Source organism: Serinus canaria, chromosome 19 (assembly GCF_022539315.1).
Source record: "Serinus canaria isolate serCan28SL12 chromosome 19, serCan2020, whole genome shotgun sequence".
Lineage (NCBI taxonomy): Eukaryota > Metazoa > Chordata > Aves > Passeriformes > Fringillidae > Serinus > Serinus canaria.
In genome coordinates, this window is record NC_066332.1 from 5,600,425 (window position 1) to 6,644,926 (window position 1,044,502).

General features: G+C 48.0%; 31 protein-coding genes, 1 long non-coding RNA gene and 1 other non-coding gene across 77 annotated transcripts; 17 read left to right on the plus strand and 16 right to left on the minus strand.

The window, feature by feature from the left end:
* The first annotated feature begins 69,384 nt into the window (after window positions 1-69,384).
* LIG3 (DNA ligase 3) lies at window positions 69,385-83,469 on the plus strand. Of its 4 annotated transcripts, none has more exons than XM_050981691.1 (20): window positions 69,385-69,517; window positions 69,793-70,340; window positions 70,821-70,937; window positions 71,764-71,961; window positions 72,333-72,484; window positions 73,385-73,551; window positions 74,166-74,243; window positions 74,340-74,508; window positions 75,167-75,322; window positions 75,754-75,885; window positions 76,620-76,699; window positions 77,105-77,192; window positions 78,072-78,149; window positions 78,400-78,523; window positions 78,786-78,928; window positions 79,667-79,741; window positions 80,534-80,680; window positions 81,612-81,786; window positions 82,448-82,572; window positions 82,948-83,469. In XM_050981691.1, the coding sequence occupies exons 2-20, from the start codon at window positions 69,812-69,814 to the stop codon at window positions 83,182-83,184; spliced, it is 2,970 nt and encodes a 989-aa protein (XP_050837648.1). In that variant the 5' UTR covers window positions 69,385-69,517; window positions 69,793-69,811; the 3' UTR covers window positions 83,185-83,469. The 4 variants fall into 4 exon arrangements, with proteins under 4 accessions (XP_050837648.1, XP_050837650.1, XP_050837649.1 ...); XM_050981693.1 differs by having other exon boundaries at window positions 82,951-83,469; XM_050981692.1 differs by having other exon boundaries at window positions 69,393-69,517; window positions 69,796-70,340.
* A 242-nt stretch (window positions 83,470-83,711) lies between these two features.
* Window positions 83,712-112,967, minus strand: RFFL (ring finger and FYVE like domain containing E3 ubiquitin protein ligase). 8 transcript variants are annotated; one of them, XM_050981696.1, is made up of 9 exons: window positions 112,877-112,967; window positions 109,432-109,515; window positions 95,818-95,877; window positions 94,900-95,084; window positions 90,085-90,489; window positions 88,494-88,580; window positions 87,950-88,157; window positions 86,757-86,780; window positions 83,712-86,237 (listed from the first exon to the last, which is right to left on the minus strand). In XM_050981696.1, exons 4-9 carry the CDS (start codon window positions 95,077-95,079, stop codon window positions 86,056-86,058), a joined length of 1,086 nt encoding a protein of 361 aa, XP_050837653.1. In that variant the 5' UTR covers window positions 95,080-95,084; window positions 95,818-95,877; window positions 109,432-109,515; window positions 112,877-112,967; the 3' UTR covers window positions 83,712-86,055. The 8 variants fall into 8 exon arrangements, with proteins under 8 accessions (XP_050837653.1, XP_050837652.1, XP_018774884.1 ...); XM_050981695.1 differs by having other exon boundaries at window positions 95,818-95,880; XM_018919339.3 differs by lacking the exon at window positions 95,818-95,877.
* A 1,768-nt stretch (window positions 112,968-114,735) lies between these two features.
* Window positions 114,736-122,294, minus strand: RAD51D (RAD51 paralog D). Of its 4 annotated transcripts, none has more exons than XM_018919336.3 (11): window positions 122,095-122,294; window positions 121,304-121,413; window positions 120,588-120,649; window positions 120,306-120,424; window positions 120,009-120,090; window positions 119,776-119,910; window positions 119,066-119,161; window positions 118,792-118,882; window positions 118,057-118,127; window positions 116,761-116,928; window positions 114,736-115,926 (listed from the first exon to the last, which is right to left on the minus strand). In XM_018919336.3, exons 1-11 carry the CDS (start codon window positions 122,145-122,147, stop codon window positions 115,843-115,845), a joined length of 1,071 nt encoding a protein of 356 aa, XP_018774881.2. In that variant the 5' UTR covers window positions 122,148-122,294; the 3' UTR covers window positions 114,736-115,842. The 4 variants fall into 4 exon arrangements, 3 of the variants coding, with proteins under 3 accessions (XP_018774881.2, XP_018774880.2, XP_018774879.3); XM_018919335.3 differs by having other exon boundaries at window positions 122,089-122,294; XM_018919334.3 differs by lacking the exon at window positions 122,095-122,294 and adding an exon at window positions 121,739-122,074 and having other exon boundaries at window positions 114,737-115,926.
* A 1,384-nt stretch (window positions 122,295-123,678) lies between these two features.
* On the plus strand, window positions 123,679-133,832 carry UNC45B (unc-45 myosin chaperone B). Of its 2 annotated transcripts, XM_050981816.1 has the most exons (20): window positions 123,679-123,931; window positions 124,056-124,225; window positions 124,485-124,521; window positions 124,806-124,981; window positions 125,535-125,624; window positions 126,063-126,230; window positions 126,460-126,628; window positions 126,900-127,070; window positions 127,900-128,071; window positions 128,305-128,605; window positions 128,776-128,870; window positions 129,537-129,678; window positions 130,112-130,252; window positions 130,436-130,563; window positions 130,981-131,047; window positions 131,345-131,458; window positions 131,542-131,657; window positions 131,985-132,102; window positions 132,205-132,360; window positions 133,052-133,832. In XM_050981816.1, the coding sequence occupies exons 2-20, from the start codon at window positions 124,064-124,066 to the stop codon at window positions 133,316-133,318; spliced, it is 2,790 nt and encodes a 929-aa protein (XP_050837773.1). In that variant the 5' UTR covers window positions 123,679-123,931; window positions 124,056-124,063; the 3' UTR covers window positions 133,319-133,832. The 2 variants fall into 2 exon arrangements, with proteins under 2 accessions (XP_050837773.1, XP_050837774.1); XM_050981817.1 differs by lacking the exon at window positions 123,679-123,931 and having other exon boundaries at window positions 124,011-124,225.
* Window positions 133,833-135,675: 1,843 nt separating this feature from the next.
* Window positions 135,676-135,773, plus strand: LOC115484707 (Z30 small nucleolar RNA). Its single transcript, XR_003945414.1, has one exon. It is a non-coding gene; the product is annotated as a Z30 small nucleolar RNA (small nucleolar RNA).
* A 1,717-nt stretch (window positions 135,774-137,490) lies between these two features.
* Window positions 137,491-141,132, minus strand: PEX12 (peroxisomal biogenesis factor 12). Its single transcript, XM_009094914.4, has 3 exons — window positions 140,993-141,132; window positions 140,095-140,639; window positions 137,491-139,272 (listed from the first exon to the last, which is right to left on the minus strand). The coding sequence occupies exons 1-3, from the start codon at window positions 141,116-141,118 to the stop codon at window positions 138,873-138,875; spliced, it is 1,071 nt and encodes a 356-aa protein (XP_009093162.3). The 5' UTR covers window positions 141,119-141,132; the 3' UTR covers window positions 137,491-138,872.
* An 83-nt stretch (window positions 141,133-141,215) lies between these two features.
* On the plus strand, window positions 141,216-217,271 carry AP2B1 (adaptor related protein complex 2 subunit beta 1). Of its 3 annotated transcripts, none has more exons than XM_030230846.2 (22): window positions 141,216-141,338; window positions 145,462-145,519; window positions 147,449-147,554; window positions 149,423-149,558; window positions 151,685-151,930; window positions 163,988-164,178; window positions 166,080-166,301; window positions 167,283-167,403; window positions 169,478-169,573; window positions 173,998-174,113; window positions 175,119-175,284; window positions 175,716-175,814; window positions 178,571-178,830; window positions 182,695-182,887; window positions 192,144-192,185; window positions 193,895-194,038; window positions 195,260-195,405; window positions 197,885-198,014; window positions 206,068-206,152; window positions 206,906-206,992; window positions 215,004-215,158; window positions 216,753-217,271. In XM_030230846.2, exons 2-22 carry the CDS (start codon window positions 145,483-145,485, stop codon window positions 216,825-216,827), a joined length of 2,853 nt encoding a protein of 950 aa, XP_030086706.1. In that variant the 5' UTR covers window positions 141,216-141,338; window positions 145,462-145,482; the 3' UTR covers window positions 216,828-217,271. The 3 variants fall into 3 exon arrangements, with proteins under 3 accessions (XP_030086706.1, XP_030086709.1, XP_030086707.1); XM_030230847.2 differs by having other exon boundaries at window positions 141,274-141,347; XM_030230849.2 differs by lacking the exon at window positions 192,144-192,185 and having other exon boundaries at window positions 141,217-141,338.
* A 4,725-nt stretch (window positions 217,272-221,996) lies between these two features.
* Window positions 221,997-230,483, plus strand: RASL10B (RAS like family 10 member B). The gene is made up of 4 exons (XM_030230033.2): window positions 221,997-222,036; window positions 224,041-224,373; window positions 226,800-226,924; window positions 227,621-230,483. Exons 2-4 carry the CDS (start codon window positions 224,158-224,160, stop codon window positions 227,889-227,891), a joined length of 612 nt encoding a protein of 203 aa, XP_030085893.2. The 5' UTR covers window positions 221,997-222,036; window positions 224,041-224,157; the 3' UTR covers window positions 227,892-230,483.
* Window positions 230,484-231,313: 830 nt separating this feature from the next.
* Window positions 231,314-235,484, minus strand: GAS2L2 (growth arrest specific 2 like 2). The gene is given in 7 exon segments (XM_050981962.1): window positions 231,314-231,645; window positions 231,648-232,543; window positions 232,710-232,968; window positions 233,306-233,402; window positions 233,898-234,005; window positions 234,267-234,505; window positions 235,127-235,484. Coding segments are annotated over 7 exon segments (2,289 nt in total).
* Window positions 235,485-237,172: 1,688 nt separating this feature from the next.
* On the minus strand, window positions 237,173-254,556 carry MMP28 (matrix metallopeptidase 28). The gene is made up of 8 exons (XM_030233291.2): window positions 254,467-254,556; window positions 246,701-246,780; window positions 245,695-245,849; window positions 243,387-243,608; window positions 241,407-241,652; window positions 240,895-241,044; window positions 240,296-240,463; window positions 237,173-239,217 (listed from the first exon to the last, which is right to left on the minus strand). Exons 1-8 carry the CDS (start codon window positions 254,554-254,556, stop codon window positions 238,823-238,825), a joined length of 1,506 nt encoding a protein of 501 aa, XP_030089151.2. The 3' UTR covers window positions 237,173-238,822.
* Window positions 254,557-260,324: 5,768 nt separating this feature from the next.
* Window positions 260,325-281,239, minus strand: TAF15 (TATA-box binding protein associated factor 15). The gene is made up of 16 exons (XM_030231373.2): window positions 281,120-281,239; window positions 277,506-277,542; window positions 276,631-276,679; window positions 276,356-276,446; window positions 276,160-276,277; window positions 273,303-273,586; window positions 272,183-272,297; window positions 265,752-265,786; window positions 265,101-265,133; window positions 264,462-264,571; window positions 263,799-263,928; window positions 262,439-262,528; window positions 261,340-261,424; window positions 261,170-261,255; window positions 260,972-261,074; window positions 260,325-260,695 (listed from the first exon to the last, which is right to left on the minus strand). The coding sequence occupies exons 1-16, from the start codon at window positions 281,127-281,129 to the stop codon at window positions 260,656-260,658; spliced, it is 1,416 nt and encodes a 471-aa protein (XP_030087233.1). The 5' UTR covers window positions 281,130-281,239; the 3' UTR covers window positions 260,325-260,655.
* Window positions 281,240-284,714: 3,475 nt separating this feature from the next.
* On the plus strand, window positions 284,715-291,551 carry RHBDD2 (rhomboid domain containing 2). Of its 2 annotated transcripts, none has more exons than XM_030232760.2 (4): window positions 284,715-284,878; window positions 286,097-286,498; window positions 286,920-287,070; window positions 289,223-291,551. In XM_030232760.2, exons 1-4 carry the CDS (start codon window positions 284,734-284,736, stop codon window positions 289,611-289,613), a joined length of 1,089 nt encoding a protein of 362 aa, XP_030088620.1. In that variant the 5' UTR covers window positions 284,715-284,733; the 3' UTR covers window positions 289,614-291,551. The 2 variants fall into 2 exon arrangements, with proteins under 2 accessions (XP_030088620.1, XP_050837836.1); XM_050981879.1 differs by having other exon boundaries at window positions 290,944-291,551.
* LOC127060275 (uncharacterized) lies at window positions 290,419-294,676 on the minus strand. The gene is made up of 2 exons (XR_007779153.1): window positions 294,628-294,676; window positions 290,419-292,568 (listed from the first exon to the last, which is right to left on the minus strand). It is a non-coding gene; the product is annotated as an uncharacterized LOC127060275 (long non-coding RNA).
* Window positions 294,677-294,759: 83 nt separating this feature from the next.
* Window positions 294,760-324,766, plus strand: LOC103820078 (NADPH--cytochrome P450 reductase). Of its 7 annotated transcripts, none has more exons than XM_030232916.2 (17): window positions 294,760-294,854; window positions 297,031-297,166; window positions 307,274-307,463; window positions 313,468-313,516; window positions 314,343-314,471; window positions 314,877-315,026; window positions 315,870-315,994; window positions 316,857-316,946; window positions 317,413-317,511; window positions 318,154-318,270; window positions 318,989-319,107; window positions 320,173-320,354; window positions 321,069-321,218; window positions 321,979-322,246; window positions 323,129-323,274; window positions 323,461-323,546; window positions 323,753-324,766. In XM_030232916.2, the coding sequence occupies exons 3-17, from the start codon at window positions 307,288-307,290 to the stop codon at window positions 323,895-323,897; spliced, it is 2,031 nt and encodes a 676-aa protein (XP_030088776.2). In that variant the 5' UTR covers window positions 294,760-294,854; window positions 297,031-297,166; window positions 307,274-307,287; the 3' UTR covers window positions 323,898-324,766. The 7 variants fall into 7 exon arrangements, with proteins under 7 accessions (XP_030088776.2, XP_030088775.2, XP_050837743.1 ...); XM_030232915.2 differs by having other exon boundaries at window positions 294,776-294,854; window positions 297,026-297,166; XM_050981786.1 differs by having other exon boundaries at window positions 294,836-294,898.
* Window positions 324,767-325,523: 757 nt separating this feature from the next.
* On the minus strand, window positions 325,524-332,903 carry TMEM120A (transmembrane protein 120A). Its single transcript, XM_030232919.2, has 12 exons — window positions 332,745-332,903; window positions 330,613-330,731; window positions 330,048-330,164; window positions 329,590-329,649; window positions 328,820-328,915; window positions 328,500-328,589; window positions 328,082-328,147; window positions 327,910-327,971; window positions 327,623-327,715; window positions 326,973-327,037; window positions 326,348-326,416; window positions 325,524-326,266 (listed from the first exon to the last, which is right to left on the minus strand). Exons 1-12 carry the CDS (start codon window positions 332,817-332,819, stop codon window positions 326,153-326,155), a joined length of 1,026 nt encoding a protein of 341 aa, XP_030088779.1. The 5' UTR covers window positions 332,820-332,903; the 3' UTR covers window positions 325,524-326,152.
* Window positions 332,904-333,177: 274 nt separating this feature from the next.
* STYXL1 (serine/threonine/tyrosine interacting like 1) lies at window positions 333,178-343,689 on the minus strand. Of its 2 annotated transcripts, none has more exons than XM_018919326.3 (9): window positions 343,494-343,689; window positions 342,329-342,390; window positions 341,716-341,857; window positions 341,341-341,397; window positions 340,292-340,446; window positions 338,814-338,959; window positions 337,699-337,793; window positions 335,971-336,080; window positions 333,178-333,947 (listed from the first exon to the last, which is right to left on the minus strand). In XM_018919326.3, the coding sequence occupies exons 1-9, from the start codon at window positions 343,594-343,596 to the stop codon at window positions 333,816-333,818; spliced, it is 1,002 nt and encodes a 333-aa protein (XP_018774871.2). In that variant the 5' UTR covers window positions 343,597-343,689; the 3' UTR covers window positions 333,178-333,815. The 2 variants fall into 2 exon arrangements, with proteins under 2 accessions (XP_018774871.2, XP_009092938.2); XM_009094690.4 differs by having other exon boundaries at window positions 340,292-340,437; window positions 343,494-343,688.
* A 75-nt stretch (window positions 343,690-343,764) lies between these two features.
* On the plus strand, window positions 343,765-352,439 carry MDH2 (malate dehydrogenase 2). Its single transcript, XM_030232914.2, has 9 exons — window positions 343,765-343,908; window positions 345,963-346,131; window positions 346,878-346,961; window positions 347,914-348,023; window positions 348,531-348,656; window positions 349,294-349,371; window positions 350,495-350,594; window positions 351,023-351,174; window positions 352,139-352,439. Exons 1-9 carry the CDS (start codon window positions 343,849-343,851, stop codon window positions 352,268-352,270), a joined length of 1,011 nt encoding a protein of 336 aa, XP_030088774.1. The 5' UTR covers window positions 343,765-343,848; the 3' UTR covers window positions 352,271-352,439.
* Window positions 352,440-368,123: 15,684 nt separating this feature from the next.
* Window positions 368,124-387,261, plus strand: SRRM3 (serine/arginine repetitive matrix 3). Its single transcript, XM_050981878.1, has 14 exons — window positions 368,124-368,347; window positions 371,335-371,436; window positions 374,988-375,122; window positions 375,233-375,313; window positions 375,695-375,724; window positions 376,131-376,199; window positions 376,496-376,531; window positions 377,150-377,200; window positions 377,302-377,403; window positions 377,902-378,073; window positions 383,647-383,975; window positions 384,508-384,735; window positions 384,980-385,117; window positions 387,045-387,261. The coding sequence occupies exons 1-14, from the start codon at window positions 368,124-368,126 to the stop codon at window positions 387,259-387,261; spliced, it is 1,914 nt and encodes a 637-aa protein (XP_050837835.1).
* A 3,423-nt stretch (window positions 387,262-390,684) lies between these two features.
* On the plus strand, window positions 390,685-392,557 carry HSPB1 (heat shock protein family B (small) member 1). The gene is made up of 3 exons (XM_009094688.3): window positions 390,685-391,190; window positions 391,931-391,994; window positions 392,211-392,557. Exons 1-3 carry the CDS (start codon window positions 390,830-390,832, stop codon window positions 392,368-392,370), a joined length of 585 nt encoding a protein of 194 aa, XP_009092936.1. The 5' UTR covers window positions 390,685-390,829; the 3' UTR covers window positions 392,371-392,557.
* Window positions 392,558-394,332: 1,775 nt separating this feature from the next.
* On the minus strand, window positions 394,333-415,293 carry YWHAG (tyrosine 3-monooxygenase/tryptophan 5-monooxygenase activation protein gamma). Its single transcript, XM_009094686.3, has 2 exons — window positions 415,028-415,293; window positions 394,333-397,798 (listed from the first exon to the last, which is right to left on the minus strand). Exons 1-2 carry the CDS (start codon window positions 415,112-415,114, stop codon window positions 397,142-397,144), a joined length of 744 nt encoding a protein of 247 aa, XP_009092934.1. The 5' UTR covers window positions 415,115-415,293; the 3' UTR covers window positions 394,333-397,141.
* An 11,043-nt stretch (window positions 415,294-426,336) lies between these two features.
* On the minus strand, window positions 426,337-435,667 carry SSC4D (scavenger receptor cysteine rich family member with 4 domains). The gene is made up of 10 exons (XM_050981882.1): window positions 435,550-435,667; window positions 432,684-432,719; window positions 431,223-431,528; window positions 430,231-430,302; window positions 429,622-429,936; window positions 428,803-428,883; window positions 428,483-428,560; window positions 427,458-427,769; window positions 427,067-427,144; window positions 426,337-426,653 (listed from the first exon to the last, which is right to left on the minus strand). Exons 1-10 carry the CDS (start codon window positions 435,665-435,667, stop codon window positions 426,337-426,339), a joined length of 1,713 nt encoding a protein of 570 aa, XP_050837839.1.
* Window positions 435,668-446,874: 11,207 nt separating this feature from the next.
* DTX2 (deltex E3 ubiquitin ligase 2) lies at window positions 446,875-481,409 on the plus strand. Of its 3 annotated transcripts, XM_030230880.2 has the most exons (11): window positions 446,875-446,960; window positions 451,741-452,124; window positions 456,458-457,043; window positions 465,003-465,061; window positions 469,215-469,238; window positions 471,687-471,818; window positions 478,899-478,969; window positions 479,545-479,703; window positions 479,784-479,945; window positions 480,565-480,654; window positions 480,763-481,409. In XM_030230880.2, exons 2-11 carry the CDS (start codon window positions 451,818-451,820, stop codon window positions 480,985-480,987), a joined length of 1,815 nt encoding a protein of 604 aa, XP_030086740.2. In that variant the 5' UTR covers window positions 446,875-446,960; window positions 451,741-451,817; the 3' UTR covers window positions 480,988-481,409. The 3 variants fall into 3 exon arrangements, with proteins under 3 accessions (XP_030086740.2, XP_030086741.2, XP_030086743.2); XM_030230881.2 differs by lacking the exon at window positions 469,215-469,238; XM_030230883.2 differs by lacking the exons at window positions 469,215-469,238; window positions 471,687-471,818.
* Window positions 481,410-484,213: 2,804 nt separating this feature from the next.
* UPK3B (uroplakin 3B) lies at window positions 484,214-485,886 on the plus strand. Its single transcript, XM_050981963.1, has 6 exons — window positions 484,214-484,271; window positions 484,483-484,632; window positions 484,697-484,943; window positions 485,036-485,112; window positions 485,271-485,391; window positions 485,622-485,886. Exons 1-6 carry the CDS (start codon window positions 484,214-484,216, stop codon window positions 485,884-485,886), a joined length of 918 nt encoding a protein of 305 aa, XP_050837920.1.
* A 70-nt stretch (window positions 485,887-485,956) lies between these two features.
* On the plus strand, window positions 485,957-488,236 carry LOC103820256 (uroplakin-3b-like protein 1). Its single transcript, XM_030232896.2, has 6 exons — window positions 485,957-486,370; window positions 486,946-487,089; window positions 487,179-487,410; window positions 487,500-487,576; window positions 487,882-488,011; window positions 488,134-488,236. The coding sequence occupies exons 1-6, from the start codon at window positions 486,235-486,237 to the stop codon at window positions 488,234-488,236; spliced, it is 822 nt and encodes a 273-aa protein (XP_030088756.2). The 5' UTR covers window positions 485,957-486,234.
* Window positions 488,237-490,541: 2,305 nt separating this feature from the next.
* Window positions 490,542-500,146, plus strand: LOC103820255 (ras GTPase-activating protein 4-like). 2 transcript variants are annotated; one of them, XM_050981808.1, is made up of 20 exons: window positions 490,542-490,664; window positions 494,793-494,849; window positions 495,254-495,367; window positions 495,661-495,722; window positions 495,837-495,966; window positions 496,248-496,329; window positions 496,487-496,618; window positions 496,697-496,788; window positions 497,028-497,151; window positions 497,246-497,399; window positions 497,725-497,789; window positions 497,977-498,089; window positions 498,159-498,345; window positions 498,537-498,674; window positions 498,778-499,092; window positions 499,178-499,315; window positions 499,399-499,534; window positions 499,602-499,722; window positions 499,805-499,869; window positions 500,025-500,146. In XM_050981808.1, the coding sequence occupies exons 1-20, from the start codon at window positions 490,600-490,602 to the stop codon at window positions 500,144-500,146; spliced, it is 2,412 nt and encodes an 803-aa protein (XP_050837765.1). In that variant the 5' UTR covers window positions 490,542-490,599. The 2 variants fall into 2 exon arrangements, with proteins under 2 accessions (XP_050837765.1, XP_050837764.1); XM_050981807.1 differs by having other exon boundaries at window positions 499,805-500,081.
* A 566-nt stretch (window positions 500,147-500,712) lies between these two features.
* On the plus strand, window positions 500,713-502,300 carry LOC103820072 (RNA polymerase II subunit J). The gene is made up of 4 exons (XM_009094683.4): window positions 500,713-500,847; window positions 501,006-501,095; window positions 501,185-501,359; window positions 501,794-502,300. Exons 1-4 carry the CDS (start codon window positions 500,795-500,797, stop codon window positions 501,827-501,829), a joined length of 354 nt encoding a protein of 117 aa, XP_009092931.1. The 5' UTR covers window positions 500,713-500,794; the 3' UTR covers window positions 501,830-502,300.
* On the minus strand, window positions 502,205-518,595 carry LRWD1 (leucine rich repeats and WD repeat domain containing 1). 2 transcript variants are annotated; one of them, XM_050981838.1, is made up of 16 exons: window positions 518,471-518,595; window positions 516,503-516,645; window positions 513,924-514,158; window positions 512,602-512,721; window positions 511,182-511,334; window positions 510,375-510,515; window positions 509,388-509,729; window positions 508,638-508,764; window positions 508,282-508,391; window positions 507,610-507,817; window positions 506,059-506,131; window positions 505,825-505,965; window positions 505,075-505,169; window positions 504,340-504,501; window positions 503,580-503,704; window positions 502,205-502,593 (listed from the first exon to the last, which is right to left on the minus strand). In XM_050981838.1, exons 2-16 carry the CDS (start codon window positions 516,580-516,582, stop codon window positions 502,453-502,455), a joined length of 2,253 nt encoding a protein of 750 aa, XP_050837795.1. In that variant the 5' UTR covers window positions 516,583-516,645; window positions 518,471-518,595; the 3' UTR covers window positions 502,205-502,452. The 2 variants fall into 2 exon arrangements, with proteins under 2 accessions (XP_050837795.1, XP_050837794.1); XM_050981837.1 differs by lacking the exon at window positions 518,471-518,595 and adding an exon at window positions 517,917-517,938.
* ALKBH4 (alkB homolog 4, lysine demethylase) lies at window positions 518,539-668,804 on the plus strand. 2 transcript variants are annotated; one of them, XR_007779145.1, is made up of 4 exons: window positions 518,539-518,671; window positions 519,333-519,530; window positions 519,969-520,666; window positions 668,791-668,804. XR_007779145.1 is itself a non-coding variant. In XM_050981839.1 (3 exons), exons 1-3 carry the CDS (start codon window positions 518,576-518,578, stop codon window positions 520,593-520,595), a joined length of 921 nt encoding a protein of 306 aa, XP_050837796.1. In that variant the 5' UTR covers window positions 518,539-518,575; the 3' UTR covers window positions 520,596-520,728. The 2 variants fall into 2 exon arrangements, 1 of the variants encoding a protein (XP_050837796.1); XM_050981839.1 differs by lacking the exon at window positions 668,791-668,804 and having other exon boundaries at window positions 519,969-520,728.
* On the minus strand, window positions 527,019-541,563 carry ORAI2 (ORAI calcium release-activated calcium modulator 2). Of its 4 annotated transcripts, none has more exons than XM_009094682.4 (4): window positions 539,576-541,563; window positions 537,113-537,158; window positions 534,065-534,305; window positions 527,019-528,710 (listed from the first exon to the last, which is right to left on the minus strand). In XM_009094682.4, the coding sequence occupies exons 3-4, from the start codon at window positions 534,290-534,292 to the stop codon at window positions 528,165-528,167; spliced, it is 774 nt and encodes a 257-aa protein (XP_009092930.1). In that variant the 5' UTR covers window positions 534,293-534,305; window positions 537,113-537,158; window positions 539,576-541,563; the 3' UTR covers window positions 527,019-528,164. The 4 variants fall into 4 exon arrangements, with proteins under 4 accessions (XP_009092930.1, XP_030086858.1, XP_050837798.1 ...); XM_030230998.2 differs by lacking the exon at window positions 539,576-541,563 and adding an exon at window positions 538,922-539,065; XM_050981841.1 differs by lacking the exons at window positions 537,113-537,158; window positions 539,576-541,563 and adding an exon at window positions 536,613-537,059.
* Window positions 541,709-550,151, minus strand: PRKRIP1 (PRKR interacting protein 1). The gene is made up of 6 exons (XM_009094681.4): window positions 550,009-550,151; window positions 548,832-548,910; window positions 547,292-547,392; window positions 546,463-546,548; window positions 544,735-544,802; window positions 541,709-542,451 (listed from the first exon to the last, which is right to left on the minus strand). Exons 1-6 carry the CDS (start codon window positions 550,126-550,128, stop codon window positions 542,336-542,338), a joined length of 570 nt encoding a protein of 189 aa, XP_009092929.2. The 5' UTR covers window positions 550,129-550,151; the 3' UTR covers window positions 541,709-542,335.
* Window positions 555,096-578,780, minus strand: SH2B2 (SH2B adaptor protein 2). Of its 5 annotated transcripts, none has more exons than XM_030232801.2 (10): window positions 578,718-578,780; window positions 577,762-577,892; window positions 567,722-568,609; window positions 565,355-565,456; window positions 561,620-561,711; window positions 559,431-559,525; window positions 559,067-559,249; window positions 558,745-558,938; window positions 557,870-558,041; window positions 555,096-557,479 (listed from the first exon to the last, which is right to left on the minus strand). In XM_030232801.2, exons 3-10 carry the CDS (start codon window positions 568,580-568,582, stop codon window positions 557,166-557,168), a joined length of 2,013 nt encoding a protein of 670 aa, XP_030088661.1. In that variant the 5' UTR covers window positions 568,583-568,609; window positions 577,762-577,892; window positions 578,718-578,780; the 3' UTR covers window positions 555,096-557,165. The 5 variants fall into 5 exon arrangements, with proteins under 5 accessions (XP_030088661.1, XP_050837793.1, XP_030088663.1 ...); XM_050981836.1 differs by having other exon boundaries at window positions 578,677-578,761; XM_030232803.2 differs by lacking the exon at window positions 578,718-578,780 and adding an exon at window positions 578,483-578,538.
* CUX1 (cut like homeobox 1) lies at window positions 588,948-857,363 on the minus strand. Of its 8 annotated transcripts, none has more exons than XM_030232439.2 (24): window positions 857,221-857,363; window positions 806,788-806,898; window positions 752,727-752,774; window positions 739,035-739,113; window positions 724,729-724,866; window positions 721,252-721,375; window positions 719,299-719,375; window positions 718,512-718,578; window positions 688,707-688,755; window positions 676,598-676,702; window positions 673,987-674,175; window positions 668,418-668,476; window positions 663,392-663,440; window positions 662,313-662,409; window positions 660,557-660,922; window positions 659,549-659,614; window positions 658,067-658,168; window positions 655,053-655,879; window positions 653,488-653,653; window positions 652,773-652,829; window positions 635,716-636,018; window positions 631,275-631,463; window positions 625,954-626,218; window positions 608,920-620,405 (listed from the first exon to the last, which is right to left on the minus strand). In XM_030232439.2, exons 1-24 carry the CDS (start codon window positions 857,281-857,283, stop codon window positions 619,703-619,705), a joined length of 4,299 nt encoding a protein of 1,432 aa, XP_030088299.2. In that variant the 5' UTR covers window positions 857,284-857,363; the 3' UTR covers window positions 608,920-619,702. The 8 variants fall into 8 exon arrangements, with proteins under 8 accessions (XP_050837792.1, XP_030088299.2, XP_030088296.2 ...); XM_030232436.2 differs by having other exon boundaries at window positions 660,557-661,228; XM_018919314.3 differs by lacking the exon at window positions 857,221-857,363 and adding an exon at window positions 855,823-855,975 and having other exon boundaries at window positions 660,557-661,228.
* A 107,242-nt stretch (window positions 857,364-964,605) lies between these two features.
* Window positions 964,606-987,306, plus strand: MYL10 (myosin light chain 10). Of its 2 annotated transcripts, none has more exons than XM_009094679.4 (7): window positions 964,606-964,655; window positions 973,615-973,701; window positions 976,394-976,469; window positions 977,821-977,925; window positions 981,339-981,417; window positions 986,310-986,358; window positions 987,076-987,306. In XM_009094679.4, exons 1-7 carry the CDS (start codon window positions 964,653-964,655, stop codon window positions 987,172-987,174), a joined length of 498 nt encoding a protein of 165 aa, XP_009092927.1. In that variant the 5' UTR covers window positions 964,606-964,652; the 3' UTR covers window positions 987,175-987,306. The 2 variants fall into 2 exon arrangements, with proteins under 2 accessions (XP_009092927.1, XP_050837790.1); XM_050981833.1 differs by lacking the exon at window positions 964,606-964,655 and adding an exon at window positions 972,745-972,868.
* The last annotated feature ends 57,196 nt before the right edge of the window (window positions 987,307-1,044,502 follow it).

The window sequence follows — 1,044,502 nt, forward strand, 5'->3', positions numbered from 1 at the left end:
TGCAGAGTGAACATCCCTGATCCTGCTGGAACATCCTGTGTGGACTGAATTATCTGGGCAGAGGCCACTGGCACAGGTTGGGAAATGGGGCAGCAAACCAAGGAGACAAGGTTAAAAATGGGAGTAATAGAAGAGCACAGAAGTGGAAAAAAAAAATCATCCAGCCCCATGATTGCTGCAGAACAAACAGAAATATTTAGAGAAGTACTCCCTGGAGGGAGAGGAGTGGTTGTGTCTCAGAAAGGACCAAGGTCTGGTGGGCTGCTTGTGAGAGGTTTGAGCTGCTCAGGCTGAGGAGGCAGAGTGGGGCAGGAACTCGTGGGTGGAATTTGGGCATATTCACTGTGAGAAATGGTGGGAAATGTTCCCTGTCAGGCACTGCTGCTGTTCCCTGCAGCCATTAAACCAAGGCTGAGCACCCTGGGGGAAGAGAGACCAGCTCAGCAGCCCCCCAGGGGGACACAGCACCAGGGAAGCCCCTCCTGCCCACCCAATTCCCAGCTGGAAGAGCTGCAAGCCCACATTAAACAGCAGCAATCAAACACCTCTGACCACACTTTCACAGCCAGCCTGGCCACTGTCCTCAGAACTGTAAGCCCAAGCCCCTGCTCAGGGATTCAGCTGCTCAGCTGCAGTTTATCTGCAAAAAGCCCCAGCAGAGGAGCCCAGGGGCTGGGGCAGGGCTGTGAGCTCTGGGTCCTGCTCTCAAACCCCGGCAGAGGATGGATGGCAGTGCTTAACTCTGCATTAGAGAGGGTAAGTGCTGCACAGAAAAAGGGTCTGATCTTACATCCAAAGCCTGCAGGGATAGGGCAGGAATTTAACTGAGGAGAAAGAGCAGTGCTCACCCACCTTTCATCCTCCTCTAATATGCTCTGTCTTTCCAGACAACTAATTCTGTTCTCCCAGGGATAAGCCAACATCTTACTGGGCTATTTTTAATCCTCCTCAGCTACCCAGGTGGACAACTGTATTTGTGGAGAGCTCCCCAGGCGGGCTCAAACACTCTCAATTACTGAATCCTCAGGTCCTGGGCTCCAGCTCCTGCTTCTCCAGAGGTAAATGTGTCACTGCCTCCTCAGGGCCTCTGCCCTGACACACATTCCTCCTTCCTGGAGCTCACTTCATTAACCACCAGTGCCTACCTCTGACTTTATTGCTTCTTTGGCTTGCAGGGTGTCTGAGTTAAGGGTTTATCAAAGCAGATCGTCCACAGCTGGCTCAGTGCTGCAGCAAAACGCTCACTAATGGCCCAGCTGGAATTCAGCTCTTGCTCTCACACCTGCCCAGGTGTCTCTGCACTGACTCAGTGCCTCGGTGTCCTTGCACTGACACTGGCCCCAGCTCTGTCCTCTGTGGATGGAACAAAGGTGCTCATTTGCAAGAGCAACCACCCACCGTGCCAGGCCAAACATTGTCCTCGTTTCCATCCGAAGATTAATTAGTGCTTGGAAAGAAAAGATTAAAGCCAGTTGTCTTCACTGCCCAGATGGAGCAGGGAGAAAATTGCTTTTGCTGTGTCTTCATCCCCTCCATGGCCACTGCTGAGCCAGTAACTCAGGGAGCTTGGACGCAAACAGGACACCCTGGGATAACAAACAGTCCCAGATGGTTTGTGGCTGCAGTATAGCTCATGTCACACCTCGATGGATTGGCTTCCACCCAGATTTATCTCCCCAAAGCAAAATGGCTAAAAGGTAATATTCTGGGGCTTCTTTTTTTTCATTAAAAAATAAAAAAAGAGGTGATTTATGTTAGGGGGGAAAAGCCTGGAAGGGCACCAGTTTCTTTTTGCTGTTGCACACCCAAAGACCTGATCAGGAGCTGGTGTTGCTTAAGGCATTGTGGCATCTCATCCAGCACTACAAAAATTGTAAAGCCTCTACATCTTTTCCTAGTGAGGAAAAAAAAAAAAAAAAACCAGGTGATCTGTGCATTTCTTTTAAATCCAAGATAATTTCTGGTAGGTGTAACTGCTGAGATCCAAGAGACACTCCCACCATCAGCCAAGGCAGAGAGGTTTGCATTAATCTTTTGCTCACGGGGGAGTTCATCATAAATCCCACCTTGTGGCATGAGCTACAAGAAGTTTCACCCCGAGGCCAGCCCTGGGTGTGATCCTGTGACCCTTGGCTTTAACCTGCCTACCAACACATCCCACCTGTCTTTGGGAAAAGCTGCTGAGCAGCCAGGGAGCTGCTGTACAGCAAGACTCAGACATGCACTGCTGTGACCGGCTGTGCATTCCAATAATGACACCATCAGGGCTGCCACCCGCCCACCCTGCCCCAGGGAAGAGGTGAAATTGCTGAAATTCTCTCTGCTGAGCCTCACTGATCCCCTGGGGTGACTGCACAGCAAAAGCAGAGCAGTGTGGGTGTCACGTCTCTCTTGCAGCCCGCCCAGGGAACGCCAAATCTCGGGGTCTCTCTCTCTAGCTGGTCACAGTCACCCCGAGAAAAGTTCCAAAGTCTCTTTTCCCAGCCTGGCCCTTGAAGAAGGAGTCAGGGCTCTCCATTTCTCAGCCTCAAGGTTGTTTATTTATCTTATCTATAAAATTGTCTCCCTGTCCAGCTGAGGTCCATCCAGCAGGGCAGTCAGAGGCACTCTGCCTGCCCCCAGGGCGGGGTTACCTTTATATACTAAAGATAAGTATATATATCTTTATATACTACAAACTACCTGTACAATATTTACAATTACTTTCCAATACCTATCATCTACATCAGACAGTGAGCTTCTACTCTAAACCAATCCAAAAGTGCCAACATCACCACTGAAGATGGAGATAGAGAAGAAGAAAGGCTAGACACACCCAGATCCCTCCATCTTGTCCCCAAAAACCCCTATACCAAAAACCCTAAAACCTGCATTTGCACTCTGTGATTACTTTATTCTCTCTCTATTTAAACTGCCGTGGCTTTTGTCTCCTCATGGAAAGAGTCAGGAGTTTTCATTGTTATTTTTTAGCATTCTGTAAATATCCTTCCTGTAGTCTTTAGTACAGTATAGCATCCTTTAATAGAATATATCATAATAAAGCAATAAATTAGCTCTCTGAGAGCATGGAGTCAGATCCATCATCCCTGCCTTTCTCAGGCATTCCCTACCAACACAACAATCCCCAGGGCACGAGGACTCCAGTGCCACCAGTGCTGTCCCCCTGCCATGTGCCTCCCCAGCACAGGCCAAGGGAGCTCAGCAAACCCTGAGCCACAGGGGGCTGCAAAGTGCCCTGCAAATCTCCAGCTGCTGGGGCAGGGAGTTCCCTGTAAATGTCTCTTCAGAAATTGGTTTAACGAGGGAAAGCTCACTCAGCACTCGCAGGCTCTGGTGGTTTTGTGTTATTGGTTCCTATTTCATCTATTATTTACAGAAAAAAATCTATTTGGGGGAAAAAAAGAGAAGAGTTCTCTTGTGAACTCTTTCCAGGACTGAGTCAGCAACTTAATTTTTATGCTGGCTACTTTCTTGCTTCTCTTCTCTTTCGTGGTAATATTTTTAATTTTCCACTTAAAATCCTTATTTGCATGATAGGTCTGTCCAGCCTTGAGGAGATTTTTCTTGTCTTTCACTTTTATCTCATTTTCTCTTCACTTTTTTTTTATTATTTTTTAATTAAAAACCAGCTTTGAATTAGCTCACTGAAGCATTCCCTTCCCCATCTCCCTCTTGCCCCAGAGAGCTCCTCCCAGCCTGCTCCTGCTGGATCCTTGTGTGATCTCAGCACTTTGGCACCACAGGAGAAAACTTCCAGCTGGGAACGGTGAAGATTCACCCTGGAAAGTGAAGATTCACCCCTGGAGGTCAAGTGCTGATAAATTCCCAAGCACTTCCCAGCACAGGTGCCCTGAAAAAGCTCAGCTTTGGCTCTGGCTCTGAGCCAGGGCTGGCAGGGAATTGTGCAGCTCAGTAAATCCCTCCAGGATGCAATAAACCAAAAAACCATAACCTTAAATCAACCTTCATGCAACCCTAGACCTAACCCTAATTCCAAACCTAACCCCAATCCCAACCCTAACAAAAAACCCTTACAGTTCAGCACAAAACAAACCCTAAAACCTAAACCAAAACCCAACCCTAACATAACCCAGCCTAAACCCAACTCTAACCCTAACCCCAAATCTAGACCTAAACCCAACCCTAATACTAATGAAACCCAACCCACAAACTGAAGTACTAAAACCAAAAATAGTTTAAAACAAAACCACGCTAAACTAAATAAAAAGAAGTTTAAAGTTTTAAGGTTTAAAGTATAAAATAATTAAGTATTCACAAAAAAAAATTAAATATCTTACTATAAGTTTATATATCATAACATAATTAAATAAAGAAAACTTACACTATAACATAAGGCCATAAAACAAAATATTTAAAAATTAAGTAAAAAACATAAATATCCTTATTAACCATGTTTTATTAATCAGTAACTCCTGGAAAAATCTTATAGCTAAAGGCCTAGTGACCTTCTAAACCATACTATAACACTGTAAACCAAACCCACCCTTCCTACCCCTATAAAAAAATTAAAAAAATATAAACTACATCATCAAAAATCACCTCAAAAATCCCATCTCCGATTCCTTCCCAAATTCCCCACCAATAAATTATCACAGGCATTGATCTGGGTGAGTGGCTCCCTGCTCACATTAGAGTGAGGCAGATCACAATATGACTTCAAATTTGCCAGGGAGTCACCAAAAAATACTGAGATTGCTTTTTTCTTTTTTGGTTATTGTGGAATTGTGGACCTGCCAGGCCTTGGGGAAGGAGGGAGCAAAGGGTTCTGTGCCAGCTGAACCATCTGTGGTGCTCCTTCCCTTGTTCCCACTCTGGAAATAGCTGCTGCTGAGCAGAAACACAGATATTTTTCAGCTCCATTTAATGCCAGCAGGATCATGCCTGCATTGAGGTCACCCAAGTGACTGCAGTGTTTTGGAGAGGGAGATCTGTGCTGGCTTTCCTTGTCCTGTCAGGAGTGCCTGGATCATCCCAGCTGCCCCAGCAGGGGAAGCCTCACAGGCTAAAATTCAGCTGGTTTTTCCCAAAGAGCTCTGGAATCCCACTGCTGCCCCAGGGAGGCTGTTACCACCAGAACACAGCACCAGGAAAACACACAAGGATAAGGAGCAGCCCAAACATCTGGGTAGCTCTCCCTGACAGCAGCCAAAAAGAGATTTCTGGGAACAGCAAGAGAATTAACAGCCAATACACCATTTCCCCCCAAACAGCCTCTCAGATTCCAACTTCTGTGTCTCATTCAGAGTCAGGCAGTGCTTTCATGTCTGTGGTATCTCTCAGCAGCTTTCCCTGCCATTAATCAGTGGGACATTGCCTGGTTTTGTATGAACCATCCTGCAGCGAGGAGTTCCTCAGCTGAACTATCAGTGCCAGCACCAACCTTCTTTCATTTCTTTTGATGCTCTCTCCTACAAGGGGAGGCTTCCCCTGGTGCTTTCTAGTTCTTGGGCTGGAAATCCAGTGCCTGCCCACCCTCCAGAGCCCTTCCTCACACACCCCTGCCATCAGAACTGCTCAGGTGCAGCAGTCAGAGCATCCCCTCGCACAGAATTCGGAGTTTCTCCCTGTTATCCTGGATCCTTTTTGGACTGGGATGCCCAGACCTGCACAGGGCAGGAGGTCTGGCAGAATGAACATGAACTGAGCTGGCAGCAGCTCCCACATCCCTGCTCCTCACTGGGATCCCTCCTGACACAGCTCTGCTGGGAAGAGAAGGGATCCAAGTGGGAGATGTAGCTGAGCTCTGCCAGTTGCTGCCATTCAGAAAAAGGGGCTGGATCAGATCTTCCTAAACAAAAGCTGAAAAAAATCAGTGTCCCAGACCCAAAACAAACCCCCACAATCCTGGCCCCAGCCCCAGCCTCCATTATTTTGGGGCAGGAGAGCAGGAGAGAGACAGAAAAGGATTAGCCACGCTGGGCTGAATGACTGGTGATCCAATGAAGGCCTGTTCTAGGAACATGGACACAGCTCAGGGGAGCTGAAGCCAACCAAATCCTGTCCCTGCCCTCCTTTCACCGTGGATGCCAGGTCTGGACTCCTCAGCACAGCTGTCCATCACTCAGCTCCCCAGCAGGCACAACCAGGCGTGGAATCCTGGCTGGCAGAACAGGCAGCACAACCACCCACCACGGGCCACCAGCAGCCAGAAGCAGATGGAGAAGCCAAACCTTTCCCCCAGCCCCTTTTCCAGGAGCAGCAATCATTGGATTTGCAGGGAGGAATGGTGAATCTGACCCCATGTTCTCAGAAGGCTAATTTATTCTTTTATGATACTATATTATATTAAGAAATACTAAACTAAACTATAATAAAGAATACAGGAAGGATATTTACAGAAGGCTAAAAAGATAACAATGAAAACTTGTGACTCCCCCCAGAGCCCTGACACAGCCTGGCCCTGGTTGGCCGGAGAGTGAAAACAACTCACACAGAATGCAAAGGCACAATCACCTGTGGGTGAACAATCTCCAAACACATCCCAAAGCAGCACAACACAGGAGAAGCAAACGAGATAAGAGTGGTTTCCCTTTTCTCTGAGGCCTCTCAGCTTCCCAGGAGAAAAACCCTGGGCGAAGGGATTTTTTTTCAGAGGATGTGAATGCCCCAAGCAGTGGCACACAGGCAGCCTGGCAGTGCCAGCACAGAGCTGGCCCTTCATTCCCCATCTCCTGGCCAGCCCTTTGCTCCACTCCCTGCTCCTGCTGCTGCTTGGCCAAGCACCAGAGGCTCTCTGAAGAGCATCAGCCACGATGCCACTATCAGCTGGCATCTGCAGCCTTATCTGGTGTCTTTGGGAAGCTCCTCAGCTCGGGGCAGCCTCCACCTTTTTAATTTCCAAAAGGCTGATGCTAAGTAATTGTTTAATATCTCCCCAGCATTTGCTCCCCTTTATCTCGGGATCCCTGCTGCAATTCATTGAAGGAGCTGTCTTTTCTCTCTCTCTATTCCACCGTGGATGTATTAGAAAAAGCTTTCATTGTAGGCAGAGATACTTGCTGCTAATTGATGCTTATTATTCCTTTTAAGCCTGTAATTGCTTTCTCTTGTCTAAATTTTCTCCTCTCTCCTCCCCACCCCCTGACTCTTCCTCAAATTGCTTTGGTTTTTCTCTCCTAATCAGCTCAAATCCTGGCCTTCCAAAGATTTTCTGAAGGGCTGCCAAAGGTTTTGCTGTGGCTTTGACACGCTGGCTTTTCACATCTGGGGAGTTTACCTCAGCTCCCTGAATATTTACAGGCGAATTGGGTGGCCTGCAACTGGTAATCTCTCAACTGCCTTAATGAGGGCAGATCTGAGGTGTCAGCTTCCGTGCAGACTTTTGATTAAAAGGCTACAAAGGGCCCTCAGAATTATCTCTTACACAACACAGGATTTCTGAGTCAATGCTCTCGGCGGATAATGAAGCAAAAGGAACGAGTGGAAGGAAATGCAGTTTTGTTTGGAACTCAGAGAGAACCTGGTTTTTTCTGATAAGCTCTGTTAATTTTTCCCCCAGACTTTTAGTGGACTGACCCAAAGGAGTTTCCAGCCCATCACTCCCTGGAAGACCAGACTGCCCCTCACTGAAGCTTTCCCAGCCATACTTATCCTGATTTACTTCTTTAAAGTTTTCCAAAGCCTGTGGAGGTCTCTGACTCTGTTCCTTATCTTAATTTTCATGCTGTATCCACCTGATCCTCAGGGCTGAGCTCAGCAGCTGCTCTGAGCCACACAAGTCCTTCCCAGGCAGTTCCATTCCAGCAGCCAGCCTGGCAGGACACAAAGCAGAGCTTTCCATGCAGAGTCTCTGCTCTTCATCCAGGATTGTCTCCAGGAGCTGAAACGATGGGAGGGGATGCAGCAGGAACAGTGAGGATGATGAGCACAGGGAATCTTCCCACTGGGAGGGCAGGAATGTGTGTGATGGATGAGCAATGTGATGGGTGACTCCCACAGTTAAAAGGCAAATATCATGTTTATATGTTAAGAGAAGTTTTATAGATTTACAGTTGTGTTTTACCCCCCTGGTGTTGTTATCAGGGGTGCCCTGGGTTTGGGACATTTGGGATGGTCACTCATTACCATGGCAGCACCTGAGCTCCAATCAGGATTTAAGGAATGATCTCCACCCCTGGATAGTGAAGAAGGAGTTGATGGACAGAACTTTGGGAGGGTTAAAAGGTGAAACCTCCGTGGTGGGGAAAATCCTCTGCTCCTGGCCCTGTAATATTTTCTCTATTCAGTCTTCTGTTGTATTTTTGTTGAGGTTTTAATAAACCTTTTAAATTCTTGGAAGTGAGCACCGTTTCTCCCAAGTGAGCCCCAGACACCCCTCACTGGGAGGTGGGGACATGGCTGAGCTCAGACCCACCCAGCAGCACCAGGTTTGCTCCCAGAATGGCTTCAGGGGCTGCTTTAAATCCTTTAAATCCTCAGACACTGCAATCCGAGGGCCAGGGCAGCACAGCCCACCCATCCCTCCGTGGGGAACAACCCCCAGCCTCCTGCAGTGCCTGGTGAGCAGCTGAGCCTGAGCCAGGAGCAGACACCACATAAATATCCCCTGCATCCCAAAGCACCACGCTGGAACACGCAGCAACAAGAACAATTACTATCACACAGCAACATTTACTGTTGGGAGTTTGCTGCATTTCATTTTAAACAAGTTGCTTTTACAGCTCTAGTGACCTGAGGAGCCAGAAATATGAACATTAACAAAGGAAACAAATAAATAACCTATTCCAATTACAGCTTTAATAAGATGCAATGTGCTAGGAGTCCGTGTGGATGCAACAGTAGTTTCTAATTAAAAACACGCAATTAATTATTAACCTAAAAAAAGTTCTAGTGTCATTCCAGCGTGCTCAAATCAGAGTGTGCTCTCTGAGTGAATTCAGGATTATGGTGGTTAATGCTTGGGGTGCTCTCTTGGCTTGTTTCTCACCTTACCAAGGGAAAAGGTAATTTTCAGCCAGCAGAGCTGCACAGCTGATTGGAGGCCATCAGGAGCTGCTCAGCTCCATCCCCTCACCCTGCTTTAGAGGACTGCACCTCTGCTGGCTTCTTTCACCCCACTCAGGCACCTCTGGGAGCTGCTCCACAGATCCAGAGGGAGGGAGCCCCTGAGGCATCCATGGAACATTCCAGGACACAAAGGGCAGCTCGAGCTCTTCCCTGCAGCAAAGTGGGACTGGAGAGATCATCCAGCCTGAGCTCCACCAGACTGGGAGTCCACCAGAAGGGAGACTGCCCGGGGCACCAGGGATCTGCTGTGCATCTCCAAGAGGTTCTTTTCTTCAGGAATTAGTAAGGAAATTTGTGGGCATTCACCACTGGGCCCATGCCCAGCGTGGTTGATGCCAAGTGAGAAATTGCCTTTCCACGGTGCCAACAAATTCAAACCAACCCCAATCCCAAAAGATCCAAGCAGTTAGATAAGGAAGGTGATTTGGCATGTAACTGGCAAATAAATCCGTGATTGAGGCACTTCCATGAAGCCCTCTCCTTCCATGGAGCCCAAAAGTAATTAGGATGTTTGCCCTTGAAGCTGAGAGCAGAGTGGATTCCTCTGGCTGGTAATAAATGTGTGCAAAAAAAAAAAAAAAAATCACAAACCAGTGGCTCTGGGCTGCTGGAATAGAGGCACCCTCAGGAGAGGCCTGAGGCACTGAAAGTTTGGAGTCAGACATCAATAGCCTCAGATTTTAGAGCAGATTCAGCCCTGGTGGAAGTGAGCAGTTTCAAACTACCAGGCAGCGTCGCCTGGATGGATCAAAGATTGGACTGAGGCTTAGGAGAGCAAAGCTGATTTTTGAGCCCTCCCAAGTAATCTGGCTGCTCTGAGTGCCTTTGCTTCAAGCTCAGTGAACAACAGAGTCCCTCCCTGAGCCCAGAGCAGAGCTCTGTGTCCTGCCCCAGCACAGAGACCCTGACAGAGGAGCTGCACCCCGGGGTTCAGCTCCCTGCTTTGGATGCAGGTGAGAGGAGCTGAGCTCTGGATCCAGCTGACGATGGCCAGAGCTCCTGGCTGGGGCACAGAGTGATGCCAACCATGCCTGCAGAGATCTCCTGCCAGCTGAAGGGCTCTCCTGCAGGACAGAGGGCAGGTCTGGGGGCAGAGGGAGCCTGAAGGGGAAGGGAGGGTGTGAAAAAGCTGGAGGAGCAGCTGGGGGCTCTGCCCTCCCCTGGGGCACCTGCCAAAGGCAAGCACGGAGCCACTCACAAACCTGCTGGGACCTGGCTGCTCGGAATTCCTGAGTTTCTCTGCTGCCAGGCACTGACCCCCAAGAGAAAACTGCACTTCACCCGAGGCTGTGCAGAGAGCTTCCAAACTTGAATGATAGAACTGGGATTATAAGTGTGTAACTTCAATAAAAATGTGCAATATCACATGGTAGAAACTCAGTGTTTAAAGATTTAAAATATAATAATATTTATAAAACAAGATAAATGTGTAAATATAAATATTTATTATATATTTAAGGATAAATAAAATATAATAATATATATAACAAGATAAGCATTTAAATATAAATATTATATATTTAAATATAAATAAAATGTAATAATATATAAAACAAGATAAAAGCTTAAATATAAATATTTATTATATATTTAAGGATAAATATAATAATATATATAGCAAGATAAACGTTTAAATATAAATATTATATATTTAAATATAAATAAGATATAATAATATATATAACAAGATAAAAGATTAAATATAAATATTTATTCTATTTAGAAGTATAAATAAAATAGAATAATATATATAAAACAAGATAAAAGTTTAAATATAAATATTATATATTTAAATATAAATAAGATATAATAATAGATATAACAAGATAAGTGTTTAAATATAAATATTATATATTTAAATATAAATAAAATATAATAATATATGTAAAACAAATAAAAGTTTAAACATTAATATTTATTATATATTTAAGGATAAATAAAATATATAAATATAGATAAATCAAGATAAAAGTTTAAATATAAATATTTATTCTATCTGGAAGGATAAATAAATAAATAAATAAATATTTATTATATATTTAAGTATAAATAAAATATAATAATATATAAAACAAGATAAAAGTTTAAACATTAATATTTATTATATATTTAAGGATAAATAAAATATATTAATATATATAAAACAAGATAAAATTTTAAATACAAATATTTATTCTATATTTAAGGATAAATAAAGTATAATAATATGTATATTAACATAAAAGTTTAAGTATAAATATTATTTATTTAAGTATAAATAAAATATAATAATATACATAAAACAAGATAAAAGTTTTAGAGCAGAAGCTCTTTGCTTTGGGATGGAAGCTTTTTATGGGTTGGGGATGGAAAGCTGGATTTGGATTTAGGAAGGTGAGTTTGAGTGCTGCTGTCCACTTGGGAACTTCCCTGAGTGCCCTGTGCAGGGCACCAGAGATTCTCCCCACACTCGATGGAAACAGACACTTCTAGAGGCAAAGTTACACAAGAAAGTTCCTTTTTTGAGTCTTTCTTGCCACTTTCCCCAAGACAATAACCAGCAGAGCAGCACAAACTCTGCAGCATCTCCAGAGCATCCTCCCTCCCCACCCAGTGCTCTCCATCATGACCCATTTTCTGGCTTTTCTTTTTCCTTCCCCTTTCTCTTGTTCCAAGCCAAAGCATTCTGACACCCTGCCCTTTGTGAACATGGTGTGTCAGGAGATGTGCAGGGATGGCAAATCTTGTTTGCTTCTGTCTAATCTGGGCAGGCAGCTGGGCCACTTCCATCTGTGACTGGGTGCCTCTGGGGCAGGGCCACTGTCACAGCTGCACTGCTGGGCACCCCTGGACTGCAGCAAAGCCAGCCCAAAAAATAGACAGAGGAGGCAGAGGAGCTGACCTGGACCTCAGTGTTCTTACACCCAAAAATTGGAAGAGTCTCACCCTGATTTTTGAAGTTTTTCTAAGCCTTCTGATGTTTATATTCTTGTATAAGAATGGATGGACTTTCTTACACACTTATGTGAATAACTCATTGTTTTGCATTCTTTTGTGGAGGAGGAGAAATCTGATGGACTGTTGGTTTGTCCAGTGTCATTGGAGAGGTGGCACTGTCACCCTCCAACCCACTGTCACTTTTGGAAATCTGTAAAGGTTGGAAAATAAACTTCCTTTTTTCCACCTTGGGAACCGCCGGGCGTGCGCTCGTGTTGTTCCGTGTCCTACAGATCAACCTGCAGTTGAATTGAGGAGCAGGAGAGTGAAAAAAAGTCCTTTTTTTTTAATTTTGGAAGGCAGTGAGTGAAACTGAGGCTGTGTCACAAAGCCAGGCTTACTCCAGCAGACAGCTGGTGACAGTGTCTGCACCACAGCCATCTGTGTTTACAGCAGGGCCACCTTTGGCTTGGAAATGGCACTTAAATAGCAACTGGTTTGTTCTCCTTGTTTGCTTTAAACCTGTCTGTAATCACCTCCACGGCTGCTGCCTGCCATTCTCAGCTGGTAAATGAGACAGATCCAGATGTCTCAGCTTGTAAAAAAAGGGAGCACATAAAGCAAACCAGCTTCGGTAAATACCTCCCTTAGATGTTTCAGATTTGCTCCCTTTTTTTTGGGGTTGTGTTTTTCCCCTTCAAAAAACAAAAGTTCCTCCTCGCTGTTTTCTCAAAAACACGAGGGGAAGGAAGGCAGCTTTGTTTAACACAAGCCAAACAAGCATTTGCATTTGGCAGCTCCCTTTGTGGGATCTCAGAGGGAAGGGGGGGTCTGTCAGGTAGGCAGGAGCTCCGAGCAGCACTAACGTGCTCTGACACCCTCACTGCTGCTCCCCGTGCAGCAGCCTTGTTGTACACTGATTTTTCAGTGCAGAAGGATCCAGGGCTGCAGGGTTTTTCAGGCTGCTGTGGGGAGGCAGCTCAGCACAGCCAGGATATTTGGGATCACCCTCCTCTGCCCAGGAGCTCAGCCCACCTGGGGGTGCAAACCAGGAGAGGTGCTCCAAGGAGGAAAGGATGGGGAGAAAGGCAAGAAGGGCAGATTTCCACTCTGCTTTAGCCCTCAGAATCTGCTTGTTCTCCTTGGCTTTGTTCCTAAGGCTGGGCACCTTTGAAGGAAGAAGAAAGTGACCAAGCCCAGAGGCACCAGAGTGAGAGGAACTCCCAAGTCCAGCACAACTTCTTTGTAATAACCCATCTCACACAGCAGAGCTCCTTATTGCAAGTGCTACAAACACATGAAATAAAAACCTCCCTTCATACCTGCAGGCTTCCCCCTGCCAACAATCCCTCTTTTTCTGAGCACAGTGTTCTTAAGTCACTTTAAACCCTTGTTATTTGTTATGCACCATGATAATCCTCTCCTATCTCTGCATTATTGGCAGGGATTTGGAGTCTGAACACGCAGCACAGGCTTTGATGCCTTGCTGAGACATCTTGTTACTCACTGTGTAAAGAGAGAGGAGCAGCCCTGGCTGTGAGGAGAGGCAGGGCAGGACATGGGAGAGCTGGGCTCACACCTGGATCTCCAGGTAGATGGAGCCAGCTTGGAAAACAGTGTGAGCCCACCTTTAAAAAAAAAAAAATCCTGTTTAGTTATAGTTAAAAATGATAAATATTTTCTGAGGAAAGATGGAAAAGTCTCAGGAAGAAAGCTGTTCTTCTTTACCAAAAAAAAAACCCCAAATAAAATAACAACAACTTAGCTAAACCCAAGAAAAATGTGGCAGTAAAAAGAAAAAGAAGGGCAGCTTGTGAAATCCTAAAAATGCAGAGACAGATGTGAAAGGACAGAAATTCTTCAACAAGGATATTTTTACAGAAATCTGTGAGGCTCCTACACACGAGAGCCTGCTCCACTTCAGTCACCCAATAGGAGCAAAAATCACTGAAGGGTTAAAACCCCACTGAAGAGGGGCAAAGAGGACAAATTTCTCACTGCAGTGAGGAATGCGGGGAAGGAGAAGGAAGGGAGGGATCAGCAAGCCACAGCCCTGAAAATTTGAAATACCTGAGATGGCCACTAAAAAAAAAAAAAAAAAAAAAAAAAAAAAAAAAAAAAAAAAAAAAAAAAAACCACCACCAAAAAAACCCCCACAAAATAAAAACCACCCAAAACAAACAAAAATCTGGGGTAAATTGGGGTTCATTCCATGGAGAATCCTGGTGCATCCCAAGAAATGGAGGCAGGAACCAGCCCTGAAGCTGCTGAGGAGCCTGGCTGGGCAGAGCTGAGCCCTGGACACTGCTCCAGCCAGGGGCTCTCAGCTGCTGGGATTTTGTCCTGCTGAGGAGGAGCAGGTGCTGAGGAAAGGTTTTTAAAGGCCAAATGCTTGGAGTCCCAGCTCCTTCCCTGCCCACACAAGTGTTGGTTTATTTCCATTTTCTGAAGAGGGCAGGCAGAGCCCCAGCTGTGGCCATGGCAGGGGAGCTGTGCAGCCCTGCAGAGCTGGGGCCACCCCACACTTCTGAGAGAAATGTCCCAGAGCAGCCTCAGGGGACAAGAGAGGGGCTGGAGGCACCTCCAAGGGGTGTCTGGGGCTGCCCTCCAGATGCTGTGGGGCAAAATCCTTCTTTGGCCAGTGAATTGTAGAGATGTCAGAGAGTGTGGGAGAAGGGGATGGAGGTTCCCTGTCCCCTGTCACTGCTTGGGTCTGCAGGGGTGTCTGAACTGTCAAAATGAAGCAGCAAAGGGTCAGTCAGCAGCTGCACCAGGGTTTAGAAACACTCAGGTTCCTGGGGGTCTCAGCAGGGAAAAGACTCTGGTGGTGGGTGGATGGGCAGTGAGGTCACCCATCCCATCCCATCCCATCCCATCCCATCCCATCCCATCCCATCCCATCCCATCCCATCCCATCCCATCCCATCCCAAAGAAATCCACCACAAATCCACGAGCACACCCACACAGTGGTGTGGAGCCCATCTTCAAGGTAAAACACCTCCAGTTTTAGCCTGAAGATGGGCTCCAAACTACCAAGCTCAGGGCGAGATGCAGATCCCAGCAAGGAGTTTGAACCCTGAACAAACACAAAAGGCATCTCTGCGGGTTCCTGATTTGATTTGGAAACTCACCCAAGCCATTAAGGGACAAAGAGCAGCCCTGAGCCTAGCTGTGCAAGCAGATAGCACCTGCCAGAGTTAGGAAAACAACGTGTTGCTTCATTTAATTGCCTGCTTTTGTTCTTTTAATGGAAGCAAATTGTCAGCACGCACCAGGCAGTTCCCTCTGCAAACAGCCGAGCTCTGTGAGCTCTCAGAACTCCTGAGAACTGTGAGACTCACCTGCTGACAAAGATGTTGGAGAAGGAGTTTCCCAAGAAGCTGGGTTTGATTTTGCATGCATGAGCTGTACTCAGATTGTCTCCATGCTTTGTTAGGGAGAAGGGATTTGACCAACAAGGCACAGATCTCTCCTCGTTATCCCAGCCCTGTGATATGAATGGATCTGACTTTGTAATCTCAGCACTGTTAATACTGATTAAAACCAAATTATTGCATATTTGTATCAACCCTGGCAGCAGAGTCTCCCTTGTCCTTCAGCATTAGCAAGGGGAGCTCTGAAGCAGCTGAAGCCCAGGAGAGCAGAGGATGTCCCTGGAGAAGGGCAAGGGAAGCAGCCCCTGAGAAGGGAGGGACAGCAGCTCCTGCAGCCCGTGGTGCTCCAGGGTGGCAGTGCCAGCACTGAGCAGAGCTTCTCTGTGCCTGTTGCTCACTCCTCTCTGGATGTTCTCCCCTTTTGGATGCTGGATCCAGCACACACAGAATCACAGAATTCACAGAATGACCACGTTGGAAGAGACCTCCAAGATCATCGAGTCCAACCCAGCCCCAACACCTCAACTAAACCCTGGCACCCAGTGCCACATCCAGGCTCTGTTAAACACACCCAGGGATGGGGACTCCACCACCTCCCCGGGCAGCCATTCCAGAACTTTATCACTCTTTCTGTGAAAAACTTTTCCCTGATATCCCTTGGTGCAGCCTGAGGCTGTGTGCTCTGGTTCTGTCAGTTCCTGGAGACAGAGCCCAGCCCCAGCTGAGCACAGGCACCTCTCAGGGAGTTATGGAGTGATGGGGTCACCCCTGAGTCTCCTTTTCTCCAGGCTGAGCACCCCCAGCTCCCTCAGTGCTTCCTCTCAGGGTTTGTGTTCCCAGCCCCTCTCCAGCCTCATTGCCCCCTCTGGACGTGCTCAGTGTCCCAATGTCCTTCCCAACCTGAGGGGCCAGAGCTGGGCACAGCACTCCAGGTGTGCCCTCCCCTGTGCCCAGTGCAGGAGCAGAATGAGCTCCCTGCTCCTGCTGGCTGCACCATTCCTGATCCAGGCCAGGAGCCACTGGCCTTCTTGGCCACCAGGGCACTCTGCTGGCTCATGGTCAGTCAGTACCCCCAGGTCCCTTTGTGCCTGGGCACTGTCCAGCCACACCATCCCAGCCCATGGCATTGCAGGGGTTACTGTGGTCAAAATGCAGGACTGGGCACTTGGACTCATTAAACTTCATCCTATTGGACTCTGCCCATCCCTCCAACCATTCCAGGTCTCCCTGCAGAGCCCTCCCGCCTTCCAAGGGATGGACACAGCTCCCAGCTCAGTGTCTGTGGCTTTCACATCCTCTGGAAAAATCCCTTTCACCCAGGGCTTTTCTCCTGGGAAGCTGAGCAGCCTCAGAGAAAAGGAAAACAATTTTTATCTCATTTCCCTCTCCTGTGCTGTGCTGATGTGGAATGTGTTTGGGGATTGTTCACCCACAGGTGATTGTTCCATTGCATTCTGCTGGGAGCTGTTTTGACTGGTAATCAGGGCCAAGCTGTGTCAGGGCTCTGGGAGGAGTCAGGAGTTCTCATTATTATCTTTTTTAGCCTTCTGTAAGTGTCCTTCCTGTATTCTTTAGAATAGTACAGTATTCTTTAATATAAATAATAAAGTAATAAATTAGCCCTCTGAGAGCATGGAGTCAGATCCATCATTCCTTCCTTCATCAGGGCTGCCATGATTTACAAGTGTCATTTGCAGATTGACTGATGAAATGCTCAGGGCATTGCAGTAGTGGCACCCCTGGCCCCTTGCTGGGCAGGTGGCAGTGCCCAGGGATGCCCACAGCCAGCTCAGTGTGCAGGGCACAGTGATTGCTGCCTGCAGAGCTCCCACCACCAGCTGAAGCTGCTCCACAGGCTGGGGATTATCTCCTGCCACCCAAACCCAGCACAGCCTGCTCAAACCTTCCCTTCTCAGAAGATCCTGGGCTGTTTGTGTTATATTTGTGTAATTCCAGACTAGGTTAAATAAGGATTTTTCCAGTGGTGCCCTGGCCTTGATCACAGCCCTGCTGGTGCTGTGAAAATGTGGAGTGAGACACTCCTTGCTCAGTGACACTGATGTCTCTCAGGCCTTCTAAATCCCCCTTTGATGAGACACCACACAGCTCCACAGGAATTCCTGCAAAGTATTTTATTGCTGAGGGAACCCTGCTAAATTGTTTTGTTGAACTGATGTAAGATTTTTCAAGTTTACAAAAGAAACCCCATTTTCAAAGGGTAGAACTGTTGGGAGGTGATTTAATTGTTATTTTTCCACCACAAAAGAGTCCCTGAAGGCCTCCAGTGAAATGGATTCCTACAGTAAAGGGTCATTTCTGATGAACTGCCATTTCTCTCCATTGTGAAATTCAACATTCCTTGAGAATCACTATCTCCATCCTTCATGGTTGAGATAAGAAGACTCAGAGTTAACTGAAAAGCAAGAACTGTGTTTTCAAAAGAGCTCCCCTTTCTTCCACCGAAATTTTCGATTTTAAAAGATTTCACACATACCAGAGGTGGGAACAGCTCTAATAACTTCTCCCCTACTCTGTTTTTTAAGTGGATAAATCTTCAGGCCAGTGACTCTTATAGCCTCTGTATGGACTTCAGCTCAACAGAACCCCAATCTCCAGCTGTGAATTAATGATCTGGGAGTCATTAGAAAAATCCTTGTTTTTTTAAAGCTCTGATTTAAGACTGGATGGTGCTAGAGATGTTTGAACTCCATCCGAGGAGGAGGAGGAGGAGGAGGAGAAGAAGAAGAAGGAGAAGAAGAAGGAGAAGAAGAGAGAAGAAGAAGAAGAAGGAGAAGAAGAAGAAGGAGGAGAAGAAGGAGGAGAAGAATGAGGAGAAGAAGGAGAAGGAGAAGAAGAAGGAGGAAGAAGAAGGAGAAGAAGAAGAGAAGAAGAAGAAGGAGAAGAAGAAGAAGAAGAAGAAGGAGAAGAAGAAGAAGAAGGAGAAGAAGAGAGGAGAAGAAGGAGAAGAAGAAGGAGAAGAAGAAGGAGAAGAAACTCTGGGTATTATTCCTCAAAAAAAAAACCCAAAAAAAAAAAACCCACCAAAATTCCACTTTTTTCCCAGCAGGCAGCACTCAGAGCCAGTCACAGCCTCAGAAGAAGGTGAGTTGAGAGCAAGGGAAAGGACAGGGAAGTGGAGCAGAAATGAAGAGGTCTGAGGAGGGCAGCACTATGAAGTGCCCTGGCTCCCTCTGCAGACAGAGCAGCCTTTGCCATCTGATCTTTGGGCACCTGGGCTCAGCTGACAAATGATTCTCTCTGATTCTTGGAAGGGAAGAAAAATAACAACCCCCCCCTCCATCCCCTGTGGGTCGTGCCACCCCATCCAACTTGGAGAAATCATTTATCATTGATCTGATGGCTTAAGCACATCTGCATAATCAGTGGCACACGCCCAGAGAGGCTCTCTGTGTTTCCCAAATCCTCAGCAGTGCATTTTTTAATAGAAAACATCAATCCCGAGCAGCCTGAAGGAATGAACCCTCTTTAATCATCCACCACTGCTGAGGACTAATTTCAGACAAAGGCTCAGTGCTCCTCAGTCACCTGGAGCATGGAAGAGCTCAGATGATTCCTGAATTCACAGGGAAAGGTTCAGTCTCCTTTTTCAAAGCTGGATTGCAGATCCTGTGTTAATTACTACGGGAAATTACAGCTCCAGTAATACTCAGCAAGGCTTTACAATAAATGCTGTCTGATCTATTCCTGCTCAGCCCTGAACTCTTGGTGGAATATTTGTAAATGTAATGGGTGCTTCATTTCCACCGCTGCTGCTGAATAATTCATACAGTGGAAGATCCTTGCGTGGTTCCTTGAATTGAGAGACTTGGGGTGTTTTGTTCTCCATAGTTAATGGATTAAAGCAGGTATTTTTCAGCTATGAAACCGGGTAATTTATCACCACAAACCTGAGTGTGGTTCATACATCATTGGCTCAACTGAGAAACACATCTGTGAGTCTGGATATCAGAACAGAACAACCAACAATTTTAAATCATCCAGTGCTGTCCGAAAAGCCAACAGAGTTGCAAAATAAAATGCTGAGAAACTGCCTTGGATCAGTCAAAATATTTTATTTCCCTTTTTTTTTTTTTCCAGGCCTTCAATTCAACCATTTTGTTCCCCCACAAAACAGCACATTTTGAAACATCACTTTGAGAAGAGGAAAAGAAATAAATCAAAACTCCTTTCCATTCAGAAAATGTCATAACTGGGAGCTCCAGCACTTTCAAGATATCCCTCCCCAGCTCCCATCAAGGCAGAATTGTCAAAATTGGTAAGATTTCTTCAGCAATTTGTGTTTCATCAAAATGACATCTTTCCAGACAAAACTGTTGTGACAAAAAAAAAAGTCAAAACCAAAACTCAAGAAAACTGAAGATCTCTGATCCAATTGTCTTTGACAAAAAGAGAATTGTCTCAAAGATGCAAAACCTCTCCCTGGGTGAGTCCCAGAATATCAGTCTGACACATCCAGGTTGAAGATGCAAGTTCCTCTTAGGTAGCAACAGAAGACAAATGAATCAGCCTGAACCTCAGGGGCCAGAGGTACCTTCAGATGTGTTCAGAGCCCAGTGGAGACTTCCTCAACTGCAATTCTTACAGCACCTCCACTGTTTAAAAGAGGGAATTCCCCCTTAAAATGTGAGGACAAGATCACAAGGCTCAGTCTCTGAGGTGAGCACGGAGCTCTGGGCTCTGCAGCCAGGCAGGATTTGCTGCTGGAGCTCCTTCCGTGGGTTTTGGTGCAATTTCACTTCAAGTGTGTCCTCCTGTCTGCCCCCACCAGGCTCCAACCCTCAGCTCCCACCTGATCCCTTCAGCTGCAGGTGAGATGTGCCCAGCCAGGGGCTGCCTTGTCCCTATCAAAGTCATTCCATCCAGGAGAATCCCAGCTGCCACACAGGGCTGCAGCTCCCAAAGCTGTTTGCAGAGCTCTTCTGGGGGCACCACCTCCACTTTCTCACTGTCAGCACCAAACCTGCTCCACTCACCTGCCAGAATGACTCCTCCAGCCCCTGTGCCAGGAGAAGATGCCCAGGAACGAGCTCAGGGAGGACAAATCATTTTGGCTTTGGCTCAGCCATCATCACCAGCTGGAAGAAGATTCCCAGGACCTCATGCTGCTCCTGTCAGACACATCCCCAAGCCCTTTCCTGTCACCAGCATGTTTTATGGAAAACCCTTTCCTTGGGATTTTTCCCTCCTGAGGAGCTGAGAGGCCCCAGGAACAAACTGCAAACAATGATTCTGCTGCTGTGGGATGCAGCAGGTGGGTCTGGGATTGGTCTCTGTGGTTGTTTCTCATTCATGGCCAATCCCAGCCCAGCTGTCCAGACTGTCTGGGTCAGTCCCAAACCTTTGTTGTTCATTCCTTTTCTATTCTGAGCTTCCTTCTGATCAAATCCTTTCTTCCATTCTTTTAGCACAGTTTTAATATAATATAGATCATAAAATAATAAACCAAACCTTCTGAACATGGAGTCAACTTTCTCATCTCTTCCCTCATCCTTCCACATCACTTTCCTGTGGAAGGACTGCCCAGCTGGATGGAGCTCAAGGAGGAGCAGAGGGAAGTTCCTCATCCCACTGCTTTTCCAGGCAGAGAGGGTGGAATTGCTCCCCAGAGCTGAGCTGACCCTGCAAACACTGAGAATCACCTCTGGTTTTTGTCCTTAGCTCAGGTGGGTCACTGTGTGCTGGCAGGGAAGGAAGGGTCACTCCACACAGTCACCCTGCTGACCCTCAGCTCTGGTTTGGGGTTTAAAGCCCTGCAGGAGGGGCCTGAGCAGTGGTCCCGTGCAGGGATGGAGATGGGAAAAGGCACAGCACAGCTCAGGGCTGTCCAGCCAAAAGGTGCAGGGGATTTTCAAAGGACAGCAATTTTTCAAAGGACAGCAATTTTCCCACTCTGAGCAGAGGAGGTGAGTGGCCCTGCAGGTGCCTGTGATGGAGCAGGACAGATGCCTCTTTCCTGAATCCACAGGGCTGGGATTTCCCTTCTAGCCAAATTCCAAGCCCTTATCTTGGCCAGGAAAAAAAAAAAAAATAGCCTGCACAGTCTTGCAGGATTCAGGGGCAGAGAAGGCCTAATGTAGGGTCAAACCTCATTTCTCTCCATCCACATTTTTCTCCCTGAGCCCTGCAAAAACCCTCCCTGGATGGATGCAGCACATCCTCAGCCCACAGCAGCCAGCCTGAGCAACCTTGGTGGGTGTGAGCAGCTCTGCCTAGGAAAAGGCAAATTTCCCTGCAAATCACCCAAGGAAAAATTCCCTGCACATCACCCAAGGAAAAATTCCCTGCAAATCACCCAAGGAAAAATTCCCTGCACATCACCAAGCCTGAGGAAGAGTCACCAGACTTTGCCAGTGATTATTAAGATAATGCCTGCCCAGCAGAGGGAAGGGACTTGCTGAGATGGATAGCTCAGCAAAGTGGAGTGGTTTGCTCCAATTTAATTAAAAAGGTATTTGGGAAAATGACAAATGCACCACGGAGCTCAGCTCTGTCTGGGATGGACCTGGAGCTCTGGAGCTTTGAAAAGCAATTAAGGCAAGACAAGAATCACCATTAACCCTGGGGAAAGAACACCCACAAGGCATTTTTAGCCCAAGGCAAGGAAAACAAAGGGGAAATGCTTCCTCTGAGCCCTCCAGAGCACAGGAGCAAGGTTTGGCTCTGTCTGACCAAGCTCAGCTCAGGCTGGGACAGAACCATGATTTATTTATTCACACAGATTTGAAATTCTGGGGCCTCAAATGACTGAATGCAGAGAGGAGGTTGCAAGGACCAGGTAAGCAAGCAGCAGGGCATCCTTCCTCTGCCAGCCCCACTGGATGGCTCCAGTTCCTGATTCTCCTACCTGGAGATGTGCTCTGCCCTGGCCCTGTTGCTACATCTGGCTGAACATCCACATCTGCTTCCATAACCAACAAGAAATGGAAAAGCTCTGGAGAGGAATTCCAAGAATTCGCTTTGGAAGCATTTGGTTGGTTCCTCATTTCTGATAATTATCCAAAAAAAAAGCCAAGATCTAAATAAAAATATGGGAAATGTGTTGTTTCCTTATTGCAAGATAAAGTAAAAATTATAAATGTCTCACTCAAATCAAAATGAAAGCGTTTGTTTTGACACATTCCAGTTTAAAGTGATGCTGGGAGAGACATGTTTCCATTCAATGTTTTGATTTTGACAAAAACTGTTTCCAAAAAAAAAAAAAAAAAAAACTTTAAAAAAAAAAAAAAAGTTTTGCTGCAGTTTTTTCTGCCAGCTCCCCGAGGGATCAGTCAAAGCTTGCTGAAGCTCAGAGTCATTAGCAAGCTGTCACAGAACTGAGACCCTAAAATGCATCTGACACATCAGATCACAGTTCCATCAGGCCTGGAGAGCGTGCCAGAGCTGGGATCTCACATCTGACTCTTGGATCTGACTCCTTCAGGATTCACTCTCTTCTCAGACAGAGCAAGGGAAAGAAATCAGCCTTGGGAACGAGCCCCCTCCTTGTCACAGCCCCAGGTTCAGCTGCTGGGCACAAAGAGGAGCTCAGGGGTGACCTGCTGGCACTGCCAGTGCCCAAAAAGACAAAGAGCCACAGGCAGAGCTCCTCTCCTTCCAGGGGAGGGGAGGGCAACAGCACCAGGGCTTCAAGAAAAGTGTCAAGCTTGAAAAGAGTCTGAAGCTGTGCCAAGGAAATACAGGTTGGAGGTTAGGAAGAAGTTTTTCGCAGAAAGAGTGATGAAGTTCTAGAATGTTCTGCCCAGGGAGGTGGTGGAGTCCCCATCCATGGGTGTGTTTAACAAAGCCTGGATGTGGCACTGGGTGCCAGGGTAAAGCAGGGGAGAAAGGATGCACCTGACTCCATGGCTATCAGCAGGCTAATTAATTACTTCATTATACAATATTAGTCTGTACTATATTACACTACATCTGAACTGAATCTGCCAAGCCCCAACTGCACAGCCCTGCACAGCATCTCCTGACTGCCAGGGACAGTCCCCACACACAGCTGGATTCAGCTGGTCAGGGAATCAAAACTCACACCAGAACCCAATTCCCAATTCCCTCCAGGTGAACAATCTCCCACAGTGCACCCCCCTTGTGAACAGCACAGGAGCAGGGAATGAGATAAGAATTGTTTTTTAATTCTCTGAGATCAGAGAATGTGGATCCCAGAAATGTTCTTGGGAAGTTGTGCCTTGCTTTTCTCCGTGGAGAGAAATGCAGGTGAGGGGTGCCAGGGTTTAGCTGAGGGGTTGGGGCTGGGTTGGACTTGATGATCTTTAAGGTCTCTTCCAACCCAGTGATTCTGTGAATTCAGTGAATTCTGTGAATTCAGTGAAAAGAGCAGGAGAAAACAAACCCTGCTGTAACTCCCAGCAGGAGGCTCCAGAGGATTCAGCCCCTGGGATGGGGTGGGCACACACCTAAAGGGGCTCTGCCACAGCCTGGAGATCCCCTGGAAAAGCTGCAAAGTGCAAACCCTGCTGGCCTTGGCAGAGCAGAAGGTTGGAGCTGCCCCATCTGGCAGCTGAGCTGGCTCTTCCTGCAGAGCTGAGCTGTTCTGGCTGCCCAGACCACAAAGCTGCATGGAGATAATGACTTCCTGGGAAAGAGATTGCTCCTGCTCCACTGAGCACACCGGGGCATCCACAGCACCAGCCCACACTCAGGCTCCTTGTGCAGCTGAACCAAACATATGCTCAGGCAGCCCTGGCTCAGTCCCTGTCCAGGTGGCCTCCCAGAGCTGTTGGAGCAGGCAGATGTCCCCTCTCAGACAGTTCTGGGACACAGCTCCTTCCCCTTTTCCAGGCAGCCAGTCCCACCAGAGCTTTGTGGGGATCTCTGGCAGGCCAGTGGCACAACTCTGTCACCCTGGTTTTTTAAGGTTTTCTAAGCCTTCTGATGTTTACATTCTTGTAACAAACTTTCTCACACACTTTTGATAAATAACTGATTGTTTGGCATTCTTTTGTAGAGAAAGAGACATTTGATGGGCTGTTTGTCCAGTGTCATGGGAGAGGTGGCACTGTCACCCTCCAATCCACTGTCACTTTTGGGAATCTATAATGTCAGAGTCAAAAAAACACATTTCCCTTTTTTACCTCGAAAAAAGCAGCGAGTTCACACCGTGCTGTTTTGTGTCCTGTAGCAGCACGAAACATCTCTGGGGAACATCTCCATGCTCAGGAGCACGGGGAGTGCAGCTGAATCCCAGGTGAAATCTTGTCTTGTCACCACTGTGCTCCTCCCAGAAGAGAGATCAGGTTCTCCTTGGACAGGAGGGACACAGTGTCCTGTGCCTGGGACATCAGGCTGGGAGATCAGAGCTGGCCCTGCCCTCAGGGAACTGCAGAAATTGGGGTGTGGATTTCTGCATCTCCTTGGGAATGTCCCACCTTCCTCTGTCCCACACTCAATGAGATGTTGTATTGATAAATGAAATTATCTCACCCCAGATAAACTCTCTATTTCCATGCAAGGACATTGACTGCTTCCTTTCCCCAGCATGAACCTGTTCTCTGAGGAAGGAGAAGATGGAGCAATGAGGAATTGACATTCCCCAGCAATGCTAAACCATCCCCTTGGATCCCCCAGCCCCTCAGGAGGATCATTAGCTCTCAGGGTGTTTCAGTCAGGTCTGCAAGATGCTTTCTATCAGCCAGGAGAGACTTTCTAATCAACTGGCACAGTTTAAAGCATTTTGGATGGGGAGGCAGGCACGTCAGAACGTGAGCCTGAGCACAGATGTGTAAAATTGCAGGTGATCAAAGGTACTGCATCCAAGGCAGGATTAAAAGACGTTTAATACAGCTTTTTCCAATAAGCCTGAGAGATGAAAGAACTGCCACAAGGCCTTGCTGGAGGCTTAGAAATTGCTCTGTGAAATCAGCTGCAATTGGTAATTAAATGGAAACCTTGGGGGTGTTCTGAAGACTTTTTTTTTCATGGCCTGACAGAAGGGAACTCATCTTTAAATGACGTAGGTTTTACCTTTGACAGAGGTGAAGGTAAAACTCCATCCTGCTGCTCCTGCATGCCCTCAGTCAGAGCAGCTGAGATGTGGCTCCTCAGCCTCTGTGTGCCAGCACCAGGGCACCCAGTCCTGAACATTCCTGCTTTCCCAGTGCCTGCCCTCAGCTGCCAGCCAGGGAATTGTGCCCCTGCCTCGTGCCACACAAAACCAGCCACACTCTGAAGTCTCCCAGCAGCTCCCAGAGCATCTTCTCCTTCTTGGAAGTGCACAAAGCTCCTCCAAAGGGCTCCCAGCTCAGCCTTTGATCTGCTCCAGACACAGCCCCAGGCAGGCAGGAGATCTCCTGGCTGACTGGGATGTGGGGGGAGAAAGGAAAGTGCTGGTCCTGATGGGAGCCAGCAGAGTGACAGTGGGGTTTTTAAGTGATTGTGGTGGCCTGGGAGTTCTGAGTGTGCACTCCTGGAAGGGAAACCAGAGCAGAGCAGAAAGCCCAGCCTTGTGGGCAGAGCACCCAAACAGGAGGTTTTGGTTGGACCCTCAGCTGTGCCAGCACTGTGCTCAGGGCAGGCTGAGCCCTTCTCAGGGCCCATTTCCCTTCTCTTGGCAATAAAAGGGGTCGGTCCTTTTCGCTAGAATGGGCTGCTCATTGTTTGCTTGAAGGGCTATAAACAAAGCAGACCTGCTCCCCTGGATTGCAGTTCAACAGCGTTTAGAATCCTGTTTGATGCAAAGTGCTTTGGTTCCTGTTGTAGCCTTTCATTTCTAGATGGCACAACACTCTCACTCCGAGGCAAAGTACTCCTTCAGACAAAGCTGAATCTGCTGAAAGTAGCACTGGAAATCCTTTTTTTTTTCAGCAGAACAACAGCAGGTGAGGACAGCTCAGCTGCAGACAGCTCACCAGCTGCTGAAAAACAAACTATGACAAAAAAGCATTTGAAAAAGAATTAAAAGCAGGTTCAGTAAAAGAAATAAAAATTAAAAAAGGTGCTCAATCTGCCCTGAATACAATGCAGGTAGCCAAAAATAGCTGCCAGAGAGAGAGAGAGAGAGATCGACAGCTGATATAAATAGTAGTGACTCATGGTGTAATGGGGATCCAGTTCAGGGGAACAAATCCCTATCAGTGGCTCAGACAAAGCCTCCTACAGCAAGCACCTCCAAGGAGCAGGCCTAAATACCTCCAGGGATTTGGAAACACGGAGCTCAGGGTAATTCCTCTGAGGCAGGGAGCCCTTTGTGCCAGTGCCCTGTCCTGGAAGCATCCAGAGCTGTGGATGGCTCTGCTCTGTGGCCCAGGAGAGATGGATTTATGCAGAGCATAAGGAGACTCTCTCAGACAGATGTCAGAAAAAATCTCCATGCATCAACTGTGCTGCTGCTGCAACCTGTCTGCCAAGAGTTCCTCCTCCAGGGCCTGGGGAACAGAAAAATGTGCTTGAATTTCCTGAGGACTCTGTGCTTTCCTAGCTTGCCTTTCCACCCTTGGTTTGCAGAAGGAGCCTGTCCTACACCTGCTGGCAGTGGCACACAACCAGCTCACCTCTGGCACTCAGCCTCCACAGGATTTTTGCCAGCTCTGTTTGGCTCTGCAGTCCCATGCCAGGTTCTCCAAACCCATGCCAGGCTCTCCAAACCCATGCCAGGTTCTCCAAACCCATGTCAGGCTCTCCAAACCCATGTCAAGTTCTCCAAACCCATGTCAGGTTCTCCAAACCCATGTCAAGTTCTCCAAACCCATGCCAGGCTCTCCAAACCCATGCCAGGCTCTCCAAACCCATGTCAGGTTCTCCAAACCCATGCCAGGCTCTCCAAACCCATGCCAGGCTCTCCAAACCCATGTCAAGTTCTCCAAACCCATGTCAGGCTCTCCAAACCCATGCCAGGCTCTCCAAACCCATGTCAGGCTCTCCAAACCCATGCCAGGTTCTCCAAACCCATGCCAGGCTCTCCAAACCCATGCCAGGCTCTCCAAACCCATGTCAGGTTCTCCAAACCCATGCCAGGCTCTCCAAACCCATGCCAGGCTCTCCAAACCCATGCCAGGCTCTCCAAACCCATGCCAGGCTCTCCAAACCCATGCCAGGCTCTCCAGCACATCCTGCAGAGCCACCAGTGCCCAAACCAACCCCTCCCAGAGGACACAGCCCCTCATGAGGGGCAGAGCCATGAAACCAGAGAGAGATTTTGGAGAGGTGGAGCTGTTCCCCCTGAGCAGAACCCTTCACACCCCTGGGCTGCCAGGGGCACTGGTGACTCTCCTTCCCCTCCTTCTTCCCCCAGGATCCCTGGAGGAAGAAGGAGCTGGATTGCAGTTCACTGGAGCTGTCACTGGAGGAGATGCTCTCTGCATCCAGCATTTCCAGCCTCTGAAATTGCTTCCTGCCCCTGTGCTGATGAGGAAGTCAATCCCAGAGGCAGAGCAAGCCTGAGAAATAAAGAAGTCTGACCCAGAACAGGCAGGTCAGCAGCTGGATATTGCACACAAATGGCAGTCTCTCCAACACAGGGATGCTGTTCTTTCAACTGCTGCTAATTTTTTTTTTCTTTTGCCCCTCCATATAATTCTCTAATAATCACCCTATTAACAATGTTCCATTTGCCACACAACTTGGGATATTAATCCTATTAGTTGGTACTAATCCTCTGCAAAACAAAATGGAAATATTCATTCTGTCATTTTCAAAAAAAAAAGGAGAGGAAGAGGTGGGGAGAAGAGAAGACAAAGATGCTTTCAGAGGTTTGCTGTTTTGTGAGTTAATTGAATGGAACTGGGTCTCCTGTGGTCTCCACACAGAATTCCATTATCGTGGAATGGGGAGTCACACCAGCCTGTTGATAAGAGACAGCCTGTCAGATTAAGCATTAACTATCACATGTGGAAATCGTGCAGTTTTCTACCCATTGGGGCATCCAAACACAATATCCCATTTCCCTTTCCTTCCCCCAACACCTTCTCCTTTACTGCACACTAATTAAAGAACAAGGGGAGGGGGAGACTGGTCCATGTGCTGAGCCCGAGATAAACTTTGCTGAGTAGGGAGGAAGAAATGAAGTGAGCATCCCAGAGAGCAGAGCTCTTTCCTATAGGCTTTCATTTCTCCACCCACCCCTTCTTGTGCTGTATTTTTTCATCTTTCTGTGAAGAATTACTGGCAGTTTCCATCCTCCCCTGCTCCACAAGGTGAGACTGGCACCTACTGGAATGATCCTGGAAAGGCTGAGACTGAGAAGAAAAAAAAAAATTAAACCTTTTCTCGGCTTAGTTTCATCTCCAGCTTCACATTATTTTTCCCCTTCATCAGGCAAACAAACAGCTCTGCAGACACAGTGACAGCACAGGCTGGATTTGACACAGCTCCATTTTTAAGCTGTTCTGTGGTAATTGGGGGAACTCTCATGAGACCCTTCCTTTCTGTCAGCCCAGGGAAGCACAGGCACAGGTCCTGACAGGGCTGCCAAGGTGGGTCTGTGAGGCTGCTCCCCTTCCCTCATGGCTCAGCACCCAAAGCAAGCAGGAGCAAACATCCCTGCAGGTGCAGCACCCACCTCCAGCAGTTTCATCCCCCCTTCCCTCAGGTGCATTTTCCTCCTTACAGGATCTGTCCACCCTCTGGGATTTAGTCTTAGACCCCCAAATGCTGTTCTCCTCTAATCCTAAACTTATTCTTTGATGTCCCCCTCCAAAACCCAACCAAGCAGCACCTTGGCTTCTCCCTGCCCCTGTCCTTGCTGGCCCCACTCTCCAGCCTTGTTCCCACTCCAAGCTGGCTCCCACAGACCTCCAGCCAAGCCCAGCACCACTGCTGGTCTCCTGTGAGCCCTGGGGAGCACATCTGGATCATTCACTGTCTGATCACCCACCAGAGCTGCTCTTGCTCAGGGGTTCCCTCCCAGTTTTGCTCTGTGTATTTTATCACTAACTTCCCTCCCTGGAGCAAAGAGCCTCCCAGCTCAGAGACTGTCACACCAAAAGTCCCAAAACAGGCACCACAGGTTAAGCCAAGGCACAGGGAAGTGAAATGTCTGCCTGGCACAGCATGATTTGGGCAGAACAAGGGAGAATCAGAGGAGGAAAGAGAGGAGGACAGAGCCAATCCTGCAGACTTGTAGCTGAACAAAGTGCAGCTGGAGGCTGGGAGCATCTCATGAGCTGGTGCTGCCTGCCTGAGAGGGATGGAGCATTATAGGAGTGAGTCCTGTCTGTCTGTCCTGCCTGCCCCAAGGCTGCTCACCTGAGCAGGAAGGACTCACTCACAGAGCCCTGAGCCACCCCAGCACGGGCAGCAGAGCTGCAAGTCTGACATCCTCCCTCTCCAAACCTCTCCATCAGGGAGCTCTGGGCTTGAGAAGGAGCAGCTTTGAGCACCAAGAGCCAGGGCTGCCAGACCCAGCTCTGGCTGGGGACGATTCAAGCAGGGCTCTGTCCTGACAAACACAGAGTTCAGCACGTCCTAATTACTCCGGGCTACACAAACAAACAAACAGCCCTTTGTTTGCACAGCAGCTCTCAGGAGAGGCCTCCCAGAGGGGTGGGCTGGGATGTTTGGAGGGCTCCCAGCTGGAGGAACAAGGGGAAGGTGGTGTGGGGATGCTCAGCAGGCTGCCCGCGGTCTGCGTGGCTGGGGCTGCCTGAAGGACATCCAAATTCCTCCTTCCAGCAGAGCTCCGGGATGCCCTGCTGCTCTCAGGAGCATTCTGAATAAGGACCAGGAGTGGCAGAGAAAAAGGAGCTCCCGAGGCAAGCATGGGAGGGTTGTTAGAGTGAAATTCCTCTGGATTTGCACGGGGGTGAGACAGTCGATTCTGCACTCAGCTGGAGTGACTGACAGCCTCTGATGGGAACTGGGACAATGACAGGGATCAGGTCCAGGGGAGGATGTAAGGGTTCAGCCACCAGCCAGCTCATTGCCTGGCAGCAATCCATAGCCTGGTTCTGAAATCAATGCAGGCTGGGAGCTCTCAGCAGCCAGGCTAAGCCAGGTCTGTCATTTACTGTAATTCTGAGCTGCTAGATTACTTTCTCCGGGTTTTCCAAGAGGAGCAGTTAGTCACAGCGGTGAGTTACTCCCCTTTGTAGGCTCTGTTTTGTATTTTTCCCCTTCCTAATTGTCACCCCAACTTCCTTTCCACTCCTGGAGAGCAGAGGGTGTGCTGTTCCAGCCCCGCCTCAGAGCCTCTGCTGCCTCAGCGCTGCCAGTCTGTGACAAGAGAGAAGGTTTTGCTGGGTTCTGGGGTAAAACTTCCTCTCCAGCTTCATGGATGTCCTGCCCCTTTCTGAGGAGGAGTCAGCTCTCCTGATGCTCCCAGGAACAGCTGTATCCCAACCACCAGCAGGCTTTTTGCAGGATCCACAGCCCGTGGATGCAGCCAGAGAGGATCAGATGCTTTGAGCATTCCGTGCCTTGGATCATCTCCTCCCTGCGCTGGGCAGCACACACAGGAGACACCTGTGGGCAGCACGTGCAAAGAGCTGCTCTGGAGAGAGCTGAGATAGACTGGATGGGACAGTGACACTCCCTTCCATGGGACAGTGACACCCCCTGTCATGTGACAGTGACACCCCCTTTATGGGACAGTGACACCCCCTGTCATGGCACAGTGACACTCCCTTCCATGGGACAGTGACACTCCCTTCCATGGCACAGTGACACCCCCTTCCATGTCACAGTGACACCCCCTTCCATGGCACAGTGACACTCCCTTCCATGGGACAGTGACATTCCCTTCCATGGCACAGTGACACCCCTTTATGTGACAGTGACACCCCTGCCATGGTCCCATTAGGGATTTGTGGCTCCCAGTGCCAGCTCAAGGCAGGAGATGTTTTATCCTCCTCCTCCCACCCAGCTGCCGGTGCTGAGCTGTGGCTCTCGCTGCTCTGAGGCCACCACTTGGTGCAGCTGGCTCTCTCAGGAGGGACAGTCACCCAGCCAGGCAGCTCTCCCTGTGTTCCTCACTGCCAGAAGTGCCTTGGGGAAGAAATCATTGACCTCTTTCTTCCTGACTGGGTCAAGGGAGCCGTGGCTGTGCTGATGGGTGGCTGGCTGTGATTCCTGCTGCTCCTTTAGTCGTGCTCCGAGAGAGAGCAGGGCTGGGAATCCCTGCTGGGAAGGGGACAGGGCACTGAGAGTTCCCATCCCAGCCAAGGGGCTTTTCCTCGGGTGAGAAGCTGAAATCCATCCTGCTGGCTGTGCCACTGCAGAGGCTGCAGCCCCCAGAGCCACGGAAGGCACGGCATGTGCTGCATCCTGCCTGCTGCAAATGGAGAGGGGCACTCAGGCATGCAGGGGAAAGGAGGGGTCCAGCCCTTCCCAAAGCTGCTTTTGCACTCTCACAACATGAAAGCCAAATAAATCTGCTCTTAAGGGAGCCTCCCATCCATCAACAGCTACACACAGACAGAGCTCAAGGCCAGAATAGAGCACAGGGTTTGATCTCCTGCCTCAAAGAGGGTGGCCAGGAAAATGTCTCTGTTTCCTCACTCCTAAAAACAACAGCACCCAAACTCTGCCCCTCAGCTCAGCACCACCTAGAATTTCCAAATCAAAATATTGTGGTGGGGAGGGGGGTCTCCACAACATCCCTGCAGCTGACACCAACCTCAGCCTTCCCAGTGGGCTCAAATTCCCCAAATTGCACATTACAGAGGGTTGTGTAGCCATGGGGGTGAAACCAGGAGAGGCTCTCCAGCGTTTTTGGGCCCCTGCATCAAAAGCAAGGCAGATGTGAGGCTGCTGGAGCAGGGGAGCAGCAGGAGCGGGCACGGGCAGTGCTGGCAGGGAGCAGAGAGGGGAAGGATGCAGTGTGAGGCAGGTCCAGCCCGGCATGGCCATGGTTGGTGTAGCAGGAGTACCCTCTAGTGGGAGAAGAGCCTGGAGAAAGCCTCCCAAAGCATCACACACACACACACAAATGCAGGGGTTTTGGAGCTAAAGAACTGCATTGAGAGGAGCCATAAAAACGGGCTTGAAAACAGAGGGGAAACGGAATATCTTGGGGAAATAAAGTCATAAAGCCTGATTATCACTTGCAGTGCTATTTTTTACTTTTCCAAAAAAGCCATTTAAGAGCTGCTTTTTCAAGTCTATCTGTGCAGGGCTGGGAAGCAGACAGGAGTCTGCTCACATTGATGAAGCCAGGCCAAGACTGTTTAAATACCCAAAGGTCACAGCAAAGCCTAGGGCTGCCTGTCTTAATCCTGCTCACTGCCTGAAAGCTTCTGGCTGTGCAAGGAGGCTCTGCACTCATGGCAGAGGCCCAGCACATTTCCCCAGGACATCAGAGCTGGTGAAGTCGTTTTGCTTTGGCTCATGGATGAAAGATTTTGCTGTTAGTGGAGGGGGGGAGGCTGGGCAAGGACTGCTGTGTTGGACATAAAGGATGCAGAGGATGCTGTGCTCTGTATCCAGATGGGATCAATATTCTCTCCCCAGTGCCCTGCTCTGAGATCACACTGACACTGCCTTGACAGGTGCAGCATTAGGACCTCAATAGAGTGGAATTATGTGGTTCCTTCAGGGCTCTTCCCATGCAGAAGCCTATCTAACCTGAATGTTTTATATATACATATATTCCTTCATCCACTATTGAAATGCACCCACCCCTAGGGAGACCTTTGAGGTGTTTAAGGCTCCAACCCTTCTGATTTGGGCAGAGATAAATACAGTAGGAGAGCCTGAGCCCTTTCTTTTTTTCTTTATTTCTCTTTTTCTTCCAGATTAAATATCTGAGCATTGTTTCCTGCAAAGCAGCAGTTGTAAAGGAGTGAGTGGATTTAAAGAAACACAGCCCACTTTTACAGTCAGGGGGAGGGAGGGAAATAAAAACATCCATGCCAGACTCAAGGTGGTTGTTCCTGCAGAGACAATCCAAATTCAGCATCTCACAGGAATCTGTGTGGTGTTCACACAATGAGGGTGAACCAGGAGGCAGAGCTGGCATGGGAATGTGTCACAGATCAGGCTGGAAATGCTGGGAGGGGTGACAGGCACAGGGAAGGGGTGGGTTAAGCCCAGCACCCCTCCTGGGAGATGGCACAGCCATCCCTCTGCATGATGTGTCATGCACAACCCACAGGTTGCCTCCTTCCTTCAAGCTCCAGTTACTGCCAGCAGATTTGGCTGGGGACTGAGTCCTGATTTCTGGCTCTAGGTGACCAAATTCCCCTTTGATCCCACCCTCCTCTCTCAGGGACTCCCCAAAGAGGGAAAGCAGAGCTCAGCACCCTGGGCAGACCCAGCACCCAGTGGGCTGCTCCAGACTGCCCAGCAAGGCACAGCCTGAAAATCAGAGAGCACAGAGAGATTCCAGTCCCTGATCCCACCCTGGATCCTGCTCATTTCACTGGGAAACCTCCTGGAAAAGATATTTACTCACCCTGGAGGAGGGAGGAGCCTGGCCCAAGGTGACTGGGCTGCAGGGCTGGAGCAGAGCCCAGAGGTGTCCCAGGGGTTTTCTGGGAGGCAGAGGAGAGGGAGGGTTTGGCTCTTTGGAGGGTTGCTCTGCCTTCCAGAGCAGAAGGCTGTGAATTCCCATTCCCACATGGCATGCTCAGTTAAAGTGACAGATGACTGGATGTGTGCACCAGCCTCCATCACTGGAGAAAGGGGAGTGCAGAGGATTTCTTGGAAAGAAGGGATTAAAAAAAGAGAGAGTAATTTGGAGTAAATGAGGGGGAAAAGGGGAAGAGATTCTCTTGATACAGAATGTGCCACTGCAGAACCAGGAACATGCCGAGGGAAAATTTTTAAAAAAGTTTTTAGAAAAAAGCAAAGCTAAAAAAGAAAAAGTATCCTATTAAGATTAATGCTTTCTGGCTTTCCATCTCCCTCCAGCATGGCTCTTCCATTTCCATAAACCCATTATCCTCACTGCTGTTTCACTTAATTGGAAAATGTCTATTGCAACCTAGCATGTTCCAAGACAAACCTTGGATGTATATATAACAGGCACTTAAAAGCTTTCAAATATTTCAAATTTGCTCAACACAATTACGTGAACAAAAACCCTGTGGGATTTTTTTCTTTCTAGAAAACAAAAACCACCAAAAACAAAAAAACCCCAAACCCCACAATAGTCATAAAGCATGTGTTCACAGGGCTAGAAACACCATTACATTTATCCTGATTAGCATTCCCTAAGCTTTTATGTGCACACAGTTATTGCCAGAGTAGGGAAGAGGGAGAGTAGGAAATGCCAGTCAATGATTTGGCTGCTGAAGGTCAGGGAACCAAAACAAGGGGATTTGTTTCACTGCAGTGACAGCCATCAAACAGGGACAGAGTGTGCCAGGAGCTGCATCCTCCTGGGAAAGCCCTGGGAGGGAGGAGGGCAGCGGGCAGTGCTCCCAGGTGGAGCTGCCTGAGAAGAATTGGGATTTCCTGGTGGTTTCTGGCAGTTCATAGACTCACAGAATTCAAAGAATCGCAGAATCACAGAATTCACAGACTCACAGAATTCCCAGAATCACTGGGTTGGAAGAGACCTCCAAGATCATGGAGTCCAACCCAGCCCCAGCACCTCAGCTAAACCCTGGCACCCAGTGCCACATCCAGGTTTTGTTAAACACACCCAGGGATGGGGACTCCACCACTGTTGTATTTTTGGGGACCCTTGTGGCAGGGAGGAATGATGTATCTGACTCCATGCTCTCAGAAGGCTAATTTATTATTTTATGATGCTATATTATATTAAAGAATACTATACTAACTAATTAAAGAATATAGGAAGGATCCTTACTGAATGCTAAAAGATGATAATGAAAACTGGTGACTCCTCCCTGACACAGCCTGGCCCTGACTGGCCAAAGAGTGAAAACAACTCCCAGCAGAATGCAATGGAACAATCACCTGTTGGTGAACAATCCCCAAACACATTCCACATCAGCACAGCACAGGAGAAGCAAATGAGATAAGAATTGTTTTCCTTTTCTCTGAGGCCTCTCAGCTTCCCAGGAGAAAAACCCTGGGCAGAGGGATTCTTCAGGAAATGTGAATGCCACACACCACCTCCCTGGGCAGCCATTCCAGAACTCCATCAGTCTTTTTCCATTCTACAAGTGCTAAGGAGCAGGTGAGCTCCTTCCTTCCACTCCTCCTGCTGTCCTTCCCCTGCCCCACTGACCTCTCCCAGAGCACAGGGACACATGATGTGGATAGGGACATTCAGATGTGGGAGCTGGCACACCAGGACCTGGAATTTATCACCAGCTGGCCACAGGACAGCAGCTGTGGAAAGCAAGGCAGGAATAAAACAAAGTTCTCTCCCCTGATGAGTGATGGTTCTACTGATTTATAGCTGGAAAGGATCTGAGCCCTTGTGTGCACCCAAGCATGCACCAAGTTTACAGGCTCCTTTAGAAAATACTGGCTGATTTTTTAATTTTCACATATCCCAGCTCTTCTCCTCCTGGCTGGATTAGTTTGACAATGAAAAAAGTTGAACCCTGCAGTACTCAAGGTAAGTGCCAGCCCTGGCCCTGAGAGGCTGTGTCAGAGAACAACTCTCTCAAATATTTGCTCTGCTCTCCTTTCCAGCACATCTCAGCTGCTGTCCACACACACTGCTGTCCCTCTGACCTGCCCATTGTGTACTGACATCACACCACTCCAAAAGAGGAGATTTCCTCTGGCTGGCTGTGCAGCTGGCTCTGCCCAGCCATGCCTGTGAAGAGAATGCCAGAAGCATGGCCCATCTGCAAGAAATGCAGGAAATCCCTTGATGGTGCCTCTGAATGCATCAAGGGACCTGCCCAGGGGTGCTCATGGCCCTTCATCCTGTCTGTTATGGAAAGAGCTGAACATGCAGGATTTTATCAAGCCAAACCTTCTCCATCCTCATCCTCATCACCAACAGCTTTCCTTGGAGCTGCCTTTGCCTTTCTGGGGCATTCCTGGGAGCTCAGGATCCCCAGCAGGGGCTGAAGGCAGAGCTGAACCTTCCCCACAGCAGGAGCTGAGCTGTGCCCTGCTGGGCTGGGCTCTGTGGACATTCCCTGGGGTGGGTGGCTGAGGCTGCTCCTCTCCCAGCCTGGAGAAAGTGCCCAGAATAGGCTTTGAAATCCATGAGGAAGCTGCACTGGGGCAAGTGGAGGTGGTGGTGGATTGCAGAGAAGCCTCCAAACAGCTGCTGGCCTTGGGAGGGGGCTGCTGCTGGGTTTGGGAGTGGAGCAGCCACACCTCAGGCTGGTGCCATTGCAGTTGTGTGGCACCCACACCAGGCTGACCTGAGGATCACCCTGCTGCAAGGGAACAAGGATGGCAGGGCTCTCCCTTGGACACAGCAGCAGCCAAAATCCAGCTTTGTGTGGCACATCTGGCTGCCAGAGCCTCAAACATCTGTGCTGAAGGCCAGGTAGGAGGGGATGTGCAGCCCTGAAGCAGCTGTGGAGCATTAGCAAGGGCTGAGCAGCAAAGGGGAGAGCCAGGGAGAAAGTGAAATGTAGATTCCTGCCAGCCAGGCAAGGGAGAGCCAGCTCAGAGAGCTCCTCACAAACCAAGGAATGATGGCACAGTGGGAGAGAAATTCAGCTTGTTTTCCTGACAAGCACAATTGGACTCCAATGGCTCCTCCCCAGTTCTGCCTCCTCCACAAAGACATTAATTCAACTGGAGAAGCTGCTTTTGGAAGTACCAGTGTGAGGCCATTGTCCAAGCTGCTGAGTGCCTGAGATGCAAGTGGTACTGATAACTTATCTGTAAAGGGAACAAGGCTCCTGGAAGACACTCACTTCTGCTGTGGAATAAGAACAAAAGGCAATAAGGACACAGGAAAAAGTCCCTTTTATTTTATTGGTAATTCATGCAGGGAAGAAGAGGCCAGGCTGTCTCAATGACTATCCAAAAGAGCAGCAAATCAGGAGGATACAAACAGAAATATCTCCTCACAATTTGCTATTTCCTTCCCTCTGCAGTGAAGCTCTGCTTGACCAAGAGACAGATTTATAGTGCAGCACAAATGTCCAGGCAGTGCAATTGATGTTTCAAGACAGAGGCCAGGGATAAAAGGTCACAGTGCCAAACAAAAGGGCATGGTCTGGTCATGCTGGGAGCATGAGGAGTGAGCAGGAACAAACTGCAATTTTGGAGCACAATCAAAGAAAGCAGCAATTTAACTGACATCTGATTTTGCAGGGCAACTAATTTCCTCATGTAGCTCTCTCTTAGTCATATCTTCACTTCTGCTAGTTTCAAAATCGCTGCTGGCCCATCTAAGTGGCTTTCAAATATCTGCTATAAAGGTTTTTTTTCAAGGCCAGCACTACATTTATTTGAGGAAGAGGTCATGTCATGTCCCCAGAGCAGCTGGGAGTTCTGTCCAGGCAGAGCACACTGATCTGGGCATGTGTGTGACCAAAGGCAGTGGTGTTATCTCAGAGGTTTGGCTCTGAACCCAACCAAGGATTGAGGACACAGTGGGAGAGAAATTCAGCTTGTTTTCCTGACAAGCACAACTGGACTCCAATGGCTCCTCCACCAATGGCCCATCACCCTGACAGAAGAACAGTCCTCTCTTCCCAAGCCCTCCTCTGCACCCAAACACCATTTCCCACCACGATTTCCTCCTTCCCCATCTTCACAGGAAGAAATAAAAGCCTCTTTGCTTTCTCCTGAGGTGGAGGCTGCCCAGAGTTATTATGGGAATGACTGCTACCAGCAACTGGGCATTTCCCAGTAATGAGGGCAGGGACAGGGAGAGGGAACTCATCACAACCCACACTCCAGATGGGCTCTTCCAGAGGCATTTTTCTCCCCAAGCACCTGTGAAGGACACTGGCTTTCAGCAGGAACACTTTTTGTAATGAAGTCAAACCCACAGAGCACGGGGGGACAATTTGTTCCTGCTCCCAGGCAGGAGGGGAGGAAGGCACTGTTCTCACAGGAATTTCCTGGCACTGAAGGAATTCTGCAGGGTTGGCTCATTTCTCTACCTGCTCCCATCACAAGCAGAGGTTGATCCAGTCTCCCCAAGCTTGTCCAGCTTTTCTCAGCTACAGACTGACAAGGAAGGGGACAGGGGGCAGATGGAAAAGCTCGAGGCAGCCACAGAGCAGGGAGAAGGTGTCCCCAGCCCTCTCACGGTGACATTCACTGCTGCGCTCAAATCTCACCGTGCCTGAGGCTCTGCAGTGCTGGAACACAGCTTTGGATGGGACACAGCTGTGCTGCACTTCACAGAGCCCAAAGAGTGCCAAACACAGCCTGTTGGACTAGGGTCCCCCTGGAAGGAAGGATTCCAGGAAGGAAAGAATCTGACTCCATATTCTCAGAAGGCTAATTTATTTATTATTTTTATGATAGTATATAATATTAAAGAATACTAAACTATGCTAAAGAATACAGGAAGGACACTTACAGAAGGCTACAAAGATAATAATGAAAACTCCTGACTCTCTCCAGAGTCTGACACAGCCTGGCCCTGAATGGCCTGTGAGACAAAACAACTCCCAGCAGAATGCAATGGAACAATCACCTGTGGATAAACAATCTCCAAACACATTCCAAAGCAGCAAAACACAGGAGAAGCAAATCAGGTAATTATTGTTTTCCTTTTCTCTGAGGCTTCTCAGCTCCCCAGGAGAATAATCCAATATTTGTGCTGCAAACTCTCCCCTCACCCCAACCTGTTTGAAAACCATCTCATGGGAAATAGGTGCTCTTTAAAAAACCCAGGAAATCCCAGCTATCCCTAGATTAATATACATTAAATTATAATATTTAAAATAATAAAATTATAATTATAAATTCTAATAATAAATTATTAAATAAATAATTAAAATACAGCTATCCCTGTATGAATTAGGCAGCCGAAAATCGTGGGGAAAACCTGAGGCATTTGGCTTTGCAGGACAGCAAAAATCCCACCCAGCTGTGCTTGTGCTGAGAGGAAGAGGAGGAGCTGAGGCCACAGGGGTGTCAGCAACACACCAGAGCACCTGAGGATTGGTTTTGGGGATGTCAGAACACACCTGAGCACCGGAGGATTGGTTTTGGGGATGTCAGAACACACCAGAGCACCAGAGGATTGGTTTTGGGGATGTCAGAACACACCTGAGCACCAGAGGATTGGTTTTGGGGATGTCAGAACACACCTGAGCACCTGAGGATTGGTTTGGGGGATGTCAGAACACACCAGAGCACCTGAGGATTGGTTTTGGGGATGTCAGACACACCTGAGCACCTGAGGATTGGTTTTGGGGATGTCAGAACACACCAGAGCACCAGAGGATTGGTTTTGGGGATGTCAGAACACACCAGAGCACCAGAGGATTGGTTTTGGGGATGTCAGAACACACCAGAGCACCAGAGGATTGGTTTGGGGGATGTCAGAACACACCAGAGCACCAGAGGATTGGTTTTGGGGATGTCAGCAACACACCAGAGCACACCAGAGCTCAGCTTGTTTTCTTCTCCACGGTGATAAAGTAGCAGGAGCTCCTTGAGCAGAAAATGCTGGAATCAGCTTTACCTTTATTTAAAAGGGAATTCAAGGTGAGGCTTGGGAAAAGGTTGGTGCTTGCTCTGTTTATTTGTATCCCCTTTCTGGTCCTGTTTGCTTTCTAGTCAAGAGCTCTGCTTCTTCAGTGTGCATTCAATATTAAATTGCCTCTTAATGTACTAACAGCCAGGCTTCTCTTGAAGAATATCCTCCAGCATACAGAATCTGCAGCATTTGTCAAGGAGAAAAGGATTAAGTGAACAGGGATTCCAGCCAACTTTCCTTGAATATTTTTTTTTCTTCCAGGTACTGGTAGATTAAAAAAAAATTACAAAATTTCCTGGATCACTTATTAATTTATTTTTTTCCTATGCCTATGTAATCACTTTTTGTTGACAAAAACATTTCAAACTCACATCTCAGCCACCTCCATTATGATCAGGGCTTAGCCAAGGTCATAGAGCCACTGGCAGGGCAGGGAATCAGCCTCCATCTCCCGGATTTTATAAATCTGGCACCAGGAATTTCCCAAAATCCCTCCCTCAGATCTGATCTGGAAAAAGACTGAAGCACCACCTTGATGTTCAGAAAGGGCTCTGACCCTGGAATTTGGTTACCAGCACATTCCGCAGGGAAAGCTTGTTCCCAAGGAGGCTGGAACGTGATGATGGGTGCAAAGCCATTTCTCAGCAGGGAGGAAAAGATCCACCCCAGGATTTGGGAAGAGAAACATCCTCTGTGGCATCGTGTTTTTAAAGATTTGTCATTATTATTTGTGTTAGTTGTTTTGTGTTAAGAAAATGGCTTGGTCCTTAGTTCCCCCCATGTTCTCCCCTCACGATGGTTTGTCCCAGGTTGTCTGTTACTTTCCTTTCCCGCCACTTGCCTGCCCATCAAACCCAGTGATCCTTCCCTCCTCCCTCCCTGCCCTTATCAGTCCTCTCCCCCTCCCAGTGGTGCCACCTACTCCCCTTGTCACTCACTGTAACCACCCCCCCCTTTTGTTCCAGATTTTTCCATGTCAGTCACCCTTACTGTGCTGTATGATTTGCCCCTGGGGCTTTTCCCCTCCCATGTATGATCTTTATTGGTTCAACTGTTTTGTGTTAAGAAAATGGTTCGGTCCTTAGTTCCCCCCATGTTCTCCCCTCACGATGGTTTGTCCCAGGTTGTCACTTTCCCGCCACTCGCCTCCCTGCCCTTATTAGTCCTCTCCCCTCCCAGCGGTGCCACCTACTCCCCTTGTCACTCACTGTAACCACCCCCCCTTTTGTTCCAGATTTTTCCATGTCAATCACCCTTACTGTGCTGTATGATTTGCCCCTGGGGCTTTTCCCCTCCCATGTTTGATCTTTATTGGTTCAGATATGTTGTTCGCTCCTCCCCTACCCTATCCTTATTGGTTACTTTGAGTCTCCCCCTTCCACACCCACTCCCTGTATCAGCCCCCCCCCCCCCCCCACCCCCCCCCCCGCCAGCTTGCCTCTGGAACCCTTAAGGAATAAAGTCTTCTTGACGGCCACGCAAGTGTCCTCTCTTTTTCCTGTGCCTTGGACTCCTCGTGGTCTCCTCCTCGCCTGTGCCACCCACGCCACAGACGGCACCACCACCTGGGGTCCTCTAAGGGAACCTGGGGCTGGCAAATCTTGTGGCTTCCTCCAGCCAAGCTTGGGGAGCAGCTAGCCAGGACTGCATTGCTCCCGTGGCTGCAGGGAAGAGCCACAATCCTCTCCATCCACAGGGAAGTGATGAAATTACCTGCAGGGCTGGAGCGCTCCAAGAAGATGCAGAAATCTGCAGAGGGAGGAGAGCTGGTTTAGGAAGACAAAATTCCTGTTTGAAGCCTCTCTGAACTTGGTGCTTCTTTTTTATCTGGGGAGTGCTGCCCTCTCTGAGGGGAGAAGAGTCAATTTGGAAATCCTAAAGCTGCCACTGGAGAAGTCCAGCTCTGTTTATCCTCGCCCAGGCCATGAGGCTGGCCCTGAGCAGGATAACAGCTAATCCTGAGCATGGAAACCCCTTCCCACTGATCAAACAGCGTGGCAAAAACCCTCCCCTTCCTATTCTCCAGTATGAAAAGCTCTAATCCTGTTTAAAAAGCCTTCAAGGCAGCCTGGCTTCCCACCCAGCTTTTCCAGCAGCGAGGCAAATCCCCAGTGCCTTTAACTCCATTGCACTGTAAACATGTGAGCACTGAGCAGTGCTCAGGAGTACATTTCTGAGTGAGCCTTAGGGAACCTGGGCAGAGTAAATAACGTGGCAGGAAGCCTTTTCAGAGGTTTCATAGCCTCTAATTCCCTCACCCAAGGGTCACAAGTACAGCAGCTGTCACTTAAGGCTCTCAGCAATTCACACATTCCAGCCCAGCTCTTGCTGTTGGGTGTTTGAGAAACACTCAAAGCCATCTCCTCCAATTGTCCCCAGAGTAAATAAAGTTCGAGGCAGTAGGAGGAGAAAATTAGAGGCTGTGAAGTCGTGAGGAGCAGCTGTAAGGTAAACTGCCCTGCCTGGAGCAAGGTGCATTAACTTGCAGCTCCCTGCCTGGCGTTTGTGCTCAGGAGAGATCTGGGATGGTACAGAAGTCACCCAGCTGTACATGGATGTGGGATTGTGTCCCCAGCTGTCTGTGACCCTGACAGCTGGGGACACAAAGGACACAGCACTCAGGTGCCTTAGTAGAATTTCTGCAGCCCAGAGAGAAGGAAAGCAGAGGTGGCTCAAAGAGGAGGGCTGGAATGGAGGTCTGGAGCTGTGGGATCTCCAGGATGGGGCTGGAATGGAGGTCTGGAGCTGTGGGATCTCCAGGATGGGGCTGGAATGGAGGTCTGGAGCTGTGGGATCTCCAGGATGGGGCTGGAATGGAGGTCTGGAGCTGTGGGATCTCCAGGATGGGGCTGGAATGGAGGTCTGGAGCTGTGGGATCTCCAGGATGGGGCTGGAATGGAGGTCTGGAAAAGTGGGAGCTCCAGGAAGGAGCTGGAATGGAGGTCTGGAGCTGTGGGAGCTCCAGGATGGGCCTGGAATGAAGGTCTGGAGCTGTGGGATATTTCTGGGTAAGAGCACCAGATTTCTGTGATGGTGGGCCTGGGGCAGGGAGTGAAATTTGCCTTTCAGGAGATGTGAGCACCTGTTCAGTGAAGAGGTTTGACAGATTTGCAGTTGTTCCCCCAGCACAGAGCCCCCAGCTCCTCTGCTCTCCTCCCAGCCAGCCTGGCTGAACACACCTCCCCAGCAAATGGCCAAGAATTCCAGCTTGTTGTGACCTTGGCTAAAGAGATCTGCCTTTAGTCATGAGCTCCTGGGCTCCTTCCCTAATGCAGAGACAAAGCAGAATAAAAATTGCAGCCTAAAAGTTGTGCTTTTAGAGAACAACTTTTCTCTTTTTTTTTTAGAGAAAAAAGCTTTCTGTGCTACATACATCATTACCCAACAATACAGAGTAGCTACTTAGAGTATCTCTACGTTCATTTAAAGACCTGATTTTAAAAGGCAGCAGCTTTACCCATGGTATAATGTGTCAAGTGCAAGCTGAATTGACACTTATGCAAGTCAAAGCAAATGTTTTTAAGATGTGACAGCAGAGCCATTACCAGCTTCATATATTTCATTCTACTTTTGTGCACACAACCAAGCATATTATTGGCTTTTTATTTCTCTCCTTGTTTGCTTCAGGATTCTGATTAAAGCAAGGAGATATTTCATGAGCTGCCAGGTTATGCTTAGACCATTAGGCCCATCTATGAGGAATATTTATTGGTTTAGGAAATGGGGGGAAAAGGAAAGCTGCAGCACTGGTGATACATCTCATCCGCTCTGAAAACAGAGCAAAAGCCTCTCAGACTCTTGTTAGCCAAAGAGATAGGATGAAATTGGCTCAGTATCAAAAGCTGTAATGGCCAGATGATCCAGAGCCCTGATCTGGTCTAAAGCTCCTGGGTCTGATCAGCTTTGGACTGAGAACGTTAATGATGATAAAATCATCATGACATGATGACATGCTCGGTCCATGTCTTGTAATAAAACCCCCCAGGTCTCTTTCAGGTCCTTTCTCCACCCTTCCCTCTCCTGCTGCTGCCTGAGGTCACTGTAGGTGACTGCACAGCCCCCTTAGCCTAAGACTGAAGCTCTGAGTGTCCTTTGTCTGGAGCCAGGGGTGTTTTACTGCCAGCTAATGCTTGCTGTGCCTGCCCTGCGATGACAGGAAGGCAAGCACAGCCCAGGAGTCACAAGCAGGGCAGCCAGGCCTGGGGAAGCTGTGAAATTCCCACCTGGAAAAGCCATCCTGCAGCCAGCCCAGCTGAGGGGGGGCTTATGCACATTCTGTCATTAGCAGAGAGGAAAGAAGGCACAGAAGGGAGGCACTTGGCTTCCAGACCTGCCAGGGAGAACAAGACACTCAAAGAATAATCAGGATACTTCTCCAGCCATTCTGGAATGAGGAGCTGCACAGTTTCACTGATCTGAAAGCTGGATGCAGTCTGAAACCTGAACAGCCACAAGGAGCAGAAGGGCAGAAAAACCCTAACCTCCACTATGGGTACACATTTGTCACTGTCACATTTTCTGAAAAATCCCAGGATTTCTTCTCCTGGGGAGCTGAGAAGCCTCAGAGAAAAAGGAAACAATATTATCTCATTTGCTTCTCCTGTGTTTGCTGCTTTGGACTGTGGTTTGGAGATTGTTTATCCAACAGGTGCGGGTTTGATTGGTTTCCTGTGAATTGTTTTAACTTAATGACCACTCATGGTCAGGCTGTGTCAGGGCTCTGGAGAGAGTCATGAGATTCATTAGCATCTTGTTAAGCCTTCTCTCTAGATCCTTTCTCTATGCTTTAGTAGAGTTTTAGTATAGCATTCTTTTAATATCATATCATAAAATAATAAATCAACCTTCTAAGAACATGGAGTCAGATCCATCATTCCCCCTCTCACAGGGGACCCCGAAAATACCACACACATTATCTTCCCTTTTCATTCTGCAGGAGCTGCTCTGCAGATTGCAGAGCTGGGAGACAGCAGCTCCTGCAGGTTCTGCTGCTGGAGCTCACCCAGAGGAGAGGAGAGGAGAGGGTCACAGCAGAGGTGACAGCACTCAGAGCCCCGTCTGCACCTCCAGGGCAGGGACAGAGCTGAGTGAGGGATGGGCAGGGGTGAGAAGGAGAGGTGATTTATTTAAGAGGCTTCTAAATCAGTTCCCTGAGATGGCTGACCTGCTGGCAGTGACTTAATCAGCACAAAACATTTCCTTGATTTGTCACCAGGGAACGGCAAAATATTCTCGGAAGAGCTTCATCTTTTATCTTAAGAGCTATTTACATCAAGGAGGTTAAGACACAGCTTTAACCACACAGACAGCACAAACCTTTGGATCTGCTGTTCTTAAACACCACCAGGGAACAGGGTCCTTCTTGTCTTGACTTGCATCTGAAGAAGAAGCTCTGTGCTGCATCATTTTTATTCATGAAGATAAAACCGTTGTGTGTTTTTCTAATGATCTCTCAAGTCTGCAATTTGCACCATTTTACAGCAGTGAAAGTTAGAGATGCAGCAAGCCATGTATTTCAGGCTGGTAACTTAATGGGAAAGGCATTAACTACCATTTCAGATTTTCAGTTCTCTTCCCCTCCCCATCCTTGGTAATTATCTTGTTACTTACCAGCAGCATCAGCAATTTTATTGATGTGCTTTTAGCACAGGCCACTACCAGAGGACAAGAGTGCTGGAGCATGTTACAGACTCCAGGGTAAACTTTATCTCCTGCTCTTCTTTGAACAGGATCAGAACATTACCCACCTCTCCTCCACCCTCCAAAATCTGCAAGCATCAGCAAGGCCTTCTTCCTGGGAAGTTGAAGGCTTTTAACAGATAAGAAATCACTTCAGGCCCCCAAGTGACAACTCGTGTTATCCCAAGAGATGATATCCTCTGATAAGCTTGGCTTTTTTAATTTCTCTTGCAGCATTTTTGTGGTAAGGGGATAGGGGGGAATCTCTGCAACCCCATTATGATCAAGTGTAATTCATGATGGAAATGAAGAGGCAACCAGAAATCTCATTTTTTGTGATCCTGCAGTTATTCCTGATGAGGGAGGTACTGGCCTGGCAGCCTTTCAGTGCCTCCTGCCCCTCACTCCTGCTCCCCTGGATCCCCCCCATGGCCAAGCCTCTTCCCAAGGAGACCCCATGCCCACAAGAGCCAGCTGGCATTGCCCTCTGCCAGCACTCCTGCCTTGCTAATCCACCTTCCCACCCTCCTGAGGCCACCTATGAACCAAATAATTCCACATTTGGCAGTGTTCAACAAGCATCTGAATTACTGCATTTTCTGTACATGCCCACAGCTCCTGGGGAGAGAGAACAAGCACTGCCCTGGATCAGCTTTTTTATGGCTGGCAGTGGATTTGGGGAGTTGTATCAGCCTCATTGTGCACATTGGCCTGCACAGATGCAGCAGGAGAAGACAAAAGGTCTAGCACAGAGCTTATCAGCACATGGCAGGCGTTTTAAACCACCTTGCAAAGGAAAAAAAAAAAAAAACCATGTTGTGCATGTAAGAGAAGGAAATCCCTAATTGGAAACACAATTGTCTCTTAAAAAGGGCTCCAAAATCAACAGCCACTCCAATTTATGTGGTGTTTTATCAAGCCAAATAGCCCCCAAGGGCTTTGCAAGACCAGCCTCTAATAAGGTTGATAAAGCCAGCCCTGTCTAGCAGAGGCTGGGCAGGGAGGGGGAGTAAAAGGCCTTTTAGCATGTGAGTTGTGACAGCAAGGTCAGCCTGCCAGAGCTCCAGCAGGCTCCAGGAGCTCCCAGGGCACCTGCAGGAGTTTCCAGTGCACAGGGTCATGGAGAACAGGTGGGGCAGCCAGGGTGGGCTGGGGTGGGGGAGCAGCAGCACCCTCAGCCTTGACATCCCCCTCTCGGGGGCTCACCACACCTGCAGGACACACTCAGCCCACAGCTCTGCTGGATCAGCTCAGGACACTCCTGTGGTTATTAATTGCTGTGGTGTTGTGGGTCCCAAGGACGAGGGAAGAATCTTGACTCCATGTTTCAGAAGGCTGATTTATATTATATTATATTATATTATATTATATTATATTATATTATATTATATTATATTATATTATATTATATTATATTAATTATATTATATTATATTATATTATATTATATTATATTATATTATATTATATTATATTATATTATATTATATGGCATTATATGGCATTATATGGCATTATATGGCATTATATGGCATTATATGGCATTATATGGCATTATAGCATATTGTAATTATAGCATATTATATTGTAAATGTATTGTAATTATATTATATTATATATTATAGTAAATTATAGTATATTATAATATATTGTAATTATATTATATTATATCATATCATATCATATTATAGCATAATTATAGCATATTGTAATTATAGCATATTATATTGTAAATATATTGTATTGTAATTATATTATATTATATTATATTATATATATTACATACTATATTATAGTAAATTATAGTATATTATATTGTAATTATATTATATTATATTATATTATCTTATATTATATTATATTATATTATATTATCTTATATTATATTATATTATCTTATATTATATTATTTCTATTATATTCTATTATATTATATTATATTATATTATATTATATTATATTATATTCTAAGCCACACTAAAGAAAGAGCAAGGAGACATCAGAAGGCTAGAAAGGAATGATAACAAAAACCTCATGACAGACTCAGACAGCCTGGCACTGCTGGCTGTGATAGGTCATCAAGTAAAAACAATCCACATGAGACCAGCCAAAGATGCACCCCTTGGTAAACCCTCTCCAGACCACATTCCACAGCCATCAGATAATTGTTGTTTACATTTCGTTCCTGAGGTCTCTCAGTTTAGGAGGAAAATCCTGGCAAAGGTATTTTTCAGGAAGTATGTCAGTGACAGATGCCCCCAGGTGAGGTGGGAAGCTCTCCTGTCACACCAACCCCACCCTTCCCCATGGTTTCTAAAACGAAGCTGTGCCTCCATCCTGCCCATGGAGACGCTGCACAGAAGAATGCAATTTTAAAATGATTTCATTTTGTCTTTTCCCCCTTCGCTGACAGGAGAGGAGAGAGCCTGAAGGAAAACCAGAGGGGACATTTTCATACCAGCCTTTATGGCGTGTCTGCAAGGCCATGCTGCAGCAATGAGTGTGTGACAAGAAACACGAGCAGGAGGAGGAGTGTGGCTGTAAAATGTGCCTTAACATGCCCTGCAGGAGCACATCCTCCGAGCACCACCCCTCCATCATCCCTGTCCTGCCCGAGTGATGATACACGAGGCAGGGAAAGCAAACCCAGCCAGCACAGGTCACACTTCACTGCACAGGTTTGCAAACCACACTAAGAAACCCTCCGAGGAAAGAACCAACTCGTTTCAAGCCTGTTTTGAGCTGCACAGTGGGGTTGTAAATACCTTGTTTCTGGCAGTTCTACAGTGGTTAAAAAATATATCAAGGAGTCATGGGACACCCGAGACATAAATTTGTTGCAGAAAGAAAGGTCTCTTTTCTTCTGCAACAAAGACAACAAGTGCTTTAATTTGGTCTCCTTTTTCTGGCTGAGGCTGTTTTGTGAGCAAGAGATGATTCCAGAAGGATGAGCCCTGCCCTGCTGGGAAGGTGCAAGGCTGCACATAGCCTGGCTTTAACCAGCACACACACAGCTGGCAGATCAAGGCTTTCACTACTCTTAATGCCTTTATGGTAATTTTGCTGAAATCTGGGGGGAAAGATCTGTTTTGCCATTTTCTTACACTTACAAATAACTGATATGTGAAAATCACAGCAGTTCCACGAGTACAAAGCCTGCCCATCCATGGGGAAAATGTGTCATTTAGGAGCCACACACCAGGGCCCTGAGTGAATCAAAGACCTTGCAATGTTCCCCACACAGGAGCCTTTAGGATTCCTGCACAGCTCCACGCAGATTTCTGTCACCCTGATATTTTCTGAAAAACCCCCTTGCCCAGGATTTTCTCTTGGGAAGCTGAGAAGCCTCAGTGTTTCTGCTGTGTTCGGAATGCAATATGGAGATTGTTTAGCCAGCATGTGAATTGTTTTAACTTAATGGCCAATCACATCCAGCTGTGTGGACTCTCTGAGTCAGTTTTTATTATTCATTCTTGTTAAGCCTTCTGATGTATCCTTGCTGTACTCTTTAGTATAGTTTAGTATAGCATGAATATAATATAATGTAATATAATGTAATGTAATGTAATATAATATAACACAATACAATACAACACAATATAATACAACACAATATAATATAATATAATACAACACAATATAATACAATACAATATAATATAATACAATTCAACACAATATAATACAACACAATATAATATAATAGATATAAACCACTGCCAAAATTTTCTGCCAGAATTCAACTGCTGGCCCCTCGTTTATCTCTTCTTCACCTCAGTTTCCACACTGACAGCCTTGGTAGAACTCCTTTCAGGGGCAAAGGCAAATCTCATCAGCTTCTCCTCTTCAGCTCCCTCTTTCTGCCTCCCACACCAGCTGTGAGTCCCTTCCACACCCCCAGACCTGCCCTGGCACTTGGAGAGTGATTTCAGGCCCTGGTCCAGCTCCCACTGGAGCTGCTCTGCTCTTCTTGCTGGGGGTTGCTGTGGCTCTGGAGCACTCACAGCCAGGTCACCTGTCACAGGCACATCTTATGAAAAATCCTTTTGGTAGGATCTTTTCCCCTGAGAAGCTGAGAGGCCTCACAAACAAAATGTAAACAATAATTATCTGATGCTGTGGAATGCAACAGGTGGATCTGTGATTGGTCTCTTGTGGTTGTTTTAATTAATGGCCAATCACAGTCCAGCTGTCTCAGACTCTGGTCACTCACAAGATTTTATTATCATTCTTTTCTTTTCTATTTCTTTCAAGCCTTCTGATGAAATTCTTTCTTTTATTATTTTAGTATAGTTTCAGTATATCCTTTTCTTTTAATATAATATAGATAAAAAATAATAAATCAGCCTTCTGAACATGGAGTCAAGATTCTCATCTCTTCCCTGGTCCTGGGACCCCTGTGAACAGCACCACAGTGACAGCTGTGCTTGTCCTGCTGCCAGTGTCACCTCCCTGCTGTGCTCTGCAGTTCTGCCTGAGTCAGGACCCCCAGAGCTCCAGAGGAGCAGAGAGCCAGGCAGGCTGAAGAGGAGAGCAGCTCCCTGTGAAAAACACAGCCTCAGGTATGACTAATGTGCCAGAGAGCTCATGGCTCAAGTAATCCCCTGCTCAAGACTTTATCAATAATGCACAATTGGATTGTGCAATACAAAACCCCTGGAACTTAATAAAAGGACTGGCTTAAGCACTGAGCTAACATCATGGGGACTGATGAGTGAGGACAGTTTCAAACAAATTACACCTTGCAGCCAGATAAGACCTCTCTTCAGGAGACTGGATGAAAGACAAGCAGCTCAGCATAGCTGTTCACCTGCCCAAAGTGAAGAGGTTCTGAGTGGAAAAATGGCTTTAGGAATTAAACACATTTCCCAGGCAGACTCTTCAGGGATGAACACTCATAAATTGAAGGGGAGGTTTGTTTAATGCTATTTTAAACACTCCAGTAGTTGGTAAAAATTTGTGCAAACGTGGGAGTTGGGGCCAACAAATGTGACTTATACCCAACCCAGTTTTCCCTGGCATGTGAGGATGCCTGTGCTAAAGCCTTTGTGCCCAAATGTCCCTGGTCTGTCCCAGCACCAGGATGTGCTCAGGGTTGTCCTGGAGCAGCAGGGTCAGCCCCAGCCCAGCACTCTGACCCCAAACAGATGTATCTTGGCCCTGGAACAGGAGAAATCTCTACAGAAAACAGATTCTGAGGGGAATGGGACAAAATCAGCACAGAAAAGAAACCTCAGAGACAGCAGACATGGGCTGAGAGAGCAGGGAACAGACACTGGGTATGGGACAGAGTGGAGCCAGGGCTTCTGGAGGGAATGGATCAAACTGCAGAATGCGCAGAAAGAAGGGAAGAAAAGTTAGAGACAAACCTATGGAAAGGGGAGGTTCTTCAATGAACACACACAATTAATTTGTGAGCTGCAGAGGCAAAGCATGCCCAAGACCTGCCAACCAAAATCCCAGCTTCTCAGGTTTATAGGTGGAGCCTGACCCATCCATATCCCAGACCCTGGCTGGATTCAGGCTGCTCTGAACTCACTGCCACCATGTCTGTGAGATATCTCCAGTGAACACCCCCTCCCTGGCTGGCTGATGACCAGAGCTGGGCTTTGGGTTGCATGTCCCTTTAGGATCCACCCTTTCCACTCCCAGAGGCTCTTTGGGGGATGTACAAACTCCCTGAGGTGTCCTCAGCAGCCAGAGCAGGATCAGCACTTCACTGATCCCCCTGCACTCAGCACCCCCAGCCCACCCACAGCACATCCAGCAGAGCCCTGGGAGCCTGACAGGAGGGATCAGTCCCACATGACTCCCTCAGCATCAGCACAAGCTACAGAACAGCATGGGAAGCCCAGCAATTCCCAGGAAGACTTCATTTATTGCAATCCAGGCTAAGAACAGCTCCTCTGGAGCCAGGCTCCAGCCCAACTCTGATTGCCAGCTATGGGGAGATAGCTGAAATTACAGTAATGCAATTTCAATACCCTCATGGAGGTAAATGCACTCAGTTGCCTCAAGGCCTCTGTAAACATTAATTATTAACTCAATGTCTGGCTTCCCTGAGGTATCCATTATCCTGTGTATTAATGGCCCTTCCAAGAAGGCAGGGAGCAAACAGCCTGCAGATTACCTGATAGTGTCAGTGAGAGTTTGCAAATTGATTTGGTTGGATTGGAAAGTGCTTGGCAGTTAACTGATCACTGAATCTGGAGAAAGAGCAGAGCACAATAAAGGATGTTTTCTTTCCTCACAGCTTTATCTGCTCAGAAAAGAAGAGGAGCCAAGCATGGCAGTGCTGGCTGTTCTTTTGGATGCTTCTTTCCTGTCTCCCATCCAAAGTGTAATGAAGGAAAGCCTCGGGCAGGGAGCTCAGTTGTAGCAAGAGGTAACATTAATGCTGTTCTAAATGCATCTTATTCCTAACACCCAGCTCTTCACTGTCTGGGGATTTTCACATCCTTATGGGATAGGCTTGAGGGGTCAGATTGACAAAAGGATTTCAGGGAAGAACCTCCAGTCCAGCCCAGTCCATCACTGGGATCCTCAGAGCTGCCTAATCCTTTAAAAACCCCCAGATCCACACACACAGCAGGTCAGGGTGACAGGCTGAGCATGCAGACATGTACCATTTGCACTTCCTCCTTGCACAAAGCACTGCTCAGCTCATTTTCTCCTCCCTGAAAGCTGCTTTTACAAGCCTCTGAAACACCTCATTTAACTGCAGAAGTATTTGTTCATTAGCACTCCTTGCAGCAGGAAGCACATGTCAGCGTGGGAGTTCAATCCCCCAGGATGTGACAGGAGAATTCATTCCTCAGCCCAGGGACTCTGCAGACACTCCTGAGGCTGTAGCTCTGCTCTCATCCCAGTTCCACCCTGCTCAAAGCACCACAGGCAGGACAAACACCCTGCTCACATCCACAACCAGGACAAACACCCTGCTCAAAGCACCACAACCAGGGCAAACACCCTGCTCACATCACAGGCAGGACAAACACCCTGCTCAAAGCACCACAGGCAGGACAAACACCCTGCTCAAAGCACCACAACCAGGGCAAACACCCTGCTCACATCACAGGCAGGACAAACACCCTGCTCAAAGCACCACAGGCAGGACAACCACATCCACAGGCTGCTAAGGATAAGACCAGCCAATATTAAAAGCCAGCATCTTCCCCTTGGAAAGATAAGGCAAACCTGGCAGATTGTCATCTCGATTTCTCATCCAGAATGCCACATTCTTTGAGCAGCCACACAAAAAACAAGCAACAGTCACGTTTCCAATCTGGTGTGTGCTTTGCTGGGCCTCTCGTGCTTGGAGAGAAATCTGTATTCTCTGATTCTATCTGGATGTCAGGGAGTGATTTAAATGGAGACCAAGTAACAGTCCTTGATAGATTTTTGGTTGTGTTGCAGCTTGTTGTGTAGTCAGGTAACTTGTGTTCTTCAAGCAGAAACAAGATATTGCTCTTTCATGTAAATTTATGGAAGAAGTTATGATTTTATCCTATATCCTAATAAGGATTCAGCCTTAGCTTTTAAAAGGAGAGCCTTGTTTGTGCTGGAGTTTTGTGCCTGTTATTTTATCATAATTTAAAATCAAACTAGTCAGACACTAAATTATTTCCTGCTGAGAAATGTGCAAAAGCTCCCTTTATTCCTATATCCTCTTCACCGCTGGCATCTTGTATTTATAGAGTGTAGATGGAGAACTTAACATCCATGTTTTCTCCTTTAAAGTCTCTCCTTTGATCTAGTTATCCATCCAGGAGATTGCTTTGATCCTTGCAATTTTGCTAATTCCAAATACTCAATTATGCTTATCTAGTCCTGGAGGATCCAAATGTTTCAAGCTGTCCCTCATCCACTGCTGGTTTACCAACACAGCCCAGCTTTAATCAAAAGGAACTTCTTCTTGCCCAGAGCACTGCAGGCTGCAGACTCATCTGCCAGCCTCACCGACCCAGGAGAGCCTGTTTTCCCTTCCTGGCCACATCCCAGGGAAGCAGGAGAGAGAACAGGCTGTGGGAAAAAGGCATCTCATGTGCTGAGCAGTCAGATCAGGGAGCAAGAAGTCCAGGAAGGAATGGTCCCAGAGAGGAACAGAGCTCAGGGCTCTCACACTCCACACTCACACAGGCTCTCTCCCTGCTCCTGGGGTTGGGAGCCTGTCAGAGCACCCAGTCATGCTGCTCTTCTCTCTCTTCCTCCACATTTCAGAAGCCAGGAACCAAGGGGATGGGAGGAACTGGGCATCACAGGCCTTGAGGGAGCTGAACTGAGTAGGGAAAGCAGCAGAAATGGGGAGCAGCTCTCCAAAAACAGAACCATCTTCCCCATCCATCAATACAAGGAGAGTGAACTGAGCCTGATCCCAGGCCTGCCTGCTGCTTGTTTTAAAAATCTTCTCCCTTACAATATCATTGTGCCATGTGGATGGAGGTTATCTAAATCCTGCATGATCTCTCCCCCAGGGAGCAGGGAGGGAGGCAGAAGAGAAAAATGCCATTATTTCATGATGGGATCTGAAGTAGTAGGGGATTTCCTTTCAGCTTCCAGAGGATTGAAACAAATTGAGATACATCCTCCTAATGCTTCACTGCTTGGTATTTTGACACCACATTACTGCTCAGCACCTGAAACTCATCTGATGAAAGATGTGACCACAGCCCTGCTTTCCTCTCTGCTACCAACTCCTTCTGTGCCATCCCTCATCCTCAGACCAATAAAGAAATTAAAATCTTCTTGAACATGTTAAAGAGTGATAGGGCAAAAAAATACAAAATACATGTTAAAGAGTGATAGGGCACCTGAAACTCATCTGATGAAAGATGAGACCACAGCCCTGCTATCCTCTCTGCTACCAACTCCTTCTGTGCCATCCCTCATTCTCAGACTAATAAAGAAATTAAAATCTTCTTTAACACGTTAAAGAGATAGGGGAAAAAATACAAAAGGAAGATAAAATCTGAAGAGGCAGCAAGTGGCCACAACTGAAGTACAGCACTGAGATAATTACCTTGTTATAAGAGCCCAGGCAAGGCTGCTGGAAGGGTAAATTTCTCCCATCAGAAGGTCAGTGCAGGTTCCCTTCCCTCCTCATAGAAAGGTTTTTATATGCCCTATATAAAGGCATTTCTGTTCTTGCAAATTGAAGGCTCAAGTGGCAGATTCTTGCAAAAGCTTTTCCTACCACCAGCACAAGGAAGAAATAATGCCTGAGAATAATGGTTTAGCACCACTCTGGCACTTCCAGCAGCTTTCCAAGAGGCAGGTTACACATGGAAGGCAGGAGACAAGCTGCTGAATTGTCCTTTCCTACCCTGCACCCCCTCAGCAGCAAAGCAAAGAACCATTTTTCATGTTTTGCTTCAAACAAGAGTGACAACACCAGGGCAGCCCCAACAACACGATGTCTATAAGGCAGCTGAAAGATGAGAGAGGATTTTATTTTGCCCTAAGGAGAACTTTGCAGGAGCTCTCAGCAGTTCAGACAAGGGGGTGACTGAGGTCTGCTCTCACACAGTGCCAAAATGGGGTGCAAAAAAAGCCCTGCAGTGGGAAAAGAGCCCTGATAGTGCTGCTGTGGGCACAACCCTGTCACACTGCTCCCCTGGAAACCCTGCCAGGAAAGCTGCAGCAGTGGAAAGGAGAGTAGGTGGCAAGTGGAGGAGCTTTTCTGAAGCTGGCTTCTCTGCCACACTGCAAAGCTCTCGTGCAGACAGAGTTTGATCCCTTCAGTGGCCACCAGTAGCTGAAGTTTCAGGCAGGGTCACTGAAATTGCCAGCAGAGCTGTGTTTGGCACACTGACTCTCTGCTTTAAAGCTGCAGCCTTCTGAACCAGCTTTTCCAAGCTGAATTATTCACCTGACATTTGATAAATCTCCTTGAACTCCTTTTTGTTGTGAGGGAGAACCTGTAAAATTCATTCTTCTTCCTATTACAGAAATTCCCATTGAGCCCTTCTCTGGAAAAGCTGAGCACTGTGTTTATGCTGCAAGAGGGCAGCACAAACAGGGCACCTCCCTGCCCTGACAGATTTTAGACCTAAATCTGAGATCTGCCTGTTGCATGTTTCTCAGCTTTACCTAACAGTGCTGTGCCTGATAGAGATTAATCAAAAGATTCTTTCTAAACTCAGCATGGTGTGAGCTTAAGCTCCCAAAATCATTAAGCACTTAGAAAAGAGGTTTTTATAACATTTTAAGTAACAGGCCTGATCACAAAGTTACATTTTTTGTGACTGACTCGCAGTGAACAACTCCCACTTTGTCTCAGCACTTCAGTTTCCAAAATTTCTCTCTGGCCCCACTAGGTGAGCCAGACACATTCCAGATTGTTCACTAAAAATTCATTTTAATCTGAAGAAAGACATCTCAGTAAGTGATTCTCCAGACATGGCACGGAATTCCATTTAAAATTGTGAATTACAGCACCTCACTTTTCTGTCCTTGAAACATTTGTCTGCACAGGTGGTGCACCTTTGGTGGAAGGGGGTGAAAACAGAGGGAAAATGGAATTGTACAGAGGTCATGCATCTTGGAAAGAAAAAAGGGAGGAAAAGAAGGAATTGGGAAAAGGTATCATGGAAATACAAATGGTTCAAATCTCATTTCTTTGCATAGAATATAAGCACCAGACAAGTAACATATGTGGTCTGAACCAAATGCAAACACCCAACACGCTCCATCTGCACAAGCAAACAATCCAAGCATATTTGGGATGATAGATGCAGGACTGGCAGGTATTTATCACAGAACTGTCTGGAGACTTGACTAGCAGCTAAACAGGAGCACTGCTAAAAATCACCTGCCTCAGAGCACAGAAATTTAGCAGCTCACACTCAGGAAACTGCCCAGATTCAAAAGCTGCTGCATCTGATTTTCACGTCTGTTTTACCATGACTTAAAAGACAGCCAGTTCCAAGCCACTTGACATTTGCTGTGAGAAGCCTGAGCAAACAGCCAAGGCTGGAGCAGGGTGTCTCTAACACAGAAATGGACAAACATGTCAAGCCAAAAGCCAGAAGCTCTGGGAAGTGCATTGGGAGAGGTTGCAGGTGTTAAGAGATGGAGGGAGAGAGGCTGTGAGGGTTTCAGTGCAGCACAGCCCTGGCAGAGGGCTCCTTATCGTGGCAGGCAGCTTGGGTCGTTGTTTAAGGCACCTCCCATATGGGAAGGATGGCTCAGCAGGAAAAAAAACCTGCAGAAAATTGGAAATTTGGCTGTCCAGAGCATCTAGCACTCCTATGAAGATGTGATGTGCACAGCTGCCACTGCACATCCTCCCAAAGCTGCAGCCTCCCAGCTGGATCAGGCTGTGGAGATGGAGAGAGTGGGGTTTATATTACAGAGCAGAAACTCCTCACAGCCCTGTTAGAAATGCAGCCTGACCTCTGTTTTAAAGCACTTTAGGGAATCTTTGTCCCAGAGCTTGAGGAAAAGGTAGAGCTATAAATTAAAATTGCATTAGGAGTTTCTTTGGTGGTCTGCAGAGCAGGCACAAGAGGGAGCTGGGAAATTTTCTTTGCATTTACAAGAGTTGTATCTCCAAATTATATCCAATGTCTTAGCATGGAAACAACACAGATCCACTAAAAAAATTTAAAATCATGTTTAAACACTGTATTGCTCAACAGAGAAGAAATGCAATTACTGAAAGACCTGGTGCATTAATTGCTCTTTCTAGCACTCTTGGAATCCTCTTTGATATCTGCATAAAAGCATAAACCCCTCCTTCCTTCTGAAATAATTCTTTCAATGCTGTTTCAGATACAAATGAAATGTACAAAATTTGGGCACTTTTCCTTGTAGTTCCACGATTTCCAGGTGATTTCTTGTTCATGCTCAGAGAGCTTTGATCTACTTTTAGTTTAAAATCAAGTTATATTCCAGACATTGGTTTTATGCTGAGAGGGTAGTCAGAAATTAATCCATAGACACACTATTTTACTGCTTTTGCACTGTATTTCCAGTTTTAATGCTAGATTGTTTTGATGGAAGGCAGCAATCATTTAAACATTAAGAACAGTCATCTTGGGGACACAGTTGTCAGATTTAAGGATCAGAAATTATATAGGCAGCTGTAAAAGGATAGGAAGTGAATAGATCAATATTATGAGGACCAGTAATTCTTTGAAGTCTTAAAGTGAAATGGGGGAACAGTTTGCAAGAACAACTTGATGATTTCAGTTATGCAGCAGCTCCAGGGACAGGTGAGAAGCAGGCAGCAACCTCTGTAGGGTCCTAAAAGGGTAAAGGACACCTTGATCCAACAGGTTTTTGCCCTGAAGCAAGGACAGGCTGAGGAGGACTTGCAGAAGGATCCCATGGGGGCTGGAAAGCAGAACAGCCCTGGCAACTACTCCATCTGCAGGAGAGTCCCAGCATTTGTAGGGAAAGATCCCTGACATCACCCAAGCCTTTGGAGGGTCCTGGCAGCACCCTCCACATCTCTATTTACATGCAGGCAGCGAGCAATCCATCAGAGAATGAATCCTCCATTTCCAGCACACAGCTCAGCATGTTGATGAGCAAAGCCCTGAGCCCACAGTGACATTCTGCTCCACACCAGTCCTGAGAGAGCCTGGCACTGCTTGGAAGCATTTGGTCAATGGCTTTTCAGGGCTCACTCTGCATGCAGAGGAGGAGGGAGCAGCCCAACACAGTAACTACAGCATGGGAGAGAGAGAAATGGAGCCAGAAACAAGTGTCAAAGGATGGCCTTGCAAATCAGACTGGATACTTTGGGGACATAGAACTCTGAAAGATGCATTGGAGTGGGACCCAGAGGGGCAATTTTAGGTGATTGGCTTTAAGGCATGGCACAGCATGGTGTGGCAAAAGCTGATAGGCCAAGAAATGCTTATAACATATTGTAATTAAAAAAATAGTTGCCTTCTGATTGTGATGGTGTGAATTATAGCACCTGTATTGTCTCACCCTTCTCATGAGACTGAACATGGAATAAAAGTTTTTAAACCACCTCTCGGTTGCCCCATCTGTGGGTCAGAAAAGGGCTTAATCTGACATGTGGATATCTGAAAGCAAGCCCAAGATGCCACAGCACCACCAGCTTGGAGATCTACTGGGAATTCAAATTAATTCAGAAGGAAGACAGCTCACAGAGAAATGCAGAGAGTCAGAGCAGACCAAAGCTCAGCTAAAAAAAGTTTTCTTTTCTGCTTTTCCAAAGTTTCCTATTCCACTCTGAATTCCAATCACAGACATGAGAGTGTCATTTGCTGGGTGGGAAGAGTGATCCAATCATTTCATTATTCATCCCAGCCAACTTTAAGCTCGCAGTACAGGTGAGTTAAATTCTTAATCTAAGCTGACTTTATGCATTTCACTGAGATTTCAAAATCCAGCCTGTAGACCTCAGCATTCCAAATGGCTCCAAAAAGAATTACTTGCTTTAGTGATTTCTCTAGGACACAGACATTCAAGTATGCAGCATTAAAGTTTAGAATCTTTAATCATTTTGTGGTTCTCTGAACATGACAAAGCAGCTCCCCCTCACTGTGGAAGTCCAAACCAACAATTCCAGATTTCTCTCCTAGTCCCACTTGAGGATAAACTTGGCTAGGCACACTTTTTATCTATCTCTGGAAAGAAACTTCCTATCAGAAAAAAAAAAATCTAGTAAGATTATTTAATGAATTAATAGAACTGCTTTTGTTTGATTTTCTGGGTTCTATTATTTCCCAACCAAGTCTTTGTTGACAGCCCATAGCAGGGTCTGCAAAAGCCCTGGATCCTGAATCCAAAGAAAATTTCAGTTCAGAAAACTCCTAAAAGAGATGGGAGTTCCCAAAGGTGGTTCAGTGATACCAGGTAATGGAGAGTACACTGGGAGGTGGAGATCACTTTAGGAACACAGACCTAGGGAAACAGCCATGCTGGTTATCCCAGAGAGGTACAAAGGCAGGATCATTCACCTCACGTGTTTAGGCACTGCCTTCTGGTGCTCCAGAGCCTTGGGCACATCTGAAATTCAAATGGGAAGCCTCTGATTTGAAAGGGTTGTTGTCAGAGCCTCGGTGTGGCTCTCAGCAGTGCCTTAGTCCTGACCACATTTAAGGCAGCATTTGTAATTCAAAGCATCTCAAGGCAACGACATAATCCTTACAGGGAGTGGAAACCTTCCTCTCCTACATTTCCTAGCAGAAAATGGTATCCTAAATTAGCAAAACCAAGGCAAAGAGTGGAAGGTCCCCGTGGGAGAGAGGTTACCCCACTTGTTTCAGGTTTCAGCTGAGAGGTTCCAGCACCAGGCAACCTCAGCTCTTGTGCTTTCTGTGGAGTGAGCACAGCAGCTCCACAGCTGCTTCCAGCCATGATAACTCTCCTCACTTTGCATAATGAGGTCCCATCTATAGCCCCAGAAGTTGTTTAACCCCCAACAGTGACTTATTCCAGGCTATCAGCCAAGTGAATGCTTAAGTGGAATATATGTACAATGATCATCACAGGCTGGCATTCATCCTGTCTCAGAAATTGTTTAGGGCAGAGAGGTTAAGAAGAATAGAGTGCAGGCTTAAAAAAGATTTGTTTCTCAGAGACATTTCACTGGATTCATCCAATTTAGTGAAGAAACTAAGGTTAGGGGAGTGCCTTTTAGGAACTATTGTCTCTCTGTAATTTAACACATAGGTTTTCAAAAGAGGACAGCAGTAAAGCAAAGTTGCAGTTCAGTCAGAAAAGAAACTCTCATTAGTGTGGAATAGATCCAAGCACCTCAGAAGAGCTGTCAGCCCCTTCACAAGGCAGATCCCATCCCCCTTCCCTCTAAACTGTCCAAACCTACAGATTTTCTGGGGTCCTGGCATAGCACTGACTTACCAATCAGTCTAAAAATACCCATGGAAGTGAGGAGGAAAAGATCCTACTCTAGATAAGACAATTAGAGCTGGCTTAGAGAAAATCAGACAGGCGTGGATCCACACCAGCACCACTCAGCACTCCCATCCTGAGGGGTAAATGTCTTCAGGAACAGAACTCCCAGTTCTGACCCTGAGCACAACCACACCCCTCTCTCCTGGCAATGAACCAGGTGTTTAGAACAGCACGAGGCCGTTAATTGGGTTAATTGGGTTTCACCTGCAGCAGGTGGGTCAGGCAGGAAATGTGACCCTGTGTGTGGAGGGGATGGTGTTCATCGAGTGGTCTCCCCAAAACACCAACAGCAGATGCCAACCAAGGCACAAAAGCTCTTTAAAAAGGTGTTTTGAATGTATTTGTTTCAATGTGCTGCTGTTTTCACTCCTCTGCATTGCAATGGGGAAGGGAAGGGAAGGGAAGGGAAGGGAAGGGAGGGACGGGAAGGGAGGGAAGGGAAGGGAAGGGAAGGGAATGGGAAGGGAGAGGGAAGGGGAAGGGAAGGGGAGGGGAAGGGGAAGGGGGAAGGGAAGGGAGGGGAGGGGAAGGGAGAGGGAAGGGAGGAGGGGAAGGGAAGGGAAGGGAAGGGAAGGAAGGGAAGGGAAGGGAAGGGAAGGGGAAGGGAAGGGAAGGGAGGGAAGGGAAGGGAAGGGAAGGGAAGGAAGGGATAGGGAAGGGAAGGGAAGGGAAGGGAAGGGAGACAGGGAAGGGAAGGGAAGGGAAGGGAAGGGAAGGAAAGGGAAGGGAAGGGAAGGGAAGGGAAGGGAAGGGAAGGGAAGGGAAGGGAAGGGAAGGGAAGGGAAGGGAAGGGAAGGGAAGGGAAGGGAAGGGAAGGGAAGGGAAGCCTGGGCTTTGCCAAGGGGCTCAGTTCTCTGGAGAAAGGGGCCAGCAGGAACCTCCTGAGTTCAGCAAACCCGCTCTACTTGGAACTGCTGCACCCCGTGGACAGGGACAGGCTGGGCCCTGATTTTTCCCCCTGCAGGAAGGGACCTGATGGTCCTGACAGCAACAGAGTGAATGTGCAGTTATTTGGCTGGGAACACAGAAGCTGAGTGGCAGCTCCTCAGTTCATCCCCAAAACCCTTCAGAAAGAAAGAGGAGCACCATTTCACTGAAAGGTCAGGGATGAGATAACCCAGGCAGCAATAAATCAGCCTCCCCCAGCCTGCTCTGAGGAATTACAGAAACAAACAGCCCCAGAAGAAACCTTTGCAGATAGGTCAGAGGTTCTGCATTCACTTTGGCTTTGTTTATATCCCATTTCCCATGCCCTGGGGTGACACGAGAGAGACAGAGGCCATGTGACACCCCCTGCACCCTCCAGAGTGGGAAAGGCAGCACTTGGCCATCATTAGGACTGGCTCCTGCAGGAACCCAAAGCCCTGGTTCCAGCACTGGCATATCTTTGAGCAGAAGCAACAGCAAATAGCCCATCCCAGGGGAGCTATTCCCTGCATAAATAGCTGCATCAACAGCTCTGCAGTGGCACTCACAGGCTGGCTCTGGAGACTTTTATGTCTCCAGTTTCTAATGAGGACCGGTTTAATTTTTTTTTTAACATCCAGTCTCCCCAATAAAAGTCATCTCCAATGTGGAATTGGCTCAGAGAATTGCAGTTCCTTGATCATAAGTGCTTTCAAGTGATGTGGCAGGGTGATCAACGTGAAGGTTGGATTAAGGTTTAGTCTGCAGCTTTTGGGAGTCGCACAAGTCACTAATTACACATCCAGCCCTCAGTGCAGCAATGGGGAACATCACAGAACTACTTCAGGGAAGAGTCAAAGAGAAATAACACAGTTTAGCACTAAAGCAAGAAAGGTCCTATGACATTAAAAAGCAGAATTTCCCTCCAAGCAGAGTTTTGTCTGTGCCTCCTGAGCTCTGTTAAAACCCAGAGATGACAACTCCTGAATGTGCTGAAGAGCCCAGGCCAAGAGCAGGGGACTGCCAAAGTCACCTTGTAACTGAATTTTTGCCTTCCAAAACGTGGTCTTGGGCTGTGGAAAGCCCAAGAAGTGCTAATATTTAATTCAGCTAATATTTCATTTAGCTAAAAAGATCCCTCAGCTTCCCTGGGCAGGACCAAATGGAGCAGTGTCATTATTGCTGCTCAGGTATCAGGGTGAGATTAGATCTGCAATCAGGCACAGCTCAGCCCCACACTGCAGGCAGCAGGGCACAACCAATATTGGATTTGTGCAGGAGTTTCTTTCATTTCACTTTGGATGTGTGACACCAGGCCAGAGCAGCTGTGGGGTGCAGATATGACAGATGTGGCTTGAAAGAATCTGGGGAAAGTGCACAGCAGGCTGGGACTGCTTTGTACTGAAGAACAGAGGTTCTCTGGGACACAAAAAGAAGTTAAAGCTGCTTGGCCCTGTCTGTTCTCCAGGCATACCCAGCTGCCACTTAGAACAAGGAACAAACAGAGAAGAGAAATTGGGAATTTGAAGCCTGCAAAGTTCCTGGCTGTTAAGAAAATATACAGTGAGTTGGAGCCCACAGCCAAGCCCAGATCCAAGGGGACAATGCAAGGTAGGCACCAGTTAATTGCATCCTTTTCTTCCTGGTCATAAGTGATCCTTTGCAGGACTGAAAGTGTTTTAATAAAATGCTGTTTGCATTTTAAAATAGCCTTGAAGACTTTCCAAAATAAAAACAAAAAACCTTTTATAGTCTGTCTTGAAAACATTGATGATTTTCTGAAATTATTTCAGATGTGTCAAAGAATGGTATCACAATGATTTCTGGTTTTAGCAACACTCACTGCCTGACAAGGTCACTTAAAAAAAAATTAACTGTGGTTTCAATTTCATTCTAAAGTATTCACAACTAAAATTTTCAATTAAAATTTTGAAAAAAAATCCTCTCCCGGCAAGCAGAAATGACAAATTAATTTGGGAAGTGCTCTTAAACAAACACCCCCCAAAAAAATATCTGCCAAGCTTTTATTTTAAATTTCCTTTGTTTTCCAAAATTAGGTGTCATCTTTCAATCAGCACCACCCCAGAGGATAAGATTTATGTTCACTACCCTGGCATGTGTAATGATGCCAGGATAATTCGCAGCAGATGTACATTTGGGGAGAAATTATTTTCCTGAGAATCTATTTGTGTGGGAGGATGAAGTATGGTTATAATGAAGGTGCTGTGGGAGCTGAATGACTTTGCATCTCAAGTACAGGTGCACTTGGGTGTAACTTAAACATAGTTTGCAATCTCTCTAAATGGAGCATTTATAGCCAATTACACTTGTCATTCACCTTGCAAATACCTCTATCTAATTTAACAGCATATGCAGCAAGCAGAAAAATAAAGGATATTCTATTAGGTGCCAGCAGAATAGAGGTGGAGGTACCAGCTCTGTGTCTAACACACGTTTGGCAGATTTCTGAACTGAAATAGAATGGATTCAGAGCGTGGCCTCCTATGCCCTTCTTCTCCCTGCATCAGAAGCCTCCTGTCAAATGTAATTTCCTCCAGGAAGACATGTATCTAGCTGAGATTTTCCAAAACCTGTCCAAGTGATTTGGACACTCACTTCTCATTAGTATTAATAGCAAGTGAGCATGAGCATCTCCTCAGTGCCTTTGGAAATATCTGACACATTTTTATTTTGGTGGCTGTTAAATGACTCTTTGGGCAATCTGCACTAGAAATGACAAATTTCCCATTTGTTTTTCTGCACTCTGATATTCCTAATGTCCATATAGCAAATGTCAAAATTTTCCCTCAAAAAGACAGCTGAGATGTGGTGAGAGGGAGGGCAGAGACAGACTTTTGCCATGTTTGGATTAAAGGACAAAGTTCACATTCCAAAACTGTCTCCTCCACAGAGGGCTGCACAGACCAATTTTAGGATAACACCACATTCATTGTCATCTTTTTGTCACTGCCCTAGGCAGGGATGTCACTGCAATGGGAGCAGGGATGCAGAGGAGCTCCACGGCTCTGTGTCACAGGCGCTGAATCAGGGCAAGCCCTGGAGAACAGAACAGGAGGGAAGGAAAGGTGAATCTCTTTGGGAACACCTGGTCCATGCCCTGCAGCAGAGAACAGCTGTTCCTCTGAGATTTCCTCAGATTTTCACTGTTACACCTCAGATCACATCCAGTCCCTCTTATTGTTCCCAGAGCTGGGACCTGAAGAACAGCAAATTATTTTTTAAACTGACAACAGGTTATATTCTCGCCTTTCCCCACCAGTCTGAGGGAGCAGAAAGAGGCTTGTAAGAGATTTAACTCCTGTTTTACCCAGCTCCAACTCTTCACCCCCACACAAGGCAGAAGGAAGCCTTGCAAGCCACTTCTCCAACCAAAACAATGCAATTCCCTTCAGACTGGACCATGGAGCTTTTCCTTTCCAAGCCCTTCCTAAAGTCAGACTTACCAACGAACATAAATGCAAATAAGTGACTAATACTGAGCTCTACAAATCCATTTTACATGACTTCTTGATCTGTTATTTAACTGACATGCCTTCCCTTTTTGCCAAATGTATTTTGTGTATATATGTCTGTTTCCTATAATCTTTTCCATTTCTCTTATCGCTTGTATTTTAATAAAACCACATGTACAGATTCAGTATCTTCTTTAGCAGCCAGAGAAGGAGATATATTTGTTCATTGGGGTTATTAAAATTCTAAATATCTCCCTCCTTTTATTTGATTTTAGTGAGATTCCAGACATTTTCTCAATACCAAGAAGATTGGATTCATTGGAATATAACTCTGACAGAAGTCTTGCAAGGAAACTTTAATTTTAGTTTAAATTCCATTAATTTAAGACATCTCTAGAAGATGTGGACAAGGTGAACTTTTTTTTTATGAACTATTTCCAACTCTTGTTTAAGATGAAGCTACATTTGGTTTTTTGCTTCTTAACACTGAGGGAAAATCCTCAAAGCAAAACTTGAGACCATTATTTTGATTTCATATATATCTTAATTCCTGACAGAACTCCTGATGGCTGCTTGGCTTAAGCAAGGACAGACTTAAACATTTATATCTGACTTTTTGGGCATTATCTTCTTGGTATTAGTGGAATAAACTACTTAAAACACAGTTCTGCTTTCCTGGGGGCTCTCTGCTGCTCTGTCACTGCTGCCTTTTCCATAGAGAGCACATCATGTTTTAGAGGCTCAGCTCAGCAATTCCAGTATTTCCTACCAAGGGAGACTCCAGCAGTGATTTCTCCCTGATTCTTTGCAAAGCAGCAAGGATTTGTCTCCTGGTTTTCCCTCAGTGAACTCAGTGTCCTGTGGTTTTGTGGATATATTCACTGGATATATTGTTCTACTCACAGCTGTTGGAAGGTACATCTGGCCAAAGGGGGAGTTGGAGGAGTTTGTTTCAACAAGACTCTAAAACCCAAAGTAATTTTAATTATTCCCCTTGCAAACCTTCTCACCCACAATAAGAACAGCGGATTCACATTGCAGTTTCAGGGGAAGAAAGTGCTTGCAGAGAACATTTACGACAATGACCAAAATCAGGGCTTGATAGGCCACTTGAAACTTTCTTGTTACTTCTTAATGCCATCTCAGAGCTGTTAGCCACAAAAAAGATGGCAAGATCAAACTGAAAGAGGGTAGATTTACAGCAGATATTGGGAAGAAATTGTTCCCTGTGAGGGTGGGGAGGCCCTGGCACAGGGTGCCCACAGAAGCTGTGGCTGCCCCATCCCTGGAAGCGTTCCAGGCTGGGTTGGAGAGGGCTTGGAGCAACCTGGGATGGTGGAAGGTGTCCCTGCACATGGCAGGGGGTGGAACTGCATGAGCTTTAAGGTCCTTTCCAACCCAAACCATTCTGTGATTCTATGAAGAAGCAAGGTTCAATTTTCCACCAATTCCTTTGGAGCCACATGAGAAAATCAGCAGAATTAATGCTCTGGGCTGAAGTCTTCATCTCCTGCTCAAGAGGAGGAGAGCTGGCATTAAGAGTGCACTCTGCTGCTGCGGTTCCCAGGCCTCTCCAAAACAACCAAACAGCAGTTGTGTGTGTTTCTCAGAGAGGAAATTTATCTAAAACTCCCAGTTTCTCGTGGCAGCCTTCTGCCACCTGCCTGTGCTCGCTGCATCTCTCACTGCCGGGCCATCCATCTCCAGTCCCTGCTCCACTCTGCAGAGGGGCAGCCTCCTACTCCCCTGCTGTCCCTGCTGCCATCCAAAACCCCTGCAGGCTGAAAAGAGCCAGGAGCAATTCATCTCACCCTCACTGAGGCCTCTGGAACGTTTCTCTGCTGACTGAAGGCTCTGCCTTTAGTCCTCTGCTAAAATGAGTTTAGCTCATTTAGCTGATTTTTAGAGTTAGGGCAGCAGATCCCGCCACTGCCAGGTTGCTCAGCTGCCTTATTTATTATATATAATTATTTCTATTATTATTTATTATATATTATTATTTATTATATCTTATTTAAACCTGATCGTGGTGTGCTGCAGTGTCAGCCTTTGCCTTTCCATCTCTTTCACCAGGCTCACAATGAATGGGAGATCTCACCATGGTGCCATGAACTCTGTGCCCCCAGCAAGCTCTCTCTGGACACTTCACATCACAGCATCTTACACCTCATCTTTACCTGGGTTTTGTTTTCTTCCCCTCTAAAAATCCCAGTGTTCATACAAACTCTTGCACCCAGTCGCTGCTGGTTCTGTAAATAATTTCTCAAAGTGATATGAACTACTAAAAATCAAATCACATTAAAATTTTAATCTGACTCAGCCAAAGCATGGTCTTGGAGCTGAGTGCACTCAGCCAAAAATCTGGAGTGTGGTGGTGGTCTGGGTGCCTTCCACATAGCAGGAAGATCTCTCTGAATCCTTCTGCAATTCCTCTTCTGTGACTCAAAGCTCCCAGCTGGATTTGGTTGAGGGAGCTTGTTTCTTCTCTTTAGTTTTGGGGTTTCCTCCACTTCTGGGCCATGAGGGACAGGAAGGTGCATTTCCATCCTGAGATCATGGATTGAATGAATGCATTGTCTGTGAGTAAATATTGCAATGCAAAATATTGCAAATTATTGCAGGCTGTCTGTTCACAGCCAGATCCCAGTGATCAGAAATGCCCATGTCAGTTTTCATCCCAGTTTTGTGACCAGACACAATTGTTACGCTCACTCCCAGCTCCAAACAGTGTGGTTTGTTTGATGTGCTGGGAAGAAGAGAAGACTGCCTGTGGCTTGCTTTGCAACCAGCTGGAGGCCAACAAAAAGACAGATATGTGGCTGGGGAAGCAAACTCTGTACCTTATTTCTCATACTCTGCCTTTGAGGTACAGCAAAGCAGGTCAGAGACTTGGCCATGTCAACCCACCCAGCATCCTTTCCATGGCTGAAGGCAGGAATCCAGTGGAGCTGTGTGCTGCATCCATTCCAGCCTCCTCAGCAGCCTCCTGGCACAGCACAACAGCACTTCCATCAGAAGAACAGGGCTGGCTGCCACCAGCAGAGAGAAAACAGCTGGACTGCAGGTGTGTGTTACCTGTACTGGGATGAAGGGCTGTTCTCAGGAGACTGAGGTGGTGAAGCAGCACCTCAAATCCACACAAACACAGTGCAAAGGACAATTTCAGGAGGTTATAGGGCAGCACTGCAGGTACTGAGGGCCCAGGTGACATGGCAGTATGGAATTTTCAGGGAACCCTGACAAGGAGAGAGAGAATGATGTATCTGACTCCACTGATATCAGAAGGCTAATTAATTACTTTATTTTTCTATACATCTAAACTGAATCTGCCAAGCTCTCAACCCTGCACACAACTGCTCTGAATCTTATGACTGTCAGCCAAGTCCTGACACACACACACACACACACACACACACACACACACACACACTTGGCCCTGATAGGCCAAGGAAACAAAACACCATCACTTTGGGTAAACAATCTCCATATTGCATTCTGCCTTTGCACAAACACAGGCACAGAAAATGGTAAGAATTGTGTCTTCTTTCTCTGAGGTTCAGAGAATGTGAATCCCAGAAATATTCTTGGGAAGAACTGTGCCTTGCTTTTCTCTGTGAAGAGAAATGTGGGGCTACATGGCAGCATCTCAAACCTGCACTAACATGGCACAGCACTCCTGAAGGGACAGCTTCATGAAACTGGGGGTAAGGCAGCGGCTCAGTGCACAAATACAGTGTTAGAACTCTTGGAGGGACCATTTCTATGGCCAGGTGATCCAACAGCACCTCAAAGCTGTTGGTGAGCACTCTTGGTGATCCAGCATGGTTCAGCCAGGAGCAGGGCACCCCTCACACCTCCCTCAGCCTGGTGCAGTGCTCTTGGAAAAGCCAGCTTTGGGAGGTGGGGAATACATCATACATCATCAGCTCAGGGCAGGGCACACTGCTGCAGGGGAGTCTGCCCTGTGGTGGGGACCAGCCATAACCTCAGGGCACGGGCCTGGGACCGCCTGAGGGCAGAGACCCTGCATTGCCTCAGGGTGCAGAACCCCCATGGCACAGACCAGGGGCTACCGCAGGGTACACACCCTTCATCGCCCCAGGCGCTGTCCCTGTGTCAGCTCAGGGCAGTCCCTCCATCATCTCATGGAGGGGGAACTCTCCATTGTCCCAGGACAAGGACCCGGTGCCACCTCTGGTCCCGGTCCCAGTCCCGCCCCAGGGCACGGATCCTCCACAGCCTCAGGGCACGGACCCGGCGCCAACCCTCCCTGGCCTCAGGCGCTGTCCCAGTGCCGCCTCAGGGTACGAACCCGCCCTGGCCCCGGGCGCGCTCCCGGTGCCGCCTCAGGGCACGAACCCGCCCTGGCCCCGGGCGCGCTCCCGGTGCCGCCTCAGGGCACGGACCCGCCCTGGCCCCGGGCGCGCTCCCGGTGCCGCCTCAGGGCACGAACCCGCCCTGGCCCCGGGCGCGCTCCCGGTGCCGCCTCAGCCGCTGCCGAGGCGGGAAAACGCTCCCGGCGTGTGCTGGGGGCGGGGCTAGACGGCCCGAGGGGCGTGGCCTGAGCGTGCCCGCCCCCCCCGGCCTTAGTTCGGGCAGGAAGGGGCGGGGCCCGGTGCGCCGCACGCGCGCGCGTGGCCCTACGGAAGCCGGGCTGGCGCGCTCGGGTCCCGGCGGCGGCTGAGGCGGCGGCCCCGGCCTAAGGGGCTGGGGTGGGGGGGAGCTCCCGGGCGTCCGGACGGGGCTGGGAACGGGACGGGATGGCGGCACCGTGAGGAGCTCGGTGAGCGGAGGAGGGGCGGCCTGGGGCCTGCGGCGGCGGGGGGAGCTGGCGGTCGGGCCGGGGCGGGCAAGGCGGGAAAGCGGCCTCAGGGCGAGGCTGGGGCAGGAGAGGCCCTGGGAGTGAGGAGGGGGCCGTGAGGGCTCGGGGTGTGGGGCAGCGGAGCGGGGGCGGTGGAGGCCGCTGCAGAGCGGGTGCCGGGGGGAGGCTGAGGGCTGCGGCCGGTGAGGGGGTCCCGGCGGGCAGAGGGTGCTCAGTGTTCCCTGTGTCGCTCGCAGCAGCCTCAGCACGGACTGGATGCGCACGGGCGGCAGGACGCTGTCACACGCTGCCCGCGCTCTCTGCAGGGGCACAGCGCAGTTCTGCCCTCGCCCACAGCTCCCCTTGCCCAGACTGTTGTCCCGCTGTGCCGGAGCCAGCCGCGGGTGCTGGTGCCAGCTGCTGTTCCAGCCTGTCGCTGTGCCATCCCCGCAGCAGGCGTTTCCCCTGTCCCTGCTGTTGGGCAGCTGGCTGCGCTCGGCCTGCGCGGCTGCGGGGGACATGGCGGAGCAGCGGTACTGCGTGGACTATGCCAAGCGAGGCACCGCGGGCTGCAAGAAGTGCAAGGAGAAGATCGTGAAGGGGATGGTGCGCATTGGGAAGATTGTTCCCAATCCTTTCACCGAGTCCGGAGGGGACATGAAGGAATGGTACCACGTTAAGTGCATCTTTGAGAAGCTGGATAAGGCCCGGGCCACCACTAAGAAAATTGAAGACATCACAGACTTGGAGGGGTGGGAAGAGCTGCAGGATGAGGAGAAAGAAACAATCAACAAGTACATCTCAGGTGAGGCATGAGGCAGTGCCAGGGTCACTTTTCTTATTATTTTCAAGTTGTGCCAGAGGTTGTCACCCAGCTTTGCCTTTGCCATGAAATCCTAATGGATTTATTTGTGTGGCTTAGGAACAAAGTGTGTGGTGCTGCTCCAATCCTTGTCTCAGCCCTGTAGGAAAGGGAAGAAGTGGTCACTTCGACAGTGACACTCCTTGATTCATTTGTCACAGCTGATTGTGGACAAGGCCTAGGTGATTTAATTCATGGGCAAGTAAAACCCATGTGGAAGCACCGGTTATTTTCCATTTCCACCTTTGTGTGATCCTCAATAAATTACATATTATCTAACTTTTGTCATCTGATAAACATCCAGGTTTTTTTCTCCTCCAGTTCCCATTTCTTTTAAGGCTTACTGCTTTGTAAGCTACATAATATGGTGAGGGATGGATGGAATTGTTCCTGACTGCCTCTTTGAACCTTTCTGCTTTCCAGAAGCCAATTCCAAGACTGGAGGTACCCCAAAGAAAAAGGTGATAGTGCAGGCAAAACTCACTGCCACAGGACAGCTGACCACAAAAGATCCACCAAAGAAATTCTCTGGATTCTCTGGTAAGAATTAAGAAACTGGTTCTGGGAAATCAGTTTTTTTTCATCTCAACATCAAGAAGTGTTTTAGCTTGGCTCAGATTGGTAGGTTTTTATCTGTAGGGGTTTTGAATTCTGGTTTGTCAAAAGCTGTCAGTGATTGAAAGAACATCTTGAAAGATGTTTGAATTTCCAGTTTTCCCAAGGAGACAAAGGTTCTGCCATGACCCAGATTGTCAGGCTGACTCCATCCCTACGTCCATTGGCTCATTACAGCCAAACTGAAGGTGTAGGGTAAAGTCATCCCATGTGGAGATCAAAATCTGGAAAAAACTGCTGAGGGATTCTCAGTTGTTTTGGAGAGGAAAACTTGTCCTGAGGGGCAGCTGCCAGCAGAACAGTCCGTCTGTGAGCTCTGATTGGCCTGACACACACCTGGAGCTCCAGAATGCCCAGAGCCACAACACAGCCAAAGACATCAGCTCCTGTAGGGGATTGGTGTTAGGAGACAAAAGGGGATGGGGATGTATTCCCCAATTTTAGAAATATCTTGCTTTGAAGGGCAAAAGTCTATAAAGTAGGAAAAAAAATATAAAACACAGGCATCTGGAAGGAGAAATTAATTTTCACCATGGTTTAGTCATAATTTGCTGGTAGAATTAAGATCTGGTGTAAAATTCTGGTGTAATATGAAGGGTAAAAATAGTTGGAAGGTTTTTAGAAAAGTCATAAATTTTAGCTCTGAGGCTTTGCCAGCACACTGGGATTGTTCCCAGCTTGCCAGGCAGAGGTAACTTCAACGTTAGCTCCATGTTGTTAAAAAAACCAACTTGTGCTGTGTTTGATGCAGCCAAGCCAAAGAATGCAGAAGATTCTCCTGCCAAGGGTGCCCAGCAGCCCAGCCTGTCTGCAGCCAGGTGTGACCCCCAGCACAAGGACTGCCTGCTGCGCGAGTTCCGCAAGCTCTGCGCCATGGTGGCTGAGAAACCAAGCTACAATGTCAAAACCCAGATCATCCAGGACTTCCTCAGGAAGGGATCTGCAGGAGGTATGGCTCCAGCTGGGAATTCTCAGCTCTCTCAGAAGCACCTTCAAATGCTGGTCTCAAAAGGAAAGGGGATTTCAAATCTGGTTGTTGTGTGTGGTCCCAGCCTTGTGCTGTGGTGGTTTCTGAGCTATGGAGGTAATCTTTGAAAAGTGAACTCTACAAATAGCAAATTCAGACAAAAGTGTCTCACTCAGGTGTTGTGGATGCCCAATTTAGAGGCAAATTGTGGCTGTTTTCCCTATGAATTCCAAGCCCCATCTGTAGGTTTTATCCCCAGGATTATGCAAATGGACACAACCAACCAGAACCTGGACATGAAAATAAATCCTTACTGTTATAATGTGCTTTTTTTGTTTGTTTGTTTTCTCCAGATGGTTTTCATGGTGATGTATACCTGACCATTAAGATGCTGTTACCAGGTGTCATTAAAATAGTTTACAACTTGAATGATAAGCAGATTGTGAAGCTGTTCAGCAGGATTTTTAACTGCAACCAGGAAGAAATGGTCCGGGACCTGGAGCAGGTGAGTGCAGACAGCAGCTCTCTTAATTTCTGCTGTTCAGCTCTTTGCTTATGCAAATTCTATAATGGTTTAGGTTTTTTACTCCTTAGCTTGACTGTTAGAATGAGAGCTGGTGATTTATTTTGGTTTTCCTTGGCTTTAGCAGTTTTCATAGCATTTTCTGCCATCTGGAACCTGTAGAAAATCATGTTTGAATGGAAAGCAGGATAAGAATTCACCTGGCAAAGCATTAGAAAGCAAGACTAAAATTATCTAGGCGAGGTGAGCTGCATCTGTTTGTCTAAACTCCTTTTTCTGGCACATTGCTACAGGACTGAGTTATATTACTCTTTTTGTACCATCACACATCAAAACCTGGGATTCAATTAACAGACCTGTCACTGGCAGCTGCAGTTGGTTGTTACAATTAAGCTGCTACAATTGCAGGTGCTCAGTTGTGCACTGAGTCCTTGTGCACAGGAGCTGGTGATTGACTGTGCACCCTCTGATTCACTGCAAGGTGCAGAAAAGGGGTGAATTTGATAATCAAGGTAATTTTTCCATCTCTGTTCATTGCCTTGCTATGTACTGCCTTCTAGTGACATCACTAGCCTGTCCCACGTCCTTGGATTTGCAAGTGGATTCATCCTGAGGAAATAAAGGGTCTGTGCTGCTGCAGCAGTGAAAAATAGAGCCATGAGATGATGCTGGTACTCTTAATTACCTTTCTTGGCAAATTAAACAGCTGAGCAGCTTTACGTGTCGTGGCAGCTTCCTTAAGTGTTTGATTCCAGTTTCTTCATGCAATCCCAGCATCACTCCTGTCCTTTATCCTCACTGGAACCATGCAGAATCCCCAGTGGCACTCCCATTCTCTGGCCATGCCTCTCATCCACACCCTGGTTTTGTTTTTGGAGACAGGGAGATGTTTCTGAGACCATACGGATCTTCTTTGAGCAGAGCAAGACCTGTCCTCCAGCAGCCAAGAGCCTCCTGACCATCCAGGAGGTGGATGAGTTCCTCATCCAGCTGTCCAAGCTCACCAAGGAGGATGACCAGCAGACTGTCCTGCAGCAGATCAGTCGCAGGTGAGGGAAGGAATCAGCCTCTGAAGGTTTGCCCAAACACTGGAGTGGTTCTCTACAAGCTGGAGTAGCTGAAAAATTAATCATGAGCCACTGAGAGTGAACTTAATTAGCATCTGTAAGCTGCTGTTAGTGGTGTGATTGAGACACCTTGACAGCAATGGAGAGCTTTTATGGCTCTTGTTCATGCTAGAGAACTTTGTCCCTGCCTGTCAGGACACCTCAATCAAGTGACTTGCAATAACGCCCTAATGGTGCTTAGCTGTTAATTAAGTTGCTGTTCTTAAACATGTTGGGAAAAGCCTTCAAGTAATACAGACAAAGATTTTTGGTCTGGTTCAGTTTGTGTTGATCTGAGGCTGAGGATTTTCCAATCAGTTATTCTTGATGCATTAATTAAGTAAATTTTGGAAGGTACATCAACACTGAGGCAGAGTTAATGTTAGCATAAGGATGCTGGAGAGCTTTTTGGATATTCCTTTGTGTCTCTGAGGTGTCACTATTAACATGATTGGTTAAACCCTCTGCAAAGGGGGGGCTTTTTTAAAGAGACCTGGATGATTTTCTTTCAGCTGGAAAGTTCAGTTCACACCTTTGCTGAATCTTCTCTTCTTCAGGTGTACGGGCAATGACCTGAAGTGCATCATCAGGCTAATTAAGCATGACTTGAAAATGAATGCTGGAGCAAAGCACGTGTAAGTGACAGGAACCCAGAAGTGCTCATTTCCTGAGGCAGCAGCAGCAGCAGCCCTGAGGCTGAGCCCTGTTCCCCCTCCCTCCATGCCTTGCAGGTTGGATGCTTTGGATCCCAACGCTTACGAGGCGTTCAAGGCCTCCCGGAACCTGCAGGACGTGGTGGAGAGGGTGCTGCAGAACCAGCAGGAGGCAGAGAAGGTGCCAGGGCTCAAGAAAACCCTGAGTGTGCAGGCCTCACTCATGACCCCAGTGCAACCCATGCTGGTAGGTTGGGCCCCTCCTGGCAGCCAGGCATGGCACAGAGACCCCCACCTGGGAGGCTCAGGAGCCAGGGCAGTGGCTGTGCAGTGTGGGCTGGCTCTGCAGGGCTCAGGGTTGTTTAACCCCCACCTGGGAGGCTCAGGAGCCAGGGCAGTGTGGGCTGGCTCTGTGCAGGGCTCAGGGTTGTTTATTGCCAGTTTAGAAAGCATCTCCTACCACCAGGCCAAGTATTCAATATAGTCAGGAACTGCCAAGCTAAAACCTTGCCTTGCTCTCAGTCTTTGGTATTTGTTTGCTGTCATTGCAGAAGTTGATCCTCTCTCTGGAAAGAGTGTAAGCTTTCCAGTGGATTAGAGATTCAAATAAGTCTTTTTGTGTGAACAAAGCAGAGTTAAATATTTACTTGTGGGCTGAGCACACTCCTACAGAAGGCACAGTGCACATTTTAAAGCATTTGGAGGGGATAAGCACTGAAAAGCTGTAATTATCTGGGCATATGCAGATGTTAGTAAGGGAATAATTAAGGAAAACTTGGACTCGCTAACAGAGGTTCTGGACAAAAAGCTCCACAAGAGGATTCATTGTAGCTCATTCATGAACTTGGGTAAGAGTAGCTCTATTTTCCATGTGTCACCTGGGGTTTGGCCCCTCTGTCCCCCAGGCTGAGGCCTGCAAGTCCATCGAGTATGCCATGAAGAAGTGTCCCAACGGGATGTACGCAGAGATCAAGTACGACGGCGAGCGCGTGCAGGTGCACAAGAACGGGGATCACTTCAGCTACTTCAGCAGGAGCCTCAAGCCTGTGCTCCCCCACAAAGTAAGCACCTGGGCACTGCCTCACCCCTTGTGCCAGCTCCTCTGCATTCCCAATAGTTTCCCTCTATAGGCAAGGAGGATTTCCTTCTCATTCCTGGTTTATAGAGGTATGTAGAATGTGGAAAAGCAGCACTTAAAACTAATAATTTAATTCTGGTGCACATTAAGAGCTTGGAATTAAATTTCATCTGTCTGCTGTAGAATCCTCTCTTTGCACTGCATTTTTGGAGCCTTGCTGCCAGTTGGGTGACTTGGTTCTGTTTATTAAAGCCTCATTTTTCTATTTGTAGACTGCTGTGGGTACCATAGAAGTGCAGATGTGCCACATGTGCCTCATATACTTGTGGGGAAAACCCCTGCATTGGAGTGAATCCCTCTCTTCAGCCAGTTATTTTTCTTTTTTTTTTCTTTTTTTTTTTTTCTTTTCCCAAGGTAGCCCATTTTAAGGATTTCATCCCCCAGGCTTTCCCTGGTGGGCAAAGCATGATTCTGGATTCAGAAGTTCTCCTGATTGACAATAAAACTGGCAAGCCACTTCCTTTTGGGACTCTTGGTGTGCACAAGGTAAAAACAAAATTAAATTAAAATGTTTTTTGTGTTAGGTGGCTGTTACACTGCTGACTTAAACACAATCTGTTATCACAGGACAATTTCAGAGCTCTGGTGCTTGTTAGAGCATCTGGGAAAAAAAAAAAAGATTATTGAGAAGGCTGATATTGAAAAGCTACTGCTCTAATACAGTAGATTTGATATTAACCTGATCCCTGGCAGGACATTAACACAACTTAATTTCAATAATACTAAAAAAATATTTGGGAAGTCTTGCAATTCTGTCATTGTTTCTCATGGCTTGAGCAATGTATGGCAGCCTGGGGGAGCACAGGGATGCAGTGATTATTCCATGCAAATGTTATGTAGTGCTTGTGTCTGGGCTGAATGGGGGTGAGGAAAAGGACAGGAAAATGAAAATTAAACTATAAGTGCTTAAGTTAAAAGTAGCCATTAATCTGCTGCCTGTAGAAATGTGGTGGGTTTTTTGCAGCAGTAGTGACAGATGTTGCATTGCCCAAACCCATTAATATTTTTAGCATTATTTTCCATTCCTGGGAAATGAACATTCATTATGTTCTCAGCTGTGTTTGGACTCATTCAGTGTAAATCTGAATTCTCAAAATGCTTCTTTTAGAAGAGGCATAAGCTTATAATACCTAAAATATTACAGAGATAAAAATCCATCCTTATATTACTTTGCTAAAACTGTTTGCTGTGACTGCAGAATCCTGTTAATTGTATTTCAGAAAGCTGCTTTCCAGGATGCCAACGTTTGCCTCTTTGTGTTTGACTGCATCTACTTCAATGACATCAGCCTCATGGACAGGTGTGGCTGCCAGGGGGAGGGTGGCTGGGCTGGTTTCCTGGGATCAACTGGGAAACCTGGGCTGGAAAACCCCACTAATGCAGACAGACCAGTTCACCTGGGCTGTCAGACTGGTCACTCACTGGGAAATCAGGGCAGCATGGGAGGGACCTTGCTGTGCCAAGGAGTTTTTCTGTGGAGCTCCTCTTGCTCTCCAAAACATTGGGATTGGCTGCATCTCAGCTGCTCATCTGGCATCCTCTAAACACACTGTTAACATTGGAATTTCCATCCTGTCACTTCCTGGAGGAAAGTAAGAACTAGTCCTCTCTGGAACTCTCTAGGATGATTTAATGACTTTAGCAGCTTTTTTCAGTGTTCTCTTGGGGTTGCTGCTTGTCCCTCACTGTCCATGCCCTGCTCTAGGCCCCTGTGTGAACGGCGCAAGTTCCTCCACGACAACATGGTGGAGATCCCCAACAGGATCCTCTTCTCAGAGATGAAACATGTCACAGTGAGTCCAGAGTGCCCCTACAACCCTGACCCTGCTCCTCCAGCTCTTGGCTTTTTTTTATGATTAGCTCTGCAAATTCACCCTGGCAAAATGGTTCTCCTTCTGCTCTGTGTGCAAGACTTCTTGAGCCAGCATGGTATTCCCAGCTTCTCCTGGCCCCGGTCCCTTCAGTATAATGTTAACTTGCATCAGTATAATCTTAACTTGCATACCTCAGGTTTCCTGGCTTGTTAATGATTTTGTAGCCATTGTCACCCTGACCCTGTTAGGAGTTAAATCCTGCTGTCACTCAGTGTGTGCTGTGCAGTGCTGAGCTGTAACTGCAGCCTGATTGAAGGGAGCCAGACTGCCACTTCCCAAACTGGCACAGCCTTGAGACATCCTGGCTGCTAAAATCTGCATTTAGGCAGCAGCATGCTGGGATTTTCCTTTGATCATGCACAAGCCTGATGTCCCATTGTTTTTCTCCATTGCTGCTGAATTCTGTGGCACCTTGGCTTTGGTGGAGAATGCTTGGACACTCTGGGCAGAAGAAGGTTCATAGGTCCCAAGGCAGTTGGATGGAGAAGGAAGCAGGCACTGCTGGCTGAGCAAATCTGACTTGTGACATCCTGGGACACAGCCAGTGGGGCAGCCACATCTCTGAGGGGTATCTTTTAACCAGACAAACCTTCTCCTTTTGGGACATACTCCCAGCTTAATCACTGGCTGTGCAGCAAAGAGAACATGTACAGGATCCTCTTTGGAAAATGGGTCAAAGTACCTATTCCTCTCTCTGCAGCTGCTTTGGGTTTAGTGCACCACTGCTCCAAACACAAAGCCTGTAGAGCTCAGCCCTTTTTAGAGTCCTGAGCTAACCATGGTCCCTCTCCTTTGCAGAAAGCTTCAGATCTGGCAGACATGATCACCCGGGTTATCCGGGAGGGGCTGGAAGGGCTGGTGCTGAAGGATCTAAAGGCAAGTTCCCCTTCACTCTGTACTGTGTGTCAGCTGGGAATTTGGGAATGACAGCAGTCAGCTCTGGGACAGAATCACACACTGAGCATTCCAGAAACATCTCTGGGTTTCTCTCAGTGCTGACACCCAGTCCAAGCTGCTCCTCCTGCTGTGCTCAGGAGCTGCTGAGCTGGGTAAAGGCCAGGGCTGCCTGAGGAGCTGCTGCCCACCAGGGGATCTCTCTGAGGGGGCTCTGCCTTCCTTTGCACAGGGTAGTTATGAGCCAGGGAAACGCCACTGGCTGAAGGTGAAGAAGGATTATCTCAACGAGGGGGCAATGGCTGACACTGCTGACCTGGTGGTGCTGGGGGCTTTCTATGGGCAAGGCAGTAAAGGTAGGTCTGGAGTTGGCTAAAGTCAGAGCTCTGCTCAAGGAACTCCCAAGGTTTTCCTGTTCCAGGCCTCCAGAATGAGGGTGGCTGGAGCAGTGGTTACCTGCTGCAGCCCATCATGTCCTTGCTGTGGCTTTGCTGGTTAGCACAGCAGAGCTGGAGGTGTTGGGCTGGGCTCTTGCACAGTGCAGGGGCTCTGCTCAGCTTTGTGAGTGGCCCTGCAAGCATCATAAGCTCAGGCCCCATTGTGCCTTGTCCCATGCAGGTGGGATGATGTCCATCTTCCTCATGGGCTGCTACGACCCCAAGAGTGAGAAGTGGTGCACGGTGACCAAATGCTCTGGTGGCCACGATGATGCCACCCTGGCACGTCTGCAGACAGAGCTGGACATGGTGAAGATCAGCAAGGTGAGAGGGGAGCCAGGGCTTGCTCAGCTGCCCTGGAGGTGCTGCTGCACTGCAGGGTGGGAGTGCCCTGCCAGGAATGAATCAGAGTTAAAGCTCATCAGCCACTTGACACAAGTGAGGTGTCAGAGCAGCCGGCTCCTGGAGGAGGCACTGCCTGGGATCTGTACCCAGACTCTGAGTGGGAAGCCAGGCACCATCTGTTTCCTGCTAGGACAAGGTTTTGTTGGGAAGATCCCAATTTTTTTATCTGGATTTTTGGGCATGTTGTGATGGGCAAAGGCAGTCACTAGATGGGGCTGTGGGAGGGAAGTGCTCAGTCAGGCTCTGCTCTGGTGGCTCCATAACCTGGGGTTGGAGTTAAGATTTCTGTCAGTGATTTATCTTGCTTTTCAACTCTGGACAAATAAACAGCTGAATTTTAATATTGCCTTGACATCCTGAAGGCCATTTGCATCAAAGTTGTAGAATCTTAAAAAAAAAAAAAAGTTAGTTTACATGAATCACAACTGGAGCAACTGTTCTTGTTTCACTCACAAAATTGAGGGCTGTGTTTCAGGCAATATTTGTGATTTTCCAGATGAGGCTGCTGCTCAGTGCAAGTTCCATCCATGCCAAGGCAATATAATACCTCTGTGCTCATCTATTTCTAGGTTGTGTTTCAGCAGCTTCTGTTGTAGAATTAGGTTTATATATGATGATAAGTGTCAATAACTTGAATTTTGTGCTTTTAATTAATAGGATCCTAGTAAAATTCCAAGGTGGCTAAAAATTAACAAAATCTACTACCCAGACTTCATTGTCCCAGATCCAAAGGTAAGTGCTCTCATAATCATTTCACATTTAACACTTCCCAGCCCTTATTCTACAGTCTTCTCTAAATCCTTTAGAAGGACAACCTAGAAAGTTGTCTGTGTTACAAAATAAATATTCATAGTTGGAATGGGAAATTAAGCACAAGTTTTTATCTCTCAATCTTGCAGGTGCATTTGAGGCTAAGAGCTTCATGAAGAAATCACACCTGCAGCAGTTTTGGGAAATATTCTTGTGCATTAAATCCCTTCCAGAAGTGAGCTTGCTTTAAATTTGAGATATGAGAAATCTGACTTTAAAGGGTTGAAACACAACTGCAAACCAAAAGTTGCTGTTGCTGTAGGGAATGTGTCAGTGTGCTCTGTATGCCTGAAGGAGAAGGTGTGCTTAGAAATTGGCATTTTGTGTTAGTGAAGGGTCTCTGGCTTAGAGAAAAAGCAGTTTAACAATGAAGGTGACCAGGAAGGTCACTTTGTGTACATGGAGCTGTGCTGGGGTGGGGAGTGAGGGGGTGAGGCACTCTCAGCTGGCCCCTGAGGGAGCCCAGGGGTGTGCCATGGCTCTCAGCTGGCCCCTGAGGGAGCCCAGGGGTGTGCCATGGCTCTCAGCTGGCTCCTGAGGGAGCCCAGGGGTGTGCCATGGCTCTCTCAGCTGGCTCCTGAGGGAGCCCAGGGGTGTGCCATGGCTCTCTCAGCTGGCTCCTGAGGGAGCCCAGGGGTGTGCCATGGCTCTCAGCTGGCTCCTGAGGGAGCCCAGGGGTGTGACCTGGTTTCCTCCCTCCCTCCCTGTGTCCAGAAAGCCCCGGTGTGGGAGATCACGGGGGCCGAGTTCTCCAGGGCCGAGGCGCACACGGCTGACGGGATCTCCATCCGCTTCCCGCGCTGCACCCGCATCCGCGATGACAAGGACTGGCAGACAGCCACCAACCTGCAGCAGCTCAAGGTGGGGCAGCAGGGGCTCCTGGCACCAGGCTGAGCATGCCCTGAAGGCACCTGCTGCCTGTCGTGGCACCTTCTGTTTTCCCTTCCCACCGCGCTGGGGTTGGGTTGTTCTGCTGGAGGCCTCTCAGGTCCCTTGAGCTGTTGTGTTGCTGTGCCCTCTCAGAGAAGTCCTACAGGCAGTTGGTTCCATCAGCTCGTGTGGCAGGTGGCACCTCTGCCTTCCTCAGAGGTGACCACAGAATGAACTCTGTTGGAAAAGGCCTTTTGAATCATCAGGTCCAACCTATGACCTAACACCTCCTCAGCAGCTAAAGCATGGCACTGAGTGCCTCGTCCAGGCTTTTGTTAAACACGTCCAAGGACAGGGGCTCCACCACCTCCTTGGGCAGACCTTTGTTCTCTCCATGCTCACTCAGTTTCCCATCACCTGCTGAGGCTGGGAGAGGCATTTGGGAAGTGCCTGTGGGTACCCTGGGGCACAGGGGCCAAGTGGCACTGGCCAGGAACCCCTGGGCTGCAGCCATCCCAGTGCCAGCCTTGGGGGAGCTCTGTGCTCCAGTTTGGGGCTGCCAGGGCTGCTGTGCCATGGGAAGCAGGAGTGCTGCAGCCCCCAGGGCCTGCCAGGATCCCCGTGGGGAGGAGAGAGGAACAAAGCCCTCTGCAGATGGGCCTTTCCTACAGTGAGCACTGGGCACTGCTCATCCTTCAGCCTCTTGCTCTGTTGCAGATGATGTGGATGTGGCTTTTGATTCTCCCTGTGTGGAGAGGGGTGGAATGCAGGGAGCTGGGACAGAGGTGACAGGAAAATGACTGCAGAGGGGTGCAGGAAGAGGCTTTTGAGCAAACACTTCAGGGGGAAGAGCACCAGAGCTTCTGTGCCTCACAGCTCATCTCCAGTGTCAGACGTGTTTCTGTGCTGTTTCTCTGGGCAGGAGCTGTACCAGCTCTCCAAGGAGAAGGCTGATTTCAGTGTTACAGCTGGGGAGGAGGATGAGTCCACAGCTGGCAGCAGTGGAGAGAATGATGGGAATTCCAGGTCTTCCACTCCTCACAGCAGTATTAAGAGTCCCCCAAGCAAGTCACCTGCAAAAGCCCAGAAGGCAGAAGGTAAGGAAGGGGATGGTGTTTCAGGAGGGAGCCTGGGCTGTGTCCTCTGTGCTTGGGGCAGGCTGGCTCTGGGCCCTTGCCCTCTGTCAGAGACTTGATCCCACCTTTCCCATGGATCTCAGGGATAATGGGCAAAGCTGTTCAGATCCTTGCTTTGGCCCTCTATGAATTGAGTAGCCACAGCTCTGAGATGTCCTTGGATTGGGAAGAGAGGGATGGAAACAGCTCTGATGATACTGTTCAGGTTGGTGTTCCCTGCTCCCATTTGTGCAGGTCACGGCTCTTTGGTGTGAGATTGTTGGCCATGAGCCAGTGTTTAATTTGACTTGGATGGAATTCATGTGTATAAAGGGACACGTGGCTGGAGGTGATTTCCTGGTGAATTGAGCTGGAACATGAAGCAGATTGCTGAGCAGTTTCACAGAGGACAGAGTGGTGACAGCATGGAGGGCAGGTGGCAGCAGCAGCCTGGGAATGGGGCAGGAGGCTGCCCCACACCATTTCCAGTAGAAAAATGGGTCTCACTAGTGACAGGAATTGATGGATTTTCCAGAAAGAGGGGAGGAAACTTCCCCCTTCTGCTCTTTACTCTTTCCTACAACATTAATACACAACCAGGATCTGGACAGAGCACATGCACAAATCAAATTTTTGCTTTTAGACAGCAAAGAAGTCATTGGATCCCCTCAAAAATCTTCTATCAAAAGTCACTTCTTACCTCAAAAATCCGAGGAGAAACGAGGGGAGAAGAGAAAAGCATCTGAGATGGAGGACAATGGAAAAAAGGTACAGACAGCACCCATGGCTGGGTGGGGGGAGGCTGGGCAGTTGGGATCTGTCCATGTCCATTCCAAGGAATGCCTGTGTTCATTTCCATTCCAAGGAATGCCTGTCCACTTCCATTCCAAGGAATGCCTGTGTTCATTTCCATTCCAAGGAATGCCTGTCCACTTCCATTCCAAGGAATGCCTGTGTTCATTTCCATTCCAAGGAATGCCTGTCCACTTCCATTCCAAGGAATGCCTGTTCACTTCCATTCCAAGGAATGCCTGTCCACTTCCATTCCAAGGAATGCCTGTGTTCATTTCCATTCCAAGGAATGCCTGTCCACTTCCATTCCAAGGAATGCTTTGCCCAAGCTGTGTTTCCCTCCCCCCTCAGCAGCCCCTGCTGGACATTTTCACGGGGGTGAAGCTGTACCTGGCGCCCTCAGTGCCGGACTTCACCCGGATCCGCCGCTACTTCATCGCCTTCGACGGGGATCTGGTGGAGGAGTTTGACACGGCCTCGGCCACCCACGTGCTCGGGGACATCGATGACAACCCCGGGGCACAGCGGGTGACTCCCAGGTGGATCTGGGAGTGCATCCGGAAGCGCAGGCTGGTGGCGCCGTGCTAGCACAGGGGGCAGTGCTGGCATGGACAGCTGGAATGGGGAGTGGAGGGAACGGGAGATCCCTCCCTGGAGGTGTGCAGAGACAGGAAGTGCCCTCAGGTAGCTCCAGAGATCCAGAGCAGCCCTATGGAATGAATTTAAAAAGGTCTCTGAAGAAATGTCACTGCTGAATCCCATTTTCCTGCCCATACTGTAGAACCACCACCCTTATCCAGGTGCTGGTTTAATCTCCTTGGGTTTTTAAAGTTTGGGTATTTTTATAGATAAATAAAACTGAAGCAGCTTCTCCTTTGCTGTCAGGACTTATTTTCCAAAGGTTCTTCTCTTCCTGTTCAGGAGAACAGAGCAGCAGCTCCATGGGACTCTTGGCTATGGTGCCAAGGTCATTTGTGTTGTCAGGTAATTTTTTTTTTCCCCTCCAGCTCTTCTGTACCGCCCCCAACAGCATTTCAGCACCTGGGATCCCAATTTCGGGCTGAGGTTCAGCAGTAGCTGTTGGATCTCTGCTTGTAACAGATTCAGAAACAAAGTTAACTAAATCACAATTCAACTTTATTATAAAATTATAAACCAAACTTCTGTACCAAAACTAGTAAGTTGAACCATCATAGTACCAGAGGATTTAATAGTGAATAACATGCCCTTTCAAGTAGAATATTAAGTTTTAAAATCTTTAAACAATGTACAGTGTACATAAAGCACATAAATATTTCCATTTACTTTATTAGTTCAGAACATTATATTCCTTTGGATCATTAATCAGTTTCCTCCAGGTTTTGATTTTCCTTTAAAAACAACTCACTCATATCCGTAAGTAGAGAATCCATTTTTACAAGGGAAACAAGAAGAGTCCTCCCTTCACAAAGCACATTTTGGAGTCACAGGGTGGGTGGATCTTCTCATCCCTAAAATTTCAGGCATTGATCTGCAGCTTGATTTGACTGCTGTAGACAATAAGCCTACCCTGTACAAGGAAAAGTACATCTATCCATAGGGGAATCATCTTCTTCCTGCTAAATTCCCCCAGCCCTGAGTTTATTGAACAATATGACAACATGAATTTTCACAGTGGATTTCCTAAATGAGGCTGTTCAGCTCGTTGTGTATTCCTGCAGCTCCTCAAGGTCCCTGTGCTCTCTGCAGAGCAAACAGAGTCACTTCGTGCCTGCCCTTTTCTCTGTCAGGGTGCACTGACTTGGTCACTTTGTTCTCCTGCTGGATCTGTTAACAACCTTACATCTGATTAGAGAACAGCCTGACCAGGGACAGAGGGAGGACTCAGAATGCTGAGTTCAGTCAAGGCAGCAGCTGCTGCAGTTTTGTGGAGTTCTGAGACCCCCTCAGTGAGACACCCCTGGCTCTCTCCTGCTGCCTCCTGAGCCATGGATCTCTCATCCCAGGTGCTGCTGTGCCAGCAGTGCCCAGAGCTAAGGCCCGGCACTCAGCTGCTGCTGGAAGTGGCCCTGTGCAGAGCACACCAGGTGCTGCTGCCATCACTGCCACTGCCCAGGAGCTCTGCTGCTCTGCCTGCAGCTGCACTTCAGTGGCCCAGGAGCTGAGGGGAGTCACTGCAGAGCCCCTCTGGCTCTGTGCTGTTCTCTGCTGGCAGCCAGGCTGGAACACAGAGCCATCCCCTGTCCCAGGGCAGCCAGGACAGCTCTGCAGGGAGGGCACAGTGCCATGCTGAGGGACATTGAGGGCAGCACTGAAGCCCTGGTTGCCTGCAGGCCATGAGGGCAGAATACACCAGTTCCAGTCACCTCCAGCCTCCAGAACTCCAGTCTGGCAGTAACCAGACTCCTCCAGCATGTCCCTTCCAGCTGAACACACTGCCCAGGAGAGCTGTCAGGGATCAGGACACAGCCTCTCTCCCCACCCTCACCTGCAGAAAGGACAAAATTGCTTTTGGTAAGCAGTGGAAGGTAACAGACCTGTCAAACTGAGCCCTGGGGAGGATGGGGAAGTTGATCTGCAGAGGAGATTGCTCATGGATCCAAGGGAGACAAAGGCTTTCTTCCATGATTCCCTTCTAAAAAAAGAAAAAGTCACCTGTACTTAAATATGATTGTGTAGCAGTGGAGCCCTCACTACTCTGCAGCTCTGTGGTTTCCTCACTAAACCCTGGGGAAGACTCAAGCCTTGGATTTGTAGCTCCCTCAGCAAGGGGGGGCAGTTCAGTTTGAGCCCCACCTCTGGCACATGCTGTGAAATCAAAGTTAAAACCAAACCAGAAACCTCCCTCTGGCACAGAAACAAAAACCCAGCACACAGGGCAAGGCTGAGCCTTCCCAGCCTCCCTCCCAAGTTTTCAATAATACAAAGACAACCTTGATAGAAAATTACACATTTTTCCACAATTGCACTAGGCTGGAATTAGGGAAAGCAGGGATGGTCTGCCTGTCCTGCAAGCACAACAATTTTACATTAAATTAAAAATAAAAGTAAAATTAACAAGCACAGTGACATTTTCATCTTCAAAAATCAAGTTGTTGCTGGGCAGAGCCTGAGCAGCAAAACAAAGGACACTTTTAGAGACCCCAGCTCACTTTTATTATTCAGAGGAAAATACAAAGCCTCTGGAGCTGATCTTCCTGGTGGAAAGCTGGGCATCCATCTGTCCTCAAATTACCCTAGGATGGAGGTGGTTAATGACTGCTGGCAATGAGCTCCAAGGAGTCCAGGCACTGTGGTGTAAAGCACGATGGTGGGATGAGCAGAGTAGGGCATGGCTTGAGCAGAGCACTTTCCCAGGCTTCCTCCTTCCCTCTCTCGCAGCAGGGTCCATGCTGATCTCCAAGGCTGGCAGGGATGTTGGCCCTTTCCCGAAGAGCACTGAGGCTGTAAGGCACAGCAGCCCTGAGCCCAGAGCCCCCTCTATGTCCTGAAGACGTGCACGGCCCGGATCACGTACTGCCGGCAGATGGGGCACTCGCTCATGCGCTTCCCGCACTTGGTGCACGTCACCATGTGCCCGCACTCCAGCAGCACGCAGTCGATGGCAGCGTCCATGCAGATCCTGCACAGGTTGTCCTCGGCGCTGGGGGGCCCAGCAGCACCTGAGGGGACAGCAGAGCACCGAGGGGTCAGACAAAGGGAGGTGGGATGGGTTTGTGCAATCCCACTTGGCTCTGCTGGAGGGATTCCCTAAGGGACACGGCCTGCAAAGGAACTGCCCTTGTGGCTGCTCCATCAGCTGGCAAGGAGCAGAGGTTTTAGCTCTTACACAGTAATTTCTGTGAGATGGAAACAAATACCACTGAGATTCTCAGTGAAGAGGCAAATGAAGCAACAGGGGTCTCTCTTCCCAAGTAACAGCACAAGAGGAAATGACCTCAAGTTGTACCACAGAGGTTTAGATAGAAATTTTTCCTGATCTCCATTTTCAAAAAGGTTGTCAAGCTCTGGAACAGGCTGCTCAGGGCAGTGGTGGCATAAAAAACCCTGGGGGGAGTTAAAAGCCATGTAGATGTGGCATTTGGGGACATGGTTTAGGGGTGGCCTTGGCAGTGCTGGTTGGACTGGATCTTGGAGGGGTTTTCCCAATAAACAACTACATGATTAAGGATCTCACTCACCAGTTTGATCGTCAGTGTCCAAAACTGCAACAGAAGGAGAGAGGAATTTGGTGAGAATCTGAAAAGCTGGGAGAGAAGTGGTAGCAGGCCCAGGGGCTGAAAACCTTGAGGGAGTTGCTGAACCAAAACTGCTTTTTGCTGTTCACCATGGGAGGGTCAGGCTGGGCTCTGATCAGGACAGGTTCAACAACTGACAAGAACCTTCTGTGATACTGAGCTCACAGAACAGTTAAAGCTTCCCAGAGAAAAGGGATCCAAAGGGATGTCTCAATTTTTAAGACAGCCTTGGAATGTGTGCAGAGCTTGGCTTCTCAGCACTGGACCTGCAGCAGCCCCTTGTGCCAGCTCCTCTGCTGTTACACAATCACCAAGTGATTGAACAGACACAGAGTGAGTGAAAGAAAAGGACACATTGCATCAAAAGCACAAGGTAATGAAAGAATGCAACCCCAAAACTGCTGTCTTAAATCTTGAATCATCCATAGAAGACAAAGCCTAGAGAGACATGTTTAAGAAAACAACACTACTCTGGACAGCACTGAAAAACCAATGTATGAAATCAAACTGTTAAAGTTTCTCTTGTAAGTAATTTACAAATACATGGTTTTTTTCAGAAATCCCCTGGAAGTACAAACTGGCACCTGGAAAATCAGGCCAGATATATTCTCTACACACCTGTGTCCCCTCACAGCCACCTGTGCAGGCCCAGGAACACTCTGGTGGTAAGAGAGTGAAGCCCCAGCTACCCACAGCTGGGCAGCCCTGGGAGCCACTGCACTGAGCACATCCTGAATCTCCCAGCTGCTCTTTAGTGGCAGTTTCCTGCCTGGGCAGGGCATTTCCCTGCTGGCTTTGCCAGGTACCACGAGCCAAGAGATAAGAGCTCAGCATATCCAGTCATGTACAACCACCCAGCTGTTGTGAGGGTGAGGCAGTGCCCAGTGGGATCTGTTGGGGGCATGCACAACACCAAGAGTGAAGGACGCTGCTGCTGCAAGGCTCCCAGAACTCTCCTCAAACAACAACAAGGAGTGGTGAGCAGAGCTCAGCTTCTTTCACTCTGTACAAAACACTCCCTCCTTCCTCCTCACTCTGCTGCACCAGAAATGTCAGCTAAGCTCCATTTCCTTCTACAGCTGCCCATAAAAAGGCTAAACCTGGAGAAACAGGCCCATGTTGGCCAAGTCTCTCACCTAGATGCTGAAGGTCCTTCTCTCTGTAGAGGCGAGTGACCCTCTCCAGCAGCTCCCACTTCTCACAGCAGCCTTTGTAGTTGACGAAGTTGCGGGCGAGGATTTCCTTCAGCTGCCGCACCGAGAGCGCGTTGATGTCCCCGACGCTGCTCAGGTCAGACAGGGAGGCCTTCCTGCCCAGCACCAGGTTATCCTCAGAGTCACTGGACTGGGGGGAGCACACAGGGAATCATTCATGCCCTCAACACCTTGAACTAGGATTTTAATCAACTTCCAGCATGTGTGTTAGCAGGAATTTAGGTCTGGATGTACAGAGAAGTGGCTACTCTGAATTAATCTACCAGAAACACAGATCTTGAGATAGAACAATAATTTCTGTCATGGTGTCCAAGTGACACCAGCTCTTTCTGTATGTGGAGGACAAGATGATGCCACAGAAAGGGTTGATTTGGTTTGGTCAGCCTCAGTTACTGTTCATGTCTGGTAGCAAATCCAGCCCAGGAAACCTGGTATTCCCTGCCATCCAATTCCAGGACACACAAACCTGTATCTCATCCTCTGCTGCTGCTTCTTCTGCTGCATTCTCAGCTGCTGTTCCACAGGCTGGGCTCGGAGGCACATGACCATTGGCCTGGAAGAGGAAATGAAGCTTTCACCAGCTGTAGGTTTCTGGAGGGAAATCAACTCCAGGACAGTGTCACTGGAGTCCCTGACCTCTGGAAGGACACAGGCAGGACAAGGCCCAAGCCAGGCACACTCACAGAGGGTTTTCCCTGTGCAGCACTCACACAGAGTAACACTTGCTGAAGCTTTAAAGCCCCAGTACAGAACTCCAGGCTGGATCAGGAGGAGACCAAATTTATACACCAAATTTGTAATTGTGTATGTGCAGTCCTTCCCTGAAGGTCACACTGTGCTCTGGTGTGGTGTCAGAGTTCTCAGTGCAGAGCCCTCTCTGACAGCTCAGATCTCACAATAACCAGGCAAACACCTCCTCAGGTGGGGTCTGGAGTGGGCAGAGACAGTGAGGGAGCAGCAGTGACAGAGCTGGAGGAGAAAAGCTGGGCAGCTGCTTTGAACACTTGATCAAACGAGCAGTGTAATTTCAGCTGACTCACCCCCAGCAGCCACTGCTCCCTCTGGTTTCCTACTGACAAAGAGACTGTAATGTTACCATCTCACTTATCCAAGTGGGGACTTGTTAATATTTACAGAGCCCAAGAATAACAATCAGGATCAAAGAGCCTGAACTGCAGCACCATGTCATGCAAGTCAGGACAAGAAGCTGAAATGTATCATGGGGCAGTGAGAAAAGAGAGCAAAGCTGGTAAAAACTGGAATGGCAATATCCAGAAAAGCAGGGAATGAAATGCCTTTCAATGATTTGTAAAAAACATTCTCACGGGAGAACTCTTCTGTTGAACTAGATAAATCTGCTGAGGAAGCAGAAGGTACACACATTTTCACAGCTCTGGCCCACAGGGAACTGAATACACCCATTAACTTTGTAACAGGACAAGGAGCAGATGTCAAACACTGAGTAAACTTTCCTTAGCAGAGAGCAGAAAAACAAACAAAGCAAGGTCAATAAAAAATAATTAAACTCAAATGCCCCTGCCGAGGTTCATCAGAACTGCAGGTTCATCATAAACCAAGACTTGGCAACAGGCTCAGGGGTTGTCTTCTATTGATCTTAGTGCAGGAGACACCAAAAACCTCACCCAGCCCCCATCACCTCTGATCAGTTCCAGCTCCAAAACTGCATTAGGCTGTCCTTGTTATCTGGCACAGGAATTAAAGAACAGTACCAACAATTTAATTACACCTACAAAAACGTGCCAGAAGCCATCAGCAAATACCAAAGGAAGCAGTTACAGAAGCACCTTGTGGCAATGGAAGTGGGGACCAGAGCACCAGAGAAAACACATCCCAGAGCAGTGATGATGTTCTGAGAGTGAATGCTCGAGATACTCAGCACTGCCCACCAAATTCAACTCCATAATGAACAGCACATCAAAGTTAGTGACAGCAAGTCACAGCTTTACACAGCAAAACCACAATGCAGCATCCTAGTAGTTAATCCGAAAATGGAGATGAATAAGTTTGCAAAAGATTGTTCTGGCCAGAGATTGTACCTGTTGGTGTTCCTGAGCTTCTGAACTTGAGATGGGATCTGCAGACACTGAGGACTCATCGTGTGAGGTAGGAGAGGCCAGGTTGGTTGGGGGGTGACTCACAAAGTCTTGCTGTTCACGAGCACTGGTATTAAATGTGCTTGTTCTTATCTGATCTTCCTGGGTAATTGCAGGCTGCTGGCCAAGGATCAGGAATACCAGGTCCTCCTTTTCACGACAGAACTCTGTAGAAATCTCATGGAGGGCCAAGTAATCTCGCAGATCCTTCACCTTCATCTTGATCAGCTCCTCCCGCTGAAAAGCCGTGGCTCGGAAGCGCTGGCAGAGGTGGCAGAGCAGGGGCCCACCCTCGGGCTGGTTTGAGCAGGACGTGCAAAAGTTCTTCTTACAGTCCAAGCAGATGTGCTGGGAGAGAGAGGGGAAGAGTCAGAGCCAGCCCCTGCCCTGTGCCAGCAGCACACAGGGCAGGCAGCGCAGCCGAAGGAAGCAGCAGCTGCTCCTAAAGCACAATCCAAACCCTCCAATCCATGACAAAGTGCCAAGTGCTCACCCATGCTCCTAGAGGAGGAAAAGGACTGATCCCTGAGCAATCACTGAGCCTTGGAGAAGCCCCATGCCCACTCCATTTACCCAGAATGAAATGTGATATCCTGACAAGATTCCCTCACACGACAGGAATTTTCTGCACCTGCTCATGCAGTTTAAGCCAGAGGAAATTGAGATTGAGGCAGCAGACTTTGAGTAAATTCCAGCTAGTTGTGCACATTGCTCTGTGCACTAAGAAGTTCAACATTGAAGGAACGACGTAAAAACATTCCTCTTTCAGAAATACCTGCTATGAATGATGTTCCTCCCTCCTTTTTTCCCCTCTCCAATTCGCTGCAATCACGGAATGAACCTCGGTTTCACCATAAGAGGGACAGGGAACAGCAAGGTCTCACAAACATCAAAGAATCTGACATTTGTCTATACAAAAATAGCTTATTTTGAAAACAATATGCACACTTTGTACCAGTTAGTGCTGGACAGAAAGTGTTGGAAGTTTTGGAAATGTTATGCCCCAGACAGTTAAAAACTTTACACACTGAATTCTGTTGTTAAAAGTTTATATTTGATACTGGTTCTGATCTTGTCACTCAGGGCTTGATTTTCAAAGTTCCAAGCACTCACAGTCCATGCTGACTTCTGCAGAAACTTGACTGCTCAATCCTTTGGAAAGACAAATTCTGCGTTTTCCAATAGGAACAGCAGCAGAACAGCCACATTATGTGCCTGTTAAAAAGTCCTGGGGGAAGAGAGAAGTGGTTTCAGTGCTGTTAAAAATGCCAATTCACAGTCTCAGAGGAGCCAAGCACCTCTGTGGAATCCTGACACGCTGATCCTTCAGAGCTGTGCAAGGAAAAACACACAGGTGGAGTTGGAGAAGTAATAAATACAAACTCCAAGACAAAACACTGGTTTATGAACTGCTCTAGTGATTGAAGAACATCCCAGTTCTTCAATGTTTTACAGCTGTAAATACACTACTTGCTTACAAAAGCTCTTTCTGATGCCCTTTTCAGCCTGAAACCCTCCCTGCTCCCCAGTTAACACCTCCAGACCTCTCATTTAGAGCCTGTACTACACTCACAGTGACACTTACTGGGAAGAATCCCAATTTCCTGCTCAAGCATTTTAAGACATTCCTATTTCTACCACAGAGAAAAACTCTTGAAACCTTATCTCAAAACTGCTGTTTGGGGGCCTGCCAAGGAAAAGCAACTTTCACCAAACACAAAGCAAGGCAGGAAGGGCAATTTCCACAGAAGATCCAATTTGGAGGAGTTTTCCCTAACTTCATCACCATAAAAAAATTAATATGCAATTGACTTTTTGTGACCCTGTGATTGCAAGAGCAATCCTGCTCCTTGGGGAATTTTTAGGGCAGAGACAGGAACTGATGGCCGTGTGTGCCTAGAGCAGGGGAACAAAACAAATCCACAAAGGCACAGAAGTGGAAAATAACTCTGTTGGTAACACATGCCCTCTGAATCCCCCATCTCTGACATGGGAGCAAGCAGATGAACTGAGATTTAAAAACCCCAACCACACAAAAACTGCACAAAACAACCCAAAACCCTGAAGCAGCCCCACTTTTCTCTGGCAGGGGAAGCCTCCCCATGGCCTGCAGGTTGCCAAACTGGCTGCAAAGGGAACCCCTGTATTGCCAAGGACCTTCCACCAGCCAGAAAACCCCACCTTGAGCACTCCCACTTTGAGGTATCACAAAGCAAACACAGCACAAGGACTCTTCTATCAAACATGTTCTTGCAATTAACAGTAATCCTGCCTCAGTTATCAAAGGATACATTTGGGAAGTGAAAATAAACCCAGGCATGTATCTGACTTAGCAGCTCAGCACTAGGATTTATCTTCAGAGAAAAAAAAAACCTTCCTCAGACTGTATCTGAGCAGCAAGTGTTTGAACATGGATATTTTGGCTACATCTCAGCATCAAGCAGCTCTTACACTTCACTGAACTCTGACTGAAAGAGCATTAATTCAAGACAGTGTGTTCTTCAGAAGGATTAGTTTCAAATGTTGTTGCACATTAAAACTTTCCTAAAAGGTCAGGCCACATCTGACTGCTGCTCACTGACAGCACAGTCAGTGTGGTCAGACAGCCCTGAAATGCTTTATGGGGGGGGATTGTTGGTTTGTTGGGTTGGGGCTTTTTTAAAGCAATCTAGGCTATCCTTATGGTCAGCAGTGCAGAAGGAATTAATTTTGATCCCCTGTATTTCAGAATAAACATTAACTGGACACTGCAGTTCAAAGGTGCTGCCTCTCCCAGGAGAGAATGCAGTTTTCCATGCTGTCCTTGCAGCACTGTGAGATTTCATACAGTGCTCCCTCCATAGCAACAGCACTGAGGAATTCCCATGGCTCACAAACACACCAGTGTGTTCTAAGGGATGTTTTCTCTCCCTCAGAGACCTCAGGGGTGAGCTCTGGCAGCCCCTCCTGCAGCTGTTCCAGCATTCCCACCTGCAGCACAGGGCTCCAGTCACCCCCAGAGATCCGTGCTCAGGAGTGGGCAGCAGGAAGGAGGGAGGAGGTTTGGGAGCCCCCTTTGGAGTACAGAACATAAACTTCAATTTCCCCGACAGCCTGGAGCAGGAGCAGCTGGACATGAGCACAGGTACAGACAGCAGATCCTACAGAAAAAGGGGGAAGCTGCTGAGGGCAGGAATGTTTCCAACAGCTTTAGCAGATCCTCTATAATCTGTGCACCAGAGCATTCCCTCTCCTGTCAGAGCTCAGCTGGAGGCACTGATGGCTCTGACAAGACACTGCTCTAAGGGCAGCTCATACAGAACAGCTCTTTAGGGGATACTGGGGAAAACAGGGCTGTGCTTCTGCTGCTGAGCTCACAGCTGCCTAAATGCTTTCATTTCAGAACTGTCTCCATCCACTATTTGCAGCCATGGCCAACAGCAAGTGCTGAGTGCAGGGTAACTCTCCACAAGTATTTGTGAGGGCATGTGGCTGAATGAGGACAATGTCAAAGGCAACATGACAGAGTCATGAGCAGGGAGGGCCCCACTGGAGCTGACCCAGCACCAGGAGCAGGCTCAGCACACTCACACACCCCACAATACATCACCAGAGTCTGATTGCTGAAGCAACTGCACTCCTCAGTGCAAAAATGCATCAACATCCCTGCTGCCCTGGGAGTAGAAAGCAGCAGCTCTGCCCAGACCCACCATTCCTCAGATGAGTGTCCTCATGCATAAATATAAAAAAGTGCAAGAAAAACCAATTTATGAACGTTCCCAGATAATGTGAAAGGGCTGTGGCCAGAATTGACCATTATTTTTAAATTCTCACATACTTAAGTTCAGTAACTATAGATCAGACACTTCTTAAGCCACAGAGTGTGGACACAGAACAATTTTCCTCACTGGAACATTTTCAAGCAGCATTAAAGGACCCACCATGTCCAAATAATGCTCCAGGCAGGGTTTGCTGTCAAATTAAGTCTTGTGGTACCAATTATTTTGGCATTTATACACCACAAATCAAGTTTACAAGTAAGATAAAATTGATCTGGGTTTGGTCTGGGGCTATTTTTGCTCAGCAGTTCTACACACACCCTCAAAAAACTTCACTGGCTTTTAGCTTGAGCAACAATAGTTTGGAAAACAGGAAGATCTTCCTTTCCTGAAAGCACAAACATTATTAAACTTCTTGCCACAATATTTCTTTTTAAAGAACATTAGTGCTTTTAAATAAGAAATGTAATAACTTATGCTCAAGTTAATGCTTCTTTAAGTGACTATCAGCAGTTTGGCTTTCTCATTGAGGAAATCTGCTGAAGGATTTCCAGTCACATTTGTTGTTCCAGGACACAAAATAAAACAAGGTGGACACTGGACTCTCCAAGGTAAAAAGAGGGAAAGTTAAATTCTGACTCCAACATTTATAGATTTCCAAAAGTGACAGTGGATTGGAGGGTGACAGTGCCACCTCTCCAATGACAGTGGACAAACCAACAGTCCATCAAATTTCTCCCCCTCAGTAAAAGAATGCAAAACAGTAAGTTATTTACCTAAAGTGTCTGAGAAAGTTCATTACAAGAATGTAAACATCAAGAAGGCTTAAAAAATCTTAAAAAACCAGGGCAACACACACTAATTGTGACAGAATGACTGAAGACCCAGAGCCAAGATGAGCTGTCTTCTCCCATACGGGACGTGCAGATCTGAGGATCAGTGTACAAAATGTGTGTCTGTAACTAAGTGAAGGAGCTGGCAGGGCAGGCTCAGGACTCACCTTGCTGGAGGAGCTGTCGAAGTGCATCCCACAGGCTTTGCAGCTCTGCTCAGAGGCAGTGGGAGAGGGGAAGGAGCTGTAGCCAGGGTTGGAGTAGGCCTGGGCTCGGGCTGCCGGCGGCGGCTGCATCTCCTCAGGGGAGCCATCCACACAGAACCAGTTACAGCAGCTTGCCCACATAGTACCTGCCAGGGAAACACCTGTCAGAGGGGCAGGGACACAGCCTGGCAGCTCAGGTGACAACACAGCAGGAAATGCAGCTCAGTGCCCACCCCTGGTTCATTTTTAACAGCATGTTTGATCCTTCCTCTGACAAGTGCACACAAAGCCCACACACTCAGTCCAGCATGATGCAGCTTTGGTGAAAAGGGACAAATTAAGACCAAAAGAACTTTATTACTGAAACTTCAGAGTTAAGAGACTACAATGAAGATAAGATAAATTTTATGTTCCACTTGGCTATATCAGATTGTGAGTTTGCTCTAACAGGCTGTTTCTATTTCATATAAGCTGCAATACTTATCAGGATGTAATAATGCACCAGGAAAAGAACACAAAAGCTCAAATTATATAGCACAGAACAGTTAAATAAAATCAGCAGCAGGAACATAGATGGCCATTCTTCAGCTTTATCTTAAATCCCTCCACAGATTTACAGCTACAAATCCAAAACGATAAAATAAAAGCAAGGACAGCGGAGCCACTGATTTCACACACTGCAGTTCTAGGCTGAATTTACAGCATTACAAGGCTGAGCCATCACACAGCAGGTCAATGTCAGTAATGTAAGAAAATCAAATACTGGCTTTGGTAACTTGCTTGGGAAAACAACTGCAGCTAAGACACAAAATCATTTGTTTATTTTTTCAAGTCAAATTTTTTATGTATACAGACATATACACACATACACACACTTACCAAAAATCCTAACACAGTCCAGTGCAAAATGCTCAGTTCCACAGTCTTCTCAGACCACCTCTGCTGCAATATTCCAGAAATACACTGCTATAAACTTGCTTTTGGGAGTTTACAAAGAAATCTGAATTCATCTGGGCATTCAGTTTCTGGAGCACACACCATGTGTCATCACTTACGGGTAAACTGAATACAAATTGCCTCCTCTGCATTTCTGCTCTCACATGGGAGTTCCTGAACTGTTTCTTTTATGTCTTAAAAATCAGCTCCCTCACTGATAGCATTCAGCAACTGCTTGATTTTATAAACTTCTGGAAATAAAACATCTCTCAGCTGCACAGCCAATTCATTGCTTGTTACTCAGTAAGTAGTGCCACTGTGAAACTCCAGATTCCCAAGGGAACAGGGCTAGGAAAGGAATCCTAAAGGTTATTTGGTAAAATAATTAATTTTTTTTTAGGCTGTGCTGAATCTTTGGGGCTGATGTACTTTAACTGGGAAGCTTTTGCACTCTGGTGCTGTTCCAGTATCTGTTGCTTTAGAGGCATCTTTGATCCTTTCAGAACCTGGCTGAATTTGGCTGGTCAGAGTCCCTGCTGTCCTGCACAGACGCTTTTCAAAGCTCACATTGTGAGCTCAGCCAGGAGCCCTCCCTGCAGGCTCAGCACATTGCAGAGTTTAAATACAAATCTACACATTCACACCATGGATTCGTGGTGGAGCTGATGTGCTCATTGCTGCACTGGAAATGACACTTGGGCTGGCACCCAGATCTCAATAAATAGTGTGGATTGCACTTGGGCTGGCAAGGAGATCCCAATAAATACACAGAGGAAAGCACTGCACCAACAGAAATAATCTATCATCCATCTCTATTAGCTTTGCCCTGCAATCAAACACGCACTTCAGATGGCACAGATAAAAGAAACAATTACCCTTTTTCTCTCTGCATGTTAATTTTCAAGCTCTCTCTCTTACTCAGAAGTTAACAGAGTCTTTCTTTTGCAAAAATACAGAATTTCTACTTGAAATCACATTCTTTGGGAGGTTTAGTTTGTTCCTGGGAATCACAAATCTAAACAACATGAAAGCTGCGCAGTCCAACAAGCATTCAGAGCCTCCACAGCAGTGGAAAACTGCATCCAGAGTTCAGCTCCCTTCCTGTTTCAAGGACCCCTGCAAGCTGAAGGCCACCCACGATAACAGAATACACAAATGCTACTGCCTGCCCCCAAAAACTTTGTTTTCCTAGAAAAAGACAGCCTACTAATTCACTCTGGAACATTGCAACATGTCAAACACTGGGAAGAAAAACACAAGGCAGTGCACAAACTGGGATAAAATAAGACAGAGCTCAGCATTCAGCTGGGGCTGTAGCTCTGTGATTGCCAGGAATTAAAAGGCCAACAAAAAGCTCAGCTGCTTTATAAGAACCTTAATCCTGCTCAACTACAAAAGCATAGAAGGGAATTGCCCATAAACAAACAACAACCAGGACTGTCCTCTGATCCATTTTTCCAAGGGTATAAAAAGGAGTACACATATGAAACACCTCTGTAGCTGCCTACAGCTGCACTAAACATAAGCAAGAAATACAGGTAGGATTCAGCAGCTGATTTTCCATTGTTCTGGAGGGGATCAGCTCTAGAGCCAAGGAAATGAGCACTGCCAGTGATAGAGGACACCAAGTTACAGGCAGAATGCCTCAGTGGAATTTCAGGATGATCATTTCCTTGATATCTCTACAATGTTTGCTACAGGAAAATGATTCTCTTTTTTATTCTCTTACCTATCTGGAGGTACGTGGTCAGCACAGCCCAGGAACTGCTCATTTCCCCAAGGGATGGACGTTACAGATGTGGCAGTCTGAGGTCAGAACCAGAGAGTCCTGCCCTAAATCCTGTCAATTCCCTGCAAAGGAGCTGCTGTTCTACACCCAAGGAGTTCCACATCTACACCAAAGTGACAAACTAATGCCCAGATAAAAGAACACCCAGTGGAAAAAGCTACTTCTGTGTTGTGCTCCAGGGTTGGGAAAATACTTACAGTAACTTGGCTAATAACAGTGTGACAGCTTGGAAAACTTAATGACAGCATGGATTTCAGGAACATCTTGAATAAAAGATGTGGACTTACTGGCATAGCTGATATTACAGGCACTACTGATAGCAGCATTATCCTTGGACAAGGTGCCTCTAGTGCCTCATGGAGCCACAGAAACAACTGCTTGAGCCATGCAGCTGAGCTGGGCTTGGCAAACTGGAAGCTCCATGGCAGGCACCCAACAGTGACTGCTGGCAGCCAAAAACCACCTGCCCTAAATGCTAAGTGCACATTGTGCTTGGAGCATCTGCCAGGGCAAAGGGAGAGGGAGTTTCATCAAGGGTGGGGACACAAGATCAAACAGTCTATCCTGGACCTGCAAACACATCCACCCACGTGGCAATCAGCACCCTGGGAAGGGGCTGTTTCATCTTCTTTCTTCAGTTGCTTTAAGGAAAGCCAGAAGAAATCCAACAAATGACAGGGAGGTGCTTCCCATGGACAAAGTGGTGCCAACACTCCACATGCTCTGCTGAACTGCTTTTATTGATTTGATTATTTATTTTTCCAGTATGAAGTTGTGCATGCCATGACTCTCTTGACTGGATTTAAACAGGAAAGTGAAATTCATTTCATCATCAGTTCATTAACACGTTCTACACAATGCCAAGAGTTCTGTATAAATTTAATTCTGAAGGAAATACCAGTGATGTCAAAGTTTTCCTCCCATTCATAGTTGAAGACAAAATTCATAATGCAGGCCTGGATTCTTATACTTACCATCTTCATTTAAAAAAGTGTTTGAACTCAGGTTCTTACTCCAGATGCAATATCACTGCCATAACCTTGCTAGCTGGAGTATCAGGGATCACAGCCTCCACACAGGATTTATTACACATGCATGTGTAATAAATGGATTTCATCAAAGGCTAGGCTGTGGCTACAGAGGGAAACTGTGGTTTATGTTTGAATATAAAATCTGCCTTTATTTTCCTAAGGGTACAAACAACAAGGGACTAGAGCAAGCCAAGGAACATCTCAAATCAATGAGCTTCCAGCTTTGTATAATAAAGCTCTCAAGGACTGGGTCTGGCTCCTTTTTGTGACGGCTCAGGAATGCAGCAGCTGGAATGCAGCAGCAGCAAGGAGACACTTGAATCAAGGGATCAAAAGGAACTGAGCTCCCAGGAGCAGCCGATTCGACTCCCACACGAGAAGAAACCACAGCAGCAAGTAGTTCTGCTCCTGAGAGGCCTTTAACCACTGGAACAGCAGGGCTGATGACCCTTGAGGCTACTGGAGATGGATCTGGGTGCCAAAAAGGAAGGGAGATGCAAGAGAGCAGCTCTGCCAGGGCCAGCTCCCCTGCAGGGCTGTTTGCTCAGCAGCCCCAACAGCTGCCTCACACCTCCCCTGCTCACCACAATGAGCTGCTGCTCCACCAGCTCCCTGAAGCACCCAGCTCCTCTCTGCTCCTCATCCATTGAGAGACACCCTCCTCTCCTTCCCATCCAGAACCTTCCTACTGCCTTCAGGACCTGCAGTGAGCAGCTACAGATGCTCTACACCAACACAGACTCTGTGTCCTCCACAATACCAGTGAGACAACTTTCAACAAAACACACCAACCCTGGGATAATGCTGAGCACAAAATCATTCGTTCCTGACACTTCTACTAGCTTGAAGATCCAGGAAATTGCTCAGGAGGCCAGAAAATGGCAGTGTGGCTTTAAAATACTCATGTATTGATAGGTCTCTTAAAATTATTATTTTTGTTATTAATCCATGCTGTAGCCCCTGCAAAATGGATCAGATCTCACTTTGATGAATGCTGTTTGAAATGGCTGAAGTATTTAATGAGTTAACCACCTTGGTGCCCCATTAATAGTGCTGCACAATTGCTCATTGTTACAATTTGCTACTTTTTTTTTATTTCAACAAACCTGCACTGATAAGAAATGCCTTGCTAAAATTAGTTTCACGAATGACCTACCACTTCCAAAGTGAATTCATAGTAAGGTCAAAAAAACAGCATTTGCTTGATAACAGAGCAATAGAATAATCTGCTCAAATGCCACTTATGCACAAAGCATTATTTTTATCAGCCTTTGTTCCAGGCACAGACCTGAATTATGATAAATGGGAGCAGCCATATGTTGGGACAGCTGGAAAAGTCAGCAAATGAGCCACTTGCAGAAGGGACAAAGGAAGGAAGCAGGCTGCCAGTCTGAGCATGACATTTGCAGACACGGTGTCTTAACCAATACAGAGCAGGAGCAAAGGAAGAGATGGGACACAAATCTGTCACGAGGAATGTACATCTAATTTACTGTATAAAATAACTGGGCTGTCAGATTTTTATGTAGGGATAGGAAAAAAAATGTTTATGAGTAAAGGTACTACTTCATCTGCCCAAGGTGACAGCATGCCCACCTTGAAAAAATAAGTAAATAAATATCAGCACTGGATCACAGCTAGAAACAGGAGTGTTCAGTTGGGGGAGACACAAGAAATTGTGTTACGGAAGGAGGAAACACTTTTCCATTTTGTGCAGTGCCTTATGAAAGCCTGGAGACATTTCCCTTCTCTAATCATCTAACATCATGCAACAAAGACAAATATTTAATTGCTCACCAGTCTGATCAGCAACTTTGATGTCAGTTTAAAACTCTTCAGGTGAGACCTTGGTCAGCTACAAAGGCAGAGAGGTCAGTCCACACAGAGCAGGGTGTCCAGGACTTCTGTGTCCCTTTGGTTGTGATCCTGTGCATCCAGGAGTGCCTGTACTGCCGGGCACATCAGGGGATGCCCTTGAACAGAACCCACATCCTCATGTCCAGAGGCTGGCCAGAGCAGGCTGGCACTGGCACCCCATTGCAGACACTGCCTACGCCTTCCCCACGGGACGCGCGCAGTCCCTGGCTGGAAGCGCAGCCCGTGCCCAGCAGCAATAATCCATCTTCAGCCCCTCCTCAACACAGCTGCACCTGTGCTTCTCCACCCTGGAGATGCCTCCCAAAGCCTCCTCTGTGTGTGGGCTCAGCAGATCCCAACAATCCAGGCAGGAGCAGATCCCAGAGCGTGGCACACAGCTGGATTCGGCAGCGCCGCCGCTGCTCTGAGCCCAAAGGAAGGGACCTGGCCACGCACCAGCATTTTAATGAAGGAAGTGACATCCATTTACCAGAGAGCAGAGAGTAAACAGGGCAGCCCGCTGGGGCAGGGTGCAAGGCAGAGCAGGAAAAAGCTGGAACGGGGCCACAAGCGTTCAGCACAGCCACACACAGCCCTGCTGAAACGCCAGTGCCTTCAGCTGCTGCTGAGCCCAGAGAAGCACCAAAAATCACCTCCCACTTGCATGGTACAGAGGAAACCATGGTGCAGACAAAGCCTCCTTTATGCTGCTATAACCTGGTTTACATTGAGCTGGACCATTTGCCAGGTAAGCCCTTGGAAAATTGGCTTAGCTGAGAGGAAAATTAAAAATTCTTATATACGTGACAAAAATCCAGCAGGTATTCCAAGAGCATTTTGCAGCTGTACCAGTGCTTATCAGTACTGCCAGCAACACCTGATGATGTTCAGGAGGTTTACAGACAGATCTCCACCTGAAATCCCACCAGCACTGTTACAAGCACAAAGGATCTCAGCTTCAAGCACCTCTTTGAAACTAGAGAGCTGCAATTCCCATTTGAAATGGAGAAAAGAGTTTTAGAAAGCTGTGGGATTTATAGAGAGAAAGCTAATTCCAAAACAGACACCTTCTCACTTGACTCCCAGCTTTGCACCTGGAATTGCAAACTCAACTCTTGCCCACTTTCCCTCTCCTCTGTAGCACACCACCAAATTTCCCCCATTTTAACATGAGAAGCTTGGAAATCCTGTTTTGTAAGGAACTGAATACCTAGGATGAGTATTATTTTAATATAAACTGTTTATTTTGACCCAAAGTTGCATTTTTTATATTGAAAAATATTTAGATAAAACGTTCTTTTTGCTATTAACTGTAATTAGGTTTCAAGACATCTGCCAAGATGGAAAGTCAACTGCCTTTTTCTTTTGCAAGTCAGTGACATTCTCCTAGCAAGTTAACTGAAACCAAAACAAAGTGATTAATTAAATAATGTGATTTTAGAAAATTATTTTTCTTACCCAGTCTACCTCAGCTCCTTAGTCCCATACCTGTTCCCAAGGGACATACTGTGACCTTGGCCTTATCTCCCTTCCGCTCTCCTCTTATGCTGAACAACAACTCAAAAAGCTGCTGTGCTCTTTCACACTGGTTTGATATTCATCAGCAAGGCTGAATTAAGTCAGTTGTAATTATAGCATGAACCAAGTCAGGAGAAGAAAGAACACTCTGGAGAAGCAAGATTCCAGAGTGCTGTTTTGTTACCATTCCCAGCATCCTGCATGGCTGGATGTGTCTCTCCTTAGTCTCACACCCAAAAGTGTCATTGAAAGTGGAAGCTCTCCACCAAAATGTCAGCAAGGAGCAGTCCAGGAATCCTAGACTATCCCCTCCCAACTCAACCAGTCCTTTTCATGATGGAGAAAAACCTCCATGCTGAATTTTTCTCTTCATTCATTCCTATCCTCACAGGTTTTCTTGGATTCAGCTGCATGGGTCACTGCTAAAACTGTAATTCCAATAGACAGCAATAAATTCTCAGTGAGAATCTGAACATTTAACTGTGCAGCTCCCCTAACCAGCCCTACTCCAGGAAGGGTCCATCCCATTCAGATTTCATCTCAAAACCCACCTCAACCACTCTTCCATGACAGCCACGTGGCCACAGCTCAAGAGGTTTCCTGGATCTGTGCCCACCTGGAAGTCAGAAAGAGGCTCCAAAGGCACAGCAGGAGCTTTTCAGGGAGTCTTCCTCCTCCTCCTCTCCACACAACAAATACCTCCCTCTCTCAGCACATTTTACAGTGCCCAGAATAGAACCTTGCTGAAAATAAGTTTCTGCTGTGCTGCAAAACACTGCTGTGGACCCAGTGACTTCAGAGTTTGGGTATTGCAAACAAACAGGAGCAGATCCACAGTTTAACCAGGGAACAGCTTGGAATCCCCTCTGCTGGAAGGTGATTTCACCATGGGAGAAGGCAACCACTGGCAGATGGTTTAATGATACCCTTCTCCTAAATGGGGGAATTCAGGGAGCTGGAGAAAAAAGGGGAGGAGAAATGATATAAATTTGTATTTTCATCACATCTCAAGTTCCTTACTCCAGGTAAAAAAGAGATCAAGCTATTTCCATTGGAATCCCTGGCACAATTGCACATCTTGTTTCATTATGACAACTGCATAAATTACACATTCACCAACAGTTCTGCTTTGGAATGAAGCACAAGAATATGGGGGCATTTGTAAGGAGAAGAGAGAGGTGCATTATCCCAGATACAGCTCCTCAAACTTGGGGTTGGACAAGACTAGCCAGAATTACATTAAATTTCTCTGAAACTGCGATTACAATTGGCCCTAAAGCTCCACAGACTCTGGACTATCACTGTGTCTCAGGCACCCAGAATTGAGAGTGTTTGCTGATAAATTACAACATCAGTTGGAAATCCTGGAAATTACTCGTCCCGCCAAGCGATGGGTTTATTTTTAACCAGTAAACTTCTAAATTTCACCCCTCTAAAATCAAAATATAGTCTCCAAATTCCTCACATGCCAAACCTTCTCTCCTCCTCACCCTCTTCCAGGAGCCTCTGGTAGAAAATGAACCTAAAGCCCATGGAATTTATACAAGTGGAAAAGTGTACGTGCAGTAGGACTGGATGCACCACAGCTCTGTGCAGACTGGCAGGCAACCTCTAACCTATTTAACTGGAGCCTGAAAAAAGATAATTTTTATTTGGCTGGACTGAAACAGATCTGGATGTATATAACTGAGGGCACATCATAACAAGTACAAACACTGCAGACTCATTTCATAGCTATGCCTATTCCAAATGAATCTGAATTCAAATCCAAACTAGGTGCTGAAATAGAATAAAATGCAGCTGCAGATCTTCTCCTTTAGCACACACGTACACAGACCAGCTCACACATCATATCTGACACAGTGTGGGAAGTTCTGCCCTCCCAGGCTGCAGAAATACTTAGAAATTAGTCAGCAGTTAAAAAAAGGTTCAGGATGTTTAGTACAAACCTGAGGACTGGTTTTGTTCCTGAAATAACAATAGACAGCACAATAAAAAAGTGAGTTTGTTTATGGTTTAGTCACCTTATCTGTGGACAAGGGAAAATACTCCACTCTCATCTGAAGGAAGTTATTACAGGTGGAACTTTGAGAGGGACTCTGAAGTTGTACTCTTAAAGAATTTCCATAAATATTATTCCTGTGCCAATCTCCATTTAGCATGGAAGCATTTTAAGTTCAGAATTGCTTACATGCAGCCCAGGAGAAAAGCTTGAAAACCTCAGCACCCAGTGTGCTAGCAGGACATGGGACAGATGTTGTGGAAAAGCCAATTTCCAACCATCTGCAGTGTTTGTTTCTAGGGCTGGAAAGTTCTACAAGGGTTCCTTCACCCCCATCCTTGTTCAACTGCTGTGCCTCTCTCCCTCCAGCCTCAATCTCTGCAGGAACATTAAGGACTGAGAAATCCAAACCAAAGCAGCCTGAAATCTGGCCTTTATTCAAACAGAAACATGAACAAACCCAACAGCCATCTGATCCCGTGGGTTTGGTTGCTGAGTTGAGGGGGCACATCAAGGAGATTGTAGAAGAGCTCACACACCATTCAAGTAAACATTTATCTCTAGGAACTAAAGCCATGATCCAAAAAAGGCAATTCTCCTTTATTGCCACATCTCTATACATCAGTTATGGCAGAACATTTTAAGTTCTTTGTCCAGCCTTTTAATCACCTGTGTGCAGCACCAAGAGAGGCAGGAGGGGCATCCTCCCCTAAACTCACCCAATTCATGGAATCAAAGTGCTGAACATGGAACCCCAGTGGGATCCAACGCAGAGAATGTATTTTCACAGAAGACTGAGAGCACAGCAGGTAAGGAAAGCTTCAGCCAGGGACCCGCATCTCCTGGATTCCCCACCTTTGTCACACAGGGGAAATTTCCCATATATGGCCCAAGCCACCAGGGTCACATTTCAGTGCAGGCTTCTGGCAAGCCCAGACATTCAGACATCATGAGTCAGTGCTCCAGAAATCACTGGAGTTTAGAAACCAATAAATCTACTTAGTTCTAGTTGGGTTTTTTAATTCACCTTCTATTGGGGTGTTTTCTTCAACCTTTGCAGTACACAGGCACCATCACATTTTCAGTTTGCTTCTCTGTAACTGGCAGGGGCATTTCTTACCATTCTGGGGATTTTTTGCTTTGTAAAATGACAAGACAAGATTTTCATATTAGACTAAATCCTGGTGTTGGGGCATGAAGAATAAAACCAGACCAACTATCATGGAGGCTGGGAACATACTAAGCAGTCTTGTACTTTCACACAGCCCTCTAACAACAAAGAATACTTATTGTTTAAATAACACCTCAAAACATCTTCACTTCTGTCCTCAGATCCCAAGCAAACAACATCTTATCTGACATTTCAGCACAGCCAGACAGGACTGCTGCCAGTAAGAAGTTCCCTATGACACAATCTTTTCCACCACTGACCTGATAACATCAGCATGACCTTTCTTCTCTTTTAAACTCCACTCTTCCCAGTTCAATAGTTCAGCAGAAACTGACCCATTTTTGATTACACAAACAAAATCAGATACCAAACATTCCTATTAAAAAAAATTAAACTCCAAATTTCAAAAAATGTCATTAGTAAGTTATTTTCAGAATAGTAATGAAATAAATAATGTGGGACAATTCAGGGTGAGGAGTTTTAGTTTTGGTTTCCAGCTCTGTGAGTCTGAGCTACTTCAGTTCTCTGTGCTTGAATTTTCCATAAGCAAAATACAGATAATGCCCCTTCAGGGAATGGAATCAATATTTCATTTCTTTAAAGCAGTACTGTATTCATAATGGAATTAAATACTTTCAGAGAACTGCAGAGCTCATAGAAGCGAGGCACTTAAGGGAAGAAACGTGAGAGAACAACCTCCTTGCAATTCTGCAGAGCATTGTAACAGTTTTACAACACAGAATATTAAAATAAACCAGGACAAAACAAGATGATTTTGAGGCCAAATTCATGTTTGACACAAGTGCAAAAGACAATGCAAGTCCTGTTCATTTCTTGTGGCTCTTTTTTTTTGTTTGTTTGAACTCTTTCCCAGTTCACAATGAAAATTATGGTCAACATGCACAATAAAAAAAGCTTGTTTTTACTTAAAGGGGCTTTTCAACTTAAAAGTTTTACTTACAAATGTGGCCTTTTATAAAAAACACTACAAAACAAAAAAGACAAACATTCTTGGGACTTAAGATGTGAAGGAGGCAGCATGCTGTCAAACTGCAGGCTAGGAAAACATCAAGGATTTTAGATCTCAAATCTTTTGTACATGTTGTAAAAAAATGTTTTCCTCAGAAGTTTAGAAGGTTCTGTCAATATATTTAGATTGTTTTGTCCAATATCAAGGATTAAGGCTGATCAGTCAAGCACACAGGGACACTAACAGTTTATACCCTTTTCTTCACATTTTCTCTCATTAGGGGAATTTTTAGGAAATACCACCATGTATTTGATTCAATAGATTTAATGACAAGCCTGCATCTCTTATTCCTGCCAGAACAGTGAAAGCTTTAGCTCATGTTATTAAGAGCCACATCCAGAAGTAAAAAAAGCAAGCTCAGGCCTCCAGAACAATGTCTTACCAAGTGAGTTTGGCTTTGGGCAGAGCAGCACTGAGGGAGACAGGCCTCATTCCAAGAATGATCATCTTACTTCCCTCAGACAAAGTAAAGCCTTTCATGACCCAGGCTGGGCTCTGGCCTACATTCTGTTGGATGAAAAGGCTTCATTATATGCAGTTGAACACATTGTTTGAAAACCTGATAGAAATGGCCTTTACCACAGCAAGAGCTGAACAAACTGAAATCATGCAATGCTAAGGGTTCCAAGGGACCAAAATGGCAAAATTCTATTCCATGTGTTGTGTGTTCTCTCTAAAACCCTGAAATGGGCTTTGACCCATGGCAGAGTTCAGAGATGGTACCAGGGTGATCAGATAAGATTTTTTGCAGATTTAAGGTGCCTCTGAAGGCAGATAAAAAGAAATGCTGCAAGTGTTTTGTTTCTAAGTGTGTTATTTTGCCATACACAAGCAGTCATTTACAGGTGCTTTGAATTCCAGCTGCACTCTCCCTGCACACCTTGTAGGCATTCCAAGTTACTCCTGAAGCCTGCCAGTGAGCTGAACAACATATTTCAATTCTTTCCAGGAATTCCTTCACTCAGAATGAAGAATGAATTCTTTAGCTATTTCCATTGCAGAAATCTGTCTGTGATCTGTATTCAGATCAAAGGAGCAAGTAACAAGTAGTATAAATAACAGCAAGAATAGAAAAGTAGTTTGCCAAAAGGACTGATGGTTTGGGCTTTATTTTTATTAAATTCATGTTTCAACTCCCTCTTGTTTCTCTTCTGCACAAGAGACAAAATCTTGTTCCTCCCACCCCAGAGCCCTCTGCACAAGAAGATGCACAGTGACAGATCAGGTCTGACAGAGCTGACAAGGAATTCCATGATCCCCTGCAACAACTGATCAGCCTTTCCACCTGAGAGACACAAGGCAAGAATTACAGAATCTCAGACTCTGACTGGCAGGAACCTGGGTCCTGAGCTCCAAGAGCATGAAACAGCCCCTACATAAAAACCAGCTGAGATTTTTACTCTTTGGATTATACAGTCAAAGGGGACTTGGAAATCTACATTTTACTTGGAATCTGAAAAATAAACTGTTTCCAAACTCTCCTGCAATGCTTGTGCAAGGGCCTCAGGACAGGCAGGGATCTGGCCAGCTGTGCCACCAGCCACAGAAGCTGCATTTTAGAACTCGCCCTTCTCTGGAACAATTGGAACTTTCTCCAGGCTGAAGTCTGCACACAGAGCTCAGTGTTTCCCTGCAAGCACACAACAGCTCCATTATTGTTTAACTACCAAAAACCAGCTCCAACAATCTATCAAGCTTGACATTCTATCCATCTCTGCTGCTAGACCAGACTGCTGGGCATATATATAGGAAGAGGTTCATGGATTCAGTAAGAAAAAAGTTATTTTTTTAATCTAAACTGAGATTTCCCTTCTTTTAACCATTAATTTGTCATTTTAAATACCATTCTGGAACAGAGGCCTGTTTTTCCTCAGATTATCAAATTCAAGTGTCTATAAAGAAATCTATTCCAGCAGATGAATAAAAGCTCCTTTTTAAAATATATATAAAACAAATTCAAAGGCAATCCCACAGAGAAGGAGTTGCTCACTGCCTCAGAGCTGCAGCACCAGTTGTGCTTCCAGCCTGGCCATGATTATTTAACACCACAGCAGAGCATGAAGCTGCTGCTTATCACCCTCCATGCCCAGGGACAGCACTGCTGGGCAGCTTTCCAAGTAATCCTGGCCCAGGCAAAGTCTGAGAAGCACCAACACTTCCATGGAAGCAAACTTGTTAATGCAATCTCTTGGAGGATGACCTCCAACACAGGAATTTGCTCATCTGAGTGATGTCAGCAAGCCAAGTCTCTGGGGGAAGGACACCTGGCTGCCATCCTCTGGTGCCAGCAATCATTTTGCTCTGAGCAAGGTATTTTGACATCAACAAAAAGCAGCATCACATCAGTTTCAGTCTGGAATTCTGTGGGATGCAGTTCCTGACTCATTTGGGGAAAAGCCAAAGCAATAAAAGCTCAAGTGGTGTGGATTCAGTGATGCCACTTGTGACACTGCAATTTGAAATCACCCCTGTGTATATATAGAATATAAAATGCCCAAAGGAACCATCCTTCTTGCAGCAGAGGTTACCACACAACAACTTACTCCCAAAATGAGAGTATTTTAAATTTAAATTACATTTAATGAGTTTCAAATCTCACTTAACATCAGCCTAAACTAAAAGATTCAAAGCATATGCTCCTTAAGTATATTCTTATAAGCACATCTCACAACCTTCTGAATATAAACAAAAAGGTGGCAGCATTAAAAAAAGCTGATGTTTAATGAATATTTCAGTCTCCACCGAAATAAAATGTGGAAATTCCTACTCCAACACTGTTTGGCAGAGGAGCCCAAGGGCATTAGAGAAAGAAGCCTGGTTAATATTTTTGAGTAAACTGAAAACCTCAAGAGCTATTAATGTGAAGAAATTGTAGATTTTACAGACACTGAGAAGAATTAACAGCATCTCAGAACAACAATTCTTTCTAAAGAAAGTCCCTTGTGGGAGCATAAATGGAACCAGCCAAAAAGGCCTTTCAGAGGTTGGAATGAGCCATCTCAGTTCAGAGAAAAACCAGCTGAGAAAGAAAGAAAATCCTGATACAAAATCTCAGTTCTTGATTTGACTGTCATACTCTTGGTTTCTTAAAGAAGAGGGTAATTTTTCAACCTTGCAATGTTGTTTGAACTCTAAATAATCAACTTTAGAGGCACCTACCAGCAGGGGGTTAGAAACCTTTGCATGCAGGTGAGTCCTGGTCCTGACATCAGCCCAGCAGTGACAGGACTGGATTGTCCCCACCTGTGAAACAGAGATTCCACTCACTCACCCCAAAAAAGCATTCCCTGAATGCCAGTTCAGGGAAGTTCACACTCCCAACCCCTGGCTTTGGTAAGGACAGTCCCTGGGAAGGGGAGGGAAGCAGGATGGGAAAGAACAGAGAGGGATTGTCCAGGGTAATGACTGGAATCACTCTGGGGAGCAGGAGCCAGGCTGGGGTTTCACAATGGCATTCAGGGCAGGGCTGGGGGAACATCTGCACCAGGTAAATCCATGGAAGTGCAGAGCACAAGGAACAGGCAGTGAACAGCAGCACCAGAGACCTCAGTAGGGCTCTGGCTGCAGTACCTCCAGAGCTCAGACTCCAGTATCCACACTGCCAGCGACATCCAGGCACAGCTGGGTTATGTCTGCAGTCAGAGCTGGGACTGGAGAGAAGAACCAATTTCTCTGAACTGCCAGGTACCCAGAGGTCCCCTCTCCCTGCCCAGCAGCAGGTCACACACAACTGTGTCCAAAAAAGGGCCACATGCACGCACTTTTCTGCAGTTCTCATTATGCTGCTGCCCACAGTGTGTTTCATTAGGCACAAGTACTTGGTTCAATGTACTTTGATTTGTTATCTTCAGATCAGGACTGGTCAGAAAGTTTAGAGAAGAGTTGGAGCCAGGGGATCTTTAATTAGGTGATCCTTAAGGTCCTTCCAAGCCAGTCCACTCTGTGATTCCATATCCTATGAAAACCCACCAGAAGGGAGAGGAAAGTAGCCTAACTCTAATTACACACCATTTTCCCTACAGTGACACCAACACAGCCTAGGTGAGGAGAGCATTTTACCCAGGCAGACCTGAGGACACAAACTGCAGTGCTGGGTCAGACACAGCCTGCCCAGCTCCACTGCCCCTCTGAGCAGGCACACAGAGCAGACACACCATGGAACTCTGCTTCCACCCCTCCAGGCAAAACTGGTTCAAAGTCCAAACTGCAGGTTTAATAACAGCACTGGCAGCTCAGCTCAGCTCATGCTCCAGCCTAATTGAAGAGTTTACAATCTCAGTTGTTACTAACAACAAACTGTGGTGCAAAGTTGCACAAGAAGTGAAAATTACACCATTTAACAAATAAAACAACAACACAAACCCACACTGAAGTCAACAACAGTAAACAGAAAACTGAAGATGTGAAGAAGACAGATTTCAGACATGAACCCAACCAGTGACCACTAACCTCCCAAAAACTCACATGTATGATTCCTTTGTACTCTCAGTGCAGAGCAGTGCGTTCAGCTCTCATTTTAGGAGCCAAATCACATGGTACCTGCCAGTGAGAAAGACTGAGCCTCACTGGAAGCCATCCTACTTTTTCTACCCTACAATTAAACACAAAACTATCCCAATTCAGCAAAAACTTGAGGAATTAAGCATTAACCCATGAGCACCACTGTCAAGGCAATCAGCCTTTAATTAAAAGCTCAGTGGCTACAGCTGGGTGGATGTGCAGGCCCAGGGTGCTGCAGCTGGGTAAGCCTGCTCCAGGATTCCCAGCCCCCAGTGGGAAACACAACAGCCAAAGGTGATTGTGTTGGTTCATTAGACCCAACTGTGCCACCAAAACCAACTGTGATTACAGAGAAGGACTATAAGATCCCCCTCTCCATCACTGTGGGCACAAAAGAGTTAAGGAAATTCAGTATTTGATGGGTGGAGGTAGGTAAACCAAGGATCTGGAATTGTAGGAAATATTTAAAGCCCATCACAGCTTTCTGTTCCATTCTGGAAAAATGAGGGAACAGTGGGAAAACAAAGGATTAAAACTCTTTTTGTGTATGCAATCATGTGCATGCCTTAATGATCATTTACCTTAAAATATGAGCTTGGAAGTGTTGAAACACAACCCACCAGAGTGTAAACACAATAAAATACCAACTTAAAATGCACCCATCATCTCCCACCCTAATAACATGGAGAGCTAGAAAAGCTCCTTGGAGATCTACCAAGCTCTTCACCAACTCCACAGGGAGGTTAGAAAGGACTGAAAAGTGCCACAGGTCCCTGCACTGCTGTGGAGCAGCTCTCCCAAACCAACATCTGAGCTGGCATCCTGTGCTCCCCACAGAAGACATGCTGTGTGTCAGAGAGGAGGAAGTGAGCTCAACTGAAACACACAAATAAACCCCTTCTGTCTCAGCCAATTAAACATTACCCTGAGCACAGCTTAATGCAAGAAGCAGAAAATTAAACCCTTCCTATCTGCCTTTAATGCTGCACTTGACTAAGCACACCCAGCTGTCCTTGCAGTGCTGGAAAACACCTGAGTTTTTTCTGGAGTGCAACTGCTTCTTTATGACAGGGTCGAACACTGAGCCATCCTCAGCCTTTTCACCTGAGGAGATTCAGGCAGGACTCTGCTGTCACTGCAGAGCTGACATTTATTAACCTGCAGACACCAAAATACTGCTAAGAAACCCGAGGATGAGTCAATACTTTCCCCACAGGAAACACCTTGACCTGCTTACAGGAACAAACTGCTCAGAAGGACACTCGAGGACTTTTATTTTCTCAACAACTTTTGCTTTCTGCAGCAAAGGAAGGACTTGCTCAGCTTTCACTTTGCAGCACGCCCCCAGTTTTGAGCAGGGAAGGAAATTTTTTAGGTCCTTAACACCTAATTACACTTTGGACGTGCTAAAACGCAGAGAGACAATAATTTAAGCAGAGAGCTCTACAGAAGGCTGGTGCTTATCCAGAATTCCTCAGCTCTCATAGCAATTTGAGCAGAATAACCTTCTAAACCCCAGAGGCCCTTTGGGAACAGAACTCAGAAAGGGAAGAGTTACTCATCACCACTCTTAAACATGAAAAAAGAGGCTGCACCAGAGTCCCACTCCCCCTCATTAGGGAAACCCTGTGAGGGAGCCCTTAGACCCCATCTCCCCTAAACAAAACCCAGGTGCTGCAGCAGCCCCATTCCCCCTGCCCTGTGCCCCCCAAGTCCTGGCAGCCCCTGTACCCTCTGTCCCCTACCCTTGCCAACACCCCAATTCAGAGCCATTACAGCTCCTGGCTAACCCTCAGTGACAACTCCAAGGCCTCACGGACCCCACGTCCACCCTCCTCTACCCTGGCAGCCCCCATTGCCCCACACCCCCGAACCCTCACACACTCCCCCAACCCCAGCAGCGTCCTCACTGCCCCTCACCCCAAAACCCTCAAACCCTCCCCCAAAGCCCCACACACGCCCCCAGACCGGCCAGCCCCCTCTGCACCCCAGTGCTCCACATCCCCGAACCTGCCAGCCCGCCAGCCCCGCCGAGGCCTCACAGCCCCACACCCCCCTCACAGCTGGCAGCCCCCCGACCCCAGCAGAGCCCCAGCCGCCTCACCTTCCCCCTGAGGAGCCGCGTCCCGGGTGGCGGCGGGGCCGTCCCAGTGCCGGCGCTCGGCGGCGGCGGCGCTATGGCAACTACCCGCGGGGCCCGGCGGCCGGAGCGGCCCCAGGGCAGCCGGGCGGGGCAGCAGCGCCCCCTGGCGGCCGGGAGGACTCTACGGTCCGAGAACCGCGGGTTCGAGACCCGCCCCGGCAGGTGGGAGGAGGAGGAGGAGGAAGAAGAAGAAGAAGAGGGGACACTGCGGGGTTCCTGTGCGCTGGGGGAGTCCCTTGGGTGCGCATACACCGAGAGATCACAGGTCAATCGGCATGGAAAATATTCCACCAGCCAGCCATCCAGTCTCTCCCCGAACACCCCACTGGTGGTGACTCCACTGCCCTGGGCAGCCCATTCCGATGTTTATTCACCTTTTCTTCCTTCTAATGCCCAACCTGAACCTCCACCGGCACAGCTTGAGTCTCCTGTCCTCTCATCCTGAGATACAGACTCACAGAGACAAGGACACACATCCCATATATGTGCACACAATTCATGTAAACACACATTTATATGTGTATTTTATAGACAAATATATATATATATATCTTTTTATATGTGTAAAAATATGTACAAAAGGACAAATAACCCCTTGGTGCCAAAAGGCATCCCTGCTGCTCGAAGTGAGAGGTGCCCTGCCTGCCCTGGGATGGGATTCCCTGCCCTGCTCCAAGCTTTTCCAGAGGTTTTCCAGCTGTTTTGGGCATTGGGAAGAGGCAGGGAAAAAGAACATCTCATGCTCTGCATTACAGAGCTGCAGGAGAGCCTGTCTGAGCATGGAGGGGAAAGGCTGAATGAGGATATTTAGGTCAGAAACTCCTTTAAGCCTGATTTTACTATGCAAATTTAGGGCAAATCAGCTTAAGCAGGAAGTCAAGTTTTTCCAGCTGGGGTAAGAGATTCCCTGAATTCTCCTGCCGTCCCCACACAGTGAAACAGCCAGCAGCCACAGTGACACCTCCCCTGCAGCCTCACAGCCAGAAATTCAGCACAGCCCTGTGACCTCAGAGCACACCTGGGAGCTGAAGAGCTCTCACACAAAACCCAGCCAGGCCCCAAATGTTTCCCAAAAGGGGAAAAAACTCCCACAGCTGCAATTAGCTGAATGCCAAGGAGAGAAAATCCCCCCCAGGCAGGATTATGCCAATGAAAGCTGGGGTGGGCAGCTCTGAAGGAGCCCAGAGCTCAGCCCATCACCTCTCCTGACAGACTGGCACTGTCCCTGTTGAGTCACCACCCCGTGACTCCCTGGTGACTGAGGGCAAGGCTGGAATTTCTCCTGTCATTTCTCAGGGATCACAGGGAAGATGCACGCATGGTTGGTCTCATGCTGACACTAATGAGGGTTCAGAGCATTTTGTTCCTCTTCTCATCCTGCTGGTTAGGGGAAGGAAACATCTGGAAAGCCCTCTTGGTTCAAATATAACCCCAGAGGTTTCTATTTGGCTCTTCCCTGCTCCACACTCCCCCACAAGAGCTTTGCTTCCCCTGCAAAAGCTCAGGCAGAGAGATAAATTAGGAATTAAAATGTGTGTGCACCACCCCTTTATCCACAGCTCCAAGAGAAGAGCTAGCAAGGAATTAACCAACAAGAAATTAGCTAATAAGGTAAATTTCTGCTTCTAAGTTCCAGCCACGTCAGCACAGGTCTGCAGCAGAGAGGAAAACCATCCTCTTCCTCCTCACCCCAACAACCAGGCTGTAACCCCTAGAGCCACACCTCCCCTCCCGAGCCTGGAGAGCCCAGAAATGCAAATAAATACACAACTTTTAAAAGTTTTCAGAAAAAAAAATGTATTTAATGTGCCAAGCACAGCCTCAGAGGGCTCCAGCAGCTGTGGTGCTGTGTGATTAGTCTAACGATTAGTCTACACAACTTTTAAAAGTTTTCAGAAAAAAATATGTATTTAATGTGCCAAGCACAGCCTTAGAGGGCTCCAGCAGCTGTGGTGCTGTGTGATTAGTCTAACGAGCATGCCCTAATTAGTCCCAGCCCCAAGTTCTCCATCAGCTGCCTTGAAGTGCAAGCCATGGCTCAGCTCACCTGCCAAGGAGGTCTCAAACTGAGGGCATCTGAGACATCTGGGATCAAGAGTAAACTCCACATCCAAGCCTCCCCTCTCCTCAGGAGGTTGCCAAGAGCATGCAAGAGCAGCTGGAAAGCACTGGAGCACGAGAAGATTATTTTAAACATCACCACATGCAATTGAATAGGTCCTTGAGCATCCAGCAGGGCCAGCTGGTGCCAGGCAGGACCCATCTGCCTCAGCTGATCCAGATCAGAACCTCCATCAGTTATCAGGAAGCCTTTACACAGTCCAGCTGTGCCCCAAAAACACCAGCAGGTCCCCACAGGGCCTGGTGTTCCTCTGGGGAGAAGGGAAGATCAAGCATCTCATTATGTCCCTGCTCATCATCACCAGGCCTGCTCAACATTTTAATTAAGTTCAGAGCAGCTGTCATTAATTGAATTCCAGCTCTCAACAACCACAGCAATGTGCAACAGCTTTTTTTTTTCTTTTTTCTTTTATTTCTGAACCCACTGTGGGCCCAAGGATGATCAGAACTCAGGAAGGCAGAGAGCCAGGGGGGAACAGAACCAGCACAGGGACTTGTGGGGTTGTGCAGGGACAAGGCAGCTGATCCCAAACACCACCTGAGCATAGGGCTGGCTTCTGGGGGGACGAAGCCTGCAGCAGAGGACAGGACCTGGCTGTCCTGCTGCCCTCCCAGCCCAGCCACTGCAGGCACAGAGGTCTCCAGGAACCCCACACTCAGTTTTTCCACAGGGCAGAAGAACAAGAGATTTTTCTTGTTGGTCCTTCCCAGGGCTGCAGGACTCTCAGCCAGTTTGTAAAACCTTCAGTGCTTGCCTGCTTTTGTGCAGCTCTCTTGAACCTTGTGACATTTGCTGTTCCAGGCCATCAGAGCCCCTGGGTGGGTGTCACCAGGCTTGGTTCCAACACATCACCATTCCCAATGTCCAGCTCCACCTGGATCCCTGTTGGCTGCAAGGAGGAACAGAGCAAAGCTTATCCTCCCACTGGACTCTCCATCACTCCATCTCCTGTCTCAGAGCCAGAAGTCCCAGTTAAACCCCCTGAGGATTTCCTGCTGCTGGTGCCCCTGTTTTAACTGGGTCTGCTGACTGCAGAGATACAAACAGACAATGCAATTTAGCACAGAAAGAACATCTTGCTCTGACATCCCCAGACACACCAACATTCAGCACACCCAGGATGCATTTCACTGCCTAGCACACCACCATACCCAAATCTGTCTGGATCAAGCAGCAGAGCAGGAGGCTCAGGCAGTGCTGATGTAGCAATGTGCCCTCTGTTGACAGAGTGACCAAATTATCCTTTGTCTCCTTAAAAAGGAAAAAAGCCCAGAAGTTTCTCTCCTCACTTAGGCAAAAAGACACCTCACAGGACCTTGGGGATTTCACCTCAAACTTAAGGATGGCCAATTGGACAAGCCAAAAGGTCCCACCTAAGCAATTCACTAGAAAAAGAGAACAAAGGAACTGATCTCTTTTGTGGGTGTTTTACCAGGAGCAAGAACCCCTTTGACCCTGGCTCAGGTTTTCTCTGTAAAGAGCTTTGTTATTTTGCCTTTTAATAAAACTTTTCTGTTTCCAACACTTCCACAGGAGCCATGGAGTCAGATTCACCATTCCTGCCTTTGTCAGGACATTCCCTGCAAATACAATAGTGCCACTCATTCATCCTGCCTAGAAACACCAGCCCAGGCTGCTGGGAACAGATGCTCTGTGATGGATGGATGGATGATGGATGGATGGATGGATGGATGGATGGATGGATGGATGGATGCAGCCTCACCTGCCGGGGTGACTTTGCCAGGGAAGCTGCACGTTGTGTGCTGGATCTCTCCCAGGGACCTTCTTTGCTCTCCAGCAGCACCCGGGTGCTGGGCACGAAACTCCAGGAGCGGCCGAGGGCTGGCCTGAGTGGGCCACTGCTGCTGTCCCTTGTCACCTGGTTGGTCACCTGCAGCACAAACATGTAGGAAAGACATTTTTTGCTGTTCTTGTGAGCCAGCAAAGGCTTCCTGAAGAAAAGGAAAGCCTGGTATCTCTCTCAAGGAAGGTACCAAGGCTATCACCATGACAACGTGAAGAAAGAGAGAAAATAAAGAGATGGACTTTGGTTGGCTCATAGAGTGATGTGGCTCCTATTCACCTATTGAGAGCTCTGTTTCTTTTTCATGACCAATGGACAGTGTATGTGTTTGCTGAGCAAATGTAAATATCCTGTAAAACTATAAAGGCAAGATGTTGCTTCAATAAATGAGCCTATACAGGGTTCTGATGGAGTCCTGGTACTTGTGCCATGTCACTCTCTACAAACACACTTAGCAGTGCCACTCGGTGTAGTGACACACTGGAGGTCACCAGGAAATCCTGGCCAGGCTGCTTCTTCTAGGAAGGTTTTTCCTTCTCCTTCAGCTCCTCTGCCACCCCCTCTGAGCAGAGCCCAGCTCAGGGAGTTCTCTGATTCCTGCAAGCTGCATCACTCCTGGTGCTGAAGTCCCCACAAAGTTTAACCTGGGACCTTCAAGTGTCCTTCCAGACACACTGTCCTTGTCACTTTATCAGATTGAAAGGCAGGACTGTCTTGACACCTTCCAGTGCCAGGCTCAGCAGATCACCATCTCCTGATGTGGCCTTCCCTGCTCAGACACATTAATTGTGGTCTCACCCACCTGTCTGGTGCACTGGCCAAGAGCTGGGCAAGGCTAGAGCAGGGCCCTTGGCAGCTCCTGTGGGATGATGCAATGCCCTGTAGCTCCTGCAAGGTGACCAAGAAGTTACCCAGGAAGTTGGCCAGCCCTTTAAATGACTGGTGTTGTATCAAAAATAAACACAACCAGCCTTTCAACCTGCCTGGACTTAACTCTGCCTGGCTCAACCCAGTGAATGGCTGAGGACAGCAAGAGCAGGAGGCAGCACATCAGCCCAGGTCCTGCCCCATGCTTGGAACAAGACATCTGCAGGCAGCAGAGTTGTCAGGGAGCAGGGCACTGGGGGGTTCAGGCCTCTGGCTCCCTCTCCAGAGCCTCCCCGTGGCTCCTTGCCACACACCAGCACAGGAAGGACAAAGCACAGCAACACTCACCACAACAGCAAGGCTGAACTCCCTGGCCAGGGTCTTCAGCTCCCTGGAGAGCTGCATCATGAGGGCCAAGCCTGGAGCAGGACAAAGCATTTGGCTGTCAGAGATCAGCCCCCAAAGTACACCCTGAAGCAGCTGACATCTGGATTTGCATGAGCACTGGATTCAAGGCCAGCACTCATATTCATGCACACCTTCACTGGAGCACTCCCCATCCTTTCCTATCTTAGAAGGCCCAAGGTCAAAAAAATCCTACAAAAGCACCAGGAGCTCCAAAGTTGGCCAGGTTGATTTAGCAGGCACAGGATCCATCTCTCCAGCTCACAGCTGCATTTACTACAGCCCACAGCTGTGAGGGGACCTCCTGTGACAGCACTGGCTGCCACACAGCTGTGCAAGACCCTCTGGAAGGTGTTTGAGAGGCTCCTTGGCATCTTCACAAAGGATTTATGGTCCTTTCTGGCAGAAAGAGCCTCAGAGGAGCTCTGCAAACTGTGCCCTGATGTATTTCTGACACTGTAAGAGAAGTTTTCATTTATGGGCAAAAAGTCCAGTGCCTCCCCTGGATGGGTTTCAGACCACTGCCATGAGCATGCATGGCCACAGCCAGCTGGAGTTTGGTGCTGCTAACACTCCCCTTTTATCCAGTCCCAAGGGAAAAGCTGGGAGCAGCAACATCCCCATCTGTCCTGCCCCGGTCTCCATTTCAAAAACAGCTCACCCAGTGCCCCAGCTCACCCTCTGACTGCCTGCCACCCAGCAGAGGGTAAATCACAGCTGACACTGAGTCCAGCACCACCACCTTGAGAGGTCCCATGGAGCTCACCACCTGCAAGGAGGCACCAGGTGCAATGTGGAGTCACAAATCCAGCAGTTCTGGAGGCTGTGAACTGCACAGAGGCTCCAGCATCCCCAGGATGAGGCAATCTGGAGTCTCCTGTCAGGCACACAAGCCCTGCTGCCCTCCCTGCAGCTCTGGGGAGGGGAGAGGGGCCTCAAGGCTCACTCCTACCTGCTGGGAGAGGCGATCCCGCAGCTCCTGCAAGGCTCTCAGCACCTCGTAGATGTTGAACACACGTTCTACCTGCACTCGCTGCAGAGCCTCCAGCTGCAGCACAAAAACAGCCTCAGTCTCCCCAGGACTTGGCCTTTTCCTCCTGCCCCAGGATTTCTCCTACTCCTCCTGCCCCATGATTTATCCTATTCCTCCTGTCCCATGATTTATCCTACTCCTCCTGCCCCAGGATTTATCCTTTTCCTCCTGCCCCAGGATTTCTCCTACTCCTCCTTCCCCAGGATTTGTCCTTTTCCTCCTGCCCCAGGATTTCTCCTATTCCTCCTGCAACAGGATTTCTCCTACTCTTCCTGCACCAGGTGCCACCAGCTCTCTGCACTCATACCATGCCACAGACCCTTACTCTTCCACATTTGCCTCCACCCCATTAACAACATTGCCCCTATGGCACTGATGGAAAAGCAACATGGATTGAGCTTAGGGAGCAAAGTTCTGCAAGTCTTGAAGTCCCTCCCTTCTCCCAAGAAAAAATAACAAAGAGCAGAGTCTGTCCTGAGCACCCACCGGGCCATGGAAGGAAAGGTTTGGACTCAAAAAAAACCCATGAGGACAAAGGCAGAGCTGGAAAGACAAATCATCTCTGGGGTTTCTTGAAGGCAAGAGCAGAGTTTCAGAGCAAGCTGAGGGACCAGATCCAGGGAACTTGCCTGCTCTTCCTCATCCTCTGTCTGGGCTTGGAGCATCTGGTAGAGACGGGCGGCAGTGAAACCCCCCGTGGAGTCAAGAAACAGGATGTGCTGCTTGAGCCCCAGGGACACACTGGCTGCAATGCCCAGGCACACCTGGGGGACAGGGACAGGGTGTCAGCCAGCCCTCACATGTCCCTCTGTGGGACATCTTCACCCTACATGTCCTCTCCCCTGTCCTCCACCTCACTCACCTGTGTCTTCCCAGCACCTGGTGCTCCCATGAGCTCTGTCACTTCCCCCGTGTACAGCCCTGAGTCCAGCAGCTGGTCCAGGCTGTGGGATGGACACAAGGTCATCACACCCCTTCAGCCAGAATGGCAGGAGCACCAGGAGGCAGCAGTCCCCGGATATTTGTCCTTAAAGTCCCCTTCCCAAATGCACACAAGTGCATGGTTTGGAAAATGAAATTCACAGCTTGTGCTGGCAACCACAGCCTTGTGCAGCAAACCCAGCCCCAGGTAGAGCTGGTGGGTGGGTGAGGTCCCCACCTTGGGCTGCCAGTGGGCAGGATGGCAGTGGAGCTCTTGAGCTCCTCGTAGAGGTCAGCTCCATTGGCAGGGAAGGCAGAGAACTGTGCCAGGAGCACACGTCTGACTGCAACCAGCGCCTGGGGACAGAGGCATGTCTGGAAATGGGACTGCTCAACAGCCAGCAGCTGCTGCACAAGGGCTCCCCAAACCTTCCCAGGACCAAGCCCATCCCTGTCCATGAGCCAAACAGCTCTGGGCTCCCTGGTTAATGCACCAGGAGTTAGGAGTAGAACCTTCTACCTTGTAAGACAGGGAACACTTTTGGGCAACATCCTCCAGGTCTGACGACACAAAGTCCACCACTGCAAATAACATGAGGGACAAGAGGTTGGAAGCCAAACATGGTCAGACCACAAATACCAGAAGACAACAAGCTTACACAAAACCTGCACCAATAAGCAAAGTGGCTGTGCCACTGGGGAGTTGTGGGATTGTGCAGGGACAAGGCAGCTCATCCCAAAAAGCTGATCCTCTGTCAACACTGTGAGTGGAGGAGTTTGTCCTCTGAGATGGCCCTATCACTCATCACAGTCAAATTGTTTCTTGCAAAACAGAGCAGAGAGAAAAGCTGGTAAAAATTTTCCCTGTTTTGCCCAGCACCTTTTCCTTCCCCTCTAAGGGCAAGAGGTGCCCAGGGTGCAGCATTCCAGGAAGTTGGGTGATTTTCAGAGGGAAAACTGTACAAACCCTCCTGAAATACCATAAAAAAGCCAGAATTGACCAATCTTCAATGAGCCTCTGCAGGGATCTCTTACAACATCCTTACACTCTCCTGCTCCTTTAGAGAAGTCCTTACTCACAATATCCACCCAGGAGGACCCAGAAGAAATCCAGCAAAGAGGACACAGAAGGATATTCCATCACCACCACCCTCCCAGGATGTGGGATGACACAGGTCCCCGAAATCCACGGGGGATGATGTTCCCCAAGCCGAGACCCTGATGCCACCCTGTTACCTGTCCTGATGCCATTGGCCCTGAGAAGCTGGATCATGTCTTCAGTGAGACCAGGGCAGAGCCCAGCCCGCAGGACCACCATCTCCGCGGGGAAGGGGAAGAGCAGAGACCTGCGGAGGAGACAGGAGAGTGGAACTCATAGAATCATTAAGGCTGGAAATGACATCCAAGATCATCAGCTCCAACCCTGCCAGGTCCAACACTGAGCCACGGATGGCGCCTGCCCCTGAAGCCCGGGACAAGCCACACAAGCTGTGTTTGGGACGGGTGGTTACGGTGGGTAATTAATTCTTTGGGACCAAACAGCCCAAAATCCTGGACGGGGGCATCGCTGCACTGGGGATGGGAGAGCACAGGGCGGGGGGGACTCCCTCCCGGGGCAAAGGGACCCTCCATCCCGAGCCCCTCCATTAGAGCCCCACGATGGGTACCCACCGCCCGGGCTCCCCGCAGCCCTGCCCGCTCCCTTCCTGCTTCCTGCCGCCGGCGGAAGGGCCGGGGCCGCTCCTCTTCCCTGGCCCGGCTGTCCCATCCCGCTGGGGTTCCCATCCCCGGCCCGGCTGTCCCATCCCGCTGGGGTTTCCCATCCCCGTCCCGGCTGTCCCATCCCCGTCCCGGCTGCCCCATCCCGCTCCAGTTCCCTCTTTCCCATCCCGGCTGTCCCATCCCGCTGGGGGTTTCCTTTCCCCGGCCCGGCTGCCCCATCCCCGTCCCGGCTGTCCCATCCCGGTTCCCCTTCCCCAGCCTCTCTCCAGGATCAGCAGAGCGCTAAGGTCCCTTCCCACCCAAACCATGCTGGATCTGTGACACTCCCAGGACTGGCTTTGTCCCGTCTCTGTCTCATCAGCCAGTGCTGCCCGCTGGGAAATGAAAGCGCACGAAGGGTTGGGAGCTTTTGCTCCCCTACAGGTGTTGGGAGCTGTGTGTCCCTCTCTCGCTGCCTTGGAGGTTTGAATTTCCTCCTGGAAAATATTTGTTAATATTACGGTTTTCGTTCCAGCCGAGGCCTGAAGAGGGCTCTCGGCACTCGCCGCTGAGCCTGCCCTGCACTCCGCTCTCAGCAGCAGTACCCAACACCTTTGATTTTGGATCTCAGTTTACCTGCAGTGCTGCCGCTTGAGACAATGGAGCTGTACTCTGGCTGACGTGAGAAAGGCAGTGCTGTAGCCCACGAGTACTGATATTTCAGCCAGCTGAGCCTTGCTCAGTACCTAAAGCCGTGTTGGAAGGAGTTTCTGGTGTGTTAATCCAAATGAATGCTGGAAAAGCCGCTGCACTGAGTCTGTCCAAGGCAGGGATAGCATCTTGCACTTTCCACAGCTGTTGTCCTTGTACCTGGGACCTATTCCCCAACAGGTATAGATTGGGAGCTGCTCTTGGTGAGGCTGCCTGCAGCTGTGGTGTTGATGTGCTGTGAAGGGATTTACAAATGGATTTGGAATTGCCTCCTGCCTGGATACCAGGGACCAGGCAGTGCTGCTGGTGGTGGGTGAATAAACCAGGAGGCCTGGACAGGGAATTCCTGTGCTCATTCTTGTTGCATAAGAGCCACGAGCCACAACACATATCACACAATTAAAGACAATGATAGTTTTGCTCCTGGCAGTGTCTTGGTCAGCTCATGCTCTCCTCAGTCATTTCCCCATCCTGCCAGCCCCTGCTTTGCTTTATAGCTGGGATGCTGGTAGGTACACTGGGGAAGGCAAGGCCTGTGTTTGGGGGGAGATAAATCAAAAAGCAGAGTTCCTGATTGTGACTGCTGTGTTGAAAGGCTCAGATCTCTTGGAGCTCAGTGCTGCTCTGTCTCCTGGTGCCACTGAAATTGAGCCACTCATCACAGCACTTCCAGTAAGTTCCAGCCCAGACCTCTGGGTTAGCCCCTGTCAGTGTGTTGCTGAATAACCATGTGTGGGGTGGGTGGCAGCACCAGACTAGGGTGGGATTTCAGTGGGATGGGCTCGCAAATGCCCTGCAAAGAGGAGGAGGCAGCGCTGGGTGTCAGTCAGCTTCCCATCCCAGGGAATTCTGGAAGGTGCTGGGCACTGCTGCAGCTGCTGGCCTGAGGCCACTTGTCCCCGAGGCTCAGCTGTCTCATGCTTCCCTAAATAGAAAGGGAAAAGGGTTTGAGCACTGTGACAGGGGTCAGCCATCCCAGCCGTGGGCTTTTTTGGCATGAACCTCCCCCTTCCTGCTCCCCACACCCTTTGCAGCTCTGAAGGCAGAGGGGAGCTGGGATTTGCCCTGCCAAGTGGGAGAGGATTCCCTCTTGCTGCAGAGGGGGACTGCCTGCCTGCAGCCAGGTGCCCCCTGAGCTGGCCCTGGTTCCCAGCCCTCCCCAGGCCTATAAAGCAGGAGGGGACAAGGAGGGGACAGGCTGTGGTGACAGGTGACGCTGACAGGCAGCAGGAGCTGCCAGGTCCTGCCCAAACTTGGAGTGAGCTCTTTCCTGAGCCGCACGGACTCTCTGTAGTGCTGGCAGATTTCTTTAACTCCTTTTTTTTGTTGTTGTTGTTTTTCTTTTTTCTTTATAAATTTACTCCTAAGGATCTACATTGGTGGGAAAAGCTTCTGGGAAGTCACAGCCTTGAAGAGCATTTTAGGTCTTCATTTTCAAAACTCTTCATCCTGGTAAGCTGCTTTTATTAATGTGTGTTAATTATATGTCAGTCTCATGGTGGAGCTCAGCTTGGGGGAGTAGGCAGGCGACCCAGGCAGTTGAAAATGGGACACAAATTGATGTTTTTTCTTCAAGCTCTCTAGATGGAAGATCCCATCCAGCTGAAAGAGGAAGGCAATAAATATTTTCAGGCCAGTGACTATGAGAAAGCCCTTCAAAGCTACACTCAAGCCATAAAGCTCAACAAGGACAAGGCGCTGCAGGCAGTGCTGTACAGGAACAGGGCAGCCTGTTTCCTCAAAAAGGTGAGAACAGCTCCCCTCACCTGGGCAGTGCTCAAGGGGAGAGGAGCAGGAGGGGAGCCAGGGGCACTCACTGGCTATGGACTGGGTGGTTTGTCCATTTTTGAATAGGGTGTTTCCAGCTGGTGTGAAATGAAATGTTCTGGGCTTGTGCTGGAACTTCACTGGGGAAATGGGAGCAGAGAGATCCCAATGTCCATCAGCAATGGGAACATGCCCTGCTATTCCATGGCTAACAAATCTCTCCTTTCTGGTTTAACAGGAGGAATATGCCAAGGCAGCCTCGGATGCATCTAGAGGTAAGGAGGGGGCTGTTATGAGGAGAGCTGGATACAGTTGCTCAGCCTGCTCTCACATCTGCTTTTGGGACACTGTGGCCTCATTCCTTGATGTCCACTAACACCGGAGTGCTGAGGCCACAAGGGAATTCCAGGAAATTCAAGTGATGTTCCAATTTGGTGTGCTGGTGCGATCAGTGCTAATCAAGCACTGCTTGATGCTAATAACAAAGCAAATCACAGTTTGCAAAGGCCACTTCCAAGCAGCAAGCTCTAATACCTTGTGTTTTGGATCCCTTTCCCAGCTATTGACATCAATGCTTCGGATATCAAAGCCTTGTACCGACGCAGCCAAGCCCTGGAAAAACTGGGCAAGTTAGACCAAGCATTCAAAGATGCTCAGAAATGTGCCACCCTCGAACCCCGCAACAAAAACTTCCAGGAGACCCTGAGGAGACTGGGGGCCAACATCCAGGAGAAGGTAAATGCCAGGGGAACAGTGCTGGATTCACAGACCAGGGGTGGGAAATCCTTGCTCTGGGTTGCATCAATGGATTGTTGCTCATACTGGAAACTCGTGGCAATACAGGGAGATAAATAGGCTCCATGGACTGGAAGTTCACACCTGAGGTGTAAATCTGAGGGTTGGGTTGAATGGTTAAATTTAAAAGTGTGGCAGCTCCCTCCTGAGGCTGGCCTGGTCCTGAGTGTCCTGGAAAGGTCTTGTCAAGGGTCTGGCAAGCTTTGAGCTGGGTATGGTAGTTGCCACATTGCTACAGTTATCTTTAGAGGGGTGCTGTGAGGAAATCCTTGCACCACTACCTCCTATGAAGTCTCAGAAATCAAGGTTTAGGGCTGGGTCTGCCTGTGCCCATGAGATTGGTAATGGATACTGATTGCTGAGAAATTTTATCTCCTGTTATTCAGCTTAAATTGCCTGTGGTTTGAGGGGAGGGAGTATTCTTGAAGTGAAAAAGGAAAGCTGCTCCTCAATTTTCTCCCCCTGATGCTCTGTGCTCTCTCTCTTGGCACAGCTGCGCATTCAGTTCTCCACAGACTCCAGGGTGCAGAAGATGTTTGAGATCCTGCTGGATGAGAACAGTGACAAAGAAAAGCGAGAAAAGGTGAGGACTGCCCTGGACTTGGAAAAATGGCTGATGTCAGAGGCTGCTCCAGGGAGCAGAGCCCTTCCCTTCCCCACCTCCCCTGGATGGAGGATGAGGGAAGGAGCGGGAAGGTGAACTGCACTCAGAGAGAAGAAAAATCACCCCTGTGACAAGGGAAAGTGGCCCAGCCTTCCAAAATACTGCAGGTGGGGTCAGCCTGGACTTCTGCTCAGGTCCTGCCATCTGCCAGATGTTCCTTCCAAGCAGTGACCCACTCTTCTTGGGCAGAGCAGAGCTGATCCCTAAATGCACCTGGATCAACTGTCTGGTGGGATCTGAGCTGATCTGCTGCATCTGTCAGGAGATGGTTCCCACCAGGATCTCCCAGAGCTGAGCAGAGATGTTCTGGTGGCTGGACTGTGCCACTGACCCCTGGTTCTTCTGCCTCCCACCTAGGCTGCAAACAACCTCATAGTCCTGGGGCGGGAGGAAGCAGGTGCTGAGAGGATTTTCCAGAATAATGGGGTCAACTTGCTGCTGCAGCTGATAGAAACCAAAAATCCTGAGCTGATCCTGGCAGCCGTGAGGACTCTTTCAGGAATGTGCACAGGACATAAGGCTCGGGTAAGGACAGGGTGCTTGGACCTTCACTGCTATTGCCTTTTGCACCTGGGGAGGGGGAAATTGAAATAGTTTGTGTTGTTTGTGAGCAGCGGGAGAAGATCAAAACTCTGACTCGTACTGATTCAGGATTCACTGAGGAAAATAGTTTCTTTGTCCTAGCTGAGCCTAGAGGACACAGGGAGGAAAGGTCTTTGCTAACACTATCCTGCTCTCTCCTTCCTGGGACCAGGCCACTGCCATTCTCCATTACCTGGGCATTGACAGCATTTGCATGTGGATGTCAGTGGACAATGAAGAAATCTCCCTGGCTGTCTGCAACCTCCTGCAGACCATCACCGACTGCCTGCTGGACCAGGGGAAGGAGGGGCACCACGGCAAGGAGGAGGCTCTAGTGCTAGGTAACAGCACATCACCTGCCCTTCATTCCCTCTGGGCCCAACAGGGAGGGCTCTGCTCCTGGGATTCCACCTTGTTCCTTGTTCTTTGCTGAAGTGGAGACTTTACCCATCAGCTGTACAGGAAGACAACCTGCTCACAGCTCTTATGCTCATGGACAGCTTAAATACTTCTGTTCCAGCCACACAATGGCTTTGAATGGTTTTGTCTGAGCTCACCTGCTTGCAGAGGTAACTTTTTGTAACCTGCTGTTACTGTTTTGCTTCTGTGTAGACACCAAGAAGGATTTGAGGATGATCACGATGCGTTTGCTGGATATGCTGGTCAGTAAGAAAGTGTCTGGGCAAGGGCGAGACCGAGCCCTCAACCTCCTCAACAAGAACATACCAAGGAAGGACCTGAAAGACCACGACAACAGCAGGAGCATCTTTGTCATCGACAATGGTGAGTCCTTGCCCTCCCTCCTCTTCTGATTTGGGAGATGTGGAGCTGGGTGTTCTTGCCTGAATACCTGTAGAACTGGTCCTTCCTATAAAATAAATCCTCTCTGGGATTTTTTGGTGCATGCAAGCCTCGAGCAAAGTTAGACTTATTAGCAGGGAACAGTACTAAGAGAAAATCAACTGTGGATGAGAACAAGAATTTCTGAGTTTCTGAAGGACTGCCTAATATCTCTGGTTAGTTTCTCCAATGTATTTGCTAATGTTAGGAGGATTTGGCTTGGATAAATTGTCTGCTTTAGACGGGATAAGATTAGCACTTGCTGAGCTTGGTGGACCCATAAATTGATCAATTGTAAAGCTGGGTGAGGGTGAGGAAAATGTGTGCTGTGTGTTTTTATAGTAACTCAAATGCATGTGTGTTTTACCATTTTGATGGAAGTTATTTAATAATAATTCAGCAAAAGGAGAGTTAAGTCATCCAGAATCACTTGAAAGTGGTTGGGTTTTTCTCAGTCAGAGCCTCCAGCCTTGGAGGTCAATAGGTCCTGGCAAAAATAACAGATCCAGCCAGGGGCCTAATGCAGTTCTGCTTATCTCACTCTGAGAACTGGAAAAAAGCCTGATGCTGCAAACCTGTAATCTCACCAGCAGAAGCTCCTCCCCAGTAAATATCTGAGTGTCTTTTTTGTTTAAGACTTATGTGATTAGGCTGCAAAATAATTGAAAACCATCCAAGTTGGCTATTCCACAGCAAGAAAGTAACAAATGGTCTCTTGAATTTTGCACAGACCCTCTCCCCTCTGACAGCCATATCACTCTATCGTTTCCAGGCTTAAAAAAGATATTGAAAGTGGTGGGCCAGATTCCTGAGATGCCTGACTGCCTGCCACTGACAGAGAACACCCAGCTGACTGCCTCTGTCCTCCTAAATAAGCTCTACGATGACCTGCGCTGCGACCCGGAGCGGGACAACTACCGGCTGATCTGTGAGGAGTACATCAAGTGAGTCGGCTGGCCCAGAGGGCAGGAGCAGGGCTTCTTGAGGGTGAGATCAGGCTCTTGAAATCTGCTTGTGTTCAAAACTGGGCTTCTGGGAGATTATGTGAGGTCCTGCTGGATCACAGCATTGCAGGAATTTGCATGCCCAAATATCCAATGTGATTCAGCAGCACGGCTGAGAGAGAACATCCCCTCCCCACCACTGTACAATACTCTACTCTCTCTGGCCCATGCAGGAGCAAAATTGACCCACAAGACATGGATAAGACACTCCATGCTGTCCAGATTGTGTCTGGTGTTCTGCAAGGGCCCTTTGACTTGGGCAACAAGCTGCTTGGCATGAAGGGAGTGATGGAGATGATGGTTGCCCTGTGTGGCTCCGAGAGGGAGATTGACCAGCTGGTGGCTGTGGAAGCTCTCATCCACGCTTCCACCAAGCTGAGCCGAGCCACCTTCATCATCACCAACGGGGTGACGCTCCTGAAGGAGATCTACAAGAAGACCAAGAACGAGAAGATCAAAATCCGAGCTCTGGTGGTAAGGATGCAGCCCTGCCTCTATTGCCTGCCACGCTCAGCAGCCTAATCCCTGATCTGGGAGAGGAGGGAGGCTCTGGGGATGAGAGATGGGCTTAGGCTGTTTTGGGGCAGCAACACAAGAGGATTAATGAGCCTCTCTCACTGGTACATCCTTTTTGTCCTCCTCAGGGTCTCTGCAAGCTGGGCTCAGCAGGAGGCACAGACTATGGCCTGCGGCAGTTTGCTGAGGGCTCCACTGAGAAGTTAGCCAAGCAGTGCCGAAAGTGAGTGACTTCGCTTCTTCCTTCAGTTATTCCAATCTTTGCAAAGCACAGTATGTTCCTCTCTCACGAGATCCTGCCCACACATTGCCTTCATTTCCTGTGCTGCCTGCCAGCTGAGAGTGCCCCCAGAGCCATTGCACTGGGATGTGGAGCTCCTCTGTGTCTGTCCCCATGTGTTCCTCCTGCCTCAATATCCAGGGGAGCCTTCTCCCTCCCTCACTGACCATGGAAGACACCATACCTGGTGCCTCCCTCTTTGCCAGAGTGGCACAGCCTGATTAATGCTTACTTTGAATATGCACAAGTCCCCTCTGAAGGTGAATTTGCCAGGTGGAGTAACAAAGGAGGTGAGATCAAGTTAGGAAGTGACTGAATGGGTGGTCATTCCTGCAGGCATCTTGTGTTTCATGTGATGGAAAAGGCAAAGCAGTGCTGAGTAGCTGTCCTGGTATGTCATTCCCTGCAGCATTTAGATCCCACAAGTTGGGCCATGGGGAGGAAGGTCATGTCTCAAGGGGAAGCATCCCCAGTATGAAGAGCTGCAGCAGAACCTGAGGACATATTTGGGCCTGAATCAGCCTCAGTATCTGTTTTTCCTCCCTCTTTTCCCAGATGAGTTAGTTCTGGTTTCCAAGATAGAAATGTGAGTGTTTTTCTGTCTTGCAGGTGGTTGTGCAACACCAGCATTGATGCCCGCACTAGGAAATGGGCTGTGGAAGGGCTCTCATACCTCACCCTCGATGCAGATGTGAAAGATGACTTTGTTGAAGATGAGCCAGCCCTGAAAGCTATGTTTGATTTAGCCAAGGTCCATCTCCTTTCCTTGTTCCCTCATTGCTCTGGTAGCATTAAGTTCTCCCAGCTCTCCAGCCCTACACTGTGCCCCAGTCAGAAGGAGCTGTGATCCTGACCCCTCACCTCTGGTTCAGCAGAACTTCAGTTTTGCCTGTGCCCCAGAGACATCTCAGGGCTGCCACCATCCTGCTCTTCTCCCTGGGCTGAGGAAGGTTGCTCCTACCTTCACTGTCAGCAACTGCATGAAAACCAAAGGCACCAAGGTGTTGACAGCCTCTGATGATGTCCAACACCTTGTTTGATCATGAAAACTTTGATGGGCTATGAAGATGGGGATAAAGCTAAGAACATTTCCACTTGTGAAAACAACATTCTGGCAGTCTAAAGGGACCTGTTTCCCTGCTGTGCCCTCCTCACCCTCACACAAGCTTTATTTTCCTGTGCAGGCAAGTGACAAAACAATCTTATATTCTGTGGCTTCTGCACTGGTGAACTGTACCAACAGCTACGACACCAAGGAGCTGGTCCCAGAGCTGGTGCAGCTGGCAAAATTCTCCAAGCAGCACGTGCCTGAGGAGCATCCAAAGGTGGGTTGTGTCCAGCTGGAGATGCTGTTCAGACTTTCTTTGGTGTATCTATTGTCACAGACTTCAGGTCTCTTGCCTCCAGACTGAAGTTGTTTGCTCTCCAAGCAGGCTTGGCTGTTGGGTGGCTGGGTGGCAGAATGGCAGCTGCTAAGGGCTCATTCTTTCCCAATGTTTCCTCCTCAGGACAAGAAGGATTTTGTGGTGAAGCGGGTGAAGCGGTTGCTGAAGGCTGGGGTTGTCTCTGCCTTGGCCTGCATGGTGAAGGCTGACAGTGCCATTTTGACTGACCAGAGCAAGGAGCTCATTGCCAGGTGCCTTCACTGCAGTCCTGGGAGCTGGGAGTGCTGGGCAGCCCCTGTGCCATGGGATGGACACCTGGGGTGGGGCACTCTGCCTGTGGGGGAGCATGTGAAGCAAAGATTTAAAGCCAAAACTTTTGCTCAGAGGTGTCATAAAAATCCACGTTCTGACCTTCAAGCTGCCTTGCTGGAATGCATTTTTGAGTTCTCTGTATTGGTTCTGGCTGGAAAAGAATTCATTTTACAGACTTGGAAACTTCTTCCTCTGCCATTTGTTGCTTCCTCATAGAGTGCTGTGTGCATGGGGTTAAGTACCTGCAATTTACCTGGTGGCTCTGGCACGCCTGCAAAACCTCAGCCCTGTTCCATGAGAGCTGTTGGCTGTTGCTGTCCCCGTGGCTGTTTCACTGAGTGTTCTGTGCCCCGCAGGGTGTTTCTTGCCTTGTGTGAAGACCCCAAGGACCGCGGGACCATTGTCGCTCAAGGTGGTGGGAAGGTGATTACTTTCATGTTCACAGTTCCTGATATGCTGTTAATGTCTGCTGGGAGCCTGGGGTGTGTCTCCGGTGAGGGACAGTGACAGAAGAGCACAAGTTGTCCCCCCCGGGGCCATACTGACACTGCAGTCCCTCCTCTGCAAGGCTCCAAAGAAGTGATGTTCTTGGAGTGACTATTTGAGAACAAAAGCAAGACATCACAGAGGGCTATGGATATTTTTAACTTGCTTTAGTCTGTTAGGGTGGTTTTGTAAATCTTCTTAGAACGCTGAATGCTTTTTCCTGTGTGTCTCCAGGCCCTAATACCTCTGGCTGTGGAAGGCACAGATGTTGGCAAAATAAAGGCTTCTCATGCTCTGGCAAAAATTGCTGCTATCTCCAATCCAGACATTGCATTCCCAGGGGAGAGGGTAAGCTTAAAAAATAATAAAAATAAAAGCATTGACACTTTCTTTAGCAAATGAAAATTGCTAATGTAGGCCTTCTCTTCCAGGTGTACGAGGTGGTAAGGCCCCTTGTCAGCCTGCTGAACACAGAGAGAGATGGCCTCCAGAATTACGAGGCTCTGTTGGGTCTCACAAACTTTTCAGGAAGAAGTGATAAACTTAGGTGAGCTTTACTGCTTTTTAACCTTCCTCCTTCCCCAGGAGTGAATGTGAGTTACTTGGTGGACTATGAAGACTGGTCAGTTTGAGCTGCCTTTGGCAGAGCTGCAAAGGTCTCAGAGCTAAAAGATTGATGAGATAGGAAAAGGAGAGTGGGTTATTTTCCTCTAGAAACATTTAAGACATGAACTTCGTCTGCATTAGACAGGGAATGAACCACATCATGAGCTCCAGACACTGATTTGTTTCAAGGCCTTCCTTGCAGTTAATATTTGATAAGTTGGTTACTGCTTGACCTATAATATGGGGTTTTTACTGCTCTTTGCCACAGGCTGAAGATAGTCAAAGAGAAGGCCCTGCCAGATATCGAAAACTACATGTTTGAGAACCATGACCAACTTCGACAGGCAGCCACTGAGTGCATGTGCAATTTGGTGGTCAACAAGGAGGTAAAATCCCCCCTGGGCATGCCCAACCTGAGTGCATGCCCCTGGCCCTGTGAGGAGCTGTCCCTAACTGTGATACCTCTGGGCATCTCTGGGGTTTTTTAGGTCCAGGAGCGGTTTGTGGCTGATGGCAATGACCGGCTGAAGTTGGTGGTGTTGCTGTGTGGTGAGGATGATGAGAAGGTGCAGGTTGCAGCAGCAGGAGCCCTGGCCATGCTTACAGCAGCACAAAAGAGACTCTGCTCGAAGATGACTCAAGTGGTGAGGCCACAACTCTGGTTGTGGGATGTACGCTGGGTCAGATGTGAAGAAGTCTCTCCAAAGGAATATGCAATTTACTAGTTCAGTACTGAGGAACCTAGAGAAGCTGGGACTTGGGTGTGCATGCTTTGATAAATAACCTGAAACCCCAACCTTGTTCCACCCAGAAATGAGAAGAGCTTGACTGATAACCTGCTGAGCTTTAGAGATCCCAAAAGATGTCCCTTCCCTGCACAGATCTGTAGACCCTGAGAACACAGAGCCTGCATGGCTGAGTGTCTGAAGAGCTGTGGTTGAGAACTCCTGAACCCTATCTTGTTGCACACATGATTGGACTCTGGAGCTCGTTAAAATAAAAATGATTAATCAAGCCAACAGAGAAGCTCAAGAAGGTTGGGGTGGGGAAGTATCTTGGTCATCTCAGCTGTGTCAAGACTCTGGTCAGATTCTTTTCACAGAGATGATGCAGCAGCCTGAATATGGAACGTGTTCCATGTTGTCCCAGTGCTGTGGAAGATTCTGACTTAGGTGTAAAAAAACTGGGTTAAAATGTTTGGAGTCCGGTTTCCTTCGTTAAAAATACCATAAACGACATGAGTACTGCTCTTCCTTCTGCTGAAAGAAGCAAAAGTCATGTTTCTGGTTGAGATATTCTTCATATCAGTACTAATGAACTCTCCTTCCCTTGCAGACCACCCAGTGGCTTGAAATCCTGCAGAGGCTCTGCTTGCATGACAACTTGGAGGTCCAGCACCGAGGACTGGTCATTGCCTTCAACTTAATCAGCTCTGACAAAGAGCTGGCAAAGAAGCTGGTGGAGTCAGAGCTCCTGGAGATCCTGACCTACGTGGGGAAGCAGGAGGATCACCCCAAGAAGCAGCACGTCATAAATGTGGCACGCGATTGCCTCACCAAGTGCATGGATTACGAGCTGATCAAACCTCTCTCTCAGGCGTGAGGGAATGAAAAGCACCAAAAAAAGGCTGAGTGTGGGGGGGAAAATGGAGAAATATGGAAAAGTGAGAGCCATGAGGGGAGTCTAGTGCCGTTGTCAAGGCACTGAATATTTTGGGGACAGCACTGGAGGATCATAAGCTGTATGAGGAAAAGAAGGGAATTTTCCTGGGAAATCTGGGTCTTGTCCATCTGAGTAATTCCCAGGTGTAAATCTTTTCTCTGCCCCCATTCAGCTGATAATATGAAAGCTTCAAGGCCCAGCTGTAAAAGAGTTGGTTGTGTTGGGGATGTGTCAGGAGGAAACTCAACAAAGCTGAAATAGGTTCTGCCACCACTTCCAGCTCCTGGCACTTCTGGAATTCCCAGCAATGGTGGAACAGGGAGGGTTAAGTGCCTTCTGTTCTGTAGTCAGAAAATAGGATTTTAGCTGTGTGCTTTTTTTTGTTCATTTATTGGAAGCTGTGTGCCAAAGTGTGAGGATGGTGGGTGAACTCTTAATAAATTCACTGCTTTGTTCCATGTGGAATTCCTGTTCTGATTTTATTAAGCTAAAGGTGAATTTTGAAGCAAGTCTTGCATCACATCTGGAAAAATGAAGTAATTGGTAACATAACTTGAATTTTCACTCCTTGCAAACCAGTGCTCCCAAATGCAGCAGAGTCACCACAAAGGTGTCCCGCCAAGGCACAGGGAATGTTGAAAATATCCCATTTATGAAAAAACAGGATGAGAAGAAATCCTCCAGTCATCATCACATTAAACTTCATTACATAAATATTTTCATTCAAGCGCAGATTCTTAATGCAGGCTGTGGACAACACAAAAACCACAGAGTGTTGTTTTAGTTCCTGGGGGAAAGTCCATAAACATGTAAAAAATATAATCTTACTCAATAATAATTTAAATATTCATTAAAACACATTAAAATATTTATGATTATACTAAATATTAGTGATGTTCACAATAGGCACAGCATGATGAAATGTTGAGGTTTTGGGTTATCAAAGGAACCATGATGATAGTCTTTTCTTGCATGTTAAGGAAAAAAAAAATAAAGAAAAGTGTCTCTAGTGTCCTGAATTTTGAAAAGATTGAAAATTTTAATCTAACAGGTTTGATAAGCTTAAGGCAGATTTATTTGGAGGGTGATTCTAGCTGTATTTAATCAATATAATCAGGTTCAGTTAAATCGCTGGTGCTTTATAATCACAGCTGGGGGATATCAGGCTCTTCTTCCAAACCGAGGGAGTCACATTCTGTGATGGGAAATATGGTTTGTTTTCTGCCAGCTTTCAATTTTGGATACCCATTTTAAGGGGTTTGAATCTGGCTTTCGAAAGTACTTTACCTCTATACAGGTTTACCTAACCAGCATCTCGGACAAAATGCCGTTGGTATTGAAGGGCAAAGTTTCCCTTCTCTTGCTAAAGCTTCTCTTTGGAGCAACTGCAGAAACTGAGGAAGACAGGTCACAAACTGTTGCTGAAGTTGAATGGGGAAATAGCTTCCGTAAAAGTCATTTATTGGCATTTCTTTTAGCTAAACACGGACGGAAAACCCGTTTTACACGAACAGAGACCACCCGCTCCCTCAGCCCCCCTCAGGCTTCCTCAGGGCGGGAAACGCTCCCACCGCCCCCAACTCCTCTAACACGCTTTCCTATTGGCTCCTACCTGCAGAGCCGCGCGCTGTGATTGGCTGTTACCAGCGGACGGGCGGGGCAAAGAGGGCGGCTCCGCCCCGGCGTGGCCGGGCCTGCGGCAGCGGAGCAGCGTGAGGGGCACTGGGGACACGGGGCACTGGGGGTTGCGGGACCGCGGTGGGGCAGCTGAGGGCTCGGAGTGTGCAAGATGGGGACAGGGAGGGTGAGGGGACGCGGAAGTTGCTCTGGGGGCTGGTTGAGGAGCGTGAAGCCGGCCGAGGCATGTGGGGTTTACTGAGCTGCGAGAGGATGTGGGGGAGCTCAGGGGATCTAGGATGGGTACGGGCAGAGGAAGTGGGGACTGAAGAGCTGCAGGGACCTGGTGGGGAGGTGCAGGGAAGGAGATGGGAAGAGAGTGTAAACGTCTGGCGTGAGGGAAGGGAGGGACCCAAACAGGCCTCTGGAGTTTTGGAGAGACGCTGACTGCAGCAGCATTTATAGGTATGACACGTTTTTCCTCTTGGGTTTGCCTGCTAGTGCTCTGCTGACCTCGGCATGCCAGTCTGTGACCTGTCTTCTTCATCTTCTGCTTGGCTGTAGAAGGAATGTCACCTCTGTCCCCTGCTCCATGTGCTTCATCCTCCTAGGGAGGAGGAAACCTCCCAGGGCCTGGCTTGGGAGCCAGCTCCTTGTTGAAGGCAAATAGATTTGCCCAGAAGCAATGATGAGCGAAGTATAGTCTGAACTGGTATTGCAGAGACTCCGTGTCTCTGCTCTGACCAGGGCATGATCACCTAATCTTCTCTCTGAGCTACTTCAGGCTAAGCTCGTCTGCAGGGAACAGCTTTGCTGTTCTTGAAACTTTGATGCCCCCTAAAAAAGATAGTAAGAGTTTTTAGGAATTTAACGGCAGGAAAAGCCTTGATTTGAAAAGTAACCCAAACACTCATTGCTGCAGCATCGTGTGAGCTTGCAGTGAGGGGGGGATGTGGGTTTATCTCCTGTGTGTGCCACAAACTCCAGATCCTCTGCCACTGTGCGTCCTCTGTAAGTGCAGTGCAGACTGAGCTGTCTGTCCTGTAGAAAGCTCATTAGAGTTCATTCAGCTGTATTCTCATTTAGTGCTTGCCAGCAGGGAGCCAGGAGTATTTTTGGAATACTATCCATGAAGTGCAACCCCTTTGGTGTTGAGAAGGACCTAGGAAAAGAGATGGGGCTATTCTCTAATTCAGTTTTTTGTTCTTTTCCAGGTGCTGATGACATTTTTATATTCATTTCTCTCTTCCTGTGAAGAAAGAAGCATTTATGGGGAATATACACCTAGGAGAATGTTTTAGTGGTTTTCCCTTAACAGGAGAAGCTATTTTGTTTCTGTTAAGGAAGTAGCAAAAACTAAGTTGCATCATGCTCTAATTTTTGAACACTGCCTAGATGAGCTGTGAATATGCCTTAGATTCACCAAAGGATTTTTAAGACTTGCAAAGTCAGGTCCTGGCAGTGGGATATTTAACAACTCCAGTGCTGCTGTTAATGTTGATGAAATTGTATGGAGCAACACCAAAGCATCCTGAGGGTGTATGTAGTACATGACTCTGTAGAAATCACAAGTGAATATGTAAGTCCAAAGGTTGGTTTAATAAAGTTGGTGCTCCCTGAAATAACTTCTCTTGTCAATCTTTAGCCTATCATGGTTTTAAGAACACAGTTAAAAAACAGATAAATGGGAATTTTTCTATAACCCCGATTTGTTTTGTAGCTTAGTTTTAGAGCAAGAAACCTGACAATGAGTATTAACTGGCTGCTAAGGACAGGAGCTTTCAAAGGAGTCAAATCCAAGTTGGCATCCTGCAGTCATCTTCAGGATCACACAAAATCTGCCAGGTAACTGCTGAGCCTGTCACCATGGTGGGGCTGATGCTTGTCACTCAGCTAAGCTTTAAAGGACAATTTATTGTGTAAAAGAGTAATTACAGCAGCTCAGAACTGGGAGGCTTCGATGTGGGTGGTTCTGTGCAGGTCCTGGAGTTGGCCAAACCCAAGTTTGGCAGGGACAGGGTGTTGTGCAGGAATGGAAAGCAACCAGAGCCTGGCAGGTGGGCATGTGGTGGGCATTTTGGGGAGAGGAAGAGGCATTAATCCTGGGAGAAGGAGCTGCAGAGGCCCTGCAGCAGTGTGGGGTAATGTGTGTTAGTGAATCCTGCATTAGAGGGAGGATGAAGCTCCCCAAGAGCCCTGCAGTGCTGGGAGTGAGTTTTCTACACCTGCCCAGCTTCTCCCTGAGCAGCAGATAAGTAACTGGGAAAGTACAGGAAGGGTAAAAGGAAAAAAACCTATCCTGAAAAGCAATCATCAGTGAAGTGCTTATTGAAATGAGCTGTTGCACTGGAGTCACCAGGACATAAACAAAGGAAAAAGTGATTTGGAATCTCAGAAAATCTCCCACTTTGATGTGATTTGTTTTCCAGTAAGACATGTGTGTTCTTACTGGCTCTCTGAAGGAAGAGGAGTATCTTCATGGACCCCACTGCTACTGGAGAAGAGAGAAATGAGACAGTTTTTATTATTATTCCACAGTGGCACAGGTAGAAGGGTCAGGGAGGTGTACAGAGATAATAAAGCATCAGGAACAAATCTCATTTATTAGGGGTTTGGGTAAGATTCAAATTACTACATTTTCCCACATTATTCAATAACCTTACTCTCTTGCTTACAGGTGAAGGAGGATATTGGGGATTTTTATCTTCTGAAGCAGAGCTAAAGTGGAGGGAAAATAAGATGCCTGGTTCAGTGGATTAAATGTTAGAAGATATCTCTTAATCTGGAAAGACCAGAGTGGGGTCTGGACTTTGTGCAGAAACTTAGCTCTTGTATTCTCTAAGCACTGTCATTGTGATACCTGGAGCACTGCTGCTCCCTAGAGTCAGGAAAACAGCCTTCCATCTGAAAAATCAGGTGTCAAGCAAGAGTCAGCCATGTCACACAGGTTTTCTTTTCCTCCTGTGTTCAGTGGAAGGATGTTTTGTTCTCATATGAATGTGCTACATGGCTGGGACTGGAAAAATTGCAATGTAATGCTCAGACATTAAAGATTCTCAGCCTACAAAATGCTAATCTTACATCCACTACAATCACATGGAAAGATGAAAGCAGCTTTAGTCCTGTCTCTCTTATGTAAATAGAGCCCCCAGAGGAGCAAAATGTTTTTCCAATAACCAGAAAAGAATTAAATTAGGTTCTCAATCAAAAAAGAATTTTGCTTTATAAAAGCAGATAATAATTAATGCAAAGACTTATTTAACAATAAACCATTCTCAGCAGTTGGGAGTTTGTGCAGAAAATGTCACATTCCTCTTGTCCATCTTGTTCCTTTAAAGAGTTAAAAGTCATAATTTCAAACCGTTGATGGGAGTTAGGAGGGTGATGTTCTCAATTCTAAGGTGAAGAGCCTGAAAATGCAGGAGGCTGAAAAGCAGAGGTTTAAGCCCGTCTCCACCTCTGACAAAGCCAGAGCTCACCCTGGGCAGCACAAGGGCCTGGGAAGCTGCCCAGGGAAGAAAAACCTGCCTGGAGAATTTCCCTACCTCTTTATTTTCTGGCTCGTGCCCTCCAGCAGCACCAGTTCTGGTCTTTGATCCTCACATCTGCATTCCTCTTACCCAAATCAATGTTTCCTCCCTTTCAGCTGGTCTTTTAAGGCATTTCTGTGCTGGCTGACAGGCTGGGGCTGTGTGATAAATCTGCATCTGCCAGGATGTTTGAACAGCTTATCAACAAAGGGCAGAGCATCGCCAGAACATACAAAGGCAGCAAAGCTGATAAACCATCGAGCGCTGCAGAGCTCACCGAGGAGCTGCAGCACTCTGAACCCTTCCATGGGATGTACAAAGAGGTGCTGGAGGCTCCTGGGAGCCCTTCAGCTCTCAGGGGAGTAGAGTTTGACCAGGTGCTGCAGCTCTGTGGCATAGCCCGTGACTGGGCAGCGCTGGTGAGCCTTCACGTAGCCGTGGGCACAGCGGTAGCAGAACACGAAGCCGGACGTGGCCAGGGCCGTGGCGTTGACGCGCACCTTGCGGCACAGAGGGCACACGCTCTTCAGGCTGGGCAGGACAGCTGAGCTGGGCTCGTGCTCCAGGTGAACGGGGGGTGGAGGCGTGGGGAGGGCTGTCAGGGACTTGATGGTCTCCTGGTTTTCTGAGGAGTACCACCAGTCCAGGAACTGGAGGAAGAAGACGCTGACGGACAGGCCGGTGGAAAGGGAGAAGGCAATGGCACCCAGAGCTCTCCTCAGGGCTGACTGCACTCGTGAGGTGAAGCTGCAGCAGAGAGAAGCAGGGAGAGATGGTTACTACTGCACATTCATCCATCTAGAAACCATGGGGAAGAGCACCTGGGGAGTGACAGCTTCACACAGCTCCTTAATGCTAAATTAGTTGGTCACTGTGTCCCATGTTTGCACTTATTAGGATGATTCAGATTCTTTTTTTATTTTAAGGAAGATCCAAGATGGTTACTACTGCACATTCATCCATCTAGAAACCATGGGGAAGAGCACCTGGGGAGTGATAGCTTCACACAGCTCCTTAATCCCAAATTAGTTGGTCACTGTGTCCCATATTTGCACTTATTAGGATATTTCAGATTCTTTTTTTATTTTAAGGAAGATCCAAATCCTGTTTTTTCAGAAGTCTAAATCAGAAGAATCTGAATTAAAGGCTCTTGGACCACAGAGTGTTTCACTCCAGGTCACCATTTCACAGGGTATTGAGTGTGCCCATGACTAACTGCTGCTTAGGAAAATCAAATAAGTTTCAATCCTTTCAGCAACATTGCTGCAACTGCTGCCCCTCCTTTGCTGGATAAGTGCCAGGGAAGACTGAACAGAATGAAGGTTTGCATGCCCAAAAACACCCCCAAACTCTGAAATTTTATTACCACAAAACCACTTCAAGCTAATCCCTGCTACTGGTTTTCCTTATTTTCACTCACAATACATCCTTCTGGAGCACATTTTGTCAGCGTGAAATTTCATCTTGAATTTTTGGAGAACAAGGCACTTTTACTTGCAGCATCACCTCTAAATGTACACACCAATGGAACACCCTAGAGGGCAACACCTGAGCCAGGCTCTGCCATACCTGTGTGTTTGACTTGAGGTACTTTCAGCCCATTTCTTCTCCAGGGCCTGGAGATCCTCTGCAGTCAGCCTGACCAGGCGGACACCAGCCAGCCTCAGCATGGGGGAATGATGCTCAGCCTTGCCCAGGATGTAGCACAGCTGCTGGATAAGAAACCAGCCCTCCCAGGTCATGTTTACATAGGGGTAAGCAGCTAGAAAGGCTCTGTAGAAGCGCTTCCAGGATGATGAGGGAGGGTGGATGGAGTACTCATCCTCTTCCCTCAGGCTGGACACCAGTTTCTCCAGCTTTCCTTTCAGATAAGGAACAAGAACCAGCAGGAGCAGAGATTTCCAGTGGTGTCTCTTTGGCAGGCCAGCTGTGGCCAGAGGTTGCTGTCTGCCACCTCCCATGGGGATCCTCTTCATGCTATAGAAGTTCTCAGAGAAGGAGGCGCTGCACCTGGCCAGGTAGTGCTGCTGGAGCAGCAAATCCAGAAGGACGTAGATCTCATCAAACCACTGCCAGAGGAAACCACACCGGGCAGGATTAGACTCAGCAAGCACCTGTTGCAAAAGGGACACAAAACAAGAAGAATCAGAGCGGTTTGGGTTGGAAGGAGCATTAAAGATCATCTGGTTCCAGCCAGACGCTATTTTACTATCCCTGTGTTCCAAGCCCCAACCAATTTGGGTTTGAACACTCAGGGATGGGGCAGCCACAGCTTCTCTGGGCCAGGGCCTCCCCAAACTCACAGAGAAGGAGCTGAAAGCGGAGTAAAGTGCTAAATTATAAATCACAGCAGCTATAAGCGACGCCTCTAATTCTCAACACAAGCCAGGTGGCTCACAACTGTCCCGCTGCCTGCGAGTGCGGCCGGAGTTACAGGCCGGCCCCCCTCCTCACCCTTCACCCTCACCTTGACCAGGTGCTGCAGGGCGGGTTTCACGGCGGCCATCAGGCTGTCCTGGGCCACCGCCTCGAACACGGACGGCCGCTCCTCGCCGGCCGGGGCGGCCGTGAGGTGAGCGCCCACCCCCGCCATGACACCGCCGCGCCGCCCCGCCGCCAGGGGGCGCCGCGGCCCCGCCCCGCCGAGCGCCGCGGCCCCGCCCCCCCGGAAGCGCGGCCCTCCAGCGCTCCGCCCGCTGCCGCCGCTCTATGGTGGCGGGGCGCGGCCGCTCTGGGCGGGGGAGGGTTTCATCTCGTTGCTCGCGAGTCCGCCCGGCCCCTCCGCTTCCGGTTCCGCCGCCGCCCCCGCAGCGGTGAGTCCGGTCCGTGAGTGGGGCCGGGGCCGAGGGCACGGGGAGGGACACGGGGGGCGGTGGGAGGGGAGCGGGAGGGGCGAGGATCAGCGGCGGGGCACTGCGACAGGGCGGGTAGGGGCACTGCTGGGGAACTAGGAGGGGCTGAGGGGGCGCTGCGAGGGGATGTTGGGAGAGGTGAGGGCAGTGCTATGGTGCCGGTGTAGGGTGGGGAGGGTGCTGGGAGGGGATGCCGGGAGGAGGTGTGAGGTACTGGGGGGAACTGGGACAGGGAGGGGAGAGAAACTGCTCGGGGAGGGGCTGGGGGACGGTGGGAGGGCGCTGGGAGGGGAGACGAGGGGTGGGGGGATTGGTGTAGGTGGGATGGGGTACTGGGAAGGACATCTGGGATAGGGTGGGAGGGGGCACTGGGAGAGGTGAGGGGCACTGGGACGGGGAACTGGGGGGGGCATTGGGAGGGAGTACTGGGAGGGGGAACTGGAATGGGGTGGGAGAGTCGCAGGTGAGGCCCTGGGAGTGGCTCTGGTGATGTACTGGAAGAGGATGGGAGGCCACTGGGAGGACTGGGCCGGTGGTTGCAGAGGAGATGGAGGGGTGAGGGTGAGGAGTGGGGTCAATGGGTCCTGGAAGGAGACACTGGTCTGGGGTAAGGGATTGGACTGGGATGGGCCTTGGTGGGTTGGGAATGAGAGTAGCAAGGTACTGGGATACTGGTGGGAGCAGGCTGGGATAAGGGCTGGGTGCTGCTGGGACTGGGAGTGCTGGGGAGGCCACTGGGGTTTGTGGGGAATGCTCCTGTGACTGGGGGATACTGGGAGAGATCTGGGGAATGGTGCTGAGGAGGAAGGGCTGGTGGGCAGGGAGCTTGAGGGGAGTACTGGGATTGCAGTCTGGAGGGTGGGTGGGTGCTGGGAGTCCTGCTGGAGGTATGGGAAGGGCTGGCAGCCAAGCTGGGATGGGGTTTCCAGGAAATGGGGACCACCAAGGAGGTGTTTGGTCTCCGGGATGGAAACAAAATCCTTGTGCCAGCACAAGTTCAAGGCTGCAGGCACAGCTCTCCCTCTGCCATCAATGTTCCATTGTTCTGTTTATCTTCCTGGCTCTCCAGTGGCCCTGGGCCATGCTTGGGCTGTCACACTGCTCCTTGAGAGGCTTTCCAGGAAAAATGGGTGGCACCACTTCCACTGGACTTAAACCAGGGATCACTTGAGAGATTTAGGGATTGATGGTTTCCATGTCCAGGAGCTTGCCTTAATCCCAAGGCCCTTAAACCTGCCCCCCTCCTGTGGGGGATCAGTGCTGGGGAGCAGGTCAAGCTGGCTGGAGTCATGTGTGGGGTCCAGAAGATGTTGATCAGACACAGGGTCAAGTTTTCTGTGTGGGTTTGGGCTGAGGAGGCTTATCCTGCTTTGGTTCAGTCTGCATTGAAATGTCAAGCCACTGTTGGTAGTATTGAGCATTGCTGGAGCTTTGTGGAGCCATTCCTCCCTCTCTTCTCATTTGCTGTGGTTGGATCAGGAGGAGCCTTTTGCTGTCAGCTTTGAGCACCTCTTGCCTGTTTCCATCTCAGCAAGTGCTGGGCACAGAACCATAGTGAGGAGGGGGCAGTCTAAAGTAGATTTCTCTTCTGAAAATACAAGGCTGTTCATGATGTTCTAATGTACCTTGGCTCTCCTGGGTTTTGGATTTACAAGGAGCTGACATTTTCTGCAGTCACACAAACAGCAGTGTTTTAAATATCTGGTTCCATTTGCTGTAAAGCGTGCTGAGATTGTTAGTGATGAGATAATACCCAGTGCTGCTGGCAGGCTGTCTCTGAACAGTGTGCAAAGCAAGCTCTGACACACATGAAGCAGCAATCTGTGTGCTTGTGAGAAAAGGAGCTTTATCCTGTGCTGCACGTGGAGTAGGGCAGGTTGGTTATTCACCTGAGGCAGCTCTCATTTACATCCATCAAAGGAGGTTGGAAAGGCATGAGCTGTGCTTGGCCCTTTCTGAGTGTTTCTAGGATTTTTCATGTTTCCAAGTATATGAAAGGAGAAAACAATATCTGAAAGGAGAAAAACAACAAAATGTGCTGCCCTTGGGGTTTAATGACCATCTCTGAAATCCAGCAGGGTTCCTTCCTCTCTGTGTGTAGCTTTATTTAAGTGGGCTGATGTTTATGGTGTTTGGGTTGTGTTTTTTCCTCCCCTCCTTCCATTTTCTCTCTAATCTGCTGCTCTGGCCCCAGTTAAAGCTGTATTAGAGTAGCTCAGCTGAGATGTGACCCTGGATGACAAATCCCCACATAATGCAAACAAAGAACATCGAGGCCACGTTCAGTGCTTTTTGCCTGGCACTGTGCCAAATACTCTGGCAGAGAAAAACATTTTAAGTCTTCCTTTTAAGCTGAGCTCAAACCCGAAGGACTCTGTCAGCAATAATGTTGCAGCTGAACACAGACTCTGATTTTAATCACAAAACAAGCTCCACAGCAGCCTCTGCTTCCAGGGGAGGCTGTGAGATTTTCCGCTGGAAGAATTGCACTCATTGTGGCTTTCCCAACCCAGCCTCTGTTTTGGAAGGAGGTTAAACCTCCTCTGCACGAGGAATGTGTTTCCAGAGCTGTCTCCAGGCTTGGCAGGAGTAGAAAGGGAGAGAAATCAAAGCAAACCCAGTCATTCAGCCTGATTGGATGAGGTGGAAACCAAGCAGGCACAGGGCAGGCAGCAGCTCCAGGAAACTGGGAAAAGCAACAGGTTGATCCTCATCCAGATGTTTAGCAACTGGACAGGATGATCCCGTGAAAAAAGGGTGGAAATTTGGGCACTGGCCCTCAGCAGCTGCTGGGAATTCAACTGCTGGGGTGTTCAGCTGATCCAGGTGGATGGGGGAAAGTGGAATGGTGAAGGGATGAGGGAGGAAAGGGTTAAGGAAGAACAATCTGATTGCACTGCTGGGCAGTCCTGGAGTTCAGAGCTGTGCTGGCCCTTTTGCTGCTGAGCCAGCAAGACCTGCAGGGTTTAGAGGCAAGACAGGCAGCATTTAGGGAACAGATGATTTACTGCTTTCCTGGCAGCCTTTAAGGTCATGGAAGGATGTGTAAGAAAAGGGGAATTGGGGCCAAAAAGATAGAGAAAGGAGGAAAGAAATGATAAAATCCTTTTTGAGATGGTTTTAGGGTCATAGCTCCTAGCATTGATACAGACTTTCATCAAAAGCAGTAAAAGTGCCCACTCCTCTGCTTGTTTTGAAAATTGCTTCATATTTGTCACAGAGCCTAGCAATTGTAAGAATAAAATGATGGATATCCACATATGTTTGGGAAATCCCTGTATTCCAAGCATTAATGTAGTTCTGTGGAGCAAGAGAAGTACTGGTGAGACGACTCTTGTGGCTCTGCAGAGCATTTGCTGCTCCAACAGCATTTTCCCATCCTCTCCACAAAAAAATAAAAAAAAGCAGAGCAGCACTGAAATAATGAGCCTTGTGTGTGTCTCAGAGGTGGGATGTCAGATCTTGGCAGAGAAATATTTCAATTTCAAGCTTGAGAAAACTGAAAAGTAATGGCTTCTCTTTTCAAAAAAAACCACTGTTTTGCATCTGCTGGGAACAAAAGGAGGGAAAGGAATGAAAGGCCTGGGGGTGGGTGTTGCAAGTGGGGTTAATTGTGCCTTCCATCAGATGCAAGCACAGGCAGATATCGTTAGGGGGAGATGAGATGACAGTTTCCTTTGTCTGAAACATGGACTTCTCCCTGCCAGGCGAGACACTGGATGTGCTTTTCCTTGGAAAAGGAATCTGTGTACCCAGGAAAGACAGCTGCAGAGCACACCAGCATCTACTGGTTATAAGGAGTTCAAAAAATGCCTTTTGCCTGCTGAGACTGAGAATTTAGGAAGCTGGGCTGAGCACCACTGCTGTGTTTTTACCAAGCCATTTAAATCCTTGGCTTTGCCAAGTAAAACCAGCAGCAGGTGCAGGATGAAGATTGGGGAACTCGTGCTTGTGGATGTGAAGCTTTTGCTTCCTCCTTCACTCACCAACCGTCCTTGCTCGAGTTCCTGCCTCTCAAACTGGCTGTTGCCACCAAACAGCATTTGGAGCTGACTTGTTCTTTTTTTATTCTTCATATTCTCAGGTGTTTTAAGGAACTGGAACCATGACGGACTCCAAATACTTCACGACCAATAAAAAAGGTTGGTGTTGAGCTGGTGCAGTGGATTGGAGGTGGTGGGTGGTTATTTTTACACAGCTTTTTTAACTGTATGCAGGAGAACTTGTGCTTTTCTGCTAGCTCTGTCCCTGTTTCTCTTCTTAATCATCCAGGGAGAAACTTCCAAAGTAGGTCACATGGTGACAAAAGACAAAATTGGGGTATTACACGTTTTTGTGATCCACAAAATGACCCAAATTGCTGCTCTTTCAAGGATCAGAAAGCAAAGCAGTGGGATTTGAGTGCAGATCTGGCCAGAGACAAAGTTTTAGTTATGGGCTAAGAAGTGCCAGACTAGGGATGGTTGTTAATTTGGGCATCACAGGATTAAGTTGATGTGAGGAATTTAATCTTTTGGATATATACATTAAACATAATGGGTTTTCCTGCTGCCATTTTCTCCAAAGCTGCAGGTGCACTGTTTGACTTTCCTCTGCCTTTACTACAGGTGTGGTGGTTACCTCACCTCAGGACAACCTGCTGCCCTTAAAATGGGAATCCTGGAAAGGCTTTTTGGGATCACTTTACTCATTCAGCTGTTTCAGGGCAGGACTTGTTCTGCTGAGACTGTCCCAGGCAGATTTTCTAACCTGTTCTCGAACAAAACTCTGTTGCTGAGTGCAATTTAAGCCTGATCATTCTCCAGCAGATGTGGGAAATTGTTTGCATTAACCTCTCCTTTGGCTGAGTGCTCCCTCTGAATGCCTGCCAGTGAAAAAACCCACACTTTTGATGTATTTATGTGTCATTAAGCTTCACCATGAGCTCATAAATGAACCTAATGCAGTTGATATCTTTCAGAGAAGCAGCTCTGAAAGTCCAGAGCTGAAGGCAGGTTTTTGTGGGCTGGGTGAGAGCTGGAGCTGTCTCAGCTCTGCTCCAGGGCAGGAGCTCTGGGTGAGTAATGCCAGGCTCTTCCTCAGGCAGGAGGGATGACGAGTGGTCTCTGCACTGCAGCAGCTTCTCTTCTTTTTTGGAGTCCCTGGCAGTCTCTCTGTGTCAGATTTTAATTAGTGCTGCTGCTCTGAGCAAGTGTAGGAATGGAAAGTTGGTGCTAGAACTTGTCAGGGATATTTGGACATTTGTAACACGTACTCAGGCTGTGGCTCCCAGTGGGAATGCTGCTGGCTGTCCTTCCTGAGGAAAGCTGTCTGTCTGTCTGTTGGGAGTATTATCCTTCTCATACCACTGGCTCTGTCTGGAACAGGCCTGATAAACAGCTTTTTGCACATGTTGTTTTATTTTATAAATTGATTGCCACTTTGGTGACCCAGCCTGAACTGGCTTTCTACACAGTCATATCTGAGGGAATTAATGCTGTGGAAAAAGCTGCTTTGGGAGCCTTGGAATCCAGACAGGCTGTGTTACATGCAGCTTTTTTTAGTGCTAGCTCTGTCTTTTTAGCTTTTTTCCACTGGACTAAACACATGCTGTCCTGTGTCAGGAACCACAGCATTTGGGCTCCACTCCAGCTTTCTGAGGAAGCTTTCAATGATGAGCAAAACTTTAAAAAGTCTGGGCAAATTTCCTAGCTTAGTTTGTTTCTTGCAGGCACGAATCTGGCATCTCCAAGTATCTTTTCATGCTGGTTATGTAATGGTTGCCTCAGAGAAACAGATGCTCCAGGGATGTGATTTGGTGTCCTGGAGGTGGGAGAGCTGCCACACGCAGCATGGTTCTTGTTTGTGGCATTTTCCTCTGCAAGGTGGAGTCATATCAGTCCCTTGAGTGTTGCAGCTTTGCTTCTCAGTGAACCATGTTCTGCACAAGGTCTGACAGCTTCCAAATGCAGCTGGGCCAGTTTTACGGAAATAAAGGCCCAGAAAGCAAAAATTCACTCTTGAATTACCCCTAAAACAAGACCCTTTTCTTCTCCTGAGAGGTTTAATCTGGGCTTTTTGTCTTCTGCCAGGAGAGATTTTTGAATTGAAGGCTGAACTCAACAATGAAAAGAAAGAGAAGAGGAAAGAAGCTGTAAAGAAGGTTATTGCAGCCATGACTGTGGGGAAGGATGTCAGGTAAAAGCAGTTTGTACCTCTGGCAGCTCAGGTTATCCTGGGACTCAGGTGTGGTGACACATGTCCATGGAACAGCTGAGGATGGCTGTGTCCCTGCCTGTGCTGTGTCTCAAACTCCTTGCTGTCACTCAAGAGAAACTGTTTTCAGTATGGGTTTAGCTCAGTGCCAAGAGCCCTTTTTTATTTAAAGCATACCCAGAATCCAGCCATTTTGTATGTCATTTCAGTGATGTTTTCTTGCTGCTTGCTGTCCTGGGTTTTAGTGTTACAAAGATAATTCCAACTTTTTCTTAGCCTTATCTGGCACAGCATAAATTTAAGCTGCATTTTAAAATGGCTGATGTTAAAATTGAACCTGTGTCTTACTGCAGCTGAAGGACACTGGCATTTACTGTTCCCTATACTGTTTTTTGAGAGAACCAGAAAAACCTGTTGGGATGAATGTTTTCTCCCTTCTCCCTCCTGTTCCTGGAGCCCAGCAGAGTCAGTAATTCTGAATTCACAGCAGCCTGGTCTGTTGCCACGGAAATCAATATAAGCTTGCAAATTCAGCATCATGACTTCCTCATAGAAGGAAGAAACATATAAACTGAAAGGGAAAAAACCTTAATCTTTTCTGCCAGCAGCATTTACCCATCACCTTTAGATCCCCACAGCAAACCTGGGAGCTGCAGAATCCTTGTGTAACTTCCTGTGTTATTCTGCAGTGCTGTTTACAGATGGCTGCTTGACATTTGAGTGAAACCCAGCTTGTCAGTGTTGAAGCTTCTAATCACTCTGGACTTTGCTAGTCTGGAATTTGGTTCTTCATAAGTGTCCTGCATGACCAAAACATTTTAAAGCAATGTTTTTCCTCTCGTGGGTTCATTTCCAGGCCAAGCATGGTAGAATTTCCTTGTTTGGTGAACTCCCCAGTTAAAACACATTTAGGAAATGGCATTAGTTTTCACCTCCTCCTATGTTAAAGCTGTAGAGGAGATTAGATTATTATTCTAAAAGCCATTGCAAACTGCTTTGAAAGGGAAGGTGACCTTTCATTAAACAGCAGGGTGCTCTAAGTGGAGCTCCTGTTCTTCTGGCTTCCTTGATATTGTTGCTACCCCCCTTGCATGCCATGAAACCTCTTTTATTTTTTTATTTTGTGGGTGGGAGTGTGGATCTGCTGGAGGGCAGGAATGCTCTGCAGGGGGATCTGAGCAGGCTGAGTCCATGGGCTGAGGCCAGAGGTGTGAGGTCAGGTCACAACAACCCATGGAACACTCCAGGCATGGGGAAGAGCAGCTGGAAAGATGGAAAAGGACCAGGAGTGCTGGTCAGCTGTGGCTGAACATGAGCTGCTGTGTGCCCAGCTGGCCAAAAGAGCCAATGGCACCTGGTCTGGATCAGGAGCAGTGTGGCCAGCAGGAGGAGGGCAGTGATTGTCCCTCTGTGCTGGGCACTGGTGAGGCCACACCTCAAATCCTGGGGTCACTTTGGGGCTTCTCATGACAAGTAGAACATTGAGAGGCTGGGCTGGAGCACAGGTCTGATGGGGAGAGCTGGGGGGGCTCAGTCTGGAGAAAAGGAGGCTCAAGGAGGATGTTCTCACTCTCTCAGCTCCCTGACAGGAGGGTGGCAGCTGGGGTCAGTCCCTTCTCCCAGGCGACAAGTTACAGGATGAGAGGAAATAACCTCCAGTTGTGCCAGGGAGGTTCAGATGGGATTGAAACAGGCAGTGGTGGGGTCACCATCCCTGGGAGAGTTTTAGAAAGTGTTTAGATGTGGCACTTGGGGACGTGGTGGTGGCAGTGCTGGGGGAACTGCTGGCATTTCCTAACCTAAACCATTCTCTGATTCCATCCTTGCTTATCCTTGTGTTTTGTGTCCAGCTCTCTGTTCCCTGATGTTGTCAACTGCATGCAGACTGACAACCTGGAGCTGAAGAAGCTGGTCTACCTGTACCTGATGAACTATGCCAAAAGCCAGCCAGACATGGCCATCATGGCTGTCAACAGCTTTGTGAAGGTAACCTGCTCCCCTGGCACATCAGGAAAGGGTCCAGCACAGTGGCTGCCAGCACATCTTTGTCCATCAGCCTTTGGGAGCTTTATCTCTGTTTTGGGGCTTGGCTCATAGAGGAGGGTGCTGAATCCACTAGATATGGGTGCCTTCTCTCAATTGTTAAGTTCTGGTTACTGCAGAGGAGATGACTTCAGCAGCCCTGTCAGTGGCTGTGTGAGAGCCTGCCCCAGGGAAAGCTGTTTCTGTTGTTTTACCAACTTCTGGTACTGGAAAACAGATTTTATCTCTTTCATCTTCCAGCCTTTGTAGTATCTGAGACATGGGTATCAAACTTCCTGTTTGAGTGTTCCAGCTGTGCTCTGTGTGGAAAACCTTTATCTCTGGTGAAACTGAGAGACAGTTCACTGGAAAAACAACAGCCTGATTGCTGGGTTCCCTTTAGTTCTGTTGTCAGGTTGCCTCTCCTTATCTAGGAAATGTTGTTCCAGTCCCATGTTGTGCAAGATAAAACCCAGTGCTTAGAAGTTTGAGACTCCTTGCAGAGTGTTATAAAATATGAGACACTTGGGAATGGGATTGACTTCCAAGTTTCTTTTGTGATTCTTGAGGCAGAAGGAGGTGAGAAGACCTAAGCTGAGAGGTCTGCTCTTCTGGTCAGAGAGGATGTCCCTGTCTTACGCTCTGGAAAGAATATTGTCTGTCTTTAAAGTGCAATTCTGTTAGAGTGGACTAACAAAATGATATTTTCTATCTCTTCCATCTCACACCCTGCAGATGAAAGCCTGGTGTCCCTTTTGGTAGTTTGAGGGACAGGTGTTAGTGAAGAGCAGGTGTTGACACTGGTCTGCACTAACTCAGCACCCAGTTCAAGGTGGGGAAGGCACTGGTAGGATGTGTCACTTCTCCTGCAGACTTTCAATTAGTTTTTCAGCTGCAGGAGGTTTGAACACTGAAAGGTAAATGCTTCTGTAGGTCCTTCTGTAGCCATCCTTTTACAGACTGATTTGGGGGAGCTGTAAATGGATTGGATGCATGGAAAACTCTGTAGGCTTGGATTAGGAAATGTTGTATTCCTGACTTTTTCCTCTTTAGAAAAGCACCTGTAGAGTAGCCTTTGCTTAGTGCTCCGTGTATTGTAACTTAAGGGATGTGTTTGGCCTTTAAGAAATAGGCCTTGATGACTGTTGCATTGTGCTTAGTTGTTGATTTTTCCTGTTTTATTTCTTCCTCCTTTAAACCAGGAAGGTTGGAAATCAGTAAATTACTTTTTCTGTGGTGAGATTTTGGGTGCTGAGAGCTGCCTCTCCAGCTTAGCTGTTGGATCATGTTGAAAGCAGCTTTGCTGGGAGAATGAAGGGACAGGAAACATCTCGAGACAGTGTAAAATATTTCTGCAAAACAACATCACCTTTTTACCCCTGATCTGAAACAATTGCCTGGCTCTAGCTCTCAGAATTTCTGCTGGTCAGAGTGACCCTGAGATGTGTTAGAAAGTCTCTTTTCCCAGCCTGGCAGTCAAAGAACTCTTCAGTTCTCGTTCTCAAGTTAGTTTGTTGTTTCTTATCTATAAAATTCTTTCTCTGACCCGCTGAGGTCTGTCTGGCAGGTCAGTCAGAGGCACACTGGCCGCCTGTGTTATCTTTTTATACTCAAAACTACATGTACACTATTTACAATAGCTTCCCAATACCTGTCACCTATGTTAGACAGTGAGTTTCTACTGTAAACCAATCTAAAAATGCCACCATCACGCAGAAGATGTAGGCTAGGAGGAAGGAAAAAGGACAAGGCACACCCAAATTCCTCCATCTTGGGACCCCAAGCCCCCATTCTAAAAAGCCCAAAAATCTACTTTTCACCCTGTGACAAACTAACTGTTATTCTACTTAAACTTTCTCGACTTGTAATTCTTCATATAAAGGTTGGTAATTGTTTTTTCCAAGGGCTAAATCAAAGGCACGGGGGTCTAGATCTCTGAGCCCCTTGGCAGGGTCTCCAGTCCTCCAGGGCAGCCAGAGGAATTTCCTGGGTTCTGACACTTAGCATGCAATCAGAGAGATGGTGTTTAAGTAAGGGCAGCCTGGCTGCAGGGAATCTGCTGCTGCAGCTGTGTTTGTGTCGTGGTGCAGGACTGCGAGGACCCGAACCCCCTGATCCGCGCGCTGGCCGTGCGCACCATGGGCTGCATCCGCGTGGACAAAATCACCGAGTACCTGTGCGAGCCCCTGCGCAAGTGCCTGAAGGATGAGGACCCCTACGTGAGGAAAACTGCAGCTGTCTGTGTGGCCAAGCTCCATGACATCAATGCCCAGATGGTGGAGGACCAAGGGTTCCTGGATTCCCTGCGGGATCTGATTGCAGACTCCAATCCCATGGTGAGGTGTTCCCACCACGTTGCTTTATTGTAAATTCCCTTGGCAGGGAGGAACGATGCATCTGACTCCATGTTCTCAGATGTATCTGACTCCATGCTGTCAGAAGGCTAATTAATTACTTTATTATACTATATTATATTAAAGAATACTACACTATCCTAAAGAATACAGAAAAGATATTTACTGAGTGCTAAAAAGATAATAATGAAAACTCGTGACTCTTTCCAGAGTCCTGACACAGCTTGGCCCCAATTGGCCAACGAGTTAAAACAACTCACACCAGAATCCAATGGAACAATTACCTGTGGGTAAACAGTCTCCAAGCACATTCCACATGAGCACAACACAAACAGATAAGAATTGTTTTTCTTTTCTCTGAGGTCTCTCTCTGCCTTTCAGCTTCCCAGGAGAAAAATCCTGGACGAAGGAATCATGTTCAGAGAATGTGAATGCCACATGCTTGAGTTTGTGTTGTTTGGAAATCACAAATGTGAGAGGTTCTGGGATGATTTTGGTTAGGGAACACTTGTTGCCTCAGAAAACAGAGAGTATCTTCTGTTGTTTGATCTGTTTTGGCCTTTTGCCTGTTCTGAATGCTGCAGAAGTGTAACTTCCTGGCCAGGTGAGTCAGAAAAGCAAGAAATATGTGATGCTGCTGCCTTGGTGACAACTTGCAGCTCTTGCTTTCCTGCAGGCTTTGGCTCTTCTTGAAATAAGAGTTTGGATGAATTAATTTGCTAATGCAGATGAATTCACTGGCTTGTAATGAGTGGAGAAAATCAATGCTAATGTTTTTAATAAAGTTAAATGAGTTGTCAGAGGAGAGGTGGAGATCATGACCAGGAATTTCACAGGAGTAAATTACCTACTAAATCAGCATTTAATTATGCTTGATGAAGGGTCCACTTCCAATCCAGGTGTCTCCTGCTATTATTTTGTGACTAAAAGGTGGTGGCCAAGGAATGGAAGTGCCCCACTGCATTATCCTTTCATTTAATGCTGTGTCCTGCTGGAATCCAGGGAGCATACCAATATCACCCTGACCCTCAGCAGGGAAGAAAACTTCTGCAGCTCAGTTTAACTCAGAGTTTGAGAGTGTGACTGCTACTTTTTTAGCTCTTTTAGGGAATGGACTGTGCTTCAAGAAATAATCTCACATTATCAGGGCAGGTTTAACAGCTCTTTCTGTGGTGCATGAGTCAAACCACAGAATTTCTGTCCTGCTGTAGACTTGGGGCACCTGAGATAAGCCAAGTGCAGGTGATAAGGTGCCATCCCCTTTAGCAGGAGAGTGAAGGCTGCTGATTGCTCTTTGTAAGACTTTGTAGAGACAGTGAAACTCGAGGTGTCTGACTGTCACAGGCAGCAGTCTGAGTGGTGGTGTCTCTCAGGAGATACAGACACCTCTTTTCTCTGATATCCAGCTCTTTTACAACTTGTTCTTTTTATCTGCCTCCCTGATATTTTTTTTTCTTATGCCAGGCTTCTGTGTGAATATTGATGACTACTTGAAGGTGCTTTCTTTGTCTAGGCAGCTCTGAGGCTGGTAGAGAAACACCTGCTGTTGCAATTCAGTGTGGAGGGTGTGCTTTGCAGCTCTGAAGGGACTTGCCTGGGCTTCTTTAGTTCCACTTCAATGCTGGCCCTGGTGTTCAGCAGCTCCCAGGCAGCAGTGGAGGTCAGGGACAGAACCTCCTCTTCTCCCAGCCTTGCTTCCAACTCTGATTTTGTTCTGACTGCAGCCACATGGATATGAGGTGAAGAGCTCTGGCTGAAAAGATGAGCTACTTCAGGAGAAAGAACAAGGTTTTGCTTGCCCTTTGTGCTTGTTGATCTCTGTGGGACTCACAGGTTTGGTAAATGAGCCATTGGTTGACAGGAGAGCACAGATGTGTATTTAAAAAGTGCATTAACTTAATATAGACTTAAATGAATGGTGAGAAGAGGAAGAATACCAAAGGGCTGTTCCATTAGCTAAATAAACCTCCAAAAGTAGCACAGGGCTTCCTAATAAAACATCAGGAAAACTCATGAGCTCCTGGGTGGCAATGAGGGTGGGCAGGGACAGCTCTCCTGAAGCTGTGCAGGGTCCCTGTACCTGCCTCATGTTGTACTCACTGCTCTTTCCAAAACTGAGGATTCACAGCTGGGAAATGCAGTTTGGAGGAGTGGTGGTGGTGTAGGAGAGGCCTGGGGTGTGTTTTCATGTCTGCAGGCTTTGAGAGGATTCTGTAGCTGGTGTTCTCTGTACTGGTTTCCCAGGTTTTACTGTAGATGGGGCATAATATTGCTGCTTTTTAAGGGTGCATGGGCAGAGATTTTATCAAAGGCTTGATGCTCTTAGAGCTGCTGGTTTAATACAATATTTAATCTGGTTACAAGTTTAGTAGAAAAGGAAAATAATTTTAGTACTTGGATCACCTTTTAGTTAAGTGGATCCTCTTTGAAATTCCTTCCTTTGTGGCACAGTGGCTCCCTCAAAAGTACAGGAATTATCCACCCCTAATTAAGGTTCATCTTCCTGGACAAACCATCCACCTCATTGCTTTCTCCATGTGAAACTTCCTGGTGACCTTGAACTGTGTTTGCCAAATAAGTTATGTTTGTGTGCAAGTTGATATTTATTAAGGTATTTTTCCTTGGAATGCAGTCCTGCCTGGAAGGTCTTTTTAAGTAAAATGTGTGCATCAGGATTGGCTATCAAAAAGAAAAGATTGCTGGAAGGAATGGTACAGATGGATCAATTCTGATGGCCCATTCCTCTGTAAATGGTGCATCTCAGTCATAACAACCTGTTAGCCAAGCTCATTCATATTTATATTATAAATGTTTCTCCTCTTTTGATGGCTTGTGGAAATGGGCAACATTAGATACTTAATGAAGCAGAATTTTTGAGATGGGAAATCCACACTTGATTCTCTCTTCTGAGAAATGAGGATTTTGAGCAGGAGCTAAAAAAGACTGCAGCTGAAAAATAGTCTTCAAGAAGGGTTTTATTATGGCTTTGTAATTGGTTGCCTCTAGCACATGAGCAAGCTCTAAGCATTTTAGCTGGGTCTTGGTAGAGGAACATCTCCATCTGTGGCTCACTAATTGCCTCATAATTGTGCAGGGATCAGGGTGCATATTTCTCTGGGCTCAGATCACCTTCATCAGACAGATGTCTAAGTTGGAGGTGACCTTGTCAGAAACATTTTGGGTTTGTTCTCTTTTTTTCCTTATATTTTTGGATTAATGGCATTATTCTGTGTTAATAAAGCACCAGCCTTTGGGGATGTTCAGGGCATTGAAGTCCTGCTGAGGTGCTGTAGGTGCACAGCCAGGGTTCTTTCCCCTTTATCTGGGTGTTTTGTTGTCAGGATGTTGCCTTAGTTCACATGAGGTGATTTTCTGTGCAGGTCCAGCCCCTGGGTGAATTAATTCAAACTTCTAATTGCAGAATATTGAGATATATTGATAGGGATATATCTGGTGAGGTGGGCAGGTGGCTTTTGACATGACAGCAGAGTTCTCTGAGTTGTTTTGTGCAGGCCATGGCCCAAAACCCTTTACAAGGGCAGGGTTCAGTTGTCCTGGAGAAGTTTGATTGTGGAGAAGTCTTTAATCTCATTTTACAGATGGCTCTGAAGTGCCTGTGGCTGCCCTTTGTCAGTTGGGATCCTGCTGAAGAGGGGGAGCTCACATTCCTTCCCAGAGCTGTCTTAAGGCAAATCCTTCTTTTCTCACCCTGAATTCTGCACATGAAGCTCAGCAGAGGCAGGACTGGAGGATTATAAAGCTGGGGCCTGGCTGCACTTCTCATGCTGGTAACCTGGGTAAAATGCAGCTCAGGAACCTGTTCCCCCATCATCCTCATGTTCTAACAAAAATGTGGTTCCAAAATGAGATTTTTGTGCACTGTTACTGCAGAACACTGTTCACAGCCAGCCACAGGTCACAGTGAAGGGAGAGAGGTGGGAGTGTTTCACCCAGAGCTTCTCTGAAGTCATGGGAAAATCTTCTTTTGTTATTTTTTTCCTGCTGCTGTCTTCTTCTGGCCTTGCAATGACTGCTCTTCCTTGGAGCATGGGAAGTGCTGAGCCCAGGAGAGGGAGAGCAGACCACAAGATGGCAGCAGCTGAAAGCAGATCCAAAGCTGACTATCTTTAGACACTTTAGTCTGTAACTCCTTCCCTCCTGGTTTTTATCCCTTGGTTTTCTTCAGGAATGTAAATATTAGCAGAAAAACATGAGAGGAAATCCATCTAAAACCTTACTGGTCTTTTAACATTTGAATGGAACAACCTTTCTCTCCAAATATTTTCAATCCTTGACCTTCTAAGGTAACTTTTAACCCATGGAATAGATTCCCTGCCAATTTCTCTGTTATCTACATGGCTTAAGTTAACTGATGTCACCTTCTCCCTGCTATTTTCTAGGTCTTTCCTGTTCAGTTTTTAATTCCTTCCTGTAGCATTTCTCCTTCCTCATGCTGGATCCAAGGTTTTTCAGGTGTGGCTGTTCTGTGTTTTCATGGACTGTACAGACTTTCTGTGCTGTGTTTTACACCCTCTACATCACAATTTATTGAAGAATGAAGAAACATTCTTGGGACTCAGAGTAAGCTGAGATCACATAACTGATTAGTAAATGCACCAAGTGTGTGGAGAATAATTCAACTCTCTTGCTGGGAGTTTTTTGCCTTTAGCATTAACCACACCAAGAAGGGGATCTGAGATCTGACAGCTGGAGGTGGTGAGGTCCAGCTTGATTTAATCCAAATTCCCTCCAGCAATATTGAGTTTCTACAGCTCACAGATGAGACTAAACACCTGTAGAGATAAATCAGAGTATTCTCCCTGTGCCTGCAAGGGATGTGGAAGGGTTCCTTCCCTGCCAGAACTTCAGTGGGTGTGTGGGAGCTTCCTGCTTGACCCTATGGAGGAAGATGATCTTCCTTTTATTTTTGCTACTATCTAGCAAGCAGAATATCTCTGAGCTGGTGTCCTGAGGAATGAGCCTGTTTAGAAACAAAAGGAGCTTTTGCCTCTGCAGGAATTTTACCCTTCCCTTTCTATTAAAGCTGAGAAAAGAACCCCTTGGTGAGAAACTGGTGATTCCCCTGAGTCCCAAAAGGACTTTGTGGGAGGCAATCAGGGATGTGGGAGTTGTCTTATCCAGCAGGGAGTGGAACACCACCTTCTCCCTGGGCACAGGAGGTCACTTGTTCCTCATGGGGACTCTCCCAGCCCTGTGTGTTCCCTCTGCAGCTGGTGCTTTTTTCTGGTGGGAGGAGTGAGCTGTCACTGCTGGATGAATTCATGATTCTTGCTCATGAAGGTTGTAAGGACTTGAAAATCCACATCCCAGTGTGGAGCTGAACATTGCTGGGAGCTGTGGGCTCTGCAGCATCTCATCAGCCTGGGGCTGCTCCAGGATACCCTCTCTGTCCTGTGGGCAAAAAAATATCCCACTTCTTTTCAAGCCAAGTATTGCAGATGCAGGCTGGATCTTGAAGTCCTCCAACCATGTCTGAATTGGTCCTGTGTGTGGTTTGGGGATTTTTTATAATGTTTGTGCTGCAAGTAGAGATAATATTTCCTTCTGGGAGACACTTGATGGCATTTGTGGGTGGAATTTCTTTTACCCAGTGATGGATATGTTGCAGTGAATGAGAACATGGCTTGGGGCTGTTGAAGAGTGGTGGTGGTGGCACTTTGGAGCTCTCTAATGGATGCTTGTGCTGTTTCCATGAGGCTGTCCAGAAGGAAAAGCAACACTTTAGGTAAACTATGCAGCCAAAAGCAGCAGCAATCTGGGAGAGAGATGGAGAGAAGCTATGGAGGAGCCTGTCAGAACAGTGGCTGTGTTCATGTGTGGTGGGATGCTAGAGAGAGGAAATATGGGGCATTGCCTGGCAGTGCAGAAACCAGCTCTGTGTGTGGCAGCAGGCACAGCAAAGACTTAAAGTAGGGAGAAAAGGAGAGCTGCCCACTGTGAATGATGGCACAGCTTCTGGTGTCCCACTCTGACCCCCTTGTTCTGCTGCTGAAACCAGCTTTGGCTTTGGAATGAGCTCCTGCAGGGGAATCTCACTTATTGAGCAGGTATTTTTATCCTAAAGAGGTCTGAGGGAATTTCAAGCATGCATGTGGGACTTGGCTTTTTGTTTGGTTGGTTTCTGGTATGAAGGATACAGCTCTTGAGCATCTTCCCTCAAAGCTGTGATTTTCCCTGTGTTTTCAGTAGTGGCAGAGAGGTGAGGAGTTGGGTAATTTGTGAATTTCCATGGCTCCAGAGTTTGTCTTCCCAGATCCATCATTTATAAAGCTTAATAGACAAATTCATCCATCAGAGACTTGTCTCCTTCCAATTACAGCCACCAGTATGTGCCTAATTTCCCAAGTATTAATTTTGCTGAACAGATCATTCCAGGATCTCTACCATCAATCAGTTTGCTGGGAATTTTGTTGACATGTGTCTACATGTTATTTTCCATTGGAACAGACACTTCTAGCTATTGACAAGTACCATTTGTCAGATAATGTTGTGGTTGTGATGTTTTGGAGCTCTACACCCCACTTTTTAGGACTCTGTAAGGAATTTGGTGCTTAGCTCGTCCTTTTTTCTCAGCTCAGATCAGAGACAGCCCATTTACCACTGGATGGTGCCAGCGAGAACCTCTGCAAGGAAAATTGCAAAAAATAAGGCAAAAACCTTTCTGATGTGTCTGGTAGGTGCCTGATCCAGACCACAGGGATTTCTGGAAGGGGAACAAAGAGCTGCAGACGCTCTGTGTCTTCCTATGGAGTTTAATTTCCTGCACTGAGGACTCAGCTGTGCCAAGGAGAAGCCCCTTGTGATGGAGCAGCTTCTTGCCCACCTACCACAAGAGTTTCAACAGCTGGGGGAAGCTTGTTTTCCTGCCTTACAGCTCACACATCATGATTTTTGCAGGGATATGAGAGCAGGAGTGATGTTCCAGTCTGCCACAAAGTGCCATTTTTCTGCAGGGAAGTGCAGAAAAAAAACCTCAGTTAGGGCAAGCACACCGTGGGAAGTATAACACTTAACTTCCCTTCCATTGCCACCTCCATAAAAATTCAGCCCACTTGCAAAAGCAAGCCAGGAGGTCTTCCCCACCCAGGCAGTTTTTGGGATGTGATCAGGAACTGGGAATGTGTGAGTCTCCCAGAGCTTTATTTTATATCTATACATACAGACAAGCATTGACAGTGTGAGAGGCTCATGAGGGCTCTCTGACTTGCAAGGTTGAGCCATTTGATAGAAACATTGGATCACAGAAGGGTTTGGGTTGGGAGAGATCTTAATGCTCAATTTGTGCCATCCTCTGCCATGGTTAGGGGCACCTTGCACTATCCCATATTGCTCCAAGCCCCATTCAGCACTTCCAGGGATGAGGTTGCTTCTCTGGGCAACCTCAGGGCTTCACCACCCTCGCAGGGAAGAATTATTTTTGTAAAGTGAGAAATGGGAATGGTTCCTGTTTCTAGGGAAGCAAAGTAAGGAGGGCTTGGAGATAAAAGTTAGGATGTGAACAGGATGAGGGGTCTTGTTCTCTGGGGAGCACCTGGTAGGGACATTCTGGGCACACAGCATGGTCATAAAAACGAGTGGCCCTGTGAGACACCCATCCATGGCTGCTCTGAATCTCCAACCTGGGAGCCTGTGCTTGATGGCATGGATGTACCCTGCCAGGCCAGAGTGCTCTCTGAAATGTCAGCACCTCTGCACTCTCAGAATCACCTCCTGCAGCCTGGCTCCCTTGAGGGCAGGAGCCTCCAGCTGCTTTCCCTCAGCCTTCTCTGAGCCCCTTCGTTTTTCCTCCTTTTCTTCATTTCCACTTCACTTTAGCAGCGTGGCGAGCCAGAGGTTCCTGTTTCAAGCAGCAGAACATTGTATTTCATTAACTCCACTACACACTTGGTTTAATTTCCAATTAGCTTGGGATGCTAGGGAAATAATCTGATTGCTTTGACTGGTTGGTGTTCTGGATGTGCTGAGCTTCCCTCCTGTCCCCCCAGCCCCTGCAAAGCTTTTCTGTGTGGGCTGCCAGGCAGACATGCAGGTTTTCAGCCACCCCCTTCCCTCCCTGGTGCTGTTTGATACCATTTGCTCAGAGCTGAAGGTTTGAGCTGCCAGAAGGAATCACTTGGAAATCACAGTGCTCCTACCTCTGCAGCTTCCCTCGAGGTCGGGTCTGGTCTGCCTGGCTGCAGAGGGAGTTTGTCTGGAGGTGGATTTAAAACTGTTGGGTTCTTCTTAAAGCTGTGATGTAGATTTAAGTGGAGAGGTTTGGGCTTGGTTTCATTTTTAAAATTTTTTTTATTATTTTTTAATAAGAGCCTGGGAGGTTTTTATTATCCTCATCCCAATCGTGCTTCTCCAAGAACCTAAATTTATTGGGTAATTCCAGTAAATTCCTCCAAAATTTTCAATAAATTTCCTCCAATAAATTCCTCCAAATTTGTGAAAATTCCTCCAGCCAAAAGGAGGTTTATTGGCATTCAGCTCATCTGTGCTCCAAAGGGATGTTGCTGTGGCTGCATTTGAATAATGTCATTGTGTACCCAGGGTAAACTGATTTACATCAGCAAGCCAGGGACCTGTTATTGTTATTAATTATTATTAATTCTTCAATCTGCTCTGCATTTTTATTTTCTGGGGGATTTTTAAGCAGATCATCATTTGGTAGCTCTTAGCTTAAAATTGGTATTCTTAATTGTGAGTCAAATGAGGCATTTTCCAGTGGAGTTAACTTGTAATTTTAAAAGCGTTTTCTGTTCATTAGCTGTTTATGCTTACATATCTGTGACTACTGGGTTGACTTCTGGTTTTTTATTATTTTTGAGACCTCAAGACTACACCAGCTGTTAGTTTTATGTAGTTTAAGTCTCCCTCTTCCAATCTATGGGATAAATTGGTTGGTTTCTCATCAAAATAAACATGGGCCATGTTTTGAAAAGCAGAGAACACTTTGTTTGCTGAAGAAACTTAGGGTTTTTTTTTTCCATCAGCCTGTGAAACTTGTCTAGTTCCTTGGTCCTATACCATTTGTAAAGCTTTAGCTTACTTTTATGTCCCCAGCAATTCTATCATCTTTTCTTTTAAAGAGAAAATAACTTCTTGTAACTCATCACTTTGTTCTTGCTGTTTAATGTAGTTGGGCTTCCTGATGTTGTGTTGCTGTGTTAGGGAAGAAGTGTTAACCCAGCTGAAGACTTAAGGTTCAGCTTTGATGTTGCAGATTTTTTAAATTTGTTTTTTGGCCAAAACCCATCTTACTAAATATTTTCAGTGGCACTTCCATGAGTGCCAAAGCACCCAGAGGATTAGCAGGTGATGTAACACCAGAATTGGTTCTGAGTGCTTCTTTATGGACTTTCTGCCATACCTGAGTGAGAGCTCTTAGTGGGGGATGCTCCAGTCCTTGACCTGAGCTCTCACTTGGTGGGAGCAGTTGGCAGAGCAGGAGCTGTGTGCTGGAATTGTGCAGGGCTGCTCTGTGTTGCTGTTGCTGCCTGAGGCAGTGGCAGTGCCAGGGAAGAGGTGAGGCTGTATGCTCCAGCCAGTGTTTGTGTTGGACTGCTTCCTGAGAGCTGTTTGCCTTTCAGCTGTGCTGGGGCTGTGTGAAAAGCCTTGAAGATGCTGATTGTTTTTGTTGGCATAGCCCAACACCATAACACATCAATATGTTCAGTGCAAATGGCCAGCAAGTCCTTTTTATAATAAATATTGTTTGAAGTTTGCATTTATTCCCCACCCTTTCCCTTATCCCCTTTGTTTCAGTTATCTCCTTGTCACTGGTGCTGAGGTGGAGGTGAGCACCAGCTTTCATTGTGGACTGTGGATTGTAGATCCCAGCTCCTCTGGCAGGACTAAGCTGCCACCAGATGCTTCACAACCCCCCCCAGTCCTTTTTCTGACACTCAAGGAGACCCCAGCCCATGTCCCCAAGCCCATCTGGCCTTCTGCCACTTCCTCATGGATGCTTTGAATGGAATTTTGAGTGGATTGCCACGTGCTGTCCCATCCTCACCTTTGAGCTGGACCCTTGCAGTTTTGCTGACAGGGACCCAAAAGAAGCTGAGAGCAAAATCTCATTCTCAGTTTGGTCTCTGGGTTGGAGCTGCTGCTCTCCACCCATGGGAGCAGCATTTCTGTGCATCCTTTGCCCATGGCAAACACAGGGATAGACTCCATGGACCCTGCAAGGAAGGAAATAGAAGCAGGGTTTAGAATATCCTGGAACTGCCCAAAAATATCTGAATATGGCACGTGGGGACATGATTCAGTGGTGGGCTTGGCAGTACTGGGTAAATGGTTGGATTCCGTGATTTTGGAGCTCTTCTGCAATCTCAGTTCTATTCTAAAAATGTCTATTAGTTACCAATTTATTAATTACTGCAACAAAGTGCCTGGCAGTGTGAGTGCAGTTGCCAGAGCTCCTGTCCCTCTGTGTGACTGACAGGTCCCTTTCTCTGATACTTTGGCTATGTAAATTTTTTTGTCAATTCAAAATTTTTTCCTCAAAATACTGTCATTTTATAAGTACTTTTTCATAAGGATTTTGAATTTTTCAGTGGCTCTTGAGGTTTGTCTTCAATGGTAACTTCAAAAATAAAATGATATTAAAAATCTCTTACTTCAGTTTTATTCTGTGTCACATTAACCATTCAGGAATTAGGCAAATTAAATAATGAGGAGGATAAGCAGCCTATCTTAATAAGTTCCTCATTAAAACAGTACAAGAAGACAGCAGCACTGATTGCTAATGATTTTGGTGACAGAAGGCTCATTCAACTAATGAAATTCATAAAATCTTGGATCAGAATCCTATCTCTGACCTCTAGGTGTGAAAAGCAGAACAATCAACATTACTGAGCCTGTGCAATGACTTTGGAATATATTGGTTTAATGACAAGCAGGGATGGGAACAAAGCAGGGAAAGTTCTGGTTGTGCTGTTCTTGTTTCCATTGTGCTGCATCAAAAGCATCTTTAGCCATCCAGACAATCAGATGATTTTAGATAAGATGTTTCTTTGGCTTAATCTCATAGAAAATAACACTATAAATCTTCATTTGAGCAGATATTTATTGGGAGTTGGGCTGGACATGATGTACATTATAAAATGTCCTGAAAATACCTTTTCATTGGGGATTTCAGTTTTCTGTGTCAAACTCAGCTTAAATCCCTTTTCCTGTTAGTTAGACAAATAAGACTTTAGTCTCATCTGCAAATTTTCTATTTTGTCTCTATATTCTGCAGTTCTTCTATTTTAAAAAATCTTCCCATGGAGTCTGTTGGAATAACTGTTGAATTTGAGTATGGAATTAGAAATTTTTGCTGCACTCCCACTTCTGTTTGTGTCAATCTGGACCCTGGACCTCCTCTCTGTGCTTCATTTCATCTGTGCCTAGAAAAGAGAAGACCTTATATAGTCCTAAATGCAGCAGGAATATTTTCAGGGATGAGTTGTGCTGGAGTGCTTGCTTTACCATGGCTCCATAAAGCAAAAGGATGTTCTGGAGACTGAAATTGAAATATGGCTTATTAAAAATTTAGCAGGAGTTGCCCATTTTAGAGAAATGGTTTGTTTGCTCTCAAACTGTGTGACCTGCCAGTGCTGCTGCAGAGCTGGAGGCTGCCAGGCACCTGCCAGCTCGTTTCTGGATCACTGCTAAGCCATGTGCCATGGGGAAATTGGGCAAGAGGCACACATTCCTGAATAAATAGGGCAACTGGAGGTTTGGGCACCCTGACTGCAAAGCTGAGCATCCCCTGGAACTGGGGGAGGATGTGGAGCCTGCAGGGTGGTGCTGTTCCCCGTGGGTGCCACAAAATCTCTTGTGGTGTCCTTGTCCTGGGTTCCTGTTCCTCCCTGTGAAGCTTTGGGCTCTGCAGGTTGGTTGTGAGGTTGTGCTGCATCCCAGAAGGCTCAGCTAACTGCTGTGGCAGCTGACAGAGCTCCAGGTTGCTCCCTGTGTGTCCCCAGCCCTGGCTCAATCCTGCCCAGCCCCTCCTGCTCTGCTAACAAGGAGCTCTTCTCCCCCCAGGTGGTAGCCAACGCCGTGGCCGCCCTGTCAGAGATCAGTGAGTCCCACCCCAACAGCAACCTGCTGGATCTGAACCCTCAGAACATCAACAAGCTGCTGACAGCCTTAAATGAGTGCACAGAGTGGGGGCAGATCTTCATCCTGGACTGTCTGTCCAACTACAACCCCAAGGATGACCGGGAAGCTCAGAGGTGCGGTGGCTTTTGGTGGCACTTGGGGGCTGCTGGGGGTGGTGCAGCTCTGAAAGGTAACAGGGCACTGTGGCAGCACAAATAAGACTTGATAAACTAGATTTAAAAGCAAAGCTGCTTTTGGTAGCAGGGCTGTTGCTAGAAATCTGCCCCTTCCCTCTGCAGAACTATTTTCTCTGTTTATCTTTTTTTACTTATTTTTCTGTTTAAAAAGCTGGTTATTGTGGGGACTGGCACTACTAAGAAGGGATCAGCCCAAGACCAAACCTGTAACAGTGGAAGCACTGTTTGAAGGATTTTCTGCTTCAAAGCAGAGCTTTCCTATTTGGTTTTGCTGCATTGAGAGGCAAGAAGCCTTTTTAGGTTTGTGGGTTTCCAAAATACTGCAGGTCTAGACTATTTTCCAGTTGAAAACTAGTCTGTGATGTGATATAAGTGAAAATAAAGGTAAGAAATTATCTTTCTTATTGTTCCAAATTCACCTTTGTGCTTTTACCTTTAACTGCAATGACTAAAGCTAAATAGAAAACTTTAGGGTTTGGGTAGTGGGCTGTTAGTTTGTGCACTTCAAGCCTCTTCCTCATCTGTCTCCAGAATCACAAAAAGCCAGATTGTGTTCCCAAGAAAACAAGGATTCAGCCAGGAAAGTAACTTGGAACAGGGAGACTCTGAGATGATGTATTTAATGCAGCTGATGTGGGGAGGGAGGGGGAGGAAGGATCACAAGCCCACATAGAAAATCCTGGCCAGACCAGTTGGAATTTGATGAGTTTCTTCATTGACTCTTTTTTTAATGCACTGTTTCTAAGAAGCCTCCCTAGTCTTGCTGGTTTTTTTTCTTTCCCTTGTGTTCTGTTTCTGTGCCAGAAACAGCTCTTAATGAGTGCTAGAAACCTGCAGAGATCTCCAGGATGTGAGCCTGGTGTTATCCCAGCTCTGTCAGAGGGACCACTGGTCTGAGCACCTGTGAACATGTCCCAGTTCCTCAGCTGAATTTCTCTGAAGAGTGATTTATCCTTTGCTCCTTTGTGTGGAGTTTATTTCCTGGAGTCAGACAGCACTGGGAAAGCCACTCTCCTTTCCAGCAAAATGTCACTCCTCTGTGCATGGGGAAACTGAGGCACAGAGAGGAAGCAGCTGGGGCAGGCAGGTGACCTTGGGCAGAGGCAGCTGGGGGTGTCCCAACCCTGACTTGGATTTCTCTGCTCTTCACTGAGCTGTGCTGCTTCCCTTCCAGCATGGCTGAAAGCAAATCTTGCAGGGAAGGAAACTTCAGGAGGCACAGATGGGAATGAGATTGTTCTGGGTTAGCAACGTGCAGGAGGGAGTGGGAAGAAACTCGACAGATGCTTTAAGAAAGACCATATGAACCCAAACTTCCTTTCTTTTTGGGATGGGCTGTTTAGGATGCAGTTGATTACAGGATCCATTATGGCAAGTGGGATTTGGGAGGATTTTTAGGTCACTCTTTTCTTGGGTATTCAGAGGAACAGAAATCTTTTCCTGTTGAAATGACAGCAACCCCCCCCAAGCAAGCCAGAAGCATGTATCACTTCTGAATGGTTATATGGAGGCTAAAGTGTTTTTTCAGTAGCTGTTTTCGTTAAAATTATGTTTGTAAGTGACAGACAAGATCACACAAATAGAAAATACCACCAGGAAAAAGCAGGAAGTGTGGAATTGTTCCTGAGCTGACTGTGGCAGGAGAGAAACTTGAAGCTGTGAGAGAAGTCCCTGTTTGTTTCCTGCTGCATTCGGGAGAACAGGACTTTGCCCATTCATTGTGAACAAAACCAAATCCAGGCAGTGTCTGAGAAGCTATGTGCCATCTCCTAAATTCAGATTTTAAATATTTGGCACCTTGAAATGCATTTGAACCCTTTTTGTGCCTCTGTCCCCAGCATTTGTGAGCGGGTGACCCCCCGGCTGTCTCACGCCAACTCAGCAGTGGTGCTGTCAGCAGTGAAGGTCCTGATGAAGTTCCTGGAGCTCCTTCCCAAGGATTCTGATTATTACAACATGCTGCTGAAGAAACTTGCCCCTCCTCTGGTGACCCTGCTGTCTGGAGAGCCTGAAGTTCAGTATGTTGCCCTGAGGAACATCAACTTGATTGTGCAGAAGAGGTAAAGGCTCAGGGGGTTTAATTCCCGTGTTGTCAAAGGCCATCTGGTTATCTCAGATCTCCAGATGCTGCCACAGAATTTCTTTTAATCCAGGCTCAGGTCCCTTGAGAGCCAGGTTAAACAGTCTCATGCCTCTGGTAGCCTGAACTCATTTCCTTTACAGCATGCTTGTGATACCAGTTTCGTGCAGTATTTCTTTACCTTCACCTTCTCTTTGTGAGCAGTCAGAATTGGCCTCTATAAATCAAAATGGCAAACAGGAGCAGTTCACAGTGACCTGCAGGATATCACTGTGCCTGTGTTACTCTGCTCAGCACACAACCACCATTCTGGTGCACAGTGGGTTGGGGTTCTTCCCACCACTTTGCTCCCATGTTCATGTTTTATTGCTGCTGATCCTTGCTGGAAAGGTGAGATAGCTTGGATAGCTTTTTGTGATTATGTTAGGGCAGAGTTACTGTGCACTGACATCTTGAAGTGAAAGTGGAAATGAATTTGTAGGTTTTGCATTAAGATAAGGATGCTGTTCTTTCACTGAAAATATTGTTGTTCACTGCCTGTCGTGGTTGGTTCAGCAGCTCAAATAGGGGAGGCAGAGATGTGGCTGTAGAAAGACTTGAATGATGCATTTCTGTATCTAAATAATCTTTTTGACCAGACTTCTTTCTTCAAATTAGTGTGTGCACATCGTAGGCATAAAATCAGAGTCAGATTGGTTTGGGTTGAAAGGGACCTTAAAGATAATCCAGTTCCAGTTTCCTCTGCAGGTTTCACATTCCAAATTACTGAGAGCCCTGTCCAGCCTCGTCTTGAACACTTCCAGGGATGGGGAGTCCATGACCTCCCTGGTCAACCAAGGCAAAATGACACCATTCTGTTTCTCAGTGGATATTTGGGGAGATTTCTAAAGAAAAGATGTCAATTGTTAAAACAGTTTGGTTTTTTTACCACTCTTGAGTGACAATATTATGTTCCCTGCAGGCCTGAAATCCTGAAGCAGGAGATCAAAGTGTTCTTTGTGAAGTACAACGACCCCATCTATGTCAAACTGGAGAAACTGGACATCATGATCCGCCTGGCCTCCCAAGCAAACATTGCCCAGGTCAGCTGGGGCACTCCTGCTTTGGGAGGGGAAAACCCTGCCCTGCTCCTTGTGTGAGGGTGTTTGCAGCTACCCCTGGAGTTAGCATCACTTTTAGCCATCACTGTGCCTGGTGGAGGGCTCTGTGAGTTCTCTAATGGGAGGTGGTGGAGTTTCCCCCAGAATTTAAATGTTAATAATGTGGCATGGATGCATCGTGACCGTGAGGTGGATCTTGTTTCACTGATGACAATTCCAGGAGGAGAACTCATGGATCCTGTCAAATGAGTCACTGCCAGTGCTGAGGTTGGAATGAGAGCCTTGTTTCAAGTGAGAGGGGTGTGCCTGTAAGTGAGGCATTCAGAAAGGCCAAACATTATTGAAGTGTGAATTTCAAGTTAGTGAGATTGTTCTAACGCTTGCACAGGCACTCTTCAGAGCTAAAAAAAAATCTGCTTTTGCTTAACTTGCTTCCAGAATGGGAATAGCACAAAGCTGAAGCTGAACTGAATTGAGATTCACTTTGCAGTGTGGATTCTTCCTGTATTTGATGTTAGTTTAATGCAGATCCCTTCCTTGGAGGAGGTGTGCACCCCTGGCCATGAGGCCTAACACTAATGCAGAATGATTAATGCCTCTGGTTAGTGCTATTATTGTCCTATCCTAATTGTCACAGAACAATTTCATTTCATGTGACATTTTGAAGCAGCTCCTTCAGCTCTCTCCTGATGGTTTTTGGAACTGAGGAAGGTAATTCATGCCCTTTTTGTGCTGGGGGCATGGAAAATATTTTAAAAATCAGTTTCTATGTGAACATATTCAGAATTTACTCTTTACTGTTGGTAGGCTCCACACCAATTTGAATTTATAATGTTCCAGTAATATGGGCTGTTTGCATGAAAGCCTGTGGTGTCTGGAGGGCAGTCTGAGATCTGCAGACTAATGAATGAATCTCTCCAGCTTCTGAGGAGGCATTCATAAAACAGCACAACTGTTAGCAGGAATATGTCCTGGAATGAGACCTGAGAGCAGCTTCCACCCATGTCCTCCTGTGCTGCTGGTGGAGATTCTCCATCCCTGTGCCCATCCTAGACCAGGGCACCAGGATGGTTCCAGCCCAGGCCTTGGGCAGAGATTGGGAAGCATCAGCTGCTAAAGGCAGGCGCTCCAAGTGCTGTGCAATGTAGATCATCCAAGGAAATAATAAAACTTCAAAACACAGATGTCCTGTCTCCTCCTTGCAGATTTATCTGTCTGCAGTCTGGCCCTTCATGGCCTCTTTATCTTGTCATTCTTCTGACCAATTTATTTGGATGAGAGATTTTTTCAAAGGACTGTCTGGCTTTGTGCTGCTCCACTCTCCCTCATCGTCTATTTGTGACATCACGATTAAATCCCTGATGTCATGTTTGGCATGAGAAACTGAAATAAATTGAGCTTTTGAGGGAATATAAATTACATATGGTCTTTTCTTGAAATAATTTTTTGTAAGCTAAGTGATTTAAGACAAAGCTTTTTAGTTAAAGGTCTGTAAGATCCCAGCAGATCCTGGGTTTAGCCCTTCATCGGTTTCCATTAGCAAAACACTGAGACAAAATCATAAATCTTAGTTTTCCAAGGGGAAGTATCTTCATGCTGTTATTAATCTGTGTATAGATGTTCCAGGGTGTCCTCAGATCTCCTCTGCATCTTCTGTTTGGATTCACCAGGGATCCAAAAGTTCATCTCAGCACAGAAAAGGAGAGATCAAAATGGTTGTTACCGAGAGCTTTGCACGCAGCGAATGTCTTTTCAGTGTAGGAAGGAATAGAAACATTTAAGTTTGGTAGGGCTGATTTTTCCTCGGCTCTTGTTCAGAAGGGTTGAAAATAATCAAGACCAGGCCACCTTTTGACTTTGTCCAGCCTACACCAAGTGTAACCCACACCAGTTTGGATTAGACACCCCTGTAACCGAACCAGCGGGCTGATTGCAGAGTTTGGTAGCTGTGAAAGGACATCCTGCTCATCTTTTGGTGCCCAAGCAGCATCACCTGTGAGGGTGGGCTGCTCTCTGAGTGTCCCCAGGGGCTGACATTGGTGTGGTGTCCCCACAGGTCCTGGCAGAGCTCAAGGAATACGCCACCGAGGTGGACGTGGACTTCGTGCGCAAGGCCGTGCGCGCCATCGGCCGCTGTGCCATCAAGGTGGAGGCAAGTATCTCACCCTGGGGGTCCTCTGTGTCTTCAGAAACAATGCTGGGCTTTGCCACCTCATTTCCATAGTGCTGCAGTTTCAGTGGTGGCCCTCAAGTGGCTTGGATACACCCTGGTTATGGGCAGAGCAGCCCTGAGCAGGGTGTGAGATGTGAGGATGTCATGGGACGGTGGGTGCTGCTCTCATCTTGCAGGCACAGCAAGGCAGGTCATTCATCCTTGATGGAATATTTTACTGTATTTGTTTTAGTGGAACAATGACCACTTATCCATCCAAATCCTTTAATAGCTGTGACCTGACCTTTTGAAGGGGGAAGAAGAAGATATTGTATAGAGAAACTCAGTATTATGAAACATTTTGTGTCATCCCTCCCCTCCATTTCAGAAGAACAGAACACAGAGGCAGAGAATTGCAGAGATTTGGGGCACTTAAATGCAATTTATACAAACAGAGTGACTCTACTTACATAAATCCATATAACTTGTAACTTCATTTGGAGTGTGCTCTCTTTTACCTCAATGCTTATGCAAACAAGTTCCCAGGAACCTCTGCAGTTTTCCAAAACAAGTCTGAAATGTCCTCTGCCAGTGGAACATTCACCTAAGTGCTCATAATAGAATATTGTTTTTTTAGTGATGTGTCTGTTAATTTCACTGTAAGTGAATCTGAAATGCCTGTCAGGAGCTCAGAAATCCTGTGAAGAGGGGGAAGATTTGTGCTGTGGTGTTGGTACTTTTCAGTAAACTGATGACTGAGTGCAAAATGTCACATAAAGTGCTCTAATTTCAGCTGAGCTCATTTAGCTTTTGCTCAAGTGTGTTCCCATGAGCATTGCCTGACAGCAGATTTAAATAATAACCTAATCGTGCCTGGCTTAGTGTGGTGTCAGTGCACAGGATTCTCTTGTTTCAGCTAAACTACTGCAAGCCTGTGCACAGAGGACACCAACTTCTGTCCTCTGGAGAGAATCAACTGCCCTTTTGTGCAGCTCTCTCTTCCTTCCTTCAGCTCTCAAAGGTTTGTCACTGCCAGGGGCTTTCTTTGAAGCATGGCCCCATGGAGCAGGGGCTGCTGCTTCTACTTCATGTCTGCACTTCAAAATACCAGAGCACTCCTTCCATGCTGCATCCAGGCAGGAGACTGTCTGGATGGAGCCACAGCAGTGACAATAGAAAACCCCCCTGAGCATGGAAAAGGGCTACAGGGAAGTTTAAAAGGAGCTGGTGACAGTGCTTTTTGTAGCAGGGCTGTGCTGGCAGGGTGGGAATTTGTTTTAGTTCTCAGCAGGGACTTTCTCACTAGGATTTGGCCCTGTGCCTGTCCTAGTTGCACATGGAAGGTGGTGTATCCCTGCAGCATCAAGGTGATTTTCTATGTTTTTACCCTTTCCTGCCCTCATCCCCCCCATTTTTCCCCATCCCTGATACCACAACGGTCAGATTTGATAAGCAGAGGACTAGCAATAATGCCCCAGTGACCCTCTAATTGTAATTGTGCCTCTCCATTGGCCATTTTAACCTTGATTTTTGGCTCTGCTGCTGCCAAGGGTGAGGTCTGTTTCCTGCTCTGACAAGAACCAGATTTAAAGAGATACATAGAACAACTCAGGACAGTTGTTCCTCATCCTTAGGTTAATCCCTGTCCCCAGTGCATCTGTGTTTACTAGAGGCTGTTTACACTGTGAATTATGACTAATGGCAGAGCATCCTCACAGCCATCAGTGTCCAAGTTCCCAAAGCTCAGAAATCTGATTTTTGACAGAGGACACAGCCAGTGGGAGCTGTTGATGAATGAGGATTCACAGAGCACCTCACCTCTGCCTTTAGGGATCCTATCTTTTGTCTAATTGTCACTCCTAGGAGAGTGAGACAAATAAATTGGTCTGCTGAGAGGTGCACCACAAAGCAAATGTGGTGTTCCCTTTGCTCCTGGTGCTGGTTTGGGATATGAAACCAACACCCACACTGAGTAGCAAGATTTTGCCCAGGCTTGAGCAGTCACATTGTTTTAGGGGATGTCAGAACATCATTTTACATGGATAGGGTTGGATTATTGCTAGCTGAGCTCAGAGTTAGTTTGGGTTTGTCTACAGCAAACTCTGGTGGAGCTGCACTTGTCTGCCTTGTGAATTGGTTTGCTCCAGTGGCAGCATCACAAGAAACCATCATGCCATGCTTTGGTTTTTAGGAAAACAAGCACCACTCCTGTGGGAAAAGGAAATGAAGTGGATGCAGTAAAGACAGGGATTCCTCTGGAGCAAAGGAGAAGCAGAAGGAGCCATCTTACAGGGATATTTGTCTCATTTCCAAGAGATTCTGCCAGCAGCCTGGTTCTTAGAAATCATTGAGGCTTATGGCTCAGTGTGATGTGTGCTACTTCAATAATCTTGTGGGCTTTCATTTGGTTTCTGCAGAAAAACAAAGCAATTTTGACATTGGTTGCTTGTCCTTCCTCACTCCAACTTGAAAGCTGTTTGAGTTGGGGCACTCTTTCATCAGTTTGCAGAGCTCTGCTGTCCCCAAGGATGTCCACCTTCAAAAAGCTGTGTGTTTACAAGGGATGGGGTGAGCTGAGATGGTTTTTCTTAGAGGGACTGCTCTGCTGGGCATGTGCCCACCACTGCTCACTTTCCAAGGGACTCTTTGGCTAAAAATCATTGTTGTGTATTTCAAAGTGGAAGTTGTGCTTTTCCTGGAAAAAAATACACTTCAAAGCATCTAAAGAAAAGAAAACTAAACTTTAATTTGGTTTTCCTTGAATTGTACAGCTCTCAAAGCTCTGTTAGTTGTAGGCTCTGACAGGACTGCAGTGCTTGTTGCCAGCAATGCCTGCTGCTGTAGATTCTGTAGCATGGATATGGCACAGATTTACCCCCTTTAGGTCACTTGTTAAAATATCAGATGAAAGTTACTGAGATGAAGAGGTGAAATTTGAAGCTTTGAAGCATCTCTCTTGCAAGGACTTTGAGCAGGGCTCCCACTGTGAGCCAGGTCAGTGTGTGGAGCCAGGTCCATGGTCAGTTCCCATGAAGTGGAAGTGCCTTCCAGGTGACAGCCTCAAATCCCTTCTGGAGCAGAAGGGACCAGAGCAGGACATGGTCAGGCTGCCATTCAGTGTCCCTGTAGTGCCACAGTGCCCATAAAGCTGAGCTAAGGAGGGAGAGGTATCATAAAAGAATATTGCAGCAATCACCCATTTTTATGTGATGCCTCTCTGACACCAATTGTATTGGGTTTTTTTTTTCTGTTTGGTGTGAATTTCAGGGGAGAGTTTTATGACTTACTGCCAGTTTGCAAAGACAGAGCAAGTGCTGGTTTGTGGTGATCTCCCTTGTCAGCCTGTTTGTGCTGACAGACCCTGTGTGAGGTACCCAGGAGGGCAGGAAGCTGCCAGAAGGTTTTAGTCTCTGACCCAAATTCTTCTGGTTTGTCCTTGAGATTTTTGCCCATTCTCAAAGAACCGATTCCTGTGACTAAAATGCCATTTCACTCCTCCTCCTCCTGCCCAGCCTTTAAGTGCCCTGTAAGTTGAGGGAGCTGTTAACTCACTGGAATTGAAAAATCCACCTACATTGCTGTTGTTTGTGCCCCACAGTGTTTGTCTCCAGCCTGGATCCTTTATGAGTGTTCTGAAGGCAGTGTTGGGAGCAGTCTGCTTCTCACATTAATCACCAGCTGTGTAATGAGGCTTCATGTGTGCTCTGCTAATAACCAAATCACTGCCCTTATTTGAGACTCTGCTGCTGGAGTTGGTTGCTCCTGTGATGTCCTGTCTCACTGTGCTGTTTGGGAATAGACTTCCCTGAATTATCTGCCTCTAACTCCACTCCTGGTTCCTGGAGCATGACAGTGTCCAGTCCTTGTTATCTTGCAGTGCCTGTGAATTGAACTAATTAATTGAAAGCTGCATTAGGAGCAGCTGAATTTCTATTTTTAGCTGTGCATTTCACATGTTGTTAGTGACCTCACCCCAAAAATACTGAACCTGTTGCTGCTTTTTGCTGCTGCTTTTGACAGCACTGTTTTCTCCTGCCTTCTGGCTTTGCTAGAAATTTTCCTGCAGTCCCTATCAGAACTTTCCCAGCTCTGATTGCCTGGCAAGGGAATCAGAGAGCTCATTCAGTGGCCTGCACCAGCCCCAGGGTGGTACAAAAAGCAGTGTAGGTGATGTTCCCAAGCTCTCTTGTGTGGTGACCCAACTTTCTGCTGGCACAGTTGCTTCTCTTGCTTTCTAGAGGAGCTGGAGCCAGCTGGTGTCCCCACTGTACCAACCCTTTGTTCCCCTGTAGTTCATTTCTGGACAGTTTGTAGCTCTTGTCCTCTGGGCCTTTTCTCATACACATACCACATTCCTCAGTGTGTGCTGTGGGAGCTGGAGTGTTTCTTCAGCTTTTTAAACTGTGTTTTTCTGCTGTCTGCAGCAATCTGCAGAGCGCTGTGTGAGCACCCTGCTGGACCTCATCCAGACCAAGGTGAACTACGTGGTGCAGGAGGCCATCGTGGTCATCAGGGACATCTTCCGCAAGTACCCCAACAAGTAGGTGGAGACCCCCTCGGGGGGGGTCTTTTTTGGAAGCACTTGGCTGCCATCATCAGAATAGAGCAGATCTCAGCTCAGCAGGGCTCTGAAGCAAAGGTGATCCCACTCCTAGCTTGGTTGGAGGCTCTAGATGTGGTGTCAGCCTGGCTTGTTATTAGTTTGAATTGAAAGGTTTTCCTTCCCCACCACTCCACACTGAAGGCTGGATCAGTTCTTGCAGAGGATGCCAGAAGGAAAATTTGGCCAGCTTTACAGAATCAGGCTGTTCTGGTTTTAATCCCATCTAGCAATCCATGAAGTGTGCAAGTCTCCTCATACGGGGCTGTGAAAGTTCGTGGCTCCCATGGTCTGAGATCCAGTCAGGTCATGCTGAACAAAGCACTGGTGGCTTTTCCCACCAAGTGTTCCCTCTGGCTTGGGCAGAACTCAGCTTCTCTTGGTTCTGCAGTAAGAGTTTGTCTCCTCAGCCACAGAACTGCAGCAGTGTTTTTCAGCAGAGACTTCGTGATCACCTAAAAAATAATTTGGGACATCTGCAGACTTCCCTGGCAGTTTCTGCTGTCAGTCTCTGCTTATGGAGCTACCCACACATGGGAATAGGGGAAGCTAAATTAGTGTAGGATATTGTCTGGTTTACAGTAAAGCCTTGGGGGGAATGCAATACCCAGTTCAAAGTTACCAGGCTGAAGCCTCCAGCAAGGCTGCAGGATCTGATTCAGACTCATGGTTTGAACTGTTGGATCAAATATTCCCATTAACAAACAGAACAGAAGGCAGCTTTATCTTGAACTCCACTTCTGGGTGGTCTTGCTGATGGATTAAACTGCAAAGACCCTGTGAGATCTCAGTGCTCAGCTTTAGGAGGAAAAAAAATAGTTGAATGCAAATGCTGCTTGTTGTGTAGAAACAAAAAACATGAGTTCAGAGCAGAATGATGTGGGTAGAAATGGAGTGAAACATTCCAGTTCATCCCAGTAATCCACCTGTTCTCTGACAATCCAGGTATGAGAGCATCATTGCCACTCTGTGTGAGAACCTGGATTCCCTGGATGAGCCAGATGCCAGAGCCGCCATGATCTGGATAGTGGGGGAATATGCTGAAAGAATTGACAATGCAGATGAGCTGCTGGAGAGTTTCCTGGAGGGTTTTCACGATGAAAGTACTCAGGTAAAGTTGCAATGTGCATTTTATCTGGAGTGTTTAGTGCAGTGTGTTTATGGGATGGACAGTAAATGTTATTGCACTGGTCAGACAATACTTGTCAATTAAGGCTTCAATACTGAACTAAAATAAAACTCTTGGGAATCTGCAGTTTTGCTTTGTTGTCTGTGTCTCCAAAAATTCCCATCTTGGAAGGAGAAGAGGGGTTTCCAGAGGTTGCATATTTCTTGGGGGAATGGCTGTACTGGGGGTATGACACAAACCTCAGCCTGCTGCTCAGGGACTTCTCTGTGAAAGTGTTCTGCAATAGGCACGGCTTTGAATCTCATTGTACTGGGTTTCACTGGCAAAGAGCAGTGTCATGCTGTGAGGAAACTGAAGCCATGTTTAATATCAGTAAAGGAATTTCTAATCTCTCCTGTGCCCCTCCCTCTTAGGTGCAGCTCACTCTCCTGACTGCAATAGTGAAGCTGTTCTTGAAAAAGCCTTCTGAGACACAGGAGCTGGTCCAGCAGGTCCTCAGCCTGGCCACACAGGTAAGCCAAGGTATCCAGTGACCCAGAGCCCTGCAGACACTCTGCTGGGCTGCTGTGGGATGCCTCCCAGCTGCCAGGCCAGGCAGCTTTGCAGTAGATCAGATTCAAGGGTGTTCCCTTCTCTCCCAAAGAGGCTCTATTTAAAAGCTGCTCTGTGCCTCTTACCATCTGGAATCTGCTTTCTCCTTCTTAGCTCTTGCTTTATCTGAATTCCTTCCCCATTCACTCACTAAATGGGAAGTTAGGGGCAGAGTAGAATTATCAAGAAACCAGAATTCTCTCTCCTTGAAGGTGCCTTGCAGTGAAACATCTGGAGCTATAACAGAGTCAAAGAGCCTGGCAAAGACTTTGTTCTGAGATCAGCAAACTTGAAACAGTGCTATGAAAAAGAAAGAACTGAGTTTTGGGGTTTTTGTCTTTGTACTTGGATGCTGTCAGCCAATGTGGCATTTTTGCTGGAGGCTGTAGCAGTGGGTTAAGATCATGGATTCATTATGCATGAGATGCTGAGTTATGAGCTCAGATCACTGCAGGCAGGGCTGGGCTTGAGCTGGCAGACACAACTGCTGTAGTTCTAGAGGACAGAGGTGATGTCCTGGTGGCAGGGGTGGGTAAGAGCTCTGCTGATCTTCCTGCACTCCTTGGCTACAATGACTGGGGTAAAGTGCCCAAAAAAACCAGCTCCTCTCCAGACCTGCTGTGTCAAGTGATAAAAATAGTCTGCCAGCTGAATGGGCTGTGATTGTTTCTGAGCAGAAAACCTGGAGTCAATCATCAGCTGGCCTTTTTGATCCTCTTTGCTGCAAGAAATCATGGCTGTGGATTTGCTGCACTTAAAACTTTTATTCATTCCTTTGGGGAGTTGCACTGGTCAGCAGCAACAAACCCATGACCTGCTTTTCTTGTTCAAAACTTGCTGTTAGGCAGGATCTGAGCTGCTCTTCAGAGAGGAGTGGGCCAAGGGCATGCTGTAGCATTTTCCTGAGCCAACAGAAGAAAGGTACTAAGTGCTAAAACCCACTGTGCTGACTCACAAAACATTTAATGGCACCCTCAGAATATAACAGGCGTCTGGGTTTGTTTCTCTGTTTGTCACCAATGTTGATTCAGTCTGGCTTTTTGTATTTTATATGAATAACAAGTCAATGTAGGATAACTGGCTGTAAAACATTGAAAAACCTTATGCTTCAAGGTCTGATTTCTAGGTAGAGATGGTGTTTTTCACTTGAGTGGGAGAATAATTACATGTGTGTTTCTTTCCCCAGCTTGTATTGTTGCACTTCGAGTGTCTCAGGGCTTGTCTGCACAGCAGACTGCAGGTGTGACTGTAGCTGGAGCCAGCTCTGGTAAAAATAGTAGTGGAGCAGCTGGGGCTGGCAGAAACACAGGAATTGAGGTCTCAGACCTCTGCATCCCCATTACTGTTGCATGGGTGGAGAGCTGGGCTAACCAGGGCTCATTGTGTTGCTCCAAGGTGCATGCAGACCCTGGAGAGAGGAGAATTTGGAGAGATTTGAGCCTCTTTTTGCAGAAGGTTTACCAGTTTCCAGTGTGGTTTTTTTGGCTGTGAGAAGAAACAGTCAGCCTTGAATCTGTAGGTGCCTGCAAGTAGGAGAGTGTAGCCTTTCATGTGTGCCCTTGCAGAAACCCTGCCTGATCCTGAGTGCAGAGTCTGGGAGGGATTGTTAAAGTGTAGAGTCCACAATTCTAGCATCAAACAAAACCAGCTCTGCAGAGATAATGTGTGAGACAACAGAGAGATTAATTTAGGTCCTTACAAGCAAAATGAGCTGAGTTCAGTCTCATTCCAAGAGGAGGCTTGAGAATGTCTTGAGGCAGATGGCAGATGCAGATTCTAACAGGGCAGCAGTGAGAGCCCAGAAGAGAAAAAGAAATGCTGAGAGAAAGGCTAGTGAGGTGTACAATATTTTGCTGGAATTTTATCGGGGGGAAAAAGCTCCAACATTTCTCCTGCTATTCTGCTGATATGAAGATTAAAAATCTGAGCTCTTCTTTCCATGAACAGTTCACTACGACATAAAACCACAGCACCTCCCTCTCCCTAGAACATGATCAGCAAACCATCCCCACTCACTTTGCTGCTCTGGGCAGAGCTGCTCAAAGAGGAGAGAAATAATTAGCACTTCATGCAGAGGCAAAAGTATCTGCAATAAAACAAGGGTATTATTGACAGCTGGAGAACTGATGAAGTACCCTAAGTGTGTATCATTAGCATCTCTCCATACTTCATTAGATAACTAAAAGGCAGGATAAATTAAGATCTCTTTTGCTATAAAGAATATGGCTTATTAAGATGTGGCTCTGCAGCATCTTTTTTGTCCAGCAGTGCCTTGGGGAAGTCATGTTTCCAGGAATCTTGGATCGTTATGCAGTGTTGTGTGTCTGCTCTTAGTGTGCACCAGTCTTTGCCACTCATGCTCTTTTCTCTGGATTTCTCCTAACACTTAGTTGCAGGAAAATTTGGAAGGAGTTGGCAGCTCTGTGGTTTGGGGCAATGGTGGGGTATAAATCCTGGGATTTCTCCTCCCTGACCAGCTGAGCAGGAAGCCAGGCATTAGTGCTCTGGTTCTCGTTTTTAATTTTAAGATGTTCACCTCAACAAGCAGTTTGTAACATCATGTTGAAATTGGTGGCTGTGGCTGCTGGCTGCTTGGGGATTTTTAATCCAGAAGAATAAAGTGATTACAGACATTAGTTGATTTGAGACCTGTGAGTGATGCATTGCTCTGTCTCAGGATTCTGACAACCCAGACCTGCGGGATCGTGGCTACATCTACTGGCGCCTTCTTTCCACGGATCCAGTGACTGCCAAGGAAGTGGTGCTCTCAGAAAAGCCACTGATTTCTGAGGAGACTGATCTGATTGAGCCAACCCTGCTGGATGAGCTGATCTGCCACATTGGGTCTCTGGCTTCTGTGTACCACAAACCACCCAACGCTTTCGTGGAGGGCAGCCACGGCATCCACCGCAAGCACCTGCCAATCCACCATGGGAGGTGAGCTCAGGCAGCCCTGGGGATCAGGGCCTGGTTGGTTCTTCCTAGAAAACTGTCCAAAAACTGCCAAGATCTTGTAGAAGATCCTAGAGGGATTTTGTTGATAGTTTGCAGGTCGTTCAAGGGGCTGTTTCATTGCAGAATGTAATCCTGGCTATGGAGTGTCCAAGTTCCTGGATCAGAAGACACAGGAAGTATCAGAGTTCCTGTGTGAGGAGAAGCTGGGATGTTTTATGAGAAGACATTAATTATAAGTGCTCTTGACATGAATTTGAGTAGAAAAGCAGAAGCTTTGGATGGCTGGTGCAAGGAGGACTAGAGTGAGAGGAGGCATCTTTCAGAAGATTTTGTACGAGCTTTGCTTCAGTATCAGCTCAGCTTTATGAGCCTGTCTCCTGGAATGCAGCATCACTTTCCTGGAACAGGAATTCACTGCTGCAACATGAAATGAAGCAGGATTGGTAAAACCCCCTTTCTCACTTGGTGAAGTGCAAAAGCCATCTAAGCCTGAGGGCTCAGAAAAAGATGGGTAGACTGCCATGATCTGTCTGACCTTTGTGAGGTGGGGGAAATGCTTTGGCTCACTGCCTGGTGCTCCAGTGCCTCCCTGGGATCACAGCTCTGGCAGCAGGTTTGTTCTGCAAGAGCAGGCAGTGCCTCAGTCCCAGCTGGGGCCGTGGTGCTGCTGAGCCTGTTCCCATGGTCCCTCATTCAGGTGAACAGTTTGCTATTTGCACTAATGGTATTAATTGCGAAAATGAGTGTATTTTGCAGTAAGAGGCAGAGTAGCCAGGCTTACCTCTTAATAATATTCCCAAAGTGACATTTGGAGTGCTATTTTTTGCTGTTGCACTGATAAATCAGTGTGCGATGCTGCTTCTTTTCTATTTTCTGACACCACTTCTCTGCTATTCTTAGCAACTAAAGCTATTTCTGTGGTGGCTGGCTTTGGGAAGCTGAGTTGTTTTCTCCCTGCCTATAAAATCAAGTCTGGCTGCACTGACCTAGAATCAGCAACTACAAATGTACCAGTTGGGCAGGAAAAGCAGTGGCCACTTTCCTACCTCTGCTAATCAAAGATTTGTCCCAGAATGAGCTGGTTTTTGGTGTTACCAGCCTTCCTGTACACTGGTTTTCCAGGTCACTACAGCAAATAGCATTTTAGGGGGCTTAGCTCAGAGAATTCAGCTTTTTGAAGGAGCTGAATCTTCTTGCATGTAGTATCTCTGTGCTGGACTCTCATTGCTCATGCTCAGTCTGCTGACCTTAAGTATTTTCTGACTTTGGCAGAACCATTGCTTAAAAAAACCTCAAAAAACCAAACCCCCGGGCTTCAGTCAGCAGTGCAAGCTGGGGGAAGGTCTGAGGGATGCTCAGCAGAGCGTGCTGCACATTGATCATGCTGATGCAGTGATAAATTTAAAAATGAGTGGGGTTAGTTAATGGCACACCAGGCTTCTCTGGTGAGAGCTCACCTCAAGAGGCCCCAATATTGGGTTTTTCTTCATCAGTTTAAGGCAAGTTAAGGGTGTCCAGTGAAAGATAATTCCAAATAGTGAGGTGAGGTGACTTTCTGTACAACTCCTGCACACCAGTGACCATTCTGGTGGCTGATCCTTGTGGTACAGACTGATGGGAATGGGGAGATGTCCACAGTGAATGTGGTTTAAGAGGGTCAAGACATTGTTGCCTTCAGTGGTGCTTCCCTGGGTATAAGGAGGAGTTCTGGTTGGCAGAACACCCCCCATGGCATTTTGATTCATTCATTTTCCATTCCAAGCACTGTAGGGCAGGTCTCTTGCAGCTCTCAGCTGATGGGAAGGCCCATTGAGCAGCTCACAGATGGTGAAATGTTCCTGCCTCTCTAGCAAGCCCAAGTGTCACAGAGCTGCAGATGTATCCTGAGGGTGGGGTGAAATCTGATGGCTTGGCAGTGTTTCCTCCTGTGGTGGCTCCCACCACCCCTGCTCAGCCATAATCCAGCTGGGAAATTTGGGAAGATGTTAACAGGGCTCCTGGGAGCAGCAAGTCTGATTAGACTTGGGCAGGAGTCTCTGCTTCCCTGTTTCACAGGTGGCTGCAGAAAATTTTTGATTCTGGTTCAAGCTGTGCATCCCTTGTGACTCCAACACCTGGGAACTGCTGGAGGCTGAACTCACAGGGCCAAATCTCCAATTCCCATGGCCAAACCCAAGACTGTAAGGGGAAAACTTGTCAAGTTTTTTTGCCCCTTTTTAACCCACATATTCTTTATTAATTTCTTTTCTTTCATAGAAAATGCAAAGCTGTTTATAGGAATCTCTTTAAAGAGATTCTTTACAAATGGAAGTCTGAGGTTTTGCCTTTTTCAAACAAACCAACTGAGCTTTGTCCTTTCCTCATTTCTTGTTGGGCTTTGGGGCACAGCAGTTACACAAGACGTGGAGGGACTTCTGTGTCTCCATCAGGAGAAGGATGAGTAAGTGTTGAAGGGGTGGAGTGTTGGAGGGATTATATCCTGGGAAGGAGCAGAGTGGTTGGTGATGTGCCTCTCTCAGGGAGGCTGTTCCTGTTCCCAGCCTGGGGGTGGGAGTGGATCACAGTCACCACCTCTCCTCAGGAGTGCTTCAGTGAGCACTTCAGCACACTCAGCACTCTCCCTGCTGAAGGCAGCAGCAGAAAGGACAGCTACTATTAGTGCTATTGGGGCTCTAAAGCTTTTAATGCAAAGGAGCTTTCAAGCCTTCTTGCTGCTGCCTGGTAACTAATTCATTCTGCACTCCTTATGCTCCATCTTCTCCTCCTGGCACTGGCATTGGGAGCGGCTCATACTCTGTACTGAATCTTTCCCCTCAGTAGCTGAGTGAGGATAAGAGAATTTTGGCTACTCAGAATCAGAAGCTGCAGTGCTTGCAGAACAGCCCCAGAGTTAAACACCTTGTCAGGACATTAATTCCCACAGCAATTGTGGGCACTTACTGCTGGCTGCAGGAACATGAGCTAAAAATCATTTTATCAGTTCCTGCTGGAAACAGGATATAAAATTTTAATTATCTAAAATATGAGCATCTCTGTATTTAAAGAATAAATACATTGTAGTGAGTTCTCCAGGAGCTACAGTTATTTTTTTTTACCCTCTCCTTGTTATCAAATTCAGTGACAAGTGGATATAAAAGATATAAAAGGTAGCCAGACTGCATATGATGATAAATTTTGGAAGCTGTATAATGAGTGATTCTAGACTAGTAATTAGCATGCCTGCTAACTCAGAGGAAAGGAAATTATTGATAGAAGGGAGGAATCAATTTTAGATTGAGTTTTTCAATTAGGAAAGACTGATGGACCTTGCTGCTGGTCAGGAGAAGGTGATTAATCTAGATCTGAGGGAAGTGCTGGAGTTAGCACTGGTTAGAGTAAGGGCTCAAGGGTTTTATCAGTGTTAGATCTCTGAGAAAATCTGGATTATTTATTTTTCCCTGTGTTTTCATGTCATTCTCAGGCCCAATGGGCTGGAAATCATCTCTGTAGGTTTATTCTGAAGTAGGAAATGCTTCTTTGCAGTTCTGTAGCCAATGTGATACCCATGGCTCTCTGTTTTGGAGGGGGTCTCTGATTCTCAGGGTGGGTAGGATTCACCCCTTGCAAGATTCCCTTTGTTGGGCTGAAAACCACATCCAGTGCAGGGAAAATCTTTGTTCTCAAAGTGGTGAAGAGCCAGGTGCCATAGCCCTGCCTGGTGCAGGACAGTGACCACAGCAGCTGCTGGCACCACCTTTTGCCTGGCTTCAGCAAGAGCCACCTCTTGCTGTGTCTCCCCATGCTGGCAACCTGGAGACCAGAGGTGACTGATATTTGTCTTTTCTGCGTCTTGTTCTCCCCCCACAGCACTGATGCTGGTGACAGCCCTGTGGGCACCACCACCACCACCAACCTGGAGCAGCCACAGGTCATCCCATCCCAGGGTGACCTCCTGGGGGACCTCCTCAACCTGGACCTGGGACCCCCTGTGAATGTGCCCCAAGTGACCACCATGCAGATGGGTGCTGTGGACCTCCTGGGAGGAGGGCTGGACAGCTTGGTAAGCAGCACATCCTCTTGAGCTGATGGGGGATAATTGGAGCTGTGCTTATCTCTGCAAAGCCTTGATCATTTGTGCTTTTAATGCTCAGTGAACTGAGCTCCCAGTGCTGAATCCTGGAGCTCCAGGAGGATTTAACCAGAGTTATTGTACCAACTTTCAGCAGGCTTTTCCTGCTCTACAGTGAATGTTGCTGCATGCTGTAGAATCCCCATGGTCAGTGGATCTATTTGTTCTGTGCTTTTTCTGTCTGTAGAAAAAAAAAAACCCAAAAAGTTGCTTTAAGGATGTAAAAGTGTTTTTGCTGCTTTCTATTTGAATCAGGCTTCCTTTCAAGAAAGCATTTATTCCACCCAATTCCCAGTCCTCCTGAATTACAGTGCTAAAGCTCTCAGGCTGTAACCCTGTCTTCCCATTTGTGTATTCTCCAGAGCATGCCATGGTTTAATATCAGTGACATTTTAATTGCAGTGAGGTCAAGAGGGAGCTCTCTGGGCACTCCTCTCTGTGCCAGAGCTGCTCACCAGGCACCTGCCCTGGCACTGACAGGGTCAGGCTGCAGTGGGAGCAGTCACAGCTCCCCTCTGCTCTGGGGAGGGAGCTGGGCATGGGCTGCAGGGAGAAAATCCCAGAGCAGGGAGCAGCAGCAGGGCAGAGGTCAGTGCTGTGAGGCAGTGAGGAGTGCTGGCTGTAAGGGTCACAGCACACACATGCCCAGCTCCCTGCTGCCTTCCCCACAGGGGGAAGAAGCTCTCCTAAGTGTATTTGCACCATGTCAATCAAGTAAGACTGCCCCAGGGGACACAGTTGGGTGTTTCTCAGGCTTGGAGTGGTTTGGTTGTTGAGGTTGCTTGAGGTTTGGTTGAGGTTTGGTTTGTGATGGGTTGGGCTGGGTTATCTCTGCTGGTTCAGGTGCACTTTCAGTTCTGAGTCAAGCTCTGAATAACAGAGGTAGGAGGCAGCTGGATGAACCAATCCTCCAGTTCAACAAATCCTTATTAGTCAAACACATATTTTTTTTAAACCACCATAAGCTTACTAAAGCAAATGTTAAACACATTTCCAGCTCCAGTGCTTCATGGCCTAATGAGCTGGAAACAGTTTAACCCTTAATGGCACTGGCCCTCACAGAGGGCAGAGGTGCTGTAGGCTCTGCACTCTCTAACCACAGGTGTTTGGCTAGCAGGGACACTGCTCTTACTGGGGATTAGCACAGTGGTCAAGCTGGACTTGCTGGGAAAGCAGGCAGTGAGAGCAGAGCAGTGAGCTCTGCAGCCTTTCCCTGCACTGCCAGCTGTGCCTCTAAAAGCCTGGCCCTGGGAGTTCAGGAATGAAGGTGCTGCTGCCTGGGGTACCACAGCATGGTTTGCACATAAATTCCTCTCTGCAGCCTTCCAGGCCTCTCACAGTAACCCTTTGCTCCTCATTAGTGTCACACAAATAAATGGACACAGCAGAAGTAAAACCTGGTTTTGGGAGAAGAGCTGTCTCCCAGCTGGCATTAATGGGCTTAATTTAGTGACCTGCTCTGACAGTGGAGCTGTTAGTTGAAATGGTAGCAGGCTTTTACTTAATATTTTTCTCAAGCCTTAAGCACATCCGTGGGGTTATGGAGTGTGATCTGACAAAATGATCCTGTCTGGATGGGGAGTAGCTGTGCCTGGGGCTGCATGGCCAGTGCTCTCCCAGCTCAGTAGTTGGGGAAGCACTAGAAAAAAAAAATCTGAACCCTGGTGTGGTTTTTGAAGGTGGATGCTTTCTGTGGGAGGGCTGATGCATCAAAGCTTCAGCTTTTCCTTCCTTTGGTCACTCTCTTTTCTCAGGTAACAAGTGACAGGATGAGAGGGAATGGCCTCTACTGGTGCCAAGGGAGGATTAAATTGAATATTGGGAAATCTGTCTTCACCAAAAGGGTTTGAAAGCACTGGAATGGGCATGAGGGCAGTGCTGGGGTCACTTAAAAATCGTGTGGATGTGGTACTTGGGGACATGGTTTAGTGGTGGCCTTGGCAGTGCTGGTGGAATGCTGTGGAGGTCTTTTGCAACCTAAATGAGCCTAGGATAATAAGCTTAATTAGTGAGTGAATGTGAGCTGTGTGTTTGTTTGTTGCTGTGGGCATGTGTTTAACAAGTCTCAAGCTGGGTTAACCCTAACCTGGCATTACCCAAATTGCTGGGAAGTGCCCTGGGCTGCAGGGCTTGCCAAGAGGATTGGCATTTGGATCTCAGGCTGATATTAAACCACATTTGTGCCATGCCAAAATCAGTCTCAAACTGCAGATCCCACAGGCCTTACTTCTCTGTGTGAGAAGGAGGTGAGACACATCCCAGTGTGCTCCTTGAAGAAGGGCTGAGATCTTCACCCTTATCTAGGGATCAAAAACACCTTGGGAGGGCAGCAATGCCTGAATTATTCTGCTTTGAAATTTCCCTTTTTGTTACTCCTTAAAGTTTTTTTAATGTATTTCTTCCCCTGCTTGGTTGGGCAGACTGACACACACTGTGATGGTGACGTTCAGTCCTGTGAGTGCCTCAAAGGCAGCTGGAGGTCTGCAAGAGGCTGCTGGCAGGATCTCAGCCAGTTTGTCACACCCACTCCGTGTCATCTGCTGATCCCCTCTTCTGCCCCCTTGTTTTTGAGGGGCTGTCTCATCAGAGGGATGTTTTTGCAGTGAAAGTCCCAATGGGACTGACCCAGAAAGACCAACAGCAGCTTTAACTTCCATGGAAAATGCCATTCTAGTTCCATTCCTTAAACTGTGGGCTTTTATTTTTCTTCCAGGTATTTAAATAGAGACTGAATGGTGTAAAACTTCCCAAACACCAAATTAATATTGTTCATTTGAGTTGTCCTCAGCATTGCCAGATATTTATGCCCATGACTAGTGAGACTCCAGCTGCTTGCAAGGTTAATTTCTTTAGTGAGTAAATCTTATTTTATCTCCACAGTGAGTTCTGTAATTGGCATTAAATGTAACATGCATGCCCAGATGCTGAGCATGTGTTAACAATTAAAAAGAGGAGAAAAAGAGCCTTTGGTACAAGAGAATTGCTTATAAGCAGAGCAGACTTGCTATAGGACTTCTGGAGAGCTTTTTTCTAGGGAACAGGTTGTGCCCTTGTTTGCCACCATGGGCAGATCTTGTTCTTCTCTGCTCAGTTTTCTTTTTCTATAAAATGGTGTCTAACCCCACATTACAAAACTACTTGGGATCTCCAGCTCCACAGTGTAAAGCAGCCATAGCAGTCACTAATGGAGGAGAAACAAAACCTCTGGGAGAGCAGATTGCTGGGTGCAGAGCTGTTCATCCCAAGAGCTGGAATTTGATGCTTTTTTCCCCTCAAGTGACTGAATTTCATGCAGTCACTTTCCCACTCCTGTGCAATGGTGCAGTGCTTTGCAGGATGTCTGTCTGTGCTGATGTGACATTTTTACCTTTAAACCTTTCTGTGTGTTCACTTGTTGTGCAAATCCACAGAACCTGAGAGCTCTGTGGGCACACTGTGCTTCCTGGGAGCCCCTGCCTTGTCTGGGAGCAGGGCACTGTGGCCAGGAGCCAGGAAGGCTGGCTTGAAACCCAGGGGCAGAGCAGTAAATCTGCAGGAATGGACAGGCTTGGATTGTCTGTTATGTAAGGATTTTATTTAATGCTCTAACCACTCATCTACAAGAATATTATTGATTGGAGACTGACAGCTGGTCAGGTTGATTTATGTCCTAAACTGAAAAGCTGTTTGATAAACACTGAATATCCACAGTTTTCTGTAATGCCTGGGCTGGTTTGGGCTGGCACAGGTGGGGCTGTGCCCCTCTGTGCAATCTGGCTGGATTTAGGGGGGTCTGACCCCAAGACCCCAAGAGTCTGTTCCACACCATTCAGGGCTGTATCCCATCACTGCAGTGGGATGGAGGGTGGGAGCTGAGCTCCAGGCACCACAGGCTCAGCAGCCTGGGAGGAAACCCCTATTCCAGCAGTCTGAAGTGCCTGCTTCATCCACAGGGCTGTGAGCAGGGGCTGCTGGTGTCCCTCCCTCCCTGACTGATTGCTTTCGAGTGGAGAATTCAAAGACAACACCCTGAAGTGTTGGGGTTGATTAGGGACTCAGCAATGTTTTATAAAAAAGCTCCAAAGTGACCTTCAGTCTGCCCTGGGGGGTGCCACATTCCTCTCCTGGCTTTACAAGTGATTTGCTGTGTATAATCTTAGGAAAGTCACTTCATTTACCTTTTCCTGGCACTACAGTGTGAGAGTGGCTGTGCCAGGTCAGCCCCAGCATCCATTTGTGCAGTGGATGTGATGATCCTTTCCCAGAGTGCTCCTCCAGCCTTTGACAAGGAGCTGAGTGACTCCTTTCATCTGGGCTGTGGAGGTTTGATGAGCTATAAAGGAATCTGTTAAGATTTCTGACAAAGGACACAAATCCATTTCTGGGGCAGGGCTGGTGTAGCAGAGGAGCTATTTTGGTGGGCCACTCATTCATATCTGATTCAAAGCTGCTGTAGCAGTCATAGGAGTGCTAGAGCTTTGTAAGCTGCTTGTTTTTTTACACTTTGGAGAATGAAAATGGATAGGATTCATTTTTGGTTGCTGATGGAAATCTCTCAGCAGGGCAAAGCATTAGCAGCAAGTGCAGTGGAACTGGTGACTGTGGTATTGGCAGTGTGACCTGTCCTCCAGCAGCTTTGACACAGCTGTCCCTGGTTTGGAGAGCAGCCCTTGTGCTCTGCCATCCTGGCTTGGTGTGCAAACAGGCAGCAAACAAGGCACTGAACTGCCTCTGTGTGAGCCACAGTGGTGTCTGCAGTGAGATCCCTGCAGCCCAGCATGGTCTGTCCTGCAGCTCAGGGCTCTCACAGGGTTAGCCTGCCCCAAGGGGGCTGCTCTCAGCATCTCACACCATTTCTCTTAGGTAAATGCTTTGTGTTCCTTGCTGCTCTTACTGAGTGCAGGCAGCACCTTGAGCTGCTGCTTGGCTCCTGCCTTGTGGTGTGAGGCTGCTAGAAGGCAACTGTCCCCTGTTAAGCCATGAATTGTGGTCCAGGAAATGCAGAGCTGCCCTGGAAGCCCTGATGATGCTGTGGGCACAAGGCAAGGCAGTTGCTGAGCAGTGGTTGTTGAAGCTTTTGTCCCTGGCTCCACCCTCCCTGTTATTTTTTGGTGCTCCAAAAGCCTCACGTCATTTTGCAGAAGTGATTGTAGCCCCTCAGGATCACATGAACACTTCAGCAGAGTCACTTCATTACAAGCTGCTCTTAAGATGCAAATAAACCCTCCTAATGCAGTAACTCCAGCACTGCTACACTTCATAAGTCAGCATAACTGCTTCCACAGGGCTGGAATTGCAGGGCAGAGCCTCTCCAACTGCAGAGCAGCTGCGGCACCGTCCGAGCCAACTTGTGCAAAGTGAAGGTGCTGATGCAGTTTGGGAAAAGGTGCTGGCACTGCTTTTATTGATACAGCCTCTTCTTTAAACCCATGGGGCTGCTTGGGTGCTGTTATGGCAGGATGGGTTTGGAGGGAATAAAGAGAATTCCTCTTTGAAGAACTTTTGTGCCTCGGGGGGCTGAGACTCCCTGTCCATCCTCTGCTCATCTCCTGAAGCTGGCAGCTCTTCACCCTGAAGCAGAGGCTTTGTTCTCTTCAACAGGAGGCAAAGCTGCCAACTTTAGGATCAGGATCAGGGGTTTGCAGTGCCATGAGCTCCCTTGGACCATCAAGAGCCAGCTCTTGTCCACCCACCTTCACAGCAAGTGGGGCTGGCAGCTGTGTTAACGTGGTCCTCTCCTCTGTGGAGCTGTTTCTGACTCTCCTGTAAGGCAGATCCAGGTTGTCCTCCTGGCAGGAGTGTCTGTCTGCCCATGAGACAAATGGAAATGGTTAACCAGAGCTGCCAGTCCTGGGGAATTGCTTCAGCATCACTTCACGCCTGACTAATCTCTGTTTCTTTCCTTCTGCACTCTGCCTGTCACTCCAGATGGGAGAGGACACTCTGTGGGTAATTGGTTCCTGTTCCCTCTGTCTTCCTCCTTCCCTCTTACTCACACACATCACTGTTACAGTCTCTTCCATCACTCTGAGTTTGGAATAAAGTTATGATTTGGGTATCCCATAGGAGGAAAACCAGACCTGCAGTTCCTGAATGGGGAAAGCATCAGTGCCATGGGAGGGTGACAGGCAAGAAAAACAGAAAAAGAGACTTTGTGCTGCTGCAATGGGAAGTGCAGCCTGGATCTGATGTGGAATTGATCAGTGTAGCAGATCAGTTTTTTAACTTCCCCCTGTCACTTCTGGTGCAGTAGAAATGCTATCCCTTCTCTCTTCAGTCAGGGCAGAGCCAGCTCTGCCTGTAGGGACCTGGAGGAGCTGCAGCTCCTTGGCTCTGGCTCTGCAGCTCTGGAGCACATCTGCAGTGCTTGGGCCAGAGCACAGGAGCCAGGAGAGGCTCAGGCTGTGCTCTGCAGAGCCCTCCAGCCACTAAAGAGGGGCTGCAGCAGCTCAGAGCTTCCTGCCTTGGAAAAAAGATGTTAAGTCCAGTCTGAAAACACATGGGGGGGCTCCTGGTAAATTCTCTGAGCCAGTCAGGTTTTTTTTTTTCTCCTTTTTATGAGAACTGAAGTCTTAACTAAGCAATAAATCCACATTCTACTTTCCCCCCACCCCAAGGCCTGACATTTAGGGAAAATGGAAGACTTGTGGATAGCTCAAGGAACCCCAATATGTCATTCCCTGTCCCTTGCAGCCAACATCAGTGTACAAGCTGCTTCGAGGTTGGGTTCCTACCCTGCAGCTCCTTCTGATGAGTGTAGTAGGAAATGGTAGAATAGTTAACATCTGGCTTGATTATGCAGAATTATTCAGTCATTTCCATAATACCCTTTGTAAAATGCTTGCTGCTTGATAAACCAGCCTTTCTGCTGCTGCAGACAACAGAACCAGAAATCCTCTGTGCATACAATAATACCTGGGAATGAACTGGGTTCTTTCTTTTCCCCCAGACTTCGCTGCCTGTCAATATAAAGCTTGAAGTTCATCTGCATGCAAGACTATGAATAGGGATGAGGTGTAATAGTTGCATTTATTACTCCTCAGTGAGCCAGTAACAAGATGTAAATGATGTGATATATTAATCTAAGCCATGGCTTGGATTAGAGAGCAGTCAATAGAACAAAACTCTGCTCTGTCAGGCTGTTTCAGTGGGGGAGACTTGACAGTGTAATAAGCCTTATTTTATAAGCTCAATATTAATTGGATTTGCATCCTCTGGCTGGCTTCCTTTGGTCTCTGACTGAGCCTTCTTTTGACTTTGGAATCACTCACTTTTATCTGTTATTTCTGAAGTCAGCTAAGCAAAACTGGACAGCCAGAGCCTGGGCTGCTGTGTGGAGAGGTGGCTGTTGAAAAAGATGAGGAATCTCCTCATCTTCTGCCATGGCATCAAGTAGGGATAAACTGAGTCCCACCCAGGAAAAAAGCTCTTAAGGCCTCTTAACAAAAAGCAAATTGTGTGTGATTTGTTCTTTCCTAACACCTACTTGGAGTGGTTAATGTTGCTCCTGTGAGGACCAGGGGAGGGAGAGGTGCCTGGGAATAGGAGAGAGATCCAGGGCAGCACAGGGATTTGTCACATTTTACAGGTTTTATGGAGGCTAGTTATCTTCTGGTAAGTCACTGTCTTACACCTTTGCTGCTCTTCTCAGGGCAATTTATCCTTTTTATCTGTGCTCTGATGGAGAGGGGTATGAAGCTTTATGGTGTCTCTTGACCAGCATAAAACACATTTGCTGTGAGATCTCTCAGGGAACAGGCTGGAGGGGATCAGAGCAAAGTTAATTCCCAAGTTTTTTGTGCAGAGGGAAAAGGTCAGAGCCTTTTTGGCTCTAAGCATAGGCAATCCTGGAAGCTTTTGCTTCAGCTATATGGTGCATTTGTGCATTATTCTGACACACCAGCACTTACTTGAGCAACTTATCCAGAGCCTTCGTTGACCCAGTTTGTCACATGCTTTTTTTAAAAGCAAACTAACTCCAGACTAACTCCCCAAACCCTAATCAAATGGAAGAGTGAAACCATCTCTGGTGAGCTGTGATGTTCTGGTCTGCCAGCCCAGCCTTTTCCTAATGGGGCTGGCCCTTACCTCACCCCTGCATCATCTTCTGTGGGTGTTTTCAGGTCATGTTCCTTGTCTGAATGTGACCCCAAAAAACCCCTGTTCTAGGCAAAAAAAAAATTACCCTGGTCTTCAGAAGAAAAGCCTGGGACACAGAAAAGCCTGGAGATGTCTCTGCAGTGAATTAACCACTGCAGATCTGTGCCTGTTTCCTCCTGGTTATCTGTTAAGTGCATTTTAAATGTTCACAGGGGTGATGTTGTACTTGCAAACAGCACTTGTAGCCAAGCCCTGGAGCCTGCCCTGATCTCTGAATTCTCCTGAGCATGCAGAGTGATGTGGAAATTTGAAAAATGGGCTTTGTCACTGGAAGTGTGGTCTGGGTGTTTTGTAAAGGGAACTTGTGAGGAGAGAGCTTCTAGGGTGGGCTGCAGAAGAGCCCCAGAGAGGATTTAGTGTTTCTGGAGAGCTGTTTGGGTCAGTGCAGATGTGACTGTGCAGCTTGGCAGAAATTGGTACTGAAATAGCCTGGTGCACTGTGAGGTCTCTTTGCTGTTGGAGTGCCCATTAGATGATGAAGCTGTTTTTTCCCTGTATGAGGGAGGGGAGCATCTTCAAAGCCCCCCTCTCTGAGCTGTTGTCAGAGGCAGCACAGATCCCATTCTCTTTCTTCCTCGTTGCTGAAAGGAGCCATGTGCTGGAGGAACACAAGATGCATTGTGTTTGCCCATGGTTCCTAGCTGCTCCCTAGAAAACTAAAGCTTTCAGGAAGTGAGCCTTCCTGTCAGTTTTATTTTTATGCCATTTCACAGTTACCCCACTGGGTTTTGTGGAGCTGCTTGGGTCCTGCTGGAAGCAGCAGGGCTGAGAGGAAAGCACCAATGCATGAAACATGAAGAAGGGAAGTTTTGGTGCAGACAACAGGCATGAGAAGGGATGGATTTTTGTTCTTATTAACCACAGTGAAGGCATGGGGTAGTTCTCTAGGTAACTCTTCTCCCACAGCAGCAAGCAGCCCCTCTGCTCCCTGTGCTTTCCCAGCACTGCATTTCCATCTGTCCTGTGCAGGAGCGATCCGTGCTGGCCGGCTGACACCTGGCTGAAATGATCTCTGTCTCCCTCTCCTCTCTCTCCTTCTCTCTTTCAGCTTGGCAGTGACCTTGGCGGGGGCATTGGAGGAAGCCCGGCAGTAAGTGCCATTCCATTTTTTTCCCCAATTTCCAAAGCTGCTCAAAGCTCAGGGTTTTTCAGTGCAAGCTCACCCATTGTGTGCTGGAAGGTGCTTTTTAAAGCCCTGAAGGTGTTTGAAAATGGAGAAATGCAACTGAAACTCACAGGTCCCCACCTATGTGGATTTGAGTCCAGCTGCCACCTGGGCTTTCCTGAGAGCAGCCAGGGCCAGAGCTGTTCACTCTCTCTGCTTAGCTCTTCTTCCTCAGAGCTTTTAGTTGGAGCAGCAGCCTTAACCCTGGCAGTCCTTCATCCTTGTGCAACTGCTTTAGCAGCTGAAAGGCCAAGGATGCTTATCCCTGTCACCCTAACCCAGTGTCACCACAGACTTGCCTGAACTCAGTGCTTTCTCTTCCCAAACTCCATGTAAGATTTTTGCCTGGACATCAGGGTCAGGTGCTCTGAGTTTTCCTACTGCATGTGGTCAGTGCTGCCACAGGCCACCTCCTCTGTGCCTGTGCTTTGGGGGTGTCCTCCTGCCTACAGCTCTTGCCAGGACATGGGACAGTTTCAACCTGCTCTTAAAGCAGCCTTGGCTTCAAGCTCATGGCAGCTTATTCCAGAAGAGCATGGAAAGGGAATGAAACATGGCTTGGAGATGCAGTGGGCAGGAGGGAGTGTGCTTCCAACCCACAGCCAGAAGTGGTGTCCCCTAGAAAGCTCCAGTCCCTCTTCCCAGGACTCTGTATCCAGTAATTCAGTGAGGAAAGCAAACTCAGTTTTGAAGGGAGGGCTTTTCAGAGACCCTTGTTATGGCTGCAGTCATTCTCTCTCCTCCTTTCCCTGCCAATCTGGCATTCCTTCCTTCCTTCAGCACAAGGGCAGAGGAGAGCTGGTGGCACAGAACTGCTGTACACCCAGGCAGCCAACAGCAGGACTTGGGAGATGCTTCCCCATGATGATCATACCTACAAAGCCAGGTCTCTGCCCTCCTGGGCCAGCAAAAACCCACCAGGCCCTTCTGTCCTGGTCTCTCTGCCTGTTTCTGGGCTGCTGCCTGGGGAATCCTGTTCTCAAGCACAGGAAGAGAATTTGGGAGTGTAACTTGAGTGTGACTGTCCCATCTGAAGCTGGGCACCTAAAGGTTAATATTCCAGCTTTGATGCCCTCATTTAGGTCCTGGGAGGGAATGATTGCCCTTCTTGCAGGAAGGTTGTCCTCTGGCAGACTCTGCTTCATGTAATGAACCTTTAGGGCCTGAGTGCTGAGAATGCAGAGCTCTGGCTTTGGGTGGGAGTACACAACATGGTCATGACTCCCTTGCTATCTCTGGATATGCAAAATCTTGCAGATTCCTGAAGACTGACGTAGTTGGGGGAAGGTTTGAAGCAATTTGCTCTTCTCCCTGGGTTTATGTAGGGTAGATCCACAAAGCATGTTGTCTTATGAGAAGGAGATATGGAGAAGAAAGATTCCTCTACAGTGGGAATAGATAAGTGGAGCTATAAAAAATGATGTGGAAGCTTGGTTGAGGTGACAGCCGAGTGTAGGGATTAGCTGCCAAGAGCTTTGGAATTCAAATGCATAATTTAGCACTATTGATAAATCAGTGGGGAAGCTGCAAATGGCTTTAAAATATTTAGGATATTGCCCAAGTTCATGGTTTATTTAATAAGCAGTGCTAACACGTGATGTTAATGAGTGCCTGTTCTTTTTTGACTCCTCCAGGTGGGACAGACCTACATTCCCTCCTCTGTTCCAGCCACCTTTGCCCCTTCTCCCACCCCAGCAGTGGTCAGTGGACTCAACGATCTCTTTGAGCTCTCATCTGGCATGGGGATGGCTCCTGGAGGATATGTGGCTCCCAAGTCTGTACGTAAGGAAAAACAGTCATCCCCAGTTTCTTGCCTCCCCTTGAGCTACAAATCTGACATTGCTCACTTGGCCCATTTATTGTGAGTTTCTGGTGCTAAAACTTCAACTCAGTCCCATTAGGGGTGCTCTGGACTTTCCCCAAGGAAAGTAACAACGTGTTGGAGACCATGTTGGTTATTAGTTACAGACTTCAGCATCTTAGCAGTTCCCTCCTTTTACCTGTGCCAGCATTTCTCTAAAGAATGGCTCAGATAAGATCCCAGACTTTCAGTTATATCAGAGCAGCTTTCCTGCAAACCTGCTTCTTAACAAGCTTCCCCAAAAAACTGAGGGCAAGACAGAATTTACAACAACTTTCCCAGCCGGTTTGTTTGTTTATTTGGAGGAATCCAACACGACAGTGGAGATAAAATCATGTGGTTGGGATGATGGTGCTGCAGTGGAATGCAGAGAAATGTTCTGTCAGTGACAGATCACAGAGGCTTTGGCTGAAGCATGGAGTTGGGATGGATCATGAGACACAGAGCATGGCTCTGGAAACTGGCTGTGGAGCAGCTACAGGGAGCTCAGGCTCCTGAAAGGGAATAAACAAAAATTAGCACTCAATTAGCACTCCATGGGTGGATAATTTTAAACCATCCTCTGAAATCAAGGATCTCAAGCTGCTGCAGACCATACTCCAAGATTTTGGTCCTTGCAATTATTGCACCTTATATTGAAAAAAAACCCACAGTAATTTTGGCTTATTTTGCACCACTCAGAAATGGGTCTGGGTTTTTCCCACAGAGGTAATTTGAGAATCCAGAACCCAACAGATAAGAGTATCAGCCCTGTGATTTTATTTGGTTCAAACTTTAGTGTTGTCCTGCCTCTAACAGCCCAGCCAGCCCTTGGAGAAGTCCAGCAGCAGACTGGGTGAGTCTCATCCTGCTGTGATGGACACAAGCTGTCCCTGCTCTTGTGCATACCAATGCTGTTGTAATTTGATTTCTTCCATGGGTGCTGTAAACAAATATGGATTAGGAGCAGCAAGTTTATTCCTCGGTGGTGAGCTCCATCCTTTCAACACCCCATGTCCCATCTTCCCTGCAGTGTTTCTTTAGCCTTTGTGGGCTCAGTGTGCCAATCCAGGTGGATTTCTGAGCTTTATTGGAAAACTGCTTGTTTGTTATCTTCAGGCCAAGCTGCTCATGCTGAATGACATCTCTTGTGTTCAAGGTTTGGCTGCCTGCAGTGAAAGCTAAAGGATTGGAGATCTCAGGCACATTCAGCCACAGGCAGGGACACATCTACATGGAGATGAACTTTACCAATAAGGCTTTGCAGCACATGACTGACTTTGCCATTCAGTTCAATAAGAACAGGTAAGAAATAATTAGCAATGCTCTGTGTTCAACAGATTGAATGCTCCTGGGAAAGGAGTTTGTGCCTACAGTGCTAAATTTCAGGAGGGCTTGTGCTTAGGTGTGTATTGCAGTCATGGAAATAGCTTGGATGATACAGCCTGACCTCTCCATCACACCAAAATTGTGCGAAAGGGCTGAAAACACAGACTGATGAATCTGAGAGGAAACAGGCAGCAGATAGTGCCATCCTTCTCCCAGCTCTGAAACAGCATCTGCCCCATTTCACCTCAGTGGAGTTTTCCAGCAGCCTCGTGAGCTCTTAGGCAGGTTGGTGGGTTTATAGCCAGTGAGTGCCCTGGGCAAAGCAAGAGCACAAAGAGGCAGGATCTGAGCTGCACAAGTATCAACCCATGGTGTCTCTGCCTCCTGATTTAATTGCTCTGCTGCTCCTCAGACTGTCTGGAAGCACAGGACTCTTTAATAAAGCTGCTTGTCACTGAAGGAGCTGCAAGTTGGGAGCCTGTGGCACATGTTCTCCCTGTAACAGGCAGCAGAACAATTCTGTCAGGAGCAGCAGCCACTTGAAAGTTCAGAGCTTGGATGATAGAATTCAGATTGTTCTTGGAAACCCATCTCACCAAAGGACATGACATGGCAGCACAGCCAGGGTGTCTTCCCACCAATACCCCTTCCAGAGAGCTTATCCTGTGGTTTGCTGGGTGTTATCTTCAGCAAGGACCAGGCTACTTCTTATCAAGACTGCAGAGAGTATCTTGTGGCTGACATGTTCTCTATATTCCTTAATATCACTTCACTGGAAAAGGCTTCTCTCTGCTGAAGATCCACTGAAACCATCTCTTTAATCTCACTGCTGCAAATTCAGGATTTCTTGGGACGAATAAGATTTACTTAGAAAAGTCATTATGTTAAATAAGTCTTAGTAAATGTTCTCCCTGGACTGCCATATTTTCTGGAGAGTTTTGCTAAGCTGCTGTATGTGAATGTTTCATGCAAATTAGCCTGGAACAAAAGGCATTTTGTGATTTTTTTTTCCCCCCCATACATCAAGCTATATTTTAGCCACACCTGCTTTGAGGATGTAGAAAGTTTAAATGCTGTACAATAAACCAGCAGTTTTTCATCTTGCAGCACAAGCTCCATGTACAGCCTACTACAATTTATTTACTCTTTTACAAATGTTGTTCTCCTGTCAATGCTTTCCACTGTGCCTGCTGCATTAGAAAGAGCTGCAGAGGGCTGGTTCTTTAAGTGTAAATATTAAGGTTTGTGATTGGGAAGTTTCTATTGCTTTTCCCTCCTTTCCTGCTGCTGCTAATGATATTCACTGCAATCTTGGGATAAAGCATTAAAAAAAAAAAATAAAAGAAAGCTAAAGCTCTGGTGTGCTGTAATATCACAGCCCCATAGCAACCAACTGCAAGTTTGGTTCCCCTCTGAGTCCTGGGGAAAACAGGAGGGTTTGTGTCCTCCAAGGTGAAATGGCTGCAGAAAGCAAATCATGTGGCTAAGCCCTTGCTAGGAATATTCCTAATTCAGCTTCCTAGAGCTGAAAACGAGGGAGAACCAAGAATGGGGCATTTATTGGTTTCTGAAAGAGTGACAGACCTGATAAATGTGGCTGACTGTGCAGAGACAGCATCAGGCTTTTAGTGAATAAAATAAAAACACACACCTGTCCATCCTGCAAACCCCCTGAGACCTCTGAGCTAATGTGAATTCTGCTGAAGAGAAATGCATTTATGAGTGGACACCAAAACATTTGGGCTTCTGTCTGCTTTTGGAAAAAAGCAGCTGGTCTGTAGAGCAGGAGTGCTGTGTTCAGTGTGGGATGTTTTCCCTCTTCTCCATGCTCAGCAGAGGTGCCTGTGGAATTCAGTGTTCCTTGGACTGAGCAGGCAAGTGAACATTGCTGGGACTCATCTCCAGTGGAGGAGCCTCCAAGCAGGCAGCTGGGCCAGGTGCTGTCATTCAGGACCAGGCAGCTGCATGTGTTGATTCATTTGTTCTGCTGTGCTGTTCCCAGCCACATGTTCCTCCCTGGCTGGCTGTTTGTTGTGTGCTGGCTCCAGCTCCCTCTGCCACAGCTCCCAGGGGTGCTGCAGCAGCCATGCAGGGTGGGATGCACCCTGCCTGCAGTGCTCTGGAGCTCAGGAGCTGAGAAACAACACCTGGCTCTGAGTCCAGGTCATTCCTTGCTGGGCAGGCTGGTGCTCAGCACACAGACCAGTGCCATGTGGGCAATGGGAGAGCTCCCAGGAGCTGGCCCTGGGGCAGGATGGTGAATTTGTCAGCAAATGAGGGAGTTTGCCCTGCCTTGTCCTACTTTGCTCATTTGGGCTGTGTTCCCTCCCTGGAGCAGCAGCAGGGGCAGCTCAGGAGTAGTGGGAAGATGAGGCAAGTGGTGCTTGACAAAAGGAACATTTTATTTTGGACAATGCAGAGCTGCTCTCATCACCTCTGTTTTTCTCTTGCCCAGCTTTGGAGTCATCCCAAGCACCCCCCTGGCCATTCACACACCTCTGATGCCAAACCAAAGTATTGATGTCTCTCTGCCCCTCAACACTCTGGGACCAGTCATGAAGATGGAGCCTCTGAACAACCTCCAGGTGAGGATTGTCTCGTTCTGGGCAGGGTGGGGAGCTCAGCAGTGCCCAAAACAACGTGGTAGGGCTCTAATCCTACAGTACCACATGTAAACAGTCAGACCTCATGGATTTGGGCCTCAAGTCTGGCCAAAGCTTAGTCCTCTTCCTTTTCCAAGCTTCTCCCAGAAAAACTGAAATGGAAACTTGTTGAATTTTATGACTTTTTAAGCACCCCAAACCAACTGCTTGCATCTGTGTAGATTAAGGGCTTTGTTGCAGTAACACTGTTCTGTAAGCTGGGCATGAGGTTTGGCTGGATTTAAGAATTGGGGCAGGTGTGAACAGGGGAAGAACCTGTGGTGGAGCAGGCAGAGAGAGCTGTCAGTAAGAATTGAGGCAATTAAAGGAATTGCAGGGAAGATGGCAACTGCTGAGTGATTAATATTTCTCTAGTGCTCTTAAATTCCAGGGTGTTTCACAGAGGCACATCCCTACCCCAGATAGCTTAATCCAAGGCAAACTGTGTGTTCCAGGAGAGGCAGAGGAGAAATGATGTGAGCAGCTAATGTTTTATTAATGAGGGTGTTGGTGCATAGCAGGGACAGCACTCCCTGGGGGAGCCTCTTTATCAGATTGGGCTGTCAATCTGATAAAGACAGACCAGATCCAGGGAGATGTTCCCCTCTGCTTTGGACAAGAGACTGTCTCCAGTGGTCTGGAAATCATCAGGCAGACATTCCATGCTGTGCAGTGGAGGTCAGCAACTCCTGCTTCTGCTCTGGAGTTAAATCTCACTAAGTGTTTAGAACCTCTGGGTCCTCCAGGATGCTTTTCCCAGTATCCCAAAATGCAGTTACCTTGCACTGCAGCTGCCTCTCTCACCTCAGGTCTCCAGGAGGTGGAACTGTGTTGGGTTCCTGCAGTGTAGCAGCCCATAGAGAGGAATATTTTGAAGCAGCTCCTTCTCTTTTTAGTTTGAGAGAATGCAATGCAAGTTACTATTTATTCTGCCTCAGCACCTGTTTTTTCCCCTTCTTTTGACTTCCATTCTGGGCCTTATGACTTATTGATGAGTCTTTGGGCTAACAGCTTGAAATAGCTCCTCTGGCACTCAAAGGAGCAGTCCCACACTCGGGCTCCAAGCACAGTCATGCACTGGAAGAGCAGAGACAGTGAATGAATTCCATGGCCTGCCTTCCACCCTTTTGAGCCCTTCCAGCCTCTGGAAGAGCTGGATTCCCTTTGCAACCAGGTCATGAAGCTGAGGTGGCATTTGGGTCAGCTGTGGTAAAACCTGGCTCCTGCTCTGAGGGGAGTGTGGAGGTGCCAGTCCCAGTCCCAGTCAGCCTCCACAGCACTGGGGACTCTCAACAAGGCACTCTCAAGTCTTTGCTTCCTTTGATCAGGAGGGAAGTGAAGTATTTGGGTTATTAAATCTCTGAAGGGCTTGGAACACAGTTTGTTTCTTGTAGCATCTCCTGCTAGAACAAAGCTAAGAGAAAACATGTGAGGAAACCTCCAGCTCCCTCCTATTGAGACAGTGGAGCATTCATTAGTGCCAGACTCAGTTGTTAATTTGCTAAGGCTCTCATTGCCATAGAAGTTGGCTGCCCTTTTACAATTGGGGAAGCTGCCATATGGAGTAATAGTATATTTCTCTGCAAAGAGTTGAATCATGAGAGCAGATGCCAAGTTAAAAAGAGCACTCCCCTTACTTTTTTGACAGCAGTGGGCTTGATGGAGATCTATCAATGCCCTGACAGCCAAGGCTCTGGTTTTGTTTTGTGGGTTCATGTAGAAAGGATTGTCTTGAAATGTTTAGAAATCGCCTTGGTGACTACTTAGGGAACAATTTATAGCATAATATAGGAGTAGAGAATACAAATGTTCCTGTATTCATTGAAGAACCAAAACACTCATCAGGTTGAATTTACTTAATGTGTTTTTTTTCCTCAGCTAGGGAACATTGAAGCAGATGTAGGGCTGGTTTGAACCTGAGGACCTTATGTTCATCTCCTATTCTGGTGGGAGTTTTTTGTTTTTAGTAACAAGAAAAATAAGTCCTGAAGTAACCAAACTGATAGCTTTCAACTTTTTGTCATGTTAATTATACACTTCAAAGACTAGTTGTACATTCCTTAGGCAACTATTTCAGAAGTAATGAATTCATGTCTTGTTCAGGTTATTTTTATTACCATTTCTAATCTTTCACCCAATACAGCTCACTTAATCTTGACATTTGTAATCATGGAGAGAAACTAAAATATTTGACAAGGTAACAAAAAAGACATTTTTGCAAGAAGATGAGGAGGGCTGAAATATTTTCAGAGGCTTACTTAGGTAAAATATAGCTGAAGAGTCTTGTGTTTGCTAGTCACCTTGCATCTTGTGATACTGAATGCCAGGCTTCTCCCCTGCATCCCAAAATAATCACGATCATTTTCATGACTTGTTGACTCAGCTTTAACCCCCAGTCAAGCAGAGATTTATCCAAAGGGTAAAGCTGGACTGGACACAGCACTGTAGGGCTGACCAAACCTCAATCCCTGCTCTCTGCTTCATCTTTTTAACTTCTGTCAGATTAAAAAGCTGCCTTTGGAGTGTGCCTGTTGCTAAAGAAAATCTGACTTTGTTATTTGTGTGCTTCTAATTTCTGGTTGGGGAGACCTTTGCAGTGCCTTGTCAGCATTGTTGGGGCTGTGGGTGCTGTGGTCAGAACATGACAGCAACAAATAACAACAAGCCCTTGCCCAAAGGTCTGTGAGAGGCTGTGTTGACCTTCCTGGGTGTTTGATAGCCATGGAGACATCTCTGGGAGTTGTACAGGTCTCCCTGGCTCCTGCAGTGTTTCCTTTTCACAATCAAAGCAGTGGTGACACTGCTGGTGACACGTGGGCTGCTGGGGCCATACCAGCTGGGAGAGGTGGGAATATTCTCTTTCCATATAGTTCTTCAAGTCAAATTTGGAATTAGAAAATGCCTGGGCTGAGAGCCTTTCTATGCTAAAGGGAACCACTGTTTCCAAGAATTGGCTTTTAAACAGCTGGGAAATGCTGTGGAATTGGAATACCCAGTGGAGCACACATTGCTCCCCTGATCCTGGAAATGGGTCAAGTGGAGCCAACCTGCAGCCAGAGTTTCAGAGCTCAGGCCTGGCCTGGCATGGCACAAATCTGATCATCTCTTCTGTGAGATTATAGCCCCTTGCAGGAGACAGTGCAGGTGAAAATGAGCTGTAGGCACTCCTGGAGCAGCAGCAAGTCTGCCTGAGGCTGGAGCCACCCTCCTGGGATCCACACTCAGAATGCACCAGCAGTGTGTCACATCCTGCTGTCAGCTGCCAGCCCTGCTTGCTGCAGCTACAGAGCATGCAGCTGAACAAAGCTGGAATGTTTCAAACTAGTTTTTTTTATTGAATTCAGTGAAATTATCTGAGTGTGGAAAGGGAAGGATCTGCCAGCTGCATTTCTCCCTGAGGAGGGGCACTTGGAGACACAGACATGCTGCTGGGCAGCGTGAGCTGCAGGACACTTTGGCAAAACCTTTTTATTGAGACAGAGGAGGAAGGTGCAGCTTCTTCACTGAGGAAATATCAATGTTGCTGATGCAGTGGATGATGCTTTTCCCTCCAGTCTCAGCTCTGCTGTAACTCATCACCTGTGCTCCTCCACGCTGCAGCCTCTCGCAGTGCTGAACCACTGGAGCTCTCATTCATCAGAGCTGTTAATGTAGCTCAGGTCACAAACACAGCACTCACAACTTGCAGACAGATCTCACACATCCAGCTCTCTGTGGGAATCATTGTGAGCAGCAATTCCAGGCAGCAGATGTTCACTCTCCAGAGCCTGCTTGATAAATGACACAATATCTGCCCGTGTTTGAGAATCCCTGACCAGCCACCACTCAACACCTGTGGGTAGCTAGATGGGGAAGATGCTGCTTGGATTTGTTGCCTGGGTTATTCTTTAACAGTCTCTGCTTGTGAGAGTCTTATTTCAGCAAAGAACCCTCCTGGGAACACTCTGAATTAAGGGCTTGGATCACAGCTTGGCATCTGTGGCCAGTTCCTCACTCAGCTGTGGAAAGCTGCTGGTTTGGAGGTTAAGAGCACGTCTGCCACATGGTACAGAACATTTATAAATTGTACATTTTGAACCTGAAGTGCAGCAAGGCATGGGAGAGCACAACCCTCCCAGTAACTCTGTGTTCCCTGACTATTGATGTAACCCTTGCTGTGCCTGCACAGCTCCAGGCTCAGCCCTGTGGGCAGAGCACAGAGAGAAGCAGCACAGCCCTGTGGCTGGCAGAGGCTGCAGGCACCCCTGGGATCCTGAGAGCCCTTCCTGTCACACAAAATGAAGTGGAGGAGCAGCTTTCCCTGGGGGCAGAGCAGCAGACTGTCACAGAGCAAGCCATGACCTGGTGAGGTAAAAAAGGCTCTGCAGAGGAGAGTTGTTCTTGCCTTAACAGTTTGGCTGTTACCAGGCTCCAAAGCAAAACCCAACTTAAGTAAATCCTTAATTTAGTGTAGGTGCTAATGGGATTCCAAGTGGGTATGTTGTGTACTTGCTGCTGATGGAAAGCATCTGTGTTGCTTTCAGACTTGACTTTGAAAGTCAGTTCTGTTGCTCAAGTCTGAGATTTAAAGCATCAGAAACCTACACTATTGAAGAAAATAACTTGACATTGTTCCTATGAGGTACTTCTTCCCCAAAATACCATGTTTGGGCTGTCAGAGGGCTGGAGTGCAAGAAAGCTCTTCAGAAGGGTGCTCGTGCTGGAAGGTGAGCAAATATATTCCAGGGGTCATTTCTAGAGGTGCTGCTTCCTCTAGTCAGATCATGAACAAGACATAAGTGATTTGTAGCCCTGAGCCAATTTTTAGTGGGCTCACACCTTTTCAACAGTCAGGCATCACATGAAAATCTGCCACCTTTTGACTTCTATCCCTCAGAGCTTTGTAGGCTGCTTGACTAAATTCACAAGGCACTAATATTTTTTTTCCCCTCTCTAAAAGATCACAAATGGAAAGCCATTTTTATTAAAAATGCTTCTGTTTCAACTCTGAAGTGTCTGAAGCTAAAGGTCTAGCTAGAGATTTAATAGGTCATGTCCAGGTCAGCAGGTTAAAGCAGAGCCATGAGCAAAGTTAGTCTGGACTGGAGGATTTGTTAAATGCAAGCAGAGGTTCCTTTACAGGCATGTCACACCTGGAGAGACTTCTCAGCTCCTGCTGTCATGTCAAATGTCATTGCCTGTCTCAGGATGATGTTCCCACCTGAGGAACACTGGATTTTTTTGGAAAGTCACTGTTATTACCTGCTCGGCTTCTTGCAGGTGCAGCTGTAGATCATTTTTTGTAGCGTGTCAGATGGCACTGGATGCTCCTGACATGGAGCATGACCTTGGGAAGCTGTTACCAACTCAGGGGGCCTCTTCTTGGTGTGAGTTTCCCCATCCAGGTGTCTGCAGGTGCCTTTTGATGGACCAGATCTTGTGGAGCCCATTGTGGGGGACGTGTGTGGTGGTGAACAGCAGAAGCTCCTTTTGAGGAGCTCCCCATCATGTCCCAGTGCTGTAGGTTAAGGAGAGCTTTTTCCACACTGTGTGCTAAGATTATTTGTGACAGCTGATTCCTGCATGATTACAGCTGCATGCAAGGTGACATGTGATGTCATTCCTGAAGCCAGTGATGCAGTTTGGGAGGAAGGCTCCCATGTGGCTTGATTTTTCTTTACTGGGAAGAAATTGCACTTCAGAGCATCTTAATTGGGTAGCTCTCCAGAGATAGCCAAAGCAGCTTACTCAGTGTGTTTCTGCAGAGTTGAGAAGCAGGTCAGCAGATACCTTTTTATAGCATCCTTATAACTGCAGGGACAGGGCTGGCATATTAATTTGGAGTGTGCCTCTAGAACCGTGACTGGAGAGAAGGAGCTGCTTTCCAGCCCCTCTTGTAAGAAACTGCTGTTGTATGGCAACAACAATTAGCTACAAAAGCTAAGTAATCTCTGTTGTTCTGAGGCAAGGCAATTAATCATTAAATCAGACTTGGAAAAGATCTTGGGTCGTGCAGTGTAGTCTCTGCTATGCTTTGTTGTTTTCCTACAGTTCCTTTTATTGAGAGCATTGTCAAGGCTGATTTTAACTGTAAGTCCAAGCACTGGAGCTTCTTTTATCCTCAGAGGAATTTAGTGCTGCTTAATAATTCTCACTGTTGGTTTTCCCAGACATTTAGCCTAAATTTTCCCTCTCCTGGCTCATCTCCATGACTTATATCCAAGCACAGCATCTGGAATGGCTGCACTGCTGTCCCTCCCCCAGCTCTCCCCTCCCAGACTCTGAAGTGCATTTTTGGCTCCTCACCCAATGTGTTCCATCATATTTTGCAGTGGTGAATCACTGAAGTCCACCCACCAATCTGCTTTTACCCCTCTGGTTCAAACACTGAACACTCCAACTCGTGAGCATGACGCCAGCAGTCAGAGCATGGAACAAGGCCCTGTTACAGAGAAGCAATCCCAGTTTTTTCCTCAGTTGCACCATCATTTGTGTGGTTTTAGTGGGCTTTAGACTAATCCCTTCTTAAGCTGGTTTGCACTATGGGAATTAAATATAAGCTGCTACTTTTAGTGATGGCTGAAAAGTGGAAACACCACAGATTGTCACATTTACCTTTCTGCAGTTCTTTGCATTTCTGGGACCTCACAATTGTCAGCAGAGTTTGTTTGGGAGCTTGATCTCCTTCTACTTGTCTCTGGCTTGCATGCATGTTTGACCAGCTGACTGCTTTATTCCCCTTCCTTGTCTATCCACAGCTGGTTTTTACCAACATTTGTGGGTGTCCTTCTAAACTTGCTCCTATAGGGCAATAGATTTTCCCAGTAGGACATCAATATATGTAATTATTAATGTCAATGAAGTGTGTCTTTCCATAAATCTTTGTAGCAGCAAATTTATTCCTTCAGCTCAGCATTTAGCATGGTCTGGTTTGTGTTTCAGGGTGACAAATTGGAGAACTCCCTCTGGAGTTTTTCAAACAAAGTGGGAGCTCAAATGGCTCCTGAAATTCCCCACACAACCTCAATTCTGGGTCTTTCTTATAAAGCTTAGGATTCCTTCCTTGCAACAAAGGCAGGTGTCTGCTGAGCTGTGCTCCCATGACAGGCTCTCACTGTGTGGGCTGACATGGGGAGAGCATGAGAGGCATGGAAATAAAGCCCAGAGGTGCCTTTTCCTGAGCTCTGTTGTGACACTGCACCTCTCAGAGCTCCCATTTGCTCCTGCTTGTCCCAGCAGCTCTCAGCCTGGGGAAAACTGTTAGCAGAGATTAGTGGGGAACACAACAAGTGTGTGTGATAAAGGCAAACCAGATAAGGGCAAACCTCCTGGCTGGTGGAGTTTAATGACACTGAGAATTAAGTCTTTTGTCAAGTGATGGTTTTTTTTTTTACCTGATTGCTCTCTAGGCAAGCTTTCTTCTTCCAGGAATCAATACCCAGCACATATTCCCTGTTTAGATTTTACTGAGGGAAAGGCAGGGATCTTGGGAGATGCTACAAGGAAGATGCAGGCAATGAACCCATCTGAGGCTTTCTGGAAAGTGTCTGGACTGAGACAGGACTAATCAAAGAGGTGAACAATAAGGAAATGAAGGTGAAAATGAAGAATGCTGCTCAGTGGAACTGGGGAATTACAAGAGTGGGTGATGAAGAAGCTGATGGGCAATGTGACAGACATGATAGCAGGTGTGTGCAACCAAGAGGTTGGGATGTACCTGTAAGAAATGGGGAGAGGGAAGAGCAGGAAAGAGCCAGGATGGTGCTGTGAGCCCCTGAGTGGAGCTGGCTCTGAAGCAGCACAATGAAAGGTTCACAGAAGAAGTTTGGGCAGCTTTCAGTGAAAATGGAGCAAGGGACTGGTCCTTGTCTGAAACTGCCCAGGAGCTCAGTACCATCCCATTCAGGGCTGGCCTCTGCTCAGAGAGAGCACTCCAGGGTGATGAGACTCTGTGTGATCCCTCTGGTTTTCCAGCTGAGAGAGACTCTTTAACCTCCCTGGTTTTTTTCTGTGACAGGTGGCTGTGAAAAACAACATTGATGTCTTTTACTTCAGCTGCCTAATCCCTCTCAACGTGCTTTTCGTGGAGGATGGCAAAATGGGTGAGTGCTTTGGGGTGTGTGCTGAGCCTCCTGCAACCAGGCTGTGCTCCCAGTGCCCAGCTGGAGCTGCAGGTGCCTCCTGGCTCTGTTTCACCTGTGCCTTGACCTTCAAGCCATTGCATCTCAGCAGCTCTGGTCTGGTTGTCCCTGTTGTCCTGTCCCTGTTGTCCTCCAGCTCCAGAACCCAAGTGCCCTCCTCTCATTTTCTCAGCCAGACATTCCTCTCATTCTCTCTGCCAGGTGGATCTGTTTTCTTTGAAGCTGATTTTTTTATTTTTTTGGTACTTGTTTGGGTTGGGGTTGTTGTAGTTTTAGGGGTTTTTGATGGTTTGGTTCACTTGAATGGGTTTAGGATTTGCCCCCATACCATTTGCACTGGAATTTCTGAATTCCTAGTCACCTTTATTAAAGTTTTGTTTGAATTGGCTGGAAGTTGCTAGAAAAGCAGCTTTCCCTAACATAATCCTAAATGTGTAGATCTCCTTCCTTCTTGTCAAATCCTGCATATTCTTGGCTTGTAAACAGCTCATATGGCAAAGACTATCTCTCTTTTGGGGGAGGCCAAAATCCATCAAAGCTTTGCTGCTTTTACAGAGAGACTGAGGTAAATCCAGGAATAAATCTGTCTCCAGCAGGGCAAAAAGTTAACAAAATCCCTTTTGTGTGTCTGCTTTGGAGTATTCTGTGCTGTGTTAATTAATGCTGGGGTCCTGTGAGGATCCCACAGTGCTGAGGGAATTTTTTTGTTCCTAGAGCGCCAGGTCTTCCTTGCAACATGGAAGGATATTCCAAATGAAAATGAGCTTCAGTTCCAGATTAAAGACTGTCACCTGAATGCTGGTGAGTACCTTCATTCTGCCATGCTGAGAGCACTTTTGATGTATTGCCATTAAAAATCACCTGATTAATATCACCTTAGTAAAATAAGCTGATGGCTAATGAAGATGTAGGTATTGCACTTTTGAATAGAGCAGCCTGGGATCCTAGGGCTTGTTTCAGTCAAAAACTTTAGCTGGGTCCCTATAAAAGCACATCTAAATTCCCAAGTCTTTGATTTGACCAGTCTGTTTCTTCCTTTCATTCTGGACCTTGTATTCTTGTTTTCCCTTTTGTACTTTGCTTCCCTGCAAAGCTGCTCTTTAAATGGAGCTGAATATGGTGCTGGGGCTGTTCAGCAACCCTGTCCTGCTGCTGTGAGTTGTGATCAAAGTGTTCCAGCCCTACTGCATCCCCCTGGGCCACTCACTTCACCTTTTGGCAGCTTCTCTCTTCTTCCTGCTATGAAAGATTTAACCCTACAGACACTGCAGGGTGTTGGGTGTTTGAGGAGGACAGGCCATGTGGGAAGGGTGTGCTGCTGTTAGCTGAGATATTGATGCATTTTGATCATGTTTGGTCCTGTTCAGTTTCTTTGGCTGTAGAGTTTCCTCTGTGAGCATCTTGTACGTGTGACCTTACTACTGCTGAAGGATAAGGGAGTCTAAAAGAGTGGAATGGGGCCAGCTCAGCAGCTCTGCTCCTGTTCTGGAGGTTCTGGACAGGAGCCAAGTGATTCTACCAAAAGCTGCTCTGTTTCACAGATGAAAGAAGTGTCCCTATTGATTACCAACCCTGTAACCTTTTTATTCTCTCATGCCTGCTATTACACAATGAACACCCTTGTGCTTCAATAGCAGACAGAAACCATGGGTCTCTTTGTACTCATAATTATTACTATTTTGGAGTAGAAAAGCTGGAGCACGCAAGAGGAGGGGGAAAATAGCAGCTGTTGGACCTTATGACTTGATTTCACTGTGGGGTTTCAAATGAGAACAACCTCTGTGCCTCTCCCAGTCCTCCCTCTGCTCCTGACTGAGCTTGGCATTGCCTCTCCCCCTGCACTGCAGAGCTGCTGCTGCTGCTGCCTTCTGCCCTGGCCATGCCCTGGCTGCATCCAGGGCTCTTTATCTCAATCAGAAACACTGATTGGAGATCAAGAGCCCTGGAAGCTGCTCATTTTGGTGTTGAGGTGCTGCCTAGCAGGGGATGTGGTTGGGAAGATTGGCAGTCCTGCAGCCTGGCCTCCCCCTCCTCCCTCTGGAAGATGTTATGAAATTGGAGTGACAGAATGCTCCCCATTGCAAAAGGGTTTGCCAGCTCAGGGCCAGACTGCTCAGCCAGACCTGGGGTGCTCAGGGGAGGACAAGTTATCAGCTCTCAGGGAGAGCAGGGAACTCCAGGCAGTTCCTCTCAGTGGGATCTGCAGCCTTTCCCAGGCAGAAACATGGCTGCAGAGCCTCTCCAGAGCACAACCCATCCCCAGCTCCTGCTCAGGGGAGTGCAGGACCTGCCAGGACCTGCCAGGACCTGCCAGCCTCTTTGGCAGAAGGTGGGTCTCACCTCATAGATAGATTCCAAACACTTCCAACCACTGAGGCTTCTGTTTCTGCTGCACTCACCTCCTTCCTCTTGCTACTACTGTTTGACCACCTGGGCTTGGGCATGGGGCAGACCAAGAGCTTGCAGGAGGGAAAACCAAGGAAATCTTGTGAGCTTGCCTGAGCCCCTTGTATTCTTTCTATATTTTCTATTTTTTTTTTTTTTTTTTACCAGTGCAGTCCTGACTCAGCCTGCTCACCTTAATTTCCTGCAGGCAGTAACCTCCTCTAGCTCAGACCACCCTAAGAGCACCAAGCCTTGCTTGCACAGGGATCAGCCAAATCCAGAACCCATGGAGTGCTGGGGTTCCAGCATCCTCAGGGGTGCAGGCTTCTCACAGCATGGCAAGTGAGACACTGGGGCAGAGGCAGAATAGGCTGGTGAAATCTGGCAGGAGCTGAGTCCATCTTCTAGTTTACACCAGAGCAAGGGTGTGTGCCTGGCCATATGCCTCAGCAGGGTGATAATTTTTAAAGATTCACAATTTTGATTGTTTAAATACAGTGAAAATTGGCTTAAGACTATCCATTCTTCCAAAAAAAGCAAGTTTCCATGTAAAATCTTTAGGAATTTGATCCTTGTGGAGGAGGGCCTGGTTCCTATTCCAAAGACTCTCCTGCAGGAGATGTGTAACCACAATAAAGCTCTCAGTTTGGGCTGTCAGTGGTTGTGGTGTCTTTGCAGGTTTGCAATGCACTCGTGGCAGAGCTGTACAAAACTCTGCAAATCCCAGCAGCTCCTCACCAAACCTGAGGAGAGGCTGGGTTTGTGCAGCACTCCAGCACAGGGAGCAGCTCTGGAGCACTGCTGGCTCCTAGGAGTGAGCTGTTATCCCTGCTGGGATCTGCTGGGATCAGTCATTCATGCCTAGGCTGAGCCCACCCACCAGGTGGTGAGTGCTGAGACACCATTCATGCCTCAGCCTGGCTGATCCCAGCCCCGTGACGTGAGTGCAGCTGGAGCTAAAAATACTCAGCTCCCAGAGCTGGGCCCTACCACAGCTCCAGCAGCCACTCAGAGCCCTGTGGAGCAGCTGGGCTGGGAGAGGCTGGGCAGGAGTGTGATCCCTGCACCCTCAGAGCCTGGCTCTCCTTCTCCCAGCTCTCCTTCCTTCTCCCATCTGCAAGCAGCCTTTGCTTTCCTGAGTTCTCCCATCTGTGCTGTGTGAGGAGCAGGGCTGAAGTTCTATGCAGCCATCCTGCAGGCCCTGCAGAGCAGTCAAGCAGGGGGTTCTGCTCTTCCTCAGTGGAGAAACTGGAATTTGAATTTCTTTCTCTCTAAACACCCAGCACTTATTCCCTATTTAGCTTTTCCTAAGGGAAAGGCAGGGATCTTGGGAGATGCTACAAGGAAGATGCAGGCAATGAACCCATTTGAGGCTTTCTGGAAAGTGTCTGGACTGAGACAGGACTAATCAAAGAGGTGAACAATAAGAAAATGAAGGTGAAAATGAAGAATGCTGCTCAGTGGAACTGGGGAATTACAAGAGTGGGTGATGAAGAAGCTGATGTGCAGTGTGACAGACATGACAGCACGTGTGTGCAACCAAGAGGTTGGGATGTACCTGTAAGAAATGGGGAGAGGGAGAGACTGGACAAGAGCAGGAAAGAGCCAGGATGGTGCTGTGAGCTCAGGAACTGGCTCTGAAGTGAGTTAGGCTTGGAGCAGGGATTTGTTGGGGGCTGGGATTTGATCTGTCAGAAAAGCAGTGTGTGAGTTTCTTGTACATCCAGAGCTGTCTGTCACAGTGCAGCAGTCACCTTACAGCACCTCCTGTGCAAACTGCAGACTTCTCTCCAGGTTATTGCTTTTTCTCCTTCAAACAAAAAGGAGATAAACACAGACAGGCAGCAGAGAAGCTTCTGTGGCAGTCTGTGCTCCCAGGCCTTTGTAGGTAAAAGCTCCATCCTTTCCCCACAAGGCAAGCCAAATAGGATTGGTTTGAGCTTTGGTGGCTTGCAACAGGGATGGCAAAAAAAAGCTCCTGTCCCTGGCAGCTCGTCCCAAAGCACAGAGCAACCAGAAAGTCTTGGCTGCTGCAGGTAGCCCAGAGCAGGGCAAGTGAAGCCAAGGATGAGGTGCCAGGCTGTGGGATGAGGAGCAGGTACCTGTAAGTGAAAAGTGGGGTCTGATCTGTGAGCTGATCTGTGGCTCCACCATCTTTGCTTCCAAAAGAGGCAAATCCTGGACCTTTGAAGGTATTCCCACCGTTCCCCAGTGACTCAGGGAGAGATGAGTGCTTAATTCTGGATTTGGGGCTCAGGTTCCCAGTGGTGAGAGATGGACCTGGCCTGAGGCTGTTCCTGAGGGCTGTGGAGGAACAAGTCCCTCTGGAGCTGTGCCATGGGGCCAAGGTGTGCTTGGGATGCCCTGCACATCTTGAGTTCATCAGAGCTGTTCCATGCATCAGCCTCTTAGGAAGAGGTTGGGAAAGTTCCCTGGAGAAAACCTCATTCAGAAATAAGGAAAGCACAAGGTCATGGTTCTAGCCCAGCATCCTCATCTCTTATTAATCCAGTGCTAAATTAATTAATTTGGGGTTTTTTTAATGAAAATACACTAATCTAGTGCATGAAAATAGATTGTTTTACTGTTATAGCTCAAATATTCTGGGTGCTGCTGGTGCAGCTGAGGTTTCCCCTGTAGCTGAGCATGCACTGAAGCTCAGCTTGCCTTGTTTACACTGGGTTTTTTCAACATGCTAAGTTTGACTACATTCTAAAGGATCACTACATTAGGATATGCAAATCAGATGAGCTAAATGGTTTTCTTTTTCCTAAACACTGCTTATCCAAACCCACAGAGTGAGAGAGGATGAGCTGACTTGCACATGGAGATTTCCTCCCATTTGATGGTACTCCATCAGTTGCTGTGCTGTTCAGCACAGGAAATTTGGTTTTTCTTGTTTACCACTGGTCCACAATTTGGCAGCTTTCATGTTTGGAGTTGAACATGGCTTTATTGCTATGCAGTGGTCACTTTGTTTTTCTCCCCCAGATAATTTGCTAATGCCAGAAAAAAAGGTAAATTGGATTTTATTTTGATGAAAAAACCTGGGGGGAAATCATACACAAGCTTGCATGGTATGTTGGGTTTTTTTTTTTTCTGAATGTGCAAATCTTGTAGCTGATAGTTTAATAAATTACAGAACTGGTGCATATTGCATGTCTTGGAAATGAATGTTGTGTCAGAACATTGCCCCAAGTGCCTCCCCACTGGATCAGCCTGTGCTTGGTATTTGAATGCAGTTCTTGGCTGGATGCTCAGAACCATTCAGGTGCTGCTAGAAATGGCAAGGGATGTTCTGGGCTATCACAGCATAAAATATGAACATTAAATTGTACTTTCTATATGGAGTGCTTGTTGCAGATAGCCACAAAGGTCAGACAAGCTGTATGGTCAGTGTTGGCTCTGAGCTGTGCCTGTCCTTTGTGCAAACCCCCTGCCAGGTGCTCATCTTGGCTCTCTGAGTTCAGATATGGAGTTCTTAAGCGGGTGGGCAGAAGATTTGAGCTCAACCTTTGCTTTACCCAGGAGAGAAGTGCTGTTAAAAAAGTATTGGGTCCCTTCAGTGCAAAGGAGGAGACCTTGTGAGCTGTTGAGTTTTCCTCCCTGTGCTTCCATGTGCACTGCTTGGCTGTGGGACTGAGGTCAAAAATTCTGTTTGGAAAGGAAAATACAAGGAAATCAAACCAGCCCTGAAAGCTGGGCTGGTGTCAGAGGCTTCCCTGGCCTTGGTGGTGGCCAGACCTCTCTCTGTCCTTCCCTTGTGCTTCAGGAGGGCTCTGAGAAGAAACCTTGAGACAAAAGAATGTTCTGTGCAAGGCCAGCTGTGCCTTGTGCTGCTTTGCTGAAGGACTTGTGTGCTCTGCTTTGCAGAGTCCCCAGAGTCACCCAGCCCTGCTCCTGCCTCTCTGGCCTCTGGGGGCCCAGGCTCAGCTCCCTGCTCCCAGCAAGATCTGCCTGGCTTTATTTCATTTTATTTATTTTTTTAAATAAAGGCTGTGCTGTCACATGGCATTAGCGGTCCTGCCTTCAGCCAGCCCCAGCCTGCCACTGTTGCTTAGCAACTCTGATGATCTCCAAAATCCAAATTGCTGATACTCCAGAGCACAGGAGGGATGGGAGCTGCTACCTGGGGGGAGAGGAGCTCAGCTCTCCCCAGGCCCCAAATCTGTGCTCAGAGAAGGGGCAGCAGGGTCAGGCAAGCCCAGCATCAGCTCCAGCCTGCTCACCATTGCTCTGGCTGAGGCAGGGCATCTTTTGGGGGGGCTTTTTGTGCTCTTTGGAGGATAACTGAGGTCAAGGGAACAGAAAATAGGCTCCCTAGGGTTTGCACTGCCTCACTTTCCCTCCCTGATCCCCCTAGAAGCACGTTTCTGCTCTGAAATCTGCCCTCAGCAGGGGCTGGGGGTGTTTCCATGGCAAGAGGAGCCATCACATGAAGATTTTGGTGTCAGAGCAGCTCCTTTGTGGCTGTGCCTCACCTGCTGAGCTCTCTAGACACAGCTCCCCTGCTCTGCCATCACACCCTGTGCAGTTTCTCATTCCAGTCCTGCATCCCTGCTCCCCAGGGAATGCCTTTACTCTGACAGCATCTCCCAGCAGAGGGGAGGCTGCTGTGGCAGGTGTCAGGGCTGCTGAAGAAAGTCCTTGCCAATAGTTCCACCTTCAGGATGCACATCCAGAGGGGTGAGGTTTAACCACAGCCTGTCAAAATGGGGTAACAAAATCCCATTTAATACCAGCCACCCTCTCAGACAAGGATGTCCTGTCTGAGCCTGTGCCTTCCCAAAGGCTGGAGGCTCCTGTGAATGGCTTGGGAGCATGAGAATATGGGAATTGGGGCTTCCTTGCTGGTGGGGATGTCCTTGCAGCATGGATTAATCCCTGCCACGCTCCCTGTGAGCAGGGGACTGCTCTGCACTGCCCATTTTCCAAGTCTGGCTGAGTTTATTGTGGAGAGGAGGAGTATGGGTGGGAGGAGGAGACAGGCAATGAGGGGTTTAAGCAAAAGATCTCATTAGTTACATATATCAGCCAGTTTCCATAGTAACTGGGGAAGAGAGGAAGCCTAAATCTGAGTGTGTCTGGGTGGCTGCATGCCTGAACCATCCTGGGCCTGCAGGGAGCTGCTCTGAAGCCCAGGGAGCAAAGGGGTGCACAAAGGGTCCAGGTTGCCCTGGGGAGAGGCAGTGGATTCAAGTGTCTGCATCAGGGTGTGGGTTTGCCTTTTCTTCCTCCTCCCACCATTCCCTGGTGCATGAACAGGCTCTGCTGCCCTCTCTCCAGTCCCTCAGCACAGACTGGTGTCCATTGTCAAGGCTGGCATCCTGTGGATGGATTAGAGCTGTGTGGTCACTTTGTGCTGCTCCTCTGCTGCTCCCTGGGCTCCTTCAGAGGGATCCCACATTTCCCCACTCTGGCTTTTCAGTGCTGGTTGGTTTAAGGCTGTTTCTGTCCCTCATTTTTGTCAGTAATGTCCAGCCTGCTCTGAATGACCCAGCATAGATAAAGTGTTCCACCTGCCCCAGTGGGGAGTTAAATTTCTCCTGCTGGGCACCAGGAATGGGAATTTGCCACTGATGCTTATCAGGTGTGGATCTTCCACCCAAAGTGTGACTGTGCCCCTTTACAGGCATCCACAGCCTGATGTTTGCTGTGTGCTGAGGAACCCCTTGGCATCCAGGGCTGCTGGTTTGGGTCCTGGTGTTCTGTGTATTTGCCTGTTCTGCTTGCCTCAGAAAGTTCCTTAGAAATAATGTGTGTGACAATGGCACCCATCCAGGTGTGCAGCTGAAATCACACCTCATCTGCAAGGGCTGAGGTCAGGCTGTGTGTTAAAACTGTACCACAGCCCTCTGATGTCTAGAGACAGTGCCTGGGGGGTGGTTTACCCTTCAAGTAATTGCTTTTTTTAAAAAGGGAAAGGATTTTTACTGCCTTGTAGGACATTGATTTGGCCAGAAGGGTCTGTGTGTGGCAAAGTAGGAGGGAGCTCTTGTGGCTGGGACACGACCTCAGAAGCTGAGCAAGCCTCAGGCTGTGATCTTTGTTCTTTTCCACCTTCATCTTCTGACTTTTTGGCTGCCTGTAGGTGGATGGGGGTTGTAGAGAAAGCAGAGTCCTCTTCCCCTCTGAGCAGCCTTTAAAGTCTCACCTTGATCAAGTCCTGAGTGACCCAGGGCAGTGAGAGCCCTGTAAAATGGGCAAATACTTACCAAGAGATCACAGCCTGAAGGGCATGAGGTGGGTCCATGGAGAGAACTGGAATTTTTTTCTCCTTGTGTCACGTGTTCTCCTGTCCCCGGGGAAGCAGCCAGCATTTCCCTCTGCCCTTGCATCCTGGGAATGCTCCCCAGGGCTCTCCTGTCTCTGCAGATGATGGATCTGAACTAACAGATGCCTTTTTTTCCCTCTCTTCCCTCCAAAGACACTGTCTCCAGCAAGCTGCAGAACAACAATGTCTACACCATTGCCAAGAGGAACGTGGAGGGGCAGGACATGCTCTACCAGTCCCTGAAGCTCACCAATGGCATCTGGATCCTGGCTGAGCTGCGCATCCAGCCCGGGAACCCCAACTACACGGTGAGGGCCCCCAGGGCAGGGCACAGCCTGGGCCCCTGCTGCTCCCCCACCCCCTGAGCCCTTCCTCCCTGGGGTATTCACTGGGTCCCCAGGACCAAGGAGGAAAATGATGAATCTGACTCCATGTTCCTAGAGGGCTTATTTATTATGATATGATATCATATCTATCATATCATATTGTATTGTATTATATTGTACAGTATCATATCATATATTATACTATATCATATATTATACTATATTATATGATACTATACAATATGAAATTATGCTATACATTATATTATATTTACTATATTATTTTTTGTTATGTTTATTATATTTATTATATTATATTTATTTTATTATGTTTATTATACTATAGTATACTATACTATGCTATATTAAAGAATAGAGAAAGGATACAGACAGAAGGCTGCAAAGAATGATAATAAAAAACTTGTGACTCCTTCCAGAGTCCCTACACAGCCTGACTGTGATTGGTCATTAAGTTAAAACAATTCACATAAAACCAATCAAACAATGACCTGTTGGTTAACAATGTCCAAGCCACATTCTGAAGCAGCAAAACACAGGAGAAGTGAATCAGATAATGATTGTTTTCATTTTTCTCTGAGGCTTCTCAGCTTCCCAGGAGAAGAATCCTGGTGAAGGGATTTTCCAGAAAATGCAAGGGTGACACCTCCCTCCCTGCTGGCTCTGTGTTGAGGGAGATGCTGTTAGTTTGGCTGGGGGGGTGAGGAATGCTTAACATGGGAAAAGTGAGGAGCAACAGAATTCCCCTGCTCTGTCACCAGTGAGCTGGGCCAGTGCCTGCTCAGCAATGAGCACAGACTTGCCAAGGTTACCCAGAGATAAAGCCAAGAGATATTAGCCAGGAAGCATTGCCAGGGTGCCCTTCCCCCTCTTACAGACAAGGGGAAATTTATGCCCCACCGTGTTCCCAGCTGTCTGTGGCCCTGTGCTGGCACCAGCCCGGGGCTGGTGGGAAGGTGCTCTCTGTCCTGCTTCAGGCACCCCTGTGACTCTTCTCTTTGACTTCACTGCCCTTCTGAGGGACCTGTGTGTGTCTGTGGTATTAGAGGATTTATCTCCTGTTGGAAGCTGTGCCAGGAGTTTCAAGAGAAATCTGTGGTCTGGGGAGCTGCGGGGTGAATGTGAGCTTTGGAAGGTGATTTAAAGTGTTTGCACAAGGTTTGATGCTGCAAGCCTGGTCTCAGCCTGATCTTTGCTTTAGAGAGGAGTGACAGCCAAGTTTGTGTCCATCAGGACTGAGCAGCAGATCCCTAGAAGCCTTTGGGTTTAGTGCTGTGATTTGCAGCCTGAGGACAAGCACAGGTTCCTTGTCTCAGTTTGGGACCATGTCCCCTTTTTCCTCCTGCCTGTTGGGCTGCCTACATTTGCTGAGAATTTGGGAACCCCACAGTGGGAGTCTGCTTTTGTTTTCCTCCTGTTTGCTCTGAAAGAGCAGTTTGAGGTTGGTGATGAAGAAAGCAGGAGAAATACTCTGTGTGATTGTCAGCAGGACGTCCAACCCATTCCCTTGTGGCCGTGGCAGGAACTCCAGCACTAACCTCTCCTCTCCTCTCCACAGCTCTCCCTGAAATGCCGAGCTCCAGAAGTGTCCCAGTACATCTACCAGGCCTACGATGCCATCTTGAAAAACTAACAGGAGGTGGAGCCTGTGCCTCACCCTGCAGAAGGAGGGGGGAAAAGGGGACCCCAGAGCCTCCTTCACCGCCAGCGCAGGGAAGAGCACTCCTAACTGGAAGCAGCTGTATTCATGTGTAGGATTGCAGTCAAAGGCACTGATTAAACAAGGTAGCAATTAGTATCCACGTGCTAATGATGATAGGGAACAAACCCCTTTGGTATTTTTAGCGTCCATGGAGTTTGTAACCACTGCTTCAAACTACTCCCATGTGCCCCTCGCCCCTCACTCATCCTTTCTCGTGGGCTTCTCTCCATTTTGTGCCAATGTTCAGTGTTTTCTAAATGGCTTTAGGTGTAGTTTGGATTTTGTAAAATAACTGCTCATTGGAAAAACAAAAAAACACCGAGCAAAAACCACACATCTGCTCATTAAAACAAGGCAAAAGTGTCGAAAACATAACACTGCACTTTATTTTATATTTTTATACTTTTTTTTTTTTTTGAGTTTTTCTATTGTAAGTGGCTTAAAGGGAAGGTGATTGCAAGGAAATCTTGGGAGTCCTGCAGGGACATAGGGCTCTAGCAGGGTGAGCACAGCCTCGGGGAATTAGGAACAGAGCCATCAGTTGGGTCCTAGGAGGGGGATGGAGCCCTAAGGAGGGTTTTTATTACTCTTGTGCTGGCTTCTGTGGTGTCGTCACTCCAGCCATCTCCCTGCCTCATGAGCTGGTGATTTGAGGAGTGAGGCTGCAGGCCTGGATGGGTAACAGGGCAGGGGTGGATGAAATGAAGGAAAATGAGCCTGTCCTTAGAGCAAAAGGCTCATACCAGAGCTCCAGGTGTGGTCTCTGCATCCTCACCCATGTGCAGCCCCTCTTCCTCCCATTCTTTCTGTGCCTGCTGAGGCCAAGCTGCCTCCTCAGCCATCCCTGAGCTGTGCCCCCCTCTCCCAGTGCTGGCCCTGGCAATTCCCAGGCATCGTGGTGGCACATCCAGTGTGGCACTGCCACTTCCCCAGTGGGGCTGCAATGTCAGCCAGGCCCCCACAGAGAGGGGCTGCTGCTGGCAGTGCCCCAGGATGCCAGGGGAGTGGAGTGGCTCTCCCTGTTGCCATGCTGCCCCCAAACCCCAGGCTGGGCATGGTGGGAGATGGTTTGGGCTTGGCAGTGTTGGCTCCCTGCCTGCCTGGGGCACTCAGCTTCCAGCTGGGCTGGGTGGAGCAGGCCATGGAAGGGTTTCTCCCGTTTGCAGCTCCACTCCTTGTGCCCAGCACAGTGGCCAGAGCCTGCTCTGAGTCCCTGTCCCAAGCAGCCCCATGCCTTGGCCCCTCTTTTCCAAGCTGTCCCTTAGAGCCAGGATTGTTTCCCTTCCAGTTCACAGCTGTGGAGTCTCCCCATTGCAACCACTCAGTGCTGCAGCACCAGCAGTGAAAGCAAAGCCTCCTGCATGTCCCTGCTCCATCCATAGCTTGCCCTGCTTAATCCAAACCCCAATCCAGATCAGCCTCTCCCTCCCCAGCATGTTTGGACATCTCCTCCCCAGCTAACAAAGCTCTTGCGTGTAGCAACCCCCCTGTTGTCCTTTTAGATGCCACTTTCAAAGTCAGGAAATGTTTCACGGTGGGAGATCGTTCATCAGGGCTTTGGCACTGGCAGGAAACCAGTGCTGGGAAAAGGTCACAGTGTCCTGGGAGAGGCTCCAGCAGGACCCTGAGGAAGGTGTATCCCTGGGTAGGAACCCCTGGGCTCTGGCTGGGGTGAAGAAAGTGGGGCAGAGCTGGAGCAACCCAGCCCTTGAGCCTTGCCCGCGTGTGCTGGGAGGCGATTTGCTCCGAGCCCTGCGGGTGTCGTGTAAAAATCATTAACAGAGCAATGAAGGAAGCGTCAGTGGCACTGATGCCGTGTGGGGCAGGGAGGAGAGCACAGCTTCGACGTGGGGAGGGGTTGCTGAGCACCCCTTTCTCTTGCCAAATGCCTTCCCAGCTTTTTGGGTGGGTGTCTCAGCCCGGGGCGGGGCCGGGGCTCGTCGGTGCTGTTCTCTCCGCCCCTGCTCCTTCGAGTGTTCCCGTTCGTGTTGCTCTTCAGGCTTTCCCTGCCCTCCGTGTCAATAAAGTCATTTCCACGAGGCTCTGGCTGCGTGTGGCTCTGTGGGAATGGGGAGAGGAGCCATCCCCTGATGCTGACTCTGCCCAGGGGAGCAGCAGGCCTGAAGGCTGCATTTGGTGGGAAGGAGATTTTGCTCACCAGACTTCTTTTTTCCACCAGGCACTTCTGCAGCACAGATCTCCTAAATCTGGGGCTTGCAGGAGGAGGAGGCAGCAATTTTCCTTGGTGCTCCAACATCTGCTTCTCCTCATCTCAAAGGGCAGCAGGGACAGATCCAGATGAGGAGTAGGAGATGGATGTACCCATTTAGCCCTTTGGGGCTCCAGGGTGGCTGTGTCTAGTGTGACCTGTTTTCCCTGTGGTGAAATGGTAAAATCCTGGGAGTCAGTGATGTGTTTGGATTGCTTTGCACTGGTGCTGTGCCATCTCTGGTCCCATCTCAAAACCTCTGTGCCAGGCCAGAGCCAAGCTCAGTACTTGAAGTGCCCAGAAATCAACAGAACAAACAGCAGGTTTGCTGGGGTGTTGCTCTGGAGCAGGGTTACCTTTTTCCCTCACCCTGCCCAGCCTTGGCTGAGCAGCACCTGGATTTTTGGGAACTTCCACCCTCTCTGGAGGGCAGGTACCAAATCAACAAGAGTTGCCCTGCACTGGGATGGTTTTGTGTTAGAAGCAGGTGCATGTGCCAGGTAACAGCAATGACAGGCTGGCTTGGGGTCCCTGATCTTGCTGTTGTGTCCCTTCATGCATCCCTGGTTTGGGATGGGATCATCATTCCCTGCTGGGGATGAGCCTGGAGCAGCATTTGGCCCAACAGGAACAAAAGCTGCTGTGGGATGCTCAGGGCTCTGCCCTGTCTGCTGCTGTCCCTTCATGTCCTGTGGCAAAGGGAAAGGTTCCATCCTCCCTCCCTGTTCTGCCAGAGGCTCCTCGAGAACAGACTGGTCTTTGCTGCTGCTGTGGGTTTGCAGACACTCTGTGCCCTGTCACCAGGGACACACCAACCCCCTGGCAGCTGGGTTTGTCATTAGCAGTGTCACCTCTGGGGCTCAGGGGACACAGGTGATGCTCCCTGAGCTGGGAACTGCCAGGGGGGATTGGTCCCCACAGCCTTCCCTGTTCCTGAGGCCACGCTGTGGGACAGGGACCTCCTAAGCTGTTCCTTGCTGCTCTGGCTGGAGCTGGGGCAAATCCTCCTGTGCTGGGTGGGCTCCCCAAAATCCCTGCTGTTCCCACTGGCCTCACACCCATCCTGCTCCGTGCCAGCAGGTCCCTGAGCCCATGATGGGCTGTGGGGGACGCAGGGACTCGGGAGGATTTCGGATCTGGCTGAGGCAGGAGCTGACCATAGCCACCAGCTCTGCCTGTCCCCTGCTGCCACCTGCACATCAGGACACAGGAACTCTTGGATGGAGGATTTTAGGTTTGCCTTGCACTCGAGTCGCTGAGACTGGGATAAACCTCCCAGCCAGCAGGGACATGCTGGGATCCAGCCCCACTCCCCTCCCCCCCCGCCTTGTATATTAAATTTCACACATAAAACTGCAACTGAAGAGCATCTCGGAGGGAACTGCTAAAAATAGCCCCGAGGCTGGAGCCTGAATTGTGCAGGAGAGTTCATGTGCAGCCCGATCCCTGCGCTCTCCCGGCAACATTCCAGGGCTCGGCGCTGCTTCATGGCCGTGCGGGGAAGGGGAGCAGCGTCTCGGGCTGCTGCTAACCCCAGAGACACAGAGATACCGCCCTGCTGCGAGCAGCTCTGCAGGGAAATATCGCCCTGATCTCTACCAGCCCGTGGCACACGGCGCAGGGGCTGTGACCCCCTTTGCCAGCTGCTGGTGCCAGGGTGGCACCAAGGCTGTGCCAGTGTCCTTGTGCCCCCCCAGCCGTGGGGCTGCCTCTGCCGTCCCCTTTTCCCCCAGGAGGGATGTGGCATTGTGTTCGCCCCTGCACCCCCTCCTCACCCCGGAGAGGAGCCCCCGGAGATGATGTTTTTTCCAGACAAAGGTGCTGACGAGGCTGGGGGGAGCCCGGCCGAGCTGCCGCCGGAGCTCGGGCTCAGCCAAGCCCGTGTGATCGCCGCCAGCCCTGTGCAGACACCTCGGTGCTCGCCGGTGTCACAGGCAGCCGGAGTGGGCTTTGGGGGCTCTTCCGAGGAGCAGAAGGGTGCAGGGAGTCCATCGGCAGCGTGTCCCGGGGGCCTGGACCATGGTCCTGGAGGTGCAGGCAGCATCTTCCCTCTGTCCAGCGCGCAGGTAAACGCTCCGTGCGGGGTGACCCAAAAACGCAGACACTGCAACAGAAATGTCCCTCCTTTGGTGGGGTCTGCCAGCAGCCTGGGCTCAGGGACCCACGGGCACAGAGAAGCCCCCAGCCCCTCCCGCGGGCCGGGGGCCGGCACGGCGGGAGGTGAAGCGATGTGCCCCAGAGCACGGCGAGCAGCGGTGTCGGAGGAGGGAAAGAGTCCCTGGGAGGGCTCCTGCCCATCTCCCCCGAGGGAGTCCGGCCCATGGGACTCGTCCGGGGTGGGCATGAGTGCCCAGATGCCGCTGGGTGCCGGGGAGGGAAGGGGTGACGCCGCTGCACCCAGCACACTGCAGGGGGGACATGGGAGGGTCTTTTCCCATCGGCGCCTCCCCAGAGCCCCGGGAGAAGCCTGTGTCTCTGCTGGATTCCTGCGGCTCGCCCTGTGCATTCCCTGCCTCCTTTCTCGGGTGCTGCCTCCTTCCCTACAGGGCACTGCCCGCATCCTTCCCGGGCATCCTCTGCATCCCCGCCTGGGCAGAGGCTCCTTCCCTCCCCGGGCGCTGCCCGCATCCCCGCCTGAGCTCTGCCTGCCTCCCTCCCTCCATCCCTTCCCGGGCGCTGCCCACCTCCCGCCTGGGCATCCCCGCCATCCCACCGGGCTCTGCCGCCTCCATCCCTGCCCGGACCCCGCCGGCCCCCCCGCCGTGCCCCGGCCGGGCTCCTCGCTCCCCGCCGCCGCCCCCCGGTGTGGCCGCGCCGGGCGGGGGCCGGGCCGGGCCGGGGCTCTGCAGCGGGGCCGCCCGCCCCGCGCCGGGCTCGCCGCATGGCTCCGCCGCCCGCCGGGGCGCCGCCGGCCCGGGCCGCCGCTGCCAGGTACGGGGATCCGCCGGGAAGGGCAGGACGGGGGGGCAAAGTTACCGCTGGGCAGGGCCGGGGGAGGCTGGCATGAGGGGACAAGGGGGAAAGTTGAGCGCCGGTGCTCTCCGCTCCCCTTTGCCCGCCGGCACGGCGGGTGCGGGTGTCGTCTCCCCTCGGCATCCCCCGATCCCCTCCAGCCCCAGCGACCCCGCGGGCCGGGGGTGCTGCGCTGCCCAACGCGGCCGGAGCATCCCCGGGAGGGTCTGGATGCGGGGGGTGCGGGGAACGGGGGATGCGGGATGTGGGGGGCGGCATGTGGGGTGAGGGATGCTGCCCCCGCCCCGGCCCTACGGGGCTCAGGGGTTGCTCCTTCCAGTGCCCCAGGCGTGGCAGCGTGGCCAAGGTCGCAGCGAGGGCCGGGGCCGCCTTTCTCGGAGCCCCCTGCGAGACCCCGCCCGGCCCTGCAGCCCGCGGAGCCCGGCCTGAGCCTGGTGCTGAGCGCCCGAGGACCCGCGGGTGGTCCCTGCCCCACCACCCCTCCGAGGGATGCCCCGAAGGGTCCCCCCGTTGTGCCTCAGTTTCCCACAGTAGCTGCTTGTCGAGCCGGGGACCATCAGGTCGGGCTCTGATGTTTTTGGGGTGCTGTGTCCCCGCGGGCCAGCGCAGAGGGCGATGAGGTTCTGGCGGAGGCACAGCGGGGCTCAGCCCGTGCCCCAGCTCCAGCGAACCCTGCGGGCGCTGGGTTTCCAGTTGTGTGGCTCCATCATCCTCCGGCCCCTCAGAGGAGCTGGGGACGCTGCTGTGAGGAGGAAGGGTTTGTGGGGACGGGGCTGTCCCTGCAGCAGGGTGGCCCCCCGGGACCTGCAGTGACAGTGCTGTCTGCTGGCTGAGAAAGGCCCTGGCAGGGTCGGGCCTGGGGGGTTCCTGCACCCATTTCCCTGCATCTGGCACAGAAACATTCCCGCTGCGGGGCTGGGGACAGCCAGCACCTCGGGGGACAGTGCCAGCAGCACGGGGGGACAGGGTCCCCGGTGCTGGCGTGAGGGGGTGAGGGTGGTGTGGCCCAGGGAAGGGATCCCGGGAAGCTTGGCCACTCCAGCACCCAGTAGTGGGAACCGCTGTGCCCAGGCTCCCCCTGGGGTAAATAATCTCCATCAAACAGGCACTACAGGGTATTTGAATCTGACACTTTCCGCTGCTGCCCTGCACTTCGGGGATGGTGCAGGGAAAATGGGCCAGAACATCAGAAATTGGTCAAAGCATCCACACTTTGGGATAAAGCACAAGCTGCTTCCTGGGGATGAGAGCGAGTGAAAGTGGGACCCATCCCTCGCCCGTGCCTTCCCCGTCTCAGCTCCGGGCCGGGAGCCCGGTGCCAGCGGGTGTTTGGGCTCCTCAGGCTCTGCTCCCACATCCCTGTGTGTGGGTTATCCCCCCGTGTCCCCCCACGCGTGGGCCCTGCCCCGGGCTCCTCCGGCTCAGCACGGCGGTGGCTCTGGGCTCACCCTGTCAGCTGACTTGCAAATGAGAACCCATCAAGTTAATTGCCCAGCCGCTCAAAGGCTGAAAGGAAACGCTCAAGCTGTCGCTCGCAGGCGCACAGCGATCTCCCCCCGCCCGGCAAAAGGCAATTCCGGCTGTCCAAGCCCAGGGAAGATGGATTCCCCGCCTTGGGACAGCAGCGGGATGGAGCCGCTGGTGACAGTGGCCGTGGGTTGAGTGCCCAGCACAGCCTGGGACCTTCCTGCTGCCGGGCTGAGCAAACCCTGAGCCGCAGACAGAGCCTTTCCTTGTTCTGGTACTGAAAGGGCTGAATGTGCCTGTGAGAACCTTCCTGGAACAAAGTTCACTCAGATCCTGCCTCTCCTTGGCTGCTGGGGCGGGAGGCTCAAGGGCGACCCTGAGGTCCTGCAGTGCCAAGACCCCTGGGTGCGTTGTCAGCTCCTGCTGGAAAAACACCCCCTGAAGGACCACCCGAGAGCTCTCTCAGACCTGACCAGCTTCTCCTTGGCCTTGCAGTGACGGGGAGCTCCGGAGGGGAAATGCATCCTGAATGGGGCTGAGGCCCCCTGCTCGGGAATATGCAGCCTCGGCACCGCGGGGGCAGCACCAGGGCAGCGGCCGGAGCGCGGCGGGATGGTGGCAACCTTCAAGATCGCCGTGCTGGGAGCCCAGGGCGTGGGCAAGAGCGCCATAGTCCGGCAGTTCCTGTACAACGAGTTCAGCGAGGTCTGCGTGCCCACCACGGCCCGCCGCGTCTACCTGCCCGCCGTGGTCATGAACGGCCACGTGCACGACCTGCAGATCATGGACTTTCCCCCCATCACCGCCTTCCCTGTCAACACCCTGCAGGTAGGGGGGCACCCGAGGGGGCCTCCACCTCTGGGGGAGTCTGTGGTGACCCCCCCTGTGGTGGGGTTTTGCTGTTAAAATCTGTGGGGTTCCAGCTCTGCCTTTTTAGGGGATGTTTCTCTCTCCGTGTCAGGGTTTGGTTGCTGAATGGGGGATTGTGTCCTCATGGATCCTGCTGAGCAGGTCCAGGATAAAGTGTGTTCTAAAGTCTGGTGACAGCAAACACAAGAGGTGGCATCCCACTCCAAGGGGTGTGGCTCTGGCATTGCCCACAGCCACGTCCACAGGGGGTCCTGGAGCACTGGGATCCAGTCCCACGGCTGTCAGAGCCAACAGCAGAACATTTGGGTGAAACCCAGGGGTTCCTGGACAGCACAGCCCTGATGCACCCACTGCCCAAGGCAGGCAGAGCTTGTCCCTTCCTGGGAGTGTCCATCACCCCCTCCAGCATTGCCTGGGCTTGTTCCTGGAGCTCTGAACTCACCAGCTCCTCCTCTACCCCCCTCAGGTGCTTCCAAACCCTCCCAAAAGGCAGCGTGGGGTTGGGAAGCATTGCCACCAGCGCCAACAACTTCTGGGTGGGGTTAGTGGGGGAAAAGGGGATGTTAAGTTCACGCCATAGCCCCAGTCCCGGGGGCACAGGTTGTGTCACCACTGAGGGAAAGGAGCTGGAGGTTCCCAGCTGTGGCTGCAGCCACGCTGGAGGGCAGTGCCACCAGTGGGGTCACCTCAATTGGTTACAGTGTCCCCGTCCCCAGCAGGGACAGGGTCACAGGGACCATGTAGTGCTCCAAGAGTCCCTGTACCATCAGGCAGGAGGTGAAATGAGCACTCCAGGGGCGAGGAGAAGGTTTAAAAATTAATGGGTGAGTGCAGGGAAGGAAAGGTCAGTGTGAGAAGCAGCCCGAAATAGCAAAGGGTAATTTATTGACATGGCAGCCGATGCTCACACACTCCATTAACTCCCTGCCTTGCTGCACCCCAGAGGAGGCTGCCAGTGGGAACAGATGGAGGTTTCCAGGGAAGAGAGGGTGATCAGAGGGATTGCTCCGAGGGGAAAGAGGAGGGCCATGGTGAGTGATACAGCTCCGTCTGCTGGGAAACATCGTGGACTCAGCTCCGTGCCAGGAGCAGCATCCCTGCAGTGCTGTCCTGGAAGGGGAGCAGGAGCAATGGCTCTCTGACATCCTGCTCCTGCAGTGCAACGCTTCTCCAGCTCAAGCATCCCAGGAAACCTGCACTGCTGAGGAAAACCACCCTGACATGGCAGGGCCGGAGCAGGCTGCCCCCAGCACGGTGAAATAGCTGCAGTTCCTGTCTCCCAGGTGTATCAGGGCTCAGAGGAGCCCAGAGGCTGCTGCTCCATCCTCTTGCATCTCTGAGCCCGAGGATCTCCCCAGCACCTCCCCTCGGTGGACAGAGAGGGGCTGTGTCCCTCTACCCCCTGCCAGCTCCTTCCTCTGCTGTCCCCTGTGACAGAGACCAGCCCACATCCCAAAACTCCCCTTTCCCCACCTCATTCTGATACCAGCTCAGGAAGGGCTGATTCATGGCTCTGAAGGGCTTTGCTCAGGGAGAAGTGATGCCTTTCCTCCCTGGAGAGTCTTTCTCCTTTCCAGAGGCACCCAGGAGGGTTTTGCAGAGCTGCCTGCAGGGGCTGCCATTCCCAGTCCCACTGCAGGGATGGGAAAGTGCCTGAAGGGAGGCAGATTTTCACTCATGGCATGAAAAAAAAAAAAGAAATCCTGTTATTCCCAGAAACCCAAGGGTTTCCTAACAGCATTAATTTCTTTCAGCTCCAGATTTTGGCTGTAGAGAGGCCACTCCTGCCTGCCTCTGCCCTGGATCCACATCTTGCTCTCACAGACTCAGTTCCTGAGCAGCCTCTGCTCCCCTTCTGTCCCCATGTCCCCTCCAGACAGACCTGCTGTCACCTTCCCCCTCTGACCCACAGAGCTGCTGGTGCATCACCCTCAGACCTCAGACGGGGCTCAGCATCCTCCTCACCTGCCCCAAAAACCAGGGTGCATCCTAATTAGCACAGCTAATTAGCAGCTCTGGAGGATGAAGCCACCCAGAGCAGGGGGCTGCACTCAGCCCCACTCCCAGCTCAGCTCTGGGCTGTAACTAGGCTGCAATCCTCCCTCAGGAGTGGAATTGGGGCTGACAAATCCTGTCACCTCTCCCCTGGACTGACAGGGGGGATAAGGGATCACTGGAGGTGGGGGGGGATGGCTGCAGAACAGTGGGGGCACACACAGATGGGCCAGGGCAGAGCAGAGATGGGTGCTGGGTGTCAGGGCTGGGCAATGTGCAGCCCCCCTGGTGCCACAGTAGCATCCTTGGGGTGCCCACCCCCAGAACAGGGCAGGGCAGGGCATCCCCCAGGCACAGAGCCAGGATTGATCCCTCTGTGCACCTTGCAGGAGTGGGCAGACGTGTGTTGCAGGGGGCTCCGGAGTGTCCATGCCTACATCCTGGTCTATGACATCTGTTGCTTTGACAGCTTCGAGTACATCAAAACCATCCGCCAGCAGATCCTGGAAACAAGGTAGGGATGGCTTTGGGAGGGTGGCAGAGCCCCCTGGCTCCTGGCAAGGGAGCTCTGCACCAAGGGGGAACATCTTGGCATCAGAGAGGAGATATCAGACTGGCACAAAGGCCCTTGGCAGGGATGGGAGCCCAAAAACCAAGAGAGAAGCAGGAGCCCGGGCAGGCTCCTCTGAGCCCAGGATCCTCTGCTCCCTGTCCTGCTCCATGGAATCCAGGGAGGGCTGGAGGATTCTCTGCTGCCAGCCCCAGAAATGAGCTGCAAAACACCCAGCAAAGGCTCTGAGCAAAGGGTCACAATTCCTGCCTCATTCCTGACAGAATTGCCAGGAAAACAGGATTAGTTGCCCTCTATGGGATTCCACACCAGCAGCGCATCCAACACCCTTCACTTCACATCCACACCTCTCACTCTTACCCCAAGAGAGAAAACACAGGGTTAAGGTTGGCAGAGCTTTGAGGAGCCTGACTGGGAGCTGGCTTTGATTCTGGCTGTTGATTTGTGCATTCATGTCCCCTGTGGGTGTCCCCTGAGCGAGCAGCTGCAGGTGGCACGGGGCTGGCTGGACACGGAGAGGGACAAAGGGACAAGGCAAGCCACAGCCAAGAGCCCGTTTGGGATGGGTTGAGCTCTGTGGGCTGTCCCTCTGTGCTCCCTCCTCCCCTGCCATCGTCCCTCACCGCCCTCCCTCCCCAGGGTCATCGGCACCTCGGAGACGCCCATCATCATCGTGGGCAACAAGCGGGACCTGCAGCGGGGCCGGGTCATCCCGCGCTGGAACGTCTCCAACCTGGTGAAAAAGACGTGGAAGTGCGGCTACATCGAGTGCTCGGCCAAGTACAACTGGCACATCCTGCTGCTCTTCAGCGAGCTCCTCAAGAGCGTGGGCTGCGCCCGCTGTAAGCACGTCCACACCACCATCCGCTTCCAGGGCGCGCTGCGCAGGAACCGCTGCACCATCATGTGAGACCCCTGCCCCGGGACCCCCCAAACCCGGGCATGGTTCTGCTGCACCACCATGTGAGCCCTCCCTGCCCAGGGAGCCCGGGGCTGCCCAAACTCGGGGATGGTTCTGCTCCCCGGGTGGTGGGAGCTGTGCTGGGGGCACCTCCGGGCTTGCTGAGGTGACATTTGGGGACGGGGCACCTTGGGCAGGGTGTGCAGGGGGATAGTGAGGGGTGAGGGATGGCCCTGAGCTCTCTGCAAGCCTCCAGAGCTTGAGGCCAAAGCCATCCCAGGGTCACTGGAGGGTGGAGGAGGTGCCCAAATTTTTGGCTGTCACTTCATTCTTGGCAGTTCCTGCCCTGGCAGCACAGGGGCAATGCCTGGTGCTGCCTGCCTGCCATCACCTGCTCCTGGAAGGGAATTATCCAGCACCTGTATCCTGCTGTTCTGGGGCTGGTTCTGTCTCTGGGGCACAGGGAAACAGGAGTTCTGCTTTTCCCCTTGTGGAGCTGGGGTCTCTCCCTGTGGAGGGCAGAGCAGCCAGGTTACATGGGCTGCTCTTGGCTCAGTCAGGTCAGATTTCCAGGTGGAATTTCTGGATGAAAGCAAGAAAGGGGGAAAAAAAATAAACCTCAATCCTGCTCCTGACATCCCCAGAGGCTGGATTCTGCCCTCCCAGTGCTCTGAGCTCCCCTCTGCCCTGGCACAGCCCCAGCACAGGAAGGCTTCTCCTCAGCCCAGCCTGTGAGCACCAAATAATCTGGGAACACTCCTTGCCGGGCAGGTCACCCCTCTGCTACCTCTCGTCCTGGGCTCAGCAGGTGACCAGCCTTGCACGGCTTCACCCCACCCCCGGGGTGTCCTGGGCAGGTGGGCAGCCCCCTTGTGCCCCCTGTGCCCCCTGTGTCCCTGGCAGTGCCACCAGGTCCCACCCGCCGGGTTTTCCCACAGGGATGTTGCCTCGGCAGCAAAAAGGAGCTGGAGCAGCACTTGCAGCTGCATTCTTGGTTGGTTTTTATTTTTCTCTCTGCATATCCTTAATAGGAAAGTGAGCCCCCCATGTTGGGTTAGTTTTTTTTTTTTTTTCTTAAATTATTTTTTGATCTTCTGGTTTGTGTTTGCACCAAAGCTGCAGCTCAACTGCATCCTGCCCTGCAGGTTGGGTTGGCAAAGGGCAGCCCCTGTTAGGGAATGATGATGGGGTGGTGAAGGGAGAGCAAGAGGCCAAGAGGGTTGTGGTTTCTCCATGGCTGGTCCCTGTGAGACACAGGGAAACACCATCCTCACCTGCTGAGGCAGGATCTGTGTCTGATCCATCCTCCAGCAAAACCATCTCTGTGATTCCTGCTGTCACAAGGAGCTGGAGGGGTTCAGCCCTGCCCTGGGCAGCAAAACAGGACACCCAGCCCTCTCTGACACCACAGCCAGGTGTCCATGGCCCAGCAGCTCCACTGTGCTCTTGGAATTGCTTCCCATTAAAGGCAGCTCCAGCTGAGCTCCAGTGCCTCTCACTGCCCCATCCCTGTGCCAGGGCTGGGGGTACATCCTGCTCCTCCCTCCCTGCTTGGGGAATCAAACCCCTTGCTCCAAAATTTAAAAAAAAAAAAAAAAAAAAAAAAAAGGGAAAAAATTAGGAAAGGCAACGGGGGGACAGGGATCCATCTCAGCCAGGAAGGGCAGTGGCACTTGTCACCATCCCTTGCCTTCATGGCAAACCTAGCTCCTCTGTCCAAGCTCATCCTGTCAGGATTAAACAACACATTTAAGTCCACTTATGGATCTCTGGCTTGAGCTTTATCCCTCCAAATTGTCTGAGAAGGAAATTCCTTGGTAAATGCTAATAATAAAGCATTTATAAAGTGCTCACACGTACACATATCAACGACTAAGCCAATACATTGTTTGTTATAACCCTGTAGCCTGCAGTTTATAGCACAATTAGTTACAGGTTTTTATAGCATCTATTTAGTATTTTGAAGAAAAAAAAAAGAAAAAAAAAGGTTATAAATATAATTGTTATATTCTATTGTACTTTATAGACAGAGGAAGTTATATTAGTAATAATAACAACTCTCACTGCTTTGACAGCATTTCCCAGCTCCCGGGAAAACGAGAGGGCTACAAAGAGATCCTCTCCCCAGAGCCCAGGAAGGGGTAGGTGGTGGTGGTGGCACCCTGGGTGCAGGCAGGGAACCCCAGGCAGGAAGATCCCAGGTGTCCAGGCACAGGGATTGGAGCACAGCAGCAGTCACGAGCACCCCATGGCCCTACTCACACCTTACTACAGATTTACCACTCACCCAGCGCCACCCTGGTCCTGCTGAGAGCAGCCCAGGCTGGCATGGCCCCACTGCTGTGCCCAGGGCAGTGCCAAGTCTCTGCCCCCATGCTCTTGCAGGTGATGCCTGGGTTCGGTTCAGCCCCACCAAGGATGCTCCCCTCTCCCTCTCCTCCTCCTCCTGCCCCACTGAGCATCCCAGTTGCCTGGACTTGGCTTCCCTCTCCCCCCTGGACTCCTTGTTGGAGATTCCCGAGGTGTCTACACTGCCTGTGATGCCCTGCACCTCCTTCTTTGAAATTGAATTAAAAATCAGGTCTGTCCCCTTGTTCTGTACCAGCCTCAGGAGTGTTTTTGCCAGCAGGTTTTGCATTCCCTGAGTCCCAGCGCTCACATTTGCAGTTCCTCTGCAGGGAAGTGGGGCTGACTTCATCCTCTCATGGAAAATGAGACTCTCCTGGGCTTTGTGGGGTTCTCAGAGGGACGTTTGCTGTGCCCACATCAGGATTATCCTCCCTCCCTCCCCACCCACACAGAGAAGATGTGGAAATAGAGGAGCTTTGGCACATCTCTATTGCACAGACAGCATTGCTGGGGGCTCGGGGTGCAGCAGTCCCTGCTGTGACCCTTGGTGACATTCAGCAGCCCAGAGGGGACCACAGCCACCACAGGGGTCAGCAAGGGTCCCCTCCTGTGACCCCCCCAGCTGAGTGACCCAAGCACTCATGGAGGCTCCTGCAGCTGTCAGACACGAGGCTCACTGGTCCCATGGTGCAGATGGGGAGCACTGAGGTGTGAGATGATTTTATGGATGTCAAGGATGGGGTGTCCCCTTTTCAGGGGGGCTAAACCCCTCCTCCTGCAGAAAACATCCCATTCTCTCAGTTTGGGGCTGGATTTTTCCACCCAAACCAGTACAAAAGTGCCTGCTTAGCAGGATCACCAGTACAGAAACAATCCATTGGGAAGGAGGGGGTGCAGCTCTGAAAGTGAGGAGGAACCCCCCGCGTTGGGTTGTGTGGGAGCAATCCCATCGTGCTGCCCGGGAAACCTCGGGTGCTGCAGCTCCATCTTCAGCTTCAGCATCGCTCCCACCCTTGGAGGGAGGGGTCCGTCCGTCCGTCTGTCCGTCCATCCGTCCGTCCCCACCGACCCTCGGGGTGGGCTCAGACCCACGACTCCTCATCATCCTCGGTCAGCCAGGTGCCGCTGTCCCCCAGAGACGGCTGGGCCGTGGGGTGGGTGCTGCCGCTCTGGAGGGCTCGGGGGGTCCCCGGGGGTCGGTGCTGGCCCCGGGGGGCGTGGGGGCGATGCCCCAGCGGGGTGGGGATGCGCGAGGGGCGCTTGCCCGGCCTGTGGTCCCTCCGGGGACGCACCTTGGGCCGCAGCTTCAGCTTGTAGATGGAGGGCACCCGCTCGGGCTTCTTCAGGCACCGCCGGGGCTTGGCGGCGCTGCTGGCCCGGGCTGCCCGCGGGGTCTGGCCCCCCACCCCGGCCGCTCTGCCTCCCCCGGGGCTGGGAGCTGCGGGGCAGCTTCTGCGGGTGTCTTGGGGACCTGGCTCCACATCCCCACAGGGCGCAGGGGATGCGGCCCGCTGGACAGCTCCTCCAGCACCCTGGCATAGCCGGGGGGCTGCGTGTTCCCGCAGCACCCCCGCAGCCCCTCGGCCCCACCGCCAGGGCCGCAGGCTGCCCCGGCTCCATCCTCTGGTGCCCGAGGTCCTTCAGCGCCCCCAGCCCTTGGGCTCGGGGCTGGGTGGCACCGCCGTGTCCCCTGGGGACCGTCCCCAGCAGCGCAGACCTGGCACCCCCCTGCAGAACGGCCCAGAGGGGTGGGGGGCCGGGGGACGGCCGGGCTGGCTTTGATGGGGGGTTTAACGCTGCTGTCCGGTTTCGGGGCTTGGCAGGAGGAATTTCGGGGTGAGGGCTGTCGGCCCCGGCCAAGGGCTCCCTGCCTCCCTTCCCGTGGGATCTTCAGGCTCCGGGAGTCTCCCGGAGCATCCCGGTGCGAGGAGGGGGCGCAGACCTTCAGGGGGCTGGGGGCACGGACTTTTAAGGGACTGGGGGCTCGGGGTGTGCCTGTGCTGGGTGTCCCCGTTTCCTGTGGCCTGGCAGCCAGCACAGATGATTTTCCCCCTTGCTGGGTGCTCCTCGGAGGCGCCGGTGCCGTCCGTGGCCTGGGACCTGCGGACCTGCCCCGTGCCGGTGCCACAGGGGTGGATGTCCCCGGGCTGGTCCCTTGCGGTGCCCTGGGGACCCCCACGCCGTTCGGGAAGCTCAGGCGGGAGGGGGTGGGTGCCCGGCCCCTCGCCCCGTGCCCAGGGGAGCTGGATCGAGCCGGTGAGCGGGATGGTGGCGGCTGCCTCCCCAAGGGGACAGCGGGTGGCTCCCGCATCCTGCAGGGAGAGACAGCGGAGAGGGGCCAGGGAGCTGCTGCATCCCCCCGGTCCCGCCTGGTGCTGGGCCCCTCCAGACGGGAGGGGGGAAAAAATTCCAAAGATGCGCCAAAACCTGCTCCGAAGCCAGGCATTTTGGGGCACGAAGCACCTCTGCAGCACTTACCTGCCCGAAGGGACCCTCCGGGGCTGTGCCGGCTCCGGGTGAGGGCTGGCACCCGGCTGGTGACCCGAGCCCTCTGGCGAGGGGGTGGCAGGGGCCCGGGGGCCAAGGGGGACACGGCCTCCCCAGGTGACGGGGGGCAGGGGGCTCTGGGAGCGGCTGACCATCAGCGCGGGCTGGGGGCTGCGGGCGGCCGGGCACAGCTGCACCTCGTGCTGCACTTGCTGCTGCGGGCTCCGGGCTTTCCAGGCTTGTTTGTGAGCTGTGCGGACAACGAGGGGGGCTCAGCACCCCTGTCCCCTGCACCTGCCCCCGGTGAAGCCCACCCAGCTGAGGGTGCAGGCAGAAAGCCGCGCTCCCTGCAAAGCGACTTTTGGGGTCCGGCTCCATCCAAAAGTCTTCCATGACCTCTAGTGGCCACCAAAGCCAAAGGAAGTCCCCAAAACCCGACATTCCCCGGCAAAACATCGAGACATGGCTCTGCCAAAACCTCCCGTTAGTGAAAACACCCCCAAGAAGCATCGAGACCAGCCACAGACCCCCCCCACCACCACCACCACCCTCCGAGAGCCGCGGGGTTTGGGGACGCGGGGACTCACAGAGCGAGGTGCAGCGACACGGGTCGTGCTTGTCCAGGTAATGCTCCAGCGTGTCCCAGCCGCCCCCGACCCGCACCATGACGTGCTCCCGCAGGATCTGCACGGGAATGTCCATGCCAGGGGACATCGGCAGCCTGGGGGTGGCACGCTCGGCCGGGCTTCGAGAGCTGTGGGCTGGCCCTAAGTGCCACCAGGTGTCCCAAAGGGCGGCTGCGTCCCTGGCTCAGCTCCTGCGGCCATCCCGACAGGTTTATTTTGTCACCACAAGGAGGGTGAGGGACCCTTTTGGAAAATCCCTGTCCCTGTGGTGTGCTGAGTTCTTTGGCCAGGCTCGGGGATGGATTCAGAGCAGCCCAGTGCTCCCATTGCTGGGTGAGCAGGCTGTGGCTCTGTGGGATGTCAGCGTTTGTCCCACACATGGATGGTTAAATCCATGCCAACATCTATCACAGGGCTGAGCTCCCCTGCTTTGGGAATAATGATCAAAAACTCCCACACGGGCCCCGTCTGGGGGATTGTGGAAGTGGGGTCATGGCAGCAGAGCAGGATTCCTGGTTCTTTTCCCCCAAGGGCAGGGGTGAAGCAGGCTCACCCGGACAAAGATGAGGGTGTCAGAGTCCCCCACTCGGTATTTCCCTTCGGAGATCTTGATCATGGGGAACTGCACAGGGCAGGTACAGCGGCTCACCAGGTGCTGCACCTGCGGGTGGCAGGGATGGGTCCTCACCAGGGCTGATGGGAAAGGTCCTGGGCTGGCCATGCCCATCCAATCCACTTCCATGTCCCTCCCCACTCATCTCCATGCCCATCCCCATCCATCTCTATGCCCATCCCATCCTCATCCATCTCCATGCCATCCCCATCCATTTCCATGCCCATCCCCATCCACCTCCATGCCCATCTCATCATCCACCTCCATGGCCATGTCCATGCCCACCCATGCCCCCCTGCCCCTCGGTACCATCTGGTCGAGGTTGTGGAGGTCCCGTGCCCTCCTGGGGGCCCGGGGCAGGGCGGGCTCTGAGGGAGGCAGGTCCAGCTCCTGCCGAAGCTCCTCCTCGATCTCCTCCTCCATCTGCACCAGGGTCGGGGCGCGCATTCCGAAGCGGGAGGCGTGGCGTGCCAGCTCCAGCAGGCACAGCACGAAGTTCTTCTCGTTCTTCCTCAGCACCAGGTCCTCTGTCTCGAACATCAGCACATCTGCACAGGGCAGGGCTGGGCTGAGCCAGGGCTGGCACGTGGGCATGGGGACAGAGCAGATGGGGGGCACAGATGGAGTGCAGATGGAGCACCCAAAAGGGTGCTCTTCACTGGAGCCATCCCACCAGGAATATGGCTGGGTTCAACAAGAGTTGGGATAAGTGATAAAGAGGAAGAGCCTTTCCTTTTGGGCATCTACAGCTGTTTCATGGCATCCCAAAGCCACAAAACTCAGTGTCTGAGAGCCCTGAGGATGTCCTGCTCTGTGCCACTCCCCTCCCTGGGCATCCATGGTGGTAGGACAGGGTGACAGATGCCTTGCTCAGAGCCAGGACTCCTGCTGTCCTTAGGGCTGGGATCGTGCCGTGCCTGGCAGGGACACACTGTGCCATCCCCCCTTTCCTTTGCCATTCCTCCTGAGCATATTTACACCCAAGCAAGCAGTCCTGCCACGTGCCAGCACCCTGCAAAGCTGCTGCCAAGCCTGGAGGGCCTTGCACAAGGGATGCCAGCTCAGGGATACCTGCACACAGTGCTGTCCCATGCCGGGGTGGCGCTGGGTTTGGGGGGGACACCTGGCAAAACACAGAGACATGGCACAGCTGGAGCCTGGCATCCTACCTTTGATATCCATCTCCTTCCTGCACCACTGGATGAAGTTGGAGACGTTGTCCCTGGCCTGGAAGGTGCCGGGCTGTGCTGTGAGGTTGCAGGTGACACCGGCAGAGGGCAGGTGGAGGTGCCGGGCCACCTCGGGGCAGGCACGGGCAAACTCCCCGGCCACCTGGGTGACGTGGTTGGCGTGGGAGCACAGCACAGCCCCTGTCTCCAGCACCTCCAGGAAGGTGCCCACCTCGATGTCAAGGTCATAGAGTTCCTTCAGCCACTCTGCCAGGTCCTCCTTCATGGCGTACAGGTACTGCCCGCTGGACTGGTAGGGACGGATGCTGCGCGCCCCCGTGCCCGGGGTGCCCCACATTCTGCCATAAGACTGGGAGGAGTTCGAGGGAAAAGGATGGTGGGGACACGGCTGTCCCTGTCCTGTCCCCAGCACACCTCCCCGGCAGCCACACTCACCTGGTGCCACTTGCTCCCTGCCGCACGGGGCGGTGGCAGTGTCCTGGTGGTGTGCAGAGCCCTGCAATGGTGCTGGGGAGAGGAAATCACCCTCCTGGGTGTTTTGTTTCCTTCCCAAGTGCTGATCGCTTCTCCTTGGTGACAAGGGACAGGCTGCAAACACTCCCTGTTAACCCTTCAGCACCTGCTCCTCTCTCACAGCCCTGCTCCTCCCCAGCCATGCCAGGGGTGGATTTTCCCCCCAAGGGCCCTGGCTCAGGGCAGGAAGGAATTGGAGAGCAGCTCCTCAGCACCCAAGTTGCTTCCAACCACACAAGGGGGATTTCCTCCCTTCCCAAAACCCCTACACCCACCTCCAGCACAGGTGAGGTGACCTGAGGGCCACAAGGTGCATCTTCAGGGCGAGCTCAGGGTGAGGAGGGTTTATTTTCACACCCACCTTTGGGCTTCCTCTGCTCTGTGTTCCTTTCCAAACTCCTTCCCTCATTGCCCACAGCAGCGAGGTCTTTGGGAAAAGCCAGGCTCCTGCAGGGATGGAGTGACTCCAGGAGTTGGGGCTTTAAGGAAAGAGCTGCACATGAGTGGGCACCTCTGGGAATGTGGGACACTCCCTCCCTAAGCCAGGCCTTGCAGAGCTGCCACAGCACCCAGGTACCTCTGCAAAAAACAAATCTAGCAGGGAAGTGTTCACACCTTGGGGCCAAAGCAGAGCCTCTCCTGGGCTTTGATGGGCTCCCTGCTGTGGTGGGGACCCATCCTGTCCCTGCAGCCAGCTGCTGATGTCACTGCAGCTCAGTGTCCAGCCGGGGTCATTTTGGGGCAGGGAATGCAAGAATCCCAGCTATTCTGTTTGGGGAATGTCAGGCAGGCTGGGGGAGTCTGCGCCTGATGTGCCCAGCCAGGGAGCCCAGCAGGAGAAAAGAACCCTTGAGGAGCTGGATTTCCATCCAGGGCACCCAGGGGGGTGGGTTGAAAGGCTCAGGGTGTGAGTTCACCTCCCCCAGACCCCCCCAGACTGATGGGGCACAGGGGACACAGTAGAGTGACCCTGACTGCCCTTGCCAGCAATGCTGAGCTCAGCTCAGCCGTGGCAGAATCACAGGGGCCCAAAACTTCCCACAGGACACAGCCCCAGGAAACACATGGCAGCAAGCCAAGGAAGAGATGGAAAACCCAAAAGGGGAGAGGATTTGAGGCAGTCCCATCCTCAGCCTCCAGTCACACAGCACATGGGATGCCTGGCTTTCTCCTAAGGGGACAGGAAAAGGGATAATGAATTAATTCAGCCTGGGGAAAAACCTATTAACACATTCCAAAGCGTGGAAAAATCCTCAGTAATTTGGGGCTGAAGTGAGAAAGAGAATTTCCATGTTTTCATCGCCACCAGTGAGTTTTCAGTGGGATCCATCTCCCCTCTTTGATCCTGCCAGCATGAAAGCTGAGGCCAAATCCAGCAATCCCCTCTGCAACCCCAAACACCCACAGGCATCTTAAACACAGCCCTGTCAGGAAACTGGAGATTTGCTTTTAAAAACACAACCCAAACCCAAAGTGTGACATGGAAACAAGCACAAATCCCAACACCACATATCCAGAGGTTGGTTTTATTTGCTGTCAGGTCTCCAAGCCCTCGGGACTCCCTGCAGGCCACGTCACCTTATTGCCATTCAATTCCCATGACAATGTGTGTTTCTCTGGAAACAGTGGAAAGTCCCCTGAGGTTTTGGGCAGATGGAGACCCTGTGTCTGTGTCTGCACGTGAAGGGCTCACTCCCAAGTGTCATGGAGAATGGGAGGAGTGCTGGCTCCCCATCCTGCCAAACCCACAGCTCAGCTGGCATCGGGCACCACCGAAAGCCCTCGGGAAGTACCAGCCCTGGCACCCTGCTTAGGGTCACTCCCTTCTAGGGAGGGTCTAGAAGGGGCAAAGAGGAGGGAAAGAAGCTGCTGGCATCAGGAGGGCACCCTGGAGTGACACCCCAGCACAGCACCCTGCCAGCACAGCAGGGGCAGAGCAGTGCAGAGCTCTGAGCCCAGGCAGAACCACTGCACAAATGGTTTCAGTAAATCATTTGATAAAGCTGAGCCCTGTCTTGCTCAGCACCAATGCCTCAGAATCCCAGCCCTGGGAAGCTGAGGTCCATCCCCCAGCCCTGGGACACCATGGCCCTTTGCAGACAGGACTGGTGACCCTGCCCAGGAGCCAGAGGCGTTTCCAGGTGGGGAGCCTGCCTTGGGAAAGGAATGAGGAATATGCAACCACACTGTCCCTGCGAGCCTGCATGCACAGACATGTCCCTCTGTCCTGCTCACCCTCTCCTCTTCCCCTCCTCCCCCAGTTATTTGTCACCCCTGTTCACCCGGGTGGGTCCCAGGGAGTCAGAAATTCCCTGATCCTGTCTCTTGCAGAGGCAGCGGAGCACAGGCACCTTCTGTGCACACAGTGAGGGATGCCAGGTGAGCACAGCCCAGGAGAACCCACCCAGGCACCCAAAACCCATCCACAGCCAATGCTCCTGCTGCCTGTGGCCAGCAGCTCAGCTGAGCCCCCCTTTTCTCTTCACCCCAAAGAGGCTCCTACACCAAACCCTGCTGCTTTCAGCCCCAAAATCCCACTGTGCTGGGGTCTCCAGGTGGTGCCTCAGCAGAGCACTGGGGTGTGAGCACAGCCCCAACCCTCCATACCTCAGGGTCTGAACAAACAGCAGGGGCAAAGCTCCACATGGACTCAAATTTTTTGTCCAAATGTCTCCTTTCTTTTAGTTTTAAGCAGGAGGCGTTGTCAGTCTGTTATTGAAAACCATCTAAACCCCACAGCAATCAGCAGTGAGACACTTCTCTGCCAGATCGAGGGAAAATGACAGATATCAACGAGTATCAACAAAGATATCAAAAAGTATCACCAAACCCCAGTCCTGGTTTGAAAAACACGTGTAACAATATCCTGAAAGTTAACAGAAGTGGCTGTGCTTGCAGTCTCCATGGCTGATACATTTTTTTCTGTGGTCTGTTATAAAAAATACAGTCCCAAATCCTACAGGTCACCTGGCTGTGGCACACCTGGCTCTGTCCCAGCTGCATCCAAGCTCTGCTGGGTCACTGCTCCACCATCCCACGGCTCCAGCCACCCAGGGGCAGCCAGTCCCTGCCCAACCATCCTCAGACAGGGAGCAGAGTCACACCCAGAGGGATCCAGGCGAGGTAAGGTCCAGACCCCCGTTTCATCCCACCAGGCTGTGCTCAGAACAGGACCTGCTCACTGTTGGCGTCCCAGCAGCCCATCCAGGCCAGCTGCGTGGCCCATTTGCCCGTGGCCACCACCTGCAGCTTAGCCTGGTCGAATTTCCAGTAGCGATCATCCCGAAAGAAGTAGACGGAGCGGTCGCGGTGGGTGAGAGCGCCGGCGGTGCCCGGGGGCAGCCCTGCCCAGTCCCGCAGGCTGCGCGGGTAGTAGGGCTCCAGGGCCAGGGGATCCTCGCCCACCACGAAGTACTTGGCGCCTTTGAAGAGGACGAGCCGCCGGAGCTGCTGGAAGTAGAGCGCGGTGTCCGGGTGCCGAGGCAGCCCCAGGGCGCTGCATTTGCGGGGGAATCCCGACTCCAGCTCGGAGCCCGCGTAGCGCCAGCAGCGGCCACCTGCGGGGACGGCAGGGTTAGAGCACAGCCCAGAGGGGATCCTGGCGAGATGAGCTCCAGGAGAGGTGGACAGACTCGGCCATAGCACCAGCCTTGTGAAGGGTCAGTGACATCCATCCCAACTGGTGACAAGGCTGCCCCAAGGACCAGGCTGGGGGGAAACTGAGGCACAGCTGCTCAGGGGCTTGGCGGTGTGGAAAGGGACCACCAGGGACAGAGCAAGGCCACCACCATGCTGCTTCTGGCAAGCCTGCCCCCTGACCCTGCACAGTGAATGGGACAGACAGAAACACAGCTGACCCTGCAGCCCTGCAGCTGGAACTGTGATGGGGACCGGTGGCTTGGCTGTCCCCACAGCACCCTGTCCCCAACAGGGCAGACAAAAGCCCCTTTCTGCTCACAAGGCGCAGCCTGACGCAGCCCTGGGGAGGACGGAGGGAGCAGGAGGGCTGGGGAGGCAGAGGGGCTTTGGCTCTGACCCAGCTGCAGCACAAAGCCCCTTTTCTGAGCAGGCAGGGACTGCTTTCCATTAAAAGCTGGGGCTGACCCTGGCAGCCAGGCTGCCTGGTTTGACCTTCCTCTCCCCATCTGGCTGCTGGGCAGCTCATGGATGGTATCTCAGCTCCCAGGGCAGCTCATGGATGCTATCTCAGCTCCTCATGGATAATATCCCAGCTGCTGGGACACTTTAGGGATGATATCCCAGTTCCTGGGGCAGCTCAGCCTCCAGGCACAGCACAGAGATCCATGAGCACCATGAAACCCCCACACACTCCCCTGCACCTCGTGTTTTGGGGAGCAGTTTCTCCCCAAGACCCACCACTGCACCAGGACTTGCTTGGACACACCAGTGAGTGCTGCTCTCCTGATGGGGAAACTGAGGCACGAGGAGGTGATGTGGCTGCCAGGGCCATGTGGTTCACCCATGACAGGGCACCCAGCCCAGGGCGCAGCAATGCCCCAGCTCTGCACTGGGAGGGGACACAAACAGGAGTGGGTTGGCTCCAGCCAGAGCTGGACAGCCCCCCTGCAGGCAGGAGCAGTGGCAGCCCCCAGGGCAGTGCCCTGCCTCACCCACCTTTGAAGAAGTAGAACTTGCCACTGCTCTGGGACCAGGCGCAGGCGTCGATGCCGGCGGGGAGGCCGGGCCAGCGTGGCTGCAGTGCCTGGGGCTCGCTGGCATTGCCACTGGCTGACACCACCCAGTAGTGGCTGCCCTTGAAGATGTAGAGGTTGTGATCCCCGTCTGTGAGGCAGAGGGAGGAATGTCATTGAACCACCCTCCACTGCTACCCAGATCCCCTCTCCTCCCTGTGCAGCCCCGTGGTGCTTTGGGGATCCTCGGGGTTTGGATCCTTCCTCCTGCCCTTCCAGCCACCCCTTCAGCTTCCAGGATCCACTGCCTCCCCTCCGGGCATGAGACTGGCCACAGTTCAAGGCTTATCTTGCACAGCTGAGCTCCTGCAGTGATTAATCCTTGCCATGGCCCAAGTTTTGGGGTGTTTTCCCTGCTTCTGACACATTGCTGTGCCCTCAAGGTGCACTGTGCATGAGCGATGCCACCAGTGCCAGTGGACCAGTCAAACCCTCTTTTCCCTCCCCTGGGAGCTGCAGCAGCCCTGGGACAAGGGGCAGGGGTGCAGGTTTTGGGAGGGGGTCACTCTGGCCTGCACCCACCGGCGGTTATGGCGTCGAAGAAGGAGTGGCAGTAATAGGTGCTGAGGCTCCTCTGCTGCCGGTCCCTGCCGTAAAGGTCCGTGTTCCAGTCCTGGAAGTGAGTGAAGACCTTTCCTGGGAGCTGGATGGCCGAGCCCTTGGTGGGCTTTCCTGGGATGGAACAAGGGGTGATGAGTCCAGAGAAGGGGCAGAGAAACAAGCACAGGGCTGGGACTCCCAAGACCCCAAAGACCCCTTGTCCCAATGTCTGGTTCTTATTCCACTCTACCTGATGGTGACAAATATCCCTTGGTACCCCAAAAAACATGCACCAGCAAACAAGTGGGCAGCAAACCCAACCTTCCCTGCCCTGGAGGCCCTGGCACCTGTCCCACCTCTCCAGCATTTTCCTCCCCAGCCACACACAGGAACGGCCCCATGTGGCTGCAGCCCCCTCCCCTTTCAGTGACCTGCTCCCACCCCGGAGCACAACCCTGCAGGAACGCAGGGATACCCAGGGAAGCTGGGCTCACCGTACAAACTCTGGATGGCCAAGATATCATCCCAGCTGAGGACAAAATCCTTGCTGAGCTTCTTGTAGTAGGGTGACATGAGGGCGCTCTTGACGGGCGAGTGCTGCAGCCCCAGCGTGTGCCCCACCTCGTGGGCCACCACGATGAACAGGTTGCGCCCCTTGCCGCTGTGCAGGGACCAGCGCTCGGCGCTGTCAAAGTGCGCTTCTCCTCGCCGGGGGAAGAAGGCGTGAGCCAGGGCACCTCCTGGGGACACCAGAGCCATCAGGGACCCACTGTAGCAGGCACAGGGCCTGCTAGGGCCACGTGGAGGGAAGAGGATTAAAGGTAGGAAGTGCCAAGTCACGGTGAAATAGCAAAGACGTCCCTCTCCTCTGCCTTTCGGACCCCAGCTTATCTCTCTGTAACCCATAGGTCACTTCTCCTCATCCCCAGCTATTGGACAATTTCTGATACCCCTTTACCCTGTATAATGCGCTGGTTTAGCCCATTCTGGTCAGAAGAGCCATCACTGGAACCCTTCACAGACCCCCCAATAAAGACATCAATGTGGAACGCCAGGACTGCCTTCTCCTCTCTCTGTGTCTGCACCTTGCAAGCTGGAGCTGAAGTGACAAAGAGCTGATAATCACTAAAAGAGCTGATATCCCTTAAGCTTGCTAAGGTTGCCAGCAGCTAAGAGCTGCTAGGGGATCCGGGCAGTCTGTCCCCATAAAGGACTGAGCTATCCAGCCCGTGCAGCCTGTTCGGGGGCAAATCCGCTCTCAGCGGGAGGCTGAAATAGACCACGGCACATAATGTCGCCATGGCATTTTAGGAAAAATCCTTTTGCTAGGATTTGTTTCTCCTGAGAAGCTGAGAGGCCTCAGAAATGAAATGTAAACAATAATTATCTGCTGCTGTGGAATGTGGCAGGTGCATCTTTGATTGGTCTCATGTGGTTGTTTTTAATTAATGGCCAATCACAGTCCAGCTGTCTCGGACTCTCTGGTCAGTCACAAGGTTTTATTATCATTCCATTCCTTTCCTTGCTAGCCTTCTGAAGAAATCCTTTCTATTCTTTTAGTATTGCTTTAATATATCATTTTCTTTTAATATAATATATATAATAAAATAATAAATCACCCTTCTGAAACATGGAGTCAAGATTCTCATCCCTTCCCATGTCGGGTTGCCTGCAAATTCCCACAACTGGTGACCCTGAGTGAGGAAAAATTCCACACCGGGTGAGCCCTGAGTGAGGAACATTGCCACAACATGCAGCTCTGCTTTGCCCAAATGTGAGTCAGTTTTAGGTCTTTTTGGAGGAGCCCTTGTTTGGAGGGTGTTGTGGGGCTCCTTGAGGATCATCTCAGCTGCCTTGCTGGCAGACCTCTATTGTGGATATCTTTGCTCCCAACAAAGGGGAGAAAATGATGCATCTGACTCCATCTTATCAGAAGGCTAATTAATTACTTTATTATACTATATTATTCTATATTATATTCCATCTATATTACATTACATCTAAACTGAATCTGCCAAGCACTCCACTGCACTGAACCTCGTGACTGTCAGCCCACAGTCCCAACTCACACACCTGATAGGCCAAGGAAACAAAACACCATCACTTTGGGTAAACAATCTCCATATTGCATTCTACTTTTGCACAAACACAGGCACAGCAAATGAGATAAAAATTGTTTTTCCTTTCTCTGAGGTTCAGAGAATGTGAAACCCAGAAAAATTCTTGGGAAGCTGCGCCTTGCTTTTCTCTGTGAAGAGAAATGTGTCAACAGACCTCAGTTGCAGAGTTGGGAGGGGAGACCCTAAATCAGACAGCAAATCGGACCCCAAATCCGACAGCAAACTGGTACAAACTGGGCTGGAGACCCCGCAGAGCCTCCATCCTCCCCAGCCCACCAGAAGCCCAGCCCTCCTCCCCGCGGGGGAAGAGCCCACGTTACAAAGAGAAGCTTACGAGGGGGAAGCGACCAGCACCTGGCCCATCGAAGGCGTTGTTGAGTCCGTCGTTGTGGTCCCCGTGGAAGAAGGTGAGGCGGATGTCGGCGGGGCCGTCCTGGGTCTCCCAGAAGAGCAGGGAGGACACGTTGCTCCAGAGCTGGAAGGCGGCGCGCACGGCCAGGCGCACGCCGTGCTGCGGCAGGTAGGGCGGGCGGTTCACCACGCGGTACGTCAGGTGCCGCTTGGGCCACCGCCCTCCTGCTGGGGACAAGGACAAGGCCACCGCCGTGGCAGGGAGAAAGGATGAGCAGGGCTCCATCTGTCCCAGATTGCTTCCTTAAAAGCTGTCAGAAGGGACAGAGCACTGATGCTACAAGGACAGCTGGGGACCAGGATGAAGGGGACAAGTGCTGTGACTGCCCCTAAGCAACACAACCCCCCTACCACACAGGAGGGCAAAGATGAGAGCTCACATAGGTGCTGAGCAGCATTGCAGCACCTTCCTCCTCCTCCTCCTCCTCCTCCTCCTCCTCCTCCTCCTCCTCCTCCTCCTCCTCCTCCTCCTCCTCCAGCACCCCTTGGCAGCTGTGGCACCCCAGAGCCCTGGGATTACATTTATCTCGAGGCATCTAGGAGCAGGAAAAAAGCCGTGGGGCCTTGGGGGGCTGTGGGTGCCAGAGCTGGTGCTGAGGCGTAGGAGTGGGGACAGACCTCCAGCATCTACCTCCACTCCAGATGTGCAGGAAAACAGGGGGAACAGAGCTGGCAGCACACCAGGGCTCACTGCTCTGCCTCTGGGCTGAGCCTCCCAGCAAAGCTGGCACACATCCCAGCCCAGCTCTGCTTCCTTCTCCCCATGGCTGGGGACACTCTGGGCTATCTGGTCACACTCCTGGGGACAGAATCAGTTCCCACTGCAGTGATGATCTCCAGCTCCAAAAGGAAACAAGTGAGCTCCCACTCTGCACAGCAAAAGCTAAAAGCTGCCTGGATGGCTGCTGTCCTAGAACAAAGCCTGGCATCCCATCCAGGATGGGATCCCTCCCTCCACAGGAGCAGAGCATCCACCACCAGAGGAGGATGGGCAAGGCTGGCTTAGCAAGGCTGGCTCTTGGGAAGAGGAGAGCTTGGCTTTGCCCCCGTGCTGGGCTCTGGGTGTGCCCCAAGCCAGTAGGATGAGGGACACAGGGGCTGCCCAGGGGAGATCCCGCTGGGAAAGGGGGGATAACAAAGCACTGTGCTGGCTCAGCTGCCAGGGGCTCCTGCTTCAAGCAGGATAACCAGCATAAAACCCTCCCCAGCCTTCCTGGCTGGTGCCACCAGTCCTGCAGGCATCCCCTGTCTCCCATCCAGCCCGTGGGTACAAATGTGGTGCTGTCCCATCCCTGCTGCCTGTGGCATCAGATCACCAGAGCAATAACCACAGTGAGCCCTTTCTGCCCTTTCCTTGAGCCATTGGGCACCTCTTGCCACCCACCCACTTTTGTGATGCCCAAAAAGGAGCCCCATGAGCCACAGGGCACTGCCTGCTCCTGTTTGCCCACCTCCTGCTCTATGCCCTTCCTGCTCTGCTCACTGCCCACGTGTCCTGGGCACAGGATGGCTCCTGCAAGGGACACATGCTGGGGCTTTGGGAGGAAATCCAGAGGCTGGAGGAGGATGACAGGGCTCTCCTGGGGCTGTCCATGGCCAGCCCTGCCAGATGCACAGACAGCCTGACAAGGCACAGAGCCTTTTCTTAATCTCCCCTTCGTTTTTCCCATGTCCTGAGCACAGCTGGCCCCGGGCCTCCTGCACTCTAGGAATCCAGTTTCTCATCTGCAAGCCCAAAGAGAGCTCACAAGGGACAAGAGGCCCAGTCCTGGACACACAGGAGCACAAAAGGATGCTTGGAGCAGAGTTAAACCCCTTAACATGGGTGAAATGACTCTTGGGTCAGGCAGCCAAGTGCTGGCAGGTTTTTGGGTACTGCTGTGTCCCTAATATGCATTAAAGTCCCAAAGGTCAGCAAATCCTGGGGATAATTTCACTGTGTGCCAGCCCCTGCCCTCCAGATCATGCCAGCACAGCTGAGTGTGGGGCCATGGTGACCTGAGTGCTCTCTGGGAGATCTCCTGGCTCCCACAGCAGCAGTAAAACCACCCCAGAGAGCTGAATTCCCCAAAACTGGGAGTCAAACCTCTCATCTCTGCTTTAAAAATCACCTCCAAGCGTGTCCTGGGCTGGATGCTACGCCAGTGGGGCTGCACCTCCCACCCACAGCAGCTTCCCCACCAGTCCAGGATGGGAGAGCCGAGCAGCCCAGACCCCAAACCCCCCCGGGAACCGCGGGGCCGGTGCTCACCGTGCTGTGCCGTGCGCCGGCGGCGCCGGGTGGGCGGTGCCCCGGCAGCGCGGCCGTGCCCATCATCCGTGCCACACCTGGGCAGAGCCATCTGATGGAGGGTGGGGGCATCCAGCACCCCGCTGGGAGGGAGGTGGGTCACCCGCTGGAAATCCCTGCGGGAGGATGGGAGACATCAGCAGCCACATCCAGAACCCCCGTGGTGGGATTTGGGGGTGTTTGTGCCCGGGGTTTTGGGATGTTTGTGCTGAGGGTTTGGGGATGTTTGTGCCAGGGATTTGGGTATGCTTGTGCCAGGGGTTTGGGGATGTTGGTCCTGGATGTTTGGGGATGTTGGTGCTGAGGGTTGGGGATGTTTGGGCTGAGGGTTTGGGTATGTTGGTGCTGGATGTTTGGGGATGTTTGTGCCGGGGGTTCGACCTGACCCAGGATTTTCACCCCACAAGCTTCACACCCCAGCATCAGAACTTCATCCAGTTGGTAAAACAAGAAGAATTTGGCTCTGCAACCACAGCTGACCTGTGGTCACGTCCTAGCAGGTCAAAGGAGTCTAAAAATGGAGCTTAAAAATGCCTTTTCCCGTTTTTAATCCCAGTTATTTGACTTCGCATTTAATTTTGCATTTGGCTTTGTGCAAGGTCAAGCCCGGGATGCTCCCAGAAGTGATGTCCTTAGGAGAAGCCCAGGCAGGAGCTGGCAGCTCTCCCCCCCTGACATCTCCCAGCCGTCCCCAAGCTCGGCCTCCCGCAGATTTTATTGCAGGCGAGCTCCGGGCCATAAAAGGCGAATAAAGCAGCGAGAGCCGGGTGCCAGCAGCCGGCACCCAGCTGCGGGACCGGGCACGGACCCGCCTCTCCAAAAAGGACTGGCTGTGCTTTAGCATCAGACCGTGAGACACAGAGCCTCCAGCTGCAAAAAGACCCCTCTGGCTGCAAAAAAAAAATCCCCTCGGGGTGCTGGCAGCATCGCTGCAGCTGGAGTGCAGCGTTGGATAAAAGGCTCCTACCTCAGCGCCGCGGTGAACTCGGCGGGGCTGTGCCTGCCGGCCCCCGGCTCCCTGAAGTAGCCGTATTTCTCCAGGAAGAGCTGCAAGAAAAAATGGGAAAGGTGCAGCTCAGAGCACGTGTTGGCTTGGGAAGGGAGAGGAAAAGGAGATGAGGTGGCAAACAGTGTTGAAACCCAAACTGCCCGCTTGTTTTGCTTTGCAGTGGTTTGTTTGTCAGGAGAAGCCACAACAGCTCTGCCCAGGGTTTACCATCCAGCCTGCACTTGCCATTCCCCAGCCACACCGGGATAACCCCACCCTCACAAGTGCAAAACCCAGCAGCAGCTCGGGATGGGCATGCAGGGATGGAGGAGCACCCTGGGGATGGGATGGCTTGGAGCCCTCTGAGAGTATCTGCAGAGGAGAAGGGATCTCATCCTTTCCCCCTGTGCTTGTATTTCCATAAAATTCTCCTCCAGAAGCACAAAATCACCAGTTACATGTGAGGGTGCAGGGGGAAGATGCCAGTGGTGACATCACTGCAGGTGAAATGTGTGTGCCAGCCCCAGCTCCCTGGAGTAGCTGTATTTCTCAAGAAGAGTTGCAAGAAAAAACGGGAAAGGTGCAGCCCAGAGCACGTGTTGGCTTGGGAAGGGAGGGGAAAAGGAGATGAGGTGGCAAACAGTGCTGCAAACCCAAACTGCCCGCTTGTTTTGCTCCTGGGAGCTCTGCACCTCAAGCAGCCGTGCCCATACAGGTTCCTGTGCGTCTCCTCCCCATCATTTTATTTGGCTCTTGGGGTTTTTGGCCACGAGGGAGGCGTAGGAGGAAAGAGAGAGATCAAAAACCTCTGCTGCCATCCCATCCGCAGCCAGAGGCGACCAAACCCTCAGCTCTGATGGCCCCGGCTCCAGGCAGGGATCCAATCAAGGCCGGAGTGCCCAGGGCGGGGTGAGCTGGGGCCGGGCTCAGCCTCCCCCATCCCCACGCAGGATGTGCTGCTGCAAAGTGGGTGCAGTTTGCTTTGCCAAAACCATTCTTCTTCTTATCGGCCGCTGACACGGACGGAGATAGCCTCTCTGAACTTGCTCCAGCACTTAAATTGTATGTTAAAGAAAATAAACGGCTCGGGCTGCTCCCGGGCTGCTTTTGGAGGAGTTAATAGCCGGGGTCACAGGAATGCTCCACGCCCGCCTGCCCCGCCGCCAGGGATGTCTGCGGGAGACAAACAAGCTGCCCAGCATCCTGTTAGTGCAGCAGAGCCGAGTTACAGCAATGAATAATAATCAGAATAAAAAGTGAAAGTGGCGGCTTCCCCTCCCCGCATCCCGAAGGAGCGGTGTGCTGAGCACCGGGAATGCCACGGGATGGCCCAGAGAGCACGGCTGGTGCCCTCTGGGGTCTTTTAAAGCTCTTTCCCCACCCCGGCTCATCTCGGCCGGGCAAAGGAAGGGGTTGGAGTGATGATCTCCACTCAGCGCTGCTCCTGATTTTATGTGACCTAGTTCTCCTTGATGTCCCTGCAGAGGAGGCAGCAGCTCCTCCAGGGCCTTGTCACCTGGCAAGGAGCAGGAATGGTTTGTGGATGTGGCAGTCCCGAGGTGTGCCAGGGCCTCTCCCTCTCCTCCTCCTGCCCAGACCTTCTTCTTGCCATGAACAGTCATCCTCATGTCATCCCCAAACACGTCACCCCCGTGTGGGCAGGCACACCCACGTGTGCTCTGCAGCCCTCATCTCCTCCAGTTTCATCTCCTCCAGTTTCATCTCCTCCTTTACACCCCCTCTACCTGGAGCATCCCCCTCTGGCAGAGGACCAGCACAGATTCCTGCCTGGACACGCTCTTTACCCAGCCCCACACAAAGAATTTGGCTGGTTTTCCCACCCAAGCTGCCTGTCTCAGCTGGAGGCACCAGCAGCTCATCCCAGCAGTGCCAGGCTGCAGCAGGAGGAGCCTGAGCATGGCCAGAGTCACCCAGACACCTCACAGTGGTCAGTGAGTCAGGGTAAATCAGGCAAGTGCCACAGTGGCAGGCAGAGCATTGGTTTGTTTGTCAGGAAAAGCCACAACAGCTCTGCCCAGGGCTTACCATCCAGCCTGGACTTGCCATTCCCCAGCCACACTGGGATAACCTCACCCTCACAGGAGCAAAACCCAGCAGCAGCTCGGGATGGGCATGCAGGGATGGAGGAGCACCCTGGGGATGGGATGGCTTGGAGCCCTCTGAGAGTATCTGCAGAGGAGAAGGCATCTCATCCTTTCCCCCTGTGCTTGTATTTCCATAAAATTCTCCTCCAGAAGCACAAAATCACCAGTTACATGGTGAATCACCAGTTAGAGGGGGAAAATGCCAGTGGTGACATCATTGCAGGATAAATGTGAGCTGAACACCTGGATGGAAAGTCCTGGCTCTCGCATCAGGGTCTGAACCTTTTCTAACACAATTTTGCATTCACTCAGCACAACCTGAAGCCCTTTCCTTGCCTGTAACCCAACACAATCCCATCATTAAAGCGTGAAAATGGTTTTTCCTCACCATGATCTCATGGAGGCTTGAAACCCCATCTGGACACATCAGGGTGCACAATGAAAAAAGCAACCCCTGTCCCAGCAGCTGCTCTTGAGCAGCACCAGGCACAGAGGCCACTTGGCTTTATCATTCCTGCCCAGAGCTCCTTGAGCTTTGCAGGCCCAAGCAAAGCAGCATTTTCTCTGTGGTTTCTGGTCCGTGCCACATGGAGGTTCTCACACACAGGCACCAACTCTCCAGCTGCAAAACCACCAGGAGAAATTCTATTGTGTTTTCCAGACACATCTGCTGTCAGCTAAGGGTGATGGTGGTCCTGGAAACACAGAGCTGCAGGAGAGGGATGTGCTGATTTCTGCCAGGTATTTAGCCAAGCACAGAGCATACAAATCCGGGGAATTTTGGGGATCCAAGAGCCCTATGCCACAGTGTCCTGTGCCCAAACCAGTGCTCAAGGCTCCCCCAGCACTGCACAACCCCCCAGAGCCCAGCCAGGCTCTGGCAGGGCTGGCTGGAATCTGGCACCAGCCCATTCAACCTCTCCAGAGGCTGCAATGCAAAGTCTGGCAGTGCTGGGAAAACCCCCTCCCTCCTGCCCCAGCCGGGGAAATGCTCTTTTCCATACAATGGGAAAAGAAAAACAGCAGGAAACCAAGAGAAGCATTAATATGAAATATGCCCAGCTCCCCCTCTGCACGAGGGAGGGAGAGGAGCACGGGTCTGGCTGGGGCAGAGAACCTCCGGGGACAGTGGGAGGAGGCTGGGGGAGACAGAGGGGCCCTTCCCATCTCAGGGCTCTGATGTGGAGCCTGTTACAACCCTGGAAATCATCTCTGCCTTGGCTAAAGCCAAGGAAACACCTTGCCCTCCACCACAGGCATCCCGGGTGGAAGACAGCCAGCGGCAAACACAATTAGCCCTCCCTGCCTGGAAGCCGGGATAACGAGAGTGCCGAGACAGCAGGATCGGCTCCTCCCCTGCAGCCATGCCGCTGCTGGCCCCTTCCACCAGCTGAGTACGGGAGAAGCCTCACACAGCTCCTGCTGACCGTGGTCCCTCTCTTCCGCCGGGTACAAACCCCATCCCTCCCCTCCATCCCCGGCAGGGCAGGGAAGAGATCCCATCCTGCCAAAGGCCAGGCCAAGAAGTGTTTATAAGGTGTTGTAATTAGGAAATAGTTGGCTTCTGATTGTGCTGGTGTGGATTGTAGCATCTATATTGTCTCACCCTTCACATGAGACTGAAAATAGAATAAAAGTTTTTAGAACACCTCTCAGTTGCTCCATCTCTGGGTCAGAAAAGGGTTCAATCTCACACCGGTATTTTGTGTCATGGTTACAGGTGGTGCCACCACAAGCTGCACCTTTAAAGTATTTTGTTTCAAAACCATGAGACAGCCCAGGTGGATCCTAAACCCTGGTTCCAGCATCCCCCAGGCTCATCCCACATCATCTCACGGCCAAAATGAGCACAAAGCCTTCTGCTTTTCAGCCTCAGTTTCCCCCAGCACACACACCAGCAGAGCTGGCCCGGGGCGTGTTTTGGCGTGGTCACAGAGGGAGCAGCGGCTCCTCCTGCCCATCGGCTCCCTGCTGCCTGCCAGCTGCCTCCAGGAGATGTCACAGCAATTAAAACGCTCATTTGCTTCCGCTCATCCCTGCAAAGCCTCAGGCAGAGCCCCCGCGCCGCTTTTGTTTAAGTGTGTGTGTAAGTATCTCTATAAATATTACATCTATGGACGCGGGGAGACACACGAGAAGGGACATTAGCGAGCACAGAGCCTGGCTGTCCTCCCGCTGGAAAGGCAGGGAAGCCTCAGCTGATTCCCTGCACTGGGGATGGAGCCTGGTGAAAGCCCCAAGCATCCCATCCCATCCCATCCCATCCCATCCCATCCCATCCATTCCCATCCCATCCCATCCCATCCCTGGCTGCTGGGATTCTCCTGCTGCACCCTGGAGGAATCTCCTGTCCCAGCTACCACTCCTAAAATCTACTTTAGCAGCAAATAATCCACTTGCCACTGAAGATGTGGAGTTGGGGTCTTCTAAACTCCTTTTATTTCCCCACTCCATCTTGTAAAGCTGAGGAGCAGTAAGCCTGGTCTAGCTAAAACCCCTCCTGGTTTCACTAACTGGATGTGGCTTGGAGCAACTTGGACTAGTGGAAGGTGTGGCAGGGGGTGGAATGGGAGGAGATTTAAGGTCCTCCCAAGCCGAACCAACCCATGAATCAGTGCTAACTCTGCAGCACCCCACACCTGATGGGCTGCACCACCAAAACTGCGGAACGCGACCCAAAACTCTGGGGGAATCCAGGGAAGAACCTCGGGCTTGGCCAAACCTTCCCCTGCGAATACCAGAGCGGCTGACAAACCAGTTTGGTCACGCAGCCTGGTTGTGTTGTGGTGTCGGAGGAGAGAAAGGAAACGAGTCCTGCGCTCCACCGTCTGGGAGCGGGGGAAGGCGCCGGCCCCACTCCGGCCCCACGGCCCCTGCCCGGCGGGCGAGGTTTGCCCGAACAAGCGGGGATTGTTTTGGGGGAGAAGCGGGAAGAAAGGCGAGCTGTTCGTGCTGCGGTGACTCACGGGGTGGAAATCACACCGGGGGATCGCCGGGGCACCCGGAGCCGCTCGCCACATCCGCGCCGGCGGCAGCGGCTCCGAGACGCGGGCTCGGGGGGATGCAGAGCCCGGCCATGCCTCAGAGGGGGAATTCCTTCTCCTCTCCACCTCTCCCTCCATCCTGCTGAGGCTGAACAGCAGGGATTTTTTACAGGAAGGAGGATTTCTCCACCTTGTTTCAGAAGGAAGATGTGGGATGCACTGTGCCCCGGCTGAGCTCCCAGCCCCACCGGGTCTGCGTGGTGCCTCCCTCCATCCAGCTGTGCTCCGTCCTGCATCCATCCCAACAGCATCCTGCTCCTAAAGCAGCTCAGAAATGCTGGAGCATTTCCCAGCCCAGAGCCCGAAATCTGAGACCTTGGTTTGATAAGGGGAAGAATATTAAATAGCATCCACATACTGCAAGATGGGAAGGAGAAGCGCAGGACAGGGGGAAAAAATTGGAAAATAAATTCCTAAATTAGAATTATTCAGTCTGTTAGCCCAGCTCTCTGTTCCCATTCCCTGTTTTTCTCAAATTTCTCCTCAGTTTTTATGTCACCTGGAGCTTCTCACACAAATCTCTGTAGGGACTTCATTGTCCTTTGTCCAGCACCTCATCGTGCTCCTAACTCCCCCCACGGGCTGAGATCTCACATTTTACACAATTCCCCCGGGATCAGGGAATTTTGGGCATAACCAGCCCCAGGCTGCTGTCTGAGCACAGCCCAGCCAGACACAGCTCTGCCAAACAATGTGCTCTCTTACACTGGGCCCTCTCCTATCTGTAGATGATAAGATAATTTCACATACAAATGTTTCAAATTAAATTTTCGAATTTTCCTTATTTTTTAAATGTAGTTTTGTTGGTTTTTTGTTTTTTTTTTTAACTGCAGTTGGTACAGATGCAGTGAAAACATGGACACCAGCCAGGAAAAGCACACAACTGGACATTTGACAGTCTTATGCATCTAAGTTTACACAACATATTGTTGCTAACTGTGCCTTTTTAAAAAGAATAATAAAAAAAAAGTTTTAGAGGCAAAGCCTGGAAGTGCTCTGAAAGCCACAAATCACCAGAACTATTTGATGTTATGTGAGAATTTCAGCTTCCTCCTGAAAGAAAATTAACTGCTCCATTTATTTAGACAAGTTCCACACCCCAGTCTCTGCATTTCCATTGTGTGTGTGCTGTCCCCAAGTCCCTGGGCAGCACAGCACATACCCTTGGGGAAACTGAGGCAGGGAGACTGGAAGGTCACTTGCCCAGCACCGCCTCAGGAGGGATCTGCCACAATCCTGGGATCTGTTCTGAAGCTTCTCAAGGGAAAAGAACTCAGAAGTCACCAATGAGGGGTGGAAAGGCAGTTTGGGTTGTTAAACCAGTTCTTCCCAATCAGTTGGTTTTCTTTTAAAGTTAATTTTGAATTATTGGTTTCCTGAGCATTAAAATCTTTGCAGATTTATTTTCTCCAGGTGGTATGAGGGGCTGGCCTGAGGTTTGTGCACAGTGGGAAAAGCACAGCTATTAATGACCTCTCTGAAGCAGCATCTCCCAGCAGAAGGAGCCTGCACATCAAAACAAGCCTCTGAGCCCTTTTCCTCTCAGAGCATGTGCTCAAAATCCCAATGAATTCACCAGGACTTGCTGGCTGGGGTTGAAAATTAAGCATTTGTACAAATGTACACTGGATCTGGGCCTAAACAACAAAGAAAAATCCTCAATATGAGCTTTGTTCACCAGCCAAATCTCACACCTTGTCCTCCCAAAACAAACAGGAATGGATGGTGGCACAGGGTGACAATGACAGCAGGACAAACAGAAGAAATCCAAACAGAGATGATGGGGACAGCCCTGGGGAGAGGCAGGCAGGGGAAGGGCTGGATTTTGTCCCCTGCTGGGGATGAAATGCTGGGAGATGAGAAGGTTTGCAGGTGCTCATCACCTGTGGGGACACCTGGACATGGGCTGGGAGAGCTGGGGTTGTTCATCCTGGACAAGAGAAGGCTCCAGGGACACACAGAGCCCCACCCAGTGCCTAAAGGGGCTCCCAGAGAGCTGGAGAGGGACTTTGGGCAAGGGCAAGGACAGATAGGACAAGGAGGAATGGCTTTAACCTGAAATAGGGCAGACATTGGGAAGGAATTCTTCCCTGTGAGGGTGGGCAGGCCCTGGCACACCAGGGATAATGGGCACACCAGGGACTGAGTGACACCTGGGGCACGGACACACCTATGGTACTGGCACACCGGAGACATGCACACCCAGGGCAAAGACACACCCATGGCATGGGCACACAGGGACATGCACACACCTGGCGGGACATGAGCACACCAGGGACAGTCACATCATAGAGCGTGGGCACACCTATGGCACAAGCATAGGGACATGGGCACGCCTAGGGCATGAACTCGGTGGGGACAGGCACAGCCGGGGCACGGGGACGTGGGCACAGCAGGGGCACACACACCGGGGACACGGACACACGGGTACACACACAGCTGGGGCACGGGGACGTGGGCACACCAGGGACACGGACACCGGGGACACGCACACCCCTCCACGGCCACACGGGACACGCGCACCCGGGGACGCACAGCCAGGACACGCTCCCGCCCTCCCCACCGCTGCCGCTGCCGGTGCCGGTGCCGCTCGTACCTCTGCCTGCCGCCGCTGTCCCGGGCCCGGTGCGGGCTGCGCGGCCGCCAGCAGCCCCAGCGCCAGGGCGGCTCGCAGCGGCGCTGCCATCCCCGCTCCGCTCCGCTCCGCTCCGCCGCCCCCAGCCGCCTCTCCCCGCCCCGGCTCCGGGGGCGGCCCCAGCCCCGGCTCCGGCCGAGGGCCGGGCTCCGCCGGCAGCACCGAGCGGAGGGGCTGGCCCTGCTCGGCCCCCCCCCCGTGGGATGACCCACCGGGGGATGACCCCTGTTCCCCAGGAGCATCCCCTGCCGGTGCGTGTCTCCTTCCGCCAGGTGGGACGGTGGCTCTGCCCGGTTTGAAGCTGTGGAAAAGAGGAGAAAGCAACTCCAGCTTTTCCGAACCCTGTGTTCATCCATGGCCCGGCACAGCTCAGCAGCACAGAAGGCCGGCCAGCAGCGCAGCCCCTCTTCAGGGCTCTGGCAAAATCCACATATTAGGGCAGTGCTCTCTCAAGCTTTACACAGCAGCCACACACTCAGGGTTTTGGTTTACACACTCAGGGCTGTGGGTTGCACACTGGGGCTGTGGGTTACACTCTTGCTGCTTAAATTCCTTCCCAGGCACGGGACATGGTGGCCCGTGGGCAGGAAGGGGCTGTTTGCTGCACCCGTGTCAGTGTCTCAGCTCTCCTGCAGCTCACAGAGCTGATGATGTTGAGGGTTGCAGTTACAAGTCAACAGCTCTGTTTACTCACAGCAGTATTTTGTTCGACTATTTTGTTTTAATTTGACTAAAGCAAAAGGATGTTTTGATTCTGCTTTGGTTCAAGGAAAAAAATAGGATGTGACTTGTATCTGCTTTTGTTTTCATGCCAGCTTCAACCCCACACCTATTTTAAAGCTCCCAGGTTCCTTCCTCCACTTTTTAATCATGCCAAAACCTGAAGTTACAGAAGCATCTGTTGAGTGCAGCTTGAAGAGAGTTGCAGAGAGCCTGTGACACTTTGCTTTACAGCTGGACAGGGATGCAGGGAGAGGAAGAAGGATTTGAAAGAGAGAAAAAGTGATCCACATAACATGGAAAAATAGGGGAGTCACTGAGCTACATGATAAAAAATATGGGAGAAATGAAGGTTTTGTGGCTGGGCCAGTAAGAACCGACTGAGGAGCTGCTGGAGAGCACAGTGGGCAGTTGGCACAGCCTGAGGGATGGTGTGAGGGGAATACTCAGCCCTGGCAGGAGGGAGAGCCAAGGGATGGCCGCTCCTCACACAGGTCAGCCTCACGCTTCCTTTCAAAACAAGAGCAGCTCTGTCTGCAAATGCATCCGTGTTTGCGTCGTATCTAGGAAGCAACTGATCCATCTGCTCTTCCACTTAAGAATATGGATGATGAGAAAGTGACTGGCTGGGCTCCAGCAGGAGCAGGAAACTCCCTCCTCTGCTCATTGTAATGTGGGGAAGCGTCTGGGAGGGCACCTGCGCCCCCGGAGCCGCCAGCTTTCCGACCGGGCATTTCCCGGGGCTGCTGCCTCGGTCCTCAGGGGTTTGGCATTCAGATGGAGGAGAATTCAGCCCAGCCTTGGGGATGCCAAATCATAGTTGTGTGCAGACTTTTGGCTGGGAGTATGAAGATGTTTATGCAGCTGCTGTAATCAGAGCGGTATCAGGAACAGAAATACTATCTCGTGGAAAGGTGAACAGATTTCCGGCTTTTACAGTGCTAGGTGAAAGCTCAGAAATGGGGGAAAAAATAAAAGTTTCAATCCTTGTAATTTCTACCCCAAAACTGTAACCTGACAAGTCAAGCCTGTGGCAGAGAACCAATGAATCTTTTAGTAAAACATTCACTACGATCACGATAAATAGATGGTTACAAGGTCTGGTTGCCTAATCATCCCTGATTTCTTGGGTTGCTAGAGAAAATCCCTCCTCCCTTGAGTTTAACTCAAAAGATCTCAGTGCACTCACTGAGCTCAATTTCCAAACTCTTTCCTAAAGACACCTCCCAGCTCAGAGATCCAGAGTGTTCCTAATTTAATACCATTTGAATACTGACCTGTGACCATCACACAGAACTAAATGCCATTATCACAGGCGTGTGGTCTGCAGTGGGAGAGGCTGATTTGTCCACAGGGGCACACCAGGAGCAGCTGAGCATTGCAGAGAGAAGAGCTGGAGCACCAGTGGATCCCTGTCTGAGGTGAGATCCAAGAGCTCATAAACCAACATTATGAAACAGCTCTTGTGACGTGAGCTTTCTCAGAGCAGCTCTGAGTGTTTATCACAACAGATAAGCAAATAGCAACCCCATTACTCCTCTGTGGCAGCTCCTACCCAAGATGGATGTGATGCACAGGAACCTACCATCAAAACCCTCTAAAGCTCTGCACTGAGAACAGGTTCAAGTTGTTCCCTTTCATCCTCTTGAGAACAGCCATTCTTCAGATGTTTGCTGCTGTACAGCAGCAGGATGGCTCAGTGTGTGCTGTGCCAGGCAATGCCCAAAATCCTCATCCTGCTGCTGGAAAGCGGCCAGAGCCAGGACTTTGGATCAGGTCAGACAGGCACAGTCATTGCTTTCTCTCCTAACCCCAGCCTGCAGGAGTCAAATTCTTCACCAAGGCATGAGCAGCTTAAGGTTCCTTGGGCTGTCACAAGAGTGAAACTTTTCTGCTCAGATGCTGTTTTCTGGGTATTTCATTCGTGCACAGTAAGTTCTCACAGGTCAAAGGACTTTCCTGCGTCCTTAAAATGTGTTAGAAAGTCTGTTTTGCCCAGTATCCTGTCTCAAACAGAGCCAAGAACAGACACTTACCACAAGGATGTTAAAGAGAAAATGCAAAGTCTGCACAGACTTCCCTTGGCTTTACCTTCTGTGTGTGGAGTTCCTGGAAGTCAATGAGGTCAAGAAGCTGCATCCAGCTGATGAGGCCTCCCACAAACACACCAATTTGCTGGAGCACTTTGAAACTCACTGCTATTTGCTTGGCTAACAGCCAAAACCATGCATCTCTTTCCAGGATTAGGGTGCCACCCGAGTTCCAGCAAACATCATCACCTTGGTATGAAAAGTGGAGTTTAAAGCAGTTTTGAGTGCACTGTGGCAGCTGTATTTTATTACAACAGCTTTACAAGCAACAGCTACAGTAGCATTAGCAACATCATCTACTGGGACATCATCACATGGGCTCTGTTACCCTGGAAATGGGAATTATCAGTTCTAGATTAGGCAAAGCAGCTCTGGCTGGATCCTGGCCTCAAAGCCCTGGAGACTTGAGAGATTGGCTTCAGTCACTGCCCCCATATCTCTCTTTAGGACTGTGGTATTTGAGCAACTTAAAGTTGCATTTCTTCCCAGGGTGAGGTGGGTTTGGCTGCAGAGGCCCAGCATGGAAACTATTTGTCTGTCTCTGAAAATGTTTAGCTATTATTTTATATAGGAGAGGCATTTCAGCTCTCTAAGGATCATGTGCCACTCCTGCACTGGCATCCCTCTTGATGTCCTTGTTGAGCTTGGCAAGTGCTAGACCTGTTTTCATAAATAAACCACCAGCATTCCACACAGGACTGATTTCCGAAATGAAACCCTTGCCACTAAGAAAATGTATTATTGGAAGATGGAGCACAAATAGAGATACAGGCAGAAGAGTTCTATGCTATGCTGAGAACAAACTGCTATGCTGAGAACAAACCCAAACTGCTATGCTGAGAACATACCTGCTATGCTGAGAACAAACCCAAACTGCTCCTTTCTGCTGAGATAGATTCTCCTGGTTTTCCACCTCCTGAGAGGGCAGATCTGTCCTATCCCTCCTTAGTCTGGAATTTTTATATAGGAAGTCCTACCAAATCCTCACACAGCACTGGGAAGAACCACAATTAATTCAATCCTTAATACACTATATTTTAAAAGTTGTTTACTTTCCTTTTAACCTCAATTAAAACTTGTCCTGGCAAACTTTAGGCAGCAGTGGAGAAACCCTGCAGGTCCAAAGGACTTGGCAGAAGCAGTTGGAGGGCAATGACATAGTTAAACCATCAGCTGGGTTTATATTTTTCACAGAACATCTTCCCAGGCCTCTCTAAGCTAATTTAACTCTCACTGCACCAAAGGCAAGTAAAACAACCATCAAGCCGGTACAATCTGTCCTGCTGATTTCCTGAAAGATGAAGCAGCTGCTGAAGGTGTCTTAAAACCACGCAAGAACTCAGGTGGTTTTGCCTCAGTGCAGAACAGAACATAAACAAGAAGTGCTCAGAAGCATTGCCAGGCTGGAAAAGCTGAGAAGGTGGTGACAGCTCCAGTTTTGTGGCTCATTTAAAGACTCATCTACTTGGTAATCCTGGGCAGTGACTGAAGAGGAAAGTGCTCTGAGCCTGGGGGAGAAAGCAGGGTTGGAAGCCGAGTTGGCATGAAAGGCAGCTACAACTGATGCTCCCAATGCTGTTTGAGCCACCAAGCCCTTCTCCAGGAGGGAAAAAGCCAGAGCCCCACCAGGGAACTGCAGGGAGCAGAGGGTTGATGCTGCACCAGCCCTGGGTTTTGCTCAGCTGAGCTCAGCTCAGCCATTCCCAGTTCTGTGCTCACCTCTGAGGGCTCCAGCTGCACCCTCAGGAGCTGTCTGTGCAGTGCAAGGTGTCAGCTCTGCTGGGGAACAAACCTCAGCAGGGACACCGAGGCTGCTCTCAGTGGCTGATTCCTGCTGTCCTTCCATCCCATCCAGCTGGCACCATTCCTGCATCTGCCAGCAGAACAGTGGGCAAGAGCACCCTCTAGCCTCTTCCCTCCAAACAGTAACTCCAGCTTCAAACCATCAGCATCCAACTTTTCTAGGCCAGCAAAACAACAGATACTGAATTCATCAACTTTCTGAACCCTTACATGCCATACATTGGATTTTACACTGTCACTAGTACATAAATACCTCAAATTCCACTGCTTTAAGAAGACAAACTGTCGATAATCTGTGACAAATGGCTTTTCTAACACAGCAGATGCTTTCCAGGAGAAACCTGAAGAAGGCCCAGCAGTCACCACATTTACAACCCTGGGTAATGCTGGTTTGAACTTTGTTACCCTGGCCATCAGTGCACACCAAGCTGGGGAGTGGCTCATAAACCTTAACCAAAGCCATTTCTGCTCATTTCTCAGTAGACATGGCCCAGCCCTATGCCCAGCTGTAACCACAGCCCCCAAGGACCTGTATTTATAGTGTTGCCCACTGCAATATTGGACAGCCAGAGGTTCTCTCTCTAAGGCCTGTGATGCAGAGGCAGCACTGCCATGACCTGACGGGGGCAGTGTCACCTTCTCAGACTGCTCACCTCTGCAGTGACCTACCTGAGCAAGAGGGATAATTAACCTCCCCTCTTTCCTCTCCCTTGGCTGCAGAGCTCAATCCCAAACACTCACAATGCACCTACTGAACCTCACCTGCCTCTGAACTCCAGCTGCACACAACAGTTGTTTCCATTACCCACATTCCAAAAGCAGCAAGTACAGCAGGATGTAACAAATCACTTTTTTTAAAGCCATCCCACCTTGAATTTTGAGCTGTTCTGCCTCCCAGCAGCAGCAGAACACACTCACACTGTTTCTGACTGCTCCCCTCAGGGTGCAGGGCAACCAAAGCAGCTTTGCAGGCACCACAAGAGGGAAAAAGGCAAGGAGCAGGGGACAAGTCTGCAAATCCAGGACAGGGGATATGGATAGCAAGGAGGCTCATCACTGACCTGCCTGCAGATTCTGTGAACACACAGAACTGGGTCAGAGCTGCAGTGCCATTCCAAACAAGTGCCTATATACTGCTTAAGCCATACCACAGGAACTCTGGGAATATGTAAGGAAATGCATGCAACTCAAGTAATGGTGAAAGAGTAGGATTTCACAAATAAAACAATCAGCATTTATTGTTGTATTACAAAACACTTCATATTTTGGCAATATTTTACAGTTTATCTTTTCCTTCTCAGGGCCTGTTGGAAAGGTACAGGGTGAGGGGGGGAAGAAAAGGGGAAAATGTGGAAATTAGGAATTAATTTCAATGTCTTGCTTAAAAAAAAATCCTCCCAAACCACCCCAGTCCCTCCCACCAAAATAAAAATCTAGTTTCACTCAATTCCACTATCGAAAGAGGCCATGGGTGAAGCTGCAGGCAATTTCACTATCAAACGCATCAAGAAGACAAACAAAACATTCACAGTGGTCTTCAGTATGGTCTGTTGCGTTGATCATTTCTGAAATCATTTCTGGAAAGGGAAAGAAAAGCTTCTAAGCAAGTAATAAATGAAGCAAATAACAAACAGTCCCTCAGTCAAACATTTCTGACGTCCATGCACTGCTCTGTGTTTACAGAGAGCCTCATCCAGAAACATTCACAAAACTCAACAGACTGAGCGGCTCTCTCTGGAAGCTCCTGCCTGTAGTGAATATTTTCATGGCAGTTGTACTTGCACACATAAACAACACTTTTCCCACAGTCCCCATCAATCCCAGAGCCAAGCAAGGGCAAAGGCTGCTCTTACCTTCCTCCCATTTTGCCCCCATAGCCTCCTCCCCGGTCACCGCCTCGGCCGCCACGCCCTCGATAGCCCCGCTCTCCTCCGTAGCCACCTCTACCACGGAAATCTGGGGAAAAACATGGAAATACATCAGCTTCTTCAGAAAGATGCAGGTGATATGAACACTTGAAATGTTTAAGAGGTGTAGGTGGTTTTGCACACCTCCTGATGGACGTGAATCTTCCGGTCTGGGCTCCCCACACTGGTTGCAGGAATTCCTGCGAGCGAAGTTCATGTTGCCACAGGACCTGGAACAGACAAGGATTCCCCAGACTGAGCTGTGAAGGTGAAGCACACATGAAACATCCCATCCCAATTAAAATGACACTTACGGATTAGGACAAACCCAATCACCATTTTTGGGTTCCCCACTTCTACCCTGGAAGCCCCCACCTCTTCCATAGCCACCTCGTGAACCTGCAGACAAAATTATAATCAGAATAAAGTTTTATGAACTACACATGACAAACAGGTATCAAAGATTGTCACTGCCTTCAGACCCTCAGTGACAGACAGACTTTTCAAGTCAAGAAGGAGTGTTTAATGCAAATATATTCCCACTATTTATTATAAATTCTTTTTCAGCAGTAAAAGGAAACCTGATCTGCTTGAATTGCCACTGGGTAAATACAAACCCACTACATGCATTAATAAAATTTCTGAAAGATTTAACAAGGTATAAGATCAGTCACTTATTGCCAGACTTGGGCACAGAACAAAAATTTAACAATAAAAGAAGTCTGGATTAATCCCAGGATGCCTCTGACACAGGCAGAGGGACAACATTCTTGCTTTCTGCATCACAAAATTAAGAACTTTTATACCAAGTGAAGTTGTTGAAGAATCCTTTTTAGAACTGCCTGATTTCAGAACTAGAATTTGTTGACAGTCACTGCCCAAAGCATGATTCCTGGAAAATGGTAATGAATACCCAGTGGATTACTGACAAAACTGTGTATGCAGAGAATCAGGGAGACTGATACAGCCTTGATTAAAGGAAGCAGAAATTTAATTGCTGCTCCAAATCAGCAGCAGCTGAATTATGTACCCTGCTTTATCCCAGCTGGAAAGAGAGAATCTCAGAGCTTTGCTGTAAGAAGCAAATACTCACTGGGAATTCCCCCCTATATATGTGGGGACAGTACAGCTCAACATCCCTGTTACACTTTCTCTTTAAAAGCAAGGCAGACAAGATCTGGAGACTTTCCAGCTCTAAAGGAAAGCATAAATTCTGTGCTGTGCACAAGAGATTACAGATTTCAGTTTACTTAACTGGGTTCAATCCTTATTACTCCCTTTCCTGGCAGAATCCCAAAGGCTCATATATTTGATGAATCACTGCTTCAAAGTCAACTTCTCTTTAATAAATCAATCACAGTGAAAAAGCATTTAACTGTGCAAAAACAAGGACACTACAGACTTCAGTCCCACCTCGACGCCCGCCACCTCCACCTCCTCTCATGAATTCAGGTCTTCTGGTTGCAAAAGAAACTTTGATAACATTGCCATTGAATTCTTTTCCTGTGGGAAGAGAGAAAGGATCAATACAGCTCCCAACAACACAGCAGCAAGCCCAGCAGAGCCGAAGTGCTTTGCACACCCAACTGAACACAAAACTCTTGAGACACAGCGAAGCTGCAGTAAATCTCTTGGTTTTGAAAGCACTGGTCCAAAGGTGAGATGGACACCCTGATCTACTTGCTAAACTCTCCACAAACCCACAGATATTTTAGTTTAAATGAGATCTATAAATTGCAACCTAAAGACATAAGAATGTCTAGAAGATTTTTGGCCATGCTCATGGGGAAGTAGTTTGGATGTCTGAACTGTCTGTAATTCCACCAAGGCAACCAGGCTTTTGTACCACTCAATAGCCAGCCCAAAACTCAACTCCCAAGAGTATTTAAATAAAGTTCATGATTTTCAGTGACTGGACTCTTCACAGATCCGATGTTTATCACAGACAAACAGCACTGCACATGTGCCTAATATAGTCATATTTGCCTTACCTTCCTAAACGAAAGTCAATTTGCATTTTATTAGCAAATACAAACATCAGACAAGCATGCCATGCCAATTTTTTAAAGCAGGATCATTTCCCACCAGATGCAGAGCATGACATTTTTTTTCTACCCAGTATCACTAAAATTTTGTGAACACACAAGGTGACAGGAGAAGGTACTTTTCCCTCACCCCATTGAGTTTATTACTACAAGAGTGTCACTGTATTTCCTGCAGTCTGAGGAGTTTTACATCAATATATTTCTGAAATAAATCCGTAACTTTAAAACCTTGTTTTTCACTGTGTATACACAGAGCAATCAGCACAAGATTGCCAGAACCATTCCCAAACTCTAAGAATGCTCCCACAACACTAAAAATATCAATGCAACCCTGTAGGGAATCCCTCCAGCTGCTAACACAGATTACAGCTCTGTTGGTCTAAACAAGAAGTGAGATAAACACCACCTCTTGCACCTTGGGCATGGGTGACTGAGGTACAGCAGCAAACCCTCAGTTTCACTGCACATTTTTGGTCTAAATCACTATGTGGTGTTTAATGAAATGAGAGAAATCCAAGACACACAAGAAACCATGAAATATACCTCTTTGTTTAAGGAAAAAAAATAAATGATAACCCTAACCAAAAACGCCTAAAACAAAACCAAAAAAACCCAACCCAAAAGCTACATAAATAGCAGCACTGGGCCTCCAAAAAGGTAACTGATTTGCTTCTTCCACTGTCTGTTAGATTCAAAAATGGCTAAAGGAACAGGTAACTCTCACCCACCATCAAACCAGTCGATTGCTGCTTTAGCAGAAGGAGGGTCATCAAAAGATACTGTGGCTTCTCCCTTTGGCTTGCCAGTATCCTTGTCTGTGTACAGATTTATCATGGGTTTGCCAGTCTTTTTGTTGGTCTGAAAAGAAAGGTTGTACACTTAGCAGAGCAGAAACAGTGGTAAAATCAGTTCAGAGCATAAATTGTAACACTAAGTATCTTTAGTGAGAATATTCTCCTGGAGCTGGCCTGCAGAAACAGGGATTTGACTGAAGGATACTGACTGGCTGTTCTCCATGAAGTAACGATGGGCCCAGTTTTAACAAAAAAATTAGGTCAAGTGCACAAAATCCTAATTTAGAATTGCAGAACCAGAAGCAGCAGCCACAGAACAGAGGCACACATGCTGCAGTACAAGGGTGGCACAATGGATAGAGTGTCAGGGCTATAAAGACTAAAGAAGAAACACAATGCAATCTAAATGTCACTAGGAGAAAGGTGCTAGGGCTGCCAGCTTACAAATGAGCTGTCAGCTGGGAACCCAGATAAAATATTATCTACAACTGCTGGGGAGTCAGAGAGAACTCTGCCTTGAATGATACCAGTACATTTCCAGTACACCAGTTCCACCATTTCCCTTCCTTCTGACCCATGATTTCTCATCTCACATACCTTTATGATACCAATCTGTTTGAAATAGTCTGCCACTTGATCTGTTGAAACATCCTCTCCAAGTCCTTGCACAAAGATGGTGTTGTTATCAGAGTTGTCAGACTCTGAATCTGTGGAAAATTAAGCTACATTTACCATGTGTTTTTGTGGGAGCAGCTGCAGCAATATTTTGAGCTCAGCTCTGTGCTGGCCAGTAGCAGACCCTTAAATCCCAGAGACATTTTGTGTGAAATAAAAGAGGAGCAGGGAGCTTAATTTTGAGGTTAACACCATCAACTGAGTACACTGGACAGCTGACCTGCCTTAAACCCAACATTCCTGCAGCTGGGCATCCCAACCCACCAGAGCAGTGTGTGTTTTAAATAACACAAGCTTAGCAGAAGTGTGATGACAGTGAAAGCAGCTGCTTGGCTCAAGCATATTCAGAATTCAACAGGAAATTCTTACTTGCTGCATTAACATCCAAAAATTCACATGCACTTTAATTAAATCTATTTCTTTCAAGGAAGGCATGCTTTAGCTAGGTTTCTCTTGAGCCATGGGAATTGCAGCCATATCCATCTTTCTACAGAAACATTTTAAAAGCAGTGACCTAAGAGCTACAATCCACTCACTCCCACTCACTGCTTGTTTCCTTACCAGCATCTGATCTCGGTCCATAATCCCTCTGACCTATGATACGGGTTTGACAAAAAAGAAAAAAAAGAAAAAAAAAAGAAAAAAAAAAGAAAGAAAGAAAGAAAAAAAGACTATATTTAGCACAACACATTCAAGTAACTTTTTTAGTAACAAGAAAATATACAAAGAATGTATGCAATGCATCTAAGATCTAAGACATTCACCAGAGATTTAGAGAATATTTAGATTTAAACGTTCAACAGAAGGCGTCTGTAGGACGTTAACGTGTTCTTTAACTTGCAGCATGTGGCACTTGCCACACTGATGCTGTGCTGGTGTTTGCTTGCAAATGCTGGTTGTCACATCACCAAGCAGTTTCCCACTTTTTTTTTTTCTACCTCTAGTACCTTTCTAAGAAGCATTTGTAACAAAAATTAAAAAAAAGAAAAGAAAAAAAAAATCCGGTGAACGTCACTGTCTCCACAAATTCTCTCATGCAATTTGACAAAGCAGAAATCCAGTTTATTGCTACAAGTTTGGCTATTAAAACTCGTGAACACACCAGCCTCACCAAAACTCTATAATGCTTCTACTAGATAGTAACAAGATATTGGTGGCTTTTAGATTTATAAAGAATTTCCACTGAAACATTTTTGGATACTCGGCACTTACCACCGTAATTTTTGAAGCCACCACGGTCACCACCACTGCAGAGGAAAAATTGAAGAAATGATTTCTTCCTTAAGTCTCTACGTGCTGAGCCCAAGGCTCAATCTACAGTTAACTGATGACAAGTTGAGAATTACTGTCTGGCAGCTAAAAGCACCATGTCTATGTTCTCCTCACTACCCATTCATGTTCAAAGATTAAATTACAAAAAAAAAAAAAAAAATCTCTCAGGGTGCTGCATTGGAGAAGAGAAGCCCTAAGGAGTATTTTAAACTAACCCATACACATGTGGTTGGTTCAATACTTTCTCCCATCCCATCAGCCAAAATAACAGCTATTCAAAACTGGGATTTAAAACAAAAATGGTATTTTCATGAAGATTAATGTGGGCTTTAATTGTAGATGTAATTGCTACTTTGGAATAATTAGTACTTTAGTACTTTCCTAGAAGTCAAAAGAGCTAAAATTAATCTCTATTGTTATGCATTCATAATAGAGGGGATAAATTAGCAGAATGAGCCATTCTCTGAGCAAGGTTCTGTGGGGACCTACTGTACTACAGCACTTGGCATTACAGAGAAGGTGTGTGTGTATGTGAGCTTCAAAAGCAGAGGCCGTGAAGTTTTATTTCATTCATTCTGAAACCTGTGGCACAAAATGTAGACCAAGTTAAGAGAATACACACATCAATTTTCAAAGGTAAGAAGAAGGGGATTTAAAACAGGTTGTTATGCCTCCAATGATGTGCATGAAAATAAACCCTCACTTTTTTCACTGGATAGGTTTGTACTGGAAGGATTTTTCACAGCAGCATTTTTAATTGCATCCATGTTATGAACACAAGATAATCAATACTCAGAGCTGTCAGAAAAAAAAACAATGGGATTTTTAGAAAGTCAATAACCAAATGTCAGAAGGACTCTCTCATACTACCATGTACAGCTGCCTGCTTCTCCTCCCTGTCCTGAGGGACACAGCTGCCACCTCAAAATCAGGCAGGATCACCTAATCCCAAGAGCTTTCTCACCATGATAAAGGCAGTGTGAGCTCAAACCCTGCTGCAGAGAAATATCTCCAGCCTCTGGAGCTATTGTGCCTCTTCACCAAAGGACTCAGTGACCAAAAATCACTGCAGGTGTTGATTCCATCTGTCTGCTCACACATCAGCCCCAACAGGGCACATGAGCACCCACCAAAATGCAATGGAGTAAAATTAGGGAGTCATTTCTTTGGCACTCTGTCCATCTGTTACAGCAAATGGAAAGTCATAAATGGAAGCTGCTGATACTTAACATTTATGAGAGAAAATCTGCCCAAAGTGAGGACCAAATAAAGTTTCAACAGGTAATTATCAAACCTGCATTAAAAGACACTCTTTGGAGGTGACTGACATCTGGGACAGTCTGGCCAACAGACTATCCCTTTTACTGGGACTTTTCTTAAAATAAATTTTTGCTGTAGATTTTATTGCTGTTCCACAGAAGAAATCTGAATGCTAAATTGCAGTGTCATTTATTCATTGATTCACTCTGCTCATTAAAGATTTTGCATGCAGCATCAGTGCTGGTCTTTACTCAAGGCTGTCTGTTTTCAAGGACTGATGATTAAAAACACAATGGTGATGATAAAATTTACTGTAAATACCTTTCTGCCACCTCCAATTCACTTCAGCTAAAAAAAACACCTTCATTATGACACAACCATTTTTAGTAAGATGCCTGTTCTTCTGGGATTTTAACTCAGAAACAACAACAGTGAATAATATCAATCACCTAAATGTTATGAAAATTTTCCAACTCCAGATTATGGTTCCAGCTCATCAGGACAGGAATATCCAGAACAAATATTTTTTTCTGATGTGGAAGTGTCTGGCAGCTAGAAAACCCAACAATCTAAAAACTTACACCAAGTAAGTTTGTATCAACACATCCAGGATTTTGCTGGAAGTGATGGGTTTGTAGGATGCTGGGGTGAAAATAATCCTGAAAAGCAGGAGCTGAATATACAATATGTAAAGGAAGTCACAGTCCAATGCCTTAATTCTGTGATACAGCAGTTCTGCACTAATGAGTGCAATCAATAATTTTAATTAGTTTTTTAATTAATGTCTACAGAAATACATTTTTGCCCAAGTATGCCTCAGCATGTTGTCTTCTGCTTAGTCACACATGACCAACCCAACAAAAATCTGGAACAATCTACTGATAGACACCTTTGACAGTGGATTGATGCTCTCCTATATTTTCATGTGGCATTTGATATGTGATTTATGAAGCTGCAGTTTGTTACCTTCCTGCTATTGCTGGGCAAAGCTAGCCAAGATTCCCTGGGATCAGGCAGATATCCTGCAGCAAGTCAAACACAGAAAATGCAAGCAGCTGATGCCACAGTCTCAGCTTTGCCCCTCACTGAGACCCAAAATTCAACCTCAGCAACTGGATAAGCTCCCACATTACTGGCATAAAACATGTGGAAAATACAACTGCAGCATTTCACAGCCCACTGCTTGACCAGGCCTGCACACAAAGCTCAGAGATGTATGACCAGATGTATTTTGGAGTCTTAATATCCTGTGTTAGAAACATGAACAGGCAGTCAAAATTCAGCAGTGCCACCAACTAAGATAATAAATAAGAGGCTGAACTGCAGGCAGCCAGAACATGACAAGGCACCACTTGCTGTGTGAACTTGCTGCCTCAAGTCCTCAGTTGTTAATTTCTCCCATATTCAATCACAGATTTATCATCCCCTACTAGACTCTAACTGGGCTTCATCTGGATATTGCTTAACCCAGCTGGGAACAATCTCTTTAAATTAAAGTACAGGTGATACAGGGAGTTCAACATACAAGAAATGCAGCTTTATAAATATCAGATACTGGCAGAAGCAGCATTAAGAATTCAGGGACCAAATTCAGCCTGCAACGTGTATCTGTCTCACCAAGTGTGTCCCTAACACCCAAGAGTGTATTTTACAAACAAGAAATGAATATTTAGTGCACCAACAGTCACTGACAGATGGGGATTTTTCCCTTGCTTGTATTTATTGCCTCTGTTCACATTTTTCCAAAGTCTCCATAAGGCTAAGCTCAAGCATATCTGTTACAAGTTAAAATATCAATTCTGAACACAAACCACACTTGTAAAACACATCTGCACTATGCTGCAGTTTCTTTATAGCACACTAATTCCCACTCCTAATAGCTGATAAATTAAGCTGCATAGGTAGCTTGTGTTTATAGTAGATCACCATCAATCTGCACAAGAGAAAAAAAAAATAATCTCTGCTGAGCAGTCAGGATTTCTGTGACAAATCCTAACACAATGGCAAATCCTTTCTGAACTGCAGCTCTGTGGCTCCCCCAGCACAGGCTGTGTGAGCAGAGCCAAAAGCAAAGCTCCTCTCACCTGCTTTGTTTGCTGCTGTGTTTCCCACTTACAGCTTTAACCAAAACAGTTCAGTCCCCCAGTCACAGTAACCATTAATTCCTGGTTTTTCAGATGAGGATTCTAAAAATTGGGTGAATTTCTTAAAGTAAAACTCTGCATTCTCAAGACCTGCTGTTCCTGCTTTCTAACCAAAAGATGACACTCTTCTAACTATGAAGAAAGAGAAATATTTTACTTCTTAGCCAGAATAAAAATTAGGGAGATTATCAATTTTTCAAGCTTCAATACAATAGGGTGAATAAATTCTACTAAAATCCCAAAAGATGCAATTCAAGACCATTAAAAAAAATCTCAAGGATAATTCTGAAACCCTAAGTTATTAAAACTAAAATGTGAACTTCTGACACAAGACAAAAACCACCAGGTGTTCTTCACTGGACTAACATCAGCTAAAAAATGTGAACAGGAATTTCATTCCAAAGATATTTTCTTCTCAGTGCTGGGAGACTTTACACAGGCACTAAAGAAAAATGAGTGCTGAAAGCATTCAGTCCAGGTTATTCAAGTCCTTCTGGTTGTCAGAATAAAACTACACCTCTAAAGCTTCTCCCTGTGTCTAAATGTCAGTCAAGGAAGAATTATTACTAGCTAGGAACAAGAGATCCATTCATTGTGGTCTCACATTTGATATTGATTTGTTGGTAAAGTCAAGGAGCAATTTTTACATGTTATTTTCTAAGCACTGTAAAAAGTCAAAGCCTGCTATTATTCTCTCCCCTGTTCAAGGCCAGGTTGGATGGAGCTCTGAGCACTCTGGGATAGTGGAAGGTGTCCCTGCCCATGGCAGAGGGTGGGAAAAGTTGATTTTTGAGGTCCCTTCCAACCCAAGACCATTTTGGAATCCTGTGATTACAGCATCATTAAAGTATCTGTGCAAACAAGGTTTTTAAATTATCTCCTGATGGCTATGGAATTTTCATGGTTTAGCATTAAAAGGGGATCAGAGCAACTGAAAATCAACCTGATATTCCTACATGTATTTTCCCCAAGAAATAAACATATAAATAAGAGAAACCCAAGAATATAACCCCCCCAAAGAACCCCTACCCTTAAACCCCACATTTTCACAGGACTAAACATGATTTCTTACCTTATTACAAGTTATTTTCCCCTTCATTATAGAGTTTGTTATTTAATTTAACCTTTTAGACTTCTCTAATAAGCATGTCTGGTAAAATACATATGTCAGAAGGAGAATCCTCTGTCACAATTATGCAAAAAGACTGAATAAAGATATATGACACTGTGTATCCAGAAAATTTCCACAAAAAATACCATTAAAGCTAACATCACTTAACAGAAGCAGACAGAATTCCTAAAAAAATGCCTTCCCACTTCCCTGAGTTTTCCTCCACTTCTTCTTTCACTTCCCCTCTTTCCCTTCTTTTGGCTTCCCAGTTCAGTGAAGCTCCATGATGTGCATGGATGTGTGAGCAAAAGTTTCCTCACATTTTGGAAAAATATGGCAAGAGGCTTTATTTTCACAGATATTAATACATTTGACTTTATCTTGCAAAGACCCAAGTTTGTTTCAAAGTGACAAACTCTATCAGCAGTGTGTTTTTTGAAGCTCACATTCATTGCTATTATTGGAAAGGCCTAAGCTATGAAATTTTTAAAAAAGTTTTTAGCACAGGAATATGGAAAGTCTTCATCCACAAAGAAAATCTAATTCATAAAAAAAGGTTCCGTTTTAAGTGAAAATTAAAATTAACTTAGAAATTATTTTACTTGTTATTTTTGTTTTATATGAGGTGCTCTTTATTACAAAATTCTTTTTATATATTTATGCTTATTTATAGTATATAAATTTGTGTTTATTATAAAAATATTACAGAAAAATATGCATTAAGTTTATATTATATAAAACCCCACTAAACATAAAATAACACTAATAAGATTTTCTATTTGTGCTACCACACCTAATTAGAAGAGGTAAGATCCTCCTACATCATTATAAACAATCCATTAAGCACAATTTAGGAGCATCTCAGAAGCAGACAGATTTTAAATATGATTTAAAAATAAGTACCTTTAAAAGTAACCAAGTAGTGGATTATTTAATTTAAATCAGATCAGTTCCAAGAGAAAACACTGTATAATTATACAATTTTTCATCTGGAGTTTAGGAATAACCCAGAGCTGTGCAGCCTTTTGAAGGGTAAGTGGTGCTGACAAGCAACACCTCAAAGCTCTCTGGAAGCTTTAACATTCTTGTCCTGCATCAGTGAGCCCTGTGCACCTCCAACCACTCAGAGGGACACGAAGGGGAGCCAGCTGTGTGAGTTATTAATAAATAATATGTCATATGTTTAATTCAGTAGGCTTTAAAGGCAAGCTCCCAACTGCAGACCTCGGCATGAGATCATCTGCAAGCACAGAATTAAATATGTGCATAAATTTTCTTGACAGTGCAGGGCCTAAGGCAATGGGGAAAGGAGTGACAGCATTGTTAGTATTTCAGATCTACCCAAAATAATCGTGTTCAGACTGACAAATAAATCAATAATAAAATATATGTATTTTAATAGAAGTTTATAACTGAAAAAAAAAACAAACATCAAAGAACAAATTATGGTACTACTAAATTATTCAAGGCCAAAATACTTCCCTGGTAAAATGTGAGCTACCTTAGGTATCAATTTCATAAATTTTTTTCAATCACTGGTTGTTGGTTTCCTCATCACTGAAAACAAGTGATGGGCTGAGGCAGTTTTAGTATTGCAACTCATGCAAATAAAATGCAGCTGTGTGTCAAAATAATCAAATGCCTGGTCTCAATCTATGTGAATCTAAAGGCTGTTCCCCTAGGCAAAACCCATTTCTATGCAATGCAGAAAGGTTTAATTTTAGAAACCTTCCAGTTTTGGAAATCTAAACCTGAACCACCTTAGGAATAGACATATAATAACCAAAAATGAAAAACCAGCTAAATAATAGGAAACAAGGGTAAGGAGCTGCAGGCACTGGAATGAGATCACTTACCTATATCCAGACATATGACCTCTTCCATCCATGTCATATCCCCCTCTACCTCCTCCCTGTGACCCGCCATATCCTCTATTATCTTCTCCATACCTGCTCTTTTCACGGCGATCATCTGGGAGGAGTCAAACCAAACACCAGTCAATTGTAGTGCAAACTGCAGCACAGAGAAAATTCACACCCTGGAATTCCCACCTCCTCTTCATTAACTCTGCCATTTACATTTGAAATTATCAACTCCTAAATCTCTCTGACATTCTGTGTCAAAAAGGAAACAAACAAACAAACAAACCAAACTTTGCTCCATTATCTCCAGGGTCACTGGGTATAACAAAATGTAAAAACCACTCTGTAATTACACTCCACTTTCCAAACATTAAACACATATTGTCTAAAATACACTCTCTATTTGACTTCCATACAGTCCTCCCAGTTTGCAAAAGACATCACTGAAGACAGAACAAGGATAAATAGAGTGGGTTGTGCTGCTGGTGTGAAGTTAATGCAAAAAAAGGCTTCATCTTAAACTTCTTCTATCTCACAATTCACCTACACAGCATAAAGCTGGAATGTGAGGTGCAGAAGCTCTTCATGACTGATCAAGACATGTCACCCTCGTGCAGGAAGAGGGTTCAAAATAGCTTGAGGAAAAAAAAATCCATCTAGAATTTGCAGAACTCAGGGACAGAGTCTCTGCAATTCTGTTCTAACATATCTAAATGCAACAATTTTGGGACCCCAAGAGATTTTAATCTCCCATCTCAAAACAACGTTTTGAAAGTCTTAACAAATAAGCTTCCCTTCTGAGACTGGTAGGATTGCTGGGAGTGCCCATATGAGCTTTGGTGCTGGTTACAGCCTGACTTTTGGGCAGAAGAGCTCTGGTGGCCATAGCCTGACTGCTGGTCACAGAATCAGCAACCATTTTGGGGCCCCAAGAGATTTTAATCTCCCTACAATGTTTTGAAAGTCCTAACAAATAAAACATTCCCCAAGAATATCAGCATGGAAGAGAATTGATGCATCCATCAAATCAAACTGCTTGCAGAAGGAAATCCAACCATTTCACAGAGCTGCTCAATTTTATTAGCCAATACTGAATTCAAGCAGTCAATTTTACCTTGGCTGTTGTGGCTATAGCTTCCCTTCTGAGACTGGTAGGATTGCTGAGAGTGCCCATATGAGCTTTGGTGCTGGTTATAGCCTGACTTTTGGTCATAAGAGCTCTGGTGGCCATAGCCCGACTGCTGGTCATAGGAGCCCTGGTGGCCATAGCCCGACTGCTGGTCATAGGAGCTTGACTGCTGGTCATAAGAGTCTTGGTTTTGTCCATAGCTTGACTGCTGGTCATAAGAGCTTTGGTGCTGACCATAGTTTGACTTTTGTTCATAAGAGCCTCTTCCACTTAAAACAAACAGAATTTGAATTAATAGCTAAATGTTCAGAGAATAGAGAGGAAAATAATGGCTGAAAATTCATTACATTGCTAAAATTTCCTAATTGCAGTTTCCTCATTATGTAAATCAGGAGCATCACTCCTCTCACATGTCCCAGTTCAACACTTGCTTTGCCCCCCTCTCCCCAGTACCATCAATGGCTGATGGAGAGCCTGTGACCTGCTGAACACCAAATCCTTCCCTCTGAAGCTGCAGGGCAGAGCCTCAGTGCTCATGGTGGACAGTGCAGCTGAGACCTGCTGCCTAAAAAATCCCCAAATTTTGATTTCACTGATTCGCAACCTCTCTTTTTCTAGGCCTTCTACAATTTATCATCAATTTTTCTAACTGTTCTGGTGGCCTGTAACATACCTGAGGGTCTTCTCATTTTAGTGCCATCTACACTATCCTAGCAGCCCTCATCAGAAACACCGGCCAGTATCACATCCAGGATACTCCAACACAATGCAGCTCTACATTCCAAGAGGGAGCCATAAATCTTCTCTAAGATTAAGATTAATAACTTTAGAGCAACCACAAGGGAATCTCACCCAAACTTGCCTACACCACACTACTTCAGTAGAAACTGAAGTATCTTGAAAATCGAGATATATGAGACAATAGTTCCCTTAGCCTTTCATGGCAAGGCATAATATAGATTTATGAGAAATAAATTGCATCCAGGGAACACTGGCTGTTACTCATTCCTTTGTTTCCCCTCAGGTACTTAGTTGTGCCTTAGCTGTCTTATTTTTCCAGAAACTGAAAACAATCTCTGACCTCTAACACCTTTTCTTCCCTTCTCCCTCCCAACTTCCACCCTTTTTTGAAGGATGAGGCACTAGATCTGCCACTCTCCAGTATTTGGCAATCTTACTTGCTAGTGAAAGCATCTCAGAAAAAGGGAAAAAAACCACAAGAGCCTCCAGGAAGTTTCCAGCAGCTTTTCAAAGCACTTTCAGATGTAGTGCATTGGGTCTAACCAATCCCAAAATATCCTATCTGTGTAAGTACATTTAATCTGCTCTCTCCCACGTCTAGCCTAGATCTCAGCTTTAACTTTACTAATCCCAGTGGTAAACAGCTTGTGAAGATTCTTGTTATTATCTTCACTTCAAAAAAGTCCTCTCTGCTTTAGCCTTGGCACCTTTACCACCAAAGGAAGCACTGCTGAAAGCATCCACTATTTGCTGTCTTCCCTTCCCTCCCCTAGGATATGACAGCTGCAGTTTTGTGGCACCCTCTTCAAAGTTGCTACCATTTAATTTCTCAGTTTCTCCTTATTTGTTACAACCCTACATTGAGGAGCTTCCCTTCAAGGTCTTTTCTTCGTTTTCCAGATCACAAACAACTTCTCAGAGAACCTATGTGCTGTATTTTTATTCTACTGGACATCCACAGATTTAAAAACTACATTATTACCTCTGTACAGCTCTAATAAATACTCAGAAAACAAAGCAAAACAAAGCTTAACTGTGTACCTGCCTTTGTTGTGGAAGCAAAAATGACATCTGTGTGAAAGCACCTATTGCTGGCAGATTAAGATTTTTTTTATTATTAAAATGTTTTATAATAAGAACTACAAAACCAGAAACCAAGTAGAGGCTTGCTCAAGACCAGATTGTTTTATCACCTTGCAAAAAATACAAAATCATTTGGACCTTGAACACAAGAATGAGGTTTAGTACTCAAGAGTATCTCAAAGAGGTCACATGATCCTCAGTAAAGCTCTAACACAAGCAGTGACCTGGGGTGGAGGCAGAAAGCCTGGAAAGCAGACAGGGGAGGTATTCTAGCATTAAGTGGCCTTTTTAGTCATTCTGGGAAGTTAGGTTGTATTTTCCAACATACTTTCAAAGCTGTATCATTAATCCTCCTGAAACTGAATCCAATACAACATCACAAGTAAAACACATTTGCAATAGCACAGAGTGCAGCATGCATGGGCACATTTAATTTCCTGATGAGGATATAAACCCACCATGTTCTGAGAACTCTACTTAGTTGGAAAACCAAAATATATTTCTTACATGACATTTCTGAATCCCTTCTCTTTCAAGAAAAGGCATTCTGAGCCAGATAAGAAGTCTGCAATCTGAGAGCAGCTAAGAGTTCCCTTGCTAAGAGCTTATTTGAAGTTAATAAAAGAGCACTGTAAGTTTATACAAAAGAATGTGATTGGAGAGGGATTTGATGGGTCTTTCTCCTCATCAAAACACTCTGCCAAGTCCATTCTTTATTGTAGCCACAATCCAAAGACTTTCTAAAGTGCACGTCCCCATACAGCTTGACTTCAAAACAACTACACCCATCCTTCTCACTTAAAGAAAGATTCTTCCTGTACCTCCTTTCAGACATTAAACATGTTTCAAGGATGTGGATCTTCAAATATTTGTCTTTTTCTCAGCAATGTTAGCAAGAAATATGTTACAGCTCTAGTTAAGAATGCGTCAAAACAATCAAATGCCTGGTCTCAATCTATGTGATTTGTGACTACTAAACAATACTTTAAATAGATACTGATAAACTCTGCTTCCTTACCCTCTGGATGACCCTTTCTGCTGCCCCTGGCTGCCATAGGACTGCTGGTTGTAGGAGCTCTGATTCTGATTTTCATAACTGGAGTCATCATCATATCCTTGGGAATCTTGTCCATAACCTGGAAATGGAGGAAGAAAATTTTTAGTCAATATTCACCTTTTAAATCCTGCCAATGAATGTAACAAGCTAGCCAAACCTGATTGATTTTGTCCATAGTTCCCATGATAGCTTCCATAGTTCTGTCCATAGGAAGAATTGTCTCCACTCTGCCCATAACCAGAATATCCCTGTAATTTCAAGAATGTACTCAAATAAGTGTAACTTCCACAGCAGTAAATTACAGTTTTCCTTGGCTAGACACAACTGCAAACATCAAGCACAGCTGAGACTGGAATTCTTCCTGGCCCAGGAACAATTTTTTTCACTCAAAGAACATCTGCTTTGAAAGCCACAATGTTTTTTTCAACATACCTGTCCTTGTCCATAATTCTGACTGCTCTGATTGCCATAGGATGAGTAGCTGGAAGAGAAAAATGCATTTAGGAAATTTTTAGAGTGCCCTCCACACAGGCTGGAAAGTAAAGGTATTTTTGGTGTCTCTAAGTTTCTCTTCATTCCAAAACAGGTGTTTAATCCAAGTACTGCAGTTCCAGGCATATTAAAACTGCATCAATGAATTAATGGTTGACTGTCAGAAGCCAGAGGAGCTCATTTTAATTTCTGCTGTGTTTCAAATATAAATTTTTAGTACATGAAAGCTGGGTTTGCTGTAATTTTATATTATACTTACTCATTATTCTGCCACTTTAAGCCTTCATGAACTGACAGAAGAAGCACGTGCTGAAACTCATCATACTGAGATACAAACCCAAACTGAGGCAGTGCTACAAGCACAAAACCTCATGATCTTCATTAGCACAGGCAGCATTAGCCATGATTTTTATACTTCCATAAAAACACTTGTCTCACTGATTAAAATATGCCCTGCAGCTTTGGGCCATATAACAAATATCATAACCTTTGGCTAAAATCTCAGTGAACAGCTTAAGGGAATCACATGAAAAGTATTTTTCTATATTCATGTAATTTCAAAAGTTCTTTTTATTACAAGATGTCATTCCCATTTACATCACATGACTATTGTCTTCTTTTCAGGTATGCAGACTGATTTCTCTTTGTTTTATAAGGCATCTTGAGAAAGGCCCAGGTGCAAGCTTTCTGCATCCTTAATTCCAAGAACCTATCAATACTCCGTCCTGAACAATCAGTCAGCATGCTGGGAATGCTAAATGGTCTTTTAGTCTGCAGATGTAATTGCTAACAGCAAAACAAAAATCCTCACATACCTCTGCTGGCCCCCAGACTGACTGTAACTTCCAGAATCTAGAAAAAGAAATAAGTCATATTGAGAATTCCCAATGAACATTTTAGTCTCTACTTACTAGAGGAGAAAATTTGGGGAGGGAGAGGGGGAGAAAGCTTCATTCTGCAGGGATAGTAGCTGTAATATCCAGTGTACTTGAACCTTTCTCTTCATTAACAAAAGTGAAAATATGAAGACTGGAATGACAGCAGCCCAGGGTGTGGGGGACACAACACATTTGGAAATGTCCCTTTTGAAGGATCTGAATTCTGTTTTCAAGGAGTCTTTTCAAATACCCAGAACTGTACAACCCCTCTAATGGCTATAGAGTACAGTGCCATCATCAATGAGCAGAATGCAGCAGCTTAATTAATCAAGCAAAGCTAAGTAGGTCAGTGTAGCTGAACCCCTTTTTGGGATGCTCTAAGAAAGCTTTGCAGAGCTAAAGGGCACAAACACAGGCAGAATGGGAGATGGAAAACCAGGGATGGAGGAGCCACCACATTTCCCTTTGCTCCTGCTGCAAGAGGAAAAACCCAGCTGAGAGCTGAGCAGCATGTGACAGATGCAGCACACAGAACACACACACACACACTGAGGCTCCATCAGCCTCACGTCCCTCCCCAGCCCAGCTCTGCAGAGGTTCCTCACTCTGCCCCGTGCCCTTCCAGCCTCTGCACTGCTCAGGCTCCATCCATCTCCCTTCCTAGGCAGGAGGAAATCTGCTTGAAATTCCCACCTTCTAGTCAAAACCCAAACATTCTGGATAAGCACTGCAATTTTTCTCTTACAATCACTTCAAGAATTTATAGAAATAAATGTGCCATGGAGTTATAAAATCTATCAGGAGCTTCTCAACCCCAGTTTCACCCTTCCCCCCACATTCTTTCTACAGCCTCTATCCCCAGAAGTGCCTAAAACGCTGACACTGAGAATTAATTACAAGGCAGGGTAAATGTCATAAATGACTGCGACCATTTTCCAATCAAAACACTCATCAGATGGCTGAATCTGCTCATTATACCTCCCTCAGCAAGTCATAAATCCAATCCTGCCCGTGGCTACAGACACTTAACCAGAGCTTTGATGAGGGCATCACCTGAGGTGATGGATGTGAGATGGGGAGGAATCACCCCAGATATTCACACAAAACAGCAACACAAAGTATCCAATTTCACATTCTGTAACAGAAACATTTACCAAACCCTAACATGAGATGAAAGGTGAAATTTCACACATCCTATAAAGCAGTTTCACTTAGATGTGAATTTCTCCTCCTTTTGCACTACTACATAAATATTTCATTGTTTTTTCGTATTGAAAAGCCATTAAAAACCCAATGTAGATGTGCAATTCACGTTTGTTTTTAAGGGGTAAGGTACAATTTTTACAGTTTGCATTTAAATGACCACAAAAATTATTATTAAATAGGCAACCACATTGTGAAACATGGTTGTGGTTTAACATTTCTATGCCATTAATACTGCTAATTAAAGACCATTAATAGTAGTATCAGAAAATTGAGTAAGGATGTAATTAGCTATAAATTAAAGAACTGCATTTCATCTCCTTAGCTTCTCCTTAACAAACTTCCACCAAACCACAACATTTTGGGAAAAAAATTGTAAGCAACCAGATAAGGAGCCTCTAAAATTGAAAACAGACAAGCAGAAGAATTTCCTTTATTTATACAGTTTTCTGCATCCTCTGCTTGACTCTTACAGACTTCTGATCAATTTATTTTCATGGGCTCAATGGGGACAAGAGCCTGTAAGGATTTTTGGAAATAACAGTTTATTCTGGAAATTCCTACACTGACTTTTATTTTTTTTTTTAATGTTTAAAAAGTTCCTGGAAGGATTTCCTGTTGATGAGGTGGGATGTAACAGCCTAATCACCTTGCACTACTCAGGGGGTTTATTCCTCTCAAGATAGAACAACCTCCTGAGTACATTTGAAAACTGAGATTTTCTTATTAAGTAATTCATATAAAAAAGAAGTAGTGCCTCTCAGAATACTCCAAAGAAAAAGAACCTCATGTTTGAACATCACTAAAAACAGAGGAGACATTCAAGTGCTTGACTAGTCAGTAGCTGACAGATGGGGGCAAAGTGGATGTAATTTATTGCCAAGCTTTACTCATTTAGTAGAAAAATTCGTGATTTGGACTCATTTAGTACCTTTGGACACATTTGCTTTTCCATGTTCACAACGGCTCCTTGAATGAAAGGATTCCTGAAAGCAGCCCTCGCTTTGTTTGTATTGTCTATCACTCACACACGCAGAACCAAACAACGCCAAAATGGCTCGACCACAACAAAACATGGCTCGCTCCACAAAGCACGGGCAGCCTTGGAATTCCTCCTCCCACTTCGGGACACACCAGTACCCACACCTAGCCAAGGCTGCACTGCCGGGGGAGCAGCCATCCCCACCTCAAAGGGGATGAAGGAACAGCACATTGTGCTCGGAGAGGCCCCAGGGGAAGCTGGGCTGTGTCAGGTCACCCGGGAGAGCAGATCCTGCTTCCCTGCTCGGCTAAAGCCCCGCTGGAAAACAATCCCAGGGCGTTGTTAAGCCCACAGCAGGGGTGTGAAGCCCCCCCCACTTCATGCTGTGTGGAGAGCACACAGAGGGCAGAGCAGAGGCAGCACATACCGGGACACAAAGGTGGCACGTATCAGGACACAAAGGTGGCTCCCCTGCTGCGGGGGGGGGAAGGCATTGTCCATAAAAAGAGGGGCAAGACCCCAGGGAGGGGGTGCCTGCATTCCATAGGGGGTGCTGATCCAAAGGGGGAGCACACAAAGCGTGTCATGGAGAGGGGCACGACCCAAAGGTGATCCCCATCTCACATCGGGATGGGGTGTGGGGGGGGGAACCACAACCCAAAGTCGGGGTCCATACAGGGGAAAGGCTGTGACCCAGAAGGGGGAGCTTCCATCTCACACCGGGGGAAAGGATACACAACGCAAAAGTGAGGGAGCCTACAGTGGGGAGCATGAACCAAAACAGGGCCCACATCCCACACATGAGGGGATACACGACCCAAGGTGGGACAGCCTATACTGGGAAGTATGAACCAAAATGGGGTTCCACACTCACACTGGGTGGGCTGTGGCCTAAAGGGGGGGCTCAAACATGCGGTGGGGGGCCTAGACCTCAAAAAGAAGGGGCGCACCCCACGCATCATCCGAGCACAAGACCCCAAAGAGACGCTGCCCCCAGGGCCCCCCCATTGCGACACTGGTGGGGGGCGCGCCCGGCAGGCCACGCCCCCGCGCCTAAAGGGGCGTGACCCGAGCGGCTCGCGCAGCGGGGCTCCCCGGGGAGGGGGCGTGGCTGCGGCCAAGGGGGGCGTGCCCACGGGGCCACCGGCGGGGGCGTGGTTCCCCTCCCCCTCACCGAGCGCAGGGGTGGGGGGGGGGCGTGAGGGAAAAAGCGGGCGCGTCCCCCGCAACATGGCCGCGGCCTTTCCCACATGCGCCACATGGCGCTCGCTCCGCCCGCCCTCCCGCGCCCCAACGCGCCCGCGCTCGGCGGCGGGAAGCGGAGCCGCCGCTGCCCGCTGATCCCGGCGGGGCTGGCGGCACCTACCCGAAGCCATGGCGGCGGCGCTGAGGGGCGGAGGGGGCGGAGGGAGCGGAAGGAGCGCAGGGACCGACCCGCCCGCCGCGCCGGCCGCGCGCACACTGAGGCACCCGCAGCTCGCGCGGACTGCGGGGCCGGGCGGCCAATCAGCGCGCGCGGCGCCTACCACTCGCTTGGGAAGCGGGGGGGGAGGGGAGGTGAGCTGGGCCGTGCCAAGGTACAGCGGGTAGGGGGGGGTTGTGCCGAAGGGAGAGGGTGCGAGGCTGTGCGTGCACAGCGTCTAAGCATTAATTTAATTATTTAAATTAATTAAATTAATAAACGCGTAGGGCACGGTCAAGGTGCGCAGACGGAAATGGGGGGTTTGCACTCCCGGCTTTCCGCAGCAGCAGCTGCCCCCCTATTTCCCTGCGTACCCCACTTGTGCATCACCATTTGTAGCAGATGCTAAATGGGGTTAGAGAAAACATCCAAAATCTGGGTCCTAAAGGAAAAATAAGAAAGGTTTGCCAGCGTTTCTGAGTGTCCTAAAAAGCCAAATATCAACTTGGAGAATGGTTTTTCAAAGAAAGGGACGGGTCATGATATTGGGAGCCACTTCTGGGAAAGATGAGGGTTTGCTTCAGAGAGGAAGAGTGATGAAATGAGAAGACAGGAAAAACGACGTTGATTATTTAATTTGATTATTTTTAGAAGCTGTATTTCTTGTTTCACATCAAACTACCTTCTTGTGAGAGTTGGTAAGTTGACAGTTGCACCTTTCTGTCTAGGGACAATCTGCACATGCAGACTGAGAACAGTGAGGTTTTACCTTTTTTTTTTTTTTTTTTTTTTTTAATTTTTAAGGCAGTGAGAAGCTTTCTCTAATTTCAGCTGAATGCTTTGAGCAGATTTACAGAGAAGTTGGGCTGTTTCTTTCCCCCCTGGGCGTAGCAGCAGGAGGCAAATCCCACTGCCACAGCCAAAAATAAGTTTGGGCAAAACAAGCAGTGACTGGAATGATTAATTAAAAGGAAAAAAAAAAAAAAAAAAAGGGGGGTGGGGGAAGGAAAAAAACCAGGGGTTGAGCTCCCTGCCTGTCTTTTGGTTTCTCCTTGAGAAACTTCATCTCCTCCAGCCATGATGTCTTCCACTGCTCCATGAGCCTTTCTGTGCCAACCTGGGAGCTCACAAAGGGATGAGGACAGATCCCAAATGATGCTCCCTGGCCAGGGGATGTGGGGGATCAGGCTCTGACTACAGCCTCTCAGTGTTTGTGCATTCCTCAGGGGCTGAAGGCTTCTCAGACTTGGAAATGGAATTAATTCAGAGAGTTTCAGGCTTTTGTGCCTGCCCCAATCAAAAACTTGGAAGATAACATGTGGAAAAACATCAGCCCTTCAACCCTCTGCTCTTTCCCCTGGGCTGGAAATGATCCCAGCAGCTTCAAATCCTTCTCCACACTGCAAAATCAGAGGTGCTGTGGGAAGGTGGGATTCTTCTGATCCTTCTTTCAGGTTCCTTCCAATCCAAGCCCTTCTGGGAGTCTGTGAACCAGCAGCCACAGCAGAGTGGGCACACAGCAGAGTTCACAGGGTCATAGAAGTGACCTCTGCAATCATCCAGTCCAACCCCCCTGCCAAGGCAGGGTCACCTGGAGCAGGTGACACAGGAACACATCCAGGTGGGATGTACAATTCCCACCTGGATGTGGGATTGTGTATATTGTGCAAAAATGTATATTGTGCAAATATACTCTTTTCCTACTACACTATCCACAGCCACATCCCCAACTACAAGCTCAAGAAGAGGTGCAGTTGTGGTTAGTGCTAACTAAGAGCAAAGCTGGCTCATGGTCATGATCACAGGGAAGCTTTGCCCTGAACAATCAGATTAAGTTCTCCCTACTCCATTGTGTTTGGAGGTTTTTATCACGAACAGGATGGCACTGCTGGGGTACATTCCTTGAGCTTTTATTGCAGCATCAGCCTCATTGCATGGCTGAGAAACAGAAAGATGGCAAAAGCTCACCTACAACCAGCAGCAGCCAAACTTACCTTTACTATTTCCCACATTTCATCATCTCCTTTTGTCCACAAGACCTGCAACAAGTTTGGTATCTTCATTTTTGAGCTGCTGATTCCTCTCCTAGATCTGACCAGAACTGGCCAAACGATTAAGCCAATATTCTGGGGGATTGAAGGCAGACAACACAAACCTGCCACAGGTTTTGGTATGAGCATGGCAGGAGCAGCTGGGGTGTGGATGTTCCCCTGCACCTCCACCTGAAGGGAAACATTCAGCCTTGGAGTCCAGTGTCCAGTTCTGGGGCTCTCAGTTCAGGAGGGACATGGGGGGGCTGGAGCAGAGAAGGGAACTGGGGAAAGCTCTTGTGAAAAACACCAATCACTTGTTTTTAAAATTTTAAAAGTTTAATAGTAATAAAATGGGTATAAAAATAGTAATATAATTGGAGTAATAATAATTTGGACAATTTGGATTAGGACAATATGAGACAATAAAAACAAAGAGTTACAGACAGTCTAGGTACCTTTTTCTGAGCAACATAAGCCCGAAAAAGGACCCACGTTAACAGGGGATTAACCCTTAAAAGCAATAACCTGTTGCATATTCATACTCCTCATATATGGTGCATAATTCAAACACAGGATTCTGTCTGGGCAGTGTCAGCTTCTTCCTCTGAATCCTGACGGCGTCTTCAGGGCTGAGTGAGGTGGGAAGAAGTTGGTTTCTGCTGATAATGGAGCAATAAATTCTCTTTCTCTGAAAGATTCAGGTGTCCTGGGGCTGCTATCTTGCTGTGAGTACTTTCTTTAAAAAAAGTATCTTACATAGCATAGTTTCTATTTTAACATTATGTTATAACCTGAAACCATATTTAACACACTACTTAAGAAAATTAATACAGCATAACTTTCTAACATAATACATATATTATTCATTTTAATATTTGCCAAAAGCCAATCATAAAATACATTTTTCACAGAGAGGACCTTCTTGTGCTCTACAATTATCTTACAGGAGGTTGTAGCCAGGTGGGGGTTGCTCCAAGGGACAGGGTGAGAGGATTTAGTCATGGCACATTCAGGCTGAACATGAGGAGGAATTCCTTCATAGAAAGAGGGATTAGACATTGGAAGGGGCTGCCCAGGGTAATGGGGGAGTCCCCATCCTTGGAGGTGTTTACAGAAACACTGAATGTGGCACACAGTGCTCTGGTCTAGTTGAAATGGTGATGTTCATCAGTCACGGGTTGGACTCGATGATCCCAGAGATCTCTTCCAGGCTGATTGATTCTCTGCTTCCCAGCAGCCAGAGCCCGCGGCTCGGGGGAGTGGGTTGTGGCTTAGATGGGCCTCCCACACCCTGGGGCGCACCCGGCTAGAACCCTGTCCTGGGCGAGCTCCCGGCGAGACCTCACACCTCTCGCTGCGATATTTCCCCTTAAACAGGGAAAAGATAACAATAATTAAATAAAAATTTTATAGGGAGGGGTGGAGAGAGAGCAAGAGAAAAAGGCCCCCCGTCTCCATAGTAACGACCTCACAGCGCCTCCTGTTACCATGGTAACGGCCGGGCCTTCCGGCGGCGCCCGGAAGTGGCGGGCGCGCGGGGCAGCGATGGCGGCCTCCTCCGCCCCGCCGGCCGCCGCCGCCCTCACGGCGCTGCTGTCGGTCGGAGCCTCCGCGCCCGGGCTGCTGCGGGGTGTCCCCGCCACCCGCTCCGCCGCCTCGCTGCACCCCGCAGCCCTGCACGACGGGGAAGGTGAGCGGGGCCGCCGGCGGGCACAGCCGCTGCCTCCTTGGTCCCTCTGCCCGCCCCGTTCCGCGCCTTCCCCAAATTCCAGTGGAGCCTTTGTGTCCCCCTTCTCCGGCCTTCTCCAAATCCCAGCGGACTCTTTGTGTCCCCTCTCTCCAGCCTTCCCCAAATCCCAACGCAGCTCTTGTATCCCCTCTCTTCGGCCTTTCCCAAATCCCAGCGGAGCCTTTGTGTCCCCTCTCTCTGGCCTGCTCCTTTTCCTACCCTGGACCCCGTGGTATTCCCCCCAGCCCCCATTTCTGTGCCTTTCCTCGAGCTCGTCTCTGAGTCTGCTGCTCCCCCCGTCCCTCTCTCCGTGTCCCTTCCCTCTCTGTGTGCTTTCCCTGGCCTGTCCCGAGCCTGCTGGGAGCCCACCCATCTCAGTCCCTCCACATCAGGCTGCTCCCCCACACCCTCATCTTTGTCCTGTGACAGTCAGCCTAGGGGATAACCGTGCTGGGAGCTTGAGGGGTTTGTGTTTCTCAGTCCCTGTGGTACTCCCAGACCGATTTTTATCACACATTTAATTCCCGTGTTCCAGCTTACCCCCTGCAGTGATTTCCTTTATCAGTCCAGGGCTCTGAACTGATGGGTGATTCCACCATCTCCTCACGTGTCTCCAGGGGTTGCACTTTGTTGTTTTGTTTCTCACTGGTGTTTCTCTGGCTGTGGAACTGAGGTTGGTGGGAAGGAGGTGGAGAAGTCTGTCTCAATCCTTGCTGTGTGCCATGGGGAACACCTAAACAGAGGGCCCAGAAGCACTTCTGAGGGGTGAAAACCTCCAGATATTTTTGGTGATGAAAATCAGCCTGGCAGCAATTTAAGAAGTGTTTATCTTTTTGCTAAAATTGTCAGTACTGTAACAGTTATTTTTATGTCTCCTGCCTTCTCTTTTAATGAGACTGAAATTTACTACAGATGCTGTTGCTTTTTTCCAGGCAGCTTCCCAGGAAGCAGCAAGAGCCAGCCCAAATGTTTGTGACACCCAAGACAGCACTTTTTTCCACTCTGTCTGGTTATTTATGCCTGGTTTTAAAGGCCTCAGGTTCCTTCTCTTCTACACCAGGATAGAAATGAAAGCTGTTCATTAATCCTGTGGGCTCACTCTCCCTCTGCTCAAGCCTGTAATTGTTTCCTAGCAGCCCCAGTGCTGTCTGTGCCTGTCTGAGGTGCTGCTGTGCTCAGTTCACAGGTTGATCACCTACATCTTCATCTACGAGGACCTGATCTCCCTGGCTTGTGGTGCTGTTATCATCTGGTACTTTGCTGGCAGCTTTGAGAAGAACGTGGGCACAGTGAAGCACTGCATCCTCACTGCCACTTTCTCTGTGCTCTCTGCCCTCCTCTACCTCTTCCTCCAGCCCTTTGTCTCCAGGCTGCTGGAAGTGGGAGATGCCAAAGGGTTCATGCCAGTGGCTTTTGCCATGCTGGGGGTTTCCACCACCCGCTCACGCATGAAGAGGACTCTGCTTTTGGGGTGCAGAGTTCCTGTGGTGCTGGTGCCATGGTTTGGGCTCTGCCTGGCGTGGTTTGTCCCCCACTCTTCTCTCCTGGGGAACCTGAGTGGGCTCCTGGTTGGGAAAGCCTGTATCCTTTCTGAGTGAGAAGCCCTGGGCCAGAGCAGGATTGTGGTGGGAAGGAAGGGCTGTAGTTCTCATTGCTGGCTTTCCCTGGACTCCTGCCCTTCACTAAACCCTCACTGGCTTTTCTCATGCTCATCCCATGCCATTCTCCATTTGTGTTTCACCTCACACTGCCCCTGACCCTCACTGGCTTTTCTCATGCTCATCCCACCCTATTTTGCATTTGTGTTTCACCTCACACTGCCCCTTCTCGGTGCCTGCAGAGAACATGGAGCTGAGGAGGGTGATGGTCTCTGAAGGTGCTGCTGGCTGGAGCTGGGAGAATTCTCCAGAGAAAGTGGTTTGGGGACAGAGGGGACTCTGTGTGGCTGTGTCAGAAATGAGTGTGTTGTTCTCAGCTCTCCTTAACAAGCTCCTGATTTCAGATGGTCTTGGCTACTGTTTCTGCTTGGATTTTCCAGAGTCTGTGGGCTCTAGGCTGGACCGGGTGCTCCCTTTCACTCTGCTGAAGAGGGTACCAGGGCTGAAATACATCCCAGGGTCCTTGGCAGAGAGAAGAGCCTGTGGAAACAGCATGTAAGTACAGGAGTTCCTGTGAAACGTAGGGGAATTTTGTGGTGTGAGCAGAGTCCTTAAATCATCTCTAAAAGCTGTGTTCTGCCTCTCCTGTTCACAGAGTGGGTGCCATGGGGAGCAGAGTCACCCACTGATGTTACACTGGTGACATTAGTGTGACTAATGAATCACCACACATTAACTCAACCAGGTCTTTAGTGAAAGCTAAATGGAGGTTATAGACCTCTCCTTTGCTGCAAGGGCAGCGTGTACACATGGGAATATTGCAGCTCTGGCTGACAGCAAAGCTAAGTTGTGTAACTCTGCCCCAGCTTTAGGCAGTTGTTCCTGGCTCTATGGCTCCCTCGGCTATGATTCTTATCTTTATTTGCCCCACCTTTCCTGCCAGGAATGCTGTGAAGTGAGTTGTGTCCAAACCTACTTAGAACCAGAGCACTGTAAATTAAGGATGGCACTTACAAAGTTCAGTGCAGACCTTTTGGTGTCTTTTCATCTTTCAGCACATTTTCAGTGTCAAGGCAATGTTGTTTTACATAAAAGAAACCTTGACACAGCTGACATGCAGGAAAGGTTTTAAATTTAATACAAACCATGAGAATTCACTTGTACTCTAAAAAGCTTCAAAATGCAGGTCAAATATTTACTTATTCTAAGGTGTCCTTTCAGTTTCACAGAGGAAAAATAGTTTTCTATTCAGGGTTATATTTTTTGTATTGTTTAAGCCATCAGCTTGCTGTAAAGTTTTATTTGAAGTGGAAGCATTCCCAGGTGTTTGCACTGCCCTCACACATGGGAAACCATAAAAGCAACCCTTGCCTGCAGCAGGAGTGTCCCCAGGTCCATCAGGACTCTCAAAACGTGTGAGTGCTTGCAGGGGAGGCCAGACAGAGCCAGAATTTTTGTTTTCCCTCTCTTCCTCCTGTGCAAGTGCAGCTTTTGGGAGGAGAGGGAGCCTGGCTCTGTGCTGAGCCTGTGTCAGCACCAGTCCCATCCTGCTGTGCACCGCACCTCAGTGTCTAAACCTGCCTCCTTTGGTGAGGTGACACAGACTGCTGTGACACCAAGGTATTTACACGAACATTTGACTATCAAGCAGGACGTGGGAAGGTGTTTCTAGGATGCTTCCACTGCTGCAGCTGAATTTGCATGTCTGTGTCTTAGATACAACTGTTAAGTGCTTCTGGAATTTAATTTTTATTATTTTGATGCTTATTTCCAAGCAAAAGCTCTTAATAGTTTGGGATTTGTTTTAATCTTAAATTTTCATAAGGTTCAGGCATTAAATGGCTGCAAGACAGGAGAGATTTCTTTGAAGTGCAGGCCTTGGTATCATGTTTGTGTCCACAAATAAAAAAAAATCCAAACCCACACCTCAAATAATTAAAAAGAAATCTCCAAGCATGCAAACCCCAGCATGAGCCAGTCTCTTCTTCTTGCTGAGAACTTGGCACTCATGGCTTCATGAATATTGCCTGGATTCTCAGCTCTCATCCTCATGTGCGTGGGCTGAGCAGCACTCCTGAAGTCCCAGAGGCTGAGGCTTCCAGGCAGATTGCCTCTCTCCTGATAGGTTTTGGCAGGATGAGTCATGCCTTCTGCTGGCAAACCCTTCCTAGCCCTTGCTTCTGAATGATTAATTTTATTTCTAACTCTCTCTTTTATTTCTCTTTCCTCCTTCCTTTTTTTTTTTTTTTCCTTTGCTCCATACTCTGGGCTCTTACTCACACCAAAGGCCTTTGTGTTTTCTTGATAAATAACACTTGGCAGCTGTAACTTCTCCTGATTAATGACTTGGCAGATGTGTAACTCACAGGGCAGGGAGGATGTGCACAGGGATCCCAAAGCATGTTGAAATTTGGCTTTGTGTATTCCTTGCACAAAGAGTCTGGGGACAAGAGCCACGCTCGTTCAGTGGGTGAGGAGTGGGAGTGGGTTGGGAGTGGGAACAGCTGTCCTGGGAGGCCACTAAAGCCATTTTTTACTCAAGTGCTGCTTATGATAAGAGCGTCTGTTGTAGTGAATCCCTCTGATGGATTGCAGTGACCTCTCTGAGCGCTGGTCAGGAGGAAATCTTCCCCCAGGGCATTTCCAGCACTAATTAGGCAATGTCAGTTCTGAGCACTGTGTAACCTTCTGTTTTCTTCCTGCCCAGGATTAACGCTGTGCCTGGCACTTACCCCACCCAGAGCTACCACTGCCCTTCGCCTCTGGCTCTTCCTGCTCACCCCAGTGCTCAGGGACAGGGCTTTCATCACAGCCACACTCTGGGACACCAGGCACCCCAGCAGGGCCCTGCTGCAGGACACAGCCTCAGCTCTTCCCACTGCCAAGCCAGAGGTGCCTTTGGAGAGTGCCCTGGGCAGGCCCACGCCAGGGCTTTGCCAGGACAGTGCTGCCAGCTGGGCAAATTCTCTGTCCCTCAGCGTGTGTGCCCAGCTCAGCCACAGCCACCCACAGCCACGGGCCTTCAGCAGGCACCAGGGTATCCAGCAGCCCCAGTGGCCCCTGTTTCAGCTGAATTTACCAGAGTCCAGGTGTACTGATCCTCCAGAGAGCAGCAGGACTGCTGTGTGAGGCTGGCACAGCAGTGCATTGCTGGGATCTGTGCTGTGTCTGGGATGAGTGTTGGTAGCTCCAGTGAGGGCCATTCCTCTGCTCTCTGGCACAGTCTGCTTGAATTATATTTCCTTTATAATTTTTTTTTTTTGTTTTTACTTTTTGATGTGGCTGAAAGATGGGAACTGTATCACCTCTGTGAACTTCTCATCGTTTTTAAGTCTTTCTTCTTTGCTGCATTTAGCAGCTGCCTTTTTCCACAAGTCCACTGGAGTTCCAGTGCACTAGCTCCCCAGGCCAAGGTAGGAACCTCAGTGGCAAAACACTGAGCAAATCTGGGCTTTAACTAAGCTGCAGCAATAAGCACTTCCCATTTACATTCCTGTCTTTTTTACAGTTTGGATGTAGCTGAACCCAAAAGAGTGGGAATCATATGAGCCTTAGTTTGTAACTTAAAATTAAATGGAGGAGGACAATGTCTGTTCTACTGGTGACTTGTCCACTTAAGAGAGAACCTTGAAGGGGCCTTGTTACACCAACCTGGGGCAAGAGGATAGAATACAGAGTACCTTCTTCTGCCCCAAATCACAGCTCTAAAATGCTAAAGGCCCTGTACCTGCATCAATGGATTGCCTTCATTTTCTGAGAGCATTGCACCAGCTCAGCCTGTATCACCAGCACCTGGCAACCTCAAATGCCTGTAAAGTAGTGAGAGACTTTTCAATAAGGGATTTTTGGCCCTTTGTGGAGCAAATATTTATAAATCCAAGGAGCTGGGATGGACCTTAACAATGGGTTAGAAGAATTAAGTGGAATGTAGCAGTGCTGTTGGGGATGTTCATACTGCTCAGCTTTAGAAATTTCACCCACCAATATTAGCACAATCTCTTTTTTTTTTTCAGAGCTGGTGGGCAGGTGTGTGGGAGAGGGGAATTTTCAGCCAGGGATTTACAATAGGATTCACTGTTTGGTGCTTGAGGTTATAATGAAGGAGTTGCTGGGATTTGAGCTTTATTCCCAGCTGTGTAGCCACTGTACAGTGCCCAGGAGGAATCTGCTGTCTCTGTGTCTGTAAATCAACCAGGATCTCAACAACTGCCCTTAACTTTCCTTGGAGTTTTGCTGTGCTCCCTAAAAAAGTGCTCCATAAAGCACAAAGTGCCATTCCTGCTCTTGGAGATGTTCTTGCAGTGCCTCACCCATCCCCAGAAACTCAACAGCCTCAGGGCTCCTCCGTGCTCTCCAGTGAGCTTGGCCAGAGGCAGCTCTGGCACATTCCAAACCACGTCCCTGCCTCTTTCATTTTTCCATCATCAGGATGTGAACAAACCCTGAGTTGTCATCCAGCTGCTTCACTTCTCCAGCAGCCCCTCTGGAATCACTGCCATGGTCCCATGTGGGATGCAGAGGCTTCCTTCTGGAGGAGACCAAAGTCAGTGCTGAGAACTTGCACCTCACAGAAGAGATGAGTAAGAAGCTCTTCTTGTGAAGGTGAGCACCCCAGGCAGGGCTTTCAGCAGGAGGATGCAGCAACTTGGGAACCAACTTGGAGTTGGGAGACAACTCTGTTTCATACCTGATTATTTCTCCCCTCTGTGGGATCACAAATGGACTTGATTTCATGGTCTTCTTTTTCCTGCTGACAGCATTGTTGTACTTTCAGTGTGGAGCAAGAGCAGGATAAGGAACTTGTTTGGATTTAAAAGCATGTTTTTAATACCAGGAAAGAAATGCTAGAGATAACACTGAAATGTTGACACTCCGCTCCTGTTAGTGCCTTGATTTTTCCTCCTCGTGAAATCCTTGCCTGTAAACTGAGGAATTTTACTGCTGATTTTTTTCCAGAAGGGTGATGAGAATCAATACCAATCACAAATGCTGTGTGTCTCCAAACTGTGAACTTGAAATAGAATCTGAAAAACAGAGTGGTTTTCTCTGGGTTTGTTTATAAATGGGGAGCTGGAGCGTGTTCGTCCGGGGGATGGGTGGGATGGGATCTGTGGGGTGGGATCCCTGGGGTGGGATCAGTGGGATGGGTTCTGTGGGATGGGATCCCTGGGGCGGGATGGGCTGTGTGTCAGGCTGGTGGCTTAGGACGCGCAGTGAGGACGAGCACTGGGGACAGGCGGTACTGCACGCTGGAAACCGCTGGAATCCGGTTGTTTTTCCTTGTCTGATTCCATCAGTCGATGTGGTGAGAGAGTCGCTCTCCCCGCAGAGCTGTCTCTAGTGTGTTTCCAGAGAGCATTTCCTGGCTTTATTGCGGTAGAGGAAGCCCTGTAAAGTCACCGCCCCAGTCCCAGGTGGTGCAAACCTCCCTCCAGGAATAAAGGAGCAGGTTCTTTCCATGCTGGGACAAGGTAAATGCCACAGCCTTCCAGGTGAGCCCCGAGGACAGGACTGAGCACAAAACCACAGTTTAAATTTATTTTTCTTTTTGCTCCCAGATCTTTTGGGAGCTTCTTGGTGACTGTGGTAGATCACTTGGTCTCTCTGATTTGTACAGCTTCCACCATGTCCCCAGGAGTGTTCCAAGTCCAGCTGCACCTCCTGGTCATGTGCAATGTGCTGGACCTGTCTTCTGTGCCCTTCAGATGGGTGTTTGTGGAGATTTCTGTTCCCTCCTTTTCTGAGGGCATCCATTCCAGAGTGAGATGCTCTTGGACAGTGGAGTTCAACAAGTTCCAGTTCCTCAGGGCTGGGGGGTGAATTCAGAACTCATCACCCAGGGAAATGAAGTTGCTGAGAGGGAGGAAGCAGGTTGGGATGAGAATTTGCAAACGTGTTTAAGGCTGAGAAGATTTAAATTTGAAGAGAGGGAGGTAAAAGTCATCAGCTCACTGGGCTTTGGCATCTGCCTATCTAAGCTCACAGTAATGTTACTCATCACACATTGCAGTACCCACTCATTTCCTTGGTGGGGAGACAGAGAATTGAAGTTCCTAAAGCAGGGGAAAAAAAATAAGAAAAGAAAAAACAAATCAATAACCTCCCAGTTCAGCCTGGGATGGCTGCCCCTAGGGTGACTGCCCTGGGAACGTGCTGTCCCTGGAGGGTTGTTATGCTGTGCCTCTGGCTCATTCCTAGGAAAACTGCCACTTCATTGCATGCCAGGATTGTGTCTGCCCACAGGGTGTGCAGCATCCAGAAAGCCCCGTGGGTTGCCCCCATGTCCTCAGAGGGTCACTGCAGAGTGACAGTCTGGGGACAGTGCTGGGAGCACAGCCAGTTGTTCCCTGTCCTTGGAGTAGCTGTCCTGCCATGGGAGGGATGCTCTGGGAGTCCAAGTCCATCTCCTCTGCTCTTCAGCTCCCACCAAGGTGCAAGGGAAAAGGAGTCAGAGATATATGAGAAAAGCAGAACTGACTTGTACCTCCATTGCTGCCCCATGCAGGACTGAGAGGGGACCCACAAAGTGGGGAGGCCTGGCAGGGGACATTGATGCTGGCAGGAAAACGGGTCTGAGTTTGCTTTCCTGTCATTAACTTTTGGCCAAGCACACCCATGCAGACATCCTGACTCGGGGCCAGCTTCCCTGTGCCCGGGCCAGGACGCTGCCAAACACCACCTCCATGGCTGTCCCATGGTGTTCCCTGTTGTTTGCTGGCACTGTGAGGGTTCTGTGGCCAAAAGTTCAGCCTGAAACTGTGCTGGGAACAGAGGAGAGCTGGAGAGGTGGGAGAAATAGGCAGAGACAAAGCACTGACCAAAGAGGTCTCTGTGGGCTGCAGGACTCTGCTGCTTTCTCCTGGGGGATTTGGGCTGGGTGTGATGAGCCTCCAGCCCCTTCCCTGTGGGGACAGAAAGGGACAGGCTGTGCCATAATGCCAGTCTGGGTACCTGATGGGATGACCCCAGCCATGGAGCTGCTCTGTCCTCTGTCCCCTCAGGGCCACTGGGATCTTTAACCCATGTCCATTCACCCCACGGGGTATGGTCACAGACCAGCCACCCTCATGGGGTCAGTCCCAAAGCTGATGTGAGTGGCACCAGCACTCAGGTGACCTCGACCCTCTGCTCAACTGCTGTCAGGAAACTGCCTGTCCCTGCAGCCCTGGGCTGTTCCCCCTCCTCACACCTCTTCAGGTGCCTGCCAGGCCCAGCTCGAACTTTGGACCTTCCCCAAGTGTTTTATTGACTCTGGAGCGAGTGTCAACACAGCGATGGCATCAGAATGGTGACTCTGGATGTGCCAGTGGCCAGCAGGCAAAGGGAGGGGACCCAGCCCAGGTGACCCCACACCGCTGTGGGGCTACTCAGTGGCAAGCTATGCCTCTGGCTTTGGCCAAGCTGGAAACAGTGCAGTTGTAACCCAGTTTCCCCTCCACAAAAAACCAACAGGGACGAGAGCAGCAAGCCCTGTGGGATCCGAGGTCTGCGTTGTGAAATGTCCCACTGGGACTGCTGGGGATGCTTCCAGAGTTGCTTGAGCAACTTCCTGGTGTGGCAGCAAGAGAAAGACCACCCCAAAACATCCGAATCATCTGGGCTGTGGTTACATCACGAGCATGTGCTTGCCCCGGGTGAAGCAGCCCCCTGGCTCCCACGGAGGATGGCAGTGACTGGGTGCCAGCCTCCACCTCGGGGTCCACTTGTCCCCCCACGGCGCCCTGGTGTGGGCAAAGACCCTGGGGGGAGCTGGGAGTCCCACACCATGTGCACCCAGGAGTGGCCACGGACAGGGCTCCTGGGTCTGCAGGTCCTGGCTGAGCCCAGAGTTAGTGTCCAACACTGACCCCAGCTCATGACCCCACAGTGCCCCAAGCCCTGCTCCCAGCTCTGACCCCGCCACGACCCCAATGCTCACCCCCATACTCACCCCCGAACAATAATGTTCACCCCAACTCTGCCTCCCCTCTTGAGCCTGCCCCCCTCACCGAGCCTCTGCTTGCACCTACTGTGGCCTCTGGGCCCTGTTCTGCACCCTGATCCCACCCATGACCGACCCCCCACCCCACCCGTGGCCGCCCCAGCCCTGACCGACCCCTGACCCCACATTACCCGGCCCCTATCGCAGCTCCTGTCTCTTTAAGACCCCCGTCTTGGGACTGTACCATGTGCCGCCGCAGAGGGGTGATCTCCACAAGCGGGCGCGCTCGCCGACTATTGTTGGGCGGCGAGGGCGGAGCGTGTTCCCCCGCGCATGTACCCGGGTGGTGCGGTCCGCTGTACGTGCCGGCCGCGCCGGGGCCGCGGGAGCCGCCAGCGCCAGACGGGCCGGAGAGGCGGTGGGTGCGGGACCCGCGGCGCCGGGGGTTTGTGGCCGAGCAGGGTGCGGGACCGGGGGCTCTCTGGGGCTGAGCTCCGCCGCCGGGGCCCTCAGTGCTGGGGAGGGGCTGTCCGGCATCCTTCGGTGGGGTTGGCGTGGCATGGGGGCTCTTTCTGTGTGTTGGGGGCACTGGTGTGGCTGGCTGCGTGTTGCGGGCGTGACTGCAGTCTCCTGGGTGCGGGGTGAGTGGCACTGCTGGCGGGGGAAATCGATGTGAATGGATCTCTCTTTGCGGGGGGACTGGGGTGAGCAGAGCCCCCTGTTCACTGCGAGGTGTGGTGTGAGTGGGCATCCTCTTACTGGGGTTTACTGAGTGTCTAGAGATCCTTCTTCCTGGGGGGGTCGGGGAGGGCTGGGATGACCGCTGTTATCTGGGCACTGTGCTGTGCTGTCCCACTGTTATTTGGGGGAGCAGGATGGCCAGAGCTCCCTGTTATCTGGGGAGTCTGATATGACTGGTCCCCTCTTACCTGGCAGGAGTTAGGATGGCCAGAGGTCCCTGTTATCTGGGGAATCTGATGTGACTGCTCCCCTGTTACCTGTTGGAATTGGGGTGACCAGAACTCCTCTTATTTGGAAATATCTGGTGGTGTTGAGCCCCTGTTGCTGGGGAGGCTGGTTTGACCGATGTGCCCTGTGTGGAGGGCTGGCATGTGTGCACCCCCTGTTCTTTGGGGGGTACCCCCATCACGTCTGTCACCCCGGGGCTGTGGGGTAGGGGACAAACCAGCACCCTTGGGAGCAGGGTGATGCCTGCCCTGCCTTGCTTCCACAGCACTGAAGGGTTGCTCAGACTTACCCCATCCCAGGCTGTTGCTGGTTAAAAGCCTTTAACGAGCTTAATTTTCTGGCACTTCCCTGGAGAACGTTATTCCCAGCGTTTAATTGATACCTTTGCTGCAGGCTGGGCTGTTCTGCTGTTGCTCCATCTATTTAACTTTATAAACTGCTGGGGTGTGGGAAGACTCTTTGCTCCTGACTTTTCCTGGTGGAGTTTCTTGGAAGAGTGAAATTACTCACTTAGGGAGTGTGCTTGATAAAGGAAATAATGGGAACCCCCTGGTTTTGGGAATATTGAGGCTGGAGGGTGTGAAGGTACCTGGATGATGGTGTTGGGAGTTAGTCATCAGCATGGAATTGGTTCTTGGGGAGTTGTCTTAGTTGCAGGAGTAAGCAGTGCTGGTGCAGTTTGGAGTGTGCTTTGTTCTTAGGGTTAGCTTTTGGAGTGTGAACAGAAATGGGATTGCTTAGTGGAATGTGTACAGAGAGGAGGGATCACTGAGATGCTCTGATGTGAGTCTGGAAAAGTGAAATGAGTTTGTGTTTTTACAGCTCTTTTTAAAAAGTAGGAACATATATCTGGCTGAGAAGCTGGAAAAGTGCAAGGAAGAAGGAGTGAGGTCTGTGTTTCTGAGTTGTGGAAGTGATTCAGTGATAGCGTTGGTGGGGACATCCCCTCCACAACAGAACTCTACACTTTGTGTGGGCTGCCAGGAGGAGCTGTGGAGTTTCAAAATTTTTTTTTGCTTAGTGGGGTGCAGTGGTGTACTCATCCCTTTTGCTAGATGGAAAGGAATGGGCTTTCTTCCAACATTTCTGTAATTCTCTGAGAAACCCCGGGGAGCTGTCGCACACACGCAGTGCAGCTCGCTGATTAATCTGCTGCAAATGAGGAAATCAGTGTTTTGTCTGGGAGGGCTGCTGAGCCAGACCCTTCCTGGAAAACCCAGCATTGTCTCAGTACAGGTTTTTCTTGGGCTGGTTGACAGCACTGAGGCAGGGTGTGCATGGCTTGGAGTGTGTCCTGCTTTTGCACCTGGATGTGACTGTGCACGAGAACTGTATTTGCAGAACAGAGCAGGCAGGATGCAGAGCTACAGCAAGAAACACCAGCTGAGTGTTTTCTTTTAATCCTTGAGTGTGAAAGGCTTGAAGAGTGGGCAGGAAGGAGGGTGTAGTGTCACAAATCTGGCTTAACCCTCTCTTAATTAGTCCTGCTCTAATTGTGACAGGGAAGAATCTCTCGCTTGTCATCACTTTGCAGTTACCTCCTGTTCAGTCAGTAATTTCTGGGTTTGTGCCTCCTGAACAGCCAAGTGCCTTTTGCAACTTTTCTTTTGTTTCTTGCAGAGCAGCTGGAGGAGCTGGACAGGGCCATACAACCAAAACTCTTTGAATTGTCTCAAGGGACACTTTCCCTGCTGCTCACCACCCTCCGTGCTGGAGCTCACAGGCCCCACCAGCTCTCGTTTGCAGACCCATAGGTGCAAGGTAACCCCTTTCTTTTGAGTGTCACAGGCTGTGGAGCATCTCTGGGTGCAGTTGGGTTTGGGGAGGGTGGCTGGCAGTGGGTGCTGGGAGTGATGCTTTCTTTACCTGCAGCAAAAGCAAAGTGTGGAACTGTCTGACTGAAATCCCCTTTTGGTCTTTGCTCTCTTCTTTGCCTGTTGGGATACAGCAAAGTTTGTGTTTGAAGGATTGGGGAAAAGGCTTCCCTGCTCAGGTTTGTGCTCCTGCCATCTCCTCCCCTGGTCTAAAGGAAAACCACCTGCAGTTACCTCTGTGGCCACTGAACTTTGTTCTTTTTCCTGACATCGACTCTCTTGCCTCAAAAAACACAATTCTTAGAACTTGCATAATTTGCTTTCCCAACGTGATCATTTGATCCCAGTGATGAGATTACTTTGTACACGCTGTTGTGGAGAGTGAATCACCAGCCCTGCCGTGACAGGTGCACCTCTGCCAAGACTGCTTTTTATAGGCTTGAAAAATTCATAGGTCAGAACAAATAATAATTGTAGGCTGCTCATAATCTCTTGCTGTTTGTCCCCAAGTAAACATTTCACGTTAATTGCATGCTGCTGTCACCCAGGGAATCCAAACAGAGAGACCAGAAGCCATGTCTGGTGGCTTCTGGAGGGCCACAGGTCCAAAGAGTGGCTGAGTTTGACCTGTGGTGGCAGATTATTGTAGTATTTTTGCTTACTAATCAGTCACATCCGTGCCTCCAGTCACTCCTTTGGAAGGAATGGAGGTACCGACTTATTTACCTTCCTTTCTTGCTGTGTGGAGTTTGAGATGGGGTTGGATTTTTCTCCTTGGTAAAATCTGGCTCTGGCAGTGCAAGGGAAGATTGCTGGGAGGGTTTAACAACCACCCTGGGTCTGGCTTTGTGGTGCTGGATCTTGCTGTGTGGTTGTGAAACACATCAATTGACTCTCTTTCATGGGTCATTGCTGCATCTCCTCTCCAACTCCAAGCTTTGGAGGAGCAAGTTGATAAAATGCCTGCAAGGATTGTGCAAGTTCTGGTTGTGTAACAGGACTTGATGCATAACTGCTGGAGGTAAGAGGAGCAGCTCCTGTTACAAAGGAACAGAAAACCCCTGTGTTGAGTATCTTCTCTTTGTGTTGATTCTGCTGGGGCATTGGAGAGCTGTGCTTTTTGCAGCCTGGGACCAGCTTTTCAGCCTGTGATCCCTGAGTTCTCTGATGTCTTGTGGCCTGTGTCGTGTTTTGGGGATGGAATTGGTGCTCTGAGGTCTGCTGTGGCTGTGTGTGATTGCAAGGGGCTGGGAAGTGATCTGTGTTGCCCAAATCATTTCAAAAAGGTGAAGTCCAGGTCAGATTGCTGACCCATGGCAGGCAGGGAGATTCTGTAGGGTGATTGCACACCCTCCTGATAGGGCAGCCAGAGCAGGACAGCTCTAGTGCTGAGTTTCCAAGAGGTGCAAGGATCATGCAGTGACACCTCCAAACCCTACAGCAATGCAGGAGATGGGCTTGTAATGTCTGCAAAGCTCTTCCATTCTCAGAAGAAACTGGGCTTATAAATACAAAATATCCTGGCTCCTTGCAAACAGTGCTTGGTTCTCTTGAAATAAATAAATAAATCCCCAAAACACATATTCTGATCAAAAGTCTTGACAATTGTGAAAACTTTGCAAGATGTGTTTAACCCTGTCCCTCTGGTGCTCTTTCAGCTGTTGGTTTCAAAGGAAAGAGACCAGCATTGGAGGGTTTTGTTGTTCATACTTTTCCTGGTGGAAAAGGTCAAAGTCTCTGGCTACTGACCCCATCCCATAGGGCTCCTTTCCCAGTGGTGGCATAAGGCAAAGCCACAGCGTGTCACACCAACCCTCCACAAACTCAGGCAGAGGGTGAGCAAACAGCCTGTGGGGAGGAGAGGAATGTCCAGCTGTGCCTGTGGCAGCACAGGGTGCAGCAGCCACAGAAGAGGCTGCTGAAAAAACGTCATTTTCCCTCTTGATCTTAGAAAAACATCTTCAGCAGGACCTGAGCCGTGCAGAGTCCATGCCTGGATGGGTTGCTCCTGAGGTTTTGCAGCCCTCTGAGCAGTTGTTGGCCTGAGAGGTGCCTGTGGAGTTGGCAACAGGGTGGTTTAAAACCCCTGCAGGCTTATCCCTCCTCCTGAATATTGGTGCTGGCAAGACCCCCGTTCTATTCCAAGCAATTCCTGAGCTGTGGTGCTCTGGATTTGTCCCTCACTGGGAGGGGAGGCTGGAGAGCAGTGTTGGTTCACAGGGGGTCAGTTACCTGCAGTTCTCAGGTTCTGTTTATCCTGTAACCCTGAGCTCCTGCTTTTCTCTGCTGGCTCACATTCACCTGTGAAGGAAGGTGTCCAAGTGCCTAAGCTGGGGGGATGTTTAAAGGTTCTGAGTCAGGCTTTTATCTGGTGAAAGGAAATGTGCAGGTTCAGTAACTCTAGCTTGCTTTAAGGCAGCTTGGCAAGTTTTGAATTCATTTTTGTGTTGGATAATGCCTTAAATCCTTTGGCTCAGTGCACTGGGCTCCCTGCACAGCCCACCTGAGCATACCCATAGCAGAGATTTCCTTTCTGCCTCAGTAAAACAGTTCTTGTTCTCTTCCTTGCTTTTGCAGCTGCTCTGCTGTCCTTGAATAAGACCCAGGGGCCAGAAAGCATGCAAGTGTGACACAGTGGAAGCTCAAATATGCAGTGTTTCAAGATCCAGACTGACTGATGCACACTCTGTGTCTGTCCTGTGTCTAAAATAGTAGTTTTGCTGATGTCTGAGCTGGTGTGTCAGGGTCTGGGTAGAAGACACCTTTCAGAGTGAGAGCAACTTTTGTTTCACAAAAGCCCCCAACAGTTTTTGTGTTCCCTTCCCTGCTTGAGGTGCTGCAGCAGCCAGCTCCTCAGTTTGGGCTGGGATTTCTGAGCTGGTGGAAGAGTGCAGAGGCACTTCCCTGTTTTTCTGTGAGCCTTTGCTACTTTCTGCCCTTCTTTATTGAGCTGGTTAATGGGAAGCTGTGGGAAATATGTGGGAAGAAAGTGATAGGGGAGCTGTAGGTGTAGTAATCCTTAACACCAGGATGTGTGGCCAAACAGAGGCTGAAGGGGCAAGGAAAGCTGTGAGCTCTCACTGTGCCTTCCTTCCCCACGAGCCCAGGGACTCACCTGTGTGATGATTCCCACCCAAAGCATGGAGCCTGTGCAGACCAGGCCAAACAGGGCCACTTGTCTGGCCAGATCAGCGTCCTCTGGTTGATGGGAAATGCAATCTCTGTGTGGCAGAGCTGTGGAGAAAAGGCTGATCCAAGGCAGTTGTTAAATAACCTGGATCTGAGCACCTGCTTCCTTGGACTGCTTTTGTTTTGGAAAGGCTGACTTTTCCTGCCAGGTCTCCTTTTACTAAAAGGGAAAGTTAAAAGAGCTTGTTTGAGGCTGGCACAGGCCTATGCAAACAGAATTTCTTAGTCTAATTGATTGCATTTCTAAGAGGAATAAGAGATCTGGTTTTGCCCCCAGGGTCTCCTGGCCCAATATCACACATGAACATGCAGGAAGTCTTGGCTGCAGTGGGGTTCAGAGGAGACCAGGCACAGGAGCCTGGCCAGGAATGGCACCTCCACCACAGCCCTGCTCTCTCTGCTGCTGCTGCCTCTCCTCCTTCCTCCTGGGGTTGTGGCTGTGGGGCTCCTCTTCCTGACAGCCACCAGTGACCTGCCTGATGTCATTAGTGGGTGAAAGAAGAGAGCCCTTGGCTGATCACAAGACTGCATTCCTGTTTGTGGGCAAGTCTCTTCCTTCTGCTGCACTGCTGAGGAGTGATGGGGTCTCAGTGCAGCTTCCTCTTGGTGCTGCTGTCTCTCTGAACTCTCCACAAACTTTGCAGACCTGTGAGGGGGCTGTCCAGTGGTTTTCTTTTCTTCCTCCCAGATGTTTCAGTTGTTTAATTTCTATCTACAGCCTCCCTGTTTTACCATTGTCAGTGCTGTAGAAAGAATTGGAGTTTTCACTTGGTGAAAACTCCAATTATCCTTTATGTGTCTGTTCTGAGGTTGAATTTTGGGGCTGTGCCATGATGCTGGTGGAAAAAAATGTCCTCTGCTTTAAAATTGGGCTTTTTTAAGGCTTCTTCTCAAGGCTGATCATGCCCTTAATCTCTGTTGTGCCATGGTCAGCACGAGAGGAAGGGCACTCCCTGGGGCAGACAAGGTGGGAAGGGAAATCTGGTCACACACACACACACCTGCCTCTGCCTTGGGAATTCAGGATGGTCCTTCCTGGTCAGAGAGGGGGGTCTGGCAGATCTGGTGGCAGTGGTGACATCCCCAGCCACACAGAGCTCCCAGCACTGGAAATCACAGCAGCTGCACTTCCTCTCTGCTGCCTAACGTGCTGAGTCAGGGACATGAGGGTCACTGTCACGTGGCTGCAGGGAGCACGAGTGCCCTCCCTGCCAGCAGTGCCCCCTTGTCCTGTGCCCTGTGTGCCTGTGCAGGGCTCTCAGTGGCAGTCTGAGCTGGAGAAGGTCAGTCTGAAGGAGCTGTTGGAGTGTGTGTTGCTGTTATATCTGCAGTTAGACTTGCATGGACTCCTGCTTATGAGAATCTGGAAAGCAGATTTGGTAAGTGTTGCAGGAGGGGTTGGGTGGGCTGGTGGAGAGGGGATGGGAGCTCCAGAGCTCCAGTTGGCACCATGATGGTGTTGTGAGAAATGAGGGGATGGTGGGCTGGTGGAGAGGGGATGAGAGCTCCTGAGCTCCAATTGGCACTGTCATGTGAGAAATGAGGGGATCTCATTGCTGCAGGGGTGGTTTGGCTCCAAACCACTGCCTGCTGTCCCTGCTGCTGCTCAGCTGAGGCAGCCTGGACCTTGCTGTGGGCTGGGAAGGCTCCTCTGCCTGCACCCTGCTGAGCTCCCTTTGAATGGAGCCTGGCACGGGTGGCTGGTGGCACTGCACGTTGGTCACGCAGTTCCTCTTTGACTCCATCACCACTGGTTCTCTTTCTGCACATGTTGCAGAGCACAGGTTCCACCTGCAGCTCCTGTGCTTCTCTGCAGGTGTCCAAAGAGTGCTGGTGCTTGGGAAAACCGTGGGTGTTGTGATAGCTCTGGGGGTGCAGCCCCTGTGCCAGCTGTGCCAGGGCAGGCAGTGTCTGCAGGGCATGTGGGGATTGTGGGGATCCCTCTCTGCCATGCTGGGCTGCAATCAGGGGCTCCTTGGTGCTCCAGCTGCTGCTGGGGACAGTGAGCAGCCTGGGCTCAGCAGTTTTCCTTCCCTGCTGAGCAAGGCATCTCCCTTCTTATGCTTCTCAAGGAAACCCTTGTGACTGAGTCTTTTCTCTCCTATTTCTTAAATAAAATCAAGCCAGTGTGTTGACCCACAGCAAGATGTCCATCCCCATCCAGGAATTGCTAACTTTTGTGTTCCAAAGTTTGGTGACACCTCAGTGCCCCCCAGGACAATGCAGTGCTGAACACAAGGTGGGATAAGACAGATTTCTGCATACCAGAGCATTTCATTTGGGACCATGCTGATGTGTCACTTTATCTTACTTCAGCTGGCCCCTTCAGCCCAAGAATTAGCAGCCAGTATCACACAAGCCCTCTGACAGTGTGCTTGCTCAGCAGTTTTCCTTCTCCTTCCCCTCTGGGCGAGGCTGACACTGGTGGTGGCACGGGGCAGAGTCAAGCACAGAACTTGGTCACTCATTTTTGGGGCAAGAGTCACAGGCTGCAGTCCTGCTCTGGGACTGTGAGGTCCAGCTGAGGTACTTGAAGCTCATCACAGATAGTACATTAAGAAAAAGGCTACTTCAGTCTCAAGAGAGACATCTTCCTGCCCACATTGCCAGTTTAGCTTCAGAGCCAGGGCTTTTGGTCACTAGGAGATGCCACAGTGTGACTTCCACAAGGGGAAACCTCCCAGCCACCTTTTGTGATTGTGGTGCTGTGTCCCAGGGTGCTTTTGGGAACATCTGATCTTCCCAAAACCATCTCCTGATGCAAGGAAGGAGAATAAATCTCTTCAGGTTGCTGACCACTCGGCCTTCATCACTCCTGTCTTTGTTGTAGTACTGTTTCTATATGTATTTAAATATTTTTAACCCTGTGACCTTATAGACCCTTTAGTCTGTGTGGAAGTCATGGAGAATTTGAGGATGCCTGGCTCTGAGAGTGCTTCCAGTCCTTTTTTTTTTCCAAGGTGTGCATGAGAATGTGGAATATATTTAATTTAACACGAAGATGATGTACATCTGTTTGCTAGCATAGAGATGTGCAGAGAAGGTCCCTGATGATTTGAATTATTGGGAGCTGCCATGTATCAAGCAAATTCTCACATTCAGGGGCTGAAAAGCTGTGCTAAAACACAGCATTGCTTGATAGCAATCTTTCAAAATGTTGTGACTTTTCTGTGTGATGTAAATGCTCACATCTTGCTGAGACTGATGGCTCTGCTATGTGCACAAGCAGGGATCCAGGAACTGGAGCCACCAGAAAAGCCCCAGGGATATGGACAGCTTGTCTAACCTAGACTGAAGATATAATAAACACTGTGGATAAAATGACCACCCTTGAAACTATTGTCAGGGAAAGTTTTACTCCTGTATCATAAATTTCCTTTTAAAAATCTAGTTTGATTCTACCAAGGCCCTTCCTGCAGGATTCCCAGGATAGCTAAATTTCAAGTAAGAGTCAGGTTTCTTTTCACTGGAAGTTAGTAAAGGAGATGTATTTGAAAATGACAAATTTGCTGTGAACTTCTGGAAAATGATTGTTACAGCCAGGTAGGTGAGACTGAGATAAACTGAGCAATAATCTTCCTGTGCTGGGTGAAGTGAGCTCAATAGTTCCTGAGGTAAGGCAACCCTTTAAAAAAGAGAAATAAGCCCTAATTTCACATTCTTTGCCTTTCTCTTGCTATGTCTAAGCAAACCTTTTCCTGAGGGTAGGGGTGGTAAAGGGAAAGCAAAAAGAAGACTCTCTAGCTGGGATATAAGCCTTGAATAACCAAATGTCCAGGACCAGAGGGAGCCCAAAATTAAGATTAATCGGAATTAAAGTGGCTCTTGTCCCCAGGCCATGACCACGTTTCCTCCCAGGGTTAGAGGTCAGTGTGGAAACTTTGTGCTGTGGAGATTGTGAATGAAGAGAGGAGAGCAAGCCAGGCTCAGCTCCATGCACCAGAGCCATGAACCTCCTGGGATGTTCCCTTCCCTGGCTGTGGGCAGTGAGTGGGTGGCCTGGCTGCAGCTGCAGGACTCCCCTTTGAAGCCCTGGAGAGCTGCAGTGTGGTCAGGCAAGGAGATAGCACAGCTCCCACCCCCACATCCCCCCAGGCAGAATTCCTGGGAGCTGCCTCCTGAGGATGCCTCTCTCCAGGGCAGCACTGCTTGGGAGAGCAGACCTCCTCTGGAGGCTTGAGAAAGCCAAACCCCTCTGCTCTGGGAGCTGAAGCTCTGCTGCTTTGAGCACAGGGATGAATTTGGGCTGGAGTCAAAGCCCTCACCTGGCTGAGCAGAGCACAGGCTCATTCTTGCCCTCATTCTTTCCCACATAGGGCAGCTCATGAATATCCATGTCTGAGCTGTTCTGGAGCTGGGAATTGCTGTGGGCCAGGTGCTGCTCACCACAAACATGTCTGGTTTGGAGCTCTCTCTACCTGCCCTTGGTGACAAGGGAGGCTGCTGTGTCCTGGGCAAGGAGCCTTTCCCAGGGCTCAGCTGCTGCTGGGTTTGGTGCTCAGAAGGGAAAGAGCTGCAGCTCCTGCCCCAAACCAGCTCAGCATGGTCTCCATCAGCCTTGTGTTTATTCATGGCTTCCTCTGAGCAAAGGTTTGTCATTGCCTTATGTGCCTTGGGGTTTTCAGGGAAAGTGAGTGAAAGACAGGCTGCTCTGAGGGTAATTTTACTGACATGGCCATCCCCTGTATGAGGGGAATTGTCCACCCTTGTGTAATTTGGGCAATGAAGCTGCTGCTGATAAAACCAAGCCACCTGTCAGAGTTGGAGATATTTACTCCTGCCTGTGTCTGGGCACTGGTTCCTCCATCTCTTTGCAGAGTTGGGCTGTGCTGTGCACAGGCAGCAGCTGAGGCTCCCTAGGAATCATGGACCACTCAGGGCTTCTTTGCCCTGAGATTTAATGAGAGTTCAAGTGATGAGTGAGATGGCAAGAACCAAAACCCCAAAACTCTGTGAAATATAGGGTTCACTGGCAGGTTTTGGCTGAGATTGGCTGAAATTCTTACAGGTTGGGTGGCAGAGGGGAAGAGGAGAAGAGCTTGTAATTAAAACTTCTTTCATCAGGAATAAAAGCAACAAACCAGCAACGTTTTCCCCCCACCAGCAGATTCCCCTGGTGCTGGTTGCCAGACCAGCTCCTTTGTGATTTACTGGAACCAGATAAGGAGGAGGAGAGGAATCCTCCTGGGAGCTGTGCCTTTTTGGCAACTAAGCCCCACTTGTGGAGGCTTTAACTATCAGTTTAGTCTACAGTTGTACAGAAGTAACATCCAGCTCTTGCTTGGCTCCAAGATCCAGCCATGGAAAGCCTGTTTGCAAGGAGGGAGGCCAGGGTGACCTGCCTGATGGAGAGGAATGTGCAATTTGCTTGTCTGCAGTCACATCATTCTTATTTTTCTTCCAGCACCCTTCCTTGGTGTCTTCAGTGGGAACCTAACGGGCAGCTTTGAGGTGGTGTTTTAGTGCCCTTTGTAATGCAGTTACTTGCCAAGTTCTCCACCAAATAAAACTTCTTGTGGCGTTGAGCCCTCATTGAGTTTCCAGAGTACCTGCCCAGGGTCACTGCCAGGTGGCTGTGGACTTCTCCCTGTGCTCCACAGGGTGCTTTTTATGGCTGATGCCCTGTGGCACAGGGCTGTGTGTTGTCTGGAGCTGGACTTCCCTCGTGGGGGTAACAACAAGGGATTGACCTTTGCTGAAGGTTATACCTGGTCTCCCTCATTAGTGCTCCCTAAACATCACCTTCCCTTCTCTTCCCAGCTCCTGAATGTCTTAGCATAACCTTCAGCTTCAGTCACTTTTATCTCTCAGCCATGGCGTGTATCCTCTCTCTCCTGTGACACCAGCATGGCTCTGAGTCACTTTTCTGCGTGCAAGTTCAAATGTCCACGGTCCCCTGGGTTGGCAGCATGCCCAAGTACAAAGAGAGAGTCACTTTGCCCTTCCAAATCGAGTTGAGAGTTAATTATCTGTTTATTTGGACAGAGTGTGTCCTTGCATGTAGGGAAGATAATCTTGCCATTGGATTAGGGTCAGAGGGGTTCAGAGCTTTGGCACAGCACAGGGAGGGAGGGATGGGTGGCTCCCCAGGGGAAGGACAGGGGCCATAGAGCTGCCTGGGTATTTGAGGGCTGGGTGTTCATCCTTGTGCTGCCACAGATTCTGGGAATAGCTGTGGGCAAGTCCCAAATTGGTAAGTGTAAAGGAGCAATTCAAGGAGATGGAAGGTAAACTGAGGGAGGTCATGGAGGGACTGGGAAGCCAAAGGCCCAGGGAGAGAGGGACAGTAAATCCAGTCTGCAGTGGAGTAAATCAGAAATATTCATCATTTGGGTTGTAACAACCTGTTGTGGGGATGCTCAGGGGGGTTGGTGCCACAGTCCTGCTCTGTGGTTTATCAGCACAGCAGTGGGGCCAGGGCATCCTGTCACCTTGTGGGAAGGAGGGAGGAAGCCCCAGATCTGTGGGGTGACTGAAGAGTGGGCTCATCCCTCAGTAACACCCCAGGGGTTGTGTGGTGAGTAAGGGCTTTAGTAAAGCTGGCCATGAGTCCCTGTTGGGTGTTGCTGGGGTGTCAGTAGGAGCCTGGTTTGTCTCCTTGGCTGGAGTGTGGGGCTGCTCTGGTGCTGCTGGCAGAGGGGAAGCAGAAACACTTCAGATGGATCAGCATGGATACAACAGGAAGGAAAAAGCTTGGTGGGACACAGAGGAACCTTGCAGAGCTGTGATGCAAGGCCTCTATCCAAAGAACTGTTGGGCAGCCTTGTGCTCCTAAGACTAAGTGTAAAGCAAAACTCATTTTCTGGGTGTGTTTTAATGCTGTCCCACGTGGCTGCTGGTGCTCACTGTTTTTCCTTGCTCACAGTGCCTCTGAGTGCCATGGGGGAGCCCAGCATGGACCCAACCCTTGCTGCTGACAGCACTGCACAGCAAGACTCTCTCTTCAGCATGACAGATGTGTTCCTCATCTCCCTCATCACTGGACTTTTTACCTACTGGTTCTTCTTCCGCAAGAAAAAGGAGGAAGTGCCCGAGCTCCCCAAAATGCAGACAATGTAAGTAACAGCTCTCAGCCTGTGTGGCTCTAGTGGAGCTTTTCTCTCTTGCTTGTGGTGGTTTCTGGGAGGCTCAGCTGGATTGTGGGAGGTTGGTGAGGAGGCGTTTCTGTGCCCTCAGCTGCTCACAGTGCAGCAATCCCGGAGGAAGAGCCAGGCTGCAGTTCTGCCTTACCCCACCGTGTGGCCCAAATTGGGAATTAGCCTTTCCCAAGCAAGGCAGGAAAGCCTCAGGCTGTACTTCAGAACTCTAAAGCATTTAATTCTCGGTGTTTTCTGATAAAAGTCACACTTAGGTAAATCTGGAGAAAGGTTGCTTGCTCTTAAACAGGTTTCCTCTTGGAGATTTTATCTATCCTTGGCTGTGAAGGAAAGAAATAGTTCCTGGCATGTGCTGCTTTGCAGCTCCTGTAAATCATGATTGGCTTTGATACCAGGTTACTCCTGGAGTGGGAGACTGGATTTGGAGAGGGAGAGCTTTGTTCCACCCTGTCTCCTGCAAAGGGCGTGGGGCCAGGAATGAACCACACAGGTGGAGATCTGGGTGCATTTCATTCCTTGTCTCAGTCACATTCCAAACTTAACATCAGTTTTCTGCTGGATTTTTAACTCATTCTTTGTTTCTGGAGGTTGGAAAGTACATTTTCTGGCTGGGAGGGGTTTAAAGGGCAGCAGTGTCCCTGGCTGTGCTCCCTTGTGCAGATGGGTGCACACATGGCTGGCACCAGCCCAGCTGCCTGTGCCAGCCCAGCCTTACCTTGGGAATGTGTCCTGTTGGATTGCTGGGCTGCTTTCCCTGCCATGCCTGCCAGGGCTGTGTGTGTCAGTGCACGTGGTCGCCTCTGGAGATTGTAAGAATGGCTGTGCTGCAGTGAGAGCTGAGCTGGCTGGGGAAAGGGCACTATCCATCTGAAATTGGATCCTGCTATGGCACAGCCTGGGCTCCCATGCTCCCCATCCTTGTGACTGATTCCACCTACAGCCCATCATGTGCAGCTCTTCCAGAGGCTGTGGTGACCTTGCAGGGAAGCTTTGACTTCTGGTTGTGTGTTACCACCTTGTTCTGCTGCAGGGCCTCAGCACGTGGGCTTCCATCCCAGCCTGGCTGCAGATTCTGGCTCTGAGCTGCCTCACTTTGTTTTCCTCTCTGGGGTCTGTGCTGCCTTCTCTGTCCCTGTGAGCAGTGAGGGAGCAACTGCTCCTTGTGGGAGATGTGGAACAGCAGCACCTCCTGTTGCTGATAACCAGAGAGGTGAGGTTGTTCAGCAAGTTGTCTGACACAGCTGCACTTTGGAAAAGTGTCAGCCAGGCAGGTGCAGAGTGAGAAGAGGCTGTGGATGATTTTTTCCCTGTACCCTGCATTGGTCATTGTATCAAGCTGGTCCCAGGGCAGTGTGACCCTAAAAACCAAGGCTGTGGCTGGTGGCACATCTATCCTTCAGGACAGAGACAGTGACTTCCTTCAGTTTTTGCAGTGAGATTTTATGGGATGCCTGGAACTGGGAGGAAAATGAGTGGGAAAACAAACTTGGTCAGCCTTGGGTTTCCTTCCCTCCTGTAATCCTTCAGTCTGGGGTGGAGTTTCCTTTCTGATGAACAAGCAAATCAGGACCCCACTGTCAGCCTGCCTGTGGGGGGGCAGGGAAGCTGTCCCAGACCCATGAAGGCAGAGGGGCCTCAGTGGGGCTGTTTCTGTCTGGAGTGGAGAGCCTTGACCTTTAGAGGGGTTGCATTTCTTCAGCTCATTCTCTGCAGCTCTGCCAAAGTGTCCTGAACTGCTTTATCTGATGGCATTGGATGATGGTTTCTGTTGTGTCACTTTGCCCCCCAACTTCAGCCTCAGAGCACTGGAGGATGAGGATGCTGAATAACAATTCAGACACATCCCAATGGCTGCTGCTTTAGCAATGTGTTTGCAAAAAAAATGCTGAAGAGTGCAAGCAGCGTCTCTGACCTAAACACAGCATCCAGCACCTCGGTGCCCTTCTGGCCTTTTGGGAGCAGCACACCTTCATAAAACCATGTCAGCTCAGCAGGGTCTGCAAAGAAAATGCCACTGTTGTTACTGCCCTTGATTGTGGAAGAGCAGAAGTGAGGTTGAGATGCCCTGTTCTGGGCTGGGTTCTCTCTGTGTGGCCTGGGAGTCATTATGATCTTGCCCCACAATGCATCTTCACTTCAGCCACAGCTCAGAGAGGGATCAGGCTGCTGATGTCCACCCTTCAGCCAAGTGGAGCTGTTTTCCTGCCCAGAGTGCCCACAGCAGGGACAGAACCCAGTACATGCAATGTTTCCTGCATGTGAGGTGTCCTGTACCTGTGACGTGTAACACGTGTGTGTGGGCCAGGCTGGGATCCCACTGACTGAGCACTGCTTGTGTTTTGACCATTTTCAGACTTAATTAAAACCACCAGAGCAGCCCTCCCTGCAGCCTGCTCTGCAGATGTCGTTAGGGAGAGCAGCTCTGGATCCCCAGCAGCCAGGGCCACTGTGCTTCCTCACAGGGCCATTGCTGGGGAATGCAGGAATTTATTTTTGCTCTTTGGCTGCTCCTCCTCTGCAAGTTTCTCAATCACAGATTTCTTTCCCTTCTCCTGTCCCCACTCTGCAGACAGTCATCCTTGGGAGATGCTGGTGGGACAGCCATTGGTATGCTGAGTGTCACCCTCTCCGTTCTCCCCCCCTCTTTAACATTGTTTGGGACAGAAACTGGCTTATCTCTATTCTGCAGCTATGCAGAAATCCATTCCCTGGTACTTGTAGGGCTTCCTGTGGCAGGAATTGCTCCAAGTCCTCAGCCTGATTAGCTCTCTGCTGCCTGTGTGTGTGAGAGAGACCATCTCTAATTTAATTTAATAGGATCCTGAGGAAAACAAACTCCTTTAAGCTGCCTCCGTAATGGCACTGCCATAGTTACCCCAAGCGTTGCTCACACAGTGTCTGGAATCGTTTCATTCAGCTACAGCATCAAGTTTGTTTTTTTTTTTTTTTCCTTTTTTTATAAAAGAATATATAAAAGCAGCTGTGATATAAACAGTTTCCAAGGGAACGAGGCTGGGGGAGGGTTTTGTGTCCCGTCCCCTGCTCCGTGCGGATGGGAGAGGGACGTGTGCTGCGGAGCATCCTGGGAGGTTTCATTCTCCACTCCTAATTCCTTTCTGCCACTGCTGCCAGATGTTGCAGTTTCTCAGGACTGAGCAGATCCACTCAGTAACTTCCAAAGCCCCACCACGAGGATCGGAGTGGACGGCACCACTCCTGCTATGACCCGTGCCGGGACCTTTTGTGCCGGCTCTCTTCTCCTCAACAAAAGGCTGATGCTTGGTTTTAACCCCCGGGAGGAGCAGAATGGAAAGGCCTGTGTGCCTGTGGCTCCAGAGCTAAGTTAGATCCGTCCCCCCACAGCTCCCTTTGCAGACACAGCTGCCCTGGACTCTTTGTCTTCCTCCTCCCTGCACTGCCATGGGCTGTGTGTACTCAGCCCCGCGGGAAGAGCCGGCCGTGGCCAGGTGAGTTAATCTGCCTGACGGGCTGCTGGGGTCCTTCCAGCTCCAAAGCTGGGGGGAGTGGGTGTCTCCTACCTCTGCAGCAGGAGGAGAAGGAAGGGAAGAGGCTCTGCTTGGAAGCAGGCTGCTCCAGAGGAGACCTTGCTGTCGGTGCTCGGTTTCTGTGCAGCTTCCAGGCTGTGTCCTCACTTCTGGATGTATCTGTGCTTTCAGCAGGAAAGCCACGGGAGCTTTCTGAAGGAGAGGTGTTCAGCTGAGACAGGCTTTGGTATTCTTGCTGAGCTGTTGGAAGTTTCCTCCCTTGTCCTTTCTTTCTCCTGAAACCAAAGTGACAGAGAGCCCTGGGAGTTGTTTGTGCTGTGGTCTCTCATCAAGGGTGGGGGAGCTGTACAAGTTACAGACTCACTCTGCCAATGGGGTTAATCCCCTTCTCTCACCCACTGCTTCTTCTAGTGCTTCTAGCTGCTACCTTGAGCTGTCTGAGTTGTAAGAGCAGTCCTTGCTGAGGACAAACTTTCTCTTCCAAGTTTCCCTGGCAGAGCAGTGGAAATGTGTGTAGTTTCTGCCTTTGGTGCCTGTGTGTTTTCGTTGCTCAGATTTTCAGGCCACCCTGATGAAGCAATTTCAGGGAGTTGTGTAGCCTTTTTTCCAAAGCCAGGCTCATTATTTCTTCTGTATCTGAGCCACAGCCTGTTCTCCAGCACTCACTTCAGTGCAGGGTTGCCTCCTTTGAAAACAGACGAGCTCCATGTGCTGCTCCCTTTTCTCTTCCAAAGGGAGCTTGTTGAAAGGATCTAAAAACTTTTCTTTTTCTCCTCCTTTAAAAGCATTTTGTTTAGTAGTTAAACCAACAGTTGTTTTAATTGGATCTCATTTGCAGAGGGCAGGAATTAAATAAGTTTACCAAGGAGATAAAAACTAAGTGAGAGCTGTGTCTTGAGAGCTCTCCCGAGCCCCTGTCCTGGCTGCAGCATGGGCAGGGCTGAGGCTGCTCCCTTAAGATATTTGTGATGTCCCAGTTCTCAGCAGGGGACAAATGACAACATGGGGAGACTGTTAACTGCTGAGAGAGCCAAGCAGGGGTGTGAAGCAGCTCTCCTGGGAGCACGGCTGCCTGGGGGAGCTTTTTGGGGTCAGCTTTGCTTGTCCTTTGTGTGTGCTTTGTCTTTTGTATGAGACTGTTGGTACTCAGAGCTGTCAGGCCCAGTTATGGAGCTCCTTGATCCCTTTGGGTAGCAAGGGGTGCTGGAAGGGATGTTTTATGAGTGTCCCCCCACCCTGCTGCTCTGCGTGTGTGTGCTCTCCACAAATGCCTCTGCACATCCGCGGGATCCCTCCCTGTGGGCTACAGAGATGAGGAAACTGTTAGCAAGCTCTTCACATTCTCACATGGGCTGGAGCCAAAACTATTTGTTTTTTGCCTGGAGGCTTCTCTCTTCCCACAGGAGACCCGGCCTTGCATTCTTCCATTGTGGAACGGGAACGGGTCCCACGTTCCTCTTCCCTGCTACCAGAGTTGGGGGGAGGACAGCTAGGGGAGCTTCTGTCCTGGCCTGCTCTGAAAAGCTCCCAGCACCTAATCTGACTGTAGTTATGATTACCTCTGCTTGTGAGGCTCCCAGGGTCCCCAGGGCTGGGCTGTTTTCACTCCATGACACTGAAAATGCAAAAATGTGCTAAGGGATAGCAAAGCTCTGCTGGCTTCCCTCCTACCAGGGCAGCCACAGCAGTGTGAATCCCCACCTCCGTGGCTCTGCTGGGGTTTGTCCTACTTCCAAGCTAGGGAAAGCTACATCTATACAATAATGCAAATGTTCTGTGCAGGAAATCCATCCTGGGAATGGGAATGAGCACAGAATGAGTTCCACAGGACCTTGGCTGGAAGTGGTGGCCTTGCTGGGAGCTCTGTGGCTCTGATCAGCTGCATGTGCCTGCTCCACAGGGCTCTGGGGCTCATGGCTGGCATGCTGTTTGAGGTTGAAACAGCTGATTTTTAGCCCTGTTTGACTTTAGGTTTGGGGGATGTGCCTTGGGGAGCATGGCTCAGGACTGACCCTGCCTGCCCACGGTGGTGTGGGAAGGAGGGAGTTTTCCATTCCCTTCTTTCAAACCATGGCTCGGCCCCTGAGACTTATCTGGGGACCTGCTCCTGTGAGATCCTTTAGCTCAGCTGTGAAACCTCTCAGAGCAGTTGATAAAGGTTTCCTAGTGGGCAGGGCTGTGTGCCTGGGCTTTTCCCATGGGAGAATTCACTGATGGGGGTCAGGCAGGAGCACAGCTTTTCCCCTCTGCTCCAAGTCCCTGCTCCATGGTTGTGTGCAGAAGCCCTGTGGCTGAACAATGGGCATCCCTGGGACCAGGTGAATAACAGTGGTCAATGGAGATTCACACTATTTTGGGCAGCTTTCCTGAGGTCTGGAGGCCACTTTTCTCCCACTTGCTTATTCCTGACCTCAAAAATGACTGTGCTCATCTGAGATGTTCCTCCTGTCTTTCAGAGCAGCTCCAGTGAGAGACAGCAGCTTCATTGAGAAGATGAAGAAGACAGTAAGTTGTTTGTTCTTCCTCCAAGGGGTGCTGGGAAGGTAGGGGAGCTCATGTCCATCCCAGTTTCCTCTGAAAACTGTCAGCAGGAGGAGCTGGTTTGGATACAGACACATGGCTGCTGCAGAGAGCATCCAGAGGAAGGCTGTGTCAGCAGCCAGGAATAGCTCTTTTAGTCCGTGCCTGAGAGTTGTTCTTAGAGAAGAAATTAAAGTGAAAATTCAGTGGTGGAAAAAAAATCATGTAATATGAGATCAAAGTCAGAAGGGAAATGGCAGAGACTTTGAAGTCATTGGCTGGCAGTTGTTTATCTGTGTGGTTGGTTCCCAAACTGGCTGGCTGTGCAATGGGAATTGTACACACAGCTGTCAGCTTTTGACTCTGCTGCTCTGGACACAAGAGGAAGCAAGGGCTGGATGCATTTTCCATTCTACTTCAAAGTAGCTGGCTTGCAGCAGAGCAGGAGCTCTGGTGCTTAGGCACTTGCCCAGAGCCTTTGGCAAGTTCTGCATTCTCATCCAGGGTGTTCCCTGTTTCCAGGAGTCACGCTGCAGCCTCGAAGTTGAGAATAAATCTGGAAAGTTTATTCTTTGCTTTGGGTTTTAGTCTGACCTGAATCTCCCCTCTGAGAGTGGCAAGAGTCATGTTCTCATTAACAGCTCAGCCTTGAGTTTTCTCCAAGCTCTTGGAGTCCTGCACAAGTGCACACTCCTGGTTGCCTTTAGGTCGCAGTCCAGGATTCCTGATCTCAGGCATTTCCTTTCTGCTTCATCCATGCATTTGCCAAATGACTAATCACCACTTAAAAGGGATTTTTCTCTCTCTCCAGGGTCGAAATATCGTGGTTTTCTATGGTTCCCAGACGGGCACAGCAGAGGAGTTTGCCAATCGTCTCGCCAAAGATGCCCATCGCTACGGCCTCCGGGGCATGGCAGCAGATCCAGAGGAGTATGACCTGGTAAATTAGCCCTGAACAGCCTTGGGATAGTCACAACCTTTCAGTGCCCCCTAAAAAAATCCAATGACCTAGGCCAAGGGACAGTTGTTTCATTTAGGGGAGAAAAGATCAGCCTGAGAGATGCCAGTATGGGCTCGGTCCTTGCCATACTGCATTCTCCTGGTTCTTTAAAGCCTTGCATGGAAAATCCCATTGCTTTTCTTTCTGGTGGAGCAGAAATATTGACTTGCAGTCCAGTGAGGGCAGTTGCCTTTATTTTCTCTGCCATTTTGGGTGGGTTTGGCCTTTCCCAACCCCTTCTGTAAACACCTGGTGCTGTTTGCACACCTACACTGTGGGAGTAGGAGTTACTCAACAGCCACAGTGTGGGGATCCTTGAAGATTCCTTCTTTCCTCTGCCTGCAGTCGGACCTGAGTCGCCTCTCTGAGATTGACAAGTCCTTGGCAGTGTTCTGCATGGCCACCTATGGAGAGGGGGATCCCACAGATAATGCCCAGGATTTCTATGACTGGCTGCAGGAGGCTGATGCCGACCTCTCAGGTCTCCGGTTTGCAGTAAGTGGCTCCATTCCAGTTTTTGTCTTGCATTTGGGCAGGAATGCCAAGAGCCCTCCAGAGTGGCTTGGGGAAAGGCCCAACATGATGTCTGTGCCTTGTACACCTTGTCTGGGATGAGGTCCCTGCTGTCTTCCTGCCCAGGCTTTGTGGACACCTGCAAATGTACTTCTGGAGGCTTTAAATGCAAATGTCAGAGTTTGCTCTCCATTCTCTAAATCATCAGGATTTCCTGGTATAAACAGCCCCAAACAGCCCTGCAGGCACTGAATACAGGTTTGTAAATGAGCTACAGCCTGCTGCTGCTCTTCAGAAGCTATTTGAGCAGCCTGGGGCCAGATCTTCTCCCACGAATTAAATCACTTGGAGGAGTGTGTAGCTCTCCTCCTGTGCGGAGCTGAATCACTGGCTGAGAAACAACCACCTCACCTAAACCCTGGCCAAATTCCTTAGGCAGCATAACATTGCAAATGAGAGTAAAATCCACTGGTGGAGATGAGAGGCTACTCTGTGTGAAGCAGTGAGCAAGGATTTATTTACTGTGTGGTTTGTGGGAGGCAAAGGCCAGCAATGGGTCTCCAGACAGTCCAGTTTCTTACTGGTGCCACAAGGAGATATGCAGGAGTTCCTGGAAGTGCATCCAGGCTCAGGGGAGGTGCTGGTACCTCCTGACCACACACACTCAGTGGTGGATTTTTACTGGAGAGCTGATGGGGGAGCTGGGAAAGCTCTCACTATCTTTGTTCTGCATCCTTTGTGGGCTGATACCTGGCCAGAGGGATGTCAGATGGATGGGAAAAGTCCATCTCTGGCTTCTGCATGCTCATGAGTGTTCCCTTCCAGGTCTTTGGGCTGGGGAACAAAACTTATGAGCACTTCAATGCCATGGGGAAGTACGTGGACAAGAGGCTGGAGGAGCTTGGAGCGCAGCGCATCTTTGAGCTGGGGCTGGGAGATGACGATGGCAAGTGAGTGCTTTGGGCTGAGGGGCTGGTCAGAGCTGGCTGAGAGCATCTTGGAAGGGACCTTGGCAGGGAATGGGCTCCACTACCTAGCCAGAAATAAGCTCCACAGGGCTTGTTTTTGGGGTTGACATGTTTGTGAGTGCGTGTGTCTGCTGTGTCTCCCATAATCAGCTCCCTGTGCACAGAGAGTGTCCTAAGGGATCCTGTGTCTGGGAAATCCCACCTCAGCTTTAAATGCCCATGGGACAACTGGAGAAGGCTTTGCAGCCTCCTCTGCCTTTGCCCTGCTGCAGCCTGTGTGGATAAACTCACCCATCCCCGTGAAGGAGGCAGGTTAATCTCCCTGGGAGGTGTTTTATGGTGGAAGGCAGCAATTTTCCAACTCAGACAATTTTTTTTTTTTTTTGACCTCTCTTGTGTTCACCTGAGCACATTGAGACATCATTACATCAACCTGTGGCTCTACCTCCAAGGTCTGCAGGGCCTTGTGGGAGGGATATGCCCTGTGTGGAAGGCTCTGAGCCTGGAAAAATAAGCAGTGCCACAGTGGAATCATGATATTTTGGGAAGGTTACCTCATGCCAGGGATGGACAAGCGAGCTGAGCTTTTTAAAGACTGAGCCTAAATAACAAAGCCTTCCTTGGCAGAGCTGGGGAAGGGTGGGGGTGTCTGGTGTAGCAGCAGTTCCCACTCAGTGCTCTGCAGGTGCATTCCTGGTGATCTCTGGGCATGTGGAGGTACCAAGAGTGCCTGGGTATAAGGCAAATGACTTCTCCCACAGTGATGGGAGGAGGGCTTAGGAATCTGAGGTGGCTGCTCTGGGAATGGGGCTGGGTTATTGACTCTCTCTTCTGCCCTGGCTAGCCTGGAAGAAGACTTCATCACCTGGAGAGAGCAGTTCTGGCCAGCAGTGTGTGAGCACTTCGGGGTGGAGGCTACAGGAGAAGAGTCCAGGTGGGTTTGGGAGCAGCTCCTCCTGGGTGTCAGAGACTTGGCCACCTCTGGCTGCTGGCTGTGCCATCAGCCCTGGGCTGCTGTTCCCTTTCCTCTGCACTGCCTCCCCTTCCAGACTCAAGGGCATGAGTGAAGTGTAGCAGTGAGTGGGGCTGTTTGGCCTGAGTCTGTCCTGGTGTGAGTCTGAGCCCAGCTCTGGGTTCCTGTCCTGAGTGGGGAGATGATGGCTCTGGTTCCTTTGGGGCTGGCTGTGCTGGTTGTGAGGCTCCAGGGAGGCTGAGGGTTCCCCTTGCTCTGGTCTTTCTGCAGTCTGCCTGCTCCCTCATGTCTCGAGAGAGACAAAGGGGTGGAATTTGCATTTGTTTTTGAGCTGCAGCAAATCCAGGAAAGGAGATGATGGTTCCAGCTGTACCTTGTGGGTTCCAATTTGACTTTTTTCTCTTTTCTTTCCTTTTTTTTCCCCCAGCATCCGTCAGTACGAGCTGGTGGTGCACACAGATGTGAACATGAACAAAGTCTACACGGGGGAGATGGGCAGACTCAAGAGCTACGAAAACCAGAAGCCGTGAGTGCCAAACCCCTGGCCAGGCTGTACCTGGGGCAGCTCTTGGCTGGTGGCTCCCTGATGTTTGTAACAGCACCACTCCTGCAGCACAGCAGGTCTGTGCCCAAGAGAAGTGGGCTCAGAGCTCCGCTGGGACTCTGAGATTCCCCAGTTAATGAATATTCGTGGTGAGGAGATGGCTGTGGTCACGTGTGCTGTTTGGCTGGGGCATCCACAGCATGTCCTGAGCCTTTCCTTGCCTGCAGTGGCCAATGCATGATGGCTGCTGGCAGTATTGCTGTGGGGAGATGAGCTTTAAGCACTAATTCCAGCCTGAAATATTTCTTAGAGATGTGACAGTGCCTCCAATCCAGTTCTGCGTCATGTGTCCTTAATGGGACAGAAGCTGTTGGCTGCTGGGCTGTGCTGAGAAGGAAAAGGATCTGTTTTCTGTGCCAGTGTGGGGAGCAGCAGGCTCATGATCTGTTTTCTGTGCCAGTGTGAGGAGCAGCATGATCATAATTTGTGCTGGGGTGCAGCGTGCTTTGGAACAGCAACCAAATCATGGGAGCCTGCTCTGGAGTCAGAGGGGGCATGCCTGGGTACAAGAAGCTCCATGAGCCTGCAGAGGGAATCCCAGAGCACCTTTGCCTTTCCTTGCAGCCCGTTTGATGCCAAGAACCCCTTCCTGGCTCAGGTCACGGAGAACCGCAAGCTGAACGAGGGTGGAGAGCGACACTTGATGCACCTGGAGCTGGATATCTCCAATTCCAAAATCAGGTACTTCCCCAGGGGAGACTGCTCCTCTGTTTTGTCAGGAGCAGAGAGCAAGGATGTGGCACCAGACTCATCCAGCACTTAGAAGGAGACCTTGTTCCTGAACGCTGCCCCTTTGGTCTTCTGTACCAGGTACCCCCTGTCAGGACCTGCTCCCAGCTCTTGCACTGCTTGGGGTCCATCCCATCACACATCCCTGTCCTACCTGAGCAGTCCCAGTTGCAGGAATTCTCTAGAAGTCACTCAATAAATGAGAGGGCGGGCAGCTGAGCTGTGAGAGAAGGGAGAGCAGGGGATTACTCTTGCCAGTATGTGCCTGGTTCAGGTGTATGAGCATAGGGGGAATAAAGCCCTGTTCTTAAAACCCTCTCACTGGCTTAAATTCCTTAAATTGTTAGGAAGTCATGAATCCAGGTGGCTTAACATAACAACTGCAGAGGTTTTGAGCAGCTTTGCTCTGTTCTGTTGGAAAACTGACCTGTTCTTGCTGGAACTCTGGCAGAGCTGCTGTTAATAAAAACCGTGGGAAATCATTATCCCACAATGTCACTGCTGCTATCACTGCTGGCTCTGTGGATCCTGGGGGTGCAGGTCTGTGCATCAGACCTCAGGGTTGTCCTGCTGCCTCTTGCACCAGGCCCCTTGTCTTCTGGCTGAGCTGCTGGGGATGGTCAAGAAGTGGTGCAGGTGTTCCATGTGCTCTCCTCCTGCTCTGTGCCAGGTATGAGTCTGGGGACCACGTGGCTGTGTACCCAGCCAACGACTCCTCCCTGGTGAACCAGATTGGTGAGATCCTGGGCACAGACCTGGACACTGTCATGTCCCTAAACAACTTGGATGGTGAGTAGGGATGACCCTTGAGGGTCTCCAGTTCTCCACCTGTGGCATCTGTTCTTCACCCTCAGATCCTGTGGGGCACCTCCAGATGTCCCACAGCCCCCCTCAGTGTAGTGCTGTTTTAGCAGGGGCTCAGAGCCTGCTTGCTGAGTTCAGCTGAAGTGGGTCACTTGTGAAATGTGCTTGGTGAGCCCATTCAACAACAAATTATGTAACAGCACACTCCTAATTATGGAGCATCAACCCACCAGAGCATCCTTCAGCAGCCCTGGAGCTCCTCAGGGCCCTGACTGCGTGAGATGTTATTCAGTCCTTGGCAGAGGCACAGGCTTGGGGACTGAGCTGCCAGCAGGGAGCACTTGTGCTGATCCAAGGAGCTCTTCCTGGGTAGCATTCCCAGCCTCTGGCAGGAGGGGATGGCAGCTGCTGCCCATCACAGTCCTGGAGCAGCACAGCCAGACCTGAGGCAGCAGATGTGCTGGCCCAGAAGCCTGAGAGAGCTCCTGGTTTCTAGAGACAAAGTGGATTTAAGGCATTGCTGGGGCCTGTAGCACCCTGTGCAGTGTCCTGTGCTGTCATTCCTGTCCCTTATGGACCTCTCAAGGCTGAACAGAATGGCTCCAGCCTTGACTGCTGGCACAGCTGTATGTGGCTGACAGAGCCTAAGGACTTTTGAGGCCAGATCTGATGGAGGTGTGAGTGCCTGAGGCCAAATTAGCCATGGAGGGCAGCTCCCTGCTTAGCCTGGGGGTTTGCTGGACTGTGTGCACATCTCAGGGCAGGGAGCCCTTTGGGGAACACAGGGTGTATTTTTTGCTGCTAAACTGACAGGCAGCATCTGTGAAACACAAAACGGGCTACTGGGAGATGGAGTAGAGCTGCCTGGGGAGGGAGGTGATTCAGGGTTGAGCTGGGGCTCTGACCCACAGGCTGCTCTCTCCTCCCTGAAACCCGCTCTGCTCTCTCTCCAGCCCTCACTCTCTGTGTGTCGCAGCCAGCACAAAACCTCTCAACACAACAGCACGGGGTGGGTGATTTTTAATTTTTCTTTCTCTCCCACTTCTCCAGAGGAATCCAACAAGAAGCATCCCTTCCCCTGCCCCACATCCTACCGGACAGCCCTGACCTACTACCTGGACATCACCAACCCTCCCCGCACCAACGTGCTCTACGAGCTGGCCCAGTACGCCTCGGACAGCGGCGAGCAGGAGCGCCTGCGCAAAATGGCCTCGTCTGCTGCTGAGGGCAAGGTGGGAGCACTGCCCTACCCTGCCCACCTGTGGGCTGGGGGATCCCCAGAAGGCACCCAGAGAGCCCAGGTGGCAAGGAGGCCCTGGGGAGCATCACCTAAGTGACACCCCACTGGCTCCTTTCCCTGTTCCTATGTCTGTTCCTATGTTCCTGAGCCACTTCCTCCCATTTCCCTGATTGGCCTTTATCTTTGTACTGCCCCCAGACCAGGGTCAGTCAGTCCCCAGGCCCCTGGAGAGAAAGCTGGACTCTCCAGGTGTGTGTGCTGGAGACCTGAATGTTGTCATCTTATTGCAAAAGTTCCATACCTGCTTGGTGATTTATCACGGGCAGCTCCTCACAGCACTGACTCCTTCTTCACAGTACAGCCAACAAACTGCAGCTCCCTTCTCAACCAGCTAACCTGCTCTTTTGTAGCACTCATCTTCTTACTGAACACAGTTCTGGCCTGTTAAGGGCAGGCATGTTCCTAATCTTTGATTAGTACAGCTGCACCTCCTCAGGGGTGAGATTGTCTTCTGCACTATTCTCTTAATTCTTTCCCTCCACACCTGAACATCTCACCGTGCAGCTGAATTAAACATCTGTGGATGTTTTGCAAAGGCCCTTTTTGCTTCTTTACCCTGGACTTTACTAGCAGCAATTCAGGCTCAGAGGAGGTGTTTGCCAGCCCTGTGGGGAGGTTGTGATGTCTGTGCTCTCCTCACCTGCAGGAGCTGTACCTCAGCTGGGTGGTGGAGGCCCGCAGGAACATCCTGGCCATCCTGCAGGACATGCCCTCCCTGCGCCCCCCCATCGACCACCTGTGCGAGCTCCTGCCCCGCCTGCAGGCCCGCTACTACTCCATCGCCTCCTCCTCCAAGGTGGGTGTGCTTCCAGCAGGGAATGGGGCTGTGGAGGGACCTCTTCAGCTGCAGCTCCCTCAGCTGGGAGTTCCTCCTGGTGACATTTGCTATGAGAGGGGCAGATTTAGTGATCTCCATGCGTGGAGTTATCCCAGCTTCCCACAGGGTCTATGCAGAGTCCTATGCTGCAGCCAGCTGTGCCCTGGTACACTCTCTGGAGCCCTGCTCCTCCTTGCCCCTTTGCCTAGCAAGGTGGCATTTTAGGGGCTGGTCAAAAGTCCCTCTTAGCAGCCTCCAGGGAAGCTCAGTGGTCCCATGGTGAGTTGAGGACAAGACAGAATCCCCATGAGGAGCACACAGGAAGGAATAGCTGTGCCAGTGTTAACACAATGGTGAACTTGTCCCCGTTCCTGAGCACAGTGTGGGTTCCTGCGCTCCTTCTCTCCTGGTTCCAGCATCTCTTCCCTGCAGGTCTGTTGTCATCTTATTGCAGGGGTTCCAGACTGTTGTCTCCTATTGCAAGAGTTTCACACCTCCTTGGTGTTTCTCATGTTCAGAGCACTGACTCTTTCTTCTCCACAAAGCAGCCAGCTGACTCCAGCTCCCCTCTCACCCACCCACCCCACTCTTATAGCACTCTTCTTCTCACTGGTCACAGCTATGGCCTGTTCAAGTCAGGCCTGCTCCTGATCTTTGATAATTGACCCAGCTGCAGTTCCTGGGGGTAAGATTACTTTCTACACTACCTTTATTTCCTTACATTCTACCCCTTACACAGGTCCATCCCAACTCCATCCACATCTGTGCCGTGACGGTGGAGTACGAGACCAAGACGGGTCGCCTGAACAAAGGGGTGGCCACCAGCTGGCTCAGGAGCAAGGTGCCTGGGCAGCAGGGGAGCAGCTCCCTGGTGCCCATGTACGTGCGCAAGTCGCAGTTCCGGCTGCCCTTCAAGCCCAGCACGCCCGTGATCATGATCGGGCCGGGCACCGGCATCGCGCCCTTCCTCGGCTTCATTCAGGAGCGGGCCTGGCTCAAGCAGCAGGGTGAGTGAGTCAGTGCCCAAGGGCTGGAGCTGCTGCAGGGCTCTGTGGCAGCAGTTTGGTGCCTCCGGCATGCAGCTTTGCTGCTCTTGTGGCTAGTGGGTCCAGCCAAAAGCAGAGTGCTGGGGCAGGGTGAACAGGGCTGAGTGGTTTTGTCCACACAAGGGTGTTCTGTCCTGCTCTTGGCCACTGAGGATGTTTGGGGGTGGACAGACCTGGAGCATTTGTCTGATCTCTGCCACTATTGTAAATCAAAGGCGACTCCAACAAAGAGGGGAGAGAATGATGTATCTGACTCCATCATCAGAAGGCTAATGAATTACTTTATTATACTGTACTATGTACATTTCATCTAAACTTAATCTGCCATGCACTCACTCTTGCTGACAACTGCAGAGAACTGCACTCATCTCTGATTCTCTCCTGACTGTCCCATGACAGTCTGACACACACACACTTCTTGGCCCTGATAGGCCAAGGGAACAAAACACCATCACTTTGGTAAGCAATCTCCATATTGCATTCTGCTTTAGCACAACACAGGCACAGCAAGCAAGATAAGAATTGTGTTTTCCTTCTTCTCTGCTTGTCTCACAGCTTCTCTCTGTTCAGAGGGCTTGTGAATACCACATGCCACCACCCCACCTCCAAGTAACCCCAGTCAGATCACTCAGACTTGATTCTAAAGCCTGTGCCCACTACGGAGAATCAGTCCTGAGCTTCTCCTTGTAATCAGAAACCATCATGCAGCTCTGCGAGCCCAGGGTGGGGGAGAGCACAGGGCTGGGGGCTGCTGGGGGAGTCAGGGCAAGGGGAGGTTGGGAAGGGGCAGGGCTGGGGGCTGGCAGGGCCCAGCTGATGAGGGCTGTGTGACCCACCCTGCAGGCAAGGAGGTGGGTGAGACAGTGCTTTACTATGGCTGCCGCCACGAGCGCGAGGACTACCTGTACCGGGAGGAGCTGGCCCGCTTCCAGAAGGAGGGAGTGCTCACCCAGCTCAATGTGGCCTTCTCCAGGGACCAGGCTGAGAAGGTACCACACTGTTCCTCCTGCCACTTGTTCCTGCTGCCCACCATCACTCCCATGGCAGGCAGGAGCACCCAGCACTTGCCCTGCCTCCCAGAGCCATGAGCACAGCCTTGCCTTCCATCCCTCTCAAAGGTCTGTGGTGCAGGGGCTCTGCTCCTCTCCCCTCACTCCCACCTTGTTTCCTGCCAGGTTTATGTCCAGCACTTACTGAAGAAGAACAAGGAGAATGTCTGGAAGCTGGTTAACGACGGGATGGCTCACATCTACGTGTGTGGGTAGGTCTGGGCACAGGATGGGGATTTGGGGGCAGTTCTCAGGAAGAGGAGCGTGACTCAGTTTCCCCAGCTGTGCATTACAAGCCCTGGGAGGGTCATGCTGTCCTGGTTCAGAGGAGGGCAGGGGGCTGGGGTGAGCACCCCCTCCAGAGTTGGAGGTGGCTCTGTGGCTGTGCTCTGGTGTCTCACTCACTCCGTGTTTGCAGCGATGCCCGGAACATGGCCCGGGATGTGCAGAACACCTTCTACGAGATCGTGTCCGAGTTTGGGAACATGAGCCAGCCCCAGGCCGTGGACTATGTAAAGAAACTGATGACAAAGGGCCGCTACTCCCTGGATGTGTGGAGCTAAGAGCGGGGCTGGCGGGGCCGGGGAGAGAACAGGTCCCCAGGCGTGGGCCAGGGGAGCTGGCAAGTGCCTGCTCGCCCACTGCTGCTGTGGGTGACGGTGTGGTCCCCAACCCACAGCTACCCCAGTGTCACTCCCAACCCTCCCTGGGCCTCGGCCTTCCCTTGGGGCAGGCTGGGCACCCAGGGGGTGGAAAGGGTTGAGAGGGGCAGGGGGGTAGCTCAGGCTGCTGTCCAGGAGCTGTGGTGTCACCGGTGTCACCGGCACCTCTGGGTGCAGCCCGTGGCACCAGCGTTGGCCTTGAGGCCAGGGACATCAGGGACATAGCCACGAAGGACAGACACTGCCAGGGAGTGCTTCCCTGGACACGAGGTGTTGCCTTATCCCCGGGGCTGGAGACCAGCCTGGCCTGCAGGGACAGCAGGGGCTGGAGGGGCTGTGCTGGTGCTGGGATTGCAGCTTTGCCTCCCTCCTGCCACCCCTGTCTGCCCAGCTCTGACATGTGGGGCTGGCACTGGCTCTGGGCACAGAGCTGTCCCATGGCCCCAGCAGCATATCCTGCTCCATTCCTGCTGCCTGCCCTGGCTCCAGCAGCAGGGGAAAGCTCCTCTCCCTGTGGAATACAGCCAGTTTGGAGGTGGGGTCTCAGCCCGTGGGGGCCCTGCCTGCTCCCCTGAGCCCAGCCCCTCCCTCACACCATGTACGGTCATTTTTTAAATACGGTTTTTATTTTGAACATCTTTGTGATTTTAGCATGGAAAAGAGAAAAAAAAAAAAAAAAACAAAACCAAAAAACAACAACAGAAACCCCAGACTTCCAGGCTGTCCAATGATTGTAAATTATTTAAATACATTTACCCTTGGAATAAAAATCCTGTGTCTGGAGTTTGCTTCCTGCATCTCTCTGCTCAGCCAGAGGGAAGAAGGAGGCAGGAGGAGCAATGGCTAACCAGGAGGAAATCTGGGGATGTGGTGGCAGCTCTGGGTTTAGGCTGAGCTGGGGGCAGCCCCTACCCTGAGTGCTGGGCTGTGAGGGGAGGGAGGATGGCAGTGGGGGGCTCTGGACTGGGGTGCAGCTGTGCCCAACCTGCTCTTTGGTTCTTCCAGAGCTCCCAGTGCTGGTACAGCTGGTACAAGGTGTCTCTTCCCCACCTCCAGGGACACTGGGGTTCTGCTGGGCTGCTTGGGTGGCCACAGCCTTTGCAGACTGGGGAAGGAGCACCCCCTGCAACTCAGGGTGGTGGAAGGGCACAGGGAGATGACTTTTCATAAAATCATGGGCTCATTTAGGCTGGAAAGCCCCTCCATGTCATTGAGTCCAACCCTTAACCCAGCACTACCCAACCCACCACTCAGCCATGTCCCCAACTGCCACATCTACATGGCTTTTAGATCCCTGCAGGGATGGTGACTCCACAACTGCTCTGGGCAGCCTCGGTCAGGGCTGGACAACCCTTTTTTGTGAAGACATTTTCCTTAATATGTGATCTAAACCTCCCCTGGTGAAACCTGAGGCTGTTTCCTCTTGTCCTATTGTCACAATTGTCCTATTGCCCCCCTCCTCCACCCTCTTTTCAGGGAAGTTTTGTCAGGACCCCCTTCCTGATGAACCAAAGCCACAGAGCAGAGTGTGGGAGCTGTTCCCAGACTGTCCTGGTGACCCAGGGCAGCTCCTTCCCTTTATTTTCACATCTGCAGCCTCAGGAGCTGCCAGCCCAGGCTGCTCCTTGCACAGCCCCAGCTCCTGCTGCTCCCACCCCTCCCATGCCCCTGCCACCCCTTCCCTGTGGATTGAAGGTGAGGGAGGAGCTGGGGCAGCCCTGGAATCAGGGCTGTGCACAGCCCCAGCTGCCCTTGGAGGGCCTCTACCCTCAGCACACAGGGCTGGGGGGAAAAGGGGGAGCCTCCAGCACCCCAGGAGCTGTGGGAGGCAGTCCCTGGACACTGCCCTGTCCCAATGGGGAGCAGCAGCATCCAGAGAACTCCCAGTGCCACTGGGAGGGGAGTGGCTGTCCCAAGCTGGCTGGATGGGGCAGGCAGCCAGGACAGGAGGTACAGGGTGCTCCTGGCTGCAGTTCAGTGACTCCAGCACGGATCCAGCCCCATGCTCCTGTCCAGGAGCAGGCCCCAAGCTCTGTCCCACACCCAGGCCTCCAAGGAATGGGATGAGACCCCAGAGTCCGGACGGAATTGAGGAGATGGGGACAGGGGATGGAGCCAGTGGGGAGAAACAGTCCAGGCCCCCACAGGGCCCCAGTTCAATTCTCCTTTGTGTCCTGGTTCTTGTTCTGGATCTTCTGGTGGACGACACGGAGGGTGGTGAAGAAGTTGCCCAGGAAGAGGATGGAGAAGGGGAGGCCACACATGAGCACCTGTGGGGGGAGAGGCTGGGGTCAGCAGGAGGGACCTGCCTGGGCATCCCCCTGCCAGGGCCCTCCCAGGAGCCTCCTTACCTGCCACTCCTTGCACTCGGGGTGCTGGAGCATGCGGAACAGGGTGATGGCATTGTAGAGCTGCCAGAACTGCAGGGGAGAGGAGATTCAGGGCAGCTGCTGCTGCTTTCAGAGCTCAGCCCCAGGCTGGTGCCTCTCCAGCTGCTCCCTCTGGGTATAAACCCCACACCGACCTCGAGTGGGGGCAGTGAAACCCCATCCAGGCTCAGGGACACAGGGCTTGTTCCCAGAGGACCCCAGCTGGGACATCCCCCCTGTTTCAGGCCAGCTGGAGCCCAAGGGCCTCAGGAAGCTTCAGAGCAGCCTTTGGCCATCAGCCTCCACAAGCTGACCAAGGAAGGGCTCGATCCTTTCAGCAGCAGCAGCTCAAAGGTGGAGCTCAGAAGGGCTTTGGAAGGTTCTCACTGCAGCACCCAGCAGAACCACCCCAGCTCCTCCCACCTCACCTCCCCAGTTGTGGTGGGTGCTTTGGAGGGAGAGGTTCAGCATTTGTTGGAAGGATTTCCCTGCTGTGGCAGCCTGTGGGGTCTGTGCCCTGTCCAGGCCACTGAGCACAGCTGGGAATGTGGCACATCCCACTCCCACCCCAGGCTCCAGCATCTTGCAAGGGCTGGGGCAGCCTCACCTGCCCAAAGAAGAGGAAGGGAAGCAGGAACGTGAGGCCTCTCCACATCCAGGACTGGAAGCCCTCTGCAAAGGATGAAAGTTTCTGTGAGGAGCTGGGATGGGCTGGTGGACAGGGGCTGGAGCCCAGCTCCTCCAAATGTGGAGGACAGGGAGGCTCAGTGCCCACATGCCTGGCTGAGGAGGTCCTGCCATTCCAGCCTCACTGTGGGCACTGGCAGGGGGGACAGTGGCAGGGACCCCCAGTCCAACACAGGACTCTGGGCTCCAATGGAGCCCTCAGGTGTCACAGGGGCTGGGAAGGTGACAGCCCACAGTGCCTGTGGTTTGGAGGGATATGTCATGTCTGAAGGATCTCCCTGGGGAAACCTGGGATGCCCAGAGCCACATCCACTGCCACTTCACATCCTGAGGGTGCCAGCTATGGGCTGGTGGTCCCAGCAGAGCAGGAGGAGGGGGACAAGCATCCTATGGGGTGGTGCTGCTCCACAGGAGATGGGACAGCATCTCTGGGATGCCTTGGTTTGACTTGTAGCCTTTACTATTCCTGCCACTGATGAAAGTGACCTCAAATCCAAGTGTCACCATTCCCTTCAGTAGAACCCACAGCTCCCAGTGAGCTAAGCAGCAGCAAGGGGCCATCCCACTCACCCACAGTCAGGTCCATGTTGTGCCTCTCTCCCAGCGCTCGCAGCCGGTACAAGCACCCACTCTGGTAGTAATACTGCAGGAACTGCACAAAGCCTGCAAGGAGAGCATGGCTGCTGTCAGGAGCTGCCCAGGGATCACCTTCCAGCCTCAGCATCATCCCAGGAGGCCAAGGGAACTGCCAGGTGAGCTGAGCAGATGCAGCCAGGTCTCCATATGCTGCAGAGCTCTGCAGGCACTCCCAGCACCTGGGGGTCAGTCCCTGTCCCAGCACATGTGGCAGCACTTACTCTGGTACATGGAGAAGGAGAGAAACTGGTTCCTGAACATCTGGTACATGAGCCCATCTGGCCTATGGAGAGACAGTGCTGGCTGGGGGACGTGGGGCTGTGAGGGGACAGCCAGCCCTGCCTGTCCCACAGCCCAGGCAGCCCCTCCATGGGACAAGGGACACAGACTTACCACGTCAGCATGACACCTGAGAGGAAGGTGGAGATGTAGTGATGGAAAACCCACCAGCCTTTGATCCTGGAGGGCAGACACAGAGAAGCACCGTCACATCTGGAGCGTGAATCCAGAGCCAAAGGCAGCCTGGAGAGTGGAGCAGCCCAGCCCCAGCCACCCCAAGCTCCCAGGGCTGGTTGGGAAATGCCTCAGAGCAGGACCCAGGGCCTCGGGGCTGGGCAGCACCAGGGCCCTTCCAGCTCCACCTGCCCGCGCCGCCCCCGCAGGAACGGGAGGTTCCTCCTGCCCCCTCCTGCGGCTCCCAGCAGGGTTTGCCACACACCCTGAGTGGGAGGGAGCTGCTCCCCTGTGACAGGCCCAGCTCCCCCAGGCCTGCAGGGAAAGCCCAGCCCCTCCCCGGGCCCAGGGCACTCACTTGGAGCCGTTGTTGATCAGGATGCTCTCGCGGATGGTGAGGGTGCAGTAGTACCACACCAGGAGGAAGTTGAAGACAGCGTCTGTCACCCTGGGTGACACAGAGCAGGGTGTCAAGGCACATGCTGGGGGCACAGGCACGGTGACAGCCCGTGGGACGCCCACCCCAAAGGAAGGGACCTGCTCCCCACTGCCCACCATGGCCACGCAGCCACAAAGGCCACGCCACCTCCAGCAGGATCTCCCGTTCAGCTCTGGATATTCCAGGATGGGAGAGAAGAGCAGGGAGGAGATCTCTGCCCAGCACCAAGCCAGACTCACCTGGAGTTGAGGAGGAACCGACAGGAGAAGGAGACAATGAGTAGGATGATGGTGAGGTAGAGCTTGAACTTCTCGTACTCATCTTTATATGCAAACCTGCAGGGAAGCACAAGGGCAGGCTTGGAGCAAGGGGGCTGCTGGAAATCTGTGTCCTCCCATCCCATCTGGCAGGGCAAAGCGATGTTTCTGGGAGACACTCAGGAAGAACCTTGCCTTGGGGGTAAGTCTGAGAGCAGAGCACATCAAGCTGCTCCCTCACAGCTGGGACACGTCTGAGCTCCCCAAACCACCCCAGCCTGGGGGTGGCTCTGGTGGGGAAGATGGGCAAACTGGGATGTGCACTCATCTCCAAGGGGAGGATTGGAACAGAGGGAGAGGGGAGTGGCTCCTGGCTGGGCATCTCTGGCAAGGGAAAGGCCCCAAGGGGCCAAAACCAACTTCTGGTGTTTCCCCAAGGGAAGAGGAGGGGACTATCCACTGTCTGTCTTTCCTGGAAGTTCCTAATACAGTGGAAACACGGACATGGCTTTGGTGGAGGATCCCATTAACTTGTCAGAGCTAATGGTCCAACCCAGCCCAGCAATAGGAATGTGAGGGGGAGCCAAGGATTTGGCTGATTCTTGGGAAGTGATGCAGAAAACAGCTCAGGAAGGGAATCTACACCAGGTGAGTCAAGCCAGCCCCATGTCTGTCTGGGAGGAGCTGTTGTTCCTGGTGCCAAGGGGATCCCAAGCCAGGAAAATCAGAGGAGCAGCGAGGAGGGGCCTTACTTGGCCTGTTTGCTGAGCAGTGTTACGTTCACATTGCCGAGCACCAGACTCAGGTACAACCTGGGGAGAGAGCAGAGCATAAGGACAAGGACCTGCCTGTGGAGCTGTCCCCTCTTGTGCCACCAGTGGGGCCAGGGATGAGCCCTCAGGTGCTACCACAAACCCTCTGGAATCCCCTCCCACGGGCAGGGGGAGCACACACCCCACCTCCCACAGGCACTGGGGTGTTCACCAGGGCTTCTCCTCGGGCACAAGGGTGGGTGATGGCCATGGGCAGACAGAGGAGTGAGGGACAGCACTGCTGGCTCCTGCCCAGGTGTCCTTGGGAAGCCCAAGTGGAGCAGCACAGCTGTGACACCGCTGGGTGTAGGGTGACAGCTCTGGGATCTGTGCCTTAGAGCCACAGGGATGTGGAGGGTGGCCCTGGTGGCCCACCCAGAGCTGAGGTGCCTTCTCACCCGTTCTTCTTTGGCAGATAGGCCTCCATCTCAAAGAACACGTTCTGCCTCTCTTTGATCAGGCTCTGGGTCTCTTGGATGGATGCTTCCTGCTCGGGAGTCGCCTGGGCTTTGCATCTGGGGAGCAAACACAGGCACTGGCACCAGGAGAGCCTCTGGAACGTGACCAGCACGTGCTGGCACTCCACAAGTGACTGACTGGGGCAAGGACACCCCAAGGACAGGGAAGGTGCATGGGAGGCAAGTCCACAACTCCATCTGCAGGGCAAGCTCCTCTGTCAAGCTGTGATGTTGCTCAAGAGAAGGGAGCAAGGTGAAGCCAGGGGGGTCTGACCCTTAGCAAGGATGGGGAGAGCTTTGTGCAGGAGGGGAGCAGTTCATGGTACCTCCAAAACCCTTGCAAGCTCTGAACTGCAAACAGGGCACAGGAAAGGGGGGCTGGGGAAGAACAGCCTCTCCACAGCCCCTGGCTGCAGAGAGGTTTGGATTTGAGGCATTGAGGGAAGCTCAGAAGCCCCATCCTTGCTGCTCTCCCCTCCTGTGCTGTCACAGAGCACTGACTCACTTTTTGAGGGAGAGGGACAGCTCCTTCAGCCGCTTCTTCTGCCGGGCAATGGAGCTGGAGATCCCATCCTGCAGCTTGGTCAGCTCCTCGAGTTTCTGCTTGTACAGCCTGTGGTTGTCCTGGGAAGGAGAGACCAGCACATGTTAGAGCTGCCTGCCCAGACACCCCTGTCCTTGGGCCCCCTATGATGCTTTTGTTAAAAAAAGTCCTTAATTTCACCTGTGCTGCTGCTGGGTGAGAGGAGGGGTGGCTGCAGAAGGCCAGGTGTGTTTGGGGACAGCCTGCAGCCAGCCCTGCTTCCATGGGGATGCCCAGCCCCAGCCCCAAGCAGGATATCCACAGGATGTTCCCGTGCTCAGGACACCAATGACTGCACACAGCAGATAGGAAAGACTTGGGAATAAACGCTGGGTGGGCCAGGGTACAACTGTGGGACCACAGTGGCTTTGAGTGCTGGGACAGGATGAGCAGTTTCTTGTGCCTCCAGCTCTCCCAGCTCGTGGCTTTGGGGCTCCACCTGTGCACTCCTGGGAGGCTGGAAGGAGCCTGTCCATGAGCTGGACAAAGAGGAAGGCTCCCAGCAGGGCTGCAGCCAAGTGCCCTGTAACCCAACCACACCTGGACAAGGCTGGCTGCATTTCTCCACTATTTTTAGTAGGGAAAGGGGAGAGCTGCTGGATCAATGCTGCTGCTGCTTGTCCAGGTCAGCAGGAAAACAGCCTCACCTCAGCCACAGCAGCCTGAGTGCCACCTCCAGCAGGGAATGACATGCTGCTCACACCAACCCTTGGACTAGACCTTGGCACAAACAAATTCTAACTGCTGTGGCTCTTATTAACCACTTGATCACCAGACTTTAAAAGTTGTTCCCAAAGGAGAAAGGTGAAACCAAGAGTAGAGGAGAGAACCCTTCTCCCTCTGGTGACAAGCAGCAGCAAGGAGGGAACGGATCCCAGATAGTCCCGGTTCCACAGCAGTGATTTATGTCCCTGATTTATCCGAGGACATTCCCTGCTTGACCATCAAGCTTTCCTGCTGCCATCTAGAGTCACCTCCTCCTGGCTCTGGAGTTAACTGTGAGCAAGTGGCTTTTGTGACAAGTCCTTTAGCTGTGCCAGCATCGGAGACGGCCTGGGTGAGGAGTGACCCGGGAGGAGGTGTCCGAAGGGAAGGGCCGGCGCTGAGTGGCTGCACTCAGGGCTCGGAGTGGGCGACCCGGGACATCCACGCAACCCCTATGGAGCAAGAGGAGGTTTCTCAAAGCCTCCCTTGCCCCAGATCTGGGTACAGCAGCGACGTGCCCGCAACAACATCCGCTTCACCCTGCTCTCGGGGGGGAAGGAGGGGGAAAAGGAACGGGCGCAGCTGCAGCCGAGTGACCTGAGCAGCAGCAGGAGATGGTTGGCCAACCTTTCCCTTGGGTGACCCTGTGTGAGCTGAACCCTGCCCACTCCTTCTCCGGCAGGCAGCGCCCTGGGGATTACACAAAGCAGGTGGAAGCACCTCTGACACCGGTCACCTTCCTGGCACGGAGCCCCCGGCCAGCCCGGCGGTGACAGGGGACGGTAGTGGGGACACGGCGCCGGGCTGAAGCGTGCCTGGAGCGTTCCGGGAGCGCTCGGCTCTGCTGGCCTGTGTCCCCGCGGGGCTGGCTGTCTCCGGGCTGCCCCGAGCCGGGCTGAGAGCAGCGATAAGGACTGAAACAGCATCTGCGCACCTCGTCCGGCCGTGCCATGCCAGGCACCGCCGCTCCCCGCTCCCCGCAGCAAAACCGGGAGATCTGAGGTCTCCACGCCACGTCCGCAGCGGGCTGGGGCATCAGACCCGAGAACCCCGCTCCTCCGGAGCCCCGCGCCCCGGCACAGCCTGGCACAGCCTGGCACAGCCCGGCACCCCTGCCCTGCTCCGAAACGCTTTGCCCCAAGGCACACAGCTCGTACCCGAGGGCTGGGGCACGGGGGGAAAGCACCCGGACTGCAGCGGGGGCAGTCCGGCTCCCGCCGTGCCCGCTGGGGATGCTGCGGGGCACCCGCGAGCGATCCCCCACCCCCGGTGCCGGTAACCGCGGCGTGCCGCGCTCGGCCGGAGCGCTCCCCCGGCCCGTGCCCGGGGTGTCCCGGGGCCGGTGGTACCTGGATGCGCTGGTAGCCGTCCTGCAGCTCCTCCCACTCGCGCAGGCACTCGGCGAGCGAGGCGCCCCAGGCCATGGCGGCGATGGCGGCGGCGGTGACCGGCCCGGCCCGGCCCGCGGCGACGGGCGGCGCTGGCCCCGCCCCCTTCCGGGCACGCCCCGGGGCGGGGCCGAGGGCGGGGCCTCCTTTATTCCGTGTTTCCCTCTAGAGCGGAGACTGGAAAGCGAGAAATTCCCTCTAAATCGGAGCCTGGAAAACGAGAAATTCCCTCGAATCGCAGCCCTCGGCTGGAGCACGGGCCGTGTGAGGTGCGCCGGGCTCGCTCCCAGCTCGGGCAGCTCTCGGGGTGCGCTCCCGGCCCTGGGCGCGCGTGCCAGAATGAGAAACGCACACCCACCGCTAAATCCCAAACACAGAGTGCTGCAAAGGCAAGGAGGGTTTTCTGTTGTTTTATTTTGTGATTCAAAGTACAGAATTCGGAGTGCTGAAAGAGAAGGGACGGTACTGATTTAGGTACTGGTTGAGGTTTCATGTGGCAGCACTGGGGCTTTAAAATCACCACCTCTGCCCAGAGGTTGGGTTGTAGGATTAGAAGGCAGCAGATGGGAAGAGTGGACTTGTCAACAACCCAGCCAGCGAGGCTGTGAGAGACCGTGGTGGCTGAGAAGGCACTCGCAGGGCACAGGGACTTCTGAAACAGGGAAATTCTGTGGTCACCTCTCTGAACTGGAGGTGGGCACTGTCTGACTCTAAATTTACTATTCCAGACCCTGAGTAACAAATCCTTACAGGGATAACCCTACTGACTGCCCCACAGCTGTGGTTATAATCCCCTTTGCTTACAAAAGAGTCGAGCTGTGTCTAATGGGCCACATCCTGCAGGACTTGCATTCCCCAAACCTCCTCCAGCACAGGTGAGTTCCCCAGGAAGCTCCAGATTTTGACCCAAAATGACATGGAGCTAGAGGAAAGCTTTTCCATTACATTTGGGTCTTTTTTTCACACAGCTTTCAATTAACTTTCTCCCCAGAGAGGGGAAGGGAAGTGGCTTTGCCCACGGGATGTTCTCTGTCAGTAATTTGGTTCAGACACGTCTGTGACTGGGTACCCATAGATTTGGGTCTCCCAGGCTGAGAGCTGTTCCACAAAGCCCCGGTGTGGTCTCATGTTCATTTTGCATTTCAGAAGGTATTTCCAAGCTCTCTGCAAACAGAAAGAAAGTGGAGAAGTGTTAGGAATTGAACAGAAAGTGAATCTTGGGCATTTTCACAAAGCAGCTACACTTCAGTCAACACAGCTTTGTATTTGCTGCCTGTGCTGGACAGCAGGAACCTGCAGAGAGGAGTTTAGTACCAAAGTGGGGACAGGCTGGATCCAGATGTGACCCTGAGAGAAACCTGTCCCCTTCATGCTCTGCTCTCCCGGATATGAGGACAGCTCAGGCTGTTTTCACTACTGAGTGTTATTCTCCTCTACTGGAGCAATGCAGTCCTGGATTTTCCACCCTAAAATGCTGTTCCTTCCACAGATGATGAGCAAAGCAGTGAAGTATCAGCCATAAAGGTTATAAAGCAATGAAGGTTATCATGTTTTTGGATTGGTGTGACCTGATGTGGCAGAGCAGTTATGACCTCGCAGTTATCCCACTGTAATAATTACAGTAATCTTAATTATTTGTTAGCTCTAAGTAATCACCTAGAAACTCTGACACACACAGGGAAGATCCACCAGCATTACTCCAGCTCCATCCCTGGGTTTTCCTGTCAGTGCTCATCTTCCTGCTTGTAAAAGAGTTTGACCCCTGCACTTGGAGGGTTGCTTAAGGGAAATGAGACCAAAGGTTAGCAGATAGTGCTCCATTGGTTTGTTTTTCTAATCTTGCTGATTCTGCAGGCTGTGAGGCTGATATTCCAATATTTACTCCTCTGGGTTCACAGTGTGGGTGTCTCTGGTTCCCCTGGACTCAATAGATCTACTCACATATTGCTCACTAATAGAATCAGGGGCTGCACATCCCAACTCTGCCTTGGTTTTGCCTTTTTGGAAGCTTTCAAAGATCTTTGCCTGGATTGGCTGGAGGATCACAGAAATCTGTTGCAAGTACTGCTCTGTCAATATTTTCGTTATTTTTTTGGCATTTAGTAAAATGCTGAGACCAACCTGTTGATGCCAACTGAGGGGAATGGCAAGGCTCAGGCTCTGACTTTTTCACTGCCATTGGAAGCACATTCTGTGATTTAGTGAGTGAGTGGCTGTTATCAGCCTGGGAGCAATCACATCCCTGTTAGTGCAGGGGATGAACCCTGTCTGAGCCCTGCTGGCACCCTCAGCCTCTAATTACCCACTGGCACACAGCCATGGAAAGAGCTTTCCTCTTACATTGGACATGTTTGCACAAAATCAATCACCTTATCAGATACAGACCCAGCTTTAGTGAAGTTTGGATCAATCCCTTCAAGCTCCTGAACTTTCCAAACAAGGGTGAGGTTTTTAAGGAGAGGCTGGTCAGTTGCCATGGGAACTCTCCTGCTCCCTGTTAGGAGGCACCAGGAGATGCTGCCTGTGTGTTGTATGCAAAGGGAGAAAGGCCTGGCACCAGGGGAGAGGCCACCAGGCTCTTGTACAGCCAGGCTGTTCCCAGCCATCCTTCATTAATTTCTTTCCTTATTCAGAGCTTTGGAACAGCCTGTACTGGCCACCTGACCTGCACATCCCCTCTGGGCAGGTGTTATCCCATTGCAGATTTCTATACAGGACTGTCTGTGGGAGGGGATTGGTTCTGGAGAAATAAAAAAGGATTTTGGAAGGAGTCAGGGCTGAAGTCAATGGTAAATGAGAGCCCTGCAAACACTGGGTTCTGAACTTCTCTAACACCATGGAATTAAGAGATAGGATTAACTGCAGCAGCTTCCACTCTTTCCCTCAAATCCAGGAGATAAATACCATGTTCTGTATCCACAGCTTTGCTTTTCTAGCCCCTTAGTTAAGTAGGAAAAACAAAAATATCACAAGTTCTAGAGTAAGCACTCATAGATCCAAAACCACTCCTAATCCACTTCCTTCATGGTCTAAAGAAGATGCAATCTCAAATCATATAATCAGTTCCATCATCAGGTGGGATATATGCATGAAATCACAGAGAATGTCTTATTACTACAGAGATGGGGTTTCAGAAGGAGAAGGGAAGTGCAGAGGCAGCGTGTGTGGCACTGTGACAGGGACATACCTGCAGGGAGAAGCGGCAGGAGTGCATCAGATAGGCCATGGTGGCCGTGCTGCTCCGGCTGATCCCCAGGCTGGAGAACACCAGCACTGCTCCCACATCCAGCTGAGCATCTGAGCCAAGAAATGCCAGTCACAAATTAGTGAGCTGGGAAATGGAGCTCCCCGTGGCACTAATTTGGTGACAGCTGACAGGGGGGCTGCAGCCTGAGAGACAGGAGCCCTCAGGAGCCCTGACAGCAGCAGATGGGCACTGCCAGCTCCCATTTCTGTAAGCATTTGCCTTTCTTAAAAATCCACAGTTAAATCGTGGCCTTGAAGAGCAGCACCAATGACAATGACCAGTCAATGCTTCATTACACATCAGTGTCACCCTCACATCAGGGATCTGAGGAGAAGTGGTCTTTCATGACCTACCAGCTGTGGTCAGCATCACAAACTCTCCCCAGACAGGTCTAAAGGTACTGAAATTCTATTTTGCCTGGAAGGTTGCATATTTAATGAATAACTTTTTAATTCTTTCTCCCCCTCTCTAGACAGAATGATGTTTTTAAAATATTAACAACTGAACTCCAGAATTTATGGAGCAAAACCTTTTCATTTAGTGCTGTCAAGATGTTTGGTTTTTTTTCCCCAAGCACTAAGCCAGCATTTTAAAACTCGTTTCTATTGTGAGGCACTACTACTGTCCTAAGATCTGGGTAGAACTGGCCTCACTCCAACATACACCTGGCATGAGGACATGCACACTCCTCTTGGAGTATGTGGAGAGCTTTAGTCTCGTGCTCTGGTTTGAGTAATCTGCTCTCCACTGCCAAATAAATAGTTCCACTATCAGGTAAACAGTGGAACACTTCCACAAGTGCAGCTAATAGGCTCTTATAGTCTGGTCTGGAAACAGCCACAAATCATGTGTCATGTCAGAAGGAAACTTCTGAAATACTACTGGGAAAAAGCATGAGGCACAATGAGAGGCATGTCAACATTCAGGTGCACCAAATAATGACATTCAGTTTAGGACTACAAAATGATATCCTCAAATGTTGTCATGTCTGATATTGTACTTGGGTTAAGCTCTGTGGGGACAGGGTGGTCTTTTGCTTCTGGCTCTGTCCAGCACAGCTCAGCAGGGCCTTGGTCTGTGCCAGGTGTTATTTGATAAGCACAATAAAAGATAACAACATGGCTGGACAGCACCAGGATGGAGCTGCAGGAGCCTGAGCTGCAGGCACTGAGCTGCAGAGTGTGTTTTTCCTTGTCCTATCTGATGTAATCAGCTGAAGGCAGGTTCATGCTGTCCAGCCTGAAAGTCTTCCTGTGCCCTACAGTGGGTCTGCACTGCAAATCACAAAGATTATCAATGCCTCGTGCTGAGCTCTCTAATGTGTGTCACAGTCTGCCTCAAATAAAGCTCTGCTGGGTGAAGATTTGGGCTGGAGAGAGCCAAAGGAGTAACAGGGAATCCTATGAAGCCCTGGTAGATTCCCTGCAGCAAAGATTTGGGTGGAAAGCTCCCTGTTATCAGAGTGAGGTATCCTTTAAGGTGAGCAGGGATATCAGAGTCAGATGCCCTGTAAAATCTCCTCTCTGTCCATCAGGCTGGTTAGAGAGGCAGCTCTGGTATCCATCAGGGTGTGGGTGTGCTTACCCTCCTGTCTGGGCTTCCTGTCACTCCCATCTAATATCCTACAGTGAGCAAGGACTCAGGAATTGCAGATCAGGATCCACTCACCTATGAAATGAGAAATGGTGGGGAAGGAAGAAAAAAGATCTGCTTCGAGTGAATCAGGAACAGATACATGGAGGGATTTACCTCCTTCTGCAAACCTGGAAAAAGAGCACACAGACCTCATGGAGCAGAGGAACAGCCTTGACAAGATGTGCTTGTTGGAGGCAAGGTGATCATTTTGTTTGCTGCTACATTTGTGAGTTTTTAATCATCACCATCATTAACATGATAAGGGATTTATTATGGTGAGGCACAGAGATGTTTGTAACACAGAATCACTTTAATGACTGATTTTCCATTTTAATGGTGTCAGTATTGATGCCTTAACCTACAGATAGATAACCTACAGAGAGATAAGTGAAAACAGATGAACTGAAAGCAGATGTGCTTTCACAGAGTGTGGGGTGCCTGTTTTGTGGGCCCCCCAGTTCCCCTCATGTGGTTTTCTATGGCACTTCCACAGACCCAGAGAGGCAAAAAATTTTTGGGGAATTTCCAAAATGTGGAAGCACATCATACAGAGGGCACAGGAATATTACCCACAGTGCAGGGACATTCCTCTGGAGCCAAAGGCATGAGAAATGTCTGCTGGTGCACATGTCCTGGGGTGGGTAACTGGATTTGTTACTTTGTTAGGGTCACCACCTTGAGAAATGCCCCTGGGTTTTTCACTGTGTGAAACTGCATTCCAGCAAGGCCTGCAGACTGGGCTGTCTGCTCTTGGACAGAGCAGGTAAGGAAGGAAGACCAAAAATGTGACATATTGCTGACTTAGCTTTTACACAGATGTGTTGGTAAGACTTTTCTCTGAAAGCTATTTAGAGATACAGGTTTTTCCTGAAGAGTGTTGGTATGTGATAGACTTGAAATACCAAGGGCTTCCCAGTCCTCCTCTGACCCAATTCACCCGTGGCATGGTCAAGGGCTGCAGGACCGTGTTGCTGTTGTGCTAACTTTAGAGCAGAAATTAGAAAACTTAGCATGAAGTGGCGCTGAAACCTGCAGAGGTTTCCTTGGAAGGCCACAGGCACTGAGTCCTCTGCCAATAAACTCTGTGTCACCTCATTTTTTCACATCACAGACACTGGTGAGGGTAAGCCTTGAACTGTTTAACTTACAGTGTTACAGGCTGTTCAGAGACGTTGACCAGTGCTTTGATCCTCAGATCTTTCTGAATTTGTTTGTCGCTGGCCTGCTTGAAATTGCCCATATATAGCTTTGCAGGCAGTATTTCTACAGGGTATGGCTGGAAGGTGTCTAGCTCCTGCCAGAAAGAAACCACAGGCTCAGGTTAGAGAGTGTCTTTGCTCCCATTAGCTCAATAAGTTCTTAAAGAGAAGTCATGTGAAGAGTTGAACAGGCACTTAGTCAGCAGCCCATGACATATTTTAGTGTAATGATTCATTCAATCACCTGGATTTGCTGTATTTTGAAGTCTTTGCTAGTTCTACTGAGAATATTTAACTGCCTCGCTGTTGTTGTGGCATTACTTGAAGTAAATCCCAAGTAAGCAGGAGGTGGAATACATTCTTTCCATTGTCTGGAGGGGCTGCAGCAGACAGATTCCTTTGATGTTCTCCCTAGTTACTGTTTACAAGGCTAAATGAAATCATCTGCCACCTGCAGAGCTGCAGGTGCCCTACAGTGGCACAGCACAAATCCACAGCTGCATCCGGTGTGGCAGCCTGGAGGCTGAGGAGGAAAACACACAGGCAGCCACCAGTGCCTCACATCCCTGAGGGGATGTGCCTTGGATACTGCTCCAGGAGCACAGAGGAGAAGTCTAACAATTTAAAGCTTAAATTCTCAATTTAAGGAGGTGCCTGTGTCCAGCTGAGTGTGAGCAGGAAGCTCAGCAGTGAATTCCCCTTCACAGGGCAGCACAAAGTGAATCAATTTTCTCTCCTGTGCTGTAGCATCCCCAGGTTAGCACTGTGTCATGGGCTGTTTCCTGGGAACCAGATGGGAACAATGGGAACACAATACACCTTGGAATGAAATGCTCTGTTGTCCAGCTCCTTCTTAACCCGCCCTGCCTGTCCTAAATGTGCAATAAAGGCTAATTGTTTCTCATAAACTAAATAGATTGATGTTTATAGGTGAAACCAAGCAATCAGGACACAGTGTTTGAGTGGATGGCTGTTTTCTTCCTGGGCTTAGTGAAAAAAGGCACTTGTGACCCTTCCTGATGAAAAGACATGGATCACAGTGCTTGGTAGGAATTGTACTTCTGTTTGAAAACATTTGCTGAGTACTATGCCAGATAACCACGTGTGAGAGAGCAGCCTGCTTCCTGCCATCACTCGCTACTGTTTGTTCAGTTATCTGTACTCTCCATAGGCCAGTTTTGGGGTTATCAGGGGAACATTCCCAGCTTGTTTCCATGAACTTCCTTTCAGGCAATAGAAGAGGAAGAAGTGTGGCTGTAAAAGAATCAGTGGTGAGATTCAGAGCAAGCATAGTAGCTCAAGTTACATTCAATTCCTTTGTCTGAAATTACTGTGACACCAGGTTTGCAACACTATCTAACCTGGATTCACCAGCCATCACCAGTTGAATATTAATGTCATCTACTTGGAAATTAGTCTCATCTCACCTGGGGCATCCACAGTGTCTTGTGGCTCTTCAGGAAATGGTAACAGGCTGAAAAACGCCTGTAGCCTCCCTTCAGGAGGAGCACGGGGTGCCGGGTGAACTGCTCCAAGTTCTTGGCATGGAAGAGGGCATCTCTTTCCTCAGCACCTAAAGAGACTAAAGAGCTGTTTGCCTGGGCAGGTTCAGTGTCTCCATCTGCCTCCCTGGCATCCACAGCAAATCCCTTTTCATTCCACCTAAAGCTCTGGAGAAAACTTTGTTAAAAGCTCAATTTATTCTTTACTTGTTGCTGCAGGTCAGTTACAGGGGGTGCTGCTTTCCCCCCCTCTCATCCTGATCTTCTATTCCTCTCCTGGTTCCTTTTCTAGAACCAGATTTCTTTTCCTCTCCCCATTTTTCTTTGGGAAATGCTTGTAATAAGTTTCCATAATAGGGAAGTTTTATTAATTTAAATTTAGTAATCTTAGTTTTATGGAGGCCCTTTTCTTTCGCCTGCTTTAGGCAAACAGGGGAAAAAAGGAAGTGTCTTAATTAAATTCTTCACAAATGTTTTAAACACCCCCCTCAGTGAAGTAGAATATGTGAGATGGCTCCTCCTCCTCCTCCTCCCAAGGAATCCATCCTGCTTCCCTCTAGCTATGTCTGCTTTAGAAATAGATCAGCACAATAGAAACCCAGTTCTGATTCTTCACACCTTCCCTCTACTGCCTCACCACTGAACATTTAGGAACCTGCTTGTTTTATTCATTCCCCTTACACCTCCACTATTTTTTTCTTTAAAAAGTGATGTAAATCCTTGCTAAAACTCTGTAGCCTTTGTAAAGCTCAAACAAACAGAAGTGGTTCTGCTCACAGCAGAACTCCTTGCCAAAGGATGTGTGAAAGCCAAACACTTCCATGGTTCAAGGAAAACTGAACAATGCCATGGAATTTCCAGCACTTCACATTTCTTGGTGAACCCCATCAAATCACCACCCCTATTAAAGGTAAATCTTTTTCAATATCATGAAGTGAAAGCCTTTTGTGACCCTCAAAGAAGGAAGTACTCACTCTGGGAACACACGGAATCTGAGCTGCTGATTTCAATCTCTGAAGAAGTGCTGCTCCCTGAAAGGCAATTGTTGGACAAGCCAAATCTCAGGGAAATGTGGCCAAAAAAAGAATCCATTCCTCATATGCAACAAGGAGCTTCAGAGGATCATCCACAGATGGGAAACCAGGACTGCCAGAATGCCTTGAAATAAAACCTGGATTTTTGAAGCCTCAGAACATACATAACACAGTGAAAAAACAGAGGCAGGGCACAGTTTTTCACATAAAACTGGGAACATTTACATCTCTTCCAACGAGCTCATAAAATTAAATGAGGAATGAGAAGAATCTCTATCCAGCAGTGAGGACTGGAATGACATGGATCACACGTACCTGTTTCTTCCTCCTCCTCCTCCTCCTCCTCCTCCTGATTGTCAGTGGACTCCAAAAAGCCAGTGTCGTGGTCATACACCACACAGAACCTGACATAGCCCAGCTCCTCGGGATTGGGGATCACATACTCCCCCGCAGGACTCTACCAAAATCACAGAGCAATTCCATCAGGGGCACGGCTCCACTCTTCTCGGGTGGCACCAGCACTCCTGACATCTTGCAAGCTCCAACTCTCTAACTTGGGTTGGTTGGGTTTGTACGTGTGGGTGGACACGGCACTGACAGCCCCGGCTGGGAGTCAGGAATGATGCAAATCCCGCTGATTGCTCCACCAGCAGCAGCGGTGCAGATGCCAGCGCTAGCCTTGTGAGGCAAGGCTGAGCTGGGTGAGCTCTTGTGCAATGTTTCCCCTGATTTTCAGCTGCTGCGTGCCAATCCTTGGGGCTGCTGGAGCCACCTTTGCTTTGTGACAGAATACATCCCCCCAGTGGCAGCCGCGGGATCGGCCGAGCAGGGCAGGGGCTGGGACAATCCCCGTGGGTTTCAAACCAGTTTGGGCTTCCTGCTAATTGCTAAATCCAGGGGTGGTTCACACAAACAGCAATCCCCTCACCAGTACAATCCTTTGGGCTGTAACAATGTGGCTGTCATCGAATTCAAACTGAGAACGGGCGTCTGAAAAAAAACCAACCAAGACAGAGCAATTGGCTTCTAAAGGTGGAATCCTCTTTGTATTTTGTCAGTAGGAATTCAGGCATCACTCAGAGAAAGAGGTTTGGACGTGTGGCACTTGGGGATATGATTTAGGGGTGGTTATAGTGTTGCAGGGTCACCTGTTAGATGAACTTGAAGGTCTTTTCCAACCTTGATGATTCTGTGATTTGTTTTTTTAGAAACTGAGGCCTTCTGGTGTGGGTATAACAAACTCTAGGGCTGATATGAGTTTGTGTGTAACACCAGCAGTGTTAGTCCTGACCCAGGTGTGCTCCTGCAGCATTGCCAGCCTCATTCTTGGGCTCTGCCCTGACCTGCCCAGCAGCTCTGCCTCTGCTGCTCCAGAGCTGGGGAGAGGGGCACTGCAAAGACCCCAGCCCCACTCCCAAACTGGCTGACTCCCTCACCAAAACACTGAATGACATTGCAATATCAGGCACCCTTCTGAGGGTATTGGCACTATGCAGTATGGATGTGGTTATCAGGAATCTTTTTGTAATGGTTGAGAGATCTAGTCCAGTTCTAAAACCTCTGGGAGCAGCAGGGGAGACTGTGTATCCATGGGACTGATGAGAGCAGGGAGAGCTGAGCACGAGGAAAGCCAAAGCAGCACCAGCTCACAGCACCTGAAATGGGATGGGAGGAAGGTCCCAAGTGCCAGGCCCTAGAAATGGTGAGAAGTGATGTGTGTGCTTTTCTTCACAAGCCCTTTGGGCTGAGGATATCTGCCTGGGCTGAGCACAGTGCCTGGCTGCAGGCAGGGGCAGGAACAGGCAGGGGCAGGGGCAAGAGCAGGAAGTGGGACAGGCAGGGGCAGAAGAAGGAGGCGGGGGAGCAGCAGACAGGGCAGAGACAGGTAGGGACAGGGCGGGGCACGCACAGGCAGGAGGAGGGACTGGGATGGGAGAGGCAGAGGAAGGGGCAGCAGCAGGGACAGGAACAGGCTGGGGAAGCGGCAAGCAGGGGGAGGGATGGGGGTTGGCAGGGACAGGGATTGGGGCAGGCAGGGATTGGGGAAGGCAGGGACAAGGCAAGGCCGGGACAGGCCCGTGCCGCGGCCTCACCCAGCAGGCACAGGTAGTTGGGCTCCGTTAGCCGCGATCTCCACCGGTACTGGTTGATGATGTTGTAGAGGTCTCGGGGCTCGCAGAACATCACCCCCGCCATCCCCCATCTGCCCGGCTGTCGCCGACTATCGCGACACCACGCTCCCCCCTCCCAGCCCGGCCGCACGCAGCGACGCCCGCCGGTCTCCAAGGTTACCTCAGGCGGGATCTCGCGAGACTTCCCCCCCTTCCCGCCGCGGGCGGCAGTCTCGCGAGACCGGCGGGCGGGGCCGCGCAGGCGCCGCGCGGGCTCTGGAGGTCGTTGGAGTCACCGGTGCCGCCGCCGCCGCCGCTCGCGCCCGCCGTGCCCGCCATGCTGTCCCGCCTCAGCACCGCCACCGCCCTGCGCCGCGGCATCGCCACCTCCGCACAGGTACGGCCCGCGCACACACACCGCCCCCCCGCGCCGTGCAGCGAGACCCCGCTCTTCCTGCTCGCTGCCGGGGCTGCCGCGGAGCTCGGGGGGAAGCCGGGGAGGAGCCCCGGTGCTGCTCGGTGAGGGGGCTGTGGAGCACGGGCGCTGCCCGGTGAAGGGGTGCGGGGTGGGGATGCAGGCCGGGTTGTTCTCCATTCTGGGCCTGCACGGCCGGCGTTGGACGTAGTTCCTCCTCCGGGTCTGCGGGGCTCGGGTGGAATGCAGGCCCTCGATGAGGGGTGCGGGGTCGGGAGGCAGCTCCGGTGCTCCTCGGCTGTGGAGCCCTCAGTCTGCTCGGAGCGGGGATGCGGGGCTCGGGGTAGAGCCCAGACCTTCCTCGGAGCGGGGCTGCGAAGCCCGGGTGGAGCCCGGGGAGGGCCCCATACCCTCGGTGCGGGACCGGGAAGGCGCCCGGGAGCTCAATGAAGGGACTGTGAAGCCCGGGAGCTCCGCAGGGCTGAGAGGCTGCAGGGCTCGGGTGTAGCCTAGAACTCCTCGGAGAGGGGCTGGGAGCGTGTGCCCGTGCCGCGGGCGGGCGGAGGGCGCGGGGAGCTTGCGGAGCGTGGCTCGGGGGGTCTCGGTGCTGGGTGTGCCCGGTGACAGCACCGTGGTCCTGCGGGTCTCAGCCCAGCCAGGCTGCGAGTGTGACAATCCTGTATGAACTTCCTCTCTCTGATCGTGTGCAGAGGGTGATGGGTTTGCTGCTTCCTCCTTCTAGTGCAAAAATGCCCCTGTGTTCCAGAGGTGTTAAGAGCTAAAGCGGGTGGTTGGTTTAGCAGTAATCCTTCGTGTGCCAAAATCCACTGTGCTGGCTCCAGACCACTCTGCAGTGGCTGCACAGATACAGACTGACCTCTATCCGGTGTTAATAGGCCTGGTGGGATGTAAAAGACTTAAAAATACGTGTTGTATAGGAGAGCCTTGTCTAAGTCTTTTCATGGAAACTGTATTTATTAGCAGTGATATTTTGACCCCATGGTGTCAGCTCGGTCACAAATGGGGCTCAGCAATGACTCATGCCAGACTTTGCTTCCTTTTGAAGAGTTTCATGCAAAATTATCTTTGTTACAGTAGCAAGAAAACTGGGCTGTGGTTAATCTGGTCTGGTTCTTGGGCAGATTATTTCCCGTAGCACAGTAATTAAGCTGTTCATGAAGGGACATGGAGCTAATATAGCTTTTACCTGGAAAGTTTGTGATAAAGAGTGGCTTTCTCAGCAGTAATTGCTCATTACATCTCCACAAGAGTTTTCCATCACTTTGGCAGTGTTGCACTTTAAGGTTGTTCTGGCTCCTGGAAGGAACAACAAAGTGTTCCTCTTGTGGAGCAACACTTTGCAAACAGGCATTTTTGAGAGAAATTACACCCTACCTGAATGGATAAAATTGGTAAATGGGGCAACCAAGTAGAGTTGATTTTACTTGATTCTCAGCCATGTGATCAAAGCTGGAAATTGTAGTCACTTAATGTTCTCAGTCCTGAATCTGCAGGTGCTATTTTGGATTTATATCAGGTCTAAATATGTTCTTCACATATATGCACTGCTTATATGTGAAGAACATGTTTAGAGACCTGATATAAATCCAAAATACTACTGCATTTCTTGTAGTGCTTTTGATGTATTGATTTTCCTAATGGAAAGCATATTTTTTTTATATATATACTGGCAATGTAAACTAGAAAAACTACAAACCAGATTTGCCCTAAATCAGGCCTGGGCCCACAGGGTGGCAGGTGTTAGTCTCAGGCAGGCATTTCTATTGGGAGAAGGGTGATCCCTTGGGTTTCCCCTAGCTTTGCTTCCCTTCTGAGCTTCAGATCACAGGTAACCATTTCCTCCAACTTGTCCTACCAATAAACCTCTGGGAGGCTGCAGTGAGGGTCATTTTTGGTAAAAAAATGAGAAGCAGAACTAAAAGTAAAGAAAGAGTGGTGAAATCCCCAAGGTCACTGCTGGGGGTGGGTGAGTGCCAGAACAGCTCTACAACGTGTTTGCTGTCTCTTTTGCACAGAACCATGCCAAGGTGGCAGTGCTGGGGGCCTCGGGGGGCATCGGGCAGCCCCTGTCCCTGCTGCTGAAGAACAGCCCCCTGGTGAGCAAGCTCAGCCTCTACGACATCGCTCACACTCCGGGCGTGGCCGCCGACCTCAGCCACATCGAGACCAAAGCCAGTGTCAAAGGTACCCGGGGAATGGGCTCACTTCCAAAGGGATCCTCCCACAGGGGTGCCTCTGACCCTGTGTGCCCATTGCCTCTGAGGGGAAGTCTTCACCCACTGATCCTGAAGCCCAGTATCAATTTAAGTAGCTTTTTCCTCAAGCAGTGAATGATTAATTAAGGTTTAGCTGATTAGATTGACGTGTATGGAGATAAATATGGGCTGTGGTTGTACTGTTGAAGGGAAATATGTGACATCTGGCAGAAAGCATTCAGTGAAATTATCTCAGAGTGTTGAATATAAAAGTTTGACTAGAAATAGGTTTAACACTCCCTGGGTGAATTCCATGTGCTTCTTTTCTCTTAGATTCTGGTGCAATCAAACCTTAATCTGCTCATCTTTCTTTTATCTGAAGATCACCAAAAGGTGACATTTTATCTGAATGTGCCAGTCTGCAGTTCTTTGGGGGCACTGACTCTAGTGCCAAGGCTTTTGGAGAGTAAATACACATAGCTGGAGGGACTGAGAGTTTGGAAACAGGTGAATGTGAGATTCTCACCACTCTCATTCTGTATGTTTTGAAACAAGGATAAAAGATCAAATGGAATCCATCCATAGTTGTGTTTCTTTGCTGTTCAACATTAAGTCTAAATTGAAGGTTAAATTTTTAAAAAGGACTTGGATGCCTCTGGGCATGATTTTATACTTGAAAGTGTCAACTATTTAATAACTGTCAAAGACATAATGCCTAAATGTCTTCCACTTCAGGCTTCATGGGACCTGAGCAGTTGCCAGAATGTCTGAAGGGCTGTGATGTTGTTGTTATTCCAGCAGGAGTCCCGAGAAAACCAGGTAGGTTCTCTTTGTTGGAAAGCCCCAGGGCTGCTTTGAAGTGGATCTCTGCAGTTCTGCTGCTCACAGCTGTGTCTGTTGGGGTGTCAGTGGTCTGTCCAGGCTCCTGCCCCAGAGCTCCTTGTGGTATCAGGCAGCTCATTCAGCCTCTCTTACACTGTCCCTTCTGAAATGGGCTAAATTGATTTCTGGAGTTCCTGCTTGGGCCTGAGCTGCAAAGGCTTTTCATGCAGGTGATCCTAAATCTCCCTTAGTGTTTCTTGTCCCAGAGCAATGCTCAAGGAATAAAAGCTGGTTCTTTGTTTCATTTCTCAGCAGAAGAGGAATAATCCATTTTGTTTTGTGTCAATTGTACAGCAACTTCTTGGGCATCTCTGAATAAATTCTGTTAAGCCTTCCTAGAATGTGTCTGACTTGCTCCATTTCTCCTCTGTTTTCCAGTATCCTATTAGGAACGTAACAAAATTCTAGACTTTAGTGTCTAGCTCTTTCTAAATCTTCATTTTTCATGGTTAAAGTAGTTGCTGCAATAGCAATGGGGGGTGGCACTTACACAACCAGCAATATTTTGCACACAGCAGTTGTCATTTAAACTGTAGTTGTGGAAGTGACTTAAAAGAGGGAGGAGAATTCATCTTGGGAGCAGTTGTGCTGCTCTGAGCACTACTGGTGTAGGCTGTGTGGTCTCAGTGCACTTCAGGCAGCCTCAGTGAAGTGGGTTCTGACAATGGACAGGTGGGCTGGTTGCTCCAGGGAAGGGCTGATCTCTTTATTAGTGAGAGGAGTTACCTGTGGAGCCATTTCATTACTGCAACTGGAGGATTTGTTCTTGATCTGTGAAACCAGAAGCTGATGTGTGTCTGTGCAGAGCAGAATATTGGATTTTGATTGCATTTCCTGCCTGTGATGGTAACTGTGGGTAACTTAGAATCCTGCCCTGGCTGTGTTTTAGGTATGACCCGTGACGACCTGTTCAACACCAATGCCAGCATTGTTGCCTCTTTGACAACTGCCTGTGCAAAGCACTGTCCAGAAGCCATGATCTGTATTATTTCTAACCCAGTAAGTGTTTTCTGGAGACCTTGGAATGTAGAGGAGAAACCTCATCAAATTCCAGATACTAGAGTAATCCAAATTCCTGCTAGTTTTGACCAGTATGTTTAAAGTCTGCAGTGTAGTTGCAGAAGAGCCTGATTCTACTAACCCTTTTTTCTTAGCTGTATTTAATTCAGAGAAAATTTGGATGTAAAAGTGCTTAATATCTCCAAGTCTGTGTGACTGGTTATAGTGCAGGCTGGTGTATTAGCTGGGATAAAAGCCTTAGCTCACCAAGGGAGGAGCCTTTGTAATGGGAATGAACAAATTTATTGTCTTAATGGTTATTTAAAATTAATGATTTTTATTCCAGCCTGACTGTAAATTGCTCTTCAATTTAGGCATTAAAGTAATTGGCTACATTTGATTCCAAATTGGAAGTATAGTTCAGGTTGTTAATTGGCCTGTTAAGTTCATGCATTGGCTTCTTTATTAAACTACTATTAATCAGTGCTTGCCTTTTCTTGCTTGTAGGTAAATTCAACCATCCCAATAACTTCAGAGGTCTTCAAGAAGCACGGTGTGTATAATCCCAACAAAATCTTTGGTGTTACAACACTGGACATCGTCAGAGCGAATACTTTTGTGGCTGAACTAAAGGCAGGTCATGGTTAACGTGCAGGGGGAGGGATACTGCCTGCTTTGATCATCAGATCTATAAAGTGCCTCCAAAATCAATGCAGAGAGCCAAAGGAGCTCAGATTTCTGTGCAGCTAGAGGCAAAGGCAATGATTCTCTGTCTCCCTTATTTAGAGGAGCCTGAAGATAAGGTTTCTTGCAAAATGTGGTTCAAGAGACTTTGACCTTTCCTTTTCATAGCTGTGCCCTGCAAGGGAGCTACGTGTTGGCCTTAATTCCCTTGGCATTCCCAACCCTGCCATGCAATCAGAGGAGAGGGTTGAGTTGTGGTGTGTGTTTGCAAGTCAAGCTCTGTGCTGTGTGTCACAGGATACTCTGCAAAGTATCAGGAACTGTAACAGGTTACTGCTGTTAATAGCCCTGCTGGTGTTTGTGTTGTGCTGCTCTTTATCCAACTCTGCAGTAATAATATCCTGTAACTGTATGAAGTGGTCAGAGTAACCCAGAGTTCCACTCTGTAGATGTGGCTTTGTCCCTGGAGTGCAGCTGCCTCTGGAACTCCTGCCCTGTGTGTCCTGATATCCAGGGCAGGGAGTGAAGTCACTTGTTTTTCTTGCCCGTGTGCTTCAGAGGCTGGAAAGTTTCGTGTTTCCTTTAGGGCTTGGATCCAGCTCGAGTAACTGTGCCAGTTGTTGGTGGCCATGCTGGGAAGACCATCATCCCTCTGATCTCTCAGGTGAGTCAGGGTGACACCTGTGTGTGGCAGCACACTCAGCAGCATGTTAGGGTTGATATAAAGTGCCTTTGTGATGGCAGGAAATATGCTAGGATAGAGCACAGAGAGTTTTCCATGCTCTCATGGCTGCTTTCCTTCTGGGATGGGGTGCAGGATAAGGTGGAAGGCAACAGCCTAAATCTGAACCCATCTGGGCAGCATAAACAGTTCCAGGTTTCCTCTAAAGGAGTTTGGGATAAGAACTGAGGGGTAGTGTGGGTGTTTAGGTGTCCTGGCACTGTTTGTCACAGGCATCTCATGACAGGAATACCTGGCTTCAGGAGAAAAATTGAATTGATTTTGCCTTGATGGACTGGAAAGCCCACTTGAAACTCAAGCATTGAAAGGCCCAGCTCAGGCTGTGCAGGGAGGCCTGTTCCAGCTATGACTGGTAGTCTGGCCCTTCAGCCAGGCTGAAATGCAGTTCTGAAGCAGGTGCAGTCTCATGGGGAGATGCTGGGATGTGGCCAAGGAGCAGTCTGTAACAAAGGGAGAAAAGCTGTGCTCTAAGTGGGAAATAAAGTATCCTTTACAGAAGGATTTTCTTGGGAATAAGAGCAAGGGCTTTGGAGCAGCTGAATGCTGGGAGGTGCTTAAGTTAAACAGTCCATTGGGACAGACACAACTGTGCTTAAGCTGCTGGTGTAGCTGTCACTGAAGGTTCAGTGAATTCCTAAATACTGCTGGGAAATTAGATCTTCCATAAGGCTTGACTTCCATAATGCCACAGTGACCCAAATATTTACAAGATGACTTTCTGAAATTCCTAAAGCTTGGAGGGTGTCTGTAGTACACAGGACTACACAGTAGTGAGGAGCCATGGCAAGCCCTGGTTTGGCTGTGAAGCTGTGGTTTGTCCCTGAGGAAGCTGGGCATGGCTGGGTTCCTGTTCCAGGCCCTGCAGTAACCCCAGCTCTGATGACTGGTACAGTTGGTCAGTGCCACACAAGCTGTGAGCTGGGAAACCCATTTTGCCCAATTGGGAACTATTGATAACAACTGCAGTGGTACAAAAAATATTGTGTCTTTATGCTGAATCTGGAGAAGTTCTGGTATTGGTAGTAACTTCTTTTTTCCTATCCAGTGCACACCAAAAGTGGAGTTTCCTCAGGATCAGCTGGAGAAGCTTACAGCAAGAATTCAGGAAGCTGGGACTGAAGTTGTCCAAGCTAAAGCAGGAGCAGGTGGGTTCTTGAGTAAAGCTCTCAAGTAAGTCTTGTTGACTGTCTGTAGGGCTGCAGCCCTCTGCAGTTTAATCTTATTTACAGGTTATGAACTGCTGGCTGTCAATCTCACTGCTTTGCTCTGTCTGCTGCTGCCTGGGCTGTGCTACTAGAAACAGCTCAGTATGTAACACTAAATATTAACTGATTCCACACAACCTATGGCTTTAAAAGAATTTTCTCTGTCAAATTAAGCTGTTTCTTTTATAAATCTGTTCAATTGGATACATGTAGCTGGCCAAAAGCTTCTGCTTTATCTAACTGGCCATGAACTTGAAGTCAGTGACACTGCATTATTACTGACAACACACTGGTATGGAAACCTTTGATGCTAAAGGAAGTATCAAATTTCAGCATGATCTGTTCTGAAAGTGGTTTAACTCTTCCAGGATCTGCCACCTTGTCTATGGCCTATGCTGGTGCTCGGTTTGCATTCTCCCTGTTGGAGGCCATGAGTGGAAAGCAGGGGGTGGTTGAATGTGCCTTTGTACGATCGGATGTGACAGAGGTCCCATACTTCTCTACACCTCTGCAGCTGGGGGTATGTTCTTTACATCACAAGCCTTATAAACAGCAGCTACTGGTTGTGTCATGTGGGTTTTACTCAGAGGTTTCAGTTTAGGTGAGTGCCTGCTCTTGCTGGAGTTAACAGCTGAGTGTGCCTTTAAGAGTCTGCAGCATTTGGGTGTGGTACTTAGGCACATAGCTCAGCTTGACAAGGGTGCTGCTGCTTTTATCTGCTCTTAGACTGCAGGTCACTGAGTAACCAGAGGTTCAGACTTGGCTTAAGGGGTCACTCTTGCCTCACATCAGGCCTGTTTACTCTGGGCTTTCATATGATTAACCAGAGTCAGCAATCCTGTCTCCTCAGCTTGATCTGATACAAGCAAATCCTCAGAAACTGAAGCACATGGGGAGCTAGAGCATGGATTAGGATTAATAGCTTGCTGTCAGGACCTCTGCTGAACTCCGAAAGGAGTGTTCCTTTTGTCACCCATACCCTGGGGGAGTGGAAAACAGTGATGCTGCAGCCCTGTCACGGCTGCTGGGATGCAAAGGATGGTGTTTGCTGTCTTAGGGGCAGGCTGGTGAGGGGATGGAAGCAGAGGGATATTAAGAGGGAATGTAGACATCTTGAAAACTTGGGAGTGCCACTCTGAGGCAGTTTGAGATGGCAAGCAAAGGACATACACCAGAGGAGATCCTCTTGCCGGATGGTGGGTGTGGAGTTAGGATCAGTTAGTGTCAGTCTCCTCTTGAAGGAGCTGCTGGGTTGGCTTCTGGTTTCACACATGTGAACAGTGAATGAGAAGTTTGTAAAGGCTCTAGAAGTGGCCACAGATAGTAAGAGACTTCTTTCCAGGAAGCTCAGGGTTGGCAGACTAGAGATGATACAGGTACCAGGCTGGGTCTCTGTCTCAGCTGGATAATACTTAGTCAGAGCTGTTAAGCTACTCTTTAGGTCATTCAATGAATGGTTAATCCTTAAATCCTCTTTCCCTCAGAAAAAAGGAATTGAGAAGAACCTAGGCCTTGGCAAGCTCTCCCCCTTTGAAGAGAAGATGGTTGCTGCGGCCATGTCTGAGCTGAAGGGCTCTATTAAGAAAGGAGAGGAATTTGCAAAGAACTTCAAGTGAAGACTTGACAACGGAGAGGAATTAACTTCCTTAATTTATTAAGGCATCATGTCACTTATCGACTTCTGATTCAAAGCTCATGCTTTGGTTGAAGTCTGTCTGTATTAGCTTGATGCTTGTTGCCAGTGCAGTCTAATCATCAATAAAACAGCCTCATTTTTTCAGTGTACCATGTGGAGGTGTCCTGATGTGCTTGTCCTTTGGAAGGTTCAGGCTGTAGGTCTCTGAGAGGGGATTGGTTTCAGCAGGGATGAAATATCCTTGGAAAGGGGGTGAACTGATTACTCTCAACTCTGCTGCTGCCTGGGTTTGGGCTCCTTGTTCAGCACAGCAACTGGGAACCAGGTGTGACCACATCAGGATGGGTATCGGGATAACTGAGTGAAATTATGTAAAAGATGTTTTTTCAGGAGGTGGCATTACCTCTATTACCTCATGTTACCTTAATCTCTTATGTAATTTGATTTTAAAGGAGTTAGTGAAAGAGCACAGCGTTTGAAACGTCAGTCCTGCACTAAGACAATAATTAAACCGCTGAGAGCAACTTCTTTCTAGTTAGGAACAAAAGCCTTGATTTAGCATCTCCATACATTTCTCTTACATTCATCCTCTTGTGAATATAAAAATAAATGTCTGCAAGAAGATGGTGATGACGAGTTCTGTTGCTGACTTCTTTGAAGGTAAGCTTTAATGAAGGAAGTTATTAATTCACTCTTCCTCCGTGCTCTGCGCTGCTTACGCTGTTGCTTTGAATTGCTCTCATCCGTGTAGGTTGAATTCTAAGTGGAACAGACTTTATTTGGATGAGTGAAGGAAAAGCCAAAGCCCTGCACCTCTGGAGGAACTGAGGTGAATGTTGGTTTGAGCCAGAGAACATGGGGTAGTTGCTTACAAGAAAGATTCCTAAAAGTCATAGGTACTCTTTGGTCACTGCCTTTTATCTTCCTCCCACATGTATTTTTTTTTTTCTGAGCTCTCTTAACTGGGTTTTATTTTTTTTATTTTAATTAGTTCATCATTCTGAACCAGATCACACAGTTGTGACTGTTGTAGATGCATGGAGAATAAAGTGCCTGGTTCTTTTCCTGCCCTGAGGAAGATACGGGCAAGGAGGACAGCAAACCCAGTCCTTGTCACTCCTCTGCAGAAATCCAGCGTGTTAAAAGCTTGGTTTCTTTACAGGAATAGTAATGAAATAGGAGCGTTGGCAGTCATTACTCAGCAGGCTTGGAACAAAGTAATTATTAGGTGGTATTAATAGAATTAAAGATGGTGTTGGAGGGGGGCAGGGGAGGATGTTGGAACTGGAGGACACTTGAGGAGGAGTGACAGGCCAGACCTGGTAAATGTGGCGGAGACTGTTCCAAACAATAAATGGAAAGCATGTTGGCAGACTGTTCTAACTGGATGTAGCAGTCTTGTCAGCAATTTCAAACCTGAAAGAGGCAGCACAGAGTATTAAAAACAGTGTGTGTGCACCTGCAAAGGTGTGTGTCCAGTCTGGGTGCCCAGGTGGTCCAGGGGCACTGTTCCATGAGGCTGCAGGGAAAGCCTTGCCTTGCTTGCACGTTTGTTCTAGTCCTGCTATTTTTAATACAGCAGATAGAGCAGATTTCTGAGCACTGGAGACTTTTCAGAACTTGAGGTTCATCGTGTGGCTTAGGTTATTCAATCTTTTCTTGTGTCAGCAGTCCAAACCCAGCAAAGTCTGGGGGAATTGCATGGACAAGCAGAAAGCTTTGCTTGTACCAGTAGGGACTCAGGGACAGCATGGGCAAGTGGAGCTGAGGTGGAAGAGGATTATGCCTCAGCACCTGCTGACTTTTAGGTTCTCCAAGGTCTCCTTCAAATCTCCTAAATCTTAGCAAAGTCCCTGCACTATTTGGATTTTGGAGTTGTTTCTTCTTCTCTCCAGTCCCATGCTGCATTTTTGGAGTTGCAGCTATTCCCTGTGCTGGAAATTGCTCCTTTTTGGGACAGGAGAGGAGACACCCTTTTGTGGCTTTCTGCAATGAAGTCAGAGGCCAGAAGGACACTGGCTAAAGGTGAGAAATGGACTTGGGTCAGTGCTCCCTGTGCTGTCCCTGTGGCTGAGCAGTGCTGTGGTGGGTAACAATCCCTCTGAGGACTGGAGATGGTTTGTAAAGGTGTGGGTCATCCCACCCCTTCTCTCTGAGTAGATTCCCTGGAGGAGGAAGGGGTCTGGGCCATATCCCTCGCTGGGAGGAGTAGGAATCAGCTGGGTGTGCCCAGATAAGCCAACCTTCTGTCCTGGAAGTTGTTTCCTGGTGCTGTGGCTCTGACACAAGACCTTTATCCTCTCTCCTCCAAGTTTGCAGCAGGGCTGCTCTACTGAGTCACAGCACTCCTTCCAGTGCTGGCAGCCTTTGTGATAACCTCCTGTGGAGGGGGGTGACCAGGTCTAAAGGAGGTGAAAAACCTGCCCTGTGCAGATCTCTTGGGTTTCATCCTTTTCACTGAGCAGACTTTTGCCTTGATGGTCTCTAAGCACCTCTTCCCCTGCAGCATCATTTCTGCACATGGAGCTGCCACCTCTTGGGCAGCCCAGCCCTGCACCGGAGCACAGATGTCAAGATACAGAGGAGATGTGTGTGGAGACTAATAAATAAAGATTCTCCAGATGGCCATATGTCAGGTCACTCGAGCCCACCTGCTGCTCCTGTGCCGCTGCAGCAGGGTGTTAAATGCAGGAAAGGATAGAACAAGGAGAAAAGCAAATGCTGAGTGGTGTAACTCAGGCTTCATCCTGATCATCACTGTCCTGGGGAGCTTCAGGTGGGATGACCACAGGAGCAGGCTGTCAGACCTGTGTCTGTTATTCCTGGGAAATCTGTTTTCCCCTCCTGGCTCTGGGCAAGGGCTGGTGCTTTGGTGTGGGGGTACAGACCTCCCACCCAAGCCCCAGCTCACCCTGGGGGGCTCTGGGTGCTGGGAGCTGCCAACAGCCACTTTCCTTGGGGTAAGGCTGGTACAGCTGCAGCAGGCGTGGCTGAGCCTGAGGACAATCCATGGCATTTCGGTGATATTTAGGAGCAGCAGAAGAAAGAACAACAGTTTACTGCAGCCTCTGCCTTGCCAAAGCTGGTTGCCTTCCCAGCTCCAGCAAAAGAGCAAGACTGGAAGGACTGGAGGTACTTCAGAAAGGTGCTGGGTAACTATTGCCCTCTCTCAGGAGCCAATCTCCAAAATTCACAATCTCCAGTGATTTCTCCCCATATAAGCTGCCAGGACAGAGAGCTGTTGCTGCCCTTTCCCTCCCCTGGGCAGCTCAGCTTGTGCACCACCAACCTGAGGCTACCCTGTGCTCAGCGTCACATTACTGGGGCTGGCAGTCCAGAGCAGGCAGCTCATCCTCTGCCCAGGAATGGGGAAAGGAGAGGTGGAAATACACCCCAAGGTTGGCTGGGTGTAGCTGGGGGCACAGGTAGATCTATCCCACAGCCAGCTCAGCTTCCCCCTTTCCTCCCAGGGCAAGGGCAAAGGGTTTTAACGTGAGCAGGAGCATCACAAACCATCTGAGCTGCGGATTTGGCTTTGCACAGAGCTCTCCCCCTCCCCTGGCTCTCCCTCCTGGCCACAGGCAGTGTGAAATCACCACCTTTGCATTCCCTGCTCTTGATTTACTGCAATGCCCCAGAGCTCCCACTTCCCTCCTGGGTGCCTCAAAGCAGAGCTGGAGAGCAGCACCGAGGCAGGAAGGTTTGTTTGCATTTACAGGGAAACCTGTTAATAAAGGAGACCAAAGGGACTGCTCTTTTCCTGGCTGTGGGAACAGATGGCTGGATAACACAGTGCAATTAATATGCAGGGAGTCCTGCAGGGGCAGGGATTTGATTGCCTGTTAGGAGAGGTTAGCACGCTCAGGCTGAGCTCTGCCACCACCCTGCCCGTCCCTGGCACCTGCTGCCTGCAGGGACTCTGTGGGGACACTGGGACAGATTGGATAGGGTCACAGATGAGAATGTGGGCACTGGATATGGGGCAGGATGCAGCTGGGGACTCTGGGACAGTGGCAGGTCTCTGCTTCTCCCATGCTGGGCGATGCTCTGGGAGGGTTTGCAAAAGCAAAGGATGGCTCTGGTGATGAATGGCTGCTCAGAGGTACTTCCAGGCTGGAAGGGCAGTTTTGGATTGTGTTCTCTCCTCCTGGATTTGTTACCTCTGGGTAAGGAGGTGCCAAGGAAAGCAGCAGGCAGGAGTTCCTGGATGAGCTGAGGGAGGTGAGCACAGGAGGTGGGCATCTCCTCGCTGCAGCACAGCGAGGGTACAGAACATTTCCCAGGGCTTCAAAGAGCGACCCGATAAATCCACAGCCAAGAAAAACTCCTGCCAAGGGCTAGGAGGGTTAGGGAACCCTGAGGAAGCAGGAAACCCAGCAAACCCACCCCAGCACTGAGCTGGGCCACGTGGCCACACGGTCAAGCCCAAATCGATGAGAGCCTCCAGCCGCCGGCCCAAGCACACCCTGGACATGTGTGGGGCTGTCCCCATGCCCTCTCCCCATCCTATCCTGGGCTCTCACAGGATTGCAGTGCTCCCAACCCCTTTCCCTTCATACCTTTGCTTCCCCCTCCCCATTTTCTGGTATTTTCTCCCCCGCCCCCACCCCCGCCTCGTCGAGGTTGTTGAGCACCATGAAAGGCAGCGCCAGGCTTTGATCAGGGGCTGCTGCCAGTGCCGTGCCAGCAGCACGCTCCCTCCCGCCCGGCACCGCCACTCCCGGCCGCCCTTTCTTCTGCGTCCGGAGGAGGCTGCTGGAGATGTCGAACCTCAGCGCAAATCCTCACAATTAGGCCTGTTCTGCTGCCTGCCTCGTTTGATCTCCTTTAATTATTTATCGCTTTTTCTTTCTCCTCTTTCCTAAATCCTCGGTTTCTTTCAAGTGATGGTTTCCCTCCTCTCCCCCCAGCCGTGGCTGGCTCTGCCTGTCTGCCTGCAATTACCGACCCTTCTGCTCCATCCATCTCTCCCCTTTTGTTCTCCACCAGATCAGTCCTTCTCGCTGCTCTCATGGCTTCACCCTGCCCGCCTACCTGGCAGCTTTTTCTCCCTGCTTTTCTTGATTTTTTCCCACCTGGCTGCCTACTGCCTGTCTCCATCCCATTCCAGGTGTAGTTCTGGCTGTGTCTGCTGCCCGTGCCAGGGATCCTGCACCCTGGGCTGGGCTATTCTCCATCTCCCACTGCTGTTCTCCTGAGCTACTGGTCAAACCCTGCAGTGGCCCTGCTACAAAGCCCTGGCTCTTGGCCAAAACCAGGCAGCCCCATGGGGCTCCTGTCCTTGCCATGCCAGGGTCTCCCTGTGCTGCCTTTTCATCCCTCATTTCTTTGTTTCCCAGGGCCTGATGCATTATTCAGCGCTGCAGACGCTGCGGGGTGTGGGGAAGATAATGGTGCTGCAAAGGGCATGGGCTCACCCTGGCCATGCTGGATTTTCTGTCATGGGCTGAATTCCTCCTCCAGCATTAAACCAGGAATAGTCTTGACCATGCAGGAGGTTCCTCCTAGGAGGTGACATCTGCTGTCAGCCCTTGGGGGACATGGCAGGGACAAAGGTAGGAGCAGGGGGAGGCAGCAGTGGCCTTGGCAGTGCTCCAGGGGCTGCACCTCTCAAATCCAGACCCATTGCTTGGCTGGAGTTTAATAGAGACACAGGTCCAGCACATGGCCCCTTGTTTCTGTAGTCCTGACATGGGTAATGGATGCAGGATGCAGGTTTTGCTCAGCAGATGTAGCAAACCATCCCAAACAGTTGTTTAACCCTGGTGGAAAGAGGAGGCTCATGCCCTACAACCCTGTTTGCATCTGGGCACTGTGACCCCCAGCTGGACCTGTCCCCATGGTTTGCTGCCACCTCAGCCTGTGCAAAGGGACAGGGAGGAAGGTGAGGGATGGAGGGCTGGTGTTGCTGGCAGCATTTTGGTCACTGGGTCTGTTCTTCCTCAGGAAACAGCATCACCCAGCTGCCACCAGTTGTGGAGACATCCTCACCAGGACAGGCCCCTCCAGCCTTGGCTGCCCCAGGAAAGCTCCCCTTGGACCCCTGTCTCTGCAGAAAGTCCCTCCCAAATCCTGCTCTGGGGCCATATCACCCAGGGAGTGATGGTCAGGTGCTTTTGTTGGGCTCTGCTTAGGAAGCTGCAGCCCAGTTCAGGAGGGAGCTGTGGTCACAGGAGATGCAGGACCCAGGCAGTGCAGGGGAAACTGAGCCAGGGGTGTTTGGTGTCCCTGGCAGAGCAGCCGGGGTGAATTCAGAGTGTTTTGGGAAGTTAAACCCTGTCCATGACCACACTGGGCAGTTTTGAGGTGGTTTAGGGGAGGTTTGGGATCTTTCCCCCTTCTCTGGTTTCACCATTTCCCATCTGCTGAGGAGGGTGAGTGCTCAGCATCACTGAAGGAAAAGAAAATTAATTATGGGCTCATTAACATGGACTCATTCCCTGAGCTGCAGCACTGGGGAGTGTCCCCGTTGGGGACCCAACACCTCCCAAATCAGCACAAACCCCCAGCCATCCCAAAGGCCCCACACCTGTCAGGGTGGGGGTGTTCAGGTGCTCCCAGGCAGGGCTGGAGATTCAGCTGGGAACTGGGCAGGGCTGGGGGCACTGGGGGACCTCTGGGGGCATCATGGTGAGGAGGTGAAGGGTGGGATGGAATTCAGAGTGGAATGTGGGATGGGATGGGATTCAGAGTAGGATACAGGGTGGAATATGGGATGAAATGCAGGGTGGGGTTTAGGATGGGATATGGGATGGGATGAAGGGTGAGATATGGAATGGGATGGGATACAGGGAGGGGGAGCCCTGTGGAAGGATGGGGGGGTCTGTGCAGTATGGGAGAGCTGTGGAGGGAACAAAGGGGCTGTAGAAGGACAGCGTGCTCTGTGTAAGGATGATGGGAGAGTCTGTGGAACGATGGGGGGTCTATGGAAAGACGGGGGTCCATGGAAGGACAGGGGCTCTTTGTAAGGATGACGGGGGGTCTGTGTAAGGATGGGGGTCTATGGAATGATGGGGCTCTGTGTAAGGACGGGGTTCTGTGTAAGATGGAATGATGGGGGGTCTGTGCAAGGACAAGGGTCTACAGAATGGAGGGGGTCTGTGGAAGTACAGGGATCTATGGAATGACGGGGCTCTGTAAGGATGGAGGGGTCTGTGTAAGGACGGGGTTCTGTGTAAGGATGGCGGGGGTTATGGCAGGACGGGGGGGCTGTGTAAAAACAATGATCTATGGAATGATGGGGCTCTGTGTAAGGACGGGGGTCTATGGGATTACTGGGCTCTGTGTAAGGACAGAGCTCTGTGTAAGGACAGAGCTCTGTGTAAGGACAGGGCTCTGTGTGAGGACAGGGCTCTGTGTAAGGACGGGGGTCTGTGTAAGGACAGAGCTCTGTGTAAGGACGGGGGTCTATGGAAGTACAGGTCTCGGTGTAAGGACAGGGCTCGGTGTAAGGACAGGGCTCTGTGTAAGGACAGGGCTCTGTGTAAGGACAGATCTCGGTGTAAGGACGGGGCTCGGTGTAAGGACGGGGCTCTGTGTAAGGACAGGTCTCGGTGTAAGGGCAGGTCTCGGTGTAAGGACGGGCTCGGTGTAAGGACGGGGCTCTGTGTAAGGACGGGGGTCTGTGTAAGGACAGATCTCTGTGTAAGGACAGGGCTCTGTGTAAGGACAGATCTCGGTGTAAGGACGGGGGTCTGTGTAAGGACAGATCTCGGTGTAAGGACGGGGGTCTGTGTAAGGACAGGGCTCTGTGTAAGGACGGGGCCCGGTGTAAGGACGGGCTCTCGGAGTAGCACTGCGCGGCACGGCGGGGTGCAGAGGCGCCCTCCGGCCGGCAGGCGGCGCTGCGGGCGGTGGCGGCGCGCTCCCCCGCGGCGGCGGCGCTCTGTGTCGGGCGGCTCCGTGTGCCGGAGCTGTCCAGCACTTCAGCAGGGGCCGCGCCGGGGCCGCGCGGGAGGGGCCGCGGCCGGCGGGACCCCCGGCACCCCCGGCTCCCCCGGCACCCACCGGTACCCACCGGCACCCACCGGCATCCCCCGCGGCCGACAGCCACGCAGCGGGGCCGGGCCCAGCGGGACGGCGGGGCGAGGTGAGGCGCGGCCGGGCCCGGGGCTGTGGGGCCGGCACCGGGCGGGGGAGCCGGGAAGGGAGAGGAGCGGGGCGGGGGGAGGTGGGACCGCGCCAGGCCCTGAGGGGCCCGCTGGGAGGTGCAAGGGGTGGGGGAGGACGGGGCCCCCCCCACCCATCCGGTGGTGCTAAGGACAGGCGTGTGACGACCCCCGGTGATGGGGATTTGGGGGTGCAGTGCTCCGCAGGGGGCTGGGAATCGGGGTCTGCAAAGGGACATGGATGGAAGGGATGGGGAAGGCGTGCGTGTGAGTGCTGGGACAGCTGGGGACCACGCAGGGAGGGGTGTGCCAGGGGTGTCCCCCGTGGGGTTTGATGTTCCTGGGGGTGTGCGATGGGGTGAGGAGTCTGGAGATGAGGCACTTTTTGGGGTACAGGGCTCCAGAAACGGGGATGTGCCGGGGGCTCCCTGGTGCTGGGAGTGGCTGGGGGGGCACCCACATCCCTCTTTTCTGTGCTGGGGGAAAGACAGGATGGGACTGGGAGAGTGGGTGACCCCCAGCAGTAGGTTTTTGGCTGGGAAGGACAGGACAGGGATGATCCCTCAGCAGAGGCTGGTGCAGGTGGGAGACGAGGCTGAGACAAGGTTCCCAAAGTCCTTCTTTCTGCTGCAGGGACCCCCAGGCTGTGCTGGGAAGGGTTTGGCTGATGAGATTTCAAACCCTGCGGGTGTTGCACGAGGGAAGGAGAGGGGGCAAGGCTTGGCAGCGGGGAGCCACAGCAGCAGCTCAACCACTTGTCTTTTGGGAGGGTTTGTGCTTCTCCTTCCCAGATCAGGTTTGTCCCCAGGGATGTCCGGGCTGTGCCATGCGGGGGGCTGGGGGTGATGGGTCAGGCCATGACTCAAGGGGACTTTCAGAGGACACAAGTTCATTCATTCCTTTCAGAGCAAGATTTCAGACTGGTTGTGTCTTGGTTTGCCTGTGCTCCTACTGCTGTAGTGGGGGTCACCTGGAAGCTGGCAGCATTTGGGGGTGTCTCAGGTTGATGACAAATGTCAAGGACCTTCTCTTAGGGTGCAGACACTCACTGGTTTCATTGCTCTGGCATGACGATTCTTCTCTGGCAGGAGCACAGGGACACCCACGCTATGGGGGGATTTTGGGGACAGTGTTTGTGTCCACACACACATCGTGATCACTCTGTCCCACTCTGCCAGCGTGGCGTCACACAGTGCCACCCCCTGTGTCTCACCTGCTTTCCCCAAAATCCCCCTGGCATCCCACCTGCCCCCTCTGCCCCAGGACTCATCCTGACAGCACGTGCAGGGAATGTCAGGGGCTTTCAGAGCCACAAATTGGGCAGATTTAAAGGGAACCTTTGGTCCTTGGTCACTCTTGGGAATACCAAGCAAGGGTTTTGCCAGGCAGAGGGGTGCAAGGGTCTTGGTTGGCTTTGTCTCTGGTGCCAAGAAAATGATATTTTTCCCCTGGACAAAGGGTCTTGTGGCCCAGGGGCCATATCCAGTCATGGGTGGGTGTGTGGCAGTGGGTCTTGGAGGCTGCTGGAAGAGGGAGCAGAGGGTGCTCACCCCATATCTCTGGGCAGAGGATGCCTGCAGGGTGCAGGTCACCCTGTGGGGTTGGTGCTTATGCTGAGGGTCTGCCGGACGTGGGGGGTCCCCAATCCCCAGAGCCCTTTCTCCTCCTCCTCCTCCTCCTTCCTGTCTCCCAGCTCCCGTTTTCCTCGGCCAGGTGGCCCGTGGCTTATATAATGTGCTCAAACCCCGGAATAGCTCCTCCCGTTACACAACCACCCAGCCAGCCACGGGGAGGGGGGAGTGTGGGGGGGATTCCCAGCTGGATGCTCCCCCTGCACTGGCCGTGACCCCCCTCTACCTGCAGGGCTCAGCTCCAGGGGTTGTTCACCGGGATTGTGTCCCCGTTGGGGAAGGTGACCTCATTGTGACAGTCATCCCCCTGCTCCTCCATGTGCTCAATAATTGCTTTTATTTGTAGTAGTGTTATTCCTCCCCTTCCTCAGAGGGGTGATGGGCCTCAGGCTGACTGTACCTCCTCCTGACTCCTTGCCCAGCAAAGCAAATGGCCCCGATGTGCAAAACCTGGGGTGGCTGTTTCCCCTTCTCCATCCCCATTCCTTGTTTAAACACCTCCTGTTTGGGGAAGGTCTGGCAGGGCATTCCCAAGGGGATGAGGGAAGTGTGTCCAAAGGGGTTTGGAGCTGGGGATCCCATAGGAAAGCCCATCAGCTGGGTCTGCTGCCTCTCCACTCAGCATGGGGGGATTGCTGTTACCACTTGGATGTGCTGCTCCTTTCCTTCATCCCTGATTCAGGAATGGGGTCACTGCGTGGGGCTCCCTCCCTGTCATGGGGTGACCCCTTCCCCACCAGCTCTTCTCCGGCCAGAGTTGAGAATGGAGCTCCTCAATAGCCAACAGCCCAAGGGGTTCAGGCTGGGGGGGCTTCAGCCACGGCACTTTGGGGACAGGAGTTAATCCTGGCTCCTCACCCTCCATTGTGCCCTTTTCCCTGGATCATCTCCAGGGGATCTCTGTGCCCACACCCCTGTGTGATGCTTGTCCAGTGTGGGACCAGTCCCCAACCCTGGCTCCCCCATCCCTACATCCCCAAGCCCAGGAAGGAGCCCAGTTGCTTAGCAACTGTTTAGCTTCTCCACCAGCCTCCTCATCTATTTTAAAATATATATGTATTTTTATATATATGTGTGCATATATATATCTGCACAGACGTAGGTATGCACATGCATCTGCAGCTCCTGACCCCCCCCAGCCAGAATCCATATATTCTTTACTAATTGCTTTAAAGTCTGTGAGGTGTCAAATTCTGTTCTGGCAGCTCTAGGAAAAGATGCCCTGGGCTTGGGGAAATCGGGATGGAAGCACTGGGACAGCTGTCAGCAAAGCATTCCCACTGCCCCTTCCCAGGGGCATCATCCCTATGCCTTGGGGCTGGAGGGCAGCGCTAACGAGCCCTAGAATGGCTGCACTTTTAAAGCTACATTTGCCTTTTTCCCTCGTTCTTGAAGGTCTGACTCACAGTTTTTGGCACTGGAAGGCAGCTCCGGAGAAGGTCAGCCCAATTAATGGCAGCAGCCCCGGACTTTTCCTCCTTGTAACTCCAGCTGGGTGTTCAGAGGAGGCTGGCTGCCTGGCCATGGCGTTCTGGCATATTTTGTGTCCTGAAAAAAAAGAACTTCTCCCAGCTGTCGCCAGAGCACAGACAGGGAGCAGCCTGGGATGGGGCTGTGCCTGCCTGGGGACGGGGTTATGGTTTCAGTCAGTCGGTGGTGGTGCGTCCTGATGAGATCCCAACAGGCAGGAGAACCATGGGGACCACCCCTCTCAGCCTCTCTGGAGTGACTGGAGTATCCTCACCTCATCTGGGCTGTCGCTGGCGTGTTGGGGCCGAGCTCTGGCACGCTCAGTGCACGAGTGGTCCAGGGAGCCGCCGTCCTGGGCTCGGTGCCCACATCCCGTGCCCGCATCCCGGCACTCGGGTGCTCACGGCCGCCCCGGCTGGTGCAGCTGGATGTGGCGAGAATTAATGGAGCACCGGCCGGAGGCGGCTTTAATTAGCACCGAGACACGGGGAGGGGGCAGCATGCCCGGGGACCGCTGCCGCCTTTCCCTAGCGAGGGAGAGACGCTGGGAGAGCATCCAGGCACCCGGGAGAGCATCCAGGCACCGCCGGCTCCCCGCCGCCGTCCCCGCTCCCCCCGGGAAGCGGCTCCAGCCGCAGTACGGCGGCAGGGCCCTGCGGCGGCTGCTCAGCGCCGGGGGCTGAGCGGGGCCCAAGGGGGGATCTCAGCAGAGCCGGCTGGGAAGGGGCTTATTCTGGGCTGGGAAATAAAAGGGCCAAAGCAGTTTGGTGAAATAACGCTCTTTTCCCCATCATTTTGCTCCTTTCCTTGCGAGCTGGACAAAGCCCGGGTGGGACACCCCTAGGACTGGGACATGGGGACAGTCACATCCTTGGGCCACCCCACCCCAGCCCACAGGGAGTGAACTCCATTCAGAGCTTGGCTGGAAATGAGCAGCCCCAAACCCTGGCAGGATGGTGAGGCTGGGCCTCGCACCCTGAGCTGGCAGGGCCTGTCCTGGCTGTGTGACTGGGGCACAATGCAGTGTGTCTGTCCTTGTGTCCTTCTGTCTGTCCTGGCAGTCTCTGAGCTGGTACTGCCGGTGTCCATGTCCTCCACACCCTGGGTGTGATGCAGCATGGCTGGGGAGTGAGGGAGAGACCTGGGCATGGGATGGAGGGTGTGGTGGTGGAAGGTGAGGAGGAGGAGAATGGGAAAGAGGGCTGAAGATGGAATATGGGGATGGAGGAGAATAGAGAATAGGGATGGGGATGGAGAATGGGGATGAGGATGGTGGATGGGGAGGATGATGGGGAAGGGGATGGGGGATGAGGATGGAATTTGAGGATGAGATTGAAGATAGGGATGGAGGATGGGACATCTCTGAACACTTCCAAAAGCTCTAATCCAGGTATCAGAAAGCACCTGCAAGCTGAAAAGCTGGATTGAACCTCCCCAAGGCCCAAGGTGGCACGTAGGAGGAGGATCAGGATCCCAAAATATGTGGGTGAATGCCTGGTTAATATGGGAAAAGAGGGATTTGCTCAGGAGTCTCCCCAGCAGCTCCAGCCCATGGTGCCAGGGTCCCTCCTGGGTGGCAGTAAGGGAATTTGGGAGGTGGGAATGGATGCCAGCAGTTGTCCCCAGCTACATCCTGCAGCCTTTGGGAGTGTGTGGAGACACAGAGCTCACCCCAGGATGCCTGCTCTCCCTCTGGGCAAGGCAGCCAGGCAGTGGCTGCCAGTGATTGATGTTTTGTGGGTAATTACTGCAGATAATGAAATATTTAACCATCATCTTTATTATCAGGGTAGCTCCGAGCCTGGTGGGAAACCACTGCTGTTTGGCCAGGGCTGTGCTGATGGGTTTGGTGCTGATTTTGGTGCTGGCAGAGCCAGGTGGTCCCTGTGTGGTGGCCACTGGGTTGAGGTCGTGGTGGAGGCAACCACTCTGTGTCCCTGAGCTGTCCCTTGTGAGTGCAGGGCATGGCTGGGGATCTCCTCGTGGGGCAGGGAGAGCACAGACCCAGCTGGGGGACATGGGCTCCCTCTGCCCTGATGCCTTGTCCCCATTGTCACCAGCAGTGTAGGGCTGGCTCTGTTTGGCACCCAGAGATTGGCCTTGGGCACCTTTGGAGAGCTGGGGGGAGGGTTGTGGGTGGGTTTTTCCCATTCCTTTGTTTCCCTGCCTGTGCTGGGGCTGAGGCAGGGGGCTGGTGGCAGCTCCCACGGGTGATATTGCTCCAGGCTGAGGGACGCTGGGATGCAGTACCACATCCACCCCCCAGTCCATTTCCACCTTCCTGGCCCCAGGTGCAAGGGGATTTCTCCAGCTCCCTCTTTTTCATGGGAACATTTCAAGGAGCATTTCCTGGTGGATCTGCATGCCTCCCCCACAATGCAGCCTTCTCTCACAGGTACCCATCCAGCTGCCAGTTTGTCTCCATCTACCTGCCCAGCTCTGTATCCCACACATTCTCAGGGTTTTTCAGCAATGAATTTATCCACTGCTGGGCTCAGGATAAAATGAATTCCCACCGGGGACAAGCAAGCAGAGGCTGCTGCAGAAAGCATCTTCTCCTTTTCCCTCTCCTTCCCTGAGCCCCGCTGTAGGGAAAGGTTTCTAAGTAGGGAGCTTCCCCCTTTCTCTAGCTTCTTCCAGGTTTTTGGCTTCATGTTCTGATGGGAGAAAAAGGGAGAGGAGCTCCCAGGACAGGTTTTTCTGCAGCATCTCTCTGTTCTCCAGCCTGGAGCCATCATGGGATTTGGAGGGGGGCTGGGTTCAGGATGGGCAGGGAGGGCTGAGCAGGGCTGTGGGGTGTCATGGGGTTTGAAATGTGGGTGCTGCAGGCAAGGGGGGACCCTCCAGGTGTAGGCATGAGCATCCAGGAGTGCAGAGCCCTGGCTGGCTCCTGCTGCACCAGTGCCTCTGTGGAAATAAAGGCTGCTGGCTCCTCTCTGCATGGTAGTAATGGGGGGGAAAAAAAGAAAGAAAAAAAGCCTTGTAATTAAGCACTCAGCTGCTGTCCTCCCTGGGCAGGCTTGTCAGGAGATAAATGACTCTGTGGGGCAGCCAGTGGCAGCAGGAGAGTCAGGGATGTCCTGTGGGGATGCTGTGGGGTGGGAGATACCTTCTGGCCCCACCACCCCAGGGAGGGCTCTGAGGTATTTTCTCTTCTCCAACAGCAAAGAAACCTCATCAAAGCCTCTCATGGATGATCTGCATCCCCACCTTAGCTCTGTCCCAACTGGCATGGCCATGGGAAGCTCTGAACTGCCTGGTATCCTGGTGGAATGGCACACTGGAAATGGCAAACCTTTCCTGGGCTTGAAGCAGTGTGGATCAGTCCATGTTCCATCTGCCCTTCCTACTTCTACTGGGCTTAGGGATGCCTCCTGCCCTGGGCCAGTGTTTGCCCATCCTCCATGGGCAGCGTGTGCCAGCCACCCAAGGATTGGCCGCTTCCTGCATAGGACATGACATTCAGGCATCACCCATCCTTGGAAAAGCTTCTCCAGCAGGATCCATGGGATAGAAACACCTCAGAGAAGTGTCTTTCTGGCAAAAGCTGCTTCTCCGAGCCCAGATCCAGCTTGGAGAGTGAGGCAGGATGCTCTGCCTTTGCTCCTGATCGTTTCTCTTTGTGCAGGCCCCTGTAAAGGCAAGGTGGTGCCTCTGCAGCCTGGTGGAGCTGGTGGTTAAGGCAGCAGATCTCCAGTGGGAGCATCCCATGCTCAGGAGAGGGCTGGAGTGCTGGGCAGGGGAGCTGGGGCAGGGCAGGACAACAGGGACAGCGAGGAATGGGTGCTCAGCCATGCGCCGATGGCCCGAGGGCGCTGAGACAGGGCTGTGTCTGTCTGGTTGATCCAGGAGATTTGGGAGCATCTCCTCCCTCAGGCTCGGGGAGCATCAGCCAGAGCCTCAGCACAGCAATGCTGCTTGGGAACAGTTGTCCTCTTCCAGGGGTTATTTTTGGAGCCAAGTGAGGACACGTTGGCTGTGTGGTGGAAAGAGGAGGCAGAGACACGTGAAGTGAAGGAGCAGGGAGAAGGCAGAGGGGCAGAGGCCGGTGAGGATCCTCATCTCCCCTTGCAGCCCACGCTGGGCCATGCCAGAGGAGGCCAGGCCATAGCCAAAGAGTGCTAGGTCATGGCCCAACAGCATCAGCAATGTTTGCTGCCTGAGCCAGACGTCAGGATGTCCCACCACTGCAACAAAACCAGCCAGTGCAGCTGGGAAATGCAAGGGGATATCTGAGGTCTTTGGGTCCCTAGAGGACTGTGAGGATGGATACCTGTCCCTGCTCCAAACCCACACTGGCTGACAATGAGGTTCATGGCATCCATGTCCTGCTGCTGTCTTGGGCCCCACAGACCCACCCTTGGCCAGGTTTTTCCAGTACAAAGCTGGAGCAGAGCATCCTCCTCTCTTTCCCAGGAGCCAGCCCTCTTGTCATGGTGACAGAAGTAGCCCCAGCCTTGCTTTTGAAGTAAGGAGTAGGGGACATCTAGTCACTGTCCCCATCAACCTGCTTTCAAGACTGATTTTACCCTCAGGTCCTTGCAGGGTCCCCTCACTGTCACGGGGTGAGAGGGGAAGCAGGGCAGGCACTGACCCTGACTCTTTCTCTCCCTCCCAGGCAATCATGGCTCTCTACAACAATGGGGCTGATGTGCCTTCACCCCAGGAAGCCTCCAACGGCTTCCCCCAGCCCGGTGCCTCAGGAACGTGGCACAAGGGCGAGGAGGAGGTGCGGCTGGTGGAGCCCAGCATGGTGAAGAAGGCTCACCGGGAAATCCTGGATCATGAGCGCAAGCGGCGGGTGGAGCTGAAGTGCATGGAGCTGCAGGAGATGATGGAGGAGCAGGGGTGAGTGGTGGGAACATCTGGGATGGGATTCTTTTGACCTGTTTGTGCCTTGTTCTCCCCATTTAAGAAATATCTCGATATGGCAAGTGTCACCATTTGGAAGTAAATCGACTTTTGGGTGAACCAAACAGCTCTGGTGGGTTGGTCTGTGGTGGGAATTGCCTAGGAGTTCATCCACTTGCCCTGCTTAGAAATTTGGGCTCCCAGCTTGTCCTGCTGGGAAAGCTGAAGCAGGAAAGAGGAGTGAAGTTGCTCATGGATGTGCAAGTCATCAGTGCCACCTATCCTGTGCTCCGCATGCCTGGGATGTGAGATCCCAGAGGAAAGCTGGAGTTTAGTCAGAGGAGAGGCTGGTTTGGGGCTTCAGTTTGCCCTGTTTTCCTTTCCCTCCCCAGCTTTGGGGTGATAGGACCCCCTGTCCCCATCCTGCCAATGCCATGGCCAGGCACTGCAAGCTGCTCCCCAGCCTTTGCTCTCCCCTTGGGAAACAAAAGGATAGGGAAAAACCCAAGGGGCTGAGGAATATCCCTTCCTGGGTGGGCAGAAGGGACTGGGGGGCCAGAAAGGAGACCCCCATCCCTGCATGGCTGTGCTGTCTCTGGCAGCAGCCAAACATCCTGATCCCTCTGACAGCTCTCTAAAACCTGATGGATGGAGCAAATTCTTCGGCACACTTGGGTAGACGGGGACTGGTATCAGCTGGGGAGAAGGAAAATGGATTGAGGGAAGGCTTCGCCAAGGCTTTCATTAAGAGTGCAAGCGTGACCTAGAATTAAATTGTCTCACACAGACTGGAATAATGATTGTGCCTAATTTGTCATTATGGAAATAAATAAGGCTGACCTGGTGCTTTGGGGAGCCCAGAGCCTCCTGTCGGGTTCCCGAGCCCTAGTAGGGATCTTACTACTGGTAGTAGCATTACTGCAATGGGTAATAGCAACACTGCAACCAGGATTGTTGTTATTGCTGTAATTGCTTTGCTGTTATTAAGGCTATTAATAACACTGATGATGGCGATATGCCGAAATGATAATATAATTACAGTAATAATCTTGGTCAACCTGATTAATCCTCTGCCTGCTCTTCCCCTCTACACAGGGGCTTTCCAGGGGGGTTCCATGAGAAGGGATTTGCACCCCTGAGGCTTCTGTCTGGACCAGGGGCAGCCTCCTGGCCATGGCCTTGGGGGAGTTGTTGATGAGGGCAGAGCTCCAGGATGGATGTGAGTGTCAGCAGAGGGGATTCTGCAGGGATTTAAGCACTCCCTTGTTTCCTTAAAGGGGGATGGCTCCTCCTGCCTGTGCTGTAGCTCGCTCCAGGCTGCCTGCACTGTTATTCCCTGCCTGCAGGCTGGATTCCCTGTCCAGAAAAGAAGCGTCAGCAAATTTTCTTTCTTTCCCAAATCCATTCTATATGTTGAATGCAAAAGCAAACCCCCTCCTACAGGGTTATAAGCAGCACCAGGGGAATGCAGGAGGGAAAGGGCTGGTGATGCTCCTGCCTCCATCCCTGGAGGTGGTGGGGAGTTCCTCCCCTTGGCCTCCCCCCACAGATTTGCTAATGGCCCAGCCGCAGTGGCCCATCTGTCACCTCCTGTTTGGCCTCATGTCCCCTCTCCAAGAGCACTGGCCATGTTCTTAATATGCTGCAGCAAATGCTGATCTTGGGCAGACATCTTCCTGCTGCTGTGGGCTGGCTGGTGTCCATGGGATGGCCAGGGCTGTCAGCTCCATCCTTGTGGGGTGGCCACTCTGCCCAGCTGGGTGCACTGCCATCGAGGGAATGGAGCAGAACAGCATTTGAGGGTGCTACCCTGGTTTTGGGGGCTGCCTCCAAACCCTGTTATGAGCCTTCCTTCTGTGTGGAGTGTGGCTGGGGAGTTAATGAGAGCCTTTCAGTGCAAATGAGTTTGTAAATATTAATTCCCCTCTCCTTGCCGTTCCCCTTCATGGACACTGCTGGAGGGGAGGGTGGTGCCCTTCTTCATGCATGCCCTTGTTCACCCAGGGTACTCAGAGCACTGCAAGGGGCATCACTTTCCCCAGCATGGGCTGTGTGAAGTGCCAGCCTTGGGGACTGCAGGGCCAGGCCTGGCTCTGGCATCCAGTTTTCTGGCTTGTGGCAGTGATGCTGGTGGGATGTGATGAAAAGGGTGGGCCTTGAGCAGCCCCTCTAGAGTCTGTGGCTGAGGACAGGGACACACACAGAGCCTGACCCCTTCCCTCCCACGGTGGCAGTGTGGTGGTGACATGAAGTCCTTCTCCCTTCCCCCTCTTCTGGGATTATGCCAAGATCGTAGTGGGTCTCTCCACTACATCCCTCTGTTGGGATGTTTTCAGTTGAGGAGGATGCTCAGGTGCCCTTGTGCAGCCACGGGATGTGGCACAGGACCCCCCAGCCAGGGTTGTCACCTGTCCCTTCTCAGGGACACCGTGGGGACGGCAGGAGTGCCGTGGTTTGCAGTGGCTGTTCTCAGATGCCAGGACACAGTGATTAGTGTCTCTCGTTAATAACCCTGCGGCGCCTGAGTCAGCTCAGCAGTAGCGCAGAGCTGGCACAGCTTTCAGGGCCCCAGAGCATCAGGGGACGAACAGGGGGAGCTTGTGATGGGACAGAGATGCTGGGAGGGAACCCCAGAATCACTGGCTGCAGTGGTGGCACTGCCAAGAGAGTTTGGTGGGCACTTTCCCCAAAGCCTGCGGCAGTCACAGGGAATGGCAGCTTCATAGTCACCCTTTTCTTTTCCCCCTTCCTCTGCCAAGCGCTGCTAGAAGAAGCAGGCAAGAGAGAGGAACATAGATAGTGGTGGCAGGGGACCAAGCAGAGGTCCTGCTGTCCTCCAGGCCCTGATGACTATCACCATGCCACCTCCCCTTTTGATTGGCTCCTTGGGCCGTGTGTCACTTCCAAAGGTGTAGAGTTCCTCAGCAGGTCCATGGGGAGCCCATGCTCCAGCCACTGCCCTAACCACATCTTTGCCCATCCAGGTACTCTGAAGAGGAGATCCGACAGAAAGTGGGGACCTTTCGGCAAATGCTGATGGAGAAGGAGGGTGTGCTCACCAGGGAGGACCAGCACGGGCGCCAAATGTAAGTCAAGGAGCTTCCAGTTGGTCCATCTGTGTGTCTCATCCCAGAGAGACATGTCCCTGATTGCCTCTGAGCATCAATGGGCAGGTGGGTGGGTGGATGAGGGTGTATCTAGGCATGACTGGATAGCTGGATGGACATGGAGAGGGTATCAAGAGATGGATGGATGGATGGATGGATGGATGGATGGATGGATGGATGGATGGATGGATGGATGGATGGATGGATGGATGGATGGATGGATGGATGGATGGATGGATGGATGGATGGATGGATGGATGGATGGATGGATGGATGGATGGATGGATGGATGGATGGATGGATGGGTGTTGGCTTTGAGTCAATGCTTGTTTGATTTGATAGCTGGTTGGTTGATTTGGTTATTTGATGTCTGGTGGTTGATTGGTTGATTTGATGGTTTGTTGGTTGATATGATGGTTGGTTGGTTGGCTGTTCAGTCAGCTGGAGGCAGGATTTGCCTCTCCAAGGCAGTGTCCTACCTCTGCAGAGGTTGAAGGTTATCCTGCACTGGTCATTTGGAGACCTCTGGGTGCTGTGCAGAGGCCAGCATTTCAATAATTCTGTCCCAGAGGATGAAATACTAGTGCAGAAGGTCTCAATGCTTGGCTCACCCCACCAGCCAGAGGCAGGGACCCCATGGAAGAGCTCCTCCAAGGAAATCCCATACTGTTCCTCTGCTTCTAATCACTCCTCACAGTGCCTGGTCCTGGGGGGCTGCATCTGCCCTAGAAGCTGGCTTAGGGCTCAAGTTTGGTGTCCAAAGCAGCCCAGATCCTGCTGGGGACATGCCAGTTGCTGCTCCTGCCCTGCACTGGACTATTCTCTGCCTCACCAAGGTCCACCCCAGCTTGATGATGATTTATCAGCGCAATGCTTAATGGCCCAGGCAGCATGGCTGGCCCGGCGTGCACCATCCATCAGCCTGGAAACCAGGTCACTTGGGACAGGAATAGATGCTTCAGGTTCACTGAATATTAATGCTTCATTAGGGTCAGGAAATCAGGGCGAGGGGGGAGGCAGAGAAGCCATGGCAGCAGGGAGAGCCTCCCTCATACCACTCTGCTGGCACACCAGGCAGGGTGAGACCCAGGGACATGGCTGTGCCCTGCCTGGATGGGGCTCATGGGCTTGGGACAGTGTGAAACATTCAGGATCCTCCTCCTCCAGGCAGGAAAAAACAAGGCATGGGGGAAACCAACCTGCCCAGGTCACTGAGTATCATGCCTGGCCTGAGGTGTTAACAAGTGGCCTTTGCTGGTGGGGGCAGGAGTCATCTCCAGGGCATCTTCCTGGCAGGCTCGTAAGGGCCAGCACTGTAACGAGCACATGGGGAAGCCAAAGGTGCCTGAAAGTTACCCAGGCAGCCCTGGCTGTCACCTTTACAGGCTTGGTTTTGCAAAACGAAGGGTAATCATTAAAGATTAGCCCCAGGGCTATAAATAATAGTGCTGAGCTCGAGGGAGCAGTCTCACAGCAAAGGATTGCTCGGAGGAGAGCAAAGCCAGAGGCGCTTGAGGAGGCTGGTAGGAGCTGGGTCCAAAGGGGGTGGCTCCTCAAGCAGCAGGGATCTGAGTTTCTGGAGGATATCCTGCGTGCCAAAGGTCTCTGCTGCATGAAGAGGCTGGACAAGGGGGTTAAATAAGCTTTAAATAAAGAGCCTCAGCCCTTGTGGTGGCTGGGAGAGTGCTCAGCAGAACATCTCGTGGTCTGGTTCTGCTCCAGCACCGCTCTGGGCTTTTACTGCACGGTCCTTGGCTGCTGGGACTGTGAGTCTGAACCAGCTGGTCCTGTTTCAGAGCCAATGCGAGGGCTCAGCATCATCTGCATAACTCTCCAGGGAAAAGTGAGGCATCGAGCAGAGCTGTGACCACCTGAGTCCCTGGCTTTGCTCTTTGTGCTCTCCCAGCTCCCGTCTCTGTGTGCACAGCTCAGTACAGCCCGGTCCCCAAGGAGAAGGGTTTGATGGACAGGCTGGTGGGATTGCAGACAAAGGCAAGCGTGTGCTGGGCAGGGAGGGATAATTGGAACAGCACAAGGCTGGTCTTGAGCTGCTGAGCACAGCTAATGGGTGAGATGCTGGCAGCAGGCTCCGGCGTGGAGCACTGCCTGCTCACAGAACAGAGACACACACAGAGAATTAACCCCGTTCCCTTCTCTCTTTGCCTCTTTTCTCCCCCTTCCCACGGTTGGATGGGTGGTTGAAAGGCTGATTCTACCTTTGGGACATAGCCAAAGCAGGAGTCATGTGGAGAGGACCCAGCCAGCCATGGTTGTGGCACAGAAGGGAGCCCAAGTCCTGCTTGAGCAATCATCTGTGGTTAGGGGAGAGTGCCTCGTGCGTAGTTTCGGTCCAGGACATTTCTAATTAGGTTAAACAGCCCATGGCCTGCCTGTGGCCATGGATGCCAACACGTGCCACTGTCAGATCTGCAGTCTGGGACTGGGAGCTTCCCTTTTCTCAGGCAATGACCAGGCTGCCAAGGGACTGATACTGTGGGGTTTCACTTCTCCACCAGCATGGCTGACTGCTCACCTCCAGGCTGGGAAGGGCAGAGGAGCCCACATCAGATTTCTGAGGGCAAATCTTCCTTGGGAAGCAAACACCTGGTCTGCTGTGGTGCTGGGCACCCTCCACACCTATCCCCATCTCTTAAGTTTCCTTCTAGAGCACCTGGATATCCTTGTCCCTCCATGGGTGACATGTCCTAGATCCCTCAAGAGCAAATGAGAGGCTCCCTGTGGGTTTTGTTCCTGGGGGTGATGGCAGAGCCAGCCCAGGGAGGTGGGGGCATCAGGAAGAGGTTGGGCAGGGACTCCTGAGACTGTCCTAGTCCAGCTGCCAGGCCTCTACCAAGCCCTGCCCACAGCCCCGGTAGTCAATGGCAACCTCATGCCAGTTTCCATGGCAGTGGGAAAAATTAATGCTGATGAAGTCACTCAGGAGAGAGAGAGAGAGAGACCCTGATGGCTCTAGGCATGATGTCCCCCCACCCCTTCTTCACCTGCTCCTAGGAGGGACATTGACCATTACCTGCCTGAAGCTCCAGTGCTGAGCTGGTGGCACTGTGGGGTGCTGGCCTCAAAGCCCAGATCATCCTGGGCAGTTCCCACCTAAATTTCCACTGCTGGTCTTCTGCCAGCTCCTCTCACCCTTATCTAGCCCTGCAACCCACCTGGGCTGATCCAGCCTTCTGCTCAGCCCCAGCTCTTGAGCAAAGCCAAAAGGGGCTCAAACGAGGCTGGGGCTGGGCCCTGTGGGGAGATGGTGGCCTGAGTCTCACAGTGTCTCTATGCCAGCCTGCTGGGGATCTCTGCAGGGATTGGAGCCACAGGAATACCCTGAGCAGACCTCCACCCTGGGACTTTGCTGTGTGTGGACATCAAGGGACATGACCAAGGTCCCCTGGGGATGCTGCGGCAGAGGCAATGTCCCCCAACCCCTGTAGCTGCATTGAGGCTGCTCCAGCTGCTCTGGTGGGAAACAGGGAATGGGGATCCCCTAATTAATCCTGCTCTTCCTCCTTTGGCAGTGTGATAGAAAACCACCACGGGGCAGATGGGGAGGAGTACGAGGTGGAGTACCCTGACTATGGAGAGGGCTGCCTGCTGCAGTGCGACTGCTCGGCCGAGTGCTACCGCGAGGACAGCGGCCACCGCGAGTACAGGTCTGCGTGGGTTTTGGGGACCTGCTGTGCACAGGGTCCCCATCCAGGGACACAGAGGCCAGGGGCCTGTCCCTTCTTCTTTTCCTAACCTTGTCTGGTGTCTCCCACAGGTTGAAAAGACGCTCGAGCAGCTCCACCTCTCCTCCACCCAAGAAGAAAAAAAAGAAGAAATCAGGTCACCGCCGGAGCCGGTGAGTCCCTGGCTGTCCCTGTGCTGTCCCCTCTCTCTGGAGGGCAGCTCACCTCCCAGCTCAGCCTTTTGCCAGGCTCTGGAGGGGCAAGTCACCCCATTTTTGGGGGCAGTACATCCCTGAATGTGCACCCTTAAGAGATGCAACGCATCTGCATGTACTGATACTGCAACACACACGTGTGTGCACACACCTACTGCATGCACTGGTGGGACCTTGCCTTGTCCATGTGGGGAAGGAGCTCACTGCCACAGGGCACAGCACCAGACAGGATATGGCTCTGTGAAGGGTCCATCTGCCCAAAACCTCACCACTTAGCACTGCTGCCTGGGCAGGATGCTGTCCCTAATGTGTCTTTCTTCTCTGCCTTTCCCATGGCAGCAAAAAGAGGAAACCCGGCTCAGAGCGCAGGTGAGTGACCACTGGACTGGGTGGGCTGTGGGGTCCCCTCTGGGCTTGCGAGGCCACTGGGCACAGACTGGCCTCTGCCACCCACTGTCCCCTTCTGAAATCCCCCTGGGAATTGGCCCCTTGTCTCCTGCTGGAGGCTGTAGAGCCCACGAGGTGGCAATGAGACACAGCAAGATTTGGGCATTCCAGAATTGAAGGCAGCCAGAGCCCTTCTGCCAAAAGTCCCTTTCTGCCCTCCAGCCCAAATCCCCCAGGAAATAACTGCCACGTGATGTTCATGCATCTCATGGGGTGTTCCAGGAGAAGCAATGTGGCTGGGGATGGTGGGAGCAGGCTCCCCTGGGCCAGGAGGAAGAGGCTGGGGAGTCCCTTGCTCCCTGCTCAAGGGCACCCACTTCCCCCCTAGCTGTGACAGCTCCTCACCCATCCGCAAGGAAAAGAAAAAGAAGACTGGAAAGAAACACAGACGTGACAGGTAGGATGGACACGACAGCAGGCTGGGGACAGCAGGGGTGGTTGGGGACAGAGGGACTTGTTGGGGCTGCTCAGGTCCTTGGGCTGGGGTGGGATTTAGAAGTGGATAGAGATAGACTCTGAGGACTTTCATGGGGCCATCATCTCCTCACAGCCATTGTCACCTGCCCCATCCAGCTGCCCACCTTGGGGCCATCCCCCTGTGCTTCTCCTCATCCCTGGAAACTGCCCAGCCTTTTCTCCCCTCTGGCCAGATCAGTGTGTCTCCTTCATCTCTGCCTCCTCTTCATCCCTTAGGTCTGAGTCGGGGTCACGAAAAAAAAGAAGACACAGGTAAGAGTGACAGCTACCAGGAGCCACCCCACTGCCACCAGCTGCCAGGGACACCCTGTGTGCTGCCCACCTGCTGTCCCCTCCCCTCTGCCCATTGTGATGAGCCTCCTCACCCCATAGCTGGACAGTGCTGTGTGTCCTCTGCCCTTGGATGTGGCACAAGGCCACTCTTGCTGAGCTGACTGTGGGTTCCCACATGGAGGATCCCAGGCAGCCATGGCCAGGGCAAACCTTGACTGTTGCCCTGCTCTGCAGATGCTCTCTGCCAACACTGCTGTTTTAGGGTGAAAGGAGTGAAAAACACACAAAGTTGCCAGAGAGAGTGCAGGGCAAGACAAGTGGGAGGGTGACAATGGGCCCGAGCCCTCAGGATGCTGAGCAGAGCCAGTCCCCCTCTTTTCTCCTGCCTGGTCTCACCAACCTGCACCTGACCCCACAGTCCCCCCAAATCCATCTGGGATCCCCACCATACTTTGAACCTCAGTGGAGCCCAGCTCCAGACCAGGCAGGTCCTTCCCCTCGCTCATCCAGCAGCCGCGGTGTCTCTGGGGGGCTGGGAAAGCCACCCCCAGGTGCTGCCCCCGCTCCCACGTCTGCAGCTTTCGGCTCTTCCCGCAGGTCCAGAAGCCCCAAGAACAAACGGAAAGAGAAAAACAAAGAGCGCAAGAGGTGAGGGCCGGGCTGGCGGGGGCAGCGGGGCTCTCTGTGTCCCTGCGTGTCCCCCGCGGACGCTCAGCCTGTCCCTCGGCCCCCGGCCGCCCTCTCCACAGGTCCCGCAGCGAGTCCCCGGCCTGGCGCTCGCACCGCCGCAGCTCCTGCAGCTCCCACAGCGCCTCGCTCTCCTCCGACAGCGGCTCTAAATCCCCGGGCAGGTAAGGGACAGCCCGAGGACCCCCGTCCCCACCACCACACCCAGCCCCAGCCTCTGCGATGGGACCCTGTGGGGTAGAGGGCAGGGACAGAGATGTCCTTGGGACGGACACCCTGGTGTGGTAGAGGGCAGAAAGTGGGTGACAGAGGTGTCCCAGGGATGGGGACCTTGGAGGATGGAGGGCAGAGGCAGGTGGGAGAGGTGTCCCAGGGGTGAAGACCTCAGGTGATGGAGGGTAAAGGCAGGTGGCAGAGACATCTCTGAGACAGCTATAGAGGCGAGTGGGATGGTGCTGCAACATCTCTGGAAGGTTTGGGAACATGGTCCCCAGACGGGGTTTCAATTTTTGGCTAAAGAAAGCACAAAACATCAGTTTTCACCCCATTTCTGGCTTCGGCAAAGCTTGGGCTCCTGCCGGCGGCTCTGCCGGAGCCGGGCCAAGGGCGGGGCCGGGCTCGGGGCCGGGGGTGCCGGCAGCTGACGGTGCGGTACTCCTCAGGGTGAGCCCCAAGCGCCGGCAGGATGGCCCCAAGGGCAGCAGCGCCCGCTCCAGCCGCAGCCCGTCCTCGCCCTCGCCCCAGCGCTCGGCCTCGCCGCACCAGAACGGGCACAAGGGCAGCGCCCAGAACGGCCGCCACAGCCACGGCGCCCCGCTCCCGGAGCCCTCGGATGTACGTAGGCTTTTCTTGGATCACTCTTCGCTTCCCTCCCCTCCTCCCTCCACAGGACTGCCCCTCTGCTCTCCTCTCCCCTCCTGCCCCACTCGCTCGGCTCCCCGCCCTGCCCAACAGGAGCACACGGGAGAGATGTGGGGTGCAGGTTGCACCATCCCAGCACTCACCGACCCCGAGCTGGGTGCACGATCTCCCTGGGGGAGCCAGCCCATCACCCTGAGGCAGGGATCAGGGCAACCAACAGGTCATCCCTCTCCCAAAGCCACACGTCGCCCTGCAGATGTCACCCCCACTCCAGGATGATGGCTTGGCAGGCCAGCGTCACCTGCCAGGGTCATCTCCGGGCTCCGCACCTCCCTGAGATTGATCCCAGACAGCCAAGAAATGGCCAAAGCAGGAAAATTCTTGTTTGCCCACCAACCCCAACTCTCCCTAGTGCCAAGGGCCAGCACCAGTGCTCAGGACTCCAACACCCACTCTGGCCACGTTAGGGTTTGGAGGGGATTTGATGCTGGATACTCAGATTTTAGGACCTTGAGGTCCCCATGGCAGGTGACATCAGAGCTGAGCGTCCCCAGCTCTGCCTCAGCATCCCGAGGTGAAAATCTTGGTGAAACCTTGGGGGTTGCTCCCTTGCTGAGTGGGGCAAAGCCCTAACCCAGTGGGCCCAGGGAACCAGCCCCTGTTTGAGCAGTCTGGGATAGTGAGGAGCCTGCTTTGGCTGTGGGGAGCTGGAGGCAGGGCTGAGTGAAAGCAGGACACTGCAGGACTCCACTGATGGAGCCCACACAGATCCCTGCTTGCCCCAGGGAACCTTATTCCCACAGGTGAGGTCCTGGGCTGGCAGCACCCACGCTGACACCCCAACACCTGCAGGGCCAGGGGCACCCCGGCAAACGGGGCCGGTAACCCCCGACCCCACATCCACGTCCCCTTCACCCTCCCCAGCCCAGCACCCCCCAGCAGCACCCAGCACCCTGCCCACCTCTCGGGGCACCTCTCTGCTTTCTTCTTTCCTGTGGTTCCGGCGGGGGCGTGGGGCGGTTCGGGTGCCGAGGCGCCGCCCCCGGGCGCCCGGCTGGCCCCGCTCTCCCCTGCCTACCCCAGCATCGCCCAGGCCGTCGAGCTCCCTTGGCTCCCCGGCACCAGCGGGACTTTTCTCCAACAACTTTCTCTCTTTCTCTCTCTCTCTCTTTCTTTCTCTCTCTGGTTTCTATTTTTTATTTTTTTTTCTTTTTAATCCCATCTGTGTTTTTCTTTAGCCTCCCATTTGAAAAAAACCCAAACGGTAATATACACTTCCATTTCTTGCTCAGCAGAAGCAGGGACGAGGGGGAGGGAAGGGCAATGAAACGTGCTTTTTTTTCCCGCCCCCTTGTTTTAGTTTCCTTTCACATGATTTATTTTCTTTTCCCTTGTGATGTACAGAAATGCAAACGATATATATTTCTCTTATTTTTATTTCCCCCCCACCCCGTCGTCGTCGTGTTGTTCTAGAATTTTTTGCTTTTGTGTGTGTTAATGTGGAGAAGAAAAAAAAAAACAACAAAACAAAAACAAAAACCCAATGTGTTTTCTAAATATTTACGGCCGCTGAACATTGTAATTCCATTTTCTATATTTTCAACAAGGAATTTAAAAGGGAAGAGAACCCAGCAGCACTACACTGCAAAGGAGCGAATTGCCCTTTTCCTCCTCAAATTGGCAACTGCCCGCTGTCCTCGGCTGGATCCCGCTGCCGTGGCGAGCTTTTCCTGCCCGGCTGCAGGATGAGGCCGCTGGGTGCGGGGCTATCCCACCAGGATGAGTCCCCAGCCCCCTCCCCACCTCCCGCAGACCCCCCAAAAGCTCCGGGCTCAGCCGGGTGAGCCGTGCCCACCCCAACACCCCCAGAGCCGCCGGGAGCCAGGGGTGCCCCGGGGCGCTGCGCGGCGTTGCCTTCCCTTTTAAATGCCCAGTCCTGTCTCCATCCATCCCTGCTGCCTTCCCAGCCTTCCTCCTGGGTCTCTCCTCCTCCTCCTCGCCCACACGCACCCTCCAGCCCCTCTTTTTCTCCGGTTTTCTTTGGACAACACAACCCGACATCCCTCGCCGTGTCCCACCTCCATCCATCGCCTTCCCTGCATGTGATCCGGGACTTTGCCATGTTATAGAGTGACTTTTAAAGACTGAACCGCAGCCTGATCGGGTTACAGACACCAGCCAGCCACCCCCCCCCCCCCCGCGGCCCCCCCCTGCTCGGAGGCCGGCCGCAGCCTTCCAATCAAAACACCAAACAAAAATTTTTTAAAAAAGAGAATAAAAATTAGAAGCTAAAGAGACCAATTTAAAAAATAATTTTAAACATTCTAAGCAAAGCAAACGGGATTAGCCGAGGGGTCTGGATCGCCGTACTAAAGAGTCCTTGTCTTTTTCCCATTCTGCCCTCCAAATGTGGAGATTATTGTTTTCTTTTTTTATTATTGCATTCCTGTCACTGCCAATTCCAAAGGTAGGTATTTTGTCCACCTCTGCACGTTCACTTCTGCAGATGAGCCTGTTGAAAAGCACCGTAGCTTGATTTAATGTTATTTTCTCTTTCTTTCTGACTTTCTTTCTCTTTCTTTCTCACTCCCCTTCTCTGTCTCTCATTTTGTCTCTTTTTGGTGGCTATATATAATTTTTTTTTATTTGTATGGTTTTCCCCAGTTAGCTGCAAAGCCATGCTCTTCTCTTACGTTCTTTTATTTTAATTTTTTTGTTTTTTGCCCTGTCCACGTAATATTTTTTTCTTTCTTCCCCTCTTTTCTCTTCCCCGTCTCCTCGTGCTGTCGGTAGAATGCATTTCTGTGTCTTTCAGCCCTCTGAATTTGTGTTCGTTTCCATTCAGGGGCCGAGCACGGCTGTTCCCTTTCAATCCCCCATTAGTGGCTGGGTAATGAAGGTGAAGATATTTAGGGAGAAATAGGGGCAGTGGCCACGGGTAGAAGTGGGCACAGGGGGTTTTGGGGTGGATGGATGGGGTAAGATATGAGAAATCTGGGGAGATGTGTGGGTTTAGCCCCTCTTCAGGGGCAAAAAACCCAGTTCAGGGAAAATACTGAGGGAGGCTGCAGTAGGGAAAGGTGTAAATCTTTCTGTGTGGAGAGAGGCAGGTCCAGGACATCCCAGTCTGTGAGGGGCAGGTGACAGCATCCCTGCCCTGGCTGTCCCATCCCCACAAGTGCCCAGAGTGTGTTTTCACTCCTAGGCTGAGTCTTGGGCAGTTTGGGTTTATTGGAGATGCTTTGACCTTTGCTGCCTTCCTGCATGCCAGGGCAGGAGACTCCAGGGTTTGGGTGGGAGCCCTGCATCCCACAGCCCGAGCCCATGGCATGGCCAGCCAGTGCCAAAATGCCACCCTGGTAGAGAGGAACCCCCTCTCTTTATCTCTTCATTGTCCTCTTCTTCTTCTTCATCATCTTCTCTGCTTTAATGCCCTCTCCGGGATGTGGGGCTGGGCATGGGCTCCCCTGATCCCCCTTTCTGGGGCTGCTGATCCCCCTGGAGCAGATCCAGGTCCCCCAGTACTTGCAGGGCAGCTGGGCAGGGCTGATTGTCACTGCCAACACCCCGCTTGCTGCAGCCATTGCAACAGCAACTGGTTTTTAATAAAACCCCCAAAATCCCCCCATTTTAGCTGCAGCTTGCTGCTCTGTGGCTGGAGGGATTGGCTTTTCCATGGGGACAAGGATGTGGTGGGGTGTGGAGCAGTCTGGGATGCTCAGGGACATGGAAGCTTCATGTCCCTTTTACAGCATCTTCGTGGTGGTCTCCAGAATCCCAGCCCTTCACCCTGCCCCCTTCTTTTTTGAGGGGAGTAAAGTGGCATTGAGAACACAGGGGGATGGGTGGAGAGAACCTCAGCCTCAAGGATTCACTGATCATTCATTGGTGTATTTGGGGCAATGGGATGGTGAGGAACTGGGGTCACCAGCCCTGGGCATGGTGGCACAATCCTGGCACCACCCCAATATCCCTGAACCCCTTTTGATCCCCTTGGCTGGACTCAGTAATGCCCTGTGCAGGATTCACCCTCCCAGGGATTCTCAGGGACCTGGCACTGGGCTGTGGCTGGGGGGAAAGAGACCCAGCTGGGGTTTGCCAGCTTGGGCAGGACTGGTGTTATAGGAGCTGTTCCCACCCATCTCTTTGGTCTCGTGGTGTTTACAAAGATGGGGGGAACACCCAGGCAGCGTTTGTGGCTCAGAGGAGCTGAGATATTTGGGAGCCTCAGGGCTGGGCCAAATCCCTTGAGGTCTCAGTGCTCAGGGCTTGGCCACGGTGGTGGCCCAATGTTTCCCCTCCCCATAGGAGAAGTGAGATGGTTTGTTTTATTTCTCCTCTCTCTGGCTCTGTCTCTGTCTCTCCTCCTTCTCTCGCTCTTTCTTTCTCTCTTGCATTTTTGTGAATCTAATGATGCACTTATATTGCCCCGCTTTTCCCTTCTCTTCATACCTTACCTACTAAAGGAGGAAATGCCACTTTTTTGGTAAGTGGATGTTAACCAAGAGGGACTTAAAAAAAAAAAAAAACATATAATGGAAAAAATAAAAAAAAAAAGGAAGCAGAAAGCAAAGTCTGTGTTGAGTGCTGATGAGGACTTAGCAGTTCCCTGCAGAGTCACAGCTAACAGCTCAATGCGTGTCCCAGGAAGAGCTCAGAGACATTCGTTTATCTCAGTAACGAGGACATTTGTGAAGTTTTGCTTTGTTTTTTATTTATTTTTTTATTATTTTTTAAAATTTATTTGATTTGGATGGTTTTTCTTCTTTCTTTTTTGTTGGTTTCTTTTATGCCTTCTCGTCCCCCCGGCCCCCTCCCCTGCCTTGCCCTCCATTGTCGCTCTGTGCCGTTTTTTCCTCGTTTCTGGATTTGTTTTAAGCCGAAAGCCATACTCTCGATAAAAACTACACGTATCAGAACATATATCTCTATATATGTGCATGCCTCTGTGTGAGCAGACCCCATCACCTCCAGCCCTCTTTGGTTCGACCCTTTCCCCTCGGCTCAGTCTGATTTACTGTCCCCCACTGCCCCACCTTCCCTTCTGTCATCTTTTCTTTTTTTTTTTTTTTTTTTTTTCCCCCATTTTCCTTCCTTCGTTTGGGTTTTATCCCCCTTTTCCCTTCCCCTTTCTTGGTCGGGGTGGGCGGGCACCAGGGTTTCCTTTATCCCCTCTCCAGGTGTACTTTGGGCGGGGGGGGATGTTTGTTTCTTTCCCTTCAAGCTTTCCCTCCCCGACGACTTGGGGCTTTCTTGGATTTATTTATTTTCCTCCCATCCCACCCCTTCCTTTGGGTTTTTATTACGATTTAAGTTGAGTTATATTTTTTTGGCGTTTTGCATGCGGAGGTTTGCATGACCCACGTTGTTGAGGGCGAGAGGAAGGTGCAGAGTAGCGTCTGTGTAGCCTGCCTTATGCGATGTGCATTGACGTTGTGATCTGCGCCCCCTGCCCGGCGCCCCCCGTTAAAATCCCCTTTCTCCTTCTTTCTTGTCCCCTTCCTCCTCTCCCTCCTTCTCTCTCTCTCTCTCTCCCCCCTTGCCAGAGGCCGGCTTCGGCGTCCCCCTCTCCGCGGGCTCACGGCAGGACGGAGCCGCCGTCCCCCCGCACCCGGGGGGGCCGACACGGCGCCCGCAGCCCCCGGTCGCCCACGCCGGAGCGGGCCAAGCACGGCCACCGGCATCGCTCCCGCAGTGCCTCGCCGCCGTCCCGACACCGCGGCCAGAGCAAGGGGCAGACCTCGGCCCCCCGGGAGCCGCCGCCGCCGCCGCTCAGCCCCGCCGGCTCCAGCAGCGACTCGGAGGGCTCGGCCGGCTCCCACCCCTACCACCCGCCCGCCGGCCCCGACAGGAACCACGGCGCGCACGGCAAGAAGTAAGGGAGTGCCCGGGATGGGCTCCTGTCGTCCCTGCCGGGATATGGGAGCTGGGCTCGGATGTTTGGGGTGCAGCTCCCTGCGGGCACCTTAAATCCATCCAGGCAAAGCCCTGGAGAGCGGGGCTGGGTTGGGATGCTCAAGGGATGGGAGTGGGAATAGGGATGGGAAAGGGACAGGAATGGGGATGGCAATGAGGACGAGTTGGCGATGGGAATGAGATGGGGACAGACCCGGGGATGGTGATAGGGGATAGGGATGGGGATAGGGAAGAGCCAGAAGGGTCATGCCTGCAAACGATTATCCCACTGCGAAGGGCAGTGCCTGGACGGCAGCAGGGGATTACAGCATCCCACAGGATGCAGGATGCCAAGCAAATGAAAACCCCGTGATTTACAGTCAGGGATGTAGCCCGGTCAAAAACTGGTGTTGCGTAGGTGTTCCTTATGGGAACCTGGGGTCCCTGGCTTTTGTGGGGACACCCTGCCAGCCAGGACAGGTGCGAGGCCGTGCTGGCATCTGCCTTCCCAGGGTGAAGGAGCGGCACCACCGGGGCCGGCCCAACAGCAGCTCGGAGTCGTCAGCCAAGCACTCCCGGCACGCCTCGGAGCGGAGGAAGAGCCCGTCCCCCAGCCCGGGCCAACGCAGCAGCTCCTGGAGCTCCAGCGGCTCCCTCTCCAAGTCCCGCTCCCGCTCCCGGGAGAAGAGAGCAGGACGCAGCCGATCCCGCTCGCCCTCGCCGAAAAAGCCAGCCAGCAGGTCAGGCCTGAGGGGACAGGGGTACGGGGACACCGCGGGTGCCAGTGGGCTCAGAGGGCATCGCGGCTCAGGGTGGTCCCGGCTGCCCTGGGACTCAGGGAGGGGCCGCACGTCATTGTTGGAAACGCCAGCCCCAGGTGGCAGTGTCATCTTGGCAGTGACTGCTGCCACAGGGTGTCCCCGCGTCCCCCACGGGACCCCAGCCCATTCCCTGACCGTCCTCCTCCTCCTCCCCGGGCTGCAGAGAGAAGGACAACGAGCCCCGAACACGTCACGGTGATCCCGATCCCGCCCGCCCCCGGCGCCGCTCCAGGAGCTATTCCCCCATCAGGAAGAGGAGACGCGACTCCCCCAGCTTCATGGAGCCCAGGAGGATCACCAGGTGTGTCCTGGCGTGGGGCAAAGGCTCTGCCACGGCCACTGACACGGCCACTGCCACTGCCCGGGGCTGGGCTGGGCTCTGCTGCCAGCTGACCCCAAAGGGTGCATGGGTGGGCGGATGGATGGATGGATGGATGGATGGATGGATGGATGGATGGATGGATGGATGGATGGATGGATGGATGGATGGATGGATGGATGGATGGATGGATGGATGGATGGATGGATGGATGGATGGATGGATGGATGGATATACAGATGGATGGACACACGGATGGATGGATATACAGATGGACAACAGCAGCTCTGTGGGTGCACAGATAGCTCTGAGGACAACTGGGTGAATCAGCTGGCCCAGACAGATGGGTAACCAGACTGCCTTCAATACTGTGACCTTCTGATCTCTCCCTATTTCGAGGCATGAAAACAGGAATTAATTTTAATCCGCTGTGCATATTCCAGCAGTGCTCACGTCCGCAATCACGTCTCTCCTGCCCTCCAAAAGCTGGTTTCTCCTCCTTGGGATCCTGTTGCCTCAGGATCCTGAGCTGTAAGACAGGCAATATTTCGTGCCAGACAAAACACTGTGTGCATATGTAGCACCTCGTTAAGATGCAGCACTGGCGGCGGGGCCGTGCCCAGCCCAGATTATCTCCTTCTTGACCTATTTGTCTCTCCCACTATCAGCTGGGTGATGGTGGGGGGGGGCTGGATTTTCAGAAATCTGCCTCCCTGTGGGAGGGATTTTGTTTTGCCTGGGCAGGACTGGAGTTGTCAGGAGAGAGGACAGGAGGAACACTGCAGAGCCCATGGCTTAGAGCTCCCCACAGTTCTCCCTGATGGATGCCCTGGAAAGAGAATGGGCTGGGAACAGCCCAAGTGCCACTGTCTGGTTTTCCATCCCTCCTGCTCCATCCAGGTTTTCCCAGGATGTGCCCAGAGAGGTGGCAGGGCTTGGCTGGAGAACACAGCCCATGGTCCTCATGGGGACTGTTCACCTCATCCCATCACCATCCTTGGGGGGGATGGGGGTGGCAGACCCTGCTCTGCTCAGGGTTCAGGAGGAGGAGAGCCATTTCTGTGAGGTGTAGAGGATGCTGCGGGGAAGGGGCAGCCAGGGAAACACCCCCAGCCTCCCTTGCCTGCCCCACAGCCCAGCCAGAAGCCCCAGGGCTTTTCTTTGCCCACCTGCCTCATCCCCAGCTCCCATCAAACCCTCCACCATGTGGTCCTACCTCAGTGATGCCAACTTCTCCTTTTCCATTTCATCCCAAGGTCCCTCCCGGAGAGCATCGCCGCCAGCCCGGCTCCCAGGGTAACCTTTCCCCCTCCTCCTCCTCCTCCTCCTCCTCCTCCTCCTCCTCCTCCTCCTCCTCTTCCTCCTGGACCCCTCTGTGTCTCCTCACACCTTAGGATGCCCTCAGCACCCAGCCACTCTCTGGTCCCACTAACACCAGGCTGGGAGAAGGGACAAGGGGCCGACTCCCGATGTCGCTGCCCCCTGTGTCCCCCCACCTCACTGTCCCCGTGCCTCCCGTGTCCCTCCTCCTCCTCAGGCGCCAGCGGGCTGCAGCTCGCCTCCCGCTAATCCCAAACGTCTCTTTTTCAGCAGCTTTCAATCTTTGGTGTCTGGGAAACACAAAAGCCTCATTAACCTGCTCACTTTCTGCCCTCGACGCTGCCTAATCCAGGACTAACACCCCGGGGGAGGGGACAGGGGAGGAGGAGAGGGAGGGATGGATGGATGGATGGAAGGGGAGGTGATGCCGGGTGGCCTCATCCTGACACCCCGCAGCGGGTCTGAGCCCGGCCGCTGGGATGCTTGGCTGCCTTGGCTCAATGCTTGGCCGTGCCGGGGGTCCAGCGCCGGACCCCCTTCTCCGAGCGGCCGCGGGGTGCCTGACTCAGCTTCCCTTTTCCATTTGCAGCGCCCGCAAGCGTCCCATCCCCTACTACCGGCCCAGCCCCTCGTCCTCCAGCTCGCTGAGCACCTATTCGTACAGCCGGAGCCGCAGCCGCAGCTACGACAGCTACAGCTCCAGCCGCAGCCGCAGCCGGACTCGCAGCCCCCCCAGCCGCTCCCGCAGCCCCAGCCGCAGCCCCAGCTACAACAGCCGCAGCAGCTCGGAGAGCGCCGGCTTCTGAGCCCCGCCGGCAGCCGGCCGCAGCCCCCGACAGCCCAGCTCTGCCTCCTCCGTGCCACCTGCGCCCCCAGAAGGGACGGGACCACCGGGGAGGTGGAAAGGAGCCGGGGGATGCTAAGGACGGACCTGGCAGCGGGGGAGAGCACGGACGGGAACTCAGATGGGTCCTTGGAACGCCCTAGGAGGGGGTGGTTCCCCCTGCTCCGGGGTGTTTTGGGGTCGGGATGGGGAAGGGGAGGATCTCTTATTTCTGCGAGTGCCGGGGTGGGGCGGGGTGGGGTGGGCGAGCACAGAGCGAGGGAACAAATCCTCTGCAGAGACCTTGGGGGGTGGCTGGGGACACCCCTGGGGTCCCCCTGTGCTTTTTTTGGTTTTGTTTGACTGTTTTTTAGCACAAGAGCATCCCGGGGAAGCGGGCAGGGGGGTGGGCAGGCTCAGCTGGAGGGTGTGATGCCAACCAGAGGTGAGCAAGGCCCTGTTTCCCCCAGCAAAGTTGTCCCCAAGGTGTCATGGGGGACAGGGGCTCTGCAAAACATTTTGGGGTGCCCCCAGACCTGAGCACATGCCAAGCCGTGGATGAACAAAGCCGGCAGCACCTGTAATTCTCTTCTCAAGTGAGGGGATCCAGGGAAAAATGCTGCTTGTCCCAGCTCAGGAGCCGGCCCTGGCACCCACACACCCACCCAGTTTGGGGGACACGCCCGGGAGGAGGGAGCTGCAGGGCCTGAGGCTGGGCAGGGGGTGCATCCAGCCACCCTCTGGCGTTGGCATGGCCTGTCCCAGCTCTGGGCTCGCAGCCCCCTGTCCCCTCCTGCTCTGGGGAAAAGTGGCTGCTTTTTAAACTGAATTATGGGAAGAGAGAGGCAGGAGGGTCCCAGGCTTGGCCCGCCGCCCGGTTTTTGCAGGATTTTGCTGATTTCCCAAAAAAAAAAAAACCCCAGGCGCTGAGGACAGTTGTGGCCCCCGGGGGGTTGGTGTTTAATGCCGGTGGCCCCGCGTTTTCCGGCTGGCTGGAGCAGGACAATGGGGATGAGCCTCCCTGGGTGGGAGAGCAGCTGCCCAGATTAACCTGCTGCCCCTGGATGCAAAGCCAGGCTCTGGTGCTGGTTTCCAGCCAGCCGGGGTCGGGAGGATCCTCTGGAGTCCAGCTCAGCCTCGTTAGCCGTGGCCTGATGAACCAGAGGACCCGAGAGGACAGAGATGGGAGTGAAAGGGCACTTCAGGGTCAGCTCCCAAGCCTGGCAAGTTCAGGCTCAGCTAGAGGCTGAGGATTCACCAGCCCTTGGAGAAAAATGAAAAATCCCAGGAGCTGGGCAGTGATGGCTGCCAGCCCCTGGGTGTCCCAGCCACCTGCTGGCAAAGACACCTGAGCAAGAAGAGGTGTTAGAAATGGGGTGAACAGGTAAGGAGGGGACACACTGGTGGCACTCCATGGTGTAGCTTGTCCCCAGGTGCCAGCCCTGGGAAGGGTGGCAGCTCTGGATGCGACCGTGGCAGGAGGAGGAGACAAAGGGTTCTGCTCTCCTGGAGCCTGGTGAGATGGAGGACATGAGATCCCCCAGCATCCCCACAAACCCCGAGCCACACGCTCCGAAAACCATCCCAGCAATTCCAGCTGCTGCCCCACAGCCCCAGTCCCCCCATCGCCCCACGGGGAGCTCAGAGTGGCCGCTGGAGCCCCCACCCTGCTGGGATATGGGGGAATCCTCTGACAACACCCACACCCGAGCCAGCAGCGGGGGATTCCCTGCAGCCCCAGCCCTGCAGCCCCCGTGGGGCCGCGGCTCCCAAAGACCTGAGCCCCGACTGCAGCGGCGCCGCGGAGCAGCCAGCACATCAGGGAAAAATTCCAGTCTTCCTCTTTTACAGTCTCTGTCTCCTGCCGGGAGGGAGCCAACTGGAACAAATACTCTGTAGAAATACTTCAGTATTTTCCTGTCGCGCGTGCGCTCTCTCTCTGGGTTGTGAGTACAGCTGTAGATGCCGTGAGCTGGTGCAATTATAATAAATATACAGTATATATTGTAAATTACTCTGCTGGGCACTGAGAGGTTTCTTCCTGCCAGGAGCACGGCAGGGTTATCCTGCCTGCTTCCGTCCGGCTCCCTGCGGATCCATCCTGCTCTTCCCTCTGGCTCCATGTGGAGCAGCATCGAGAGTTTTGTGTCTGATCCCTCTGAGGATCCTGCTGTGTCTGTGGGGGGACCCTCTGCATCCTCCCTGGCTCCTTGCCGTCCTCCTGGCTCCCTGCATCCTTTCCTGCGTCACTCCCATTTGCCTGCAACTCCCCCATCCATTCCATACCTCCCGCATCCCTCTCCCGATCCCTCCCATCCTTCCTTGCTCCTCCCTGCGTTCCTGCCCGTATCCCTCCCATTTCCCTGCAGCCCTTCCTGCATTCCCACCTGCCACCCTTCCATCCATTCCTCGCTGCATCCCTCCTCTGACCCCTCCCCTCCCTCCCAGCATCCCTCCCTGCATCTTCCTCTGCATCCTTCCCTGCCTCCCCTCCATTTCCCTGCATCCCTCCTTGCATCCCTGCCTGCATCTCTCCCCTCCCTCCCACATCCCTCTCGTTTCCCTGCATCCCTCCCACTCCCTCCCCTCTGCAGAGCCCTGTCTTCCCCTGGTTCAACCCCCCAAGCCTGCCTCAGCCCCCAGCCCCACATCACTCAGCCCCCCCCCCCAGTCCCCTCCAGGCCCTCTGCCCCCCTAGAGCCCCCCTAACACCATTATCACAATCAGCCCCCAGTCCCCACTGGCCCCCATCAGGTCCTGCAAGCCCCCAGCAACCCCCACAGGTCCCATTGGTCCCCAAGACCCTCACCAACCCCACCAGGGCCTCAGGGACCCAGTTCCTGAGGACAGGAACAGCCCAGCTTGGTGCTGGGGTTTCCTACCACGGTGCTGGGCAGTGGAACCACTGGACTGCCAGAGGGCTGGGGGGCTCTGGAACCTTCTGGCTGGTGGGTGACCAGGAGCTGCGGGCTCTGGAACCTTCTGGCTGGTGGGTGACCAGGAGCTGGGGGGCTCTGGAACCCTCTGGCTGGTGGGTGACCAGGAGCTGGAGGGTCTGGAATCTTCTGGCAGATGGGTGACCGGGAGCTGGGGGGCTCTGGAACCTTCTGGCAGGCGGTGACACAGCGCAGGGCCACTCAGGGCCTCCTGCACTGACTCATCCGGCCATTCCCGAGGCGTTGGCCCTGCCCCAGCCCCTTCTCACGCTGCCGCGGGGCCGCATCCTGGGGATTGTTTTCCGGGCAGGCAGGCGGGAGAGGCCGGGAGCGGCTCCAAGGGCCATCCATCACTCCCAAGCAGGCCGAGCCTCTCCCGATGAAAGGAGGATGGACATTTCCTTGGCAGGGGGGGCCCGCAGGCTGCCAGCCCCCTCCCGCACACCCACCCACTGCGGCTGCGTGCGGCCGCCCCAACCCCGGGCAAGTTTCTGGTCCCTTCCCCGGGGCTGCCGCAATTTCCATTAATAGCCAGCTGAGCAGCCCGGCTAAAAATAACCCCGGGCCCTCTTCATAAGGCCGGGCAGGCCGCCCCCCCCGGCAGCCCCGCACACCATGGCCGAGCGCCGCGTCCCCTTCACCTTCCTGCGCAGCCCCAGCTGGGACCCCTTCCGCGACTGGTACCATGGCAGCCGCCTCTTCGACCAGTCCTTCGGGATGCCCCACATCCCCGAGGATTGGTACAAGTGGCCCAGCGGCAGCGCCTGGCCCGGCTATTTCCGCCTGCTGCCCCGGGAGAGCGCCCTGATGCCGGCGCCCGGCTCGCCCTTCGGGCAGGCGCTGAGCCGGCAGCTCAGCAGCGGCATCTCCGAGATCCGCCAGACCGCCGACAGCTGGAAGGTCACCTTGGACGTGAACCACTTCGCACCCGAGGAGCTGGTGGTGAAAACCAAGGATAATATCGTGGAGATAACCGGTGGGTGCTGGGGTGGGGCTCTGCCGGGGCTTCCTGCATGGGGGAGCTGCCGCCCTGGAGCTTGCTGGGGGGAAAAAGGTGGAATAAGGGATGGAGATAAGAGGAAGGAAGGAAAAGCAGAAGGAGATGGAAGAAAGGAGAGGAAAAAGGGAAAATCGAGGCACAGAGGAAGGCCCAGCATTACAGCTCAGTCTCAGGGTGCACTCAGGTGCAGGGACCCCCCAGCCCCATACATTGACCCCTTGCTGCTGTTCTGGAAGGACACAGGGAGGGACTCCCTGGCTGGAGCCACAGAGGGACCCGGGGGGTGACGTGGGGTGTTGTGAGCCCTGCAGCCCCCACAGCAGCCTGGATGCTGTGACAAAGCCCAGATCTGTGGCACGAGGCCAGGATGTTCTTCCTGCTGAGTAAGGGGGGGCCTGCAAGGAATGGGGCAATTCCCAGATGAATTCAGGGAGAGGGGGTTGCTCAATCTCCAGCCCTGCCAAGCTGTGGGGCCAGCTGGCCACTGTTGGGCCTCTTTGGCCATCCCCAGCTCCTGGCACTGCACTTTCCTCTGCTTAAACTTGGGGGATGCACCCGGAGTGGCCCTGCAGAGGGTCCCCCCCAAGTTGCTCCAGGCTGATATTATGGCAAAAGGCCCAGGATGGGCAGAATCAGCCCCTCACAAGTGTTGGGGTGGGGCAGGAAGGTTCCCACCCAGCCAGTCCCAACCACTGAGAGGTTTTGTTTCCCTCCAGGCAAACATGAGGAGAAGCAGGATGAACACGGCTTCATCTCCAGGTGCTTCACCCGAAAATACACGTAAGTACCAGGGAGGAGGGGAGACATCTGATGCAGCCCCTGATGTCTTTGGGGATGTTTTCCCACCCCCCCACGCCCTCCAAAGCTCACTGGCCAAACTGGGAATACTGCTCAGCCAGACTGGGAGTGGGAGAGGCAGCAATTTGGGGCTGAGCATTGAAATCTCTTGGGTTGGTGCTGCAGTTCTAACCTCCCCTCTCTCCCCTCTCCTCCCAGCCTTCCCCCTGGTGTCGAAGCCACAGCCGTGCGGTCCTCGCTGTCTCCCGATGGAATGCTGACGGTGGAGGCTCCCCTGCCCAAACCTGCCATCCAGTCTGCCGAAATCACCATCCCCGTCACCGTGGAGAGCCAGGCCAAGGAGCCGGCCAAGAAGTAGGCGGCACCGAGGAGGAGGAGACGGAGGAGGAAGAGGAGAAGCTGCCGCTGCTATCCCCCGCCCCCAGCTGCCCCCTCACACCCACCCCCTTTTTACTGTTGATTTTGTACTCGCCCTGCCACTGAGTGCCTTGAATAAATGTGAAGGAACCGACAGAATCAGCCGGAATAAAAGCTGGTGAAAGAAACCTGTCCTTGTGGCATGTCTGCCCCCTGGCATCTCGGCTGTGCCATTCCTGTGGGAGCTGCCCCTGGACCAGAGCCCCGGGACGGGGCTGCCTGGGGCCAGAGTGCCCAGCAGGGTCCCCGAGCCCTGCCCAGCACTTGGGGTCTGTAACCCAGGGCTCCACATCCCAGGTGTTCTCATCCCAAGTCTCCACAACCTGGGGTCGATGTCCCAGACCGGCACACCCTGAGTCTCCCCACCCTGGATATCCCACACCTGGATCTCCTACATCTCGGCTCTCCATATCCACTTCCAGCACTCTGGGGGCTTTACATCCCACATCTCCAGCATCTCTGGTGTTCACATGCCAGGTCTCCAACATCCCTGCCTCAGCATCCCAGTTTTTCACAATCTGGGTCTCCTACATCCCAGGTGTCTCCAGTCCCAGATCTCAGCACAGTGAGACCCTTATCCCTGCTCTCCCACTCTCAGGGTCTCCACATGCCCTATCAGGGAATATTTGGGGTTTCCACACCCCAGTGTCACCATCCTGGGATGCTGAATCCCCAAAAAACAAGTGCACAAACACACCCTTTGGGTCAGAGGGTAAATAGGGGCTTCATGGGCAAGAACCCACCCCAGCAGTGCAGCCCCTTGAGCCCCAGCCTTGCCCCCAGTGCTCCCCCTTCCTTCCACCCCACTGTGTGAGGGGCAGGGCTGGGGGCTCAGCCCAGGGGCCGCAGCCTCCCCCCGGGGCTGGAGAGGGGGTGGGTTGTGGTCCTGGTGCCATTTGACCCCGGCTGGCCCCGTGTCCCCTGTGCCCTCCATGCCCCCGGGGCTCTGGGCAGGACTGGCCCTACATGGCCGAGGTCAGGCCCACAATGTCCCCCGATGTTCCCTGCTCCGTCAAATCCCACTAATCCCCCTGAGTCATCCCGCTGGCAGACGCTGACCCGGGAGGAATCCTGCAGCTGCGAGGCCCCTCTCCGAGCTCGGGGGGCTCCCCATGCCCCTGCCCCCCACCCCTGTGCCCAGCGGTCTGGGCTGTGATGAGTTTGGCAGCTCTGAGGCAGATCCTGGGATCAATTCCCGATGCCGGTGATCGATTCCTGCTGCCGGGGGTCACGCCTGTGCTGGGGGGGTTCCCGTGTGTAGGTGAGTCGGGGTGTGAGGCTTTTCCAGCCCCAGAGTCACTCCAGGGGAAGAAGCCCCCGAGGAGCATCCCCGCCGCCCTCCCCTCTCCTGTGGCCTCACCACGGCGACTTTTGCTTCCCGAAAAAAGCGTCCCCGAACCGGGGGTGGGGCCTGCGGCAAGGCCACCGCGCTGGGATGGGGTCGGGGTGTCCCTCCCTGTGTGGGGGTGCTCGGTGAGCCCCCAGCCCCTCCGCAATTTCCCCCTGCCGGGGGTGTGGGTGCTGCAGCCCCGGATCCCTCGCAGGGCGCATTTTCTGTTTATAGGTTGGCGGGGAGGGGAATATTTTTACAGCGTGAGTCACCGCGCGTGTGGCTGCGAGCGGAAACCATCGGGAAGGGACGGAGGTGGGAAAGGACGGAGGTGGGGAAGCACCCACCCAGGCACTCCTGAACCCACGGGACCCTCCCCGCGGCTCCCACCGCCCCGCAGAGCGCCGGCCTCTGCCCCGGGGAGGAGCCCGAACCCGCAGGGACGCGGATCCTCAGCGGCAGCGGAAGGGAGGTGGCCCAGGAGCAGAAGCCAGGCTGGTCCCAGAGCCCCCCGAGCCCCACGGAGCCCCCCAGAAAGTCGAGACAGGCGATAACAATTAAGCAGCGCTGACGTCAGATCTGTAAGTTTATTTGCTCAATGTACGACGGCTACATAATGACTCACATTCATGATATTCCATCACTGAGGAAAAACTGCTAAGAATGGTCCGTGTGTGAAATAATTCCTTACAGAAACACGGAGTTGGAAAAATAATCACTGATTAGACCTTAAAAATAGTTCACTGCATAACATGACAAAAAGCACAAACAAAGGCTCATTCAAAGAACACAGTCATTGTTCTCCTACACTGTAATAGTTATAATTTCACCATGACGAACACCAGACATTAAGATTAAGCTAACACTGGTGTTTTCTTTTGCTTTTTTTTTTCCTTTTTAAAAACAAAATCATATATAATTGCATGTCACTATAGCAACATCCATAACAGATCAGTTTGTTACGATCACTATTTGGTAGAGCAAACTTTACCCCCGAAAAAAAAAGGAAAGAAAAATAAATTAAAAAACTTTAAAAAATTTTTGAAGACTATTTTGTCATAGGAATACATAACATCTACAGTATAAGTTAATAAATTTCAAGCTACTGTATAGAAATACGACACTAGCATGCACAATATTGTATCAATAGAGTAATGGAGCAGTAATCATTTCACTGGAGAGACAGTATCATAGGCAAGTGCATCTCTTAAAAAATGAAATAAACCATTCAAGCTGCTTAAAAATCAAGTCCCTGACCCCCACTCCGTTTTTAGCCCTCTTGTGCCATCTCTCCTGCATAAGTTTCCTAAAGCAGCCAGAGCAATAAGCCAAAAAGAGTAGTAATTATTTAGGGAAAAAAGAAGAAAAAAAAAAAAAAAAGATAAGTTTTGTAATTCCAGTAAATCACTTCCAATTATACAGCTGGGACAACACTGCTCACGGGACACGGGGGTCGATGAGAGGGAGCTCAGAAGCCTGAAGCATCTCCCGGTCCCGGCACGCACCGGCACCGCACAGCCCTCGCCGCGGGATGCTGCACCCGAAATCCCTGCGGGACACTCGGAGCGGGGGGAGCCCGGCCCAAACAAAGCCGTGCGGGGCAGGGCCGGGGCTGGGGCGCTCCCGGGCAGCGCTCGGGGCCGGAGCCGTGTCCGTCCCCCCGGGCCCCGGCAGCGAGAGCGGCGGTGCCGTGTGTGCCTCACCACAAGGCGCCGTGTCGGGCTGGCTCTCGCAAGGGACGGGGAAAGCCTGGTTCCAAAATCAGCGTCAGAATCGCGATAAGGAATTAAAGCACGAGCGCGGTTTCTCCTCACTGCCGGCGCTGGGGGAAGCGCTGCAGGGCGCAGCACTCCGCCAGCCAGAGAACAGCAGTGAACCTCCAACAACCATGGAAAAAAATCAAAATTAAAGCTAAATTTACTCAAAATGGGGTAAGTAGTACCTGCTAAGCAATTCAGATGCCCCAATTCCCACCCCTGGCCGGATCAGACAGACTGAGAAAAGATTTTGCTAAGAAGAGAACTAAGTTCCTGGGCTCCTGATGGTGGACAGAAATGTCTATGATTGTAGCTCTTCCCTTGAGGAATTTCTCTACCAAATTAGTGTCTAAGCTCCTGAAGTTCACTCATTACACCACAAGCTTCCCCAGGAGAAAGGAAAACACACCCGGCTTCCCTGGTGACAAACAAGGGAGCCCTGGGTGCCGGAGATCTGCTGACAAACCTCATGGTACAGTGGGAGAAAGTCAGGCAGAGTGAAATGGCAGTGCAATCCCTGAGGAAGCAGCTGTGGCACCTTAAATCAGGATGGTCTTTTGAAATACCAAACACAGTACATGACATACAGACCTGAATGCTCTTTTTTTAAATATTTTTTTATTGTTTTTTTATTTAAGTGGCATTTTTTAAGTTTAAACACTTCCCCCTTTGTCTAATTAAGTTCTTAAACCTTTTGCTGTGGACTTAAAATAGTTGAAACAGCCGCTAGCCAAGCACCTGTTAAGCTGTTGACCAAAAAACTAGAGCAGCTTTGATGTTCCTCGGGCGGGCGGTCTTCTTGCCTTGGGCGACACAGAATAGCTAAAGCCAGTCCACAGGCGAGGACTGCTCAGGAAGGCAAGCCAAAAGAACTAGCAAAAGAAAGAAAAACAGACAATCAAAGGCTTGATGTCATATGGCTGTAATGTAGAAATACTGTAAACTGCAATTTAGTGTTAATACTGTAAGCTACCCTAATAAATACCTCAACCAAAAAAATAAAGGAAAAAAAAAGAAAGAAAAAAAAAGATTGGATGGCCTAAATCCCAGGGCTTTGCGAGCCCCAAATTCTTTAGTTTTGTTGGTTTTATTTTTAATTCCTTCTCAATTTGGGGATTTGCAGCTGCGCCCTGGCAGGCAGAGCGCTGCAGAGAGAGGCCCCGCGACGTGGTGCGGGCACACGGCACCTGGGCTGCGGAAACAAACGCTCGAAGCCTTACTGGAACCACAGAACTCCCTTTTTTTTTTTTTTTTCCAAATGTTTTTGCATTGCTTTCCTTAAAAATGAGGGCCATTCCATCCACGCAAATTCGTCTTAAAACCCTTTTTTTATTTCTAGCAATAAAGTTAAATTAAAGACAGCTCCACTTGTATTAATAATCTACAGAACAGTCCATATGCCAGTGAGGCTGCTATTCCATACCAGCACAGCCAGCCTGACTTCCACTAGTGGTGTTTTGGCAAAAATGTCAACGAGGCAATCAAAGACAGGTTGTGGGGGGCCTCCCTGGGAAGGTGTCCCCTCCCTTTCCCTCCCCCACCCCGGACCCCCCCCCACTCGTGGGAAAAAAATAAAGACTGCAGTAGTTAGCATCAGCGTGCGGCTGCCAGTCCATCGGGGGGGTCTAGTTGTTGCCTTCTCCACCGTCGTCGTCTTGCTGATCGCTCGTCCAGAGCGTTAGGTTGTCGCGGAGGAGCTGCATGATGAGCGTTGAGTCCTTGTAGGAGTCCTCGTTGAGGGTGTCCAGCTCGGCGATGGCGTCGTCGAAGGCTGTCTTGGCCAGGTGGCAGGCCTGCTCCGGCGCGTTCTGGATCTCGTAGTAGAAAACCGAGTAGTTAAGCGCCAGCCCGAGCCGGATGGGGTGGGTGGGCTGCATGTGCTCCTTGCTGATCTCATGGGCTTCGCTATAGGCCTTCTCCGAGGACTCCACCACGGTCGCCCTCTTCTCGCCGGTGGCCACCTCGGCCAGGTAGCGGTAATAGTCCCCTTTCATCTTCAGGTAGAAGACTTTGCTCTCGTACTGCGTCTCGCTGCAGTTCTTGATCAGGTAGTTGTCCAGCAGGCTCAGCACATCCTGGCACACCGCTTCCAGCTCCTTCTCGATCTTCTCGCGGTAGGCACGGACCATCTCGATCTTCTTCTCGTTCCCATCTGCAGAGGTCTTCTGCTCGATGCTGCTGATGACTCGCCAGGACGAGCGCCGCGCCCCCACCACGTTCTTGTAGGCGACGGACAACAGGTTCCTCTCTTCGTTGGACAGGGGCTCGTTCAGCTCCGTCACCTGTTGGAGAGAGGGGGAGAGAAAAGAGACGTTTGGGTTAAGCCCCAGCCTTCTGACGCTCCCATCACACCTTTGGGTGCTCCTGTGCGTCTCTAGAGAGAGGCAGGAGCAGGCAGTCAGCTTGCAAAGTCCTGCTCTGTCATCCAGCTCTGTCTCTGCTCCCATGCCAGCAGGAGCCAGCTGGGAAATCACGCTGTGGTCCAGACCCACAACAAAAGGAGCAGGTTTTATTTGAGAGATCAGCATCTTCCAGAATGAGAAAAGTCTTCTAGGAAAGAGATGCCTTTCACCCGTAGGATGAGAGTTGGGCTTGGTGGTGCAGGGGAGAGGGACAGTCAAAGCAAGAGGGAGGAGATGGTCCAGGGTTATAAGCTACCTGCATGGTTAACACCACCAGAGCTACAGGGTGTTCATCTTTTCCACTTCCCACAAGCATGGGGGATGCTTCAGAGACACCCAAAGAATCTCTGAGATGGCACAATTACAACTGCCTCAGGCACCTGCACAGATGAGGACTTAAAAGCTCACATGGTGAAGGGGAAACCCCCCACGCTGGGTTTTCCTCACTGAGGTTAACAGTGTTACCTGCCTCACGCACCACAAAAACCACAAAGGGATTATGGAGATGATGAGCACAGAGCTCTCTCAGTAACTTGGGAAGCACCACTTGGTATCACAATAATCCCATTCCAGCTCCCACAACACCATCATTGCCTGGAGCCACCTGGGCAGCACCTTTGGCCAAGACTGCACCAGCTTCCCACCCCCAGGAGCAGGAGGAGCCCTTGCAGCATACAGAACACCACGCAGCAGCTGCACAGAGCTGCTCCCCTGGGGTGGTTACAGCTGCCAAGTGCCACTTTGAGCCTGGGCATGGCCACTGTCCCCTTTCCCCAAGGACATGCCCTGGGCACAGCCACCTGGGAATCAGGCCACCAAAGCAGGAACCTGTGAGCCACCTCACGGCAGTAAAGGATTAGGTAATGGTTTGGATGTGAAAGGCTTCTGCAAACACTGAGTCACTTTCACAAGGATCTGGAAGGACAAGGTTTGCTCTGGGCCCAGATAACCACATTTATGGTGGGGAGCAGGAGGCCAAAGGCCCAGCCCAGGACCTCATTTGAATGGCCTTGAATGACTCACAGTTACTCACACCATATTGACCTGCACATTCCAGAACATCCACTCCTCCTGCAGCTCTTCAGCCATGCTCTGGCTAATGTCTCCTCCCAAAACCAGGCCACAGCTAAGCCTATTTCCCCTGCAGCAAGCAGAGTCTCTGATCAAACACTGTCTAGCCCTTTCCCTCAAGGCAGAGGCAGCAGGCAGGCCCTCACTCCCACCCCTGCTGCTGTGTGGATCTGTGCTGCTCCAGAGGAACAGAAGACCATTTTCCAGATGAAAGAGGGTCTTCCTGTGCAAACCAGCACAACTGCTTCTGCTGCAGGGTGAGAGACAGCTGAGGGAGCAGGGAAATGGGTGTCACATTAATGAGGGCAGGATCTCCTGGGACTATCAGCAGCTGGCAGTGGCACAGGACAAAGTGCACAGAGCAGGATGCCAGGGCAGCTGCCAGTGCTCCCGCCCAAGGTAAGCAGGGCAGCGATGCCCGGGCCATCCCGCAGCTCCCAGTGCCAGGCCAACCCTCACACCCCTCTCCTGGCCGAGACAACGGTGACTGTTTAACCACAGGGCCCTGGGATCCCTGTGATATCCTGCTTCCTGCAGCAGGGCCAGGCAGGGTCCAGCCACAGTGTGCCCAAATACCCGTGGTGAGACACTGGCACTGCCTCCAGCCTGCCTGCTGTGCTGAGGTCTCTGCTCTGCAGTTTTACAGAGTGTCTCCCTTTGTTCTTCCCTCTCAGTGACACCTGCACAAACACACAGTAATGACTTCGTGGGTTAAAAATGTCTTTGGGAGCACAACTAAGGTGTCCCCTGCCCCAGAGCTTATGGATTGGCTGTCCTGAGAGATACCAAAGACTCCATCAGGTTACCTGGGGGCTTATCCCACCTAAGCTGCCCTGTTTTGAGTGAGCAATTTGGAAATAGAAGCATCCAGAAACCCCAGCGTGAGTTATTCTCTTCCAGCTGTAAATGGAGTGTCCAACACCAACAACCATACAAGAGACTCACTGATTCCAAGAGTTTTCTGTCATGACAGGGGTTGTGGAGATTGATCACTAGATGAAATTTTGCTTTTAGCAAGGTGCTCCCTGAGAAGAGACACCAGTTTTGAAGTGAGGAACAAACAGGTGCCCCTCAGCCATATCTGCAGATACTTATCACTGCAGGAAGAAGTAGATTTACCTCCTCTCACCAGAAGAGTCATGCTGGAGGACAGATTTATTAAAACTACAGGGAGTTTTGTGGGATTAGCTTTGCCATAAACATTTTAAATTCGAAGCTATTAAGGATTACGGAGGAAAGTTGCCTGTCAAAATCCTTTCAACAAACTGGCTGATAGATGGAAAGTACACCTGTGGAGACAGCAGATTCCCCTAGGGATCTCACAGGGAACTTGTGAAAGCAGGAAGGGAGCCTTGTTAACCATGCCACTGCTTTCTAGCAGGACCCAGACTCCCAGGAAGGAGCACTGCAGAGACATGGCCAAGAAGTGACATGGGTGGGGACAAGGACCGTAGCCCTCAGCACCAGGAGAGGGAAGAGACTGCAGTCCCACACATTTCAGTTTGCAATTGAGCTGAGGGAGGAAGAACAGAAAACCACCTGGCTCTTGCATTCCCAGCAGGAAGAAAATGCAAGAGGCACGGGACACAAGGTATCAGACAGCAGGGTACAATGAGCTGCCTTGTCAGAGTCAGAAAAGGCAGAAAAGATGGATCCCAGGTTCAGCTGCCTTTGAGGACATCTCTGCCCTTGGTCAGCCCAGAGCTCCTGGTGCCTGCCTGCCTGTGCTGGCATTTCCTGCCACAGCCCCCTCCACACTCCAGACTGAGCAGTCACTGTCACTCTGCTCTTCCCACAGCACTGCACCAGTGCCCACCTCCAGCAGAAACCACTCCAACACCTCTGCACCAGCCTGTCACATGCACATGGGGCTGTGCCTTCTCTGCAGCCTGTGCTGGCCAAACAAATCCTGGGGTTTTTTTTCTTACACTGCAGGATACTGAAACAAAGTGAGTTCAACCAAGCCGCTGGCTAAATACCAGGTTCTGATACACTGAGTTTGTAGCATTGCACTGAATGCTTCTGATTTAACATCAAATAAGGCAATATCCTGCATGAGGCCTGGATCACACTGCAGCAGTCACATTATGGAAGGGCAGAACCTTCCCCCTTAACTCAGACCCTGAAGGGGTCTCACCTCCCCAAAGAAGGGATCAGGTCCCCTGATGCCATTTCCAGCACTGTTACATGGAGTCAGAGGCTTCAAATAGCCAAAGGAAAATCCTAGTTTGGCATTAGGAGGGCTTGGCAGGAGCACAAAGCCATCAGCCCCTGGCTGCAGTCTACCTGCTCTTTGGGAAGCTCAGTCAGTTTGGGGTTTTATGTCCCTGGCTGCCAGCAGAGAACAGCAGAACTTGCTCTGCAAATCCCAGTAACTGTCCAGCCTCATCTCACTGGAGACTAGGGAGAGGGGCAGGAGAGGCATGAGCGAGTGTCAAATCCTGGATGTGGCACAAACAGCCAAGGACAAGAAGCTGATCCACGTGGTGGAAACCTGATAGAGGAAAGTCTTCTAGCTATTCTGGAAACAAAAAAAAAAAAAAAAAAAAAGGAGAACACACACCTGCCAGGAGCAGACTGCACAAGGATACCTAGGCAGGGAGTGCAGGGAGCTTGGCATGGAGCAGTCCATGCTGCCAGGCTCTGGCTGGGAGGCATGTTCATCACCAAGCTGGAGGACACTGCCAGTTCCAGTGTCACCAGTTCTCTGATGGCACAGTGTCTGCACCACCGAGACTCCAGGGCCCTTAAGCCAAGGGGAAACTCCGTGAGTTCCTGTTGGACAAAAATTACTGGAAGTTTAGGATTAATACTGCTTGGGAGACCAGAGGCTGTACAAATCCAAGCCCCATGATTTGCAACAAAGCACTGCAGAGGCAGCACCACCTCTGAGAAGGTTTTCCTGATTTCTCCACTACAGCTGGAGCTCTGACTCAGCACCCTGCCCAAAACCCGGCAGGCTCCCGGCATGCCCCCGGCATGCCCAAGGATCACATTGCAGCCAGGCAAGCTTCAGCCTCTTGAGGAGAAGCCAGGGAACAAGCAAAACTTTACCTGTCCCTAATGTCAAGGTATGTAAACTCCAAAAGCCCAAGGCTTGGTTCTACAGCACCTTCTTTCTGGAAGTATCCTGATTAACAGGCTTTGGTGAGACCCACGGGTAAGGCTTGCTCCCAGAGAACAGAAAGTTAGGTTGGTTAGGGGCTGATTCCAGGACTCCCATCCTCCACTTCTCACCTTGCATGAGTAGGTCTGAGTATACATCAGGAGATGACTGGTTTTGAGGTCCCTTCAGTGACTGCAGTGAAGATCCATCACAGGACTTAGCTCTACCTGTTTATTCTTGCCCACTTTTCACTTAGTTTGATAATTAAGTGCCCACCCATTTACAGCTTCTGCCTGGCTTTGATGTCTTATCTTAAAGCAGACAGCACTGGCAAGCTGACAGGACCCAGAGATCCTTCCCTGGGGAATACCATCAACATCTGACAGTTTAACCCATGTTATAAACCTCAATACTTGCTCTTCTTATTGCTTAAAAGAGAATCCGAGTCCTTCAGGACATCAGACAGCTACAAAAGAGTGAAGCTTTCCTGGAGAGACAGAGGCAGCCATGAGAACTTCAAACTGCTCACTGAGAAAAGCTTTTCAAGATCATCAGAGCTCCTCTCCCACCAGGATACACAACATCCATCTTGTCTTCAGCACTCGTGCTTCCTGTCCTATCTACAGCTCCTGCACCATGTAATTAAATTTGTTATCTCTCCACACAAACCCTAGCAAGCAAACCCTTGTTTTCCTTCACATGCAGCTCGTTAGCCTGAGCTCTGGCCTGAAGGCCCCCTTCTGTGTTCCATTTTTTGAAAGGCCAATGTGCTTTTGGAAGGATTTTCTGACCAAGTCCAACCACTAAAATTCCTTCCCGGACTGTAGCCACTGGCAAGGGGAGCAACCAGCACACAGTCCCTCCAGGCTCAAGGAGCTGAAAAAGGTCACAATATCTGCAGACATGTCACCTTCCCCCATCTCCAACTGCTGTCTCATGCTGGGACCCCACCACCCATGAGCAGGGACAAGAGGACACAGCCTCAGGCTGTGCCAGGGCAGGCTCAGGCTGGGCATCAGGAAGAATTTCTTCACAGAAAAGGTTGTCAGGCACCAGAAGGGGCTGCCAGGGAGTTGGTGGAGCTCCCATCCCTGAAGTATTCAGGAAATGACTGGACATGGCACTAAGTGTTTTGGTCTGGTTGACAAGGTGGTGACTGGTTAAAGGCTGGACTCTGTAACCTTGGAAGTCTTTTCCAACCTTAATGATTCTGTGACAAGACCACCTTCAGCAGCCCAAGTGCTGTCATTTTGGAAGATCATGACTAACAGATTGCCTGCTTTTTCCTGTCCCCAGCTCGCTCTAGCTTGAAGAAATGGCTGCCCTCAAGCACATGAAATTGTCACCATTACCCAGCAGCCTGGTGAGAGTCACGACTCGATGTCACACAACCTCACCAAGAGCAGCTTCTCCCCAAGCACCAGAGTGAGCTGTCCTACAACTCCATCACAGCAGTCAGGAAGATGCTTTTCTTAAGCACTGTCCTACTTTGGCAAAGTAGGCGTGTGCTAAACCAGACCTAAATCTAAAATGTTCACAGATTGGTTTGGGTTCTTTTCCCTGCTGCTTTGCCTTCGCCCCCATGTCACACTTCCACAGTGGAAGTCACACCAGAACTGCTTCTCTCCTTGTTGACCCCTTCCCTTGTCCTCTGCTCATGTTTTAACTCAGTGTGGCCAGGGGGGTTTTGGGCTGTAGGTCAAACCCTTCCTCTCATCCCAGACATGACCAAAAAAAAAGCACATGCAGGCTGTGGGCAGACACAAGTTCCCCACTGTCTTCTACTCTGCCTGTTTCGCTATGAATAATCCCCTCCTAGTTCCCATTTTCTAAGCTGCCAGGGCCAGCTCACATCACAGGACAGCAGCTGAGGGCACATGGGATGGTTCTGCCATTACATTTCCAATTGCTCCCAGTGCCTCAAGGACCAGTGTCTGCAGAGAAGTGTTTATTGCTTGTAGCCCAACTGCATCTCAGAGGCTACTCAGGTGCTCCAGACACCAATTAGGATTTCTGCATGTTCCTATACTTAACAGCAGCTTTCATCCCACTCTGCAGCCTTTACTACTTAAGGCAACTTTGAACCACCCAAGACAAAGTCTTCAAACTGGGAAATGTGGAAACCAAGAGCTCATTTATTTTATTGGCCTTTGTAGCTTAATAACTGCATGTGATTGCACTGCATTCAGGTTTGATCAGTCCTTGGAGCCTGCAGACCTCCTGCTCCAGTTTCAGTGCGGCCATCATGGATTTCAGTTGGAGAAAAAGCAAATTTCAGCTACTTGGGTCATTCTTGCACATGAAAGGTTGAAGGGAGCCAAGGTGAGAACACCAGTAAGAGCAGCAGAGCTCTGAGCTGCTCCATTCAGTGTCTGGCAGCAGCATTTTGTGTACCAGCCCTTATCTGCAGCACTGCAGTCCCAGCACTTGGTCTAACGACTCTGGGTTTCCTTCCACTACAGAACACCTGGGTGCCATTGATTTGTGCCCCTGACTTCTTCTGCAGTTTGAGATAAGGCAAACATAAGGGAGCATCTGCCTGCCATGGTTATTGTGGACAGAGAGCAGTCCAGACACATCCCATCCAACCAACTGGAAGGAAAAACCCCAGCCTCCCAGCTTTGTGTATGTTCAAGTGTTCTACAAATAAATGTTCAAGGAGCTACAAACCATTTCTGAGTTAGCATTGCACAGTCCTGTCACAGGGAGCTGCTCCTCTAGCCAGCATGTGCTTTTTGAGCCAGGAAGGAATGATGCTCAAGTTTTCTTGTTTTCCTTATTAACACCCTGATTCCCATTAGCCTTACTGACTGGCTATTAAACAAGATGAAAACTGGCTGTAGGACAACTTGTTTCAGCATCTTGCTGCCACTACCTGCCTTGTGCTTATTAAAAACTCTCGGGGAAAATGATTGACCTCTGTTGGCCTAGTGCTTTCCAGCCACCAGATGGAGAGAGCAGCAAGTCCAAGCACATCAGTCTCAGCATTTCAGGGGATTGTCACTCAGGGCTCATCACACTGTCCCTGGCAGATGGGATATCAGCACCTTTGCCTGCTAACTACAAAGCAACAGAAGGGATGCCAAGCTATTCCTTCCCCAGGATATGGCAGGCTGGCAGCATCATCTGCCCACTGCTGTGTTCTGTGAGTGCCTCAGCAGCATCACAGGATCAGCACCACCCTTCTCCATCACCCAACAGCCTGGGGAGCTCTCCTGACTCGGATTATCTGCTGACAGGCCTGGTCTCCAAGCTCTCTGCTAAGCACGTGGAAGACCAGTGCCACAGCGTGCCACTGCTGTGAGAGCTCAGATGTGCCCCTGGAGCTCACAGCAAGTTTCAGGAGCTCAGAGTTGATCCGTTGATCCCTTTGGAAGGAGAATGACAATTCATGGTTGCTATAGGCTCTTCTGGGCTGCATTAAGCTTTTCTAGGTGAGAGCTGAAGAGCTCTTCAAGAGTAACTGCAGTTCTTTCCTCAGAAGCATTTCTGTACAAGTTAAAGACTTGGGGTTTTAAAATTTCTGTTTAAGCATTATTCCTCAGAAAATTCCATCTACTCACAGGCTTTTGAGCTGAAGCAGCCATTCACAGGATGGCTACTGGACACTTCTAGTGTTTAGACTTGGTCCATGCAGAGGAAGATGTTTTTTTTCTTTCCAATTTATGGGAAAACAAACCCAAGCTAGGCAGATTTCAGGGACTCTAGATAAATGCACCAAGTTTCATGTGGGGAGGGTGTTTAGTGCTGCTGGGAGCATTAGCTGCTTAAAGATTTACCTCACAGCTTCCAAGGGTACTAATCTGGCTCAGATCTTAGTGCTTTCCTGCTCACCTCCAGCCCCACTGCCAGGCAGTAAGAATCCTGCCACCAGATCATCAAATCCTCCCCAGAGTGTTAAGTGCCAGGCCTTGTCCTTAATCAGGGGCTCAAAAACTGCCTGTGCCATGACCTCAACCTAGCTGAGCCAAGTGGAGAGAGAAGGCATGATGTGCCATGGGCAGGTCACCCCAAGGCTGAGAGCAGGTTCTGGTTGCTGGGAGAGCATGTTCCCAAGTCTGCTGAAGCAGGATGAACTGGGCAATTCCTGTCTGCTGGCATGGATTCCTTTGGCATGGCAGAGCCACTGCTGCCATGGCAGCTGCAAGCTGCTGCTCCAAAGGGTGAAATGGGAGAAGCTGCAGCCATGCAAAACTCCCTGCAGTGAGCATGCACATTTTTAGCTGCTCCATGTCACTCCCACAAACGCTTTGGGAACACCTGGTTGTTACACATCAAGGTAAGCTTCTGGAAATATTAAAAACAAGCACCTCACAAGATTTTTGCTCTAGGTCTCTTGGTCTGCATATCCAGCAGTTCCTTGGTGTCTCAAACATGTTTTACCAGATTAAGCAAGAGACTTCCCAGAACACCCAGGTGGATTCCTGCATGCCAGCTCCATGATAGGTTTAATTTCTACATCAGTGAGTAAGGTGATTATCCCTCCAGATGTACTTTACCCTCCCACTGCTTCAGGGATTTCAGGCTTGAGTTTACACACCTCTAGCAAAGACAACTTTATTTAATTTCTTAAATGAAGCTGCAGAAAAGAAGAAAGTCAAGTTTTTGCTCTGGCAGCTTTCTGGAGCACTGTAACTGATTTTAAATGACAAGGAGGGTCACTTTACTATCCTAGATCCAGCTGTTTAACTCCCCTTGCCTGGCTCCAGCCATCCCCTCCCAGCCTCTTCTGAAGCCCAAGGGACTCCCACCACAGATTTGATCTCCATTCATCACAGGTGACAGAAACCCTCAGGTACCAACATCATCTTGACACCACCAAACACAAGAAGCCAAGCTCCCAAATTCTAGGTAATGAAATATTCACCCCATGTAACAAAGCCCAACAGCATAAACAGGCAAAGCTCCAAGGCCTGCCCCAGCTGGGTGTAAATCAAAGGCTGTTAATCTCCCCCAAGTTCTCATTCACTGCTGCATTAGCCTTTTACAAGTAGAGATCTCCTACAGTAATTGTTGAGCGTGTCTGTTAGCACATGGCACAGCAACAGCTTCTCCACCTACTATTAATAAACTTGATGCTGCTGAGCACCACAACTGTCCAAACAACGTGTCCATCAGCAGCCTCGTTAGCACTGAGGCTGAGACTTCTCACTGGTGTTTTTCTAGAGCCTTGCTGAAACCATCTTAGAGAGGAGTCAGAAGAACACTGACACGCCAAGTAGCTTTGCTTGGTACGTAAGCAAAGACACATCCCAAGCAAGCCAACCCATCTAGCGAGATCAGAGAGAATTTGCAAACAATTAAGGAATGGTTTGCACTTGGAATCCCTGCAGACTTGGGCTCGTCCAAGCACAGCTGCCTCAAACACCCATACACGGACTCAATTCCAACATCTCCTTCACAGAAGAAAAACATTAAGTACTCTAATCCCTAATCTGGGGATCACTTTAAGGGAATCTCGCGCCGTCATCGGTGACATGTTCTCTCGTTACTCTCCTACTGCAATTAACTAATGCACTGCCCCTGGTCACTAGATCACTATCTTGAGGCCAAAAATCAGGCTTGTTTAATATCTAATTGAGCATGTACTGGGTCATGTCCGAGATGTGACTAAATCTGGGTTAGCACAGAAAAACCTCAAACTGGGGGAAGTTTGCCCTTAAATAGGCAGACAAAGGCTTTTGTTTTGCCAGCTACACAAAGGCTTTGCTTTTGAGAGACAGACTTGTCAGTGTTTCCTGAGCAGCCTAAGAATTGCTGCCTCATCACTTCAGCTCCATTTTCCAGAATTTACCATTTCTGAGTTTTTCCAGACTATACCAAGATAATCAGCATGAGACTCCAGGGTGAAGATCAACCCTTATGATTTACCAGCCTCAGCAGCTCCCAGGTTTCCAGCCCACAGAAGGGGCCAGAAAGATGCAGCAGCTCAGCCTCACTACCATTGTGCGCTCAAAAAAGATGGACAAAGCCATCCCACTACTGAGCTCCTCCCCCAGAGCCACGGGTGGGAATCCCACATCTTGACAGCTGGATTCTTGAAGCAAAGCTTCAGACCTTTTACTTAAAAAATGAAATCAATTGAAACAGCAGAATGAAAGTAATTTTGTTGCCATTTTCCTTCATTTTAGGCTGGGAAGAAGGACTTTGCTCATTAGATCAAGCAGCTGGGGGAAAAACATTCCCACAAAGCCATTTCATTTGATTGAGGAAAGAAGAGTTCCCCCACCTTCAATGACCAAAAGCTGTACTGGCAGAAGCTCAGGCAGAGCCTGGCAGCCAGCAGCCATGGCAGAACATTTTATCTCAATGCCACCAGCATAAAACCGGCCACCACCATTTATCTAGACTGCTTCTTCAAGTCAAGCCAGAGGTTTCAGAGGCTGAAAGACAAAGCCACCCAAAATCCAGCACAGTGACCAATCCATTGCTACCTCCCCTTGTTTTAGCTGGTTTCCAGGCTATCACTGCATAGCAGTGACCATCACTAGTCAAATTGAGTCAACACTTATGTTTTCACTCAATTTTTTCTTCCCAGAAAAGGCAGTTGCCATTTTCCATAAATGGCAGCTGCCACAAGACTTCAGCTAAGGACCAGTTAGGTTAGTTACCTGTCCAGTAAAGAGCAGAATTTGTTGAAGGCTTTCAGCTTTCCAGAAGGAAAAGACAAAGACTTGACCAGCAAAGGAAAGAAGGTCTAAGCTGGCTCCAAACCAGTTAGCACAAAAATACTCCTCCTTTGGAAAAATCTGTAATGAGCTGCAGAGCACTGAAGTGTAGGAGAATGCCTGGAAGCATTGAGGGTTCAGAACTACCCAGAGACAACCTCAGCCCTGCCTCACAGCTTTGCCACAGTGAGGTGGAAGATGATGCCTGGATCCTATCAAGGCTGTCAATGGAGAAACGCTTGGGAAGCCAGGCAAATCCTGTTCCACTGTGCTTTGGACTGCAGTTATTCTAGTATGCATTCACGTTTTGCTGGCAGCTCAGCAGGCTGAACAGGGCAGAAAAGCACAAGGCAGAGTACTAAATGCCCCAGGCATTGACCCACCTGAGGAAAAGCTCCCTCAGGTCAGACTGGAGGCATTTTCCAATGCCTCCTTCCCTGTACCTGCCTCTGAACAGCCTGGTGCTTGGCTGGGACACCAAGCAGTCAGCTCTGGTCTGAACTAGTCTGACAATTCTCATGGCTCTTCCCTGCCAGACTGGAATTGAGTTCCCAACACACCACTCACCTCTGCCAAGGAAAAAGCAGTACCAACAAGTTCAGCAGTGCTCCACATCCAAGGACACATCTGAGCTCAGACAAAGCCACCTCCCAAAAAGCAGCTGGTTACTCAAGCACTAGGAGCTGGGACACACAAAAGCTTGGATTCTTTTTTTCCCTAAATATGTACCCCTGCACACAAGTTCTGTGCATGGTTTACCTGGCATGAAGCTGCTCCAAATAGAAGCTCAACAGTTCAGTCATAGTGCTGGTGCATTAGGCTCTGCCAGATGTGTCACCATCCATGGAGTTTTCCCCAGATGTCAGGTCATGGCTACCACTCTCCTCCCCAGCCCCTGCTCCATCAGCTGCACCCTGAGCCATGTTCCTCTTTCTGTCCTCAAAGCAGCAGCTAGTAGATCCGATTCTCAGCTACAAGCCAGCAGAGGTAGTAGAAATATCAGGCTTTGAAAAATCCTTGTCCTTAGGATTGTGACCTTGGGGTCACTCACCAGCCTGGGAACAAAACCCAGGCCCCCCATAGGCTAATGGGGTCCATCAGGTCACTTTTACTCCACCTTCTTGCTCTTAAGCTTAGCCAGGCTGAGGTTGCTTATTCCTACTTGGAAAGCCAAGCTGAGAATGCTCCTGAGCAGCACTAATGCCACTGGCCCAGGCACAAGAAAAGTGGTTCAGTAATACACATGAAGAAGGGGAAAAAGTATGGTGGAGATCCTCAAATTAAGAAAAAAATCTTAATTCTACCAGCCACAGAAGCTGAGGTAGGACCATGTTTTTCATCTCCCTGATCAGAAACCAAACCTCAGCTGCAGGAGGCAGAGGGATACACCACAGTTATGTGGATAACCCTCTTGAAAGCACCATCCAGAACATCCATGAGAACCACTAAGAGGATGCCAAATACATCATCCTGTTGCCAAGAATAGTGCATATGTCCCTAGATGCTGGAGTTTTCAACTCAGGAAACATTTCTGGAGCTGAAGTTCTGTGGTTGTCCCTGAAGCATTCCAGCAAGCCCAAGCACACATCATCATTGTCCAAGGAGTTTATTCCAGAGAGCAAATTTGGGATCAGCTGGTGAACACAGCTGGGGCAGATAAGGTTTATCCACTGACATTATGAAGTTTATTTGGTGTACTAAAACAATTGAATCTCCTGTGAACCAGCACATCTTTTTACACAAGAAGCAGCAAATAAAGGTGGTTGAAAAAAAAAATTAATAAAGCAAGACAACTCCCACCAATCTTTTTGCACTTTCATGGTTAGACATCATCCAACAGATCTACTGGATAAGCCCAAATAATCCAGGGGTTCATGGTGAGCCCTGGCCCAAGTTTTACTGTTTCTATGCTCCCAGGTACAATTCAACTGCTATATTCTCCATCACAGTCTCAATATCACTTTTGTTTAGTTCAAGAGCTGTTTTGAGTCCAATCCACCCTGGCTGCTACACTTGGCCAACTAAGAAAACCAGCATGATCTTGTAAGTCAGTGACTCTCCCTTAATGCACTAAATAAGAACTTGCAAGAACTCAAAGAGGAATTTTTAAGCTGCTGAATACTGGCCAGTTACTGTGAGCAGTGTCCACTGCAGTCACATTGCTACCTATCTGTGGCTTAGGAGCAGATGTGACTCAGGCTACTCCTATGAGGTCTCAAGGCTGAGTCACACAGAGACAACCTCACACTGTGAACCTACAAGGTCAGAAGGACAGGAGCTCCTGACAGCCACCATCCTGCCCTGACCCCATGGATCTCCAGGAAGGAAGTCCTGATCATGAGTCAGGCTGTCTCCAATCCCTAGCACCACTGCAGACCACCAGTGGTCTGCAGGCACCACGAGATTGGGCAGCATTTGATCTGCCTGCACAAGAGCATCAATGCTGCCATTAGATGCCAACAGCTAATGACTGCACCATCCACCTCGGCACTGGGAATGGTTTCTCCAAAGCCTTCCCCAGCCCCCCTGGGAAGTGCTACTACAGCAGCTCACACTCCTTGGTCCCCTCCCACCATCACAGATGGCCTGCCCAGCACTCCTCCTGGAGAAGCCTTTCCACCTTCACCACCCTTTTGTCTGTGTACATTGCCAGCAGAAAGCAGCTAATCATCCCTGCTCTGCTTCCTGGGGACTCTCCAGATAGGCTGGATTTGTGTCACTACCCCTTTTTCCAAGGGTGAGCCTGCTGCCTGTGTGAAAACTTGCTGTCAGCACTGATATACTGGATGTGGAGGATGGTAACCTGCCCAGCTGGTGACCATCACAGGAGAAGCCCACATACCCCGTGCCAGGGAAGGCCTGCAATTCCCCATCCTCACGCTCCTCCTCCACCCACAATGGCCATTTACTGCACCAAGCTGTGCTGTCTAAAGCTTGGAGCAGCCATCTGCTTTCCAGCACCTCCAACAGTGCCCCCTTCACACCCACACTCGGTGGTCCTTGCATGCAGCACAGCCACCACCCTGCTGCAGAGGTTGGGCCCCCCACAGTCGAGCAGTCAGGTGTTCCCCTCACAGGCGACAGCCCCACACCTACACCACCCATAGGTGCGGTGCAATAATTCTCCCCACACACTTTCAAAAGATTACTTATTTCCTGCATAAGTTATTGCAATCATTTTGTTCATTCACCTGCACATCCCCTTCACATAAAGGTCTGTGGGGAGGCACGTGCTGTGCTCCCTGGGCAGCACTGGCCAGGGGCTTGGCAGGGCTCCCACCTCCGGAAAGCCTCCAGCAGCACCACTAATGGATATTGATCCCCAGCCTGGCGTGGGCTCAGACAGCAAAGCTCTTCCTGAAGCTGAACCAGACAAAAATGCATCTTTCTCCAACCACCAGCACTGTGGGAAGTGAAACTCCAGCAAGCAAGCCCAAGGCCAATGTCTGACCACACTGGGGACCAGCAGAGAGCTTTCCTGTCCCCCAGCACCTGATAGGGCTGATGGCACCCCCATACAGCACTGAGGTGACAAGGGACATGACCAAGGTCATGAAGACATACCCTGGATCGATGGGCCCGGCCCTGCACCCTTCCTGGGTGTGGCATCACCTTCTGCTCCCTCTGGTAGGTGAGGGGACCATCTGCTTTTGTCAGAGACCCCTGAGTAAACCTGCCCCTTTTGGGGGCTGAAGGAGCAAGCCTGTACCTGCAGCAGCAACATAACTGCAGGTAGCAATTTGGGGCACTGCTAGCTAGCACTGGCAAGAAGGAAGGAAGTAGAAGTTATTATATATAAATATTATTTTTGAGAAACTATTGCGATCCCAGACATCCCTAGATGAATCAGCAGACAGCAAGAAGCCCAGCACACCATTTCCATTTTAAACCATTAACACAGCCATTCAGCACAGGTTCCCAAGCACACAGGGCTGAGGCTGAACAACCCACCCAGCTGCCCCACGTGAGGCGGCCGCCAAAATGCAACGGTGAGATGAAGGTGCTAGAAAACGAGCCTCTTTTATGCCCATCATTGCCACGACAGGTTTGAAAGGAGAACCATCCAGCATTTCTCAGCAGGGTGCTAGGCAGGGCTAGGTTTGGAGGGCAGGATGGCTCTGCATCACCTTCGCTAGGCGCAGCCCGCATGCTCTCTGCTACCGCCTGGGTGCATTGCAGCTTGGACCATGGCATATGACATCACTAGGCGTTGCTACGGAAATGAGTGCGAGGTCACCAGCCTCCCGCACAACCGGGGCTGGGGGCTGGGCAGCACGGGGACGGGGATAACCGGCTGTGACACGGCTGTGACATGGCCGTGGCTGCCGGACCGGCCGTGCCGGAGCTGGGGCAGCGCGGTGCTGAAAGGAAGAACAAAGCTCTGCCTTTTGTTTGCTGGTGAAGGGAGGCGTCAGCGCTCCCGCTGGGGATCGTTTCCTTATGGCCAAACTACCCGGCAGCTGATAAGAGGCGTTAGCCCGGGTTACTGTTTCACCAGGGCCCGTAAGGAAAAATCACACATACGAGCTCTTAACAGCACCTGGGGTTCGAGCACCCAGCCCGGGGAAGCAGGCTTAGAGAAATGCACAGTGCAACACGGCTGTGAGTCCCGGGCATATCCCTGCTGGCTTTGTCACGGCGGCTGCATTATCCGTAGGAAATGAGCTGTAGGATCTGCTCACACAGCAGGCTTTGCTTTAAAATGAATAGATGCCGCTATCAGAAAATGGTATAAAAGCCATGGTGCAGCAGAGGGACAGCCCGGCTGGTTTAATGTGATAATATCTCGTTCCGATTATCCGTATTTCATTCCTTGATAAGGCATCTCCTCCCTCCCCGGGCTCGGGCTGTGACAGTTTTGTCTGTTTGATAAATGCAAGGTTATTGACAAAATGGTGCAATATGGGCAAACAGAGCTGCACCCACGGCAGACTGCGACATTCCCAGATCGGCATTCACTTTTCATCAGCCGGGGAGGACACCCCAGCTCCCAGCAAAGGTTCAGACCTGACTAAGAAGACAAACATAAAGAACAGTTTTCCCCTTTAAAGCACCCCCTCCCTCCCTCCACCCAGTCTAGCCTCTCTGCAATATGACAAATGCAGAATCTTCTGGAATGACTTGATCCTGCCTCCCACGATTGCTTTGTTTGCAAGATCAGATCAGAGATATGTTTTTTTTTCCCTTCTTATATTGTCAAAATGTCAGTATTGAAGGGGAGCGTTCAGTGTCACAAATCAGATCAGCCTGCTATATGCAGAGTCTTTATTTTAAGAGCGTGAAATGAATACAACATGACTCAATTCATAAATCTCCAACCAAGAGCAGTAAAAATAAGAGCTTTGACAGTGAAAGGGCTCCCGATCTTTGGGGTCAGGGGCACACACCAGCCCCGGCGACCACGCGTGGGAAGGGATGCACGGGGAGATATTTCGGCAGCGGAGAGAGATGTGCACGAATCCCCCCCCACACCGGGTCCCCGCCTCGCCCCCCGGGGCCCCGAGCCGGTGTGACCCCCCCGGGCAGCGCCGCAGCCCCGCCTGGCTCCTCTGCCCCGCCACGCTCAGGCAGGATGGGGAGGGGGGCACGGGAGGGGGCCTGGGGCGGGGGGAGAGAAGAAATGCGGCTGGAAGGTGATGTGGGGGGCTGCAGGGCTGCGGAGGCAACGTGCCCCGAGGCAGAGGAGAGGATGTGGGGGTGCTCCAGGGCAGAGGAGGGGGATGCGTGGGGCTGGGTGGGGGCAGCAGGGCAAAGCGCGGGGGTTCAGACCAGGGGAGGGTGGGGGGCGGCTCTAGGGCAGAGAGGGGGGATGTGTGCGACTGGGTGGGGGCCCCGGAATAAGGGAGAGGATGAGGGGGGGGTTTAGGGCAGGAGAGAGCGATGTGTGGGGCTGGATGCGAGCCCTAGACCAGGCGAAAGATGTGGAAAAGGGGCTCTAGGGCAGAGGAGCAGGATGAGTGGGCTGGGTGGGGGCCCCACTGCAGGGCAAAGGATGCGTGGGGGGCTCTAGGGCAGGGATGGGGGTCGGGAGAAAGCAAAGTAACCCTGGATCGGGAACAGCGGCGGGAACGGGACTCAGCTGGGGCTGTCGGAGGGCGAGGGACCGGGACCCTCACACACCCGCGGCCCCACCGGCCGAGCCCACCACCCACCGCGGGGAACACGCGGGAAAGGAGAGAGGAGGGCGGCCCCAGCGGGGCAGGAGGAGGAAGGTGTGCGCGCGTGTGTGTGTGGGGAGCGCGACGGCCGCGGGACGGGACTCACGTTCTTCATGGCGGCCGCCATGTCGTCGTATCGCTCGGCTTGCTCGGCCAGCCGGGCCTTCTGCACCAGCTGCTCGCGGTCCACCATCTTCGCGGGGTCCGGGGGGGGAAGAGGGGCGAGGAGGCTGCGGGCTCCGGGAGGAGGAGAAGGAAGGAGGAGGAGGAAGGAGGAGGAAGAGGAGGACGAGGAGGGCGCGGCGGTCTCGGCGCTGCTGCGGCTGAGGCGGCGGCGGCGGCTGCGCCCGGTGCTGTGCGCGCGCCGCGGGCCACCACAACCCCCCTGCGCGCGCCCCGCCCCGCCCCGCCCCCCCTGATGCCCCGCCCACCCCCGCCTGCGGGGCACGACGGGAGATGCAGTCTTCAGGCTGCACAGGCGACGCTGTGTTTATTCAGCTCAGCCTCTCCTTTCAGAACTACACCTCCCATCGTGCCCCGCGCCAAGGCACCGGCCCCTGGCCCCCCTGGGCCCCGCCTGTGCTGATTCACCGGAGCCCGGCCCGGGTGGGCCGCGGAGGGCGCGGCCCGCGCCGGGAGAGCGGGGGTGTCCGCGGGAGGCGCCGTGGGACGGGCGGCCCTCGGGATGGAGCCGCGGGACAGCGCCGGGCGCGGGTCCACGCAGGGCAGGGACGCACCCGCAGGCCACGCACACTCACAGCCTGGTCCCGCTCGCGGCCCGGGAGCCGTTCCAGCATGGACGCGCCCAGGGCGGGGACGCTCCCACGGCCCAGGCACACCCGCAGGCTGGGCTCGCACACAGAGCGGGCTCTGTCACAGCCCCGGCCCGCTCCGAGCCCGCACACACCGCACACGGCCCGTCCTCACCGTGCCCACTCATCACCCAGGCCCACGGAGAGCCCACATACGGCCCGTGCCCACGGAGAGCCCACAGACTCCACACACAGCCCGTGCCCACGGAGAGCCCACAGACTCCACACACAGCCCGTGCCCACGGAGAGCCCACGGACACTCACAGCTTGGAGCCACGCACAGGCTGGTCTCAGAGCCCAGGCCCACACACAGTGTGGTCCCACTCGTGGCCAGACCCACTCATGGCCCTGACCCACTCACAGCCTGATCATACAGCCTGAACGCCCCCACAGTCCAAACCCACTCAAAACCAGATCCCACTGAAATCCCTGATCCACTCAAAACCCAGACCCCCTCACAGCCCATGCACCGTTCCCCCATGGAGACTTGGCAGTGTTGCCATGCCTGGGGTCTCTGACACTGTGGCACTGCTGGGCCAGGTCTTGGTGACACATCTTGGGGTGAACCCCTGTCCCCTGCTTTCCCCTGCCCCCTTTTCCCACCATGGCCAGCGTCCTGATCCACAGAGGATCCACGCTGGAGATAAGCACTGGGTAGTGGACAATGACAGCCACCTTGGGCACTCACTCATGGATAACCCCTGGGATGAAAACATGTCTGCTCCAGCCATGGGGAGAGCCACTGGGAGTCATAAGATTCCCACTTTCCTAAAAAAAATCTATGGATAAAGTGATGCTGAGAGGAGGCTACAGCACTGGGAGGAATGAAAGGGTTTAATGGATCCTGTTTTCCTAAAAAGCCTCTGGATAAAGCGGTGCTGAGAGGATGCTGTGGCACTGGGAGAAAGGAAAGGGCTCTAATAAACAGAGTGATCTCAATAGAGGCACTTTATCCTGCTTGGAGAGAGCCAGGCAGTGCTGATGCACAGATAAACACTGTCCTTCACCTGCCACATGTCCCTGGCCCTTCCCAAAGCCACTGTCCCTGCACAGGTGCTTTGGGATGTGTGGGGATGAGCTCAGAGGACTCAGCCATCCCCCCGTGCCCTGTGGTTTCCTTCTGAAACCTCACAGGAAGCCTGGGTGGCACTGGGACATGTCAGTGTCCTCAGGGCACTGCTGTGGCTGTCCAGAGCCCATGGCCACGGTCTCACCCACGTGGCTGGGGACAAAGTGGTTTGGGAATGCTGGTGGTGCTGAGCAACACCCTTTTGGAGCAAGATCTCCATCTTTATTGTGGGTTTAGCACTGCTCTGCAAAGAACGGGGAATGGCATCGCCTGGATTTGTGCAGCACAAAATCCTCCTTTGTTCACAGCTTCCGAGAGCAGAAGAAATCCCCCCCCCCCACTCTGCTAAACAGAAGCAGAAACACGCCCGGATCCTCTCCATTTCCTCCACAGAAATCAGAGGCTGTCTCCTCCCTCACACCCCGCAGCAGCGCACGTGGCTCCGGGTGAGAACAGCCTTTGTTTGTGCCCAGCCTTTGTTTACTGCCCGGCCATCCCGAGGAGAGATCCCTCAGACAAGGGCAGTTTATTCCTCTCCCCCGATAAAGGCTCATTCATCCTCCCCAGGGGGCTCGCTGGCATCTCTGCAGAGCTCCCACTGCGAGGATCTGGGTTGTTTTCAGCCTGGCGCCAGTTTTGGGAGAGGGTTGGAGTAAAAAAAGTGCAGAATGCAAGAGAATATTAAAGGAGTTTGGTTCCCAAATTAATTTTGCTGCTATTTCTTATCGATAATCTGGAGGTATCTGTGGGGCATCACCCGAGCCAAGCAGGCTCAGATCTGTGAATGAATGAGAGCACACTCCCTGCTCATCCCCTTTTTGGGTGATCCTACTGCATTTGGGCTGGATAAATGCATCCTCTAACTCGGAAAATAAATAATATTATCCCTTGGGTACAATTCCTGGGTTCTCATGGACAATATTGAACACAAGCCCAGACCTGAAGAAATACTTTTGCACCTGGAAGATCCCCTGATTTCTCCAAATATATCAACAGTCCTAATAAAAACTGTTGCCTCTCCATACCAACCTTTGGAATCTTATCTAGTATTTTCCATAAACCTGGCACATTCTCAGCCAGCCCTACTCTGCTGATTTACAGTGACCCTGTTTTTGCCCCAAAACGAGCAAATACTGATTTATTTCTGTCAGAGCACCAGAGCCATAAATACATTTCCCAACGCAGATGATTTCCTTCCCCATCACAGGTCAGAACAGGATATTCATGATGCTGTAAATTCTTCAGAGTATCAATCTGACTGTAATATTTATCTGCAGTGAATCCAGCCCCCTTTTTGAGCTCTGATGCATAAATCAACACCCCTCACAACAGCTAATTCCTCTGCTGCACAGCCTTGGTAGCAGTGGGGTGAAGGTTTGGTGCTGGATAGTCCAAGTTAGAAGGTTCTGGTGGGCAGCACAGGCAGCTGGAGGTGTTACCTGGCTGGACATCACCAAATCTACTTTTCCCTCCTCTAGTGCCTGCAGACACCCCTCAGTGAGAGGCTGGGGCAGCTGCTGTGTTGGGAAATCACAATGACCCAAAGGATGTGGGTCTGTTCTGCAGATGTCCCAGAAAAACCTAATAACCTGGATTCTGCCTGTGGGATTAAAAATACTTCTCTGCCTTCAAATGTGCCACTTTGTTAATTCCTGTGGCCTGGAAGAAGAGTCTTTCTCTTTGCATTTTCTTGCTTTCCCTGCTACGTCTTGCCAATGCCTTGTGACACCGTGAGGGAAGGCAGGAAATTCTCTGTGACTTGGAGTTTGCTTGGGTGAGCTGCTGACTGCTCTGAAAATGGATCCAGAAATCCTCACCCCTCACTTCCAGCAGAACAACAGTCATGTGCCCCTAGCCTTGTGCGTTTTCCCTCCATGTCTGCCTGCTTGGAGCCAGGGAAATGCCCAGGGAAGGGGATGCTCAGGGAAGAGGATGCTCAGGGAAGGGGATGCTCAGGGAAGGGGATGCCCAGGGAAGGAGATGCCCAGGGAAGGAGATGACCAGGGAAGGGGATGCCCAGGGAAGGAGATGCTCAGGGAAGGGGATGCCCAGGGAAGGGGATGCCCAGGGAAGGGGATGCCCAGGGAAGGGGATGCCCAGGATGGGAGATGTGTGGTGCAGGTGTCCCAGCCTGTCCCCACACCAGGAGTTGTCACCACAGGTACAGCAGCACACCTGCCACACCAGCAGTGACCTGACTGCTCAGTGCTTTCAGCTGGTGGGTGGCAAAGCTGTGAAGGCCAGGGGACACAGGGTGGCATTTCCCAGGGCTGGTGTGTGGCTTTGGATGGGTCCCATCCCCAGGATGCTGCCCCGGCTCCTGCACAGCCCCAGGGCTGGGTGCTCAGCCCAGCTGCCCAGGCAGCTGCTGCTTGGATTGCCCTGAGGAGGGGCTGCCTGCCTAGGGGAGCACTTTTGTGACTCTTGCAGTTGTGTGGGTGGAGAAACAAGCTGGGCAAACCTTTGGCTTCAGTCCCTTCCCTCAGGTTGCAGGACAGTGGTGCCCTCATGTCCTCTTTGCCTGTTCCCTTACTGGGCCAGACTGTCTATCCCCACCACCCCAGTGCTGTGGCACCCTGGCCCCTTTCCCCCTGTGCTGCCCTGAGCCTGGCTGTGTGACACAGCAAGGGACACAACCCAGGAGCAGGACAAGGCTGTCCCCTCTTTCCCAGCCCCACAGAAGTGCAGCCTTGGTCCCTCCACCCTGAGACAAACCAGAGCTGGGGGGGGGGGGTCACACCACAACCAACATCTGGGTGAGCTCAGGGTTCACCAACCCTCCCCAAAAGGTCCCAGAGCCAGAGGCTGCCCCACCTGGGGCAGGAGGGGATGGAGGGGCTGTGGCTGCTGGGGCTGATGACAGCAACCCAGCAAACCCAGGGTGCTTTGCTGGGAGTTTCCTTCCCCCTGTCTGTGGAGCTGCAGCTCTTTGTACCCAGCCCTGGCCTTTCATCTCAGCCTTTCAAAGCACTTTCCAAGCTCAAATTAATTCTGCTGCAGCAGCTGCCCTCCCGTGCTGTTTAGCATAAGCTCTGTCTCCAAGCAGGGCTGCCCCTACCCCTCAGGGCTTCCAGGGATGATTTTCTCTGGAACCACCTCAAGTTCCCAAGATGGGATGGGAGAGCACCCCGTGCCTCCCACTCTCCCCTTTTCCCCAACACCCACTGAGAACTGCAGCAATGCCCATGCCATGGAAAATCCCCTCTCAGCCTTCTTCCCTGCCCTGGGGAAAAAGCTCCTACATAAGACATGTCCCATGGGAAGCCGGGGTGCTCTGGGATGTCCAGGTTGTCACAGCCCACCCTGGGTGCTGGTGGGGAGCTGGGGAGGACCTGGGATGCAGGATCCCAGCGGGAAGGTGGGCCCAGAGCAGGCAGGCAGGCAGGCAGGCGTGCTGCTTCCCTGCGGGGCATTAATAATTAAGCAGGCTCGTCAGGCTCAGATGGCAGCTCTTATTTAAGGAGCCGATATAAATACCGCCCAGACGGCACTTACGGAGCACCTAAAAAAAGCCCTGCCTGTCTCGGTCCCTCCAGAAGCAGCTCTGAGCTCTGTGGGGCTGAGAGACAGCACCAGGCAAGGTGGTCCCAGCGTCCTGTGGGGACAGGGCTGTCCCAGACTCTGAGCCTGAGAGGTGGCAGCATCTGGGGCCAATGCTGGGGCACAGCCCGTGCCTCAGTTTCCCTCTGTGACAGTGACCTGCTTCAGCCTTTCTCCTGTGCAGCAGCAGGGTGGATGCTCAGCTCTGTGTGCTGGGTTGGTGGTGTGGGGTAGGAGCTGGGGCGATCTCTGCCCACCCACCACCCCACTCCACCCATGCCAGGGAAGATCTGCCCCATCTTCCAGTGGCTGCTAAGTGCCCTTTTATGTTTGTGCTGGCAGTGAGTGACCCCCCGGCCCTGTCATGTCACAGCCATCCAGGGACACCCCTCCTGCACTGGGGTCGGGGATCCTCATCCCCCAAGGGCAGCTCAGTCCTCCCCTCTCCCTGCCCAGGAACTCCAGGACCCCCATCCTGGAGCAGCCCCATCCCTATTGAAGGGCAGGGTGGCTCGGGAGGGTCAAGCAGGGTTGGGAACTTGGGCACAGCCATGGCCAGGGGAGCAGCGGGACCCCCCCAGCCTGGACCTCAAGCCCCATCAGCATGCTGGCCCCCAGGAGGAGGCGAGGAGCCGGAGGCGGAGGGACAGGGCTGTCACAGCCAGCCGCTTGCTGCAGTCCTGCTCGCAGGCTCTGCAGCGTGACTCAGCACAGCCTCACCGCTCCCAGCCCCACCGCCGCGGCCTCATCCCCCAGCCCGGGGGGAACACACATTCCCCACCTTCCCCCTGCCCTCCCACAGCCCCTGTCACCCCAAAGCCACCCCCTGGTCGCACTCATCGCTGTCTGTCCCCAGCCCAGGACCACCAGCGGTTCCTCCAGCCCCAGCACAGGCAGGGACCCCTCCTCGAGGGGCTGGGAGCGATGGAGAGCAGGGTGGGGTCAGTCTGCAAGCGCCCATCACCTCTGCTGTGCCCAGGGATCCGTCTGGATCTGGCCCTTCCCGCCCAAACCCCATATGGGATAGGGGAACTGAGAACCAGCTCCTGCTGTGGCACCTCTCCAGGTGTTGGGAGAAAGGAGTTGGGGTGGTTTTTTTTTTCCTGGGGGTTGGGACTGAAAGAGATGTCAGGTCACATAGAACAGTCTGGAGATTTTTTAAAGGATTTTTTGAGCCTCACGTTTGGGGTGTTTGTAGCCTGCCAGGATCAGCTTGTCCCAGGCTTTCTGTACACTTCTCCTCTCGTCATGACTTGGAGGTTACCAGGAGGTGAGGAGGGTGGGCAGAGAAACCAAACAGCACTGGGCAGAGGGACTGAGAACCCCAGCTGTCCCCTCTGGCTGACCCCTCATCCACGGGCTCAAGGACACTGCGTGGCAGAACGCCACCTCTCTTTGCGCTGTGCCCCAGGGCCAGGTGTCCCTCCGGTGTCACAGCAGCCCATCCACACCCCCATCGCTGCCGTAGGGCCAGCGGGGCATTGGCAGCTGGGGCACCGCTGTGGCTGCATCCCGGAGGATGCAGACCGGGTTAAACCGAGCACCCAGCTGGCAGCAGAGCACCGGGAATAGCCGGACCCGCTCCCACCCGCAGGGCAGCCCCTGGACCGCGGCATCGCCCTGGCACAACATCCCTCTGCTGCCTCTCTCCAAACGCCAGCGGTGGCAGCGAGCTGGCTCAGCAGCCCACGTGGGGAGGCTCCTGCCGGGGAAGAGACATCAAATTAAATATTAAAAAAAAAAAAAAAAAAGAATTAAAAAAAAAAGGCAAAGAGAAGGAAATGATGGATGGGAGAATTTGTCCTGGCGGAGGCTGGCGGTGCCCGAGGGCCGTGGCCGCGCACCCCCGGCACGGCACGGCACGGCACGGCGCGGGGAGCAGCCGTGCCCGCGGTCCCCCCGCCGCCCCGCTGCCTTTGCCAGCCGACTAATTGCGCCAGTGACTTTGCAGTTCCCAAAATAGCTGCTGGCTCCGGCGGGTGACGTCAGCGGGAGCCGCGGCAGGCCCGGCGGAGCGGGGAAGGAGGACGCGGCCGGTACCGGGCTGTGGAGACCGGCTCGGCACCCGCCGTGCTCCCGCTGGGTGACCTTGGCACCCGGGGCCACCCTCGCAAGGGAGCGAGGCTTGAGGTGCCGCAGGGATGGCGCAGGGAGGTCAGGTCCTCCTGCATCCCGCCGGAGGAGGAGGTGTCCGAGGCTGTCCGTGCTCTGAATCCCTGCCGCGTGGGTGTCCGCGCTCCCAGGACCTCTGGCTGTAGGGGCTGGGACAGGCTGCCCCCGGGGGGCAAATCTCGGTGCCCTCACGGGGTGAGGAGTGTCCCTCCTGCCAGGGCAGCCGAGTCCCATCAGCTCCCCGAGGGTGCCAAGGGGTTAGCCAGGACCACCCTCCCTGTGTCCCCCGGGGAAACTGAGGCAGCAAGGAGGGCAGGGGAGGGCACAGAGAGCTGGGGAACAGAGCAGAGCCCAAGGTCACCCAGGTGGTGCAGGGAGCAGCAGAGCCAGGGATGCTCCCGGCCCAGGGCTGCCTCGGGCACTGACTCACCCTGCGCCGGATAGCGCCCAGCTCCTCCGGTTACAGGCACAGACGGGATTGCCTTAACGGGGCACAGCCGTGGCAGGGCTGGCCCAGCCCGGGAAGGGCACCCCTGGCACCGGACACTGACCCACGGTCCCTCCTGCAGTCCCTGCAGCCTCCCCCCACAAGCAGGGCGTCCTCCACCACGTCCCCGCCAGAAGCACTGCTTGTACTGGTCCCTTACTGGTCCCAGAATGGATTGCCCATCCCTCGCAGCACAGCTTGAGTGGGGGTTTAATCATGAGTGTCCCCTCACCTACCCCGGTTCCCGGGCAGCAGAGCTCCTGAGCCCCACCCCAGCACCCAGCCAGAGGCCAGCTTATTATTCCAGAACGTGGCAAAATAATTAAAGCCTCCTCCATTTCCCCTTGCTCATTTGTGCTCCTTCAGCCTGGATTAATGGGTCTCTTCCCCCAGCACAGACTCATTCCTTATTCCTAATAGCCCATAAATTCCAGCCTCAAAATAACCCCAGCTTTTGCCTGGACCTGCTGAAATATTTATTCTCTCCTCCCTGCTACCCCCCACACCATCCCCTCTCCGGGGATGGGGAGAGGAACTAATCGATGACATCGAGCGGTGTTGAGCTGCAGCTGCTCTGGGCGCCGGGAAACAGCTGACGTCGGCAAGAGGATGGGAGCTGGGCAGGAGCTCGGCTTATCCCGCCTCCCACGCAGCCGCTGCAGCCTGGCTGTGCTCCCGTGGTGGGATGCTCTCACACCCTTGGCACCCCCCGTGCTGGTACCCTGCTCCAGGGCATTCCCTGTGCTGCTACTGAGCTCCAGAGCATCCTCTATGCTGGTACTTTGCTCCAGAGCATCCCCTGTGCTGCTGCACCCTGCTGCAGAACCAGGGCATCCTCTACCCCGCTGTTCCTTGCCCCATGGCAGCCCCTTGCTGGTACCCTGCTCCCACCCTGCCTGCCACTCCCTGCTCCCAGAGAAACAGGAGGAGATGCCCAGCTTGGCTGTGGAGTGTCTGGGGGGGATCCCTGTGGATCTCAGCCCACCCCAAGCTGGCTGCAGGAGAAAAGGCTGGAAGACAGGGAGGCAGCTGCTGCCTTTCCTGGCTGGAAACCCTTTTCTTGCTGGATTGTAGGCTGTGAAAGGGAGAAACTCTGGGATAGCAGGACCTGCTCTTCCCAGCCTAAAGCCTAAAGAAGAGGAGGATGTGGGGTAACATCAAAAACAGCCCAGCTTTGTCAGCTCAAGGCATGGTCCCCAAGAAAAACAGGGAAAACCCATCCAGCCTTTCTTATCTTCGTCCCTGTGACACCCCAAGAGGCAACAGCTTCCAAAGCAGCTCCTAGCCCCACTCCCATCTCCCACAGGCACAGGGAGGGGACAGCAAAGCTGGAGGAGCCCACAGCACCCTCTGACCCATCCCCAGCTGGTGTGGGCTGTGGGGATGGGCTGGGAGCTGTTGGGGACAGCTCTGTCCCCCTCCTGCTCTCAGCAGGACCAGGCACTGCCCAGCTGTCCTGGAAGCAGGAGGTGAGATGGGAAGTGAGGGGGCAGTGGAGCGTGCAGGACCTGGGAGTGCAGGGAAAGGAGGATTTTGTTCCCACACCACCTCTCTGCCCTCTCCCAGGGCCCCAGCAAGCCTTGCCCAGCTGTGCTGCCACAGCCTGCCTGGAAGATGTTTCCATGCCTCAGTTTCCCCACCGATGGAGGTCTGAACTGGGATCTAAGTGCTGGGAAAGCTCTGTCCATGGGAAGTAGAAGAGAAGCAGCCAACAGAAGCCTGAGCATGGGGCCAGGGCCACCCCACAGCTCACGTGACTACCAAACCCCACTGGGAACAAACCCAAAGCTGGATCCAACCTCAACCCCTCAGCCTGATGGGCTTCCAGGTTGTATCCCAGAGCTGGGGCTGGGAAAGGTCTGAGCTGAGCTCTCAGCTGGGTGGAAATCAAAGGCTGCTTGAGTATTTTGAGCCAGGGATTTGGGACAATTTTTGGCACCAAGAACTGAGCTCTCTCCTCCCGGTTTGGGACATCTCCTCTTCTCCAGGTGTTTGCTTTTACCCAGGGCTTTGAGGGGATGACAGGAAAACAAATCAGCTCCCAGAGCACTTTCAAAGGGCTTTTATGTATTCACAAAAACAAACCCACACACATATAAGAAAAAAAAAAAAAAAAAAAAAGGAAAAAAAACCCAACCCAGGAATATGCACAGTCTCTTATCAACAACAGTATTGCACAAACAGAGTGATCTCTGTGCCACTGTAGGAGCCCTTTCACACCCTTGAACCCCATCCATGAGAACATGGAAGTCATTTTCCCAATGTCCCAGTAGGAATCAAACACTTGGTGGTGAAGGTGACTGGTGCTGCAGGCTGGGTCTTTCCACCTGAGCTGGGAGGAAAACAGCCTTTATACCCCAAAGGCAAGACACTGGGGAAGCTGCAGCCTCCTGGGTCCCTTTCTTTTCTCTGAGAAGGGATTTGGGGTCTTCCCTATGGTTTTCCATCTGCTTGTGTCCTGCCTGCCAGCTCCCTGCCTGCCCTGGGCACCTCGGAGCATGGAGCTTTTGGGGCAGAGCAGCCAAAGCCAGCACGTCTGTATGGCACAGGCTGGAGAAGGATGGGGGGACTGCAGGGTATCCCCATCCTTTCCCATTCCCCAGGAGAATTTTTGGGCATGGACTGGCTGTGCTGAAGCCCCCCAGGAAGGGAAATCTCATCTGAGCTCTCCTGAACCCCCCAGTGTTTGCAAAAGGAACAGGTGAAACAGGCACAAGGATTGCAGATGGCGTGAGATCCAATGCCTGCATTTCTGCTGCATGGGAATGGGGGAGGAATTGGTATTTCTGATGCCAAAATGGGAAGAAAAAGCTGGTATTGGGATTGCTGGAGGGCTTGCAAAGCAAATTGCAGAACAACAGTAACTCACTGCAGAGCCACTGGAGCATCCTGGTGTGATTTCAGCCCCCTTTTTACATTTTCTGAGTATAATTTAACATCATTTTCACAGCAGAAAATCAATTTTTCTTTCCTCCTCTCTTAAAAGAAAGGGCTGAAACCAACCAGATTTCACACCAGAAGCAGTTTTGTTTTTCCAAGGGCAGTCTGGGGGTGGGTATGGCAGGGGGAAAGCTTCAGCCACTATTTCAGGAGCTGAGAACCCAGTCCTTACCCAACTCCTCCCATTCTCAGACCCCAAACATCCCATTCCCGGGCAGCAGAGCTCCTGAGCCCCACACCAGCACCCAGCCAGAGGCTATTCCAGAACATGACAAAATAATTAAAGCCTCCTCCACTTCCCCTTGCCCATTTGTGCTCCTTCAGCCTTCCATTCTCAGACCCCAAACATCCAATGCAGGGAGCGTGTCCAGACCAACACCAAGGGTTCAGCCCCTCTCTGTGGCATTGTCACCAGCTCCTTACAGCATCCCTGTCCCCCCTTACCTGCGGGAGGGTCATAGGATGTCACAGACAGCACCGGCATCCTCGGAGTGGTCGCAGTTGTGGACGTCCCAGCGGATGTGGGAGCAGCGCAGCAGCGAGGGCTCGTGGCCCTTGCACTTGAGGTTGTCCAGGAAGATGTAACCGGTGCCTTGGCCATAGCGTGCCTCCCCCCAGGCTGCCAGGGCGTGCCCACAGCCCAGCTGCCTGCACACCACCTTGGCATCCCGCAGGTCCCAGGCGTCGTCACACACGGTGCCCCACTGGGACAGGTGGAACATTTCCACGCGCCCCTCGCACCGGTGGCTGCCGTTCACCAGGCGCAGGGATCCTGGGGGGGGGGCAGGAGGGTGAGGCAGCCCCTGCCTGTGCCCACCCCAGCAGTGTATCCCACTCTCTCTGCCCGCCCTGGGGTCAGCCCAGAGCTCCCCCACTGCCTCTGCACAGCCAGGAGCAGGGGGTGACCCTCAGAGCATCATGGAACAATCACCTCTGTTCCCAGCTCTGCCCCTTCGGTGCATCACCTGCTCTCCCCACCCTGAGGTCCATCACTCAGTGGTCCATCACCTCTGCTGAACCAGCCTTGGGGGCACCAGGAGAGGCCATAACTTAACAGTGTCATCAGTTTATCCCCCTCCCGTGGGCTGCTCCAGGCATTGCCAGATCTCATGCCTCTGCCTGAGCCATTTCTTTTTCCACCCTGTGCCAGCTTGGAGCATCCCCAGGTGGCACCCCAGTACCTACCATCCTTGGGATGAGTTGGGGCCAATGTGGTGGTTGTAGCAGTGGCCTCTTGGAAATGGTCTTCAGTGTCATCAGCACCTGGTGCAGTGGAGGAGAGGTGGGAAAAGGACTGAAGGGACAGGGTCAGGTCAGAGCCCCCCAGCAGTGACGTGGGATGGCTGCAGGGATGTGGGGTGGGATGTGCAGCCACTCTGCACAAGGGGGGAACCACACTCCAGCCATCACCCACACCATGCCACCAACTGCCACTGCTCATTCTTCACCCCCAACCCCATTTGGGGAACCCCATTTCCCACAGCCAGCTTGAGCGCTGCCAAAATCCATTCTCCCCTTGACTTTCCCACCTAGCTGGGCTTCATCGGAGACCTCCAATCCCACCTCCCCCTCTCACCTCGGCAGATGACGCCGGCATCCTCATGGTGGCCGCAATTGTGCTGTCCCCAGCCCAGGTGGAAGCAGTCGGCCAGGCGCGCCTCGCCGCCGCCGCAGCCCACGTTATCCAGCAGCACGGGCCCGCTGCCGTAGCCGAAGGAGCCGAGCACGGTGGCGGCGAGGGCGGTGCCGCAGCCCAGCTGCCGGCAAACCACCTGGGCGTCGGGGAAGTCCCAGTCGTCGTCGCAGACGGTGCCCCAGGTGCCGCGGTGCCGCACCTCCACCCGCCCGCGGCAGCTCCCGTTGCCGTTCGCCAGCCGCAAGCCGCCACCTGCGTGCCACGACGCCGGGGGGACCAGGGCTCCACAGGGGGTCCGGTATCCCCTGCTGACCCTCCAAGGGAGTGGGGTGAGCCCCCGGTTTCTGGGGTAACCCCTGGAGATGTGGGTGCAACCCCCTGGGGGTGTGGGGCAATCCCCTGTGGGCATGGGGTGAGTCTCTGGGGTATGGGACAACCTCTGGGGACATGGGTACAATCCCCTGTGGGCATGAGGGACTCATGGGGTGAGTCTCTGGCATATGTGGTAACGTCTGGGGACATGGGTACAACCCCCTGGGGGTGTGGGGCAATCCCCTGTGGGCATGAGAGATTCATGGGGTGAGTCTCTGGGTTATGGGGTAACATCTGGAGAGCTCAGGGTGACTGTGGGGATGTCAGCTGAGCTCCTGGGCACACCACACAGGGTGAGTCCTGGTGATGAGGGGTGACACTGGGTATGTGGGGTGACTCCCAAGCAGCGTGGGGTGAGGGCTGTGAGCGTGAAGCACTCCCTGGAGATGTGGGATGAACCCCTGAGTGTCATGTGGTGAGCACCCTGTGAGCATGGAGCAAACCCTGGGGATGTGAGATGATTCCTGGGGAATGGATTGAGCACTTGGAACATGGGGTGACCTTTGGGGACATGGGAGGAGCCCTGGGGATGTGGAGTGACTCCCCCAGGGATGTGGAGCCCCATACAGGACTAGCAGCAGCTGCACACTTACTTTCCTGCTCGATGGTCAGGAGAGTGGTGGTGACCACCTCAGTGGCCTGGGAGGGCTGGTCCCTGCTGTCTGTCACTGCTGGGACAAGCATGGGGACATGTGGGCGTTGAGGGCTCCAGACCCAGCACCCACTGCCCCTGTTTCAGTCAGTGCCAGTGACCACCACCACCATGGCTGCCCCCCGCCCACACCCTGCCATGGGCAGTGTCACCTTTGAGTGTCACCCACGCATGGCAGAACCCCAGGGTGGCCAGGCTGGGTCACAAGAGGACACAGAGGGCACAGCTTCCCCCCCAGATGAGTGACTGCCAGCCTCCTACCTGTGGCCGTGGCTGTGAGTGTCTCCTCAGAGTCCAGGGCCACCGAGGTGGTGAATGATGTGATGGTGGATGTGTCCAGTCCTGTGGTGACACAGAGGGACAGAGGTGACACCTGGGAGATTCATCAGTATTCATTACCATTTATGCTTCATTTTCCCCTGCTCCTCAGAGCAAGGTCTGGGCATGGTGGTGCCATCGACTCTGTGACCAGAGGAGGTGCCAGAGGGGATGGGGATGTTTAGGCAGGAAAGGACCAGACTGAAAAAATTGTCCCTTTTGTCCTTTATTTTCCCCTTTGTCCATTAATAATGAGAAAGGGAAAGCACTGGCACTCACTGCTCCCGTCATTAGCCATGATAATGAGGGAATTCAGGGGGATTATTAAGATTATAAACAATAATCAGTGGAGGATGGCAGGAATAGATCATTTCAGGAGGGGAAGGGGAGGCAGGCTGGGCCTGGCACCGTGCCCGGCCCCTGGCAGCCGCTCGCTCCTTCCGGACACAGGCAGCTCATTTTCCAGCCAGCAGAGCAGGGAAATGGCACAGGGAAGTGGCAGGATGGCAGATGCATTTCCCTGGCAGGATGGGAGATGCATTTTGCAAATCACCACCCTGGCTGTGCTCTGGGCTCTTGGAGTGGGGTTGCACCTCCAGAGTACCATGCTGAGGGTGGATAAGGAACAAGGACGCTCCCACAGAGCAGAGCCCAGCCCCTGCCCAGCCTTGGGCATCTCAGCATCTCTCCGAGGCCATTTCTGCTTGGAGAACAGGATGTCCCTGGTTTTTCCCACCCTGAGGGCAGTGCCCTGCCCAGTACCTGCACAGATGACCCCAGCATCCTCGTGGTGGCCGCAGTTATGGATGCCCCAGCCCAGGCTGTAGCAGGCAGACAGGAAAGGCTCGCTGCCATCGCAGTTGACGTTGTCCAGGAGGATACGCCCTGTTCCATAGCCAAAGTAGGCATTGCTCTTGTAATCCAGGGCTTGCCCACAGCCCAGCTGCTTGCAGACCACGCTGGCATCGCTCAGGCCCCAGTCGTCGTCGCAGACGGTGCCCCAGCTCCCGCGGTAGAAGATCTCCACCCTGCCCTGGCAGGTGTCGGGGCCGCTCACCAGGCGGATGCTGCCATCACCTGGAGGGTGGCAGGGTGAGGTGAGAGGGATGTGGTGTCCCTGAACGCGGCACAACGCTGCCACCGTGCCCGTGGTGGCAAAGGAAATCAGTGAGAAAGAGAGGGAAGGGATGAAGGTTTAGAGCAATGGGGCTTGGGAACCTTGGGAGCTTCTGGGGTAGGATGTGGCCATGGCCAGCACAATGATGGGGTTTGGGGGTCTGACACTCAGAGAGGCTTCAAGAGGGACAGCAGGTGACAGGAGGGGACACTGCCCTCAGGCAGGATGTCCCCCCCTGCAGGCTGAGCACTTACTTTCCCCATCCTGTACCGAGGCTGTGAGGGTCCTGGTGGTCGGTCCTTCGCTGACTTGTGTGGGTGAGAACTCTGCAAAGGGAAGAGGAGAGGTAGCACCTGCTGCTGCTCCACCTGGAAGATGGAGGGATCCCTCCCACCCCCACTGCTCCAGGAGGGTCTGTACCAAACCAGACCCAGCTGAAAACAGAGGGGTTTGCAGCTGCACCAGAGCTCTCTGCCAATGCCTCCAGCCTCTCTTCTGCCCTCAGACCCAGCTCCCCACCTCCTTTCTCACTCCTTCCACCTCTCCTCCCCAACAATGCCACGATTTATTTTCCTGCTCAATCCACAACCTCTGTTCTGTGGTTGCTGTCAGTGCACCCTACCACCAACCCAGCATGCCCTCCTTTTCTGCAGAACGTGGGGATTCACAGAACAGCTGCTCCAGGTCTGCAGAGCCTCACTTTCACGGCTCACTGATGCCTGGCTGATGAGCAAACCTTGCACAGCGAGGGAGGAACGTGTGTGGGGTACATAAGGGTCGTCTCAGAGCCGCTCCACTTTCACTTGCCAAGTTCAAACACTTTCCACTGCTTTTCTCACCTTTAGGAACATCTCCTACTGAAAAGCTCAGCAGTTTAAAGAAACACAAGTCAAAAGGGGAAAGAGCAGTTGGGCAGCAAGTGACTCAGAGGCAGGAGCGTGAGTGGGCATGTGCTCGTTCCCCAGGGATCGTGCTGGAGAGGGCACAAAGTCCCTGATCTGGGAGTGACAAGGAACACAAAGCAGGCTGGTCACCTTCTGGAGCACCATCCTGTGGAGCTGGGAGGTGACCTGGATTGAGGAGAGGCGTGAGAGGAGAATGCAGAGGATGTTTGTCTGACCCAGGTCAGAGAACCAGGCTCTGAGATAAGACTTTTGGGCTCCACCACGGCCCCTGCAGCCCCCAAGCCTTGCACTCCACAGGAACCCCACGCTCTCCTTGCCCCCCAGGAGCCCACCCTCGTTACCATTGCACACAACAGCCACATCCTCATAGTGGTAGCAGTTGTGGATGCCCCAGCCGTGGCTCCAGCACTCGCTCAGGGCTGCCTCCGAGCCCTTGCAGTCCACGTTGTCCAGGAAGATGGGCCCGGAGCCCTGGCCGAAGGTCATGGCGGCCGGCAGGGTGATGGCACGGCCGCAGCCCAGCTGGCGACACACCACGTTGGCATCCACCATGTCCCAGTCATCGTCACACACGGTGCCCCAGGAGCCGTTGTAGAGGATCTCCAGCCGGCCCTGGCAGCGGCTGGGCCCGTTGGCCAGGCGGATCTCTGGGAGGAGGGCAACAGAGAGCTCCCTCAGCAGGCAGCCTCCTCGTGGGGAGCAAATCTACACCAATCTCCTGCTCCTCAGGTAAAGTCCTGCCCCTTCTTATTGCAGGGGTTCCAGACTGTTGTCTCCTATTGCAAGAGTTTCACACCTCCTTGGTGTTTCTCATGCTCAGAGCACTGACTCTTTCTTCTCCACAAAGCAGCCAGCTGACTCCAGCTCCCCTCTCACCCACCCACCCCACTCTTATAGCACTCTTCTTCTCACTGGTCACAGCTATGGCCTGTTCAAGTCAGGCCTGCTCCTGATCTTTGATAATTGACCCAGCTGCAGCTCCTTGGGGGTAAGATTACTTTCTACACTATTTTCATTTTTTATATTCTGTCCCACTACACAATGCAGTTGTTGGCTTGGTGCTGCCCACCTGCTGGTGGGACACGGGCTCCCCTCCATCTGCTGGCAGCAGTGGCTGTGGAGACACAGCTCATCTCAGCCCAGGAACGAGATGCACCATCACCAAGGCCAGGCTGGATGGGGCTTTGGGCAGCCTGGCCTCGTGGAAGGTGTTCCTGCCCGTGGCAGGGGTAGAGTGAGATGGTTTTGAAGGTCCCTTCCAACCCAAACCATTCTGTGGCTCTGTGGTGCTCCCATCATCTCCCCTGCTAGTGGGCAAACCCCAAAGTTGAAGGGAAAAGCAGACACGTGGCACCACAGGTTGGCTTACAACAGGTGACGAGTGACAAGATGCAATTAGCAAATTCTTATTAGCCTCAAAGAATGCATCCAGAGCTGGTCCCACATGGGAGCTGGTGGGATGGAGATGATCTCTCAGCCTGCTGGCAGTGGGGAGCAGGCATGGAAGTGCCCAGGGTCTGCTACATCAAGGGAATTATTTACTTGTGTGTGATGCATGGCACAGGGACAGGGACTCAGCAGGAGGCAGAAAAATTCTCCTCTCAGGATAATTAGCAGAAAAGGGATTATAAAGAATCTTTATTTCCTTTCTGTAAAAGAAGTTCAGCTTCTTCTTGCCGCTTTTTGTTCCAAACCAATATCTTTCCTTTTTTGAATTCCCCAAATCCCTTCTTTTACCTTCAAATGCATTTTTCAACTACAAAACTTCCTGGAGAAAAGTGACTTTCAGAGAAGAATCTCACCTGGGAATGGCAACATCTCGGGCTCAGAGGTGGTGCCTGCAAGGGAGAAGAGGAAGGATCAGCTCTTCCCAGAGAGGAGGAGGTGCTGCTTGGAGAGTGATGGCAGGAGGGATGGGATGGGGGTGGTGGGGACTGGCAAGACCCAGCAGCCCTCGGATCCTTCCCTTTCCTGCAAAATCCTGGAGTTTGTAGGGGGAAAAATGAACCCCCCTCCTCAGGGCATCACTTCATCTACTCCATAGGTGGGGAAACTGAGGCAGCACATGGGTGACTGTGACTCTGATGGGACTGTGAAGCACAAGGTGACATGTGTGACCCTGATGAGCCCAATGGGTAGCAGAAGCCACTCCAGGTGTATCCTGTCTTGGGCCAGGTCTTGGGGACATTTTGTCCATCCCTGGCCCCATTGCTGCCTTGTTGTGTGCCCTGGGCAGCTCCTGCATCCTCCTGCCCCATCACCCCCATGGAAAACTTGGGTGGTGAGATGGGAACAAGGAAGATCAATCCTGCCCAGCTTGAGAAACCCACTGGAGATCTCTTGATGGAAGATGCTGCACCCTGTGTGCATTTTAATTGATTTTTAATTTTATTTCCCCAACAAAATCCACTTTTTGGAAGCTCCATAATTACATGTAAGTACCAACACACCTGCTGATAGGGTGCAGCCACCTTAGGGGGTGAACAAACCTCATCCAGAGGGAGGATGAAGGATGCAGGATGTGTCCTCATCTCTGGACCCCCCTCCCACTGCTGGGCATTATTTGGGCACAAAATCCCTCTCAGCCCCACTGCTGAGTGATGTTAGATCCTCCCTGGAATGGATCACTGAGCTCCAGCTTGTCCAGGAGGTCACAGCAACATGATCCTGATGGCCTGGGGGATGGTGGATGGGCATGGGCACCTGGACCTGGTAGACATCCCAGTCCTCAAGCACTTGTCTGATGCTGGAGCCCAGCACAGATCTCCTCAGGCATCTGAGGCATCCTGGGCTTGAGGCTCTGGCTGCACACCCCTCTCCCATGGGTGACACCTTCCAAAATCCTTCCAAACCTATTAGAAAGTGTCACTGCTCATGGCAGGGGGTTTGGAATGAGATAAATTTTAAGGCCTCCTCCAACCCAAACCATTCCATGATTCTGTGATGTCTCCATGCTAATTACAGCACCCAAGAGCTGATCAACACCTGAGGTGCCTCTGTGGCCTCTTTTCCTCCCACTGCCTCGGACCAGCCCTGTCCTGCTTCCCTCTCAGCCCACGAGCAGTGAGGGGAAGGTCAGTCCCAGCTGCTCTGGGGGTGGATGTCACTGCCCTGAGAAGCAGTGTGAGCCTGGGGGGACAGTGGAGAAAATGAACCCACCTCCCTTTTCCTTGCTAGGATGTTGCCTGGGAGACCATTAAGTCAGCCAGAAATCAGGGCTGTCAAAGAAAGACCTAGAAGCCCCAGGAGAAAGGAGAATAAGGCAAGTGTCTGGCTGCATCCATGACTTAGCAGGGATGCTGGGGTGAACATCAGCAGCCAGGGAGCTCCAGCATGGTCAGTGCTCCTGCCCTACCCAGCTGGACCAGGCATGGAAAGGGATGCTGTGATCCCAGCAAGAACTGGGGATTAAACAGGTGAGACCACAGGGGCAGAGAGACTCTGCAGGAGAGGACAGGGAAGGATAGAGCAGCCCCATGGGCTGGACAACAGGCTAGAGGTAATTCAGCTCACCCCTGCACCAAAAGTGGGGAGATGTGTGGGTTTCTAGGAAGAGTGTTTGATCCTGGCTTGTATTGATTTTTAACACCTAGTCCACTCCAGTGCCAAAAAAGCAGTGGATAAAAAGGACATTGATAAATATTCATCTCCCTTTGAGTCAAAATCAAAGCTCTGAAATATTCATTTAAGAGGATCCTCCAGCAAAGTCAGGAGAGATCTGAAAAGAATATGCCTGGTGTGTCTACAATAATAAGGAGCTGTGTTTTTGAGAGGAGATAGAGCCCTCCATGTTTCTCTGATCCAGCTTCACAAAGCCAAAAGAAAAAGGGAAACTGCTCCAGTAAACACCGCTGCTCGACAAAACCACCAAACGGGAGGACAAATGGCCCTTCATTAGCGACTAATCTGTGCCCATTAATGAAGAGAACCAGGAGGGGACAGCGACAGCGCCACCAGGGTCCCAGCAGGGTCCCCACACCAGGAGTGTGAGCACGGATGCTGCCACAGCATCCCGAGGGGGAAGGGAAGCACCAGCTGAGGGGGTGGGAAGGTAAAACCCGATTTAACTCAGTTAGGGTGTCTGAGTACATCTGAATTCCCAGTTTTCCTGCTGGCTGTGCCTTGGCCGGGGTTGTTGAGGCAGGAATGGGTTCCCCACCGCCCGGCTGTCATGACACGGGGAGAGTCACACTGGGATCGCCTCGCTGCCACAGCACTCGTGTGGACTCGCCTTCCAGAGCGGGAATGGCTTTTCCCAGGTCTATTGAAACGCTTCCTGGCTGCACAGTGCCTGCCAGGAGTGAGTAGAGCCCGTTGTTCTCAGGGGATGGTTCTCGTTCCACTCGAGGACTGGTCCCACAGGTCCTGGCGAGCCGCTCCAGGAGCATCCCCTGGCCATCAGCATCTCCCCGTGGCTGCTGCCTGCTCCCATGGGAGCCCAGAACTGCTCTGTCACCATTCCCCTGCCTGTCCTGCCAGCTGGGCTTGCCATCACAGCCAGGTCACGGTGGGACATAAAAGCTGAATTAGCTCCCCCAACGCTGTGCACGCTCAGCGCTGTAGGGGACACCACAATAATCCTGTGCCTGGAGAAAATCTGCTCACAAATCTGATGGGGAAGGATCACGGTGCCTAAAACCCCTCCCACCGCCCCAGGCAGGAGCTCACCGGTGGGGCTGAGGACGAGGAGGATGAGGAGTGTGGCTGGCATCAAGGAGAGTGGCAGCACCTCGGTGTCCCGTCTCCTTGTGCCCTGCCGGGTGTCCGGACAGGGACCGAGTGTCATTGCTGCTGTCAGCCCTCCTGCAGGCGATTTTCCAGAGGACAATTCCCTGAAACAGGCACACAGCAGTGTTAGTGGTGGTGGCCAGGAGAGCCTGTGGTCACCGAGGGCCATGCAGGACCTGCCCCTCCTCAGTATTTCCAGGAGCAGTGACCAGAAGACACATGAAAAACTGGATTAATTGAGAACAAGCAATCTTAAAACTCAGCAACAGGGAATGTCAGCAGAAAATGAGGAAGAGATTCGGTATCTTAAGATCCCATATCCCCCTCATTTACTGCTCACTGCCAAGGGGTGGACTTCCAGCTCTGTCTCACTCGCAGGCTCTCTGGGAGGGGGATGGATGCTGGTCCTGGACTCCTCTGGGAGCCCAGACCCGCATCCCTGCGCTCCCAGCGGCCGGGCTGGCAGCGTGAGCTGGGGAGCAGTGCCATCGTGAGGATGCTCCCGCCATGGTGAGGATGCTCCCGCCACCGGGAGGATGCTCCTGCACACCGGCTCCAAAGCCAAGCTGTCAGGCTTACTCTGTCACCACATTTCTCTTCACAGAGAAAAGCAAGGCACAATTCTTCCCAAGGATTTCTGAGATTCGCATTTTCTGAACCTCAGAGAAAGGGAAAGCATAATTCTTATCACTTGCTGTGCCTGTGTTTGTGCAAAAGCAGAATGCAATATGGAGATTGTTTACCCAAAGTGATGGGGTTTTGTTTCCTTGGCCTATCAGGCCCAAGTGTGTGTGTGTGTGTGTGTGTGAGGACTTGGCTGACAGTCATAAGATTCAGAGCAGTTGTGTGCAGGGTTGAGAGCTTGGCAGATTCGGTTTAGATGAAATATATATAGTATAGTATAATAAAGTAATTAATTAACTTTCTGATATCCATGGAGTCAGATGCATCATTCTCTCTCCCCTCATTGGAGTCCCCTTTGATTTACAATATAGCTCAGCTGAGCCCTAAAATTAATCCCTGCAGCCCACACCAGCTCCTGAAGGGATGCACAATGACTGCTGCCACTTCAGGCACCTGCTGGTGGTCAGAAACCTGGGAAAGGTCCTTGAAATCCACATTAAAATCAGTGACTGACTAATCCTTTGCATGGAAACCCCTCATCCAGCCTTTTGCTGCTCCTGGTTGTCCCATGTGGAGTCATGGCATGAGAAGAGCTCCCAGGTGGGACCGTGTGCTGGTGTCCACCCAGCCCAGCCAAGATCCCTCCAGACAGATTTTATGAAAAATCCTTTCGTTAGGATCTTTTCTCCTGGGAAGCTGAGAAGCTTCAGCTTCTCCATATTTTGCTGCTTTGGAGAATTGTTTACCCAGCCTGTGAAATTGTTTTTACTTGATTACCAATGACAGCCACCTGTGTCGAGGCTGTGAGCAGTCACAAGATTTTATTATCATTCCTTTCAAGCCTTCTGATGAAATCCTTTCTTTTAATATAATATATATCGTAAAATAATAAATCAGCCTTCTGAAACATGGACTCAACATTCTCATCTCCTCCCTCATCCTGTGACCCCTGAGAACATCACAACACTGGGGGGCTCCAGAGCCTCCAGACCAAAGCTTGGACCTCGTTGCCTTCACCAGGGAGAGATGATGGTGGACCAAAGGGTTTTCTGTGCCCCAGCAAGAGGTGGTGTAGGTGCAGGAAGGAGCCCAGCTGGGTGGGACACAGCCCCGTTCCATCTCCCCATCTCTGCTCCTGCTGCCCAAGCCCCTGGAGGAGACTCACCAGCAGACAGACAGACAGAAAGCTCAGTGATGGGGACTGAAAACCAATCTACTCGCTGAGGTGGTGGCTTTCAATACTCCATTCATCCCTCCTGAAGCACGGAATAATGTCGCCTTTTGTCCCTCGGGCCCTCCCCTGTGTGCAGCGGGGCAGGGCTGACAGATGGCCCCTCCGCCGGCCCGGCCCGGCCAAACCCCGGCCGCGCGTCCTGCCCGCGGGGACGCTGTCATCGTTGTCATCCTTGTCATCGCCGGCCACTTTTGTGCCGGAGCCAGCGCGTTCCTGCTCCCTCGCAGGGTGGCAGCGGGCATTAACCACTGCGGTGCTGTGTTAATGCCACGGCTGACCCCCCCGAGGGAAAACCCAACTTTCCTTCTCCCTCTGTGCTTTTCCAGCTGCTTCTCAATCCTCACCCCAACGCTCAAGATTCAGCTGAAAACTCAACCCCCTTCCTTAAAACCAGGGGTGTTGGGGCTCTTTCAGAATCCCCACAGATTAAAATCTGCTTTTAAGCCATAATTAGTCATTATTATGGCACTGTAGCAAAACCCAGCATCCCTTTTAATATCACTCAGAGAAGCCGTGGCTGCCCCATCCCTGGAAGTGTCCAAGGCCAGGTTGGACAGGGTTTGGAGAAACCTGGGATAGTGGAAGGTGTCCTGCAGGTGGGTGGAATGGGATGAGCTTTAAGGTCCCTTCCAACCCAAAGTTCTCTGTAATTTTGTGATGATTCTATGATTTAAAGAATTGCTCAGTGTGGGTTTATGGAAGTCCCTTCACACCAAGGTTTTCAGGCTGTCAGGTGTCCTGTGAAGCCACCCCCCACCATGGACCTGCTGGAAAAGCAGCAAATCCTCCCTCACCCCCATGCTGCACAAGCACTGACCACCAGGGATGGTACAAAACCCACAGGGGAGGATCAGGGCTTGAACATGGGGCACAAAAAGTCTCTGCTTTCACCCCAAAAGCAGCCAGCCCTTTGCCCTCAGTGAAAACTCCCTCCTCCCACCTGGACACAGGACCCCACAGGTCCTTTCATCCCTTTTGGTCCCCTTTGTACCCCTTGGCCACAGCTGGAGTGAACCCCAGTTCTCTCTTTATCACTTCTTCCAATTTTTTGACTATTCAAACAACTTCAGGAGGAATCACAGATTTTCAGCTGCCACCACCTTGCCAGATCATTATTTGTAATTACCACCCTGACCTAAAAAAAAAAGCATCATAAATCCACATACCTGTTTGGTATTTTCTCTCCAGTATAAAGATGGGTGTATCAAATCCCAGAAATATCCGTCCTCTTTTGAAATAAACAAAGGAGCTGGCTAGTTAGTTATAAAATATCCAAAAATAACGACTGAAATTAATATTCCTGGTAAGATAGGATGGGGATAAGGCAGGATTTTTTTTTTTTCTTTAGGGGAGATCTTGCTTAGTAAATTTTAAAAAAATTTAAAAGGGGGAAGAAAATTGATCTCATCCATCAACGGAACAGCTCCAGCCTGTCATCCCTTCACAGTTTTGGGGCTGCTGCTGCTGGGTTACAGCAGGATGGCAGCCCTGCAACCCATCCTGGGACAGATCATCCTCAAAGCAAAGGAGAAAGAGAGGGAGAAGGGAGAAGAGGAGGAAGAAGAAGCAGAAAGAGGAGAAGAGAGGGAAGCCCGCTAAGGAGTCATGGCAGGGAGGGAATGGCTCGGGTTTCAGGGAGGCAGGTAGGGACACATCCTTAAATTGGGTGCTGGCAGAGCCCGGGTTACGCCTCGAGGGGAAGGAGGAAGCTTTTTCAGATGATTTGGGCTTTTCAGCTCCTTCCCACCTCCCTCCTGGGCTGTGTGAGTGCCCACCTGGAGAGGAAGTCAGCAATAACCATCTGGCTGGAATTCCTTCTGTCGGTGCCTGAGCCAGCACTGGGATGCAGCAGGAGGGGATGGTTCTGACCTCCTTCCCTGCCTGGGGGCCTTGGAGACCTGTTCCTTGGACAAACCATGGTCTTCCCTGCCTGCTCCTAAGCAAGAAATTGCCTTTAGAGGTCCCTTTTCACAGGATTTTCCCTGTCTGACCACCCAGGGCATCTCTGCTGAGGACATTAGAGGGACCTGACCTATCCCTGTGCTCTCAGCTTGTGGTGAGGGATGTCCTGTGGCTGGAAACCTTCCCCATCCACCTCCACCACCTTCTGCTCTACACATTCATGTTGTCTTCTTCTGCTCCTGACCAGGGCACCTCTCTATTTAAAAAAAAAAAAAAAAAAGTGTATATTTAATAATTTTTTAACTATTACAGCCTTTAAACCATTTTAACCATCATTGCAAGTAAAGGCCAGATAATGTAAAACTCTTGGATCTCAGCAGCCTTGAAGACCACAGAAAAGAAATCTCCAAACATACTGGGTTTCCCAGCCTTATGAATTTTCAAGTTCCCCAGCAATTTGAGGAGCCTGGTGTGCTTTTGGCTTTGAACAAGTTGATTTTATGAGCCACAGGATTCCTACCCTCCTTCTCACAGGAGACAGAATTTGCCTTGTGGCTCTTGCTGCTGGATTTTTCTCCTGCTCCTGTGCAAAGCCCAGACATCTAAATACCCTAAAAAGTCTGGGGTTTGTATTTTAACTTTGCACAAAGCCAGCTCTGGCTGCAACTGTCGCCAGCTGCTTCTGCTGCTCCTTTCTTGCAGGGATTCAGTAATTAGCAATTAGGCACTTGTATTTCCCAGTAGCAGCAAAGTTCTAATTAACCAGATCATGAGCAAGTTTCAAAGGTGTCTTTTAAATCTGTTTTGCCTAAACTTTGACAAACTCCCCACATTCCTGGCTGTCTGCCAGGGCCCATGGATTGGGAATCATCAGCTCCAGCATTAATCCCCATCCAGGTTTTGCAGACCAGGACATGCAGGGATGCTCTCCACCCCATCCAGGATTTCTCTGGGCATTGGGGCAGCATCTCAGCCTTTTTCCATGTCTTCATCGTTCCTGTGTGTGCTTTGAGTGGCTTGGCAGTATCAGGCTGGGGGATTACACTGCTCTGAGGAAAAGAAAACACAGCCAGCCTTATTCAAGGAGCAGCCACAACATAAGAAAGGCTAATTATAAAATTCCACAGGACAGCAAGGCTGTTCTCTTGTGTGCCAGGAGAAAAAGAAGCTCTTTTTGTGCTTCCTGATGGTCCACTGCCTAGTCAGGCAGGGACACTCCAGGACACTCCAGAGATGCTCATGGGAGAGAAGCTGCTGGAGGACTCATGGCCATCCCCACGTGCCACAAGCAGCTTCCTATGGCAGTGGTGGCATCATCTCCAGCAGACCTCTCTACTTGGCAGCAGTTTGGCCATGGGTAGAAACTGGGGAAGACAAGTGGCTCATGAAACTGCAGAAAATACAAGGCCTCCAGAAAACAAAACAAAACAAAACAAAACAAAAACCAAAACTCCAAAGTGATTCCCCTTTTCAATTAGTTAGGAAAACACAGAGAAGAGAGATAAATTCATTTGTCCAGGCTATACCAAGACCAACAAATGCATTTGGGATGTAAAGAAGGGCCTGGTGCCATATGAAAAATACATAAGCTGAAACAAAAGGCATTTTCTTGCTGCCAGGAGGGAAAGAAGGGGCTGAGAACACCAGTTGCTGTTTCAAGCCATTAGCTGGTGTATAAAGAGTGACAGGATTCCCCTGCTGATTGCTGAGCTAAATCACTGGGTATTTAGGGGGCTCCTGCTGCTGCCTTCACTTTTGGGAAGCACCTGCACGAAAAATGCTGCATTTTCAGCAGGATGGAGCCTCCCTTCATCCCTCTGCCCCTCCTGCTGCTCCAGGGCACAGCCAGGCATGGGACCCTGCAATGTGGGGTCCTGGCAGCTCTCAGACCCAAACCAGCCTGTGTCCAGCAGCCTTTGAAGAAGGGAAAGATGGAAATCTTTCTGTAAAAATACCATTTTTGTTCCCTGTCCTGACATCAAGCCGCACCTCGTTGCAGCTGGAGCTGTGCTCCCAGCACACTCCTGTGCTATTTGGGAACCACGAGTTAATTTTAAGGTGTTTTCTGGCAGTTTATAAGGACTGAAGGAAGAGCAGGGCTGAGGAAAGAGCAGTGGAAGCCCCCAGAGAGGCTCAGCATCTCTCTGGGCTACAGCAAGCTGGAGCTGGGGGAGAGGTACCCATCCCCTCCCCAGACAAAATCACCTTTGTTCCTCCCTAATCTGTTCTGCTTCCTGCCCGGCGCTACAGAAAGCACCTGGGGCAGGTGGGAGGGAGCAGCCCAAGGACGCTCTGACAGGAGGCTCTCCTCTCCCGAGGGCAGCAGAGCCATGCCCTGGGCTCCAGCCTCCATCCAGGGCTGGGGAGGGCAGGAACAAATCACATCGGGATGGCAAACAGGGAGCTGGGTCCCCTCTGTCACCAAAGGCATTCACTGTGCTGCGAGAGGGGACTGCCGCAGCCTTGATGCTTTTAGATTCACTCCAGAGAGCCCAAACCGTGCCAAAGTGGGTGATTGGGAAGCCATGAGCTGTGTGGGAACAGCCAGACTGACAAGACAGATGGGGGGACATCACTACCTGCCAGTGCAGGAACCTGCGTGGGATGGAGAAGCCGTTCCTGAGGCTGACGCTGCATGGAACAGCTTGGGTTGGAAGGGACCTAGAAAGGTTCATTTTGATTTATTAAAAATAATTGGGTATTGATCTAGAACTGATATCCAACTGTGATGGACAAAAACTCTCTAACAGTTTAGAGTTAGAAAGTGTATGTTTATTGCGGATAGCTCCCAAATACACACTGCAATTTACAGGTGATTTACAATTTGCAATTTACAGAGTCCTTTTATCTGTACAAGCACTGAATACCCAAAATGCAAATACATATTCATTACTTTGGTACATCCCATTCCTCGTATGATAATTAATTCAAACGCTATTAAGCGTGCGTAGTTTGTTCCTTGAAATGGGTCGGTGGTCGCTTTCATGGGGAGGCGTCCCAAAATGAGGAAGCAAATGAAGTCTTCCTCGTTCTGACCTTTCTACATTTTCAATGCAAATATGACAAATGAACCCTTGGTAGAACTCCCATTCCCTGTCCTCAGTTGGTTTCAGAACATAGGAGGCCCACAATTGTCTTATGTTCCCAAAAGCTATTTATCAGTTTCTAAATTTTTCGTTATAAACCCAGCTAACCAAACATTGTGTTGACAAGCAATCAATTATTAGTTAACTACTAACTCTTAACCTCATCAAGGCCCACCCATTGATTTTCATTAACTCCAATAAAGCTTATCTCTAACTTAAATCTTAGCTCCTTTAAAATCTCTAAATTCCTTGAAGTTTCTGTCTCGATTTAGCTCCAGGAAAGCTCGGGAGGGATGGATGGCCGGCCCTGGCGGCTGCTGCGCGGCTCAGTGTGCACTAGGTGGCACGCAGCTGCAGGGAGAAGCTGGGAGAGGCTGGGATTCGGGAAAGCTCCACTGGGAAATGCAGGAAGAAGGCAGAACGGGATGAGTTCTGCCCCTAATTAGCGTTAATGGCGAGCTGAGTGTGGCCAGAGAGGGTGAGACAGCAACACAACCCGGAGGACTCGGCTCCAGAGTTTCCCAGCTGGATTTAGCAAAGGCTGGGATGGAGAGAGCCCTTTGATCGGGGTCAGGATGACAGGAGAAGGGACTGGGGTTGCAACTGAGAATGGTAAATTTAGGATTGGCAGAATGAAAGAATGTTTTATGAAGAGTGTGGTGAAGCCCTGGCACAGGTTGCCCAGAGAAAATATGGATGCTGGAAGTGTTCAAGGTCAGGTTGAGTGGGGCTTGGAGCAGCCTGGGATGGTGGAAAGTGTCCCTGCCCATAGCAGGGGGCTGGAACAACCTGGGCTGGTCCCTTCCAACATAAACTGTTCAAGATTCTGTGATTTCCCCAGAGAAGGCAGGCAGTGGAACACGGAGAGCTGAGCTGAGCTCATGGGGCATGTCCCACTGCCAGCAGGGATGAGGAACGTGTCCCTCTCAGCAGGTAAATCCCAGGGGTTGGACAGCAAGGTCACCCAGCAGGAGGAGGATGCCCACACCAGATCCATCCCTGCTTTGTCTCACTGGCCCCTAGCAGGAACCAGCAGCAGCTGCTGCAGAGGAAAATGAAATGAAATTTCACCTATTATCCTTTGCCTGCAGAGGAATTTCTTTCTAATTCCTGTCACTTTGGGTTTGTCTGCTCAGGGAAATTAATCTGAAATCGAGTGGGCTGTGAATTGAAAGTGCTGCAGCAATCCCAGCAGAGCTTGGACAGGCAGCTTCCTAAGTGGCCAGGCTATTCCCTGGAGCACCAGGCTAAGCCTGGCAATTTAACACAGCCTCAAGCATCAGGTTTTGTAGACATTAGTGTAGGACCTCGAGCCAAAACCCTGTGAGAGGGAGCAGCCATGGAGAAATTAATTCAACAGCCTTCCAGCAGCACTGCAAGGAAAGGAGCAGGGGCAAGGCAAATATTTGGCTGGTTACTCCAGTGTTGGATGGATCAGACAGGAGGTGATGCCTTGTTGGAGGACTCAGTGGTTTGCATACTGATTTGGGGAGCATGCAGAGAAGGGTGTGGGAAAGAACAGCATGGGGAGAAAGGGATCCAGCTGGGAAAAAAGAAAAAAGCATAAGGGACTATGTTAAAATCTGGAGATCATTAAGGTAAAAACCATGTAAAATATAAAATATTTTTGCAGGCAGTTGGGATTGTGAGGTCTGCATCCCTGTGAAAACAGGGTCCCTAGGGACAGCAGGACATTGAGGTTCCCCTTTTGGACTTTGGGATCATCGAGAGTCTTTACAGCCACCCTCCCACCAGCTGGAGGAAGTTGTGCAGTGGTGTCTGACAGGCTCAGCTGGTCACCAGACCCCTCATTCATGTTGCCCATGGTTCTGTTAACTCCTTTCAGGGGAGAGGTGTGAGAAAAGGGAGACTGAGGACCAGCCATGCACTTGTACTGCTGAGGTGAGGTAGCTGAGCCACTCACTGTGCCTGGCAAAACCCTCCAGGGACCCTGATGCTAAATCAGATCATGAATCCCTGCTCAAAAATAAAAAAATTAAATAAATCCAATGCAACTTAAGACTCTTCCCACAGCTCAGCCACCACCTGGCTGCCTTATCTCCCTCCACCCAGGAGCTGCACCCAATTCACCTCTGCTGTCCCCCACCCTGCAGCCCTTATCAGTAGCACCTTCAGCCCTGGAGCATAACCCTGAGGCCTCGCCCATCCTCTCTCACCAGCCAGGACTCCTCACTGGGAGCACCCCTTTATCTCCCAGCCATACCACAAAGGTCTGAAAGACTCAACAGAAACCCTTCTTGACCATCCTCAAATCTCCCTGAAACCTTTTCCTAGTTAGGATCACAGGATATTTCATACCTGTCCACCCATGCAACCCCATGGATCACATAGTCTGCTCCCAGCATGGCTTTATGAAGCATTCCTATCTATTTTTCAGAAAAAAAAAAAACCAAAACAAAACAAAAACCCTCTGCATTTCTCTCCAGTTTCTAATTACAGCCGCAGGAGACAGGAATCCCAAGCACCTGAGCTGTAAATGTGAAGCTTATTGCTTAAGCAGACACATTACAAGCAGGCTATCAATCACTTCTGGCAATTATTAGTACTTGGTGAGTATTTTGAACGCAAGAATGTGACAGTCTCATCCATCCTGGAGCAGAGAAATCCATGGGCATTTGCATACGAGGCTGAGCTGTGGGGGGATGCCGCTCCAGAGGGTTTTCACTGGAGCTGTTGTGGTTTTGTGCTTGGCACTGCACATTTTGGGATGAAAAACAAATTTATTCAGGCTCTGTAAAAATGAGTCTCACATCTTTAACCCTGGAAGAAGAATTTTATTATATCCTCCATTCCACAGTATAAAGTGCTTCTATAGATTTTTTTTTTCTGACTACTGACTCCAAACATAACCCTCTTTATTTTATAAACCTTTTATGGCAGGTGTATCATGGCATGGGTGAATCAGTGCTGCTGGGAGTAAAGTCCAGGGAGGTTTCAAGTCATTTGATCACTTCCTGGTTCAGAAGGAACGATGGTGATCTTAAGGGTCATTTTCAGCCTAAATGATTCTCTGGTTCTGTGGTTCTTTAACCACTGCTGCTGAGGTCTTGGAGGGGGTCCTAGGAAAGGGGAAAACCCAGGTGGGGTCTGACCTGCCTCTAAGAGATCATGAAGAAATGATGCAGCACCCTCCAAGGTGCTCCAGGATCAAAGGAATTCCTAAATAAACACACACATCCTGCAAGGGTGGTGATGGAGGAGCAGCAGCTGGGAGGGAGCAGTGCTGTGTCCTTGGAGAGATCTGTGGCACACAGGGTCATGTTGCACCATCCTCACCCCAAACAAGGAACAGGGCTTTGCTTGGGAGTTACTGGGATCTAAGCTAAACCCTCAGGGTGGTGAGCTGCTGATGAATGCAGGCTGGATCTGGCTCCAGGGGTCCTGCCACATTCCCATTCCCACAGGAGCTCCCAGAGGTGTTAAACTGCAGGAGAGGCTGCACTGGTGGTGTGCAACACACACACACACACAGACATCCCATCCCATCCCACACACACAGAGCCCATCATACATAGACACACAGAGCCCATCCCACACAGAATCCCCTGCACACAGAGCATCTCATCCCCCCAGTACTACCCATGCTCACGCTCACACGTATGGTATCACACTCACATGGACAATATCACACTGACATGGACAATATCACACTCACATGGACAATATCACACTCACATGGACAATACCACATTCGTGCACAGTCACACACCCCCACACCATCACACACACTGTCACACTTACTTACACCCCCACTATGCCACATACACATACCGCCAGTTCTCTCTCACACACACTGTCACTGTCACTATCATTTACAGAGTCACTTTTCCTCATCTATTCACACTCCCTATGGCACGCATTCATTCACACACTCATTATCATACACTATCACACTCACAGGCACGCTGGCTATGACACACTATCTCACACTATTATACACCATCACACACAGAGTCACTATCACACGCTCATTGTCACACTCACTGTCACGCATTGTCACTCGCACTATCACACAGTATCACACACGCTCATTATCACTATCACACACGCATTACCATACTCATTACCACACTCGGTTCAGCACACTCACACTCATTATCACACTCATTACCACACTCGGTTCAGCACACTCACACTCATTAGCACCCTCGGTCCCTCACATTCATTACCACACTCGGTTCCACACACTCATACTCATTATCACACTTATTATCACACTCACTACCACACTCGGTCCCGCACACTCACACTCTTTATCACACTCATTACCATATTCATTATCACTCATTACCAGCCTCGCTCCCGCACCCCCTCACGCTCGCCGCTCCTCTCCCTCACGCCTCCACCAATCACGTCCCTCCCGCCCCGCATGGCCCCGCCCTCTCGGCCCCGCCCCTCAGCCTGTCCCCCGGCGGTCTCTCGTGCGCACGCGCGGAGGTTCCGTGACCGCGGGCCGGGAGCGGCAGCACCGGGCCCTGCTCGGGGTGAGGGGCCGGGGGGGCGGGTGAGGGGTGGCGGGACCGGAGGACAGCGGGACAGCGGCGCCAGGACGGGGAGCTGCGCTGGGCTGGTCTGGGCTGTGCTGTGCTTCGCGGGGCGGGCACCCGTGGGCGGGCACCCCCGGCACCCCGTTCGCTGTACCGCGCAGCCCGGGCCGTTCGCGAGGGACCGCCGGGGCCGTTGCGGCCGCTCCGGGCCCGGCCTGCCTGGGGTCCCGTGGGCCCGCGGGCACGGGCGCTGTTCCCCTCTCACCAGGCCCGCGCCCCGCCGCAGCTTCCGGAGCCGTCGGTGTCGCCCGGACACCCCGCGGCACGCGTGGGGCCCGGGGGTGTCCGTGGTACCGGGTGCCGGTGGGAGACAGCAGGCGGCTGCGGTGGTGGCGGTGCTACCCAGGGCCGGGGGGAGCTCCCTGAGGGGCGGGTGGCCCCTGCCGGGCCGGGCCCGAGCCGCCGGCTTCTCAGGCGGAACCGGCTTGGCCGTTCCGGAGCTCCAGGAGCTCCTGCCACGAGCGGAGCCGTGGGGGAGCTGGGGGAGCCCTTCAGATGGTGCCAGGTTCTCGCCTCACAAATCAGTGATCTCCCCTCAAATAATAACCCGCCTGGGTGCCCAGAAGGAGCCAGGAGCGGTCGGGTTGGACGTAAAGTGCGGTGAGATCCCGTGTCCAGGTGGGATCTGTGTCTGCGTGTACCTGCCCTCCTGTCGCTGCCTCATTTCTCAAGTCACCCGTGCCCGAAGCCAGCCCTCGGCTTAACTGACAGGCAAACGCTTTGTTCCGCCTCAGTTGCCGTCTCTATTTTCCCCCTCCGAGGGGAACTTGCTTAAAAGCTTGTTTTGAATGGAAGCAGTCCAGACTTGGAGCAGCCGGGTTATTTCTTCTGTTGTTTTGGCTGTCAACCCAGCCACCTTGTGCCGTGAGGATCAGCAGAGGCTGAGAGAGGGCAGGACTGGGATGGAACTGCGTGCTTGGAGTTAGTACTGTGACCCTTCCCTGCTGCCGAGCTCTTTTCTTTCTCTTTGGTTGGTGCTAATCGGTGCTGGGTGCTTGTGTAAGGAAAAGTGTGTTTGAGTGTGAATTACCTGGCAACAGCTTCCAACCCTGTTGCATTGGGTTTTGCTGTGCCCAGAAGTGTAGCTCAGCTGGTGTGGTGGTTCTAGTTTGGGATCGGAGGAGGGCACACGGCACCTGTAATGCTGCTCCAGTCGTGCCCCCTGCACAGGGTCACGTTTTACTGCAGCCCTGTGGCCTTCCTGTGCTTTGTGTGCTCCCCTAATCCCTGTGTAATCTCTTTCCATGGGATCTTTGGTGCCCTCCCAGTCCTGTCTCTCAAAGTGATGTCGTGATGCTTAACGATCTCTCTTGGGCACTCTCTTTTCTGAACAACCTGCTGAAAACTCTCTATTTTACCAATCTGGTGGTTTTTATTTTTAATTCAGCCCAGCTCAAGAGCTCCCAAGGCTCCTTTTCTTTTGCAGGTACAAGCTTGCATTTCGTGATAACTTTTATCAGCGCTGGCAATTCAAGTTTAGAAACTTAACAAAAGGAGTTGGCATTTTTAGAAATCATCTCAGACCCATGAATTTTAAGATCCTGCCTTTAAAGTGAAAGAAAATTCTGCTTTCTGGAAGTAGAGCAGAGAATTAAACACAGCTTTCAAAGGCTTTAATTCCTGTTCTCCAGCTTTCTCACCACCATTTGCTGGAGTTTGAGGAGCAGGGAGTGAAGCTGCTGGAAAATACATCTGAAATGCACTCAGTTTTTTTCCTGTCCAAGTCCCCAATTAAAGCCATGTGGACGAATGTTTCAGGGGTTGTGCTGGGCGTAAAGTTCCAACCAAGCAAATCCACACTCAAGCTCTGAGGCAGTGTTACCAAATACTTTCAAAGTGAAGGGCATCTGTCTGGAATATTTAAGTCTGCACTTGAATTAGCCAGGGTTTTGTTTTCACTGGAGGAAGGGTGGCCCAGAGGATTTCTCACTGGAGCCATGACTGTTGGTGAATAAGAGCTTTTAGGGTTGATGTGAATTTCAGCTTTTCAAGGTATTTTTAAAGCTTGAGGTGAAGTGTTCTAGTCCATGGGATTTGAGTAAAGTGAGCTGGGATGTGTAAGACATCCCAAACCACGTCCCACTCTTCCCCAATCCCTTTCTGCTGTGGTATAATGCTGAACACTGTACAAGCAGCTCCAATATTGAATCTCTCAACTTTTACAATTTGTGTGCTGCTGAATTCTCAAAGAGAAATCAGGAACTGCAACTTTAGGCCTTTTCTTTGTTATTTGCCATAACTCCAGGACTTGTGTAATTCTGGCTTACTGATGCTCTCCCACATTCCTCGCTTCCCAATCCATGCAAACAGCTGCTGGCTCCATCAGCTTTCAGCAAGAACTGGCAGGAGGCTGAAATACGCCCCTCGCTCCTCCTTTGGAGCAGCAGTCCCAGCACAGGAAATATTTTTCCACTCCGATGGGGAAGTGGATGCTGGAGCACGCGACACTCACGTGCAGCCAGCCCGGGCTCCTTCACGTGTGGTCCAGGATTCACAGCATCAGTGCCACCCCCAGGTGAGGGACAGGCTGTTGTCACCCAGCTGTTACCCCCGCGAGTGTGAGGGGCACGGGAAGGAGGTGGCTTTTCTGCCGCGGTGTCTGCTTGTTTGCATTTCCTGCTGCTGCTTCAGAAAGGAAGGAAAACAAACTGGTGACTCCCTCCTCACAGCCTCGCTCTTCTCTGCGTGTGGCTGCTCATGAATGTTTGGTAACAACTTTGGGGGGAAAAACGGTGTTGGTTCTGTATTTGGGGTTCAGAGCACCTCGTGCAGGTGGGTGGGACAGAAAATGCCACAGCCTGGCTTTTGCTCTTGAGTTGAGCATGGACAATGCTGGTGGTCCTTGAGCTGAAAAAATGTTGGTGTGAAACCTGCCATAAAAAGAAGTGGCAGAAGCAGGTGTTGGATTTGATACCTTAAGTCTTAATTTGCTGTTTTGAGCAGTGAAATAACTGTCCTTGGTGTGTTAGGTGACAATGGATTGCAAGGAAAAGATTAATAGCAGAGACCAGGGTAGGATTTTGGTGATCTCAGTTTGTCACCACGACCAGTTGAGCTGAGAGTGTTGTATAAAAATCTCAGAGCAGCTCATAAACTAATTTACACTGAATTCCTGGGGAAACTGTTGCCTTCCTCTTATAAATGCAGACGTGTGGGTGTGTCTGTTCTGTGCTCACTCTCCTCTGTCTTTTTTAAGCTATCAAGCCACACGGGCATGATGGATGGGACGCTCCACGGAGCGTGGGATCTTCCCCCATCCGGCAGGGATATCATTCTCTGTGCAGATGGCATCCTCCAGTGGAAGCCACCCACTGCTGCTCTGCCTCTTGGGAGACCTGAACTTTTCCGTTGGATGGGAAGGAAGCTCAAGGCTCCCTGCTGACTGCTGGGAGTTAAGCGAGCAATCAATGACGTGAGACCTCAGAAGGGAGAAGGCGAATTTATTTTAAAACAAAATGAGTTTCACTCATTCACAGCCAAATCCACCTACACACGAGCACCAGCATGGGGATCTCCAAGTGGTTGTCCAGTATTTGGACAGATGTGTGTGCAGATAGTTTGGACAGGATTCTTTGGAATGAAACAACAGACAAGGAATGTCAAATATCAGACCTCTGGTGTCTCTCGGTGATCACGTGATGCCTTTGGATCTGTTCTTTTTACATCCCTTGGGGGCTGAGAGTGGTGATCTCTTCTTGTTGGAATTTATTCACTGTCCTTTATGTCTTTGTCTGGTTTCTGGGCTCCTACCCTTTCTCTGTTCTTCTTCAAATAATCTCTTAAGGGCTTGAGTCTCTAGTGCTGATTGTCCCTGGCTTCAAGATGTTCCTTGTTTTCCAACCTGAGAAGCTGCAAATAGGTGTGCTGGTGTGCTTAGATCTTGAGGACCTACTAAATCAATGCCCTCGGCACAGGCAGTTGATTATGCCCTGTGTTCCTCCTGGTTCTCTTGTACTCCTTCCCATCTGTTTTTTTGCTGGGATCACACTGAGCTAAAGAAGAGTTTGTACTGTGATTTGCAAACTGTGCATAAAGAGTTGTCTTCTGGCTTCGTTTGCATGTGTAGTGTTGCACAGGAGTCACAGGACTAATCCTGGGCCAAAACTAAGTGGTGAGAAGCTTGAATGGAGCTGATGGTGTAGCCCTGGAGCTTAGATCAGTGTGAAGAGTTTGGGAACCATTTGTGTAACTCAGTAATTTCTGTGAATGAGTGTTTGGCCAGGACTTGGCAGCTCACGTTGGGGTGGTCAGTGTGATGCTGCCAGGAGCATGCTGAGCATGGGGAAGGGGCAGAATGGCAGCTTGCCTTGGCATGCTGCTGGCTAATGAGTGTTTGTCTGAGCTCATGCCAAGGCTTGCAGGTCTGCCTGACACAGATCAGCAGTGGCTCCGGGTTGGTTTGGTGCAGATCTCGGGTGACTCAGGTGGTGTTTGGTGCCACAAACCATGGGGAACAGAGTCTCCCTGAAGAGTGTTTGCCCTCAGTTAGCAGAAGTTGCCAGCACTGGCAGGGAGTGAGTGGTGGTACCTCACTCACCCTCAGCCAGAGGGTTTTAAGGCCAGTCTGCTTCTCTGGAGTCTCCTAAATCCATAGTGAACATCCTCTGTGAAAGCCAGAGCTTGTTTCCCTCTCAGATGGCTTGTGTGATGTGGATGTGGGGTGGGGCAATTTAGGACGTCATGCTCAGCTCCCTGTCCTCTCTGTTTCTTGCTGCAGGTCCCCAGGAGAAAATGGTGTAAGGCCATCTCAGCTGCCACTTCCAACCGCGGTGTGCCTGGAGCTCAGGGAGGAGCATGGCAGCAGCTCAGGGAGCGGGAAGCGGCTCAGCCGGGCCGTCGGGCCCGCCCGCTTCTGCCCCCGGGCACGGCAGCGGCTCCACGGCGGTGGCAGTGTGGGAATGGCAGGATGAATTTGGCAGGTGGAGGCCGTACCGAGGCAATGTCTGCAGCTACATTGAGCAGGTTATCCAGGCCTCTCAGCAGAAGGGCCGGCGCTCAGGGTCGGGGCTGGTCAGCAGCATCCCTTTGGGACACGCGGATCCCGCCTTGGCTCCCTATGTCATCGACATTCCAAGCTTGACACAATTCAGACAGGATACAGGTAAGGGGGCTTCCCCAACCCTTCTGCTGGTGTGCTTGGGGACAAGCAGGGCCTTGTTCTGTGTGTGAGAGCCCTGAAAAGCTCTGTTGTTTGCTACCACGCTGGGCAGCTCTGTGAGCATCTGAGCAGCATCTGCTGCTCTCCTAACGCTGTCTGCTGCCCAGTGTGGAAAAATCTTTGGAGCTAGGTGCGGGCAGACAGCCACGATCTCTTCAGGATCATCATCAGGGGACCCCTGGAGCTCCCAGCCTGTGAGCCAGAGCTCTGAGAGCTGGAAACTTCCCTCCCCCCCAATCCATTCAAGATCACTTGTGTAAAAAAGGCCTTTTTACGATTCCAACCCTCCTGCTTGAATCCCTTGCTCCCTCTGGAGTTGGAGTGCCAGCTGCTTTGCCTTGGCATGCAGCCCTGCTCAAGCTGCTTGCGAGTGCCTGCGGCCCCCGCGCGACACCAAAACGCTGCAGCAGAATCTTCCCTCCACTTGTGCTGGCTGAGCCTGGCTCGCTTCCTCCCAGGGAGAAAGGGCAGGATGGCTCAATAGCAAAATTGAGACCTGATTTTCTTTCTCCTATCTCTTGGGGTCACTGGGAGGAACAGCTCAGAATTTGCAGAGATGACTCCTGCCCTTTTTTGCTCCAGATGTGCTGAGCAGCTGGAGCTTAGAAAAAGGGCAAGGATGGAATGCATGCACTTCATCCCTGGAAAATCCAGGGAGATCCCAAATTACACACCCCAAATGAATGGCTGCTTTGGAAAATTTTCCATCCATCAGTTTCCCCTTTGTCAATGTCTCTCCCATCACTCCAGGACACAGTTGAACATCATCCCAAGCTTTAAAGAGGGGCATGTGCTGGTTTCTTGCCAGTTGAAGCAGTAAATGAGCAATATTTTGAATCAACTGCATGATCAGCCAATTCCGGCAGGAAAGGGAAGTGGTTGGAGCAAATGTGAGCGGTCATCACAGCTGCATCCGTGTTTTTATTCTGACTTGGTGACCTTAGGCTGAGTTTATCTAGTGGTGTTCTGGGTGAGGAGAGGAGCTTTCTAAGCTAGATGCCCTGGCAGGTGTGCTCAGCTTGGCCTGTTCAAACATCTGGAAGGCCAGCTGAGGTTGTGGCTTGGAGTGGTACAGTGTGGACCACCAGAGCTGGCACCAGCAGCTGTTTCTCTCCTGATTTTTTCCTGCCATACTTGTGAAGGAGCCTTCCAGCCTCTGGCCCTTTCAGCCAGTGCTCCAGCCTGTGGACAGCAGTCTTAACCTGTCTGGTGAAGGTGAGCAGAGAGCCTGCGGGATGGGTGAAACATGTCCCAGTGTGAATGGGACATTCTTTTCCACAAGTACTGCTGTCTGTCCTTAGAGGGTTTGTATCTCTTTAGACCTTTGTGAAAGATCTCAAAACACTCAGTGAATATTGTCCATTGCAGGGTGGTTTGGAGCTGTTCTTCTCTGGGGGACAGTCCAGTTCAATTCTGGAAATGATGTTGGCTGATATGATCTCATCTTTCCACTAGATCTGAGTTTGAGTTAATAACAAAAAGGCTGATTCTGCTCCACAGCTCTCCTGCAGTGATTCCCATCGATCCAAAGGGATGCTGATCAGTGCTGTGAACATCCCTCCATGAATACCTGTGCTCTGCAACGTGACTGTTGGAAAAGCTCTCATATCCCCTTGCCATGGCCCAGTTTTAAGCAAAGTTTTTTCTCTCTGCAAGGCTCTGCCTTAAACGTGAACCTTTCTGAGCGAGGCGCCAGCTGAACTTTGTCATGTGCTGGAGAAAAGAATCTCTACAGGAAACATCCCCATGAAAAATCTTTAAACAGTGCAAAAAATAGGCTGTTGTATTCTGCTCATTAGCTATTAGACAGATAAATAGGCTCTTCAAAGGAAGCCAGGGAGAATAACAGGAAGCCAGTGTTAACGGGAGCAGCGTCCCCAGCAGCAGGGAATGACAGCTGTGCGGGGGGATCTTGTGGGCAGGATTAGCTGTGGGCTTCAGCTGCTGCTCAAGGCAGATTAGCTGGGAGTGAGTGCAGGGGAACAGCAGGAGTTGTCCTCTCACCACAGCTGTTTGCCCACCCTGGAGAGGAATGCCAGTTTCCCTGCCAGCCTGGGGGAAGGGAGATGTTTTTCAAGCGCATTGCCTTGTTGACTTATTGTTGACTCCTAAAAAATCTTCTTTCTGCTGCTGTTTGAGGATGTTTGAGGATGTTAAAAACACAAGTTGCTTGCAAGTCCTGCAGTCCTCTTTGTGCTGCTTTTACCTTCTGAGCTGCCAATGGAGCAGGGGAAGCCTTGCTGATCTCCTGAGATATGTCCTGCTGGACACCTTGCCTTACCTGTAGTAGTCCCCTTTTCTCTGGGAGCAGGTTCCCTGCACGTATTTCTAAATGTAATGCATGTGTCACCATCTCATTCCCAGTCCAGTCCCATCCCTACTCCTCTTCCTGCTCAGGGGTTCATTCCTGAAGTTATCCACCTTTTGAGGCTGTTTGTATTTCTGAAACTTGGCAGGACTTGCTGGATAGGAGAAGTCATTGCTAGAGTTTGCTTTTGGCTGTTTAGTCTGCTTTTCCACTAAGACATCAATTCCAGGCTGGGAAGATCATCCTGGTTCTGCTGATAGTTTCTGCTAGAGGAGGGTGTCTGGTGCCACAGGAATCCTGAGCTCCATGGTTGAGCTATTGGGGAGGTTGCTGTGTTTGACTGGCTGCTAGTAGTGTTTTAAGTGTGCTGATGAGACATGGTTTGTTGCCTGGTGTCACTGGAGAGTCCTGCTCTGCAATAAGCAGGATGCTTATGCTGCTCTGGAGCAGAAACACAAGACCTGGCATTCCTTGGTCTGGCACATTCTGCCTTGGAGAGAGCCTTAGCCTTTGTGTCAGCTCTGGAGCTCCAGCAGTGCTGAGATAAGGAAACAGTTACAGTTTTCACAACTATTGGGTACAATAACACCAGCACAGTCTTCATGCCAGCATGCAGGCAGGCAGAGCCTGAATGTGGCAGCAGTTGGATTTTGGCAGTGTGGAGTCCCACGTGGGCTGTCCTCCCTCTTCTTTGGATGTGCTTGTTGGGTGTGAAGCTTGCCTGGATTGCTTGTGCCCCACAGAGTCTCCAGTGATATCCTGGGGCAATTCTCCTCAGGCTTTAGGTGTGGGTGCCTGTAAACGTGCGAGTTTTCTACTGGGGTCCTGGAGCACACTGCCATAACTCTCATGATCTCTTTAGAGGCTTTATTTTATTTTTTTTTCTCTTGGTGCTCTTCTTTGAACTTCTCCTCTGTTGTTGCCACTCGCTGCACCCCTGCTCACCCTCACCTTCCTAGATCCCCAGACTTACTTTCCTCACAGCTTTTCCTGCTCCTCTTTCTCTGTGTGGAATGCTGCTGAGGGTTTTTCCTGCAGTAGCAGTTTTGACCCTGCTTCAAGAACCCATTTTTCAAAGGTTACAGAGCTTCTGTCCTGTTGGGTGGCTTCCTTCCCTCTCATTAGGCTGCTGCTTTTTTGAAGTAAGGGATAAAGTACCCAGGAGTGAAGTCATCCTGGAAAGCCAGGCTTCCAGGGAGTTCGAGCTCCAGCTGTCGCTGTCGAGCGGCCTTGCAAGAGTAGTGTTTCTCCTTCCATTTCTCTCCCTTTGTCTAAACAGCTGCTCTCTCCAGTTTTCAAGTTACTTCATTGTCTTCCCCTCTCTAGTCTTGCTCTCTCTCCCAGCAGTCAGGAGCCTGCAGAAGTTTGTCCTTCTCCAAAGTCCTTGCCCTTGCCCCTTGTGGGACCTCACCCACTCTCTCAAGACCAAAATTGCCCCGACCCTTGTGTAACAAAGTGGGCGTTCAGCCCCTTAAGTACTTCCCGATGGTGTCTTGTCTCTATAGTTACTCTGTTGTCAAGGCTGTGGGAGTTGTTTTTTTTTTAACCAGATCTGTGCCTCAGCCTGATTTTTTTTTTTCTTTTTCCTTTTTTTTCCCTTTTAACGTCAGGGAGGCATATGTGATCACTGTGCCTTTGTGCTTGGGTGTGTCTGCGTCTGCATCCTCTCTCCTTCCCTCCTTTCCCACCCTTCCTCCTTGCAGCTTTTGAACCTGCTGCCAGCCCACAATCAGATTTGGCAGAGGGACAGGGATCTCAGGGATGTTGCGTTTTTCTAAGCTTCATGAGCAAACCCAGCCCTGTTGGGAAGAGAAGGTCTTGTTAGTGCCCCTCTTGAGGGAGAATGAGAGAGGCCACCCCAATGTGGGCAGCATGGATCTGTGCAGAAACAAATCCCTGGGACAACATCCCTCTTGGTTCTCTGCTGGCTAAGTGGTTGTGTTTAATCTCCCCTCCTCTCCCACACAGGGACCATGCGGGCTGTCCGCAGGCACGTCTTCCCGGGGGACTCTGCTGCTGGGCAGGGCATCGTGTGGGAGTGGCAGAACGACGAGGGAGGCTGGTCCCCGTATGAGATGAACGTCTGTGTGTTCCTGGAGCAGGCCCGTGCCACCAACCACCAGCGAGTGGATCTCGGGTCCTTGGGCTACAACTACGAAGTTGACTTTGTGGCTCAAGTCCAGACCAACAAGAGCACGAGGTTCCGCCGCAGCGTTCAGAGGCGTTTGGACGCCCCGTACCCGGTGACAACCTCTACCACACCCCTTCACACTGGGGTGGGATGTTCTTGCCAGCAGTGCTGGCCAAACAGTGGGACTGGCCCCATCACCACACGCTACCGTCATTCCATGACAAACTCTCCCAACTCTTCCACTACTCATCAGGTTCCTGGGAGGACAGCGTCTGTAAGTTCTTCCAACGTCGGCTTTGTGCCCTATAACAAACCCACTCTGACTGGAGCAAGGTCAACACCAAGACTCAATGCACAGAACACCTTGGTTTTGGCTCAAACTGGGAGCCTCAGTGCAGCATTGGCAGCATCTAACGGAGTCAGGTACAGATCCTAATTCACCTTTAAATACCGTATGTGTGTCCAAGAGAGCTGCTGTGCTCAGGTCTGCATCCAGGAGCCTCTCTGTCCCAGAGGACTTCACAAGGGTCTTGTCGCTAGAAGGGAGAGGTTTGTGCTTGTATATCCAGTACAGTGGATGAAAAAACTTCCCCTCTGCTTTCTACCTCTTTTCTTCCCATTTGAAATATAGTCCCTGTCTACCAGTCTCCCTGAACCACAGGGCAATTCACTCAGGTTGAGATTCTGAAGGCTTGAGAAAATTAATAGTGAGCAGTGGTATTTTGGGTTAGGTTAAAAAACAACTTGGAAGGGAATCCAGTGAAGGAAAAGAGGACTTGTAAACAGATTTAATTCAAATTAGGCAGTAGAGTGGAACACTGCTCGGCTCATTCTAAGCTCTTCCCCTTTAAGGAGGGATTACAGGACTCATTGCATGTGGCTGAGACCTCATGAACTCTCTGTCAAAATCAAGTTATTTTTCAGGCTAATTGGTGACAATGAGCAGAGGTGCCACTGGATCCATTTTCACTATGGCTCTTTTCTGACAGGGCTGACAGTGCATCTCTCAGCCCAGGATTTCAGCTCCTGTCAACTAGAGCCAAAGGAGGGCTGTGTTTGCACCTTACTGGTTGGGTAGGAAGAGCCTCACTTCTCTTAAGGCCTTTTGGTTGCTGCCAGCTCAATGAAGAGCAGAGGCTTGTGGTCCGACAGCCCGGCTCCTCTCCATGGCATGGGCTGCTGGGGCAAGCCACAGTTGGTTATTCCACTTTCAGGATCTTAACTCTTCCTGTGCTCAAGCCCTTGCTGGCAGAGGTGTGTGTGGCCTGTCTGGGGCAGTGCTGGCACCGAGTGTGACCCAGCAAGGGCTGGCTGACTGCTCCCTCTGTTTGTGAATGGCTGGAAGTGGCAGAGCCTTACACTCACTTCACTGGGAGTAATCCAGCTGTTGAACCCCTGAGGAACTGCAGGGAACTTGCCAGGACTGACTTACCTGTCCAAGTAGAGAGATAAGAGATCTTGGAAGCACATTCTGCTAATTGCACGAGGCACAGGGGTTTGAGGTTTGTTTTGAATCTCATTTGTGTTTTAAACAAGACTGTGAATCTTGAGATGTTTTTCTTAGTGTCGTGTCAGGACTTTCCCTCTTCAGGGTCATCTGAGTGAAATGACTTCTGACATCCTGTTCTTCTTTCTCACGGTCTTTTTTTTGGTGCTTTTTTTCCACCTGGTGATTTTTTGTGTTGCCTTAAGCATCCACAGTGCTTCTCTGTTCCTGTCACCTTCGAGTAGGGCTGAAAATCAGACCTCAGCACTGCCTGCAGGAGCCCCCAGTAAGGCTCTTGCTGGCTCCTGAAGAAGCTGCCAAATTCCCCTTCTCACAGGAGTTTCTGGTGGATGTGTGGTGCCACTGGGCTGCCTGGAGCCCCCATCCCTCCCCAAAGGATTTGCAAAGTGACTCAGGGTGGGGAGTTTGGAAAGGAAGAGCCAAGTGCTGCAGCAGTTGCCCCACAAGCCTGTCTGGAGCTGAGTGGGGTCTGGGTATGTTGTGTCCTACCGGTGGGGTGACACTGAAAGGAGGGAGGCTGGAACACAGATGCTTGGAGGGGGTTGCCATGGGCTCCTGACCGTGAACTGTGCCCATGGCCCAGGCAGTGCTGACTGGGAAGAGAGGGATGGCCAGGAGGTGCCCATGGCTGGTTGCCATGGCCAGTTGAGGTTGGGCTGTTTGAACCTGTTTTGCAGCTCAGCTGTTTGTGTTGTGGAGGGGGTGAGGTGGCTGGTGTCCTGGCAATCATCCCCAGCCAAGCCAGCCTTTCTGGGGGATATGAAGGGATTATACAGGTAAATCTATGCTACACAGGGCAGATGGCAGCTCTTTGGATACCTGGGAGTGTGTGAGTGCTGTCAGACTTGTGTACAACCCACAACCCCCAGTGAGCCCCGCTCCCCTGGCTGCTGGCTGTCTGTCCCTTGGGGTGTGATCTTCAGTCCTTTGGGATAAGTTTTGCAATTCTCCTTTATCCATGCCAGAACAACAAGTGCACACAGGGGGGCAATCTCTGTCTTCCAGCAGGATGCCGTGTGTGAAAGGGACTTTTTCATCCCCAGCTGACAGCTCAGGATGGCCTTTCCCTGTCAGCCCTGTGCTGGGGCTGAGTCGGAAATGCCACTGAGTGGGTGTAATTGCTCCTGGCTGGAGTTACAGGCTCAGGCTCATGAAACCCATGTCCCAGCAGAAAATCCTTTAATTTCTGTGAATTAGGGGAAACCTGAGTAGCAAACTCTAACAATGTGTTTCATTTCATTCCTAAGCCCAGAGCATTCCTGGGTTATTTTATCCACTAAGTTCTGTGTCCTCCCCCTTCAGACATGGTTAGTGCCCCTTCCCTTGCAGTCAATGCCCCACATCTCCCTACAGTCTAACCATTTTGGCTAATTATCCTGCATTAATTATCCTGCCACGGGTTTCTGGCTGTGTTCTCTTAGTTGTGATGTGCAATCCCTGTGCTGATCCGTGCTCAGAGACCCAAGGGAAGGGAGCACTGGGCCACGGTGGATCCTCTGGTGTCTACTAAAGATTGTGTTGTGTTCACCCCACAAGCTTTGGCTCCAAAGCAGCCCTGACAGATTATTTGCTTTTACAAAACAGCTGATCTCCTCAAAACTTGCAGAGATGGCTGAGCTGCAACTGGCAGAAGGGCTCAAAAAATCTTGGGAGAGACTGAAAGGCAGTGCAGTTGTTTACATCCAATTTCTTTAGAAAACACAGCTAAAAATGGCAGCACCTCTCCCCTGCAGGGCTAAGAAAGAGGTGCAGTTCATCCTGGAAAGCTGCCTGACTCCCTGTGTGGCTGTGACAGTTATTTCTAGCAGGCAGGCAGGCAGGGGTAGCCCCCAGAGCAGGCATGCCCGGGCTGCTGTGCCACTGAGGGTGATTAAATGTATTTCCTGCTTGCTGGAGGGCGGATGCCGGTGTGAGAGCAGGCGGAGCTCCAGCACTGCCAAATGCACTTTAATTTCCTCTTGCTCTCAAGAGGGTCAAAGCCACTGGAAAACCCAGAGAGGAGTGCCAAGGCTTAACTAGATGCTAATATCCTTGGCTGTGCTGCTGATAAATTACATACATGTGGGCAAGTTATTTTGCTTCTTGGTGCATTAGTTTCCTCTCGTGGATTAAACACAGTTAATGAATCTGGCCTCTCTCATGGACAGTGCTGGAATCTGCACATGGAGTGTGCCATGGCAAGGGCTGTGTCCTTCCCTCAGCACTGTTAACCAGGATCCCAGCCACCTCCTGGCAAATCCTTCCCACCCCAGATGGGAAAGCATCAATTCCCTAGGGCAAGAGCTCCCCTGTTCCCTGCACTGTGCTGTCTAATTACAGAGTAAGGCACTCCTGAAGCACAGCAAGGAGTGCCCTGCTTGTAATATGAGTGAGTAAAGCTGCAGGAAGCAATCTTCTGGAGGATATTAATTAGTGTCCCAGCCAGTCAAATCCCTACAGCAGCTCTGCAGGCTTCTCTGAGCTTATGAGGCTTTGGCTGCTGGTCTGGGTTGTGCCTACAAATAAGGCAGGCAGCTGATGGGGGCAGGATTTTGTATAAAACCAGGGGTAAAGGGGGTCTTGGGAGCTGGAAAAGCATGCTGACAGAATTGGGGTGTTCTGGTGCTGCACCCCAAATCTCCCATGGGGAACAACACACAGTCAGTGCTTTATAGGATCAAAAGGACCCTAACGTGGGCCTTTCCTTTTTTCTCTCCACCTTTGTATCCTTCAGCTTTGTCCATAAGCATTCCCCTGAGCTCCTTGGGTGGTGAGGAGCTCTCCTGGTGCTGGTTCCACTGTGCCCACTGTGAGTTGTCCTGCAGCCCTTTTAGCCAGCATGGTGCTACCACCAGGTGACATTAATGTCACCTGACACTCAGGGAGCCCTGGGAAGGGGTTTGGACCTTAAGGAGCTGTGGTAGTAGCACTTAGTGTGAAGCAGGGCTGGATGCTGCCCTGCTCTGTGATGAGAAGTGTTGGCTGTTGCCCAGAGGGCTACAAAGATGCCATGATGCAGAGATCTGTGGCCTGCTGGTTGTGTGCAGGGGAGAGGAAGGAAGAAAGAGCCATACCAGGTGGAGAGGGTGAGTTCCTACAGGCTTCTGTTGGGGTATTGTCCATGTGTGGCTCAGGTGATGGCTCCAGCCTGGCCACCCAGGGTTTGAAGTGACAGCAGCCCTGGATTCCAAGCTGCTGACACAGTTCCTTGCTGGACTTGTGCTTTGCTGTCTCACTGGTGTTGCAGATTCTTGAAATTCTGGAGAAGCGAGTGGGTTTGTTATGCTGAAATCTCAGTCTGCCCTGTCTGCTTCCTGTAGCAGGCTGCCTGGGAGCCAGTGGTAGAAAATCCTACCACTGGCTCCCAGGGTCTTCTTGCTGAATCTCCAAGGACATTGTCATATTTTGCATCCTTTTATTCACGACCTGGTGATCCCTGTTACACTCAGGAACATCCAGCACACAGAGCAGCGGGAGGGCAGGAGCTGAAGCAAAATTGAAGGAGGACAAAATTGAAGGAGGAATTGATTCCAGGACACATTCAGAGAATTCAGGTGTTGACTTTCAGGTGTTGCAAGCACCTGCAAGAACATTTGGCCAGGAGTCAAAGGCACTGCCTGGTGAGAAATCTCCGTGGGCAGCAGCAGCAGGTGTCTCAGTGGCTCCTTCTCATCTCTCCACACTGCAGTGCTTGCTCTTGCACTGATGCTACTCAGATCTCCCTTACCCAAAACATATTTTTTTTTTCTCCTAACTGAGCTGTTTTCAATAAATGAGCAGGACCTCTCCCCAGAAGCCAGCACTGGTGTGGCAATGCTGGAATATCTTGAGCTTGTGCTGTTCCATTATTGGATGTACAATCCATGTTACACTACAATAGCAATATCCTTCCTTGTTACCTCATCCCCTTCCTCCCCCCAGACCCCCACTTCAGACCCAGGGTAGGTTCTGAGGAGCATTTCCTCACCTTTTTTTGGCACAGCAGCACTTCCTCCCACACACTGTGACTGCAGACCTGCCCAGGCAGTGTTGTGGTACCTCAGAGCCCTGTGGATTTCCCTTGATTTCATCAGCCTCTGGGCTTTCTGCAGTTGTGACAGAGCTCAGGGAGCGTGGCAGCCCTGCTCCCACGGTGCAGAGTGGATGGGTCAGCATATCCCACAGCACTGTCAGCTGAGATGCTGCTAAAGAATGACTGTATTTAGTAAAATAAGAAGTGTTTGGTTTCTCCATCATCACATCAGTTGGCTCAAAGCCTCCAGCAGCCAAAGCTGACACACCTTGCCTTTACACCAGGAGTGCAGCTGACCAGTGACTGGTTCCTGGCTCATGGATGGGAATTTATCTGCAGTGCACTCACAGCTCCCCAAACTTGATTGCTTGCAAATGCATCAAGTGCTTATCTGTTTGTCTCTGCAGATCTCAAGGGCTCTTCTCACTTCTGTTGTGGTTTAACCCAGCAGACATTTAATCACCACACAGCACCTCAACTCACTCCATCCTCCCCCAGGGGAATGGGGGAGACAACTGGAAGAAAAACAGTAAAAATTGTCGGTTAAAGACAGTTTACCAGGACAGAGAATGGAAGGAACATAATAATGCTGATGATAGTTGAAACATACAAAACAAGTGATGCACCAAGCAGCTGCACACACCCACTGACCAATGCCCAGCCATTCCCAAGCAGCAGCCCCCACTCAGTTTTCCCCCTGGTTTTGCTACTGATCATGGCATCCTGTGGTCTGGAATATTCCTTGGGTCAGGTGTCCCAGCTGTGTCCCCTCCCAGCTTTTTGTGCCCCCCAGCCTCCTCACTGCAGGGTTGGGGTGAGGAGCAGAAAAGGCCTCACTTAGTGTAAACACTGCTCAGCAGCATCTAAAACATCCCTGTGTTATCAGCATTATTCTCATCCTAAATCAAAACCAGCTACTAGGAAGAAAAATTAACTCCATCCCAGCTGATACCAGGACAACTTCATACAAGTTCTGACTCATGGATGACTTAGATTTGAGTCTCACAAGTAGAAAACAAGCATGGTTACCAGTGATCCCCTTCTCAGGGCAGCTCTAGGTTTGGTTCTCCAGACTCAGGTGTAATGACCCTGTGCTCCAGCTTGTTGGAAGGATTCCCTGCCCCCATCTCTTTTCCTGATACAGCAGAAGGTTCAGCTTTGTGCTTTATTTTTACCTTCCATGGGGAAGTGAAAGTGCCCAAGGTGCTGCTTCATCTCAGATCTCAGGGCATGACAACAAAACACAAACTTCTGTATCAGCCACAGGCTGGGGTGGAGGGGCTGCCCAGGCTCAGTGGTGTCTTCTTGGCTTCTCAGGAAGAAATGAGGGAAGGTCCAGTGTCTCTGATTTTTTTTTTTTTGGGAGCTGTTCTGTCAAGTTCCTGGTCCTCAAATATGTCTGCAGCTGGAGGAGTCCTGTTCCTTGCCATCTTCTGGAGAGGATCATAAGGGCAGAGATGAAGCAAAGGGATGAAATAAAGAAGTAGAGAAATACCTAAGAAAGAGCTGTGACAAAGAGGGTGAATCAGGAAAGAAAGAGAGTCATAAAGACATCTGGTTTATAGCCCTTTGAAATCACAGAGATTTTCCCTGTGTTTGGTGGTTTGAATTGTAGACAGAGCAATCTGTTGCATCATTTGAGGGCATTGCAAAATTTGGGGCAGCAGAAGGGAAAGCACAGTCTTTGAAAGAGGCAGGAGGGAAACCTCTGTGGTCCAGAGAGCTTTATAAGGGTCTGGGGGTGCTGATCTCACTTGGCCAGACTGCCAGAGCTGCACGAAGCCCTCTGTCCTGCTCGGGGTTCTTCAGGGATGCCAGCACACCTGTGGGAACCTATCCCAAACTGAGACAGGTAGGAGAGGGGACAGGTGGGGTGGAAAACAGCCTTGTGTCACTCAAAAATCTTTTCAGCCCTGGTCATTGTTATGTGAATGTGAACAAAGATTTTAGCAGGACTGAAAGGAGGCAACCTCTGTGGTACCTTTTTGGGCAGGGCAGCTCTTGCACCCCAGCTGGCTAGAAGAAGGGTTCCTCTAAATAGTGAGATTTGGGCCCTTGACCATGTTAGTCTCTAAATTCCTAAGCAGCTGGCCAGGTTTGTGTAATTTTGGAGAGTCCTTGGAGGTTGTTTGAATGCAGCATGCATTAACTGCTACTGGGGTGCATGAGCCTCCTCCATCCCAAACACATGAGCCACCTGAGACAAAGTCCATGGGTGGCTTCTCTATGCCAGCGTTTGGATTTCAAGTGTTCCTGCTCTGCTAATATGGATCCAGCTTGGTTTCTTCTCTAGTGACCCCCATCAGTGTTGATGCTGCTGTTCCCCTTTCCTCCCTAACTCCTGCTAGTAGCATAACCCTGGCTGCCCATGTATCCCAAAGTTGAAGTACAGCTGCCAGCACTGCCAAAACAAATAGGTGAGGAACCTGAAAGGCATGTTTGGTGTCCATCTTCTCTTGATTTCCAAATGAAAACAGGCCAAGCTCTCCAGGGTGTCCTTCAGCCCTTCTTCCCTCATGCTCACAGGAAACTCTCTGGGGGAGTGGCAAGAGCAGGGACGTATCACAGGATCAGAGCAGGGTCCAGTAGAAGGAATGGATGAGTTGGGATAAGATGGGGCTGGAAACGTCTCTAAGGCCCCCCTTGCAGGTAAGTAAATCCAGGAGAGAGCTCTGGTAAGGACACAGCTCCTTAAGTACAGCTGCTGGAGCAGTGGAGAAGGGTGTATGGGTGAGGGTCCCAGCTGGGGCTCATCTCAGCAATTAATCCCTGCTAATATATCCAGGGCCCTGGGCCTCAGGAGGGAGCAGTGCATTGCTGAATTCTCTTTGTTTTGGCTGTCTCTCATCCTTGCTGTTAAAGTAATCTCTTTTTTCCTCTCTAGTGCCCAGGCCCTGCCTGTCAAGATGTCCAAATCCAGCAGGGTGAGCCAGGCCCTGGCAGGTAAGAACTCCTCTGTGCTTTATTTGTTTAATCTGTAGGAGTAGGTGAATGAGAGGTTTGGCTTTCTGTAGCATTTGCTTTCTATTTTTGACTTTTGGAAAGAATCAGAAACATTGTTGGCATTTAAGGTTTTAAACCCAAAGGTTTTCCAGAAAAGCAAAGAGGGCAGATTTGGGAGAGAATGGGATAGGCAAACCTTATGAACTGTTTTTCTCATCCTGAGTCTTTCAGAATAAATGAGATTATTTGAGGCATGGCTATTCATCTTCTTCTGTACATGTGGATGAGCAAGTAGCAAAGGAAAGGGCATGTGAATCAAGCTCAGTGCTGGCTGCTATTTTCTGCCTTTTTTTCTAAGTCAAAGGAGAGGAGTGGTGTGAGATTTTGTGTGGTTTTTAATATGTTTTTTTACAATGTAGTTTTATTAAAAAAGCTCTGGTGGTCCTTAGCTTAAAGAGGATTGCGATGCCTTGTCTTGGGAAAGGGGAGACAGAAGTTGAATCAGACATTGTCTCCTGGTTTGCTTGTTATCCAACAAACCTGTGAACACACTACTAAATATACTGAGGAACATATCTGAGAGGGATGGAAGTGCCAGTTCTCAATGCTCCTTTTCAGAGTAGACTTGCCTGCTAAAGTTGAAATGGCATTGCCTTGAAAATGATAATTTGTGCTGCCAGCTTCCCATAGAAGTGTTGCTGTGCCAAAAGCCAGTGGCACCTTTGCTGTGTTTTGGCTTGGCCAGTGCCAAACCAGTGACCCTGGTGTGGTGGTACTGGGGGATTTGGGTGCTCTGGTACCAGCTGTGCTCTCAAAAGTGTATCATTACCTGGTAGCTAAATATCTAGTATCTGGTATTTTCAGAAATTTTCTGTTTCAGACTCTACAGAATGTGTGTTAACCCTCTCCTTTCTCTGTCTCTTGTCCATGCATGGTCTCTTGAGGTTATTAGCTCCTGGGACACCAAACTTTGCTCCTGAGTGAGCAGAGACAGTTATATTCTTGTTTTTCAAGACAACGGTTCCCACCTTATTCCAGAAAACATGTTTTGTCTCTTCTTGAGTGCCAGGTTTTACCCTGGCTGAGAAGGGTCCCCAGGATTGATGTTTCCCTTCATCTAACATTGGCACTATCCTGAGAACTGCCCTGCATGTGTCTGTAGCCAGACTGGCCCTGCATGAAGACTAACACAGGTGTCCTCTGACATGCAGCCCAGCTGTCTCCTCCTTAGCCCATCACTGTGGAAATGAGGTGTAAAGTCAAGCTCAGACCTTGTCTAAGTGGGTGACCTGAGCAGAGGTCCCCTTGCTTAAAACAGCTCAGCCTTTCATGCCCTGGCTGGCAGCACTGACTGTGTCATTAGGCACTTAATCACATCAAGGTAAATAAAGCACAGAGCTGATGAATCCAGGCTGTGTTGATGTTGTTCCTGTGATCTCATTCTCCATGTACAGGAGGTGAATGTGTGCAGTCTGTTCGTGCCTTGTGGTGCCACGTTGAGATAGAAAAGGCAGCAGGAAACCCCAATAGAATAAACCATTTGCCACCATTTAATACAATAAAATGGTTAATGTTGTAGTTGGTATCTCTGTTGTTGCAGTCTGGGGGTGTAAAAGAAGGGATAATTACTCATTTTAATATTCTTTACCTCTCCCTGGGGCAGCCAGTATGAGGCACATGGAGATGTAGAGAAGTGGAGAAGCAGCTCCCTGGGGCCAGGGTCTCCTTGGGATCCAGGTCTTCAAACAACACAGCTTTGGGTGCTGTGCTGCCTGCTGCCAAGTGTCCCACACCTCAGAGGTGCAAGGGAGGAGGGAAATCTGAATTTGAGTCCTCAAAGTCACATAGAAGCAGAGGAAAGATTATTACAAGTTAGTTAGGGAGTAGAAGGAAAGTAAATCTCTGTGGGTATTTCTGTTGAAAAGCAAGCAATGGAGTTCTGGTAAAAAGGAAAGGTTCTGCTGAAATATTAATTGGCTGGGTCTTTAGGGACACCTTCCCCTCTATGCTCTGCTCTCTGTTTTCAGAACCTCTTCTGGGAAGTGGTACTTTGTTCATAATTAAAATCCTGCTGATGGTGTCCAAGTTACTTGTTACTCAGGTTATTCTCTAACACAGGCTGGGCTCCTTTTGTTTTTTCAGTCCCCACTGCATGACTGCTTCCAGCAACATCAGTGGAGGAGGCTAGGGGGAGAGAAGTCTCAGATGTAAATGAAGGAGGCTTTATTTTTATTTAGAGAAATGTGTCTTGGTCTCCATCCCCTGGCATCTCAGCAGCTTTGGCTCTGGTTTGAAGCTGGACAGACAAAACCCCTGAATCTCATGGGTCATATTGAGAAATGCTGCAGGTGCAACTCTTGGATGCAGAGGGAACTTCTGGTGGCTAAACAGGAGATGGGGAATGCTGTGAGTCTGAATTAGAAGCTGGGTTTTGTTTGTGTGATGGGTGCTTGGGGATTTGTAACAACCCCATGTCTTCTGAAAGCACCTCTTGAGATCCCAGAAATCATGAGGCTGACTTTAAAACCATGTTTTCTACAAAAAAGTATAATTTTTTTCCTTGCTTTCTGCTATTTTAATACTTCAAAGTGCATGTGGAAACTTGTCTTTTAAGCTTTTTCTTTTCCCTTGAGTATTTGATCAGTAGAGTGAAATGCCAAACAGGTCTAAGCAAACTCTTTAACCACAGTGTTGGTGTTTAAGGATCAGCTGGACTGACATTTCCTGGGAATAATGGACTTTAGCTGCTGTGCCTTGGGGCTGAGGGGTGACAAGGTGCTCATGTAAAGGCCCTTCTTAATACTATGTCTAAAATTAAGTCTGAAAAGGAGCTTTTTGTTAAATAAAACTGGGTGTTTCTTGTTTGCATGATTCCAGGAGCTGGTGCATTTGGGGATGTACTAACCATACTGATTTTGCTGGTGGATATAATTGTACAAATTAGCAATGCTTTTCTGAGATCTCACATTATTTGAAGGTAAGCTCTGCCCTGTGCAAATTTGAGGCCTGTGCAAATCCAGGTCAGTGGTCCAGCCCATGTTGGGCTGGGTGTGAGTGACTGTGTGGCCAACACTCATTACATAATGTCAGGCTGTTTTTCCTGTGCTCAGCTTCTGCACAGGATATTACAAAAAGTCCCTTATTTACACAGCAGGCTGAAAAAAGTTGGTGGATGTTGTCATAGCTCCAGTGAAAATAATTTTACCCCAAGGAGCCACTAATGTTGTATTTCTGGCCAAATAAGAGGCTTTGAGCAGGAAGAAAAAAAGGCAGTTCTGCATGTGGTTATTGCACACATGGAATCAGATCAGATCCCAAAGGATTCCTTGCAAGGCTTTCTGTCTCCTCCCTCCTGCAGTCCTTGCAGGGAAAAACCCAGAGCCCAATGGAAAGTAGGAACATATAAAATAATATTTTTCAAGCTTCTGGACTAGCTAGTGAGCAGCAGGAACTCTCACAGGAGCATATCCAAAGCAATCTTGGTCTGGGCAAACTTGTCATGTTGCAACTTGCATTCAGGTGAGAATTTCTCCAGGTCCAGGGCTACACTTGATCCTGGCATAACTCCACAGATGCCTGGAACAGGTTCTGACTTGAAATTGTTGTGAGAATTGGAAACTCAATCTGCAAATGTGATGTGTGTCTGTATTGTTCTGGCACCTTGTAGGGAAACACACTTCCACCTAAGGGTCAGGGATGTCCCTTCCTGGGGACTGCAGTCCCCAAACTTGTGGGAGGATTAATAATGCTGAGATTTCCAGTATTGTATTTAAACTTTAAAGGCATCATTGCTGCTGGGGGATGACATGAGGCAGCAGAGGAATGTAACACCAGATCCTTTGTGAGTGCTCGCTTGACTTGAATCTGCAGAAGATGATTCCATTGCATGTAGCTCCTAAGGCAGCAGAAGGTTTAAAATTGGCCAAGAAAAAGTAATTTCCCACTTACACCTTTTCTTGAACAATGTAAGGTAGGAGAATATTGAGTTGGGGTAATTCTCCTGGTCCCCTGTTTGCCCTGGGTTTTTGTGTCTCTGAAATTGTAGATGGGGATGTAGCTCAGAAAAACAAAAAGTTTGTGGAACAAATGATGGATTTTTCATTTTTTTTTTTGTTGTTGTTGTTTGTTTTGTGATGATTCATGATGCTGGCAGGCACTTTTGGACATGTTACTCCAGGTATGAGGGGGCTGTGTTATAGAATAGCTGAACTCACCTGAGGTTCTGTTACTCCTGCCTTTTGCTTGGTCTGAATTTTGTCTCCCTCTGCCATTGAGAGTCTGAAGCCAGTTGTTCAGCCTGTGCTTCTGTTTTCTCTTTTTTTCTGGGCTCTGCCTGCTAATGTTAGCAAGACAGTATTGATCTCTTCAGAAGAACACATTAATTTTGCATTTGCCTATCAGACAGCTGTGTGTGGGTGGTGATAATCCCTGGTAGTCTTTGGACTCGCTTTTCAAATGTCAGTCTGTGCTACTGCACTGCTTAGAAACAGCTTTTTTAGAGACAACTTTGCTGCACCAGTTCTAGGAATAGTATTGTGCAGCCTCAGTGGGGTCAGACTGAGATGATTTCCCCAGCTGTAGTGGGAGACCTTCCCTGTCTCTCAAGAATATTGTTCCTCCAGCCTCTCTAGTCAGAGTTGCTGCTGCTCTGCTTGGTATACCCCTGCCTGTTCTCTGCTGGAGGAGAAAAGGACCTGAAAGGTGCAGGGGGCAGCTTTGGTGCTGCTGCTGGGCTTTGGGTCTCAGCTGCACTCATGAAACAACCAAGTAGCTTTTGTTTCTGGGGACATTTAAGCTGTTCCTTAAGGCTCCCTGGGAGTAGTGGACTGCTGGCTTTGATGGGTTGAGAGCTTGCAATGGGCTTGTGGCCTTTAGTTAGGACTTGAAGGGAGTTACTTTGGTGGCAAAATTTGTGGATATGGTGAGCTCTGGTGCTGCTAGTAGGGCAAGGGGTACTAACCTAGACTTTTGTAAGCTTTGGAGGTCCTCCTCTGGCTCTGCAGCTCCTGGGAACTGGGGGAACTCTAAATCTCAGACCTGGATCCCCTTTGAGGGTGATCCATTGCTGCCTGGTTACCTATTTCCATTTGGAAGTGCATTTCACCATCCATTGGGCAGCCTGGTCTTGTGGTCAGCCCAGCTCTTCCAAAAGTTCTTGGGTAACCCTGGGGAAACTCCTTCCTCTGTCCCACTCCCTCTCTGGTGAAACCATTTCTGTCTTTTGGCCCCTAGATGGGGAAGTTTTAGTGAAAACATTCAACTGTGGCTGTCAAGAAAGGAGTTGAACAGCTTCTGGAATATTTGTGCTCAGACCTTAGGAAAAGGAGGTACAAATTGTGGTCAGCACTGTGTAGGAGTAGTTCTGCTTGTGGGGCACTGGCACAGGCTTTGCACAGGGGATTTGTAGTCACAGGACACATGTTCTTGACTGGCTGCATATTTGAGGCAGAAAATAGCCTTACCACTTGCACACAAAGCTGATGCTTCCCATCCTAACTTGATTTTTCAGTCATGTGTGGGCAAGGTGCCTCGTTTTTGTCCTGAACAAATGTGCTCCAGAATATTCCCTTCCCCATATGACTGAATAGAGGCTTGCAAAAATAAAATGCTTGGAAATCTCAGCTTTGGCCATGCATTGCTGAGCTGGAGTGTCTGTAGCATTAGGATGTGGTTTGCATGGTCTGCCCTCACAGGGGATTTCTGGGGAAATGCTGGCTTTTAGATTTTCTGCTGTTGGTTTGCAACTATAAGCATTTTTTCTTATTTCTGGTGCTGGCTGTTGCAGGTGGGAAGTTGCTTTTGGGAGAGCAAAAGCAGGTGTTCTCTTGGATGTAAGTGTGAGAGCAGTGTGGTACCTTGGAAATGTTATGATTTGTAACCAGCCTGGATTTCACAGGCAAACATCATCTTGAATCAGCATGATCAGTGCTGTAGCTTTGTGTGCCAGTTTTACCTTCAGGGAATGGCTGTCCTTTTTAATGATTCATTAGTTTTATCAAACTACATCCCATGGATACAGCTGGCTGGGATGGGGGAGGATGAGGATTGCATTGCTGCTGGGAGTGAGGGAAAACCAGAGTGCCAGGGAGGAGAGGTTCTGGGGGGCTGTGTGGGGCAGCTCTGCCCTGGTGTTTGAAGGCAGCTCAGCTGCACTCTGGGGATTGGTTCAGTGTGACACTGTTGAAATGTGTGGCTTTAGAGGGAAGGACCTGAGCAGGACCTTTAGGTTATGGGTGATGCCCTTCATCCTTGAGGCTGCTTCCAGGGCTCTGGTCAGCAGGGAGCTCTGCACCACCACAGCCTCGGTGCCTGAGGAGCCCTAAAGCCCAGAGAGGGAGGTCCTTTTTACACCCCAGCACAAAGGGTCACAGACAAGACATGTGCCCACATTTCCCTCCCTTAATTTGCTGCCTGGGCTCCTCCCTCTAAAAACCTCCAGATCCTCTCCTTGTGCTGACTCCAACCCTGTTACCTCTCGGACATTTTACACCCTCAGAACTAAGGGCTTGGGTTTTAATTTATTTTACTTTATTTTTATTTTCTTTGAAAGGTTCAAGGTTTTTTTTTTAATGAATGTGTTTCCCCATTGTTTCCTTCCTGCATGTTGACCTTGTACCCACTGTAGGCATGACAGCTATTCTGATGTCAGCCGCCGGACTGCCCGTGCACCTCACCCGTGTGCCTCAAGCTGCCAGCACCCATAAGGCCACTAAAAAACACAGCTCAGTTAAAGAGGGGAGGAAAGTGTCCAAGAAAGGTAGTTCCTGCTCAAACTCTGATATTTGCTTCCATCTCCTTCTCTTTATCTCTCTGCACCCCTCTTTTCCTCTTGTCTCTCTCCCCCACCCTCTTGGCTCTTGGTTTGACTGATGATGTTCATCCCAGCGAGGGGAGAAGCAGGACTTGCCTCTCCTGACCTGAAGCCTCTCTGACAGGCTCTAAAATATCATGGTAAAGTAGGTGTGGTCCTGTGGTAGGTCAGCTTGTTTCCACACAAAATGAAAGCTGGAACACATCTTTGCTCTGCATGTCAGACTCCACCAGCCTCCCCTGTGATCCTGCTACACCCTCTTGGGGAGTGTCTGCATACCAAGACCTTCTGAGTTGGTGGGACCATTAAGAAGATCAAATCCATATGAACTCTGCAGAGAAGATTTGCTTGTGAGCTATGCTTGTCATGATTGAGTCACGGGATGACAAGAATCTCCCAGACAATCGGGCTCCTGAGTCATGTAGGGCTTTTGAGGTCAAATTGCAGAGGATTTGTTCTCTCCACTTCAGTCTGGGGTGGGAGTGAAGTGGAGTGCTCTCAGGTGGCAGGAAGGGATGGATTACCTCAGCTCTCTTGCTGAGTGGAGCCCTCTCCAGAGTAGGGCTTTCACTTCTCTTCATATCCCACTGGCACCCCTCACCTTCACAGAGCTGAGAGCCTGGATCCCATCCATGTGCCTGGGACTCTGCAGGGGCAGGTGTGAATCCAGCCTGGTGTAGCTGTAGAGGTTGTTTGCCAGCCTTGGCACTGGGGTGTCAACCACCACCTAACCTACAGCATGTCCCCCTTTGGATAAGCCAGGTGGGGAGTGGGGATGTTCAACAGATCTCTGCACTGAAGAAAGGAAAGAGCCCAGAGGTGGAGAGGAAGAGGCATCTGCCTGTCTAGGGAGTTTTTTTGTACCTTCTCTCTTTGGAGTCCATGAGGTCCAAAGCTGTCTGAAGGAGGCAGGAAGAAAAATAGAAATGAAATGAGGAGGGAGGTATTTTATGGAAATGCATTATGGAGAGAGCTGTGAGAAGGAGTGAGAAAGCAAATGTGGAGTAGGATGTGTGATGGAGGGGGAGGAGAAAGCAGGGGCGGCAGGAGAAGCAGCAAAGAACAGGAGGAGCAAAGGAAAATGGGAGGTGAAGAAGAGCTGAGCAGAGGAGGGTGGCAGAGGGGCTGGATGAGGAGCCAGCTCCCATTGTGGTGGGGTTGTATGGCTCCTGGTGCTTCACTCCTGCCATGGGCAGCTTGCAAGGGCAGGAATGAGGGCTGGGTGGTGGGAATGCCCTGCAAAGTGCCAAAAGGGAGCTGTGGTGAGGCCAGGCCCTCCTACAGAGGCACTGGCTTGCCCCAGTTGCTAGAGGAGCCCAAAACACCAAAAGGGCCAGACCTGCACTGATGTTGGTCACCTGCTGCTGCTTAGTGACATGAAACAGCTGTATGTAGGTCACAAGGTGGCCACAGACACAGGCTGGCTGGCTGCTGCCTTCTCCTCTGTGAGGTCTGTTTGCCCAGGTGCTGTCTGCTCCCAGCATCCAGCCCTCCCTGGCACTGTGTGAGCAGCCAGGATGCTCTGAGGGTGGGATGTTAGCAGGAGGATGTGTCTTGTGACTGCTGAGCTGGGTGGGGAGAGCAGCAATGCAGGGCGTGGGAAGGGTGGGACCTGGGCTGGGAGGTGAGAGCAGCACACACTGCATTGGGTGTCCAGTGGCTGTATCTGTGCACCCCATCACCATCACTTCTTCAGTTCCTCAGCTCTGGCTCAGCCCCAGGGCAGGCTGTCACCTCCCTACCAGCTCTGCAATGCCACCTGCTGGGGCTGGGACATGTCTGGAGGAGCAGAGAGGCACCACCAGCTGGGAGGATGGAATGGGATGGGGGCATCAGGCATTTCCTTCTCCCATCCAGTATGGCAGGATTTATCCCAGCTGTCCTCATCTTGCCCAGGATGTGCTGCAGAGGAGACTTGCAGATCAGCCCTTTCCCACACTGACCCATGAGAAGGGGAGCCTTCCAGTGCTTTAGGTTATTAAAATCCCCCCTCTTATTTTAAAAAGCAGGATTCCTCTTGGTGGGGACTGGGATGCCAGTCCTGTGGAGTGCCTCACTTCTGGGATGCAGAATGTGTTCGGTCCGTTCTAGGAACAAGCTGTGTTTGTACAACACCCCTCAGGGCTTAGGAACAGCCCTTAGAAATTATTCTGCAGTGCAGGTACTGAGCCTGACTTTTGGCCAGACTGTTCTTTCCCTTCACAGACCCTGGTGCTGCCAACAGACAGAGATGGGCTCATTTTGTGCCCTGAATTTCTGCATCGTGTGTTCTTGGCCACTTCCCTTGAGGATTTTCCATCATGGAGAGCTCAAATGAGAGCTCTGCATCCAGGACTAGACCCAGCATTGCGCCAACCACAACCAGCTGGTGGTGGGTGCAGAGTGCCCCTGCTGAGCCCCTTCTCCCTCCCTCCTGCTGCTGTCAGCCCAGATCCCACAAGGGTGAGGCAGCACTGGTGGAATTGCAGCTGGCTTGGTGAATAGCTGGGGTGTGTTAAACAGAGGTGCTAATTAATCAGGACTCGTTAGCACTGTTGCTGCTCTGGCAGGGATGTCTCTGGCACAGCCAGGTGCTGCAGGGCTTGAGGAAGCTGTAGTCTCTGGGCAGGCTCTGTGCTCTCCATGCTGGCACAGGGCCTGGCAGCCTCTGCCATCCCCGTGGGTTGGTGCTGCCCTGGGATGGTGCAGCCAGCACTGCTGGGACCTGGCTGCTGGCAGGGAGGCAGGAAGGCAGGTGGCTTGTGCTGCTTGAGCATGCTGCTGGCCTCCCCAGCCTTTGCAAGGACCTCCAGGGGCTGCTTGGGTCTGCTGAGTCACTTGTTACCCACTTCCACCTGGTGAGGAGGTTTCCCTGCACATCCATCCTCTCTGGGATGGGCAATCACTGCAGGTGCTGCAGTGAGGAAAGACAGGAGCACACTCATCCTTCCTTCCACACTCATCTTTCCTTTGCCATCCACCTGCAGCTGGAGGTACAGACTGTGCCAGTGCCTGTGGGATGGGTGGGACTGGGGAGCACCTCAGAGCTGGGAGATCTTGTTGTTCCCGTGGAGAAACATCTGCTGAAGGAGACAGGCTGCAGAAACAGGGATGCTCTGACCCAGAGCAGCCTGGTCCCTGCATTATCCTGCTGAAATGCTGAATATGGAGAAATCTATAGATACAGGGAGCAGAGGTGATGGGAGCTGTGTGACTGTCCATGACAATAACTAGGAAGAGCCAGAGTCTGGCCTGCAGAGGGTATCAAAAAAAGTCTGCTGGAAACCATATGGCTTGTTTTGGGCTACAGAAGGAGACATTACTGGTGCAAGCATTTGGTTGCTGTGCAAGGAGTCAAAACACATCTGTTAAATGTTGCCCATGGAAAGCCCTTGCTGCAGCAAGCAGCTTATTATCTACAGGGAGGAAGGGGAAGCATTAAAAACAATTTGATATTCCTCTCTTTGTAAATGAAAGAATGGTAAACATTCTTTGACATCCTGGATAAATCTGTAGCACAGCTCTGGGCTAGCTGGAGATAAACACCACCAGTTGATTCTTCCAGTCCATTTTCAATCCACTATTGAATCCAGACAGTTCTGGGGACTGACCAGGCTTTGATGATCCCAGGGGATGGCTAGAACAAAGATTTGGAGACAAACACTTTTATGTAGTAAACAGCACTGTTAGGAAGTGATTCAGGTGCTGGAGCATACGTGGCTCGTGCCATGGTCCCAGCTGCCTCCCCCTGTGCTGCTGGGATGTGGCCAGCCAGATGTGCTGGTCTGCCCAAGGAAGGCCATGTGGGCTTTGCTACCCTTCCTGAAAAAGAGCTCTCAGCATCAAAAGTCCCTTCTTTGGGACTGGACTTTGAAATCCTTGCAGCTGAGAATGGATTTTTCTAAAGTGTCAGGGCTGCCCAGCCCTTTCTCTCTCCAGGCAGCTTTGGTGGCTCTAAATGCATTAAAGTGTTGTCACAGCAAAGTGACAGGGACAGATTGCAGATGCCACAGTGCAAATCCATCAGGCATGGGTTTCCTCAGGGCAGCTGAGGGCTGCATCACCTTCTGCCTGCTTGGTTCCCCCAGCTCCATCCTAATGCCAGCTGGTGTAGTGGTGTAGTGCCCAAAATCCCAAGGACTTTCCTGTCTTGCTGTTACCCAGCTCTGCACCAGAACTTTTGTCTCCTTTCATTGATTTTATTTGAATGAGCCTGGCCAGTTCTTGGTGACTTATCTTTTTGTTCCTTGGAGCTGCTCCAGAGAAGAAAAGTCACAGGGGATTCTGTGGAAGGAACATGCCCCAGCACCCTGAACAGGCTGAACTGCTCTAAAGCTGCTCAGATCTGCTGTGCAGGTGGGAGCAGGTGAGCTGGGGCTTTCAGCCAAGTGCTGGGCAGGTGTTGCTGCTGGTGTAACACCCCCTCCCTGCTCCCTTCCCTCGCTGTCTTCACCTTGGCTGTGCATCTTTTTGGCTTTCCTTCCTCCAGCCCAAAGCCAGAGGAGACAAGAAGGTCACTTCAGAAAGAGCCACCTCAAAAATGCATGTTGGGTGGAGAAGGACTTGGTGTTGGTCTGTCTGTCAGGCAGCACGGGATCCACAGGGATGAGAACACAGTGATCACCATGGAAGTGGATGGCCTTAGGCTGGATAGTAGCTAATCCTGCTCACAGCATTCTTCCTAAAACCTGTGGAGCAGAAGAAACTGAAGCCTTCATCAGCTGTAGGGCCATGAAGGTCTCCAGAGGCTGATTCCAAGTGCCACATGTGGAAAGTGCCACCCTGTGTTTGCCAGCCTGGAGTACAGACATCACAGAATGCTCAGCTGGGGGGTGTCAGGCACAGTGAGCTGGGACAGCTCAGATTGATCACATCCCCTTCAGACTCATTCCTACCTCTTGATCCTCTGCATGCAAGCAAGGTCCCAGCAGAGAATTCCTGGAATTTCTTTTGGACAGGACAAGACAAGGAGCCACATTCCCTGTGAGATCTGGTGATGAGGCCTTGAAGCAGCTCCTGGCACTGCTGAACCCTTGGCCTCAAAGGTGGAAGCCTGAGCCTTGCCCAGGCTCCTCCCTGTTTCCTGCTCTTGGGACACTTCTTGGAAATGCTCTTCCAGGGAATTTTGGGCCCTGAAGAGGAAAACACCTGCTTCTGTGTTGTTCTTTGGCTTAATGCTTAATCCTGTTGCCACCTATCTGGCTTGGGATCTCCAGAGCTTGGTCCTCACAGCCCTGCTCTGCTTGAGGTGTCAGGCATCCCTCCTGCCCAGCACTGGCACTTGGAGTGAATGTCCCTTCACCTCCTGGGCTCCTCTTCTTGCTCTGTGTGCTCAGCCATCCCTTCCTCCTGCTACTGCTGCCAGAAATCACAGGTTTCAGGATGGCCAGGAATCCCCTTCTGAAAATAACTCATCTTAATGGCTGTGTTTTCATTTAGGAGAGTCCAGCCCACAGTTCCTCAGTCTTCTTAGCTAAAGGATGTTGGTGCTCTGCCTTCCTCTCTTCCATGGTGTTCTAGGGAATGAGGGACTTAACCTGGAAGAGGATCTGTGCCATGCAGGCCTTTGCCTGTTCAACACCACTTGTGGCATGGGAGCAGTCCTTCCCTTCTGCTTCATGTTTGTCTCTCCATGAAAAGTGGTTGTGCAGAAAATAGCACCCTCTCCTTCCTGCTCGTGGCAGACATGGCTTTTTGGACTGGAATAACAGCTCCAGAGGCTGCCTCTTGATGTGCAGCTTCTTGAAACACAGAGCCAATGCTTGTGAACCCTCTGTCTTCCCTGAGAGCCCCAGAGTGGATGGGGGGAGCTGAAGATGGGCAGTTCAGGTACAGCTGATCCCTGGCTGCTCCAGATGGTGATGCTCTGTGTCCTCCTGGGGATGTGGAGTTGGGAGCAGCAGTACTCTCCATGCTAAAGCATCCACCTGGACAGGATGGAGGTTGGAGAAGGAAGAGCTACACCTTGGCCAGCCTGTTTGGCACAGCACTGCTTGCTCCTGGTGTCCTCCAAAAGTGGATTCAGGAAGGATGAGGTTCCCCCAAGCCAAGTGTCTGATCTCTCTTTGCCTCCTGCCAGGTGGAGCTGTAACATCACTTGTGCAAATGTTTCCTTTCCCAGGCTGGTGGAAAAGCCTGGCAGCTTCTGTGGCAGGCCTGATGCCTGGTGAGGAGCTCCTCTCCTCTGCCCCAGGGCCAGATGCCTTGCAGAGGCATGGAATGCTCTCTGGCTTAAGCCAAGCCTTGCTGGGCAGCTCCAGGAGGATGGGCTGGGAGCTGAGGTGACAGTGGATGCACTCAGTGGTAATTTGCTCTTGGTGTTGTGTGATATTTGCTGCTTCATCCCACAAGGCCTCCAGGGACCAGGCTGCTGGGCTGCTCAGGTGTCTGTGCCTGGGTGGGTGGGACCAGGGATTGTATTTGGGAAGATGCAAAGATAATGTCTCATGCTGCAAATGGGGTTCATGTTCAAAGCTGGGTTATTCTATACACCTGGTGACTTGCACTGTGTCTTGCCAGGTATGAGTGTGTGGAAGCTCAGGACCAAGGCCACTGTTTCTTGCTGAGGGTGTGGAGCTCATTGTGCTGTATTCAGAACTGGGCCTGAAGCTCAGAGTGTTGCTGGGTATCTTTGCTGGGCACCAGCTGGGGTGGTGTGGAAATGCCTTTTTTTCTCCTTTGACAACACAGACTGTGTGATCCTCTGTCCCATCAAGGCTGCCAGGTTTGATCCCAGCTGGTTTCTGGTGTGCACAAAGTCCAGCTGGGACGTGCCTGGTGTCACTTGGGGTGTGTGAGGAGAACAGGAGCACACCAGCTACAGACCTGTGGCACTCACAGCCCTAGAGGGAGCCGTGGCTGAAAGTAAAGCCTCTGCTGGGCTTGTAGGGATCTGTTGGAGTGTTCTCTTCTCCCCCTCTAACCCTGACCTTTCTCCTTGGCATCCTGGCCAGTGACCTGCTTGTCTGCCTTCTCTCTAGCTCACCTCACACGTGCCCATCACACCACAGAGTGTCTGACTTCCCTGTCTCATCTCTCCTTGTGCAGCCACACCAACAGAGCCAGAATCAGTGGTGAAGAAGTACCTGGAAGAGCTGAAGGGAGCTCCTGCTGATGAGGTAAGAGGACAGTGAAGCAGCTCCAGCTTGCCCAGGTCACTGGGGGGTGCCAAGGAAGTCACAAGGCAAGCAGTGCCCAAGGGCCATCCCTCCTTGGGTGTCTGGTGCGGCTTGCAGTGGCACTGTTGATGTGAGGTGGAGAGTCCTCAGCACTGCCTGAAATTCACATGTGACCACAGGTGACTTGTCCTCGTTAGAGGACTGTGATGAAGGCACAGTGTGGGTTGAATAGCTCATTTGGACAGTGCTCCTCACTTCCTTTGGAGGAAGGAGTTTAGTTTTGGTCTCAGTGCTGAGAGATCAAAACTAGAGATCAAACCCTGCACTGGAGCTCCTTTGCAGAGAAGCAGCATGTAACCATACTCTCCTCTCTGACTGATGACAGCTCTCCACCTCCTGGACAATGCAGGAAGTGGAATGGAGCAATACCAGCCAGATAAGGAAACCTGTCTCTGTCCTTGAATCTCAATTAAAGCTGTAGACAAATCCTCCTGAAGCATCTCCTGATGGCTTCCTTGGTGTGTCAGTCCTCAGGAGCAGCCTGTGCTCACCCCACGTGGTGGTTTCTCCCCTAGGACTGCATGATCTGCATGGAGAAGCTGTCCTCCCCCTCGGGCTACAGCGACTCGTGCCACTCCAGCAGCATCAGGCCAGAGGCTGTCGGCCGCCTGAGAAACTGCCAGCACTCCTTCCACATGCTCTGCATGCTGGCCATGTACTCCAACGGGAACAAGGTACTGAGCTGGCCCATCCTCACCAGGCCCCTGTGTGCAGGTGGCTGTGGAGCTCTGATGTGGCTTCTGTCCCCTGGCAGGATGGCAGTTTGCAGTGTCCCTCCTGTAAAACCATCTACGGAGAGAAAACCGGTACCCAGCCCAAAGGGAAGATGGAGATCTCCACTTTTCCCCAGTCCCTCCCAGGACACAAGGACTGTGGGACAATCAGGATTGTGTATCACATCAGCAGGGGCATCCAGGTGAGTGCCCAGTGTGCTGGCAGACAGCACAAGCTGGGAGAGCTTCCCAGAAAAGTCCTGGGATCCAGTGCAGCCCCTGCTGGCAGCCCTTTGCTGAGCAGCCTGTGGTGCCTGGAGCCAGGAGCTGCTCTGGCTGCTCTTCAACATGTGAGGGTCTCCTCCATCAGAGATCTTTTCCTGAGCAGCCCCAGCTGCTCTGATGTCTGCCTGAAGCAGGGAGGAGACTGGCCATGATCACAAGGTGGGAAACATCCCATGGTATGGTTTCACAGCTTGTATTGGTTTCAGTGGTGAGAGTGGACTTTCAAAGGTTTGAACTGTATGGCCTTTTTAAGGTGTTACCAGAGCACATGGAAAAAACAGTGATTTGGGGCTGTCTCTTGCCAGAATTTAGGTAGCTTTTAGATCTGGCTTTGTATCCCAGCACAAGACTGCTTTTGGAGGATCTGTAATACTCCTGTATCCCATAAGAACAAGTCAGACACATTGTACTCACCGACAATACCTTGCTGCCTCTACATGGTTTGGGATGCGCCTATGTCAGGTCCTGCTGCTGATGGATTGCCCAATTGATATGAAGGTGGCTAAGTCCATGACAAATCTGTCTCATCTCTTGCAGGGCCCAGAGCACCCCAACCCTGGGATGCCATACACAGCCAGAGGCTTTCCTCGCTATTGTTACCTACCAGACAATGAGAAGGGCAGGAAGGTGAGGTATCACACCCTGCTAACATCACCCTTCTGAAGCTGTCAAGCTCCTGACAAGCTGCATTCATGGCACAAGTCTCCTAGCTCTGTTTTTCCTTTCCCCCTGTAGGTCCTGGAGCTCCTGAAGGTGGCCTGGAGGAGACGCCTGATTTTCACAGTGGGCACCTCCAACACCACGGGCGAGAGCAACACGGTGGTGTGGAATGAGATCCACCACAAGACTGAGATGGACTCAAACCTCAGTGGCCATGGCTACCCTGACCCCAACTACTTGGACAATGTGCTGGCAGAGCTGGCTGCCCAAGGTGTCACTGAGGACTGCCTGGGCCAGTGAGCCTCAGGGGCCACTAGTGCACTTACTCCTGATGCCTTAAGTTCCTTGTCTGACCACCCATCACACTGAGCAATAACAGTTCCGTGGGAGCCCTGCCCGCTCTTCACATTTTTTTGGTGGGGGGGTGTGGGGTTGGGAAGGATATTTTTGTAGAAGCTGTGCTTGTGTCTCTGGGTGGGATTGATGGCTGCAGCCAGGAGCAGCTGGGATTGTACTGAGGTGACAGATCCCCTGGGGAAGGCAGGACCTTCCTTTGGTAATGCCTGGGGACAGGATGGGAGAGGAGAGTGCCTTGCTTCCAGGAGACCACCTGGAAGTCAAACAAGGTCCTCCTTTTGGGACACATCAGCTCCCTGAGGCACCTCTTGCCTCCCTCCTGCTGTGTATCTCTGCTCGGTCCCAATAAACTCTTCATTCTCACAGCAAGACCCTGCTCTGCCTTCCTGCTGCCTCAGGGCTTGGAGCCATGGACCATTAATCCAGCCAGGAGGGAAAGCTCAGCTCTGCTGGAGGGACACACATCTCAGTGGAGGCAGGACACTGCTCCCAGGGGTTGTGGTTCCTGCCTGTCAATGCTTTGGCCACTGGCCTTTGGTGGTCTGTGGCCATGGTGCCAGCAGAGGTGACTTATCAGTGTCCACCCTGTGGCAAGTTGCCACCCCCTGCTCTTGGCTGGGAGCTGCCAACCCCACTCCTCTCATCCCAGAGATGAGAGGCAGAGCCTGTCCCTCTCTCCCCTTCTCTCAGGTGAAATGGCAGCAATTCAGTGAAGCCTGTGCAGGGAGGAGCTGCTGTGCTTTGTGCTGCTGCTGCAGGGATGCTGGTGCCACCAGCTGGTGACAGTCACCCTCCTCCCAGCAGCAGTGGTGGCCAGCCCAGGTGCCAGCAGCAATGCTCTGGCTCAGAGCCTGTCCCTGCTCTGGCTGCTGGCACCTTAGAAATGGGACATTGCCCCAGTCCCAGTGGCCTTGCTGTACATTGTCCCTGGGCTGCTTGTCACATGGGAGCTGATGTCTTTTGAAGAGCTGTTTCTTGTCACCTGGGGACTGATATCTTTTGAAGAGCTGCTGCTGGGCTCTCCCCCTCCCTGTAGCCACTGTCCCAGCTGCACATTAAATCCATCCAATCCATCCCTTGGGCACTGGTGCCATCTGCCACTTCACCTTCTTCCTGGAAATTCTGGGATGGAGCTGGGCATTGTGGCAGCTCTACCTTGGCCTCTTCCAGAGGAGGGACACTTTGCTTCCTGTCATGCCAGTATAAAGATTAAAGGTTTTCCTGAGCCATTGTGGGGTGGAGCTTTCCCCAGTGTCCATCTTGTGCCTGTAAGCTTTAAGAAGCCCCTCAAACATCCAGGGAAATCTGGGCATGCTGCAGGAATGGCAGCTCCTTGGGAGCTGCAGTGACGTGTCTGTACTGCTAAGCTCTACACAAATGGGCTCTGTCTGCTCCTCTCCCATCCTGGTTGCAAAAGGGAGAAGTCTTGAGTTCAAACCTCAGCTTTGTATCCCTGGATCATGTTAAGCCAGCAATCAAAGCAGTGAATTGAAGCAAAAATTGAAGCAGGGTTCATTCAGCCCTGTACAAAGCAAGAATTTCCTGCTGGGCCTGGCCTAAGGCATCTCCAGCAGCTGCTGCTGGGTGTGAATCAGCTGGAGCCTCCCTGCATCTGGGCTGGTCCAGGGCAGGGGCACTGGGCTGTACTGAGCCAGCCAAGCTCAGCAGCTCATCCCTGACTGCCCTGCTTTTGGACACGTCTCCTAAAATCCTTGTTCTCTCTGTGCTGGGCTCAAGGTGGCCTTGCCCCTGTGGCAGGGGGATCCAAGGGGTGGAAGGGAACAGAGCCAGGTGCTCAGGCATGGTGGTGTAGGGAGATGCTTTGGAGGTGGGGAGAAAGCATAACCACGGTTCCTCTCAGAGCCAGGAGGGGACAGAGCCCCAAATAAAAGCTTATTATGTTCCCAGGCACATTTGACCAAAAGCCTTGTGTCCCCCATGCCCAGCTGGAGCCCCAGGAGAGGAGAGGGGGGTTGTCTGTCCCAGCCCCTGCGGGGATGGCTCATCTGCCACAGGGTGGTTATTCTTAGCCCAGCCTTGACCCCGCAGCTATGCTGGGTACCGGCAGCTGAAACTGTGACTCACTGTCCCCCTGCGTCACCCCCCTGCGTCACCCTGCCCCTCACCTTGCTGCTGGCACCTTGCCGGCTGGGGAGCACCAGGGAGGGCTCCGGGGGAACTGGGGGGGTCCCGGGGCAAGCGTTGCTTGGACAGGTGTGGGGGATAAGGGGGGGATAAGAAGGAGGAGGGACAGAGGCTGCAGCTGCGCCTGTTTTTCTCCTCTGCAGCTGCACGATGTAATCTTTGAATGCCCCATTTCCACTTAATCTGAAGGCGCGGTCCGGGCCCCTTGGGAAGGGGGGGGGGAAAAATCTCCTCCCACGCAGGAGTGAGTGGGCAGCCGCTCCCCTTGGCACACACGGGAGAGGGAGCGCTCCGAGCCCTCTGCGGGGGGAGCGGCGCTGAGGGGCTCCCGCTCCCTGCCCCCATCCCAAGGGCTTGGAGGGGCTGCGAGAGATGGGGAAAAGTCAGCGTGGGGTGGCCCCAGAGCTGAAAAGGCTTCCGCGCCCCTGCTGCTGGGTGGGACCGTTCACCTGAACGCTGGGATTTGGGATAGTTCGGGTGTGATGCTCCGCAGCACTTCCCTGCCCGCGGGGCAGGGCTGGCTGCACCCGAACCAGTCGGGCACGGGCTCACCCCTGGCTCCGGGGCCCCGGTGGGCACAGGGCATCCGCAGGGAGCTGAGTGGTGGTGGGGGGTGTGGGGGTCCAGGATGACTTGCCTGGCTGCCCCCATAGCCCCAGCAAAGTCTGAGTCCTGCCAGTCCATCCTGGAACATCGCCCCAGTGCCTCCTCTGCCTCAGTTTCCCCTTTCACATGACTGTGAAAGGGGAAACTGTGCCCTGACTCCTCGCAGGTGCCTCGGGGGTCCTGCAGGACGGTTCCCAGCGGGTTTGGGACCAGCGGGTGACTCGGGATGCTCAGCTGTCCCCTCTGCCCGCGGGGTCTGGCCGGGCCTGCAGAGCCGGTACAGGAATGCGGGGCTGGGAGGGTCCGGCTCCAGGACAGGCGGTCCCTGCTGCGGGGGCACTGGGGGCAGTTCGTCCCCTGGCAGTGGGACGGGGTGAGCTGAGCGGGACAGCACATCCAGCAGCACCAGGACAACGCCATGGAGCTGCCATGGGTGCTGCTGGCGCTGGCTGGGACGGGCGTAGCCGCGGACCTGGGTGACTCCTGGGGGACAGGGCAGAGGGGGACCTGGGGGGGGCTGCGAGGCGTTTGTGCCAGGGAGGGGTTATGGGGCTGGGCATGGCTGGGGGTCCCCACCAGTGCTGGTGCCTTGTGACATTCCCGTGTGCCAGCGCTGGTGTGGGGTCAGGCACTTTCTGAGCGGTGCAGAACAGGGGGAGTTCCCTGGCTCACTGCCCACACCCCCAGCCCGGCTGCCCTACGTGCCCCACGTGCCCCCCATGGCACTGCTGGGCAAGGTCACCGCCACCACCTTCGCGCTGGAGAGGCCCCGCTGCGTCTTCGACGGCCACGCCGATGCCTCCGACGCCGTTTGGCTGGCGGTGGCCTTTGCCAACGGTGAGCACTCGCTGCTCCGGCACGTCCCCCCTGTGACAAGGGACATGGGGGACTCTCACCGCAGCCGCTCACCCGCCACCTGTGCCGTCAGCATCAGGCGCCTTCAGAAACCCCCAGTCCCAGGCTGAGGTGCCCCCGTACAAGGAGCTGCCCACTGCCCGCTCCTACATGACGCTGGAGACGGCGGCGGCCGCGTATTCCTGCTCGGCGCAGAGCCCGCCCGTCCTGCGGGTCGGGGGTGACACGGCCTGCAGGGAGCAGGGCAGACAGGACCCCTGCAATGGGCCCCTGCCCTCCCCGGGACCCTACAGGTAAGGCCAGAAGCCCCAAATCCCGGCTGGGGTGACTCGCCTGGACCCAGGGCTTGTTCGCCCCCCCGGTATCAGCCCCGTCCCCACGGCAGGGTGAAGTTCCTGCTGATGGGCTGCCGCGGCCCCAAAGCGGAGACGCTCTGGTCCGAGCCCATCCTCCTGCGCACAGGTTCTTGTGGCACTGCCACCCCCCTGCGGGTCCCCTGCACCTCCCCGGCTGGGGTGGTGGCATCAGCATTATCCCTGTGCCATCACCCCAAAAGCTGCTGGGAGAAGCCATCCCCGACCCCACATCCACCCCACATCCCTCATCGCTCCTCCTTCCAGCCCTCAGCCCGAGCACCATCGACCCCGCTCCCGCTCGCCCTGGCAGCGCCCTGGTGGTGATCGCCTCCATCCTGGCCAGCCTGGGGGCCGTGCTGGCCACCGCCGTGCTCGGAGCCCTGGGGTACGGGGGGCTACGGGGGGGGGGGGGCAGTGTCTGCGGGGGCCCCGGGAGAACACCCCAACTTGGCAACCCCATCAGCAAAGGAATGGAGATCTTTTCAACGTCGAAAAAGCCTTTTTATTCCTAAATTGGGGTTTTGGCATAGTTTGCAGGAGAAAAGGCTCCTGCAAACTGCGGCTGGTGCAGAGCCCCACAGACCCCACTTGTTGCCTGTTTCTGTCTCCCTGCAGTGCCAAGGTGTGGGGCTCCCTGTGCCACCAGGGCTTGGGGACTGACACCTTCATCCGCAGATCCTACCGGACCCACCACATCCCCCCGGCCCTGCCCCAGCCCCTGCCCCCCGGCTGCGGGTGTAGCCCCCCGGGGCTGTGCCAGTCTGCCCCCCAATCCCCTGCTCCGTGTCAGAGAATCATGGAACAGTTTGGGTTGGACGGGACCATAAAGGGACCACCTCGGTTCAACCCCCCTGCCACAGGCAGGGACAGCTTCAACTAGATGTGAAGTGTCCTGCCAAGTAAAATCTGATTTTCCATCTGCAGCTGTCTCCTCCTGGTCTTTGGCCACGCAGGGTGGGACTGTGAAGGTGGGGGACCTCGAAAGCCACGTGGGGCTCTGGCTTGGTGGCACTTGGTGTCGGTGTGGGGGGCATTTGCTGCCACGGGTGGGGTCTGTGGGGCGCATCCCCACGGGACATCCCCTCTGCCGGGTGGCACTGTCACCACCCACCCATGCCACAAACACAGCGGTTCTCAGCACGCCTCGCCGGCGGGCGCTCAAACATAACAAAAGCTCCCGGGGAAACGAGCCCAACCTGTTTGCCACGGGGCTGCGGCCGCTGCAGGAATGTGGGCGGTTGGTGACCACAGGCGGGTCCCAGGGGACGCGGAGCCTCAGCTCCCGCACTCCCGCCCTCGGCACCCAGGCGCCCGCATCATGCTCCCGCTGCTCCTCCTGCTCCTGCCCGCCGCACACGGCATAGGTGAGTCCAGCCGCGCCACCGGGACGGGCCCGGGCCTCCCCTGGGCACTGCGGGGATCCCCCGAGCTCAGGCACCAGGACCCCGCTGAGCCTGGAGGTGGGGGGCAGCTGGTGCCCCCTTCTCTGGATCGTGTTCTGGGTGCCACCTCCAGTCCCTGGTGTCTCTGATGTTGGTTGACTGGCACAGCGTGGGCTTCTCTGGAGATCCCCGCTGGAGGCCACCAGGACTCCCCTGAGCCTGGAGGCGTAGGGCAGCTGATGCCCCCCCCCCCATTCTGGGTGCCACCCCGAGTGTCCCTGGTGTCACCCACCGTGGTCCTCCGGGTGTGCCCCCGTGGCTGGGAGCACGGAGGGGTTTTGCTTCCTCTTTTAATGCAACACATGTCTGAGCCCACACTGGGGGTGGGAAGGGAGTGGGAGCCCCACTGCCGAGATCTCAGGGTTCAGCTGCCTCCTGTCCCTGTCCCTGTCCCTACCCCGAGCCCCGGCACCGCGGCCGCCGGTCAGAGCCTCCGTGCCGGGGCTGCAGCGGGGGATCCGGCCCCTCCACCGCACCCCCTCGGCTTCTCCCCGCAGACCAGGTCAGGCACAAGCCGGCCCTGACCCAGGAGAAGCTGGAGGGGGTGACAACCGCCTCTACCTTCGTGCTGGACCAGCCCCGCTGCGTCTTCAACAACTACAGCAACGCCGTCATCTGGCTGGTGGTGGCCCTGGACAAGGGTAGGTGGGAGCAGCCCAGGGCAGGGGGCGTGCAGGGGTCCCTGTACCTCGCACCAAGTCCCTCCTCACCCCCATCCCCATTCCTGCAGATGTATACGCCTTCAACAGCAGCGTGGGGCCGGGGACTAACGAGACCGCATTCCAGCGCTTCCCTGACCCTGTCCATGCCTACATGACCCTCAACGCCACCCTGGACAGCTACCCCTGCCCCAAACCGGCCGGGGACATCACGGTGCTGCGGGTGGGCAGCGAGACGAGCTGTGCCCAGGATGAGACGAGACCCACGTGCAATGGCCCCCTGCCTGGCCCCGGGCCCTACCGGTGAGGCTGCCCGTGGGACCTGCCCCCTCCAGGGCTGCCGGCAGACCCCCGGCCCACGGGACCGTGGCCAAGATCCCTTTCCATCTTAGGGTGAAGTTCCTCGCCCTGGAGGGCTCTGTGCCCGTGGCTGAGACAGACTGGTCGGCGCCAATCACGCTGAGGACAGGTACTGGTGCTCATCCTGCCCCCACACCCAGCCCACAGGGGGAAAATGGGGTGGTCCTGGGTGTGTGGGGTGGTCCCAGGGGGCTGAATGCTGAGCAACAGTGGTTTGGGGTGAGGGCTCCTGTGAGCAGCTGGAGAAACTGAGGCAGGGCTCTGCCGTGGGTGTCACTCATGCACGGTGGCACTGTGTGATGGCACGTTGGGTTGGTGCACACGAGCACACCGTCACCCACCCGGACCCCTGAGCCACTCCGGGGTGTGTATCCCTCCATTCTGCCATCCTGCTCTCTCTCCTGCTCTCCCCAGCCAAATCACCCAACAGCAACCCCACGACGAGCAGCGGGCACAGCGCCGGCATGATCGCCATCACCACCATCCTCTCCATCCTCTTCGCCATCCTCCTGGCCGGACTGGTGGCCATGCTTGTCTTTTGGGGGTGAGTGCCACCACCTGGGCGTGCCGGGCAGGGTGACGCCGTCAGAGGGTGACACCGTCAGAGGGTGACACCGTCATCCCTCGGTCCCCACCCTCACCCCTCACCCCGCCTTCCCTCCCCAGCTCGGACTCCTGCGGCAGCAGCACCTTCGGCAAGCAGGAGTCGGTGTCGGTGCGGCGGTACAACACCCACCACGTCTATGACCAGCCGGCAGCCCGGCTCTGAGCCCCCGCCGCCCCCGGCACCGCCGCCCCGCCCGCGTGCCCCGGTGCGGGGGTAAATGTGACCCGCAGAGCTCCATCCCCGTGGGTGACACCGCCCGTGGGTGACACCGGCCCGCCGCAGCGGGGACACGGCCGGAGCCGCCCCCCGGCACCGGGGGGGTGGAGCGGGACATTAAAGGCTTTTCCTCATGCTTTGTGTCCGGGCTGTGCAGCCTGTTTTGTGACCCCTCGATGCCCCCCGGAGAGCCCCACGGTCCCCTGTGCCCCACGGTCCCCTGTGCCCCGCTGTGAGCCCCAGCGCAGAGCTGGAGGGAGCTGCTGCACGGGTAGGGCGCGGCCGGGGATGCTCTGCAGTGGGAGACGCTGTCACAGGGCTGGCATCAATGTCACCCACCTGGGACATTGATGCCACATGGGGGCAAGTCCCCTGGGTGCAGGGCAGCGAGGAGAGGCCGACCCCCCGCCCTGGTGCTGGGGTGAGGGGCACTGAAATGCCCCGGGAGGGGGGTGGCGGCTGTGGGGGGTGTTCCTCCAACCCCTTTTATCCCACAATGATCCTCCCTGACCCATCCCGAAATGACCCAATCCATCCCGGGTGCACCTCGGGTTCCTCTGAGAGCCAGGAGACCCCAAAAGGGAACCGGCACCCCGGGGTGTCAGATTCTGCACCGGGGGTGTCCCTGAGCCCAGTCCGGGGGATGTGGGGCTGATCCTGCACCGGGGGTGTCCCTGAGCCCAGTCCGGGGGATGTGGGGCTGATCCCGCACCGGGGGTGTCCCTGAGCCCAGGCCGGGGGATGTGGGGCTGATCCTGCACCGGGGGTGTCCCTGAGCCCAGGCCGGCTGATCCTGCACTGGTGAGGCCGGGCTGGGGCGGAAAGGGGAGGCTGATCCTGATGCAGGAAGGGACCGGATCCATCATTGCTGATCCTACAGCGGGGCGCGGGTCTCTGGTGCTGATCTCAGGGCTGGGGGTGCCCTGATCCTGCAGCCCGGGCAGGATGAGACCCCGCTGGTGCTGGGGACAGCCCCGCTGTGGGTGGAGCCGGGGAAGGTGTGTGTGTACCTGTACACATCATACACAAACACTGACAGCCCCGTTTCTCCCCGCAGGCGTCTCTCCAAGGGCAGCATCACCCTGTCACCCCGGGCCGGTCACGGCGCCCTTCTGGGGTGTCCTTGTGCCGCCTGGGGGGTGTTAGCAACCTGCCCCCCCCCCCCCCGCCCGCTGCCGGAGCCGCCTCCGTGGAGCCCGGCCAAGGGAAATCGAGCAAATCCAGCGATTAACTCCTGCCGAGATCAGCGTGGGAGCAGCGGAGGGATGGTTCCATCCGGCGTACGCGGGTCCTCTCCGCCCTACACCCCCTGCCCCGAAATAAAACAACTGCTTCTCCTGCAAAGGGCTGTGGGGGTGTCACCTGCCACCCGTGTGTCGCTGGAGGTGGCACATGTGGCCCCGACAGCCTGCGGGGCTGGAGCTGGCGCACGGAGAGGCTCGTGGGGTGGCGGCGGGGACTGCACCTTGTCCCCTTGCTGTCCCCCTGTGCGGGGGCGGCAGAGGGGCAGCGCTGCAGGAACAGAGCGGTGTGTTCCCAGCGTGTCCCTGCAGCGTCCCCACAGTGTCCCCGCGGCGAAAATGCCAAGGACCATCTCGGCCGGCACAGCCCTGAGCCCCAGCTGTGGGTGCCGGCCGAGTCCCCGAACCCGGGTGGGTCTCTCCATGGGGGGGTTCCCCGACCCTCCGCTGCTCTCTAGGGGCACAAGGAGACCAGAAACGCCGCCTGTCCTCTGGTGCTCTGCAGCCGGGAGGTGCAGTATTTTAAAAACAAATAAAAAACGGGTTAAAAAATCAATAAAACGCTGGCGGTTTGAGGTGTAGAGCAGCGCCGATGCTGCACCCCCCAGGTTGGGGGGCCGCGGAGGGGTCCGGTGTGGGTTTGGTCCAACCCAAGCCGGCGCTGGGCTGGACAGGCTGGGGCTGAACTGCCCTGGAGCCGCGGGAGGTGCCGGGGACCGAGGTGACACAGCAGGGACACAACGGGGGGACCGAGGTGACACAGCAGGGACACAGCGGGGACACAGCGGGGGGACCGAGGGGACACAGCGGGGACACAGCGGGGGGACCCCGGCAGCGCGAGGAGCCCGGCCCCGCCCACCCGCTCAGGCCACACCCCCTGGCAGACAGCCGATAGCATCACCCAATGGGCGCCCCGGATGAGCTCTAGGCCACTCCCTCTTCCCCGCCCCCGTTCGCTGATTGGCGGCCGCCGGCGCCGGCCCGCACATGGGCGCTGTGCTCGGGGCCGCGGGTTCGAGGCCGCGCTCGGCGCCGTTTGGCTCCGCTCGGCTCCGCTGCCCGCCCGCCATGGCCCGGCGCAGCGCCCTCTCCATCCGCATCGTGGAGGGCAGGAACCTGCCCGCCAAGGACATGTGAGTGCCCCCGCGGCGGCCGGGAGAGGTTCGGGGAGGGGGCATCCCCAGGGAGTGGCCGCTTTCCCAGGGTTGCTGCGGGGTGTCCCCCCAACAGGTCCCTGATGGGGACACCACCCTCGGGGTGGCCTTAGAGCCTCCTCCCTGCTTTGGGGGCTTGCCCAGAATGGTTTGGGGGCCCCCCAGCCATGCATGAGGTTTAGGGGCTCAGCCCCAGGTGGGTCTAGGATCCCCTTTTGGGGTGTCACCCCTTGGGATGTTCCCTCCAGGACGGCTTTGGAGTCGCCCTGCATTGAGGATTGCCTCCAGGGAGGCTTCAGGGTCACCCCCAGCAGCGTGTTTACTTTGGGGATTCCCTTCAGGGTAGATTCGGGGTACCCCTCCAGCACTGTATCTGCTTTGGAGGTTCCCCATAGGGTGGCTTTGGAATCCCCCTTGCTTTGGGGTTTCCTCCAGGATGGCTTTGCTATTTCCTTGCTTTGGGGGTCCCCCCAGTGCGGCTTTGGGATCCCCCTCGCTCTGGGGGTTCCCTTCAGGACATTTTTGTGTGCCCAAGAGGTTCTTAGCGCTTTGGGGGCTCCCTCAGCAGGGTTGTGATGTGGGGACACCCCCGGGATGGGGTTGAGGTTTCCCCCCGCGCTGTGGGATGCCTCCAGCAGTGTTTTGGGTACCCCAAGCAGCCCTCCCACTTTTGGGGCTCCCCCTGGGGTGCCACGGGGCAGGGCTGTCCCCACCACGAAGGGACCCTCGCAGGGACCCCCGGGCGCGCAGCAGGACCCGGTACATCCCCAAAGGAGCAGGGGCTGCCCCAGTGCTGTGTCCCCAGCCCCGCTCCGATCCCATCCCCGGCTCCATCCCACCTGGCTGAGGTCCGGGGTGCAGTCCTTGGCTCGGGATTTCCCTCCCAGAAATTCCCGGTGCTCTCCCTCTCTCCTCATCGCTCTGATCCTTATGGGGCGGGATGTGGGGACAGCACCGGGGTGGCCCCAGCCGCCACCAAGGCAGCGGGAAGCTGCTCAGGAGCGCTCGGCAGCCGGAAAACCAGCAAAAATCCCTGCAGCCGTCATGGAAAAAGAGGATAAACAAGGAAAGAAAAATGACTTTTTTTTTTTTTTTTTCTTCTTCTTTTTTTAAATCCCGTGTGTCAGGGCCTGATTTTTAAATCCCTTGGCACAACTCCCCGCCGGAGCTTGACCCAGCACGGGCGGGCTCTGGGTTTGGGGAGCGCCTGGAGCGGAGCTTTCCGGACCGGTGCCTTTGGGACGTGGCGCTGGGCTGGGACAGCGGGGAGGGAAACCCGAGCGCGACCTTGGCCGTGGCTGCTCCGGCCCCTTCCCCGCTGCCCCAGGGGATCCGGTTCCCTGCCCTGGCACCGCTTTTGGGATCGCTGCTCTCCTCCGGGGAATTCCCTCTGCGGGGTGTCCCCAGCTCAGACCCTGCTGGCAGCAGCCAGGGGTGATGGAGCACCCCCAAATCTCGGGGGGAACCCCCAGATCCCCCAGGATTTGGCTCGGGGAGTTACGAGAGCCCCCCCCAGCTGAGGCTGCCAAATTTCCCCTCGTCTTTATCCCAGGAAAACAAGGAAAAGGGTTTGCCTGATTTTTTTGGAATGGTTTTTAATTTTTAAATTTACTTTACTTAGTATTGATTTTGTAATGTGACATTTAATTCCTTTATTTGAATTTCTCCTTTTTTTTTTTTTTTTTTATTCTTTTAATGTTAGGATAATAAATAAAGCAAACAATTTTTAACCTTTAATTTATTCAAATCTATTCTATTTTTTTCACTTTATAACTTTTAAGTATTTTCACTTTTTAACTTTTTATTTCATTTTTTAAAAATTCTTCTTTATTTCCTTTTTGCCCTTTTTCCTTTTTTCTCTTATTGATTATTAATTTCTTCACTTATTATTCCATGTTTTATTTTTTCTTTTATTTTATTCTTTTATTTTTCTTTTATTTTTTCTTTTTTTTTTTAATTTTTCATTATATTTTCATTATTTTAAATTTTTTATTCAGTTTTTCAATTTTTTTTTCTTTTGGTTTTATTTATTTTTTTTAGATTTTAGTTTTATTTTTTAATTCTATTTTTCATTTTTTTAAAAATTCTATTTCCCTTCAATTTCTCAGTTTGTTTTTTCTTTCCTTTTAAGTCCCATTTTTTATTTAAATCTTTATTTACTTATTCTCACCACCCCCCAGGGCAGACCAGCGCTGCTGCCTCCACCAGTTAATTTTTAATTCCATCCCTCCGCGGCTCCGCTACCGGAGGGGTGGCTGCGGGTTCCTTCCCCCTTCCCCCAGTCCTGTCTGGGCTCATTTCCTCTTTCCAAAGCCCTTCCCCTTTCCAGCTCCTTCCCATCACGCAGCGTGGGTGCCCCAGCCAGCCCCGCACCCACCGCGCCACCAATCCCTCGGCGACATCCCGGGACAGGGATGCTGCGCGGGCGGAGCCTTTGGAGCGGGGATTTCTCCTCACCCAAAGGCTGCGTGGCAGCTCGGGCACCTCCCGCAGCCCATCCTGTGTTTGAACGCCTGGAACACGTCGTGCCCGGGTGGCTTCGCGGTGCTCTGGCTGTGCTGGATGTCCCCACGCTGGGGACAAGGGTTTGTCGCTGTCACCGCGGGCAGCCGCGCGTTGCCGGGCGCAGCTGGAGCGGGCAGCAGCTGCTCCCTTTCCGCCTGCCCGCTCCCGGCAGCGCCGATGGTTTGCACAAGGCAGGAAATGTCAGCAAAGGGCTCCGCTGGATGGCATTTCACCCGCGGCTCTCCTTAAAAACACTCTCCTTAAAAAACCCGGGAGGGTTCCCGGCAGGGCTGGCACGGAGCGGGAGCGGCTCTTGGCAACCTGCTGCATTCCAGCCCCGCGGGGCCGCAGGGGTGGAAGCGCCTGGGAGCAGGGATGTTGCTGTGGTACCCGGGATGCACAGCCCAGAGAAATCCCTGCTGCCGTGTTGGCAGGGAGCCCCACAAAGCCTTTCAGTTCCCTCCAGCCTCTTTTGAGTCCCCCAAAACCCTTTTCAGTCCCCTCAAAACCCATTTCAGTCCCCCTCAAAACCCTTTCAGTCTCTTCCAGCCTCTTTTGAATCCCTCAAAACCCCTTTCAGTCCCCTCCCACCTCTTTTGATTCCCGCAAACCACCTCCTGATTCCCCCTAAGAACCTTTTCAATCCTTCTCAAAACCCTTTCAGTCCCCTCCAACTCCTTCAGTCCCCTCTGGATTCCCCCAAATTCTTTCAGTTGTCCCCAAGACCCTGTCAATCCCCCCAGCAGCTGCCTCTCAGCCTCTCTAGATTTGGGATGTGGAAATCACTCAGTACCTGGGGTCCCCTCACCTGTGCACCCTCCCTTTCCCCAGGACACTGCCTGACAGTGCCTCTGGGGTTGGTGTTAATGGGTTCTCCATGCTCCAAGCTGCTCTGTGCCAGTGGGATGGGAGCCACGATCTTTCCATGACCTTGGCCATCCCCCAGGTCCTGGCTCCTCTGTCCCTGGCTGGAGCCCTCACCCCCTGACCCTGTTTCTGACGAACCAGGGCAGTAAGATGTAAAGCAGAGATTATTTTTTGGCAAGGGTGACTCAGGTTGTCCCCAGGGAGGAAGCACGGTCAAAGCATGGTGGTGGCTGCCCTCACACCTTCTGCATCCCTGGGGGTGTCCCTAGGGCTGTCACCATCCCTGTGGGAGTGCTGGGGGTCTGAGGACACCCTGGGGCTGGAGGAGGCTGCTGTGGCCTCACTCCTGGTGTGTGAAATTGGGCTGCAGGTGCCTGAAGCTGTTTCGGGGAAAGGGTGGGGTTTGTTTGCTCCTTGCCTTCCTGTGTGGAAGAGGAAAAGCCTCTTCTGGCACCAGTGGGACACAGTGGCCGGACACGGTCAGGGAGGAGTGTCCCCAGTCTGGAGGCCAAGCCAGGGTCACCCTGTGCTGGCAGCTGTAGCCAGGTCCTCCCGTGGAAACCTTTGGCAGCCTCTGCTCCCCAGTCTTGCCCTCAGGGCTTGGTCTCTGCAAGGTTCTGTGGGGGCTGTCAGGGCTGAAGGCTTCGGTCACCCATGGCCATGAAAGTCCTGTGGGCTGGGTGGTGGCCAGGCTGTGGCTGGTGGCACTGACAGGACTGTCCCTTGTCCTTCTAGCACGGGGAGCAGTGACCCATACTGCATCGTGAAGATTGACGATGAGGCCATCATCAGGTGGGTGGCCCAGCTCCCTGGCTGGTCCCTAGAACTGCTGGAGCCCCAAACCTTGCTCCTGGCAGGTGTCTCCATCTGCTGCAGGCACATTATTGTTATGATTATTGTTAAGATCATTATTTATTATTATTTATCATTCATTATTATTCTATGCTTTGGGCTGAGATGCTCCTGCAGGCACAGCAGTGTCTAACAACTCATGGCCCCCTCCCCTCTATCCCACCCCTGTGTCACAAGACAGGACAAGGACAGGGACAGAAACTCATGCCTGCCCCAGCCAGGTTCCAAACTCTGGGTGTTTCCCCCAGCCATGTGTCCCCAAAAGCTGGGAAGGTCCCAGGGCTGGGGAGTACCCCTGAGAGGGAGCCCTGTCCCCTGTGTCACCAGTGCCACCTGCCCCACAGGACTGCCACGGTGTGGAAGACGCTGTCCCCATTCTGGGGGGAGGAATACGAGGTGCAGCTCCAGCCTGGCTTCCACAGCATCTCCATCTATGTCATGGACGAGGATGCACTCAGGTGTGCTGGGGGCTTGGCCTGGGGACTCTGTTGGTGGCTTTGGCTCCCTGCATGCTTAGCCTGGTGCTGACACCACAGAATCCACAGCTGGCCATGCTGTCCTGGCCTTTGGGACACAGACGGGTGAAGTTATCTCCCAGGGATCTTGTCCAGCTGGCAGCAGAGGGTGGCTGATGTGCTCCATGGGGACAGACACACCATGGTGGCCCCAGTGCAGGATCCCCCAAAGTGGGGGCTGTCCTACCTGGGCACCAATCCCATGCTGTGTCCTGCTTCCCACGTTTGTTTTCCAGCCGTGATGACATCATTGGGAAGGTCTGCATCACCCGGGACATGCTGGCAGAGCACCCCAAGGGTAGGGAAAGGTCGCTGGGGGTTCCAGGAGGGATCCATCTCCCACCCCTTGGACAAGCTGGTCCTGAGGGGTTCCCCAATGACCCCTTCATGGGGATCCCCCCTTTTCCCACAGGATACAGTGGCTGGATGAGCCTCAGCGAGGTGGACCCTGATGAGGAGGTGCAGGGGGAGATCCACCTGCGGGTGGAGGTCCTGGGCAGCCAGGGCAGCCGGCGGCTGCGCTGCTCCGTGCTGGAGGCCAGGTGAGAGGGGACACGAGGGTGACAGGGGCTGTGTGTGCAGCTGGGACGTGGGTGCTGAGTCTGAGCTGCTTCATGACTCAGTTTCCCTGGTGTATTGGGTCCTTTGGGTGCAGAGCATCCTCCTCATCACCTAGCAGGTGCTGAGCGTGCTGGAGCAGGGTCTACCTCATCTGCAGGTCTTTGGGACATGAATCTTGAGATTCCCTGAGAAGGGAGGGGGTGCCACGGGTGCCTGTAGGTATTTTGGGAGGTTGCTGGTAAATTCCCTCTCTTCTTGGCAGGGATTTGGCCAGGAAGGACCGGAATGGTGCCTCCGACCCCTTTGTCCGCCTGCGCTACAATGGGAAGACACAGGAGAGCACTGTGAGTGTGGCTGCAGCCATGCCCAGCCTGCCAGGGTGCAGGTGGAATCAATCCATGGGGAAGTCCAGAGCCATCCCTGTCCCCCAGCATCCCCAGCTTGGTGTCCCTGAGGGATAGACCCACCCAGCAAGAGGGGACAAAGCTGTCGCCTTTGCAGGTGGTCAAGAAATCCTGTTACCCTCGCTGGAATGAGACCTTCGAGTTTGAGCTGGCTGAGCCCGCCAGGGAGAAGCTCTGTGTGGAGGTGTGGGACTGGGACCTCGTTGGCAGGAACGACTTCCTGGGCAAGGTGAGCCCCAAACCCTTTTAGTGCTGCCAGGGTCCTGCCCAGCTGCACACCCAACCCTCTCCTGCCTTCCCCTCTCAGGTGGTGTTCAGTGTGCAGGGGCTGGAGGCAGCCGGGCAGGAGGAGGGGTGGTTCAGGCTGTGGCCAGACAAGTCCAAGCCGACAGAGGATGAGTGAGTTTTGGCACAGGGTGTTGGGGTGTGCTGGGGTGGTCCCAGTGCCCTCAGGGGCATTGGGGAGGGGGGTTTTCCTAGGAGGCATCATCACTTTGGAGGGGTAGCCTGGGGTGTCAGGCCGCCTCCTGCTTGGTGAAGTATCCATCCATCCATCCATCCATCCATCCATCCATCCATCCATCCATCCATCCATCCATCCATCCCTCCACCCACCCACCCTCCCCCTGCTCCTGCAGGCGCCGGGGCAGCCTGGGCTCGCTGCAGCTGCAGGTGAAGCTTCGGGACGAGACTGTTCTTCCCTCCCACTGCTACCAGCCCTTGGTGCAGCTCCTGTGCCAGGAGGTGAAGTCAGGGCGCCAGGTGAGGGGTCCATGCCCAGCCCTGCTGGAGCACCCACATTCCCAGCTCTGTGCCGTGGTGCCTGGGGTCATGTTGTGGTGCCTCTCGCCTCCAGGATGGCCAAGTGCACCTGGTCACCCTCCTGGACGAAACCACCACGGCCGAGTGCCGGCAGGAGGTCGCCATCAACTTGGTCAAACTCTTCCTGGGCCAGGGGCTGGTCAAGGAGTTCCTGGACCTGCTCTTTGAGCTGGAGCTGGCCAAGCCCTGTAAGGCTGGAATGGGGAGTGGACCTTGAGGCTTCCTTATCATCTCCTGGGGCTGCAAAACCTCCAGGGCCTTTTGTGGGGATTTTTGGGGAGTGATGGTTGAGGCTCAGCCATCACACTGTGGAATCTGTTGGGCTCATCCCAGCAGTTCATGGGCTGAGGTTGGTGGAGGAGCAGGTGGTCTGAGGTTAGGAAATCCCCATGATCCCCATGGAAATGGCCAGGGGGGCAGGGCACAGCCTCTGGGAATGACCCCCATGACTGCAGCTGCCCAGGGATGACCTGTGGCTGTCCCCCAGGCCATGGACCCTCTCCTGTTTTGCAGGTGAGCCCAACACTCTGTTCCGGAGCAACTCTCTGGCCTCAAAGTCGATGGAGTCCTTCCTCAAGGTGCCACACCACCCAAAACCTGCTCTTCCCAGGTCATCCTGGCCCTGGGCTGTTCCAGGGGAAGAACTGGGAGGGGCTGCTGTGCTTGTGCCTTCCCCCGGGGGTAGGAGATTGGAGAAAATCCACTGGGTGACCCTGGGTGCCAAATCTGCAGCTCATCCCTGTCCCCTGTGTGGTCCCTCGGCAGGTGACAGGGATGCCTTACCTGCACTTTGTCCTGGGCCCCACCATCGCCCGCGTGTTCGAGGAGAAGAAATACGTGGAGCTGGACCCCGGCAAGGTGGAGATCAAAGACGTCGGGTAAGGGCTCGTGGAGTGGCAGGGCAGGGGTGGCCCCAGCGCTGGGGGTGACAGTGGCGGTGCCCGCAGGTGCTCGGGGCTGCACCGGGTGCAGACGGAGAGCGAGGTGATCGAGCAGGGCCGACAGCACCTCCAGTCTTACCTGGGCGAGCTCCTGGACGCCATCGTCAGGTCGGCCCCAGCGTGTCCCCCCCTGATCCGCGCCGCGTTCCGCCAGCTCTTCCAGCGCGTCGGGGAGCGCTTCCCGCAGCACCAGGTGGGGATGGTGCGGGGTCAGACGGACATCCCCAGGGGACAGAGCTCTCTGGGCGCGGTCCCCAGCTGTGCTCAGCGGGGCCCCCTCTTGGGCAAGCAGCAGCCCCGGCCAGCGGTGCATTGCTGTTTGTGGGGTTGTCCCACGCTGGGAGAGACCCTCACGTGTGTTCCCCACCCTCTCGGTGGTCACAGCACGCCAAATTTGTGGCTGTCACCAGCTTCCTGTGCCTGCGCTTCTTCTCGCCGGCCGTGATGACCCCCAAGCTGTTCCAGCTGCGGGCCACACACGCGGACGCGCGGACCAGCCGCACGCTGCTGCTGCTGGCCAAGGTGCGACAGGGGACACCGGGGAGGGGCTTTGGGGTGCCCGGCTGGTTCTCCTTGAGGCCAGCCGGTCTCCCGGGGGTGACGCTGCCATTCCCGGGGTCCCCAGGCCATCCAGCTGGTCGGGAATATGGAGCCGGCGGCCGGGCGGGCCAAGGAGACGTGGCTGTCGCCGCTGCTGCCCGCCCTGCAGCAGGGCACCGCCCGCATGAGGGACTTCATCACCCGCCTGGTGGGCACGGAGGAGGACCAGGGCGAGGAGGAGGGTGAGGCGCGGCCCCCGCCGGCCGTGGTGAAGGAGGGGCTGCTCCTTGTGCACAAAACACGGGGCAATGGGCCGCTGCTCGCTGCTGCCGCCGGTAAGAAACTCCATTTCTGCCTCACCGGGGAGTCCCTGAGCTTCGGCAAGAGCCCCGGAGCGGAGGTATGGGCGGGCTGGGGGGGTAGGGGGGCGGCAGCGGGGTGGCGCTGACCCCCTGTGTCCTCTGTGTGTGCGTCCCCTCCATCAGCGTATCGGTGCCATCGCCCTGGGCGACATCCTGGCGGCCGAGAAGGTGGAGGAGAAGAGCTTCGGCAGCTCCCACGTCATGCAGGTGGTCTACCTGGCCACGGGCGGGCAGCAGGAGACGGCCTACCTGCAGTGCAAGGTGCGGCGGGGACACCCTGCGCGGTGGCACAGCCCGGGCGGTGGCACAACCCGGGCTCCCTCTGACTGTCCCCAACCCCGCAGTGTGTCAACGAGCTGAACCAGTGGCTGTCAGCCCTGCGCAAAGTGTGCGGCAACAACCCCCGAGTGCTCCGCTCCTACCACCCCGGCGTGTTCCGCGGGGACAAGTGGAGCTGCTGCCACCAGCGCGACAGGACAGGTACAGGGAGGTGTCAGCGGGGGGATGCTGGGGTGTCCCCAAGCACCGTCACCCTGCTGTCCCGCAGGGCTGGGATGCGACCGGACCCGGCACGGCGTCACCCTGCAGGACTGGAGTGACCCGCTGGACCCCACGGTGGAGGCTCAGCGCCTCTTCCAGCACCTGCAGGCCCTCCGGGACACCCTCAGGTGAGCCCTGCCCCGGGACCCCCCTCACGGCCCGGCAGCCCCTTCCCCTCCTGCCACCGGCCCGTCCCTCTCCTCTCCGCAGGGACAAGTACTGGGAGCTGCTGGAGCCGGAGCACGCCCAGAACGGCCCGCGGGGTGAAGGTGGGTGCGGAGCTTTGGGTCCTGCTGGGGATGCTCCGGCTGGGAGCTGTCCCCAGGGGTCACAGGGCCCTGTGGTGGTTCGAGGTAACCCCAGGGGGCTGTGGTGGCTCGGGTGGCGCCAGGGGAGCTGCGGGGTGTCACTGTCGCTCCGTGTCCCGCAGACGCTGCCCTGCCCGAGGGGCTGAGCCGGCTGTTCGCGGTGCTGGCGGAGCTGGAGCGCTGCCACCGGCGGGCGCAGCCCCCGCGACCCCCGGCCCCGGCGCTGCTGCTGCTGCAGACGTGAGGGCCCGGCCGCTCCCGCCGCGGGAAGGCGGCCCTGCAATAAAGGCACTTTGTACCCACCCTCAGCCTGTCCGTGTGTCTGCTGGGCATGGGGACAGGCTGGGCACAGCGCTGGTGGCACAGGTGCAGTTACACTGGGGACATCTCTCAGGGGCCTGCTGGTGCCATTTCTGGTGGCATCACTGGTGGCCTGATGACAGCACTGGTGCTTCTCTTGGTGCTACTGATGGTGGCACTGCTGCCATTGCTTGATGTCCCTGCTGTGCCATTTCTGATGGCCCTGCTGCTGGCTCTGCTGGTGCCAGCACTGGTGGCTCTGCTGGTGGTGGGTTGTTGGCAGTGGTGAAGCCCTGGAGTGACAGCCCATGGCCCTGCTGGTGCCAGCTGATCACCGCGGTGGTGTCTCTAGCGGGGACACCGCTGATGGTGTCGCTGGTGTGTGTTCTCCTCCCGGCCCGGCCGCTGGCCGCAGCGGTGGCTCTAAGGCGGGAGCCGCCCGTGTCTGGGCCGCCGTGCCCAGCCCCGCTGGCGCCATTGCCCGCAGCGGGTCCTCCCGCCCGCCTGGGGGCGCTGTGGGGCAGCGAGGAGCACCGAGAGGGCGGAAGTGACGTAGCGGAAGCGAAGCGGCGGCCGCCATAGCAACGGCGGGATGAACGCGCCTCCGGCCTTCGAGTCCTTCCTGCTCTTCGAGGGCGAGAAAAAGTGAGGGGATACCCGGAGGGCGGCTAATTAAACCCGGGGGGCGACTAATTAAACCCTAATCAGAGCGCGGGGAGCTGGGAGGGGGGAGTCCCGGCCTTTCTCCGCAGTCCCCTGGCGCGCACGGATCGCTGACATGCCTGTATCCCATAATACCCCAGGATCACCATCAACAAGGACACCAAGGTGCCCAACGCCTGCCTGTTCACCATCAACAAGGAGGACCACACGCTCGGGAACATCATCAAGTCGTAAGTTCAGGCGGGGAGGAAATTTCAGGGGAGGTTTGGGGCTTTCCCACCCTTCATTTCACTGTTTGGGGTTTTTCTTCCCCTTCCAGGCAGCTGCTCAAAGACCCGCAGGTGCTGTTTGCAGGGTACAAGGTCCCACACCCTCTGGAACATAAAATCATCATCCGTGTCCAAACCACCCCAGACTACAGCCCCCAGGAAGCTTTCACCAATGCCATCACAGACCTGATCAGTGAGCTCTCCCTCCTGGAGGAGAGGTTCAGGGTAAGGGCATTCTTTTCCTTTTGGAGAACTCTTTGGGCTTGTTGTGATGTTGGTGTGTGTCTCAAAGCTGCTGGGTTGTAGGTTTATGAATTAATTCAAGCTACCCTCCTTGTGTTGTTCAGCTGCTGTCAAAGCCTGGCTGCTCTTAAGTGCCTTTTTTTTTTTTTTTTTTTTAACTTCTCCTGACAAAACTCTGGGCCTCTATTTTCACTTCTCATCACTTCTGCTCAGTTTATTTATTGATTTAGCTGGGAAAAGACACCAATTTGTAAATAACTTTTGACTTTAATTCCAGTGTAATTTTTCTGGTTGCTGTAGAGATTTCCACTGTGGGTTGTTGTGGTTCACAGAAGAGTCAGGAATGATTAAACACCAACATCCAGCTCAGTAACAACTCCTGTCTAAGCATGTGTATTTTTGCTTTTGCTTTACAGGTTGCTATTAAGGACAAACAAGAAGGAATTGAGTAAAATGGAACAGACTGTTACTTCTGAGGCAGAATGACGTGTCTGTTACTGGATGAAATATTTAAACCTCCACTCATGGCAAATATTTTCACCCTTGTCCCACTTCTGTTTAATTTTTGACAGCAATATTTTGAATTTTGGTTTGTTTTTTTTTTCATAGCAGACAGGCACTTTGCCAAGAGGATAAATGTCATGTTGGATTTGGTGGATAAGTCATTAAAGTGATTTTTAGTTTTCTAATTGGAGCCTTAAGGCAAATATTTGTCCTGGGCTGTTGTGGAGATTGTTGTGGGTAGGATTCCAGCATGAGAAGCTGCTCAGTGACAACTGGAGATGAACTCTCTGCTTTTCCTGCCAAAAAGTCCAGGCACTGCCAGCTGAACTGGTATTTTGTTTTATTAAGTGTCATTTCTATAAAACAAATGCACAAATTGTGAAAACTTACAGTAAAAGGAACCGGATGTTTACAATGAACTGATGAGCTTAACAAACTCTTACCTTGTTTATTTTTTTTTTCTTCAACTGGCACATAAAGCTGCTCTAGAAAACGTTCATGGGCACATGGGGGAACAGTCACTAATACTGCACTAGGTCAAAGCACGGGGGTGGAGCTGTGGCACAGGGGACTAGGACTTCTTCCAGATGGCTGTAATGTTCACACTGGTCAGCACAACAAGGTAGGTGAAGGCAGGGTCTGCCACCACGTTGTTCACCAGGATTTCAGGGGGCTGCTCCCCGTTCACCCGCAGCTCCGGCCACTTGAGGATCTGTGGGAGAGCACAGGGGGTGGGGACGTGGCTGAGGGAACCATGGGGCCCAGGTTTTCCTTCTCCTGAGGGTCCTGGAGCTGTGGGATATTCCTAAAGGGGCAGGGTTTACTGCAAAAGTGAAATCAGCAGCACCTCAGCCCCAGAGGAACTGTGGGAGAGCAGAGGGGGTGGGGACATGGCTGACAGGGACATGGGGCCCTGAGGCACGGGCTCTTCCTTCTCCTGAGGGTGCTGGAGTTGTGGGATGTTCCTAAAGGGGCACAAGTGAAATCAGCTGCACTGCAGCCCCAGAGGAGCTGACTGGTGGCTTAGCAATGCATTTCCAAAAAAACTGAGGAATCACTGAATTGTTGAGGTTGGAAAAGACCTTCCAGAGCATTGAGTCCACCCTGTGACTGGGCAGCACCTTGTCACCCAGAGCAGAGCTTGGAGTGCCACCTCCAGGGATGGTGACTCCCTTCCCATAGCGGAATAACCCTTTCAGGGAAGAAATAATGGAACACTGTGTCTAATGTAGCTCCAGACCACTGGGTGAGAGCCTTTGGAGTGTTTGATTGTCCTTTCAGAGAGACAGGCAAGGGAACAGTGACTGCCCAAAAGAGAACTGTCTCCAGAGGAAATACTGGGCAGAAAAAGAGTGAGTGAGCACAGGGAAGTAGTGAGGCCTTCCCTAGCAGGGAATGTTCACTCTGGCTTCCCTCCCCTCTGTGGGGGATGTGGTGCCTGCACAGCTGTGCCTTTGTGCTCCTCACCACTTTTTTAGGGCTGTTTTAGGAAGAGCTGCAGGGGATGACAGATTTGCTTTGCAGCTCCTCCTTCTGTCCCACAGTGAATTGCCTTGGCCATGCTCTGGAGATTGCTTTTAATTGTTTGTGAGGGTCAGCTGTGGAAACACAAGGCATGTTCTGGGATAGGCCTGCTCAGGAGACTGGGATCAGCTGCCCTGGGGTGGAAGGGAGGCAGAGAGAGCAGCTCAGCCCTACCTGTGTCGGAGAGATCCTGCGCTCCGAGCGCTTTCCCTTCGGAGAGCCCCAGGCCGTGGTGTAGGTGGAGAGGTTGTACATCCACACACTGCCCTTCTCATCCCCACAGAACACGTATTCTTTTGCTGTGAGAGCAGAAGAAAAAGCTGGGAAACAGGTGTGGAGCTGGGAGTCTGTTCTGCTGTAAAGGACAGCTGCAGGATCCCAATGGAGGGTCCCATATTTCAGCAAAATTCCCTTACTGGCACAAAAATATAAATCTACCTTACTCTGAAAGAATTCATTTGACGATAAACCAGCTCTCTCTAGTGTAGAAAATCTAGTGCTAAATGCTTTGGGATTTCTCCTGACTTTGTTTTGGGAAGTGCTGACTGGATCAGGGTTGTTTGTTCCTTATCAGTCTCCAAACCCAGCTGCCCAGTGTGTGACATCCCTGCCCACAGATGCACTCAGCATCCCAGTGGCTCCACAGGGCCCAGCCCTGAGCTCTGTGCTTTGAAAACCTGTGCAAGAAAGACCCTCCCAGCCTCAACTGTCCCCCCTTATCAGGCAGAAGGTGCAGCTGTAATTATTTATTACTGGTGTTTTTTCCACCCAGCTGCTGCTGGAGCTGCACTGCAGAGCTGCAGAGGGGAGAGCAGAGCTCTCTGCTGGGCTCTGAAATCCAGGCCTCTGCCTCCAGCTCCAGGCTGCTCCCATGGATCAAAGGAGAGCCATGGACCACTGGGCAAAGCATTACCCAGGAAATGAGTGCTCCTACCTGGGCAGGTGCTGAGTGTCAGGTAGGACATGTCTGTTGTGGACCACTCCAGCTCAGCCAGGATAACTGCAGACATTGTCCGTTGGCATCCTTTTCCCTTGGCATCAAAAGACTTGCTCCAGCTCCACAAGTATATGCATCCTGGTTTGGAGCTCTTGGAAACTAGGGAAGAAAGGAAGGGAGAGGCTGTGGCAGCTGCTGGGAAGCAGAGTGCATTGAGATAGAGGTGCTCCATCCAGAATATGGATTTCAAGCCATGGGATCTCATCCAGCAGCTACTGTTTGCACCTGTTTTACCTTATTTCAGGATAATTGGAGGTTGCAGAGAGATTTTCAGAGATTTTTCATTGCAGAGAGATTTTATGCTAATGTTTCTGAGCTGCAGAACAAGCATAAGCTGTTCAGAAAGAGCCAGTCCATGATGTGAAACCCACAGTTCCCCTGAAAAAAAATACTGCTACCACGAGCCCTTGAGCAGAAAGAGACTCTGCCCCCTTCCACACTGGCACTGCTTGGCCATGTGTGCTGTCAGGTAAGTGTCCAGCTGATTTCTGGTCCTATCCAAGCACTCTAGGCCACATTTCTGGGAAAGACAACTCCACCCTGTGCAGCCCCTCCAAAGCTAAAGAGGCTGTCACACCCCTTTCAGCCCCTCTGCTTTTCATGCTGGCTTCATCCTGCACATGCTCAAGTGCCCCACTCTTTTTGGGATTGTGCTGTTGTGTTTATACTCACCAACAACATCATCATTGAGAAAAGCCAAACCATCAACCCTGTGAGATGTTGTCAAGCTCTCCTCACCAGGAAACTGGAATATGGCTTCAAAAGGCCTAGAGCAGGGGGGAAGGGTGAAATCAGCCAAGTCCTGAATTGCCAGCAGTGAAAGGGCACCTGGCTGCAGAGCCCAGAAGGAAATCTGTGTGTTAGTGAGTCTCTTGCCAAGCTCAGGTGAATTCCCACTTGAATTTACACTTTTGGGTTTACTAGTACAGCAGAAGCCTGTTTGCTCAAGAGATTGCTGCACTCCATCAGCATTAGGATATTTGTAAGCAGGGCATGACTTTACTTGCTTCTTCCTCATAATTTTGTCCTGAGTTCCCACAGGGTCCCAGTTTCCTGGGTTACCTCACGTACCAGGAGCAGGGGGGGGGCTCACTGTGAGACTGGAAATCAATCTAAAAGTTTACACTCCATTACACTACCTGGAGATGACACACCCTTAAGTTTTGGGGTATTGGATTACACTCCTGCCAGCCTTCCTGCAAAGCAGCCTGCAACACCTGCAGCTTTAATACAAGCTCTGAACAGTCCTTGAACATCATGCTCCTTTTTTTTCTGGTCACTCTGGGAAGAGGAGGATGTTTTAAGTTTGGTAGGACGTGCTGCTTTTGCTCAGACCTACTCAGTTAAAAATCAAGCCTTTCCTAGGACTATCTCTTTCTTGCTCGGGAAAGCAAATGCACACCCCCACCTTGTGGTTCTCACCTGCTTTTTTGTCCCTTATCCAGTTTTATGTTCCAGGCAAAACAGCCATCTTCACAGCCTGCCAGCAGGTACTGCTCTGGGCAGGTGGGGACCAGGGCAATCCGTAGGGGGATAGAGGCCGTTTCCAGCACCAGCAGCTGGCTAAAAAAAAGCAGAGAACAAGCAGTTAAGTGGTGCTGTGACGTGATAGTTACAGGACCTTGGACTGGCCACATCTGGTTTTTGAGCCTTTACCTTGCTTTGAAATTGTAGTCACAGTCTGGAATCCCAATATCCCAGAGTGCAATTCGCTTGTCATAGGATGCAGCTGTGGGACACAGAAGAGAAGCAGGTAGTGACACCGCTGCTCATCTGGCTCTTCTCCTGCTAGCTGGCAATTCTGCCTGAGTCACAGTCACCCTCTAAGGCTCCAGAGAGCTCATTAAAGCACAGCAGCAGTCCCTGAGGCTCCTGGCCCAGCACTTCCCAGACATTGTCACACATGCACAGTCAGTACTTAGTGTTCTTCTCCTGTGTTCTAAGAGAGGCAGATAAAACAGTTTGTTTCCTGGTGTCCATTACTGAGTTGTGGCTTCATAAGGCCTTTAGTAAGTGGCCCTCTGAGCCTGTTTCTGGTCAGGGCTTCTAGTGGAATCTAAAATATGAGCTCCAACCTCTACTCTCAGGTAGACATCACTTCATTGAACATATCCATGGCTTACTGTGCTCACATCCACAGCAGCTCCCACTGGGAAAGTTAGGCACTCACAGGGGGTGAGAAACATGTCACCAAGCTGATACACTGGAAGAAGAAACAGTTCTAACAAATTGCCCTGAGTAACCTGGACCCTCATCAGCCCTCAAATTCAGAGCTTGTTGGGGTCCCCTCCCCAGAAAGGATGCAAAGACTCTCCCTTAATTACTCTAAATTTTTCTATGAAATATAACGAGTCTTGCTGTCCACACCGTTATATGGCTGCACTACCAACCTCCCTAATACCAACCTCCCTATCCCTTCCACTACCCTCCTTATCCTTTGCCTCTGCTTTTGGCACTCCTGAGCTTCTTCTTGGAAAGTATCCTCTATTTAAAAAGAAAAAAATCCACTTTTAATGGTTCACATAGCACTTTAACCACTCCAGGATGTGGATAATTGTAGGCAAGAGAAACAATGTGCTGTGGGGTGCAGGTGTGCCTGAATGGCTCTGTACCAGCTCACTGTACAGCCTGACAATGCAGTTGCAATTTGTAACATGATGGTTCATTACCAGTCCATGAGCCACAGCCTCTGTAGGCCCTACTGTGTGTAGCAAAGCTCTCCTTGACATCAGGACCTGAATAGAAATCTCTGTCGAGGCATAGAACTCACATTAAAAAAATCAAAGTCAATTAAGCACATTGTTGGATAAAATGAAACCAAACAGCCCATAATAGGTTGCTGTGTTGCAGGAGAGCCCTGCCACTGCCTGGCTCCCAGCTGCCTGCTCTGCCATTCTTCTTACTCATCCCTGTGGAACAGAATCACTACTGGGCTTGTTTGTGGCTAATGTGTGTGTGACAGCCACCCTGAGAGCCATCAAGGGAGAAACAGGAGCTGCTGCACCTCAGCTCAAGAGGCAGGCTCTGGCTGAAACAAGCTGTTCCTGCTGGAGATTGCTGCCACAGGAGAGTCACAATGTTCTCTCCCTAATGCCTGTCCATGCCTTTTGTTCATGTGTCCCTGCTTGCCCTGACAATTCCCCTCATTAAGGAAGCCCTGACTTTTCCACATCAGAACTAAAACCAGGGATTCTGAAGCAGACTTACTGAAGAGGTGGGTCTCCTGGGTTGGGCTGAAGCAGACAGTAGCAATGGGCTTTTTGTGAGCCTTTATCTCTCCATAGCAGAAGTCAGCTGCCACGTGGATCAGTTTGACAATCCCTCTTCTCCCTGCAGCTGCCAGGATGTTGTGAGCTTTCTTGCGGCTGTCGCTGATCACCATTGTGAGGGTTGTCCATGCAACACTGAAGAACTCCTGGGACACAAGGAAAACAAGGCTGGGGTGACAAAGAACAGCCAGCAGGGTGGTGGCTGTTAGCTCAGAGAAAATACAACTGTCACAAGTGCTGCTCAGGTGGAATGGCACAACTATTTAAGATGGAGCATCAAAACTCAAAACACCTCTCAGAACATAAACTACAGAAAGAGGATGTTTATTCCTCTGTGCTGTCAGGCAGGCTCAGCAGCCAGACACACCTGTGTGAGGACTAGCAGGCTAATCTCCTAAACTAATAAAAAAATAAACCAAAACCAGTCTAAAAGGAAAAGCAAGCAAAGTTTATTATCTATCTCCATCTTAACATCTGTCCATACCAACACTTTCAGACCTCTTTGTAATATATATTATCACAGATTGTAATTATTACAGATTGTGGTATTGTAATTATTACAGATTCTGGTATTCCCATTCAATACTTACCCTTCCCCCTTGCAACCCACCTCTGTAGCCACTTTATACTTTTTCAGCACTGTCCCTGTCTCACAATCAATCAGACAGACAGACTCCCCTCCACAGGTTGCCACGGTCCTGGAGGAGCTCACAATGGGATCTGAAAGAGGAAAATAATGGGTGAGAAGTTCCCAGGTTCAGGGATAACACACGAAGACTGCAGCTTTTCACTGCCTGGTGCTCTCTCAGTCTCCTGTTTTCAAAGTCGAAGGAGAAATATGTAAGCAAGTCTCTTCCTGACAACGGAGACTACAGCTTGAAGGAGCAGGGGTCTAAGGCACGGAGTCCACTGGGATTCCAGAGCCAGGTGGTTCTGGGAATCCTGCAAACCTCTTTAAGAGCTCACCTTTCCTGGCTCCAGAGTCTAGCACTGGCTCGAAGACACAGGACCAGAGCTGCGTTTTAAAATCCTCGCGGCTGTTGCCTTTACTGTGACACTGAAGAAAATGCAATGGCTCTGCACTGACATCCTCCTACAATAAACCATCCACATTTAGAAAATTCATGCCCCTGACACAGTTTGCCTGTGATTGCTCTGACAGAACCCTCTGCTGAACACAGCAATCTGAGTTAAACTCAAGTATTTTTCAGCCCGTCTGTGCTATGGAGAACAGGAGAGACCGAGGTGCCACAATGCTTAAGACTCCTAAAGCAGCAGGGAACTGTTTAGCAAAGGTGTGCCCAGCAGACCCCAGTACAGAACCCCATTTCCTACAGCAGAGAAATGTGGAAAACCCTTCAGATCCCCAGTGGCCCGAGCTGAGGGGGAAACACCTTTCCCCATGCAGCCCCTGAGTTGAGAGCAAGGCTTGCCAGTCCCATTTCTAAGCACAGGTTTTCAGTGCACCACCTCGGAGTGCTGGTCCATCCATCCCCCAGAGGGGATCCACTGGGCTCTCCCGGGGGGTTCCTTCTCTCCCTTGATGCCTCTGAGAGATTTAAAACAATGACAAAAAAAAACCAAACTAAAACTCACAATATATTTGGCCAACTATGAGCTCCAAGCTGTGCAGAGCTCTGAAGAAACCTGAAGGCAGCTCCTCCCACTCCAAACCAAGAGGCCCAAAGCCAGTCCCAAGAGGGCTGGCGGATGTACCTTGTGCTTGGAATTCTTCACAGGGGTCAAGGTAACCACGCTGTTGTCCTCCTCCTGGCTTTTCTGTTCCCCTGTCATCTGACTGGATCTTCTGTTGCTTTGCCCCTTGGGAAACTGCTCTCCATTCTTCTGTGTCCCTTCAGCTCCCTGCTCAGGGGTTGCCTCCTTGGCTGGTTGGTTTGATGTTCTTGGTTTATCAGGAGCTGGGTCATCCTCCACATGACTGGATTTTTTGGGATTAACTTCAGCTTCCTCCTTGGTGTTTGTCTGGGTCTTGGACCTCTTGTTTCCAGGGCTTGATTTTGAATGATTTCTTTTCCTCTTGCTGGGTGTTACTGTGACCTATAAGGCATGTTGTCATGTTGTCAGGTTCTGCAGAAGGTTTTTAGCTTCCCCGAGATGTGCAGGTTATTTGTAAGTCAAAGACATTAATTATTCAAATGCAAGTATCCTCCCACAGTTACAGACTGGGTTCAAGGAATCAGACAGCCCAGAGCTGCAGGGTTCCCAGAGGCAGCAGCTAATGAAAACCACACATCCAGCCTCCTTTTCAGCTCCCTTCCCCTGTCTCAGCTATTTGCAATTTACATTCGATGTGGAAAAACAAATCTGGTCTATGGACCACAGGGGTTCAGTCTGCAGCCATTTCCAAGCAGGCAAACACCAGCAGAGCCCAGCCAGGCACCAGCCCAGGTCTCTAATTAAAATATCTCTTCCTAGAGGAGAGGTGGAGTGAGTAGGACTGTACTCATGAAATGGTTTTGGTCCCCTATGAGAATGGAAGCTCTCTCAGGGAGCAACTCAACCTTCTCAATTCGGGGAAAGCTTCAATCTGGCTGTAAAGGAGAACCTGAGCTGTTGGATACAGGCTGGATCCTGAGACTGCCCCTGTGGTTACCAAGGGGTCATAAAGGTGATATGACAAGAGCTGCTGAATTCTCAGGAAATAGAAAGAACATTGCTAATGTAACTGGAAAAATCACCTACCTGAGCCACATCTTCTGCAGCTTCCCTGGGGCTTTCTGTGCTTTCTTCCTCATTCTCATCTGGCTTTTCTTCTGATTCAGTATCAGAGTTTAACTCCAGACCTAGTGAGTTTGCCAGAAACTCTTCTGCAATCATTTTCACCTGAGAAGCAAATATGTGGATATATTAAAAAAGAAAAAGATGATAACAAAAGAGCCACAGCATGTCAAGCTCTGATGTGTCATGACAACAAAGAGCTGCTTTGCTGAGGTTTTAATATCTGCTCCCACTATTCTGTGTGAAGTTCACAAGTGGTGGAGGAGTCCCCAGATGAGATTACATGACCCAAGAACTTCACTTAGTCATGGGCATTCAGAGTACACAGCTATGGAAACAATAGCACAGCAATAAAACAAGACAAAGGAGAGATGGAAGCCTCAATTGTATGTATGAACAAACAAATAAAACAAATGTTACAAACTAAATGGTAACTACACTTCTGTCATTATCTTTACTCTTTCATCAAGAATAAAAGTTACTATTAAACTAATTTGCAAATAATTAAGTATTAAAGATACTGCAGTCTGATTAATGAGTACAAGAATCAGTATTGCTTATGAATTAAAAAATAATATTTAATGACAGCCATTTCAACTTGGTGCATGTTTAGTGCTGGTAACTGCTTAATAAAGTAGTGAAGAAAGAGAAAAATTATACCACTTGTCAGCAAGAGCACCCAAATCCATGGAGTGTTTTAATGCAGCCCCTGCAGAAGCAGGAGCAGGGTCCTTGCCTGGAGAACAGGAGGGTGGGTGGGATGTGACCTACCCGCCAGCGGGTGAACTCGCTGAGTGAGCTGGGCCCACACACCACATTGGTCTGTACTGACTTCAGGAACTTCTTCTTGATGGACTTCACCTGCTCAGCTGTGTATTTCTCAGGGAGTTGGTCACGGAAGAATTTTTTCCAGTGAGCAGTAACCTAGGCAGAAAGACTGAGTTTATTTAACAGGTAAGCACAAGAGAGCTTGTGAAAGCATTCAAGAAGTGGCCAGCCCTGAGTGCTCCACCCTAAGTGATGGAACCACTTTATTTTATTTATTCATGTTCAAATGACCACTTCAGCTAAGGAGAAAATCAGTTCCTCTGTACCAAGCTGGAGTGAGTGTGGCTAAGCAGACACTGTCAGCATGGACCTATTTAGAGAGATACCTGGACTCCAAAAGGCTGCTGACCTACAGGATGCTCACCTGCCAGCACAGTTTCCCATGGCAGTTGCTGGTGGGCAGTAACACATCAATCTTTATTTGGACCCAAGAGACATTTTCACATTGACACAGGACTAAGAACTGGGCAGGCAGGTACAAGTAACATCAGGGAAAGGCATCAAGGCAGAGACAGCACAAAAAGAAGAGCACAGGGGAGTGTTTGGTGTCTCATTAAACAGCCAGCCATGATCAGTTGTGTGGGACAAGAGGCTGACCAGCTTTGAGAGACCCTTTGAGGTTCACAGGTTTTACACAGACAACATTCAGCACGACTCATCCCAGTTTTCAGGATTTGAGTTTTTCCCTGCTGTTACACAGAAGGAATTAAGAAGATCAATTAACTAGAATGCAAATGGTAAGAGCAGTAATACACAAGAACAGCCAGCCAACCAAACCTTTTTCATAACTGAACAATAATTTTGCTCAAGATCACAACGAGGTCTTGTGGGGACAATCTGTCAGGAGCTAAATTGTGTAGACAAATGAGTGAAAATAGAATTCTAAACATTCACAACTGAAGAAGGAAGAACAAATCCTTGTTCCTTGTGAATGCTGGAAAAAAGCAGGATTATCCAGAGCTTGGTTTTGTGCCCCCCATTCCTGGGGCCTGGACAGTAACTTAAATTAGATGGGGAGGTGTTTGCAGCTGTTCTGGCAGCACCAGGCTTCTCCCATTCCTGAATGATGATCAGAGTGACCTGAAAAACTCCAGGATCAGACACAGAGCTGGTTGGCCCTGCTCCTGCCACTTAAACCAAAGGCAAATTGCCTGCACAGAGCAGGTAGAGCAGGTGCCAGCAGTGACCAGAGAAAGCAGCTGTAAGACACTTCCTGGGTGGCCCATTCTGCAGGCTGGGCTCAGATCATACCACAGGTATTGCAAAACACTTGAAGCTTGTTTGCAGCTCTGGCACTTCACTGAGCACAGGATTTAGTTACTTTTGAGGTGTTTAGATGTTAAGGAAACATCCCACACCTTACCTTGCTGGTGAGCTTATGGCTGTTGACACGTCTCACATGGTTGGCCAGTTTGGTTATGTCCTTGCCATTGAGCAGACGAAGATTTTGCAGAAGAAACATTACTTTATAGTCATCATTGAGCTAGAAAGAGAAAAAACACTGGAGTTACAAAATTTGTACATGCGGTACATGCTTTACCTTTAGTCCTTGATTAAAACACAGCCCATATGAGAATGATATATTACGTAAGGAAAAGCCATTTCTTAAAATCTCCTCAGGATTTTCAACTTGAATTTCACATTTTAGGTGTGAATTAATGTTCTCTATGAGTTGGGATCTTAACCTGCAGACAGGGCTGCCCAGCCCTCAGGCAGTGCTAACATTCAGCACAAGGTGGGGGCTGTGTAACTGCTCATCTGCTGGGCCTGAGTGCAAGGCTGGGAGCTCTGTTCATATCCCTGGCCTCTGACACAGGGGAAGGCCTATCCTGCCTCCAGTGAAGGAATTCCTGCTGGAATTGGGTCAGATAATTCACCATACAGCCACACATATAGTGCCAGTGTGCAACAGCAAATAACCATCTGGGGACAGTGAGTGGCTGATGCCAGTTTACAGCACAAGTAAAATCAGTTTTGGATGTTTGACTTGTACAGTCACCAGATCCTATTGGGAGAAGTCAAAACCTAAACCAGACTAATCACCAAGTTTAAACCCTTATCTGAGGACCCAGTCTGCTTTTCCAGAGCACAGAGGGCATTAAAACTAACACAGATATTAGGAAATAAAACTACCATTAGATATTAGGAAAAAAATTTACTCTGGGGGTGGTGATGCTCTGGCACAGGTCACCCAGAGAAGCTGTGGCTGCCCCATCCCTGGGAGTGTTTAAGACCAGACTGGATGGGGTTCTGAGCAACCTGGTCCAATGGAAGGTGTCCCTGCCCATGGCAGGGCTGGAAGCAGATGAGCACTAAGGTCTCTTCCAATCCAAACCATTCTTTGACTCTATGTTTCTGTAAGGACATCTCTACACAGTCATCCCTGAATTTTACACTAGTAAAATGTTTAGTCTGAGCATGAGGTACTGTACCTGATAAGGCACCTAAGACAGGACTTTGGCCTAGAGAATCAGGAGCTCAAGACACAGATTTTAATATCTGAGTGGTTTTGGGCAAGTCACTTCTGCAGATTGAGAAACAGTGGCACAAAGTGTTAAATGTCACACAAAGGCTGGCTGCTCTCTCAAATGCCCTCACATTTGCTGCCCAAGAACAATATATAAGAACTTTGCACAAGTGCTGTTTGTTTGCCTCTCTGTGTAATGGAAGGAGGGGGTAACTCACTGTCAAGTACACATTGTTCTCATAGGTCAGCTCCTCGAGCAGAGGAAACTGTTTCAGAGCAGTTACATCTTCCAGCTTGTTATTGTTGCAGTTCAGGACACGCAGATCAGGGAGGGTGAGGCTGCTGGGGAATTTGTCCAGTAAATTATCAGAGAGATCAAGTTTCTGCAGGTGCCTCAGGCGGGAAAACAAGCGCGGGTCTAAATCTCCAGTCTTCAATTGCAGCTTGGACAGGCTGAAAACAAAACAAAAACCAAAAAAAAAACACCACCCATCATGAACTATGTGTAGCTCACTGGAGGAACAAATGCTGATTTCATAGCATAGACAGTCCCACCTGGTGGCACCTCAGTCCAGCACAACTCCCTGGGTACAACTGACCAAGCCTGCTTTTTCTGGTGTGTTGGTTTTTTAAGGGTTAACTCAACTATCTCTTGAGTTATCACTTCCTCACAACAGAAGCACCATTTTGTTAGCTTTTTTCCTTTTTAAAAAGATGAAATAACTAAAAAGTGTTTTAAAAAACTTTATTCTATTATTAATCTCAATAAATAGTAAAACACAAGAGATGTAAAATGCAGCACCATTCTATCAAAAACCAACTTAGTTACAATACTTTATAAATGTTTTTCAACTTTCTATCAAGTTTTAAGAATTCTTTACAATCCATTTTCTACACTGGTGGCAGCATTCTGGATTGTGAGCACAGTGTGGGACAGCTGATGTGTCTGAGCTAACAGCCACCATCAGAGATTCAGGTCTGCCAAAGTACAATTAACCTGCAATTCAGATAATCTCCTAGGGGTTACTGAGCTGGCTGGGAGCTGTAAATCACCAGAAAAATTCTTATTTTAGATTAAAAAAATTAAACTACACCTCTCAAAGGTTTGGTGTTTTATTCCTGTGCAATGTTGATCCAACAAGACAAGCTGTGGCAATTCAGGACACTACACCCTCAGTCTACCCTGTCCATAGAATGCACTACAGTCATTATTACACAGCTCATGCCAAGTGCAGAGTGTGTTCCCCAAATAATCTCTCTGTTTTCAAAGAACTAACTTCACAAAAAAAGTGTTTTTTCCATTTCTTTTATAGTGAGTTTTGCTGCAAAAGCTTCCAATGGTAAATGTAGAAATTCACCTAACAAAATCCCAAGACTGCCACCAAAACAGAAGAACTTTGTCCTGAAAAAGGAAGTGGTACAATATTGGTGAGGGGAAAAGAAATATCCCTTCTCTGTAAGAAAGTGAAAATTGCATATTATAAGCAGGGTCATTTATATTTGGTTAGATTATTCAGGTGAGCTCCAAAGGGAGCTTCCAGTCCTGGCAGCCAACATCTCTTGAGGGCACAAGCTTGGCTTCCTTTAACAACAGAATCTCTTTCTCTAATGACCAATAAGTTAAAAAAATAAGCTTCTAGATATTAATGAAGTATGAATAAATGAGACAAACAAATCCAGAAAGCAAGATCCTTTCTTCTTCACTTGCCATCTCAGAAGTGTAACCAGCCAGTCAAAAGCTGGTAAGACAAGTTGAGGACAATCCAGCTGGCTGCAGAGCTGTGATTGTGGTGTCCTTTTGGGGAAAAAACCCAATGGTGTTCCCCAAACAGACTTTCTGAAGCACATCACAGCACGAAGCTGCATGGAGAAAGCCACACTCCAAAGATCCACAGCTTCAAGCATCTCCCCACCACTCTGTTACCCAGATTACTGCAGCTGATACTCAGAGAAACAGCAGAAATTCAAGCACACACCAATCAAGGACATCATTTCCTCATCAAGGGAAAAAAAAAAATCAACAGAGTTCTCTGTCTTGTTGGTGATTAACTGATGTTTCTCACTAAAAATAATTACTTTAGCACAAGGCGAACTGAAAGAAATAACTTTAAGGAGTACATGTGAAACCCAAACCCCCTGACATCAGCAACAAAAACAACAAAGGTGCCAGCCAGAAACTGGCCAGCTGAGCCACCTGGATTGGCCAGCTCTGTCTTAAACATTTGGAAGGACACATATTTGCAGTGACCTCTGTCAAGGACCTGAGTGACAAAAACCTGTTTTTAGTGGTTTTTAAGTACTTCAGAGTTTATTATCTCCCTCTGCAATCTTTGAGGTAGTAGAATTACTGAATATAGAAGAGATGGAACATGATGGAGGGAGAGGAAAATGGAAGGGAAATAATGCCAAAAATACTAAAAAAACCCTCTGAAATCCATGCTGGAAGATTTTCTTATTCACATTAAGCAATTCCTAGAAAAGATGCAAAGGCTTTGGGAGTAGGAATGATACCTTGGGGTTAGGAAATCAGGATCCAGCCTCAAGCAGTTTCACAGAAAAATGGCAGCAAATATACAATAGAAATGGCAAAAAAAGGTGACATCTGCCAATAACCAATTAGTGAATGAAGTGCCACCACTGCTCACTGATCCTGCACTGGGAATGCCCTCTCAGCTCTGTGCTTTGATACTCTCTTCATTTAAGTAAAAAAATGTTTAGGGGAAGGAAGACACACAGATAAAAAGGCACTGCCAGGTTGAAATGATCTGGAATTTTCCAGGGGGCTGTCTGCACTTACTTCAGCGTCTCGATCTTTCGGAGCCTTGTAGATCTTGGAACTGCTCTTTCCAAAAGAAGTTCTGTGGTAATTTTTGTCATTTTTAACCTCCACCTCTCTGCTGGAATCACTAATCAGTCAGCTGTAGGATGTCTTCTGGTTACCTTGATAAAACAAATGGGAATAAGAGGAAATCTTTCAACAGCTCCAAGGGAGAGAAAAAAATTTTTATGAGGTTATAAAAAAATTAACTGGTTTTGCTGCAGTGTTGGAAGTCACCTTTTTGACTTGGTTGAAATGAACATGGCAGAGACTATTATTAGATTGGGCACAGGCTCCCAGCATGCTGATCCAATCCATCTCCAAAACAACAGGGATACATCCCGTGGCTTTTGGAGTGACAGACTTGCTGCAGGTGAAAGCTGTCCATGAGTGATGGCACTCAGGACCAGGACAGCATCACAGGTACCTGCTTGTGCCTCTCCCAGGCTCTGCTCCAGGAATTCCAACTCTCTTTCAAACAAAAAGCAGCAGTAAGAGTCAAAACACCTGCTGTGAATGGTTTTCTCCCAAGAAAGTGACACTGAGCTCACTGGCCTGGCCAGCTGGACAGACTCTTGCCTGATGACTTCCAAATTCCCAAAAATTTGGAAAACTGAATTAACCAGCAAAAATTCAAGCACACACCAATCAAGGACATAATTTCCTCATCAAGGAAAAAAAAAAATCAACAGAGTTGTCTGTCTTGTTGGTGATTGACTGATGTTTCAGTAGACACACACACACAGAGGAATATGCTGATATTTGGAATAACAATGCTGACAGGGCCAAAAGAGCTCCACAAAATGACTGGTCCAGGGCTTCCCACTCTTCCTGACACAGATTCCAAGAGAGGGAAATAAAAGAGAATAGAGCTCCAAGGCCAGGCTCGCTCCTGTCTTTCTGTGTTAGATCAGTGCTGCCTAAATGCCACTCCAGCACATCATGAGGGGCACACAGGGCACTGAGCTGTCCCTGGGTTTGGTTTCAGCAGCAGCACACACCTACTGCACCTGCAACACTGTGTGATGAAGGGGCACAATACTTTATGCACCAAAATATTGTATGCACTGAAATATTGTATACAAGCACAAAGAGCTGAACCAAAAACCTGCTCAAACAGCAGCTCTTTGGGATTTGATCCTTCAAACGACAGAGCTCTCCCTACCAGTCCAAGCACAGGGCCAGGCTTGTCCAACCAAACCTCCCTCAGGTCCACAATTGTGCCACAATTGTGTCTACAATAAATATGTGGCACCAGTGCCTGAACGTTGCCATGGCCCTCTCTTTGGCACACTGACACAGCCGTGACAGGGCAGGAGCTGCAGGGAAGGCCAGACGCGGCATGTCCCATCCCACAGCCCCGGGGGATGCTGCACAGGGCACATTCGGTTACCGGGGGTGCCGAACGCCGGGGTTACTGCACTGGGCACAGGCCCCTCCTGCCCACCGCAGCTCTCGGGATGGAGCTCCACAGCCGGGCATCCCCTGGCCTGAACGTGTTCGCGAGGAGCTGCCTTGCACGCCCGGCCCGGCCGGCGCTGCCCCGGGACGCGATGCCGCGGCGGTGACAAGGCCACGGACACTGGGCTGTCCTCACACGCCGGGCGGCCTTCGGCTATCTCCGGGTAGCGGCCGCAGGTCGCGGCTCCGCCCGTGGGCAGGGCCGGACCGGGCCAGGCGGGGCAGGTGCGGCCCCGGCCGAGGCCTCGCCCGTCACCGCCGCCTCCGGACACCGAGCACCTCGAGGGGCCGGCGCCGGCCGCGGCCTGAGGCGCCCCCGCAGGGCGTGCGCCGCGCCTACAACTCCCAGCGTCCCCCGCGGCGCCGAACTGCGGCACGGAGCCCGGGCGCGCCGCGGGGGCTGCTGGGAGCGCGAGTCCGCCCGCGCCCCCCCTTCCACCCCCGCTGCCCGACCGCGCGGCCTGCGCCCAGCCCCGCTGCCCTCACCTGGAAGCGGCCGGGGAGAAGGAAGAAGAGCCGGGGAGGACGGAAGGGCGGGAGGAGGAGCGGGAGCGGGGAGGCGGGGGCTGCGTCCTCGGCGCAGCCGGCGGGATGCAGGCGGTGGGCGGAGGGCCGGGCTGCGGCTGCAAGGGGATCCGCTCCTGCCTGCTCTGCGAGGGGCCCGCGCCGGCCGCTCCGCCCCCGCAGGTACCGGGGAGGGGGCGGGCGGCGGGGCGGGGCGGGCAGGCGGGAGGAGCCGGGGGGCGGCGGGGCCGGGGCCCCTCGGGGCGGGGCGGCCGCGGGACCCCCGTGCCCGGAGCGGGGCCGGGATCCCGGGGCCGCAGGGTCACGGGACTGGGCCGAGGCAGAGCCCCCTCGGCGGCCGCTCCACCCCCGGGTATTGTGAATTGTTCGCCTCAATAACGCTCGGAGTCGGAGCTCACTGAGCCTCACGTGTTACGTTCACATTCATTTGTTACAGCTCAGCCTTGTGGCCTGCGCGATTTTTCAACTTTCCTCATTCAACATTTATTGCTACGACAAACCATATCTCTGCAGCAATGCCCACCATTAACCTCCTTATAACTGTGGCCCTGAGGATCATCGGTTCTTCCCTGCTTTTCCAGGATAAAGCCATCACTAGAAAAAAAAAAAAAAAATAAATAAATTGGCTTCAAGCAAGCAGCATATTGATGCTGCAGCTGGAAAAAAAGGAGCAGGGAATAGTTGTTCCCCAAAAGCAGCTGTAAAATTTCTCTTGTCTGCAAGAATACTGTGTAGTTTTCATGCTGCAGTAGCAAGGTAGCAGGGGTAAATAATGGAAATATTTTATTGGGTTTTTTTCCCTTTTCCGCTGATATTTCCACAGGGAGAAGATAATTTCACTTACTGTCCAGCAACAGGCCTAGCTAAAGGAAATGAGCGCTCGGAATTTGCTGGCTGGGCATTTCCCTTTCCAGGGGTGTTCCTGGTGGAGGAGTTCATTAGTGAAGATGAAGAGTGTGAGATAGTGGAACTGATGGATCGAGATGACTGGAAACCATCACAGTCTGGCCGAAAGAAACAGGTTGGACTTTGGAAGCACATCTGATCTTAGATTCCTCTGGAAAAGGAAAGCTGTTTTCAGTTAAAACCCAAAATATTGAGATGTTTCATTAAGTATTTTCCTTTGAAAGCTTTTCCTGAAATCAATGGCAAGAATTATCTGTAATTAAAACCAACTTCTTGAAAAAATACATGATAGTTACAATAAACAGTATTTGATGGTGTGTGTTCAAGCATTAAAGTTCAGACAATCTCCAAGGGAAAGAAGGGGATGTTCAGATTTGGTTTTACTTTATAAATCCAGAGAGATTAATGTAGATTCACTGAGTCCTTTTGCAACCTGGCAACCAGGTCACTGGAAGAGATGAGAACAGAGCTCTGCAGGAACAGCCTCTCCAAAAAGACTTGTCCTAGATTTTTCCTTTACACTAGCTTTTCTCTCCCTCTTCTTTTCCAACAGGACTATGGACCCAAAGTGAACTTCAAGAAACAAAGGCTGAAAGCTGGCAGCTTTACTGGCTTGCCAAGTTTCAGCAGGAAGATTGTGGCACAGATGAAGGCCTGTGCTGTGCTCAGTGGTTTCTTACCTGTGGAACAGTGTAACTTGGACTACAGGCCAGAGAGAGGCTCTGCCATCGACCCCCACTTTGATGACTGGTGGCTCTGGGGGGAGCGCCTGGTCAGCCTGAACCTGCTCTCAAAAACTGTACTCTCCATGTCCTGCGACTCAGAGGACCCAATCCAATTATTTCCCATTTCCAATGAGGAGCAATCTGCATCTTTCACTCAGAAATCAGCGTGCAGAAGTCCAGGAGGAGAGGGAACCGAGTGCTTTTTGTCGCCAAGGCTGGTTCCGGGGAAGGAGGTGAGCGTGGCCATCCTCTTGCCCCAGAGGTCGCTGGTGGTGCTGCACGGGGATGCGCGCTACAAGTGGAAACACGGCATCCGCCGCAGGCACATCCAGCACCGCCGCGTCTGCATCACCTTCAGGGAGCTCTCTGCCGACTTCTGCGCCGGGGGCAGGCACGAGGAACTGGGCAAAGAACTGCTACAAATTGCTCTTTCCTTCCAAGGGAGACCCGTGTGACCACGAGGTTGGGTTTTGTTGGGAGAGGTAAAATGAGGTATGGAATTTGTATGATGAGGTTTATTTCTGAGGTGGGGTAAGGAACCAGGTGTGTGCAGAGATAAGCTCAATAAAATGAAGATTTAACAAACAAGTGAAAGGGGTGAGCTTCAAAACCTCCTGGGCAAGGGGAGCTTTTAGACCAAAGTCAGAAATGACAGGTTGCAGCCATTACCTGTTTTGTAACAAAAAAGCAAACAACCGGTTCCTAAACATTTAAATGAACCCAAGAAAGTTAGAAACATTAAACAGAGTATCAAACAGCCCTCGACACAGTTTCAGCCCAAGCCCTGGCACAGATTTTAAGCTTTCCTGGCTCATGCTTGATACTGTCAGACCGGTTTGAATGTTGCATCCAGCCCTGGGGGTACAAATATCCCCTTAGCCACTTCAGACAGGTCCTGTAGAGTCCAGGTCTCAGGGGAGGAAGGTAAGCAGGTATCTCTCCACAGACAATACAAAACTGAGAACTAATTAAAGTAATTATCCTTTGCTGAAGATTCACGCTCTAACAATGAAGATTAATCATAAATTCCATGTGTGACCTGTATCTTCTGGGACCAAAGAGCAGCATTTGCAGAGGACCAGCGCTGACTCTTCGGGCTTGGACAGAGATCAGACCAAAGGCCTGCACAGACTGTGTTATTTTCTGATCATTTGTCATCTCTGAACCCTGCTGTCAGCCCTCAGTAGCAAGAGCCTGATTTTGGGAATTAGCTGGGCAACAGACTGCAACCCTGGCAGCTATCATTTATTTTCCTGGCACCCCCAGCAGTCAGGTTTGAATCATGCCTCGTACCTAAGATTCAAGTAGTCATTTGCAGCAGAAGCTGATCTGAGGCCATCTGTCTGCTCTGAACAAACTTCTGTGCTCTTGAAAATGAAGTTGTGCTGTGGAAGAAGTGTGATCCTTTAATAAACACAGTGCTGCCATGGCAGGCCTTCAGCACAGTCTCACCTGCAGTAGGAAAACACCACCTTGCCACCAGCAGGCAGTGCTGCCTGGCTTTGGTTGGCAAGGAAAGGGACAGACGGATCTCAGTGTCCCTGCACTGCTGAGCTCTGCCCCAGAAGTGCTTCCTTGGCACTGACTGCACAGGATTTGCTGCACTCCTGCCACAGGCACTGCCCTCTGCTTTTCTGCAGGGGAGGGAGCTCTTCACCCAGCAGAGGTACCAGGATCAGATGGGTCAATCAGGATATTTTTCATCAGTTTAAGCCAACAGATACAAGCAGAACCCTTTGTGGGCTGCAACAAGCCAGGTTCAGTTTAGTGCTAATTCCAGCAAGGACCTACTAGCAGGGCTCCCATGGGCAGTCCCAAACTCCAAACCTCCATCCAGGTGGGCTGGTGAGTGTCCTCAAGAAGCTCCAGCAGCAGTTCCAGCAGTCACAGCACATCCCCTCTGATGGAACCTCTTCACTGCAAACACAGACACACAACAGGCAGGCCACACCTGCTCACAGTGAGCTCTGTCCCAGGAAATTCCTCATAGGCTGCAACTGGAAGAGGGTAGATCTAGATTAGGTATTTGGAAGAAATTCTTCCAATTCTTCTGTGAGGGTGAGCAGGCCCTGGCACAGGTTGCCAGAGAAGCTGTGGCTGCCCCTGGGTCCCTGGGAGTGTCCAAGGCCAGGCTGGAGCAACCTGGACTACTGGAAGGTGTCCCTGCCCGTGGGAGGGGGTAGGAACTGCATGATCATTAAAGTCCCTTCCAAGCCAACCCATTCTGTGGTGTGCAGCTCTCTCCCAGAAGCAGGGAGTGTGCTGAGAGCAGCAGTTCCTCCCTTTTTCTGCAGCCTGGCATCCACAGGGCTCAGCAGCACTGGGAGTGGAATATCCCCAGGACAGCACCTGGAGCTGCTGCTGGGGCAGAGGGGCTTTGTCCAAGCAGGAGGAGGAGCCTGCCAGCCTGGCACAGACACACAGGGAGGAAACCCAGCCCAGGCTGTCACAGAGAGAGCAAACACTGCACCTGGATCCTCCTCACCCTGCAGTTCCAAGCCTCTCCATAGATCAGCTCTCTGCTCAGCACACTGCAGCAGTCAAGCGTTGCCATTAATGCTTGGCCCAAATTTCCAATGCTCCAATTCTACATTTATATTGTGCTCTCAGGCTGCTCAAACACTTTCTGTGTGAGTGCCTGCTGCTCCATTCTCTCCACAGTGACAGCAGATGATGGATTCTGATGAATCAGATTGCCACAATAACTTACACAGTGTTAGTTCATCTTGTGCTCTGCATTGGCTGGCTGGATTTTTCTGCCTTGATTGAACTACACAGGAAGCTGCTGTTCTTGCCAGAAGATTCCAGCTCTTCCTAGCTGATATCTTAAATGTGAAAAAATGCAAATAATTAAATACTGAGCCAAAAAGTGGGGGGTTTTTCTTGCTGTTTTTGAATTCAAAAACTTAATCTAGTCACTACACAGGCATTGCTGTGCCAGTCTTTTGACATTTTTCACCTGTTAAACAGCCTCTTGGGCATCATCCCTAGATCAAAATGCACACCCATCTGTTCAGTACTACTCCTTAAAACCTTATGTACATTCTCTCCTAAAAAGCCAGAAAACAAAAAATTTAAAAAAAAAAAGCCAGAAAATCCTGTCTTGCAGTGTTACAAAACATTAACAATTTACTGTCAAGTACCATAGAAATCTGAGAAAGGTATGAAGATGTTTTAATCTTAATAAGCTCTTAAATACTAACCTGGTATTATTAACAGAAGACAAACTTTAATTGTCTTCCTGTTACAGCAGTTTCTTGCCTCCTTAACCTCCTTGTAAAACACGTGCCAAGACCCATACCCTCATTAAAAGGAAGTGCATCTAATTCTTATCTCCTTGTGCATTGCGAAGGGAGAATGATAATATCTAACCAAACTTCAAAAAAGCAGAACCCAAGTTAACCCATTAAAAGATGCTGGAGGACTTGAGCTGCCTTTCAAGAAATAAGTCTGAAATCACCAAGAAGTATAAAACTGAGCAAGTTTATCCAGTTTCTCTCACATAGCTGGACAATAACTGAGATACATTCGTTGTTCTACATTAAATACTGTTCATGCAGAGGTAAAACAAGAATAGGCAAAGCTAAAATACAGATATTTTTTTCTTTTTCTCTTAGCAGTCATGGCTGTCACACCTCTGGGCAGAAAGCAAGCTCCCAGCTGGACACACAGGGATTCAGGGATATCCAGTCCAAATCCAAGCAGTCAATTTTAATTACTGAAACTGCTTTGAAATGGCTGTAGGGGAGAGAACCTGGGAGTTAACCAGAAAATATCCCCCCTGGCCCAGCTGAATTGCAGCTTGAGGGGGTGTTGAGGAATCTGCCTTAGCAGCTGATGCAATGAGATTTAAAAGATAAGAAATCTACAGCAGCAGGGAAACTCCAAGGCTTTTTATGTTTGTTAGAAGGCAGGAAAAGAAAAGAAAGCAGATTGTGAAAGGCAGGAGGCACCTCCACTCCCAGCCTAGCACAGGTAACCTGGGATTGCCCATCCACACATCCCAGAGCCAGGGAACAGAAGGATGTGGAAGGGAAGGATGTGGTAGGGAAGGATGTGGAAGGGAAGGATGTGAAGGGGAAGGATGTGGAGGGGAAGGATGTGAAGGGGAAGGATGTGGAGGGGAAGGATGTGGAAGGGAAGGATGTAGAGGGGAAGGATGTGGAAGGGAAGGATGTGGAGGGGAAGGATGTGGAAGGGAAGGATGTAGAGGGGAAGGATATGGAGGGGAAGGATGTGGAGGGAAGTGGAGGGATGTTCTCTCTGAGCTGAACCCACCCCGGTGCTCTCCAGAAACATTTCCAGGTACGGGAGCGCTTAGGGCAGCCCTCCTCAGCCCGGGGCTCTCGCAGGGTGTCGCTTTCATCCTCACATGCTCAAATCCAACATGACTCCACCTCTCACGGTCACAGTCTCCCCGAGAGCCTCCTCTCCCCTGCAACAGGGAGCCAGCCCGGCCCCGGGGCGATGTTAAAAATAGGGAGACCACAGAGTGAGAGCTGCCACTGAATACTGCAAAGGGAGAACTCGATCCTGCTCCCTCCAGCTCGACCCCCTTCTTTACTCCTGCCAAGATGGAAAGGGAGAGAGGAATTACCTCCCAACCAAGGCTGGTGCATGGGAATGATACAAAGAATTGTTGTTTCCCTGTCCTTGAGAGCTCATTCCCTGCTTCAGTGTGGGCAGGCAGAGTCCCTGCAGTGCTGGCACCTGCAGAGACATTTTCTTGCTGGGCAAAAACTGGCAAAAAAAACAAATCTGAAGAAAGATCATGGCTGTCCCTAGATTGTGGCTGTCCCTGTGCTAAGCTCCAGTGCAAAAATTGGAGAAATAGCTCAGACAAGGCAATAGATGGTCCAGAGAGCCACAGCCCAAGGGGGCTGAGAATTAGGGCAGCAGCCAACCCAGAGTGCAGCAGCCCAGAGCCCAAAGCTGGCACAGAAAGACAACACACACCAGGGGAGATCCTCAACACTCATTTCCAGCTGAGGGTGGAACCCTTGGGAGAAGCATCTCCGTGCAGGCATTGCAGGATTGCAGCCACACAAAACCTGGGGCACTCCAAGAACGACAGACACCCCAGGAATGACAGAGAGGGGACAGCACAGGACAGACATGGCCAGACAAACCCAGACGTGCCACAGAGAGCTGGCAGCCCTGTTGGGACAGCAGTGAGTGTGGAAAGGCTGGCCTGACTGATGGGAATCCTGCTGGCAGCCACAGGGGCAGCAGCAGCAGCAAGGAGGATTTTCTGGTGCTGGAGCACAGAAACACCCAGCTGGACAAGTACAACATCCCTACTCCTTCCTTTATGGATAAACTCCTGTGCCTAGAACCACAGGTAACATTTCTGCAATACAAGCCTGGACCCAACAGAGGTGAAAATGTAAATAAAATGCAGGAAGAGAGGCAGGAGCAAGAAAAGCAATTGCTGTTGTTGGCAAGGGAGAGGAGTTATAGCATGAAGGTGGATGGGTAACCTTGAGAATCAAAGAGCAAAAATACCCCCATGAGCTTCTCATAGAAGGGAGAATTCAGTGCCCAGAGAGACACAAGAGACAGAGCTGTGAGCAAAGACAGGGAAGCAAGCTCCTCTGTTTTAGGAGCATTTGCCCTTGGGACACTATCCCAAACTGTACCTCAGACTCTCCCCTGGAGTAAGGTGGTCCCGCTCCAGTCACAGATGCACTGACTTGAGATTGATCTTGAATGCAATCCCACCCAAGCCTGAATGAGTTATTCTACAAAATCAAAGCAGTTTCTGCTGCTTTTCTCAATTTGCTGTTGCAAAATATTAAATGAATGATCTGGCTGATTCCAGACAAGCTGAATTGCTTTTGCAGCACTGTATGCACAGGGGGAAGCTTTTAAAAAGATATTGCAAAAATGGTGCAATACTTTCCTTGAGAGCCTTCTGAGCCCCTCGGCACACAAGGTCCTACTGTTAGTGATGTTAAAGGAGAGTGCAAAGTACAGATGAGAGATTCATCCCATCTGGTCTGGCTCTGGCCTCTCAACAGAAATTCTGTTGGTGGAGGAGCTGACACGTGTAGCACTTGGCAGAAAACTCAACTCTGATTGTGTTGTATAAACCTTTTAATTTTTATTATGGTAAAAAGAGGAGGGAGAAAGGGGAGAGTCCTGGGGAGTTGTTATGAATTGCACGACCACCCCACTCCCTGGAGGACACTCCTTTTTTTGCATATGCACATGAGTACAGTTTAGTCATTTAGCACACAAAGACTATTTTCTTTGCTGCACATCAGCCAATATGGTACATGCCAACTGCAGCAAGAACAGCAGATGAAAGCCACAGACACAGTGCTAAGCAACTTGTTCAGCAATGCTCACATTCCCATGTAAACAAGAGAGATGAGAGGTGGTTTCCCAAGGCCCTCAACAGAGAGGAATTTTGGGATAGTCTCACCCTGCTCCCCTGGGGTTTGTATGTACTGTCCCTTCTGGGAAGCTGACATGCATTACACTGCCTCAAATCCCAGTGGAATAAGAGCCCAGGGTTAAATAGAACATTATAAACATCCTTAATGATTTCAGAAACCTGTAAGGCCTCGGAGACTCTGAAACTGCAGTTTTGGAGTGCAGAGGAGGAAACTAGCACAGGATCAGGGCCAAGAAAATGTGCTTATGCTTCTTGCAGCCCTGTGTGTCAGAAAACTTGACTTTCCCTTAAAAGAGCTGATGATTGCAAAACACTCTTTTCTCTCCACAAAGTTACCAAATATAATAAAATTGGTTTTCTTTTTTACAGAAGTTTTCACCCACAAGGATGCTATGGAATTTACAAGCTTCCCTTTCTAAGCAACACAGACATGCAAGTGTCATTGTCTCAGCTGCTGAAAAAAGAAATGAGCTCAAAGGAAAGGGATAGCTCTTTAATGGCACACAGCATTCCTGCCAGATCCAGCTCCATCAGGCTCGCCAGGACAGCTCCAGGTTCCACCACAGGAGTCGTCTGCTTTGGTGAAGGGAAAGGAAGCATTCATTTCTGACAGAAAAATGCTACAGCCAATTAAAAAAAGAAAAAAACCAAACACCCAAATGATGAAATAACACAGGACTGGGCTTGTTCTCTCTAGCAAACCGGGCAAAAGGCATCGCAGCAATGCACAAATGAAGACACAGTGGCAGATTTCTACAGTACTTGCTGTCACTCCTTTATCTCCTTGAAACTGGCTTTGTTAGTCCTTTAAAGTCTTGTCTCATTAAATTCCCTATCACTGTTCCATTTTAAGAATGTCCTTGTTAAATCTAAAACACCTGTAAGCCTTCCCTGGGCACTCCTGCCTCTTATTGGGAAAAAACATGATCTTGGCACTTACTCAACCTAAGGTGACAGATGCCACTGAAGAAAGTGTGAGAGAACTTCCCAGCCTCCTGCAATTCAAAATTCTACATCCCAAAGCTGTAAAAATACAGTAAAGAACAGCAAGAAAAAGAACAAAAAAGCTAAGGCTGTTTTCTTTCTGATTATGTATTTATGGAATACTTGCTTTGGAACAATGGTGATCAACATTCTCAGTTTCTGTTGTGCTTTCCTGGATGTCCTTGAGTCAGCTGCAGGTACCCACATTAATCAGCTCTGCTCTAGGAATGAGCTGCCAGTTAATTGTGGCTGCACTGACAGCCAGGGAGTTCTGACAGGTAAGACAGGTCCTACACACACAGACACACAGAGAGGCTTTTGGGACAGCCGATGCAGTTTCACTTTTGGCAATGGAATATTGCATTTGTAAAAAATACAGATTTTTGGCTACCAGTGTTAAGGTAGATAAAGTTTTGAGCTTGAACACCACGGCAGTGTCGACTTAAGTACCAAGTGTGTGGGACCAGAACCAGGGCAGAGCCCCCAGCACGTGGAACAGCACAAGAACCCACAGCTAGAAATGGCAGGCAAGTAGCATTTACAGATTTAAGCCTCAAGAAAATCCATCCCTGGTGCGTCTCACCAAGGAGCAGACCAGGTATTTTGCTCTCAGCCCTGGCTGAGCTGTGTGCAGGCTCTGTCACACCACCTGCATGCCTCTGTCATGCCCATCTAGCTGCACTTTCAGTTTGTGGAGCTCCTCAATCTCCCGGTTGTGCCGCTCCGTTTTGTGCCGCACCAAGGAGCGGTAGAAGTGGATGGTGAAGACAACAAAAATCAGACCCACAGGGACCATGATGATGGTGGACACCAGTGCTGACTGCCACCCCGCATGGCTGCTGGGCTTCTCCACGTTGGTGGTCTCGTTTTTCAGGATGGAGCCCACTGGCAGGAATTTTATCCAGCACAGGAGCACGACTTCAGCAAGGAACAGGAGGATCCCCAGGACGGTGGAGAAGCCCCAGGCCAGCTCGATGTAGGGGTGCATGCGCTCATGGGGGGACTCGCTGATGGAGTTCAGGTTGTGGATGTTGCTCACGGCCTCCACGTTGGGCAGGATGCAGGTGCTGATGAGGAGGGCGAAGAGGTGAACGGCCACCAGCACCGTGGTGCAGGCGCTGAAGGCGATCAGCAGCATCTGGGGGTACTTGTACTGCACCTCCAGCTGCACCTCCACCATGGCGACCTGGGGAAGGAACAAAGAGCCAGTCAACACCTGCTGGCTTTCCTCTTTTCAAGGTTTTCAGCCAGAAAAGCATCTCGATTCAGGAAGAACACCTAAGGTCAAGTACGCACTCCAGAGCTTTTTGGAAGGGCAGCCCAGATGGATCACTGCTGTCACTGCCTGTGCTGTGGCTCTTCTGAGATCATGGTTTTGGTTTTCTCAAACAACACATCTCCCCTTGCCACCACCAGCCATAGGAACTGCCCCAAAGCCAGCACACAACAGAAGGAGCTCATTAGATGCCACGTGGGGCTGAGAGGCAGCTAACAGCCGGCTATAAGCCACCATCACACCCTCTAGTGCCACTCCTTCCTTGCGGCTGCAGCACAGGAAGTTTCAACTTCAGGCGCGTAAAGAAAAGCAAAACCAAGCAGCTCCTCTGGCCAGTGTCCAGCCAGGTTTCACTGCCCACCATGAGAAGCACACAAACTACAACTTAAGTTAGCCCATAGTTAAAATAACTGCTTTTTATTCTCAGGACAGTTTGCATTTGTTTTTATTACAAATATTCCCAGATAAATAACTTTTAAGTTATTTATATCCTCAAATTTCTCCCTTGAGAGGCAATAACTGGGTGATGCACCCAGCAGAAGTGGAGAGCTACTGGCTTACGGGTATGCTCAGCAACTCAGGAGCCTGCTTCCAAAACAAGAGCTATCACACAGCAGGTCTCTAAAGCTATTTTTACTTTAATCAAATAAAGCTTAAGAGGCAGAATATGTGCAAGAGAGCAGGAGGCTCTTTTGAGATCAGAACTGGAGTCCTGTTAACTAGTTTAACTTAAGAATTTTTACAATTAAGCTACCTGTGAAGCAAACCAGTACTTCTGTGTGGTGGCATCCCTGAAAGGACAAGCACAAATTTTCTGCTAAGACAAGACACAAAAGCAGTGGACAAGATTATCAAACATTTCTCTCTAGCAGCTGGCTTGGATCTGTAGCTGCACTTCATGATTGCAGAGAAGTTAACTTTCTTGGCAGCAAGGAAAACCTCTGGTGATCCCAGCTGACCTGCTGCTCCAGCACAGCACAGCTTGCTGGAAAGAAACCCCTCTAAGGAACATCATGAGAAGGCAAAGTTTCAAATATGCACTTGTTTCTTGGACACAGAAGAATTCTGCAGAACTGACTCACAATTATGTTATCCAGACTTCACATGAGACTCCCCTGAGCAGCCATTTCAGGCTCTGTATAATCACCTGCACCACTTGCTCTGGCATTACTTGTTCATAATATTATTTAGGCACTGGAAGATTAGGGGTATGCTCATGTTGTCTCTGCTGGAAGCCCTGAAAGGGTTTAAAGGGAATGGAAACCAGCTGGCATGACTGCTGTTTTACCTACAATTGCTCTGAAAACCATCAGATCACAGTCAAGTCTGAACACATTTACCAGCAAGCAAGATACAACATGTGTGGAAAATGGTCAGTCTCTACAAGTCTGGATTTTATAGCTACATCAACTATTTAAGCCATTAAAGACAGCAAAAATACTGTGACAGTCCTTGGGCATTCCCAGCCTTCTGTTCTGACCATGAACACGTCGGGGTTTTACCTTTGTTTGTTTTTATCAGCTCCTGGTTGCAGTTTACTGTAGGAAACAGTACAGTAGTCCTTGTTGTATAGCAGAGAAAATCCTAACACAGGTCTGGTTTCACTATCAATTGCAAGGTCAATTTAAACAGAACAGATTTCACGTTGCCTTGTGTATGTTCCCTTTGCAGTTCCCCTTATATTGATTTGAGAGGGAGGAGATCAGACTTATTCTGCTTCACTGTACAATGAATTTGTACAGCACTGTGGTTGCCAGTCACGCCCCATCAGCCAGGAAAACCTGCAGGTACATTGTTCATTATGGGGTGCTGTAACACCCAGGGACACAGCTGAATGGGAATTGTACCTGCATGTCCAATTTATAGCTTTATATTAAAGCTGAAAGCCTGGCTGATGTCAACATATCAATTTCTGCTTGTTATCCTTCACATGAGCAGCACTTTTCAGCTAATTGGATGTTTCCTCCCAGACTAACCTATTCCCCAGGGCGAGCTTCAGCTGTGCAATGTGATGAATTTTTAACACTGACTGATGGCTCACTAAGAGGTATTTCAGTGAAAAACACCAACAATCCAGATAGGGCAGCAAGGCAGAAAAGCAGTTCATTTAACCCAAACAAGTACTGAAAAGGTGAGTGAGCTCTTGTTGCTTTACCCAGTACAGGCTGTCATGTCATTCCCTGACCGGGATAAGAGAAAGAGGACAAGCTGACATAACCCATTTTAAAAATCATTAAATAAGCTGTCTAGCCTGTAAAACTATTAATATGTCATGTTTGATACAATTATACTCTTCCATGTAATAGCCCCCTTTATTTTAACCTCTTCTCAGAAGCAACTTTGCAAGGCTGAGCTCTCTGCAAAGCCATGGAATATTTCAGCACAGGCTTAATTTTAAGTTTGAGAATAACCCAGCTGAACTCCAGAATTACAGCATTAAGGGCTCACAACATTTTAGAATTAAACTGCAGTTAAATTACATGCAATGACGGTGGGGTTTAGACCAGTATACCTGAGACTGTCCACAACAAGGATGTTATTCATTTTGAGAAATTCAGACCAAGAGATAATATCAAGCAAAAAGATGACAAATGGCTTAACATAAACCATGACACATTCACACAGATGGTTTGGCAGACTGTAAAAACAACCACTCCAGTAGATCTGTCAGGGTTTTTGTTTTGTTTTGGTTTTTTTTTTAATCAAACACATATCCTGTAGCAATTGGATAAGTATTGAGAAGATGGATTAGCAGTAATAGCTCTTATTTCCATCAGGAAAATTATTAAGGAGGTGTCCTAAGCTCCCTGTAAATTTCCTTCATTTGCAGCCTCCTTGGGGCAGATGCAGCTGCCCCACAGCCCACCTCCAAGCAGACCTGGAATGACCCACATCCTCCTGACCTGCCCCAGTGCTCTGCCAGAAATACCAGAGATGGTAACGAGGAAGGTTTGCATTATTCTGCAGCCTGTCCAGAAGGAGCTGGATCAGAGCCATGGCCTGTTGATCAAATATCCATCAGCTCACAACAATTTCAGCCAATATGGAGCTAGCTTGCATCAAACACACCGACAGGCAAGTAAATAAAGCAATAGCCAAGCCCTGGATGACATTTGTTTACCTAGTCAAATGCACTCGAGGCTTTGGGGAAACTGTTTAACAGAATCACAGAATCGTTCAGACTGGAAAATACCTTTTTTAAGATCACAGAATCCAACCATTACACCAGCACTGCCAAGTCCACCACCAAACCATGTCCCTAAGGGCCACGTCTACACATATGTATCTCTAAATAACTTCTCTTCTTTCATCAATAGCCAAAGAGGTGCTCTTATTAGAAAGTAAACATCCGTGTACTAAACTCCTGCATATCCGTGGAGAAATAACCCAGGAGGAACAAACACCTCAGCTTCCCAATCAGCTGGGGAAAAAGTTTGCTAATAAAGAGATTTCCTTACTGCAAGAGATTTTATTTCTTAGTTACTGATTTCAGGGCTAATTCTTACATTAGGCTGGTAAGCATAATTAACACTACTTACACCTGTGTATATTCAACTGCACTTTAAAGAGTTCAAAGAGAAAATAAAACCAGTGGTTAATTTTGTGTGTTTGCCAAGGACTTTCAGTAACTTTCTGCTGTAAGAGCTGAGAAAGCATGACTTGTTTTCAGAGATGTGGTTCAGCCCTGCAGTGTGGGTGGGCTGCAAACCCTGAGTCCCAGTGGTGCCAGTGACAGCACACCCCAGCAGGGACACTTTGTGGGACCACGCTGGTAGATCAGTCCCCAGCAATACAAAATGTTAATTTAATAATTGTGTTAAAGAAAACAGTCACAACAGAACTCCAGTAACCAGAGGCACACAGGGCATGCACATTAGAGGCTTTTTAAAATAAGAAAAGTCTTGCATGAGAGATGTCTACAGGAGAGCACCCAGCTTTCTCCAAAAGAGGAGGGACCTTCTGCCTTTGCAGCACACTGGTTACAAACCAACACAGACTTGGTGAAAAGCTTTTAAGAGCATCTTTTGCACACAGCCAGTGAGTGGAGAGCAATGACAAAGCAACTGAGCACCCTGTCTCCACTCCAGCCTGCTCCCACTGAAACCCCCGCCTGCAGCTTTCCAGCTTCACTTTGTGACCAACTTCATCATCCCAGGCTGCTGTAATGTTATGGATGATTCATGGTCTGGGGGACTGGGGGAGGAAAAAGCAGTGGAAGAAGCTAAAATAAAACAAGAAAGGTGATCTGAGAAGTTACTGAGATCTGTCTTTCCCTACCAGCTTCCGAGCTGCAGGGTGAAACATCTTCACATCATGTCCCACACCACCCAGGCACTGGCCTCTGCCCCTCTGCTGACAGACCTCAGGAACAACCAGACCTGCCCACTTCCTGAACAGGAAACCTCCCCCAAACCGGTTCCAACTCTCACTCAAAGTAAGCAAAAGCTGGGGGGAGATAAAGGGCTCACACTGACACAGCATGGTGGTGTTTTAATACCCAGCTCAGACAGGCCTGAGCACTGGACCACTGACTGTCTCAGTCTTGTTTATTTGCAAACCCCTGACATGGTTCTGACCTATGCAAATCACATCCAAATAACACCCAAGCGCTGCACAGCGGAAAGCGAGCACCAAGGATCACTTCCAATAGGCAGCACTGACAAAAATACACCAGGTTTGGCTCCCTGCAGGCTGCAGAGCCCTCTGACACCAGCTCCGAGGCTCAGGGCCTCTTCTCACACCTCAGTGGTAGAACACGATCTCCCTGATCACGCTATGCAAACTTCACTTTGGCAGACTGCGACCAACCTCCACCTTATTTTAGACACTGTGACCTGAGAAAACACGCAGAGAAATTAAAATAACGTTCAGGACCACAGCAACCACAGGGGCCTGAAAGTGCTCCACACCCAAGAGCAGCTTCATATGAGGGCAGCCAGCCTCGGGGCCAAAGGAGGTCCTGGATTACTTAGCAATGCTGCTGGAGCCCTTAGGATCACTTGCAGGTAGGGGATCAGTATTTTTAAAGGGCTGACTTGGGAGTGTGTGGGTTGGCTGTTAGACAGCTCATGTATCCCTGCTGCAGTGAGAGAGCCAGCCTCAAACTTTGCAGCAGCAGCCAAACAGAAGCCCCCAGGCAGACGCCTCCTGTTTCTTCAGGAAACAACTCCCTACTTCTTCCCAGGAAGAAAACACTGATAAATAGTTGATTTGAGGCAACCCAAAAACCTTCACCATTCAGAAAGCTATAAAACACACATTACCATTGCAAATCCAGAGAGCAGAGCAGAGGTTCTGCTGGAGGCTTTCAGTTTGGCTCGGCTCAGGTACAGTTTCCTCCAGGAAAGGGCTTGCACAGAGTGGTGGTTGGACGTGACCAGTTCCAGGTAGCTGCGCCGGACCCAGTCCCGATAATCCATGCCCTTGGTGCCAGGCTCAGAGCAGCAGGCAGGAGTGGAAGGATCCCCAGGAACGTTTAATTCAGAACTCATGATGGGAGAATTGCTGAGGGAACAAAACAGTCATGGTCAAGAGGGGGTGGTGGAGAGGATGAGCATTAACTACTGGAAAAGCTGCAGTTGAACAAAGTTGTCTTTGGTCAGTGGAAAATGATGGACCAAATAACATCACACTTGGAATTCAGAACTGAGAAAGAACCGTCCATAACTGCCAAAAATGACCACAAGAACTAGGAAGGATTACAAAGGTACACTTGGCAACTATTTCAGCAGGCATTCAGGAAGGCTGCACACCGTCTGAATTTTCATTTCAGAGCAGGCAACTCAACTTTGCCCTTTAATTCCCTCTTGCTCATAAAAAATTGTTTGATATAAATACACTTCACTCCCATCTTATCTTTGTTTTGATTTGACAGTTCATGTCCCAGTGCATCACGGGCTGGCTCCAAATGCACCTCCTTAGAGCATCAAACACCAGTTGAGGCAGTCACTTTTTGCTCCTTCTTTAGAAACCATTTCTCCCGGGTTACAATGTGGGGTGTAACCAAACTGAGTATTCTACTCCCATCTACATTATTCCCGAAGAACTGTTAATGGCCGCTTGCAGGAGCTGCACAGTGCACACCCGACCCCCCAGGCTGCAGGCTAGGTGTTAGATAAGGGAAGGAGGCAAACCCTGCATGGCAGGGTGGTGTTTTATTATGTTCACAAATTGCTTAACTCAGCCGTGATAGCTACACCCAGCCCAGGGGATCATCCCTGCCAATGGGCCATTAGGGCTCCAATGGGCAGCTGTAACGACCTCGGCCATAAAGGACTCCCCAGAATATCCCGTGACTCATAGGATCACATCATTCCATTGTGAAATTCCTCGCTCTGGGGGAGGTGCTGCACCTTCCTGCCTGCATCTGACAGTATGTAATCCGGGCACTCTGGGGACATGAACACCACCACCACTGGACACGAACTCCCACAGGAGAACCAGACCATCCACAGCACCACTGCTTTTGAGAGGCTGAAACCATCACTTTCACAGCACTGCAACCACTGCTTGATCATACTGCAACCACCACCCTGACCAACACAGGCCAGGTTGTACTCCTGACTTTGTGGGTTTAAACCAGTTTTTCTGTATAATTCTAATTCTGTATAATTCATCTACTGTAATATCTCTATTAAATTGCAACTCCAACCTGAAGTCTGTCTCAAGGTATTTGTGTGGGGGTTAATCTCTCCCCCTGGTTTACTTTCAAACCAGCACATCAGTTTTTCTCAACCATTGCTCATCAAAGCTCAGTTTAGGTGGGCACAGTTCTTCCCCAGTAATCACAGAGCTGAACGCTGTGTAGGGTTGACGAATGAACCTCCCAGGCTTTCCCAGTGGGAAGCTAAATTTCCTGAGCTGCTCACACTCCATTTATCAGCCACATCTGACCAAGAATCCTGTTCCCTTACTTCCAGGAAATTCCATCATCTTCAGATTGAAGGGATTACACTGAGAGATGCCTGAAAGCAGCAAGAGTATTTCAGGTGGTAGAAGCCTTACAGCACCATATCCCCAGGCTGCTGCCAAATGGTGATCCCCAGACATAGAACAACATCCATGGAATGTTTTGTGCAAAAATTTCTCAACTCTGACACACATCTGAAACTAACTTGGCCTTCCAAAAAATGGAAACCGCGATTCCTTGTTTAATCCCCTCACTCACAAACGCCACTGAGCACTGTGGTGGTGACAGACAGAGATACCAGAGCTGTACCTTCTGGCTATAAAACACTCACCAGCTCCCAGGAGGAAGAGATGCTGCTCAGAATCACACCTGGTGTGGCATTAATTAGTCCCAGCACCACCTCTCGAGGTCACAGGCACATTTCAGCCCTGCCTGTGTCCCCCCAGCTCCCCATGTACAGGGGCCACGTGGGGACAGCTAATAAAGCCATGACTGCTGGGAGACTTGCAGAAGTGGCAAAGATCAAAAGACATCAACTGCCCACAACTCTGAATGCTGTTGCTAAAAGGGAAGGAAACTGTTTCAGTCACAATAACAAAGAATAGCAAATAAAGCACTGCAGGTCCAAGATTGTCCCTCCTGAACATGGGGGGCCTTTAGGTTCCAGTCCCCTCAGACATAACAAGGACAGCAGCACAGGATGATTCCCGGGCAGATTTTGACAAGGCCATTATTACAGCCCCTAGAACACTCCAGGAAGGCTCCTGACCTACTCAGGAATTTTCAAAATATTTAAAAGTAACAAAAAAAAATCCCCCAAACAAACAAACAAAAAAAGAAAGGCCCACTAGAATATTCATGCCATAATAAAATCAAGAAGAGAAACAATAAGAGGGTCAAACCTTCCTGCTTGATCTGTGTTTCCAGAAAAGGCAAGAGTCACCTATTTTGCAGATTCAAAAAGCCTCCTGGGAGGACTGGAGGAAGAAACAATCTGTGAGCAGCAAAATTGTAAAGCTGTTTCCTGTGACAACATCCTGTGTGGGTCCTGCAATGTATAGCATGGAGTGAATTCACTCCCTTTGTCCCCAGCTGGGACAGTGATGGCCTCCCCTCAGCCATTTAATTTCGTAAAATACTTAGGAACTTTCTATGTAGAAAACTTGACCCCTGGGACAAATTCCATTAAAAAGACAAATGAATTCAGAGGTTACAGAGAGAGGGCAAGAGAACCCAATCACATCTGCTTCTTCCCTTAGAAAAATAAGCTAAAAATACCACAAGGCTGAATTTTCTCTCTGGAGCAGCTCAAGAGATGTTCTCAAATAAGTAAACAGCTTCAGAACAAAATCCATAAACACAAATGTAACCCAAACAAGCAGTGCCAGGAAGTCAAACTCACCTTGCTGGCTATGGACATGGAGGGACTGGGTGGAGGGCTCCACGGGCTGAAACACAAGACCAAAGAATTTTACATGTGCTGTAGCTGGAGCAGTTTTACTCTGGAAATACTTTTCAGCCTGTCATCTGCATCAGGGGAGGCTTATTCTGGAGATTTCATCTTCCTGCCTTGCAAAGTTAAAGGTTTAGGACACTTGTTCTTACAGAAATAACTATCCTACAGGGTTTGACTGCACAGGGCTGTTGAGCTCTGGGTGGGGAATGAGGAATTCTCCAGGAGACCTTTTCCTCAGGCAGCCCTGGCAAAGTCCATCCCAGCTGTGTCTTCACTCACTTCCACTGCACCACCGACGCATCTGACCCCACTTCATCTTGCACCGGGAGGACAGAAAGCTCTCTGTGATTGCTCCCTTATGTGGATTTTCTTAACCTGCCAAGCGCTGTGCTCTGGAAAAGGGAAAGCCTTTGCCTGCTCCCATCTCAGTGCACATGTGGGGATTTCTCCACAGCTGGGAATGAAGCCGACACCACCGGGGCAAGCTGAGCGGGTCCCCCTCCCTCCAGTGCCGTGCTCAGTCACCCACAGAGTGCTGTCTCTGCAGCACTTGCAGCTCCTCTGCCTGATTTCGGGATGCCAGTCCCTTCCTCAGTCCCAGGTTTCTGCCCCACACCCCCAGACTGATCTGTGGGTCGGTGCCAGTCCTTTCCTTCCCTGTCTAACATTGTTCAAGCCCCTGCAGGCCAAATCCCGAGCCCTGTTACTCCACTCAGATGAGTTCCAGCCGTCTTTGCTATGGGTACCCCCTTCCTATGTTCTCTTCTGGCTTGGGACTCCTCCAAGCAGCCCTCCTGGGGTGTCAGAGCAGCCAGGCAGAGTGTGAACACCCACAGCTGTGACCACCCTTGAGGCAGCAGGGATCACCTCCCAGGCAGGCTGTGACCCCTTGGTCCCACCGCCACAGCCGGGATGGGATCCTCCTCACAGGGCACCTCCTTCCCAGCCACCCTCGGCACATCCTGGGCAGGCGGCGACCCCGCACTGCGAGGATCTCTCTCCAACAGCAGCCTCAGACAGGGCATCCCTCAAGCCAGGATGAGACCCTCTCCCAGTGAGGACCTTTCCCTGCAAAGCCAACCTGGACAGAGGATCTTCCCTAGGCAGGACGCAACCTCCTACCACTGCATCCTGATCCAGCATCCCAAGGATCCTCCACAACTCCTCAGGCAGAATGGGATCCAACTCCTCGATCCCGTCTTCCAGAAGCAGCCTGGGCCAGGGTCTTCCCTGCACCATACGCTGGAGGTGTCCCCCCCCAGAACTTCAGCGAGAGCATCCCTGTCCGGATATATCCCACGGGAGCCTTCTGCATCCCTTGGCACCTCCGAAGCACCGCCGGACGGGACGGGACCCCCTTCTCTCCCCAGGACGGACCCTTCCCGTTAACCCCCTCTTTCCAGGGGCAGGGGATTGCCCCCAGCTAGGCGGGATGAGGCGCCCATCCCACCATCACCACCCCGGCATGGGATTCCCCCGCCCGGGAAGGACGAGGCGCGTCCACCCCGCACCGCTCCGGGCAGGGGAATCCCTGTTCAGGCAGGATAAAACCAACTCCCCCCAGCACCCCGGGCAGGACGAGACCCTCTCCTCCCGGAGCCCCGCGGGCAGGAGGCGCTCCCACCTCTGCAGGACGAGCCCGCCACCTCCCAAACACGCCTGAGGGGAAGCCGCCCGCTGCCCCAGAGCGCGGGCCCCGCTGGGGATGAGCCCCCTGCGGGCGGGATGCGGCCCCGGGGTCGAGCCGTGTCTCACCGCGGTGCTGTCCGGGGGCTGTGCCGGGAGCCCCGGGAGAGGGAGCGGAGCCGGGGCAGGAGAGGGATCGGGAGCCGGAGCCGGAGCGGGAGCCGGAGCCGCCTCCGCCGCTGCCACGGCAACGCCGGGCACCGGCCACGTGACCCGCAGGAAACTGGGGGAAGCGCCGCCACGCCCCCGCACGTGACCACTCGCTCATTGGCCCGCAGTGGGGCTGGCCACGCCCCCTCAGAGACGGGGGCGTGGCCTGAGGACGCGACCCCCGCCCTGCAGCAACCGGCGCCCCCCGCCCCGCCCGGGGAACCGGGGCCGCGCTCGCCCCCTGCGCCCACGGGGAGCCCATTTGGGGCGGTCCGGGGGTCTCGCGAAACGGGGATCACTCAGCGGTTACAGGGAAAGGGCATCCCCCGGCACGGAGCCGTTCCCGCAGCGCTCGGGGGTCCCGCTGTGAGCATGCATCTGTAGGGGTAAAAAATGTTGTCTGCGGTTCCCTGAGGTTGCAATCGGGCTGAAAGCCACCCACTGGTAAAGATGTTAGTGGGTCTGGACCTTGCGTTATCTCTAAATCTTGCCACAGAGAAGGTATTGGTGCAATGGGATGCAAATGTGCTTTTATTGCAATTATTAATTATACAGCAAAAAGTCGCCACTTACATAAGTCAAAAGGCAGCGCTGCTCTGCCTCCGCCGGGCTGAACCTCCTCCGGCTGAGCACAGGCTCCCTGCGAATCCCGACTGATATCTCCCTGCACTCCTCCGCTATTGACTCAGCAGGAAATCCTGTATAAACCCATCAAAAGGATAGGGACAGCCTTATGGGAAAGAGAGGGAGTTCCTGCCCTGGAAATGAGATAAAGAAAATGCTGAAAGGCAGCACAATGGGTCAGCTTTATAGCAGGGTAATCCCATCTTCCTGAATTCCATTCTGCCTGGGGGAGGGAACAAAGGAAAACGATTCTTAAAAACCTGATAAAGAGACAGATACATGTTATCCTGAGTGTGCTTTTCACCTCTGAGAGCAGGAATACCCCTGCGCGGTTTCAGCACAAACACTGCTGTCTCATTTGCACAAACACATGTACAGAGCAACTTTAGCCCTTGAGGGTTAATCTACAGCAGAGAAACGAGAGGGACTCCTCTAGAAAATAACCCAGAGCACGAATTTAGTGTAAGCAGGTCAAACTCCTTGGCAGTTTCAAGCCTGTAAGTTATTCCTGCTTTCTCGGTGCCCTATTTGGAATAGCAATCAGTTGTAGAGCTGTTCCTATTTTACTATGCACAGGAGCACTTCCCCTTTTCTACTCCACAGATGAGGTTTTCCCCGTTTTGAGGTCACACAGTATTTGCATTTTATTTTAAACGAAGAAACATCCCTTGAAACCTCCCTTTGAAGTGCTTTGTATTCTCAAGGAGCTCGTACTGCCACCAACAACCACAACAGAGTGTTTATGGGAATTCACAGCTACACCTACCAAATGCAGCTCCTACTGCTACACTCAGCCACCCCGGCGAGACAGAGCGTGAGGCAGATGCCACCTTCACCAACATGCTCTCTTTGCTGTTTATGGATTTCAAACTCAGCATTCCCAGAAAACACAGCATGAATAATTCAGAACGGGCATCTTAGGGAGGCAGGATGAGGCCACACAACCTGATTTGTTCAATCACCAAGACAAACTGGAGTTCACCTTCCTCATGGTCCTCACTAAGCAGCATCTCCTCTGCTTAATGCAGAGCAGCACTCAGCTCAAAGGCCTGACAAGCTCAGAGGCAGAACATTTTTATTTGTGAGACTCTCAGTCCTTCTCTGCCCATAAAAAACCCTCACGTTTTTGTGGCTCATCCTACAACACAGTATCCACAGGGTTTGCCTGCCCTGAGGGGGATTAGTGTGAAGCAATGCTCATAACTAATCTCTCCACAGGGAAAATGGATCCTGCATCTGAATGAAACACTGCCACAACTTGCAGCACCTGCCCCCGTGGAGATTGAGCAGAAAACATGCAGATCTCTATCCTGGGGGGCAGTGGGCATATGGACCTGGCAGGTCAGAAGTTATCCAGCTCTGAAGCCCTTGGATATGTACAGAAGAACTAAACAAAAACATCACTTGCACTTGGTCACATCTGCTTCCCAGCCACCATGGTAATACCATGGAGAAGCCATTACATAAAGCCAGCTCAGACAAAATGCAGGATTTCTGGCAGCAATATTCAACAAAGGCGAAATCTAAAAAGAGATTCTCCCTTTTTACTGTTTTTGCTTAAAATAATTTGGCATTAACCAAGGCTTGAGAAGAAGTAGCACCGCATTCTGGATGCAAGGCTCTGGGATGAGCACGTCTGAAAGCCAGCAGGCACTTCTAATTAAAGATACACTGAAGAGACAAAAACCAGAGTTACAAGTAAAACCACCACTGCATATGCTTTAAGCACCAATAAGTAAATATATAGAGAGATGTTAAGATCCCTGCCGGGGAATCCAAGGTGCAAAGCAGAGCGCTCAAGCAGAGAGAAAGGCAGGTGTCATCACAGGAAGCTGAGCACAAGCAAAATGATTCCATTCCAAGCCTTTCTGCCACAGGATTCGGAGGCTTTACACACAATCTTTGGGAAAAGGTATTGTTCCAATTTAAAAGCAAAAAGTAAGTGACATGCAGCTTACACCTTTTTCCATATTTTCATGTGTGTCACATCACTTGGTTTCTTTGTCCCTTCCTGCAGCACTGCAGCATCTCTTTATTTTACTGAACTCCTCTTCCAAAAAGAAAAAATAGAAGACAGAACAATCCAACACATCCCTTTTATTAATTTAGAAAACATGGAAGGAAGAAAAGCAATAGGGAAAGTTTTAGCATTAAAAAAGGGATCCAGATTAAAAATCTATAGAACTTGTCTAGCAACATAAACTGATTTCTTTGGGTTAGAGATGACCCCATACAAAACCCCAAATGCAGAACACTCACAGTGCAGGAGAGTCTGGCTACAGACCACTTTTCTACCTCAGGTTAAACTCTTCCCCTAGATTCATGTATCCCACTGCTACCAGCTTCAAGATAAGTAGAATACGTAGCCTTCACAGTAATATTTCCCTTAAATGGTAATAGTTATGTTTTAGCTTTCAGACAGAAAAACACTCTGGGCCATTTTAGAAAGAACTCTAGGGTCATAGAGACTTATGGCTGACTCTTTAGAGCAAACTTAGAGCAGACTGCACAGCAGTTATACAAGCAATTAAGAAAAAATCTCTTTTTTGGCATTTCTCTGTCATTTTCTCTCAGGCCTGTGACGTGAAGGCCATGCCCCGTTAAGCAGATGTAACGTACGCCAATGGGTTCTGCTTGGCTGAGATGAAAGGCTTTCATGCTCCTGAATATAAAGCAATGAACAGTGTTTCCAGCTGTCCCTGGAAGGCCTCATCCTCTTCCCATCACAAAACTTGGCTCTTCAGCATCATCTTCCTTCTCTTCCTCCTCCTTGCTATCCTCTTCGTCATCCTCGCTGCTGCCTTGCTCTTGGGATTGCCCAGGTTCTACAAACACAAACAGGATGAATGGATGAGGTGTTCCCACCTGGCTTCCTTGTCAAGCATTTCACAGCAAAACACTCTCAGGTGCTCAGCAAATGTGGATTAGGTCAGGCTAATTAGCACAGAGGGTAACATATTCCCCTGTGTCTTCCTTGTTAAGCATCTCACAACTAAGCAGTCCCAGATACTCAGGGAACACAAATCAGGTTCTATTAATTCTACCGAGTGATGAGGAGCTCAGAATATCAAATTCTCCCTTGGGCAATTCTCTTATCTCCAACACCAAGTCCATCATTAAACAACTCCACCTCCTCTGGAATATTATTTCTTTCTAACAGAGACAGTCAAACACTGAGGTGATAGGTTATCTCATTCCCAATCTCACCTCTGCAGGCTGGGATGAATTTTGAAGGATCACACACAGCACTGGGAAGGCACAGGCAAGACTCAGTGTATTCCTACAACCTATCCAAGTTTACAGAAACTCCACGAGGTGCCATAAACTTTTACAGACTGTTTGCTATACTGTCAGTACAGGAACTCATTAAGATATGTCTAAGGTTAACAAGGGTCACAGAAAACTTGTGTAGTCTGCTAAAAAAACAGGACACATCTACTGGAAATTAAATAACCAATAACAAAAATGAGGTATGGCATAAAGTGGAACCTGAACCCAAGAGCCATTTTTCTGCTGTCTCCCGTTCCTCAGGCCCAGTCACACTCTGTCCTGACCAGGTCAGGTGGGATTTAGGATCAGTGGTCTGATGCCACCGCGTGGTGAAGTGCTGAACTTTGAGCGTTTATTGGGAGCTTGCTCATCAACAGCTGACCTCATTCAGTGCCAACCCTTATTCTTAATGTTTTTACTACAACAAAGATGAAACATGGCAATTCAAAGGTTTAACTCATTCATTCAAAAAGGAAGACAAATGTTTGCCTGCTATATCCAACAAATACATTTTAATCAATTTGAAAAAATTCTCAGATTACAACCCAGGGCACACAAAACTAAAAAAAGCTGTTCTCAGTTGACTAAAAATGGCTAAGAGGGACTTCTCTCCCCCCTGATATTATTATTTTACATAGAGAACTCTTTTACACAGACAGTAAAGAGTTAAGAACTGTTAACAAAGACCAGGGAGTTTGTTTGGATTCTGTCTTTCAGGAACTTGTGCCAAACAAAACCACTCCTGCCCCACAACGGGTACAGAGCAATCCCATACCTCAGTGCCAGTCCCTGATCCAGCTCTCCTCTCTCCCAGCCACTCCCTAAGGGATGGGTATTCTGTTTGCTCACTCAAAATGAACAAATGTTGACTCATACTTAAATTCTCCTCCCAGTTACAATTCATAAACGAGTAGCTTAAAATAATAAAATAAAATAACAAGACCAAAACAAAACACCCAAAAAATTCACTCTGCTACATTCACTTGCTGTCACAAGTAAAATTAACCTAATAATTTGTCCTCCCATGTTTACATGGGAGGCTGGCAGTGGTTCAGCTGAAACAGATCCAATTCTGAAAGGCAAAGCACAAATAAGGTAGAACTGTCAGACAAGCCACTGTTCCAGCAGAACTAGCAGAAACTGCTGTAACTTTTACATTAACCATTTGTGTGCTAATTCACATTGAAAGAGAAAGCCAAAATATACTCACTGAAAAGAAGCAACATGTATGCAAAACTTGGAGCAAACAGTTACATTGACATTGCTAAATATTAATTTTCCAGAGAGAAATTAATGTTGCAGGAGAACAGAGGCAGTCAGGTTTTTCACCTTTATTTCTATGAAATAAAATAGTCCTGTGGAAGAGGCAGTACTAAGGTGGCCCAGTTTCTTACACACAAAATTATAACTGTGTTTCTTGCTGCCCAAGTTCTGCCTTTTTTCCACCTGTTTTCCCATACACATTCAAAATACATTTTAAAAAAGCACAGCCTTGAAGAATCCTGCCTTTCTAAACCTCAGGTGAGGTTCTGAATCAGTAGTTCATCAGAATAGTTGTGGCAAAATATCCATAAACTCAGATTCCAGAGTTTGCTGTCCAAAATTCCCCCTAATAAATGGAAAATATTCACAAACAGCCAAGTTATTTGTAAGATTAAATCTCAACATAGATGGCTTTCAAAGAGGATTTTGAAACATCAGCTAAAATAACAAGCTTAAGGCTCAGGCTTTAATCCATGTATTGAGAATGCTTGGGATGGGGGGTGGAACAAAACCTTCTAAGCTTCAATGAGGGAACAGAACCAAGTCCTGACAAAAGTAAACTAAATTTCACTGACCTTTTTCCTGCTTCTTTTGTTCAAGTTTATTTTTCTTAGCTTGCAGTTTCTTCTCTTTTAACTTCTGGCTATAAAGCAAAGAAAAAAGACTCTCTGGCAAATCCAATGTTGTAAAGCTTCTGCACAATCATGCACTGATAAAGGACATATTACAGACATCTTGGAAAAGCTGATTTCAGAAGAGAAGTTCAATTTAAATTTGGCCTCAGCTGAAAATTCACCAAGAATAAACTTAGCATGTGATCAAGAGAAACTTTTCTATGTTGTTTTTAGATTAATGGATTTTTTAAGTCTTTCATGACTCCACTGCAACCAGAACTATGATAGACAAGAATCTCCAAGAACACAGATGGAACAAGAATGAAACTGCCCCCACATTTTATCTACCTAGGCTAATAAACACAAAGAGAAAATGGTATTAAAACCCAGACTGCTGAAACTGATCACTGGGGGAAAAAACCACCAGTAATAAATACTTCAATTGAAGAAAATCAAAATAGTGCAGTATGCTCTGACCTTCCTCTTTGGCTGTACTTCCTCAGGATGTCAGGCCCTAGGAGTAGCACTGGGGGTAAGAGGGAATTTCAATTCACACAACCCAGCTCTCCTTGCCCAGCAAAGGCAACCTGGCAAGTTAATGGCAGATACAGGCAGAGCAGCCTGGCATTCACATGCTCCTCTCTCTACAGCATAACTGAATTCTCTTGAAACAGAGAGCCAGGAACTGAACCTGTTGGGTCAGGACAGAGAAGGATGGTGAGGGAAATTAGAGGGGCTCCTGCAGGGCAAAGTCACACCATTAGAGCATGGCAGGGGGACATGGAGGTGTTAGTGTTTAGGCAGCATCTGCTGTTGGAACAGTTGTTCTCCATCTCAGCCAGGGAAGAGGCAGCAGGCCAGATCTGACTTGCTGGCCATCTGTTGGACCACATTAAATTAAACTAAGATGGCAACAGTGTTTGTGTTGTGCACTTTTGTGCTAACATGGCAGTGAGCCACTTTGCACAGGCCTTTCCACAGCAACTCTCAGCCACAGCATGCAAAACAGCAAGGGAGAGACTGCTCAGGGTCAGACCTGGGAAAGAGCAGAGGCACGATTCCCTGCTTTTTCTGAAATCTATCCTGGACACAGAGAGTGGGATTTAAATTCTTGTGTCACTGCACTACAATGGTCAGTCTTTTTCTTGAGAGGATCAATCTTGTGTTTCATTTTGTCTAAAATTTAAGAGAAAGGTGGATTTGATAATTTTTTACTATTTCGACCTAACTTATTAGACTTCACCTGCCAGACATTTCAATGGGGTAGGCAGAAGCAGCCTACCCATGAAGCAGCACCCAGCTTTGCACTGAAACTGCTTGGTACCAAATGTTCAGACATAAACTCAAGCCAGATATAGACACAAACCTTTCCTGACACTGTTAAAACAAATATGCAGCAAGGCATGTTGCAGTCAAGACCACAGTGTCAGCAAAAGCAGCTCAACCAGTCCAAAGTTATCCTGCAAGCAATGTCACAGAAAAGAAACCACCCCAGCAAAGCCTGTCAGGTTTACAGCTACCTTTGGAAACCAAACATTGACACTGACAAATTTAATTTCCACAGCCAGACTTCCCAGCTGATAGATGCAGACACAGAATGACAGTGTTTATCCAGAGCATGCAGCTACAGATGAGGCACAGGGAGTGAGGGTTTCCATGTCAAGCCTCCTGGGAAAAATCTGCCCTTACCGCTTCCTTCTGCGTTTTGCTGTTTGCTCTTCTGCAATCATCTTATTCCTCTCCAGTTTCTTCTGGAATTCCTCATCTAGTCTTTGCTGTAATTGATCACATGTCATACTTTGGTCAAAATCTAAATTAAAATACTTATTTTAAAAGTCATGTCCTTTTAGGGAGAAGTCTTTTAGCAAAATACAGAAGGGAGCTCTGCCAGATTTTGCCTGGCTTCTTTATACAAAGCCACGTTCCTAGGCATGGCTCCTGTACAGACAGCATTTTTAACCTGCAACCTGAGCCAAACATTGGAACCTTCTGAGGGAGAAATCCTCACCAGAGCAGATGAGAGAGGTTGGGCTTCTGCCCTAATTAACGTTTCAGTATAAACAAATGAATAATTGGAGACACAAACATTAACATACGGACTCATCTCGGCCAAGAGAGAGTATATCAATAGTGTTTTCTAAAAGAGGGGGCATTCTACTCGATCAGGACTTAAAGGAAACATCTGAACTCTGTGCAGAGGCACTCACTTTGTTTCTGCCTGTGCAAGGCAGTGTTATCAAGGATTTCTAGCTTTTAAAGCATTTTCAAGTCAGCCTGAGAACACACACATTCCCATGAGGCCTTACAGCGTGCTAGGACCCCAGGGAACACAGGAGATGGAGCACGTCTGACACAAAGCACCAAATGTTTCAGTACTGACACAGACACCACAGATCACACACTCCTACAGACTCCTCTGACAAGGGAATTATTTGTACATGACTTTCAAAGAAAACACAGATTTGCAAAGAACAACAAACAGCTGGGGGAGGGGGGAGTTATAAAGAGCTGTGCTGACCTTCTCAGCCATGGCATCCATGAAATCTTGCCTCTGGTACTCTCGCCGACGGAGGTGCCGGTACACGTGGAACTCCCCGCTCCCAGCGCCAGCACTGGAACCTGCAACAAGGGAGAGTTCAGTTTGCTAGGAAAGGAGGTGAAGAGAGGCTCACAAATCACTACAGCTGCGTAAGAAATTGTTCCTAGTGCAATACAGCACAGCTGGACACTGAGGGATGGGACACAGGAAAGGGCACTGTCAGATGGAAATCTACCAACAGCACACGAAGTGTGTCACCATTTTAAACCCAGCTCACAAGCAAAAGCAGAGTGAGCTGCAAACCCACACACTTTTGGGTCACTGCAGGTGACCCAATTACCCCCCTGGAGAGCCCACCCTTAGCTGCACATCAAGGAAGGCAAAGAACTGGAGATGAAATGCACCCCTCAGTCTCTGACAGGCAGACGTGAGCTACAATACCCTGCTGATGCTGCTTCCCACTAATTTTCAGCATTTCTCAAACATAAAATAAAGGTCAACAAAAAGGTGGTAAAAGGTGATCTTGTACTTTCCCATGCAAGACAGATCCACTGACAGTTTTCAACTGTTTCCTCATAAATTAAAACCCTACAGCTCTCTCTTCCTGGCATCAGCCTGCCCGCTGAAGCCTTTCAGGAGCTTTAAGCATCGTGCTCCACTCTCTTCCCCCGTCTCCTGAGCCCTTTCTCAAGGGAAAGCACAGGAATACAAGCCTCAAAGAAGACACCTAATTAAAACCCAGCAGCTGGGACTGCAACAGGGGTGCTCTTGATACCAACAGAGTCCCAGCATGTCAGGTACTCCCAGGAAAACAACACCATTCACTCAAGCACACAGCAAAGCTATTTGAAAAAGCCTATGGAGAATTCCAATAAGCAGATTTTATTCAGAAGCATATAAAAACTTGAGTCCAAGATCAATTATTCTGAAATAAGAACAGGTCAACTTCTAGAAAGGATGGAGGTCTCAAAGAAAGACAGAACTTCTACATGCAGCCAGTTTATACCACAGCAACTGCATTTAATCCCTGCAGGTAGAAGTAAAGTGTACACAGAGTACTTGGGTCAGGGTCCTGGCACAGCTGCCAGCTCCCTACCTGAGCACACACACTCACACCTGCTGCACGTGCCTGCTTCTCACAGCCTGAGATTCAGACTCAAAGCAGTCAAAAGAAGGACTTCACACTGCCAATCTTCCAAAGCACTCTCAGATCCATGGAGAGGACAGATTTACTCATCACCATTTACTTGTCATCACCAGAGCAGCAGCTTATTGCACTGCAGGCAGCCCACGTGCTGCAGTGCCACAGGCTTTGTTCTCTCTGCATTCTGACAGCCAGCAAAAAAGTAGAATCAGAGAACCAAATAAAACTTGAAAAATCAACTCTCAAAGCATATTTCACACCTCTTTTTCTCCAGCAAAATGAGCAGCAGAAAACCACCTCTGTCTCTCCCTGCTAAACATTTTTCTGAGTTAATTGGGGCTGATACCAGAGTTATGTGAAGAACAGAATCTTTACCCATGACATCTCTGACGAACTCCGGGGGAGGTCGTGGTGCCCATTCATTCAGTTTTTCAGGAATTGGTACAGTCTTTTCCTGCAAGAACAAACCAACCAGCCATCAGTATCTTCCAGGAGCAAAGTCTGCAATTTTAACACATTGTTGAAAGGCGGGGTACGTCTGACAACAGCCTCTTCCACCAACTGACAGATCTCAGAAGGAGCACAGCTGCAGCAATTTCTTCATGCACAAGGATCAGGAGCAGGCAGAAGAGGAGAATCAGAAGGGATCCTTTCTGTCCCTCACATTCAGGCCTGCAGGTCAACAAACCCCAGGAGGATTAGGAGTGTCTGTGCCTCTTTTCAGCAGGGGAGCTAGAAGGAAGCATGTCAGCACCTCCAAGCACTCACAGGAACTGAGTATAATTCCACTACCAGCAGTCTGGGAAATGATGAAAGGTGTTTGAGCACCTTCCATGCCAGAGCTAGAGGACAGGGAGAGCAGGGGAGGGAGAACACATGGTGCAAGGTCAGAGGAAGAACGTGCTGCAGGGAAGTCTCAGCCTGCTCCAGCACACACAGAGCAGGGGGTGAGGGTCTCCTCCTGGCAAAAACCTCCTCGGGAAAGGATCAAAACATCCAGATAGAGGACCAGGGTCATGCTCCTGCACATTAAAAGCAGTGGATAGAGGAAAGACCAGCGAGCACAGCACTGAGGGGCCCCTGGGTTCCCAGAGAAGCGTGTTTCTCCTCACAGCATCCCAGAAAAGACGGCTCCTTCTCCCCTCACAGCAATACAGTGTGTGGGGGTCGGTCCCGCTCGCCCTGGGGACCCGGCAAGGAAGAGGGGGGCGTGTGTCGATCCCGTCATGGAATCGGGAAGGAAAAGGGGAGGGTTGGCTGGTCCTTCTCTCTTCACAGACCCCCGGGAGGGGGTGCCGGTTCCTCTTCCCTCACAGACACGGAGAGGAGAGAGGGGAGGTTGGTCCCACTCCCCTCACGGACCCCGGAGGAAGGGAAAAGGGGTGTTAGTCCCTCTTGTCTCACAGAGCCAGAGGTGGGGGGTCGCGGCGTCCTTCTCCCCTCACAGACACCGAGAGGGTCTCAGCGACCCTCTCACCTCACAGACCCAGGGGGTGGGGGTCTCGGTGTCCCTCTCCCCTCACGGACCCCGTGCCCCGGCGGGTGCCCTCACCGGGTTCCTCATGAGGCGCTCGAGGCGGAGGCGCTGCTCCTCGGCCGCGCTCCTGGGGATGACGAGCGGCTGCGGCTCCTTGCGGGGCCGGGGCGGCCGCGGGGCCGAGGGCGCCGCCATGTTCCGGCCCTGGCCGCGCCCCGCCCCCCGTGACGTCACGGCGCGCGACGCGGGTGGCGCCGTCACGGCGGGTCCGTTGAGGGCCGCACAGAGGCGGGAGTTCTGTGAGGGACCCCCGTGTCAGGGAGCCACGGAATCGAGTCCGTGAGGGGAGAGGGACACCGAGAAAACACCTCTGGGGTCATCGAACCCGACTTCTGCCCTGTCACCACTCTGTCAACCAGAGCACTGAGTGCTACAAGTCGTTTCCTGAGCACCTCCACAGACGATGACTGCACCACCTCACTGGGCAGCCTGTGCCAATATCTAATCACCCTTTCTGTGAAGAAATTCCCCCTCCTAATATCTGTTCCCTGCAGCCTGGATGGAGGCTGATGGCAGAGTCACCACACTGTACTGTTGGAAGGGCCCTCTGTAGATCAGCCAACCAAACCCCCTGGCAAGACAGGGTCACCCCCAGCAGGTGACACAGGAATCCGTCCAGGTGGGCTTGGAATGTCTCCAGACAGGGACACTCCACCGCCTTCCTGGGCAGCTTGTCCCAGCGCTCTGCCGCCCTCAGTGGGATTCTTTGAAGGCACAGAATCACAGAATGATGGTTCAGGTTGGAAAGGACCATTGGGGTCACCCAGTCCATCCCCCTGCTCAAGCATGGTCCCCTGAGCGTGGCACTCAGGGCTGTGTCCAGAGGGCTTTTGGGGGACACTCCACACCCTGTCTGTGCAGCCTGTGCCAGTGCGTGATCACCCACACAGTGAAGTTCTTCCTCAAAGAATCACAGGATGGTTTGGGTTGGAAGGGACCTTAAATATCTTCCTATACCAGCCCCCTGATGTGGGCAGGGATGCCACCCACTAGACCAGGCTGCTCAGAGCTCTGTCCTACCTGGCCATGGGCATTTCCAGGGGTGCAGCAGTCAAAGATTTTCTGGGCTATCTGTGCCAGAGCAGCACCATCTTCAGAGCAAAGATTTTAATCCTAATATCTAAACCCACCCTTTCAGTTTGAAGCAGTTCCCCCATTTGTCAGTACAAATTTGTGTTCAAAGTCCTTCTGCATCTTTCTCTCCATTTGGGTACTGAAAGGCCACAATTAGATCACCCTGAAGGCTTCTCTTTTCCAGGCTGAACAATCCCAGTTCTCTCAGCCTTTCCTTGGAGGAGAGGTGCTCCACCCCACCAATGATCTGGTTTGTCTTCTCTGGGCTCACTCCAACAGACCCCTGTCTCATTTTTGGGTGGAACTGCCTGTGCTCCAGCCTCTCATGCCATGGCCCGGCACCACTGAGGAGGGCCTGGCTCCAGCCTCTGACACCCTCCCTCAGACACTCAAAAACTCAGATACAGCTTGTTCCCTGCGTCACTGCTCCCATGTCCCAGCTGTGGCCGTGCATCCTGCTCCTGCCCAAGCTGTGGTTGCTGAGCTCTGATGTCCCCTGTCCCCTCACACACGTTCTCAGGGCTGCAGTCTGTCCCCAGCAGGCCGCGTTAGCGAGGCAGCTCCGGCATCTGCCGCTCTCCGTCCGGCAGAGCCTGAGCAGGATGAAAACTCAGTGTGTTTTCCACTGGCGCCCTCAGCCCTGCCAAATCCCTTCCCCGTGAGGGTGTAAGCGATACAGCACTTCCTGGTGCCCCCGTGGCAGGCTGCCTGCGCCATCTGTTCGTGTCACTTTGGTCATTAACCAGCGCGGCCCGTGGCCTTTGTCTGCTGACAGTGATGAACGGCAGCACTGCTCCCCACAGCACCGTGTGGGCAGGTAGCAGGGGGGAGATGCTGTGCTGTTTGTGAGAGGAATAGTGGGTTTGTCTTTACAAACAAGCTGTGGGTCTGCTGGTTGAGAAAACTAGCTCTGGGAGAGAAAAGAAACAATGGGAAGGATACCACTGATTGATGAATGGGAAAATATATTTGCTTTTACAAATAAACTGTAGGTTTGATGATAAATGAAATTAGACATTGAGAGATGAAAGAAACAATGGGGAAGAAGAACCCCTAAATTCCATAAGAATTAAAACTTAAAAGAGAGGGTTATACATTAGAGGGGAATCTTTGGTATCAGGTGTTTTGGGAAGTCTGAACCTCTCAAGTGCCCCAGCCAATGGGGAAAGAGAGAAGGGAAATGTGGCTGGGAAATTGGGATAAAAAGGGAGGCTGCATCCTCCAAAAATTGGAGAGATCTCAGGAGAATGCCCCATGGCCTCTCCCTTTATTGGAATAAAGTAAAAGGACTCCTCTGTTTCCTTTTTGGACATAAACCTCTGGTGTTTGTGCATTAATTTTCCTAACATTTGCATCCATATTCACACCTGGGGTTTGCAGGAACAGTGCTTGGATGAGCTGAGGGCTGCTACACCCAAATCCACACTTGCTTGACGGAGCTGGAGGAAGCCATGGTGGGGAAGAGGAGCCAGAGCTGGCTGCAGTACAGCCCTCCAGTGCAAGCCAAATTTCATTTCAAGTCGCTGTGGCCCTACAGAAATGGCATGGCATGTGCTGGGGCTGTGTGTGCGTCACAGAATTAGCCAGTAAAGGTCAACTGCAATGGAAGAGGGGCATAAGCCTTTGTGCAGTTTATGGAGATAAGCCAGAGCTGGGAAGCTGGGCTCTGGGTTTCAGACAGCTTCGTGCTGTGCATGTGGAGAGGGTGACAGAAAGGGGAACAGAGAGGTTGGGAATGGCTCCTTCTGAGATTTATAGTTCATTTGTATGGCCTGAATTTATTAAGCCTCCATTCTCTTCCCCTTTCTGTGGAGAAAATCGGATCCTCAGGTTCAGCCCTATGTTTACAAAAGACTTTTCAACCTCCGCTGAGGTTGCTATGGAAATCACACTAGTTTGTGTCTCGTGTTTTTCTTACCAACCTGATTTGTAAAAGAATGGTGTGAATTTAGTGCTGGCTGAGTTCCCAGCTGGCCGCTGGTCCTGGAAGGCATCCTTGCAGTCTCAGTCCTGGCTGGAGCAATGCAAACAGCTTCTCCACGCTGTCTGCCAGCTTCCCAGCTCCTGTGCCTGCGGCTCTCCCAGCCTTGGGTTGTCTTCAGCACACCAGGACAGAAACCATCCAGTGCCAGGCTGGATTCAGCCCTGCCAGGGAGACACCAGCTTTGTTGCAGAGGCCACGGCTGGTCCTCTGTCCTCTCTCAGTCACCACATTCTGTTTTACAAAGCAGAATTGCTGCAAACCGACTGAGTTTCCTCTGCTGAATCCCAAGCACATCTAATCCTTAACGTTTCACCCTGTTTCTTCCTCACAGCCACTTCTCCAAACACCCATCTTCCCACAGCAGGGCTGTGAATGATGAGCTGCCAGGACTTGGCCCTCCCATGCCAGTCCCCGTGGGAGGAAGGCAGAATGGCAGCCTGAGGACTGCAGGGAGCAGCTGGACTCACTTGCCCAGAATGTGGCTTGTTCCAGCCACAGCTCACAGCCCCAGGAAACAAACAGGCTGCAGACAGAGCCCTTGCAAACTGTGGGGCAAGAGACCTGGGAACATCTCACTCTCAAACTACAGTCAAGGGAGTTGTGCAGACTCTTGATGTATTCTGCACTATTTGAAAAAATCTGGGGAGGGGGACAAGACAGTTACTTAGGCCATACAAAGATAGAAAGTGTTCCATCAAAATTTAAAGCCCAAAATCAGTGCTGGGCTGGGATCTGGGCAGGACTGGGCTTACTGGGGTCAGTGGATTTGCATTAGAACAGGGCAGTGTTTTCATAGGTCAGTGCGAACAAAACTCAGCTCCTCCGTGATCTTTATCAAAGAAGCTCATTTGTGTTTCTGAGGAGTTCTCTTACCAAAGGGATCCTTCTGGAAGCACTGCAATTCTTTGCTGAGACAGGAGCAGCCGTGGAGCTCCAACACCCACGTGAAACGTGGGCAGCTGTGCTGCTGAAATCCCTTTGCAGTTTTGTCCTGTTCGTGGTGTGTGCCAGGGCACAGCTCAGCACCAGCATCCCTGCAGCCCAGTCCTTCTCCAGCCCTGGGCAGAGGGCACTGCTGGCATGGAATCCAGCCCACATGCTGCTGAGGCTGCTTCCCCCTTGTTTCACCAGCAAATCTCTGCATTCGATGCTGTTTTGTCCTGCCCTTCCAGACACCCTGTGAAAGGAAAGGGATGTTTTCCAGCAAGACTGATGCTGTAATTTGTCAATTTGCTAATAAGCTGAGGTGTGAATGGCTTTCTGTGAGGCAGGAGGAGCAGCTGTCCCCAGGCACAGCCCTCAGTGTCACCTCCCCAGCTGCCCAGCTCCTGATGGATGAGCTCTCCAGGAGCGGTGAAAAGGCTCTGGTGACTTTTGGGGAGGGAATGTTTTTGTGAATGGATCATGACACAACCATGGCCTGATTACCGAGCTGAGCAGCTCCCTCCACCCCCCCAAAAGCCATGTGTTAGCTGCGTCTGTCACTGCTTAGCTGTCACAGTACAGTCTGGGACAATGCTCCAGTTTTCCCAGGGGATTCTCAGCAGAAAAGAGCACACTAGAAAGACATACCACGTCAGAGCATGAGGCACAGTCTCCCAGGAGAGATGAAGGCAGAGGAGGGGGAATGACAGGCCATGGGGAGCTGCTGGGAGATGCTAGCACAGGCCTTTAGCAAGGGATGGGCATTTTCACAGCCCAGGGCTGCTCATTCCCAATTATCCTGCTGCTTGGGGGATGGACCATTCTGACTTGCACTACTGACTAACCAGACAAAGTAAAAAACAGACTGGAAGGAGAGGAAACCCTGTCCTCTACAGCCTGGACCCACCCTCCTCCTCCCTCTGCTCAGCAGAGGAGAGAACTCTCTGCTCCCTTTCTCCCCTCAGTGTACCCCAGCAGGCAGAGACAGACCCAGCCTGGCCCCAGCTGCCCAGAGATACCAACAAGGTCTACACATGAGACATGACAGCATCCTCCCTCTGTTTTTACTTTTTTTTAGGTAGCAAATCCAGCAAAGCCCAAAGCTCTTGCTCACATGCTGTTGTTTTTGCAAGTGATTTTATTTTAAAACCGGAACTCAAGTTCTCAATTTGTTTAACAAGTCCCCCCCTCCCATTTCTTTTATTTAAATAAAATTAATTTATTCTACACAACAGTAAACTCTTCCAGACTCTTCCCTATTTACAAATTAACATTTTTGCTTGCAGATCATCGCTTCCCCCTCATTTTCCTATCCTGTGACACAGAAAGTGAGAAAAAAAGCCAAAATCTGAAGGTCTGTAAGGCAGTGCTCCCATCCAGCCTTCTGGATCCCACCCTTGGGGTCTCAGGGATGAACCAGAGTGATGATGTCTGTGTCAGATCTGGAGATCTCCCCTCATCCACCATGTGTGTTAAACCCATCAACCAAGAGCATCCAGCCTCTCCCTGCTCCTCTGAGCTGTGTTGTAGCTGGGCTGAGGAAGCAGAAATACCTTCAACAGAGCAAAGTGCTCCTGCTGCCCTCTGAAGGGACACGTGTTTGAGGAGAAGGTGGATTTGCTGCAGGAATGGGATCCACCAGGATGGTCTCACACATCCATGGGCCAGAAAGGCAGCTCACACATCACAGGAGGAAGCAAGGAGCCTTGGAGACACCTCCCCTCTCCTCTTGTGAGTCAAGCACTGGGGACATGCTTTGCTAGCTCAGGAAAGAAGGCACCTAATAAATAAAAATTTGACCCAACCCAATTCCAGACAAATTCAAGGTTTTTTTTTTTTTTTGAGGTTGTGGCTTGGCTTGTACCTCTTTGAACTAAGTGATAACTGCTAGCAGCCAGTAAGGTCTGCTCTACATGGAGACCTGTCCAGACACTCCAAAGCCACCTGGCTCAGGTCCTGTGAGCACTGTCACTGCTAGAGGAGCAGCAGGTGTCCTGGTGCTGGGTAACACAAGCTGTCTCAGCCAAACCAAGGGGGATGTGCAAACACTTTGTCTGCAAGCAAAGCTGCCCTTCTGGAGGGTCTCCCATTTCCCATGAGGCATAAACCCTGGCCTGTAAAACCATCCTCAGGGCTTCCATGACCTGTTGGAAAAGAATCAATGTAGTGTTTTTATTCCTGGGAGCCCAGCCAAGCAGGAATACCTGCTTTCTCCTGCAAAGCAAAGTTGTCCCTCACTTCTGGACACAGCCCCTGGCCTCTGCCTGACCCCCTGAGACATCCCAAATGACCAAAAGCTGATGTAAAGAGGAGGTGTTGTCATATTTTTCCAAGGTTTGCCTTGAGCAATGGAAAATATTGCCCAGCTGTGGTAGAGAGCAGACAGAAGGCTGATGCCCTTGTGGAGGGCTTAAGTTTTGAAAAATCAAGGAAGAAAGGGAGGATGAAAGGGTTATCCAGGGATTCTCTGTTAGTACAGCAGGGAGAGAAAGGAAACAAAGGGACAGGAAAGGCAGGACAGCAGGAAAACCCTTCCTTGAATGCAATTCATTAAGCTTTGGACAAAAACCTTCTTCTGTCAGAGGGTAGGAAAACACGTGCCCCAGAGGGAGCCCAAAAACCAGCCCAAATAAACCCTCAGGCCTCTGCAGCAGCGCCCTCTCAGTGCTCCATGTGTGTGAGAAGAGTTGGACATCTGGCACATTTCCACACTCATCCCAAAATGCCAGAGTCCCTCAGCAGCTGGTTTGCAGGGCGATGGTGCCAGAAGGATGTTGGCCATGCTGGGCTCTGGCCCCAGAGGGACATGCCAAGGTGCTTTGGCTAGAGGATGGAGCCTGTCACAGCTTCGGGTGCCATCCCACAATGGTCACACCCAGAAGGAGATGCAGGGAGCCCAGCTCAGCCCTGGGAAAGCTCTTGGTCCGGAGGGAAGGAGAAGAGGCTGCAAGCTCTAAAATGGCACTGACTCTTTCAGCCTCCCACACCCCCAGCACTGCCCCAACCCCTGGGCTGGCGCCAGGTCCAGCTGGGACATTGCCCAAGGCTGACACAGCTCCCAAAAGCAGCAGGGAGCGAGGAGGACGTCCCGGCTGGCTCGCTGGTGGTGGCAGGAGGAGGTGGCAAGGCGGTGCAGGGTGAGGGGCACAGCTGCCTCGCTGCCCCACCATGCAGCCCTGGCTCGGGGGGCTCAGTAGAAGGAGTACTGGTTTTCCACCGCCCGGGTGCGGCTCCGGGCGCTGTCAGCCTCGTGGTAGTCCTCGGCACCGGCGGCAGGGGGCTCCGGCCGGCGCTCGGCGCTGTCGCTGCGGCTCCGGGGACCCAGGGCACCCTCCAGGCGGTGGTAGGGTGCGGGGACCGGGACAGCAGGGGCCACGGCCACCCCCTCCGCGGGTGGCGGCACCGGCGGGCCCGTGGGTGCTGTGCTGCAGAAGTAGTGTGGAGGTGGCAGGTCGACCCGGCAGCCCGGGGGCTGCGACACGAGGGGTGGCGGGGGGCCGGTGTCTGCAAGGGAAACAGGAGCTTGACCCCTCCTGTTCTGCCTGCGGGCTCGGCGCCCTCCCTCTCTGCTACTTTCCCACACCCCCTCTCCATCCCTGACCCTGTTTCTCCAACCCTCTTTCCTGCTCTCTCCCAGCATAGCAGGATGCTCTAAGCCTGCAGACCTCTCTGCTCCTCTCCTGCCCGAGCCAGGGCACTGTTACCCACAGCCAGGAGTTACAGGGCACTGACACCCTCAAAATGCCAGCCTCCAGTGAGTGACACCCACCCTGGCACACCTCCAGAGCCACACACATCAGCAGGGCACTGCTTTAGGGAGGGAATGCCATGGATCCCATTGGATTCCAGTATTCCAGCCCCCTCCCAGTCCTCCCCACCCAGCCTGGCACCTACCGGGCTGCGGGCTCTGGGCCACCACGTAGCTGCGGAGGGTGATGTCGGCCGCGCCGCCCGACTCCAGCGGGATGGGGTGCGTGTGGAAGTGGCGCAGCATGTCAAAGATGGTCTGGAACCAGAGGTGCTGCACGTGGCACTGCCCGCTCTCGTTCAGCGACAGGCGCAGGTGCTGCAAGTGCAGGGGGCAAGGGATGAGACTCACCCTTGCAATCTGCAGGAGTCACCTCCATCAGCCAAGGGAGGTTTGCACCTAACAGGATTGTTGTGTTTACCCTGCTGCAGGGTGTTTCCTGTAAAACCTCACTTGCTGCAGCCCCAGGAGTAGTTTGACCCCTCCTGGGGTTGAACACCATAAAGAAACACACAGAGAAGGGTGTCTGGGTATAACTAGGAGCAGCTGAAGCTCTGATCCCATGGTCACAGACAGCCTGGGGAAGCCTCTAGCCCAACTGAACTACTACTTGCAAGGTGACAAGAACAGGCAATCTCTGCTAGAAAAGGGACCCAGCAAAAAACTGCTTGTGGTTGGTTATTCAAAGTGCAATTGTGTGCTTCAGGACACAGAACAGACAAGGAGAGAGCAGGGGAAGATGTGCCAGGCTACACTGAGCCCCCATGGGTACTTATCCATATGCTCACATGACACACACTGATCCAGCTGAGAAAGTGTAGAAGGGGCTGGACAGGATGCAGAGGGGTCTTGGAGCACAAGGGCAGGTGGTTCTGAGGGATGCCCTGCTGGGGTGCAGCTCCCTGCAGAGCTGCTGCATTTGGTGTCACCCACAGAGCAAGAAGGAACCTGAGGTGCTGGGCAGGGCTGGGACTAACATTCCCAGAGAAGCAGAGGACAGGGAGAAGCAGAGGACACCCACCTTGGCTTTCCCCTGGAAGTTGAAGGTCAGCACGTACTCCCCCGGCCGTGTCTCGCTCTGCCGGATGACAAACAGTCCGTGGCTGCGGGCGCCCCCAAACAGCACCAGCTGGGCTGCCTTGATCCGGGACAGAGTCCCATGGAACCAGGGGAAGTCAGACAGGTTGATCTCAGCCTCGGCCTCGCTGTCCTCCCCTGCCCACAGGGACAGCAGGTTTTTAGGGAGCACCCGACCATCACCCCCCTCTCCTCCTGTCCCCCTCATCCTCTCCCATTGTGCACCCTCCAGAGTGAGATGGGTGCTGCATCCTGCATCCCAGTACCTGTGAGGTGCCCACCAGCAGTGGGGGAGGATTCCAGCGTCTGCAGGAAGCTTTCCAGTGGGACGTGGGTGAGGAGCTCCCCCAGGGAGTCCCTGCCCCGGCTGGGGGGCACGGGGACAGAGGTGGCCATGGGAGCGTTGTGAGAGCTGGGCAGGGCACATCTGTCTGGTGGCCTGGGTGCCTCTGGAAGGGAAATTGCAGAGGGATGAGTGCATGGCTCAGCATCACCCACCATCACTGGGCAAAGCTGGGGGCTGTCCTGCTCTGCCGGCAACTGTGTTGGATATTCCTGATCTTAAAGACACCTGAGGGCTAGCTTATGGCTCTGAGGGAGTCCCAGACTTTCCCAGATGTAGTTCCTTACCATCATTCAGGAATTCGCAGCTGGACGAGGCTGTCCTGCCTGGCAGACAGGGTCCCTGTGCACAGGACACCAGCTCAATGTCATCCCCACTGTCCCTGGAAGAGAGCATAGACAGAGATACACACGTGGCACCTCCACTCACTAGCATGGAATGGGGATTTAGCCAAGCAAAATTCCAGTGTGATCCAAGAGCCTATTACCCCTGAATTCCTCCCAAGGGGTTGCCACTGCACCAAGAGCATTGAGAGGCAAAGAAGCCGCCAAACATGACTTTTTGGGGGTGAGAAACCAGTGTGGGAAGGATTAAACCCTTGAAAGCCCACCCTGCACAGGTCATGCTGGTTGGTTCCAGCTGCAGGACTTTGCTGCAGGGTTTGGGTTTGGAAGGAAAGCTGTTACCTTGACTCTCAGTGCTTTGCTTTGCACCCACACACCTTCCCACCCGAGGGCGCTTTCACTTTCACCCTCTGCAAAGGGAATTACCCACCCACAGGAATTACATCCCTAAAAGACATAAACCAGTAACTCAGGAGGCCTGGAGCAAGACAGCAAGTGGGAATAGAGCCAGGGAGCCACTCGGAACATCCCTGTTGCCAGCCCTCCCCGTGCACTTCAGCACCCTTCTTGCACAAGCATCCGACTTGCTCCACATCCTATTTTTATCCCAGCCACCAGCAAGAGTCCGGAGCTGCCCACAGCACTCGCTGCTCTTGCTTCACACGGGCCACGTGGGCACAGGCAGCGGGGAAGCTGCTGAATTATTTAGTGGCCAGTGAGTGAATCAGCCATTGGGAGTCATTCAGCTGCAGCCAGTTAAAAACAAGAAGGGAGGAAGGAAACCAAAACCAACAGCGCTCTGCAGAAAAGCCGCGGCTGGGCGCTCACGCGGCGGCTCCAGCACGCAGCCCTTGGCAAAAGCATCGGGAGCTGATTGAGAATTCGCTCTTGGCGCCGAGCGTGTGTGTCGGTGTATTAAACAGCTCATTATTATTTGCTCTGCAGTTCATTATTATTTGCTTTACAGTCACGTCCGGGGGCCAGAGCGGGCTGGTGCTGGGTGCTAAGCAAACAGAGAGGGCTGGGAGGCTGCCAGGGCCAGAGCCAGGGGCTGGCGTGGGGACGCTGGCGGTTGCTGCGGTGGCTCGAGGGGAGCATGGCCGTGGTGCTCAGCTCCAGCTGGAAAACCAGCACTGAAACATGGAGTGAGGGGAAAAAGGCCTTCTCACAGCCTCACAGCAGCAGCCCAGCCTCAGAGGTGCTTTTTGAGTAACAGAATCATAGAATGGTTTGGGTTGGAAGGGAATTTAAAGCTCATCTCGTTCCACCCCCTTGCCATGGGCAGGGACACCTTCCACTAGCCCAAGTAGCTCCAAGACTGGTCCAGCCTGGCCTTGGACACTTCCAGGGATGGGGCAGCCACAGCTACAGTGGGCAACCCATGCCAGTGAATTATAGATTTCTGAAAACAGCAAAAGGAGCAAAGACCTGGAGTGCACTGGTGCATCCTCCATGGTGACCAAATGCCTTTCCCTAGCAGGAGGGGGCAAAGGCAGCCTGAAGGGAGCAGGAGCCTCTCCAAGCCTCCACATTTGAGTGATGTTGTCACAGCATGGGCACCTGTTTTTTCCAAAACTGTGCCAAGAAAGGCAGTGCCAGGATTTCCCCAAGGCTGGGCCTGTCTGAGCCAGCTGAAGGGCACCAGGCACACAAACCTCCCTAACACGAATTGCTGCATGTGCTGGTGAAACAGCAGATGAGAAGTTTTGGCTGAGTTATGACTCCAATGACAACACTGATGCCACTGTGATAGAAATACAAATAAATCAATTCAACCAGCAGAATCTTAAATATATCATGGATGCTAAGCTGGAAAAAAACCCTGGAAAATAGCTCAAATATGGTATAAAAGCTTCAGAAGGTGGGTGTTAGGAGTTTCCTGCTTTGAGGCTGTGTTCCCAGGTCACTTGCCTCTGCCAGGCTGAGGGGACGTGGGGCAGAGAAGGGTGAACAAGTGGCCACTGCTCTGCACCCCTGGCAAACACAGGCTGCTAACTCTGCCTCCAGACCTCTACTGGTGTGAGCTGGGCACTTCCCGTGACAACCCAAGCAGCAAAAATTGCATCTGGGTAACGGCCTGTGCTCAGGCACCACAGCTCAGCCCCACAGAGCCCCTCCCCAGCAATCCTTACCCAGGGTCGATGCAGTCCTGGATATCAGCCACCCACGAGTGCTTCTGCAGGGAGTCGATGGTCTCCAGGATGTACTCAGCCCCATTCTCCACCTGCAGGCCATGTGGGATGGAGTCAGCTATGCCAGGCTGCTGTACCCCACCCAGAGGCAAAACACACCCCAGAGCCCAGCCAGACCCCTGTGCAGCACCTCAGCTGAGCAGGAGAGGATCAGTGTCCCACCCCATCCCAGGACAGGAGTGCTGAGGGGTGACCCAGAAAGATGCATCCAAGATGACCCCTGACCAAATCTGGAGCTCAGAGGAAAATCCCACCCCACCATTATCAGCAAGTACATGACAAGTTTTTTACAAGATTTTTACAGCCTCCATGGATAAAAAACACACCTGGCTGGCAGTACTGGGGTACATGGCACTATGCCCAAGCACAGACAGCATTCCTCACTCCTGGGGCACCTCTGTGTCCCCCCCAAATCTAGCTCTGCACAGCTGTAGCAGAAGCCACACTGCTCTCTGCCCCAAAACCCTGCCAGACCCCAGGAGTTTTAAACATCTCCTCCATTATATTTTCTGCCTGCTGGTCCATGAGGCTTCTGACTTCTGTTTGCAACAGAGTGGGAGAGAAACTCCCTTTCACAGGAAAAAAAAAAATTCAGGACACAAAAGAGCCTTCAAACTGTCCAGCCCAAAGGAGCTGTGCCTTCTCCCTGCCAGAAGCTCCACATCAGTGGACTCAGATGTCATGGGATGCTCTGTGCCTCTGGCAGGTTTCCCTGCATCCCTCATGGAGCCTTAAACATCGTGTTCCTGAGGTGGCAGAGCAGACCTGACTCTGGGAGAGTGTCACATTGCCAGCTGAGACAACCTCCCAGCAAATTCAATTAATCACAAACAACTGAATCACCATCCTGAAAATAAGCAGGGAGAACAGGGAGCAGAGCCCTGTCTGGGGCTGAGCAGTGACCTGGACCCTGTCCTGAGCAGAGGTGGAGGAAAGCAGCAAAGATCCTCCTCCCCAGTTTGTTTAACTTAAGAAAGGATCTTCTCTGGCTTTTTGAGGGCAAGGCATGAAGCTGACGTGGGAGACGGGGCTGCTCACTCATGCAAAGCATGACAGCAAGCAAAGCACATGCAGGGCTTGGGTATTTTGCAAGCACCTGCTTGTGCAATGGAAAAAACTGCATGTGCTTGGTGTCTGATGGGCTCTGGGGACACGCTGACTGCTCATTTTTAAGCAGTCTGGCAGGAACTACTTCAGTGTGCCCTCCTCAAACAAGGCATGGGCTTTTCCAGCCATAGTAACATCCTTAAATGAGGCAGAGGCTTTTCCATCCATCATAACCTGTGTGTTCTGTGTGAAGGTTGAGATTGGGCTCCACACCACACAGAAAGGGCAACCACAGCACCCAGCTTGCCCACTTAACCTGCACTCCAGCACTGAGGATGCTTCACCCCCTCTGCAAGTCCAGCCAGCAACGGGGGAATGGGAGAGTAAAAAGATGTTCCAGCAAGAAGGACCCAGGCAGAAAATGAACCACAAGTAGTGGATGTGAGAAAAAGGGAGCAGCATCCTGTGCCAGCAGCTGGGAGGGGAGAGCAAAGCCTGGTGGGGGGGCTCCATGCTGTGCTTGGTGCCTCAGCTCACTCAAAGGATCAATTGTGATCAACTCCCCTGCGACAGGGTGAGAGCCAGGAGCAGGAGGTACCTGGTAAAGCAGGTATTTTCCAGCTGGCAGGGTTTGGAACATTCCAGAAGTGCATTAAAGGAATGGCTGGAGCAGTCACCAAGCTGTTAGCAGTGGGAGAGGAGAGACCATGTCTGGCTTCAGAAAATGGGAAGAGGGCAAGTGCAGAATTTTCCTCCAGCAGACAGAGAAACCAACCCTCACAGGCTCCCAGCAGGCAGCCCCAGAAGGGATTTGTCATGACCAAACCCATCTGCTCATGCTCATGACAGCCCAAGGGATAGAGAGAAGCAGTGGCACCTCCTGGGCAATGAACCAGGATGAGGACATCAAGCTTTGGACACTGATGTGACACATTTGAGGTGGGGCTTGTAAGGGGATCTAGAAAATGTGACAAGAACGTGATGAGCCATATTCCAAGAGCAGAAATTGATGGCTGATGGTTTGTCAATGGCCAGTGGTCAAAGCTGAGGGATGTGCTCCTTCCCATCAAAGGGTCTCTGTGTGTGCTCCTCGGTGATGAGCACAAAAGAATGCGAGGACACCTGATCAATTCATGGATGACATCACACTGAAAATGTGCTGGAGGACCAGGCAAGAATTCAAATGAACTTGTCAAAGCTGAAGTGGAAGAAGAAGCTGAAACCAGCCTCCAGCTCAAGGACAGGGTGAGCCCTGAGCTCAGAGTGATCGCTGTGGGTCTGTGGGCTGGGGAACCACAGCTTGGGAGCAGTTCTGCAGAAACCATCCTGGAGTTACACCAGCCCACAGGCTGCGTGTGAGTCAACATCATCATCATCATCGTGGCGTGAGGAAAGCACTGCATCAGCTTGGGCTGGACAGAGAGGAAGAAGAAAAGAGAAGCAATCCTTCCCATCTGCTCTGGGCCTCATGTACACTTTGGGGCATTCCATCTCCAGAGCCTAGAAGGAAAGGAAGGAGGATCTTGGGCTGGTTATCCTGGAAAACAGAAGACACTTGAGGTTGGCCTTAGAGGCACAGAAAACAACAACTGAATAAGCCTCTGTGCCCATGGTGGGCACTGACCACTGCTGAGGCTGAACAGCAAGATGCCCTTGGAGAAGGGAAGGTGCCAGGAGAAGTTGTGTGACCTTGACAAGGAGCTGGGTTTGATGGAAAGAAGTTTCTCCTGGGAATGTGTGCTGGGGCCAGGTGGATTTCAAGGCTTGGGAGCTTTCACAAAGCCAGGCTCAATTTTCCCCCTCTTTTCCTTTCATAGTTTTCTAAGCTTTCAAGCAAGTTCATTGAGCTGGGAGGCCTGGCCTCTCCACTCTGCATTGCCACACACTCTGGGGGAGACGATCAGGGAGAGAGGGTGTTTGTTTAGAAGAGGTGGAACACAGAAATGCTCAAAATCTAGTGGTCCATCACTGTCATGGTGTCCAAGACCTTGCAAAATTCAGCCCTGATCTGCCATGACAGGCTGTTGTCTTCCAGCAGAGCAGGAGGCAGCAATCAGCTAATTAATTGCATCATATGGAAAATTCTGAAGAAAGAGACTTTCACTCTCTGCTCATGCCCCCAGACTCATACATGGCTGATCCCCAGGGTCTCATGGGTCTCACAGAGCTGTTTCCACAGAATCACTAAGGCTGGAAAAGACCTCCGAGGTCATCAAGTCTAACCTTTGACCAGATGCCACCTCATCAACCAGACCACAGCACCAAGGGCCATCACACTGTGTCAATGAAACAGCCACCACATGTCACTGATCCAGGACAGCAGCAGCCACAAAACCACAAGCAGCTGTACCAAGGAGCATTTTCCCTTGCAGGTTGCCTCAGATCACTAATTTAACCCATCTCCTGGTGACACAGAGAAGTCAAACCCCATGGTGAAAGCCAAACAGCTTGATCCCAAAACACCCTGGTGTCTGCTGGAACAGGCAGGGATCCTGTGGGGGAGCATTTGTGCTGCTGGCATCTCAGCTCTGAAATCCAAGGCAACAATCCCTTTGGGGACTGAGCCTCCTGCAGTGCAGGGTTCAGGTGCAGAGGGGGTTCCTGTAGGGATCCACACCCTGCTCTCACCTTTAGGACAAAGGTGTTGTCTTTGTCAGGCATCTCCAGGGGCATGGTGGTGCGCACCTCGATGATGGCCGAGAGTGGGATGCTCACCTTGGGTTTGGAAGCCTGAGAAAAGAAAGAAAAATACCAAAGAATATAAATTAAATCAATGAATTAAAAAAAAAAAGAAAAAAAAGTCACTCAATTGAATCAAACTGTCCCTGGGGACAATGCAGCAGGGCTCTCAGAGGCAAGATCAGCTCAGCCTGTGTGGTTATTACAGAAGGGGAATAAACAGCATTGATTTCCCTCCCGTGCCTGATAACTCTGAGCTCTGTGAATTAAACCAAGAGGAGGCCCAGTGGAAGACAGGGAGGTGCTTTTAACTGCCAAACCACCCTCCTTGCTCCAGCGCAGGCTGATGTGCCAGCTCTGCCAACACCACTTAATTTCTCTCCATTTTCAACCCTCTCCCGATGGAGAGAGCTGTGCTGTCTGATGAGGGATGCTTCCCATGCAGAAAGCAGCCCTGTTTCTCCAGTACAGGAGCAGCATTTCAACCAAGCAGCTACAACACAGCAGCCTCAGCCATGCAGGGAATTTTAATTACATTAAAATCAAGAAAAATGAATTTCCCCCAGGGCCCCTGGCACCCGCCGGAGCCTCGGTGGGGAGGCAAGACCCGGTGCCTCCCACTCCAAGTGTTTGCTGAGCAACAAATTCCCCAGATATTTGTTTTAATTATAACAAATCCCCACAAAGGAGCTCGTGGAGCTGCTCTCCAGGGCTGGTCCCCTCCAGGGCTCTGGGATTTGAAGCACTGCAGCTGCAGGAAGCAGAGATGAGATTTAGTCACCAAAACTTGAACCTGGTGCCGTGGATGCAGTGGGTGGGATGAGGCCAGCAAGGAGCTCCAGGCTGCAAGTTACCAATAACAGGCTCAGTTCCCATTTTTATTGGGAAATAAAAATAAATAAATCCAAGACAGAACAGAAACTGCTTTTTCTCTTGCAGGATGTTTCGTTTCTGCCAGCCCCAGAGCCCCAGTGCTGCCTGCAGACACGTCTCAGCTGTGCAAGGCTCTGCCCATCCCTGGGGAATTTTTCCATCTCGGTGTTTGCACAGGAGAAGGTCAGAAAGGAAGCAGCAGCTGCTTCGAAAGGAAAGGAAACAAGGTGATAATTCACCCCTGAGCCAGAGAAGGGTCTTAGAATCACAGGATGGTTTGGGTTGGAAGGGACCTTAAAGATCATCTCGCTCCAATCCCCTCCTCTCCAGGAGGGTTCTTCCCTTTAAAGGTTTACAGACATGGCCATAGTTTTTGTAGGGTCTATGTAAAAACAAAGCTGTGGGCTGCTGAAGCAAAAAGCAGTTTTCTTCCAGCTGTGCCAGACTGGTGCCACTTTTACATTTGCCAGATGGAAAGCAAGATGGGATGAGAGGAGAAAGCTGTAAACCAAAGTAGGGTGTGATTATAACAGAAGAGCAGACAATGTTCATAAAAGTTGCCATAAAATAATTTCAAAATTGATTTTTAGAGGCAAATCAAGATACACTAAAAAAGGAATCCCTCTATGAGTTCTCTCTTAAATGTTTTAAGAGCAGCAGTTGTTCCATTTTAACCCAAGTTTATTTGCTCTTTGGTGCAGGTGACACACCAGGCTTCATCAGATCCTCCATCCACAGAATCACAGAATGGGTTGGAAGGAATCCTTTTCCACCCCCTGCCATGGGCAGGGATACCTTCCACTAGCCCAGGTTGCTCCAAGCCTCATCCAACATGGCCTTGGGCACTTCCAGGGATGGGGCAGCCACAGCTTCTCTGGGCACCCTGTGCCAGGGCCTCCCCACCCTCACAGGGAAGAATTTCTCCCAAATGCCCCACCTATCCCTACTCTCTTTCAGTTTATAGCCATTTCCCCCGTCCTGTCACTCCATGCCTTTGTTAGATGTCCCTCTCCAGCTCTCCCATAGGCTCCCTAGTGGGCACCATGGACATTGGGGTTGTTTCCTTCCAGCCAGACCCCATTCCTGGGCTGGGGAAGCTCCCAATCCAGCCCAGAGCAATGCCCACCATCTGTGCCCATGCTGAGCTGCTTTCCAGAGAGATGCATTTGAGTTTAAACTCATGTTTTATATTTTCTCAGAAGGTGAGAGGCACAGACCAACACCAAGAGTGCAAGGTTCATTTTGGCCTGCAGGTTGGATGGGTTTCAAGCACATTTTCCCATCCATTTACACCTCAGCCACACAGCACCAGACCTCCCTTTGGACCAGAGCTGGATTTCAGCCCAGCTCAGCAGTGGAAACAAAAAAAAAGCCCCAAAAGCAAAGCCCAACTGCTGCTTAAATTTCTCATAAAAACAACAGTGCGCAAAAGCCAGGACTTACCTTTGGAGGGACATAAAACTCCAGGAGGAACCTCTCCCCTTCCACCTTTACCGCTTTGCGGAGCAGGAGGCGGCACTTCTGCCACTGCGAGCTCCCCACACAGTTCGTGTCATCGGCCACCATGTAGCGCAGCGTCCCCTCCCTCTGGATGTCCACCAGCTCCACCTTGGACGAGGGCACCTTGGACAGGCGCAGCTTGTGTGTCCATTTCTCCCGAGGGTCCCCAGGCTCCTTGCCCCCGGCCGGCCACGGCTCCCTCTCGGCTCTGCGCCCGCCCAGAGCGGCCTCGGCACCCGGCTCCGGAGAGGATTTGCGGTGCCACATCTCCTTCATGCCATCCACCACGCACAGGCTCATGTTCCTCAGGGAGAAACCTTTCTTGAACTTGGGCTTGGCAGCAGCGTGGATGGAGACATCCTCCGAGCTGCGGGACTGCCCGTAGGAGGAGACTTTGTGAGCCTGCACCTGCTGGGCTGGGGTCAGGTAGCGGCTGGTGCCCAGCGGGGCGTCCATGCTGTCCAGAGACTCCGTGGACGTCTCCTCCTTCCTGGGAGTGACCTCCCGCCCGTAGGGGACGTGGCAGTTCTGCAGCCCCACGAAGGGCACGATGTTGTACTTGGTGGGCGAGTCAGACACGAACACCCGGCTGACCTCCAGGCTGAAGATGTCCAGGAAGTTGGCGGTGAAATGGTGGGAGAAGGAGGTCTCTGCCCCCGGGGTGTCGTAGTGGGGGTTCTCCTTCAGGAACTGGCAGAACTTCTGGGCGAAGTCCACGGCGGCTGCCTGGGCGTGCAGCTTGCAGAACTCCCTCCAGTCGGGGAGCGGGGAGGAGGGCTCCTGGCACAGGGCATCGCCGTTCATGGCTGCCCCATTCCACCTGCCGGCGGGCTGCAGGACAGGGACATGGCCTGAGTGTGGCATGGACAGGGACAACCCAGCCTGTCCCCCGAAAACGGGGACACAACCAACCCAGCCTGTCCCCCGAAAACGGGGACACAACCAACCCAGCCTGTCCCCTGAAAACAGGGATATGGACAACCTGCCCTGCCCCCCCAAAATGGGGACATGGACAACCCGTCCTGCCCTCCCACATGGGGCATGGACAACCCATGCTGTCCCCCAAAAACAGGGACACGGACAACCCACCCTGCCCTCCCAAACAGGGACATGGACACGAACAACCCACCCTGCACCCCCAAAGGGGGGTATGGACATGGACAACAACCCCGACCCCCAAAATGGGTTCACCCCTTGCCATGGTGCCAGAGCTGATGTGCAGTTCCAGTGCAAAGGAAAGTGCTGTGGGAAAGTGTCTGTGTGTCGCTCGCTCTCCACCTCATCCACTAGGAAAAAATCTTGGTCCTGGCAGCAGCCATAAATTGTACTTATTTTACGATTATGACCATGCAAAAGCATTATTGATTTCTCATGAAACCGCTAAGGAGTCCCCGAGCGGAGGAGCCCAGGGGCCTTTGCCTGCAGGATTCCTCTCACTCTGTGACTGCCTGGGCATGGCACAGCTCTCCATAGGGGGAGGGAGCACTGGGAGTCCTGGAAGTACCCACCCAGGGCAGCACCCCACAGCTGGTCCTTCTCTTTCTCTCCAGTCTCTATTTCTGCCCTCATCCTTTGCCACATCAATTTTGGGATTTTGGGATTTCACCCTCCCTGCTGAGCATCAGCTGACAGAGAACCCAGGACAGGTTCTCAGCAGAGGCCCATGAGCAGGTGGGGTGCAGGGGGAAAAGGAACAGAAGCCAGACCCAGGAGCACACCAGAAGGAGCTGCAGACCAGACCTGTGAGCCCTTGGGAGAAGCACCACTTGGCCCAACCTCCACACTGGTCCTTCTCCCAGTGGCTGTGAGACTGGCAGGGCCTGTGTACAGTCCAGCTTGGTGCTCATGTTGCACTTCCCAAATCTCTCCCTTACTCTGGGCAGTATGAAGAGCCTCCCCTGGGGGACCCCTGCAGTGACTGCATCTCAAAAACCACCTCTCAGTGCCAAAACTGCTCATGGCTGCTGGTGCTGGTGGGCCTTGGCTGGGGCACTGCTGAGCCCATGATCCCACACACCTGGTCCCTGTGTCCAGACACCTTCCTTCCCCCACTCCAAGGGCAGCAGTTTGGCAAATCCACCTCAGCTGGCTCAAACACTGGGTGCCTGTGGCTGCCCTGCTCCAGGCAGCGATTGTGCCTGTGGGATCCAGTTCTGGAAGGGCAGGACAGTTCCTCTGGGTTTTGCTGCTCTCCATTGACAGAACAGCTCTTTCCCTGGATTTTTGCTGCTCTCCATTCACAGAGCAGCTCTTTCCCTGGATTTTGCTGCTCTCCATTCAGAGAGCAGCTCTTTCCCTGGATTTTGCTGCTCTCCATTCACAGAGCAGCCCTTTTGCTGGTGAGGGATTACTCCTGCTAATAAATCACGCGCTGGATCCCGCCAGCAGCTTACACGGCCAGTAATTAATTACTGCTCTGATGAACGGCACCAGCCACGGATTGGGGCGGGCACTGGGGACTGGCATAACCCACCCCTTATCCTCCAGACCCCAGCCATGTCAGTCCCCAGACACCAGGCAGGACTGAGCCCTGAAGGCTGGGATTCAGAGCAGCAGCTGTGGCCAGGAGCTGCTTGCCATATTCCCAGCACATCCCTATGGAGATGAGTTCTCTGGGAGCACCTCCATCCCAGGAAGGGGTTCTCAACCTCCCCAAATAGGGAGAAACCCACACAGGCAACAAAATCCCACCAGAAACAAGATACATGTGGCATTTCCTCACCTTTAAGGCAAGGATGCAGCTCAGTGCCATGGCTGTGCCAAGGAGGCACTGAGGACAGGCTACACATGGGCCTGCACTGGCTCCTCACATCCCACAACACCAGCAGAGCTCCAGCTCCTGCAGAAATCCCTGGCAAAGCTTCCCCCAGCATCACAGGGATTTCCCGGAGACCTGAGCAGGGAGCCATGCCAGCTGGGAAAAAAAAACATCCCTGCAGTTTAGGAGCAGCCTCTGAATTTCCCCAAGAGACATCAGCAAAGCAGCAGAAAATGCAAAGCTGTTTGTTACCCGCCCAGCAAATGAAATTCCTAATTATCCATCCATCACCAAGCAGAGGATTTAAAGACTCTGCCCTTTGAATTGAAAATTCACAACCCCAGCTCTGCCATGGCCCAGGAGCTGCCCTGGCACCAAGCCATGGGCCACGAGTATTTGGGCTCAGGGAGAAAAGGGAGATGAAAAAGAGTCTCCTGCTGCCAATCCAAGCAGTCACAGCCAGAGCAAGGGAGAGGGAAAGGGTGCAAAGGGAAAAGAGCAGGAAGGGGCTTGTGGGGGCTCCCCATCCTTTCCTCCAGGAGGGAGGACTGGTGCTCAGGGCCTGCCTGCTTGAAACCAAGGGGTGGCAAGCTAACAGATTCCGAGGGGTTAAGGGGGAAAAAAAAGAAGAAAAAGAAGGAAAATAAGGAAAAAAAGGCACTTCAAAAAAGATAAAGCCCCAAACAAAAAGCCTCAAGGAGATGCAGGCATGGCAGCTGGGCTCAGGCTCGGAGACACGCACGCAGAGGCATCACAGCATCTTCCTTTCATCTGCATGGGGATGACAGACTTTAAAAGGCCAATTTATAAAAATGAAGCCTAGAGGAGAGACATCTGGCAGGTCTGAGGAGGCGGCGGCGGGGATTACTAGCCCTGTGCCACCTATCCAGGATATCCAACCCCCGCTGCCCGGAGCCCCCAGCCAGGATCCAACAGCATAGGCTGGGACTCAGTGGGGTGGTTTAAGGGCAGCCCCGGGACTGCAGAGCCATCCCCGCCCCTGATTCACCTGATTTCTGCAGGAAGCAGGCTCCCAATTATCTGTGTAGATTTACCTTTAATCTGGATGCCTGCACTCCCCTCCATACCAACAGCTCTGCCCCACTTCTTGAAATAACTTATCATGCCACAGACAGCATCCCCGGGCAGAGCGGTGGAAGCAGAGACCAAAATAAGCTCACGATGAAAATAAGCAGCAAATCTGCAATTGCTTTTTGGAAAGGGCCATCCCCTGCCAGCCCAGCTTCCTGAGGGCTGCAGCACACTCCAGGCACCTGTCTAAAAAACCAGTTCCCTTTGGAAGTGCCATCAGCCCACTCCACAAGTGGCTCAGGGGTCACAGCCTTGAGTCTCTGGCCTGGGTGACACAAGAGGACAGAAAAATGAATATATAAAATGGGGTGGTTTGTTGTCATGAAGAAGCTATGGAGTGGTAACCACAGCATCAGGCTGGTGACAGGCTCCTAACCCACCTGCACGAGTCCCCAAACTCCTCCCAGGGTAGAGCTGTGCCTGCTGCCTCCGTCATTTGGGAAACTGAGTCAAAATTTAAGAAAAGAGGATAAAAATAAAGAACTTCTGGGGTTTGCCAAGTGGAAACCCAGGCTGGGATGACAGGTGAGAGCCAGCTGCTGGCAGTGATTTGGGACACCTCTCCCATCAAGGTGTGCTGAGGCATCCCCTGCTCCGGGTGGGGGGGCACACAGAATACTCTGGAAGTGGAAGCAAAGCTACTGACCTCAAGAAGAAATGAAATTTAAACTGTCAGCAGAAGCGCAGGAGACCATAAAAAAACAACTCCCCGGTGAAGCAGGAGTCAGGGAGCAACAACAAAGCCACTGGGATTTGCTGAACCAGAGGCGTGGGGAGGAACCAGCATCTAATGAGGTGTTAATAACCCGAATGCGCAACACCGGTCATGGGATGGCCAGCACAGCCTGCCCAGCACGGCTGGCTCTGATGGCTTTATTTAAGGAAACAACCCTAATAAAGAGATGTTTCCCTTCCGCCCAGCACAGCGCAGCCAGGCTGGGACAAAGTGATCCGAAACTGAGCGGGGGAAAAGCACTGTCTGCTGGAGGCTGTGATCAGCAAGCTGAACCCCTCCATCCATCCATCACCAAACTGAATCCCTCCATCCATCCATCACTCCACCTTCAAACTGAATCCCTCCATCCATCCATCCCTCTACCTCCAAGCTGAATCCCTCCATCCATCCCTCTACCTCCAGCTGTGCGGGGAAACCGCTGGCGCCAAGCCAGAGAGCAACGGGAAAGGCAAAGGCAGCGCAGGAGGCAAAGCCCTGGCTCCTGGGCAAGGAGATCCCAGCCCAGCCCCGGCTGTCCCAGTCCTGCAAGGCTGCTCGGTTTCCAGCAAGATCGATGCCACTCAAAGCCCCAGCTGGCTGTCGCGATCCCGAGGGAATGACATGAGGAAACCCAGGCACCTGCTCCCCCAGAAAAGCGCCTGACCTAAGCGTGCCATGCCAGAGGAGATCCCCGAGTCACGAGCAGGTCGCAGAGCAAGGCGATACCCCCGGCCCCCCCAGGGGATGCTGCTGGCAGCAGCTCCTGACACACGGGCAGCTCCCGGGGGAGCCTGGAGCCTGCCTGCCCTAAGCCCAGGCACTGCCTGACCTGGGCACACGGGACAACGAGGTTCATTTCTTGCCCCTTTTCTCTTTTGAAGGTGTGTCCCATCAGCATCTGCACCCCAAAACCTTGTCCTGGGGAAGGGGACAGCGAGGCAGAGTGAGCAGGCTCAGACTGATGGCAGGATATCACGATATCTCACAGAGCTGTGGGGACACCCTTATGTGCAAGAGGAGGAAAGGTTCATTTCTTGCCCATTTTCTCTTTTGAAGATATGTCCCATCAGCACCTGCACCCCAAAACCTTGTCCTGGCCACCCAGCACTACTGAGTCCGTTGGGGCATCCTTTTTGAGAGCTGGGCTGGCCAGTGGGACCCCTCACTAGGCAGGAGAAAAAGGCACAAGGAGCCTTTTCACTCCAGAAAAATCTTTTTTTCTGGGGTGAGGGATGAGGGATGCTAGGAGCTGATCTCCCCCCATTCCACAGCTGAGACCTGAAGCCTGTGACCAAGTGACCTACTTCCTTTGTCACCTTGAGGACCCTTCCCAGCCCTCGATGGCACGCAGAGGCTGAGCTGAGGAAGAGAAAACCATAGGGGACAAAAGCAGAAGTCACCTTTTGCTTTCACACCCCCCTGGACCCCTGACCATGGCCCTGGTGTGGGAGAAGCTGCTTGCTCTCCATGCTCCTCAGTACCCCATGTACTATTTATACTATTGTGATCTTAAATCAGACTGCCTGTCTGGACCAGACAGAAATGGAAACATTCCTTGTTCCTCTCATTTATTGGCCATCCCACTAAAATATTAATTGAACTGCATTTTGGCCTTAAATTTTATAGTCAAACCACCTGCCTTGAACCAATCCATCAGCAGGAGCATGCTTTAACTCCCTGCCCACATGCACTTCAGGGTCCACTTGTCACCTGCAGCTTAGAAAGCATTTTTCTGGAGTGAAAAGGCTCCTTGTGCCTTTTTCTCCTGCCTAGTGAGGGGTCCCACTGGCCAGCCCAGCTCTCAAAAAGGATGCCCTAAAGCACTCAGTAGTGCTGGGTGGCCAGGACAAGGTTTTGGGGTGCAGGTGCTGATGGGACAGATCTTCAAAAGAGAAAATGGGCAAGAAATGAACCTTTCCTCCTCTTGCACATAAGGATGTCCCCACAGCTCTGTGAGATATCCTGATTGCAGCCCCACAGGAACCAATGCTCCTGAAAATGAGCAGATGGGCCCATGAGAGCCCCCCAGTAAAACCTGAGATTTTCTCCATCGCCCACTAGTCTGACCATACTGCAGGGTTGTTCCTCTCCCTCCCCTCCAAAATACCCCGCAGTGGATGTTGTACTTCCTGTGCTGACAGCTGCTGGAAAATAAAGACAAGTTCATAGATAAGATCCACTGGATCTTAGATAATCTTTTCTCTGAGTAATTCCATCCAGCTTGCAGGGAGCCACTCTGCCAGCCCACGCACGGGGCTGGAGCATCACCCAAGGCACTCAACCTGCTGGTGTTGTGGGACCTGGGGGACACCTCAGCCATGGGGACAGGGTCCCCGGGGTACAGTGACAATGATCAGCAAAGCTTTGCTGCATCTGGGCATCATGAATGCAGCTTGGGGCTTGGAGGCTGTCTCTGGGAATAAAGCAGAGAGACCCCCTCAATGCCCCAAAGGAAAAGCTATTGGAAAAAGGAAATTAATGAAAGCCCCAGAGCTTTGGGTGAAGGAGGTCAGAGGCTGTTGTCCATTCCCCCTCACTTGGATGCCACCTCACGTGCCTGTCTCCAGCCAGAGAGCTTCCCACAGAAAACTACCCAGTCCAAAGTCTATTTTTAACCACCACAATAGCAGAGCCTCCCCTGAGGAGCAGCAGAAGCCCTGTCCTCAACCAAGCAATCTCACATTTCCCTCGCTAAGCCTCGATTTCCTTCCGCCCCTCAGCCCACAACAAAACCCTTCTCCTCCTCCTCTCTCCTTCCCATCCTTGGAAAACTATTTGCACGTCCATCCATCCATCCATCCATCCATCCATCCATCCATCCATCCATCCATCCATCCATCCATCCATCCATCCCCCTCCAGGCTGGTGTGCTGTGGCTGCAGTGTCCTGCACACCTGTTACACATTAACCACTGACCTGGTACCTGTGGGCAGACCCTTCCTGCACTCAGAAATCCCAAACAGCAGCAGCTTTATCTGCTCAGCCCCCTCCTCTGGAGGCACCCAAAACTCTGGGGATTTAAAGAAAAAGCCCTGCAACATCAACCCAGCTGCACTTCCCAAAGCAAGTGCAAACTCTTTGAAAGAGATTACTCTTGCCCTGGGGATTGCTGTGCCATGGAGGAGCTCTTTGGGGGTTTTTGGGGAGAGAGCTGAGTGGGTGCTCAAAAAAGCAAATCCTGATGGATACAGCACAGTCATCACTGGGGATCCCCCACCATTAGGTCAGAGAAACCCCCAAGATTGTTTTTCAATTACAGCACATAATAAACATGGGATAAAGTTACATAGTTCTGTAGGAAATTTTCTTATTATGTTTTTTTTTTACGTTGCAGATCTAATTCCCCACACGCATCACTGTCTCATACCCGCCTGCAAACAGCCTTAAACTGCTGCCTAATGGTATCTGAGCTGGGGAAATTCAATTCTACCCAGCGCCTCACCCAGGACTGCTACAATCACTGCTAATTGCTTAAGTGGTGTATTAAGCAAAATAAAAATTCCAGTGGGCTTTGAACCCCCCCCCTCCTCAACCAGATGATGCCAAAACACCCTGTTACAACTGCCAACCCTGGCTGGAGAGCCAACCTCGAATATCCTTTTTCTCTTCACTGTGCAGGGATGCTCCTGGGCAGGCAGAGCTTCTTACCCAGCACGGCCATGACCACACCAGAGGGATCCACAGGCTGTGCCTGACTTTGCCATCCCTCTTGCCAGGGTTCTGGGGTGCCATTGCAGTCCCTCTCCTGCCCCAGGGTCCAAATTCTGCCAGGACCCAGTGAAGCAGAGCACAAACATCTGCCCAGTGGGACCCTGGGGTGGATGCACACCGGGTCCCTCTCCTGTCCCCCCACCTGTGGGTGTGGATGGATGTGGGGCTCCTGTCAAGTCTCATGCCAAATCCAAACCTTGCACAAGACCAAGCAGATTCTCCAAAGCCCTTCTGGTTTTCCCTTTAGCAAAAATCAGGTGTGGGATGCAGTTTTAGGCAAGTTCTCTCCTCCTCTCCACAGGTGGGATTGAATTGCCGGGAGCACACCTGGGGCCAGGGTGCCCAGGTTCCCTCTGCCTGAACAAGGATGTGGATCATTGAGCCAGGGACAAGTCTCCAACCCTATCCCTGCACCTCAAGGGCAGGGAAAGCAGCTGAGGTCAAGTGAGGGCAGCCACAGGCAGAAGGGGAATGATGCAGGAACCTCAGGCTGGAAGGACTGCCCTGGGGCATCCCAGCCAGCCTGAGTCAGCAGGGCCAGCAGATGTGCAACCATCATCTGGTTTCTCTGCTTCTGCTGGGAAGAAGAAGAGGAGGAAGAGGAAAGGCATCAGCCAGCAACATCCTCATCCTGAAGAGATGGGTGTTCTGCCTCCAAGGAGGAAGGACAAGAGGAGGCTGGACAAGACCACGCTGCAATGAGGGTGCTCACAGTCCAGGAGAAGAGGGGACAGACCTCAGATGAGCCAGAAGAAGTGGCCCTGAAGCCAAGCAGCCACTGCAGCCCTGAACCAACTGAGGAACTCCCATTGGAGGAATGAGGGGATTTTAACCCCAAAGCCTTGAGCAGGCAGGGATGGGGACCAGGGCTGAGTCACCCTCCTCAATGGCACAGGGGTCTGGTCACTGAGCTGGGTGAGACACCAGGCAGGGCTGGCAAACCTGTGTGCTCCCCAAGCTGGAGCAGAGAGGATTATGCAGCTTTTTTAAGGAAACACTCAGTGGTAGCCCTGGGCTTCTCTGCTGTGTTACAGTGATGGTGAGACGCTGGGAAATACCACAGAAGGACACAGAGAGAAGGTCCAAGGGCACTTGCCATCCCATCTGAGCAGATCTCCTGGCAGCACACACAAATGTGCCCCCCCCAGGGAAGGGGGGCTGAGCACATTTCAGAACAGCCTGTGTGGTTTAGGAGGATGATTCCTATTTAGAAAGCCATCCCCCGAAATCCATGGTCCTTCTTCACTCTCCCAACAAACCAAACCAAAAATCCTCATGGAGGGGAGCTCTGAGTAATCATAGAATCGTTTAGTTTGGAAAAGACATGCAAGATCACCCAGTCCAACCATTCCCCCAGCACTGCCCAGGCCACTACTAACCCATGTCCCCTAGTGCCACATCCACACCTCTGTTAAATCCTCCAGGGATGGTGACTCCACCACTGCCCTGGGCAGCCTTTCAGCAAAGAGATTTTTCCTAATATCCAACTACAGCTCCCCAGGCATAACTTGAGGCCATTTCCTCTTGTCTAGTCAGCCGTACCTGGCTACTCCTTCCTTTCAGGCAGCTGTAGAAGCAAGAAGGTCCTCCCTGAGCCTCCTTTCCTGCAGGCTGAGCTCCCCCAGCTGCTCCTCATCCACCCAAAGCCACAGGAGCAGGGCCCGAGGGGGTTTGGGGCAGGGTGCTGGGGGGACAGGGAGGTTTTACCTCCTTTCCCGTTCCAGTTCACAAGATCCCCGAAGCACCGGCAGCGTGGCTCTTGCAGGTCAAATGCATAACTTCAACCGATCAATTTCCACACTGGAAGGAAGTACCAGACCGACTTGGGAGGGAGGGACCTGGAAAGCAAAGGTTTAGGCTGTCAGTCCTTGGAGCCAGAGCAATATCCCCAGGCACATCTCACCTCCCCCAGGCCACAGTCCAGCAGGGCTCCGGCCTGACTTCACCAAAACCAGAAACAAGCAGAAGGGCCGGGCAGAAAGTCCCTCAAGCCTCCCAAGGGCCTTCCCGCGGTGCTGCCCAGGATCGGCGGAGCAGGGCTGGAGGCAGCTCGGCAGCCGCAGCCGCCCCTCGCTGTCCCCGGGGCCCCGCGGCCACGGCAGCGCGGAGCCCTCGGGGGGCCCTGCGACCCCCGCGGAGCCCCTGCACCCCTCAGGCAAAGCCAGGCAGACAATACCGACTGAAAACAAGGGAGCATCCGTGCGGGGGGCTGCGTGCTGCCTGTGCACCCCTACCGGGGCTGCCACCCCCAAACCCCGGGGGAAACCAACCCACGGCTGCAGCCCCCCAGCCCCGGGGAAAACCCCCTCCCCCGGGGCAGCCCAAACCGAGGCAGCAGCCCCCGCTCCGCGGGCCGAGCCGGGTCTGCCCCATCACCTCCCGCCGCCCCCGCGGGCCCGGGGCCGCCCCGAGCGGCGGCGATGCTCACCGGGAAGCGGGGCTGGCCCGGCCGGGGGGCGGCAGGCGGCGGCCCCGCCGTGCGAGGGGAGGGGGCGGCTCGGGGACCCTCCCGAATGCACCGCGCCGCAGCGGCGGGGGGCGGGAGCCTCCCCCGGCTGGGGGATCCGCTGCTGAACGGGGGAGCGGGGGGGAAGAACCGCGAATAAACACCCGCCTAAATACCCGCCCGCCGCTGCGGTGCCGGTGCCGGTGAATGCGCTCACCCGGCCCCGCTCGCTGCTCGGTTCGCGGCGCGGCTCGGCTCGGCTCGGCTCCGGCCGGCCCGGCCGCCCCCCGCCCCGCCGGCAGCGCCGCCCCCCGCACCGCCCCCGCCGCCTTAAAGGGCCCCGCCCGGCAGCACCGCCCCCGCCCGGCGCTCCGCCGTGACACCCCGGGGACACCGAGCCACCCCCGCCCAGCACGGGCTGGCCTGGGGGGCGTGCCTGCGAGAGCGCCCCCAATAACAGGGGGCACCCCAAATCCTCAGGAAAGCACTTGATCCTCCGGCGGGCTCCCCAACCCTCCTAGGAACGCTGCAAATCCTCGGGCAGCACCCTACATTTTCAAGGTGCCAAGTCTTCATGTCCCCAAGGTCCTCGAGATGAACAATTCGTGGCAGGGCTCCCCCGTGCTCTGAAGAGGGGCTGCAGCCTTTCCTCAGGCCATCTCTCCCCCAGCATTTGTCCTCACAGTGCCCAGGGGAGGGGATTGGGGTGATCCCCCCACACCCACATTCCCAGCGGGGTGTGAATGGAGGGGCTCCAGGGGGAGTTTTGGGGTCTGGACCCAGTGCCTGCCTTTGTCATCCTGCTGATGCATTTTGGACACGTCTCAGAGCACTTTCCCTGCCAGGGGATTCAGGACAGACTGAACCCAGGTAGAGGGTGGGTCAGGATGGACCAAGCCCCAGGACAGGGGAACTGAAGCCCAGAGGGGTTTAAGGGATGGAGATGGGGGTGACATTGCCTCTGGGACCCTGCACAGCCCCCCAGCCTTCCCATGGCTGTCCACGCATGCATGGGGATGAGTCACCACTAAAAAAAACTAAAAAAAAAAAAGGATTTGCAGGAGGAACAAATCCTTTTTTACCTCTGTGAAGCACCTGTAGGATTAAGACAATGCTGGTTATATAAAAGGTGAAGGGTGGATTTTAGCATTATTGTTATTATTAATAGTTATTTATTATGCTTCCTCACTGTTCCATTACTCTGACAGGTGTATTCTGGGGAGATTTGGGGAGAAGAAGGTGGTTTGTTGTAGGGCTGGTGCACAGTGATGCACCATTTGCTTTGTCTTCCCCCAAAGCAGCAGGGCCCAAAGTGGACCATGCAAAAGCACTGGTGAGGAGACACAACGGGGACAAGGACTCTGGATTTTCTCCATTATGGCTGGTTTGTGATGATTTTGGGTGGATTCTCTCCCTCTCCTGCTTCTGGCTGGTCACATTTTCAAGGCCAGGTTGGGCAGGGCCTCAAGCAACCAGGTCTGGCAGAAGGTTCCCTGCCCATGGCAGGGCCTGGAATGAGATGAACTTTAAGTTTCCTTCCAACCCAAACCATTAAATGTTTCTGGCATTCTATGATTCCCTTCCCAGGGGCATTCTGGTGGTCAATGGATGCTCACAGAGAGGCTGGATCCCTCTGCTGAGTGCAGGTGACCCTGGGCCACCCACCTTCACCCACCTCCCACAGCAGCTGACAACGTGTTTCCACTCCCCCCCCTCCCCTGCCTCCTCCACTGAAAAGCCTCTCTCCCATTCATATCCATTTTAAAAGAAAACACACAATCAATAGTCTCTCAGGCTGGAATTTCATTAAGGTTTTCATTGCACTCGCTATCGATTGGCAGCAGGGCTGGGAGCTGCACGGAGCTGATGCTGAGCCCTGCCTGCTCTGGGACCCCCCCAGACCACCCTAAAGGGAAAGGGCCATGCAGAGGGTGTGGCTGCTCCCATGCAGGCAGCAGAAAGCCCAGAATCCCAGCTTTTACTAGATTTTACCATCACTAAGAGCAAAACCAGGAGCCCAGGGAAGGGCTGGCATGCTGGGGTTCCTTTCATGAACCAAAACAAATGCTTTGTGATTGCAAAGGCTTTGCTACACAACAGGCTCTCTCCTGCCTTCCCTCCACGGGATGCTGCTTGTTTCAGGATGTGTAAAACCAGGCTGGAATGCTTGGCCTTGCTTCCACCCAACACGGGGGCTGCAAGTAAAGAACACCCAGAGCTCTGAGTGTGGAAGGGCTCGCTTTGCTCCGCTGCTGGTCTGTCACTTGGAAAATCAAGTGAAAAATCCCAACCTCTAAAAGGGCTCTGTGGGCTAATTTTAGGTCTGGGCCTTGACCAGAGAGATTTACAATAATTGCCAGGGTGAAAGTTTAACTTCTGCCTCGACTTTTCTCAGCAATCCCCAAGGAACCGCATTCTGCTGTGCAAGGAGCATCCCCGGGCCAGCTCCCCAAATTGCCTTTTTAAGGCTTTAGTTTTAAGCCAAACCCACAGGCTGCCTTCAACGGGACAAAAATCCTTCACGAGTCCCAGTCTGCAGCTGGTGGGAGCTCCTGTGGATGGGGATGAGCTTTGGCTCAAATCCTTGTCCCATTTTTTGGCTGTGCTCACCCCTGTGCCAACCCTCAGACACAGAGCAGAGCCCCCATGGCCACCCCTGCTCCCTGTTCCTACTCAGCCCTAAACCTTTTTAACAGGACCAAAGCAGAACACAGTGATCACAGTGATTGTAGAACCACGGCCTTTCTGCTCTGCTAAATGATTTAAAACTGGTGGTGAATAAACCTAATATCTGCCCTCTCCTGCCAATTCTCATTACTCCGGGACTCCCTCGGAGCGATTAGCTGCTTTAAAAAAAAAAAAATGCTGGAAGGAATCAAACGAGTGGCTCAGCCAGCGCTGGGGAGGGCTGCTGGCAGCATCCCGGCTGGAGCGTGATGTGCCCTTGAAATCCTGTGCCCGGAGGCATCCGGCATCCAGCGGTGCCAGCCCCGGCAGGGCAGCGCGCCCTCCGCAGAGCCCGCAGCTCCGGCTCCATCCTCGCCGCGTCCCGGCTGGCTGGGGGGATCCGGGCAGCTGGGACCGCCGTGCTGTGCCTGATTATCCAGCAAAACCCTCGTGCTGTGAGGCCACAAAACGCTGGTGGAGAGGGGAGGTGAAGGGGTTTGAGAGCATCCCGGGAAAAGCCTGGAGGGGAGTGCCAGCCCAGCCATGAAGCCGTTGCGGGCAGGCACGGCAATGCCGGGTACGTGTGCGAGCTGTCAGCCAGGCAGACAGGCCCCAGGCATCTCCCGGGCTGTCACAGCTGCAAATTGTCCAGGAGCAATCCCTAATGGGATGTAAGGGGAGGATTTGTTGGAGGAAGATGTCACAGGGATGAAAGGGGAAAAGAGAGGAAACCTGGAGAAATAGCGGTTTGGGTTTGTGTTTATTTGTGGAGGAGAAATTGTTTTAAAATGTCCTTTGGTGTGTTGGGGAAGGCAAACAGGCAGTGACAGCCCAGCCACGGGGCTGGAGGAGCCTTCACTGATGGGAACACCTTGATGTGCAAATTCCCTTCTCCTGCTCACCCTGCATCTCAGGATTTACCTTTGAGAGGGAGCAAAGCCCTTTCCTTTCAACACAAAAACTGTGTTTAATATTTCCTCTGTGACCTGAGCATTTTCTTCCCCAGTGTGTTTGTGCAGCCCTGGCTGAGTGACGCTCTCCCAGGATGACCTCAGAGATGGACAAGCCCAACCACAGACCAGAACAAAGCCAGACCAGCTGAAATTCCCTGGGGGAGGATGTACAAACTGAAAGGGATACAAAACCAGGAACAAAACCCATCCTCATCTTTCTGTGGGATAACCAGTGGAGTGGATGGAGATGGAGAGCACCAACTGAGGCAGGAGCTGTGCTGGAGAATGGTCAGCCAGCTCTCAGCCTCACTTCACCCCACATCCCTTCTGTGTGCACACAGCCTGTCCCTCACCACATGATGGCTCTTCTGTGCTCCAAACATCTGTCCAGGATTGTGTTCAGAGACCTCTCAGTGTCTGACTCAGATGGGAGGGAGGAATATTTGGGGTTGATGAGTGGGGAGGGGGTGCAATCCTACTGTCAGGTGGAAAAAGGGTTCAGGGCTTGATCCTTCTGCATCGCTGATGGTGCTGGGAGAAGAATCAGGAGCAAAAAGGGGGTGTTCAGCTCTGTATCAGCAGACACAATTCAACATTTTCCATCTTACAGTGGTTTGTTCTGCCTGATCTTGGTGCCTCCAAGAAGAAGTCTCTCCTGCTGCATGCTGCTGGGATGGAGCTCTCTGGGCCCTTGGAATGCACCAGCAGGATCTGTTTGTTCTCTCTCTGCCTCCTGGAAGTGTGTCTGAAGGGAGATGGGTGCACCCCAACTTTCTCAACTGACCCTCTAATTCTATTTTATTTATGTATTTTTTCCTGCTACAAAATCACAGAAAAAGCTGAGTTAGGGACCCACCATCGAGTCCAACTCCTACCCCTGTACAGGGCCATCCCCAAGAGTCCCCTCCCTGTACCTGAGAGAGGATTGTCCAAACAGCACCACCTCCGAGGGCACCTCCTTCCCTCCCCCGGGGGAAGCCACCGGAGTCTGGCTCTGCTGCTGCTGCTGCTCTTCTTCCTCCTGCTGATGCAAATGAAAGGCGATGCTGTGGCTGAGCTCCAGCCCCCTCCCGGCACCTGCTGGCAGAGCTCAGGTGCGGAGCTCGCCGAGCGTGCAGTGCTGTGAGCAGAGCCCCGTGTCGGGGCAGGCACTCCCACACCATTCCTTGTGCTGGGGGGATGTGAACTGGGGCTGCAGAACTGAAACTTTAGCAAAAAAAAAAAAACAAAAAAAACCCAAACCACAGCGTGTTTGCTCCTGGCTCCTCTCACCGCAGGGCTCTGCTCCCCATGGCTGGGCTGGCCCTGCTGGGGTGAGCAGGTCTGTGTCTCTCCCAGGGGAACAGGCACCTTCTGCACCTTCCCTTGCCAGCCACCTCCTGTTCCTGCAGGCAGAGGTCAGAGGTTATCAGCTGCTTGTGGGTTGTCTCTTAAATATCCCTTTTCTTTGTGCTGCTCTGCTCTGCCTGAGAAATGGTGTCAGAGGCTTTGTTCTGCCTGCACAGAGACCACGGAGGAAAAGGCTCCAAAAACCTCCCCACACCCTTCTGTGGCTGTGCTGCCTGGCCAGGGGGGGTTTCCAGGACCATCACCCTTCAGTCACCTCCTGCAGATGCTCCTGTTTGTCCTCCTGCCTGGGGACAGCCTGGGACTCCTGCCCCTGCCCCACAGCCAGCATGGTGGAGCTGGGCACCTCATGACCACATCCCTGGGGCTGTGCCAGGTCACATCCTCCCCCTTTGCTCTTTCTGGGTGTCACAGAGCTGTGGATTCCCTCGATGCTGCTGCTCCAGAATCCCGTTTTCCCAGAGGTCCCTCTGCAGCCTCCAGCCAGCAAGAGCCAAACCCCTGGAGATTTCAGGCATAGAAAAAGGGCTTTCACCTTCCCCACGTGCACACACTGCAGCAACAGCAGCTCCTTGCACCTGGAAACCTTGGGGAAAACTGTGCTGCTCCTGCTGGCAGAGGATCTTGGCTGTGCAGGATCCTCTCCCCAGAATTTCTTGTTGTGCTGGTCCAAGTGGCTTTTTCTTTGCAGTTTTCCAGGGTTTTGCTTTTCCTACAGGCTGGAAAAATGCCCTTCTGTCAACCTTGGCTTTGAAGCAGCCCCATGCTGCTGGGTCAGGCTGGCCATGGTGTTCCTGCAGTGCCCAGCTCCCTGCAGCAGCTCTGAATGCTCCCTTGCACGTGTGTTCAATAAAAAAAAGGAGGAAAAAAAAAAAGAAGCATTAAATATTAAAGGAAAAACCATCGTTGCCTGGACTCAGAGCAGCTCTTAAAAATGTTAGCAGCTCCAAAATCCCAACCTTCCTTTGGCTTTGAAAGCTTCCATCTTTGCAGCAGCATGTGGGGAGCTGGGCAAGGTGTGTGTGAGGAGCAGGGCTGGTGGGCAAAGTGTCCCTAAAGAAGTTTCCAGAATGAAGCCACATGGCCCAAAGCAGCAGCCAGGGAAATTCCATAACCCTGTGAACCTTCAGGGGCTGGTATGTGGAGAGGAACTGGGAAAAAGCCCTGGAAAATCCCAGTTCTATGCCAGGGCACTGGGAGGTGGCCAGCGAGGGCAGATTGTGCCACCCCAGAGGAGGGGACACCACGCAGGGACAGGACAGGTGCCATCCTACCCCCAGGCACTTGGGTTCTGCTCCTGGGGGAGGTGTTGGAGTCCCCTCCATCAGGGGGGCTGAGGGGTTTTTTCTCTGCAGGGGAATGGCAAAGCCTTCCCTGCTCCCATCCCAATCCCAGTCCCAGTCCCTGGGCTGGTGGGATGCTCCCTGGGATCAGGCTGCAGACGGGAGGGTTTGCACAACAAAACCAGGTTTTTAAGGCAAGGAGCCCTTTCCTGGCTGGGCAGGGGGCTAAGAGGATGTTGCACTGCATATTCCCTGTTGCCCAAAAGTGAAGGCTTTGGGGAACATCAGTGGGATCATTCCTGAGGGTCCAGCCCAGAGCCCTCCTCTCCCTGTGCCTGAACACCCTCCCAGCCACTCTAAACACCCTCCCAGCCACTCTCCCTGTGCCTAAACACCCTCCCAGCCATTCTAAACACCCTCCCAGCCGTTCTCCCGGTGGGAAATGAAGGGCAGGGTCTGTGGTGACCCTCTGGCACTGGCTGCTGTCCCCACAGGGCTCCCTTGCAGAGGGTCCTTGCCCCTTCAGCATTCCCAGTGCCAGCGTGGCATTTCCACCTCGTGTGCCTCATTTGGGTTTCCCTGCCTCAACGGGAACAAGGCTTTTGGGGTGGGGGGAGCGAGGGGAAGATCCCTCCCTTTGCTTCCCCTGGGAGCTGGAAAAGCCTGTGCATCTCCAGGGAGACTCTGTCAACAAGGAGCAGAGGGAGGGAGCAGAGGGAGGGAGCAGAGGGAGGGAGCAGGGGGTTCTCCATCTGCTGCAGCAGCTCCGGCCCCGGCCTGCTGTCAGATGTCTCACACAACAGGAAGCAATAAAACACAAATTACCAGCACGGGGGAGTCTCTTTCTCCTGCTGGACAGTGGGGTGTTGCCCAGAATCCCACTCAGGGGTGGCTGTTAATGGAGTTAGGGGGCTCAGGTGTTATCAGAGCTCGTGGCAGAGGTGCCCAGCTCTGCTGCAGCAGGGGATGGTGCCAGCCCATGGCTGGGATAACCCTGCTGTGATTCCCACATTCTCCCCCATCCCTCTGCTGGCTGCTGTCCCCTCTCCCACGGGACTGGGTGTCCCAGCATCCCTGGCCAAGGGACTTCCCAGCATCTTGGAAGCAGCCCATCCCCAGCCAGCAGCTCTGCCTGCTCCGGGGGGCAGGGAGGAGACGAGAGGGGGATGGCCCGTGGGTTGCAGTGGTGCTCACCCTTGGATGGCAATTCCTGCCTGAACTGGAGCAGGGCTGCAAGACAGATGTTCAGCTGTGATTTAAAGGCATCCAGGGCTGCAGATGCAGCAGCACCATTTCCCTACCTGCTTGTAGTTGTTAGGAAAATGAATCCACAAACACCAGAGGTTTATGTCCAAAAAGGAAACAGAGGAGTCCTTTTACTTTATTCCAATAAAGGGAGAGGCCATGGGGCATTCCCCTGGGATCTCTCCAATTTTTGGAGGATGCAGCCTCCCTTTTTATCCCAATTTCCCAGCCACATTTCCCTTCTCTCTTTCCCCATTGGCTGAGGCACTTGAGAGGTTCAGACTTCCCAGAATACCCGATCCCAAAGATTCCCCTCTAATGTACAATTCTCCCTTTTAATTTTTAATTCTTATGGAATTTAGGGGTTTTTCTTCCCCATTGTTTCTTTCATCTCTCAATGTCTAATTTCATTTATCAGCAAACCTACAGTTTATTTATAAAAGCAAATACCTTTTTCCATTCATCAATCAGTGGAATCCTTCCCATTGTTTCTTTTATCACCCAGTGCTGGTTTTATCAGCCAGCAGACCCACAGCTTGTTTGGAAAGACAAATCCACTATTCCTCCCATAGTGGATAATTAAAGCCACTTTTCCAGAAATAAGTACCTGGCCAGGTTCCTGCTGCCAGATTCCCAAACCCTTTATGTGTGACCTCCTTTCCCCCACAGGGGCTGTGCCCATGCCTTTTTGGAGACACCCAACCAGCTTTTCCCTCCTCCTGCCTGGCTGTGTCCGTGCCCTGCCCCTGCTCTGTTTTCCCCCAGTCTCGCCGGGCACACCCTGAGCTGGAATTGCCCCGGGCTGGCTCTGCCCCTGGTTGTGTCCGAGCTCCTTTCCTGCCGGAGTCTCGCTGCCATCCTGCTGCAGCCCCGCTCGGAGCCATCGATCCCCATCCCCATCCCCAGCCGGTGCCTGCCCTGCCACAGCGGCTCCCGGCAGGAAACCTTTCGGAAATGGCATTATTGGTGTTTTATAGCGCTGCAATCAGTGCTGCTGCATCTGCTCCTTTCTGCAGCTGCCTCAATCCAATCCTGGGCTGGGATCATCCTGGCAGTGATTTCTCTCTCTTGTCCCCTTTGCCCACGGCAAAAACTGAACTTGTGACCCAGATGTGAGCAGCCTGTTATCTCGTTAGCCAGCCCAGCTTCCCCAGGAGCCTTTTATTAGCAGATAAACCCCCAAAATCCAGGCTGGGTCTCTGAGATGGGCTGGGAGATTCGCAGGTTAAACAGATAGAAAAAGCACAGGTTTGCCCATAATTATTTTCCTGAATATCTGTCGATACTAATTAAAATCGTTTCCCATAATTAAATTTAAAACAGCAAGGGAGAGCAAGGGGTCGCTGAAATCCTTTTCTTTTGAATCACTCAGGGATAAAAGGGGTTTTCAAATCAAATTAGTCAAAAAACCAATTCCCATTTTCTCCCCCTGCCTCCAAGAGAGGGACAGATTGTGGGGTGCTTTGGGGCTGCCCTCTGAGCCAGGCTGGAAATGGGGTTTAGGGGGTGCTGGGGCCCAGGGCTGTGGCTCTGCAGGTGGCTGTAAGGAGAATTCAGTGTGTCCCCAAAACCCAGCCCAGCCAGTGAGACCCCAGAGCTGGATCAGGCAGGGAATGAGGAACTGGCTGTGCCCTAAATCCCTCAGGTGCCAGGACAACAAGGACAGTGCTGTCCCCTCCAGGAAAACCCTGCCCAGGCTGAGCTGGTTTGGAGCCCTTGCCCAAAGTTGGGACCCCTGCTTGCTTTAATTCATGCACGATGCCATTTTTCTGGAGGAAAGGGGTTTGGACACAGCACTTCCAAGCTTGGCTGGGGATACCAGGAGGTGTTGGGGGCTGGAGGAGCCATCCCCCTGTGCCAGGACACCCCTCACACACAGGACATCTCCCGAGGCACCAAAAGTGCAGGATTTTGTTTGGCCCTGAGCAGGAATATCCCACTGTCCTGGCACACTCTGCTCTGCCTGGCATCACCAGGATCCCCTGGGGCCCAGCACCTCCAGCACAGCTCTGGGAAGCAGCTCTGAAGACTTGGCTGAGGCTCTGGGCAGTGACCCCAGCGCCCTGCCCAGCTCAGGCTTTCCCTGCTCAGGACACAGGGCTTGGCAGCCAGAGCTGGGCTCCTGGGGACACTGGGACATCCCTGGGCTCCTGCAAGGTCCCCAGGGCTGGGTGAGCCAGCTGAAGGGAGCAGGGCCATGCCATGGCAGTGGGAGCTGCTGGAAGCTGCAAAACTGAGATCAGGAGAGAAAACAACAACCCAAAATCAACCCCTGCCCTCCCCTGGAGGGATTTTGGGACAAATGAGTGAGCTTGTCATTTTTATTTTGGATGGAAGGAGGTGACAGCTGTGCCTGAGGGACAAGATTCAGCAGCTCCAGGGGACTGGCAAGACCCAGGTAAAAAAACCTCTGGCACAGAGGCCCCTCGTGGTGGGGGGACAGCTCCTGGCCCTGCCCAGCCCCCCTTGCACAAAGAAGCTGTGCCTAAAGCCCAAAGCAGCCCAGCTCTGCCAGGCTGGGCCTGCTGGGGTCTCCCAGGGCTGGAAAAGCCAGGAAAAAGGAGGCAGAGGAAGAGGGGGATGGTGAGCAGCTCACCAAAATTAGCCACCGTCCAGCTGGAGTGCCTGTGCCAGCAGCCAGGCGGGGACACCCAGAATATCTCAGGGTTTGGAGCTGCCTGGGCTCAATTCCCGTGGTCCCTCCATCCCCAGAGGCTTTCCCAGGCCCCTGGGATGCTGGTGTTGATGGCAGCTGGGACGTGGCTCCAGCACATGGGGACAGAGGTCCTGCCCTCCCCGGCGCTGCGAGACATCGCTGCCTTTAGCTGCTGTAATGGGTTTCTAAAATTAGCTGCACGCTCTGCCCTTGGACTGGAGCAGGACATTTCTCAGTTGTTTAATATCAAAAGTCCAAAAAAATAAAAAAGGAAACAGAGCACAAAAGCCAGCCAGTCAATGCATGGCTAAGTTTATTTTATCACTTGTCCAACAGAACTCGACATCTATTTTAAGTCATTTATGAGGAGTACAAGTGTGAATAGCTGCAGAAGTTTTGCAATTCCAAGACACCACATACAGCTGCTAAAAAAAGCAATTTTAACCTTCCCAACAAAGCCTCAAAAAGCAGCCCACCCTTCCCTAGATCATGTTTCCCATCTACTGATTTCAGGCAGCTAAAGCTCATCTCCCCCAGACCTGAAGTGGATTGGTTTATGCAGAGGGCCCCAGCCATGGCAGCATCACCCCCTCACTGCTTCCCTTCCACGTGGGCTCAGTTTTCCCTGTGCTGAGCAGGACAGGTGCAGGTTGGTCCCTCAGGGTTTATCCCTCCCTTCAATTTATGAGTATTTTACATTTTGCCATTGGCCAGGGCTCCTATAAATAAACCCTGGCTGCCCGTGGCAGATGTGAGACCTTTCCCTGCCTGCACGCTCTGTTAGAGGCCCTGGCTCCCAGCAACTGGAATGGCAATGGATGGGAGTCTGCAATGAAATATTAATTGGGAACAATGCTGCCCTCCTGTCCAGAGGGGAATTTTAATTGAGGGCCACGTTAAGCTAACACCTTCCCTCACCACGTGGTCACAGCAGGAAGGAGAGATTGCTGGGACCTGCTCTTTTTAATTGGAGCATCTCTTATTACTCCTGTCTCCTCAAACCAACCCAAATTAGCAGCCCAGTGTTCATCACCCAGCAAACCCAACCACCAGCAACTGCTTGATTTGACTTGTGGTTTCCTAAGAGGCAGAAACATCTCAGCAAGGAGAGTCTGGAGCATCCCTGTGAGGTCAGGCCTGACCAGCAGCACCTCCCTTCATGCCCTTCAATTCCCAAGCTATTCCCAATTATTCCCAGACTGAGGTCAAGAAGGGCATCTGTGAGTGCCCAGCAGCACGGGCAGGAGATGCCCAGAGCTGGAGCAAAGCAGGAATTCTCACATAGCACAACACCTGGAAATGCAAGCTCAGGAGGAAGCTTTTCCTCCCCATTTCTGGCTGGGTTCAGCCCACCCAGTGCTGCACCCAAACAGGGTGGAGAGAGATGGGCTCTGGCAGGAGGGGCACCTCTGATCCTGCATCTTCCATGTGTTTTGGAAAGCATGGGAACTGCTGCAGCACTTCCAGGGCTGGAAAATGATTCTCCCTTAGCTGAGGCTTTTAATTTCATGGGTGGGAGAGGGGGGGATCACTGCCTTCATCCTACAGAGCAGAAAGCAAAGCCACAGCAAAGCAGCGGGGACAGCTCCTGCTGCGGGGCCGTGTCCAGCTGTCACTGCCACATGCCAGCCACGTCCCCGTTCTTGTGGAACTCGTGGAGGTGATCAGCATACCTGGGGAGAGGGCAGAGCCACGTTAACCTGCAGCCAGCCCCGAGGGGCTCGGGCAGCCCAGCCCCAATTCCAAGGGGTCATTCCTTGAGGACAAGCACTGTGCTCTGCTCCAGCCAGGCCAGCAGGGACCTGGAGCCATGGCTCGGGTCTGACACCCCCCAGGTCTCCAGGATCAGGTTTCTAAACCTTTCTTACACACCTTGATCAGGATTGCTCCTGGGCAGGGGCTGCCTGCAGGAAAGGCTTTGGAGAACCCAACACAAGCGGGTGCCCCTTTCCATGAGCATTTTCTCCCCCCTCCCTCACTGGGTTTAAAGCCCAATTATCTGGCCTTGTTTCCAGCCCAAAAAATCTTCTGCAGACCACCAAGCCCCCCACCACGGGCTGGCCCAGCCTGTCCTCACTCACTTCTTAGCACAGAAGGCGGAGCAGTCCCGGCCCACGCTCTCGCTCCAGGCGGTTTTGTAGAGCACCTGCAAGGGAAGGAATGGGATCAGCTCTGCTCCCACCCCCATCCCAGCCCCTCCCCACTGCAGCCTGGGCCACTGCTGGGCCAGCCTGGCCCTGCCATGCCATCCTGAGAGGGGCTTGTGACAGGGGTGTGCAGGGACAGGACAAAGGGATGGCTTCAAACTGACAGAGGGCAGGTCCAGGTGTGATACCAGGGAGGAATTCTTCCCTGGCAGGGTGGGCAGGCCCTGGCACAGGTGCCCAGAGCAGCCGTGGCTGCTCCTGCATCCCTGGCAATGCCCAAGGCCTGGCTGGACAGGGCTGGGAGCAGCCTGGGACAGTGGAAGGTGTCCCTGCCATGGCAGGGGGTGGCTCTGGAGGATTTTTAAGGTCCCTTCCCACCCAGGCTGTGACTCTGTGGTCACCAGCACGGGGAACCCCAGTGTGCTGCAGGGGCTGCCCTCAGGATGGTCAGGATGACCTTTCCCAGTGGGTTATTTTTACTGGGCCAGTGCTGCTGTGGCTGGGGTGGTTTGGGATAAGGCTCAGGGCTGCACATGGATGGAGATGTATTTTTGGAACAGGCTTAAGGAAGGTCAGTGCTTGGCTTGGCTCCTTTTTGCCTTCGTGCCTCGGTGTTCCCTCCGCAGAGCCGAGGTCTGAGGAGGCAGGAGGCAGTGCTGGGGTTTGGGAAGGGGGAGAATCCCTCCCATCCCTCCCATCCCAGGAGCTGACTGGTTCAAGCCCTGGGGATTTGTAAGCTGCTGTCACCAGGGAATCACCCTGAGCACACAAACACCCACAGCAAACCCAAACCAGGGCTCTTTGGAATCTCCCAGGATCAGGGGCAGAGATGTCGCTGTGGGGATGGAGGAGCAGGGGCTTCCTCCACTCCCCTGTGGCACACACAGCTCATCCCCAGCCAGGCAGTGCTGGGTGCTGGATTTCAGGCTCTTTTGTGTCTAGATGATGTAAGATCATTCCAGCCATGTAATATTTATGAATTCTCCTTTTTTTTTTTTTTTTTTTTCTGGGGTTAGAGCTTTAAAGTTTAATGATGTTTAACTTTTTATTTCCTTTGCTCTTTTTCTCACCAAAATAACTTTGAGAGCAGGACAGAAATATTGTTCTGATTTGGCTTTCATCTCACTTCCTTGTTTAATTATTGATGATTTGTTTGGCTTTTTTTTCCTCCCTGAAATGACAAATAAACTCCCAGAAACTGTGCAAGGATACAGGAGGTGTTTGCACCATGACAAACTCCCAGGAGATTTGGGCTGATAAAGCCTCCACTCCTCCCAAACCTTTGCTTCTCCACTTCCAACCCTAATGGGAAAACTGGAAAACCAGAGAAAAATGGAGCCACAGGGCATGTCAGGAGCATGGGCAGAGCCAGAGCTCATCCCTGGAGAGGCAGCAAATGAACCCCACTGAGCTGGAGGTTAGGGATGCACCCAGGAATAGGATCCACATGGTCTAGAACCAGGCAGTGTGGGCTCAGGGGCATGTATTTAATTCCTAAATTCACTTGTGGTATTAGATTAATAATAATTAACCCAAATTTTGCTCCCCACCAGGCAGAGGCTTGCTTGGCAACACATTAAACTCCGTGGGAGCTCCTGGCATGGCAGCACCACGACCCCATGGCTGACCCCAGGAGCAGCATGAGCACACAGACAGCTCCCAGCTCCTGCCCTTGGGCAAGGCTGTGCCCACCCAGGGTGGGATTTCCACCCTGTGGAGCCGAGGGGAGACCCCCTGGCACGTCCCTGTCCCTCAGCTGTGCCTGCAGAGCCACTGACACAGCAGCTGCAGCTCTCTGGCTTGGCACAGCACCTCAAACCAGCCCTGGAGGGGAGGACAGGATGTTTGATCTCAGTGCCCACCCCCCTGTGCCACCCCCTCACCAGGAAGACGAGGCAGTGCAGGAGCAGGGTGTAGAAGAAGGCCACGGTCCGAGCGGTCTTGTTGGACAGGATGAGCCTTCCCTGTGGGAGAGCAGAAAGGAGAAGCCCAGGTGAAGGTGGCTCACTGGGAGCAGCTGCCCTCAAATAGCCTTGGAGAGACCCTGGCCAGGACTGGGAGCCTGTCCCTGCACAAACAGGCAGGGAGGTGGTGTTTGCCACCCACCTGTGCCCAGCTCTGTGCCCTCCTTCAGAGGGGCTGCACAGGTGCCAACACCCTCAGCCCAAGGTGGATCCAGTGTGGGCTTTCCCCCACTGAAAACCCTGCTGGGGGTTTTATTCTGAGTTGCTTTAGCCCAGCTCTCTCCAGCAGCTCTCCCTGCTCCTGCTGTGCCAGCCCTGCCTCGGTGCCTGCTCCTCAGAGGAGCCCTGGCAGTAATTAAGCTTTGCACATTTTTAATTCCTGAGCTCAAACAACTTTGTGATTTGCAGCATCCCCTCGTTGCCTCCTGAGCAGGGCACTGGAGCCAGGGCTGTGTTGGTGCTCCCAGAGCTGGCCCTGGTGTCCCCTTGCTCTGGCTCTGCAAGCTCTGTCCCAAAAGCTTTGCTCTCCACCCTTGCAGAGCCACCCCACGGGGCTGGAAACCTGTGGGGTCAGGATGAACCACCCCCCACCCCTCATTTTGGAGAGGCCACTGAGCCACAGGCAGACCCTGATGATGCCTGAGCCCTCTGGGCACACCACACCAAGATCCCAGTGGGAAAACCTTCCTGGCCATCCCTTCAAAAGCACGAGAATCAGGAGCAGCAGAGGAGTGCCTTGCACAGGACGGGTCCTGCCCTCCTCCACAGCCTCCCTTTATTCCTGCTCTAACCCAGGGACTCATTATGGACACAAGCACATTCCCCAGACACCAGGCAGGCTTTCCAAAGCTGGCATTAAAACCCACAGATCTCCCACCAAACCCATTCCGGGCTGAAATCGTCTTTGCTATTCACGGCCACGGCGGAGGCTGCTGGAACAAACAAGATTATGTTCTTAAAGATTCCCAAGGAAGAACTCCCCTAAGTCAGGGTTTTTTTTTTTTTTGTGAATGCCTTTCATTAATTCTCCGTGGTGCTAGCACGCCACACAATCCATATTCATGTTGGCATTTGCTTGGTTTTTATGCAAATTTCAGCTCTGCCTTTATTGCAGGATATCTCTGTGTTCTCTGCAGCCCCACGTTCACCCCCCTTGTGCTGGAGAGCTGGGGGTTAACTCAGCCAAAACCCCATCCTGAGCCTGCTGCTAACGCCACAAGTTCCACTATAAGTCAGATTTCCTCAATAACCACATTTTTAGCTCAGAAAGTTATCCCCTAAGAGATGGCAGCCCAAGCTTGCAGTGGCAGCAGTCACCTCTGCTGCTGCAGGCACCACAGCTGCCCCAGGATTTCCCCTGGTGCTTTTTTGGGAGGAAGAGCCAGAGCAGGGAGGATCAGGGCTTGGGAAGGGGTTTTTAAGGAGAATGCACTAAGAAGCCAGTGTGGGGGGCAGAGATCTTCCCTGGAGTGCTGGGATCTTCCCTGCAGCCCCTCACACTCCTCCTCCCCACATGTGTGGGGTGCTGGGGCTCTCTGGGGGTGTCTCCTATGCAGGAGGCTTTGTCCCTGGCTGGGGGGGCAGCCCTGAGCCCCACACCACTTTACAAACCAGAGGAGAGGTGCTTGGGACCATAGAACAGAATCAGAATTGTCCAAGTTGGAAAAGACCTCGGAAATCCTTGAGTCCAACCATCCCCCCAGCACTGCCAAGCCCACCACTGAACCACGTCCCCAGGTGGGACCACGTCCCCAGGTGCCACATCTGCCTGTCCTTGAATGCCTCTGGGGATGGCGATGCCACCACTGCCCTGGGCAGCAAGGGAGGGAAGGGATGGCTCCTAACCCAGATTCCAGCATGGCCAGTGTGCTCTGCACCCTGCCCAGCACAGCAGGGAGGGCAGGGAGCCCTTCCCCTGCCCCAGAGCCCCGTTCCCCTGCAGGCACTGGGCTAAAATCCCCTCAGCAGAGCAGCCACTCACCATGCTCAGCGTGGCTTTATCCCAGGGACTGAGGCTCAGGTACTTCCTCTGGCGTTCCTACAAGGAAACCATACAAGATTTTGAGGCTCAGAGGGCTCATTTGGGGTTTGCCAAACACGGAAGGAGCTGTGTGCCCCAGGATGGTCCTCTTTGCCCTCCGCCCCCAGCCATCATCTGGGCACAGTGACTTTTATTTATTTGGTTTTGTTTTTGAAAGCAAAGGATGTTTGAGTGTGTTTCCTTCTATCAGAGCTCCCTGGATTTCATCTGGGCATGAAGGAGGGGCTGATGCAGAGGGAGGTGCTGGGGAGCCTTTCATACCTTCCTGCTGAAGGAGGAGAAGGGGTCCAGGCGTTCCTCGTACTGCGAGGAGTAGCGCTGCTCCGTGTCATCCCTGCTGCTGCCCTGGGGGAGCAAAGGCAGGGTGTGAGCCACAGGGACACCCAGCACAAGGACACAGCCCTGAGCTCCCCCATTTGGAAGAAAACATCCCCAAAGGATGGAGCAGCACAGCCCAGAGCTGACCCACGGGGCTGACAGCATCTGTCCCCTTCAGAAAGGAGAAGCATGGTAGGAGCTGTGGAATAAAGTCCTTTCTTCATAGAATTGTGGAATGGTTTTGGATTGTCTCAGTATTTTTGGGCCTTTCCATGAAAAAATTGTCACCTGTGTCATCCTCACAGAGCTCACCTGGGCTACTGCAAATCCCACCCTGAATTCCTCTGCTGCTGGGCCAGGCAGGAGGGAGACAGAGGTTCAGGAGGAGGAATCATTGTCCAAACACAGAGCTGTTATAGGCTGGGAAAAGGGCAAGGACAATGAAGAAAACCCCCTGAAAGAAGGGAAATATTTGGGTGGGTCCAGCCAGGATGGATTTTATACTCCTCCTGTAAAATTCCCCTTACACAGCCTCAGCTGCAGCGAGCCCCGAGGATGCTCCTGCAGCCTCCCTGCTCCTCCTTCCTCCACCTCTGCAGGAGCTGCAGATTGCACATCATTCCTGCCCAAATCCAGCCTGGGCACGGCCCATGCAGCCACCAGCCCTGGGCACAGCCTGCTGCAGGCTCTGGCTCCTTGCTCCAGGGCTGATTCCCTGTGCCACGTCCCAGCACGGCGCCGCTTTCCGCTCTGCTCAGCGCCCGCACTCCCCGAGGCCTTCCTGGATCTGCTCCTGCATGCAGAGGGCCCTGCCTGCTCCCACTGCTGGTGGTTACACCTCTGTGTAAACCTTTAGTAAGGCCTCAGACACTGCAACCCGACCCTGGGGTCACTGTGATGAGCCCAGAGCCCGATTTAGGGGCTTGGAGCTGCCACAGCCTGGCCAGTGCAGTGATCTTTGCCGAGTATTTTTAACGTGTCACATGTCCCATTAGGGGGTGAATTATGCAATCCCCTGCACGGCTGCCATGGAGGGCTTTGCTCTTTAGCTCATGGCAATGGCATTCAGGGGTTGCCTTGTGGCAGAGGATAAACATGGAGATGATATTCCACAGGAGAAAGGGGAAAAAATGTCAGAGGGGACGACCTGGCGTCATCACGGGGACAGAAAGAAAGGCACCAAATAAGGTCCCTCGAGCTGCAGGAGTTTCCCACCACCAAATGCTATTAAAATATCCCTCAACAAAACAGACTCGGTGCAGGCAGCAGGGAAAGGCAGCAGCCAGAGGGAAGGATGGCAGGGAATGGGTGTCCCCTCTGTGAGGGGCACTTTGGCATTTCTAAGGAAAGCCCGAGGTCAGCGGAGCCCGGCTGTGACAGGGAAGTGCTGGCAGTGCAAATCTCCCAGGCAGCAGCCTGAGCCTCCTGCAAACCCCCAGGGAGGAACCTCTGAGCAGAGCAGGCTGCAGCAAAGCCTGGTCCCCCTTCCCAACCTTCTCCTGGCATTACTGGGCTGATTTTGGGCTGGCTTCTTCTCTTTTGTCCTCTGGCTGCTCAGGGAGCAGCTCTCTCTGCTGGATACAAGAAGTTCAGGAATGAGCACAAGTGGGACAGGATGAATTATTTTCCAGGCTCTGCTGCAGGGGTTAAGTGCAGAAGGTCCCAGTTTAACCTCTGGTCAGGCAGAAGTATCCCCACTTGCCAGCAGTGAGCATCAGGGCAGCTCTGCTAGGGAGGAAATTTGGGCTTCTGGCTTTGAAGATGTCAAAGATCCCTCAGCACAGCTCCAAACTGCCTTCCTGGCAGGGAGAGCCTTTCCCACCCCAATTAGCTCCAATCCCATGCAGGCTGCACATTGGAAATGTGCAATTTCTGTGTCTGGGGGCTGCCTGTTGTGTGAGCCCAGCCCGAGGAGGGACAGACAGACGGACAGGTGGACACTCACCCGGCCAGGGTAGCTCTGCAGGAACTTGATCTTCTCGTAGAGCTTGATGTTGTCAGCTCTGAGGGTGTCCAGCTCGCTCTGCAGGGCGTGCACCGTGTGCTGCAGCATCCTGTTCTCCTGCAGGGGTGTGGAGGGACAATGGCATCCAGCCAGGGGGACCTGGGACATCCATCCAGGGGGACCTGGACATCCAGCCAGGGGGACCTGGGACATCCATTCAGGGGGGACCTGGGACATCCAGCCAGGGGGACCTGGGACATCCAGCCAGGGGGATCTGGGACATCCAGCCAGGGGGACCTGGGACATCCATTCAGGGGGGACCTGGACATCCAGCCAGGGGGACCTGGGACATCCAGCCAGGGGGATCTGGGACATCCAGCCAGGGGTGACCTGGACATCCAGCCAGGGGGACCTGGGACATCCAGCCAGGGGGGACCTGGGACATCCAGCCAGGGGGATCTGGGACATCCAGCCAGGGGGACCTGGGACATTCAGCCAGGGGGGACCTGGAGTATCCAGCCAGGGGAGACCTGGAGCATCCAGCCAGGGGGACCTGGGACATCCATCCAGGGGGATCTGGGACATCCATCCAGAGCTCAGTCCCTTTCACCCCAGGAATTAACCCCCCTGGCTATGAATTCAAATTGCAACTGTCCCAGGTGTGGCAGAAGGGGGTTCCCATCCTGACCCATTAAGAAGCCAAAGAAGGGTTTGGGTAGCCCAGGTGGCTGAGGGGGATTTGGGATGGGATGTGGCTCCCACAGGAGGTGCAGACACAACCAGGCAGCTTGGAAAATGTTATTTTGAGGTCTACTTCAATTTGTTACCCCAGAATGTATTCTCCATGTGCTTTTTCCATGGCACCCCCAAACACTGTGCCAGAAGTATAGGGACAGAGGGACACAGGGACAGAGGGACACAGGGACAGAGGGATAGAGGGACACAGGGGCAGAGGGGTTTGGACCTGTCCTGGAGCTGCGGCAGCAGGGAGGGGCTGGGGCAGGCTTTGCTCCTGCTCCCAGCAGGATGTGTTTTCCTTTTGCCTGCAGTGCTTGCACAGAATTCCCTGCAGGCAGCCCAGGCTGGGCCCCTGCAGCCCCCCAGCCCCTCCCAGCAGGCTCCTCACCCCCTCCAGCTCCTGGTTCTTGGCCCGGAAGCGTTCCCTCTGGCTGGAGATGATGGAGAGCAGTGAGTCCACCTGGCCCTCAGGGAATGAGGTGCCAGGGGGGGCAGGCTGACCTGTGGATGAGGTTTGGTGTGAGACATGACCTGGTGGATGCCCACCCTCCACCCCAGGGCTGTGCTCAGGCTCCTCCTGCTGTGGGACCTTGGGGGCACCCAAACCAACCCCTGTGCACAGTTATTACACATGCACTGCTCTTTATTGGGGTTATTTTTCATTTTTGAGGACTCATCCTCCAAGTGGACAGGAAATCCAATTGCATTGTTTGGTGCAACCCATGGCTGCCTTTCCCTGCCTCCAACCCTCCCCATCCCTGCCAGGGTCTCTCCTCTGGCCTCTGCAGCATTAAAATGAAGCCCCAGAGCCACAATCCTCTCTCCCCTACCCCAACCCCTCATCCAGGACCCCATTTTTGGGGTGTTCCACGTGGGTTGCTCCCCTTGATGGGGCTCTGTGGGTGCCTGGGAGGTTGTACCATCCCTCCCTGCTCCTCCTTCCTGGCAGTGGCATTCACAGCCAAGGAGAAATGTGTTCCCCAAGGCCATGACTCAACCAGCTGCACTGAGCAGTTATTCATAGAGCAGGATGGGTGGCTGCAGGTTGTTTGGCTTGGTGGGACTGTTGCTGTGATAAATGTTTATCTTGTGTTTTCGAAACCTTTCAAAACAAACAAAAAGAAAAAAAAAACCCAAGCAAAAAATAGGAAAAAAATGGAAAGGAATTTTTTTTTTCCCCAGAGGAGCAAGGAGTTGTTATTTTTTTTGGATTCATTTTCTCCTGCAGACCCCAGCACAGGGGCTGATGTAGAGGAAAGAGGCTGAACCAGGCTGATGTTTCACTCTCTGCCTCGGGAGGGGTTTGCTGTGGGAAGAGCAGGAGGCAGAGCACAGAGCTCAGGGCTGGGCTCAGCCTGGGTTCCCCAGCCCAGCACAGAGCCAGGCCTGGCACCCCTGGCAGGAACAGAAGATGGGCAAACCATGCCCAGCGTGGAGAAGTGTCCCCGTGGGAGCCACCCTGAGCAGGGCTGGCTCAGGAGCTGCCATCCCTCAGAGGAGCCCCCCAGCCCAGCCTGGCTCCCCTCTCACCATAGAACTGCGCCGTGGCCTCCTTGATGGGCTCGGGGATCCTCTCCAGCCCGGGGCTGGCCGCACCCTGGGCAGCACAAACGGCACCAAGTCAGCATCTCCCACCCAGCCCGAGGTGCCCGGGCAGAGCAGCCCCTGCCGGGTCCTCACCCTGCTGCACAGGCAGCGATCAGGAGCTGCGGCTGCACCTCAAACCCCAGCCTTGCCCTGGATGCCCCTGGTGCCACCCCCTCCCATGCCAGCACCTCCCCATGGCATCCATCTCTGCTGGGAGTCATCAGAAAGAAAAGGAAGGAAGAAATAATAGTAATAATAATAATAATAATAATAATAATAATAATAATAATAATAATAATAATAATAATAATCCACCAAAACCCCCCCAAAACCTGAAAACAAGAGGAGGTGAACACTCTCCCCTGCCCCCGTGGTGGGGGGGGGGAAGATGCATCCATCTCTGCTGGGTGAATTATCAGAAAGAGAAGGAAGGAAGGAAGAAATAATAATAATAGTAATAGTAAATAATAACAATAATTATATTTAAGAATAAATAAAAATAAATATTAATAAATGTTAGTAAGAAGACATGTATAATGATAATAAAATAATAATGATTAATGAAAAATACGAATTTAAAAATTAACAATAATAATAATAATTATTATTATTATTTAAGAATAAATAATAATAAATATTAATAAATGTTAGTAAGAAGACATGTATAATGATAATAAAATATTAATGATTAATGATTGATTAATAATAACAATAACAATAACAATAACAATAACAATAACAATAACAATAATAATAATAATAATAATAATAATAATAATAATAATAATAATAATAACCAACCCCCCCCAAAACTGAGACCAAGAGGAGGTGGACACCCTCCCCTGCCCCTGGGGGAGCTGAGAGCTCTCTGGCAGCCCTGGGAGCCAGCCCAGGCCGTGGTACCTCTGCCTCGGGGCGTGGCACAGCAGACAGGGCCTGGATGGTGCTGAGGTCGTGCTCCAGCTTGGCCACCAGCTCCTTCTGGGCAGCCAGGGTGGCCACAGCCTCGGTCAGCTGGATCTGCAGCTCGGCACAGCGCACTGCAAAACAGAGCCAGGGCTGTCACCAAAGGCCAGGCTGAGCCAGGGGGACACCAAGGAGCTGAGAAGCCCCACCTGGAGCAGCAGAGCAGCTCAGAGCAGCACCCCTGCTCTCTCAGGGAGCACAGCAGCAGCCCCTGCTCACACCTGAGTTTTATTGTTTGATTGAGTTTTTTTTAGGGGTATTATGCTTGTAAAGGACTTGGTTTCTAAGGCTCAGGGTGGTGTTGTGGGTGAGACACAGGGCAGGTTTTTAACCATCTCGTGGTGGCTGTGACTGCTGGGAGCACTGGTGCTTGCCTTGGTGTGTCTGGGACAGTGAGATGCTGTTAATTTAATTTGGGGATGTCCCTGGGAGGGAGCAGTGCCACCTCCCAGGGCCAGGGGCAGCTGCCAGCACTGGCACAGCTGTTCAAAGGCATCAGGAAGGCATTTCTGGTGCCCCAGGGGTACCTGGCAGCATCCCGGGAGGCAGAGTGGGGGCACCTGGAGAGGGTTCAGGGAGCTGAGCCCATGAACTGATCCCAGGTCTGGAAAGGGGATGGAAGAGGCTCCCCTGGCTGTGGGGGCTGGGAGAGGCACTCAGAGGGCACAGCAGGGTGGGGGACAGCCCAGGAGGGGCTCAGGGGGGACCAGTCCTGCCCCGGGCACGGGGCCCGGCTCTGCAGCTCCCGGCATTCCCTACAAAGGATTCCTCTTCCCAGCTGCCCCCCAGAGTAAAACCCACACCCTAAACCACAACAGGCACTGCTGGAATGCTCCAGGAGCACAACAAAAACCTCTCATTCCCCTCACATAACCCCAGATGAGCCCAGATGTGCAGCAGGGAGGCTGCAGCTCCAGAGAGGCGCGGGAGCAGCCCCGCAGGGCCAGCCCAGGGTTCCACTGGCAAATCCATCCCAAAACTGTCCTGCAGCAGAAATCGACCTGTTCCACCTTTCTCCCTGGCTGCCAGCAGCGTCTGGACCTCTCCCTGGCTGGAAAACCTGCTCAGCTCCAGGTTCAGAGCTGGTGTTTTGCACTGCCAGCTCCTCCACTGCGGGGATGCAGGATCTGTCCCTCTGTGCCTGGATTTCCAGGTGGGCCAAAGCTCAGGTCCCATCTCCCTCCCTGATAATTCCTGTTGTAATCATTCCCCTAATTTCCAGACAGCTGGAAGGCAAAAAAAGTCTCCTCATTTATCAAGAGCCAGGGAGCAGGAAGTGCAGGGGTTGCCTGGGGAGCAGCAAGGGCAGGCTGTCCTCAGGGCCCCTGCCCTCTCTGAGCCTTCAGACAAGGGGTGCAGCGTGTGCACAGCTCAGTTCCAGCTCTGCCAGGCTGGGAAATGCTCCACACACCCAGGAACCAGCTGTGGAGGGAGCTCCTTGCACAGGGAGGGATGCCCTGGCCACAGGGTTGGACTAAGAGCAGCAGTGATGCCCAAAGTGACACTGCTTTCCCAGCAATCAGGGTCTTGGCTGGTGCAAATTCCCCTTTCTTTGGTAGATGTGGCACTTGGGGACATGGTAGTGATGGAGTAAGGATGATCTTAAAGGTCTTTTTCAACCTGAACAATAAGAAAGACATTTACTGTGTTGGTGTAATGGACCTCTCACTGTCCCAGGTGCTCCCAGCCCTCTCCAGCCTGGCCTTGGGCACTGCCAGGGATCCAGGGGCAGCCACAGCTGCTCTGGGCACCCTGTGCCAGGGCCTGCCCACCCTCACAGAGAATTCCTTCCCAATTTCCATCCTAAACTGAGATTGGATAAGCTTCTTTCAGTTTAAAGCCATTCCCCTTCCCATGTTAATCAGAAGGACCAAGCCTCACTGCAGGGAAAGGGAGGGGGCACTTGCTTTGAACACAACCCATGGATTTGTTTTTTCCCCCTCTGCATATTTAGATTTTAGAGCCCCCAGTAAGAGACTCAGGATCGAGCAGCAGTTGTGCTAAAGGCACATCCCACTGGAGGTCAGTGTTTCTCCAGGAATGGGGAATCCCTGCCTGCTCCAAAACGTGGGTGGCCTGATGCAAAATATTTGCATCAACAAGATTTGGAAAGGAGAAAACCTCTTCCCTATGGTTAATTATTCAATTGGCTGTCTTTTAAAATTGCATTAAAATGTAATTGAGAAGCTATTGCTGGCCAAACATGGGTTGGGGGCCCCAGTTCTGCACGAGGCACTGCTGAGCATCCTGCCCAAGGTTCACCCCACCAGGAGGGGCAGGAATTGTTCCCTGGCCTCCCACCCTGCCCAAAAATCCTCTGCAGAGCTGAGCTTGGGAGCCTGCAGAAGGAGACCCAGTTCCTGCAGCTCTCTCTTAAATGATCCTCTTGGCTTCTGAGTTACAGGGACTGAGTTTTTCAATTTAAGAGTAAAAAGGGTCACCAAAGCTCTCAGATTTAAAGGGATCTGCATCCTTCCTTCCTTCCCTGAGGTTTCACTCGGCCTTGGCCATGAAAACATCCATGGAAACAGAAAAGGCTGACACTGAAAGCAGCCAAACACACAGAGCCTCCCTCTCCTCTCCCTGTCAAGGTCACTCCTCACAGTTGGTTTTTGGGTTTGTTTTTTTTTTAATCATAACTTTCCCTTTTCACAGGGGCCGTGGCCACCCGCGAGCTCGGCACTCCTGTGCCAGGGACTCTTCACCTGCAGCAGCAGGAGCAGGCTCTGCCAGGCAGGCAGGGCAGCTCAGGCACTGAATCCAGCCAGAGGAATCTGCCTTTGTGCTCCCCGAGCTGCTGAGCCCTGCCTCTGACCCCTCAGATGTGCAGATACCTCAAAGGGAAGAGAAGAGCTACTGCAGAAGCTAATGGGACAAAGAAGGTGAAGTCCTGGGGAAAATGGGTTTTAAAGCAAGTCTCTTTAGCCTCAAACTCGGCCAGCTCTGGGTTTTAAAAAGCCAGGCCTGGCATTGCCATGGCCTTGTGAAGAGAAGAGCAGAAGTGCAGTGTGGGCAGCCCCACATTGGCAGAAGCTCTGGTGCCAGCCTGGCACAGACAGGGCTGGCTTCCCCTCTTTGATGCACAGAAAATCAGCAGCTGGGACTGGACTATTCCCATCCCTGGAAGTGCTCAAGGCCAGGCTGGAAGGGACTCTGAGCCCCCTGCTCCACTGGGAGGTGTCCCTGCCCATGGCAAGGGAGTGGACCTGGTGATGGTAAAGGTTCCCTTCCAACCCAAACCATTTAATAATTCTATGATACCCTGCCAACCACTGAATGAATCCTCAGAAAGAGCCTCTGCTCAAAGAAATGCCTTTTCTGGGAAATGCCTTTTCTGGGAATTCTGTGTGCCCAAGGGGCACTGCTGGGGGATGGATATTTCAGGACCTGTATGGACAGGCCATGTGCTGGGACACACAGTGAAGAAACAAACCCCAAAACGAGAATTAAACATTGACAAGAGCCTTACAATTTCCTTGTGAGCAGCCCAGTCAGTCTCTTGCCATTCCAAGAGGTTAAAGCCTTGAAGTGATGGTTGAAGAGAGCAGTCCTGGCTCCCCAGTGCCCAGGCTGGTGTGGGCAGAGCCTGGCAGATGCAGGGGCTCACCAGGAGTGCCCCCGAGCCGGGAGCCTGGTGCTGCCACACAGCAACAGCAACTCTGACTCCTGTAACAAGCCCCAGCAACTGGGCTCCCTTGGCAAATCAGCCAAAATAAACAGCATCTGTTTCCACAGATGGAGAAAATTAAGACATTACTAGCAACTTAGTTTGAAGTTATAAGGCCAGACATAAATAAATGAGAGGCAATCTTTCCATAAGATGGTGGCTGATTACTGAGGATGCAGAGAGATGAATAAATCACCTTGGGGTGTGATAGGCTGTGACTTGCTACACATCCATGGGACCAGGGAAACTGCTCATGTGGGTCCTCAGAGCCCTGAGGAAATGAGAGGTGAGTGCTGTAGCTGAAGGGATAGGGGTAGGAGCACACACATGGGCAGTTCTGGCAAATTAGCTGATGCTCTGCCAGTTCACACCCTGATTTGCCTCGTGGAACTTTTTCATCTCCCTCCATTTGCTGTCTGGCCTCCCTGAATTTACATAAAAAAAAAAAGAAAACAAGCTGAGAAGTGATGTGGCACGCTCTCTTTGAAAAGTCAACTGGAGTGCATTGAAAGCCACGACTTCAAAGGTTTGGAGTCTATTTTATTGACTGGAAGGAAGATGATGGTAAGATAAGCAAACCTTGGAGTGCCTTGGCACCAAGGAAACTCACTCAGCACAAACAGAGGCGTCTGAGAGTGCCAGGGCAAGGAGCAGAAGTCAAAGGAAGAAGCAGGAAACTGGGTCTGCCATGGACCCTTTGCTTTTCCAGCTCTTTCACTTTTTCCCACACTGGGCCACTCCAGTTCATGACTGGACAGTTACATCTGAGTTGAAATCACTGCTCTTCCCCACGAAATAAACGTGCCAAGGCTTCTTGGCATCGCTCTCCAGGAGCCTTTCCAGGCCAACAAAGTCTTACCTCCGGCTCTGCCTGATGCCAGAGCTCCCAAGGTTTACACATAAACTCAGGCCCAATTTCAGGCTCTTGAAGCCCTTGGCATTTAGCTTTTAAGGAAGTCTGGGAAAGGCTGTTCTTGCCCAGAGTCCTGCTCCCCTTCCAGCAGAATCAAGGGAGATGACTCGACCTTGACCCTGCTCTTGGTAGCAGGAGGGATGAGGAGCACTCCATCCAAAGGCTGCAGATTCAGCCCTGCATGCACAAGATGATTTTCTCTGCCTTCTTTTTTTGGTCTGTGAAGATGCCAAGGCAGAAAGATCTGAGCCAAAACCCTTCCTGCAACAGGAAGATTGTCAAAAGCCTTTCACCATGGCACAGCCTGATGGTTCCAGCTCTGCCTTGACCTTTTCATGGTGAGGGACAACATTTCTGCCTGGCCCAGAGCGTGTGGGAGTCACTCACTCCACCTCAGCTTCATGCAAAGCCTTGTCCTTGGAGCCACCACTGCTGGGAGCTGTCAGCAGGCTGAGGAAGGAGGCAGGGAATGATGGAAGGTTTCTTTCTGCAAGTCACCAGAGCCCTGTCTGTGGGCTCTGAGGTGCAAATCTGCTCAGAAGTAAAGGCTGAAGAGGAGGTTGCAGTGCAAAAGCCCAGGTGAGCATCTCACCTCCCACCAGGCCATGAAAAATCAGGGTCATTCAAAGGGAATGTGCTGCTCCAAAAATGTCCCCAGGGTAAATAAGGATCAAGTGCTCCAGAGATCTCACCAGTGCAACAGAAAACACAAAGGAATTGGGATTTTGGGACTTTTTAAAGCAACTTTTGTAGAAATCTCCAGGCAGGGAGGAAAGGTCAGTTAGGCCCAAGAGTTCCTGAGTAGGCAGAATTCCTGGAATATTAACCTGGGAATCATCTGAGCCTGCAATGCTGCTTCTGGGCTGTCCTGGTCCATCTGTACCTGCCAGGAGGGCATTCCCTGATCAGACCCTCTGCAGGGCTCCTGAAAGGGCAGAAAAAGCAAGGAGAGGATGAAAAGAGAGGAATGGTGACAACTCTAAAAGCCATCTCTAGGTTCTAGCAGGATCTCCCTGGTCTCCAGGCATGGGTATCAGGCCTGGAAAAGCTGCAGGAGTGCAGAGATGAGGTTTCTCTGTGATGCAGAGTTGTAAGAGAAGACATCAAGACCATCAGTGAGGTCCTTCAGGGGTGAAGGAAGGACCTTCAGAGGATGAGCAGCCCCAGACAGCAAGGGATGGCACTGGCACCACTGAAGGAAGAACAGCCCTGCTCAGTTTTGCTTTCCTGTGCTGCCAGAGAGACAAACCAGGGACAAGGAGAGAGCAGATCATGTCCAACACCCTGAGAACATTTGGGATTTATCTGCCCAAGTGCCAAAGGAAGCACAAGGAAAAGCCCCAGCTGCCAAGCTCATCCCAACATCTGCATCCTTCTCTGAGTTCCTGCTGCCCTCTCCTCAGTGCCAGCTTGGAAAATGGCCTTGGGGAAGAGAGAAGGAGCCACCAAAGTGCAGCAGGACAGGACAAGGGGGGATGGTTTTCAACTAACAGAGGCTGATTCAGGTGAGTTCTAAGGAAACTGGGTTTGTTTATGATGAGGGCAGTGAGGCCCTGGCACAGGGTGCCCAGAGAAGCTGTGGCTGCCCCTGGATCCCTGGAGTGTCCAAGGCCAGGCTGGATGGGGTTTGGAACAGCCTGGGACAGTGGGAGGTGTCCTTGAAAGGTCCCTTCCAACCCAAACCATTCCATGACTCTCTGGGAGCTTCCTCCCACCTCTCTGGGTTTCTCTGCCAGAAGAGGTGCAGGGAGGATTTCTGCTTTTCTCCCTTTCTTTTCCCATTTTTAGGGCCTGCTGGGAAGGGAAGGTTTGAAGGATTTCTCCTTCCCCTTCCTCCTGGCCCAGCCACTCCAAAATAAACAGCCCCCAGCAAAGAAACCCAGCACTGCTTAATAAATTCACCCTGTAAAGAGAGAGATTTCATACAAGAAGGGATTATTTCCAAGGGTACTAAGATAATTACATGGGTAACTTGGAAGAGTTCAAGAAAACAGTTTGAATTTTCTTATCAGTTTCCCATAGCTTGGAGCAAAAAGAAAATAAAATGCTGTGCTGTAATCAAATCATGTTTTCTGAAGCCCTCTGTTGGCAAATGCACAATTCCTTCACCACTTCCATTAAAACAGAAATACTGAGGGGAAAATGACATTTCCAAATGGCAAGAAGTGGGGCTGAGAAGCACCATGTCAGCCACTCCCAGCTGCTCACCTGGTGGGAACATGTGTCAAAATATCCCTTTTCCCACTGAAAGTCATCCTGGCTCTCACTGGGGGGAGCAGAAGCAGGGCCAGGACCTTGGCACTGAGGTGTGAACTCCCTCCTGCACCCAGGGATGCCACAAACGAGGACTCTTCCCATCCAAATCCCTCTGACATTTCCCATGCAAACCTCACCCATCCAGCCCCAGCAGCAGCTCTCTCCCAGCAGGAACTCCCAGTGATGCCCCAGTTCAAACCAGTAAAGGTCTGTGGGAACACACAGCATGCACTTCTTCCAAAAAAAGAGAATTTTGACATCCTTTTGCCCCAGTAAAATTATGGTGGGAGATCCAACTATCTCCAAGGAAGGCCATAAATATCTGCTCCTGACCTCCCAGTGCTTCCTTGTGGTTTGGGTTGCCTTCCCAACTTCCCAGAATTAACTTGTGAGATTTGGGCTTGAGAGAACCACCTGGCTTTATCCCAAGATGTAAAATTCTGAGCCTTCTCCAGCTCAGTGCTCTCTCAAGTTTAACACACCCTTAGATGATGACCACTGTGGCTTTTTAGGAGTTTGCTGATATCACCTGAAGAAAAGTGCAGGTTACAAATACACAAATTAACCTACCTGAGGCATGGCATTTTAAAAGTCTAGCTGTTTAGCATCAAGCTTTAAAAAAATCATATTATCCACAATAATACCATTTATAGCAATCAACAGTTGGACTAGTTATTAAAGAGAAGGGGAAAAAATAAAAACTGTTAAACCATGAACATTTCCATCCTGTGGAACAACCTGTCAGATGCTTCAAAATGAGAAAATGCACATTTGTCATGAAATGAAGGCATTCAGTAGCATTTAAAATACATTTTGAGGAGAATTCCCCCACACCTGCAGAACTAAAGATGGCAAAGACACAAGTGGACACCAAGATGGAGCTGCACAAAGTGCCACCCGCAGTGGGGTGGGAAATCCCAGCCTGACTCCCTGCTCTCCAGCCCAGAACCACAGCAAATATCCATCCTGGTCCACAGGAGAGAAATGTCTCAGGGAGGTATTGCAGGAGATGGTGGAAACTCCAAACAAACTTCAATTCACAAAAAACCAGACATGAGCAGGGGAAACAGAGCAGCCAGGTAAGCACAGACACACACACACATCCTCCACCTGACACATCCAAACAATGATTTCTTCCACTACTTTTGAAAACATAATCCCACTGACAGATTCCAGCACCTGTTCCTTACCAAGCTCCTCACTCTGTAAATACTGAGAGTATTTATAGGAACATCCCATAAGGCACTAAATGAAGAATTTATTTTCCTGTAAAGGATCTGTAAAAATAAAACAGCCAGCCAAATATCTGGGAAAATTCTCTGACATTTTCATTTCTGAATCTAAAGCATTTCCAATCTCAGGTAACTGACATTTCTTTTCCTTTTTAATGAGTTGATGCTGTGGTGCCCAAAACAATCCCCCTTGGCAGTCTCAGACCCCAGATATTTTCTGTCTGTGCAGCTGGGTGCCCACCTCAAATGGCCACTCTTGGATTTCACAGAACATTTTGAACATCTAACAGTTCAATATTTAAGATACTGGAAACACACCCACACTCTCCATAGGAACTGATCCACAAAAAGGAAATTTTCCTCCCCTGGCCAAACACAAATCCCACCAAACCATCCCTGTGATCCCTCTGGGCATCACCAAAACCAGAAGCACAATGTAAATGTTTGCTGCTTGGACTCAGGTCTCACCTCAATAAAAGACAGCCCAGACGGAGTTGTGTTTGTATAAAAGATATTTACTTCAATTATCACACCTAGGGTGCTAGTGAATAATAATAATAATACATCGTGTGAGTTTCATACAGTGATATTGCTTCTCCATATCATATAGGGACCGTTGTACAGTGCTGAGAACAAACATTTTATGGCTAAACCAAACAAAGACAGAAACAATGCCTCTGCTGACCAGGGAGCGCTGCCCTGCACTGCCAGCCAGATAAACTCTTACTTTTTATGTTTAAACAAATACCAAGAAATAAAATGTTACAAAAGATGAGTCACAGCAACACAATGTGGGCTTCTCAAAGCTACTTGTACAAAAAAAAAAAAAATGACACTTTTTTTTGTTTTTTTGGTCAATTGGGTCTTTGTGAGGATCTTTTTTTTTTTTATTTTTTCTTTTTTAAAATCTGTGATTGTGAATATAACAAACAAGCTCTAAAAACATCTAAGACTTAGTGCGTTACAGAAAAAATATAAAATACTGCTAAAAATGTAAGACACCACAATACACTGGGGTAAAAACTGAGCTTATTATTAAAAAAAAAAAAAAAAAAATTCTCAGGAAAAAGTACACCACTTTCTGTTCGAGTTCATCTTGTGCTGTGTTAGTAGTCGGGGCATTTCCAAGGTCTGCCCATTCTCATGGCAAGTAGTTATTGCACAAATGCAAAGAGTTAATTTTTTAATTAAACAAAAAATAAAAATGAAAAGGGACATGAGGGAAACAATTTAAAAAAAAGAAAAAGAAAAAAAAAAAAAAAGAACATTCCCCCACCCCCCCCCCCAGCCTCCATCTGCTTTGGGATCAACATCCAAATTTGTGTGTGTGACATTCTCACAGCATTTCCAGCAAGGAATGGGAGAAAATGCTTTTCACCACAGAAATGCATAGAGTATTCCAAGAGGAACAAGCTTTTGTTTGGCAGAGCTGATCCAACACTTACACCAGGGCTTTCTTTACTCTCATTTTCAGTCTCTTTTTGGACTACACCAGAAGGAAAAGGAACCTGACATGGGAAATACGCTGGATTATTTTTTTTTAAGTGGGACACCCTCGAAAGGCAAAGTGCAAATTTGCTTCCCAAGCCACAGAAGTGGCTGCTGTGCCCTGCAGCTGGCCCAGCACCTTCCCTCTGCCCATGCCAGGGGGGACTGGCACAGCTGGAGCCTGCCCACCCCTCCCTGGGCCACGCTCCTGCCCGGATCTGGGGCTGCTCTGCTGCTCCCCAGGGCCACCTGGCCAGGGAAAAGCCTCTCTGAACCCAGCAGCAAAACTGAACCACCCCTGTGTGCCCCACAGAATGCACAAGGTGCATTTCCAGAGCTCACACCAGGGAAAGTTGCTGCTGCACAAGGTGAATTATTATTTTTTTGCCTTTTTTTTTTTTTGAGTTTTTTTTTTTCCTTGACCAACTTTTGAATGAGAAGGAAATCAGCTCTGAATTCAGAAAGTCAAACATATGCCAACAAAGATGAACATCACAGGAAACCAGTCTCTCATTTTAAATGAACACTTGTGAGTTAATTGCAATGTGCTCTGACCAGGGGCTCTGTGTCTTTAACAAATTCTCAGTAGAGGCTCTAGGAGGCTCAGGGTATTTTCTCTCTCTGTATATTTTAAGTCTCTTCTCTCACAACTGAGGCTTCTTATTCTCAGTCCTAAATTATTTTAAAAACTATTTAAATAATATTATTTATTAGGCATTTAGATAAAATACTTTTTTTTTCCTTAAAAAAAAAAAAAAGATTGCTCTAGAAAACACAACTGGGGCACAATGATATGGATACTATGAGCCAACAGCACCTGCTCCATCTCTAGGGTATCCCAAGCTTTCTCCAACATCCATTTAGGGGACAGCAACCTGGTCTAGTGGGAGACATCCCTGCCCATGGCAGGGGGTTGGAACAGGATGAGCTTTAAGTTCCCTTCCAACCCAAACCAAGGATATGTAAATACTCCTGCTGTGTTTATACCCAACAAAAAACCCAAACCTCGACAAAAAAAGAAACTGTTACACATGAATCTCATGAATAGGAAATACTGGATTGTTGTCCTAATCACAAAGCACCTCTGTGTATTTCATATTTCACCTTCTGATGCTGCAGAGAGAGCGAGCTCGGGGAGGGAGGGCTGGGGGTGCCTGTTGGGCACAAACCCAAATCCCAGCTGGAATGACTGGACAGTGCCTCACCACCCAGAGCCAGCACAGCCCTGGCAGTGGCACTGGGGACAGCAGGAGTGGCTGATGGCGCAGAGGAGCTGCCACAGGGGTTTCTTGGACTCTCACAGACCTATGGGTGCCCAGGGAGAGACCCAGCCCTGCGAGCACCAGCTGCTGGCTGACAGCTCAGTCCTGTCCCAGGAACTGCTGGAAGGAACCCTCGGGGATTTTCTTTTCCCCCAGGAGTGTGAATTGCCCTGAAGGAGAGCTCACCCTCTCTGGCTGTGGGACAGGAACCCCCCAGGCACAGCCCCAGAGTTTCTATTGCACAAAGACTGCTCACACAGTGCTGGATGTGCCTGGGAGCCAAGCACCTGCCAGTGCTGGGACACTGGGATGCTCCATCAGTGTTTGCTCCCCCCCCTCAAAAATAAATGAAAAGAGTCTGGGAATGCTGCAAGCCAGATCACTGTGCTTTAGATTATTCTCCACGAAGAGATTAGGAAATAAGGCACATAGCTTTCCAAGCAGAGAAAGTGAAAGAGTCAATTTCAGGAAGCAAATCCTAAAGACTTAATGGGAAATGTGGCAACATACAGGATTTTGATGATATGCCTATGGAGTGAAAATAAAATAATTTCAAGCTCGACTAAAATCTTTCTCCCACAGCAAAAAAAGGAATGACCCATGAACTCCATCTCTCTAAAGGAGGTGAGAAGGAAATGGAAGCCCTGATCAAGGAAAAGGAAAAGTACAAAGCAGATGTGACCTTGCTTATTCCCCACGCTCCTCCTTTCCAAACCAGATGCTCAAGTACTCCCTGTATCACCTGTACCAGCATGCAGAGGTAACCAGGTCCTTTGGAAACACTTTTAAAGCTAGTAATAACTTACCCACATATAAATAACACATCAAAACAGCACAAAGGGTCCAACACGAGCTAATAAAAGCCAGGGAAGTCTGATTGAAAGACTGATTGCAAAAACATTTTTCCTAGTTACTTGGAGACAAGATTGTACTTCAGAGCAAGTCAAGTGCCAAGTTTTATTTATTCTCTTGAAAGCACAGACACTCACCTTCCAAGAGGAGCTGCCTAACAGAAAATTTCTACCTCATTCCTACAAATACTTGAATTTTCAGCTAAGGGAGAGCAAGGCTGAGCTGCTTGCTTTAATTCCATACTTGGCTTGAATTTACTTCACCAGCTGGTTTTGTGATTGTTTTAAAAATGTCTTTACTGCCCACTGTACCTTGATAAAGGAGAGAGCACGCCATGTGTGCAACTATCTGGGATATGAACTTCCTGCAGGAAGCCAAACCTACAGACAAGGTTTGACCCCTCCTTTCCAATTCCTTGGCTCTTGCACATCTGAGACCCTTGGGATCATTTTTATGTATTCTGAGCATGATCTTCCCCGTCCTCATTAGCTAAACCCATGCATCTCCAGCTGCCTGGTCTCTCCAGTGGCTAATCCCCTCTTTACAGCAGGGAATGGATCTGACAAGTGGGGAATGGCATCCTCTGCCCATTAAAATACATCTTGGTTTTAAGCCCTTGCTCACCTACATCCCAAATGATTTCACAAATTTGGCTGCAGCAATTCTGCTGCACCATTAAGACCAAGCACACAAATGCTAAATACACAGAGGGGCTTTTCCATCCTGGAATGATGCACAGAGACACATTTCACAACTCCCAAAAATTCATATTAATTACCCACACAGACAGAAGAGAACACAACTCTTCTTCTTGCTGTCAAGAGAGAGGCTGTTGTGACACTACCAGGAATTACACAGGAACTGTGCAAAAATCAGGTGTGGCACCACAACAGCAGGAAATTCTGGGCATGATTCTCCATTTCCAAAGAACTTTGGATGAAGATTGTACCATGTATTACAAATATCTCTGGAATTCAAACAGAAAGCCAAAGCCATGACATCACAGGGGTATTCACTTTGCTGCACTGCTTGGTTATGGTAAAGGATTCAGCTGCTCTCTGCACTCAGCTGGTTCAAAGTCCAAAGGAACTGAACTGATGTGATGAAACCAACAGATTTAATAACAGGAAATCTACAGAACTGTGGCTAAAATCTCCCAACACCACCGTGAGTAAAGCAAGCTTGAAACTGGCAGAATTGACCTTTACAGAAGAGCTGGACAAGGACAAAACACAATAATCATCCTAGTTTTTTAAAAGGAGGCTTTTCCTTTTAATGCACTTTAGTGCCAGAAGATGTTTGTGAATAGCAATGACAACCAAGCCCAGGAATCCCATCAGGGTTTTTTTCCATTCACAAGAGTTGTACAAACACAGATTTCACAGAGAGCCAAGGATTTTGGGATGGATATGGATGGTTTGGGAAAAGCAGGTCCTGGATTGTACCAGAGGATGCTGGCCAGGGGCTCACGAATAAAGTTCAATGAGTGACTTTCTTCAACTGGAAAATGACCTTATAACTAATAACTGCTATTAAATATGCCACAGTAGCACTTGGCTGGGGGGAAATCATCCCTGAGGACAGAGATGGCACCACTTACACACCTGTTTTTAAGGCTTTCTGAAAACTTAAGTGCACAGGCCTAACGCTAATCTTCTCCAAAAGGATAAATTTCACGTTCAGAGCATAAAACCATTTCATCCTTGCATATTAATAGGGGAGGGTATAGTCCATGACCTGGTCATGTAGGACAAATCCGTCCCTAGGCATGGTTTAAAGAGCTTTTCTTGCTATAAAGTCCATTATTAACTATACTTTATATATGGCATAGTCAATATATCCTATAAAAGAGATGGGGAGGAAAGAAGAAATCGGTGAAATGATATTTCTACATTTTAGAGCTCAAATATATGTGAAGGAGAGAGACAGGGACTGCTACACCCCTTTTGAACTACAAAGGTTACATCAGAAAAGAAATTCAGATCTTGTACTTCCCATGCCAGTGATTCTCCTTGCAATTTAAAACCAGACTTTAAACTGCTGGGGGGGTGGGGGGGAAGTCTTTCCTTTGTACAGAATTTTTAAATCCTCAGAAAAGTTGATTGTATATGCAACACAAAGAAAATGTTGATGTTCACAGAGCAGAAAGGGGAAGGCAGAACAACACAAGAATCAACCCAGTCCTGCCTTGCCAGTGTTTTATCCAGGAGAGTTAAATTTAGGGAGAAGAGGCTACAAGCAGCTGGTCACACCAGGGCCAAAACTGCCACACACTCCAGGAGAGCCCTGACTTGGTTTCAGGGAATATAAAATCCAGTTCCCACCTAAGAGCCAACTTTCCTTCTTCTCCTCTTGTTTCTGAGTCTCCAAGAGGAGCTCAGCCACACTCGAGGCTGAAGACAGAGAACATCCACTGGGTGAAGAGGAAATCAGAGAGAATTTCAGGAACTCCTTAGTAGGAAGAGACATAAATGGAGCAAAAATAGTGCACTCCATGTGCAGGTTAAAAATGTCAACACTCCCCTTTCAGTCTGCAACAAACTGCCAAGCTACTGATCTCTCACAACCCTGCTAAAGGCACAGATTACTGTGGCATTTCAACTGAAATAAAACATTTTGGATCCAAGTGCAAAGTGTCCAAACCCAATTACATTTTCTTGTGTATTCTCATAATTTCTATATGGTTAAAATGTGATTTTTTTTCCTTATTTCTAACCTGCCCTGTTTTTGCCAGGAGCATTCTTATTCATAAAAGCTTTAAGAATACTGGAAATTATTAATTTTTAAATGGAAGATTACAGACTTCTGACAGCAGCTGTGCTTGTAGGGACTGCAACCACTGTTAGCATTTTCCATTATTTCATCACATTAATTTGTCACATTTCCCTCAATTCTATTTTACATCAATTTATCAGCTTTGCAGTTTGAATTACCACCAGCATGATGCACTTCTCTAACTGACTATTTCTCCTGTTAAAGGATTGAAAAATAGGGACTTTTAAGTAATTGGATTGGAAAATATTGCATAGAATTCTGTGGTGTTCATGGTCCCCCTGCTCTACACCAATCCCACATCAACAAGGTACATAAAAATAATGCAGAGATCTTTTAGCTAATGAGAAAGGCACATACTTTTTTACTTTTTAACTGTAATATAGATCTTTCCTATTACAGCAAGGAGTTTATTACTAAAGGACTCACAATTCATGATATGGGCAGAGTGCACTGATATGGGTTCCTTTAAAGGGTGGCTCTATTCATAGGCATTTCACTGATGAATAAATAAAATGGACAAATGTTATGGCATCAAAAGCAACTGTAATTAAATGCATTTCTGCCAATAAACATCTACAATGCTGTTGTCTGAAATCTGTATTCTGAAAAATGGAAGTGTATTGACAATTCCACTGCATGACCCTTCTGCCAGGGGATACTCTTCCCTGGCTTTTAGCAAACAAAGCACTGCACTCTTTTTCCTTCTCTAATCATCCAGAGAGAAAAATCAACAATTTAACTGCAATATAAACGTATTTCTATTAAAACAGCCCTGGCCCTTCATGCACAGCATTGCTAAGAGCATGGAACTGGAAACAGAGAGAGAAAATAAAATGTTTTTAAAGAACCTCAGGAAAAACAGAATCTGGCATGATGGATTTCCTGAAAACTGCCTGTGCTTTTATCCATCAGGAAAAGAAACGTCAGCAACGAGGGCTCTGCTGCCCTGGGAGATGAGCCCCATGTCCCACCTTTCACACATTCCCTTCCCCCGGAATCAGCACCCAAGGGAGGACAGCCCCTGTGCTGCTCTTTGGCATTTCTTCTCCTTCAGCTTTTATCCTTTGAATTAAATTAAAAAAAAAAAGATATTCCAAAGCACATTTTCCTCCTAAGGGTGAGTTCCAAATTGATCCCAACTACCTCTCACACCCTGCAGTGTAAGTTCAGCCTCTAAACTGGGGGGCCTTGGCCAGAAACACCAGCAGGTAACTCATGTCCAACCCGAGAACATCAGCAGTAGTTCAACTAATCCATCCTACTTTCCACTGGAACAGAAAAGCAGCTGTGACCTTGGCTAAACACTGGGACAAAGCCCAGGAGCATCTCTGAGCTCCAGGTCTGAGGGTGCTCCTGGGCCCAGGGAACCCAAAGGGACTCTGGGCAGGAGATCACCCCAACAGCATCTCAGCAGGCTAATCCACATTCAACACAGATCATTAAATATGAAACAGCAAAAGGAGCTAAGCCATTAATAAAGTGCCAAAAATATAGGAAATACTGACAGCATTTTATTTGATTAATTTTCTAATAGATCCCAATGATAACGCTTGGCAGGATGGAGTGACTTCTGACTTCTGAACGCTGTCTTTAACCAGCAAAATTACATGACTCAAATGGAATAATGGAGCTTAGAATTAACAGTTAGTGTTATGAAAGAAAGATTTCCTCTAGGGCAAGCTACAGATATGCTTTTTAAAAATCATTACAGCATTAAAAACCGGGCAGACACTAAAGAATCCTAAAGAGCTAGTGGAAACCTGAAAAGCAAACCAAAAATAAACAGGAAAAAGAAAAAAAAAAAAAAAGATATGTTTCAAGGCACTTACGTATTGCTTATTAAGAAGAGAGATTGACCTTAAGTGCTGCATTTGTGTGCGACCTGTGAATACAGTTCTGCTGTCGTACAATGCAGCCAGAGCTCTCAGTAAGCATCATGGAATGCAATCAGATAGACACAGGCACAAGAACAGTTTGGGGAATATTAACTTAAAAAACAAAATAAAATCATCAAACAGAAAAAAACCCCCTCGCTATGGAGAAAGCTGAGAGTAACCACTTGACTGCATCCAGCACCTGGGTCTCAAATCAGCAGACAAGGACAGTAGGAACAGACTGGCAAGTGTATTGCCTAGAATTAATTCAAAAACCCAACCTGAACCAAACAACAACGAAGAAATAAAAAATAAAAACAATTAAAGAACCTAAGAAAATATCTGCGTCTTCTGGGCAGAAGTTTTGCTCTTGGCTGGAGACGCAGCCCGTCGTGACTTGGACTAAGGTAGGTGAACTCCTACCAGGACGTGCTTATCCACGGAGCTGTGCTTTGGAAGGCAGACCAGGACACTGGACAGGTACAGAGAGGTCACCCTTGGCTTCACCCCGTTCCCAGGCACTGGCCACGCTCCCAGCAGGAGCGCTCCCAGCCCGTGCTGCCACACCCTGGTGTCTGTCACTGCCACTGTCCCTCAGCTCAGCACAGAAAGGGGCAGCTGCTCTCTCTCTCCATTCCTCAGCTTCAGTTTCGCATCACGAGTCCCCAGGTACCCAAGGAGGAATCCTGAAACAGCTAGCAGTGAAAATCAGAAATAAATCCCTGCCTTTCAGCCTCCTAGAGCCTTCTTTCCTTACTCATGAGAAGGATGGATTTTAGTGTACTGATTCTTAAATTTGTGAAAACTTGCGCTAAGTGCTGCTGTCGCATGTTAAGAGACTGTAAATGAAATACATAAGTTCTAAAACATCATGCAAGAAATGTGGTTTCACATCTTACAGTCAAAAATCCTACTAATGAATTAATACAAGCACACTGAGGTGTAATATTGGGAACATACCTTTAAAAGTCGGAACTCCTCTCCCCCATCCCTCCCTCCCCCAAAATCAGAAAAGTAATATTAATTAAACTTAAGAAGTAATGAATGCACCATTAAAGTGTCATCAAAAAGATGCTGACCTAAGACAAAAGTTCAATGATACACAATACGGTCAAAAAAGTCTTCAATCAATAATATACAGTATGACAACTACATCTTGTAAATTATACCCAATACTGCCGGCAGTCTATCCCTCTAAAGAATATTTGCCCCCTTTCATCCCTTCCTAACAATCAGATAATAAAATACAGCACCTATAAATAAGCAAAAAAAAATTATATATATATATATTTATATATATATATATATTCCGAAATCATCTATTGTTAGTTTTAAAGATATGGCAATAAAGGAGTCTAAATTAGCAAACTTGTAGAAGCCATAACTGATAAAACAGCTTATTGAAAAAAGGTGGCAGTAATGCACTCTATGTGTGCACAAGTACGTAAGAAAATACACAGACGTATAAAATTGCACGCACACACCCACGCACACACATCCTTCCACGCACCTCTATGCTCACGCATATACATATAGACAACAGGAGGAGTTAGAGACAAGTTAGAATTGGATTTGTACTTTGATCAGCCCTAACCTGTGCATAAAATAATGGGGAAAGGCTGTATTTCTGCAGGGCAGGACTGGGACTCGAGAGCACGAAGGTTTTGGTTTCGAGCTTGGGCTGCTTCCACCCTGCTGAGAGCCCGTCTGGTCATTGCCATGTACTCTTTATCCACGCAAAAAAAGGAGCTTCCCACGACTAAAACATATTTAAAATCAGTGCTCGTGGTGGGAAGAGAGTCAGTAAATGGCCACCAACAGCAGGAAAAGGGCTGGGTCTGCGGCAGCTCCAGTCCCTCTTAGTGGTGTGTGCCAGCAATCGGACACGTGAACTGCATTCCCAAGGATTCCAGGTAAGCTGAATGTTGGGGATATGGGCTGGGCCCCCCAAGTAGCAGGCTGAAATGTTACTGGCCAACGTTTTTGGAGCGATCTGTCTTGGCTGAAAGGAAATCCTCTACACTACGAACCGAGTGAAATGATCAAGTACATGCTGCTTCTAAGTTGTCTCCTAAACCTCCCAGATATGAGGTCTGATCAGCGTGCTCTGTGGTTAGAGGTTAAAAAGCAGATTATAAAATACCTAGATTCAGATTTTTTTTTTTTTGTCCTGATTTGGCCTAAAATGGAGTGTATTAAACAAATTCTGGGCTGCAAAAGACCAGAATCAGTTAAAGCTATGAAACAATGTGCACTACGTGTCAATATTCTATTTCACTTACAAGAAAACACTAAGTCAGCTACCACAAATTAAGATATTTTCCTGATGTGACTTTTTTTTTTTTGTTTTGTTAAAAAATATGTGGAGTAAATGTGTTTTTTTTTTTTAATTCAAAGTTTCAAACAACAAGATTCTTTTCTTTTCTTGAAAATATGTAGGAATCCAAACTAGTGTGTTTAGAGTCGGTTGACTGTGCAATCTCTTAGTGGCAACTGAACAGCTACAAAAAACTTTCTTTTTTTTTCTTTTTCTTGAAAAATCTCCCCTTTTTTCCTGGTTTAAGAAGATAATAGTGTATTATCGCTCTGTAGCCATTAGATGGCAGATAAAAAGCCCCCTTTTAATATGTGGGTTTGATTTTTTTTTAAAGATTTTTTTTTTTTTAGTTTTTTTTTTTTTTCCTGTTTTTCATTTTTTTAAAGCCCCACACCAAAGAGGAGGGCACAAGGCAAAGCTGTATGAGTTATTCCAGAAATTGTGGAAATCACTTAGGGCAATAATAAAAACACTTCAGGGTACAAAAAAGCTTGACTACACATTTCAGTTTTCTTCCTCGAAAACACAAACATAAATTGGGCTTAACGCTCCTTTTTTTTCTTTTTTTCTTTTTTTTTTGATTTCTATATGCACCTTGGCCTATGGCGTTTTTGCCCTGTGGCCCGCAGGGCGGTTAAGTGCGAACACAATAAAACCAGTAGAGGTCCAGTTTGACTTCCCAGCTCTCCCGAGTTGGGCCAGTTTAATCTCAAAACTCCCACTCGACGGCCTCTTCCCGACTGGCGGCCTTCTCCAAGCGGTGGATGATGTTGTTCAAGTTGGCCGCTTTCTTTTTCCTCAGGGAGCTGTCTCGCGTGTTCCTGGAGCTCGCCGCCTCCGAGAAGCCGAACAAGCTCTGCAGAGAGTTGGCTTTCTGCGAGCCTGCGCCCGGCGTCGAGCTCGTACTTGGCACACTGGAGATTTTCTCTGAACTTTCTTTTGACTTGTAGGAGCTCTCCCCCGTAAGGACTGAGGTGGAGGCAGCTGAGGTAGAGGCATCCCCTTCCGTGGCAGAGTTTGGCAGTGTCTCCAGAGCGTCTCCCGGGCGCTGCGCTGCCGGCGGGGAGCTCTGGCGCGGCGCTCTGGGCCGGCCCTCGTCGTCGGTGTCCTCCAGGCTCTCGGGCTCCGCTCTCTCCGAGGGCCTGGCTCCTCGCAGTGCCTCTTCCCCCGCCTCGAGAGCCGGCTCGGCGGGCCCTCCCTGAGACTTGGCGGCCGCATTGCTGAACTCGTCCGCCTCCGGGCCGCTCGGCTTCCCCTCGGGAGGGCCCTCCGCGTCCACGCCGTCGCAGCTGTCCCCCTCAGAGCTGTGCGCCGCCCTGCTGCTCCTGGCCGAAGGGGAATCGCTCGACCCGGCCTGGCTCTGGCTCCCGGCTTGGATCTCCTCGATGAACAGCTCCCGGCGGATGCGGGACCTGCGAGAGAGGGACAGGGCTGTGAGCTCAGAGGGAACGAGGCTTTATCGCCGGCCGGGGCTGTGCATAAATCACAAACAGGACGGGACTGCTGGGAACGGGCCTGGAGCTGTTTGATTTCACAGCAGCAGCCTCATTCCATGGTCATGGCAATGGGAAGATGCCACCAGCTCACATCCCAGGCAGCAGACAAAGAACTTAATGTTACAAATTACTTTAAAAGTTTTCTGGCCAATCACACAAAGCAAAAGCACATGGACAGCAGTTCTATCCACCACTATAAGCACATGCACCTTTGGTTAAACAATGCTTGCTTATTTCAAATACAATACCTGCTTGTAAGCCTTCAAACACAATGCACAGAGCTCCATTATTAAGCTTAGAACTTCCTAATATCTCACTAGATAAACTTTTCTGCAGCTTAGGGAGTTATTCTAGACAAGCATTAATACACAGACCGTTGTTCTATTTGTCCTTGCTTTTCTACTTCTGACATAATTTTTCTGCTGACCAATCTCATGGCTCCTGCTTAGCTCTAACCGCAGTTCTGCTGTCTCTGAGGCTGCCTTCTGCAGCTTCCCCAAAACCCTCTGATTTCATGGATATGAAATCATAGCTGGAGAGGGGCTTGGAACACAAACCCTGAGAGGAACACTGAGGGAGCTGGGGGTGCTCAGCCTGGAGAAAAGGAGACTCTGAAGTGACCTCATCACTCTACAACCCTCTGAGAGGTGCCTGTGCTCAGCTGGGGCTGGGCTCTGTCTCCAGGAACTGACAGACCCAGAGCACACAGCCTCAGGCTGCACCAAGGGAAATATAGGCTGGATATTAGGAAAGTTTTTCACAGAAAGAGTGATAAAGTTCTGGAATGTTCTGACCAGGGAGGTGGTGGAGTCCCCATCCCTGGGTGTGTTTAACAAAGCCTGGATGTGGCACTGGGTGCCAGGGTTTAGCTGAGGTGTTGGGGCTGGGTTGGACTCGATGATCTTGAAGGTCTCTCCCAACCCTGTGATTCTGTGAATTCTGTGAGTCTGCCAGGGTGGCAAGGAGACCCCCACCTCCACTAAAAACACCTTTCCCACACACTAAGGATGCCCTTTTGTGGAATCATTAAGGCTGAAAATACTTCCAAGATCACTGAGTCCAGTTTCCAACCAAGTCCCACCAAGCCCTACTGCCAAGTGCTGCACTGACCCATTGTTTGAACACTTCCAGGAGTGGGGACTCCACCACTTCCCTGGTGAGAAGTTAGTATTTTAAACAAAAAATATGAATACAGTTTTAGGAGATCCAGAATGAAGTGGATTGTAAACACAAACCAATTCAGATTTCTACTAGAAATTAGCCAGTCTGCCTAAACAAAAAAATAAACCAGGAAAAAGCTGGACAAGCCCCTTGGTGTTCTCCTGGACAGCAGGAGAAATTAAGATGAAACCAAGCCCGTTGTGCTGAAAGCACTGTGAGAAAGCCCAGCCCGTGACAGGCTGCCAGTCTATGAGCTAGTCTGACTTTTGCCTCATCTTTTAAATAAAAAATCAAATTCAGAACATGAATAGTGACAAGCCCAGTAGTGCCTTTCACAGGAATGACTGCATTCCATGTGTGGGTAGAATTGCCTGGTGTGCAAGGACACCCCAAACACACCACACCACTCCCATTTAACTCAGGCCTTCCTCCCTCTTCCTTCTCTGTTTAGGGGTTCCCAAAATCCTCACAAGTACAGAAAAATTTATAGAAAAACCTTGGGCTAACCCCTTCCCTGTCCTGCTGCATCCATGGGAGAAGTGATGAACACCATTTAAGTCCTAATTTACAACCAAGAGGGAGCCCCAGTGATCTGGGGTCAGGGATGGGACCACAGGCCTAGGGAGAGTTTACCAGAACTTACTATTTTTCACAGTGAAGATAAAAACCTCTTGCTTTCAGCCACAGGGAACTGCCAAGGGCCCTGCAAACCACAAGTGACACGCTGTCCCAGCCCTGATGGCTGTAAGGATTTTCTATTTTCCCTTAACTGTGCTGTGGAAGACAGCACACAATGGAAAAACATTCAGCTAAATGGAGAACACCACCTGAATACTGCTTTTGAAGCTATTGATCTTATTGACTTACTTGAAATGCAACAGAGTATTTCAGCAGTACTCGCTGACTCCACACTTCTGAAGGATTTAGGGGGTCTGTAATTTTCCCTAGGAGAATATTACTCACCTAACAGAAGCCCACAGGTGCTAACATTAATTTTCTATTACCATTAACTGCAGGCATCCTGCTACATTGATTATCAGCCTCTATTTATGCCTAAAATCTCCCTGCATGGACATTGATCCAGAACATGGTGCTTCTGTAACATTCCCCACGTCAGGAGAGGAGGCTGGTAAGAGCTCTGTGCCTGCATGGCATTTAAAATACCTCAGCTCCAGCAGGTACTGAACCTGTCTGAGAGTCTGAGCACAGCCCTACAAACATCAAACCTATGTCTGTGGAAATCCCTGGAATTCACACCCAATATATTGCTGCTGGAATCTGGTTTGGCTCCTGATTAACATGGTAATTAAATTCTTCTGGTAAAGAAGACCTGGTGACAGTAGCTAGAGGATTCCAGAGAGGATTCCTCTTGGGGAAGGTGTTGGCCTTGACATCCACACACCCTGCTGGATTTCACCAGTGGAATGCAAAACAACAGAGATCTCCTGGGTGTCTGCTGCAGCTCCCTGGACAAGCCTTCACACAACACCAACACCAGCACTATGCAGAGTTCATTGAAAAATACACTCAGAATTTAGGGCCCAAGAGTGCTGGATTACAATTCTAGAAATTCTGGTTTCATTCCTGATGCATCTGTAGTATAATTTCTGTGGCATACTGAGTTTATGTGCCAGTTCCCACAGGTGAAGTGGGATAGAAATTCCTCCCTCCTGCTTTTTTCTACCATTCTTAAGACATCAGAGCCTCAAACTGATGTGTCCTGTATGTGCTGCACTAGTGCAAAGCAAGGGATATTTATTGTATATTCTGAGAGCTCTGTGACTGGTATGAATGCAAAGCCATAGACTTGGAGAAGTTTGCAGACATGTCAAAATCCTTTATACCCATTTATATTCTGCAGTGAATTATTTCTTTGCCTGCTGAGGATATTTTTTTCCAGCGTTTCTTTTTGCTGCAGGAAATAAATGCTAATGCTGACTTTCCATCTGGTGGATATAAAGGTAGATCCTGCTATAGCAACCACGTTTGGAAAGTGAGATTTGGGCTGAATCCGAAAGGAAAAGCATCACTGCAACAGAATTCCCAAGAGACAGCAAGACAAACTTGTCCAAATCTGTGCCCTCCCTTATCTAAAGCTACAGAAAAATTAGTGTTAAAGCACAAGCAGATGGTCAGAGATGTGGAACTGCTTCTGGATAAAAACCTCTTCAGTTTGGAAAAGAAATGGCTGAGGGAGAGTATGAAGGAGATAAAGTTAAGTGTGGCCTAGGAAGACTGAAATAAAGATCACCCATTTCTTACAACATATGATCAGCAGAACAGTCAGACCCTGCTCCCCTCACAGAACATGGAACCTGTCCCTTTTCTGCAACACCCTCCACATGATTTAAGAGAAATTCATGCATGACAGCTAAGAAAGTTATTGTCAAGGGGAACAAAAAACAGGTTTGTGTTTTGATTTTTCAGTGCTCAGAGCACACAGGGCTCCAAACAGTCTTGAAACAGCTTTGGAAAGCCCTGGAGTCCCAGCAGCACATCTGGGAGCAGGCCCAGCTCACTCAGAGCTCAGCCCTGTGCTCCCCCAGTGTGCAGGGTCTGATTTGGTGTCCAGCTGTCAGCACCTCCTCCCCGGGAAGGTGGGGCTGGAGGCACACATCACACGCCCAGGCAGGGAGGGATCTGTGCTAACGAGGGAGGTGACACCTGCCACCAGAGGGAGGTGACACCTGCCACCAGGCTCGTCTGCCCAAGTGAGAACAGCACATTTTGCTGTCAGGCCGAAGGGAACATATTTTCATAGGCATCCCTCCAACTTGTGTATAATTGCCTGCAAGTGGGAATTGGAAGAGGCCTGCATTTGGAGAACTCTGAGCAGTGAAAAGAGGCTGCATCTGTACTGAATTCAAGGCAGTGGAATTCAGTGTAAATATGATTACTTGATTTTTTAAAAATTTTGCATTGTTTACTATAAACATTATTTAACTATTGTGCATAGTATTTTTGAGATAGCTCATTAAACTCTGCTGCTTTTGCTTCAGCAACTTCCCTGGTAAAAGCTGAGAAGGGCTAAAGTGAAAAACTACCCTTTAAATGTTAGCAGTTTTTAAAAACAAACAAGTTTAGCAATCTGGACTAATTAGGAACATTACTGGCTCCGAGTGAAGGAGCAGAATAGTATTAAATCTGGTAGCTTAACTGTACCTGTTCAATATTCATTAGCACAAATTTCTTGGAGAAAAGTCTGCTGCATTAATTAGGACTTCCAATCCCAAGCACAGTTGATAATATGTTTATTCAAATCCCTCTAATTCTTATGTGCTATTCCAGCCTTGTCTGTTCTTATTGCTGTCTCTAGGCCAAAACCTGCTTCAGGGGCTCAAATGTGGAGAAGGTTCCTCCTCAAATGAGAGAGGAACTGAACAGACCAACATTTTATTTCAGTGGGACTTAATGATTTAATCATAGCAATGAAATAAATCATAGAATTTTGGAATGGTTTGGGTTGGAAGGGACCTAAAAGCTCACCTTGTTCCATCCCCTGCCATGGGCAGGACACCTTCCACTATCCTGGGGTGCTCCAAGCCCTGTTCAACCTGGCCTTGGGCACTTCCAGGGATCCAGGGGCAGCCCCAGCTGCTCTGGGCACCCTGTACCAGGGCCTCCCCAACCTCACAGAGAACAAATTCATCACAATATCCCATCTATCCCTGTTCTCTGGCTGTTTAAAGCCATTCCCCCTTGTCTTAGCACTCCAGGCCCCTGTAAGAAGTCCCTGTCTGTGGCCACATCTGACTTCAGGTTTATTGGCTCTCTGTCCTTCAGGACTCCACAAAGCTTCCCAGAACCACAGCACAAACACTGTGCCTATCTTCAGAGCTCGGTCACTCAAGACCTAAAAGGAAATCCTTTTTTTCTTCTGATGCAGAAAAATGACACAATGAAAGCAATTCTGATGGCATCTAATAAAGGACATTTCCCAGTCCCCCCCACCCAGGGACAACACCCACCACACACCCCACACGTGTCTGCGTGTGCTCATGTGAGTCAGACAGAGCAGCCTGGCCTGCTGCAGTGCCTTTATGAATATTCATCAGTGGACATCTCTACATCCACGCCCACCCCAAAAGCCAGACTTTCTGTTTAAAAGCACTACTCACATCAATATGTGAGTACAGCTGCTCCTCAGGGATGACTTAAAATGAGTCTGGAGCATTAGCACTGTGTTAGTGAGAACCTCCCTGCTGTCAGAGCTGCTTGTTTTGCACAACCACCCGACACAGCCTGCTGAGGCAGAGCCAAGCCAAGCCCTCCCTGAGGAGCAGGGCTCTGGGAGGTCACTCACCTGTAATTGTGGAACCAGTTGATCACGGTGCTGGTTTTCAAGTTGAGCTGCGTGGCGAGTTCCTCAATGGTTTTTGGTGATGGGTATGGCTTTTGCTGGTAGGCTCGTTTGAGAGCTTCTTTCTCCTCTGGTGCCAGCACCACCCGGGGCTTCTTGAGCTGGTGCTGGGGCTGGGGGCTGGCGCCCTGGCTGTAGTCGATGCCGGCGGACGAGGACTCGCAGGACTGGCTGTCGCTGACGGAGCTGTGCCGCCGTTTCATGTAGGCTGAAAGAGAGGAACAGGGGTCAGCCCAGGCTGAATACAAATGCAGAATCAATGGATTCTTATCTGACAGGGTCTTTTAAACTCGGGTGTAAACTTGCTGCTGTGAGAAGGAAGGATGGGGAAAGCGTAGGGATAAACATGGAGATGGCAGGTGGGTGTCACAGACATATCTTATGAAAAATCCTTTCATTGGGATCTTTCCTCCTGAGAAGCTGAGAGGCCTCAGAAACAAAATGTAAGCAATAATTATCTGCTGCAGTGGAATGCAACAGGTGGATCTTTGATTGGTCTCTTGTGGTTGTTTTAATTAATGGCCAATCACAGTCCAGCTGTCTCAGACTCTCTGGTCAGTCACAAGATTTTATTATCATTCTTTTCTCTTCTATTCCTTTCAAGCCTTCTGATGAAATCCTTTCTCTATTCTTTTAGTATAGCTTTAATATATAATTTTCTTTTAATATAATATATATCATAAAATAATAAATCAGCCTTCTGAAATATGGAGTTAAGATTCTCATCTCTTCCCTTGTCCTGGGACCCCTGCGAACACTGCCACAGGTGGGAATGCAGGATGGGCTGCTGGGAGGGGATGGGAAGGATGAGGTGCCACCAGAGCCCAAATGAGGGGAGGATGCAAGAGGCAGAAAGAGAAGAAAAGAGGGTAAATCAGCTGGAAACCTGCCAGAGTGTTCTGCCTTTACAATGAACGTGGGACAGGAATGACAGGGTTCAGTTCACACAACTCATTTCAGATTCTCTCCTCCAAGAGGAGTGAACTCCCACGCAAGGCCCTGACTGGGACAGTTGTGCTTCGTTTTGACTGAAAGGGGTTTGGTGGTTGAAACACTTCAGATGTACACGGAGGTGTCTCTGACATGAAGGCAAACACGACTGAGGAAGTGGAGCTGCAGCATTCCCAGCCTTCCCCAGCCATCTCCAACACACGGTGGCGCCTGGAGCCCGGAGATGCCAGGGATGGGCTGAACAACCATCAGGCTTTTGCTGCCTTTCCCTACAGCTCTCTGCTGTGGCAGTGACAGGTTATGAAAGAAAAGCAGCCCCCAGCACCCCTCCTCCCCTACACAAAGCTCCTTCCAAAACACAGACACTTTAAAGAAAGCTCTCCCTGCACTGATGGGCTCGGTGAGGATGATGGCAGGAGCCTGTGATCCTGCCACTGACCTTCCTCCCTGATTGGGAGTGAATTATCCTGGCAAATTCCACAAGGAAGGAGTCCCAGCAGAGGCTGTCACTGACTTGATTGATTTACACTGGGCATGGAGAGGTGGGATTTACTGCACCTGGCAGTATCATGCACAAGCATTGCTAATGAGGGGGCTGAAAACAGCAAATATAGAGTGAATCTTGTCAATAAAATATTTAATGGCTGTTAAATACCTTCTAGATATTTAAGAGTTTACATATTCAAGAGCTAAAATTTGATAATTAAGTTACAAATTACACCAGGCAGACATCAGTCCAGGAGGCATTAAATCTCCAGGAGCCCGGGACACTGTGGGGCCAGTCACACTGGTCAGCAACCAAATTCTTCAAAAATTCAATTTTTCTCTCCCCACAACTCTGCCTTCAGGCTGAGGCTGCACAGTGAATAAAAAAATCAGTGCAATCAAATAAACTGCAGTGTTCAAACCCCAGCCAATGCCTCCTGGCAGGGTTCCCTCCAGGACTGGCTGGGTTTTCTGGCTCCAGTGGGTTCCAGCACCCTGCCCTCTCCATGTTGCCTCCAGTGGGACCTTTGGCACTGTGGCTTTGCTATCATGGCAGTGAATTCTGAACACACTCTGTAACCTTTGGGGGTATCTGCATGGCCCACATTTTGTTTTTCCTGAATATGACAGATTACCTGAGGATTGCCTACTGTGTAAGATCACTGATATGGAACACAGTGTGAGTTGCTCATGATCCATCACTCTGACGTGATACAGTCCTGCACACGTTTGAAATAACCATAAAAAACAAAGTGGTTGTTTTTTTTTTTATTTAAAATAAGTCTCCTTTAAAAATCCACCTATTTAAGTTGTTCCAACCTGATGTAAAACTGAAAAAAATCTGCATTATTTCAAGGTGACCCATTGGCCTTATTTTTGTAGTCTTCAAGGAACAACCTTCAACCATGGAACTAATCATTCCAGCAAGATAATCTCATATTCCTATAAGGTGTTTAATCTCAAAACTCCTTCCTGTGTGTTATTTCCAACTTGCATTGACCTACAAACTACAGCCAAAGCTCCCTAGTTTTCTTGCACAGCAGAACCAAGAGGCTGGAGGACAACATCCATCACCTCAGCAAGGGGCAGCAGCTTCAAGGAGGCCTTGAGACAAACCAAAACCTGGCATGGGAGATGTGACAGGGGCTCAGACCACCTCTCACTGGAGGTTCTGCAGTTTGGTCAGGTCACTGAGTCAGCACGAGACACACAGGGATTGGGATGGGCTGGATCTCCCTTTGTCTGCTCTCCACAGGATGGGATTCCTGGCAGGGCAGAGCTCCTGTCTTAAGCAGCAAAGGACAATCTGGAGCTGTGAGAGCTTGGGGAAAATGTCTCTCCTTCCTCTGCTCCTGTAACCTCACACTGGCATCACACAGGGTGCACTGGCTGAGCTGGGTTGCTCTCATGTGAATGGAACAAGTTATATAAAAGCACATGTTTCATTAAAATACAAATAAAGAGGAGGAGTTCCCACTGTTCTCTCAGAGCAATTGTTTTCTGCAGGATAATCTACTATCAGGACAAAATTTCCACTGGGCCAAAGGCAGAGCTAGGACTCAGACTTCAGGCTCTAATGCTGGTGTCTGGAAACTTAGATGACATTTTTAAAAGCTTTTCCATTTTCATTTTTATTTTTATACATATGTGCTGTGTGCAGACAACGTAAGGAGATCCTTCAGCACATTTGCAGTGACAGCAAGGCTCAAACTGGAATCCAAGTTGCAAACACACTTTATTTTTGGAGAAGTTTGATTTTTGTCTGTGACCAGTCTCCACTTCTCAGGAGACATATAAAAAAAAAGGAAACTCAGCTGTAATTTGGGCCAAGGTCTGGATCTGGGTCTGAGGCTGAGTTCCACCTTTCCCTTCCAATCCAGCTGTGGATGCCACAGACACCACTGAGATAAAACAGAGCCCCTTTTAATATAATTTTTACCTTATGTGGTATTGAACAAGATTATTAAAAAGTGAAATAATGGGGAAATAAAGGGAATTCAATTTTCTCCTGACAGCAGTGCTGTTCTGTGAGGAGTGTGATGCTCCAGCAGCCCAACACCCCGGAGGTTATGAGAGGAATGAACATTTCCAAGGCAGGAAAGGTGTGCAAATGTCTCAGCCTGGTGAGCATGAAGCTCCAGCTCCCTCCAAAGAGGTTGGAAAGTGTACATAGCAAATTTTCAGAACCTCTTAAAAGGGACATTTATAGCACAAACTTCAGACTGGTGGAACGGAAAAAAAAAGAGATATGCAGCTCACCTTTATCATAATTATTAATTTACTCCCTTAATAAAATGTGGCAGAGAAATAATTGATAATAATGTTTCACTGGAAGCAGACCCAGTCGCATTGTTCTTTAACTGACATTAGCTGAAGGGAAAGTTAAATTCTTAATGTGGCTCTGGAGCAATTTAAAAGGTTAAATCACAGGATCCTTACCTGCATGAAAGGATTTTGCAGAAAATACAGGGCTGAATTCACTTTAGACTGCTCTGAGGACAGCACTTGCACAGTTCAGGAGCTCAGAGCAGAGTCTCAATGATTTATGGCCTTATCTCTATTCAGATGCCATCTACAGACCATATGTATTGCTCACTATTTGATAAGAATCCAGTTTAGAAAATCGTTTTGAAAGGATATTGTCAGTACTACTTTTAAATTATTTTTATTTTATTTTGCTGCATTATGGGCAATATTCTCTGTGAGGCTATAAAAAATCCAGCTAGTTGACAATTTTATTCCTGCCATGTTTCTAATACAGCAAAACTCCTCATGATTCCCTTTGGTTTACAGTTGTAAGTGGGAAACCCAAGTGGATTTTACTCCCCATGGAAGATCATACACGTGCCAAGACACTGCACTGCTTTATTTTATACTGGTTACTGTGACAAGGGCTGGAATTTCTTCTTAAATTTTCCCAGCAGCTCCCTCACTGCAATTTTAAATATAATCACCAAGTTCTTGATCAAATGTGTAAATGCTTTCAGAACATCAGTCAACAGCAGAGCTTTCACGATTAATGATGTCTGTGCTAATATCATTAAGGGCTAGCTCCAGAGATGTAGATATCATTAATTAGTTAACTGCTGATAATGGCAGCCCACGAGTCTCTCTTGTAAAATCACATGAACATACTAAAAACAGGGCTCTGAACAGCCACTGGGTTTTAGTGATGAATTTAAAATGGAGAGAGTTGGATAAATTTGCAGGATGAACTTCCTACTAAGATACCCAGTAACAACTCACAGGTCCATCCCCACGACCCTGTTTTATGTGAGCATAACACACATTTTATTTTATTAACACAATCACCTTACCCCTCCCTATAAAGGCTACAAATATCATTATTCTGCAATAGCCTTTTATGAAGGCTGCATTTTTCTCTCCTCCCAGCAACCATCAGTGCAGGACTGGCAAGGAGCTTTCCCAGGAATCAATGCACAGTTCCTCCAGCCCAACATCTGGGACCAGCTGCAGCACTGTTAACTAATAACCCAAAGCCAGCTCCCAAACCCACATTTCTCATTTGGTAAGGCAAGTTATCAGTGCTACACCAGGGCCTCAGTAATTAATCTATAGGAGAAAGCAGCAATGATTCCCCAGCAGCTGGTGAATATTTAGGGTTTGGGGTTGGCTTTTTCTTGTGTGTTTGTTTTCTGCTTATTTTGAGATGTATCTGCTTGAGCAAGCATCAAATAAAAGCTCCAAAAAAACCTGTGCTGAAGTCCTCACAGCAGTGGATCAATGGTGCCTCTCCACTATTTCTGGAGGGTTATAAAGCCAGGCTGAAGAGTGGAAGGTGTGAGTCAGCACTCTGCTCCCGTTACCTTTTTTCTCCATGCGCTTCATATCCATCAGCTTCTCCACGTTGTTGGGATCGTTGAGCCACAGCTGCATGCGGACAAAGGGCTCCCTTCCCTTCAGACTCAGCTTGTGCCAGGGCTTGGGGCGAGCCAGCAGGTCTGAGACAGAGCCCTGGGTCAGCCCCAGGATTGTCTCCCCAAACAAACGCTGACCTAAGGGGAAATTAGAAGAGAAGAGCATGAATTCGCTCAGCCGAGACACGGCAAAGAACACGAGATCATTCCTCAATCATTCTTACTTCAGAACTGCTTCAAAAACCCAGAAGAAACATTTAGGAGAATAAATGCTCTGCCCCCCACTAGAAGGGTAAATATTGAGCTTTAGTTTAATCCTCAGGATCTGCCTGAGGATAAAGGGAGGAGCTCGACACGTTTGGGGAGTGGGACCTTACAGTGGAACAGTGTGCAAAAAATAAAACTAGGAGAGGAAAAATAAACTGAGCTTCTAGCTAAGCAGGCAACTAGTGAGAGCAGTGAGGCTACTTAGCTCCTATGCAGGAGGGCAGTGCCACAGCTTTGTTCCAACAGGGCAATCCAAACATTTCCAGCAATCAGTGAACCAAGAGCAATGCAACCTCCCCCTTCAGCAAGGGCCATATAAATGTGCTCACAGAAACATGTATGGAATTTCTGTGCTGTGCTATCTGTGGGGATCTAACTGTGCCTTACCCACTAGAGATAATCAGAACTTGCAATACAGTTCTTGTTTTACAATCTCTATGGTATTTCTAATTAAGAATAGTTAATTTTAGTTCTCTTACAAAATGCTGTCATCTGGCAGGGTGAAATCTGCAAATGCTTGACAGTGTACAGTGTTCATATGTGCATTGCTGACAGTGATTTTATATGGGAAAAGCCTAACTTATCAAGGGCTGGGGAAAATGCCTGTGCAGCTCAACCCCAACCACAGAGCTGATTTTCTAACCCCCTTCAGTTCAGTGTTTCTCAGCTGCAGTGCCTTGATACCAACTCCTGCTGCAGGAGAGCCTGGGGTCATCTGAGTCATCAGGATTTAAGGCACAAGTGCTGCTGCCATGGCATTTCAAGGCAACCCAAAGATCTTTCCATAACCCCCAAATGTGGGGCTCTGGGTCCTGTGTCTGATCTGCAGCTTGGGAGTGCCCTCACTAACACACAACAGAACATTCTCCCTCCACATCCCAGCACTTACAGCCAGTGGTAACCAACAGATCCCTAAGGGACAATGGGGTGAGTGGGGTTCTGACCCCACAGCTCTGCAGGACAAGCCCAAAAAGCACCACCACCTCTTAGGAGCCCTTCACAGCCATCCCTGATCCTGACACAGACAGCTCATGGCAAATATCTGCTCTACAGACCCATCCCCTGCACTTAACTCCAAGATTCCCTTCCTCTTTCTCTTCAGAAACATCCCAAGATTTTTGCCCTGGTGGGTTTTTTTTTTTTTTGCATGTATGGGGAGAGGAGGGAATATGGGACCAGTCAGAAGCTGCAGAACATCCCACTCAGGTGTGTGGGGCAGGTGGGTCTGCAAAGCTGTCAGAGGAACCAGCTGAGATAATGAGAGGCAGAGAGGTGAAAGGAGAACAGGGCTTAACATGACACTCTGCTAATAAGCTCTAAAACCAGCCCTGAAAACAGCTCCTACAGACTGAACAGAAACCTGCATCCAGAATTCACTCAAGTTCCTGAGTAATAAGTGATTTTCCACTACCCTCAATATCAGGAAAATCAGACAAAAAAGGTAATTCAGGGGAAATTTTATCAATTTTATCTTTATGTTTTTATCACGTCTTGCTGGGGTAACCTGCTCCCTGTTTGTATTTAAAAACATCAGCAAGGCCTCATCCATTTCCCTGTAAACCTGCCAGCTACTAACAAGATAACACAGCCACTTGAAAAATCTGCTATTGTGTTGCCACAAGAACAGGAATATGGGCACAGATTGGCAAAAGGGTTGGGAATGAGCAGTGCTGGCAGTGCTGCTGAAGGAAATGAACCTTTAAACTACAGCCTAAAAATTAAAAATGCAAACGTGGAAGGAGGTAACATCATGTTCTCTAGGTGTTAAGAACAAAGCTAAAGATGTTTTGTGTTGTTTATTGCATGTCAGGATATGGCAGGACAGGAGAAAACACCTGAAAGACTCCCAAGCTAAGGGGGAAGGTGTCAGAAATCCTCCCTGGGAGGGAGCAGGTGCATCACGCTCCATCTTCAGCACAGCACCACTAATAACAGCAATATTTTTAAGTTTCCTAAAACTCCTCCCCACCTTTCATGCCTGTTCCCACTGATGTAGATCCTAATGGATCTTTCACGGAAAGTCTTGATCCTTCCTACAAAATGGCCAATATCCCCTATCCTCCAACAGCTGAGTGCATCTCCTTCCCTCTGGGAGCTCCTGCAGCCCAGCAGGGAACCCCTGAGGATACTCTGACTTTTGGGGCTCAGAACATCAGCAGCAGCTCAGTGTGAACAGTGTGCTGAAGGCACAGAACCTTCAGAGAATGACTTGGGTTGGAAAGGACCTTAAAGATCCCCCAGTTCCAGCTCCTAGTGAAAGGAACACCTCCCACTGTCCCAGGCTGCTCCAAGCCCTGTCCAACCTGGCCTTGGACACTTCCAGGGATGGGGCAGCTGCTCTGGGCACCCTGAGCTGGGACCTTCCCACCCTCACAGGAAGAATTCCTTCCTACCATCCCATCTGAACCTACTCTGCTTCACTTTGAAGCCATTCCCCTGAGTGGTGAGGGGAGGGAGACCCACCCAGCTCAGTCTGAATTGCTTTGTACAGCTGTGGTCTCTGGCTGGTGACACTGGGACACCTCAGCCACCACCAGTTGCCTGTGACAGGTTCACAAGGCCCAGTGGCCAGGAGCAGAGAAACCTGTGCACCAGAAATCCTGGTGCACCAGCACACTGAGGGCACAAAAGGAGACATTGAAACTGGTTCCACACCTAATGCAGAGTTTGGGGCACATTTCCTGGCTCTTCTGCTGCTTTTTAGGCTTGTCAGCCACACTGTAGGAAAACAAAAATCATGGGAAATAAAAAAGACTAAGTAAAAATGGCATCAAAGCAAATGTAAACAAAAATACTTTTTTTTTTTTTCCTCCAAACCTCTCTGGAACACCAGAGCAGGTACAGCACTCAACAGCATTTTGCCCAAAAACCAGGGGCTTGGATCTGCAGACCCTTACCATGATTTGGGGCTTTGTCTCTACCTTATCTCCACTGAACAAGAACCACCATCTGCCCCAGCCAAGGGCATGGGCAAGGAATTCTGCTGGGCTCAGTGGAACACAATCTCATTCAGGCTCTGTCAGTCAGCAGGGCCATTTCCTTTTTCCCCCCCCACAAAATGATGTTAAATGAGAACTTGGGACCTCCCCCATCCCAGTATTTTCCCCCTTCAAATATGTTTTAAGGAAATAACACATTATCCTGTGTCTAGATGAAAAGAGGCTTCCTCACTAAAACAGAGGAGTTTTACTTTCACAGTCATCATGTCCAGATGATAGGGATAAAATTCTTCTCACATAAGTAACATCATCAGTCTAAATCTAAACTTTAGGTCCTATTTGTAGTGAAGGAAGAGAAACTGGAACTTCTGGGGAGCAGCAGCCATGCCCTGAACACCTGATGCAGGTGGGATGAGTCCCTTGCTAAGATAACACTGGCACAGCCTTACTGCCCTCCTGCCAGAGCCCTCAGAGGATCCCACAAACATTCCCCAAAGCCCTGGGAGGGCAGCAAGGGTTAAGGACATGAGGAACCAGTGATTTAGAGGCACAGTGACAGAATCAATGTGGACTTCCCAAACTCACATCAGGTTATTCCCTGTGACTGTTCCAGTCAAGACACTGAAGGCAACAGCCCAAAACCCATCTGGAGGAAAAGCAGCCTCAGCTTTGCACAGGTCTAAGCAGAAGAACTGAGGGGCCCTGCACACTTATCTCAGGCTCATCTCAACCTCAGCTGAGGCTGGATTTTCCCTCCCAGCTCTGCAGGCACACTGTGCTCCTGCTTGTGGTGCACCTTCCTTCCTCTCCAGCCATGCTGGCCTCCTCTACTTCACCCAAAACAGGTCTGGAATTTGCAAGAGTGGGGGAAACAGCCTTTCCCAAGGGGAGATCTCCTGGCTCTGGGGTCCTGGGGGTGCTGACAGCCTGCTGGACTCTGTCTGGGGAGGGGGGAGCAGTACCTGGCTGCTGAGCCAGGAGCAGAGCTGAGGAAGAACAAGGGTGTGATGGGATTTGAAGTAGAGTGTGACAATGTGAAAGGAGTTTTCCACCAGTTGAAAAAGATTAGATATCTTTTTAGCAAATCAAGGCCAGGGTCAAACCCAGGCATTCTCATACACACCAATAAAAACATGAACACTTGCACACAATTTTGGTCAAGACATGAGAATAAAGGGATTTACCAAGATTGTTGTCCGTGAGCACTTCCTTGACCCTCTTGGTGATGCCATAGGTGTCCAGCTCAGGGGACATGGCCACCAGTTCTTGGATGCTGAGTGCAGAGTGGCCTGAGAGTGGCAGAGGGGTGGTGGATTGGGATTCAGATGCAGGTGGCTCACTGGATTCCTGGGATTTGCCATCTTTACTCGTCTCTATGGCAGGGCAGGGCTGCTGTACCAACTCAGTCAGGCTTTTCACTGATTCACTGGAACTCATGGGAGATTCAGGAGCAGGACTGCAACTGGCAGAAGTCTTTGGAGTACTTTCTGTAATTAAAAAAAGAGAAAAAAGTCCCCACTTTAGCATAATTTTAATGTTTTGATTGCAGGATATTTAACTTTCCTCCTCATTTATATTCTACCTACTAAAAGAAATGCCTAAGTATGCAAAATGCTACTTGCTATGACTTGGGTACTAAAAAGCCTCTTTTTAAAAACAAGAATTATTTTCTAATTTTGTCTTGAGTCGTCTCTGATTTCTTCTAAAGACAAGATGTACAAATACAAATAAAAATCAGGAAAAACTGAAGTGCAATAGTCTGTAAGTTTGCACGCAATTTCCTTGGTCAGGAAATCTCAGTTTTGCTTGTCACAACATTTTTATATAAGGATGGTTTTAAAGCTGCCATTCTAGACTGCTTTAAACTTCCTTCTGTGACTTGTAAGAAACTCACTCAGCCACTATTTTGTTCTGTCAATGAGGGATTTTCTACAAGTGATACAACTCTCTGTCTTGAGAGTGTTATTGATTTCATTTTGTTTCTTATCACACACATCACATTTCTGCAATTCTCTTTGTCCAGAAATAACAAGATTAAAATACAGTTTGTAATTATGTTGTATTAATTAAAGTATTTGAAAATCCAACATAAAGATATGGAGTGGATCAGGAGACACCCAAATCTCTTCCTGTGACTCTTGGTTTAAAGGAAAGCTTTCCCAATCTGTTAATTTGCCAACAACAATAGGTTCTGTACAAAATGTTGTTTCCCCCCAATAAATTTATCTCTCACAGAATGTACTGAGCTTATTCAGGGATTCCAGACATGAGGGTACAGGCTGAACCTTTTTTAAAAGGTTCTTGTGGTTTACAAGAATCACTCAGGAGATAAGGAGGAGCACAAGTGATTTCTCCATCCACAGCTTTTCCCATCCCTGTGGGGCTGCTTCCTCCTCCTTGCTGCCTCCCACCCATGACTTGCCAGGGTTTATGGCATGGATTCCAGCCTCACACATCCCTGGGTTTGGCTGCAGCACCTGGAGGAGGCTGACAGAGCTCTCAGCTGCACAAGGAGGAGCCCAGAGCCCAGAGTTTTCTGAGCCCTGTGGTGCCACCACAGAGGATTCTCAGGTCCCAGTGGCTGCCAGCAAACCTCACTGGTTTTTGAGTTTGTTATCCAGAATATTGTCAGATCATTCCAGAGCATGCAGCCTGTGCAGCATGGAAACATATCCCAAATGCTGAAGGAAAATATTGCCCCAGGAAAAGTCAGGCCCAGTAGGAGCAGAGTGCAGAGGATAATGGTGTTTGTTCTTCAGGGTCCTGGGAGCCTTCCCATGCTGCATTCAAGAGCTTCCCTGACACACACTCAAACCTAAAAATCTGATTTTTCCCTTAGTGCTTAATGTGAGATGCAAAAGAAGAAGACAGAAAGTGAGGTGCATGTAAATCTTTACAGTAAAGGGGATCCTACAAATCCTCTTTCTTCTCTCTGCTCACCCTGGGTCATCATACAACTGAACAGAAACCCTGGGAAATGTTATTTCTGTATCAGGAGCAGCAGAGGAATTGTACTGTAAATTTGCCCTGACTCACCCATGCGAGGGACCAATTTGGCAGCTCATCCATCTTGTTCACTGTACACTGTCAGGGATGGCATGAATTCCCCACATGATAAACAGATTTCTTCTCAGGTCTGTGTCCTTTAACCCACAGCAAGGTCAAAATTATGGCTGCCTAGCTAATAAACTGCACAGCACTCGTTCAACTTCCCTCTAATTTTGTCCCTTGTGCCAGCTTATCCAAATCTTACTGAGTAACTGGAGCAGCTGCAAATTTCCTGTACAATTCCTCATCCGTGCACGGTGAGCCACACACACACACACACAGGGGGAAAAAAGGACAAAATAATAAAGAAAAACCCCAAAAACCAAACCAAACCCAACCACACAGGACTAAACAAAAGCAGCTCCTAATGCCTCCTTCTCCCTCTCCTTTCCCTGCCCAGCCTAATTATGAACACAACAAAGGTAATCTGTGTTATCATCTATCACCGAGATGCTCTCTGTTGCTCACATATTAGCTTATTTATTTTTTATATCACTCACCAAGAGCTTACTTGAATTTCATTTTTAAGACCAATCTGCTGCTCATTTACTCCAAAAGGTGGGATTATCTGAATCTAATTTTGGAAGGCAGTACAGATGACAAACTGCTTTTTTCCCCCACCAAAAGGCAAGTGTACAGTGATTTCAGGCAAGGCATTATGTACATGTACTACAAATAACTCAAAATATGTTCCCTATTCATTTTTAGCATTTTTCCCTTCTGGAAAAACATTTTCAAGATCACATCAATATTTGAGGAAAAGATGCATTATTTGGGACAGTAAATTCAAAATTCAAATAATGCAAACATTTCCTGTTAATCTACTTAAAAAATTAAATAGACATTTAGAGTACAAGTGACTGCTGACAGAACAAAGGGGAAAATTGACTGTATTCACTATTCCAGATTTAACTGTCAATCCACAGCCATTTCACATGGTTTATGAAATAATTTGTCTGTATTCATTTCTCTCAAGTTCCTCACAAGACAAAGACACAAATTCAGGATATCTGAAAAATATACATTAAGATTTCCAAAGCAGCAATTGAACATTTCCAATGAAAACAATACATTGAAAGCTTATTTCTTTAAAACTTGCTCTGCTTTTTTAACCCCAGACTGCTCTGAAGAATAACACTAACTTAAAAGCAATCCAGTTTCTTAAAAGTAATATTCACTGGATGTTTTCACATTTGTGTTTGAGAAGGAAAGGACCATTTTGTCCATATAAATATAAAACTGTATCACAGAACAACCTGCAAACTCTATGGCCACCATTTATTGATGAAGTTATTTCAATAAATTCCAGGTAAACTTTGCTATACCAAAGGGCTTTGTTTTCCACCAGCCTGCATCCAATGTCAGATGTGAAGTAAAAGCTCCAAAACCAAAGTGCAGGAAGAGCTGGAGAGATCAAAAGCATCACCAGTGACAAGGTCATTGCAGAACCTGGGAAATTTTGGGTTTCAGGTAGCCAAAAACATCAGTGGTGCCCCGAGATTTGTAGAGGCTGGGGGAAACAGGGTGTCCCCAAAAATGACTTTATGGGAAGATGGTGACCATTAGACCCTGCATGTGATGAAGACACAGCTTAACATGACATTTTAAATGATAAAAACCCCCATGTAACTTCTCACACTTACAGGCTGGTGTTGACAAATGCCATTAAAGATGCAAAGACATCAGAAATGCACTTAAATCATCCAAACTTTGGAAGATGTAAGTAAAACTGAGCCATGAAAGGGCAAAGGTTCTACCAGCACTTTTTACATTATTAATTCAAAATATATTCTGGGGTACAGGGAAGTTAAGCCCTTTCTAAGTGATTTTATGGAGCACATTCAAATATGCATGCATGGAAAATAATAATCAAAAATGCAAATCAAGCACTAGAAGGGATTTCTGCAGAAATGGGCCAGCAAGCTGAAATGTTTGGCAAGTGGAACTGGTCCCCATTCATGGCCAAGACATGAAGAGAACCAAAGAGCAGCACTGGCTATTTCACAGCTGATAACAGAGCTCAGACAGCCCCTGCACTGAAGGGGAGCTTCCAGACTTTGGAGGCAAATGCCTCTCCAAAAAGACAAATACACCTCACTGAGTCTGCCAGCACAGATATCCCTGCTTGGGGACATGTCACTCCTGGAAGAGTACATGGGAATTGTTCTTAAATCAGAAATTCTTCCCTTCTGTTTTTTCCTACAGTATTAGAGAGGGATGCACGGAAAGGAAGATGTATAAATGAGTGGAAACAAAGTCAACATTACATAAATATCTCCTGTTTTCTTTTAAAACACCATTTTCTCTCTCTATATATAAACAAATATAAATATATATATATATATATAATATATAAAAGTGCTGCATGAATGACCATGCAAGTGCAACAAAAGCATCATCACAGCCTGCCCTTTCCCTCCCCACCCCTTAGTAAGAAACTACACTAACCTTACAAACATTTGGTAAGAAACTACACTAACCTTACAAACAATTCAGCAAATAGGTTTGGGGTCTGAGTATTTTACAAACCTGGTTGAGAACCATAATAAATTAACCCTGCCTTAATTATACAAACACAGAAAATCTTTTGTGGTCTTGCATTCCTTGGCACAATGGATGAATCCAAATGCTGCTCTGGTCCCATGCACCCCCTACACCTTCCCCAGGTGTTTTGGAAAATGTGAGCAAGTCTGAAATCAGAGTTCTTGGCCCAGTTCATTGATCACAGGTGGTTTTCCTGAACTCCAGATCTTCTTATTCGTCCCCAGCACTTCCCACCCCATGCTGGGGTCAGGTCCCCCGTGCTGGATCCTGGGGCCTCAGCTGCCTGGCTATGCCACTGATAGCTGGAAAATCAGCTGGAAACACTCCCCAGCATGGCCTCAGCCTGACACCTCCCTCTGCTCCTGCTCTGCCACGGGCATGGGCAGAGTCCCTGCAGTGTGTGAGGAACCCCAGGCTGTGCAGGAGTCAGGAGCATTTGGAACTGCAGGGCACTGCTCAAGGGACACCATTTCTGTGATGTCCAGGAACTCTTCCCAAGCCCACAGGACACATCCAACAGGTGAAGCACAGCTCAGATCCACAGCACTCTTCAGCTGGAGGCTCCTCCTGAAGCTCAGGACATCTCAGATGCAAAGACCTGCAGGTGCCACCTGCTCCAAGAGACACCTACAGGAGGTGACACCAGTGCTGCTGTATCCCCCCAAGGAGCATTCAGTGACAGATCAGTGCTGAGACACAGATAAGGTTTCACCATCCCAGAGGCATCACGTCTGCCAGCACAGACAGATTCCTCCACTGCAACTTCTCCTGTGCATTTTGAGAGCTGCAGTTTGCTGCTTTTGCTCAGACCCTGCCTCACCTCTGACAGCAAACTGGCTTTGCATCCAAATCCACAGTTCAGAGATTTGAACTAGAGCATGTGAATCTGTGATCATAAAGCACAAGCCCACTCTCAGTCACTCCTCCCAGCACATCTGTCCATGCACAGAGACACCCTGTACTCCTGGAGCTGCTGGGAGAGTAACCTGTCCAAGCCTTGCTGCTAACACAGGCTCAGCTAATAAACTGCCAAGGGATTCATGGGGAATGAGGTACAGAACATGGTGAAGTTGAGGAAGACCATGCAAAACACAGAAGGTATTCAGGAGCCTCTAAAAGGATTATGAAAAATATTATATTCCAAAGACAGCAGGCAGACAACAGCTGCCTTGAGTTTCAGAGGGAAGTGGATTGAAAAAACGGATCCACTATAATTTTCAGAGACAAATCTCTGTAGTTTATCTGATCCACTATTTAAATTTCAATACACAGTCCTCTATCTGCAGTAATAATAACCTAAATTCCATTTAGTGTTCATTTGAGCAGTCAGGATAAAGTCATTTCTTATTATCTCCCCACTGTGTAAAAAACAGCTTGAAGGTAGGAAGTCAGCAAGCATTTTCACCAAAAAGTAATTATTGTAAGTGACATTTTTACTGCTGGCATGCCATAAGGCGAACTGCGCATTTGGAAGGACAAGTTGCTAAAACAAAATGACAGGGTACTCTGTGACATTCCAACGAGAGCCCAAACATGATTTCACTGGTGCTGGCTTTGATGCACCACTTTTCCCACTGTCCAGAGCTTGGGCTGCAGGTTTGTGCCAGTCTAGTCCAAGTTGTCTCCTGAGGAGCAGGGGAACGGGCTGGGGGCATCCCGGGCTCTGCTCGCTCCCAGATCAGCACATCAGTGGGCAGGATGAAAGCAGACAAATGTGGACAGGAGATTTCTCAGCAACCTCTTAAAAGAGCATTTGCTACTTCAGGGCTGCATTTACCTCCTCGTGCAGATGAGTTAATGGACGACAACAGGCCTGGCAGGTTGCCTGAGATCAAAGTGTCTCACACTGGGACTGGATTAGTTTCTGTTTCCCAATGGTGAGGCTGCCCATTCTATCCAACTTCTAGACCAAAACCTGGTGAATGCTGCCCTGAGAATCAGGGCCTGGTCACACACAACTGAGCAACATCCCCAGGACAACCCAGGCACTCAGCTTCCCAGGGTGTGAGAACTTCAGGGGGAGATTCCTTCCCTCCAACCTTCTGTCTGATTTTACCTTTAGCTATGTCTGCCCTTGCAGGGTCTTATCAGAGAATCACAGAATGATTTAGTTGGGAGGGAGCTTAAATCTCATCCAGTTCCACCCCCTGCCATGGGCAGGGACACCTTCCACTATCCCAGGCTGCTCCAAGCCCTGTCCAACCTGGCTCCAGGGATGAGAAGAAATTAGCATTCTGAAGTGAATCTTTTAAAGCACCATCACAGCAACTCTCCTCACTAACAGTGGGTGCAGCACAAGCCTGAACTAGGCAATAAAGCTGAGCAGCACTTGTGGGAGAGCTCTGCAACACATCCCTCTTCTGACTAATTAAAGAAAATAGGTGTGAAAGTGCCTTCTCCCAGGTAGTGCTTTTGGTGGATTTACTCTGAGTGAGTGAACCTTGCCTAGTCACAATTTACAAACTGATGTGGCTCATGAAAATATGATCCTCCCTACAGTTATAAACTCCCCCAGTTCTGTGTGGGGAGTGCAGAAAGCTCCCTGCAGTCTGCATCTCTAATGCTGTCAGATTCTCAGGTTGGTGCAGTTAGAGTTGTGAGCACTTGCTGGAGTTGCCACGGCTCTGACTGTGGAGAATTTGTTTGTTTGTTTGCTTCATAAATGGTGTAACTTTGGGGAAAATGTTATTTTGGGTCTTGGCTCAGAGGGAAATTTTATGTGGATGGGGGAGGGATCAAAGGAAAAAACCCTTTAGGAAAGTGTGCAGATGTATGTGAGTCTGCTTGGAAAGGGGAGGAAGCAGCTTTGGTTAACTCTGCAATTACTGGGGCAATAGAAAAATAGAGAGTATATAATATCTATACTCTGCATATATATTAAATGTCAGGAGCACACAAAACTGAATAATCAGGGTAGATGTTAGAATTATCTGAAAAAACCTGCTTTTCAGTCTTGCTGAAGGGTTGCTGCAATTTAAGTTGTATTTTCAATAATTGTTTTAGCTTTGTGCCTCTATTAAAAAAATGTGTTTTCAGCTCTGGAAGGCAGAAGGAGCTGGAGAAACCAGAAGTTGTTGAGAAAAGAGCATGTAAGATGGGAGCTGGTGATAGACTCAAGAGGAGAGATTTACAGCTGGATGTTTAAAACTTGGAGAAGTTGGGCAACCAATTCTCCCTTGAACAAACCTGCGGCCACAAATGCCTCTGAGTCTTAGAAATCCAACTGCTGTGCCCAAAGCTACACCAAGACCTATTTTAAGGCTACATAAAGTAAAACCATCAGACTTCCACTGAGTCAGGAGGAGTGGGGAGCACGGATTGCTCTGAAGGATGCAGGAAGATACAACTGGAGTCAGTCAGTTCCAGGGAAATTTATCCTGAGATCCGACTTTGGAGCAGACACACCAAGCCCTGACACAACAACAGCCCAGGAGAAAACTCTCAGAGGAGAAGAATTAAAGGACATTTTTTGCATTAGCCTGGAGGGAAGATGAGGCCTCTGTAACCCTAAGCACTACTTTACAATAAAACACAGAGAAAAAAAATGGGGAAATGTGAGAATTTTTTAGATAGATTTGGACACATAGTTGAAAACATCACAGCAATGCCCAGGTTAGGCCAACAGCCCCAAATTATTCTGTGATTCTGTGATTCCTGAGCAAAAAGGGGGATCCTGGCACTGAAAAGTGCCAAATTATAATTTTTTGGTTTTACAGATGACCCTTAACCAATAAAAAAACCCTTTCTAAAAGTACACTATATTTTAAATTAGGTGATTAATAGCAGAATCATGGCTGCTTTAAAAGATATTGCTCTACTCTGAGCAATACTTTACTTAATATTCAGATTTTTCTGTGTTTCCTTAACTTAGCTAAAAATCAATATTTAGAAATAACTGCTAGAAAATATTTTCAATAACCTTATTATTAAACCAGCTTGTGTGCAGATGCTTTATTAAGGAATTTCTGAATGCTAAAACAAATATGTCATGGAAGCAATCAATCAAGATGCCACAACCCCACAGTGTTATATTTTTAGTATAATCAAGACAAACGTGTGCACAATATCTTTTGGAAAACAGAGTGAGAGCCTCCCCAGGGAGGTTCTGCTGCAGTTTATGGGGCCTTTGCTGACTTGCTAACCTTGTGATTTGATGTGTTAAACCAACTTGCTTGAATGTGGCACCAATTTGATGACTGTTTGTTGTCCTCCTGTGTCAGGAGCCTAAGTGTGAAGGTATTTCCACACCCTCCTCTGAGATTTGAACCTGGTGCCTGCTCTGGAGCAGAGGCTGCAGCAGGATGCATATGTGCACTGTGCACTGCATTTAGAGAGATCTCCCCCACTAAACAATGTGGACATTCCCTTGCCACAGGCAATGTCCACGTGGGATGGATCCCAGGCTAATGACAGCCCTCCCTTCTTCTTTTCCTTCTTCTTTTCCTTCTTCTTTTCCTTCTTCTTTTCCTTCCTTCTTCTTTTCCTTCCTTCCTTCCTTCCTTCCTTCCTTCCTTGCCTTCCTTCCTTCCTTCCTTCCTTCCTTCCTTCCTTCCTTCCTTCCTTCCTTCCTTCCTTCCTTCCTTTCCTTCCTTTCCTTCCTTCCTTCCTTCCTTCCTTTCCTTCCTTTCCTTCCTTTCCTTCCTTTCCTTCCTTCCTTCCAACTCCCACCATCAGCACAGAGTCCCTGCACTCCAGACCCTCCTTTTTGGGTGCTGGGGAAAGTGCTGAGACAAAAATGACATTTACATTGCACGCAACAATATTATAAAAGCTATTAAGGTACATTATTTTACACATCCTCATAATCTCTCCATACTGCTTTACTTAATTTGTGATAAAATTGTTGAGAAAGGGTACTTAATGTAGGACAGTCAGTAAAAGTAATTTATCATCTTCCCGCTTCGGTGCTCACGTTATCAGCGAACTCATTTTCTGCATTCATCATGCAATCAGCCTATTATTTGCATATTAATCAGGCAGTGGACCATGAAAGAGCTGCATCCCAGCCAAATGCTGCACTATCTCAGGAGGAACACTCAGTAATTATCATACATCAGTGTTATGATGTGGTAATTGATTATAACATCTTTCTGTTGCCCCTGGGGAGTCCCACTGCTAACCCAGCTTCAGGCATTCTGTGCAGATATTTCTCTGAAAATTAGAGAAACCATTGCTGTCCTTTTATTAATGTTTTTTACCTTTACAATAGACAGCTCTCTGAGCATTTCCAAGGTACTTTTACAGTTTTTTTCCTTTTTATTTAATGAAACCTTCATTAGGGAAAACACCTGTCTTGCATCAAAAAAAGTAAAAAAAAACCAACCAACCAATCATCCCAATCAGTTCCCCCCAAAAAACCCAGTTGGGCTTGTTCATATTTGTCCTCTCTCTTTCAAGGTCTGGTGGCTTTTTAGGTGCTGCTGTTGCTTATATAATGCCCTTCCCCATCAAACATAACAAAATGTTGCAACTTCAATAGACAGTAATTGCAAAGTTCGTATAAAGGCAGTTAAGTTGCTTTATTTAGGTGCCAAATGAGAGGCTAATTTTGGTCCTCTCAAAAAGGACAAATGAAACATCTGCCAGTTCAAACTTGCACTATTTTTAGGACCCGAGTTCCAGAGGGGTAAACCAGAGAAACAAACGCTAACCACAGCTGTGGTTACACTGTGGTCAATCTCACACCTCCTTGGTGTGGGAACCCATCCCAGCAGCATCCCAGGATCCCTTGGAAAGCAGCAAGAAAAGGGGAGGTGGCTCTCAGAAGGGACCACCCCATGCCAGAAAACAGAGATGGATGCTTTGACAAGGGCATGGAAGGACAGAACAATGGGGGAATGGCTTCCCACTGCCAGAGGGCTGGGAGAGATGGGATACTGGGGAGGAATTCTTCCCTGGGAGGGTGGGGAGGCCCTGGCACAGGGTGCTCAGAGAAGCTGTGGCTGCCCCTGGATCCCTGGAAATGCTCCAGGCCAGGTTGGACGGGGCTTGGAGCAACCTGGGCTAGTGGAAGGTGTCCCTGCCATGGTAGGGGTGGCACTGGATGAGCTTTAAGGTCTCTCCCAACCCAAATCACTCTGTGATTCTGTGACAAGTTGCCACCAGCAATAACTTTGACAGGTATAAATACTGAACATGTACTATCAGGCCTTTTTTACATTTCTTGTTGCAATTGTATTTTCTCCTTTCATTGGCTTTTTAATTGGCTATCTTTCTCTTTTCACTTCTATTTAAATTTGATCTCAGATCCACTTTGCTTTGTTTCCAATGCAAGTTGCATTTCTCATCAGACTTAAAATAATCACTGGATTCTTTTATTTGCTGTTTCTCTGGAAGGTTGTTGGCAAGTTAAAAAACCCTACAACCCTACATGCATCAAATGAGGTGAGACAAATTCCTAAGTTTCTCTCACACCCTCATGTAAAGGACAGGCTGGAAGGTAACTTAGAGGACATTAATTTTCTAGTAATATTCTTTTTTTTTTCATAGTGGGAATGATTTGCTATCCAGCAATATGTAACTCTCTAATCAGAACAGGCTGTTTATTTCAGAGCTGCTGGGTGAGGAGGATTTCCATCCCCATTAGAAGATGGAAATAACAACCCGCACATTTGGTGCTCATACACCTTTATCCCACTATTTTGGAAGAAAATAGCCCATTATCTGTTCTTTGAATTGAAAGCAAGGTAATTTTCATCCAGTGGAGGAGCATTTGGTAATTTGCTGAGCAGCACTTGGGCTGTTGCCCAGGGAGGGCCGAGGCTACCGTGGCCATCTCCACCCCACCGGTGGCCACGGGGCTGGACCTGCAGCCCCCCTCCTTTTACCACCAAAAAACCAACATGAACTTCTGCCAGCTGCCAGAATCTTCTATCCCCACCAGAAAATCATCTGCTCCCTTTGGAGCAGTGCCTTTCCAAGCTCTTGTGCAGCTGCCAGCCCACGGGGGACAGAGCCCGGCCGTCACCGCGGCTCCTGACCCTGCCTGGAGCTGCACAGCCCCGGCCTCTCTGCGTGGCTCTGCTGCTCCACTTAGGCTGGAATTTGCTTTTCCAATCTCTCAGCTCCTCGTTTTCCACCCAGCCCCTCTGAGGTTTGCAGTTGGCAGCAGGGAGGGGGTGAGGGCCCCTCCCCAGGGGAGGCTGTGCGTCTCCGAATGCTGAGGGGAAGGAAAATGCTGGTAATTAATGAAGTGAAGTAATAAGTAATGAAATTAACAACAGTGGAATTTACAGAGCTCGACTACTCAATGGCCATGGCTTCTCTCCCTGCCTACATCCCCTTTTTAGCAACTCTCCTGCTAACTGCTACTCTGTGAACTACCTGACAAGCCTGAGGCAATAATGGTCAGGAAAGTTTCTTTTTTTTCACACAGCTTAAAAACCATCTTCATTTATTAATTCTGCTCTTTGAAAATAAAGACTTTAAGGATAAGGCATTGCTGTGCCTGGCTCAGTGCTGCTGCAGAGCCACACTTGAACTCCTCCTTGGGGATCTCACACTAAGGGGGAGTGAGTGTCAAGAACCCACATTCCCAAATTAACTACAGAAATAAACCCAGCTGCAACCTGGCTGGGTAACTTCTCCAAAACAAATGCTAGGAGTCCATAACTGCACTTAGGAGTGAATGAAGTTTGCCTTCAGAATCCAGCACAGGTCTCCTCTTTGCTATATTAGCAAGAACATTGTAATTGAGTCACAAGGAGCATCAGCCTGGAAAGCAGTGCTCACTCCCTGATTTTGTGTTTTATTTTAGCCCTTCTAAAAGCCCTTTAGCCCTTTCACAGCAAAGCTGTGACCACAGTGAGGACGGAGTCGTCTTCTGCAAATTTAATCACTGGGTGGTTCCATGGACAGAAAAGAATACAATCAGGAGAGGAATTTCTCCACAAATACTGATTATTTGCAAACATCACTGATGGGAAAGGAGCAGGACAGGCCTCAGAAGAAGCAGAAATGCCCAGCTGATGGCCAGGAATCAGAGCCAAGGTTGTGCTCAGAATCAACTTGAGGCACTGACTTCATGCTGCATTCCCAGGTCCCAGTGAGGTGCCTTGACAGAGATTCTCCTGGTTTTATTGATACCAGAAAGGCTGCCAGGGAGCTTTTCATGGTCCAAATGTCAGGGAAGTGGCACAGAAGATGGTCACACACATTACAGACAGACTAGAACAGCTGCCCTGATGAAGAGCCAACTGATACCCTATGGTTTGAAATCAACACAGCCACAGACAACTGCTCCTGAGCCCAATCCCAAACCACACAGAAAGAATGTGGAACCTTCACCAGGATGTGCCAGGGTGCTCCAGGGATAAGCATGAAGGTAACTCCTTGGCTGACACAGTAGTTCAGCTCTGAACTTTAAAACCACACTTGCACCTAGCACAAAAGGCCACAACTTTCCCAAGTCCAAGACTCAGTAACTGGTCATCAAACACAAAACATCTCTGCAAGGAATTCCTGCAGTCGGCTGTCTGAGCCATGTGATCTCCCTTCTCTTCCATTTCACAGACTACATTAACCACAAACATTTCATGTCATACATTTTTATTAACCTGGAATGCCAGCAAATGACTGCAAAACCATCTCTCTCTTTTTTTGATTCAACAACAAAAACCAGCTCCAGTTTGGGAAGGCCTGTGAGCATCACTGCACCAACCACTTGGGTGATGTCACAGTGAAAGGATTCAGCTCTCCCTGTGCTAATCCCAGCTCTGCTCTGGAGCACCATTGCACAGCTCTGCCCACCCAAAGAAACCAGAAGAATGCAAGAAAAGATGATAAACACAGGGAGATGGGGGTAAGGGCTTCTCCTTTGCCACCACAAGGCTACTGAGGTCTTCCCAGAAGTGCATCAGGAAGGTGTTCCCGAATTTGGGCTGCCAGCCTGAAATATGCTCTCTCCCTAGTTTGTTTCTTCCAGAATTCTCCTGGTACCAGGAAAATGGGAATATCCACCCAGCACACAGTTAACTACCTGCCCACTCAGCAGCTTCTGTACTGGCCAGTGGTACAGGAATCTGTATTACAGAAATGAAAATACAACGGATACCTGGCTCTGCCACCACACCCTGATCTCTCTGTTAATATCATAACAACACAAAATCATCCTGAGGTTTTGCTGATTTGTGTTCCCAAGGGATGATAAGAAGTAATCTCCCCGTTGTTATTTTGAAAAGAAAGCTTTAATGCATATTTTAGTTGATCTAAATACAGTAGATCTCGGGTTTTTAAATCACCAGATAATATGCAATTATCTCAGGCTAGATTCTGATTTTGAAACAAGCTCTAATTAGCTCCCCATTTTATGCTGCTATAATCCTTTCTTCAACTCCCATGAGTGTTACTATTGCTAAGCAGCATGAGGTTAGGAATGATGGATGATACCCAGAAAGGAAGACAAACAAAAGGGAAATTCAAAATCCCCTGAGATCACCCGCAGCTGTATCGGCAAATGAAGATTTCCACATTAGGTCATGAGACGACCCTTACAGAAACACACACCAAAAAGGCACGTCTTCTTCCCACTGAGTATTTGCAAGCCTTTCATGTAGTATAGAGAGAGTATATGTCCTTCACAGAGGATAAAGAAAAAAGTGAATGTAAAAATTCAGCTCTCCTGCGAGCAGCCACGGATGGAATCAACAGCACCAAAAAGGAAACTCTGTCTCGTTCTCCTATAGATACGCAGCACAAACCCTCAAAATAAAACCAACTAATAAAAGCTGTGCACAGTACAAGTATTTAGAGAAATATCTGAGCCTTCTCCTGGCACATGGCAACTGTTCAAACCCACCCCGGCTCCCATCAGCAGTAATGCAACTAAATAAGGGCCAAATTCATCAGGAAAAAATGCTGATGCAGTTGGGTGACACTAATTCAACTTTTTTTTCCATGTGATTTGGTCCATGCTTTTGACACATAAATCATTAAAAAGGCAGATTTACCCAAGGGCATTAGAGCATTTAGGTGGAAAGAAATACACTGAAAAAATGTTAGAAAAGGCACAGCAATACTATTTTTGACCACCTAGGGTACAGACACCATTTTGGTGTAAAACATGTTCCCTGAAAGTTGCAAAAAATCACCAAGCCTTGAGGAAAGCTCACAGGGAGAAAATACAGGTATATACCTGGCTGTCATTTTGGTATAGGCTGTTTTTAATAAAATTCAGGAATACAGCTTCCAAAGAAGAAAACCAAGCTTGGCTTCCCTTGGCTATCTCAACATCTATATAAATATATAAGATTTATATATATTTATCCATTCATTATATGAAGCACTGATGGGCCCATCTGTCTACACGTGAAAATGGAAAATTACTGGACAAAAGGTGAGATTTTCATGAATGAGGTGTTAATCAAAACTTCATGATCTAGAAGTGTAACTAACTGGGCCAGAAATCCAGAAAATCTTGCTAGTTTGATAGAATAGAGCCAAACAGTAATGAAAATACTCCCAGCTAATAAAAGCTGGAGTCGTTACTATGCATGTTGACACTCTGTACACTGAAGACCTTCTTGGCAAAGCACTCAGGAGCCACTGAGTGTATTAGTTTAATTTCACTTCTTTCCCTTCATGCATTCAACAAGTTTCCAGCCAATTATATTACACGGAAAAGGCTCCAGACCTTTCCTCGTTTCAAAATTGTTCTGATTAATTTCTGTTTTAAAATTACAAGTATGCAACCTTCTCTGCCTGGATTTTCCTGGGAAACGTCTCAGAAGACCAGAACATTGGAGCTGTCTCTCTCTCTCTCTCTCTCTCTTTTTTTTCTCCCTGCCCTGGAGTGATGGATCTTTCACAAATGCATAATTATTATTACCTTTTCCAAACTGTTTGCTGCATTTTTAATTACAGAACAGCTGCTAATAAAAGGAAACTACCAAACTGCCCTTCCTCATTCAAATAACTTGGTTTTTGCTCTTTTTGTTCTGCCTGGTGTCACAACCTTCCTTATGCCTTCACACAGAGAAAGGCACCAAGAAAAGAACATTTTGTACAACAATTCTATTTTTAATCCTCCGAGAGGAGGTAGAAAAGGGCACGAGCCCATTTTCTCATTTGTAAGTCGGCTTTAAGGAATGAAGGAGGACAATCATCAATAACATGATTTTATTAGCTGATAGGAACGTGTCACCTCACAAAATATTAGCTCAAGGGCAGGAACTGACAAATGACACAGGGAGTGTGGGAGGGAACAAAATATCCCAGCAGCAAAACTGAACTTCCTGAAGGAAATCACTTTCAGCTCCCAGCGATCCCCCCGGGAATGCAGAGGGTGGCTGGATTTTAATACCATGGGCTTGTCTCTCCATCTTTTATAATTAGAGCTAGTCATAAATATGAAGATTAGCAATAACAATGCAGCATTTCCCAGCTCCTCTGATTTCAAATTCCCCCTAAAATGGCTACAATTAATTACTCATATTTTCCACGCCGTCTCAGGCGTTTGTAACTGTGACACTCTTGCACGGCATTGATGCCACAAAAAAAGTACTCAATGGCATGTTTTTAATGAACCATCACAGGAAATTTCCATGTTCCCTAAATGCTTAGCTATAAGTAACAATAGCCCTATGATTGCAAATAATTTTCTCCCATTTTGGTTTTGTTTTCATGCCTTGTTTTTACTGGGGGCATTTTTTTTTTCTTTCTTTTATGTATTTATTTTCAACTGTTCTCCTTAAGAAAAACGTGGACTGAATATCATCACGAATTTTCTTCTAGTAAAATCTTTTAGAATGCAAAATAGTTTCCCCAGTAGAGAGAAAAAACACTTTAGCTGGGATATTTAGAGTAAAGCCAGCGAGCTGCAGAAAAAAAGGAGTATTTCAGAATAGCAGAAAGGTGGAAGAAGAGCACAACCCTTCCTTGTGTGTGCCCTGAAATGCAGCAGCTCTCCAGCACAGGGCACTGGCTGTAAGCACAGAGCACAGGGTATTTTTCTGGAGTGTTTTACGTCAGTGAAGCATTTCATTGGTAAGAGGCTGTGTGGGTAGAGTTTGGTATCTAACAGCAGGAACACAGCTGTTCTCTCCTGTCCCAGCCTCCCTCCTATCCTGTGACCATCTCTAAAGCCTTCAGCCACTCACTTCCCTGACACTCAGCTTTGCTGCATCTGCTTTTTTATTTATTTTTATTTTTTGAAAATGAAAGAAGAAAAAAAAAAAAGGTCAGCTGGGAATATTTAATGAAGCTTGAAACAGACGTAACGTGGTCTGTTCCCCACCTTTGGATTAACAAAGCAGATTTTGTGCAAAGGAGAATGGAAAAAAACCTACCAGCCAGTGAGGCAGCTGGAGTATGAGGATCACATAACAAACCAAGGGCTTGTTTTACAGCCATTGTCACATGTCACATTGATAAGCTCAACTATAGCAAAAAAAAACCAAAAAACCCTTACAGAGCCAATGATCTCTAAGATCAGACAGAGTCTCTTTACCTAATATATGCAGCTAAATATGTGTGCTCCCTACATCTGCCATAGCAACAAGGAGAGAAGGAGGAATTAACTGCATTAATAAAAAAAAACTGAAGGGACTCCTGTATGATACAACAAAATGTGAGAAACCTCTCAGCATCAAAGCAAACGCGACAAAAGCACAGAGAATTATTTCAGAGCAAATCATTGAAACCAGCTGATTACCTGAGCTTGCACATCCCTGCTGTAGGGAATCCTGTAATGATGTCACAGAGTGAAGGACTAGATAAGAGAGGAGAGGAAAATCAGGGAACAATAAAAGGAGATGCCAAACCACAAACTAAACAGTAAGCAGGCTCAACAAATAGCAAAGTGCTGATCTCGGCAAGGGCTCGCTGCTCAGTTAACTCATGGCACAGAAAGGTGCACCCAGGCCAGGCTCCAGCCTGGTTTTTCTGTGTCAATAGGTACCAGGGGAAGAGACAGCCACAATAAAAGTGTCATTGCAACCCAGCATTCCCCCTTTAAAGCTCAGTTTTCCAGCTCACCTCCTGAGACAGCAATCGATATTCTCCCTGGAACAATCCAAATCCCCTGTGCAACCCTAGGAAACAGCGCACAACATTTTCCAGCTCTTTGGCCAAAATTTTTGGGATTGTGTGTCATATTCATGCCTAGATAATATCACCCTAACGAGGAACTTGATAACTCCTGCTTATCAATTACACATAAACGTTCATAAACATTCCCAGCACGTTCCCTTAGGGACTGGCCGGGCTGCCAGGGTGGGATGGTGCCACTTCCATAACACCTGGACCAGCACTGGTGCAAGGCTGGCTTACTGCAAATTTAAAAAAAAAATAAATACAGAAAATAGAAAAAGAAAAAAAAAAAAATCTCCTCCTCCTCAACTCAAACAACATAGTGGAATTTTAATTACCTTGTCCTTGTTGCTGCCCTTGTGCAGGCAGGACACACTGTCCCAGCTCACCATTCAACCAGAGCTGCATACGAATAAATGGTTCTCGGCCTTTTTGGGTCAATTTGCTCCATGGCTTTGGCCTGGAGAGCATGTCACTGACACTTCCTTGGGACAGCCCCAATACCTGAAGTGAAGCAACCAAGAATGGCACGTTAACACACTGGCAGTGGAAACGGGGGGAATTTAAATCATTTTGGTTTCCTTTACTGTATGGCTCAAATTGTTTGTATATGGACAATTATAAAAGCTGTAAAAATGGGACAATTATAAAAACTGTATTCTGTGGATACTCAGATGGAAATGCTTTTCTTCCTGCCGTGTTGCCTTCTGAAGGAAGGTGGGTTTTTCCTGCAGGATATGGGTGGCAGCAGCCTGGTGAGGGATTTGCATGCTTTTCATATTTTCTGTCAAACAGTTTCATCAGTTTTAACAGGAAAAACACCGAGTCCAGGCACACACAGGCAGATGAAACAGGCAATGACTGGCATGTATTTTGTTCTCAAACAAAAATAATTGGGACTTTTGAGACTAGGCCTATATTTGGTTGATTTTTGGGGGATGAATTATAACGATGTGTGTTTTCACCTGTAGCAGCGGCTGCTCCACATAAGTAAATATTTAAGCATACAGCTGAATGCAGGGGGGAGGGGGGAGAATTTCAGACAGGCAGAATGCAATTACTTGCCTGGTATTCAGCACAGGTACAAGAGTTAAAAATCATACTTAATGAAAGCTGCCATGGGATCTTTAATGACCCCGAGAGGTCAGACTTTTCATTTTACATCTTGGTGAGAAGGTAATAGCGCGATGCCAGCTCCTATTACACTTCTATATTGATTCAATTCTTTGTAGGAAGAAGAAACAACAAATGTCCAACACTTTTTACAGCCTGGGAGGGGTTTTCAGGTGGTTAGGGACCCTCCAAATCCCACGTGTTCAGGTGCTTAGGAATCACAACGTGAGAACTTCAGGGAGCCTTATCTGTAATCAAACATTGCTGTAAAACATCTCAGAGCACACTGAGGTACTGAGCACCAGGTATTAGCAATGACTTGGAATTCTTGGCATCAGACTAAGGAGAGTTAGGGGATTTTCCATGTGTTTGTTTTAATGCCCTTGTGCACATTTCCAAATAATAACGAAAGAGGAAAAATGCTCTTGTGTCCATAATCTTTGCTTATAACAAAGTTAAGGCTCTCCAGTCATGACAATGGTATTACTCAAATATTCCATGAATTCATTACATTAAGCATGAATTATTGAGTCTCAGCAACGTTTGCTTCAGCTTTCAAGTCTTCTAAACTCGGGGCCCCATTCCTATTTCCAAGTGGCTGAAGCCAATGCCTGGATAGAAACCCTTGCAATTCCTACTGCACAGGGAAACTAACACTTTGTAAGTTTGGAAATACTTCACGCACGAAGCCAAACCATTTTTCCATAGGACCCCTCTGGCTCTGCACCTGTGTAAGGAGCAGAGGGCACAATCACAACACCGGTGAAACAAGAGAGAACCACTTCTTTACCTTTTCCCCAAAGATCCTTTGGCAGATGCCATTCTTTGCTAGCTTTTCCTTGACCTGCCGCGTTAGCTCTATGGTATCCACCTCCTGGTACATATAAATCTCATACTGCTCGGGTGTCAGTGGAGGAACCGAAGGTTTGGATGGCTTGGACAAGGACACGATAGGGGATGAAGGGAGGGGGCTATTCTGTGGTGTCTCACTGCGACTCGCCCCAGTCATGCTCAATTCAGAACTCTGCGAGTACGGAGATTCCGCGTTTGGCCACTCTTTCCAATACTCGGAAGAAGACGGTCCTTGGAGCTGGCTACGATCTGGCCTAGTCTGATTGCTGACCTTTTCTTTTCCACCACTGGCTTCCTCAACTTTTATATCTTCAGGAAGAGCTGCATTTCTTCTCTCATGCTGCACAGTATTCCACCAATGGTCCTTCCAAACACCACCACGTCCCAACTCATTTTTAACATGCCTCAACATACCCTGGGCAGAATCACTTATTCCATGAAGCTCTAAAACAGGTGCCTCCTGAGGCTCCTTTTTGAGCCCAGAGAGGTTCTGCAATGCAGAGATACTGGAATCAGTGACAGATGAATGTTTCTTCAGGGATATGGCCAAAGGAGAATAGCTGGAAACCGAAGACATTGCAGGTGTAGACACTAGTTTGGGGGACAGGATAGAAATGTCAGCTTGAGATAGAGGTGGTGTTTTTAAGGCAGGTTCAAGGGCAGCCTGCTGTGCCTCCATTTCCCGTCGGGCTTGTTGCAGAATGGATCGAATTGCATCATCAGAATTGCCACTGCTAGAGGCAGAAGGCGGCTGAGCCGGCTCAGCTATGAAAAACAACCAAAAGACTAAATGCAACAGAGGAAAAGGCTTCATATTCAACACGTGCTACTGTAAACATTTCCCTGACAGGGAAAAAAAAAAACCCCAAAACGGGGCTGAAATACATTTCTGGATGGGAGGGAGGAGTTTTCACTAAGCAAAGATTTGCGCTTTTTAAAATAATGTGAAATTTCCTAAGTCCTTCACTGGAAAATTTTGGGAGTTGCCAAAGTGCTGGATGTTTGCACGCACAGACTCAGCTGCACAAGTCTGGGATCACTTGCCCTTCCACCACTGTAAAAATTTTCAAATAAATGCCTTTGAAAATCAACCCTTCACTACTTCTTCCCCCACCCCCACATGGTCAATAACATTTTATAGCTGCATTTACAAAGTTATTTAACCTTTCACTTCACCCTTTTCTCCACAAATGAATTTAACACACACTCAGAACTGAACACAGCTGCATTCACCTGGACAGACTATTACAGTATAAATAAGGTGAGACCTTTTAACTTCAAAAACACAACACACAAGTCACAACAAAGACAGAACTTTAGGAAGAGATGATCATAATTATTTCACTTGACAAACTAAATATGCTCCTGCTTCCTGTTTTCTTGTACCACAGTCCCAAGCACTGAAATAAGCAGCTCTAGCAGAGCCAGGCTGACACCTGGCCATCACCCTCTCCCTTATCTGAAGCTCTAGGGTGGTGCTTTCAGCAGAGATAACCCCCAAATGCAGCATTCCAGTGGGGAACCGGGATTTGGGTGGCTGTGCTGCAGAAGTAGGGGATGAGCAGAGACTGGAACGTGGGTGGGGAATTATCTCTGCAGAGCCAGGAGGTTTTGCAATGGCATCTGCTTCTATTTCAGTCTCCACTGAGGTCCCCAGTGCTTGGAAATCAGTTCCTCTGAAAGCTGCTCTGCAGAGAACAGGCAAAGTGAGGCACCAGGTGGGAGCAGGGAACCCCACAGTGCAAGGAGTGGCCCCAAATTGAATTAAGATTTCCAACACGCTGTGTATCACTCCAGTAATATTAAAACTCATCTGAATGCATTTCTGAATTTGTCTCCCTACATTCCTTCCTGTCACACACTGTAAAATACATGAAAAGCTAAGAAATAGGGAAAAAAAGACAGTGAGACTACCTCTGCTGTTTTATCTGCTGGTTTCACAGGGAGTTTTGAGGCCAAATTAATATTTGAAAGGAAGTCTGAGACCCTCAGATGAAACATGCTACTGAGTAACATTCTTGCAGTTTCCTGCACAAAGCCCATATTTTTCTCTATATAATAATTTCCTGCATAAAGTCATATTATTTAGATCATATATTAACCAGTGTTTTATACTCTGCCATGAGATTAACTTAGTTTTCATTTGAAAGACAACTACCCAAAACTGTAAACCAGTATTTACTTTAAAAAATGAAACAGAAGTATTGCTCAGTAATTTCTACTTCAGCCCAACAGCACTACTGGGAACTCTTAAAGCTGAGAGGGCCATGGGCTAGACAGAAATTTTAATTACATGACAGCATATAATGAGAAATTAGACTTATCTCAGGCTAAGAGGGGTTTTTTGGGAAAGGGAATATGTTTAGGATTTGCCAGTTCATTCACTGAATACGTTCTGTAACCAAAAATAAAGTCATCTAAGAGTCAGGACTGAGTGTGCCTATGAGTACAGGATGTACCATGGTGCTGGGACTGGTAATTGCTGCCTGGAGTGTGACCTTCACCCCAACAAATCCATCCAGCCCCTCTCCCCTCTCCAGCAGTTGTGTCCCTGGGGCCTGAGTGAGACAGAAGAGAAAGCAGGAGCTGTTCCCTTTCCAAGGAGCAAACTGGCAGAAGAAAGGATTCTGTGGGTTCCCCTCAGTGACTCCTGCAGGCCTGGAGGGCAGCCAGGAGCTCAGAGCTCTCTTTATCACAGGGATAAAGGTGTTCAGAAATCCCACAGGGAGCAGGGCAGAGCAGAGACCCCACCACACCAGGACACGTGTGACCTTAACTTGGGACATCTCAGAGACAGAAACAGCTCCCCTAAATAACAATAAAAATCTCCAAAAAACTCTTCAAACCTACACTGAATCTTTTAAGAATATAATTAACTGACCAGAAAGCTCATGGCAATTGTTTTAATTAAATTCTGCAGTAAAAGCAGGCAGAGACAAAATGAGGCTGTACCTGTTTTCTGTACTTGCAGCTCCCTTTTGGCTTGTTCCAGGATGGATTTGATGGCTTCATCAGAGCCAGACTCCGCCGTTCGGATCCGGGTGGTTATGTTACCTGGGGAGGAAAACACAACTAATGACACCAGGAAAACTCTTGGTTGGCTCTTTTTGTAACACAAACACACACTGTATGTGATACATGGCCAGCACAACCTGAGGACAACTTGCACAGGACTTTTACCAACATTTACATCACATAAAAAAAGTACTTAACATATTAAAAGCAAAATATCCTCGTTGTGCCTGTCTCTAGCTGCCCCAGAACGGTGAGAACACCAGAGGAAGAACTAGATGGTCATATATTCCTTTTCTATGGTAATATATAAATCTATTCTTTTTCCTTTTACTTTTTGGGTTTTTTCTTTTTTTTTTGTTTTTTTGTTTTTTTGTTTTATTTTTGGAGGGGAAGAGGAAACAGAAGGGAAAAGAACTGGAGGGGAGAAAGGAAGAAAGCTAAAAAAATAAGCCCAGGAATCAACTTAAAAATGGCATCAGCTGCTAGGCAAAGTAAGATGAGTATACATTCAGCCCAAAACAGAATTAAAAAGTAACTAGATAAAAATAATTTTTAACTTTCTAGAGGTTAATACATTAAGAGAAAGAGTCATTTAAATGCAGATACCATTTGAAGTACTCTCCAGCTAAGAGCTAATACTTGGTTGTTTGGTTTTACTGTTTTTTTGGTTTTTTTTTTTTAACCTCTAAGGGGAAGAAAAGGAGGGAAAACTGTGAGTGCTACTGCACTTAACTGCATTTTCCATTATGAGATTATTGTTTGTAAGCAATTGAGGTAATTTGTGACTGGAGTCAAAATAACTACAGACTTTTGATGTACCTGCCTTTGTTTTTCCTATTTTCTGGTCTCACAAAAAGAAAATTTCTGGAACTACTCTATAACAAAAATGTGCAGATTTCCTGTTCAGTGGTAATTTATGGATCTGATGTTCACTTATCTTGTTGTCTTTCTCATATATAAAACTGAACTAAGCACCACACTAATTTAGCAGTGTATTAAAGTGGAATTTGTCAGCATAAGCCCCATGAGAAGAAAGAAGTAATCCTAGAGCAGAAGCAGTATGCAATTGATGTTATAACTGTGCAACTTTCTCCCTCCAAAACCGTAAAAATAGCAAAGAGAGCATTTCAATAGATCTGGTGACTTTATAGAGCCACTTCCATCACTTCTCTCTCTCTGTTTTGCAGGGGGGATGGGAGTGGAAGAACGATCCAAACAGGGTTACGTTAGTACAGCAGCAGCAGAATTAGAAAAAGCCAAGTGTTCATCTAACCCATGGTTTGTTTTATACTTACTGTCTGTTTTTCTATCAGATTCCAGGCCAGAATCAAACTGCACAGTTTTAAGGAAACACACAGCTAAAGCACACTCCACTTCCTAGGGATTGACTGCAAAGAAAAACACCTGCCTGTGACGTACCTTCAGCCCCATTTCTTCGTTTCGGTACTTCCTGAAATAGTCTGTTCAGGTTCTGGCCTGGATTCTCTGTTGAAAAACAAGTTTGGTAAGAACAAAACAATCAGGGGATGGTTGCTCTGACATCACGGGCTGTGTGACATGAGGAGCTGGCCCTGAGCTCTCCTGGCCCCTCGGGCCCCTGAGCAGGAGGAACTGGCTACTTGGGAAGAAGCAAGGCTGGCTGATTTGTTAATAAAGATTACAGCTATGTTCGGAAAGGAGATTAGACAGATATAAATAAATGTCTAGAGATACCAAAAATGAAGAGGTTAAAGATGGGCAGATAATCCCCTCAAGTACAATCATCAAAAGGAAGAACAGATTATAAATCTAACAGTGTGTGCTTCCAATTAAACAAAATCTAGGAAAACCCTGCCTGTCCTTTCCAATATTTCTTGACTGTAAACAACTTACTTTTCAGTTTCTCTAAATGTAAATCTCAGCCTTAAGATGAATCACAATGAAATGCATGTTACTTCTTAAAATCGCTGCCTTAAGTATGCAAAGCTGCTTTAAACTGGGATTGTGTTTTAATTACTCATCTCATGCATCACCTACCCTATTCTGTCAGAACACTTTGGGGAAAAAAACATAATCACACAAGACACAACAAAAGCCTGGTCTCAGTAAATAACCTCAGATAAAAACCCCCAAGTATTTCTGAGGGCTGATACCCCGAGTAGCTGCTGACCCTTTTGGCTCCGTGCTGAGCTGTGGCACGGAGGGGTTGCCAAGTGAGGGCTGTGGGTGTCCCTGCTGCTCACTCCTGCTGACAGGCACCAACCAGTGGCTAAAAAAAGCATAAGCACAGATACGAACCTGCCTGAGTGCTGCAGAGCTGAACGTGCTGCACCTGGCACCTGACCTGGGTGAGAGCAGCAGCAGCAGTGCACAAACAGCCACGGATGGGGAAGCTCCTGGTTTGGAATGTTTGGAACTAAGAGGAGCAGGGGGCTGGGGAGCTCTTACCTCTTTGTCTGCCCTGGATGCTGCGAAGAGCCAGGATGTTCTGCTCGTCCGACAGGAACTGCTTCATCTTATGAAATGGCTCCTTGCCTCTCACAGTCAGTTTATTCCATGGCTTTGGCCGGGCCAGGATCTCACTCACAGACCCTTGGGACAGTCCCAACACATAATGTCCAAATATCCGCTGTCCAATATTGTGCTTGATCAACTGCTCTTTCACCTGACGTGCAATTTCGGCCGTGTCTATCTCCTCGCCTTCGGAGATGCTCCCAGCACTTTCTGACTGGCTGGGAGATGGGGCCATGCCATTTACATCCGGGCTTTGTTGTAATGGACTTTGGGAAGATATGGAGTTTGTGCTGTATGGACCTGTTGGAAAAATCATGCTTGTGCTTCCTGCTTCCTGCATTGCCTTGGAGTAGAAGGACTGCATTAGCTGTCGCTGGAGGAGAGAGTTTAGTGCAAATTTTCCTGTGGAGGCCAGGGGTAAGCTGGGGCTCGCCAGGGATGAGCTGAAAAAGTCTTGACTTAAACCCGTTGGTGAGAACTGGTGTGTACCATTAGTATTGGAAGCCTGCTCCCCCGCGTTGCGGAGCAACTGGGAAGGAGGGGAGGCCGGCAAGGTTGCAGGACGCTGACTCTCAGGCTGGTCTTTCCCTTTTCTCCTGGCTGACCCTACAAGGAAGGTCAAACATAATGCATTATGGGGGGTCAAAGAGGGAAAAACCAAGATAAAAAAATGCAAAGTTTGCCCCACAAAGGGAAAAAGTGCAGATTGACACGGGCCAATGGAGTGGCGATGGGAGTTTTGGTTTTGTTTGTTTTTGGTTTGTTTTCATTTGTTGGGTTATTTTTTTTTTTTAATTTTTATTTTAATTTTTTTTTTCCATGATTGAAAATTTTTAAGCCAAACAAGGCCCCCAAAACAAACAACATGCATTTCATGTTTGCACCTTTCTTGTATGTTGCAGCCTGGAGAATCCCCCTTACAGACATTAACACTAGAACAGTTACATGAAGTGCAGTGATACAGTTAAATAAATCCAGTTACAGACAGCAAGTCTCTCTGTTGTCTCTCATTCAAGATATGACTCATTGGACCTGACTGAACCCAAATGCAGCAAACATTTACATTTTGGAACAAACCAATTTGAATAAAGGAATAACCATTAGGTGGATGCACCAAGATCGCTCAGTTAAAAGTCATAAAACGCTTCAGAATTCAGTAATCCCAGGGCCAGTGGCAACTTTTAACTTTCTTCCAGCTGCAAAAACCATCATTCAAGAATCTGGAAATTCCATGACTTGCCATTTAAAAAATGTGCACACAAGATGTAAAAGCCCACATTAGGAAAGCCAAACAGCAAACACACTTCGCTGGGAAGAAAGGATTTTGCCTTCCCAAGCTGACCTGCTGGTGGTATATCCAAATGTATCAGACAGGGAGATTGTGATCTACATGCAAACATTTTGCATAACACTGTGTGTGGGGGAAAGAGATGGATTTGTTCCCAAAACAGAAGACAGCCTCAAACACTGGTACAGCCTGTAATGCCTCTTCCTTAACCTCTAGAAACTCTCTACCTTTTACTTCATTATCCAGCCTACAAAACTACAGCAATCCAACATTACACAGTGCTCCTGTTGCTTTTAATCCTCCTGCCATGCATTAGCTCAGACACTCAGCTCTCACTCAGCCCTCCCTCCCGTCACAGGACAGCAGAGGCACCTAGAAGAGCCAAAATTTGGGTGGACCTACCGCTCAGGTCGCTGTTGGTGATGCGCAGCGTGGCGTTCTCCGACTGCAGCGAGCGGTTCTTCTCCAGCAGCAGCACCTCCAGCGGCTTGGATGCATCCTAGAGGAAACCAAAGGGGGAGGTTTGTTTCTCAAAGCATTGAGAATCTCACTCAGGCACTAACAAGGATTTCACAGGGGGGAAAACCTCACTGGTCTCTGAGGGCAGTGAGGGAATTTGCTGGGCACAGATTGCAGGAATCACTGTGGGCTCTGGTGGGAGCCATGGAACAGATTCACTGGTTAATTTTCATTGCGAATCATTCATCAATTCTGCATTATTTTGAGATGTGTAATGGAATGTTTTCTTAATCCTACTTATTTTTAAATGGTTCTGGCATGCTTTCAGTTTAAAAACTGTAGACTTCTTTTAATCTGATTAAAACAGGAGTTAAGATTATATTATTCCTTCTAGGTCAACTGACCCAAGGTAAGCATTTCCTTGACATGCTGCATTTCAGCAGAAACAGTTTGTTCAAAATAACAACAGTCAGAGAAACCTGCTATTTACTCTCCCCTAAATATCTAACACTTGATCACTAAAAAAACCATTGAAAATTAATGCTAGGATATCAATATTCAGTTTGGATTTCAGAAACAGGAATTTAATTCATAACCTTTAAACTGAAGTAAGATTAATTTGCTGGAACAGCAGAGCTTTCTCACTACTCCAAGGTTTGTTTTCTTTTGTGAAAAGGAATTTTCAAGGCTAACAAATACTTAAAAATGCTGAAGTCCTTGCACAGTGTGCTGCCTGTACACCAACTCCAGTATCTTTAAATGACTCAACTTCACAACATTCTGGTTTACCCACTCCAGCACAGCTGAAATGTCACTTTGTCCTTGACCACTTAAATGAAATTAACAGGCAAAAAAAAAAACCAAAAAAAAAAAACATCAGGGAAAACAAGGATGGACCCAGAAGCCTCAACATCAGCAGGAAACTGTCAATGTCAACAACAAGGAATTGCAAGACAAAATTCAAAATTTTTGTTAATCAACTGAGCTGTTGAATAAGTAAGAAAACAAAAGTAAGTCAGTACCTGTGCACCAGAGCTTTCAGATGGTGCAAACTCCATGGATTTCAATATACTGTGGAAGGCAGAAAAAAGAAATTATTTTCTATTTCTCCTTTTCATAACAACTCCACTAATGAGCATTAACATTATCATGTCCTGTTCTCCAGCAACACCACAAGTGATGACAACTTTCCTTGCAGTAACACAATCTCCTAATGAATACAGAATAACTCCTCAAACCAGTTATTGGATAAGAAAATTTTCTCAAGCATCATCTAAATCATTCCATATGCAATCCCACCAGGCCAGTTTAAAGTGTAAATTTAAAGGTTAATAAGGATATAACATTTTAAGCTGTCAGAAACAATATAAATTTATCTGTGAAGCTGGAAGGGAATGAGGAAGTTGTAGCAAAGCAGCAAAACAGGGGAATCACCACCACAGTACAGCACTTTACAGAATATCCACCAGCTCAACAGCAAGGAAAATATGCACAAATAATCCTCCCAACCAAGGCACTACAGGCTAAAAGGCAGTTTTTCATTTTAATAACCCCCTCATTCTATGGCAAAGGGAAGACAAAATGGCCCAATATTTCTTAAGAAATATGAAAGATCCAAATATTTATAAGTACATTAGGAGCAGAATCTGATAGTCTCACTGTCAATATTTTATACAAATAGTGAGTGGTCAGAGGATGTCTCCCTTCAGAGGCTCTCAGTTAGGGCTGTGTCATCTGACAAACCAGAATCTTACAGGAATCCAGACTTATTGCTGTACTTTGTTGGATATTTTTTTTAAACCAGCCTGCTGCAGGCAGGACATGAACTTCCTCAGACTGAAGCAATAAATGATTTCAGCTTTTTACTGTACAAAGACAACATTCATTTGGTGAAGAAAAACACATAAACACATATAGATGGTGTTTACACAGCATTTGTCTTGTGTAAAACACCAAGAACTCTGTGAGCAAGAACAATCTGGTTAATCATGTAATAAACTGTATTAAATGCTGTGGATCATGTATTGAAGGTTTTGGAATTGCCCCTGGATCTCTGGAAGTGTCCAAGGCCAGGCTGGATGGAGCTGGGAGTAACCTGGGGTGGTGAAGGTGTCCCTGCCCATGGCAAGGGGGTGGCACTGGATGAGCTTTAAGGTCCCTTCCAGTCCAAAACATTCAGTGATTCCATGAAATGTGGAAACTGAGAGGGAAAAAAGGCAGAAGTCCAGTACTGAGACACAGGAACTGGTTCTGGGTGCCATGAGGAGTTAGCCAGGCACCCACTGACTGCCTGAACCTGTCCCTGGATTAATCCAGAGTTAGATGTGCATTAAGTGACACTCTGGAAATCAGGTCTCTGGGCCATTCAAGATCACTCAAAGTTATAGCAAACCCAAAGGAAAAAAAAAAAATCATTTTGAGAAAGAGACCCCATGTATCTTACATCTGTGTATATTCATTGCACACAGGGTTAATTCTGACAGGCATCCCTAAAATATAGCAATGTATGAAACCACACATTTCTGGCAATGACTTTCATTACATGGCATCACTCAGTGTCACCTCTTGCCTGGCTCTAGGGTGGAGCCATCACCCCCCACACAGCACATGAACAGCTCAGGCAAGTGCAAACCCAACCCTTTGGTGCTACCAGTGGACTCATGCTGGTCAAGGGCACAGGGTGGGGACTGATGGCAACTTCTCAGAGAGCCTGACACCACTTTGACATCACAGGTGTGTCACTCAGGGGGCAAATCCCCCAAAGCCAAAGTGTTTCTAGGCACAGCTCTGCATCCCAGGACTCCAAGGTGCTGGGGGAGATAAATGCACAGAGACTCATCCAGGGAAAAGCCCAGGCAGGTCTCTGTTCCCATGAATTCTGCAGGGAATGGCCTCTGCAGGGACAGCCAGTCCTAATGCACATCCTCATGATGCCCAAACGAGGAGACTCATTTGAATTTCAAACCCAGATTGAACAGTAAATGATCAGGTGGCAAACATCCCATGGGAAATCCCAGTTCAGCTCAGAGCAGTTGTGACCCCACTTACCACACCTGGCTTTGCCATGTGGAGCAATCCAGCAGCATTCCAACCACCTTCCTTCCTCCTGGGTGAGGCCAAACCAGAAAAAGCTGCTCTCTCCCAAAGGAGCAGATGTGAGAGGTGCCCTGACCACACAGTGCTGCCCCCAAACCAGGCTGACAATGCTTGGAAGCATGAACCTGCTTATGGTCATATTTGGTTCTCCACACCAAAAATCTGCCTCTAAAGGCCTGGTCCTGTCATCCCTCTCCTTGCACAGGCTGATGCAGTTTGGTTCTGAGCACTGAGGAAGGATCCTGAGCCTTGCAGCACCTCTGTTTCCAGTGAGATTGGTGCAGGCAATGTGTATTCAAGCCCTGGCTGGAAACCTACTGACCTCTGCCTACCTGAAGGGGATTCTTTGCTAACTGAATTAACTTTCTGACAATTTCACAGGTAATTTCCTATACAGTTGAAACACAACATATACTAAAAATCAAGCTGATGGCACCTCTAATTGCCCTAAGAGGAATATTCACTCCAGCAGGTTCATTTTTAAAAGAATGTAAAAGTTAAACATGTCAAAAATGACTCTCCAAATGTGTCACAAAAGACACATTCTCCTCAGGAATATGAGGAAGCACAACGTTTCTTCTTTGGATTCCAGGAATATCTTTGCCCATGAGATCTTGACTCAATCTGTGGCTCAAGATCAGTTACCTGCTTTTTAAAGAAATGATCTTGTGACTTGAATCTGCACATCTAAGAAGACTTGAAAGATCTGACTGTAAAGCAAAGTGTGCACTGGGACAGCTCAACTTTCTGTTTGTCTGATCCCGACTGCAAAGGCAGCAGGGTCAGCCCTGTCGTGCTACTTGAGAGGGAGCTGAAGGCACACAGAGAGCTCTCAGATCTCAAAAATAGGTTTAGAAGCCACTGGGCACAAAAGCCAAGGCAGAAAGTGAAGAATTCTCCCATCCCAGACCTTGACATGGGCCCAGCTAAGTTCCTGCAGAGGCAGGAGTTGGGCTGATACTGAGACCCTCAGCCCAGCACACCTCTAACACCCCAGGAAGGGTTAAGGAAGATACATCAGTGCCAAAACACCTCAAAAATTCATTCTCTTCCTGCTGTACTGACAAGATCTCTTTTCTCTAGGTGCAAATGTTATGAGCAGCTCATTTCTGTCAGTGTTCCAGGGCACAAGGCAGGTGCAGCAAGATTCAGTGTGAGGGCTGCAGATTTACAGCAAGAGACTTCTCCCAGCCTCATTTACAGCAAGGCTCAGTTCAGATCAGGCTGTCACTGCCAGGGGATGCACACTGAGCCCTCAGCACAGCACCTGGCTTAGATGGAGCATGGGAATGGTGTGAGGATACTTGGAGGATGCAGCATTGCAAACATCCTCAGTGCTCCCCTGGAGGGTCTCAACCCTCAGACCATCCCACAGGATGGTGATGGACCCCAGGGCCCTTACAAGCCAGCTATCAATCCACAAATTAGGGATATAAAAGCTGGAACAGCTGGGAAAACAGGGTTAATTTACTGGCACCCAACCAGGGCCACTTCCAGCAGAATCTCCCATTTATTTCTCTGCAGGCTCATCCTGAGCAGAAGCACCACATGAAGCCTCTTGTGTCACAGCTTCCCTGATCTGCCTTTCCATGTAAGTCAGTGTTGTAAAAAAAAAAAACAAAAACCCCCTTAAAATATTGGTATTATCACCAGGAATACAGGGTTTGTATTTAAAGTACAAATGCAAAATAAATGAGTATATTCAGTGAGTAGATTGGGTTCTTGGCACCTTAAGTCTGCCTTTAAAGTCCTGGTCCTGTTGTATTAAAGCTTTGCAATAAAGCAGGTAGGATTCAAAACTCATTTGTTGTTTCAGCACATTTACATTTAATATCTCATGCAGGAAGCTGGAAGGCTGTGGCCTTATTCCCATTCACTGCTTTACACATGAGGACATAAACTGGCTAAAACCTGAAGCTGTTCCCTTAACCCAGCAGAGGAGGTGGATGTATTCACCCCTAATCACTAAATGATGATGCTATTTAGAGCCCAGGTAATAATCAGGTAAAATGACCAAATAAATGGTCAATTCATTTAATTCCAGTGAAAATTATACCCCCCACATCAGGGTGTGCTGCAGCTGGTGGTGAAGCAGAACCTCAGCCAGCATAGCTTGAATAAATCAGCACCAGGGGCTGGGCAGTTGTGAGGCTTGCAAATCCAAAACTGCTTTCCATATTCTCCAGGGACGTGTAAACAAAAGCACATGACTACCAGCCTCATCTGAAATACCTCATTAAACCAGGGAATGGGTTATTTCAGCCTTTTTAAAACACACACAGAAATGCCAGAATGATGAAAGAAGAGATGGGAGTTTCTCGCAGTTATTTAAACCTTGACACTAAACATATTTCCAGTCAGAAAAGTTCTCTTCTGAACCTGACAGCTTATCTTGTTATAGTTTAAAATGAGGCTCTTTTAAGTCTCTTAAGAAAATCCCTTGAAATAGGAAGAGGCTGTTTGTGGCTTTAGTTTAAAACCACAATATATTAGCAAAAATATAGAGTGAAACAAGCCCAGCATTAGACTGCTAAGTGCTGAGCACTGGCTGGCAGGAGCAGAGAAAAGGTACCATGGCCAAAGGCTCTGCTTGTCATTTCTGGGCCTCATTACCCTCAGCCTTTGGCTGGAGATTTTTAAAGAGTGGTCCACCTAAACCACCACAGATTCTGAAACTTTTTTCCCTTTGTGGACAATAGTTTTAGTGGCTTTTCTTCGTGGACATGTGTTTTATTTGCTGTTGTGATCCTCTGCTGCAACAAAAAGGAGCACTCTCAGATATAGCAGTTCCACTGGTCCTGGATGCAATTTCTGCCAATATTCCCAATTTCCTCATCCTTGTGGTTTTGACTGAATTTTTTATTGTTCCAAGAACACAGATTTGTGGCTTCATTTAACAAGCACTGTTCAACCAGAGTTTGTGAAAAAATTATGTAAGCATTTAACACTTACTTTAATTCTTTCTTAACCTCTTCATAATCAGCCTGTCCTTTCAGTTTTTCTTCCAGTTGCTTTAAAAGAGAGAACATGGATTTAATTATTTACATTGTTTTTTTCCTGCAGGCTTTGAAAATCATCTTCAAATTATTCCATATATACAGCAGCGCACAAGTGAGGGTTAATGACTCATACCTAATTTACATATATTAGAAAACAAACTATAACCAATTAAACGTAAACACAATTATATCTCGCTCATCCTTTGTTTACAGAGTGCCAAGCATGACAGAATTCAGTGGGTCCCAATTTGGCTGCTTGCAATGTCACTGTCATGTGCTCAGGGAAGAGATTGGGGATGAAGGTATTAAAAAAAAAAATGGGGCAGGTGGAATTCTCAGGGAGATTGAGTAACCAAGCAGGATGCTTTGGCACATTCTTAATAGGACAGTTCTTGATAACCTTATCTACAGGATAAAAAGAGCAGGCTGAAGAAGCTGCTGTGGACTGGAATGCTTTAGGCTTGGAAGGCTCCTAGAGCACCTTGTGCCCCAACAAACCAGAGGTTTTACAAGCAGTACTGACTGCAGTAACCAGAGAGGAGCATTGAGGCCACCCCAGCAGCTCTGCCCCACCCAGGGTGGCCTCAAAGGCTTCTCCTGGCTGTCAGGATGCCCCAAAGGCTGAGCCCAACCCCTTGCCACGATCCAGAACGCAATGCCACACACTTGGACCTTACCCAGCTCCCACAAAGTGCTCATCACTACGGGGTAAATGCTTCAGGAGGCCTAAAACATATTGATACATAATTGATGCAGTTATGTTGCTTGCAGAAGCCACATTAATTTCAATAATTTCTTTGCTTAGTGCAGGCACACCTGATCTAAGCAAAGAACAGAACTTATTGGCTTGCAGCTTCCACGGATAAATTCAGGCTAACTCTGCTTCAGTTCATTTTTGGTGTTAAAACTGGCACAGAATCCCAAAGGTCATGGGAAACAGAAATAACACAAGGATGTATCACCTCAAAGACAGAGAATCTGCTTTGAAAAGCAAAGGAATATATGACATGAAAAAGAAAAATAGGACTTTATGTCCAGGAGAGGCTGCCTTCAGGGGAGAAGGGAATTCAAGACCCTACACCCACTCTGGGGCTGCTCTTTGGATGCAGGAGGAGGGCAGGGGAGGGTTGCTGGGAACTGCATAATTTTAGCAAAGCTGTTTAAAATGCAGCCCCACACAGCTGTGCAGCAGCCCAGCTATGGGGCATGGAGGCAGGGCTGGGGAAACAGAATTGGGAACTTGTTCCCTGTGCTGTCTTCCCTAGGAAGTCAGTGTGTGGGTATCACAGAGCTGTACAAACCCCAAAAGGATGCAGCACAGCACCCACAGGACACCAAATCCATGGACTGAGTCATCTCAGTAATTTAAATGAGGCTTCTTCAGATGCCAGCAGCAGCATGGTGGGGCTTTGTGGGACCTCCAGCTACTCTGCCATTTTTAAAGGATTTCCTACCCAGCCCTGTGCAGCTCTCACACTGCAGACATGTCTGCCTTGCCATCAGCACAGCTGTTAAGGAGCAGTGACAAAGTGGACAGCCACGTCACCAATCCACAGCCCTCTCAAGGCCCTGTTCCTGCTGTTTGCCACCACAGCCCAGCATCCTCAGCACTGCTGAGAGAGGAATCTCCTGCAGGAACAGCCAGGCTCAATGAGCAGCTCTTAATGGATGCCAGGAGCTGCTGCTCAGTGTGGAATTTGCACTTTCTGGGACACTGATGGAACAAGTGGCCTCTTAGAAAGGTCTCGTGTCTTTTGTCATCAGTGGTTGTGCAGTCATTCCAGTTGTGCTAAAAATAAAAATGAAGTGTCTGTTTTAGCTACAACCAATTTTTTTTTCACCTGGAATAAATACAGGACAAGTTTTAGTAGTTTTTTCTGGCGTGTCCTGCCTTGCCAAATTCCAGTTATTGTCTGGAGCTATAGGAAGCACTGACTTTGCTTTAGATAGCAGACACAGTGCTCCAGGAAAATCCTACAAATAATAAAGATATTGGAGGTTTTGATAATTTACAACACATGCTAAAATCTCATTATGGGATGTACTGTCTAGTCCCAGGGCCTGAGGTCTCACATTTTGAGGAGGATCAGCTACAACAGGCCATGAGCTCAAGCAGCTTTTCAAGCTGCAGCTCAACACTGAGCAAAACAGAGTGACTCCAACAAGGTGGAATTTTTAGTGCATCAGGTCAGGCTGGAGAGGGATCTTTAAATGAAACCAGTGAGCCAGAGAGCCCTTGGTACTGGGAGGAGACTCAGCATCAGAGCTGAGAGTTTTCCAAGTGGTCACAGGCAAGGGGAGGACCTGCCAAACCCCAAGACATCCTTCTGCTCTCCTTGGTCTGGTCACTTTGTCCTTCTGTCTCTGCAAATTCACTGCAATTCACCCTTTCCTCAACTCTGTGACTTGCAACATTTTGGGTCTGGAGCAGAGGAGCTTTCACAGCAGGAATAACTGGCAATTTTTACCAGTTCTCAGTAAAAAAGGACCAGAAGAAATTTAAAACAAGCAATACCCTGGGTTAATATGTTAGTTACTTATGCAAGGGTATGCTAAGAAAACAGCCTTTTTGTAGAAACAGATAAACCACAGAAAAGCTAAAGATTCCCATTTTAATGAATTCTCTGTTAAATGTAATTCTGTGCAGGGAAGTGCTATACCCTGGTAGAGTATTTCTGGAATATTTAGGTACAAAACACAGAAAAATAAAGAAAAAAAGAGATATTGACAAAATACAGCTGGTTTGGACTCTCAGGTACTTGCTACAGCAGTATGACAACCAGCAATGTTTTACTTTGGATTGTATAAAAGCCACACACATCCATCACTCCCAAGTACCTAACACAGAGATTGTTGCCATGGAAAATCTGCACCTAAACATCTCCTTTACTAAACAATATAAACTAACAACTGAGGGTGCAGTGCCTGTGCAGAAACAGAACATTTAGGCACTTGGCATCTTCCCAGTCAATGGCTGTTTTAAAATGTATTAGTATGGTAATTGTCTCCAAGATCCCTGTAAAATGCACAGAACATGGGATGACAAAGGTTCAAGCTGTGAGACAATCTGGAGGAACTAATATCTTGCACTAAATATCAACCTGGTTAATTCAGACAAAACATATTCCAACGACCTCCAGCACACAAAAATGCAGGAGCCAGAGGGCAGAAGGAATGGACTGCTGGCTTTCCTGCATATTAAATTTGCAAATATCCCATGTTAAAGAATCATTTTGCATCTGTGGTGTGAATAAACCCATGGCAGAGCATGCAGAGATTGGGTCCCTCCTTGGGTATTCAGAAAACACAAACACTTCTGCATTATTAACTGAACTGACACAGGTAAATAGCAGGGGCTGTGTTGAGGGGCTTAAAACATTTCAATCACCATTAGATTAACACTGTAGTTCAGTTTAGAGTGATCACCTCACATTACTGAATTTTAACTGGGTAGCAGAGACATCCTAGCACCCAGCCACAAAGGGTTAATACAATTAGAGTGAGAAAAGTCTTGTTACTAGAGGACATGTTTTGATTATTAGATCAGATGAAGATAAAGAAGCAATAATTTTGAAAGTATTTCTGTATTGTTTCATTAAGTCATAGAGTATTAAACAATTCCCCCAAGATCCAGGTTGAGAACATTGCTTTAATTTGTGAAAGTGTGAGTTGTTTTCTGTGGAGGCAGCCATTAAAATCTCTGTTATTTCAGAAGGAATTCCTCCAAAATCAAACAGGAGATCAGCACATCATCACTGAGATTTGGTGCTTTGTACAACCTGGGCCTGGCACAGGCTTTCCCAGCACTTTGGGGTGAAAGGAAGTATTTAGAAATATTTTTAAAGTTGCAATAAATAAGGTTAAAGAGGGTTGAAATGACTAAAACTTTATCAATAGAGGCACTACATCAGCCACTATCAACAGAAAGCTAAATACAGAGCATTAGCCAGGCAAGGCTATGAGAAAATGGAAGGAGATTACTGAAATGAAAATCAAAGACTTGCTCTGTCATTTCTATGATCCTACTCCCTTTGAAGTTAATGGCTAAACTAATACTGACCTCACCAGGAACATGCTTTATTCCAAGAAAATCTGTCAAGTGCAAGGATTCAAGATATTTTCTATCAGGATTTTATGAAAAAGTAAAATAAAAAAATCCCCTGAACATGGGTGTAGCCAGCAAAATGTGTCCCTCAAAACCAGGGCAGCTCCTTTCTCCCTCAGTAAAAGTGGTGCCCACATGGTGACAGGTGGGCAGAGACTGATACTGTCAATGGAGTTACATAATAGGTGTCCTTTGCTCCACTGAATTTTCATAAAAATTCTGCAAAGCCAGCTTAAAGCATGCAGAAAACACTGACTGCAACACTTCAGCTTTCATTCCTAACAGGTCTCTCTCCATGTGAATTATGTTCCATCACAGCAAAGCCAGTAACTGCTAAAAAATGTCAGAATTAGAGCAATTTGTAAGAGTTTCAATTGAACATTAAATCATTCTGATAGAGCAAAGCTGCCCACGCCACAGTCAGAGCTGAGTGGGAACTATCAGCCTCCTGCTCTCAGAAAACTCTCAGACTATCAAACCTGCACAACTACCAAGTCTTTAATGGAATAGATAAATTTATCTTGTTTACACTTTGGAGCTCATAGATGGTGGAACAATGAAGGAGACAGGAGTTACAGGAAACTGATTCATACCCAACGTCAGGAAACATTTCTCATGCTCACTCAGAGATCAGAACTGTGTGGGCTCAGCACAGGGAAAGTGAAACTGCCCAAGAGAGAGGTAAAAGGGTCATTCAGAGAATTCTTAGCTGTTCCTTCTGGTTCTAGTGCAAATGAGCACAGACTGCTAATTATAAATGGGAATTATTGTGCAGCAAATACACAGTTAAAAAATAATTAAATGGTTACTGGTAATAATAAATAAATAAATGGTCATTATTTAAATAATTAAATGGTTATTATATAAAAGTCTTCTCCATGCCCTGATTTTACTTGTTTCTATGCCCTAAATGATAATCTAAAATCTAAATGATACACTTCCCATTTCCAGTGGAGAGAACTGGAGGGGATAGCAGGGACATTGAGTGATAAATCAATTCCTTGCAAATCTTCAATATATGTAACTGGAATAGGAATTAAAAGTTTGAAAATCTAAGAGGGATTTTCTGTGCTTTTTCAGTTTAACTGTTTCATTACATATCCATGCTCAGTGTCTGCTGGGGCTTGCTGGTGATTTTAATCCTAAAGGTAGCCTTGTCCTGCAAAACCACATTTCAAACCAGTAAGGACTGGGCCATTTAGAACTTAAAAAACCTGTGAGCCCTTAAAAACAATATAGCCAGGGGGTGGAATGGGATGGGTTTGAAGGTCCCTTCTCACTCAAACCATTCTGTGAGTCCACAAATGCCACAGAAAGCAGAACTCAGTCACACCCTGAAGGAGCCAATGGCTCAGGACCACAGGAAACCCCAAAATCATCATCTCTGAGACATCCTTTGGGCAGAACCAAGCCTTACTTTGAGTGTGCTGTTCTTGGCTGTCAGCTGCTGCTCCAGCTGGGAGATTTGGCTGCTGGAGTTCTCCCTCAGCTTGGTGAGGCTGCCCTGGAGCCTCTGGACATCCTCGACGAGCTGCGCGATCTCGCGCTCCTTCGCCGCCAGCTCCACTTCCAGGCTGGAGCGGGTCAGCACCTCGATGGCCTGCTCCTGCAGGGAAAACAGCAGCAGAGCACTGAAAGGAAGGCAACAGGCACTTCCTCAATCTGGGGCTCCTCTGACTGACATTGGGAATGTGGAAGATGGAATTTCCCACAGCCCAGGACAGCTCTCTGGGAAAGCAGGGATAACAGAGGGAATAAATTTCCCCGTTTCGTAAGCGCACTGGAAAGATGCAGCAGTGAAAGTCAAAGGATTCTATTTAGATCTATTTATTATTAATAGCCCAAGTGCTTTGACAACTATGAAAATCTGTGCTTACAAAATACTAATCAGATAAAATATTCTGAAGTAATGGAGCAGAATTTCTTAATCAGGAATGGCAGAGCCATGTGCCTGTGGCTCTCTGCATGCACACTGCATGTTTCAGGCAAAATTGTCAAAAATTGCCCCAAACTGCTGCTTCCAATGAACTTGATCCTTGCAGGAAAATTGTTCATGTTAACATTATTGGAAGCATCCCTCCACGGGGAAGAAGAGAGATGTGACAGCTCTAAGACAAGGCCATTCTCCCTTTGGTCACCACTTTCAGAAATTCTCTTTCCTAAATCTTCCTTCTTCCAGTTTCCCACAGCTGTAAAATCTGTCCTCAAGTCTGGAACTTCCTCTCTGGCCTGACTTCCTGGGAGGACAAGGAATCAGAGAGGTCCAGAAGGAGGCAGATCCATTCAGAAAAGATAATAGAGACTACTTGCACCATCTCTGTCTCCTTCTGTGCTGGGAGATTACAGCTGTGATGCACTGGGGAGCTCTGAGCCTCCTCCATGGAGAATGTGAGGAAAGCCCTGTGCCTGTGTGGGGGGCAGGAGGCAGCCCAAGGAGGGGCACAATTCCATTAAAGAGCCCAAGATGCATCTGACCAAGGTAAATGGCTGCTCCTCAGAAGCACCAGTGAAGGAAGGGAGAATCCATTCAGCAAGAGGCAGATGAAGATGGTGAGCACTAAACCAAAGATCTGTGGTGAAAGAGCTGAGAATTCACCCCAGCACACCCTGACAGCTGAAGGTGACCCTGCAGCAGATTGAAATATACTCCATACCCTCTTTTCTGGGAATGCAGGAACAACAAAATCTCCTTTTCCATATCTTCTAAACATTCAGCTTGATTCTCAGTGACTACACCCTGCTGCACTCACAGAAAGCCTCATGTACTAACAGCAGTTAACAACACTCTCCTATTACACTGAATTATACTTTTAACTTGAAAAAACCTCTAATTTGCTTGCATGAAACATCACAAGTTGTATAATCATCTGCTGCTTGTGCCTATTGAGACTAGAACGTAGAGTCTGAAATAAGATAGATAATGATCATTTTCATCCTGCAGTAGTTGTCATATTAAATATAAATGAAGTGCAGAAGTACTATTAAATACAAGAAAGACCTAATGTTAAAATAATGATAAGACTAGGACACGAGATAGGAAGAGGCAGGTAATTCAGAGTTACAAGTGATATTCAGGCTTTTTATTTTTTGTTTTGCAGCCTACTTGCCTATCTTTTGACTTCTCTGAGAAAATACTGGGTTGTATTAATAGACAACCAAACAGATCTGGAGGACTTATGGTTTGTTACTCATTCTCTGCAAATGATTTTTAAAGGCAGCCATGTGTTCCTCTGCTATCAGTGTCAAGCACGTATAAGGCTTGCAAGGAAAAAAAAAAAAGCAATGATTTCTTTTGTTTCTTAAATCTGCTGCTTAGAAGTAGACTAAATTTCGCTTAATTGCATATTTACATTTAAATACTCCTATTTCTCCTTTGGCAAACAAAAATCAGAATAATCTGGCTGCTCATCTGTGATACCTGCTCACCCAGGGCCAGCTGGAGCCCTGTGACAGCCCCCTGTGCCTGCAGGTCCCATCTCAGCCTTGGCTTCACTCAGAGCCACACACAGCAGGCAACAAGCAGGAGTACAGGCTATCTTCTCAATTCTCCAGGGATTTATAGGTGTGATTCTCAGTTTAGATACAGCCAGTGAAAACTGGAGTGGTACCAAGAGTATTTCCAGTTTTTCTGACAGCCCAGACGTGGAGTTAGGGAGCTCTGGGTGCCCTTGGGGTGGATCCCACAGGCAGGCACCGGCTGATGGCCACCAAGGCTCTCTTGCTGCCTCTGTTTCTCCTCTGCTGATGCTGTCAGCCATGTGAAATGATTCCTGAGAGCTGTGCTGTCCACCTGGAGCAGGGAGTGATGGATCACCCCAGAGCCAAGTGACCTCTGTCCTTCCCGTGGTCTCCTGCAGCCACCAACCCCCTGAGAAGCTGAACCCCACCACAATCCCAAAGGAACAGCGTTCCCTTTCAGTTAAAATATGACTTCAAACAGCTGTTTTTATAGCTGTGGGCATAAATTGAAGGAGCTGTACTGCAGGAATGTCAGAAACCTGTAAGAGTCAGTAAATATTTTCTCTCACCACATCAGGTGCCTTCTGGATCTGAGTAGCAAGTTGGAGAGATTTGTTAGCTGATGAGAGCTGCTCCCTTAAGGTCTCTGCCTCTCTCTGAGCCACCTCTGCCCTCTGAAGGAAATGAAAAGGGGTGAAAAGAGAAAGTACATTCAGTTTAACAACTGACAATTATTACAAGAACATTCATCAATTCATGCCTGACTGAATATAATTGATTTTCCTAAACACTCAACCTAATAAATGTTAGAAAAAAACATAGAATGTGATGGATTTTTATTTTAAACAGTACAAGGAAGAAATAATTGAGCGATTATGACAGTAATTTAACGCTAGGAGCAAGGAATCCCCTGCTGATACTAATGCTGCGGCCCACTGAATTTCCCAGACTGAATAAATACAAGTGGAAATGGAGTCTTTTTATTCAATTTCTTTCTATTCTCATAGACCAAGCAGATTTTATTGCAAGGCTCCTCATGGGAATAATTCTCACGGGTAAATGCTGAATTAAAAGATATTCTGACCACTCTCTCAAACACACATACAATGTTGTGGGCTGTCTTTCTGCAGTAATTATTCCCTAAAATGTGAATTGTTAGATTCTGTTCTTTCAGCAGGTCTATTTATTCAACAATATTTAACCCTAAAGTGACAATTTTGCACAGCTCAGTTACCAGCTGCTGAGGATTTATGCAATAGCTGATAAGCCTCTGACTTGGCCACTGGTCAAAATTCCCATCTAAATATTGAATAGTGATAGAAAGGAGAAAGAATGATGAGGGAAAATTCTCTGTATGGGAGTTTGGGTAGAGACAGATGGATCAGTAACTTCAGGCAATAAATAGCAGCAGAGTCCTTTTCATAACTGTCTGTAAGCTTCTGTTAGAAATGGAACAAAACCTGGTTCTTTTACAATATACACTCCTCCTGGCAAGACTGTTTTCTCTCTTTTAAAAAAATAGTATTTTATTGTTATAAAACCACACTGCTTTCCTCCTTGAGTAATCACTGCTTTTTGCCTGGGCTACTCCATGCAGATCATGCTGTGCTTTCAGAAAAGAGCCAAAATCATTTTCTATCTCCACTTCCAAGACTGATTACCAATTCTACCAAACCCATCAGCTGCCACCAGTGAAGGTCACAACTTTTCCTGACCAGCTGATGGATCCCTTCCTTCATGGAATGAGAAATTCCCACTGCCATTTTTGAGCCACCCAAACTGCCACAGACTCTCCTGGCTAATCCTTTGGAAAACTTATGTCTAAAATCTAAATATAAATCTAAAATAGTGAATACAGAACATACAGCAAATATAAAACCTGTAGTGAATATAAAATTATAGTGAATATAGAAGCTATAGCAAATATACAACTTATAGTAATATAAAACATAAAAGGAATATAAAATCTATAGGAAATATAAAATCTATAGAAAATATGAATCCTGCAGTGAATATAAGCCCTGTGTGTGTGTGTGGTCTCTGACTTCCTCCCCAGTCAAAGCAGACTCTGCATGTTTAATCAATGAGTAAACTAACAGCAATCAAATACTAAATGCATCATCTGTGCTATTTGCTCACAACATTGTATTAAATGATTTTGCATAGGTTCTACAGCTGTAATTAAAATGTGATTGTAAAAAGTGCAGTGATGTGGCTCCAATAATCAGAGCAGGGGACACAGCTTATTGTGTGCTTGGAAAATGTGGAAACAGCAGCAAAAAAAAGGCACAAAAAGAGGGATTTATGTTGTTTATGTGGCTGATAATATTAGGATAAATACTGAGCTAACAATACACATTGAGATAAATTATTTTCTGGTGCTTTATTAGATGTGCAGCTACATATATTGATCTAATAACTGCAGAACAACTCCAGCAAAGCAGGACAAGTTACTACACTGTGGCACTTGCTCTTCCATCTACTGCTGGATAAGTAATGGGTTTTGCAGCCTTGAGCAATTCTGCTGATGGCTTCCATTCAGTGCAGCATTGTTTGGAGAATCTATTCAGCTGGCATGGAGCAAACCACAGAGGATACTGCTAATAGGTGCTACATCTGCATATACAGTGAGCTGTCAGCTGCCCTTTCTGCACAGCCTCCCCAGCCAATTCCCAACACCTGTTGTGATCCTCAGATTAATACCAGACAAGATTTCATACCAGGCATTGTTAAAAATACAGCAGCACAAACTCTGGGCAATTCTGTTTGGGAAATACTGCTCAATCCCTCTCTCTTTTCCCTCCTTTCACAGAATGGAAGCTTTTTAGAGGCAGAATTACAGATGTGCTCAGTGTCTGGAAAGCACTTTTGGGTGCTGTTGCAATATAAATTATAAATGACACACAAAACCCTGTTAAAAGAATGCTAGCTTCAAATTTGAGCACTTACAAGTTGGGAAAAGCCAAGTCTGAGGCTGGTGCTCAGCCACCCTGTGTTAGGGCTCAGGAGTGGGATGGCACCACACAGGACCTGCTGAGGCTTTTCCAGTGAGATTTTCCCAGTGAGATCCCCTGCTCCACCAGCTCTGAGAGGAACTGGCTTGGTGAGTGACCTTCTCTTTGTCCTCTTATTCCCTGTGTGATCTTCATTTGCTCCAAGCTAATCCCACTCCCCTCTGCCAAGGCATTCACCTCTTCCTCATGGGAGCCCTGCTGCACCACCAGAGGTGCTTCAGGACATTAAGGACTGCACTGGCACAAGCCCTGTCTGCAGCTGTTTGGGTTCCTGGAGCCCCTGGCACATTTCCCTGCACAGCAGCCCTGGCTGGAGGCTCCCAGCCTGGCAGGAGCTGCCCCTGCCCAGACCCTGCCCAGTGGCTGCAGTGCTGCCCCCCTGCCAGACCCTCTGGTTTGCCTCTTGCACTGCCACCCCTCTCTGCTTGTCACTCTGTCCCCTTCCTAACTCTTTTTGGCTGCTGGGAGCACCATGCCTGTCTCCTCTGTGCTCTGTGGTGCCTTCAGCTCCAGGCAGGCAAAGCCCAGCTCGTACCTTGCATGACCTAATGAGCACCCACAAACCCCCAGAATGAGCCTTACCCCCACGATTTCCTCCTTCCTCTTTTCCTCCTTCCTCTTTTCTTCCTTCCTCTTTTCTCCTTCCTCTTCTCCTCGTTGTTTCTTCTCCAAATGTCCTCACAAAAGTTCCTCCAAGTGTCCCTGTCCTGGTGTCTGTCCCCATTCCCTGCCCACCCTGAACCCCTCTCCCCATCCTGCTCCCATGCTGATGTCTCCAGTCATGGCAGAGGCAGCCTGGGGAGTGTCTCCCCTCCTTGTGCCCCCACAAAATCTCACATCACACCCAGAAAAAGCAGAACCTGCCTGGTGGATGCTCACCCAGCCAGAGCAGTGACTGCAGTGTGCCTGGGACAGGCACCAGCAGCAAAGCCTGAACAAATTCAAACCAGATTCTGCTGAGTTTCTGTGAACTCATTTTTCCAGACTCTTATAGGCTGGCCAAACTTGAGGTTGTCTTTTAATTATTATTATTTTTTTTAAATTTTTTCTACTTGAAGCAACAGAAGATACAACCCTGAGAAAAAAGGGAACCATCCCTCATCAAACCCCTTCTATTAAATCTGGGCACAGCAGGCCCCTCACCAAAACAGCAAGAAAAACTCGTAACATCTGGGAGAAAATGGATTTCTTTTTTCCTAATCTTGTTCTTAAAAATGATTGAACAATTTTTCCTGAAGTGAGAAAAAAGAGAGCAGCCAGAGACAGACCCCAGTATGGAAAAGGGCTAAATCTGAGGAGTCTTGCACAACTTGGAGCCACTGGAAAGTTCACAAAACTTTGTTTGTGTGAAACTGTCCCACTTCAGCTGAGAAATACAGAGAGATTCACAGAATTACAGAAAGGGTTTGGAAGGGAGATTAAAGCCCATCCAGTGCCACTCCTGCCATGGCAGGGACACCTCCCACTGTCCCAGGCTGCTCCCAGCCCCAATGTCCAACCTGGCCTTGGGCACTGCCAGGATCCAGGGGCAGCCCCAGCTGCTCTGGGCACCTGTGCCAGGGCCTCAGCACCCTCCCAGCCAAAAATTCCTTCCCAATATCCCATCCATCCCTGCCCTCTGGCAGTGGGAAGTCCAAAAATTCCAGCCCTTGTCCCAAGTCCCTCCACTCTCCTGGAGCCCCTTTAGGTACTGGATATCCCACAGCACCAGTCAGTGCTAAAACTCTTGGTTTCTTACTCCCAAATCCTATGCACAGCCTAAACAAACCCCTCAATGACCAGTGACAGTCACACTAATGGCCTTGATGGAGCTCATGTGAATCCAGCATGGCCCAAAATCCTATTTTTCAGCATAGTTCAGTTGTACAATTCCTCCTAATTCCTACACCGCTGTTTTCTAGTACAGAACTACCTCCCTAGTAAGAAAATATTTCAAAATAGTTCCATTTTCCTTCATAGAGCAGGTAAATATTGTACTGCTCACAGTGGAGCCAGGAGGTCATGATTGTAATGCTGCTGTGTGCTTTCCAATTAAAAATAGAAAAAAAAAAGCCTTACACAATATATCCAGTTTAAATTATTCTCCTTGTTTCCTGACAAGATAATGAATAGCATGAACTGAGTGCTCTTCTACTTACAGTAAAATGTTAATTTGATCAAAGACCAGTGGTGTGAACAGCAAAATGAGATACTAATGTGAAAAAAAAAAGTATAACCTTTCCCTTAAAGTTCCAGCAGCCCAACTCCATTTCCTTATTCCATGCTAAATTCAGTGCTGTATGTGGGAAAATCTTCCTATGGGCGAGGAGGGGGTATTATCACAAGTAATTCTGCTGCAGTTAATGAGCCTGTTATGGCAGCAATCACCACACTTGGAGCTGACATTCAGACTTGCAAGCTGCTGCAAAAGCTGTGTTTCTTGGAGTACAACATCAATTAAAACACACTGGTTCGATGTGCTTTAATTTCCTAACTTTTCAGATATAAAAATTTGCTATAAAACCTTTAGATGGCCCTAACTTCCACAGAGCAGCAGCAAGGGTAGAAGAACATCAGGGACATGAAAGATTTTTCAGGGCTCTGGCATCTAATTTTTCCAACAATGGAGAAATACATGGAAAAAAAAAAGAAAAAACTCCACCATCCAGAAGAGGTTGGGTTGTCTTCACTCTTGTCTTCAGGCTATTGCACTTTCCTCTGTGCTGAAAGGCTGCCAGATAAATGTATTCCCAACTGATAGCCAGGCATTTGCAGGAAACCCATGTTTGCATGAAAATGATATTAACCATATTTTGCCTTCATACAGAACTTCTCTGTGCAAGGATCTCAAATGCCCTTTGCAAAGGAGACGTTTTTATTCCCATTTTACAGACAGAGAAATCCCAGGATTAAGTGAATGCTTTCATCTGCCATGAAGCAGTGTAACTTAACTGGATCCATGGATTTGGGCTGGGAGGGACCTTAAATCCCATCTCATTCCACCCCCTGCCAGGGCAGGGACACCTTCACTACCCCAGGGTGCTCCAAGCCCTGTCCAGCCTGGCCTGGGGCAATTCCAGGGATGGGGCAATTCCAGGGATGGGGCAGTTCCAGGGATGGGGCAATTCCAAGGATGGGGCAATTCCAGGGATGGGGCAGTTCCAGGGATGGGGCAATTCCAGGGATGGGGCAATTCCAGGGATGGGGCAATTCCAGGGATGGGGCAATTCCAAGGATGGGGCAGTTCCAGGGATGGGTCAATACCCCAGAGATGGGGCAATTCCAAGGATGGAGCAATTGCAAGGATGGGGCAATTCCAGGGATGGGGCAATTCCAGGGATGGGGCAATTCCAGGGATGGGGCAGTTCCAGGGATGGGGCAATTCCAAGGATGGAGCAATACCCCAAGGATGGGGCAATTCCAGGGATGGGGCAATTCCAGGGATGGAGCAATACCCCAAGGATGGGGCAATTCCAGGGATGGGGCAATTCCAGGGATGGGGCAGTTCCAGGGATGGGGCAGTTCCAGGGATGGAGCAATACCCCAAGGATGGGGCAGTTCCAGGGATGGGGCAGTTCCCCAGGGATGGCACACAAAGCAAGCCCCCAGCCCACTGCCAAGGGAGTCAGAAATCAAACCCCCTGGCAGGGTCTGTGCCAGCCTTGCAGCAGTGGAGGCAGGATGAATTCCCTTCCTGATGGAAGTGCAAAGCCAAGGTTGCCTCATCAGGGCTGTGGTGGCCACAGCAAACCCTCCCCCTGAGCAGCAGCACCACCTGTACTGTGCTGCACTTGTGCTGCTGAGAGAAAAGGGGAATTTATTCCATCTGCTGCTCCAAACCATACATATTTTATGGCAATCTCACTTAGCAGGAATATCTTTTCGAACCATTTTCCAATGTGATTTGTTGGAGACAGGAAGGTGCCACACACAAGGAAATAAAAAATAATCTTGAGAGCAGCATTTCTGCTAAAACACCCTGGTGAGGTTTTCTTTCTACTTTTATAGCAGACACTGTTTTATGTATTTTAGTGGCAGTTTGGCTCCAAAAATTGTTTAAATTCACTAACTCTTCCTCTACAGACTTTAAACCCAACACTACATTTCTGTGGAATAAATGATATTGATCCAGTCTAGATTCTTTAATAAAAGCTGCTATATTTTAGAAAGTACACTTTCCTTGATTTATTGGTATTAGAAGTTTCTGTATTTGACTTTCTTACCCCAGAAAAAATAAGAACTAGAAATCTGGGAGCACTATCAGCACTGTGAAGATGGAAAGAAAACCAATGGAAACATTTGGCTTTTCCAAAGGGATAACAGAAGAAAAAATAAATTAATTCTTCTTCTATAGCTTATACAACATAGTCCACACACACACACCCCCACAAAAGAAGTCTCATGTTTTCTTTCTCTTACCACTCTCAGAATCTAAGGATACCTATAATTGAGTCTGCTTTTCAAATCAATTTCTTCCTCTTTCAGATTAAAATACAATAACCCAGGAGCAAACAACCCTGATCAAAGTTCTTCTCTTGTTTTAAAAGTGAAAAAACACCTTCTTCTTTACAGGAAGCTCAAATTACAAAGCCCATTAGATTTTTTTTTTTAACAATGTGATCAATGTTTAAAAGCAGAAAGAGATCTGGACACATCAATGACTCGAAGCCACAAACTCTGACTCAGTATTAAAACCTTAAAATGAGCCCAGTTGTAATTTTAAAAAATTAAATATATTTATATTAAATATATTTAAATATTAAAATATATTTAAATATTTCTGTTTTCACAACCTAGGAATTTTTCCTTCTGCTTTTCTCAGGCACAACTGGATGATTCCAGGTTCCTGGATGAAGTACAGAAACAGAACAATAATTCATTTGAATAAATTTGTTGTCCCAAAAGATTTGTCACTTTGCTGCCATAAACACTAGAAAGGTGTAAACTTGAAAAGGTACAGGAAAGTGCTAACCATAAATATTTGTCTAAAATAAACAGTCCCACAACTGTAACTGCTGTGAATGCAGAAATGTATACTGGAGCTTCATTAACTTCCCTGATTGGAAATTAGAATATTCTGGGAATCAAACAATAAAAAATTCAAAGATGCTGTACCCCAAACTATGATAAATCATTTATTTTGACAAGTACGGGTAGTTTAGTTTTAATTATTTATTCTTATACTTCGTAGCAGATCAGAAAATATGCAGTGATTTATTGTGCAAAATGAAATCTTAATAAAACGAGTCCCTTCACCAAACTACAGCATTATTAAATCTTCATGGAAATGCAGGGGGAACTCTGGGTTATGTTATCAAGTTTTGTCATTGAGCTGCTGGGTTAATAAAGTGAAAGGGAGCCCTTCCTATTGTATTTGATTTATTGTGCCCTCAGCAGGAACAGAGCCACAGAGTCCCACAGCCCTGGGGATGAGCAGAGGATGGAGCAGAGGATGGAGCAGAGATGCTCAGGGATTCTGCACCATGGCTCTCCTGAGCCTGGACAGGATGGAATTGCACCTTTCACCATGAATCCAAAGGGGGTTTTGGCTTCAGACCCTACACCCCTCCTAAAGGCCCATGGCAGGAGCTAACAGCTCCCCTCCAGGCAGCTGCAGCTGGACCAGACACTTAATGCACCATTCTTGTCTTTTTTTATATAAAAAACCCTCTCAGGGCTTTCCAAGGGAAGGGTTACACCCACATCACCCTCACAGGGGGTGTAGCTTGGTTACTCTGGTCTCTGCCAGCCAGAATGGAGCAGCCCTGCCATAAAACCTCAGTGAAGATTGTGGATTAATGGCACTGAGCACCTGGATGAGCAGCTGAGAAAAAGGGAGCTGTCACCTCCCCTCATCTGCAGCACCCAGTGAGGGATTAATTTCTCTCACTGTTATGTTTTGTGGGAAAATTCAGTTTACACCTTGTGCTAATGACACAATGGAGAGGGAGGGAGCTTTGTGGTCACTACACCTCCCTCTCTCTGAGCAGAAAATTGCAAAGCTCACTGGCATTTAAAGGCAATTATTCTGATGAGCCAGTAATTTGTTCTGGGGTTGGTATTAAGCAAAGTAGCCCAGAAAGCTCCTGCATGAAAAAAAACTTGAGAATCCAAGTGAGAAAAAACACTGGGAGAAGAGAGATGATGGAGCTGAAGATAAGAATGGTCCCTGCTTCACCCCACAGGACCCAGGGCTGAGAGCCACAACATCAGCTCTGTCCTTGTGGATTGGATCATTTTTATGGACACCTGGACCTTTCCCTGGAGAGGGAAAGGCACCCCCCAGCTCCCAGGAGCCAGAGAGGATCAGCAAGGGAAGTTCTGAAGTGCCAGCTCTGGATTTAAAAAAGGAGGTAACTGGGAAAGGCATTTTCAAGAAATGTCAGATATATAAAGATTGACAGCAATTTCTTTTCCCCATATTTTTAGTGGAAACATGTAAATCTGTGCTCTGAATCCCAGGCATTTGGGTCAGTGCTAATTCCAGAGCAGCAAAACATCACATCCACACCAGCAAGGCAGGAGTCGTGCTGAGCACTACTCTTTAAAGGTAGCCTTAATAATGGGCAATGAGCACTCACTGAAATGGTAAAAGGAAATGTTAATTTAACTATTAAATACATAATTAGGTTAAGTACTTGTTTCTGCAATTGTAACACTTCAGCCTGATGCAAACTCACTTTCTGGCCTGTGCAATAGATTTAATTCCTTCCAGTCATTTTTTTTTTCAGCTATGAAGAGGTAAAACACAGGAATTGCTGCTACAAAGATTAGATGTAACTCATCAGAGTGCTTTATAGAGGTAAAGCATCACACAAGGCAAAGGCTCCAGGGGCAGCAAATGAGCTGAGCCACTGCAGCAGCTCCTGCTCCTCTCCAGGTGAACCTGCCCTTCCCTTCTGCAGCTCCTCCAAGGCCACAGGGTCCCTCTGTGTCCCTCTGTGTCCCTTTGTGTCCTTCCTGGGACCCCAGCACAGCAGACATGGAACTGCTGGAGCAATTCCAGAGGAGGCCATGGAGCTGCTCCAGGGCTGGAGCTGGGCTGGGAGAGCTGGGGGTGCTCACCTGGAGAGGAGAAGGATCCAGGAAACCTCAGAGCCCCTTGCAGGGCCTAGAGGGGCTCCAGGAGAGCTGGAGAGGGACTGGGGACAAGGCATGGAAGGACAGGACACAGGGAATGGCTCCCACTGCCAGAGGGCAGGGCTGGATGGGATACTGGGAAGGAATTTTTGGCTGGGAGAGTGCTGAGGCTCTGGCACAGGGTCAGAGCAGTGGGCCTGCCCCTGGATCCAAGGCCAGGACTTGGAGCAGCCTGGGAGAGTGGGAGGTGTCCCTGCCCATGGCAGGGGGTGGCACTGGATGAGCTTTAAGGTCCATTCCAACCCAAGCCATTCCATGATTCTGTGCTTTGGGTGCTGGGGCTTCTCCCATGGTTTTTTTGGGCTGCCCCAAGGTGCTAAACCCATAGAGAACAAACCCTTCATCCCAGTCCAGGCTTTCCTGCACTTGCTGAGCTCAGTGAACCCCCTGTGAAGGGTTCCCCAGGTGCCAGAGCTGCCTTTTGGGAGGGGATGGGACCTCAGCAGCCAGAGGGGGAGGAGGAGAGGAAGATGAGGAAAAGTGAGACAGAACCCCCTCCTCTGGCCTTCCAACAGCTCAGATGAACAGCATGCTGGTTTTATCTACAGGCAGATTGTGCAGAATAACAACCAAACTAAGGGTTATGCACACAAGCAGCTGTAAATTTTACCTAATTACAAGAAAAGCACCACAATGAAGTAAAAAAAAAAAAAAAAACAACCTACATTGCAGCTTCGTATCAGTTAGATAGAAAAATAGCATTTCTAGATAAATAGGTACAATCCATTTTTGGAGACAATAAGGAACTTAGAAATACTGTTCTTTAACTACAGCCCCCTTTAGACTGAGGGAAGAAAATCAACTACTGGGTAAATCATTGCAAAATGTACTGCCTTTGCAAAAATCACAAAATAATTCTACCAAAACATTTTTAACACCTACATTATTTCTAAAAAGTCTACATATTTTCAAATAATTACTAGCACTTTCATAAATATTTAATGCTGTCTACAAAAGTTCTTTGACAGAACTCAAACCCCACTGTGCAAACACCAGTTTGCTTTTACTGACTAAATAATCAACTCAACAACTTCCAAATATGATTTTGGCTTCATTAAAACATTAAAGTGCTGGAGTGTGTCCAGGGAAGGGAATGGAGCTGGGGAAGAGTCTGGGTGGCTGGGGGAGCTCAGCCTGGGCAAAAAGAGGCTCAGGGGGGATTTCTCTCTTCCTAAAACTCCCTGGAAGGAGGCTTTAGGTGAGGGCTGGGCTCTGCTCCCAGGTTACAGGTGACAGGACATGAGGAAACAGCCTCAGGATGCTCCAAGGGAGCTTTGGGTTGGATATCAGGGAAAATCTCTTCACTGAAAGGGCTGTCCTGCCCAAGGCAGTGGTGGAGTCCCCATCCCTTCAAAGCCCTGTGGATGTGGCACTTGGGGACATGGGTCAGTGGTGGCCTTGGCAGTGCTGGGTGATGGTTGGACTGGGAGACCCTGGAGGGCTTTTCAGTGGAAATGATTCATGATTTGTGTTTTTCCAGTTTTCCAAGAACTAATATGAAGGCCAACAGCACTTGCTGCAGATTTGACAGCTGCAGCAGGGGAGTGTGGGGGCTGAAAGCTGATCTGGCAAAAGGGAAAAGACAAAACAAACCAGCAGCTGGAGCAGGGGGTACATTTTCAACAGGATCAGTGACCTGCTCTGGCTCACACAAGCACTGCTGACAGCAGGACCCAGGCAGGGGAAGGAGCTGCCACTATTCCCTCTGGAAGGGAGCTGCTCTTAGGCAAACTTCAGCTGGATTATAAATCCATAGCCTGGGAGATTGAAGATTGCAATCTCTGGTACCTGGCAGAGGGATTAATGAAGCTCACTGATAAGCAAATCCTGGCTGAGGTTTCCTTCAGCAGCCAGTGGCTTGTGGAATTTCCAGTGTCATGGAATCCATACACATCTCCACCACCACACTCACTCACTCACTCACTCAGAAGGGTTCTCTGCATGGCTGGGGGGGTTTGGCTTTGTTAAAACTCAGAATTTGTGTCTCTCGTGCCAGGAGTGTGTGCACTGGGAGGGGTGGCCAGAGAGACATTTCACAGCCCAAATTAATATCTGCAATTTCTTTGTGGTCCTGCACAGAAAGAACAGTCTGATCCAACCCTTGCTAAAAATTAAAATGCCAATAAAACATAGCAGAAAAGGAACGTGGGGGAAAAAGTCTGGAGAAGTCCCCAAACCTGCAGTCCTGCCACAGCCACAGGGCAGAGGCTCTTTAATTTGGGCCAACCATTCACCTGCATGTCTGAGTGGGGGCCAACATGATGGATTTAGAAACATAAAGCCAAGAATAAAACTACAGTGGGAAACTAAGTTTAAATTATCAGAAGGTAAATATATGGCAAGCACTGCTCTGCTGTGCCCACAATCCTTTCAGAGCATCCCTGAAGAGCTGTATTTTGCTCAAAATTTGCATATTTTCTTACTCCACACAGTTATGACTGCAAAATGCACATAAAAGAACTGTCGTGAAATCCAAAAGAGAATTAAAAAAAGAATAATCAAAGTCACACTTAGAATTTTATGGGGGATTCATTTAAAATCCTACCTGATTTGCTCTTTCAAGGTCTGTCATGATCATCTCGATTTCATCAGCCCTGGGAGAACAAGAGAGCAGAAGTTTTGTTATCACACAGAGAATGGCTGCTGCATGAGCTCAGGCACACAAACACCAATATTTATGGTCAATAATAAATAAGAGTTTGTAAAAGGACACAGTAGCACTGAGCAGCTCATCTCCTGGCTGGTGAGACCCTCTGGAGTCTTCTGGACCACTCTGCAAATCTCTAATTCCTTTGCCTGTCCCTCCCCTTTTTGCAATGCAATAAAAATTGATATTTGAGCACATTCATTGGATCTTTGAAGGTCTTACTCCCCAAAATTCCAGGCAGTGTCATCTTTCCTGCATGGAAAGGTGCTTCCCAAGTGATAATTATGGAGAAATCAAAGACTGCAGTTCTTCAGTCAACTCCCCACATACACAATAGCAACCAGCTACTCTTCTGTTTCAGTGTGCCCAGAAGTTTGGTTCTTAATTTGGTTAAAAACAAAAAAAAAAAAAAAAAGAACATCAAGAGGTCAAAGAGACCAAGAAATTCAATTTTACATTATGTGGAAAGGAGGGTTTTTTTGACATGAATTATCAAACTCTAAATTTAGACCCCTAATGCACTTTGCAAAGCTGAACTGGAAAGTCAAAGGGTTGAAAACTATAGAAATATTCAAGGAAAAAAAAGAGATCCTTCAGATCCCTGTGTTTGGGAGCAGCTCCCAGACCTGCCCCCTTCAAAATCAGCATTTTCTAATTCTTCACTCACACAAATGGAGCCAATCTTTAAACAATCTTTTCTTATCTCCATGCTCAATCATGGGCAAATATTTCCCACTCAGCCTCTCACCTGGGAAAGGTACCAGGAGAAAGGGCTGACAGCCCTGCAGAATGTTCTGTATCAATATAATAAGACAGATTCTTCTCCCCAGACATTTTGCCTGTCTTGTATGCCTGAACCATATGGAAGCAATAAACACTGTCCTCATCTCCTCTGAACAGCAGCTTTACCAGCAAGTCCTCTTGCAATCTGCCAACACCATAATGTCTGCTTTTTGTTTTTAATCTGTAGCAGATCATTATCAGTAAAAGCTGTGAAATACTGGAATTCCCTTCCTCTGCCCATGCAGAAAAGTCAGGGTTTGTTTTTCTGCTGATTCTCACAGAAGATCCATTTCCCTGTGCAGGTGTTTGTTAGGAAAGATGGTTAATTGAAGTACATCAGGCTTCTGGCACACTCCACACTGGATCATTACAGTGAATATTGACTTATTCCTCAACAGCATTTTAGGCTTTTGGGTGTACACTTAGGGAAATGCAGCAAAAGATCCTAATAAGTAAATGTGCATGTATATAAATTAATGGAAAATTATTTTTAATTGCAGCCTTTAATGTTGTTGGGGCAGCATGAACTGCCTTCTGAAAAGATCTTTTGGACAATAATGGAAAACAGATTAACATGTGTTTTCTTGTGCAGGAGAAGCTAATGTGCTCTCACACTGGGCAGAAATCCTGCACACCATGTTTTGAATTAATAATAAATAATGGTCATTACTTCCTGAACTGAACAACCACTGCCTGGGCAAAGAAAGGATTCAAGGGAGCAGCCACAAGACTGACCCAGGCACATTAACATCAGCCTGCAATAACACTTTCCATCTCTTTAGCCTCTGCAGTTGAGAAACATCTTTTGTTTCAGACTCCAGGCCCAAAAAACCTTATTAACCCACTTATGGAAATGACAGTATTTCATGGGAAAAAGAGGTCCCAAAGCCCATGCAAGTGACCCCACTGTGCATCTGTAACAGAGATAAGAGGGAAGAGAGCATCCTAACACACTGAAAAGATGCTTCCCAGCATTTCACAAATATTTTTAGCCAGGATAGTTTAAGGATCCTCTTTAGACAAGCTTCTGCATTTGAGCTCAATTTCTGTGTGAATGCCTCAGGTTATATGGAGCCAGTAAATGATGTCTGGGTTATGTCAGAGAGCAGAGCTGGCAATGTCCCACCCCACGCTGCCTACAGAAGCCAATGCAGCTTCCTCTCCTTCTCTGGAGGGTGAGGAGAACACTCAAATCCCTGCACTTCCACCCAAACAGGGGGGGCAGGTATCAGCCAAAGGGCTGGAACAACACAGCACCTGGGAGGAGGGAAAGATTTGGAAGCAAAACCCCCTGGGATTGAGAGAGGGAGATTGCAGAAGTTGAGGCTTCAGCTCAGCCAGGGAAACTTTTTTTTTTTCTGGCAGAAAGGAAGATGACTCTGATGGAGAAAAGATGAGTAAGAAGGGGGGAAAAGTGTGAGGGAGTCTGCACAATCCAAGGACCTTGAGCCACCTTGAAAGGGGCAAGGTAAGGGGAGCCAAAGGTCAGGAAACTGGAGAAGACAGAGGAGCAAGGCAAGGGACAGAGGGATATCCAAGGCCAGTGGACCAAGGGGAGAGGGGCCCAAGAGCAGCCAAGCAGAGGAGCACCCTGAGCCAGAGGAAAGGTGGGTGGCTGCCAGGGAAACACAAGATGGTGATGGAAAAATAAGGTGAAAAGACTCAACCCTGCATTTCAAATGGAGAGAAATATTAATACTGGTATTTGTGTCCCATTTTGGCCGGGGTCAGGATTTAAGAGCTCTATTACAGCACTGGGATACACAGCCAATTACAAAAAAAAAGCAACTGAGGATATAGAATGCCATAAAAATGACATTTGTGCCCTTCAGCGTGCACAGATAATTCTGACTGAATCCAGTAAAGTGTCAAACTGTAGCCAAAGGCAAAATTGTCCCTTTGTCCTTGTATCCAGACACACCAGCTGACTGATCCTCAACTCCCCTTTCCCTCCTACATTTATTTTCTCCCAAGCTTTCCAGCACACCTAATAAAAGGATGCAACATCTCCATAAAAACTCAAGTAAACACCTCCAGCCTAGAGTCTGCACACGGATGGAGGGTAATGCTGCAACCACAAATGCTATCTTTAAGTAAAGTAATGAATTAAATTACTCTGTATTCTTTCCTAGCACAAGTGTCAACAGCATTCAGGAGAATCTTCAAAAGGAATTCAGGCTTTTCATTTTAAAAGCTCAACTACCACATCAGTAGCTGGCACTCAGCAGCCTAAAATCACTTATTTGAGAAAGTCTCTAATAGCTGCATTCCCTGTTTGCTTAGCACAAGTATTTATTATAAAATAAATTACAGTTCTCACACCTTTTATGCACTCACAGAAACAACCTGCATTGATTTATTGTTTACAAAGGACTGTGTCAAACTCAGACCTGTCAGGCACGAGGCAGCTCTGCTTGGCTCACTGAATGAGTCCCACCCAGGTCATTTTTGATGTATTCACCCTCTGCTACATTTGCTCATTTTCAGCCCTTCCTATTTCAATATTCCTCTTTATTTCAATGGAACAACTTGGCAGGCAAAGCATCATCCAGCTCTGGGCTTGTCCTGCAGGTTTGCACTGAAAATCTGGTGGGAATCTTGAAGGAAACCTGGAAGGGACCTTGGAAAATCACCTTGTTCCATGGCAGGGACCTTCCACTGTGCCAGGCTGCTCCAAGCCCAATGTCCAACCTGGCCTTGGGCACTGCCAGGGATCCAGGGCCTGCCCACCCTCCCAGGGAACAATTCCTTCACCTCATCAACACATTTGTGGTTAGACAGAATCTATTTGTGACCAAAGTCACCCCATGTGAACTAAGCTGACTTTTAGGAATCACAGATCTGATTATTTCACTTTTTACTTTCTTTATTCCCGAAGGAACACACACCTTGGCCCCTCATCAGCGTCTCAATTTCCCCAACACCCCAAGAGATGAAGGCAAGGAGAAAAGTTCTTTCTTCAGACAGATACAGAGCATGAGGGTAATTAATAACAAGCAGATATTTTGTAACACTGATATTTATGGTGGGTTACACCAGATTTCCACATTGCAACTCAACATTAATCAGGGCTTGGTCAAGGGTGATACTTTGTAAACATTAACACAGCTCAAGAGAAAAAGAGTGGGGAAAAGCTGTTTGCAGGAATAAATGTTATCTACCCAATGTTTTTACATTCCACAGATAATATAATCATTTATCTGATCCAGTTTCTTGTAATCTCTGTGGTAGAGGAAAAGTAATCATGTAAGCAAGACAGTTCTTCAAGGGTGTATTACAGCTTGGTCTAAGTTTCAGCATTTTCAGACTAAGGAATTTAGGAAATCAAATTTTAAGCCCAAGCATTAGGAGCTACAAAATCAGCATCACCACCTAAAAAGAGTCTGAACTGTTGGAACAGCACGACCATGAAATATTCTATCATTTCTTCTCTCAGTACTGTGTTTGAAGTGAGAAACAAAATGCATTAAAAGCTATGGATTTTACAAGGCATAAGCTTTTACCAGTCATGAAACAGCCCTCAAAGCTAACATGCCATCTATAAAAAACAACTTAAGGAGCTGGGAAAAAAAACCCCAAACCACCCCACTTTTCAATTCAATTGCTTTTGGGAAATAAAAAGTGCAGAAAGGCTCAATTTTCATTTTAAGATCAAGAAAACCGATTAGGTTTGAAGAGCACAACAAGACAGCAAATTCAAGGGTTGGGAACAGGGAAGAAGCTCAGTTCCTCTCCTAAATAGAATTAAATCAGATGAAAAACCTGAACACCACAAAGTTATCCACGTGCAAGCAAGAAGAATCTGGACTTCATGATTAAAACCCACTTGATCCAAGCCCTTCATTTAGCTACTAGCTTAAAGAGGCAGAAACAATTCCTTTTTTATTAACATGACAAGTGAATGGTTTGCCAAATCTTGTGGCTACAGCCCCCTAAACATTCAAACTTACTCAACCTTGAAGGAAACTGCTGTTGGATTCTTTATACATGGAAGGACTGAAAAATACAGATGACACTTTGGAAATTGCAGTCAGTGGCGTGGCCAAGAAACTTCCCTAGCAGGGCAGATTAATACTTTGGTTTGGCAAAAAACAAACAACATTTTTTTCCCACACATTTGTTTTCTTTAAAAACATGTAAAAGTTTACTAGTCAGAGCAAACGGTGTATGGAGCCAGTGGGGCTTGTTAAAATGTTCTAATTACCCAAACATTTACGCAGGCAATTTCAAACTAAAAGCAGACATTATCAACTAATGTGCATTTATGTTTAATTAAGGAAAAAAAAAAAAAAAGGAAAAAAAATCCTGCTTGTAACATATATCTGTGATCAGCACAGAGCAGATTTTGGCCAAATTAGGTAATCAGCTCAGCCTCTTAAAATTACAGGCAGTGTAACCCAGCACTTGGCCAGCAGAAGGCAAAAAAAGTGAGGTTATTTGGGATATTTGGGAAGGGAAGAAAAGAAGAACAGGGGCCAAAGCATTTAAAGAAAGGGGAAAAAAAAAGAGCAAAAGGCAGTGCAGGGAATTTTTTCAGGTTTCAATGAAATTTTTATCAGGGAAGGTTCCTGGTTCTAGGAAGCAATTTCGGATCACTAAACAATGGCAGAATTGCCTGCAGCCCAATGATCACAGCATTCACTCAGGGCACAAGAGCATTCCAGCATTTGAATATTCAATTTTATTCTTTCTTTAAGCAAAGCAGAGGGAAGATAAATTCCCTAGCCACATTCAAACCACTTCCTAAGCTCTGCTGTGGATGCCCTCATCTAATCCCTGCTCCTCAGTGACCTGCCCAGGTGCCCCACCAACAATTAGGATTTGTTGCCTAATTTCTAGGAAAGAAAAAAAAACAACAAACACTTTCTTAGAAAGTTTCCAAAGGAAGACAATATAAAAAACACCCTCATTTGATTTTTTGGCATTTTGAGTATCACTGTACACACATTTACATGTTTTTTAGAACTAATAATTATTCCAATCCAACAAACATCCACAGAGGATAAATTCACCTTTACTACCAGTACAAGATGGAATAATAGGCAGAAGGGTTGTACAAAGAACAAAATAAAAAGTGATTTCAGCATAACATGTCAAAGGAGAAGATGTCACACACCTTTTAGTGCTAAGTTCTCAAATCTACTTTTCAAATTGCAAGAGCTATAGGTTAATATTTTCTTTCAGAGCAACCCCCTAAGGATCTCCAGATCAGATAATCCTTTTTCCAGTGTCATATAAATCCAGGCCTCTTGTAAAAGAATTTCTCTGTTCAGGGATTCATAAATCCACCAAGTTTAGTAATGAACTGGGTGTTTCCTTTCCTAGGAACTCAATTGAAGGAAAAAATCCCCTCTCTGCTAAGCAGTTGGAGACTGGAGGCTTTAAATTGAGAGATCAAAGCAGGCTGGGTTCAGGTGCTCTGGTGATTACACCCAACGTCATCTGCACTAATCTGGGGGTGGGAAATGTCCACTGGACACTGCCCAGACCCCTCTGTGCAGACACCCTGCACTAAATCAAGTTCCTCCCTTGGCAAAAAGCAGAGAGCCAAGGCTTTTCCCATCTTTTTGTGTTGTTTTATTAGAATTCATCCTGGTTTCCTCTCGCCACCCCCAGGCACAGATCCAGGCTGGGGAAATGAATCTCATGGAAAGATTCCTCATTAAGCACACCAGGATCAAGCAGCCACCCCAGCTGCAGGTATGATCTCCAAACAATCCAGGTGAAAGGTGTCAAGTATTCAAATATTCAAAAATTCCATACCAAATATTGGAAAAGGTTAAAGAAACTGCTTATAAAGCCCAAGATACTGAGCAGGACCCCAACAAAACAAGAAACTTCTCAATCACTAGAGAGAAAAGACCTTATAGAATAAAACACCTTTCACTCCATAGGGAAAGTGCTTTCCAAGAAAACCTGAACAGCACTTTGATTTCTCTTCATGTTTTAAGCCAGGATTTGAAGGATAAAATAATCATGTTTGCAATTAGAAAGTTTTAAAGACAACAGAAATTAGCTTTATTCCAGTGACACACAAGGGAGCATGTTCTAAAGATCATCAGTATTTTCTTAATCATTTCTGGAGAGAAATTGATATGACTGACACTAACTGATATGCTCAATAAAAGGCAAAGAGGAAAAATAAGAATTATTTGTAACAGACAACACCAACTCCCAGCAGCCCAGTGCTGTAATTCCCACAGTGTCACACACACACAACCTTGGCACACTTGGCAAACCAGAGAACACTTAATGTAAGCAGCTGGAAGAAAGAAAAGATGTATTGCTTGGATTAAAAAAAAAAAAACCCAATATATAAACAGATGATCCATCTTTTTTATTTGATGGCAATACTATTTTCTTATGTGGCACATATTTGCACATGTTGCACTATGGCCACTATGAATTTTGGCTCCCCAGACTGTTTAACCCTTCATTTAAAAACCTCTTACTCAGCTCTCACTGTGTTATTTTCTCCCTAAGAACAGATCTTTTGTGAACTCCATGACCAGCAGTCATGCTGCCCATCACAAAAAGGAAAAGAAATGCAATAAATTCGTTTTCTCCTGATCAGGTATTTTTCTTTAATAGTGTGCTTTTGCTTCACCCTGCAAAGCCCTGTGAGCAGCATTAAAGTCAGAAATCAGGAGGGCCCAGATTTGGATCATTCTGGGTTTCCTCCCATCTCAGAGCTCTGGTCCCAATCCTTTGGGCCACAGAGGGGTTCAAATAAGATGCTGAAACTCAAGACAATTTTTGTACCTGAAATTTGCAGAAACAAATAATTTTGTCTCAAAATCCATTCCCACCAACTCCTGAGGGAGCTGGTGGGAAAGGTGGAACCTCTGGAGCTGGGGGCTCCAGACTGCAGGTTCTCCTGCAGGTGCTGCACTGGGACACAAGCAGAGACCCTGCAACTCCACTCTGCTGTGATCCTTCTGACCTGCCTTTATGGACATGGAGAACAGCAAGGAAGAACAATCTGATCTTTAATTTTTCATGTATTTATGTCAGAATCCCACCCTCACTGAGGCCCTGAGGTTGAGGTGCTGCAGCAGCACAAGCCCAGCAGATTTGCAGGATGGAGTCCTCGGGGTGGGGAACAAAACCTCCAGGTTGTGCCAAGTGTCTGTGCTCAGATTCAGACATTCCCAGCCCTGCCAGCCTGCCCTGGGAAGCAGGAGCCATTCCTGATGTGACAGAATTTCCTGACAACGTGAGATGACATGGATGCAGCAAACTCCCAATTTCCTCGTGCCTCATGGTACAAATTGAAAGAGCTTTCTGCAATTCCCCTCTCCTGACTTCAGCTGATTCAATAACACAGCAGAATTTAAACACAGGCACCCTTCCCTCTCCCCTCCTTGCACACACAGCCTATCAAACCCATGGAATTACTCCTGACTTGGCCTTGAGCAGCCAACACGATGTCAATTTTACATGTTTTATAAAGCAACAGCATGTAGAAAGCAACTCAAATGCAGGTCATATCAAGCATGTGACCCACACAGCAATCAAAGTCTGCCTGAAACTGTCATTCAAGGTTCAATCAGCTTCTTGCAGGAAAAATGAAACATCTGTGGCCCAGAGAATTAAGTTATGTATTGCATAATTCATCTGGTGTCTGCCACAGCAGCCATTTTAATGCTCTAGTGATAAACATGTTTGATTATTTTTGTTTTGTTTCCTGTCGCCTCCATGGTATTTCTATTTATCCACCCATTCCACAATGCAGAATGGAGATAACAAATACACAAACCAGTGTTATAGTCAGCTGATAAGATGTGGGAAATCAGCAGCCTTATTAATCACATCAAGGCAAGAGCACTGTTAAACCTTGTGCTCCCTGCAACTGTCCTCATTTGGGGTCTTTTGGGTACACTCTGTAGTTAGATTTGCTGATGAAATCATTGTTTCCCAAGGATCTAAACATTTGGATTGAGCTTTAGAGGCTTTTCTATCAGGAAAGCTGCTCTCCTCATACACAGAGTTCCTTGCTGGTTCCTAGGTTTTTCCTCTCCTCAGTTCTTTCTGATCCTGGCACAAGCAGAACAAATGTGCATCTCTCACCAGACACAGGATCCTTCCCCATTCACTTATTCCACTGGTGGGTTTGTGGCCCACCCTGGCAGAAACCATAGCTCACCCTTTGCAAGTCATTTTGGGATGTGATTGTTTTATTAGGGGTAACTTAGTTCACTTTACTCCCAAATCTGTAAATCCTGACACCTTCCCAGCTGCCCTGCTCCTGATTTCCAAACACATTCCTGCAGGGTAGGTGGGATTTGGAAGCTCTGGGTCCATACCCTGCTCTCTGGGGGTTTATTACCCTTGCCAGGAGTTGAGCACTTGAGCAGTCTGCTCACAGAGCTTCAGCTGGCAGTTAATTTGTTCCCCAATTAAACATCATCTGAGGGAGATTTAACAGACTTGGGTGATAGAGATACTCCAAAAAGCAGCTTTGAACTGGCTGCTGTAAGAAACCAAGGAGCAGCCTCTGAAGTGGGAGAGTCAGGTGGGTTCTGCCCCATTTTTGTGACTAAAAGTCTGTGTGATTCCTGCAGTGAGGAAATGCTCCCTGCACAGAGCAGCTCTGGTGGAGCAGTTTCACCTGGCAGCCAGAGCTGCTTCAGGAGCTGCTGGTGGAGGTGAGTCAGGGATAACAAACATCCTCCCCAAACCCCAGGCCAACCAAAGCCCTGCTTCCCACTGATTGTCCCCATGAAGTTGTTTAGACAGCACCTGCTTTACCAATGCCAGCTGTGCCATCTGGGCTTCTTTAGCTGCCCCCATTGCTGCAACCCCTCCCTCACCCCTGAACGTCCCCTCTTCACCTCCCACCCACAAACTGGAGGAAATACAGATTGAAGCCCCTCTCCAGCCATGCAGACATGGGGGATCAACCTGCAGCCCTCAAATGGGATATTTTGCCTGCCTGATTTTTTTTCCTCCCCTTCCCAGCTCCTACAAGCTCCACCAGAGCTCCCCGTGCCGGGGATTTCTAATGCTGTTAATTACTGCCGAAGTCAATCAGCAGCTTCCAAGTTAATTTAGGAGGGGAACTGATGAGCTGCAAGCAGGCTGGCAGTAAAACAGAGCACAGGCTCCTGGAAGCTCCATTTCCTTTGGAAACAGGGATAAAGCCTGTGCTCCTGCAGGGCTGTGGATGCTGCTCTGCTCCCAGGGCACAGCAGCACAACCTGCCAGGTTTTCAAAACTTGCCCTTTTTTAAAAATTAATTTACTTGAAAAAAAAGTATAACAAAGTATAAAATAAAAACTTCTTAAAAGAGCAGATTTTATTAATTCTGCTTCTACAGCTTCTACAAGCTCTTTTACAATTGTTTCTCCAACTAACTAAATAAACAGAATTTCTTTTTATATCCAATATATAATAATATTAGTAGAAGTAGTAATAATAATAGTGGAAGTAGTAGTAGTTTGATATTTGGAAAATAAAGACCCTGCAATAATTTACCTATTTTTACTTATGGAGTTCAAATAGATGATTTAGCCAAAATTAGAAATCTTAATTGCAGGCATCTCAAGTGTCATTCTCTTTTATTGGAATGGCAATATTTTAGATTGAAGAATCAGCAGGAGGAATTGTCTGTGCTTTGATTAAAGATCCTCTAAAAATACACACAAATATTCAAATTTACTTAATAATACCACTGCAGTTTCAATGTGTAAAATAAGCACAAATGTCTTGTCAAGGATATGGGAGGGATTGCTGGCTTTTTTTTTGTTTTGTTTTGATTAGAATCACCATGTCACATTTGAAAAGTCCCTTTAGGTTTTGAGCAGTTACAACCCCAAAATGAACAATGTTCCCTCATACTACACCACTGCCAAAATCACAGATTTCTATATGCTTCTTTTCTTTAGAGCACAAACAACCTCAACAAATTGGAAACTGTTCAGAATTTTTACTGTATCAACATTCATATTCCAGATTAATCTTTAGGAGCTTCTTTCCAGAGACACTCAGCATCTCCTCCTTAACCACAGAGAGGGCTGAGGAGCTCAGTAATTTGGAAAAATTAGGTATTGATTGATTTCTGCCCTTATTCCCCTTATTTATTCTGTGTCTTTGTCCATGACTGTAAGAACCCATAAAAGCTTTTCTCTAACTCCCCCCAGTTTATATTCAGCACAACAGCTTTAAGTCAGTTTGAAAATGAGAGAGCACAGGCACAGACCAAAGGGAAATGACTGGTTCCCAGCAGAGCAGTGACAGACCCCAGCTCCTGCCTTGAGGAGCACAGCAATCCCCCAGGGACCTGACCAGGGATCAGGGGAAATACCCCACCCCAAAGAAGGGAAAGGCAGACCTGTTCCAATCCCAAATGCTCAAATTCACTGAATTATCTGTGCCTTTACCCAGTCTGACCTGAACTGGTGCTGTGCAGTGCAAGACAACATCCTGCACAGCCTTTTGAAGGATTTATTGCCAGGAAACACAATCAATGTGTCCACCAGGCCAGTAATCTCCAATTTACTATTTCTTCCCAAGCTGCTGATGTGTGCCTCCAAGCACACCAACCAGCAGGCACTCAAACACAACAATATCCTGCTTTCACTGTCAAACCACCTGTAGCACCTGGCCAGTGGTTTATGGGCATTATTTAGGGATGGAATCTGCATTAAAATGTAACCTTTTGCCTTTCTCAGTGTAAAGGACATGTATGTTGTGCAAAAGAAAAGCTGAACACTGCAGTAACACAGCATTAAACTGGGAGATGTATTTGGAGAATGCTTTAGATGCTCTTGGCTTAGAAGTGAACACAGGTGATGTGCCCATTCTCTGTTAGCTCCTCAAGCAAGTGAATTCCTCCTGGCTATTGAAAATAGCATTACATGGTCTTTGATAAAGGCAGCTGATGTCCTTCTATTCAATAAAAGCAATGAAAATTGCAGAAAGCATGATAGAGATGTGTTTATTCTATATTTTGAGTAGGTTTTACTTTTCCCAGGAGCTATGCTGAAGACTAACAACCAGGATGATTGCTGTCTTTACAATAATGTATTCAATTACCAATATGGTTTTTTCCCTTCCCAATTTGTTCCAGCCCTGCTCTGAATGGAGACACCACTCCTGTCAAATGGCAATCATGTCAGCACTTTGCAGCTTCACTTCAGAGCTATCAACAGCATCAATCTTGCTGACCCCACTGACAAAGCAGCAAAAAAAAAAAAAACAGGCAGAAGGAAACAAAGGAGGGAATGTGAGAGCACAGAGCAGGGAAAACAAACCAGGGCAAGGAGAAGAGGCAGGTTTTGTCCAAACCTGCACAAGCACCAGTTCATTATCACTTCATGTGAAGGAGTTGCCTCCCTCCTTCTCCCTTCCCTTCACTGTGTGGACACCCAAAAAGGAGGCTCAGCCCCCAGAGCCCCCAGGAGTTGGTCAAAGAGCTGGATGACAATGTGGCACTGACCTCTTGCTGTGCTGGAGCTTCCCTCGAGCCTCCCGTGCCAGCAGGTTTTATTGTCACATCTCTGCTGAATTTTTAACTCTGCTCATTTTTCTCCAACTTTAGCATCCAATTGGATTGGATTGGGAGGGATGCTCACTAATATGACTGACAGATTGCCTGTCTACACAGAATCCAAACTAGACAGCAAAATTACTTTAAATAGTCCTCCATGGCAAACCCCAACACCACCAGGTATGACTGCAAGCCCTTGGAGGACAACAGAGCAGGATTTTCTAATTTAACCTTTTAAAATATGATTTGCAAAAATACTTTTCAAATTCTTTATTTCCCTTTCAACAGTTGTTGAGACTTTATAATGCTGCTGCAATAAAACAGCTTCAGGCTTGACTAATGCTGTACTCCATGGTAAGGAACTATTTGATTATTTTGTTTTGACAGTTAATAGAACAGATTTAGTATTTCTACAGAAGGGGAGTTTGAACTGGAAATATTAGTTTTGTGTTGCTAATGACAATTCCTCAACACTTCTACTACAGCAGAATCCTAGAGTGGATGAAAAAACATCTTTCCTACACAAACAAACAGCTGTAGGAGAGAAGGGAGTAATGAAATGCCAACCAACCTCTTGGATTTGCCTGGTTTTTGCTGCAGGGCTAATTCTGCAACCAACAGATCTCAGAGCCACAAACCCAGCATTTGCTCACTGAGTAATTTCACCCTGCTCAGACCCTCAGAGGCAAACACTGTCCCTGCTGCTCCTGGAGCTGGGGAGGTGCAAAGGTAACCCTGTAACCCTGTCTGCTGTCCCACCTGCACCCAAACTCCTCAGGTGGGGCAGCCTCTGCCCAGCTGTGGTGCCCCAGGACTGAGCCATGGTTCAGCTGGGCACTCCTGGAGCAGGAGGCTGGAACCAGGCACAGCCATGGGGGAGGGCAATTCCCCTTCTCTGCCCAAAGCACACAGTTGGTGACAGCACTCCTGTGCTGCGTGTGTAAAACTTTGGGACTTCCCAAAAAGAGCTGGTTTAGTCTTCTGCTGCTTTCCCTGGGCTCAGCTCCTTTTATGGCACTGGGCAGTAAATCATTATTCCAGGGAACCTCACTTTGCTCCTCCAGTGTTCTACAAACACTGAGGATGGGGCTCCCTCTTTCCTCATCACCTTTCCTGGTGGCTGCAGCACCTTCCCAAACCATGGGCTGAAGCTTTCAGGAGGAGTTTATCTGATGTTATAACAGAAATAAAAGGTGTGGGAGGACAGGTCTGTATGGGCAGGTTGCACAAATACATTGTAAGGCTCATGAATTTAATCCAGGGATGTTTTTTATTAAACTTGTTCCAAGAAATGGTCAATAATTAAGTCTTCCAAAGGCCCTGGCCATGCAGGTTATTTAAGAGTACTGAATCCAGCTAAATTTACTCAGTCCCACTGCTATGGAGGTAGAAGGTGCAAGGGATCAGGAATTAACTAGAGACAATGTGAGTGTAAATGATAAATAATAAAAGTTTAGCTCTCACAGACACCAGACAATATGTTGACTGAAAAGCAGCAACAAAAAGTGTTTAGTTGATCCACCACACACTGCACAGAAGGATTGTTAAACACTGCCCTGGGTGAGGACAGGCATGTGCCACCACTGCCAGCTCCCTTGATGGCAAGGCAGTGACAGAAATCAATCCAACAGGCAGCAAGACAAATAAGTCATCTGTATCACAGCTAAAATATGGTGTTGATCAATAACAGAAAATGAACTCGCACTCCTTTGCCAAGAAAATAGATTATTTAATCAGAGTACAGACAGATAGAGATGTTACATAATCAAAAATAGCTCGTGCTGCTATATTTAGTGGCCACTGTCTTTTAGAGAGGAGGGCAAAAGTACACCCATTATCAGCTACCAGCCCTCTGCTGAAATGGTTTTCTGATGAGTTAAGCTGGTCAGACATGCTTAATACCATGATATTGTATATTTAAAACTCCAACAAATATGACAGCACACAGGCAACAAACAGGAAGGAGACAAGGGAGTCACTGCTGTCCTATGGACAGAAATCCTCAGGGTTAAAAGGATCAAGTCCTAGCCAGAGCTTATAAACCAGGGGATCTCCAGCAGCCATTTCTAACTTCTAGACTACCTGGAGTTTTCCATCAAAGGATGGAACATCAGTACAGCACATCTGCAGTTTATGACTGGTTGCCTTTCACAGTTATTGCTGTGATTTCTTAGCAATAACCAGTGGAATTGCAGGAATTTGCAGAACACACAGAAAATCACAGATCAGGACCATCAGCACAGAGCTCACCTGACAGCACTGCAGCCTGCCTGGCCATGGCACAGCTGAGAGAGCCTTCCTCCACCCCTGAGATCCACAAGATCTTCATCAGAAACTCAAAGGAAAGTCTGGCCATGGATATTCCCCCAGATGAGAACAACATCACCATCAACAGGATCATCTCTCCCCCAGCTTCACCACCCAACAATAAACACTGGGAAAAGGAGTGCCATTAATGCTGAAGCCAAGCACCTCTAGTTGTTTTGGTTTCAGGTATGGAAAAATTCAAATATGGCACCAGAAAAACCAATAGTTAAACTAAGGGCTTCCACCCTTTTACATAAAAGTGGAACAAAATTTCCTGTTCTGAACTAGAACATGGATTAAAAGAACATTTAGTAGAATAGCCAGTGATTGAACTTGGTAACCACACTTTCTTCTGTTTGTTTTAGGGTTCAAACCCAACAAGGAATTAAAGAAGTTGGGATTTGCATGAGGTTTGTAGAGCTGCTTCACATGGGTGAGCAGCCACAGCAGCTCTTGTTTAAAGCAGTCCTGGAAGGTGCTGATTCTGCAGGACCAAAGCTTTGCCATGTGTTTTTCCACGGGATGTCCATTTTGCACATCCAAAGGAAGCAAGAACTTCATAAAGACAAAAAATTCTCCGTGAGCATTTTAGAGAGATAAGAAAAGAAACTGTCTAAACAGGGATCAAAGATGCTGCTTCACTGTAAGATACATTAAAGACCCCTCCAATGTTCAGGAAAGCTAGAGAGGAAAGAAAGCACTATGCCCATTAATACTACCACTAATATAAGATAATTGTAGCTGGCTCCACATGTTAACAATTTAATAGTTACAGGATCTAAGTACTGTGAATGACTAATGCAGGCAGCAAATGTATTTGCAGCAGTGTGCAAAACAAAGCCCTTAAAAGTAGATAGCTCTGGGAAAGGAAGGATAAACTGCTTCATAACATCAGCTCTGAGCACATGGACATGAAGAAGGGCTCTGTAATATCCTCCTTTGGTGACTGGTGACAAGAACGTGTCCTTGATTTACCAAGATGATGAAAACCCAATAATGCCCAATTTGGGAGTGCCAGATACCTGCATGGTTCCAACAGCAAAGTTGGATCTTTACTGTTCTTATCAGAATGATACATGGTGGGTGATTTTTTTTTCTATTTGCCCAAGAAGTCACAGCATACTTCCACACTTCATCCATATGAAAAGCCAAGGAAAGACTGCTGATGAATATAAGCGACTACAAACTGGAATAAGCAACAAAACTGCTGATTATTTACTACCTAAAAACTTCCAGGTTACATTCTCCTGCCAGAAATTGTGTTGAGTAATGCTTTCATTCGATTTGCTCACGATGTTCTCTGTTGATGAATAGATCTGATTTCATGTAAATGTGATTAAATAAATCAGACAGGGTAAGGCTGTATTGAGTCTCAAGAGGCTCTAATTCAAGATGTGCAATACTTGCCCCAATAAGCACAACTGAGCAAAACCTTGTGCGTTATTACCTTCTTAACCTCAGAAACCCTCTGGTTGCCTCACTGTTGTTAACATGGGTGTAACATCAGATGCGGCAAAAGTTGCCCACACTGATTCAGAGGTATGTGAGGACTGAAGAGGAAGGGATGGGAAATGAAAAGGAGAAAATAAAGGTGGGAAAATTCCTTCAAAACATCTCTACTTCCTTGGAGCTCCCAGCTCCTGGCACACAGAGGGAGCAGGTAACATGGAGTGAGTGCTGGGGCTGACATTTGCAGGTAGCACAAATCCAAAGGAGCAGCTCTGAAACCAAGGCTGTTGGTAATCAGTTGTCTACATGTGATGCTCCAAGTCTGATCTTACACAGTACAAGGGTGAGACCCTCACCTGCCACGCAGAGTTCAGGTCACATCAATCTCTGAGCAAGGAACATCAGCCAAAGAACACAGTGAGGCCATGCCATATATCCCCCACAAATTAAAAAAGGCTTCTTGGAAAGGTATTAGATGCATGATTCAGAACAGGAACTGTGTCTGCAAGTGGCAATGCTGCCTTGTTCTGTTAGTCCCCACCAAGCTTGTACTCTGCCACCTGCAAAATTATCCTGAGGGTGACAAGGCTGTCACTTCCAGCACAGCCATCCTACAAAACTGGGTTTCTAGCTTCCAGGCTCTAGGGAGTGAAGGATATGGGGGCTTTTCCTGACTGTCATTTACTCTCAAGTTCAGACCAAACCCCTCACTTCTCCTACAGCAGATCAGCACAGAATCACAGAATGGCTTGGGCTGGAAGAGTCCTTAAGGATCATCTCATTCCCAACCCATGCCACGGGCAAGGACACCTTCCATGTGCTCAGGGCCTGCTCCAACCCAGCCTTGAACACTTGGGTCACTTTTTGCTCATGCCAGGTTCACCCTCTGCCAGCAGGCAGCAATTTTACCCCTTTGAGTCAGTCCCTAGATCTCTCCTAGAGTTTGGCAGAGAGGTGAAGGATCCCACAGCCTACACACTCTGTGGGAGTTGTAGCCCATGGCTGGAGCTCTTCCCACCCAGGGAACAGCTCCTGCCACTAAGGCAAGGTTGAGTTTGCACTTAACAAGGTTGAGTTTGCCTTTGGATTAGGGCTCATCCCTACCCCAAAAGGGTTTGTTTGCTCTGCTGCAGACAAATTCTGATATGAACTGGCAGACAATGCTCTGGCTGAATGCTGGAACAAAGAGGCTCTTGGTGTCTCCAGCAAGTTAGGGACAACACTAAACAACTCCACTTGTAAGCAGAACATTATTTTCCCTGATATCATGCACAGAAGCTGCTGTTTAATTAAAACTAAGCTGCTTAAGCCATTAAACTGGCAAATGGCTGTACCAAATGACTTGTCATTGTTAGCATTCCAGCAGCAGGAGTTGTTTGTTGTCACTCAGATGGCAACTTCCAATGCTAATGCACATTTCCCAACTGGCTCCATGGATCTAAACCAGCCCAGGACAGGGAAGTTATTAAAAGTGCTGCTGCATATTACCAAGGAGCACCTTCTTCAAAGACACCCACATCGTGTGCTCTGCTGCAATTTAATTATTCCAAACTTCTGCCCTAGAAATATGAGCCATTCCAGGCATTCACTTGCATTTTAAAACGTAGAACAATCACTTCTGTATCAATTCTGGCTTTGAGCCCCAAGTTTAAGCAAGTCCAGATACAGCCTCCTGATTTAGATCTTGCAGATCTCAGCATCAAAATCTATAATAAAAAGCATAACCTTCTTCAGCAGCTACTTTACTCTGATTACATGCAAATAAAAAAATAAAATAAATTTTGAAAAAAAATCAACATTTTATTTTGAGTCAGTAACAAAAAAATATCATTACGGCTATGCAGACAACCTTCAAAGCCATGGAGAGTGATCATCCAGGAATCCATGTGGAGACATTCCAAAGGACTCTGTTTGCTTATCACTTGGATTTGGGTCAAGACAGGGAGCATCAGGCAGAGGTGTCTCTGGAATCCATGGCAGGACACTCTGCCCCTTCTCCTCTGCAATCTTCCCTTCCCCTAACTGGGAAGGACTGTGGTGAGAAATGGTTAAATTGAATTTGTCCATCTTTTTACTTCCTATGAGTCATGTTCCTCAACTCTACCAGTCTGCATATAAAAATCTGCTACAACTCATTAAATAAATATTTCCACTTTGACTCAGTAAGAGCAGAGGACTCCCACCACACAGGTAAAACAATGAGAAAAGGGTAAAATGATAAAAACTGACCACCCTAGTGCCCTGAGATGGGGCAGTCAGTGGTAACACAGCATTAGTATTATGACAAATGCCATTTGCATCCTTTTCCTTTGGTGTGGTCTCCAGGAAAGAAGAATATTTCCATTCACCACAGAATGACCTAATGGATGTCCAAATGAATGATCAGCAAATGCATTTTATGTGCTTCTATTTATGTACCTTTATTTTCACAGCTACAATGCAAGCACCAGCACAGCACTTCCACTTTCCTACCCAAGGGCTGAAAGACTACCCACATTAATGAAGTCTGGCCTTATCCTGTGTGCCCTTTTCACATATGGCACAACTGAGTCATCCCCCTTGGTTTAGGTAGTGTGCTTGACACAACAAAAATAAGATGTAGAGCTAATTACCACTACAGCAATAAAAACAGGAGTGTTCTTTTCATCAGCCAGTCTCAAACTGAATTCCTATCAAAATCCAGTGGGTTTTTTATAGAAATGAAGTTAATAGATACCTAGAACTACTGAATGAACCGACAGGATCTCTCTGCATTTAGCAACAAGCCTTGAAAACCTTAATCTTGTGAGTCAGTAATAACAGTGGAGGAAGCCAAGCCAATCTTAGGTCTATAATAATAAGACAAGTTGTTTAAAAGATCTCCTTGAAACAAATGTGTAAATGTCTCACCAAGGCTGAGATGCTGATTTGAGATTAGACAGTGTAAATGTACTTATTTTGGTATCAGTAAAGAACAAGTTGTGTTTCTCATTCACAAAGGTTTAAGGCAAATGGTTTTACAGCACTTGAGCACAAGCTCCAAAGTCCTTCTCCAAATGCCATTAACAATTCTGCCTGTCCTGTGCCCCAGCTAATTCTCTCTTGTTTTATGCTATCTCTCTGTTCTATCCTCTGTTCTATTCTCTCACCTGTTCTATCACAATTTAAGTACATCAGGCTCCTTCTTCATTATCAAAGTCAAACCTACAAATACAAATTTTCCCTTGACAAAATCCTGCCCAGGTCCCCGACGAGGCCAGTCCTGGCTGTGACACTGCTGCAAAAAAGAACCAGCCAGGAAAAACCCAAAGGCTACACAGAGAGACAGGGGAGGATTGTGAGAGCAATATTCCTCCAGATAATGCATTAGAAATGTGTTGTTTAAGAAGTGAAGGACTGATACAGAAAAGCTGATGACCAGCACTGCAGCACTAACTGAGGAAAAGCAGAATTATTATTGCCACAACTACAGAAGAGTAAAAAGTCCAGACATTAAAACAAGTCAGGTGAAGAGGCAGCTTTAGAGCAGATGAAATTCCACACTGACAACCATGTGCTAATGCTCTGAAGAGTATCTGGGCTACTTTTCTCCACCTCTGGGCCCTCCACTTCTTGCTAGGTAAATCAGGAGATGGACTAATAGAACATCCACATCTAGTTAAGATCACATTCCAAACAGAGCAAAATCCCCTTGGATGGACTATCATGATTCACTGCATGAACAGCTAAATGATCCAATCTGGAAGAGCAGGAACCTATGGCAAATTCATCTCCATGATGCATTACAGAGCTGATTTAATCTTTTTTCCCTCTCTGTCCATCGAGCCTGGGTTGTTATCAGAGCCCAGTCAGTGGGCAAGACAGGGTCCTTTTATCCACTACAGAATGACTGCAGCATTGTTGAGCCCAGGAAAAGGAAACAGCCTCAAAAATTCCCATTTTTAAAAGAAGGAAAACATATCCTAGATAATTTTGGGAGTCAAAATCCTGGCTGTGTGGGTGCATCTGGAACCTTCATCCCATGTGTGTTAATCTACAGGGAAATGAAGTGCTACACCCTGGGTAAGGCAGGGGTTAATTCCAACTGCTGTTGAATGCCCCAAGTCTGTGCTCTGTTCATCAGAGCATTAAATCTGAAAGCTCAAGAGAGTAGTGCAGCCGTGCTGCAAGGGCTATGTTATAAAGTTCTGCATTAAAAATTCATATCCTAGGCTTGCCACAGTACTCTGCTCTGGCTGAAAGGAGAGCTGGCGGGGAAATATTAGACACCCCACTGTCTTTCTGGCAATTGGAGACATTCCTCAACAAACAGCACCTCAGGAAGGGAATGAAAGGGCAAACAAACCGTGAAACAAATCAATGAGTTCAATTATCTCTCTCTCTCTCGGAAAGGAAACTTTTCATTTTTAAGGCTGTTTCATGAAATCTTTTAATGACGGCCCTGCACACGGGTGCTGGGCACTCTGGCTGCAGAGCTGGCTGCTTGGCAGGGCTTTTTATTTGTTTTACATGAGACACAGATTCCCAAACACAGAGGGTGAAACAGAGAGCAGGGTATAGGGATCTCTCTGCAGAACAAGAACTCTACTTACCCTTTACATTACCACGACCACGTGGGATAAGAGGCTGTAGAAATTGTTCCCACTTTCCCTGAAGTGTTTCCAGCAAAGAGTGAATTTAGATTTATTAAGATGGTTAGTTACTCCATGGTTAAGTTATGTGCTCCTCACTAGTGGTTAAGGCTGTGTGCATTTCACAGCGATTTATGGCAGCCCAACTGGTGGGTGACACAGTTCACAGTGATGGAAATGGGTGGTATACTTTTATGAAAGCCATATGTGCCCCTCAGGTTATCTGTCTGATGTATTCAGGCAGGTTAATAACCCCCATCCCATAAATGAGGAAATACATAGGAAATGAAAGATCAGTAAATACAATTTCTTGAGGAAACCATGCAAAAAAAAAAAAGTTACCTGCTCACAATCCTCCCCTGCAACTCTGCTTAGCACCAACTGTAATAGAAAGATTCCCTTTTCCCACAGCTGAATTTTGACTCAAAGGAAAAAAATAGAAACCATTGGACAATTTGAAGACACACATTGGACAAAAGTTGCCATGGCACTTCATCTGTATTTATATATGAATATATGTGGTTGTTAGTACAGCTGAAAACCCAAGTGACTTCAGCCCAGCAACCTGGGTTTCAAGGGGCTCAGCCCCATGAGGAGGGGCAGGAGGGCAGAAATTCATCCAGAGGGTGCAGTCCCCAGGGAACCCAGGAGATTTATGCCCAGCACAAAACAAATCAACACCAGACTAGCCTAAAGCCCCTCACTAATAAAAACCTCTGTGGGGGAGGGAATAAACCCCCACTATTCAGCTGAAAGTTCATTAGTTCCATGAAGGAATGAAGACAGGCTGGAGAGCTGGTGATCACAAGTAACCAAAGATCAGCTATTAAAAGGCACTGAAAATCTGCTACAAAAGGTTAGTAACCCCAAGGCAGTGCTTCAGTCAAGTTTAATTTCTGCTGGAAATTTCTTATGAACAGGCACTTAGAGCTTGCAAGCAAGACTTGATCAGCTGGGGTTTATTCTGGGTTTCAAGCAGCTGCATCCAAGCAAAACAGGGGAACCAGAAGTCCTTTCCTCAGTGTAGTGCCTTGATTTCCCAGTTTGATCCTTGCTGTAGTACTGGTTGCCTTCCAGTGCTCCAGCCCCTGGGCAATCTCCCTGTGACTCAGTTTCTCAAAAAACTCTGGGAGGAAAGGCACAAAATCACAGCCTCTGCTCTGTTCTGCTCCTGCAGAAACACCAGAGAAGCATTAAGGGTTAATAATCTCAGGCTTACAGGATTTGTGTATTATGCATTTGTTTATTTAATGCTTTACATGAATGCTAATGAAGTTATTAACAGGCCTGCATGTTGTCTATTGTTTTTCTTGGGTTTAGTGTCTGCACCATCCTGCCTTATCCCTTCTGTTCCACGAGCTGGCCAACACCCAGCTCTTCCAAATCCCTGAATCAGTGTTCTATCCTGGATTCTCAGCTTCCTGATCAAAGACAGTATTTTTTAAAACTCATTTGTTAAAATATTATCTTTTTAAAAATCTCATCAAGATAAAGCAATTTTATTTCCCCCACACCAGATATCTTCTGTGACACAAAACTGCAATCCCACATGGCCTTATTGTCTTTTAATTAGATCAGAGATATGTAAATGAGCCAATATTTCTTAGGTCCCATTAAGTGATGTCTCCAGGAGGATCAGAGGGGGCTGAAGCAGGCAGGACACGCTCCTCTGACATCCACACCCTCACACTGACCTGCCCCACACTCCAACTGCTCCTCAGGAAAGTCTGATTTACTGGAAATGCCACTGTTTTATGGCCTTATTGCTGCCCAAACTGGCCCAAGTCTGCAGACCAAAACCCCTTTTCTCCTGCAATCAGAGCATGGGGCAAATGCAAGGGTGCAGGTGCTGGGGTGACTCCTGCATGTCCAATGCAGACACATCCCTCCCAACCCTGCCTCTGCCACAGACATGAGGAAAAGGGCTCAAGGGAACTCAAAAGAATTATATGGGAGTGGGCAGGAGAAATCATTGGGAGTTTTAAAGCAGGGATGACCTGTACAGCAGTGCAGGCACAGGACTTCATTCTGCAGCCTTTACCCTGAGCAATGGGGAGACCCCTGAGCTCCCAACACCAGCAGTAGGAACTGATGACACAAATCAGAAATACTTCTTGTTTTTAAAGCAGTGGGAGGGATAATATCCCTGCTTCTGCAGTCAGGTGGCTGATAGCTGAGGCATCACAGCAACTTTTTAGGCAGGGATGGGTTCAGACCTACCTCCACTTAGGTGTAGGTTTAATGAGATGCTGAAAAACCCTGCTAATGAGGAAACAGCATAGGGATACTTCCAGAAGGCAAGTTGTGCCAGATGCAGCCTCTGACAGTGATGGCTGACACCTTCCTGTTCTTGGAAAAGGCAAACAAAAAACCCAAATGAAAGCACTGGGGGAATGTGAAAGCAATAAGGGGCTGGGGAGCAGGGCTGCCAGCACTCACAGCAAACACCTGGCTCTCCAAAGGGACAGAAGATCCAGGCAGAAGAAAGAGGCTGTTTTCCAGGACACAGAGTTTTAGTGCTTGGGATCTCACTGAGTTTCCCAAAGTTCCCCTCTCGTTCAGGACGTTCTCTCTCTCTCAATAAATGAGGGAGCACACTGCACTTTCCTGACTCATTTCTCTGCCTGCGTGGGAGTGGGAAAAGCAGCTGGAATCCATCCCTGGAGCACAAGGAGAGTTTCCAGTACACATCAGGGCAGGAAATCACCCATTAAACACATGGCCAGGTAGAGACAAGCACTGCAGCACCTGTCAGTTTAACTCAGCAGCTCCTGCACAGCTCTGCTTTGGGGTGGGAATGGCTGACCCCACAGGGCAGGCCCTACTGGAAACAGCTGAACCATTTGTTTTTGATGTTCCCAGGGTTTCTGTGCTCCCCCTGCCATCCCAGCCCTGCAGGAGCTGGAGCAGGCACAGCCACGTGCCCTCCTGCTGTCACAGACAAGGCCCCGCCAGGAAGCAGTTCTGCACCAAAATAACTCTGTTGATTTGCTACTTTGCATTGAAAAAAGAAAAAAAAAAGAAAAAAAGAGACTGTTGTAATTTGCAGACACACATGAAAGAGCTGTGTGGAATCCAGGCTCAGCTGACTGGCAGATGCAAGCCCAAGGACCTTGTCCCTGCTGGGGGCAGATGTGTCTCTGTCAGGAGGTTTTCCTCCCTCTGACTCACTCCTCTTCTTCCTCACACAGTCCTCCCAGGCCCCTACAAAGTTCAGCTACAGGTAAAAGGACCTGCTGTGGTGAGATGGCTCAAAAAGCTGCAATGTCCTTTGGCTGGCCTCACAGGAAAGCCAGTCCCTGCTGGAGCTGGGACTGCAGAGCACACTCGTGGTGCCTCTGCTCCTGCACCCAGGCAGCTGCACCAGCCTGGAGAGGTCTGGCTCCACAAGAGCAAGTGGGACAAGAGACAGGGACACAGGGACACTCCTGCCCCTTGTCACTTCCCACAGACCCTCTCCATTCCCATGGAGAAGCCCTGGCTGCACCCATGGCTGGGATGACCCCCAGCCTGGCTGGCACAGGAGCCAAAGTGCTTTGCATTTATTTAAAGATTTCCATCTAAGGATCTCATGTCAAGCCAAGGTTACAGATAACAGGGTGATGACTAGAATATGCTGGAATACCCTAAGGCTATGTTTTTCTACTTTGGGTTGTTAAATAACACCAGCTTTTAGGCTATACTGGAAAAAGGAACTGAACAGTCTCACTGGAGGTTAAAACACAAACAAAATAAAAGCCCTGAGAGGACCTAGGGCACTTTGGTGCTGTCAGACAGTTACATTAACTAATTTGCAAGCATTACAAGTCTAACAAAAGAGGCAACAGAGCCCAGCTACAGCACGAACTCCTACTGACTCCAATGGCTCCATTTATATGGAGCTCTCAGAAATGCAGCCTTAGAGATGAAAAATGAAAATAAATAACCCTTTTGTCAGCTTGTGGTCTATCATTTGCATGTCTGCATATTTCTAGACTCCAGCCAAGGCTTGACTGTTGCCTTTGGGCATTAACCACACTCCTTGTGCCTCAGTTTCCCTGTCCAAAAGTAAAGGTTAATGCCAAGTGTTTTACAGGAACACTGAATTCTCTTCCCATACAACTTTGCAGCTTTTTTGGTGTGACTGCAGGCTGAACCAAAAATGTGACAAAGAAGGGCTGGTTTGCACATGGGCTCTCAAGGCCTCTTTCACACCAAAGCTTTTGGTGAAAATAAGAAGCAGATCTCCAAAGTATTTCCATTAATCTTCACTTGTAGGTTTTTAAGCAAAATATTAATGTTATAATAGCGACTTTCAGCCTGGTGAGTTTTGCATAAGGCACAGTTAAAACTTTGAACCTCAAATGTTAAATGCAGACAGAACTTTCTGTAAGACTCAAAACATTCCATTTTTCTTCACTTTTTTTTTCTTTTAAAAAAATAGTTCCCTGTAATATCTTCCCTGGTTTTTCATCCTCTCCTTGCCACCAATCCTGGGGTTTCACTGGTGACAGTAGGACTAGGAAACTGAGGGGAAAACTCTGAAAAGAGACATGGCTATGAAGTTCTCCATCTCCTGTTTTTAGGGAAATCACTTTAAATACAGCAATAATTCCAAAGCTGAGCATTAGAAGTTAATGACTCATCAAAGGAACAGGAAATAGGAAACTTTAAGACCTTAAAGGCACAGCAAATAGAAGCTATTTCATGTCATGTCCAACACCATCACCCTAACTACAGTACTTCAGGCTCAATGGGGGGAAGCAGCATTGAGATCATTTATCACAGTAATTATGTGATGCTGGAGGGAGCACAACTTTATTTTTTATTCAGTTTGACCCTGAGCACCATCAAAATGGAAGACTACAAACATGTGAGAAGTGATATATTGGCACCAGCCAGCACTTAAACAAGAAAGATTTGTTTAAAAAAAAGTAAATAATTCAATTCTCACTGTATATTGGGAATTATTTCCCTGAAGTCCAAGTTAACTGAGATTTGCCCCAATATAAGAGAAGATTTCACATGAATACTTCAATTCCACCACATAACTCCAGGCAGAAATAACTCTTCAGGAATTCTCTTAAACTTCTGCTCTCCTGTCTCCAAGGCTAATCCTGCACTCCTTCCCTGCTGAACAGCACATCTGCAGATCTTTATTCCACACTGCAGCCTGAAGGACAGGTCTGTTTGATAATGTGGAAGAAAAGCATCGTTTACCCCAAAGAGCCAAAAACCACAGGCATCTCCTCCTTCCCATTGTCCTCCTGTGTCATCCTTAGCTGTGCTGCCAAAATAAACAACAATCAGTCTGATCTATGGAAGGACAACAATTCTCTGCCCATAGACTGCAGGCAGAGTGTTTTTCTACCAGTTATTGAAAGTAGCTGTGTTTGGATGACTGCTTTGGTAAACATGAAAAGCTCCTTCTCCCTTGCATTCCTGTGCTACTTTTAGAAGGACAAAAAGTCTGAATCTTACAGAAAATCCACTGGTGGTGGCAGAGCTGCTCTGACTGACAACCTTAACCTAAACATTTTCTGGTTTGTGTTGTTTATGGAGGCTTTTTATTGCAGAACTGGGGGGGGGGGAAGGGGGAGTGGGCAGTACCAGAAATCCTCACAAGACTCCTTAAAGCTGGCTGGTGAAAATGGAGCATTTCAGTGAAATTCGATATTTTCTTTCATCAAAGGCAGGGAGCCTCAACCCACATGTTAACAGTAATGTAACAAGCCTACTGTATGTGCTGCAACCCAAGGTCCTTTTCCAATTAGAATTCATTTAGGTTGGGGAGAGCAGGGGTCGGAGCAAAGAGGTGGCTCTGGAATTGATCTAAAACTGGAATCCAACCATTCTGCCTGGGAACTCAGCTGGGAATCCCAAGCACTTGCTTGGATTCTGCAGCAAACCAGAAGTGCAAGAGCACTGTTAGAGAGAACAGTTTGTCCCTGGATAAACTGAGGAAATGTATACAGAATGTTTCTTTTTCTACAAAGAAAGAAAGAAAAAGGAAAGTCTGTTGCACTAGAAAAAAACCAAACCCCAAAATTCTTTAATTTTGCTGAAACTCAAGTCAGAGTTTGCTTTTCAGTTCCAGGCCTGATAGAATCTCCAGAACAAACTCATTAGTGTTGGTTAAACCCAGTTTTGCCATAGAAATGTGTGGGACAGCAAACAAAATCAGTGTCAGGCCTCTAGAGAGGACGTGCCTCTTTAATTGAAAAAGGCAGAGTAATCATTCATTTATTTAACCCAGAGATGATTATAATCTGAAAACCTTGAAATCCTCTTACACAACAACTGTTTTGGCAAGCCCCTCTGTGTTCCAACAAATATTAAACTGTGCTTGCCATTTGTCTAAGGAATCTTGTATTAATAAACATGAAGAAGAACACTTTTACCTCCCACACTCAATGACAGAAGAAAACAAAGACCAGCTGTATTCATCAATGGATCCTTGTTCTGCACATAAAGGCTAATTACATTTTACTTCAAGCCTACACATGGAAAACTTTGCTCCTGCCATCTTGTCAAAGGCAGCTTCTGATATTCCAGCTGACAGACTGCAATGACTGCACATAATAAACTTCTTTTTGTCATTAACACCTTCAGTGCCCGGCCCGGGGCTGTGCTGGGGCTCAGGGAAGGGGCAGGGGCAGCCCACACCCACCTGCTGGGAATTCTCAACGTGGGGATGACACAATTGCATTGGAAATTTTCATTCCAGCCACTGATCTCATCTGAAGGTGCCTGCCTGTGCCTCTGTCCCTCCTTTTGCACGTAGAGTACTTGAATGGGATATTGTGAAAAGATAAACAAGTTGACATAATGATTCCCAACTTTTCAGATCACCACAACTGGGCTCCAGGATAAAATCCAGTCTCCTTAATGCTGATAATGAAGACTTCTCACTCTGTATTTCTTCTGCTTCTTGGGGGTTTTTTGCCTCGTTTGAAAGATTTTCAAAGTTTCAAGTAGTTGAAAGACAGCTTTATTCTGAGACTGAAAATCTTAAAAGCACTGTTAGCTTTTAAATATTGACAATTATCTGTTTTTTTCCTGAAGGCACTCCAATTCATCTGCATCAAATAAACGTCTGTAAAACTAACAATTCTGGCCTAAGATAAAAATCACATGTTTTTAAAACATAAAATTAAAATTGGCAATACAAGTAGCTTTTCAGACTTAGATCAAAAGAGGGCTTCTTTTAAGAAAAGAATCAAACTGTCTTTCACCCTTTTTATTGGTGTTTTTTCAGCCTTTCTCCCAGTTTTTACAATTAAAATAGATGACTCAATTTCACTGTCTACATTCAGTTCCCTTTTCATGTTCTTCTAGATTTCCATATTGCAAAATTTGGGCTCCAAACACGACAGACAACTGTTGTTATGCAAGAACTATTCCTGCCATAAATATCCAAAACAATGATAAAATATTTCTGCTGTTATTAGGACCTACAAGTTTGTTTTCACAGTACATTAGTCTGGGAGATAAAGTACAAGCTTAATGTCTGCTTCAGGATTCAGCTCCATGACCACTATATTCCAGACCCAGTCTCCATAATCATTCTGCTACACAACACAATAAACATCTTGTTACTGCAGATGCTACTAATTTTATGTAATTCTATATAAATTAGGTAAGAATCATTCTCAAGATCATAAAAAACCCAAATATTTCTGTGTGAATCTCCCCAAAAGATTGAGATTAGAAATGCAAACAAATATTTTAGAGAACAGATTTTGCTCAGTGCAAGATAAGTTACAGCACTTAGGGAAACAATATTAAAAAATGAAGCACTCTGCAAATAAACACATTAAAAAGGGTGAGAGGTTATTAGGTTCAGTGCCTACAACCACTGATCTCTGCCTGTTCTCCCAGAAGTACTGCAACATGAAATAACAGCAACAATATCAGTAATGTGCAGGAAAAAACAAAGTCAATCTGCAGGAATTTAAGGCTCCATCTGAACCAGCTTTTGTTTACATCCCTCAGAGAGGGATGAATCAATGAGGGAACAAAAATACTTTTGATCCCTTTGCATGGAACTCATCCTACATGGAACTCAAAGGAAACTGAACTTCCAGAGCCAGACCAAAATTCACCTGAAAGATCCTGAAGGACATAAAAGGTGTTGAAACTCCCAGGTGCTGATTGTTAAAACCACCATGGGCTGAATTTTGTGAACTCCAGCTGGGCTCCCTACATCCTCAGTAGGGAACCAGACCCTCAACAGCCATGGAACCACAGGGTAAGAAATTCAAAATTGGTGCCAGTTTGACTGGTTTTTAACCCTGGGCAGTGGGCACAGGAAGGTGACTTTGAGTCTCAGCCCTTCCCTGGAGTGTCCCAGCCATCTGAAATGGCTGCTTCATTCCCATCCCATTTCCAGACACTGAAATGTCTCTTTGTGCTTAATCCCACTGATCATGAGAATTCCTTCTCATTATTAACTTTCCTTAAATATGAAGGGTTCAAAGGAAACCAGCAGCAGTCTGTCTCTTTTGTTGTTCCCTGCCCTGATGGTTAATAAAACCACAGGATAATTGGAAACAGTAGCTATTAACAAGACAAGAATATATATTTTTAAGACTACCTTCATGTTCTACTTGAAAACAAGGAAAATCTGCCCAAAATGCTGCTCTCTGTAATTAGGGGTGAACCTGGCAGAACAAGGACCACTACCCCAAAAGCAGAAAGAACCAGGGTGCCTAAGAATCAAACAGAAATCCTTTACTAAATGAAGCTTTGTTTTCACCAAGATGGGAAGATCACAATGAATTTTCTGAAACTACTCTTGTACTTCTAAATAAAATAGAATAGAGGGTAAGAGAGACACAGATGAAGCACCTGAGAATGAAACCAGGAATGCAGCAGCGTGTGTGCCAGGAGAAGTGTCTTGTTGGGGAGAAGAAAATATAAAAACTAATAATCTCTCCATAGGAGGCCAAATTATGACCATGTTTTCCAAAACCTTGGATGCCTGAGCCTCCCTCATCTCATTTCTCTCCAACAGACAGATGCAAAACAAAAAAATCAGTGATACCCTGAAGGAAGACACAGAAAGAAAACATGAAATCTTACTTTGCAGTAGTTTCTTCATCGTATTTTGTTTTCAGATCAAATAGTTCTGTCCTGGTTTTTTCCAAGGCTAAAAGGCATAAACATGAAGCATTACAGTACTGAAATAGCAGTATTCAGTCATAAATAAGGCTGTGCATCTCCTGATGAAAAAAATAAAGCTATACACCTCCTTAGCTTTATCCCTCTACCTAGGCAAACCATTATGGCTTAGCAAAAAACTCAGGGTTTTGATTTTTTTCACAATTTCTTACACTATTTCTGTTACATTGCAAAAATCTCCAGTTTCTGCTTAACCAAGCTAGACATTATTAGTTTCTTATTAAGCTGGCTAAACTGCTTATTCCTTTGAAATACTTATTGCAGTAGTTCAAGGAATAAAATTTCTTCTGTTCTCATAGTAAACAAAGCCAAACGTCTCCAGACCTGGAATTTCCAAATGTGCAGAGATAAAAATTAATGGCAAGTCATAGCAACAGGCAAGAAAAGGGGTTCACACAGCTCAGTACAGATATTTATCACAGTCTGGACATGTGTGGAAGCAGAACACACATGGAGGGTAAATTCCATGGCCTGCTGTAATTCCAGGGATGCTCTGTGTGTGCTCCATGGCCTTGTCCCTGTTATTTGCCAATGACAGCTGCAAGAGGAGTGTTTGCTCTGATTCACAAAGCTCATCTGAGCTCTGCTGGACCTCCCTGCACGCCAAGAGCTGCTTCACACCCAAGGATCCCTGTCCTCTCACCTCCCACCTGAGCACCTGGAAAAGGTCACTAAAGCCATGCCAAACCTGTTTGCAGAGCTTGAACTTTGTGTTCGGCTTCCTCCAGCTTCGAGGCTGTCGACATCTGGGTCTCCTGCAATTTTCTGTCAAGGGGAGAGGAGAGGTGAGAGCAGAGCAAAGAACTCATCTGTGCCTTGCAGATTTGGGGGATGGAGCCATTAAATGTCTCAACTGGAATGAGACAACTGCCAACACCACACAGGCTCTGAGGTGCTTCTGTGGGACCCATAAATGCTGTCACTTTGTGAGATGCTGCTCCTACTTTGTGGTCCCACTTATTAAAATTTTAACAGTGTAGCCACCTCATAACATAAGCTGTGAATGTTATAAAGAGTTGACTGCTATATAAATGACAACTTCAGTAGAAGGTTTTCTTGAGCATAATTTGTTTTGGAAATGTCACACACATTGAGAAAATTGTCACCAAGCACCCTCTGTTGTACAAAGTTAGTACAAGAAGAATGATACATTTCCATTTTAGTGTCATAATGAAGGAATTTGTTGCCATAACTGATGGAGTGAATAGATGCAGCAGCTGTTTCATCAGAGCTGAAATGGGTGCCAAATGCAGCAATATTATTAGCTACTCTTTAAGAAAACACACATATTTCAAAACAAATCTCACAGTGATATTTTCTATAGAACACGAGCAAAACTTTAACATGCTCACATTTCTTACATCCACAGGCAACGTTTTCTTGTTTGTGTCAGTTAAACTCATTTTTACATCATCTGGCCAGGCAGCCACTGCACTCCTTGCTAAGGGCCAGGCTGCAGGAGTTATAAAACTCATCTTTGAAAGGAGCTGCTCCAACATCTCCCAGGAGCAGTGCTTTTTACAACACTGCTTTTAGGATATTCTGCAGATCTCGGAATTGTGAAATGGCTTATGAAACTACCAGCATCCTGCCTGCACTCCATAGGGTGCACAAATTTCTCCTCCAACACTGCTGACCAGGTTAATAACTATTTATAGCAAGAATCATGTGTCAGTTCCCTTCATACTGAACCATATACTTTGAGACCTCAAAACCTCTCTTACACACACTTTTATTTGCATTCCACGACCTGCCATTTTGTTTTATTTTTAAATACATTGAAATTACAGTTGTGAAAACCACTGCTTACAAGTTGCTTATCAAATAGCAGCCACAGGTATTGATGAATCAAATAAAAAGCTTTGCATTCACTGGTAGATTCTCCTCATTTAGCCCTGAATTTAAACAACCAACCCTCCAAGTAAAAAGCTCACGTGAACTGAAGGTTTTCCACGCTGTGTTGAACACATTATAGCTTCAGTGTTATTGCTCCATGGGAGAAATAAATTCTCCAGGCAGGGAATGCAGCCTGAAAGAACTCCCTATTTAGCCCCTTGGTTTTCTCCTGCCTGATTTATTTGCCCACCAACCTAAAGATTCAAATGCTCCCTGCTCATTTGCAAAAGATCAGAAATGCATCCAAAATGTGGGTTTTTTTTAATTTATAGTAAACAATAAAAACCCTTCTTAATTTTGGCATGTAGGAAGATGCAAACCTTCCCAGGATGATTCAGGAAGACATCCCCTGCCTCAGGCATTCCCAGGGGAGCAGGGGTGGTGCATCCCTGGCCCTGGCTGGGGGTGCAGAGCCTGTGACACACAGGAATTGCCCTGGCTAATGGAGACTGATGGGTGTCAGAGCCAGGGAGGAATAAAAGCAGGTGTGCACCCTCCTGAATGTGACACCCCCACCACAGCACAGAGAAGAGACAATCTGTCCTTGTTTCACTTCCACACTCTCCTGACTGTTTTCCTGGGCAAAGCTGAGGATCAAATGATCCCATGTCAAATGCATAAATCCCAGAAGCACTCAATGGATCAGCTGTCCCCAGCCACCAGTCCTGGCTGGGAAGAGTAAACAGAAAAATACCTCTCTGCTCCTCCCCAGCACCCAGACACACACACCCACACCCACACTCACCTCTCCTTCTCTGCAAAATCATTTTGTAACTTTTGTTCCTTTTCAAGGGCTATGTTCTCTGCTTGGTTCTTCAGGGTCTGTTCATATTCTCGGATTTTCTCCTTAAGTGCTTTTATTGTAACCTCTGCAGGAAAACAATAGGGGAAGGATGAGTTTACACAGCTCCACGTGGTTCCACAACACAAGGCTTGCTTTACCCTGTAGGCTCAGTGTGTTTTAAACTTTAGCTCTTCAACTCTGACACAAAATCAATGGATATGAGTCCCTTTGGAGACCTTTTACTCCCTAAATGTTAAATTGAACTTTAAGTGTTTAGGTTGAGAAGGATCAATGGAGTTTGCTGGAAAGCAGAATGAAGAAGGTTCCTCTAACATGATTTTTTTTAAAAAAAGAAGAAAAAAAAATCAATTGTAAAATATAATATCACCTTATTGACTAGCCTAAAATTAGCTGAGTGCTGAGAGAAGATTAATAAAGTCCCAGTGCAGGTTTAAGTATGCATTTACACACAGGACACTTCATTCACCTGACTGTGCTCATGCACTAAGAGGCAGTTCCACCACGGTTCATGCACAGATGCAATCTCACACTAACTGAACACAGGGATAGAGCTCTGTTCTGCTTCCCAGCTGAGGAGAAACCCAGCAGTTGGGATCCAACTGCTGCCTTCACAGCAGGCACTGGCGCTCTGCATGTCCCAGTTGCTGTCCCTGCCTCATCCTCCACCCAGGGTTTACACACAAACATTGACAATTTGAACTTTCTGAGGGAGCCTTCCAGAGAATTTGCAGAACCCTTCCTTAGGATAAAGGAGCTCTCCTGCATTTCCCCATGGCCAGCAGTGGATGGGAGCAGATGCAGAACCCTGCAGAGCTACAGCTCAGCATCTCCTTACGTGCCCTGATCTGTTCCTATGTGAAAGCCCTGTGATCCCACCCACAGGAAAGGACTGAATCCTTATAGGGCTCAGAAGAGGAAAAGCAGCACATGCACCAGAGTATGCTTTGTAACAATAATGGAATTTGGAAAAAGCCTTGGACTGCCAGAAGACTCCCAGCAGCAACACAGTTCAGAGTACTCACATCAGGATGCAGGGGGATTAAAGATATCAGCTTATTAACAGATATCATTATTAAATTGAAGAAAAAAAAAACTTCTGGATGTAAAAAGTTTCATATTCTGCAGAAACATCTTAGGAAGACAAACCCTAATATGAGAAATAAACCCTATGGGCTTGGGGGAAAACAACTCAGTAATATCACACAAACCCACACATAATCTTTTCAAAATCCTGATGCTGAGGGTTGAGCAGGGAGCTGTGAAGCAGACAGGAGGTAGCTGGTGCCATGATCTGCTGTCTGGGCACTACCAAAGGCAGCTTGAGCCACTGTGACCACAAAAAAGGGGGGAAGAATGGTAAAAATGCTTGCCAGCAAAGCAGCTGCCTCTGCCTGAAGGAGCAGGGTTTTGCTGGCTGTGCAGAAATCAGCTGAGGCTCATTACTGAGTAACAGGCCGTGAAAAGGACACGTCACCTCTTTTTTTTTCTTCAGCAAAGGGAAATTCTTCCCTGAGATCCGGGAAGTCATACAAATCCTGATCTCTTCCTGAATAAGCAAAGGATGCTCCTTTGCACTGACAGTAGGGTGCTGCTCCTGTGGGCAAAGAGGGCTGCACTCCCTTCTGGGGATCCCTCTGCTCCAGGTGTTTGTATTTTATATAAACACCTTTAGGTTGTTCAGATATAAATCTGCAAAAATATTCTGGTATATGGAGAAGCTGAGAGCAAAATAATCTCACAGAAGTGCAGGTAATTGCACCTTGACTAAGTTTCAATGTCTGATTTTAAAAGAAAACAAAACTATGAAAAGGAACACAAGAAGTGCACAAACATGAGGGAAAACATAACTTTTGTAACAAAATCTGATTTTACCTTTAAGAACCTAACAATAGATGTGTGGACAAGCACAGCTGAATCCTCTACATTGCTTGAAGCACTAAGTGCCTTCTTCAGTGCTCAGGTCAGCTACAGCTTGTCAGGCACTGCCATTTATGCCAGTTTTGGAAGAAGTTCTTACAGGCACCGTAGAGCTCATACCAACCCTCCAAACAAAGAGATTAACTGATCAAAGCACCCTCAGCTAACAACAGCCTTTTCCCTGGATAGCTTATTAATCCCTCTTTGAAACTGAGAGTAAAACCACTGCACTGGAGTGAAAAACAACACAAAGGCTAAAGTGGGGAAACGGAAAGGAAGTTCCAGCACACCAGGGAAAATCAAAAATGTCAGTTATGAGTGGTTGTAGCAAAAAACTCTACAAGTCAAGAGCTTTTCCACTTTGTGGGATGAACCCCTATGTGATGCTTGGATGTACTGGATGCACAGCCTCAGGAAAACTCTGCACAGTGAACTGCAATGATTGTACATTTCCAGTAAAAAACACAGTCTTGCTTAGAGCACTGCAGTTCCAACATGACATCTCCTGCAGTCCAGCCCAAATCCTGGCATGCTGATACCTGTCCTCTCCAGGGGTCACACCCTCTACGTTAAAAAAAATTAATATTTCAAAAGATATAACTGTGTATGTGCTCCCTCAGCAAAAAAAGAGATTTAACAAAATCAACTTAGTTGCTAATGCAGCTTTCAAGTGTTACTTGGATGCAACAGTTCCATAACATAAAAAATAAATTAAAATTTCAATTTTTCCAAATGGCAGGACAATTTAAATTACTACCATCCAGAACTGGGCATTAAAGATGGAAATCTTCATGGATGAGCAACAAAGTGTATGGCTGAGAAGTTTTTTTCCTGGTGCAGGAAACTGAATCACAAGAAAACTTAAGCAGTCTAAAAGGCAGCAGACTTTAAATCTCATTGAGATTTTCATGTATTTTCATGTACTTTAGACTCATTAAAACTTAAATAATTTAACAGTAATAGCTTGTATTTACATTGCTCTATGGATGGTCTCCAGAGTAAAAATAAAGTGCATATGCTGAATGTATTCCAGTAGTACATTTAGATAAGTAAAAACAGTACAGAAAAAGTTCCATTTTGTACAGATTCATATGTGGATACAAAATACTGAATTTTTGTGTTTGTCTGTGCAAGCTGCACATCCTGCAAGTACCAACACCCACGTTCAGCCTGATGTCAGTAGCAGCACTGCCTCTCACAAAATGTCACAAATAACGTCAGTCAGGTGTAATTTTCAGTGCTGAAGGCTACAACCAAATATGCAGAATAACAACTCCATCCTCTGACTTGCTGCTACAGTAAATGGAACTTTCAAGAAATCCAAAGATCTGCCCAAAGCCCATCTCCACACACGAATACAGAAGTGGCCCTAATAGACTATTACACTTTCTCTACTGAATTTCAAACTACTGTCACTTCTGCCTTTAAGAAATAAAACTGAATTCAATCCCTGCCTTCAAATTTCAGTGTGCATTAGGAGCTGATATGGCTGCAACCTACCCTGATTTTTCACCTCGGCGAATTCCTTATTGTATTCCTCCAGAGTTTCCCTAAGTTTCTGGTTTTCTGTTTCAATATCGTGCATGCGTTGAACCTTCAGCTGAAGCTGCTGTCCCAAATCCAAGGCTGGAACTGGATCTGAAAAAGAAACAGTAAAATAAAATGAAAAAAAAAAGAAACAGTCAAATAAAATAAAATATAATTTAAAAAAAGAAAAAAAGGAACACTTCTGCCACCCAAGCAGTTCAGAGTACAAGTGTCCTGTTTTCTCCATTTCTCCAGCAGGGCCCTTCTTTGAGTTATTAGACCTGCACATTCCCCCATATTGTATATCCTACAAACTTAAAAAAACCAGTTATTTAATTCTATGTTCCCTTTAAACACAGAGCCAGGCTGAGAGGGCTGGAGGTGCTCAGCTAGAAGAAGAAAAAGCTCTGGGGGGACCTTAAAGCCCCTTCCAGTGCCTCAAAGGGGCTCCAAGAGAGCTGGAGAGGGACTTGGCACAAGGACCTGGAGTGACAGGACAAGGGGGAATGGCTTCCCACTGCCAGAGGGCAGGGAGAGATGGGATATTGAGAAACAATTCATGGCTGTGAGAGTGCTGAGGTCCCAGCACCACTTGTCCTGGTTGTAGCTCTCCCTGGATCCCTGGAAATGTCCAAGGCCAGGATGGACAGGGCTTGGAGCAACCTGGGATAGTGGAAGGTGTCCCTGCCCATGGCAGGGGGTGGAACTGGATGAGCTTTAAGATCCTTTCCAACCCAAACCATTCTGGGATTCCATGAAATTTTGACACAGCTTCTTCATCCTGGCACTAATCCCCAGCACAGTGTTACTGGGTGCAGACAGTCACGACATAAAGGAACGTGAGAGTTTTAAGCTTCACATTTTTTATTGCAAAATGAGAATTTTTGGGTGAAATGCAATCAAACTGCACAGCTCACTGTCAGCTACTGTCCCTCCCTAGCCTCTGCTTGTGCAGGAGTGAATTTCTGAAGCAAGCTGTGCCCTCCTGCACAGCAGAGCTCAAACAAGTTCTGTGAACATGGAGATCTGAGTGGTACTTTTTCTAATTGACAGATCAATAATAATCAGAAACATTGTGTGGATAAAATCAATTCCATGAACCTTGGGTTTGGATCTCTCTTTCTCTTACACTATTAATCAAATGTCCTCTCAGTATTAATTCTCTGATAGTCATCCCCTTCTGGTAAAGAGAGTTCTCAGCACACACCTGACATGTGCATGTGTGATTTATTCTGGGATTTCTTCCCAGTCAGGATAGGAAAAGTCTGGAGTGTGATGGACTTATAAAAGATTATTGAATATATTTCTGCTATGGGCGCCAGCATCTCTTGTGAAATGGCTGCAAAGATTTAGTCTCCTGTGGAGGAATGCTAAACACCAAACTCAGTGGATCAACAACAGTATATATTAGGGAGTTCACTTAATTTTCAACCACCACAGTCATTAATTTTTCAGACCACCCTCAGTTCCAGTCTCTGGAAACACATAATAAGTCTATTGTACCTCTGTTAACACATTAAGCATGAGCCTGTGTGTTTTTTCAATATGCCAGCGTTGTTGCATAGTTTATAAAAGAATAGCACTGGGTTATGTTGAACTCAGAGACATTCTAAGTAGCAGCCTGCTGCATTTTGTTACTTGGGTTCTTCAACAGCTTATGGCATTACCCTGTTCATAATACAAAATCTAGGTTGCTTGTCATCTGTTCTCTGTACATACATAGTTTATGACTACATAGCTTTTTCATTTATGCTTTTTAGGCCAAATACTTTTCGTTATTATTATCTGTATTAAAATATTTATAATAAATCAAACTTAAAATGTTATTGTGGCAGAGACAGGGGGGTACAGGTAAGGAATTAAATAGAGAGCTGAAGTGGCAGCAGTAGCACGAGCTGGAGGCTCTGCAGTATTTATGGATGGTCCTATTACGGTGTGGGCTGTCACAACATTCCCCTGCTCCCATGGAGGTCCCTGACCTTCCTCTGCAAGGAGTGTTTTGTCACACTCCTGCAGCTCAGCATCCCCCAAAGAGCCAGCCCAGGACATTCATCTGCTGAGCACAAAGAAAGGCCGGATTGTCTCTCCTTGGCCACGTCTTAAACTTTTACAGAAACCACGAATCCTGTCGGGCCCGGGGTCTTAAGCTTCAGCTGTGGGTATTTCTGTGAAACAGTGCCACGATGAAAGAAACTGAACTTGACAAAATTGTGGGTGCACTTTCCCCCACCCTCATTTTGACATTGTAAAAACCCAGGACACGCACAAAAGGTATTTTGCTCCTAATACACAGGGCTTTTTATATTGAAATCGGCAAAGAATTAAAAGACAAAAATAACATGGGCATTATAAAGTGAATAATGACTAAATCTGTAGTCAAATTTGCAATCCCTGAGAAGCTTTGTGTACAAAATGAAAATGCTTGCAATCTCATAATTATTCATCAGGACATGTATATTTAATTTAGCTCTATTAAAGGTTAATGTTCAAGTAGCAAAACAGCGGCAGAACAAACAAAACGTAAAAAAAGTCTCTGTGCATTAAACTTCAAACTTCACTAGAGCCTATTTGAAGGACTAATGGCCTGCAGCCACCAAATACTGCTGGAGGACATGTAAAAAAACCCCACGGGTGAAGACTTAATTTTTATAAACTGCATTAAAGAAAACTAATCGTTGTACGACAATAAAATGACCAACCAAGACATTTCGGGCGGAGAGAAAAATTGTTTCTCATGGCAAGCTCCAACATGCTCTTTGTGCTTGAAAAGCTTAAAAACCTGTTATTTCTGGAGTATTTATAAACACCAATTAACCTGAAACAAGGATAAACCTTAGAGTCACAATGGCTTTTTTCCTACCTGAGTGGAGCGGATTAAAAAGAAATAAAAATACTCTCCTTTTCCCAACACATGCATGCATGGAAAAGTATACCTTTTTATATTAACCAGGTTTGCAAAGTATGTTTCATGTCATTTAACAGGAGGTCACTGAATTTTTAAACAAGCAATGGACCAAAACTTTCGTTTCATTACACAAACAACAGGCATGGACGGCTCAAAAAAATCAACTGGCCCTGGCTTATGGAGAGAGGCAGCAAAGGAAATGCCCTTTCTGTGGTCTCTAAGAGAGAAAAATCACCTTGCTGAACACTGAAATATGGAAACCTCATCATACATTATTCCCTTGCTTTGAATTTTCTCTTGTGAAATTCCAGAATCCCTGCTGGGCACAGGGTAAATAAAAAAATTAAAAAAAAAAAAAAGAAAATTAGTAAAAGGGATCTGATCATGCAGAACTTGAAGAAGCATTTTGCAAGATCATTACTGTCTAAGAGTAGATTGAGATGTCTATTTTTACACTAAATTTAGGGCATTTTTTCCTCCTGCTTCCTATTCTGCTAGTTTTTCCTAATCCACTTGTTGCACGCCATAGCCACAGAGAAGCCCCCTGCATCCTGTGCTTGCAGGCAGCCCAGCACATCTGGATCCGATCCCTGACGAGGTTTCCTCCACGGCACCACAGCAGAAACAGAAACCACCGTATTTCCAACCCTGCAGAACCCGTTCCTGCCTCTCCTTCCCCGAGACTGAAGAGCTCTGGGCACATCCCTGCTCACTGCTGGCACACACCTCACTGTCCCCTGGCAGAGGAGCATCTGTCCCCATGAAGGAGGAGGATGGACACGTCTCAGTGGACACAGACATGAAAACAATTAATGTTACAAATGTGAAGTGATTTTTATAGCGGTTAATACTTCACATCAAACGAGCTGGTGCCACGCAGCCACAGCAACACCTCTCAGGCTGTTCTCACACCACGCACATACCCTGACAATGAATCTTTTTTCAGCAGCAGGGCAAGGAAACTTTTTTTTGCTGCTGTTTCGGTATGCAAAGTACGGACTTCACAAACAATTTTAAAAGAAACACTACGATTGATTTTGCCCGAATTACGCATTACATGAGACAGTCCCTCAGCATCCTGGGTGCAGGTTTGAGTGTCACAGTGTAAGAAAGATTTAAAGCTGTTAGAGAGTGTCCAAAGGAGGGACAGCAGACAGTGAAAGGTCAGGAGGGGCCGCACAAGGAGCGGCAGAGGGCACTTGATCAGCTGGAGGAGACTGAGGAGAGACTCCCTGGAGTCTGCAGCTCTGATCTCAGCTCTCTGTGCCAGGGAGAGCAGGAGGGAACGGCTGGAACTGTGCATGGGGAGGTTCAGGTTGGGTATCAAGAGAAAGTTCTCTCCCCGAGAGTGCACTGCCCAGGCTCTGCAGGGAATGGGCACTGCCCGAGGCTGCCAGAGCTCCAGGAGCGTTTGGACAATGCTCCAGGGATGCCCAGGGTGGGATTGTTGGGGCCAGTTGGACCGATGATCCTTGTGGGGCCCTCCCAGCCCAGGATATTCAATGTCTCTACAATCCAACCCCCACATCGCTCAGCCCAAACCCACCCGCAATCCCCGAGTTACAACAGGGCCACCGCTGACTGCCTGAACTTCCCAAGTGAATTTTGTTGAAGAAACCCCACTCCTCGCTCATCCTGCGAGCTGAGGAAGGCACAGCTCCCAGTGCCAGCAGTCCCATCCCGTGTTTACACCGCGGGCGCTCTCGCAGCGTTGCCCTCCCCGGTCACTACGGCCAAAATGGCCACGGCTGCCCCCGTGCCCCTCGCCCGCTGACATCCCACTCCCGCCCGCCTTCCTTTTCGCCAGGGCACTCTGGGCTAATGTAATCATACGATTACATAATTAACCCAGCTGTCTCATTAAGAAAATCAACTGGAATTCAGGGCATAATTAGTCATACAGCAATTAGCATGCTGATGAGCAACTGATGAAAAGCTGTCTCGATATAGAGTATGCTGGGACCACCCTCGTTATTTAAGGAGAGGGGGGAAAAGCCCACCTCGGCTCATGGAAAAGGAGCTCCTGCGGGACAGGGAATGTTTAAAGTTTATGTTTAACCCTTCGGCCGTGGTCGTTGCTGCGGTGAGGGGTGAGGACCCCCGAAAACACCGAGGGGCTGATGGCGGGGTTTGCCAAACGGAGTGGAAAAACGGTGTCATTGTTTAAATGTACAATTTGCAGCACGCAGGGCCAAATTACCCTCTCTCCCCATATATATTTATATAAATATATATATTTAACCCCAGGGCTGCGGAGCGCTGCTGGGCGGGAGCAGTCCCCAGGAAGGGGCTGGGACAGCCCCGCCGGGAAGGAGCACCGGGACCCCTGAGGGACTGCCCGGAGCCCCGGAGGAACAGCCCGGACCCCGGAGGTGCTGCCCGGAGCCCGGGAGGGAAGGCAGGGACCCCCCAAAGGGACTGTCCGGACCCCCGCGGTGCTGTCCGGACCCCCGGAGTGACCGCCCGGACCCCGGAGGAATCCCCGGCACCCCCGGCCGGCCCCGGCCCGGAGCGCGGCGGGGAGAGCGGCAAAGCCCGGCCTGGATCGCAGCGCGGGCGGATCGGGCGGCGGCCGCGGGTGCCGGTGCGCTAACGGGGGGCTCCTCACACGCTGTAAAATCACCACAAACGGGGTCTTTCCGTGCGGTGAGACCCCCACGGATGGGCCAGGGGCTGCACGAGAGCGCAGCGCTCTGCTCTTCGCTGCCCGAGGTTTGTTCTTGGCTTATTCGCGAAATACGTTCACAGAAATCCCAGAATCAGAATGATTTGGGTTGGAAGGGACTCATCTCGTTCCATCCCCTGCTATGGGCAGGGACACCTTCCACTAGCCCAGGCTGCTCTAAGCCCTGTCCAGCCTGGCCTTGGACACTTCCAGCAATCCAGGGGCAGCCACAGCTTCTCTGTGCCAGAGCCTCAGCCCCCTCACACGGAACAATTCCTTCCTCATATCTAAATTAAACCTCTTCTCTTTTCCTTTGAATCTATTCCTTTGGTATCATAACATGGAGCTCCTAAAGAGCCTCTTCCAAAACAAAGGACTTGCCTTTTAATAACCCCCCCTCCTCCCTCTTCATTTACAGGCCTGTAACAGTGGAAACGATAAGAAAGCAAGTTATGAAACAGTGCCAGAACTACAGGGGCAATTAATAATTTATATCACTGGAAATGTGTTTCCTAAGGTTGGGATCTAAAAATAATTCAAGGAAGGCAACATGTCTCTTTCAACGCGACTGAATTTCTGCTGCCCAAACCCCGCTGTAAGCAAAGCTCTGGGCGATCGCTCACCAGAAACACCCACACGAAACGATAAGGGAGGGGAAAAAATAATAATCCTCCTAAAACACAACTTTATTAACGCAGTTTAACTTTTTCAAAGAGCCAGGAGTTCAGCCCCGCTGTCACAATACTTTGGTCACAAAGTAAAAGAAGTTTTTTCCCCGTTCCTAAATGCAGCACTGCTCTTTGCTGAGGAATGATCCCTGGATTACAGACACGGAGAAGCTCCATGAGCTTCTGATGCAGTAACTGCTTTCGTGGGAGACTGAAAATAATCTGAAAATGTGTTTTAGAAAAAATAATAATTACATTGTAGCTTTTGAATATTCAAACACCTCACAGCATACTTAATTAATTCATTAATTATTCCCCAGAAATTTCAGGGGTAAATTGAAATAGCCTAGAGAGACTGAGACAAAGATTTCATGGAATAAATGATAGCTTTGCTCCCGTTCCCCTATGACTCTGGTAGCCCAGGGACAGAAGAGTTATAGCCGTAATTCCATTTGAAACAAAGCTCATCATCTCTCCAACTCCTCACTTCATAAAAACCATGAAAAGGTTCTACCTTCAATCAAGAATTATACATATTTTCTTACTCTCCCATCCCACAGGGCTGGGATCTGTGACTTCCTTTTATTTTTTCCCACTTTTTAACAGCATTCTCCTCACCCTCCGGCTGTCAGAGCGTTCTGTGCAGGCTGAACCGGGGAATTCAAAGTGCCCACAAGAGGGTGAGGGACTCTCATTTTCCTTACCAGAAAAAGAAAAAAAAAAAAAAAAAAGCCGAATCCCAAATTCTGCCGGCCTCTGGAAGCAGCAAAGGCAGACTGATGGGATCCCCCTGCGTGGGGACGGGGCAGTGGCAGCAGACCGGCGCCTTTCCTCCCCATTAATCACGGCACGAGTTGCCCAAAGCTTGCAGGGTTAAATGAAACAGCACGGGATGGTGTGCGGGCAGTGTGACCACAATCATACGGATCCCTCCCGGAGTGTGGTCCTTACGTCTTGTGGGCTATTATTTAAAAACATCCTTTATTTATCTCCCAGCTCGGGAATGGTTACTGCCACAAGATGCCCCAGATTGAAATGCATCACATCCTAGGGTCAAAAAAAAATCACGTATTGCAGAGTAAATGATCGACTCCTTCACGAACTGCACTGCAGTTCCCTCTATTTTCAAAGGAGTAACCAAAGTAAATCCTCAGAAAAGTTTTAAATATTAAACGTGGGGTTTGCATAATAGGTAGGGCAGTATTTGATGGCGCTTTGTCAGCTGAAAAAGAACCTAATGAGTTACAAGAGAAGCCACTGCAACTGAAAAGGCTCCAATTTGATTGTTAATGTTCTAGTAATGGCCCAGGACACTGGAATTTCTGCTCACACTTCGAGCTCAGTGCAAAGGACAGTTACAGAAAAACACTTGTACTCCAAGTTTCACTTCTTTGAGATTATAAGAGAGCCTTCTACCATGTTTGAAAGCATTTCTGCTATATTCATCCCTTCTTTCTCCTAAAAGCTTCTGAACAGACTTAGCAATAAACCCTCCGAAAGCTGGGGTTTATTCTAATTCCAGTTCACATTCCTGCAACCGGGAAAGTCCAATACTCCCCCTCCCCAGCATGCTCTGCCTTTTGCTCCAGTCCCGAGCCTTGGGGCTGCCCTAAATCTCTCCCTGCAGCAACATCTTCCGAAGGGCTGCGGTGACACCCTGCAGGTGAACACAGCCCCTTCCCGCAGGGATATCTGCTGGGATATCTCCTTCTACCCGACATTCTTCCTGCTCCTATTCACTGCATCCTTCTCCTTATCTGCACCTCCCCTCTTCCTTCCGTGCCTCCAGCCTACCAAGTAAAATAGGGCTTGACAACCACACAATAAATTTTTTAAAGTGAATGCTTTAGGGATATTTCTTTCTCTGAATATTTATTCCGGCTTTTACAAAGGAATTTATCCAATTATTAATTCAACGAGAAAAACTAGAGAAAAAAAAAATCATGTGATCAGACAAGCCCAACTCTAAGCCACGTATTCAGGTAACAGAAATATTTTCAGTTATTTTGACATGGGTTTCAAAACAGAAGGATAAAGTGAATGAGTTCTAAAGATGGGAACTGGCCAGGACTTTGAGAATAGCTGTGTAACACTAACAGTGCTGCCCTACCAGCGTGCACTCACCCTGCACACATCCCAAACTGCACCTTGTGCTGGGGCCCGCAATTCCAGCCCCACGGGGAAGGAGGCTGAAGTGATTATCAGCTACTTGCACATTCCTCAGCACTGCATTGCCAAGGCTGGAGCAGCATCCTGGGCCATTGGGGATATTCTGGAGAACCAAAGGGTGGCAGCTCTGCCCCTCTGAGAACTCTGCTCAAATCTCCCCTCTGCAGCTGGGACTTTAGGCTGTCCCTCTCACTCCCACTTGGGCATCCCTTACAGATTTGCAGAACAGTTGGGGGAGAATCACTAAATTTCAACAGTCCACAATTTTTTACGGTACAGACTTGGCTTCCAGATTTTCCTGTTTGTGCAACTCCTTCTTTTTACCTGTTCTAAACACGCAGGTGAAACATCAAGGATTTTGGCTTCAGATGGGATCCACTCAGCAGCTAAATCACTGCCTGCAGCCACAGGGGTTTATGGCTTTTCACTCTTTCAAGTATTAACTATACTCAATTTTCTGCCTAATTTTATCAGATTTTCAAGGGTGTTTAGAAAGACACCCGAGTGCTGCATTTGAGGGGTGTCTCTGCCATTTCTGTGTCTGTGAACAAGTTCATTTTGCTTCCTTTCCCCCTGAGAGTACTCACTGTAATATTGTTTTCCTTTCCCTCTAAGGCTGAGAAAAGGCACGTTATGAATATGCATTTCCCTTGTACAGTCTGGGGCAGCAAAACCATAAACTTGTTCATTTTATGGGTCTGTCCTTTGTTTTATTCTAACATATTTTATTTGGGAAAGAGGTGACAGTTTTGACATGTATTATTAACAAATGAGGAACTGCCTAAAATTTTTCACACTGCAATGATACCAAACATTTCTCAAAAATGGTCTGTGCTGTTCAGCCTCGATGTACCACAGACTCAGGGTTTACTATGACCTGATCTTTCTCTTTAGACAGTTTTGCCAACCAATTAACCATTATCTCAGACAAGAGTACTCTAAGGATTAACTTTTTCAAGTTCTTTTTTGTATTCCATTTTGGGATGTGCTTAAACAGTCCCTCAGAGTGAACCTCTTTTCCCTCACCTCTCTTAATTATCCCCTAAATTTACATTCACCCAGCTCTCCCTACAGGCAGAAAAGGCTGGGGGTACACAGGTTGAAATTTTAGCACATCATGAGTCATCTGGGTCTGTAAAAGTCTTTATTATACAGACATTCTTACCATTAACCTTTCTGCTTAACATTACACCTTCCCAAAAAATCCAAACATGTCACAGGATGTACATAAACACAACAACTTCATACACATTTATCACCTCCAACATAAGCAGCACATAATTTTTCTGGGGGAAAAAACCCCCAACGAAATCCAAAACCAAACCTGTTTTTCTCTTGTATCACCTTAAATTTCAGGACATTGATCAAATACACTTTAAATGAAATTTTTCTCACAGCAGTGCAAGTCTGAAGAGGGTTGTGAGTTATAAATAATCAAAATGCAAAGGCTGATAAATGGCTGATTATTTTGCAAGCACTGCAAATAATTTTCATTTCTGCCTTTAGAAGTATTTCCTTCGCACTTATTTAGTGCTTTACAGATCATTTATTCGAAAAGACCTTTGTGTTTTCCCAGGTAAAGCATTCCTTGGAAAAAGAACGCCCTACGCAGGGCAGTTGGAATTTGCAAGGCTGAGCTGGGGCTGTGTGTAGACTAAAATACAACATGTAGTGAGAGATGTGTGGAGAACTCCTCTGGAAGGAGCCTGCTCCTCCTTCAAACCCCTTTGTGAGACACAGCCCCTACGGCTGGGTGTGCAATTTATGATGGCAAGGAGCAAGGGAAAGATAAAATTTCCACTTCAGCCATCTTTCACTGTTATTGCTTTTGATTGTTTTGACAGGGCACATTAAAAAAAAAATCTTATTTTTACCTTCTCTGTTTTTTGTTATATTTCCCTTTGATAGCAGGTCCTCTGAGCTAAACCCACAGCACACACATTATATAGCACCCAATCTGATCACAGCACAGACCCAGGAAGAGTCTCCAATAAAACCACACACACATCCCTTTTTTATCCCCAGAGTCGTTTGGTATCCTGACCAAATTTCTCATTCCCATTAAGGAGAAACGAAACTCATTTCTGGCTCAGCCCTGGAAGGCAGCACAGCCCCTCCAAACCAAGAGCAAACAGTTTGCATTAACTTTCCTTCACTCTCAAATGTCCACATGCTGAAAAAACTCTGTTTTCCTGTTCTCCAGACTGAACCCAACTGGGTTTAATTGTGCCACATCCAGAGAGCAGATTTGTGTTTAAAGGCAGAATTGTTTCTTTGCCTGCACAGGAGCAATACTGAGACAAAATAGTGAGCAAATCCAGCGTGGCACTGGGCTGTAACTGCAGTGATCCATTGCAGAAAGAACACTCCATTAACCAATTTATCCAGACACTGACACCTGGCATTCACTTGCTCTCCGTGTTTGAACTTTTACTTGAAAATTACACCAAAGTTTTGTTTTAAAAAAATAAAGTAGTGAAAACAGTTCATTTTTGAAATAAAAATATTTAGTGTTTTTAATGCTTACTATTTTTCCTTCAAAGATTTAGGAGGAAAAAAAAAAAGGAATTTTGAATATACTGTTTCTGCAAGGCAACACTGCTCCTCCAAACACACAACAAGGCTCCAATTTCACTTTAAGTGCTTGCAAGATTAAGACCCCAAAAGCCAAGGGTGTTAACATAATACACTTATTTTATAAAACTGGAGACAAAGGAATCCTGAAGAGATGGAAGAAGGCTTCCTCAAAACATAGACCCAACCTCCCTTTACTTCAAAATAAATATATTCACATTATTTTTAAAGGTAAGTTGTGACAACCTTGTTGATTAGTGCAATTCATGTGGCAGGATTCACTTTTCCCTTGCTCTGTACTGCATACTGAAAATAAGGCAATTAAATGAGAAAATTAATTCCATTAATTAAAAATGTTCAGTCTCGAGCAAGACAGAATGATCTGAGCTGTAGAAATGTACATAAACCAAAATGTTTTCCTTGACATGTGCTTTCCTTTAAGAAGGATAAATTTTGCAGCACAAAGCAATGATAATGCTATTTTAACAGCACCATAAAGCTGGAGAGAGATATATAAAAGGTCTGTTTTATCTTTTAAAGAGAAACCCCCTGATGTACATAGGAAAATTTACAAGTAAAATACCACCCTTCCCACAAATTCCTTACTGGTGAGCCTGAGTGAAAACTCTGTTCAGGTCAGGAAAGAAAATGATTAAACTTTGCTGAATCCATAAAGCACTGTAGCTGGAGTTTCAATACAGATCATTTTATAGTAAAATTAAAATAGAAGCCCTTTTTAATTATATAAAGTGTGCACATTATTACTGAGGAGAGAAATACACGCTTTCCTCAAGAACCATAAAATTGGCTGCTGGGAATTAGACTTCAGCTGCAATTATTATATGGTCCTATAAAGGATATTGAAAGTCTGATAAAATTGCACCCTTGTCATGTAACAGCGATGCTTAATGCTAAATAACCACTCTGCAGCATTCCAGGCATAGCTTCCCCCAAACATCATCCTCCCTTCTCACACCAAAAAGAAAACACAGCAGCATTGGGGAGCTAAAAGTGTACCTAAATATTTGAAATACCAAATGAACAGGTCAAAAGATATGTAAAGCCACAGGGAGGCAAAGCAGCACATGTGATAAATGAATACTGATGGCTGTTTATAAAGGAGAGCTCTCCATGGATACCCACCCAACCCTCCATGGACACTGCCCAGCCCTCCATGGATACTGCCCAACCTAGCAGACTACACAGCATGACAAGGAAAAAAAAAGAGCAACACAATGAGGCAGAGTGACAAAGAGCAGTGCCATACATTCCTAATGGCTGCTCTCCTTCTCCTTGCAGCGTGTGTTGTAAACTGTGAGTATCTGTTATGTGCATGCAGCTACAGGAGACTCACTGGACTTCTCCTGGAGAACCTGGAATTTACTTCTACCACAGACCTCCAGGTAAGAGCATGGCCTAAAACATGGAGATATTTCTCATCCCACAGACTCCACTGCACTCCCAACTCAGCCAGGCTGAAGGTTTTATGTATATTAAGAATATCAAAGAAATATTTCTGTGACAGGTGACATAAGGCACGCGCAGGGGACGGCGGGGCAAGAGAGAGGCTGTGGGGTGTGGGAGCAGGGCTGTAAATTTTGCTCCTGCAAATGAAAGAAAAGAGAAAATTCTTTCTCCTACAAAGAAGTCCTGACAAAGTCCCTCACCATTTCATATAAATCCTGGTGGGTGGGATATAAATCCTACCTTCTCCTCAAGGCTTGGTCTGATCTGCTGCTCAGATCCCAGCACCTGTGATGTGCCAGGCTTCAGCAAGAAGCCTCTGCACAAGAGCACACCAAGGATCCCACACAGCTCTTGTTTGACACCACTTCTCAGTCCTGAAAAAAGCCAGACTGTTCCAACTCAAACCTACTCAGCTTCCTACCAAATTATGGCAGGAAGCTGCAGCGAGTGTTAGTGTGGAGATGCAGGGGCTGCAGTGCCTCTCCCCAGCGCTCATGCTGGACTCCCAGGCTGCAGATATGTTGGGAATGTTTCCATGCAGGGCTTTCTTTCCAAGGCAGAGCTCTGGGTGCCCATCCCAGGCCCACACTGCTCGTGCCAGGCAGACTGCCCGTGACGGTCGGGACCCTCTCCCAGTTATCCACTCCTCCCATGGCATGAGGTGGGCAAAGGGAGCTGTTCTGTGCTCTGCAGAAGGTTACTGAGAGTCTGAGCAGGAAATAAATGAAGGAAAACTCACAGACCACAGCTGACTAACCTAAAAACAACATTTCTGAGGCAGCTGAGGAAGATCGTGGTGAGTCCCTGCATCCCTACACCGGGCACTGCTCAACTATGAACGGGAAAGCATAAAAAAATACATTTGTTAGCTCATACTGAGCACCTGAAAACAATGACCTTTCAACCAGGTAATCATTAAACTAAAACATTAACAATTTAATTTTTATTTGAAGCATGCATGAAATGCACTCCTTAAATGGTAAAATCAGTAAAGTCCAGGGTACTATGAAGCCTTAAAAGTATTTAAAAGTATTAATTACGCCTCAAAACCCCTCTTGAGGTATTTTGAATGTTATATATATATAATGTTAATGTTTTATAAAACTATAAAATGACACACAGAGTCATGTGCCAACAGCTCAGTCAGGCCAAGATGTGGCAGTGGAGACATGGGCTCCTCACCCCCTCTCAGCTGTGGGTACAGCTGGAAAAAGAAAAATCTGTTCAGGCAGTTATTTATTTACCACTGGGGAAAACAAAAAAATCAACTCCCAAAATGTAAAAAGAAATGAACTGAAACCAAATGCCAAACAAAGAAAGTTCGTATGCCAAACAAAAGGGAAGTTGAAAACACATACAATAAAGGCCTTTGAATAAAATTTATGATCACACTTACACTGCAGAGAACTGAAATTTGGTAGTGATTTACTTTTCAGTAAGGCTTTTTCTTTTGTTTTTCTTGGAAGGCATGAAAAGTTTTCTCTATCCTTTCAAAGTACAAATATTGCTTTTTATTGGTGAAGCTTCGAGATGCCTTTTTTTTTTTTTTTGTTAAAATTGTCTGAACCCGCTAACAAACAAAATACTGAGGATCACAGAGTATCATAATAATATAAATTGATTAATAGAAACATTGTCATGTAGATGCAGTGAGAAGTCCTGAAATGTGCCACGGTTACAGTTCTCTCCATTAGAAACAATACAGCAGTCTGTCAGTTCCAGAACAAGGCCATTGCTCGTATTTACCTTATTAAAGGTAGGAAAAATGCCCAGTAGCACTCACACAAACATGAGCCATTAGTTTCTCAGAATAAGGGAATAATTAGCTTACCTGGAACATCAATTAATCTCTTATAAACATTCAAGAAGGCTGCCTCTGCTTCTTTGCTTCGTTTACCCAATGCATCAATCTAAAAGGGGAGATGAGAAAGGAAGCTTTAAGACTTGTTCCAACACAACTCTCACACTCAGAGCTATAAATATAAATTAATAATTCCATGTAAAACCAGTAAGTACATAAAAAGTGAGCCCAGGTCTCCTGTGTACAACTCCTATAGAAGCAGTCTTAAAAGACTGTTCCTGCTACATTTGTACTGAATATCAAGTCCATTTTCCAGCCCAATAACAAGCATCAATATTTTTGTGACCACTCCTGCCTGTTGTGATTCTTTACTTTAAATCTTTATAAAAAGCCTGGTGCTTGCCAGGCAGATTCTCTCCTCAACAAATGTTTTCCTTTACCACTTATTGAGATCCAGCACAGCAAACGGAACTGTGGCCACTTCAGATGTCCCACTCTGCCTTTATTGTGGTAAATAGATTTTTCTATTATTTCCAATAAGCCCGTGAGGAGATGGAAAAATGAACTTGTTGAGCACCCTGTGATACTTAACACTAAATAACTGTGAATCTTCTACATGCAAAGAAGTTTTCTAATACAGCTCAGGCACAGTCTGCACTCCTGAGCTCCGCAGACCAGCTTCTCCTTGTGTTCTGTAACACACACAACACTCATCTAAGAATTTATTTTTATCATTTTATTATTTTCCCCCTATGTCTGTGTTTTCATCTAAAACTCCATTGAACAAGGAAAGGCAGCTTAACACCTCCAAGAATAAAATACCTATTCCACAGCACCTTTTTTTTTTGTAAACATGTATTTTCCTATTGTAGCAGAAAGCAGAGGATTTTCTATGCTTCATATTGACAATAAACAACCAAACTGACTCAGGATCAGATCCAGTGAATTAATACTCCAAAGCAGAGGGACAGAAAGGGAAACAGGAAAGCCTGACACAGCTCTGTGGCAGCTTACCCAAATCAGGAAACCAAAGGCATGGAGATTATCGTTCCCATATTTTAATAAAAGGCAAGGAAGGATCTGAAGAACTGCGGATACAAAGGCCTGATATCAATTCTTCTGTGTATTTGAAAGGCAGGGAATATTATGGAACCATTTAAAGGTGCGGACGTCACCGCGGCCTAAAAAAAGGAAGGCCCTGTCTGAAAAACGTCCTTGAATTCTTTCTCTACATTATTGATTCATAGATAAGGCAGAAACAATGGCCAGAGTTTACTGTATCTGTATTTCAGGAAAGTATCTGATATTTTATTCTGCAGGAGGGGGATTTGCAGCACTGGGAAGCGTGTGACCAAAGCCAGGGCTCTGCCAGCGCTCGGGCTCGGGAAGCGCCGCGTGCCCGGGAGAGGAAGAGGAGGGGAGATAAAGCAGGAGGGTGCTGCAGGGTCAGCCCTGGTGCCACTTGTGTTTACTTTGTCCTGAAACGCCTCTGTGAGGAGAAGGGAAAGAAGGGAAGGGAGAGGGGGCAATCCTACAATGTGGATGATTAAATAATGCAGGCAGTGGGAGCGCAGCGCGGGACAGAGCGCGGCTGGTGCGGATCAGCCTCGCGGCTGGAAAGGGACTCGGGATCATCACGGGCAGGATTAAGGCCAGGAAACCAAAGGACAATCGTAGAAATCACACAGAAGCACAATGCACAAGGTATAAACCATAAAGGCTTGGAGAGGAGGGGTCAAGGAGGGAAATAAGGACACCGCCAGCCTTTGGCAGCAGCAGCGAGGAAATCTTGGGAGATACGGCGAGAGGCTGGGAAGAGACAAGTTCTGGCAACACAATACAAGGCTGTGTTTAAAGAAATAAACCAAATTCCTGTTCCACTTACATCCCCCCAGGATCTGCATTAATTTATGGAGACGGGTGGAGGTGGGGTGTAACTGACACCTGACCTATTTAGAGCTTATCAAAGGGTATTGGAAAAGTGATAAATGAGCATCAGATGTTGAAGTGATGGAGGATGTGGAGAGCAGATATAAATTCTCAAGAAGAGCTGGCCATGCTGCTCTCTCAGAGTTTATCAAGAAAGACCACAGAAAGGCACTGGAATCTCCCAGGGCATCTGACCTGCCACAGAGCAAGGGATTGATGGTTGTGAATAACCCACTTAATAATCTGAATTTGAGCAATCACAGATGGACCGATGCTCATTAGGGAAGGAGAACAGAAGCAATTCGGAGAGAACATTTTCACACTGAGGAGTAGCTGAAATGAGCCTGTGGAACGAAGTGCCAAAGGCAGGGAGGCCCTGGGATGTGTAAATCCACGCTGGGGAGTGTCAGGCACTGCTCAGGGATGGGGTGAGAAGGAAGGGGCAGCACCAGGGACACTTGTGCAGTTGAGCTGTTTCATGGGTGCACAGAGACTCTCTGAAGGCCAAAGCACACCATATGTTACACTTCTGGACTTCAATGTTCCCACATACAATTTTCTCTCACTGCTGCTAGGCAGAGAGCAGCCAAATTTAAATTACTATTATTAAATACAATTAGCATTACAGCACTGATTCTGTACTGTATTTTGAAAAATTCATTTGCCCCTTTTATGAAAAGCAAAGCACTTAAAATGATTCCATTTCTGGGAAATAACAGGATGGATTTGTTTTCCTATTACAGTTTTTCCACATTTTAATAAAGAGCATTTGTACTTTTATTCTCTCTAAGTATTATAGAAGGTATGGTTTATTTGCTCCTTACCAGTTATAGAGTGATGGAAATATAAACCAGATTTGAAACAACATCTTGCAAGGAGATCAGAGACTTTCCAAAGGAAGCAGTTTGTAAATCACAGGTATTTTACACCTTTTTTCGCCCTCAAATTCAAAACCAGAATTCCAAACAATCCCACTAGGCAGAAATATGGTTTTATGTTTTAGTTGTTAAAAAAAATAAATCAACCTGTCTGGTTTGAAGTTTTACTAAAAATGAGCACTGCAACTATTTTATATCTTAAAATAAAATTTAGAAAAAGCACTGTGACAACTTAAACTGGAATAAAAAAATAATTAGGCATGCCAACACCCAAGTGCATAAGGAAATAGGGAAATGTGGGAGGAAAAAGACATCAAAAATAGCAAAATATAAATGAAGTCCAGAGAGAGAGGAAACAGAGCACTGAAATGACATGGAAATATTTGGAAGTTCACTGAAAATGTTTCAAATCAAAGTAAAATCGTTTTAGGAGCCAACAAGGCTGAGCTGCAATTAGCTCACATTAAAACTGTTGAGCTACGTTATAAAACTCTTGCTGAACATTTTTATTTGACTCTAAAAACTTCAGGGACCCTGAAAGAAGTCAACTTATAATTACACTCGCGTTGTCTTGACACGAGCTTAGCTCCAAATCTTAATTTATCTAAACCAGGCCCCATTATGTCTTCTCTGAGCAGAGAGAAACAACAGTGACCTCTGTATTCCCCACCACCCCCATAAACATATGTTCACTTTTAAGTTTTGGCATCCTATTTGTCTTGATAATACCACTGGCGCTGCAGTGAGATAACAGAACTGAGATACCAGGAATCCTCCCTGCTCAGCACAGCCTTCATCTCCCTCTTCATCCCTAAAACATCACCAGAGCTACGTGGAGCAGCTGCAGCCAGACTGAGCTGAGACCAGTCCTCCCTTTTTCCACCTTGTTCTTCCAGGTCAAGAGCTCTCCTGAGTTGATGCTCAGGGTACCAAGGTCACCCTGGAGATGGAGTGTCTCCCCTTCTCCTCCAGAATCGTCTCCTTCCAACCTGCCAGGAAGATCTCTGTGGTCTGACCCCACTCTCCCTTTGCTGTCTGACACTTGCTCCCCCAAACACATGGACAGCCTAGTTCAGGAGTACTTGGTCCCAGTCTCACACCCACTGCCCCTGGCTGAAATCAGAATATCATCAATGAACTGCACAGATTTATCTCCACATTGACAAAAGCAGCACAGATCTGGTACCAGGCCAGGGAAGGTGCTGAATGCAGGTTCATCTGAATGTTATCTTTCAGCTATGTCCAGCCAAGTTCAGAAGGACAGAAGCAAAGCCTGTGGCTTTAGTTTGGGATCTGTCAGTTTTGATGCAGGAGGAGATTTCAGCATCAATTCAAGTCTGATATTTAGTGCCCCACAATCTCCTGAGCAGGGGTCTGCAGGGCTGGGATGCTCTGGGCTCTGTGAACGTGGTACCACCTCATGGGCTGCAGTCAGACTGAAGGATGCACATCTCTGCTCCTGAATTTAAAGATGGAACAGGATGATGAAGCTCTCTGCAAGGAAGCTGGACTGGAAGCCAGATGCCAGCACATCCTGCACTGACACTTGAATCCTCTGAACTGAGAGGTATCAGCACTTTTAACACATCTCTGAGCACGAGACTGGCACATGTGCTGCTCCTCTTGGATCCACTTGGATCACTCAGCACAGCAGGAAGGTTGGGATGCTGCTCTCAGCACCCCAAAGACAGCTCCTCTGGGAGGGCTCCCAGTGCTGTGTCTGTCTGGCATTGCCAAAGCACTGGTGATTTACTCTCAGTGCCACACACACAAGTGTTCACACAACTGTGCTAAAGATGAACTTTGCAGTCCCAGCTCTTCCACTTACCCTCACAGTTCTCCACTTTAGTTCCCACTCTTGTTAACCACCTTAACATGGTACACACAATCTGGAACTAATTTATCAAGTAAAAATAAATTATTTAAAAGGGAAGTTATTTTTCTGCTCTGATTTTTAATAAATGGATGCCTTAAGGAGACACCCATCCCTTTTCCCTTACACGTCCTTCTGTCGTATTGTTTTGCATCACGAAGTTTTTCCATTTGTCTTCAATTACTACAAATTACCAAAACACCATTAAAAACTGGAAGAACCATATGAAACAGAGAGAAAAGCACGAGAACAACTCATTAGAGCACCACTCTTTTAAGGCATGCTGTATTCTTGAATAACTGCCTTGGAATCAAATGGTGGCTATAGCAGGAATATTAATGCATCAGTCTTGCTTTGAAGCCTTTAAATACAGTTGGCTTGATTTCTCTTTCTTAATACCAAGAGATACCTACATTAATAAATTAGTTAATAGAAATAACATTGTCATTTACAAATTAATGAAAACTTATTCATCATACCTATTAATTTATTTTGCCACTGACAAAAGAAAAAGTAAAAAATTTTTATTTTTAGCTTTGTTGCAATTAAAACAGTTCTGAAGCAAAATGATAAAGAAATTATTTCTGTGCAGTTGCTTAAGGCATATGGCATGGATTTTAGCTGGGCTATAAATTCTTTAACAGAATTAAGGACTTCACAGTGGATCCAACACCAATCTGTTTAACAAAGCTGCTTGGGTTGGGACAGAGGTACCAGGAAAGAGCCTGGGAAGGGCACGCCTGCCTCACCAACTTGTTGGTTTAACCTCAAGTTAAGCAGAGAGCTTTAGGAAGGACTCAAACACCTCAACGTTTCAATTCTGCTCCCTCCACTGTGAAACAGCTGCAACCTTGAACCCTTAAAACCTCCTCTTCCTTTCATGCCCAGATAAATCCTGATTTTCCCAGACAAACAACGCTGCCATCCCCTGAGGAATGTTCTCACAGGACAGCTTCTTGCTGCTTTTCCAATCTTTGATCTTCCTTCCCAGTAAAACAGCCCAGCCCAACATGTGCCTGCAGATATTGACAGCAGAGCCACAGCTCTGATTAAATCCTGTCTGCCACCCTGCCTTTGGATCAGCAGCTGGGCTGTCCCTGCTGGACCTCTCCTGGAGCCCTGGATAACCCACCTGCCTCCCTGCTCACCTCCCTCTGCATTTCAGAGGGTTTCCCAGCTGCTGCTCTCACCCAGCTCCCAACCCATCCATGGGGCAGGCAGGGAGCAGCCCTGCTCCCTCCTCCTCCTCCTGCTGGAGTGTGATTCAGCTCAGTGGCTCGGTGAAAAACTAAGGAAGGAGAGGAAGAATTTATTTTCTATTGTGCTGGTAAACTGAACTGACTCATGCTGTGCATTTGCTGGGCTCAGCACGAGGGAGGAGGTGGGGACCCAGAGCTGGGGCAAGGACACCCCATGGCATGGCTCCCTCATCTCTGCACAGATCAGCAGGAACAGCACAAAGCCAGTGACAAGAATGGATGGCACAAGGGGGCTCAGAGTGCCAAATGTTACCCAAAATCTCTTTTATCAATCAATCTTTACAGTAGGAAAGTGGATTAACTTTGTTCATGTCTATATTAGTTCATTTTGTACACTCTGATGTAATGACACTTTACAGTTTTCCTGGAGGCTTTGGTGTTTTTCATGCTCAAGTAAAACAAATCAAAGGACAGCCTGGTCCTGGAAATAAGGACTTTGCTCGTGGAAGGATAAAGGATACTCCTGAACACCAAGCTTCAGCCAACATCCCAGCCCCTCTGACACTTTATTCAAACCCTCACAGTGTTTCCTGGGGTCACAAACCAGTAACTCCAGCAACCAGGGATGCCTGGATCCTATTTCAGTGGAAATAGGGTTGATTTGCCATGTTTTACTCCAATTAGTAAGTGTGGATTAGTCAAATTGTGTTGTACCTGAATTGTAAGGGGTGTAGTAACCTTGTGTGAAACCAGATATGGGGTGTCCCAATTTGGCTGCACAATGAATAATGATTTACTTTTGTAATTCTACATTTTGCATCCCAGCCTCTTTCCTCAACTCAGCACAGGCCAGTCATGAATTTTCTTAATGCCAAAAAGGTAAACCCAAGAGGTGACCTCTGAACAGGGGACACATCCTTCCCCCAGAACTGAAGGAAGATCTTTCTAGTGAATAAATCAGCCAATCATTTGTTCTGTCCCCAAAGAGGGAAGTGTCAGAGCTTGCCAGTTCTGATCCTCGAGGCTCTGTGAGATCACAAGGATGGAGAACAACTCTGGCCACGCTAGCCCAGCCATGTTTGGGAAATGGAGCAGGGAGGAAGGGGAGGAAGCCAGGACAGAGCCTGGGCTACCCCACATCAGCCCCAGCTTCCCACAGCAGGAGCCACCTGTGAGTGGTGCCCTCACCTGCACCTCTCCTCCAGGCTCTGAGCAGTGACCTGGCACCCACAATCACTCCTCTCCCTCATGGATAATCCAAACTTCTCTTTAGGTATTTTTAAAAAAATTAGGTCAGAGGAATCTGTGCAAGAAGGAGCTCATTAAATACCAAGATGTGCAATAAATACCAAGATGCACCTTTTTCCTGGTGTTTTGTACTGAAATCACCCTTCTCTTTTCTGACAAAGCAAGACCAGCTTGTATAGAGCCTCACAGTAATAAAATAGCAATAAAAATCTGTAATAAACAGAGGTAATTCTGTAATAAATACAGAGATAATTCTGTATTTGGAGAAACAGGGACTCAGCAGAATACCTCACCCAGCCCAGCCCTCCCATCCCCATTCCTTCCAGCACACTTCAAGCTCTCTTTTTTTTTTCTCCTGAGGATGAGAAGACACTCCTGACCCTGTGAGCTGCACCAGGGCTGCCTGTCGGAATCCTGAATAAACTGAATTTCCCAGCACTGTTCCCGTTGCCCCCGAGCGCGTGGCAGCGGCACAGACAGCCCACCAGCTGCCAACAGGAATTTCAGCACTTTGTCAATTATGTAAAAATAAGAGGATTTGGGCTGATCCTCCCCAAAGTTACCCTGGTAGTCTCTGCTGTCTTGGTACAACTCGCCTGCAAGTTGGAGAGGAACCTGCAAGAGCTTTGGGGAAGGTGCCCAGTGCCTGTCACTGCCTCTGGTGGGGTGTGTAAGGTTTGGGCCCAGGAAGGAAAAGGGGATTATTGATATAATATTGATAGAGATAGAGATATAAAGGAAAAGGATATTATTGATAGAATTTGAGAGGCTCTGTATTTGAGAGTTTCTGCAATTCTGTCCCTCCCCTGCAGGTCAGTGTTTCCTCTTGAGGATGGTTTTGGCCCTGCAGCAGCCACCCCATGTGCTCAGCAGGGAGAGCTCATCTGCCTGTGAGATGCTGGAGTATATTTAAATCACCTTCCTCAGGAAAGATGTTGTTTAAACTGCAATCAAGCCAGCCAAAAATAAATAAATAATCATTTACACACTTCTGTAAACAAAGAAATGAAAGCACTGTGGAGCTGCGTTACCCCAAGAGCAGGTCACGACCTCTTCCTGCTTTGGGGAACTGAACTGAGATGAAAAGTGGACTTTAAAAGAGAATTAACTGCCAAAACCATTCACTTTTGGTAAATAGAGGGTTTTGATGATACTTCCATTGGAGAGCAGGGAGGCTCTGGGCCCAAACACGAGCCCTGGATTTTGATGTATGCTGTTGACTTCCCCAACACAGAGCAATTTGTAATAGCTTTGCCACGCTGTTGTTTTCAAAGCTCCTGCTACATCACAAGCATTTATTTCTGACCACAAAATTACATTTATTCAACAGAAAGCAGCTCAGGGTCTTTAAGAGGTTAACTTCTGGAGTGCTTGGCTGCTCTCCAGCCTCCCTAGGAGCATCAGTGCTAACGCAAGGCACACAACAGCACCCAGGCTGGCCGTGATTAATAGAGTGCTGAACACGCTGCTTTCCACATACACACACTTTTCATTCCCTTGCTTCCATAGATCATGGACTTATCCTCAAAATATCTGACTGAAATTGAATTTGGCTTCTCTCTCAACCGTTCATTTCCTATGTTATGCAAGGTTATATCCTTTTCTGCATGAGCAGAACCAAACCAGCTGCAGCTTTTGAGAAGAAAATGTGTTTTCAATTATGAAGTTGGCCTGAATATTGAACCACAGTTCTACTGCTGCTCTAATTGAGCCATCATGGAGTGAATGTACAGGAAAGAAATTGTATTAATTAGGTTTGGAAGTTTAACATAAGGAAATTAAAGGGGGTAAAATAGAAAAAATATGAGTATCAGCTCAGGAACAATCCCTCAAAATGCAGAAGGAAAGTAGGTCTGAAGTGGTTTAGGCACACACATTATTAGAGTACTCCTTCAAAGACATGATTAGTAGTTCCAGCACATCAAACTGATTTTCAGCTTCTGTTGTCTGCATATGGAGAATTATTAAATTACTGACTGACCAAATTAATAGCTTAAAGAGCAATTCAGCTGAGTGGGGAGCCAGAGTGGTCTCATCAGAATGGCAATACCCTTAAAAGTACTTGCTCTGGGAGAAGAATATGAGAAATGGCTTTCACAGACATCAGGTCCAGCACGTTGTTTTGGAGTCTGTGCCTTAGAGGGTTCTCCAAATGAGGGATTACTGCATTACTGTTGGACAGTGCTCTTATGCCACATGAAAAGAATGCTAATGACCTCAGGAAATCCTTTCCCAGCCTTAAAATATCTGTCTGATGACTTCACAAATACAGATTCCAACATGAGACTTCCATACCACAACTTCAGCTCTGTAAATTCACACAGCCCAAGAACATCCCTTCTTTTTGCTGCCTTTTTTTTTCAGATTTTATGTACAAATATCCATCCACTGATGCACCCATGGTAAAACACAGTGACCTACCCAAAACACAGCTTATTCAGACATCTGATGGCAGGGATGCCTTGCTAATTATATATAATAATCATGTCATGATTGCATGGTGAAGCTCTTTAACCTTTCCTGATTCTGTCCTGTATTTAGCCCAGCACAGGGAGAGCAAACCTTTAATAAGTTGCATCCTCAAGTTAATGGCAAGGAAAAGGAAAAGCAAGACAGAGATTTAAGATCAAAATGACAGGAATTTTACACTTCTGAAATGAATGACTTTTAACTGTCTTGCTCACAATAGCATATTTACACCAGCCAGACCTTAAATCTTCCAGGGAAGGCAGAAAAGTTACCCACAGATTTCAAAAGAACAGTACCATCAGCTCTGAAGCAGACACAACATTCTGTTAAATTAGAAAACTGCCTTCAAACTTCCATTAAGATCCTAAATAAGGAAAAAGTGCTATAATAAAACTATTCTCCAGTGATGAATTAATAGGGGCACAAGCTGAACCAGGAATACATTTGAAAATTTGTAGTATGCTAAATTCCATTTCATAGTGCTTTTACTGTAACTCTTATAATAAAAAATCCAGTTACTTAACACACTGAGATCTATACAAAAAAAAGTTATTTCCAAGTACTAATGGAAGCTGCATATTTGATAACTGGAACAGTTGTTATCTGAATGGATGAGATAAATAACCAAGGAACACAGAGTGTTCTGCTTTGTCCAGTATTTATAAATTCAAATGATAGAAAGGGAAAATACTGGGGGGAAGTATCAACATTCCATGCTCAAACTGGAGAGAAAAATTGGCTAAAGTGACCTGTGGGTTTGTTTAAAAAAGCCAAGTGGCCCCAGGTTTACCAGCAGCTCCCATAAATCGTGTTTGGGAGGGGACATAAATACCTGAGCTTAACTTCCCCTCTCTCCAAGTCACGTCAGGCTCACCCAGGCACAGTTCAAGGACAGTTTAAGTCAACCTGAGCTGACACATTTGTGCTGCTCCTGCCCCTGGCTTTGCTCTCCTGGCCTCTCCCCTGCACTGAGCTGCTGCTCTGAACTCACCTGGTGGGAAACTAAGCCAGCAAAAAGAGGGGAAAAAACCCAATTTAGTGCTGAATGTGGGCTCACAGCAGAAGTGCTGAGGAAAGGCAGGGCTGGGGAGCAGGAACACAGCAATATCCATGTAAAGCTGCTTAAACACCTGGGCTTGCCAGGGAGCTGCCTCCATCCATCCCTGACCTGCTGGCCCTCCCCAGAGCCCTGTGGGCAGCTCAGCCCACATGGGATTGGCAAAAGCCCATTTCCTTTCTGATGTGGAGTCCAGTTTATTATTCCATGCCAAAAGCACCTAATTCTGTCTAAGGGCAGAGTTTGGGCAAAGGATGAGGCAGCAGCAGGGGGTGGAGACAGGAGTCAGAGTCAGAAATGTGGTGCAGACTCTCCCACAGGGAAATGGAGAATTTGCACCAGGCAAGAACCTTTATCCTCAGTCCTGGGTGAGCAGCTGGTGGTGCCCCAGAGTTCCACATTCCCACCCACCATGCCTATGGTGCTGCTCCTACAGCATTCCCTACTCCAGCTCCAGGACACTCATTCTCCAGCAGGAGGGACCCTAAAAAAAAAACAAACCCAAAATCATAGAAACACAGCAAGGTTTGGGTTTGGGTTGGAAGGGACCTTAAAGCCCACCCTGTTCCAGCTCCTTTGCCATGTGCACCTCCCACCAGAGCAGGTTACTCAGAGCCCCATCCAGCCTGGCCTTGGACACTTCCAGGGACAAATCTGGGGCTGAGAACTGATGTCTGTGTAGTAAAATAGGGGAACCTCTTGCCCTATTCCTCCTCCAGGCTCACATCCCATCCCAAAGGGACCAAAGGGTCCCTCTGCCAGCTCTTCCCAGCCCATTAAATATCACCTGACAGGTAATAAATTATTGCCAGGCAATCCCAGGGGGCTGCTGAGGTCAGTGTCTGTTCCCAGCAGTGTTGCTCCCTCAGCCTCTCTAGGGACTGGAATTGAGGCATCTCCTGTGGATTTGAAATGGAGAGAAGCTTATTTGCTCACCAGAACTTGTTTTTGAGATACCCAGAGCAGTTATCTCCTGATGTTTTAGAAAGTCAGCCTTAACAACAGCCAGAAACCAGATCTATATCCTGAACAATCAAATATAACTCAACAGAACAGGCTCATATCCTTGGTATTTTGATTTGTCTCCAAAACAAGATACAGTAATTACATCTATAATCAAATACCATAATTCACAGTTTAATGTGGTGCATTTATGTAGTCAATCATGATTAGTTCAGGTTTTTTAGGTTTCTGAAACCCTGTCTCGATTGGGGAGCCTGGAATCACCAGCTCAGAGATTCAGCAGCACAATCTTTTAATGTATTTGTGCTTCATTTACGTAACAGGGGATTACAACAACAAATTTTACTCTGGTGAGGTTGAATTTATACCAAAATAAACTTCACTTTTTATATCAGAGAAGCAAAACCAAGGGAGAGGAGTGTGTGTGAGCCATGCCAAGGTAACAGGGAGCTGTCTCCACTAGGGAAGGTCTAATGGAAGAATCTCCTTCACCATAGCCAAATTTAAATTTACGCTTTTTACTTGATCCTCAGACATTCCCTTCATTAAAGAACAGTGCTGAAAGCACACATGCACTTTTCAGTCAGTGCATTGCAAGCTTGAAACTGAAGTGGAAAGGTTCTGAGAGCACTGCAATGCACTCAGAGCAATTCTAAAGTGTAAATTTCCATTGGCAAAGGGACGCAGGCAAGTCATTCTTTGTTCTCACAAATGTCTGCTGGATACATCAAGGACAAAGTCATCCTGTTTATTTATTTATTTCTAGCAATACTTGGGAAATCAGGTTGTAAAACACAAAGTGCCACACTGCTTTTAAATGAGGGATTATTGCCTGGTTGGGACACAGATTTAGCAGGATGTGGAGGTGATCAGGACTGCAAGCCTCACTAAGGGGAGTTGAGCATTTAAATCCCTGTCCTACAAACGTGCTCCTGAACTTCCCTGTGCTGGTGGAACTGCCACAATCTAGAGTCAGTGAACAGCTCATGGGCTGAGGAAGTGCTGGAACACAATTCTGGAGGGGCAGAGCTGTGCAATGTGCATCAGTGGGAGCTCAAGCCTCCATCCAGCAGCCCAGGCAGGCATGGAGCTTTACAAGGACAAATGTCACTTCCAGCCTCCCTCCCTGATGCTTTCTGAACAGCAGAACCACGGCTCCCATCTGGCCACAGCAAAAATGGAAAACTCTGACTGGCCCAGCTGCCTTTGCCTCTGGAAACCCTTCAGAAAAACAACAGTTGGCTTTTAAACTCCTGAGCACTCTGCTGCTGTGCTCTGGGGGAGAGCTGTGAGGAGAAACCCAAGTGGGAGCAGCAGTGGGGCTGGAGCCTCTGCAGCCTCTCCAACAAACCCCTGCCAACCCAGGCTTTTCCATCAGCCCTCTGCAATGCAATGTTTTCCAGCTGAAAAGCTTTCCAGGGAGAACAGTTTGCAGTATTCTGGTGTTTTATGAGGGCAATACACTGCACTCATCAACAGCTCATGTAGGGTCAGTGAGGCTCAGTGAGCTGGATGGGCCACCTGGGTCCCTGCCATGGTGACAGGAGGCTCAGGGATGCTCAGGGATGCTCAGGGAGGCTCAGGGAGGCTCAGGGAGGCTCAGGGAGGCTCAGGGATGCTCAGAGATGCTCAGAGCAGAGATGTCAGCAGTTTAGATTGTCCAGCACAAACCCTGAGTCACAGAATGACCTGGGTTGGAAGGGACCTTAAGGATCATCTCGTTCCACACCACTGCCATGGGCAGGGACACTTTCCTCTGTCCCATGCTGCTCAGAGCCCCATCCAACCTGGTTTTAAACACTTCCAGGGATGAGGCAGCCACAGCTTGTCTGGACAACCTGTGCCAGGGCCTCCCCACCCTCACAGGAAAGAATTGCTTCCCAATATCCAATCTAAACCTGCTCTCTGTCAGTTTGAAGCCGCTCCCCCTGTCCTGTCACTTTGTGCTCTGGTAAAACCTCCCTCTCCACCTCTCATGGTCCCTTCAGGTGCTGACATTCCCTGCACACACAAAATGCAAAGGGCTGAGCCCTGAGGGCTCTGTGGCCACACCAGGCTCATGTGTGGCAGCATGAAAAGCTGAGAAGAAGCAGAAGCAGCTCTTACCTCTCCCTGGAAACTCTTCAGTAATGGAGCTACCTGTTTGCGCAGGTCCTGGAAGACACAAGCAGGATATGCCATCAGAAACACTGCAAAGGACAAGGCTTCATCATGGTTTTCCTGGTGTTATTTTCAGTTCTCAAGTGTTACTTCAATTCTCATTGTGTTTTGTGAGAGATTTGATGCAAATAGAATTATCCCTGGAGTTCACTCTGAGCAGTGAATTTCCAGTTTGACACACACCTGCACGTGCTGCAAATGGTAATAATTATCCAGACTGGGCTGGGGCTGGCTAAGCACTGAATGCCTTCAGCCTCCTAATTCAGCTCCAACATTAATGAGATTAGCAGTAAATGTCTCTATCTACCTCCACAGCAGCTACACCTCTGAACTTAAGCCAAGGAAATTCCCACAAATGGAAGCCAGGCTTAAAGGAAGATGATTCTGGACCATCACTTCAACTAGAAGTGTTGCCATTTTGAAAAATCTCTGGTTTATTTATTCTTTTCCCAAGAGTGCTCTGGCTTTAGTCATCAGAGAACTGGAGCTCATTGAAGATGACAAGTATTATTTGTTGGTTTCTGTATAACTCAAAATTTCTTCTTCCAAATTACAACACACTCAGTGCTACAAAATTCATTAAAATACTGCCCACAAAATCACTCTAAAGGTTGATAGCATGTTTTTACTTAGCAACTAAGATAACTTAGGACAAAAAAGGTACATTTATTGTACATAAAATTTTCTATGGCTTTACCTCTAAGCTGGTTTGGGTCTAATTCACTTACAAATTCAATAATTCTTATTATCTGTGTGCCTGAAGAATAAAATCCAGTAACTTTGCAGAGGACACTATTAGTCATGCCCAGCCAAGATGCTGCACTCCTGCTTTTGCCACTGACAAGGCACAAGCAGCCACTTCATGGTGCACTTCCACCTGGAGATGAATCTGGAAGAGGATTAAAGCAATAACCTGAAGCTGCATCACCTGGGAGGGCAGCACTGCAGGGCAAGGATGGGAATCCACCATGGATTTCCAAGGCTCAGCTGAGCAGAACTGTGCTAAAGGAGTGGTAAAGTGCATTCTTAAGGGCAGGTGGGATTTGGTCAGACTCAGGACAGCCCCTCCAATGCTGAGTCCTACCATGCTCTGGCAGTACTGCCCACAACTGCAACAGTCACCATGAAATCTTCTCCCTGCACACAGTCCCTGAGCTGCCTGAGCCTCGTGCAGGGGGTCACAAAGACATCTTTGAAACATTTTCTCTATATACAAAAGGATCTGTTGAGGCCTCAAGGTTTTCAGAAAAGAAGATGACCTTAAAAAGTTGGGAAATTCTCTTTTCCAACACATTTACTTACACATCTACAGTCATGCAACATATTGGATGTTAAACCACTCACCAAAACACTCTCAGCCCTGGGTTTAATCTGATTTTCCTGAAGGAGAAGTAGGCTTTTGAGAGAAGTGATTTTTGTCATTTAAATGACAAGTCATGCAGAGAGTTGGAGTACCAGGAGTTCTCCCACTCCCTGAGAAATGGCTTAGGGGGCCCAAGGCAAATGAAGCTATCAAAGACAAATGATCAGTCAAATTTCACTTCTGACATGGTTTTTGCACTAAAATACAGCTTAATCCCCATCAAGTCAAGGATAATACTGCAGCTTTTTGAGCTGCCTCTTTGGGCTGAACCAAACTGTGCTTCTGCTCCCAGGCCAAGCCAAGTCACCCCAAGGTTTCCTGATCTATCCTGCTGCTTGTTTTGGGACACAGAAAGGTTGGACACTGTCCTTGTGGATCCCAAACATCCACAAATTACATTTCTACCAAAGCAAACTGGCAGGTTGAGCAGCTTTTCCCCACTCCCTGCCTTCTCAGGCAGACCTGAGGGCTGTGCACGTTTCAGAAGTGTTTTCTTTGTAACCTGATGATGCTGACATTGAGGAAAGTAACAATAACCACTAATGGCAAAATAAATGCCCACATTCAAGGCCAAAATCTGGCAGAGGCAGTTTTAGTGCCCAGTGAAATTACAAACAGAATCAGATTTACAGATACTGGCACCCTTTATAAAATCAGAAAAAATTATGTCATCCAAGCAAAGCAACTTTTCTTGAAATAAAAATCTCAGCTGGTCAAAAATCACTGGGTTTAGGGCTTTTGTCCCTGATATTGCCTCTGAATTTCCTGATTTGTTTGGCACAGCCAGAAAAGTGCTGTCAGAAGTGAAGGCAGAAATACAGGAGCTGTAATCCCAGATCCAGAGGCAGGAGAATGTCACCCCTGCTCCTGTGGCCATGGCAAGCTCTAGCCAAGATCCTGCTGTTTCACTGCCTGCTCTGGCACATCCTGCCTTCTGAAAGACAGGATCTGCAGCACTTTTTATTTCAGGATATAAACTACGTCAGGATTTCACCTTCATTTTCATCTTGAATAATGAGGGATGTTGTTGTTGGCTGTTTGTGGCAGCAGAGAGGGAGAGAAGCAGGGGTGGAGAGGAATAGAAGGAGCATCCCAAAGCCATAAAAACAGAAACAAAAAGGGAGAAAACTTTTCAAATGAATTGATTTAGCAAATTCAGGATGCTAAACACTGATCCCAGCAATTAGAAGGTTACCAAGCAAAATTCATGCCATCATGGGAAAACATGCTTGATTCAGACAGCAGCTTGTGCAGGGGGTAAAACTGCTTTAAAATGTTTCCTGAGAGAGGAGAAGGCAGCTCAGGGTGATTCAGCTCCACTGGCAAGCAATGGTTTATCTGCAATCCATTTGGGGCAAGCAGAGCACACACCTGAATGGGGTAAATGCTTTGCCAACTTGAAATCCTCACAAGAACCTGGAATCTGTGGCAGCTGAACAACTGAGACAGAGCATCCCACTGCCCTTCCCTTCCCAGAGCAAACAGGCCAGGAAGGGGAACTGCAGCCATGTGAGCCAGTGTTAAACTCAGCTCCATGCAGGTGGCACACACCACAGCAAAAGGCATAAACACCTTTTCCACACCAGTTTTCCTTTTCTCCCCTCTTTTCCTGCCTTGCCCTTGGAAAGAGTTTATAGGAAAGAGTTTATAGGGTACTTTTATAATTCCTTCCTCAGCAAAACAACATCAAAACTCGAGACAGCTCACAACCAAAGGGAAATAAAAATAAACAGACAGAAGTCAAGAATACATATGCCTCGAGTCACAGCTCTGCTGGGGAGATTTATTTTTGGCAGTTTGGAAAAATTTCTCATCAGACTTTGTCTCAAAATATTGCACTGAACTTCAAACAGAATTTTACCTTCTTTACACTAAATTGAACAGGAAGAAGGACATTCAGTTCAGGCCCAGGGGAATCTGCAGTGTTGGTTAGCAAGGACACTGGGTGATTTATTATCTGTTTAAAGTGTGGTGGCCTTTACTGCCTGGGCTGTGATCAAAACAGGAAAAGCATCCAGGCTTCAGCCCTCACAGAGCTACCAAAACACTGCAGCCAAGCAGAACAGCTGAAAAGGGTCCGTGCAACTGAACATTAAAACAAATTGTAATTTACCAACACAAACACACTGAAATATTTGAGTGCAGGAATACAATCCCATTATTAGCCTATTTTTTCTGTGCCATCTAAATACATGCATTCTTTCTCTCTGGATGATTTATCAGGGCTAGAGCAGTTTTCTGAAAAGGGCTCTCTCACAGACAAACTCAGGATCTGATGAAGGGCCCATGAATGAGGATGCTGTATCATTATCTGAATCAAATCTGATGGCTGAAAGCTAATACAGCGTTTCCTCTTTACAAGAGTAAAAACAATGAGTTTTTATTTTGATCAAGTAACTAAACAATGAAATCTGAATCCACATAATTTTTAACTCCCTTTCCATTCTCATTAAAAATAACTCCACGGAAAATAAACCAAGAATAAATCTGTGTTAAGATCCTGGGCAGCAAATGTGTCTTTGTGACAACTAAACTACATTATTTATCTAGATCTTAATTCCCTGTGTACAGTACAAAGGACACAGCAATGGCCAGGCTACCAATGCTGTATTTGTAATTTACTTGAGGTCTGAAGCTGCACAAGCACCCTCTGATCTCCTCACAGGCTGCTCCATCTCATTTCCCTCCCAAATGCTTATCTCTCAATGTCACAACAAGAGCCCTCTGACCCCAGTTTGATGAAGTGGCCCAGCAGAGCTGAGCTTGACCTCCACACCTTTATCATGTGCACTGTGCTCCTGTGAGAGAGCCCAACCCAAACCCTGGGTGAACATTCCAGCCTGGGGCTCCCCTGGCCCATTTCCCACCAACTGTTCTGTATTTTGTCTGCTGGAGCCAGGCAGGGGCTGGGCAATGTCCCTGGCTCTGGCACAGGGATCCCAATGAGAAGCAGCCCATGGGTGGCATCACCAGTTCAGCTGTCACAACCCATTCTGGAGCAGCCTCACCACGGGAGGTGCTGTGGATTCCCCTCTCTGTCCCCTTCCCTGTCTGCCCACATGGAATAAAGCCCTGAAGTGCCCCGTGCTCTGAACTGGCAGGGGCTGGACAGCCTGACCCCACATTCCTTCTTGTAAGAGCTTTAAAAAAGAAAGAAAAAGAAAAAACCCAACACAGAATAACCTCCAGACAGCCCCCAGGGCATCCTGGCTGTGTTTGTAATTCCATCAACACTTCCCATCCCTGGACATGTTCAAGGCCAGGCTGGATGGAGCTGGGAGCAGTCTGGGCTAGTGGAAGGTGTCCCTACCCATGGCAGGGGTGGAATGAGAAGAGATTTAAGGTCTCTTCCACCCCAAACCATTCCAGAACTCCATTATAAGAAATAGCACAGCTGAAGGGGAACTCTCCTGTCAGAAGCTGTGCCAGGTTTATGCCCCTCTCCCCAGAGACAGCGTGCTGGGAGGGTGGATGTGTGTTCCTAGGGATTGGGAGGATGTTTATCCCTCCCAGCCAGGGCTCTGCACACTCCATCCACCCCACTATTATCTCCAGAATGTTGCTGAGCTTCCCATAAATGCAGCTGAAAGGGGGAGAGGGGAGAGGCAGCCAAGCACGAAGGATTTGGGAAGAACGCTGGCATCAACTTCTGAGGTGTGTTTGATTATTGTGTGCTTCAAGGACACAACTTGTCACCATGAAACACACAAATCAGCAAGTTAACTGTAATTAGGAGTAAGCAGTTCTGCTGGTTAATTAGAGAGAGGCAGCAAGCACAGATGCTTTGCCCTGCTATGGGGAAATGGGCGAAGGGGTCGGGATCACTCAGACACCTACCAGTGCAAAACACCAGGTTTAAATATTATTTCTTTGCATTGTGGAAAAATCCAGAGTATTCCATTTTTTTTTTCCCCACCAGAAATCCTGGGCACATGTGATTGGGGGTGTACTAAAGGAAACATTTAAGTCTTTATATTTAATTAGTTCCAGCAAGTTCGACTTTGCTTTAATCTAAAAGAGATGGAACTGAAATCCCAGCTAGTTGTTCAAACAGGTATTATACAGTAGCTTAGATGACTTACTTAATTCCTAAAATATAAGGCAACGTAAATCATATGAGTAAACAATTTGTTGCTCAATTTACACTTTGATTTAATGAGATATAAAACCTCTTATTGCTTAAGGCTGCTGAAGTATTTACTTGAAATCCGATCATTAAAGAATGAATCACAATCATATCAATCTTCTGAGATATTTTTAGTTATTTCAATACACTAACATGCCAGTGTTTTCTCTGTACAAAAAAAAATACCCTTTTAAAGTCACATTTATGGATATGTTTCAGCCTAGCACAATGATAAATAAAAAATCCTGATTTACAGTAGCAAAACGTACACCACAGTACTTTCGGAAATATTTCAAGCTCACAGATCTTGTGCAAATTCCATTAGCTTTAATTATTTATTAGCAGTAGATTTAGATTACTGTTCTTGACCTATTTTTCAGTGTATGGACCCACCCAGCAAGAAGTGAAAAAATATTCCATTTGTGAAGGGCTGATTTAGTGAGTGCAGATTTCAGCTTGGAGCAGAACACTGAGCAAAACCCTGTGACTCAGAGAGGTGACAAAGCAGGGCCTGCAGAATAAACACTGATAGAGCCTCCTTGAAAAGAAACAGAATTTTTGCTGTTTGACCACTCCAGACAATTTTGCCAGGCTTGCAGCCATGTGACAATCCCAAGGGAAGGGACAGCAGACCCCACAGAGAAGTTCCAAGAGTTCCTTTGGGGAAATTCCCTGCTGGGTCCTACTCAGCCATGGGGAAAGGGGTCAGGAGGGAGAATTTTGGGGCTGGTCCTGTGACCCCTTGCAGTCAAGGTGCAAATTGTGCTCTTTCCAAGCTGGGGAAAACAGGGAATCTGGGAAGGAGCCTCCTCACTGTGCTGGGACTTTGCTTTCAGTGGAATTTGCCTGAGTCTTAATGGAATCCTCTTATGGTTTCTTCCAAGTTCAAATAAACAAAAAGCTCACAGGTTTACTCTGGGCCTGTGCAGCCACATCCAAACAGCCTGGGGACCTTCACAACTGTTTCAAAAGCCACCCTGCCAGAGAGGAACTCTGGCACCATATATATGTATGGAAGTGGGTGTATATATACACACATACACTGTGCAGAATAGAAAAGGGATTTTTTTTAACTAACTTTACAAATTAACATGGTGAACTAAGCTTGTTAGCATCATGTGACAACCCTGGTGTCATTTATAAACCAGTGAGTTCACAGTGGCTAGGAAAGACATTGAGCAGGAACTATGCAGAACTTAAAAAAGTAGAGCTGCATGGAAACAAAAAAATTAGTTCAAACAAAAATGACTGAGGTGAAGCTTTGGAAGGAGGTAATTCTAATGAAATGAAAGCCTGGTCTCTAAAATTCCAGAAGAGAAAAAGAGGAAAGGATGACTTTTGTAACAGTTCACCAGCACACACAGAAAATCAAGCACCACTTTTAACAAGCATTAATTTAGGAAGCTTCCCACTGGACAGTGGCTCCATGGAGATTGTCCCTCCTGCTCTCTTGTTAAACCCAGTGCTGAAGGCTTGAGGTGACACCAAACATGCCATGCCAGACCCTTGTCATGGGAAGAACCACGTCTGCATCATCCCAGGTCAGCAGAACTCCTTATTTATGTAATGAAAACCCATCCTACACTAAATACACTAAATAAATATTTCAGAACCTCTGAGGCCAGCAGGACAAGCAAGTGGCAGTGAAATCCAGGAATTGCCATTCCTAGCTTAGGCCAGGATCCCTACACAGAGCAAAGATAATTAGAGCTTTATTAAGTACCTGCAGGTGTTATTAGATGAGCCCATCTGTCCAAAAACAAAAAGGGAAACAAACTGACTGCTTGGTTGTGCATCCCAATATAGTTTTACATCCCCAAAACCAGCCTCACCTACTCTTGTCAAATTTTAACCAGAAGTGCTCTGCCCCTCCATAAATTCCATGTTGTCCCACAAGTTCTCTGCCCCTGGGATTTGTGTTTTCCAGTGAAAAAGATCCTGAATGCTCTTCCCAAATCACATCCTGCAGGATTTCATCCTCCATCCACTGTATTTCCCACTCTGAAAGTCTCCTAACTCTCCCCTGGTTATCAGAATTACAGCCTGAACATCAGAGGTGTTTCTCTTCAGTGTAAAATGGGGAACTTCTGAAAAAAGGTAATTATTGTGAGCCCTAGAAAATGAACGTGTCTAATGAGAGGCTAATGACAGGGGCCACCACTGCAGAAGAGGCACCTAAGGGCTGTGGTCCAATTACCAACACCAGTTCAAACACAGCCTAATGCTCCACATGGTAGATTTAGACAGAAGAATAGTTAATGTGAAACCATAATTGCAGCTGTAATTGTCCATATTCCCTCCCCACCAGCAGGGCTGGAACCTGAGTGCATCCTACTGCAGCCTTCTGGGGTGATGGGGCAGGAGCTGGAGCTGTCTGGCAGCTCTGGGCTCCTGGGACTGGGATTTCTCCTCAGTCTCAAGGAAAAGATGGGTACAACCATCCAGAAATCATGAATCCCAATGTACTGCTTCAGGTAGGAAAAGTGAAATGACTGAAAACCATTCATGTTTTAAAACCTGTTATTGATTTCCAGAGTGCAAGGATCTTGCTTTGAAGTCAAGTTTCCAAGAAGAATAATTCTGTGTTAAATATAATAATGAGGAGCCAGGCTCATCCTCAGGGATCCTTACAGGATGTGGGCTGGGGAGGAGGCACTGCTGGGACAGCAGGTATTGCAAAATTGTTTTCCTTACTTATCTTTTGCACAGAGATTACAAATGTAGCTGTGAGCAGCCCGTGCATTAATCACACTCTGACATACCTGCATGTAAGAACACAGGTGTATTCACTGATTTCTATCATTACAGTCAGCCTTTTGCTTTGATTTCAGTGCAAGAAAATCCAATACTATGCAATCCTCTACTAATCTTTTTATAAGATTTTTCTTCTTAATCTTGATCCTGACCATCCAGTTTTATTCAAAAGCCAGTTGCTCCTACAGGAAACAAGTTGTTTCATGAGGACTTGAGTAAAAAGCCTCTTGTCCTGCAAATACATGTCCTGTGTTTGCTAAAACTCTCATGACCATCATCTCTGCTGTCTTTGTGTTCTTTGTGACTTTTTCCCTGCAGGGAGTGACTGGCTGTGGGCTCAGTGCAGCAAACACGATAACTTCAGATTCCAACAAAGCTGAGAAATTCAAAGGGGAAGAAAAAAATAAATTGACAACCTCAAAAACATCAGGATCCAGACCCAAAGGTTTTACTACATCTAATTTAGCATACCTGGTAAAAACACCTCGAAATTAATCTAACTGTCATCCTGCTGACCTAAATAAAAAAAAACACAGCACAGAGCTTTTCATGTTGCTTCAGTGAGTGAAGCAATTCAGGGAAAACAAACTTTTGCTGCCTTTACACTTCCTGGCAAAACTCCTATGGAAACAGGCTCAGGCCCATAATGCTCATGCTTTGGGAGCACACAGTAGATAGAAATGAATCATCCAGCTGAAAGAAAGCAAGAGCTCACTACAGACTTATTCAATGCATTTACTGTTTGTTAGTTGAACTTCAGAAATAAAAACCCCACATAAAGCACTTCTGAGCAGCAACATCCCCTCCCTGCTGTAACAGATACTCCCAGCTGGGATTAATTCCCAAATTCATGTGTTGAACTGTGAACTGTTCCAGTGTTCAGAGGGGGTGGGGAGACAAAAGGAGATAAAAAGAGGAGGAAAAGGAGCCCAGAGGATGGAAGATGAGGAAGGGAGACACGGGGAGCTGGAGCACAATCAGCTCGATGGCAGATTAAAATGAGGCACACTTGTGTAATAATAAATCAGCAGAATTAATACAGGCTTATCTTCTACCAACTTAGAAGGGGGAGGTGACAAATTGCACTTGAGGACAAACAGTTTGACTGTTGCCAGCATAAGCTGAGTGTCTATAGGAAATGGCTAAATTTAGACAGCCAGCTTTTGATGAGAGCAACGGAAATTAATTCAAGTTTTTTGTCTGTGGTTTGTGTTTTGCTTTGTTTTTTTAAAGAGCTCTAGAATGTTACTCATCTCTTGAAACTCTCACCAAAAGAAGAGACATCATAATGCACCATCCTCCCTGCCTACTCCCTCCTACTCTTCCCCCTATAAAAGGAAGAATTGCTCCTTTGGGCTACAGCAATTTAGGAACTTAATGCAGTTTAACAAATTCCCTATCTCTTGGCTGGAGCTGTTTGGCTCTGACAGATGAATCAGAGAAGTCCATAAACGTCTGGAGGATTCCTACAGACTTTTTCTTGCCTGACTATATATGGCAACTACAGATCAAGTTATCTGCCATCCTTTTAACCTAAGCTTCAAACTTTTTACCTTACTCCTGGCTTTGCAGCAAACTTCCCCAGCTGCAGCACTGCTGAATTAGACATAAACTGACAACTGCTTTTCTCAAAAGCATTTTCCCACTCATTTCAAGGCAGTAAAAAAACCTGAATTAAGATACACTCCAGTAAAATTTCATTTTTGTTGGTGTCTGTTGCCTCTCAGCAATACATTTCTGTGAGGAGTGACCCAGACTGTGATGCTGTGGAGCTCAGGTTCTCATTCACACCATCCTGCTGTCACTGAAGGTGCACCTCACCAAGCAGCAGATGTTCCCCATCACTTATTACCTGAAATACCAAGTAACACCAAGTGCCATGAGAAGTCAAGCACCAACTGGCAATAGAGGCAAAATCCAATCTTAAAAAAAAAAAAAAAGGTCAAAACTGCCCAACTGATGTACAGAGGGACTTACAAAGGAATTCCAGAAATGCCTGCAACACCCTTTATCCAGAGAAATACTCAATAAACTTCTCCCTATCACCATCTTTTCTACATCTGATCATTTTTACAAGATGCTGAAGTGTACACATCAAAGCCAGCGTGTGATACAACACCAAAGGCTTTTAGCTGCATCCAAAGCAAAGGGTACACCAAGTTCAACACCTTCTTTAAGCTGAATATTCCTAACACACCTCAAAATGGACATCCAGGGCCACTGAGGGCTCAAGGCAGGAGTGAAACAGGGTGAGCAGACCTGAAAGACTGGAAGCCAACATTGAGTTTTGGACGAAAAAACCACGACAGGGCTCACTTTTAAATGACATTTTAAGCAAATATCCAAAGCCAGCTTCTTCCTGGGCAAGAGTATTTGGATTTCTACAAATAATGGCCCTGGTGAAACCTCAGCAGATGATGAAGGTTGCTCTGAGAGTGGGGCAGAGGCACAGAGGGCTGAGAGCTGCCAGCACAAAATATAAGCAGGGTCATGCTCTGTCTGCTGAAACACTCCTAGGAAATGCAGACAAAACAGTGAAAGAAAAAGCTTCTGTTCAGAGGAGATTGTATCTCACCCAGCTGCTTATTAACACCGTGCAGTTCAAACAAGTTATTTTAAATTCCTGAAGGCAGCCCTGTCTGGAAATGCAGGGTTTGAATAAGCACTCCTAAGAGCCAAAGCCTGTCAGGTTTTCCCACCTGACTGCAGCCTTACAGACACTGACATTTCTGAAGCAGGGAGCTCCCTCTCAGCCAGGGCAGGACAGACACTGAGCAGCACCAGGCAAAAAAGAGAAAACTGGGCAAGTGACATCATGGAATCTCTGAATTGGTATTGATTAATCAAGCAACTGATCTGATTTTATAACTTCTATTTATTGGATCCTGATCGTCCACTTACAAAAATATGAAATTGCTCATTTTAAAAACTGATTTTGGAATGGTTTGTGCAGCAATTGATGGCCCATCAGAGCTGAGGACTGAGATATTCACCCATGCCAGTGATCCATCAAAACAGACAAGATCATTTTTGAAGTTTGTACAAGAACAAGGAAACATTTTGGTGCCATCATCAGATAGGGGAAGCATAAACAACTGTTAGCACCTCTGGGGAGGGAGCAGGAATCATCCAGCTGCATTCCAGGAGTGGTTTTTCCTTAGGGCAGATGTAGGGAAAGCTCTGCAGACAGAAACTCCAGCTGTGAGTGTGGCTGCACAGACCAGCTCCCTGCACTGCCATCTGATTGTTTCCAGCTATATCAGACCTAAAACCTGAATTTTTAGGGTGGTTCTTCCTGCTGCCCTGCTGGATGAGCTCCCAGGGCTGAGCAGGGATTCCTCAGCCTTGCTGGCCACTCAGCAGAACCCTCCACTCCCTGTTCCCCCCCTGGCTGCCCAGCACCCTCCTTTTGACCAGGAGTTCACTTTTGGGATAAAGAGGCCATTAGTGGGATCCAAACCAGCCAAGGTCATTCCCCCATAAACAACTTGTCCAGTATTTCCTCAAGGACTTTGCTCTCTCTCATTTTTCTGCCCAATTTTGTTAAACTTGGGAGCATTCCCCATTGAAAACCAGCACACTGAAGTGTGTAATATGTCCCAAAAACATAAATATTTGCCAGATTGTCATACAGAAATACTTCATTATCTTTTCAGTAAATGGCTAAAATGCAAAAACTTAGATTGCAACAGCATGAAACACTCCAGAAAGTGTGAAAATTATTGCTTATTTTCATGTAAGCTGGAGTATTAAAGTATAAATCACACTGTTTACATTAACTGATCAGAAGAATTCTAGTTGATGCGAGTAGGAAGCTGGAATTATTCACATTTTTTTCTCAACCCAGCTCTGTTAACTAATAGCTTTTTCACCCCTTATCAGCTGCACAAACAACAATGGATTTTAAATCAACTAAATGAGCTGTGAACTTCTCCTAAATGGGGGGCACATAATTTAAGGCAGCCCAGAAAGTTTAGCAGGAGTCAGGAGGGCTCCTCAGAGGGGCACATGTGGAGAGAGTTAAAGCTTCAAACCGCTCTTTTCTCCCCCCTTCCTCAAGTGTCAGCTGTGATAAGCCAAAATTAACAACCCTACACTGAACCACTTCAAATGAAGGGGAAAAAAATTCTTCTTCTTGCTATTCTAGGTATTTTAAGTTGCATATGAGCACGGTGGCTAAATATAGACAGTGACAACAAGAGACAGCATTGTCCCTTTGGGCACATTGAATATTATCTCAGAATTCCCATCTTCCTGGGCTGAGCCTCCACTGTTGGGCTGGGGCTTTTTTTTTTTTTTTTTTTTTTGGTTGTTTTTCTTACTTAGCAAAATGTGTATTAACCCCTGCTTCGTTTTAGATGGAGCAGTTTAACACAAAGTGTATTTAAGGGGGAATAAAAAGGAAATCCTGATTCTTCCAAAGCACTAGAAAGTTTTCCAATCATTTCCCTGTGTTGGTGCACTCAGAGCAGATGCCCCTGCTTTCAGAGAGGACTGTCACTGTGTTTTTAAAACTCGGAGGGCATCAATACGAAGCTTTTAGAGCTTATAAACCACGAAGCCAAGCTGGTATCTTTGGACATAAAATTGTCTTTTTCTCCAGAAGTCACGCGCTTCACTTCCAGGTTTCAATCAGAAGTGTAGGGACAAAATCAATAATTACTCGTCTCAAAACACTTCCTAGGAGTGCAGCTACACTCTGGAAAGCAGCAGCCTCACATGAGCCTTTAATATTGAACAGGAGCAGACTTTCAGAGGACACAGCTGCTCCTGACTTCTGCAGTATTTAAATACCACCGAGTGCCACCAACCTTTCTGCTTAATGTACCCAATGCACTCAGAACATTGACAACACTTCATTTTTAAGCCAGCTTCTATATAAAGTTTAATTTTTAAAGCCATCTATAAATTATCAATGACATCTGTTCTGAAAAATGTCAATTCCTATTCCTTAGGCTGGCAGAATCCATCTAGTTTGTGTAACATCCTCTTCATATTTGAGCAATTTTAAAGCTCTATTGACATATGGTTTTCAGGGGAGGATTTCCTTGTTAAGACAAGTCTTGCTCTAATGTAAGGATGACAATAAATACACAGAGCTGTTCTGGACTATATCCCCTGCCTCTGGCTCCCAAAGGTTTGAGAAGGGACACCCCAGAACTACCCCAGTGCAAGGCTCCCCTCCCGTGTCACACAAGCCCACGGTGACAGGAGCCAGCAGCTGCAGACACCAGTTTGTATTATATAAATATGTAAATACCAGTTTGTATTTCATCTCCTGATCAATGAAGTGTGGGGGCATCAGCATCACTGATTCCTGCAGCCCAGACTCGTTTATTGTGACAATGCACAAGCACAGGGCTGTCACCACAGCCCCATCCCCTCAGCCAAACCCTGGTTTTGGTTTCTCCAGTCCACCCAATTGTACAACACAGGCACAATTTAGCAAATCAGGCTTTCATTTCTTCAGCTGTTGGGCACTAACACTGTGCCTTGTTGAAATGCAGTTAGGGTTGGTTTTATGCCCTTCTGATGTTACAAAAGGAGGGATAAAAATAATTTTCAAATGTCCACAGTCATCTTCCAAACCTTGTTCAATACACACTGCTTTCACTTTTTAAAGAATACACACATTAAAAATATCTCATCTTTGTTTTCAAAACCAATACACTCTTTTTGCTTCTAATACACTCTTTGTCTATTTTCATTTCCTCACCAGTGAGTTCCTGAGTCCCTGTCTCAGAGGCATCCCCTAAAATCAAAAACAGGTTTCAAAAAAGTCTAATCTTGAAGTAACAATTGCACCACGTGCTTTGCTTCTATATGAACACATAAACTGTCACCAAATCCTCTGACAATATTTGTCATTCAGCAGCAAAACAGACACTGCCTGACTCTGTAATTGTGGAGCAGCTGAAATCCTGCTTTCTGGTCATGGCAAACATAAATCAAGGAAAAAAACCTGCTCTATTAAATCTATTTGCTCTGGGAGAACAGGGATTTATCATCCTGTAAAACAAGTGGTCAATAAGATTCAGAAGTCCTTAGAAGAGATCTTGATGAATCAGGATGCCACAGGTGACACTGAAATTGTATTTGAAAGCAGAAAGGTGAATGCTCTATTTATTTCAGTCTATAGACAGGCTGGGGACTGAAAGCATCACAAACATAGCAGGATTTCCCCTCTGAATCCCCTCGGGGAGGATCCCTAACAGGCTGTCCCAAGGGGCAAAAGCAGTAAGGGAGGACACAGGGCTGATTTAAGTAAATCTAAAATGGATATTCTTTAGAGAGCCATCACAGAAAAAACGGTTTGCAGGAGATTTTCAACACCACACAAACCTTGAGGAAGTGCAAAAACGAAGTTGCAGCAGCAGCAGGAGCAGGTCAGGTCCAGGGGCCCCCAGGGAAGCCTTGAGTTGGAGACAATTCCCAGGGAATCCCATTAATGACTCTGAACGCTGGGCATAATCCCTGCTCACATCACACCATGATCCCCAACACAAAAGGCAGCTTGGTTTCTCACCCAGGACAAGAATTTGGTCCCAAAGGACAGAAAGAAAGCTTAAATAGCACAACCACATAATTAATAAGGAAATGAATATAGGTGTATTGTAATGGCAACTTTGGGAGTTGTTAAATTAACCACAGACTAATCTTTTTTTTTTTTGCTGTTTTTGAACAGAGGAATCCAATTCCACTGCTTTATATATTATATTATAATATAATAAATTATTTATATATTTGAATGCTGTTCCAGCAACTTATTGTGTGGCTCCACATCCTTCCCTAGCACAATGAGCAGCTTTAGTGCAGGCACAGAACACTCCCCAAATGATAAAAACTCGGATCTGCCAAGGCACTCAGCCAGCCAGAGGCTGGCCTTGGATGGCCAAGCTGCATCTGGTTTCACTTTCCAGTAACAAAACAAAACTCACAGGCACCATTCATTATCTAGAGGTCCAACACCAAGGCTTTCAAATACACTTTCAGAACTAATTAAATGCTTGTTTAAAGCTGAAGTGAATGTAAATACTAAACTGAAAGTGAACTGATTAACTTGCAGCGTTTTGTGCCTGATTATCTGGGTGAAGAATGAGCTCCTGGCACTGGCCTTGTGCTGGAGGATCAATTTCCTGTTCACATCAAGGCTGCTGAGCAAACCTTCCCCACATTTGATTCGAATTCCAGTGTCTGCTTTGCCTTGGACACAGAGAATGTTTTCTGACTGGGTAGGATGTTTTGAATTTAGGGGCTAAACGGTGTCACCTCTACCATTAGGCTTGAGCCAAAATTCAAGGATGCTCAAGGCAGCCAGACCTCCTTCCCTGTCCCCTGAGGGCTGGGACCACCACAACCCCTGACAGGAGCTCCACACCACCTCCTCTGGGTTTGTTTGAACTCACACTGCTGAGATCTACTCGTCCTCTGCATTCGATGTGGCTGAGCAGGGAAATGAGATTCCTAAGCTGCAGCCTTCATTCAGTTCCAAAGTATTATCTAGTAGCTAAAAAAAGACATCATTTGCTCCTACTACTGCTCCTTTTGCCAGTTCCTTATAAAGCCAGCCTGTCTTGCATCTTTGATGCCAGCAACTCCACATTTTAAGTCCTGTAACAATCATATATTGTTTATTTCTCTGCTTCTTTCAAGCCAAGGTGAAAATTCCTAAATTTTATAAACTCATCCTACAGTAACACAAAGAAAAATGCAGAGGACACTGGAGCTCTGTGCTGGCTTGTGCCAGGCAAGGATGCAGCCTTGTGTCAGACAGGCTATGAGAGCCCAGACAGATGCAGTCTGAGGGAGAGGTACAACCAAAGAGCATTCAAAGGGAAAACAGGAGGGGCCGCCTCTCCCGAGAGCCAGGAGACATTTTTACACAGCATTCTTCACTGGGAACATCACGGGATAAAAACATAAATGAGTCCAGTGCTTGCACTTCCATAGATATCCAGTTTCAGGCTGTGACAGAAGAGGCAGCACAACCCAAATTCAAAGCACTGCTAACAGCACCCGCTGCTCTTTTATTGTGATTGTTACGAGTCACATTAGTATAAATTTGTGAAGTGTTTTAACACTTTTTCATTTGAGCTTAATTAATTTTCATAGGATATTCAGCTTAATTAATTTTCATAGAAGTTTGAGCTTACTTAATTTTCATAGAAGTTTGCCAATTCTCTCATTTGTTGTTGAAATCACAACACGAGTTTTCCATATGCAAGGCAAATATAATAATATCTGCTCAAAAAGTCATTTTTGGACTTGTTTTTGTATTTCACAACCAAAAATACTTCCAGTGTAAACTGTTAACCGAAGCTCTGACAAGTTTTATTATAAATATTCCCAGCTTTTAAGAGAAATTTGAATATATTCACTTAGTGTATGTTGAAGACAGTTTAGGTCTGACAGCTTCAGATTATGCCTCATTTATATGGAGCAGTGATCAAACTCGTTAATATGTGAGAGAACTGAAGAGGCAGAGGATTGTGAATCAAACAGCATGAGCAAAGTTGTCGAGGAACATGAATAGCTGATGAGGATTTACTTAAGGTGATGGTTTTCATGGTCCCCTGTGCCAGGGTTTGTGGGGGAGATGAATAAGCAGGGAGGAGGTGGGAGCAGCGCTGCCTTAAGGCGAGGAGGAATCTCTTAATCTGCCCATAATTCACCCTGTGTGCTGCCAGATAGGACCCTCTCCCCTCAGCCAAGGTGAGCCACTTGACAAGACAGGTAAAGCCTGCTCACAACTTTCTCCTGTTGGATTCCCACTGCCAAGTGTTGGCTCAATAATTTAAGAAGCGTTCGTGCGGGGGAAAATCAAATCTCACTGTGAAGCAGCATCTCCTTAAGATTCATTTAATCTTCTGATAACACAAGCTGTGCACACACAATCACTGAAGATGATAATCTCCTGTATGTAACACTAAGTCTACTATTATTCCATTTATTAAAAAGTGCTCTAATAATGTTTTGTGCATACATGTGCTAAAAAGACAAGTGGATTAGGAGATGGAAATTCAGGGTGCTTCTTCCTTACAGATGGCTGCCTAATACCTCCCTCCACTTTCTTATGTACAGACATGGTTTAGCATGTTTTGCATGAGAGCTCTGCCAACAGCAGCTCCTCCAGCAAGAGTCAGAGGCCCCCACACCTCTGATTTTTGGGGGAAGGATAACCTCAGATCACAGACAGGCTCACTCGTTATCAGCTGTTCTTTTTCCTAAGTAAATAAATCATCAGCAGATGCAACTATTAGGGAAAAAGGGAGTGCTGACTGATTTGGCATAGACCCTTGCATTTCTGACATAAACATCACTGGTTACTGCTGTGCAAAACATGCTCATCCAAGTGATCAAATTTAATCTTTAAGAAATATGGAGTAGTTATGAACCAAACCACAGAATTAAGAAATCTCTTATCAAATTCTCCAATCACCCAGTTCTTAGGAGCTGTTCAGGTCACAGGCAGCACTAAGTGGGATGGTAGTGCTCATGCACAGACCCACAGTGTGAATGAGAGAAGGTGATCAGCACCAGGACTGCTGAGTTTCTGTTTGCAATCCCATCCCCTCGCACTGCTGGGGGCAGCTGCAGGGAGAAACTGCCCTGGTGCTGCACTCACAGAGGGAGCTGAGCCTCTCCCAGAGCCACTCCAGGCTCCTGAGCACCCCAAAGCCCCTGAGGCACACAGGGGACACTTCCCAGGGATAAGGCACAGAATGCTCAGGGCTGAGCTGCACTTGTGCCCCCGGCTCTGCCTGGGATTTCCTGCTCAGAGCCGGGCACCAGACAGAAACCCTGGGCTGGGAGCCAGGATCCTCCTGCTCTGCAGGGACAACAGCCCCAGGCCAGAGCAGGGAGAGAGAAAGGGAGAGAGAAAGAGAAATAAAGAGAGAAATAAAGGGGGAGAGAGAAAAAGGAAAAAGGAAAGGAAAAGGAGAAAGGGAAAAAAGGTGGAAAGGGGAGAAAGGGGAAAGGGGGACAAGGGGAACAGGCGAACGGGGAAAGGGGCAAAGCGGAAGGCGGAAACGGGCGATGAATCATAGGGGGAAAGGGGAAAAGGGACAAAGGGGAACAGGGATAAGGGATGAAGCGGGACAGGGAAAAGGGGAAGGGAAGGGGTAGGGCGGAAGGGGAAGGGGAAGGGGAAGGGGAAGGGGAAGGGGAAGGGAGAGGGAAGGGAAGGTGGAAAGGGAAGGAAAGGGAAGCAAAAGGGTAAGAGAAAGGAAAGAAAGGAAGAAAAGGAAAAAAGGAAAGAAACGGAAAGAAAGAAAGAAGAAAGAAAGAAAGAAAGAAAGAAAGAAAGAAAAGAGAAGCAAGAAAGAAAGCAGAAAGAAAGAAAGAAAGGAAAGAAAGAAGAAGAAAGAAAGAAAGAAATAAAGAAAGAAAGAAGGAAAGAAAGAAGAGAAGAAAGAAGAAAGAAAGAAAGAAGAGAAGAAAGAAAGAAAGAAAGAAAGAAAAGAAGAAGAAAGAAAGAAAGATTTTTTTTCTAAGTGGGAGAACACCAGGCTTGTTTTAGCACCAAAAATGTCTGTTAATTCTTCATGTCATCTGTGAACTCTGAGGAGCCAGAGTTGTAGTTAAAGACAACACACACCCAAGTGCAAGTTACTTCTGTCCTGTCTGTGTGCACATCTCCTGATCCTCCTCTGCTTTCTCTCCCACTTTTCCCTCAGCTGGAAGTGAACTCTGGCTGCATCAGCACAATATTCCTTGGGGCAAGAGCCAGTAAATAAAGTTTATTAACATCCCTCAGCACTGACTTCAAACCACTGTGGGCTCCTGCTCACCTGTGGGCTGATCCCACTTCTGCAGAAGTGCAGAAATCTCCACCTGACCACTCTTTTCTACCAGAAAATTAATGGCTATCACATCCTGAATTTTTCAGACAAGTGATACTTAGAAACTACTGACAAAAGGCCACTTCTCAATTCCCCTGATGGCACCTTTCTCCTTACACCAGCTGTGTAAAGCTGCTCCCAGCAAGTTCTTTGAACCACACTTACTTGAGACAGGTTTGCTGCTGAATTTTCCTGCTTAAGCTCCACAGTACAAAGTGCCAGAAACTGGTTCCAGGTAACTTATTAAACACCCCAGTTGATAGATGTGAAATGGCTTTCCCAACCACCTTAACCTTTTCTGACCTTTCCTGTCCTTGTCAATGGCCACACTGAGTTCCTGCCCTGCTCTCTGGGTGTTCTCAGTGCTTTATCTCTCTTAGCAGTGCTGCAGGGCCACACAAATTGCTGTGAAGTGCCATTTCCTGACATTAAACCAAAAAGGGAACCAGTAAAGGGCAGGATTTCTGATGCATTTCTTCACTGTTTTGAATACAAGCAATCAGCAGGACAACCAGAAAAATCAGGGTACTATTAAATTAGTGTACTATTCAATTAGGGTACTATTAAATTAGGGTACTATTAAATTAACCAACTCAGATTTTTAACCTGGTATTTCATTCCAGCAACCTCACTGCTTTGTAAAAAATGCAGTTCATTAGTGGTCTACAGTCAAGGTATGCAATAACCAAGCTCAGGTCCTAATCTTTTAGGATATAGAGAAGTTTCAGGAAACTAAGATTGAGTAAGCAGCAATCTCTCATGCTTCCAAGGAAAAAAAGGATTTTGAAAGCATGACATCATGTTTTAGAGTGAGAATTATTTTGAAAATTGGTACTAAAAATTTAATCCTATCATCTACACAATTTGGTTTTGAAAAATTGATGTCTCTTATGAAATAGCTGCTGTTTTGAGCTTGTAGCCCACGTATTTTAACTGTGTGTCAGTAACATGATTTATCATAGAAGGATTGTGAAAAGCCAAATACTCATTCTGCCAATAGCAGCAGCATTTTGAAGTCCAGCGATGGCCTCACACCCACAAGCTGTGGAGGACAGACCTGGCTGTGATCCCTCCCTTCAGCCTCTGGTTTCTTCCTCTTTCTGCTTTTAAATGGAGCCTAAAGTGACTCTTGATCCAAATATTAGATGTAAACCTTAGCAGAGAACATTTAGAAGTGGTAATTACCAACCATTTCCCTCGATAATTAGCTTATAAAAAGGTGTATTTTTAATGTGGATTGCCAAACTCTCCACTAATCATCTCACACCACTTCCCCACAGTAACAATTATTGAAAAACAGTTTAAAAACGCATAAACAAGAGCATTTAGCACTCGTTTACTTTAGACCAAATGTCAATAAAACCTCAAGACGCTGCGGACTGGCTGTGTCCAGAAACCCAAAGCAAAGGAACAGCTGGGGCTGGGCTGGAGCTGCTGTTTCACTTCAAACCATTGCTGCTTCCCCCAGTGCTACCACCCTTCCCAGCTTTCCAGGACTTCCACCTCCAGCAGCACCAGGGAAGGAAGCCCAGGCTGCCAGAGCACGCTGGGACAGGAGGAACAGCCAAGAACTTCTGTGTTTATCCTGCTCAGTTGTTCCCACTGAGTTTCTGCAGCCCTTTCCCATCTCCAGCACACCTGGAAAAATAGGCTGGGTTTCCTCCAGCTCTGGCTTTGTCCTGGGAAGAGCAGCAGTGCTGCCTCTGCTGGGGCTGAGCAGGGGAAGGTGGAGGGAGCTGAAAGGCAGCTCTATATCCAGTACACACACAGCAATTTGTTACTGTGAAAAACCATCTGTTTCTCGGTATTACAATCCTCAGAGGGGAAATTATAGCTAGCGTTCAACATAAAACATCAATTTAAACCATCAACTATTCATAATTTCAATTCTTTATTGGAAACCAAGGACATAAATGTCAGGGAATAAAGCAATATTTCTTTTATTAACTGTTCCATTCATCTGGCTATTAAATAAAACCAGGACCTTAATAAATAGCATTAGCCTTTGTACTGACAGCCACCCCAACTAGCACCATAATTCTAAATAAAACGCATTATATTTCTAGTTTCAAAGTAAAAATCAGGATTAAAAAGCATTTCAAAACATATGCAGAGAGTATTTTTGCAGCGTTGCTGCTCCTGTGTAGTTAAATGCTTCAACAAACAATACTGACCAAGTAACCCCCCCACATTTATCTGCAAGTTTCCAGTCAACCACCTCCCCCCTGATGATATTCTACAACATTAATATTACCAAAGAACAGACAGGATTCCAGCACTGATGCTGCCTGCCAGTTGCCAAATGGAATTATTCATTTAATCCCCTGCTCCCAGATACCATGCCTGCTACAAAAAATAATAACAATAGTAGTAACATGAACAGGAGTGGGTGGGTGGAGAGTGGGAGAAAGGAAGAATGGCAGAGACAGGGAATGTGTTCTTCATACAGCCTGTCATCACCCTTTACTAATGGCACAAAAGTCTGTATTTATGTTGACAGTTATAGAGTATTTCTGCAGTTTGGTATTTAGGAGTTACACACAGAAATCCTGGAGTCCAACAGCCTGGGACAGGGAATGCAGAATCTGTTTGTAATTCTGTTGGGTGGAAATGGAGACAGAGCTGCATTTGCTGCCAGCTTGATGGAGAGCTGCAAAACTGAACTCTGTGTGATTAGATAAGGCTGTTGGGGAGTCTCCCTGCACCTTGGAAGAAAAGGAGAATTCTCTGAGAGCTGAGGAGTCCTGAGAAGTCCACAGACTCACTATTAATGTTCAGATAATTGTCCATTATTCCTCCTTAAGAATAGCTCCCCTGCTCTTAGCAGCACCAGCATGGGGTACTCAAGAACACCATTACAGGGGAAAGGAAGCACAACTGTAATCAAAACAATGATTACTATCACCTTCATTTAAATGCAGAGTGAGAAATGAATACAAAAATATTCACTTGAAAGTGAAAGCTAAGAAATTAACTTTTTCCCCATGGACATCAGAAACCTAACCTCAAAACCAGGAATTACTTGTACATTTTTTACATCCCTTTAGAGCACACATTAGTTTCTCCTTCTGCATTTAAATGAAGGCAATGGTAATCATTGTTTTGATTACAACCGTGTTTCCTTCCACCCAAAATGGGCTTCTTAAGGACCCCATGCTGGCAATTCTAAGAGCAGGAGAGCTGTTCTTAAGAAGTAGTAATGGACAATTATTGCAAGTGTTAGCAGTGAATCCATGGACTCCATTGGTCCCCCCATCTACTTAATGCAGCTTTTCCCTCCAACTCCTCCCAGCTCCACACACAATAAAACCCATCATGCCAACATTAAGAAAAAAAACCCAGCGTGATTAAAATACACTTGTCACTGTGATAGGATAAAAACATCTTTCTGCTTCTTGCAGGGTTTCTTTCTGAAGATGGAACCAGGAGTGTAAAGTCAGAATGTTATTGGAGCATAACAATGAAGTTTGTACTGAGTTTTCATCAATGAAAACTGATAAATGCCTGAACTCACCTCACATCTTTTGTCTTCAGTCACTTCCAGGTGCCTTAAATCACTTAACCTCATCCTTATTCTGTGTCCTGGCAGATGGCCACCACCTCCTCCTCCTCCTGCTCAGTTTCACCACCCTCGTGCACTCCTAGCCCTGAAGTCTGTCCCAGTTCACTGTGCCTGGGCACACTAAAACTTCCTTCCATGTGGAAAGCTGCCTTCCAAATCCCTGCCTGCTGGTTCTGATGGAAACAGCCTCCCCAGCTGCCCACAGCAGGGCTGAGTTCTGCTGAGGAGGGATTTTCAGCACCATCCTGCTTTGGGGATGATGCTCAGACTCTTACAGCCTTTTTTTCTACCAACCCCAATCCCACCTGCTTCCCAACACAGCTGGGCAGCACCAATTGCAGCAGATATTCCTATTCCACATCCCCAAACAGTCAGAAATTGGGTTATTGAGGGCAAGTAATGCTCAGGCTCATTAGGCAGGGTTAAGCACCAGCCACAGGGTTGAAGCAGAGTCTTACAGTCCAAGGAATTGCTGTGGTGCTGTCCCAGGGAGAACTGACACCTACCAGAGCTGGGCTTTTCCTCCAGGCACCTCCTCCAAGCTTTGTGATACCTGATTATCAAATTCCACCTCCTAACAACACCTTTCCTGTAAGCACAGGGCAGCAAATGATATTTGAGGAATTGTCAGCATGTCTAGTTATCCCAGTTTAATAAGAGACTTCATTTCCTTACAGTACCTACTGCCAGCATTCCCCAGAAAGTTATCAATTCTGCCCTCCCACCCCCTGTCTTCATCAGTTATGATCAACGAGCTCCTGAATAAATGCAAACACATCCACAGTCCAAGCAGGGCTGCAATCCACACAGTCAGGATGGATTTACATCAGTGAATTCAGTAAATCCAATCACAGTGTCAGTAGCACCACCACAGACTTGACTCTGCACATTTTTAAGGAGTAAAAATCAGGGCAATCAAGTTCTGTCACACCTTGTTACTGCTGCTTTCAGGTTTCCTGGCATGTATTGAGCACAGAGCTGGGCAGAGCCCTGGGATGCTGCTCACTGTGGGGATGCCTTGTGCAAAATGCACTGTGAGATGGACACAGGGGAAGGATTGTTTCAAACAACAAGGATTGTAAAAATTTACTCCAAAATTTAAAATACCTGTAGGAAACAGAAGCCTCTAATAGCCAAAAGCAGAGAACAAATATGGGAGCTTTTATACTGGGAATTTATTCTGAACTCCACATGAGGAAGGTTGGGGGGAGGGGTTTGTGAGACACACAGAACTCAAAACAACAAATTCACAAAACTGGTAGATCACAAACCTAAGGGGGGAGAAGTTAAGCAAGAGCTTACCAGAATCTTAAACAGCAGCAATTAAAGACAGGTCCAAACCTAAAGAGGAGGAGTGTGAAAAGGGCCAGTGGCTATAGCAAAGCTCTCCCCTGACCTCAAATGAAAGGGATGAAGCACTTGGGTGAGACTGCCAAAGGCAAGCATAAACATTCAGCATAAACATTTGGAAATGAAATCAGAAGTGTTCCAGCAAAGAATGGGAGAAAACCAGCAAGAAATCCAACAAGCAGCAAGAAACACATGTTATAAATAAAGGAACAGTGGAATGACAAGCAAAGGGAGCCCTGGCAGATCATCCAGTGGAAAAGGGACATAGGGAGCCCAAGGGATTCTTTCTACATCAGCTTTTACTAAAAGGCCTGACAGGAGATGGATAGCTTGAGAAGAGGGGAGGGTTTCAAACTTTATCTGGAACAGATGACAACGATGTCAATTAAAGGGTTTAGGTATTTTCACACTGGCTTGGCTTCATAAACTTTGTCACTGTGTGTGCTGAAAAACTGGCAAATCATTCAAGACATTTGCTGTTACCTTTACAAGGACCTAAAAAGGCCAAGTAATGTAGGCACATTTTTAAAGTGGCAGAAAAAGGAGCAGAGGACAGGGAGGGCTGGGCAATTCCTCAGAAATCAAGGAAAACTAACATGAATCCACCTGCTTATAAGCACCCAGAGGAAACCTCAAAGGTGGCTCTAAATGGTCAAAAAAACAACTTGTTAAAGCAAGTTAAAACTGATTTCCTTCTTTGAGATGCTAAGGAACTTGAAGGACTGAGGAGAAACCAGGGAATGCCACAATTTGAGCTGGGGGAGGCTTCAGTGAAGTCTTGCTGAGCACACCCTGCAGGAAGGTGAGGAAACCTGCCCTGGACCCCAAAGCAGCACTGTGAGAAGTTGTGAGAAGTCACCAGCAGGTGTTTATCAAACCCTTTGGTGGGTAGGGAGAGGTTCTCACCTGGATCTGCCCCACTCCACTGTCCCCAGTAACCCTGTGACAGATAAATGATTTAATCTGCAGAGAAAGGAGCCTGCTGTGCACAGCATCAGTGACAGGTGAGGGGATTACAGTTCCAAGGGAACTTCACAAAGTGAAAAAACCAACATAAACCCCAAGAAGCACAAAAACCCTTAAACCCTAAGTTTCAATATAAATGTTAAATGTAAAAGACTGCACTTGAGCAGGAACAACTGCAGGAACCCAGTCTCAACTGGGAACTCAGCAGTTTAAAACAAAAACAACACAAAAAGTAGTGATAATGCTGGATCACAAGTTGAACATGACTCAACAGGGTCCTTCTGTTTCAAAGGAGGGAGATATCGTTCTGAGAAGAGCAAACCCACACAGAAAGCCAATAAGATGTGAAATAATTCTTCTGCTCTAGTGAGTGTTGGACAAAATCTTCCAGCTGAGGCTTTGCTGGCTTTGGGTATTGCATTTCAAAACTGATCTAGCTCAATTTGAGAACCTCCAGAGCAGTGGAAATGATCAGAGAGGCCCAGGAAGCTTTGTCTGCAGGCAAGGCAAGGCAGGAGGGCAGCTCAGCCTGCTCAGGAACCAGGAAAATGAAACCAGCTTCTCTGGCATCAGCACAAACCAGGCAAGGAAGGAACAGGGGCAGTTCTGGGATGCAGGAGAAACTGGATAACAAAGCACAGGATGCTTCAAAATAATCCCTGGCTAAAATCATCACAGGAATGCTGGTTTGGGAGAGAGAAAATGATGGAGCAAATGGGATTTCAAATGTAAGATATTGCTTAAAGAGGCAGGGGGCAACATGAGCTCCATGTTATGGACAGAGCACAGAGAAAAGTGATGCCTTGAGAAGGCTGGCCTAGAACAGAGGCTGGACAAAGTTAGAGAATAAAGTTTATTTATTAAAAGGCCTCAATGGATCCACCATAAGAGCCCAGCCAGGGCTGTACCCAAGATGAACCAAAATGGTCCCAAAATGCACGAGCAGTCACGGGGTCTCTCACTTTTATCAGTTCTACTCCATCTAAATATTGCAGTTCATGGTCCAATTCCAGCTTCAGGTTATGAAGTCCCACCCTTTTTGTTTTCTCTCTTCAGTTCACCATTATTTGTGCTCTTGGGCTGAGATTTGGATCATTTCTCCTTGGTCCCAGCTGGAGCAGGAATTGTTTTGTCTCCCTGCTCTGTGCACAGAGCTCACCATCCCATAATATGAAGCCCAGACCCACACACCAAAGCAGCACAGAACCTGAAAAATAGAAAAGCTAAACCTTAAGGCATCAAAGGAAGTAAAGGAACTGACTAACACATCACTAGGGCTCAGGAACAAGGCTGTTCTGTCATGGCAAATAAAAGCACCAGAAATAAGTCTGTGAGCCTCCACCAACATGGGAACTAACAGGTTAAACAGACATCTGCCAGGGACAGCTGATGGACCATGGAACCTGAGTTCTGTCCAGCTTTTCTCCAAAAAAAATCAAGCTGAGCCTCCATGAAACACGGGTGGTAATGCAAGGTGCTGATTCCTCTCTGCTCCACCCAAAGCACACCCTGAACATCCCTGGGCAGGCCATTCAAGATAAACACCAAACCCAGCAGCCCAAAACGTGCAGAGACTTTTTTTTCTGGACTTTACTAAAAAGTCTTGCAGAAAAGTCCAACAGAAAGCTGAACTTAACTTCCCCTCTCCACAGAAACTGAAATAAATGCTTAAACACCTGGAATTATGGAGCAAGATCCTCTTTTCTCTACTTGATTCCTACTCACTCCCTACATTGGTGTTTCCAATTCCTACCACTAAAGTGAAAGTTAATTCCTCAAGCACAAGATGAAGCTCATTTATTTCCTCCCAAATGCTCCTTTTTAAAAGCATTTCACATTGCTTGGAGGAAGGCTTTATATCCTAAAATTCATCACCCTGATGGGAGGGTTGCAATTTCTCATGCCTTGCTCAAACAGGAATGACTTTGTTGTTTTTAATTGGAAGAAAAAATGAATTTATTTGTTATGAAAGCAGTAATGTTTTAAATCTGGCAGGGAAAACTGCCTGAACCTATTTGCTCTCAGCTAAGCAACAAATAATTTGGACTTGGACCTGCAGTCACGTACAGGGAAGATGCAGGGGAAGAATATGCACTTTTGGCAGGACTCAAGGCCATTAAGGAGTGGGAAGCTTCATGCTTCTTTGATACTTTCTACATTTAATAAACCTGAAGTAAAGTTAAAACAATTGCTTCAATCATACAGGAAGAAAATCAAGACTAATGGTGCATTGAATTTAGGCACTTTTTTTTAGAATATTCCATTCAGAGCAAAGGGAATATGTGCTAAAAAAAAAGGGGGGGGGGATGACCCACCAGGTCTGTTTTAAAGGTGGTTTTGCTGTTGTTTTGTGGTTTTTTGGGGTTTTTTTAAGTAGAAGCAGAAAAACACCTCTGATCTTCTCCATTACATTACATAAAACATGGTTTTCCACTCTGGTGTGGACAATGCATTTCCTCACAGAGTCTGGGGACATCCTAAACAGCAAAAATCTCATTTTCCTTTGCTTCCAGCCTAGACCTTTCCAGTCAGAGTTCTGTCTCCCAGGACCAGCTTTAGGAATAATAACATTTGCACAAAGGGCTTCTTTGGTCACTTTTTGTTTTCATTACCTTGATCTGACCTGAAGCTGCATGGCCAGAATTCACCTCTTGTCCTGCTTTGGTAAATCCTGGTGCCAAGCTCTAAACCCCTCCTGCAGATAATTCTCATCAAGTGGATGGAAAATGAAATAATTTTAGAGACAACTGAAGTGAAACTTTTAGAATGTTTAGTACTAAAATGCATTTCAACACGATTTTATTGCACAACTGAAAAGGCTGTGAAAAATTAAACAAGAAGCTGACTCATGCACCTGTATAATGACAAGAAGAAGCTCCTGTTTGATTTCTGCATTTGGAGCCAAAGCATATGAAGCCATAAAAACAAAGCAGCTCCTTGCAACAGGCTCATAATGAAGCTGGGACTGTCCTCCCCTCTCACTCTGCAAAGCTGCTTTCACAACGAAGCCTTTGGGATTCTGGCACAGAACTTGCTCTGAACTATAAAATTCTGAGCATGATTTAACATGAAAATCTGAGGACATCGTGGCTTTTGGAGGCTTCCTCTATGAAGCTGTAATTTCCTAGCAGCTCTTTGTTGGGAAAAGAGAGGCTGTGATTCTTCACTCCTGCTTGTAGGACAAGAGGAATGGCCACGTTACTGGGATGTGTTTGAATTCTCTCCACTTCCCCTTCCTCTCTCCCCTGCTGCTGGTTATTGTCATCCCTGACTGAGATAATACATGCTGGCATTTTTAGGAACACAAAAATATTTATAAAATCTGCCCTAATTACAGCCTCCCAGAACTACCTGCCTTCCCTCCTTTCTCTCAAGACCTCTTTGCTAACTGGCTTTGCTGCATTTTCCAGGACCTTGCTCAGCACCTCTGGTGCCACTGCAAATGCTGCTGTGAAGAAAACTAATTTACCTGCTTTTTCCTTCTAAGAAAAAAAGCATTCCAGCCCTTTTGAATGCCAGAATAACAAGAGCTGCCTTTGTGATCATCAGATGAGCATGAGAGATCCATGTAGCTCGCTGCAATAAAGCAGGAAGGAACAGAGATACCCCTACAAACTAACCAGCAGGTTAAAAGACAGGAATTTGAAGTTTTTGCTAACATCCCAGCTTTGATCCTGAACAACAAAAAACACCTGGTTTACAGAATATTAATAGATGCATCTTCCATGTGTGCAGGGAAGTGTTTTACTTGCCAGCAGAACACAGGCAGCCTCTAACATGAATATCTACAAACATGTCAAATGTAACATGCAAAGAGCTTTTTAAGGCAGTGAATTAATGGCCAAGGAGAGACACTGAAGACTCCATTCATTTATAAAACTCAAAGACTCTAGAGAGCAAAAGCTTGGAAAATAATAATCCCATGCCATGTCTTAGCCAAGCTGAGCATTGCAGGCACTGCAAACTTAACTCCAAGAGAGCAGCACTTCTGCTGAAGGTTTTCCACATAAACCAAACTCTAACAGATCAGAAACTACTGCTGACATAATGAGTCTATCCCCAAAATCAGAAAAACAAATCCCTTCCTTGAAATCATGCCCATTTTTGTGAAGCTCCTTCAAAGCAATTAAACCCACCTTAATTTGAGACCCACAAGGGATGGGACTGTAAAATTATGCTTCATTTGGTGCTTCAGAGCAGAATATAAACACAATTTCTAAAAGGAGATAAGCTCTTAATGAAAGGAGTTGTGAGTGCTTTCTAAACTTTCATTGTCTCCCTAATGATTATCAAGAATAAGTGAAATCAGAGGTGGGGTCACTGCTCCAGGGAAGCCTCTTCCCAGAAGGAAAATGATCCCAGAATACAAAATGCAGGAAAAAACCTCATGTGACAACTCCAGCAATGCCTACAGCCCCCTTCTACCTCAGCCAGGCTTTTTGTGAAAAGAGAATCCATTTAATAGAACATACCTACCATTCCTGAGCCACTCCAATTCCAAAAGGAAAAATAATACATTAATCTCCCTTGCATGTGGTAGGAGCTGGGAGGCCATTTAGGAATCTTTCCTGAAGAAAAGTGCTCTATAAATATAAAATATGTAATTGACACCTCCATGACCCTATCATGAGGAGCTGATGTGGGGAAGTCTCTTCTCCAGCTGCATGGAAGCAGTTTCCATCATCCTTCTTGGTACAGAAAGAAAAAGTTTTCATCATCAATTGAAAATAATGTACTTTTTAGGGACATCCATTCAGAAATCTGCTTGATGACCTTTAAATTTTGATTATAATAGTCCTTTTGTAATTATATATACATTTTTATTGGAGTATTTAAAATGCTATTGAAGATGAGATGAACAGCAGTTAAAAGAGAATGAAATCAATATGGTTATCTGTGGTTGTCTATGCAGGTAATCAGACAACGTTTTTTAAGGCTTCTTCCTTCAACTTTAAGGCTTTGGGATTTTTTTTTTTTTTGTTTGTTTGCTTGTTTTGGTTTGGGTTCTTTGGTTTTTTTGTATTTTGGTTTTTTGGGTTTTTTTGGTTTTTTTTTTATTTTTTTTAGCACAAGGTAAAATTTCTGTTCTAAGCCACCCAAATGTCATAAAATTTCCTGAATGGCACAGCTCTGTATCACATAACTGAGAACTTTTTTCCTTTATAAAACAGAACTGAAGAAGATACCAGAAAAATCATTAATCTCATTAAAAGACCTTCGAAATGAGGCCCCTTGCAAACTGGAAGTGATGTTCAAACTCAGGTTTCTTCAGTAATAACAAAATAATGTGCAAGTAATTAGGATTTTGGTGTTTATTGCTGTATGTCAGGATGTTAAGTACTCCCACTATAAATGCTCTCAGAATCACTAAAAGGATCTTTTCCACAAATGAAACACATTTTTAAGTGAGCCTCAATATCACTGCTGGAAAAAATCTGCTTGGCACAAGGACTGGGATTATACAGAAAGAGGAAAACTCCTACAAATTTCAACTGACAAAGAAACATGATTTTAATAAAAAGGGGATTTGCTTGAGAAATTGTCCTTTTATCAGCAGTAAAAGTGCTGCAATTTTAAGATGTTGCTCAATCATTTTAAGATTTAAGGAAACTGTTTGAAAGTACTCTCTAATAAAAATATAACCAATAATAGAAGGATGTTGTAGCAACTAAAAGGGTATTAAAATTGTGCTTTTGTTAGTTCTAAGTTAAGGAACAATGGCAGGATTAGCAGGAAACTATTACGAAATTAATCTGATTAATGCCTTATAAATAATGAAGCTGTACTTAAAAGGGTCCACAAGCTCCACCATGTCAGAACATGGGTCTAACCCATGATGCAAGACTAAAAAGGAGGATATTTTCCCTACTAATTAAACAGCAAAAACTGAATCCTCCCAAAAATCAAGTAAGAACAAACAGGGAAGGGAAAATAACAGTATGACTTGTAAAAACACAATAAAATTAACTGCAACCAGCTCCACCCTCCCCATAATCAGTCTCAGAGGAAAGAGCAAGGCTTTATTCTTGTTGTGTTGCACACTATCACAATTTCTCCACACACAAATACCTCCTCTCCCTGATGTTTTTGTCAGAAGGATGCAAAACCCTTCAGAGCAGAGCACCAGCAGGAGAAGGGACAACAAGTTTTGGGCACAGCCTTCATCCAGCTCTCTTCAAAGCCACAGACAAAAATCCATTTCAGTTATTTCAGGTCCATTTTAGGGACCATGGTAAATCCCAGCTCGATGCTGTTCATGCCTTCCTTGCTAGAATAAGTGTAAAATCAGTGATTACAGTGATCATTCCAACTCCAGTGAAATGAGCTGGCATAAAGCTGGCAGAGCAGTCTCCAGGCTGAATGCTGGTCCCAGTGCTGAATGAATCTTGGTGCTCCTGTTCTGGCAGTTTGGCTCAAAAACCTTTGGGACTGAAGAAAAAAAACCAAACCCAAACCACCCCAACAACCTTTTCTTTATTAAAAAAGTAAAGCAAGGTTTGTTGTGAAGAGTAAAATCACTGAATCACAGATGGTTTGGGTTTAAAACCTTCTTGTTTCACCCCCTTCCTCTAGCCCAGGTTGCTCCAAGGCCTGTCCCACCTGGCCTTTCCCCTCCTGCTCCATGACTACCAAAATTAGATTTTACATTGGAACTGCTAGTCAGGATCCTAAGAAATAAAGCTGATTTTGAACATCACTCATAATAAATGACACCTACCCAAACTCTCTTTCTGAATAAACCAAAATCAGGGAAGAGAAAACAATTTAAATGTTCACACTACTGCAATCCCATTTAAACACAGATCTTTGACAGCACTGGTCTAAATTTGCTTGGAAGGAACTGGGATTTTACAACAAGAAATTTCTCTGAGTCATGGAAGGCAAAAATTTCAGAATACCATGTACCAGAAAAAAACCATCCTGGTGCCACATTGCTGCCTCTTTGGGCAGGGGCCAGATGCAAAAAGAAGGAGGTGTAAAGGGGGTGGGTGTATATATATAAATATATATATATATAAAGACTATTTCTTTACAGGGTATTGTTGCTGTGCCAATCAAGAAAAGTGCAAATATTTAATTTTGGAAAGTTTTGCAGAGTAAGAATTTTGCATTTCATGCCCATGGAATTTATCAACTCTGGCTCAGGACAGGGTGAAAATCCATGGTAGTTACAGTGGTTATGGCAGGTTCATTAATGACAGTTATAAGTCATAATCAAAGTACAAAATTTATTTTTTGCAGTTGGAATTAAACCAAAGTATTAATCCTAAGGATGTTACCTGGGAACTCAAAGTAAAGCTACAGCTATAAAAACCCATCAGCAAATGTGTTTCAATGAACTCCTAACATAACCAATCTTCTTGTCAAAACCACTATCTACCACTGAATTAAAATACCCAATGATCTGGCCCTGGAGCAAATGTTTGGAGAAATACAGGGGAACACATTAATTCACTTCTCCATATCAGATTATTAATAGGTGACAAACCAGGAACTCATTATGGCAGTGAAACAAGTTTAGGAAGAGATAATCACATTAGCTGAATACTCAGAGATAAAAGCTGGATCAGATTGGCTGGGCAGGATCTCAGAAGGATGGAAATGCCTCCTGTCAGAGCCCTGATCCCAGGCAAGGTGTTCCAGAGCACATCCAAAAACTACAGATCCATCCTCTGGATGGGGAAATGCCAGAGGTTACCCAGGCTGTGCCTCTGCCTCCTGCACTACAGCACTGAAAGCTGAGAAATAATTTGAAATGCATTATTCTGTCACGTGGATTAACTCAGAAATTTCTTGTCTCAATTGCCTGTAACTCCCTGAATTTGGTTGTGGAATGTTTGAGAAAACTGATTCAAGAGAAGCCAAAAAAAGAAATGAACTATTTAAATATGGAACCAGATATTTGTTTGGAACCAAGACAGTCTGAAAGGGCCCATAAGCCAGGTGATGGAGAAGAAGAAAAAGCTGGGATGTTTGAAGATATTTTAATTTGCAGCACTGACTTAATCCCCCACTTCATTTAGGTGCAGACACAGTTTTGATCAATCTGAAGATGATCTTTGTGGGTTTTCCCCCTTTGATCTGTGTTAAACTATATTAAAACCAAGCACAACTCCAGACCTCCTCTATTTCCATGGTATCCCTGTAAAAATCAGATGAGAATTTTCCAGGATGATCTGTAACTCTCCTCAGAACAGCAATTTTGTGGAGCCAAAAAAACAGAGTAAGGGACAGAAATGACAGAATAAGAAGCAGAAAACCAGTGCAAAACCAGTGATTTTTGCTATGGGAAGTTGGGACTTGCCACCTCAAATTAGTGGGAGCTGGGAAGTGGCATTGGTGACAAGGGGAATGCAGTAATTGGGGTTGATTTCCTGGAGCTGAGCCAAGTGCTCTGTGAGTTTAATCCAGCTCTGGAGGGAGCAGGGACACTTCCCAATGGAGCAGGGACACTTCCCAGTCCTGCAGGGACACTTCCCAGTGCTGCAGGGACACTTCCCAATGGAGCAGGGACACTTCCCAGTGCTGCAGGGACACTTCCCAATGGAGCAGGGACACTTCCCAATGGTGCAGGGACACTCCCCAGTGCTGCAGAGACACTCCCCAGTGCTGCAGGGACACTTTCCAATGGTGCAGGGACACTCCCCAGTGGAGTAGGGACACTTCCCAGTGCTGCAGGGACACTTCCCAATGGAGCAGGGACACTTCCCAGTGCTGCAGGGACACTTCCCAGTGGAGCAGGGACACTTCCCAGTGCTGCAGGGACACTTCCCAGTGGAGCAGGGACACTTCCCAATGGAGCAGGGACACTTCCCAGTGGAGCAGGGACACTTCCCAGTGGAGCAGGGACACCAGGGAGCAGTGACCTGCAGGAATTCTGTCAGAGAGGAGAGGCAGCAGAACTTTCCTTCTCGGCCCATTATGGGAAATCCACACAGAAGTTCAGAGGTAAAAGGGACAGGAGGGAGGAGAATACTCAGCCTGACAGGAAATAAAAAAAGGGTCATCGTTTCACCCACTAAAAGAAGTCACTTGTAGCCCAAATCCAACAAGATTCTTATCACTAACCCTTGATTTTAAGCAGTAGTATTTAATTAATTTGGCAGAGCTACACAATGCCTTCCTGAGCTCCCCTCTTGGGCGCCTTCTGTAATCATTTCCTTTGATTAACTTGACTGTATTTACTCAAATTAACCCGTGTGTTTCATACATGTTGCAACAAATTAGAAGAGAAGAATTAAAAAGCAGCCTGCCAACTTAAAAACTGAGTAAGTGGAACTCCTTGAATTAAAGCAGCCAGAGTTATTAGCTGATTATTACATGGAGAATGTTCAGAAGAAAGAACATGCCCTTTCCATTTTCATTTTGTATTACTAGTGATTACATGATATATCTTAAATTATAATTTGAGGTAAAACTATGATTAAAAATAATTTAAATATTGCACAACAAGTTAATTGCTCTGGAATTTCTTCATCTTTGTTCCTGTTCTTTGATTCAAAGATCCTGTGTTCAGGGTATCTGATCCAGGAGTCTCACCTGAGGTGGGGGGCCAGGACCCTCAAGCACTTCCCTTCGTGCTCTTTACCACCACAGGGGACATGGGGACACCATCAGGGGCCAAAGAACAACTTTTACATATCCCACATTTGCTGCAAAGCAAATTCCTGTGTGCTCTGGGGCAGAGCTGCATGGCAGCTCCCCTTTCCCACAAAACTTTTCAGAATTTAAAAGGAAAACCAGAATATAGGAAATGACCAACCCTCTCCCAGCCATCAAAACTGGGTGAGGTACAAAGAAGGAGAGGTGGAAACCAGAGCCTGTTTGGTCACTGCCACAAACCAAATGGGTTCAATCACAAATCCTTGTGTTTGCAGGGTTACACTGACTTTCTGAAAGAGTCCATAAAAGTTTTCATAACTGAAGTTATAATCCAGGAGAAGATGTCCACCTTAAAGCCATAATCTCCCTTTGCACTGCAGTGGAAAAGCTTTTCCAATGGAAAGCACCTCCAGGATCAGAGCCAAACCCTCTGAGCAGGGCATGGCCAGCTCTTGTTTAATTGCACAGCATCACTTCAGCAAAGGGATCCTGACCCAAATCCTCAGGAAATCCAGATCCTCAACCCAGACCTCTTCTCAGGCAATTGCCTTCACTGTGGGATGAGTTGCCTGGGAGAACCATTCCCAGTTAAAACTTTATCAGAACATCTTCCTGTGAAAAGCCATTTTGGTCACCTGGAACTTCAGGACAGCTCTTTTCTGAGAACCTTTCCCAAAAACCTCTACTTGGGGAACACTGCACTTGCAGCTTGGAGGCCAGTAACAGGCTTCCACATGATAAGATGGAGCCAACCCAGACTAAGGCAGTTGGTGAAATTCAAGAGTCCTGTCAGGACCTGCTCGCTGCAGTCGATGAGAAAAGCAAGAACTTCAGGCAACTTTCTGCAGTTGGGGTCAAATCAGGGGAAGGGAGAAGCTGGGAGCTGGGCTGAGTTTTTCAGTGCAACCACAGAGAATTGGTCTCCTCAGAAGGAAGGAATAGAGACAGAGATTTGTGCAAGGGGAGAAACCATCACAGCTCAGGAGCCCTTCTGAAAGTACTTCTGTTCAGTTTTTATCCTGCAGGATCTGGCTCTGGAGAAACACATGACACAAGCACGTGCAAATAATCCCACACAGGATTCCTGATCCCTTGGCCAATCTTTCACTAAATACCTGACTTTTAAGCACAAACAGGTATAAAACTATCTGCAAGCAAGGGGTAAGAGTACCTGGGCAGTGCAGGGTGAGACCATCTCCTGCAGCAGCACTGCAGCTTGATCTGCTTCAACCAGCACAGAGATTCTACCCAGAGGTTTGTTTTTCCAGTTTTTCCTCTGCTGTGCCTTTCTACTTTTCTTCTTTACTTGGATTTAAGAGAACCAGTCAGAATAAGTACAAACTGGAGTATTATAAACTAACTTCTTGTATAAATAAGCCACCAAAATTCCTCAGAACTACCGACCTGACAGAAACAATATTAAAACTTTAACCATCTCCATGGAAAGAAAACACCTCCATTAATCTTGCAAACAAAACAAAACAAAAAACAAAAATGAAAGCCTAAGCTGTTAAATCTGTGGTAAGAGACAAACCCATAAGAGACTCATGATGATACTGATCTGATTAGTTGGAATCACTGAAGAGTTGAGGAATGATGCACAAAAAAGAGAGGCCAGGCCAGGAGGAAGTGCTCCACTTCCATCAGAAAAGATTTTCTGTGCCCACTTGGTTCTCCAACCTTTGCTCAGCCTCACTCACCACTCTCAAGAGAGAAGGAATTGCCTTGTCCTGCAAACCATGGGAAATTCCACATCTTTGAGAGATGAAACCTCTGCTTGGCACTGGCTGGTGCACACAGCAGTGAGTGCAGGGGCCTGAGCAATGCTGCACAGAGCTGCACTCTCTGCCAGGGGAAGGCTTCAATACCTCTGCTGGTCAGCAAATCAAAGTTTCATCCTCCAGGCATCTGCAATCCACATTAATGCCAGTGCTTCTTGCAGACAGGTTCTTAGAAAGTCCTGTGTGACCCTTGCTGCTCCTCAGCAATGGGAGGAGAATGAAACAAAGGAGTTGGACTGAGAGCTCCTGCCTGGTTCTTACAGTGCCACAACTAAACTAAACTGTAACCTGTAATAATTCTAACAGGACACCAAACACAGACAAAAACCATCCAGCATCATACAAAAGTTGTGCTGTCACCCCTGGCAGAATTTCCCCAGCACAGAAATGTCCTGGATGAGAACTGTTCCCCACAGAAAGTTCCCTTTTGATCCCACTGCCATCTCAAGCCCTGCTCAATAATCAGGAAAATCCAGCTCCTCCAAACATTTCTCCTTCACAGGGAGGTTTTTTGGGAATTCCAGCCTCTGGCTTGGTTTGCTCTATTGCCAGGTCTAACCTAAGGACCAGAATAAACACAGAATATTCAGAGAGTGTTCAGTGGTCCCAGCAGAAGAGTTTGTTTTAAAAGTCCAAACAAGATTTTTATGACACAGATTCAGAGATTTCTTCCTCCAAAAGAAAGTGTCAGAGGGGCAGAAAGCATTTTACTGAGGATAGATCTGGAACAAATCCAGGTAAGCAGGCAAGAATCTACCATCAGCCATTAGTATAAAAACTTAAAGAGTAAATTCAAAGTAATCAACAAACCAGCAAATTCTGTACAACAAAACACCAAATTTATACAGCTAGGAATTTTCCTCAAAGTAATTAAGAAGCTTTCCACAATAAAAGCGATTTAATATCTTTGGTAAATTCCAGATTTTATAGATTATCAACCCTAAGAATTTAATTTTGAAGAAAATAGCTGATATTGTGTGGAGAACAACCTGGTTTTTACTGTTCTCACCAACTTACCATGAACCACCCCCTAATTAGCTCATGCATAAGAAACACAATGGAAAGGTGCAGCTGAAATTTTACAAAGCCTGAAGATTTACTGATGGCAAGACCACAGCTTTCCAACAATCTCTTCTGTCTGGAAAGTGTTTATCTACAAAGCATTTCAGTGTTTATCTAGAAAGCATTTTACAAATATTAAAGCAATACCTGCTGCTCTCTTCTCCTTCAGACAGACTCACTGTGTCACGTTGGACATAAAAATCTGACATTTACCCCCCACTTCAGCAGAAAATGCAACACTCCATGAGAGTTATTGAAGAATCAAGATGCTCATACTGAAAAAGGTAGTTTTGTTATCTCAGTATGTCACCAAATGCAATTTTACACTGAACAGAAATACAAAAAAGGGGAAAGAATAGAAAAATATACACTTATTTAAAAAAACCTTAAATGTTTAGACTGTTTGACCTTTCCCAGTCTTTCCTCACAGGAAGCAGTCTGTGTTGGAGTACACCTAATTTAATTTTCTGTTTCTTCCTTTCTGCTCTTAAATACTAAAGAAAAACCAAACAGCATCATAGGGCAGATCTACCATTGCTGAATGAGCATGACACACCTGCCCCAGTAAAAACCACTCCTGTTCCTCAACATTCTGGGAAACTACTTAGGATATTTTTAGAGTATTGATGAGTGAATAATCTTTGGGTGAAAGAATTCCAATTAAGGAGCAATTGTTTTCCTTTCTGGGAATTTGCTGGTACCAGTCTAGGAACTCCACCCAGGGGCTTTGGGAGTTGTTTTTTCTTACTTAGTCATCCATCTTTGGAAAGTCTCCAACCAAAGATCCCAGCCTGAAAGACCCTGATTTTAAAAAGATACATTTCATTATATTTATCTGCTAAACCCTTTTATTTATTTTTTTAAATCCACTACTGCTATTAAGAAAAGCCACTAGAACTCTCAGAAATAGCTCTGGTTCAAAGATTTAAATCCCTTTCTCTTATTTTGGCTCCAGAATGTTCAGCTCATGAAGTGACTGCACTGGAGACCAAACACCAAGGTGTCTTTTTACTCAATCTTTTATTAAACAAACACCATTCTGCTGCTGGCACCAGTGACTGCAGATCACTGCATAAAATCCTTACTACAAACACAGGATTTGCTCCTAAACAAGAGGGGGGGAAGAGGAGCAGCAGCAGAGTAGTTCCAAATAAACCTCCTTGCCATTTGGAACCCAGGTTGCACTGACATTTCCAAGCCAATCTTTTAGTTTTTAGCTGTCAACACAGGAGAAAACCTGCAAGTTGTACTAATAGAAACTTCAATATTGTGTCCAAGAGTCTTAAATAATAGAATTAAAACCCAGGATGGTTCAAGCACAACATATCTACCAGCTTCATTATCTTCTCTAGTCAATAAATGCAGCTGTTGAATGTTCTGAGCTTTAATTCCAACATTAGAGTCTGATTCCTGGCACAAATTTTAAATGATTGAACAATATTAAAGCATGGAACACACTAGGTTTTATGTAATATATAAATTATAACATATCTAACAGCAGGCAAATCTTTCCATAAGACTGGGTTATTGGAATACTAATTGCCAATTTTCCTACTCTGAGAGCAAGAAGAAAATCAGTACACTGGTAAAATGAAATTATTCGTTTCAATAAAAAAATACTTTATTTCTTAACAGCAGAGATTTGGCAATAAGATTTTATATAACATCATTTACACCTGATTGTATTTCACTTCCAATTTTTTTAATCCTGCAAGGTACAAAGCAAATACCTATGAAAGGGACCTGCAGCCACTGCCAAAGTTTCAATTATAGCCTTTCCTATTTGGCAGCAGCAAGTCAGCACTTGTGGGCCTTGTTCTCTTTCAGATCATTGCTGAGGGAAGAAGGAAACCTGGAGATGCTGCTGGCACTTAAATATCTACTTATCCTTAAATGCTGCAGATGATGCCAAGCATCAACAGGGGAAAATCCCCACTTTTTCACCCTCTTTTACAGAGCTGAAAAACATCATCATCATAACACAAACCATCAAAGAACTATTACTGGGAAAAGTCAACTTACAAGTGTTCAGATTTTATCTGCTGTTTCTTCATGTTGCTGTCCCCATCCCCATCTTCCAGGGTCATATGTGCAGGTATAAAGTAGGGGTGTGCTTTAAAAGGTTACACTCTAAAAGGATTGTGTGATTTAAAGAACTAAGTGCAGAAAACAGACAACAATGTCCCCAAATCCCCCAAAATAACAACTCTCATCTGGGCTCTAAAGCAGGAAGGTATTTGAAAAAAGAAACATAATGTGCCTAAAAACTTTGTGTGTGATCATTACAGTAATGGAGGGATTTTTGGAAAAGTTATCCATGTATTTCATCCAAGGTTTGTGACTAGACAATCCCTATTTTAAGGTCACAGAAATGAGTGTTATCAGATTTATCAAAATGCTCCTACCCAAGAAAAGCTGCTGCTGTTTCTGAACAGCAGTCCAACAACATGCACTCTGCCAAGCACTCTGTCTCCCCAAAATACTTCTAATATTTCAAAAGCTTACAGACAAAATATGCTCTTTCATCTTTTATTAAAAAAATAAATTAAAAGGTATGCAGAAATCTTTTCTTTCCTTGTTCCATAATTACACTGATTTGGAAAACAGAACAGCAATATTTAAATTTGGACCAGCAACAGGTTTTAAGAGGCAATACCCCACAAGACATGCCATCTACTCTTACATATTTTACCCAGTTACTGCTCACTTAAAAAATTCCTTACCAGTTGCTATTTTCTAAGACTTATTTATATGTATTCACACATCTAAAAATGTGCCAACACTATTGTTGAGACAGAATTCAGTGGGAAAAGCCTGTCCATTGGAGGGATTTCTGTAGCCCACTTGCTCCAAGACACTATCACCACTTTCACCTTTGAGTAGAGCTCCTTTTATTGTGTGTACATACACATAAATATCTATATGCAAATATGCACACAGAGAACATCTGAGTGCCTTTTTGCCAGCTCACAGTTGGAGAATTCCAACAGAAATTTAAGGAAACAACATGAATTCACAGATTACTTTCTTTAATAAGTAATCCTGAAGGCTGAGTTTGGTTTTTTTTAGAGCAAGTTATCACTTCTGGGAGATCTGCAAGCAGCATCCCCCACAGCAGATGGGGTGAGGGCAGAAGGTTCTGGAGATGCAGCTGAGCATCCAACGGCGTGGTGCTCACACCCTGCACTCCTCACACCCAGTGCTGACCCAGGACTAAGGGCTCTGGCACCACAGAGCCACTATTTTAAGTGCAAAGACACTTCTTTTTGGCAAACACTGAGTGATCAGTGGAGCTTGTCTTTCTGTGGCCCCATCCATGGGGAAGGAGCCCTCCTGCACTAAACTTGCTAATCTCCAGAGCAGGGGGAATTTATTAAAAATGCTATTTAGACAGACAGGCTTCTCTGCAAGTCTGCTACCCAGCCTCATCAAACTCATTAAACCCAGCTCTGAATCCCAGGCTTGGGAGTGTAATCCCTTTGAAGAAGCCTGCTAGACTAGGCTGAGAGAATAAAAATAGGGGAGTTACTGAACTGAAAGGTGCTCAAGCACCACTCAGCTTGTGGCCAGTGTGGGAGATGGACACCCCATCCTGGGCACCACCAGTGCCAGGCTGCTGCCAGCACTGGGCAGGGAATAATGTCCTTGGAAACTACAAACAGAAGCTGTGTCTTCTACCTCAGCAGCAGGAAGGATGTTGACCTGCAGCAGCATCAACCCTTCATCCTCTCCCAGCTCCCTCCCCTTGTCATCTGTGTTACGTGACAGTGAAAGTGCTGCTGCAGCTGGCACAGCACAGAACTGGTGACTGTCCTTGCTGGAGGAACAGGAGATGGCTGGAGTGCCACCTCCTGCTGGCAGGGTTTGGGTGGGCAAGGTGAGCTCTCATACCATTCCACACTGCCTTGGAAAAGTCCTCCCTGGGAGCTCTAAAATGCTGTGGCACCTTTGGATACCCCAACACCTGACCTTCATCTCCATGCACAGGTGTAAAGATTTCCAGGTTTGCTGCTGCCTACAAAGCTGCTGTTGCCCATGGAAAAACCCAAAGGGAGAGCTGAGGCTGTGAGGAGACAATGAGCAACACCACAGGCATTGTATTTAGGGAGAGAAAAGCAAAAGCTGCAACTTGAAAAGTCTGCAAGATGCAGGAGATGGAGAGAGAGGTTCTGTGCACAGCCCAGCCCAGCTGCAGGCTGCCTTGGGGAATTCTGCTCAGGAAATCATGGCATTGGGATGTTTTTAATCACCCCAGGCCTGAGCAGAGTGCAGGACTGCAAAGTGCTGGGCACCTTGTGTCCTCTCAGCTGACCACCAGCTGAAGGACTGCAGGGAAAGAGCCATGGCACTGAACTGCAGCCTCCTGATTCCAGGGTTTTTAGGTAAATACAACAGCATGTGACTTCAAAATGTCACCAGGAGACTGGATACAAAGCTTCTGAGCACAGTGACTAGACAAAATGTAAAATAAAATGAAATGAGAAGGTTCCCTATGGGGTCAGAGCAGTAAAACTGATTCTGATTAAGTTGCATTACCAGATAGAAGCAGAATCTCAATAATTTACAGCCAGAGACAGGATAAGTGTCCATTAGTATTAGTGTCTATGGATGTACACTTTCTATTTTTCCACATTTTTAAGGCCTCTGAGACCATGTCTGGGCCTCCAGCTTTTCCTCTTCCTGGCTCCAAACCATTGAAGTAAAACCCTTTCCCCTCCCTCATTAGCATCCCCTCCACCCCCAAAGGGTGGGTAAGGAAGAGGGCAGGATTATCTGAAATCAATCTGGACACAGTAAATGGTCTCTAATGATATCTAGAACACAAAATTCAGGATAATTTGAAAAAGTTATGAGGTTGGACATGATCCAAATTGAGATGAGCACAGCACAGCAGGATGTTCTGCAGATGTGTCAGTGACTCTTAAGTTTAGCAGCCCCTGACTTTTGTTTTTGTTTATTTTTCCTATTCCTTTCAGCACCAGCAATCTTAGGAAGGGCACACTTGAAGCCAAACCAAGAAGTACTAAAGGAAATAAAAAAAAGAAGCCAGATCAATGCTTACAGAAACCTGAGCTCATTATATTAATTGTGTCTAAACCTCCACCAATGTGTTCTTGGCCATTTTCCCTTGGAGAACCACTGCAGAGTGGCTGCTCTCACTTTGTGCCTCCTGCACTAATGAGCAGCCTCATGCCACTTCAATGCCTCTTCCCTCCCAGGAATCATTACCTCAAGAGTTAGAACTAATTTGACAAAAATCTGTTCTGCACCATCATCCCCAGGTTCTGGAGGTTTAAAGAAACCATTGAAGGCACTTGCTGACAGGTCAGAACATCTCTCCATCAGTCTCCAACAAAAACAGATGAGTAAGAACATCTGGGTAGAGGTTTGGACTCTTTTTTTTTAATAACTGCTTTATATTCAAGGTACCTGCACTTTCCCATGTACATTTTTGAAGGGATGGTACAAAGTTACTCCTCTTGCTCCCTCAAATTCCAGACACAGGGATTTTTCAGACTGTGAGTACAATGAAATACCAAGTAAATCATCAGAAAACAAACCAGCAAGGCTGCAGTGATGGATGTTCTTTACTGTGTCCCCAGTTCTGGGGTGGACAGGACATCCCAGCAGAGGTTCTGATTCCCTTCCATGTCTTTTATCCCTCCCTGGTGCTTTCAGGGAGTGAGGATGGAGGGAAAGGAGCTGCCAGACACTCCTGCAGCTGATGAGCAGCAGCCACCCAAGAGGTGCTTGCATGATTTTGTGTATAGAGAGCTTGTAAAGCACTTTGGGAAGCTGAGGGATGAAAAGGACTATATAAATGTAAGATATTATTATTATTAAACCAGTGATCTGACAAGAAGAGACAGCTCTTCAAATCTCTACAACAGCTTGAGCTGAAGAGATCAGGGAGTCCAATTTGAAAAAATAATAATTTGAAACGAATTGGAGGATTAGAAGTGGCAGCTCTTTTGTGGATTCTCCATGGCAGGTAAATTTAGTAGGCTACTTTAATTTTGCATCGTTTTAACTCCTGGCAATGTCCTGTGCATTGAATCTGACAGAGAGACAGAGTGTTTGAAGCTGTCGTGGCTACATTTTAGTCTCCCAATTTTACAATCAGTGTTTGAATCTGCTACTACAACTCTGGGTACAGAGATCAGAGGCTTATCAAAGAGGCATCCATTTCAAAGACAAGCAGCAGCTTTGACTTCATTCCTTCAATGCTTAAAATTCCTGAAAAAGCAGATGAGCATACCACAAAACAGGTCTGAAGGAAATCTCTCTATCAGCTATAAACCTATTTCAGTATTAATTTTTTAAGGATCTATTTTGGTCTCAAGTAAAATGAATGTGTTTAGCAGAGATAATCCTCTCAACAGGTGAGCTTAATATATGCCTTTTCCTGTGACTGACTGAAAGAACATTTTAAACTTATTGCTTTTTCAAGCATTAATTGAAGAACTACTTCAACCAGTTGGCTGATTTTGTTTAAATCTTTTTTTAGACTAATAATGTCTTGCCTTTCCTAACAAAGCAGCACTTCATTTCTTTATTGCTGCCCTCGTTTTACCTGCATGGATGAACCAAGGGCACTGTGGGAAGCAACACATGCACTCTGCAATAAGATGTCAGGGTTTAGAGGTGCATCACACACTGGAGTGCTGCTTTCCACACCCAACTCTTGGTTTTAAGCTGAGTTTCAGCATTCCCATGAGTGATGAGTGATCAGCATGGAAGTGAACCTGGGTGATTTCCTACCTTCTCATCTCACACACACAGCCTGGCACTGAGACCACTGCCCACTCCCTGGAACCAAGTGCCTGGCTGAGTTTTGCTAGAGAGCAAAAAAAGTGATTTGGGAATCTGATCCCAGTTCCTCCAGCTGAGCACTGCCCTGCTGTTATTGTACTGCAAAGGTTCCATATTGCTGGAGTTTCACACCTCCTTGGTGTTTCTCATGCTCAGAGCACTGACTCTTTCTTCTCCACAAAGCAGCCAGCTGACTCCAGCTCCCCTCTCACCCACCCACCCCACTCTTATAGCACTCTTCTTCTCACTGGTCACAGCTATGGCCTGTTCAAGTCAGGCCTGCTCCTGATCTTTGATAATTGACCCAGCTGCAGCTCCTTGGGGGTGAGATTACTTTCTACACTACCTTTATTTCCTTCTGTTGTATCCCCCTACAGTGCCCAGCCCAGGGAGGCCCTGAGAAGCTCGTGCAGGGAGCAGTGGATGGTTGCCCACAGACAATGGACAGCTTCCCAAAAGCAGTGGATATATTTTCAATGGATAGATCTTCCCAAGGAGCAAGGGATGATGTTTGCAGACAGGCATTGGAGGCAGGAGAGCCTGGCTGTGCCCAGGCAGGGCAGGTGAGTGCAGCCCCAAGCCCACCTCTGGCTTCTTGTTTTCCCTGAGTGCTGCTGATTGACCCATCCCAGCACCTCATCAGCAGGAATTAGGGGCAAAGGGGATGATCAGCAACAGATCCAATTGTCTGATTAAGGCCTGGGAGATGTGGCACTGGGTGCAGCAAAGTGCCAGCTTGAAAGGAGCCGCCTGCTGCTGCCAGCCAGGGGAGGCATTAAAGCTGCCTTTGGAAGCCATGGCCATGCCAGCAGCCTCAGCACAGCTCCACTGCAGGTGTGGACATGCCCCAAATGCACAGAAAGTGCTGAAGAGTTGGGCTCAAATGGCTCCTGACAAACAGGACTCAGGAGCTTGAACACTTTGGGGCGTTTTTGAGAGCACTCCCAGCGCCCTCTCGCAGAGGATGAAAGGTTTGGATTAGAAGCAGCTTTGAACCTGCAGAATGTTTTCCTCAGAGCAGCTCATCTATCAGCATTCAGCCCAGCAACACAGGTTTCTTTTGCAATATTTTAATAAAAGGTCCTTGGTGCCCACACACACAAACACTGACATATTCTTCAAAATAATTTAAATTACTGGGTTTTTACCCAGTAGGAAACAAAACACATAGAAAACCACAGCAGAAGCTTTTTATGAGATGTGATGGTGCTGTATCTACCATCCAATTCCACACTGCTTTCATTTATGAACTGAGCATTTTTCATTGCTTTCTCCATTTCAGAGAACTACAAGAAAACCATTTTGGGGCAGAAGTGTCTCAGGTTTGGGACCTTTAACAGCTTTGCTCTTAATAAGTAATAATAATAGAATCATGAGATTGGTTGGGGTGGAAAAGCTCATCCAGTTCCACAGGCACAGAGAAACCTTCCACTGTCTAGGCTGTTCCAACCTTGGACACATCCAGGGATGGGGAACACAACCCCAGTGGCCCTGGGTGACAAGAATGAAGAAATCTGTCCCAGGGTATCCCCAGGAGCAGCACAGAGCTCACTCCCAACTCCTCATCCTTCCTGCTCAACACTGGCCTAGTGCTGCTGCTTCTGAAGAAAAACTTCCTTTTGAAAAAGTCACTGGATGTTCAATAGATAAATAACCACCTCTGGACTTAAAAAGTGCAGAACTGTGGCCATAAATAAGCATTAGTGCTTCAAAAATTGTGAAACCACAGCTTTATGGTTTTAAACAGAGACAAGGTGGAATCCTGAATGGTGGCAATGTATTTCAGATGAAAGCTTTCAAGGAGATGAGGAATAGTTACAGGAGCTGGAACCTGAGTAACTACAGTTGCATTAAATTATTCCATCTGCAAGTCCATTAAAAATTGTTAATGGTTTTGTATGGCTTTTATATTTATTGGGTGGGTTTATTCCTGTGTGAGTCATACGTATTTATTACCAGAGGCCAGATAATGGTTATTAATAAAACTTCTTTTATTTGCATACTGTCTTGATGCTGCCCTAAATATTTACAACTGGTCTATAAAATATAAAGAATCCTCAAAAATTCTAAATAGCACCAGGGATGCATCACAACTTTGCTTTTTGTACTTTATTACTTTCTTTGTGTTTTGCTTTTTCAAAACTGGGAAAAAACCCCTCAGCCTGGTAAATCCATTTCTTTTCTCAAGTCAAAAACTCACTAATTCTTTCAAAGCTGTAAAGCACTATTTGTGTGGAGGAAGTGAGAAGAGATCCAAAATTAAAGCAGGCTGGTTTTTTATAATTAAGCAAATACATATATTTCTACACATAATTATGAACAGTAACAAAAGCTCAGTATTAAAATAGGTCCACTGAATCCCTGGAATTGTGCCTGCCAACTAAAACACCTACCAAGAATTTAGTAATGGGTTATGCAAACATAAATTACAAGGCCAGACGTTTTAAAAGGAAAAAAAGGTGATTTATTGTCACACTGGAGACACGGCAGGATAGAAGCACAATTTCATTTTTCCATATATTCATCAACACTGCAGATGTGTTAATGCAAAAAGAATTCCAAAATAAAAATGACTCTCAACTGCTCTAATTCTCATCTGTCATTTAATTTGCTTTAAAATTGTTACCAGGAAGCAGTTTTTTTTTTTTTTTTTGTTTTAAGTAAGCAAACACATTCAAAATTCCTGGAAGAAAATAGGTTTTAAGAGCATTTTACAGATATTTCTCCCTTTGAAAATAAACTTTATCCAAAACTGACAACAACAGAGAGGCCCTGCAGAAACTTGGGGCGTTTGGGAGGGTGTTTAATAGAAAAGCTTCAAACTATCATTTGTACTTTGGGGATTTGGTTTGTGAGTATTTTTACTCCCCATATTAATAGCTTCTGGTTTTCTTTCAAGCAGATCCAACTATTCACTTATCCACTGTCAGAGCAACAAGAATCTCTCCTAACTGGCAACTCCTGTTAAAAGAGTTATTTGTGACAATATTGTGATTTAATGAGAACAACATGTTCCTTTAATTACACCTGAGTCACTTTGAGGTGGTGCAGATAAGCTGAGGCTTACAGACAAAATAAAAAAGGAAAAATACCAATTAAAGATATTTAATTATTTCTTTGCTTGGTACATACACAGAGGAAAGAAGAGCAGGGATATTGATGCCTGTTATTTTTATAAATCTTGAAAGTAAGTCAAACTCTTGAAAATAAAGTCAAACTTATTGACTTACTGTTGTTCAGAAGAAATTTAGGAACTGAACTTTAGAGTCACCTTGTGAGTGATCTCCATATGAATTCCAAGTTTTACACTTAGCTTACCATAAAACAGAAAGTAAGAATGGCTGGTAATTGTTGGTACTACAGTGAGAAAAATCTCCATTATTTCAGCTAAAAAAATGACAATATTTTCCCTTAAAAGCCAGTCAATGATACATCAATAAATCAGGTTATATCTTAATGCACACTACACAGAGTCCAACCATCCTGCAGGAGGAAGGATGACAAAATGCTCTGTCAGACTCCTTTTTTTCCCTTGAGTTGTGACCTTGGAAAGGTTCTCCTCTTTCAGCCCTCACCCCCAAGCCTCCCCTGCTCTGGCCACTTTCCAACTGGGTCAGCCCTGCAAGGTTCAAGCACAGGCAGGAGCAGCCAGGGAAAAACAAACTGTTTGCTTTGCCTTCTTTCAGCCCCAGTGACAGCAGAACCTCAGTGCAGCATCAAAGGCTTAACAAGAGAGATTAACTTGTAAATATTTGCTTACAAGTGTGTCCCTTTGTAAAGCAGAGTAATACCCCAAATATCCCCTGTTCTCCTTCTCTGCCATGGAAAATGCTGCACCCTTGGCATTCCTGAAAACCACCACCTGCAGCCAAGGCTGGGAGAAGAAAAGGGAATTTTTCAGCTCTCAAGAATGCTCAAATGAAAGAAATCTACATTACTCACAGCAAGTGACTTCTGAGGAATTTATTTGTTCAACTGCTCCAGTGAGTTTGGTTGCATCAGGTGTGTCCCCCTCCTGAGTATTTTTGGAGCTCTTGAATAAAGTAATCACCTATATATTTTCAGATTTACAAAAACACTTTGGAGGTAAATGTGTTGTAGAGAATTGATTTAAGAGTATCTTGAAAGCAAATGGAGAGAGAAACACTAACTCAAGGTGGCCTAGATCATGTGGTTCCAGAAAAATGCCTTAAATTCAACTTCTCTGCCTAAAGACACCCAACACAATCATGACTTCTGCAGGTCAGGGGAACTCCTTTCCTGGGCTTCAGACCTTCCCAAATGGAGTCTGAAAATCATGAACTGTGAAATCCTACAGAGCAATAATCCCCAAAACATGGCCTCATTTGCTAAAAGGACTTTCTCAAGCCCTGTTATGCCCAAATAAACTGCACAGATTCTGGTGCCACCCTGCCCTGCTGGGAACAGCACAAGTTAAGACAATAAACACAATTATTTTTAAAGATAAATTAATGAAGTTTACTGAGTGTGGTAGGAATGGTCAGTGGAGGTCAGTTTTAGGAGAATCCAAAAAAAATACAACTGTGAATTATAGTTGTGTTAGTGTCCTCTCACTTCCAATAAAAAGGCAGCAAGAGATCATAATATAGAAATAGATCTTAGAAACAGTGATGGCTTTCCTGTGAACAAAGAGATTATGCTAAAGTGAAATAAGTATTAAATAATCCATCCAGGATAAGGTTGGACCTGATTTAACCCCTCTGACTCCACAAAAGTGATGTTTACATCACATTTAAAGATAAGGAGATAGATTTGATTGCTTTTCTGGAAGAGTCCATAATAATAATAATAATAATAATAATAATAATAATAATAATATAATAAAATACTATAATAATAAATAGTCAACTTCTCCATTTAGCTTTTTAAATACTAAGCCCATGTAGTACAAATTATCATAAAAATAATTTACCTGGCAAACAAAGCACTTGACAAAAAAAGGATGGGAAGGAAGGACATGGCACCTAAATATTATCCTAAAGAAGAGGTATTCATCAAAGGGGGGAAAAAAGAGAAAACTGGGAGAGAAAGGAAAAAAAAAAAGGAAAGAAGAAAAAGAGGAGGAAAGTGGGAAAAGGAAAAAAGAAAACAATAAAAGGAATGGAACAACCCAGCTGTAGATGGCAGCAAATCAATATTCACCCCTCTGTACACAGAGACTGAGAACATCAATTATCCTCAGACAGACTGTGTGTTTTCAGTAGATTTTGTTATCATTTCCACTTTGTCACACAGACCAGACCAAAGTTGACTGAGCAAAGTCTCTGGGAATCACCATTACCCACAATTCTGAAGATCCTGCTCTCATTTAAAGAATTATTCAAGCAGCAGAATTATTTAATTTTTTTTTACCCTTAATTATATTATCTTTTGCTGTAGAGGCTGGCTATTTCAATAGAATACTCCAGAAACACTGGGGACAAAGAATTTGAGAATTTTGCACTTAGTAAAACTGAGCCCTTCCATAATAACTTTAAATTTCCTTTAGTTCCTTAAGACTTAACAATTATAATGATTTTTTTTTTTCAACCTTGTAGATCTTAAAGATATGCATCACTTTGACACACACAACATGAGGAATGAAAGCATTACTTGTGCAACAGAAGATTTTACAGGCATTTTTCTTTCTCTTTGGGGCACTGCAGAGCTGTGATGGAGCAGGATGGGGATGGTTTGGGTGACACTGATGGAAAACAGCTTTGATGTAGGCAGGAAAATGTCATTTATTTGAGATGAGCCAAGGGCTCAGGTCAGCAGGCTGCCCCCACCCAGGCAGTGTTCAGGTATTATTTTGTTCTCTAGCACTTTCCCAAATTCCATTTTCCAGAGCATCTTTGTTTGAGAATTTATGTTTCTGTGCTTAGAGATTCTCCCACATCCCTCCAGAACTCTGCCCACTGAACTTTTCATCTGCTTTACAGCATTCAGGTGGGAATTTGGGCATTTAAAGGAAATCCTGACTTTCTCAATCTCACCAGCTGAACTCATTTACAACCCAGAAACTGCAAAGGGCAAAACCAGCAAGGAATCACCCATCCAATTTGTTATTTCATCCATGAGGATAAAAACCAGGGCCCACAGCAACAGGACAAACTCCTGTCTCTAATTCTGGCCTTCATGCAGGCACCTCCCATCTGCCTCATCTTGTAGAGCTCATCATCTCCCATTACAAAATTAGTTGCTTATTTCATTTCCCAAGAGCAGCTGGCCCAGGTCCCCTAAGCTGGGCTTTGTCTTGTGACCCCTGGCTCAGGTGAGCCTGGTAACAACCCCAGAGCTCAATATTACCTGGCCAAATCCTAGAGAAAAGCAGTGGAGAGTTACAGGTGAAACAGGCTTGAAAGTGAAAGTATTAGATAAGCTTTGCAATGTTTAAAGCAGAAATAGGTAAGCAAAGAGTGGTTATTGAACTAAGATTCTGGGTAAAGACAAAAGCAACATTAGGAACTATCTACACTTCATGCCAAAAAATATCAACCTGTGCACCTGGAATTATTTAGAGACTAAAAACCCCCAATTCTCAAAGATGATCATTTAAACATTCTGTTATTCACACTACAATTGACATATGAGGACAGGAATAGATAAAACAAGAATTTCACAGAGGTTAAAATACCCCAGAAATATCACAGTTGGTCACAACAGTTCAGGATTTGTCACTGTAAGAAAATAATCATCTGATGGAGGCTGGCAATTCATATGATATATTTGGAGATGTCTTCCAAGTAACAGTCATGTAAAATTGATGTTTCAAGTAATCTCCTGACCAGACTCAGCCTTCCACAGGGAGGAAACAAATTAAGACTGAAAATACTCCAGAACATCTATGAGCAGCAGGTCTGACATGACCTCCTACAAGGTGTGAGGGGGTAAAGAGTATTTTTGCAATTTCTGAAAGTTTCTGCACAAGCACTGCTGAATTTTCTGTTCATGTAAAGTTCCCAAAAATGAGATCCTTCTTCCCAGAGTCATCTCCCAGTATGCCAAGACAGAAATAGTATTTTAACATTTTTAAATACCAAAAGCCCTAGGGACATTCCTCCAAACATGAAAACATTGTATTGCTTTTGCAGCAATTTAATCATTTGCAAGGAAGGCAGAAATGACCCAAAAAGATCTGTCACAACTTTTAAAGTAAAAGAAACCCAGAAGGATCCTCAACTTCATTAGCAATTTTTGGAATCCTCTTTGCTGCACAGGAGATAACTTTCAAGGGGATATTATGGAAAGTCTAGAGGAGCAATGAGTAGGAAAGTCAAGGCAATCCCCACTTGTCTCCTGATTTATGGTGGGACTGGCAAGGGCAGAGGAAAAGATGCTGGCACAGCCTAAACCAGGGATGCAGGCAGGGTGAAACACAAAATGGAAAGTACATTTCTGAAACAAATTGTTACATTTAACAATTCCATCTTTGTGGCTTGCTTTCTTCTTTTAATGCCAAGAAAATTGTTACTTCATGGTGGAAACTGAAATTGAGCTGTACCCTGGGTGATTTATCTATCTGAAGAACATTCTGCATCCAGGCTGGTCTTCTCCCACAGAACTCTTTTGTTAAGAAAACCACATGGGATGGTTTAGGAACTTAAATGTATCAGTTTGGAGATGCCACTGTCCCCCTGTGCATTCCCTGTCCACCTCAAGGATGTTTCCCATCCTGTGCTTGCTTCCAGACAAAGCTGCAGTTACTGATCCCTCCTCCTGATTTCCAAGTGCCCCCAAAACTGCTGAAGTTTTGAGGAATGTTCACAGACCTCCCTGCTTTTTGGGAGTGCAAGAAACAACTGAAGGTGAACACACTGCACAAGCTGCAAGTTTTGTGTGAGGAGGAAATCCAGTGCAGTTTTCCAGCTGGACATCCCCTGGGAACAAAAACTACATCTCAGGTTGGTTACAGCTGCCTGTTCCTACAGTTCAGCTGCTTCCTTCTAATTCTTTGATCCCTTTTTCATCCTTAGTCAGAGGAAGCAGAAGTTGCTCTTCAGAAACAAAACTGCAGAAGAGCACCATGGCAGAGAAGGCAGACAAAGAAAGAACCAAAGAAATTCATGCAAGGTTCTAAAGGAATGTGGTTTCATAGGGGTACCAGGGCAAAGATGAGGATGTAGAACCTAGCAGAGATCCCAATTTCCTCAAACACTGGGGGGGGATGTTCAGAGTGTTCTTTTTGAATAAATAAAACTCATGTGTTCTGGAAGAGAATAGAGGCTACAGAATTCTATTTTGTGAAATTATATTTCAAACCTTCCCATCCAATGATTTAACTTCTGTATCCTCCTTCCTAGAAAGGACTAATTGCATATCATTTCCCACTCTAAGTAATTACAGGAGGATCTGTTTGCCCCTGTACATCCCTCTCCCACTGAGTTACCAAGGTGCTCTCACAATGCACTTTAAAAGTGTTGGGTCTTGGGGCTTTTTGTCTGTTGCTCCCCTTCTGCTCCACAGAAATAAAACTGGCTTAAAGAAATCCTCCTGAAACCTGTAACATGCCATCAGATGGCAACTGGCAGCTACAGTGAAGAATTTGTCATTTTACTTATAGGAAAAAAAGGAAGGCAGCAGGAAACAAGTTAGTTTTGTAGTATGAACTTAAGCTTCTAGCAAACAATTGAAAATGTGGTCCCAGAATTCCATCTATATTCTGTATATTCTGTACAATTCCCTATACTCACCACATTTTTTCACTTCTCCCCTTCCTCCTTCTCTTCCCAATAGTTTGGAAAAGGAATCAACTCATCCTCTCACAGCTCCTCAACTCACTCTTCAAATTCTTTTACATCTTTTAAAAAGTCCTGCTCCTTCAAAGCTGCACTCCCCAAATTCTCTCTTCTTCAAAGAGAACTGATTCCTGCCCCACAAAGCCCCCTCAGGGCACCAGATAAACAACACTGGAGTCCCTCCTGTTCCCCCTGTCTGGGTCAGCATCTCCAGGATGCAGAGCAGCATCTGCTGCTGGGGAAGCAGCACTGAAGGTTGGGAGAGCTGCCTGCTGCTTCCCTCCCAGGAAGAGCCTTGGAAGGAGTTGGTGCTGGCACATCAGTTATCTGGAACTGGCTTTGAAATGCCACAACATTCCTGGATGAACAGATTGCTGGCAATCAGCAGGGGAAAAAATACCCAAATCCACAAAACAAACAGAGGAGCCAGCCAGCCCTGAGCACTGCTCTGCTTTCAGCAGGGAACAAGTGAGATTATCTGTGCACATGAGGAGTTTAAACACTCCCAGCTTCTCACACATCATATTCACCTCTCCCAGTTTGCCCACTGGTTTTACCCCTGCAAGTTTTACCCCACACCTGTGCTCCATGCTCATCCTCCCAGGGGAGCTCGGCTCAGCCCTGACCTTGTTGTGCTTCCAGTGAAATCAACAGTGAAGCTTAATGTGATTTTTGATGGAAAAATGAGCATCTTTGAAGTTATGCCCTTGATATAGATTTATTTAGGCAGCAAAATGTCACTTTCTACATCCAAGTGCTCCGAGAGTTTGGATTGGTGAAAAATTGTTTTTTGCAATTTTCCAGGTTTTACATTATTATATAATTTAGAGCAAGCCTGTGTGAAGGCCAGTGCTGAAACTTCCTCTAAAACCATCTATCCACATTTCAGTATTTACAGAATGCAAAAACTCCCTGATGAGCAAAACATCAGAGACAAGCAGAGAAGGTTCTGGCAATAAATACAAGAAAATTACAGAAATAAACCATTAAGAAGAAATCATCACTTCCCCATGTCTAGCAGGAGTGGGACAGCTTTTCTCCTTACCTCTGGAGTGTTTTTCTTGAACTCACGACTTTGCTCAATAAGTTTTTTCCTGGACTGCTCACTTTCATCTTGCCTGTTCGCCAATATTGTTGCTGTGGTATCGAGCTCCCTCTGTAAAGAAAAAGAAACATAAAATAAAACAAAGAAAAAACCCACCAAAGGGGAAAAAAAAAAAAAAAAAGGAAAAACAAAAAAGAAATTCATTCAGGGCTCTGCTTGTCACAGAAATAAAAAAAAAAAATAAACCCAAAAACCTTCATACATATATCATGGTATTGGGAATGTGGAGATGGAAGGGCTGGGGAGCAGCACAGAACAAGCACCAGGCTTCCAGAGACCTGACCTCCTCAATAACAGCAAAATGAAGGGCTACAGCCTTTTGGATTCCATCTTGCAACCAAAACATCACCATTTTCCTCAAAACCATTCATGGCTCCACCCCAGCACGACACAGCACAGGAGCAATGGCACACAATACACACCTCCTAATGAATTCCCAAGTCCAGAGAAGGTTACAGATCTTGGACATATTCAAACCAGGTTTATTTTCACCTGCCTGCTCTTTCTAAAGATACTGGTTTTCCCCATTTTGAGTGATCCTATTATAAAAAGTTATTAATTCAAATATTGGTTAACCTTATACTTGAATCTGGACTGGTTACACCTCAGTCACTCAATGTCCTATGACATGCTATATATAATTCCATAGATACCACTAGATGTATATATATAGATGTATATATATTCCACTGCACTGCTCTTTTCCATTTAAGTCTTGCCTTATTTGAATACAAAATTATCTTTCTGGAATCTGTTCCTCCAAGGTTATTAGCAGGTAAGTCCATTTCCTCTCCAAAACATCTTTTTTAAGCACCTGGTGAATGCCAGAGTATCTTCCAACAATTTCTAGTGAGTTGAAGCACAGCTCCCACTGTTTTCCAGCTTTTTCCAAGTGTTTTATCCCCATCCCAATTCCTCCACTCAGTGCTGTGCCTCCAAATGTCACCATAATAGATTGAATGGGTCACTTATCAGTGCATAAACCAACAACACTCAATCTTCTGTGTCACTTTGTGCCTCTTCTGCAGTATTTCCACATCATATGAAAAAATGAAGGCAAACCTCTCCATTCAGCTGCAGACATCATTCCCCAAGTCACTGGGAGAATCAGAAATTCATAAAAAGAAATTTGGCACTGCTTTACCTTCCTATTCATTCCAAAAGAGAAAACCCTGGCTATGAGAAAAGTTCATGACAAGTGAGAACAACATGCTAGAGGAGCAAGTCTACCTTCACCTCATCCCTCTGCCAAGGTGCCTCCAAGCTGCCTGCAAAACTCCCAGTATTCTCCAATTTTCTACCAGAAATTTGCCACACTTCTGGGATTTGTTCATAACTCAACCACCTGTAAGGGACCAAAAGCACAAGCCTGGGACCTCCTGTCAGCTCTAATACCAGACCCCAAATAGGTGGTCCAGTTGCTGACTTGTTACTAGATACAAATACTACCACCTAAATATTCTGAAAAAGCCTAATTGCTAATTTTAGACACATTTTTGAATGAGTACATCTTGGATGGATGGACATGTGTCTTATGGAACTCCATAGTTTGACCTCTGGATGGAAAATTAAAAACCTTTTGAATTCCCAACTCAAGAGAACCAATATTTTTTTTCCCCTTTAGGTTTACTGGCACAAAATTAAGATTTTAAAAATAAATATATGGACCATAGTTATCCTACTCCTTGGAAACCAGCTCAATATGACAAATGGATTTGAAGCCAAGCAGTGTGCTGGAATCAGTGACCTCAATATTGTCACTGAAATGCTTAAAAATCCTTCTATATCTGACTTTACCCAAAGAAACAGGGCAATATGTCCACCAGATCTTGGTTTGGAATTCTGTAACATATGTGAAATCTATTGCAGAAAAGTGGGAAATACTTAACAGTTGGATAAACCACATTTGAAATTCATCCCAGCTAAGTTTATGCAAGAAAAAAGAGCAACAGAAACCAATGTGGTTAAGCAGAACTATAAAGAGCAATATAACGGCTAAGCAGAAGGCTTTTAAAAAATATAAACAATCTGGTACGGCCAGAAACTTGGAAAACTATATTTAAAAAGGAAGCACACATTTAGAGCCAAGCAAAGAAAACACAAATTATGAAGTAAAAGGGAATTTCAGTGGAGCAAAGAAGCAAGTGCTTTGGTTTCTGATATCAATCCCTAGCAAGGAACCTGAGCAATGGAAAAGCAAGACTTTCAAAGACCTGTGCTTTCAAGTTTAGAGACAAGACAGAAAAAACTGCTTAAAAAAGAAATAAATTCCAGATTTTGTTCTACCATGAAGAGTCAGGCAGCAAATGCCAAAGAACTTTCCCACTTCACTGCCCGACTGATACCAGTGCCACGGAGCACTTACACCAGGCTCCTTCCCTTGACCTTCTGGATTCCTTCTGGGACAGGTCTGATAATTCCTCCCCCCAAAACATTTCCTCCTGTGACATAGCAGGCCCAGCTGTTGCCAAGGAGAGGTGCCAGCACACCCCTGCACTGAGCTGTCTGGCTCTGGGGGCTGGAGCTCCACACTTGCACTGATGGGCAACTGAGAGTGGGAGATGCAATTCCAGCTGAGGAGCAGCAGGTATCTAACCCCATGAGCTGATCCAAAAGAAGGTATTCAATCTTCAAGCCATGCCCTAGGTAATAGGACCCAAATCAAAACTGTTAGGAAAACTGCTAATCTTTTCTTCTTTACTTGATCTGAACAGTGCACAATGCAAGTTTCATTTATTTAAACCTAATAACAGATACAGGATTACAACCCACAAGGACTAATGGCAGATTTTTCATACTTTGTGATTTAATCTTATGAGATAGCCCAATCTTAAAAAAAATTTCACATGGCCAATGCATTATTTCTGCAAGCAAGCTCATTTTAAGGAGCAAATAGTAGTAACATCAATATTTCAAAGCTGAGTACACTGTAACACTCAGACATAAACATTTCCCCAAGCCTTGCAATCACTCCCTAAGTAGATAACAAGTAAAAGGAGACATAACTCTGCACAGAGAGCAGTGGGTTGGAGAGTCAAAAACAGGAGCCCATGTCTCAGTACCATCCTTCATCCTTCCCTTTGAAATCAAAAGGGCTCCAATGAAAAGCAAACAAAAACCAGGGCTCAAAGGTGTTGCAGCAGTGACCTGGCTGTGGAAAGGATTCAAAGCCTGGAGGCTTCAGTTCCACTGATTCAGCACTGGCTAATGAACTTTGTGGCCCAAAAGAGTCACCTGCAGAAAGGGAGCCACTGCCTGGAGCATCTTGAGAGAACAAGCAAGACCATTATCCCTCCCCCTGCCCCACAGTCCCATCGATTTAGGGCAGGCACAGTTCAGAGAGAACTGAAGAACTCTCTCCAGGGTTTCTACTTTGACCCATTTCAGTAAATTTACTGGGGGTGGGAGGAGAGGAGACAAAGTCTTATGCTCCTAAGTGTGGGAGTCATTAGAAACAGTCCCCAGAAAACAAACAGTAAAAGCTTTCTTTCAGGCAGTATAGAAATAAAAAATCTAAAAGCAGGAGGGTCAATCCACTCTCCAGTGTATCAACAATCACCTGGAGTGAATTCATGTCCTCCTAACTCAGGTACTTCCAGACCCTCTTGGCCTCCCTGCTCATCCTGCCCCTGTCACCCCAGGGTGATGTGGCTGCAGAGGGAGCCGGCTGGAAACATCTCATCCCTCCCTTCCCATTCTGCCCTGAACCAGCTCCCTGTCCAGGGCCAGCTGTGCCCACAGGAGTGGCACCATTGCAGCAGGGAGGTGGCAAAGCCCAGCTGGAGAGAGGGGGCTGTGGAATCCCCCCTTTGGCACCAGCCTGCAATTAGCATGACCCCAAGTAATTATGAAACTGCAGGCTCACTGCAGGCGAGTTTCAAGGTTGCTTTCCTTTACTGCTGACATGGCTTTGCCTACCAGATGCATTCTTTGATAATCACCCAGCAGCAGGTCTGCACCACTGACCAGTTAAACACAACGAGGCCTTTCCTTTCCATAATAAGGAGATTGAAGTCAGCTCTTCCATGCCTGAGACCTGGGAGCTGCTGGGTGCCTGCTCTCAAAGCTGAGTCCTAAAAATTACTCACTTAGGAAAACAATTTTGGAAAGAAATTGAACTTGGCTGTTTATGAAGTTTCTGTTCCCTCACCCACTTCTAACAGTTACTGGCCACTGCCCTGCCATGGGCATTTCACAACCAGAGAAACCACCACACTTCAGCAGCTCAATTCCCCCAAAAGCTGCTCCAACAACCAGAACTAGTCCTCAGTCTCTGCTTTAAGCCAGTACTGCCATGGCCCACGTGGAAGAAGTTACAAAAACCCATAATAACCATCTATAAGTACTGTGACATAACTGCATCCCAAACTTTTGTCATTCTCCCATATTTCAATGTTTAATCCTTGCTGCCTTTTCCACACAGTTCCTACAGTGGAGCAAGAAACTCATATCACAACTTTAAGACAAACTGATTATTCCCTGGTAGGCTTCCAGACATGGGTGCAAGCCTAAGCTGTGTCCTTGAAAGCCTTAAGCATGGCTGCAGAGAGTCACAGGACACCAGGAAGAATTCTTTCATAGAAAAGGTTGTCAAGCATTGGAATGGGCTGCCCAGGGAGGTGGTGGAGTCCCCACTCAGTACTCTGGTTTAGTGGTCAAGGTAGAGATCAGTCACAAGTTGGATTTGATGATCTCAGAGGTTTTTTCCAACCTTAACAATTCTGGGATTCACCATAAACTCATTTTACTTATTACAAGGACCAACACAAACCACAACTTCACGTAGATTAGGAATTTTCTACCAGTAAATGTAGCATTAACCACTTCCCCTGAAATCCTGTTTCTGTGTACTTAAGGTATTTCCCTTTATCACCAGTTCAATCAGCTCCCCAGTCTACTGATAATCTGCTACTGAAAGGAATTTTCAGAAGTTTCATTTCTGTTTTCATCCTCTCACAGGAGTGCATTTGTCAGATCTATCAAAGCTCTCAATGTAGCTTTTTGCAATTTTTAATTTCCTATTAAAGGAAAATTTCCTGGTGCCAGGATGACACCAACGTAGAAGCATCTGGCACAGCTCTGCACACTCACAGCCTACTTGTCTTGGGGAAATTTTTACATTTCCCTGACTGCTCCAGGAGGCAATCCACCCTCCAGGAGGCAATCCAGCCTTCAGTCTCAAAACCCCATCGTTTGCACCTATCCAGAAATCAACATACAAATTATTTAAATATTTCAAAATATTTCAGAAATTGTAAACTGCTTTGCAAGCTCGGTGGGTAACTCTGGAAAAACAAAGCCATGTTCACCTGATAAAGCTCTAGATTATGACTGGGGGAGAAAGCACAGAGCTGGCACTGGGAATTTTATTAATGTCTGTTTTGACTGTAAAAGGCCAGCCCCAGTTCTAAGCTGAAAGTGCTCAGAAAGGTAAAACATTGTAAGGATTCTGAGAGCAGAGCTTGTGCCAGCCTTGCTGTAAAGGCCCTTTCTAAAACAAGCAAAAGGAAAGACCAAAGAGTTCAACAAGAGCACAACATCTCGAGAACCTCCATCCCATCTTACAACTCAGCAGTGACTGCTGGACAAATAACAAAGAGCAGAATACCTGTAATTTACACTCCCAGGGGAAGGAAAAAAATAGCAAAACCCCACAAGCATTAAAACACATTTCTTAGGAAGCGTTTTGCCACTTGGCTAACTGATGCAAGTACCTTTCACCCGCAGAATTAGTTAGAAAATTTCAATAAACACATTTTATTCCGCATACTGAAGTAATTTGACTCCAAGTAAGTTTTTAAACAAGCTTTAACTGGAACAAATTTAGGGCTCTACTCAATACTTTTGGGACAGGGAGTCAACGTGTGTGGTGGCCACTGAATAGAACAAAGAGAGCAAGAACAGAGGCGCCAATGGAGCCATCAATAAAATTATCTTAATTAGCAGGCTACAAAAAAAAAAAAAACCAAAACCCAAAAGGAAAAAGTAAAAAAAAGGGTGTTGTGGCTTCGACTGCTCACAAGAACAGCCAGTGCCACAAGTGTGGGCAAAACCTGTTAAACTATCTTGCAAGAGAGGAAAGGTAGCACTGGCTTTTTAAAAGGAGCTGCAATCAGCAGAAAGAAGCCACACAGATATTGATGCCACCAATAAATGCACTGCAAGGGGAAAAGCTTGGCAGTGCCAGAGCCAAGATGATTATTCCTGTCTTTTCTTCTACACCTTGAATTCAAAACTTTTTAGAAAATGCAAGGAACTGGAGACTATCCAATGCCAAAGGTCTGTACTGAACAAACCTTTTCTCTCACTCAAGAAAATAATGAAATGTTGCCTATTTGTTTCAAAAGGTAGTTTTACTTCTTCCAGGATTATTTACTCCTTTTCCAGGTGCAGAATGAGTGCACGAGTCCCAGGCCTGAGGCTCTCCAGCCCTGCTCACAGTGGCACCAGATGAGTGATGTGCTCTGCCCTCCAAAAATAAGGCTCAGGCTTCATTCACAGCACCCTCAACCTTCACCCCAAAGCTTCTCTCCTCCTTCTGCTGCTCAGTTTCTACCCCAGAGCATCACGAATCCCTTTGTTCCCACCAGGTCCACCCTCACCTCAGCCCTACACTGCAGCACCACCCACCTGGAGCACTGGGTGAGCTAAAACCCAGCTGGAGGGTGGATTTTCCCAGAGGCAGCAGCACTCCCTGCCCTCTGCATCCCCCATCCTGCTCCTTTCCCAGCCTTCCCCCAGGAGCTGCACAGTGTGAAACCACCAGCTTCCATCAGCTCCCCCAAGAGCCACAGCTGGGGCTCAACACCCAGCAGAGAATCTGTCAGCAAACCCACCCCACAGTTCCTTCAAACTCTGCTCCATTTTGCATTGCAGTTCATCACGCTTTGGAAGGACATTTCCCCAAAAGTGAAATTTGTGAGTGCAAAAAGTGAATGTTTGCTGGGGAGAGGGCTCCCTTGGTTCTGCAAGCACAGCACATCCCCAGCCAGCCACAGCTCCCGTCCTGCTGGGGAGCTGCCTGCAGCTTCACCCACTTCCCACAGCACCACTTCACACTCTCCCACTTCCAAACAAAAGCTCAGTCCCATTGCTTCAATGCCCACAACAGAAAAAAACCCAAAAAGTAATGAGCTAATTTAAGTGTTGCTGCAGTGAGGCTCCCCAGAAGGGAGGATTTCAGATGGATATAGCAAGGGGACAGTGGGAAGTGGTGAGGGCTGCTCCAGCTTGGAGCAATCTGCTCACCCACCATGCACTGGCTGTGGTGTAAAATCACAATACAACCCTGTGAACACCTGCTCAACTGCCCTGTGCTGGCTTTCTACAGCTAAAATTAAGTTTATCATGTACACGCTGGTTAATCACTCTGAAAGAAACAACAACAACAAAAAAAAAGCCTTTGCTTAACACTTGTGACTTTGAGGGCAGCTACAGAGTGGTGGGGAGTCAAACTGCATCTTCTTCTGCCAAATGAAATAAATTATGGGAAACCAAAGGAAAAAAATCACTGCTGCTTGCACAGCCCTTGCCTGGGCAAGACCCAGTGCCAAGTCCATCTGCTGGGTCTCCTATCTGGCTGGTTGATCAGAGGCTGCCCAGAGCACAAAGCCAGTGGCCAGGCTGACCACAGCTCTGACCACAGCACAGCAGCCAATTACCCCCTGGCTCAAGTGGCCATAGAGAACATAAAAACCAGGCTGGAGATGATGGTCTCAGCAGGCCAGGCTGTCCTTCCCACCCCCTCCACTTCTGCCACAGGCAGCAGGAGGAATGGCCCCTGTCCCCTCCTCAGCCCTCCACACACACAGGGAACAGAGAAGGACACTGAGGGAGAACAGACAGCTCCACCATGTTACCATCTTATTGCAAGAGCTCCACACCTTCTCGCTGATTTCTCATGGGCAGCTCCTCACAGCACTGACTCCTTCTTCTTCCCAGCACAGCCAACAAACCCCAACTCTCCTCACCCAGCTAAGCCACTCTTGGCACTCATCCTCATTGGACACAGCTGTGCCCTGTTAAGGGCAGGCCTGTTCCTAATCTCTGCTAATTAGTGCAGCTGCAGCTCCTCAGGGGTGAGATTGCCTTCTGCACTATCTTTATTTTCTGACACTCTGTCCCTCCACACCACCACGTTTGTGATCCCAGCAAACTGGGAGCCAGGAGATGCACAGCACCCCTGACCCATGAAACACCTTCACTGTGCTCCTGATCCCAGCAAACCACACAGGAGATGCACAGCACCCCTGACCCATGAAACACCTTCACTGTGCTCCTGATCCCAGCAAACCACACAGGAGATGCACAGCACCCCTGACCCATGAAACCTTCACTGAGCTCCTGATCCCAGCAAACCACACAGGAGATGCACAGCACCCCTGACCCATGAAACCTTCACTGAGCTCCTGATCCCAGCAAACTGGGAGCCAGGAGATGCACAGCACCCCTGACCCATGAAACACCTTCACTGTGCTCCTGATCCCAGCAAACCACAAGGAGGTACACAGCACCCATGAGCCACAAATGAAATTTTTGGTAGATGATTTAAAAAAGAGTTTTGGCCCTTAACTGGAAAAACGTATAAAATAAAAGGCAATTAAACTACTACTTAATTAAACAAACTACTGAATGCACTACTCTTGCCATTTGTCTGAAGCCCAAATGCAGCAGCCCATGCTCAGGAGGAAGGAGATTATTCTGCCATTTTGTAATAACACACCTTCAGCAAATGTCTTACTTCCAAGAAAGATCAGATTCATGAGCTACATTAAATAACTCTTTTGACCACAGATCAAAGTAAAACCTAGTCTTAAAGGAATGGTTTAAGTATCAGAAAGTTCAACTCTTTAACTAAGCTCTGTTACATCATTTAAAGGATTGAGTTACTCTGGTTTCCAGCCTGAGCTCTGCTGGTAAATGAAGCATGACCAGGCTTTAAGCAAGACACGTCCTGTAACACAGCCCAGGATTTATAACTTGCTATACAGGTTGCCACCAATAAATCAATAATATATATACACACACAGGTGTGTTTCAGTGTGAGTTCTGGGAACTTACTGTTTAAAAAAAAAATTAAAATAAACAAACTCAAGCTTTTTATTTTTATTCCAAATGAAAACTAACTCGATGCTCAGCATTTAGTCAACTTCTTCCAACTCCTATGCTGTCTTCTAGAACAAAAATTCACAATTTCTATTTGATTAAATGTGTTTAGTTTTAATTTTTTTAACAAGGTTAACCATTACAGACTGAGTCCATTCCAGCCACCACTCAATAATCCTTCAGTCTACAAATGCAATTTCCAATCTCAAAGCTACTTCAGCCGTTTCCTAACATTTGGATATAAAATATTTACCAACAAAAGTATAAATACACACTGAAAAAGCAACCTAAAAATACTTTAAAAACCACATTTCAACAAAGTAATTCCTTCAGGGATGGGAAAAAATTACCACGGACTTGAACTAATCACCTCGTGTTTTGCTCCCTTTTCATGTTTTTGGGCACTGCAGAAATGGGATAATGGAGGAATGAACTATCCTACCCTGACAAATATGGTTTGGAAAGATGGGGCTAGGCATAACTTGGAATTTTTTGTATTTATAAGTTTAAAATCCTAAACCACAGGCATGTGCACTAGGGAAAACCTATAAAATATATAATGGAAATGCTTCCCTTCCAGCAAGCCCAATTTCAGCTCCCCCTTTACTGCTGATCCAGGGACACATTTAAATTCTGATTTTTTCCTTCACTGGAGGTCTCTGCTCCCTGCTCAGCAGCCCCACAGAGCAGTGGGCACAGGACAGGGACACAGAGGAAGCTGGATGGGGAACTTGTGTTAAGAAATCAGTAATAACAAAAACAAGATCAGAAGAAAATTACTGGCAAATGAAATTGCTGTTTGATAAACAATTTAAGCAGGAAGAGTATTTGGCAGAGGGTTTCTAGGGAACGGTCCTTGACTCCTGACTAACATGCTTCCTCCCTTGGTCTGAGTTTGTTGACTTTCTGGGCACTGCTGTAAGGTTTAGGCAGTTTCCCATGATGGGAAAAAATACAGCTTTTTTTGAGAAGTTGTCTGTGAATGCAATTGGTGGATGTTTTCTAAAAAATTATAGATATAAATAGGAAACAAGAAAGCAACAATTTCTTTATTTAGGCTTTTCCTACTACTAAAAAGTCCCATTTAGGCATCTTAGTGTCCTTTCTGATCTAAATCCCAAACACTGACTCAGTCTGGCATGACAGCACAGGATGAGAAATGTCTATCTGGCATTTAATGCCAATAGCAAACGTGACATATTTTGGACAATTAAAGAGAAGACCAGATTTTGGAGGCTTTTAGAGATTTTTTTACAGCTTTTTCTGTTTAATCTGGATGACTCCAGTCCAGCATAAATAGATACCAAGCCCACTTCACACTGAAGTGAAATCAAGAGGCAGAGGCGGTGGAATGCAGAATGCCTTTTCTAGGTGTTTCCCAACAACATATTGCAGTACTTAGTTAAGCTCATTTTCTGTGACATGAAAAGGAAAATAGCAGAATTGACTCATGAAGTAAAATTAGCTGGTGTGCAGTCACAAGGAGGCTGGATTGGAGCTGACAGCAGCCAGAACTCCATTTAACAAAAACTAACATGCTTCATGCTAATAATGGTGCTGGTTCAGAGCCACGAGGACTATTCCTTGTATTTTTAACATGGACTGACTGTTTTTAAACCAGTATTTCTAATAGCATACCCTAAACTGTACATCAGGAAATATTTAAAGACCTTCCAGAAGTGATGCATTAAGAAAGGCATTTATGAAATAGTTTTTAAACATTGCAAATCTGGCATTTCCAATCAAGAGATGCCTCCAAGGAGGCACCAAGCCATGGACAGCCAAAATCTATTTGCTCCATGATCACAACTAAAGTAGACAGGACAGCTAAAACACTTTTTTGACCAGGCAAAAAAAAAAAAAAATGTTTGGTGATAATTTACAGAATTCCTCCACTATTCACTGTAACAAATCACCCTGGAATGAAAACAACAGATTTAGCTGCAGTGGCACTGTCAACCTCGCTATGATACACTGGCACTAAAAAGTCCTTAATTTTGGCTATCAAATACAATTTCAATTTCTTGCACTTTAGGGCAGTAAAAACAATCCTGTGAAGATTCTGTGTTTACAATCCCGCAGTAAAGAATGCAGCTGTCTCAATCAGTGCTGATTGTCTGTTAATTAGCTCAGTTTTACAAGCTGATGGAACAGATTACTTCATTCCCTCCCCACGCTCAGAAAGAAACTACAAATACAGTTCTCTCCAATACAGTAATTTTTGCTTCCCATCAGTTTGGGGAGGTAGATGATGTAGCAGGGACACAAGTGATCTCGTTACCAAGAAATCATTGATGTTTGTGTCTTTGCCAGGCACTCTGTCATACAGCAATTTTCAGCCCCTATATGAATACACACACATCTCTCTATCCTCTATGAAAACTGAAATAAAGAGCACCACTTCCTGATAAAATGGAAATACCTGCCCTCTCTTTTGCTGTGGCTGATGATCTTCAAGGTGCCCTCCAACCCAACTGTTTCATGATTCTAGGATTATCAGAGTCCTTTAGCAACAAAAGTCAGGTCCCCATGAACAATGTCCTATCCATATTATGCATTTAATCAGAAACACCTTTCTGACCCCAAATCAGTACTGAATTTTGTGACTTAGAGCAGTGAACTGCAGGTTTTTAGTGAAGAGCCTGAAGTTGCTGCTGCCATTCTCCACCCCCATGTGCTTTTTCAGCAAACCACAAATAAATAGCTGGATTACCTCTGAGCTGCTCTCTCAGATTTTCACTGCCTCTAGTACCTCCATCATTTATCTAGACACTCTTGAAGAGAAGCCAAATTTTAGCTTTCAAATATGCAGACAAGAGGTTGGACACCCTCATCCAAATGCCAGCAAACAGTTCTGCTGAGAAAACTGATGGAACACTATAAAGCCCCAGGCCTGACAATATGAAACCGATCCAAAAATGCCTTTTTTGAGATGACACAACATGCTACACATTGTACCAAACAACAGAGGTTTCACTTTGAAACCGATTTTCTTTCTTGCTCAGTTTAGATCCTTCATGATTAGGAAAAAAAGATGGAGCTAAAGAACATCTATGTATTCAAAAGAAAACTCATTTCTGGGTGCACAAGTCACTACTAAGCTTATTGCAAAAGCAGCAAGTGAACAAATATGAAACTCCACAAAACCATGGAATTATCAGACCACCAGAGCTGGGTTTTGGCAGTGTATCTGGGTGATAAGTACAAAGGATAATCTAAATAAAAGAGTAATTTTTTTCTGCACAAAGACATCTGTAGACATCTGCTCTAACAGCAGCATCCCAGAGAGCCTAAAACCTCTTAAGGATTTTCAGATTTCGGTACAGAAAAAATGTGAGAATCTAATTTTTGCATTATAGACAGGCATCCCAAGCAGATGACTGAGAACACCTTGCAGAAAATTCTCTGGATCCACAGAACCTGCACTGGGGGAAGAGAAAGCCTGAAATGCAGCAGTCACCTCAGGTTAGAGATGGAAACCTGGGCAATGAGGGAACCAAGACCAACAACCACCAGCTAATGCCTGAGTATTTCTTCAGCTACAGTTTTTCACTTAAGTTTAGCTAAATCATATTTCTCAATTTCCCTATAAACACTTCTTTCACAACACCTAGCAAAAAGACATTTAGAATATGATCCTGGCTTCCCAAAGCCAGAATCTTCTGCAGACCAGAATAAAAATGGACAGGAGGGGTGTGTTGGGTTTTGTTGGGAGGTTGGTTGTTTGTGTATTTTCTAAATCAAGGTTTTATTCTGGTATTTCTTTGGTATGTTTTGTTGTCTGTCCCACTCTGAGAGCTGCCTTACCTTAGACCTGAGGACACCTTGGCTTCGCCTCTGAACACCAAACAAAACACCTTGGCTGAACATGCAGCATCAAGTGCTGCATTTACATCCCTGACTTCTGCTGCCACTCCAATGCTTCCTTGGCTTTCACGTGCCAGGGCACAGACAGTTACAGCCCTGGGAAGTTTCACCAGAGTTCCTCTTGAACTGCTGCCATCCCCTTGGCTGCCTGGCATTGCGACATCCCAGTTGCATCCCATCCCTTCCCACACGGGGAGGAGGCAGAGGTGTGAGAACTGGGGACCAGGGCTTGGGGCTCCAGGGGAATCCAGCCAGGCACCCACAGGAATGTTCAATTCCTGCTAGAAAACAGCAATTTGGGGAGGGATAGCTGGCTGCTGTTTGATGTAAACACAGCACTGCTGGTGGTTCCTCAGCATCATCTCTGGCTGTACGAGTTACGTGACTGTAAATCAACCTTTAATCCTTGTGCTCCATGTGCAGCCATCCACCTGCAACTGCAGACAAAAAATCCCCAAAGGACTTGCCAGCCTTTGCTCCATCCCCCTCAGCACTCAGCAGGACACTGTTTAGGGTTGGTGTGGCTCAGGTTTGCTGTGGGATGGACCCTGAAACGCTGGGAAATGTTTGGGAAGGAGCAAAGCTTGTTACCTCAGTCACTTCTCCAGGGCACCACCATTACAGGAGCTACAAGGCAAAACAAACACCTACACACACTTTCCTATTTTTGTGTAAAGACTCACTTGATCTGCTGCTCTATCCTGCATGCTTTGTATTTGACACATTTCTAGACAGATAGATTATGCTTTAGAAAACTGTCCATGATAAAGGGGAGAGGGTGAGGTTGGGAATTCTGCTTTCAAAGCAGTACAGTTCCTTCTGTGTCTCTGCCCAGACAATAACAGAGATAGCAGAAATCACCAACAACCAGATGAGAAATAGACTCCTCCTTGCCCATCTATCCACAGGGGCTGCAGTGCCCTGCACTGCTGCTCCTGCTCCCCCATTACCACAGGTAGAGGATATTTAGAGAAATGATGCAAAATGCCTTTCTTTCTTTTGTCACTCCTGCAGTGTGCCCTAATCTTGTGCTTTAATCCAGCCCTTTGCAGGTAGGGAATAAAGCTGCTGCTGCATTTTTATACTGCACATCAGTCAAAAAAAGCAAATATACAAAGTGCCCTAAATAGTCAGTCAAAACAGAATGACAAAATTACACATTACTTCTGCCATGACATGCTCTCCTTCACCATATGTCTAAGGTAAGCAGAATGCCACCTACATAATGGATTCAGCCCTGGAGTAAGGCTGGACTGCCGAGGCTGGTGAACCTGAGCTAACACTCCATCACTTATTTACTGCATCTCTAAAGCATTTCAGATTCTAAGCTGAATATATATTTCACACAGTACCAAAACTTTTAAATATCCACAGGAAGATTTCATTTTTATAGGCAATAAACATTAAATCTAAAGGACTGGAACATAAAAAGTGTTTTAATACCGTATAAATCACCTTTCCCTAGACAGAATAAATCTCTGAAGGTTTTAAGGACCGCAATATAAATTTTTATGGCAAATTATCTACATAGGAATTACTTGCACGAGATGCACTTTCACTTCTCCCTCTCATTTGCATAGTGCTGACAATCTTTTCAATCAAAACCTTCAATCCAATTTGGGAAGTCCAGAACACAATGTGCACCAAGCTGGGCTAAATGCTGAGTGGTTGGTTCCTCCTCCTCTTCATCAGGAATTTCCCAGCTGCTGCTCCCTCTGTCAAATTCTGCACAGGTAACAACACCAACAGGTTAAAATTAAGGCTTAGAGGAGTAGCTACGTCCTTGTGCAAAGCATTTGTTGACTTTACCAACACAGGGACCTTCTACAAGGCCTGGCAACTAAGAGCTCATGTCCCACTGCAAGCCAACGAGTGGCACAGTCTGAATTAAGGAGGAACAGCCAAAATGATTCTCTGGGATGCTCAGAAGGGGCATTTTCATTGCAAAGGTGGTCCAGCACTGAGAGGTCATGATGGGGGAACTTCATGTGTGGGGAGCCCCAACCTCTGCTAGGACAGAGACACAGTGTGGGTGACAGACCCTTCTCAGGCAGGGCATGGAGCATCCTGCTGGAGATTCCTCCCATCCAATGTGCCCACAATGGTAGGATCTCTCCTCTGGATGCCTCCAAAGGGACCCAAACCCAAGGAGATGACACCTTCAGTCAAGGTTTAACAGCTCTGACTTCCAGCTAACCAGTTAATAACCACAGAAGGTGAGAGGCTGAGTGTTTTTCCTGGTGAAACAATAACAGCTCACTCCCCAGAGCTTCTGTCCTGGCCTGTTGGCACAAACCCTTCCTCATGACTGAAGCACAAACATGCACAAGATGTGCAATTCCTGAGTCTCCGAGCACACCCATCCTCAAAGGACAGGCTCCCTAGAGGTGTGGTGTACCACTGTTACCAAAAATACCTGGGTTTATTCACCATTTCATTATTATTCACCATTTCATTACAGCAAAAAATGTGCTGACAAGGACTCTCACAGAAACAGCCAGAAGTAGTTCTTGGAAAACCTCCTGCTGCCTTGCAGTCAGGTCTGAAAGTGCTCAGGACTTCACCAAATCCTCCCCTCAGGGGAAAGCAGGCTATATACAAAGTTAAAGCACCTGAAGAACAGCAAAGTCACAAGGGGGAAGAAAAAAAAGTTTATAAAAAATAGGAAGTTTGCAAAGAGAGCTAAGAATAGCATTGCTTTATTTCCAATGTATATTTCCCTTAGAAAATATTTTCAGGACTTCTGTCCTACCAATCAAATGAAGATAACAGAGCAGAGGAGGAAACACAAGTCAGTTCCCAGATGGTTTCCTCTGCTTCAAAGGTATTTATTTAATAAGTACCATGTATGGATAAAATGAGATCATCAGCCCAGTCATAAGATGGTTCTCCAAATTTTTAATGAAGCCCTGGAGTGTGTGATTTACAGAGTGATGCTTGGTGCACACTGACTGCAGGAAGCAGCAGCCCCAAGGCTCAGAGGGTGGGAGATTCCTGCTCCAGGAGGGGAGGGAAGACACCACTGAAATCCATGAAAATCAGGGACTTGCAAAATAAAAACTGACAGGGTCATTTCCAAGACACAGAGTTCTGGCCAATGAAATGAGGTATTTGCTTTCTATCTGATGAAGGAGTGAAGTGACATAAAGCTTTCTTCCATATGATCTCACAAGCTTTTATTACTTTCCTGAGTTATCTTTGAATCTGGAGGATGGAATATTATTTTCTTTTGAAATATCAGGTTGTTGCTAGTCTTCCCACTTGTAGAATCCACAAAACCTATTAACATTTTCAGTAATTAATGCTAATACTTGAGAAAAGAAGCCATTGTGTTAAGAAATGCTTTAACAAGATCAAGAAAGAAAACAAGTGCTTCTCAGACTGTACATAATTTATTTTGCTACATAATTATTTTTTTCCACAAGAAACCAAGCAAGGACCATGTATCCCTGTGTTCAGCACTCATCTCTTTTCTCTCCCCACAACTGCAAATTTTATAAAAACATTTATTTTCTTCACCACAGAAAACAGAAAACTAAACACTTACACAGGCCAGTTCCTCTCCAAACTTCCCTTTTGGGGGCAGGGAAAAAAAGAGGGGGGAAAAGAGCTTTTGGGCTTTTCTCTGCCATGCTCCTAAACAGTTTGATAGACAGATTTTTCTTTTTAATACTTTGAATCCAGGCCTAATTTATTTAATTGCAAGGAGGAGTTTCAAATGCTCACAAATATTTCTATTTGAGGCCCACAGTGATGCAGCTTTGCCAGGGGGATATCAAGGCTGGCTCCCCAAAACAGTGCAAGGGCACTTGGATGAGTTCAGCACACAGGAGCAAGAACCAGGACTTCACTTTCAGTCAGGCTGAAGAACTTAATCATACTGGAACCAAGACACACTGAACTGGAAAGTCTGACTCAAGTTGTGGCTTCTTTCCCAAACAGATCATGAAAGAATATTCAGCCCTAAACTTAGAGCAGCTCAACTATGTATTTTATAGGATATTTATCTATGAATCAGCAGATCACAGACTCAAAGGCCAGACATTCTTCCCACTCCAGCCTTTAGTCATTTGATCAGGAGAGCCAAGAAAGAACATGCTGAAGAAGTTTATACCAGTTCTTTTCAGAGGAAAAAAAAAATAAAGGGTTAAAAAAATTAAATAAGGAAATCAGCAAGCCTGAAGCTAGCAAATAGAGAAATTCCAACAGGAAGAAGCAGGGATCTGGAATGCCAAGGCAAGCCACGCTTGCTGCTTTGGGGTGGGGTGGAGGGCATCTCTAAAATAATTACCTTTTAAGTAGGTTGAGCTCACTGTCAAACCCCCTGGCTAAAGCACACAACCAAAAGGCAAGCAAATTCCTTGGAAAATGAATAATTTTCAGTATGAACTGAAAGTTGAACAAAGGTTGGGTACATGGGTCAGAAGGGGCCCTTTAAGCCCACGGAATTCACAAGAATTGCAGAGCACAGGCTGCACTTGACAGATGTGGCTCTGTTCCTCCAGCCCCTCTCCTCACATAAACTCACTGCACTCCTTCACCACAGCGAGGCTTTTCCACCCAGAAAAACCTCCCAGAAGAAGAAAAAAACCAAAATCCACAGACTATTGTACATCCTGATACAATTTGGCAACATAAGGTGGCACAGACTGCTTAGCATTTTGGGAAGTAAGTTGTTCCCGTCCACTAAAATATGATTTTAGTGTTGTAAGTTAGAGCCATTTTAATTTAAACATTGCTGAAAATTAATGCACACCTAAGGCTGCCCACAGGAGCTGGGCAGTGGCTCCTGAGTGAGGCTGAAGGAAGGCAGCACTTTGTGTGTGGATGGGGACTGGAGGCACCAGGGCTGGGGCTGGCTTTGCTCCCCATGGCTTCGTGCAAAGGCTGTGCCCAAGTGTCCCCAGCAAGCAGCACACCTGCAGTGTGGGCACAGAAGGACAGGACAGAACTCCAACACTGGCACCTTCCTCAGCTCCTTACCTTAAAATAATGTGGCTGTTTGTGGAAAACTGCAATCCAAAGCCTAAACCACAAGGCCTCTCTGGATGGTGCTGACAAGACCAGAGCATCTGCTGGCAGAGCTTAATGAGTTCCCCCAAAGCTACACACAAACCTCATCTGTAAAACAAATTCTTTTCCCTTCTGGGTCAGTTCTGCAGCTGACTTTTCCACAGACTTTGCCCCTAAGGAATGGCTCAGCTGCAAAGCAGGAGGAATGGAGATGCATGGCACGAACATCAATGTGCTGAGAGAGGACTCTGCTGCTCTGAACTTCAAACATGCTGCCCCATGGAAAGGATGAAATTTTTCATTCCAATCCCACCTCTGCAAGGATAAGGTCTGCAGTGCCATCAGGACCCAGACAGGATACCCAGTGACTTCTGGGCAACTCATCTGGTGGGGGTAGGTCTGCTCAACCCTATGATCAAACTCCATTATTGCTCTTCAAACCCATGCAGTAACTTTTCCTCAAGCAGAAGTTCTCCCACATGCAGCAGCCTGAAGGTAAAACCCCCTGGTTCTAAAGAACAGCCCAAATGCTTCATCCCCTCCCTACACACCATGGAACAGCCCAGACTTCAGGTAACATCACAGACCCAGCAAAAAGTCTCCCTGGCACAAGTATGTATTTTGGATATAACAAGAGGATTAGAAGTTCCTGCTAAGATTCAGGGTGTGCTGTTTGGTACTTTTAAAATACATATTACCATCTAAAGAAAACCATCTTTATATGTGAGTAATGACACACTCTGCCCTTGGACACCTTCCAGCTCTGGGCTGGGGCTCTGAGGATGAGCTCCTGGCCAGGCTCAACCCTAGATGGCACTGCTTATCACAGCTTGGCACGCTCCTGGCTGCCTGGGCCCTGCCAAGGAACACACTCATCATGCCCAGATTGTGCACCAAAGGTACACACTGACACCTCAGCACCTGCAGGGCTGCTGAGCACTGTCCTGGCACAGGGACACTGTGTCACTGACACGTCCCAGAGCTGCCAGCACCTCTGCATGGCTGGGACTGGGGACAGCCACAGCCTCCCCACTGGGGAGATCTGCTCCTCACAGCTGTCTTTAGGACAAGTATCAAAAGGGATGGACTTTCTAGAAAGTCCATGAATTAACTCCCAAATTATTCCTTAAATATTCCACTGCTAAAAATTACCATCACAAAATAGAAGAACTCTGATATTACAGATCCCCCAGCACTGCTCTGTTCTATACAGCAGAAGGTGCAGGAGCAATATCATTTTCAATATATTTTAGTCAGATACATGCCAGAATTATCCTATCTAAACCACTGTGAAAAATTGAAACTAGATTTGATCACAGCTATTTTCAGAATACCCCACGAGTGGCTGGTACTTTTCAGGTAACACAGTTACAGTCTCCATGCTAATCCCTCCTCCTCCCCCCTTCTCCTTTTTTAAATAGTTGTTCACTTTGCTACAGAAGCAAAGGATTTTGTCATTTCAGGACAGACTCTAAGGTTCTCATTATTTTCTGCAGAAAACTCTGAAGTAGGAACAAACAAATCCTCTCCTGTTGCTGCCCTGAAAGGATCTCAACTCCAGCTGACAGCACAGGGCTCTGCCCTCCAATGTAGGAACGTCCCCTCATCCCTGGGTGTGCAGCACCAGCAGCACTGGGCACCATCTGAGCAAAAAGGGAATTTGTTGTTCCCCCATCACGTGCAAAAACTGAGAAAAGGAACTTACTGTGATGCTTTTTATAACCCATGATGTTGTTAAACTGTCAGGGATTATTATAATTTCAGGTAGATCTGATAATAGTTTTGACACACAAACACAGGTACTTTTTTGTTTTCAGGAGATTTGAAATGACAACTCAACCCACTGTCAGCTCATGGTCTTGCCTCTCTACTCTGATTTATTTACTTATTTCCACTGTCAGTGAGCCAAGCACTGGGGAACAACTGGAAGGGTGACCCTGGAAATAGGGGGTGACTGGGACTTGCTGGAAAAAAAGTCAGGAATGCTCAGTGCTCCCTTCTCATGTTCATCACCATCCTCCCCTCTGCACCTCAACATTACCCTTCAGCAAGGGGGGTTTGCTACCAGCCAAGAAATCTGGAAAGGAAAAGGACATTACACTCTGGTTCAATAGCAGGATTAGCACCAAGATGCTGACAGGGGACTCTGTTTTAAGTGCTAAATTTGAGTGACAATTCCCAGTTTCAACCTGCACAAAGTCCTTCTAAGATTCCCTTCTCCAGACATGCTAAAGGTGGCCATCAAATAGTTAAAACAGTCTTCAAGTATGGCAGGGAAGTATCCCAAAGGTTGATAACTGACAGTGCTGTGTAAGAACTGAAGTTTGAGAATCACAGGGAAGTTTTAAGGAGCTGATTTCTGTTCTTCCCCATGAAACCAGAAAGTGGATTGAGTTAAAGTCCTTCCAGAGAGCACGGTGAATTCACAACCAAGTCAATATCCCTCTTCCTCAGAAAAAACTAATTAAAAGATGAATTGGCACTACTGAGCTCTAGGGAGAGGTTTAATGATCCAACTTAAAATATCTGGTTAAAGGAGATTTTCTGTTTACAGAAAGATCCCAGGCTTTCTTGGCTTTTCTTTTTTTTTTTTAAGAGTCTCACACCTACATTAAAACATAACATGATCTCCCTTCATAATTAACACTGGAGTGACTAAGTCAGAATTGACTTCATCCAAAGCAGGCACTGTTTTTAAGCCCTGTTTACAAGGTCACTAGATTTATCTGGGTAGATGGCTGCCCCAGTGACCCATACCCTCACAACACCATGGAGCAACCCAAGTCCAAATAGAAATGGAAAATATGAAACAATGTGAAATATCTCCTTGTATCTAAATCAAGAAATATAGAAAAGCAACAAGGACAAGTTTTTCATTTGACTAGAGCACAGACAAAAAAGGCATCTTTAAAACAAAAGAAAAAAATGGCACTAGATACACATCACCTAGCAGGAAATCCTGCCAGATAGCATCTGCTATACAAAACTGGGATTTTTCACTGCAACTACATCATTTGCATAGGTTGTCTTCAAAAAAGAAGATCTTTGAAGAAAAATAATGCTATCCTACCTGGCCCAGTGCATTGCACATTGAAGGGCAAAGAAAAAAAGAAAAGGATTCCTCTGACAATTAAAAAAAATAAAAAGTTTTTTTAGTCCCTAACGCTTTATATTTCAGTACAAGAATGTGCTCAGTTGAACTACAAAGATAAGGAGAAGTTGAGAAACCTGTTTACATTTTTGCCTTTGCACAACCCTGTGCATGAGCAGCCCAGCAATAGTAAGGAAAGTAACTCGTCACAAACAGCTCGAGCCTGCCAGCAACGAAAATTAATGGGAAGGCAAGGATTTTCTTTTGATGTTGGAAAGACTCCAGTAAAAACTGGTTTGTACATGGGAACATGGTGTCAGACTAGAAGAGAATCAGCTTGTCTGACTTGTGGTTTTCTTGACAACATTCATCTTCTCTTGGCCTGATAGAGAGCAATTAGTGCTTGTCAGTTGAATCATGTGTTATTAAGATCATTCAGGCATTTTTTAATTATGATTACCTAAACAGACAGCAAAAGAAATTCTCAAGCAACTCTAACAATCCACTTCCTTTTCAGATGCTTCCAAGTCTTTTCTCCTTTAATGTTTTAGAGTATGGTGTTGGATTTTACCTGCAAAGACCTCGGTACCTTTTGCATTCTAAACACATTTTAAAAAAGGCACTGTAGCCTAAAATCCATGCACTATCCCTTTACCAGATGCTCTGAGTAATGATTTTTTTTCCAGTTAAAAAGTAGATCAGTCTTCTCTAAACCCAGTAGGCTGCTGTATATGCCAAGACTTGTTTTAGAATACCTAAAACAATGCCTAGTAAGTTTATAAAGATAGAGCATTCCTAATGCATAGTGCTTTCTTTCACCATTGCAGATTTCCAATCAGGATATGAACAGTGTCAGGAATGACATCATTCTTGGGTGGTGTTTCAAACTCCTCCCCAAAGAAAATGGTTCCTTATCACTGACTTGGACAGTTTTTCCCACTGTAAAGAAAGCTAAAAGCAAGACAAGACTAGACGTAAAGTTTCTAGTTATTTAAATTCCAGATATCAGAGTAATTGGATTTTATAGATTTTGCACAGATGAGATCAGGTCAGCTTCCGTCCTAGGTCTGAGCTTAGAACACCACTTTTAGAGCAACACTATTGTTTCTTCCCTTTGGCATTTCTCCCTTCTCTTTATCAGGGGATTTTTTGAGTTCCTAAATTAACATTTCCTTTTTTTTTTCCCTGCTTGCTGCAAGCCTTGGCCCCCAGAACTCGCGAGCTCTTCTTGCTGTACCATCTGCTCCTGCACGAGGCCAGCCAAGGCCTGCATGGCATCAGCTGGGAATTGGGAAATTAAGGTCCCAATTCAGTGGGAACCCTGATATCCCTGTCAAGCACTGCTCAGTGCTCTGGTGAGCTGTGCATTTCCTCTGCAGGAGAGGCTGTGTTAAAAGGAACACACATTTCCAAACAAACAGGGTAAATATTTAGCGTGTACCTTGATTTTAATAGGCATCAAAATCCTGCTCCTAAAATGAATGATATTCAAGTATCTATTACCAATTCCCAGGAGTACATCTAATGAAGGATCCTTGAGGATTTTTCTTTTTGGAAAGATTCTTCACATTTGTTTGCAGCAACAGCAGGAAAACAGAACAGGCACAAGATGACTCTGCCTGCATCAACACCATATTTAATACCATATTTAAGGGGGTAGAATCTCATACAGGGAATAGCCAATATTTTGGGAAGAAAACAGATGATAACAGCCAATTTCCTGGAGTGGAACAGATGCAAGGTAATGGCACATATTCTAATAAACACCTAAAAGCTTATTAAATGGCAACTGGGCAGATGAAGGATGAAGGGACTACTCTGCACATGTAGGGAAAAAAAACAAACTGTAATTCTTAGGATTATTTGAATTTAATTTTGGCTCTCTTATGAGCCCTGGTTCCAGTATATTACATGTCTCATTCTTCCATTGGGGAGAACCTTACAGACTGCTTCTGAGGTACTGTGGAGAAAAAAGGAAATTACTCATTTTTGGCTCAGCTCAGAGCAGACCATTATTTGCAGGTTTATGAACTATTATGGAAATATAAAGGCTGAAAAAGGTAATGCTGACCAAACCACTTAAATCCCCAAGTACAATTGCTGATTCCTGGGAAAGCAGATAGAAGAATAAAGTGACATCCAAGACTGCCATCATCTTGGTTTCTGTTTGCTGGCCAAGTTTATAAAAAATCAGCATTCTGCTTCCTAAATTAAAAAGCTGAGTGAATCCTTTTGCTGCAACAGCTGATCATTATCCACAGTAACTACCATCATCAACATCAGATTGGATATATTCAAGTCTTAGTTAAATAGGTTTGAAAAAACTAGAAATGAGAAGAAACAGGAGTTTTTACCTTGGATTCAGCATCCCTTAGTAACAGGCTATTCTGAGGAACCTGATGTCCCCATTTCATTACTCAGCCTGTGCCTACCTTTAATAACTTCTCCTACTCATGGGTGATATAGTATTTTTATACAAGGTTTATCTTTTGCATAGACTTGAAATATTTATATGTTTAAAAAAAAAAACCATAGGAATAGAAATTTCCTGCAAGATGCTGCTTTATGGTTTAAATAATTTAGGCCTATGATAACTACACCTAGAAACAGTGCACACATGAAAGTTACAGAATTATTTTTTTATTTAGGAAGAAACAACTCTTGGAATGACACGTTCTACTGAAGCCATCAGAAACGTGTACTCAGGACACTCAAGTCACTTAAATTCTTATTTCTAGAACCAAGCATAGCATTAAATATGAACAGCAAGACAACAATTTAGCTGCTGCAGGGAGTTTCTGGATCAAAATGTCTTGTAATTTTTGGTTCAGATCTTTCTGCTCTCTGCAAGAGGGCTAAATGACAAAGAAACACACTGCCATGGTTTAAACACTGTGCTTGGCAGACAAACACACACACAGTGCTCTTACTCAGGGCTGCCAAACCTATTTTGAGTCAAAACCTCAAGCTCTCTGCAATGCTGTCCAGTAATGCCACCTCTGAGCAAACTGGTTCTTAATACAGTGGTGGGGTTTGATTTTAAGATAAAATTCCTCCCCCTGCCTTTTCCTGTAAATATTCACTCCCTTTGGCTACCAGTAAAACATTTGAGCAAACCAAGTCTTGCTGAAACAAATTACATTGCTCACAAATTCTTCATTTGTAAGATATAAAGAGTTGTGCCTAATGTTACCACCCCCAATGGTAAACCCAACTCACCTTCTGTTAATTAAACCCAGCTGTACCAAATACTTCAACTCCCTGCTCAAAACTATTTCTGTTCTCCAGAAAATTGCCTAATATTTGCTGTCATCAGCAGCTTCTCCCAATATTTCTTAGAGAAATTACCAAAAGGATGTCAAGTATACAACAACTGTGAACCCTACAGTTTATAATTCTCCGACTTTTCCTGTTCATTAGGCACTTTTAGTTAGTTGTTTAGTATGTTATTCATCCTTGTTTCCAGCCCTCCTCCTCCTGCTGCTGCAGATAATCCACTGATGTTGATATAATCCACAAATACCATCAGTCACATCAGTTTGTGCTGCTGCCTTGAATGCTGCAGCAGAACTCTCCAGGATGCCACTTAGATTAGCCCAGGACGTTCAGGGGATGGCTCAAGGGCAGCCACCTTGCTGCTCATTTAGGGGGGTCACACACCAACCCCATGAGCAGGTCCTGCCCCCCTGAGCAGCCTGGCTCCCAGGGGAGCTGAGCACACCACAACTCACAGCTCCCACAGTACCAACAGAGGCCAACACTCACTGGGGATTATTTACTGCACACAAATGAATCCCTCGTTTGAACAAAACCCCTAAGAATGCACCCAAGTCAGAATATCTGTAATAAAGTGCACTCTAAGAACAATGGAGTTCATTTGATGCCATGTGCTGATTTATCTGGAACAACACAGGACCTTGGACTACAGTGGAATATTTCCATTTACAACTAAAATAAGTCACCCCTTGAGCACTATTTCTATGATTTTCACTAGAGTCATTTGGCAGCAGTTTGTTCCTAAGGTGGCAACCAACCCCCCAAAAAGTGAGGCAAGCAGAGATAACGGAAAAAGATAAGAGGCATTTTTCTGCTCTTAGTTTATGCTCACAGAAGCTGCAGCACAGCTCCCTGCCTTGAAACTCCTCTGCACCACAACGGTGGAGAGAACTGCATTTAAGAAAATGTAATTACAAGACCACAGAGAACAAAAGAACTGACTAGAAGGCAAAATTCTTAATGCTGGAGATGTCTGTGTGCATTGTGTGGAGCAGAGTTGGGCTCTTGGGTCAGGACAGACACTGGAGAGAACTGAGGGTGAAGGAAAAGCTTCACTGAGGGGGAAGGAAAAGCTTCACTGATGCTGCCATAAATGCCACCCTGCATAAAAATGCAAAAGCATCTGCTAATCCCATGTTGATTCAAAAATATATTAAGATTATTCAAAAACTTGAGCTGCCATTTGTTACATACTTTAATATTTTAAATATTTTATTTAATATTTGTATAATATTTTTGTTAAATATTTTTATTTAATATTTTAAAAACATTTTATTTAATAATTTTTAAATGAGTGTTCTCTAATAGTTCAGACAGCTCCTTCTCAATAATCTATACAATTTACTAAAAAAGCACAATTATTCAAGCATTCCTCAAGAATTTTAAAGTATAGTTTCAATTTATACAAGTAAACTTCTGAGAACGTACTGAAATAGATTTGGGGTTTTTCCCCCCTTCCTTCCTCTTTGCAAAGGGTAGAAAGGAGAATTTGTGCATTGTGCTTGTCTGAAAACCTGACACCAAATTTGGAAGAGGTTCAAATTCACCTGTTAACCAGCTAGAGCACGAGATGCATGAACACACAGAGAAGCCTTGTCCCAATTTAAAAACTACTGCTTTCAAAATAATTTGCTTACATATATAATTTATTTGCAGTGCCATCAAGAGCAGCTAAGTTGAGGCAGGCACGCAGAGCTCGCTCTGCAGCCTTCTGGTAGGTATAATTTAGCAGTCTGAAAGGAGTCCTCTAACTAATTTTGAAATGTTAAGCACAACCTCTTGAAATCTAAAGAAAACAGTGAAGCAAAGATAATCAACATAAGTATTTCTTTCACAGCTGAGAATCAGCCAACTCTACATCAGCCCCACAAGAAAACTCCACTGTATTTTACAGAAAACCCAGAAATTTGGGCAGCATAGAATAAATGGATGGTCTCACTGCCTAAAATGAATGACACCAAACATACCCACCAGCTAAAAATACAGTAAGTCATTGGAAAATATATGCCAAGAATCTTCACAGTACCCTGCCCTCCAAGCTAATCCATCCCCTCCTCCCTTGTTACTGTAAAAATTTAGGCAGTTTTTAGGGTCTGGGATCCTTCACTGGCTTCATTAGGATCCACAGATGTTCCTAAAATGTGTTAAAAAAAGAAATCCAAGTAATTAAATATCTGACTCTGTGTTTTCTTTAATAATACATGCCGAAACCAGAATTAATTCTAAGGATGACTAAAAGCCTTAAATATTAAGGGCATGAAGGCTGTCACTTTACTGTATTTATATTAAAGACTGAATCACCAAAATTAAAATATTACTGAGTTTATGGGAAGAAGCCATTACTTATTCTTACCTAGAAAATATCAACCAAGAAATCCACGTCTCCCACTGCCAAAGAAAAACCACCCAGTGACTGGGAGCATCATTTTATTCACTATAAGACATTACTATTTGAAAGCATTTATCCCAGCATTGCAAAACACAGAGCTTAACTCCCTCATCACTTGATAAAACCATTCTAAATCTGTTCTAAAAGGGCCCTACAATGAAAAACCTGAGCATGCAGCCAGCTGAGCTGTAAGAACAGGCACCAAGGGTTGGAAATTTTATTCCTTGGTATGGGACAATAGTTGGGCAGATATCCAACAGCCAGATCAGCTCTGCAATTTATTTTTAAGAAGGGGGAAATTAGAGTAAGGCAGACGAAGACTGGGGGGGGGGGAAATGTTTCAGTGATTTGCTTCAGAAATAGCAAAGATCAAGACCAAAGAAATCCAAAGTTTGGCAGGGAGAAGGGGACAGGTGGTGGAACATGAAATGCAGCAACCACAGGGGCACTGAAGGACCCCAGCAGCAAAACCAATTTTCTAGCAAATAGAGGGAAAGCAGAAAAAAACCCTGTGATTTTCAATCTTTAGAACAAGAGGGAAAATACCTTCCTGTGCTCTGAACAGAGTGAGTTTAAAATTAATGCACAGTTCCGATGAAAATTACAGATTTCCAGCAGAACTGATCACTTTTATGTAAACAAGTGGCAATATAAAGGTCTGAACTGACCTGCATCACCATTACTCATCTGCCATGGAGGAAATGGTGTTTTCCTTACTGGAAGGGGAGAAAAAGAAAAGAAAAAGACAGCACATCCTGAGGGGGGGAAAAAAAAAAGCAAAAGGCACCTCTTGTGCTAAGTATTATTAGAAAATAGATAAACATTAAAGTGAGTTACAGTTGGACAAAACATGCAAAGAACACCTTTAAAGGCTGCACAGCATCACAATACTATAAACAAGTAATGAGAAAGAAATAGCTGATTTCTGAAAAACAGGCAGTTGTTCTCAGCAGCAGACTGTATTTTTCACTTCCTAAGCAGGGTCCAAATCACACCAACTCTCAGATTCTTCAATACTTCTTTCAAAAGCAGCTTGCTGTAAGAATCATTAACCCTAATTCTTTACACAGTTGCTGTCTGATGAGAAACCCAGCAAAAAGCTTGGAAATGGCAAAGAATGGGAGAATGGGGCAATACCTGCTGGATGTGATGCAAAGCTGATTATTAGACTTTTTCAGCTGGAAATCAGCTGGGTGTGGGGAGTTCCAGCACATCTTGGGGGGTTCCAGCAGCTGGGCACGGCATGGCACTGCAGCTCCAGGCCATCAGGAGCTGCCATGGGATCCCAGAGGGATCCAGGAGGCCTCTGAATGCTGCTGGGGCTGCAGGCAGTGGCACAGCCATGGTGTCCATGTCTGAGCAGGGCAAACACAGCATCAGACAAGACACAAAAATTGAATGGATCAGGGAGGAGGAGAGCAGAGCCCTCCTTTCCCAAGCTGCCTCTCTGCACTTTGCAAATGTCTTTTTGTGGTCAAGTCGAGGGTAAAAGCTCCACCATGTGGGAGAAGCTTAGCACTAGCCCAGGTGAAGGTGGTGTTTACTCCAGGGAGCATTGTCCTGGCAGGTGGCACACAGCAGCAGGGCCACCAGGACACTCACAGCCCCTGGAGAGCCAGGGGAGCCTCCCCAGCCATAAACACCCCGTGACATCCATTAATTTAGAGCACATTGTCACTGCTCTGGGTACCCACACAACATTAATACCTGTCAATTACAAAAATGAGGGAGGCTCAGAACACTTCCTATGCTTTTGTTTTGTGAAGGAGTAACTTTTTCCAGGGCCATGAATAATACTTGGTGCTGTATGACTGAAAACAGTGAATAATAGCAAAAAAAAGGAACTGTTCCATGTTCCAGTAAAGAGACAGCCTGCCAAAACAAACATATTATGGCTGCAAAGGAAAGTAATGTGTCTGTAATTTTAAACTCTGTCCACTTTAGTAGTTCAAAAAGTTTTATCTCACCCAAACAACAGAAGCAGTAAAACACAGCACAGAATCTGCATGAACGGACCTGTATGGTGTGTGTGATGGTGGGGAGTAGCAGACAGCTCAAATAAAATGATACCTGTGAAATTTCAAGATAAATCTACCTTCAAAGCCAAGTAAAGTTATGCTACACAAGCAGGATATTAATTCTAAGCAATTAGGAAAAATATTTTAATAGGAATAGTACCTAGTATTTTATTCTCACAAGTAGTCACATAATAAATTGGTAAGCCCCACCCCCCCAAAAAAGAAATATATCCATTAATAATCTTAAAAATAATATCAGAAAAACTGACAATGTTTCAGGATTGCCTTTATACACCAGTAAGAGGGAAGAAGCATTAAGTATTCTTCAGCATCAGAGCAACGAATCTTAATAGTGTATTTTAAAAGAAAATAATTAGGGAAAATATCTTAGTTGCAGAATTTAAACATATTCACTACAAGTTTTTTAAAAACAAGAGCCTAATCAGCATACAGGGACTGGGGTTTCAGCAGTGACTACAGATTTTGCAGGTGCTTTTCAGTAGCTCCATTTGAACAGCTCCTCTATTTATCCAGTTGATTAAGCACATGTTGGGAGCGAGGCAGTGCTGCTGTCAGGGTGTGCATTTGGGAGATGCTTCCCAACACTGCCAAGGATCCAGAAATTCCCATTTTCCAGCCCCACTATTTAAGCACACACTTAAATAAATAAATGGGATCACCAGGGAGGGGTCCAACATGGTGGGGCCCCAAGTGGTGAGACAGCAGAGCATGGAATGGTCATTCCTCAGCAGCCAAAGCTCCAGGAAATGCTGCATCTGATCTCTATTTGATTTTGGTTTTATAAATATGGGTATCAAGATCTGGTAGATGGCACCCTGAGGGGACAGTGAGGAGGGAGGTGTCTGTGACCCTGGGGACCACTGGCAGGTCCCATCTTGCTCTGCAGCAGCCACAGCCCTTTCCTGACCCCTTCCAGCACCCCAGCTCCCCGTCCATGCCTCCCCTTCTCCCAGGGAGCAGAGCAGGCATGGAGAGCTCCCTGGCACCTGCTTGGCCTGGCCAGCACCAACAGCTCCTGTGTCCCCCAGCACACCCTGGCCTTCCCAGGGCAGGTGGAGGAGGCAGCCCAGCCCCAAGGAGATGGTCAGTGGTGGCCAGGAGCCCGGCAGAGCCAGGAGCCATCCTGCCCTGCTGTGGAGCGCGCGCAGACACCGCGGTTAGCGGGCAGATCGAGACAGGTTCCAAGCCTTTGGAGAGGTGCTCTGCAGTTTTCAACACTGACATGACAAGCTGGCCTGGAGCCACCAGCAGCAAACCTCACTGGGGAATCACATAATGCAGAGCTCAGGGTGCTGGGACAGACTCCAGGCAGCCACCAGGGACAGCCACCTCTGGTGTCCCCCGGCTGCTGGACACCCCCACGGCGAGACCCCTGTCTGCAACACCACCCCGACGGAGCCCTCCCTCTCCAAACCTCCTCCCTGGAGCCTGCTCCAGGCTGCTAAGTAGGTTGATTTTCAAGTATTTAATATCCAGTCGGATATTCAGCACTCTGGGTGGGAAAGTGGGGGGGTGGGAGGGAGGAAGGGAGGGATAAAAATCAGGCTCTGTCATCGCTCCCAAGAGCGACTCTTATACCCACACAGCCAGTTGGCACCAGCCAACCGTATCTCTGAATTTATGCTAATTCTGTCACTCATCATTACCAGTCAGTCACTCTGAAACCAGCTCTCTGGGAAACACCCCAGTTAGGCTCTATCCTTCCTGAGGAAGGATGAAGATAAATTTTAAGAACTATTTTTTCTTCAATAAGGCTGAAACAGCTGAAGTTCTTGAGGCTGGTAGAAAGGGACTGTTCCAATAAACACATCACACAAGCACCTGGGTTTTTTGAAGACAAACTATCTTTTCAAAACTAACTGAAACATTTTAAATGTCTATGAGCTAAGGCCACTTTCACCAGACATAGCCCTCTCAACCATCTGACTTTTAGAGTCAAATCACCTCAGCTGGCTGCTCCAGGACCATTAATTTGGAGGACTGCACTCTGAGGTCAGCTAATGGCCCTGCCTCATCCACGTAGGATTTAGGTGCCTTTGTTTTCACAGTGCAGAGGATCATTTCATCAAAGTTCTTACACAGCCATGCTCCATTTCAAATTCATGTTCCCCTTTCATCTACACATCCCTCCAGCGAGCTCCTTCTCCAGACATGAGTGTCCCCACTGCATTCCCTGGAAAAAGCTGCTTCCCACAACATCCCACATGCCCCTACTGTTCTTATTTGCCCAGAGAACAGTTATGCACCACTTCACTCTTGGTAAGTTTATCACCATGGACAGTCCTCATCTCTCTCTCTTCTCAACAGGGGTGGAACTGTCCTGCTCCACAGCAGCCATGGGATGGGCCAGGCCTCTCATGCCCGAGGGAACAGAGTTCCACTGCCTTGTCCCAGAGCTGGAGGTGATGGACCCAGCTGGCAGCCCCATCACAAGGGCACTTGTGAAATTTCCTTCCTGTTTAGTAACACACGAGCTTCTCTGTATTAAGAATATGAATTGTATAAAGAGTATTAACTGAAACATTGGTGAAATATATGGGGAAAAGCCTGCAAAACAAATTATTTACACCTACAAAAAAAACCTGCGTGGCTATCTGGATAAAATGCCTCCATGCACACAGAATAGGAAACAGTCAGAGATGCATAAACCTATTCTATGTCTCATCTCAGGAATTATCATCATGCCAACAGCTGCAGTGGAACTGGAGCAAGCTCAAGAGACATACATGTTGAAATCACCACCAGTACCTCCTACAGCAGTGAAACACTCATTAAAGATTTGCCATCTAAATACTGACTTGCACTGATCACACTTAACTTGTCAGATGTCTGATGATCCCAGAACAAGGCAATATATCCATAATCACTGATTTCAGTGGTCTGTAAGTTCTGGACTCAATACACCAAGCATTGGGGCATGTTTTATTTATATGCTCAGTGGCTATAGAGCAGAATCATGTCATTGTTCAAACTGCTTAATCTGTCTCAGCATTTAAAATTAAAGTTGAAAAGAACCACTAGTGCTTTTAACTGTCCTTAAATTACATTAATTGCGTTGTTAAGCACTTTAACAGCCTTATGAAGGCAGCTAAGTAAATCACTGCTCAAAAGTAAGCCTGTACAAGCACCTCCCAAGCTCCACACAAAGGACAGAGCTGTCGATGCCCCAACCTGAAGAATGAGGACTCCCCATTCATGAGAAATCAAAGCAGAGGCTACTTTTACCCTTTGCCCAGACAATCTCTATGTCAGCATCCACTGCTGGAACATTAATATATTGTGTGCACAGAGAGCACTCAAGTTATGCTGTCATGATTCTATTTACACCCTGTCCTGCCAGCAGGCAACTGATGTCATACACCTGTATACAACAGAAAAATTCCCAACCTAGAAATTTCAGCTGGCAAGAGATCAACAGGCTGTAATGAGCACTGAAAACAAACTATCCAGCCTTCAGCCAGAGCTCGCTGATCTCTGCCTGAACTATTGCACAGGGCTAAAACTTCACTGCTCCAAGAGCAAAGATGTCACTGCCAGGGTCAGCAACAGACTGAACAAAGTTAGTGCTGGTGACCACTAACTTTGGATTTTTAGATCTCTCTTTGGGACGTGCTCTCTATGTCCCATGTAACTGGAGAATGTACAGGTGTGGTGGTCAAACAACTCGACAGAAGTATTCCTGTGCATTATAAATAAGCACACCTGTACTGACATGCAGAACATGGAACCTGCACAAAATAGCAGCCAAATTCTTACAGCAATGACAGGCACAAGCTGAACCAAATACAGATCAGATTGTTTTAAAAATTGCAATGGTATATATATCTCTCACATATATATATATATATATATATCCAGAGATACTTGATATACCGAGAAGAAACAATGGAATTAAATAAAGCAATGTGAAAGTTTTGAGCCATCTGTATATATCCATGCTGAGTATCAAACCATCTGTATTATATTCTTAGATCAGCTAAAGCAAACCACTGGCACCAGTGCCAAGATTGGCAGCAGAGACGATTTGGACCGCCACCAAGGAGAACGAGCTACCATGCCTTTTAGAATAAATTTTGTAGCAAACACCAAAAGGGTTGATCAACACAGATTATCACAGCTACAACAAGCCAACTAGTTTAAAAAACAGCCTTTGCCATCCCACAGTGTTTGATTTTATGCTGTATGATAAACTCTACGCCTAAAAAGGAAATTCAGCTTCTCACTGTCCCGGTCCCGCAGGGAAATGGCTCAAACCACTCCAGCAGGTTTTGCACAAGAGCACCAAGCACCTGCACAAGGTGACACCAAGCCCATACCCCACACCAGTGACTGCAGGAGCTCACAGCCATATTCAAGGACACCAGAACCCTACAGGAGGCAGGTGAGAGGCAACTGAACCCCCAAACTGAGCCCTCAGCAGCATTTTCTGAGGCACATCTTGGGAAGGTCTCCTGCTCCAGTGTGGGACAAGGCTTCCTTCATTTCAGAGACACAAGCAGCAGCAAGAGACCCACACTCATCTACTTCATCTTCTCCAAGCCCAGTCTCCAGCATTCTACAGCACCCCACTCATCCCAGGAAATTGCATCGATCCTTTGAAGTCTAGCCTAAATTTCAAAGGCAAAAATGCCAAAATATCCTTGAGGATCAAGTTGCTGATGTAAAGAACATTGGCTAACCCCAATAATTTTATTTTCATATTTTAAAAGAGCCCAAAAATAACTATTCACCACCTTTTCCTCTGCTTGAGATTTTGAGAACAACCCGCCTACCAAAGAGTGTAATTCTCTTAGCACTAAGAATTTTGCATGGGTGGAACTCTTTAGCTAAAAGTGATGATAAATAACACCTCCTCAATCCTGCAATCTCCAGAAACAGTTTACAAGAACTAATACATTAGGCTGATTTGCAATGTTAAACTAGAATTTCCCAACCCTCTGATGTCCACCTGAAGGATGACAGGGGAGACATCAAGATCAAGGAACACAACACGAAGTTCAAGTGTCTGAGGATCTTCCTTCCTCTCTACCTTTGCTCTTGTGGGAATATCTAACTCTGTGATAAGTTTCTGTGGGGAGAATTAGCAGATATAACACATTGCCACATCCTGAAAGCTCATCCATCACCCCTCCAACAGCCTCACAGGACCCTCGCTCTGCTGGGAAGCACAACACCAGTCTGAAGCTGAAGGTACAACCCTCTAATGACAGATTTTTTTTTCTCAGCATTCACACAGCACTTAGGTGTTAAATCAGCAAAATTAAGAAGCATTTTTTCAACCTTGTGTACAGTTTATATGCAAATGCTGCTAATTGATAAAAAAACTGTGTACACAGGTTCAAGAACTTGCCTGCACGTTGTTACCTCTAGACCTGCCATACAAAGGCCCACACACACTTCCATCAATGAAATGGGTCACATATGATTTTTTCTTTAACTTCTGCATACACTCAATGCAAAGCACCTTCTGAAGAGTCCAATAAAGGTATCAAAGAACAGCAGAATAATATCCTTTCCCCAGTAAAACATATTTGCACTTTGAACTATGCATATTGTTTAACTCCATTCAGAATCCTATTATGAGAAACTTATTTTATGAGTCTGCCAAAAAGCCTGGTTACCAGAAGCATAATCACAGTAAGCAATAAAGGCTGACATGGAGGATATTTCTAGGCAATTACAGCAGGTGTTTTAAAGGCATAAAGCTGCAGAGTTATAAATCTATTTAGAGCCACAAACACAGAGAAAGTAAAAGGCAACCAGAAGGTTCAAACTTGCACAGCAGACAAATATTGTTCCTCTTTCCCTGCAGAATATAGAGGCTGCAGGAACAAGTCCACAGTGAATTTCAGCAAGTCAGAAGAAAACAATATAAAATGCTGAGGTACAACAGTCACTGCAAAATGAATGCAGTGCCTTCAAAGGAGGATGCAGCATACATACATATATATATATATATAAAAGATATAAAGCTTAAAAATATCTTATCACTTAAGGACTGCTAGATTGCTTTTAAAATGTTGGGTTTTTTCAACTCAGCTAAGCAGAGTTGCATGTAATGTCTTCTGTTGCATGAAGGAATTTGAAAAGACAGTCTTATGGGGGGTGCCTACAGAAAGAAAAGTTGTAGATGTGACAAATCTTATTCAAAAATTTGCACATGAGCTGTATCTACAATGCAGAATTGGTGGAGGGAACTCAGGGAGAGCCGACTTGCCAACACAACACGTAACTTTACAGAATGATTGCTGGTTATCAAAGTTGCATAAGCCAAGAGACAACACCAACTATAAATATGACTACCAGCTATTCCACACAACCCCAAGCGTCCTGCCAAGCCCTCCTTCATGTTCTCTCTCACACAGACAAAGGCCTCAAAGCCATGGGACATCTGCCAGGGAAACAAATGAAGTTAAAAAACCAGAAGAACATGAACATGTACTAACCTAAACTTGTGTGTTCTTTCTTCCCAATTCCTCCCCCTACAAAGACGACGTCTCAGTTTACTGTGCTCTTTTCCTTCTCCCAACCAGTCTTAACTCTTGGACCAATGTTTTAAAGTTTCCCTACCTTTGAAAAAATAATGTTCAGTTCTTAAATGTTTTGCCAGATCTGGACCACACCCTGCCCTCTCCCAAAATCTTGGTTGTTTGTCTCCTATTGCACATAATCAATTATAGCCCTTTCAGGTTTGTATTTTGCATGGTGGGAGCTGATCCAGAAAGGAGATTGTGCTTGTGTGAGCTTGTGTGTTTACACAAACACACACACACGTACACACACCTTGACAGAACTGTTTTGTCTCTAGAGAACTTAAAGGGATTTTCCTGAAACTGAGTTTTTCACTCGTAAGCAGATAAGCACTTGAAGGAAAAAAAGCGGCTGAAAATTTGACTCTTACCAGGTCATGCAAATCACTTAAAACACAAAAGGCAAGAGCAGAACCCCCATCATTCTATCACCACAAGAAGTGGGAATCAATCTTAAGCAATAACTACAGAAAAATGCACAGAGACACCCAGCAGACCTCTCCAGCTCTGCTGTACATTTCGCTGTCCCCACTGCTCCTCCCGGATTCAGTGTCAGGCACAGCTCGGATGTTTGACAAAAAAGGGATGCGGCAGATTGCCCACCAGCCGCAGCGTGTGCTGCCAAGTGAGAAATACAAGCTTGGAAACAGGCTCGAGATTCCAGCCAGGACAGCAAGGCTCAGAGCATCACACCAGTGACATAACTGAGCGTGCTGGGGAGAGGCTGGAGGGGACGTGGGAAGTTATTGCATGAAATAACTCTGCAGTGCATGCAAAGGAGCTGTTTTCAGTACCCAGCAAGACAACTACATCATTTAGGATTGCCAAGAAATAACTGCAGCTTTCTTCCTTCTGATTTTTCTTTTTAACTAAGTTAAACAGCTAAATCCCCTTTACTATTCAAATGTGAATTTTCCAGCATAACTTCCCTGTGGATTTTCTGTACCTAAATTTTCTTTATTAGTTACAGTAAAGTGACAATCAGCTTTCAGAGCACTTGGCAGAACAAGGATCACCCTGGGTCTAGTTCACAACTTTGGGCTCCTACGACATTAGAAAAGAAAGTTTACATCCTAGAAAAGACAAGAATCATCTTGTTAATTTGTTTGGTACAACAGTGTGAACAGCACATGTAGACAAATACTCAATTTGTCTTCAGACAGTTTTTAGAAGACAGACATTTTATCAGCGGATCTGTTAACACTTTCCTTCAGAAAATATGTTTCGCCTGCCAGCAAACAAACAACAAAATAATGTGTCATATCTGTAAAATGAGGGAGAGAAATAATCAAGATTAGCTTCAAAGTGTTGCAATAAAACAACAATAATCAAAGGCTGGAACACAGAACTCGTGTTTCAGCCGTGTGCTCACAAGCTCACATTTGCTCTTTTGCTCTGCAGTACCTGCAGACAAGGTGGCATTACACGGTGATTCTCTCCAGTTCTGCTATTTTACGATAACCAGGGCATGTGATGCTCATGAACCCAGGGTTGGAAGGCACTGCTGGAAATCAAGGCACCTCACACAGGCTGTGCTACACCCAGATCATCCCAAAAGGCAAATCAGCTCCACGCTGGGAAAGGCACCCAGAGATGGTGCTGCTTGTTCCAACCCTTCTCATGTCAAGAAACACCACTGCAACTGACTTACCCACTGACTACAGGAAAAAAACTGCAAAATTCTGTTTAACTTGACATAATAACTGCTAAGTAAGTTCTCTATTTTGAATTCAGGGGTACAGAGGAAACTTTAACCAGCAAACACTACATGGAAACACTTTTGAGTGAGGCTTCCAAGATCCTAGAAACATTTTTAGTAAGCTCCATAAATTCTACTTCTAATTAAGGATTAAATTTGGAGACTAAACACCTCTTTATTTGAGGGCAGGGAGGCTTAAATCTTTTTGTATTAATGCTGAGCTATATCATCTGATATTTTTGCTATGACCAACCTATAAAACTTGTCAGCTTCACTCAGTTTACACAGGGCTTTAATTATGTTTAACTAGAATCTGAATGATCTAATTACTTAACATCTTACAGCACAAACTACTGAGGACATCTGGTTGAGCAACTGGCAAAGGAGTCGGGGAAATAAAACCACTCTTGTGTACCCTGCTCAGGACCCCTGCAAACAGCTCTCCCTCCAGACAGCTTCCTTCTTCCATCCTACATGAAATTTCTGCTGCCTGAAAACAGCTCTGAGAACAAATCATCCACCAGCTCAAAGGAAATAGCCAGGTGAAGAAAAACTCTTAGTGCCATGAGCAGGATGATGGGACTTGGAAGAAGTTTTTCATTTTGCTTTGCTCATCATTGGGTGAAAATCCAGATCATGCTCTTGGCCTCTCCAGGCTCCTTCTCCCACCATTCTCCAGGAAGTGAGACATGAGAGATCACCCTAAGTACAAAACCCCTAAAACTGGTATCAGCTCACCTACATCAGTGCCAGCACGAAGCTCTCACACCTGCAAGCCTTGAAGATTTTAAAGTGTTTAACCTTTAAGGGAGCAGATCTTAGTAAAACCAGAGAAAACTCCACTGGGGGGACTATGAAGTCACACAGAGAGCCCTGAGGTTAAACTGGGAATAAGCAGCAATATGAGCTGAGGATCCTCTGGCCACGAACGCTTAAATGGTTTCCATAATGTCAGCCTTGGTCAGAGTCTTTCCCTTGGCCTGGCTCCCTGCCAAGGTGATATCACACTTCATACCTGAGGACTGTTCAAAGAAAAGGGTGCCCAAAACACAGGAAGCTGCTGTCGTGACCCATATTGAGCAGACAAGCTCCCACTTTAATCTCTTCACCTTGAAACCGCAGCGTGCTCACCCAAAACATTAACCTGATGTGGTCACAGAAGAAATAAACCTGAAAGTTCTGGTTAAAAACCCAGTTAAATCTGCTGTTTTCTGTCTTTACTTTTCCTTAATGAACAGATGGAAACCAGCAATAACCATCTGGGTAAAGCAGCAATAGCTATAAAGCACAATAATTCCACAAAAATACACTAACAGGGTCACTTAAGTGTTTCTCTAATTGTCTCTTGCCCGTGACCTTTTTCAAAGATCTCAGATGAAAAAACAAAACCAAAACAACTTATGAAAGATCCTTTGGCATCTCTGACAGAGTCACAATTTGATTCTGTATCCTGGGGAAATTCCACTTGGGGAACAACATTCTGCCTTCCCAGATTTCCCCCTACTTCCCCCCGACCTCCCAGGAAGAACATCCAGCTTTCCATGCTCCACGACAAAATTGATTATCCCTCAACGAGCAGTAAAACTAAACCATTCCTGTACTTGCAATGCAGCAAATGTTTTGGAATCCTTCAAGATCAAAGCCACTCTATTAATAAACTTATATTTTTATATTCCTTGCAGCTGAAAAATCCAATTAAAACACTACAGTGACCTTTTACCAGAGAACGACTGTCACAGCGAGGACAGGACCAGAAGACACCCAAAGCAGGGTTCCAGCAAAAATGGGATAGACAGGAAAAGAGACTCCTGCAGTTGTTTTACTTCAGTCACTGGGGTGGTAAAGGGTGGCCTAATTCAATAGGAAGATCTGAGAGGCTTTTATTAGGTCTCCCAAGTAGTGTAACTGACAGTTAAACAAACAAAGTGTCAGGCCTTAAGTCAGCATTTAGAAAGTAAATTTATAATGAAGAGCTGACAATCAAGACACCGTACAAAGGGGCTGCTGCCAACCAACAACTTAAAAAAAAAAGGCAGCTAGATATGGAATGAATATTTCTTACCATTGAAATTAACTTCACAACTGGTTGGTGAAATGATTACAGCAAATAAATAGGGCACAAAACACTATGAAGTGTGACTGCAGTTTGCCATGACATCCCTGGAAGCAAGGCAAGAGCACTGGATCCCAGCCCAGCAGCAGTGGCTGTGCTCTCCCACACCAGGCATCCCCACTGCCTCACCAGCTCCCATCTCATCCACTTCATGCACAAAATGCACCCAAAAAATGAAAACCACCACACAGAGCCATCATCTCCTGGTATCAGGAGCTTTCACGCTGGCAGGAAAAAGCCTCTAACCCCAATTCCTGCCATCACCTTTCACCAGCCAGGATCCTGGCAGCCATCAGGAGTGCAAAGCCAGGAGCTGGAGACACAACAACCTTTGGCACACAGGCAGCAGCCAAGCACAGAAAGCACCTTTCCAACCCAGCAGGCTGTGCTGCATGGCCAAGCAGAGAGTGCTGCAGCCCACAGGAACTTTTCAGCCCTTGCAGTGGAGTTAATTTTTAAGAAGATGGCACGTACGACAGCTCTGGGGCACAGTGACCACTTTCTAAGATCCTGAAATCAATCTGAACTATTAAATTCTTTTTCTAATCCCAGTTAAAGTAGGTTTTCACAGTTCCAATTTTAGACTTCAAGTTCTATTTACAGGACAGAAAATCCCAGATAGTGACACTAATCAAGTTTTACTTAGCTTGGCATATTAAAGAACTAACTATTCTCAGGATATGCCAGAACATCTCAGATGCTAACAGATTTTAATTTATCATCTAAACCAAGCTGATCACAGCACAGTGTGTGTGATGTTTTAATAATTTGTGCTGTATTTAACACATCACTCCAAGAAAAAAATCCCACACACTTCTGGTCTCACTAGCTGATGGCCTGGAGCACAGCAAAGGCCTCACAAAGAGTAAAAATGTGTATCACAAGCTGTACAGAAGAACTCAGCTGTTACAATAAAACTTTCCAGCCCTGGGACTGACTAAACTCTGCCTGCTCTTAAAAGAAAATGTGAAACCACCTCCTCCTCATGAGCATGGAAACAAAAAACCATTGGACATAAAACTGAGAGCATGGCTTAGTAAGACAGTTTAATTTGATTCAAATCCTGACCTAAACTAGGGAATTAATCCTCAGTCCTGCAGGGGGGAAGGACTGTCAGTAACACTGATGGCAGTAACCCAGAGTCTGGCAGGACCAGGAAAGTACAAAACTAAAATTCTTACAAAGTACAGAATAAATTCTTAGAGAACAATTCTTCCCTCCTCACTGTCTGCTTCATCCTGGGAAGCAAGAGCACAGCACCTCCTGAGCTCACCCCTACAGGGCCACAAGTATCCACTCACTTTTGGGAGGAAGGAAAAAAAGACATTCTGAGTTTCGAGTGGTAATTAAGAGTATAAAGTACATTTGCCTAAGAAAACAGACAAATGTGTGGTGAACAGAGGCAGAGAGAGGAGCTGAGGACACAATATGAGCAAGCTGCCCTTTTCCAGCATCCCAAGAATTTCCAAAGCAACGCTCCATTCCAAAGAAAATGTGCAGAAACCTACAAGCAAAAGAAAACTAGAGCTCCTGCAAGAGGCAGGGCAAGAAGGGAAGGGAGGAGAAACCAGTGCACTCAACTGTATTTTTTAAATCCATGAAACACTTGCACTCACCTAAAAGAAACTGAGGTTACAATTGTGTAAACAGCTCAGCACAAAAGTCTCTCCACAGAAAATCAATTGCAAGACTACTGGCTCCTTGTTTTTAAATGTTTAATATTATCCCATCCCCACAATTAATATCAGAACAGCAGCTATGCTCATACCAGACATACCAAAGCAAAGCTGAGTTTTATCAATATTAACACACACAGATCTGCAGCAGAAAACAGATATGTAGCTCACTGACAAAATTAACATTCTGGTGTTTCAGATCCTAGACAAAGGATACATTTTATTTATGGATGAAAATGAAGCAAACATCTTTAAGTGACAACATGATACAAATTTACTTTGACATGAACATGCCATAAAACGTGTAAACACCCAATAAAAATAAAATGAAAAATAATTACAGACAAGACACAAGTATAAATTTTATTGAGCTACTGTGACAACATTTGTGTGTCACATCAACGAAATAAACAAGAAACTGAATGGAATTGATTAGAAACATGAGATAAAGGCAGAGATGAGAGGCTGCTGGACTAGGGTGGAGAGATTCATCTTTGCTCACAACTTAACTCTGGGCTGGGCAGAAAGGGCAGCTCCTTCAGCCAAGCTCAGCCAGAAACTCTGACTACACACGAGCTAAAACTTCAGCACATGCTGCAATGCTCACTGGGTGTTGTGCTAAACAGGGATAAAGTTCATCCACCTTTGCCAAGCTCAGGGAGCCAGGAGCACAGCCCCAGCATGGAGCAGGACACAAGCAGGACATGGATATTCCTGATGTTGTGCACAAGCAGCAGAGATAAAGCAAACCCCCAACACCACTGACAGCACAAGGAGCTGCTGGTTCACTACAGAGCCTGGGCAATTTGGATAAAAAGGAAAAGTTGAAAGAAAAGGTTTCAAGCTTTCCCATCCTATGTGTTTGGTGAGTTATGAATTTCAACCTTCAAGTACAGGTGCAGCACATCACATAAGGACTGCTCTGCACATCCCCTCTCTCTCCTCTCTCTGGCCATCCAGGGGGCTCAAAGGCTCCCTGTCCTTAAAACTTACTGCCCTTAAAACCACCAGAGCGTGGCTTGGGATGGAAGATCCTCCCTGCCCCTGGCTGGCAGAGCCTGGCCTGTCCTGCTGGAACAGGGAGCTGTTTCAAACCTTGGGCTGAAGCTTGAAACGATGCAACCACAAACTGCTGAATTTTTAATTCAACATTCATATCGCTGGCTGCCTATAATGTAAATTTTAAACAGCCTTCAATATATAGAGAAATCTGAAGGGAAACTTGATAAATTGTACATTACACCAAACAACAGTGAGGTATGTTTTAAAGTAAGAGTGTGTCTATGTATGAGTAACTCTAGATTATAACTTTATAACCAAGGGCAAGAAACATTTTTTCCAGTGATTTAGTACCAATCATTCTCAATATTCTTTTAGGACAACCAACATATTCATTTCTGTAGAAATGAATGTTTTTTCGTATTCATTTCTGTAGAAATTGTTTCCAGCAACAGCCTGAAAAGCACCTACAAATCAGCACGTTTAAAATATTGAGAACAAAGGTGCAGAAAATGTAACCACTGAGTCTTGTTTATCCACAAGTCAGAATTAAGTAGCAGCAAAACCCAACAGTAACTGCTAACTCACAATCTTGTATCTCAGAGAGGGGCTGGGAGCAATATCAGTGTTTCCCAGATGGAGAAGGAAACCAGTGCAAGGGAAGTGTTCAGGGGATGGGGCAGCTCTTGGCAGTGGTTCTGCAACTCCCAACTCATCTGAGAGTCACTGCCACCTCCTGACTGTGCTCACACTGAATCTGAAGCAGTTCAAGGCTCTGGGTGTCAGCACCACTGCCCAAAGTGATGCTCACATACAGACATTTGTGAAGGGCTCATACACACCAGCTTCAGTTCAGCCTTGGTAAAAGAAATCTTTTGTTTTCTTTAGAATATTGGTTCAGCAACACCATGAAACCACAAACACCTACAAGAGATACTGAGAGCAGAAGGAGCAAGATTTAACCCATCAAACTTCCACTGCATCTCATCATCTGCAACATTCCCTTTTGGCTTTGCAGTTTTGCTTCTACAGGAATAAGCCAGAGCATTTCCACTCAAAACACACAAACCTTTGCCATCTAAGATATGGCTAGTCTGAGTCTTCATTAAAAAAAAATAAATAAATAAAAAGGCAAAAGCTATGAAATTCCCTGGGGGCTTGCCCCCACCTTTATTTTTCACTAAGAACAATGAGAATGCTTCTCCTGTTCATAATACCTGAAAATATCACGCAGGTGGATAGAAAGCTAACAGGAAACTCAAACCCTTGATTGTCACAGGGTAACACTAAAAACTGCCAGTGCACTCTGAAATCAAACCATCACCTCAGCATCTCATGGACAGATTTTCCCAGGATGTTCCCACAAGGACAGCCTGGAGGCAAACCCCAGGTGATCTAAGGTGAGGAAGGGCAGGTGAGGTTGATTTGGTGGCAACACTACAGGCAGGCATTTATTGGGAGACCCACCACAGTGCCCTGAACACTGACTAATATTTATATAAAGGCTAAAATAAGCTCTCTTCTTCCAACTGTACTGCAAGAAGTTTCATTTCCAAGTCCTAGGTTTATGCTCACTCCTTACCTCCTTCCTTTCTTCACCACTTCCCTTTACCCCTCCACTCCTTTAAGCACTGTCACTTCCCCCACACCACTTGGTTTAATTTTTACTTCCCTCTAACATTGCTGCCCTCAGCCAGTCACACGTGAGCCACAGACATAAACCAACATTTCTCAGCAAGGAAAGACCTCTGCAATGTGTCAGAACTGCTCCTGCACACACCCTCCCCAAGCCCATAAAAGCAATCCCACGGTGACGTGAGAGAGCAGCAGCACTGGACCATCCCACCTCCACAGCTCGAGGGATGTGATAAAATGTTTCCAGGAATCAGACCATGGCTTGGTCTCACCCGAATTCCCACGTGCAGTGCACACCTGGGCTCACCTATACAAAATCACTGGCTTCAGCAAGAGGAATGGTCACGTTCCTATGGGATTTGTGCAGCCATTTAGCCATATTTTATCCTATCATTCACAGAAAGCTTGTGCTGGCACTCCAGATGCTGCAGTCTCCAGGCTTGCTCATTCACTAAGGTACATTTCCACACAAAAGAGCAGAAGCACAGGATCTGCTCAGCTCTGATGTGTGAACTCCTCTGAAAAGCCTCCGAGACAGCCATGGCCTACATCCGTACGTGCCTCAAAGTGCTCACAACCAGAGGCACAAAGGTATGGGGGAATTCAAAGCATCTAAACACAGCAGCTTAAAATACTTCTGTGCATCTGCTTTTGAGCCTTTCAAAAATGAGTAATCTTCACCTCTGTCTTCCCAGAGCAGATCATTGGGGTCCATGAGGAGGAGGAGGATGAGCAGCACCCCAGCTGCCCTCCCTGCTCCCCAGGAATGGCAGCATAGCTCCAGCCCCCACAGAAACTTCCTTATTGCCCCAACTGCGGACAAAGAAATCAAATTATTGCAAGGAAGGGGGCAAGTGAATTGCCAGGGAGGCAAAAAGCTGTTAGACATTAGTGTGACAGGCTCCAGCTGCAAACCCCTGCCTGCTGTAACACACACACAGGAGCTGTCGGGCACCTCCCGGCTTTAACACCTTCATACCAAAAATTATCTTTATTCAGGGTAAATGTTTAACTCTGCTAAGTCACAGGAGGTGCAAGTAACAGTGCAGTAAGAACTGCAGTGTCTTGCTAGAGACAGAACAGAAGCACAACCAGAGTACAGTAGTGGATCTACTGCAAATTCCTTACTGCCTAGTGCTTTCCTGGAAATCCAAATTACTGTTGGACAGGAGTGGAGACCTTTGTTACATCCAACAACCGACACCCAACTGTGTTTAATCTTTTATAAAAACTAAACATCCAACAATCTGTCTGCATGCCACGTTCTGCACAATCCAACCAGTGCAATAGCTTGTATTTTCTTCATTATAACTGCCAATAAAGGCAGAAATCACTGATTTGCCTTGTCAAACCAGAAACAACAAAAACAAGCTGAGAACATATGTCACAAAATGAGCAGGATTTATCTCATGTTCACTAATTTAAGGGCACTATTTATGACTGTGAGGTCCAAGTTTCTCCCATTTCTCCTGGTTCATTCAACACCATGTGTGAGCACTCCAGTACAAGTCTCTTCATCCAACATTCCTTGTCTTCTGTAAACAATCCCATTTCAGCTTTCCCCCTCTCATCCTCAAATCATTCTCCCCACTCCCCCATTCCAGCAGAGAGAAACACTGTCACTATATTCCCAATACAGAAAACATTGTATTTTCAAGGCCTTCCTAAAAAGGCTATAGGAAAGAACCAAGCACAGGTGCAGGAAAAACCTGGATACACAAGATGGGAACTTACCACCCTGCTTGCATAGAAAGGCTTACAAGTGCACACTGCCTGCTTGGTGCCTTAAAAAATACCAATCATCCACACATGTGTCTGTTCTCTACCCAATAAATAAACTGCCTTTATTCTCAGCATCAGTGTGATCAAACTGAAACTCTGGATTATGCATTTTTCTACATCCACTTTTTGCATTACAAATCAGCTTGCAAATAAAGAATAACTGTTCATTGGAATTTTAGACCGCATGTAATTTCTTCTCTAGAAAATGTTTCACCCATTACTTATTTTGTATTGTTACATAGAGCCAACCAATGTGATTTTTCTTCAGAAAACCCCCAGCCATTACCATATCCCAAATCCTCCCTACTGCACTTCTCAATACATCATCCAATTAACCACAGACTTGGCACTAGAGCAGAGTGACCGAAGCACGCAGTGACTCTGCCACATTTCTGATGGGCATTATTTCATTGCAGGAATAAAACAAGGGATAGAAAAGCTCTCCGAGATTTATTCCCAAGGAACAGGACTCAAGGAATCCTATGAAAGACAAGTTCTTGTGCCAGAAGTACATCAAGGGCCTTTCTTCTAGTATGTCACATGTGGTGGGTGTCCAGGGACACCACCCTGGCCACCACAAGCTGCCAAAGCTTTCCTGCTGTGATTGCTCTTGGAGTATCTTGGCAGCAGTGCCCTGGCTCTGCCATCCCTCCCTTCCTGCAGGAACACCCAGCTGCCTTCACCTCTCCTCTCCGAGCAGCTGAGGGGAGCAGAAATGTGGCTACAGCAGCTGGAGACTTCTCTCCACATGCACATTCAGCTACCACTATAAAGAGAGAACCACTGACTACTTTTAGGACAGAAACAATTCTACAATGACCTGCACAGATACCCAAATGAAACACTCAGACCTGATCACTAATTCCACTGCTGATGAAGCATACAAAGTCCTCCACACATCAGCTTGTGCTCTGGTACCATCAGACCCAACTAAACAATGCCAACAACTCCACCTGTTTCTAATTTAGTAACAGAAGTACTTCAGTATTTAAAAGCTATTCATTACAACTTAGTTTTTTCAGATTTTGTTACAGATTTTATAAGATCAATGGTTTAACCTAAACAGTTAGTCACAGCCTGCACAGAACTAATATTCTATCCTTACTTAAATCATATATGATGCAATACCAGGATGAGATTTTAAAAAACAAACACATTAGCAAGATTTGCCTTTAGATTTTCATTCCCGAGCTTGATGGTAACAAGTTCTGCCATTCTGCTCAAAAGCAATAAGAAACTGTACTTTCTACCAGAATGTGAGCCTGTCCTAAAAAGCTCCAATGACACTTTGAGAACTTGTGTTTATTGTCAAAATAACTAGAGATAGTTTAAGTTTTCAAAGGGTATTAACTTCTTCCATTTGTCCTCAGATGCAACTCAGAGCTGTGGCTCAAGCTAGACTAACTCCTGCTGGTCAGAGAGACCCGCTGCCTCCTCTGCTATTGATATATACACCCATATTCAGAAATATTAAGCAAGCTGTCAGGGAGAGCTGCATGCTCTGCCCACGGGAACACAACGCTCCTTTCCTGTTCTCCAGCAAAAGGTTGTGTTTAGAGTGAAGGTGATGGGGACACCAAAAACTACAAACAAACCAGGACCACGGAACAGCAGGTTACCTTCACGCTGCTGATCTGATTCCAATCACACAACTGCTTCCAGACAGGACGTGCAGCTTTAACTGCAGGGCAGCAGCATCTCTCCAGTGATTTCACCTGCATTTACTGCCACAGCTGACTGTCTGCGAGGGGCTATTTTCTCTGAGCACTGCAACTCCCTCCCATCACACATGGGTCCATCCACCACCACATAGCACACTGAGGCAGCAATGCCATGCCTGTTTCAGCTTCTTTAGAAATCATGCCAGCCTTGACTACAGAAAAGGGTTAATGTTCAGCTGCGTGCCTCGCAGGTACAGTCTCCAGTGAAGAGCCCCGTTTGATACCTGTAGGAAGCTGCCATTTTTGCATCTCATATTCCATTTGTGAACAGACCTTTTTGTTCTTTAATCCAAGTTCTGAATTATTTAATCCTGTCTCCAACACTTGAAACATCTTTCCCTATAAACATGGGGTTATTTAGCGAAAGGAAATAAATAATTTAAAAAGTCAGACCCTAAAGTGTTCCTGGCTCTGTTTTTAATTAATATTGATACAATCTGGAGAAACCTGCTGTTTAATATTACAAGGCAGGTCGAAGCTCATCAACAGTTAAACATCTCCTTCCAAGAGAAGGTGGAAGAGGAAGTTGGGAGCAGCCGGGTATGCGGCGCTGGCTGCCAGCGATCCGGGACTGCCCAGTCCCAGCTCCTCACAACTTTCTCATGCACACAGAGCTTCAAAGCCCTCACACCCTGAGCTCCATGAGCTGGGGTTCTGCAGGGCTCAGGTGGAGTTGTGTTAAGCATAAATCCTCCAGGCTTTCATGCTGGAACAGAGCGTACACGGAAGTATTTTTACTTTCTACAATTCCACGCTCGAAATACGTCAGGGCAAGGACGGGGACGGAGGGAGGCACGGACACTTCTCTGGGACTGAACTTCTTCCCTGGGAATGATGGTTTTATAGCACATTGCTTCATCTGCAAGTGGGAGTAAATATTACATTACCTCTTGGTGCAGATGGGTGGGTAAAAAAAATAATAAATAAAAGCTAATTTGAAACAAATTAACTATTCTGCATACGGAGGAAGGTATTCTCTCCCTCCCCGGTCACTCCAGGGCTCTCTGCAGACAGAGTGCATGCAAAGTTAACAAACTCTGTGCTGCTCACAGCCTGCCTGCTGAACCTGCCAACAGGTGAACAGCCTCAATCCGCAGCACGGATAAATAATCACCAGTCCTCAAAAGCAGGTAATGAATATTGTTCAAACAACTCTAAGCTGGCGTTACCAGAATGCTTCAAAGGAGAAGCTACAAGCTGTTCAAGTCAGACTGTCACATTTAGTCTGCAAAAACGAGATTAAGGTTTGTACAGTGATACTCCACAACAGGTTTTACAGTAGGCACAGAAATTAAATTATGATAAAAGTGAGCTATTTTTTACTAAAAACAGAATAGAACAATCTATCAAAATGCCATTTGGCTGTGTTCATTACATTTTAGAATTTAATTTACATGATAGATACTTTAGCATAATATGTTTTAATCAATAAGCATTTCTGAAGGCTTTATTTTTATAGGCAATATTTAGACTTGTTCACCGTTAAATGTAACGCCACGGCAGTGATGTTCAGAGCGTTTATTTTCCTATGCTAAGCAAGTACAGCCACACGTACACAGAGGCAAAAGCAAAAGTCCACAATTAGAGATGTCAGACCTTGTTTAACTACATCTTAATTTAATCCATTTTATTTTATACAATTCTACATCTGGATCTCATTTTCCGTATTCCTGTAGGTATTCCGGGTCACTATTAAGAACCCTTTCAAGTTAGCAAAGTTCAGCCAAGTCTACCTTAATCCAAAACCCTTAAAAGAAACAATAAAACGCGAAAGGGGCTGGAAGACCACAGAGAAACCTGAAACAAAACGCTAGTTTACCCCACCTCCTAATGCACCTGAAAGTCGGAAGGGACCGGCCTCCCAGCACAGATACCACGCAGCACTTCCCCTTTCGGGGGCTGCTGGGGTGGGAGTTTTGAATATTATAAATATATATATATATATATATATATTATATCGCTCCCGCACGCCCGGCCGAGGGGAAGGGAGGGTGGCAGGACCCGGGTCCCGCTGCCGGCCCCCTGCGAGCATCCCCTCACCTCCAGCGGGAATGCGGCTCTGCCCAGCATCAGCGCACCATCCCTCCGCCTGCCGCAGCCTCCGGCCGGCTCCACCGCCGCCTCCGCGGGGGCCAGGGTGGGCAGCCGCCGGCTTTCGAGCCAATTTATTTAAACAGGAGGCAGCGGCGGGTTTGGAGAGGCAGGGCAGCGCCTTCCTGCGCCAATCAACTGGGAGACACGCGTGTTGCAATCCCATTCACGGCGGGAGCAGCACCGATACAGCGTCTGACAACCCCCCCGGCCCGCCCCGGCCTTATCTGTAGCCCGGCAACTCAATTAAACCGTGGGGCCGCAATTCCCCCGGGGACGCTCCCCCGGGCCAGGGGGAGGGAGGCCGGTCTGCGAGGACTTTCCCTCGCAGGAAACGGCACTTCTGGGCTCTCCCGAGCCAGCACAGTAAAGCATCAATATTCCGCTCATCTGTCAGATCCTGGACAGCAGGAGAGGCTGGAGAGCCCGTGAATTATGTAACGTGCCCTCCCGCCGCCGCGGGGAGATACGCCGCGATGCCCCCCGCCGGCCGGGACGCCCCCGCGCCCCTCCCCGCGCCCGGCGCTGCCGCTGCCCTCCCGAGCCCCCCTCTCCGCGCACCGGCCGCTCGCCCCTTCCCACCCCGCGGGACCCTCCGCCGCTCGCTCCCTCCCAGCCGGCCGGTGCCCCCGCGTCCCCTCCCGTGGCGGCCCGGCGCGGTGCCCGCGGCGGTCGCAGGGCGGCGGCCGGAGCCCCGCGCCCGGCGGAGCGGAGCGGAGCAGAGCGGAGCGAGGGCCGGCACCCCGCGGCGGCGGCGGGGAGCGCCCGCCCGCCCGGCCGGCACCACAGCGCCCCCAGCCCCCGCCGCTCCGCGCCTGCACCGCCAGCCCGCCCGGCGCCCCCACACAAAGTCCCAGCACTCGGTAAACTTTCCCCGGCTCCCGGCGGAGGAAAAGCGGCGGGGACGCGGCGGCGGGAAGGGGGCAGGCGGCGGAGAAGGAGAGGGAGGAGGCGGGCGGGGGATGAGCGGCGGCCGCCGGGAGTCCCGCCGCGCCCGCCGCCCCGCACGGCCCCGCCGCCGGGGGGGAGCGCGGAGCGGGGAAAGAGCAGCCCGGGACGGAGCGGGCGAAGCGGCGGCAGCCCCGGCAGCGGCAGCTCCGGCGCCATCTTGGGCTGATCGATGAATTGAACAAAGAGGATCAATTTCCGATGGGGCCGGTGATCGATGGCGGGGGGGGCGGAGGGAGCGGAGCGCCGCGGCCGGGCGGAGCGGGGGGTTCCCTTTAGGCGGCGCGGGCCGGCAGCGGGAGGAGGAGGGGGAGGCCGGGCCCGAGGGAAGGCGGAGAAGGGAGGGAGGGGGGGTCCGGCGGCGCGGCCCGGCCGGTGCGGCGAGCGGGGAAGCCTGACCTGCAGCTGCTGTAAATCAAAGCGCTTCCAATATTGAAACATCGATCCCACATTGGCCGCCATCTTGAGACATATTGAGACAGAGTGAGCGGCTGATAGAGAGAGAGGGGCTGGAGTTCAGGAGCCGGGAGGGAGGGGGAGGGAGGGAGGGAGGGAGAGAGGGAGGGAGCCGGCGGGAGGGGGGAGGAGGGGCGGGGGGGCAAGGGGGAGGGAGGCGGGCAGGGAGCGCCCAAATCCCGGCCTGGAGCCCGCCCGGAACACGGACTCAGCCCTCGCGTTCGCGGGGGGGGGGCGGGGGGGGTGTGAAGGGGCGCCGCGCCCGCGCGCTCGCGGTGACCCCGCACCCCCGCCCCGGCGGGGACAGCGCGGGGAGGGCACGCGGGACACGCGGAGACAGCGCGCGGCCGTGCGGGGACAGGCGCGCGGAGCGCGGGGGGATGCGGGGACAGCCGCGCGGGGCGGGGGAACGCGGGGACAGCGGTGCCGGGAGGTGCGGGGGGATACGGCACGGCGGGGATGCGGACACGGCCGGGCGTGGCGGGGGGATGCGGACACGGCCGGGCAGCGCGAGGATGCCGGGCCGGGGGGATGCGGAGCGGTGCGGGGACAGCGGCGCGGTGCGGGAGGGGTGCGGGTTCATGGCAGCGCATCGCCCGGCGAATGGTGCCCGGAGCGGCGGCGCGGGGGGAGCCCGCTCGGGGAGCCGCGGGGCTAAAATTAGCCAAGTGCAGAGAGTTAAGGGGAAACAACAATGAAAAAGTGCATCGGGGGCAGCGGGTTCCCGGTGTCCGGGGCGGTCCGGGAGCGCCTGGAACGGGATTTCTTCAGCGCGGACAGGCGCTCCCTGCCAGGGCCGGTGCCGCCGGCCGCTGCCGAGGGGACACGGATCGCACGGATGTTGGAAAATCAGATCCCAGCCCCGCGCAGGATAGCCATAGAAACGGAGATTAAAAGGATGGAATAACTTATTTTGTTCTAAACAATTATGTTGCTATAAATACGAATATTTTCCTTGTTCCCTTCCTGAAAAGCACTGAACATTTTAGCAGGCTCATCTCTTAACAAAACAAACCAGCCTGCTGATATGATACCTCGCACCCCTCGAAATCATTCCCTGTTTTTACGGGGAAATGAGCAAACCTACGGTCTGTACCTGTCCCCTCTGGAATCAATAAACTGCACGGTATTTTTCCAAATACAGCTACTTTTGCTGTTTTGCACTTCATCTGTAAAAGGAAAATATCTCTTCCCCCCCCAAGTGAGCGACTGTAGATTTTTTTCTCAAATTGTATTTGATCACCGAGTGAATTTAGTGCTCGCTCAAGTCCGTGGGCTGACTGCTTGGAAATGGCTCTGCCTGTCTTTGGAGAAGTTACGGCAGAGACAGCGGCAGAGCAATTGCCACAGATTATTTCCCAATCTGCTGCCGGCCTCCTTTGGAAGAGCACCATCATTTCAGCCTCCATTTCCACTTTTTGCTGAGGCTGCTGCTTACAAAGATACTAATTGCGATGGCGGGTTTTATGTTAATGGGTTCCACGTAATGATCAGCCCGACGACTCCAGACCTTCAGATTGTTGGTTGGCTGTGCTGGGAATAAAACTAATGGCATTTGGTTATGAAAATGTCAGACCTCTGCATGGTGATCTAAACTGGGGGCCCAATGGGACCGAAATCCAAGAGCCTCCACACGACTGCCGTGGGGCTGGACCCAGGGACGCCCTTGGAGAAGGAAACTCCTTCTCCCCCAGAAGTGCCATGCTTTGAGGGAGGGCAGCTCCTTGCTGGGATGATGCTGGAGAGGATTGGGGTGCCTGGCTGGGGTACCCCCCGCTCTGGGGAGAGGGTGTGGGGTGCTCGGGGCGACAGCTGGGGATGGAGCTGCGCGAGCCTCCGAATTCTGACTAACGCCGTAACCGGTTTGGTAGCTCTAAAATAGGATTTTAATCCTGGGAAGCATCATTTCACATTCCAGTGATCTAATCAAAATCCTTTCCTCTAATCTCTCCATGGTCCCCCCTTTCTAGATGAAAGAGGCTGGAGTTCCTGTCTTCACCCTTTCTCCGCTGCCTCCCTGTTCTACCAGTCTGTTCTGTGTCCAGGCAACTGCAAAAAGACATTTCAAAGGCTCCTGCCGTGCCATGTAGATGTTTTCTCTTGTTAGTTTGGACTGCAGGTGTGTAAGCCTCAAGGATGAAGTATCGTGGTGCTGTTTTAGGTTCGGGGCACACAGTCATGGCACAATAAATCACATAGGAACGCTCCGCTTTGAACGCGCGCACACAGAAAAGGGAAAAGAAAAAAGCGTCTGACCTGAATCATTTTCTGGAAACACATCTGGTTAAAATCTAAAGTTTTAAATTGAGTAATATTTTAAAATACATTTGGTAGGTATTAAATTACAGTGTTATATCTGGTAATATTTATGATACTAATGTGTTAAGCGGAGGTTTATATCTGTCGAGAAATATGAATGATTGTCATATGGGGTAACAAATGAATCCTGATATAAATAACATTTTATGATATTTTTAACATTATTGTAGTCTTTTTTTTTTCAGAAGTTACATTATTGCCAATTTGAAATAAAAGCTCTGTGGCTGCATACCAAAGCTTTTAGCTATGTAATTTTGAATAAGTATAAAGCAGTACGGCTGATTTGGGGAATTACTGAGAAACCTTAACTCTGCTGGAAGACAAATGCTGAGCACCTATAATTCCTATTGTCTTCCATGCAGGATCAAGTCCCTCGTTTGCCATTTTGTGTGGCAGCAAGCCCAAGGAAATCTTGCTTGACAGCTCTGTTTTCTCAAAGTGCTGCATTTCTTCGGGCTGGGTTCTGCAAAGATCCTGCAGGCTACAGAGCTCCTTGGAGCAAGAGATAATGTGCTTTGTGTTCCTGCTGAAATGTACCTGTGTACAGTGGGAGAGGGAGCTTGGAAAACTGGGTGCACCCTGGCAAGAAGAGATGGTTAGAATAAAGCTTTCTTGGGTTATTATGTTTTGAGGAATCATTCTCATCTGTTCGTTTGAGGAAGGTTTTTCTAAAGTTAGATTTGATCTGTGTAAATGCTAACTTCTTTCAGGGGGCACTAATAGAGCACTGAAAAAGGAAACACAGTGGATTTGAAGTTTAAATCTCAAATAGTGGCAGCAAGTAGTACTGCTTGATACATCCAAAAATAATTTTAAGTATGTTGTACAGATTTCTTGTTAGGAATTGGGTGAAAATCAAATTAAAATTTGTTGCCTATTAATGTCATAAGGTCTCACTGATACAGTTCTTTAATGAACATATTTGCACTTTGGACTATCACAGAAAATTATTGTTGTGATTCTTAATGGCATCATCTGGAATACTGAGGAAAATAAATCTTTATTCCAAAGGTCCCAAACTGTTGGGAACAGTTCCCTAGCACAGCTGCTCCCCTGGGCATCAGTCTGCATTCATGAGGATATTTTGGACAGTGAGTCCAGTATTGATCACTGCCCTTGGGCTTCTCCTTGCCTTAATGAACCTGGTTGATTTTCTTGGCCAGGACACTGAAAGATGAGGTGCTGCTTCTCCCAGCACCTGTAACTTTTGGGTCACTTCTCCAAGGATTCTTGTGTCTTTTTCTTCTCATTTTCATGTAAACTGGCTCCCAAATTTATATCAGTGCCCATAGAAGAGTTCCTCCAGAGCCTTCTCTGTCCCCCTGTCTGCTCCTTGTCCAGCCCCTTCCTTCCTCACTTCATGGGTCTCATCTTTCCATTTTCTTCAGCTGATTCTTGTCCCTGGCTACCTGTGCCTGCTGGAAAGAAGCTCCTCATTCCAAAATCCCAGCCCTCTCCACTGTGGAGGTGCCCTTCTGTTCACCTTAAACTGGATTTGGGATATCCTTTACTGCTCTGTGCCATTGCACAGCGAGATTCCATAGGGATGGCAGGGAACAGAGACAGCCAAACAGATAATTTATCTTCCTGGGAGATTTAGTCCAAATTAAGATCAAAACTCATATATGTCTTCCAAATCACAGATTTTTTTTCCCCAATTATTGTCAATGACTCTAATTCTGCTTGATTTATATCCCTGGTAGTAGCCAGAGGTTTTGCAGCACATAAATTGCCTGAGGGTTTGGCCAGTGATGTGGGTGCTGTGACATGTAGAAGCTCAGGAAAGCCCCTGAGCAGAAAATGGTTGGAAACAGGAAAAAATAGCAGGGAGAAGTGCCCCCCATGCCTGCACATGATTACCTGGGTGTCCAGCTGTGATGCTCAGCTGGATGGACTCTTGTTTTCTCAACCAACATGGCAATTCCCACATTCTTTGGTATATTGGGAAAGTTTGAGCAGAAATCATAGAGATGGCAGCACACATGATCCAAGCAGAAAATCCTGTGATTTCTGTTAGCCTGTGAGCACTGCACAGCCACAGATACACTCTGGCAGGTGGAAGAGAAGAAGGCAATTCTCACAGAGGGCAGGGAAAGCAGCCACAATTAAAAGCAAAGTAAATTTGCCTGGTGTGGTTACTGGCTGGTTAACTCTGGAGAGGTTTCTGAGGATCCAGCATAACCCACAAGAGACCTTCCTTGAGGATTTGTGGATTAACCCACACCAGCACAAACATGGGATGGCACTGCAGGGGTGTCTCTGCATGTGCAGCAGGAGTTACTGAAGACCCCAAAAGAGCTCCCACAATATTCCTCTCAAACAGCTGCTTTTCTCACTGAATGTTCCATCCAGATGTGTGGTGGTGTTTTGGCCAACATCTGGAACAGCAGGAAGAATTAGAGGAGGAAAGGATCTGTTGGGTTATGTATTCCCTGGAGCTGAAGGGAATAAATTTGATACTGATTTCTCTCAGGGTATGGTTCACCCCAGTTTTAATCCATGTCTTCTCATCCTATATCCCATGCACAGGATGGTACCAGAGCCAGGATTTTGTTCAGTGGGAGGCAAATTGAGTCCTTTTCTGGCCTCATGCTCCATACAGCACTCTTCTCTCTGACTTAGGCTGGTCTTGATTTGGGAATTTGGCTTTTCTGCCCTCTAAAGGGATCAGCAGACAAGTTAGTAGGTTATGTTCCCAGGAAAAATTCCCACCTTTTTTCTCACTTGAAAACTTTCATGGTTTTTACCATTTACTGGTTTCTCTTAGAGGTTTGGGGGTTGGGTTTTGCACATCCTTTTTTTTTTTTTTTGGTGGTATTTAACTTTTGCTACTCCTATGATGAGCCCTCACCCACTTCATGCAGCCACTTCCTCACTTCAGGTTCTTGCTGTTCCCCTCTCCCTCCATGCTCAGGTCCATTTTGGCCATGGTTTTTCTCCACTAACTCTGTCCCAGCCAGGTATTTCTCCCAGTTTCTGCTCAATCTTCAGCTCCAATATGCCACATTTTACTTTAGAAGCCTGCATTATTAGTTTAAATGCCTTTTTGTGTTCTGAACCTCACCTGGGCTCATTCTGTTTGCTTGTGCCACTCTGGCAGTGGCAGGAGAGCTGGTTTAGTGGCTGTGGCTGGGGGCAGCAGCTGTGGCTGGCTGCTGGCACGGGGCTCTTTGTGACATGAAAGGACTCCCTGGATCCTCCCTCAGTTTCCCCATTCTGTACAGCACCACTGGGCACTGGGAGATCAAAATCTCGTGGTGGCTGTGGGGCACCTCCAGGGGTGCAGAGCAAAGGAGGAGGAGGAGGGGAAGTACAAATAAAGCAGCTCAGAGCTGCTCCCTCACCTCCAGTTCCCCTTTCCTTTCCTTCCACAGAAGTGGGTGAGTGCAGAGCTGAGCTGCCCTGGCAAAGGGAAGAGAAGAAAGGTTTTTCTTTCACTTTCCAAACACAAACACTTCACGTGGGACGGAAGAAGGGAACATCCCTCTGCTCCTCTCCTCCAGCTGGGCTTTCTGCTCCCATTGTCCCCCCACAGTGGCCATGTCCCTTGGTGGGTCCCCCATGGCCACCTGAATTGTGATCTGTGGTGGTTTGGGTCTGAGGAGGTTTGTCCTCCCATAAGGAGGGTGAGGTTTCATTTGGGGAAGCACATCTTTTCTTAGAAATGAGAACACTGTGACTGACTTAGCACAACTGTGATTTTCTGCAAACACAACTGTGTTTGGGGTGGTTGCATGCGAATGCTGGGGAAGGAGAAACAGTAATTCTGAATTAATGCACAAAGGGAGAAAATAGACTCCCTTAGAGGAAGCCCTGAGTTCACTGCAGCTGCCACACACTGGCAAAACTGATGCTGTGTCCCATAGGAAACATTTCAGTGTGGAGAACCCCTGTCTGAAGAGATCATACCTGTGCCTGGTGTGACACATGAGTGAGCCAAAATGCTTGGGGGAGCACATCAATCCATTCTTTCTTTAATAACATGTATGAAATAAATTGGGTTTTTTCCCCCTGGTGTTGCATCATTTCCTATTTGGTGTCCAGATGGTGACAGATTACCAAACAGGGGGAAAAAAAATATCCATGTAATATTTTGTATCTAAACATTACCCTCTTCTTTGGAATAAAGAGATCCAGTTTTATTCTGGCCATGAGTCTCCACATTTATGTGCTGGCCCTTGTCTGCATCTGCTTGGCATTATCCTGGACTGGGGGCTTTAACCTGCTATGAATCCAAAGAAATTATACAGAATTGATGGGATCAGTGTGAATTTCCAGGGGTGTAGGATAGTGCAGACTCCATCCTATTAATCTTGTTGTGTTCTTTCTGTAAATAACAAGCTGGATTCAGCCCAACAAGAGTAAAACAAATTGGAAGCATTCATAAAGAGAAGTAAATGGCTTTAAGATGTAAGAATAACCTATTGGTGGGTTGTCTCCAAGAATCCAGTTTTTAAAGGTACCAAAGCACACACAAAACTTTAGTTTAATGTGTTCTTAAGTGGCTGCTGTGTGGGGCTGGCTGCTGAAGCAGGGCCATGGGCATAAGACCTGCTTTCATGAAGGGATTATATAAAAAAGCAAAAACTGCAAGAAGGAGAAAAATGTTCAAGGGCAGCCAACCTGGAGGAAACAAATATAATTTAGTTGTGTGAAGTGTTTATAAATGCAGTTTATGAACATGTATGAAGGAGTAATTTTTTACTTTTCAGACTGCAACTGTAACACAGAAAATAAACAATTGCTTATTTGTCCTTTTCAGGGACTTTTAGAGAATACTTTGCAGTTTGGCTACATATTTTGACCTGCTTTTTCCTGTTTAATAGCTTGTTACTCTGTTGATTATTTCAGATTAGCTTTTTGTGTGTGCTCTTCTTTATTTGTGATTGATAGGAAAACATTTGCATGATTTATCTGAAAGTGGAAATTGATTTTAAATTTTGTTCAAATTTTCAGACTTCTACATGCATGGGCTACCAAATTGGATCTATCAGTCTCACTCCTTGGTTCTCTTGCATCATCAGAATAAATGTGAAATGACACAGAATGCCTGGAATTGCAATAATGCAGTGCAACAGAACTGAATATCAAGCTTCATATATAGATTAGATTAATGCATAAATCTAATTTGATATTTTACATTACAGAGCTAATATTTTACAGATGTAATGCCAAGTTGTTAAGTAAATGAAAATCACGGAGAGTCCAATTCTGAAAGGATTACTCAGGCAAAAATCCCTGCAGTCAGAGGGAGCACTGCCTGAACGAAGTCTGCAAAATTAGAACTAGAGCCATATTCCCCAAACAGACAAGCAGATTTATCTGTGAGATCTGCCCAGCAGTTGAATTCTTGTAACAATGAAAGATATATAGGGAAAACGAGCAAGTAGGTAACCTGAAATATAAGGAGAGACTGATAAGATCTGAGCAAGCACTTGTGTGGTTGGTGATGTCAACAGGAGCCCAAGTTGTTTTAATAAACTTGTTCATAGTTGTCCTATAGTGTGTTTTATATACTGAAGTACATAGATCACGTAAGAGTTTAACAAGAAGAGGATTCATATTAAATTTGCACATAAAATACCTCCATGAAATATGTGAAATGCTTTTCTTTTTTTTTATATGATTCCAATAAAACATCTATCATAAAACTCTGCCCTCCTGCTTCTTCATATCCAGTTTCAGCTGTTGCTTTGTGTTTAGACTTGGAGCTCATGACACTTGGCAGATATAATTGTGGGGCACTTCTAATTGGTGAAGAAAGACCCTGGCTCTGCTTGCTCGCTCGGGGGGTATAAATCAGGAGGAACCCCACCAGAGCTGGTGAAATGTTGTACCTCTGCAAGAGGCTGTTGGGCCAAGTGATCTAAATGCTTGCAGCTCCTGTGGAACGTGCAGTTGTGTGGCTGTTTACAGCTGCTCAGGGTCTGCCCCACTGGCTGGGATGGAGCAAAGCCAGGGATGATTCCTGCCCTTTACATGAGTTTTGCTCAGTGTTTTGCGCTGTAAATTCTCCTGACTCTTGCTGCCAAGCTCAGCTCCCTCCTTCACAGTTTCATACTCTGAGTGTGAACTGATACTGGTGGAAATCCAAGGGTAAAAAAGTGGTGAGCATAAAGCACAAATCTGTAGCCTGGATCTGAGAGGAACAGCTTGACCACAGAGGAAGTTATTTGCACAAAAAGTATTCAAACAGATACGCACGGTTTACATGTGTTTAGTAAATCTTGTCTGAAAACTAGAACCAGCTGTATGGTGTGTGGAGGCCCCGATCCCAGCCCCTCCTGAGCACTGCTTTCTACATGTGGATGATACATTTCCAGTCACTTTTTCCATCTTTTAATTTGGGGGCTGTTAGGGGCTGAAACACGAGGAGAGTGATTTCCATCTCGCTCTGTGGTGCTTGTCAGCATCCTCAGGTAGGTGTTCAGAAACAGAACCCCTGCTTGGGGAAACATCCCCACCACAACCCTTCCCTCCTTCCCTCCACCTGCAGCTCAGGTAGGGCACAACACCCCCCCAGTTAGCTCAGGGGCATGAAAGGAGCGTTTCATGCCAGGCTTGCCATGATCCCAGGGCATTATCCTACATGACAGCAGCAAAATCGATGGAGCCACTCGGGCTCACTCCTAAATGAGAGATAAACCAGGCCTGAAAGCTAAATTTGCATGCCAGATTAAGAAAGTTGTAGATGCAAGCAAGATCTTTTTCCTTTTTTTCCCCCTTCTTTGTGTGTGTGTGTGTGTGTGTCTAACTATGCAACAAATTTTGTAGCTGAAATTTACATACTTCTTGATTCATGAAATTATGAGCAGCTGCTATTTTGCTACATTCTTAAATTGAAAAGGCAGCGAAGAAAAGAACAGACACATTAGGCAAACTCCATCTGCCCCTCATGTCTATCACTTCCCTTCACTCTCTCCTTTGCCAAACAGGATACAATGGCATAATCAGATGTCTTGGTTTGCCTGGGAGAGTCCCCAAATTCATATAGCTGTCACCTAAGATGGGATTTTTGTTTTTCAGACAACTCCTTGACATGGTCTCTTGTTCCCCCCCCGAAACGTGGATACATATTTACAGAGGAAACAGCAGAGCACAAGAGAGCTACAGGGAGAGAATGACCTTCAAGGTGGTTTACAGGCTTTTGGAGGTTCCTTGAAGTCTTCAGATATCATCTTAGGGACCTAAGGGTCACTAAGAATTAAGAGGCTTTCCTATTTTTTTTTTTCCTCTAATCTTTTTATTCAAATTAAAGCATGGAAAGATTTCGGGGTGAGAGGGTAAAGTACAGAATTCATAAACTGAACAAATGGGGTTCACTGGTACCCTTTGCCATGACTCTGAGCAAATCCAATCCACAGGTAGCTCCATGCTTGGAGAGAGGAGCTCTCTTTGGAGATGAGAACTTCTGTTCCAGAGCTCTGGCCCTTACTTCACGTGCTGCTTTACAGATCATAACACTACATTTCATCACGATGCAAATGTTTTAATTTTCCAGCTTTGAATTAAAAGATGGAAGCTCAGAATTTTAGACCTGTTTAACACCTGGTTAAACTCTTAACAAACTAGTAACAGCTGAGTGCATCCCTGTTAAGTGGAGTTTTTTCCTTTTTGTTGCCCCACTTAAGAAACAGTCATTGTCATTCAGTCTCATTAACATAAATAGGTTCCCTAGGAGATGTCCCATTAAAGTGGCCATCCCTATTAAGCATGTCCTAATTAAGTAGTGTTTATTGTATGGCAGGTTCCAGACCTCAAAGCAGAATAATTTTCAGTTCCTAGAGGGAAAAAAATAAGTCAAAGAAATTACATATTTAAAAAAGGCTTAAATTGATACAAACTGATAAGAGCCCAAAAATGAAAAATGAGGGCTGACACTTCAGCCTTTTGTTTACCCTGTAATGCTGCTTTTCTGGTTTTGAGTTAAGAATGTAGCCTACACCCTAACTATGAATTTCTTGGCTTTGATTTGATTGTGTCATAACTTAATGTTTTATGACTTACAATCACATTAGTCATAGGAGTCACTCAAGTTTAGAGATGATGGAAAAGACATAGGGGATGGACAAATCCATACTGGGGAATAGTCTTGTGACTGAAGCAGTGGGCTGGGACCAAGCTCACTGTCCTGGCCTGTGCCAAACAGTTCTGCTTCACTGAGAGCACAACTGCAAGGCTCTGTTCACAGCACTATTTACATACCTGAACAGACATTTAAATATTATTTTGTGTGCTCCTGTGCATGCTAAATCTATTTTGCTCTTAATCAAGGTGGATTTAAGTCAGGGGCTTATTCAAGGTGTTAAGAGACAAGCTCTGGAAAATCTTCCTGCGTTGGCTGGGGATGATACAACTCAGTGTCTGCTGCCAAAGGCTACCCCTTATCCCCCAAATTATATTAGTGTCAGCCACTTCAGCATAAAATCCAGGTCTTTAGCACAAACCTGCCTTCAAAGAGCTGAAATTACCTGCCTTGATTTTGTCTCAAAGCAGGGGAGAAGCAGGCAGGTTCTCCTGTCTGTGTCTGTGGGAGGTGACCTCCAGCGCAGAGACCGAGCAGAGGAGGAGGAGGAGGAGGAGGAGGAGGAGGAGGAGGAGGAAGAGGATTAACACTTTCTGCCAGGGCATTTGCACATGCAGGAACAAGACATCCCTCGTGTAGATTTACCCCAAATTAGACAACCTGTCCTTCTTCTGAAGGAGAAGTTTGTACCTGGGTGGAGCTCAATAAATAAATAATTAATCATGTTCCAGGGCCACAAACTGAAACCTCGTCATGACAGGACCTCCAGAATTTCCCTCAGTACAGGTAAAAATGGAAATGCAACAGACTGAAAGCTTGTCAGAAAATGGAATTTGATGTGTACAGAGAGATGACTTCTCTGCATCACCTTATTTTGGTGTTTCAGAGAAACAGACAGTTTGAGTCATGCCAACTTGTTTTCTTTCTTTAACAGAATCACTGAATCATTTAAGTTGGAAAACAACTTTGAATCCAGGTGTAAACCCAATAGGGCCAAGCCCACCATTAACCCACGTCCCTAAGCTCCATGCCTGGAAGCTTTCATGCTTCCCTGAAAAGCAATGCACACATGTTAAATACTTCTCCTTGCTCTCAAAAGTCACTTTTTTTTTTTTTTTTTAAGGAATTATCCCTGGAGTACAGTTTCATATCAAAAGATGTGATTTGCACAATGGTACACAAGTGGTTCACACATTTTAATACACAGCCCACACTCTGAAGAACCTTAAGATTCCTTGCATTAAATAAGAGGCACAGTACTTCAAAATGAGGGTTTGTGAGTAGGTGGTAAACTTTTTTCTGGGTCACTGAGTAGCAACTGGGTGCTTTGAAAGCATCTTGCAGGAGCCAGGTAAGCTGTGGTTGAGCAATGCAGGTGTCCTACTGTGGTCAAATCAGAAAGACTTCTATCCTTAAGGCAGAAAAGCACTTACACCTGGTATCCTCATATCTTACTTCCAGTAAATAGGTGTAGAACAATGTGGCTTTGTAGTGCCCACTAATAACTCCTGATATTTTGCCTCTAAAATATCAGGAGTTGGCAGCAAGAGGCTCTGAGAGCCTTTGCAGAGTTTGCTGGAACCCAACATCACTGTGAGCAGGAGAAATGATTCAGTCACAGTGCTCAGGGGTTCATCTCAGAGCCCAAATCCCTGGCTGGGTGTAAAACTCCAAAGCCTGCATGGCCAGGGTGAGGATCAGCATGGGAAGTTCTCTCTCACTCCTCAGTGTCTGCTTTGAGGACAGAGGCTGTGCTCACAGCTGTTCCCATCTGCAGGGAGTGCAAAACCAAACCCCAAAGAGCTGCTGCCCTGAAAAGAACTTCAAACCCAGATCTGAGCTTGATGTTTTGGCTCTCCAATTCACCTGCTCTTTGTTAAACTGCAATGTTGTAACAGCACTTGCTTAAGCTCCAAGTAGAAATGGTGTCAGTGTTTCTGGTGTGAGACCATTGGTGTGGGGTTTACAATTGTCCAGGACATCCAAAGCAGGAGCCCAGGGCAGCAGAGGAAGACTCCAAAGGGCCCTGGTGCAGAAAGGCAAGCCCAGCCATGTACCTGTGTGAGACTCAAGTGTATTCTTTCAGCTCTGACACAAATCAACTGCAGGGCACTTTGACACATCCCAGCCTTTCAGAGTGTATTTTTTGAGCTCAGCTCATTATCTGAGCCTCCATTCAGATGCTCTCAGCACAGATGCCTTCCTCATCAGCTCTGCACTAAAACATACAGTAAGTGAAATTCTGCCATATGTTAATACATATGTTTCAGTTTCAATAAGCATTTGATGCAGGGCTGTTTTTATTTTTTTTTTCCCAGGCAACAGAAATTACAGAGTTTATACTATTAACTTCCCTCTTTATTTAAATGTACTAGTGAGCTTAAATAAACTAATTAAAGTAAGGTTAGCTACGTGCAGCATAACCTGTCACAATGGTGGAAACATGTATTGATTCTTAATGGTTCAGCATTTATCTGGTTGGTCCAAACCAGCTGGGGATGGCAGAGTCAAACTGTCTGAGACTCTGTGTGATGTTGTAAAATGATGGAGAGGCAGATAGCCTGGAGAAAAGGTGTAACCAGGATTTTCACTTCATCCCCACCTCAAATTTTCCCATCTGGCATATCACAACATAATGATGTGAGTGATGTCATCAAACTGGGAGAGAGGATTTGAATGGGGCAGTTTTCTCCTTTACTGAACTTTGTAATCTGGCCACAAATTGTAATTAGCAAGTGTCTACAGTTTATTCCTGGCAGAGGCTCAGTCCGTTTTCCACGGGCTGGAATCAGTCTGTTTAGCCACGATGATTCTTTTTGTTTGTTTGTTTGCAAATAAACTCTTGGAAAGATCCTGGGCACATTATGAGATTTACAGATCAGTTGCTCTGCACAAGCACAGTGCTTTTACAGCAGTGCAATACCTCTGAGTAATGCTTTTGATTTAACTAGAGCTACCCTAGATTTGCACCATTGTAGGAGCCAGATTAGGCCCCATAACTCTTGCACACAGACTTGAAAGCATCCAAGCAGTTATGAATGAAAGCAGCATTTGCAAGATAGAACAAAGAAAAACCAGCCAAAAAAAATATCCAACTTACATCAGCTTTGCCTGCTGGATTCTTTGCTTTACAGCTAGAGAAATATCCAGGCAGACCCTCAGCTAGCAGAAGCTGGCACAGCTTTGTTAAAAATCAGTGGAGCTTTGCTGATTTATATCAGCTGAGAATCACTATCTGCCCCGATGACAAAATGAGGCATTGAAACAGAGTGGGAAGGCAATAGGGTTTATCTATGGTTACAGCATTAAAGCAGCATCATAAGATAAACTAATTCTGTGTAAAGATTTAAAAAAAAAAAAAAGTAAAAAAAAAAAGAAGGTGTCTGTGGGGCTACAGTACTGACTTGGCTTTCTCAGTGTTAGCTTCTGATCACTATGCCAAGACTGGCATCTTCCCTTCCCTCAACAAATCAGCTTTGCTGCTGCAAACTCTTCATTGACTGCCAGTGCTGTGCTACCAATAATTTACCACGATTGGGAAACATCTCTGCTTTCTCTCTGCACAAGAGAATTTGCTCCTGCATGCCTGGATCTGTTCAGTTCCTTACTTTATGAACTTTATTAAAAAGAATCAAAGGATTCTTTTGGGTTCATTTTTCATAAAATGTCTCAAGCATTTGATAAATAAATAATCTTCTACTTAAAATGGACATGAATTCCCTAAAGACTCAGCATTACAAGCAGGTATGTGCCAAGCCCAGCTCTCCTCCAGGGGGATGTATATATCTGTATACCTGTAATTATAGGCTGATAATTATATCATTCCCTCTCTGTATATCATCATTTGTGAAGAACTCGGTAAGCTGGCAACACAGAAGGGCGGGACTGTATCATAAGCTAATAAAAAAAAAAAGCAATTATATTTTCTTTCTGATCCAGTTCTCACCTTTAGAGTGAGATTGGGGCATTGTGCAATAAGTGAGAAATGAGGAACCTCGGAACACTTGGAAGCAAGATAAGCATCCAAATGCCTGACTCTGTCATTCAGAGCTCAGCTGAACTGTTTCACTCAGGAAATTATGGGCTGCCATGGGAACAAAGGTCCCTTCCCAGATTACCAAAAGGAGTCTGAAGTGGGTCAGAAAAGCTATAAGAACAGGCTTTCAAATGGCATTTATATTATTTCCCAGGTTAATACATGTTTGAATCTAAGCACTGAAGCTAATGTGAGCAGTGTCATTTCAGCTTGATGCAACTCCTCCCTGCTGTACATGCAGTTCACCCCCAAAATGAATCCTGGGAGAAGCTCTCTCCACAGTCCAGCCTGCATCTCTCACCTCCTGTTTTATAATAACTTTGCAAACAGCTCAAATAGGGACAATTTGTCATGTGTGTTGATGCAGAACCCTGCAGAAGGTGCTTTTAGAGCTGACATATCAGAAATCACAAAATTTTACATAAGCCTTAAAAATTCAATAAATTATGAACAAATGCTTTTGTTTTCTAATTTACAGTGTTCGTGCAAGTCTCTAATTCCTTTCCAAGATGCACAGCAGGGTGTCCTCAACTGAACCCTCCTGTACACCTACTATCTTACCTCCAAATCCTTGGGATGGCTCATCCTCTGAAAAGCCTGGAAACAGAGCCCAGTGTCGGGGTAGGATTGAGCCTTCAGCACCTAAACCAGAAATGGGACAAATCTGGGCATGTGGGAGATCATTTAGTTGTGCACAATGAAAGCACCAAAGTTTCTCAATTCTGGGGAATTATTGGTAGCTCAGCACTGGCAGTCACTGCCAAAATTGTGTTGATTTGTCAAAGGAGGAAGAGAGGCCAATCCTGGCAGAAGAATTCTGTGCCATGGAATAGAGAGAAAGGCAGTGTTGTAGTTTTACAGTCTGTCCTTAGATCTCTAAGTGAAAGATAATTGTTTTTGGAGGTTCAGATACTGGGAGCACAGATCACTAAATTCTCTGCACAATTTATTACAGCTTTCTGTGTCCCAGGCAGAACTGCTTTACATGTGAAATGAAAATGACTGGAGTGGGACAATGTAGATCCAAGCTCTCTGAAGCTGTGCTGGTTATCTCACTCCTAAGGTCCTACTCAGCAGAAACCAAATCAGTATCATCAGAGAGTTTATTTGCACTGGAGTCTCTGTGGCTGTTGCACACTCCTGAGAGGACTGTGGGATGCTTTTCCTATTGTGTCACTATTACTGCTTTGCCCTGCAACCAGAAAAATGATAAATGAGACGTGGCTCAATCCTAAAGGTTCTGCCTCTGGTTCAGTAGAGGGCATATCCTGAATTAAACACCCAAGAATCAGGGAGGCTCCTCATCAGCTCATAGCTGAGCATGTGCTTGTTGCTTTGCTTTGTCAGAAAGGTGGGTGATGGGAGGTTTCCATGAGGCTGGAGATCAAGTTTCTGCTTTGGGTGATCTGTCCTCTATTCAAGAAGGTGCCTGAAGGGAGAATACACAGAGAGAAACAACAAAGGTGCCGAGTTTTGGAAGTGGTAAGATCCCCTCCCTCACAGGACAAGTTAACAAGGATGACTCCAGCTGTACCTGCACACAGGTTCTGTGTGTTTCCTTCACCTTTGGAAAGGTTTCTCTCCCCAACAGGTTGTCCATGTTCAGTTCCTACCTGTGTTTGTGGTGTGTGTGAAAGGGAACACTCAACCACTCCTGAGTGCTGCAAAAGTGAAATGGGTCCGTTTTCCCTGCCTTTGACAAAAATGATTGCCATGCTTTTCTACACCTCACAGATAATTAATATATCAAAGAACTCTGAAAGCCTATACTTGGAAAATAAACAGTTCTCACTGAGGAATATGTCCACAGACCTACAGGAAAAAAAAATCTTGTTTGGATAATATTGAAGTCTGAAGGACTGAAAGTTGGCTGTTGCATGCAATAGAGTAATTCAGTGACTGAGAGAAGTCTGTGTGATAACATCTGCTGAGAGTGGTGTACTGTCAATTCAGAGCACACCAGGATAGGTACTGAAGTGGATTTTATTTGAGAGAGGGTTTTTTTAACTCTTTGGGTCAATAAACCTAAGTTGGCCTAAAATAACTTCAAATCTTTCAAAGGAGTATGGTGGGCATATACTTGGTACCCTCCCAGAAGTAAATATGATACTCACTGAACAGGAGTTAAGTACTGTGCTGGAACAGGGCTCACGTGTTCTTGTTCTATAAAACTCTGGTTTTTGCTCCCTCCCATCTACAGGGTAGTACAAAATGCCACAGCAGCACTTTCCCAGAGTTCTATGGTCAAGGACACTAAATGTCTTCACAAGCAGGAATGAATATTAGCCAAAAGAGAACTCTGTAAAAATGGAGGGAAAAAAAATCAGATTCAGTTGATTAAGAAAGTTTGTGAAGTGTCCCAAGCTCTATTTATTTCTTTGTTCAAAGTAGATTAGATTAGTAGTATTCATTAGATTTTAAGAGATATTAAACAACCTAGAGCTCCTGTTGAGTTTATAGCAGTAATAATTCCTAGAAAAACATATATAGTCACCATAAATGTGGAATATTAATGTGCTTTTCCACTCTAGATAAACAGATAATACACATCCTAAAATACCAAAGTTTTGGGGGCTGTCAGTATTTTTAGTAAACAGACTAAAATTTGGCTGCAAAGATTGACTATTGTAGAGTCAGTGCAGCTCTGGAGAAGTGGGAGAGCATTTGCACATCTCCTGTCTCACGAGAAAATGATGAGTGTTCTCCTCAGGTACATCTGGTGCTTTTTAGTTTTCAGCTGTCCAAGTTCAGTGAACCAAGCCTGGCATCATTCACCCCTTTATTAAATCATTTATTCAATGAAACTCTTCCAGGCCAAATGAACATTCTTTGCATGGCACTAACAATTCAGCATTTTTAGCAGAAATAAAGGAGTGAGGAGTGAATACTTGGAGAAATAACTGTGTTTTGTGCAGAGCTCTCTCTGCAATTCCCTCCTGCGGTGGCAGGAGAGAACGATAGAAATCTATCTGCTCCCAAGGTGAATTGCTGGAGAATCTCATCTTAATAGGGTGGGGGCATTGCAGGATGGGGAAGGTGAGAAGTTTCTTGCATTTCTGAGGGCTAGTCTGGGCTAATTCCTTTGTGCTTGTGGGGAGGTATCAATTCCTGAAAAGGGAGTTTCCTTTCTCTTTCCTATGACTCGTCAGGACGGTGCCTACACGCTGAACATATCTACATACGGGCTGACTTCCCCGCCTGCTTGGTGCCTACTGGCCCCACTCCCTTATCTAATCAAGGTTCAATCAAAGTTAATTAGGGATCTAGTTTTCTGTTCCTGCATTAGGCGTAAAGCAAAAGAAGCTCCTGGGCATATCTGATCAAGGAGCTGATCTGTGTTATAACTATGTAATAACTGGCACAACTGTGTAATTACAATACAGCCCTATCTCAGGTTACATCATTATCATTATGCTTAACACTGAAACAAAGCGTGGTTATCATGATTGGTGTCAACACATTTGTGATGTGCCACCCAGGGAGGGGAGGATATACACATGTCACCCAAGCCCTGCTTGAGCCTGGAAAAAAAAGTTTGTTGCTGCAGACAGGGCATAAGGAGAAAAAGAAATGCACAGAACAGTGACTACTGGGGGTTAAATTTAACCTTCCTTTATCCTTCCTCTTCCCTCCCTTAGCCAAGACTTTCACTTGTCAATGAGGACTTGCCTCTGCAGTCACTGATAATAGAATGGAATCTACCTCCGGGTGTCTGCAGTCTATTTCCACAGGGGAGAGATCTGCAAAGTTCCAAGAGTGGTGTTAACTCAAAGGCTTTGCACTGAGAATGTATTTTTTAGTTCTATTTTTCTGCTTAAATGATAGTTTAATGAACTAATATGTATCTATAAATAGGAGATGCTGTGGAACTTGTAATAAGTGCAATTCACTTGAAGGAAAGCCAGTATTGAAAATACCATTTCTGGATCTTCTGCTTCTTGCTGAGTTGAGTTATAAAATATTAGAAAAGCCATATTGCACAGCTTTTAGCCGCTAATATTTATGTGCAGTCTTTAATATCAACAGCTTCAGCCATTTTTTGTTAATGTTAGGTCTGAATGTGATTTCTTAGCTAAAGACAGCTTCCTTAGCTTACCTCATATCATGGCATCTGGTATCTCTAATTGGAATCATTTTCATAATAACCATGAGCAATATACATTACCATCTAAATGTGAAGGCTGACTGCAATACAGACTTGTCTACAGCTTTTTAAGTATCCAGGATCCTGTCCAAAGCCCCTTAGACTCAAGGGAAAGACTCCTGCTGGTGTGTCTTATCTAAATTAGCTGCAATGTATCAAAAAACTCTCCCAGACCCCACATGGGAAAGCAGAAATCTATTCAATAATAATAAGTTTCAGTGCAATTCTGTCAAACCCTTCCAAAGGTGGTGTCCCATTGTGTCACTAAATCAGGCCTAATTCAGTCAGGATTTGGATACTTGCACAACTTTAAATGTCAGAGTAGCTCTGCAGATTTTTAGGGAAGTTCAAGGCATTCAGTAGGTTGTCTCTCACTAGTTCACTACTTATGAGTGCTGAATTGTTAAAAAAATTTACTGTTTCATTAGTAGTAATAGAAAATTACCTAATTCATGCAGAAACACATGCTCAATACTAATTTTTATGGTGGTATGATGTTTTGAATTAATTTCAGGAAAAACTTGCTCCTATGTAACAATTACAAATTCCTAAGAATCCACAGGCAAAGTTTTCAGCCCCTCATTTAACAGTAGACATTTATGTTATGTTCTAAGTGTGATGTTTTATATTCATCACAATCAGCAGTTCTCAATAAGATAAAAAAAACATCAATTCACCTCAATCTGGAGAGTTCCTCCAAAAGGGACAAGAAATCCTACAGTCAAATTAAAGGGAAAATAAGGGATTAGAGACCCCTAACAACTGCATGCACAGAGTTTGTTTAAACTGAAATTTTACATAAAGAGGTGCAAACGCTTTTAAAGAGAACCAACCCAGATTGCATTTTCTTGCTCTCTCCCATATAATTGTAAACAGCTTTGATTTCAAAGGGAAAATCAGACAATTATTTTATAATGAGAGGTGTGGTCTAGTGATTCGAGCATCAGACTGGCAGCCAAAAACCACTGGGGTTTTAATCCTGGCTCTGACACTGACACCATCTACTGCCTTGGGCTAATCACCATGGGTTTGACTGAGATCTGCTCCCTGTGGCTGCAGGAGGCAGGGACAGCTGCAGAATTCCTGATTCAGAGCTCCAGAGGTGAGCAAGAACCTTCCTTGTGCTGCTCCCAGCTCCTGCCCAACACGTCCCTGAGCTGAAGGGCACCATCCCTGACCAGAGGAAGACATTAAACCCACACAATTTCACCTCAGGCAAGCTGAGGTTCAGGAAAGCCATAGCTGCTAAGTGCTGTCAATAAAAGCTTTAAAAGCTCTTTGCATAAGCATATTCGAGTAGGTCTGTGCTTTGAAGAAACCCTGCTGCTTAGGTCGAGGGATGAGTAAAGCCAGTCTTGCCTTTAGAACACTCCCGACACCTGGGGAGATTTTTATTTCCTTTAAGCACCTTGTAGTTAAATTTTTAGTCATTGTTTTCTTTCTTCCTGTGTTCATCCATCCCCCACTGACCCCCAGCTTTTCCCTGTCCTTAGCTTCTCACTACAGTTCCTCCTGTCTCATTGAGTTGTCTGATTTCTTACCCTTGATTAATACAAACACAGACAAAACCCACATCCTTGGGGATTTTCATGGGAAGGTTGATAGCCTTTTCTTCTCTGCTTGTGCATTTTCCATCTCTTCAGCTTCCTTGAGGTCCACAGACAGATTTTCAATCTCCCCCTCACATTCACCATCATGTTCTTGATCTTTGCTTGCTTGGGGCTTGACTCCTTCTAATATAAGTGTTAGGCATCTTGCCATTTCAGATGACAGATCAGCTCTTTGATGTGTCTAATTATGATGGAGAGGGGGCAGAGAAAGCAGGACCTCCTAAAGCCAGGATAAATTTGCTGTCCATGTAAACTCTGAGCAGCAATGTGTCCCTCTGCTTCCCCTCTGGTATGTGGCAGCATGCTGGCCTCAAATCCTGCTCAACCTAAAAGAGGTCCATGAACATCCTGTCCAAGGGAAGATTTTACTTTTGAACCTTTTTGATTTGAAAGAGGAAATCTGGCAGCAGTCAGGATGCCAGAATGGAGGGGAGGGGTAGCAGAATGGGGAGTTCCACCTCAGCTTTGCATGGCAGAAGCAGAGGTGGCTGACTGAAAGCAATGCAGTGAGAGAACCTTGTTCCTCCACCTCACCTCACTCTCTCTTTGCTGCCTGCACAGAGTAGCAGCAAACTGACACTCAGTATTTATGTTGATGCTTTGCAAAAGTCATCAAATTCAACCCCACAACACATTTCTACACTGAATTTTCAGTTTGGTTTTAGGGATGCTGCTCAGAGAAAACAGCTGTGCTGCTCTGAGGGCCAGAAACTTTGGAGCACAGCAGGCTTCAGTCACTTCTCTTGCTCTGAAGTCATTCAGACACTTTCAGGGCATCCCATACCAAGTTCTTTCACTTCAGTTAAGAACCAAACCTGTGGTGAAGCGGGAATATGGGACTCACTCTGGAGTTTGTGACAAGCAGAGCTGAATTCAGTTCTCAGCTGATGTTCAGGACCTTACCATCATCCCTCTCTATGTTTGGGGAGAAGCCCTTGCTTGGTAGAAGACAGAGAAGACTGGACAGGCTATTTAAGACTGAAACTTGTCTGAGGGCTGTGCTGTTGAACTGTACAGTTCTTCTGGCACACATTTGCCCACAGAACTGATGTACAGCTTCTACCTGTGCTCAGAGATGTGGCTGTCCTGCTCAGGCCAGGGCTCAGCTGAGTTGTGTGCTTTATAAACACATGAAAGGCCATGGTCCTGGCCCTGAGGTACTTGAAGTCATTAGTAAATCTCACAGACACTTCTTAATATGAATTTATTGTTGATCTGTCTGCCCCAGAGCTTGAAATTCTTTATCTGCCAAACAGGCATAGCAGGAGTTTCAGCATTTCTTCCCATTATAATACCCAGGTAATATGCTTCAAGCCTGACCCACAATGATCATCTCTGAGAAGAAAGTTTGGTTTAGTCTTCCTCCTATTCAGCATTCAGCCCTTGATCTTTCTACCAAAATGGGAAATCAGTACTAGTGAAATGAACACTGATCAACACTGACAAAACCTTTCACCTCATTTCTTGTGGTAAGCTGGGGTTGCATTCATGCTGTCCTTGAGCAAAGTCTTGACTGGAAATGTTCCTCCAGCCTCTCTTACCCCTTCACTTTCCAGAGCAAATGCAGAAACCTGCTTTAAATGAAGCAGCCCTCAGGTGAAGGGAAGCAATGTTCCAGTGTGCAGAGTGACAGTCTGAAAGACAGCAGGGAAGAGGATCACTGTGCAGCAGCAGTGGAAGGAGAGCAGGGAACATCTATCAATATTTACTGAGCAGCATTGCTTTTCCATTTGGTGTTTCTCAGCCCTTCCTCTTCACAGAGCCCTGCCCTGTAATGGCTTTGTCATTATTCCTGTGCATCGCCAAGCAAGAAACCCTGGGTTTGATCTTTGTTGACAGGGCTGAGGAAGATTGTGCAAGCCTTTCTCTCCATGGGTTCTCTCTACACACCCTAGAGAGGAGATTAATAGTTTCTGAAAGCATGTCCACCCTACAGAAAGGTCACCAGAGTCCTGGAGAAGATGAATAAATGGGGGTTCATCAAGGTTCTGTAGTAACAAGGGAAGGACATCTTCCAGCAAAAATATTGCCAAAAAATTCTTAACAGTGGCAATTTCAGAGGAGCTGGAGGTAGGCAGGTGATGTTCTGGGTTGTCATTTTTCACACAGTGCAGCACAGTCCAATCACTTCTACAGGTGCATTTTTTTAACAGTTTTGTTTGCATCAAGTGCTTGTCACTGGGTGGCTGTGACCTGTGGGACGTGCTGATTGAGGCTGTAGGAGAATATGTCCCTGTCACCTTAGCTTCCATAGACAGTCAGCTGTCTCTTGGATTCACTTGGAGCTGTAAGTTTGGGCATGATTTCGCTTTAGTTATTTTATGCCAACTCTATCACCTTAATATTTATTGTTTTGGCTCTGGACAGTAGGGCTAATTAATGTGTTATACACTTTGAGTATCCTCCTAGCGTTTCACACATCTTTTGGGGTCTGATATACTGAGACTCTTAATCCAACACTATTTCCTTCACCATAAAGTAGAATAAATCTACCAGGAAAACCAGCAGGAGTTCAACTAGAGCAGTGGAAAAACCTTCTCTTTAGGTTTTCCCTTCTCTGATTTAGGCTGGGGTAGCTACATTGCCGTGTATGTTCTTTCTAAGTAGATTCTATACATTTGATGTGTACACACAGATATGTGCAGACACACAGTGTAGGGCATGATCCTAAATTGCAAAATCTAATTACCTGTGCTAATATTCATTTAAAGACACAATGTTAAATAGTTGTGTTGCTGGAAAGAGAGGGTAAAATGTCTGAAATGGACTGATGCAATTTTGTCAGATTATCATAAACTCCCAAAGCTAAGCTACAAGAATAGCTGATCCTGACAGATGCTTGCAGTTGGAGTGCCCACATAGGGAGAAGTCTGATTATGTGTCGGGTGGGAGGCAAAAAGACAGAAGAAAGTTGATTTGCTTTATCCTGTCAATCTAATGATTCACTTTGCAGGTCACACTTTATCTACACACAGTGTTTATTTAGACAATGAAACCATCAGTGTCATTGATAGAATCTAACACGCCAACAGAGATATTTTACTTTCTTGGTATTTTTTATTGTTCCTGGAGTATGTAATCCTGCCACAGAAGTCTTTTTATGGAAATAATATTTTGTTATAAGCACTATCACCGTGTATTGTAATTATTATTTTGTTTTACCCTGCCCACACACAAAACTGTTTGCATTATATTCCATTGAAAGATACATTTTAAGTTCTCTCTGGTAGTCATGAATAATGTAAATTGACAAGAACTATTATGGAGGCAGGTAGACAAAGAAACAGAAAGTTAAGTGGTTTCCTTTCTTTTTATGGCAGAGTGACATTTACCTGTAAGTGCATTTGATTTTAACACAATGGGATGAGTCTCTGCTGTGCTGGATTAGGATTGAGGCATGCGGAGGAGTTCAGATAAAGAGTGGGCACTGAGAAATGCCCTCGCCAGACCTCTCCAGGGAGGGTACTTCAGCAGCAATAGCATGTCAGAATGTCTTTTTTTTTTAAGTCCTTGCATCCAGCTGACAAAATCTTTCCTTGTTTCTGTATCTGTAATTCCAAGAGATCTCTCAGTGCTTCCCACAGCTGTCTAATACTTTGTGCTTGTCACATCACTTTCCAAAAAAGGGTCAATGTCACTTTCCCACCCTGACAGACAGAAAATCCAAGGCAAAGAGAAGCTGTAGATGAATGAGGGTCACTTGGAGGCCCAGGACCAGCTCTCCTGGTGTGCGTACCCACGGCCCAGACTGGTACTGCCTCTCACATTCCAGCTACAAATTTCATCAGTTCCCCTTTCCCTCAGACTTGCCAGAACTGCACTAGTTGGGTCTAACTCTCCCGCAGTTACACTGAATTTAAATCAGAAATAACTCCAGTGGGTTGGATTCTCACTTTTGCAAACAGGAGTGTTCCCCCTAAAACCAGCAGAGCTCATTTTTAGGTCTGAGAAGGTGTAGCTGCTCTCACATCTATAAACATCCCACTAAGCATAAAATACTTTCTCTAGTGTGACACATTTACCACCCTCCCTGAACTAGCTTTTCCCTGCAGTGTAACTTTCCATGTCTCAAGGTTACACTGGGTAAGAGGTACAAAAGCCACTCAACCCTTGTCTCCAGTAAAAACCCAACCAACCAAATAAACAAAAGCAAACAAAAACCCAAGTAGGCATCACACCGTGATGGAGACATTCCCTCCCCTAGGGGAGTCACAGGTTTGCAAGTGGAGAGCTGAGGTCCTTCGGGAGAGCTGACATCCCTCTGCTTTTACAGAGGAGTAAAAAGGATGACTGTGCTTCAATCTGCCCATATTCCTTGAAGGAAAAACTTCAGAGAACATTGTCCAGGCTGCCTCCCAGAGCTCTTCTACTTTTGTGATCTCTCCTTTTAGTTTCTGTGCAGGAGCAGGACAGGCTCTGGCTGATGACAAATGTGACCTGTCCCACCGAGTTATTGTTGCTCGCTGTGGGGGATGAGCTTTTGCAGTCCTCTGGTTCCTGGTGACGTAGGGCAGGGTGCACACACACACCACAGTTGTGTCTTGGGGCTTCAAATGCCTTTATCTATGTCATGCATTGGCTTTTACAGTTTGCTATGAATCACTGATGCCTGCTGGGAACACATACCCGCTTCTGGTTATTTTTATTACAATGTTATAATGGGCACAAGGACACTTAAAAGTGGAACAAGCGAGCATCTCTTGGTAGCCAGTGCTGTGCAACTCTCCTGGGATGCCTGAGAACACTGACTTGTGCTGCTAAACTGTCTTACTGTAGCGAAAAGAAATTAATTCCAAGATAGTGAGTGTGCTGTGTAGTAACTCTAGCCATGTGAATGATGGAAGAGTTGCTAGAGCCCTGTATCAAGTCCTGCAATATAGGCTCAGAGCCCTTGATAAGCTGCAGGTTTCCTCAATGAGGGTGGATCAGCCATTTAGATGTTCTGGTTATATTTCAGCTGTGGCACAGCTCTCCCTGTTACATGATTCCATATCCTGGGATGTCCAGAAACTAGGCTGGAAAGTTTTGTGGCTGTCTTCTAGCCAGAATCCCTTGGTCTGCTGGCTTTCTCACCAGCAGTAAATCAATGGGCAGAGGGATGAGATGAGTGTCAGGATCTCCTTCTGATAGAAACTGAGACATAGATTGGAAAAAACACCTGGACAGCAGGTGAAGAAAAAGGGATTAATGGCATGTTGTGTTATTACATCATGCTGATGCTGTGTGGTAATGCCAGCATGAGTACATTTAAAGATACAAGAAATCCAATATGAGGGGCAAAGGGAACATATAAACCCCAAGTTTGTTAATAACTTGCTTGTCAAAGAAGTGAAGGTTTCAACTTTGAAGGTCACAATATTTGAAGGACAAATATTTCTGTTCTCAGATAGAGAAACAGGGAGCAAAGACACCAGCCTGAGAACTGCTGGGCACTCAGCTCCTTTGATATGAGGGTTTAGTGTTGGGTGATTCCTTAAATGTTTGTTATGGGTTGTGAGCATGTTAGAAAAACATCAAGATGCTCAGAGAAAACAGTAAAGGGAATGGCTGAAACAAACAATACTCAATATGAAATACCAATATAATCTGGAGTTCTATTAGCTCTGGAGCTCTCAGAGCTTGGGCTTCATCACCTCCAGTTTAGAAGATCAGAGACAAGAGAAGAACTGATTTGTTCACAGCACACGGCCAGAAAACGGTAGAATTGGGACTAGAAACCAAATCTTTTTACTCTTTGCAGGAAGTAAACAAATATGTTTGTGGCAGTTTCAAAAGACATGGCTACAAGAGCACTTGAAATAACTGAACTAGGTTTTCTAACCCCATTGCACAGGCTTTGGCCAGGTCTTTGAATTCTGCTTTGTGCTTTTATTCTCCTGTGCCACTGCACACAAAGTGACAGTCACTTTTACAGGAAAATGTTAAGCCCAAACTCTGCCTTTGGGTACAGAAGGAAATTGCAGAGAAGAGAAGCCACGGTGTCCAGCTGATCGGGATAGTGGCCATGTGCCAGACATCATCTCTTGTGGTAATAATTCCTTCCCAATGGCAGCCTGAGCTATTTGCCTGTCATGATTTGTCTTTTTTGTGCTTGGGGAATGCTGGCTGACCTTTGTCTTTGATGTTGCTTGGCCCTTTCCTTGCAATAGGGCAGTTCAGGAGGCCATGACCACATCTGCTTTGGCTGGTTCTGTTATCAATTAATTTGTCCTGCCACATCAAAGAACAGAGATAAAGCTGTAGCATTTCCTTACCACAGATTTTATCTTCACTCCCCAGTTCACCTCACAACACACGCACCTTCCACCTCCACAGCAAGCAGAGAGAGAGACAGACAGAGAGAAGCTGAAATGATATCCTAATAGCCCCCCTCGAGTGCTGATGGCACCTGGGTCTCTGTGTGCTGAGCCTTACACCCACTTCCAATCTGGCCTGGCCACAGCCAGGCAGTTGCTTACTCCCCCAACAAGTTATTTGTTTTTCTCTCTAGACAAATCAGTGATGTTAGAATGACAAATAGCAGTTATAGCTTTGCACTTAGCTGAGTATAATTTCAGCCCATCAGTACCATCTGTCTCCTTTCTTGGGATGCAGCTCCATTAAGTGACAGTCAGAGATCCTCAAGGACAAAGAGCCCAAGTCACACAGACAGATATTTGAGGGGCCACAATCTGTGACTCTTTGCCCTCTGTGGGTCATTCCAGTGGTGACCTAGAGAAAATGAAGGTGGGACATGGAAACTAACCCAGATTCAAACTTCCTGAGCTGTGCCATGCTGAGCCTCGATTCTCTTTGTCCAGGAATTCTGGGCTGAGATTGGTACTAAACACCATCCAAACTTATCTGAAGACTTGCTGGGGTGCTGATGTTTTTTTGGCTTTGGGACAACAGTCAGGCTTATTTCTAGGAAATTTTGTGTTCATTTACTACAAGTCATAGAAGAGATAAGAAAATGCCTCTGCATAGAAGGTATTTAGTATTAATATTATTGATATTAATACTAAACTTTATTATTAATAAACTAACCTAACCTGTCTGTGATATTCTCACCTTGTAGTTCTTGAATTGCCTTGTTTTCTGAGGAGCAATTCCTCTTGTCTCATGGCACTCACCTGGAAAAAAGATGCTTAGTGAAGATTCCAATCTCTGTCAAATTTTAGGAGAAGATTGCTTCTATCCTGATTAGGTCTTTCCCTGTCTCCAGAAGCATCCTCTTTTCCATTGATGACCTTTCAAAGTTCCTTGTTCCCATTCTATATGAAGTTCAAACTCCTCTTCTTGTCTATACTGTCTATCAGTAATTTATCTGTCATCTCCTCTGTCTCTGCCTCCTCCTGTTCACCATGTGCCCTGTGGAAACCTGGCCACAGAAAATAAAGTGAGGCATTCTAAAGAGTTTTTAGAATTACTGTAAGGTGGCTCTGTCACAGTGAAGTAAAAAGGCCAAAGTAAAGTACTGGGCTAAGAGCAACAAGCCAAAAGGAAACACCAGTGAAAAGGATTTGTCTGCACGAATATAAAATAACTTGTTCAAAGTCTTTGGTCAGTCTCCTTTTAAAAGCTCAATTCCTATTTAACCACACCAAAAAAAGATCAGATTTAGAAAACAGCTCAAGATTTGCTGAGCACAGTCAGAGTGTTATGTGTGTATGAAAATCTGATCCTTCTGTCACCAGACGTGCTGGGGACTGGGAAGGGCAGCACCTAGGGATCTGTATTCCAGCTTTGGCCTCATGTTCTCAGACTTTCCTGATTTAGTTGTTTTTTCTACAGGCTTGTTTTTTTTCTTTCTTTCTTTCTTTCTTTCTTTATTCTTTCTTTCTTCTTTCCTTTTCTTTCTTTTTTATCTTTCTTTATTTCTTGCTTTCTTCTTTCTTCTTCGCTTTCTTCTTTCTTTCTGTTTCTTTCTTTCTTTCTTTCTTTCTTTCTTTCTTCTTTTTTCTTTCTTTCTTTCTTTCTTCTTTCTTTCTTTCCTTCTTTCCTTTCTTTCCTTTCTTTCCTTTCTTTCCTTTCTTCCTTTCTTGTTTGTTATGTTTTCTGAGGGCTAATTTGATCACATCCCAAAATATGGAGAAGGATTTGGGTTGAAAGCATTTTGCATATGCAATGAAAAAGCCCAGTTTTCCCCAGTGTGGCTGGGAATGTCCTTCTCTCTCATTGACTAAAGGCCCTGTGTACCTTGCAGGATCAGTTGCATTCAAAAACCTGTCCTTTCAAATTTGTTTAGGTAAAGTGCAGAGTGCAGATGATTCCCAGAATAGCTCTTCTGGCTTCATTTGGAATGACAGCAAAAACAAATCTGGACTTGGCTTTTCATCTCAATGGAAGGGCATAGGAGAAGCAGTGAGAATATGTCATTGTTCGTAAAGGACAACGTTACATGAGAGCGAGCACAGGAGAGAGGCAGGAGAAAGAGATTTTTCCTCTCTGCTAAATAAGGGCCATTCTGAGGTGTGTGAGGACAGCAGGGGTCAGCGAGTGCTGGAACTGACTCTGAACTTCTGGCTGAACAATCTCCTGGAACTAAAACCAAGAATGCCTTTATCCTCAGCAACCTGCTGGGAGATGTTCCACAGCCAGCTTTCTCCACAAGAGCCAGGTTACAGTGTCTGTACATGACAGCAACTGAAGCAAAAGCTTTTGTCTTTTAAAACAGACTGGCTCACACACAGCAGAGTAGACTCAAGCCTGATATTTAATATCAAACACTGTGCAAGAATCCCTTTGTAACACAAGAGCCATAAACCATGAGATTATTTGCCACATAAGAGGGAGATGGTGAGTGCAGGTCTTCACAAACCGTGCCTAATTAGAACAGATGAGTCTCAGGAATTAGAATTCCTTCAGTAAGGATCTGCTCTGCACTCTGCTCTGTTTTACCTACCAGGTACTACCTGAGCCACGTTCCACCATGAACCCAGTCTGTTTGGCAGACACTCCTTCAGCCTCTCCTCTTCCCTGTCTAAGGAAGGGAGGAAAGGCTGAGGTCCCCATTTGCCAGAGAGGTGCTTGAACTCAACTTCCACATCAATTGCCTGCATACACAGTCAGTGTCAGAACCAGAAATAAAGTCCAGGAGTCCTGATTTTTAGTCCTCTCCCATCAGCCACATTCTCCTGAGCTTGCTTTACCTGCATATCTGGGATTTTGTGGGCAACTACAGAGACAGAGAACAGATTGCCCTCAAATGGGGTCTTCAATCACTCAACTTTTATCACTGAGAGACAGTAGCTTCCCTCCCTACCTCCTTGAAAAGCTTTTAAAATAAACACAGGTACATTAGAACAACAGCCCTTCAAAAAGGGTCCCTTCCTCCCCCTTACCTTCCTTGCTCTCCTGTCATTAAGCAGAGCAGAGCCATCCTTACACGTGACATTTGGACACATTGACTTAAACTATTTACTTTAAGCTTTTCTTCCTCCCATTCAGGATCATTTTCATTCATTTTTCAAGTGTTTCAAAATTTCTTTTGCCAAATCCCTCGATCAGGTGATTCAGAATGAAGCCATGGGACTTGTGCCATTCTGATAAAAGCACAACCCTGAAGCTTCCCTACCTTTCCCACAGCCCCTTCTGTTTACTCCTTAACTCACTAATTATGCTGACAAAAGGAAAATACAGCAGGAGTCATAAAGGAAATATCACTTTTAAAGGCCAGTTTTATTTCTTTACCACAGGGACTACCTTGTTGGTTAAACCATTGAGCAATTGTGTTCTGGGCTTAGAGTCAGTGGGTCAGATTCTGGTTTGAATTTTATCAATAAAAACAATCACTCCAGGGCAACCTTTCATAAATATTCTTGTTTTCAAATCATTGTGCTCTGCTGCTTGAGGATGCCTTCCTAAACCAAATCCTAACCCAGAATTACCACATTAATGTCAGTGGAACTGACAGGTGACAGAGTTCAGACTTGGAACTCCCTCACAAGGGTTCTCTCTCTCTCTCCCAGCAGTGGAAAGCACTGAGCAGCTTTAGCACAACCCTCCTGACTTACACTCCCTGCTCAGCAGAAGCCTGGGAGCTTTGCTGGATAGGTTGAAGATGCAGTGGCACAGATGTGTGTGTGAAGTGAGGATGTGCTGTGCTGCTGTGGATCCTGCAGTGGCAAGGACTGAACAAAGATCTGTTTACTACCCTCTTACCATGAGACTGGGCAAGGCATTCTCTCTATCAGACCCTTTTTGTTGTTGTTCTCTCATTCTTATCTGTCTTCCTTAATGGCAGCAGGAATATTTTGGACATTTCCTCAAGTTCTGTATTAGCTTCACCTAAGGAAAATCTGTCACCTCTTTTCAGAATACACAAAAGGTGTTACAGAGGGAAAGATTTAGTGATGAAGGAACAGCTGAGCGATGTCAAGTGATCTTCCCATTACAGAATGGTCACATCAGTTGTTGGGTGACTGGAACTGCAGTTTGTGGCACTCCTGGGACAGCAACTCACAAAAAAGTTAAGGCTTTTTCTGTGCATATAGTTTGAATTAGGGGAAATGCTCAAAATATATAAACAGGAACTAGTCTTGCAGAGAAGATAAGCTTTGGAGTAAGGGGGCTGTCTCTTGCAGTCTGTATTTAGTGTCTATGCAGTGGGGACTAATCTCATGTTGGGCCTCTGGATCCTGGGCCTCTCTTAATGTGTGTACTGCTGTAATACACAGAACTACTTCCTTCCATTGACTGTCTTTTTGTTGCATTGTTTTATGTAATTGACTCCCTTTTTCATCCAGAAGCCAAAAAGTGATTATTGGAGATTGCCAGCTCCAGACCTGAATTGTTTCATTCAGGAAGTTAATTAAAATCAACCCACCTCCTCAGAAAACCTTTTTGAATACAGTGTGGATGCTCCTTTCATCTCGGTGTTACTCTTTTTTTTTTTTTTTTTAATCAGTACTCCTTAAATCATGGAAATAACTTGGCAAAGGAGCTGAATTACAAGAAAAATCAGTTAGGAACGTAGGTAAAGGCACATAATAGGTCTTTAGAGGAGAGGAATGAATTTAATTGAGTGAAAGCTCAGAAAACCCAAAAGTAAACTCAGGGTCATCAGCATGCTTCTTTCACTTATCCCTCAGTTGCACTTCATAGATCCAGGCTTCCTTTTGCTCTGCTGTTATCACACTTTCCTTTTGCTGTGATTTATTAACTGTGGAACTGTCAAATTATGAAACTGAGGTTCTAGAAATACTTATTAATGTTTGAGAAATTCATTTCACACTTGAATACTTTTTCTAACACTTACTAATGTCCCTCATTTTGGTCATGTGGGTCTGCAGGGCAAGAAAACAAGGTATCTTATTATATATTTAGCATGTGGAGATGAAGGATGAAAAAAATGTATTTTGAAACCCCCTCAAACATCTCAGCAGCCTCATGCATTTGGTCCTTGTGCTGCTGTATGTGGTGGCTGTGCACAAGCAGGGCAATGTCTGTACATTCAGTGACACCATTCCAGCTCCCTTTCAGTCACTATTAAGAAAGCACTTCTAATCCCCTCTGAGAAGCTCAAACATAAAATTCCTTTCATGCCAGTTTTGTCTTCCTCAATTTGGTGAACACTGACCTTCCCCCTGTGATTCCAGTGGAATTTGTAATTCACAAGGCATTTCTGTTTATTATTACCCTGTTAGTGTACAAGAATCATCAGGGATGCCAGTATTGCTCAGGCAACAAGGTTACTCACTGAGCTCTCTGTTGCAGCTTTGTACTGCAAAAAAAAATACAGAGGCCATAGATAAATTATGATTACTTTACTCACTATTTAATAAGAATAATGAGCCAAAAACAATCACTGAATAATTATTTGCCTCAAGATCCTTTGCCACTCTTATTTCCCACACAAAGTTTTATGATGGAAATTCATTTAAAAAGTAGGAACAAAGGCCACCAAAAATGTCAAAGTTTTTGAATTTGCTCTTACAGGACTGGAACATTTCTACCTCTTGACACTCAGTTTTGAAATGTGTTATGTTACAGCAGTATCAAATTTAACAGTTCTGACTGGTATAGTCTTACTTAAAAGGAGGTTTTCCTTCAAAATATATTTTTGCACAGAATACTGAGCTCTGTGTTTCCATCAGCATTAATGAAGTCAAGTTTTGTATTTAACCTAATCTGCTCAAAGCAGTCCTATTACCCTTCATACTTAGAGAAACATCATCTGATAGGAAATGGCTGCAATACCTCCAGCTTTCCTAAAATACTGACAGTTTCAACCGTTTCTTAAGAAATACTCACTGGGGACTGCAGCTCTAAACACACTTCTGTTTTAAAATGTGACCATCTTCTTTAGCTTAAATGGGGGACTCCTTACAACTAAAGCAGTGGTGTTGCTGGCCACCCAAAGGCCATCCAGAGAAAGGAGTGACCACCAGACATTTTTCCTTGAGATGCCTCTCCACAGTGCTTTTTCCCCTTTGCTACCTCACTGGTTCTACCCATGATTTCTAAATGACCATAACATCCTTTCCTCAGGCAAGTATTTCATGCCAGCATTGGGAACATTGTTTTTTCAAAGGAAACTCCAGTAACATTTATAGCCTTTCACATTTGGTAAACTGCTCCTGGTGAAAACTGTGTGCAGCAGAAGCACCTTCTCCAATGCACAGGTGTCCACTGCATGCTCAAATTATCAGACTTAATGATAAAAGGAAAAACCCCCACCTTTTTGGCAGAAGTAACATGAAAGACATAATTAATTTTTTTTACCTGCAATAAGAGGAGTGAATTCTGATCTTGTTAATCCAGCACAGCAACTGACAATGGGGTGGGCTGGAGTGTTTGCTCTGCTGTCTCTTCTGTTTAAGCTGAGGACAAGGAAAAATGTTAATGCAACAGTGAATCCTTGCTGGGACCTGACCCTGATTGCAGCTCTGCCCCACGGATCTGCAGGCCCCTCAGTGCCCGTGTTTTCAAACCTGACAATATGTTAAGACTTAATTTTGGTATGTAGGGAAATGCTCATGTGCGAGGGTAACCCCCCTCTAAATTCTGTACACACAAATGCAGCAGCTCTTTCAGATCAGTGTGTGTTCATTTCAAAGTTTGTCTTTCTCTCTCTCTCCTCTTTCTCTTTCTTTGCTCCTGCCCTTCTGTAGACTTGAAAACTTGTGCCATGAGGAAGTGCCCCAGTTACAGCAGCTAAAACTGCAGTTTCTTCCTTAAGCTTATATACACTGGTCAATATTCACTTTGCTGATAATTCGGCTTTTGATAAATGCAACTTAATTTTTGTGTGGAACAAATTTTAAAATATTATCTCCGTGGATATTTTTAAACTTGGCGGGTCTGTTCTACAAATCATTTATTTGTTTTAATGTTTCTTAACATCCCTGAATCTAAAAGCATTTCATAGATATGTTCCCCTGACCATTTCACTAATAATGATTTAGCTCATAATTAATGCTTCCCTTTTACAGAGCCAGAAACTGAGATGCAGGTATCTTAGAGAAGTGCTATTGTTTTTAGAAGCATAATTGGATTCTTATTTCTAGAACTCACCTTGCTGAGGGCTCAGCTCTTCTAAAAAAAGCTGTCTACAAGGGTCAGAAAGAAACTATTAAATTGCCTGACACCTATTAATCTACTCCTCTTTTAGGTCCATAGCCATGAACTGAGCTCATTGAAATAAAATCTCTCATACTTGTGAGATCATGTGTTAGAAAATTAGTCCTGGTGTGCCCAAAGAGTTGGCCCCACATTACATTATTTCCTTATACAAATAGTAACAAAATACTTTCCCCCCCATCCACTGTATTTTATATTAGGGAAATGCAACAGGAAAGAACAAAAGTAAAATTCCCATTTGTGAAAGCACAGCATGTGCAGCTTCACTGTAACAGGCAGCAAAAGGTCTAAGAGCAAAAAAAAGGACTACTGAGACCTGCACACAGAGAGTTTCTCATAAATTAGCTCAGAAAACCAAAGGTAGAGCACTGCATGCTAGAGAAGGCTTGAAGCACAAAATATTTTGGAAGTCCTTTAGCAATATTAGAATTCTGCTCTGAAACAACTATTGTAATGTGATTTTTGCCCTCTCCTTGCTTGTGAATCAATTGTGCAGCCATTGTCTTTGTTAAAAATTTTCAAAACTCTAAAAAAATGGATTTAGTTCCCACCCTGGAAAAATGAAGGGAAGTGCTTAATGCATTGGTGTTGAGGCACAAAGTGCATTTGTTGTGCTGCTGAACGTAACTCGATCTGAACCAAGGCAGGAGAATGAACACTTTGCAGCCCCTGATGGATTTCAGATTTATTAGACACTGGAATGTTTTTTTTCCCCCCTTGTCTATAAGAACATGGTGTGTAAGATGATAAAGGGCAGGAATAAAGGGAGCAGACATTGTAGCCCTTAAAATTAAAAGAACTGTTTCTAGATTTTGAAAGTGTCAATGTATGAAAAAGCAGCCTAAATAGAAGTGTTGCATTATTCAGTACACTTTCCTCTTGGAAAGAAAAACATTCTGCAACCACTGACAAAGCTATGGACGTGTGACTAATACTACTTTTATTTTCCTATATGGAAAAAAACCCCATCACAAAGCCTAAATGGAATATTTATGCTGTAAGATAATACACTCGTACCTGTAAATTATGAGTGCAAGTTGTAATAATTCATCCTTAGTTTCATTACTCATGCACTATGGATCTTTCAAGATTAGGGATGGATTTGTTATGCCACTACATTCCAGTATATGTTTTCCCTTTTTAACCCTCTCTCTCTTCTCTGGCACACACATCCTGTACAGTAGGAGCAAATTTCTTTGCACCAACACATACAGACTGTATGAGCTATACAGAACTGGCATCCCTTTCAAAGGATATATTAATGATCCATTTTATGATGTTAACCAGGCTGAAAAAAATTAGCTCAGGGCAGAGGGATATAATTTCAAATAAATTTGGAGGAAAGTTTCCTATTCAGAGAAGAGCTCCAAGGTGTAACATTAATAAAATGCTGTTGCACTCTAATGTTACAGGATAGTTCTCTTGAGCTTCCAGGATGGGAACCACAGTGGTCTGCTTGTAGTAGCAGGAGTTCTGTTCCAGTATCTATGCCTTGCTTTGTAAAAGGGAATAGAAAAAGTCTGGAATGAATTACTTCAAAGATTAGAATTCCAATGAAAATATAAACAACAAAACTATTCACTGAAAGTGAAGTTATGTTTAATATATAAGCAGAGGAATAAACAAGTTCTGTTCTTCTATTTTTGACTGTGTATTTTAAGTGTCTGAAAGTGATGTACATCTGACAGAGATGACAAGGCCAAGGAGACAGTTTGGGCCAGTGTTCTTAGCACTGCCACTCCAGGCTCTGCTGGGGTCTGCTGCTGAGTTATTGTGTAATCTTGGCTGAGTCATTTAAATTCTTTATGCTCTGATTTCACCAGTCTGTAAAATAGGTGTAATCCTCCCCCATTTACCTCAGACAGCAAAAATAACTATAAAACATCTTAGATGGCATGATATGTTCAAGCAAATTTCACTTCAGTAAAACATTCTCTTTATGAGCTGTATTTGACCACAGATCTTTTTGTCCTGCAAATCTCTGCCCCCAGACACACACATACACAGCCATGTCACTGTCACCTGAAAGATGAGAAGATCATGCCTTTACTGTGAAATCAAAACCATCATTCTGCTGCTAAGGCTGCAGAAATTGTATTAACTTTAAATCTTTTCAAAGACCAAATCTTTCTTCTCTTAATCAAATGAGAAGTCCCAGTAAAAATCAGTAGGGTACTTCAAGCCATTAAGGAAGGCAGGATCTGGCCTCTTGTAGAGCATTGAGGTAAACCAGACACACTAGTGCAGCTTGCATTGGACAGTTCTCAATTAGAATGTCAAGATTTATGGTGTATTTTATCCGGTTTTCATTCTCCACTGCTCAGTTTAACTTTTGACCTATGGTTATTGGCAGAAGAGGGCTTGTCCCAGAGGGCCATTAGTCCCTTCCAAAGAGGCCTTCCAAGAAGTGCCAAAAAAAGAGGGTGGGAAACAGGTCTCTTTGTAACAGGACCCTTCCTCTGAAATGCCCACCATCCATGAGACAGCCAAATATACAAGAAAACAGAAGATCCCACTGGATTTTCTGCACTAAGTAAAGGCCTTGCATTGTGCATTTTCTCTCCTGTCCTGCAAAAGGTCAGATGGAAACAAGTCCTGTAGGAAGGGTAAAAATTAATTGTGTCCAAAAATCTGCATAGAGTCAGAGTAAAAGAAAATGGAGGTTATAAATACAGGGAACATACGCTGATATATAAGAGATATAGTGAGGTGTGGCATCTAAGGGTTCTCCAGGGGGCTGGAGTTCATAAAGCTCTCAGCCGACATGGGACACAGCATCCTTACCAATATAGGATAGAAGAACATGAGTTGCAGATACATGCTTGAATTTGAATTTTAAAAAAAAAGTATGGGGATAAATAGATTTACCCAGGTTGAATAAGCTCTGCTGAATGATTCCCTTCAAAAAGGGAGATGAGAGCTGTGCTGAAGGGGAGTCTGCTGAGTTTTGCCTTCAGAAACTGTTCCAGTTTCTGAAGGCAAAACCTTTCAACTGATAAAAATACCAAACAGAATCAATGATCTTGCTGTAGGACTGTGCTGGTGACACAAAATAAGGGCAGTGCTGTAAAGGTGGTGGGCCAGAGTATTCCAGGGGAAAACTTATATGATCCTGGGCATTCCAAAATTAGGAATGAAATGTAATAGGATTCAAATCAGGCTGAGTGGTTGGAGATTAATAACAACAATGCTCCGTGGTGAGCAAGATGCTCCTCGGATGAAGATGTCCTTACAGCAGGGAAGTTCTCCAAGGGCCTTCCCATGGACACAAGGGGACAAAAATAACCCAGCTCGCTTTAGGATAGAACCAGCATCATTTGCAAAAGGGATTATATAATGTAGTTGCCTCTAACAACAGAGGACTAGTCTGATGAACCAGAAGGCCCCTTCCAGTCCTACTGTTCCTGCTACTCCCAAACTTAAATTAACACCAACCTTGCCTGGCAACGTTGTCCCTGTGCCTGTGGAGAGGGAGTTTGCCCTGGAGCTCCTGGGATGAGATTTCTCTGTAAATGGGAATTGCAAACCCTGTAAATGGGAACCAGAAGAGGTGCTAGGTTTGTAATTTTAAAAACCCAATAAAAACAACGTCATGGAACTAAATCCTCCTGCTTAGTGGCACAGAAAGGTCTGTGAGGACACAAGACCAGCTTTAAATCCCCCTCAGAGCAGCTCATGCTGACGACACAGCATCAATCCCCTCACAGGGCACCCTCTGTCCTCTGACAGCCTGAAGCTATTGGGGCAGAAACATCAAGTTTGGAAAAAGGACTTTTTTCTAGACAGCAGGAATTGAGCAAGGGTTTCCCACCTTTTTCCCCCAGGCCGGCCTTCTCGGCCTGTCAGCCATCCTGGCCTGCCAGGATGTCAGGGCCTCCATACCCCCACAAACCCTGGCCTGGGGCAATGTCTCCCACCTATATCATATATATATACATAACATATATGTATACACATATTTTTATATAATGTGTGTGACATGAGGTGAAATTCAGCTGTGCAGGGCTCCTGATTGGCACCACCATTGTTGAGGGAAGGAGGCGCAGCCCCAGAGCGTGGCTGAGGCCTGGCCGCCGCCATGAGGGCACTGCTGCCACCTCAGGGGAACAAAGCTGAGTTAAAACGATACCAAAATGGGGTAACACAGCCCAAGGTCTGTGGGGTAGTGGCACTGCCTCAGAGTCTCTCTTCAATGCATGATTTTAGGTGTAGAGCTGCTTGAGCTGAGTAAGAAAATGGAGGGAAAGCTGTTTGCCTGAGAGCTTGAAGCGCCATCAGAGCACACAGCCCAGAGCAAAGGAGGGTGAGTGAAGTAACAGCAATTTAAAATGTGTGGAAATAGAAATTCCCCTTCTCTAACTTCCCAACTCTGTGGAGCTGAGGAGAGGCACTTGGTCTGGCAGGACTCTGCCCTGCCATGGTTGAATGTCAGCTCCTCACTTTTAGGAGAGTCCCTTGTTCTGCCTTGTCACTGTCACTTGTGCTCCAGAAGCTGGGTCTGCAAGGTGGAGATGGTGTTTTAGCCTATGTATATCTTTTCCTGGAAGAGTATGATTAGAGAACCTTTAGAATCAAATTGGAGCCTTTAGAAATGACCAGCTGGCATGTGGGCTCCAGGGCAGGGCCTGGCATTCATCAGCTGGGACAGGCTCAGGCAGGAGGCAGGAGTGGGGTGGGGATGGATGTCCCCCTCCATATTCTCTCTCCATCTTCTCTCATCTCCAAAACAGCAACAACAGCTTGGGAAGGGCCTGTTGCAAAGACACACGTGTCTGCCAGGTGACATTTCCTTGGAAAGGAGCTGCCGGGGGATAAACTGAGGATATTTTCCTCCTGGGACCAGTGGCCCCAGCCACCAGAAGATGCCAGCCCCCAGTTTTCTTTGGAAAATCCCAGTGTGGTTCAGCAATGCCCCAATTTTCTCACGAGACACAGAGCAGAGCCCACCTACTCATTCCTCTGCACAGCCATCCAGCGATAATGACTTTCAGTCAATGGCGTAGCTTGGAACAGATGCCTGGAGGTGAAAGGATCTGTATTCCATTACTAGCCCCTTCAACTAGCCAGGGTCCCCCAGGTTAAATATTTTTAGCAACAGCTTGTTTACATGTCAAACTTGTCAATGAGCTTCTGGGGCACTGCTGCCACAAAGCTGTGTTGGTGGCAGCCTGTAAGCTTTCTCTATGCACGGAGATAATGCCTTCTAAAGGGCTTGTCAGATATTTTCTTCCTACTGTGTCACAGGAGCAAGACTAATTTCAAAGAAATGCTCTTTATTTCTACTTAAAACTGCTAAAGAAAATATCCAGCACTGTCTTTTTTCTTGTCATCTGTTCGACAAGTGTCTCATAAAACAAATTGAGAGGTTTAAATCTCTGAGACAAAAATCAATAAGAGGATAAGTAAAGAATAGGAGGAAGTCAGCAGGCTGAGATTTATTTCATTGGAAATGTTTTTTCAATGGATTTACTAATAAATCTAAAGTGGCTGGTGCAGCTGCCTTTGATATGCAGTATCTCCTTTACTTAGATGGAAGCTGCACATGAAAAGGAGCTTTGAATACTGATTTTTACAAGGGTGTAAATCAGCAAAGCCCCAAATGTTACATGTACCACCAGCATCTGCTTCAGGTAGACATTGAGAAAAAGGATTTGGTTTTGTGCCAGAGTTTTCCTCTCTAGCTTTGCCATTTCTTGTTTAATATACTGCAATATTTGTGATCAGGTCCTTGCTGTGCTGGACACTGAATAATTCAATGTAATAAAATCATCTCTGTCCCAAAGAGTTGATGGAGTTTCAAGGGTAGGAAATGGCATTGAAATAACAAATACAGACTGACCACAAGTGAAATCACAGGGAATGAAGTTTGAGCTGTGGTATCTCTTGAAAACCTGCTCCAGTGAGTACTTCCCTTGTGGCCATGGGAAACTGGGAAAAATTTAAATTAAATGAATGATTTGAAACACATTTACAGATAAGGAAAATGAAATAAACCCTTGTAGCAGTCCAGAGCAGGTCAGCCTGGATTGCCTACCAGTCATAACAGGGTTCCAGGAAGAAGGGATGTTCTCCTGTGTGACAATAATAATGGTTGTCACTGAAATGCCTGCACTTTGATGTGTCAGGAAGCAATGGAAGAGACTGCACCCCAGCCCTGAATGCCTTCCTTCCCTGCTGCATATTGGCCCTGAGTGTGATCTTTTCCAAAATCCCCTGGATGAAGAGGAAGCTATAATGAGCTCCTTGTTGAGTAATAGGAGTGGTTTGCTCCAGTTGGCACACATGACAGATGGCTGTGGGTAGGGAGCGAGTTGCTGGGGTCTGTGTATGTGCATATGTGCTAGGAGGGGTTCCAGAATGGTTCCATGGCTCACTATTCTATTTCAAATCAAACAAATAGTCCTGGATGCTTTTACAGTGTCAGATGGGAAATCAGCCAGAAACTAGCTGATATCTTATTGTTCCTTGTTCTTCAATCGATTCTGCATTTTTCAAAGGATTTCTCTGCACAGAACATGTATCAGAACATGGTTAAGCTACGTTGTTCCAGTTCACAAATTTGATGCTAGGAAGAAATGTTGGAAGTGAGAGTAAATCAAGAGAAATGGCCATTTTCATCCCCTTATATGGCTTTTCTCAAGTCAACATGAGAAACATTTCACAGCTAACTGTGAAAACTGGCACCTCATTACCTACTTTATTATTTCTTATGACTTATTAAGGGTTATTATCATTGTTCATTATCCTTTTTGATAGTGCCTACCCTGGCTATCCTATCGTGTTATTACTGGGTAGTAGGAGCAAACTCTTACATTTAGGTCACTTTAACAGCTTGTATTTAAAGATTCCCATGGATATTAGTCTGAAGGGTGCAACCAGTGCTGTGATTTGCACAAGGTTCTGAAAATGGAAGCAGGGAAAATGTGGAATGAAATCTGTGTGTGGTTATATGCTAAATGATTGTGTCATGGAGCCATACGCACTGGGGGGGTTGAACTGAAGTTGCATGACCTACCTAAAATCTGTAATGTCCATAATTTTCAAGCACCCTGCATTGCATCAACACAGTGATTTTAATGCAGATATGTTTATGTACATCATAGAAAATCACACACATGTCATTGGGAAAAGTCAGACAACCTTCATAGTAGACAGTGCTGCCACTGTTTTCCATAACACACCTTCATAGCTGAAATTGGGATAATTATTCCCTATGTCACAGATCTTTAAGGACATATTATATGTTTACAGATGGGTTTCACCATGAATTCACCATTTAAAATGTCATAAAGTGATGGCCATATTTCATACAACCCCTAATTCCATACCACACACGCAAAGAGGGCAGAACAGTTCTCCAAAGCAGGCAGGTGTGATCTCCATCTCTTTGAGGAGGATGAGGAGAATTGACAAAATCCATCTTGTGAGTCATCAGCACAGCTAGAACCAGAACCAAGCTTTCAGTGTCAGCTTTTGGCAAAACCTGCCCAGCAGTGTGTCATGGTGAGGACTGGGCAGACCTCCTCCCAAACCAGGAGCAGAACCCCTAATGTTTTGGCAGTTTGCACACATGGATTTGTTTCTCGGATTTTCCATGATGGCTGCAGAGGGAAAAGGCTGCACTCTGTGCTCCACACCTCAGCACATCATCTCCACGTTATGATGCCCTGTCTGGGTCTGCATTCAAAATCTTCCATCCATGACCTGATCCTGTTCGATCTCTTGCAAGATCAAAGTCTGAGGAACTTGAAAGACACACAATGACAGGATTTATCCTTGGGGGAGCATGATGGTTTCTGAAATTGCCTTCTCCCCTGGATGCCACACACTGTCCCCCTGCCTAGAAGATGGAAATACTGATATTGTTTCTGATCTGGTTTGTGTAAATATATGTGGGAGAATAGCAGATGTCATTGCACAAGGACACAGAGCAAGAAGTTGCAGGGAAGAGGGGATATTAACTCTTCCGTTTTTTTAGATTTCCAGGCTGCAGGATAATCCTACAAAATTAAATAATATGATCAGGATTTCCCCCTTTCCTCTTGACCTGACTTTTAAGCTAGGGCTAAGAATTGCAGCACATTTCTTTTCCCAAAGCAAAACACGATCCTGGATAAAAGTCAGTTTAGTTGAGAGAAAAAAGTAAAACAAAAATAGATCTTTTCCATAAACAAAGCTGCTTTCCATTTTGCTAACATAAACAGGCAGATGCATTAAGAGATCATGCCACCCAGGCCCTGGAAAAAGAAGCAAGGAAATGTATTTTGAGTATTTTTCTGAAGGTGCAAGGATGGCTGAGCCTAAGGCAAACTGAGCAGGAGGACAAAGCTTTATAGACAGGGAAACTTTACACTTTCACCTGAGACTCAGGAGAGCTACACTTCCATAGATTAGGCCAAATGCAGCATCATCTCCTTCCTGAATGAAATCTCCACCTTTTACAGGCACCTGTGTACTTGGTAGGCTGCATGTTCTCACTAAAATACAGGGTTTTGCAGCAGTCTCTATGGTTGTGCAAACAGAAATTCAGGTCTCTGGGCATGGAACTGGGCAAGTACTGGCAAAAAAAGCCTTTCAGAAATGCAAGTCTCACCTTTGCAGACTGAGGGGCTACCATAGGTGTTTTCTATGTGAATGAAATTCCCTTTCCAAGGGACCAGAAACAAGGGGATGAAGCAAGAGACAAGAAATGAGTGGTGCCCTAATTATGGGCTGGTTTTTCTCACCACCAAGTTGAAATCAGGCAGCTGGGATGGACCCTATTACATTGGAGCCCACATCTTTTACTTTTCTCTCTCACTTGAAGAGAAATTGGTGAGAAATTCATCCATCTCAACTGAAAGATCCACATTCTACTTAAGCCATTAAAATAATTCTTTTGCAATTGTCTGGAGATGCCCACTCTTTAGATATCTACAGTCTGTAAGCATCTGTATTTAAGTGATGCTTTGCAATAAATCACTCTCAGGAGATGTTGCAGCCTCCTGATAGGGCTGGGTTGTGATACATTTCATGTGCTGCAGAGCACAGCTCTTCCCAAGGTCCTCACAGACCCCCTTTAGTTGCATTTCCTTGCTCTAAAATCTCTGGTTCTCTTACCCAAAGCAATCTGCTAATATCAATCTCTCAACCAGACACTGCAGGGCAAATTCTGCCTTCAGGCATCCTGTATTTGATTAAAAGCAGGGTGTGTAAAGCTCTTCCAGGGCTTGGTACCATTTGCTGATACCAGAAAGGAAGATTTGGTGTTTGCTTTCAGTATTTGGATTCAGCCTAAACATATGTCCAGTGACTCAAAAGTTACTTCTTCAAACTGTCTCTTTGGAAAACTACCTTCAGGATCTCAATAGAACAGAATTATTTCTGCATTTTCTTGCTTCCTCTTGGGTCATAAATGCAGCAAGGAAGGGCCTTCTGCAGAAGACTTTGCCCCTCAGTACAGGAAGTTCAAGTCTATGTGCAAATGAAAAATATTCTAGCCAATATTCCATATCTAGGTTGTTTTGTTTCTCATCCCCCATGTTCCCCCTCCAGTCTGAGAAGAGGATCTGGTTCAGATTTTGCAGGAAGTATCTTTGGAGCAGTAGTTTCTCTGATTGATTTTTGATAATTTTTAGGTACATCTATCACTTGTCTCAAAAAAGAAGTGCATGGAAAGAACTAGTTTAGATTATTTTATCCTTTCTGCTACTTTTTGCTCCTTTACCCCCTTATTCCTTTATCCTTCCCTGTTCCTCCACAGCTGCCATTAAGAACAAGTCAGTGACTCACAAAGGCACATTTTCACTCATTCACTACATCACGGCCCTCCACGTTCACCCACTCCAGGGTTCCCTGACGCTTGATCTCTGCCACCAGGAGCATCCAATTCTGTGGCCAGCGCTAAGGCCAAAGGGAACTCTGCAAACCAGTTATTCTCTGTTTCCCCCAGGAACAAAACTGTGGCGATGTTACTGCCCTCTAAAGATGTGTGGATCAGCATTAAAGTGCTGACCTGCTCAACACTTCTGGCACCCTTTGAACCGGGGAGCTTTGAAGCCAAGGCTGTAACGAACTCGTGTATAATAAGCTGCTGCCCCATGCCAGGCAAGGCAGAGGTATCAGGGACTGATGGAAGCTTTTGAAGGCACAAAATGCTATTAAAAACTGCGAGGGACTAGAGAAAAAGAGATCGTGAAAAACAAATCTCCCTTCCATGCAGTGATATGTCTAACTTTGGCAAGTTAGAACTAGGATCACTAAGGCAGATTTAAAGCTTAAAAATTTTGGGGTGCCTGGCTTATGGTTTTGGCTTTTCAGCTCCTGTTGAAACTGGAGCTCTACTGGGAGACAGTTCAGTTCAGGGCTTTCCTTACCTTTCTGCACCAGTAAGTTGTTGGGGAAGGGAGAACCAGTCTGCATAGCAATAATTATTATCAATTGTATTGTGCTTTTTAACTTCAAAGTGCTTTACAGACACAAACTAATTATTCCTCTGCAACACCCCTGTGAAGAAGATGGTAAGTATCATTATCTCTGTTTTACCAATGGGGAGACTGAGCCAGAGCATTTAAGTGATTAGCCTGGGGCCACAGGGGCAGTTAGTGTCAGGGCTGGGAATGCAGGAGTGTCTCTGCTCCCAGTCAGCACCAGGCAACATATCTCTTTAGTAGGAACAAAAGGGAACCTTTCTCCAGACTTGGAACCTAAAAGAAGCTCATTTTTTTTGGCAAGGGATTATAAACTCTTTCTTTAAAATGTAATCATAATTGGAAAAAAGACTGTGGAGTAAGGGCACTGAAGAGGGTTGAAAGCCAGCTTTATGTCTGCTTTATAGGTAATCCTAGAATCTGGAAATTTGGGAAAATTCCTGGAAAATTTATGGAGAGGATGTAGAGTTCTATTTCAAGGGTGGGGGGGGGGAAGTGACATATTTGAAATTTCCCATGGAAGGAAAAGTAAATTATAATAATTTTTAAATATCAAAATGTTTCATTATAGACGTTTTCAAAATGAAACTGAACCTGAAAGTCTGTGCTCTGAAGTTCTCAGTTCAGACATGGCTTGAGGGCTTTTAAATTCCTCCATGCCTATGGGCTCTCAGTGAGGTTCTCAGGGCTTCCACAGGAATGTTACAGCTGAGCCCTGCAGTGCCTCTATTCTACCCCGTCAAAAAATCAGACATTTAAAAGCCATCAAGAGCTTGGCACTATTTGCACTGGAACAGAAAATGGGCAGGAATGATTGGAGGTCCAGATGGGAAGCGCCCTGTCCCGTTCTAGATCTGTGACCCTGAGGGACAATCCATCACATGGGACACTGCCTCCCTCACTCAGGGACAAGTTAAGGATTAGGGACACTAGGAAGGAACAGACACACTCAGAGCTCCCTTTTCCATGAGATTTCCTTTGGCCTGGCTATGAGCCTGAGGAACTGAAGGGCAATCACAAACCTCAGGTTCTGCCTAAGGAGGAGCTGAGTTTTCAGGGCAGGAGAGGAGGAATAAAAGGCATCTTTTTACTTTGGTTTGGAATCAAGAGCTAATGGACAACACAAGACCTTTTTGCACATCTCATCTCACAGTACCTAAGAGGGGCTAGAACCTGGAAAAAGAACAATACCCAAGACTGAGTCAGGGCAATGCTTTTCACACAGCCCCGGTTCCTTTTCAATCTGAAACACTGAGCCAGATCCTCAAACACTCAGAAGCTGCCATGAGGGCTGGATCTTCTAAAGAGCTCTGTAGCCCACCACTTGGCACTTTTTTAAATCTAGGTAGTGATTTTGGTGCCTAAATGGGAGCTGAGCCCTTTTGCAAACCTGCTTCTGATCATGCATGCTGAGCTGCTCTGCAAATCCTGGCTATCATTGCTCTGCATTCTTCTACTTCCTGGTTGCGAGCTGTGCTGGGAGCAAAACTATCAAAGCACCACAAGGAAACCACTCCTGCTATAATCAGGAAGCTTAAAAAATCTCAGGAACAAAACTGTTCAGCCTCTATAACTATTTGGGCAATGGCTGTACCTCTGGTACTTCTTTATCCCTACATATATCAAGGCAGGTACTATAAAACCCTCTAAAATAGAGACAATCCCAGCACTGAATAGTTTATAATCAAAATAGAAGATGAGGCAGAAAGTGTGTGCAACAGATGGACAGATCTGGCATAAGGGGTAAGTGTTCTAGTGAGTGTCTCCAGTTTGCAGAGCAGAAAAGAGCAGTCAAGGATAAGCTTTGCTGCTTACCTTACCTGACCCCTAAACCTTTTGAGATTTACCCACAACAATTAATTATTCCTTTGACTGGCCAAGATGATTCACAGCTGCTCATGCCATCCCAAAGCTCAAGATCTAAGTAAATGTATTGAAATTAGTGGTGGCTTCATTCCAGGAAACTTGCATTTAGTTTTGATTCAAAGAAGCTCCGCACCCTTCCCACCTCTTATTTCTTCCCTCTTCCAGCCCTCAGTAAATGTGGAACTCTACAGCTTCAATCTAATAGTGGCTGAGACTCAGGAATGGGAGTCATGAGATCTGAGTCCTATTCCTGTCTCTAATACAGGGTGGTTTTCAGTGAGTCACTTCCCCTCTGTCTTACTCAATATCCTTGTTTGTAAATGGGGTTAACAATACTGACCCCTCTCACGGAAAAGTTGTGACTTCATTAATATCTATGAGCATTGCATAGCTGACATTCTGGAGCATCTCCTTGGCTTTAGTAGCTCGGTGTCTGCCACTATCCACATACTTGTGTGGTGCCAAGAAGTTCAGGTGGTCATAATGGGACTGTTATGGACTGTTAGGGGGCTCTGAATTGACTTCAACTCCTTATTAATTAATATTGCCAGGAGGGTAGACAAGAGGAAAAGCAGAAGTTAACTCAGTTCTCATTTGCTAGAAGACTTACCAGCTCCTTACAGAATAGACTCACTCTGGTGTTTACCATTATAATGCTGTCTGCAATTTCCTGGGCACCTTCCTCTTTAGGGTCAGTCTGGTTTCAAGTACAGTCCCACCCTCATTTCACTCCTGACCTGAGCTGTTGTCTCCATGTGGTAGATGCTGATGCAGAGTTGCAAATAGGTGAAGCCACTCATCAGGCTCACTCACTGTCAGCTGTCTGGGACAATCTTCCCTTGATGACACTTATTGCACAAAGACCCTTCACTCCTCCCCTTTGATATTTTAGTCATTTAGGAAAACTTGAAATTATCAATGCCAGACTTTAGTGAGTTGAAAATAGACATTTCAGACTTTTAAATAACTCTGTCTTTGAAGCCCTGATCTCACTTCTTCCTTCATAGGACAGGAACTTACAGCTTTCAGAGCCCTGCTCTTCCTTCAGCAAAGTGTGTCCCAGTAAAAGCTGACGCTGTATCCATCACTACCTGCCTTAAATAAGGTTTTTCCATATTGGCTTCATGGGTTAGACAGCTTGGAAGTTTGCTTCACTGAACTGTACACAAGTCTTTTGAACAGAGACTGTTGGTGGGCTGGGAGGGCTTGAGGATGATTCAGTCCAGTGTCTGTCCAACCTCTCCACCTGTGGGAAGGTAGAGGAAAATTCTTTGGGGCTCTCAAAAAGACTGAAACCCCTCACTTTTTCCAGGAATGAGCAGGTTTGTGTGTATTGCACTGCTGGCCAGGCCTTTCTGGGTACTGCTCTTTCCTCTGAGAGCTGCCACCCAGCAGCCTTGGCTGGCTGGTAGCTCCAGCAGCTGCATCCTCAACTGGAGTGTCACCTCTTGATGGAGATGCTGACAGACCTTAAGGACAGGAAGGGGATGCTGCAGAATCATCACCTGCTACAGCCACGGCTGCCTACAGGACACCCGAGAATGGAATGAGGGCTTTGACTTCCAGAAGCAACCCTGACAAAACTGTAGAGAGAAAGGAGAATCACATTGAGGAAAGGCAGGTAGAGGAACTAAAACTGGTGGTTTGGGTCTTTACCCAGCCCAAGAGAAACCACAGTGCTTTTCTAACAGTGACTCCTGTGTAGAATTGTGGTCCTTAAACACTGGGGATTTGAAGCTGCGTGCAGGAAGATACAGGAGGCAACCCTGACATTGTGGATTATGTGTGTGGTCCTTGTTGAAAAAGTGTATGAGACAAAATAAGCAAATGTAACAGATTTTTTTCCTTTGACTAGATCTTGCTGGTTTTGCCATCTTACTTCTAGACTTACTATATACAAAAAATTCACAGATGTGTAGGATGGTTTGGATTGGCAGGGACTTTTAAAGATCATCTAATCCAACCCTTCTGCCACAAGCAGGGACAACCTGCACTAGATCAGGTTGCTCAAAGCCCATCCAATCTGGCCTTGAACACTTTCCTTGACGGAGCATCCACAACTCATCTCTGGTTTCCAAACCAGTCCCACAGCTCTGGTACCACTGCAGCAGGAGTGGAAGAGGGCTGTTCAAGGGGCTCCACAAGCACAGCTGATCTGTGTGCACCCTGTGCCATGGGACACATAGAGCTGTGCTGCAGGAATGGGCATTTGGCTCTGCTCCTCTCTGACTACCTTCCCCCCCTCCAGTGTGACTGGCACTGCTCAGCTTCTGTGCCCACAACCTGGGCATGTTTCCAGCCCATTATTAGTCACCTTATGTCCATGTTCTTGAGATCAACTGCCCCAACCTTCCCTTATCTTTTTTCCTTTATCATATGTTATTTGGAAGGCAAACTTTGCGAGAAGGATCATGTCTAGCCTAAATTTTTTCATTGCATAGCACATAAGAAGCATTAATAACAGCAACAGTATAATAAATCACAGCATCACAGTAACACATGAGTTAATGTTCCCTAAAATCCTATGTCAGCTTACTGAATTACAAGCAAACATATTTGATACATGAACTAAAGGACTTATGTACTTGCTAGGCTCAAGGCCAGTTCACAGATTCACATCTTTCTCTGACGCTGCTGCTCATTGTATACCTCCCCACAGCAGTGGGGTTGTTTCCCTATAGCTGGTGCTAAAGGTGTTAACAGGTACAAGAAATGCACCCAAAGAGAAAAGCTAGAACTTGGTTTAAGGGAAGCACTAGTTTTAAAGAAGTTTTGTATATTTAATATTTTAAAGTTTGGCTTTGGGATGTCAGCATTTTGGAATTGTGGAAGGGGGCCTTACAGTTTATACTTCATCCACTCAGAAACAGAAGACTGCATTCTCAAGGAATTTCAAAGAATTTCTACTGGTATAAACCACTGTAACTCTGCTGATTTGAAAGAGGAAGAAGACAAGAAGGATGTCCTGGCAGGGGGTAGGTTAATCCCCCTGGGGTTGTCAGACTGATGAACTATTCCCTGTTTTGCTACAGATTTCTTGTGTGACCTTGGGCAAATCACTCTCCCTCTCAATATCACAGTTTCCCATCTGTAAACTGGCGAGAGCAACAACCGCCCTGCCCCAGAGGGGTGTTTGGAGGATAAATATGTTACAGGCTTGGAGCTGCCGGAGCACAATAGTGACAAGGTTCCGACAAATCCTGAAGATAGATAGAAGCTGACAATCAGGCAGACTGCTATTAGCAGCTGATTCATTCTCTCTGCTTAATGCATATTTTTAGCAGGCTGTTATTGACTAGGCAGGCATACAAGTCTGTCAATTAACAGTGTTATAATAAACTAAATCTCTGCACTGGTAGCCTTTGCAGGGTGAATTCAGAACTCCTCAACCCTGTGGCACCACACCTGCAATACTAATAAAGGGTGAATATTTTCCTATAAGTCAAGTGGAGATGCCATGTGCTGTGTCCAGGCACCACAGGCATTTCCACCGAGGGTTTCTGAGCAGCTTCGTGTGCAGTACACTGACAATTAAGGAGTCTTAGGTGGCCATGGATTTATTACAATGTGTTCATAAACCCTTGTCAAGGAACCATTTCAATACAATCATGGCCAGACATTCCAGTGATTGGTGCTTAGAGCCCCTCTTGCAAACTGCAATATGATCAGGGAACACTGCTTAATTGTATTTCTTTTACAAAGTGATGAAATGTAAAGCTCTGCTCCCAGCTCACTGGCTGGCACAGGAGTCTCAGCAAATATGTGATTCTCACACTGCAGCTGGACTCTAATGACATGAAAGGTGCTAATGCAATGCAACTGGAACCTTTAATTATCCTGGTGACTAATAGGAAATCTCTCAAAGGGTCCAGGAGAAAGGGCCTTATTCTTCACAGAGAGTTCTCTGAACTTTGCTTGGAAACGGGGACAGACAAATGGCAAATCTAAATAGACCTGAGTCCCAGAGCTGCAGTGTCTGGGAGAAGGTTTCTCTTTCCTTTGGCAATTAGCTTGTCAGACATTGTAAGTAGAGAGAGGGAGAACAACAGTGGACCATTACAGAGTTAGAAGAATTGGTACCTAAACTTGTTCCACATCCAGCAGGTAACTGGCTAAACCTGCTGATGAAACAAAAAGATCTGGATTGACTTTGAATGTGTTTGTGCTCAAGGAAGAGAAAAGTGACAGACAGACAGCTGTCTCCCACTTCCTAATTGAGTGGTGACTGTCAGATCTTAATGTACCTTGGGGATCATTTCTGTTTCATATAGACTTTCAGATCCTATTTCTTAAAATTTCTTTATCAAAAATTTTTATATTGCTGAAGCATCCAATCTGAAAACCATGCAGGCCACATTGCCTGGATTTTATGGAGAAATGCACAATGTATGTAGGGTTGGGTAGTTTGTCACGTTACTCAGTGCTATTGCTGCCTGGTTTTCAGACTGATGCAGATTCAGCCTTGTGTCACCATCAGCCACATCAATTTTTCTCCACTAATTATGTCAACCACAGATAGAAAGGGAACAAGGGCTAATATGACTTATATGATATTACCTGGCAGCTCAGAGGTAGGAGTAGTCTGCAGACATAAGAGGAAAACTGTGTCTGTGTCTTTATTCACCCTTTCTCTCAAGCCCTTGACAAAACTTGGCAGTGCTGGATAATACACATCAGTTACAGGGATTTTAAGGACAGAATAAATCACTTTCCCGAAGAAATTAAAAAATCAATGCCATTATTCAAACCATGGAATTTAATCCGTGCCCCAGATATTACAGAAGTTAGGGAGCTGTTGAGCTGCTGAAGGAGCCCTGGTGGTGCTGAGAGCATTAGGGGTCAAGGCAGAGAGACAAATGCAGATCAAGCCTTGCCTCTCACATCATGTTCTTGTGGCATGGCACAATTGCACTGCAGCAGTGCAGTGTGGGTGTGTGAGTGTGTAAGGCAGTGTGTGAGTGTATAAGGGGGTGCAAGGGTGTGTGTGAGTGTGCAGCTGTGGGCACATTGGTGTCTCTGCATGGATTTCTTCACTGCCAGGTTCACAACTGTGCCGTGCAAGGCATGGCCTTGGATTTCTCAGGTGAAAATGCTGCTGCACTGCCTTAAACTAAAGCAAACCAAAATAAGAGATTCCCTGTGCATTCAAAATCACCTTCTGCCAGCCAGTTCTAGTCATGAACCCCCCCAAAATGCAGAAGGAGCTCCATCAGTGCCTTTGAAGCCTGTAAATGTATTGTTGCTGCCACCCTGCAAGCCCAGGCAGTCCTAAGTCTGTTACTTCTCTCTGTTCCTGCTCTTCTGGTTAAATGCACCTGGGAATAAGTAATTGTTAATATCATAAAAAATTCATCATAAACAAATGGGATGGGCAAGCCAGCTGAGCAAATGCTGGGGAAATGAGTTAAAAAACCCTGGGATTGGTATAATTGGTAGTGCACTTCTTGGGATCAGGATGAAAGCTGCGTATTTTATATGAAAGTAGAAGAGGGGACAGGCACTGTGTGTACCTGGAGAGAGAGAAAGCATTCCATGTGTAACTGTGGCTTGGCAAAAACATGGGCACTGTTGTTAGAAACACACAGAACAGATCACTGGCAGAGCAGAGGAGTGATGTGATAAGGAATTTAAAGGCCAATTTTAAATCTCTTGCAGCGATCTCTGATTTACATCAGTGCAAACAAGGGCAGAGACATGGCCTAAGTCAGAGCTCTAGGCATTGTTCAAATGTCTTGGTTGTTTTGTTTTTGTTTTGTTTCCTATATAGATAAAAGATAAAGAAAGCATATATTCTTTGTTAAATAATGCTCAGTGCTAAGGGACTTTCCAGGTCTTAAAGCTGAGGCGGAATGAGTTTGCTTACATGTGGAATTGCAGCTGATCCAAGAGCACAGAAAATAAACAGTGCATGCTTCTCCATCCCTTGAACCCTGTGAGCTACTTTTGTGGTTATCATTCCCTTTGCTGTTGCCTTATCTCTTGCCATGTTTACAGGATTCACCTTGTCTGCTGCCCAGAGCCTCCTGCCAATCACAGAGGATCTTGGAGCACAGGGAGAGAGAGGTTGGATGAGTGCAACCCTTGGAGTGGCGGCGGCACTTTGATAGCACCAAACACCGCGGTGAGGGGACAGCAAATGGCACTGCCAGTGGGACTGTGCAGGGCTGGGAATTAAAGAGCCCTGTTGTAACTGTGCTGAGCAGGGAGGCCATTAACCAGAGGGAGTGTGTGCAAGGGAGACCCACTGAGCTATCTGATACTCGATGTTGTTGTGGGTTTCCAGACAGACTCAACTGCAGCATGATTAGATTTAGACCATTTCTTCTCTGTTCCATTAGCAAGCAATAAAACATGATGAATGTGCATGAGGAAAACTAGATCTGGGCTCTAAGGCACCCAATCATCTCTGCAAACCTCGACCTTCCAGGGCAGGTAAGAGACTTCAACCACTGCCTTACTTTTTTTTTTATTTCCTGACTGGGTCAGAGACAGTTGTTATTATGGATGTCCAGCATTTTCACCATGGTGGAGCTCCCCACTGGTGGCAGTCTCTTCCAGACTGTTGGCCAATCTCTATTACCATCCTGTCACTCCTGTCATGGTCCCAAATGGATAATGCACACACCAAGCTGTAAACACATTTCTTAGCAATTAAGTGTCCTGGCTAGAAAACAACCCAATGGCAATATTACATAAATTTAAGTTGCCCAGGAGGTAATCCCATTTTCTTATTTGGCTGCCTATCATTTTATAATTGAATGTCAAGAAGTTCTTGTCATTGCTGCACATTACATTTGTGTAACAAGGAAGCGGCCGCCAAATGGCTGCAAGTCAAGAAGCACAATGAGCCTAATCCTAGGAACTACAGGGCCAGTCAACCCAAGCACTATTTGGTAACCCTAAAATAACTCTGAGAAGTTAAAAATGAGAAATGTCTGCTAAGATAGAAATATGTTCTACATTGTAAACAAAAGTGAAAAAATGCAACTTGCAAATGTTTGCCTGAAGATCTCGGGGTGCTGCTGGGTGGGCTTCACTTTGTGTCTGTAACAAAGAACATTCTCCAGCCAACCTGAACCACTGCAGCACTGCTCTTGTACACCATGGCATTTGGATTTCTTTTTGGATTGCAACCTTTTCTGTTGTTTGCTTAAACACCTAGCTATTGACATAAGTAATTTAGCTGCAAATCTCCACTTTCCTGGGAAAAAAGTCCTTCAAAGGCTGCTTAAGTGCTTAAAACTGTGGCCTCAATACTCTCCCAAGGTTGCAAAACCCAGAGGAAAATAACCCAAACCCCTTTAATTTAATTTGGAAGTTACAAGTTTTTCTCAGTCTCATGATTTTTGGTAAGCTTGACCCATTTAGAATGCTTCAGCTTTGCAGTACCCCATGATGTAGACAGCCTCTGCAAGATGGGTCCAAACAGCCTCTTAAAGGTCATTTATTAGTTCTCCCTTCCATTGTCCTCCCTTTTATTGAATGCATTTAATTAATTATTTTTACCTGGTCTTTCTGCCTGTAATTTTTTTTTTTTTTTTTTAGAAATACTCATAGATTTAGGGCACCAATAAAATATTCTTCAATTTTAAAACTGAAAGATGAAAACCAGCATAATGAACTTGCCACTTCCTTAAAGTTCTGGTAACTTGGGTGTGATCTGATGGTACAGAATGATTCATGGGATAAAATTATAGACTTATGCAGGTGTGTACAAGAGCCTGGGTGGGGTGTAGTCAAACAGGGAATTTTATATGTCAATAAACATGGGCATGTGGTATAAAGAAACTGTACTGCCTTCAAAAAACCCTTATTTTATTTTATTTTTATTTGATAAGGACAAATTGAATGACCAGAATGGTCAAATATAGACATTGCTTTCCTTGCAGAGTCCAACAGAGATAGCCCAACTCTGAGCAGGTGGAACATGGGTCTGATTCTTAGCAAATGTGCAGCTCATGCCTAGATATTCATTCCTGAAGTCTGGGTTTATTGGAACTGGATGACATGGAAGATCCTAAGCTGAGGCAAACCTTCCTCTGAAGAGTGCTTTTGGGGCTTTCTCCTTCTCTGCCATTGCCACAGTGAGGGTTGGTCTTGTTCTGGGGAGCCCCACCTCATCTGGCTGCTGGACCAAGAGAAAAAGCTCTGCCCCTGTGAGCAGGGAGCTGCAATCTCTCACCTGATCAGTGCCAGATACAGTGAAGGTCAGAAGGCCAAAGGTTGAGAAATCTGGCTTGCAAAGCAAATAGAAATGTTTCTGTTTGCAGACAGAAATGCTGACTGTACACAGAGCCACAGGAACTTCCAAACCACAAGAATTGCCTCTCACTGCTTCCCTCTTCATCTTCTTTTCCTCCACCACCAACCTTTTCTCTTTCTTGCCGCTGTTGGCCTGAAATTCTTCTTGCCTGAAGCCCCTGCTGTCTGAGACAGCCTACACACGTCTGCCTGAACTCCTCTGCTGCTTTCAGACTTTGTTAGAAGAGAGATTTTAAAAAAAGAGACACAAACTTGGAGGTTGGTATAAAGTTATACAGCTCTGCTGAAATCAGGGGACTTAGGCAAATAAGAATTTTTCAAATGTCAGGGAAAAATATTTTGCTTTTTTTTTTTTCTTCATGCAGTTTCTCTCTCTCTCTGCGGTTTGTTATCATTCAGCTCTACAAAGCTTTGTTTAACTCTAAGAAAGGCCATAGGAGTTGGAATTAGATCCAATTTTGTTTGTACAGGAGTGTGTGGCTAAGGCTGGGCCTTTGAAAAGGGTGCATTATACACTCTGGAGGTTTGGGGAGATCATTGTAACTATTGCTTGAGGGTCAGACAGTACCAGACTCACTCTTCTCTTGTAACATCTTACTCCACAGACAAGATGCATTTGCCAGAGTAAAGGACACCACAGGAGTATCTTTCCTGAGCAAGGATATCTTGTCACCTGTGCTAAGAGAAATCTAAAAGAGGTGTGTTTTATGGGATGCACGGGGCCCACAGATGGTTGTTCTGTATTAATCATTATCCCTCTACACCCCAACACTCTTCAGATCATGACTAGAGCTGAATGTTGGGCCTTGGGAGTTCATGGGCTCCTTAGCAAGGAGATGACTGAAAATTACTCTACTTTGTACCAGCCAGGTGTAGTTTTTGGGCTCTTGACAAAGTTGGGCTGGGTGGAGGAGTATGCTCATCTACAGCAGCAGATCAGCATTTCCTGATTCCTGGACACCTTCTGCCAAGGAGAAGAGATGAGGTGCTGGAGGACACAAGTTTTAGAATTACAGATCTCTTCACATGTCACTGCTACCATCCCAGCACAAACCCAGCATAAGTCTATTCATGTGAGTATAATGCCCACCCCAGACTGTTCTGAACACAAAATCAGAATGCAGTACTTTTTCTGCGTAAATAGCCAGCAATTCCTGAGGAAATGGGTCCCAGATTTCCCTATGAATTGGGGCCTTAAGTTCTGACATAGGGAGTTATTCATGGAGGAAATTCTAATTGAGTCAGGTTGTGCTTTTTCCACAAATTGTTTACCCTCTGTCTGGGTCTTTGCTGGATTCCTGAAGGGACCTGTGTTGCACCCAGGTGCTGTGGGGGTAAGGCAGATTTAGGTGAGCCCTCTTTGCAAGCAGAAGTCAAATTCTAAGGGTAGGAAACGTGTCTATGGTCCATAAGAGGGAAAGATCATATGGTCACCATCTGGGGCTCAGGGATGGCCCTCTGCACTGAAATAGCAGTTACTGTGCCTTGCTGTGTTTCCACAACAGCAACCAAATTGGTGACATTGGAGAAAATTAATGCCACCTGTCCACTAATTTCCTGATTATTTGCTATACATGCTCCAGTGTTTTTAAAAAGAGACTGCAACATAATGGATCTGTAATCTCACCTCTGACAGGTTGAAGTCAGTGGAGTTATCCTGGTGTAATCTAAGTTAAAAGGAAGAAACAGGCCCTGTACTCTATGCTGAAATTCTCTCATGAAATGTTTCCCAGAAATATCAAAGAATATTAAAGTTCTTTGGGAGCAGGGACTCTCTCATACTGTGTGTGAACAGTGGCCAACACAATGGGGCTTGCTTTTGGCAGAGACCTCTAGGAGCTGCAGCAGTGCATGTAGTAACACCTAACTACACCTCCAAGACATGGTGCAGGGAAGTACATCGTGTTAACTCAGTTGAGTGCCTGCCTAACCTGTGATTTAGAGGGGCCCCTCCCTCAGTGTTCAAAGGAGGAAATGAAATCTTCCCCAGGGAAGAAGGATTCCAACCTTTCAGGGTCTGTGTGTATCGGCTCTGGGGGAGGAGCAGCAGCGAGGACGCTTGGGTTCAGTTCCCCACTTTGGCTACCTGGCCTTTGGCAAATCACTTAATTACTCTGGTTTACAATTGCCCAATTGTCATAATAATTCTTTTCTTTCCCATAGCAGGGTGGGGATGGACAGAAGGAAAGCATATTCTTCCTACATTTATGATTACAGAGTGCTTTAAAGTGCTCTGGAGAAAGGGCAAAGGGGCAGGAAGACACCACATCCATCTCAGCTAGCTGGTCCCTAAAAGCATTTACTTACAGGGCAGGCTTGCTCACTGCCTTCACTGGTAACTCTGCAAGGACACAGTTTCTTAAGGTAACCTTTTCCAAATCTCCCAATGAGCATCCCAAATCCCTTTGAAAGTGAAGGAATCTCAGACTTTACATTGCAGAAATACACCTGAGCCCACATTGCATTTGAAAACATCTGCATCAATTTTTTTCCCACATGAAGAGTGTGAAATTCTAGGGCCATCAATTGATGCAAGGAATTTAACACTCATAATAGTAAAAACTAGAAAATGAACATCCCATAACAGACATGTCACTGAGCAAAGTTTTCTCTTTATTGTAAAGATCATATCAAAACCCTCCACAGACTTGCCTGATTCACCAGCCATGAAATCTTGGTCTCATCCTTTGATCTTTCTTCAGATACTACTTCATGTAAGAATAAGGCAGACTGCCTTGGCATGCCTCCAGCAGGGAGAGACTAAGGGAATTTCAGTGCTTCTCTGGGTTAATAAGCCACTTGCAGGACCCCAGAGAAGTGTAATCCACAGTTTGCCTTCACTGCATCCATTCCTCTAAAAGCCTGGATCTTAGGCTTTACTTCAGCACTGTGACTTTTGAGGCTTACAGAGATTTCTAGTTCCAAATTACAATAAACTTCTAGCAAGGCCCAGTTCTCATGGAAGAGTCATTGTGTGGAGATAGGTGAAGTGTCTAAGGAGGTGTGTAGATACTCAAAGTATTGGATGCTATGGAAGTATTAACTTCTTTCTTCTCTTATTTCACTCCATGGGCTGCACAGGGTGTCTCAGGAATGGAAAAGGGAAAAGCAGATAAACTCTCTGTAGCAAAAGCTGCATTCCGTACCCTGAACCTCCACAACACAAATTTTTTCCTGCCTGCCTCTAAGTTATTTTTCTTTCTTGCTGTATAACTAACTCCCAAGAAAGATCTTGCTGACTCAGCCTGAACCCTTTTCTGTTGAGTCACCTCCTTTAGCTTCCAAATTAAAAGGCCAATAATTGCCTGTATATGAAGATTTAGACAATTGCTGCCTTTTAACCTCAGCATGAGCTGTATGTGAATTTCCTGCTGTTCTGTGTGAAAAGACTAATTTAGGAGAGATTGTAGTTAGAGACCAAACTATTGGATGAGCTGTGCTTCCCTCCATACATGGAGCCAAGGCTCCAGACATCCAGGTCCCCCTGTGCAAGATAAACCCTGCTGGAATGCTGCATTCCACACCGAAAACTTCTCAGGAAAGCTAGGCTCTGATGCCAGATCCCAGCTGCAGCTAGGAGCAGGAATGTATCTAACATCAGGCAAAGGACAACCTGGCCCTTTTTGCTCTGAGCTCTTTGCATCTCACATCTTCCATTCAGTGCTTGCTGAACCCCTCTGACTTTCTGAGCCCCAAATACCAGAGCTGCCCTAGAACTTTGCTGAGCCCAGCACAAATCTGTCCTCAGGAGCAGCATCTGCCTCCTCTGGCTGTCCTCCTGGGTAATCTGACAGTGCTTCCCCTTCCCAGGTCTCTGCCTTTCCTTCCCGTGCCCTCAAGCCCTCTGCTGTGATCACTTCCTCCTGCTAAAGCCTGATTCCTCTTGCTTCTGCTCTTGTCAGCCAATACTTATTGTTCTCAAGGGACACTGATGCAGAACATGACCCTCCTTCACTGTCTCTTGCTGCTGCCTTGTGTTGGGGCAGGCAAGGCTGCCATCTCCAATGGGAAGTGGGAGGAAGGACATGCTCAAAACACAGAACAAAGCAGAGTTCCAGTCTGAGTTGCTACCTTATTTCTCTCTGCTTGTGTTCCCTGATCAAGTTAGCATGTGGCATTTCTCTTCCTGCCCTTGGTGCTATGCAGACAAGGGAGGCAGGGTGGTGTGTTGTGGTCATGTCAGGGTGCAGCAGGCAATGTCTGCTCCCAAAGACACAGGGAACTGACAGGGATAACGTGGCTGCAAGGTCAGGGTCCTCACCAGCCAGGGCCCACCCCACAGCCCCCCAGGGATGCAGGCAGGGCTGGTCTGGGAGTGGCAGCCAAACCTCAACGGAGTCCAGAGCATCAGACAATTTTGTAGAGATGAGGAAGGTCTAACCCCTCAAGCCAGGAAGTGAATCCACAGGTCAGGATCAGGCCTAGCAAGGCTGATAATGGTCAGACACAGCCCAGGACCAGGCAGGTCCACAGGGATGAGCTTGGCATGAGGTCAAGCTGGGAAATTGGTGGGTCAGGAGCAACAAGGTCCCTGGACAGGCACAGGCACTTCTATGTGTGATCTGGGGACAGTCACTCAGCTTTGCTCATTTGGTGACTAAAGGGCTGAGCTTCAGTGAGGCTCCTGACCATGGGCAGAGGGTGGAGGCTGCAGGTCAGACTGATTAGGGCCATTAAAACTTATTAGTGCTCTCAGATCCCTTATAGACAGGGCTCTACATATTTCTGGCTCTGCCACTGACTTCCAGGTGATCTTGAACAAATCCTCTCCTCTGTGCTTCTCTATCTTAAACTTATCTGAGTTTAAGCTGGAAGGATGTCCAGGACTGTCTTCTTCTCCAAAGCATCAAATTAGCAAATAGGAGCAGTGAATGTAGCATTATTTTTCAGTATGCTTGTAATTGTAAGATGTGCACCTATTAGCAGCATGGGAGTAACAGTAGCTCCACCACACTAGAATCTTTTATTGTTCACATGAGTAGCTTCTCATATTTTCCTCTAACAAGCTTCTGAGTATTTCCGGCAGAATTCCTGGGAGATTAAACATCATATAAAATGTATTTGTCTCACGCAAGATATGACTTGCTTTTGAACCATCAGCAATCATCGCAGCAATTGCTAGGATACAACTGCATTTTTTTATTGTTATTACTATTTTTCCATTTTCTGTCCTGGATCTTGTAAGCCACCAGTCCTATCACTAATTATGCTAACAAGGTCCTGAGGTTGATTTAGAGGCTCTGCTATAATGCCAGCCTCTCAGTTTACATCTCAAGTATCGGCATGTTTATTGTAGATGTCTGTTAAGAGAAGCTACTTTTTCCAGGCTTGTGTGAGGAGTGAGAGCAGGAGCCAGAGTTGGGGGGGAGTAGTGCAAAATGACACACAGAAATGAGAAAAAGCAAATATCTGCTGCATCTGCATCCTTCTGGAAATAGGACTGACACTGCCACAGCACACAGAGGTTTGCCTGGAGCTTCTCATGGACACCTAATGTTCAATATTGTACAATTTTCCCCCAAATACAGACCAAACAGACTCCTGAAAGCAGAGTTCACTCCTGAGGGCCAGCCCCCTGTTTGGTGTGTTGATAACTTCTCAGGGCTGATGTGTGTATTAGTCACCCTTGCTGGTTCATTGCTGATCTGAATGACAGAGGTTAAAGAATTGCAAAAGCAGGGCTGATGTCATCATGGCGCCTGACTGGAGCTGCTGCTTGGAACTGCTGAGAGAGATGGATTTGCTTTGCTTTTGCCCAGGAAAGGGATCACACTGGGCAGGGGTTCTCACCCTCCCTCAGCCCCACAGTCCAGTGCACAGTGTCTGAGTGCCTGAGTCACCCCCACCTTTCCCAGCCACTCACCAACAGCACCATGAGGAGCTCAGCTGGACACAACCAACAGCTTCCCTCTGCACTCCCCCTCCTCCCTGCTTCTCCTTATTCCTCCCAGTCTACAGATCCAGAGGACTTCTAAAAATCAGATGCATGAACAAGGCCCTCCTGTGAACGCTGTACCAGGTGTGCAGGCCCCAGCACACAAGTCAGGATCTGTTTTGTTGTGTGTACATGGAGAGTTTGCTTGTACAGACCTGTTCTACTGACCATGTCATGTGTGTATCACAGATAAGCTGGGCATGTATCATGTAACCTTGTGAGTGTAGATGGGTCTTTTTAACTTACTGTTCAACAGTGAGAATATGTCTTGGCTCTGTATGAGACATAAAAACTAAAGACAGAGCCTGCCCTAAAGAGTTTGTACTCTAAATGTCAGACAGAGAAAAGACAGGATGCGCTGTGGTGAGAGAAACTTCTGATGTGTTTGTAATTTAAATAGGAAAAACCCCCTAAACTTGCTTCACAGGAAAAGAGTGTATGCCTGTTTGTTTTTAAGAGGACTTGAGAAAAGAAAAAGTAACAGTTTTATGACAGTTTGCTGGGGGTGAGGCTTCTTTTAACACCTGCACTGAAGCTCAGGAGAAGGAACTGGGTGTACATGCCTGTGTGGTTTGGAGTGTCTGTGCCTATTGTTCCTCTGTTCTCTGAGTGAAATTCAGTTCTGGCTTTTGAGGGCACAACTTGTAGCTGACACCAGGGCTGCCTTTATTGGCACATGTGCCAATCCCTTTACTCCTTGAGCTCTTCCCTGTGGCTCTGTTGCGTTTGCCTGCTCCGTGTCTAATCCCTGTCTTGTGTTGTGTTTTATGCTTCTAATGAGAAGGGATAGACAGCAAAGCAAAACTTTCATGCTGTGATCATAGAAGAGAAGCTATTTATTTCTGTGTTTCATGTGATGCCATGAAAACAGTCAGCAGTCTTATAGGAGAGCTCTGCAGCATCCACAGCACCTTTGCTGATGCCAGCTGACATTCTGTAGCACGTGCCCCTTGGACTGCTGTTCTGCATCCTCAGGCTGTGGAATCAGAAATTAGTAGTGCAAGGGGCACAATTTATCCTTTTTTAGGTGCACAGGTTTCCAGGTCTAAAACTTCTCAAATTCTGACTAGGACTTGTCAACGTTTTTATTATACATGTACACATTTGTATTTTAGGAAAATGAAGTGCTGGGTGTGGGTATGTGCTAATGCTAAAAAGGAAACACAACCATATGAATCTTCCTAAAGCCTTATATTAAAATACCAGAAGGGTTTGACTGGGTTGTAGAGGTATGTGGAAAAGCCTTGGTCCACCTTGCTGCTAAAAACAGACACTCCCCTGGATTTATTTCAAAGTGGTCAGGACCACAGATGTAAGCAGGAAAGTTCTGTGGCCCACACCACCTTAGTGAGAGACTGTCACAGCTGGAGAGTCCCTTGTGACATTGGGATTTAATTTCACCCAGGAAGCTGTTTCAGGGTACTGGAGCCTGTCAGAAGTTTGAACTCCCTATCTTGTCAGCTGGAACCTTCAGGAGACAGTAAAGGCCCAAACCCCAGCTTGTTCAAACTGTCTTCACACTGGCTTGGTTTTACTGTGAGAGAGACTCAGTTTCCCTGGCTTGAATTTTCCTCCACAGCTCCGGAGGAAGTGTGAGCACAACTAGGGCTGTTTCTGTGCAACAGAAAGAGGATTGAACTCAGGATTCAGCACAGTGTCCTGAAATGATGTGTGCTGATAGGACTCCAGACCAATCATACTACAAATTTAATACTTATTACAGCAACAACATCCTGATTACCTGGGGGGAGTAAAAAATGATGCAGCGATACCTCCAGAACATAGGGCAGGTCCCTGACCCCTCAGAGCTGGCCATTTCCAGCTGCTGTGCCAAAGTACAGCTGGTTTGGTGTGGTTATGGCAGAGAGCACACAACAGTCCAAAGTCCCCATGGTAAACTCTGGTTACAACCCTTCATCCAGCTGAGCTGGATCTGCCCAGGAAAAGGTGGAACCAAACCCTCCTTGCCTGTGTCCAGCTGCAGCCTGGCAGTCAGACCCACTGTTCCACCTGGGTACAACCAAAGGAGCTTTGTGCCTGGGCTTAGCTGGAATCCAGGGCTACTCTGGTCACTGCATCTCTTCTTCATCCTGAGCAGGATGATCACCCACCTTGGAAAGAACTACGTGATTAAGGGAAGAATGCCCTTTTGAAGGAGCAATTAAAAGAAATGTCATTTCCCTTAGCAAATCATCTATTTTTTGGTCCTTATGTTCTCATCTTCTACCTTGAATATACAATTCAGTTCTGTAGACTTCAATTTGTTACTGAAAATAGTGCTTATGACCAGTTTTGATACTTTTTCAATATATTTAAAGGAAGTCATAAGACTCTTTCCATGAATAACTGGAATTAACCTTCATTTGTGCCTTAATTTGAAGTTCAAACTTAACATAATCAATATTTTGTGGTCTACTGCAATCTGTTCAAGTCCGTTTATCCAAGGAAATTATTTGTTCCCTTTCTGCATTTGAGGTAGGAGTGGACATAATTAATTCCATAAACTATAAGAAATTCAAAGAACCAGGACTCTGAATATAAAGCAATACACCATGTCCAAATTCAATACTTGTGAAGTGCATGCACACCCCACTTAATTTTTAGCATATAACACACAAAGTATTTCTCAGCAAAGTGTTTCAGTTCAGCTTTTGTACAATTTTAGCTCCTTTGTGAAGCCTGTTTCCCCCCTGAGTGAAGGTGATTGTATCAGGTGAAAATGGTCATATTTGCTGACATCAGACAGAACAGAACAGAGTTTATGTCATTGTCATGAGGTGTTTTTGGATCAGCCACATTTATAACCACGTAATTTGCTACCAATGTTTCATTGTAATTTACCCTCTAGAGAATTCATCATGTCATAAACTTCAGTAGGAAGGAGATCAGTTCATTCTAATTTTAAGATTGTATCATAAGAAACATTCAGCGCGTTGTGAAATAAATCCAAGAGGCATTTAATCACCATAGGTCTGTCATGCTCATCTTTGTCATCCTTAACAAACTTAAAAACTGCAACTGGGCAATTCTCAGCTAATGCAAAAAGTAACATCTCATGGCTTTAACTGCAAGCCAGACAGATGATCATCTTGTGGGGACATGCCTCAACATTTCTGTGCACTGGAGGTTGACAAAATGATAGAGCTTCCGTGAGGCTGAAACTCTTGGCAGCTGAGAAGTGATTGAAAACTTTGATTACACAGCTCTCAAGATCAAATGATTGTTTGATCAAATGCTTATTTATAAAATAATTTGCTGTGTTTTACAGAATATGAGGATGCTTATTTTGCTCCCAGTTAATTGCCCAGCTAATTTTCCTGTAATTTATTGATGGCAATGTGTCAAAAAACTAACATTAGTCTTATTAGACAACTGTGAATTACAAAGCTCAGACTATTTGACTTTTTCAATACTTCTTACATTTTCAGATATTCTCATACAGTTTCACTGTTGCCTTCAATAACAATAGAACAGATTTGATTGTTACTGTACAGCTGAGAGAAAAATTATTGTCAGAATCCCTCATTATTTCCACAGTTTGAGAATTGGTGTGTGCAGAGTAATGCTAGTGCAAATTACTTAGAGCTAGTCAAACTTATTTTTGCATGTTGTGTTACTATGCTATGTTTAAAATTTGCAATTATTTTTTTGAGAAAGCAGAAGTTCTTGCTTTTGAGTGAGTGGATGGAATTTGATCTCGTACAAAGTGGGCAGAAGATCTGAAACATTTTGCTCAAATATAGTTCCAGTTAAGTCAGTCAGCAGCATCCCTGTGGGAGTGAGTACCCACATTGAGTCTCCAGGTTGTTCTCAGCTCTCAGCCTCACTGTGGCAGAATCTCCAAGCAGTAAGAGCAGTGTAGGAGTTTACTCCATTCTCCCTCAGTTCTCCTGTGAAATTATAACTGGGTTTTTGTGCTAAACTCAAATGCAGCCATTTCCCTTTTGGCTTCCACCATACACTTCTGATTTTACCTTTTGTAATGCTTTTAGAAACTTGGTGCACACCAGCAATGCAATATAGAAAAGCTTTTTATTGAGTGACACAGCAGCTGCTGTGCTCCAGAGCAAACTGTTTCTGTACTGCTAGGCTTCAGAAATAATTTCTGAAAAGCTCTAGGAAGACCTTAACTTGGAAACATCCCCATATCTGCTCTCTTCTGCTTCAAGATCTTGTGTTATAGCACTGTGACTTAGTCCTGCTTTGAGCAGGAGTCTGCACAAGGGATCTCTGAGGTCTCTCCTAACCCAAGTGCAATGACTCTTTTCACTGATCTTCTGCAATAAAAGTCATTAGTACCTGTACGTGGCTTAACAAAACTTTCAAACTCCATGGTGGCTTAGAAAAGTTCCAGTTCTACAGGAAGCTGAGTCCTCACTTTAGATTCCTCATTTAGCTTTTTACTTCCCAAGGGCTGGAGATAAAACTGAAGCTGGATATGCAAAATTCCTGCCACAGTGGTGAGTTGGCCCCACAGCATCCCCTCAGGTTATCTGTGGAGAAACTGGAAACAGGACCCAGGGGGACCTTCTTTACAGGATTTGGGTTCCTGGATTGGCTTGATTTTGCTCAGACTTCTGATCTTTTGGGAAAACTGGATCTGGGTGAGCTCAGCTGTATGTTCAGGTGTAGCATTATGTGTCATGCACATCTAATCAGATACATGGGTTTGTGCATTTTTTTTCTCTTGCAGCTGGTAAAAATCAAAGGATAGCAAAAAGAGACGGAGCAGATGTAAGAACCCAAAGCATTTTGAAATGGGGCAAACTGGGTGTGGGGAGAGATGTAAAATGGGGGCAAATGTGATAATTTTCAGGGCTGTACAAGAGAGGCAGAGAAACCCCTTGGGGGCAGGGGTAAAGTCATCATCACATTAAGTGAATAGTCTGTTGTGATTGCTCTCTGATGTGAAATAGAGTGAAAAACAACAGGATTTTTTCCCTTTAATTTATTGGAAATGTGAATGACTCAGTCTTTCTTTAACTTATTTTGTATCTGGTTTATTCAGATATTATTTCGTATCTGGTGTGCTCTGGATAAACAGAGTTTTCTGTTTTCCTGCTCCTGGAGATTTTGCTTCTTGCCTGACTCTTTTTCTTTCTTTTTCTTTTTCTTTTTCTTTTTCTTTTTCTTTTTCTTTTTCTTTTTCTTTTTCTTTTTCTTTTTCTTTTTCTTTTTCTTTTTCTTTTTTCTTTTTTCCCTTTTTCTGAAAGTAGAGCTTTGGGTGAAATGTAACCATAACATTTCTGTTATCTGGTATCAGAAACATACTAAGTTCATTCCCTTTAGCCAGGTACTGTTAAACTCCAGGACTCTTCAGAGTCACTCAAAAGGTTCTGCTCATGAGAACTGTGTCCAAGCTTTTCTTCCGAGCTCCCTCCTCTTCCCTGAAAAGCAAGAATTCTTCTGAATCAAATCTTGCTAAGCTCCTGTCCTCTTGCCCACCAAAGGATGTAGCTGCCTGCAAACATCTGAAAGGCTGTGTTTGTGAATTAGCAGCACGCTGTGGTCAGCTATGAGCCAGACTGCAGCGCTCCTGGGAGCTGGGCAAGGTGGCACTCACATGGGTCTCACAGATGGAAGTGATCTCTGGGCCAGCCCTTGCTGTCCACTCCAGTGTAACAGAGATGAACAAGCTCAGCAGCCCTAGATTCTGTGTCCAGCTCTGATTTTTGGGGTAGAAATCAGATGACATGCAGCTTAAGGCTTGAGTTTGTGTTTAATTAGGGGATTATCTCAAATCTGAAATGGAGCTGCTTTGAAGCGTGTGAACCAAAGCTAGATAAAGACTCCCACAAACCCCTGCACACTGGAAATTTATAGGGTTCGCCCTGTATTTATTTGCTGCAGCTCAGTTGGAGGTGAAAGGTAGAGCTCAGCTGCCACAGCTGGACTTTTTTTCTGGTGCACGTTTCTTTCTGCAGGCTGCTCTAATTTGTTTGTTGAGCAGATCATCTGGAATCAGATTGGCCGGAGCTGGAATCGCTCCGCTCCCTTAGCAAACACACGAGGTCTGGAGAGGTGTCTGCCTGCATGGAACGAAACGAGCTGACTGGCACTTTAGCATTCCCCTGTGTAGGAGCGTCTTAGGAGTAAGACACTTAATTATTATTAACATTCTAATTGGCCTGTGCGAGCGCGGATGTGAGTGCGCGGCTGCGCTGGTACAGAGATGCATTCCACACTTTCCAACCTGAACCCAAGCAGATCCTGCATCTCCTCAAATTCCTATCTCAACCTTCAGCCCCTTCCAGTAGCAAAACCCTAAGCGGACTAAACGTGAGCGGAGAGGGAGAGGGGGGGGAAAAAAAAAGAAAAGTAACTATTTTAAGGAAACATTAACGGGAAGAGAACACCCTGCGAAGGTCTGCAGATAAGAATGGTAAGAATTGTTCCCTCGGAGAGGTACAGCTCGTCCCGGCCGCCTGTGCCAGCGTGCGGGAGGACATTAGCCCTTAATGGGAGACATTAGGGCTTTAAATCAAGCCCGTTCTTCCCGGAGCGCGGGGCCGGCGGCTGCCGCAGCGCCTCGCTGGCGGCTCCTCTCGCCACGCCGCTCCTCGCCAGCGGCTTGCCACCACCTAGTGCCGTCCCTGGGAACTGCCCGGGCCGCCTGGCCGCTGCCACAGCCCGGCAGGGAGAACTGCTCATTTAACAGGAGCAGGAGCGGCCGCAGCAGCGCGGTGCGGCTCTCTGCAGGAGCGGACGGGCTGCAGCAGCAGCGATGCTCGCGGGGTTACCGGGATCATGTCCTAGCACACCTCCGGCACAGAAAAACACCCTGGAAACCTGTGGCTGTAGTTTCCAGCAAGGTGCTTGCCTCAGTGGATGGCTGCCACTGACAAGCAGTTCTGCAGGGTACAGGGGCTTTTTTGATATATCCTTGGCTGTCTGATGGAGAACAAACACTGTTCTTACAAACTCACGCTCTGGAAAAACACAAAAGAAATTGTCAACTTAAAATAGCTCCATCTGTGTGCAGGCCATGTCTCTGAAAGACCTAATCTGACCATTTGGCTGTATTTACAGCTCTCTCCTTCTTCTGAGAGATATTAAAAACACAAGGATTTTCTTCTGCATTTAGTTTAACATTAATCCCAAAATCATCCCATCCTTGCATACTACAGAACTTATTTCTACTACTTTTACCCTTGTTAAGAACAGCATTGCACACTGAGCTGTTTCTACAGAAATCAGGGAGAAAACTACTCTCACAATCAAGTTTAGAGTGCCAGGATCTGACCTGAGGTCATCTTGCTAATGGAGTTTGTGCTGCTTTGGCAGCACCAGTTTTCTCTCCACATATTGCAAAAAATACTTGAACTCAGCCTCTAAACGGTGCTGAGCAGCTGAAGTTCCCACCAAAGCCAGTGACTGTTGGATTTGTCCCACGTCAGTCCAGACTCAGCTCATCATGTTTATTTGACAGGCAATAACCCTTTTATTGAACCCAGCACATTACACTGATGATCCACTCGTCAGCAAATATGATTGCAATAATCACTCAGTATTTATTTAACAGCCAATTGCTGTCTTTTGGGAAAGAGTCAATTTACATAGTTCCAAATTAAAATTAATACATTTTGTAATGGTTATTTAATAAAGGCCTAGGTAGGGGGCTTGTCTGCTGGTGGGAGGTGAGGGTGGGAGACCAGGAATCTGCATGTAGTACTTGGTTCTGCCACTGACTTGCTGGATGACCTTGGGCCAATCACTTTGCTGCCACATACTTTTTATTCCCTTGTAAAACTGGTATAATAGTACCCTGGTGCCACGAAGCTTAATTACTGTTTGTAAAGGATTTCAACCTCCCCAGCAAGGAGCTGCATGAATTCCCCCACAGCAGCCCACTGACCCTGGCTGCAGGAAATGCACGCAGCTGTTTATCTGGAGGGATGTCTAGCTAGAAACACATTTGAGGCCAGCAAAATATCTTTCTTTTAAGATAAAAGAAAACCTTCTTCCTCCTACGCTCGCCACCAATGTCAGAACTTCCTATTGCTTTTAAGTGCAAAGTCTCATTTTCTCTGAATATATGTATTCAGGAGCCTGGCCAACCCCCCTTGGTATTGATTCCCATTGATGAGGCACGTAGGAATTCTTTTCCCATCCCCAGCCTGGGCTTTCCTCATGTGATAGCATCAGACTCTCACTCCTTGTCCTGTTTCTTTCCTCTCCCTCTCCCACTCCTCCTTAGGAATATAAAGCACTTCAGAAATGGGACTGGGTTTGCAATAAGTTACTTTAATTGGATTTTTTTTTTTTTTTTTGGGATATTGGTATGCACAGGTTATCTTTAAATGATTTACTGATGTACTGCCAAGCACTGCTCATTTAACCTCCTTCCTGCTCTCTTTGTGTATGGATTCCTCTAACGATACTGGCAAACAATCTTTTAGAGAGCGTGCCACACATTTCTGCAGTGAAAATCCCAAATGGAAAGCTACAGACACTGCCACTGCAGGGATGGCACGTCCCAGTCTCCCAGCTTTTGGCACTCAGTCTCCAGAGGCCTGCATGGGCACCCAGCACCTTGCAGGGTGGGCTCTTACCCACTCCCAACCCCAGGAAAGTAAAGGGGAGCCTTTCATTCCCTTTCTGCTTCTTTTTCATTCTTTTCCTTTTTTTTTTTCTTTTTTTTCCCCTCCCTGTGATCGTTGAGCCACTCCGACGTGAATTTATGTGTGTAATCATCTGTGTTGTAATTGGCAGCCTGGCATATGAGTCACTAACCAAATTAACTGAAGTTTCCTTTGGGGAAAAATGTAATCAGTTACTACACTCAGATACATTGCACCAAATTAACTCTTGCTGTTTGTACGGGTTTGGGCTGAGCTGCCTGATGGTTTCCTTCCCCAAAACACAGGGGGGAAGGCCAAGAACAGAGAAGGGTCAAAAGCCCCAGGGATGGAGATTTGTTTCTCAAATAGCTCCTGGAATGTAATTTACAGTAGTTTTTACCTTAAGAGTTCAAAAATCACAAATAATATTTGTCTCATATGAGGAGATTAACTTTAAAATCAGTAAGATGGAAAAACACATGTTTTGCTTGTTTGGGGCATTTAGGACTTCACCATGTGAGCTTATGTTAGCAACTCAAATTGTCAGGCCTCTACTTTCAGTGGGAAAGCAAGCTGAGATATTCATAGAATCATATGATTCAAGAAGCTGGAGCTTTAAAAAAAATTCCCTATTGCAGAACTAAGAGTAAGCTGGTCAGAGTTAGCAGCACAGCACTTGTTTGGTTTTTGTCTGCACTGAAATCTGCTCGGTGCCCAAATCTAAGCAGCACTGTGGAAACAATTGGTAATAATTTTTTGGTTTGCTGGCTGAATAAATAAAAATTCAGTAAAATCTTTAACTGGAATGAAATATTTTATTTGATCTGAAACGAAACATCAACTTAAAAACATTTTTCTCTAAGAAAACAATCAGATGCTTAAATTTAAAGTATCTTCATCTTTCAAGAGTTTTTTCCCCAAGTCTGGTAAATAGATCCAGTTGAGCTTGATCTGCAACTGTCAGAATAAAAAATATTCTACTAAACAGGTCAGAAGAGCTGACCCAAGAGATCTGGTCTAGTGGGTGACTGAGGTGATGGAAGACTCAAAAAAGTGGTAATTGCTGTTTTGTAGTGTCAGGGGCCCAGATATACAAACATGTAGGTACCAATTCTTAAGTTTTAGCCTCTGGAGCTTTGGTGTCTGGAATTTTTGGCTTTCACTTCTTGAGGAGTGTAGAACTTCTCACTGAAACGTTGCTGGAAGGTAAATCCATGAACCAGTATGAAGGGATGTGAAAGGAGCTAATGGTGACTGAGGGACCAGGACAGCTTCCAGGAGGACCCTCCAGCCCCTGTCCTGGGACATCCAACCACAGCCCCCTGGACAATTCAGATTTTCTAGTGTTTTCTGTGTAGGACTGAACTTGGCCAGTTAGAGAAAAATGATGTGTGGAAGAGGGAGGAGGAAGGTTGCTTGCAGAACAGAACCATGCTGGGGAAAATCTGTAACTCAGGCACAACCCCCCCCACTGCTCAGGGGATGCCCTACAGCACCTGGAGGGATAAGCAGAAGATTAAAAACTTTTGGCCTTTGCTCCTGCTGAAGTCAGTGAGCTGATGCAGTGCAACTGAAGTTATGACACCTGCTTTTATTTTAACCTTAAACTCTCTTCAAAATGACTATGAAAAGGTGTGGGATTTTTCTTTTTTTCCCCTCTTTATTTTCTTTCTTTCTTGCTGCCCCTGTAGAAATACAGCACAAGTGTCTCAGTACCACTGTGATTCCTTAGCGTGACTCTGACTTCTGACTACACTAATATTTCCTTTCTTTTTCATGTTCTCAATTTTTTCTTCATATATTTATTTTAATAGCTTGAACAATCTATTTTTGCAGTTGGAAGAATGCAAAATTCAATTTATCTCACAGAACACCTAAAATGAATTCAGGCAGAAAGGGGGTGGTGGAAGATTTAGGTTCTGACTGTAAGCTTTTGACTGGAGCCATTTGTCATTTTGCTCCACAGATTGGAGCAATGAAGGTTTTATAGTGTGAGCCCTGAGAGTGACAGAGCTGGATGTGATTTCCCACTGTTGAGTAGGGTTCACAAGCAGCCTGTGCAAATCCACACCTGCCTGACACTGGTGTGGAGAGGGGTTGGCTTGGACACAGTCCTACTCTCATCCTCTGTCCTGGGTGTGGAATCAGCTGGGGATGAGCACTGGGATCACCTGGGCTGCCCATGGATGTGCCCACAGAACATTCCTGGGAGCTGCTCTGAGCCCTCACTCAGGTCTGCAGGAGGCTCACTGGTACCTTGGTGCTGCAGAAATCAGAGGGAATCACCTCCTGGAGGTGTGTTCAGTCCTGGAATTGTGTGAGGCCAAACTGGGTGTCCATTCCAATCTTTTAGGGCACTGTCTGGGATCACAGGGCTGAATAATCCTTTCAAGGGGTTCTGTCACCCTCTGCCTCCTGCTAAATGGGGACAGCATTTTCAGCTGGGAGGATCAGCTTGCTGGGGCAAAGAACCTGTGGAGTCTGGCACAGGGCTGGGCATATCTTCATGGTACTACCAGAAACCTCTTTGGAGAAACCTTGGAAGGAGCAGGTGTCAAAAGTGAGCTGGTTCTTTCAGCCAAAGCAGAACTTCACCAAAATGCCTTTTCAATGGGAAATGGAGCACAGAGAGCAGTGATGCTCTGATGGTGGGGATGTTTTTTGGCTGCTGTAGGAGTGGGGGGAGCTGGGTGTGCAGATTCCTGATCTTTCCAGTCAGTTTCCACAAGTCTCTGCTTGTCAACACCCCTTTCCCAAAGTTATTTCTCTTCCTGTCTGTTGCTGAGGGCTCTTGGATCCAAACACACTGCATTAGTTCTCACCTGCCATAGAAACCAGCAGTGCTGTAATGAGTGGGTGGGCTTCACTGCTCAGAGCTGTGCTCAGCTGGGCTGGGGACCTGGGTCAGGCCCAACTCCTGCCATGGCTGCACAGTCACTGGCAGCTCTAGAGGGACTGCAGGGACACCTTCCTGCCTTGGCACTTCACAGGGCACTGGTGATGGCAGGGGTGGCACGACATCAGCCAGACATCCCACTGATGCACTTCCTTCCCCTGACACTGGCCAAGGGCCTGGCCCCAGCACATCACTGCCAAACCAAGCACCCCAAACCCTCCCACTTCTGCTCAGAGCAGGGGATGGAGGCAGAGCCAGGGAACAAGAAGGAAATGCCTGGGAAATGCTCTGTTGCTAACACAGCCTCTGTGGTGCTGCAGCCTCCAGCCTGCTCTGTCTGGGTGTTTGTCAGGATGTGTGTGCTGCCCCAAGCTGTGAGGGGACAGGGATGTGCCAGCTGATCCTGCCCAAAGTGGCTGCAGTTTCCCTTCTCCTCTGCCTCTGCATTATTAGAATTGTGCCAGAGCTGCAGAAAGATCTTTGAGACGTGAATTGTAATCGATGCAAGGCAAAATTTGCACTTGGAGTGGTATAAATAGTGCATAAATATCCTTCTTGCTGTCTGCACTGAGGTGAGTCTTGTCTTCAGAGCTTCCACTGTTTTTATTGCCTTTTTCCCCTCCCTTCACAATACTGAATTGACTGACTTTATCTTGGCACTTTCTGTGTCTTGCCAAAAGAACAAACTCAAAATAGCTTTCCAGGGTGCATTTGGGATGGATTTTTCTGTGCCACTGAAAGAAGAGATGGTTGTTCCAAAGAATGCAATTTATTTTACCCACTTTCATCCTGAGTTTATACATGGGCCATTAGCTGCCAGCTGAGTGGTAAATGGTGGAGGTAATGCCTACATCTTGGATCCACTTGCTCCAAAAGCTTTTCCCTTCTCCCTAGCTGTGGTTATGAGCTAGCAAAACTCACTTAAACCTTTTCTACCAGCAGAATTAACTTCCATTAATGTTATGAGTGCTTCAGGCAAAAGAGCATTAGTCTGTTACACCTCCTCTGAGAGGCCTCCTCTGCGGGGTTGAACAGGTTGAATGACAAAGCAGCCATTTAAAAACCTGTCTGAAGATCCTTCTCCAAGAAGGGGGAGTTTTGTAGCTAAGTTGTTTGAGAAGTGAAAAGTCTCAGTGCAATTCCCAGATCTTCAGGAGTCTTTTGGCATCAATCTGGAATCTGCAATCTCTGGTTTTTCTGACCCACATCTTTTTTTGTAGCACATTTTTCCCCTGGAAAAGGCTACTGGTGAGTGGCCATGGTGGTGGAAAATGGAGACCTTAACCTCCCTAAACTCTGATGGTTTGGGTATGAAAAGAAAGGTAACACCTCTCCCTTCTTGTGCCTTCCCTGCCCTTATTTAGAGTGGGAGACCTGACCTCAAACAGGAGCATAAGTGCAGCACAAATATGAAATGTAAATGATTTTCAGCATCTTTTAATCTCTTGTCCATGTAATTTCAAGTTAACTGGTGTTGGTGCAGTGACTGCAATCTCATCCTGCACCTTTATAGGGTTTCTGTGCAGGTCCCAGTGAATTTCTGCATAGTTACAGGATCCTCAGGAACAGGCAGAGCCTACTTTATTTAGTAATGGAGTAGGTTGTGAGCAGGTCTGTTGTTGAAGCATTTATTGTTTTTCAACTTAAGTTATGGTTTCATATAAATAATATATGTAGCTAGTCAATGCTTGGGAAATGCATTCTTTTCCTTGTGAAATATTTATGGACTTCAGTGCCTACTAAGTACCCAGTCAATTTTGAGACTACAGCTCTGGTGAGAAGGCTTGGTTGCCTTTAAAGTCTTGGCCAGGGTGGGACAGACCTGTTAGCTGAGAGATACGTGAAATCTGATTTTTTACCTATTGATTTGTCCCCCTCCTTCCCCTCTCTGTGTGGGGTCTGTCCACACCCCCTCAGATTTGAACATTGAATTAATATTGGTGAAGTTTTTGTACTGACAGAAAAGACAATGGAATCCTCTGCATCAGTAGGGAACATGTATGACCTGGTAAAAACATAATTCACACTGAAACAGAAATCTGCTGGGATTTTCACCTGTCAATCAAATAATAAAAATTACAGGAATATTTTCTCTAACAAATTATAACCTCCAAAAGTCTGTCAGTATTCACATGTGGTGCTATTTTTCCCAGTGTAGAATTCCCATTTGTGGCTTCTGCATTTCTCACATCTTCTGAGGGAAAATGAGAATTACTAAGATATGGATTTACTGGTGGGATTGTCCAGAGTGATTTGGGATCATCTGAGACCCCCTGGGAGCTCTGCAGCCTGGGGAGAGGTGATCCCATGGAAAAAGTGATGATTTTAGACAAAGAACCAACATACTCAGCCTTTTCCTCAGGTAATAATTCAGCCTTCTCATTCACTGCTGGGAATTGTCAGAGTGCTCTGTCCTGCTCTCAGACTGGATGACAGGACTTTGGAATACATGAGACTTCAAACAAGTGGACACCTGAATTTTATTTTGTGAGTTTTTTTCAAGAAATCAGCACATCAGCACTTGGGGTGTAGTGGTGGGTGAGCACTTTGCAGGACGGGAGCAGAAATGGCTGAAAATTTTCCATGATGGAATTCAGTCCTGAAAAATCCACCCTGAACCCAACAACTTGCAAATCTGTTTGAACTGATTCTAGTCATCTGAACCATTTAAATAAAATTTAATTTTAATTTTTTTTTAGTTGTCCAGCTCTGACTCCTGCAGGCTGGAGCAGCCAGCACTGCCACAGACCAATGACAAGCTGCTTTTGCAACACTTACTGCAGTTTCCTGCTCTGGTGGCCTGTGATTTTTTTTTTTTTCTTCTTAATAAACAGCTCTCATGTATCTGTCTGAAAGCCACACCATTAAAGCCTTAACTCAGCCATCTAAAATGACGTATTTTCCCCCCTTACCTACATGTCAAATCATAAACATCAGCCTCAGTAATAAATATTTCTATTTTATATGGATATTTTTATGCCTTTATCCCAGTTGGATTTTCAAGGCTAAGGGCTTCAGTGTGAGATCTTTGCTGCATGTTTAACAAACAAATAGTGAAAAATACGGTATGCTGATGTGGAGATTATTATACATAAATCATTGAAAAATGCTCTTTTTGAGAGGAGAGAATCACAAAAAGAGTCATTGACCTGAATAAAAGAAGCTCAGCTGTACTCCAGAGAATTTGCCATTTTCAATACATGTTAGTGCTTGCTAACAATTGTAATTTATTAATCCTGTTCTCTCTTCTTTTCCTCCATACTTGCACATTTGATTTTTACTGTAAGCAAGAATTGTATTTATTTTCTAAGAGTGCAAATTGATCTTGTGGTCACTGATAAACACTAAAAGCTACTTGATAGTCAAGATAATCTCTCAAAAGACTCATAACCAAAGTAGGTAGAAAAGACCTCCTCACTAGATCATTCAATTTTAATATTTCTAAGAGAAAAAGCAGTATTTGCATCCTGAAGCAGAGCCAAGGATATTCTGCCTGATTTGCAGGTCATAACTCTGCCCATGGTCTGTTTGGAAACAGAAGCTCCCTGATTGTGCAAATTGATGGAGCTCTGCTGCCCCAAATGAAATACAGCCAGGATGCAGAGCAGGGAGAGGATCTTTTCCATAATATCTGCAAAACCAGGACGTCTGTTTTGCTATTTCAATGGGAGCTGAGCCCTTGGAAATTCTGTTTCTCATGCAGAGAAACCAGAAACAGTTTGGAGTGTCCAGGCACCTTATTTTTACTTCCATATCAAGTGTACCTGTAATGCAGAGCTGTTGTGCAGGAGCTGTCAGGAACTGCCTCCACCCTTGGCATCCTAAAGCTCCCAACTCATGAATTCATATCCATGTACAGAATATATGTACAGGATATATATGGGTATATATATCAACTATAAATATATATATAGACTATATATATATAAAAATATAAATATAAAGACAATCACATCTGATGGTTTTATAGATATATATATATACACACTACATATATTACATATATATAAATATATATATAAAGACAATCACATCTGATGGCTTTATATATATATATATATCTATATATATAGGCACCTTCACGTGCCTACCTACACGAGCAGATGTGATTGTCTTTCTCCTCATGTCTATGTCTCTGTTTTCCACATTTTTGGAGTATTTTATACAGCCAGAACTGAGTTCTGCAAAGGACAGGACAGGAATTAAACAGTCCAGCGTGAGGTAATCTTACCTCAGTAAATATCCAGTTCTGATCTGTAAGCACCAGATGTGTGTGAGGAATAGAAGTTTTCTCTCTCTCAACACTTCTTCCAGGTATCTGTAGCATTGTCTTTGAATCCAGCTGCAGGCTCAGCACCATGTTTTTTTTTATTTAAGAAATGTTGACCTTTTTTTTTAAATAAGAGCTCTTTTCTTCCTTTTTCTTTTTCTTTCTTTGACAACTTAGAATTTGTCTGAGGATTTTTTTTTTTATGTCTTCCTTGAGTATGTTGTAAATATACTGACAGAAGGAACTGAGTATTTATCTGCTCATTAGTTCTTGGGGTTCCCTCTCATTTGCAGCCACTTTCTCTGAAGGTGGGCTGTGATGTGCCAGCCACTCAAGTTTTAAATCTTACTCAGGTTCAGTAAGTGCTTAGTTCTTTCGTCTGGAAATGATTTTTTTTCCCCTGTCATGTGGTTAAGAAGAGGTCCTTGCTTGCTAGAAGACCAATCTCCCCCCACTGCTCCTCTTCAGTGCCTGTAAAAAGTATTGCGGGGAAAGAGATGAAATAAACCAGCATGCAAAGAGAAATAAGCAGGAAATATGTGGTATATTTCTGCCATATATTTTAGTAAAATCTTAATGTGGACACAAGAGTATCTGTCTTTGTAGATAAATTTCTGTATTCTTAGCATTTATTGAATCAGCAATGTCCTCCATCCATTATGTAACAGGAGCAGCTGGTCAGCCTTTCATGTGATGTACAGTTTCCTTTCCTCCTCATAGTGATGACAGAAAAATACCATTATTCTTCAGCACCTTTCAGCTAATATTCTTTCAGATTGTCATCCTTACTTCTATGTAAATGTAGACCCTAATTCAGAAGAATTAGCTTTGAGTGAAACATTATTTTATACTGGTAGGGTTGGGAAAGAGCTTATTTCCAAAAGGGAACTTGAATGGGTTAAAGAAACTTTAGTCAGCATCATCCCTCCTGTGTGCCTGAACAGTTTTGGAAAGAAGGATCTAATTATTTGCCTCAGCCTAAGAAAGTGAGCTGAAAGTCTGTATTTTACAATCCTCTCCACCACAGGCACCTCTCTGACCCTCTGAGAAAACCTGCCACAGCCTCCCTCAATACTGGGACATCAGAGGATTCTTTGACACATTTCCAGATCATGCCTTCCTTCCCTTCTCTCTGGATTTATTTATCATGTATGTTGAGGAAAAGGTGACACTAGTGAAAATTTGATGTTGGTGATTTGCAGCCTTTCTTACTGAGAGCTCCCTGATTTCCACTCACCTGGTGCATCCCACAGAGCTTTGCAGTTACTCACCCACAGTGAGGAGCAGTCAGCAGCTGAAGGGAGTGCTGTGTTCCAGCAGCTTCAGAGCTGCAGCAAAGGGATCATTGCTCCAGCTCTGCAAGGACCTTGCACAATTCCTGCTAGTTTATCTCCAACACTAGGAACAAAAAAATCAACAAACAGCAATGTACAAAAGGCAGAGCAGCAGCCCAGGGGCCTTTCCTGTGTGAGCTCCTGCTTCTCTAAATGATGGTTCAGTGTAAAGAACATATCTTTTATTTTCTATTAAACAAGTAAACAAACCTAATGACACTTTTTGGGAAATTGTTGGAGTTGGGGGTTTGATTCACAGCCTGGTGAGATAAGAGAAAAAGCTTCTCATTCTATGTGTATTATTTTGGTATTTTTTTTAGATTTGGTGTCAGTGGCAACCTCAAAGTGGGGCAGATGTTAAATGTCTGGTATCAGACCAAGGACTCTCTTCTAAAATGCTGAGTAAAGGTGGCTAGAAAGCAAAACATGTTTTAGGGAAAATGGGGATGTTTTAGAGTTTCTGTCTCATCAAAATGAAAATAAGAAGGAAGGAAGAACAAGTAAGCAAACAGGTTCAGCTCCCAGCATGCCAAAGCCTGAGGATATTTCTATAGGATGCAGGAGACCAGGGTTCATGTTTGTGGTCTAAAACACCTCCTTGAGTAGCACCAATATGTTGAGCACAATTACTCCTGTTGGGTTGGTCCTGACTTCATAAAAATCCCATTTCTTGGGGCACAGGAGAGAGGATGACCCCAAGGCTGGGATATTTGCAGTGCCTGTGGGAAGACTGTGTCAAATCCTTGCTCTGCTTTATTTGGAGCCAACTCAGCCTTTCCTATATCACATGGTGTAAATCCACAGCACCAGGGAATGTGCTGACCACTGGCCATGCTGGGATCCTTTCCCAATCAGTTTTTCTCCATCAGTCTCAAGCTGAGCAGGAAGATTCTTCCCAGAAAGACTTTTGTGAAAATTATGTGTTTCCTGCAAAACATTTCAGTTCTGAAAAAAATCAGGATTTTCTTTCCCCCTGCCCCCCAAAATAATGGAAAAACCCAAACCCCTCTAGATGGAAAATGCCTGACTAACACCAGCACTGAGCTCTGATGAGGTCAATTGCCCACTTGCCTCCTTCCAGCATTTGTGTCTTTATTTCAAAACAGTTTGAGAGCTGCTCTTCTGGCAGGAAATTGCAAAAAAAGCTAAGACTGCATTTAAATTCAGCTGCAGCTTGCACCCAGGGCAGTTTTGAAATAATCTTTATATAGAAGATGTTGTCTCAACTACCTATTGAACACATTGAATCTCCCCCATGCCTAATCTCCCTGCTTTGCACAAAACATAAAATTTATCTCATAAACACCAGAACCTGTACCTTGAGAAAGAGTCCTGGAAAAAGAAGCTTTAGCAATAGAAGCAATAAGTCCATCCCAGAGGGACTTTCATTGTCACATGATGACTAACTGGGAATGTGTATGCTGAGAAGGGAGGGAAAAACTGATAAGGGGGTCAGAGAGGTTGAAAACACAGATTTTATTGGCATTAGAAATGTGACCACTATAAGCAGCATGTCCAGGGATCAGCTTTCCTAGACAGCAGATTAGTGGTTGTATTCCTACCTCTGCTGTTGGTCTCTTGAAGGGTTCTCAGATAAATAACCTTCCCCTTTGTGCTCCTGTTTCCCTCACTGTAAAGTGCTGTCAGTGATGTTTGTTGCCTTTGTAAAGCACTTTGAGTTCTGTGGGCAAAAGGGAGGTGTTAGAGTTGCTGTTAGTTCCAAAAGGGAAAAAGCTGTAAAACTGAGGTCTGAAGTCAACCTTATTTTTCTGTGTCTTTTTCCTCTTAGTATTATTTTATCTTTTGGGAAGAAACTACTGACTTCAAACTTGTGAACTTAAAAGTGGCCAACAGCTTTGACTTCTGAGTCAAGAGTGAAACTTTCCTGTGGCTGAGTTGTGTGCAGGTGGAGGGAAAGTCATTTCCAGGGGACACAGGGTGACAATTCTCTGGGTGTCCCACTGGAAAACTGGGTCAGGGGCAAGCCAGAGATGCTGAGCTCAGAGTCAGACGTTCAGATCCCTCACCTGATTTCTCCTGGCACAGGGGCTGTCCTGGGATACATCTCCTCTCTGTGCACCCCCAGCCCTGGGCACGTGCTCACTCTGCTCCCTCCTTCAGGTTGCTGCAGCTTTGCCATGGTCAGAGCACTCAGCCCCCCAGGAGGCAGTGCCCATCCTCAGAAGCTTCTCTGTGCACAGCCAGAGCAGGCACAAACAAGAAATGTGCTTTGTTCAGGAGTAAAACCAGACTGAAACAAAAATAAGGTGCATTGAATAGAAATCATATAATACATAAAAAGTCCTCCACATTTTTGCTATTTCCTATACACAAATTCCTGCATTTAGGTCACAATAAATAAAATAAAGCATGCCATGGAGCCTTCATTACTATAGTCATGGGCCTCATAGCAATCAATACTGCAGCCAAAGCAGCTGGATTTGGAGACTTTGTTCTGCCATTGGATTCCTAAACAGATTTTTCATGACCAAATTAGAGAATGAAACAAATGACTATTCAAGAAGGCTTGTTATTGAATGAAGTTCTATAATCCAGTGTCACAGCTTATGGTCCATATGGAAGCCCAGCTGAGAAATCCAGCACTGCTTTATCAGCAAAGCTACAAATATTTACTGAGAACAGAAGTCAAATGGGAAGGACTGTCTGATCCAAGCTATGCATGTGTGTAACTGCCCAAAGCATGAAAACAAGAGTTTTTTCTCAATTTTTCTTGCTGTATGGGTGGTCCCCAGTGTTATCCATAGATAATCTGTTTTTTTTTTTTTTTTAACTTTGTACAGGATAAAGAGGATAACAACCGTACCAGCTTCACCAGCCTGTGGAGAGAACAGCTGAAGGGAGCATGTGAAATTGTTGTGATGAATAGCAGAAGGCTTCTTGCAGTGAGAGAGATCTAAGCAGCACATCAGCAAACTGAGAGAAAACTTTTTTTGGCTAGGATTGGATTAGGAGTGGTGTATGGTGTTAAAGAACTGAAAGCCAACAGGTTCTCTGTGCAAAAGAAAACCAAAGAAAAATGAATGCATCAAAATATGAGATTTAAACCTTGTATAAATTAAGGAAGAAACACTAAAGTGCTGTTCTGAAGAAAGAGCTTGAACTCATTTAAACCTTGTCTAAATTAAGGAAGAAGCACTTAAATGCTGTTCTGAAGAAAGAGCTTGAACTGAATCAGAGAAAAGAGATTCTAAAACAGTAACAGAGAACCTTCCTCCTCTTTAGAGACAGTGAAAGAGAAAATAGCATGTGCCTTTCTATTAAAAACATGCCTTTCCAAGGAGAAAAGGCTTGAAACCTGAATACTTCAAAGATATTAAACCCAGTGTGTTCTAGATAACTCTTGCAGTGATGGTTGTGTCAGAACACTTGAAAACAGTGACCTGGAAGCCTCTGTCCCAGAGGCAAGACCAAGCTGTTCAGTCTAAGACACTGACCACATTGCTGATGTAAAGATGGGATATGTGCAAACCTCACCTGCAGCACCCCAGCCTCCCCAGTGCCTTCAGGAGCTGCTGAAGATCCAGGCAGCTCAGCCCAAGGAGGTACAAGCTGACTGACCCCTTGAGCTGCAGATGCCTCTGGGCTCTTGGCAGGACTGCCAATCTGCCCCTGGCCACACACCACACTCACCTTGGGAAGGCCTCAGGCTGGTTTGACTCCCTGCTACCAGCAGCAGCCCAAATGTTACAGATCAGCACATTGGATAAATATTAACAGAATTGCAGGCCAACAGCTCAGCAGTGAGACACTGCCATGTGCTGAGATTTCTTCCTGATCTATTGCTGTCAGTGGTGTGAGCTTGTGTCAGCAGCCTCTTCTCCATTTCACTAATGACAGCTGTAAACCTCCTCCATCAACCAGCTGGCTTAAGCCATGACATGAGTGTCTCTGCTGTCTCTGTACCCTTAGCAATCTCTTCCTCCTGCTCAGAGAGGTTTGGAAGCTCATACACATCGTGGTGGGACACTGCACTGCTGCCTTAGTGGTGAACTGTCACAGCTGACACAGCCACAATACACAGAGTGCCACCACAGAATTTTGGAAGGCTTTAAGCATTCACCCAAACAGAGTAACACCACACCTCATCAGAGGGCTTCAAGCATCTGCCCAAACAGAGTAACACCACACACCTCAAAAGGCTGCAAACAGCTGCCCTTCCTGCTCTCCAGCCCTTCTTTCTGCCCCTCCTGTTCATGCAATGCACCTGAGTGCCCTCTGCTCCCTTGGGTCGTTGCTCAGTACCTGGGCACTCCATGGCTCATTGCTTTCAATGCTGCTCACCTGCTGCTCACAGCTGCAGCCCACTGGGGATGAGGCTCAGCCACAGCCCCACTCCCAATCACCCCAGACTGTGTGCCTACAATGAACAGATGTCAGGGAAAAAAAAAAGGTAAGAGGAGAAGGCCTGAAAAAAGCATTTTCCATCAGAGGCACTAGAAAAGGAGAGTCTTTCCTCAGGTTGTTCAAGAGCAATCAGTACAGTGTTGTTTAGGTCATTCTTCTACTGAGGTTTCCTCAGGCAATAAGCATGGGAAGTTACTTTCCCATCAGAATATTGATGGAGCTCCTGTAGGTGACAGTGTGGCCAATCCTGGCCTGGAATTTCAATATATTGAATCTCCTCTGAGAGAGGCCTAGAACTCTGGGTAAGTACATTAGCAGAAGAGGTATCTGTACACCATACACAGACAGTATTATGCATTTCAGAATACACTTGATTTTTAAGTAGTTCTTGAACTCCCAAGTGCTTAAATCACTTCTGAAAGTAAAATAGTGACTCTTGAGTAAGAAGCTTTTGAAAGTATTATCCTCTGTGTTTTCCAGTTATGTTCCTCTTCAAGCACTTAAGTGATTTTTAAAGACACTGATCACCCACAGGTTGTGCTGCTGTTCCTGACAGTTGTGAGCAGTCAGCACCTCTGGAGAAGTTGAGAAATTTGGTGCCTCAGTTCATTTGCCTGGATTTTAAAACTGTGGCCTCTGCTTTTATTGACTTTTGAGACAGGTGAAGTTGATAAAGTGAACAATATAAAAAGTGCAGCAGAGCATTAAAAAGCAGGAAAGATGATGAGAAGAGATTGTGGCCAAGATTAAAGGACAGGATTTCATTGGGATGTTTTCTTTATGCCAAGACTTCCTTTTTATTGCCTTTTTTTTTCCTTCATATGGAGTTGCACTGAAAAAGCTGCATCCTGACTCTCCCACACCCCTGTATTTTATCATAGTCAGTGATGCACATCCCTGTAAAAAGCACCTTAAATATTTTTGTGGTTAAATGTCATCCTTGGTGGAAGCAGAAGCCTCACATACAGGGCTCATAGGAATGAATAATTTTATAATTTACAATTTCTGCAGCTCCCCCTTGTCTGGCCCTGCTCTCATCCTGAACCCAGCCAGGGCCAGTCCCTGCAGTCACTTGGACAAGTCCCTGAAGTCACCTGGGCTGGAGGATGGGTGCCACAACACACTGCCCTGGTGTCCTGTGGCTGCAACTCTGCTCTGGGTCAGTGTCTCTGGCTGCAGCTCCTCCTGCTCAGGCTCCTCTGAGGCTCTGTGGGGTTTCAGATTTGATTTTGGAGGTCTGGACAATCCTGCTGCTTGGATCTCCTAAGTTAAACATGGTCAGACCTGGTTAGCTGTTGGATGGAGTGACCTCCAAGGAAAACACCTGCAGGAGGTGTGATGGTGATTCCAGAGGTGGCTCAGTTCTCTCACTCAGGGTTGAACTGCTCTCTCCAGAGCCAGAAAGTGCAGAACTGGCAGAGATGACAACTTCCAAAGGTCAGGGCAGGATGGAAAACCAATGTCTGTTTGTTTTCTTTGCAAGGGCATGAGGAAAATTCCTGCCCTAGAAACAAGGCACCTCTGGTGTGATTAAAGAAGTCAACAAAACTCTGCTTCTTTAAAACTGGGAAATCACTCTTTGAAAAGATCACACCTATGGGATTCCAGCAGGTCAGAAAACATCCTGAGACTACAGATTCTTAATTTCTCTCCTGCACTCTGGCCATGGAGTCACATTCCCTGCCCACAGAATCAGTCTGTGCAGTGCTAAAAATGCCAAAAAATGCTTCTACCTGCCTTCCTCACACTGCTTATCAAGGAACTGTTCTGCACTCTGTGCAATGACAACAACTACTGAAAGGTTTTTTTCCCAACCAGGATTAAAGCAATTACTTCCTGTTCATGGCCAATTGTTTCAAGTGTCACTTAGAAGAGCTGTAGGAGCAAGCAGGTCCATTGGAGACTTGATACAATCTGTGGCTTGTCTTAGATTGTCACATACCAGGTGAACTTGGAATGAAATCCTGATTCTTGTTTTATCAAAATCAGTTTGCTCTTTCATCATTTTAGGTCAAACTTTCTTTTTTTTTAGCACTTTTTCTGAGTGCCCAAATAGCAGTGGATGAGAGTCCTGTAACATAAATCTTTCAACCTCGTTGGACATTTTCCTATGGATTACACCTGGCTCAAAACTTCAGCTCTTTAAATGAGAAAAATGCTGTGGTTCCTCCCACTAAAACTGGTCATTGATCTCACTAACATCAGATTTACTCCTGTGAAATACCTTTCTCAAATCAGCATGTTGTTGCAATACCGTGTCCTAAGGTGAAATCTACTTCTAAAGTAGATTTTTTTCTTCATGAACGAGAACTTCTTGCTGATATTCCTCACTTGCACAGTCTATTGATCATTAATTTATTGCATCTTTCTGTGGGACACTGCTGAGTGCAGGCTGGATTATAAGGTATTGAGTCACTGCTCATTACTGATTTATTGAAGCCTGTAATGGGAACAGAATGAAACAGTGCTAAGCCTGTTTGAAACTAAAGTCAAAGGAATGTAAAGCATATGCTCAATGTAAGTGCCTCTTTAAATGTTGTCCTGACAGAAGGATGGATTTCACATCCTTAAGGGTTTTGCCTTAAATCATAGGGGTCAAAATCCAGGGTTTGTTTCAGTGAATCAGTCAGGGCAGTAGAAATGAGCTATTTCTGACCTGCCACTGATGGCACTTCCCCTGCAGACAGGCACTTGGTGCTCCAGCTCATCTGCTGCTTCTCTTGGTTAGTGCTGCAGTTCTTCATGCACATTTTTGCCAGTTGCAGCTGGAATTGCCACTTCCTATTTGAGAGGAGAAGGGGGGAGCAAGTACAATTTCTAGATTTTTTGTGGGTTTAGGCATTTTCATGACAGCTTTACTGAGCTTGCTCATATTATGCTCTTCCTGGCATTTCCTCCTTTTGAAGTCATTAAAACCAATTTCATATTTATAAATAAAGTGTCCTAATGCATCTAATATAAGATGAGGTCTGGTTGCTGCCTGATTTTCTTTTTAATGTTTACACCAGGTGCTTCTTGCTTTCAAGGAACCAAGCAATGAATAAATTTAACAGATATTTCTTTTAATTAGCCTCCAAAGAGCTAGCAATGAAAAACACTATCAGAAACATTCTAGTGCTTTAGAAAATATAAGACTTCTTCACAAAGCCTCTACACAGAATTACAGAACAGCAATAAAATCATCACTTGCATGCAGAAATAGATTGTTTACACAGAGATCTCTTATGAACTGGCATTTATTATGATTAACTTCTAATCACACAAACATTTCCACACATGCATCTGAGCAGAGCCACTGAAATCAGTGGGACAGCTCTGCTGCCTGACATTAGGTACAGGCATTAAAGTTTGTGGGATTAGAGCTCCATTTGTGTGTATCTCTAAGAGCTTTGTCTTCTCTCAGAAGGGGGAAGGAAAATTTATATTCCAGATTGGTGTAATTACTGTAGGACATACAATATTGGCAAACTAGATTCTCTGAATGTCTGCAACATTTCAAAGTAGTTTAAGATAGAGGCTAAAGGCTGACAGTTTCTTATTCTGACTTACATTCTGCCCCCTCTGCTTTTGATTCTGCATTCAGAGCTGCCACAAGAATGTCAGCTCTGCAATAAATATGCATTTATGTAGCACCTTTTTTTTTTGAAGTTTTCTAAACACTTTACAGACAGCCCTTTATATTCACAGATCTCAAAGTATTTTAGAAATCTCTGTTAGTATTGTTTTCTTCCTGTTACTGAGGGAGAAATGGGTGTGTTTCCAGGGGAGCAATTGATCCAGGAGCCAGTGCTTGCAAATTAGCTAAATTAGAATTCTCCTATGAAAATTTTCTCCAAAAGGTCTCAAGTAGCTCTGAGGGAAAACATGAAGTTTTTATTTCCATCTTTCAGTGTGCTGGTATAGGCAGGATTACACAGGGCTAATAAACCTCATGTGTGACAAGAGTCAGCCCAGAAAATTCCTGTCAACCAGACACACAGTAATTGTGACTGCCCTATGGCTGGACTATTGGGAAGAAAATCCAAGAATCCTGGCTCCAGAGTTGTTTGTTGTAGGTAGATCATGGGGTTGAGAGATGTGCTGATTCTGCACTGCCTCTCTCCCACAGGTCAGAGTTACACGTGGCTTTGGGGGAGACTGAATTTACATCCTGGAGTCTGTTTTTTGTGTCTGGTTTATCTGGGTTGCAGCTGAATTGTCCCCAGATGTCCAGATCATACAGCTCACTGTGTGCCACCCAAAATATCCCTAAAACCTGGAGCCCTGGGCTGGGGAGAGCAAGGACCTGCACATGGATCTGCTGTGCTGCAGCAGAGCCTGTCCCTTTGGTGGCTGCTGCTCTGCTTTCAGGGGGCTCATCCAGGGATCCACAGTCCTTCCTTAAGGAGTCACAATCCCCAGATCAGGAGTGCACAGATCATCCCATTGTATTGATCCCACCCCTGAAACTGCCAGCTGAGGAAAAATCCTCCCTTGTCTCCCCCAGCCACATGGAAATTCCTTCATTAGAGACCACTCTAAAGCTACAGAAATATTCTCTTCCAGCAACATATTCCCCATAATGTTGTTATGGGAAGTGCCTTAAAAGTGGCAATCAATTCTTCTTTGAAGTCATTAACAACCCAAAACAAGCACAGGAGTCGTGAGAGGGCTGGAAATGGGAGAAGATTTAAAGTGTATCTCTCACATGTGCTCCAGCAGAGAGGAGGAAAGAGATCCAATTGCTTTCTTACCCTTGGAATTTCTCTGTTGGTTTTAATAGTCTGATACCCTAATGACAAACTCCACACACACTCTGGGGTATGTTCTCAGCTTAATCCATGGGGATCCATGTCTGTAATACTCATTAACGTCAAGGAGCGTTAGGAGGAACATAAATCTTTGCTCACTAAGATGTGAATCTAGACTCTGATGTTCACCACACAGCATCAGCTGCTGACTGAAGAATAAGAGGAATTCCAGCACCTAGAAAGTCTCCTTGAGAGTTCCTAGACTAAACAATCAATCCAGCCAAAAAAAATCAGGGATGAAATTTCTACTCCACACTTTTGGTTGAAAACACCAGCTGTGATAGGGAGTGATGCATATCCAACAGGCAGGCTCCAGCTCACACAGGAAGTCCATAAAATCCCTGTGAATCCCCAGCTGGCTAGACAAGCTCTCTAGTTCCACCAGAAACCCTGGAAAACAGATAAGCAATGCATTTCTCAGTTAATTGTTAGTGCCATACAGCCCAGGAAAACATCACACTATGCACATACATAAAGAGGAATTTTGATGCCAAGAAATTAGAACTACTCTATAACAGACTTCTGATTTGTGATTTCTTTGGCACCAAGCCTAACACAAAATCACTGTGATTTCCAACTACAAATATTTTTGGAACCACCAGACTTGGTCCCATGTGTATATTAAATGAAATGAATGTTCAAAATCCACAATAAAACTCCAGAGGAGAGACTCCGATTAGAATATTAACATTAATCTTAGGAAGTCACTAGGAACCATTCAAGCTATAATAATAAATTGCAATAAAGAAGGAATATAAGGGCCTTTTTGCTGTCTGTTCAGTAAGCAGGTGTTACTGTGAACACTCTAATCTACACAGCACAGAAGTGAAGTGGTTGCCCTTAAATTTTCCAGTTGTGTAAAATAAATAAATGACATTACCATAATATGTACAACAATCCCTCTTATAGGAGCTTAAGTGTAGCTCAGGGACTGGTGCAGATACTGAGATAACGTCATGCAGCTCCCCAGGATAAGACTGGAAAGTTTTCAAAAGCAATCCTTCTCTCAACAGCTCCAGAGGCAGGAGCAGGAGCCTGAGTTCACTCCCAGTCTGTGGTGAGAGTGATCCCTGGGCCACTTGCTGGTGACAGAGTCCCTGGAATTCACCCTGGGAAGTCACAGATGTAAGGACACGATGCTGTCATGCTACCCCAGCAAGGGGCTGAGCTGTGCTCTCCTGACTTGCTGCCTGGACTGAACTTTGATGTTATTTGGATCCAGGCTGAAGTGCTTAAATTTAAATCTCTGAAATGTACCTTAGCAGCAGAGGTTTGATTGTCAAAATGAATGGTGACTTCCAAAAGCAGCTTCCTTTGACTTGTAGCAGTTCATCAGACTTCTCAGCTCTGTCACCCAGATGATATGGATATATATCTTCAGTGTTAAACCTTTGTGTTTAGAAGCTTTCACCACCATCTCTAGCATGGCAATAAAACTGTGGTTCTCAGCTTACAATCTTGGCTTGCAAAATTTAGGAATAAAAATGATCAGGAGGTGAACCAAACCAAACCAAATCTTTGACTTTGACTGGAATAATTTTAGGTTTGGTGTTCTGAAATTTAAGTGGCAACAGAAAAAGTTTCTCATTATCATTAGAAAATTGGACTCAAGTGGGACTAGCACATGATTCATTGTATTTTCACAAATAGGTGAGAAATGAGGTGTAGAGGAATTTCCTAATTCAGTAAAGTGCTGCTTTTCAGTTCAGACACTGGCTCCCAGTGGTGAACATATTTCTTTTGTTCTGGAGAAGTCATTTTTCACACCTGGCTATTTTGTGGTGTTCACTGTACTTCTGATACAACTCAGATTCCAGGAAGTCTGGGAGCTCCCAAAGCAAAGTTTGCTCTGCAGGATCTGTAGCTCAGCAGCAACAGCAAGGACTTGGAAGTTATTCCATGCTGAGCTGGATCATTGATTGAATATTTTGGGAATCACTCAGAGCTTGTCAGGAAACAAACTCCAATCCTGAAATGCAGAGCAACAAGAGTCCTCAAGGAACTTTTTTGATCACATGTATCAAGCAATTCACAAAGAACTGACCAAACTCTGGCTTTAGTGTGTTTGTGGGTCCCTGTGAGGAGTTTTCTGTGTGCAGCCTCACAGAGCAGCAGAATTGTCCTTCCAGGTATGACACTGCTCTATTAATAGTCTGTGAAGTACTGGGAGCACATGAAAGACACTTCAGATGACTCTTGAAAAATGAATCGGTATCTGCTCTGAAATTGGACCCCGAGTATGGAATAGGATGTGTCTGTGAGAGATTATTTTGGGGCCATATGGTTTCTTACTCTGCTCCACCCTCCTTTTCAGGAAACTAACAAGTCCCAGCACCCTGTACTCATTGCAGAGGGATATGGGCATCTTCTGGGAGCAGACTTTGCTGGGCTGTTAGGAATTTTGTTCTTTCCTAACAGATAACTGTTCTGCTAATGCCTCCTGACCTGTCTTTGTGGAAAACACTTGTGCAGGGAGAAGCCCTTATGCACCAATTCTTGTCTTTATCCTACAAATAAGTTGCTGGCTTTTCTCTTCACCACTCTGCTTTTATCTCCTGTCTCTCCTGTCTGCCACATCTCTCCTGCTGGCTGCTGGTGGGACAAGCCTGTGATTTGTTCCAAGCAAGCACATGTGCACAGTTCCCACCATTGTGTGGTCTCCTGCTCTGAACTTACCTGTGGGTGTTTACTTTGGTGCCATGACCTGGTATTTTGTAGCTCTGTATCTTTTTTTCCTCCTTCCTTGATATTTTGTTCCCCTCAGCCACGCTAACTCTTCGTCAGAAGCGGCTGCATTTCTGCTTTGATCATATAGAATGCACTGTATAGCCTCGGGTAACACAGGGCTGCTTAATACAGATGAAATAGCTACAAACCCTCTTAGAAGTGGGCTTTAAAAAGGGATACCAGTGAAATCAGATCCCTCTAGCTGGACAGCAGTCTGATAGCAGAACAAGGGCTGTTGTGGTATTTGGCAGCCAGACAGTCTTTATTGTTATTAGATGAAACAAAGCTTGTGATCTTTAGTCCTTGACCTTCACTGCAGCAGCACACTCTTAATCAGACCTTAATTTAACACCTAACATGGGCACAGAAAGGCCCAGCCATGGGCTGCTGGTTTAATTACAAATAGCTGATATCATCCAAACCAATTTAACCTCATTGCTGTGTGCTGGGCACGGGATGGGAATCACAGCACAAACCAGCACCCAACAGAAACAAACAGCAATGGGCTGCTCAAAGTTTTGTTTGTTCACTTAAAAAAGAAATAATTACTCCTCTGGATACTTTGCAGGTGATGTTAAAACCTTTTCAGGGAAAGCTGGAATCAGCATGATTTACTAAATCTCTTTGCCCTTTATGCTTTCACTCTGGCATTTTAGGTATTTCTAATATTTAAAGATCAAACCTCCTGCTGATGGCATTCTCCCATGCACATTCATGGGATCTGTTGCTGAGCAGTGGCATCTGTGTAGCTGGGTAAGAAGGAATATTTATGTGTTTCATGATACGATTTTCACATTTTGCTGCTGCTTTGTGCTCAGTTCTTCACAAACTGACACAATATTTATTTTTGACATTTAAATCTGAACAGTCATATTTTTACATGTTTTGACACAAATTTTGGTCTCTTTCTGATTTAGTCTGAAAATCTGAAAACATCCAGTCTTCTTTCAGAAACAGGATTGTTTTGATTAATCAGGTTTCACTCAATTTTTTTTCACCAAAACCACCATCAGCAAATCAAATAAACAACAAACATTGTAAAAGGTCTGCAGCTTTTTAATGAAATCCCAAATTTTCTATGAAATCCCAGTTAAATGCACAAAGATTGTTGCAAGCATTCACAGGTTTGCTTGAAAGAGATTGCCGTGAGTTTGCAAGTGGATGTCTACCTCTGGCAGAGCACCTTGCCAAAAACACTAATGAATAAAAATGATGTAAAATATTAATGAGCAGCAAGAGCTTGGTCACTGGGATGTAGAAAACAGAGGTTCCACTGGCAGTGTTTGTCACTGGCTGGCTGAAACTTAGCTTGAATCATGTTGCTTCATTCTACAGATGAACTCTGGTGGACCTTAATGAGGTTGGGCAACTAATTAACATTCTGTGTGCTCTGTCCTACCTGTCTGCAAGAGGACACGTGCTCTGTGGCAGGGCTGGCAGAGCAGGACAGGTGCCATCACCTGTGTCCCCATGGAGCCTGCATTGCTGCTGGAGGTGGATCTGCCCTGGGACACTGGGCAGGAACAGGCAGGCACTGGGATGAGCACATTGTGCCCCTGGAAAGGTGAGTGGGGATTGCCAGATACTCTCAGCAGGAAGCTTCTTACTTCCACTCTGCACAGACATGGAGGATTTCTCAAGATGTAAGAATCAAGCCCCAAGAATTCACGATGAAAGGAATTTAAAATCAAAATGAACCCAAAACCTCCAAGGGAAGTTCTGAATAAAATTTCTTCTGTTGCAGAGGAAAGCAGAACCTTGCCCATGGAAATGCTTTTGTGCTTTAAAGGCCAGATCACAGAACATCTTCTCTGATGCTTTCCGGGGCTGTTTGAATGTGAGTTCCAGCTGCACTGGTGAGTACATGTTGATCCCCACTGTCCCAGCTTTGGAAGGGGACAAGGCCTTTGTGGTTTTAGCTCTCAGTTTGGTTTCTACATGGTGACTGCTGTGTAGTCATATTCTGGTTCACTTTGCACAAACTTTCCATTGTAGCCCCCTTACACTGACTGAGCTTTGGCTGAGACAAAAGAAGGACTCGTAGTGTCAGAGCCATGGTGGGGGCAAGGTTTAATCTCCAGCTGGTGCTGTACTTACCCAAAATCAATATGAACAGCAGGCTGTCACTGCAACTGGAAAGAGACTCTCCATGACAGGCTTATGCTTTTTAAAAAACTATTTCAGTTTATCTTGTGCAGCTCTTTTGTATAGGTAATTCTTTCTGTTGCAGGGTCTGCTGAAATGTTCCCAGGCCTGGCTGGAGGATCAGTGTTGCTTTAAAACCTGAATAAACACTTATACACCCTGGTAGCTTCAGATCCAGTAGCCAGAACAAATGACACTTTGCATGAATTCTTCCAAATGAATTGCTCTGTGACCACTGTAGGCTTTTGAGTTTTTGACTCATGATATAGAGTGCTGTTAAAGCTTTTCTTGAAGAGCTCTGAAATGCCCTTCTTTCACCACCCCGATTGTTTCCCCAGTCAGTGCAGTTAGCTGGGAGCCCAGTATGGTTTCACTACTCCTGTGAGTTATGTTTTGACTTGGGGTTTGGACTTTTTTGTGATTGAATGTTTTTACAGGGCTCCCTGTGACCTCATGCGAGGGCAATCGCTGTGCTGATTTGCAGGAATGTAGATGGGCCTGCAGAAATGTCAGGGTCTCCCATTAAGATGTTTCTTTCACCTCAGCAGGGGGACTGGGTTACTGGAGTGTTGTTACTGCCGTGCCCTGCAGTCAGTAACAGCACGAGAGCACAATTGCCCTGATGTATTCCAGCAGCATGGTGTTAATGTGCCATTGCTTCTCGGGATTTCAGCACCAAGGCATCACTTCTGTGCATTACAATAACACAGGCAAGTGGGCTTCTGCTTTAGGAAAACAGCACCAGTCCCTGCAGCCCTTTGTGCACTGGGGTAGTAGGATACAACCAGCAATTTCCCATTGTGCCTGGCTGCAGGACCTGCTCTCAGAGTCCTGGCTGCAGGACCTGCTCTCAGTGTCCTGGATGCAGGTCCTGCTCTCAAAGTCCTGGCTGCAGGACCTGCTCCCAGAGTCCTGGCTGCAGGACCTGCTCTCAAAGTTCTGGATGCAGGGCCTGCTCTCAAAGTCCTGCAGAGCCTTTCTCACCTTTTCACTCTGAGGACTGGATCCCAGCTCAGTGGAAGTCAGCAGCACACTCCCATTGCTCCGGGATACCTCTGGAAGAAGCTGGGTCAGTGCTGCATTTCCCTCTTTCACAGTGCCTAAACATTTGCAAATCCATTCCCAGAGTGCAGTAAATGTTCTGTAAATGCACTCATGTATGTGCAGTGCAATGTGGGTGCACTCACAGCACATGTTTTGACTTCAGTTCTCTTCCTGTTGGCATTTGTCTGTGCCATCTGATGAGTATTTGTTCTACAAAGGCACCTAAAGAGCAATTATGTTTTCCAGAAGGTCTTAGAAGTTCTTTTTATGGGCAGGTATTTGTTATGCTGGGGATTGAACTCTTGCAAAGAAAGCAAAGATTCATCTTTCTTGATAAAGGAAAGCAACACACCTTGTCCATGTTTTTCCTGATATTTTTGTGATTCTTATCATGCTTAGTGCTCTTCTAAGGTGTGGAGTTCCCAAAGGTGGATGGTTAGAGAATCTCAGCTTGTGTAAAACTCAAACCAGGAATTTTTGAGTTTTCATTATTGTAGAGAAAATCTTGGGGAACAAAATGCACATGGAAAACAAAAACCAGAATGGAAAGAAGGAACCCAAAGTCATGAGCCAAATTGATGCAATATTGTGGCATAGAGACTAATTTATTCCCAGGTTCTCAATGAAAACTGCTGCTTATTCAGCAAAATAAAAATATTTTTAATTTTGTTACCTTAAGTGTACTTAATCCAACATCAAAATGTTTTTGCTTATAACATTTTTTCAGTGTTACAAATATTACATCCTTTATGAAAACAGAAATTTTCATTAGGAGGGAATTTGATACAAAATTAAATACTAGCCTTATTGAGAGGTACTTGTATATCCATGTGAGTGTGTGGGTGTGAGTTTGTGTCCATGTCTTCTTATTTTGAGTTAATACTGGTATTTTCATGCCTGATTCAGGATTTTTGAATGCTTGAGCTTGGCAGAACTGAACATCTGCCTTAATTGTGGGTACTAAGCTTCTCTGAAATTCTCACCTAAATTTAAAATTTCAGCCATAAAAAAAATAGACCTGGACCAGACAAGCCACTTGCCAAATGCTGGGCTATAAATTACAGCCATTTCATTTTATTACAGAGTTATACAGTAAATAAAATAAACCCCAAACACCTAAACCCACAAATCTAATTACACCAAATGTGCTTCTCATCCAAAGCTGAGCTTTGAGCTCAGCCTAGCCCCAGATGGGCCTAATGGTTTAGCTGCAAACCAAACTTCTGTAAAAACAGAAGCTGAAATAACAACACAACAGTAATGCTGTATTAGCCCTCTAGGGAAGTATCTAAATAAGCAGTAAAAGTAATGAAATAGCATTTATGGCCTTTGTGTCATAAATGCATTATTTGTAAATAAAAGCAAAGCAGGTTCACTGTGGTAAACTGGCAGAGCTTTGCTCCCAGTTCTCTTCCCAGCTCTGCTCCCAGTTCTATTCCCAGCTCTGCAGGGCAGCCCCTGGGATGGATCCAAGCTGGGAATGGAGGGATCAGGAGCAGCCCTGAGTGCTGGGCTCATCCCCCAGTGTGGGCAGCAGGTGAGGGGGGATCCTGCCCCTCTCCTGTGCTCTGGTGGGGTTCCCACCTGGAGCACCACGTCCAGATCTGGGCTCCCAGCACAGGGAAGGACCTGCTGGAGGAGACCAGTCACAAAAACGCTCTGAGGGCTGAAAAACTTCACCTATGAGGAAAGGCTGATGGAGTTGGGGTTTTTCAACTTGGTGAAGGCTCCAAGGAGACCTAATTGTGGCCTTTTGGTACTTAAAAGGGGACTTATAAGAATGTTGGGGTAAAATCCTTTAGCAGGTCCTGTTGTGACCATGTAACACAAGGAGTGCTTTGTCTTCAGCAGTGCATGAGGGCAGGGAGAAGGAATTTTACTTTCTAGCACAGGATGATAGAGCTGAGCATATTTGCATGCACTTTGCATTTTCCTGGTAAATGTCCTTACACTTTGAAAAGTTTAGCCCAGGAAGATACCTGAGAAAAATCAATTTTTATGGAATTTATACTCAGCGTGTGAATCCTGTTCCAGGAGGCCTTTTAGAGATGGTCATCTCCATGCATTTGCTTGTTTTGGTTCATAACATGAGGCAGGAGTTGTGTCTTGTTTACTGACTATACCTGGCATAGCCACAGGCTAAATTTGCAAGAGAGAGAGAATAAAAAAAAAGTGGAGGCATTAATTGTTCATTACAAAGAGCAAAAAATTGTAACTAATCATGGCACAGCGCTGCTGCTAATGCATTCGAAACCTCCCTCCACCCCCCCCAAACCATATGGGGGTTTAAAATGTAAATACAATTTGTAATTGAGAGCAGCATTTTATTACTTGCTTTTAAGAGGCACAGGACGCCTGTAACCCTCAATATGAAATTTCCGCTGGCTAGAAATAAATTCAGCTCCGTGTTTTGTTTTTATTCCCGCCTGGGAAAGGTGAGGGCCGCCCTGCAAGCGCTCAGGCTCTCACTCAACAGCAGGGAGAAGTGGCTGGGAGCTGTGGTTTCCAGTCACACACTGCCTTCCTCACAAGGAGCCACGCTGCAGAATAAATCCTCTGAGATGCTGAGGAGCTGAGCTACCCCAGCCCGGGCTGGAGGCAGTGGAGCTGCAGGAATGCAGCCCTTGTGTTGTATTTGTGGGTGCCCCATGGCAGGAAGGAATGATGAGTCTGACTCTTTACTCTTAGAAAGCTAATTTATTATTTTATGATACTATATTATATCAAAGAATACTGTACTAAACTATACTAAAGGAATACTTATAGAAGGCTAAAAAGATAATAATGAAATCTCGTGACTCCTTCCAGAGTCCTGACACAGCTTGGCTGTGATTGGCCAAAAAGTCAAAACAATTCATATGAAACCAATGAAACAATCACCTGTTGGATAAACAATCTCCAAACACATTCCACATGTGAACACAACACAGGAGAAGCAAATCAGATAAGAATTTGTTTTCCTTTTTCTCTGAGGCTTCTCAGCTTCCCAGGAGAAAAGAGATTTTTCAGAAAATATGACTGTGACACCCTTGCCTGGATTTGTTCCTTTCCAGGACTGTGCTGCCCTGCAGGGAGCTCATTCTGCCCCTGCCCTGGGCACAGGGGAGGGCACACCTGGAGTGCTGTGCCCAGCTCTGGCCCCTCAGGTTGGGAAGGACCTTGGGACACTGAGCACGTCCAGAGGGGGCAATGAGGCTGGAGAGGGGCTGGGAACACAAACCCTGAGAGGAAGCACTGAGGGAGCTGGGGGTGCTCAGCCTGGAGAAAAGGAGACTCAGGGGTGACCCCATCACTCCATAACTCCCTGAGAGGTGCCTGTGCTCAGCTGGGGCTGGGCTCTGTCTCCAGGAACTGACAGAACCAGAGCACACAGCCTCAGGCTGCACCAAGGGATATCAGGGAAAAGTTTTTAATGGAAAGGCTGATAAAGCTCTGGAATGTTCTGCCCGGGGAGGTGGTGGAGTCCCCATCCCTGGGTGTGTTTAACAGAGCCTGGATGTGGCACTGGGTGCCAGGGTTTAGTTGAGCTGTTGGGGCTGGGTTGGACTCGATGATCTTGAAGGTCTCTTCCAACCCAGTGATTCTGTGAATTCTGTGGAAAGCAGCTTTCACTGCTGGCTGCAGTTATCTCTCAATCAGCCTTCAATAGCACCCCAGAAATGAGGTTGTGGGCTTGGGGTCTGTTGTATTCAGTGCTGCACAGTTCTGGAACAAGGAACAAGCTCCTGGCACAGGGAGAGGCAGATGTGAGTGCAAGGCAAGTGACAAGAAAAACACACAGAAAAAGGATGTGGGGCAGTTTTCTTCTTCTGTGTTGTGGGAGATGTCACAAGGATATATGATTTATAGTTAGATCCTTTAGGGAACCAAACACTCAGGCTGTATTTGACTTAAATTAACCATAGCAGGATTCCACTTCAAACTTTCAGGATTTTAGCAGGTTTGGGAATGCAAAGTTCTTAAATGGAGATGAAGGGTTTAGAATGGCACCACTAAAGATTGTTACTCGTGGGTACCTCTGTCAGCCTGAAAATAATCCCCTCACACTTCCTGTCCTCTTTTCTGTCAGCTCTAGCTCTGGGAAGCAGCATGAAAAGAGATCCTCATAAAGAGTACAATAATCCTGCCCTGCAGCTCCTGCAGGACATTGGCAGGGAAAGGAGAAAAGGAACTTATTCACATTTTGGCTGGAAGGACTGGTGACTTCCACCTGTGCAGAAGTCAGAAATGTCCAGAAAATTAAAGTACAGTGAGGGTACATGGATTTAAACAAAGCTAGGGAAAAACCTCTGGATTTTAAGGTAAGCCATTACACCAGCTCATGTGCTAGTTGCTCACTTGTAAAAAGGATAGTTCAGGGCAAAGTGGACATTTCCACAAGAACTGTAGGGGAAGGTTTAGGAAACTGTCCAAGCATGGCTGCTCCTGGGCAGAAGAATTCACATCTCTGATGGAATTATTAGGGCTTATTTTTTAAGAAGGTGAATCATATCCCACAGTTCTAGGAAAAATACAGAAAAGAATCAAAATAAAACTGAAAGTGAAATATGTACTGCTGTGAATAGACTAGGCTGCAATATTTCAAGTTTTGAGACCTTGTGAGGTGCCTCAAGCCTCACAGGGTTTAACTCTCATATATTCTTCTCTGAGAAATCAAGAAAGTATTAATTGTAAGAGTTAAAGGAAGGCAGCCATGCCAGTGCTTGCCACTTCAGTGAATACAAACTCATTCTGCTACTTCAAGACTTCTCGGCTGAATTAATGTGTAGGACATAATAACAGCCATGCTGAGAGTGAAATATTCCCTCTCTCATTAGAAACCACTTCTATTCTTGTTGAGCTGTATCCTCCCACCTTCATCTGCTCTGGGTTCTATCCAACATTATTTACAATAATTGTATCCACCTTCGCTGTTGGATTTCTCAAAGGAATTGTGGCTAAGAGGGATAAAAGACGTCTACACACTCAGTGGCTTTTTCCTCAAACAAATCAGGAAGTCAAGCATGGTTTACAAGGAGAAAGAGCTACTTGAAGAGCTCTGGGGTGTATTTTTTTTAACCACTTAACGTTGCAGGACACCTCGACATCCTATCTTATACACGAGGAACTAAATTTGTACATTCTGTCAAGTAGATAAGTGAGTTGATTAAAAAATCCCTGAGTATCCAAGAGCTCCCACTGAAATCTCAGGATACATAACACATTCCTTGACCTAAAGACTGGAGTGAGGTAATGTAGGAGTAATGTACCCAAAGTTTGTCCTTTCTTCCATGATCTGTCAGCTTGCTGGTAAGAAGCAGGCAAACTGTCCAGGACAAGTGTGGAGTGATGACTGGATTTGCTAAAGGCAGTTTTCTGCACCTCTATTAGCCTTGAATATTTGTCTGTTTCCTTATATAAAAAAATAAAATTATAAACACCAAAAGCAGAATGACATGCCACTGATGCCTCCTTGCACAGAAACTCTTTGCATGTCACACTGACAAACACCAAAATGCAAATGACCTCTCTCTCATCAGTAACCCACATTTATCCACGTGGCTTCTTCCACAATTTCACAGCTACAGTGGCTGAATGAGTGAAGAGGGGTTGGTCAAATATAAACACATAAAACAAGAGATAAAAATAGGGTTTAAACAGACTGTACATTTACCTGCCTCACTGAAGTGGGCACTCAGCAGGCAAAAGAGTAGCTGGATTAATGAGGTTAATGAAAATTGGATTTCCTTGTGCCTGGCATATTTAAGAACCTTAGGTTAGGAGTTCACAGCAGACTTGCCTGGGGGACTTTGTTTGCTTCTGTGCTCTCAATGACTGATACATGCATGTAATCAGAGAGTTCTGAAGGCCATCTTTATGTCTGGAAGTGAACATGGAGAATTTCCTGGGTTATTTTGCATTTTCCCTTTCATACAGAATGAGTTCACTGCCTGTCCATTGATGAGGGAGAATTACTCACTCACCATAAGAAAAGTGAAAACTTGAAAAAGGTGGCTATTTGTTAATTCTGTCTTTTGAGGAGCTTGTTAAGGTTTTGTCTCCCTGTGGGAAGTTCTGGTGGCCCTGCTCTGCAGCCATTGCCATTCCCTGTATTCCAGCTGCTGGTGGAAGTTAGGCTGGAAGCCACAGTTATTCATGATAAGCATCTTCCAGTTTAGATTCCAAATATTTTTCCTTTCCCAAAGGAGATTCTCCTCAGTGCATTGCTCTGTACTTTTTCAGTGAGGAGCTCCATGATATCCACCCCCAGCTGTGCTGAGCAGTACCATGGAAATGCCTCTCCCCAATTCTTTTGAGGACAGAGTGTGTGCTCAGTGTCCCCCCTTTTGCAGGGACCTGGCTCCAGCTGACCCTGCAGCTTCTTGGGCTCTGGAGGAAGAGAGGAGCCAACAGCTCTTCTCTCCTGCACTTGCTTTCCTCAGCAAGGAGCAGCTTCCATCCCAGCTGAGGGGACAGCAGATGGTTTGAGGAGCAGTGTCACCACAACCTGCAACCCACTAGGGAAGGATGTACCTTGACCTGTTTGCTGCTCCTCCTTTCAGGAGAGATTCTGGCTTCTAGGAACCTTGGTCTTGACTTCAACTAAGGTACAGTGTGTGTCAAGTTTGTTTCTTACAAAAGTCCAACCGTCTGTGCACCCAGATCATTTCAGTCTTGTCTGTTCTCATGTTCTGGGCTTTAGGCTTTGGGATTTCAGGGGTCTCTGTATGGCCAGGATGTTCATGGCTCAGATTGCATTTAAATCAAAAAGCTCAAGTTAAAGGTATTTCCTTCACAGACAAGGGAGGAAGACTAATTCCTCAAGGAGTAATCCAGCCCACCTGAGAGGCAATTATTACAATTTATTGTTATTTTTCAAACCTTATGTCCTCTAAAACATGACATTTGGGGTGTGGAGTCCTGCTTTTGGGATACTTGTGTGGACTAAATGGGAATATGCCAATGTGTCTGAGTGTGGCATTTGCATTTCCTCCTGTTTGAGTGACTGTAGTGTGTATTTTCAAACTACCTCGGGATTTTGTGTTGCATTTCTGAGCACATTGGGGTTGGCTCACATGCATACATAACTAATGTCTGTGTTTTGAAGTGCCAGGAATATAAAATGGGTTAGCAGGAGAACTGAGTGGAGCAGCAGGTCGAGACATGTCACACCAGGGTAATCCATCCCACAGAACAAGGATAGCTTGGGGGGCCCTAAGTTAAAAGAACCTGATTAGTCTCAGCTCAGAGTAAGGATTAGCACAGACTGGCAAAGGCAGGAGCAAAGACACTCAGGCACAGCTCAGGGTGCTGGGTCTGTGGGTTCTACCCACAGCACCAAAGCACTCAGGCAGAAAGTCCCCAGTGTGAGGGTGGAAGGTGCTGAAGCATCATTGTGAATGTGTCTGTCTGTTTTCTGAAGACTTTTACAGGAGGTTCTCAGCTCTTCTCAGAGCTGGTCACTGTCAGGGTCCCATCTGGAGGTCCTTTACTGGCAGGATGTGCTGTCACCCACGGTGACAGCTGAGCCTCCACTGCCAGGACAAACCTCCCTCCTGCACATTGCACCTGCAGCTCCTGCACTGCAGTGGAACCACTGCTTCCAGCACCATGGATGAACTGATCTTCAAAGCTCCTTTCCAACCCAAACCATCCCATGACTCTGTGAATGCTGCCAAGGGTCCAGATCCTGTCCTCAGTCTCAGGGTGGTCAGTCCCAAATTATCCCACCTTTTCTAAGAGGTGACAATGGGTTTATGCTGTTGTTGGTGAGGTCAGAATATGGCACCTTTCTTATGTGCTGTGCTCCTTTTCATTATTTTAAGCCAGGTTTGGGGTGGGTTGTTTCATTAGCACAAACAGGGGAGGTTGTTACTATGCCATGTGATGATTCCCCCATAATGATTTTTTAGAAAAGTGCCAAAGGATTGAATTAGGAACTTGTGACATTTACAAAAAGTTGTTAAATGCCTTTGTGGCTCCTGGATTTACAGCTACTGTGCTGGAGGGATATTACCATGTTCTGCATTCAACATCTGCAGAGCAATGCCAACCTACCATATCCATAATTTCCAAAGTGACTATTTCAGCTGGCATTTCCCACTGCATTTGAATTCTTGAATTGTCCCTCATTTGGCAGTCCTTTTTCTAGTGCTTTTAAAGATGGTGTAGCCTAAAATCTGTGCTGTACTCTGAGGTGGTACTGCTGCTGTGTGTCTGCAATGGAGCATCACTGGCTCCAAATCTCTGTGTGATGTGACCCAGCCAACTCTGATACTCATCTGCAATGAAACCACAAACACCTGCCATCAATTTAGTCACTGGGTCAATATTTAGATACTATTGTCTGTAAACAAAATTGGATTTTGCTGTGCTGAGTTTTTCAGAGGAGGTAGAACCTTACATTGGAAAATTTCAGGTGAAGAGTTCCAATTGCTCACCCTAAAATTTTAGGAAGCTCCAAACCATATTGTAAACATTTGAAAAAATTATGCATGTGTACATGCAGAAGTTACAAATACAGGAGATTAATTTAGAAAATAACATCTTGTCCTAACAGGAAATGGCATGGTAGGCCCTATCAAAAGCTACATAAAAGACAGAAATATTTAGGTAAATTTCTGACAGGGAGAACCATTTGTCAAGTCTTGTTCCTTCATTCTTTGAAAGTTTTAAGAGAATGTAATTCCTTTCTGTGGGGATACCTGGCAGATGTCTAAACCTCACCTGGTTTCCCAGAGCTCTTTAGCTTTCCTTGAACCTCCCTCTACTCCTGACTTCTGCTTTGCTAAACCTGAACTTCTCAGCAGGGTTTCTGGCCAGGAAGAACAGGCTTTGTCAGCACAAACTAATTACATTCTCATCAAATCCTATCTTGCAGCAATAATGCAGTGATCTGTCCCACTGCTTCCAAGGCCCCCCAAATAATCCCTGCAGAGATGGAATGACCAGCAGCACAAGCTGGGATGTGCTGGAGTGAGGAATGTGAGGCTGAGTCCTCTGACCACCCTCAGGGTCACTCAGAGTCACTGGGGGCTCAATTCTGTCCCTGAGAAAGCCATGGCTTCTGTTGGTTTGGCCAACCACCATCAACATAAGATACTATTAATAATAACCACAACAGCAATGCTTGAAAATAGATTCTAGCTCAACCAGAAGACACGGGCTTGAAACTGGTATATAAAACTCTATGGCCTGTGTTAGAGAGGAGAAGAGGCTAGAGATGGGTTTTTTGATGGATTTGTCTGTAAAAATCTAGTGGAAAGTATGGTGGGTTTCATTATAATCCATCAGCTCAATGATTTTGGTTACTGTTGGGTCTCCTGTTTTGGTTCTGCTGGATGGATTCATCACCAGAACAATCAATTTTCACCTGTTGCTGCCCAAGGCTTTCACCAAGGAGGCTCATGCCTGCTTTTTCCACTGAGGACCTGGGCAGGATAAAGTAGCCAGGGAATAAAAATAAAGAATTAATGCAAAAGGTTGGGATTTTGCTTCCTGGTGCTGTAGCCTTGTCTAGGACAGATTTCCCTTTGGGTCTATAGATGCAATTTTGTGTTTCTGCTCCATGTCTGTGGAACAAGGAAGGAATAACAGTGTGTTTCAACCTTGTGGGTGCATTGGGAAGATAGATTCAGCCTTGGTTTTGAAATACACATCTACTGTAATTAGAACAATACAATAGCAAATAAAAACAGGAAGGAGAAAACTACCTAAGCCACAAAAGGATTTGTTTGATGTGCAGCAAATGAGATATGGGACCACAGACTATGTGAAGAAGTTAAGAGAAATATTGAACAGCTGCTTTGCTGCACAGTCCTACAAAATGAACTGACATCCTGCAGGAAAACCAGTGCAGGCTCCTTTACTGCCCAGGAGGGCATGGCTAAGGTTACAGGGACTGTAACAGGGTTGGCATTTCCCTACTCCCAGGAGCTGCATTTTCCAACTTGATGGCTTTCCTAACGTAATTGCTCTTTATGTGATGATTTTGTAGAGCCTGACTCTTGCTGGTGTAAATCAGGAGGAACCCCCAGCAAATCCAACCAAGTGATCTGAGTGCAAAAATTTTGGGAGGCACAGCAGAATCAGGGGTGCTCAGTCTGTAACCTTCTTCTCCAAATTCTGCAACAATTGCCCCATGCTGGAATGGCAAGAAGGTATCAGATGAAAACACAAAACAATGACAACAGTGCATTTCTCAGTAGCCACATCATATTATGTCATTGATGTCAGGTTGAGTTATATTAGTCTGCTTTTCATTATGTTGTGTTATGCCTTTTGACACAAGGCAACACACTGTAAGTAACACAAAGTGACCTCCAAGTATAAAAGAGTACACAGTTTTTGTCAGATTAGATAGTGCTTATGAATTCTCAGAGAGGGAGGGGTACCTCAGAGAAGGGGGTTTGCATTTACTGTCCTGAACAACAAATGCACAGAACTTAATTAACAGTTACAGCAGCCCTGGCTGTTTCCAAAACAGTGGTTTTGTCTCTGCTCAATGGAGAGAGGAGATTCACAGTGGGATTTGCCCTTTTTAATTTCTCTAAAATTCTGCAGAGGTGTCTTTAATAGGTTCTTCTCTGTACCTGTGCTGCAGGAGCTCTGTACACAGTGAACACAAGGCTCACTTGCCTGAGATTTGCTTTGTTGCCAGGCTCCAAAATTCAGTATTGAGACCAGACTTCCTGAGCAGCACGGGGTAACCTGTGCCCTGATGAATTTCATCAGCTACTGAGAGAACAACTGTAAGGAGAAAAGAAAAGGGCATCATCATGGCTCTTAAAAGAACAGGAGCTTCTGATAAATTTAAGGTGACTAAGGAAAAGTGGGTGGTTCAAGGCAAGTTGCTAATTTTCTGTGGAGGGCTTGAAATCCACCTTAGCTTGGTGGTTGTGCCTGGTGGCTCTGCTGGAATTAGCTGATGTTCTCCCTTTAGTGCTTGGTTTATACTCCTGACCCAGAGTCTGCTCAGCTCCAGGGCTTGCACAGAACCTGGAGTCCTCTGGTGTGAAGGATGGAATGGAGCTCTCCTAAAGGTCAGGGCATTGTCCCCACCTATTGGCAGGATGCTCCCAAGCCTGACTAACTGCCATGGGTGTTCTTCTGAAGGCATCCCCTCAAAGACAGGCCAGGAGACTCTCTGTGGGCAGGAGCACAGCCATGTTGTGCTATAAAGTTGGTCTCAAAACCTGCAATAACCTGCAACAGCCCCAATACTTGCAGAAATACTTACCACACATTTCCTACATAGCATATTCAGCATTAGTGGATTTTTTTCTGGCTGCAAAAAAAAGGCCACATTCCATTTGGCACTGCTTCTGGCATCCCATCTCCCCACAAGGATTGTCCCCAAGACCTGTCATCTGCCTTTTTAGATCCTGAATGTTGTACAGATCAGAAACATTCTCAGGATCAGTCTCAAAGCTGGAAATTGCAAAGGCCCACGTTTGATGTGGGCTTCCTGAGCAGTAATAGATGTGGAATCTCACTTAGAAAGGTCTTTTAAGATTAAAATGTAACATTACTAACAGGAATAAAGTGTAACATTTGTGTGAAAACTTTGCACAAGTGAGCACTTAGAACAGCACAGGAAACCAGAGCCCAATGTGTCACATCCAGTTTTCTTTATCATCTCTCCATCTATAAATGTAGCATAAATTATTATCTACCTAATTTCCAGGTACACAACTTTCCTTTAAGGTGTGTATGGGATGCTGCCCTTGTTCATTAGGCCATTAAATATCAGAGAATGAGCAGTTACCTCCCCTGAGCAGTGTGCAATGAAGCAGCTCCTCTCTCCACCCTGCCAAGAGACCTGTGCAATCAGACCCCTGTGACACTGACACCCACAGTGCTCTGCAGGACTGCACTGCTCTACCTTGAAGTATCATTTCATGGCACCAGAGAGTCCAGAATTAAACATGAAACATTCTGCTAATCCTTGTTAAGCTGACAAAGAAAGCTGTTACCCTGTACTTGATCAGCTCCTAAGGAAAATGTTCCCCTTGGTAGGACATCAGACTGTGCTTGTGGCCAGACACAGAGACTCAGCACTGGAAAATCTCACTGAGATTTGCAGCCAGGCTGCATCTCAGGAGACTTCCTATTATTATTTTCTTTACTAATAAATCATTATGTTGTCTCCTTCACAGCACAGAGAGTTCAAATAAACCTGTCCCTGTGACAATCTGATTTTCTGAAGGAGTGTCCTGTTCTGTTGAGTCATGTGAGAGGAAAATACAAAGAAGTAGAAAGACAGATCAAAAAGGGGTAGCAGAAAGGGCCCTGGAGGCAGACTTAAGTTTGGTATTTAATATTTCAGGTAAAATATTCACTTAGCATCAATTATCTTGTTGGGCTCTTTTTTTATTTTTTTTTCCAAATGAAATTGCTTTCTGAATCAGCCAGCTCTCTAATTACCAGATTGAATGATTGAAATTTTTAGGGCAATTAAATTCAAGCCTTTCTTTTTCAGTCCTTATGTTATTCCCCCCTTCTCTCCCTCCCCTCTCCAGTCTGGAGCCTTTCTATAATTTGGAGGCAGTTGCAGAAGCAAGCAGACCTTTAAAGCCAAGATGTATGTCTCCCTTAATTCCTCTGTGGATTTGTTTCACAGACTGAGCAGAGAGGGTTCTGGTCTCTCAGGACATGTGCATTACAAACACACTGCCTTGTGTGGGTTTTATCCCAATGTGTCATGTCATTTAGAAACAGCTTGGAAGGATTCATTTAATATAGAAATTCTGTGAAAATATAAAGATCAATGCAGAAAATACAGGCACTATTGGAAAATGCCTGCAGATCAAGCTACAAGACTAAGGAGCAAATTGATAATAACAATGATGATTGATGATATACTAGAGAAGAGAAAACAAAACTCCCAATAAAACAACACAAAAGTCTGTTAACAGAGCTGCTAGGAGAAAATCATGAAATAGCTGGGTGAAAGGATAAGGATTCTTCCAAGAAAGGACACAAAATTCACAGGATGGAATCCCAGGCCCAGGTGACAAAGCTGCTGCTCATTTGTCTCTATTGTTTGGATTAGAGCATTAATCCAACAGAATGAGTAACCACATTCTCACATGAAGGTTTGTGAGCTGTCCTGTGGATTTCAGTGAGATTATTCCTCCCTAAAAGTTAAGTGGATTCTTAACAGCTTTGATGAATCAGGATCTAACCCAGTGAACAGGACACATCTTTATCACAATGAACCTTGGAAATTGGGTAGGATTTCCCTCAGAAACCTCACTCTGAGTTTTTCAGGTTTCCAGACCCAGCCTAGGACACAAACCTGGGGCTGCTCTCCAGCAGGCACTTGCAGGCTGAGGGACTGAGGGATTTCTTTTCATGCTCTGTTACACTGGGGATTGGTATAATGTCACTAACTCAGAAAGATGAACACCAGGCTACCTTCCAATGTGCATCCACAGCCATTTCACTAAAGCCAGATGAGCTGTGTTCTGCCTATTTATCACTCAATTATCCCTGTAGGTGTTTGAGGTGCCCCACTACAGCTAGAGCAGTCCTTGCCCTGAAGAGCATGCAGTCAGATCTAAGATTAGAGATGACAGCACTGCAAGGGGCTGGACCTGGAGAAAGAACAAGGTTCCTGTTCTTGTTCAACCAGAAACTTGAATGCACATCTGTCTCAAAGTTCAGTTAATTGATTCAGTACTGCTGTGACTCAAAGCTGGAATGACTGATGGAGAGAAGAATTTCAGATGCAGGTTTCTGAAAAAACCTACTGTTTCTGCTGGATTTAATGTTCTGATATTCCTGTTTGGATACTCTGAGAGACACAGAGACCAGACCTTTAGGAACCATGATTTCATGTCAGTGGAATGATGCAATTTCATAGTGGTCAATGTTTTGGCTCATTGCAGTAATTCCAATGGGATGGAATGTGTATTAATGTCCATGAGCATTCCCTGGGAGACACAGCCCCTGTGGCTCCTACACACTGCCTCTGTTTCCTCCTACTCCCACTGCCACATTCATTACCACACACTTCTTCTTTCATGCTTTGAAGTCCATGACTCTCCACCACCTTGCAGTATTTTGGGATATGGCCCCCTCTTGTATTTGTGGGGTTCCCAGATGGAGGCAGGAATGATGAATCTGACTCCATGTTCTCAGAAGGCTAATTTATCATTTTAATATACTATATTATATTAAAGAATACTAAACTAAACTATTCTAAAGAATACAGAAAGGATTCAGACAGAAGGCTAAAAAGATAATAATGAAAACTCCTGACTCTATCCAGAGTCCTGACACAGCTTGGCACTGATTGGCCAGTGAGTGAAAACAACTCACACCAGAAAGAAATTGAACAACCACCTGTTGGATAAACAATCTCCAACCACATTCCAAAGCAGCAAAACACAGGAGAAGCAAATGAGATAATACTGTTTTTCTTTTTTTCTGAGGCTTCTCAGCTCCCAAGGAGAAGAATCCTGGGCAAGGGGATTTTTCCAGAAAATATGACAGTAACAGCCCCAGACTTCAGGCATGTAGATTCAGGGGAAAGAGAGCTGACCAGAGTCACTTCATTGCCATCTGCAGAGAGGTGCTTTTCCACCCTCCAGGTGTAGATGCAGTTCTGCAGAGCCTCAGATGTTTTGCTGGAGCTCTGAATGCCTGCACCAGGCTCTGGGGCTACTGAAGTGGCCAGGATTTATTGCTGGTTTCCCCAGCATTTTCTCAAGTATTGAGTTCCCTTCCTGCTTTTTCAAAATGCCATGTCCACTTAAAATCTTCCAGTGCATGCCCTGTGTTCATTATTTAGCAGTACATGGGAAAACCCCTTCAGCCTAAGCTTGCTGTGAGTGCTGTACAATTGTATCCCAACTGCCTCCTCTACTTATCTGCTGCATTATTTCTGTGAAAGCAAAAGCTGTGCGTGGAACAGATGCTTGGAATGGTATTGGGATCCAATTACTGCACTTTTCCAACCTTACATCCATTGTCTAAACTTGGAGCAGGCATATTTTTATTCCTTGGTGACACTATATAAAGAGACAATTGGCATTGTGTTTGTTGGCTGACTGGTTGGCAGAGGAGGGGTGGAAGGAGCAGCAGCACCATGGTAGGTTTTATCCTTCCCCATGTCTGTTTATCTCTGTGTTTCTGTCTGACTCTTATGATTCAAACAGAGCAGGAATGATCACACAGCATCCCATGAATTCTCATTGTAGTATCACATCCAGAATGCTGATATACCCCACAGAGTGAGCTGGGAACTCCCAAGGACTCCTCTGCATGTATTTCACAAACAAGGAAGGCACAGAATATAGATTTAATTGCAGAAAGGAAGAGCTTGTGCAGCTCTGTCCCACATTCACACACCTGGCACAGCTGGTGTGAGACAGAATTAAGATCTGCTGTGGTGTGATGGGGACTGAGGAAAGGGATTTCTCTGGAACTGTGACTGGGCTGCTCTTGGGACCATGAGGAGAAGTAGGAAGCACTGCAGAAATTTCTTTGTCTTGTCTTTCCCTGCTCACTGATGACTTTTAGCTCTGGGACTCCACCAGCCACCTCACTTGATGTGATTCCAAGGAGCAAAGAACTCCTGCCTAAGGAACTGTGGGCAGACTGGGCAGATCTTTGTCTCCTGCAAATTCAGAGGAATGAGACAACAGTATTAGGGAAAAAAAAAAAAAAAAAAAAAAAAAGCAGGTGATTTTGTGTTTGTTTATTTTGCACCTTTTTGCAGGTCCTTTTCAGTCTGTCTAAAAGCAATGCTGCCCTGTGGCTCCCTGGGGCTATGGAATATTTCATTGGGGAGAACACCAGAGAGGGAGTTGTATATGAAAAGCTTTCTCAAAGCTTAGTTCAAGCTTGATCCTATTTAAGCAGGTGATGAATGTGATCCACGTGCTGTTCTGAGCAGGGCAAAACCACATTCAATGGCATTTTAAAATCCAAGCACAAAACAGGTTCAGTTTCAGCCAGTGCCAGCCCAGTGTCAGTGGTTTCACACTAATCATGCTCCTCACCAGTGCTTCAGAAGGGACCAGTGCCTTGTGCTGATTATGCCTCTTCAGGTGTGGATTTACAGGTTTCCCTTTTATCAGCCTCAGTAAATTCTAAGCCAGCCCTTTTGTGGGTGGGGGACAAGTGCTGGGTCTTAGCTTTTCTTTTTCCCCTCTTTTTTTTCCCCCAAGATTTCATTTATCAGTTTTTTCCCTGCCTACTTAGTTCAATGACACACCAACACTCACTGACGTTTGAAGATATTCCAGGACATTCTGTGATGAAATGCTTAAGTTAGGAGATGTGAAAATATAGTGAGAGACTCGTCTGTCTCCTTGCTCCCAGCTCAACTGACGATGCTCTGTGGTGGTTCTTTTCATTGTGCCTTTTGTTTTGGGAAAATCTCTTCTGAGGTACCTTACTATACAGGGACACATGAAACAGATTTAAAATGGAAAGAAAAAAATAGCCTTAATGAAAGAAAGCTGAAGAATATCTTTACATAAGGAAGTGATCATTTTTTATTAATCAGAGGGAAATGTATATGTAATTATGCTAGATGAACTCTGTGGGGAGGTTTTTTTCTCTCTTTATGATGTCTTAAGGGATTTATAAATATTACAGAGGTTTTATAGCATCATAATATTTCAGATGTGCAGTAAAGCTACTTTCAAAGGATTAGTGCAGACAAAGCAGCATAGTAAAAAATAATTACAAGTCAGCCAGTGCTACTAGGCTCTGACATCCAGGGCTGATGACAGTGAGAGAGGCAGGGTTCAGGGAGATAATTTTTCTAACAAGAGCAGACCACACAAGAGCTGTGGAATGGAGCTCTGAGAACTGTCTGTGGCTCTCTGTTTATTCCAGAGAATTTCAGACAAGTTGGTCTGTGATGTCTCCCTGTTTGTCCTGTGCTGGTGGGGAGCAGGAAGGGCAGTGGCACAAGGAAGGAGAGGGAAGCCTTTTTCCTATTCCCCCAAACATCCCTCGTTTGCTCAGTTCAAGTGACACCTTGTAGCACATTTCTGTTTGCTGAGGGGAGCTGTGTGCCCAAAAATAGCCTGCATCCTGATCAGATGTGCTGGGCAGGCTGGAATGTGCCACCTGCACTGAGAGCGGCACCGGCCGCAGCACAGCCACAGCCACAGCCACACTGACTGAGCCTGGCAGTGAAACGGGGCTGCTGGGGGCACTGCTGCCATGGCTGTGGGTGACAGTGTGGGTGACAGTGTGGGTGTGACAGTGTGGGTGACAGTGTGTGTATGACAGCCTTGGGAGTGTCTCTGTGTGTGTGTGTGTGACAGTGTGTGTGTGACAGTGTGTGTGACAGTGTGTGTGTCAGTGTGTGTGTGACAGTGTGTGTGACAGTGTGTGTGTCAGTGTGTGTATGACAGTGTGTGTGACAGTGTGTGTGTCAGTGTGTGTGTCAGTGTGTGTGACAGTGTGTGTGTCAGTGTGTGTGTGACAGTGTGTGTGTCAGTGTGTGTGTCAGTGTGTGTGTCAGTGTGTGTGTGACAGCCTTGGGAGTGTCTGTGTGTGTGTGTGACAGTGTGTGTGTGACAGTGTGTGTGACAGTGTGTGTGTGACAGCCTTGGGAGTGTCTGTGTGTGGGTGTGACAGTGTGTGTGTGTCAGTGTGTGTGACAGTATGGGTGTGACAGTGTGTGTGTGACAGTGTGTGTGTGACAGCCTTGGGAGTGTCTGTGTGTGGGTGTGACAGTGTGTGTGTGACAGTGTGTGTCAGTGTGTGTGACAGTGTGGGTTTGACAGCCCTGGGAGTGCCCATGTGTGTGTGTGACAGTCTGTGTGTGACAGTGTGTGTGTCAGTGTGTGGGTGACAGTGTGTGTATGACAGCCTTGGGAGTGCCCCTGTGTGTGACTGTGTGTGACAGTGTGTGTGTGTCAGTGTGTGTGTGACAGCCTTGGGAGTGTCTGTGTGTGTCCATGTGTCCGTGTGTGTGTGTGGCAGTGTGTGTGACAGCCCTGGGGGTGACCATGTGTGTGTCCATGTCCATGTGCATGTGTGTCAGAGTGTGTGTGTCCCCGTGTCCCCGTGTCTGTGTCCATGTGTGTGACTGCCCTGGGAGTGTCCCTGTGTCCCTGTGTGTCTGTGTGTCTCCATGTGTGTGTGACTGTGTGTCCCTGTGTGTCTGTGTGTCCATGTGTGTGACTGTGTGTCCCTGTGTTTGTCCATATGTGTATGTGTGTCCCCATATGTGTGTGTGTGTGTCCATGTGTGTGTGACCATGTGTCTGTGTGTGACAGCGCCGTGTGAGCACACAGGGACAGCTCATCTGCTCACATGAAGGAGAAGAAGATTTGCTGGGTTGGGAAAAGCAGATGTTGAATTTTGGCCCACATATTGGATTTTGGCCCATCTATTGGATTTTGGCCCATCTGTTGGATTTTGACCCATCTGTTGAATTTGAGGTCTTCAGGGTGGAGGAGCCTGAGGCTGGGGAGGCTCTGCTGCTCCAGGATGAGTTTGGGAGACAAGGCCTTCCCTCTGTCTGCAGGAGGAGAAGGAGCCTGTGACAGGGAAGGGTTTTCTGTGGGAAGGAGGAGAACACTGGAGTGTCCAGAGTGTGAAGCAGGGAGGCTGCAGGCCAGCAGATTTCTGTACCTAGTAGGGATCAAAGGTGTGTCTGTGTGGGTGTGTGCAGGCTGGGACTGCACACAAATGGAGTGAGGATGAGAAGGGAGGGGTCTGTTTGTGACTGCAGAGCAGGTAATAAAAAGATCTTCTCTTTCTCACTTCTGATAACGTGGTTTATTTGAATGATCTGAGGCTGCTGCCTGTTTGAAATGCAAATTGTGCCCTTAGAGCAGTTTGTGTTGCTTACTCCTCTAGACTGTTCCCTCCAAGGCATGCACTTGGGTCAGCCTTGTGCTGCTCACCTGCCATGGAAAGGACCTCAACCACTCTAAAAAACAGTGGCTTGTCCATAGCTGGGATGTTTGGTGCAGATCCAGTATAAATTATCTCAGCAGGGCAAACCTGTGAGACAAAAATCAACAAATATCCCATCCCATGCTGCAGCAATCCCTTGTCCAGGCCTGAGATGCAACTTCTGATTCAGAAGCTGTATTTGATGATAAGAGAAATTTGAAGACAGAAAATGTCAGCACTGAGATCCCAGAGTGGATGAAAAACAAGGAGAGAGTGTGATGGATGAAAAAGTAATAGTAACTGAGAGTTGACATCATACAGTGGATCACAGCAGGGGACAAAGTCTGAGCAAAATGATGGATGGTTCTGTCTTTTCTGTAGTTGTAGATGTAGCTGCAGAGGAAGGAAGTACAAAATGTGAAACAGTAAAAACCTGGTGGTATCTTATGTCTACTTTGTCCTGGACTGAATAAACACTTAAGGGTACAAGACAGCAGAATCAGGCTCTTAACAGTGTCCACTGCTGATTCTCCCTGCAGGGCTCTCTCCCTGCTTATCCACTGAGTTGTCCCTGGTAGAAAAATTAGAAGGAGACACAATAAGTGGCTGAGTAGGAAATGTTTCTGCTTGTGTTAATGATTTTGCTGTCAGGAGCACCACACTGTGTTAATTATTAAGAGTATTTTCTAAGGGGCTTAGAGCATGGTGGGCTAAACAAGAAAGTGACCTCCTCAAACCAAACCAAACCAAACCAAACCAAACCAAACCAAACCAAACCAAACCAAACCAAACCAAACCAAACCAAACCAAACCAAACCAAACCAAACCAAACCAAACCAAAGCTGTGGCTTGTGGCAGAGTGCTGCCCATCTCTCCTGACTGCCAGTGGAGATGTTCCCGTGCTGCAGGAAATGCCAAGTGGAGGTTGGTTATTTCCTGCTTACTGAAGGGTACAAGTGTGCCCCTGAGCAGCCACTGAGGGACCTTGCTCACCCTGCTGCAACTTGCCTGGTTTGCCATATTTTCCTTGGTTGCCTGCAAAATGCACTGAGGGGTGGAGATGATAAAGCTCTGCAATAATCCAGTGCCATGGGTCTGCTCTAGCATCACCTCTTTATGAATTTATCAGGGCAAACAATGCCTCATGTTCTGAAGTAAGAACAAGGTATTTTTATCTCCTTCCTCCTTTGTATGTAGAGGCAGAAACTGATTCCCCACCCCCTTTTCTTCTAGGTCACCCTGAAATCAAATTTCCTTCTGATTCCCTTGAACATCACCCCCCTCCCACCTTTGCAACCTATAAAAAATGTGTCCCTTTTCTTACATCCAGAGAGGCAAAGGCCACACACACTCATTGTCTCTGCCTGCCTGTGTCCCTGCTCACCCTGGTTCTTTTGGGCTCCCTGACACTGCCAGAAAGGAGAAATATAAAGAACCTCAGTGAAGGAAACTCAGCTCAAAGAATACAACAGAGTTTTTTTGGGACCAGATTTTGGTATGGTTCCATTTCTTCATTTAAAGCCTCTAAAACAAACCAAAACCAACCAAACAAAACAACAACAACAAAAAAAGACCCTTTAAAATCCAGGCTAATTGAAAGAGTGCTAACACTGGAAAGACAAATGAGTGATATGCGACAGGCCTGTGGTTTCTCCTCTAAAGTGAAGTGTTGTTTTCTTCACAATGGGATGATTAATACTCTCAGGCAGGAATATTAATAGGCTTGTTCAGTTGTTGCAACATTCTTCCCACTGCTGTGCTATTGAGGCCTCGGAATCCGAGCCCAGGGGACCCTCAGCTCTTCAGTTTCTCATCTGGCATGTTTTGTATGTCAGTCTCACAGCACATGTTGCAATGAGAGCTGCTCTATCTTTGCAAAGTGCAGCCTGGCACACTTTGGTTTCAAGAGTGGGGAAATCAAGGCAGGCAGAAGTGATGTGTCAGTCACCCACTTTCTCCTCTGTGGGTCACCTACTAAATCCTTGACATCTTAGAAGCCATATGTTTGCTCAGCTCTGTGATGTTCCTTTTAATATGCCATTCTTTCAGAGAGAGACTCTGGAGTCAGAACCATGATTGTGTTCATTAAAAAATTCTGGAGTGTTTGGAATTGTCAGACAGCAGCACAGAACTATTCTATTCTCAGAGTGATTCCTTTCTGAAACACAGACCTATTTTTGTTCTCTTAGAGCTGTCTTTTAATTCAAGTTACCCACCAGAAAAACAATGAACTCTGTTCTGTTCTTGCTCCACCTACTTCTCTCTCAGCCTTCCCCCTCATAGAACCTCCCTGCCCACAGCTTGTCCAAAGCTGGGGTGCAGTTCTTTCTGTGATTATGAATTTTCTGGCTTTTTAGGGCAGGTAAGCTGCATTCCCAGTACTGGGAACTGGTAATCCAAGGTGCTCTATGTTGGATGCTACAAGACTTAGCTTGAACCTGGTGATGGAAACCAACCCCAGCTGGCAGCTCTTCATGGGCCCCTATGAAATGTATTGGTGGTCTCAGCCCCTTCTTATTTATGAGCAGGTCATAAATGGGATCTATACCCAGACCTTCAGCAGAAAAACTAAAAATTGATTGAGTATCATGGGCACTGATGTCCTCTGTCATCCCAGGAGACAACAAATCAGAGAGTAACTGTGAGCAAATAGGATGAATTTTTCTAGTACTTCTTCTAGGCTGGAAGTAAATTATTTTTAAGGTCCCACCCAACCCAAATCATTCTATGATTCTGTGATGCTACAGTAATTGTTCCCTGTATAATCAGTTTTCAATCTTTGCCTTGAGAAGAACTTCACTAACGTACAGAAGCTTTTTGGGTGGTTTTATGATTTTCTGGTCAGTTTCTAATTGATACTGAGCTGCAGCTTTTGCATTTATCTGATCCTTCCTTACAGCTCTAGCCCTTGCTTGAAGCCTTACACACCAGAGAACCCAATAAACTGAGGAACAATGGAGGAATTGCCAGTGTTTGGCATTTAGAAGAGCTGGACCCCACTGCCCATGGTTGTGGTGATGGCTGAAAAAATGCAGATGGTTTGCTAGCACAGGGAATGTTTATCAGGCTGAGCATGGATGCTGTGTTTGGCCCCAGCAGAACAGACCATGAGGAGGGCAAAGCCTGCTTTGTGTCCAGCAGGAGCAGCTCCAGGAGCCCAGCAGAACCAGCCCCAGCCCTGCAGTTCCCCCACAGCTGGCAGTGCTCTCCCCTGGGGAACATCTGCTCCCCCTTTACCTCAGGGAACAAATACATGGAAATCCACAGGATTGTTCTGAATATTTCCATTCGATCTGGAAGTGTTGAAAGCCTCCTCCAGGCACCTCACGTTATGTGGAAGATTGCCCATTACTGCTCAAAATAACACTTAGTTCATGTGGAGGAGGAGGAGGGGATCTGTTTATTCCAAAATCAATATTTCTACATTCATTAAACATTCCACTTATTAACTTCTTTTTTCCATGCCTGTGGTGGCATTCTATCCTTGTTTTTATCCTCACTACAAGTATATTTTTCACTTAATTTCCATTCCTATTTCCAGATTTTAGTTCTTTGAATTAGCTGATAGGAGCTTGACAGGTCTGGAGTGTGGGTATGTGGGAGAGTGTCTAACATTGCCCTAATTTCCCCCCTTCCATATCCTGGGATCTAAACCAGGGTGGCTGAGTGCAGAAATCTGCCTGGCAAATTAAATTGATCAGACAATGTATGCTTCAAATAGAGTCAAGTGGGAATATTTTCTTGAGCTGCTCTGCTCCTCAGGATATTTGAAATCAGTATTGAATTTGAACTTTCACAGGCTTTTTTATTTTGATGAAAGGAGACAGTAGAAGTTGCCTTCTGTTTCATGCAGAATAGCCCAAACTAAGTAAGACTAATTTTCTGTGACACAAGAACCAGGTGGGACTATGATACAGAAGTTTAAGAGTAAAAATGATAAAGAAAAAAGTAATCTGTCTGGAAGGGAACTCAAAAAGCATTGCAGCTCATTATCCTGCCCCAAGTAAGGATAACACTGTAGTTAAAACACTTCTGTAATCCTTTGGAATCCCAGATTTTATTCTTTACTGCAGAACAAGAACTATATTGTCTTAGGCAAGCTGGTTGGGCCCTTATTCAAAGATATTTAATGAAGCCTAGTTCTGACTGATTTTAGTGAGCATTAGATTCTTAGATATCATTGTAGCTCTTTCCCCAGTCTTGCTCTGTCTCAGCCTCCAGACTTGAGAATGGTGATAAAAGCAGTCCTGCCCTTTCATTTGAGATGATTATCTTGAATATTAAAATAACATGGTCTGGTAAGGTACTGCACTGCAGTGCCATAGGTTGCTGCAGGAATAGAGGCTCCAGGAGTGGAAGGTGTTCCTGCTTGGGAAGGATTAATCTGTTCTGTCAGTGCTGGTCCAGACCAAGCAGATTTCCAAACATTTCTGTGTGAGTAGGAAATGATATAACTTCCCTTTCTAGTTCCTGAGCTGAATCTTCATGCAGGGCCTTGTTTGGAGTCTGGCTGCCAGTCCCAGAATGAGAACTGGGAAGAAGGAGACCTTGGAGGCACTTACCTGAATTCTGGAATTTCTTGAGAACAGAAATTCTAGCTCATAGCTTCAAGTGACACCACTCCACAGCAAGGGCTGTCACCCCTGAACTCTGCAGAGCCACTGTGGAAGGGGAGTGGTCCCTGTGTGACATGGCCTGGGATCCTTTGAGGTGGAGGTGACCCTGTCCAAGGAACAGGCAGCTCCTGAGGGAGCCAGCAGTGCACCAGGCAGGATGCTGAGTCACACTTTGGGTCCCTCACCTTTTTAAAGGCAGCACAGTGACAAACTGTCCTGGTGTGTCAGAGCTGTCAGGTCCCAGGACACAGCAGGGAGTGGCAAAAAGCCTCAATCTGTTAATAAGACACCAATTTTTATCCCTTGTATAAATATAACTATATATATATTCCATCTTATATATCTATATATCTATATATCTATATATATATATATATGTATATATTTATATATCTAAATCTATCTGTCTATAAGATTGAATTTTAAAACCTTGTAATAACAAAGCACAATCCTCTTGTATTACTTGACTGTGTAGTTTTTACCTTCTGTTGAAGATGTAATTTGTTATCATGGGTGCTTAAAAGACAAAGGAATATATATTTGATCTTCTTATTTGTATTACAGGCTCCCAAAAAGGCAAAGAAGAAGATAGAAGGTGGTTCCAATGTTTTCTCTATGTTTGAACAAACCCAGATCCAGGAGTTCAAAGAGGTTGGTCACCACTCTGCTGTTCTCTATAGTCTCCTGTTATTGCTAATGAATAACATAGGTTTTGTTTGTAATCCTTATTCAATTCTCCATCTGCTTTAATAGAACACACAGTTGTTTTCTGAATCATCCCTGTGGTTTTGGCTGGTAGATCATTTTCCTTGTGTGTTTGTTTGTTCTTTCTTTCATTCTTTCTTTCTTTACTTCCCTCACTCCCTCCCCTGTTTCGCTCTAGACTTATTTGAAAAGCACCCAAGCCTCACCCCAGAATAAAGGAAAAGCATCATCTCATCCACTTCAGCCCTGATTCAGGAAAACACTTGAGCACATGTTTAAAGTTAGGTGGTATTTTAAATAAGAACAGTCTTATGTGCTCAAGCATTGTCCTGAATAGAGATGCCAGGCTGAACCAGGGCTTTCATTCCTGTTCTGTTCTACAACAGCAACAGAAAATACTCATCTGTGCCCTTCTAATGCTGCCCACAAAGGAGAAATGAAAATGCCAAGAAGCCCTCAGCTTTCTCCACCAATGCCAATAAAACAAGACAACATGTGGAGTGGAACTAAGCAACTTTCAGCTCCCAAGGGATTTGGTGTTCCAGGCACTGTAGGTTCTTTGACCAGTTACCTGTGAAGAGCTAAAACTGATGGGTGGCCTAAAAGCTGCAGAATATAAAAGACAGATAATCTGTTTTATGAGTTTCTGCTCTTTTACTGTGGGGACATTCTAGAGAGTCCATGAGACCTTCACATTCTGAACTGGTTTGTCATTTTAAATTACTGATTTCTTCCCCATTTTTTCTAACTCATGTCTCCAAAGCAATTTCCAGTGTGATAAATGTCTGCTGTTTCATGTTGTGCTTTCACGTGGCTTTCAAGTTTACTTTTCCTGAGGATTCCCACCAGGAAAGCTCAGTGATGGACGAGACCAAACCCAAGGCAAGGCCTGGGAATGTGACCCAGCTAAATTCATTGGAATCACAAATCATTTCCCCACAGTCAATGGGAACATTTGACTCTCTTCTCCCACTTCTTCTCCATATCATAGGAACCTCCATTTTATTTTCTCCAGGAATTACTGTTTGAAGATGGACCAACACAAAGGACAGGACAGAATGCCATTATTTGATCTTCTCTAAACATGATAATACCAGGAGCATTTCTAGGGGGATGGTGGCAGAATAATGGCAAAAGCATGAGGCAGTGGAGTGGTCGGGTGAAACCCAAAACCATGTTGTGTCTAAGAACTGCATATCTGGGACACATATTTCTGAAAACCTGGTTTGGATTAGAATATTTTTATCTAGAGATTTCAACCAGCTCATCAGCAAATGTTTCAGCATTGCTGTTATGTTATTTAAAATTCATCCATTACGGTGCCTGATGCTCTTCCTGTCTCCTGTGAGCTGCCTGGGTTCGGCTTTGCTCTTCATATCTTCTTTCTCTTTTGCTTCCAAATTATGGGGAATGACCATTTAAAGCAAGGGCAAGACACCTCTAAAGAGTTGGGCTTAATTTTTTGTAACGGGGTGGTTTGGAAGGTAAATATAAGATTATGAACATAATGCTGAATGGAGCCTCGTGGGCAAACTGGGGTGTGACCAGTGAGGCTTTGCAAGAAACTGGAGGAGAAAATACCTGAAGATATGTGGAGATAACTTGTTCATGGGAAGAAATGCACCCTGTAGGACAGCAGACTTTAAAACTCTGCAAGTTACTGCAATCTCAGGAGAACACTGTCTGAAGAAAGAATAATTCCTGGCCACTGCAAAGATACTGTCCCATATTGATGTGCCTGGCAGACAGATAACCAGCTTCAGAGTCATGCCAGGATCAACTCATATTCCCCATGGCATGACCAGGGGAATTTCAGGTCATTAAAATCTTTCCAAATCAATGAAACATTATAAGTGTGATGGCAGCCAAGAGATGGGCACACAAATGGGTAAACAGATGAGCAGTTAGCTGGCTTGGTAAACAATGGCTAGAGCACACCAAGTCTGTGTTGGCTGAAAATAAAAATAAAAACAACTGGTTTTATCTATCAAAAGTTAAATTTTGCCTGACAAGGGTATTTAAGGTCAGCACATCAGTGTCAGTCAGAGCACACAGCACAGTCTCAGAGATGCAGTGTATTGGAAAGGGGAAAAAACTTTGAATAAACAATCTTATGGAACCTACATTTCTCTGTACTTTTGAAAGTTCAGCTATCTCTGTGTGATGGATCATTCTAAGGCCCAGGAGGAATCAACCTCAGGTTGATAGCAGAGAGATATCCACAGAAATGAAATGATTTACAGAAACATTTCAGACTCATTCAAAGAATGGGGTATGGGGAAAGTATAAACACAGAGCAACCTCTGGCTAAATCTGCCCTGACTAAAGCCTCCCTAATTCAAACTGTTATGGGTTAAGGGCTGAATGGCTGGAGCTGCCAGCATTGGCTTCAGCCCAATGCACGCTGCACTGAGCTTTAATTTTGTAAGAAGAAGTTTGGGTGGGTTTAATTAAGCCCCTTGCCAAGATACAGTAATGTGTTGAAAGTGAGGAAAGTGCAATGATGTGGAGGAATCAAAGGAAGTTAAATATTCCTTTTTACAGCATGAATATCATCCTCCCACGGACTGGTGTGTGTGGCTGGAGCACTGTCCTGTGCAATGGAAATGGCAATTCCTGTTCCTTTTTCTTCCCACAGGCTTTTACCATCATGGATCAGAACAGGGATGGCTTCATTGACAAAGCAGATTTGAGAGACACATTTGCTGCACTAGGTAAAGGAATAATTCAATATTAAGAGATGTGCTGTCTCAATTTCAAGCACAGAAGAAAGGTTGGTGTTAGAATGACAGTGGGGGAAGAAATGAGATACACAGGGGGTAAAAGGAAACCTGTTCTGTGTGACCTTCCTCCCTGTGGTGGCTGGGATCTCACTACAGAGCTCCAGCTGGAAAGTGTCCTGAGCAGGGAGTGGAATGAAGATCTGATCCCTCCCCTGCAACTATTTCAGAAGAAGCCCACCCAAGCAGGGGTCCATGCCAGGCATTTCTGATTTGCCTCTGAATTCAGGCTTTTTCATCTGGGAGCCATGGAATATCCACTGATTAGCACTGCAGTCATGGACTAGCTGCCCCTCTGCCCACACAAACCCAGGAGGGCTTCATGTGAAGTTCAGTGCTGCTGGGAGTTTGTGTGGGGTGAAATGTGCATGTCATGAGATTAGGTATTGTCCATTCCATGGCTATCACAATCTTGCTGATATCAAGCAGATTAGAGCAAATCTTCCCAAGGAATGAAAAAACTCAAACGTTCATGATCCCAAACCTGGAGTTGTAGCCTTCTTGCAGCATTTGAGGCTTGAACAGTGATGTAGGCATTTGGGCTTTTGCCATCTGGAGCTTATTAAAAAGAGCTTGATAAGAATCTTTAGTGCTCCCTGGGGTGGAATCAGACGCCAGCAGAGTCAGTGCAAGGAGCAGAAGCTCCTGAACTCTTTATTGTGACAATGAGGTTTGCAAACTTTGGCCTGTAGCTACTGTTACCCTGAAATATTTATTTCTTAAGGCCAAGTTCTGCTATCTTTCCTGTTCAGTGAAGCCTTTCAATGCCTATAAAGTACATTCACAGCAAATTACCACTCAATTTGAGGAGGGTTGCCAGGGTCTGTATTCTCATCAATTGGGCTGCACTAGGATGGGGAAGGGATCTCATCCATCTGCCCTCTACTCAGAGAGGTGTCTCAATATCCAGGAGGGCAAAGACTGAGACCTTGGATTCACTTCAGTCACTTTGATCTCTGCTATATTAATATCAGTGGGGCCCATATTTCACCTGAGGTTAAAAAAAAAGCCCCAACTCAAAAAGCAGTTTATTTGGAAGTTTCCCTTCTCTCGTCCACTGCTGGCCATGTCTGTGTTATTTATCCTTCTTGCTCCTTCAGTCACCCTTTGATCTCAGAGCCAGCTCTGCCAATTTCTTTTTCACTGGGGTATTTGGGAGTTGTGTTCTACCATGTTATTAGCAAAGTTGCACAGAGCCCTGAGCTCCCCAGTGGGAGGAGATGAATGGGAATCGTTTTTTGAAACACAATTTGTGATTTATTATGAAAAATGATCTCTGCTGCAGGTCGTCTGAATGTCAAGAATGAAGAGCTTGAAGACATGGTGAAGGAGGCGCCAGGTCCTATTAACTTCACTGTCTTCCTGACTATGTTTGGGGAAAAGCTGAAAGGTAAGTACCTCTGGGGGATTGGAGAGGTATCTGTCAAAGATCCTCAGCACTGAAATATCTCAGCACCTTGCAAATTACAATAATGTCTCCACAGAACAATGCTTAGAGGCAAGGAGGGACCTCCAGTTTTGCAGACAGAGGGGAAGAATGAAAGGCTAAGGGACGGTGCAGAGGACAATTCAAAGGTGTGGTTTGGCTTACACAAGCTAACATGAAAGGGCTGAGCTGGGGTCCAGAAAGTGATGAAACCTCAGCAGCCTGGAGCACAGAGCAGGGGAGTTATTCACCATCAGAAGGCTCCTGGGCTGAACTCATGCTCTAGTCATAGCAGTCCCAGTGTTACCTGGTTTTAAGTATTTCTAAAAAACCCACCCTTTTTGCACTCCTTTGTCACGTTAAGCAAACATGGGCTTCCCTCATTTTCTGTATTCATTATAACTCCATGGTCCAGCCTGTGTCACTTGAGGTGATTTTGGCATTAGGTGAATATTTCACTGAATAACCCTTCATGGAGTGGATAAATTGAAATAATTAAATTTCAGTGCATTTACAATGATAAGGGAGAGGGATTTTACCCATTGCCACAGAATATATAGGGAACACTGTGGGAAGTTCAGGAAATGTGGGTAGTAAATTTGCTGTGTGAGCTGGTAATTTAGTCATGTTTCCTCTCCAGTTAATGGCTAGAAACTGCAAGAGAGGGGGTATGAGGCCAAGACAGAACTCCACTCATCTTCCTACAGGCATAAGAGAAAGGTGAAAGCCTCCAAAGCAGGGCTGGCCTTAGCCAAGCACATTCCAGAAGTTTGTAACAATAACTAATGAATAGAAAAATGGAAAAATCTGATCCTATCTTCTTAAAAACATTTATTGTTTGGTTGATGGACTCTGGCTTTGTATTGCTGAACACAATTCCAGTGAAGGGTTTTCTATGCTTGGAATAGAAAACAGAGAGCTCTGAAAGAAAGAATTCATGTAGCTGGTTCTGGAAGAAAGACACTCTTGCTAAAGAGGGCAGGAAGTCTGGGAAGCAGGAGGGGTGATGGAGAAGAGTGGCTGAGGAGGAGATTTTATTGCCCAGACATCAGCCTGTGTCTGGTACCTCCACCAGGACATTCCAGGAGTCTTCTGGCAGAGTAGGGAGTGCCCTCCTCCATATTCTTCCTCCTGGGATATGTGAATGTTTGTTGTGGGGTGCCCTGCTGCCCATTCCATTTGTGAGCATGGAAATGAGCTCTTCCTCCTCTCCCCTCTTCCTCCTCTCCCCTCTTCCCCCTTGCCCCACAGAGTTGCTGGAGTTGGCAAAGCCTCTGGCCCTGCCAATCCTGTGGCCTAAGAGCAGAGCCAGCACAGGAAGGTGAATGGCAAAGCAGAACCCTCTTGTCTGCAGGTTTCCTGTTGGCTACTAGCAAAGGAGGAGGGTTTTTTTAATTTCCATTTGGTGAAGGGAAAATCACAGCTGTGCTTGTCATGCCCTTCTGGTTGGGTTTGTCATGCAAAGAAAGCAGAGCCAAAAGACTGCACATTCCCAATCAAAACTAATTGGGATGAAGAGCCTTTGTAGTGCAATTAGAAAGGGAGAAAGGGCTAGAGGAAGTGGATATGGCAATTTTGCAACACTCTTTATTAACTAAGTACCACTCAGAGAATTTGGTGAAAGGTGCTTTCTAAGTAAAATTTGTTGTGCTATAATTGATTTCTGTCATAAAGGGGAAGCTGGGATTTTCAGGATGAGCTTTAGCTTTGTATGTTGAGATTATGATGCCAGATGAACAGCTAACAAAACTCGGTTTATGTTAATGCCAACCACATGGAGCTGCTTCTACAGGGAGTCAGAATAATACAATTTGTACAGAAAACAGAGATGCCGCACATCAAAGAAACCACTTTATTTACCAGCTAATCAATAAAGAATGCCTGCTGCATTGCTTCTCTTCAAAGCCAAAGTCCAAGGATATGACAGAGTAGAAAATGTAAAACACAGTAAGGAAAAAAAAATCCCCCCCACAGCGGTGACTACTTAAAATGCAGCCCTCTCCTCGGAGCTGGGGGATGTTTCTCTTCATGGAACAATCCAAACACTCATTAAACACCAATGCTCTTTGTATTGATCACAGATTCATTGCAGTTTGAATACACTGCCCACAGCTTGGCAGAAATAATGTACATGGCCATTGTGTGGCAAGGAGGAGGCCATATAGCCCGAGGTGTGTTCACTATTATATCCTGCAGCATCCTGCTAATCCTTGTGAAATCTTTCAAACAAAGCAAACTGTGAAGGCATCAGGAGAGTCTGTAGAGAAGGGGAACCCTGGCTGGGTTCTGTTCTGGATCTACCTCTGCCAAACTTTGAAACAAACTTTGAATCTGCAACGCCTTTGTGTTGTAGCCTTTTTTAATCACTCTTTCAGCATACCAAATAGCTTCGTTTTGTCCATGGAATCAGTTCATCTCCTTGTAAATTTGGTTTCCTACAGTTACAAAGATTTGTATTGTGCATACTACGGTAATATTTTGAAATATTGGGGAATAGTCAGGAACAGAGTACACAGTGTATCCTTTGGTGTGGGTTGAAAATGAGTCTACTCAGAATCTGCAGTATTACAGAATAGTCAGAAGCCCCAGCCAAGATTAAGGCACTGTGAAAACGAGTCCCTGACACAAATGTTTTCCAGTCTAAAGAGATGGGATAGATAATGGAAGGAAGAAAAGGAAGACCATTACAATCATTTTACTGCTGGGAACAGAAGGACACGGATATTAAAGTCATACCAAAAATCCGTGCCCCAGCTAAGAGCAGAAGCAAAATCTTGTAGCCACAGTCTAATTCTTTAAACCATCCTGTTTCTGTAAGTAACACTTAATGAAGAGACACTTAAGGAGAAGGGCACAATGGGATTTAAGTGCAGATCACCATCTCAGATTGATCATCCTGTTTCCATTGCATTCCATTGGCATTTGGATTTTATGATGAGCTCCATTTCCCTCAGTGAGGGAAATAACCTCTTCTCTATATGGCCAAGAACAAGTAACATCAAAAAGTGTTTTTACAGGGAACGTACAGTGCAAGATTAAAGGAAGCCAGTGAGGGAAACAGTTTGTTATATTTTCATTTCTGAAAGCCACTAATCCTCTGGGTACTGATATTGGAGACCAGTTCCTGGAAGTTTTCTCTCCTGCAGACATAGAATAGATATGAGTTATTATTTTTAAGCTTCTGAGCATTGAACTATTCACCTCTATTGTTTATCTGACATGACAAATGCTGCCGACTCAGGGAACCTTTGTCTTCAAACCCACAACTGCAGAATTCTCCATTTTGCACTGTTTTCAAGCGAATGTAATTACTTAGCAAGTATTCTGCAGCCAGAGAAATACATCCAGGCTTCTAAATTATATTTCATTAATTTTAGGCACGGACCCAGAAGAAACCATTCTGAATGCTTTTAAGATTTTCGACCCAGAAGGAAAAGGCCGCATAAAGGCAGACTAGTAAGTTTATTTTCAATCCTTTAGAAGAATAACAACAATAATAATAATTGCAGAGTTTTAAAGAATTGCTTAAAAGCTGTATTTTTTCACAGTATTTTAAGAGGCAGAGAAACATTTAGCTTTGTAAGCCAGAGCTAAAAGTCTGGACTGTTGTATGAATGTATTTGTATACCAAAAAGAGATGTTATTGTCTTCAGACATTGCAAGAGCCAACGGAAATATAATCACATGTAGGCCATTAGATAGCCTCTTTTTGAAGGTCTGGATATAAATCGACACATGACTCTTTGTAAATTAACTCCATATGTAAAATTAAAATGAATGTCGGGTGCCTAACTCTCAGTGCTTGGCTAAAATGGGAAAGCTACTCCCCTCTTTAAAAACGTGATCAATTTAATTAACTCTGAGACACGGTTTTAGTGCTGGACGTTTTCCTTTTTATGTGTTTATCATTTGAGCCTTCTGCTTCTAGAAATAATTTGCTGTAAAATTCCACTAGATATGGTGAGAGCCAAACCAAATACTATTAATAATCTGGCAATTATTGTCAATATGGCTATTTTTAAATAAGGAAGCAGAACCTAATTTGTATTCATATCCTGTTGCACCAACAAAGCAATCTAAAAGGACTTTAGGAGGTATTTGCACAAATGCAAACTCTCCTTGCACTGCCAGAATGGTGCAAGCAGGACTTTCAGGTGAGTGAGATAAATGATATCAAATCAGGGCAGGGGATGAGGAGATTGGACCTATTGCTCCAGAGAATTGTTTTATCTACCTAGATTTATGCATATGTTTAAATTTGTTCATATGCTGAAATTTCCTGGTGAATTTGAGGTCTGTACTTCTACTGCAGCAACCATTTCATGTGGATTTTATAAAGCATGATGTGTATAGGAAATCTATCAGGGAACCATGAGTCACAAAATTCTATTCACATCAATTATTGCTGCTTATGTTGTGATAGCCTCTGACCAGAACCCTGTGGAGATTTCCATGATATTATCTGCAATAATTAATGAAAGTTAGTTGAAAATGTAAGATTCATGTACAACATTTCTTTCCTTTAGCAAGGTGGTTTTGTATGGCAGTACCCCAGTAGGTCTGAGAACTTTTGCAATATGCAAATAATAAGAGAGACAGTCCTTTGAGTAAGAACTTGCAAATTAATTAAAACATAAGTGGATGTAGCAATCAATCAGAAGGAACAGAGGGTTAAGAGCTGTCCTGATGGTTTTGAGGTTAACATCACCCAAAGATCTTGGGAAAAACAGTCAGGGGATCATATCAGAAGTGACAAACAACAGAATTAATGTAGCCTTTTGCCAAATAGGGCAGATCACAGAGTAGTGAAATCACAGCCATGAAATACGAACTTCTGATACTCCAGAACCCATGAAATGTTATATTTCCCACCACTATCTGTAACAACATCCTGCATACAAAATCTGCAGCTTGCCACCCTGTGTCCAGCTCTACATTCCTTGGATGCTGGAAACCAGTTGGAGTTTGGGGCAAATTAGGAATGCAGTATCACACTCCAAAATGAAGATGAGAGAGAAATATTTTATTTTTCCTTGATGGAAAAGGTCAACCTTGTCCCCACCCCCACTGCACTGCTAACATTAGACAATTGTTTTAGTTCATCACCACAACAGAGCATAATGTTTACTTATTAGACCCGAGGGTAATGTTGATCATTACAGAACAAACCATTAAATCAATTCTGTGGATGTCTTTGAGGTTTAACTTCTATTCATATGCTTCCAAAATGTAGACATTTGAAGTTTTGAAATCATTTTTCTGTTGGCTCATGCAGCCATTTCAATGCGACAGTTAATGCTAATAAATAATATTTCTCCGTATTAAAAAATCCTGGAATGTTTCTCTCAAAAACCAGCCATGCTGACCTTTTAATCAGAACTTCATTTTTATGTCCATGGAGTTAACATCCTCCTGGGGATTTTTATGTCTCTTCCCTCTGCGTGTTTTCACCTCTAGTCTGGAAATTACTCACTTAGTCCATGTGATGGTAGCTGGGATGGAGCCTTCTAACCTTTCCAGAAGTTCCAGGAGTTTATAACTTACTTCCAAACTCAATGACAGACTTTGTTTGTCTGCATCATTATACCACACATAAAACTCTTCCCACAGCATGATGTCAAAAAGAGAAAAAGCTCCCAGTCCCATTCTCAGCTGGTGTAGACTGGGGCAGTGTTTGGAAAGGTTTGGATGATTCAGTCCCAAATGCCACTCGTGGGGCAGAGTGAGTCAGGCCAACACCAACTGTGCCTGATGCTGAGGCCAGTGAAACTTTTCAGATTTGGGCCAAATGAAAATGGACCCAGGGGGATGGAAGAGGTCCCAGGCATGCTGGGCTTTGGAGGAGTTTGGCTGAGCTGGAGATGATTCTGCCCATAGCTCTAGAGCTCTGCTCCTTCCCACTCACCTGGTTTCCTCCAAGACAGCGCTGCAGAAAAGGCAAACCCAGAGGAAAGCCAAAAATATCGCAGAGATTTAATTGATAATTTTTTAAAAAGGCTTTTAAAACATCAGAACGCAACAAGGTATTTGTACCTGTAGAAGGAATTGATGTGAGCCAGGACAAGGGATAATATTTAGACTCCTAAGTCAAGGCAAATGGACTTTTTTTTTAAGGGGGGTGGGGGGGTTGGTTTAGTTTTTGGACTATTTTTTGAAGAGAATATAAGATTTATAAAGAAAACAAGATAGAAAAAGAAAAAAAGTGCATCATTTCTGGCTTTGGAAATGGTGAGTGTTTGTTTCCCTATAAAATAAATAATGGAAAATGTGCACAGATCCTTTAGTCAGTCCTTCTTCCTTGTGAGTGTGCCAGAGCCTACTGGGCTGCGCATCAGAAGATTATAATTAGATATTTGATCTTTTCTTTTCCCCTAAATACTTTAAGCATGTGAATAGAAGACACACAGTGCCCAGATCTCTTTTTAATTCGGGCTTGTTTGCAATGAAGTTTATTTGTGACTTCTGACAAACTTGCTGTAAGTGCTTCCTTCTATTCACCAAGCTCCTTCCTGGATCACACTTCCCATTTGCATTTGCTAATGCTGTTTGTCAAGGGGATATATATCCAATAATCAATTTATGCTCAGGGGAATGATCTCTCTACTCTTGCACCCACTGATCATTTGAGAATTTGCCTTCAATAATCAGTCACATATCAAATACCAAATGGCCAGAGGAACAGAACAGAGACAGAAACTTGAGACAAAGAGATGAAGAAACTTAGCTAACTACAGAAAATGGTGGAGTAATGCAGGAAAAATATACCAAATAGCTTAAGCTCTGTCTGTTCCCAAAGCTTGCACCAATATATTTATATTTGTCCTTCTTCATTGTTTTCAAAGGTCCCTTTCTGGGCTTCCAAATGTGCATTTATACCAACAAGAGCTGCAAAAGTGATTGTGCCACAGACTGGGATGGGTAGCCTTTTCCTGGAAAAAAAAATAAATTCAGAGCTGTGAGTGCCATTGTAGCTTTGCCACCCAAAGTGCACTTCTGTCTGGGGGACTTCTCTCTCGTGCAGAAAGGGAGGATTTACTGTTTTGCCTGAACATCTGCACCCACAGTAGGTGAATTTTCTTCCCCTGCAAATTTTCCTGTTCAGGCATGATTTCTATTATAAATAGTTTTGAATATTCCCTTTAAAAAGCAGAAAGGACTTCTTCCAGAAGAGCTGCTGCTCTCACTCCCCCCGCCCAACAAATTCTTGAAAAAGGCAGCTTTTTTTCAAATCCACAAACCAAACCAGATTTCTATATTTGCCTCAGCTTTTGTTTTTGTAGAACACACTGCTCACCTGTTATCACAGCTTTACAGTTTGTTTTACTGCTTCAGAACTGTGTCTGCAAATGTATAAATACATTTGGTAGTGACAAAAGGAGACAACTCTGCCTCTTCAGCGTGAATGAAAACTGTGAGATTAATATAGGAATTCTTCTACAGGAAGAGGAAATTATTGGTGTTATTGAAGGGATGTTTATGTGAATATAAGTGAGTTTATACTGGTGGATGTCCCAGCACATGGTGCATGTGCTGCCCTCAGTACATGAGAAACTGGGGGAGGTACAAAGACATTTTATGTACAGGGGTTAGATGAGAAACACAAATAATTCTTCCTGGCTTTTCTATTCACCTCTAAACTTAGGTTAAAAAAAAAAAAAAATAAAATTACCTGCTCAACTGCCTTCCCACAATGGGTTTAAAACAGAGGGTAAATCAGCTGAGAGTCTGCCCCCAAAATATTCTCTTTGATGTGATTGCACGGGATGCAGATTGTGTGTGGGATAAGCTCCGTGTTCCAGTGCTGTGACTCCAGATCAAGACAGTGCACCGTGAAATACAGCAGGGCTCATGCAGCTCCACAGCTCCTCTGGGAATGGCTGCATGCAAATAAAGCATTCTTGGGTGAGGACTGGCAATAGAGGCTCGAGTTCTCTTTCAAGTCCTCTTTCTCATTTCATGCTCTGTTCCTTTCATCCTCAGATTTTACAGAAAATATTCTCTCTTTTGGCTTTGTTAAGTGATCCAAAGTTTAAGCAGCAAGTGAGGAAACCTACCATTTTAGGTTAAGATAAGCATACAAAATTGCTGTATTTCAATTACAGTAATAACCTTAAACAATTTTAAACCTCTATAAAGTGTCACAAAAGAGAAATAAGTTGGCAGAGCGAGGCATTGACACTGATGGGTGCCCACAGAAAATCTCTTACAATATCATGTAAGGATTAACAGCTCTAATTTATGCGGTCACACAGATTTTCTTTCATGCAACTTCAGGAGGGATCTTGCCATCTGAATTGTCATGTGCCATTATCACCCTTTAATCAGGGTATTTCATTTTATTTGAACAGCATCAAAGAAATGCTCATGACACAGGCAGACCGGTTCAGTCAAGAAGAGGTAAGGAACTTTATTCAAAACAGGAATCCTTGCCCCTCTTTAAATGCATGAATTTAGCTGAAATCCAGCCTGAGAGGAGGTTGATGCCAGCTCTGGCAATTAGAAACAATTCAAAGCATCTCTTCTGAAGAGCTCCATGGCTAAATCAAAGTCAAATTGATTCTTTGGACTCCCATCCAAGTGCAAGTGTGGCCTATCTCGTGCTGTTCCTCCCCATGGGCAGCTGGGCAATTGATTTACTGGAGTCCAAGTGGATTTGGGTGGGGACTGAGTTCTGCTTTTCCTTTCTGTGAGTTACTTGGTTTGAAATCTGAAATGAGATACTGACTTGGTGGTTTGTGTGAGACTGAGCATGGATTCTGCTGGTTGGGAGGAATTTAGGGGGACTTTATTTTCAGAAGAGGAGATGGAGTGGAGCTGGACTGTGGACAGAACAGTCTGGACAGTCTGTTCCAGTCAGGACAGAGACTGGACATTTATCCACCAGGGCTTACCTGGGTTTCAGGGAAAGCTCTTTTCACCAGGGAACTTGTGGGATTCTAGCAGGACTTTATTAACCAGTCATGATCCAACTCTGGTTTTGACTTTACTGAGCCCAAGGAAAACTTCTCCCTGGTGGTTAAAGGACCAGGGCAGCAGGGAGCTGAGCTGGGTGTATAATGAAAAGCTGTTCATGTTGCTGTCCCACAGCCTGTGACACTTCTGTTTGCTTGGCAGATCAACCAGATGTTTGCTGCTTTCCCTCCAGATGTCTCTGGGAACCTTGACTATAAGAACCTCTGCTATGTTATCACCCATGGTGAGGAGAAGGACTGAGAGCAAGGAGAGGAGTTTCTCCTGTGCTGATGCACCCAGTAATTTCATGATGCTCTCATGTACAAGCATCCAGGATGTGAAACCATGTCGTCATTGGAAGAGAACCAATAAAATAACTGAAAATAGATTAAAGTTATTTTATGCTCCTGGTTTTATAAAATATCAAAATACCAATTTTGTGAGGGTTTTTTCCCCCCATCTTTATTTTTTCCTGTCAGTGGTTTGAAATGGAATTTTCTTGATGAACTGGTGCTTTTGTGATTTATTGACAAACCTAATGTTCACCAGATGGTCCATTGGGCACTGCAGTTTTACTTAACCTCTTGTCTTTTATACATAAGCTCCATGTATTAATTGAGAATTCCTCTAGCTTATTGCACCAGGAAGAGTGTCTGGCAAATAGAATTATGTTCCATTCCACAGCCCCCAGCAATGGAAGTGTAAATAAAACAATCTCAAGTTCTTGTGAATATGCAATATGCCCTCCCCATCCCAGTGATGTGGCCAGTTCCTGAAACCACTTGGCTCATTTGCTTTGGTGCAAAAGAGCAGAAGTAGTGGAATATTGACTGCTTTTCTCATGGTAAAGTTCACCTAGGTGCACTGAGGATGCAGGAATAATGAATTTCCTCCTTCAGAGACATCTTCATCATGTGGAGGAGGTTGTCCATGACACAACAGCATCACCAGTGTGTCACCTCTGGCCATTGTCCTTGGGTTTCAGGTTAGACACACACCAAGGACGTGTTTGGCCAAAGATCATCAAGCCTAGGGACAAAGAGGACAATTTGGGAACTGCAGCCCATGAAAGCAGATTACCTCTCACTTTTCTAATCCAAGAGCAGCCTGGTTTTTAAATGGGCTACAGTTTCTTGTGTTTAGACTTCTAGGAACGGGACATATTCTGCCTGTGTGGAATATTGCATGAACACTTCCTGCGTGGGAGGCAGGAGGATGCTGCAGCCAAAGGAAAACAAGCTTCTGCTGTTTTAACAGCTCATGAAAATGCTTTCCTTGTGCATCAGTGCTGCTGGAGCCACAGTCCCACAGACACTGAGAGGAAGAAACAAGCCACTTATTTTCTGTTTCCATCTTCTTAGGCTTTGTAGGAAGAGAACTCGAGGGCAACATACTGAATTCTGCCCTCATCAAGAGGGGCAGAAATTCCATGAGAAAGCTCTAACATCTGCATGATTCAGGGATGTGACATTTACCCCTACCTGCATTTTCTGTTGTTCCAGCAAAATCCTGAACTCTGTGCACTTCAGTATTAGAGAATAACTGGATTGAGAAGGCTCTTAGCACACAAAAAATTCATAAAAAAAATAAACTTCCTCTTGCCCCGGTGTGCAGAAGCTGTGTGAACATTCCCAACCAGCAGTGTTTTTCCAGTATAACAAGTAGATTCCCAATTTTATCCAGTAGGAATTATCTCTTTTAAATGCATCAGTGGGCACAGCTAGGGCAAAACTCACTCCTTTCCTGCAGGAATCTTGCTGCAGATGTGGACAAGGCTTTAGCACTTCTCACCTGTTCCTGTAGCAACTGAAGCACCACCCAGAGCTTCCCTCCCAACACCATGAGCAGCCTCACTGGGCTTTGGTGACTCAGAAATCTTCTTGCAATGCAAGAGTCCACGCAACCTGTCCTTCCACCACCTGAGCTTTCCTGGACAAGCCCAGCTTTTACCACTGTTTTTTCTCCCCAGAATGTTTTTCCTCACAGGTCTATGACCACTGTGGGGATGGGGTTGTAGATTGGCAGAGGGAGGTCATGGAGATTGAGAATTTTCTGTCAGCACAGTCAAAAAGGTGATTTATGTACGAGCTTCTGCTTTAGGTTCTTCTGCAGACCCAAGCAAGTGACAGCTCCTCTCAGCAAAGAACTGAGCTGCTCATGGGGATGGATGTTTCATTTGCAGACCTGATTTGGAAGTTTTTTGAGAGGTGGGTCTGTAAAATGCTCTTTTGTGGCACAAACACATGCACAAAGTGTAATGCTACCTTGCATAAGCCCCACAAAATCACATTTCCCACCAAGTGAGTACTGAGCTGCAGTCACTCAGGCATCAGATGTCAGACAGTGCTTATGGCTTTTACACGGTGAAGATTTCAGAATGAGGCTGAAGAGGAGATGAAACAGCACTCAGGCTTACCTTTGGCCTTCAATCCAGAGAGATTTACTTTTCCTCTTGCAAGCTGGTAGGGGAGAACTTGGAGGATAATGCTCTTGAAAGATGAGGTCACACTTTTCCATCAAAGCACCCTTTTTGATGAGCCCTTTTTCATCCATAACTGTTGCATGACTTCTTCCAGTGCAGCTTCTGTGACTTCTCAGGCTGATGGGAGTCTGGTCTGAGCAGCTCCACATTCTCCCCTTCCCCTGCCTGCACCCCCTCCCTCTCTCCAGTCAGCACTAGGGCTCAAACACACACAGCAGGTGCTGACTGAGAAGAAACCTCTTTGCTCCCTGAATTTCCTTTCTGGACTCTGGGAGCCAACATCCCTCCCTCTGTAGTTCTGCCTTGTTTGGATCTTGCTGAGGTCACTTTGCCTTGCCCTGCTGCAGGCTCCCTCACACCTGCAGATGGGGCAGGAGCAGGGAGCAGTGGGGAGGATGGAAAGCAGGACCACCTGAGCATGGATTAGGTTGAGCCAGGCTTGGAGAGGCTTAGTTTGGATTGCAGTTTTGAAGCAAATCACTTGATTGCTCTTACTTACCTTGAGCAACCTGGGCAACTTTTTTTGGAGGAAGCTAAACCAGAGGCTCTGCTTGAAATTCAACCCAAATTCCCTTTGCTTCCTGGTGGGACCAAACCAGGGTGCAGCTGTGATGCCCTGCAGCACCAAGCAGTGAAGCACCACCAGGGTGCTCCCAACCACCAGAGCTCTGGAGACCCTCTGAAGTGGTTTGTGGCTGTGCAGAGCCCCGGGTTCCATCTGACCCTGGGTGCCTTCAGGCTTTTTGCAGTTGTGCTCCTTCCTTGTTGCTGCACTTTTATCTTGGTTCAAAACCCATTTCTTACTTTTTTTTTTCTGTCACCCCAGAATTATGGCACTTCAAGGGCAGTGCAGCTCAGGAGCCTGTTGCAGGTTGCTTGAGGAGACCTTTGGATTGGGCTGTGCCACCAATCTGGTTGTACTTTGGACCCTTGGACCATCATTAAGACAATTTGGGGTTGTCATGCTTCCCCTTCTGTAAAGGGGAAGGACAAATGTTCAGATAAGCATCATGAAAATATTCAAGATTCAAAACAAGCCTGTATCAACCCCAATTTCATTTCAATCTCCACTTTCACAGGGGGACATAGGGCTGTGCTCATGGGGTTTGGATGCAGATTCAAATAACCAAAGGCAACAAAGAGCAACGATTAATTCCACAAAACAGATTTTCACCAAGCATCATTAAAACGATCAGATGGGAAATGAACTTGCATGAACCCTGGCAGTTGCTCTTCAGTGTCAGCCCTTTCATAAACAATTCCTATTTGGAAGGGAAAAAACAAAGAAGCATGGTAGAATTGATAATGTATTTTATTAACTCTTGCAAGTTTAATCCCCTAAACCTTTCTGAAACCTTGTGAAAGTGTAAAGCAGCCTTTGAAACAGACTGCAGAGAAAGGTTCTCATGAGTTCCCCCCGTTTGTTGTACTGCTTAGAGGCAGGATTGTTGTTACTAACGTTTGTCTGACCTGCCTAAACTTTGTAGGTAGCCTCAAGTCCAAAGCTAGCCTTAGATTTATGCATTTTTCCCCCTAACCTAAATCTTCCTGTCTGCAAATTAAGCCAATTTCATCCTTTGCATCCTCTCTGTAATGACGTTAGCACAGTGCAAGCCTGTTTAGTTTTCTTTTTTTTTTTCAATATTCTTTTTCCAACTTTTCCTCCCAGTAATCTTTTCTCCACTCCTAATTTTTCTTGCTCTCTTAAGGATTACCTTAAATTTGTGCATATTTTGGTTTTAAACATCGTATGCCAACTTGGACACAAAATTCCAGCACCAGCAAGATTGGAATAATTATTTCAGAGGTTGGTTGTCTGTAGAAAAGCCAAACAAACCAATCTGTGATGGAGCAGCACTGAAGGTTATGAATGTTTCTAGGCAATGTGGGTAGAAGTTTACTCCAGACCTCTCTTCCTTAATAACTGCTTGTTTCTGGTCCCCCTGTAGCTTCTTCTGTCTATCCCAGAACTTCCTCAGATCTGATTCCCTCTGCCTCTGTTACCTTGGTAATGTGCCAGCAGGGGTTATCTGAGGATATACCTTGAATTTTCAGGAATGTTAACGAGGTGTAGATTGTCTGGAGCCTCCCTTTTCTATTTGAAAACAATGCCAGGAGCATTAAACATTTTCATCAATGACCTGGGTGATGGGACTGAGTGCAACAAATGCATCCTCTTCCCAGCAGTGTCCATGCACAGGGTGAGAGGCAATGGACATGCTGGAATAAGGAAAGCCCCTTTAAACTCTTGGACTGTGATCAGATATCAGAACAGCTTGGCCAGATTTGTTGTGCAGTTCCCAAATATTGCTGGAGGTATCCCAAACCCAGCTGGAATTGGCCCTGGGAATCCTGATGCTGCTCTGAGCAGGAGGTTTGGTCTGGACAATCCCCTGTGGTGCCTTCTCACTGCAAACCCCTGGGATGCTGATGTTACTGTTAGCACAGTCCAGGGGACACTGCCCTTGCTCTGGGGTGACAGCTGATCCATCTGTGCTGCACTTTGAACCCCAGATCCTTCCTCAGCAGCTACACCCTGACCAAGTACTGACCTTGAATTTTACTTTCTTCTAACAGCTAACAACCTGCACTGATCTTTAATTCCTTCTCATTGCCTTTCTATCTCTTTTAAGTTAAAGCTGTTCCAAATTCTACCCCAATCCTTCAAACTCCACATAAGCTGCTTTAGCTTATAGCCCATCATCCAAAATTTTGTATGTTCTCTGTTTCACACTCCAAAATGTTAATATTGAAGAGTATCTGACCCTGGGACAGTCTCATCCTCCTCCTTTCCCCTCTCCCTTGTCATCTTGAAATGATTTTATCAATGAGAATTCACCTTGGACATGTTTTAACTGTACTCAGGGTCTTTAACCTGCCTGCAGCTACAGAGAAAGGTCTGCACCTTTGGGCCTCACTCATTTCCTCCTCTGTTTGAACTCAGCTGGTCACCAGCAGGATGTCCATGAGCCACATCTCTCTGAGCCAACCTGTGCCAGTGCTTGTGCCCAAGCAGAGGGGATTTCCCTCTGTGAATGGGGAAAAACAACTTCAGTCCAGCTGGGTTATGTGCAAGAGTAAATCCACTTGGATTCCTGGAGGGGAGCCCATGGCTTGTACCAGAAAATCTCCAAATCCCACGGATTGTGAACCCAGGACAGGAGTTCCCAGCTGATGAAGGAACACTCCTGGGATGCTGTGCAGAGCTCTCTGACCACCTGCAGCATCTGAGGGCCCTTCCCTGCTGTGGAGCTTTTCCCAAACTCAAGGCTTTGGGAGCCACAGGAAGGAGCCAGAATCTGGATCCCTGAAGTAAATGTGGGCACAATATTTGAAACAGTTCCCTGACACACAGATCTGGGAAGTTTTATCAGATTATGGAACTTGGGAGATTCTCATGGGTACTGAGTTCACTTGGATGTGGTGGATATTCAAGGAGGGTCCTCTCTGCAGGACTCCTGAGGCTGAAGGGAGAGAGATCCTTGAACAGGGATTTTGTGGCACTTAACCTCCTCTCTCCTCTGATTCAGCCCCACAAGCATCTGTCCAACCCCAGTGGTTGGAAAGCAGGAGCCCAGGAATGCTAACTCAGGTATTTAGGGTCAAGCATGGCATTACCTCCTTGAGTCCTTATCTGGTGAACTGCTGCCCTTTGTTACTGGACCTTTCAGTTTAAATAATTGCTTAATGTGCCTGTTGACCTGAGAAACATAATTTTTTTTTTGCAAAATATATGAGCAAGCTTGTGTTTGGTCAGCTGCTTCAGCAGGAATACACAGCTCAGATGCCAAGGCAGGATATTTTTTAATAATGATTAAAAGACAGCAGCTGCCCTTTCCTGGGGTAAGAGGACCTATGGAAAAGTGAGGGGAGATCCAAAGAGCTTTGTCCCTTTAAGGTTTGGGAGCTACAGGTACCACCACAGCTGTGATGAGTTGAAAGTTCATGACCAGAGAATAGGGTGGGATGGGGAGAGGCTTCCTCTAACAGGCCAGAAAGAGATAAATCTCCATGAATTTCCTGGTGAGCCAGTGCCTTTAAGATATCAATGTAAAAAGGATGCAGATTAAATGGCAGCCAGAAAGGGTTGGTTTGTTGGTTTTTTTTAATTATTATTATTATTGTAGAACAGGCATTAGCCAGTTTCAGCCAGGATCATGCCCCTCCCCAACCAGGCTGAGTGCAAAGGCTGTGACAGAACTTAATGCTTGGAAAAATAATCCTGGTGTGAACCAAGTGCTGAAGCAGTACAAGTATGCATATTTTGCCTGGAATTGCAAAAAGCCTTATGGAAATACCAGTGATTTCTTTTTAAATTGGTGTTACAGCTCATCCAGCTTTGTACAAACGGGTAATGCTGAAATACAGGGTGTTACTGCCCTGGAAAAGGTGGGAAAATCCAGTTTTGTTCCAAGGTGAAGCACGTATGTGGCAGTGTGGGCAGACCCCTGAGGCTGTCACAGCCTGGCTGCTGGCAGTGACACCAAATGCCACCAGGTTTTACCTTCCCACCTTGAGCTACAGCCACCAGCTGAGGGCTCTGGCCAGGGCCCCTCTCCCTCAGGTGAATGTGAGCTTTCCCACCTGCATTTTTACATTAAACTGCAGCCTCATGAGTCCATGTGAAATATTTTCAGGTGTGCCAAATTCAAATCCTGATTTGTTAAACCCTGTAATGCCTTTGAGCTGCTGCTGAAGACAACTGGCAAGTATTTAATGCAACGTGTTTGAAACCTCTTTCTTAGCTCCAGTGTTTCTGTACCTTGGGAGAAAAACCACAGGGAGGCCCCAGGAGCTGTCCCACAGCTGGGGCTCCTCCAGCCCCCCGGGTTAATTAACAGGGGGCTGTTAATGCCCAGGGGCTGCCCTGCCCCAAGCCAGAGAGGATGAGGAGGGCTCATCCCAGGGCTGCTCCGTGTCCTGCCCTGCTCCTGCTCCAGCACAGCCCAGGTGGGGCTGAGCCCTTGGCATGCCAAGGTAGGCTAGTGGTTTTTTTCCAAGGAGGAATTTAATTAGGGGGTTGGAGGGCTTGGAACAGCCCTGGGATGGTGCCTGGGGAATGGATTCTTTGGGAGGAGGGATGGGAAGGTTGTGGGGTTTTGTTGCTTTGTCTTCCCTTGGCTGTGAGTGACTTTCAGTGCCCTGTTTAGTCAGCTGTGGCTGATTATAGAAAGTAACCCCCTGGCTTTTCATATAACACAGAAAGCTTATCACCTTTTCCAGCCACTACAACACTCATTAAAGGCCCTGGAAAAACAACCACCTGCTTTTACTGCTGGAGATCTCCTGTGTTTTGGGCCTGCTGGGATGGGGGAAGCCCTGGGGTGCTGGGCAGGGCCTCCTGTAGGGAGGGCCTGCATGGCATGGGCCTCTCCCTCTACATGGCAGGGCCTCTCCAGGCTGCCTGGCCATGTACCTGGCTGAAGGAGGGGAAGATAAAATCCTTATTTTTATCCCAGATGGATCCCTCTACTTGTGTTTAAAACTCCAGGTAAAACAGTACAAAAAATGGAGCAGAGCTCCTGAAAGCCCTGCTGTCATTGGTTTTCCAAGGTAGGACTGGGAGGAAAGGAAGAGGCCTGGCCCAGTTTAAGTGCTGTGGGTGTTGGTGGCATTTTGTGGAAGGGCTGATGTGAGGAACAGGATTTTTGGTGCTTTTGTTGCATTCAGTGCAGTCAGGGACAGACCAGAGGCCACTTCAGACCTCTGAACCCCTTCCCTGAAGAGGTCACCCCTGCTCTCATGACCACTGTGTTGGTGGCTAAATTCACCAAATAACTCAGGTACATTGAACATGTCCAGCCATTCAAAACTCCTGTGGCATCACTCAGTGCTCTGTGTGCAAGTACCAAGGCATATCTTGGACTTTGGGTTAAAAATAAAGCCCCAGCACTGTGTGGGAGCATGGGGGGCTCTGAGGAAGAGCCCCTCAGCCTTCCCTGTGACCTCCCACCAGCCCTGCTGGCTCCCTGTGGGCAGAAAGGGCAGGAATGGGTTTGGGAGCAGCTGATGGAGAAGAGGCTGAGGCACAGCTTCAGCTGCTCTCACAAGACAAGAGCAGATGTTCCCAATAAAACACTGACTGCTCAGATGTGGGTGCCTGGCTGATAGCAAACAGCAGGAGGGCCCTGTGCTCTCAGACCACAATGAAGGCTGGGCTGGATTCTCTTGTGTCTCATAAACACTTGAGCTTGGTGGAGCCCTCCAGTGCATCTTTGTCCTTCACCCAGCTGCCTGCCCTGTGAAACCCACAGGAACTTCATATCTTTGAAAGCTCTCCCACTCTGTCAGGCTTGGCTGAGGTTTGCCTGTGGTTATTAGAGCAGAGGACAGGCAAGTGCATGTTTTATTGTTCTCCATCCCCCCCCAGTGTGCTTTTTCATGTGTGTGCATATATCCTGCCACTCCCAAATCAATTTGCTGCTGAATCCTTGCTTTAGTGTAATTTAACTGGCAGGGTTGGGAACTTGGAGCTTTTCTTTTCTTTTCTTTTTCTTCTGACTTGTTTCTGCCTACTGTTTTAGGAATATTCCGTTGCTCAATAACGGGAGATGGAAAATGAAATCCCAAGATCATCTTTTAAAGGATGTTAATGACCATGAATGTAACCAATAGAGTTAATAACAGTCCAGGCAGAGATGGAAGGCCATTCCCTTCTTTTGAGTAAGGGCCAACAGAGCTTTCTGATTATCCCTACTAGAGAGGGAACTGGATATTAAAGGATAAGTCATGCTAAGTATTTCCTTCTTAGACTCCTTACTCATTTATGCCTACTGGGTTTTGTCATCTTTAAAGGTGTTGCTTAGCCTGGTTTGAATTACTTTAAACCAAAAAGTTTTAAAAGACAGCTCTTCAATCCACGGAGATGTTTGCTAAATCCCTTTATTAAAGGGATGGTGTTTTTCATCTTTAAGCAACATTTGGAAACAAAAGTAAGAATTATTCTTAATTTGAAGTGTGAAAGGGAGGGATGAAGACTTCAGATTTCAGAAAGCTCTTGGTGGAAGGGGTAGCATGTGTTTGGTTTTCTTTAACGTTTCTGAGTTAAACAACATCAATAATGATGTACCATGTCATGGATCCCAGCTTGGAATTCTTAGGGGGGGAAAAAAAACCAACTTGTTTTCTTTCCATAGAGCAAAATCCAGTAGAAACTGCCCATATTTTACCCCTGGAGCAATCAGAAGATAAGGAAGTATTGGGCAGAGGGAGAAACAAAGCCCTTTGGTTAAAGAGGCTGCTGCCTCCAGGTTTCTCTCAGCTCCACCTCTTTCCTTTGTCCCTGTATTCCTCAGTCTCCTCCTCCAGCCTAGCTGCCTCTTAACCTCATTAATACTTTGCTTTGATGGTCTTAAATTCTTGACAATTTATTCCAGATGTTTGCTACTTTGAGTGAAATAGATTTCCCAAATTTCCTGTTTACTCTTAATGTCTTTTGTCTTTTTCTTCTTTGAAAGTGTGACATTTTTTTTAACCTCTTAGCAATCCAGACATGTTAGTTCACTGTTCCACCCCCTCTTCCTCCTGGCATCTCCTAAAGTTTGTGGTGCTTTCCACAGAATGCACACTCCTTTTTTTTTGTTCTTCTTCTTCTTGTGGGGCAATCTTGATCTCTTTCACCTTCCTTGATTCTGCACAGATGAAAGTCAGACTCAAAAGTTTCTTAGGTGTGTTTGGTGTTGCCTTTTTCCCCCATGTGTGCACACCCAGAGGAGAGCAAGAAGATGATGGAGAGAGAAAATAAAAAAAATCTTACTTTTTGACAGGCTCCAGACCAAATGTCCTTCAAACACTGCTCTTGCTTGTTCCTTCAGGTGCTTTCCATGAATTACCTGGGGAGCTTTGAGCAGACAGAGTGGGCTGGCACTGCTCCTTGAGCTGCTCAAGGTGTAGAAGCTGTGGCTGCTGTTAACAGGGTTGGCACAATTCCCTACTCCAGGAGTGCAGTTGGAGCAGCACAAGTGACCTGGGAATGGCTGTGCTGTTGGAAGTTCCCCTTATAGCAATAAAAGTGTGTCCATTTTAAAGTGGGTGCATGGCTTTAATTATTCTGTTGTTTTCTTTAAAAACAAAACCAAAAACGAAACAAATCTTTAATTGAACCAGGTTTTCAGGTACAAAAGCTGTGCCTAGACCAGGCCTTAGGCCTCAGACTTGCAGACACTTTCACAGGTGCTTAACTTTGCCATTATGAGTAATCCTATTGATTTTCAACAGCACTGCTCAGGCAATAAAGAGTGGATTTGTATGATCTGGGGCTTACCATGGGTTATATCAGAAGTCACTTTTCTGAAATTAATGATTACAGGGGTGTAAGAGGAGTGTCCAGCCCAGGATTTAGTTAAAATTAATAAGACTTTTGCTTGTAGGCTTCCTTTGAAGTATTTAGCTGTCCTGTCTGCTCCTTTGAGTGCTGTATCTTGAAGGCCAGACATTTTTTGACTTTTGTTATGATAACCCTCAGAAAAATATTCAGGTGGGACTTGGTGTACTGTGACTTTCTATCTCTTGGCCACTTGTAACTTTCCATGGAGGCTCTTCCAAGTGTCAGTGCCTTTGCAATGCCATTTTTGTGGGGTCTGTCTGACACTGGCTGAGCTCACTCTGCACATTTCCAGCCTCTGGATCTCTCTTTTCCACCCAGTTGCCTGTTTTTGTGAAACTTGTGGCAACGTGACAGCTCTGAAACTCCTGTCTCGCTCTCAAATTGGGCTGAAAGCAACCAACTCATTCCAAAGGTATTAGAGATGCATGCTCATGCACATGATCATATATATGCAGTATTTTTGAAGGAAGTCAGGCAGAAAAAATAAAAAGTGATTTGATTAGGGATAGATGCATTATAATGTTTCATGAGCTTCAAAAAAAATTACTTTTCTGTATGGCTGGTCTTACAAATATGCTTTACCCCAACTTATCTCTTACCCCTCTTAACAAAAACAGGCACAAGGCTGCTATTTATGGAAAATATTAAGGAAGGGTTTGCCTCTTGAGGGTGCTGGGCACAGCCCCAAGGCTGCCAGAGCTCCAGGAGAGCTTGGAAAAAGCTCCAGGGATGCCCTGGGTGGGATTGTTGGGTGTCTGTACAGGGTTAGAGGCTGCACTGAGTGATCCTTGAGGGTCCCTTCCAGCTCAGGACATTCAATGTTTCTATGACAGAGATGGACAAACCCTTTTGGAAGCCACAGAAGGAAAATTCCCTTTTTCTGTATTTCAGCAATATGAGTGTAGGCTTGGCACCAGGGCTGAGGGGGCTGTGCCAGTTGCCAACACAGTGGGGAAGTCATTTCTGCTCAGGTGTTTGCTGGAGAAGGAAATCTTTGAGTTCTTAGAGAAATACTTGGGGGGAAATGGCCCTGTTGTGTTAAAGCAGCAGGAATGTGACATCCCAGCCAGCTCTGTCCCAGCTGCCCGTGCAGCAAACCACCAAAGGGAACAGGAATTTGGCTCCATCCAGCCTGCCTTCCCCTTTAAAAGGACAATTTCAATTTAAGGAGTTTGAAAATAGGAAAAGAAAAACAACAAACCCCCCTCCCAGGCACTGAGATCAGAAAAGAACATCCAGCTTCAGCTGGAGCACTCAGGGAGGGAATGCTCAGTGTCAGAGGGTTTGTTCTGCAGGGCTGCAGCACCTTGTGCTGCACAGCACTGAGTGCTGCCATCCCAGCTCCCCAGCTGCTGTCCATGCTGCACTTGTGCAGGGAATGCCTCAGCTTTGCCTGGCAAGAACCTCAACTGCAAATTTTGCAGAAATTGTGGTGGGTTTCCATCGAGCTCAGCAGGAGCAGGTGAGCACAGGCTCGGGTGGATCCTGCCCTTTGGCACTGGGGATGCAGGACACCAGGTGAAGATTAAGCATCCCAAATTCTGTCCCTGACTCAATAAACGCCTGAACAAGTTGGTTTTGCACCTGCCCATCTGATTTTCTTTGGAACAATTGTGGCACTTTGTTAGGATTCCTGGCACTGTCCAAGTGGGTGCTTTGCAGGAGCCTTCAAGACCCCCAGGAACTGCCAGGTGGATGTTGATAACTTGCATTTCCATTATTTCCCTGGCCTGTGTGGGATTTCCTTATCCAAATCCAATCTGTATTTCAGTTCACAGGACAAATGACAAAAAAATTCAAGGTCTGACAATGCTGCTTCCTTCCTGCTGTCCAGCAGTGTTTGCTGCTGGTGTCATTGTCCTGCCTCTGTTTTGGGGACATCTGTGGGGCTTTGGAAAGCCATAAAGGTTACAGCTGGTTTTTCTCCCTCCTGTAGGTTGTAAGACCAGACTCCTGGGTGCCACCAGGAATCTTGTACCTTTCCCAGGGAGAAGGATGGGATTTCCAGGTCTTGGACAGCCCTAGGGGCTGCTGCCATTGCTTTACTCCTTCTGAGTATTGTTCTTGGGGCACTGCCACTGCTACTGCCAGGATTTGAGGTTCCAGCTCAGCCCCTGCTGGCTCAGATGGTTTTTTTTGCAGCTCTCTGGTCACAGTTGTTCACTGCAAAGCTGGGGCATGGGAGATTGGGCACTACTTGTCTTATTTTCTTTTCTCCTCTTCATTGGCTGTTCACCATTTTAGAGTGAACAGCCAATGAAGATGTGTATAAAGGCAGACACACTGTGCAGAAATAATGTTTATTTTGGGAATGATCCACGAGGTTTTCTTTCAGGCACAGCCTTTGGTTATGATTAACCAAAGATTAGGACAGAACAGTGTGTCCATGTGAGGCCAAACCAATGAATTTGGGTTTGAAGGCACCAACATCCCATGAGAAGGTCTGGTGAAATTGGAGGTTGGGGTAGAAAAATGCCTTTTTTTGGGTTGTTGCAGCTATGCAGCTGTTCTAGGATTTTGCTGTTAGCCTAAAAAATAATTAATTCCTTTTCCATCTCCCAAGATGCCCCCCCAGGTCCTGCCTGCAAGGAGCAGGACCAGCCAACATTCTCCATGCAGGACCCTCCTCTGTCCTGTGTCATTTGGCAAAACAACAGATTCTGGTGGAACCTCCAGTGCTGGTTACAAAATACTCACAATGGGCATTGAAACACTCTGAATTTGCTAACATGTCTCTTCCTAACTTTTATGTCTAGAAGCCCCAGCTGTGATCAGGGCCTTGTTGTGAGAGATGTTATGCAAATACATATTTTGTACAAACGGGATGATGAAACCACATGGAAAACTTCATCATCAAAGAGCAGAAAAAGAGAAACAGGGGAAAGAAAGAGACCACAAGGAGCTGCTTCTTCAGGGTCATGTGGTGGCCCACTGGCAGAGGCAGGAGCAGCAGTGGGTCTCCTGGGCTCCTGGCTGGTCCTTATCTGCCAGGGCATCCTGCCTCTTCCCAGAGCTCCTCTAAACTCTGCTGCAGAGCTGCAGCATGGAGGGGGTCAGATAATTCAATTTACCCCTGGTTGGTCAATCTGCTGCCCTCCCAGAGCCCTGTGGCTGCTCTGTGCTGCTGGGAACTGAGCTGGGCTTGTTTGGTTTCCAGAGAGGAGATGGAGCAGGGCTGGGATGCTGCAATGAACCCTGGAGATGCCATCCCAAAACCAACTTGTGGTCACATGCCAGGCTACCTGGCTTTAAATTGTGTCCAACTGCTTGAGCCAGGCAACTAAATACTTCTGGAGCTTATTAAATTAGCCAGTTAGACCAAGGCAATGTACAAGGTACACAGGCCAAAGAAAGCATTGTGGGTGTGACCTTTTGAAGGAGAATTATAGTTGCTGCTGATCAGGCTGTTACAGTAAATGTAGTGTCAGTGTTTCCATATTGCTCTCTCTTCTTCTTTTTTTTTCTTTTTTTTTCTTTTTTTTCTTTTTTTTTTTTCTTTTTTTTTTTCTTTTTTTTTAATTTTATTTTTTCCCTGTGTGAAAAGGTTTGCACCTCATGAAAAGGTTTTCATGTGCTGTGAAATGCAAGGTGAAACCACTGGATCTTTGTTACCCAAAGAACCTGATCTTTACCCAAAGAATCTGTGCTGCTTCTACAGGGAGGGAACAGCTTGAAAACTGAGATTTGATGCCAGCCACCCAAATATTTGGGGGAATGCAGCTTGCACTCGATTCTCCCTGCTGTGAAAAGCATTCCCTTTGGTTCAGCACTGGAGAGGTGACAATCCCAGGGTCAGGCACCCCTGTGGGGCTCAGCTCTGGGGACACAAAGAGCTTTGCAGGGTTTGTGATTTGTCCTGGTGTGGGGTGGCTGGGATGAGGGCAGGATGCTGCTGCATCCCCACAGAGGGCTCTGTTACTGGGCAGGCTCTGGCTCAGCCACACAAACGTGCAGCACTTGATTAATCACCTTCATTATGGTCATATTCTCACCCAGCCAGGAGCAGGGCACTGTGCAGAACCAGCCTCCCTTTGTTTCCCCTGGAACTGCCAACCTGTTCCCCCAGGCCACGCCTCCTTTCTAATTTGAGTGACAAAATTAGGGAAAAACTGGTTTGCATCTTGCTCTTCCATCTGCCTGGGCATGTCTGGGAATCCCTAAGAATGGCTGAATTCAGTGGTTTGAACAATTTTCTTTTTTTATTGCACACCTCCCACAATAACTCTGAAGCAGCTTCATAATGGAAATGCTGACACCACTCGATGGCCTCAGCCCTGGGAGTGTGTTCCACCTTCTATTGTTTGCCTTGGCCTCTGTAAATTGTGTATTGCCTCAGCTTAATTGGTTAATTTAATAAACTTCTGCAGTGCTGTATCAGTTGCCTGGCTCAGCTTTTATCCACCAGGCTGATGAAGAAAGTATAAGTTTCAAAAGCTTTCCTGCATGAAGTTAATCAAATAAAAGGTATCTCCTACTCTACTTTGCATGTATGTCTTGGAAGGATGGCTTGAATTGACACGTTTTTACAATTAAAGCATTTAACAAAACCCTCTAAAAATCTTTGTGTAGCTGAAAAAAGGGGAATATTACACTTAAGGCTGTGCAACGCTTCAGAAGCCACGTGTGAATGGTACTGTGATGGATGAGTAATGCAGTGGTTGACTCTCACAATTAAAATATCAAAATATCATCAACATTTTAAATTTTTGGAAGTGAGTGTAATTTCTTACAATACCTTATGGCAAATGGTATTTGAGAGGGACTCTTGGGACTGCAGAAGGGGGAAAACCACAACAGAAATGGTCAGGAGGTATTATGGAATGGAAGCCTTGCACCCCAGCCATGTGTGAGGCTTGGGTGACCTGCTCTCATTTTCTGGTTCTGGCTGTTCTCCTCACAGCCACGAGCAGATCCTTTGACTCCTCTCTGCTTTGTTCCCAGTTTTTCCCATTCTGGGAGTCTCATCCATTCCAGTTTGGAGGTTCAGGGCTTGCGTGCTGCCTTGGGGCTTTTCCTTTCCTGAGCTGGAGTGACAAAGCTCAGCGCTCACCCTGTGGGTGCAGCAGAGCCTCTGGCAGGGAGGCAGAGAGCCCTGGAGAGGCCCCATGTGAGGGAGCTGGTCTGTGCTCAGCACAGCCACGCAGCCCAGCACACGTGTAACACCAGCCCATCTTCATCTATTTTAATCCACAGCTCCAGCATCCCAAGATTTAGGGGTATTCATCTATCAAGAGTGATTTAGATATACTTGATCATGCCTCAGGGCAGGGGGACAGCCTAGGTTACTTCTTGATATCCCTTCCAGCCCTGCTTTTTGATGACTCTATTAGATCTGACAACAACAGAACCGTGTACTTTGTTCCAAAGGCTCTGTCCATTAATTAGTACTTTGTGGTGCTCAGCTCCTCTTCCCTTGAGGAGCTCTAAGAGGTTGACAAGTGCTAATTAAGCCCTACAAGAACTGGTGTGTTGGGTAATTATTATTTTACAGGTAGAGAAACTGAGGTGCAAATGTAACCCACAGGAAGTTTTGGGACAGAGTCTCACTTCGATGTTTAGCATTTTAGCTGCTTAAAATTCTGGCTGAGCTGTGCCTCTGGGCTGCTGTCCATGGAGAATAAGGTGGTGTTTCCCTCCTCCTGCCCACATCTGAGTCAGTCAAGGCTGTGATGGGCTCACCAGCCACATTTGGGCTGCAACAGCATCAGGGGGGCACTGCTGGTGAAATGAATCTGGCCTGTGTGCCAAAAATAAGTTTATTTTTTCTCTTTTCCGTGCTTCCTGGACTTGCAGAATTACACTGGCTTTAAAGGGGAGCTGCCCCAGAGCCTTGAATCAGGCCCCTTGTAAGAGAGGGAGGGAACCTCTTGCAGTCCTTGCCATTTGAGTGTAATTTTCAATCAAACATTTGCCAGGGTAATTAGCCTGCTTCAGCGTTCTGGAGTGAGGCAGCCAAGTGGCATTTGAGAACTCTTGATGAGGAAAGGGCTAATTAGTTACCTCTGGGTCAGCAGCACCTCAGGAGCCAGGCTGGGTCACATCCTGGGTTGCTGCTGTTTGAGGTTCTCTGCTCACTCAGCAATGCCTGGCTACAGGAGGGTCTCTGGTGTGGCTGAAGGGTTTCTTTTGTCCTACAGCAGGATCATCACCCATTCCTGTCACATTCCAGCTGTGATATTGCATCCCTGAGAGAGGACACCTGTGGCATTCACATTTTCTGGAAAAATCCCTTTGCCCAGGATTTTTCTCCTGGGAAGCTGAGAAGCCTTAGAGAAAAAGGAAAACAATAATTATCTGGTTTGCTTCTCCTGTGCTTTGCTGCTCTGGAATGTGTTTGGAGATTGTTCACCCACAGGTGATTGTTCCATTGCATTCTGCTGGGAGTTGTTTTGACTCAATGGCCAGTTGGGACCAAGCTCTGGAGAGAGTCAGAAGTTTTCATTATTATCTTTTCAGCCTTCTGTCTGTATCCTTTCTGTATTCTTCAGTATAGTTTAGTTGAGTATTCTTTAATATAATATAGTAAAATAAAGTAATAAATTAGCCTATAAGAACATGGAGTCAGATTCATCATTCCTTCCCTCATCTGGGGGCAATGCAAATACATTAATGACACGTGCTGGGTTTTCCATGCTGCTTTCCCTGTGTCTTCTGCATCTCACAACACCTGTTTGCAAGGTTGGGTTGGTGTACAATTCCAGGAAAGCTCAATGATTCAAAAAATAATATTTAGTGTCCTTAATCAAATTCTCTCCTGAAGACTCAGTGATTCCAACAGCTTTTTTGGGTCTGTGAAATCTGCACAGGGATCTGAATTTGATCAGCTGTGGACGAAGCAAATTTCATTCCACCACACCAATCCTCCAACCTCCCATTTGTAAATCATCCAGCTGAATTCCCACCTTAGCTCTGCACTCACAATTAAAGATCAATTTTAGGAAAGCTTTTCCTGGCTCCACCTGAAACACACATTACACATTGCCAAACCAGGAATGCAGACCCGAGAGTACAAATTCCAGGGTGGTAGCAAATTTATCCTTGATGAGCTGCAGAGGGGCTGGTTAGACAAGTTAAACTCCAATTAGCAGCTTTCGTGTGATGGCAATTTTGTCTCTCTGCCTCTGTCCAGCCCTGTCACGCTGCTGCACATCAATTCCCTCCCCTCCTCAGGGTGTGGTCCCCGTTTGCACGCTGTAATTTGTGGTGCTGCCCGGTTTAAAGGACCCCATTTGCCAGCCCGGGCTGTGCCTTGGTGAGAGGGTGAGGTGCCTGTAGCAGCCAGGAGGGTTTTCCCCACTCCCACAAGGTCTCTGCTAATCCCACAGGCTGGGGTGTGATGCAGCTTTGCACGGCAGCACAGCCTGGCAGGGAATGGGCTGGTTTATCAGGAGGACAGGAGGAAGTGGTGGCCATGAGCCCCAGAGATGTTTCTGCCTTGTTTTTTCTCCCTGATGAAGAGATTTTTTTCTGGGCTGGGATTACACATTTGGGCTTTGCAAGTAATCTTGTCCCAAATTCTGCTGGACATGCAGGTGTGCCCTGTGCTGTGTGAGGCTCCTGCCAGAGCAGCCACGCTATGACTGGGCAGATCACACCCACAGTGCTGCACAGTCCCTGAGCTGTGCCCAGTTTTGGGGAGTTCAGCCACAGGATTGCAAACCTTAGAAAAAACCACTCTTTGTGTGGTTGGGAACATCTCTCCCTGTATGGGATGTTTCAGAGATGGGGCTCCTTTTCTTTTACAGCTGGCTTTGCAGAATGCAGAAAGGAGAGCTGGCATCTCCCAGCTCTTTCCAAGGAAGCAATCCCAGCCTGTTCTGCTGGAGGGGCAGCAGCCAGCTGGACAGGGATGGAGCAGCATTGGGAGCAAGTAACAGCCCGTGTTTTTCCCATGATTTCAAGCCAAAGGCTTGTGAAAGGACATTAGCAATGAATCCTCCCCCTTCTCCACTCATTGTGGGCCAGACCTCCTAAACCTGTCCCACTCTGTTGGGTGTCCAAATCTGGAGCCCATTCCCACCAGGACAGGCTGCATTTTATGGCTCTGCAGGAGGATGGGACCACCAAGGGAAGGTTCAGTGGTCAAGGGCTGCATTTGAGATCCAGGCTGAGCAGTGCCCAGCTGCTAAGAGAGCAAATCAGTGAGCAGAAATGTCCCTGAGCATTGCCAAAATGGCCAATGGATCCATATCCATGTCCTAGCAGAGCTGGGAGTTCCAGCCTGGGCATTCATGTGGAGTCAGAGGGGAAGGCCTGGCAGGGGAGAGCAGCAGAGCAGTGCAGGGGAGGTTGAACACCCCTCTCACTGCAGCCAGCCCCTCTGAGCACATCCTTGTCCATCTGGCAGGTAATTAGCTGGAGCTCTGGTGGAAGCACCAGTGAAGGGATCCCTCTTGCCACATCTCCTCGTAAAGGGACTGCTCTAATTTTTATGACATCCAGCTGGAGGGGCTCTGTATCTGTCCTCACAGACCATTAAACTCCTTCAGACCCATCTATATATTTTAAGTAGTTTCTGACCTCTGGGTGACAGTGGCTGAGGGGGATCTGATTTTCTTTTTTCTTTCTTTTTTTTTTTTTTAAGGAACATTTTCTGGGATGGAATGAGTCAAAAATTTTTGGTAAGGAGGGTGTGCTTGTTCACAAGCTCCTGTCCCAGCAGGCTGGGCATGGACAAAATCTGCCTTCCACAGCAGCTTTGTATTTCCCAGAAATAAAATCTGGTAATAAAACAAAATCTGTTGGATTGTCCCTGATCTTGCCAGCAACTGGGACAGTTTTGTCTCCAGCAAGAATTCCTCCAGTTTCCTAATTACAGTGGTCTTGATACTGGTAGGCACAAATTTTCCTGGAAGAGGCAGTGAGGAGTTGAAATGCTGCAGGGAATAAACAGGCAGAGCAGTCTGCTCCAAAAAAGCTGCAAGGAAAATGTTCCTTGAAAAGCTCCTTGGATTCTGGAGGGATGGTGATAGTAGTGAATGGAGCAGAAAGGGGAATTGGTTCAGGCTGAATCAAATGCTGTTTGACTCCACACATAATGCTTCCTTTCATTAAAGTGCCTGCAGTTTTTTCTTGTTAATTGAAATTAATTTATTAATTTAGGTTTGAAAATGTGTAAGCACTTTCAGGCTGATGACTTTTATTTTTTCAGCTGAAGTGACAAATCCAACATAAATTTGCAATTTATATACCTGTTTTCTTTGGGCTGGGATAAAAGTTAGTGCTGAGAAACTCTACCTGCTTCTGATCTGGACAACACCTTCTGCCTAAGGATGCTTTCATTCCTGAATAAAGGGATAAATAAGGGGAATCAAAGCCCAGGGAAGCAGTGGATACTCTGTGAGGGCTGAGGATTTCACACAAAGAAAGAAAAATTGAAAGAAATGGGCATTGCAGATATGTTGAACAAAATGTTTTGTCCTTGTGCAAGGTTTTCTTATGATTTCTGTGATGGCCCTGCATGCTGAAGTGTCTGTAGCAGTGCTGAGCTTCTGTAAGTCACCTGAGCTGGAGATTTCCATAAATAATCATGTGTATTTTAAAAAGTGTGGGGTAGCAGAGGAGTAGGAGACCTGACCACTCCAAACCACCATTTCCAGGCCATCTTCATCCTTCACCTTCTAACCAGGGGTGAGAATGAGGTCCCAGCTGCTTATTAAGGAGCCTTCAACCCCAGAAATAGTGCCCAGCTTATTGTGTTTTAGCTGAAATAAACAGTCATTTTTTGCCTTTGTAGAACCTGGGATGAAAAGGTGAAGTGTTCTTTAGTGGTTGTCCATAACAACAATATTTTCTTCTTGCAAAAGAACAGGAAAAGTTTACACCACTAATTGTCAGTGGAAGCAATTTCTAAAAAGGGGGGTCTGGGCTCAGCTGTTTAAATGTTTACTTGCTGGTGCTTGATTAAAAGCTAATTAGAGAAGTATGATTTTGTGTAGTTTCTAAATCTGTGAAATCTGGTGTCACTCAAGGATTGAGCTTATAATTATATACCATGTGTGGGAAAAGTCCTATTGACAGTCCTCACTGATGTCCAAGGAAACAGCTGGAGTCAGTGTAACCATGGGACTCTGTGGGAAGGAGAACTCACTGGGGGCCTGTGGGATTTTTTCTCTAGTACATATTAAAATTTATATAACAAGTATGGTGTATTGATAGACCATATTTGTAAATTGCTATATAAACAACTCTATAAATATATATTACCTATATATTAATTTGATTTCATAAACAAAACTAATGAGCTGAAACTTGAATTCCTGCTTCCTGCACTACTTTTTCTCTGCTGGAAATCTGGAGGCTTTGGGGTCTCTTCTGGGAGAGGCAGAACACTTTTCTGGAAGATGTTCAGAACTCAAGTGTGGATAACCGAGTCAAAGTTGGATTATCAGGAGCGTGTTGGGTGTTTAGGATTTAACAACACCGAGACTTTTCTGGAAGCTGCTCCCGTGGGGTGTCCAGGAGCAAACCCAGCTCCAGAGCTCCAGCTCTGGTGCCATCCTGAGTCCGTGCAGGGAAGTGCCTTCCCCAAGGGCTCTCCCTGCCAGCCCAGCTTTGGAGCCTCTCTGCACAGAGAACTCGTGCTGCAAAGCTCCAGCAATGACTGGGTGTGCATTTCTGCTCTGCTGTAAGACACTTCCTCCTGTCTGGAAATCTTCCACTGAGCCCCTAAAGGCAGGGAATGAAAAAGAAGGTAAAAATCAGTTTGTGCAAGATGGGAAGGGAAGGGCAGAGGAAATATTATTCTGTAGGAAATCAAAATGCACCGACCTCCTACAAATCCAGAGCAGAAGAGTTTGACTGCCTCGTTGGGGAGAGCAATGTTACAATCACCAAAGCCATTTTGAAATCCATTTCTAAATAAAAAAGCATTTTGTGCAGTTGCAGTAATTACTGGTTGCTCTCTTGCAATAGCCTGGAGAAAAGTAACTCAAGCGTTTGACAGCAAACATGAATATGCTTGTAAAAGTGAGGGCAATGGTTGGGCTTGTGTGAGCTTGAGCTCCTCAGAGCAGCCCAGGAAGCTGAGCAGGCAGCAAGTCACAACTCAGGGCCTCCACTGGAGTCAGGGGGACTTTGTTGGGGTTCAATCCTGCAGAGGGAAGGCCCAGCTCATTCCCATGAGACCCCAAAAAGCCCAGGGATGCTTGGAAGGACAATTGTCACAGCAGTGCAGCTGTGGAAAAACACAGTTGGTTTCTTGGGAAAACTGCCTCTTGCTGTGGAAGATGGGGGTTTGAGATTGTTGTCCACACCTCTGGTTTGGGTTTGCATGAGAGCAACTTCTGTCCCATCCTGGGATTCCTGTAGGAGGAAACCTGATTTATTCAAGAGGGTGAAAAGAGGGAGGATTGGGACAAATCGTGCAAATAGTGAAAATTTCAAAAAAGCAAACAAAAAGGTGATTCAGTTTGCTTCTTGCTTTGCATGTGCTTACCCTGATTATTCCATCCAGTGAATTTGCAGGCATGAATTTTCAGGAGTATTTATTGGAAAGGCTTGTAAGGAAATATGGCAAAGCTTGCACAGGGAGTGAATTAATTTCAAGAAGCTCTTGTGTGTTGCTGATTCTGTTTTATACAGGGACAGAGACACATTACGTGACCACCCAAAGTTTCTACTTTGGCAATTTGAATATTTTAGAATTTGTTTGGACACTGGGAAGTTACAAATAGCAAATATCATTTTACAAATTATTCCTGAACTGTAGAAAAATTCCTCAAATGAAAGCTGGGAAAAAGAGCCCTACTGATTTGCTGGAAGTGTGCTGACCCAAGGGGAGGATAACGTGCTGACTTGTTGAAGATGAGGTGTGTGAAGTCTACTGAGAATTATAATTTATGCCAGAGAAATTAAACATCTGATCTTTCCCCATTTGTCATTTGCATCACAAAGTGCAAAACACAGCTCAAATAGCCCAAACTTCCTAATTGCTGGTCAGTTTTCAATTTTCTATTCACAGGATGAGTGTTTCACGCACTTCTGGAGGAACAAGATTTTGCTTGTGTTTACAGAGACAGAAGCTCTGCTGCCTGTTGGATCTACCCATGGTGAGAAATGAACTCTTTTCTCCCTAGCAGGGCTGAGCAAAATCCTTTTGGAGCAGGATTTTCATCCTCTTTGTGCTTGTGCTCTCTAATGTCAATTCTAGCTGCCTCCTGCACTGTGTAGGATTGCTCAGTCCCTGGCATTACCTCAGTTATTAATAAACATGACAATTTCCTGATAGATTGTTTATCAAAGAAAATATTATGTCAATAATGTCTAGAAGCTGTAGCAACCCTGCTCCCAGCCCCGAGATGTAAATACTCTGTTATCTCATGGCACAGCCTTCAGTGACGCCACACATCTTGAAATAACATGTTCCAATGTGTCAGAGGAAGAGATTGTTAAAGCCTTTGCCTTATATTACGTGCCTGCTAGCAAATGGGTGGTGAGAGACCCAGAGTTTAATTTTTCTTTTCTCTCTCTCTCTTTTTTTTTTTTTTTTTTTTTTTTTAATGTATATTAGGCAGATCATGCAACTATCTAAACACAGTTCTGGAAAACCTGTTTGCTGGCTTACTCACAGCCCCAAATGGCTTTGAGTTGCAAGAGTGTGGTGCCTAACCCTTCAGGGGAAAAGAAAAACAGAGCAAGCCCAACCCAGTGCACCTTCTAGAACAACATCTTCCGAATTTGTGAAGACTGGGGGGGAGGAGGGAAGGGAAAAATGGTCTGTGTGTGAAACCACGAATTATATTATGTCTGCCAAACCCCTTTGAGAATTGGACCAACTGTCGGTTCAAATGATTTGTGCTTATCCAAACTTTACTCATCAAAGGTTTTTATGAGTTCACTTTGGCAGTGGCTGTGTTTTTCCATGTGGTGAAATCATACACCTGGAAAACATGCAGCCAAAATGGTGTGGAGCCTGAATAACTCCCCTTGTTCTCCAAAAGCTCTTGAGTTTTAAGCATCATGGTAGTTAAAGTGTTTGTGGTCCTATAAAATTTGTACAACTTTACAGTAAACCTGACTCTTGCATAACCCCCTTGGCCAGATGATTGGCAGCTTGGTTATGATCTTGTAACACAAAAGGGAACCAATATTGGGCTTTAGTTTGTACTGTGCAAAGGGAAGAAAGCTGAAAATCTTTACCCTGGTTCAAGCTGTGCATGGTGGCATGGAAAACACCCTGCAAAGAGGCAGCCCAGGAATAATCCTGTTTTGTGGTGTGCTTCCCCAGCAGTGAACAGAGCCGCATCCAAAAGCAGTTCTGGGGTGGACAAGAGCTGCCAAGATGATTGCCCTTCCCAGAAGTGATGGGGAGAGGCTGATGGAAGATACCAGCAAAAGCTCCAAGAGGAAGGGAATATCAACAGCAGCTTTGTGTTGACCTTGAAGTCACCTGAAGCAGTCTGTCTGTTGTTTCTTGCAGCCTGCAGCAAAGCCAGTTATGTTGCCCTCCTCATTTGCAAGCTGGGCCCTCCTGGGACTTGTTCTGAGGCCAGGCTGCCTTTGCCAGGGGCAGGAGGGAGCAGCAGGGCTGGGCAGGATTGGGAATGGGGGGCTGGCTGCTGTGCCTCATGCCTGTGCTGGCCCAGACGTGGCTCAGAGAACACCAGGCTGTGGGGCTGGCAGCAGAGGGGAAATCTCTGAGCTGTGACTGAGCAAAGGTTCGAAGACCTTGGTGGCAGTTGTGGCTTTGGCAGCGTCAGGGTTAATCCTGTTGGCATTTGGGGCACTGGGGAAGGTCTCTGAGCATGGATGAAGATGTGCAACACTTTCTGTTTAACTGGAGGGCGTCCTTCCCTGGCTGTGTTATGGGTTTTTTCCCAGCTGTAATTAAGCTGGAGTTGTCTAAGAAAAAGGGTGCAGCATAATTCTCAAAATGGCATCATGAAACAAAAGATACATTAAAGTGATGTAACAAATCCAGGGAAGTTGCAAAGAATTCAGGCTACAGCCAGCATCAGTTTCTCGTGGCAATGCCCAGTCACTTGTCTTTCTGTTTGCACAAAAAAATAGCCTGAAGAGAGTTAATGTGTTTAGAAAACGGCACTTGTGTGTTTTTCTAAAGGGAGAGGAAACTCAAATTGATGTGACTCAACAAATGGAGGATACAGAGCCGACCACAGCTCTGATTAGGCCATGTGCAGATTGGTTTGAAGGGCACTGGCCCCTGGCCAGGGAGCTCCTTGTCCCTTGCAGGGAGCACAGGACACGGAGCTGGAGCCTCTGCTGGGGCTCAGGATGGTGATCCCAGGAGTGGAGCCTCCACCACAGCAGCCCTGCAGAGCTCTGCCAGAGGGAAATGGCAGGGATTAAACATAATAGGGGCAGCCTAAAAAGGAATTGAAAAGAATGGGAATGGCTTAATGCAAAAGCCATGAATAATGGTGCCTGAAACACCCCAGCTCTTAGTTCACTTCCCAGCAGTGAACCTGGGCACAAACCTGGGCTGCTCCTGCCTGCTGCAATATAAAGGTCTTTGTTCTTGCCTTTATAGAACAAGGCACCACCTAATATCCAGGCAGCCCTGTGTGTTTTATGCACACACCTAATTCAGTTGCTAAATATTGCCCCAAAACTCCCAGGTACACCAAAAGAACCGTGCATGGCCAAACTGGTTTGGGATCCATGAAGAAGCAGTGCTTGGGAAGGGTTGAAAGCTGAAGAGTCAAAGAGCATTCCTTTTCAGTTAGGGGCCTTGTAATATGTTGGGAGGAGGAAAGAATGAGCCTGGTGGCTCTTTGGGGTCTTCTTTCCTCTGTTGACCTGGGCTGGGTGGAGCAGGATGGTGAGGGTGTCCCCAAGCCCTGGAAGGAAGACCCAGGGGGTTTAACTCTGGGACAGAGTTGTTGGGTTCACCACCCAAGCTGTTTTCTCCATTTCAAATACATTTTAGTGCTTCTTCCCCTGAGGCTTTACCCTCAGAGCCCTGAGGAAACCATTCCTTGAAGGGTCTCACTGCTGTCAGGTGTGGGACCCCTCCTGTGGTGGGTTTGGGAGGGTCTGGGGTCCCAGGGAAAAGGACCAACTATGAATTACCATGGAATCTCAATAAAACCAAAACCCTTGGGATGTCAGAAACCCGAGGGATGTTCATGAATACCAGTGCTGGAATGATGATTTTTTTATTCTTTTTTCTCTGTGTCTCCTGTTGCATTAGGGCAGGAGTCCACAGAGAAAACCCCAAAGGGCCAGCCCTGAGGAGCCAGCAGAAAAAGTTAAACAGTTCACACAGGAGCTGCCCTGAAAGCAGAGGGGAGGGGGAGATGCTTTTTCATTTTGTGGTGAGTTGTTAACTGGGAGTCACTTTGCCATGTGCTTGTGGGAAAGCCCAAGGAGGAGGCTTTGAGGACAGCCCAAGGAGCTCCCACTGCTCCCCCTCCTAACCAGTCTGCAGCATGGAAAGCTGATCCTGCTGTGAAAGCACCACATGTTGGAAGTCTGCCACATTTTATGGGGAATTCTGAGGAAAAATTCTCAGTCTGTGCCCTCATGTCCCTCTGCACTGCAGGGACAGCCACTGCTTCCACATGGCGGGGGGGGGGGTTGCAGGAATTATTCTTGTTATTATTTTTATCACTATTATTATTTCCCAGGTGTTTGGGATCCTGGAGTGATGAGAAAACCTGCCCCAGCCTTGGGTGATGGGTACAGTGGGTCTGGGGAATTTTTCCCCAGTGAGTGAGGTTTCTCTGCCTGCTGTGGGGGTTTTGCAGAATTCCAAACTGCAGCTGTGTGGCTGTGGCCACCCCTAGGCTGGTTTAGCTCCTGCTGAAGCTGTGCCCTGCTCCTCACCTCCACAGCCAATTCCCCACAGAGCTTTTCCCAGAGGCTGCAGAAAAGTTTCTCTGCAGCTTCAGTTCTCAGGTGCCCATTACAGATATGTTAAAGACACAAATTAAAAACATCCTCCCTGCTCCTGTCCTCCCCCAGATCGTCTGGAGCACCCATCACATGACCTCCTGCTGGCTGGGGTGGTGATGCAAGGATGGGGATTGCTGCTGCTTGCAGGAATTGCATGGCAGCTCCAGCCATGGGTTGTAATTTGGTGCTGCTTGGCGCCAGCACAGTAATCTCTGTGATAGCCTTAGGAGCAGCTTTGCCACGAGATCTCAGGAGTGATATCTTGTCTCCCTGTGAAAGTGCTGAATTTAACAAGTATTTGCAAATTTTCATCAGTGTGGAATCCCATTCTCCCCCCCCAACAAAACTGGGGAGCTTGCTTGAATCTGTGGAAATGACAGATGTGGAGAAATGCTGTGGCTAAAGAGTCTGCCCTTTAAAAATACCCTGCCCTCTGTTGCTTTTGTGTTTCTGGAAGAGATAATAGTTCTAAAAATTCCAGCATTATGGTTCAGTACATTCTGAGGGGGAAGAATCTGTAAATCTTTTGTTATGAACCCAGGAATTTTGCCCTGTAGTGTTCCAGAGGTGAGCACCTGCCCTGTGCTTCACTGAGTGAAGGAGGTGAAGTTTATTAAGCCTGTCTTGTTGTTGACTTTCTGACTTTGATGTCACCCAAATTATCAAGTTCTTTGTATTAAAATGATAATTTCTACCTGTATTGATAGACAATTATAAATGCAACTGCACTATATCACATGATGCTCAATATGTGATTCATCCTTTGTTTCTTCTGAAAACCTGGATCTCCTGCCTTCCCAGGCTGTCTCTAATTTAGGGACTACAAGCATCAAAATCTGCTCTGCTCTATCAATGGCAGTCACAAGGAAGTGGATTCTTCACCCAGTGAGGGGAAGAGCCTCCCTCCCACCTGTAGCTCCACTGGGGAGGTGCCACAGCCAAGTCCTCCTGTGCCTTTGGCTCTTGTGAGGACAGTGGGTACATTCCTCCATTTAATGTGCATTTAGAGCAGTGCTGCCTTAAGATCAAAAGAATTACTCTGGATTTGTACCAGGGGTAGCTAAACATGGAATCATACATAATTCCCAAGCACATTTGTCTTGCAGGAGCCACACCTGATCTGCCTCCGAGCTCTTATTTACATGAGACATGCTGGCTGTGTTGGGAACATCTGGGGTGGGGCTGCTCTCTGCCAGGGTGGGCAGAGCCTGGACCCCACCTCTCCATGCCCCAGCCCTTCCTCAGACAGCAGGAACATCCCTGTGCTGGGCTCTGCACCTCTGTGGTCGTGGCACAAACCTGTTTTATCCCTGAGCACAAAGGGCTGGAATCCTCCACAAGGAAGAGGTGTCGAGGATGTTGCCAGGATGTGTACATCAGTGATGCATGTGGAGTTTCTAGCACAGAGAGGATTAGAATAAATGCATTCTTAGTAGATACTGTTTTAATCTTCCAAGCTAAACTTAGATCTCGGACACCTGTCTCTGCAGCAGTCTGTCTCTTGAGCTCATGAATTTTGTGCACAGCTGTCAGTGCTGTATGTGGGGTTCTCTCTTTTCAGCTGGCTCTATTCCCAGTTGGCTGAAAAGTAGGAGCCTGTCTTAGAAAGAGAATTTCCACTCCTGCATACTTTGATGGAAACAAGAAGATATAAAACAAGATTTAATGACCTAGGGTTTTTTTTGAACCATTTATTAGCTGTTCTGTACATACTCAGTCTCTGGGGAACTAAGTTACATATTATGATAAGTATAGAGTGCCTGTTCCCTATGGACTTTGTTTCATGATTTATGTGGATAAAATAAAGCATATAAACCACATAAATTACCTTGGATAGCTTACTTTGAAATAGGACTCTGGGAAGTGCCACGAGGTGGCCAGATGAAATGCTGACCTGAATCAGTGGTGCTAAAATGGGTTCAGTATCTGCTGGCCCTGCCAAGCCCTTTCTGTGACTCTGAGATTGAAGGTTACAGAAGGAGGAGAAGGATGTTCTTGGGAGAAACATCCACCTGTGTTGTCTTCATTGCTTGGGGACTGATGAGATGGGATGTGCTACAAATGGAATGGCCCCACCAGGAGCTTAGAGCCAAGAGGTGTCTGCAGAGTTTTGTTGACTGGAACTGGACTTCAGTGGGTCCCTTCCAACTCAGGACATTCTCTGGTTCTGTGACTGCCTCCTTTTTTTCCTCAGAGAATTGCTCTACTGACCCTCTTTGGATGGGAACCAAAGCAAAGCTGCCCAGAATGAAGAGCTGCCTGGTTCGACCTGCAGTTTGTGCGGGCTTTGCTCTTGTCTGCCTTGGGAACCTTCAGCCCTCCAGGCTGGGTCACCTCAGGGGTAGCTCCAGGCAAAAGTCCAACCTTCTAAAAGCAGGAGTAGTTGTGTGTTCCTGCTCAGAGGGAAATCTCCTTCTCAGACTGTTTGCAGAATTTAAGGAGCCTGGTGCTTTATGAGGGAATGGTGAAAGCCAGGCCTTGTCCTGTGTGGGCAGAACAGGGATGCATTTCCAGAGAAAGGCATTTCCAGGGAGAGGCTCTGTGCAGATCAGGTGTGCAGAGGTACAAACAGCTGAGATTTTTACCAACAAGTCATCCTGTGAGGAGGAACAGGGAAGTGGAAACAGAGCCCAAAAGGTCCAGAGCCACTTCCTGCCCAACATGAGCCAGGCTTGGGGGATGTGGCAAAGCTGGAAGGACTGGCAGGTTTAGCTGTGCAGGGCTGTGGGGGGGTCCCAGTCATTGGTTTCTCTGGTTCTGGATTGAAGGCACTTGAGCTTGAAGTTCTGGATTGAAGGCACTTGACAGTTCATGTTCACACTCAGGTGTTTATTATTTCCTATCAGTAACACAGTCTCACTGCTGTGAGTTGGGCAGTAGGCAAACTCACAGTAGGCACAAAATGGCCAACAATCTCTTGTTCCAAGGTCTTTTAAGACTAAACTATCCAGTTAAGAGCCTGGATTGTTTTCCCTTTTAACCCAATAACTGATCCCACAGAGCTGCAATGGGGACTTTTCTGCCCAATTACAAAATGCCACCCAAACCCATGGAGAAGGAGGAAGAAGAAGCATGAAGAAGAAACCCAGGATGACACCCAGTGCCCTCCATCTTGCTTCCATCCACAACACACTAAAAATCCCAAAACCTCTATTTCTCACCCAGTGACACACCTACACTGCTCTCTATAATCTATTTATCACTTCTGTGGATTCCAGTCTATCTTGAAGTCTGGGAAACTTTCTCCATGAATGAGGGTCACAGTCAGTGCTCCCCTGGGGGTCAGGGCACCCCAGAGCAGACAGGGAAATGTTCCCAGTGCCCTGGGTTTGCACAGGGCTGTCTCTGGAAATGGAGATTTCAGTGCTGAGAGAACTGTTTTCCTCTCTTCTCTTTGCGTATTTTCTGTGGTAGCACCGTGGGCACAGCACCCCTTTTGGGGAAGCAGAAAGCAGGGCCTGCCCTGGGTGAGCACGAGCCCAGCTCCACAGGGAAGGTGCCAACCCCAGCCCTGCATCCTCCCTGGAAAAGAGAAGCAGCAACTGGAGGAATTTGGCTGGTGTTGGATGATCCACCTACAGCAGCAGATAATGATTTGATCAATCGGCAGCCTTGTCAGATCAGAGCCCAGATAAGGTGGCTTCGTGCCAGGAGCTGGATCAGAGAGACTTTGTTTGATGTTATCAGAGCACAATTAGGTTACAAGCTTTGCTCCATGGCACAGGCCAAGTGCTGGCAACCAGGAGGTGAATTTACCTGCCCTGGGAGGCCTGGGCACACCTGGCACCTCTGGTCAGCCTCTGCCACGGCTGGGAGCTGCAGAAGGGGTGGCAGGAGGGCACCCTGCAGTTCCTGCCCGGGTTTTGGTTCCTGTCAGCCAGCAGATGAGAGAACAAGTAGATTCAGTTTCAGGAGACCTCGGGGCTTAGTAAAAAAGAAAGCTCAAAGGAATTACTCTGTAGAAGAGTAAAATACCAGGTGTAACATGCAGCTAATTATGCCACTGGTTTACAGGATGGATTTTAAATGTTTCTTTCTGAAAAGCCTGAAAGGAAAAAAAAATCAAAGGGGAAAGATTGAAAAACAAGTATGAGAAGATATAAAACAAGATTTATATCTAAATAATTTCCTCTAATTGCTGTTAGAAGACATTAATTTTCCTTTTGATGCACCACTTTACCTTAGGCTTTGCTGTACCTGCCAGGATGGCAGGGAGTCAAAGAGGATTAGCTCAGCAGCTCTCTGCCTCAGTAGCCTCTGTAAAAGATTTAGCAATGGGAAGAATATACAGGTTTTTAAAAAAATCCAAATTTAAACAGGCCAACATCAACCTTCGTTTATCCCATGCAATCATGATGACCTCACCAGCATCCTATGGGTAGAAATGAGGTAGAACCTGGGTTCAGGGTGCCAGGGGGGTGTGTGTTGCTCTTTTAAAATACAGAAGTACCAGGTGTACCTGTGGCTGCAGAGGTGTCAGCGGTGGTTTCAAAATAATTTCAAGTGGGAAAGGTTTTGTCCATACAGACAGCCAGCCCAAAGAGCAGCACCAATTAAGGTCTGCCTAAATCTTGGTCTGGAAAAGACTTAAATAATGTAATGCTCAAGGATGAGCCATCCCTTTGCCAAGAGGGGACTCTGCCTGGGGAGAATCCAGACAGAAGCAATATGATAATACTTAATTTGCCCAGATTTTTATAAGCTTTTTGTTCTGGTTTGCACATGTGTGGGCCATCTCTCTGTATCCAGGGTGGCATTTAGGCTGTGATTCCCCTGTTGTGACTTTTTCTGTCTCCTCCATCTGAAGATTGCACAATTTTCTCAACAGACACTGGGAGTGCAGAGGTTGCAGCTCCCCTCGGAGTTTGCTGGCTGAGCCTGAGCCTGGCACTGCTGCCAGCTGGGTGGGTCAGATGCTTTTTCTTTCACCTCTTGCCTTGTCAGAACTTTTCAGTCTAAGGGCACTTCTTGATCTCTGAGTGCACCTGAAATTGGTAGGATTGCTTTTGGTGGTTGTGGCAGCCACTTCCCAGCTTGGCTCGGAGGCTCCGGCAGCCGCTGGCCCTGACGGGAGAGTGGGAAAGTCCACATTCCTCAGGCTGTGCTGAATATCTCAGCCTGGAAGTGTTGTTTATCAAAACCTCTCTTAGATGAACCTTGCGGTAATTCTCCATTAATTTATTTCCTCCAGTTATTACAATGAGTTCTGCTCAGGGGTATCCTAGAAAACCACTTGGAAGCACCAGAGGAGAGAAATGAAGTGCGGTTGGCTGGAAGGAGCACCTATGCCACATCACAAGACTCCATCTCTTCTTTTCCCACTGCTTTAATCTATTCTGTTCTCTGTGTAGGGCTTAAACAAAAGTTACCTAAGAAGATCCTGTCTCTTTGTTTTTATCCTGCATATCATTTTGTAGGAGGCAGCAGTTCCTGAGCACAGCTCCGAGCTCAGCAGTGGTGCAGATGGGCCTTCTGGGTGAGCAAGAAAACCCGTGCAGAAATCATGAGACTCCAAAGCTGCTTTTAAATTGCAGGCTGAAGTTATGAATAAATCTCCTCCTTCAGATGGAAATATAGAAATATATAGTGTGTATTAACTGTCCAGTTCTCTAAGGGCATGGTTTTCATGAGAGTCATTCTCACTGAAGCACTAATAAATACCCAGGCTGTCCAAAGGAGTTTTAAGTGTGTTGAAGACAGACACTGGTTGCTGAGCTCTTCTAAAAATCTGGTCCCACTAAATCAAGAGCAGACAGTCTCTCTTATTCATCTCCTTGTCTGGTGGTGGTTAAACAAATGCTTTTGAGTCTGAGGAACATTAAAATTCTGCAGCTTCCATAAATGACTTTGATTTCAAGATGAACAACGAGATGTTCCAATCAAAACCAAAACCACTGCAGAATGTAGCATTTGAAGGAAGCTGTGCTAATTTCTTCAGAAACAAATGTAGAAGTCAGTAACATGAAACAGCTGACCACGAGCCAGATGCTGCAGAGTGATAACAAGGAGTGCAGGAAGCCCCCAATAGCTTTGGCTTTCCAGAGAACTCGAAGATCCATATGTGTACCTTTAGGGCCAGAACTCCTTCCCTACAGGCAGTGGTGCTCCAGACACAAAAATAAGAGCAGACTGTGCTTGCAGACTCCAGGGAGTGAGCACCTCCTCCCTGTGGGGAGTAGTACCTTTGTCCCTTTGAATATCAAGTTAGGAATTCAGTTATTTTGCACAAAAAGCAGATACAGAGTTCAGTTGATAATAACTAAAATACTTTCATCTGCTTTGATATGTTTCATGAATTCCCCTTGCTGTCATATTTAGAATAAGCTCACAAACCCCTACCAAAATTACAAAATAACTACTCAAGGAAACATGAATTATTTTCAATTCTGCATTCCTGCTCAAGAAACTCCTCAGTGCCCCCAGATATGACCGTGCCCTCTCTTAAATCCATTGCATCTTGCCTGTATTCTGACCCACTGCACACTCTTTAATCACAATTCGACCAAATTTGACACTGAGTAATGGTGCAGACTCTGAACCAAGGAGCAGTGGTTGGAATCTTAAGCAATACCAGAGTTACTGTGACTTTCTCATATCAGACTTGTTCTTCTGAAGACGTCCTGTTCTGCTGTCAGGCTTTTCATTTTCAAAACAGCAGATGAGTGTTTGGGAGTTGAGAGAAAGAAAACCAGTCTCCTACAGGAGATAAGATCTGATATAGAGACCTTGGAAAGAAAGTATGGCTAAATTTATGGTGCCTGGAGTGGCTGCTCTGTATCTTATTTATCATTTTTTACATTTATCCCAATTTATATTTATTGTTTCTCAAACAAGTTTGTGCCACTAAAAAAGTTCTTTCCAGCGAGTTCAAGGAATGATTTAAATATTGTAAAAAATGGGCAGAATCTCATAGAAGCTCCTACCTGAGGTTTTATCTGTTGAGGCAGATGCTTTAGGTTGGTGATCTGTGACATTGAGGTTTCCTTGCACTGGAGGGTGGTGGCTGCAAATCCATCCCTTGAGGGGCCTGTACAAAGCAAAGGGAATCAGCCACAAACCCCTGGGAATTCACAGGGGCTGTGTGCTCTGGTGTCACACCTGGGGTCACACACAAACCCTTGGGAAGGCAAAGGGCAGGAATTTGCCATTTTCCTGCTGCTCCCTGTCCCATCCAGCTGGAGGATGCATGAGCAGCTCATCTCTGACATCCATTGCTGGGGGAGGGAGGGGTGCTGGACTGGGAGCACTGGGAGGAAGACCTCACATTCCAGTAGATAGGAATGTGCTAATAGCACGTGTTCCTTTTTATCTTTTCTTTTTTCTTTTTTTTCTTTTTCCAGGAGGGGCAGCTGCCAATCTTTCTCAAAGCAAAACTCTCTGCAGGACTCACCTTCCTTCCCAGTTTTGAACACTATAACTATTATTTAATCTCTCAAAATAACACTGTGGCTGAAACCCCCACTCTCAGGTTGCAGTGCTTCTCAGTCTTTATCCAGCCTGCAGTATGGATCTTTCTTCCATGCTTTTATACCACAAAAATGCTGTGCTATCTTTGAGCCCTTCTCTTTCAGAAATTTACCCCAGCTCCCCTCAGCTGGTGACTTTATCCAGAGCCATGAACACTCATGACCTTTCAAAGTCAGTCCCAGGCTCTCTGAGTGACAAAAAACAAATTAGGGAGGGATTTGATTTGATTTTTAAGTAGAGGTTTATTTACTTGCCTGGGAGCCTGGGGCATAGCCAGGGAGAGACCCAAAGGTGTTCACAGCCCTGGTTGTGCCAGCTGTGCTAGACAGTGCTGCTGCCTTACATTAGAAAAACTTGATGATTAAAAAGAAACAGCTAGATATATCTAATTTAATAAGATACAACCCATGTGGATCATAAAAGGGAGATCATAGCTGATTAAAACTGCATGAATTGTTTTAAGTGCATTCCTCAATTTTTAGACTAGAACAAAGGAGATGACCTGATTTATCCTGGAATATGGAGATAGATAAGAGCAACTACCTCGACTAGACTTTTCCTGTGCCAATTCAGGATTGTATATTTAAAAACTAGTCTGGACAAACACTAGCTGTGTGCCAAGGAGCAATGTTTCCATCACTTCCCTTGGAAGATTATTCCATACACTAATAGATCTTGTTGTCAGGAGGCTTTTTCTTACAGCCTAAATCATTCACCTCAAAGCATTAAGGAACTCAGGCAAGAGTCTAATGGGTTGGGGTTTTTCCCTTGTGCCCTGCTCCTCTCCAGTGTCTCCAGGCTGTGGGCATGGTACATGGAGCTGCTGCTGAGCTGGATTACCAAGAGTCTGGGAGGACTCTGTATGAAACAGGCTGCTCTGAAAGGCCAGCCTAGAGACTGGTAAAAAATTGGCTTTTGGATGGAAAACAGAGGATGTCACAACCAGGAAACAGTTCAGGATGGGCAGGTGTGGCAAGGTTCACTTTTAGCTGCACTTTTACATTAAAATGGTCTTCACCCATTTTGGGGCTTGAAACAAATTGCTGTTGAGGCAAAAGGAGACCAGAGAGAGGAGGTTTTTCAGCAATACCAGAGCAGTGCCTGACTGACCTGTCTGGGTGTCTGCTGTGGTGCAAGACCATCAGCCTTACCTGCTGTGGGTTATCTGTAAATAAACACAAGCAGAGCAGAAGCAGTTTGAATAAGCTGCCCTAATGTATTGGTCTGATAACAGATTTATGGGACTGTTTCCACTGCTGTGAATTGGCCCAGCTCCACTGACCGAATTAGGGCTGAGCACATTTACACCAGCCAAGGATGTGGCTCATTGCATTTAATATACCAGGAACTCTGGGGCCAAAAATAGCCATGGATACCTTGAAAGGAAATGCCATGTGAAATGCTGACTGAGAACAAGGCTGTTGGGAGGAGGAGGAGGAGGAGGAAGGGAATGTTGAGGTGACATATACTCTGTGGCCATCTGCACAAATTGGCGGCTGTAAAGCAAAGCAGCAAGGTTATTGCAGTATGGATGTATAGATAGATAGATAGATATTGCAGCATTAGGTGTAAAGCATGTGGATATTCTGTGTGGAAGCATTCAGCATTAATCAGTGGGGAATGTGAAATGAAACATGCAGGCCATTGTGGGAGGGCTCAGGTCCCTCGGAGCGTGGAAAGGGCAGCGCGGGGCAACCAAAGTCATTCAGGGATTTGGGCAATGAATTCTAAAGAAAGATTAGCTAGGCTTGGCCTCTACAGCTCTGAAATAAGAATTGGTGAGTTGAGCAGCTTGCTCAGGCACTGTGATACTGGACTGGGAGCTCAGGGAAATAATTCCTTTTCTGAGCTCTTGGACAGACTCTCTGGAAGAAGCACCATGAAGGATTTGGAGGGTGAAGCTCCATCTCCCTGTGCTGAGGCTGACCCTGGATCCATGCCTGGGATTTGAGTGCAGGGACACATGAGAGAGCAGGGGGAGTTTGAGCACCTGAATTTCATTCCATGTTTGAAGTTACAGGATACTTTTCTGGTGTGGGAACTGAAAGAAAGTGAGACCATGGCCCTGCTGAGGTTTGGTGGTGCTGGCTTTCACCAAGGCACTCCACATTCCTGGTTTGGTGCTGGAGCCTGTCATTGGCTTTTCAGGATTTAAAAAGGGTGACCTTCAGGCCTGGCATCAGGTGTGTTTTTATTTTCAGCACATTGTAGCTTTCATTGTGGTATTTCCAGCTGGATTTTCTGGAAAGCATTTTGGAGAAGCCATCCTGGTTTAGCCTTTCTATTTTGAGGACCTACTTCCAGCCTACCATTATTATCCCTGGGAATTACACCAGGACATCTAACCTGTCCATGACATCTTAGATTCTGTCTATACAGCAAGAACAGAGATGGGTTTACAGTGCTGTGCTGATCTGGATATTTGTGACATCTCCATGCATGTGGAATTTGGGGTGCAATGAACACCTGAAAAGGGATTTGAGGTCCTTGGGTTAAAGGCCCATCTCCTGTAAACACCCCGTTGTGGTTTTATGTTCCTCCTCATGATGAGCTGTCAGGGACACAGAGCCAGTGCCACTTGGCTGATGAAATGGCAGAACCAGTGCCAGCACCACTCCATGGAGCAGCTTCCAGGAATCCTGCAGGGCATGGCTCTGGCAAGGGCCTGGCACCAGCACAGCCAGGGGTGCTGCTCATCCCAGGGCTCCAGAAGTGCTCTGCCCATCACTCAGGAAACTCAGAGAGATCCTCATCCACCTGGTGGGACTCCTGTCCCAAGGCTGTATGGACAAGGACTCTGGGATTTATTTGGTTTCCTGGGCTCCAGAGTCACTCAGGAAACTCAGGAGACCCTCATCCACCTGGTGGGACTCCTGTCCCAAGGCTGTATGGACAAGGACTCTGGGATTTATTTGGTTTCCTGATTTCCATCTTGGCCATGAGGGAAAATGGTGCAAAATTGTTCCACATGAAAGCCCAAGGCTCTGTCTGTTACTGTGGGTAATTCCCACTAGCCCCAGCCCTCTGCTGTCCCATGCAGCCCTAGGAAAGTCTTTCACAGAATTGTGTGGATGTTTTGGGGATCTGTAACTGCAGTAATTCCTGTACCACCCTATGGACAGGCAGGAATAAGTGTTTAATAATAATGGAAATACAGCAGTGTCTGCACATGAATCACAACTTACTGTGTCCAAGGCTGGTGGAAAGGAAGTTGATCTGAAATGGAGCCAGAAGACACTGTTGGTGTTTTAGCTGGGGACTCTCTAAAAAATGTGCTCCTTTCTCAGGGCTGAAGGCTCCTGAGGAGCAGGAAGTGTGCTGCTGGCAGAGCCAGGCAGGAGAGAGCACAGGAGGTGGTTTGGCAGGAGCTGTTTGTCCTGGTGTGCCACTGGAAAAGAACTGATGGAGGTGTTGCTCTGTGGCACCAGTCCCACCTCCCCTCTCAGGGTGTCTCTTGCTGGTTTTATGTAGGGGGATGCACACCACCCCTTTTAAGGCTCATTTATTTACTTATTTTTCTATTTCCTTTACCTCACAGTGGCCATTTCAGAGTTCAGCAAAGCTTCTCTGTAATAAAGGGAAGCCCAGACAGACTTTGGGTTCTTCCTTTGGGTTCTTCTTTGCTGGGTTCTACCCAGCAAACCCATCCCATGATCTCCTGGGGTTAGCACTGCATGGTGAACTTCAGGTGTCTGCTCTTTACCTGGTGTTGAGGGGTTTTTTTTTTCCATTTTGTTTTGATTTTATACTTTTTTTTTTTCCCTTTAACCTCAGAATAGTTCAAATGTGTTAATTACTCCAAGGTAAAGGAGACATCTTTTAATGTGAAGGCTACCCCAGCACATGTGAAATATTTAACACTTGGTATGCTGAGACTTGCTCTTCAAAGCTTTTTCGTTAGCTCCAGGGGTAAATAATGTTTGGCAAGGATGATTTAGCAGGCACCAGAGGGAAGGTGCCACCAAACAAGGAAATCACTCAGACACCCCTCCAGTTTTCAAACTGATTTCAATACACCCCATGCACCTTGTTGTACTGTGCTGCTGAAACCTGGAAGGTGCAAAGGGGGGGCACACACTTTTTATTTTCATTTTTATTTTTTTTACTTTCTGGTCTGTGTCCATGGCAGGAATCTCATTTCATCTTGTAAATTTTATTATCATCCTGTAATATGTACCAAATATTCTATTGGCATTTACAGAAAGAAACCCACTAGATTAGATTGTAGAGGCATGATTTGGGATGTGCATTTGGTTAAATCCCTGATGTTTTCTTTACAAACTAATTCCTGGCCAATTTGGCTCCGTGAGTCAAAGCCTTAAATGGCTCCCCAGCATTGAAACTTGGTGGAAAATTTTAGTCTCCTTGATGAAAGGCTGTATCCACAACACAGAGATCTCCTGGATCTTGGTATAAGTGCAATGCTGAAGAGTTTGTTTCTTGAAAAAAAAAAAAAAAAGAAAGAAAAAAACCCCTAGAATTAATGCCATAATAAAGCAGACAATTTAAATGCAAACTAAAAGGAAATTAATTTTAGGGGGATTTTTTTTGATCTGCCGTTCCCAAGAAAAGTGCTTCTTTTATGGTTCACAAATTCAAATACTGAAAAACTCAGGGGTTTGGCCAAAAATACTTTTGTTTTTAGGTATTTGGTTTTTCAGGAAAAATAGGACAAAAAAAATTTTCCACACAAACCAACACTTTTCACAACCTTTCATGTTTCCTTGGAAATTTTCCTTGCAATTTGTTTTTGTTGGAGAAGTCGGGCTCCACCCGCCCCCGGGGAAGGATCCGCAGCCTACCTGACTGAGTCCTCAAAAGCAGGTTAATGCAGAGTTCCTGCACTTAGCCGAGCTCCGTGGGCAGGGGAGGGTTCTCCTTAGCACCAGGCACGGATATTCCTGGGTGTCCTTAACCCTTCTTTTCCCAAGCCTTTGCTGTGGCACCCTCCCTGTTATCCCTGCCCAGCTGCCAGGGGGTGGCTCTGGGCATCCCATGGGAGCCATGCAGGGCTTGCAGGAGGGCTGGGGGTCCTGCCTGGGAGCTCTCTCCTAGCTCAGGCTTGGAGGGGACCCCCAGGAATTCCCAGGGAGCCTCCCAGAGTGATGCTTCAGTCAGTCCTGTGCTCCAAGGCAAGGCTGGCTCAGTCCCTGAGGGGCAGCAGGGTCTGAGCACGGGAGCTTTGCATTTCTGGAAGCTGGAGGGGAAAGGAGGAGCCAGGAGGGAATGCAGAGAGGATTGTTCTGCTGGGAAAAGGTGTTCTGCAGGCAAAAAAAAAATAATTATGGCAGTCCCCAAAGGTTTAAAGCTGGTTTTCCTGGAGGAGCTGTGGCTCTGAGGAGTTTCTGCAGTCACTTGCAGGGGACAGAACAGGTATCAGAACAGGGTGCAGGTATCATGCATGAGATGTGCAGAAGGCAGCCTGTCCCCACGTGGGTGTGGAGGCTGAAGAAGGGCTGTAGGGATTCCCAGGTGGATTTACCTGGGAGGGACAGCGTGTCCCTCATCCTGTGCTGATGCACAAGTGGCTGTGAACCTGCAAGTGCCCCTCTCTCCCTGGCTCATCCTCATTACCTGGCCCTAACACTGAGCTTTCCATGCCTGGATTCCCTCTGTGCTCCTTTGGCTTTATCCTGTCAGGCTCCAGGTTCCAAAGTGTGTTGGGATGTTTGTCAGAAGCACCAAGATGTGCTATTTTTACAGAAAATCAATGGGGTTTAACTATTAAGTGCTTTCACCTGAGTCTCTGGAACATGTGCCCCATCAATAACAAAACAAAAGCAGAACCCCGTGTGAGAAGGGGGCTGGGGGTATAAAAACTGGCTTTGTGCAGGAGGGGCAGGAGGACACAGCTGCAGCAGGAGCTGCATTAGCAGTGCAGGGATTTCCACCCAGAAAAGTTTCCCCTGCTCTTAAAACGTTTGTTCTCACAAAGTGAGGGTGCTGCAGAAGCAAAACACTCAGCCTTTTAATGTCTTGTATAATTAAGGACCACTTTATTTTCTCTTTTTATTAATGACTTACCTTTAATGTTAGCCCGATGACACAGTTGTGTAATTTAATGTGAAATGTATTATTCAGCTCGCTGCTGCCTTACAGAAAGGTTTTGACAGGCTGGAAGGGGTTTGGTTTGAGGACAATAAACCATCTTTCTTACACATGTTGGGAAGAAACTTGAAGGAAGTGAGGTGGTTCTTTCAGCAGTTTGATGGGATTAATTTTTTTAAAAGAAAGTGTAGCTGAAGGAGAAAAATCCAGTAAAGGCCCTATCCTAACAAAGTCCAATTAGTTGCTCAGTCCCCAAATCAGAGAAAGCATTTAGGCATCCTTAAATCTCACTGGGGACTTGCCTCAATGAAGCTTATGCTCTCTTGACTAAACACTGAGTTTAAGCAATTATTTACCCTTTGCATAGTGAAATTTGGAGAAAGGGATACAACAGCTTTTATTAAACCAGTGTTTTGTAAGGCACACCAGCATGGCCTCTGTCTTTGGAAATGCCACTTGGAGGCAGCTGAAGATTAGCAGTTGCCTCAAGTTAAACAAATATAGGAATGTTCCTGTGATTTTGTTGAACTGGGGGGCAGAAATATTAATAATTAAATGGGCTACATGAAGAGGCTTCCTGTGGGAGCAAGCAATTTGATTCAGTGACCCAGTCCTAAATTCCATTTGCTGAAGCAAAAAAATCATATAGGGAAAAAATGAGAGAAAGTTTGTAGCAGTCTTGTGCTTTAGACTCCCTTCCAAGTGAGTGAAAATGTGGAATCTTTTTTCTGCTGTCATTTTCTTAGGAAGCAGAGCCTGTGGTGCTCAGTGACTCTGGATCTGATGGCTGATTTCTTCCAAACTGGATGGAGGTTTGGGCAGAAAGGTGGTTCCTGTGGGATGAGGTGCTTGGGGAAAGGAAATCCCCAAATCCTGGTCAAGGTCTGCCATGGGAATCTCAGCCCTGAGACACCAGAGCACACCTGGGGCACTGAGCAGAGGACACCTGGCCCAGGGTGAAGCCTGGTGGGGAGGAGCACTCAGGCCATGGCACACACCCTTTGTGCAGGGGCTCTCCCAGTCCCTTTCCCTGGCTCCAGGATGCCTCAGCTGCTGGCCTTGAGCTCTGATTTCTGTAAGGCAAGAGACTTAGCTGTACCTGTGCAAAATCAGATTATTTTATCTATCCCTGCCTGCGTGACAGGGGCAGATTCCTGAAATAGAGTGCTTAGGAGCAGTTTAACTGCAGATTTCTGTCCAAACCCCAGGTTTTGGTACTGCATTGTCAATTCCTCCAGCACCCCAGCCCTGATGAAGGTAATTTGTATTTCCCTATAAAACTTGTCCTAGAGTGTCCATCCATCCCTGGAATGTTCCTTACCTGCACAGGGTGTCCATCCATCCATCCATCCATCCATCCATCCATCCATCCATCCATCCATCCATCCATCCATCCATCCATCCATCCATCCATCCATCCATCCATCCATCCATCCATCCATCCATCCATCCATCCCTGCAGTGTTCCCTACCTGCTCAGTGTCCATCCATTCCTGGAATGTTCCCTACCTGCACAGGGTGTCCATCCATCCATCCATCCATCCATCCATCCATCCATCCATCCATCCATCCATCCATCCATCCATCCATCCATCCATCCATCCATCCATCCATCCATCCATCCATCCATCCATCCATCCAATCATCCATCCATCCATCCATCCATCCATCCATCCATCCATCCATCCATCCATCCATCCATCCATCCATCCATCCATCCATCCATCCATCCATCCATCCATCCATCCCTGCAGTGTTCCCTACTTGCACAGGGTGTCCATCCATCCCTGCAGTGATCCCTACCTGCATTCCAGCAGTCTCAGCCAAGGGGAGGATGCATTTATTGCTCTTTTGGTCAGACTCAAGGAGTGACCAAAGGTGCACAGAGGGATCACCTGAACACAAACACCCCCAGCAGGAGGTTAACACCTAAACCACCAGGGTTTTTCTTCCTTCCTCCCTGCAAAAAGCAGATAATTTGGAATCAAACACGTGAAGGAGGGAAGAGAGATTTGCACTTAGGGCAGGGTTTGCTGCCTGCCCTGCAGCTCTCCCAGGGCCCTCCTGGAGCTGGATCCCAGGTACAGGGAGAGGCTGTGGAGAGAAGTTGGTCTCACATCCCATCTGCATTAGGCAGCACTGATATGCTTAAATTATGATCTTGCAATTAAAAACTGTATTAAAATCTTCTGCTGGTTCTGGAGTGGGAAGCTGTAGTAAATCAGATAGCTACATGGAGACTCTTAGACAAGTTACAAATTATTCATAACCAATTATGTAAATTCCTCTGGAGCTGTAATAGTAAAAAACATCCCAGAGCCCTGTACAAAAAGTGGGTTGGTTTGGGTACCCCCAGAGAAGGAGCAGCACTATTATTGTTTAAGTCTACTCTGTAAATGTGTTAATGGATCCACTCTGAAGTATCTGAGGGGAGAAAGAACAGACTCAACCTATTAACTGCCCATGTCCTAGTAATCATCGAATAAATTGACTTTTATTGTATCCAAAAGTAAGAAATCTTCTGGGATAAAAAACCTTTTGCTACTTGGCTGCTGATAATTGGAATCAACAACTCAAGGAATTAAGGAGGCTAGATCAGCTACATGCTTTTAAAATGATTTGTAGCTGATGTATTGCCAGTTGTGCACTCCATGGGCTAATCTCTAATTGTATTTTCATGTATAGCTCTGGACTGAGTGGGTGATTTATTTGACACATGATTTGATCTACTCATCACCAGCCCTTAACATACAGGGTTTGCCATTGCAGATTGAGCTCTTTGTCCAACAAGTCCCATGCCCTGCCTGTAGCAGTGCCTAAAACCACACTTGCATGGCAAAGGGCTTGGCAGTGCTGGGGGCAGGGATGGCTCCTGGTGGCCCCGTGGCTCTTCCCACTGTCCAGACACCCCCTTGGGCCCTGACCTCTGTGTGACAGGGACCAGAGGCACATCCCAAGGCTGAGAGCCAGGAGTTGTTGCCTTTGTCAGTTGCTTGGGAGCCAAGAGGCAGCAGCAGGACCCTCCTGAGTGAGGAACCTGTGTGGGTTAGGCACCAGTTCAGAGGCCAGGAAACTTGGCCAGCTCTGCTGTGGGAGATATTGAATCACTCACACTCTCTCTCTCTCTCTCTCTCTGAACTTGTTTCCACCCACTCCTTCTCTTGCATAATTAGTCTATAAGCTCTCCAGGGCAGGGACCATCTTTTTATAACCTGTTTTGTGTAACACCTAACACACAATGGGGTGCCAGTCTCACCTCAGGCCTGCAGGCACCACGCTGCTGTGGATAATTAGTATTTTTTTAGGCACCACTGTAGTACAAATAACCAGGGTGTTTTGTTGTTGTTATTTATTCTTGGCCAAGGCCTGGTGAAGGCAGCAGATCACAGAGGACTGTGGACAGGCTGAGTTTAGAGAAGGGCAGACACGTGAGCTTGTGGTGAAGATGGAAGGGCTCTGCAGACCTCTGCTTTATTCCCAGCTCAGCTGCTTCTCAAGTTACTTTTAACTGTCCACTTCATTAGTTCTCACCAGAGTTTCCTTGCTATGAAAAGTGTAATTAAGGCCCAGCTCTTTTGTGAAGGTCTGCTAGAGGTTTGGCTAGAGCAGAAAGAGTGAGAAATTAGACATGGCAAATTCCATTTAATTGTTCCTTGCCCTTGCACAGACCAGAGGATGTTCTTACAGCACTTCTGTAACGTGTTTTGCTGTGGGTGGGCAAAAGCTGGGAGAAATCACAGGAGATCAAGTGCCAATGTGTGTGTGCTCATCTGACCAGCTGGGTGTGCATCACATGCGTGAGAAATGCCTCTTTTTTTTCTTTAAATTCACAGAACTGCTCTTTGTTTCCTTAATCTCACCGTGGATGGCTTCCTCTCTGCGTGCCCATGCTGTAATTCCCCCAGTAGACATCTGTCAGGAATACACAAAATCGAGCACAGCTTTGATGCAACAACAGAATCCTGGAAACTAATCAAGAAAAAAAAAAATTGCCCTTGTAAAACTGGGTCTGTAATTATTATGGGAGCCAAGATATCGAGATAATAAGGAGACAGCCCTAAATAACTTGGGGGAATTACAGAAGGTAATAATGTACTGCACCACTGCCAGACAGGGTTAGACAGACAGAGTGGCTTTGGGTTTTGGCCTGGGTTCTGCATTGTGTTAAGGCTGCTCCAGCCCTGCCAGACCGAGGGAGGAGTGTGAGGAGAGGGGCTGTGCAGGCTCCTGCCTTGGGCTGAGCCTTCCTGGGCACCACTGGGGGATCTGCAGCTCCTCACCCCCCTCATCCTGCAGCCTGGGGAGGCTCCAGCCCTGCCACACACCCCAGAGCTGCTGCAGAGAGAGCTGAAACCTGCTCAGTTTGGGGGGGGGGAATCAGCTTTTCCTTCCTACAGCAGCTTGGCCTCAGCATCTCCTACCCACGAGATGCTCCACTCTGTGCCAGCAAACCTGCCCTGAGCACAGAAATCTCTGCAGCTGCCCCCCTGCAGTGTGATACCAGAGAGGCAAAATAGGCAAAGGGTTACCAAAACCTAAAAAAAAAAAAAAAAAAACCCAAGCAAAACTGTTGCTGTCTCTGAGGGAGGGAGTGTCAGCTCGGCTTTGCTGGTTATGGTAAACTGTTGTACACAAGTTCCTATCCTCAAACAGGAATCTCTGTGCCAGAAAGTCCATGTAGTCTTGGAAAACAGATGGTGTGGGAGCGAGCTCATCAGGAGTGGTTGCCCTGCTGCATTTGTGTGTTGCCAGAAGAGTCAAGCCAAGCTCCTGTTGCTTTTTCACAGGCACCTTCAGCAGGGCAGGAGCAGCCTGAATTCTCCTGCCGAGGAAACGCCGCCGGAGCCAGGCTGCTTCCAGCTCCAGGGAGCTCAGGCTTGGGCAGCTCAGCACCGTGGTGCAGACATATCCTTTGGGTGTAATAACAATAGAAAGATGAGATATGTCCTTTTCAGAGGGTTTGGAGCAGCAGGGTGTTCAGATAATACAGGCAATCAAGCTCAAAATATATCTGGTGGTGGTTTCTAACCCTGCTGGTATTTCTCCTCGGGGTTCAGTGTGTTAGAAGAGATCAGGGGTGTGTTTTAAAGTATGCAGAACCCACAACCAGGAGTAAAGACTTCCAAGGATCTTAGCACTCATTTAGACAGGCAGAAATCACCCTGTGCTACAAAGCTGCTCTGCAAACTGGGGGGCTGAACTCGTTTGGAAAGTCAGCTTTTAGGTGCCATCGATTTGCTAATCATCAAGACAAGATCTCTGAATCTTTTTCAGCAAAGCAAATGCAATTTAAAGAGACAAATCCACACTTATATTATTAAACTTAATATTTCTGTCTTGCAAGGATATTCCAGCTCCAGGATGGGGATGTGGAGGTGTTATCCCTTTGGGCTGACTTCACTCCTCAAAACTGAATCTTAAACAACAACCTCTTCACTTCTCCACTTAATCTTGGAAATGCACTAAAATATTCTGTGCCTTCCTTAAACAGAAGAAGAAACCCCATGAGTTTCAGGTGTGTGAGCACTGGAAATCCCAGTGAATTCCACTGAAGAGTGCCCTGGATAGCAGCACTTTCCAGGGACACTTCCTACCTCTCCTTTAATGTCCTCGTACTCAGTACCTGGAGGAGCATAGCATGCTACTGCTAAGTGCTTTTAAATCAAGATTTTCAAAATTCTCCTGTGGTTGCCCCTGTTGATTACAAATCTGGGGTTTCCCCCCTCCCCTCAAGACCCAGTGTTTTGGCTCCAGCACCCTCATCAGTTCTAATTACTGTGCCCTTTTACATGGAAAATGTGATCAACTTCAGCTCCTCTGAGCTGCTTCATCCACCTGCACCTGTGGCTATGGAGGGAATGGCTCATGCTGGAAATTCTGACTCTATCAGAAAGGCAATTATTAATCCTAGGAACTGCATTAAAAATATCTCCCTTTTTATTAGCACTATTAAGAGAAATCTTATTCTTGATGATCTGCTAATCGCTTGTCATGTTAATTCCAATGTAAAGTATAAAAGCCCTTCTTTAGTTTGAGTCAAAATCATGTGTTTAAAGACACAGGAATATAGCTGATGAATTAATATGGTTGGCTGAGGGTAAATATGACCAGGGTAGATCTCTCCACTCCCTGCTCTCTTTGAATCCTGTTTAATTCACACAGCAAAATGGCCAGACACACTTTGGCTTCAGTGTGCTGAGCACAAATGGCCTTTGCAAATCAGGAGTTTGAGCTGAGCTTGCTGGGATGTTGTGTGGCACTTCCTCTATTTTTGAGTAACTGTGGGTTAATAATTCCAGCACTTCCTGTAAAATATATATTTGGATGGAAATAAAGGTTGGAAACATCCCTAAGGAAGGGGCATGATAAATTCTGACCATGGTTTGTAATGGCAGATGGTCATACCTGGATTTACACCTGGTTTACTGAATTTGAATGATTTGGAGAGTGAGAGAATTCTCTTATCAGGCACCTTGTGGACCGGATCTCAGATTGTCATTCCTTCCACACTGCTTGGTTCTGCCACGGCTGTTGCCTCTATCCTGAATAGTCTTGTAATACACAAATTATATTAAGAGGAGAGGGATATAAATAATTAATTCCAGGCTGCTGGTATCAGCCAACTCTGCCTGTCCTGCATCCTGCCACAGCTCAGAGCAGAGCTGGGATTCTGCTGTGGCTTCAGATTCAACAAAAATCTCTCCTGATGAGACCAGGAGGAGCAGCTCAAAAAGTATGCTGGTTTGTATCCCTGCTTTTGTACTTCAAATAAACTGAGGCTAAAAAGACAAAAGTTCATGGTGTCTATGCACAGAGAGAAGAGGGAGACAGGAGCAGTTCCCAGGTCCTGCAGCAGCCCTGTAAGGCACTGTCCTCCTCTGCAGCACCAGTCCAGAGCCAGAGCCAGTGCTCCCTGGCCCCAGCCCTGTGCTCAGGTTAAAGCTGGCCAGGGAGCTGGGATGTCCAGATCAAGCATCACTTGTGACCTTGTTTCCATTCCCATTGCCCTGCCTGTGTCTGCTGGGCTGTCCCAAGTCCCTGTGTGCATCCCATGTCCCTGAGGCTCCAAAATCTGCTTGCATGGAGCAGAGGCAGGGCACAACAGCCCCTTTTGCAACACCAGTTTTCCTGTCTCTGCTCCTGCCTGGGTGGCTCAGCAACCACAGCTCTCATCATTAGCAGCCACTGGTGGGTCCCAGATTTAGCCCTGTCACCACAAACCCTCTCTTTTGCTCCAGCTTTAGCAAATGGCAACTCCCTTAATTACACATTTTTCTCTTCTCCACCCCAGCTACTGCACTCGGGGCTGGGGGAAGGCAGGGGAGAGCAAAAAGAAGGAATCAGAGGGGGAAAGTTAAATGAAGAGCACTGTGGTCCATCCTGCTGGCTATAGCATAGCTGTTCTTGCAGCACGAGTGCAGCAGGAGCCCTGGCCAAGTGTGTTTTCCACTGGGGCTGTAGCTTGGGGCTGGATTTTGGGGCTTCCCCCACCTCTGTCCTTTTCTTCCTGCTCAGGGAAGCTGATAGTGTGACTCCCCTTCTCTGGCCTGCTTTGGGGTGAACCCAGCTTTGCCCTGAGCCTGCCACCATCTCCTCAGGCATCCTCCAGCCCTGGCTGGGGCTTTCCAGGTGCCTTGTTCCTCCTTGCTCCTCTTTCTCTTTCCTTTGCTGCCCTCTATCCCCCAGCCTCGCTCTGCTGCCTGGCACACAAACCTCGAATTTGCTGCCTAGGCATAAAACCCTTTTGCACATGGATAGGTCAAAAAGAAGTGTAGCAATTTGCTTGAACATGTGCACGGGCACTATTAATGCAGATCAGTTGCAAGAAATAACGTAATACAGATTTGCCAACGTATGTATTGCATAAATGCTGACAGGTGCTGACAGAAGTGTGTGCGTAAACATTTAATAGCACTGTTAATTCATAGCACAACAGTTGCTGTTGGCATGGCTTGGAATTTATTATATTTTGCTATTTATTCCTAGTCAGCTTGTTGTCCATCATCCTCCCAGATGGCATGTCTGCCGCCATTCCTTCCTCCTCACATTTGTATGATGCTTTTCCTGGGAGGAAGGCAGGGTGGCTGAGAGCTCAAGTTGTGCTTGCAGGCTCCAAAGCCTCCTTTCTTGTTCAATATGAGCCCACTCAGTAACTGTGAAGAGTTCCCCTAATCTCTTTATATCTTAATTGCTCTCTGTGAATCGGGGGAAATAAATATTTCATTCCCTTATAGATGTGTTTCCCTATTCTGTTTTTCTTTTCTAATCTGTTCAGATCGCCGTGGTGAAAACCCAGCCCCACTGAATGCAAAGGCAAAACCACCACTGATTTCAGTCCAACAAAGATTCACCTTAACTGACTCTGCCTAAAAGACCAAGATAATCATCAAGGCTCCTTTTACAGTCCCTGTCGAAAGACACTGGCACCTCCAGCATCAACCCACCCTCCCTGTCTCAGACAGATACCTTGGGAAGGGATGAATGGCCCTCCAGAGGTGCCAGTTTCCCTCTCCATTCACCACAGCAGAAAGTTCAAACTCAAACTAACTTTTAGTTGGCCATTTTTCAGTTGGGAGTGGCAGGGATGAGTCCTTGCATTGTTGTAGTCCTTCTCTCCCAGAGCTGGGATGTTCCCTGCTACAAAAGTATTTATAGCTGGATCCACACTGGTGTGAGATTTGTCCCTCAGGTGTCCCCCTGGGAACAACACCCAGGTGGCCTTGGACAGTGCCTGGCTCTGGCTGCAGGCTGGCACCCCTGTGTTGATCCCTGGCAGTTTTCAGGAGCAGCAGGAGGAGGTGTATGGATACACTGAGCAGCCTTTAGCTGGGTATTGCCAAGGGAAAAACTGAACCAGCCCGTAGGTTTCACATTTGGCTTTTCTCAGTGGAAAAACTGGACAATATCAAATGACAGGAACAGCTTTCCAAAAACATTTTCTTTCCAGCAGCGAGTGAGAGGAGCTTTTTCACTATTAATCTCCAAAGGTACACAGTAATTGGTCGTGTTTGAGGTGTGAGGGGCAGTCAATGGGGTCTCTGTGGGTCTGCTCGTGGTGGTCTTCAGAAACATGAGAATAATGAATGGCCACATGTGACAGCCTCTAGGACATGTTCCTCATTGTTTTCCCCCAAATTCAGGATGCTGCTTAAATAGCAAGGACAGTTTGATGGGATTCATTCCTTTAATTTCACCAGGAGCCCATAGGAGCTGCAGTGTGGCCTGGCTGTGACAGGGAGTGGTGCTGCCAGGCCAGGGTGGCCATAGGTGCTGAATCCCAGCCCTGAAAGCTGCTGGGGTGTCCTGCTGACAAGTGAGAGGGAGAGAAGTTTCTTGGCTTCAACAGTCACCACACAGGAAAAGTCAACACGGAGAAGAAAATAAAGCCCTTGTTCCTCTGAATTGTGAAAATTGTTTCCTTTGTGGGTGTAAATGGATGGGGGATATTCTGATTTATCAGGTAAGGATCTGCTCTAACGTGCAGTAAAAGCTTCAAGTTCTGGCTGTAAGTCAGGGGTTAGTCCTTTGGGTAGTCACAGAGGAGGTTTTGCAGGGGGATCAGGAGGTAGAGCCCTTGGGAACCCCAGGAAAAATAAACACAGCCCAAAAAGCTGTGAGAGATTGTGTGACAGCCTCTGGTGAATGAGAAGTGACTGAACACCAGGTTTTTCTCTTTCACAGCCATAAACCCAGGCTAAGGAGCCTGTCCATTACATCTCTGCTGTGGTATCACTCCCCGTGTTTGACACTGCTCACATGATCTACGAACTGGGGCCTGGTTTTGATTTAGCACTGTTTATTAACTGAGCAGTGCTGACATATTTTAGTGCAACATATAAAATCTAAAGCTTTTTCTTAAGCTGAGGAAATGAGGTTATGTGACATTGATCCAAAATGGAGGGGAGTATTTTAGGTTTCATGTTAACAGACAAGGGAGCAGAGACAGGGGAAGTGCAGTTTTTCTCCTGTCCTCCCTGCCAAGTCCTCTGCAAATGGGGCAGAAACACCAGGTTTCAGCAAAGTCTGGTGCAGATTTAAAACCAGCTGCAAATGGCTTTTGATCATTTTGTCATGTGTGTGAAAGATTGTAAGAATCAGTTTAAAACCTAAATTGAGACAATAAGAGATTGAAAATAACGTCTGCTTGAGTTATTCAGCTCTGAAAGGAGGTGGACACGAATGTCCCATGGCTACAGTGAAGGTACAAGATGTTGTCCCCATTAAATGGAAGAGGAAATTGAGGCCAGAAATGGGGGAATGGTGATTCAATGGGGAGAGAAGAGGTTGGTCCTTCAGGTTTCAGGAATCCCACCAGCACTAGGAGTGTCAGCTAAGGAGAACTGATTAGGGAAATCTAGAGCTAACTGGCACAAAGTAGTGATCTGCAGACAGGCAATGACAGGCCATTAATAGGCCTGGTGATATGGATTTGCATTAACTTTTTGAGGTGTTTTGTAAGGCCCTTGGCTGCCTGTCAAAGCACTGAAGCTGGTGCATTGTTCCAGCACTGGAGTTGCTGCTGTTGGTGTGAGTCCAGAGCTGCTGTGGTTGTGCAATGCTCCCAAGTCCTTGCTTTTCTCCTGATTACCTCCTGAATGGAAGTCCTTTCCTTGGTTTTGATAACAGCTATTAAATTTGGCTGCACCCACTCACCATTGCTGTGCTTCTCAGAAATAGGGCAGCAGTTGTGTAATTTCTATTCATCTGTCCATGCAGAGCAGTTAATTTCCATTATTGAGGTTTCCCAACATCATAAGAGAGTTGCATTAATGGGGCTTATCTGTGATAACCAGTGCAAACTAGTGCAGGAAAATCTGTGAACAGAGCCAGCCCTGTTTAATTCAGCCTGGTGAGTGAACATTACACCACTACCCTCCACCAGCACCTCTGAGCTTCCTGCTCCTCCCACGCCTCTCCTGACCTCTGTCAGGTGGTGCTTGGAAACCCACTGGCTGTACTTTGGTCCCTGTTTCAGCTGGAGCTGCCCTGGAAGAGGTTCCCACCCTCAGTGACCCTGGGATCTGAGCAAGCTGTGCTGTCTTTCCACCAAATTCCCTCAGTTCCCTCCAGGAGTGTGGGGTTGCCCATCTCCCTGCTGCAGCCAGCCCAGAGCTCACTGGTGCATCTCCCCTGTCCCATCCCTTCAGTCTCCCCAAGAAGAAGGGCTGAAGGAGCTCAAATGTTCCTCCATGTAATCTCACTGCTAGCTGACATTTCTCCTCCTCCTCCACTCATTTATCCCAAATCCCTTCCTTTTCAGATCCCTTCATTTCCTCCTGCTCTTGCCTTTTAAGCCTTCTCTTATGTGACTTAGTGTCTAGAACAGTTTCCCTCTGTACTTCTCTCTCCTTTCAAATCCTTCCTTAAACCACAGCCACTTCAGCAAGTCCTCCTTTTCAGAGCAGTAATCCCCAGTTATGCCAGAGCCCACAAACATTATCTGGTGTCATGTCAAGCCTGTGCACAGCCTCTGAGGGAGGCTGAGCAGGTTTCTGAGAGGGAGCAGAGCTTCTAAATCCCTTTGAAATGGAACACAAATCAGGCACCTCGTTCTCTTTGGTGTCAAAGCCCCACTCTTGTCCCAGGGCAGGGTGTGGATTTAGGGATGGGATGCAGCAGCACCATCCAGAGTGTGAGAGGTTTGTGTGGAACCACAAATCATTTGGATGTGTGGGTTAAGGGCATGTCCCCAGTGCTAAGATAGGCTGGTTTAGATGTGGCTCATGGGGCTGGTTCTTGCTCAGTTGCTCATTTCCAGATGTGAATTTTGAGAGAGGCAGAACTCACAAGGCTGTCTCCTGTTAGGGATCCCCCCATGTCTGTGTGAGTAGCTGGGATTGCTCCCAATGGGATCAGCAGCAGCAGGACTGTGGATGCTTTGCTTTTTGGTCACCAGCTGTGGAACAGGTTTGCTACCAGGGGCAATCCCTCTGCTCCCAGCAAGGCTGTTGCTGTGAGAGTCCTGTACAAAAGTGACATCGAGCATCATGGAAATGTCAGGAATACTTAGCCTGCTGTGCTTCTCAAAGGGAAAGAGCTGGGATTTAAGATAAGGGTAGTGCAGTCAAAAAGGGGTTTAGGACTAGGACCAGACTGTGGGACAGCCTGTTGGCTGCTGTCTAGAGGGCAGAGCAGAGAAGTAATTCAGGTGATGGAGAATCTGCTCCTACATCCCCCAAAATCAGGGTGTTCACAGGGGCCCAGCAGGCCTGCACTGGGCTGGGGAAAACCCTGTGGTAAAACCTCTCTGAGGGGGTTCTCAGGTCTCAAGCCCTAAACATGTTGTGAGCAATTCCATTTGCTCCTCACACTCTGATTTCATTCCCAGCATTGTTAGGAGCAGCCTGTGAGTGAATGGGACTCCTGTGGCTGCTCCTGGTGCAGCTCCCAGGGGATTCTGCCTGATCAAAAAAGTGCTGCCCAAGATAATGTGAACTGTCAGTCATGGTCAGGCCTTAATGAGTGCTGGATTCAGCTCAGTTAGAAACCCACTCTAAGGGGGGAAAAACCCCTCCCATGGCCATGTCTGTCCAGTGCAGTAAAACACAAGTGTCCTGGGAAGGGGCTGTGGCCCACAAGCTGACAGCAGATCCCACACTTGTGGGATGCATTCTCCTTTAGAAAGATGAAAGGTAAAAGGAAGAGGAAAAGCTATTCCTGATCAATTGCCAAAATCATAAAATGCAGAGAGAGGGAGAGGGGAAGAAACCAGCTGTAAGTGTAAAAACCAGCACAGAAGCCCAGTGGAGCTGGGGATGAACCCCAGGTCTGCAAGCTGCAGGCAGCCCCTGTGCCACGAGGGCCCTTGCATGTGCTGACAGGTCCTGGCAGCCCTGGGGACTGCAGGGTCACCTCCCCTCCTGCTGCCACGGGGACTGGGAGCACCTCAGAGCTCCCCTGGCATCCCTGCCCGGGGCTGGGGTGGTGCAGGAGGAGGAGGAGGAGGAGGAGGAGGAGGAGGATGGGGGACTGGAGAGGATGAACACAGAGTGGGGACAGGTTTCCCCTTCCAGCAGCTCTGGATTTATTTCTGTTCATTCACTGCAAGTCACAATCCATTCTCTTCATTTTCATTCTTCCACGCTGTGACACCCTTAAAATCCGTGGTACATTTAACTTTTTATTTCCATTTAATACCTTTTAAAGTGATCTAATGCAGACAGATTACAGACAGTGAGGGTTACTGTCCTTTGGTGGAAATACCCTGTTTAATAAAATACTGAGAGACAGACTGGCCCCTCCATGCATTAAAAAAGAAAGATATACTACATTTAGATGCTGTGGCAGTAAAACTTTATAGACTTATCAATTTTGGACAGTCATAATCTCCTGAAGTTTTCAAATCACCTTGCAAAGGCAGCCAGCTCTCCTGGTTTGGAAATCAGAACCAGTTGTTTTTGCAGTTTGCAGTATTTAATGTAGATCTATGTAAATTGCTAGGGGAGGGGGAGGAGAAGAGTTTGATCTTAAAATATAATTTGGATTGTTCTCATCTTTTCTTGTAAAGGCTGTTTTGATCATTTGTTGCCACCTCCCAGTTTTCAAACATCTCAGTCTCAAAAAGTTCTGATACTTTTAAAGATAAGGATCAAAATTTATGTATTTTTGTCTCTTAGTTCTCATGCCTTTGACATTCAGGTTTGCAAACTTCCCCTATCAAAGGGCTTTAACTCTTTCCTTTTCCTTTCCTTTTTTTTTTTTTTTACATTTTTTAAATGAAAATTGACATTCTCATTTAATAATGTGACTCTAGGTGCCAAGATTTTCAGAAAAAATGCCAAATACCAAAATACCTACAGGAATTTGCAACCTTATTATCAGTAATGGGCACCTTTGCTTCTCTTCAAGCCTCCTGAGATTTTATTGTTTCGTCTAAATCCACCCAAATTCTGTGATCTTTAAAAGTGGGAAGAGTGGAAAAGTACCTCCTCAAGAGAAGAACAGATTACAAAGCATGGATCTAATTTCCAGTTTGAAGCTCTTTAAATATCAAATATTTTCAGATGTAAGGTTTGGTTGCCTGAAATGTTGTTTTTTCCCCACTTTTTTCTTGCTTTGCTGGTAGAATGAAGGATTTGATTTAACATTATATGCCTGGAAAAAAATAAAGCATTTAATTTACATTTTACAAGGCATTTATTGCAGGTTAATTAAATATCAATTGAGTGTTATAGGCCATATTAAGATTTATTAATAACCCAGCAGATAAATCTCCTTGGAATTCAATTAAATGAAAATCACATAAAAATATATGTGCAATTTTATTCATATAATACATAAAACTTGTGAATTATTGTGCAGCATTGTACAGTACGTTGATTAATGGGAATTAATTGCTGAAATGGAGAAAAAAATCAATTTAAACTTCCTGTAGCAGCTATAAGAAGCTTGGTATTCTTGTCCCACCCCCTTGGAAAGCTGAGTCTGTGTCTGCCCTTAGACTCTGCCATAGGATGAGTTGGAATAAATGTGCTTCCTCTCCTCTCACCTGCTTTAGCTCAGCATTTTGGGCTCGGAGAAAGGAATTAGTCACTGTTGCCAGTGTGTTCTGTGGAGTTAATTGTGCCACTGGAGCTGTTAGAGGTGAAGAAAGGAGCAGGAAGGTGACACTGGTGGGTGTCCCTGGCACTGAGAGCCCCCCTGGGCTTGTGCCCCGTGTCACAGGCAGGTCCCTGCTGGCCCCCAGGAGGATGGGGAGCTCTGGGGCTGTGACCCAGCAGATGTGGGAACTTTTTGCCCTTTGGATGCTGTTCCCACTCAGTGCTCCCAAGGCAGTTCTGGCAGCCAGGCTGTGCAGAGCAGTGTGTGGGGCTTTAACCAGTCTCAAGATGTGTCAAGGGAAATATGGGCTGGATATTAGGAAAAAGCTTTTTACAGAAAGGATGATAAAGTGAGAAAGCTCTGGAATGACCTGCCCAGGGAGGTGGTGGAATCACCATCCCTGGGTGTGTTTAACAAAGCCTGGATGTGGCACTGGGTGCCAGGGTTCAATTGAGGTGTTGGGGCTGGGTTGGATTCCATGATCTTGAAGGTCTCGTCCAACCCAGTGATTCTGTGACTTTTGTGAATTCTGTGAACCAGGATTAGTGAGGGACTCAAGGCCCTGCTGGGAAGCAAAGCTTCCAATATCTCAAATGAGGTCCAAGAGCATGTGAGAAATGCTACTCACTTTCAAAAATGTAACAGGTTTATTAAAACCTTATCAAAAATGCAACAGAAGACTGACTAGAGAAAATATTATGGTGCCAGGAGCAAAGGATTTTTCCCACCATGTGTTCACCCTTGCAATGGAGGTTTCCACTGTGGAAGCCTCAAGGGTTCCCCACAAAGGGCCTTTTAACCCTTTAGCCCCTCCCAAAGTTCTCTCCATTGACTCCTTTGCTGTCCAGGGGTGGAGATCATTCCTTAAATCTCGATTGGAGCTCAGGTGCTGCCATGGTAATGAGTGACCCTCCCAAATGTCCCAAACCCAGGCCAGCCCCTGATAACAACACAAGGGGGTAAAACACAACTATAAATCTATAAAACTTCTCTTAACATGTATACATGATATTTGCCTTACAATTATGAGAGTCAACCATGGCATTACTCATCTATCACAAGCCGGACTTGGAAAATATCTTCCCAATCCTTGCAGGCCGATGGGGCCTGGCCTGGTGCCATCTGCTCCCTGTGCATCCTGAGTTAAACACTGTCAATATGAGATTATGTTCCAATTACAGGACCAGACTGACTGGTTTAACTCCTCCCATGAATCTATTTTGCTTTATTACCATGCCCTGACTCTGTGACTGATGTAGCAGACACCAAAAGAGATGGGCTCTGCCCAGAGGGCTTTGTCTCACAGGAACACGCCGGGAGAAGACCGAACGTGGCAGAAAATGCAGATGAATGAGTAACTCAGTCGAGATTTTCTTTTTAATTTGGGGATTCTTTGCTTGGTTTTGTGTTTGGCTTGAGTTTTAACATTGCTACATTTGCTTCCTTCAGACGTTGCACAAGAACAGAGACTTCCAGAGAAACTCAAACAGGGTTAGGCATGTGGCTCTTTGAAGTGTGTGTGTTGGGGGGTGAGCACTCCTGAGCATGGAAAACCAAGGGAGAACCCTGCTCCAGCTCACACAACAGCTCCAGCTGAGCCATGGCCTGTCCTGGGGAAGTTTAGCCATGTTGAAAATACAAGCAGGTGTCAGTCCTTGCTCATGGTCCCTGCTCCTGCAGCAGAGATTGCCTGCATCTGTCTCTGTGCTTCAGCTCTGCTTCTCCCTGCAATAGTTGTCAGGGATATTAGCATTAAATACTTACTGCCTGGCTTAACTAAGGGGTAAGATAGGATTTAATTTGTATGGCTGAAATCCAATTATATAATGGAGCCCCTGGGGGAAGCAGTTATACCTGCTGAATCTCTTGGATGAGTAATTGTGCACAAAGGCTCCTCTCCAGAAGTAGAAACAGATCTGAAATATTTGTTCTTTTCTCTTTTTTTTCTTTTTTTTTTTTCCTGCTGCTGTTACATAATAAGGCTGAGACCCTGAAAAGAAAAGCCAATGACAACCCAATGCAGTAGAAAGAATTAAAGCATTGCCAGGGGAAAACAAGTTATAATCTGATAAAATCAAGGATCTAACAGGAAGTCTGCAGCAGCATTAGCTTGGAGGAGCCAAAAGGCAGGGCAGCCAAAGGAAGCTTACTCATCTTTTTGGAAAATAGCACAGAGGCTTTGCTGTCTAACTTTTCCCCCTATTTCTAGCATGACCAGGGAAAGGGAATCCTCTGGTTGCTTTTGTCAAAGCTTGGGAGGTGAGTAGGTATTAAAAAAGCTGAGCAGCCAGCTAATTCAGATACATCTGAAAAACCCAGCACTTAACCACCTTTGAAAATCCCTTCTGCTTATCCTGCATGTCATCTGCACCCTGATAAGCATCAGAATCATAGGTGATGATGAGCAGGACAGGAACAAAAGCATGATGAGGTTCCCAGCAAGGTTTATGAAAGCAGGCAAGCTTGTAAGGCATTAATCTCTGGGATAGTACTGGGGCTTGACAACTCTCCCATCTGATATCTGCAGCAGCTCCAAATCCCACAAAGGAATGGGACTGAAGGCATCAGCCTGTTGTGCTTGTGCAAGGCTCCTCAGAGGTCAGAGCACCAACATTCATTCTATTTTTAAAAACAAAAAGCAAACTTTTATTCTTTTCTAATGAGCTCAGAGTGGAAAAAATAATTTTTGTGACTGCTTCAAGCCAGGGGAGGGAAAGCCAGAATTCCCAGTGCCAGAGAGGGAGGACAGAGCCTTCAGCCTCGCTGCCTGGTCAGGGATCTCAATCCTTGCAGAACACAGCTAAATCCTGGGGAGGCTCCACGAGGAGGGTCCTGTTCCCAGCCTCGCAGCTCCACCCAGTGGCTCT

Bases quoted from the DNA above. Each gene is read 5' to 3' on its own strand.
- RAD51D (XM_018919334.3), bottom strand. From the start codon at position 122,028: ATGGGACAGCCGGGACGGGGATGGGGCAGCCGGGCCGGGGAAAGGAAA. The intron at 120,425-120,587 runs GTAGAAGGTTCT...CTCTGTCCCCAG, and splicing joins AGTGTTCCCTGTCTTACAAG to GCGCTGGTTGCAGTCAGACG. The intron at 116,929-118,056 runs GTGAGTGTTGCT...TTTGTGCTGCAG, and splicing joins AGTTCAGCCTTGCTGTTGTG to GTGACCAACCAGGTGACAAG.
- YWHAG (XM_009094686.3), bottom strand. From the start codon at position 415,114: ATGGTGGACCGCGAGCAGCTGGTGCAGAAGGCCCGGCTGGCCGAGCAA. The intron at 397,799-415,027 runs GTGAGTCCCGTC...TCTCTCCAACAG, and splicing joins TGGCGGCCGCCATGAAGAAC to GTGACGGAGCTGAACGAGCC.
- UNC45B (XM_050981816.1), top strand. From the start codon at position 124,064: ATGGAAGATCCCATCCAGCTGAAAGAGGAAGGCAATAAATATTTTCAG. The intron at 128,072-128,304 runs GTGAGTCGGCTG...TGGCCCATGCAG, and splicing joins ATCTGTGAGGAGTACATCAA to GAGCAAAATTGACCCACAAG. The intron at 131,459-131,541 runs GTAAGCTTAAAA...CTTCTCTTCCAG, and splicing joins TTGCATTCCCAGGGGAGAGG to GTGTACGAGGTGGTAAGGCC.
- HSPB1 (XM_009094688.3), top strand. From the start codon at position 390,830: ATGGCCGAGCGCCGCGTCCCCTTCACCTTCCTGCGCAGCCCCAGCTGG. The intron at 391,191-391,930 runs GTGGGTGCTGGG...GTTTCCCTCCAG, and splicing joins TAATATCGTGGAGATAACCG to GCAAACATGAGGAGAAGCAG. The intron at 391,995-392,210 runs GTAAGTACCAGG...CTCTCCTCCCAG, and splicing joins TGCTTCACCCGAAAATACAC to CCTTCCCCCTGGTGTCGAAG.
- TMEM120A (XM_030232919.2), bottom strand. From the start codon at position 332,819: ATGGCCTGGGGCGCCTCGCTCGCCGAGTGCCTGCGCGAGTGGGAGGAG. The intron at 327,972-328,081 runs GTAAGTCTGTGT...GTCTCTCCATAG, and splicing joins TCAGGTGTCATGCTGACGTG to GCCAGATGGGCTCATGTACC. The intron at 327,038-327,622 runs GTGAGTGGGATG...CATCCTTTGCAG, and splicing joins CAACATGGACCTGACTGTGG to AGGGCTTCCAGTCCTGGATG.
- SSC4D (XM_050981882.1), bottom strand. From the start codon at position 435,667: ATGACACTCGGTCCCTGTCCGGACACCCGGCAGGGCACAAGGAGACGG. The intron at 429,937-430,230 runs GTAAGTGCTCAG...GCCACCCTCCAG, and splicing joins CTCGGTACAGGATGGGGAAA to GTGATGGCAGCATCCGCCTG. The intron at 428,884-429,621 runs GTACTGGGCAGG...GTGTCACCACAG, and splicing joins TGCTGGGGTCATCTGTGCAG to GACTGGACACATCCACCATC.
- MDH2 (XM_030232914.2), top strand. From the start codon at position 343,849: ATGCTGTCCCGCCTCAGCACCGCCACCGCCCTGCGCCGCGGCATCGCC. The intron at 343,909-345,962 runs GTACGGCCCGCG...TCTTTTGCACAG, and splicing joins GCATCGCCACCTCCGCACAG to AACCATGCCAAGGTGGCAGT. The intron at 351,175-352,138 runs GTATGTTCTTTA...TCTTTCCCTCAG, and splicing joins CTACACCTCTGCAGCTGGGG to AAAAAAGGAATTGAGAAGAA.
- MYL10 (XM_009094679.4), top strand. The intron at 973,702-976,393 runs GTTGGTCACCAC...TTCTTCCCACAG, and splicing joins AGATCCAGGAGTTCAAAGAG to GCTTTTACCATCATGGATCA. The intron at 976,470-977,820 runs GTAAAGGAATAA...TCTCTGCTGCAG, and splicing joins AGACACATTTGCTGCACTAG to GTCGTCTGAATGTCAAGAAT.
- PRKRIP1 (XM_009094681.4), bottom strand. From the start codon at position 550,128: ATGGCGGCGCCCTCGGCCCCGCGGCCGCCCCGGCCCCGCAAGGAGCCG. The intron at 546,549-547,291 runs GTCAGCACAGCT...GATCAATTACAG, and splicing joins TGGATGCCATGGCTGAGAAG to CAAAGACTAGATGAGGAATT. The intron at 542,452-544,734 runs GTCAGTGAAATT...TTGTGTTTGTAG, and splicing joins ACAAAAGAAGCAGGAAAAAG to AACCTGGGCAATCCCAAGAG.
- MMP28 (XM_030233291.2), bottom strand. From the start codon at position 254,556: ATGGCAGCGCCGCTGCGAGCCGCCCTGGCGCTGGGGCTGCTGGCGGCC. The intron at 245,850-246,700 runs GTAGGAGCCTTT...ATCCTCCCGCAG, and splicing joins GAGTTCACCGCGGCGCTGAG to GGATTTCCAGCGGGTGACCC. The intron at 243,609-245,694 runs GTGAGCACCGGC...TGTCCCCAGCAG, and splicing joins CCGGCGCACGGCACAGCACG to GAGGGCGGTGGCCCAAGCGG.
- PEX12 (XM_009094914.4), bottom strand. From the start codon at position 141,118: ATGGCGGGGGTGGGCGCTCACCTCACGGCCGCCCCGGCCGGCGAGGAG. The intron at 140,640-140,992 runs GTGAGGGTGAAG...CTTTTGCAACAG, and splicing joins CCCTGCAGCACCTGGTCAAG to GTGCTTGCTGAGTCTAATCC. The intron at 139,273-140,094 runs GTATGGCAGAGC...TCTCTGCTGCAG, and splicing joins ACCTCAAGTCAAACACACAG to CTTCACCTCACGAGTGCAGT.
- LIG3 (XM_050981691.1), top strand. From the start codon at position 69,812: ATGCGCACGGGCGGCAGGACGCTGTCACACGCTGCCCGCGCTCTCTGC. The intron at 72,485-73,384 runs GTGAGTGCAGAC...TTTTGGAGACAG, and splicing joins TGGTCCGGGACCTGGAGCAG to GGAGATGTTTCTGAGACCAT. The intron at 74,244-74,339 runs GTAAGTGACAGG...CATGCCTTGCAG, and splicing joins AATGCTGGAGCAAAGCACGT to GTTGGATGCTTTGGATCCCA.
- CUX1 (XM_030232436.2), bottom strand. From the start codon at position 857,283: ATGGCGGCCAATGTGGGATCGATGTTTCAATATTGGAAGCGCTTTGAT. The intron at 724,867-739,034 runs GTAAGCTAATTA...TTTCTTTTTCAG, and splicing joins GAGATTAATTGATGTTCCAG to ATCCAGTTCCAGCCTTGGAT. The intron at 718,579-719,298 runs GTTTGGCATGGC...TATGCCTTTTAG, and splicing joins AGTTCAAGCTCTGCAAACAG to CCTTGGAAAAAACCAGGACA.
- ORAI2 (XM_009094682.4), bottom strand. From the start codon at position 534,292: ATGAGTTCTGAATTAAACGTTCCTGGGGATCCTTCCACTCCTGCCTGC. The intron at 528,711-534,064 runs GTAATGTGTGTT...TTCCTTCCCCAG, and splicing joins TGCTCTCTGGATTTGCAATG to GTCGCCATGGTGGAGGTGCA.
- TAF15 (XM_030231373.2), bottom strand. The intron at 273,587-276,159 runs GTAAGGAAGCAG...GTTTGTTTTAAG, and splicing joins CAGAAAGGGTCATCCAGAGG to TGGAAGAGGCTCTTATGAAC. The intron at 260,696-260,971 runs GTAAGAGCAGCC...TTCCCTTTCCAG, and splicing joins GGGGGCAAAATGGGAGGAAG to AAATGATTTCAGAAATGATC.
- SRRM3 (XM_050981878.1), top strand. From the start codon at position 368,124: ATGGCTCTCTACAACAATGGGGCTGATGTGCCTTCACCCCAGGAAGCC. The intron at 371,437-374,987 runs GTAAGTCAAGGA...CTCCTTTGGCAG, and splicing joins GACCAGCACGGGCGCCAAAT to TGTGATAGAAAACCACCACG. The intron at 383,976-384,507 runs GTAAGGGAGTGC...CTGCCTTCCCAG, and splicing joins CACGGCGCGCACGGCAAGAA to GGTGAAGGAGCGGCACCACC.
- RHBDD2 (XM_030232760.2), top strand. From the start codon at position 284,734: ATGGCGGCCTCCTCCGCCCCGCCGGCCGCCGCCGCCCTCACGGCGCTG. The intron at 286,499-286,919 runs GTATCCTTTCTG...TCCTGATTTCAG, and splicing joins GCTCCTGGTTGGGAAAGCCT to ATGGTCTTGGCTACTGTTTC. The intron at 287,071-289,222 runs GTAAGTACAGGA...CTTCCTGCCCAG, and splicing joins AGAGCCTGTGGAAACAGCAT to GATTAACGCTGTGCCTGGCA.
- SH2B2 (XM_030232800.2), bottom strand. From the start codon at position 569,137: ATGCTTTTGCATGGTCATAATCGTAAAATAAGTACAATTTATGGCTGC. The intron at 565,457-567,721 runs GTAAGTCCTGGC...TTCTTTTCTCAG, and splicing joins AGTTTTATGTCCCTCCAAAG to GCTTCCAAACCCAAGGTGAG. The intron at 559,526-561,619 runs GTAAGGATTGCT...GCTCTCTTCCAG, and splicing joins CAGGACTGCATCGACCCTGG to GGACAGTGGGGATGACATTG.
- AP2B1 (XM_030230846.2), top strand. From the start codon at position 145,483: ATGACGGACTCCAAATACTTCACGACCAATAAAAAAG. The intron at 147,555-149,422 runs GTAAAAGCAGTT...TTTTGTGTCCAG, and splicing joins ACTGTGGGGAAGGATGTCAG to CTCTCTGTTCCCTGATGTTG. The intron at 151,931-163,987 runs GTGAGGTGTTCC...TTCTCCCCCCAG, and splicing joins TTGCAGACTCCAATCCCATG to GTGGTAGCCAACGCCGTGGC.
- LOC103820255 (XM_050981807.1), top strand. From the start codon at position 490,600: ATGGCCCGGCGCAGCGCCCTCTCCATCCGCATCGTGGAGGGCAGGAAC. The intron at 495,967-496,247 runs GTGAGAGGGGAC...TCTTCTTGGCAG, and splicing joins TGCTCCGTGCTGGAGGCCAG to GGATTTGGCCAGGAAGGACC. The intron at 498,675-498,777 runs GTGCGACAGGGG...CGGGGTCCCCAG, and splicing joins CGCTGCTGCTGCTGGCCAAG to GCCATCCAGCTGGTCGGGAA.
- LOC103820256 (XM_030232896.2), top strand. From the start codon at position 486,235: ATGTGGGCGGTTGGTGACCACAGGCGGGTCCCAGGGGACGCGGAGCCT. The intron at 486,371-486,945 runs GTGAGTCCAGCC...TTCTCCCCGCAG, and splicing joins GCCCGCCGCACACGGCATAG to ACCAGGTCAGGCACAAGCCG. The intron at 487,411-487,499 runs GTGAGGCTGCCC...TTTCCATCTTAG, and splicing joins CCTGGCCCCGGGCCCTACCG to GGTGAAGTTCCTCGCCCTGG.
- RASL10B (XM_030230033.2), top strand. From the start codon at position 224,158: ATGGTGGCAACCTTCAAGATCGCCGTGCTGGGAGCCCAGGGCGTGGGC. The intron at 224,374-226,799 runs GTAGGGGGGCAC...TGCACCTTGCAG, and splicing joins TCCCTGTCAACACCCTGCAG to GAGTGGGCAGACGTGTGTTG. The intron at 226,925-227,620 runs GTAGGGATGGCT...CTCCCTCCCCAG, and splicing joins CAGCAGATCCTGGAAACAAG to GGTCATCGGCACCTCGGAGA.
- LRWD1 (XM_050981838.1), bottom strand. From the start codon at position 516,582: ATGACAAAAATTACCACAGAACTTCTTTTGGAAAGAGCAGTTCCAAGA. The intron at 507,818-508,281 runs GTGGGTTGCAAG...CTTGTGTCCCAG, and splicing joins AGTATAAAGTGGCTACAGAG to GAGTTCTTCAGTGTTGCATG. The intron at 504,502-505,074 runs GTGAGTATAAAC...TTTCTTCCCTAG, and splicing joins TCTCAATGATGATGTTGTTG to TTTCCAAGAGCTCCAAACCA.
- UPK3B (XM_050981963.1), top strand. From the start codon at position 484,214: ATGGAGCTGCCATGGGTGCTGCTGGCGCTGGCTGGGACGGGCGTAGCC. The intron at 484,944-485,035 runs GTAAGGCCAGAA...TCCCCACGGCAG, and splicing joins CCCTCCCCGGGACCCTACAG to GGTGAAGTTCCTGCTGATGG. The intron at 485,392-485,621 runs GTACGGGGGGCT...GTCTCCCTGCAG, and splicing joins GCCGTGCTCGGAGCCCTGGG to TGCCAAGGTGTGGGGCTCCC.
- RFFL (XM_018919338.3), bottom strand. From the start codon at position 97,646: ATGAGCAGTTCCTGGGCTGTGCTGACCACGTACCTCCAGATAG. The intron at 86,781-87,949 runs GTGAGAGACTTG...CTTCTGTTGCAG, and splicing joins GAAGGACCTTCAGCATCTAG to TTTTGGACACTGACGATCAA. The intron at 86,238-86,756 runs GTGAGTGAGATC...CTGTCCCCTCAG, and splicing joins GGACACTGACGATCAAACTG to GTGCTGCTGGGCCCCCCAGC.
- ALKBH4 (XM_050981839.1), top strand. From the start codon at position 518,576: ATGCAGGCGGTGGGCGGAGGGCCGGGCTGCGGCTGCAAGGGGATCCGC. The intron at 518,672-519,332 runs GTACCGGGGAGG...ATATTTCCACAG, and splicing joins CGGCCGCTCCGCCCCCGCAG to GGAGAAGATAATTTCACTTA. The intron at 519,531-519,968 runs GTTGGACTTTGG...CTTTTCCAACAG, and splicing joins AGTCTGGCCGAAAGAAACAG to GACTATGGACCCAAAGTGAA.
- STYXL1 (XM_018919326.3), bottom strand. From the start codon at position 343,596: ATGGCGGGGGTGATGTTCTGCGAGCCCCGAGACCTCTACAACATCATC. The intron at 340,447-341,340 runs GTGAGTACTTCC...ACAGCTCTTTAG, and splicing joins AGATTCCGTGTGTTCCCAGA to TCTCTTTAGGTGCTGAGGAA. The intron at 336,081-337,698 runs GTGAGTGGATCC...TTCTTGGCTCAG, and splicing joins CACCATTTCTCATTTCATAG to ATGCTCAGCTGGATGTGGGA.
- LOC103820072 (XM_009094683.4), top strand. From the start codon at position 500,795: ATGAACGCGCCTCCGGCCTTCGAGTCCTTCCTGCTCTTCGAGGGCGAG. The intron at 501,096-501,184 runs GTAAGTTCAGGC...TTCCCCTTCCAG, and splicing joins CTCGGGAACATCATCAAGTC to GCAGCTGCTCAAAGACCCGC. The intron at 501,360-501,793 runs GTAAGGGCATTC...TTTGCTTTACAG, and splicing joins TCCTGGAGGAGAGGTTCAGG to GTTGCTATTAAGGACAAACA.
- LOC103820078 (XM_030232916.2), top strand. From the start codon at position 307,288: ATGGGGGAGCCCAGCATGGACCCAACCCTTGCTGCTGACAGCACTGCA. The intron at 314,472-314,876 runs GTAAATTAGCCC...CTCTGCCTGCAG, and splicing joins ATCCAGAGGAGTATGACCTG to TCGGACCTGAGTCGCCTCTC. The intron at 321,219-321,978 runs GTGGGTGTGCTT...CCCCTTACACAG, and splicing joins CCATCGCCTCCTCCTCCAAG to GTCCATCCCAACTCCATCCA.
- DTX2 (XM_030230880.2), top strand. From the start codon at position 451,818: ATGGCAGCAGCTCAGGGAGCGGGAAGCGGCTCAGCCGGGCCGTCGGGC. The intron at 469,239-471,686 runs GTATGAGGGGGC...TACCCACTGTAG, and splicing joins TTTTGGACATGTTACTCCAG to GCATGACAGCTATTCTGATG. The intron at 479,704-479,783 runs GTACTGAGCTGG...GTCCCCTGGCAG, and splicing joins TGTACTCCAACGGGAACAAG to GATGGCAGTTTGCAGTGTCC.